General features: G+C 34.0%; 3 protein-coding genes, 2 long non-coding RNA genes and 2 pseudogenes across 6 annotated transcripts; 4 read left to right on the forward strand and 3 right to left on the reverse strand.

The window, feature by feature from the left end:
* Positions 1-109,260: 109,260 nt before the first annotated feature.
* On the reverse strand, positions 109,261-642,002 carry TMTC2 (transmembrane O-mannosyltransferase targeting cadherins 2). Of its 2 annotated transcripts, XM_031938906.1 has the most exons (13): positions 641,300-642,002; positions 640,999-641,107; positions 442,396-442,966; positions 383,235-384,063; positions 341,417-341,531; positions 315,362-315,447; positions 314,558-314,742; positions 309,688-309,766; positions 280,149-280,270; positions 249,234-249,315; positions 216,053-216,167; positions 183,264-183,327; positions 109,261-112,112 (listed from the first exon to the last, which is right to left on the reverse strand). In XM_031938906.1, exons 2-13 carry the CDS (start codon positions 641,079-641,081, stop codon positions 111,933-111,935), a joined length of 2,511 nt encoding a protein of 836 aa, XP_031794766.1. In that variant the 5' UTR covers positions 641,082-641,107; positions 641,300-642,002; the 3' UTR covers positions 109,261-111,932. The 2 variants fall into 2 exon arrangements, with proteins under 2 accessions (XP_031794766.1, XP_031794765.1); XM_031938905.1 differs by lacking the exon at positions 641,300-642,002 and having other exon boundaries at positions 640,999-641,224.
* A 326-nt stretch (positions 642,003-642,328) lies between these two features.
* Positions 642,329-643,351, forward strand: LOC116419357. The gene is made up of 2 exons (XR_004229646.1): positions 642,329-642,536; positions 642,780-643,351. It is a non-coding gene; the product is annotated as an uncharacterized LOC116419357 (long non-coding RNA).
* Positions 643,352-747,561: 104,210 nt separating this feature from the next.
* Positions 747,562-778,953, forward strand: LOC116419301. The gene is made up of 3 exons (XR_004229568.1): positions 747,562-747,921; positions 765,197-765,284; positions 778,880-778,953. It is a non-coding gene; the product is annotated as an uncharacterized LOC116419301 (long non-coding RNA).
* A 38,848-nt stretch (positions 778,954-817,801) lies between these two features.
* LOC100930111 lies at positions 817,802-818,767 on the forward strand (annotated as a pseudogene).
* A 6,382-nt stretch (positions 818,768-825,149) lies between these two features.
* Positions 825,150-986,072, reverse strand: METTL25 (methyltransferase like 25). The gene is made up of 12 exons (XM_003770965.4): positions 985,779-986,072; positions 952,642-952,806; positions 946,370-946,476; positions 925,955-926,587; positions 922,578-922,725; positions 870,381-870,475; positions 858,530-858,559; positions 849,645-849,718; positions 839,442-839,535; positions 827,484-827,558; positions 826,800-826,871; positions 825,150-825,537 (listed from the first exon to the last, which is right to left on the reverse strand). Exons 1-12 carry the CDS (start codon positions 986,041-986,043, stop codon positions 825,421-825,423), a joined length of 1,875 nt encoding a protein of 624 aa, XP_003771013.1. The 5' UTR covers positions 986,044-986,072; the 3' UTR covers positions 825,150-825,420.
* Positions 849,725-857,273, reverse strand: LOC105750664 (annotated as a pseudogene).
* A 109-nt stretch (positions 986,073-986,181) lies between the features above and the next one.
* Positions 986,182-995,519, forward strand: CCDC59 (coiled-coil domain containing 59). The gene is made up of 4 exons (XM_003770964.4): positions 986,182-986,373; positions 989,835-990,054; positions 992,190-992,289; positions 995,167-995,519. Exons 1-4 carry the CDS (start codon positions 986,223-986,225, stop codon positions 995,326-995,328), a joined length of 633 nt encoding a protein of 210 aa, XP_003771012.1. The 5' UTR covers positions 986,182-986,222; the 3' UTR covers positions 995,329-995,519.
* Positions 995,520-1,153,433: the final 157,914 nt, after the last annotated feature.

Here is a 1,153,433-nt window from a genome sequence, read left to right on the forward strand (position 1 = left end):
AGAAAGTTCTTCTAGAGGTACATCAACCCAAAAATAAGATGAGATAAAAGAGGAACCAAGAGATTGAATATTTATAGTTGTGTTGTCTCAGTCATGTCTGTGACCCTATTTCAGGTTTTCTTGGCAAAGATATTGTAGTAATTTGCAGTTTCCTTCTCCAGCTCATTTTATAGATGAGAAAACTGAGACAAACAGAATTATGTGATTTGCCCAAGGTCACACAGTAAATATCTGAGACCAGATTTCAACTCAAGTTCTCTTGATTCCAGGGCTTATGCTTTACCTATTTAACTGCCTTGAATTGAATATTATACAACCATGAAAACATTGTACAATGTCACATTCTAAATCTAGCATTGGGAGAGAACTTTGGGCCAAATATGTGTTCAGAGTTCTGCTACAGGGTACTAAAGATAAGAAAGATATAAATTAATCCTCTACTTGTATAACTCAGAAAGCAGCCAGTTACTAGTGATGCGTTTAGGGAACCAAATGATGCAGTTAGTGGCAATACAGAGAGATGAAGTGTGAGAATCCCCTTTTGGTCACTGCAGGTTCAACATGAAAAATTCATGAACCAGAAAAATTTGATTGGCAAAAGGGAAGTTTTATTGGCACTGAGAAGTCAATCCTGGCAGAGAGATAAAAGTCCTAGCAGAGAAATCGTGGCAAAGAGATAAACAGAGGTGGTTAACACTGAGAAGAGAATGTCTTCACAGCAGGGAGGGGTCCTGACAGGCAGCTATGCCAAGGAAAGAGAGGAGTTTCTTGACAAGGTATGGTCCTGCTTTGAGTCGCTGCAAATTATGAGTTTAAAATTGCCCTTTTTAATAAGAGATTGATTGAATGAAATCCCTTCAATATTGTCACTGCCCCCAAGCCTAGGTTTCCAATAGAATAAAATCACTTAAGTTCAAACTAAGGAGGAGTGGTCCTGGACTAATTTTCAGCTCAATAGAGGATCCCACCAAGATAACAGAATGAAGTCACTTTATCTTGATTCCCTGAGGAGGGCTTCTCCCAGAGGAGAATTTCTCAAGACTTCAAGTACAGTTTCAAGAGTTTACCCATGACGAGATCAACCAAATCATTTCCAATGGAGCAGTAATGAACTGAACCAACTATGCCCAGAGAAAGAACTTTGGGAGATAACTAAAAACCATTACACTGAATTCCCAATCCCTATATTTATGCCCACCTGCATTTTTGATTTCCTTCACAAGCTAATTGTACAATATTTCAGAGTCTGATTCTTTTTATACAGCAAAATAATGTTTTGGTCATGTATACTTATTGTGTATCTAATTTATATTTTAATGTATTTAACATCTGGTCATCCTGCCATCTAGGGGAGGGGGGGGTGGTAAGAGGTGAAAAATTGGAACAAGAGGTTTGGCAATTGTTAACGCTGTAAAGTTATCCATGCATATAACCTGTAAATAAAAGGCTATTAAATAAAAAAATAAAATAAAAAAAAAATAAAAAGAGTTTACCCATGGCTTCCTGCCAAAGTCAGAGGACAGTTTCAGGGTTCTCCCCAACACTAGCATTAAGGAAAAAAGGAGAAAAAAGAGGAAAAGAGCTTCTTTGCTCTATCCATCAATCAAGAATTCCTGTGTTTGTAGCTAACTGCAGACCCTTGAGATATATAAACTTAAACCAACCACTTGACCTTTCAAAGTCTGTTTTAGCATCTATAAAATCAGGATAATAATAGCATCTACCTCAAAAAATTATGAGGACTAAATGAAATAATGAAGATTTTGCAAACTATAAAACAGTATGTCAGTTATCATCATTATTATTGTTATTATTCAGAGAGGCAGCAAGCCATAGTAGAGAACCTCAAACCTTGTAAAATTCAGGTTCATGATCTGCTTCTAATATATCCTGTAACTAATATATCCTCAAAGCACTAGCCTTCTCTCTAACACTATGTTGCAAAGAAGATGGTAACTAATCCACACTGGCTCAGGAAAGCTAATTTTTAAATTTCAGTGTGAAAAGGGATTTGATTTAATTTTTGTTGATTACTTAGGCTTAAGAAAGTGATAGGAAAAATGTTAATGATGCAGAATAAACTTATAAGTTTGTCAAGCTTATATTTTCTTCCAGACAGCTAATTGTTCAACATTTAATAAAATTCTACTTCCTAAAAGTCCCCTATTGTGATGACCGCATATTTTAAAATCAGCCCGAGTCAGGAATTCAGGTTAAGGGAAAATCTTCAATCTTTATTCTCAGTAGAGGTGAAGAAGGATCGGAGGTGAAGGGGGATCAGAGGTGAAGTGGGCTTCATGATCACGATGTGTGCAGCTGAGTCAAGAAACCATCCAGACCAGAAGCCAGCCAGCAGTCTCTCTCCGCTTCTCTCTACCCCCCTGCCACCACCCACCAAAATCGTCATTTCCTATACAACACATCAGGACTTGCACAGAGAGTGGGCAGGGGCCATTCTTTCTCCAAGCATATATATTAATAGAGTATGGTCCAATTACTATTTAGCCTCACCTGCTTGGGACCTCAGTGCATCAACTCGAGCTTCAGCCCATTACACCCTATAACAATGAAATCATAATGCTAAACCCCATGTCTTTTATCAGATGAGGAAATTAAGGATCAAAGATATTAAGTTATTTATCCAAGTATAGCCAGGTAGTTTGAAACAAGGTCACCTGATTCTGAAATCGACCCCACTCTTTACTGGAACTCACCACTTTTCTTAGGCCTTTCACTTGAGCTGATGAACAAAACTTTTGATCTTAATTTTTCATTCAATTTGAATCCATTTCATACATACTTCAGTTTTCAAATTACAGAATACTAAAAACAAAAAAATTACAGTGATTATTGATGACCATCCTTAATGCTATCTTGTCTTTTTAGCAACAAACATATTCTTCTGAAATCAGAGACATTTGTTCTGCCTAAAGTGGACCCATGAAGATTTTTTATTTAGTTTATGTGAAATCAGCAAGGAAAAATGATGACTGAACCTATAGAAAAAAAGAAAATTCTCTATGCCCATTACTGCAAAGGACATTTCTCATCTATTAGACCAGGGCTCAGATAATGCTGGGGTTTCTCTGAACATGGAAACATCCTCCCAGAAAAGCTTTTTAAGCTTTTATAAGTGCTTGTTTTCTGACGAATCTATACCACCTGTGCCACGCTGATTTCCTTGGAATTAAGCTTATATTTAATTGGTGAATCCCACAGACTGATTTATTGCATTGCTTTTTTTAATGCTCATTTCATTTTTTTTTTTTTTTTTTTAAGTAGAAGGAGATAGGCCAGAAGGCATTCAAATAGGAGCCTGGACTATTACCTTAGTTAGCTAAGCTTTCATTTTGAAATTATGTTATTCAGTGCTCTCAATGAGACAGGAAAGATTATGGCTCTGCAATTCTCCATGATGAATATTGTTGGTTTTGAGGGAATACAAATGAAAGTCACAAAGTGTAACACTGTCTATTATTTCTACTTGATCCATGGGATGAGTGTGCTACTCAGCAGGGTAGAGGTAAAAGGCATTGTAGAGAGCATCTTGTCCTGCATCTATTTTACAAAAGAAGGCACTATGGTCAAACAAGCTTACCTCAGAGATATTGCAGGTTTGATTCCAAATCACTACAATGCAGCAAATATTACAGCAAAGCAAATCACATAATTTTTTTTTTATTTCCAGATGAATATAAAACTTACATTTATACTATACAATGATCTATAAAGTATGCCATATATTATTTTTTTAAAAATCCATATCTTAATTTTAAAATGCTATTCTTTAGTTAGTACTGTCTAATTTTCATAACTCCATTTTGAATTTTTTTGGCAAAGGTCCTGGAAAGATTTGCCCTTTCCTTCTTAAGCTCATTTTAGCAGATGAGGAAACTGAGTAAACAGGCATACAGTTAGTAAGCATCTGAAACCAGATTTAAATCATAAAGATGAGTCATATCAACTCAAATGTCCACTATTTTTATTCACTATGCCACCTAGCTACCTTAACTAAAAATAGTTATTCCTTCCACCTCACAGGTGTTAGGAAGCAATGCCCCCAAGATTTGGGAAATCCATGTAAAATGTTTTGGCCCCCTCTGCATATCAGAAAAAGGTAATAATTATGGTATTAAAAGATAAAATATGTTGATATTATACAATACTATATATATATTTTATGCATTTCTGAGTTTCTAAATTTTTTGTGTCATCTGTTGTATTTCACAGGACATCTGTAGCCTCCACAAAACTCCCCCAAAATTTTCATTTAATTTCTTATGCTGACCTATTGAAATATTGAAATCATGATAGGGAAAATCACGATGTGGAAGGGATAACTATATTAATTGCTAAAAAAAAAAAAAAAATCTATCATATGAGCCTTAAGCAAGTGTTAAGCATTTTGCTGAGAGAGGTTTTTCCTTAATGCTGATGGCTGATGACTGATCAGGGTGATGATTGCTAAAGGCTGTGGCAACTGTGGCAATCTCTTAAAATAAGATAATTATGAAATTTGACCCTTCCTTTTAACTGAACTCTTAGATACCATCAGAGGGTTATTAACTGCCCTAATTTCAATATTGTTGTGTTTCAAGGAATAGGGAAGCTCAAGGAGAGGTAGAGAGACTAGAACAGTCAGTTGGAGATCAAATACAAACAACATATGTCAATTAAGTTCACCATTTTATATGGGTATGTTTATGGGTTCCCAAAACAATTATAAAGTAATATCAAAATTTATGGATCACAAATCACCATAACAGATGTAATAATAATGAACAGTTTGAAATATTGCAATAATTACCAAAAAGTGATGTAGAGATACCATATGAGCACATGCTGCAGGAAAATGGCGCCGAAAGATTTGCTTGACATAAGATTGTCAAAAATCTTTGATCTGAAAAGTAAGATACAATGTCTGCAAAGTACAATAAAATGAGGTATATCTATATGGAATTTTGCCTAAGCTCACACTGTTAGTTAAAGAAATATGATAGAAGACTAAAAAGGGATGTGTATTTGAAGAGAAGTTTGGGAAAACTGGAGAAAAGAATCAGATGTGTTCTGCAAAGCCACAGAGGAAAGAACTAGAAACAATGAATAGAAACTGAAAAGAGACAGCTTTCCATTTGCTGTAAGGAAAAGAGATATAGATGGGGCTTATGAACTCACAGTGTTGCCTCAGGGAAGAAAGTCCATTTGTCAATGGAGATTAGTGTCATTTTTGCATTTTACATTCTTAGGGAGTTACCCAAGGCACTAAAAGGTTAAGTGATTCCCCCAGTATAGTAATCAGTATGTATTGGATGTGGGACATATGTTCAGGTTATCATGACTCCAAGGCTGACTCTCTAGCCTCTATGCTAAGCTTGCTCTTCCTAGAAACCACAGGTAGAAAAGCTATTTTGAGAAGTTCTGGGATTATCTCCATTGGAGGTCTTAAAATGAAGACTAAGTACTTGTTGAGTCTGTTGTAAATGGAATGAATTTTTAAAAATATATTTATTTGTTTCAACAAATATTTCCCAATTATATTTTTTAAAGAAATTAATATTCATATTTAAATATTTTGAGTTTTCTGTCCCTCCCTCTCACCTTATGAAAGACAAAGCAAAATGATATCTATTATTCATGTGAAACATGCAAAACATTCCATATTAGTCATCTTGCAAAAGAAAATACACATATCCAAGAAATATAAAGAAAATGAAAAAAAAATCATGCTTCAATCTACACTTAAAGTTCATCAGTTTTCTTTCTGGAGGTAAACAACATTTTTCATCATGGATCCTTGGAATTGTCTTAAATCACTGTCTGAATCAAAGTAGTTAAATCTTTCACCATCGATCAATGGGTGGAATGTCTTAATGTTGCTATTACTGTGTATAATAATCTGCCCACTTTACTTTGCATCAATTACTATGTCTTCTCATTTTTTTCTGAAACCATCTTACATATCATTTCTTATAGCATAATAGTAGTCCATCACAATCATATACAAGATCTTGTTCAGTCATTTTTCAACTGATAAGAGTTTGAGAGGATGAATTCTGATGTGTGGCTTGGACTAGATGGCAATTTTGAAATTTTATGACTTCATGTCTCATGACTATGAGACCAATTGACTACCAGATTAATTCCCTTTTCACCAAATCATAATGATTGCTTTAAATCATATCACATTTGCTGACCACTTTGAAACTGAAGTCATCTTGTCCAAAATGTTTAAAATAATAACATGACTCTTTAGATTTGTGGAAATGCTTTTTCATCCATAATTTTGTTCATCATGAGCCCCTATAAAGTCCCACAAGTATTATCCCCATTTTATAGATGGAGAAACTTAGGCTCATAAAGGTTAAATAACTTCATTGGAATCACATAGGTATTAATGTTCAAGCAATAATTCATAGTCAGGTTATCCTGACTGTCTGGAACTCTATCTACTAATCTATCTTTCTATTGTGAAAAAAAAAAAAATTCAATTCTCAATTCAGCCAAGATATTTTTCCCTCCTCCTTCTTCTTTCTTTCTTCTTATTCACCTTCTCACCACTTTGAGTATTCTTTCTCACCTAACTCCCTCCCATCAGAATTTTTAATTCCATCTTATCTTTTTTCTTCTGTCTCATTTTCTTCTCTGAATCTTCAGTCCCATTCTTTTCTATGACTTTGAAATGTAGCATCATTTCCCCAGTACTCAAAAGAAAATCATTTTCTTGACCTATCTTATACAAGCCTTCTTTATTTTCTTCCCTTTTCTCTAAGCTTTTCAACTGAATACATTTTCACGTTCTTTTGATTAGATTCTTTCCAGCCTCCTACAATTTGATTTTATTATTTATGCTTTACTGAAACCCTTCTGCCCTAGGTCACTGACTATCCTTGCTTGTCTATATTTGAACTTTTTGTGCCTTGTCTCATCTGCTTTGATCCAGAGGAGAGGCACAATAGAGTGGGTATTATGGTGATGGCTGCTAGTGGCCTATTTTTCAACACTCAACCACGTTAAAACAAACCCAGACTTTCTTTTACTTGCATTTTCTGACTCCCTACCTCCTGGGACAAAGTCCTGCCAACATTTTCCATAATATTCCTAAATTTCTACTTTCTTTTTGCCATATTATTTAAATCATTATAAATCCCTTCCTATGCTTTTAAAAGAACAGAAGATGACCTTGAATTTCATGTAAGAGAAGACTTCTTGTAAGTGACACCAAATCCAGAACAAGACCACAAATAGTATTCATTCAAAACAAGTTGTGCAATTGTAAATTCACTAACTTCAGCTCTGTGCATTCCAGAGACATAAGACAATGAGCAGATTCTTGGTTTCCTCAATTCCCAATCAAAATTTTGAATTTTGAAATGGAAAGAGAGAGGAAGAGAAGAAAGTGGAGGGAGGAGATAAGAGGAAGAAGAAGAGGAAGGAGAATAATATGGAAAGAGAAAGGAAAAGGGAGACTGGGAGGAAGAAGAAGAGGGAGAGGAGGCAGGGAGAAAGAGTAAAGAAGAAGAAAGGGAGGAAGAGGAAGAGAGAAAGAGAGTGGATAAGGAGGAGGAAAAGAAAGAGGGAAAGGGAGAGATGGAGAAAGGGAAAGGAGGGGAAAGAGGAAAAGGAAGATGGGATATAAAATAAAGGTAAAAGACTGCTCCCAAGGAGCTCAGTCTAATGAGGGAAAGACTGCAAATAACAGTGTACAAAGTAAATACAAGATAAATTGAAATAATCAACAGACAGAAGGTACTGGAATCAAAAAGGATCAGAAAAGTCTTCCTTTAGGAGGTGGAATTTTAATTGGAACTTCGAATTTTAATTGCTACTTGAAAGGAACCAGGATATCAGGAGTTTTAAATGAGGAGAGAAAAAGATCCAACAATTTAGAACTGCCAGGGATAAAGTCCAGAGTTTAGAGATGAGTTTTGTATGAGAAACAGCAAGGAGAGCATAGTTTAAAGTAGAAGAAGATTGGAAAGGTAGGAGACCCACTTCTGAAGAATTTGATTGTCAGAAAGAACATTTTATAATTGATCCCAGAACTGATCAGGAACAACTAAAGTTTCTTGAATAAAGGATAATAGTCAGATCTTTACTTTAGAAATGTTAATTTGACAACTGAGCAGAGATGGACTGGAATCTGAAGAGATTTGAGGCCTGGGGGCCAAACAGGTTATGACAGCAGCCCAGGAATGAGGTGATAAGATCTTGCACTACAGTGGTGGCAGAGACAGCACAGATGAGATGTGTTGTGCCCATAAAATCAATAGGACATGGCAACATATTGGATATGGGGGACGGGGGGGGGGGGGGGAGATGATATGTAGACTAAGAAAGAGTAGAATATTTAATAAATATTTACAAGGTTAAAAACACATTCATCTCTGCCTTCAAGGAGTGGAAGAGGTGGTTAGAATTACAGAGACACATATAAAAAAAAATCCAAAAATATACAAAGTGAGAACTCATTTCAATTAGAAATTGCAGTTACTAGAATATACCTCATATAGGATTTGATAGGTGAATTGATCCTTGAAGAAAGCTTCATATTCTTAAACTGAAGTGAGGAGAATTTTATATTTTAGGCACAGGGAGGCCAACAGAAATGGGATATAGACTATCATTCCCAAGTAATAGAAATGGTAGAAATGATCTAGGATCATAAACTTAGTACTATTATATGGTTATAATGTAATCTCATGAGAGAAATAAGTATTATATTACTGTGTTGACTAATTATTAATTTGTGATCCACACTTTTTCCTCCTATTTTTGTCAAACCCTAATCCTGAAAAAGCCAGTCAGTCTCTGATAGGAATGACCAAATAATGTGATCACTCCTATCCCCCAAAGTTTCAGTTCCTTAAGTAATTTGGGTAGAGTCTACCTAAATGAGATTATATACAAACTGAGTTAGTAAATATTACCCAGAGAGGTTTAAGTGTGTTCTTGCTACCTTCATTAGAGTCTAGGGTGACCTGGCTCATAAAGAGAACTGGGAGGGGATGCCCAGACTGCCAGAATAGGCTCAAAACACATGAATAGGCCCTTGTTTTCAGTTAACCTCCCCACCTCAATAATGTGGCCTTCTAGAGAAGCAGAAGCTCTTAACCCACCTCCTCATTAAGTGTTCACCAATTAGGGTTGACATTGGCTTGTTAAAGGCAGGACCCAATTAATGTACTCTCACAAAGATAGATGGGCATTTAATGTGACCCAAGACCTGTCTCTTGGTCTTTGGTTACCAAAAGAAAATACTAACCATCAATTTATTGCTAACTGCCCAGCCTGGCTAATACAATGATTATTAATACACAGGATGTTTGTCTCTTGAAATTTTATTTGGACACCCCTCATTTTGCACAAGATGAAATGAGATTAAGAGAAGCTAAATACTCATCCAAGATCATCAAGTACTCAGAAACAGAAAAGAACCTTGAACTAATTTCTTCTGATCCTAGAATAAATTCCTTTTTCACAATATCATGTTGACTTCCTCTGAGTTTCTGCTCCTTTGCTTACTTTAACTTTTAGATTATTCATTATCATCCCCTACTTCCTAGCTATGTACATTTTATTCTGTCTTATGAAAGTATCTAAAATCAAAGACATTCTGAGTTGGAAGAGAATTTGACTATCATCACTTTTAACCCCTCATATTTCTAAATAGTTGTTTACAAAGCATATTTTTGTAAGGAGAGTTTTCTTCCCATTAACTCACCTTATAATTTCATTAACTAGTTTATGGGGGTTGAGGGGGAGAATGTAGCTATTTATTAAATCAACTGCTCTGTATCCTTTTGTAGGCATGGGCTTATCTGGGAAATCATTGCAGGAATGCATATGAAGGCTTTGAAGAACAATGTTGACAATCTCATTAATACAATATTGAAGTTTACAGAGCACTAATATTAATAGCTTGCAATTACTAGTGCTTTATAAATTTGATCTCACCTGATCCTCACAAGTCCCCTCTGTGTGTGAATTTCATCATCTCAGTTTTTCAGATGAATCAATTGAAGCCAAAGAGATTAACTGATTTTTACACTCAGAAAATAGGAAGTCTGCAAAGGACATTTAGAGATTATATGAAGCAGAGGTCATCTAGTCCAAGTCCCACATTTTTCATGTAGGGAAAAGGAGACTCAGAAAAGTTAAAGGATTTTCCTTTAGTCACATAGATATTGAATAGTGATCAAGATTAAAAAGCCAAGTTTTCTGACTTTAAACCAGTTCCTTCCCTATCTAAATTGTACTGACTATGTACAAGAGCTTCCATGATTCTGGAGGTAGGAAGAAATAATTCATCTATTACTTAATATGATATTTGGGTTCTAAGTTTAAAATATCTAAATTGTGAAATGTGCTTTCCAGGCAATTTCTCATTTCCGTTTCCATTTAATAAAACCCTTACCACCTTTATCTTTCAGGATAATTCTAATTGAATGGTGAGATGGGTCCAGAGAATGAATGGGCCAGACTTTGGTGATTGAGAGACAGTAGTTTAGAAATGATAGATAGGAATCTGTCCCTAGCTAAAAGCAAAAGCATAATTGGTTATCAGGATAAATAAATAGTGTCTTCTGGGCAAAGCAGGAGCAGTTAATATTTTAAAGCATCTTTAATGATCCAAATAAATTTACTAAAGCAGGAATGCTCCTCTATTCTTCCTCAATGGACTTGGATACTTTAATTAAAAAAAAAAAAAGACAAAGCATACAAGTCATTTAATTTCTTGAAAAGAAAAATACCAAGTTCTCATTTCCAAATAATAGAATTTTTTAAGGATAGAGACTCATTTTTTTATTGTTGTCCCTCCTCCATCCCCTACTTTGGACCCCTGGCACAATGCCTTAGTAAATGTATATTAAAAATTGTCTAAGAAAGTATCTAAAATAAAAGATAAAAGAATGATACAGTGGATAGTGTTGGTCATGGAGTCATGAAGATGTGAATTCAAATCCTTAGATACTTATTAGCTGTGTAACCTCAAGAAAGTTACTGAACTTCTTAACCTTGTCTATGAAATGGCTACAATAATAGCACTCATCTCACAGGGTTATTTCATGTGAAGTTTACATGAGATAGCTTACACAGAGTTCTTTATAAATGTTTATAAGTGTTGTTGTTGTCATTGTTATTATCACCTGGAAAAGGGAGAGGGGGTGGAGAATTCTAGATAAATCTAATATCATCTCTCCAGAGGCCCTTCACTATGAAAAGAAAGGATTTGGAGGAATCTCATTACCCAAATGACCCAAGTGTTTTATATTTAATTATGTTGCATTCTGTGAATACATCCAACCATTCTGGAGAGTAGTTTGGAACTATGCTCAAAAAGTTATCAAACTGTGCATACCCTTTGATCCAGCAGTGTTACTACTGGGCTTATATCCCAAAGAGATCATAAAGAAGGGAAAGGGACCTGTATGTGCACGAATGTTTGTAGCAGCCCTCTTTTTAGTGGCTAGAAACTGGAAACTGTGTGGATGCCCATCAGTTGGAGAATGGCTGAACAAATTATGGTATATGAATATTATGGAATATTATTGCTCTGTAAATGACCAACAGGATGATTTCAGAAAGGCCTGGAGAGACTTACACGAACTGATGCTGAGTGAAATGAGCAGGACCAGGAGATCATTATATACTTCAACAACAATACTATATGATGACCAGTTCTGATGGATCTGGCCATCCTCAGCAACGAGATCAACCAAATCATTTCCAATGGAGCAGTAATGAACTGAACCAGCTACGCCCAGCGAAAGAACTCTGGGAGATGACTAAATACCATTACATTGAATTCCCAATCCCTATATTTTTGCCCACCTGCATTTTTTACTTCCTTCACAAGCTAATTGTACAATATTTCAGAGTTTGATTCTTTTTGTACAGCAAAATAACGGTTTGGTCATGTATACTTATTGTGTATCTAATTTATATTTTAATATATTTAACATCTACTGGTCATCCTGCCATCTGGGGGAGGGGGTGCGGGGTAAGAGGGGAAAAATTGGAACAAGAGGTTTGGCAATTGTCAATGCTGTAAAGTTACCCATACATATAACCTGTAAATAAAAGGCTATTAAATAAAAAAAAAAAAAGAAAGAAAGAAAAAGAAAGAATTATGTTGCATTGTTCAAAGCTGGGTTGATTTTGCACAGTTTTACTCACCATTCAGTATGCATCAGTAAAAAATCTCTAATGGAATGCTCTAGGATTTGTCCTTCACTTTCTGCTATTCAATATTTTAATCAAGAATTTGAATGAATATTTAGATAATGTGTTTGCCAAATTTGTAGATGGCATGAACCTTCAAATAATAGTTAACATGCAGGATAACTGAAGTTCAGATCCAAAAATATCTTTAGACTAAATCAAATAAATGAGACTTAATCAGGAGAAATATAACAATTGATACTCGGTTTCTAAAACTCAAATCACAAATACAAGATGGCAGAAGCATATTAGATCATATCATAGGTCCTATAAAAATAAACAATTGATTGAAATAGAGTCCTCAGTATGAGGTAATTTTTCACTTGTCCTAACCCCTATTAAAATATCAGTTCCTTGAAGGAAGGAATAGTGTTGGATTTTTGTTAGTTTTGTATTACCAGCATTTAGCAGTGTTTAGCACAGTTTAAGTACTGGAGATGTCTGCAAATTATTTATTATAGAGAAAAGAAGAGAGAAGGAAAATAACAATTATCTTCCATATATTTGAAAAGCTGTAAAGTTGAAAGATTGGCATTCTCCTATTTGAACCTAGAGGGCAGAATTAGGAGAAATTAAGAGGTAAAAGAAAGATAGATTTAGGCTTGCTATCAGAGGAGAAAAAAGCCTACATATTCAGGAGTGAAACTGGCAGTCTTGGGATATGGTGAGTGCTCTTTAAGAATCAGTTAAATGATTATTTCTTGTGAAAGAAAACATTCCTATTTAGGCATATACTGGACTACATCAACTGTGAGGCCCCCAGCAGAACTTGCACTATGGGTCTATGAGAGCCTATGTGAAGCATGATGCTAGATCCTGGGGAAAAGCAAGAACCTGACAAAGGCTCTATGGGAAAGACATAAGTTACATATATTTTAACATATTTAATATGTATTAGTCTACCTGCCATCTAGGGGATGGATGTGTGGGGAAGGAGGGGAAAATTTGGAACAGAAGGTTTTGCAAGGGTCAATGTTGAAAAAATTACTTATGTATATGTTTTGTAAATAAAAAGCTATTTTTAAAAAAGAGAGAGAGAGATAAGTTACTATGTTCTCCAGTCTAAATAGTTAGAGTGATACATGTGGAAAGGGTGTCTAAAGTCTTTGAATCAGAGAAGATTCACGTTCAAATTCTGCCTGATATTTGCTAAATGTGTGACCATTAACAAATCACTTAATCTTTGTGAATTTAGTTCTATATTTCAAAAAAATGTAAACAGTAGTAATAATAAATGCTGTGACTACTTCATAAAGTTGGTGTGAGAATTAAAAGAGCTAATGTATTTAAAGAGATATATAAACTTCACACATTTTCAAAGTCCTGGTTGAGCAATTACCAATAGCATCTAAGAAGCCTAATATTGGTCTCTTAATTATTATGATTTCATTTTTCTTGGAACAGAAGTTTTCCAGTCCCATGAAAAATGTCTTGAAGTATCATTTCCAATGGTCAAAAGTCCACTACATTCCTTCGAACTTTCTATCCAAAGAGAAAATGACATTTCTTGATAAATTCCCCAATCGTTCTGAAATTATAATATTCTTCTTGTTCTTTTTGTGAGGTTCTACAACTTTGGCTGTGCATATGTTATTATCTTTCTTCTTGCTTTTTTATGGAGATGAATTAAAAAATAAAGCATGAAAATATTCATTTAGGTCACCCACAAGTGAGATTTCTAAACTGCAGTCAAATGTTGGTTTCTTTATTGTGAAAACAAATATCCTGTAGGAAAATTGATTATTTTGATTTAACAGTAGCAACTGTTACAGGGAAACATAGGATTATATAAAGGAATTTAAATTCATATAATCTTCTCTCTCAACTGTTTGTCATCTTTTCAATAAAGGACAATGATACCCGCTGTCTATTGCTTTTGTAAATGCAAGGCACTCAAGCTAACAAACAGATCTCTTCTTAGGATTACTTCTTATATTGCCACAGAAATTAAGTATTTTTTTTTTTAAGAAAGCCATCTCTAAATGATCAAAGGTAAAGATTATTTAAAAATAAAGCCAATTGTTTAGGCAGCCCTTTTTCCCACACTATATACCCCTTAATTTCTTACAACAAAGAAACATTTGTTCTTGTTTCTTGGTACAGTGCAAAGGAAGTTTTGTGTATCATGTATCCAACACTTTTTTTGGTCCTCAAACGCTTTGTAATACATACATCCCTCTCCAAGTAATACTTTTGGTTAAAAGAACTAAACTAGATGTTCTTTGGGCTCTTAAATGTTTGGGAGTCTTCCTTCTGAGGGTGACCAATAATTAACCATGTCTGCATAAGCCTCTCTCTCAGGACATGTCTGTTGGATTTACTGAAACAGCAGCATAGAAATATTGGTTCTGTGATATTCATAGCATTCAGCTAGCTTATGGGAAAATGAACATCTAAAAAGCCTCTGAGAGAAACTTGATTGGTCACCCAAGATCTGAAGGCCTGGCTTATAGCTTTGTCTGTAGTAAATGGTAGATTTGGATATTATTGAAAGACAATCCATAGACTCACAGAACTTCAAGATTGCCTCATTCAGTCTACTCCTAAAGCACGAGTTCTTTTTTTGCAGACCTGATAGGGAACTCACTACTTACCAAAACAGTTAGGGTCATTTTCAATAAACTAGTATGTTTATTACATGCTTACTTGAGCACTAGGCAAAGCAATATAAATACAAAGAAAAGCCAAGAAAGTTCTGGGGCCAACATGGACAAGTCAAAGATTCTTTGCACATAAAAAATTCTGAAATATTGAGAACTACATATCACCCCATTTCTGCTCTTCTTCTAGGTAATCCTCCCTAATGCTTTAAATTGTTCTTCCTTTGGCATGATTTTCAGGCATACTCTACATCTCTATCACCTTCTTCTAGAAGGATTCACGTTTTATTAATCACAACTCTCAAATGGACCACCACTAAAATTTTTTAAAGTATTTTAATCAAAGGAGAGAAAAGCAGGACTATCAACTATCAACAAATTTGTCCTGACACCACACTTCATATCACATTATTATTGTGGATAATGCCTTGTCACACCAGTGATTCATATTGAGCTTTTGTCCAGCCATGACTCTCTCTCATGGTAAATGTTTATAATTGTCCTTTTTAAAAAGCATGGGTACAGTATCACATCAAAATATGTCAAGGACTTAATGATTTCATTACTATGTGAATGCCTACCACCAGAGATCACAATTCACCTATCATCAGGAATAATTATGACTATATTTATAATTTTAAAGTTTTGTGTGACTCTCAAAGAAAATAAGTAGCTAACCAGGTCATACTGGTTTTAAGTGAATTTTGAATTCAGTTCTTCCTTAACTCCAAGCCTGGTTCTCAATACACTAAACCACCCCTCTTCCCTATTGAATGAAATCATTGTTGTCATTTACCAAGAAGATAGTACAAATGTTGATCCCAAATCACTTTAATAGAAAATGAAATCTCTCCAAGGCAATCCCAATAGAGTTTGGATAGAAAATGCCATCTGCTTCCAAAAAAAGAACTATGGAGATTGAATATAAATCAACATATGCTTTGTTGACTTCTTTTTTCTGTTGTTGTTTTTTTTCTCTCCCATGGTTTTTCTCTTTTGTTCTGATTTTTCTCTTCCAACATAATTCATAAAGCAATGTATATTAAAAAGAAAATGTCATCTCATGTCATCAATAAAACAATCAAATAGTTTTCTTTTTGTGTTTCTTTTTCCCCTAGTATCTAGTACTATTCATTTACTACTTAATAGTTTAGTGTTTAGAAGTGATTGAAATATAGTAAAACAGACTACAAAGTTCTTAGAAATTGATAGCCATCAAAATGCAGAACATATAAAAAGTACATATTATGCCTTGAATCTATAAGCTTTAAAACTGCAGTACTACCACTAAGACTTTAAATTACTAAGCATTGAGGAGAGACTATAGTCTATAGTCTCAGTGGTTGGATTTATTCCCAGTAAAACACTCATTTGTAGCTGAAAACATTTGTTATTATAGTCATATAGATAGGCCTCTTTTTTTGATTATTTTAGGGGGAAAAATATTGATATTGCTTTTGTACAGGCATACTATCATATATTTTTCACAAATGTTAAATCAATTATCCTGCAAATATTATTTTATTTAAAAGAAATCTTTGGTGATTTGGTTAGTATAAAATATTACCCACAGATTATTTTACCTTTAAATTGACTTTGGTTTAAACTTCTCCAATGCAGAAGCATATATTTGGCATTGCTATTTAGTCCAAGTCTCAGTAAATATTCCCAAGAAAAATGTCAACAATTTTTTTAAAACCTAGTTTTGCAATAAATATGACAAAATATTTTAGAAAATAAGTTTTTTTTAAAAAGCAAATGAAAACAAAGCAAAAAACTTTTTCTGTGTTATTACTGCTATCAAAATTTTTTAAACATGAGGACAAATAACACAAATATGTAACAATGTGTTCTGAAAATTATAGTAATTAATGCAACATAATCACATTGGTGCACTAATGAATGTACATATTTGTAATTGCCCTAAAAAATAAATTGATATGTGGAAATTGTAAAAGTAATCATAATAATAATAACTTAAATGAGCTACTTCTGTTATGTTGAATTACTATTTAGGTTTAAAGAGAAAATTTTTGTTTATAATTCAGTGAAATATACTTTGATAATTAATCTCATAAAAAAAAAATCTCTTCTACAAAGAATAAATTTGTTTAAAGGAATATATTGGGGAAGGAGGGAAAATCAACTTTCATAGTATCTGACACTGAGTATCACTTCCTTCTACCTCCTATAATTAATCATGTTGAATCTGGAAGCATCATTCCTTCCTAGATTCAAATCCAGACCAACCATTTGTTTTTGGAGTGACTTAAATTTTCAAAGTTTCAGCATCTTCACTTGTAAAAATGAGGTTGGAACAAATGTCTTCTAGGACATTTCCAGAGTTAATTCTATAATCCTTTGAGATATTTAAGTCTTCATGCCTATATGGAATTGAAGGAATAGAAAGGTTAGTATTTTTATTTGGGGGGTGGGGAAGCAAGTCAAGTAGAGGCAAGTTAAATGATTAATTAAAAATCACACACCTTTTAAATGATATGTGGGGAATTAGAACCAGACCTCCCAGTGGTCTTCCCATTATACCACAATGTCGCCTTCCACCATTATTTTAAAACTGGAATATACATAAAATGTAAAATCAGCATATAATCTGTAGGTAATGTGAAAAAAGATATAAAATATATTGATATATTTTTAAATGAAACCAACTCATAGATACAATGTTCTGTGTTTTCTATTATGTTCTGTATGATGCTGAAAAAATCCAATGACTGAATATGTGGTCTGCTGAAAAGAATCATCTGCAAAAACCTAAAAGTTCCTTTCTCATGTTTTTCTCATGAACATTGCTGAAGTACATGTAGACCTTTCTCATAAATATTTTAAGGAGATGACAAAGTAGATATGTAGGTCAATATTTGCTGGTCATAAAATTCAATATACCTTATTTGGAAAAAAATACTGATGTTTTCTAGTCTTTTAGAATCTTTTTTTTTTTTAAACAAAGCTTTTTATTTTCAAAACATATGCATGGATAATTTGACAACATTGACCCTTGCATAGCCTTGTGTTTCAGATTTTCTCCTCCTTCCTCCACACTCCCTCCCCTAGATAGCAAGCAATCCAATATATGTTAAACATATTAAAATATATGTTAAATCCAATATGTATAAACATATTTATAAGTACTTTAGAATCTTTATGCTCTTTAAACTGCATTAACAATGTACTCTTTGGTGATTTAAAAAAAAAAAATTGATACCAGCAAACATATGTGTTTTCATTTTTGCTTGATCAGGTTCAACTCTTTATCCTTCCTTTATTTTAAACATGCAGTCGCTACTTCCTCTCATGGTAAGTACAAAGAGCACCTTCAACCGCCATAAAATAGTATCTATAAGCCAAAATCATATTCATGGTGGTCCATTTCCTCATGCTTATTTTGAACATTGCCCAACAAGTTGAAATCCCATGAAATGATGCCTCTGAATGAATGCTGAAACTAAATCTTCTAATCCTTTTATTTGTCTGTCTGAGGAGAACCCTTAAGGCATCCTTCCACTTACTTGCAATTTAATTGTATCTTCTGGTTTCATTTATAGTGAGAATGTCAGCATGACCATGGTTCACTTAGTGCAGTAGAGTGCCAACTCATTAACCACTGGACAGAGATCACATATAAAGAGCATCAACAGTTTGTAGTTTGTTTAAAAGCTGTGTAATTCATAACACTCTCTACACTTTTTTTAAAAGCCACTCTGACATCTTCACTCTGTTAGCATGGTCAAAATTTCGTCATCTTGTAGCCAATCTTGAGATACAAAGTCTCTCTATACCTAAAACAGACTGTTTCTTAGCCAGGACATAGTCACCAGACTCTCACTAAAAGTCTTTTCCTCTGATAAATTATGTCCAGAGCTTATCCTTCATTGGCACAGTCTTCTACCTTCCATCCATACCATGATAAGGCTTTTGTGGAAATAAGTAGTTATAATCACTTCTGGACTAACACCCTACTTCTTGCACTTCTCATCTTTTATCTTCCCCTTTCTCTAGAAAAGCTTCAGTGAGGAGCTAATCAAGGCTCACCTAAGAATTGCCAAATACTAGACAAGGAAAAATTACCATCTTGCAAGTCAAACACCATTCTGATCTTTACATTTTAGAGGAAATCTTTAGACTTTAAAAGAATTTGCTACTAATTAAATCAACATTTAAACTATAGTCTGGAACAAAGGAAAAGGCAGGGGAAAAAAGAAGGCACTGAGAATAAGTGATTTATTCAGGAGAAGTAGTTTCCACCACTCCATTAGCAAATATATCATTCTTTTGTTAAATGCAGATGAATCTCTGGTCTTCCTTCTTTCCTTTTTTTCATCCTTTTATTCTCTCAGTAGGACTCCATTTGTTTTTCCTGACAGTGTTAGAGATTTCTAAACTACTGTGGTGGTGCCAGCCCACACTGTGCACAGTGAGTGAAGAGGAAACAGTCTGGCTGTTGTTTCTGCTTTGCAAATAGCAACTTGTTTCTTCTGCCTGCTATTTTACTCTTGGAGTCAGACAGTGAAATCACTAATCCTAATGAATTAAAAAATCTCTACTCCCTTAATGCTCCCCATTTGGAAATTTAAGGTGGAGGACAAAATTATATTTCAATGGAAAAGTTTTATTTTTTTTTAAAAGTCACATATCTGTAGGCTTTTGTCTGCACACAAATACAAATATACATGCAGACATCTGTTACCATACAAGCATACCCAACCTAAAAGTGCTGATTAATTCCTCAAAAACAAGATTGATTAGATTCACAGACCTGTGTTTCCCAAGATGATTAGGGGGAAAGGAAAAGAATCTCTATGTTCTATAATATTTATAGAAGCTTTTTTGTGGTGGCAAAGACCTGGAAATTGTGAGGATGCCCATAAATTGGGATATAAATAGCCAAACAAGTTGTGATATATTGATGTAACGTGATTGTGAGGTCCCCTGACCCTGAGGCTTCTGTTCTAATGAATCCTTGGTCTTCTGACTTTGGAATCTGCCTCAGGAAACTGAGCACACCCAATCTATCTGAAGGCCACCCTTAATTCATCTGGAGATTACTTCCAAGCTCTACCCTTGAGCCATAGAATTAACATATCTATGATTGAAAGCTGCATAAATGTATCTCCTTGGTACAGCTTCTTTACTGGATTCCATTTAGAATTCAGTCTGCTCAGTAATGGCACCACATTGCTTTTAATAAAAGTTGCCCCTTTACTAGAAGATAGGTTCAAAACTGCAAATTCTTTTAAGACATCTCACGACACCAGCTTAGGACTTTTGGGGTCCCCCTTCTCAACTTCAACAATGTGATCCTGATGGAATACTACTCTGCCATAAGAAATGATGAGTTTATTGATTGATATCAGATATGGAAAGAGTTGCATGAAATAAAGAATGGTGAAATGGGCAAAATCAAGTATATGCTACATATCATAATAACAGTATTATTTTAAGAAAAACCGAGTGATTAAGTTATTTTGATTATTATAAATATTTTAATTGACTACAAAGGACCTATGAAGGATGATGCTATCTACCTCCAAAGAAAAAATTGATAAATAGAAATGTGTATAAAATGATTTTACCAATACATTTATATGTAAATATTTTATACAATAAATTTATATGTATATATTTTACCAATACATATATATGTATATTTGTGTCCAAAAGAAGTTATCTTTAGGATGGGGTGGGAGAAAAAAATATATATATGTAAATAATATCATAAATTTGTGTGGGACAGGTGCTAGACCTCTTTCCCAAATTAATTAATCAGAGACATCTTCAGGTACAAAGAAAAAGCATTTATTTAATCCCTGCAGGGAGAGACCTAGACACACACCGGGAGCCATCCCACCTCCCACCATGTGCTCCTGTACCTGACCAGCTTCACGCTTGTTCAAGATTTAAAAAGCAAAAGACCTGAACCTTTTCATTGGATAGACTAAAAGGATGTAACCATCCTTGACCAATGTTGTCTGCTTCCTGTGGGTCAAGTCACTTTCTGTGGGTCTGACCTTTGAGACCACATGACTCCCTGCAACCTAGAGTTCAAGGCCTGGGAATAGGGATCATGTGATGTAGTGTTAACTTGAGAAAACTGCATCCAATCAATCCCATTCATATTTAAATATGTATGTATGTATGTATGTGTATATGTATATATATATATATATATATATATATATATATATATATATATATATATATTATGTGTGTGTGGTATTTTTATGTGTGTATATGTAAGTATTGCACAGCAGAAAATAAAAGAAAATTTTGAAGAAAACAGAAAGTGGAGCATCTTTTAAAATTATGTCTAGGCAGAACCTGAAAGCAGATTTCCTAAAATTATAGATTTGCCAAGTGAAGGAATCTATTTTGCTCCCTCCATTCTACAGATAAGAGAACAAATGTCCAGAGATGTTAAATTGTTGGATTGGAACCCAACTTCTTTTACTATAAATGTAATTCTCTTGGCTTTAAGTAAGCTGCATTGATTCCTAATGTTTGTATTACTTCTTACTGTATTGTGATAAGGAATAAATGATATGTTTTTCCAGTCTTTAAAAAAATAATAAAATAAAATTATGTCTAGGACATATAGTTTTCAAAAAAAGTAAACTGTGAAATATAGATTCATGGTTTTATATTTTTTTTTTTATGTTATTGTGTGCAAGAAAATCCTTTCTCTCTTCTATATATTTTTAAGAGTTCAAAATGAATTTTTAAAAAATTCTTTGAATAATTAAAAAAAAGAGAAAGAAAAAAAAAGAATTTCAAACCTAGACCTGAAAAGGACTCCATTGCCATTATGTTCAATCCTGTCTCATTTTGCAGATGAGAAATAAGTCCCAGAGGTAGTGATTTGCCCAATGACCCACAGTTAAGACCAATAATTAAAAAGTGGATTTGAATCCTTTAACTCCAAGGTCCTTCCTCATTCCAATGTATCACATTGCTTCATAGAAATGTCCAAAATATTATTATTAATATTGAAAGTAATAATCATGATAACTAATATTTATATAGTGCTCACTATGTTTCATGGATGCTACAATGTTACAAAGTTCACTCAAATGATACAATATTTAATCATATATTGTTATGTCTGTTTATATGTTCTAATAATTATGCCATTATATTGTAATGGTGGAGAAACTGGGGCAAGATAGAGATTAAAGAATATTTAATAATTTATTTAAAAGGGAGAAATTTACTGGAATCAAATGGATCCATGGTTTGGTCCAAGGGCTGAATGAGACTATCGTCTCCAAGAATCCAGCAAACAATGTGAGTTCTCAATGACATATATACACATGGCTCAGACTCAGGGGGTAGAATGAGGCAGGGGCGGAGTCAGGGTGCTGAGCAGGGGAATGGGACTCTGACAGGGTGGGGTGAGCCACTGGAGATGAGATGACATAATGGGGGGAGGAACCATGGAGATGGGGAGAGGCATCTTGATAAGACAATATCTGATATTCGGATAGCTTGGGATGGGAAGAGGCATTCTGATATTCTAAAATATAAGATCTTTTATCCTTATCAAATATTCTGATTAAGAGGGAGGGGTGGTTTTGCAGAACTGCAGAACAATTAGGGAAACTGAGTCAGGACAATAAAAGAGAACTGTGGCATAACAATATTATATATTTTAATAATGAAATAGGTCAATGGTCTAAAAATGGTGGCTCTTATTTATACAGCATTTTAAAATTTCAAAATACTTTATATTTTCATCTCCAAAACAATTCTATAAAATAGGTAATACCATAATACTAATTTTACAGAGGAGGACACTGAGGCTCAGAGAAGTGACTTGAAGAGATTGTTAATATATGAGGCAATATTTTAACTCATATCCATCACTCACTTTGTTAACTATAACTATAACTACTACTCAGTGACATATCATCTCATAGATTTAGGATATTACTGTGAGATTTAGTTATAATTTATTTGCAATGTACCACCCACAATTTACTCTCATATACATAATTTGGTTGTCCAAATGGGTACTGTCACCACAAATTCTAGGCTTAACCTTCTCAAATCTACAATGTCAATATTATAGCTCAAAAGCCCTTACTAGTGTGCTTCACATTAGAAATCATCCAGAAAACTCAGTTAGCTCATAACTAAGGGTTATGAATATAGCAAGAATAATAGTTATAAAAGATGGCCAACTGCTATTCCCATAATTCTGGGGCAGAATCTCCCAGGAGGAAGGAAATAAGCATTTCTTACCTACAGTACCAGACATGGGCTAAACACTTTAAAAATATCTTAATTTATCTTCATAATCACATTTTGTACAGGAGGGAACTGAGATTAAGAAAGGTTAAGTGACTTGCCTAGGATGACACAACTAAGTATCTAAGGTTGGGTTTGAACTCTAGTCTTCCTGATTCCAGACACTTTGTCACTTTTTTTAGCTACTGTGTCACCTTACTGCCATGATGAACAATATGAAGTTCACATATGTGACAAAGGTGACTCACACTTCCTTATGCCACAGTACCTAGGAAGTACTTCCTTTCTTTGCAGAGTCCTTACACTGGAACCTCAGGACCTGCTATTGTCCACAACCTGACTCAGCAGTAGTCACACTCTCTGAAATTGCATCCTCTTTCTCTCATCTCTGCCTCTCTATATCTATAATCCATATACAATGTCATTGAATGTATTTTCTCCTATTGGTCCACACAAAGCTCTGTGACTAATGGACAAAAATTCATTTATGAAACAAAATGGGATTTGGAATTCATAGTCGAGTACATATATATTCTAATATTTAATCTAACTGCAATGTCATTGCTTAAATCTTAAATGTTGCTTATTTTAAATGTGTTCCTCTCAATCAACTTTGTTTTTAGGATGTCAGTCTCTTAACATTCACAGTTATAACTTTTAGCTTTCTCTTTGTTAGCTTTTATATTTAATGCATCCTGCCTAAAAAGGACTAATGTAATCTATAAATACTCTCCTTTTTCCACTGGTTCTATTTGATGTTGAGATTCAAGTTCCATATGTTATCATCATCTTTCCCAAGTTTTAACACTTAGTTAGCCAATATCATTGAGCTTGCTAGTATTTGTCCTCCACTCTCAAAGAGAACATTGACATTAGAAAGGTGATACCATTACTTGCAAGTGAATTGGATTTAAATGAGTCAGAGCTGTAAAAAGTTACCAACCCGTCTCTTCTCCACAACCATCTGAGTCCAGTAGTCAGGACAGTGACCCTAGATTCAATGAAAGATCATGCTTTTTAAGCTAAGATTTTCCTTGGATCTCAATTTGTCTGAAGTAACACCTGTTTGACAATTAAGGCTAGGTAAGAAATGAGACAAAGAATGGCCTCTTTTACCGATTTAAAAAAACAGTCTGGGAAGAAAAGAATCTCAGGGTTTCTGGCCAGAACAGAAACAATTGCCATTTACACTCAAGATTCCATAAGAGGAAAACAGAATTTAATGTATTTTTAGTAAAGCCATATAATTTAATCTTATGCAAATTAGCAATATTTTTGCCTGACACCCTCTTCAATCCATTCTCTTCTCAACTACCAAAGTAATATTCCTAAAAACCGAATTCTGACCATATCTACACCGACTCCTGCTTAAATGATTTCCTTATACTTTAGATTTAAAATCAAATGACTGTTTGTCTTTTTATGTTCTTCATAACCAACTTCCAAGCTACGTTTACAACATCACCACAAATTATTCCCCATCAAACTCTCTGTGGTTCAACCAAATTGATCTTGTTACTCATATTCTCTCCACCCCCGCTTTGAAACTAGTCATCCCATCTTTATTTGGAAACATGAAGAATCAGAAAATTAAGGAAATTCAACTATCAACTGACAATCATTTATTGAGTATCTCCTGTGTGATGGACACTGTGGACACTGTTAGGTTTTGGGATATAAAAATTATAATAATCTCTATTCTCAAGAAGCTGACATTCCATTTGGCAAGATAACATGAACATATATAAGTATAAATAGAATAATTAAGTACAAAACAAATATGAAAAATTCAAAGTAATAAAATATAAGGTGATTATGGCTGTGGATATTAACATTTGGAGGCATCATAAAGGTTTCATGTAAATGATAATTCTTGACTTACGTTTTAAAGGAAGAAGGTGCAATTATAGATACAATCAATTCTATTTTTTTAACACTTAATTAGGAAAGCTATCTATACATCACATTAAGCTGATCTGTTTTATCCTCTTATGCATTTCTCTTAGATATACTGAAGTGAAGATTTAATAATTTTTTAATAAATTTGGTCAGCAGAGGGACATGACATAAAATAAGCTCTATTGCCTCAAAATATGCTTCCATTTTTGCTGTGATATAGATGGAGAAGTTCTCAGTCCAAATAAAATCACAGATTCAGTTTTTATCCCCAGTACATTACACTGCCTCCATTGAATCCACAAAGCATTGCTGCTTTTTCTAGGTCCTAAGGATAATGAGTAGATCTGTACTCTTAATATTAAAGTCATGAGCCCATACTACATTAGCTTTTAGCAATTAGCAAAACAAAGCCCCCCAAAACAATTAGCTATTAATAAAGATGGTTGCTGATAAAGTAAAAAAGAGTAGCTAAAAAGTATCTTCCCTTCCTTTGCACCCCTGCCAAACAAACAAAAAACTGGGGTATATTATGAAACAAAGATACTACACCCATAGGAGGAGACACAAACTTAAAATAACAAAAGTAATGAGACACATATAGACAATATATGTGATCAAGGAAACTCAAACATAGGTTATTGGAGGGCAGGGCAATCCTTGTTCTCTTATTGTAGTACTTACAAGATTCAACTCGAGTTTCTTCTTTGAGTCCACAGTCTTCTTTTTCTATTGCCAGGGATAAAGTTACTTTGAATTACTTTCAGTCTTAAATGACTGTCTTTCTGTACCTTTCCCCTAGAGATTGTGCATCTGCTCCCTTTATTATACCTTGAAAGATCTCAAATTAACTCTTTTACTGCTATTTGGGATGTCAGGAATGAGGAGCAGAAGAGAGAAATCCCTCTCACTCCAGTCCATAGCGGGGTCACTATTAACAATTCCATGGAGTCCGCATTCACCTAAAATGCCAATTGTCTAAAGGACTTACATCATAAAGGAGTTCTTGGTATTAATAACATGTGAACATACATCAACTTGCCTATGATGTTCTGTGACTATATCACTGAGCTTGGGTTGGTAGGGAAGATAGAAATTCATTTCCCCTTATATTTACATATATACATTTTCCATATATTGTCTTCCATTATAAAAGTCAGCTCCTTGAGAGCAAAGACACTGTCTTCAGTGCCTAGCATATTAATAATTAATTAATAATGAATAATTTTAAGTGGTTTATTAAAATTGCTCTATATTTGCAATGAGGATCCAGGTTCAGTTCCCACTCTCCAAATCTGTTCCTGTAATAAAAAAAAAATTAAAAATAAAACACACACACACACACACACACACACACACATACATACACACACACAATCACTTGGACTGGGTGATAAAGGCCAGGCAATTGTGCTGCAAGGAGTCCTGGGGCTTTTCCTGTTCTCCCAAGAATTCCAAATAAAGATGAATGGGAGTCTCTGGATTTATCTTAGCCAACATTACAGTAATGGCTGGAAGCATCATCATGGTCAAACAAAATCAGTTTGTTCCAATAATGAGAAATTCTTACAAGCTAACTTCCCACCCTTAGCAATTAGTTTGCATGCAATTAATTTAAATTTAATAAATTCCCTACAAATTCTATTAGTTAAATCAGGGGAGAAAAAAGGCTAATTTAATTGCATTATTCTGTACAGCTGCATAGGGAAACAAACTCACTGCCTGGTCAGTTTAGAAAATACTAACAGAGACAAGATCTAAAACCACAAAGGACAGGACAGATGACTCATGAATGGGAGAAGAATTTAAATTGGCATGGTTCTATTTTTACTTGTTCCTCCCAAGGACTTCACCCAGACTGAATTGGATCCATGCAGGACCATTATCCATCTAAAGCTTGAGAAAAGGAAGTTTGGTGAATAAACAGGAGTAAACCTAACATGCATGGATCAGGCCCAAAATATCCCAGGGAACTTACCCTGCCTTATAAAGACCAGAAGAATAGCCTAGAGAAAAATGGAGAAAAGTATTCATGAGGAACAAAAGAAAGGCGAGGAGGCATATAATACTCAAAACATCAGTTGTTTTTTTAAGTCAGTTCAATCAAAATGATTGATGAACAAAAAACAAACAAGTTATTAGAGATGCAGTGAATGATGAAGGAAGAGATAGAATTCTAACAAAAACTTTCAGTTGAACTCCTTGGCTTCTGTCCCTTCATTCATTTCCAGTGAAGTGATCTATAGTGATTCAGATATATTGGTTACTAATCTCACAACCTTAACATCAAGGCATTTGTGATGTGGATTTTCTTTTTTAAAGAAGGAATGTATATGTTTTACCAATCCAAGTTGTGCTAGGTGGAAATGAAACAGTGACTTTTTGTGAAGAAAGCAAATGATAATGATATAAATGAAAATAACACTTAAAAGGCAGCCCAATTCTGATTGTGATGAACTATGTTTGTCTAATGGAACATATAAAATGTATGACTATAGAACTTGAGCTGAAAGGAATCTCCCAGAGTATATGATATAATATTTTACAAATGAGGACATTTGGGCAAGAAAATCGAATTACTTCCCCAAGAACATGCAGATTATAATAAACAAGCATCAGAATTGGGAGCTGAACAGAGTTTGAAGTTCTCTGACTCCAGAGACTGTGTTCTCACCTTAATATTGCCTTGACTCCCTCAAATTCCAGACAGGATAAGCTAATGTCCCAAATCAATAAAGTCATTAATGAGAAGCAGAGCAGCAAGATGGGTGACTTGTACTGTTCTGGGACATTTTGGAGGGTGGAGTAGATAGAACACTGGGCCTGAAGTCAGGAAGACCTAAGTTGAAATTTAGCTTCATACATTTAGTAGCTGTGTGATGCTAGGAAAGTCATGTATTCTGTTTGCCTCTCTTATCATAATTGTAATAAATAAAGATAATAATAATGTCTACTTCACAGGATTGTTATGAAGATCAAATGATAAAATATTAGTTAAAAGCACTTAGCACAGTGCCTAGCATATAGTAGGCACCATATAAATGTTTATTTTCTTTGATACTTCCCTTATTTCCCTTCCTCTCCTTTTTATTTAGTTTTATTAATTTATTTGCTTATAAATAAGGGAGGGTTCAATACTAAGAAGCAGGACCATATTACTAATATCATTAATCATGACATTAATTTCAGGATCCTGAAATTAATGTCATGATTAATGATATTAATAACATTCTTATTTTTTTTTAAGAAATGACGTGAGGAGTACAGATTCATGCATACTAAAGAAAAAGATAGTCAAATGCCTCTGTCTACCCCCTGGCAGCTTAGAGCCACGTGCATATATACTTCATGGGAAGCATACATTAATTGCTGGGTGCTTTGGGCATCAGCCCTGGGGGCAGCATGCCTCCAGCACAATGTCTCTATTTCAAATAAAATATTTAAAACTTTCTAATCTCTATTTTTTCCTCAGTTTCTCCAGCATTACATTTTGGAGGCCCTAGCGAGATATTAGAAAATGAGAGCAGGATTAGAGATTAGAGACCTTTGGGTCTCCATCTTGGGCCTTGGGGTGGTTCAGGATCTGGGTTCTTGTCCTGGAGAGGCTGGCCCTCTGGATTTATCCAGAGTCTCCGGGAAAGAGAGCAGTTTTCAGCCACAGCCATGCCCCGACAGTGGACACCTTCCTTTAAGCCACAGAGAATAAATCTGGATGTTTTAGGGCATAATTTGATCTGTTCACCTGTTCTGTCTGTCTGAGCTAGCATCTGCATTCTCAGAATAATACAATGCCAACAGGCATTAAATTCTGAGAAGGGTATCATTCTAGGATGCTGGATGATCCCTTCTGGTTTTGGTGTCTTCTAAGACACATCTGATTCTGAGTGCTTTTTTGGGCACTCTGGTTATATGTGTTAAATGTTTTGTTTAATGTTGTAACTGTGCAATCTATGTCTGTGTGATTTGTGTTCTATGTTCTATGTGACTTGTTAAAGAGCTATTAAGTTTTAAGAACAATGATTAAGAAGTTTGGCAATTGGTTATTTCAATGTTGCAACTGTGCTTAGTATAAAATTTGCTTGTGATTTTAAACTTTTAACCTGTTGTACTAATTTGTAGATAAAAAAGAACAGAAAGCTTGGCTATTTTAAAACTGGCACATGATTTTTCCTTGGAGCAGATTTTCAAAGCCTGTAGAGAGTAAAGGGCAATAAAACCTTATATGATTGAAACTCAGGCAGGAGAAAACATTTGATTAAAAATTTTAGGGTGATTCTGAAATTGTGGCAAATAATTTTACTGTGCCTATGCAGGCTAGATTAGGTTATCTTTGAGTATAACATCTTAAGAACAATGGCTTGTTATAGGGAAGTTTTGTTAACTTTCTTGAAAGGAGTCATGTGCCTTTAATTAGGTAAAGTATGTTACCTTTTGAAATACATTGGGTAATTTGTTAACATTACAAGTTATCTATGATATTCAAATGTTTTTAAAGGACAATTAACTGTGGTCTGTGAAACCTAACTTGCTGGTTTTTTTGTTTTTTGGGGGTTTTTTTGGGGAAGGGGTATATTAGGACTATAGCTGACATCCTTTTGCCATTGTCTGAGATAAGCATCTCTTCACATGAAGCAGCTGGCCAATCTATTTTGGCCTCCCCACATCTTGTAGCAGTTCTTGTGGACCAGTCTTTCTATCTCAGACTATTCTAACCTTTATTTGTTAGATTTGTGGTTTTTTTCCCCTAGATTTTGGTCAAATTACAACCATATCTGGAACCTGGATCAGCTTTGATTGTCAGCATGCCCCACCACATCTGTCCCTTCCCTGGACTAAGAGTCTCATCCCATCCTCAGCACGAAGCAGTTTTTGAGAGACCATCTCCCCTACTCCTACTGATATGGGGGAATTGGGAAATGGTTGATGAATGACTGTTAAACTCTTTCTGGGTTATCTATTACTATGTGTTTAAGATTTAGGATGGAAATTGTTAAAATTGTGTAACTATTGCTGTTATGTTTGTGGGATTTTTAGGAAACCCTACTGTATTAATCTGTTATATATAGGAATTTTGATTCACTTTTGGGATTTATATGTGGGATGATTATTTGATAATTCCTTTCTGTGAGAAAAAAAAAGGCAGGAGGAGATAGGAAATTGGGGATACTGGTAGATTTTTCTCAAATTATCTGAAAGAATGGGAACCCCTAGTTCCTATTCACTTTGCCTTAGTCACTTCTACCCCACCCCCATCTCACTAGTTCAGATTGAATTGAAAGTCCTTTAAGCAGTCCTTTTTGTTTTTACTCCTTGCTTAAATTTATTGGACTATGATTTACTGGTTATGCTTTAACTTTGAAATCCCTTATTTTGTTGGAATTGCCCTGGCAGACTCAGTTTTGGGGATTATTTTTAAGAAACAACTGGAAATCAGACACCTGTCTTGGGACTGGCAGTCTCTCTGATCTGTTTCTCCAATACTGTAACCCCAGTTCCTTAATTAGTATTTCAGCATTCCTAAAGGACCTTAGGCCTAGTATCAGGCCTCTAAAAGGTCAGGGTTTGCCTGCCTTGGTCTAACTGTGCCTACTCTTGATAACTCTGCTCAGAAATCTGGATCCTTCCTGTATCCTAGTAGCAGCCCTGTCTGTTCCTCTGGGCAAGAACAGGTAGAACTACTTCAAGTCTCCCCCTTCTTCCCTGGAATGGGCAGCACTATAAGCAGAGGCTGAGTTAAGTTAAGCACAGACCTAACTCATAGTGAACTGTCTATCTCAAACTGGATTCTCTGGCTGAGATGGTGCTCCAGAACTTCAGAGGACCTGACATGTTTGCAAAAGGGAACCTTTGTATTGCTGATTAACTCTGGGGTTATCAGGGAGAGACTTGTCCTTTCCATAAGTCCTTGCATTTTTCTAGTTTTATTTTGGTTTATCTGCTTCACATAGGATTGGTCAAAATTATGGTGCTAAAACCTTCCAGGTATCTAGAGGAAGGTAATTCAATTATTTGAATATTCAGAAGAGAGAGTATGGAATGTTGTGCCACAGTTCCCTTTTATTATCCTGCCTCAGTTTCCCTAAAGTGTCCTGTTTTGGTTTCCCTGAATTGCTCTGCCTTGGTTCCTTATTGTTCTGCTTAATCCTGCAACATGATCCCTCCCTCCTACTCATGATGATCCAGAGAAGGAGAAAGACCTTCTGTCTTAGACATCATTAGAATGTCCAGTACGTCTCTCCATCCCAACATATCAGAATGTCTCATGTCTCCCACACCCTGTCAGAACCAAATTGATAGTCCATTCCCTCTCTCAATGTTCTGACTCCACCCCTGCCTCAGTCTACCCCCTGGTAGCTTGGAGCCACGTGCATATGTACTTTATGGGAAGCACATATTAGTTGCTGGATGCTTTGGACATCAGCCCTGGGGGCAGCATGCCCCCAGCACAATCTCTCCATTTCAAATAAAATATTGAAAACTCTCTAATCTCTATCTTGCCTTAGTTTCTCCAGCATTTCAAAAACAAATCTGTAGTAGCTTGGACAAAAAGAAAAAATAGATAAAGGAAAAAAGGTTCTATGTCTTTAAAAAAAAAAAAAAAAAAGATTTCAGAACACTAGCATCGTTATTTGAAAAGAGTATATAAATCCCTGGTGAGGGGGTGGGGTGGGGGGTGTTTCCCAAGTATCTCTAATGGATGGATTTAGTCCTTAAGAAGAGACTTGAAGGCAATTATGGGGTAAGGAGATTAATTCTCCCAATTTGAGATTCTTTTAGATTTGTTATGGCAGTATCAGAGAGGGCTCTTCCAAGACATTGAATTAATTAAAGATAATCCCAAATTGCCTTTAATAATATTTAATTCTAACTTCTCCAGATGCTTCTTAAGGAATGCAAAAAAAAAAAAACCTCTGAAAGCAAAAGCAATTACATGACAATTTTTGAAAGCATGGTTTCCTAGGTATAGCTATATAAGTGTTTCTAGTTATGAATGTTTTTAAACTTTTATTTAGTTTAATTAAAACAAACTATGTCACATTACTCACCTCTTTTGATTGATAAAATTAAAATTAATCCTTATGAGTAATTACAGTTTGAATCTAGGATTGCCCTTAATCTATTATTATCACAACTACCTACAAATACTATTTGTTTGGACCATTAATCTTAATTCTAAAAGGTCATCAGGACTTCAACCAGTTTTTGTTGACAAGAGAGCCTCACTTTTCTTTCTTAATGAGAAATTGTTTTATTGGCCAGAATAGTAGATATGCAGGTTACTTACAATATTTGTAAGTCTTCGTTCTACTCTCCATTAGGAGAAGGGTGAAGGAAAAAATGTTACAAGTTTGAGGGTGGTTTGGACCATAAAACTGAAGAAAAAGAAAAGACTCAGAGAATGGGGTAGGGATGTAAGGAAAGAGTGAAGAAGGTAAAACTGAGGCCTGGATGTTTTTAAAAGAAAGGAAGAAGCAAAGAGAAATTAAGGAGGCATTCACATGTATAGAACTGACTTTTGTCCCTGCAAGTATTTTTTCATGATAACACTGTGTGATAGTAATTGCAACTGTAATATGACATTTCAAAAGGTGAAATAAAAGGCAGGACAGTGCAAATGCTTGACCAGAACATAGCAACTGGAAGACATGATTGGGATATTGTAGCAACTGGCTCTAAGTCAAGATTTCTGGTGACTGTGCTTAGGAAAGAGACAAAGGCAAATCCATAATTCTGAGTCCCACGGGGATGGACATTAACTTAATAAGAAGTCTATGAATAGAAAAGTGCCTGTTAACTACTGAATTAGACATACTTGTTAGGGTTTGGTAGGAGAGGCTGAATCTGCTACCTAAGTTGTGCCTGGATTTGAGACATGAACATAGACTAGTTAAGAATTTCTCTTATTTGAGAGAATAACAAGCATAGAGACTATTCTAATGGATTTGATAAATAATATTTATGTATATAGTTAACTTATGATTTTGTGGCTAATCCCATATACCACATGCACATGATTGATGTCAAATCAAATCAAACATGGACATTTATTAAATGTTTACTATATTCCAAACAAAGGTCAAATACTGAAACTGAAGCTTAAATACCTTGATTACATGAGGAGAAGGGTCTCACTGGAAAAGAACCTGATGTTGCGAAAGATTAAAGGTAAAAAGAAAAAGGGACAGCAGAGGATAAAACTGATAGTATTATGAAAACAGCAAATGTGAACTTGAAAAGACCTCAAGAAATAGTGGAAGATAGAAGAGTCTAACATTCTAGGTCCTTGAAGTTACAAAAAATTGGATATTACTGAAAGACATATTCCAAGCATAATGGTAAATGTTGAGAATACAAACAAAGAGTAAAAACCAGTACCTGACCTAAAGGAGCTTACATTCCTATAGAGGGAAAATATGTATAAATAAATATGTATTCAAAAAATATAAAACATATAGGTGATTACCTTAAAGGGAAAGACACTAGTAGCTGGGGTAACTAAGAAAAATCTGCTGGAGGTGGCACTTGCACTGAGACTTAAAGGAAACCAGGGATTCTATGTTTTCGAGTTAGGAAGAGTAAAATCCCAGGAATGGGGAAGAACTATTGTAAAGGCACATAGCTGGAAATAAGAGTGTCATGTAACAGGAATTTCAAATAGGCCAAAATGGCGAAATTTACAAAGTTTGTATTAAAGGTCTAAAATGTAATAAGACCAGAAAAATAGGAAGGATCCAAACTGTGAAGAGCAGGGAAAAATTACAAGAGGGACTGAAATTAATTGTGCAGAGGGATAAAATAATCAGATTTAAGCCTCAGAAAGGAAAGGGGAGAAAGGCAAAATTTTCCTGATTTCTGAAAAAAGAGCCGAGATTCTAATTAGGTAGTCCACACTGCATTGACCACCACCCCTCAGCCCAGACTAATGAGATAATCAATCTTATCCCTATGAGTGGTAGGCATAAGAGTTTGCCTACTATTTAAAAACCATGGAGAACTTTTTTTATTTCCTAAGAAACTTTTGGTATTGGTTAGAGTACAGATCTCAAAGAGTGAGCATTAGGTTTCCAATACCTGGGCCCTCATCACTGAAAAAGGTCAATAATTGTTCATCAGCATTTTTTTGTCGGCTACTTGATTGTAAAAATAGGTATTGTAAAAACCCCTTGATAACAAATCAATTTATAATCTCCACAAATTTAACTCTGTTACAATCTATATCTTTTCTTCAGTCACTCTTAAAGAAAATTGGGTCACAGTAGATAAGGATTCTAAAGAGGAAGTAGGTAGGGTACAACTAGGGATCAATCCTAACCCTTCTTCCCTTACCTTTTTTCTTTAGCCCTGGAAAGAAGGAAAAGAAGAAAAAAGAAGGAAGGAAGGAAGGAAGGAAGGAAGGAAGGAAGGAAGGAAGGAAGGAAGGAAGGAAGGAAGGGAGGGAGGGAGGGAGGGAGGTGAAAAAGAAGGGAAGGAGGGAAGTAAAGAGGAAAGGAAGGGAAGGAGGGAAGAAAGAAGAAATATAGTAAGGAGGGAATGTAGGAAGGAGAGAAGAAGAAAGGAGGGAAGAAAAGAAAGAAGGAAGGAAGGAAGGAAGGAAGGAAGGAAGGAAGGAAGGAAAGGAGATAAATCTTAGACCAGTGGAGGGGGGGGGGAAGTCAGACTACATAAAGACCGCCAAGAAATAGATGTCAAAGTAGCTGGTCTCTCACCTTTCTATTATCTTCATCATTTAGTCAGTCAACAAGTATTATTTTAATATTTACTATATTCCAAGCACTATGCTACAGATTAGAGATAACCATGTCATGTTCTCAAAGGGAAATCATTAAAATGGGGAAGGTGATATATAAATGACTAAGGACAAGGGATATAATTAATCCAACATAGTAAAAGGAAGATTATTCAAAAGTGGAAGGTAGGTTTTTTTGTTTTGTTTTGTTTTTTAATTATAACTTTTTATTGACAGAACCCATGCCTGGGTAATTTTTTACAACATTATTCCTTGCACTCACTTCTATTCTGACTTTTCCCCTTCCTCCCTTCACCCTCTCCCCCAGATGGCAAGCAGTCCTATATATGTTAAATATGTCACAGTATATCCTAGATACGATATATATGTGCAGAACCGAACAGTTCTCTTGTTGCACAGGAAGAATTGGATTCAGAAGGTAAAAATAGTCTGGGAACAAAAACAAAAATGCAAGCAGTTTACATTCATTTCCCAGTGTTCTTTCTTTGGGTGTAGCTGCTTCTGTCCATCATTGATCAATTGAAACTGAATTAGGTCTCTTTGTCAAAGAAATCCTCTTCCATCAGATTACATCTTCATACAGTATCGTTGTTGACGTATATAATGATCTCTTGGTTCTGCTCATTTCACTTAGCATCAGTTCATGTAATTCTCTCCAAGCCTCTCTGTATTCATCCTGCTGGTCATTTCTTACAGAACCATAATATTCCATAACATTCATATTCCACAATTTAGCCAACCATTCTCCAATTGATGGGCATCCATTCATTTTCCAGTTTCTAGCCACTACAAACAGGGCTGCCACAAACATTTTGGCACATACAGGTCCCTTTTCCTTCTTTAGTATCTCTTTGGGGTATAAGCCCAGTAGTAGCACTGCTGGATCAAAGGGTATCCACAGTGTGATAACTTTTTGGGCATAATTCCAGATCGCTCTACAGAATGGTTGGGTTCATTCACAACTCCACCAACAATGCATCAATATCCCATTTTTCCCACATCTCCTCCAACATTCATCATTATTTTTTCCTGTCATCTTCCTGTATATCCTCTTCTGTGCAATTGTTTTTCTCACTATACATAGTGCCTCATTTCTTTCTGGTAGTTATAGTCTTTAAATAGGTGGAGTGTAGAAAAAGAATGGATTCTAGATGCAGAAGAACTGAGTTCATATCACACTCTGACTACTACTACTGCTGCTGTTACTACTACTATTTTACACCTACTAAAACTACTATTAAACTACTACTACTATTACAACTATTACTACTACTACTACTACTACTACTACTACTCCTGAACTACTACTAGTACTATTACCTTTGTGAATTTGAATGGGTCAATTCTCTAGGTCTCAATTTCATTATTGTAAAGGGCTGAAACTCTGAATAGGTACACTGGAATCAAACAACCGAGCACTTAAGGCTAACTACCAATTGGACAATAACTCTATTAGCATATGCTTGGAAAATGGTCCTTTCCACTATTCTGTGCTGGCTCTATCTTTTGGTGTATACAGATAATTGTAGGAGGGATTATGGGGTGGAGTAAGACAAGCCAGAGTCACTTTGGCTGTGGATGAGGAGAAGGAAGGTCTTGAAGATCTTGTGTCCATTCCCTTCACTTCTCCCCCTAAAGACCAAGAATAAAGACCAAGGACTTTTGCTTATCCTGACTCCAGCTGATTCTAAGGCATCCAGGTGCTAACCCACACTTTACATATTATCTGTAAAATGAAGGCATTAAACTAAGTTAGCCAGTTAGGTACTATAGCCAATAGAGTGATGAGCTTGAAGTTGCAAGCTTCTTGCAAAGAAAACCTGAGTTCAAATCCTGACTCAGATACTTACGAGCTGTGTGACTCTGGGCAGGTCACAACCTCTCCGGTCATCAATTTATTCATCTGAAAAGTAAGGGGATTGTATTCTGTGACTTCTACAGAACATTCCACTTTTAAGTCTATAAGGTTATGAATCTTCTTCCCTTCTTTGTTTAGAGAAAGGGAAGGAGGGAGAAAGGGGGAGGGAGTAAGTAATGGAAAAATAAAAATAATTTACACTTGGTACTTTAAGGTTTACAAATCACTTTTCTTGCAAAAACTTTTTGAGATGAGGAGTACAAGCTTTCTTATTCCTATTTGACAGATGAAGATATATAATCTGGGGATTTAAAAAGCTTTGCCCTTGGCCACATAGGTAGTGACTATGTGAAGGAGAACTTAAACTCAGTTCTTGTGCAAGTTAAACTTCTACAAATGGAGAACATGAAAATTATTACTAGTCAGTAATAAATGAGAAAAGATCTGGGACTAGATGTGACTAAATTCATCGAGAAGAGCAAAGCAGGGTAGAAATCTAATAATCTTAGGGCATGGAACCCCATAAGCAGACTCCCTTTTTTTGCTCCATCCCCTCTTCTCTCACCCCAATCACAGGACATTGCTTTTGGGAGAAAGATACTGGAGTAGGCATAAGTGTCATTAATAAAATATAGTCATTATAGGATGGGCAAGATCATCCTTCTGATGATTCTGGCTGAAATATCCAAGTCATAAAGATATAGTTTGAGAAGTGACATTGATTTGAAATAGTGAAGAAAAAAACACACTCTAAGAGATGGACATCATGGTGACAAGCATGGGATTGACAATCCAGAGTTGTACAATGGAGAAAGACTATACTAAGAGAAACCAAATTTCCAAAATGAGGAAAGTGATAATCCCATGATACTTGGTCCTACTCAGACCTCAGGGTAAAGTATATTTATTGTAGGTGCTACATCTTAGGAAGGTCATAAGCAAACCTGAATAGGTCTAGGATGTGAAAGAACTGAAAAAAGAAAGAGGAAAAAAAACATATAAAAAGGATTTGATTAAAATACTTGTGAAATTTTAGCTTAGATTAGAAAAGGTTGGGATCAAGATTTTTGTAATTAAAGTTTTCATTTACTGTCACATAGAAAATATATTAATTTTGTTTCTCTTGGACTAGAAATCGGAATCTAAGCTTCTTAATGGTAGGGGTTAGTGTATCTCCAATATCTCACACCAGATACCTAATATAAAATAACTGATAATTTTTTTTAACTATGAACAATGGGTAGAAATCATAGAGAAACATATTTCATCTTAATGTAAGGAAAATGTCCCAACAAACAGAAAAGTTCAAATGTAGAACCTCAAAGATAGCAAAATTCTCCTCATTTCATATGAGGTCTTCAGGCAAAGGCTGAATGACCAATCATTTGTCAGGAATGATGCAGAGAAGATTAGGGGATTCTCACTGAGGTATTTGCTCCATTAATCATTTCCAAAGTTAGATTCTGAAAAGAAAAGGAATCAAAGGAATATCTTTCTTATTCATAAAAAGTATATCCCAGTGTATAGTACATCAATATATTGTCTATTCCAACTTTGACCTAACTGAAAACATCTTTCCTGTACTTTTTTTCAGATCTTAATGATCACATAAGAACAAAATTGAAACTTTAGTTTAACAAACATTTATTAAATGCTATAAAATTTTTTTTAAATGAGAATTTAAAAATGCCACAAGGGACCAACTAAATTTTTACAGCAATGGATGTGTCTTTTCCACTTCATGATAAAGTTCTAGGCTTGAAGTCAAAAAGACCTCTCTCTGTGTTTGTCTATGTTCTCTGACCTCAAACACTTATTAGGTGTGTGATCCTGGGCAAGCTACTTAGTTTCTGCCTGTCTCACTTTCTTCAGCCACAAAATATGGATAACAATGGCATGCCATCTTCCAAGATTTTTGTCAGGATCAAATAAAATAATATTTGCAAAGCAATTAGCATAGTACATAACATACAATAGGCACTTAAAAATTCTTATTCCCTTCTCTTTCCCTTTACTATGTGCCAGACTCTATGCATTATAAAGGAAGATCTCAAAGAGCTCATATTCTAAAGATGGAAACAACAAATAAATATGTAATGGATGAAAAATATGGAATAATAGTGAGGAAGCCTGAGAGGAAGGCACTAGTAACTAAAGGAGGACAGAACCAAATGCTTTTCCCTGTCTCCAAAATCTTTAATATTCTAATATCCCGATACAACTTTAGTTTAAAAAAAAAAAAAAGCTGATTTTATGTTAAGGTTATCAAAATATGATGAAGTGAAAATGTGAATACTTGGGATAAAACTGAGGAGCCTAGACCAATGAAATCAATATGAGTTTTATTTTTCTCATGTAAGCAAATTGTGACAATTTAAATAAAACACCCATTAGGGAAATCTAATACATAGAATAGCCCGCATTCCGATTCCCATTTCTGAATAGATGTTTAAATGTTAATGATAGACTGAGAATAACTGCAATATTTCACCAGCATTTTTAGAGAATTACATTGGGACTAATCAAGGCTTTTTACTAAGAAAGATCATGTAGTATGTCGATAGCACCCTTGAATAGGTATTTTATCATCTTAAGGATTCAAAAAGAAAGAAAAGCATTGTAAATCTATGAAATATTCCCAGGCAGATCATTTTTTTTTTCAGTTGGGTTTACCCATGCCTGGAATATTCCCATTCATTTCCAAAGTGGCAAACAAATCTCTGACTTTTTTTTTTTTTTTGGAAAAATACTTTCCACAAACAACATAAGAGGAAAATAGTGGAAAAATCAACATTTTCCAACAAAGAAAGTAAATGAGACTGATTTCCTAACAACCACTGGGCAAAGAGAAGTAAGCTGGCAAGATACTAACTTTGGGGGCTGTTACGTAAATGCAGTTAACCTTAGAGATAAGACTGAGTCATTTGAGTTTGTTGCTAAAAAGTCCAGGCTTCCTGGCAGGAAGATGAACAGGTCAGAAGAATCATTTTGTCAAGGAAGGAGCCAAGGTTAGGCAATTAACCTTTTAATCCAATTAACAGTTCAAATTCCCTTCTCATATCAAAGTTGTGTAAGAAGCACTGACATTTCATGCAGTTTAAAAGGCATTTGATACGTATTTTTTAATAGTTCATTTAAAGATGCTTTCAGTTTCTCAGGGAGGAAAATTAGATGTGCAATGCCTTGGAGGAACAAGAAAAGGAAGAGTGGGCCAACCAATGAAACTATCCAACAGGAAAGGGAAGCTTAGGGTGTCATTGAGGGGTGGAGATGTAGAGCCGGGTCAAAATTACAGATAAGAAGACACAAAACAAATTCACAGGTGTGATGAACACTGAATTCTGGCACTTTGAATAGGAAATCAGGCATTGTGTTTAAGAATGTAAGTCTATTTCAAGATCATACTTAGAAGCATATGCCAAAACTGTAAAAGCAAAAGTGACCTGATGTGGAATAAAGTGTAGTTTTTAAAAAGACAGATGTTTTTAACATGATCACTTTACTTTTCCTTCTATAGAAAATTTGATACTCAAATTTATATAATAGAAAATAGTAGAAGAAAAAAAAAACAGTTTGGCTCTTTCTCTGATAGACAAAAAATGATAAATTGAGAATTAGCTGTTTTTCCATCCTTGTGTTTGAGCTCATTTGCCAAACACAAAAATATTTCAAATATATATATAATTTAAGCAGCATGCTATATAGAGTTAGATAAGACTGAGGGTCAGGAACATCTGAGTTCTAATCCTGTCTCTAATACACACTGACTGTGTGACCCTGAGGGATTCAATTAGCCCCTATATACCCCCAGACAATCCTCTAAGAAAATTATATTGTGGAACTGGTATTTATCTTCTGTCAGGAGGGCATCCTCACCTCTGGAATCACAGATCTAGACTTCAAAAAAAAAGATCATTTCTTGAATCCATGCTATCCCTTATTCCTAATATGCTTTCATAGATAGACAGATAGATAGATATAGATAGGTTTATATATATGCATGTATATGTTTATATATAAATATGTAATATATATATATATGGATATGTGTGAATATATGTGCAGGTGTGTAATGTTCAGACTAGCTTTCTGGAGGTCCTTCGAACGGGCCTTGATCTCAGCAGCATAGACAACACGAGAATGGTCAAGAATAGAGTCTAGATTCTTTATTCTGGCTCAGTCTTGATCTATGTGCAGGAGGCATGAGAGTCACCATGAGGAAGGTCAAAGATAGAATGTCTTTCTTCCAGTCCTTCTTAGCCTTTATATACCTTATTGTAATTACATCATTATAGCATACTGATTATGTGTGAATTTAGAGAACCATTGCATCACATACTAAGTATATATGTGAACTAGAGAGTCATTATCTCTCTTTTTTTAAATAACTTTTTATTTACAAGTTATATGCAGGGGTAATTTTACAGCATTGACAATTGCCAAACTTTTTGTTCCAATTTTTCCCCTCCTTTCCCCTACCCCCTCCCCTAGATGGCTGGATGACCAATATATATTAAATATAAAATAAGTATACATGACCAAACCGTTATTTTGCTGTACAAAAAGAATCAGACTTGGAAATATTGTACAATTAGCTTGTGAAGGAAATAAAAAATGCAGGTGGACAAAAATATAGGGATTGGGAATTCAATGTAATGGTTCTTAGTCATCTCCCAGAGTTCTTTCGCTGCGTGTAGCTGGTTCAGTTCATTACTGCTCCATTGGAACTGATTTGGTTCATCTCATTGCTGAGGATGGCCAAGCCCATCAGAATTGATCATCATATAGTATTGTTGTTGAAGTATATAATGATCTCCTGGTCCTGCTCATTTCACTCAGCATCAGTTCATGTAAGTCCCTCCAGGCCTTTCTGAAATCATCCTGTTGAACCATTATCTCTTATTAATTCCACTGAGTTAGCACCTTGTTTCAAATATACTTCTCCAGAGTTCCAGCTCTCTACACTGGTGTATGTGTCATGTATATGATAATTGGGGTCAAGTGACCTGTCTAGGGTCACACAGTTAGTAAGTGTCTGAGACCAAATTTGAATTGAGGTCCTCCTGACTCCATGACTAGTATACTATCCATTGCACCACCTAGCTATCTCATATACTTTTAAAATAATGCATTTATTGCAACATGTTTGATTTAATTTAAATACATTTTTAGGTCACTATGGCTTTGATATAAAATTAGACCACTGATCTTTGTGTTTTTTTGGAAATTATTTTATAATACCACTTCAAATCTAGATAGCATGCACTGTGCGAGGATATGCTGGTAGATGTTTAACAATTGGCTCTCTGGAGGAAATTATTTTGTTTTATGTATACAAAACAATTTTAAGTCTCCATTATTCACATTTTCTCCACAACTTTATTGTCTAGATAATAAAAACCAATCAATTCCCAAAATATTGTATTTGTGGTATTTGTTGATTTCTGAGACATAAATTCTCATTCTGAACATTTAACAGGATCTCACAAGCTGATCTAAGCTGGCTCCAGCATATCAATGGTCATATACCACAGGTTATGGTAGAAAGAATACCAGCTTTGGAACTCAGAACAGGGTCCTAGGATTAAAAAATTGTAGAGACTTTGTAGATCACCCAATTCACCCACTTTGCTTTATAAATGAGGAACCCAAAACCCAGAAAGTTGAAGTGATTTGGTCCAAATCTCAGAAATTGTGTGTGATTTGAATTTAAGTTCTTTAATTCTAAATTCACTACTATATTGCAAATATTTCTACTACATTACCAAGAATATCTTTTTTCTTTTCTATATAACTGTAGAACACACCTCTTCTTAGAAATCTTTATGATTAATCAATAACCATTATGTCCCTAATCTGGTTGGATTGTAGAATATAGAAAAGTAAATAATGTCCAGTAAATCTGGAAAGACAGTTTGGGCAAGTACCTAATTCCTATAGTGTACAATTTAGTTTTCTTTGTCTTTACCTACTTTTTCAGAATCACTCCCTTCAGAAACCCCGAGCTCCAGCCAAATAGGATTATGTTCTTCTTACTCTACCAGTCCAACAAACATATGATCTGCAATTCTATCCTCATGTCTTTGTTTCCTATGCTTGCCATGTCCTCCCTCATCCCAATACTTCTATTAGATATTTCCTATTAGTTACCCATTCTTTAAAGCTTAAATAATATTTCTTCTTTAAGACTCCCTTTCTGCCTGTCCCCAATCAAGAATGGCCTTCCCTTAAATTTCACAAAATGCTGTAAGATTTCTAATGCACTTATCATAAAAGATTATACAATCTTGTTATATATTTGAATTGTGTATACCCATAAGACACAAATACACACAACAAGGCTATATAATGAAATTCCATGAGAGCATGTATCCTATCTAAAGTTAGTAACACCTCAAGGGACTAGTACAATGTTCTACATATAGCAAGAGCTTCCTAAATGTTTACTGAATGAATAAATTATATGTAATTTCCATTTCTTTCACTTATAAGGTTGGTGACCTTGACTAATCATTTCTTAATCTTCATTTCCTCATCTATAGAATAGAGATATTAAGATAGGTATTACTTATCTCATAACATACTTTTGATATTCAGAAAGTATATTTAATTTTATGAAAGTGCTTTGAAAACAGGAATGTATTACACAGAGAAAAAATTAATCTGAACTCTACTGTCATGCATAAAAATGTTATTATTAGTAGTATATATGTAAATATTACACCCAAAATCAAACTCAGGTTAAGGTCAGTAAATGCAAACCAGCTATTTCATTAAATATGGAGCATAATTATCTTATTTTTAAGATATTCCACAAAAACTCTACTTTAAGCCTTATCATGGCATGAAAGTCTTTCAAGCTGCTAGAAAGTTTTCCTAATGAAATAAATACACAGCTGCCTTTTTTTTTTCTTTTCAGATACAGTGGTAGGCCCCAGGGAGACAAAGACTAAAAAGGGAAATTCAGGCTGTTCACTGAAGGAAAGTATACATTCTACCAATCTAGAAAGAATTGGAGCATGAATCTTGGTGATAAACCCCCAAAACTGGGTAGCTTAGTTCAGAAAAGCTCCTCAGTACAGTCCTAAGCACAAGCTTATTGATTTTTGCTCATAGTAACACATATTACTATTGACAAAAGCAAGGGTGTGTAGGCAGATCTGTATCAATGGAAAAATAACCCACATGGATAAAATACATTCAAGCAATTTACTTTGGTGATTACTTTTTAAGTGCTGACTGGGTCATAGATAGATGGAATACAAAGATACAAAGGAAACAATATCTTCCTTAAAGGGCTTTATGTTCTCTTGGGGATTCTTAATCAAAGAAGTTTAAGTTGTGAAGGTATTATATGGGATAATGATGAAATGTAGAAATAAGAATTAAATATAAGCAAATTGTCAATTACATAGCAGAAAAAGACTCTTTTATTGATATGAACTGAACAAGACGACAATTGAGAAATTGTAGAGACTTTGTAGATCACCCAAGTTCACCCCCTTTGCTTTATAGTTGAGGAATCCAAAGCCCAGAAAATTGAAGTGATTTGGTCCAAATCTCAGAGATTGTGTGTGATTTAAATTTAAGTTTTCCAATTCTAAATTCACTACAATATTACAAATATGTATATTTAATTGTATTAAATATAATTATAAGTTGATTTAGCATATATTAATTATACATTAAACATAATTAAAGTATATTTAATTCAACTGAGGGCAGCTAGATGACACAATGGATACAGCACAGAGTCTGGAGTAATGAAAACTCATCTTCCTAAGTTCAAATCTAGCCTCAGACATTTACTAGTTGTATGATCCTGAGAAAATCATTAACTTGCTTACTTTAGTTCATCTGTCAAATGAACTAGAAAAGGAAGTAGTAAACCACTTTAGCATTGTTAGAAATATACTCGACACAAAAATCAATGTCAAGGAAATAGAGGAAAATTTATTAAAGAAGAAACTTAAGGAATCATTTTAATGCTTCTGGCCAGAATTGGGCTTCACTCTTCTTCAGAAAGCAGGAACTTTGAGCAGGAACTTTGAGCACAGAAGTGAGAGAAGCTTTATAGTTGTTAGCTTGAGTACAGCCCCTCCCTTCAGAGAACAGATTGGTCATTCCTTTGTTGTGTCACGGTTCCCTTTTATTGTCTTGCCTCAGTTTCCCTAAATTGTCCTGCCTCAGTTTCCCTAATTGTCCTATCTCAGTTTCCCTAATTTTCTGCTTCAATCCCCTTAGTTGCAACCCCTCCCTCCAGTTCATTAAGACTCATATAACCCAAGGCTACTTATTCTAAAGTTATAAATTGTCAATGTGTAAACTCAAGATAAGGAGGAGTCACTCTAAGCTGGATAGCTCCTTAACTCCCAGTTTCTTAGAATTTATGGTCATACCTGCAACCTGTCAGAACCAGATTGAGGTTCCCACTTACCAGAGTTTGGACTCCACCCCCCCTGCCTTTGTTTAGCTACTGTGTATAAATATGTCATTGAGAACTCACATTCCAGGCTGGATGCTATGGACATCAGCCCTAGGGGCATCATGCCCCCAGCAACAATCTCTCCCTCTCAGAAATCCAAATAAAATATTAAAACTCTCTAATCTCTATCTTGCCTCAGTTTCTCCAGCATTACACCTTCTGGATTACAATCTTTCTGCTATGCGCACTACATGTTTCCCCCTAAATCTGTATAAACATGTTCCCTCTCCCTCATCCTACATTCCATGTTCAAAAAAATTTACATGTCCTACAGGAAGTGCTGTTTAATATTCAATTAGGCTATTAAGCAGACACAGTAGTGATTTGGTCAAGTCAGATCTTTGATCCCCAACTAGTTTGGGATGGGCTATTATCTTAAGTTTATGGTTTTCTCAAAAATCTTTCTGATTGGCTGACAACATCTGTGCCTTTTTAGCTCCCCAATTCCTTGTTTGCTCAAGGCTTCTATTGATCACTTAATTGTTTGTGGAATTTTAGCCTTTCTTAACCTCTTACATTTAGAAAACCTCTTTGTCAGTGGTACCCACTATTTCACACTATCTTCTAAGCTTCCAACAATCTGTGGAAACCCAACTTTTCAACATTTCTCATAGTAACTTTGCCAAAAAAAAAAAAAAAAAAAACCCGAATGGGGTCATAAAGAATGAGACTTGCCTGAAATGTCTCAGCAACAACAATAAAGTTCAACTGATCTTTCTAGAATTATTATGTATTTTTCCATATAATTAAGGTAGTCTCCTACATTGTATTTCCATTAAACTTTTTTTTAATGCATTTTTGCTCTACAGAGAACTACATTCATATCTAAGCTGGGTATGACTTAAACCTTCAGATATTTACCAGTCCAGCCAAACTGGCTTTCCTTTCATGCTTTACAAACAACATTCTACCTCTTATCTTTATGCCTTTGTTTGAGCTCTCTCATATTCCTTGAATGCATTCCCACCACCATTCCCCTCCCACTTCTTAAGAACCTTAGATTATTTTCAAGGCTCTGTTCAAATACAATCTCATAGAAGAAATTTTTCCTTATTTCACACACACACACACACACACACACACACACACACACACACACGCATCCCTACTAATTCCTCCCCTACTATCCAAATTACCTTGAATTTATTTTATATAGATTTTGTACATGAATGAAAGAATGAGATAATGAATAGAGTATGTATGACCTGGAGTTTGTCTCATCCTTGCTGGGAGACCCTGAGGAAAATCATCTAAACTCTCAAGATCCCAGCCTACTCCTAGAGACTAAAAATTTCAGAGAAAGTTTAGTCCTATATTTGGTAGCAAAATGTCCTCACCAGCATCTCTAAAACTAATGAAATCATTGGTCTAATTTAAAACAGATACACATTTGTATATGCTTACATGTGCATATATTAACTTTTTCAATAGTAAATAATCTGTGAAGTCAGGGATTGTTTCTTTTTTATTTTATCCTCAGAGTCAAGCACAACATCTAGCAAACAGTAAGAGTTTAATAGAAGCTTATTGATGAACTATTTGAGATCTCTCCCAACTCTAAAAATCTCAGATTAGCTCCAGTATACATTCTTACAAATATACGCATACACATATATACGTATTGTTATAAATGTATGTCATACATGTCTATGCATATATTTTCCCGAACATGCTTTTATATTCCACGAAGTGCTATTTTTCTGTATGATTTAAATTACCATATATTCTAAAATCTCCTGATTCTAATTTTGTGTCTTTACACACATACACATAAAACACACACATATGCATACCTAGACATCATGTGCCATTTATCTATATATAATCTATAGCTATATTCAACTTTATGCTATTTATCTCTATTGCTATAAATACATTCTTGTATTCATAAATTATAATATAAAAATATATATATACATATAATATAAACACAAAATTTCTTGATTAAACTTCTGTACTTATACATGCATATATATGAATATATGTGTGTGTCTATAAGACATTCACACATGTATGCATATATATATTATGTACCATTTACCTACAACTATTTTTATAAAATCTATGCTATTAATCTATATCACTATATGCCTATATATGTATCATTAATCTATAAATGTATAGATATATAAATATTCTAAAGTTCCCTGATTCTAATTATATATTTATATAACTATGTACATATACATGTATATATATATAAAACCTGTACACATATATGCATATGTGCTATTTATCTATTTATCCATATTTAATTTATGCTATTCATATCACTATAGCTATAAATACATGCATTATGTATATCTATAATTAATTATGTACTTATACATTTTTTGGTGATTCATGTTTTTATTTCATAAACTATTATAAGTTAAAGTGAATAGATTTCTTTATATTCCTTGTAGCATTTTACAAGTGCAACAGAAAATGTTGAAGAACTGAATGAGGAATTATGGATTGTGGGTAAATGTTGCCCGGAGTCACCATATTGTTTCACAGCAAATTTTTGAAAAATTAAGCCAAAATCACCTAGCCCATGTGCCATTAACACGAAAAAAAATCTACCTAACCACACTTATTATCCTCCAACTTTCCTTGATCATAGCCTTCACCTCATCTGAACTCATTATATTTTATATCTTATTCGAGACTACCTTAATCCCCACCCTCATCATCATCACACGCTGAGGAAGCCAAAAGGAACGACTCAATGCAGGACTATACTTCCTCTTCTACCAATCATTCTTGCAAAGAACAATTTTATCTAAAAATATTGAAAAGTATTAAACACATGTTTTTAATTTACCTAACAAACAATAAATACACTGTATCTAAACTTTTATCCTGCACACTGCTACACTCATACATATAATGTACTAAAAAGTTAGCAAGCTGTCAACACCTTTGTAATCGTACAGTAAGGAAGGAAGGAAGGAAGGAAGGAAGGAAGGAAGGAAGGAAGGAAGGAAAGAAGGAAGAAAGGAAGAAATCTATTTGATTTCCAACCAACACTTTGCTGCTAGGACCAAGGCCACAAACAATTCATTAGAGACAACATACAGTGTAAAAGGACAAAATTCTGGGGGGAAATATATACATATACATACATAAAGCATATATACATGCATGCATATACATTTGGTGCCATTTATCTATAAACAATCTATGTCTATATATAATTCAAGCTATATATAGAGTTATAGATGCATTCATATTCTAAAATGTTCTGATTCTAATTATGTACTATATATATATATATATATATATGTATATATAATTATGTTGCCACAATATTTAAGTTTTAGCTTCAGTATTTGAGCTTTGAGTGCATATCCTTGTATAAATTAAGTGAAGAATGTCTCATAAAGATGTGGCTTCAATCTGTGCTTTAGTTATGATTTGAGACTTTGCAATAACAAGTTAAGCTATAATTAAAAAGCTGCAGGTGTTCTATTGTCTTGAATGGACATTCCCCTCCTATTTCCCACCACTTCTTAATTAGTATTTAAGTACTTATTTTAAAGGCAATTTATTCTTTTCTTTCTGGGATAGATTTCTGTGTTTAGAGTATAAGCATGGACTCTCCTAGACAAAAGAAGAAAAGGTCAAGTTTGGGTGGGAGGGGGAGGTACTTCTCTTCTGTTTAATCTTGTGTTTTGCAGTTTGTGCTTTGCACTCCTTTAACTGACCCCTTGTTGGTTAGGAGGTGCCCTTTCTTGATGAGAGTCTCTGAATGTTTTTGTGGTCACTAGTGTCCACAGTTTGGGGGCTCATTCCAGAATATTTCCTGTTTGTGAGGGGTCTCTTCCATATCAAATCCTTGGGCAGCTGACCTCCAGAGAATTTTCCAGTGCTTCTTGGACTCCAGCTCTGATTGGGTAAACTCCCAAAGAGAGACACTTGGAGAAAGCAAAAAGGGAAGTAGGCTAGCAAAGATAAGAGAATTAATTCTGCCCAGGAGATTATGCCAGTTGAGAAAAGTTGGAAATTAGTAAGGCAAGTTGTGCACAACCCAGGTGAGGGAGAAACTGGCGAAGGAGGGGAGAAACTCCAAGTGATTAGATGCGTAAAAGGACTTTCCCTTTGTCAAGAACTGGTGAGCTGCCTGGATGACTGAGATTGGGATTGGGAAAATTTAGGAGGTTAAAGGTTCCTATTTCCCTTTGATTTTCCTCTGGTAAATTGAGAAAGAACTCTGGGCAGAAAATTGTGAACCTTGGAAAAGGAACAATCCAAGTGGCTTGCCTGTCTAGTGTCCTGGGAAGATAGGTCTTCAGAAAGAATTGGGATGAAGTACCAAAATGTATAGGGATTAAATACTGTTATTTTATTTGGGCAGGTACCTGGATCTCTGGGAGGAACTGTCTATCCCCCTAGGGCTGGGATTAAATTCAAAGGAATCTTCAATACCAAGCAAGCAGGCTCCTAAAGTTTTGGTTTCAGAACTCCCCTCCACTCCAAGGTGGGGCCAAGAATGGGTGCTTGATTGATTTAAAAAAGCAGTTTGTGTTTGTATGTTATGAGCCTGTGTTTTGTCTTCCGTGTTTCTCTCAGTCACCGAATTACAAAGGAAAAGATCTAGCTATTTGGGATTTAAAAGAGTTTCTTTTGTACATAATTGGATTTAGGCAAATAACTTTTAACTAGAGAGAGGAAAGACTAATTCTGAGATGGAGAAAACTGTTAGTTGTCACACCAAAAAAAACAAAAACAAAACAAAACCTAAAAACAAAACCCTGACCATTTGGTGGACCTAGAATAGACCAATTTGGGTCTGCAGAAATAGTTAAAATTACAGACCCGCTAAAACATTCTGGAAGATTCTTGGGGGGTTTGAGACTAATTAAGTTGCTTGGCGCTGTCTCTCTATCAGCTAATTGGAGTTAGTCTATTGTATTTTAAAGTAGGCTAATTTACCATAACTAAAAGCCTTCTGAGGGCTAGCACTTGAGACTTACAGAAAAACTACAAAAGGAAAAAACTTCCCTCTCTGGAATTTTTCCTTGGAGAAGTTTGTGGAATCTGTCCTGGGTCCATAGTTCTCTAATCCTCTTCCCCAGGATCCTAAAGTCCACCAATATCTTAAAGCCTTGTAGACGGACTTGAAAGGGCAGTTTTCTACCACCTTAAATTTTGGGGCTGAGTATGTGTTTGATTTGGAATTCTGATTCTAAAATTGTACAAAATAATTACTATTAACTTGTGCATGCTAAAATTTCTAACTTGTTTATTCTGATATAAGAATTTTAGAAATATGTGTGTACTAATATTGAACTATTGCTATTAGAAATTTAAATCTGTATTTGATTCTAATCTGGTGCTCTGGTAATTTATGTAAAGAGGTCACATGCTTATATCTCCTAATTAGATGAAATATATTTAAGTTACTATGTTGCTTTCTAAATTGTATATTGGGTAATTTGTAAAAATTATATGGGCTATGTTTTAACATTTTGTCAGCTCAGCTGGATATGTGATTTATTAATGTTAATTCTGATAGAGTTCTTTATTGTGAAATTAGGCTATTCTATATTCTATGTGAGTTTTAATTGGTTGTATTGTGTCATTTTTAAGCTATTCCCATTGTTTAGGGAGATCCTAAGAAGAGTAGAATATTTCTTTGTCCCTTTGTATATAGTTAATACCTGAACATATTTTGATATATATTTGTTATTGAGCATCTTAAAGTCAAATGATTCATGTGATGTTGAATTTAAAACCTATCTACTTGATATGAAGATAAGCTGTGAACTTTCTAGGATGGATCTCTTACTGTTATGGATATAAGTAGGTATAGTCAAAATTATTTAGTATATGTGATCATTGAGAGCTAAATTCATCTGAAGTTTGATTAATGAAACTTGCTATTTGAGATGAAATTTCTTGGGATTGTAGCTGTTATTATTTGGTTTTGAATTCAGGTATGATTGTCTGATGGATCATCAATCCAGTAAGCCATCATCTGAAAGGAAATATATCACAAGTTACCCAAAGGAATGTGATCCTGAATTGTTACAGGTGGAGATTAGTATCTGGGCAAGAGTTGGGAAGACAACCTTGGCCTCCACTTAAGGCAGGATCCTTCTGACTCAGTTTTCCAGTGATATTCTTTTTAAATAAGAACACACCTGATTATTCCTGAGAATGGTTATAAGGTGGAATTGTTATTGCATACTCATTAGCTAAGGATGTGTTATCCCTTGTATTATCCTATTGTGTTATCCATATTTATGGTATATGTTCTCAAGCTGAGGCCTGAAGGACCAGTTTTTTTATTATAATCATGTCCCTGCTTTTTCCTCTTATAGCAAATTTCTCTAATCAGGGCAAATAGTAGAAGCTATGAATACAATTCAGGTATGTGAGATCTTGCAGTTTCTTATCTGAAAATATATGGTCATTATATCCCTAAATATATAAGTGAATATTTGGCCTAGTTGTCTATCTGTTGCTAGATGCACATATCTGCCTGTTTCTTTTAGTATTTTTGTTATTGCTGACTTTTGTAATAGGCAACTTTTATTTGTGAAAGGTTACCTACTCTACTTACTGGGGACAAAAATGGTTGGAGTGATAGTCCCCAGATGGAAATTAGGGGTATAGAACTCCAATCTGAATAAGCACATTAGACGCCAGGTTATGGTTGAAATAAATAGAGATGAGAGAATAGATAGTTAGCAAAGAAAGGGCTTTTAACAATTAACAATGGAAAAACAATTCCCCAGTAGAAAGGGAGTACCCCATAAGGTTGGGGCATGCACCCCAGATGGCAGACTAAATTCTGAAAGGGACTTAGCACCCAAAGAGTTAGTTAGCTGTAAGGAAGAGAAGTGAGGTTGGAAAGCATAGTGTAGTTAGGTGGTATAGAGGAAGAAAAAAGACACTACAAGGCAGAATGCTGTGGTCGGCTAACCCAGGCAGGGGTAGCAATGGGATAGCCCCCAAGTAGATTTTTATAGGGAAAATTTAATCTCAGGGACATGACTAGGATTTCCACAGAAGGAATATTGAACAACCTAGAGGGGGAGGTCCAGTTAGACTTGGAACTTAAGAGAATGGGATCAAGGAATCAAACTGAAAACAGGTTATTTAATTGCTGATGAGTTTGGATCCCAATAGAGAAAAATCAGACTCAGAGGGATTGGAGACTGAGAATAAGATGGTTGAGGAAATATCTCAAGAGTGGTGTGAGAGGTCTTCAAAGTTTAGCAAATAAAGAGGAAGAATTGTATGGGATATCATATCCTGTTTTAAGAATTAAGAAAATAAGGGCCAGAGGTGTTCAATGATTTACCAAGGTTACTGATTGGCAGAGTAGAATCAGATTCTTATACTTCAGGGTTCTTTACTAAAGCCAAAGTTCTTTGGGGATTTAAAGACATTATTTCTTTCATAAATACTAATGAGTGAAATAAACTAAATCTATCTTAGTTCAAACAAATCATTCAACTTTCCAATAGAAATGCAAATATTCCCCTACTTAATTAACAAGCTAGCAGTTTGGTCTTTTACTTTTCTGTATATCTTTCATTTTTAAATTTTCACCCTATACTTTATTCATCCTTCATTTCCAAAAAGGTGATAAGGCAATGTTAATGTTATGGGAATATGGGCTTTTTTCTTCCTCCTTTTTCCTATTTAATATTAGCCACCAGGAATAAAATTATCCTGGTAAATGTCTGAATTTTTAAAGCTAATCTAAGTCTGCAAGATTCTCACAATTGTGAGATAGAGAATTCTGTATTCCAATTCAAAAGAGATCATTGTTTTGAGATTCAAAAATCTAAAGGAAAGAACATAAAAATATGTATGCACTGAAAGCCTATTAGTTTTTAAAGAAGCCATGGTTTTAATTCCCAAAGAGTTCAAATTGAAAAGGAAAATTTATTTCAAACAACTTTCATAAGAAAAAGCACTTTGAAATGTTTTCCATCATGGTAAAATAAAAAATGATCTTCTGCTTGGCTTAGTGGAGGAAGGAAAAGGAAATGTTTGGCACTAGAGCCCTTGGTTCCACTTCCTAACTGCTGTCCTATGTTGACAGAAGATCAATAATGTTAGTAGCTGTGAACACTTAAGTTTTATCTACACCCTGGAATGTTTTGGAGGAAAAAAGGCTAGAAACTGACAGAGTTGTTTTATTCTTAACAGTTAATATGTTAGTGACTGGATAGTTACAAGCTGTTTTGGATTGGTGATAAAATATCAAGAGAAAATATATCTCTATGTATTATAGCTATAACTTATTTACTTAGGTGATCTCATCCTATTGTACAAAATATAATTTTCCCATACTTTTGGTTATTCTCAAACTTATTTTTAAGACCTCCATTGTAATTCCATGTTGGTGACCTCTTGGTTTTTTTTTCTTATTGAAGCTATTTATGACAAGCCTACCACTCTTTGCATTCACAAATGTCCTTAATGCTGTTTTTGACTCCACCTTTCACATATAAATTAGCATTAGTAATGATAAGAGATAGACTAATAAGACAGAAAAAATGATAAATGTTGGAGGGAATGTGGGAAAATGGACATTAATGTGTTGTTTGCATAGTTGTGATCTAAGCATTTATAAAAAACAATTTTGAACTATGCCCAAAAGGCTAAAACTACGCATAGCCTTTGATTGAGCAATACCACTCTTAGGCTTGCATCTCAAAGACATCATTTAAAAAAAAAAAAAAAAAAAAAAAAAAGGAAAAAGACCTAGGTGCAAAAAATATTTATCACAGCTCTTTTTATGGTGAAAAAGAATTGGAAATTGATGGGATGCTCATCATTTGTAGAATGACTGAAGAAGTTATGACATATGAATGTAATGGAATACTGATGTGCCATTAGAAATGATAAGCAGCTTGGCAACAATGAGGTGATTCTAGGCAATTCCAAACTTGTGATGGAAAGTGCCATCCACGCTACCATTTCACATATCCATTTCACAACTCCACCAACAATGCATTAGTGTCCCAGTTTTCCCATATCCCCTTCAACATTTGTCATTATTTTTTCCTGTCATCTTAGTCAATATGAGAGTTGTGAGATGGTACCTCAGAGTTGTTTTAATTTGCATTTCTCTAATCAATAGAATTTAGAACATTTTTTTCATATGACTATAGAGGGTTTTAATTTCATCATCTGAAAATTGTCTGTTCATATTCTTTGACCATTTATCAATTGGGGTAGTATTTCTTTGATTTACTATTCCTAAAGTAAAAGGTACAAAGTGGTAAGGGAAATGACAAGGATATGGTCAAGATGAATGTAAAGATGGCATTTGAATTATGATCCAAAGTCATTGTGGCATGATGTCATTTTTAAGGGGAATTTCTATAGTAATAATAGGTGAAATCTTTAAATTTTGAAAGGAAAAAATTTTAAAAAGCAAACAAAAATGGTAAACAAAACAGTAAATTAATTAATTTGAATACCAATGCATTTTCAATAACTTTTTCAAATGCTAAAAAATTCAGTCATAGATCCCAGTGCTTGGCATAATCCTTTACATGTGCTTAATACACATAATCTAATTACAATGAATTGAATATAAAAATGAACTGTTTTAATTACTTTTCTTGCTGGTCAAATTTTCTTTCTTTTACCATTTATCAATGCCTAGAATAAATTGCCATATAGCATGAAGGCAGATTTGGGAAGGGAACCAAAATTAATGGATTCACCCATAAGAAGCTTTTCTTCAAGAAGAGGTTAATGAAGGAATTTCCAGACAAGATGGTGGAGAGAACACACGCATCTATTTAGGCTCCTTTTTGTCATACTTTTTTTCATGATACAGCCTCGGAATTAGTTGCTTGACTGAAAAAACCCATAAATACATTACCAACAGAAGATATCCTCAAAATTCGCCAAAAAAGGTCTATTTTTGCTCGCAGGCAGGGAAGGTTAGATCAGGTGCAGACTGCAGAAGGCAGTGAGAGCATGAAAGGCAGCTCATAGTGAGCAGACTGGAGAGAGCAGGGTGTAGTCACAGCCATGGAAAAACTTACGGGGAGAACTTTACCCAATGTGAACGTCTTTGCCCTGGCAGTAAGCCAGTAGATCAGTAAAGAAGCTCCAAACACAATAGATAAAGACTTCAGTCCCAAAACACAGGGGTTTCTCAGGACCTGACCATACCCACCCAGCACCCAGAGTGACTCAGCACACTCTTAAGAGTCTCAGAGAGTGGCTGCTGTGCAGGCAGCGCAGCCATTGCTGCTCCACTGCTGCTTCATTGCTACCTCCTGTAGTCTATAGAGGAAGTTGGTAACACCACACTCCCCAAAAAGTAGAATGAATTTACTTTTTTTTTGGTTTGTTTTCTTTGATTCTTTTTTGTCAAAATGAGCAAAAAATTAAAGCGGGTTCTAACTATAGATGGCTTCTATATGGATAGAGAGCAGACTTCGTACACTGAGGAGACTAAAAACAGAATGTCTCCAGATGAATCCCCAAAGGGGAATATGATCTGGTCCCTACCACACAAGGCTCTTATAGAAGAAATTTAAAAAGATTCTTATAAAAGAGCTAGAAGAAAAATGGGGGAAAAAGGGAAGCTTGATAAGAGGGTCTGGATGTCATCCCACTCATTTAAAGATAGATTGGACAAAGAAATCAAATCCTTGAAAAACAGAATTAGTGAATTGGAAAAAGAAAATAGCTCCCTAAAAAATAAAATTGGCGAAATGGGGAAAAAAATCCCATAGAACAAAACAGCTCACTTAAAAACTCAATTGGACAATTCCAAAAAGAAATTTTTAAAAAGTGAAGAAAATAATTCATTAAAAATCAGAATTGAACAAATGGAAATGAATGACTTGAGGAGATACCAAGAATCAGTCAAGCAAAACCAAAAAAATGAAACAATGGAGAAAAATGTTAAATACCTTCTTGGGAAAACAACAGACCTGGAAAATAGATTTAAGAGAGATAATCTGAGAATTACTGGCTTCCTGAAAACTATAATGAACAAAAGAACCTAGACACTATTTTCCAGGAAATTATCAAAGAGAACTGCCCAGATGTTATAGAAACAGAGAATAAAATGGACATTGAAAGAATTCATCAATCACCTACTGAAAGAGACCCCAAAATCAAAACTCCAAGAAATATTGTGGCTAAATTCCAGAACTATCAGACCAATGAAAAAATACTACAAGCAGCTAGAAAAAAAAACAATTCAAATATAGAGGAGCCACAAAAAGGATTACTCAGGATTTAGCAGTGTCCACATTAAAGGATGGAAAGGCCTAGAATCTGATATTCCAAAAGGCTAAAGAACTTGGGATGCAGCCAAGAATAACTTACCCAGCCAACATGAGCATTTTTATCCCAGGGAAGAAGATGGACATTCATGACATAGGTGAATTTCATCTATTTCTGATGAAAAAAAAAAAGGAACTAAACAAAAACTTTGATCTCCAAATGTAGCACTCAAGAGAATCACAAAAAGGTAAAAAGAAATCTTGGGAACTATATTTCTGTTATGAATATACATAAAGAACACATGTATACTCTGGCTTTATAATTATAATATAAAAAAGAAACTAGATGGAAAGGAAATTGTACCAGAAAAGGGGTAAAAGTGGGGGTACTATATTTCACAAAGAGGCAAAGGAGACCTATTATATCTGAGGGAAAGAAGGGAGGGGGATGAACAGTGTGTATCTGACTCTCATTAGAATTGGCTTAAAGAGAAAAATATTAAACATATTTGATTTACAGAGAAACTTCTCCTACCTCATTTAAAAGTTGAAAAAGGGAAGGGAAAAGTGAAAAGGGAAGGAGTAAGCTAAGGAAAGGGAATACAGAAATTGTGAGGAAAAGGGGTAAGAAAAGGGGAGGAACTCTAAGATGGGGGGGAGGGATCCTAAAAAGGGAGGGCTATGAAAGGCAAGTGGTGCTCACAAGTTTAATACTGGAAAGGGGGGTAAGGGAGAAGGAAAGGAGAAAAGCATAAACAGAGGTTAACAAGATGGCAAGAAATACAGAATTAGTAATTTTAATCATAAATGTGAATGGGATAAACTCCCTCATAAAGTGGAAGCAGATAGCAGACTGGATTAAAAGCCAGAATCCTACAATATGTTGTTTACAGGAAACATACTTGAAGCAGGGTGATACACACAGAGTAAAGGTTAAAGGCTGGAGCAGAATCTACTGTGCTTCAGGTGAAGTTTAAAAAGCAGGGGTTGCCATACTGATCTCAGATCAAGCAAAAGCAAAAATTAATTTAATTAAAAGAGATAAGGAATATTAAACATATGCACAAAGTGGTGTAGCATCAAAATTCTTAAAAGAGAAATTAAGAGAGCTGCAAGAAGAAATAGACAGCAAAACTATAATAATGGGAGATCTCAACCGTGCATTCTCAGAATTAGATAAATCAAACCACAAAATAAATAAAAAAGAAGTCAAAGAGGTAAATAGAATACTAGAAAAATTAGGTATGATAGATCTTTGGAGAAAACTAAATGGAGACAGAAAAGAGTACACTTTCTTTTCAGCAGTTCATGGAACTAATACGAAAATTGACCATATATCAGGACATAAAAATCTCAAATTCAAATGCAGAAAGGCAGAAATAGTAAATGCATCCTTCTCAGATCATGATGCAATGAAAATTACATTCAATAAAAAGCCAGGGGAAAATAGACCAAAAAATAATTGGAAACTAAATAATCTCATCCTAAAGAATGATCGGGTGAAACAACAAATCATAGACATGATTAATCTCTAGAGGTCTACTTGAATAAAATAGAGAAAGAAAAGGTCAATGAATTGGGTTTGCAACTGAAAAAGCTAGAAAAGGAACAAATTAAAAACCCCCAGTCAAACACTAAACTTGAAATTTTAAAAATAAAAGGAGAGATTAATAAAATTGAAGGTAAAAAAATCTATTAAATTAATAAACAAAACTAAGAGTTGGTTTTATGAAAAAAAAAAAAAAAACAAAGATACATAAACCTTTAGTAAATTTGATTAAAAAAAGGAAAGAGGAAAATCAAATTGTTAGTCTTAAAAATGAAAAGAGAACTTGTTGGCGTTTTCCTGGAGGCAGCCTTACTGAAATAAATAATTACTCCATTATCGCAGCCAACTGGTAAAAATTCAAACTTTTATTTCTCCTTACAAATCAGCCTGGTTAGTTGATGCCTATCTCTCTGCCTGGCTCCAAGAGATCTTGTACCTTTGTCCTTGGCTTCTGCCTCTGCTTTCTTCAGCCTCCAGCCAGCTCCGACTCGTGGCTTCTCAATCTCCAGTCTGTGGCGAATAGTCTTTTCTTCCAGAGTGTTCTGTCTCAGAGCCCTGTTGATGTTCCGGATAAATTCCTCCTTTGCTCCAAGAGCTTCCTTCATTTATGTGATCTCCCAAAAGTTAACTCCGCCTTCTGGAGGGAGAGGGATTCTGGGTTATCTCCCAGAGTACTCTCTGGTCCTGAGAGAGATGTGAATTCAGATTAAGCCAGCCCTGAATTCTCGTGTGAACTCCATTGAGTACTTAGATACTTATGAGCTCTCTAAAGGTATGAACACAAGCATTGTTCAATCAGTTCCACTTAGTATCTTGTTTCAGGTTCTGGCCCAAAATAATTCTTTCTAAGAGTAAATTAACTCCAATGTCTTAACACTTTGTAAAGTAATGTCTTAACACTTTAGTAAAGATTCCAACAAGAACTTGCCTGTAATGAAGAGGAAATTAGAGCAATAATTAGGAATTACTTTGTCCAACTTTATGCCAATAAACTCAATAACTTAAATGAAATGGTAGAATACCTTCAAAAATATAGCTTGCTCAGATTAACAGAGGAAGAAGTAAATAGGTTAAACAGTCCCATTTTAGAAAAAGAAATAGAACAAGCTATTAATCAACTCTCTAAGAAAAAATCCCCAGGACCAGATGGATTTACATGTGAATTCTACCAAACATTTAAAGAACAATTAATTACCATGCTATATAAACTATTTGAAAAAATAGGGACTGAAGGAGTCCTACCAAATTCCTTTTATGACAGACATGGTATTTTATGACACAGACATGGTACTAATACCTAAAACAGGTAGGTTGAAAACAGAGAAAGAAAATTATAAACCAATCTCCCTCATGAATATTGATGCAAAAATCTTAAATAAAATATTAGCAAAAAGACTACAGAAAATCATCCCCAGGATAATACCATGACCAAGTAGGATTTATACCAGGAATGCATAGCTGGTTCAATATTAGGAAAACTATTAGCATAATTGACTATATCAATAACCAAATTAACAAAAACTATATGCTCATCTCAAAAGATGCAGAAAAAGCATTTGAGAGTATAGGAATAAATGAACTTTTCCTTAACTTAGTCAGGAGCATCTATTTAAAACTGTCAGTAAGTATCATATGTAATGGGGATAAACTGGAACCATTCCCAATAAGATCAGGAGTGAAACAAGGTTGCCCACTAGCACCATTACTATGCAATATTATATTAGAAATGCTAGCTTCAGCAATAAGAGTTAAGAAAGAGATTAAAGGAATAAGAGTAGGTAAGAAGGAAACTAAATTATCACTCTTTGCAGATGATATGATGGTATACTTAAAGAACCAGAGATTCTACTAAAAAGCTATTAAAAATAATCCACAACTTTAGCAAAGTTGCAGGATACAAAATAAATCCACATAAATCCTCAGCATTTTTATACATCACCAACAAAATCCAACAGCAAGAGATACAAAGAGAAATTTCATTCAAAATAACTGTCAATAGCATAAAATATTTGGGAATCTATCTGCCAAAGGAAAGTCAGGAATTATATAAGCAGAACTACAAAACACTTTCCACACAAATAAAATCAGATTTAAACAATTGGAAAAATATTAAGTGCTTTTGGATAGACCAAGCAAATATAATAAAGATGACAATACTCCCTAAACTAATCTATTTATTTAGCGTTATATAATCAGACTCCTAAGAAACTATTTTAATGACCTAGAAAAAATAACAAAAAAATTCATATGGAAGAACAAAAGGTCAAGAATTTCAAGGGAACTAATGAAAAAAAAAATCAAATGATAACTAATGAAAAAAAAAAAAATCAAATGAAAGCAGTCTAGCTGTACCTGATCTAAAACTATATTACAAAGTAGTGGTCACCAAAACCATTTGGTATTGGCTAAGAAATAGACTAGTTGACCAGTGGACTAGGTTAGGTTCACAGAACAAAATAGCAATCTACTGTTTGACAAACCCAAAGACCCCAACTTTTGGGATAAGAATTCACTATTTGACAAAAACTGCTGGGAAAACTGGAAATTAGCATAACAGAAACTAGGCATGGACCCACACTTAACATTGTATACCAAGATAAGATCAAAATGGGTTCATGATTTAGGCAAAAAGAATGAGATTATAAATAAATTAGAGGAACATAGAATAGTTTACCTCTCAGACTTGTGGAGAAGAAAGGAATTTGTGACCAAAGAAGAACTAAAGATCATTATTGATCACAAAATAGAAAATTTTGATTATATCAAATTAAAAAGCTTTTGTACAAACAAAACTAATGCAAACAAGATTAGAATGGAAGCAATAAACTGGGAAAACATTTTTACAGTTAAAGGTTCTGATAAAGGCCTCATTTCCAAAATATATAGAGAATTGACACTAATTTATAAGAAATCAACCCATTCTCCAATTGATAAATGGTCAAAGGATATGAACAGACAATTTTCAGGTGATGAAATTAAAACTATTTCCACTCATATGAAAGGGTGTTCCAAATCACTATTGATCAGAGAAATGCAAATTAGATACCACTATAAACCTGTCATATTGGCTAAGATGACAGGAAAAGATAGTGATGAATCTTGGAGGGTTTATGGGAAAACTGGAACACTTATGGTATTATACGAATCACAATCTTTACCTAACCAGTAACAACAAACCTATGCTATCCATTTATAATCCTCTCACCATGAGGCATAATTATAATAAGCTCTATCTGCCTGCGACAAAAAAACCTAAAATCCCTCATAGCCTACTTCTCCATAAGCCACATAGGTTTAGTAATCATTGTTGCCCTCATACATGCATTGTTGGTGGAATCTGAATGGATCCAGCCATTCTGGAGAGCAATTTGGAATTATGCTCAAAAAGTTATCAAACTGTGCACAACCTTTGATCCAGCAGTGTTACTACTGTGTTTATATCCCAAAGAGATATTAAAGAAGGGAAAAGGACTGTATGTGCCAAAATATTTGTGGTAGCCCTTTTTGTAGTGGCTAGAAACTGGAAATTGAATGGATACCCATCATTTGGAGAATGATTGGGTAAATTGTGGTATATATATGTTATGTAACATTATTGTTCTGCAAGAAATGACCAGCAGGATGAATATGGAGAGGCTTGGAGAGACTTACATGAACTGATGCTGAGTGAAATGAACAGAACCAGGAGATCATTATGTACTTCAACAACAATACTGTATGAGGATGTATTCTGATGGAAGTGGATATCTTCAACAAAGGGAAGATCTAATTCAGTTCCAATTGATCAATGATGAACAGAATCAGCTACACCCAGAGAAGGAATACTGGGGAATGAATGTGAACTACTTGTATTTTTGTTTTTCTTCCCGGGTTATTTTTACCTTCTGAATACAATTTTTCTTATGCAACAAGAGAACTATATGGATCTGCACACATATGTTGTATCTAAGATATACTTTAACATGTTTAACATGTATGAGACTGCCTGCCATCTAGGGGAGGAGATGGAGATAGGGAAGGGAAAAATTGGAAAATATGGAGTGCAAGGGACAATGTTGTAAAAATTACCCATAAAGGCATATGTTCTGTCAATAAAAAGCTATAATTTATTTATTTTTTAAAATAACTTTTTATTGACAGAATCCATGCCAGGGTAATTTTTTACATTATCCCTTGCACTCACTTCTGTTCTGATTTTTCCCTTCCCTCCCTCCACCCCCTCTCCCAGATGGCAAGCAGTCCTATACATGTTAAATAGATTACAGTATATCTTAGATACAATATATGTGTGCGGAACCGAACAGTTCTCTTGTTGCTCAGGGGAGAATTGGATTCAGAAGGATTCAGATTCCCATGTTATTTATACCTGGGAAGAAAAACAAAACTGCAAGCAATTTACATTCATTTCTTAGTGTTCTTTTTTTGGGTATAGCTGCTTCTGCCCATCCTTGATCAGTTGAAACTGAATTAGATCTTCTCTTTGTCGAAGAAATCCACTTCCATCAGAATACATCCTCATACAGTATCATTGTTGAGATATATAATGATCTCCTGATTCTGCTCATTTCACTCAGCATCAGTTCATGTAAGTCTCGCCAATCCTCTCTGTATTCATCCTGCTGGTCATTTCTTACAGAACAATAATATTCCATAACATTCATATACCACAATTTACCCAACCATTCTCCAATTGATGGGCGCTCCAAATTCCTTATCTAGGTTCCATACGCCTGTTGACTTTTCACCTGACAGGCGTGACAACACGCCTGTTGGGGTCTTTGGGTTTGTCAAACAGTAGATTGCTATTTTGTTCTGTGAACCTAACCTAGTCCACTGGTCAACTAGTCTATTTCTTAGCCAATACCAAATGGTTTTGGTGACCACTACTTTGTAATATAGTTTTAGATCAGGTACAGCTAGACTGCTTTCATTTGATTTTTTTTTTTTTCATTAGTTCCCTTGAAATTCTTGACCTTTTGTTCTTCCATATGAATTTTTTTGTTATTTTTTCTAGGTCATTAAAATAGTTTCTTAGGAGTCTGATTATATAACGCTAAATAAATAGATTAGTTTAGGGAGTATTGTCATCTTTATTATATTTGCTTGGTCTATCCAAAAGCACTTAATATTTTTCCAATTGTTTAAATCTGATTTTATTTGTGTGGAAAGTGTTTTGTAGTTCTGCTTATATAATTCCTGACTTTCCTTTGGCAGATAGATTCCCAAATATTTTATGCTATTGACAGTTATTTTGAATGAAATTTCTCTTTGTATCTCTTGCTGTTGGATTTTGTTGGTGATGTATAAAAATGCTGAGGATTTATGTGGATTTATTTTGTATCCTGCAACTTTGCTAAAGTTGTGGATTATTTCTAATAGCTTTTTAGTAGAATCTCTGGTTCTTTAAGTATACCATCATATCATCTGCAAAGAGTGATAATTTAGTTTCCTTCTTACCTACTCTTATTCCTTTAATCTCTTTCTTAACTCTTATTGCTGAAGCTAGCTGTTCACTTCAAACCAGACTTTGAAACTGTCCTGATTTATATGGCATTTTGTGTACTTCCTAAAGATAAAGGGCTCTTGGGAATTCCATATGCATTATTTGATAGCAAATCGCTGATATTAACAGAATTAGCATCAGCTTTCAGTTTCATGTTTCTGATGTAACAAGCCCAATTTCTTGTGCTTTTCTAGAAGGCTGAAAATTGATGGTTGTGAAATCTATTCCTATGTGTTCTCAAGCCATTGCAGTCCATTTGTCTGCTCTCTAATTACTAAGGTTATCATTTTTCCATTTATACATTAATCTTTGGGAGGTTATACTTGAAACTTGTGGATTTCCTAAATTCGATATAGACATAAGTTGTACACTGTCTGTAGTTAATCTGTAGTTTGTTGCACAACAGCAGAGCTTTAAAAATGTTTTGGTGTTTGGGGTTTGTTTCCACAGAGGGAAAAAATGTGTCCCAGACTCAGCATTTCCCTTTTATTCTGTGTTGACAACACTGTTTAGAGTACTGGAGATTTTTGCAATGATAACAGCATTGTAGTATATACCTGTCATAGTCAATTGTGTGGAACCTGGTGGAATATGAGACTGTGGGTGTGGATTTTATCTTTGATATATTGTCTCTGCTAAACTAGTTATAAGAGATGGTATGTGTTCCAACTGTGTAGTGATGGCAGGCTCTTAAATTTGTTTTCCTCTTCCTTTTTGATATTTGTAGAGCCCACAGGGGCAGATGTATAAACTTTACAAGCTTTATTTTCCCTTGTAGGAACACTCATTTTGCTAGTCCATCTTTATTGCCTTTCTTTCTTTTTCAAAATAAATTGCTTTCAAGTCTTTTTATTTGTAATATCACAGTCAGGTATAATCCAAGCAACCCCACCTCTCCACCCAGGACCCTCCATTGAAACAAAAGAAAACAAATTAAATAAAAACATCCAATTTAGTGACTGTGTCTGACAGTGTATTCTATAGAACCTCATTTTACATGTGAACTAGAAAGATGACCTAGGTGACTTAGTGGATAATGCCTGAGTGGATAAGCCTAAGTCAGGAGGATTCATCTTCACAAGTTCAAAATCATCCTCAGATATTTGACCCGGACAAGTCATTAACCTTGTTTGCCTCAATTTCCTCATCTATTAAATAAGCTAGGGCAGGAAATGGTAAACTACTCCAGAATCTGCCAAGAAAGCTCCAGATAGGGTCATACAGACTCAGACACGAGTGAACAAGAGAAAGGTAAAGATTTGCCCAAGATTCCACAGGTTATAAGAGTCAGAGCTGGGATATGACCTCAGGAATTTTTATTATAAATTTGGTGCTTTCTTCATATACTCTTTCACAATACACACACATACACACATACACACACACACACACACACCACGCTATTTTCTTTTTTTTTCATTTTTACAAAATTTTTCTTTTATTGGGACTATCTTTTCTTCATTAGTGACTACTTCTTTATCAGCCATAAGAAGAGGAAAAAGAAAAAAAAAAAAGGAGGTAGGAGAAAAAAATTCTAAAATATTTTCCTTTCTAATTTCTAACAAGCAAATACTTGGAGACAGTATTTTCAAAGAATAAAGGAGATATTTGGTTATGTTGGGTTCCATTGATATTAATGAAAATAATGAGAGAAGCCATAGACATATTTTAATGGATTTGGGAGCTCTCAAGTGTTTTTCTCATTATTTTTTGTTAAATTTGGTGGTTATAGCAGAAGCATGGCAAAGAGCAGATAAAAAGTGGGCCCTGAAGCCAAGAAGAACTGGTTTCAACTCTTACTTATTTATTTATTTGTATTTTTATAGTATTTTATTTTTCCAAATACATGCAAAGTTAGTTTTCAACATTCACCTTTCCAAAATTTTCCCTTTCTCCCCTTCCAAGACAGCAAGCAATCCAATATAGGTTTAATATGAGCAATTCTTCTGAAATATTTCTATATTTATCATGCTGTGCAAAAACAAATCAGATGAAAAGGAAAAGAAACATCGACTCTTACTTCTGATACTGTGTAGGTAATTTGCAAATACTATCTCAATTTATTCTTATTACAACCACCAGAGGAGGTTGATATTATTATCCCCATTTTATAGATGAGGAAATTGAAGCCGAAGTTAAGTGGCTTGTACAGGGTCATATACCTGGGATGTGTCTGAAGCTAAATTTGAACTTTGGGCTCTCTGATTTCAGGTCTATTGCTCTATCCTTCTGGCTGCCTCTAACACATGTACAACTCCAAGTAATCATCAACAGGCATTCATTAAATGCTGACTGTATATCAGGTACTATACTAGACACTAGGGATATAAATATAAAGAATGAAATGATCCCTATAGGCCTGATGCCAGAATAATATTGGCATAATCACAATTTTCTCCTAACATCATTTCAGAGGCAGTTATATGTCACAATGGGTAGAATATTAGACTAGGTATCAAAGCATGTGAGTGTTTATCCTGCTTCATACTCACTATGTGACAATTGACAAATCAGTTAACTTCTTTCTCAGACTCAGTGTTCTCATCTGTAAAATTGTGATAATAATAATACCTACTTTAGAGGATGGTGATGAAAACCAATACTTTGCTACTCTCATAACACTTTATAAATGTTAGCTACAATAAATATAATGATAATTAAAAAATAGCAGTGATGCAGAGTGCTTGAGTCAGGAGACTAAGAAAAGTAAAGATGAGAACCACATTCAAAATCCCTATTGCCTGTAAAATAATACATTCAGTTTTATTTTGTTTTTGATGGTTGATAATCATACCTGCAATACAGGCCTGTTATGAGAGTTCAAAGAAATAGTGCATTAAAAAATGCTTTTTAAATGCTAATGTGCTAAATAAATGTTATTTTTTTTCTCTTCCAAAAGCTTTCACAGTTTTATCTTAACATTACAATTTGTTCCTCACAATTGAACAAATTCTAAAACAGTATAGCATAAGAACCAAAACCAAATTATGGTTTGTTTCTTCTTCCTTTCATGACAAATTATTAATTTCTGATGGACTACAAGTGACTTAGCTTTGACCTTTGTTTTTTGTTTTTTTAAAACGTGTCCTCCATTAAGTAGCAGACAGGTATTGAGTGGTCCATTTGCTTGTCTCTCTTGCCTAGTTAGGATTCTTGGAGAGACTCAGAATAGGAAGACTTGTCAAGTATTTCTTGGTCTCTGTAAAACAGCATTTGACTTCTGTGAGATGAATGTGAAGCTTTCTTTGAACTAAGCTGAACTTGGAGGTAGTTCTGTTTTCGTTCAAGAATTCACATATTAAAAAAAAAAGTATTTAAGAGGATATGTCTGCCTACCCTCAAACATTTGAGAGTCTGAGTCTGTCTTAAAAAGTCAGATTTTTAAAAAGAACTTTAGGGAATGAGAAAACTAAGTATATATATATATATATATATATATATATATATATATATATATATATATATATATATATATATATATAGTTACATTTTAGCATCAGTATTATTGTTCCCATTTTGCAGAGCGAATTGAGACATAGAGAAATGAAGGCTAACCTAGGCTAACAAGATAGTCATTATCTGAGGAAGTTTGTGAATCTAGCTTTTCTCCCGATCCACTGTTTAATCAATTTTGCAGCACCTTCCCCATCTAATTATCTATTTTATCAAATCACTTTTTCACTTTGCAAATACATGGGCAGTTTTACCACTAAGGCAAAAATGGAAGGTATCACTTTGGATCACAATCAAACTTGTGATTTATAAGGGGCTATTAACAAGCTTTAAAATGGTGGGAGTAAATAATTTTCAAACATTGGAAACAATTTTAATGAAGAATACTTAAGTATCCATTTGTTCTATTTTGGAATTTGGCAGTAGTAGAAACGTGAAAGGAACCAATCAATCTTGCAACTTCACAATTTTGTTGAATAAATTCTTCTTATTGTTGGTCTCTTTCATGTGCATTGCTTTAAATCATATCCCAGCAAAAATTGCAGCAATTGGGAGAAATACACCTGCCAAAGCCAGGTCCCTTTAATTATAGAAATAATGAACAAAAGAGAAAGCTTGCCAAATTCATACAGAACGAAAACATTTAAAGTTGGAGACATTACTCATTAGACATTTTCTAAATTAGCTTGGATTTTTCAAGTAAAAAAAAAATCCCAGAAAATGTTAATGTAAGTAAAACACATGAACACAGATATTTAAGTGTAATTTGGGAGGTGTCTAGTGATGGTAGCAACCTAATTGGGAGGACAGAGAAAGGGATGGAAGGAAAGTAGTATGTAAAGGAAAGGAAATAAGTTCATATACTGCATTTATTACATTCAAGGTGTGGTATTAAGAGTTGTACATGTTATCTCATTTTTTCCTCACAAAAATTCTTGGAAATGGTTTCTACTATTATCTCTATTTGAGAGTTGAAAACAATGAAGTAGAATTAATTGACTTTCCCAGGGAACACAGCTAGTGAGGGTCTAGACAGAATTTGAACTCAAGTATTCCTGACTCCAGGCCCACTGATCTCTATCTACTACACAACTTCACAATCTCTAAAAGATTCATTCATTTAGTCATGAGAGGAGAGAAAGGAAAAATATATTCAAAAAAGATCATTGAGAAATGCCATGGTGAATCCTATGAGAAAAGTTCTAGTCTTCTGTGTTGTTGATGGAGGTTTGTTTTTAAAGCATCAAAAGACAGAGATAGCTCTGTATGGATTTTTATGTTTAGGAAACCAGTACAGCGCATAAATTTCTTGAATCTTAGTACCCTTATCCAACTAAATGTAGAGGAAATTTTCAATACTTTTAAAAGAAAAATTATCCTAATCTGCATGTGTCAACAATATAGTGTCATATAGCTAGTAAGTGTTGATTTGAATTCAGGTCTTCCTGACTGCAATCCTATTGCTCTAACTCACTGAACAACCAACAGACCTCACAAATTCAGTTTCCCATCTTCTCTTGACAGAATTATTCTAATAATCTCCTAATTTGTCTACCATATGGATCTATCCAATTTCTCATTTGGATGCCACAAAGATAGACTTAAAGCAGGGTTTTAAGCAAGTCACTTCTTTGCATAATAAACTTCTTTATCTCCCTACTATACAAAAGTATGCTAGAATTAGCATGAACTGAATCTTGAAAATTATTTTAAAATTTTCTGAATGATCATTGACACCTCAGAAATCAGGGCTTGACATTGTTTTGTCAGTTATCTAAGCTTAGAGAAAATGCTAATAATACAGAATATAATTAAAAATGTGTCAATTGTACTTCCTCCACCCCTTCCAGAGAGGTAGTAGTTAAAATTTTACCAGTCTGAGGTTGCCTGTTTGGCATTTAAGGCCTTCACAATCTGCCTCAAATTTACTTTACCAGTACTTGATAATCAAGCCAATGGGACTTGTTTGTTGGTGTGACATTGAATTAGTTATTCATAATGCAAGACCTGCATACCTCTTCACCTCCACCCCTTTAAAGCCAAACTTTGCTTCAAAACTCAGATCAAGGAACCCTCAACTGCCAATAGCTCTCCATTAAACCATGTAATCTATGCTATGTATTATGTATGAATATGCAAAATAATAAATACTATATACAAATTATATATATATTATACATATTACATGCATAACAAAGTAAATACACATTTAGGATAGTATATATGTAAACTTTTATCTATCTGTGTCTTTTTCTATATTGGGTTTCCTAATTAATATACAAGCTTTTAAGGGAGCAGACTCTATTTTGTTTTTCTCTATACCCTCAAATTATCAAAATAATTCTTGAAATATTGAGAAAATAGTAGTGACAATATTGTTTTTAGAGTGACTTTGAGCAAATATGTCATCTTGACTATTATAAATACCCAAATTAACCATAAAGGATATCTGAAGAAAAACACTATTTATATCCAAAGAAAGAAATAATAAATAGAAGTATGTATAGAATACTTTTACATTTATATAACTATTTGTGTCTAATGGTAACTATCATTGGGATGGGGAAGGGATGAAGGGAAGGGGAAAAAAAAGGAAATTTACAAGGTAACATTGTTGTGTAATTAAAAGGAACAGCAAGTTTTACATAGTCATTTTGAAGTTTCATGTGAAATCACCATTTTTTTATTGCACTATGATATAGAAATGCTTGTTTGAATAAAACACAATTTCTTTAAATTAATTATTTTAAAAAATCAATATAGTAATGCTTATTTATTGAATTAATAGATTTGGAGAATAGCTTACTAAGTAAGCGAACCAGTTTAATGGTGAGATCATTCCTCAATTGCTAGGCTGAGGTTTTATGAAAATAAATATTAGAAGAAATATCAGTTTATTGTTTGTTTTTTTTAAAAGACCAATTACAAAATCAAACAAATTCAACTATATCTTGCTGTGACAATTGTGAAAGACATAGTTTTCTTCAAGGTATTAACAAATTAACCTCTTCCACACTTTTTAAATTAATTAATCCTTGAAAAGCCATTGGTCAAAGTCCAATTAAGGATCTTACTCTTTTCAATGCTCTTTCTATATGTCCATTTTGTATGGAACAAAGAATATGCTGCTGCTACAAATTGCTAATTATAATTGTTGATGTCAAGCTTTACGTAATTGGTAAGTGGTTTTAAAACCTCATTGACAGGGGATGTGATATTAAAAATGGCTTCTGTTTCTTTTTCCCCAATGTTTATTTTGTCTAGTTGGGCCTATGCCAAGTAGGATTTGAGTTTTGCTGGTATTACAGAAGGTTGAAAGAGTCTGTAGAGAAGAAAGAGGTAAGATGAAGAAAGGGGAAGGGGAGGAGGTAAAGGAAGAGATGGAAAGAGGAATTGGTAAGAGTGTGAAAAAAAAAAAGAAAGACAAGGGAGAGAAAAAAGAGAGAAACAGAGAAGGAAAAGGAAAAAGAGGAAAAGGAAATAAGCTTTTTTTATTGGAACATGGAATTCTCCACAGTAGTTTATGAGAGGCCTTTTATTGGGTGTTTTTGGAAGCCAGTAAGACAAAGAGGCAGGTAATGGTAAAAATGATTTTCCTCATACAACTTTGTTATGTCTCTTTTGGTATTCTCTGTCCTTTTTCTATCCTGTATTTCAATGATAAATGGCATCAAATGCTACCGATTTCTCCTTTGGCTGGTTGGATTCAACTCTTTGACTTTCTCACGATCATTTCTTACTGTTCTATTTCTCTCTGCCTTCATTCTTAAATTACCATTTACATTCATTAGGCAAACTTTGATTTACTGACATAACTTGGTATACCAACAGGATTCTCTTTTTTTTGGTTCTACTCTGTTTAAAAAAAAATCCTTAAAATAGGTGAAATTAAATTGGACATTAAATAATTCAAGAAGAAGATAGTATTTATATATGCTCACCAATACAGATGTAGTCCCAATAATGCAGATATCCTGAGGTTCTTAAATCAGTTGACAGACATAATTAATCAAACCATTCCTTTTTTTCCATGTCATAATGGAAATTTACATCTTATGTTGTCTATTGTACTCCAGTTTGAAGTAGTTCTCTTTTGTAAATCTAAGTTTTGAGGAACCATTGATGCAATCAAAAGATTTTAGGATACTGTATCTACTATCTATTCTGTAATCTAGGAATGTGGTTTAAATTGTGGTGCAATCTTTATAGATCCTGGACTCCAATAAGATTAGAGCAAAGATCTATTTTTTCCACACATTTAATTCATCAACCTCCTGCCCAGGTATATTAGAATGAATTATAGCCATTTCATGGCTCCTCAAAAGTGGAAAATACTCAATGTAAAAAAGAAATCAATATAAAATAGGTATTTTATTACTGTACTCCTCCCCTCAAAAAAAAACAAATCTAAAAGATCCACATCATGCATTGGTGGAATATCTTAAAACAACTTTTCAACAGTCAAAGCAACAATTCAATCAAGTGAAATAAAATGGATAATTTTGATTACATGAAATTAACATGGTATACCCAAATAAAATTAATGCAACTATGATTAAAAGGAGAGTACAAAACTGTTTGGGTTTTTTTAACAGTACATTTCCCTGAAAAAAGCCTTACTTCCCAAATATATGGGAAACTGAATCAAATTTATAAGAAACCAAATAATTTTCTAAATGAATAGGCAAAGAATATTATAAACAGACAGTTTAGAGAGGAAATCAAAACTAACTACAATCCTGTATCTGCTATTCATTATGTGATTTTGGGCAAGTCACTAAACTTCCTTCAGTTTCCAGATATATAAAATAAGCAGGTTAGAATAAATGACCTCTGAAGTTCCTGCTACCTTTAGATCTAAGATCATATGAATGAGAGCAATAAGGGGAAATGGAGTCACCTCTTATCATGTGTTTATGACAAGCACATTGTCATAAAACACACAAAAGATTAGATGTGAGGCACCACATTATAGGATAAAAGAAACCATGAAAAATGTCTGACATCACTTCCCCACACCCTGCCTCAACTCTGAAATCCTACAATTATATTTTAATTCCTAAGCCATCATTTTCCTGAATTACAATGATTGCATACAAATTGCCCTTTCCGCTCCATAAATTCAACCACAAAAATTAAGTTCAAAAGACATACTCTGATTCTCATATTTTTAAATCAAGACTTATTAGCCAAAGAGAAAAAGCTTCAAGGTTTCAGGATCTATATCTTACCCTGTAATGATTGGAAAGATGAAAATCTTCATTCCAGGATGATCTCTCCAGAGAGTCTTAAAGAAATCAATCCTGTTTTTAAGTCTTAAAAAGTTGAGCACTTAAGAATTTCAATGAATATTAAATAATTCTTCCATTTTCTAGTTTAATGATTCTCAACATTTAAAAATATGAAGACTTTTTTTAAACATTTTGTGTTGAGCCCTCACACAAGATGTACTAAAGACAGATAGAGATTCTAGACCTGTGATTTCATTGGTAGGGGAGAAATGATCATTTATAACCAGTGGTTTGGAGAAATTCATTTTTCTAAAGTCCTTATTTCAAAAGTTCAGTCTCTTGAAACGACTAATGAGATAATGAGATTAAATTAATTCTTCAGTTTTGGTAAGATATCACTTAACCTTGCAAGAAACTTGATCTCATTTAAGTGGAGAACCCTATTGTCCTATGTACAGGTTTGGGTGGGGATAAATTCTTTAATGAAATTGCCTAAAACTAGACTATTTTAAAGTACATCTCCCAGACCTTCATTAGAATGGTTCCTTCTCTCTTTGTAATACTTATTCTTCTCATTTATTGTTAACCAATCAGAGCTGATTACTATTCTCAGGTACATCCACTCTTCCAAGCGCTTATTAATTCAACTCTGGTCTAAGAGAGAGATGGGTAAATGATACCATTATTAATAAAATGATTAATTACCCAGAAACTATTTCTCTCAAATTTTTTAAGTGTCACAGATATAAAGAATTCTTGGGTGAGGGAACTCTTGTTTACCAATAAAAGTATCTTCTCTGAAACTTTGAATCTTAAAGCTGTCATGTCCACATCATTTATATAAGAATTTATATATATTGTATATATATATTGAATTATAAAATGACATAATATTATTACATAAGATTTATTGTATTTTTATGTATTTTGTTAAATATTTCTCAATTACAATTTAATCTGTTTCAGTCATCACTTGGGAGTATTGTGGGCTGCAAGTATTTGACTTCATTGTATTTCAAAATTGCATTAGGTACTTAGAAATTGGAGAACTAGATGGTACAGTGAGTAGAATTCCAGGAGTCTAATCTTCTTGAGTTCAAATCAGGCCTCAGGCATTTACTAAATATGTGACATTTTACCTTGTTTTCCTCAGCTTCTTCATTTGTAAAATGAACTGAAAGTAGAAATGACAAACTACTCCAGTGTTTTGTCAAGACAGCCCCAAAAAGAGCCATAAAGCATCAGGCAAAACAGAAAAATTACTAAATAACAACAAATGGTTACCCTACTTCTATACCATAATTAGTCTTCAAAAATAGAAATTAATGGAGGAAAGAACAAATCATTCCATTTTATTTGACAAGAAAACTCCAAATGGGATCATGAAGAGTCTGAAAATATTACAATTTAAAAAACATTACTTTTCTGATACTTAAATCAATATGTGAAAACAGGATTATTTTGAGGATCAAATGTTAAAACAAGTATACAAAAGTACTATATATCAGGACACAAATTTCCTGTGTTATTAACAAATATATTTCAAGTAAGTAACTGTCGTGAAAACTATCTAGCAATATCTAGTAAAATCTAACTATTTAAATTTCCCAAATAATGCATCTCTCAAACAAGTATCTAAGACAATATAGCACCTTACATAGACTATTAGGTTGACTCAGGAAACAGTGGTTCAAATTCTGTAATTGACAATTTACTTGTGTGATCAGTAGAAAGTCAACCTTTTTGAGCCTCAATGTGCTTATCTTTAAAATAGAAATTACATTTTTTAAACTGTTGGGATTAAGTGATTTGTCTGAGATCATAAAGCTAATAAATGTCTTCTTGACTCCAGAGCCAGTGATTTACCCACTGCACCATCTTGTTATCCCTTGATTACATTCTTGCTCGGTTTGTTATCATATCTTTTCAAGTTCACATTCAAACGTTTTCCATCTTTCCTTCTCTCTCCTTCCTTAGATAACCTCATAGTTTTATTTGGACTTAGAAATAGTATCCTTGAGGATCTCCTTATCTAATATTTTTTCCTTTTTACCATCCTCTAAAAAGTTATCAAAGTGATAACTTTAAGTATAAGTCTGATTATATCACATATCTCCTCACAAAATTCTGCAGGCTCTATTACTTCTATGAATATCCCCTGGTAATGAGTGTATTTTGTCAACTTTGAACCAATAGTTAAACAAAAAATTAAAACATATATTTATTTTTTTTTATTTTATTTTTTTTTATTTAATAGCCTTTTATTTACAGGATATATACATGGGTAACTTTACAGCATTAACAATTGCCAAACCTCTTGTTCCAATTTTTCACTTCTTACCCCCCCACCCCCTCCCCTAGATGGCAAGATGACCAGTAGATGTTAAATATATTAAAATATAAATTAGATACACAATAAGTATACCTGACCAAAACGTTATTTTGCTGTAGAAAAAGAATCAGACTCTGAAATATTGTACAATTAGCTTGTGAAGGAAATCAAAAATGCAGGTGTGCATAAATATAGGGATTGGGAATTCAATGTAATGGTTTTTAGTCATCTCCCAGAGTTCTTTTTCTGGGCATAGCTAGTTCAGTTCATTACTGCTCCATTAGAAATGATTTGGTTGATCTCGTTGCTGAGGATGGCCTGGTCCATCAGAACTGGTCATCATATAGTATTGTTGTTGAAGTATATAATGATCTCCTGGTCCTGCTCATTTCACTCAGCATCAGTTCGTGTAAGTCTCTCCAGGCCTTTCTGAAATCATCCTGTTGGTCATTTCTTACAGAACAGTAATATTCCATAATTTTCATATACCACAATTTATTCAGCCATTCTCCAACTGATGGACATCCATTCAGTTTCCAGTTTCTAGCCACTACAAAAAGGGCTGCCACAAACATTCGTGCACATACAGGTCCCTTTCCCTTCTTTATAATCTCTTTGGGATATAATCCCAGTAGTAACACTGCTGGATCAAAGGGTATGCACAGTTTGATAACTTTTTGAGCATAGTTCCAAACTACTCTCCAAAATGGTTGGATTCGTTCACAACTCCACCAACAATGAATCAATGTCCCAGTTTTCCCACATCCCCTCCAACAATCATCATTATTTTTTCCTGTCATCTTAGCCAATCTGACAGGTGTGTAGTGGTATCTTAGAGTTGTCTTAATTTGCATTTCTCTGATTAATAATGACTTGGAGCATCTTTTCATATGACTAGAAATAGTTTCAATTTCTTCATCTGAGAATTGTCTGTTCATATCCTTTGACCATTTTTCAATTGGAGAATGGCTTGATTTTTTATAAATTAGAGTTAATTCTCTATATATTTTGGAAATGAGGCCTTTATCAGAACCTTTGACTGTAAAAATATTTTCCCAGTTTATTGCTTCCCTTCTAATCTTGTCTGCATTAGTAAAACATATATTTAGCTGGAATAAGGGAAGCAACCAATATGGAATTGTACCTTGATTACTTGGCTTAGCCCTATCAATCATGGTCAGAATACCATGGTATGATGTCAATGTTCACACAACTAGTAAATTATCAGAGTCAAGATTTGAATCAATGCTTTGATTCAATCTAATAGACTTTCCAGGATGGTATACTATTCAAGATACTTAGTGAGAGATGCAATATTGGAGATTTTTTAATATTTTAATATTTTAGGCTCATCTTAGGTTGACTATCTTGAACCACATTGTATACATGTAATACCTAACATAGTTCCTTGTTTGAAATACGTTTGTTACTAATACAGGAAATGACTTAAGTTTATATCCTCATACATAGAACTTTTGTGTACTTATTATAACATTCAATCCTCAGAATAATCCTATTTTCATAGATTGATTTATTTATCAGAAAAGCAATACAATAATCAGGATCAGCAGTATGAGTAACAGAAATGGGTAGCCAGTTACCTTGGACAGTCCTACTTCTCACTAACAGCCAAAATATTTTCCCTACTGTTATTCAGTATCACATTATAAAATAATTATATATATATATATATATATATATATATATATATAATGATATGTGTATGTGTGTGTGTGAATTAGACAAATACTTTATAAGATCTAAATGTATAAGTCATAGCCAATGTTAGATATCATGGAAGATTTTATGGTAAAGTTGGTATTGAGTTGTATTTTAAAGAAGAGGTGTGAATTTAGCAGTTGAAAAAGAGTTGGGAAGAGAATCAGGAATAAGAGGAAGACAAAAATACACATATTCACAATTATATGATTATTTGGTAGAGTTTAACCTTCTAGATATTCTACTGGCCAGTACCTAAGGAAAATCTGAGAATACTGTACCTAAAAAAAATTTGGGGGTATGACAATTTGTTTTTAACATTATTAAGAGAATATTGAAACAGACCTGAAATTTGGTCTAAAAATTCCTTGGTCTAGTAATTGAACAGAAATTTAGAGGAGAGAACATGTTCAAGATTTTTTGAGATGACATAATTGGCAAAACTTGGAAACTAGTTAAAGATGGCTGTCAATATGAGGGAGGAATAATTAAAAAAAAAAAAAAAACCAGCAAATTTCAAACATGACAGAAAGCCAAGTCTAAAAATCAAAGATACTAGTTAAAATGTTAGAAGCCATGGAAGGTCCTTGAAAATAGGCACTGGGTTAGGACAGAGTCATGGTAGAATAGGGAAAGATCTGGATCTTCACAGTATGAGAGAAGGTAGAAAATGCAAACTTCAAAATTTTACTGAATATTGCCATTGAAGAAAAATGTTCCCCAAAGCAGGGAGGTCTATGAGTGCAAATGTATGATGTAGGAGAATGTCCATCCATAAGGATTTCATTCTACATGGGGAATCAAGGAATACATTAATAGGAGAAAGGAAAATTCAGTCTTAATTAAAACTAACTACTTCCCAAAGCTTTTAAAACAGCATGAAAGATGTAACTAATTTCCGTAAAGAAAGTGAAGAAAGTAGAAGAAATTATGTTGCCTCATCTCTACTGGGTCTATTTAGGGATAGAGGAGGCACAGTCTGTAAAATCTCAACTTTTATTAAGCTTTCCATGATTTCTAAGTTGAATAATGTGCCCATTTTGTCAGCTTTCAACTGCAAGCTCTAAAAAAATGAAAACATACATTTAATTGCAATAAGAGAACTGACATTATGGGATTGTATCTTGATTACCTGGCTTGGGCCTATTAATCATGATCATAATCTTGATGCAATAATTAAAGCTTTTGATCAATTTTCAGGTTGTATTACTCAATGGACTGGGAGCTCAGTGGACTGTGACATAGAGCTAAAACATGCCAAGATTTAAGAATCCCAAAGAATCTTAAAAATAATGCATTTTGCAGATGGTAACCATCTCTTCAGAGGAAGGGGAGAAAATTGACCTTGTTATCAAACTTTACCATTCTGTCAGTAGGGCAGAATAATTATAACAACACACTTGAAAATCTAAAACATAATTTAGTTCTGTCAAGTCTTTTTAGTTCCTCTGTCTTTGAGAGAGAAAATAGCTCCCAGTCAATTTGATTTTCTCTGAACTGAGTGTTCTAATAAAAGCAAAATTCCCTACTTCAAAATGGAATTATTTGATACTGTAGACCCATTTGAATGAAAGGGAAAGACATGTCCTTGAATCAAAAATTGACCCTAGCACTCTCCCAGAGGCAGAGAATCAGAGAACTTTCCATTATGGACATGTTGAACTTGAGGTGTCTTCAGGACCTAAACATGGAAAAGTACAATAAGCAGCTGGTGATTTAGGATAGAAATTGAAGGGAGAGAATAAGGATAGATAAATAGATATGAGTCATATGCATACAAATTATAATTAAAGCCGTGTGAGTTGATGAGCTGGGGAGGGAGAGGAGAGAAGGAGAAAGGAAAGGAAAGTAGAGGAGAGAAGAGGGGAGGGAAGGGATGGGAAGGAATGAGAAGGGATGGGAAGGGAAGAGAGGAGAGGGATTTGGGAAGGGAAAAGGAAAGGAAAGGAAGGGAATGGAAAAGGAAGGAAGAGAAAGGAAAGGGAAGGGAAAAGTCAGAAAACGGAAAGAAAGAAACAAAGCAAGGGAAGAAGGAAGGAGGGAGGGAAAGGAAAGAGGGAGGGAGAAGGAGAAGGAGAGGAGACACAGACAGAGCCAAAGAAGAGAAAATAGAAAGAACAGGGAGGTGCGAAATAGAACCTTGGGGAAAACTTAAAGTTAAAAAACATTATATGGCATATATGTCAGTAAAGAACCCTGAGGAAGAATGATTGGAAGGAAAACAAGGGGAAAATATTTCCATGAAAAAAACAGAAGATAATTTATTAGTGCTTAGTAAATGTTTGTCCACTTAATTGATTAATTCAACACAAGTGCTACCTTTGCAATACATTCAGAGATGTGCTGGTAAACTTCTAATAACTGACTCTCTGGGGGGGAAAAAAAACCCGGAACAAATGTACACCTGATACATTTCTAAGTTTAATCTAAAATATTAACATTTGCTCCTTCACTTTTTAAAGTCCAGAATCAGTCAAAAAATTAATCAAGTATTGATTTGAAGTGTTTTTCCAATTTCTGAGGTGCAATATTCAAATTTAACAATCAGCTCTCCTGAAATGGTCCAGGCACACTATAGCATGCCACTAAATACATTTTTTCCCCTGATTTCCACGGTTTCCTCAATCTGACAATGGAGCTAGTTTGTACTGTAAAGCTCCCTTTCACCTAGTTCTGTCTTTAGGCACTGAACCAATTCACATAATCAAAAGCCACTTCAATAGATGGAAAACCTGTCAGTTGGAAGGGACCTTGCTTGAAAGGAAGGGATTTGAACACCTGGTGATATACAATACTTCTTTTTCACAGCAGAAGCACATAAAGAACAATTAAACTGAATATTGACATTGATCCGGGACCATCTATGCAATTAAGTTACACTGAAAAATATGTCCTTCTGATTTTGATCCCCATCTTAAAGGTTCCACTAACCTCAGAGGGTTTAGTTATAAGCATGAAATTATTATCCTTTTTGTAGCAGGCCTGTTGTAAATGTTCATAATAATCACTTCTGCTTAATTTAGCAGATGGTTGGGTTTTCTGTGATTCTTCCCAGGGGTATTAACTATGGTTGGAGCATTCTCCATGTTGAGTTAAAGGCAGAGATTCAACACTTAATAATATTCCAAAGCTCATATTTATCTAGTGTCATTGCCACAGGTGGTTTTTTCCTTTTCCTGATCTTAAGGATTATAAAGCACTGTGTGTGTTTTCTATGATTCAAGTTTTTATTTTTCTTCATTGATGTCAGATTTCATGGCATATTAGCTACAAAGCTGCTTTTGGAATCAGGAAAATGAAGGTACAAGTATTACATATGATATCTACAAGTTTTGTGATGGTACTGAGAAAGCTATTCAAACTCAATGCTGAAAACCAACTCCCTACGATCAACTTGTATAGAAGGTGGAATGGAGTTTCTTTTTTTTTGGAACTGTCCTATTCAAAAGAATCACACACACACACACACACACACACACACACACACACATTACTATACATACATACATATATATATATATATATAATTATTTTGTAATGTGATACTGAATAACAGTAGGGAAAATATTTTGGCTGTTAGTGAGAAGTAGGACTGTCCAAGGTAGCTGGCTACCCATTTCTGTTACTCATACTGCTGATCCTGATTATTGTATTGCTTTTCTGATATTTAAATTCTCTGTCATATCTCTATCTCTATCTCTATCATATAGGAAATGAAGAATTAATAGGAGCAATCAACACTGGATTGGACTAAGGAGTCTGGATGAAGTCTGGATCAGTGGAGACTGATGTCATAATGGAGTCTGCTCACCCCACCAACCTTAAGAACAATGTCAATTTTATTTATCTGTTTGTTTGTTTTTATTTTGCCTCCCAAAGAATATCTGGTTAGTAAATATTTGGTGTTTTGCATTTGATTGCACAGTCCTTCTCCAGATCAAACAAGGCCAGAAACTTTTGTTTACTTTTTATTTGTTTTGGCGTATGTGTGTGTGTGTGTGTGTGTGTGTGTGTGTGTGAAATGCATCTTTCTTCCCCCTTTCCCCTGTCCCTCCCCTTGGAGAACTGATCTCTCAGTATACTTTTCCTCCTTTCTACCCCTGGGGACTTTTTTCTAAGAAGGTGTTTTTTTCTTATTCCAATTCACTCTTCAAAGGGGCCCATTCTTATGTGTCATTCAACCTCCTTCAACTTCAGGTCTCCAGAGCACCCCTGCTGTTCCTGCTAAACTTTGTTCTTCCCATCTCAGGAAGCAGTGGGCCCAACCAGTGAGTTCATTCATTGCTGATGATTTTGGTCAGGGGAGCTAATTACTATGCCATTATGTTCTGTGGGTAGAACCTTTATTCTGAGAAACTAAAGCATCTTAATTTCAAATAGGATATAGGTTTTGCAATTCCCCTGTGAACCTGGTTAAAATACATGAAAGCAGACATCTTTCAGAGACAGAAGAGAGTTCTGGGGCTTCTGTTGACTTGCATCAATTCTCTCTCCGTTCATTTCAACAGAATTGTGGGAGAAAACTCAAACTATCTTTGAGTCATGAAACTGTCTCCCATTCATTCCTGTCCTTGGCTGTCCAGTTTGCTTCTCCCACTGCTACAGAAAATCTTAAGTTTCCTCCTAATGCAATCAGGGAATTAAAACACACCACCTTTTGGACTCACTCACAACCTAATGAATGCCTCATAACACCGTAATGGTTACACCAATGAGAACAACAGCTATTGTACCAGACACAGATAGAAAAGTGTTGGAGCTGAGTTCATTCCCAAAACTGCAGTTACCCAGAATCCCTTATCCACAACAGGCTTTACTAGCTACTAGCATTGCTAGTCTTCACTACCTCCTTTTCATCTCCTACAAAAGTGTCCAATCTTTTTTTTTTTTTTCTCCAGAAAACTTCAAAGACATTCCATTGAACAGGCATCTTTTTTTAAGAGAGTCACTACTAATGCAAGGTAGCATTCAAATTAAACCCTTATTGAACATTTTTGAAAATTGTGACTGCGTCTTGCAAAACAAGCTGCAGTGGGTAAAAGCATGGAAAGCACATATGTTGGTGTTTGTACTTGCACTCTAGTCTGTTAGCTAAAGTTTTGTGTGTTTTTTTTTCACTGAAGAGAAACAAAAGGCAGAACTTTTTCATCTGTTACCCATTCTTTGTAAAGGACTTAAAAACATTTTAAAACCAATTTTCTTGTCTGGTTGTATTTATTTCACTGAGTCTTTCTAAGTAACATTAAGAATACAATCAGCTGTATTATTCTAGGAGAAATCTTTCCAGTAGCAACCAGTTGAGAATCATTAAAGGGGTTTGGTAATTGTTTTTTGTTTTTTTTTTTTCCCCCTCCTTAACTTAAAGGTTTCATAGTGTGAGTTTTCCTTAAGAATAAAAGATAAACTTTGCTCTCCAAGTAAATCAGGGACAATTTTCACTTCAACAAATTTTTCAGAGAACCCTTCTTGAAACTACTTCAGACTTATCTCTTGAGGTAGACTTTTCTAGTGGAAATGAAATGGCAATAAAGAAAAAAACCTATCGGGAATAAGGGAAAGAAAGCTAAATCTGGTAATTCACTTTAACAAGCACTGATTTAGTACCTACTGTCATTAAGGCAAAGAGGCAACAGGTATGCTAGACTTGGAATTCAACTCAGTAAGACATAAGTGTAGCTCTGACATTGGCACATATGGACTATGTAAACCCTGGGCAAATGATTTAATCTTTTGTTTTTCAGTTGTCTCTCTAAAACTGTCAGCCACAAAAGCAATTCTGATCTGCATCCATGAAGGAAGTTCCCACACTGGGAGTTATTTGAAATAATTAAATCATAGATTCATGTGCAAGTCAAGACATCACCCTCCTAATGTCATTGGTCCTTTTTGAGAACAACTACCAACATCAGCAACAATAATGGACCACACAGAAGCATATTTTTGCCTCTTCCCCGCCCCCCCCCCCAAAAAAAATAAAATTTGGCGTGGAGTTGTACTAGACTGAGAATATAAATATAAAATCAAAACAATTACTATTGTCAATATTACATTCTACGAGGGCTTATATCATATAAGCATTTAATAATTAGACATTTCTATTCTCAGGAGGTTATACACATTGTTCTTGACCTACTCTACTAAGAGGTATCTCTATATTAGAGTTAGGAATGAGATTTCAGTCATACTCAGTCCAAAGGGAATCCTCACCAACTAGATGTTGAACCTAGATGATTTTTCTGATAAAACTTAGGATCATTGCAGTCCCGTTCTGAGACAGATTTACTTGAAGCATTTGTCTTGATTCATGTTTTGTATCTTTCTTCCCAAAGATGTCATAGAAAGGTACTCAATGTGCAATGTAAATTGAATATGGAACTATTATTTATTTCCCTAGCATGAGACAATGCTATTCACAAAAGGCTCCCGTCAGCATAAATGGACTAAAACACAAATCCCATTTTGTGTTTTAGTCCATGTATGCAGTATGGCAGACTGCTGAGTAACATTCTTACATCTTACCTCAGTTTAGCACACATGGTTTGCCCGAAGTAGAAAGGACATCTCTTTGCATCCCCTGTTCTACACAAAGAACTAAATGCAAAGTAGTTTCAGGGCGGCAAAACTGCTAAGAAACAAAGATAAGGAAATAACATAGTTAACACCTATTTAACATGTATAATTTTGCTCCCATCCTGCATTATACAGACAGGATGTCAAACTGTCTTGGTATGTTTTAAGCTAGTTTTTTTTTTTTTTTTAATAAATTTGTTTATTTATACTTTTTGAATTTTGAGTTCCAAATTCTGTCCTTCCCTCCCATCCATCTCACACACACTAAGCAAGCAAGCAAAATGATTGCAGTTTTACTTGTGACTTATTGCAATAGAAAAAAAAGCAAAAAGTTATACTTCAATTTGCACTTAGAATTCATCAGTTTTCTTTCTGGAGTTGGACAGCATTTTTTCAAATTGAGTAACTTTGGAATAAATTTGGATCATTGTATTGATCAGAGTAGCTAAGTTCTTCATAGTTGATTATCACTACAACATTGTTATTTCTGTACACAATGATCCTCCTGATGGTTCTCAATTCACTTTGCATCAGTTCATATAGGTCTTGTCATATTTATTTGTTTATTTATAAAACTGCATCACCCCTACCCTACTTCCATCATGTCTTATATGAAAAAAGAACTCCATCACAATCATCTATCATGACTTACATCAACCTTTCCCCAACTGATGAGCATTTCTTCAATTTCTAATTCTTTACCACCACAAAAAGAACTGCTATAAATATTTATGTATACATTTGTCCTTTTACTTTTTCTTTGTTCTCTTTGGGATATAGACCTAGTAGTGATATTTCTGGATCAAAGGATATGCATATTTTTTATAGCTTTTGGGGAAAATTGTTCTCCAGAATAATATGACTAGTACATAACTAATATGACTAGTACATAACTAGTCCATAACAATGGACTAGTACTCCATATGTACTAGTATGTACTCCAGTACATAACATAACTAGTACATAACTGTAAATCTATAAATTTACAGTTTATTAGTATACTTATTTTCCCACATATTCTCTAGCATTTGTCATTTCTGATGGATATGAGATGCTGCACCAGAATTTACATTTGTCCAATAGTGATTTAAGACACTTTTATATGACTTTAATAAATAGTTTTTATTTCTTATGAAAAGTTCCTATTTATATCTTTTGACCATTTGTCATTTGGAGAATGGTTCTCATTTCAATAAATCTGGTTCATTACTCTGTATAATTGAAAAATGAAACATTTATTAAAGAAACTTTACATACTCATCATAAAAGGTACCAAATAATGATCCAATATTGTTTTATTTTCTACATGCTTAAAACATTGTCTCCTTGACATGGAAGATCTGAAATTTAGCTATAGCATTCTTGTGAGTTTTCATTTTGAGATCGTTTTTAGGAGGCAATCAATGTATTCTGTCAATTTTTTTTTTTCATTTTACCATCTAGATCTAAGATCTCAGAGTAGATTTTTTTTTTTTCTTGATAATTTCTTGGGAGATGATGTCCAAGCTTTTTCTTTGATCGTGGTTTTCAGATATTCCAATAAGCCTTAAATTATCTCTCCTCAATCTGTTTTAAAGGTTGATTGTTTTTCCAATGAGATATTTTACATTTTCTTCTATTTTTCATTCTTTTCATTTTGTTTTATTTTATGTCTCATGGAGCCATTAGCTCCCAGTTACCCAATTCTAATTTTTAAGTAATTATTTTTTTCAATGAACTTTTGTATGTCATTTCTTCTTTGGCTTATTCTGCTTTTTAAGGAGTACTTTTCTTCAGTATTTTTGTGCCTCTTACTAAGTTGCCAATTCTCTTTTCATAATATTCTTGCGTCATTCTCATTCTCTTTCCCAATTTTCACTGTACCACTCTTACCATGATATAGAATTTCTTTGAGGCTTTGGTTGTAGATATTTTCATATGTTGTCTTCTTTTCAGTTTTGTCTTGACACTATCATAGTTTGTTGTTGTTTATGGTGGTTATGATTTTTGCTCATTTTCCCAGACTGTTTCTTAATTTTGAACTTAATTTAAAGTAGGACTTTACTTACCTGGGGATAGAAAGGCAATATCACAAGTTTTAGGCTTTTTCTCACTGCCTAATTCTGGGCATTTATCTATAAATTTTCAATGTTTCCAAGGTGTTATGATCCACGTTGTCTTGGTCTACCTTCTGGTATTTACCCAGGAAAACTTCGTTCCCTTGAAACTGCAAGTTCAAATGCTTTTCTTCATTCTGCAACTGCAACCAGGCTCCCCTTCCCTTGTAACTGACCATGAGCACTCCTCTCTACCCTGGAACAGAGATCCAGATCTGCTTATGGGCAGTATTGTTGCTATTAAATGCCAGCTATATACCAGCACCAGCAAATGGTTCCCTGTAATCTTTTCTTGACCTTATAATTTTGGGACTGAAGGCTCACAAGGCTACTGCTATTCCTCATCCTATTATAATGACCTCAAAGGCCTACTGTGTTGTTGCCACATTCTGAATCAGACCCACTCCATTGCTACAGACCCCTCCTTCCAACCTTCTAAATTGTTGTGCACAGGAAATTTTCCTTATTTTGATCTTTTATTGCCCCTGCCAGTGCAAAATTTGATTTGAAGCATTATTTTATTTATTTATTTTTATTGTAGTAATTTTTTTATTTCTAATATTTCTTTTTTTTTTTTAATAACTTTTTATTGACAGAACCCATGTCAGGGTAATTTTTTACAACATTATCCCTTGCACTCACTTCTGTTCCGATTTTTCCCCTCCCTCCCTCCACCCCCTCCCCCAGATGGCAAGCAGTCCTATACATGTTAAAGAGGTTACAGTATATCTTAGATACAATATATGTGTGCAGAACCAAACAGTTCTCTTGTTGCTCAGGGAGAATTGGATTCAGAAGGTATAAATAACCCGGGAGGAAAAACAAAAATGCAAGCAGTTTACATTCATTTCCTAGTGTTCTTTCTTTGGGTGTAGCTGCTTCTGTCCATCCTTGATCAATTGAAACTAAGTTAGATCTTCTCTTTGTCGAAGAAATCCACTTCCATCAGAATACATCTTCATACAGTATCATTGTTGAGGTATATAATGATCTCCTGGTTCTGCTCATTTAACTCAGATGAAGCAGCATTATTTTAAAGGCATTTAGAGAGGAATATTAGGAGAGGCAAGCTAAGTTGCTACCTAGACTGTTTCATCTAGTTTTAAACTCTAAAAAAATAAAAAAATGCACTAAAACTTTGAAGGCACCCTATTTTGCAGTATTCATTTAATCTTCATAATAACACTGTTAACAAAATGATATTATTCTTATCCCTTACTTCACAGATGAGAAACCTGTGAGCATGTAAGATAAGGTGATTTTCCAAGAACCAGACAGCTAATAATTTTCTGAGGAAGTGTTCAGACTTTTGTCTTCCTGACTCCAAGTCCACCATTCTCTTCTCTGGCAGAAACTTACATTGAAATTCCAAAAAATTATGGAACTTGTCATCTGAAGAATAATTTGTAGGTTCAGTTTCATGACTAGAAGTGACTTAGAAGTTATAACATAGAATTCCCTCATTTTTAGATATGAACAAATTGAGGCTCAGAGCAGTTTGAAAATTTAACTAAAGCCATTGTTAGTGAACCATTGAGGACTAGAACTTTGGTCTGACTCTATATTCAATGGTCTTTTATGCTGAAATTACCCTATTGATATTTTTCCTCTGAGTAATTGCAAGAATGTATTTCTGTATTTTTTTATTTGTCTTCTAGTAACATTTGCAGCTAGTAACATTTGCAGCTATAAGGACAATTTAAAACTCTAAACAGAATATTTTTCCAAGATTCAAGTCAATATTAGTGATATAAGTGAATTGTGCTCAGGTTTTAAGTATAGACTGACTTCAGTACTAAATAGGTCAGTAAAAATACATGCATTCATGCACGTGCACGCACACACACACACCACACACAAACTTATATGCTCAAATCACATTCCACAAAATACAACAAACAAAAGCCAAAAGAATGATTCTTTATTAAATAATAAAATGATTATTATAAATAATAAATCTTATTTAAAAAGATATTAAAAAAGAAAAAAGATTTTTTCTTTCTTTCTTTGTTAACAGTAATGATAGTTTATTATAGTATTTTATTTTTCCAAATACATATATAGTTTTTACCACTCACATTTGCAAAACTTTATGTTCCGAATTTCCCTCTCTCTCTCCCCACCTACCCCCCAAGATGTTATAGTTTAAACATATGCAAGTCTTCTAAACATATTTCCATATTTATCATGCTTTACAAGAAAAATCAAATTAAAGTAAAAAAAATGGGAAAGAAAAAAAAACATGCAAATAATAACAAGGGTGAAAATACTATGCTTTGATCCACATTCAGTCTCCATATTCTTTCACTGGATGCAGATGGCACTTTCTATGACAAGTCTATTGGAATTACTCAACCATTCTAGAGAATGATTTGGAACTCTGCTCAAAGGGGTACAAAACTGCATATTTTTCCATCCAGCAGTGCCACTACTGGGTTTGTATCCCAAAGAAATCAAAAAAGAGGATATAGGACCCACGTATGCAAAAATATTTGTAGCAGCTCTTTTTGTGGTGACAAAGAATTGGAAAATGAGTGGATACCCATCAATTGGGATGGTATATGGAAGTAATGGAATGTTATTGTTCTATAAAAAATGATGAACAGGCTTATTTTAAAAAGGCCTGGAAAGATTTACATGAAGTAATACTGACTAAAACAAGCAGAACCAGGAAAAAAAAATTGTACAAAGCAACAGCAAAATTGTGTGATGATCAACTATGATGGACCTGCTTCTACTCAGTGGTATAGTGATCCAAGGCAATCCCCAAAAACTTTGAATGGGAAATGCCATCCAAATCAGAGAGAGAACTATGGAGACTGAATGTAAATCAACATATGCTAACTTCATGTTTTTTTTTCCTTTTTCTTATGTTCTTCTATTTTTTTTTCTCTTGTGGTTTTTCCCTTTAGTTCTTATTTTTCTCTCCCAACACAATTCCAAAAAAAAATTTTTTTTTAAAGAATGTACATGTATTACTCCTTCCTCCCCCCAAAAAACGTTGTCTCTACATGTAACTGGGGGAAAAAATAAAAAATTTTAAAAATAAAAAGAAATCTATTGGAATTGTTTTGAAATACCTCATTGTTGAATAGAGCCAAATCCATCATAGTTGATCATCAAATAATCTTGTTGATGTGTACGATGTTCTCTTGGTTCTCCTCACTTCATTTAGCATCAGTTTGTATAAGTCTTTCCAGGATTTTCTGAAATCAGCCTGCTCATGATTTTTGATAGAACAATAATATTCCATTCCATTTATTTATCATAATTTATTCAGCCATTCCCCAATTGATGGACATCCATTCAATTTCCAGTTTCTTGTCACTACAAAAAGGGCTGTTACAAACATTTTTGCACATGTGGGTCCTTTTCCCTCTTTTGCAATCTTTTTGGGATACAGACACTGAGGTATCAAAGGATATGCATAGTTTTTCATCACTTTGGGCATGGTTAATAGCTTTATTTTAAAAGTCACATGGTACTAATTGGATTCTAAGGTCACCCTATCAAGTCATTATTAAACCTCCCCAATGAAATAAATTATTATTTTAAGGAGATTGATTTAAGAGTATTATTTTAAGTATATTAAAAAAAAATAAACAAACATGTAGTTCAAAAGCCCCTTTTGACCAGAATACAACATGTATCTGGATGGAAAACCTGTTGAGATTGTTCATCTCTATTATACCTGGAGAGATTTAGTAGACAAATAATTAATCAGGATTAGATTTGAGTAGGGAGAGACTGAGAAGAAGTATTTTAGAGAAAAACATAGCAAATTCAATGATTCTAAATCATTTTCAACACTCAAAGATTTCCCTAATTGTATTTCTATGGCTATGAATCATGTAATAAAAGATTTTAGAAAACTGAAAAGGCTAAGTGGCATAAGATACAAAGAAAAGACAGATAATGGGAACTCTGTTGCTGTGACTTTCCTATGGTCATATATCTAGTATGTGTCAAAGTTGGAACTTGAACTCAGATCTTCTTGACTACAAAGTCAGCCTTCTTTTAAGCCTTTTTCCCCTTATCATTTGCCACTTTATATTGTAGCAGCTCTTTTTGTGGTGGCAAAGAATTGGAAAATGAGTAGATGCCCATCAATTAGGAAATGGCTGAATGGAATGGCTATATAGTATATGGAAGTAATGGAATATTATTGTTCTATAAAATATAACGAATAGGCTGATTTTAGGAAGGTCTGGAAAGATTTACATAAATTAATCCTGAGAGAATATGTGTTTTATCAGTTCAATAATCTTAAACTTAGTTCTGGAGCAGGAACTGATGTTTCATCTGAACCTCCTGTCTCTAAATTAAAGATCTTCTACACCGCTCTGATTACAATAGGTGCTGGAAAAAATTTGTTGAATTTATGAACAAATAAAACAAATATTTGCCAGAAAAATTATAAGCATCATCTTGGTTCATTATTAACATTACTTCCATTTTAATAATACTTTCTAGGTTTAATACATGTTTCCCTAATGACAATCTTTACAAGGGAAATTGTACCCTTAGTGTCATCCCCATTTTACTGATAAGAATCAGAGAGGTTCAAATTAGATTCATGGAAGAGAACAATGTTCCATCCTATGGAAAGGCCCAACATGGCATCCCATACTAAGCCAAGCACCCTTGGAATAGGTCCAGCCATTACCAATCCTTGGCATTTGTAAGTAACTTTAAATCTTGCAAGACAATTCACAAGCATTTCATCTGAGATAGACTTAAATCTAGCTAGTCACTTAGCTAGATCTACCTCCATGTCTATCATATGTCTCTCCTATTAGAACATTAAACTAAATTTTATTAATTAAAAACTAAAATTAAAATAAATTTTATTATTAAATTAAACTTTATTAAGTTTAAACTTAAATTAAACTAAAATTTATTATTATGTGCCAGGCACTGTGCTAAGTTAAACATAAGATACTTGACAGCAGGAACCATAATTTTGTTCTTTGTATCCCCCAGTATTTAGCACAATGCCCAGAACATAGAAACATTTAATAAGTGTTTATTGACTTGACTTTAATTTCACAGAGCTAATAAATGGCCCCATTAGTATTTAAATGTAGATTATCTGAGTCCAAAAACAGCTCTTTCCATATTACCTTCTATTTCTTTGTGCTATATTATTTTAAGGGGAAAAAAGAATAACAAAAATATGAATTCTGTAAAAAGGAATTCCTATGAGCATATAATAATATGTACATGAAGTTCATTAGCAAAGCCTGGTTTTCTAGGGTTCTTTTTAATGAAATCATGTAAATATTATATGAATATGGGGGAAGAGTCCATTGTATTCACTTGGCTCTTCTCTTTCTCAATCTAATTATAAATTCTCTCCTTAGTAAAGAATGAAATGGATTTCAGTAAGCGAGCAAAAAAAAAAAAAAAAAAAAAAAGAAGGCTCACTTGTTATGTGTTTAATTACAAAGGCAATTTCCTTGATAGGATTACTTACAGGAATACTGCTAAAAGTGTTGCCAACAGTTTTACATTTTGTGTATCCAAAGGTTGCATGTGAATGAAAGCTTTTTTGATATTAATCAAATAATTTACTAGCATGACCGGGAAAAGGAAAATGTTAGCTTTATCCTGAAAAATAAGACAACCCATAAATCAAATGCACTGCCTTGAAGACAATTATGAGGAAAGAGGGCAAACAGACCATTCTGATAAGAACAGCCTCAAATGATAGAACTTTTAATATAAATTGGCACCAATTTCCACAAAGAAAGGGCTTGAGTAAACTAACTTTAATCTCTTTTACAAATTATAAATATAAATACACAAATTATAAATATTATGACTTCAGTGTTTCATATTTATTATTCAGTTTCCAATTCTTTTGAATATACCCACGTTAAAATAAAGCTCTCTTTTTGGAAGGTCATATTTTATTGACTTTCATTTATGAACATGAGTTAGAGTTTGGAAATATCTGTTCTTAAGCATTTGCCTCATTTTTTTCCTCCAGTGACAGCCTCTTGGTAGGTTGGATAATACTGTTAGTCTCCATCAATCAGTATTAATACTTCAATTAGAGACATCGAAAACTATTTGTATAAATGTAGCCTGACTGAATAAGGTTGCAAGATAGGAGATGTGAAAAATAACTCTTCTGAGGTAATAGATTGCAGATGGGATGGAGAATTGGGTGTTTTTTTCATGATAAATTGCAAAAACCCATTGCATAAATGCCAAAGACTCTTGATTAGTTAATTTTTCATCTGTTTCAGCCATTATCTGAAGAGGTTAATAGTACAGAAAACTACTTCAGAGAAAGGTATTGCAGGGAATTGCCACTTTATCCCAGATTTATTTGAATATTGTATTTCCAATAGAGTATCAAAACAAGACTAATCAACATCTTGGGAAAATCCTTATATGGCACAAGGGATAGAATGATGAATTGGGAATCAGCAAAACGTATATATTCTGCTCTAGACACTTTTAAACTTTGTAATCCAGAACAAATCACTTAACCTTTCTCAACCTTGCTTTCCTTATCTTAAAATGGGGATGATACCACCTGGTTCATAGGATTATCATGCAGGCCAAATAAAATAGCTTGCAAGAAGCACTCATATAAAATTAGCTATCATTATTCCTATTCAGTGGTTAATCCTATATTATAAATTATAATATTGCTATATGATGTGATTTTTGTTTCATTTTAACTATTATTTCTTTTTAAAATTTAAATTAATTCTATTTCAATTGACAAGCATTTATCTTCCCTTTCTAGCTCCCTCTTCAGAAGGAAGATAGAAAGCAAGGAAAGACAGAAGGAAAAAAGGAAGAGGTAGAAATAGGGGAAAGAAGTAGAAGACTGATAAAATATTAATTTAGAATGAATGAAGAGTTATTGACATAATTGTAGAAACTACCCACACCTGGGAACTTTTTGTTTGTCTTTTTGGTTCTTGTTTATCTGGATTTAATTTAGTCATTGAAGGGGGAAAGGGGAGAAGCTCCCTCTGTTCTGAGTCACCTAACTTTTCCTTTTCTGACTCTGTGTTTATTATTAGCTTGGTTAATCAAATGATTTCCAATGGTAACAAATCCCTTATGTTGATTTCCTCCTTTGAAGGCTCAAAATATATGGAGGTTTATATTTAGCTAAGGGAATCCTTCCAAATCAGCATGTGTGTCTATATGTAAATGTGGGCTTGAAACAGAAAAACATATGGAGGAAGGAAAAAAGGGAGGGAAAGATGAAAGAGAAAAAACTAATCATTTGGAAAATTATATGAAGAAATAGTTAATTAGATATTTCTACACTGAAATAGGGAACTAGACTTTGATAACTCTTCTATTTCTGTTGCTTTCTCTCTCTTTTAGCTGGTTTGATTAGTATTAGGATATATGTGTTAATGATCTCAGGATACTAGAATGTTTACCCTAGGGCAGGTGTTGGATAGATACCAGGTTAAGAGAGGAAGACAAATCATGTTCTCCTCCATTCCACTTATGTCCTATCCAACAGGCAGTTTTCTTGCCTCAGTCACCAATTATCTCCAATGAAATCCTAATCAATATAAATCCCAACAAGAATTGCTATGTCATGTTACATCCTTTAGTAAAGGATGGACATATCTTACAGTAGAAATGGAACAAGTATCCATTTCTATAGGAAGTATTCAAGAATCTATCCCAATTATATCAGTACAACTTCAGATGAAATAAAGAAATCAATAGGGTGGACAGATATGTGTGTCCCTCAAAAAGACTCTGGTATAGAAATCTATATATCTGCTGCAGAATCTTCTGGTAGAACACCTGACAACAGTTACTTTTTAAACTAAAATTTATAAATTCTAGTTATCAGGATTCTTTCCAACACTACTGCCATAATAATTCCAGCTTGACTTTGTGCATATCTCAGATTTGTTCATCTTTATATACTGGCAGCATACTGAAAGGCTGCCTTGGAGGAAATGGGTATAGATAGTGCCAGTATCCTACACAGGCTATATGAATCTAGGTAATTCACATCCTCTCAATGTTAGTCTAGGTAATCCTTAAAACTAAGTTTCAGAGAAGATATATGTGACTCTGGAGAAAAAGTAATTTACCCTCTAAGTTCTCCAAGTCAGAGGATTTCAAAGTACCATCCTAGGGATCTCTGAAACCCTTTTTGGAGTGTTCTTGAAGTGAAACTATCAACATAATACTTACACATTTTTATTTCTAATATGGTAAGTGTCAATAGATGTAAATCACATAAACTCTTTGGGGCATCCTCAGTAAATTTTTTTCTTGGTTTTATATATATATATATATATATTTAAATATGAATCATGATAGGAGAAAAAAATCAGAACAAAAGGGAAAAACCAAGAAAAAAAAAAGAAAAAAAAATAAGTGAACATAGCATGCGTTGATTTACATTCAATCTACATAGTTCTTTTTTCTGGATAAAGATGGCATTTTCTATCCAGAGTTTATTGGAATTGCCTTGGATCACTGAAGCACTGAGAAGAACCAAGTCTTTCATAGTTGACCACAGTACAATCTTGCTGTCGCTTTGTACAATGCATTTCTGGGTTCTACTTGTTTTGGTCAGCATCAGTTCATGTAAATCTTTCTAAGCCATTCTAAAAACAGTTTATTCACCATTTTTATAGAACAATTCTATTATCTTCATATTCCACAACTTATTCAGCTATTCCCCAACTGATAGGCATCTATTCATTTTCCAATTCTTTGCTACCACAAAAAGAGCTGCTACAAATATTTTTGCACATATGGGTCCTTTTCCTTCCTTTATGATTTCCTTGGGTTACAGACCCAATATAGTATCTCCGTAAACTTTTAAGAATGAAAACGGGTCCTGAGATCCTAGACCTAAACCTAATCTTCAAAGTTCTTTTTTTTTTTTTTTTTTAAATTTTAATTCACTCACCCTCCTGCCCACACTCAATCCACAAACAAGAAACTGGATACAATAGGACTACTGGTTAGCATGAGATTTTATTTACCTGCATAATCTCCAGATGATGTGCAACACTTTTTTCCCCCCACTTACTATACAGATACTGCAGCACTGTTCAGAAAAACTCAATTATGTTCTTTTTGTGTTTGGGGACCTGAAATGTGTATAAGTTCATTCATCAAGGGAAGAAGAAATACTTTCAGAGGCATCAGTGTGTGACCATTTAGGAAAGAGCAGTAATAGTAGCAAGCAAAGAGAGTCCAGAATAACATGAAGGAGGAAGAAATAATTGGAGCACAGGTTTGGGATTGTACTTATCCCTTCAACATCATGGGAATTAAGGAACAACACTCTTGCAATCTAGAAAATTGTTCTAATTTTTTTTTTGGTTCTCTCTTTGTACCACAGAAGAAGTCTGAATTAATATGATATTAAATGATAAAATGTATTTACATTATATAATACTTATAGTTTAAGCATTTCTGAGTTTCTAAACTTTTTCTGTGTTGTCTGCTGGCCTTCATGTGTTATCTGCAGTTTACACAGAACTCCTCAAAAATTCCCATTGAAATTCTTATGTCAACCTGTGAAACATATAAACCCCCACAAAAGTCACAGTGTAGAAGGGACAAGTATCATGAGGCATAAAGAATGACAAATGACAGATTTTGTAAACAGCAATTTTAGGAAATAAAAGGTTAATTCCTTTCCTATGTAACATTGGATATGGTATCTAGCCTTCCTTAGCCTCAGTTTTCTTATTTGTGAAATGAAGGGAGTTGTACTAAGTGACTGCTGCACTTTCTTCCAGCACTTTATCTACTATCTTATCACATAATTAAAGGTTATTGATGTTTCAGTACTGAACACATCAATTGCTTGATGAATATTTATTCATTTGTTTGATTTAATGAAACAATAAAAGGTCAACCACACAACCAGTTGTGATCATTATCAGGAGAATCATAATAAAAGATGTAAGAGACACAGAGACTTAGCTTAAAACTGTGTCTGCTATAATTCACATGATTTTCATGATCCCCCAGATTTTAGTAACTCCTCTTCCCTCAAAAATTTATTTTATTTTCTGTATATTTATGGATTTCTCTATTTTAATAATATTTCATTTTCTTCCACTTTATTTATTGTAGCAAAATTTCACAGTGAACATTTAAAATACTGATTCATTGATAGATATGTGAACAGTGGAATTGTGCAGTCTTTTTACAAAAAAATTCAATGACTGGGAAATCAATGCCTCATGTAAAAGTCTGTTTCATCTTTAGAAAGCTCTAATTATTATTATATTTTTTTCTAAATCAACCACTCTTTTATTTTAGTTCTCTCTTTTGCAACTATGTAGAATGAATCTAAACTTCTTTTACTTGACAATCCTTCAAAAATTGGAAAACATCTATTGTACCTCCCTTGTCTTCTCTTCTCCAGATTATGCACACACTCCCAGTTTTCTCAAATGATCTCCATATGACAGGTTACATTGGTCCCTGAGCCCCTTCTCACTTGCCTCCTGTCAGTAATCATTCCTTCTCTTTCATATCTTTTCATTTTTTTTCTCCATTTCCACTGTCTTGTTTCCATCTGCCTATAAGTACACTCCAATCCTTAAAAAGAAAGTTTTTTTAAAAATTCTTCTACCCACTTTAGTTTCTATCCTCTCTCTTTTCCCTTCATTCACTAAAGTTATTCAAAAAGTTATCTACACTCAATGACTCTGCTACCTCAGTGCCCACTCTCATTTTACTTTGCCCATATACATCATTGATACTAGTCTAAGGTCACTGGTCACCTTAAATCTAAAGGTCTTTTTAATAACCATTTTCATCTTTATTGACCTCTGTTGACGCTATTGATCATTCCCTACTACTGGATATTATCTTTTGACTTGATATGGAATACACCACATTCTGAAGGTTCTCTCTCAAAATCATTCTTAAAATAATATTGCTATTACTGTATACAACATTTTTTTTTAGTTCTGTTCAGTTCCTCTTCATCATTTCATGTAATTCCATGACTTTCTAAAGTAATTGAACTTATCAAGTACAGTCATATTCATTCCATCATAATCATTCTGACAAAATCCATAATTTTTTTCTTTCCAATTTATTCATGACATAGTGGAAAGAACTTTGGCATGGGAATCAAAAGACTGATAATTTACTAGTTAAATGGCCTCAGGAACAAGTGACTTCACTGTTTTTTGCCTCAGTTTTCTCATTGGTGAGATGGGATAACTGATAAAAGCAAGATCAACAGACATGCTGTGCTTGTCCAGGTGGCTATGAGGAAAGTATTTCCAAACCTTAAAAAGCCATAGAAATGTGAGCTTTTATCACTTTGAGCCTTTTATGTAGCTTCAAAGGAGTGCTTGTCCTTGAGGCTAGTGGGAATGGTCATGAATTAGCATTAATAAAGTACTGAGAGATAATATGCCAATAGGGAGAATTACCTACATTATCAACTTGGTAAAGGACTAAGGACAGGCCCATGTGGAAAATTTTGGTATTTTTCATATAGAAGCAGACAAATGCAACAGGATCAACAATATCCCAATCAAGAGAGCACAACAGCAATAAATTAAAACTGGCATTTCTATAAGCACTTTAACAGATCCTGAAGTAATTAGAAGGGTAAAAACATTACCATTAATTGCCTTTAAGACTTATTTTTTCCATTCATCAGGAAAATCAATTACACTTGTGTGGCAGCCCTCACTTGAAGTGATTCTAGAAAATTTAGAGGCACAATAAAAGATTATTAATAGAGTCTGAGAAAGTCTAGTAAGTTGATGTCAGTGCCATCAAGAAATCAATCGATACAGGAATCAATAATGTCACTGTTTGCTTTATGAGCTTATAAATAGGATATGCATGAAAGCCAAATAAGTTTTCTTTTCCTCCCTCCTTTTCTATTTTCAAATGAGAAAATGGATTCCACTTAACATACTCTACAAGATGTATCTGGCTGGGAAAAACACTTCAAAGCTTTTGTAACAGCTTAAAATTATTTTTGAAGCAAATTACAATGAACTTATTTCCACCTAATGCAATGTATTTTGGAGACCCTCATTGTTATAATTTCTGGCCACGCAGATATATAACTGAGGGAAATAAAAGTCCCTGTGGTTGTGCCATTTGTCTTCAGAGTTAGAAAAGGTCCTTCTTGGACTAAAAATGTTCACAAAATTATTTTCTAGAATCCCTGAGTTATTTTGCTGGAAATATATGGATACTTCAGGCTGTCTTTTTGAAAATATCTCTTCTTTTTTATGAGGGAATGGGCAATTGGTAAATATTGATTTAAATGATATGTCTTGATGAAAACTAAATATGTTCTTAAAATAAGAATGACTTTTATACTTTAAATTCAACTTAATTTTTTCTCAATAGTATTTTCCTAAATACATGTAAAGATAGTTTCAACATTCATTTTTGTAGGATTTTATATTCCAAATTTTTCTTCCTTCTTCCTTTATTTCCTTCCTTCCCCAAGACAGCAAGCAATCTGATATAGGTTAAACATGTACAATTCTCTTAAGTGTATTTCCAATAAAGAAAAATCAGACCAAAAGAAGAAAAAGCAAACAAAAAAAGAAACAAAGAATGAAAATATTATGCTTCAATCTCCATTCAGTCTCTATAATTCTTTCTCTGGATGCAGATGGCATTTTCCATCCCAAGTCTATAGGAATTGTCTTGAATCACCACATCACTGAGAAGAGCAAAGTCTATAACACCAACTTAACATTTTCAAAGTTCCTTCTGTAGACTTATAGGGTTATAAAGTTGGAAGAAAAATTAGAGATCATTTCATTTTATAGAACAGGAACATTTTACAGTCTCAAAGAAAAAAGGAAAGACTTGTCTGCAATCACACAATTAATTAGTTATAATCAAAACCAGTGACAATACTAATTTTACAACTTTGGGAAGTAATTTCAGATATCCTGAGTTTCAATTTTGAAATAATAATGCTAATGTTACCTATGTATTAAAGTGAGTAAATATTAAGTGAGATAAAGTATGAAAAATATTTTTCAAACTTTAAAAGTCCCATTATATAAGTGTCTTTTATTATTATCCTTATTGTTTATCACCTAGATCTCCTGGTTCATATCCCAATTGTTCTAGAATTGACTCCTTACGATGACCAAAGCTTGCTGATCCTTCCAATAGAGGTTATAGACAGCACTGTCTCCTCGTTCTGCTGCTTACTACCCGTATTTCTTAGGAAAGGCACTTTAATTCCTTGAGCTTCAGTTTTCCAAATTGAAAAATGTGTGGTGAGAGAGGATTGGTTGGTAAAAGTAGCTTTCCAATGGATTAGTGTTCAAGGATATGAATAAATAGTTCCCAAAAGAAGGACTGCAAATTATTAACAGCCAAATGAAAGATAGATACAAATCACTAATAATAAAAAATGTGCAAATGAAAACAACTCTGGGGTTTTAATCTTTTCTCCAGCAAATTGACCAGGAAGAAAAAAGATTGCAATTGTCAATGTTGAAATGATAGCAGGAAGATGCACATTCTAATGCATTGGAAATGCTTTAGCCATTCTGGAAAGCATCTGAAATTTTGTAAAGGAAAATACTAATATGCTCATACTCTTTGACCCAAAGATTCCATAGTTAGGGATATTCCCAAAGGATATCATTGTTTGTCCTTTGTTCTCGAAGAGGATCATGACATCAGGGAGATGATGCCACGACATGCAAGTGAATTGGATTTGAGTGAGTGAGGGCTGTGCAAAGTCACTGCCTCAATTTCTTCTCCAGAGCCATATGGGTCCAATGGCCAGATATAGCGATCAGGACTACTGGAGATGGCTCTGTATGAAATGGGAGACTTTAGCCTTTTTAAGCTAAGGTCTTCAATAGGAGAAGTTCTAAGACAGAGGGAAAAGTCCCACATATACTAAAATACTAACACAGTATATTTTGAAGTAGGAAAAAATCTGAAAATGAAGTACATGCTCATTGAAAAACAGACATCATAATACATGAATGTAATGGACTTTTAGTGTGGTATAGAAAAATGATGAAAATGAAAAACTTGGAGAACTTAGAACAACTTATATGAACTAATGCAAAATGAAGTAGGAAGAAAACAATAGGGAAAATATTAACAAATATACAATAGAAAGTATTATAAGGACAAAAGGACTGTACAATTTTGCCCAAGACTGTCTGAAAAAAAAATGAGAAATTATACTCTTCCCCCATCTTTATTGCAGAAGTGTAGGATTATAGATATGGAACATTAAATCAATATTCAATATATTCAGTAAATATATGCTATTTATTAAGTGATTAGTTAAACTAAGTTATCTTTAAAATTTTTCTCTAATATCTCATGTTACAAGGAATGAATTGCTGGGTAGTGATCAGTAAAGGATATGTTTGGAAATGAAGATGATATAAAAACAAAAGGTATAGTTATAAAATAATGTGAGAGAGAGACAGAGAGGAATAGATGAAGTAACGTCTTAAGTCCCTTTTAAAGCTTTAGGTCCATTTTTCTGTACATTAGCCTAGTTTCTAAACTATTGTTTAATCAATGATTTCAGCCACTGTTGGCCAAAATTTTTACTGAAAGTGCTGGCAAATAACACTATGTTCCTTGGACTGCCTTCTCTTTTCCTTTTAGACTGGGATATACTATCTTTAAATCATAATGCACTTTGGATGGTCTATAGTCATTACTTTCCTTCTAACATGGTGGTTTCATATATAAATGTACATATATATGTATATATGTATGTATGTGTATATGTATGTATTACAATGGACTCTTGTTGGTCTATAATCAACAATTTTCTAAGCATCGCTTGCAATTTATTTTTCCTAACTGTAAAAATTTCTTGGCAATTTAATTTAAGCAGTCCTGACTTTATGTATTTGTTACTTTTCTTTCTTTCTTTCTTTCTTTTTTTTTTTTAAACTTCCATGGTTTCCTTGCTATCAGTTTCCCTTCTTTTCTCCTTTGGTGAGAGACTATTAAATAACAACATCAGAGAGCAAAAAGGATTGAGGGGCCATGTTGGGGAAACCAAGAAAGTAAAATTCACAGCAATTTAAGATGATCAAAAAACATAAAAACCAATCTGTTTTCAGGGGGGAAAATACATCTCTGATTTCTATACCCCTCGAAAAATAAATAAATAAAACTACAATTTGTGGGGAAATAGCAGATGGAATGAAGGCAGACACAAAGGCCTCTTTGATTATATCCTGCAGCAAGACCACCCAAAAATACACAGAAAGGGTAGAAAGTCTTGGGTGTATATGAATTTCTTTTCTTGTTCAAATTTAAACATACAGCAATGAGCTTAAATTCTGCTCTTGCTTCAGCTCTTTTTTTTTTTTCCACAATGAAAATATAACCACCCTGAACAATTCTGCTCAGGGGTCTGGAGTTGTTTCTTCATTAATCTGAGTTACATCTTCACAAGTATGTATTGGGAGTAAGTACACTGGCTTCCTATAATAAGCATATCTCAAATAATATTTCCTATAGTAAACTCCCAAATTCTCATTTATTCAAATTCTCTTCCACTTGGGGTTAATTTATATGTAAATATAAATATAAATTTCTTTGTAAATAATTTGCATCTTATATCAATTTCTATTTACTTCACTTTGTTAAGAGAGATAGGGAACTCACTTTCAGAGCCAGGAAGTCCCGGTTTCAAATCTTGCTTCAGACACATTGTCTTGTGTGACATGGAACAAATCATTTAACTTTGTGCTTTAGACCAGAAATGTCTGGATGCTACAGAAACAAGATTAAAGTGCAGTTGGGAAATATAAAATAAAAATATTATAGGTAATAGATAAAGTTATTATGTGGTTTTCCAGGTCAATAAGTTGCTTGCAGGGATCCTTTTGTATGGTTTTAGAGTTCTTATTTTTCTTTGAGTTAGGTAGTCCTGGTTTTACCTAGCAGCTAAGTGGCACAATGGATAGTGCTCTGGGCTTGGAATCAGGAAGACTCGTCTTGATGAGTTCAAATTTGGTTTCAGACATTTAATAGCTGTGTGACCCTGGGCAAATCATTTAACCCTGTTTGCCTCAGTTTCCTCATCTGTAAAATGAGAAGGAAATGGCAACCTCCCCTCCCCCCCCCCTGTATTTTTACCAAGAAAATCCCAAATGGATTTATGGAGAGTTGAATACAATGGAACAACTAAACAACAGAAAGAAAAATAAAACAAAATGAAAAAACAACCCCTCATCTCAGCAATGTAAGATTATAAATTGCAGATCCTAATTTTACATTTGTAGGAGTTTCCTCCTCCAGGAATTTCCTGTGCTGAGGGAATTACATTGGTATAGTAGTAGAACAAATCAATCATATTGAAGATCTATAGGGGTAGATGCTTTAATTCCTGTCCCTATTTTCATTGAACTGGGAATATAGTTATAGACCCTGATGTCAATCTATATTTATACCCCCAGTTCATTGAACATAGTAAGCACTCAATAAATGTTTCTTGCTTTATCTTTGAACGGGGGGGGGGGGGGGGGGAGGGGGGGGTCAACTCTGCCTCTACCATGACAAGGCAATAAAACAGCATGAAAGCATCTCTATTAGTGGGAAAAGTTCTGGAGAGAATTATAGTATGTGTTCTGTTTGGAAGTGACCAGTGGAAAAGGAGCAGCAGTCCTAGAGATAGACTAGATAAAGCACTACTTAGGAGCAATAACATCTTAGCATATCAGTCCAGGAAAGAATGAGCTTACACCCTCATACTCTGAATTACTAGATGTAGTTATCTTATCCATCTATTCAGGAGTATAGATCATCAAAAATTAGGCAATAATAGCTGAGAAGTAATTTGATCTAAGATCATTTATAGTGGAAGGGAACCCCATTGAAAAAGATGAAAACGATGATGAAATAGTAATAATAATCATTAAAAATAATTGATATTGATATTTGAAATTTGATAATATATGTAAACATTTAATTCACTTAGAGAATTTTAAAGTTAATATTTATAGAAAATATACTATTAAGTTGTCTAGGATAGAGGGAAGATAATGAAAGAGGAATTGTGAAGACAAGTCCCAAGATATCCAACAGGTAATGAACCATGATTATTATATTGTGTCTGTAACTAATGGCCAAGTTCTGTCATCTGGTCTAATGGAATTATTGTAATTTCTGTTGTGAGTCTACTGACAAATAATGGTGATTTAAAGAAAGTGATTGATTATATAGGCCAAATGGATCACCTCTGTCCATTGTTATTATGAATCTAGTCTCTTTAGCTTAGCTTTGCTTTTAAAGGCAGCAATATGCCCTTATTGTCATGGTCAGGGAATCTTGGGGAATTCTTTTCCTTAATGAGAAAAAAAAAGAGTAGCAATCAGCTATCACTTGTATTGTGATATATGGAAAAACCTTTGCCCAAGGGAAGCCACATGCCTGCTACAATTGAATTTAATTCAATAAGAATTTGTTAAGAAACCACTATGCACCAGGCATCATAAAGGGCACAGAGCATATGAAAACAAATTGAAAATCATACCTGCTGCCTCAAGGAGCATTAATATTAAAAGTAAGAGCATCTAAGTTCAAATCTCAAGTCAATCAACAAGTATTTACTGATGTCTGTTGAATGTCAGGCACTTCGGGGATTCAGGAAATTAAAAACAAACAAAAAGAAAACAAATTTTAAAAATAGTTCTTTCCCTCAGGGAGCTTATATTCTGATGATAGAGAAAAATGTGTAACAACTTAATAGTATATTTTCTAAAAATATTAGTTTTAAAATTCCCTGAATGAATTAAATATGCTAATATTTTAATTGTATTATGGAAGGTTATGTCTAAGAAGGAAAGGAATAAGCATTTATTGGGGGAAAGAAAAGAACCCATGACAAACTGAATTTGAAAAAAGTCAGAGAAAGTAAAAGGTGAAAGGGAGGATGTTTTAGGCATGGAGGTTTAGGTAGTGCAAAGATGCAGAGGTGAAAGAAAAACATGTTCCAATATATCTGGGGCATATAGCATGTAAAAGAGAGCAAGAGGAAAAAAGAACAGGACTGGAAAGATTGGAAGGGGCCAAGTTAGGAAGAGGCTTCAGAGACAGAGACTTCATATTTGAGGTAATAGAGAGCCATTAGGGTTTATTGAGAGATGGGGTGCAATGGTCAGACCTGAACTTTAAAAATATCACTCTGATTTACATGAACTAATGCTAAGTGAGTAGAATCAAGAGAACAGTGTACACAGCAATAACTGTGATGGGCTCTTTTCAACAATGAGGTGATTCAGGCCAATTCCAATAGACTTCTGATGAAATGAGCCATCTGCAACCAGACAGAGGATTATGAGACTGAAGGTGGATAACAACATAATATTTTCACTCTTTTTGTTTGTTTGTTTGATTTTTGCTTTCTTTTTCATTTTTTCCCTTTTTGATTTGATTTTTCTTGTGCAGCATGATAAATGTGGAAATATATATAAAAGAATTGCATACATTTAACATTTATTGGATTATTTGCAGTTTGGGGGGGGGGGTGGAGGGAAGGGAAGGAAAAATTTGGAACACAAGGTTTTGCAAGGATGAATGTTGAAAACTATCTTTGTATGTATATTTTTAAAATAAAAGGCTGTCATTTAAAAAAAAGAAAAAAGAAAATCACTCTGGAATGAGGAGTGACTTAAAGACTATAGCAGTAGTTCAGGTGGGTGTTAAGAGTCTGGAGGGTGTTTATTGTATGTGTAGTAAGGTGACATGTTCAAGAGATATAATGAAAGTAAAAGTGACAAGATTCCTCAATGGATTGAACACGGGGAGTGAATATAGAAATACTAATTTATTATTCTTATTATGACTAGCATTTAGATAGTGCTTTAAAGTTGGCAGGGACTTTATATATGTTATGTCATTTGAGCCTAACAATATTGTAAAGTAGGTGCTGTGATTAAAAAATAAAAAAAAAAAGACTGACAGTGACTAAAAAGTTTATAAGCAAGATTAAACTTGGGCTTTCCTGAATCCAAATTCTATACTCTATTCACTAACTATACAGTCCCACTTTGGTTGTTGTAAAACTGGAAAACAGGAAAGATAGTCGTTTTCTTGATAAATTGGGAAGAGGGGAGGGTGTGAGAACATAATGAGTTTCATTCTAGACATGGTTGAGGTATTTATTGAATATCCAATGTAAGATTTCAAAGTGACAGCTCTATTATTTCTTATCTATGAGATATTGAATGTGATAGTAACCTCAGTTTTCCCATCTGTAAAATCAAAATTGGTCTAGATGACTTCTAAAGTCCTTTCTAGTTCTAAAACTGTATCTGATTCTATGGTTTTTAAATCCTGGAATGTCTACTGGCAGGTACATTTGATCTGGTATATCAGGGAGAAATGGAAATGAAATGTGCTCTTCTTTTTTTGCTACCCATAAGTCTCATTCCCCAAAGTTCATCACTTTAGGGTGCTATATAGAATATTCATTGAAAGTAGGAAGAAAAAAGTGGAAACTAAATATTTTGGTCCCTTGTTTTTACCTGTCTCCTTACAATAATTGAAAGAATTCTTACACTGGAAAAATGCACACATAAAAACTATCGACATACACACACATATATACATATATGCAGAAGTATATACGAATGTGTATATTTGTTTATATAAATATAAACACACACATATATATGCAAATATACATCCAAATGCACATGTGTGTACAATACATTTATAACATATACATTATATAAATACATTATATTAGATATATACTATATATGATACTATATATGTAGATAAGTAGATGAACAGACAAACAGAAAGATAAATAGAAAGACGGAGGGACGGATGGACAGAAAGACAGACAAATGGATATAGTTAGAGACAGAAAGAGATGAAGAGAGAGAGAGAGAAAGAGAGAGAGTGAGAGAGAGAGAGAGAGAGAAAGAGAAAGAGAGAGAGAAAAATAGAAAGAGAGAGAGAGAGAGAGAGAGCGCGCTTTAGATAAATATTAGGCCTATAATTTCATTGGAATGAGGTGCTATTCATAAGGAAATTCACACCACTAATGCATGAAAGTTCCTTCTATGCAACTTGGAATCTTAGAGAGTTGCCTAGAGCTCTTAGAATTTAAATGGCTCTAGCAACTAGGTGATACACAAGCCCTAGAATCAGGAGAACCTGAGTTCAAATTCAGCCTCAGACATTTGATACTTATAGCTATGAGAGCCTAGGTAAATAGCTTACCACTGATTAGTTCAAAAAAAAAATTACAATAAGGGAGAAAGGTAAATTACTTGCCTAGGGTCACACACATAGCATGCATGAATCAAAAGTGGGATTTGAGTTCTTTCAGAATAGGAATATCTTCTTTATTGACTATACATATTCACAGATACATATTCCAGAGACAGATATAGGCACATTTTATAGAAGAGGAAACTGAGGATATATAAAATAATTGCCCAATGTTGAAAAACTCTTAGCAAAGGTTTCTGTTATTTGACTCTGGAATCATTCTTTCCATTATTCTATGCTGCTCCATAGCCACAAATACTTTTTGGATTACATAATGATTTTACATATTTCACAGAACTCCATTAGTTAAATTAAAGTCAAGATTTTCTTGGGTTTTTTTTCTCTTTATAGATCCTTTCTCCCAACAAATTGAAGAAGTAAGTACTAATGAACATTGCTTTTGTAAAAAGTGTGTCAGAATTTATAATAGACACACAGTACATGGACTTTTCTTGACATTAAAAATGGCAAGTTTTCCTTCTTAAAAATATATTGCTATTCCTGCCTGGCTCCTGAGTTTTTATGCTAATTAAATATTCACTTTATATAACAAAATATAATACTGCCTTGCTAAGAATTCTCACATATTACATGATCTCTTTTGAAAGAAAGGAAAAGAGAATTTGTATTTATATAATGCCTACTATGTGCCAAGTATTGTGCTAATCACTTTAAAAATTTGATCTCATTTGATCGTCACAACCATCCTGGAAAATAGATGTTAATATTATCCCCATTTTATAGTTAAGAAAACTGAGGCAAACAAGTTATGTGACTAGCTGAGGGTCACATGAGGGGCAGCAAGGTGGTAAAGTAGATAAGAGTGCCAGGTTTGAAGTCAGGAAGACTCATTTTCCTCCATACAAATCTAGTCTCAGCTGTTTACTAACTATGATTAATGCTGGACAAATCACTTAACCCTGTTTGCCTCAGTTTTTTTATCTGTTGAAAGAATTGGGAATGCACTCCAGTATCTTTGCCAAGAAAACCTCAAATGAAGTCATGAAGAGTCAGACACAACAGAAAAATGACTGAACAAAAAGGCACATAAATAGTAAGCATCTGAAGCTGGATTTGTCTTCCTGATTCCAAGCCCAATGCTCTAGCCATTGAACCACCTAATTTGCCTTTTGATAATTGCAAGGGCTTAGCAGAGAACTGAGAAAGCAGTTAGGAGCAAAGGGAAAAATAAGTACAAAAAACCCTTCTCTACCTGCCTCAGTTTCCAGTAAAGCAAGTGCATGCTTATCTTGAAAACCAGTCTTTACTCCAATTCATTTGCTCTGAATTTGTTCCTTCCTCCCTTACCTTCCTACTAATTGACTTACCAGGATTCACAGGACCTGTGTCAGATTGAGATGTCTCCCTCTTCTTTGTCCAGTTCCATTATGTTGCCCACATGCTATTATTCTCTGTGAACAGTGTTCATCTGCTCTGCCTTAGGACAAGGTTTCTACAATTCCTCCCAATGACTTTTGAAGCATGATTCCTGTCATACTAGACTGAGAAACAAAACCTAAAATTTGGGGTCCTGATTATGTTATTTTTTACCTAAGTGATCTTGGACAAATTAAGATAAAGTTCCTTTATGTAAAATGAGAGTTGTAAAATGAATAGTTGAATTTTAAGGGCCTTTTCAGCTCTGACTCTCTAATTCTTTTGTAATCAGAACTCACTTAATTATCCCTTCTACTTCCCTTCCCCATAGCAGTAGAACATCTGAGTAAATGTCTTAGCACTATTGCTGAACTGCTCCAGTAACCTTAAACAAGTAAATTAACTTCTCTGAGATTTAATTTCCTTATCTATAAGATAAGAAAAGTTATAAGGTCTCTGATTTTTTTCGGTATAGGGAAACTTCCTCTTTCAGAGCAGTCAACATTCTCTCTACAACTTTTAGCTTTATAAAGTTACTTAGAGCACTGAGTGGAAATAACTTGTCAGGGTCAGAGACAAGAGTTAACTATGGGGCTTCTTGGTTTTAAGGCTAATTCACTATCTACTATGCCACAGTAACTTTAGATTTGGATAATCAGAGAAAAATGAAGTATTAGTGCAAAGGGTAGTAGTTAGTACCATGGTAATAGAGCTAATAATCTTGAAAGACTGACTTAGTTGTAAATCATATTCAAGAGAATCAACTGTTATGGAGATGGAACTTGGCAGTTGCACCCAAAAGTACCAAAGCCCTTGACTCTTTAGCAGTCTTCTATTAAAGACCTGGAAAAGAAAGTCCTTGGCACTGTGAAATGGTTCAATAGATTCCATTGGATCAATGGAAATTGCATTAACAAAGATACATTGCCATCTGCTTTGCAGGTAAAGAAGCAAAGGATCATGGCTTTTCCCATTTTAATTGCAGCAAAAAACATCTTGTATCTATTCTCCCTTCCTATTAGAATGTGAGTCACTTGAAAGCACAAAGAGCTTTTCTATATGTAACTTCAGCATTGAGCACAGTATTTTGCACATTGCTAATTATTGTTTAAGCACATTGTAAGTGCTTGTTAATTCTGTCTCTGTATATCTATATTTCTCTACTTCTTTCCCTTTCCTTGTCTTCCTCTTTGTCTCTTTATCTCTTTCTTTCTCTCTCCATTGTTTTTTCTTTAAAACTTTTTCTATTTCTCTTTATCTCTTTATTATTCTCTCATTTTTTCTGTTTTTTTTTTCTTCTCCCATGGTTTTTCCCTTGATTTTTCTCTCCCAACATGATTCATAAAGCAATGAGTATTAAAAATAAGTAAATAATTTTTAAAAAGAGGAACACTGTGCTATGAAAAAAAGCAGAATTTCAGTAGCTCAAAAGATGCACAAAATCAGAAGCATTTCCACTCCAGAGGTTCATTTGGACTATCTGTGTTTAACTTGTGGTTAGAGTCTTCTGAGATCATATTGGTCTGATCAGCCATAGTTGGACTCTAATATAGTGATGTCATTTTGATCTTTAAAATTGAAGGATGAGAAACAACCAACCAATATGTCATAGAGGGAGTTACTTAAGTAGCTATATGTAACAACTTTATCTGATTCTATGCATAAATAAAAGATGGTACATTTTTTCTTAGCCAGGGTATTGAATATTTACTTCTCCAGTCCATAGTTGCCTGCTACAAAGTATGGCTCTTTGCTTGGTGGATACAATCTCCACATCATTGTAAATGCTGTATTCCTATTTCATAAATATGGCAATTAATAGTATAATATAAAACAGAAGGCTCTGACCTAGAAGTGGCTACACTGAGGCCATTTCCCAGAACACTAGCTCCACAAATTTGGGGAATTGGGGAGAGGAATATGTAGAGTTTTGGGACTAGGCATGTTGGCCAAATTGGGACATTTTTGTGTCTCTCATCATAATGCAATTCTATCTGGTTCCTAAATTGAGTCTTATCCAATTGGCAGTAAGTACCTATTATGTACAATATACTATGTACTGAAATAGACACACATACCTCTTCCTAATAAAAGTGCCTATCCTCAAATAGCTAGCATTCTCCTTTCATAGCTATAATCCCCCTACAGAAAACTCCAATATCATTTCCTTTTAGAAATTATTATGGTACTTTGAGCAAGATGGTAATAAACTTTACTCCAGAAATCCATAATAGCTACAAGAACTCAAAAGAACATGTATTTGTGGCAATATTAAATTCTTACCCTACCAAGGGGGAAAATGCATAAATAGATAAGACTATTCATGATAATATGAGGATGCAGAGAGACCAGGAGGCTTGCTGTAGGAAGCAGCTTAGCCTTGAAATAAACTAAAGATTCTAAGAAATAGAGATGAAGAATGGGGGGAGAAGAGGCCTTCCAGAAATGGGGGCACAGTCTATGCAGAGACATAGATGGGGAATGGGGATATCAAGCCCAGTGAAAAAATAGACTGGTTTGGCTGGAGTACAGATAATATGAAGTGGAGTAATATGTCATCAGTTTGGAAAGATAGGCTGGAGCCAAACTGTAAAGGGCTTTAAATGCCAAACTAAAGATTTTGCATTTTATCCCAGGGCAACAGGCAATAACAGAAGGTTTTTAAGTAGAGGAAAGATATGGTTTTTGAGCAGGGGAAAGATATGATCATATTTGTACTTAAGGAAGGCGGATCCTAGCTGCTGTGTGGAAAAGGATCAGACAGGGAAGAAACCGGTAGTTAGGAATCTAAATTAGAAGTTTTCAATAGACCAATACACTTTTCTTAATGAGGCATATTAAAATGAAAATATATATTACATGACTACAATGGACAAAAATTTTGCAACACACTGTATTTGTTATCAATGCTTTATTGTTGAAAACAAAATTGAATTTCTCTTCTCTGGCACATAAAACAATTATTTCTACAAAAGGAAAGCCTACAAATCTTGATAATTTATACAAATAACAGTTTCTCAAAAAATAAAAATTTAATTTAGTAAACTTGTCTTGTGCTCTTTATTTATTTATTTTTAGCACTGTCTGCAATAATCCACCATAAATCCCTGAGCAGAGACACATATTTGTTGATCATGTTTTTAACTTCTTCTCCCCCCCCCCAAAAAAAAAAAAGTTGGTTAGTTATTGAGCCCAGCCCTGTAACTGGAAAGCATCAGGAACATTTTTAAATATCCTCACATCTTTTGACACAGATCCAGTCCACAATGCTATGCAGATGCTATGTCAACTTGGAGTGACTCTAATGGGTGATCAATGGACATTCTTAAGAACCAACAATTTGAAAGGAAGAACAAAAAGACAGTAAGGGGTTATGACCAGGAAGCAACCAAAGTTCAATAACCATTTTAAATAAATACCACAGTTAAACACTGAATTCTTTCATAGCTTTATATTAAATTCACTTTTTAAAAACTTTGCCATGAACCAATGGTAGAAGAAAAACATATTTCCATCCACCATCTTAGTTTTACCTCAGGCTTCCATGCCTCATTAGGAAAACACTATGATTTGATAGTCATTCATTTTTAAACCATTTTATCTCATAGTCTTCAGGATAATTAACATATCTTCTTTGAAAGGGTCCTCATACTAACCCTATTTAGAAAATGCTCATACAATTTGGCCTTACCAAGCTTAAGAAAAAATAATGCCACAAGAAGAGTACATTAAAAATGATTTCTTTCACTGTGCTCTCCCGCCTAGTCAAAAACAAAATGAAACAAACAAACAAACAAAAAAATATGGTGTTTGGAGACAATGTACAATAACTTATATGGATGTCCCATTTCCCTTTTAGCAGTTATTATATAAAAATGAAATATGAAAGATAAAGCAAAGAAAAAAAAACTATTCTAATATGTAGAGGACTGGATTAACAAAAGGTTTTATTATTTTATTTTGTTTTCACGCTGGTCAAATAATAAATAAATAAATACATATAGAATTCTACAGGTACTTTCTCCAAGAAGTACTTGTAATGGGATGAAGTTTTACTAAGCTGAGTTTTAGTATCAAAGTAGAATGTGACTTGTGGGGAGCATCTGTCAATGACCTCCCACACTTTATATTAAAAGCCAAAGCTTTTACAAAGTGAGCACCCAGGTAGCCACCAATAGATAATTAAAGGGAATGGCAAATTTGCTCATGAAAGATGGTATTTCTGAAGGAAGGAGAGCATTTGGCAAATGACCTAGAAAAATATGGGCCATAGCTCCAAAGTACTGAAGCTCCAAATGAATTGTTTTTATAAAGTCATTCAGGAAGAGTATAATAACTTGGTAGCATAAATCCAAGCTGCAAGGATGCAACAGCATTGCTCTTGGTCATGCAGTCAAGAAATGAACAGTTAACCTTTTGACTGAGTATTAGACCCAACTGTTTTGAGTGCTACACAATTAGAAGCCCTCATTACTCAAGCTTCTCAATTTAATCTTTTTTTTTTTAAGCAATCTCTTCTGTCGTACTAAACATATTATTTTTGTTTTGCTTTGTTTAATTTTTTTCCCCTAATAGCTGCTGGTTAGTTTGTGATTAGATTAGATTTGTAAATTTTGCTATTACTGAGTTTTTGCTTCAGATTGAGTTTGAATGGATAGTTTTGTTTATTTTTTTGTTATATTTCATTTGGGGAAATTATACAGTGGTTTCAAAATTAAAAATAATTTTTTTAGCAAGTATAACAATCCCTTAAACAGATTGATATAAAAAAAATTTCAGGGGGAGAAGTTAGTGATAACTGGTTTAACCACTGAAATTAAAAAAAAAAAAAAAGGATTACATGTGATGTCTTTCACCCTGTTACAAATACAGGAGGTGTATGATTAGCTATATATTGCTTATTGTTTCTAGGACAGGCAAAGGAAGCACTGCTTGGAATAGTGAAGCTAGTGACATCAAAATAATAAAATAAATATGATGTGCACTTGTCAAGGAGGAACTGCAAGTCTGACAGATCCTAACATATCAAAAAAATAGTTCTGCAAGCCTCTGAAATTGATAAGCAGCCTGCCCTAAGGAGAGATGCAGCAGCAAAAGGACAGATTGCAAATGCAATGTTCATCAATTATAGTCTCTACAAATACCTTAGGTTACTACCTTAACCATTTGTTTTGTCTTCCCGTGGATAGATAGATGGATGCTGTGCTGTCCTCTCACAGTGCTGAATAAACAAGCTCATTTTCTAAATTGGAATAGAAAACCAGCAAAATTCTAACTCAGATTCCTTTTTGAGACCAAAATTTTCAGCTTTAAGCGCTCTGATTGAATTTGTCTTTAATGGAGTAATGGTTAAATCCTTCATGAGGTTCCCATCATTTCCCTTTTTGGCATAACTGGTGCCAAAAGCAAGATTAGATCTTCCCTGAAGCCATGGTGACCGCTGCTGCTCTTGAGCACGAGGTCCATTGGGAGTTTCTGTCATACCACCTCCTGGAAGTCCTGTTCCATTTTTTTTTTTTTAAATCAGCTTGGAATCAAAAAAAGAGAAGACGTTTCTAACCTCCTGGGTCATGTCTTAGAAGTCTTTAATCCTTGTTTTTCCATGATGTTCCACAGTTTGCGGAGATTGGACTGGGTGATGACATCATCAGGTTTCAGCTGGAGGGCCTGCAGGTAGTTGGCCTCTGCTTTGAGAAGCCGGCCATTGAGGTGGAGAATGGCTCCAAGATTCATCAGGGCAGCCGGATACTGGAACGGGAGAAAGGAAGGGAAACAATTAAGAGGGCATTTCAAGTTTCCCTTCTCAAAAGACAAAAACTTCAGTCACTTATGCAAATTATTCCCTTATGTCTTGGAGGCATTTCATAGAAGCAATTTTACAATTTATACAAATAGACCAAGAAAACTAGAAGAAAAGTTTTCACCAAGCTGCTGTGTACTTCATTCCTTAAATGGATCAGGAGCCTGGAAAAAAGCATTTATTGTCTTTGTGTTTGTTTTTTTTTTTCCTCTAATGGGGATACACAAGACAATACATGAAGTCTTTATATGTGGGAATCTAGTTGGACCATATTTTTCTTTGGAAGAAAAGTTAAAAGTGGTACAATTTCAGAAAGAAAAAATTGAATTTTATTTAAATTCAGTGCCAAGAATTTTGAAAATAAGTGCGGGGAAAACAAACACAAAAGTATTTTTCTATCTTGTTTCTTACCTGCATACATTCTTCCCATCCCAAGAAAATGAAAAGATGATGCAATAAGTTTATAATCATGTTTTTATGGAAAGAGGAGGGAAAAGCAGAAAATTCATCAGAACTATCAAATGTCCCACATGAAGGGTCTATCTTTGTCAAAAGTCAGCCATTCTATTTATTGAGAATTTTTGCCTTTAATGTTTAATGGCACTGCTGGAGGAAAAAAATGTCAGAAATAGAAGAACTGAAACAGGAGCTAGACCTAGAATTTCATTAATACAGAGAATTCCAAGATATGAATAGTCCCTCTACTAGTTCAACTAGCATCATCTCTGCAACCTAGAATGTTAGAGAAATGCTTAGGGAACTGAAAAAACAAGTCACACAGACAATATAAAGAAAAGGTTTGATTTTAACTCAGGTCCTCCATGTTCTTTGAAGGTAGCTCTCTATGTACCATACAATTATGCAATCAGAAATAAATAAACCTCATGCAGCTCTAGCTTAATGAGAAACATTTCTAATACAGGAGTTTCCTAAACCACATTTATATTTGATAAATAATTATAATTTACATTTATATAATACATATATTTATATTTACATTTATATATAGCACATTACATTTATATATAGCACAGTGTCAGGGTGCTAAGGACTTTACAATTATCTCATTTGATCCTCATATCAACCCTGGGAAATAAGTGCTATTATTGCTTTATTTTACAGATGAAAAAACTGAAGCAAACAGAGATTAAATGACATCACCAGAGCCACACAGCTAATGTCTGAGGTTGCATCTGAACTCAGGTCTTCCTGATTTCAGGTTCAGTGATTTGTCCACTGTCCTGAAGACCAATACCAGAAATTGGAACTGAGATTTAATACACAAGATTATAAAAAGGTTTTTTTTTTTTTGTTTTTTTTTAAAGGCTAGCTTCAGTTATGGCTTACTCTATTTTTGAGAAAGTTTGTTCTCCTAATTGGCTTATAACATGACCAAAACAACCAAGCAATCAACCAACCCAAATGAAATAAAATATTGGTTAAAGGAAAAAAATAATATCGAGTCTGAAAGCTATTCTTTCTCCTCTCTGTGCTTTTTTCCAGTGCAATCTGGATGGCTACATAGCAAGCAAAAATTCTGACAGTCTCATAATTACACATTTCAAATCTCAGTTACTACTGCTCCCTTTTAAAGAGCAAAATCAGATTTCCAGGTGACAAACTATTGAGCTGTAATACCTCAAAAAAAAATTTATCATTTTAAACTTTAAGCACTTTTCTGTGCTTTTTACTTTTATTGTGACTTAGTCTCACACACACACGTACACAATGAAATTTTGTAGCTATACCTTAACACCATGATTTCTACTTAACAAATAAGGAAACTAAGGCAGATTTAGAGGATCATATAGTAGGATAAAGGCAAATTTATTATTAGATGTTGGCGCCTTTGACTTTCCAGCTGTGACAGTCACATTGCCTTCATGAAGAGAATACAAGATAAGTAATGGTTGTCAAGTTAATGCTATAATCTATTTTTCAATTATAAGCAAGGAGCTACACAGAAAAGACTAAATTATCGGTGTATGGCTTGCTCACCTTTAAAGTTGCAGACTAGGATCTTCTTGACCCTGGACTATTTCTCTCAGGCATGAATTTGAATGCCTGAGAAACAAGGTCATTATAATTGAATATTTCAAATAACTTGAGCATCTGAGATTTTACTGGTTTGGTATGGACAGCAACTCATCTACTACTTAGTAACTGTCTTTAAGAGTATCTGTGACAGCAAAATCATCCTCCTGAGGTCAACCAAGTTATATGCCATTTTGAACCTAGTTATCAAGGCTGGTCAACAGGTGGCAGAAGTACAATCTATTACCAATTCATATTGAAAAACCTTTCCCCAACTTAGTTAAACCTTACAGAGATTACATCATATTAGGTTTCTCTTTTAAACCTCATTGAGGCATCACAGGAAGACTTTCAGGGATTGCCAAAGAAAACAAATTCATTCCTTAAATGGCCAGTCTATCAGTAACAAATTCAGCCTCAGGAGAAACTGTTGCCACAGCCATATTTAAAGCCTTCCAATTTAGTATAACCCAATAGGCTTTGGAGGCATATAGCCTTTGAGAAATTATCTATATGATAATTAGTTATTAGAGCAGCATCTTTTAACCTTAAGCAAAACATAATTTAGAAGTTATGAAAAAAGATAGGGATAGAACATTATAGTGAATAGAGTGCTAGATTGGAGTTAAGATGAACTGAGTTTAGATTCCACCTCTGATACTTATTGTGTAATCTTTATCAAGTCACATTTTTGGGTGTTAATTTCATTATCTGTTAAATTAAGGGATTGACTAGGTAGACTTTAGGCTTCTTTTAATCTCTAAATCCTTTGATTTTCCAAACTGAATATTTCTTCCAAAATTAAGGGAAAGGAGTAGGTCATTTTTTATAATTGTATTTTAATGATATTTTATTTTTCCAAATACATACAAAGATAGTTTAACATCCACCTTTGCAAAACTCTGTGTTTCAATTTTTCTACCTCTTTCCCCCCTCACTAGATAGAAAGCAATCTGATATAAGTTAAACATGTGCAATTCTTGTAAACATATTTCCATATTCATCATTCTGTACAAGAAAAATCAGATCAAAAGAGGGGAAAAACACAAGAAAGGGAAAAAAAGATGAAAATATTATGCTTTGATTCACATTCAGTCTCCATAATTCTCTCTCTGGATGTGGATGGCACTCCAAATCTTCTAGAATTGCCTTGAATCATCTCATTGCTGAAAAGAGCCAAGTCCATCACAGTTGATCATCATACAATGTTGTTATTATTGCGTACAATTTTCATCCAGCTCTGCTCACCACTCAGCATCTGTTCATCTGAGCTTTTCCAGTCAGCCTGAGGAGCAGATCATTTCAATGCTAGGTCTCACTGATTATTTTTTATTCAGCCACTGTTGGAAGATCATCAACCCTATTCCACATTATATTAAAGCACAGTTTAAAGATTTGATAATATTGTTGAGAAATGAATGAAAGGTGATTAATCCTATGTGGAAATCATATATATTTATCAATTTATTTCTGCATGGTAAAACCAGAGTGAACCAAATATGAGATATATTTTATCCAGTGCGAATATGTTTATGAATACAGTTTTAGAAATTATGTGAAAATTGACTAAATTTCGACCCCAAGTTCTTTGGTGACAGATATGGTACTATTAAGTTTTTAACATCTCTGAGATGGTGAAAATATATGTACAATTAATATAAATTATATCAAAATCATAACTTTTTCCTTCTTTGGTTCTCTGTACATTCAGTATATAAATATGATGAAATAATATAGAATTATGAAAACTTAGCTTTAAAAGGAACTTCAGCAGTTATCTAATCCAAATCCTTCACCCCATCCATAAATCCCCTTTAAAATATCCATGAAAAATGGTCATCTGGTCTCAGCTTGAACAGCTTTAATTATGCTAAGCTCTGTCCTCTATAAGCATTAAGAATATCCAGATCCTTAATTCCATTTTTAATAGGACAAGTTTTACTGCATAAATACAGCATTTGAATGTAATCCTGTGCTAAAAGAGATGAGGAAAGGGCAGAGAAACTAGAAAGACTTGTATAAACTGATGCATCATAAAACAAGCAGAATCAGGAAAACAGTTTTTAAATTCCCCCATTAAAAGTATTTTATTTTTTTCCAATTAAATGTGAAGATATTTTTTTCAGCATTCACTTACTATAGGATTTTGAATTCCAATATTTTTATCCCCACCTTCCCCTGCCCAAGAGGACAAGCAATTTGAGATAGGTTATATGCGTGTGGTAATATTAAATATAATTAATTATGTTGTAAAAAGAAGAATCAGAAAAGGAAAAAAAAAAACATGAAAAAGAAAAAAAAAAAAAAGGAAGAAGTGAAAATAGTATGCTTTAATCTGTATCCAGACTCTATGTTTCTTTCTCTGGATAGCATTTTCTTCATGTCTTTTGTAGTTGATCACTGTATTGCAGAGAAGAGCTAAGACTATCATTGCATCATTGCACAATGTTGCTATTATTGTATACAATGTTCAGCAGAACAATTTATACAACGGCAATAACATTGCAAAGTCCAATAACTTTGGCAGACTTAAGACCTCTGATTTGTGCAATGCCATCCATAATTCCATAAGATCCATAATGAAATATAACAACCATCTCCTGACATGTAAAAGAATCAAGGTGCACAAATGAGACACACTTTCTTTTTTGACATGGCAATTATGGCAATTGGTTAGGTTTGATAATGTTTATTTGTTAAAAAGGTTTTGTTTTACTTTTTTTTTTTGAAGTTTGGAAAATTGGAGAGGGAGGAAAATAAACTAAATGTCTGTTAATTGAAAGAACAAACTTAAGTAAAAACAACCTTTCAAGATTTTAAGGACAGATTATCATGTTTTCTTTTCTTCAAACCAATTTTTCTTTTAAAAAAAAAAAATCCCAGTTCTTTCTATTTCTGTTTTTTATATGACAAAAATTAGAGTTCCCTTCCCATTCTGGTCACTTCATTTTAGTGTTCTTACTAAAAAAAAAATACTGTTTTGTATTGATGTTGAGAAAATAGCATGATGAAGAGGAAGGAGAATTGGGTTTGAAGTCAGAAACTCTGGGTTCAAATCTCATTTCTACTGCCTCCCATCTATGTGATGTTGGGCAAATCACTCACTCAGAGTTTCAACTTATTCATCTATAAAATGAAGTAGCTGAACTCATAGAATGGAAGGTTTCTTCCATCTCTGTGATCCCATGAATGCTCTTTAGCTTTAAATCTTATTGTGCTATGATTATAGTGTTGCTGAACATTCAATCTAAGCTCTATACCTTCTAAAACACTGTACAAAAGGTCAATAAAATTCAGCATAATGAAACTAAAGCAACACAAGATACTATATTTTCAAGAAAAAGTTAAATAGTACCACATGGTACATTTATAAGAGTAGGAAAGTGGGTTCAATTTTAGGACCATTTTCTCTAAAAGAGATCTTAAAAGTTACTTGGTCCAAATGTCCTGCTTTACAAATAAGGAAATTGAGGCCCCAAGGAGGTATGTCACTTATCTAAGATCAGACAGGTTATTAGATTGAGATGTACCATTTGTCTATAAGTTCAATTTTTGTTTTCCAATACTGATTTTTCATATATGGTAGAAAAATTTTCAAAAGGGATTGAAACAAAAAACTTTTTTTCTACTCCACATTTTTTTTTTTTTTTATTAACTAGAACCTTACTTGTCCAAGCATCTGGTTGACATTTTTAGCTGACAAGTGACTATAAAGCAATAAGGCTCTTCCTGTGTTTTTTGTGTAACTTGTATAGCCAAATGAATGCTGTCCTTCAGATGTCACATTTGGCTGACTCTTCACTTACTTCAATAACACTTTGCTGTTTAAAACATGATCAGAGTGCTTCTTTTGAATCTGCCATCAAAGAGATGTTATAATATCCACAGGAAGAAATCAATTTCATTATTTTATACATACTTTTTTAAAATCACCAAAATGACATTCAGATTGATGCCAAAAAATTCTTTTACATTTCCCCAAATCAAACTACCCTAAAAAAATGGAGACCTGTCACTAAGAAGGAATTTTGAAAAATAAAATACAACAATGACAGCAAGTTTAACATATATAATGTACAGTATCCAATTTGACACTTTAAATGGGACAATGATGATTTCATAGCATGTTCATTGGGGAAAAGAAGAACAATAATAAGCATCCCATTATTTTATCATCATGCCTCAGTGAAGAGAGGGAAGGAATAAACATTAATTAAGAACACACTATGTGCCAGGCATTATACCAAGTCCTTAACAAATATTATCTCATTTGATCCTCACAACAATCTTGGGAAGTAGGTACTATTATTATCTTCATTTGAAAAAAAAATGAGGAAGACAAGAAATTAAGTGACTTGCCCAAGGTCATAAAATTAGTGTCACCGATCACATTTGAACTCAGGTCTCCCTAAGACCAAGTACAATTACTTTATTATTTTCCTGGCTACTATTGGTTATTTTTTTTTTAATGCTGTAAAAACTCCAGCTTTTCAACCTAATTGCAGAAAATCCTGGAAAGATTTACATGAATTTATGCTGAGGGAAGTGAGCAGAACTATATTGTATATAGTAACAATAAAATTATGTGATGATCAATTGTGATGGACTTGGCTCTTCTCAGAAATTCAGTGATTCAAGGAAATTCCAACAGAGTTGGGATGGAAAATGCCAATGGCATCCTGAGAGAGGACTATGGAGACTGAATATGGAATAAAGCATATTTTTCATCTTTTTGTGTGCTTGTTTGTTTGATTTTTCTTTTTCATGGTTTTCCCTGTTTGTTGTGATTTTTCTTGAACAACATGACAACTATGAAAATATGTTTTAAAGACTCACCCTTGTTTAACATATCAAATTGCTTGCGCTCTTGGGGTTAGGGAAGATAAGGGAGGGAGAGAGAAAAAAAAAAAAGCTTGGAACACAAGAGTCCTATAAGGTTGAATGTTGAAAACTATCTTGACATATATTTGAAAAAAACAAATATTATTGATAAAACAAACCATAAAACTCTAGCTTTTATTTCTCCTTGTTTCCTGCATATGCATCCTGTCTCTACAAGTTGATTATGCAATCTTAAAGTCCAAGGTATACTGTGCTATATATACTTCTACATCACCCAAGAATATTTAGCATAGTAATTTGGTACTGTAGGAGCCAGGGGATGAAGTGGAGGAGCAATGAAGTCTTCAATTGGAAATATTTTCAGCAGCAAGGAAAAGGCTTTTCTGATTCAAGAAGTCTTTCTTTTAGTTCTGTGTTGTGTTTTTTTTTAATAAAAATATAAATATAATAAATAAAAATAAAGATTTTTATAGGAATTTAAGAATCTAAATAAAAAAACTAAATTCAATATCTTTATTAACAAAGCAATATGGTCCAACAGAAAAATCAATAAATTTAAAATCAGAGCGACTAAGTTGAAATTTCAGCCCTGACTTGCACTGCCTGTGAGTTCCCTAAGAGCTCATTTCCTCTCTTTGGGATTTAGATTACTCATCTATCAAAAAAAAAAAAAAAAAAAAAAAAAAAAAAAAAAAAAAAAAAAAAAAAAAAAGGAGGTTGAAGAAGGGGTTGGATGATATGACCTCTAAGGGTCTTCTCAGCACTAAATCAATGTCCCTATGATTCTATATTCTCCCTACCTCGTGCAAAAATAAAAGGAAGTCTTTCAACTACGAAATTATTTCAGTTAATGATTTTTTTATAATTAAGAAGCTAAACGTGGTTGTATGAGAAAGATGAAGATGCAAGCAACGTTTCCATATGAGCAAATAAGCAGCTGTGGATGATCCAAACAAAAGACCGCTTCCTCTAGCTTGATAACCCAAATGCAAGGACTTCAGGTGACTGCATGCCTGATTAAACATTGGCGTCAACACTTTCTGCCAGCTGTAACTCACAGGCCAGAAAAACAGCCAACCAGCCCTAATCGCTGATGTTTTTCCTTACACACTTTGTCTTTTATTGAAGACAGCTGATGAAACTTTTCAGCACATTAACAAAGGCAGTCAGCAGCTCTAACATAGGGCTCGTAGCTCTGCACAACAAATGACAGCACCTACTTCTTCACAGACTCCAAAAGAGAAACAGATCTTCCCTCATTTCCTTAAAGAGGACAGATGCTTTACATCAAATAGTCTGACTAGCAGCTCTATTGAGGCAGTAAATGACGTCTTTTACAGTCTGTGGGGAATTCAGCCCCTATTGTGATATTCTTATGGTCTTTTGAGGATTCTTTAGCTCCAGGGAGAAAGCATCAGAATTAAAATCATGTGTTTGGCTAAAGTCCAATGTCAATGAGAATTGTTTCTCTTCTTCTACAAGGGGCAGCCCCCCTTCTCCCAATTCTGGCCAAATACAGCACCTCGGTAGTAAGGCAAGCATGGTATTAGGGAATTAAAGCAATTGTGATTGAAGAGATGGGTCTAGATAAGTGGGTTCATTTAACAAATATTTATAAATATCTTCAATATGGCAAGCATTTTTAATACAAACAAAAATGGCTTCTTTCCTCAAGGAGTGTAAAGTCTATTGGATATTTCAAAATGTTTAATTAAATTGTTCAAAGAATGTGGATGACTACATATGGATATCATGGAAATTGAGAGATACCAATTTCCTCAGTGGTCATCTAGCCTTACCCAGGCAAGAAAGAAATTCATAGTATGAGCTATTCAACAAATGATCATCCAAAGTCTAATAGAGAACCTCCAAGGAGGGGGAAGCCACCATCTCTGGAAGCAGACCATTTTACTCTTGCATAGTCCTAAATTGCTAGAAAGTGGTCCCTGATATTGAATCTGAATCTGCCTCTTCACAACTTCAATTCATTGTTCATTGGTGCACTAAGGACAAACAGATCATGCCTGCAACTCCCTGCCTATACAACCATTCAACTGCCTGACTGCAGCATGGACATGAACTGGAGAATGGCTGAATCAGTGGTGGTATATGAATGAAATAATATATTGGTGGGTAGTAAGAAAAGGGGAAAGGGATTGTTTCAGAGAAATCTGGGCAATCTAGTATGAACTGATAGAGATTGAAATCAAGAGAACAAATTGTGTGTGTGTGTGTGTGTGTGTGTGTGTACTAATATAACAAAAAATGATTTTGTAAAAAATAAGAATTCTAACTATTACAGGAACTAGTCATGATTCCAGAGAACCCATAATAAAGTCCACTTCCTGAAAGAAAGATGATGTTCTCAAGGAGGAGTAAGATATACTTTGGGACATTTTCAATATAAAACTATAATTTGTTTTGCTTAACTATACATATTTGTTACAAAGATTTTGTTCTTTTTATTTGCATGTTAGTAAGAGGGAGAAAACGAATATTTATTCATTTTTAAGGAAAAAAATCAGAGTGCCTGAATAGTCATTTACAGAGTATGGAATGACTAATATGGAAATGTTTTACATTTTTGCATATGTATAATCTATAACAAATTGCTTATGTTTAAGGGAGGGTGGAGGAAAAGAAAAAAAGGAAAAGAATTTATAGCTCAAAATTTTTGAAAATGTTAAAAAATGTTTTTACATGTAATTGGGAAAAAAACTAAAATATTCATAGAAAACAAAAGTAAGAGTATGGAAGCAAAGAATCTATTTTTATGTTACAATAAGAATGATGCTGAAAGTTCATCCATGGTTGTCTAGAGAAGAATTACTAAATCAATGCAGAGAATGAATCACTTGCCTACTAAATAAAAACTGAATAAATGAATAAATAAGTAAACATGAAACAAATAGGTGAGTGGAAGAATGAATAAATAAATAAGTGACTAGGTAATGACTACATTGTTAAGTACAGAGTTGGATACCAGGCTGGGCATTTTGACTACATGTTGAACCATTCATTAATTAATGAGCATTTATTAATGCTCACCTGAGACTAATTCCCCTGCTCCTACCATGCCCAACTCCTATCCAAGAGAATGGCAATGAAAGGCAAGAAATCACATTCAGTCTCAAAAGCATATATAAATACTCTGTTTTTAAAATCTCTACTAATTTTTTTGAGAAAAGAATTCCTAGGAGAGGGCACCAGATAATCTAAGCAAATATGGCATTGAATGACAGCAACATCATCATTCTTATAATAATAGGAACAGTAATAAGGTAGTTGGTATGAAAAGAAATTCACAATATAAACTATGGATAGAGTGCCAGCTCTGGAATCAGGAAGACTCATCTTCCCGAGTACAAATTTAGCCTCAGATACTAGGTGTATGTATTATGAACATATATAAGGACAGATATAGATATTCTTCTCATTTAAATTCCCTATATTTCCATTACCAATTGATATCTCTACCAGAATTCTTCATAGTATTTTATCTTCACTATGCTTCAAACTATTCTTTTTAGTTTTTTTTCTTAAAATCCTGCCTTTCTTTCCATCTTCCCTATTTATGTTGATATTAACACTATATTCTCAGTCACCAAGACTCAATTGCTAATTCATTACTGATATTTCCCACTTTTCTTCATCTCTCATATTTAATCAATTGCCAAATTCTATTGAACCTATTTTTACAAGACCTCTAGCATCTATTCCTTCATTTTAATCTACATTTTTATACTCCGAGTTTAGATCCTCATTATCTTTCCCAGAGATTACTATAAAAACTTTTAACTTGTCTCCCTTCTTTTAGCTTCTTCTCCTCTCCAATCTGTTCTATAAATAGCTGCCAAGAAATTATCCTCAGGACCTTGTTTGAACATGATATTTCCAGCATCAAAAACCTCCATGGATTATCCATTGTTTCAAAGACACCACAGTGTTTCCCCCCAGCATCTGTTCTCAAACAACACTCCAAGTTGATTTCTCCATGTTCCTCGTTACACACTCTAAAATCTAACCTATCTGGGCAACTAATTTTTTGGTGATCCTGACTTACTTGCTCTTAACTACATTCAAGGCCCTATGGTCTACTGGAGAGAGTGTTGTACTTGGAGTTAGGAAGATCTGGATTTCGAATTCTGCCTTCGATATTTACTAGCTGTGTGACAGTGAGTAAATCATTTAACCTCTGTACACCTTGGTTTTCCTCATGAAAATTATGATGGCTGTACTTGATGATCTCTTGAGCCTTTTCCACTTTAAATCAATCATTTTAGGTATGCACACATGTCTATAATACATTTACTCAACCTTTATGCCTGTGAAGTACTTTGTTCACTTGCCTCAGCTCATGAGGGTCTTCCTTTATAGATCCTTCTCTGATTTACCTACACTATCATCTTTCTCTATCTTTAACCCCCCTATTGAAGATGATTTCTGATTTTTGAAAATTCTTTTATTGTCTTCTGGCTCTACCTTTTGGTTTATCAGATTCTATTTGCTGACACATATATTTATGGATAGGTTTTATGTCCCTATCAGATTATAAGATATTTGAGGACAGGGATAATATTGTCCTTGAGTACAACAGGCAATCTAATAAATATTAATGGAAAGAATTTGAATATGTAGTCTGAACAGGACCATATTTCTCTTTGCTCTTCCTGTTTCTTTATCCTCCATATTCTTCTCTTCATTTGTGGCTCACTCCAAATTCCCTAATCATTCAAAAATTGACCAGAGATTATTGAAGCAGGCAGAGAAAAAACTAATACTGCATGATCTGTTTGTAAATCTTATAATAATGAATGCAATGATGCTAATGATGTGAGTTCTTTGATTGTCTATGGATTTCTATGATTACTCTTATCTATGACACTCTGATGAAGGATAATTGAGAGGCAGATCTGGTACTATGTAACATGAAGCACATATTAAGTTTTCATTTTGTTCCAGAAACTAGAGATAAAAAGGCAAAAAATAACATAGTACTCAACCTCAAGAGGCTAAAAAATCTATCAGGGAGAAGACAACCTATACATATAAATTATGTATATTTTATAAACATATATACCAAACCAAAGTAATTGGCGGGCAAGAATAACTTGGGCATCAGGAAAGGTCTTATATAAGAGGTAGAGATTGAACTGAATGTTGTATTTTAATAGCAAAAGTGACAAAAAGGACATTTGTGGGGGGAGAACTCCTATCAAGGAAAAGAGAGGGAGATAAAGTGACATAAATGAAGAAGAACAAAGTGTATTGCCTATTCATGCAATTCCCAAAATGGGAGTTGAAGCCCAAATATTATTTTTCTATATTGAACCTTGATTTTTAAGCTTGTTCTTTATGCACTACACTGTGTGATTACCACCAATATAATACATAGTTCAATATACATTATCATATTATAATTTGCAGTACAGAAGAAAATATAATGCTTAAGTACATAGCAGGGGGTTTCAGAAATTAATGACTGTTAAATGAATTACCAAGAATTATGAGATCAGATAACAAAAGAATCATTTTCAGGTACGGGAAAAATATAGAGAAAATTTCACAGAAGAAATAAAATTTTAATGGGCCTTTGAAGTAAAGTTAGGTTTTAAAAGATGGATATCGTGGAAAAGGACATTCCAAGTATAGGGATAGGCTGAAAAAAATGCAAACTTGGGAATATACAGGGGAGCAGTTTAGTCTGTGAGAAAATACCAGGAAAGTCATGGTACAGTGCCAATGGATGGAAAGTCTTGAATGAAAACCTAAAGCAATGAAAAACTGTTGAAGATTCTGGAAAAGTTCAGCGACATGATTTGGAAGTGGTATGTATCAATGAGAGGGAATGAGATCAAAAGTAGTGATGGATGTTATATTCTGTTCCCTTGTCGCCAAGCTGATAGGGATGTTATCATCTCATTTTTGCCTTCATGCTACTTCCTGGAATACATTTATGACACAGCAGCACCAATATTCTCTCTCCCTTTTAAATGCACCTTTATGTATTGTCTGCCTCATTACAGTATAAGCTGCTTGAATATAGGAACTGGCTGGTTTGCTTGTACTTATATGGCCAGCACATAGTACAGTGCTTGGAAGATAGTGATCATTTAATAAATTATCTATGCTTTCACGTATTTTCCATATGCTGAAAGACATTCATCAATTTACTGAGGTCAGAATTATTCTTAGAGCGGTTAAGCATACAAATTTTGAAAAAACTCTTGTGAGAATCAGACTACAAAGGAAAAATTACATTTTCATGACCTCAACAGTTAATTAAGTATAAATGTTGAGGGAATTTCCAGAAATCCAGTTTTTACCTCTTTTGTGAGTCTAATTTACAGATCTAAATGAGTTTCTGCAGCCTGAACTTTATAATGGGATTCTTATTTTTAAAAAGTAGTATCACAATAATTTAATGAGTGTTACATTGCCATTCAACTATATTCAATTGAAATTGCCTATTCAATTGAATTTACTGAAGCAGAGAGACATTATATACTGGTGATTGATTGCACCATGATGCTGGTAAAGTAATGATATGGACACTTTACGAAACTTTTTATTTATTTAATTTTTAATGTGAGGGCAGATTATACATTTAAAACTGAGGTGTCCCTTTGATGATCACTAAAATGATTTTGAATCACAAAAGAAATAGCAAAGAGAATTAAATTAAAGAACATATTTGAAATTGATTATTTCAGTTATTTTAACTTGACAAATTCTGAAAACAAACATCACACAATGGCCAACCTTTGTCATCTGCATTTACCTACAACAGTATGATCCCTGTTGCTCAGAAACAGCTTCAAAATAGACCTCACTTGAAATTTTCAAAATTATTGTATTTTATCCTAACAAGATATACTTTCTGCATAAGCTTACTATTTAAATATGTATGGATAATAACTGCCTTATAATATAGTATAAGATCTGATACTGTTGAACCTCTTTCCTTTATATTTTTTCATTACTGCCTTTGATATTTTTGACTTTCTATTTTTCCAAATGAATTTTATTATTATCAAAACATAATTTATTGCAACAAACAAATATCATAACCTTATATTTGACATGTATAATGACTTAAGATTTTGGGATAAGAATTCATTTTTGGCTAAAAAGATCATTGGGAAAATTGGAAAGTAGTTTGGCAGAAAATGAGCATAAAATAATATCTTACACCATTTATCAAGATAAAGTCAAAAAGGTTGTATGACTTACATATAGTTATTTTACAAAAAATAATTTAGAAGAACATAAAACACATTATTTATGGATATAAAACTGACTTTCCCTTTTCATCCTGTTTATTTTAATTTTATTCATTTGAAAATATTCTTCTGAAAAGAGGCATATATGCTTTATCAGAATACCTAAGGGGCCTATGCCACACAAAAAGAACTCCTGTTCTAAAATTCACTCAAAAGAAATCAGTTTCTTTTGAAATGTAACACCTAAAGTTCCAGAGAAGTGGGCAATATATATGCTTAAAATATAGACAGACACAATCAGTCCCTGACATACTGAGTTTGGTCGTGAATCCTTCACACTCATGACAAAGTGATGGTCCTAAAACATAGCTTCAACTATGTCACTCACAAAGCTCCCATGGCTCCCTATTGAATTCAGGATAAAATATAAACTCATCCAGTATATCAAGTCCCTTACAACCTAGCTCCAACTTCCCTCCTCCTAAATCCCAGAAATTTCCTTCATAGACGCTATGATTTTGCCTAAATAAATTGCTTATAGTTCCCTGTATACAACATTCTATTTGTATCTCCTGTTTGCACATCCTATCCTTGACCTGTCTAGAATGTACCTAATCTCTCTTTGTAGTATTTTATCAGGGCTAACTTCCTCTTTAAATGATCATTTCTGAACTCTTGTTTTAAAGCTCTTCATGACACAGTAGATAGTGTTGAGTTGGATTTAGGAAGATTTGAATTCAAATAGAGCTTCAGACACTTATTAGCTGTGTGTCTACCTATTTATTTCAGTTTCCACATCAATAAAATTCCTCTTCCAGGAATATCGAAATAATTTTTGCAATAAATATTCTTTACAAATTCAAAGCATACAGAAATACTATCAATTATGATCAACTCAGTCATTTGTCTCTCTAGTTAAACCTGCCTAAAATTCACATTGATGGTTGTTAACAGTAAATCATATTTTATTTTAAAAAGTTTTACTTTTAATCATTGAATTTGGAACTACAAAAAGTATTGCCAGCTGATTGCCGTTGACTTGCTTTATTTTAGAAGTTAGGAAATGGATATTTAGGCTGAAAAAAATCATGCACACTTTTGGGCTGTACAATTATTTCATCTTTAATCGTATTTTTAACAGCAGGAAGTGAGGGAGAAAAAAAACAGGGAGTTGGAAAATGAAGAAAGAGAAAGAAGGGAGGGAAGTGCATACATGATAGGAATTGGATTATAGCTCTATCATATGCCTCTAATAAATAAAAGTTGCATTAAAATCATATTTGAAGTCTCTTTTTCTCTCTTAGAATGGGGTAGAGAAGGAAGGTGGGTGACGATGAGCAAAATAACAGTAATATGTCAAAGGAAGCTTCAAAAGATCAACTGTACCATGTAAATCCTTTATTGTTTTTTTACAAAGCTATATTTAGCTTCATACAGAGACTGTAAATTATACCACTAGTAAAGGCATTTTACTTAAAGACAATGGGATTCTGGGAAAAGATAAGGTCACTTTAGCATGAGAACAGAGTAGGCACAGTAAATAAATTGTCTTTTTTTGTTATTATGTTGTTGGTCTGAATCTATTATTTCATCTGTATAAAGAAGTCTCTTATAAGACATTTAAACTAGCTATGTACTTACCTTTGTCTTGGTTTCTGTATCAGTAAAATGGGAGTGATTATAACACAATATCTCTCCCAGGAATGTTGTAAGAAACAAATGAGATAATATTTACAATATTCTTTGCAAACTTTAAAGCAACATGTGAATGCTATTATTATAATCAATTCAATCATTTGTCTTAGTTAAACTTGTCTAAAACTCTAACTACCCATCATTAACAATAAAATATATTTTTCTTTACAAGTCTTATAATTAATAGCAACTCCATCTTCTGATATATATTGGCAACCTTTTGGTAATTTTTAGTCATTGAAAATTTCCAGAAATGCCAAAAAGTTAAATGATCTTCCCTAAGTCATATGAATGTCCATGTTTCCCATTAAATGACTTCCTTGAGCAAAAGGGACTATCTCATCCTTTTCTTTATATCCCCCAGTGTTTAACAGAGTGCCTGGAAGATAGTAGGTACTTTAAAAATGCTTGATGACCATGTATTATTTTCATTTTTTTCTTCTCTTTTTTTCTTTCTTGTGGTTTTCCCTTTGTTCCTATTTTTCTCTTCCAACCTGACTCATGGAAATATGTAAAAAAAAAAAAAAATGAACATATATGTTCATTATAACCTATACATTTAAATTAAAATTTTAATTTTTTTCCTAAAAGTCAGTGATAGAGGCATGATTAAAAACCTAGTAACAGAATCATCAATTCATACCGATAAGGAATGTTTGAAGTTATTTCATCTACCTCTCCCCTACCCTTTTTTAACAGATAAAGAAGTAAAGTCAAGAGTAATTTAGTATCTTGCTTAAAATTACCTCAAAAAAGTAATTAGCAAAGCTAAGGTATAAATTTAAGTCTTCTGACTCCAAAGTCAGTGCTTTTTCAATTGCATTATACTGTTTCTGATGAACTACTTATATTATACACAAATCGTCATAATTAATGCATACCTTTCCATAGTTCCACAAATAAGTTTTACACTTAAATGTATTAAAATGGATACTTATAATTGATAAGATGATGTCCAAGGCCAATCCTTTCTAGTTCTAAAATTCTAATTTTTAATGTACCTACAGGTGTAAAAAACTAAACCAGGATTCCTATTCTGTTTTGGCTTGTACTGTAATGGAAAAGATGAGACAGATTCATAAAGAAAGAATGACTTAGGTATAAATAAGATAATGGGATATGGAGAAAAGATGATCAGGTAATTTGATGTTTAGATGAAAACTGGGATAAAGGGGAGGAAGGAGTTGTATTGCAAATTATAGGACACAAGAAAATAAAACATTGAGGATGGAGGTTTGCAGAATGCCTCTTCTATAATGAGAAGGCAATTCAGGAAATGTTTTTAGTTTCTAAAACGGCAAGGGAGAAATAAAAATACTAAAAATTTGTTATTGTTGAGTCATTTCAGTTGTGTCCAATTCTACATGATCTCATTTAGGGTTTTCTTGGTAAAGACATTGGAATGGTTTACTGTTTCCTTCTTCAGTTCATTTTTACAGATGAGGAAACGGAGACAAACAGGGTTAAGTGACTTGCCCAGGATAACATAGCTGAGAAGTATCTGAGGCCAGATTTATATTAAAAAAAAATGAGACTTCCTCTCTCCAGTTTTGCTATTTGATATATCAAACCACCTTTATGTGGCAATGGCAATGGTTCACAATTATGATTTAAGGTTAGTAAGAATTCTGTAAGGTAGGTCATACAAGTATCATTCCCAGAAGAGAAAATTGACATACAGAGAATATAAATTACTCACCTAAGATCATTCAGCTAGTAAAATGACAGATATGTAAACCCAAACTGAAGTCATCTGTTCTAAGCTTTATATCCTTTCCTCTATAATACATTTTATCTCTATAAAAAGTGTAATTATGTCAATTAATAAGGAAAGATTTGGAAGTAAATACCACATGGTATGATGAGGGAAGAACTTAAGACAAATGGTTGGAAGTTAATGGGGAGGCAGATGTTCACTCAATACAAAGAAGAATTTCTTCCAAATGATTAATGTTAGTCAAAGATGGAATGAGCTTCCTCTTGGTATAGTGAGGGTCCTTTCCACTGTAGATATACATACAGAAGTTATCTAAGCACTTATTGGTGTTGTTTCACAAAAGATGATAATAATCCTTTCAGATAAGGATTCAGATAAGAATTGGATTAAGTGATCTCTGAAATGCCTTTTATTTTTACACTTCATAGAAACATGAAGCTGGCACAGAATATTTTGTAGAAAATATAGTGGAATCCAAAGAAAGAGATAAGTTTAGTGAACAAGAAGAAAATAGCACTAGCAAAAGGGTTCTTAAAATGTTTTCTGTTATGGTCTCTTTTGGCAATCTGGTGAAGTTTATAGAGTCCTTTCCAGAATAATGTTTTAAAATGCATAAAATAAGATAGATATGATTACAAAGAAACCAATTATATTGAAATATAATATCAAAGTTTTTTAAAGGTCATAGACCCCAGGCTAAGAACCTTGCCCTTCCAAATTGTTGACTCTTCTGACATAAGATCAAATGTGAAATTAAAAAAAAAAAAGTGATAGGACAGCTATTATGCCAAAAGATTTCTTTTTTAAATTTTGCTTATATTGTATAGCAAGCTTCTAATGGAGTCTGGCTTCATGGGTTTCTTGCAGATAAAGTTTGAAGGAGGTAGAGTTGCCTTTTTCCTGCCCTGAGATGCTTCATGGAAAGATGCTTGTGAATATGTTAGAGATTTTAAACTGAGTACAGTAAACATGGAAGAGATCAGGGCAGTTGGTTGAAGAGACAGCTGAAGGAGAAGGAGAGGCTGCAACAGGTAAAATGTAGAGGAAAAGCAGCACTTGTGATGAGAGTATGATATTGGTGGTATGCTTTTAAAAGATTGAGAATGCAAGGAGCAGGAAGGCTGCTTTTTCCCCCCTCCCCATTCCCTTTCTCTCAGAGAAAGTAAATGTCTCATTTTTGTTTATTTTTTAAATGTTGAATATTTGTTGCTTTAAATAGTACATTTAAAAATGTGACCACTATAGATAATGTCTTTAATTCTTTTTGTGCATCCTTAATTGTGTAAAGGGGAAGAATTGTGTTTAGTTTTTGTGCATAAAGATTAAGGATAAAGGTTTGAGCTTTGGTCCAAAGGCATTCATCTTTATCTTCACATGAAGAACAAAACTTGGAGAATCTTATGGTTTTAATTCATTGCTTTCAGAATTTTCTTCTAAATAAAGGCATAACCTAAGTGGATACCAGATGTTTCTTCTGCCCCAGGCTGAAATTCATCAGAGCCCAATTTGCTAACCAGGACAAGACTGGATTATCAGGTCACAATGCCTCCCCTTTACACCTTTCTCCCTAGAATGTCCAAAGAAAGTTCTCTGCAAGGTTAGAGCCAAGAGCAGTGACTAGGGGGATAAAACTGTTCCATGAAAGAAAAAAAAAATGAATGTACTGTAATCCAACATCTACATTCCAAAGGTGGGAGCCAGAGAAAGGGGGTACTTTCTCCCTTTTGGCTCCACTTCAACCCACATTTCAGACAGTTTTAGGTGTTACATTTCCTTAATATATTCTAAAAACAAATATGTAAACATGTATAGCATAAATTAATCTAAACATTATTGCAGTGAAAGTAATTTGAAGCCAAGTAAAATGAAAGTGTTTCTGGTGTCAGAAAAAAAGATATAACATTAACTTCTCCTTGGAATATTTTGAATAGAGCAAAGTTGCCAAAATGATATACAAAAGTATGTATGCAGTATGGGAAAGCAACATGGGAAAAATAAGGATGGCAAAGGAAATTTTGATAGCTTATGGAAAATGAGTCATTTTTGTTTCCCAATTCCAACACTGTATCTTGGAAACAATCATGAATGAAATAAAGTAAGGGGAAAAAATGACAAGTAAAAAATGTATTGTAGTAATGGAGTTATTTCCAATCTATCATTTATCCATTTATAAAATAGGTTATAAAAACTCCTTCCCTCCTGTGTCCGCTCCATTCTAAAGGGTGTTACAAGAATGTTCACTTAACTTTTATTACTGGTGTGATTGCTACAATGTGGTGTGATATATTTTTTTTCTAGGCAATCAAAATACCAACAGCTGTGATTTTTTGGAGCACTAATAGCTGTTGCAAATGAATCATTTCAAAGGTGGCAGTTATTTCTAACAGATTCTAAAATGTGATTGTTAAATTAAGAATATGACCTCCAAAGCTCTACTTTATAAGGATGACTCCAGTTCAAAATAAGGTTGCCTAATGCTCTAAATTCCATGAGAATTTATCTCAAGTAACCCAAAATGACAACTATTCCAAATGGACACATATGCCATGCCACCCACATTTCCTTTTTCAGTTTTGTAAAGTGTAATATGTGTTCTGCCTAACAATTTTCAAACAAGCAACTGGACAGCTTGATGTAGCAAAGCAGCAAGAAAAATACTAGAAGAGTGAGAAAATGGATTGGCGTCTGAGGGTCTACATATAGGCCAGAATTAGAAGAGATAGTAAAGGAAAGATATGAGAAATTAGAGCAATTTAAGGATGAAAAACTAGAAGCCGATGGATGAGGTTCATATCAATTCATTCTATTATTTCTATAGGGTAGATGAACCTTAAATTCAAAATCACCTGTGTTCACCTTATGACTTCATTCAAACCATGGTTCCAACTCCAAGGAGCCCTTAAACCTTTTGTGTCTCTTCTATTCTCAGTCTTTGTTTATTCTTATTTCAACCACAGTTTAAGTGGTGTGATTTTTAATAGTTTTAGTTTACTTAATTTTAGTGGAGAGTGAAGGCAAGATACTTAAACATCTTTAAAATTATAATCACACCCATCAGCAATTTCCAAGTGGATTGTCCATTTGTATATGTGTGCCTGCAAATATATATAATGATTAATATGTGGCTAAGCACCAAAGAACTGAAACACTTATTTAAATGGAAATAATCACATACTTATTTGAATGCAATTCAGAAAAATGTTAGAGATTAAGGAGAAAAAAAATATTGTGAAGAATGATTAAAAAAAATATTACAAGAATTTGTGATTTGATATTACAGAAAATAGAGTGAACTGATATTCTTTCAGCAACCTTTAATGTTTTGTTCATCTGAAAACTGTGAACTATGAAAACATACATACATACACACATATATGTATAATACATGGAACTAATGGTAGGCTAGAAGCTCCCTGGTTATAAATATTATCTTTTTTAAATGTCTTACTTTTTACTGTATCCACTATATTAAATGTTTGATAGCTGTTGAATCGATGGTGACATTTATATATCTACATATAGTGTGGTAGAGTGAAAAGTCAAGTCAACAAGCATTTATTAAGCACCAACTATGTTTAAGGCACTAAAGTGCTGGGGAAACAAAGAAAATCAAAAACATTCTTGATTCAAGGAATTCAAAGATTAATGGGGTGAAATTATACAAACTATGTTCAACCAAGATAAATACAAGATAAATTGTGTGGATGATCTCAAAGGAAAGATATCATCATTAAGAGGGAACCAGGAAGGACTTTTTACAGAAGGAAAAATTCTAGCTAAGACTTAAAGGAAGCCAGGAGGCAGAGGTGAGAAGTGAGAGGATTATAGGTAAGGAGGATAGTCAATGAAAATACATGACATTAGGAGAGTCTCTCATGAAAGGAATATCAGAGGCTAATTGTCATTGGATTGTAGAAGCTCTGGAGTTCAAATTCTGGCTCTTATATTTAATACATATGTGAAATGGACCTTTCACCATCTAAGATCTAAGTCTTCATATTTGCAAAATGAGTTATTTGGAGTAGATGGTTTCTGAGTTCCCTTTTAGTTTTACTGCGATGCTATGTACATTAGCCAAAAGAACATAATGAGCATTATTTGAAGGATAAAGCCCTGTATAGAAGCCTCTGTTGTCTATGTATAACACTGTGGTGATTTGAGTCTTTGGCAGTAATAATATTTGATTAGATTGAAATCAATCTACATAGATACACTGAATGTTCCCCTTCACTCACATGAGTATCTGTGGCCAGCATATTTGAAACACATGTATTTGAAGGTGATAAAAATTTATATTTTTGAGGTCTATTTGAAACAACTACATTACATTTCTCTAAGTGATGGATTAAATCCAAATTTAAGCTAATCATGTATTCTTCTATTAAAAGAATGAATTTGCTTTTGTCTATCAGATGGAGGTTATATTCACAGGCAGTGCTGATATAGGATTGCTTTGAGCATAAAATGAGATACAAATATCTCATTTACAAATATCTTAATATAGTGCCTGGCACATAGAAGGTGCTATAAAAATAGTAATAATTATCATCAAGGGAGGAGGAATCGCCTTAAAAAACAGCCTACTCTTCTTGTGGAGAGTTTTAATTGTTGTTATTGAGTCATGTCTCAATCTTCATGATCCCATTTGGAGTTTTCTTGGCAAAGATACTAAAGTAGTTTGATATTTCCTTCTCCAAATCATTTTGCAGATGAGAAACTGAGGAAAGCTGGATTAACACACCAGGATAACACACCTAGGAAATGGCTGAAATCAGATTTGAACTCAGAAGATGAATCTTCCTAATTGTAGGACTGTCACTGTAGCCTCTGTACCACCTAGCTCTCTAGCTCTAAATGGTAAATAAAATTTTTCCCTTGTCTAAAACTCCCACCCTTTGTTTCCAGTTCTTCCCTTTGAGGATTGTCACTGTAACCTCTATACCACCTAGCTCTCCAGTTCTAATTGGTAAAGAAATTTTTTTCCCCTTGTCTAAAATTCCCACCTTTGTTTTCAGTTCTTCCCTTTGAGGACTGTCACTGTAGCCTCTGTATCACTTAGTTCTCCAGCTCTAATTGGTAAAGAAAATTTTTTTTTCCCCTTGTATAAAACTCCCACCCTTTGTTTCCAGTTCTTCCCTTTGGAGTTTGGTACAGAGCACATTGTCTTCATCTAAAGTTTGCCTGACCTAGAGCAATATTTTAGTCACCTTGCCTCTTTTACCTCAGTTGTTTCACCAAAATTCTTATGGAATCAGAAAATTTGTACTGAGATCTGAATTACATTACCATGATTTTTTCTCTCATCCTATCTTCTAGATGTCTGGCTACCATGTCCCATTATTTCTTTGTGTTGGGGAATTTCTTTAGGTAGTGGGGAATGGTAAAGAAAAGTAAATTCATGATATCACTAATATAAGGAAATTTTAGGGAGGAAACTCCATATGTCAATGCAGAAGGCCAATAACTTTGAGAATTGTTGGGGAAACACTGAGAGGTTAAATAATTTGTTCAGGGATACAGAGCAAATATTCCAGAAACAAGACTTGAACTCAGGTCTTCCTGACTCAAAGGCAGGAATTCTTAGTCTTTTTTGGTGTTATGGTCCCCTTTGGAAATCTGTTGAAATCACTGGATCTTCTCCTCAAAATCACTTTTTAAATACATAGGATCATTAAACAAACTAATTATATTAAAATATAGTTATTAAAGGGCAGCTAGGTAGCACACTGGAATGAGTGCTGAGCCTGAAGTCTCTGATCTTCCTGAGTTCAAATATGAACTCAGACATTTCCTAGTTATAGATCCTGGGCAACTCATTTAACCCTGTTTGCCTCAGTTTCCTCATCTGTAAAATGAGCTAGAGAAGGAAATGGAAACCACTCTAGTATCTTTACCAAGGAAACCTCAAATAGGATCACAGCAAGTCAAATATGACTGCAGTGACGAAACCACAACATAATTATCAAATAAATATTAAGAAAGAAATATTAAGTTTGCACACATCAAATTAAGAATCTCTATTCTATAGATAGCTTTCTACAATGTGCTGCCCTTCCACCTAAATGTCAAGAATCTGCCCACAGAAAATTTATTCTACATTTGTGGGTTCTCTACTCCCAAATGTCCATATAACAGAGTGAAAAAGAGAATAAAAAGCAAAGGCAGAACTGTATACATTGATTAAGAGCCATGTTTTAAATCTCAGGCTTTCTCTGACTTTTTTTGGACTTTAAGACTAGTTTAGAGAGATATTTGCCCAAATCATTATATAAATACACATCAAGTAAGTTTAGGGTTTTGTAAAAATGACAAATTTCCTCTTCCTGAATAGTGTAATTTTATATTGGCAGGATAAAAAAAAAAAGGAAGTAGACAGTTGATTTTTGAGTAAATTTAAATCGTAAACATATAATATTTCTGTCTATACATACATGTAAACAATCCATACTTCCCATACACACACAGAGGATATCAATTATGGCATTCTTTAAAAAATTTTCTTTGAAACTACCTTACTGCCACATGTAAAAGGTGATTTTATTTTTATATTCTTTTCTAGAAGGCAGTGAAGTGAAGCTAAATAAATGCATTGAGGGTGGTATTATATATTGGTTATTCTTAAAATAAAGCAAGTTATGAATACCTCACTAAGTATCTAATTAAATTGTAAACCATTTGTCTCCTAAATGTTTAACATCCTTAGCATAGAATAATTATAGCCAATGCTAACATCCAAAAATGGCTTCTTTTCAGCTTACAGAAATTAAGCCATGCTCTAATGCTTATAATATAAAAGCTTCACTTCAGGCTGAGATTGTAGTTTAAGAACTTTACATGTTTTGTTTTTTTTCTTCTGTTCATCCAAGAGGCCTAAGAAGTAGGTATTAATTATAAAGTTGATATACTTAGGAAATTAAGTAGTAGACAATGAATGAATATCCTATTTCCCAGCAGCAAAATGGAGAAATAGACAGTGAGGATGTTGAGGTAGAAATCTTTTACATTTTTTATTTCCTGGGCCAAAATTCCCATAAACTTGAAAATGAGCCACATTAAATATTCCAACATTACAACAATCAACAACTAGAAATGATAGTACTATAAAATCATAGACTTATTCAGAAAGTTCTTATAATAAAAATAAATAGAACATTCTGTAAGGTAAAAATATAGAGGGAGGGAAGGAAGGAAGGAAGGAAGGAAGGAAGGAAGAAAAGGAAGAACTTGTTATAGTACCTACTATGTGCTAGCAATTACATTAAGATTTTTTTGTAAATATAGTCTCATTTGATCCTCATAACAATCCTGGAAAGGAGGGAAAAAGAAGAAACCACAACAAGGAAGGGAGAGAAGAAACCACAAAATAAATAAGCAAGAGAAACAAATAAGCATCCATGCAGCCAATAAAATACCGACAAGTTCTCATAGGATGTAACCTCACTAAGTAGTGTAATCTCTACTTCATTTTATTGAGCTTACCAACTGAGAAACAACATGAAATGTGCATTTTATTTGTTTATCAGAAGAATGGAGTGCTTTTCCTCTAAAGCGCACTTTATACTGTAGTTTCTACTTTGCATTTTAAAGATACTGCTAGAAATTTTCACTTCCATATTATCTCAATTGCAAAGCAATTTTTGCTACCTGCTAAGATAAGGTATAAATTTATGCTCTTAAGAGAAAAAGAGTGGGATTTGGATTCTTCCTATTGTGATCTTACTATTTGTTGTTAACTATTATAGAAAAAAGAAAGGACTCTTCAACAAGAACTCATCACCTTTATCACCTTTTCTCTGGATGATCATAATAGCTTCCTAAGTGATTTCCCTCCTTCAGTCTCTTCTCCCTCTTCAATCCATCCTCCATACTGCTGAACAAAACAAACAAACAAAACTAGCAACAACAAAACCCTCCCTATAGCACGATGTTACTTCAAAATTTTTATTAGATCTCTTATGTTTGTGACAACTCAATCAACCAACATTTATTTATTAAGGGTTTAGTACTTGCCAGGAAGCAGGCATAAAAGTACAAAGAATGAAATATTTCTTACCCATAAGGAGAAAACAAATAGAAAGATAGATGAATAGACAGATGATAGATAGATAGATAGGTGTCATTTTTCTTCTAATTTTATAGTGAAGAAACTAAGGCAGAAAGTGGAAGTGGTTTAGGCAGATTTGGACTTAGGTCTTCCTGATCAAGTCTAGCACTCTGCCTAACTGCATACGTGTGTGTGTGTGTGTGTGTGTGTGTGTGTGTGTGTGTGTATAAAAAGAAATACAAATAATGCAAAGCAATTAAATGCAAGATAGTTTGGAGGGGGTGGGGGGTGGAACTAGCAGTTGTGGGTTGGGGGAATCGGGAATGTAGAAAGTAAGAATGATGAAGCAGCATCTCAAAAGAAAAAGCCAGATCCCATGAGACTGAAGTGAGGAGGGAGCCTCATTCCAGGAATTGTAGAGGTGGAGGTAAGATGGGGAAATGAAAACTACTCATTCTGACATTTAAGACTCTTCAAAACCTGGCTTCTACCAATCTTTCCAGCTTTATCTTATGCTTTCCCTTTATTCCCAATACTACTTGGTGAGGATCAAATGAAATATTTGAAAACTGCTGATTATTAAAAAATGCTTATTCCCTTCTTTCTCCCTCTCCCTTATTTACTTAACTAAACACATAAATAGAAGATTATAGACTCCTACAGGTCAGTGACTTTTTCATTCTTTCTTTCTCTATTTCTGGAATCTAGAATAGTGCCTTTCACATAATAGAATAAATATTTGTCAAATTTAATGGAAGCACTGCTAGTTTAAGAGAAAAACAGTTGATTTTCATTTCATTCTGGTTTCTTCTTAGTAAAATTGCAGAGCAGATAAAACATATTTGAGTATATTTGTAGCTGGAACTCACCTGAGATTTTCTTGCATTATACCCTCAACTATAATTCCTTATTTTTGCTGAGTTTTTAAAATAGTATTGTTTTGTTTTGAAAATAGTATTTCATTTTTCCAATATGCAAAAACATTTTTCAACATTCACCTCTGCAAAACCTTGTGTTCCAAAATTTTCTCCCTCTCTCCACTTCCCATAGAAGCAAGTAATCCAATATAAATTAAACATGTGCAATTCTAAACATATTTTCATATTTACCATGCTATGCAAGAAAAGCTATATCAAAATGGGAGAAAACATGAGAAAGAAAAACAATAACAAGAACAAAATAGGTGAAAATCCTAGGCTTTGATCCACATTCACCTCTATAGTTCTGTCTCTGGATATGAATGGCACTTTCCATCATGAGTCCACTGGAATTTCCTTGAATCACTTTACTGTTGAAAAGAGTCAAGTCTATCCCAATTGATTGTCACATAATCTAAACTGAGGGATTCTTAACTTTTTTTTTTTGTACTATGGACACAAATCTAGTGAATCCCTATGGATCTCTTTCCAAAATAATGTATTTAAATTTATGAAATATAATAAATAGAATTATAATGGAAGCCTGGTATATTAAAATACACTGATCAAACATTTTTTTTTTTAAAGAAAATTCACAGATCTCAGGCTAAAAACCTCTGCTGTAATTTCAAACCCTCTAGTCATATACCAGAAACCAAATCAATATTAAATCTTACCCTCTATAATTTCTGATGTGGAAAGAGTCCTATATTCGAAGTGAGTTTTGACTTGAGTTTTAAAACTGGCTATTAATAAATAGATACCTGCAAACTTCTTTTCCATCATGATTCTAGGCGATCCCAAATTAACCAAGAGAAAATCGGAATTGCTTTAAGTACTTTACTGGATATACATATCGCCAGCCAAAAGCTACAGGGGATGAACTTCTTGTGTACATACATTTAAATTCCATCTCTCCCCCAACCAACACACACACACACACACACACACACACACACACACACACCCATACCTCTTATCCCCTCTTCTCCCAAAGAATGAGAATCTGAGAATATATTTCAGGGTCAAATATATATTCTCTTCTCTTTTCCAACCATATAGTATTTGCTTATGTCTTAATCATCAATCCTAGATCATCCATCTTAGTTGTTTTCTGTCACTGTATAGTTATAGCATACACCAGTAAAATCTTAAAACTTATCTCTGGACAGAAATCACTCCATGTGCACATTACTTATCTTTGATTCATGTTAGGGTCCTGCTGTCCTAATACTTATAGTTCTTTCCAATTATATTCTTTTGCCCTCCTCTCTTTTTTAGGTATCTAGTCATTAATCATGAGAATTCAGAGACACCCATCAAGGAAAGATAAGAGGGACCAAAAATGGAGCCTCCAATGTTTTACTTAATCCACAAAACTGTGTGCCCTTGCATCTAAGCCCTTTCTTGCCCAAAATGGTATCATTCCCTAATTTAATCCCTTGTTTGTCAAAACACTTTTACTATAATTTTCCACCACTAATCCTAGATCTGCCTCTAGAGTTCAGCAAAGTAAGCCTAATTAGTCTTTCTCAAGCCAAGTTTTCAAACATTTGAAGCTGATTCTATTCTCTTCAAGGTTTTCTTTCCTCCTTCAACTAATAGCATTTTTTTAATCCCCTAACATAATCTTGGTTGCTCTTCTGTAAAGACCTTATTCTGGCTAAAATATACACAAACCTGATGAATGTCAATGTATAAGCAAAGGATTAGGAATGCATTTAAATGAACTAGGTTTATTTGGTCCTTAATCTTTCAATTATAATCTTAGTTTTTAATTTATCAAATAGAGTTAACGTTGTCAATTCTGGAGTCTCTAGGACTTAAATTCCAAGTTCCCTAGTAGGCAAATTCATTAATGATATTAATATAAATTAGTATTCAGTCACAAATCTGACAAACTTTTAAATTGTCAATGTATTTTATTCAATGTCTATATAATCCTCTATGATTTTTGTATCCTCCAGTTTTACAGACTGTAAGATTTCCTCTAATATTTTAGGTCCTGGGGGGGGGGCAGCAACTAATTTTGCTCAGAAATCAAATATAAATGCTTCTCAATTATGACAGAAGTACAAACAAGATACTTTTTAGTTAAAAACTTACAATTATGACTCTCCCAAACATTTTTATGAATTCTACTAATAGCAGCTTAGAGATTTAAGATGAATTCAAAGAGAAAGATAAATGTAATGAGAAATTCAGAGAACCAAATGTTGCTGAAAAGATAATTATAATTTTCTAGAATTCATTAAAAATATTGCCCTGATCTTGGAATCATTTTGATTTTTGTTTTCATTAGTGATAATTTTATGTTCTCAGAGATTTATGTGAAAAAGGTAACTTGAAGTCTTAAAAAAAAACCCATATTCAAAATTTTTATCCGTGCTAATGTCAATTTATAGGCAAAGGTTAAGTAATGCATTAAAATCTTTGAACTGCATCAACATCTTTTGATTGTATTTTGAGGGAGTAGATTTATCAGGTGTAATTAATTTTTTATCTAGTTTTTACAGCCTAAGTTCTACAGTCCCAGGTATCAAGTGTTCTTGCATTGATATGTAACACACTCATTTAAAATTTATAGTTAGCATTTCTATACATAAACAAATGCATCTCATCAAAACTCTGAACACAGAGATTGCCTAAAAGCAATCTTTTAACATAAATGCTACTTTGGGTGGTGGTATCAAATGGAATAATATTCTTTAAGACATTCACAGAATCACAGAATGTGGGAGTTGAAATAGACCTAAGTTGCTATCTAATCTTCATACATCAAGGGAATTGATCATTAATATTGTATCTGACAAAAGGTCAATGAACCAATATTTGAAGACCCCTAAGAAACAGTCATGTGACACCTGTGGCAATTCATTCCACTTGTGTCTAACTCTAATTATTAAGATATTTTTGTGAAATCAAGGCTAAATTTGTTTATTTGTAACTTTGACCCAATATTCCTGATTCTGTCTCCCATTTAATCCTTTCTCCACATGACAATGATTCAAATACTTGAAGAAAGCTATATTCCTCCTTCTTCCCCCAAGCCTTTTTTTTATCTTCAAGCTAAACATGTTTATTTCCTTCAGATTGTGTTCATGTGTCACAGACTCAAAGCCTTTTACCACCCTAGTTGTCTCTCCTGTGCACACTCTTTGGATTACTAATATTCTTTCCTAAACTACGGTGTTTTGAACCAAACTAAGTTGAATTAAAGAAGAATTTCTCTTACTTAGATCTGGAGAAGGCAATAATTATAGGAGGGTTTAACTGTAATAAATAAATATGAAACAATTAGGTAAGGTATTGGACCATTAGACTACTATCCAATCTTGTTTAATTACTGCACTCAATGGATAATGTTATCACCAGCAATCATACTAAACATTTACTTCTTGACATTTGTGTTGTTTTAAAAATGTATTTTTCATTTATCAAAGTCTTTTGAGTGAACACTAATTAAAAGGCTAATCAATAATGCTTTTACACAGGCATTGAGTTGCTGGACTGGGACTGAGAAGAGGAAAAAACATGGTTGTAAGCCATGAATTGTAAGTCCCCAGGGCAATGCTATAATAATATTTAGCATTATGCTAATGAAGTAGTCAAATTCAACTTGGTGCTATACATAGTAATATAGCTACTCTCTCTTGGAAAATTCCAAAAGTTTAAATAACTTCCACATTTCTATCTACTATTCTGTTCTTTTTTGAGGCAGCTGGGGTTAAGTGAGTTGCCAGGGTCACACAGCTAGGAAATGTTACGTGTCTGAGGTCAAATTTGAATTCAGGTTCTCCTGACTATAGGGCTGGTGTTCTAGGCACTGCACCACCTAGCTGCCCCATCTATCTACTATTCTGGTTACTCTTTTGGGGAAATTATCCTTATCTCTAGGACATGCTCATTTCTAAAGAGACAATAGTATCATGGGCTGTTAAAATCAATGAATAGCCCAAAGCACAATGATGCTGAGCTTTAGAAAGCATTATAGATTGCTTATTACAGTTATTGTATAAGAGATTCCTACTTGGCTAGGATTAAGTGACCTTTGAGTACTCTTCAAGCTTTTGAGATCCTAGCATTTCTTTTTAACAGTAATGATAAAATTGCATCAAATATACCAAAAGAAGAAGATATACCTAACATCTTCAGGGTTTCAAGAAAGCCTATGGTAGAAAATTTAGAAGTGCTGGGAAAGATCCACAATTAGCAGCTCTTTTTATTTTAGCAAAAGTATCAAAAAGAAATCATTATAAAAGTATTTCACCCAGAAATGTCCTATATTAATGGACTTCACATTGTTTGATATTCTACAGCAGTATTAAAGCAAGGTATCATCAAGATTTTCAGATCTGTTTGATAGATTTTTTTACAAAATGGAAAATAAAAAAAGTGTGACAAATGCACTTAAATGAAAAATACAATAGGCTACTTAGAAAACCTGCACCATAGTCTGGGATCTGATAGTCATTAGCCATAAGGGTTTGGCCAAATCCCCTTCTGAGTCTCATCTGTAAAAAGAGGGATTGATATTGTTGTTTAGTTGTTTTCAGATATATTGGACTCTTTGTGACCTTGTTTGAGGTTGTCTTGGTAAAGATACTGGAGTGATCTTCCATTTCCTTTTCCAGATCACTTATGAGAAAACTGAGGCAAACAGGGTTAAGTGACATACCCAAGGTCATATAGTTAAAAAGAGTCTCAGGTCAAATTTAATATCAGGAAAATTACTCTTCTTGACTTTAGACCCAGAATTCTATCTTCTGTGCCACCTACTTGTCCCCCAAAGAGGAGAAAATAACTCTCTAATTTCATGCATATATATAAATCTGAGAGTAAGATAAGAAAATTGTAAAGATATTTTGACAAATATAAATCACTATATGACAATGTTAATATTATATTGTGAATTACTTTTATCTGGTTAAAATGTGTTATAATAATAGTAATAATAATGTGCTTTGTATATATCATCTAATTTGAACATCATACTCTATGAAATAGATGCTATTATAATCACCATTTTACAAATGAGCAAAGTGAGGCTGAGAGAGAATGAAAGATTTCTTGAGGGTCAACACATTTAATATTTCTGAGCCACTGCTGAAACTCAAAAGTTTTCCCGTCTCCAAGGGCTGTCTTAAATGGAATATTCTTAACTGTGATCTTTTGAAGGCACTGAAATGATTTCCTGAACATACATGGAAAATTTACATATACACATCAAAACATATAAAAGTAGCACTAGGAAAATTCAAAGCAACAACACATCAAAATATACTAAAGGTTACACTACAAAAAATCAGAGCAACATGCTCTTTAATTCTTGGCTCTAAATTTAAAGTTTCTATTTAGGAATTTCAGAGTGAGGAAACAGACAAGGAATTGTGAACAATCATTGGACTTTGAGCTATTAGCTAATTTTAAAATGTTACTCATTTTTGCATATGGTATCATTTTTATTTGATTTGGAACTCTTTGTTTGCCTTTGTAAACCTCCTGTTCCTAAGTAACACCAAATATCAAGGAACAAACCTAATTACCATTTCAATGGAGAAACTTTGTACCCTCAAAGGAAATCAGTGCAATGGAAGAATCTTTGATATTCTTCCACAAAACAAACTCAAAACACATAAAGCTCAAGTGCAGGTGACTCATTTTAAGCAAGCTTGATCAATTATAAAATGAAGAATTAGACAAAACATATATTAAATAATGATTGTTCATTTTCAGAAGTACTTAACATACTTCATTTCTTCAAAAGCAAGGTTCCTCCATATATTTAAAATATGATTTAGTGTGCTTGCTTTGGTAGCATATATACAAAAATATGATTTAGTGTATATTTAGATTTTCAAGAAAATTTTTGTGTAAATCAAGGTATAATTCATTCCAAAAGAATATTTCAAATGTTTAATTTTTGTCAGGCACTGTGTTGGATGATATAATGTGCTACAAGAGATAAGGACCAAAATAAAACACTTCACTGGTTTAAATGAATATCATTTTTAAGTTTAATAGTTTCATTTTGTTTTGTTTTCCATGGTAACATATAATGATATCCATTTTATATGACAATAGTTTCAGACTTTGGCTAAATAAATGAGTTTGGAAAGACAGAAGCAATATAATCTAATAGAAAGAGCACCATTATTTGGACTCTGGGAATATTTGAATTTCTAACTGTGTGACCTTAACTTCTCTCCATGCTTCCTCAGCAAAGTGAGAGAATTGATTCAATGGATCTATGGCTTTAAATAATCCTATGATTCTATAAGAGGTCATAAGATTTCTATTTTGAAAAAAAATTGCTACTTGAGTCCTGCATGTAAAGGAAATTGGAATATTTTTAGGATTGTCACTGATCACCTGGAGAAATAGATACAACATAAGATAAATATATTGATAGCTTTTTTCTTATTGCTCCTTTTAAGAATTTTATTCCAAAAGATTCCATGGAGCAATATAAGTTAGTAAAGAATTCTCTCCCTAGTCTCTTCCATTATTCATAGCTTTGTTTGGCAGTCCCAGTGATGCCTGGAGCAGAACTGACTCTAATGTTTGTTATAATAAGGATCTGACATTACCAATGAGTAAGATGGTGTGTGGAAGTCTACTGGGAATGAAATAGGAGAGGGGTGATATAGAAGAGAAACTTCAGATCTCTGCATTCAGAGATGTCTTCTATTAAACAGTCTTTCCCCAAGAAAGACAATTTCACATAGCCATACCAGCTATAGTCTCTCTCACAAAATCAAGATGTCACTAGCTTATTGGTCATTTAAAATGGCATTGCCAATAACCACTACCCACAGAGAGCAAAAACTTAATATTGGTAAATAGTGAGGAATGTTAGCTTCATTTAAGTTTAACCAGGGATACTAAAAATCTCAAATCTTTCTCCCTGCACACCCCACCCCTTCATTCTATTATTTAGAGATATAACAGCATATGTTATTTGGAGGTGTGTCAGATGTGGAACCCAAAGTAACAGAATTATTTTAAGCTGCAAATATGTGAAAGAACATAGCTCATTTAAATTCTTCAAAACCTTCCAATACTTACAAGTATAAATAATGGGCAAAAATATGAAGTAGCAATATATTCAATGATTATATAATGAAAAGCAAACCATTAGAGACACTAGCATTCAGATGAATATAAATGATAATCAATTTTAAAGAACTGACTGGTCCCTAATCTCTATGGAGGAGAAGTAGACTAAATATATGGAATATTGAATAAACTATTGTTAACTTTTTATGTCATGTTTTACCCATTTCCCAGGGTATTTGGTGCATTCACCTGTTGGTGATGGTATCATTAGTATCAAAATTCTAATGAGATTTGTTTTTTTTTTTTTAAATCATTACAACATTAAAAAAAAAAAAACAACTAACTAAAACAATAAAAAAAAACACTATGGAGTGATTAAGCTTTACATTTTTAAAGGTGTTAGCCAATTTTAAAAAATTAAATTCAATTTCAGAATGTCAAAAAATGAATTCTAAGTACCACCAAAATTTCTCTATTACTGAAGCAATAAATATCTGTCACTAAAATCTACCCTGACAGAATGGTAGCTATAGCCTGTTCCCCTGACCAGGCTTCCTGGGCTTGATTTCCACTACTTCATTTGTGTCTTTGGTAAGAGTCTCTGATTATCTTTTTTATTTTTTTTTTTTATTATAGCTTTCTTTTTACAGAACATATACATAGGTAATTTTTCAACAATGACCCTTACAAAATCTTCCATTCCAACTTTTCCCCTCCTTCCCCCATCCTCTCCTCTAGATGGCAGGTAGTCCAATACATGTTAAATATGTGAAAGTATATGTTAAATACAATATATGTATACATATTTATACAATTATCTTGCTGCACAAGAAAAATCAGATTTAGAAAGAAGGCAAAAATAACCTGAGAAGGGAAACAAAAATGCAAGCAGAAAATAACAGAAAGAGTGTGAACTCTCTGTTGTGATCCACACTCATTTCCCATGGTTCTCTCACTGGATGTAGCTGCTTCTCTTCATTATTGAACAATTGGAACTGATTTGGATCATCTCATTGTTGAAGAGAGCCATGACCATTACAATTGATCATTAGTACTGTTGTTGAAGTATATAATGATCTCCTGGTTCTGCTCATTTCATTTAGCATCAGTTTATGTCTCTCCAGGCCTCTCTGAAATCATCCTGCTGGTCATTTCTTACAGAATAATAATATTCCATAACATTCATATGCCACAATTTATTCAGCCAGTCTCTAATTGATGGGCATCCGTTCAATTTCCAGTTTCTAGCCACTACAAAAAGGGCTACCACAAACATTTTTGCACATACAAGTGGCTTTCCCTTCTCTAAGATCTCTTTAGGATATAAGCCCAGTAGTAATACTGTTGGATCAAGGGTATGCACAATTTGATAACTTTTTGAGCATAGTTCCAAATTGCTCTCCGGAATGGTTGGATTCGTTCACAATTCCACCAACAATGTATCAGTATCCCAGTTTTCCCACATCTCCTCCAACATTTGTCATTATCTTTTCCTGTCATCAGCCAATCTGAGAAGTATGTGGTATCTCAGAATTGTCTTAATTTGCATTTCTCTGATCAGTAATGATTTGGAGCATCTTTTCATATGACTAGAAATAGTTTCTATTTCTTCGTCCAAAAATTGTCTGTTCATATCCTTTGACTATCAATTGGAGAATGGCTTGATTGCTTATAAATTAGTCAATTCTCTATATATTTTGGAAATGAGGCCTTTATCAGAACCTTTGACTGTAAAAATGTTTTCCTACTTTATTGTTTCCTGTCTAATCTTGTCTGCATTAGTTTTGTTTGTACAAAAACTTTTTAACTTGATATAATCAAAAATTTCTATTTTGTGATCAATAATGATTTTTAGTTATTCTTTGGTCACAAATTTCTTCCTCCTCCACAGGTCTGAGAGGTAAACTATCCTATGTTCTTCTAATTTATCTATAATCTCATTCTTTATGCCAATCATAAACCCATTTTGACCTTATCTTGTTATACAGTGTTAAGTGTGAGTGCCTAGTTTCTGCCATATTAATTTCTAATTTTCCCAGCAGTTTTTGTCAAATGGTGAATTCTTATCCCCAAAGCTGAAGTCTTTGGGTTTGCCAAACACTAAATTGCTATAGTTATTGACTATTTTGTCCTGTGAACCTAACCTATTCCACTGATCAACTAGTCTATTTCTTAGCCAATACCAAATGATTTTGGTGACCACTGCTTTACAATATAGTTTTAGATCTGGTACAGCTGGGTTTGGCTATCTTTTGTTTGCCTGAGAAGCCACTGTCAGCTATACCATGGAAACTGAAGAGAACAACAGAATTTACGTATGCATACAGCAACTACAAAAAAGTAGCCAAATCAGTTCTGATTGGCAGACATTACTTTAAGAAATTTTACAATGGATTCATAGAAGCAGATTTACAGTTTTTAAACAGATTTACAAAAGTCTATTCTAAGTGCTGAACATAGAGAAAGATTGAGGTGTGTCCCTGTCAGATTGGCTAAGATGACAGGAAAAAATAATGATGATTGTTGGAGGGGATGTGGGAAAACTGGGACATTGATGCATTGTTGGTGGAGTTGTGAACGAATCCAACCATTTTGGAGAGTAGTTTGGAACTATGCTCAAAAAGTTATCAAACTGTGCATACCCTTTGATCCAGCAGTGTTACTACTGGGATTATATCCCAAAGAGATTATAAAGAAGGGAAAGGGACCTGTATGTGCACGAATGTTTGTGGCAGCCCTTTTTGTAGTGGCTAGAAACTGGAAACTGAATGGATGTCCATCAGTTGAAGAATGGCTGAATAAATTGTGGTATATGAAAATTATGGAATATTACTGTTCTGTAAGAAATGACCAACAGGATGATTTCAGAAAGGCCTGGAGAGACTTACACGAACTGATGCTGAGTGAAATGAGCAGGACCAGGAGATCATTATATACTTCAACAACAATACTAGATGATGACCAGTTCTGATGGATCAGGCCATCCTCAGCAACGAGATCAACCAAATCATTTCTAATGGAGCAGTAATGAACTGAACTAGCTATGCCCAGAAAAACAACTCTGGGAGATGACTAAAACCATTACATTGAATTCCCAATCCCTATATTTATGCACACATGCATTTTTGATTTCCTTCACAAGCTAATTGTACAATAATTCAGAGTCTGATTCTTTTGTACAGCAAAATAATGTTTTGTCATGTATACTTATTGTGTATCTAAGTTATATTTTAATATATTTAACATCTACTGGTCGTCCTGCCATCTAGGGAGGGGTGGGGGTAAGAGGTGAAAAATTGGAACAAGAGGTTTGGCAATTGTTAATGCTGTAAAGTTACCCATGTATATATCCTGTAAATAAAAGGCTATTAAAAAAAAAAAAAAAAAAAGATTGAGGTGTGTCATAGTGATTTGAAGAGCCCATGTGAAAGTTACTGATTACGAGAAATATGGCTCAGTGATGCCTTTGGATAAACAAGATTATAGTCCCCTGGGCACTTGTACTACTGAGATACTCTCCTTATAGGTTTCCCTGTCTCAACTCAATACTCTTTCTAACCCTTCTTCCACACAACAGCCCAAGCAAACTTTTGAAAACCCAGCTGTACCCATATCATTGGACTGCTCAAGAAGTGACAGTGATACCCTATTGTCCCAGGAAAAAAATCAACTCTTTTGTTTGTATTTGAAAGTCCTTTCAGTCTGGCTCCAGTCTACTTTGCCAGACATATCATATACTCTAAACTCTAGTTCCAGCCAAAGTGTCAACTGTATGATCTACATTCTTGATATTCCATTTCTTACCTCTGGGCATCTGAAAAGGCTAGCCCCCAGGCCAGAAATGAACTCTCCCCTCAATACCAGTTATTGCAATTTCTCTCAGCTCAGCTCTTTTCTCTTATAGAAGTTCTTTCCTGATACTCAAATTTGTTAATGTTCTCATACTGCCAATTTTTACTTTATATTTATTTATCTGTGTAAATCTTGCATTGCTCATCCATCCCCAGCAGAATTTAAATTTCAAGAGGTCAGGGATAGTTTAAGTTTTAATTATTATTTCTTCTAGAGCTAGCAGAGTGACTTTTATATAGTAGATGCTTTATAAATATACCTTAGGAATATAAATATGTAATATGTTAATTACTCATTGTTATATAATAAATCATAAATATGTATGCATATGTATGTGTATACATGTTTCAAGTTCAAAGATCACAAGAGATCGCAACTAGAGCCAGGACATTAAAAGATGTTTGCTCTTGGATAGCTTGGATAGCTCCAAGTTATGGCAAATCTGGACAGCATAGTTAAAAAAAAGAGAAATGAACTTGCTGACAAAGGTCCATATAGTCAAAGTTATGTCTTTTTCCAGTGACATATGACAGGGAGACTTGGAGTATAAGGGAAAATGAGCACCATTTCACATTATGGTGCTGGAGAAGCCTTTTTAAAAATAATAATAATAGCTTTTTATTTTTAAAAATACATGCAAAGATAATTTTCAATATTCATTCTTAAAAAAATCCTGTGTTCCAATTTGTTTGCCCTCTCCTCCTTCTGACAGCAAATAATCCAAAAAATAGGTTAAACATATGTAATTCTTGTAAACATGTTTCCACATTTATCATTCTACATAAGAAAAATCAAATCAAAAAGGGAAAATATGAGAAAGAAGAAAACAAGCAAGCAAACAACAACAAATAAAGTGAAAATAGTATGTTGTGATCTATATTCGGTCCCCAGAGTCCTCTTTATGGATGCAGATGACTCTCTCCATCACAGGTTTATTGGAATTGGCCTGAATCACCTCATTGTTGAAAAGAGCCACATCTATCAGAGTTGATTATCACATCATCTCATTGTTGCTATGTACAATGTTCTCTTAGTTCTACTCACTTCACTTAGCATCAATTCATGTAAGTCTCCTGGAGAAGACTTGAGAGTCCCTTGAACACCAAAGAGATGAAATCAGTCAGTATTAAAGAAATTGATTTTGGCTATTCACTGGGAGTTCAAATGTTGAAGTTAAAATGTACATATTTTGGCCACATAATGAGAAGATGGGCCTCATGAAAAAAGGCTCTGATATTGGGAAAGATTGAAGACAAAAGTAAAAGGGGATAGCAGAAGATAAAATAGATAGTGTCACAAAAACAACAAACATGAACTCAGACAGATATTGATAGTGGAAGACAGAAGGTCCACTGTATAGTCCATGGGGTCATGAAGATTTGGATATGACTGAATGACTGAGCCATAAAAAAATACATATCTGGATGTGTGTGTGTCTGGATGTGTGTGTGTGTGCACATAGATATATATTTGGAGGTAATGTGTACAATAGACATAGAGTGGTCTTAGAGATGGGAAGAATATCATATGAAAACATGTTCCAAATCACTATTGATCAGAGAAATGCACATTAAGACTATTCTGAGATACCACTACACACCTGTCAGCTTGGCTAAAATGACAGGACAAGATAATGCTGAATGTTGGAGGGGATATGGGAAAACTGGGACACTGATACATTGTTGGAATTATGAATACATCCAGCCATTCTGGAGAGCAATTTGGAATTATGCTCAAAAAGTTATCAAACTGTGTATACCCTTTGATCCAACAGTGCTACTACTGGGCTTATATCCCAAAGAGATTTTAAAGGAGAAAAAGGAACCCACATTTGCAAAAATGTTTGCAGCAGCCCTTTTTGTAGTGGCAAGAAACTGGAAACTGAGTGGATGCCCATCAATTGGAGAATGACTGAATAAATTATGATATATGAATGTTATGGAATATTATTGTTCTATAAGAAATGATTAGCAGGATGATTTCAGAGAGGCCTGGAGAGACTTACATGAACTGATGCTGAGTGAAATGAATAGAACCAGGAGATCATTATAAATGGCAACAACAAGACTACACGATGATTAATTCTGATGGTCGTGACTTTCTTCAACAATGAGATGATTCAAACCACTTCCAATTGTTCAGTGATAAAAAGAGCCACCTACACTCAGAGTGAGGACTGTGGCAACTGACTGTGGACCACAGCATTGCATTTTCACTCTTTCTGTTGTTGTTTGCTTGCATTTTGTTTTCTTTCTTAGGTTTTTTTTTTTCTTGATCTGATTTTTCTTGTGCAGCAAGATAACTGTATAAATATAAATACATATATTGGATTTAACATATATTTTAACATATTTAACATGTATTGGACTATCTGCCATCTAGAGGATGGAGTTCAGGGAAAGAAGGGATAATTTTGCAAGGTTTACATATGTTTTGTAAATAAAAAGCTTTAATTAAAAATTGATTAACTAATTAATTTTTTTTAAAAAGAGAGAGAAAGACTCTCAAATCTTGCTCTTAATACATACTCTCTAAGTGACTAGATTCAAAGCACTTAACTTCTCAGTCATCCAAGTAACTTTTTATAACTATAAGTAACAAGTAAGCTGCTGACTTAAACTTGTGGGTTTCTACAACTGGAGCTCTTTATACCAATGAAATTCAGATATAAATAATTAAATGTATAGATAGATGGATGAATAATAAATGAGTGAAAGTTACCCATTGATAATACTTTTCATTGCTTGCCAAAATATTTATTGCAAAACTTTTATGGTAGAACTGAATAACAAACAAAACAGATGTTCATTGGTTGCAGAATGCCCAAACTAAATGAAGGATTCCTGTTCTGTAAGTGATAATGAATATGAAGAAGCCACGGAGTATAAAGATCTCATGTGGTAAGATGCTGAATACCACTAATCAGTGCAGCTAGGAAATTCTCAAATGTCCCCTCACTGCTGCCCCAGAGGAGCTATTGGGATCTTGTAACTAAGAATCTAATCCTTTCTATTCCTTAGGGAGAGAGATGAGGAAGAGCAGTATGCAGCTATAGGTGAGCATGTTACAGATGCATCATATTGACATTCCCACTCCCAGCTTATAGGCCAGACAAAACCAGTGGGTTTGGGGCCCAAGGGAGAGTAAAGTAGAACTGCCAATATTGTCACTCTAAAGGAGTTAACATGAGATCACAAGTTGAAATACCAAGGAATGCCATTGAATTAGCTCTGTAGGAACAACATGGAATAGACTTAAAGATGCTGGAATTGTTCATGCAGCTAAGAATAGAACTGGCCATTTCTCAATTTTCCATCCTTTTCTTTAATACCACTTTTCCTTCAGAGATTAATGAGTTCATTTTCCAGAATTTGTTCTTAAAAGAGTTTGTTTTGCTTTCTGTCTTACTTTTATTTTTATTTCACAGGGATGTAAACAGTTTAACTTTAGATTTCCCCCATTTACCTGTCTATGGTTCTCTTGAGTCCTGTGTTTGTAGATTAAATTTTCTGTTTAATTCTGGTTTTTTTCCCAATAGAAATGATTGAAAGTCTCTTATTTCATTAAAGATCCATCTCCTCCCCTGAAAGACTATGCTGAATCTACTTAGGTAGTTAATTCTTGGTTGTAACCCTAGGTCCTTTGCCTTCCAGATATGGTATTACAGACTCTCCAATGCTTTATTGTAGAAGGTGCCAGATCCTAGGTAATCCTGATTATTGTTCCTTGATATTTGAATTGTTTTTGTCTGGCAGCTTAAGGTATCTTTTTCTTGAGATTATAATTTTGGAGTTTTCCACAATGTTCCTTGGGATTTTCCTTGTGGGAACTCTTTCCAAAGGTTATCCATGGATTTTTTTCAATGAATATTTCCTCCTATATTTCTAGAATACTGGGGCAATTTTCCTTAATGATTTCTTGTAGAATGCTATCCAGGCTCTTTTTTTGGTCATGGCCTTCAGGTAGGCCAAAAATGTTTTAATTGTTTCTTCTGGGATCTATTTTCCAAATCAGCTGTTTTGCTGATTTCACATTTTCTTTCATTGTTTGATTTTTTTTTTTTTTTTTTTAGTTTGACTGATTCTTGCTGTTTCACAAAGTCATTAGCTTCCATTTGCCCTGTTCTAGTTTTTAATGTGTGATTTTCTTCAGTTATCTTTGTATTGCTATTTCCATTTGGTTTATGTTACTGTTTAAGTAGTTCTTTTCTTCAGACAATTTTTTCCTTCCTTTTCCAAACTGTTAACTCTCTCATGCATACATCTCATTTCTCTTCTTATTTTTGCTTCTACCTCTTTTATTTGCCTTTTGAAGTCTTTTATGAGCATTTCCAAGAAGTGTCTTTAGACTTGAGACCAATTTATATCACTCTTGGAGATTTTTTCTGTGGACATATTATCCTTGTCTGAGTTTGTGTTTTGGTCTGCCCTGTCACCATCATAGCTTTCTATTGTCAAGGTTCTTTTCTATTTCTTGCTCATTTTTTTCCTTTTCTTTTGGTATTTCTTCTTTTGTTACTTTTACAGTGAAGCTTTGCTCCTGGAATAAAGGGGGGGCTGTCCCAAACTTCCTTTGCAGCTCAGAGCCTTGGTTTTGAGCACAGGTGATCCTTGTATTTGTAGGGGGTAATTTTGACTGCTCTGTTCAGGAAATGGCTTAGTTTCCCAGAGTTTGTCTTCTGAGCTGGGACTGGAAGCTGCCCCACTAATTTGCTTCTTTATTGAGCCAGGATTGAGGGTCTTAGCTGCTGATTTGATGTGATTAAGACCCTCTCATCAGCTTTTCCATTGTCTATCTGACCTGGGTTGAATACCCTTTTAAGTCCAGTGAGACTGACCTTTCTTGAAGTTTTTCCAGTCTCTTTTGAGCTGTAAGAGTGATTTCATTCCATCAAAATCTGTTTAGAGGCTTGGTTCATGTGGTTTTTAAGAGAAACTGGGAGAGCTTAAGCAGTTTCCTGACTTTACTGCTCCATCTAGACTCCACCTCTGGAACTCAGACTATCTCATTTTTATTTTAAGAAAATCTTATCCCTCTATGAAAAAAGCAGTTAACCGATATATTTCTGATCTATGTCCTTATGTAAGTAAAGGCAAAAGTTGGTGAGAGGATAATCAAACCATTCTGAAAAGCAATTTGGAACTATGCCCAAAGAGTTAAAAATTGTGCCTACCCTTTAACCCAGCAATGTCGCTACTGGGTCTGTATCCCAAGAAATCATAAAGGAGGGAAAAGGAACCATATATGAAAAAATATTTGTAACAGTATTTGTTTTGTTTTGTTTTGTTTTTCGTTTTTGTTTTTTTTTTTGTGTGTGTGTGATAGTGAAGAATTGAAAAATGAGTAAATGCCAATTAACTGGGGAATGGCTGAATGAGTTTTGGTATATGAAGGTAACGGAATATTATTGTTCTATAAAAAGAAATTATGAACAAGCTGATTTTACAAAGACCTGGAAAGATTTACATGAACTGATGCTAAGCAAAACAAGTAGAACCAGGAATACATTGTACCTAGTAACAGCAAAATTGTGTGAAGATCAACTACAGTGGTTCAGTGAGTGATCCAAGACAATCCCAATAAACTTTGGATAGAAGAGGCCATCTGTATCAAGAAAAAAGACTATGGAGACTGAATGTAAATCAATATATGCTATGTTCACTTCTTTCTTCTGTTTTTTTTTTTCCTCTCTTTCATGTTTTCTCCCTTTTGTTTTGATGTTTCTCTTCCAACATGATTCATAAAGAAATGTGTATTTAAATAGTCAATATACAATACATGTATAACCAGAAAAAAAATAAAACAAAAAAAAAGTTGTGAGGAGATGGGTGGCAAGAGGTGGTAAAGTGCCCAGATCAAAGAGAAAGAGAGAAACATTTATAATGACATGAACTTTTCTTGATATATGGGCCCACAGCTGAACAAAAGATAACTGCTGATTCATACTTTTACTACTTTCCAGGGAAAGAAATGTTCATCCAAATTATTTCTAAGCAAATAAATGTTTCTATTTTGGTAGACCTAAGATTAGAATGAATTGGAACTGCTATATGAGATGATGGCCTCATGCATTTCTCCCTTTGTCTTCTTTCCATGGTTTTTAAAGAGGAGCAAGTTAGATGGAATAACTAGAAAGTCAGTATGGCTTAAGTATTAAGGGGAGGACAAAGAGGATAACTAGAAATAATACAGAAAAGTAGAAACCCAAAAAGAGATTAAATAGCCATTTTTTCAATTACACAAAAGATGCTACTATCATACCTCTGCTTGACTCATATGAATATAGTAATATATATATATGCACATAATAATATATAAGTAATATATATTATAGCAAAATAATGTTGGCAGAATCAGGAAAAAATTCATATACTCTTAAGGTAAAATGAAAGAAAAAAAATCTCCAAATTTAACATCGTGATTATAATAACCAAGGCTTCTTTTCCCCTGAGGATGAAAAGCGGTACTTCTTGTTTTTCATTGGAGAGGTAGGCAGCTATGGAAATGAAATATTATATCAGTCTCAGGTGATGTGCTGGTTAGTTTGGGTAAATTGCTTTCTGAGGAGTTTGCAAAAGATGACTTGCAAAGGAAGAAGGAGCTTGGGATATATTCAGAAGTGAAAGTGATATAAACCCAAATTGTTTTTTTAATTAATGAAAAATAAAGAAGATAACTTTGGGAGAGATAGTAAAGTCTTAAGATCGGGGGCTGTATATTGCCTTTCTTAACAGGAGAGAAATAAAGAGGAAATAATTAGTCCCATTTCTAGTATTTAGCACAGTGCCCAGCACATAGCAGGCACTTAAATGTTTATTTACTGCAGAGTTTCCTCTGACTGGAATAGTGAAATCACTCATCTCCTAGAGAGTCATAATTTCTTCTAGACTTCCTAATAATCAAAGGATATTTCAAAGCCCTTTGTGAATGTTTTCTGACTATTCTATGCCAGATCAAAACCTTCTCTGGACACAAAAGCATCTTCTGCGTTTTCATAAGAGTTTAGCTTCTTATGATATCCAATGTTTATTGGTAAAGGTAGGGACACAGAACTTTGTCAGCATAAATTTAACAAAGCCAGAACCCAGTAAGATGATTTCAGAGCTCATTACAGAAGAAATATATTCAATCTCATAAAGCAGGTCTAACCTTTCCCTAGAGATCACACTTTAATTCTTCAAGGATTTGTGGTTTCATGGATTAGTCAACCCCAATTAATCTATCAGGAAGCATTTATTAAACACCTTCTATGAACCAGTCACTGGGAACAGATACACAATAGACCTTGCCCTCAGAGAGCTTACATGCTAACAGGGAAGACAATATTCACATATATAGGCTGGCTGTTCACCAACATTGACAGTAGCCTTTCTGACTAATTATGATTACATGATTATCAAGAGATGTTGGGTCCACATTATTCATTCTGTGCTTTAGTTACTTGTGTCATTATGTTCTCTCAATGTAAAAGTTCATTCAGAGTAAGTTCATTCAAAGTAAAGTTCATTCACAGTAGTTGCTTATTTTTTAATCTTCTATTACTGAAGTGAAAGGTAGTATAGGAGGTAAAACAAACAAAAAACAATCTCAGAATAAGGAAAGCTAAGGTTAATATTCTCCGCTCAAATGGCTTGCCAACAGAACCCTAGTTGGGCAAAAGCTTAGGACCCCAGTCAACTAGCATTGAGAAGGGTCCTTGACCTGGACCCATTAAACTATATATATATATATATATATATTCACTCACACACACACACACACACACACACGTATGTAAGCACATATATACATATATGCATATATGTGTATATAAATATACACACGCACATGTGTATATATAGCTATATAAGTACATATGTGTGCAGATATTTATGTATTTACATATTTGTGTATCTTGTTGTTCAGTCGTTTCAGTCATAGCTGACTCTTTGCCATCCCATTTGGGATGTTCTTGGCAAAGACACTGGAGTGGCTTGCCATTTCTTTCTCCAGATGATTTAACAGATGAAAAAACTAAGGCAAATAGAGAAAAGTGATTTGTTCAGAATCACAGTTAGTATCTGAGGCCAGATTTGAACTTAGAAAGAGGGTCTTCCTGATTCCAAGATAAATGCTCACTTACTCACTCATTCTACCTGTCTATCTATAATATAGGAACATAAAAACACTATTACTTGTTTGATCTTCCCAATAATCCTAGAAGGTAGGTGCTATTATTATCTCCATTTTATGAAGCAAACAATTAAGTGATTTGCTCAGTCACATAGGCAGTAAGCATCCAAGGATGGATTTGAATTCAGGTCTTTCTGATTCCAGGCTCAACTATTTGAGTACTGTATTATCCAGCTGCCTTTAAAGGTGAAATGACAGATTGTGATAAAGGAAAACAAACAAACAAATAACAACAACAGCAAAATCCAGTGTCTTGAATACAGCAAGCGATTAATCAATGCTTTAACAATTGTTATCAAGTGATTAACCATTGTGAAATTATTTTACCTGGTCCTTGGAGAATAAACCTAGCATCTATCACCTGTATCCAATGCCTTTTCAAGCTTATAGGATTTCCCAAATCTTGTTTCTTCCTTTGAAGATTCAATATCACCCTTGCCCAACAATATCACCAAAATGATAGAAAAAGACGTTAGCTGTCTACACATATAATAAGAATTATTCCACAATATAAAGTTATCTATCTATCTATCTTTACTAAATGAAGTTACCTAGACGATCATTCCAAAGAAATATGAACATTGACTGGGAAATAAATAGGCCTGCAACATTTAAAGGAAAAAAAAAAAAAAAAAAAACATGGTACAGCTTCTATACCACCATCCATGTATTATTACTTGAATTAGTCTTGAGAAATATTTATTCATCAGCAAGATTTTACAAGATGCTGATCAGTAACCCTGTTGGGAAGAGAGAAAATAATGGTTAGAATCTCTCTTCAGTGTCAAGTCAGGACTGTTTTTCTTGAGGCTGATGCAAAAGAAACTTTAAGGATTAAGCTTGCTCCCATATCTGCTCATACAAGGGAACCTTAAATTTTAACCGAGATGGGAGCTGATAATGGAGCCCTGCATTATGAATGAAGCAGATAAAGAAACACCTCTCTCTGAAAATGAGATTAAGTTGGATACAACAGGGGGATCTTCCACAGTCCAAAGCCTGATGAAGCAAAATCCCCTTTATTCTGTTGCATCAAAAGGGAGATCTCATTTTAGTTTGAAGCCCATGCTGCGCTTCTCCAAATCTCCTGCCAAGCAAAATCAGACTGAGACATCTGGGAGCTTTGATGAGGTATCTGACATTACTCAGGAAGACAGGAGATAGAGAAGGCTTTGAATCTTGTTGTACTTTTATATCAGCTCAGGTAGAGGTGTTTGTGTTCTGGGGAGGGGGAATGGGCAAGCTGTTTTAACTACTCAGCCAAACTTTTCAGCTACAATAAAGATATAAAGATGGCTGCTCCACCCAACCCAGACTTGTTTATTGTGGCAGGCAAGGATCCCACCCTGCTGTTGAAACACTATCCCCTACCCCCCAAAAATTTACAGAGTTGATTCCACTCCCTATACAATGTGAACACACTTATGGACAACATAAAATCTTGAAGACCTAAGAGACAAATAGCTCTAGTTATGAGAGAACTCAACAGGTATTTTATTTAATTAATAGCTATGAGTGAAATAAGGCTGGCAAGCTTACTGAAGTCATAGTGGGATATAGGATTTTTTTTTCTTCTGGGGTAGGAGGCTGTGTTAAAAAGTCAAAACATAGATTTCATACTCAGGTCCAATATAGTCAGCACAATTGTATGTTGCCACTTGTAGGAAAGTACCATGCTAGAATCATCAGTATATGTGCCCCCACCATGATAAGCCCTAAGGAGGTTAAAAAATTCTATGAAGTCTTAAGAGAGCCTCATAATCAATGTGCTGAAAGAGAATAACCTTATAATTTTTAGTGACTTTAATATCAGAGTACACATGGACTATCAGATACAGAGAGGGACTCTCTTAGGAGGAATGTAGTCAGAAACAGCAATAGCAACAGTAACTTACTACTGAAGACTGATGTCTCATCAGCAACACTGTCTAACAATAATAAAAAGTAGTGGATGTATCCTCGTAGCAATTACTGGCATTTAATAGACTGTAGCATTGTCAGGAGAAGGGCAAGATATGAGAGTGACAAAGACAGAGTGCTGGACTGATCACAGACTCTTCCTTTCCAAGCTAAACATTCCTATTCCGTAAAAGCATTTGCCTCAAGGCAAAAAGATAGTCAAGACACTCAAAGTTAACAGGTTAGAGCATGAACAGTTTATTGTTAACCTGGAAGGAAAGTTGAGTCACCACATATACCCCAAGAGTGGAGCAGAAGAGGAATGAGAAGCTTTCAGAAACTTGATATAGCACTGAACTTGCTCATCTGGGTCAGAATACCTACAAACATCAGGACTGGTTCGATGAAAATGATGGAGAAATTCACAAGCTGTTACATGAGAAGTGATTTATCACCAGGATAGTTCATCTGTCTCCAAGAAGGCAATATTTAACTCTTACCAAATGCAAAATGTAAGTGAAGCTAGAGACATGCAGAATTCTTGGCTTAGCAAGAAAGTAGATGAGATTCATTTCTACAATGACAGCAATAACTTCAAACTCTTCTATGATGCCCTAAAGACCTTTCATGCACTGTAACTACTTAGTGTCAATGGAGCCACACTGATTAGTGACAAGGACATGATTCTGGAGAGATGGGCTGAAGCACTTTTAAAGTGTTCTCAGCAGATCATCATCAATCAATACTGAAGCCACTAATTGTATGTCTCAGGTTATAATCAGTTTCTCTTTAGCTGAACCTCCAACTGAAGAAGAGGTACTTAATGCCATCAAGCTCCTCCTAGGTGGCAAGACACCTGGCACTGATTTCATCCCAACAGACATCTACAAGGCAGAGGGTCCTATGCTTATACAGAAGCTGACTGGAGTCTTCTGAATTATATGACAAAAGGAAGTCATTCTTTGGGAGCTTAAGGATGCTTTCATTGTCTGTCTCTATAAAGGTAAAGGAGACAGGCTAACCTGGGACAACCACAGAGGGAATCTCTCTTCTACTCATTCATTGATGGCAAGATCCTTGTCAGAATCCTCCTTAATCAGCTGACTGATCATCTTGAAGAAAGTCATCTCCTAAGATCCAGTGTTGCTTCAGAAAGGGCCAGGGAACAGTTGATGTGTTTGCTCTCCAACAACCCCAGCAAAAATGCCAGGAGCATAATAGAGGTCTATATACAATCTTTGTTGACCTGATCAAGGCCTTGGATACTGTCATTCAGTAGAGCCTATAGAAAATCATAGCAAATTGGGTGACCTGAAAAGTTCATCAGCATTATACTTTAGTTCCATGATGGATGATATTCTCATTCTTGTTCAAGTCATCAATGGAGTGAAGCAGAGCTGTGTTTGATCCCATGCTTTTTCAGCATTATTGTTGGATGTCTTCAATAAGGAAATAAATAGCATCAAGATCTCTTTTGGCACTGCTGGTATACTATTTAACTTGAAAAGGTTATAAGCTAAGACTAAAATTGAGGGAAAGATGGTGTGTGACTTTTTGTTTGCAAATGATTGTGTACTCAACGTACTCTCTGAAGCTGAGATGCATTGGAGTGTGGATCAATTCTCTATCATTTGTGCTAATTTTGGTCTGATAATCAACACCAAAAAAACAGAGGTCCTCCACCAGTCAGCATCATACCAGCCATACATGGAACCATTGATCAATGTAAATCAAGAAATTTTGAATGCTGTACATGAGTTCATTTACTTTGGCAATACACACAGTCCAAATAGATGATGAGGATAATGTACAAATTGCTAGAGCTAGTTCAGCATTTGGAAGACTCCAAAAGAAAGTATGCAAGAGAGAGATATCAGGATATATATTCAACTGAAAGTCTACAAAGCCAACATACTGACTATACTGTTGCATGCCTGTACACATTCTATTAGCTCCATTCCAGAAAACTGAATCATTTCCACTTGAATTGTCTCAAGAAGATTCTGAAAATTACCTGCCAAGACACTTAGGTCCTCTCTGAGCTGAACTGCCAAGCACTGAAACTCTTTTGCAGAGAGCACAACTATGATGAACTAGCCATGTAGTTTGAATGCCAAATACATATTTACTCAAAAAACTATGTGGGGGAGAACTTGTACAAGATCAGTACTCACATGATGGTCTGAAGAAGGTGTCTCTGAAGAACTTTAACAATGACAAATAGACATGGGAAACGCTAGCACAGGATGTTCCAACATGATATGTCCACATCAGAAAAAGTACTATACTCCATGAACGAATCAGAATCAGAAAATCACAAAGGAAGTGTAGCTGTGCAAATCTAAAGTCATTTCCACTATAATGGACCACTTGTACTTTGGCACTTTGGTAGTGCCTTCAGAACTTGTACTGAATTGATCAGTCAGAGCCAAACACATAATCTGACTCTAATATTATGATGTCATTGATCTTCTTCAAAATGAAGGACAAACAGCAATTTACCTTCCCTGTAGAAACAACTCTAGTTCTAGGCATAAAACAGGTAGGAAGCCTCTACCAATCAAAATCCTCTCCTCATAGTAATGCTCCTTGCATGTTACCTAAAATTTCTGCCTAAATCCTGAACTCTTGTTCCTCAGAATTATTGAACTGGAGACTCTTTATTATCCTAACCCTCTGTTATTTAGTTTATAAAAAGGTCATTGTTTCCCACTGCATCCAGGGCCATTGCCAGTCATTTTGATTTATGTTTTGCCATTGAGCTTCAACAACAATGGAAGAGAGAATGAGGCTGAGACTTTGTACAACCCTACTTCACTTAAATCCAATTCAGTTGCAATTGAAGACATTACCCTTCTGATGTCATTGGTAATTTTCAAGAACAAAAGATGTACAACAACAATAGCCAATCTATCCAAAAGAGAAATGGGTCTCAATCAGAAAATAGCTGAACAAATGGTGGCATAAGTATGAAATGCAATATCACTATGTAGCAAGAAATTGTGAATAGGAGGAATTCAGAGAAATGTAAGAAGACATGATTGAAATAACCCAGAATGGAATAAACAGAACCCCGAGGAGAGTATGTAAAATGATTGCAATAATGTAAATGAATTGATTATTAAAAGGAAGTTAAAGTCTTCCTAAGTGAAAAACCAGTATTGGTCCCAGAGAACCACTAAGGAAATATATTGAATTTTTTCAGCACAGAGATGGATGATTACTGGTGTAGAATATTAAATACACTATCATTTAGAGCAACTATGTTAATTGCACATAAGGGTTTTTCATCATTACAAAGGAAGGATTCAATTTAGTGGTTATGTGTATGTGTGTTTATATACACATATAATACATGTATATCTATTAATATACATATAATATTCACATAGTATATATTTAGAAATGAATATGATATAAAGACAAAAGCCATTAATAAAATGTTTTTAAAAGTAGGATGACTTGCCTTTAGGTAGAATTTATTGAGGACTACTAACTATAGGTTTTAAAGCAATAATTAATTGACCTCTAGTTGATAATACTATATAAGGGATTTTTATACAGCTATAGGCTCAACTGGAATAGAATAGAATTGTGAGACCTCTTTGAACTATAAGATTGGGAATGCTCCTAGTCTACAATTTCAACTTGGCTAGATGACTACTACTTATATGATATAGTAGAGATACCTTTTGGGAAACAAGTAGGATTACTTGTATCCATCCAAACTCCAAAATTCTGCCATTTCAGCATCTCCAGTTTTATAAATGAGGAAGCTTAGATGCTGAAAGCTTAAATAACTTGCTCATAGTCATCCAGCTAATAAATGTCAGAGTCAAAATTAAACCCCAGGCTCCTGAACTCACATGCAACCTTTGTACCACATCACAAAGGCATGTGTTGAAATCCAAAGGGAAAATGGCAGACACATATCACTTTTACAGGGACACAATAGGAAATTTATTAGCACTGAATGCAAGAAAGAAAATTAGAAGGTTATTTATTACATTGAACCCTACTGTGTATGTAGAGTGCTTGGGCTTATCTAATGAATGTTAAAGCCCACTTCCTTATCAGTTCTAATTGGATAGTAAATTCCTCCTTTTGTTTCCAGAAACAATATTGGCATACTTTATTAGGCAAGACCTTGCAGGATTCTTTTTTTTAATTGAGCTCAAACAGATGGTTTAATTTCTAAAATGCTAATTTCTTGCTGTGAATTCTATTTTTCACAGCACTTTACTTTTGATTGACACTGAGGGCTACATTTGCAAGGCATAAGAAATATTACTTGGGATACAAGTTAATACTGAGTGCTCTTCTCCCACCATTGTACCAGTAGGGGTTCATGGAACAATAGAAGGCAGAAAAAGAAATACAGGCTATTAAATAGCATGAAGCATGGTAGAAAGTGTTTGTGACCCAAATTAAGTGAACCAGCACATTGCCTTCTAGGTGGAGCAATAACAAAGACTATGAAAAAAAAGAAAAAAAAATGTATTTGTGAAAATATTATTTGTTAATTCTATCTAGTAGAAAACAAATGATTATTTAGTCAAGGGAAATATCTCAAGCCTGGGTAGCTTATTAAAGGCTAATTGACTTCCTGGAGACTCTTCTTAATTTAAGTCATTAAAAATTAATAGCAACATCCCTTTACCAAAAGATTTGATTTCATTTGGGAGGAAAGGAGAGATATGGACCCATGTGCCATCTCCCACATAGGACTTTTCCTTATTCCCCAAAGTATAATACCTCTCCTTCCCATTATATTTTGTTTCCTGGTTGTACTTCTTGGACAAGTCACTTAATTTCTCAGTGCTCTAAGCCAGTAGTTTTCAAAGTGAGTTTTGGGATTCCTGAAGGGACCATGAGCTCAAAACTACTTTCATTTGTAATATAGTAATCAAGAGATGTCACTCACAAAAACCAAAGCTATTTGGGAATCATCAGTAATTTTCTCAGTGCATTTTTTGGTCCTAAGACTAAAAACTGAGAATTGTCATATTAGGTTACTTTCCATAATACTCTGTTTTGGAAAAAAAAAATTCCTCCTTGGGACCCCCCTGGACCAGTGAAATCAAAGATACCATCCCTATCCTTATCCTTTTGTATCTATTTTGTATAATCTTATCTGTACACATAATACAGAGAAGAGTAAAAGTTACTTGAGGGTGGGAACTGTTTTGTTTTTATATTTATATTTCCATCTAGCATGATACCTTGACAAATTTCGACCTTAATAAACATTAATTGAACAACTGATTGATTGATTGGATGGGGAAAGGTACATGGAGGGCAACCTGTAATTTTATCAGTGTAGGGCAGCACCTTTGTCAAGATTCCTTTGCCCAGAAAGACAGTGATAATTCCTTAGTAATTTATATTTCAGAAATAACATAGTTAATTGATTCAAATATGTAAAAACATGAGCCATTCCCTAATAAATAAGTGAAGAAAATATATGAACAGTTAATTTTTGAAAGAATTGCAATCAACAACAACCATATGGAAAATGTATGTTGAATAAAAGAGATAAAATGAAACAATTCTGAAGTTACACGTCATAGCTATAAGACTTGCAATGATAACAAAATGGTAGAGAGTGTGAGAAGACAGTCACTCTCTAACAGTTAGAGAAATGTCTGGGGCCTCGAGAGCAAAGGATTGTCCAATGACACAGAGCAGCCTTTGTCATAGGCAAGACTTGAAGCCAGTCTTTCTGATTCCAACAGTAGGCCTTTTTAACTATCCTATCAATTCTGTTTCTAGATGAGATACCAAATGCAAACCTGTGGGATTTAGAAATGATCATGGGCAATCATTCTTATCCTTTTTCTAATTGTACAAAAAGAATATGTTTATTTAATACCAAACATAACTCAATGAAATTTTCACCTGAAAAAATGAGACTTACCTAGAAGAGAAAGTGTTTTTCTGAGTAGTTTGCTACTTCCCTTTTCCATAAATACTGATGCTTAGCCATGGTCTAATTTCTTTAAATGGTAACCCCCTTAGTTACAGATTGACAGAAAGTCAGTATCGGAAGAGAACTGATGATGATGTTGTCTAATTTTTTTTTTAATTTACAGATACACTGAGAGCCAGAGTAGAGAAATGACCTGTGAAAATGGCAAAGGAATATAGCAGAGGCCTTAGATCGAATTCTATTCTCACCTGTAAAGTTGATAGATAACCTGACCTGATGTATAATATTTTAGAATATGGTTTCCTAGAGGAAGTATTTCCTGTGTTTTTTTTTTTTAATCAGTTGATCTCATCAGATCTGTTGATTTCACATTAAAGGGTATGAGAGGTAAGATGGGGTACAGTTTTTGTGAAACTTAAATAATGGATACCAACCAATGCTTGACAGTACATAGGCTAGAGATTGTTAGATTGTTAGAGATTGTTAGGCGAGGAACTTAGTGTTCATTTCTTCAAATGGAAAATGAGTATAATAGTAATTATAAAGCATTTTACCGACCTTAAAAAGCTATATAAAAGCTACTTATGATTGTTCTTCTTGTTTGTACTTGCCTTTCTAGATGGTTGCAAATATTAAAGGAGTCAATAAATGAAATGTTCAATCTGTGAGGGCAGGAACTTTTTAAAAATTCTTCAAATCTGGCATAATATTTGGCAGATAGAAGACATTTAATAAATATTTGGGGACTGACATGTCAACTATTTCTAGTGTGCCCAAAGAAAGACAATGTCTTTGAATTATCCGGAGCTTTAGGCTGATCTGATAATAGTCTCAAATTGCTCAGTGAGATCTGCAAGTTGAGAGGAGAGCTAAAGTCCTCCAGGTGAAAACTGAGTAGTATCTTAGCAGGACAAGACTGATTGTGTCCCCAACTTAATTAGCAAAGTATAACTTAGGAGCACTTCTACAACAGTGGTGATGAAATTTAGTAAATGACTATATAAGAAGAGGAATATAAGATGTGCCAAAGTAGAAAATGCTATCCAAGAATTTTAGGATTATGATTTTCTGAATACTAAATCTTTAACAGCATTACAGAACTCTGTTCAATATGCTATCCTGTGCAATGCTATAAAAAATTTCATCTATATTATAAATATAGATGTCAAGTCCAGAAGAGCATCCCGAAATACTTGCTGTATATGCCATAATTTAATGTGCTTTTGTTCATGTCATAGTCATGAAGAACAATTTTTTAAAAATGTTTAATATTTGGATAATAATCCTCTTAAAGCACCAATTACATCTACATCTTCCAAATAGTCTTTTTTTCTATTCTACCATGTCATATCACATTATTTTCTTCTATTAATCAGTCAATATTTCATATGATCTTTTTAAAAAATTGCAAGATTATTTGTCATATGATTTCCCACAAAGTAGAAATTAAAATTGAGTAAAGAATTTAATACTTAAATATTGTTAAATTCTAATTTTCCTTATTAAATGAAAATATTGTTTTGTTTCAATGAGTTTCAGAGACTGGATTTGCAAAACAGTACTGGACAATAATTAGGCTAAGACAAGTTTAATATCTTTGACTAAAAGGAAATCTGAATAATTAAAGAAAAGAATTAGGCTATAATAAACACAATGTTAACAAAAACTCATGGAAGCAATTCTACAAAACCAATTTAAAATAATTTACATGGTCTTTTATATTTATCTTCTAGGCAAAAAAAAAAATATATATATATATATCTTAATATTTAAAATATCATCTAAAACATATGAGAAACAGAAGAATTCCCTAGACTTATAATTTAGTGGGGGGAGGAGGGGCTAAGGCAATGTCTGAATTATTTATCAAATGTGTTTCAAGATTTCTATTAATGTTCTTATACTGTACTGCATCAATAAAACATTTTAAATGACCTTCAAAATCTTCTAAATCATTCTGCCAACACCTTCATCTATAGAAGGATTTCAATGACTAAATAGAGAGGCTTGGCAAGTGAATGCTAATATAACTGAGAACCTTTTGATGATAACACCTAGCCTCCAGAATTTGAAATTAGAGACACTTAGCAGAACAACCAACTTAACTCAATCACTCAGAGTATTCACAGGAAGAGCAATTAGCTTATTAAAAAAAAAAAAAAAACTGGCAGCTTGTAAAAATGATGAATCTGAGGAATACAAAGAAGCATGGGAAAATCTAAGAATGGACACAAAGTGAAAAAAGTGACTCGGGATAACAATGACTAAAAAAGTGAAAAAGTGGCAACAGAAGTATTGAACATTGTGTTGTAATAATTAAGTTTAATTTAATTAATAAATGAGGAGAAATATCTCCTTTTTGTAGAGGTGGGGGTAAATAATGGGTGAGACACTGTATAAGCTATCATTATAGAAAGCTTATTATGAAGATAGGTATGAATAAAGTTAAAAATAGATTAACTTTACAGAGTAAGCACTTGGTATATATTTGTTGAAAAATAGGGAGGATGGAGACTTTGTAAAAAAAGCTTTCAAAACAAGGATAGGAGGTTTTTTCATTTGCCAAATAAAGTTGTCCTAATTTAAAGGTTGAATTCAACACTGAAGCCACCTAAAGAGTTAGCTATATCAAGGAGAAAGACACCATAAGGCAGGCAAAGCTCTTAAAGAACTTATTGACATAAAGTGGACAGTTCTTAACTAACTGTCATTGTGATGCTTACTTAATAAGTGGGCTAAAAAGAAATTAGTGAAGAAATAGGGTACAAATAGGTTTTTTTATATAAAAAAAAATAATGTTGGGGATTGATTTCATAATTTGGCCTTTACTGTTTACAGTAACTGTGGGGTCATGATAATTGTTTCAATGCAAGGAATTGGATAAGGAATTTAATAAAGTTATACTAAACCAAAGGTCCATTTAAGGACAAGATAATCTTGTCAGTGCTCCTCAATGCTTGCCTCCTTCCCAATTATTTGCAGTAATTCAGGCCCTCTCCTGCTAAGGACTTAACCTTATGGACGAACCGAGCTACCAAGGACCTACATTCTTTTTGTTGAGGTCTCATTCACCATTTGGAATTTTCTTGGCAATGGTTTGCCATGCCCTTCTCCTGCTCATTTTATAGATGAAGAAATTGGATCAAATAGGCTTAAGTGATTTACCTAGCGTCATATAGCTAGTTAAGTGTCAGACCATATTTGAACTCAGGAATATGAGTTTTCCTGACTTCAGGCCAAGATTTCTATCCATGGCACCATCTCGTTATCCCCTTTGACTGTTTTCTGACAATATCTACCAATCTAATCCATTAAGTGATTACATTTCTAACTATGGGCAAAAGTATCAAGCCACTTTCTGGTAATATAAGGGACAAAATGAAAAATAATCTCTTTTCAAAGAACTTATATTCTCCTGAAAGGATATAACATACCCAGATAAAATTATATCTCATAACTTGAAAAAGAGAGATCATTCCCTGTTATAAAGTCAAGGACAAAGCAATCATTTTCATGTCAATTAAGAAACAATTAACCACATTCTAATTATTCTTTTTTTAACTTTTTTTTTTTTTTTTTGCTGAAAATCTTGGTTTAGTGAAAATTATCCAGCACTTCTTATGATGATATATTGATATTTTGAGACTTGGTGGAATGAGTAAGGCTAACAAGGGCTGATTTTGTGTTTTTTGATAAGATCCTGGGTTACTAGGTGGGGTTGGCAGAGACAGTCTGAAGTACTGACAAAATTACTCCCTGAGGGAGACAGCAAAGGGCAATGATAGGAAACAGTTTAACCTTATATTCCTCTGTGGAGGCTGTGGGTAGCCCCATATTGCTTAGCCAACAAGAAATCCAAGTTATATCAAAGCCCTGGGGTTAAATTTATCCTATAAATCTGTCCATGACTTATTCTATCTTTACTGAACCCCTTTGGGTTAAGCCTTCATTGGCACTTTGCCTGGTGGTGTCCTTTCCCTCCTCCATCCCCATGTCATGTGGTGTTTTTCTCCCCACCATGTTTCGTGGTATTTTCTTTTTCTTATAACTAATTCTTTTAGGGTGCTAAATATTTCAACCTCATGGGGTATTCCATTTCTCCTTGTTAACTGTGTTTACTAGGGAACTTGTCTTTTCCTTTATTGATCGTTTAAAAATCCCTTTCCTGGCTATGCACTTTGCCAATTCTATTTCATATTTTCTACTCCTGGTGTCTACTGTTTCTCTTCATTTTGTCTGTTACCTCTTCTCCTAAATAGACCTACCTTTTGCCAAAGAGAATGGCCATTGTGAATTCTTCAGATGACCCAATCCCAATATTTGGTGCCTCATCATTTGGAGCTAAACTCCAGATACTTCATTTGGACCTTTGGTACCGAATTGTTCTCCTAAATCACATCAGTTTTCATACATTCTTGGTCTCAAGGTGCAAATGACATCACTTTTCATTTAATGTAATTCTTCCTAAAATGGGACTACATTTAGTTTTTATCAAAATCTAACAGATATGTCCCAATTGGAAATCATTGATGGTGAAAAGTTACTGACTCTAAATGGCTGTAATGAATGAAGAATACTTCAGATGGCAGGATCAATAGCTGGAAGGGAAATTGGAAATCATATTCTGTCATTTTATAATTTAGGATCATGACCGGAAGTTATTCAGAAGTTTTTTAGAGTTACCAAAAGCTAATATTAAGGGGGCTAATACACTACTGGTAATACAGTAGCTCTTTATTAGCACATAGTCATTCCATGAAGAAGATAAGATTATTTCTCAATTCACTCTAATGACATTAAAACAGAAGAATTTCCAGGAAAATAAAAGTAAGAGAATGACAGATTTTTACCTCTGGGAATATTCTAATTGAAAGCAGCATGGCTTCCCAATAAAGCTTTTTATAAAATCTTCTGACAAAAGAAAACATAAAAGTTTTATCTTTAAATATTTAACCAGTCATACTTTCAGGTGCTATTTTGAGAATGTATCTGATGGTATATAAAGAAGTAAAAGCCATAGTATTCAACATTTGACAATGGTTTTCTTCTTATGACTCCAGCTCCATCTGGTAGGTATACTAATATATTATTATATTATAGATAAGTAAACTAAGGCTTAGAGATATAATTTCCTTTTTTAGAAATCAGTAAACTAAGACTTTGAGAATGAATTTCCCTAAGGAAAAATGGCTCAACAATCTCAAAGTCAGTACTTAAATCCAAGTCTAAATAAGGCATGGGTATTTTAAGCATACTAGGTGGCACAGTGGATTGAGTGCTGGACTGAGAGAGTCAGGATTACTCATCTTCCTGAATCCAAATCTGATCTCAGACAAAATTGATCTCAGACCCTGGGCAAGTCCTTTAACCCTGTCTGACTCAGTTTCCTTATTGATAAAATGAACTGGAGAAAAAAATGACAAATTTCTCCAGTATCTTGGCCTAAATGAACTAATTCACAAAAATAAATAAATAAATAAGAAAAAAATAAGTGTAAACAAAAACTCATATAGGAAATAGACCCCTAACTTTAAAGGAGGAAAATCTACAACCAAGACCTTTTTTTGCACTTTTTCCTCTTACACAGTGGCAGAGATCTATATAAAACATGACTGCTATCCAGCAGTTTTCTGGATCTTGACTGAAAGCTCCAGGTGGAATAGAGGCTCCTGGAAGGAAAGACTTACCTTTGCATCCTCCAGACCAAGCACAAATATTAGATGTTTTAGACAATAACCATGGGGTATCTGAGTTCAAAACACAGCTGGGATATTTAACATTGTGAATTATGGTGCCTAGAGCATCCAATCATTCAACCAGGAACAACTTAAATAAGAACAGGAATTAAAAATCAAAAAGAGGACACTAGAGAAAGAAAAAGCTGGGAGGATAATGGCAATTCATTTTATGAGGAAAGAGTTAGTATTAGCTATCTTTCCCTAATTACTCATTTTTAGGTTTGCTAAAAAGAATGCTTACTGTGAAGGAAGTAACAATGTCAACACTAAATTCTTTTAATTTTCTGCCCTCCATTTGATTGAGAACCGGGATTTTATTTAAATAAACACTGTTCTTATCTTCCCAAGAGGAACTAAGAAACTATATCCTTAAAGATTTAAGTAATTAAGTCATTGTTTTTTCTCCTCTTCCTTCCTCTTCCTTCTTCCTCCTCCTCTCTAATCTCACAGCACATTTAGAAACCTCCAAGATTGGGTAAAACATTTTCAGAAATGACTCAAATTATTCCCAAGTGAGAATCAGCTCCTTCCGTACCTGAGCAAGTTCCTTTCAAGATGAAATCCATTTAGAGAGGTGACCATTATTCTGAAACACAGCTTGTTACAGCAACACTAGTCATGCTGTGTACAGAATCCTGCATTTTTGGCTCTCATTGCCATCCCCCAACCCCCACCTCAAACACACAAACACACACACACACAATCACACACACGAGACTCTAAAGCTATACCAAATCAACTTGGAAAATGTTTGTTTTGTTTTGTTTTTAACCACCCAGAAAGAAAGAAGTCAGAAATTTAGATTTGTGAGGGTCCTTAGAAGCAATCTCATTCAGGCCCTTGATTATACAGATGAGGAAACTGAGGGCTGGAAAGATTAAATGATTTAACTAAATGTAAATGTATAAAATATCAGAGGTAGACTTGAAAACAGGTTCCTTGTTTTCATTAGTAGTGAATGAGATGAGGTGAGATCTTGCAAGACAGTTGTGAAAATCGAGTAAGGCTTCATCTACTTGAGAATTTGAGTAGGCCTGAAGGATTTTGAGCACCGATCCAAGGGCATACCTAAGTCCCTTCCTACTATCCTCCCATGACATCATTTTCTCCCCATTTCAGTCAAATATGGGCAACTATGTACTTATTGGTCAAGTTCAATTTCTTGGGTAGTTCCCAAGTTTAGAATGTAATATCCTCAGCCAATGAGGATGAGGGTCAGTGGTGGGAGGGGGTATTTGCATTAGGGATTAAAAGTGTTAACCCTGCCCCAAAAGGTGCTTCCACTCTTGGATTGTCTGCTCAATGGATGGGACCCCCTTCTCTCCAGAAAGTATAATAAACTTTGCTTTGCTTCTAGAGATCTCTCCAGCTTTTTTTATTAAATGGTGACCCCTCACCATTTCTGAACCACACAGCAGTATCCCTTGAACTCTGTTAAGCTGCCTCCATCTACACCCAAATAAAGCTTTTCTCAGATGCAAAATTCTATACTTTAAGGAATCCATTTTTCTCTCATTCACTCTCTCTTGTATATGTTTCTCTCTGGTCATTCTCTGTCTCTGTCTCTACCTCAGCCTTGCTGTCTTTCTACCTTTGACTCTTTGTCTCTCCTTAACCCTTCCTTTCTTTCTCTCTGTCTCTGTCTCCCTTTGTCTGGGAGACAGTCTTTTATTGTGTGTATGTGTGTGTGTGTGTCTACTTCTGTTTGTCTATTTCTCTCTGTTTCTGTCTCTCTCTCACAATGTCTACCTCTCTCTTACTCTTTCTCACTCTCTCTGTCTCTACATCTCTCTCACTTTCTATCTCTGTCTCTCTTACTCTTTCTCACTCTCTGTCTCTGTCTCTTTCTTTCTGTGTATCTCTTCTGTCTCTGTGTTGATGATATGGACTTACTCTCTTATCTAATCAGGAAGAAGCCCAACCAGCTATTATTGGGCATAATCAAGTCCCAGATAATCCAGTTTGAATAGAGTGATTGTGGGGATGGAACTCTTTATCAGCCTCCATAGTCTATTTTACAACTTCAGTGCATCTCTAAACAATCTTTTGAGAGGCTGATTAGCATATCTTTAGACAAGTCTAGGATCTGGTTTGCCAGGTGCATTTCATCTGGCTCCATGATCCCTCCCTTTTGAGTTCCCCCCTTTTACTTCTCTGGTTTCTCTAAGAAACCCCTAAGGCTGTATTTTTCCTATAAAAGATCTCATGATGAAGATCTTTGCTAAATCCTTTTCAGGACTAAGTCCACTATGAGTTTATTCTCTCTCACCTCAGAGTGACTTCCTTCTTTTTTTTTTTTCCTTTGTTAAAGCTTTTTATTTTTCAAAATATGTGTGGACAATTTTTCAACATTAACCTTTGTAAAAATCTTGTGTTCTAATTTTTCCCTCCTCCCCCCAAGCCCTCCCTTACATGTTAAACATGGTAGAAATATATGTTAAATCCAACATATGCATACATATTTATACAATTATCATGCTGAGTGCCTTTCTTCTAATAATGTCATTCTCCTTACTCTCGCTAATTCTGGATAGTCTAACCTGCCAATCAATGGCTTACTCCTACTTCATGGAGTATTTCCTTTCTCCTGGTTAATTGTGAGTTCTCTGGGGAACTCATTTGCTAATTAATGTTCTCCCAACACTATTTCCCATTTGCCACTCCTGGTGTCTATTTTACCTCTTATTTTGTCTGTAACTTCTTCCTCTAAATAAACCTACCTTTTGGCAAAGTGAATGACCATTGTGAGTTTGTCACATGTTTATTCATACTAGGAATTGCTACCTTGACCTCATTATTTGTCTTGCAATTACTGTGACTAGTAGTCACAGGAAGTCCAAAGTCAGCCTCATTACCTCTGCACAGCTTCAGATCTATAGAAACTGAGCTCCAAGTTAGTTCAAGCACAAATTAGTCCAAGGCCAAAGTAGAGCCTTGCAGCAAGAGGGTCTTCTGTCAGTTGGAAGGCCTTCCCTTTCTCTCTAGACACTTATCTTATCAAGCTCTCTTGGTATATATATATATATATATATATATATATATATATATATATACATACACACACACACACACACATAGTTATACAGTTATATATTTCTTTCTAGTTCAGCCACCCCATTTTACAGATGAGGAGGTCCAGGGAGATGAGAAGGGTTTCCAAGGCACTGAGAAACTAAGGTAGGACCTTGGCCAATGATGATGGGATATGGAAGATGGATCATATGAGAAAGCAGTTATGCAATGTGTCATAGCTACAAAGTATGGCAAGTGCAATATATATATATATATATATATTGGACTTAACATATAAAAAAAATAAAAAGGTCCCCATCTTTCCCCTTATAAATGATGAATTCCACTAGGGAACTAATCCTGTCTTTTAGCATCATAATAAAGTTTTTGTCCCTTTACTTGAAAATGACCTGAATTTGTGAATTCTTTTCGGAAGACTCCCCACCTTCATGACTTTTTAAATTCCATCACATGCATGCCATCTAAATCCACTGGCAGCCCCTAGCATCTGTTGAGTTTTTAAATTAAGCATTTTTAGCTTGGGACTCAAAATATCCTTTTTTGTGTGTTTCATATAATTAGATGAATGCTTAGAGGAAAGGAGAGAAATATGGAGAGAAAGAGGGAGGATGAGGGGAATATGATGAAAGTATCTCATAGATCAAGCATTGACAAGAACCTCAGAAGCTTTCTAGTTCAGCCACCCTATTTTACAGATGAGGAGGTCCAGGGAGATGGGAAGGGTTTCCAAGGTACTGAGAAACTGAGGTAGGACCTTAGCCAATGATGATGGGATATGGAAGATGCATCGTATGAGAAAGGAGTTATGCTATGTGTCATAGCTACAAAGTATGGCAAGTGCAATACATTTTACTCTCTTTGGATGAGGTCTCAATGACTTTGCCTTAGTTAAAACCCTGTTAAGCTAAATGATGAAATGAATAACAAGTAGAATGAAACATTGCACCCACTGGTGTGAATACTACCCAAGCACACCACAAATAAAAGTTAAGTATGGTGGTAATGCAGGTTGTCAGGAGGACTGGGGTGAGGAATAAAATAAAAAGGAAGTCTCCAATGGAGCTCTACATATTATGCAATTAACAATAGGGAGTTCTGGCATAAGGATCTCATAATTCAAACTTATTAATTGGCTGCATGTGACACTCTGTAAATGACATCCCAATAAAGGAATGTTAAGTTAAAAATGAATAAATGTAAAAATATGCTTAGGCTAAGAGAATTAAATCAAACCAAATTTCCCAGAGGCTTTGCCCAACAAAGTAATTCAAGTTCGTTTTCTGAATTGCTAACCACGACAAAGTTTCTGATTGTTATGAATCTAAACAAGGTTGAAGTTCATACATATGTAACCAAAATAAATCTCTCAGACTGATTACCCATGGGATTCTTGAAGTTTAAAAAAAAATCAGGGAAGTAGAAGATTTCATTGTAGCTGCATACATGCTATCTAATAAGGTGACCACAGGAAAGTTTGCCACCATCAAGGATTCAAAACTAAGAAAATGGGAGATTGCGTTGGACTTTACCGATTGTGTTATTTGAGAATTTAGAAAATTTATGGGAACTATAAGAATTAGTTCCTTATTATAGAAATCATACATTTAGTCTAGATTTGTGCATGATCAGGGAATAATAGTATATAGCATGAGACAAGTAAGAAGGAATTTGAGTAAAATGTTTTCATGCAACAAATCCTATGGGTATCTGTATATATTTTTACACATATACTTTATAGACACATAAACATTTCATATGGAATAAAGTCTTTTTCTGATATCTGATTGTGACATGGAAGGGAATCTAGAAAACCTAAAAAGGCTTTATATGTGCTTGGTGACAAATTATTAGACAGAATACAGGGTGACAATTTATTATTTTTTTGGCCACAATTATCAGACATAAAGACCCATTTAATAACCTCTTAATTGGTCTCTACGCTTTCAATCTTTGTCCTTTCCAATCCTTCTCTCTAATATCCTGAGACATCATCATATGTGAGATTCCTATACTTGAAAATGACCTATGGCTTCAGTGACTCCTCGGTTGCTATAGGACAAAAAAGTAAAATCTAGTTTTACAAAGAGGAATATAATTTATATTTACCACATACCACAGAAGCCTAGGTCAAGTCTCTCAAGAGGTCAATTAATTCCCCTCTCACCTCACAAACAGCTACATAATTGAAGCGTATCTGAGGTAATTTCATTTTAACTTCAATTTTCCCAATAAATTGAAAAAAAATTAAATTTTCCTAGGTCTGATTTAATTTTACATTCTTTAGCTCTAGTTTGAGGAGAGGTAAAGAACAGCTTGTCAGATTACATTGAATAATACCTATATTTATATCTTTGAAGAGTTATTGAAAAATCCTTCATCAGTCTCTGATTCAGGCCAAAGAATTCTAATCATTAATCTTTTTCTTCCAATCCCATGGCAATCACTTGGGTGGTTCCCTCTCTGGCCTCTTCTCAATCTTTCCATATTTACTACAAAATGTGAATTCCACTCTCTCTCTACCCCCAATGCACAAATGTATTTTCAGAATATATGCCATTGGTTGCCATTGATTATGACATAGTTGTACTCAGTTTTGGTAATTTCTTTGCCCATGTTCCTTTTCTTGCAGTGCTTTAAAAATTTTTTTTTGCCATAGAACAATTGCTATAAAGTCTTACAGAGAGTGATGCTTTAATTCTATAAGCAGAGATAAAAAGAATGAAGACCTTTAATAGTCTAGAAAATAATGCTATGAATATGCACAATGTCCTTTTGTTTGATTACAAACTTGGAGAGCATCCTTGCCAAATTCATATATTATTAATGCCTGATGTGATGTTTCATGAAATATGAAACCAGCAAAAGCAAACTGCAAATACAATACCACATATATAAAAGCCAGGTAGATGAGTCATTATATTTTTACAAGCAGTATTACCATACCTACAAACTTAGAGGATTTTGTTTAGAATTCTATGATTATGAACTAAAACTTTATACTAATTGTAACAGCAAACTAAGATTGGATTATCAATTATCCAGCAAATTTGGATAAGTCATCTATCTAGATTGTTTATCTACCATTATTTCTCATCTCTGGAATCATCACAATTATTTTCCTAAATATTTTTGTCCAATGTTACCCCTCTCAGAAGTACTGAGAAACTCTCTCCACAAATACCTCTGTAACTTATAATTATAGAGAGGTTAAATGACTTGTCCAGGGTCACGATTATTATATGCCACTGACTGAATTCAAACCTGTTCTGGATTCCAAAGCTAACTATCACTATACAATGGTGTCTCTCTTACACGTGCTAATATTTCCCCAGACCTACATATCAGCTTTATTTCAGAAGATGAAAACAAGCCAAACTCTCTAAACTTTTCTTCTACTTCATCTGTCATGAACCAAACTCTTTTTACTGCCTCAGGCTTTCCTAGAATTTTAGCCATATACTCCTCTTTCCTTGTCTCAGAGAAAGACGTATTCACCTTCTTTTGTAAGATTAACACATCAACATATTTTCTTCTTCCTGCTTCTCTATGATCTTAATTCATCATTTTCTTCCTGATTTTTCTTTTTCTTTTTTCTCCCTTCTTTCCTCTCTTCTTTTTGTTTCCCTAGCTTTCCTCCCTCTTTCCCTTCCTCCTTCCTTTAAAGATAGGAACCATTTAGTGACTACCATTATTTGAATTATGCATTATGCAAGCAACAATTATGTGTAAAATATGGTAATTGATTCTAGCCTATTGGCAGCAGGCAATAAAAAAATTTAAATAAACTTTTCAACTGTTGATTGATGTGATACGAAAGGATAAGAAAGTATATTTCTGATTCAAATTTTCTGTAAAATAATAGAGCAGTTATAGAAAGCATTGTTGACAAAATCAAAATCTGAATATTATAATTTAAAATAAGTCTACAATGACAATAGCACAAAATGCTATTATTGTCTTTTAAGATATTTTAGCAGTATAAATTAAATTATCTTATCTTTCTTTATACCTTTATATATATAGTGGTAAGTACAAAGAATTTTGTCTATATCTTAGCTAATGAATATGTTCATATTTTCACACAATGAATCAAGGATAGTAGGATTCGATGATGGCCATTGCTTATGTGATCACCATTGATATTTTTAAAAAGTGCTGTTGACTAAATTATTTTGTGACTCCTTTATCCATGGTACTATGCTAGGTGTTAGTGATCTCCAAAAGAGATTATAGTCCAATCAAGAGGGAAAAGGCACATAGAAAAAATAATTTCAACAAATGGGAGACTGAGATAAGTACATTAGACACACCTAGGAAAAGAGATATGAAAAATTTTGATCAAAGAGATATTATTTATTTCTAGGGCATGGTAAAGAAGTAGGCTCTCTATCCTCTATAGTATATATTATGAAATATTCAGTATCTCCTACTTTATTCATCAAAAATTCTAAGATGAAAACTGTCCCTTTCTTTAAAGTTCCTATTATTTTAACCATGATAACCAGTTTTGTTTCTTACTAGTCAGAATTGGATACAGACCAGTGAATGGCTCCTTTCACCACAACTTTCACCTTTTGATTGATGAAATAATCAGTAATTCTGATTATTTAATATCTGACCATTTAATCAGTGAACTCTTAGTTCAAATAGTTAACAGCAATTCCATTTAAATATTCTCTCTAGATTCTCTCTAGACCTCAGACAGTGTCATTTTGAGGCAAATGTGATGCAAAGAGAAGTGAAGATAAGATAAATTATTGATAGTTAAACTGACTAATGTGAATTGTATATAATGACTTGAAGGGGGGAAAGTAGAGAGATAAAGAAACCTATGAGAAAATATTTGGTAAAACATTTTATCACTCCACTAAGAGTTTAAAAAAAAAAAAAAAAAACTACACCATAATAGGAAGTCTAATCTTCACTCATTTTGGTACAAAAACTCAAAGTAGAACAGCAGATATAAAAAATTGATGTCACATTTATTTTTAATATTAATGACGTAAATTATGCAGTAGAAAAGTTGAAGAGCTGATATAGAACATTTTGTGGCAAGCATTTAATAAATGTTTGTTGAATGATATCAACCAGGGAGATTGAAAGCAAGGCAAAAAAAAAAAAAAATGTTCATTTTAGTGTAGGTTTTCTTATAAGTATCATGGGATATATTATAACACGTTAAAATAGTCCCCCAAATCCAACATGCCAAACTTTTAAAATGAAGTAAATCAGAGGAAAAATTCTGTTATGAAGGTACCTTAGAATTAGAAAATGTTTAGGAATTTTGAAGTAAACCCCTTTCCATGACTCCAAAATCAGTTCCTCTAATTGACTGATAAACATTTACAGAGAATTAATTTCTCTTACCATGATGAAGTTAAATTCCTCTGCATTATCTACAATGTTATCTCTATAGGCTCATGGTATGGAACTGGCTTCACACACATCATCTCAAATTCTTCAAAATGAATAGTTTTTTTCTCTACAAAAATTTGGGGGAGCTGGAATGTGTCAACAAAGACCATGAGGATCTCAAGGAAAAGAGGCAATTCCTTTTTTTTTGTTGACAGTTATTCTCCTCTGAAAATCACTTTCCGTTTTCTGGTTAGGATAATCTTTTTAATGCAGAGGGATGAATATATCGCTCCCCTAACAAAAGTCCTACAGTGTTTTCCTACTGCATGCCAAGTCAAGTAAAATTTTTTTACTTACCCTGGCATTTAACACACTTTTTAAATTAGGTTGCAAACTACTTTCCCATTTATATGTGGTTTTACATAAACTTAGTGGAGTCAGTCAATAAACATTTCTTAAATGTCTCATATATTAGACACTGTGCTAAATTCTGGAGATACAAGGAAAGATAAAAGAAAGTTGCCCCTCCCTTTTCCCCATTCCCCTTTTTAAAGAGTGAATATAATGATGTGACAATATGCAAATGGCTGTCTACAAACAAGTTATATACATGTATATAGTACAATAAACAAGCTATATGTAGGATAAATAAGAATAAACAAGAGGGAGAGGGCACTAGAATTAAGAAAAATTAGGAAAGGCTTTCTGGGGAAGGTGGGATATTGCTTGGGACTTGAAGGAAGCCAGAGAGCCCAGGAGGCTGAGATAAGGAGGAAGAAGGTCCTTGGAATGGAGGACAGCCTGGAAGATGGAACATCATGTTTGAGGAATAAGAAGGAAGTCAGCATAACTGGACCAGACTATACAACCCTATCTACTGGTGGGAAACTGTACAATGTAAGCAGCCTTGGAGCTCAGAAGGCACAAGATTCAAGTACTGCCTTAGACATATATTGGCTATGTGAGCCCAGACAAGTAACATAATCTCATAATAATAATCTTGGAAACTTTCTAAAACTTTTAAGTTGAAAAAAGCTCACTGACCTGCTCTGGAAAAGGAAATTATGAATTTAATGATATAATCCTGTGGTTTTTGATGTTTTTATTGTTAATCTTTTTTTTTTTTTTATATGCTCTATCATGGACTTTAAATGGATTGCTCCCACAGGACACCTATTGAAGTAATTTTCTTTTATTCAAAATCCATCCCAGAAAGCATAACCAGCTTCCTAATGATTCACGAATCCTAAGGATTATAGATGATCTCTTCCTCCTTGAATCTATCATGCTGGTTAAGTCCAAGCAGTGCATTTATTTAAAAAATAATTTCAAATATTTCTTTTTTTGTTTTTATAATACTTTCCAATATCTCCCAAGAGAACCCTGTTTACGCAAAGAAAAAATGTTAATTTTAACAAACTGTTGCAAAAATTTTTTTTAAAAATCTGACCATGAATGCAATATGTCACAACTATAATCCATTGTCTCTTTATTGAAATCCCCTATACATTTCTCACCTCTCATTCATGTGTTCACATACAAATAATTTATCAAGTAAATATAAAATATAATTATATGGAATACTATAACTAGGCAAGTGAGCTGTTGCATTGAACCTGGAGTCAGTAAGATATATGGTCAAATATTGCCTCAGACACTACTAGCTGTGTGACTCTGGATAGGTCTGCCTCAGTTTCTTTATTTGTAAAATAGAGATAATAATAGGATCTAACTTTCAGCATTATTGAGAGGATAAAATTATAAAGAACTTTAAAAATTTTAAAGTTGTATAAATTCTAAGTAGTAAGTAAACATTGTGCTAGATGCTAGGAGACAAACAAAATTTTAGTAAAATACACTCCTTGTTTTCAGCTTAAACACTATTATATAAATTAATTAGGAAGTTTTAAAATAGGGAACCGTGCAAGGCTTGAGGTGGGAAGACTATCACTGACTGAAAGAGGATAGGTTTCATGGAGGGTCTCACATCTGAGGTGAGCTTTATTAAGAGAATGGGTCAGAACTCAAAAGTGGACATTTTAAGAATAAAGGAGAGCATGGCCAAACACAGCCATGTCAGAGTACTCTTGATATATGTACTGTGGGTTTAGATGATCCATTTTGACCAAAGCAGAATGAATTGTGGGGAATAATATGCAACAAGGATGTATTATAGGGGAGGGCAAGGAGGGTGGGCGATATTACCTGATTGTGAAGGATCTTGAGTTTTAACTTAACTCTGGAGGCAACAGGGAACCATAGAAAATGTTTCATCAGAAAAGTGATGGTATTACTTTAGAAAGATAATTCCAATAGTTCTATGAGGAGTGAATTAGAGGTAGAAGAGAGACACTTGTGATAATCTGGGCAGATGGTATTGAGGGCCTTAAGGTGGTAGCATCAGGAATAGAAAGCATCATAGAATCATAATTATATGACTGGAAGGGATCTTTGAGGCTGACCAGCTCAACTGTCTATTTTTATAGATTAGGAAAATGAAGCCCAGAAAGATTAAATTACTTGCTTGAGGTCATAGCATTCATGAAAATGAAGAGTTCTGCAAACATTAAAACACCATATGAATTTAAATTATGTTTCACATTTTTTTTTTGAGGGAGGGAGCTGTCAATAGAGCCTCTAAAAAGTACCTGTCCTACAATACACCTTTACACATCTCTTTATATCACATCTTGCCTTTTGTAATAAATTGAAGTTGGTTACATGTGGTAGAAATCCATAAGCTTAAAAGTCTTGGTGAGTATATGAAGCATTGATAATGATTTTCCTGTGTATCTTACAGAAATCACTCATTACTTTTAGGTATCCTGAGTAAAAATTCTCTTTTTACATTACAAGTTCTTCAAAGATATTCAGGGGGCCCACATTGGGGATGAACAAAGGAGAGCAAAGCAAGAAAAAAATGAGGACATTGGAAATCCACATTGTGCCAAAGCAGGAATATCCATGGAAGACAGATAAAAAGTCATTTTTATCATAAGGACGCTGTTCTGCTTAAAACAGGAATGATCTAATTTATACCCCTCTCACTTTACAGAAGTGGGACTACCCTGGGGGAAAATTCTAATCCAAACAACTTCTGCTAAAGTTTGAAGAAGACATTTGTCAGAAATGAAAACTGTGGGAAAAGAAAGATCCATGTTTTGAATTTTTTAATAGCATAAAAAAAGGGAAAAATATTGGTGACATTAAAAAGGTTCTTGTGTCTTTTTGCAATAGGATATGAAGAAACAGGACTACATATTTTATTTCATGATAAAATACTTTTCCAAAGAATTATGCAATTAATTTTTAAAAGCCACCAAAATGTAAAGTATGCATGAATGCTAGAATCGTTATCCAAATGACGAAAATTAATTACATTTCATACAACCCACATAGTGGTTTTATTTCTGGGAAACAGAGAAGTGGAGATTGGCAGATTTCTTTGTAGAAATATCCATTAAGAGGGTATTCAGGATGAGAGCTCACAGATCATAAAGCCAGGCATGACATACACTTATGTCCTCAAATGTAATCCATGCTGTGAGTCTATCACAGCGAATAATGCTTGTCATTAGGAAAGTACTTACATTAGGTCTCAGCCTGGCTGCCAGTTCATAATATTTCTCAGCTGCTTCATTGAGGTTAGCTTGTCTGTTAGGGAAAGAAAAAAAATAGCATTTAATTGAAAACTGAAGATAGGTTAACAGAATCCCTGTATTACGAAATGCCAACATGTGAAGTTTTTGTTTTAGAACCACAAAAACATTAAAGTGACAGCCAAATATCAAACAAATAACTAGTGTCCAAATCAATAAGAACAATAAGCAAAAAAGTAATTCATTTCCAAAAAATTGTCAAAACTGATCATATGTTTATTTTCTTTGATGGCCACAGACAAATGAAATGCAGTTGAATTTTTCAGGTATAGTTAAATATTCCTTATTTTGCATTTCACAGTAGAGACTCAGGTTTAGCTAATAATAATAATGCTATTCGAAGCAATCAAGACCTAACACTGAAAAAGGATATATCTTTTATTACTAAAGTATGAGCTTCTCATTATATAGACAATTCTTATACATCCTCTCAATTGATGTTCAATCTTTGGTGAAAATGTATACCCAAGTAAAGTCACTTCAAGTCACATTACTTGCAGTAAGAGAATTTCTTTATAATACAGTCATGGCATTCACCCATAAGAATTCATGAGAGATTTTTACCATCATCCTGAAAAGAGCTGAATTGCTAAACTGTGAATTCATTGGATATAGACAATAATATCAGTTACGTCTGATGACTAGAGGTGATTCTGACTACATTTCTCACAACAAATTGATACCTCTGTATTTTAGTATTATCTATTAAAATTATTGTTAAACTATAAAACTAATGCTTTTGTAAGCTTAGGAGACTAGAGTTTAACATTTAAAGAAGAAAGAAATTGTATAGAGAAAAGAAGATTCCCTTTTTTTTTTTTTTTTTTAACAAGCCAAGGCGAGTGTTCACAACCAAAGATAGATATAATAATATAATGAGTGGAATAGCAAGTGAAATGGTAGAGGTTTCACATTTATCACTAAGAGTACTTGAGAGGTTTCCTTGTTCAGTCATTTAAGCCATTTTTGATTTTTCATGGCCCCTTCTGGAATTTTCTTGGCAAAGATACTATAGTGGTTCATGATTTTCTTCTCCAGCTCATTTTACAGATGAGGAAACTGAGGCAAAAAGGATTAATTCACTTGTCCAGCTACTAAGTATCTGAGGCCAGATTTGAAGTTAAGTATTTCTCTCCACAGGCCTGGCACTCAGGGTTGTTTAACTGTTGATTTTACCCTGCTTATTTAGGCTTAATCACTGAATGAGTGGTTGCTTCAGTCAAACTGAGACCAATGTCTTTCACTGTATCCAGAATCAATTGCAGTCATTCTGATCTATGTCTTCCCATTTGACCCAGATGGTTCTTGAGGAGAAAGTAAATTTCATGATTTTGTACAGTTTTCCCTCACTTAGTACATTCCATTTACATGTCATGGCATTATCTCCCTGATGTTATAATCCTCTGCAAGAATGAAGAATAAACACTTCATAATACACACTCACATTTTCATTCATGGAATTGTATGATATATAAAAAATTTAAGACATCTAGTTTCTGGGTAGTTAATCATTTTATTAATCGTGTTTGCAATATTTAATAAAAGTGGTCAGTGACATTCTTGAATGCAACAGCCTTTTCATGGAACCCACTAACTGTTAATATGCCCTGGGAAGAGCAGGTGTTTCTGAGGGTGGCAATCAACTCTAATTGGTTAACAAGTTATGAAAGAATGAATATTATAATGAGAAGTGGGCTTATTCCAATGAGGATCTGGGGGACCTGACTAATCACTCAATTTTGGTCAAAGAAGCTTATCTAGGATACTCTAGACAAAAGAGACTTTTTCTCAAACCTGTCCAAGTAAAACAAGCCAGAATCCATTAATTCACCAAACTAAAATTTCTTTACCTTTTGAACAGATGTGACTTTTCTTTGTTGTTGTTTTTTATAATATTTTTTATTCCAAATATATGCAAAGATAGTTTTCAAAATTCACCTCTGCAAAACCTTGTGTTCCAAATTTTTCTCCCTTCCTCCCTTCCTGCTCCTCAAGACAGCAAGCAATCTGATATGGGTTAAATGTGTGCAATTCTTCTAAATATATTTCCAGATTCGTTATGCTACACAAGAAAAATCAGGCAGATCTGACTTTTTCCTCTCATTATCCACCCTGCACTTCAAAGGCTGCCTGAATAATCTACAGGGGCTAATTTCTGAATAAGGAAGTAACATGGGGGAAAACTTTAGTTCCAATTCAATAACTGGTTATTAATATGAGAGAGAAATTACAATTTCTCTAAATTGAAAAATGCACATGAATGCCAGCAAAGCATCTGTCATCGTGTAACACTGAGAAATAAAGAAGAGAAAAGGAGAGATGGAGGGAGGGAAGGAAGCAGACAGGAAGGAAGGAAGGAAGGAAGAAGGGAGGGAAAGAAGGAGAAAGGAAGAGAAAAAGAGAAAAGAACGAGAGGAAGGCAGGAAGAGAGAAAAAAGAGAAAGAAAGAGAGGAAGAAAGAGAAAGAAAAAAGAGAAAGGAAGGAAAAGATAGATGATAGACTGACAGAAAGGATTAGATCATTTATTAATCATCATGTGTAGACACTGAACTAACTGCTGGAGATACAAATATGAGCAAAAAAAAAAAAAAACTAAAACGATATTCTCAAGGATCTTATAATCTAAAGGGTTTGGGGATTGAAAGAGAGGTAGCTCTTTTTATTATTAAAGCTTTTTTTTTCAAAACATAATTTTCAGCTTTCACCCTTGCAAAATCTTGTGTTACAAATTCTTTTCCTTCTCTTCCCTCCATCCCCTCCTTTTATAAGAGACAGCTCTTAAAGCAGAGTCAGAAAGGTTGGGTACTAAAGTTAATTTGGTAAAGAGAATGCAGAGAACTGGTGTAGATATCTTCTCCCAGGTAGGGTAAGGTGAAAGTTTACCTATCAGAGCCAAGATAATAGGAACCAGGGCCTAAGATTCCAGTAGAAGTGGGATCAGGATGATGGATGAAAAGCAGGTGGCATGAAGAGGAGGAAAACAAGAATATATATATAGATTCATAAATTCTCAGAGTTGTAAGAGACCTGGGATTAGAGATTATTTTAAATTATGCTGGAAGTAGCTAAGCTAAGTACAGTGGATCTAGCAGGAGCCCTAGAGTCAGTAGTTCCTGAGTTCAAATATGATCTTAGACATTTATTAGCTGGAGTGATTCTAAATGAATCAGTTAACCCCACTTGCCAAAAGAAAAAAAAAAAATGGTTATTCTGACTCATTGACCAACTATTCCCAGTCCTGCTTGTCAATCATTGTTGGGGAAGGCTCTGTTAAGAGAAACATCATCTAGACTTCAGCTTTTGTATACTTGTTATCCCTCATGCACTCATTACTTATTAGTCTGTACAAAATGGCAACTAGTTAGGGAAATTAGACACAATGTCCCATTCCCTTTTGCTGACATGAATCCATCTGAATTGTCTTTATCACATTATAAAATTTATCAGTAAAGGAAAGCTCCATCTTGAATCCTTTACTGATCTTGAATGATCAGCCTGTCAACATGTTGCTACCTTGACATACTTTTAATAAACTCTTTTTAATTCTATTTTTCCTGAATTTTGCCTCATTAATCAGAGCAAAACCTTGAACAAAAAAATTTTTCCTTCTAACAAGGTCATAAAATTCCACTTCTCTTAGCCTTTTGGAGCTCCTTTTATAAAATGCTGACAGCCTGTCATATATGTCTGCTTGAACACTACCAGAAAGAAGGAAATGACTACTTCATGAGGCAATATACTGCCTTTCTAGACAAACCTAATTATTAGAAACTTCTCCTTGATATTGAGCCAAATACCCAATTATTCCCCTCTCTCCTTCTTCCAACTGGTCTAAATTCTCCCCTCTGGAACCACATGGCAGTTTTTCAAATATTCGAAAGATTACTTTCAAGAATCCCTTTAGTCATTTCTTCTCCAGGCTAAATAAATTGGGTTCCTCTGAGCATTCTTCACAGAATGCCTCCATCACCTTCTTGGTTGTGCTTCCTCTTATGTGCAAACCAGTTATTTCACAGTGTTCTTCTTAATTTATGGCTCCTAAGTGAATGCCATACTCCAGGCATCTACTCAGCACAAAGTACCATGGGACTATTATATTCTTTGTTCTGGATTCTGTAATTCTATTAAAGATATTGAAATTCATGCCCTAGGTGACCCCATTGTTTCCTGACTGGGTTGTCTTTGGGGTACTACACGTAATAATCAATCAGTTGGGTAAGAGGAGTCAGCCAGTCTGAGCATGCACTTTGATCCCATTCTGCGGTCTTTTCTATTACCAACAACATATAGCAACCTAGGCTTAGCTGTACCAGATTTAAAACTATATTATAGAGCAGCAGTTACCAAACCATTTGGTATTAGCTAAGGAATAGATTAGTTGATCAGTGGAATAGGTTAGGTTCAAGGGATAAAACAGTCAACAAATATAGCAACCTAGTCTTTGACAAACCCAAAGACCCCAGCTTTTGGGATAAGAACTTACTGTTTGATAAAAATTGCTGGGAAAATTGGAAACTAATATGGCAGAAACTAGGCATTGATCCACACTTAACACCATACACCAAGATAAGGTCAAAATGGGTTCATGACCTAGGCATAAAGATTGAAATTATTAATAAATTAGAGGAACACAGGATAGTTTACCTCTCAGACCTGTGGAAGGGGAAGGTCTTTATGACCAAAGCAGAACTAGAGATCATTACTGATCACAAAATAGAAAATTTCGATTATACCAAACTGAAAAGTTTTTGTACAAACAAAACTAATGCAGACAAGATTAGAAGGGAAGCAATAAACTGGGAAAATATTTTTACAGTCAAAGGTTCTGATAAAGGCCTCATTTCCAAAATATATAGAGAATTAACTCTAATTTATAAAAAATCAAGCCATTCTCCAATTGAAAAATGGTCAAAGGATATGAACAGACATATGAAAAGATGCTCCAAGTCATTATTAATCAGAGAAATGCAAATTAAGACAACTCTAAGATACCACTACACACCTGTCAGATTGGCTAAGATGACAGGAAAAAATAATGATGATTGTTGGAGGGGATGCGGGAAAACTGGGACATTGATGCATTGTTGGTGGAGTTGTGAACGAATCCAACCATTTTGGAGAGTAGTTTGGAACTATGCTCAAAAAGTTATCAAACTGTGCATACCCTTTGATCCAGCAGTGTTACTACTGGGATTATATCCCAAAGAGATTATAAAGAAGGGAAAGGGACCTGTATGTGCACGAATGTTTGTGGCAGCCCTTTTTGTAGTGGCTAGAAACTGGAAACTGAATGGATGTCCATCAGTTGGAGAATGGCTGAATAAATTGTGGTATATGAATATTATGGAATATTACTGTTCTGTAAGAAATGACCAACAGGATGATTTCAGAAAGGCCTGGAGAGACTTACACGAACTGATGCTGAGTGAAATGAGCAGGACCAGGAGATCATTATATACTTCAACAACAATACTATATGATGACCAGTTCTGATGGACCTGGCCATCCTCAGCAACGAGATCAACCAAATCATTTCCAATGGAGCAGTAATGAACTGAACCAGCTATGCCCAGAGAAAGAACTCTGGGTGATGACTAAAAACCATTACATTGAACTCCCAATCCCTATATTTATGCCCACCTGCATTTTTGATTTCCTTCACAAGCTAATTGTACAATATTTCAGAGTCTGATTCTTTTTGTACAGCAAAATAACGATTTGGTCATGTATACTTATTGTGTATCTAATTTATATTTTAATATATTTAACATCTACTGGTCATCCTGCCATCTGGGGGAGGGGGTGAGGGGTAAGAGGTGAAAAATTGGAACAAGAGGTTTGGCAATTGTTAATGCTGTGAAGTTACCCATGCATATAACCTGTAAATAAAAGGCTATTAAATTAAAAAAAAAACATATAGCAACCTATCCCTATGATGTTTCAATAGAGGAGGAGCTGAGACATAATGGTCTATCCCCTTTTGTAAACTGGACCTATTAGGATAGTCTTGCTTCATCTTTAAAAAAATACCTGGAGGTTAGAAATCCCTGGGTTCCCTAGTACATACCCACTATGCATTTAATCCTTGGCTTTTTTTTTTTTTTAATAAATTCTTTTTCGTTCTTTCTTCTTCAGTTTTGCCCATTTTATTTGAATATATGATCTTCCTTTTGTCAAAGATTGACAATCAAGTAGCTTTTTGTTTTAGTTTGGTTTTTATAGAAAGTTGCCTCATAACTGGTGACTCGTGAATTTTGCAAAATAGGCTGATTGTAACAAGTTCATATTTAACAGGGATAAAAGTAAGATTCTACATGTAGACTGTCAAAATTACCTAAACAAAAATAAAATGGAAGAGTCATGACTAGAAAACCGTTTTAATGGGGAAAAGGGAATCTGAAAATGTTTAATGACTGCAGTGTCTATATAATATCTAATAGCATATATATGGCACTTAATGGTCTGCAAACATATTTAAAGTGTTACATGTATTAACACATTTGATCCTCACAACTTGTGAAGTAAGAAGATTTTGGAGATAGGAAACAAAGGCACAAATAAGTTGTGACTTGCTTGGAATCACACAGGTAGTAAGTATCAGAAACTGGATTCAAATTCAGGTCCTCCTATCTCCAAGTTTAATTGCCTCGGTGTAAATAGCTGCCTGGGTGTAAAAAGTATGACTTGGAATCCAAAAAACAAATGAGCCCTCTGATCCCATGAAAAGAATAATAATGTACAAAATGAGAGCATGATCCTGTAGTACTCTTTCTTAATCATAAATAATATTATGGGTATCATATTGTTGAAAATTCATTAAAAAGCAAGGTAAGACTCTTCTGGGGATGAACAGTAAGGATGCAGGAGGGACTAGGAACTAGAATCTTTGGTGATTTCCTATTTATCTTGTCTACAAAAAAGTATGTGCTACCCATTTGTATTATGTGCATGTCTGAGTTCAGACATGCATGAATAGGTATTTCTAGACTCTCATCTTTCCCCATGAAAGAATTTGATTCCTACCTGGATGGAGGTTGGAATACAGAATACAAGCTTGACCAGGATGTTGAGCAGATGGAGTATTTGACTTGTAGTCAGGAAGACCTGAATTCAAATGCAGCCTCAGAAATTTCCTAGCTGCATGATCTTGCACAAGTCACTTAACCTTTTTTTTTTTTTTTTTTTTGCTACTGGAGAAGAAAATGGCAAACAACTCCAGTTCCTCTGCAAAGAAAAATCCATGGACAGAGAAATTGGAAGAAGTGGACATGACTGGAACAAATGAACATAGCATGTTTGTACATAGCCATTTGCAAGTTTTCTCCCTCATTAGATTGGGCCTTTGGTGAGCAAAAACTGTTCCTTTACCTGTGTATCTCCAGTATAATATATCATATAATAAAAGATTAATATATGTTTTTTAATTGACTGATTGAAGGAATTGGAGATTTTATCTTGTAGAAAAGGCTATTTGGGAAAACATGATGGCTGCCTTCATGAAACCACAAGGCTATTAAGAGGTTATCGAGCAACAAGCATTCATTAAGCATTGCCACAACTAGGTACAATACTAAGGCATGGGAATAAAAAGAAATCTATCAGTCCTAACCTCAGAGTATTCATGTTCTAAGGAGGAAGAGGGCAGACATAATCACATTATGCCTCAATCTTCTACCTATATCATTGATAAAAATAAACAAATCAGGGATAGGGGTAAAATCTTATCATATGTTAGTGGAAATAACCCTTCCCATGAATATCATCCCTTCACTCAATTCTCTTCAGCTACTGCTTTCATTTATTTATTTATAATACACATTGCTTTATGAATCATTTGGGGAGAGAAAAATCAGAACAAAAGGGAAAAATCATAGGAGAGGGAAAAAAAAATAGAAAAAAGAGGTGAATATAGCATGTGTTGATTTTACATTCAATCTCCATAGTTCTTTTTCTGGATGCAGATGGCATTTTCTATCCAAAGTCTAATGGGATTGCTTGGATCACTGAACCAGTGAGAAGAACCAAGTATTTCATGGTTAATCATCTCACATTCTTGCTGTTATTGTGTAAAATGTATTACTAGTTCTGCTTCTTTCGTTCAGCATCAGGTCATAGAAATCTTTCCAAGCTTTTCTAAAATCAGCTTACTCACCATTTTTTATAGATTAATACTATTCTATTACTTTTATATACCACAACTTATTCAGCCATTCCCCAACTGATGGGCATCTATACATTTTCTAATTCTTTTCACCCACTGTTTTCAACCAGTTACCAATCCACCTAATATTTCAGCCTCTACTTCCTCATCTTGACATTCTAAAAGACATTATAAAAGATCATGTTACATATGTACTCCATTCCTAGCATTTCTCTTTAAAGATAATTAAGGAAGAGGTTGTGCATCTGTTATAAGTTCACTGACTTTAATTTGGAGTTTCGCAAGAACCAGCTGAATAGAACAGATGCGCCCACATGTAACCAACTCTTTCTCTTTCCATGACTCTAGAAGCAAATTTAGTGGAGCCATCAGCAAGGACTGAGGCTATTATTCAGAGAGTTTTATGAACTAAGAGATGTGGCCTGGTAAATTGAATAGAGAAGCCCAGGTCTCTGAGCATGCAGAAGGATCATATCAAGGACAGCTGGAAACAAAAGGCTAGTGGGCCATGTAATCTATCCAGGTGTAGGAGGCAGTGATGGCTGAGATTTCAGGGGACTGGGAACAGATCCCTAAATATAATCTCTAATGGCTGCATGCATTCTGGAGATTGGATCAAAAGTTTCTTTTCATAAGCAAATTAGACTTGAGTAAGGATTAATGGAAAAAATGTTTTCTGATTTATTCCTCTAACACTTGTTCTTTATGTCTGTCCTACAGCCAGCTCTGTTCCACAGTTCAATCAGCCAGTCTGTGAAATCCTGAAAGTGAGCTTGGCTCATTCTTTGAGAGTCTACTCTGGGAATGGAAAATGTAAAGACTTTATTACAGTATCAGGAGTGACAGGGCTTTGGGAAATGGTCCTCAGTCAGTCAATCATCAGCATTTTTTGAGCTTCCAATTTGTTCAGAGGTTTTTAGGAATCTCAGAGCTCAACTAACCATGAATTACAAAAGAAAATGACAAGATAATCCCTACACATTAGGAATTTACAATCCAATGAGACAGCAGAACAATCATAAACAAGAAAACAATAGATATTTGTTTGACACTAAATTCATAGTATGTAGTGAGTCTCTGGAGTGTAAATAGGATCATGGATAAATTTCCAACTGGAAAAGATCTTAAAGACCATTGAATGTAACCCTGTCATTTTACAGATAAGGAACGTGAAGCAATTACACAAGGTGAAATTGTTGGGATGGAGTTTTAGCTCTAGCTGGGACATACTTTCTCTTATGAGACAATTTTTGAATGCTATAATAAATTTTAGGAAATATAATTTATCAGATGCCAAAGATGAAAAAGAACATAATGTAAGTATTAAATCAATCCTTCCTTCCTTTTTTCCTTCCTTCTTTGCATCTTTCTTTGTTCCCCTCTCTGTCTGTTTCTCTATCTCTTTTTGTCTGTCTCTACATTCCTCTTCTCCAATCTGTGATTATATCAGTATAGGGACTGAAGATAAGGAAACTTCTAACAATAAAGAGTGGCACCTGTTCTACCAAGAATTGCTCTAGAAAATGATAGGTTCAGTGACTTGTTTAGGATCACACAGGTACTCTCTCAGAGGCAAGACCTGAATCACCAAAAGTATATCTACTCTGCTCCAATGCTACTCTGGTAAGAATTTTTAACCAACTAAAATTAAATGATACAATTAAGATAAACCAACAAATATTCAAACCTTAACATTTTATAATAATAACATTAAATTGGTGGTTAAAATATCTTACTGAGTATTATCAATACTAGATACTTTGATTTCATTAAGCAAAGGAATTATTAGGTGAGGAACATCCTACCACCAATGTCAATCAGCAACTTCTCTGTAATTTATAATTTTAAAATTAACTAAGCCTGGAGGCTTCATAGGGTTACATAGACAACATATCTTAGAGGCAGGATTTGAACCCTAATCTCTACACTTTGGCACATTGCTTCTAATTCTCTATGTTACTAGTGCTAAAGTATCTGTCCTATGATACCTCTTTGTGTTTAAAAATGTGTCACTGAGATTGTCACAATCAGTTTGTTCTAAATTGTTGGTTTAACAATGAGAAATACTCTGAAGTTCCACCATTTATAAGCAAGCCAAACAATGTTTTTTTGCTGAATTTTGTGTCCTAGGAAAAACTAGCTTTTACTAATTTAGTGGCTGAAATTATATATTATGACCACTCGTCATATTGATTCAGCTTGAACTGAGTGCATAAAATATTCTTTTAATAAACCTCTGGATCAATAATTTTGATTTTTAGGCAAAATCACCTGCCATAATTTAAAGGCCAAAAGAAATTAAGCATGGAAACCTAAATCGGAAAGTGGACAATAATTTTGTTAATGATAAGATACAGGCAAGTTCTGAAATCTGCTACCAAGTAGGCAATGCCAAAGTACTCAATAGATTATTTTAGAGCTGAGAGGCCATCTATTTGAATCCCCTCATTTCACAGTTGGAAAAGCAGAAGGCCTGAGAAATCAAGTAAATTGAGCAAAGTCACAAAGGTAGCTTGTAGCAGCTACAGAATTGGAACCCTGATTATGCTGATTCCAAATTCCAAATACCAACCTAACACTGGCAACTTTACTATGAAGATAGATAGTAATGCCTTAAACTCAATTAGAATATCTGTATCTATATATCTATAGCTATATCTATCAATCTATCTATCTATATATAGCAGCTATTATGTGCTTGATTCTGAGGATAAAAGAAAAAAACTAAATAGGGAAATTGTGGTAATTTAAGTGTTTTAGATCTCTTTCTGAGCAGTAATATATTTTAAAAGTAAGGCTTTAATAGCTTATATGCATATTTGTAAAAAGAAATGTCTCTGAGAATATATGCATATGTGTGTATATATGACACAGCATAGTAAAATAGAGAGCTGGAACCACAATCAAAAAGAGCTGGGTTGAAATTCTACTTCTGACCCATACTGGCTATATAGCACTGGAAGAATCACTTAAACTCTCAGAGCCTTCAAGAATCTCTAGATATTGTAATTTTCAAAGTATGTACAAATCTGAATTGATAAAGGAATTTCCTTATTGGGATGACCTAATATCAATAATAGGGGAAAAGAATATGTATCTATATAAATTGATCTGCTATGTGCTAAGTATTATTAGATTTTCACCACAACCCTTTGAACAAAGGTGCCATTGTTATCTCCCTTTTACAGATGAGACAACAGAGACAGGATGATGTTAAGTGACATAAGGGTTAAACAATTTATAAGTATTTGAGGCTGAGATTGATTTAGGATTTCATAATTCCAGGACTACTCCTTTATCCACTAAGATAGCAATAAAATCAATACCAGTCCTCTTCAAAAAGATATGTAGATGTAAGCAGAATCAGGAGAATTTTGTACATAGTTAACAGCAAGATGATTTGATGATCAACTGTGATGGCATGGCTCTTCTCAACAATTTAGTAATCCAAGACAATTCCAATAGACTCAGAATGGAAAATACTCCTACATCCAGTGAGAGAACTATGGAGACTAAATATGGATCAAAAAATAATACGTTCACCTTTCTGTTTGTTCACTTTTTCTTCCTCATTTTTTTTTTTCTTTTTGGTCTGATTTTTCTTGCACAACATGTCAAATATGGAAATTTTTTTAAAAAAGATATATAGATATATATATATTTATGTGTTCATGAATTTGAAGGGCCTAAATCTGTACTTTTACTGGTATAGGTAACTGCTAGCAAAGAAACTTCTCAACCAACACAAAAAAGTAGTTGCTCTGCAGCTCAGTCTTGATTATTTTTTGTTCCCTGCCTTCCCCTCTCAATCTGAATGTTGGTTGGGTCTTTGAAAACAATGTTGGACAAAATAGCAGCTGAGGTCCTCTTGACAACAATCAAATCCCTACATGATTTGAGGTATGTGCATTTTTTTTAATCCCTAGTAACTTGATACCATCCCTGACAGATGCAAAATACTTAATAAATGTTGATTAATCAATTTATATACATATGTATTTGATGCTAATATGCACATATATGTGTCATATGTGATTTATTATTTGCTTGAGATAAAGGTAGCATTTTTAGATGAGTATAGATGTACTTATTTTATATTCAGATGTGAACACACACATTTTATCATGCTAAAATGGAAGAAGTATTAATGTTTTCCATTCCCAAAGAATTTGTTCCCATGTACTGTTAACTCTAGATCTTTCTTCATTTTCTGGAAATGCTATGGTGTATTTATAACTGAAATATGAGAGTCGTGCTTCGTATATATGTACTCCATATACGTAGCATTCAATCCACTAGTAATCTTCATATCTCAAAAGAGAGTGTAAATGGACAGCCAAATTGTATTCTGTATTCTTGTTCTTACTGATTATTGATTATTGAGATAATTATTATTTTTTTAAATTCTACCTTTGAATTCTTTTATGAAGGCATATGAAAGGAACTTTGTAAAAACCTAACAGTCCACTCAGAGCCTGGGGCCTTTGTGTAATTAGTCATATGAACTATGAATTTGTGATTAATACATATGCTCTATTTACCAGGCAACTGGCCTGCAACACTGTATCACTCAGTGAAAGTATCACATATAGTTTCTTTTAAGTGATAGAAAGTAAATAGAGCTTGATCAACTCATTTTATCTTCTGGATGGTCCAACCAAGTAGATACTATTTAAGTTATGAAGCTTATAGGAAGATAAATGATGGAAAAGGAAGGATCCTTCTAATGGCAATCAAAATTAGGACTTCTTTATACATTTTAAAAGTCTATCTTCCTTTCAGACAGAGAAGGAATCACATAATCATGTCTGTATAGGATTAAAAGTTGAAAGGGATCTCAGGGAACATGTAATCAAATCCTGCATGTTACAGATAAGGAAACTGAGTCTCAGAGAAAGAAAGTGACATGTCCATTATCAGACAAGAAATAAATTTCAGCTTCAGGATTCATATTTAGTTTCTTTGATTGTAGAGCCAACACTCTTTTCATTATACCACATTGCTTATGGTACATTTCCAACATAAGGAATGAATTTTGACACTAAAGAAAATGTAGGCTTCCCTCCAAATTTTAGTGAAGTCAAAGTCATGAAGGTTGGTAAATACCCCCATATATGAGGCAGTGAATGATGAAAATCTCAAACACAGACAGAAAAGGGGTCCTTTGGATGCCAGTAAATGATCTTCTTCATATGGAGTACTGAGAAAGTGACAATGTTTTAGAACCTCTCACAATCATTTTCAAGAGGCAAGATGAGAAATGAGACGTCAGAAACCAGCAAGGTGCTGTAGTGAGAACTATAGTAATCCTCAGGGCCTCTCTGTGTTATCTTCAGGTAGGAGAGAGATTCTGGGCCGTCATGGGGCCATTACCCTTAGGTACTGAACAGTATTTAACTTGACATCTCTTACCATAAAGTGCCTTTGGATCTATTATTCCAGGTACTGTATCTATGAGGGATGGGGAGTTAAAATTCTAGTGAAACATATAATCTGTTATATAATCTTTTTTTTTTTTTTTTGTCAACTAAGAAGGATGGGAGCAAGTCACATCCCTAACAAATGTGACAGACAAGAACCGTTCATAATATGCTAAAGTACAGAAGTACTTGATATACATTGTAGCCAACTAAGTCAATAAGAAGAATAAGAAGATGGCTAGAGAAGGTACTGGGTACTTAGGTGGCACTATGGATAGATTATTAGGTTTGCACTCAGGAAGAACTGAGTTCAAATTAGGCCCCAGACACTTACTAACTGTGATCCTGGTCAACTCACTTTACCCTCTTTGTCTCAGTTTCCTCATCTGTAAAATGAGCTGGAGAAGGAAATGACAAACCACTCCAATATCGTTACCAAGAAAACCCCGAGTGCAATTACAAAGACTAAGAAGGGACTAAAGCCACTGAAAAACAAAAAAAGGGAAGGTACAGCACAGGATGTCCTAGTATCCTACCTAAAAGAGATTCTCTATTAGATAGTTAACAGAAATTCAGAGGGTTAAAGAGTGAGAATTAGAAGAGATCTCACAGACCATCTAATCTACTCCCTCCCCTTTATTTTATAGATAAGGAAACAGAATCCTGGAAAAGTTAAATGACTTTATCCAAGGTCACAAAAAGAGTAAATAGCCTAATCAGGCTTCAATATCTCGGTCTTCTAAATCTAATCTAAATTCATTCCCTATGCCAAAAGTATGTAAAATGTGGTTTGGTGAATCCCTAGGAATCTCTTTGAGGTCTCTTTAAGACCTTTTTAGAAGGTCTCAAAGGTATTGAGACCTTATATATTTATTATTTATTTAATTTCTAATATATTTATATTATTTATTGAGACTATATATTATTGTCATAATAATACTAAGATATTTTAACTTTCAATACAAGAAATATCAATGGAAATATTTAGATCTAGAGCCAAAGAACTTGGATTCAAATCTCACTATGATAAGTTTTTGCTGGTTTAATTTTGGGGCAAATCACTTCATCTAAATAAGCCTCTCAGTTTCCTCATATGGAAAACTAGGGAGTCAAACTAGTTGACCTCTGATGCTAGGATCCTCTGGCTCTAGGTCTGTGATCTCCTACAAATAATACAAATGATAAAGGATGAGCAATGCTAGGCTCAATATCAATCCTGAAGGGGCCCATTAGTCCTGTAGACATGAGATACAAGTTAATCTACTTAAACAAAGCTACCTACCCAGTAACAGCAGATCTAGCTACTATTACACAGTTAAGAGAATTCTGTTTTGAGTTTACTAATGAGGAAGAGAAAATTTGAGGGACATAGAGCTATTGAAGGATGGAAAAAGAAGATGCTAATAAGGAAATATTAAAATGGAGAAATGAAGAAAGAGGTGACTGCTTTGGGTCTCTAAGCTTCCTCACTGGGGAAAGCTTATGTAGGAAGGTTCAAATATCAACAGCTTTGCCAAACTCAGCCCACGACTAGAGACAACCAAGACAAAAGTAGTATTAGTAGTAATAGATTTTTAAAAATGGAAAGGAAAATGATAAATATTGGAGTTCTAGGAAAACAAGCACATTAATGCACTGTTAGTAGAACTATGTATTGATAAAGAAAATTTGAAAAGAAATTTGGAACTGTACCCTAAAATGATTAAATGATTCATATCATGACTAGGCCAATCATACCATGACTAGGCCCACTTTGGGGAAAAAATGGAAAAAAAAGAAGAAGAAAAGTATCTACATGTACAAATTTATTTATAGGAGCTTTGGGAGGAGATAGGAGGACAAAGATACAGAAATTAGAGGGTTGGCCTTCAACTTGGGAATGGCTAAATAAATTATGGTATATGGATTCATATCAATTTCATTGTACATTAAAAAATGCTGAAAGGAAGTTTTAGAGAAACCTCAAAAAAGGTGTGTGTATTTAAGGAGAGGTAAATGAGTAGGACCAGTGCAATATATACACTTAACAAAAATCATTACAACATGGAACATCTTTTTAAAGATTTATGAACTCTTATTAACTCAACAATTAACCATAATTTTTGAGTACTTATGACAAAGAATATCATTTACTTCTTGACCAAAAAATGGCAGTAGGGTGGGGTGTGATTAGATTAAATATGAAAAAAGAAATTTGTTTTGATTATGCATATTTGTTATAAAAATATTCATTTTTTCTTTTCTGTTTAAAATTTTTTATAGGAGTAAGAAGAAGGAGGAAGAATAAAAAAAGCTTGTTAGATTGATATAGAAAAATAGATAGAAATTTTAAATTAAAATACCACAAATATAACAATGGAAAAAAATAGAAAAGAAAAAGAAAGCACCTCAGGATAAGACCTAGCAGAAGAGAAGGAATCAGGAACTAATTGAGATAAAGTATGGTGTCCATTATTTTCAGGAAAAACCAACATTCTTGAAACTATTATAAGAAGCATTTCTTCTTGGAATTGAAAGAAAAATGACAGATAGACTAAGGAGAGTTGAAGGAAGCATATATTTTTAGACATGGCCATTGTGTTGATTTCTTTTCCTTGCCTACACTTATTCCTTTCAAAATGGTATTAATAAAACCATGAAAAATACACTATGGAAACCAATAGGAGCTCACATGGGAACAAAAACAATCTAATAAATTTTTGTTATGATCTTGTTACATTTAATATTCACTTTAAAACACAAACTCTACCTAAATTTATTTCTTCCATTTTTTTTGTTAATTTTTATAAGCTGAAATATTTGTTGATGATTGTTAAATTCATAATGGAAAAGAAATAAGTACTATGTGATTCTAGACAAGTCACTTAAAAAGATGAAGAAGAAGAAGAAATATCATGCTGTTTTTCTTAGAGATTTTCTTTCTTTTAAAATTTTTTTTTACTGATTTTGATAAATATTTCCCAATAAAATTTTAAAATTTAACATTTTTTTTTAAATTTTGAATTCCAAATTCTCTTTTCTATACTTCTCCTGTCCTTGAAAAGGTAAGAAATTTGATATCAATGATGCAATGAAGTCATACAAAACTCATTTTCTTAAAAATTTTCAAAGATAGTTTCACTATTGTAAACTATAGGGAATTCTATAGGGAGAGTGAAAGGATAGGGGTGAAATATTCAATAACAAAATTTGGGGAAATTGGTAAACTTATAAACATATTAATTGTTTTAATTTTCTTTTTCATTATGAATTTAACAATCTCTACATCTGTGCAATTTGTGTTTCCTTTGAGCTAATTCACTTCTGCTTTTGTCAGAGAACACAACACTTTTTCTGATGAAAACATACCATGCTGGGTGGTCCTGTGCCAGTGACTGCCATGTCATAAAATTGATTCTAAAATTCTTAAGAGATATTAGGGAGGAGGGAAAGAAGTAAATAAAAGTGGCAAAGTTCTCTTCCCTAGCTTGAGCTGGGTTGCTATGGGCCTAGAAAAGAAAGAGAATTAAATGATAAATAAGACCTGGTTTAGGCATTCCTTGAGCTAACTCTCTAGTAGATGAGATGAATCAAGTAGTATTAGGCATAATGTGAAGGAGCAGCTATAAAAAAGACCCAAACAAAGCTACAGAATATCATGTGAGGTATATTCTTTCTAGCTCACAAGAAGAAGGTGGCATATATCATGGATCGCAAAGAAAAGTATATTTTAATATGTAGCGTTAAGTGAAAAGCATTCCATAAAAAAGAGACAGTTTGAATAAAAGAATGAAACAAGGGGGCAGCTAGGTGGTGCAGTGGATAGAGCACCAGCCCTGAAGTCAGGAGCACCTGAGTTCAAATCTGGCCTCAGACCCTTAACACTTCCTAGCTGTGTGATCCTGAGCAAGTCACTTAATCCCAATTGCCTCAGCAAAAAAAAAAAAAAAAAAAAAAAAAAAAAAAAAAAGAATGAAACAAGAAGTGGAGCATTCAGTAAGTAGTAAATACTTTAATTTTTTTTTTTTTAACAGAAACTGAAATCCAGAGCATGAAGAAAGATAATTAGAAGCTAAGAAGTGGAAGGCTGGAGGGAAGTGACACAATGAGAATGTTATCCCTCTTCCTCCCCTTCCCCCCCCCCAAAAAAAAAGGAAGAAAGAAAAGAAAAAAAGAATGAGTATAATATTTGTTCATTAGATAAATGAGAGGTTGGGGCTAAAAACAAAGAATTTTTTGGAGTCAATTCTGTTTAAAGATAAAAGTTACAATTAAGACACTTTGATATAATCATAAAGAAAAAGTTTAAAGAGGAAGGTAAGGAAATAGGGAGACCATTTCATTATCACCAAGGTAGGAATAATGGAGATCTTAACTAGACTGAAAGGCTATAAGGCTATAACAATGGAAAGGATGGGATAAATGTGAGAGATAGTGGACAAGTAGAATCAATAAAACTTTAGGGACAGGGCAAGGATAAGAGAGGCTTAGGAATTTTCAATCTTCAAAAGTATGAAAGAAGTCAATTCCATTTCATAATCATTTATTCATTATTTATTAAGAGCTAGTCAATGTTCTGGCAATTACTAACAATTAATAAAAAAAATTAAAAAGGCAAAAATGAATTGATCTTTGCCCTCAAAAAGTTTTTATTCTGCAGGGGGCAGAAATGGAACAGCATGTCCACAAATGCACACAAAATTCGTAAATACAAAGAAATTTGGAGTTCTAATAAGCTACTAACAGTTTGGGAGATCGAAAAAGATTTTTTTAATCTGTTCTTTGAAGGAAGCTAGTAAGTCTACAAAGTAGAAAACATTTTAAGTACAGGATAGTGATGGCCCATGCAGAAGCAAAAAGGCAGAAGATGTAATTGTGGATGTCAAAAAGAGTACATAAAAAAGTTAGACTAGAATGTCAGTGATGTTAAGACAAGTAATGTCTGAACATTCTAAAGAGATTGGAACTAGAATCTAGCTTGCAATTATTAGACTGTGAAAGGATTTAATAGCTGGACAGAGAAGTTTTCATTTTATTGCAAAAGAAATAAGGATTCACTGAAACTTATTAAGCAAGAAGGTGACCTTTAGGCAAATTTTTAAGGGGAAATGATTATTTTAATGAAAACATTGAATTTGAGGTGTCAATGAAACATGCCAGATAGGAAAATCCAGGAGACAATTGGGAACATGAGTTTGAAACTTGAAAGAAAAAGACCAATGCTGAAAATATAGACATGGGGAATCATTATATATAAAAATAACAGTTAAAACAGTGAGAATAGATAAGATCATAAAGGAAAGCATTATAAAGAAGAAGACAAGAGGAAAGAGAAAGAATCAAACTATGGAGGCACAAGAGTTCATGTCCTGGTTCAAAGATTTAGAACACTAAGAACTGCCAAAGCTTGAAATCCACTGAATTGTACACCAGCCTTCCTTCAACATGGGAATGCTATATGCAATTAAGGATTTTATCCATCAGCAGCATAGAAATGAAAAATTCTTCTATTCTCTTACCTAGATGGTAATAATATCCACATTCCCTGATGATGCTCTGATAGAAAATTTAGAAAAAAAAAGTTAGTAGAATCATTCCATTATTAGAGCCATCAAGCTTTAGGAAGCCTGGCAACTTGTAACCTGCCCAAGGACAGCCAGTCTTATGAGACTGACCTTCTTGAAAGTTCACAAATGGCTCAGATTTCATGTTAATTGATGAGACAGGAGGAACAACAATAAAGTCCTATAAAATATAATGTTTTGCCTCTGGATTTCAAACAACATTTGCTATAAAGCAATTTTGCCACCAAAGTATAGGAAAAAGGATAGATAACAGCAAAACGACTAAGGATTTACTGGAGAATGAGCTAGGCAGCATGGACATAATCAGAGGAAATGGGAAGAATATGACTATGGGGAACATACTGAGCATGCTTAGGACAAAAAGGAATTGGTAATGACCCCAACAAATCATACCCAAAAATGGTGACACATGCCAGGAAATAACTGACAAAAATATTCAAGGGAATTGAAAGAGCATACTACCTCCTTGGATCAAGGAGGTAAATTTGTTTTTGTTTTTGCTTTTCTTCCTACAAGAAACAAAAATGCAAAAAATTCCCTTGCTTAATAAGAAGAAAATTGGAGTAGGAAGGAATAAATTCCCTTGCCCTGAGATGCTATTGAACTTGTTGCATGTCCCAGTCCAAGATTGTTTATGATATTCCAATAAATGCCAAAGTTCAGTTTCTAATAGGAAAAAAAAAAAAAAAGCAAAGAGCTAAGTTATGCAATTGCTGTAGATGTCAAGAAAAGTACTTTCATCTGTTATGGAAATAGTCAAAAATTCCCACTAGAGTATTCAAGGAAGGCTCGCTCCACCAGCCAAATTACAGGAGAACTCTGGTTCATATTCTCTTTGGAAATCTGAACCAGAATTCATTAGGTCATGCCCTAGGAGAGTTTTCTCCAGAGTAAAATAAAAGACAAGAAAGTAGGAAATTAGAGTAATTTGATACCTGAGAGCAGTAAATGACTTTGAAGCAATGTCAACCAATAGAAAGAATTTATTCTTGAATGTACAATTAACATTAGAGTGCCTCCTTTGGAAAAGAGATGATAGGAAGATGAATAAGGGACAGAGGAGAAATGAAGGAATTCCAAAAGAGCAAAAAAGTTTAAAATGAATGATTCTTTTTACAAAACTATAGTTTTTTTTTTGTTTATTTTGATTTTATTTGTTGTAAAAGGCAAAATTCTAAATAAATATGCCAGACTTATATGCTTGTCAGAAGTCATATTGCATAGTAGAGAAAGTTTAAGTGTTTGAATTATGAAGATCTGAACTCAAATCCTATTTTTGATATTTGACTGCTGTGTGATCTCCATGTGGCTCACACAGTTTCCTAGGGATTTACCTCCTAAGCCAAGTGGATTGCCAGTGGTAGTTATAGGAAGCTCACCATACCTAGTTAGATTTTTATCAGGATTAGCTCTTTTAACATTTTTTGTTTTCATGAAGGTAAATTGGATGCTTTTTTCATGGTCTGTAATGTATTTTATATTATTCATTGCATATAAAGTCACACTTGGAATTAATTCCTTCCTATAATTTTGTTATACTTTCCTCTCCAAAATTGCATAGTTCTGTGGCAAAAATCTTGAAAGTGTAAGGAGGCTGTTTATTTTATCTATCTATTTATTTAAATACACATTTCTTTATAAATCATGTTGGGAGAGAAAAATTAGAACAATAGGAAAAAACCATGGGAGGAAAAAAAAAACAGAAAAAAGTGAGCATAGCAAATATTAATTTACTTTTAATCTCCATGGTTCTTTTTGTGGATGCAGATGGCATTTTCTTTCCCATGTTTATTGGGATTGCCTTGGAGAGGCTAAAATCTTTAAAAAGGTTAATATATCTGATAAATTTCCAGTGTAGTTTTTTTCCCTCCCTGTTTTTTTTAAACAGGAGGCATAATATAGTGGTTAAAGAGGCAGTGGTGGTGGTGGTGGGGGAGCCTTAAGAATCAAGAAGTCTCAGATTTAACACATTCTACCTATGACATGCTGATCATCCTCTCCATGGTCCAAAAAATTTCTTAAATTAGAAATTTTATACTGCCATTCTACCCTGTTAGACAAAATTCTCCACTGGTCATTCCCTCTACCAATTACATCAAGATCCATTTAGGGAAAAAAATTCTTTTTAAGGGTCAAGTGTAGTATTACAGAGCATTGGATCTGCCATCAGAGGATCTGATTTTGGAGGCCAGCTCTGCTATTTATTACTTTGGACATCAGTTGCTTAACCACATTTGTATTATGAGTGAATAAGCTACTTGGGAATATGGGTTATTCTATTCTTTTTTTTTTTAACCTTTGCATTCCCAGCATATATCATTGTGCCTAGAACACAGTAGATGCTATAAAAAATACTTGTTGATTGACTGAACTAGATGACCTCTCAATTCTCTTAAAGAACTCAAAATATTATTTATGATCTTTCTGATGGGGATATTTAGTTTTATGGAACTTTTTTTCTGACATTTAAAGGTCTTTAAAAATGAAAGTGTGAAATAATGGAATGAAGGTCAGTCCTGCAGTCAGCAAACCCCAGATTCAAGTCTTGTCACTGAAACACGAATCTCCTATTTTCACTAGTGGAAGGAATTTCTAAACTAGGAGTATCTTATATTGGAGAAATGACAAAATAAACAAAAAACATGTTGGTAGAATATTTTATGTTAACTCTTAATACAATGAAAAGAATATGATAGAGGAAAGATAGAAACTGGACCTTTGATACATTGGTATAGGAAATGTAGGGTGAAGGAATAGTTCTCAATAATTAATTTGCCTAAAATCAAGACAACTCTAAGATACCACTACACACCTGTCAGATTGGCTAAGATGACAGGAAAAATTAATGATGATTGTTGGAGGGGATGCGGGAAAACTGGGACATTGATGCATTGTTGGTGGAGTTGTGAACGAATCCAACCATTTTGGAGAGTAGTTTGGAACTATGCTCAAAAAGTTATCAAACTGTGCATACCCTTTGATCCAGCAGTGTTACTACTGGGATTATATCCCAAAGAGATTATAAAGAAGGGAAAGGGACCTGTATGTGCACAAATGTTTGTGGCAGCCCTTTTTGTAGTGGCTAGAAACTGGAAACTGAATGGATGTCCATCAGTTGGAGAATGGCTGAATAAATTGTGGTATATGAAAATTATGGAATATTACTGTTCTGTAAGAAATGACCAACAGGATGATTTCAGAAAGGCCTGGAGAGACTTACACGAACTGATGCTGAGTGAAATGAGCAGGACCAGGAGATCATTATATACTTCAACAACAATACTAGATGATGACCAGTTCTGATGGATCAGGCCATCCTCAGCAACGAGATCAACCAAATCATTTCTAATGGAGCAGTAATGAACTGAACTAGCTATGCCCAGAAAAAGAACTCTGGGAGATGACTAAAAACCATTACATTGAATTCCCAATCCCTATATTTATGCACACCTGCATTTTTGATTTCCTTCACAAGCTAATTGTACAATATTTCAGAGTCTGATTCTTTTTGTACCGCAAAATAACGTTTTGATCATGTATACTTATTGTGTATCTAATTTATATTTTAATATATTTAACATCTACTGGTCATCCTGCCATCTAGGGTAGGGGGTGGGGGGGTAAGAGGTAAAAAATTGGAACAAGAGGTTTGGCAATTGTTAATGCTGTAAAGTTACCCATGCATATATCCTGTAAATAAAAGGCTATTAAATAAAAAAAATAATAATAATTAATTTGCCTAGAGCAATGAATGCCTAAGGGCTTACTTCAACCAAGTGGTTAACTTACTAGCTGTGTGATCTTAGGCAAGTCACTTAACTCCAATTGCCTTGCAAAAAACCAAAAAACTAAAAATTTTTAAAGGGCCTATTGATAGCCATTGAGAAGGAGGGGAAGGGAAGAAAAGAAAGGGAAAAATACCTAAGAAGTTTATTATATATTTAAAAGGAATAACAAATCATATGCAATAGATTAGCAGGGTCATGTGCATTCATCTTTTTTTAAAAAAAATCTATGTTATGGAAATGTTTGTTTCATTTCATAAGTCTAAAATAAAATAATTTCCATTTAAAAAAATGAAATAATTTTTCAAGATAAATTTTAATGGATACTATTTCGTATAAAATATAAAACTAATTTCAAAGAAAGACAGATTACAACAAATTATTTTTCTCAAGCAAAAATATACCTAATAAATTCCTTCAAAATAGCATGTTTCAACATTATACAATGATCAGTTCTGATCATTGTTCTCTTCAACAATGAGATAATTCAGACTAGTTCCAATGATCTTGTGATGAAAAGATCCTTCTACCCCCAGAGAGAGGACTATAGGAACTGAGTGTGATTCACATCATAGCATTTTCATTCTTTTTGTTGTTGTTTGCTTGCATTTTATTTTCTTTCTCATTTTTATTCCAGTCTGATTTGATTTTTCATGTACAGCAAAATAATTGTATAAATATGTATGCAAATTTTGGATTTAACATATATTTCTACCATGTTTAAGATACATTAGACTATTTGCTATCTGGAGAGGAGGTGGGTGAAGGTGGGGGGAAATTGGAACAAAAGGTTTTGCAAAATTGCAAAATGCATGAAATTATTCATGCATATGTTTTGAAAAATAAAAAGCTCTAATTAATTAAAAAAACAAAATAACATGTACTAAGTATAAATGAAAACCATTTCTGTAAAACAAAATTGATCAATTCAATAGGTATTTAAATGTCTACTATGTGCTATTATTCATCATGTGCTGTATAGAATACAAAAGGGGAAAAAAAGAAGGAAAAAATCTTATGTTTGCTATCTAAAGGAACACCTTCTGATCTAAAGGAAAGTACTGTTTGTTCAAGTCTTGTGAAAATCAAAAGAAATGGTAGCAGGATTTCCTGGGATTCTGCCAATACGTTTGCAGGATTGATGTATTGCTGTAAGTTACTCAGAGTAAGGCTAAACCTTAATTCCAGCTGATAAATCCTTTACTGTTGGAAGAGAAGCTGAGTTGAAATAAATGAGACCACAAATATTTAAGGAAAGGTTAGAAATGCCAGAGCCTGGGATTTTGTTGGTTACATGACTTTGGTTTCTCCAGATGTGTAAAAACTGGAGTGAGGAAGACATCTGCCTTGACAGCTTTAACCACTAACTGTGATATGGCCATAATCCTCTGTTCCACTACCATTATATCACTGCATTAGGATTTGGTATCTGCTCAGACACAAGTAATAATTTGTTTGCGTAAAGGGATCCTTATACAGTAACTAAGGGACTTACGGAGGAGAAATTAAGACAGATATGTAGCATTACCCCCTGATTTGGGCTTCCCTAGTTGTGGCAAAAGGCAAAAACTGATATAGTGAGTCAAAACACTGTATTTCAGCCACCATATTGAAACAGTTATCCATATGCCCCAATTATGTAAATGGACAAGCACATTATATTTGCAGTTCCTAATTCTCTGTGTCTAATAACGGTAAGTCTCAGTTTCCTTATCTGTAAAAGATGTTTAACAATATTTGCTCTACCTACATAGCTTTCACGGTGGTTCAATTCAAACCAATTCCATTCAAGAAGCCCTTAAATATCTACTGTGAACAAAGTATCCTGTGCTAGATACTTGGGGATTTTTTTTTTTAATAGTCACTCTGTTCAAAAAGATCACATTATACCGGAGAATAGAATTGATGATGATGGGATGTTGATGATAACAGCTAATTTTATAATGTTTATGTAAGAAATGGCAGCTAAGTGGTGTAATGGATAGAGTGCTAAGTTTGGAGTCAGGAAAACTCTATGAGTTCAAATCTGGCTTTAGATACTTACTTGATGGTTTGACCCTGTTCAAGTCACTTACTCTGCTCCAGTTTCCTCACCTGTAAAATGTGCTGGAGAAGAAAATTCCAACCCCAAATGGAGTCACAAAGAGCTGGACATTACTGTAAAATGGCTGTGAAAAAGGCCATGATAAACCTTAAAAGTACATACAATAGGGGTAGCCAGATGGCACAGTGGATAGACACTGTACTAAGCCCCTTTACAAATATTATCTCCTTTAATTCTCACAACTCTGTGAGCTAGGTGATCCTCATTTTAGAGATGAGGAAGCTGAGGCAAAATGTTTAAGTGCTTTTTTAAGTCAAAGTTAAGTGACTTGTCCAGGATCATAGTTTTACTATGTGCTAGATTTAAATTAGGTCTGAACTCAGATCTTCCTTATCTCAATACTGAGTCCCTTGTACAATAAAGAGATAGAAATAAATGGTATTACAGTACAAAGAATACTGACTCAGGAAGCAGAGGCACTGGGTTCAAATATCTCCTCTAGTGCTTGTTACCTACATGATCTTTGGTAAAGTCATTTATTTTTTTCTCTTTTAGAATAATTTTTAAACATATTAAAATATATGCTAAATCCAATACATGTATATATATTTACACAATAATCTTGATGCACAATAAAGATCAGATCAACAAGGAAAAAAATGAGAAAGAAAACTAAGTGCAAGCAAACAGCAACAAAAAATGTGAGAATGTTATGTTGTAATGGACATTCAGTTTCCACAGTCTTTTCTCTAGGTGTAGATGGCTCTCTTTATCACAAGATCAATGGAACTGGCCTCAATCATCTCATGGTTGGAAAGAGCCACATCCATTAGGATTGATCATCATATAATTTTGTTATTTCTGTGTATAATGATCTCCTGGTTCTGCTCATTTCACTCAGCATCAGTTCATGTAAGTCTCTCCAGGCCTTTCTAAAACCATTTTGCTGATCATTTCTTATAGAGCAATAATATTCCATAATATTCATATATCATAACTCAATTAGCCATTTTCCAACTGATGGGGATCCACTCAGTTTCCAGTTTCTTGCTATTTCAAAAAGGACTGCCATAAACATTTGTGCACATCCCTCCTTTAAGATCTCTTTATGATATTAGTCCAGTAGAAACACTACTGGATCAAAGGGTATGCACAGTTTGATAACTTTTTGAGCATAGTTCCAAACTGCTCTCCAGAATGGCTGGATCTGTTCACAATTCCACCAATAATGTATCAGTGTCCCAGTTTTCTCACATCCCCTCCAACATTTGTCATTATCTTTTCCTGTTGTTTTGGCCAATCTGAGAGGTGTATAGTGGTATCTCAGAGTTGTTTTAATTTGCATTTCTCTGATCAATAATAATTTAGAACACTTTTTTCATATCACCAGAAATGGTTTCAATTTCTTCATCGGAAAATTGTTCATATCCTTTGACCATTTACCAATGAAGAATGGCTTGAATTCTTGTAAATTTGAGTCAATTCTCTATATATTTTAGAAATGAGGCCTTTATCAGAACCCTTAAATATAAAAATGTTTTCCCAATTTGTTGCTCCCTTCTAATCTTGTCTGCATTAGTTTTATTTGTACAAAAACCTTTTAATTTAAAATAATCAAAATCATCTATCTCACGTTCAATAATGAGTTCCAGTTCTTCTTTGATCACAGATTCCTTCTCCACAGATCTGAGAGGTAAACTATCCTATGCTTTTCTAATTTGCTTACAACATCATTTGTTATGTCTAAATCATAAACCCATTTTGACCTTTTCTTGGTATATGGTGTTATATGCCTAGTTTCTGCCATGCTAGTTTCCAATTTTCCCAGCAGTTTTTGTCAAATAGTGAGTTCTTACCCCCAAATCTGGGATCTTTGAATTTTTCAAACACTAGATTGCTATAGTTATTGACTATTTTGTCCTGTGAATCTATTCTATTCCATTGATCAGCTACTCTATTTCTTAGTCAGTACCAAATGGTTTTGATGACTGCTGCCTTGTAATATAGTTTTAGGTCTGGCACAGCTAAGTCACCTTCATTGGCATTTTTTTTCATTAATTTCCTTGAAATTCTTTTGCTCTTCCATTTGAACTTTGTTATTATTTTTTCTAGATCTGTAAAACAATATCTTGGGAGTTTGATTGGCATGGCACTAAATAAAATTAATTTAATTAATTATTAATGTAGGTAGTAGTGTCATTTTTATTATATTCATTCAGCCTACCCATGAGCACTGATTAGATCTGACTTTATTTGTGTGGAAAGTGTTTTATAATTGTGTTCACATGGTTCCTGATGGAAAGTCATTTATTTATCTTCTGGCCTTATTTTCCTTGTTTCTTGAAGGAAGTTAGAGATTTTTTTGTAGACAAAGTGAGGAGGGTCTGCATTTTAAGGAAGACCTAAAAAGCCAGTTCGAGGAGCCCAAGAAAATAAAATGAGAGGAACATATGACTGGAATAGTACTTTGGGCCATACTACAGAGGGCTTTAAATGCCAGGATGAGGATTTTTAAAATTCCCTAAGGGCAACATGCAATCACTGAAGGGTTTTTTGTTTGTTTGTTTATATTTTTGTTTTTGCTTTTTTTTTTTTCTTAACTAGGGATCTGCATCAGATATGTTTCAGGAAGATTGATCTGGCCACTCTATGCTGGGTAGATTGGTGAAAAGAAAAATTGGATGCACAGAGATTTATTTGAAAAGCAAATAAAATAGCCCAGGTGAGATGGGATGTGAATATGAACTAGAGTGCTGACTGGGTTACCAACATGAATGATGTCATGTAGAGAGAAGGGATGAGACCTGACAATTTACTGAATTTTGAGTATCTATTATTGTGAGAAACGGCAGCTAAGCAGTATGATGGATAGAGTGCCAAGTTTGGAGTCAGGAAGAATCCATGGGTTCAAATCTGGCTTCAGAAACTTACTGGCTATTTGATCCTGGTCAAGTCACTTACTCCTGTTTGCTTCAGTTTCTTCATCCTCATTCCTCAAAATGTACTGAAGAAGGAAATGGCAAATCATCTCAATGGGAAACTTATTCAAAGGGAACTGAAAAGGGGCTCACAAAGAGTTGGACATAAATGTAAAATGGCTATGATAAAAGCCACAATAAACCTTAAAAGTGTACACAATAAGGGTAGCTAGATGGTACAGTGGATAGAATACCAGGCCTGAAGTTAGGAGTACTTGAGTACAAATCCGATCTCAGACACTTAATACTTCCTAACTTTATGACCCTGGGCTCGTCACTTAACCCCAATTGCCTCTCCAAAAAAAAAAGAGAGAGAGAGAGAGATTATCTAAATAATGTATCCCTGACTCTGCATTTTCAAAATATGTGCCTCTTCATTAAACCTTTTAGTTAGAAATTCAGACCCAGAGAATTGACACTTGCTGCAGGTCATAAAGGTTTTTAAGCAGCAGTGCTAGGACTGAAGTCTAGTCTTCTGACCCCAAATCTCAGTCTTCCTGTTATAGAAGGGAACCTGTGACCATTGAAAACTAGTGTCACAATAAGAAATGTGCAGCTAGGTGACAGAATAGATAGAGCACCAGACTTCAAGTCGGGAAAATTATCTCCTTCAATTCAAATCTGGCCTCTGACATTTACTAGCTGTGTGATCCTAGGCAAGTCACTGTTTGCCTCAGTTTCTTCACCTTTAAAATGAGTGGGAGGAGGAAATGGCCAACCATTCCAGTATTTTTGCCAAGAAAACTCCAAATGTCCAATTCTTCATTGGACATGAAAGAAAAAAAATGACAATAAAAGAAGCAGCTTATTCAATATTACTCTTTTATTTTGAGAATTATTTTTGTTTCTTTGGAAGCTCTGAAGTATAGTTCATGGGCTATGACTTGGGCTCAAATCCCCCCTCAGGGATTTCCCCTTCTAGCTTTGTGACTCTGGACAAATCACTTAATCTGAGGCTTAATTCCTCATATTTGTAATAAGAATAATATCATATTTACTTGTTACCTACAAAGGGCACTGTGATGATCAAATGGAATAATGAATTACTAAATGAATGAATGAGAAAGCATTTATTGAAATAACATTGCTACATACTCTGCATACAAATAGAAAATGCTAGGCAGTTTCTATTTTCCATCAGCTCATTTTCTAAGGGAGAGAACACACAAAAGAACATTTAAACGGCAAGGAGGATGAAAAAGTCTAGAAGGCCTAAGGAGCAGATGACAAAATCTAGGACTCCTTAGATTACCTTAGTACATCAGATGGATTATGGTATTTTCTATTCACCCTACTATTAACTATTAACTAACTAATATTAACTATTCAGTTAATACTTAAAGAGATCAATTCAGACTATTCATTGGAAGGATAAATACTGAAGCTGAAGTATAAATATTTTTGCCACATAATGAGAAGATAGGATTTATTGGAAAAAACCGCTAAAGGGAAAGATTGAAGAACAAAAGAAAAGGGGATAACAAAGAATGAGATGAATAGATTATGTCACAGAAACAAAGAGCATGAGCTTGGACAGGCTTTGGGAGATGGTGGAAGATAGAAGGGCCTTACATGCTGTGGTCCACATTGTTTTGTAGAGTTGGACACAAATGAACAAGTGGTCACAGAGGTAGAGAAGGCAGATGTTAAGACCTGGTGATATTTATTGGAAGGAATACAGTTGGCCATTTCCATGTCATCGAAACCACATAAGCAGCTAAATAGAAAGAATAGGTGGCAAAGTAGGGAGGTAATGGTTGATGACAGATCTTTTCAGCTACTGGCTATTCATTCTGTTTCTGGAATTGCTTGGAAATGTAAAAGAGACAGAAGAGAGAAAAAGGCTATAGAAATGGAAACTTATTAATATTAAAATCCCACTCCCTCATAGTTAAAATCTACTTGTTACCTTACTTCTTTTGTCTATTTAGATACACTGGATAAATGTCTGGATAAATGGAATGCATATAATTCCCTTAAGAAACTTGACTCCTTAAAGGGACCACAATAAAGAGTTTATTTTCACTTAACAGTTCCCTACTTTTTTTCACTTTTGTATCTCCAACACTAGGTTTATCACCTACCACATAAAAGTCAGTTAGGAAAGGCTCAATGAATTGACTCAATTTTAGACTATGTTCCATTAGGAAGATTTTGGACAAAAGTTCCTATTGATATGGGTGTTTTAATTTCAGTGCATTAACTAGAAAATGCTTTGCTCAGAAGATGAAAATTATGATTGTAATAGAATGAATTTTACTTTCTCATCAAATGTCTTAGTATCAATGTAGAGAGTTATCTTATGCTAAAAGGAAATTCTCTTTTTATCAATAGGCTACCTATCGTTATCATTCAAATGAGGTATAATGTACTAGGTATAAAGTGGCAGTGTGATTTAATAGATAGGGAGCTGGTCTTGAAACCAGGAAGAGCTAATTTCTAATTTTGCTTTTAACAAAATTTAGTTTTGTGTGGAAGAAGCAAATCACTTTATTTTTCCCTGTCCTCAGGCAACATTTTAAATCTATAAATGGCAGTTCAATGGTTCTTAACCTGGGATCTGAAGATTAAATAGGTTGCTTCTGAATTCAGATGAGAAATATGTGTGTATGCACATGTATATCATTTAAAGTCATACACATATGCATGCAAATATATACACAGAGGTAAATAAATACATGCATATACATAAGAGTATATCTGCATAGACATATCTCTTTATTATGTGTATAAACACAATATAGTTTTGTGTTTATACACACAACTAAACTTGTGGTTTGTGTAACTAACCAAACTAAACTTTGGTTTGTTTTGCTATGCTATACATTTGGTTTTATGAGTTTAAAAAAAAACCAGTATCTTGCAAAAGGGGTCCATAGGTTCCCCTAAACACACATACACACAAAGGATTCTTGGCCTACTTGAGAAAGGGCTAGTGTTACATGAACACAAGCCTGGCCTCTCATATATATGAGCTGTTGGCTGATGGGCAAAAAAACTCTTATTGTTTCCTGGAAACTCTCCTAGACCTAGAAAGGAATTGCCATCATGCATTGATGGAGGGATGCCCCAAGTATTTACTCTATTGATGAAATGACAAGTCCATGGGATTAAAATAAAACAAACAAACAAACAAAAAGATTAATAAGCAAGAAGTAAACTCTCCTTTGGGCAATTAATCAATTCAATAATGAAAGCATGCAGGTACTGGCACTAATTTCATAATTATGCAGTCAACCAATTGAATCCTCACTTGTATTTTCAGGTGCTATCTCTTGTGGGTGCATTATTAAAACAAGTATGGTATAACAGTCACAAATTAACACAGAATGAAGACATTCAACAAAAACTGCACAATCTACTTGATTTCAGCTAGTTTTGTATTTCCTTATCATATGGATTAGAAAAGACGAGTCAAAAATATTTAAAATGCCATTGGAGGTACCATTCTAGCTAATGATAATCCACTCCAATTGATAGAATTGCTGAGAAATAGCCCCTTTGTTTTTTTTCTAAAAGTAGGTCTATTTTTAAATTGGTAGATGCACACTAACCTTTATCATCAACTTTTTAAAAGTAATCTCCATTATTACAAATCCATCTTTCAAAAGGATACACAGCAAGGATTATAAGAATGCTAAGGCAAGATTTTAATGGAATGGAAATATGGTGTATATCCACTTTACAAAGTGAAAAGGAAGGGGTACTTTTTTTGCTAATAGAATTGAAACAATAATAATCATCATTTATACAATATAATAACTGCATTTTCCCTTGAAGTTATAGAAGAATTTCATGGCTCTATAGTAAAAAGGATCTCTGAGACAATATATTCTATCTCATTTACTTTACAAAATGGTGGAGTAGTTTGAAGGCTGAAATTGGAGCCAGGAAACCTTGGAAATTAATTCCATCTTTGTAACTTATTAGCTATGTGAATCTAGCTAGATAACTTAAATTTCTCTGAGCATCAGTATTTTTATCTGTAAGATGGAGAGTATGGGGAGAATAACACTAGATGGCTTGTAAGGTCTCTTCCAATTCTAGATTTATTATGTTACAGATAAGGAAACTGAGGCCTATGGTAACTTGCCTGTCATCACAGTGTCAAAGGCAAGATTTCAAAGGAGATTTTCTTAGTTCAGCATCATTATCTGTATCACCCCAATTAACTTAAAACATCCTAAGAGAATCAGCAGGATTTTTCTGGCTAATATGACCCTCCACATGAATAAGACTCATCATGTTCAACTACTGAGATATGCTAGTTACATGACCCTGGGCAAGTTACTTGACCTTTCCAGGTTATAGGACTTGAACCATGTTATAAGTAACTCTCTGACCTTATATTTTTGAGCTGTATCAGTTGAGGGAGTTTCCATTCCCAGGATTCTACTGAAATCACAGATGTATTCCCTATTGCCTCCTAAATTTCTGTAAAACTGTTGGGTTGCTCTTTTATCTATTTATAGCCTGAGTGACAAACTTAAAATGATTCAGTTGCAGTTAAAGAATTGAAGTTTTGAAAGAAAACGGATTTTCACTATGAAGACTACAAAATTATTATAAGGTTATTAAAAAATAAATAAACTTATAGCCTGGGTTGTGAATCTTTAAAAAAAAAAACTTTCATTATAAATCAAATAAGCAAAACATGCATAATAATGGGGGAATGATCAATAGAACTGGCCAAGAAACAGCTCTCTCAAAGCCAAGTCTTCAGGCATCAAAGGGTGGTAACTAAAGGAGAAGCCTTGGGAGACTCACCTGAGCATGTGGGCTGCATTAAAGACAACATCAAATTCATTGCTGTCCAGCTCAGCTGCTTTCTGGGCCATCTCAGCTGCCTCCATCACCCGAGATTCTTCTAGAAGAAACTGGCCTATGAAAGAGAAAAAGAGAGAGAGAGCGCGAGAGCGAGAGAAAGAGAGAGAGCGAGAGAGAGAGAGAGAGAGAGAGCGAGAGAGCGAGAGAGCGAGAGAGAGAGAGAGAGAGAGAGAGAGAGAGAGAGAGAGAGAAACAATGGTGAGCTACAAACAAAGAACCAAATTCAGAACAGTAGTATACTTGCTGGAGTCAGGAAGAACCTGAATTCAAATTTGACCTGAGATAATAGCTCTGAAACCCTGGACATATTTATTATTCAATCTCTGTGTAGGAGGCAGCTAGTTTGATTCAGTAGCTAGAGTGATGGGTCTGGAATCAGGAAAGAGTTGAATTAAACCAGCCTTAGATACTTACTAGATGTGTGATCCTGGACAAGAGGGTAGATAGAGTTATGAGCCTGGAGTTAGAGAAGACCTGAATTCAAATCTGAATTCAGACACCTACTAATTGTGTGATCCTAAACAAGTCACTTTTTTTATTTAAAGCATTTTCCCCCAAACATATACACTGATAATTTTCAACATTTACCTTTGCAAAGCCTTGTGTTTCAAATTTTTTCTCTCCTTTCCCTTTACCCCTTCCCCTAGATGACAAGTAATTCAATATATGTTAAACGTGCAATTTTTCTATACATATTACCACAATTATCATGCTACACAAGAAAAATCAAAAAGGATAAAAAAGGAAAAAAATGAGAAAGAAAACAAAATGCAAGCAAACAACAACCAAAAAAGGTGAAAATACTATGTTGTCATTCACACTCCATTCCCACAGTCCTTTCTCTAGGTGCAGATAACTCTCTCCACATCATAAGACCATTGGAACTGGCCTGACTCATCTACCTGTTAAAAAGAGCCATGTCAGTCAGAATTGATCATCATAAAATCGCTATTGCTGTGTCTAATCTGAACAAGTCACGTAATCTCTGTTAGCATGCAGCTAGATGACTAAGTAGATAGAGTGTTGGGTTTGGAATCAAAAAAGAACTGAGCTCAAATCCAGCCTCAGGTAGTCATTGGCTGTGTGACTCTGGGCAAGTCACTTAACCTCTTAATCCACCAGAAAAGAAAACAGCAAATCACCTTAGTATCTTTGTCAAGAAAATTTCATTGGAGCGTATTAGCATGCTATGGTTTTGGAAGTCACAAAGAATCAGACATGATGGAAAGACTGATCAAAAACGCCACTGCTAATATAAGTATCAAAACCAATCTATCTTTCTATAAAGTGGCTTTCTTAATCTTTATAACATAGTATTGGCAGACTGTAAACTACCTAAACACATTGATGATGTAACCAAAATTAATTGGCTTTTACATTCATAATAAATACAGACATATATTTATCATTCTACATTTCTTTTTTAAAAATTATTAACACCTAATTGTTCTCCCAAGGCAAGGCAAGGCAATCCATAAAAATAAATCAAACATATATTCTTAAATGTATTACAAATATAAATGGTATTAACTACCTTTACTATTGATCCTTATCATAAATAATTTCAGAAAACTGCTATTGATTCATGCAAGTGATTGAATACAAAGCAGAGATCAATTGACTGACAAATATTTATTAAGTGCCTATCATGTGTCATAAAAATGCTTGTTTTCTGACCAATTAACTGAGAGGTCTTGTGCTATAGTGGATCCAAAGAGCTGGCCTTCAGATCACAAAGATCATGGTTCAAGTTACATTTCTAATATTTCCTAACAAGTTACTTATTTCTCAATACTCTAGACCAATGGTGTTGAATTCAAATAGAAATGGGGTCATAAATTGTACATAAAGATTTCTTCTGGATGTATACTGATTTGGAAAACCACATATTCATACCATCTCCTTTCTGATATATCTTTTTTATTTTGTTAAATATGTCTCAATTTCATTTTAATCTGGTTTGGACAGCCAGTGTTTCAACACTACCAATCTAGGTAACTCTCTAAGACACTAAGTTTCAGAATGCTGACTTGCATGGGAGTTTCTCATCCTAGAGTTTCCTAGGCTAAAGAAATCTCAGGTCCAGTCTCTATCCCTATTCAGATTATGTACCCTGCAGACACTGTGCTAAGAGTAGAGAATACAAATAATAAAATATTGGAGGAAAGTGGGTTGAAAAAGATAACTCAAACTAGGTTAGGGCACTCCAAAAATGCTAGATCTCATTAGATCTTGAACACAGTAAGGTGAGGTTGGTGGGTGCTTGAAAGGCTGATAATTGAGAAATACTGAGTGCTGTAAGTTTGATAAGCAATATATTAAGGGAGAAAGAACATTAGATTTGGACTTTTGAGTTCCAATTCCAACTCAGATACTATCAGGGATACAGTGTACCAAAGAAAGAAACTTCAATAGTTCTAGGTTTAAGAAATCTGGTTTCAAATCATTCTGCATAATACATATGATATAACTTTAAGTAAGTCACTTAAACTTTCTGTGCCTCACTTTTCCCATTTGTAAACTAAAGGGCTTAGACAAGACGAGCTCTGTGGTTCTGTCATTTCCAGACCTCTACTCTTACACACAACTGAATATCCTAGACATGTCATTTAATCAGTGCCTCAGTTTCCTAATTTGTTAAATGGAACTGTGAGCTGAATCAAATATTGTATAATGTCCCTTTGAGCTCTAAATCTAAGATTCTAAAAAACTATAATAAATAGATATATTTTATTCACTTACTTTGAGATTAGTTTAATTTTCCTGGACTTTGTCATTAGATTTAATTGGAATTCTATATATAAATAGATATATTTTATTCACTTACTTTGAGATTAGTTTAATTTTCCTGGACTTTGTCATTAGATTTAATTGGAATTCTGTATTCAACTACATGATTTAAAAAAAAAATTATAATTGGGGTATTAATAAATAAACAAAGAAACCAGATCAAACATAAACCCCCATGAAGCGCTTGTTTCTATTCATCATAGTGGAACTAACAGAAAGAATATCAATTTCAAGCATTATTCACCATTCATATTCCAATCACTTACAAACTCAATTCACTGCTTAAAATACTAAGTGCTGTGTTCATGACTGCTGGACTGCTTATATATTGCTTTAATAGTCATTTTTCCCTGATGACAGTTGCCTTGCTTTTATTATTGAATGATTTTTTAACCATATCAAAAAATGGTGATTGTAATGACATACTGGTATCTTTAAAAGTTGGGGAAAGTTTTTCTTGTGTATATATTTTTACAGTCAAGCCTTTATTACTACAGAGACCCAATTACCAATGGCTCTTTCTGCAAAGAAAATGACTCACTAAAATTTGTCTTCTTACCCATCATGTTATTTGTTGAATTTTTAAAATGAGAAAAGGGAGGGTGAAAGTCTCTATTTAAAAGATTGATCACAAAACTACATCCATTCCGAATATTGTTAAACTTTAATTAGTAGCAGAGTGGGGAAGAAGGGATAAAGATAAACCAGGACTTTCTCAAATTAGGCTATAACATTTTCTTTTTTAGATGTCAACTAAGGGACACCCAAAATACAGGGACCCTGAGGCTATATCTTCAGCAATCTTTACATTCGGTATTTTAGAGAAAACCTCATACACAGGACAATGATTGCAAAGAAAGAACTTGGAAATGACTGGGGGCAGGGAGGAGGACACAGAAAAATTGCATACTTCATGGACCAGCCACATGGTTATGTTGTTGGAATTTCAGAATACAAATAAAAATAAGCAAAAGGCAAATTTAATTTATTTATCAATTTTAAAAAGTTTTCCTTAATCTCATTAACTTCAAGGAGATCAAGCTAAAACAACTCTGCTATGTTGTATTTCAGTGTTTTTTGGATTAGTTCAGTCATTTTAGTTGTGTCCAATACTTCATGATGCCATTTGGGGATTTCTTGGCAAAGACATTGAGGTGATTTGCCATCTTGTTTAGCTCATTTTACAAATGAGGAAACTGAAGCAAACAGGATTGAGTGATTTGCCCAGGGTCACACAGCTAGTAAGTATTTGAGGCTATATTTGTTTTTTGTTTGTTTGTTTGTTTGTTTTGTTTTTGCAGATTGAAACAACCCATTTTTGCTTTATTTTTCTCTTGTTTTTTTTTATTTAATAGCCTTTTATTTACAGGATATATGCATGGGTAACTTTACAGCATTAACAATTGCCAAACCTCTTGTTCCAATTTTTCACCTCTTACCCCACCCCCACCCCCTCCCCTAGATGGCAGGATGACCAGTAGATGTTAAATATATTAAAATATAAATTAGATACACAATAAGTATACATGATCAAAACGTTATTTTGCTGTACAAAAAGAATCAGACTCTGAAATATTGTACAATTAGCTTGTGAAGGAAATCAAAAATGCAGGTGTGCATAAATATAGGGATTGGGAATTCAATGTAATGGTTTTTAGTCATCTCCCAGAGATCTTTTTCTGGGCATAGCTGGTTCAGTTCATTACTGCTCCATTGGAAATGATTTGGTTGATCTCGTTGCTGAGGATGGCCTGGTCCAACAGAACTGGTCATCATATAGTATTGTTGTTGAAGTATATAATGATCTCCTGGTCCTGCTCATTTCACTCAGCATCAGTTCATGTAAGTCTCTCCAGGCCTTTCTGAAATCATCCTGTTGGTCATTTCTTACAGAACAGTAATATTCCATAATATTCATATACCACAATTTATTCAGCCATTCTCCAACTGATGGACATCCATTCAGTTTCCAGTTTTTAGCCACTACAAAAAGGGCTGTCGAGGCTATATTTGAACTCAGATCTTCTGAACTCCAGGTTTAGCACTGTAGACATTGTGCTTCCGAACTGCCCCATATTTCAGTTGATTATCTTTAGTAGGAGCTGGATGGCTCCAGAAGTCAAAGAACAGCTATCCTAAACTTTCATTTTTATAAGCAAGGAAAACAAGCTATAAGTTACTTGCCCATAATCATACAGCTATGTCATGCTTAAAGGAGAGTTTGAGCTGTTTCTTTGACTCCAAATTGTGTTCTGTAAAGTATCCCTGTCCATTACATCATTTTTCATGACATATCATCTATCTATCTGTCTGTCTGTCTATCTATCTATCTATCTATCTATACACATATAGATATACATATTAGCTATAAAGTCAAGAAAGGAAAGCTTGGCAAAGTAAGAACACTGTATTTGGGATCAAGACACCTTTGTTAAAACCCTGGACTCTCTGCTTATTAGGTAGTACAGTGGATGGAATCTGGAAATTGGAGTCTAAGAGATATGAATTCAAATCATCCTCTAACATTCATTAGATAAGCACCTCTGGCAAGTTACTTAACCTCAGTCTGCTTCAGTTTCCTTATTTATAAAATAGGATACTAATACACCTACCACCCAAAATTGTGAAAATGATAAAGCATTTTTAAAGAGCTTTGTAAATCTTATCACATCTAAAAGTAATCACTACTACTTCTACTGTTGCTGCTTTTATCAGGTTGGATAAATTACAGCCTTGTAAATTTCCTCATTCTCTCAAATGAGAGAGTTGGATAAAGTGATCTCTAAGGTCCCTTGCAGCTTCAAATCTATGATGCTATGACTTTCATGTCCAATTTAATCACGGATATTCCAGGTTCAAGACCCAAGATGCCAGCCCAGAAGGCTACTCAACTCCTCCAGTTTCTCTTGAATACCAAATGAAACAAGTCTCTGAACAGAGTTTGACAGAATGAAACCACTTCCCAACTCAAGAGAGATTGGAAAAACTTCAAGAAAGATCAGTCTCACTAGGGTGAAAATGGTGTTCAGCCCAGCTCAGTAGAGTGGGAAAGTCAGTGAGAGAGTCTTAATCACAGCAGATCAGCAACTGAGATGCTCAGTCCTGGATAAGTGGAGGAGCAGACCAGTGGGGCCGGCCTCCATTCCCAGCTCAGAAGGCAAAATCTGGGAAACCAGGCTGTTTGCTGGAAAAAGAAGATGAAGTTACCTCCTGCAAACTCAAGAGACCCCTGTGCTCAAAACCAAGACTCAGAGCTACACAGGAAGCTTGGGACAGTACCCTCATTACCTCAGGAGCAGAGCTTGCCCATAAAAGGCAGACAAAAAAAAAAAGAGAGAAATACCAAAAGAAAAGGAAAGAAAATGAATAAAAAACCAGAAGAACCTTAACCATAGAAAGCTAATATGGTGACAGGGAACACCAAAACACCAATTCAGATGAGGACAAAATATCAAAAAGAAAATTTCAAAGAGCAATGTGAATTGTTCTCAAGCCCAAAGAGAGTTCTTGGAAGTACTCATAAAAAACAAACAAACAAACAAACAAACAAAAACTTTAAAAGGCAAATAAGAGAGGTAGAATAATAATAATAATAATGAGAAAAGAGAGATATGCAAGAAAGAGTCAACAGCTTGGAAAAGGAAGGCAATTCTTTAAAAAAATACAACTGGCTAAATGCAAAAAAAAAAAAAAAAAAAAAAAATCCACTAAAGAAAACATCTTCAGAAGTAAAATTAATCAAATGGAAAAAGATAATTGAAGAAAATCACACATTAAAAACTAGAATGGGGCAAATGGAAGCTAATAACTCTATGAGACAGAAAGAATTAGCATACTAAAAAAGAATGAAAAAATGGAAAAAAATATAAAATGGAAAAACAGCTGATCTGGAAAACAGATCCAGAAGAGACAATTTTAAAATTACTGGTCTACCTGAAGGCTACGATCAAAAATAATAATAATAATAATAATGAGTCTAGATGGCAATTTTCAAGAGATCATCAAAGAAAACTGCCCCGGTATTCTAGAACAGAGAGAGAAATAGTCATTGAAAGAATCCACCAATCACCTTTGGAAAGAGATCCTACAAGGAAAATCCCAAGAAACAATGATGCAAAACTCCAGAACTAGAATCTTAATGAAAAAATACTGCAAGCCATCAGATAAAATAAATTCAAGTATCAAGCTACAATAAAGGATCTGAGGGCCTGAAATACCATATTCTGGAAGGCAAAAAAGCTGGGGTTAGGACAAAAATTAATTACCTAGTAAGATTGAGCATCATATTTCAGGGGAGGTGATGGATCTTCAATGAAGTAAGAGACTTCCAATCATTTCTATTGAAAACACCAGAACTAAATAGAAAATTTAATCTTCAAACACAGGACTCAAGAGAAGCATAGAAAGGTAAACAGGGAAAAATATATATTATTTAAAGGTCAAACTGTTTGCATTCCTAGATAGGAAAAAAGATATCTATAACTCTTGAGAATCTGTTATTGGGGCAGATATTGGGGGACATCACATGAATGAAAGGTATGGTTGTAATTGAATACAATGATATCAGAGAAAAAGATATTATGGGAAAGAAGACAGGGTTGTCTGAACCTTGGTCTCATCAGTTTTAGCTCAAAGAGGGAATAAGTAAAAATAGATCTACTTAAAAGAGATAAGGAAGGAAAGCACATTTTGATAAAGGGAACTATAAAAGATGAAGTAGTAATGATACTAAACGTATATGCACCAAGTGGTAGGGCCTACAAATACCTAAAGAAGATATTAAGTCAAAGCTTGACTATTTTAGTGGGGAACCTCAACCTTCCCCTCTCAGAATCAGACAAATCTAATCACAAAATAAACAAGAAAGAAACTAGGGAGGTTATAGAATCCTAGAAAACCTAGATATAATAGACCTGTGGAGAAAAGTGAATAGGGACAGAAAGGAATACATCTTTTTCTCAGTAATACATGACTCCTACACAAAAATTGACCATGCATCAGGACACCAAAAACTCACAATCAAAAGCAGAAAGGCAGACACAGTAAATGTTTCCTTTTCAGACCACAATGCAATAAAAATTATATTCAGTAAAGGGCCAGGAGAAAATAGACTAAAAAAGCAATTGGGAATTAAATAACCCAATTTTAAATAATTTGTGGGTCAAACAACAAATCACAGAAACAATCCATAATTTCATCCAAGAGAATAAAAATAATGAAACAACATACCCAAACCTATGGGATGCAGCCAAAGCAGTTCTCAAGAGAAATTTTATATCTCTAAATAGCTACATGAATAAAATAGAGAAAGAGGACATCAATGAATTGGACATGCAACTAAAAAAGCTAGAAAAGAATAAATTATTAACATCCAATTAAATGCCAAATTAGCCATTCTGAAACTCAAAGGAGAAATTAACAAAATTAAAACTAAGAAAACTATTAAACTAATTAATAAAACTAAGAATTGATTTTATGAAAACATCAACAATAGATAAACCTTTGGTAAATTTGATTAGAAAAAGGAAAGATAAAAAATCAAATTATCGGCATCAAAAATGAAATGAACTTGCCACCAATAAGAAATTAAAGCAATAATTAGGAGCTATTTTGCCCAAATGCCCAAACCTGACAATTTAATTGAAATGAGTAGAGGGCCGCAGATAGTGGGGGAACTCTGGGTGAGATATAAGACCTTTCAGTCCAGAGGAAATCTGCTAACAATATCTGGTTTTTGTATTTACAAAACTGTATTTGTAATTGTAATTGTAAAAATTTATATGCATCCATTTGTGTAGAAGTAATCTGATGGAAGAAAGGGATTACAATTGGGAGAATAGAGTTGCATGTAGCTGGGACTCCTGAGATATCTCCTGGAGAGATGAAATCTGTCCCTGTCTGGCCCATGGATACTTTGCCTCCAGGCACAGTAGGCTTGGCCATTTCACAGCCTGCAAATGCTTATAAAACAGTGTTCATTCATACACTGATGTGGGAATCTGGGGAGACAAACCAGATATTGTTAGTAGGTTTCCTCTAGACTGAAGGGTCATATATTTCACCCAGAGTTCGCCCACTGTCTGCGGCCCTCTAGAGAAATGGATGAATATAAATTTTTACAATTACAATTACAAACATATTTTTGTAAATGCAAAAATATAGATTACCCAGATAACGGAAGAGGAAATAAACTACTTAAATAGTCCCATTTTAGAAAAAAGAAACTGAACAAACAATGTACTCCCTAATAACTCCAGGTCCAGATGAATTCACAAGTGAATTTTACCCATTTAAAGAATAATTAATTCCAATATTATCTAAACTATTTGGAAAAATAGGTAAAGAAGGATTCCTGCCAAATTCCTTCTATGACACAAATACAGTACTGATACCTAATCCAGGAAGAGCCAAAACAGAGAAAAAAATTATAGACCAATTTCCCTAAAGAATATGGATACAAACATTTTAAATAAAATATTAGCAAAGAGATTACAGCAACTTATCAGCAGGATAATACACAATTGGGATTTATATCAGGAATGCAGGGCTGGTTTACTATCAGGAAAACTACTGCCATAATCTATCATATCAACAACAAAACTGACAGATATCATATGATAATCTCAACAGATACAGAAAAAAAAGCTTTTGATAAAATACAGCACCTATTCCTATTAAAAACTAGAGAGCATTGGCATAAAGGTAGCTTTCCTTAAAATAATAAGCAGTATCTATCTAAAACCAATAGCAAACACTATTTGTAATAGAGAGAAGCTGTATGCATTCCCAATAAAATCAGGGGTGAAACAAAGATCCCCATTATCACCACTATTATTCAACATTGTACTAAAAATGTTGGCTTTATCAATAAGAAAAGACAAAAGAAATTAAAAGAATTAGAATAGGTAATGAGAAAATAAAACTATTACTCTTTGCAGATGATATGATCATACACTTATAGGATCCTAGAAAATCATCCCAAAACTTATTGGGGAATAATTCACAGGTTTAGCAAAGTTGCAGGATATAAAATAAACCCACACAAACCATCAGCATTTCTATATATTACTGACAAAGCCCTGCATCAAGAGAAAAAAAAAAGAAATTCTATTTAAAATAACTGTAGACAAAATAAAATATTTGGATACCTACCTGCCAAGACAAACACAGTAGATGAACACAATTACAAAACGCTTTTCACACAAATAAAGTCAGATCTAAACAATTGGAAAAACATCAGTTGTAGGTTAAGATAACATAATAAAAAATGGCAATTCTGCCTAAATTGGTTTACTTGTTCAGTGCCATACCAATCAAACTACCAAAAAATTATTTTATAGAACTAAAAAAAAAAAAAATAATTGCAAAGTTCATCAAAAAAGATCAAGAATATCAAGGGAATTAATGAAAACATAATATAAATGATGGTAGTCTAGCAGTTCCAGATATAAACCTAATATAAAGAAGCCATCATCAAAATCACTTGATACTGGCTAAGAAACAAAATGATGGATCAGTGGAATAGAGTAGATACACATGACACAATAATCAAGACCTATAGTAACCTAGTATTTGATAAACTGCCAAACTCCAACTTCTGGTATAAGAACTCAGTATTTGACGAAAATTTCTGGGAAACCATGAAAATAATGTCAGAAACTTGGCATAGACCTATATCTCACACCCAATACCAAAATAAGGTCAAAATGGTTACATGATTTGGTCACAAAGAGTGAAACCATAAGCAAATTAGGAAAGCAAGGGATAATTTACTTATCAGATCTTTGGAGAAGGGAGGAATTTATAACCAAAGAAAAACTAGAGAACATTATAAAAGGCAAAATGGACAACTTTAATTACATTAATGAATTTTTGCACATACAAAAAAAAAAAAAGGCAGAAACAAGATTAAAAGGAAGTACAAAGCTAGGGAAAATTATTTCAGCCAATATTTATGATAAACTATATAAAAACTGTGTCAAGTTTATCAGAATACAAGTTATTCCCCAATTGATAAATGGTCAAAGGATATGAACAGATAATTTTCAGATGATGAAATTAAAGCCATCTATAGTTATATGAAGAAAGGCTCTAAATGACTATTGATTAGAGAAATGCAAACTGAAACTCTAAGTTACCAACTCACACCCATCAGATTGGCTAAGATGACAGGAAAAGAGAAAGATAAATGTTGGAGGAGAAAACTGGGACACTAATGCATTGTTGGTGGAGTTGTGAAAGGATTCAACCATTATGGAGAGTAATTTGGAATTATGGGCCATCAAATTGTGCATAACCTTGACCTAGCAGTGCCATTATTGGGTCTGTATCCCAAGGAAATTATAAAGGATGGAAAAGGAACATCATGGGGAAGACCTTTTTGTGTAAACAAAAAATTGGAAAATGAGTAGATACCCGTGAATTGGGGAATGGCTGAACAAGTTGTGGTATGTGAAGGTAATGGGATATTATTGTTGTATAAAAATGATTAACAAACTGATTTTAGAAAGGCCTGGAAATATTTATGTAGTATTCTGGTTGGTTTTCTGGAGGTCTCTGGACCAGCCTTTGTTTCAGCAGAATAATCACCATGAGAATAGCCAGGTATTTAAGTCCAAAAATCTTTATTTTCTCCTTCAAAGTCTAGTTTCCTTGCCTGGGGCCTGGGAGAGCTTTCTTGAGGGCCTCCGGAATGTGTCTTAGTTTCTGTGGGACTACCACGGTCTCTGTCTTGAAGTCTGTCTCAGTCCGAGAGCTTGTGCTCCAGCCTCCAGTCTTCTGTATTCTGTCTTCTCCAAGTCTGTCTCCAAGCCCTTTCCAAGTCTGTCTCGGGCTCAGATGGGCCTTGGTCTCAGTGGAAAAATGAAGGAGGACAGGCCTGTCACCAGCGTGGTGTGAGATGGAATGAATGGATATAGCTGGGTTTGTCCCAGCTTAGATATTCTAGTATAATTATATTATCATAGGTGTGAATCTTGTAGAATAGGTGTCAATCTTGTAGAACTATATTAAGTACTAAATATACATACTGAACTAGATGCTGAACTACATGCTGAACTAGATGACCACTGTATTATCAATCCCACTGAGTTAGCACCTTGTAAGAATCCTTGTTTCAAGTACAGAGTTCTGGTCCATTTCAGATTTACACAAACTGATAAGCAAAACAAGCAGAACTAGGAATTCATTGTACACAATAATAGCAAGAATGTGTGATGATCAACTGGTACCCAATAGACTTTGGATAAAAGATATCATCTGTATCCAGAAAAACAATTCTATAGAGATTGAATGTAAATCAACACATGCAAGGTTCACTTCTTTTTTCTACTTTTCTTCTTCCATGTTTTTTTCCTTTTGCTCTGATTTTTCTCTCCCAACATGATTCATAAAGCAATATGTATTAAAAATAAAGAAATAAAAAATGTGAAATAAATCTTTCCTGCATTAAAAAAACCAAAGAGTATTCTAGGTTCTACCATGGTTATTTGGAGAGGGGGTGGGAGAAGAATATAAAGACAGCAAGCTTTATAATCCTACTGTAAGAAAGATTTCATTAAATTAATGATACCATGTTTAAATAATACCATAATTCTTTCTTTCTCACTCCAGATCAACAGACCATTGTGAGGAGATGTTATTTCAATAAAATAAAACATTATTTTCTAGCAATGTTGTCTACTCTCATTATTTATTGATTAAGTTATTGTTTGTTGTTTAGCAGGTTTTACAATTTGAATCAGTAGGGAAAGTCAATTGCTATTCCAGTATAGAGCAGCAGCCTTTTTATTTATTTTGTAACAGCCCAATAAAGCATACACTAGAAATATGCTTTTGTAGGATGGCATCTAAGGAGTCAGAAATATCATAAATATGGAAAATGGCACTAACTGTTCTCTTATCAATAATTCACCAACTTACAACTTTGAGATTGGGTGATAAGATTGACGATGCCTGAAGAGGCAGCTGACCAGATGAGAGCTAGAAATTTCAATCAAATTTCACAGCATCAAGTTGGTGAAGAATGGAGTTAAATTCATTCAAATCAACAGTCTAGATCAATCTTCAGTCTCATTATACATTTAAAACATGACACTCTGGTTTATTTTACATGTAGAGGTTCCATCACAAACTCTCATTTCCTTCCCTGTCTTGAAACACTGTCGAACCCATGATTAATAAGATTGGTTATATGCTTAGTTTCCATGAACTGCAATTTCTCTTTTTTTATGTAAGCAGCAGGCTATTGTTGAAAGAACCACGATTCTAGGGTCAGAGGACTGTAAAAAATCCTTCAATATCCTGCTTCTGACAGTTACTACCTATGTGACCTCAGGGAAAGTCATTGAACATTTGAGGACTTCAGTTTTCTCCTCTGGACAATGAAGGGGTTAAACTAGATGACTTGCCTCTCAGCCCTAGATTTGTGATTCCAAGTTGTTATTTAGAGGCAACCAGTTTGCACAGTGGATAGAGTCCTGGGCCTGGATTTAGGATTGAGTTCAAATGCAGTCTTCCCTCTTCTTCCTTTCCTCTTTTTTTCTTCCTTCCTTCTATCCCTATCCTGTTCTTGCTTCCTTCTTTCTTCCTCTTCCTTTTTTCCTTACCTCCTTACTTTGCATATTACCTCCCCAATTAGAATATTAATTCCTTGAGTACCTTTCTTTGTATTTTTGTTATTCAATTTTAAATACTATTTTGAGGTTTATTTTGTGGCTTTTCTCACAATAGGTGATTAGTCATTTTATAGGTGTGTCTGATTCTCTGCAATCCCATTTGGAACTTTCTTGGTAAAAATACTGGAGAAGTTTGCCATTCATTCTCCAGCACATTTTACAGATGATGAAACTGAGGCAGTCTTCCTGACTTCAGGTTTGGCACTCTGTCCACTGTGCCACCTAGTGATCTTTTTCTTATCCTCAGTGCTTATTATCATGGCTGACATCCAATAAGCCCTTTATAAATGCTTGTTTTTGTTTGTTTGTTTGTTTTCCAGATGGAATTATGGTGCATATAGAAGGAAAAAAATTACCATCCATTCCAGAATCTCTTCTAAAAAAGCAAAAACCTTTTTGCAACACTGAAGGCCAAATACCTGAAGAAGATGGCTATAAAAGAGCTTCATAAAATATGGAGAAAAATTATCTTTAAAAAAGCTAAAGCTTACTGGAAGAAATGCAGAAGCAAAATTCAGCTGGCTGCAATGACATGAAAAGCTGGCAACTACTGTGTACCTGCTGAACCCAAGTTAGCTTTTGTGAACAAAATCAGAACAAAATACTGTTTGCTAAATCTTCAAAGATCTTCAAAGTCTGTATATGATCCCATTTGGAGTCATACAAATATGGTACGGTAAGATCAAGAAACTGGTCCTGACTGACAATGCCTTATTGCAAAATCTCTTAATAAATATGGAATTATCTGCATTGAAGATTTGATACTTGAAATCTACACTGTAGGCAAGTATTTCAAAGCTACCAATAACTTCCCACAGACATTCAAATTATTTTCTCTCCAGGATGGAATGAAAAAAAAAGAGTACACATTTTGTGGAAGGTGTTGGGTAGGGAAGACCAAATCTCAACAGGATTATTAGAAAAATTTACTAAAGGTCTCTGCCAAGACTATTTTTCTAATGGCCTGTGATAAATTTGGAAAAAAAAAAAAAGCTTGTTGACTAATTTATTGACCAGATGTGGTCTGATCAAAGCAGAGAATTGCAGAACCATCATCTTCTGTCTTTTTAATAATCTGCTTCTCTCAATGTAGTCTATTGTCTTTTTGAACATCCATGACAAAAAGAACATATGAGCTTCCTTCTTCCCTTTCACATTAAAACTTGTATTACATTTGTCTGTGTTCAAGGTATACTTCTAATATACTGTAGGCTACCTGAAAGAAGGGCTATGTCATTGTTCATTTTTTCATTCATGGAAGAAATTCAAAAAGTATTTACTAAGTACTGGGCTAGGTCTGGGTACACAGACACAAAAAAAAAAGTCTCTGAACTCAAAAAAGAGAGGTAGTTGAGTGGTATAATAATAAAGTACTCGACTTGATGTCAAGAAATCTTGTGTTGTAGATGTTTTGTGTCTCAGATGCTTTGTGACTGGGGGCAAGTCATTACATCTCTTTGAGCCTCAGTTTCTCTATCTGCAAAATAGGTACAATAGCATCTACCTCATAGGGTTGTGAGGATTAGGTGAGATAATAATATAAGGCTTTGCAAACCTTAAAGTGCTATTCAAATGTTAGCTATTATTGTTGTAATATAAAAGTATGTATATCCCTGAAGGGAAAATAACAAGTAAATGAAAATTAAATAAAAATAAATTCTTTGAGGCAACATGTACATATACACACACACATACACATGTACTCACATATGTATTCACATACACACAAATACATACCTGACATTAAAACTTAAAATTGCCCTAAGACTTTTGGGACAAACGTGTGTGTGTGTGTGTGTGTGTGTGTGTATGTGTGTGTGTGTGGCGTGAATATATGAGACAGAGAAAGAGAGAGAGATAGAGACTATATGTATTAGTACTCTCAATTTATTCAATTAATTTTTAGTTTGCCCAGATCACACAGATAGGAAGAGCACAGGCTTGAACTAGGGAAGATAAGTCTTCCAGACTCCAGGTCCAGCACTATCCACTGTGTAACCTAGTTTCTCCCTCTCAATTCATTCTACATAAATTTCATGTGTGCTTAGCATAAGACTCAAATTACCATAAAAGCAGTAGAACAGTCCCTTCAAGTAAAATAAAAAGGGGGGGGGGAAGGGAAAGACAATAGAATTTTCTTCTTCTGAGATTCCTGAGATATTGTGTCAGAAAAGTAATTTAGAATACTTGGTTGAACACCAAGGCAAAATAGAAGGTTGGAATTTCACTTTAAAGTTCTGATGGGAAAAGAAGAAAAAAGAAGGATATATATATATATATATATATATATATATATATATATATATATATATTTTCCCCCCTCCCCCAGAATTGCCAACAAATTTCCTTGCTGGAAAAGAAAGAAAAAAAGGTGTGTTCCTTTATAAAAATGATTCCTATCAAGGGCTTATAGCATTACTTGGGCACACACTGTAATTGGACACATTCAAGGATCTTGGGAGATTATCACATTTCAGTAGCACTGTGAAGATCCTTGGGTCAGCAATATCTAACTTTAAAATGTTTAAAATATTTAAAATGGCAGAAGTTCAAGAAAAATGAAGTCAGCCCATTACTTTGGGCACATGCTTTGCTTTGAAAATTGTTATATACAAAATTGTTAGAAAAGTTGAGACTCACAGAGTACTAAAACACTATAAAAAGAACACATGGCCATCAAATTACTTTTGTTGCCTCCGTTACTGAGGCAGTCCATCATACCAGAGTCAGGAACACCTGTGCAATTGCTCTGTCTAGGACATATACTAGCTGTGCATTTATAAGCAGGGCCCTTCACCTACCCAGAATGAGATACCAAATCTTCATCTGAACTAAGTTGTTGGAATAAGGAGTATATGGTATACTCAGAGCATGAATTAGTGAGAATGACTTTTCTGGGTTCTAATTTTATTTTGGGCAGATAGGAAGCATGGGAGATAGATCATGGGACTTGGAGTAAGGAAGAACTGAGTTCAAATTCTGCCTCAGATACTTACCAGTGGTGTCACCCTGAGCAAGGTGATTAAGTAATATTTGCCTCAATTTTCTCATCTGTAAAATTAAAAAAGAACCTACCACCTAGCATTATTGTGAGGCTCAAAGGAGCTAATATATTCAAAGTGCTTTCTAAGTCACAAAATATTAAATGCTAGCTATCAACTTCATCATGAACCATAAAATATGACTAAAAGCCATTCTATTCCATTGTATTGATAAGCAAGGAGAGATAATAAAAGGAAAAATCTATTTGCTAATAATATGAACATCTTCAACTTGCCAAATTGTTCTTTCTTTCTTTCTTTATTTTTTTAGGCAATCAGAGTTAAGCAACTTGCTCAGGGTCACACTACTAATTTGGCGTCACATTTGCACTCAGGGCTTCCTGACTGTAGGAGCACCGAGCTGCTCCTCCTACCCCTATTTTTAGGAGGCAATTGAGGTTAAGTGACTTGCCCAGGACCATACAGCCCAAATTAGTCTTTAGGAAGGAATCAAAACCTTGTTTTCAAAAGACGAATTATAGCAGAGTACAATGGAATACTTAAACATATTTGACATGTGGAGGCATGCAACTGGGAGGTAGTATAGTATAGAAAATAGAGAATTGACCTCAAAGTCAGGAAGACCTCTGTTAAAGTACCACATTTGAGACATTCTGGAAACGTCACTGTAATATCTACTACCTCAGAGAAATTTTCTTCTTTTCCTCCTCCTCCTCATCATATTTATATGGTGATTAAAGGTTTGCAAAACACTTGAAGATTGTTATCTCATTTGATTTTTATAATAGCCCTAGAAGGTATTATTATATTTTTTTATACACACTATCATACTGTTCACATTTTAAAAATAAGCAAACTGAGAGTGATTAATGAACTGGCAGATCTTCATCTGTAAAAAGGGTTTCCCTTCTGATAGTTCTCTAAAAAGTTGAAATTATACTTCCAGAAAAAATATAAATATATGTATACATGTATAGATGTATACATATACATGTGTCTGTATTTTATGTACATATTTCTAATGTTCTTTGTTCTCAAAGAAGACAAAAATGGCATCACTATACATATACATGTATTTGTTGTTCAGTTATTCAATCATGTCCAACAAATGAGCCCATGGACCATAGCATCTTCTTGGCAAAGATATTGGAATGGTTTGCCATTTCCTCACAGTAAAGTTGCCATGTATTCAAAGATACACAGCAGACTTAACATCTCATGACTATGATTTTAGAACTCTTCTGATTAGATTATATTGTCTAATGATTTACATAAGTAGGAGAAGAAACATGGAAAAACTATATAAACAGGATCAAAGAGCGTGCGCTATTGCTGAATATGGATGCAATCATTTCAGGTACTATTAGAATTATTTAGTTAAAACCCACAAATATCAATGGTTTCAGAGGTTAATTGTACATGTCAATTTTGCTCTGTGGTGGAATTTGTAGAAGTATTTACATCCACAAGTTCAACTATACAGAAAAGCAGCTGTGATTTACTCAGTTAAGTGACTGTGTAATTAATGTAATGAGAATAATCTATTGCTTACCTTAAACAGCTCTCTAGGCTGTTAAGTATAATGTCTATTTCCTTACTTTTGATGTTACTAGTAATCCTCATTCTCCCCGCATGCAATTAATTGTCTCTCTCCAGTGCATTTTGCCTGAAAGTCTACGACATTCCTTTTCTCTTTTAAACCTCAGATTTTTTAGTTTCCTGAAATCTAGCTTCTTATTCTGTCTCCCATCCAACTAATACCCAATTTATTTTTCTCATTCTTTATTTATGCCTTTCTTCTGAATAAAGAGAAACCTGTTTTTCGATAAGCTAGGTTTCTTAATATAATTTTTATCTCCTTTCTGGAACTCTTGTATTTTTTTTCATATTTCTCATATTATTACACTTGTTATTTAATTATTTAATTTAATTATTCAATTATTCTCACATGGAAATTTACAAAATTATGTAGTTCTAAAGGAAGATATCACAAAATTTTACTCAAGGTGCTTCCTTTCCTGCTCTCTTTCTTTCCCCACTTTACCTTTCTCCTTCAGTAAAATACAACCAAATGAAGGTTAGTTTAAAATGAGGTATCTTGACAAGGCTAGGAGTACCTGAAAACAAAACAGGCCATAATAGTAATAGAGGACTGGGTTCAATTTTTACCAAGGATAATTATATGTGTCACATTGGGTAAATCAGATAACTTGTTTGGTTCTCAGTTTCTTCATCTTTAAAATGAAATAGTAAGGTTAGACTGTCCAAGAGGTCCTTGCCAACACAAATCTATGGTTCTAAAAAGGCATAAGGGAACATCTATTGCAAGATGAAAAATTTCTTTAAAGAACAACTGCCATTTCTAATCTCCCAGGCACCATTTGTTAGTCTCCTGGATGCAATATGATTCCTTAGTTGAAGCATCTTCCATTTCCAAACTTGCAGACTCTGTCCCTAGGATTTGGTAGTCTTCCACTTAGTCCTTAGCCAGTGCCTCTAAGGACACTATTGTACAAATCTCTCATCATCTTCGTTTTCTTTTTTCATTCCATGGACTTCTGGCTCATAGCTCTGAGGCTGATAATAACTAGCCACCAAGGATTGCTTACTCATTGTAAAATGATGTATTGAATCCCTGGACTAGAGAGAATTCTTTGTTAACTAGTCAGACTAGGAAAGTTTCTGATCTCCATTCACTATGACCTTGGGAAAAATCACAAACTATGTATTTAGTTTCTTCCTCCATAAACTAAATGCCTGTCTACTTTTCAGGATTATTATATGTGTCAAATTACAATCAGAAAAATGTAGTATGAAAAAGCTAAAGCATAAAGTCAATACAAAGCACTGTTATTAATAATATTAATCTAATTTTATTACCTGGTAAGGACTTTGGCCAAAGACTAGTGCATGAAAGTAAAGAATTGTCAAGGATATTCTAAATGTAAAATATGTTGCCATTAATTCACACTAGAAAATGTTTTATATATAGGCATATTTTCAAATAGATTTTAATGTGTATGTATAGAGAGAAGCACACAAAAATAGGCAAACATGCATAATGTATTATGTGTTTATAAATATATATGTGTGTGTATATATACAGTATATGAAGAAGGAGGAGAAGAGGAAGAGGGAAAGTGGGAAAAAGAGAAGGAAAAAGAGAATATAGGGGCATAAGTACAAGGGAAGTTGAAAGGAAAGAAGGAAGGAAGAAAGGAACAAAGGAAGGAAGGAGAGAAGCAGTCTTAAGAGGAACAAAGGGATTTACATATGTAAGAGAGCTTTGTAAACCTAGAGGCATTATAATCAATGTTAGTTATTATTATTATGCCAAAAAATGCTTACTCAACATTTACAAAAATAATAATAAAAGAATTTCCATAAAGAAGGATAAATTGAAAAGAACTTTCCTTTTAATGCTTCCCTTCCCTCTCCTCCTCTTCCCTTTCCTCCCCTTTCCTCCCTTCCCTTCCTCATAAAAGATACCTTACATGGTAGCAGGGGGGAGAAACTCCATTCCAGTCATGATGGCAAGCCTATGCAATGGCACGAAGTTGGGAGATGCTGTGTGGTAATCACAATTCCTACCTGTAGATCATTAGTTTGATGAGATTAAGCATTTGCTAAACACTACGACTACAGATTGAAAAGAAGAAAGTCCTTTGTGGACTCTTCCCAGTAGGGGAATTAGCATCTTCCCTCACATTTGACTGTTAGGTCCATTTCCATTCCAAAAAGTCTGGGGTCATATCTCGTAGGAAGCCCACAGGATTAGGACAAATTTATAGAAAACTTGAATACTGTTACACATTTCAATAACACAACATTTTTATTTAAAAAATCTCAGGAAAACAAATGAAATCAGTCTGAACTTGTTCCTTATTTGAGAACATTCTCATTCTAATTACATGTAGAAGGCAAATTTTTATATAGTGTCCCAAAAGTCTTAGTGCTCTTTGAAGCTTCAATTCCCCCCAGATCCACACAGAATATCTGGGGGTAGGATAAGTGGGAAGGAATAGAGGGATACATTTAATATGAACTTCTTTTTTTAAGTGCAGTCTATTCCTAAGTATAGAATCAAGGACATTCTGTTCCTCTGTATTAAAACATAATTCTGGTTTTAATACTTTTTTTTTTTTTAACAAAGGCCTACTTAAAAATTTATTTTTCTTTTCAATCAAGACAGTAATGGTATTTGTTTAATTAAAAAAGTCATTACTGCTGTTTCTAAAGAAGATTAAAAATGAAACAGTGCATCACAGGGAGTTTCAGCCCATCTCCAGACTTGCTGACTTTAATTAAGGGAAATAAATGGAACTATAGGCCTTAACCCAAGTCCAATGAGGAACATATTTGCTAACTCTTCTTCCCAATATTCAGACAGGAAACATATCAGTCCTGAGAATCTGGAAGTTTTTAACAGTGTAGCCTTCCCTGTTTACCCCTATCTCTCCACTCCTGCCATCCCAATCTTTTCACATAATTAATATTAAATAGTATTTAAACTCTCTTAGATAGAAAAAGCTGTGAGATACAGCTTTTTCCAGCTCAAAGCTTGCCATGTTAGTATACTATTCATGGAATCACAGATTTAGAGCTTAGAATCCACATAGTATTAAGAGTTTTATTTTATTATTTTCTTTACAGATGAATCAGTAACTGAGGCCCCAAGAATTGAAGTCAGATGCTTAAACTCACACATACAGCAAGAAGCAGAGCAGATACTCAAACTTAGGTTCCCTAAATTAATACCCAGTTCTCTTTCCCAGTATCATCTTGCCTCCCCGGCCATAATAGCTCAATAACACCTTAAATCAACTATTAAAATCTGGGCCAAGTACTTTGAGGACACTTATGAGTCAGGAGCTAATAATATTATATGGCTTACTAGCAAGCTTATTAGAAGTTATGAAAAGGGGAGAAAATCCTAAAGTAATGTTAAACATCAAAGAAGATATTCTTCACCACCTGTAATAATTTGTAATATTTTACATATTAGAGGCATTCTGATTAATCATAATTATTAATCAAGGACCTCACAATCATAAGACCTTATTTACTATGACTGTTGTTTATGGATTCTAAAACAAACTTTGACTCTAGAAGACAAAATGTAATATTAAATATTAATAATTTATTATTTTATTGTAAGGCTTAAGATTTCTGAAACACTTCACAAACATTATCTCATTTTATTTTCATATCAATCCAGAGATGTAGGTATTATTATTATCATTTTACAATTGGGGAAAGTGAAGCAGAGATGATTTAACTGATTTACCCAGAATCACACACTACTGAGTATCTGAGGCTATATTTGAACTCAGGTTCATTACACTATCCACCATCTACATGAAGGCCTTCCTCAAAAGTAGTTACTCAACATATGTTAAAATTATGCAAGATGCTGACAGATGGAACTCTGAAAATAAATTTGTTTAATGATTCTTGGATATTAACATTAAGTGAGGTATCAACAAAGGAAAACATGCTCACCTAAGATTGTTGCCAAATTGCCTGGACAGAGTTTTAATACAAGAAGGATTCCCTTTTGATGGGCAGGTTCTTTAAATGTTCCTATTCATGAATAACATCAATATTCATTGCATTATGCCAAGAATACTACAGTCTCTTTGCTAAAATAGGAAATATAAAAAATTTAGTGTAACCAACCACATGGAAAAGTAACATGATGAAAAATGCATATTGTCCAGGCGATAGAGGCTCAATGAATTTTCTGTTTATGCATACACATATATACACAAACATACACTCACACATACAAACACACATACCTTAGATCAGATGCTACAAATTAATAATGGGACTGGAGCAGATTTATGTGGTAGGAAAATATACAGCTGAATCATTTTGGCAAATTATGTAAATACTTTAAAGTTGCTCCCTGGTGCAGGAGCTCAGTGTTTTTAAAACTGATGTTCTTTTAGTTATTTTACATATTTCTGAGTCATGGGACATAATGATCTAGAAGAAATAAAGTAACAAGTAATTTATGAATTTAACAAAAAGGCACTTGGTAGAATGAAACTGTTTGCAGAATATTACCAAGGATGTCTTACGTACAAGAAATGAGGAAAAGACACAATTGAGAAAATGTGGGGCTGGAAATGGATGTCAAAAGGTCATGATAATGAGAAGCAATAGGCCATAGGATCATAGGCTTAGGGCCATAAAGGATTTTCAAGACCCCTGAGTTCAATCTACTGGTTTTTAAAGATAAATTAAGTGAGGCTGATATGAGTTAAGGGACATGCCCCAAGTCATATAGATTTTTGTGTCCAGTGCCAAAGATTCTAAATATTAAATGCTCAGTATTCAAAAATTTTTGACTAGTTAAAACATTGATCTAAATCCTAAGGACTGTCTGAAGCAACTGGGAAGGTTTAATTAGCTTGAGAGGACTTAGGGGTCATGTCATAATAGTTGTTTTCAAATATTTGAAAAGCTACAACAAAGAAGAATAATCAGATTTATTCTAATTGGTGATAAAGGTTAACCAAAACTAATGTTTGGAAGCTGGAAAAGGCTTTCTTCAAGCAAGAGCTAAACAGCTACTTTCTGGGGATAGTGTTGATGGGACAAGGAAGGAATTTTCAGGTACAGATGGCCTTAGGTTTCTTCTAGGTCTGGGATTCTGCAATCTATGGAATTATAAAGATGAGATTTAATAGGGATACATGTAAAAGAAGAATGTGCCATTTAGATAGGCAGCTAAATCTAGAATTAGAAAGATGTTGGCTCAAGTGTTTTCTATGGAACCTAAGAGTTGTGAAGAATGTTTTTCACTAATCCTGAGCAAATTTCTAAGGCTATGATATAATTATAGATAAATTAGTATTAGTAGAAGTTTTCCCCCCCAAAACGTGTCACACTTAAAAAAATTATAAAAGCCCTAATCAAAAAACATACTTGTGTTTAAAATCAACTTTCCAAGTTTAGACCAAGAAAAGTAACGCTGACCTAGACTCCATAAGGGAAGCATAGCTTCCACACTAAGAAATTGATAACCTCATTATCCTTTGCTTTGATCAATTCCCCTATGAAGTCTTGTGTTCAGTTCTGGATGCCATACTTTAGCAAAGACATTGGTAAGTTGAAGCGTATATACAGCAAAGCCAAAAAGGTGAAAAGCCAAAAGGATTCATGGAAGGAAAAATGGGAATGTTTAGTCTGAAGCTAGAAGATTTAATAGTAGAGAAAATGGCATCCTGCAAGTATTTAAAATGTCACTTTGAAAACTGACTGTGTGTTTTCTGATCTCAAAGAGCAAAGTTACAAGTGACAGGTAAGATTCATATTCTAGCTTGATATTAAGCAAAACTTTTTTTTTATAATTAAAATAATTCAAGAGGAAAATGGATTGCCTCAAGTCCATGGATTATCCCTTATTTGGAATATTTTAAGTAAAGGTTAGACAGCTTATTTTCAGTAAGGTAAGTTATCTTGGAATGGTTTATTCACATACAGATTGGATTAGATAGTAGCACTGTTTCTTTCTAAGTATGAAACTGATTCTAAAGCATGGTTGTTTGATATAATGATTAACTAATTTGCCAACATTAAATGCCAAGATACATATATGTGCATATGCACACATATGTGTATATATGGCTATACACATGTTAATCCATGTGTCATATATACATGATATATATATATATATATATATATATATATATATATATATATATATTTTTTTTTTATACACACACACACACACACACACACACACACACATAAACCCAGGTCTTCCTGATTCCACATCTACCAGTCAGTCTATTACTTCACATTGCCCCCTTTAAATTCTTATTAGACAGTCTCTCATCTAAATAGACACTAGGATTAAACCTACTCAGCTTCTGAGATCGGAGATTTAAAATATCCAAATGATATTGCAAGAGTCCTACCAGTAGGTTCATTACCAGTACATAATGAACTTCCCTTCCCATTACAGATCTGAACTTTTTTTTTCCCCCCCCAATTTACTATTCCAGAGAATTTCCTGGAGAAATTATGGGGTTAAGTAACTTGCCTAGAATAATAAAGACAATATGTGACAAAAGTAAGGTTCAACCCAACTCTTCCTTGTTTTTCCAGTCATCAATTTGTACAATAAATCATGCTGTCAAATATCTGTAAGGAAAATTCAAAAATACATAATGTCTAATTTTGACTACAGTATGTATTTTTGTAGGGATCTGGGTAGGGACTAGACCTGTGGTTTCACATATATTAATAACTAACTCCTTCTAAGATAACTCCCCCCACCAATGCAGGTAGCACCCTCTTGACTTGCCCAAAGTCCCCAAGCTAGTAAGTGTTAGAGACAGAATTTGAATCCAAGTTTCCTAGCTTTAAGGCCAGTTTTCTATCCTCCACACAGCATTGCCTTTCTGAGGTTTGTTGCATTGCACAATTCTCTCTCTTGTCAGTCATTATTAAGGTTAGTTTCATTCAACATTGAATTCTCTCAATCACAGACTCAGAATAGGATCTCAAGTCCTCTGTTGTGAAATATATAAACTTCTGTTAAGACTTCACATAACCTCAGGTGTCCAGAGGATATTTAGAGATCTCATAGAACTATAGAATATTTAGAGATGGAAGTGACTTCATTGATCCAACATGTAGCTAAACAATCTCTACTATTGTACACATGATAAGGAAGTTAATTCCTTTCTCCCATAGATTGTCTATTTCCAAATGTATCTTGAAATTTTAGGAAGAGAATGAAGAGAAATTAAGTATTCAAGTTCATTATTTCCACCTTATTTCATTTGTACTTAAATTAAATCACAGAATGGCACTGGTTAAGAAGCTACATGTGGTGGAAAGGGGAAGAGAGGGAACAAGTATTTATTAAATGCATATTATTTGTCAGGAACTTTATTAAGTGCTTTATAAATATTATCTCATTTGATTCATACAATAGCCCTATAAAGTAGGTGCTATTATCCTTATTTTATAGTTTTATGGAGGAAATTGAGGCAGAGAGAGATATGAAATGACTTGCCCTGGCTAACACAACTAGTAACTGAGCTAAGATTTGAATTTAGATCTTTCTAACACAAAGAATAACATTCCATCCACTATGCTACCAAGCAGCATCTGGGCACTGGACAAGACTTGGAGTTAGGTAGCCTTAGATATTTACTTGTCATATGACCCTGGGCAAATTATTTTATATCAGTTTCCTTATCTGTAAAAGTGAAGAGACTGAATGAAATGGTCTCTAATCCCTTCTAGCTATAAATCTAGATTTATTTGATCATCAAGAACAGCAAAAATAAGCCCCTTATTTCATTTGTATAACTCATAAGGTCATACAACTGATTATGGTAAAACCAGGCCAAGAATGTAGGGATCCTGAGATCTCATCCACTGATTTTTTTTTTTTTTTCTGAACCATACTGTCATTTTCGATGAAAAGGTTATAAAATGTCAAATAGAAGAATGGCGTTTTCCCAAAAATCGAAGTGTTTCATAAACCAGGTCAATAACTATACTTACCAATCTTTCATGGGAATAAATAACAAAGTTAAGGAAGGAACAACAATCTCCACTGTAAGTGCCTCTTTCTTTCTCAATGAGAAAGCCAATGGATCATTGCATGTTTTGAAACTTGAAAACATCCACAATTTTATCTTTTGTCACTGAGGTCACCATCAGCATTGAAGCAGATCAAAGCCTCTCCATGCCTCAATGGATTTTCCTTCAGGGTTGCTGGAACCATGAAAAATCATCACTTGATACTTTCTGGCCAAACTCCTGGTGACCTCCCTCTGAAATGATCTGCTCCTTATACTCTATACAAAATAAATATGCCACTGGACCTTACTCAAGTTTTCTCTACAGCTGGGTCCTGATTACTGCTAATAATGAATCCCAGGAAGTGGTTGCATGTATTCAAATTTTCACTATTTGAAGTTATTATTATGTAAAATATGGTAATTGGTTCCATCCCAATGGAAATTATGTAGTACTAATTCAAATAATGTGACCACTTCATGGAATTTATTATTTCAACTACTTGGGATCACTGAGTTTTGCTGGCTTGGACTTAGAGAATGTAGGGTCACTCCTTTTCAATGAAAAGTCCCTTAACAAGGAGAAAATCATGGCATAGCTCACAGAAATATGTACAGTTACAAACCTGAAGTGGCAATGTGCAATCTGGTATTCCATTTCCAAGAGTCATTAAAAGCTGTTGTAAATTCTGGAAATCCCTATTGTCATGTGCCATCTGGACATGTTCTCCAAATATCCATAATCTATAACAGTTACAGTTAAGACTCTAAATCACAAATTCACCCAGAAGGCTGAGTTTCCATTTGAATAAAGAATCACACTTCTTTTTAACCAATCATCTCCCCAAAGTAACACAAAAACACAATGCCACATAGTATGGTTGAACATGTAAATACACATACATTTACATTTACCCAAGTCTATGCAAATGTGTCACCATTTTAAAAAATCTCTGAGTATACATAGAATACTTGCTGATAATTCTAAAAAATAGATCCTATTATTTTCTCATTTTACCCATGAGAAAACTGAGGTAGACAGAGATTAAAATACTTGTCTGGGGATACTTGTAACTAGAAACGTCTGAGGCAACTTTATGACTCCAGGTCTAGCACTCTATCAAGTGTAAACTAATATCATTAGTATTGTTGTTTTTTTTAAGCCATTTCAGTCATGTCCAATTCTATAGTGACCCCATTTAGAGTTTCCTTGGCAAAGATACTTGCCATTTCCTATTCTAGTTCATTTTACAGATGAGAAACTGAGATGAACAGAGTTAAGTGACTTTTTGCTCAAAGTCACACAGCTAATACGTATCTGAGGTGAGATACAAATTCAGGAGGATGAGACCAGGTCCAACACTATAACCATTGCCCCCAAATATTATCAAAAATATTATTGCCTTCCTAATTATCTTCATATACAGTATAAAATATGACATGATCCTTTGTAACCAACTCTAGAATGGGAATTGGTACAACTAAGAAGAAATATCCTTTTTAACATTAATTTAGTGAATTAAAGGATGATAATCAAGTCAGTATTGATTATTTTGTATGATCTTGGATTCATTGGTTACTCACTTTCCAACAAAGAACTGATGAGCTAAATTTACAGAAAAAAGTTAAATTTTTTTTTTGCCTACCTTTGAAGCACTTTCCAAATTTAGCCCCTTACTCATTCCCTGTCTAGTCTAATTTACTCCTTCTTATTTATCTATGCTCTGGGCAAATTGAAGAATTCTTCTTGATTCCCAACCTACTCTCAGCATTTTCTCCTCTTTGCACATTTAATCATACATTTCCTAAATTCTCTCTCTTTTTTGCCTTTATTCCCTGCTTATTGTCTAACACTCAATTCTAAATGTGCCTCTTTATGAAGGTTTCATCAACAATGATCCTTTCCCCTTTGGACTTCACATTGTTTGGCACTTTATATTAGATTGCACTATAGTATAGAGAAAGGAAACTTAAACCCAAGCCCAGTTTCATGAAAAATGTTCAATCTAATCTTCTATTTCTTTTCTTATTCATCACATTCTCTACTAAACTATTAGTTCTTTTTTAAAAACTTTTTATTTTCAACACATATGCATAGATAATTTTCAACATTCACAAAGTCATTCAACAAATCTTGTGTTACAATTTTTTCCCTCCCCTTTCCCCGCCTCATCCTTTAGATGGCAAGTAATCCAATATACATCAAACATGTGCAATTCTTCTATACATACTTCCACAATTATCTTGCTGCACAAGAAAAATCAGATCAAAAAAGAAAAAAACAAAACAAAACATAAGCAAACAATAACAAAATGAACTTGTTACTTATGCCACTATATCCTATTCTGTATTATATTTCTCTGTGCACCTTACCCATACTAGCTTGTAAGTTTTTTAGGAACAGCAACCTAATATAATAAAATCTTCTATTTCTCTCAATTCCTAATCTGATGTGCTTAATGTTTGTCTAATGAATGAATGAATATGATGGATATAAAAGCATTCCAATTCAACTTTAATAAGTCTTCAGAACCAAAATTAATGCACTGAAATGTAATGAAAATGAAGGACCTGGATAGATGAATATTTGCTAATGTGATATTTGGATTACAGGTCCCTTGTCCATTTGACTATATGGAGAGTCTGGAGACTCTCTGGAGAGAAGCTTCTAAAAGGTTTGATCAAGTATATAGTCACACCATGCACATGCTGAAAATCCAATAAGCACATGATGGCAAATTCGGTGTCTAACATTTTTAGATAGATATGAGTGCTCAGTAATCCTTTATGGGGAGATAAGCATATGTTTCAAATATAAGCCTTCTAAGAAATTTTGGATTAAGCATTTAATAACATAGCTTCCTTAGAAGTATGCACCTTCCTCTTTTCAAGTAATAGGAAGGGAGTTCCTCTCCTGGGGGTGAAGATGGGAGCATAGGAAGAATGTTGTATAAACAGTCAAATTGGTCAAAGTTATTGGTTGTTTGTGATTTTGTTTGTGTTTCATTTTGTTGAGTGCCTACTATGTGTCAGACACTGTGCTAAGTGTTGGGATATAAAGAGAACTAAAGTTTCCTCCATTCAAAGGACTCACAAACTAATTGTGATGTAAAAACAAAAAGTATCAATAAACTACATTTCTTTCTCTGTTTTTTTTTTTCCTTTTCTGGAGGCAATTGGGATTAAGTGACTTGTCCAAGATCACATAGTCTGAGGCTAGATTTGAACTAGGATCTCCCGACTCCAGAGCCAATATTCTATCTGCTGCACCACTTAGTACAACATTTTTTCTTAAATGACACTATTATTCAAAATGTGAAAAAGCTTCCTACATTACTTATTTAAATGCAGATTGTATAATCTAGGAAAAGATTAATGTCTACCCAAAATTAATCTCTAGCCAAGACCCAGAAAACATGGAAGCTAGTCTTGGTTCTGCCATTAGGCTACTCTGTAATCTTGGAGAGATTACATCTTAAGACCTCAGATTGTCTAAAGAATAATGAGGGTAGATTAGAGCATTTTTAAGGTCCATTTGCAAAGGTAAAATCTTTTTGTTCTAAATGTAGCTTTTCATTTTTTTTCTCTATGATTTAATAATAAGAGTAACATAGGCAATAGTTTATTTAAATAAGCATATTTAAATAGCATTTTAAGGTTTAAAAAGCTGTATATTTATGATTATATATAGTATATATGTATATATACACCCACATTTTATATGTTTGCGTATAGGTATGTATATATACATACATACAGATGTGTATAGATACATATAATCACATAATTGTGATGTGTGTATAAGTATGCATATACATATATAAATATATGTGGATAGGTATGTATGTACATATACTTAACATATATATGTATGTGTATACCTATGTGTCCATTCATCCATCCATCTATCTAAACACTAATGTAATGTCACAAGAATTCCATTAACTAAGTGCCATTATTATATCAATTTTACAGAGGAATAAACTAAGGCTAAGAGGAATTGTGACTTTACACAGGGTCACTGAGATAACTTAATTCTTCCTGACTTCAAGCCTGTCTATACATTATGTTACTTAAGTGCCATTTTGAATGAATGAGATTCAACAATTTCATACTGGCTAACTTAAAATGAAAAAAAAAAATAGGGTTTTGTTGATTCTCAAAATGCTGATTCAATATTGTTTAGTTCCTTTTCTTTCTCCGAGTTATTTTTGGAGACTACTTTCTTGATCATTATTACTGTCATTAAAAATAAAAATGATATAAGTACTGATTGAAACTGTAAAATCATGGCTCTGCCTGAGATACCCCTATCAGTAATAATTAATGACTATTATTTATTTGTTTGACATCTGTATATTACTTTTATTTTACTTTCATACCATATGTTAAAAAAAATCAGCTGCATTCTGGAACAGAAGTAAAGCACAAAATTTCTCAGGTAAGGTTTGATTGGCTTGAATGCTTTAAGGAATATAAGAACATGATTCTTGGAGGCACTATAGAGTTCAGAGCTGGAAGTGATCTTAATTGTTCCAACTCTTTATTTAATATATGGGAAACTGAGGCTTAGAGGAGCAAAGTTATGTATCTAAAATTGTACAAGAAATAAGAAAAGCTGGGCCTTAAACCCACTGATTCCAAATTCAGAACCATTTATATCACAGACAATGTGGGGAATGTGGAATAGACACAATCAGTGTGCCTCTGAGTTAAGAGGATCCATTCATGAAAGTCCGAGACTTGTGAATTTAAAAGCACCTTAGAGGGCATCTAGTGCCAAACCTTAATTTTATAAAAAAGGATACTAAGACCCAGCTAAATCCAGAAATCTTTTCCATCTTCAACTCCAAATGTAGCAGTAAAAGAAATTAATCTAAAGGAATAGCTTCTGAAAAAGCTGAAGCATGTAATTAAATCATTGGAAATGAACACATGGTGAGGGGCATTAAGTTGAAGCTTGATGAAAACATAATCTTGCATACCCATTGGTCCTCTAGCAATAAGAGAAAAAATTATGTATATGTTCCCCACTACTGATAGCATTGTGAGCCCAAAGAGATGCTGGTTGGAAATATTTTGTAAAAGCAACACGTTTTTTGCTTTAAATGAAGAACTGTGGCTATAAGCTGCCTTCTTAACACATTCACACACATATGCACACTAATAAAACTGCAATGCAAAAAGAAATTGGAAGCTGTTGTGCGACAGAACGTGAAAAATTACATGCTGAATTTCACTGGAAAGATAACACGTCACTAGCCTCAATTTATAAACACTCACACAGACATGTAAATAAACAAATGGACTTGTGGCTGGTTAAGTGTATCCTCTATTTTATTATTTCCATTCTTCCCCACTGACGGTCTGTCACTGATTTATTTTTACCAGCTGCAACCAGGAGAAGGGATTAAGCAATATATGAATGCATTGGTTCTATTTCCACTAAATTTAATTTCCTCCTACCTTCAGGTTTTCCACCTGAGAATAAGGGAGATAGCAAAGCTTGAAGAATATCAGAGCATCTTTTGCAAAAGATCAACAAAAATTAAATGCTTTTTTTGGCTTCTAGAAAACTATTACAGCTGCAAATCTGGTAGAAATAAACAAAACTTAACCGACACCAAAGCAGCTAAGCACCTCACTTAATACATGAGTCACTGTTAATGAAACAGCTGCATGTGACAGTACTGTTAAACAGACCCAAACTGGAGAAGCTATAGGCTAAACCGAAAGGAATGACTACTTGGATCAGTCAGGTATCCTTATTGGGAAAGGCTGAGTCCAAGCTCAGCAGTTAGAGGTCAATGAAAGGGAACCACTAACTTTGGGTAAACTGTTCACAAGAAGAGTCTAATGTCATCTAGTATTTTTGGAAATAACAAGCAAGCTTTTCCAGTTCTCTAGGATACTTTCCCCCTTTTTTCCCCAAGAAAGAAATAAGCAAATCTTTTGCAGTGCTTTGCAAACTTTCAAAGTCAACATAAAAAATGAAGCCTTCTTTTAGATGATCAGTTAACTTGAAAGCAAGAAGGTTTCTGGGTACTTTTGTTATTTCAGTTGTGTCTCCATTTGGAGTTTTCTTGGCAAAGATACTAAAAACGTTTGCCATTTCCTTTTCCAGTTCATTTTACAGGTGAGAAACTGAAGCAAAGAGGGTTAAATGACTTGCCAGATTCACACAGCTAGTAAATGTCTGAGGTCACATTAGAACTCAGGCAGATAAGTCTTCTTGACTCCAGACTAGGAGCTCTATCCACTCTGCCACTTCTGGGTAGTTTTACGACTAAATTATTTTGTCAGAAATCATTTAAAAATCTTAAATATGGAATCATTGTCAAGGGTTACGTCTCTTCATTAGGTATATAAAAGTGAAAGATAGTGAAAGACTGGAAGAATAAAGAAGTTCACAAGGAACAATGAAGAAAGAGAAAGGGGGGAAAAACAGACTCGGAGAGATAGAGAGCTAATGAAACAGAGAGACAAAGGTAGACTAGAGGAAGAAATGGAGAGACAGAGACTAAAAGCCATAGAGACAGAGAAAAAAGGAGCAAGAGACAAAAAGAGAGAGAGAGAGAGAGAGAGAGAGAGAGAGAGAGAGAGAGAGAGAAGGAGAAAGGGGAAAATAAGGAAGGGAGAAGGAAGGGAGGAGGAAGGGAGGGAAAGAGAGAAAGAGAAAGAGGTAGAGAGAGAGAGAGAGAAGGAGAGAGACAGAGAGCTAGAGATACAGAAAGAGAGAAGGGGAGAAAGAAAGGGAGGAACAGAGAGAAAGAAAAGAGATCACATACCTGAAGTTGGAAGGGACCATAGATTTTGTGTAGTTCTATATGAAGAACACAGAACAGGAAGCTCTACCATTGATTTGATCTTAAACAAGTTTGGTTCTCTGGGTTTCAGTTTTCATCTGTAAAATGAGGGGCTTGGTTGAGATGGCCTCTTACATCCATTGCATCCCAGACTGTATAATCATAGTCTTCCTCTCTCCTTTCACAGTACAGGAAGTCAGCATCCAGACAGGAGAAACAAATTCCATGGGTATAGAATGGCTGAGCCAGGATTCAAGAAGAAAAAAGAAACCTTCAAATCAGCAAGTACTCACCATAATGCATGTAACAGTTGCCTCTGGTAGGATCCAGCTGAATAGCCTTCAAGAAGAATTTTTCAGCCTCAACTTTACGGCCCTTAAAAAAAGGGAGAGAGGGAAAAAGTAAATGATTAAACAGTCACTAACCCTTTATGGTTCCTAAGCCATCACCTCTCTCTTGATTAAAAGTGAATTAGTTTACCTTTAATTTCTAATGATTAGAAGACATATTTAATGCTCCAGCTGTTCATTTCTAAACTTTATATGGATGTTGTAAAGTTTCAACCACTGTTGTTGACATTTCCTTTGGTAATATTTTTAGTCACATTTTCATTCAATCTTATGGTATGTAGATCAAAATGATGCTTCTAGAGACTTCATTTATATTGATAAATCCTTACATTTTAATCCTGAACTACTTGATATTTTATTGCTTTAAATTTTAATTATTAACTGATTAGCTATTAGTAGGTCTAACTTTTTTTAACCTGAAAAATAAAATGAATACTATAGATGATAGTTTTGGATAAGTGACTAATCATATAAATCACAAAAATCATAGAAACTGAGAATTGGGAAGTACCTCAGAGATCTGATCAAAACAAACTTTTATTCTAGAGCATCTATCTATAAGTGAACATGAGGAGAACAAATCCAGTGATATGGAACCTCTTAGCTCCCAAGGAATTCTATTTAATTTGGAACATTTTTAATTATCAAGAAGACTTATTTCTTTCTATATTAAATCAAAATCTACCTATCTGTAACTTTTTCAATGTTGTCAAGTCTTCCTTTTGGAAGAAAATAGATAAAACCTAATCTTTTATCCAAGAAAGAGCTTTCAAAAAAGCAATGGTAGCTAGCAATTCCCCACCACCACCACCAAAAAATGTGGCAACCAGAAATGAGGACAAGGTACCAGATTACAGCAGGATTATCACTTCTGTCATTTTGGATCATACCTCTCTGAATACAGTTTAATATATCATTAACCTGGCTTCTATATTACTTTGCTGATTCATATTAAACCTGCAGTCTGCTACAATCTCCAGACTTCTTTTTTCTATCCTATACTTGACAAGTTCATTTTTTGAACCGTTATATGTATGTGGCTTTTGGTTCTTCATATTAATTTCTGCTCACCATTTTTGCCTCTCAAGATCTCTTTTGGTTCTGACTTTCATTAATATATTAACCATTGGCCTTAGTTTCCTTATTTGCAAAATGAGAGGACTGGCTCTTTCTAGCTCCATCAACTACCTTTCTGAGTTTTGTATTATCTGGAACTTTTATAAGCATGCCATCTATAACTCTATCCAAGTCATTAATAAAATTATTTAAACGCACAGAGCAAGATTAGATCATTAGAGCATGCACTAGAGACCTCTCTCCAAGGTAATATTATTCCCTTAATAATTAACTGCACATTGGGTCTGCTGATTGAACCAATTTCAAATTCAACAAAACATATTCTTGTTTAGCTCACATTTCTCCATATTGTCTGAAAGTATCTGTGAGGAACTCTGATAAATGCATGGTATAACATGACATTTGGACAATTGTATAGGAAGAACAATACCTTACCAATCCATAACAGTCCCTACCCCATCCCACATTAAAATTAGCCTAGTTTTTCTTTTTATTATTAAAGCTTTTTAATTTTTAAAACATATGCATAAATAGTTTTTCAACATTAATCCTTGAAAAATCTTGTATTCTAATTTTCCTCCCTTTCCCTTTACTCCCTCCCCTAGATAGCAAGTAATCTAATATATGTTAAACATGGTAAAAATATATGTTAAATCCAATATATGCATACATATTTATACAATTATCTTGCTGCACAAGAAAAATTAAAATAAAGGAAAAAATGAGAAAGAAAATAAAAGGTAAACAAACAACACCAAAAAGAGTGAAAATGCTATGTTGTGATTCACACTCAGTTCCCACAGTCCTCTCTCTGAGTGTAGATGGCTCTCTTCATTACAGGATCATTGGAACTGACCTGGATCATTTCATTGTTGAAAAGAGCCATGTCCATCAGAATTGATCATCGTACAGTCTTCTTGTTGCTGTGTACAATGATTTCCTGGTTCTGCTCATTTCACTTAGCATCAGTTCGTGTAAGTCTCTACAGGTGTCTCTGAAATCCCCTTACTGATCATTTCTTACAGAACAATAATATTCCATAACATTCATATACCATAACTTATTCACCCATTCTCCAATTGATGGGCTGCCACAAACATTTTTAGCTAGTTTTTCTTTATAAACTATTGCAATTGACTTCAAGATTTAATTAGTACCAGGGATCAAAGCTTGCTTCATTTTAACTATGAGTATAAAATAGTCAGGTCAAGAAGATCCAGAGTTCTTCCCTTTGGTTTATTACCAAAGACCAGCAGTTTGAACCACAATGGGAAGTTTAGTTCAACTGAATCAATGATTTATCCTGTATAAATATCTCTTCCTTGTTCTGAATGTCACTCTCCTGTTATGACTAAGTAAACTTCCTATTGTTAACAGATAGGTGAATTACCAGGTGTATCATTTAGTTTTAGTTTTGGATCTAAGCTACCAAGAAATTTTCTTGACAAAAGGCAAATTCATTACGCCTTAAAAGAGTCTCTGCAAATCATTTAGCTTGCAATGATCCAAAATTTTCATTTCACAGATGAACAAACTGAGCACACTCTTCCTAATCCCAGCTCCAAACTACTTCCAGAGAAATTAGCTGCCTTACTTGAGGTCACAAAGTTTAGTAATAGCAAATTTGGAGCTAGAAACCAATCTCTTCTGGTTTCTACTTCAGGATCTGACTATGCTATGGTATTTTGAGATCCTTGGTGAAAAATACGATATGAACCATATAAAGTGAAAACCATAATATGTAATATATTTACAAATATTGGGGGGAAAAAGAAAAAAAAGCAGAACATTTTGTATTGTTCTCCCCATGTTTTTAAAGGGCATCAATTGGGACTGACTCCCAACTAAAGCAATACGATAAGAGGCAATAAAGAGGTTGGGTATACTGCCTTAGCAAAACAATAGACTGACCAGCATCAACACACACACACACACACACACACACACACACACACACACACACAAAACCTCATCAGAAAAACAAGCAGAGTAGTGTCCTCTGTGATTGCTCAGTAGACCAAGTCATAAAATTCAATGAGCCCAATCATCTGCCTCATGCCAGAAGAAACACATTGAATGCCAAAATACTCTTTCTCAAAGGAAACACTGGACCCTCCTGCAAAACCCCATTTTTTCCCCTCTGTGGTCATTAATTAGCTGGTTATCTGCCAACTAAGGGAGAGGGCAAAAAACTCATCAGACAGAGGCAGTGGGTAACCAAGTAATGTCACAGTGCCAAAGTTACTTTGGACACTTATATACCATGAACTTTGGTTTAGTGATCCTGCAAGTGGAAAAATTGTGCTGTGTTAATTAAATCAACTATTTTATCACTTTTTTTAGGAGGATAACACTTGAGGTAATAACAGAAAATGAAATATTACTTTTGCAGCAAGTCTTTCCCATGTTTGGTTAGGGAGTTATCCAGGTAGGTAATAATCTTTACTGAAATATTACTATCTTCTACATATGCAACCCATATAATCATTAAGCTTTTTGGCTAACTCAATTCAATTCAGTTTAATTCACACTGATCCAGTATCCCCTCTTTCAAGAAGTACTATTTTAAGCTTTTGAGAGAAACAATGCTCAAGTTAATAATCCATAGCTCTATTTATTATCTTCTTTTTTCCCCACTCTCCCTCTCCCTTTCCCTTTCTCTCTCTTTTTGTCTGTCTATATGTATGCATATACTTTTACTCTCTATGATCTCATCTGATCCCCTCATTTAGATATCATTCCTTTAGAGATGCCTTCCAGATCTATATATCCAACATTAACTCTCTTCAGAACTCGTCTTATATCTCCAAATGCCTGATAAAATATCTCCATCTAGATGCTAAAAAGTCATCTCAAAATCAGCATGTCTAAAATGGAACTTTTTCTTCTTCGTTAAATGTTCCTCATCTCTTAATTACTCCATTTCCACAAAGAACATCATTTCTTCAAGTCATTCAGGTATATTATCTAAATGAAATAGCCTTGATTCTTCATTATTACTCACTCTTCTATCCAAATAATAGCTTATATTGTTGTTGTTTGTCCTTCATTCTCTAAGAGGACCATGATATCAGGGAGCTTATTATACCTTCACAAGATCAATCCCATCCATTCCCCTCACTAACATGGTCATTACCCAAGATCAGGTTCTTAGCATTCTTTATTGCAAAAGTTTTCTAGTTGGTCTTTCTGCAATCAGTTTCACCTTTCTCTGATCTATCTTCTACACATCAAAGTGATTTTCCTAAAGCAAAGATCTGTCACTGCATTGTTCAAGAATCTTCAGTGATTGCATATTATCTCTATGAAACAATCTCATTAGCATTTAAAGACCTCACCATCTAGATTTTTTTTAGGTCGATTACATGTTACTTTCCATTATTCAGTGTAATTTTTGGCCCCAGTTAGTTTACTTGCTATACTCTAACTATGATAAAGAATATCTCCATTTCTGCTTTTAAGTCATGTATGCTCCCCATACCTGGAATATTTTTCCTCCTGACTTATTAAGATTGTTAAGGTTCAACTCAAGTACTAGCTCCTAAGAGAGGCTTTTCCTTATCCTTACAATTTTAGTAGACTCTCAATTATTATGCATATATCTTATGTTCAAATACGTAGGATAACTACCCCAAGTAGGATAATACCTAGGATCATTTAATGCAAATTACAAATCCCTTGAAGTGGTCATATGTATTCATATGCATACTTTTGGATGTCGTAATAATGTAAAATAATAATAATTATTTCTAGCCCAAAGAAATATGAAGTGTAAATTTAAATAATGGTACCCACTTCCCTTTATGGGATTCATTATTCCTATGAATTGAAACCTATTTGTATAGTCCTCCTCTCACTTTGTAAACAAACTGAGAAAAGGTTAAGTACTTTACCAAATATCACACAGGTAGTAAATAACAAAGGCAAAATTTGAATTCAGGTCTATTGAATTCAAATCCAGTTGTCTACCTATCCTTTTCTTCCCATTTCTTTTTTCATTCTCCCTTCCCTTTCACCCATAATTATGCACTAGTGTGTTTGATACTGGGTCAGCTAGGTGGCATGGTATCTAGAGCAAATCTTACACTTTGGGTTGTGACTCCAAAAGGGGTCACATGACTGAATGTGGGAGGGACACAAAATTATGATTTGTTATCAGTCAATATTTTATTTGTATATCTATTTCATAAAGCTATATACCTGTAGTCATGTAAAATTTTCTTAGGCAAAAAGAGGTCATGAGTAGAAAAAGTTTGAAAAGTCCTACTCTAGAGAATTGATCTTAAGAGTCATAAGGCTCATCTTTAATAGTTCAAATTTAGTCTCAAGACACTTAACAGATACATTACCCTGGGCAAACAAATCCCTTAACTCTGTTTGCCTCATTTTCCTTATCTGTAAAATGAACTTGAGAAAAAAAATGGCAAAAAACCCTCCAGTATCATTACAAAGAAAACCCCAAATGAGGCCAATGAAGAGTTAGACTACTAAACAATATTGTGTTTGACATTAAGGAATAATCAAAAACGTAACATTTGATACTCTGAATAGTAGGCAGATAAAGGCATATGATATTGTTCAGATTTTCAAATATTTTACAATTTTCCTCTTTTAGGTCATAAAACATATTTATATGCACACAATATAAAAGTTGTTTCAAAAGTATTCATTAAAGCTTTTAATGTTAACCTTTAATAGAGTAAGACTACTATAAGACTTTTGAAATATGGTAAACACAGACATATATATATATATGCCTATGTGGAAAGGTAGATAATAGGTATAATACATACATACACACATGTGAATGTATATCCATCCAAAATAAGGGTACATAATACATAATTACTATCCAAGAAATAGAAAACAAATCATTTCTTTGGCTTTTAAATCTTTTCATACCCTTACTATCTTGCCAGTGTTCATTCCCCTCAATGAACTCTTCAGGCCAGTGAAACTGGCCTCTTTGTTGTTTCCCATATGGGGCATTTCCATTCCCAGCTTTGAGAATTTCCATTGGTTGTTCCCCATCCTTTGGATTATCTTTCTCATATTTATCTCTTAATCTTCCTGGCTTCCTCCAAGGCTCTGATAAAATAACATCATCTGTTCCAGTTCCTCTTAATACTATCGTTTTCTCTTCGAGATTATCATTATTGTAAATTCATTCTGTCTATCTTTTTGGTACAAAATTCTTTGCATGTTGCCTCCCATATTAGATGGTGAGTTCTTTAAAGGCAGGGGCTGTTGAAAGGCCTGGAGAGACTTACACGAACTGATGCTGAGTGAAATGAGCAGGACCAGGAGATCATTATATACTTCAACAACAATATTATATGATGACCAGTTCTGATGGACCTGGCCATCCTCAGCAACAAGACCAACCAAATCATTTCCAATGGAGCAGTAATGAACTGAACCAGCTACGCCCAGAGAAAGAACTCTGGGAGATGACTAAAAACCATTACATCGAATTCCCAATCCCTATATTTATGCCCACCTGCATTTTTTATTTCCTTCACAAGCTAATTGTACAATATTTCAAAGTCTGATTCTTTTTGTACAGCAAAATAACGTTTTGGTCATGCATACTTATTGTGTATCTAATTTATATTTTAATGTATTTAACATCTAGTGGTCATCCTGCCATCTAGGGGAGGGGGTGGGGGGGTAAGAGGTGAAAAATTGGAACAAGAGGTTTGGCAATTGTTAATGCTGTAAAGTTACCCATGTATATAACCTGTAAATAAAAGGCTATTAAAAAAAAAAAAAGGCAGGGGCTGTTTTTTCTGGGCACATAAAGAAAGGCAAAAAAACAGGCCCTGGCGTCTTCAAGGACAGATCATTGGAACACTCTACTAGAGATCTCCTCCAAGGTAAATATTATTTCTTTAAGAATTCATTTGTCATTGAATAGGCTTGTTCAAGCCAGTGACACAGTAGGTAGTCAATAAATGCTTATTTAATTAAATTGCCTTGAGGACAGGGGCAAGGAATGGAACCACCATTTTACAGGTATGAAGGAGTCCTTAGGAGAAGAAACTGTCTCCTTTCATGAGTTAGCACTTTCTCTAAAATGTGTAATGTTAGGCCTGGAGTTCTGAGATAGTATGTAAGTGTGTGTGTGTGTGTGTGAGAGAGAGAGAGAGAGAGAGAGAGAGAGAGAGAGAGAGAGAGGAAGAAAGGGAAAGGGAGAGAGAGAGAGAGAGAGAGAGAGAGAGAGAGAGAAAAAGAGAGACAAAGGCAGAGTTTGAACTCAGGTATTTAGGGTATCTATATCGGATCTTTAATTCACTAACTTACACATCTCCTTTATTTAGCAAATGTTTACTGTGTGCAGAGGAGCTATACTAGGAAATGGGATGACACAGAATTTATGTGAGATACACATATGTGAGATACAAGTACATTCTCGTTCCTTAAGATAATGACACTGACAAGATACTGAGTCATCCTTGACCGCAATCTTCCTCCCAGAAATCACTGGAAGGATAGGAAGGAACCAGAATGCTAAACATTTATACCAGCAAGAAGAGAACCTTTAGCACATCCTACCAAACAGAAAAACCTTCAGATACAGGCCAGCATGTCCACTCTCCAAGGACCACATCATCAGAGTGACTTCAATATGCTGAAATGTAATTTACTTCAACCATATCAAACAATCAACCAACATAAATTTATCATGCATCTACTATGTGCTGACCCCCACCATGCTAGACAGTGATGTTTCAAAGGCCAAAGAAAGGAACAACTCAAGGAGCAACTCTCTAAATGCTAATCAAGGATTTGTAAGAAGCTAAAATGAGGAAGAATAGTATGGTAGGCATGAAGGAGAATCAGTGAGAAGACATAGAAATAGATCAAGTAAAAGGGACATCAAAGAGACCACAATGGTTGGAACTAGCATCAAGAGTTGGAAGGAACATAAAAATTCATCTAATGTAGGTCTTCCTAAATTTTTTCCACATGTGACCCTTTTCACCTGAGAAATTTTTACATGACCCTGGGTATATAGATATAAATGGATATACAAATCAAACATATACTGATAATAAATCATAACTTCGTGACTCCCACATTCAGTTAACAGACTCCATAGAGTTGTAAACCACAGATTAAGAAACTACGATCTAGTCTAACTGCTACAATTTACAGATGAAGAATCTATGGCCCAGGGAAGGTTGTGATTTCTCCAAGGTCCCAAGAATAGTAAATGTCAGAGGCAGGATGCTAAAACCAATGTTTATTCCATTGTATCATAGTGAATTACCAATACCAATGAAATTAGAGCTCAAGTCAAAAATAAATAAATAAATGAAGTCAGTGATGATATCATGATTCTACAAAAAACATAATTTTGATTTGAGTTAAGAATTATAACTTAGGTTTTCGGTCATGCACAACAAAAATATCCTAACACAATAGATCAGGAAGAACCATGTGTTTATTCTACCTTAGACATAACTAGCTATATAACATCAAGCAAAACTAATACCTCTCTTCCTCAACTTCCTCACCTGTAAAATGGAGAATGACATTAAATATTAAATAAATGTCAATTTTATTAAGACTATATATGTATTTTTTTTTTGTGGGAAGTGTAAGATACTTCATATGTTCTCCAAATAGATCAATATACAAAGAAGGGAGCCAAAAGTCATTTCAGAAATCTAGAATAGCTTCCAATTTTCCACTTAAAATGTGTGTCTATTGAGTATTTCCTTTTGGACATGGAAAAGTCCTGAAGACCATTTGGTCCCAAACTATTTGGCAATGGTACAGAAAAGAATCATGGAGGTTTGCTAAAGGGCCAGCCCAGGCTCATAATGTACTGGAACTGACACTCTTATTCTGCGGAAGTCAAGTGCAGTGATAATAACCAGGAAAATACTATTCAGTGGTGAAAAAAAAAAAAAAGGGAGTCCTAGAGCACAGCTGGCATACAGCTGTGTCACAACAGAGAGCAAGATGTTACTCAGTACCATAAAAGGCGGTGGACATGATGAGAAGGCAAGCTTGAGGCCTCCATGTGTTCTTGGCAGAAGGCCACAAAACTTGAATCCAGATGTACTTGATAGAGGATAGAGTCAGATGTAAATAATTCACTAACTGTATACAATCCATGCAATGTGCATTTACTTGTTGGCTTTTTTTTGGGGGGGAGGGGGTGACCTATGATTTCATGCTTGTGGAGATCTCTCACTGTGGAAAATCACTCTACCAATATAGATCAGCAACTTTGTGTATTTACAGAACCACAGATGAATTGAAAGTTGCCTGGGGTACTGAGCTGTTAAAATGTCTTACCTTTGGTCACATAGTAGGTACCAAATCCAGGACTTGAAGCAGGTATACCCAGCTCCAAGGCTGGCTGGCTGGCCTTTTGTCCACTATACCATGCTTTCCCTCACAGTTCCTTTTATTAGATGAAAAAAGTTCCTTTGGAGAAGCTGTTGAATTATAAAAATAGAACTAGCCTGAAACTAGGCTATAGTCTAAATTCTGTCATCAATTAGTTATATAAGGAGGATATTTAACATTTAACATTCTTGCGCCTCAACTTCCTCACCTGTAAAGTGAGGGTGCTAGATGAGTTTATCTCTAAGATCACTGCTTGTTCTAGAGTTCTATAATATTAATGTCTAAACAAACAAAGAAAAAGATAGAGATGTATATAGAATCTTAATGATGACCTTGGCAGCTAGATCGAAAGAGCGGCATGTCTGGAGTTAGGAAGACACATCTTTATAAACTTAAATCCAGCCTCAGACATTTGATAAGCTGTATGACTTTGGGCAAGTGACTTAGCTCTGCCTCAGTTTCTTCATCTGTAAAATGAGCTAAGAAAAGAAATGGCAAACTACTCCAATATCTTTCCCAAGAAGATCACAGATAGGGTCATAAAGAGACACAAATCAAATTAGCAAACAACAATGACAATAACAAAATAATGATGTTATAAATGAATGTGTCAAAGTACCAATCACAGAAACATTAAAAGGAAAATCATCAAGTGAACATTTTATCTACAACTTATAGTATTTAGAATAGCTTATAGCACTGTGAGGTTGTCTAAGATCACATAGCCAGTATGTATCAGAGATAAGAACTGAAATCTGAAAAAATATATTAATAAAATATAAAAAGACATGATGAATAAACAAGCATTTAGTAAATGCTTATTGTATGCAAAATATTGGGGTTAGACATAGAAATTAGAAATAGTCTCTGTTCTGAAGAGACTTACATTCTAATGAAGAAGGCAACACAGAGTAATAAACTGAATATAAAATTTTAAGAACTAGAAACTCAACTAACCAAAATTAAAAGAAAAATAGATCAATGGGTAGCAATAAAAAACTTAGAATTGAAAAGATAAAGAATGCAAATTAAGCTGGTGGTTTCATTGATACAAGAAACTTGCAGATAAAGAAACTTCTCTTACTAAGGCAGGTCAGCATCTTTTCTCTAGAACATTCTGCCCTATAGAGTTGCCAAGAACACTTAGAGCATAATAAGTGAAGTGCTCGGGTTCACACAGTTGTTATGTATCAGGAGTGAGACTTCAACCAGGTCTTCTTGGCTTTGAAGCTCATTTTTTATTCACTAAGTCATATTGGCTTTCTTTTGAGGTCATAAATAAAACTAAGAGCTATTTTTTGAAACCATAAATAATATTGATAAACTTTTGGCTCACCCAATTTTTAAAAAGGAAGAAAAATTTAAAAATCTAAAGCTTTCACAAATTCATAAGAAAGATTAGTCTCAGATACTATCTGCCTATTATTGGATTTTTCAACTACATCTCAAAATGTCTAGTAAAAATTTCCTGTTGTCAGTATGTTAGATGAATGGAGTGAATCTTTGAGGATATGGCAGGGAGGGAAAGGAGGAAAGAAAAGTGAAACTATTTCAAATTTAGTTTCAGACACATGCTAGCATACAGGTCTTCCTATAAATTGGACTACTGCCATGGCCCTGCTAACCTGGTCAAGTCACTTAACATCTGTTTGCATCAGTATCCTTAATCATAAATGGAAATAATAACAGAACAAACCTCGAAATATTAAGGTGAGGATAAAATGAGATCTACTATGCTTCTAGCACAGGGACTAGCACAATAGGCATTATGTAAATGTGTATTCCTTTCTCTTTCATCACCCTTCTATAGTTAATTATAAATTCCATGGTTTCTACCTTATTGAGTCCACTGGTCTCTCTTTTAATACCTGGGAAGAAAATAGCACCTAGAAGAAGGAAATAACATGCCTAAATCCCAGAAGCCAGCCAAGCGATAAAGAGATAAGTGGTTTATAGATAACTTCCAAGATAAAAAAGCATGAATTCTTTTCAATTCATCATTCAATATATATTCTATGTGCAGAGCACTGTACTAAGGATACAAATTTAATTCAATTCAACAAATGCTCATTGCTGTTCAGTAGGCTACAGTTTTCATCTTCTTGGACTTTACTATTCCCATGATGGCAACAGAAAACAGCCCATAATAAATACATACAAGTGTTATGGGAGGTCTAATGGGGGAATGCCACTTGAGATTGGAAGATCAGGAAAGGCTTCAAGGAATGGGGAATAGTTGAATTTGTCTTTAAAACATTTGTTTGTATATAGAAGTAGAAGAAGGAAGAGGGAAGGCATTCAACAAATAGGAAATAGTATGAGCAAAGGATTAGAGATAAGAAATTATGGCTATGTATAGCAAAAAGTGATTTAAATTTGGCTGAGGCAGAGAAGGCATGAAATGAAATGCTATGAGATATGATTGGAAATTCAGCATTGGATTATGTAGGGTTTTGTATGACAGAATAAGTACTGTGACTCTTTCTGTAGGAAAAAGTTTGTTTGTTTTTTTTTAATCAAAGGAGTGACAGGATAATATTGATGCACAAGGCAGACAAATTTGGAAAAATGGACTAAAAAAGTAAAAGAATAAACACTAGAAGAGCTGTAGGGAAAGGGAGAGAACAAATATTTATGAAGCACCTACTATGTGCCAAACACTTTACAAATAATATCTCATTTGATATTTACAATCCTGAGCGAAAGGTAGAGCAGGGATTAAGTGACTTGACCCTTAATGGCAATAGTCCACTTTATCTATAGGAAGGCTTACATAGGACTAGAGAAATGGGACTAGGGAAATAGCATACAGGTCTTCCTATAAACTGGACTACTGCCATGACCCTGTTAACCTGGTCAAGTCACTTAACATCTGTTTGCATCAGTATCCTTAATCATAAATGGAAATAATAACAGAACAAACCTCAAAATATTAAGGTGAGGATCAAATGAGATCTACTATGCTTCTAGCACAGGGACTGGCACAAGGGGGACACAGGGAAGTTAAATCAAGGCACAAAGCATCAGAAAAGGAATTATTCTCATTCCAGACACTCTGGCTCCAAAGCCAGATCTTTTTTCCATTGTACTATACTACCTGGAGAAAAGATCACTTAAACAAAGGATGCGAAAGGACCTCAATGGCCCAATCCACATCTGAATATGGATCTCCTCAAAAACCACCCCATAATGCAAGCACCTAATCTAATTTCCATTTAAAGACCTAACATTAACAGGATCCCTCTCCCTCCTGAGTCATCTATTTCCAAATCTGCACAGATCTGGCTGTCAGGAAATTTTTCCTTATGTCAATTCTAAATTTAGCCCTTTGGGCTATCAAATTGTGCATACCCTTCGATCCAGCAATGTTTCTAACTTTGGCTTGTATCCCAAAGAGATCTTAAAGGAGGGGAAAAACGTTTGTGGCAGCCCTTTTTGTAGTGGCAAGAAACTGGAAACTGAGTGGATGCCCATCAGTTGGAGAATGGTTGAATAAGTTGTGATATATAAATGATATTATTCTTCTATAAGAAACAATCAGCAGACCAGGAGATCATTATATACTTCAACAACAATACTAGATGATGACCAGTTCTGATGGATCAGGCCATCCTCAGCAAACGAGATCAACCAAATCATTTCTAATGGAGCAGTAATGAACTGAACTAGCTATGCCCAGAAAAAGAACTCTGGGAGATGACTAAAAACCATTACATTGAATTCCCTAATCCCTATATTTATGCACACCTGCATTTTTGATTTCCTTCACAAGCTAATTGTACAATAATTCAGAGTCTGATTCTTTTGTACAGCAAAATAATGTTTTGGTCATGTATACTTATTGTGTATCTAAGTTATATTTTAATATATTTAACATCTACTGTCATCCTGCCATTTAGGGAGGAGGTGGGGGGTAAGAGGTGAAAAATTGGAACAAGAGGTTTGGCAATTGTTAATGCTGTAAAGTTACCCATGTATATATCCTGTAAATAAAAGGCTATTAAATAAAAAAAAAAAAAAAAAAAAAAAAGAAACAATCAGCAGAATGATTTCAGAGATACCTGGAGAGACTTAGATAAACTGATGCTAAGTGAAATGAACAGAACCAGGAGATCATTGTACGTAGTAACAAGATTATACGAGGATCAATTCTGATGGACGTGGCTCTTTTCAACAATGAGATGATTGAGGCCACATCCAATGGTCTTGTGAAGAGAGTTATCTACACCCAGAGGGAGGATGTGGGAACTGGCCACAACACGGTATTTTCACTTTTTGTTGTTGTTTGCTTGTATTTTGTTTTCTTTCTCATTTTTTTTCCTTTTTCATCTGATTTTTCTTGTGCAGCACAATAATTACAGAAATATGTATAGAAGAATTGCACATGTTTTCCATATATTGGATCATTTGTCTTGGGGAAGTAGAAGAGGGGGGAAATTTTGGAACGCAAGGTTTTGCAAGGGTCAATGTTGAAAAATTATCTATGCGTATATTTTGAAAAAATAAAAAAACTTTAATAAAATAAAATAAATTTGGCCTTTAGTAGCTTCCATCCTTTGCTCCCATTTCTGCCTTCTGAGACAAGAACAAGACAAATTAATATTTCCATATGATGGACTTCTATCATGTCCTTCTGCTTTCCTCTATATTTCCTTTTGATTTCTCCTTTAAAAACATTCCTCCTCCTCTTCACATATAGAATAATCAGTTTGGATGCTTTAATAAAACTTGGTAAAAGACTGGATGTTGGAGTGAAGATGTAAGAAGTTTTGAACATTGTTTAATGAGTAAATGGGGATGCTCCAAATAAAAATAATAATGTCAGAAAAAATGTATTTTAGGAAAGAAAAGAGATAATAACTTTGTGGTGGAAGAATTTGATTAAAAAGTAAGTTACTAGATTTCAGAAAAGCCTGGAAAGACCTACATAAACTAATGCTAAATGAAGTGAGCAGAACCAAAAGAACATTGTACACAGCAGCAACAAGATTATGTAATAAACAACAGTGATGGGCTTGACTCTTTTCAATAATGAGGTATTTCAAGGCAATTCCACTAGATTTTTGATGGAAGGAGCCATCTGCATCCAGAAAGAAAACTATGGAGACTGAATATGGATCAAAGCAAAGTATCTTCACCTTTTGTCATAATTGTTTGTTTTCTAGTGGGTTTTTTTCCTTTCATCTTTTGATCTGATTTTTCTTGCATAATATGACAAATATGGAAATATGTTTAGAAGACTTGCACATGTTTAATCTATATTGGATTGCTTGTTGCCTAAGGGAGGTGATGTGGGGAAGGAAGGGAGAAAAATATGAAACACAAGGTTTTTCAAAGATGAATGATGAAAACTAGCTTTGTATGCATTTGGAAATATATATATATATATATTTTTTAAGTAAGCTACTTAAGGGCAAGAACTGGGTTTTTTTGTCTTTGTATTTTCATCATGATGCATAGGATAGCACACATGGTACATATGTCTCTATCTGTATCTATAGAGAGATATCTTTAACTATTTCTCTAACAAAGTTAATCTTTACCAGTAGATATATCTCTAGAATATAGATACACACATGTATGTACAATATGTGTGTATTTACATATGCATACACATAATATAAGAGGGAAAAAGAGAAGGGAGAAGGGCAGGGAAACAAAGAGAGACACAGAGAAAGAGAGAGCAAGAGAGTGTGCGCTGATTAGAAAGTTTTAACTTTATATGCTTCTATAAGCATAAAAATTATATCACCTGTAAATCAAAAATCTCACCTTTCCAGAATCTCCTAATTTCTAGTACCTGTCCCCTGAGATTACTTTTACTTTACTCTAGATATAACTTTATACGTACATAGTTGTTTGGAAAATGTCTTCCTCATTAGAGTGTATGCTCCCTGAGGCCAGGGGCTGTAGTTATATCTTTTTTGTATTTTCTGAGCTCAAAGACTACATTTAGTAAGTGCTTGACAAATACTTGAACAGTATTTCAAAAAATCAACCAAACTAGTTGATTTCATTGGATATCACTGGATATCACTGGATCATAGGCTCTAGAACTAAAAGGGATTTTAGAAATCATTGTGTGATTTTTAGGTCACCATGATGTGAAGTGGCAGAGCTGGGATTTGGGCCCATGACTCCAAATTTTGTGTTCTGTCTACTGCTCTATGCTGAAACCCACTTTTCTAAACGAAAATTCTAGATCTTGCAAAAATATCATTTAAACTTACCATCAATTTCTCTCAACTTATCTTTGTAATCAAATATTTCCACTGCCAAGTAAATGAAAAGAGCTGATATAAACCTTGCAGCAAACCTAGCAGTGTTGGCATAACGTAAAGCTCATCACTTTTGGTGTAATACATTTCCCTGCCTCTTTCTTCTTCTGGAGAAACTAACACACATTGTAAAAATAAATATGACTCTTCACAGCTAGAAGTGCTGTAAGCCCACAGACATTTGTCAGAGATAATTATTTTTTAACTAATATTCTCTTCTCAACTAAAATACATTTTCTCAATATTTTGTCATTTCATAACACATCTGCATTTAAGAAATCTTTGCTGTACATAATATATACAGGTGCCAGTATTTACAAAATAAAAAAATCACTATATATATACTCATTTTAAAGTGAAGTTATGGAGACAGAAGGGTTTGCTTTAAAATATTTGTAGATATAGATAAATACACACTTATATGAGAGACAGATATAAAGACAGAGACACAGACAAGAGATAGGGAAGGAGGAGAAATGAGGAGGAGGGAGAGACAGAGATAGAGAGAAAGAGAAAGAAAAAGAGACAGACAGAAACAGACACACACACTAAAAGAAAAAGAGAAAAGAAAGTTTATGCTTTATATTTCTATAAACACAAATTATAGCACTCATCAATAAAAATAATGAATATCTTACCTTTCCATGCCCCCCCCATTACTAGTATCTTCCTTCTGAGATTAGCTTTACTTTATCTTAAATATACCTTTTAAAATGTGCTTTTATTTAATTATATATTTATGTTTTAAAATATAAAATTCTAGAGTTATATTTTGTTTTTTTTACAAATTTTCTTTACCAAAAAAAAAAAAAAGTCATTGCATTGAGATCACTCTATTTAGATCCAATTTAAAAAAAAAAAAAAAAAAAAAAGTTAACAAGTCTAACAGTATAACGGGGTCTATATTGCAGACACAGAAAAAAATTCTCTACTGTATAATTTATTTGGTGTTAACATCAACAAATAGGCCTATAATTTGCAAATGATGGATTTGGTAGCAACTAGCTCAAGATGTTTGTACTTGTCAGAATCACAGTATTTTACAATTAAACTTATCAAAGTTCTATCTTCTGTCAAGCACCAGGTTTTTTTTTTTTTTTCAGTCCCATCCTGTGAATATTGATTTCCCAAGACATACAAACAAAGAAAAGGCTATTACAAACAGAGAAGCCAACCAAAACTCCTCCCCTTTCTTTTCTAGTCACAAATATGATTCTTGGGTAATGTCTATAAGGTTACAGCAAGGAAAGAGAAAAAAATACTTGCTGAGAAAAATGGGAATGTCCTGGCACCTTATCAGCATGGAGACTTTGTATTCATAAATGCATATGATAAGCATATTGTAGAAGTTTCCCAGTTTTGAGCAGTCAAATGTACAGCTGATAACACACACACATGCATGCTTTGGTTTCACATCAATATAAAACAAACATACACTGTCTCTCCAATACTAACAGAAAATGTGTTCTTTTGTAGGAAAATATGTTGTACTTGCAGGAAGAAATAAAATAGTTAAGAACTCCATGCTTATGGAGAATAAAAAGTTTCAACATTTTGGTTTCCACATAAATAATCTATTTACTATTCCAACTCAGAGCTAACTTCACAGAAAATTACTTGATCTCAGCATATATGTGTGTGTGTGTGTGTGTGTGTGTGTGTGTGTGTGTGTGTTTGTATTCATGATTTCCAAGGGGTACTCCTTAAAATTCAACTTCCTAAAATGTTATTTTGGCATCCCAATGCTTAATTGACAATGGAATTGGCATTTTTAGTTGAAAGATCTAAGAATTGTACACTGAATTGGCTCTAAACACTAAATTGATGTCCTCAGTTTTAGCATACATTTTATCCAAACATATATGAGTACGGTAGATTTTTAAGTAACCATAAGGTAATGTTTTTCTTAATGGATTTGTAAAGCATTTTATAAGAAAGTTTATGAACTTCCCCTTAGACAGCTTCTTTAAAAATCAGATTCCACAATATATTGTTTATAAGACTATAGCGCTAAACAATATTTACTTAAAAGAGTTAAAGATTTTAATGTGTAAAAAGATTTGCTAACATGAAGAAACATAGAGATCATGAAGTTTAAAGGAGGGAAGAGGAGAAAAATTTCAATGATCAAACTAGAGTTTTAACTGAAAAGTTAAAAGAAAAATGAGAATTTTTCATGATCATAGGGAAGATTTTAATTTTTAAATGGGAAAGGGCAATTTAAATATCCTTCCCTCTCTTTTAACACACTGACATTTCGACAGGAGGATCTTCCCACTAGATCATTGATATAAACTGCCAAGTACAGTTTAAGTGTCTTAAGTGTGCAAGTACACGTGTATATATCTATTGCTTAGGAACAACAAAAACATAGCAATGACCTGGAAGATCACATCTCTGCAAAATAAAAAATAAATTTCAGTTACTATTATATGAAAAAGGTACAATGATATAATCTGTAGAATGTAGATACTTTGAGGGCAGAGACTAGCACATATCTCATATATAGCTGACATATATGTTGGTTCAATATAAAATGGAAAAAAAAAACAAAAATAAACAAAAAGTATTCTAAGCGCAGTGTTTTTTCCAAATCTGTCATATCTTATATTCTTGGCTTCAGGCTCTACTTTTACTCATTAATTATTTATTTCTTAAAATTTTGTTATTGAGAATTTATTTATTAATGGGAAGGATGAAGTTTTTTGGAGGAGAAAGCAAGAAACTTCTTTTAATGTGGATTTTTAATTTTAAAATATTTTTTCAATTTAGGCTTGACCTTAGTTAACCATTTTCTATAGAAAGAGGTAATGGTGGAAAATATACAATAAGAGAACTGATGTTGCTAGAGCAGTGTTGAGAACAGTTTTGGTGTCCAGTATCTATTGGCATCTCCACTAATCTCTTAGATCAGCACCAATGAAAGAAATGTTAGCACAGTCCAACCAGAAGGTTAGGATAGGGATAAATCTAGAATCTGGAATACATAGCTTTGTTATCCTGCAACTTTTCAGAGTTCCTTAGACAGCAAGGAGATGAAATCAATCAATCCTAAATCATTTCATTGGAAGGACACATACTGAAGTTTAAGGTCAAATATTTTGACCACATAATGAGAAGACAGGTCTCAATGGCAAAAGGAGATGGCAGAGGATGAAATGGATAGATATGTCTTGGAAGTCATGAATATGAGGTTGGACAGACTTGCTAGATCCTGGGGTCACAAAGAACTGGACATGATTGAATGACTTTATGCTGAAGTGGTTTGCTGTTTTCTTCTATAGATCATTTTGCAGATCAGGAAACTGAGGCAAACAGGATGAAATGTCTTGCCCAGGATTACATAGCCAGGAAGTCTCTAAGGCCAGATTTGAATTTGGGAAGATAAACCTTCCTGACTCCAGGCCTGGCACTCTATTCACTGCACCACCTTACTACTGTATCTCTATTACATGATGATTTTTTCTTAAATATTTAATTTAAAATGCATAAAATATTTTTGTCCTTTAGGAAAAACAGTGCATGCTAATGTCTTGACCAAAATTATACACTTCCACACAAAGCTAATCCCTCAGGTAAAATGTACATGCATTCAGTTAATTCCCATAACTGGTAGTTTTATTCCTAACTACATCACAATATATATTATTATATTTAATGAAGTGAAGTATGAGTTATTATCTGTGCTCCATTACCCCTGTCAACCTAATACAAATTTATCAGCTCCTTATGTAGGACTCAGAGTTCCCAAAGTTTCCTTTGAAATGAATGACAGTCAAAATGCTGCCATGACTATCAGTGAACAATAGGTCACCAGAGACTCATTTTCTACCCTGCTGCCAAAAAAAGGGAAAAATACATTGAATTTTAGTGTTTGCTGACTTTTTCTTTCCATTTCAACCATTCCATTTCACTCTGGCCATTCTCAGCTTACCCACTAGAACTCACACTCTTTCCCCTTGGGCCTGGGCTCTGATAATGTAATTCACCTTGTTCATGTGATATGATGTATACTTTTCTAAGAATCCAATTACCATGCCACTTTATGGCTCCTTCCAAACCATGTTGGAATATGTGCACCTTCCCCTTCTCTCCCCACTTTCCTTAGAAAGTTTTGCTTTGTTGTTTTTATTATTATGCTCCATTAGACTGTAAGCTCCCTTAGGTCAAGGACTGTCCTTTGGGGATCAAATAAGATGATTTTTACAAAGCAATTGGTTCTAGGCACTTGCTTATACTTTGTTCCCTTCCTTTTCTTTCCCTTGTTACTTCAATCTATTTGTAAACCCAATGAGTAGCACAGTTGAATTATTGTGGTGATGATGATGATGAGCCCTAGTAGCATTTCGATAGTACTTCATGTTTGCAAAGTATTTTATAATCATTATTTCATTTGATCCTCACAGCAACACAGGGACATAGGTATTATTATTATCGTCCCCATCTTAACAGATGAGAAAACTGAAGAAGATAAAGTTTTAGCTATTTGATACAAGTTTTGAATTTACTTATTCCATACTCCATGTCTAATACTCTATCTACTATGCTGAAAAGGATACGGGCTGTAGAGTGAAAGGACCCAAGTTTAAATCCCACCTTTTTTACTTAATTGTCTCTGTGACCATGAGTAAGGCATATAACCTCCCTAGTTCTTAGTTTTCTTACCTGTAAAAGAAGAGGTTGGAAAAAAAAATAACTTCTTATGTACTTTCTAGTTTTAACTCTGTGATCTTTTTTTCTCTACTTAAACTAACTCTAAATTTTCCTCTTTTATCCTTCTTTATTACCTTTATAGACAAATCACTTTTGATCTTGAACCATCTATCATTTTGATTATTATTATATTTCAATCTTTATCTTACTCTTGAGATCTTTTTCTATTCTTAGAATAACTTTCCCTATTCCCTCATCTCCACCTAGTAAAATCCTTTCCATCCCTTAAGACATAGCTGAAATGCTATCTCATTCTTGGAGGCCACGTTATTTTCCCTATTTAAACATATCACTTTCCTCTTCAGAATTTTCATGGTACTTAGTACTATCCTTCAGCAACTATGATGCTGTGTTTTTGCATTTTTTATATCACTGTAAATGATCAATCATATTAGTTGAAAAATGATTGGAAAAGAATATTATTAGAATGCAAGATCCAGGGGGCCATCAAGCATAATTATTTATCTTTGTCTCTTTCAACAATATCAACAGATGTAACTGCTTATTCATGGAATTACAACATCAGGGTTGAAAAGGAAATCTGAAAAAAATCTAGGAAAATCTATTTCTGAATAGGAGTCCCCAAAACAATGTCTCAAAATGGTTATCCAATGGGAACCAGCAGACATTCAGTGACAGAATCTTACAAATAACGGAAACAATTCATACTTTTGAACACCTTCAATTAAGACATTTAAATTTATGGCCAGCAACGCCTGGCACTTTGCAGCTTCCATCCATGGCTTCCATTATACTCTTGCCCTCTGGGATCCAGCAAAGTAAGTTTAAACCTTTCTTTTTACCACATAACAATCATTCAAGTATTTGAAGACAGCCCTCATATTTTCCTAAGACTTTTCTTCTCCAGATTAATGATTCCTTATTCCTTCAGCCAGATTTCAAAAGACAGAAGCTCCAGACTTACTAATCATCTTCATCACTTTCTTCTGTATGCACTCCAGTTCTCTATTTCTATTTTGAAAAATGGCATACAAAATTGAACACAGATATTTTAGTTGTGTTCTTACCAAGACAAATACAGAACTATCACCTCTCATGTTTTAGACATTATACATGAAAAGATAATTACTATAAGATAATACAACATGAATATATATGTATATGCATTATATATTATATATATACACACACACATATATATCTCTTTGTTTTACATTATCTTTATTTCTCAATATATCCATCTTCCCATAAATTTGCAAATTCTATACCTGTGGTTCCCCACCTATGCAAAGAAGAGAATAAATGATTCTATATTCTTATTAATGAATTCTGCAATTTTTTTAACTTTTTAAATTTGTCATGCAATTGTCTCACACTGAATTTGAATACTGATAAAACTTTGATCCCCACAACAATCTGTAAAGAAGATGTTATTAAGATCCTCATTTTATAGATGAGAAACTAAAGAATGAGAGAGATTAAGTTCCGTGGCCAAAGCCACATAGTTAATCCAAGCATAAACAGAATTCAAAACATCTTGATTTGAAGTCCAGCATTTTTTATGTATTTGTTTAGTATTTTGTTCTTTCCAAATTAAATGTACAGTACAGCATTCTATAAATCACTCCACCTATCAATGACAGCTTAATTGAGTCAGATAATATAAATCTATAGCAGACTCCTTCTCATGATTTTGTGATTTCCTCTACAATCCAGAAGCAAGAGTAAGGAAGCCTGATGGTGGAGATCACTGAGGTAGAAATAAAAATATATATTAAACAAAAAAAAATTCCAGGGCATAGGAGATCATATTTTTGAAATACATGTCTTTCATGGAAGGAAAGAATATATTGAATAAATAAGAATATTAAATTGTGCTATAATGTGATTTTACCTAATTTATAATTTTTTATCTCTTCTTTGACCCCATAGACCATAAGATTTTTTGAAGAAAGTTTGTAATATTTGAAAGAAGATTTAATATTTGTTACATCTGTGCCATAGACAGGAATACAAATGTTTAATTTTCTTTAGTAATAACATTATCAACATTATCATCATCAATCTGTAAGGCCTTGCAATTTCACAGTCAATCACATTTAAAAAGCATAGGGCATATTAAAATCTATTTAAAGGTAAAAAAGAATGAATTGTTTTACTACTCTATAATTTGCTACTTCTGTAGTATCTACAGAGATATAATTTCATCTAAAGCAGAAAAAAACAGAGTTCTATATATAGGCATGGATCAAAATGAGCTGAAATAATTTAATATTCAAATAATCATCATTATTTCAAGAATTAGAAACATCAAACATGACACCATGCTCTCTGTAATTATAATGTATTTGTTGGAAAATGGTATTTTTTTTCTCTTATAGAGTGTGAAGTAGTTAATATGTTCTTTTCAAATTGTGCTTGAAATTAGCTAATGGGGAAAACAGAACTATTATGTACTATTGATATTTAGAAACTACAAAAAACATGGGCATTTTCCCATCATGATTCCACAAATCAGTTCAAATCTCTTTTATGTCTTTTAAGAACCTTGAGGAAAACTGAATTGTTATAGCGTGAGAGATTTGAATACTCAACAGAATATAGGTCAAAGGTTCTTCAGAAAAACTTGATAAAATGTATGTCATGGACTCTTTTTAGCAATCTCTATACCTATGAATGTCTTCTCAAAATGATATTCTTAAATAATTGAAAAAATGCTAAATTTCAGCTAGAGGTTAGTGGGAATGAAAATTTATTATTTTTCCCCAAGTTTATGGATCCACTGAAATAGATCCTATAATTCCTGTGAGGAAAAGAGGGGCAGGAGGTGAACCTCATGAACGCTATATTAACTTCTGATCAATGTGTTTGCTTCCTGTGAGAAGGACGTGTTTAAGAGAAAGGGACAAATCAATAATGAAAGAATTTTAGGCATTCCTAGGAGTAATATTTCTTAGGTTGGGGGCATTTATGGAATTCCTCAAACTGCATATCACAGAAGCAACTTCCATTTCTTCATGTGTGAAGCAAAGCACAACTTTGTTTATGCATTTTATTTTTGTATCCTTGTCACTTAGCACATTCCCTGGCATATAGTAAACACTTAAAAAGAGTTGATTGTTTGCTACACTTTTTTTCAGAGTCTAATTCTTTGCTTAATTCAATGACACATTGAGTAAATAAAGGAAAAAAAAACTTTTCAAAGTGGTTCTCAAAGTGTGGTGCAGTGAATCCTGGAGGGTCTCTGAAATCCTTTCAGAGAGTCTACAAATTCAAAATTAGTTTTTTTTCTATTCATGATAAAAATCTATTATGTAACCCATATAAACAAAAACTTTTTGGACATATTCTCAATAGTTGTTAATATTGTAAAGATACTGAGAAAAAGAGTTTGAGAACCACTGACCTAGAGGAATGGGAAGAAGAGCTATAGTATTCTTCTTAATCTGCATGGAGTTGAAACAGGCTTCTCTAGATTGCCTCTACACTCCAAGATTTAAAAAAGCAAGCAGAATATATGATACATTGGAAGAAGCTTTGTTTCTGGAAACAGAGTTCAGATTCTACTTATGTTATTTACCAACAAATCACCTAAATTCCATGGGTCTTTTTCACCATCTATAAAATGAGGGGGTGAGATAAATTCATCTCAACCCCTTTCAGTTTTAGATCTATGATCCTATCATATCAGAGTAAGAGAATTTGATTCTCTCTAAATCTGTAAGCACCTTCTTAAAATATGCCAGGAAGTTTCCTAGCAAAAAAAAAATATAATCTTCTGGATGCTATTTTTCTATACAAAGTGAAGAGTCTGCTTCAAACAAACCTTTGTCCCCTTTCCAGGGCATGTTATTCTAACCCGTGAAAGGGAAAATTGAGTGGGCTCTATTCTGTAAAATATGTTTAAGCCCTACTCATAAAATTCTGGTTATTACAACCAATGGTCATTCTTATATGTCCTCTATTACATGACATTATGGCAAGTGGCTTAATGGACAGTTCCCTGTCTTTAGCCAACTGCCTCATGTCAAATATGTGCAGGCCAAAGTGTCCTATTTAGGTGGGAATTCTCTTTTGTATTTCTCTCTTCCCCCCAAAAGTATTGTTCATACAATGCAAACTGAATTACAGTATATGCTTAAGGCTACACCTGATCCTGCCACTTTTGACAAAGAGCTTCAATTATACCTTAGAAATGAGAGACCTGCAATTTGAAAGGCTTTTACAAGAATTATGCTTTCCTTTGTGAGGGAGAAATAAATTTCCGAGGCAAGTCTAAAGCTCAGGTGCTCTGGCTCCAGCCCAATGTTTTACTAGTTGACTATGGTAAATGTGGATGTCACTTTTACCTAGCCCTATTTCTAAAGGACTTTTTTCTAGTTCTGGATATTTTGAAGTGCAAAGGGGCATAGTATATATGCTGGACCAGAGTTTTGCTATAAAATCTCCTTTTCTGAACAACAACAGCAAAGAGATAGATATAAGACTATAAATTTAAATGTATGTTAACTGGATTTTTTCCAGTAATTGCAAGCATAACTACTTGAATTCTTGAAAAATTAGGTATTTTCTTTGTCCTTTCAATATTCAATATTGAATTCAATATGAATGCTCTTATAAATTGGACATTATTCATTTCAAAACTGCATCATCATTTATTATAAAAGAAAACTTCATAAAATATATTAAATAGGAAATTATGTGTATATCTTTAAAAACATGTTAGGGAGACTGATGCATGGAACTCAGTGTGTATTTGTAGCAATTCTTAAAAATAAAAATCTAGATAATTTAATTAAATTATAAGCTAAATTTTGAAAAGAAATATTGATAGAAAAAAAGGGAAAAAGATAAAGAAGGAATAGACAAGAAGGTTTTGGAATTGTCTTACATTTATTTATGTTAAGGAATAGTGGAGTGATTATGACAATTAGATAGGTCTATCCATCACTTGAGGAGTTGCAACAAAAAAAAAATTGAAAGTTTAGAACAAATAAGATTTAAGAAAAGCAAGGATGTTAATGAAAAATTGAAACAAACAAATATGAAAGAGGTTGCTCTAGAAAAAAATGAGTTCTTCCTTTCTTGAACTTCACTCAAAGGTCAAATGGTCATTGTATGTTGGGTCATGTTTATTGAGAAGGAACCTCTTGTTCAGGTAGGGTAAAATGAGATTGCTTTTGAAATTCTTCACTTTTGAAATTACCAAATTCTGTGCACGGCAGCTTTGGCGCTCACACAGTCTTTGGCTAGGGTTTCCTGTGCACTTGGTGCACTATTAGGAATGTGAAGAAAGATGATGGAAATCTGGAGGCAATGGGAGGGGAAACCAAGTCGTGAAAATGTAGGTGAATAGATCTTTGAATTCATTCATTGGGCTACAGAAATGAAAAATGTGGTATCCTATGGGATTCATGACTTCCTTTCAAAATTCTATTGCTGAAAATCACATCACACTATCTAACTAAATCCAAAAAGGTACCCCAATTAAAAAAACGTTTTCAAGCATACTTCTTATGAGTAATAAATTTGATTTCTTCTGCAACTTTCCCCCCATGGTTCAGCCCTGTGAAACAAAACCAAAAAAAAGTCTAATCCTTCTATCTTGTATTTCTATTATTTTGTTTTGATGATGTTGAGATCTGATTATGAAATCATGATACTTGTAAAATATGAGCTCTACATATCTATTTTAGGAGAAAGGGAGTTTTTAATATGCCTATAGCACAGACTGACCCTCAGTAGACATTTTTTTTTCCCCAAAAGACAATCCTTTAAATAGTTGAAAACTTGTCATTCCTTCCTAAGGTTTTTATTCTCTGGGATAAATATTCCTAGCCCTTTTAATGTGTGTGTGTGTGTGTGTGTGTGTGTGTGTGTGTGTGTGTGTGTAGTAGTTGTTCTGAATTTAAGGATCCCATTGCTTGCTTCAAGTCTCTTTTCTCCAATCTCTTCTCCACATAACATCTGAAGTTATATTCCTATTATTGTGCTATAAGAAATGATGAATGGGATAATTCAGAAAAACCTGAGACAACTTACATGTACTGCTACAAAGTGAAGCAATCAGGACCAAGAGAACATTAAACATAGTATAAGCAACATTGTACAATGAAAAACTATGAATGACTTAGTTATTCTCAGCAATACAATAATGCAAGAAAATTCAAGATAAAAAATGCTATCCACCTCCAGACAAACAACTGATGTCTGAATATAGACTGAAGCATGCTATTTTTCCACTTTATTTTTATTTTCTTCCTCTCCCTTCCTCCCTCTTTTTCTCTTCTCTCCCTCCCTCCCTCCCTTCCTCCTCTCCCTTTCTCTCTTTCTCTTCCTTCCTTCTTTTCTTTGTGAATATTCTTTCACAAAATAAATAAAATGGAAATGTTTTGTATGACTATATTGGTATAACTATATCAGATTGCTTACCATCTCAGGGTAGGTAGGGAAGGGAGGAAGGAATTGAATATGAAACTGAAGCCTTAAAAAATGAATGTTACAATCTGTTTTTACGTGTAATTGGATAAACATAAAATATTAAACATTTAAAAAGTTATATTCCTAAAGCAGAAGTTAGGTCATGTCATTCCCTGTTAAGGAATTATGCCTACTTCTTTCCTCTCAATAAAAGGCAAACTTCTCTTCATGATATTTAAAATATTTCACAACATGACTCTAATTTGTCTAACCAAGCTTGCAGCATCCCTTTCCCCTTTACATCACCCATATTATAGTCAAACTGGATTGTGAGCCACCTGGTTCACAATATTCCATGTTCTCTATACCTTGTATGCAATCTCTCCTTGTCTCTGTCCCATAGATTCCCTAGCGTTATATCAAACTAAATTTAGTGTCATCTTCTATAGTTATTCTTTTCACCCCAGGTACTAGTTTCTTCCTGCCTAGAAATAACTTTTATTTGATTTTATACATATATTTATTTGTGTCTCTCTATTATTTTCCCAAACAGCATAAAACTTCTCTTAAAGTCAGGACCAGATTTCTACATTTATATTTTTTAGAACTAGTATAGTACTTGGCACAGTGAAATAGGAGATAGGCTAAATTTTCCTGTTTATTAGTCAAAATATTTTTTTCCCTTGAAAATATTATTTTCAAGAACCACTGTTAGAAATTCATCCCCTTTTCCCAATATACCACCCAAATTCTATAAACAAACTAAGAGGCAAATTTTTATAAACAATTTATGTTAGAATCAACTATGTTGGTCTACAAAAATGGTTAAGAAAAAAAGAAGCAATATGATTTTTTAATGGTGAAGGGAGAGGGGCACCTAGATGGCACAGTGGATAGAGAATCGATTCTAGAGTTATGATGACCAAATCCAGTCTCAATCACTTATCACTCACTAGCTATGTAACGTTAAAACCCCAACTGCTTCAAAAATGATAAAAGTAAAAATGATGAAGATAGCATGTACATGTGCATGGTACTGGAAGTAATTACAAAAATCACTAATATGCATCACAAAGGTAGCTAGTGGTATACTGATAGAGTACTGGCCCTGGAGTCAGAATATTGAGTTCAAATCCAACCGGGCATTTAATAATTATTTTCTTTCTCTTCTTCCTAAAATTGCCCTCCATCTCACCTTCTCTAGTAATGTAGGGCCCATTCTGAAATTATGGTATCAATCTTTTTTTTTTTTTTTTTTTTTTTTTTTTACTGAGGCAATTGGGATAAAGTGACTTGCCCAGGGTACCCGCTAGGAAGTGTTAAGTGTCTGAGGCCGATCTGAACTCAGGTCCTCTTGACTTCAGGACTGGTGCTCTATCCACTGTACCACCTAGCTGCCCCTTTGGTATCAATCTTAAATAACAAAGTTCTTAAGAAGAAGAAAACTATAACTTTTTGTAGAGAAATTCAAATAAATTGGTTTCCATAGTGTTGAGCAGCATTGAGCCATTACAATTATTTTATCAGTACTCTAGTCATAGAAATCCTCACATCATAACTCCTTGACAAACATAAGGGTTGCATGATATTGTGAGAAGGGGCAGGTATAATAAAGAATTTTTAAAAAATGTTATGAGCTCTGGATCTGTTGCTACCTTGACAACCATGAGCTAGCCAGGCATTCACTTTTGCCCTCAATTTGATCATTTAGAAACTGGCTATATGAACTCTAAACTTCCTTTCAGTTCTAACATTATATTTTATTTTAATTTGATTTTAAAATATAATTCTGATATGATATCCTCAATTGATATAATCATATTCAGAATAAGTAACACAGTTGTAGTCACTCCTACATATAGTTATTTCTTCTATCCTTAATGAAAAGTGGCTTGGAGTAAGTACTACCAGAATTAAAAACAGCAGTTCCCATTGCAACTAAAACTGTGCTTTCTGCTAAGACTAATAGCCAATTTTTACACTGTTTTACATTTAAAGTATTCGGAAGTCAAAATGTGTGGCATTTTTCACTTTGCCAGTCCCATGCTGAATCCATGGCATACTATCAAGTGAAGAAATACAAAATGAGACCAAGGCAGTCCTTGGGGAACAAAGAACTTGCCAATTCTCATAATTTAGAAAGAAATCTGTTAAAGATGATTGTGGGATTTTCACACTGTGAATCTAAACCATCCCATAATAGGGTTTATATTTCATCTAATCAGCAACTTGGAAACTATAAAAAGAATCCGTAAGTACTATTGGGGGAAAAAAATTAAAATTTGGATTGTAATATGCAAAGCCCTTCCTTCCCCTACATATGTTCCAGTAAAATAAAGCTTCTGAGTCTCATAAAGAATTCCTCCTTAAAAAAAAAAAGGAATAAAGTAGTCTTTCCAAATTATGTCTTAGATGCAGGAAACATAAAATAAAAAGCCTCAAGAAGGGCTGTTGGGGATTTTAGGTCCAGATTATTTGTCAAACATGGGGCATTTTGCAAATTATATATATGTGAATGCTCTTGATTTATTTTTTCAAGATAACCTTTTTGTCTACTGAGAATCATAAAAAATGGATTTGAAAACCTACAATATGCCTTTAGAGAGAAATCTGCAGACAAGACTTTTATCAATCCAATTGAAAATGTAAAAATTCCACTTCAATCGATGATTGACTTAAAAACATTTCTACAATGAAGTAGTACTGGCAAGACTCCCATACATTCATTTCAGTTCTGTAGCTGTCTGAGTCATCCTTATGAAATTGAACTTATTGGGGATTCCACAAAAACAAACAAACAAAAAGCACCTTTTGTGAAGGCTGAAGCCAGACAAATTATTTGAGTCTGAAAGATACAACTCTAGCATACTTCATTCTAAGACTTGAAACAAGAATATTTGCTTAAGTATTTTATTGGTCACAAAATATATGTAATGAAATACTTCATTAATGATTAATTATTATTCTACATTCTGACATGGCTTTAAATATTCACTGATGTCATAAGATCACAGCAGGTAATTTGAAGAATTGAAATCAAAACAATGAGGCAGTAAAATGTAGTGAATAGAATACTGGGCTTAGAATCAGGAAAATCTGATTTTAAATTTAATCTGAAAAATGCACTTCTTAACCCCTATTTGCCTCAGTTTAATTATAAAATGGAGACAATAGTTCCTACCTCACAGTGTTGTTGTAAAGATCAATTGGGATAATGTTTGTAAATAGCTTTGCACATCTTAAGTTCTATGTAACTATTTATTCCTCTCCCTTCCCCCCAAATTATCATAGCTTGAACCCACATGCATTCATCTACGCAGGTTGAAATGGTCATCCTCCTTAAAATTCAATTTATGTCTCTCCTCTTTCACAAAGCCCTTCTTTAGTGCTTTGCAAACCTTAAAATGCTACATGATTATCACTCATTATGATTCATCTCTCACATCGTAAACATCTTGTACTTAGCCAGTACTTCATTAATATCTATTAGATTAAATTGTTAAATAGTAAGAATCTGCTGCAAACCTGACCAAAAAAGATAATAATTAATTTAGAAGATGAAACAACATAAAAGAAAATTAAATGCAAAGCTTGGACACCATTCTAAGAACTTTCAGCCAATGACTGCTTTTAAAATGTAAATATTACTGCTAAGGTTATTTAATATATTCAATACATAAGACAGATCTTTTCCCTATACTTACATTGAGCTTGTTCAAGAATAAAATAGCTTTTGTGTGCTGACAATCTTCCCCTTCCCTCAGTCCTACTTTGGGGTGAGTTCAGGTTGCTCTGAAGAATCTCTACATTCATGCTGGGTCTTTCTTATAACTCTTGGTGTATATCTATAAACCAGCTGGGGTTATGGTAAAGATTAGGCCCATCCTAGAAGGTACATGTGATGAAAAATCTGCCAACACTACGGTACTCTACACACAAGAGCAACCCAGAGAAGACAAGATGTGGGAAAGTCATTCTGTATTTCTTGACACAGGCTCATACTAACAGCCTTCGAGTCTGCCTAAAGGGGATGTTGGATACTCACTGTTAAGGCCAAGAGTTTCCCATAGGTGAGATGAGCAGGAATGTGGTCAGTCTTTGATCTCAAGGATTCCACATACCAGTGTTCTGCCTCCGAAAGTCTGCTCAGCCTTAGATAGGCTTCACCTGAAATGAGATGAATTATGTCACAGGCTACTCATAATCTTACCAATTAAATGGATTTTTAAGTCATTTGGAAGGGGGAAAATATTCTTTCAACAAGTATCCATAAACTATCTGTGAAATTATAAACTAATTTGCCTAGTAACAAAGTGGTAATAAAGAAAACATTTAAGATGACCTCCAAGCTGGGACAAGGCATTTAGGTATGTATAGCAGACTTGAAAATGGCATCCTTCTTGCTGAGTTATTATAGACATTTTATATATTAACTGGAAATATATGATAAATGGAACAAAAGAAAATGAAGGGAAGCACTATGTAATTATACTGGTCCAATCTGGCCCCATTTAAGAAATGGGAAAATGTATTTTTTTCAGAGATGGGGGAATAAGGGAATGAAATATTGAATATGCTATCAGATGTATCAATGTGTCGCTTTATTTTGATGAACTGGGGGGGGGGGTAATAAATCTTTGCCACAAAGGATGACTCTGTGTAGGAGAAAGAGAATATATTTTAGAATGGAGATAATGTTTTAAAAAATCAGCAAATATTTATTAAATACCTATTGTGGGCCAGGTATAGTATTAATTGAAAAATAACACCAATAGTTAAAATATAGGTAGTGCTTTTGATGGGGGAACTCTGAAATTGTCTTTGACTTTTGGGGTGAGCCCTGAAACTCTTTGGACAGGGAACCACCCTTGGAGCAGTTAAGTGGTTTCATTAAGATTGGTCCAGGATCACTCCCTACTTAGTTTGAACTTAGTTGGAAATCTAGGCCTGGGGGCAGTGACAACATTGCATTCAATTGAAACTTCAGTCTCAGATTTCCTTTTTAAAAGGCAATTTTGGAGCTCATTTTTTTGCAGAGGCCTAAAAGCAGGAATCATGCCATGCCAAGTGACCTCTCTTTGGCATAGCTTCCTGCCAGGAGCCCTGCCCCCTGTGAAGACATTCTCTTCTCAGCATTAACCCCTCTTTATCTCTCTGCCAGGATTTCTCTGCTAGGACTTTTACCTCTCTGTCAGGACCTTGCCACTGAAGAAGTCAGTCTCCTAGCAAAAGCTGACTTCTCAGGGCCAATAAACTTCCTTTTGCCAGTCTAATATTTCAGATTTATGAATTCTTTCACATTGGACTTGCCGACTAAAGAGGGGTTCCCACAACTCTCTGCACTGCCACTAACCTCATCACTTAGGTTTGCAACGTATTTTGTAAATATTATTATTAAACAATTGTAATAACAAAGAAACCATCAATAACTACCTCAAGGAGAAAATATCTGATCTTGATCTCATGAGGAATGGAAGTCCAGGTTAACACCAGTTAAGTGTAAAAGTTTATTTTTGAAATGCTATGGAACAAGGTGAGAAATAATACCTCAAAAAAAAAAATGAAATCAGTAAAAAGGAAAATAAAATTGCCAAATGTATAGTGAGAGACCAAGACTATCTCAAGAGAATTTGCACATGAAGCTGAATATCAATAATTTGATGAATATGGAACAGATTTGCTGGATTTTTTCAAAGTGTCTACTGGCATTGCAGATAAGATAGGAACCACTCCATTTAGACTTTGACAGTGATAGCACTTAAGAAGATAATATTCCAAAGAACAGCCAAGAACATCATGGCTCTAACATTTATCAGGTATGTTATTTGCTGGGCCATTGCCAGTCATCTTGACTTATATCTTTGCCACGGAACTCTGATGATTTGAAGACGACAGTACTGCTGAAGATTTTGCACAACTCGATCTCACTTAAATTCAACTTACTCTCAAGTCAAAAAATCATCCTTTGGATGTTATTGGTGCTCTTTGAGAAGGAAGGATGAACAACAATAATCTGTATTACCTTAATTGAATCCTTTAATCTCTCTGGGTCTCAATTTCCCCACTGGTAAAACAATGATAGCTATACCCCTTCTCTCTATAAATCTAAATATCTTTGTATTCATGTTCCTATTGATGTAATATGATTTTGTGATCCCTTGATTTTAGAAGGGCTTCTGTTCTGACAATCTATCTGATTCCAAAGTCCTGGCTTTGCCCTTCCCACACTCAACCTAAGAATGCTATTGTTCTGATGACCTGCCTGATCCAGAGATTCATTGCTGACTGGTAATCTTGTCAGTAATAACCTGGAAGGAGAATCACTCCTTCCAGAGACAACTCCTTCCTACCTATGAGCCATAAGATTAGCCTATCTATGATTGAAAGTTAGATAAATGTATCTCCTTGCTTCTGTTTCTCTGCAGAATTTCCTTAGAATTCCAGCCCATTTTTGTAATGGTGTTACCATTGCAATAAAGCTTTGTCTCTTGGCTAAGGAAATGGGTTCAAGCCTGAAAATTCTCAAAAGTTCTACTAGATAGATTTATAACTCCCCAAAAGGGGGAAAAAAACTGATCTCATTATGTTCTTTTTCCTTAAAAGCATAAATCTAGTATTACTACAATAATATGAAATTTTCATCATTGTGATACAATGTGATTCAATCTTTGAGGCACTATTTTTTATAGTCCCTTTTGATAGCTAACTACTACTGCCTGACTTGTTTATTTTGGTCAGTACTGATCTGTAATTCATTAATTAGCAACTTACCTAAGATGCAAAAACTTGAAAGGTTTGATAATGTGTCTTGTCAAACATGAGACAATTACAACTCAGAAAGAAATCTGTGTAACCTAATTTAATGTGTGATATAAGGGAAAAGAAGCTATCAGATTTGAAATTAGGAGAGAATCTACTTCTCACTATGAAATAATAATGGACAAATCACTTAACCTCTCTCAGGCTGCTTAATTAATCTATTCATTTCTAGAACTTCTAACCCTGCTGCCTTGATTAGTGAATGTCTCCTCTGGCTCACTATTTGAGGTAGACTTCTGTCATGCTTCCCTTTTAAATTTTATTTCCTTGCCCTTGTCTTTCTAGCAGCTTCCTCATCAGCCTCAAATACTATACTTCTCTACTCTTCATTTCTAGTTATTGTTCAGTCTTTTTTCAGTTGTGTCTGATTCTTTGTGATGTCTTTTAAGGTTTTCTTGGCCATTTCCCTCTCTAGTTCATTCACAGATGAATTAATTGAAACAAGCAGGGTTTTGCCTGGGGGGGATCACACAGCTAATAAGGATCTGAGGCCAGTTTGAATTCAGTTTTTTCTGATTCCAGGCTTGGCACTTTAACTACTATACCATTCCCTGATCAATTCAATACTATCAGTGTTTTTAGAAGGGCTATGTCACTCACAGGGCCCAATTTACCGCCCTTGCATCTTTCCAGATCAAAGTCCCCTCCATGTCAACAACTCCTTTATGTGCATTTTCTCCTCCTTTGGAATGTATAATCTTTTGGTATTTGACATTTATATTTGCAGTTCCAGGGCTAGGTACAATTTTTAGAACATAATAAAGGCTGAGAAAAGTGGTGGGGGTTTTTGTTTGTTTTTTTCCATTTGTAAAGAGGTTTCATACCTGGGGTAGAGCATCTCTGATGCTATCATTTCATATAGAAAGCTCTTAGCACAATTACTGGCACAAAGGCAGCACTTATATGTTTACTGAATGAATAAATATAGAGCTGACAAAGAACCTGATCTTAAAAGAACTCAATCATGAAGAGATGACGTAAAATATAAGAAAATGCCAGTAACTTGTAGACACATTGGCACATGTATAGACCTTCTATAACTAGTTCCAGAATGCTAAGATTTGGTCTCTTGGTTCTGCTTTGAAAAAATGTTTTTCTCTTTTTCTTTCTTTCTTTTTTTTTTTTTTTTCAATTTTTTTTTTTCAATCAGCTACCTACTGGGAAATCAATGAGTCTTCAAAAAAGATCTGAATCACCTTTGGACTTATGTCTTCATCTAATCTCTTGAGTAACACTCTTAGGAAATCTCATTGACTCTTTCAATTACAGGCTCTCAAAAGAGGCAATGATAGAGAAAGAGAGGCCTCCGTGAAAGAGACTTAGTTCTTGGTTTCGTTATTCATTCATTTACTCCATCTATCTATCTATCTATCTAGTTTTAGAAGATACTATTTGAGCCTCCAATCTTGTGAGTTTTGAAAATCAAAAAGGAGTCCTGATATTTTGACATTTCTAACTCTGGATTTTTCCAGAATCAATTTATCATTGATGGGGATCACCTTTGGGAGTAGTCTTCAGGACTCAATATAGGACTTGAATTTGATAGGGCCAATGTTACTTAGGAACAAAGCTAAAAAGTGAATCTTTTTTCTCAATAAAGGTGACAGTACAGAGATAAAATAAAAAGAATGTCCCCAAAATGTTGGGGAAATGTATTCTAATTCTTGTTATAGCTTCAAAGTAAATATCATTCTGTAAAAGCTGATCACTATTAAATGCAATGGGGGTGTTATATGCTGGAAATTAACAAGGGGACTAATACAACCAGTGGAAGCTTGATTTGATAGCACTGAGCGCTCCTTAACATATCCTAGAATTCTGAGGCATAAATGTAGCAGCCTACCTCTGAAATAGTGAGACCAGAAGTACTTTATACATATTCATTGATTCATTCATCTATAAAATTGACATTAACAATAATTGTAAAAATAAGCTCATGTGTATATCTAATATTATTAGATATGAAATTTTCATATAAATTCATAATGTACTTTCCACATTTACTACTAATAACAATGATAATAATAATAACTGGGGAAAAAACTTCTGGGAAGACTTGATAAACAGTTATATATTACAAGCTATCATTGATGGATTGTTAGTTGAATCCCTAGAGGAAATACTCACATTGATGAAATCATAGCTCTACTGGAACATATGGAAAGTATAAAACAAATCAGTTTATAGAATAAACAGGAGCTTTTCAAAGACATGTTTGATATACATTTCTCCAGTCATTTGCAGATTCACATGTAAGTTAGCAAGTCTCCTTTCTTCCATAGCTTGTAGAGTTAAAAGCAGAATTGCAATTTGCCTCAGTTTTAATTTGTTCAGTCATACATATCAAGGTAAAGGAAGATGAAAGAGCAATGACAGATGGCTGGCTCTTAAAAATAACTTTTTAATATGAAATACATTCAAACTAATTTTTACAAGAGAAAATTCAGAGTATGAGTTGCATTGCATATGACACTTTATTCTTTAAATCAAAGCCTTAGGCACAAAATGTACTATACTAACAAAATTATAAAATCTGCAAACATAACTATAAACATCAATAGCTATGGTAAATTATGGTGGGAAGACTTAATCTTGCTTTCAGAGTGTATCAGGATTGTAAAATAGAAACTCTAGTAAGGGAAACAAGCTCAAGTGTCATGAGGAAACAAGGTGTCATGGAATGAACAATGGACTTATGGTTAAGAGATTTGGCTTGAAGTCCTGCCTCTCTTATTCACTAAGTAACTAAGTAACTTTGAGCTTCAAGCTATTTACAAAATTACCTTTTAAATTAAGTAGGGGATGATAATAATGATTTATGAATTACCTCACCAAATTTTCATAGAGACATTTTGTAAACGTTAAGGTGCTTTACAAACACAAACTAATGATTCTGCTCCAAAAAACAGAACAGATCAAATTAATGTTCAAAAGAATTACTAATAGAACCCTCAAGCCTGGGGTAGAGGTCATCTTTCATCTTTGAATAAAACAATTTGAACATCAGCATGTGATTTGATCAGTATCAGGGAGCTCCCAGTAAGTAAAATCCCTCTGCTCAAAAAGACCAACTATTCTGCAGCAATTTTTCAATTTAGAAACTTGCTTGGCATATGTTTAACATTCTTAAGTTTAAGTAACATTGTCACACAGTCAGCGAATGCATTGGGGAAACATTATATCAAATACAACTTCTTAACCTTAAAAAATACAAAAATAATTGTAAAAAAAATTTTTTAAGAAGACATCACAAAGGAAAATTGCTATTGAGAGGTGGGGAGGAAGAGTGGGAAAGCTATAATAGGAAAGAAAATGTAGCCAAGGATTTGGTAGAATCATCTACCAAATGTAGGAGATATACATTTTGTTTAATAGATAATATAAAGGTGGGGAAATGGTAGGGGATCATATCTAGGAAAAGAGAAGTAAGTTGTAATTATTTGTCTTTTTCTTGCATAGCTTAGTTGTTTTGTTTTGTTCTTCCATAAGAAAGAGACTTGTTTCAAGATTCTCCTTTGATCATGTTCAGTTTTCAGATTGTTTCTGAACCATTCACAGGCAAGATGAATCTAAAGCTTACGGTCAGCTTCAGGCAGATAGAAAACAGAATTGAAGATGCAATACATATAATTTTGTTATTTTTCTAGCCCACAAAAAGCCTGAGGTCTGAATAATCCAGGCAAAGGCCACCTCCTTATGGGAAAGAGGTTGAAATTACTGATGATTCAGTGTCCTAGCTCTGAGCAAGTGTCAATTGAACTTATTGCACTGATGTGACATGAGGATTCAGGGTAAGACGGATTTAGCTGAGATGCTTCAATTGCATATACTTGCCAGTATTGAATGTAGCACCACTCTGCAAACCATTTCTTGTGGCTTAGAATGCCCTCCATTACTCTATCTTCCTTCTCTGCCTATCAAAATCTTACTCATTATTCAAATTCTACCTTCTCCATGGATATTTTCATGACCATCCTAGAGCCAGTAATAATAACTCTTCTTTAAACCTCTTTAAGCAAATTTTGACTTTAATACTCATTTGGTACTCATATCCTACTTTCTTCTCCCTTCCTCCCTCCCTCCTCTTTTTCTTCCTTCCTTCCTCTTCCTTCCTTCCTTTTTTCCTTCCTTTATCTATTATTATACCACAAATTCCTGAAGGTCAAGAATCATTAAAAACAAATAAACAAACAAAAACCTTGTATTTTCTCCCAAATTGTTCTATACATCATGAACATTTAGTGCATATATCTCCTTGATGATAATAGCGATAGAGAACATGCTAAATTAATCCATAAATCAATTAGCATTTATTAAATACCTAATATATGACAGACACATTATTAGATACTAGTTATCCACAGATGAAAATAAAATAGGTATCCACTCTCAAGGGTCCTTAGTACTTTCCAATTTTATTGGGAAAGACAATATTTTGATTTTTTTATATATGGAAATTATATACATATATATATATATATATATATATAGTCCTAATTTTTATATTTCTGTCTGTGTGCATATCTATACACACACACACACACAGGCACACACACACATACATACAATTACACAAACATAATAAAGTTGAAGGAAGGAGGTAACTAACTCTTAGGAAAATGTCATGTAGAAGGTAGTGCCTTAAATTGAGTCTTGTAGAAAGTAAAAACATAGGAATGAAAACTTTCTTTAGGAAAATATTTTATGGACTTTTTTTCCTACCTCTTTTTGAGGATAGACCTTGGAGATTAGCTAGCCCAACTTCCTCATTCTGGAAATAAGGAGGCCAATGCTAAACATTTTAATAAGTTTTCCAAGATCAGCTAGGAAAAAGTTGAGTAGTGTGGGAACTGGAATTATTAAAATCTGTGTATTAAAAAAAATATGTGTATGTGTGTGTGTGTGTGTGTGTGTGTGTGTGTGTGTGTGTATACATGTTGAAGAGATCTAGTCATGCACAGGACAGTTTGACCATGAGTGCAATTGCACTGAGTTGGAGAAAGGCCTATCTTGTAGAAAATCCTAGTCCTTATCTTTGCTGGGGAAAAGGGGGAGGGAGAAAAAACTGAAGGGAGGTCTTTTTTTTTTTCATTTTTTTTACTGAGGCAATTGGGATTAAGTGACTTCGCCAGGGTCACACAGCTAGGAAGTGTTAAGTGTCTGAGACATATTTGAACTCAGGTCCTCCTAACTTCAGGGCTGGTGCTCTATCTACTGCACCACCTAGCTGCCCCATTGAAGTGAGGTCTTCAAGAGAGCTGAAGCAATAGAATCCATAGTGGATAAAGAAATCCTGTCAGGCCATAGGCCACTGAATAACTGCCCCATGAGGTATGGGAATAAGGCAGTTTCAAAAAGGAAGCACTCCCTTTTCAAACATAGAGCCACCTGGGCAAAGTCCCCTTTGCCACCTTCTAGATATAAATCTGAAGCCAAGCCAGAACTTGAATTAAGGGTTTGGGACTCCAAATTGTTTTCTTCCCATTATACCATGGTGTCTACAGAAATATCTAACATATACATACAATATTTAAATGTAACCTCTTAGCATATGTTATACTGATTAATTATGGTACTAGACTTAAAAGTCAGCAAGATCTGCGTTCAGTTCCCATTTCAGGAACTTAGCAGTTATGTGATTCTTGGCAAGTCTCTTAAACCTCACTTTGTTAAATTTCTTGATTTTAAAATAAAAAGGTTGTGCTTGATAGCTTTGAAGATATCTTCCAGCTTTTATTCTATAACCTACTACTAACAATAAAATAACATTTTATAATTTATGCAGTACTCTAAAATTTAAGAAAAAAGTATTTTGCTTTGTAGGCACTTATTTGAGACTCATAAACTTCCTATGACACAAGCTCTGCAAGGATTGTTATCCCTCCATTTTACAGATGAGGAAAGAAAACTTTAAGAATAAATGATTTGCCCATGGTCATACATTAGACTAGTAGGTAGCACCATACTGGATTGAGTTCCAGATCTATAGTTGTAAAGACATTCTTCCTGAATTCAAATCTAGTTTCAGATACTTAATAACTGAGTGACCCAGAGTCACAACACAGTTTGTCTCAGTTTCTTCATCTGTAAAATAAACTAAAGAAAGAAATGGCAAACCACTTCTTATTTTTTGCCAAGAAAACTCAAAAAGGGATCAATCACAAAGTGTCAGGAATAATGAAAACAACTGAAATATGGTCATGGAGATATAGATATGAGAAGTAATATTTGAACTCATGTCATCCTGACTCCAAATCCAACTCTTCTATTTGTTAAGACATACTACCTTTCCTATTTTCTTTCCAGTGGATATTTTGTTAACATATTTGATAAATTTCTGATTTTGTAAGAGTTCTTGGGTATCTCAAATTCTTTTTAGTCCATTTGTTTTCTCCAAAGAACTTTGCTTGACATTCCTTGTGAATGCTTTTGTCCCTATGGTGGTCTTTTTATTGTTAGAAAGAAATCTTATTTCTCATGACCATATTTTTGAATTTATCATTAAGCCATACAAGGCATATTGCCTTGTCTAATTCATTTTATCAATCCCAAGTTCCTGTTTTCCCTTGACTTTTCACAATTATTTTTAAGTACTATTCAGATTTCTTATAGATTATTTACTTATACATGATCTTTATTTATCCCTCCTCCCCTCCCATGCTTTGTTCTTTTTTTCTAAGCCAGAGTCTATATAACACATTTAAAAAAACATTTCTTTCTCCTATCACAAGGGTGAACTTCTCATGATTGCTTCCATATAGTAAATTGCCCACAGGCACTTCCTTTTAGTAAATACCAAACTGTTGACTCAAAATGAATTTGCAGATTGCTTCAAATTTTTCCGTTTTTTTTTTTTTTTTTTTTTTTCAGAAAAACTCTGCAGAGCCACACTTACCTGGCACATACTAAACAATAAATTATTTTTTCATTTAATCTTTTATTGTGCAACTGATTTTTCAAGATAAAGTATAAGAATTTACTTTTATTCCTATTAAATTTCTCCTTATTTGAGTCAATCTAAAGAAGGAAGTTCAGGACTCTTATTCCTTAATATCCAGAATTTATAGAGTGCTTTAAGGCTTGCAAAATGCTTCAAAAACTTTTGGTTTTCATCCTCACAATAATCTTGGGAGTTAGATGACATTTCAAAGATGAGAAAACTGAAGTACAGTGAAGTTAAGCAACTTTCCCAGGATCATACAATTACAAAGTTTCTTGGCAGGATTCGAATTCAGGTCTTCCTAACTACAGGTTCAACACTATAGTCACTCTGCCACCTACCTTTCTCATTCCACTTGAAATATCAAGTAATAGAGTGAGAAATCACCATATCTTTATACAATGTAAAGATCCCAGGTAATTCCTTGTGTATTGTCAAATAGCAAACTCTTATTGGAGGGAAAGAGGACAAAAGAAACTTTTCATTGATTACTCAAATCTGGCACTTTAAGTAGTATCCATCTGATATCAAACTACTGCTAATAAATACAATTGTGACCATCTATCTCTCCTTTACCAATAAAGTTAGAATCTAAGAGATATAAATTGATTCACAACTCCATAGCTGATTTCATTTACAAGTAGATTTATGGGGTTTGAGGATGATGGAGGAAGCTGGCTCCATGGTGTGTTGTATATGTTAGTTGAATTGTATGGCTGAAGTGAATAAGCAAATATTGTAAATATATACAGGATATGAACAAAATTCAATGTTATCAAGCATCATTTTAAAAGAACGAGGGCTACATAGTGCTGTGGATAGAGCACCAGCCCTGGAATCAGGAAAAACTGAATTTAAATCTGACCTCAGACATTTACTAGCTGTATAATCCTCAGCAAGTCACTGAAGTTTGACTCAGTTTCCTCATCTGTAAAATGAGCTGGAGATGGAAATGGCAAACCAGTCCAGTATCTTTGTCAAGAAAACCCTATGAGGCATTGGAGAATTGGTTATAAGTGAAACAATCAAACAACAAGAAGAAGAACAGTAAACCTAGGGGATTGGAAAAAGATCCATGTAGAAGGTGGTGCTTAATTTCAGATCCAAAGAATATGAAAAATTCTAGGAATCATAAATGAGAACTTAGACAATTACAGATATGAATAACAGCCTATATAAAAGCACATGTTACTCCAATTGCCTCAGCAAAAAAATAAAATAAAATAAAAGCACATGTCACATGTAGGCCTGAGTACAAATAACTAGAACATGTATAAAACTCTAATGGGGAAGGGGAAGAATAGTAAGGTAAATGGTGAATTTATGTTTTGAACTAATTAGAAGCTTAAAATGGCAACTGACATATACATATGGATCCCTAGGTAGAGTAGATTGGCCCACTTGATCATTTTTGAGTTCAGTTTGGACATATTCCCTAAAATCTTCATGCTGAGTTACTGCATAGAAGGGATTTAGTATTTCCTTTGGGTCAGAAAAAAAAAAAAAAAAAGAACTCATTCAGTATGAAAGATGAGTTTATATACACATGTATGTGTATATATATATGACAAAAATAAATTCATGTTTGAAGATATTTTCATGGGTATTAACAAGGATTAATTTATGAAAGCCTAAATATTTACCTAATTTACTTGATTCTACAAATAATTTAAGACTTCTGACTACTTCTTGCAGGAAGATTAAGTAATCTTCTGAGTGCTGGACCCCTCATTTTTTACAACCTACTCAACCTTTGGATATAGTCCCTAAATTGAAGAAGTAACTTCACTCAACTTGATATTCTGGATCTTCCATTATGTGATACTAACTACCTCATCCTATTTGCCCTCTAAAAAGTTTTTTTAATTAAATTATAAATTCATACATAAATTATTCTCACTATCTCCTGAGTACACAGCAAGAATTCCCATCTCTATATATGCCTATATTTATTCTGTGTCCTAAGCCTAGACTAAGCACCCCTCTCCATTAACCACTCCAACTTTCCTATCCTTTCTTTAATTTCTATGAACCCTTTAAAGCCCAACTAAAAATAGCATCTTTTTACAAAAACCTTCCCTAATCTTCCATGCCAATAATAACCTTTCTTGCCCCAGATGTTTATTTGTCCATGTCTTAGAAACGTGTGTGTATGAGTGTGCATGTGTGTATGCACGTGCTTGTGTGTAATGTTTCATAGTTCTTTATGTCAGTATTCCCCACAGAAAATGAAAGTACGGGGGGTAATATGTACAAAGCTGGCTCTGGAGCCAGAAAACGTGGGTTTAGGACCAGTTTCTGACACAAACTAGCTATGACCCTCATTGAATCACTTAATCTCACAGTGCTATAATATAACTCTTTTACACTATAAATTATAAAGGTGTCGACCAGCATTGTAAGAGTTTCCCCTAGGAGCTCTCTATAACAGTGAAATCATAAATTTAGCAATTACATATGTGTTCATATATTTATATATACATTAATAAATTTATGCATATATTTACATGTTACTAAAATACACACAGATATTATATTTATTTGTATGTTCACTATAATTCCCTCACTAAATATATATGGCATAAAGATAAGTATCTAAACTTTTATTTAAACTTTGTAACTGCTCATTTTTTTCCCCAATGCAGTAGATGCTTAATACATTTTCTGAATTTAATTAAATAATAAATAACTCCTCTGTATATTGTACCATTCTTTATAATAATCCTATAACCCAGGAAGTCCTATAAGCCCTACTTTCTCCAATTTACACATAAGAAAAATGAGATTCAGAGGAGTCCAGAATTCTACAGTTAGCACATAGTTAAAAGTGAAGCTCAAATATAGGCCTTCCTGACAACAATTTCAGTGCTCTTCCCAATATATCAGGATGATAATGCCTCTGTAAACCTGGAATTTTTTCCTTTGTTATTTTAAGCTCTTACATAATTTTCCTATAGTTCTTAGCAAAATCTTTTGGAAACCAAAAGAATGGCTACATGTTGCCTTCAGAGAGCAGACAAAGAGAATGCAAACGACTGTTCTTATCTACAGGCTAACCCCTTGTCAAAAAGTCTGGATAGAAATGGGAAAAGTAAAAAAATAGAAAGAAATGGTGGCAAGTTATTTCATTACTTGCTGAAAGAAAATGGCATGGTCACAGGGGAAATGTACTGGGCTTACCTTGAACAGAGCAGATTGTTAAATTGTCAATGTCAATATTTATGCCCCAGAAATCATCAAATGCTGTAAATTACAGCTTTATGTATTGTTTCTTGATTGTCTCAGACTTGAGAAAATAGTGCTAAAACTCAAGCAGATTAAACTTAAAGAGATGTTGTGAATATACCACTCCAAGAGACAATTTCTAAACATTTTCCAGCAAACCCCTTCGGTAGACTAATTATGATAATTGGAACTAACGAAATTGAACTGAATGGGGAAGTTAAGAATGATGTGGTACAGAAAGATGGTAAAAGGGATGAGGTAACTTTAAACATTTCTGCCAATGACATGATATAAGCTGCTCCCTGATCTCTAAAAACCTTTAGTCCTTGACATAACCTTTCCTATGCTGAATGGATTTTAGTCTAAAAGTCTGTTGAGCCATTTAATGAGTTCTTGCTTTTCAACTGCAGGGATAGGACCTTTAAAAATCAATGAAACCCACCTCTGCCCAAGCTCTGCACTCAATAGTTTTTCTCACTAAGGAGTTGACCAGTTGACCAAATTCTCTGAGAAAAAAAGGCCTGGAATAACCTGATGTTTTGGAAAAGATGATCACTTGAAGGGATGAATGTTGTTGCAATGAAGAAAATTCCAACGACAAGACCAGCAAATATGAGAAATACACCCAAGGAATTGAGGAGTCAACAAGGCTTTTTAAGTACTTATTTTGTGTCATATGTTATTCTTTCATGTTCTAAGGAGGTAAAAATATTATAAAAACATTTTTATAATTTTTATAATGATATAATGAAAAAGTTTTCTGATACTTGTTTTATTCTTTCAGGGGAAAAGTTCATGTTCACAAAAAAGTATATGCTCTCTACACACACACATGCATGTGCTCATGCATGCAAGGTGAAATTTTTTTTTTCTTTGAAGGGGAGCACCAGTATTTGGGGGAAAATCATAAAAGTATGATATGAACAATAAAAGAGCCCCAAGCTCAAGGAACTAAATTTAAAGTGAACATCTAGGTCATTCTGAGTTTTTGGAGATGTGGGAAATAAGAAGTACCTCTCAGAAGAGTTTTAAGGTCAAAGAAATAATTGGCTTGGCAGATGGATAAGACAAAGTTTCCTTTTAGGAGATTCAAGTGGGTGTTAGCAAGAATTTATATAACAAGCAGAATGTATAGCAGTATAGAAGGAAGCAAAGACGTACATGCCTGAATCAGTAAATGACTATATTAATAGATAACTTGATGTCTGGGAAGATATAAACTACACAGTTTCCTTTAAAGTTACTTGGTGATCCATTCCTTAATATAACTAACAAACTAATAAATAATAACTATTAATAGATAAGTAGTCATTAGATGACAACAACCTCAAAGCTGCAAAGTTATTATTCATTGGTATACATCTGAATCAATCACAACAAAATATCAAAAATATTTTGATTGTAAAAATAGTACAATGTTTGGGTTTAAGAAAGGAGTAAAAATATCACTCAATTCATTTTTCCTTCACTCCATCAAGGGTGATTATCAGCAAAGTATTTCTATCTCCATATATGTCCTCCAGTGTTAAACTGTGATATAGAAATTTCTGTAGTCTTCTGAATAGTATACCAATGCCCATGTATGATGTCTCCAGATCCTATAAACTAGACGGCTTCAGGTATGAGCTGGGTTGATAGATTGTTCAACTATCTTTGAGGAACAGTGTAGATAAGCATCAAGGAACTCATCAAAAGGCTGGCACCAGTGTGATGGATATGGGAACCATGAGAACTCTCAAAGACCATCTTTCAAGTTGTAAAAGAGCCATAATTGACATAGGTGCAGGGAAAGAATTCAAAGATCTATGGAGTCTCTGCAGAATAAGCATGACAAAGGATTCTGTTTAAAATCAAATAAAAATTAACTGAAGACCCCCATAGTCTATAAGCACTTATTAAAGACTACAACTCATGGGTGTGGCTATAGGTACATGAAGCTGTTTCAACATAAAAATATGTCCTTAGTTATCAGTTTTTGTTGTAGTTCTTGTTTTTTGTTTACTGATGGAGAAGAATCCATCCAATTTTTAAAGAAATGCAAACCTCATTTTTATCTTTCTTTTCTTTTTGTATTCTTTAAAAAACACCAACACAAATATTCTACAGTGTTCTTTAATGTCCCATTTCCAATTTTTAACCTAAAACAGGGAGATTTACATCTCAAAACAATAGTTGGATATCCTCTTGTCATCAATTATGAAATCTTATTAAGAGTATAGAATAACAGTTACATATATGTACATACATATATACAGAAATATATCTAGTTATACTAAAGAATGGATCACCAAGTAACTTTAAAGCAAACTGTGTACTTTACATCCTCCCCTACATCAGCAAGCATGATGTAGTTTAAAAGATCATACTATTTTTCATTTTATGAATTGATTTCTACCATATATCATGGTGGCCAGAATGAAAAAATCCTCAAGATTACATTCCTCATGAAAAAATACTGGATCCTTCATTTTAATTTTTTGATCTGTAAAAATGACAGTAGTTAACATTTTATGAAGCTTTTTAAGATTAATGAAATTGCTTCCTCATAACAACCCTAAGTGTTAGCATATACAAGTATTATAGTCTCCATTTCATATCTCAAGATACAAATATTTATAGAGATACTGTATGCTTGACCACAGACTCTTTTCTTTCCACTTTGCATCTTCAGGGCCTCAAATAATGCATATAATGTAGTAGCCACACTAAAAGCTTTATTATTGATTGACAAGAATGCTGTGCTAATTACTTATCACTATTGTAACTTAACATTACCTAACTCTTTGTGACCATAATCCAGTGCAATAGTGATAGTTTACAATATTGCTAACAGACACAATCACTTAATCTCCCTCAACTCCTTTTTTATCTGTAAAGTTGGGGTGATAATAGCATGTATTTTGTAGGATCATTTTGAGGATCAAATGAGATGATCAGATATATACACAGAGATATAATGCATGTATACATGTATATGTGTATATGTGTACATGCATATATGTAAGAACAATGCATTCTGATACACAAATAAATACATATAATATACACACACATATATGTATGTATATGTATTTCATGTATATATATATGTGTGTGTGTGTGTGTGTGTATGTGTAGATAGAGAACTTAGCAAACCTCCAAGTACTATTTAAATATTAGATAGTAGCAGTAGTAACACTAATGATAGTATTAGTAATGGTAGCAACAGTGATAGTAGAAATAGGATAAATATGCTGCTTGATCCCATTAAATGATAAAGAAATGCAAATTTCTCATTCATTTTCATCATTCTTTTTTCTTTATTTGGGAAACAATATTTAGGATATTTATCAGCCACATAACACTGTAGTTATGAGGCAAATTCTGGAAAATTCATTTTTAATTTGAATTCCTCCTTGGTTTTCCATTTTAAAATAGAAAGACTTCAGCCTCTAATCTTTTCTTTGTCTTTACTTCTTGAATGGCAGAAGTATGAGTTACTGCAGCAGGTGGGCTTGTGTAGTTTTAAGAGCAATGTAATACAATCAACTGATTAATATCATATTTCCAGGAAAGCAAGAGACATCTAGACCCAGGCATGATCTCTCTGAAACCCTTATATTGGCATTAAAGCATATAAAATCCCTCAGGGACCATTATATCTTCTGACCCTGGATTTTAATTGAAACTTTAAACAAAATATATTACCTATTTAATGCAGTGGAGCTAGACTTTGGCCTTTGTAGTGCAGTCTATAATGCCAAGCAAATTAACATCTGTAACTGTAGTATGTAATTTAAAATTTATACCTCAGATGAATGACACACACAAAAATATTGGCAAAGTCAGTTCCACACTAAAGAGTGAGCTTCAAGGGTGGCAATTCTCAAAAGTTTTTTTTAATTGTTGTTGTTGTTCCCCTCCACCCCCCCAAAAAAGAAAATTAAATCAGTATTCTTCTTGATAGAAAGCCAAAAATGCATATAGTTTCCTTAACTTGGTGGCTGCACACCTGGCAAAATAAATTAGTGTTAAATCCAAGAATGAATGATTTTGCCTTTTTGTGTAGTGAACTCTAAACGATTGATACTGACCTTTTGGTCTTGTCTTTCCAGCTAAAGACAGAACACAAAGCTAAATAGGTAGAGTTTGATCTTACAGGACCCAGATGCTTTTCTTCCAGATACCCATCAATTACAAGCTAAGCAAGTCAGATGGGCATCCTGGCATGTCGGGGACCTTGGCTCATCAGCTTGCCAGAGGACAGTGCCAATAGAAAAGGACCATAATTCAAAACAGAACAAACGTGGTTCAAGAGCTCAGCATGGTTGGAGCATAAATCTCCTATACTTAGAAATCTGAGGTTCAAGTAAACTTGTGACATATCAAAGGAATCTATTGTTTTGGACTTACTATGGTTGGGGTTAGGATGAAGTTGGAAAGCTACTTAAATCTTTTTAGCCAATGTAATTTTAGGTATCCATACAAGAACAAATTTAAATAAGACATTGTAACAAAATTTTGCTATTGATATTCTGACAAATATAATGAATGAGATAAAACTAAACTTAACAAGACACCAAAAAAGTATAAATGGGAAGCAGTGTAGAATTATTTTAAATCATACTGAGGTGGTGATACCCAACTGTGGTAGGTTTTTATGAAATATAATATAGAAGTGTATTTGTACATAATAGTGATTTGTGACTTTGATAACATTTTTTCCTGATTCTTCTGGGAATATGGAAATGTTGTTCATGTTTGTACATGTTTACCAAGCTTATATTAATTATTAATTATTATCAATCAGCACAAATTATCAATTATTAAATTAATTATTAGTTTAAAATTAAATTATTAAATAGTGTTAATTAATTAAAATAAAGTTTAAAAATAATAAGAGAGATAAAGTAGGAAGAAATGTCTAGGATGACTGACAAATCAATGGCTCTTAGATGCTAAAGGTATTCCATTGACTCTTATGTTCATTTTTATTGAGCAGCTTTCAATGACTGGACAATAATAGATCCACACCCAACCTTCATTAGCTTACTGTTTGGGTTTTGATTGTTCTGAGTGTAAAATAGCAACTGCTTCTGTTATGGCCAAAAACCTCCCCTCTCACGTTTATTTATTTATTTTGGTGAGGCCAAAAGAAGCCATCTTTTGTATGAAATCATTCCTAGCTTCTAAATACTAACTGAACATTGTCTCAGACAAACTAAGACCTTAGCTTAAGGAAAGATCTTAGCTTAAAAAGGCCAAAATCTCCCACTGTGTCCAGGACCATTGTCAATTATCTTGATCACTGGATTATCTTGTCATTGGATTTCAATGATTCAGGAGAAGAGAGTGAGACTCATGCACAGCTTTGCTTCACTTAATAAATCCAATTCACTTGCAAGTAAAGCCATCAGCCTCCTAATGTTATTGGTCTTTTTTAAGAATGGAGAATAACAATAATCTATCTGATATAATCAAAAGGAGGGCTAGTACCTAATTATCCAGATTAAGTATATTTGAAAAAGCTTCTGAGTCTCTTCACCTAAAATAGTGTTACCTTTAATCATAATTTGTACTCGGGCCTATCCCAATTTTCTAAACATGCCGGGGTTTCTTGGATCTATCACACATGCATATTACCTTGCCTCTTAGATACCAGAAAAAACAGATGGCAAAGCTAATTAGCATATACAACGTTGAATCTTTTTTTTGTTGTTCATGCTATTATCAATAACCCCTGTATTTAGATAGTAAGGGTGTAGAATTATGTTTCTATCCCAGGAGATCTGAAAGTAAACTAAAAAATTAGCCAAAATGTTAAATAAGGAGACTTAATTTGAATTAAATAGATAAATCTCATGACAATTTCTTTGAAAGACAGGTCCATGGCTATCACATCTCCCCTCAGCACCTGCTATGTAAAGTTTACCCGAATAATGTTGACTTACAAATTGGAATAGAATGACCAGTAAATTTCTTTCCATTCTCTCCTTCACAAAACATATTTAATTTTGTTTTCATGAAATGTTACCAGGAAGGGAAAAATGATCCAAATCACCTGAATAATTAAATTCAACAATTAACTTTTAGCTAGCCTTTTAAATTTAAATACCAGACAGGCTTAAAATGATCATTGGGATTAGCCTAAAGCTCACTCAACTAAAAATAACTAGAAAGTACAATCCAATTTAGATTACTATATTCTCAAAGGAGTATTCGATAGTAGACTTATGCAGAGGCAATGAAGAAGAAGAAGATATATAGAGAAATAGACATTTTGAAGCATGGAGGAGAAATATACACTAAATATTAAACACATTCATAGCAAACCATAGAGCTTTTATTGAGTATAGTTAAGCCAATTATTAGAATTTTTTATATTATGCTGTTCTAAATATCAAATACCCCTCACCCCAAAAAAGCTAGCATATGTGAAGCTCTTTAAGGGTGGGACAGTTTTCAATGTACCTCTATTTCAGGAAATTCAAGGCCATTGATCAAAGAGGAACATGAGAAGAGAAAGCTATTCACTTGCAGACTACAGAATGCTATAACTATTTTGACAAGATCTATGAGAAAAATCTGTTGAATTAAGGAAGGCAGGGATGACCATGATTTTAATTGGATAATTATTTATAATTAATATATTTATAATTACTTATAAATATAACTTAGATAATAGGTTTATAAAGGAAACCAATTGAGAGGGTATTAATCCAAAGATAGGTTAGTTTGGGTCACAGAAATATAAATTAAGATCTGATAGATCTCCAATTGATAAATGGTCAAAGGATATGAACAGACAATTTTCAGATGACAAAATTAAAGCCATCTATAACCATATGAAAAAATGCTCTAAATCACTATTGATTAGAAAAATACAAATTAAAACAACTCTGAGATACCACCTCACAAATCTCATATTGACTAAGATGACAGGAAAAGATAATGATGAATGTTGGAGGGGATGTGGGAAACCTATGCATAGTTATTGGAGGTGTGAAATGATCTAAGATATTCTGCAAAGCAATCTAGAACTATGCTCAAAGGGCTATAAAACTGTGCATACCCTTTGACCTAACAGTGCCATTAGTGAGTTTGTATCCCAAGGAAATCTTTAAGAAGGGAAAAGGATCGACACATGCAAAAATTTTTGTAGCAAATCTTTTTGTGGAAGCAAAAAATTGGAAAATGAGTAGATGTCCATCAACTGGAGAATGGTTGAACAAGTTGTAGTATATGAGAGTAACAGAATATTATTATTCTACAAAAAATGATGAACAACCTGATTTTAGAAAAACCTGGAAATATTTACATGAACTGATGCTGAGAAAACAAGAGAAACAAGAATACATTGTACACAATAACAGAAGAATGTGCTATGATCAACTATGAAAAGTGTAGTTCTTTTCAATGCTTCAGTGATTCAAAGCAATACCAATAGACTTTAGACAGAAAATGCCATATGCATCCAGAAAAAGAATTAAGGAAACAACTTAAATAAACACATGCTATGTCCACTTCTTTTTTCTGTTTTTTTTTTTTTTTTTATTTCTTCCATGGTTTTTCTCTTTTTGTTCTGTTTTTTCTTTCCTAATATGGTTCATAAAGCAATGTGTGTCAAAAATAAAAAAAATTTAAAAATTAAAGGAAATAAAAGCATAAAAAAGAGCTGGTAGGAACCTTACACATCATTCAATTCAATCTCTCATTTTACAAATAAGGAAAGTGAGGCAAAAAAAAAAAAAAAGAGGTTTACCTAATGCCATATAGCTAGTAAATATCTATAGTAGAATTTGAACTCTTGTCTTTTCTGACTCCATGTTCTGTGCCTTTTCTCTGCTCCTTCTGAAGTTAGCTGAAATTCATCATTGCTTAGAAAGGTTTGATCAATACAAAAAGGTTGCCACTGTAAAGAAATCAAGGAAGCCCAAACACTTATACTTGTACCAAGAACAACTGATAGTGTCAAGTGTAAGCTGATATGTAAAATGTTGAGAAATTTCAAGTAGAACTGTCTTAAAAGGCAGCAAACATTCACAGAGGAAAAATCTAGCTTGCAGAAAATCTAAGATAAATTCAAAACTCAAGAGAATTTTGTCATAATTTATAAGGAGAACCACAAATAGATGTGAACCAATGTAGTTTTTCCAGCATTTCTAAAATGAGTAGATCTAAAATGATCTACTCATCATCCATCACAGTTGAATTCTATAACCTCAGTATCAATGTTCTAGATATCAAAGCAAAAAATTCAATTGGAAAATGAGTAGATGTCCATCAACTGGAGAATGGTTGATGAGAGTGAAAATGATAGGATCTGACTGAAAACTTGTATAAGAAATCAATTTTGCAAGATGGCAGAGTGAAGGGAAGAACTTATCTGAGTATTTCCCCCTCTAAAAATTTTTAAATAATGACTCAAACAAATTCTAGAGCAACAGAATTCACTAAAAAAGATGGAGTGAAAGAACTTCCTAGCCCAAGACAACTTAGAAGGTTGGCAGGAAAGAACTATTAGATCAGGGTAAGGGAGAAGCACAATCTAGTGTATGACAAAAGCATAGTCCTTGTAATGGGCTGAAGTTTGAGCTGATGCACTTAGGTCCCAAGTACATGAGGCTAAATAGTAATTGGGCTTTACTCTATTAATATACATGATTGGATAAAGAATGGTCCCTGCCCACTCTCTGTGCAAGTCCTGATGTGTTGTACAGGAAATGACGATTTTGGTGGGTGGAGGCAGAGAGAGGAACAGGAAGAGAAGCTGGGAGAGATTGGGCCTGGGTCCATTCTCCTGGCTGCTGGTCATGTGGCTGGTGATCTAGCTAGCTTCTTGACTCAGGTGCACACATTGCTATCGCCGATTCTCTTCCACCTCCGATCCTTCTTCACTGAGAATAAAGATTGACGATTTTCCCCTAACCTGAACTCCGGACTCCTGCTGATTTTAAAATACGCGATCTTCACAAGTCCTGAACCCCAACCAACCCAGGGTAGGCTTTATGAAGACTGACTCAGAGACAGGAGTGGTGGTTTCCAGACCTCTAAGCCCACAGATAATAAGAGGATTGGACAATGGGTCAGAAGGAGACTTAAAGGGATCCCTTTGAAGGTACCAGGAGCAGGGGAACATTGCATTGCACATACTTAGATCTGGGTCTTAGACCTTGCTTTGTCCCTCTGTAAGGAGGAATACTAGTACTGTAGAACTTGTGCCAGATGTGGGGCAGAGATCCTGGTCACAGTTCCAGAATAGAAAAAAATTCTTGTGGTCAATCACAAATCAATGCACAGTACGTGAGAGTAATAAATACATCTCTCTGTAGGTCATTTCACTAGGTCATATTGTCCTGAAAGAACCAAAAACTTATAGGTCCTCAAAATTACTTCTGAAAACAACCACACACAAAACATGAAGACTGGGACAATACCCCTCCACTTGGGAAGCAGAGCTCTACTTTAAAACAGTCAAGAAATAGACTAGAAAATGCAAAAGCAGAAAAAAAAATCTGACCATAGAAAGTTATTGTGGTGACAAGGAAGATTAAAAAACACACTCAGAAGAAGACAACAAAATTAAAATTCCCATATCTAAAGGCTCCAAGAAAAATATTAATTGGTCTCAGGCCATTGAAAAATGGGGGAAAAAGATTTCAAAAACCAAGGCTGAGGTAAGAGAAATGAGAGTAATGCAAGAAAAACATAGGGGGAGGGGGAAAGCTTGGTAAAGGAAGCACCAAAAAACACTGATGAAAATAACATCTTAAAAAACAGAATAGGCCAAAGGGTAAAAGACACACAAAAAACCAATGAAGAGAAGAATGCTTCGAAAGCAGAATTGGCCAAATGGAAAAAAATACATAAAAATTCACTGAAGAAACTCCCTAAAAAGTAAAATTGGCTAAATATAAGGAGGTACAAAAGCTCACTAAAGAAAATTATCCCTTAAAAGTTAAAATTGAGCAAGCAAAAGAAGTAGAAGCTAATGACTTTATGAGACATCAAGAAATAATTAAAATCAAAAGAATAAAAAAAAAGATGAAATTAAAATATTTTATTGGGAAAAAACTGATCTGGAAAATAGATACAGGAGAGATTACTTAAAAATTATTGGATTATTTGAGAGCTATTATCAAAACAAGAGTCTAGACATTATCTTTCAAGAAATTATATTGGAAAAGAGCCCTGATATTCTAGAAGTAGAAGGTAAAAAAGAAATCCAAAGAATTCACTCCTCCTGAAAGAAATTCCAAAATGAAAACTCTCAGGTCAAGAAAAATATATTGTGAGCCATCAGAAGGAAACAATTTAAGTATTGCCATGGATGGAGCCATGATGAGGATAACATAAGTTTTAGCAGTTTCTGCATTAAAGAAGTAGAAAGGTTGGAATATGATATTCCAAAGGGCAAAAGAGCTACGCTTATAGCCAAGAATCACTAAAACTGAATATAATCTTTCAGGGAGGGGGTGAATGAAATTCAATGAAATAGAAAGTATTCAAACATTCCTGATGGAAAGATGAGAGATGAATAAAAAAACCTTTAAATACGAGTTCCAAAGAAGCATAAAAAAGCAAACAGGAAAAAGAAATCATAGAGATTTAATAAGGTTAAATTGTTTTTATTCTGACATGGGAAAATGATATTTCAAACTCCTAAAAAGCTTTCTATTATAAGGGGAAAATAAGTGGGAAAAAAGGCTACAAAGCAGATATCATCAAATATTGATCCTTCCAAGGTTGAATTTGATGTGTTTGGCTCTTAAAGCCCTTCCAAACCTGACTCCATCTAGCTAATAATCTTCTTACACCTCAGTTCTCTTTACATATGTTGCAGTTCAGTGACATTAAGTTCCTTGGTGCTTCTCACCCACAATAGTCTATTTCTCAACTCTGGGAATTTTCACTGGTTGTCTTCCCTCTTCATTTCTGCCTCCTCATTTCTCTGGCTTTCTTTAAGTTTCAGGTAAAATTTCACTTTTTGCAAGAAACTTTTCTAGATCCCTCTTAGTGCTAGTGCTTTCCCCGAGATTATCATATAATATGATGATCTCTATATTTAAATATCTGTGTATGTGTATAGACATATATAATTTTGTTCGTACATTTTTAGGGGGTTGTCCCTTTGTCTCCCTCATTAGATTGTGAGTTCTTTGACACGGGGATTTTTTTTTCCTTTGTTAGTATTTAGCACAACATCTGGCATAAAATGAGCACTTTTAAAATATTTCTTTAATGTCTGATCTATATTCCAATTTTTTCATATATAGTCAATTTTCTTCATGAGAAAAGTATGCATTTATTAAAATGTCTCTGTATATATTTTTTAAAATATGGGGAGGTAAGAGGAAGAATTTTAGAAATAATTTTATCTGGCAGGTCCTATTTTCAGAAGTGTACAATTTATCAAGAGATATAGGGAACATAAGATAATGATATGTATATTCCTTATTACAGAACATTAATTTTTCTTTTAGTTTGGAAAGCAATATGAAGACTTTATTCCAAGAAGGTGTCTTGAACATTCATGTTCTAATATTGTACAAGATTTATTGACAGATGCTACTAAAATTTTTTTTCAATAATTCTGAATATTATTGTCCAATAAAATATGAGAATGAGATATATTTTTCAAAAGTTTCACTAATGCTTCAGAAGATATTTTGTAGAAAGGTCAAATATAAGAAGCATGCCCTTTAAAAATGCAGATTCTCAAGATTTACCTATTTGTAAATGACATTATGTTTAAAAATTCTTAAAACAATATAAAAGCTCCTCAAAGATACATAGGGCACCTCAATGATCAGCCTAACAATTCACATAGGAAACATCAAGACAGGACAATATCTATTTCCTAGTTGTGACATACAGTTAGATATAGCCCAGTGAACTATCACATAACTATATTATATCAAATAAAATTTTTTAAAATGATTAAACATTTACTGCACAAAACCAATTATTAAGTCTGTAGATAGTTAGAAAGCCAGGTCAAAATGAATAATAATAAATCAATAAGCATTTGTTATTTGTTATGTGTCCTAGGGATGCCAAAAAAAACAAAAACAAAAACAAAAGATGTCCCCTGAACTCCAGAGTTTACAACCGAATGAAGAGGTCTAGATAATATTTGGTAAATTATACATTAATTTTCATGATGCCAAAGTAATCCTAATTATGCATGAGCACATATACACATATATATATGTACAATCTTATATTTCCAATGCCAATATTCTCTAACATGGTTGAAAATGAAAGAATATCATGATTTCAGAAAAATTAAAAATGTCCAATCACACAAAAGCCACAGAAAGAGGTAGTTATTTTGGTAGAGATCATCTCTGCACACAAACTATCATGAAAATTTATACTGAGGAAACGTATGGCTGAGACATTAAGTGGTTACATCATATGCTATGAGAAAGAGATACAAATGAATTACCTTAGTATTGTCCAAGTAATTAACAAAACCCAAGGTAGGCATATACATACAATATGTAGAGTTAATCTTCTTTGGAAGATTTATTGATAGATATAAGTTATAATCATATAAGAGCAACTTCTGTGAACAATTTATGATTTTTTTCCCATAGGAGTACCTATTTACATGATATCATGAGGAAAATACAGTGATTATAAATTGAATAAGAAGAGTGATGTTTGGGGATGAATACTATTAAGTGTAACCAAAATCATACTTAACAAATAACAATAGATGCAAAAGATTGGTTGAATATGTAGTTTTAAAATTATTATTTGCTAGGAGGATTTCATATTTATTTTATTTATTGATTACAATAAAAACGATAGCTACTATTAATGTTTTAAGGTTTGAAAGTGCTTTACATGTATTATCTCCTTTTATCCTCACAATTATTATTCCCATTTTAAGACCAGAAGATTACATATTTAGACTTAGGAGAGATATCAGAGATTGAAGATCATCTAATTCCTTGTTGGAAGCACAGTGAAAGAGAGTTTATATGACTGAACCAGGGTAATATACCTAAACCTAGCTATTCATGATTCCAGAATGAGGTTCTTCTGAATCTAAGCCCAGAATTCTTTCTACCTCTGTAATATATATGCACAGATTCACTTCTGCAGATCTACTCTGAGAACTCTGGCTCTGATTTATATTATCTCTGTGCATCTGAATCACACAAATCCTATAGAGACTAGGATACTAAGTCAAAACAACTTCAGTTTCCTGCTATCTTCTTAAGGCAATGAAATCCAAGACATGAAGATAACATTCTTATCTAGGTTTACAAAAGCTTAGATAAGAATGACCCCAAAAGCCAGCAAATATAAAAATGTAATGCCTTAAAAGATGGTTACATCCTTTAAAAGAAGTTGAAATTCTTTAGATGTTATATAGAAGTACAGAAAAGTAAGGTTGGAAGCCTCACTAAAAATTTGAATCTACCATTTGTAAATATATTCTTAGCCAAAGAAATGGTAAATGCTTTTATTAAGTGGTCAGAATAAATAAGCTTTCTTGTAGAAGCATAACAATCCAGGAAACCTGGATTCAATTCCTTGCTCTGACATTTCCTTCCTTGCTGAACACAACTCTCTGCCCATCTGACCTTCCCAGATTTCCTCATGTTTCACTCCACAGCTAGAATCTTTGCCTTGCACAGGGCTATTATCTCACAATTCTCTTTACCTCCCCCTCTTGGAATCTCTAGTTTGCTGCTAACCCCACCTACAACTATTAATAGGCTGACCTATTTGAGCTTCCCTCCACTACCCCCACTATATATAATTTGTATGAATATATGTATATATATATATGTGTACACTGATATTGTTGTTCATCCTTCATTCTGAAAGAGGACCAGTGACATGAGTGTGATGTCTTCCTTTACACATGAATTAGATTTAAGTGAGGCAGTTATGTTGTCTCTAAGACAGAAGGGAAGCTCCATGAGAGAAAGGGCTGGTCCACTTTATTGTCTGTATTCCCAAAGCCTCGTACAATATCCTGTATAAATAATTAATGTTAAATAATTTTTTTAACTTCTCTGAACCTTAATAATGGGAATATTAACATATCTACAAGCTGCCTAATAAGGTTCTCATAAAAAAAACATTTTGTAAATCATAAAACACTAAGTAAATCTAACTTATAGCATTAATTCAGTAAGAAAAAAAGGATAGGGAAAGACTATATTATTTAAATATTATAAGGAATTTCTGGATAAGGAAACTTTATTGTGGATCTCTTCTGTGAATTATAGTCTTATAAAAGTTTCCTTGAACACTAAGAAGTTAAATAATTTGCAAATTATGTGTCAGAGGTAAGCCTGGGATACTGATTTTTGAAGGCACTAAAACCCATGGTAGATCTTGAAACCTTTAATTGACAAATAATAAATAAGTAAATAAAATAAAATAAAATATAAAATACATACCTATATTATAAATAAAATAAAATTTTAATGTAACATATATGTGTGTATACATACATATTTACTGATTTATATGTATATATTTATCTTTTGGGGAGGCAATTAAGGTTCAGTGACTTGACCAGGGTTACACAGGTAACAAGTGCCTGAGGCTGCATTTGAACTCAAGTCCTCCTGATTTTAAGCTGGTGCTCTAACCACTGGGCCATCTCACTGTACCAATAAAACTTTATATAGTCTTCATGATGGTGACAGACATTTGTAACCTCAAAGATTTGGATATTTTTATACTTGACATTTTGGTCATTTTAAGTTATCATTGACTTTTCCATTGTAGCTTACTTTCAAAATCATTTCTTTTCCTAAAAAATACATTTTTTTCCTACTTCCAAGATATAACAGAGAAGGAAATGCATATGGAAGGGCAAGAAGGTTATATAGTCAAACACACACTTCATACTCTATTACTGGTCTCTACAGGATGCTAATAAAATGTTAATGTGTGAATTAGAAAACAAGTCCATAGTTGTTGATAATCTTGATAGAACAATCACTGCCTGCTGACAGTCTAATGAATGTGATGAATTGATAACAAAATTCATCTCCTTGGCCATTTATCTTGCCAAATGGTAGGCAAATAAAATATTACTAAAAGTAAAAGCAAACACTCTGGGGAGTTAACTCATTTGACTCGATGAGAAATTGCTATATGGGAAATGAACAGTTTTTATTGCAAACAGAATCAGATAACAATCTCTCATATAATCTTAAATGGTTGATGACTGCCAAGGGGATAAATACAATTAAGATTTTTTTTTTGGAAAAATGCTTCAGAGTCTCTCAAAAAGAACTAAAAGCATCATTCAATGACTGATTGAAGCAACCATTCCTAAAGAGTAAAAAGTTTCAATATTCTCTAGGAGCATTTTTTTGGGATGAGGTTAGGGAGGACAAGATAATTAGGGTTAAGTGATGTTTTCAGAGTCACACAGCTAGTAAGTTTCAAGGGTCAAAGTAATTTGAATTCAAGTCCTTCTGAATTTTGATGAAAGTGGGTTCTCTATCCACTGGGCCACCTAGCTGCCCTCAGGAGTATTCTTAGCTTAATACTCATAGAACAGAAGTAGGAATCCAACCTCAATATGGAACCCAATTTTAAATCAATAAATTCCATTTGTCTAAATCATGGGTTGAAGAAGAAAAAGAAGGAAAAAAAAAAAGAAGAAGAAGAAGAAGAAAAATAAGTAGAAGTAGTGTATCTGTTTGAGTCTTTCAAATTCTAGCAACATAAAATCTCCAGAGAGCAGTCATCAACACACTACATATGATAAATGGATATAGTATGAATAACTATGGTCTCATCCAAGACACTTTAAACTAGGGGGATTCTTTTAGTTTTTGAGACTGAATCTCCCTATATTGCCCAGACTAGAACTGTAGCCTGATCTCAATAACCATCAGGATTGGATTTTCTCTTGCCTTGATTTTCAGTCTGATTCAGTTCATCACTCCTTAGTGTCCAGTGGCATTCCTCTTCCTGGAACTCACTCTACTAGTGCAAGACATAGTGTGGACACCTGACTGCATGACACCTCAAAAATTTGAAACTCAAGCAATCCTCCACTCTCAGACCTCCTTAGGCAACAGGGATGTCAGAAACATACTACCATATCTGGCAGGAATTCTTACTCTTGTTTCTTTTGTGGCTTACTCCCCCTTTGGCAATCTAGAGAAATGGACTTCTTCTTAGATACACTTTACAAAATAAAATACATTATATTATAAAGGAAATCAAGTACATTGATATATGTCTTAGACTCCATAGCTTATATGTTAGGTTTTATAAACTTTCTGGATAATGGTAAAATTTGATTCATTTGAAGAAGCCAGTGTTAGGTAAAAGTATTAGGAAAGACAGTCTCATGGTATCATATCTTATTCCTGAGGGGAAAAATTTTGGAAAATGCATTTAGATCCATAGTCCAATTCATGAAAATTCTATACTTTAATCATTTCCTGATCTTTTAAACAGTTATTTTAGCTCTTAGACTTCTGAAGGTGAGGTCCATTTATGAATGAATTTGATTTGTGGGGATTAATGAGATTGTTTATTTCAATCCCAAGCAATACAAGCCTATAATTAAATTAGTCACAAGGTCCCTGAATGTCAATAAGAAGATGAATGTTAGACTTACCCATCATATTGTACAAGCTCTGGGGAGCAAATTGACGGGGCATTTTCTGAATGGCTTCCTTATATACAGTGAGTGCTTCCTAATGTAGGAGACAAGAAATAGATATGTCAATGGAAGTGCAGAATATAAGGAAATTACTTCAGCAAAAAGATGTAAACCACCCTCTGAACCAAAGTTACAGTCTTCCTACTGAAAAAAAATTAACCATACCACTACTTCTTGTTTTTAAAAGCACCTTTGAGGGAAAAGAAATTGAGCTGTACTTTGACTCCAGTATACATCAACCTCATTAGTGAAAGTACACAGTCCAAATAGTGAAGGAAACAATATAAAAGTTTAGCACACCCAGATGTCTCTTACCAGTGGTGTTTTAGAAACTTTTTTTTCAGTCCACATGAGTTATAAAACTAGAAAGAGACTAAAAACATTTTAAGTTTGAAATTCATAGAATAGTTATTTCGAGGCTGGAGTTTCTTTAACTTCTGTTATGACTATCAAATTATCATTATCCTAGTGGACCAGGATATTTTATTACTTTAGTAAAAAAAAAAAAAAAAAAAATCAAGACCATGTATCATATTCTCCTTTTCCAGGTAAAATTATCATCACAAAATCATAGATTTAGAGTTGAAAGTTACCACAGGGGCTTTCATTCTTACAAATCAAGAAACTGAAGACCAAAAAAATAGCTTGTTCAAGGATAAAAATGTAGCAAATTGTAGACATGGAATGTGAACCCAGTCCTCTGGCCCTAAATCCATGATTCTTTTGACTTTATACAACAGATGGGTGGAGTTTGTAAGAAAAATATTCCTAAGAATTATAATATGGGGGTAGCTAGTTGGTATTGTAGATAGAACACTAGCCCTAAAGTCAGGAGGAGTTCAAATTTAGCCTCAGACACTTAATACTTCCTTGCTGTGTGACCCTGGTCAAGTCACTTAACCCCAATTACCTCAGCAAAAAAAAAAAAAAAGAATTACAATAGGAACAGGATCTATACCTGTAATTTCATTGAAACAGGGAAATCCTAATGACTAGAACTATAATAAAAATTGAACAGGCAGAATTTCTTTTTACAGAAGGAACGAGTTCCTTTTCAAAAGATGTCATTAAATAAAGGCTTTAAACAAAAGCTAGATTATGATTTAAATAAAAACTACACACACACACACACACACACACACACACACACACATATATACACCTATATAACATATTAAATGTTTGAAAAGCACCTTGCATGTTATCTCATATGAACCTCAAAACAGCATTATGAGATAGGTGCTATTATCATTCCTATTTTATAAATGAAGAAACTGAGTCTGAAAGAATTTAGATGAATTAAGAGTTAATAAATGTCTAAGATAGGAATTGAACTCATATCTGCCTAACTTCAAGCCCAAGGGGATCCTTATTGATGGGGTTTATTTTTGTTTGTTTATTTGTTTGTTTTTGTTTTTGGCCTGTGAAGTTCATTTCAACTTTGTAATTCTGAAACTGAATCTCTTAATAGAATTGTTCATAGAATTCATTGGTTGAGACAATTTGGATCTAGAAAGATCTCAGAGGTCATCTAGTCAAACCTCTAACTTTATACATGAAAAAAAAATTAAGGCCTGGAATGGTTAATGACTGTCCAGGGCCTACATCAATTAAATATTTTAAAGCTGAGATTTGAATATAGTCCCTTTGACTCCAAACCCAACGCTTTTCCACCTATAACACACTGCTGCTCAATATTGAAAATAGAATTCAGGTATAATGTGTTCCCAAAGTCTGATATATTTTATTACAAATATGGAAAATAAGTATATTATATGTATCTATATATATGCACATATTTGTGCATGTATATGTATATATATATGCATACATATAAATATTTATACATATATGTAAATATATATGTATATATATCAAATTATCTCCAAATATATACTAGTATTCTTTCATTAAGCAAATTGAGGCATTAAGACATTTTATAATATCAATAACACAATAGAATCTATAAGTATTCTATTTATGAAATCAAGGTAACAACTAATATTCCATAGACTCAAACAATTTTAAAGGAAAAAGAAAATAGAACCTTACTTAGTTCAACTAATTTTAAAGAAATTTAAAACTAATTACTTAGAAACTAACATACAAAGAAATTTAACACTGCTTATTTCACTATTTAAGGAATTCCCAAGTGAGGAAGGTCCCTCTACCACTGCAAATTTGCACCTTCTCTGTAACTTCTATATAGTCTTAAAAAGCTGATCAGGTTATCTGATCAGGTTATTTTTGAAGTTAATTGACCTGTCTAGAGTCATACAACCAACATGCATCTGAATGCAGGACCTAAATTCCTGGCTCCAAAGCAAATCCTTTTCCACTATGTAATAAATATTAACTTAAGGGGACTTTCCCTTTAATATATGCATCCTCAGTATAGGAAGAAAGTAGAAACTTAGTAAATAATTATTAATTGTTTGATTAAATGACACCATCAGGACTAAAACTTATTTGTTCCTAGTTTCATACCTTAGAAGCTTAAAGATCAAAGAATCAACAGGTTGAAATGTGGGAAAGAGAATAATCTGTACATGTCTACTTCCAGCTGTAATTCTCAGATTTTAGTCTTTCTATAGGGACCAAAAGACTATTGAAGTTAGAGTTTTTGCCCAGATTAACAGCTGAAATAACAATTTTGTAACTCTTCTTTGAGTTCAAGCTAAGTCTATCTCTGTCTCTGTCTTTTTCTCCATCTTTCTGTTTCTCTTTGTGTGTCTTTCTTTCTCCCCATCCATTCCTTCCTTCTTATACACATACATACACAATGTATTCTATTGTATTCCTGTATTCTTCTACCTCTTTCCCCCTTTTTTTTGTTAGTTGATTATCCCATTCAACAGGAAGAGAATGCTAGCATAAGATGGCTCTAAGTAATGCTATTATAATGTCATCTATTCTAATTAATCAAGGTCTGACACACTTCCTCACTACCTTACCCCAACACATGATAATTCTGAATAACTACAAGCAGTGGAAGCTAGTCAAAGAGATTCTTAACAGTATATACAACTGCTTGCTTTTTAAATAAAAGAGATCATTCACAAAGGCAAAAAACAAATGAAGAAAAAAGAAAAAAAAAGGTATGGACACATCACTCCTATGGCAATGCGAATGTGCTTAATTAAATGTGTTTAAAATTAGAAATAACAATAAACCTCTAAAGCCATTATCCTTTGTGTGACCCTCAACAGGTCAATTGAAAAATAAATATCTAAATTAATAAATGTCACTTAGGTATCAAATGGATTTTTTTTTTTATAAAACCTGCAAGAGTACCACAAAAGAAAAATGTTAAATATTTTGTGATAGCAAAAGGAAAAAAAAAAGGCAGTTCTTATCTACTGAGCATATTGGGGCTTCAGATGAACCAAATTTATCAAAAGCTATTTTTCAAATAGTAATATCCTCATTTATATATCACAAACTTTCATAAAATTTGATTTTCTTTTAGGGGTGAACCATATTATATCATGAATCTTATTGTTCTCATTCTAACTCTGCCTGTGAGCTCATGGTTTTATCGTACTATAATTTTGCCCTTCAAAAAAACCCAAATAACTAAGTCCATTGAGAAAGTGGGAAGCATTAGTCAAATAAACACATTAGAATAAAGTAGATAGAATGATGAATTTGGAGATAGGGTATCAAGGTTCACCTGCTAACTCTATTTCTTATGTGAATTTGAGAAGTTTTTTAGTCTTTCTGGACTTGAGTTTCTTCATTTATAAAAGAAGGGAGTTCAGAGTTAGATAGTGCAATAGATAGGATACTAGCCCTGGAATCAGTCTGAGTTCAAGTCTGATCTTAAACACTTAACATTTCCTAGCTGTGTGATCCTAGGCAAGTCACTTAACCCTAATTGCCTTGCAAAAGAAAAAAATATATATAAATAGTACTAAAAAGAGAGAGCTGGACTACATAACATCAGATGACTTTCCCAGCTCCTCACCTATTATTCTATGAATTGGTTTAATAATTAGAATTTAACAAAAAAGAAGGGAATTAAAAAGAATTAAAGTACTTAGGCCGGATAAGACTGGAGAAAGTGGAGAAAAATATAATATTCTCCATATACGATTGGATATATAGGAAGAAGAGCAGCTAGGCGGCATAGTGGATAGAGCACTGGGCTTGGAATCAGAAACACTCATTTTCAGTGTTCAAATCTAGTCTCAGAAACTAACTGTGTGACCCTGGACAAATCCTTTAATCCTGATTGCCTCAAGTTTCTACATCTATAAAATGAGCTGAAGAAAGAAATGGAAAAGTACTCCAATATCTTTGCCAAGAAAACTTCAAATAGGATCATGAAGAGTCAGTCACAACAGAAATAAGTCTGCACAACAGTATAGAATAAAAGGTAATTCATTATAATGGATTATAATGTTCTACATGCTTAATTCTGTGTTACTTTTAAGCACTAGAGTTGAGTTTTCTGGAGCAAGAAGAGGAAAGAAGGTATTTTTAGTATTCTAAATTTACTTACACATCAATCTCTCTCTGATGGATACATTTTCAAGCTTAGAGTCAGGAGAGCCTGATTCAAATTCTGCCTGTGACACACACTGAATAAATCAGTAAATCTTTCAGTGCTCCAAGGAATTCCTTTGTTCATAGTGCAAAACATTTTCCAATCTGAATTATAAAGGGAATTTCCCTCATCAGGAATCACAATTTCTGATCCAGTCACAGGAGTGGACCAAGAAAAGGGGTAGGAGGAGAGAGAGAAAGTAAATGATCAAGAAAGAGAAGGAGAGAGAGAGAGAGAGAGAGAGAGAGAGAGAGAGAGAGAAACATTTGGCCTGACCTCATAGCGACCTTGTTCATGATAGAGTTTTCCCAAATTATAAAGGCAGCTGGTAACAGAGCTCTTATGGGCATGAGGATCCTTCAAGTTTTCATCAGGAATTTCTGAACACTTTATGAATGTACGGCGGGCTTCCTCAGTCTTCCCTTGGTTCATGAGAATAATGCCAGTATTTAAATATGCAGCTAGGGGAAAAACAAAAGGAAATATAAGTGGAACATTGATACTGAAGCTAAATAACATTGCTCTATTGTTTAGGAGTAATACCTCTAAGATTTGGAGAATGATTTTATGACAGAGATTCTTAATTTTTTCTGTGTGATCTCTTTGGCAGTGTAGTGATCTTATGAACCTCTCTTCAGAATAATGCTGTTGTTATTGTTTTTTGTTGTTAATACATAAAGAAAATACAAAAAATCCAAAGGAGACAACTTTGGTGGTCTATCAAATATTAAAATAAACTGAACTACTATTATGAGTTTAGCAATGTACCAAGTTCTGGAGTGGGAGTCCAGAAGGAAGAAAGACACAGTCCTATTCTCAAAGAGCTTACAATCAAAAGGAAGAATAATTTTATTAGTCTGAAGTCAGAACAGATGTCAAAAATCAAAAAATCCTATAATTTAGCAAAGGTTGAGAATTGAATGATTGCCAAAATACTAACTTCTGAGGATTACAAAAACTCTTTAAAATTGGTGGCAATGTTCTATTTTTTTTTATCTTAATGTTAATTGTAAACCCTACAACTCAATTTCCTAGAATAAGAGAAAAAGAAGTATTTTTAAATATTCTAATATTACTTACAAGCTAATGTAGGCCGGCTACCAATTGCCAGTTTATAATAATGCAAGGCTTCTGTGAACCGACCATTCTCCTGTAGAAGCAACCCTCTGCATGAGAAAAGAAAACATAAATTGGAAGAGAAAAAAATATATTACTGAAAATAAGAACCACAAAGTTTTATTTTATGTGCATAAAATAAAAATGTTACAAAGTAAAATAAAATACTAACCTATTTCAATAAAAAACTATAAATAGGAGGAAATGATCTCGTAAGAGAAAAAAATATTGAATAGTTATCAGCTTCATTCACATGTTTGTACAATGAATTAGGAAATAATTACAAAAGAAAATTGTATAACCACAGTGCTCCCCCTTTTTCAAATAAACCCTTTCCTTATACCAGTGCCAGGCACCTCATTTTTTTTCCTCTTGGACTATCCACAGGCTCACATCACTTAGCAAAGGAAATTTGGTCTAGACAGGGACATGTCTGGAAATGTGAGCTGTCCTTCAGCCTCCCCATGTTAAGATGTATCTACGAGGCATAAGGTCATTAGTACCCTAAGCATCATTCACTTAGCTTCAGATGAGCCTGTGCCAAAGGGGGCAGGAAGCAGAAGGCAGGGGCAGGGTGGGGGAGGAGGACAGAGATGGAATCAGTTTTATGGAAAACAACTGAAGATAATCCCTGCTGTTATTTCCCTATTAACTTGAGCCAAGGCTATAAGTTTGGATTTCAAGGGTCCAAGCAAAATTTCAATCCTCTTTTCCAGGGAACACCTGTCACTACAGATCATGAGAAAGTCTTATTTATCTCTCTGAGTTCTGAAGGAGAAAATACTACACCATCAGGAGCTGCGTATATTGGCAAAGCCTTTCCTGCATGTCTGACAAAACCTAAATGAGAATAGATTCCTAAATGAGCCTTTTTAATTTAGATTGTAGACTTATGGGCAGCAGGGATTGTAGCCAACAGCAAAGCCAAGATAATTTGTCTTTTCTATTCCTGAGGGTTCCGAAGTACTCTATTCCCCCTTCCTGAGGGGTGGAAATTCCCTGTCTTAGGCTCAAGAAAGTAAATGTGTACTTTGAAAAAACAGCTTCTTGATTTTTTTTTTTTAACAGAAAGGGAATATAGAGTCTTAGAAATGGTATTGAATTGTAGTCAGATAACCCCAGAGTCTGAATCTCAGTTCTGCTACTTAGTACTTGTGATCTTAAACAATTCACTTAACTTTTCTTAAAATCATTTCTATGTTGAAGGGAAGGTGGGACTACAATTCTAATATTTAGCAACATCATTAATGCCTGACAATCAAATCTCACCATAATTCTATTTTTTTTTTAAAGAAAAAAGCCCACATCCATAACATCAGTTAGTTGAATCAGATGAATCAAGACATAAATCAAATCACTAGCAAAGATCTGCTCTAGCATTTTGCCTCAGCAGTGGTAATTCCTTTAAGGACTGTTCTATTCATCATTTTTATATTGTTCAATGAATATCTATAAATCTTATTTTAAGGGAGTTAACTGCCTCCATAGTGATCTTCTTCCTAGCATTCTGGTTTCATGGAATTCAGGAAAGGATGTTAGGTGAAATATGCTTACAAGAATACCTTTCTCATTTCCATATTTAAGAGAAAGAACAATAAACAAATTTAGCCTAGAATGTAATGACTGACACTGGGATCTGCCATTTTCACAATCTACCTACACCAGAAGTTTTCATACACAAACTGGATTAAAATGTAATTGGGAAATATTTAATAAAATAAATAAAAATATAATATAACACACTCTTACTATGTGATTTTCTATGTCAATACACAGCTTATAAAGAGGTTTAGTGAGCCCTACTTCTGTTCAAATTTAACATCGATATTCTACACTATTCCTCAAGAGACTGGTGGAACTCAAGGCCAAAAAGAAACTTAAAAGGAATGAATACTGATGGACTTTTATGATCACTGGATCATAAAATTGAAAGTTAGAAAGGTCCCATAGAGGTCATCTAGTAAGTCTAAGACTAAGTCTAAGATCATAGATTAATGGGCAGAAATGGCTATCTGTAAACTCTCCATACATCCATCTATATATCTATGTATGTATGTATCTATCTATCATTTTTCTATCTACTTATAGACTATTTCAGTCCCATCTGAGGTAGAATGTTTCAAATTCATCTGAGTCTAATCAATCACAGATACACCACCCCACCTTGACTCCCACATGGTGTTGTCATTTTGGTCCTCTTCGAGAACAATGAATAACTATCATCACTTGTATGCATATAAAGTATGTGTAGTAATCAACAGAGATGAGGCACTAGCATTAACAGATGAATAACTGAGTCTGACAGAGCATAAGTGACTTCCCAACTATAAACAGGTAGTGAGTGACAGTCAAGATTTTAATCTGGGCTCTTTGAGTACAATTTTATGTGCACAAAATCAAAAATTCTTTCTACTGTGCCATGTTGTGCTATTTTTTTATAAATGAACTTAGTTCATAGTGTCATTCAGAAATCATTCAAGTAGGTTTATATGTATATGTATATATAATAGTCACACATATGTTTACTATGTTATGCCAACATGTTAAGAATTCTGTTAGTTCTAGAATTCCCCTTACTGAAAAAGATCATATGTCCAGAACAGTTTTAGAAAATAGCTCGAGACACAGAAAAAATTAAATGATTCCTTTATGATCATACAACTAGTAAGTATAGGGGCAGAATTTGAACTTGGATCTTTATCATCTATGTCTCATTGCCTCAGTCTTTTTATAAGGCACCCAGGATGCTTCCATACTGAGGGAGTCAAAACATTTCTTAAGTGCCTGCTATGTGCCAAACACTGTGCTAAGCTCTAGGGATATAAATATGAGAACAGACAGCACATTGCGAGTAGAAAAGTCAGAGAAATTCTAAAGTAGTATAGTCCTGACAGAAAGGAAATATCTGTGTTGAGCTCCCTTTAAAAGTGGAGGTTTTGAAGTTCATGGCTCCACTCTCCAAACAGAGCAGCAGAAGACAGTGATGAGCTAACATTCAAAGACTGCTATGATCTTGCTGAATTCTCAGGTTTTCCCAATAATGAAATGAACATTTTTAAAATTTTTATAGATAATCTAAGACTAGTTATGTGGGAGTAAGGTAGAACAGTGGATAGAATGCTAAACCTAGAGTCAGGAAAACTCATCATTCTGAGATAATTATTAGTTGTAAGACCTTGAGCAAGCCATTTAACCCTGTCTGCCTCAGTTTAATCATCTGTAAAATGAGTTGGGAGGACCATTTCAGTATCTCTGACAAAAAAACCCCAAATAATGTAATAAAGACTTGGACATTTTTGAAAGAACTGAACAACAAAAGCATTATAAGAACACATGGGAAGAGTAGGTTGATCACAGAAATTTGTATAAGTTGGAAGATGTTTTTGGACATAACTTCTCTCAGACTTCTTTCGTTTTCATTCCCTTTGCCCTTTGTGAAATTTTTATCTGGAGTTTTTGTAGGTATGCACAAAAATATAGGAAAGAGAAACCATTTGTAGAACTTCATCATTATCTTGCCCCGCAGCAGGTGACAAGACAGAGGCATACTGCTTTAGTGGCTTTAAGTAGGGGAAAGCAGATTGGGGAAGGGAAAGGGAAAGGGAATAGACATTTCTTAAGCACCTTGTGCCAAACACCTTGCCTAACCCTATCCAAATGATATCTCATTAAAGAGTAAAAACAAACTTCATTCTATGAAGCCTTTCAAGGAGTTGGTATACTAGAGAAAAAGTGATGACATTGTAGATTAGAATACAAGGAAGACGACAATAAGGAGAATATGGACGTAGAAGGAGAAGAGCAAGCTCAGAGATACCTGGGACAGAGTCAATACCCCTCACTGCAATGACATTTAGCTTGCTATTTGAAGACCTGTTTAATTGAGGTTCCTGTACTATCTAAGTATATAGGGATACATAAAATAGCCATTAAATGAGAATCATCTTACATGTTTTAGGGAGACAGAATGGTGGGGGTACCAGCCTATAGGACGGTTGAGTGAGTTAAGGAAAATTCTGCATTTTTGGGGTACTTTTGTGTTTATTTTAAATTGTATTGTTATATTTATAAGGAACTTGGGATCATCATAGCCACCACCCAGCCAAGAGGTGAAGATTTAGGAGTAGATTTCAGTTTGGTAGCTGCAATGCCATCTGGTGATCAAATTACATATTACACCTCCTTGAATGCTCAAATAACAACCCATAAGCAAAACTGCAAATTGTTATATTATTTACTGAGTCCATTTTTCAGCAATGAAATATAAGTCACTATCCATACCCCTATCACTTATATATGTGATATAGTACAATGTTTTTTTGCAATGTATATAAAGTACAATTTTTTTTAGTAAAGTACAATAATGTGACATGTATATAAAGTATATAAAATAATTGAAAATATTTATTTCTATCCTTAAGATGAAGTCCTTAAGATGAAAAATCAAATAGTGGAGTCTCAAATATATTTGTGATAAATATCCAACACTTAACAATACTGCCTGGCACATAGTAAGTACTTTAATAATGTTCTGATTATCATTTTGAGTATTGGGTAAACTGCAATGCCTAGATGAAGAAAAAGAGATCATAAAAAGCATACATTCAGAACTGAAATAGACCTGAAAATCCATGTAATCCAACCGCCTTGTAACTTGCCCAAGATTGCAGAGGCAGTAAATACCAAAGCTCCCAAATCCACAACTGTAGATACATTTTCAGAGCAGTATGAATCACATTGCTACTCATAACAATAATACCACCAACCTACATAGTAATTTATTGTACATCTTTATTTCATTGCACCCACACAACATTTTGAAGCAGATAGATATTATCTCCATTGCACAGAAAAAGAAATTCAGGATCAGACTTTTGTCAGTCACATGGTTAGTAAATGACAAAACCAGCACAAAACTAAGGGTTAAGACAGTCTGACTTTTCTCATTTTCAGTACTTGAAATTTATACACTATACACAGCAACATATTTATCATTAATCAATTGAGAAGACACCTGATTATTTGCTTTTTTTCTGGGTTTGATGTTTTATTCCTATTTACATACGATTTTAATATTCTGCCCTTACCCCCATTTCCATTATTCCTCATCCTCTTCACATCCATTGCTTTGTGTAGGATGGAAAAGCTATGGGAAAAGTAAGAGGAGGAAGGAAATAGAAAGGTAGCAGAAGATAAGATGGAAAGGAATCTCTGGCAAATTTTTTTTATCTACTAAGTAGTAAAGAAAGCCTGGTGTAATGGGCAGAAATCCAGCTTCAGTGTCCAGAGTGCAAGTATAGCCTATGATATATGACTGTGTGACTGGATAAACAAGTTAAACTCTCAGCGCCTCCAGGAAATTATCTAAGATGTAAAAATTCTGATCTATATCACTAAAGGAATTTTCCTCACTAGAATTTTCCCCATACCAATAAAATTACAGGCCAGATTAAAACATAATAAAATAAAAGGAACTGAAGCTACCCATGTCTTCTTAAATATTTTTGGACTAGAAAGAGGAGTGACCTGATAATTATTCCCCATGCTCTAGAAACATGGGGATTTCTAAAGATACTACAAATATCCTCATTTATTTGGACAGGAAAGTCCAAATATTTTCAATGAACAGAAAAATAAACAGAACCCCTTATTATGTATCTAGGTGACAGGGAATAAAAAGGGGGTATGGGTCTATAGAATTACATAGCAATCTATTTCAGAACACAATAGAAATGTTATAGAGAGCCATTAACTGAATTCCAAACTTGGATATCACAAAACAAATAAGTAATTAGAATTCATTTAAAATACTGTTTATAGTCTTAGATTCTAAAGCTCTTCCAATTTATTTAATTTGGATTTTAAAAAGAACAAGGAGGAACTACATTTTTTCTCTTAAAGAAAAAAAAAGATCAAAAGCATAGCATAAAATTGGACTTATTCACAAACATTTAAAGAATAGCATAGTAGAAGTATCTACTATGGGAGAGGAGGGATATTGATTGCCAAGAAAGTAAAGATATTCCTCTGAAATATTCAATATTCATGATACAAATATTTTTGCAAAAGTTAGTGAATCTTTCATGTTTTGATTTTTAGAATATATATTAAGCCCCATTCCCTACCCCCAATTTTTCCCAGTACTATCACTGGCAGCAGCAAACAGGATTTGATCACATTTCACAAATCCATCTCAGAGTTCAGGAGATGATGAGAAAATTTGCAGGCCACTAGAAACCATGATATTTACAAGGGCATTGACTGAGTAAGAGGTACTGTGAATTCATAAGTATTTTGATTGCTATATGCCTGCAACCTGTCCCACTGCAGTAATTTGCTTTTAAGCATGAATGCATTAGTCCACTAGAAGAGAATTTAACCTAAAGTGTCCTTTTGGGCTGTACATTTAAATTCTTGTCAATTCCAGCAGTGGCAGCATTAGGACCAATCTTTTGTTAGCACCAGTTTTTCATTTTGGTTACAGAACTCATTCTTTGTCTAACTGAATAGGCTAAAGAGCAGTTAGAAACCATTTACATAGCAAAAGTAAAGGCAGAAATAAAGGAGGACCTGTATTTTAATAAGATGAGGGACAATTTGCTGCCTGAAAAAACTGTGTGTGTGTGTGTGTGTGTGTGGAGTGGATGAATATTTGGGAAAGATGACATAATTGCTTATGCCCTAGTCTCTACAGCAAGAAACTTTCAATTTTTTCATATATTAAAAAGTTGAACAAATTTTGGGAAAAATATTAAGCTGGTTTCTAATTTTATTAATTTTATTAAATTAATAAGCATTACCTTAATGGAAGGGAATCTGGGACACATTACATATGCCAATATTGTATAAAGATTCATTCTCCAGAGAGGTAAAAAAAGTATTTACTCATAGCAAAACAAAATAGGCTAAATTGATGGGAGGAGCTATATTGCCATCAATCTAGGCAAACGATTTCTTTTTCATTGAAGATCAGAGAACATGTTTTCCTTTTCAATTCCTTCTCTCCCCATTTCTTCTAACTTCTCTGCTCTTTATTTATTCAGAATGCTAAACAGCTATAGAAATAAAACCTTCAGCGATCTCAAGTTCTGAATAGAAAAAAATACAATTAGGTGTTCTTTTTTTAATTTCTAGAATATTTGAAAATTTAATTGAAAAATCCTGTGATGCAAAAAAAAAAGATATGTGTGCACACATTTTTCTCTTTATTTATTTATATTATTATAGCTTTTTATTTACAAAACATATTCATGGGTAATTTTTCAACATTGACCCTTGCAAAATCTTCTGTTCCAACTTTTCCCCTCCTTCCCCACCACTCTCTCCCCTAGATGGTTGGTAGTCCAATACAATGTACACATTTTTCAAGGATAAAAGCATCCTTTTTTTAAACTCATATCACTAATAATTTTCATTTCCTCATGCCTACATAGTCTGCTTGTATACATTGTTTTCCATAATTTTCATCAAAGAAAGTATCTTCCCTCTCACCTTTAGCAATTTTGGTTCTACACCCCCTCCCCCCCAAGAGCTTTCTTTCTCCAAACTTCCCTTTTAAGTAAAGGCACAGCAGTTTTATTTTTTGCTTTTTAGTGTATCTGGATATTTGTATGTTCTGGATATTTGATTAGAAATAGGAAGAAAAAACAACAATGCTTAGAATTAACAGCAAAAGTATAAATGTGCATACACACACTAAAATCTGAAAAGTATAAAGTGCTGATACATTCGTTTGGCATTTCAACCCTATTAGAGATTTTTAATTCATTTTTTTTATAGTACAAAAAGTTGTCCAGCTCTGCCAGTCATCATGAAGAAACTGGCAATTGTCTCACACCCCAAAGGTACCAGAGAAGCTCTCCTAGGAAAGAGAACCACAGGGGTCATGTCATTCCTGAATAGAAATCCAACATGCAGTCATCATTTTTATCCTGATTACTTTGACATAAAGGCAAGACAAAAACCCGGTTCTCATGAAAGATAAAACAGAATGACATTCATCTCCACTTCAGTCAACACACCTGCAGAAATGTTATCAGTGCTTTGGAATTAGCTGAGTCCTTTGGGGAAAGGAGTCGCTTCAGGAGACCTAAATCTTCATTAGAATCTCTCATCTCAGATTCTTCTTAATTCTAAAAGCTTATGGTTTTCATAAAGATTGAATTGGAGATACTTAAGAGCTAGAGATATTAAGGATTAAGCTACCCCAGGTATACCCATAAAACAGAAGGTAACACATTCAGACCCAAAAGGAAAGATACTCAGGAATACTTAACTAAGGAATTGTAGGATTCTTCTACAAAGAGGCTTCATGTGTCTCTCTCACATTGTCTTCATTATTCAGTTGTGCAACTTTGGCAGTGTATAATGTAACAACTAATGATATAGAGTAGCAACTGACTGAGTCTATGATATACTAACTGAAACACCAGTGAAAGAGAGAGTCTTACTCTTCATGTTTAGGATATTCAGAAGAGGAGAAAAGCTACTGTCTTTGTTAAGGTATATCAGTAGCTATGACTACTATAGGACAATTGTTTTCCTTCCTTTAATTTGGTGTTGGGTATTATAAAATTCAGGCTATTTTCCTCTTTCTTCAAAGAAAAAAATGACTTTATCTCTCTTGTGTATATCAAAGAGGGAAAGTAGCTTGCCACTGTCAAGATGTCTGCTTTTTTATCAAACTGCCATCTTGTTCATCCACTCCCTTTTCTAGAATTGGTGGTTTTGTTTTAATATCACAATCACCACTATCATCAGCATCAACAATAACAAATGTCTATCAAGTACTTACTGTATGCTAAGGATATTAGGGGGAAAAAAAATGTGCTGCCCTCAAGGAACTAATATTTTAATGAGATGAAAGAAACAACATGCAAACAACCAATCATCTATCTATATGTATATATGTATGTACATACACATTGCATCAATGACAGCTAATATCAGAAGGAAGACATTGAGGGACAGGAATGACTGGGAAAGGATCTTTATAGAAGGTAAGATCTGAGTTGGAATCCAGGGAAGTCCAGATGTAGGGGTGAAAATAAAAAGCAATCCAAAAATGAAGTACATTCAATAAAAAAAACACATAATCATAACATGGAAGTTTCATAAAGTGGGAATATTAAGAAAGTCATGAGAACTTAAAATATATGATAAGGAGAAAAGTGTAAAAGAATTTTAAAAATTTTTTGAAAGATAGGAAGGAACCAGGTCATATGAGGCTTGAAAAGACCAAATAGAGGATTTTAATTTAGTCTTTGGTACCAAGGGGCTCCTGGAGTTAACTCAGCAAGCAAGTAGCATAGTCAGACTTAAGAATGATCACTTTGGCAGCTAAGTAGAAAATGGATTGGAGTGGAAAGGGACTTGAGACAGGAAGATTAACGAATAGGCTATCTCAAAAGACCAAATATGTGGGAATGAGGACTGCTAGATGACATTGTGTTGGACCTGAAGTCAGGAAGATTGAGTTCAAATCTGGCTTCAGACGCTTACTAGTTGTGTGACCCTAAGCAAGTCACTTCACCTTGTTTGCCTCAGTTTCCTCATTTGGAAAATGGAGAAGAAAATGGCAAACCACCCCAGTATCACTGCCAAGAAAACCCTAAAATGAGATCATGAAGAATCAAACATGACTGAATAACAACTGGTATCTAGGTGACAACAATATAAATCCATAAATATATTGAAAGATTTTAGGAAGTTAGAAAGTAGACTGTTCCTTTTTAGAATTTTCTCTTTTTTCTTTCATGTCTTTTTCTGCCCTTCCCTGCACAGTCTAGACTTTACTATAATCCATTCCAATCGTTTTCTAGAAGAGTACAACCAAGCATAAACTATTGGTTCCTATATATTCTTTCTTTCTGTGTGGAATTGCTACTTAGAGTAGTGACTTAAACTTACCTTTTGGTGAGGGCTACCTACCACCATCTTTCAGTTCTATATACACCAAATCAGAAGGACATTAGTCAGCTTTATTACTACTCCAGTATATTCTCTAGTTTGCAACATATGATGGTCCCTCACCTCATGAGACCTTGGGAAACCACCCTGAGGCTCTCCTGTTCTGATCTATCATGACACCCTACCTGACCAATATTTTAGAAGAGGCCCCAGTCATGCTTTGCTTCACTTACAACTTAATTCTCTACACTTGACAGTTCCCTCACAAACCACTTTGTCTCCACAAGTACCCTTCCCCTCCATCCCTACTATGCTATCCATATCTCCTTTATAGTTTTTCTTCTTCAAAATATAATATCCTTGAAAGGTACAGGCTATATTTCTTGCTTATATTTGTTGCCTTTGAAGGCAGAGACACTATTGCTTGCTTTTTATTTTTATTTATATTTAGATATGTGCATTCATCTATTTTTTAATCTATCTTATTTACCTATGTACTATCTACATTGGGATTACTGCTGTTGCTTTGGTAGAATTGTGGGAATGGACTCATATATGGGAATGGACTTCTGTAAGATTAATCCAAGGGATGGGATTTATTGATTGAAGGATCAATTAAAAGACGATATAAATTGAAAGATAATTAGAACTGATGTCCAAACTAGAGGTCTAGGAGGAGCTACAGATCTAGGAGAAGAAATGAAAGTTGTTTTTAAGAATTTGAAGGACTGTCTTGTGTTAAAAGTACAATTGTACTAGTTAGCCCCAGGGAATATAGGTGATGCAAAGAGACAAGCTGAGAGTTAACTTAAAGACAAATTCTCATTACTAACATTGTGCAAAAGTAGACTGGGCTGCCTAATGCTCCCTTCCTTACTAGATGTCTTTCAGCAGAGGATGGATGGCCACTTGAGGATATTATGAGGGTATTATTAGGGGGCATTATTATTCAGGTCCTTGTTGAACTAGAAGTGTTCTGAATTCCTTTCCAACTCTGACAACCTATGATTCGGCAAAGTAAAGTACTGTTTTTTGAAGGAAGAACAAAATGCTTTGAAAGTTTGAAAACAGAAAATTTCTCGATAACCCAGTGATGGAGCACACTACCTTCCCCTTCTCACTGAAGTGTCTTTTAACAATTCCTGCTGGTAAAGTGCTCTTATTAAATCATATAATGACAAGAAATATATTAATACATAAATCATAGTTGTGTTTAATTATTCTTAAAGGAAAAACTTAATAAAAAAAAACACCTTTAGTCTGTTTTTGAATGATAACTAGTTTGGACCACTGCCAAGCAGGAGGACAGGAATTAAAATATTTAATTAGTAAGATAGAATTTAAAGAAATGACAGCTGTGTGAAATTGGAATTTGTAATTTCAGCTTTTTGAGAGCAGAGAGGTAGAAATTATCATGCTTTACCCAAAACTGTAACATCATTAGAAATATTTCAAGAGAAAACTTTTAATTAATCCTCTCAATCCCCCAAATAAATGAAAAAGAAGGGAGATCCCAGGAATTGCCAACTGAAATGAAAGAGGATGGGGGAAAGGTCTGATTTGAATCTCAGAGGGGAGGAAAGATAAGAGTAAGTTGTGAGAGATTGAGTCTGAATCACAAAAAGGGCACCAGGGAGAAAACACTTCATTTGCTGAGGTTGGTTTGGCAGTTTTCTGGCTCCCACAGTCAAACATGATAGATTTTAGCACTTGAAAGGCACCCAACAGAGGCTGTTCACCCACTTGTCTGTTTCTTGCCCTAAACTCAACCTTGCCCTCTTTTCCCTCTCCCATTCCTGATTAGACTTCAACAAAACATTGTGAATAGGAAGAATATGGAGAATATTTCAAGCAAAAAACTTAAACAGGAAGTCAATCGTTTTGGAAAAATTGACTGTTACTAGAAATTATAAAATCTTAATTTCTTAGAAGTATATTTTTATTTTTATAATTTGAAATTAATTATTTTAGTAAATCTTTGCTATATTGAGATACATTTGTTTTTTCATGTACCATGTTTATAATTGTATATACACTTTTAAGAGTAGATAGAGAAAGATCTTCAGAGTCAGGAAGTCCTGAGCTTTAGTTGTTAATTGATTGTGTAACAATATCTACTTAACTTAGAGAAACTTAAGTTTCTCTACTGGAAAGTTGGATAATAAAATATTATGTGAGATCTGAAGGAAAATATAGAAATGACTGAATGACTTAAGGTTGAATTTAAATTTAACTATACAGGGCAGGAGAGAGGTAGTATAACATAATGGAAAAGAATGGAGAGCCAATATCTGAGTCAGAACAGACCTGAGTTCAAATCCCACCCTTCTCATTCTGGTATGAGATTCTGGGCAAGTCACCTAACCTCTTGGTGCCCCATATAATTCTTTAAAATCATAAGTTGAAGAGAACTTAATTAATGATTTGCATTAATAGAGTTTCTCACTGGGGATTCATTTTACCAGTAAAATTATAGGTCTAATATATAATAAGCCACAATAATTATACAAGATGCTATAATATAACTGATATAACATATGATTTGCTATAAATATAATATACCCAATATAGTACCTAAAGTATGATATGGCATAATACAATACAATATAGATGGTAATGTAGAATATAAATAAAACATGTCACTAATAGATGAAGAGAGGGCATTTCAAGTAGAAGGAAAATTGTAAATAGAAATGTGAAATTCACATTTTCTGACAAAAAGAAATCCAGCAGAAAGTACGTGATGAAAAGAAATATGTACTAAAGCTAGAAAGGCAGGGTAATCCCATATTGAGGAGTTCAGAGAGATGAAAATGTACTTGCTGGGAATCAATGTGGGGGAAAGGAATGAGCAATGAGATGACATGATCAGATCTATGAATAAGGAAAATCTCATTAGGAGAAAGTAGAGATAGGATGATCAGGAAGAAACTTAACATAATTGTCTAATGAGATAGTAATGAGGCACTTTTCTAGCACAGTAACAATGGGAAGAGAACAGAAAGTTGGAATGAAATTTAAGCTGGAGAGGTAGAATAGACAAGGCCTAGCAATTAGTTAAATAAGAGAGATAAGGGAAATTGAATTAAACATAATGATATTTACTGAGAAGACAATGTAAATAGTAATGGCAGAAAAGGTGATATCAATAGGAGGAAGAGATTTGGAAGGAAAAGATTAGAGGCTTAATTTTGGACAAAACAGATTTAAGTTGTTGGTAGAACATCAAGGTAGAGATGTCCAATGGGCAACAAGAATAATGTGATACAAAGACATCTTAAAAGAGGGAAAAGGACTCACATGTGCAAAAATGTGTGTAGCAGCCCTTTTTGTAGTGTCAAGGAACTGAAAATTGAGTGGATACCCCTAAGCAAGGGAATGGCTGATTAAGTTAAGGTATATGAAAGTAATTGAATATTATTGTTTTTATAAGAAAAGAAGAGCAGACTGATTTCAGAAAAGCTTGGAAAGATTTACATGAATTAATGCTGAGTGAAGTGAGTAGAACATTATACACAGTAACAAGATTATGTAATGATCAACAGTGATAGACTTTTTTCCCCCCAATAATTAGGTGATTCAAGGCAATTCCAATAGACTTGTGATGGAAAGTGCCATCCACATCCAGAGAGAGAACTATGGAGACTGAATGTACATGAAGTTTTTCACCTGTTTTTTGTTGTTTCTTTCTCTTTCTTGTGTTTTTTCTGTTTTTAATCTGATGTGTGTATGTATGTCACGATGAATATGAAAATATGTTTAGAAGAATTGCACATGTTTATCATATATCAAATTGCTTGCTGTCTAGGGGAGGGGAAAGAAGGAAAAAATTGGAACATGAGGTTTTGCGAAGATAATGTTGAAAAGTATCTTTGCATGTATTTGAAAAAATACTATTAAGAAAAAAACAGCAACAACAAAAGGAATGCTGCACTAAAATGCTAAAATGCTAAAAAATAATGCAGAAAATTCAAGACATCTGAGGACTAAAAAAAAAAAAAAAGATTGTTGAATTGGGCAATAACGTCCATCTTTGACTGAGAAGTTTTGATAGGGTAGAATTTCAAGACCTATGATTTAAATCCAGGTGGTACTTCCTATCTATATGACTACAAGATAGTTAACTTAATCTTTAGGTCTCAGTTTGCTCATCTGTAAAATAAGGGGTTAGACTAGATGATCTCTGAAGTACCTTCTTTTTTATATCTATAATCCTAAATTTGACTTTATGGAATTAAGGAGAGTCAGTCATATAAGAACAAAATCATTGGAGATAAATAAGTAGAGATGAAGATCAAGGGGAATGTTTCAAGGTTTGGGAAGACTTGAACTTAATTATAAGTGGAGAAGAAAGCTCCCCAGTACTTTTCCACATGTTAGAACAAAGATGGACATATAGAAAGCATACTCATTTTGCCTTAGTTTATTGTTGTTCAGCTGCTTCAGTGATGTCTGTCTCTTTATTGGTGCCATTTGGGATTTTCTTGGCAAAGATACTGTAGGGACTTACCATTTCCTTCTCCAGTTCATTTTACAGATGAGGAAACTGAGGCAAACAGTTAAATGATTTGCCTAAGATCACATAGTTCATAGGTGTCCAAGGATACATTTGACTCTGAAGCTGATAAATTTTCCAAATTCTAAGCCCAGTGCTCTATCTGTGCTACCTACTTACATGGAAGAGTCTAATGTGTAATAAAAGATGGTATTAAGATCATCATGGCCATTGTAAAGAATAAGAATACTTATTCTGTATCTTGGGATAGAGAGCTTATTGAAAAGGATACTAGTTCTAAATTTAAGAAGACTGGATTTGAATCTCTTTTTTGCTATTTATAAGTTATACCCTCAGTGTTCAACATAGTGCCTAGCACATAGTAGGTAATTAATGCTTATTGACTGATTGAATGTAAAATTTTAGGCAAGTTTCCTTATCCATAAGATGAGAGGTATTGAACTGAATGATCTCTGGAGTTCTTTTTACCTCTCAATCCCATGGGCAATAAAGTCAAGAAGTGATAAGGAACACGGGAGGAGAACCAAGAGAGATAAGGTTGGCTAGCCACCATTTTCTCCCTGAAGTAGAAAGCTAGAGCATCTTATGTTAATGAGGTTAAGAAACAGGGAAGCAGTAGAATGAGATTGAGCACAATGGATAAAAACATTTGGAATTGTTGCCGAGGATGATGAAAGAAGGATCAAAAGAATATAAGTTCCAAAAGACACAAGCATTCAACTAAGGAGACAAACCATGAACAGTAGTAGGTAAAATCAGTTCATTTTTATGACTTTTTTTCAGAAATGTTCAGTAGCCCTAGTGCAGTACTGGAGGAAAAATGGCAATGGGAATTACCTCCAAATGAAAAAGTAAAAGTTGGAAATAGTAAAAGCTCAAAGAACCAAGGGATTCTGAAAATAATGATCAAGTAGTATGTCCCATCTGCACTCTGTATATGAAACAATATGAGGGGGAGAGTGCATTAGAAGATAGGTAGGAAACTAGATGATATAAAATGGAAAAATGAGAAGACACTTTCATTAGCTGTTTCAAAAATGCTGAGAGCTATTAGATTTGGTGTCACTTATGGGAACCATAAAATTCTGTCTAATGAATTTCAGGCAATGTACTTGTCTACTCTCTGGTTCCCTTCTTTATAAACAGACTCTTGTTATGACTTTTTTAATGCTTTGGGTTGGAATAAGGAGTTCAGAATGAGGAAATTCCTTTTACTTCTTTCAATAGGCAAATGTTCTATTATGTATAGGTTTAGAGAACTGGCTGGAGGACTGACAGGAACACTGATTTGTTCAAGGTCATAGTGCCAATAAGTTTCAGAGCTTAGACTTGAATCCAGTCTTTTTGGTATTGGGGCACATTCTATATTCACTAGACTGCTGTCTCTGTTGCATTAAGAGGTAATATGGGATAAAAGTTAATTGTGCTTTTTAAAAGCGTTAAATATTAAAAAGTGTATAGTTCTATTTTAGTCTCAATATTTCTATCTTAAAGGATTGAATTTAATACATGTTTGTTGAATTTCCTGCAAATTGTAGCAGTTTACAATGGTAGGAAATGCTCGATTTTTGTGTGTAATATAACTAGAGGAAAATATAAATACTAATAATAACTTTTATTACTATAAAATTATATTGTTTTGGGCAAACAAACATATTAGTTAAATAGTAAGAATGTTACTTGAATTAAAAAATGGACTGGGATTTCCTAATTTACAAATTCCTTCCACCAATGCACAGCACATTCCATGTTTGATTTAGTAGATTAGTTTTAGGAAAGCTATGGTCCACTGAATATTTACTACAAAACAATGACCCAGAAACATAGAGAGAGAGAGAAATGGTCCACATAAGAACTTTAGGAGGGGCAGGTGTGATCATTATTCTCATTTAACAGCTGAGGAAACTGAGGTGGACAAAGGTTAAGTGACTTGCAAGGATCACCCAGCTAAGTATGTTTGTGGATGGACTTGAAGTTACATCCTCCTAATTCCAGTTTCAGTTCTCTAATTCATTTCACCACTTAGTTACTGTCAAACTCCTTCAGTATTTTTTTTTCTCTTTTTGTTTTAAGAAAACCCCTGTAATGGAGAAATTTAAAAGACAAAAAGTACTTAAAAACTAAATAAACTACTGAACTATATTTGAACTTATACACAATGGGGAGCAGATCTTCTACCGACACCACAGGGGCTGAACATCAGGACTGACTGCTTATTTTATCATTCCTTGGAGGAGAATCACTTGTCAAATAGATGGTTTGTGAACACTGGAGAAGCCAATCCCACCATAGCATGCAGACAGTTCAAGTACCCAAAGGCAGACTTTTTTTTTCAGACACAGGTCTGCCTCTCAGTGTTCACATCCCTGAAAGGGATTATAAACCAAGGGATCTCACTCTGACAAAGACAGAGAGAGGATAAAATATAATTCAAAAATTTCAGCAGCATCACTATAGTCTAAGAAATAGTAAAGTCAATCTGTGATATGCAGAGGATGTTATATGATGAAACAATTATAAAACTTATTAATTTCAGGTACTCTGAGTCATATACTGATTTTTATAGCCTCGTGTTCACTGTGGACAAGTGGTATAGGTATAGTGATCAGAAAGTCAACCTTGGAATCAGGAGGACTTGAATTGCAATCTTACTTCTGCCAGATACTTAATTGCCTTATATGATCACAATCAGGTTATTTAACATCTTAGGGTCAAAGGCAACAGTCTGACTTATAAGTTACAGGCACGTTGCAAACCTGTATCAATGGAGGAAAGTTTCCAGAATGGAAAGTTGTCTGTGAGCTCCAAGGGGAGGTTTTTTTTTTGTTTGTTTGTTTGTTTTTTTGGAGGGAGGGGATATCTTTCTTTGTGTTTCCAATTTTCAGCATCATGCCTGACACACAGTAGTCACTTAGTAAATGCTAGTTCACTGTATATTCTATACAAGGATGAAATGGATGGTTCATTCTAAACAAACATACTTACTATAAGTCAGAAAGTCATCATAATGTATAGTGTGGTTTTTCCCTTGAGAAGAGCATTGTAGGGAGATTCTGCTGCATAAGGGCATTTTGTATATATACATACACACAGAGATAGATAAAGTAGAAAAGGGGGAAGAAAAGAGACAGAGACAGTTTGTCATTTCTTTCCCAGATCAATTTACAAATGAGGAAACTGAGGCAAAAAAGGACAAAATGACTTGCCCAGAGTCACATAGCTAGTGTCTGAGGCTGGATATGAACTCAAGATGATGAATCTTCATGACTCCAGACACAGGATTCTAACTCTAACCTTGTTGAGATTCAAATTCTGAGTCAGATTCATACCAATCATTTGACCTTGTGGGCAAGCCAATTAGTCACTCAATTCCTAATTTAGAAATGGCTTCTTAACTAAAAGTATACTTGTAAGTATATAGGTCATAGTTTAGAATACATTTAATCTTAGGAGGAAAAAATATTACAAATGGTTACGTTCCAGACTAATGTACAGAAACAATGTCCCTAACTTGTCTTATGAATCATACTTTATAAACATCCAAATCAATTTTTCAATGAAAAAATATATTCAGAGTTCAGCTTTATTATGCCAAGAACAAAACATTATTCATTATGAGATTGAAGACACCAATACCAATATATTATTAGCATGGGATGGAACATAGGAGGAAAAATCTCTGGAAGATATAGTTGTTACAATAGAATATAAGGATTGAAGACCTAGGCCTCAGGTGATGGCAGTAGAAATATGGAGCTGAGATTAGATCTGGAAGAGGAGTAATAAGCAATAGGGCTGAAGGAAACTGAGGGGGTCCTTTAAAATAGTTTTCCTTCTTTTTTCCTCATTTGCTTCACTGTTTTTATGCCCTTTTGAGAATATCTCTATCCGGGGCCCATTCCTCAGACATCCAATTTCTTGGCTTGCCAAGGTTGGCTAACTGTTCTAATACTATGAGACTGCCAAATCTTGGCTATAATTCAGAAGCTTTTACCTCCATTCTTCCACACCTGATGCAAGTACAGATGCATGTTTAGGTCAAAAAGGATCATGACTATTAGTTAAATTGAAAGGGGAATTAAAGTAATTAATCTGCCAGTGACATCTTTTAAGCACCTATTATGTTCCAGACTTGATTTGCTTTACCTAAGCCTGATTCCTTTCTAAAACAAATTGAAGCTTTTCCTAATAAATGGGATAAGGTATTGTATCAACGCTCCTCTGTCTTCTAAGCAATATGGTAGAAAGTGAAACTGACAAAGTTAGGAAGACCTGAATTCAAATTCAATCTCAGATTTGGACTAATAATTTGACCCTTATTAGATGACTTAATTTCTCTCAGTTTCTCTAGTTTCTAGTAGTTTCTCCACCTGAAAATAGAGATCATAATAACACAAAGTTGCTGCAAAGACACAATAGAGTACAGAGGAAAGATGATGAACAAGGCGCTGTATAAGGAGATCATGGTCAGTGAGGGAAAAGAAGGAGCAGAAAAATAAAAGACTTAATGACAGTTTAATGGGGTAGCCAGGTGGAGCAATGGATAGAATGCCAGGCCTGGGATCAGGAAAACTCATCTTCATGGGATTGTGTTCAAATATGGTGTCAGATATTTACTAGTTGTGTGACCCTAGGCATGTCACTTAATCCTGTTTGCCTCAGTTTCCTTATCTGAAAGATGAGCAGGAGAAAGAAATGGTAAACCACCCTATCATCTTTGTGAAGAAAACCACAAATGAGTTCACATGCCTAAAAAAATGGACCGAACTGAAAAAATTTAAAAAATTTAAAAGCTTAAAACTTCATTGAACATTTGGGACACTGGATGTGTGTGTGTGTGTGTGTGTGTGAAGTGTATGTTGTAGGTGTGAGAACTCTGAAAGTAAATCATAGATCTTCAATGATTTTAAAGGATTGTATAAGGGTCAGAGTTTGAGGAAATAATTTGTCCATGGTCCTCTGACAAGGATATCTTTAATGGATATCTTCAATGTATTTTATATCCCAAGGAAATCATAAAAGAGGGGAAAAGGACCTTTGTGTGCAAAAATGTTTGTAGCAGTTCTTTTTGTGGTATCAAAGAATTGGAAAATGAATAGATGTTCATCATTGGGGAATGGCTGAATAAGTTGTGGCATATGAAGAAAATGAATTATTGTTCTATAAAAAATGAACAAACTGATTTTAGAAAGGCCTGGAATGATTTACATGAACTGATGCTAAGCGAAACAAGCAGAATCAGAAATACATTGTACACAATAATAGCAAGAATGTGCAATGATCAAATATGAAAGGTTTGGTTCTTCTCAATGGTTCAGCAATCCAAAGCAATTCCAATAGACTTTGGACAGAAAATGTCATCTGAATCCAGAAAAAGAGCTAAAGAAACTGAATGTAAATCAACACTTGCTATGTTCACTTCTATTTTCTGTTTTTTTTTTCCCCCTCTCTCATGGCTTTTTCTTTTTACTCTGATTTTTCTCTCCAGACATGATTCATAAAGCAATATGTATTAAAAATAAATAAATTTTAAAACTATATAGTATTTTAAAATTTGCAAAGCAACATATATACATGCATACATACATATACACGTATGTATGTAATATGTATAGAGATATATGAATTTATTGTATATGTATACAGCTATACAATATAAAAAGCCATTGACAATGAAGATCTGTTTTCAAAGATGCTTCTCACACCTAAAAAAATCACATATCCTTGACATATGTGATAATATCTTGACTTTCTTATACACTACATTAGCAAATCTGCCTTCATGGAGATAAAAGTGTCTGGAAGCTAAACATAAGATGCAGTGCAAAGGATAACAGAAAACAGTATCATTGTATTTCCTCCTGGGTATGGAAAATAAACTCAAAGACCACAGTGAACAGTTGGAAAGCTGTAAGGGGCTACTTGGAAGAGAACACATAACAGATTTACATCTGTTCATTTTTCATCACAAGCATGGGATAATGGCACTTAATTTTTCATAATGCAAAGCTTCCTTCAGAGAAAACAGAAATTAAGTTACTTGAATCTTGCCAAACATCACCAGAATAAGCTTTCTCCATTTAAACAACTAAGAATGCTTTTGGCCATTAATGAAACTTCCAATCAATTTTAAGTAAAATCAAACAAAAGAAATGAACATGTGATGAGATAATAAACCTCTTTATAAGCTTCTTTCATCTCCTTTCTAAGTGCTAAACTGCTCACCTCTTTCCATAAATCTACCTATAGTGTTCTAAATGGAAATGACTGTAAAATCCAATATTATTTTAATAGGAATTCAAAGACTTTCTGCAACCTTCCAGAGTATTAAATAATTGAACTCATATTCAGTATATTACTTGAATAAAAATTTCTGCATGGCCTAGAAACTACCAATTCAGACTAATTCCGATCTGACTACTTTCACCAGAGTTCTAATACAACATTAAGAATATTTTTGGCTTTGTTGTCAATCCCACATCACCTCTCCCTGTCTCTCTGTCTTTGTCTCTTTTTCTCTATTTGGCTGTTTCTCTATCTCTTTGTGTGGGTGTGTGTCTCTGCCTGTCTCTGTCTTTCTCTCTTCCCCCTCTCCCTTTCCCTCTCTTTGTGTTTGTGTGTGTATGTGTGTATAAATACAACATTTACACACATGTTTGTATGTATATGTATTTTAGCTTAGGGGGTTCCAATTTGATTTCTACAAACCGAGGAAGCAGCATGATATCAAGCAGAGACATTTGATCCATTATCATCCCAGTAAGGAGATTTAGTTTCTAATATCAATTCTGTAACCAACTGGCTGTTCAACACTAGGTAATTTAATCATTGTGGGAAACAGTTTCCTCCTATTAAATGAGTGAACTGGGTAAGATTAGATATTGATGCTCTCCTTACTCCTCTCTTTTCCTTATACTGTATTCATCTGTACTCATGCTGAATCTTCAAAGTAGAATATGAGCTCCTTAATAGTCAATGACAGAAGAGATGCAGAAAGACAGGTGCACTCATATACTTTTCAGGGAACTAAAAATTTCTATTGTGAAAAGGGCTTTAGAATTATGCTAAAAATGATTAAATGTCCATAAAACACTTTGATCCAAAGTTCCTCATGCTAGGCATATACTCCAAGGAAATCAGAGATAGAAAGTTAGTTCCATAGCACTAAAATATTCATTAGGAATGGTGAATTCATGTGTGAGGTGGCAGGATGAAGGGGTACCTCAGAATAGGAAACAAACTTAAAGAACCATCTTTTGGAGAATGTTAACAAATTGTGGCACATAAATGTAATGTAATGTTACTGGGTAAGTTCAATGTAACTTATGTATAACCAAAACCCTAAGCTAAAAAATAGCTTCCTGGCTAGGTGGGCACAATTAGTTAATGACATTAACGGTATATAGACCCTTAAAATTTGTTCCCCAGGGTTTCCTCAGCTGGTTTGTGTTGATCATGCGAGATATCTTTTTTTTTTTTTAAACTTTGGGGGTAGAGTTGGAGTAGTTACAGCTGGACGTGTAAATGTCAGTGGGATATCCTGGCATGGAAAGTCCCTCCACATATGCAAATCAACAACTCACCAGCAATTTACAATTGGAAATGAGTATGAACACCAAGAACTTAAGGGATATACTCCTGATCAAAACTAGCCTTCTAAACATTATGCCAAGCTCACTCTTGGAATACAAACTTTCATAATTTGTAGATTAAATGTGAATGTTTATTATTTGCAGTTTGCACTAAAAAGTTTTAAGAGCTAAAATCACATACAATCATTTATTACATCGCTATATAAATATATTTTTTGTCTTTATACTTTTTCAAAGACACCTTCTCATGATCAGCAGAATGATTTCAGAAAAGCCTGAAAAGATTTACCTGAACTAATGCTAAGTGAAGTGAGTAGAACCAAGAGAATATTATTGTACACAACAACAAAATTATGTGATGATCAATTCTGATGGATATGGCTACTTTCAACAATGAGGTGATTTAGACTCATTACAATAGACTCATGAAGAAAAGAGTCATCTGCATCCAGAAAGAGGAATATTGGGACTTAATGTGGCTCACAATATAGCTTTTTCACTTTTTTTATTGTTTACTTGCTTTTTGTTTTCTTTCTATTTTTTTTTTCTTTTTGATCTGATATTTCTGGTGCAGCATAATAAATGTGGAAATATGTATGGAAAAATGTACATGTACAGCAATTACTTGCTGTCTAGGGGAGATGTTGGAGAAAATTTGGAACACATTTTTCAAGTGTGAATATTAAAAATCTATATTTACATATATTTTGAAGATAAAAAGCTATAATTAAAAACAACAACAACAACAAAGACACCTTTTGAGACATTTAGTGCTTGAGAGCTGCCTGGGATTCTCAAAAAATGGGTGATTTGTTCAGGGTCACACAACCAGTATGTGCCAGAGAAAAGATTTGAACCGAAGTCTTTTGGATACAGAATTGGCATTTTATCTACTATGTCATTTTATCTCTAATTTCATAATTAATTTGCAAATACATTTATTTGTCTGGGATAAAAAAATAACCAAGTTCTTGTGATCACTTTCCACTTAAGTAATTAATATCCCAGTGAAGATACCATATGTCACATCATGTCCTCAAAACATAATTATGCCTCTCTCAGGAGAAGTGGAGCAGTACGGTCAATGGACTGTCATACCTATTATCATACATGGTTGGAAATTGATTGGTTTTGCTTAAACTTTTTAAAAATTTGTTACATATCAGTATACAAATGGCAAATACAATGGTATATTGTAATGACTGTGATATAAAAACAAAAGGTGCCAATAACTTTTTTAGTCAATCGATCAATAAGCATTTACTAAATATCCACTATGTGCTAGCCAAATTGATAAGCTCTGGAGATAGATAATCCTTTCCCTCATAGAATTCTCGATCTAATGGTAGAAACAACATACATACAAATATGTACAAATGAGCTACATACAGGACAACTGGGAAATAATCAACCAAAGTTAGACACTATAATTAAAGAGGATTGACAAAAGCTTCCTGTAGAAGATGGAGTTTTATTTGGAACTTAAAGGAAGCCAGGGAAGCCAGGAGGTAGACATGAAGAGGTAGAACATTCTAGGTATGGAAAACAATCAAAGAAAATGGCCAGAGGGAAGAGATAAGAGCAACAAGTGGTCAAAATTGCAGAATATTTTCTAGGTGCAAGGGTGCAGTGTGCAAAGTATTAGAAGAATGAAAATGAATTGGGTGGGGGAAGGAGCTGCTGAAGGGCCTTGAAAGCCAAAGAGAGGATTTTGTATTTGATTTTGGAGATAATAATGAACCATTGTATATTGAATTAGGAAGAAAGAACATAGTACTTTATTTTTTTAAAGTATAACAAATATCATAAAGATTTAATATAAGTAGTGAAAACAGATTTTTTTTTATTATTATTTCTGTCCCCCAGCATCATCAGACGTTCAGGTTGCTTTTACAGGATGGCAAAAAAAAAAGGATTTGCTACATTTTGTTAGCAAATATTGTGTTCTCTTCATTAATGTTCCTCTCTATAAGATACATAATCAAGAGCTGATTATACTGTATTACATTTGCAGAAGTTCTGAATTAAATATTTGAATTTTTGAATCTAGCAAAATCCTAATGGAATACAAGTCAATATGGAATTACCTGTAAATTACTATTTAAAACAGCCTGGCTAAGATGCCTCTATTGCAGAAATTAAATTATACAGATTGTGCATCTTTTAAACTTGAAATCAATTTTGTTTCAAGTAGTAATGAATACTGGAGTCGAAAGGTGGCTGGTTGAATATGTATTAATAAAATTTGACAGTTTGAAATCATAGCAAGAGATAGTCCATCTTCTTTGTCCTAAGAAAAATTATTATGCTTGAAAAGCAAAACTGACATGTGCACATAAATCTTCTAAATCCAGCTTCAAAATAACACTCATTTGTCCAGCACTAATTTTTTTTTCATTTGTTTCAATATGGCTATAAGAACAAAAAACTGAATATGTTGTTAAATGAACAATACCTTATATATTGTTCTTTTAAAAGCAGATAACTCTGTGGAATCATATTTATAAATATATACACACATGTGTATGATCAAAGATCTTTGCAATGGTATTTCACTAATGTTGAGATAATATGACATTTCATGGAAAGATTTAGGAGTAATATTAGCACTTCCCTGAGTAATGTTTTCTTGCAAGAGACTGTCTAATAATACTACTGATTATCTTTTAAACATAATTCTATAGCAAGAGCCCATACAAAAAAGGTCAACAATGTACATGAGCTACTTAACCTACATCCTTCTCTCATTATTCTGATTAAATCCCTAGTTATCCCCTTTCTCAATATACATTTTTTGAATAACGTTTTATTATTTTTTTACCCTTCAATTTGAAAGCTTTATATTGGATGCTGGCCATTTTTGAATGAGGATAATTCCAGCATTCACCTCTAACACTAACAGCTGGGGGAAAGGGGACTTTCAAGGAACACTTCAATTGAACCTAGTGGTTTAAAAAAAATCATTGAGGGAAACCAGATGCTTTCAATTTTGCCCTTTAGTGTTTCAAGGCAGGAAGCTTTTTCTATAGGGTTTGGCCTTTTGAATGCTATTCCCCCCAGAGATTATAAAGAAATTGGTCCTAGTGAATTCTGTGATACAGGGCATTGACTTCAAAGTAAGAGGATCCAGGTTTAAATTCCATCTTTGACAATAACTTAGTGATGTTGGTAGGTCCTTAACTTCCCTGAAACTCAGTTTCTTCATATTGGTTAGATTAGATCAGTCTCTGATATTTATGGTCTTTTTAATTTAGACTTTTAAGTAAGAAAGAGTGTAGAGGTACATCATAAGACTGATGTATATATGTATATGCATATACATATAAAACATACATACACACACACACACATATATCCGTGTGTATATATGTGAGAGTGTATGGCTTTTAACATTCCTTATGTGGCCCCTATTTATATTTCTGAACTTAAATATTTTTAAAAATTCACACACACACATGAATCTTCTCTCTCTCTTTAAATATATATATGTATTCACACACATACATTCTATACATATAGATATATGAATGAATGAAATAAAAGTCAGCAAATATCACTTGACAATAAACACAAAGAAACCTGGAATTTAAAAATGTTGGAGACTAATCATTTATTATTAACACTGATTTTAGCATCAATTTTATAAAGAATAATATGTACAGACTTCTGAATCTATCTATATAAAGCATTAATGGTGCTTAATAAAGACCTAAAGCTAGAGATGAGAAAAGGGACAGGATTATCACTTTTAACCGAGATCATTCTTAAACTGGGTAAATCCAGATCATGTGTATATTCCCTATTAAAAAATAAAAACAAAACCTATATACAGATGATACAGACTCAAAGAAAAGAGTCTGCTGCTTCCCCATCATAGTGGTAAGGGCAAGTGGTACCTGTAAAAAGTATGACTGTTCAGTTATGGACAAAACTTATAGCAATCATCCCTCAGATCATGGGTTTCCCAGAAAAGTCAAATGGGTACACAACATGCATACTCACAGATTATAGAGCATATCTGCCATGTTGCTGCGGTAGTACAAAGCATTTCTATAGGCGTTCTCAGCTTCAGAAATCTTGCTCTGGCTCTTGAGGACATTTCCAAGGTTACCCCATGCTGCCAAGAAGAGAAAGCAATACTCAGGGAGAGCTGGGACCCACTGATATGGGATAGTGTCAGAAAAGTAATAGGTTACCTTAGGGTGGAAGTGGGGGGAAAAAACTTTCCCACAGTATTGTATAAGATATGTTAACCATTTCATCAAACCAAGATAAGGAGAAAAAATATTAAGATACAGAAATATTTAGGACCATCATTATTCCTCAAGGGGAACTATACTATATAATGTTTATCATAGGACCAAGAATAATGTTACCCCTAAGATCTTTTCTAAAATCAGAATTCTACAGGTAGAGGGGAATCTTAAAATCAACTAGTCAAGCTCTATCATTTTGAAAATGAGGAAACTACAGACAATTGAAACTAAAAATGAGAACCTTGGAAATCATACAAATATTATTATTTAGCAGCTAGAAGTAACGATAGCTGATTTTTGCATAGAACTTCATATAAGTTTTGCCAAGAAATATTCACTTACTCTCTCTTAGCTCTTTCTGATCTGATTAAAAATTCACACACACACACACACACACACACACACGAATCCCCTCTCTCTTTACATATATATATGTTCTGATCTCATTATTCAACTAAAATTGTTCTCTTGGGGCAGCTACATGGCACAGTGGAGAGAGCACCAGCCCTGGGGTCAGAAAGACACAAGTTCAAATCCAGTCTCAGATACTTAATACTTACTATCTGTATGACCCTGGGCAAGTCACTATCCCTATTACCTTACCTCTCAGAACAAAAGAGTAAAATTGTTCTCTCTACAGTTATCAAGGATCTCCCTTTTTAAAGTTATACTTTGTATTAATTCAATAAAAGCAACTAGATGAGTTAGTGGGTAAAGCACTGGGCTTGAAGTCAGAAAGACTGCATTGAAATTCAGTCTCAGACACTTATTAGCTATGTGATCCTGGTCAAGTCACTTAGCCACTAATTGCCTTAATTCACTGGAGAAGGAAATGGCAAATCACTCCAGCATCTTTGCCTAGAAAAACCCATAGACAGTATTGCCCACTGCATTACAAAGAATTGAATACAACTGAACAACAAATTAATATATTTTTAAAAAGACAAGCAAGCTATATATAATAGAAACTCATAATTTTATGTGACCCATTTTTCTTCTGTTTTGCATATAGAATTTTTCATTTTATTTAAAGCTTAAATTCAGAATTTAATAATTAAAAAATACTCATTTTTTCTATCCCCATTCCACTAAGTATACTTAAGTCAGGTAGGTGGCATGTTGGGTAGCTCACAGGACCTGAAATCAGAAAGAGTTGTGTTGGGAAATTTAAATCCAAATCTAGCCTCTGACAGTTAATAGTAGTGTGACTGAGCAAATTAGTCTCTATTTGCTTCAATTTTCTCAACTGAGTATTAGCATTTACCTTCCAAAGATGTTGTGAGAATCAAATGAGTTATTTTTTATAAAATACTTAAAACAATGCCTGGCACACAGTAGGTGTTATATAAATGTTTGCTGACACTATTATTATTGTTTTTACTATCTACTACAATACTAGGTATCCTGATTTATTTGTGTGATTAAACTTGTAGCTAGAATCTCCTAGTGGAAGACCAAAAATAAACCTGTCAAATACCCATTAAAAGAGTGGATTTGAAGTGTGTACTTTATGGTTCATGTAGAAGTTTGTTCTAGGCAAAAAGGAAAAATTCTCCCTCGTCAACATGCCTTCTTTCATAGATAATTGCTTCTTAATATTGCATTTAATCTAACAGAGTTTAGCTTTCTTGGGAGCTGCCAAACCTAAAAGTAAAACTATCACTCACTTTTATTTATATGACAAATAGATACTGTCAGTGTTTCCACACTTTCAAATACTTGTGTGATTTTATATATTAGATGCAGAACCATACTTGCAAAGATACCATAATGGAAAGATCAGAGATGTAAATATGAAGCTACTGTGAAATAAGATCCAGCAAATGAAAATGCTCATTTTCTTCCAAATGACTAGTAATTAACTTTTGGGACAGAGGGTGTTTATTGAGTTCATCCAATGAAAATATGAGGAATGAACAATTTTATACCTGAGCTAAGAAGGAAAAAAACAAACTGAATATATAATTATAAAAGGGGAGGGGTAAAGTGATTCAAATGTGAAGTATAGAAAAAGTGCTAGTTAGAAAGTGGGTTATAAAACAATTTAGATTGAAACAACTGGTCAGATTATGATGATAACCAGACAAGCAACATAACTAACATTATAGAGCAGAAAAAACTATTAAATTTGAAATCAGGTGACCTAGATTTAAAACCAATTTGTTGTTGTTATGTGTTTGTTTGGATTTTTTGTTTGTTTTAATACAAGGCATCTAGATAGCACATTGGAGTGAGTGTAGGATCTGTAGTCATAAAGTAGGTTATTGTTCAGTTGTGTACAACTCTTTCTTAGGCCATTTGAGGTTTCCTTGGCAAAGATACTAAAGTGATTGGCTATTTCCTTCTCTAGCTCATTTTACAGATAAGAAAACTGAGGTAAGCAGGATTAAGTGATTTGCTCAGGGTCACAGAGCTAATAAATATATGAGTCCAAACTTCCTCACTTTAGGTGTAAAGTATGGGCTAGTTCTCTGGAAGGGCCTCAGGATCAGCCAGAGTCAGGATAAATCAAAGCCCTTGTTCTTTAGGGGTAGAAATGAAGGAGGCAGGCAACCTTGCCAAAGATATATCCTAGCTTCTGGAGTCCGGAGTCTCCAGCCTCTCTCCTCCTCATCCTGCCACCAAGTGACCCTGACTTCTCTCCCTCAGCCCTCCAATCCTTGCTTCCAATTACCTCACCATCAAGCATTTAGCAGGCCCCAATCATGAGGAGAGCAATCATTTAAATATATCCTTATAGAGCCATTATCTTACATTGAATAGGTAATTAGCCTTAAGTGCTCTTGTCTGATTCGAGCACACCTTTTTCAGAGTTTTAGCCCTCTACATCTCTCACTTTCTTTTGTTTTAGAACACAGGTGCTCACACTCTCCCTGACTTCTCAAGGTGAGAACCCCAAAAAGGTGATCACACCCTCCCTGACTTCTCAGGAAAGGGGGTGGAAACACCAAAAAAGGAGGTGATCATGCCCCCTGACTTCTCAGGAAAGGGGATGAAAACACCAAAAAGGAAATGATTATTAACTCCCCCTCCCCCGACTTCTCAGGAAGAGAGATGAAAAACACCAAAGGGAAGTGCGGAGTCAAGCTAGATATTGTGAGTGCGTTTCTGGACTGAAGGGTCTTACTAGAAACAGGTATACACAAACCCATCAGCATGGGAGGTATTACACAATCACATAGCAATAAAGCACAGGCTAGTAGTGATGACTCTCCCCACAGCCGGTACTGGCTTAATGTGATGTAACAAACATGAATAGTACATGTAAGCAGTGATATAACAAACAATATAAATCAACATGGTATTGTAAAAGATTTCCAGAAGTCCTAGAAGAAGGGTATGTAAACAACAGTCACACATATGCCTTCTTCAACAGCCAAGAGATAGTCCAAAACCAATCTATTGTCCATTGCTTCACGTGTCAGGGGATCCAATGATCTCTGCAAATTATTGAAGTACCATAAAAGTCTTATTATGTGTTAGGAAATCCAGTGATTCCTGCAGATTTTGAAGTCCTGAAACAGTCTCATCATGTCTCAGGGATTCCAATGATTCCTGAGGGTTTTGAAATCCTGCATCAGTCTCATTATGACCATGAGTCAGTTGTCATAACTGCCACGCTCTTTCAGTGGTGGGCACAATCAGTGATGGAACCACACAATGTTTCTTGGGTCTTCTCCATTTCAAGCGTCTTCTATGTCACTCTCTGATGGACAAGGCAAATATGGCTCATTGGCACCCATCTGATTCCTTCATCTGTAGAGATATAAGCAGTTAACTGCCCCAAGCAGTTAACCTATCTGGTCCCTTCCATTCACCACTTTCTGGATCTCTCCACATTATCTGGCAATTATCTAAAGATAGTGGAGCTGCTTGCACTGGACACTGTCCTTCTGGTGGGTTATAAAACCTGTCTGCCAGAGCCAGTGCATCTTTATCAAAAATCAAGAAGGTAATTGTATAAAGTGCTAAATTTTACTCCTAGCTTCTTCTTTTGTTATCCCAAATTGCAAATGTAAAGCTCGAGCAGCCTGATGATATTTAGAATGACATTCTTGGGCTGCCTGAAATAAAGAAGTATTGGCCAATATGGTTAGAAGGTGATCTGCCTTTGAATTACCATCAAAATAGGACCTGGAAGTCCACTATGTGAGTGGACATGCAAGATATAAATCTTACCTAGATGCTTTCTCACTTGCTCTTGAAGTTCCTTAAAGAGCTGATATATATTAGAGGCTACAAATTTTATTTGGGCTATGGCAATTCTTTGTACCATACCTACTGAATAGGCCGAATCAGATATTATATTTATATCTGCTGGATAAGTAAAGAGCTAGAATGACTGCATACAATTCATTCTGCTGAGTAGACTGAAAAGGAGTTCTGACTACTCTCTTTACAATTAAGTCATTAGAGTATACAGCACAAATGTTATGTTTGGACACATCTTTAAAAATAGCTGTTCCTTTAAGAGGAACTTTAGAAACCTTTTCTTCAAGAATCCATCACCAATTATGTAAGAGTCTGGTTATCTTTAATGGAGACCCTTGTGTAAAATTTGGAGTCATGGCTAATAAAATTGCCACTCTGGGATGGTTTCATAGCATACATTAATTTGTGTATCGGTTTAAAAGGTGTATATCTTGTCAGGTCTTATACCAGATAATTGTACTACTCACTTAATGGCCGTTAATAAAATTCTAGCCACAAGCACTGGGTAAGGAGTAAGGCTTTGTTCTGGCTGTGTTGAGAGGTTCACCCACTCTATCACACTGTCTTCTTGATGAAGGACTGTTGTGGGTGCTTCTTTTGTAGCAAAAACTGATAATATTTCCAAGAGTTTTTGAGTGACATCTTTCAACCACATTGGATAAAACCAGTTCAACTTCTCTCAAAGCCGCACTGTCTCCCCTTAAAATGTCATATAATAGTTGCAATTGGTAGGTAGTCAAGCCTAATACTGGAAACATCCATTGGATATCTCCTATTAATTTCTGAAAGTCATGTAAGGTATTTAGCTTCTCTGTTCATAACAAAAGTTTTTGTACTGTAAGCACCATAGGATATAATTCATATCCTAAATATTGAAAAGGAGCATGTCTTTGATATTTTTTCTGGAGCTATATGCAGTTTATAGTTCCTTAGTGTTTCTATGGTCTTTTGTAGAAATGCTTCTAACATCTACTCCTCAAGTACACATCCCAATATATCATCCAGGTAATGTAAAAACATTACTTTTGGAAATGCCTGTCTTACTGGAGTAAGAGCAGCAGCAACATACATTTAACACATAGTAGGGCTATTTTCAATCCCTGTGGCAAAACTGTCCATTCATATCTTTTATAAAGCTCAGCTAAGTTAACACTGGGCAAATCTCTTCATACCCTCCTTATCTAGAGGGATAGAATAGAAACAATCCTTAATGTTTATAACCCAAAGAGGCCATTTTCTAGGCAATTGAGTAGGAGATGAAAGTCCAGGCTGAAGAATTCCCATAGTTGCCATCTGTTCATTTACTTTTCTTAAATCGTCAACATCCTTCATTTTCCAGATTTCTTTCTTACAACAAACACTGGGGAATTCCAAGAACTTAGAGAAGGTTATTAATGTCCTTGGTCAAGTTGCTCCCGTACTATATCTAATAAGGCCTGAATTTTATGGCTAGCTAAGGACCACTGTTCTAATCACACTGATGTATCAGTTTTCTATTGAATGGGAACAGGTGAAAGTGTTGGCAGGCCTTCAACAGCAGCCCTGCCTAAAAAACCAAAGTGCTCAATTGTAATCCTAATTGTTATAAAATGTCTCTTCTCCACAGATTGATGGGGATTTTTTCAACTATAAAAGGAGTAAAAACTCCTGTTTCACCTTCAAAAGTCCATCTCAAAGGGGTAGCACTAACTTCAGCTGCTATTGATCCTCCTATACCAGACATGTAGGTGTCTGCCTTAATCTTTGGCCAGTGACTGGGCCAGTTGGCACCTTTACTGACTGTACAATCTGCACCTGTGTCTACCAACCCTTCTAATAGTATGCCATTTATGTAGTGAGCCTAGGTTGGTCAGCTGTCACAGCTGCTGTCTAGAATATTCCTGGATCCTGCTGCTTAGAGTCAGAATCTGGGTGACTATCACCAGATTGCCTATTAGGATTCTGTATCAGTAAACCTGATGCTACTACTTCTCCTGGTTGATAAGTCACACATTGTCTACCCATATTAGTGACTGGGATATTATCGACACATTCCCCAATTTCCCACATTAGTGTATGGATGAACACTGTAAGTACTCTCAGGAGGTGAAATGGTCAAGCCTACTGTGCCTGGAGGCAAGGGATCCATAGATTGGAGAGGAACAGATTTCACCTCTCCAGGGGAAATCTCAGGAGTCCCAGCTGCATTCAACTCTATTCTCCCCAATTATAATCCATTTCTCCCATCAGATTGCTTTCTTACTGATTGATTGTGTAATCTCTTTTTCCCATCAGATTGTTTCTTGGCTGATTGGTCATGTCTGAGTACTGAGCATCTAAAGACTCTCTTGGTGTAGCATCGGATGCCATCATGCCCCAAGTCTTTTTGCTTTGGGCCCTGGGGTTGAGCCCCCCATCCTGTTTCCCTAACTCAATCTACATTTTGATGCCCATTGGAAGCTTCCGTTGAATGTTAAACATGGGGTTGGGGTCTTGTTCTCCTACTCTTTTTTCTCATTCTGTCTTTATGCCAACATTGAGCTTTCAAATGCCCTACCTTACCATATTGAAAGCACTGATGAATCTCTGTGGAAGTCTTTTGTCAAAAGGGACTTTGTCTTCTCATGTTCAGATCTTGGGAAGTCTGCATCATAGCCTGGGTATAAAAGGTATTTGTGCCCACTGTGGCACAGCAAATCATGATTTCCTCTAAAGGAGCATCCTTGTGTAGTCCTAATATAATTCTTCTACAAACCTCATTAGCATTTTCTTTAGCAAGTTGTCATCATGATTTCTGTTACTGCATTTTCACCAATAGTTCATATGACAACTGTCTGCAGACATCCCACAAAATTAGCAAAGGGTTCATTTGGACCTTGCTCTATTTTCATGAAGACTTTCCCTCTGTCTTGCTTTCCTGGGAGGGTGCCCCATGCTTTAATGGCAGCAGAAGCAATTTGCCCATATGCTGCTATGGGGTAATTAATCTGTGCTGAAGTGTCTGCATAAGAACCTACACCTGTTAGTTGATCACAGGTGATTAGAGGATTAACTCCATTTTCACTATTTAGTTGGGCTTGTATCCTAAAGAGTTCACAATATTCAGAAAACCACAAGAAGTTTTGTCCAGGTTCTAAGCATGCCCTTGCTATAGATTTCCACTCACTAGGGGTTAAAATTTCATAAGCCAAATTCTGTAATAACACCTTAACATAAGATGATGTAGACACCTAAAGAGTGCAAACCTTTTTCAGATCTTTGATAATTTCTAGATTAAAAGGAGTATCTTCTCCTTTCTTAATCTGAAGAGTTAAGCTGTTCAATCACAGGATAAATTTCCTTTCTCAAATCAGCTGTATTCTAGGGCCTTTTGCAATCCAGTCTTAGGCGGAGGTAGATGCTGGGGGGGGGAAGGTGTTGATGATATCACAGCCCTTCTCATTCCTCCTCCTCCCTCCACCCAGGAAGGTGAAGTTGATGGGGGAGGGTCAAGAGCCTGCTCAAGTGTAGGCAGAGGTGAAGCTGGGCTGTGAGAGTGAGAATCACCATACCCTTTAAGTTCACTCAACTCCCCATGCCTTTTAGCAATTTTTTCATTAACCTCTCCCTTCTCTTTCTCTTTCTCCTCATGTTCCCTTGTCTGACTGTTCTCCTTAAAACTTTTCTTTTTTCTAGAACTTGTGGGATTCTTTAAGGTCGATTGTATTATGGTGTATATATAGAATGTTTCCTTAGAAATTAAATCAGGACAATTATAATTGTAATATTCACTTAGTTGCTCTCCTACTAGTTTCCAATTATCTGCCTCTATTTCTTCTTCCTTGGAGAACCAAGGGGACATGCATTCTAATGTTTCCAAGAATCCACCAATCTGCTCCCAAGTTACAAGCAAACCTTGCCTCTTTATTAGTCTAAGTATGCTTTCTATAGACCTGCCATGGGGTGGGGTAGAAGCTTTTCCTAATTTCTGCTCCATTTCACCTAGAAAATGAAAGTTACTAGTTTAGCCCTTAACAAAGTTCCCTGTTTGTCTAGTTCAATACTATTTCTTGGTCACAGGGACTTCTTCACTGAAATTGTAGTCCTTAGTCCACATTGGGATGCCAAATGTAAAGTACAGGCTAGTTCCCTGGAGGGTCTCAGGATCAGCCAGAGTCTTTGGTCTTTAGGGTGAGAAGTGAAGGAGGCAAACAAGCTGCCACATGGCTTGCCAAAGATGTATCCTGGATTCTGGAGTCCGAAGTTTCCAGCCTCTGTCCTCCTCGTCCTGCTGCCAAGTGACCCTGACTTTTCTCCCTTAGCCCTCCAATATTTGCCTCCAATTACCTCACCACCAAGCATTCAGCAAACACCAATGGTGAGGAGAGCCATCATTCAAATATATGCTTATAGAGCCATTATCTTACATTGAATAGCTAATTAGCCTTAAGTGCTCTCTTGTCTGATTCAAGCATACTTTTTCCAGAGTTTCAGCCCCATACATTAGGTCTGTGGCTCTATGCACTAGTCAGGATTCATCTTTGGAAACATGTTAGCCATGTGAATCCAAGTAAGTCACTTAAACTCTGTTTGCTTCAGTTTCCTCATTCAGAAAATGGAGATAATAATAATAATACCTACTTCAAAGGATTGTTGTGAGAATAAAATACTTATGTATTTGTAAGGCACTTTGTAAACACTGAAATGCTATATAAAAATTCTTGTTATTATTACTCTTTTGTCAAGTAACAACCTTTTAGCATTTAGATTCTTCAATCATAAAAAGGAAAAGGGATGGATTAGCTAGTGCTTTGATGTTTTCAGCTCTAGATCTGTGATTTTATGATTAATTCTCTGAATGAATAAAGTTGACTAGTTGCTACAGATTCATGAAGACATCAAAATGCTTTAATTAATAGTTTGTAACTATGGAAGTAACTGTAATAAGTCCTGACCTACAGAAGCAATATCCAATCTGGTGACATGGTTATTTGAAGAAATACAATATTTCCAATATGAAAAAAGGCATATAAATTCTTACCAAAAAATAATATTAAAATTAGGAGACATAATATTGTATAGTAAGTAAAGAGTCTAAGAGTCAGGGAGGCCTGGATTCTAGATTTTCCTCTAATACATCCTGGCTATATAATCCTAGACACACATTGCCTGCTTTTCCAGAGTCCCAGACTATGACCTGTAGCTCAAGTTCACAGATGTATTTGTGAAGGGAGTTTCTTCTTTGAAAGTTGTCTCAATCTTGATTAAGAACCCCTAACTTGCCCATAGTAAGTATCTGACTAAATCAGGATTCAAATCCAGAATTTCTATCTCAAAGTCCTGTGCTTTCTCCCTCTACACCAATATTGTCCTTCTCCCTTTCATTTTACAGATGGAGAAACTGAGATCTAGAGATGTAAGGGGACTTACAAGAAAGTAAAGTAACAAAGCATCTCATAGGTGGGAAAGACACACATTAGAACCCAGGTCCTCTGAGTCTAGGGCTCATTTTGGAAAATTATCTCATTAGTATAGTATGAATTTTTAAGCAAATGCATTTATTAATTCATTTAGCTAGCATTGGATAAATGTCTACTATTGTATAAATTTAAGTTGATTTACTGGGCTTCAAGTTTCACCTCTCTCTAGAGTAACTAGACATTCCATAATCCAGATCAGTTGGGGGTGCTCTTTTCTCCTTTATACACTCTACAAAGAATTGTGAACTTAAACCAAGGGGGAAGTCTTTGACACAGTATGAAATCATGTCATCCCAAGTACTTTGCTGTCCTGTTGAAATGTTTTTTGAGTTTGGTGTGATAAAAAAGGACCTTTACTTTGAACAGTAGAACTTTCTTTAAAAAACAAACACAAAACTTTTTTTAAAATTAAAATAGATTAAGTGAGCAATTTCACTAACTTAACTTAAAATATATGCTCAAAAAAGGTTCATGACCACAGAATAAGAACCAGTGGTTTGAAAGAGAGTCCAAAGCAATTTTCCTTTTTTATAACTCCTGGGTAACAGTGGAATGGTTGGTCAAATTTTGCACTATTTATATAGTGCCCTTTTGAGCAAAATATCATATCAATCAAAAATATGCTGAAAATTTAGGGCTCAGTTTTCTTATCTACAAAATGGATTAGACGATATTTAAGTTTCCAACTTCTTTAAATTAAGCGATTTGTTCCACTTTTCACCATGGTGTCTCCTCTGGATATTTTAAATAATAATAAGCCTCTTTAGTTGATGGGGACCAAATTTGGGGCAATAGTGAGTGGCTAACCATATTAATAATGTAGATATCTTTTTATAGTATTTTATGGGTCACTTTCATCTTAGCCAGCAGAGGTGATGAAAAGATAATTCTGCATTTGAGAAAATTATTTCTAAAACAACCAACCTGGAAACATTTTTAATGTATATAATTATTTTTAGTTCAGAAATTATATTTAATTTTGGAAGCAACTAAAATTCTTTTTATGAATGAAATATATAAGATTATTTGGTTGCAGATTTTGTGTTGGAAAACCTATGATCATTTGTTCTAACCATATCATTTTGTAGATTAAGAAAGTAAGACTCAGATACTCAGCATATCTCTGTATATTATATCTTGATCAAAGAGAGTTCCTCTACAAATGGTGTAATATAGGAGTTCTTTCAATTTAGGCCATTTTTTTTTCACGCAGATATGAAATTTTATTTTTTAAAAAAACTTATATTGGTTTCAATATTGTTATTTTGTGCTAAATTACTTGACCTTTTTTGGTCACAAACACGTAGGTTAAATTATAAAAGGAGAGAATTTGAACCCATGTCTTTGGGCAGCTCTATAGAAGAGTGAGTCGAATGCTAACCTGTTCTTCAGGAAGACATCTTCCTAAAATCAAATATGGTCTCAGATGCTTACTAAGAGTGTGACCTTAGGCCAGTCACTTAAACTGTTTGCCTCAGTTTCCTCGTTATAAAATGAGGTAGAAAAAGAAATGGCAAATTATTTCAGTTTCCTTGCTAAATAAACCCAAAATGGAGTCACAAAGAGTCAGGTATAATTTAAAAATTACTGAACAAAATAACAACGACGTTTGGTCACAGAGACAGTAATGTTTCTACTATATCATGATCTGGTTTTGCATATTTTTCAACACACATGAGCATGCATGCACAAAGGCACAAATATTAAGCACTTGTAAACCTTTAAGTATTATAGTTTAATGAATATTTATAATGAATAAAAACCAATTCATTTTTATAAGAAGAATATGTTGCCAGACTAGTTTTAGAGATTTGAGGTGGCAGGTGGTACAATTAATATTAATAATGAACTCAGGAAGATTTCAGCTCAAATGTGGCCTCAGACACTTACTAGCTATATGACCTTGAGCAAGTCACTTAATCCTGCTTATTTCTGATTCCTTTTGTGTAAAATGAACTGGAGAAAGAAATGGTAAACCATTCTAATACTTTTGCTGAGAAAACCCTCAAATCATGAAAATTCAGATATGAATTAAATGACTAAACAACAACAATATTAATTTTGGGCTATCTAGAGTTCAAAAGTCTTTTGTAAAGCAAAAAGACTATTTAAAATTCATATAAAATATTTTTCTAACAAATTGATTTTTTTTCTTTATTTTCTAATGCAAAGACTTAAAGTTTGTTTCAACACTGTCATGTTAGTTCCCTTTTCTCTAATATTCAGACAGAACTACTAGTTTTCCTTTCATAAAAAAGTTAAATTGATCTCCACAAAACATTCCACTTGATTTTTTTTTACTCTTTCTACAAAAAGGAAGAAAGAATTCTTCTATTTCACATGTGGATTATACAGCATATAGAACTATGTAGAATACTTATTTTGGGGTTCTTTTTTCTGGATTGAAGTTTATTTAAACAAAATTTAAAATAACTCTAAAAAGAAAAAATAAATGACTAAGGCATATATTCTGTTGCAAGGATTAAAATGTATTTAAAACATATATTTGGAGCTGCCTCACAACTAAGAATTCCTCTCTGAAAGAAGATACAGACTGAACTGACCTGAAATAGCCAGAAACAGGGATTCTTAAAGATATACTTTCAGGGTCACTCAAGACTACAACAATAATGGTTTGCTCATCCACTTGTCAATTGATATTCCACCTTAAGAAATGAGAAAAAAAGATCATGGGAGAGACTAAATCTTCATAGATAGATCTCTTTGACTCCTATAATCCTCTCCTATACTGGAAGGGAGTGAGCTTGTCCACTAAATTTTTTTAACACAGTCCCCAAAACAAAAGTGAAAATTAAAAACTTTACATTGTAGTGGATAAAGGGCTTTATAGAGTTGGAAAGAAAGGTGTTCAAATCTAGTTGTGTGAGACAACATAAAACAAGCCTCTAAGTGAATTTCCACTTTGAGTATTAATTACATACCTGCATTAATCATAAGAAAAAAGAGATTTTTATATTAAGAATTTCTAACACAATACCCTCCCCTTCATCCTACCAGAGAAGTTCAGAAACAATATTAGCTCAAAATTTTCTTTTAACTTATTGCTAATGTGACCTTAAAGAAAGTACCTTTTCTTCAGCACCTATGGGCTGAAACCCTTAATAAAGTAATCATGATGGAACTTTGAAGAATACCCTCAACAAGAGAAAAGTGATATGAACTAGTAAAGAAATACAAATATGAATCAGAATATTTCTGAAATTGTATAGTCCTTTTTCTTTATTTCTTGAAATTCAGTATTAATTTTCTGAATAATTTCTTCAAGCTATTTATGCAACAGACTAGAGGCATTGAATGTGGGGAGAAGGCAAGAACTGGCATCTTTACAAGTCTGTGTAATTTACTCATCCTTCTAGGGCCATTTCCAACCATCCTTATTTATATCTGGTCACTGGACCCAGAAGTCTCTGAAGGAGAAAGTGAGGCAGGTGACCCAGCTTAACCCTCCCTCACTTCAATTCAATTCACTTGCATGTAACAGCATCACCTCCCTGATATCATGATCCTCCTGAAGAATAAAGGACAAACAACATCAAACTTTATCAGTTAATAAAAATAAAATACACATTAAAATAAAAATATTTTCACTGTAAAATTTAGATAGAATAAGTATAGAGGTGGGGTTGAGCCTATGTTTCCAACAGGGTAAGGAACTCCTGGATGGAAAATCTTTCTCTATCAATACACATGAATACCAACTCTGAAATTTATCATCTTGAAGAGTTGTCTCAATAAGAGTAATCACACAGCCCTAAAGGTGGGATTTGAAATTAGTGTAATGTAACTGGGTAATATTTAACAAAATAAAAATACAATAAAACATAGATACTATTAATATGTGATTAAGTGAATATGCAGCCACTAGGAGAGATTCTTATATATGGCTTGAATGCCCCCATTTCTATTGGAATTTAATACTAATGCTTTAGAGTAAAGACTTCCAAGGAATATGAAACAGAAAATGTCAAATTTTATCTTTTGGGTTTTTTTTTTTGTGGTAAATAAAATGTTACTAATCGGAAATTCTTAATTTTTCAAAACACTGACTATTTAATAAATTGTTATTGGTTCTTATATTAATAGGAATACTATAAGAATATATTTTGAATACATATTCTTTTTTTAAAGTAACAACAGATTTATTTTGTTACCTAATGAAAGAATAAATTGGTTTTGCACTTTTTTCCGTTTCTGCTCTCATATGTCAACAATTCAATACAGATATTTGGTTTCAACTTTAAATTTACTCTCAGCTAATGTATCAACATTACTCATTCCCTCTATGCTTAGAAGATATGATGTTACAGGACTGGAGTAATGAGAAACCACAGTTACTTCTTGGAAATTTTAATAAATCCTAATATTCAGGTGTCCTCCTTTTCTAATCAAGTGTATATGATTCTGATTGAAAATATTTATATAATCATTCTAATTTTGCTCTAATCTTTACATGGAAGATGAGGCTACAATATTCCATCAAGTTTAAAACAACCTGAAATTGTTCACAGAATCATTATTCTAAATGTATACTATAAATTAGTTACTTGATGTTAAAAAAAAAAAAAAAAAAAAAAACAATACTTCCCAATTTACTGCTTCTGGTATCATTGGATCACAGACCTGTAGCTCCAAAGGAGCATAAGAAATTGATGAATGTAAATCCTACTTTTTATAAATAAGAAAAGTTGAGATCTAGGGTGGTCTAATGATTCATCACAGGTAATGTGTTTTTATAAGTGGACTGTTCTCAAATCTTTATAGCTTCAAAGTAAGTGCTCTTTCACTCAAATCTGAGAATTAGGAGCCTGATGATCTGTTGTAAAAAAGCAAAACTTCTTTGCATTCAAAGAAGTATTCAATAGGTACATTTAGATGTAATAGCATACAATGCATCAAGGATTTTTTTTCCCATATTAAAATGAGGAATTTGAAAATCACTACATTAAATTTAGTCCTCTTTTGCTCTAGGCTTGATAGAGGGAGGAAAAAAATGAAACTGGGTGGCCCTATTTACTAACAGTTTACAATATTATTAAAGTAATGAATGCAAAAATATTTTTATCATCATTAAGGAATTATTACTTCGGATAGAAGATCCAGGAGATTTCTTAGAAACAGAATGCATTCTTATGTATAGTTTGATTGCTCCCATTTCTATTGAAGTGAATAAGTCATCTCTTCTACAAAATATTAACTTTTAATGCAAATAGCATTTCTAATGAATTGATCCATGACACTAGAGAAGGATCATTATATACCTTCAATTATGTAAAACATTATCATGTAAAAGAGAATAAGATCAATCTGTTTGGTTTCAAGTAACAGCATGAGGACCAATGGGTAGAAATTGAAATGAAGTAGTTTTCATTGTCCTTAAGATTTTGAATCCCTATCAATTAGAATCACCCAACAGTGAAATACAGCTGCCTCAAGAAATCAGTGGATTCCTCCACAATGGATATCTTCAAGCAAATATTGAATGACTCCTTATCAGTGAACTCGTTGGGTGAGGGGAAATTATTATTAAAGCATGGATTAGATTAAATAGATTCTGAGGTCTTTTTCAATTCCAAGATCATGTAATAATTATAAGTAATATCTTTCATTGATATTTGAAAAATGAAGTATCAAATCTTATCTTTGGGGTTATTTAAAATGACATTTCCAAGATTTTTCTATTCTATTAAGACAAAGCATATGTATTGTGCATAAATTCATTATATAATATACAATATGAATATGTAACATATTTATGTTATAGTTGTTTTATGTAATGCTATATATATTTATATATATTTAAATATACCTATATTCAAAAGTCTTCAAACCTGTTATAACATCTATCACACTATCACCTATATTGTTAGAAAACAACTTTAATTCAGGAAATTTCTTTCTCAGAAAACAACCTTTAATTTGACTAGTAAGGAGACAAAGTTTAAAGAATCTATTTTAATTTTTAATTAATTTAACTAGTTAATTTTTCATTAGCACCTTAAGTTTTGTGATTGTATCTTTTTTGGCTACAATACCTGAGCCTTCACTTCATAAACTATGTCAAGTAAGTTGAGTCAATAAGAACTGATTAAATGTCTGCTAAGTACCAAGCATTGTGATAAATTCTATAATCCCTACAACAAGTATCCAAATGACTGGAAAATGTCATGTTTAGCCCCCCATAATTTTACCTAAATATACTCTAGAGCTGGAAGACAATCTAGTCAAAACCCCTGCTTTCACAGATGAAGAAATAGAGGTATGGAGAGATTAAGTATTTTTTCCCAAGGTCAGAAACAGTAAGTGGTTAGAAGGGGATTTGAACTTAAGTGGCTCCAATCTCAACAATTTCCACTTCACCATGCTGCCTCCACTTGTACTAAAATTTCTTCACCTTTTAATTTTATATAGTGAAAGATTTAACACACCATAGCATAATTAGCATAATGTAATAGAAAGTGGAATAATCTGAAAGCTAGGAAGATCTGAATTCAAATTTTACCTCTGACACATATAATACTGAGAAAATTATTTAAACTCTTTGTCTTGTAAGCAATTAAGAGTGCAAGATTCAGAAAAGGTGGCAGCCTGTACTGGTAGAAAGAGTTTCCTTACTTGAGGTGCCTTAAACCAATGAAATCTACCTCCTAAAGAATAGATTGCAATTTCTTCAGCAACTAGTGGAAAGCTTTGGGAGGAAAAAATAAGGATTTTTGTTGTAAACAGCTATTTATATAAATTAAGATATAATGTGTGCATATATCTATACCTTCATGTATGGATTATATGCATTTATCCACATACATTAGAAAGGGAAATGATATTACAAACTTTTATCCAAATAAATATGCTAATCATTTCTCTCTGGCTGTAAGGAAACTGACTGAGAGCTGAAGAAATCAAACAAAAGCATTTCTGAACTTTGGACCAGCAAGGAACAATGTAAATGCCATTTAAGGAAAAACTAAAATTCAAGCAAAATTTAATTATGACTTTTATCTTCCAAAGTCATTTTTCTTCACCTTTACCCAGAAAGTAAATAAATGATTAATTGGGGGAAAAAAACCACAATTTAAATGCACAGCACTCAGCATAAGCCTGTGAGTTGGAGGTTTTTAATTTAAGTCAGAAAGCTCTCTTACTGCTTCCATTAGTCAACACTGAGGCTATTTTTTTTCTAAGTGTACTAGTGACTTCATACAACTCAAGGGATTTGAGAGCACTTATAAACCTGAAATGATTTATTTTTCTTTGTGTAATTATATCCTGTATTATCTACTGAAAGAGGAAAATGTTAACTTAAGGAAGAGAAACTAGCTCAAGGTAAAATAAGTGATAAAAACAGGATCTCCATTAAGCTTGATGATTCATAGCATTCCTAAGTCTTATCAGGGGCATTTCTTGGCTTTATTCTTGTATTTCTTTTGCAATAATATGATATATTCAAACACCCTTGCTTTAAATAGTCTTTGGCACCACTGCCTTTCCATGGAATTACATTTATTATTTGTTAGAAAAGAGGACTTTAAAAGAAATGACAAGAAAATATTCTGTTTCTACATTCTCAAGATGTAATGAGAATAATACCATAGATATTTCATTAGCTATATGGTGGGTCTTTTACCCCAAAATTTATTTTATTTAAAGAAACAGAATAAGAAAAATAGAAAAGGAATATAAAACAAACCAAACCAAAAGAGAACATTGTCATGTGCTCAGCAGAATATCAAGAAGAATTCAAAATATGTAACAATAAATACCAGTTTAATAAAGTATATATATATATATATTTATATATGTGTGTGTGTATGTATGTGTATGTGTTTATAAGTTGAAGAAATTATATTCATGAGTATTCATCTTTTTGTTACTTCCTTGTAAATTGTTCTTTTGTTCTCTATTGCACACCATTTTTACTTTGTTTTTTTTGTTTGTTTGTTTCTTTCATCTCACCATCAATCCCAAACAGGCTATAGTTAAGAAAAGGTGTGTATATATATATATATATATATATGTAGATATATGCATACACATACATACATATGCACATATATCTTTCCTATCCCTGCTCTAACTTGCCTTGCTATTACTTAACCTCACCCTACCTGTAAATCCCTTATCTTCTTTCCAAACCCTTTGCTTCCCTGTTCATCCATTCCCCCCCCCCCCCATATTTCTTCGTAAATTTGCTAGACCATTCATAGTACATAGGTAGTGTTGCCTATTTAACCCATTCTCAATGTGAGTATGTTTTCAGAACTATGAACCCTCCTCTCCTCTCTAATGTCTCTGTGTCTCTTCTTCCTTTGCACCTCATTTATATGACATAATTACTAATTTTACTTTGACTCTGCCCCAATCTTTCTTTTGAGCTGCTCTATTATTGATGTCAATCTTAAATATATGCTATAAATTTCCCATGTTAAAAATATAAAAACTTTATGTTGAGTTCCTTGAAACTGATCTTTGATATTGACTCATATGTTAAATTTTCTATCAAGTTCAGGTTTGGTTGATAAAAAGTCTTGATAATCTTTAAGTTCCTTCAGTGTCCCTTTTTTTCATTCAATATCATAGATAATTTCTTGGGTATAATAATTTTGGCCACAGGTCTAGTTCTTTTGACTGTTGGTAGATATGATTTCTGGTCCTGTGGTCATTTATTGTGCTGCTGGTTATTTTACATATGTGTGTGTTTGTATCAATATATATATATATATTATTTATCTGCTGATAAATCCTGTACAATTCTAATTGTAGCTACAGTGTATTGAACTTTTTTTCTTGTTTCTTACAAAATTTTCTCTTTGATCTGGGGGTTTTAAAATTTGGCAATAATATTTCTATATGTTTTCCACAAAGGATTTCATTGAAGTATTGATAAGTGGATTTTTTCTATTTCTACTTTTCCCACCTGTGCTATCACTTCAGGACAATTTTCTTGGATTATTTTTTGCATTATTGAGTCAAAGTTGTTTTTTTTTTTTTTTTTTTTTTTGTCACAGCTTTAAGGAATCCAATTATTCTTATATTTTCTCTTCTTGACCTATTCTCCAGGTCTGTTGTTTTTCTTATCAAATGTTTCACATTCTGTTCAATTTTTTCATTCTTTATTTTTGTTATTCTTGGTTTCTTATAGTTTCACTGATTTCCCCTTGACCAATTCTAATTTACAAAGAATGATTTTCGTGTTTCAGGCTCTGTTATCTCATTTTCTAGTTAGTTAATTTTTTAAAATAATCTTCTTGTTTTTTCTCAGATGGTTTTTATTTTTCTTTTTAGTTTTTCCTCAATATTTCTCATTTGATTTTTAAATTCTTTTTTTGAGTTCTTCTATAAATTCTCTTTGGTAAATGAGCCATTTAACATTATTCTTTGGAGTATAAGCTTCTTTAAAAAAAAAAAAAAAAAAAAAAACTTCACTGTCCTCTTCTGAAGATGAAATCCAGTCTTCCCTGTTCCCATAGTAAGTTTCTATGGTTGGGTTCTTTCTTCTTTTCTGGTTCACTTTTTTTTTTTTAAATAAGAGGTATTAGTGTAAGTACGTTTAACTCCTGAAAGGGGAGGAGATGCTATCTCTGGCTTTACTTCAGCTCTCTCCTCTGACCAGTAACTCCAAAGCCAGAGCTCCCCCTTTTCAGAAAATGCTGTCGGTAGCCAACAGTTTCCTGCACTGCTTATTTTCCACTCACAGGTGTGCTGGTCCTTCTCCTCCAGGGCTGTGGCTCTGCAGCATAACTGGGCCTAGTGGTCCTAATCAGCCAAAGTTCCCCTGATTCCACAAACAATCTGGAGGGTGAAAGTTTCCGTGGTTCTCATAGAGGCTCCAGCCACAACCTGCTCTCCCCTGGGCTCCCCACTTGGGAACTTTCTACTGAGCTAGCCCAATGGTGTTTGCATATGGGTTAATCCCTACTCCCAGTCTTTCTTCAGATCTTTCTTCCCATCTTCTCAGGTTGTATCAGGAGGACTCTGTTCTGTTCCAAGTCTTCTTGTTTTTCACTTGTCTATGTTAGCTCTAATACACAAATTTGTTCTATTTGTGGGGGAAATCGAGAGAGCTTGAAATTTACCAACCTACTCTGCCATATTCCCAGAATCCTCCCCCAATATTTCTATCCAGTGGATAGCTAGAGTAGTGGACCTTAAGGCAGGAAAAACTAAGTACAAATTTTGCTTGAAATACCTACTAGCTTTATGATGCTGGGAAAGTCAATTTGTTGGCCTCAGTTTCTATTAAATGTATGATAATTCCTATTTCTCAGAGTTGTAAGGAGTAAATGAAATATTTGTAAGATAGTCACTACAGTGCTTGACATGTAATAGGGACTATACAAATGCTAGCTATCATTATTTTTATTATTCACCCAGTGAACAATGGTAATTGATAATAGGGGAAAGAGTTTCTAAGAAAAAATATAAATGAACAGCCAATGAAGATTTCAAGAATAGTTTTTTACTATCAGAGATCAATATAGAGGATTAAATATATAATAGCTTTGAGATACACACAAAAGGGGGAAATCAAGAGTTGGCTACATTAATATGCTTTAAACAAACCATCAATTAACAGTTATCTATTAAGTGCTAGAATAGATTCTAAAATTATAAAATTTTTATTACAGAAGCTTAGAAACACATTTACTCCCAAACTATTGTAATCAACGCTTGTTGGAAGCATTGTGTGTTTTGTCTTTTTTCAATTACTTCTGATTCTTCATGACCTCATCTGGGGTTTTCTTGGCAGAGATAATAGAGAGGTTTGCCATTTCCTTCCCTAGCTCATTTTCCAGATGAGAAAACTGAGGCAAACAGGATTAAGGGACTCAGTCAGGGTTACACAGCTAGTATGTATCTGATGCCAGATTTGAAATCAGAAAAATGAGCCTTCCTGACTTTAGGCCTGGAACTCTATTTTCCCTCACACCATCCACCTACTCTTGTTCAAAGCACAAGTCAAGCTTTATCCAACTTTCATTCTGTCATTTCTGCAAAAGCTGTAAGAAATACTGTTGTGAGAAATATTACTAATACCAAAACATAGAAATTCCATAGGTTGTTGATCAAGCTGTGGTTAAGAAGTAAGAGGAATATTAAACTATAGGCCAATTACTAATTATAGGGGCTTGGAAGTCAGACATATCTTGCATTTTATAAACTTGTCCTAACACACTATCATCAATATGTTTCTGTTCAGTGCAGAAAATCCCGTATTTGGTTCTTTCTCAACATAGAGCTACTATTTTGAATGTTAAAAGTTAGTGGTTTGAGTTAGGATAAGGACAAAGGTCATAGGAGCATAGATACAAAGGGATCTCAGAAACCATCTGATACAGTCTTTAATAATGAGGAAAATGAAACCCATGGAAGTTAAAATATCTTGCCCCAAATCACAAAAAGAATGATCAATATATATTTCTATTACAGGATGAATGAAAACCACTAAAATAATTTACTGTTCTGATAATATAAGCACCCACACATATAAGGAATGAGATAAACTGCTGATATTTTTTCCTTCTGTTTCATTATTATTGTTATAACAGACATTTGTAAGTCAAAAATTTCATTATAAAGCTTCAAAAGTGAGCATCTACAAGCTGAGCCTAGAAACTTGAATATGATTTACCAGCTCCTACTACACCAAGATGACTAAAATCCCATCGCCCAGTGATTCCCATGAGTATCTTTAAGTAAGTATCAAAATATATATCAGAGAATTTTAGAACTGCAAAGGGCCTTGGAGATCAGCTTGCCTTTGTTCTAGTATCCCCTGAAATCATCTCTTCCAAGGAATTATTAATATTGGACAAGGGAGGAAAACTCTTTGCTGGTAAATAAAATTTTGATAAAGCAAGTGCCTTACTCATTTCAAAAGAGTCATACTGATTGGAAGATGAGGAAAATGGAGATATGCAGAGATTTGCACAATACCAGTAATTGCTGTGCTAATGTTTTCATTAAAGCAGCTTAGAAACACATTTACTCCCAAATTCTTGCCAGTATTTATATAAGTACTGACAGTTAAATCAAACTTTTACTACTATGGTATACTCTACTTGAAACCATCCTCAGAAATAATTCATATTATTCATAAATATGTGGTCTATTATTTTGGAAAGAAAGTATATGTTTGTATACTCACATATATTTACACACACACACACACACACACACAATCCCAAAACTTCATAGGTAAGCTGAGTAGCTGTTAAATAGATATCATGTATATCATGCGCCATGTAAAACTGGATAGGATCTCAAAAGTTTCTTCATTGACCTTGCAAGTAACCTTGATCCTGCTAATTACTCAAGCAATCATCCTGTCTTCTCTTTCATTGCCAAATCTGGTTTCCATCCCTAACACAACATTGAAATTGCTTTCTCCAAGGTCATTAATAGCTGTAACATTGCCAAATCAAATGACCCTTTTTTTCTGAGTTCATCCTCCTTGATATATCACATGTATTTGGAACAGTTCACTACTGCTTCCACTCTGATAGTCTATCTTTGTGTCATCTTTTATATCTTGGCTTCTGACACTATACAGTCCTGGTTTCCCCTTAGACTTCCCTTTCTTGTCTAAATCGCTTCTTTCCCTGCTTTCTCACCCTCCTTCTACCCTCTAAGTATGAAAGTCAAACAGGCTTATATCCTTGACTTTCTTTTCTTTTCTCTCTATAGCCTTGTCCATAGCAATCTCATTTGTGCCTAAAACTTGAATTATTACCTTTAAGTAGATGCCTCCCAAGTCTCTAGTTCCAAAGCTCAGAATCACACAAGGGGCCCAGTCTCACATTTCCGGCTTTCTGATAGATATCTGCCTGGGGATCCAGCTAGTATTTATTTTAAACTCAATATATCTAAAAGTGAACTCTTCCCAAAGCATTAGGGATGGAAGAGTGGAGAAATACCATACATACATATATATGCACATATATAAATATATTTCTAGGAGATAGTAAATGTACACACACACATATAATTAAGGGGAATTATGTCTCTGTGTGTGTGTACATGCCCACATATATATTTATATATACATTTACACACACAGATGTAAACAAAAATAAAGGGAAATATGTATCTGTTTGTATAAATATATATCTAGAAAGATAGTGAATACACACATACATATATAGACATATATATATATTATTAAGGGAAAATATGCGTGTGTATATATGCATATATACACACATTTCCATATACATATATATGCATATAAAATTAAGAGGAATTATGTGTGTATCTGTTTGTATCTGTATATGTGTGCATAAACATACACACAGACACATACAAAATATCCCCTTAATTTATATGTTATATTGATGGAACCATCTAGGATGGAAATAAAAAGTTTCTGATTTTTTCTCATTCCTCAATCTGACTAGCTGTCAAATTCAATGAATTCCACTTAGACCCTAGTTCTTTTTTTTGTTTTTTCATGTTTGTCTTGGTTTCTTTATTTGTAATTTTTTAAAATAGCTTTTTATTGACAAAACATATACATGGGTAATTTTTCAAGACTGACCCTTACAAAAACTTCTGTTCCAACTTTTCCCCTCCTTCCCTCCACCCCCTTCCCCTAGATGGCAGGTAGTCCCATACATATAAATATGTTAAAGTATATGTTAAATACAATTTATGTATAAGTGTTTATACAGTTTAGACCTTAGTTCTTAAAAATTATTTCTCTTTATTAAACCACCATAGTTAAGGCCCATGTTTCCCTTGGCCCAAGATAACTGTGATACTCTACCAATTAGTACTTTCTTATCAAGTTATTTTTTGCCACCAATACCTACATAATGTTCCTACTTTATATTCTAATCATATCATACTTAGTTCATTGATTATCTGTTCAAGAACCATTAGTTTCTCACATTAATTATCAAATAAATGTCTTCAGCTATGGTCCAAGATCTTCCACAGACTAGCTGTAATCTATACTTAAAATTTTTATAAATGTAATTTTTACCTCCAAATTCCCTATACTGAAGGTATCAACACACAAGTTGAGGACCACTTGCTGCTCACAAGTCTCCCAAATATGTCTGAACTAAATTAAAATATAACGGGGAAATATTTAACAAAACAAATAAAAATATAACAAAATATAGATAATTCTTCATTTTAAGACTAAGTCAATATATGCCCACAGGGATCTTTAACTATGGATTAGCAGCCACCTTATATATAGATTGCTGGGTGGTGCAGTAGATAGAGGAACAACCCAGGTCTGGAGGCTGGAAAAACTCATCTTCCTGAATTCAAATATGGCCTCAGATACTTACTGTGAGACACTGCTCAAGTCACTTATTCCCATTTGGCTTTTTTTTTTAATCTCTAAAATGAAATGTAGAAAAATATGAAAAACTAGCCGGATATGTTTGCCAAAAACAAAACAAAACAAAAACAGAGGTCATGCAGAATAAGACAAATTGAATATCAACAATTATATATATGGATTAGTTTCTCTTGAGTTTTGATTCTACTAGTCTATGTTATAGCCAGTTTGTACGGATCTCCGTTTTTCCTCCTCAGAAATCTTCTTGATTCTAGGCCTAGCACTCAATCCCATGGCCCACTCATCTGACAAGTTCTTCCTGAAAAGTTCCAGTAGAGAAGAATCTATTACTTTCCATTTCAGTTCTAATTTTGAAGAAGTTCTTCCTTCTATCAAGCCTATATCTGTTTTTCTACAATGTCTAATCACTGTATCTAGTTTTGCCCTCTGGAGCCTAATAAATTAAATCTAATCCATCTTAAATACACCAGCCCATCTTAATTTTTTTAGTATGCCCAGAATCTAGCACATTCATAGTACATTGAACAATTTAGACATTTAATACACTTAATGATGAACTGAATGGAATCTCAGAAGACAAGTTATTTATTGGTTTGTTTCTTTGGGTGCTTTCAGGATAAAAGGCAGTAAATAGACACAGCATCCTCAAATGTAGCAACAAACAAGGAAGGAGAGAAATTCAGTACCTTATTCTATCATTTAAGTCCATCCAGTCCAGCTGTCTTCAGAAAAAGAATACTCTCTATAACATTTGCAACAGGGAGACATTCAGCCTCTATTAAGGCCCTCCAGGGAGAAGGAAGTAACTACCAACTCAGTTGGCTCCTTTCATTTTTGAACAGATAAAATTGTTATGAAATATTTTCTTACAATGAGCTAAAACCTGCATCCACAACTTCTACTCAATGTTCTTAGTCATGTCAAATAGAAAAAAAAATGTCTAATCCCTTTGATGACTGATAAATCTTCAGCTACTTATAGACAAAAAAAAAAAAGTCTTCTCTTCCTCACAGTAAATGTGCCTAGTTTCTCCAATAAATTTTGATATGAAATGATCTCAAATTGTTTCAATATACTAAATATCCTGGCAAACTCAGAATCCCAAAGAAATAAGTTCTAGTCAATTTCAAGAAAAATTTCTCATTCAGGAAGAAATCCTCATCTATCTTTCTGGAATTCAACACACTTGACTGGCAGAGAGTTCATCTCCTATATCATACAATATTCTCTCTTTCTAAAATTTCCACTCACAGAATACTATAATGCTCAAAAGAGGACCTCATTTAAGGCAAGATGTGACAGTGCTCTGCTCCACAGGAAATCAATAACTCTATTGATCGGATTACATTCAGCTTAGTTTCAGTAAATTTGCTGTCAGATGACCTAGATTCATATACTGGTTCTGCCACACATATCCCCTAAATGACCATAGGCAAACACATCTCTGGGCCTCAATTTCTCCTTTTTTTCAATTAACAAAATTAAACATTTTTTTTTCCTTGAAGCTTCACTTATGAAGGAAGAAGAGAAGGAAAATTAGAAGGAGGGAGAAAGAAAAGGAAGGAAGGGAAGAATGGGGAAGAAGGCAAGTAGTAGCAAAAATAGAAGATAGAAAAGGAGAAAGGGAAAAAGAAGAGGAAGGAGTAGAAAAGGAAGAAGGGGGGAGAAAGAAGATGGAGAGTAAAATAAGAAAGGGAAAAGAAAAAGAAAGAAAAGGAGGAGGTAGAGAAAAAGGAAAAATAAGAGGAGAAGGGAACAAAAAAGGAGACGTGGAGTAGAGGGAAAGAAAGAAAAGGGAAAAGGAGATGGGGAAAGGAATGGGGAAGAGGAGAGAGAGAGAAAATAATGAGAAAAAGAAGAGAGGAAGAAAAGAAAAAAGGGAAAGGAGAAAAAAGAAGGTAAAAGAGAGAAATAGCAAAAGGGAAAGGGAAGAGCAGAGGGAGGAGAGAAAGAGGGAGAAAAACAGGCAATAGAAGAAGGAGAGGGAAAGGAAGAAGAGGAAAAGGAGAATGAGGAGAAGGGGAAAGAAAAGACCCTTTTAATAAACATACAGTTAAATAAATAAACATACAAAAGCCCACATTTTAGGATCACTATAAGAGATTTCCGAATTCAGCCCATTTCTTCTAAACATGAAAAAACTGAGGCTCAGAAAAGTTAAGTGACTTACTGATAATCACACAGCAATTACGTATTTGAGGTAGCATTTGAGATCAGGTCTTCCTGACTCCAAGTCAGGACTCTTTCTATACATATATCTTCCTAATCTATAAGGGAACTGGACAAGAACATCTAAGATCCCTTACAGTTCTAAGTCTATGATCCTATGATGCTAATGTCACCTCATCATGCTAAATGCTAATACATACTTGAGACACTTGAACCTGAGTAGAGGAAAAAAGTGTCTAAAGGATCTTTTTTTTTTTTTTTTTTTTAAATATCTATCAATAAATCACATAAACAAGTTTAATGAGTTCTAGGGAAAACAAAGTTCTGCTAATACTTGAATATTTTGCTGGATCCCTAGACTATCACATAGACTATAGTTTGATAATTCAGGGTTCATTATGACCTGGACATTGAGGCAAGTCATGACTTTGTTCATTATTACATGCAGTTAAGTCATCTTCTCTCTATCTTCAGGTTTTCTATCTTAAAATGACAGTGCAATGGATAGAGTGCTTCTCATAGAATCAGGAATTCATCTTCCTGAGTTCAAATCTAGCTCAAAAACATTCAAACTTTGTGATCCTCGGCAAGTCACTTCACCCTGTTTGTATTAGTTTCCTCATCTGTAAAATGACCTAGAATAGTAAATGACAAACTACTCCAATATCTTTGTCAAAAAAATCCCAAATGGAATCACAAAGAGTCAGACAAGCTGAAAATTTTGACAAACTTAAGGGACTGAACTAAAATGATTATTTCTTTTGCATGTTAATAACTAATTAGTGAATTTGGACCAAGGTTTTTTTGCTTTGCTATTTCCTTCAGAATGGCTAAGATTTAATCAAAGGTAGCAAAGAAGTTCTAAGTATAGGTGAATAGCAAATTTCTGCTATTTTGTGTTTACTCAAACAGGTCTGGGAAAATGTGGACTCTTCTTTTTGTCATGGAAATTGAAAAATCTCTTTGACCAAGATTTAGGGGTTTGGTATCATGTATATCAATATCTTCATTGGAATAAGCCCACCTCATTATAACATTTATTCTCTTAGAGTTCATTGCAACCCTCAGGAACACTCAATTTTCTAAGGGAATATAAACTATAAAACAAATGCCATGATTCATTTGTGGTCCAAGAACGATACGGCCAAATGACTATTCCTTTTATTAATAAAATGCTAGAAATTTTTTTGGGGGAAAGACTAATTAACCAGAAACTATTTTTCTTAAACTTTTTAGATGTCACTCTACATGATTTCTAAAGCCTTTCTAACTCTAATTCTATGATTCTAAAAATAGAGAATAAAAAGGAATATATTTTCAAACTAATCTGTCAAGCATAAGTGTTTCATAATTTGCTTCCTCAAACCCTCAAAATCAATAGAAACAACCATTTAAAAACAGTGTCCTAGAATTAATTATTAACTGCCAATTTAAAACGTTTTAATTTTCTAAATTAGTTATGAGAACAAAAGAGAATAATATGAGATCCCCTGCATATTCACTACCCACAAATATGTAGTTCTTTCTATAAAGCTGATTAATGGAAGATGCTGTTGATACCCATGATGGAATCCATTGTACATCAGTTTTCTACCCATGTTTCTACCAAATGCATTTTGCATGGGTGCAGATGGCAAACTTAATAGCTTATATTATTCAACCAATTCTGTTCCGGAGAAGGGAGCCTAAGAAATTCAATTATAAGTCACTATTTTAAATAAATACAATCTTTATTAGTAAGCTACAGCTTCATAATTTGCATAACTAATTCTTAATAAACACCAATCAGAAATATCATTTGAAGTAATTATTAAAAGAAAAATCTATATTTAAAACAGGCATATAGCTAGTGAGCTAAATTTTCTATAATCTTTCATGTGCTTTCAGAAATATTTTTAAGACTCCTACTCAAAAACTGTTATTGTTTCATTTAGAATCAAGGGTTTGATGAGATGCTCAATCTAGGACACTCTCTCAAGACTTAAAGGATGCAAAAGAAATCCTTTAGCTCATAGCAGCTCTTGGAAATGCATGCTAAAAGGTTGTTCTGATTCTTATAGACTTGGAAGCAGCAGCTTTTTTCATCTCCTATGTTCACAGAGTATCTACTGAAAAACATCCCTGCTTATACCCTGTAAGTATCAAACACTTAATCTCAATATCTCAGAGTAAAACCTTTATTGTGCCAGCATTTAGCTGGCACAGTGAATAGAGCACTGAGCTTGGCATTAAAAAGACTCATCTTCATAAGTTCAAATCTGGCTTCTGACACTTACTTTGAGCTTATGATCCTGTCTCACTTCCTATGACACTGGGCAAGTCACTTAACTTTCTTTGAAACCTGTTTTTGATCAGTAAAAAGGGCTGGGGAAGCAAATGGGGAACCACTCCAGTATCTTCACCAAGAAAAACCCAAATGGGGTTAGGGGGAGTTGAACAGGACTGAAAAAAAAACAACAATAAGAAGTAGAATTTCTACTTTAACAAGTGCATTGACTTTCAGTGGTGATTGTCATTGCAGTCTTGTATAATCAATTACTGAAGACGTCATAGAGAGGATTCCTAGGTTGGATTCCAAAGCCTTTGAGACCTAAATTTCCATGAAATCATCCTCTGTAAAACACAAGGAAAATGACCTACTTTAAGGAGTCTCCCCATTTCCTTTATTCTTCTTTCTTCTTCTGTCCAGAAGAGAAAATAGAAACAACAAGTTTCTCAACTTCAAATTTTATGTATATTAAAGCTTAATTCATAGTATTATCCTCCCAATATTTTTTTAAAATATACCTACATTACTAGGATGACTAGGTTCAGCTACAGTGTTTTTTAAAATAAAATTATTCTTAATACTTCCATGTAAATCAATGTGACACCTGCATTTTACATCTTCCTCTGACTTTAGGACAACTATCTTTGAAAATCCAACTCATGGCTTCCCTTATTGATTGAACTTCTTTTTCTTTTTAAGCAAATAAACATCACTTACATGTGTTAGGGACTTTCCTTCTGAGAATTGCCATGTATGCTATGTCAGCTGGTAGGGTGGACCTAGGAGGTAAAAAGGGGCTTGGCCTCTGAGGCAGGAGGTTGTGTCTTACAGGTGTTTCCTTGAGATGGAGAGGGGTGTATCCTCTTGCTAGATCTTTTCTTAGCATGCAGCACTAACTCCAGGTGTCTCCCTTCTGCGGATCCACCTGCTGAGTGGGCTAAGCATGAGGTAATCCCAGAAGAGAATAAATATAAATGGCCAGCTTTGCCATAGATGAAGAAGGATGCGGAGAGAAGGAGAGAGAGGCAGAGATGTAGAGAGATTCAGGGATGCAGAAAGAGAGCTGCAAAAACATACATGCACTTGCTCTTGCCTCCTGCTAACCCCTGTTGAGATTATCAATAAAGAAAGGCTGTTTGATACCTTAACAGGGCTCATCTTCATGTGTCTCCGGGGAAGACTGATATTTGTGGCCCTGGCAATCAGTAGCTTTGATGGGAGATTACAAATGGCCCAAATAGGTATAGAATTAGCCAGGGACCTAATGAGTTTGGCTGGAACAATCACGGAAAAGAAGACAAGATCCCAAGATCAGCTTGTCTTCATACAGGGACGGAATTGGCCAAGGACCTCATGAATTCAGCTGGTCCAATCATTGGAAGGGAGATAAGACCCCAAGACTGATAAAGCAAGCCAAAAGTAGATGTGACATCACAGAAAGAGGCAGTGGGGAAAGAAGCAGGAAATAGATTTACAGTCAGAATTAGGATGTATGTTACAGAAGGCATCAATGAAGGGAACCAGGAAGCAAGGATTTGGCCTGTTTGATAGCCCCCCAGGAAAGAATGTGGGCCCCACTAGAGTGGAAGAAATTTAAGGAATTGAAAGAGGCAGTGTTAACACTTACAGGGTTGAATCTCCATATGTTAAGGAGCTGCTGCTCTCCTAGTCTCCAGCAGTATACTAACACAAATAATTGGAAGACTTGCTAAAGTCTGCCTTACACCTAGGGAGAGTATGCAATAGGTGACTCTGTTTTCAGACTTAGCAAAAAAAAAAAGTTGCAAACAGGGCCTAGATGAACCTTTCCCTGATTTTATGGCTCGCCTACAGGTGGCTATTGAGAGGTTAATAGGTAAAGTTGAAGCAGGCGGTCTTCTTATCTGGAAATGAGCAAGCGAAAACACTAACGCCAGGAAGCCATGTCCTCCTTAGATAAGGATGCAAGCCTTGAGGAAATGATAAAAAGATGCGAGAATGTTAGCTCCAGTGTCTTTAAACTTGAGTTCAGAAGCTCCTGTGTCCAGGTGTGTTATGGGCCAGAACTTGAAACAAGGTGCTAAATCAGTGGAATTGATAGAGATAATAGTTATCTAATTTAGCAGGGTGCTTAACAGTTCTCTAGTTCAGTACATGTACTTAGTTCTTACTATAGTTCTATAAGATCCACACCTTTGATAAGAGAGCAAATCTAAGCTAGGAGCCTCAGCCAGGATTCAGTAGGGGAGATTCAGAAGCCAGAGAAGGCTCAAGTTCTGAGAACCAAGGCCAGACTGAAAGGCTCTCCAGAAAGCTGCCCAGTCCCAGGAAGGAGATAATAAAGGATCTGGACTATAAAAAAGCTAACTGGGCCTCAGGAAAGGAGATAAGACTTGGAAAGAGACAATAAAGGATTTGGACTTTAACCCTGGCTACTTGTGTGGTGATTACTGAACTGAAAGGAAGGCTGCTCCCAGAGACCCTAAGAAAACCCCAACAAGAGAAGATTACATTTTAGAGAGAATATTACATGGGAGCTCTGTTGAACAAGAACCACTGCTTGATGAGGCAGTGGATGGAGACTTCTGAAGGCCTGGAATTAGGCATGCTGGCAATTAGTAATCTCTGAGGGAGAGGTTATAAGTAAGGATTGCCAGACCCTGCAAGGGAAGGTTCAATAGCCCCATTGAGAGATGGGAAAGCAGGAATGCATAATAGGTAAGGGTATAAGCTTGCCCGTGATCATCCCCGGTGACACAGCTGTGCAAGTTAAAGAGCTAGATGGGTGGATGTGGATAAAGGTTTACAGGATAGAAAACTAGATCCTATGAAAACAGGGCTTCAAGCATCAGAACATTTAAAAAGTCCTTTGAAAGGACAAGGAAAGACATGGGCAAGGTCCAAACTTAGTACTTTGGAGAAGGCCGGGATATTTATGTCTTGTAGGTCTTGATGGGGAAGGCCACTGGATTTCAGAAGGATTCCAGAAATACCAACCATTTGGTCAACCTGAAATCACTTTAGACCTGATCTTGACACTTTATTCTGGATGTTGGTGCTGCTGCCTACAAGTCATTCATTTCCCCTCTTCTTCAGTCTGGATCCTATAGAGTAGGGCCAGCTATATGCCCCTTGTCAGCCTGAAGTAGTTCCAGAAGATAAGACCTTCATCCCTTTGCAACAGATAAATCTGTGTCTGACTGCTTAAGGTGGCTCCTTGTGGAAAACTTGGGAAAATTCTTCTCTAGCTTTGGTACTAACACTTGATTGAACATACTCCCCTTTATTGCATCTTTATACTTTTTCTTCTTTAAGCCTATGTTTTATATGTAGATATATTTTTATATTTTTAATATCAAAGCTGGTTTTGTGAGCAGTCCTTGCTAAACAGAAAGAGGGATATGTTAGGGACATTCTTTCTGAGAATTGCCATGTATGCCATGTCAGCTGGTAGGGTGGACCCAGGAAGTAAAAAGGGACTTGGCCTCTGAGGCAGGACGTTATGTCTTATAGGTGTTTCCTTGAGATGGGGGGGGGGGGGGGGGTCCTCTTGCTAGATCTTTTCTTAGGATGCAGCACTAATTCCAGATGTCTCCCTTCTGTGGATCCACCTATGCAGTGCTAAATGGGCTAAGCATGGGGTAATCCCAGAGAAGAGTAAATATAAATGGCCAACTTTGAGTCCATGGCAAAGAAGGATGTGGAGAGAAGTAGAAAGAGGCACAGATTCAGAAAGAGAGACAAAGAAACATACATACACTTGCTCTTGCTTCCTGCTAACGCCTGATGAGATTAACAATAAAGAAAGGCTGTTTGACACCTTAACATTGGCATCATGTGTTTCCAGGCAAGATTAGTATGGATGACCCTGGGCAATCAGTAGCTTCAGTGGGAGTTTACATAGATGTTTTTCATTTTGTGAATAAGATGATATTTTTACCCAAATACAAGTCTAGTTTGCCTCAACAGTTTTGAAACCAGCTAGTCACTTAAGTTTAAATATCTGAAAAACAACATCTATTTTTTTAATAGTGAGAGGGGAAATCAAGATTCAAGTCCATAGTTATTTTATTTCCACTTTAGATTAAATTTTACTTGATTTAAACTCTTTTCAAAAATAAAACTCTAACATTAAAAAAAATTAAGGAATGAGAAAAGAGGAACTGGGTGCAGAAAGAAGGGAGAGTAGCCTAAATTATTTCAAATGAAGAATGTGAAAGATCTATTACAGTGGAGAGGAAGATGTGAGGGTGGACAATGAACATCACTTGAACATTTATTACTCTCCTCAGTATTATCTCAAAGGGGAAAAATATACATAATCAGTTGAATATAGAAGTCTATCTTTTCTAACCAGGAAGTAGGAGGGAAGGAGATTAAATAAAGGGAGGAGGGTAAGAATAGAAGGAAGGCAGATCAGAAGAGGTCATAGACATTAACAAAACACTGGGAAGGAGGGAAAAAATGAAAGAAGGAGAGGAGAAATAGGAAAAATGTCATGGAAGGAAATATACAGGCAGTAATCATAACTGTGAATGTGAATGGAATGAACTCTCCCATAAAACAGAAGCAGATAGTAGAATGGCTCAAAAAACAGAATCCTACATGTTTATAAGAAACACACTTGAAGCAAAGTCACACACTAAGTAAAAGAAAGGGGTTAGAGCAGAGTCTATTATGTTTCAGCTGAAGTTAAAAAAAAAAAACAGGGGTAACAATCAAAATTACAAACAAAAACAAAAATAGGCCTAATTAAAGGGGGTAAGGAAAAAAACTATATCTTACCATAGACAATAAAGTAATACTAATAAACATATATGCACCAAGTGGTATAGCATCCAAATTCTTAAAGGAGAAATTAAATGAGTTACAGGAAAAAATAGACAACAAAAGTATACTAGTAGGGAACCTCAACTATCTTCTCTCAGAATTTTCCAATCAAAAAATGAACAAGATAGAAACTAAGGAAGTAAATAGGTTATTAGACATCATGAGCAAATTTTATAAAGCAAGAAATAGTCTGACTGTCAGATCTATGGGAGGGAGAAAATTCATGACCAAGCAAGAGGTAGAGAACACTGCAAAATGCAAAATAGATAACTTTAAATATATTAAATTAAAAAAAAACTTTTATACAAACAAAGCCAATGCAACCAAGATTAAAAAAAAAATAACAGAAATGTAGGAAAAAATCTTTACAGCAAATATCTCTGACAAACATCTTAGTTCTCAAATACATAGAAAACTGAGACAATTTATAAGACTACAAGCCATTCCCAATTAATAAAAGATAAAAGGATATGAACTGGCAGTTTTCAGATGAAAAAAATTTAAAAAAAAACTATAGGCATATAAGACTTGGTCATTTTTGTTTAGAGAAATAAAAATTAAAACAATTCTCAACTATCACTCACACCTATCAGATTGGCCAATATAACACACCCTCCCCTCCAAAAAGAAAGTGGAGAGGATGTGAGAAAAGTAGGACACCGATGCATTGTTAGTGGAATTGTGAACTGATCCTACCATTCTGGATAACAATTTGGAATTATACCCAAAGGGCAACCAACTTGGGCATACCCGTTGATGCAGCAATACCACTACTGCATCTGTATCCCAAAGAGCTAATTAAAAAGGAAAGAGAATGTGTGTGTATGTGTGTGTGTGTACATATACATACATACACACACACACACACATATTTAGCAGCTCCTTCTGTGGTGACAAAATATTGGATAAGCTTTTGACATGTATGTGTTTAGAAGTAAAGTGTTCTGATTCTTTTTCGATGAATGTATATAAAGCTTGAAATCATGACTTATCTGTAATCAGGGATAAATAGTGCTAAAATACTAATAGCTAGAGAAAATATCAAATTTTGAATATTCTAGAAAAGAAGCTCTTAACACAAGGTCTACATTTCACTGGTACCATGAAATTACATTTTTATTTCAATATAATTAATGTCTTCCACAATGGTATATCCTTTATTTTTATAAATTTAAAAGTATAATTCTGAAGCGTCTGTAGATTTCAATATATTGAGACAAGATATTTATAACACAGAGAAGGTTAAGAATACCTATTCCAGTTGACAAAATCATCAATTAAAATGAAAAAAAAAAAAAAAACCAATACCACAAAACCTGGTATTTTTGCCAGAATTTTTATTCTGACAATATTATTGCCAGATTTGCTGCTCAACTGACCCATCTGAGTCCAATTCCATTATCTCAATCACTAACTAAAAAATGAAAAAGAATGAAAATTTTAAAAATTTTGTGGCCTCCATATTAGCAACCAAAGAAATAAATTCCTTGTTTCATAATTGCTTCAAACAACAGCCAGGCAATACATTTTGCTAAGCACTTACAAATCTTTAACAAATCTTTCTTAGGTCTATGAATGGGAGGAATAAATATTTTAATTTGCATGATTTTCTAAGATTAGAAAAATGTTTCTGCACTCACTTTAGTACTCTTGATGTTAGATGTGTAATGTAGATTATTGCTGCTAAATCATTTTTCAGTCATGTGTGACTGTTGAGTCACTTCAATCATATCTGACTTTGTGATAACATTTGAGGTTTTCTTGGAAAAGATACCAGAGTGGTTTGCCGTTTTCTTCTCCTCCTCATTTTTCAGATGAAGAAAAATGGAGATAAATGGGCTTAAGTGACTTGCCTAGAGTCACAAAGCTAGTAAGTGTCTCAGACCAGATTTGAACTTAGAAAGATGTGTTCCTAACTCCAGGCCTTGCATTCCATCCACTGCACTGCCTAATTTCCCTTATATGTCCATGCAAATACTAAGATCTAATACTAATAAATACTAAATATATAATCAAAGCAAATACTAAGATCCAATTATTAGTAAATTAAAACATTAAAGTTTTATGTCTAATTCCTTGATGAAAAATTCTTATTTTGAGATTTAAGTAAGATGCTATATATAACTCAATGTTAGAATGAGTATCTGAGTCTGAAATTCTGCTACAAAATAGAAGTCATAAGAGGAAAACATTAACAAAAATCATGAATGGTTCTATAAATAGAAAAGGGGAAATTATTGACAGCATATCCATAAAATAGTTAGCTAATTATTTTATTTGCAACTTACATTTCATTTTTATCCATAACAGTTATAAATATATTTTCAGGGCTAAGGGGGGGGGGGGGTTAATTCATGAGTTTAGAAACCTCACACATTGGGAATGTTCCCCAATAAACAGAAATTGATTCCTCTACAACTAATAGTATCAAAGAGCTGTCTGCATTCTAGGAATTTATTTGTCTTGTCCTATAACCAGTATTATGTCACACTGAACTGGAAGCCAATGCTTTCTAACACAAAAGCTGTATCTTTCTCCCTCACTATTCTACTTCTTTATTTGAATGAATATTTATTAATTAATATAGTCATTTCATAATCCTGGGGATTTTAGATAGTAGAAGAGGATTGTCATTCAGGTAGTACCAATTGTTGAGGGCCAAATTCTGATTGGAGACAAAGCACAAGTTAAATTAATGTGTGGTTTGCTTTTTGAAATTCTGCTATATTTTTGTCTGTTTTTGTTTTTACTTTGTTTTTATTTTTTAAAAAAGGATTTCCATTTTTTAAGCCAACTTAAGAGGCATGCAATATATAGCAAATTAAAAATGTTGTAACCAATTTAGGAAATGCCTAGATAGTTTCAGAAATAGTTCATATTTCATAATTTCAGCCACATGATAACTTTTCTCCATAGATATGCTACTCCCACAATTTCTCAATCAGGATATTCATTACCATGGAAATCTCTGGTATGTACTGGGAATTTTTCTTTTTCTTTTATAAATGCTAGTCCAATTCCATTATCACAACCACTCATCAAAAAAAAAAAAAAAAAAAAAAAAAGGGGGAATGAAAATTCTAAAGATTCTGTGGCTTCTTCATTATCCCAGTAACCAAAGAGAAAATTCCTTTCTTCCTTGAACAAAAATGCAAACATATAAACAGTCATTTAGATAAAACTGAGATACAGTAATCAACTTTGTCTAGTATTTTCTTGACATTTTCTTTCTGCTAATGAGGTAGTACTTGTGGCTTGAGAAGTCTAAAATCAACTATCATTCTTCCACTATCCAGACTTGAACTCTGAATTTATATATTGTTTTGTTTTGTTTTTACCCAATAATTTTTTTGGTTCCAATTTAGTACCAATTATTTGTATGCAATAGCTAATTCATAGATAGTCCATTGCCACCTGGATCCAGGGCTCTCAAAGGAGATAATAGTATGTGTATAATGAAGGCCCTTCCAATACAAAAAACAAGACAATCAAAGACCTATTCCTGATGAATTAGATTGTTTTACAGGACATAGAATGATGTCTAAAAAATCAGATAATGTTTTCAAAAGCCTAAACAAGAAATTAACCAATGAAATGAGTTTAATTGGAGATAAACTTAAAGATCAAGTATGTTAGATGTATAATCTATCAAGCAAATTAGATTAACCCTTTAAGTAGGAAGATTCTTGCCAAATAGAACAGCTAGGAGTTTCACATGGTGACCAGAAAAAAAAAAAAAGTACAGAGTAAACTAAACAACTAAAATCAATGTGAAAACATTGTTCCAAATCATAGAGAGTTATTACTTCTGCCCCTATACAGATTCTCACATTTTGTACAGAATGCCTTAGACAACATGAGAGGCTGGTTACTGTGGCCTTCACCATGTCCTTGATGACACTGAACATGGTGTCACTGTTTTCCAGAATTGCCTGATTTACTCTCAGGTAATAGCTAAACTGGAATATTTCCCAGTGGCCAACACTATCATCCCCATTTTTATAGTCAGAGAAACTGAAGCAGTAAGCTTTTAAAGAACTAACCTTATATCAAAATCAAGTTTATGTTCTAGAAGATGGGCACTGAATCCAAAATGAGGCATTTTCCACCCTCAGGGTCTATATAGGCACTTACTTTTAAATATCTTAGACATAGAAAGTGAGAAAGTCACACATAATTCACATGAACTATGTTTTCTTCAATCTAGTCTCTAATGTGTGACTTTTCTAAATAGATTTTACATAGCAGCATAAAGGGGAACATATTATCTACCTTTTCTGGAGATCCTATGATTCCTAAGCTTGACTTTTGGAATTCCTGAATCAAAGTGGCAATAGCTAATCACTATCAGTTTGTCTCTCTCTCTCTGAATATATGGATAAATAGATATAGATATAGATATATACACACTTTATATATGCATATATATGCATATACACACATATATAAAACAGTGATGCAAAAAAGAACCAAAGGAACTCATTTTTAATTTTATCTCTGCTTATATATATATATATATACACACAACACACACACATGTATGTATGTGTGTCAGTCTATATATATATATTTACATACACATAAACAAATACATACAGACCTATGAGCAAAGAGAGGAAAAAATGAGAGAAAGAAGAGGAAGAAGAGAAGGGAGGGTGGCACTAGGAGCCACTAGGTTAATGTGCTAAGTCTAGAGTTAGAAAGATATGAATTCAAACCCATCTTCAGATACTATCTATAAACCTGGATAAGTCGTTTAAGCTCTATTTGCCTCAGTTTTTTCATTTGTAAAATGGAGATAATAATAGCATCTATTCCCCAATGTTGTTGTGAGAATTAAATAAGATAATCATTGTAAATTGTTTAGCATAGTGCAACGCCTGACACACAGTAGTTACTATATAAATATTAGCATGTGTGTATGTATGTATATGTATATGCATATATCTATATACATATGTGTCTATAGCTACATATATTATATAATATATATTCATGTAATATACATATACACTAATGACATTTATTTATTGAATAATGATTTGGCACCTATCACTAGTAGAGGAATACAAGTTAGAGTTATAATTATTTGAAGGTGGAAGATACCTTGGAGATTATTATTCCTGATCAATTTACTTTATAAAGGAAAAGAGCCCTACAGAACAGAGGTTACTTGGTCATCTAGCTAATAAGTAACAGACCTCAGATTCAAACTAAGATTCTGTATCTCTGATTCTTTTTGTTACACTAAAGTATTATGGAGGAAGTAGGGAAGAAGTGCTTTATTTATCCTGTTGGCCAGATTAATAAATACAACAAAGCACTGAATAGAGCAAAATAGCAAATAACACAATAAAATGTACATAACAGGTTCATAACTGGGGCATATTCAACACAATTAGGCAAAATTAATCCCAGTATCATTATTGACCAGGGATCCAGAAAGTATTGATTTTTTTTTTCAGTTTCCTTGAGTATATCATAGTGTCATGAAATCTGAGAGTTGGAAGATATTTCAGAGGCTAGATAGTACAACCAAAATGTATTATCTGCCAAATAAATAACAGAAAAGTAGCTTCTAAGTCAAGGAAAGTCCCTTGATAGAGATACTCACATGCCTTCTTCAAGGTATCACATTCCTCTGCAAACAACTAGTTCTTTTAGTAATAGGGTTTGAGTTCAGATGATCAATAACTTGGGCAGAACTCACTAATGAGAAAAGTCACAGGAAGGCTATTTTTTTTCAATGTTCAGTAATGGTAAACAACAGCCTCTTTTAAGTGTCTGGACTCTCCTTTGGAATCCCTGCTATCTATTTTTCTTTAATCAACTCTACTGAAGTGTGGGCAATTAGAACTCTATTTAAGAAAACATTTATGTTTGCTGACTGAACCTGCCAAGGTCTGTTTTCTCTGAGGCTTTCCTTAGGTTTATTGGCCAGTTGAGAATGAAGAACTGTCCTCAATGTACTTTTTCTATTAAGTGGGCAAAACAATATGGCCATAAACTAAATACTTCAGAGCTGAGCATGGTTCCCTGCACAAATTAAGTCCTCAAATATTTATGTGCTGGCAGATTTATTTGATTTTTTTTTCTTTTGGGGTCCACAACTATGATTCCATCAACATAGAGAGCTTTCAAACAGTAAGTTCTTCGGTTAATGGAGAATTACTATCTTTGGAACTTAAGAGTCTTTAAAAGATGACTGGAACAACTGAGTGGTTGAGTGATTTGCCCAGTTTCAATAAGTCAGCAGCATTTAGAAATGGGACTTAAACTTAGATCTTTATTGCCCTAAGGCTAGCTCTTTAACCATTACACCATACTACCTCTTTTGAGTAAAAAATGATCATAAACATTCAGTTACATACAGGGCATTCCAAAGGCCTTAGTAATATTGTTTGGGTATTAAAACTCTCATAGTACTTGAACTTTTACAAATTGCTCTCACGCATATATATGTATACCCCTTCCACACACACACACACACACACACACAACCACACACACACGTATCCATACACAAACCTTATGAGACAAGTAGTATTGTTTAATCATTTTAGATGTATTCAACTGTTTTGTGACACAATTTGGGATTTCCTTGGAAAAAAACACTAGTAGTTTGGTTTTTCTTTCTTTAGTTCATTTTACAGATGAGGAAACTAAGACAAAATGGTTAAATAACTTTCTAGAATCGCACAGCTAGTAAGTATCTGAGGCCAGATTTTAACTCAGGAAAATGAGTCTTATTGATTTCAGACCCAGCTCTCTATCTACTGTGCCATGTAGCTGCCAGGAAAAAGTAGTATACAAGTAGAAATTTTCAAATACTATGATATATACTTGACCTCAGTTCACAGATGAGGAAATGTTAAATGAGTTTCCCAAAGTCACAAGCCTGGACTCATTTTCCTGATTTCAAGTCCAGTCTTTCAACCATTTAAGACAAACTTGGAAAAATTACATGAAAAACATCACATAAGAAAAGATAGACAAAATCAGTTTCCAAATACACAGGTAACATCAAGTGACAAATAACCAAAATTGTCAATTATGAATGTATGGAGTACTGATTTAAGATTTTAAAACAAAAGGATCATACAGAATAAGAGCCTTTGGCCTAATTTAGTAAGCCATCTTTTTGCCCTGGAAACATAGTTATTCTCACCCCACTGCTATCTATTCTTATTGATTGGTTAATTCCTTAAACAAGAATTTCCCATAGTAACAGATGTTGATAATTCTAAAGCACCTCAAATCCAAATGCTTTTTTGTTGTTGTTCTGGCAATGGATGCCAAAATGCGTTGATTCCTTTCTCTGAATTAGAAAAAAAGTTCAAACATCTAACAGTTATTTTGCTACATGATAAGTGAGTCAGCTCCTCAAAGCAATTAGTAATTTTTAAATAAGAGCATTTTGATAAGAATTTGGTAACACCTTAATTATTTTGTCTAGTAGAAAAGCACCAGAGACTAATTGCTGTCACATGGGCACACTGACACCTGGAGATACAATTTCAAAGAACCAGGATTAATTTTAGCCAAATCTTTTCAAGACTTTAATGTGTGTCTTATAGTTAACACCTCACATAATACTTTGAAAACATTAGCACTATAGTGAATGTAAGTGGGATCACCTAACTTTTAATATGTGACAAAAAAGAATCTAAAATTACAATCATAAATCTAGAGACAGCAGAGATATCTGAGGATATCTAGACTGTACCAACTGATCAATAAACATTTATTAAGTGTCTACTATGTGTCAGGCATGTTAAAGATAAGAAAACTATAGTTGAGATGTATGTGAGATCATAGGTCACCAATTGAGAGAGGTTTCAGAGACCAACTTGTCCAACCTTCTTGTTTTGTAAGTGACGACATGGAAAACCAAGAACTTGACCAAGTTGCAGAAACAAGAAGCAAATCCAAGTCCTTTAACTCAAGAGGCAATACCAAACCCCTCAGCTTCCTTTCATTAATTGAATTAAGGTACCAGAAATGCTCTCTAAATTCTGTAGAAATTTTGATCACTTTGAACAAGCTTATCCAGTCCACAGGGAAACAGCTCCATATTTCAATTATAGAAATACTGAATGGTTCTATCAATCTGGTTTATGGTCCATCTAGTTTGGAAGGAAAACTTGTATATGGGGTATAAACCAAAAGCTAAACATTCTCTTTTTATTTTCTTCTTTTAATTTAAATATGACTTCTTTTAATTCAACTTTTAACTTAAAAAACTTTGAAAGCTTAAATTTAACTTAAATATAACAAAGGTAGTCGATGGGAAATACATTCAATTTTTAATTGGATGAGTGAATGAATAAAAGATTACCTTTTGCTGGGTTGACTTTTATCCCTGATCTGTATAGCATCTCTTCATTCTGCCAGTCTCCATTTCTGATGGCAGTCTTGAGTCCATAAAAAACAATTAGTGCACCTGTAGCATAAAAAATCAAATTCTTCAGAAAGCGCTTTTGGGCTTTGACATAAAGGGCTCTGGCACCTACTGCAATTAAGAGGCAGAAGCCCATACTCGGAATATACAGCACACGTTCTGCAATTACAAAACCAACATAGAAAAACAGATTTGTGGCAGGGACGAAGGGAACTATTAACAAAGACAGTGAGAGAACAACAATGTTCTCTGTGGAAGGAAGCAGTGGTCGCGCAGGGATGTGATTTTTAATGCCGTTCTCTGCTTTCTCTGTAAAGCTGGGCTTAGGCTCAGAGTCCTGGTGCTCTGCATCAGGGTGGCAGCTATGCCCATTTGCATTCTGCTTGCCATTGGAGATGGCTTTCCCATTGCACTCTCTGTTGGTGCTTGGACTCCTCAGGCTGAAATAGGCCAGAAGAAAGAGTCCAGTATAGAAGGCCACAGTGTGGAGGTTTCTCCAATCACAAATGCTTTTTATCAGTGGTACTGCATCCATGGACCAATCAAAGCTGAGAGTATCTGGACATAATAACAGCCAGAGATTCTTGGTTGGTAAGTAAAGGAAGGTCAGAGTGCGAGCCATGATGCTGTCTGAATCAGCTGCAGGGTTATCCGAGTTGGAGAAGCTTGGTGGCTTGTTCCCCATCCAGTACAAGCGGGCCCCCAGAAGTGAAGTTCCCCAAAAAGTTAATAAACCAACACTGAAGAAAAGAGGCACATTCTTTCTCTGAAAGAAAAGAGACAGAGAAAAAATATTAATGGAAGGCAAGTGATTCTATTTTTTATATTCAGTGACAAAGTAGAATTACCCTTTGTAACACAATTAAAAACACACCATTACGTTCCAAATCTATTATTTCATTTCCATCTGTTTAGAAAGCTACTAAAGATTTCCAGTTCACCAAAAGTACTCTATTGGGGTCTTTTTCTGGTCTTGAGTCTTCTTTTTTGTTTCTTTTAATTTGGCTTTCTGATAACTGTGAAATATTCATGCTTAAAAGGATTAGGTCTGACAACACAGATAAGTTTGATTAGTCAGCACCCAGCAAGGCCTCTTCTGAGAAGCCTATCTCCTTTTGTTTCCAAATGCTGTAATACTTTGCCCCCTGTTGTCATTCATAATTTGTAACTCAAAGGTTTTAAAGACTTTCCAGGTTCTCTAATGATGGCCTTAATAACAACCTCTATATGTCTTTGCACTTCAAACTTTTGAGGCAGATAATGCTTTATTTGCATTTTGCTAAATGAAATGGTTCCCCCAAGTAAAAGGAGGAAAAAAAAAAAAAAACTAAAGAAAGCCAAAGGATATTTTTGTTCTTAATTCATTTGTTCATTCAAACATTTATAATTTTGCAAATATTTACTTAGCATAGGAAGACATCAAACACTTTCCCTTTCCTTCATTTCTCTGCCCTTCACTAGCCCCTAGGAGAGTTATAGAACAAACTGCCTTGGGACTGAGCTACCATGATTAGTAAGTATCTAAGTATATTGTCATTTAGTCAATCCCCCAGCCCTAGACCTGACCACTGAACTATGCATAAATGTTCCATACAATTGTCTTTCTTGGCTATTTTGCCATCCATTATAACACAACACTTAACCTCACTTTCCAGCTCTTTTTTTATCTTTTGTTCTGGTCATAATGATCAAATTAATATTATCACTGTTCCTATAGAAAAGGTGTCAATTGTTCTAACTATCATAAAGCTATTATCTATCACTTACAACCTAGTTATAATCTTATCTTTTTTGAAATAGGTCAACTATTAATTATCTAGTACAAGGCTCTTACTTTAAATATGAGAAAACAGAATCTAAGATATGTTCATAGAAACTCAAGTTTAGAATTGGGAGGAAACCCCTTAATTTTATAGATGAGAAAACTAAAGCCCTAAGAGGCCAAATAACTTCCCAATATCATAGGGGAATAATCATCTGTAGCAGAATTTGAACCCATACCTTGATTCTGGTCAGTATTCTTTCCACTACACAACACTGCTTCCTATCCACAACCTCAAAAACAATCCCTGTGATACTATCACATTTGTATCTTCAGAACTTAACACAGTATCAGAGGCATATTAAACAATAAATTTCCCCCCCATTCTTTCACCTACTCTAGGTGAAACATTGTACCAAGTGTTAAAAGAGACTGAAGGTGTTTTAAGTATCCTGTCTCTCAAGGTGTATATATTAGTACAATGTTTGGATGTGTATACACATCTGAATGTATATATAATATGTATGTAATATACATATATATATATGCATTCATCTGTTTGTACACATGTTGTTTTGTTGTTCAATCATTTCAATTGTGTCCAACTCTTTGGGATGAGATTTGGGATTTTCTTGGCAAAGACACCATTTCCTTCACCAGCCCATTTTATAGATGAGGAAACTGAAGCAAACAAGGTGAATTGCCTAGAATCACAAATCTAGTAAGTGTCCAAGGCCACATTTGAAATTGGGAAGATGAGTCTTCCTGACTCCAGGCCCAACACTCTACCCATTGTGCTGACAAACTGTACCATTATATAAACATGTACATATATACTTGTTTTTATATATGCTTATTTATTGTTTAATATATAATATTAATGTATAATATAATACAAAGTAGGTAGAGTTAAGTGTAGACAGGAATCTCTGTGTCCATTTCTCTCTCTGCGTGTCTGCCTATCTCTCACACATTTATATACTACAGTTGAAAAATAATTATCAGAAAGCTTTTCATCAACTGAATTTCAGTTGATGCCATAATTTCTTGGACAGATGCTTTAAAAATGTCTATTGAATTCAACTGAATTGCATTGGGTTTTTTGTTTGTTTTTTGGCTATTATATTTAGGCAGAAAGGGAATAAGCAATTTTTAAGTACCCACTATGCATCAAGCTGTACAAAGAACTTTACAAATATTATTTTATTTGATCCACACAACTCTAGTAGATAAGTGCTATTATGACCTGTGTTTTACTATTGAGTAAACTGGGGCAGAGATTATCTAACTTGCCTAGGTTCATATAATTAGTATCTAAAGTAGAATTTGAACCTAGATATTCCTTACTCCAGGACTAGTGCTTTATTGGCTGCACAAAGGTCAAGGTCTTCCACTGCATCCAAGGCCATCTCCACCCTTTATCTGGCCACTAGACCCAGATGGCTCTGGCAGGGAAAGTGAGGCACGTGACCTTGCACAGCCCTCTCTCACTTATATCCAATTAACTTGGATGCCATGGCATCACTTCCCTGTCTTGTTCTCTTCTGTAACAAAGGACAAATACAGCAGTATTTATCTCACTTAATATAATTAAATTTTCATATTACATAATCAATGTATTTTGCTAAGTAGATGTGAACTTCATTCCCTGTAGAGAGTCAGTTGCAAATTAACATCATGTAATTATTTATTACACAAATATTGATTAAGAGACTTCTACATGAGGAGGCTAGGAATATTTTCCCACTCTACATCTATACTCCTACACATCTCTCACTATTTTAATGACACAGAACTATCACTACTCAAATCCTTCCATATTTCCCATACCAAGACTTCATAAAGCTTCCAGCTCAGGCCACTACATGGTACCTTGCTCTCCCCTTGTCTTCAGTTCTAATTCTGAATTTCAAAGAACTTGCACAAAATCCAATACTACAATCTGTAGCAAACATAAAAGGATGCAAGGACAAAGTGTTCAGCTTGTATTGCCAGCAAGCAGATCTCCATGTTAGTTACAAGATATGAAGAAGCATATTTGATAGTCTCAACCAATCAGACCTTCCTCTAAACTATAAAGAGATTCTAAGTGTTGCTCAATGGATAGGCTAGAGAGAAAGATTCTCAAGAAGAAAGGGAAATGATGACTCTCAGAGATATACCAGTTTTGGAGCAATAGACCATAGAATATACTAATCATGAAAATCATGTAAACACCAAATAATGGTACCTGCAGAACTTGAATTCTTTTTGTTTTTTTCCCTTCCAAGGCATCCTTCTCCCTAGAGAAGCCTCTTCTTTCCTCTGGGACTATTGTGACCAGTCTATACTATCTGTAAATATACATGTCAAGGAAGAACTAAAGAATATTAGGAAAGTCAATCAGATAATTTCAGATATTCTAGCATCATATTCCTCTAATTCCCTCCTGTGAAGACATGGATTTCTGCAATTAGAGAATAAGAATCACAAGCTGAGAAGTTCTGGATCCTTTCTCTGTGTGTGTCTCTGTCCCACTGTCTCTGTTTCTCTGTGTGTATCTCTGTCTGCCTGTCTGTTTTTCTCTTTCTGTATTTGTTTCTTTGTCTCTGTCTCTCTCAGTGTGTGTATGTGTGTGGTGTGTGTGTCTGTCTGTCTGTCTGTCTGTGTATGTGTGTCGTGTGTGTGTGTGTGTGTAGTGTGCACACACCCGTGTGTGTGTGTGTCCCTCCTCTTTTTCTCTCAACTCTGAACAGATTCAGAGGGGGAGAAAGGTACATACTCTTCTTATGATTGCTGGCAGAAGCCACTATCTTCCTGCTTTTACAATTTACCTTCCCTACCTTTTGATAGCTGTTATACAAATTGAAATATCTTATCAAGTTGGAGACCTTCTGACACATGAGGACACTTGTATCTGATGTATGAAAAGTAAAGAAAAGAGGAAAATGGAGAGGAAGTGGAAGAATGTGAAATAAACATATTTGCATGTTTTTTGCCCAAAGTGATGGCTAAATATTTCTAGGATATATAGATATTTATTTTATTTATTTTTTGCTTGCAAAGCAAAATGCCTGCAGTTGGTTGATTTTTTTCCTCCTTGTCTTCTTTTAAATGTTTTCATTTTATGTGAATAAAGTGCTTTTGAAAAATCCAGGAAGCCCCAAGAAAATTATTCAGCCTTTTCCAACTTTGATTCACTAGGAGAATATGAATTTCTCACAATTTATATTCATAACCCCATATGTCTTTCTTTAATGTGTAGTATATAATATATTAACACCATCTCGTTTGAAAGATTACATAAATAAATTATGAGCAGAAGTTTATAAATGTCTAGCTCAAAGAATAATTCAGGACAAGCAAAGAAAAACAGTGAAAATGCCAGAGAAAATAAAATAACAATAAAAGGGATTCTGAATATACTAACAAAGTATAGAAATAAAGATAACAGAAAGTAGAAAGTGAAGAGAAAGGCTGCCTTGGAACTACAATGAAGATGTGGCCAATCAAGATGTATAATGTTTCTGAGTGTGAAATGGGTCCTTTGAAGTTTGGGGAAAGTAACTTTATACTAAATGGCTATAATCAAACAGTTTTAGAGGGAAAAAAAATGCTCCTGACTTTACTCCTTACTTCTGAGAACCTGGCATAATACTGCATGGAATTCTAATTAAGTTTTCTCTAAAATGGTGATGCAATATTTTGTCAGCCTTCTCATTCTCATATGGTGAGAGTTAAATGAAGTGACTTGATACAGGTAGAGCCCATGGTGGATGAAGTGCTGGGCTGAGAGTTAGGAAAATCTTAGCTCAGAGAACTCATTAGCTGTGTGACCATGAGTAAATTACTTGATCTTTCTGTTCTTCCCTATGTTTTTCTGTAAAAATGAAAGGACTCTATACAGTGGCTTCTGAAATTCTTTCTAGTTCTAAATTGATGATCCTATGATTCCCTGAGATGATTAACTTTCCCAGTCTATTCTATGTAGCTAAATAGTGAAGTGAATAGTGCTAAAAATTGAGATCAGAAAAACTTGAGTTCTAATTCCTTATTAGCTATGAGACCCTCTCAGGTTCAATTTCCTTATCTTTAAAATGGGAATGATAATAATAGAGTTTACTTCACAAGTATTTCTGAGAGCAAATGAGGTAATATACAAAGCACAGGGTAAACTTCAAAGCACCAAAAAAAAAAAAAAAAAAAAAAAGCTAATTGCTAGTATTATTGTTATTATTAGTAGCCTTCTCCTACTCAAAGAAAAACTATAGCTCATAGATCCTCTGAAATTATACTCACTCCAAACTTTAATTTTTATAGATCTCCCCCATCAACAAAAATAACTAAAAGGAAATAAAACCATAGGGAAAACTTTCATAATTTGATTTGGGAAACAAATTGCAATAATTATGTCACTTCTATTACATAAAGAAGAAACTACCCATTTAGAGGAGATAAATGGGAAGTGCAATATTGAATAAAGAAGATTAATACTGGGAAATAATTCTGTTGTGTACAAGCAGCAAAATTCCATTTTTATACTTTGGATTAGAGCCAAGGTAATCTGCTATAAAAAGGATTTTTTTTTTTTTTTTTTTTTTTTTTTTTACAAAAACTGGAAATTTATGCTTTGGAAGAAAAAAAAAAGGACCTGCAAGAAATGGGAAGAAATAGAGGGATATTTAAGTTCTACTAGAAAACAGATTTAGTCCTGAGGAGGGGTGTGTGTGTGTGTATGTGTGGATATAACAGAGGAAAGAAGCAAGGAATCCCCAAAGGAGGAGGTCAGCCTGAGCAAGTTTCTTTGCTGCCTATCACATCAGAGGCAGCCAAGGGAAATAATCTTAAATGTGCAAGAGTTTCAAAAGAGAAACTGAACTAATGCACAGCAGAAGAGTATGTGTTCAAACCACATCTTAACTAAGGGGAAGTTCCTGAAACATCGTAAGCTGTTGCTAATGTTGGGCACTGAACAGGATCATAGCAATAGCTATAGGTATTATTATTTGATAGAATTAGTATTTCTGTCAAAACTGCACTCTGTTTAAAAAAGAAAAAAGAAAAAATAATTTTTCTGTACTTGAATATCCCTGATTCCTATCTTCTTCAATCTATTCCTGATCTAATTTTACATTATGGAATAAGAATAGGAACTGTGTCCATGATTTCACTATTATAAAGAACTCCCAGGGGATGAAGTGTCCTCTTACAATGCAGGTCAGCAACTTTTCTATAACCTAGAGTCTTGAAGTGCCTAGAACACTAAAAAGCCTTGTTTGGGATCTCGGGGCCAGCATATGTCTGAGACAAAACTTCAGATTTCTTCTTTCTGACTTAAAGGTCAGCTGTCTATTCCCTGTTCCATGCTGCTTCCCTCTCTATCAAATATTAAATCTTCATTCCCCTAACTCACTCCAAGTTCCTGTGAACAGGATGTTGTCTTTTTTTTAAATTTTGTTTCCCCAACACTTAGAACAGTAGCTTGAAAATAATAAAAAATTCAAATTTGTTGATTTTAATTGAAATCTATTCCTTTGAAATAAATTGAATAATTCTAACTACAATGAATACAAAAAATATTTATAAATGATAAATGTAAGTCATAATTTCAATTTGATCAAGCAAATCAATAAATTTGATGTATGTGTGTCTGTAAGGAGAGGGAGGGGAAAGAGACAGAGAGAGAGAGAGAGACAGAGAGACAGAGAGACAGAGAGATAAGAGAGAGACAGATAGACACAGACACAGAGAAAGTGAGCACACAGCAAGATAGTGCAATGATTTGGAAACAGTCATCTACTTATGTTCAACTACAGCCTCAATCACTTGCTGACTATGGGGACTTCCAGCAAATCTTTTAACCCATTTTGCCTCATTTCTTCATCTGTAAAAATGAACTGTGTCAAACTACCTCAATATCTTTGCCAAGAAAACTCCCAAATCTGGTCATAAAGATTTGGATATAACTAAACAACTGAACAACAAGTGTGTGTGTGTGTGTGTGTGTGCTTTCTAAAAGAGAAAACAAAACAGCAAATATAATTTTTAATAAAATTGGAGTTATTAACTGCATTAATACTTAAAAGCTGTGTAACTCTGAGCAAGTCACTTGAACTCGTTTTGTCTGAATTTTCTCAATTATAAAATAGAATACTTACAGTAACTTTTCCTACAGGATTGTTGTGAGAATCAAATAAGATAATATTTATAAAGGGCTTAACACACTGCCTGTCACATAGTAAGTGATTAATAAATGCTTATTCCCTATCTTTCCCTTTTCTTATGAATAAGTGATATTTCTTAGAGCTAGTTCAGAAGTAAAAACATCACTCAAAATATTTATTTGTTTAGCAATTGGATAAATCAAATTATTCAAATGTAATTTTTATTGTTCAGACATTTTTCAATCCTGTCCAACTCTTTTTAACTCCATTTGGGGTTTTGTTGGCAAACATACTGGAGTCATTCGTCATTTCCTTCTTCAGATCATTTTACAGATGAAGAAACTGAGGCAAGCAGAATTAAGTGATTTACCTGGTATCATATAGTTATTAAGCCAAATTTGACTGACAATAAATATATGCACATTAATATTCTATGTATTTCTAAAAAAAAATCTTCTTCAATTAACATTGCTTCCTGTTTTCAAATACAAAATAGGCTCTGTGGATGAATGACGTAGAGACCTTAACTCCACTCTCCTTCACCCTGCATAGTCAGTTGGTTATCAAGCCATATGGCCTCTTCTACTCAATTCCTTCCATCCAAACTCAGGCTGCTATCACCTCTCACCTGGAATATTTTAAGACATCCTGCTTGACCTCCCTGCCACAAGGCCTTCCCTATTCTTTCCTATCCTTCACACAGCTGTAATTGGATCTTTCACTACATAAAAGCTAACTATCATTAACACCATCAACCTTATTGTCATCATCACCATCATCATTATTATGCATGTTCCTTCTTCACAGAGGGTATGCACCAAGGGAATTCCTCTCTATGGAGGGCAATAGTCTCCTGTCATCTGCATCCCAACACCTCTTAAATTAATCTCTATGTCAATATACAATATTCAAAGTTTACAAAAAATATATAAGCTAATTTTTAAGACAGTGTATTTAGATACTTTCTAAGAGCACATTTTTTTATTAGAAAAATAAGAGGGGCAGCTAAATGATGCAGTGGATAGAGAAACAGCCCTGAAGTCAGGTGTACCTAATTCCAAACCTGGTCTCAAACACTTAAGACTTCCTAGCTGTGTGACCTTGAGCAAAGTAACTTAACCCCAATTGCCTCAGAAAAGAAAAAGAAAAAGAGAGATGTAATATAATGCAGCCAGGTTTGTGAGAATATGAAAAAACTCTCAGAGAAGACTTTATGGAAAATGGAGTCTAAAAGAAATGTTTATTCCTTTTGTTTGTGCATATTTGCTAATGAATCCTATTGCTTATAAATTAGAATATAATTTTTTAAATGTTTACTATGAGCACCAGCCTTGAAGTCAGGAGAGCTGACTTCAAATCTGGCCTCAGACACTTGACACTTCCTAGCTGTGTGATCCTGGGCAAGTCACTTAACCCCAATTGCCTCAGCAAAAAAACAAAACAAAAAAAAAAAAAAAGAAAGAAAGAAAAAGAAAAAGAAAAGAAAAGAAAAAAAGAAAGAAAAAGAAATAATAGAAGGTTTATATGTGCTAAGTATTGGGAATACAAATTTTAAAAAGAGAGAATTCCTACCCTCAAGGAGCTTACAACCTAATAGAGGATAACAACATACAAAAAGAAGCTGGAAAGGTGCAGATAATGCTTGATGGGGGTGGGGAATGGGGAAAAGCAATTACATATGACCTACTACATGCCAGGCACTGTGCTAAGAGATTTATAAATATTGTCTCATTTGATTTTCACAGCAAACCCTGGGAGAAAGGCGCTATAATTATTTCCATTTTATAGTTTAAGAAACTGAGACAAATATAAGTGATTTGCCCCAGATCATACAGCTACTAATGTCTGAAGTTAGATTCGAACTCAGGTCTTTCCAGTTCTGGACTGAGCCACTTAATTGGTGGAACCATGGCATTCTGTGGAGTGGAAGCCAAGCAGAGCTGCCAATGTAAAAGTAAAATTACCAGGAATTAGGAACCCATTATAAAGAAAGGGTTTGGGAGGAGTTTAAATACTCTAGCCCTTAAATCAGTGAGGAGAGGACCAGGAGGGATCTGGAAGGTCTTATATAGATAGTAGTGCTTGAGTTGAGTTTGAAATAGACCATGTATTCTTGGCATTCTTAGAAGTGACATTGAAAAGAAAATGCATTCCTCTACAAAGTCTTGGTGATTCATAATGGAATGCCTTAAATGAGTAACGAAGTTTAAATGTGTCATGGTGTTAATGGCAACAGTAGAAGATAAGCTTGGGGGAAAAAAGAGACTGAACCAAGATGTTGGCTTTAAGTACCAGACAAAGGAGTTTATATTTGGTCCCATATATAATTGAGAGCTTCTGGAGTTTATTGAGTTAGGGAGCTTATATGATCAGATTTTGCAAATATTAACTTATTTTTTTCTTCATAACAATCCTTAGAATGGGGCTTATGTAATTTATTATTCCCATTTTACAGATGAAACAACTGAAGTTTGATTAAGTGACTTGTCTAAGATCATATAGCTAATAAGAGTTTGAGATAGGATTCAAAGAGGTCTTTTAGACTTAGTCTGATATTCCCTCTTCTATATCACCTACCTAGTTGCCTTTATAACAACAACAAAATCAAAGTCAAATAACAACTTGATGCATTAATGTATTTGATATAAGATCTCAGGTTAGAAAGGCCAAGGTCTCCCATTGCATCCAGGGTTATCTCTAGTTATCTTGATCTATATCTGGCCACTGAATCCAGATGACTTTGGAGGGGAAAGTGGGACATGTGACCCTGCACAGCCCTCCTTCACTTAAATACAATTCACTTGTATATTATGGCATCATCTCCCTGATATAATGGCCTTCCTTCTTCAAGAATTAAGAACAAATATTGACACGAAAACTTTGCTGAACTCTAGTCTTTATCTAATTCTGAAGGAACAAATCTGAGACTATGATCCAATGTATTCATCTAAAATGAATAATATAGTTATATTGGCAATGCTTTTTCTGAAACAGCAAAACTTTTTTTTTTCTTCCATTTTGGCTATATCAAGTTGGGTGCCATAAATGGAAAAAAAAAAAAAAAAAAAAAAAAAAAAAAAAAAAAAAACAGGATCATGGCAATATATGAAATTTAAATTCTGGACATACAAACTCCATCCATCTATATAATGAGTTAGTGGCCCTCAGAAATTTACACTACCAAATTATTTTCATTTGGCAAAGACACATAAAGTACATGGATACTAATTCAGAAACAAGTTTATGCTAACTCTTAGCACTCATGGACCTTTGTGTTTCCCTAAACTCTTCTGTATTACCTTGCCTAAAACATGCTTTATAAGTTCCTACCACTAACATTTTTAAGCTCCCGTATAATTATACTGAGCAGCCTGGTAAACTGCTCCATAGCATCAATACTGCAGCTCAATCATCATCTGCACCTTGAAAGACACCTGGCTTTTCCCTTAGAGAAGACTGATGTCACCATATTTTCCATCTGTCCTCCCAGACCTCCCCCCTCAAAAAAAAAAAAGTGTTAATATAGAAATCACTGTGTCTCTTTGCCTTGCAATGCAAGTTTAAATGTGAATAAAATTTGTCAGTTGTTCTAAGGGTGAGGTTGGTTTTCATTTTAAAAAAAATAAATCTAGCTATACCAAAAGGTAGAAAAGTATTTTTCATAGACCATGATTTATCTGCAAGTTCAGTTTATTTCAAAGGCTTCCACATGAAATGATTTTCCCCCTACAATTGAGCTTCCTTCCTTCCTTTTTTCTTTCTCTTTCTTTCTTTTTTCTTTCTTTTTCTCTTTCCTTCTTTTTTTCTTCTCCTTTCTGCCTACCTCCCTTACTTCCTCTTTCCCTCCCTCCATCCCTCTCCCCCCCCCCTTTCTTTCTTTCTTTCTTAAAAGATGTTTCATTTTTCTCATTTTAGCATTTTGAGGGATTTTTTCCCTTTAAAAAATCTTGGAAGATGCTGAATAGAAACCAGCCATGAAGTTTGATAGGCAATTGAAAATCTTACCTGCAGTCCTTTGGCATGCATCTACATACCAAGGGAAAATAGAGACATAATACAATACAGCCAAATTTGTGAAAGATTGATTCTTCTGCATGCAGTGTGTGGAGGCTTTCAGAAAAGAATTTATGGGAATTGTAGTCTCAGAGAGAAATCTTTCTTTGTTTGTATATCTTTTTTTGTCTTTGAACTTATTTATTGTTTCTCCCAACAGACTGAAGGAGCTAAACTCTTTTTTTGTTTTGGTTTGGTTTGATTTTTTTGCCTTTTTGGTATCCCTAGAATTTAGCACAGTGCATGGCCCATAGTAAGCACTTGAAAAATGTTTATTCATTGATTATTGATTGAATGATTCATCACTTTCTGAGATAGGTGGAGCTAAGATTGTAGAATAAAGAGCCAATCAGTCAATCTCTCCCACACTTTCCCCTCAGAAACAACTTTAAAATAATGCCTCATATCAAATTCTAGAGAATGGCAGAGCCAACAAAAGATAGGGATGATTCATTTTTTTACCCTAAGAAAACTCAGGAGGTTAATAAAAAGAAATCTGTGACACAGGAGTGGAGGCAGTCTAGGAACTGGATCCAAATAAGAAAGAATTGCAGTGAAGTATTTGATAAACTTTCTAAAAGAGAACAACTCTTTCCCTTTGAAAAAAAAGAATCTGAATCATAAATAGACAGTTTTAACTGCTGAAAAGTTCGCAAGGCTAGTCAGCTCTTAGCATTTACTGTATGCCAGGCATTGGATTAAATTCTAGGGATACATAAAAAAAAGGCAAAATATTGTCTCTCTCTCAAAGGATCTCAGATTCTAATGGGGAAGAGAACATGGAAACAACTATGCACATATATGATCTATATCAAGGATTCTTAATCTATAATCCTAGAGAAGGCTGATGAAGCTTTTGGTTCCCTACTCAAAATCATATTTTTAAATGCATAACATAAGATAAAATCGATAGGAAAGATGAAAGAAAAATTAGAAATAAAAACTTTGTATTGAAATACAATTTATGTAATTTTTTTTTTTTACATTCATCAATGGCAATTTAAGAACCTCTGATCTATAGAGATTAGAGATAATGTTATCTCATAAAGAAGACATTAGTGAACTATGAGGGGATGATAAGGGCCTTCACATAAAATGAGATATTAGCTTAGGCTTAAAAGAAGTAAAGAAAATTCAGAGATGGAAGTAAGGATAGAACACATTACAGGACAGGTTGGATAGCCACTAAAAGGCATGGAGTGAGAAAATGGTGTATCATGTAGGAGAAATGACTCATAGGCCAGTCTTGCTAGATCCTAGAATTCAAAGAAGGAAGTTCAGGAAATGGGAAAGGTAGGAAGGGGCTAAGGTAGGAAGATTACAAAAGGGTAAAGATCCCCTTAGTTTCAGGCAATGGTCCTCCATTCCCTGTATTATTGTTCCTAAAGGTTGGTCTACTCTTTAGCAAGACAAAGAAGAAGGTATTGATTAAGGTCACATTCCAAAGATGGAGATTAGATAAAACAGGAATATCTGTTTTGCCTGTGTTACTAAAGGCCTCCAATCATAACTACTACAAGTGTTATGATATTATTCAGCTGAAGGTTGTCACATAAACTAAAAAAAAAAAAAAAAATCTCCTGTTATAAATCATCCAAAAAAAATCATGCTGTATATAAATGTGTCTTCAAAAAGGATAAGAAAGAAAAATGAACCAGAAGAAATTTCTGCCATGCCAATTGATTTTTTTTTCCTTTTCTGAAATGTAGAAAATATTTCTTCTAGAGTTGAAGAGCATACTAGCAAATATTACATAAAATGGCAAAAGAAAAACACACTATTCTAGCTTTTAGCTACATGACAGAAGAAAAATTGCCACGGATATGATAGCAAGCTTTGACATTTGTCTCCTGATCTTTCCTTTTTGTAGAAAAGGAAAATTAAATTTGAGAGAAATGGTTGCTTTCAATGCCAGAAAAATGTAAAGATGCTGACACTGAAAGCTTTGTGTGACTTTCTTCTTGGCAAACAAATGGAAATAAAGTGCTTGAGTCTAAGGACCATTTAATCCCAAATTAAACTCTTGGCAACATCTAAGCAATTTAAATAAGAAGTATTGTACAAAGTGACAAAGTTGACTAACAAAACAAGTCACTCAGACATAATAAGAAATCTCCCACACAGATGTAAACCAGTACTAGATATGAAGTCAGGAAATCTAGGCTCAAATCCTGGTTGTGGCTCTCAAGACCTGTGTGACTATGGGTAAATTATTTCACTCTCCGGCCTTCATTTTTTTTTCCTTTTTTTAAAAGTTAAGATGTTTAACTAGAAGAAGGAAGGAGGAAAGGAAAAGAAAGAAGGGTGGAAGGAAGGAAGGAAGAAAGGAAGGGTAGAAAGAAGGAAGGAAGGAAGGGTGGAAGGAAGAGAGTGAGAGAGGGGAAAGAGAGTGAAGAAGAGAGGGAAGGAAGGAGGGCCAAAATAAATAGCTTTTGCTATTGATTATCTCAAAAGATGAAGTCAGAGCCCCCTTGGGAGGTAATACTGGATCTAAAGCTGGGACACTGAAAATATATCTTAGAAGAATTGTAATATTAGTATATTCTGAAATTTTATAATTAATGACTTCATTTTCATTTAGTCAGACATTGTGGTATTTTCCATTTGGAAGCAACATTCACCCAGTAACATTTTTAGATACTTGCAGAAACTTGTTATATTAGGCGGCACTATCAGGCATCATAGTTTAATACCATATGAAAGAATAAAAATTATAAATTCTTTGAAAAAAATCTGTTCATAGATTGTTTCTGGGCTTAATTCTGCCACTCTTCCATAGGTCAAGGGAATTATAGGAACAGTTATCCAAACAAAACAAACACCTGTCAGAAACTTATTTTTTCTTATTATAAGCTGAAGAGATTCATCCAGATTTAAAAAAAAAAAAAGTAATATAATTTAGTAATATAAAGTTGGCAGATAAAAGGAATATTGTACTAGGGTTCCTGAATTTTTGAAATATAAAATCAAAACGAAAGAAATCAAAATTGTCTAACAACCCCCCATTCCCAAAGGGGGAAAAAAGTCTTCATAAAGTCTATAAAGTTATTAGTCTTGAAATTCTTCATGTTCCTAACCCTTTGATCCAGAGATCCTGCTGTCAGGCATATATCCGATAGAGGTTAAAGATAAAAAAGAAATATCTCATAATTCCAAAATATTTGTAAAAGTAGTTTTGGGAGTTTTATTTGGGATAGGGTAAGAAGGGTTTAACAGTGAAGAACTGGAAATAAAATAGATAATTTGTAGCCTGGGGGATGGTACATGAAATGGAATGTTATATTACTCAGTTAATGCAAATGATATATCTGAAGAATATAAAGAAAATAAGACTTGTATGAATTTACACAAAATGAAGTAAGTAGAATCAGGAAAACCAAAACACAATGATTATAATAATGGCAAAATCAAGATATATAACTATAATGACCTAATTGGCCTGGAGGAAGAAATTTAAGAACATATCTTGCTCTCTTCATTGATAAACTTATTTAGAATACTATAGATTTAAAACATGACATCAGACTTTGTTGATCTGCTGATTAGTTTTGACCAATTTTTTTTAATTCCTTAAAATAAGAGATGATTACAGATGAAAAATGTAGAATCAGGATATAAAGGTGATGTTAACACAAATGAAATCGTTTTTTAAAGAAAAGAAATAGCCCATTTTTTTCTATTATATAGATCAGCAGGAAAATCATGGAGTCTTAGATGGTAGATTAAAATAGAAATCTCAAATTGAATCATGAATAGAAATATAATGAGAGGCAGCTTGGCATGGTGGATAGAGGGCTGCCTGTGAAGTCAGAAAAATATGAACTCAGTTCCTGTCTTTGACAACTGTGTGATATTGGATCAGTCCCTTACACTCTCCTTGCCCAATATAATTCTATAAATTAAAGAAGAATCACTCATCTATCTGGACAGCATACCAGGATTTTCCAACAAGTACAAGAAAATTTTTGCTTAAATTGCCTATTTCTCATGTATTCAATTAAATTTGAAATCCTCAAAACTAGTATGCTTTCGTTGGTTTTTTTCTTTCATTTTGTTTTACTGACTTTCAAAAATATTAAGTCACTAGTAATCAGAAATAAACCTAATAAAATAAATAAAAATATGAAATACTAGCTATTATATAAAAACATATAAATAGTATATATAATACCATATATGCCCTTCAGGTATATATAGGAGAAGGGAAAATTGATATTAACATGCCACAGAGTTACAATTATATACAGTAGGTTAAGCCATCTTTAAAAACAGGAAGACAATTGGACAACAAATGAAATAGTTCAAAGGATGACATATAATAAACAGATTACAAAGCTCCAATCTCAGATTTGTCAGGTTTATAATATATTTCATTTTGGTTTTACATCAGTACAAAACAGCTATCATTAAGAATGTTATAAAATTATTATAATCTAAATTGGAACTTAAAAAATGAGAGGAAATTATCAACGGAAGCATGTTTCTACATCCATTCCATGGTATTTTAATTAGTGTGGTGACTCATTCTTTTTTATTAAGTTAACATAAGGAAATCAAGCAATTAGTGATGTCTTGTGTACCAATGGCAAGACATTTCTAAAGCAGATGATTATAAATTGAAATACCTAAAGAATTCAGTTACTGGAACGGCAAGAGGTGTGCCATGGCCCCTAACTCATTCCACTAAAAGCTACTTGGTGCCAGCTTCCCAGTAATCTTGTTTAGCTCAAAATGAGAGGTTTAACACTTCCCACCAGGCAGTGCACTGTGGTCAAATTGGTTTAGCCATGAAACAATTCTGCTTTTATGAAGAAAATACAAGAAGAAAATATCCTTTGTAGCAAAATAATGCTTTTGAAAAAGGTTTCTTAAAAAGCTTTCTTTGATTATCAAAATACTTTTTGATTTTTAATAAACTTCTTTCTATTCCCCATGTGAGAAGAGACCTAACAGGGGATAAATGAAATCAAAGGAACACAACAGTAATTGAATTTGGGACAGGAGCTCCTTCTCCATCGATCTCCCCTTAACAGGGCAACAGCATTGCAAATGCATTTCCTGCGCCAATGGATTAAACTGCAACATTCTCTTTTACTCTGGGTGGCTCTAGTGCGACAAACCAGCCATTATAAGCTACATTCCAGGCTCATTAATGAGTTAAGCATGGGAGCCCAGCATTTTGGAAACATAAAGAGACAAATTATAATGAGCCTTCACTCAGTGGGGAGGCTAAGATACAGCAGTCTTCACTCAAAGATATCATAATAGACAGCTATTTAATGAGTGTGGGATTTTTCCTATGGAGATACAAAAGACACAGGGTAAGAGGGGAAAAAAGGAGGCATCATATATTAACTTTACAGGCTACTATTAAAAGAAAAAATATTAATAAATACTCATTATGGTATTAAAAGTTTTTCAATGAGACCTATTTTCTCTATAATTATATCTTCAACTTACTGCTGAATATGAAGTATAAATAAAACTGACACCATCAACTTACAGCCTCTTTACTACAAACAAAAATGGTAATCCTCTTACTTTGTCTTTTTCATATGTATATTTTTATAATCAGTGTGTATACATGAAGTACTCCATAAAATTAAACCAATTTTCTTGATTGGAAAACTGAGGCAGGCACTTGTGATGATGTATCAATTTTATAATTCACAATGGACTTCTCCAAGATGATAACAATGATTCAACTCTTTCAGGCTAAAACTGTGTTACTTTCTAGCCCATTACAACTGTGAGTCTTTCAAAACAAGACAAATACAATAGGGCCACAGCAGACCTGGAATCCTAACAAGTTCAGCTGAGTGCTATTTTCTGAGTCTCACTGAGCAAACAGAATGGTCAGTCTTTGCTCAGGAAAACCAGAATAACTTGTAAAGCAAATTTTCCAGGCCACAAAAGTAACTAAGGTAGTTATAGTTATAGGAATCTATTACTAAGGAATAGCTATACTCCTTTGAAACTTCAGGTAGAAGGGACCACTTGACATATTTTAATTAATAAGTAATGCACTTAGAGGGAAAATAAATGATACCAACAAGAACCTAAGGCAGGGAATATTTATTAGTTACTGAAAAACATTTTCAATAGTAGTTTCCCCCAATTTAATTCTAAGCCCAGCTCATTATCCATATGTAATGCCTAACTAAGCTATGGCTATCAAGAGATTAAATCAATGGTGGTCCATCCAACTGCCCTTCATAATATGAAAATACACATTCACTTACTTTTTCTTGTTTTGATTTTATGGGTAACACTCTAAGTTTATTTTCTATCTCCTCAGTATATGTGTCATATATTCTGATTTATAGATGTTTCCTCCATTAAAATATAAGCTTCTTGAGGTCAAGGATTTTTGTTTTGTTTTGTTTTGTTTTTACTTATTTCCGTGTATCCTCAGTGTCTAGCACATAATATGTACTTAATGAATGATTGTCGAATGACTGATTGACCTGAGCTCTTTGAACAGTCATGAATATTATTTAAAATATATTATTTTCCCAGGTTTATTTAATAAACATTAAAATATTAATCATAATCCCACTTTATATAGCACTTTATTTAGCATTTCTGATATGTGAGATGCTATGTTAAGCTCATTAAATTAGTATCTTATTTGAAACCTCACAACCCGGAGGTAGGTACTATTATTATTTCCATTTATCAATGGGAAACTGAAACAAACAAACAACAACAACAACAACAACAACAACAACAAAACAACAATGTTACATATCTAGTAAGTGGCTGAGGCCAAATTTGATTTTAGGTAAAATATCTTGTATATTCTTAACATCCACATAGGAAACAACACTTTGTCCAAAGGCAGTCTTTTTTTTTTTTTTTTTTAAATGAAAGAGAGCATTTACTTTATTATTTTTTTTTTTTATTATTTAATAGCCTTTTATTTACAGGATATATACATGGATAACTTTACAGCATTAACAATTGCCAAACCTCTTGTTCCAATTTTTCACCTCTTACCCCCCCACCCCCTCCCCTATATGGCAGGATGACCAGTAGATGTTAAATATATTAAAATATAAATTAGATACACAATCAGTATACCTGACCAAATCGTTATTTTGCTGTACAAAAAGAATCAGACTCTGAAATATTGTACAATTAGCTTGTGAGGGAAATCAAAAATGCAGGTGTGCATAAATATAGGGATTGGGAATTCAATGTAATGGTTTTTAGTCATCTCCCAGAGATCTTTTTCTGGGCATAGCTAGTTCAGTTCATTACTGCTCCATTAGAAATGATTTGGTTGATCTCGTTGCTGAGGATGGCCTGATCCATCAGAACTGGTCATCATATAGTATTGTTGTTGAAGTATATAATGATCTCCTGGTCCTGCTCATTTCACTCAGCATCAGTTCATGTAAGTCTCTCCAGGCCTTTCTGAAATTATCCTGTTGGTCATTTCTTACAGAACAGTAATATTCCATAATTTTCATATACCACAATTTATTCAACCATTCTCCAACTGATGGACATCCATTCAGTTTCCAGTTTTTAGCCACTACAAAAAGGGCTGCCACAAACATTCGTGCACATACAGGTCCCTTTCCCTTCTTTATAATCTCTTTGGGATATAATCCCAGTAGTAACACTGCTGGATCAAAGGGTATGCACAGTTTGATAACTTTTTGAGCATAGTTCCAAACTACTCTCCAAAATGGTTGGATTCATTCACAACTCCACCAACAATGCATCAATGTCCCAGTTTTCCCGCATCCCCTCCAACAATCATCATTATTTTTTCCTGTCATCTTAGCCAATCTGACAGGTGTGTAGTGGTATCTTAGAGTTGTCTTAATTTGCATTTCTCTGATTAATAATGACTTGGAGCATCTTTTCATATGGTTAGAAATAGTTTCAATTTCTTCATCTGAGAATTGTCTGTTCATATCCTTTGACCATTTTTCAATTGGAGAATGGCTTGATTTTTTATAAATTAGAGTTAATTCTCTATATATTTTGGAAATGAGGCCTTTATCAGAACCTTTGACTGTAAAAATATTTTCCCAGTTTATTGCTTCCCTTCTAATCTTGTCTGCATTAGTTTTGTTTGTACAAAAACTTTTCAGTTTGGTATAATCGAAATTTTCTATTTTGTGGTCAGTAATGATCTCTAGTTCTGCTTTGGTCATAAAGACCTTCCCCTTCCACAGGTCTGAGAGGTAAACTATCCTATGTTCCTCTAATTTATTAATAATTTCATTCTTTATGCCTAGGTCATGAACCCATTTTGACCTTATCTTGGTGTACGGCGTTAAGTATGGATCAATGCCTAGTTTCTGCCATATTAGTTTCCAGTTTTCCCAGCAATTTTTATCAAACAGTAAGTTCTTATCCCAAAAGCTGGGATCTTTGGGTTTGTCAAAGACTAGGTTGCTATATTTGTTGACTGTTTTATCCCTTGAACCTAATCTATTCCACTGATCAACTAATCTATTCCTTAGCCAATACCAAATAGTTTTGGTAACTGCTGCTCTATAATTTTAGATCTGGTACAGCTAAGCCACCATCATTTGATTTTTTTTTCATTAATTCCCTTGAAATTCTTGACCTTTTGTTTTTCCATATGAACTTTGTTGTTATTTTTTCTAGGTCATTAAAATAGTTTTTTGGGAGTCTGATTGGTATAGCGCTAAATAAATAGATTAGTTTAGGTAATATTGTCATCTTTATTATATTTGTTCGCCCAATGCCAAAGGCAGTCTTAAAGGTATTCATTTAGTATATCGAAGCAAAACCTATTTTGTAAGAATAAGCAGAGTAGTGTTTTGAAATCTCTATACTATTCATAAAATTCTGTGACTATAAATGTTTGGGTTGCTATTATTTGCAAAGAAAGATCTGTTTATCTCTTCTCCACATTTTCACCTTTTAATGCATATGATTCATTCATTTAAAGATTTTTCTAAAAATAATAAAAGAATGCATATTGGTCAATATCTTCTCAAACACCTTTAGAAATAATCTTGTTACATAAAATTCCCTTTCTCTTTCCTTTCTGTCTGGTTTGTCACCTTTCCCCATTATGTAGATCTATATATTAGAAGACACTTTTGTCTAATCCAATAGACATTGAAATCTTTAATTTTTTAATCCCAAACCATATTTTCAATATAATTCTCCTTAGTCTTCCATATATACTCTTTTGCAATCAAGTTGATACCAAATATTAAAGCAAACATTGACTTAGTTTTGAGGATCTTTTTGAATTTTAGAAGAATCACCCTAATTGTCCATCCTCCACTACAGACACTGGTATATAAAATATAATTCTTTGTATGGAAAGCACCATGCTTGTTCATACTATGAGAAATCACTAAAGCAAGATAAATGTATTCAGAGTAATAATTATTTTTGTTGCCTTTGTCATAAATGACACCAGTCCAGTAAATAAATGTATTAAACACCTATAATATGTCACTCTGCTGATACAGAAGCAAAAATGAAATTATCTGTCTTAAAAGTATCGCTACACTACCATTCCTTGATTCACTCCTCCAGAAGAACTTGCAAGTCATTCTTTTTGTTACCAAATTCTTTATGTCTTGTTTTATTTACAATCCAAATTTTAATATGCATATGGAGTGTGAGCATCTTATTCCATGGAATTGAAACTAGGCAGGGTAGTAGATACAGACTGGAAAAAGTCAAAAGTTCTGCCCTCCATGAAGGAAGACATTAGGAGGAATTTGGAACTTCACCCTTTAACCCTTAAAACAAGACAGAGAGAAGACGGACATCAATCAAGGCAAGTGTTTGAGTTAATAACATAGTAATGACATTAGAGATAATGAATTTAACCTGGGAGAGGCATTTTGTTCAGAGGAAAGTTCATATATAATTGTTTTTTTTTTTCCTTTCAGTCATTTAAATATTGGAATGTTAGTGTTTATTGATGATGGTTAAATTGGTAATAAAAAAAGTTTAAAAACAAAATCAGAAAAATATGCTTTATGGGAAGAATCACATAAAATACTAGGATACATTTCCTGAAATGAAAATATTTCTGTATTATATGCTACAGTAAAAAGAACATCAGACTTGGGAGTTAGGAAACTTGCTCTGAATTGTAAATCTATTGCTTAATTAGCCGTAAGGTCTTTGCCAACACTTCCCCTGTTTGGCCCTCATTTTCCTTATACACACATTGAAGAGGATGGATTAGATGATCTCAGATCTCTTCCAATTCTAAATCTCCCATTCTGCCATCCTATAGCAACTGATCTGGCATTTGATTAGTTGATATAATTAACATAATGATTATAATTATCTAGATTTCCCTTTATTTTTACCTATTCTGCTACCCTTCAGCTGAAGTTTCAAATTCCATCCCTTTGAAGTTACTGAGGAACAGTGTGCATTTTTAAGCCTGACAAGTACTTAATCTAAAGAAAAACAAAAGCAAACACACACACACACACACACACATACACACACACACACACAAAACAAACCCACTAACATTTAACTAAAGTTCAAAGATCCAACTTAATTATTTTTGATAAAGAATAATAAGGAATTAAATCAATCAAATCATGCTGAAAATGGATCAGATTGTTTCTTTGGCAGCTGGTATGACCAGACTTCCCAAATTACCTTTGCTGACTTGCAAAAAGCAAACCTTAGAAAAAAGAAATCCTTAGTTAACAGAAGAAACCCTTAGTGAATAAAACAATTTCCCTCCCTACACACATGGTCCTGGTTTGCTGCCTCTCTGGCCACAATCTTAATGAACTTGTATTTCTAAATGATGATAACATGCAACTGATGTCCAGATGTGCAAGGTACATGCCCAAAAAACAACAATGGGCCAAGAGAACTGGCAAGAACAGCAAAACAAAATCACTACCTATTACCCCCAAATCGAAAGGGCTAACACAGTTAAGGTAGCCAAGATCAGATGTTGGCAACCCTTTTTTCATAAACTTTCTCCCCATTTGACATCATTATAATTATATGAACATACATTTGGCATTTCAGTATCTCCAACAAAATCAGTCCTCCTTTGTAATGAACATTTTTGGTGACCTTTTGACATCAAATCTAGCAAATCTTCATTATAGTTTCTGCAGAAAATAAGCAATTAAAAAAAAAAAAAAAGACAAATTGCAGTCAAGTAATGAAAGTTTTAAATACCTAAATTGGTTACATTAAGACAGTGGTACATATACTCCATGCAAGGTTGGAATATTATAACCCTGTGTAACTTACTGATCACTGGAGGCTTTGAACCTTCTGTATTTGGTAGGATATAATACAAATCCATAGTATTAAAAATTGGATTCCTTAGAGGACAGTCTTTTCTGGCTTTTCTACTATCGTTTTTATTAGGAGTAATCAAGAAGCAGTCAAGAGAAAAGTGGCTTTGGAGACAGACAGACCTGAATTTTAATTCTGCCTCGAACACAAAGTGTAAAGGTGATATTGGACAAAGTCACGTAAACAAGAAACTTTATAAAATGAAAAGTAGTTGTCATTAAAGGAAAACAAAAATGAGCAGATTTGCATTGAAGACAAATTTTTATCACTGAGAGTTTGCTATATTAATGAAATCATAAATCCAGTCCAAATGATAATAATAATAATAATAATCCCTCTTAACACTGCTCTTTCTCCTTTAGTCCCTTGATTCTTTCCCAAATGATCCCAAGAAACAGAGTTTCTTAAACTTTTTTACGGAGAAATTTTTACATGCCCTGGGTATGTAGGTATATAAAATAGGTATAAAAATAAAACGTTACTGATAATAAATCATAATTTCATTACATTCAGTTATGAGAGCCTATGTAGGGTCATCAACTATAGTGTAAGAAGCTAGATTCTAGGAAAATGCTTTAACTTATTCATCATCATAATACTGACAAAAAAAAAGTTCATTTGGAGATTCAATTCCCCTACTTTCAAAATATCTATTATCATAATATACCTCTAAAATGATGTTGGGGGGAATATTTAGGTGGAGCAATGGATAGATTACTAGGTCTAGAGTCAGGAAGACTCATCTGATATTTACTAAGTTGACCTTGAACAAATTACTTCAGTTTCCTCATCTGTAAAATGAACTAGAAAAGCTAGAGCAAACTAGTCCAGTATCTTTGTCAAGAAAACTCCAAATGGGGTTACAAAGAGTTGCACACAACTGCAATGACTGAACAATAGCAAACATTGAGGAAAGGAGAGGTTCAATTTTTTTTTTTGGGGGGGGGAGGTGGTTCAAGGAAGAAATCTGAATATCAAGCCCTAAATGTTCAAATATTTGTTTTGATATGTTTCTAAGAAAATGCTATTCTGGGCACAACAAATGCCAAAGGAAAATTTTTTTCCAGTTAAGAACCCAAAGATTTCTTTAGAATCTACTAACAATACAGTATCATAGTACCTAATATAAAGTAGGTGCTTGATAATAGTGTGACATGGTCCAGTGGAAAAAGCTTTGTGGAATTATGGGACTCAAGTCCACTTTCTGGTTCTGTAATTATCTTAATCAAGTCATTTTAATTTTCTGGATCTTGGTTTTCTTTAGGATAAAACATCTATGATCATAACATTAATTGGCTTTTTCCTGATTAGTGATTTATTACTGAGTTTTTGTCAGGAATGTCAAAAGCCATCATGAATCCTTCAGCTACGTGTGGTGTCCATGTAAAATTACTACTCTAATCTTTTCAAAGGAATAAATTCAGCTACGTGTGGTGTCCATGTAAAATTACTACTCTAATCTTTTCAAAGGAATAGAATAGGCTTTTTTTCTCAAAGGGTCTTCCCCAAAGAAGAAAAACCATTTCTTTCTCACTCAAGACCAGAAGCAACATTTTTCAGAAGCTAGTTTTATTCTGGAGGCTGTGCCAAATACAAAAGGCAATTCATGGCAAAAGTGAAGGAATTTATACCTTGTCAGGGAGTCTTATCTCTCCCTCAGGTTTCTGAACTGATCCATAAAATTAGTACTTAGGGCAGTTGAGATCAGTAGGACCTGAGTTCAACTCTGGCTTCAGACACTTAACATTAACTAGCTGTGTGATTTTGGACAGGTCACTAAATCTCAAATGCCTTGCCAAAAAAAAGTCCTTGTCTTCAAGTATTGAAAAACTGTATGCATTCCATAACAGGAGTAATGTATATTAGAAGCTGTATAGTAAAAAGGATGAGACTAAATCTTAATATTATTTCTCATAAATTAAAATAATAATTTGGAAAAATGTATCCTTGGGTATACAAAAAACCTTTGATGGCCTTTCTAACCATATCAATTACAAAATAATTTAAAACATTTACACCAGATAAAAATTCTGTATAGTTTTTATAATAAAAAACAAAACATGAATATAATAGTGATAAGATTTCTTAATTGTAAACAAATGGTACCAAATTATGGGATATTATTTTCTTTGGGTATGTGTACCCTTCTTTTTTCACTTTTGCAACATGTACCACATACAGGATTCTTTGCCTAAAATCTCTGAAAGGTTGAATGGATGTCAGAATTCTTTTAGAACTGAGGTCCAGCCTGGCACAGATTGGAAAGACTACTGACTTTTGAATAAGAGACTCTAGGTTCAAACTTTATCTCAGATATTTACTACTAATATAACCATGAACAAATCACTTACCCATCTCAATTTTCTTATCTATAAAATGGGAGAAAAGGTTAGTTAAATGGCTTTAAGGTCCATTCCACTGTGAATCTATAATTTAATGTGTATGTGTGTGCACATTTTGCTCTGCAGCCATTTTGGTCAATTAGAAAATGTATTGTTGAGCTCATTTCCATCAAACAGCAAGTATTTATAAAATATCAGGAAAAATATTTTCTAATAATAAATAATAATAATATACCTAACTATATTATCATTACATATTCAGCAGAATTGATTCTAAATTACTAAACCCATCTAAAAATCAAATGCATCTCAAAGACTTCTAATCTATTTGAATATCCAAAAGCTTTTACTACAAGCCCTAAAGGCAATTCCAAGAAAGGAATTTAAAAACAAAATTCTAAGCAATAATAGCATCACTAAACTAAAATAATAGGCTTCAACATGACAACACTCATTTCCCATTAGCATGGCATGTTGGAGGAGGGAGAATATTTTTTTGCAATTAGGATATACAACTTTGAAATTTTTTTCCTTTCTTTTTTTGGTGAAGCAATTGGGGTTAAGTGACTTGCCTAGGGTCACACTGCTAGTACTTTCTTAAGTTCTGAGACCAGTTTTGAACTCAGGTCCTTCTTTCTTCAAGACCAGTGCTCTGTCCCACTGCACTATCTAGCTGTCACCAACTTTGAATTTTTAAAAAATTAGTTGCATTTCTTTATAAATAGATATTGTTTCTTTGAGATATTTGTCTCAAGCAAATCATAAGACTTTTTATTTTCACCCTTAGTTGATTTATTAAAAATATTTTCTATTTCATTTAAACATGGGTTTGATGGGGGGAGGGGAAGAACAACTTCTACAAAGTTTATTTCCTCAACTGACATTTTTGCAACAGTCAAGAAAATCTTTTTCATAGTGCTTTTTTGCTGTAAATTTTCCAAATTTGTTTCTTATTACAAATACATTGTTAGTGCTTCAAAATACTAGCATTTGTTTTGTGTAAACAAATAAAGACTATAAACAGTATGGACAATTTGAAAGAGACTTTGATAACTATAATGGTTGTTTGCCAGTTGAAGGAACTTAAATTCAATTAATCAATCAAAAATATGTATAAAGTGTTTCCCATGTGCCAGAGACTGGTTCAAAAGAGCTAAGTGATGTATATGGTCAGTATCACACAGCTGAAAAGTGATATAAACGAAAATTTGGATGCCCCATTGAACTAGTTAAAAATAATTCCACCTGTATTATAAGTGCTTATTCTAAAATCTACTGCAAAATTGAGATAAATTTCCTTTTCAGTGCTCATTAGCCTTTTGGGAAGTATACTTTTTTTGAAATAATTATAATATTTTTCTCAGATCAGGAAATGTTTTTACATCTATTTTCCCCATTTTAAAAAATATAATATATATCTCAAAAGTTAAATAACATTCAATATGATATCATCCAAACATCTTCCAAAAGAGTTGGATCATTCTTTCACAGTTCCAATTACTGAAAATCAATGGTGTGCACTAATTAATTTTAATTAAATAAGTCATGCTCACAAAGCAAGCATGTTATAATTTGCTCTGTGTTCAATTCTCTTTTCAGACAAACTCATGACATTAGATGACTTGTTTTTATAGATTATTGTAATTGGATTAGTCCCCCAAAAGCATAAGCCAAATGAGAATTTTGTCTGGTTTAACAGTTGTGGTCCAGCTGAGGAATTTTCATCGAAATGTCAATCATTCTCAGCCTGGCTCTAGGCCCTCCCGGTCCTGCTGGGAGATAGTGAGGGATGGTTATCGGATGTACAGTTGACATGAAGAGAACTGAGAGGAAGCAAGTAGAGTAGGGAAGGGGAAGGAGCAATTGGTTAAATGACTGGAATCTAACCTTTGCCTTCTTCCCTCCTATTTAAATATAAATTCAAAAGAACTGAGCTTTCCTGTCCTGTGCTGAAACATCCTGTTAAATGCTTCTAAGACAGTTCTAAAAATTGTCATTGCCAGGCTCAAGAGAAATTAAACACGTACAAGCAAGAAATGACATTAACCCAAACCAAGGACCTAGATTTGAAACCTGCTATTAATTTGTCTCTTAAACTCCAAGTGAGCATAATAAGCCATGTTTTGATTCTTAAGCTCTTGAGCATATTTTCTATTAGTCATATCAGGAAATTCCCATTTTCAGTACTTTTCCTCAGACAATTCCATTTATAAACACACCAAAATGCTTTACATGGAGATTCATATATATTAATAATTGATTTTAATTCTCTTTGGCACCACCCCAAAGTACCTCATATATGTTGCTCCTCCAAAACATCAAAGAAATTTGAGGATTCAAAAGATATGAGACGGGGAGGGGGGGGGGCTTGAAAGAGAGGACTCTGAAGGTCAGTGGAGAGGCAACCTAGGTTGCCAGGTGGGGGTCTGGTGTGCAGTCTCAGGGAAGATCTGGTCAGTGGTTCTGGCCATCAGAGCCCCAGTCTTGGCCAGTACACTAGATCTTACAACTACATGGGGTGGGGACACATTTAATAGTTCCAGAGAAGAAATGAGTGCTTGTGGTCAGATTCCTAGAAAGATCCCTGAAAAACAGCTGCACAAAACACCTGAACCCTCCACCCTGGAAACAGAGCCTTACTTTAACAAAGAGTTAAAAGCAGAGTAATAAATTAGGAAAATGGTCAGAAAACAAACAAAAAAAAAAGTTTCTGACCACTGAAAGCTGTTATGGTGACAAGGAAGATCAAAATACACACTCAGAAGAAGATAACCAAGTCAAAATGCCTACATTCAAAACCTCCAAGGGAAAAAAGAAAAGGATTGGACTAAGGCCAGTGAGGAGCTCAAAAAGGTCTTTGAAAATCAAGTAAGAGAGAGATAGAGAAAAAATTAGGGAAAGAATTGAGAGAAGTGCAAAAGGATAATACAAAAATAATAATAATGATACAAAAAATACAAAAAAGAGAAGAATGCCTTAAAAAGCAAAATTGGCCAATTGGGAAAGGAGGTATAAAAGTTCATTGAAGATAATAATTCCTTAAAAAAAAAAAAAGAACTGAGCAAATGGAAGCTAATGACTTTATGAGAAATCAAGGTACAATAAAGCAAAATTAAAAAAAATAGAAAAACATGTGAAATATCTTATTGGAAAAACAACTTACTTGGAAAATAGATCCAGAAGAGATCATTTAAAAATTATTAATCTACCTGAAAGTTATGATAAAAAAATGATCATCTTTCAAGAAATTATCAAGGAAAAGTGTCCTGATAATCTAGAATCAGAGAGTAAAATAGAAATGGAAAGAATCGGGTCACCACCAGAAAGAGATCCCAAAATAAAAACTCCCAGAATATTATAGCCAAATTCCAGAACTCTCAAGTCAAGGAGAAAGTACTGCAAACATCCAGAAAGAAAATTCAAGTATAGTGAAGCCACAATCAGGATAACACAAGATTTAGCAACTTCTACATTAAAGGACCAGAAGACTTGGAATATAATATTCTAAAGAGCAGTGACGCTAGGATTGCAACCAATAATCATCTATCCAGCAAAACTGAGTAAAATTCTTCAGAGGAAAAGGTGGTCATTCAATGAAATAGGATTTTCAAGCATTTGTAATGAAAAGTCAGAGCTGAATGGAAATTTTGATTTTCAAATACAGGACTCTGGAGAAGCATAAGGAGGTAATCAGGAAAGTGATATCATAAAAGACTTAATAAGGTTTATCTGTTTGTACTCCTTTGGAGGATGATACTTGTTACTCAGAACATTCTCACTATTATGACAGGAATATATATAAGATAGAGGGTACTAGGTATGAGTTGAATATGAAGGGATAATACCTTTTTTAAAAAATTATGATGAAAATTAAAGTCAAAGAGAGGAATGTACCAGAAAAAGGGGAAAGGAGAAGTGGAATAGTGTAAATTATCTACCATAAAAATAGGCAAGGAAAAGATTTTACAGTGGGGGGTAAAGGAGGAGGAAAGGGGAAGTGAGTGAACCTTACTCATCTGAATTGGCTCAAATAGGAAATAACTTAAATACTCAAGAGGGGTATAGAAATCTATCTTACCTTGAAGGAAAATAGAGAGGAGTGGCCTATGGGAAGGGGGGAAGGTGATTAAAAAAAAAAGAAGGCATATTGAGGGAGGGAGTGGTCAGTAACAACATAACAGCAATATTCTGGCATGATCAGCTGTGAATGACTTTGCTATTCTTAGCAGTACAGTAATCTACAACTAGTCTGAATGACTAATGATGAAGAATACTATCCATACTCAGAGAACTGATTCTCTCTGAATATGTAGTGAATTCAGCATTCTCTCTCTCTCTCTCTCTCTCTCTCTCTCTCATGTTCTCCTGAAAATTGTTTTGCCTAACTTCACATGTGCTTTCTTAATTGGGGATGGGTATGAGGAAAAGAATCTGGAATTCAAAAGTTTTAAAAACAAAAGTTAAAAAAATTAAATGTAACTAAGGAAAATATTAAATGGATAAATTTAAAACTAAAATCATAATAGACCTAACAGTAAGCCATTGTTATTATCTTCCTTCTGTCCATGAGGAAACTCAGGTTCAGAAAGGTGCTTCTGTTTTATCACTCCCATTTCACAGATAAGGAAACTGAGGTTCAGGAACTAATCTTAGTCAAGTAGTCAGAATAGTTCTGGATGCATAGTGGGTGGTTAGTATAAATTGGTGACTTGACATAAATATTTTATTTTCTAACATACTTTAGATTTAACACTGGAAGGGATTCTAAAAAATATTTAATCTAAACCTTAAATTCCCTTGCCTCCATTTAAATATAGGAAGTTTTGCCCTAGACAGATTAAATATACTTGCCCAATGTCATAATAGTGTATTATAATGGTCACAATATATTTACAAATTTAAAGTTGGGACTTTAGAAATTATTTGGTCCTCCTCTATTCTCCACTTTATAGATGGGGAAGAAAGGCTGAACAGTTTAAATTAATTTACCCAAGGTCACAGACATCATAAGTGATAGATCTCAGATTTGAAGGCAAATCCAGTTTTATTTCCACTGCATTAGCACTAGATTTTACAGGTGCACAGAAAACATAAAAGATTTCCTGGGTTGCAAGGAAGCAGCATGAACATCTGCTAGCAAAGACTTGATATGAGATGGAGGTGCTGTCCTTAATTAATTTCATTTACAGTACTTGTTCACAACTTGCTTGCTACTCCATAATATTCAATTCTAAAATAATGGCAAAGCCCAATTTCACAGGGGAGTAGAATAAAGTAGCTCCATGTTTCCCCCTTGTGGTGTTGGGTTCCACTGTATCTTTCCTGAACTAAATCCCAAAGTAGCCTTTATATTCTCCATGGCTAAAAGTAGGGATGAAACCAATTTCCAACTCAGCCCTTAGGACTGTTTTTAGACACCACCGACTATGAGAGAGTAAATGTAATGAGTAAATCCAAAAGTCCATTGACCATGCAGATCCGTAACTATATCTGTATAAAATAATGTAGCTATTTTCAGAATGATGCTACAAAGAGATCTGGGAGGCAGCTATGTAATTACATGTTTCTTAGTGATTTGGGAACATTTTCCTTCCCTATGCTAAAACTATTTTTGGTTTTATCTTGCAACATCTCCATTAAATATATATCTATTTCCTATGATGGTCTTGGTCAACATCTACATTAAACAACCCAAACTAAACTTTTTGCATATCAGTGTGTGTGTGTGTGTGTGTTTTTTAAACAGAAAAGGGAAAAAAAAAAAATCACCTCAGAGGAATACAATGTATGTCCTGTACCACACACATCAATGTTTGTAACATCTTTCCTCTTCGTTATTTTTAAATCAAAGTCAGTTCCTAAGGAAGTTTGACACTGGTCTATTTTGGATCTTTATTTCCTGTAAAAGATTTTTACTTTCCTACAGATTTTCTACCCTTTCAGCTGAGAATTACTTCTAACTCCTATGAAAATGTTAAAGTAAATACTGCACTGGTTATAGCCATGAATTCTATCCTCATGAAGTCTTATTTTAGAAAAAGAAGCAAGCTTAAACAAAGCATTTGTTATTATACATACTAAAAATGAAATAAATATAAACAAACAAGCAGGCAACTTTTTTGCATCTCTAAATGATCAAAGATAGAAAGATCATCATGAGTCATTCAATATCAACTGAAAAATCAATATCCTTTGAGAAATGTTTGTCAATTATCTAATGTGAATTTGACTGCTCTGGATATTTGCTATAAAACCAGACACCAAAAATATGAGAAATTTTAAAACAATCAGGTTTTGGTTCTTATGAGCCAGAGAAAGGTGATGGAAGAAGAAAAGGGCTGGGAAGAGAGAGAAGAGATGGAGGGAGGGAAGAGAGGAAAAGAATGGAGGGAGTGAAAGACAGATAAACAGAAATAGAAAGGAGGGAAGAAGGAAGGGAGGAGGAATGGGGAGGGATGGAGGAAAGAAGAAAGAGAGGGAGAAAGAAAAAGCAAAGGAGAGAGAGAGCATTTATATTTATATGTTAAAAAATTTTGGATTATTTTAACTTTTTTTCCCCCCTTGTTGATAAGGGGAAATGGGAAGGGAAAAAATGATTCTTTAAAGCTCTTATGTTCCAGACTGTGATAAGTTTGAAAATCAGAGAAAAATGGATGTTCACTTTGGCTGAACTTATCTGTCTAACTAATCTGAATTCTGAGGCAACAAGTCCTCAAGTTTTAATAATACAAGATAATGCTAAAATAGGGTTTTAAAGTCTACAAAGTCTTTTACAAACTTAATATCTCACTTGTTCCTTACAAAAAACCTTTGAGTTAGGTAATGAGTATTATTCATTCCATTTTACAGATGAGAATACTGGGGCTCAGAGAAATTTAAAGAAAAATTTGCCATGACCACACAATAAGAAACAGGATTTGAGCCTAGACCTTCTAGACTCCAAGTCCAATGTTTTATTCTTTATAACATTGTGCCTTTCAATGGACCAAAATATTTCTTATTTAGGCTGACTCCACTCACATTATATTAGAGATTATCTAATTCTTCATTCATGTGCACATAAGAGAAGAAAATGAGAAGAAAGGACAAGGAAATCATGGAGAAAAGGAGCGGAAGAACAGAAAAAGAAAGACAAATATGTTGAAGGACAGAAAGGAGAAAGAAGAACTAATATTTATTCATATCAAATGTGTAGAATACTTTAAATATACTCAACATGTAACCTGCACTGTGAAATAAGTGCTACTATTATACACATTTACAGATGAGGAAACTGAGGTCAAGTGAAGTTAAGTGATTAGACTTGGGTCACAATGCAAATAAGTACCTTAGACAGACTATGAACACAAGTTTTCCCGAATCCAAAATGACCACACTTTCCACTATGTGGCTCATTCTATTTTTCCGCTTTCCATTGAAAATATCGCAATTCAGAAATATATTTAATAGGGGTTTAAAAAAGGAAATGAATAGTAACCTAAGATCGTCACTGTAAGACACATGGTTTAAAAGCATCTAAATAAAACCAAATCTATTCCTCTGTTTTATGAAAGTGGGCCAAGCCTGATTTCTTTAATTGTTCTATCAGAGAATTCTTTGGGTTAAAATATAATATGCCCCTTTTGATAAGTGGTTATGAACAATAAATCTCTCCTTATTAATTTATATAAAAGGAAAAAATCAAGTTCTATTCAATCACAGGCTATATTTCAGTGAAGGTATATTTTTACAGCTGTTAGGAACTTCTAGAGTGAGTTATTCTTGGAAATCATCCGCTGCTTATTCATGTTACTTTTTTTTTTTTAGGAATTTGTCACTAAAGTTTACTTTTTATTATTATTTTGAGTGAATTTGGTGCCTAGAGACTACTTATTGTGTTCAATTCGTGTTCATGAATTTACCTTTAAAAAAAATAAAGCAAAGGAAAGACTACTTACAAACTGAATCAAATCTGAAACTAAATATATAGTGGTTCAGTGGAAAAGTACCTCTCTTCTGCACTACCTTGTACTGTAATACATCAAAACTATTATTTTATGTCACATTCCTTTATGAGCAAACACACACACAGACACACATACTCACAAACATTTTTCATTATTGTTCATGCTAGTATTTACTGGGTTGAACAGATTCAATTTTTATAATGGATATAATTTGCTTGAGTTTATGTGAAAGTTTATAAGTAGCATAAAATTGTGTTAAGTCTTAGAACTGAAAATATGTATCACTCAAAAGTATGTATAATCTACAACCCATGACAAAGACTTATAAAGCAGAACTAGAGTAAAAAAGATATCAGAGAAACATATAAGAAAAAACAAACAGAGGGAAAACAGAAGAGAGAGGAACAGAGAAAGAGACAGAGAGACAGAAACAGAGATGGAGACAGGGAAGAAAGGAAGGAAGGAGATACAGAGATGGGGGAGAGAGAGGAGAGACGGGGTGGGGGGGGATCATCTGATGAGAAAGGGCCACAACTAGACATAGCCAGATGTAAATGGTATCCTCAAAATGGCAACAGAAATAAAGGAAGATTGGATAATATTTTGGATAGCTACACTGACTTTTTTGGAAAATCAGCAGGCATAGATGGTTTGCCATCTGCATTATTAAAAGAAAGATCCACACAATGGACATCCATGTATACCACTCAAATCCATTTGAGTACTTAAGAATAAAGTAAGCATGAAATTAAGTCAGACCTCATGGGGAAAAAATGTATTTACTTCCTCATATATATTTTCTCATAAGTAAAGAATTTTTTTTTTAACAAAGGAGATTATGTAGTTAATTTTCTTCAAAACGAAAGCAAATTGTACTGCTGTGCTTTCATAGAAAAGCTTATACATATTCAATGACTCAGAGATTCTATTACCAGACATATGCTCCATGAAGGTTATTGAACAAAGTCCCCAAATAAACCTAAATATGTATAGCAGGACTTTTTATGGTAGGAAAAAATTAGAAACCAAATAGATGAAAATCAATCATTGAATAGCTAAAAAAAAAAAAAATTGTGGTGCATCATTGTGGAATATTTCTGTGATGGTAGAAGTAAAAGATAAAGGAAGCAGTAAATAAATACATATTGAATGCACTATATACTAAGAACACTACAGATCACTCATTTGAAGAAGCAACACACATGATGAATACAGAGAAGCTTGGAAAGATTTAAATGAACTGATCTAAATTAATGTCAGTAGAGACACAAAAAGAATATAGGTAATGATTACAACAATGTAAATGAAAAGAACAACTGTCACAAAATTATCAAAATTGAACTTAGCAAAACTACAGAAGAAGGTTGGCTTCAATGAAATTATATGGGAAGACACCTATATTCTATACATTTTCAAGGATTGGAAACCCATGAGTATGGAATATTCAAAATATTTACATATTTTGATAGATATAAATATAAAGAGATGAATAGAGAGAGACTGAGAATGATATCTTTCTCCTTTTTAAAAAAAAAAGATTCTTTGATATAAGGGATAGTTCTTTCTTAGAGGGACAAATAAGAAGGAAAGTAAATAATATATTTTAAATATAGTTTAAATAAAACCATGTATATATCCTTTCACTCGGCCAAACCACTATTAGATCTCTTTTTGAAGGTGATCAGGTAAAAAGGAAAAGAACCTACATGTTCTAAAATAGTTACAGCACCTCTCCTTGTGGAAGCTGAGAGGATGTATATCAATTAGGGAATGACTAAACAAATTATGACATATGATTGTGATGGAATATTACTGTTCTGTAAGAAATGATGAGCAAGTTGATTATTTTAAAATGGCAGTAATCTATTTAATTCAATATAATACCAAGTAAAATTTTAACATGTTTAATTGAACTAGAAAAAAATAACAAAATTCATTTGGAAAACAAAAGATCAAGTATATCAAAGGAATCAATAAAAATATAAAGGAAAAAGGTTTAGGAGTACCCGATCTTAAATTATAAGGCACTAATTTTCAAAACTATTTGGAGCAATAAATAATTATAGAAATCTTGTATTTGACAAATGTAAATTTAAGCTTTGGGGATAAGAATTCACTATTTGGTTAAAAAAAAACATCAAATCAAATTTTGGAAAAATTAGAAAGCAGTCTGGCAGAAAATAGATATAGACCAATGTTTTATACCTTTTTACCAAGCTAATGTCAAAATGAATATATGACCTACTTCTATAGGTAAATCAGAAGAATGTGGAACATACTGCCTATCAGACTTATGAATAGAAGAGTTTATGAATAAACAAGTCAGAAAGAACACTGTGAAATATAAAATGGAGTATTTTGGTTACATTAAATTAAAAAGATTTTATACAAATAAAACCAACTTATTCTAGATAATGAAAGCAGAAAATTGGGGAGGGGGAATTTTTATATATAGTTTCTAGATGAAAGTATCATATCTAAAATATAGGGAGAATTTTGAAGAATATAAGTTATTTTCCAATTTATAAATTTTCAAAGGATATGAACAGGTAAAGTTTTGATGAAGAAATCAGTGCTATATGTAATTATATTTTTTTAAATGCTCTCAATCATGATTGAATAGAGAAATGCAAATTAGAATAACCAAATGTCACCTCACACCTACCAGATTCACTAAAATGATAAAAGGAAGAAATAACAAATATTGGAAGGGATATGAAAAAACTGGGATACTAATACATTGTTGGTGGAACTTTGAATTTGTCTAATCATTTTGGAAAGCAATCTGGAATTATAACAAAAGGATTATAAAACTCTGTATACCCCCTAACCCAACAATACTACTTTTAAGTCTGTTTTCAGAAGTGACTGGGGAAAAAAGGAAAAGAAACTATATGTTATAAAATATTTATAGCAATTCTCTTCATGGTAGCAAAATAACTGGAAATTGAGGAGATGGCCATTATTTGAAGAATGGTTAAACAAATTGTGGTACATGATTGTGATCGAATATGATTATGCTGTGAGAAATGATGAAAGGATAATTTTAGAAAAACATGGAAAGACTTGCACAAAATAACAAAGAGTGAAATGAACAGAACCAAAAGAATATTGTATATAATAACAGCAATATTGTTCTAAGAATAACTGTGGATGACGAATATATTTTATTACAAATACTCAAATCAACCACAAAGTTCTGTAAAGGAAGATGTTATCCACCTCCAAAGAAAGAATTGACAAATACAACTATGCACAGTATGGCTTCAAAATCTGATATAGATAGATAGCTACGTTACACAACACATATATGTACTATCAAATCATGACTTTCTCTAGAGTAGAGTGGGGAGGGAGGGAAAAAGAAAGTTCAGAATTTAAAATGTAACAAAAAAAAATTTAAAATGTAACAAAAAAATAAAAAGATACTAATAAAAATGTATGTATATCTTCTCCAAGATATATAAGAACTCATATCCCTGGCTCTTTTTGTATAAATAGGGGAAATATGGATTGTGACAATTTAAAAAAATCAGAATTTTTTGGATGTGTAGTTTAGGTTGGCCAAACCTTCTTTCCCTCCTTGTTTATTTTCTGTTATAAGATATGCTTCACTGTGAAGTAGATGGATTAGACATTAAGGGAATGATACATTGGGGGAAATAGTAAATACAATATCGAAAGATATCAACAATAATTTACTTAATAAAAAAAAGCTCTGCACTCTTCCTCTTGCTCAGAATTCTTCCCTATCCCAAACACTTAAAGATAGACACTAATAGCTCTCAAATTAATGTTTAGTTAATGAGAATGTTCTTGAATTTTGCTGTATATTTGTGATGTTCCCATCTAACCTGGATTGAGAGAAAATTAGATATTTGGCTTTCTCTTCTCCTTCTACTGTTATCCTACCTAAATATGCCAATCAGAATTGAAAAAAAATTAGGAGTCCTGCTGATAAACTGCAATTCAGATAATCAGGAGTTGACTATATTTATTTTCAGGGCTAATGAAAAAAGGCACTTTAAATACCTATCTATCAGGAAAAAGGAGATGAGACACAGCATTTCACATTAAAAAATGGTTATTTTAAAAGGTTAGGAACAAAGAAATCAACTTTAGTTTGAAGTAAACAGATTGACTTTAATTCCCAGCTCCACCTTAGCCCATTTTCTGTTCATTCAGTTTTTCTCTGAAAATTTTCCAGCTTGAGAAAACTTACTCCCCTTCAGAAATTCTATTTCACTTTTGGATTCCTTTAATTATTAGGAAGTTTTTCTTGATATAAAAGGTATATAAAATATATTACTGCTTTTAGTTCTGCCTCCTTGTGTCAAACAGGAAATTTCTTCAAATACTTGAAGACAACTGCAATGAGTCTTCTCTTTCCCAGATAGGGCATCCTCTGTCCCTCTCTGAAATATGGTGTTCAAAACTGAACATAATATTCTAGATGTGTTCTGACCAAAACCAAGTACATCAAGACTATCATCTCTCTTTTCCAAGAAATTACCTCTCTCAATTATCGCCCAAGATGACAGTAGTATTCTAGTGCTTAGTACAATATTTACAACATAAAAGGTGGTTAATAGATATTTATTGACTACTTTATTAACTGACTGATTACCATATCACATTGTTGGTTCACAAAAGTTTTCACTACATTGAAACTCCATAATCTTTTTTAGAAGAATCTTTTGAAGTATACAGCTTATACTTACAAAGTTGATTTCTCTACCTGGGCCTTGACCAGTTCTTCTTAAAATAAGTCTTGCCACTGGACCCCAGTGACTCTGGAGGAGAGAATGAAGCTAATGACTTTACACAATGCTGCCTCATTTAATCCCAACTCACTTGCAAGTCAAAATATCACTCTCATGATGTCACTGGTCCTCTTCTAGAATGAAGGACAAACAGTAGCAACAATTTCCCCAATCCACATCTTTACATCTATCTCTATTGCTTTTCCACCTTCCTATATGTAAATTTCTAGCCCAATCAAATCTTTTGGCATCCTGTCATCAACTGTGCTAGCTCTATGTTACCTAGGAGTTTAAAGAAAATGCCCTCTGTGTTTTATCCAGTTTCTTAAGTAAATGTTAAACAAAATGAGACAAGCAGAGATATCTAAAACATTAATAGATACATCTTTTCAAGCTTACATGGAGTCATGAATGACAACTCTTTGAGTTCAGGAATTCAATCAAAAGTTTCAAGTAGAGTCTGGATGACCTTGTACTAGATATATTTTAGAAAAGAATTTTGATCAAATATGAGTTAAACAAGTTGTTCCAAATCTGAGGTGCCCTCCAACTTTAAGATTCTGGGAGTCTTACTATGTGAAATTGTCCCTAAAGAAAAAACTCACATCTGATGCATCTTTCTATCTCCCATACCCATATTTCTTACAGATAGCAAGCTAAATACATCTTAAATTTCAAGCAAAGAAACAAATTGCAAGTTTGGTTTTGGGTTTTTCATCATTTATTGATACAAGCAAACAGAGAGAAAATTTAATCAAAATGGCTCTCAAGCTCTCCCTCAATTTCCTTACCATATCTCAGGCCAGTCTTTCACTCATCCTGCTTCCAGAAATTCAGGTAAGCACAAAACTATTAGTACAACAATTCCAGGACCATTTCAAAGAGGCCACATTTTCTACTTTTTTCTAATGTTAGAAAGAACATTACTTTCTTTTTACTTGGGACAAAATTCTTCTAACCACCACAAATTATGGCTTTTTTTCACTCTCCAAATGCCAACAATAATAGTGTAAATAACTTATGGGAGTGAGGAAAACATCAGCATCATTATGTCCACTGATGTAAACAGACCCACAAAACTATTTTTCGTTACAGTTATTGTCTAGTTATAAATGTAATTTGGTCAATGAATTTATTTTTTAATTTTTTATTTAATTTCCAATTTACAGAATAAAATATGCATTTCCATATCATAGTATAATAAAAAGATAATAACATATGAAACTGCAACTCAATTATGTACAATTATTAACTTGATGAAGCCTGGACTTCATCTTACTCATTTCTCAATCCACTAGCACATTGCTACATATAGTAGGCATCTAGGAAGTGCTTATTCAATTTATTCCTTTTGTGCAAATTTCTTTTTTCCTTTTTTTCTTCCATCCCCTCACCTGTTCTACAAATGGCTAATATTAGACACAAATTTGTATACATACATATAAAATCATTCTATACATACTTCTATTTTTCAGTTCTTTCTCTGGATCTATAAAGCATCTATATAACTATATATCCAATATATCTGTAGTTAGGACTGAATGAAATTTCAAACTTCTGTAGAGCAACAATCTTCAGATTACATACTCATTCAATGTCTGTTAATGAGAATTTTACTATCATATATTTAGGAATTTACTGTCTAATAAACTAATGTGTTTAATTAGTCCCAATTCTGCAGCTGGCAATTTGAAGTCAAAGCCAACATTTCAATAGGAGATTAAGCCAATGAATTCTTCATGCATGCTTCTGAAGAACATCATAGCTTTAAGAAAGAGGAGGGGGGAAGTTTAAGAAGTATGTATAGTAAGTCCAATCTTAAGCCATGTATAAACCACTCATCTCTCAAGTCTGATTAGGCTACTCACTCAGTGGATACAATAAGCTCCTAAAGCCCAATGTAATAGGAAACTCTGAATACCAAATTTTCATTGCCTCATGTTCAGTAAAAAATATGCATTGTAGTAGATGTCATTTAGAGGTGGAAGGAATACAAATTAAGAAGACAAAGCTCTCAGTTTCAAAGAGATTACCCTCTGGATAACACTTTATGTTTTCACGTTGTATTTAGGGTATTAGTATTTTTTTGTGAGTGCTTTGTATGATTACGGTGCCTTCTGTTTCAAAGACTATACAAACTATGATGGAAATATGGTAAGAAAGGAGTTTTTTTTTTTTTAATATTTTTTTAATGCCATAAAACTCTGGAGGTAATTTCTCCTTCCTGGAAACTCTCATCATATCATCGAGTTCTCCTAAGCACTGATCATATTCTATTTTGCATTAAGATTTTTGCATACATTTTTTATCTTCCCTTAACAGATATTAACTCGATGAAGCCTGGACTTCATCTTACTCATTTCTCAATCCACTAGCACATTGCTACACATAGTAGGCATCTAGGAAGTGCTTATTCAATTTAACTGATTGAATTTTGTCCTTTTAAATTTTTTTAGATTTTTTTCTTCAGTTTCATAGAAAAGGCTGTTATGTATAGAAATCAAAGATAACCCAAAAAGGGCTTTTTCTTGCCCTTGCCCTTTGAAAAATGTGGACTGAAGTACATATGTGTAGATGATTATACTACAAAGTGTAGGAGATTTGAATATCATAAAATATCTTGTCTGAAACTTCAGACTGATACTTTGACAATTTAAATCCTCATCAGACAATCCATTTTCAATTGGCTTTTCTATAATTGCTCCTTCCCTGATAATTTAATATGTTAACCCCCAGAGTCATCATCAATTTCTGTTAGAATTTCTACCCATAAAGCATTCACTCAAAAAGTACCAATATTGTGGACTCAAGTCGGGTATTTAGGGGAGGTGGGGCAACTTTTGTCTTAGAATCTTTAGTATCTTAGTAGCCTGCAGATCCAGTAATGGTGATTTCTGATATCTGCTAAACTAAAAGAATTTTGTCCACCTTCCTTCCCTCTCATCTTTGATATAATGATACCTGGTATGGACTACCTCCACTTTTAATAGTCTAAATCAACCAATAAGCATTCATTAAGCCAATATGATGTGCCAGTCTATTTGTGCTAGATGAAATGTTCAGTAATAGCTGCAACCAAAGGGATTAATCCTATCTAGATTGTTGCTGTTGTTTATTCTTTGTTCTCAAAGAGGACCAATGACATCAAGAGGTGATATTTTGACTTGCAAGTGTAAGAAATAGGCTACAAAGATAAAAAAAAAAATAAATAAAAAAAACTCAAGAGTGTATGTAGTAAGTTGGTTTATTTATGATCCTTGGAAGAAAGGGTGGATTCACCCAGGGGCAGTGCCTGGATGGATTTGGGGAAGAATAAGCCTTTTATTTCCTCTCCTGAAGTGCAAAGACCCTCTCTCATCATCCCAGTTGGCTGAGGTAATGAAGTAACAGACTTCTTGGTCCTCCCATTACATGTATCGCCTTGATATGTTCCCCTTCCTTTATCATAGAAATCGTTTTCAAAAATGGCAGGAATGGCAGGAACCTTCTCCTTTAGGGAAGAAAAGTTAATATTGTTTCATTAAGCATGCACAATCAGCGCTTGAAAGTTACCTTTTACCCTCTTCGTACTTGAAGGTGATATTTGTCAGTTTATCAGTTCAGCAGTTCAATATCTTGTTTTGTCCAACTAACTTGGTCAGGTGACATGACTTTTCTTTAAGTCTTTGTCCCTAAATGGAAATACAACTGTATAGGTTGCTCACACAAATGAGTTGGATTGAAGTGAGGCAGAGATGTGCAAAGACATCAGTCTACCCTTTTCTCCAGTCACTGGAATCTAGTGGCAAGACACAGAACAATACAATGGGTAATGGCCCCAGATACAGTGGAAAACCTTGGCTGTCTTTAAGCTAGGTAAGAACTGATGTAAAAGATGGCCTAGTTTGTCTTCATAAAAGAATTGTGGGAAAGGAGTTTCTGGCCAAAACAGAAACAGTTGCTATTTACACTCATTGAGCCGTTAAAACCCAAACAATGAGCCATCCTATTTGGAAATGATTGAGGGAAAGAAAGAAGAGTGGCAAGAAGGAATTTGTCCATGTATAAACTACCTTTCTTTAAAATTTTAGTTTATGTAGGAAGAGATAATTAAATTTGCTTTCAAGCCTGGTCTCTCAGTCGGAAGAGACTGCTGACCCTTAAACTTAATTCAACAAATGCCACTTGTAAAATTACTTCCAAGAATTAAGCAAGTATTAGGAAGATTAGGTGCAAAGAAATGAATCTGTGATAGAACTGTGTCAAGTCACAAGGTTACCAACTATCTATGTTATTAACTTTGGGTGGTCACAATCAATTTCCTGATACTGAGGCCCATTCTAGTGGGGATATCTGTTGGATATTTCTATGAAATGATTTATGTCATTTTAAATCCATTTATAACATATATAATATATAACAGATGCTGACACTTTGCTTATCTTCATTATCTCTATCAGTAATACACTCTCCCTACCCTGCCATTCACCCACTGACTCCTTTCTATATTTCCTAAAGTCTTTCAAGATCCATCTCAAAATGTCACCTTATTTAGGAAATCTAACTTAATTCCATCCAACTCCACCTTAGCAAAGTTCTCTTATCTGTGAACTAATATAAAAATTTATACTTCACTTATACCTCTGACGACATTCTGCACATTACAGATATTTTACACTGGTATTAAATTCTTTTACTAGATCTTGAGGAAGAGGGCCTACGTTGGCTAGTGACATTTATATAATGGGTATTGAATAATGAATGAAAAGTTAAGGGTACAATGAATATTTGTCAATTAAATCCAATTTTGCATGCACCTTGGGAATGGACATTTAATCAGATCTATGATCAAATGTAAAATCTTTTTTCTAAATTTAAAAAGAAAGCTTAGATTTTTTTTTTTTTTAAGTCATATTTTATAGAATGAGGTTTGGAGAAATCAAGGCTCAGTTAAACAAATGCCTTTAAAAATGCTGTCTCTTACATTAGCCATTCAAAGGCTAATTATCAGACCATTCAAAGGTCTGATAAATAGGTATTTACAAACAATAAATAGAATCATTTTGAGAGAATATATTTTCTACCAGTATTTTTTTTTTCCCTAGGGGATTAAGGAAGTCAATGTAAAGGCAAGCTTAAGTCATTGGGCCCAAGTCCATGGTGCAGTGTACAGAACACTGGATTCAGAGTCAAATGATATGAATTTAAAAACCGGATCTGGTACAATACTACATATGTAATCTGACAAATTACTTAACATTTCTTGGTCTCGGTTTCCTCAAGTGTAAAACCATAGGATTATAGACAATTGTCCTCAGGACTCTTCTAGCATCAAATCTATATTTTGTGATCCTAAGACATTTAGCACTGGAAAAAAGCAGAATGGACTCCCTCAAGAGATAATAGGTTTTCTTGACTACAAGGCTTCAAACAGAACCTGGACAATTACTTGTCCAGGTATATTATAGTAGGAAATCCTTTTGTATGTGCGTCAGACTAGATACCATTGGAATGCCTTCCAACCTCAAACTTTCTAATTCTGAAACTATCCATGGATTTCTACCGGAAAGGGTCACCAAGAGTTGGATATGACTAAAAATGACTGAACAACAAAATGAGGTGTATAAGCAGTAAGTACATTTATAGACATCTTGAAAAGCAGGCTTAGGAATCTGGGAACTGATTTGCTGGCAGCAGACCTCTTGGAATGTAGACCCTAACCTCAGTGATGGACATGGTACCATCATTCTGAAGAAGAGAAAAGGAAGGAGAGGAGCAAACAGCATTCATTTCAAGATGGGAAATAGCTTTTCTTCTTTCTTGACAAAAGATAGCTTGTTCCTGTTCAAAATGTTTCTGAAGCTAGTTTAATCACGTTCCTAGTATAAATAAGACTAGGAAGAAATACAAAGAAAAAAGGAGAAAAGGGAATTGCAGGAATGAAAACTTTTTCCCCTCATGCAGATATGTAAATAATAGCAATTTCCTTGGTTTAAAGGGAAAACTCAGATTCTGTAAATTAAGATGATAAGGTGTTATTAGCTGTAAAGGACTGAAACTCTGAGTTGATTCACTGAGGTCGGACAACCGAGCACTTAAACCTAATTACCAATTGGACAATACTCTATTAGCATATGCTTGGAAAATGGCCCTTCCCACTATTCTGTGCTGGTTCAATCTTTTGGTGTATACAGAGAATTGTTGAAAGGATGAGGGGACAAGCCAGAGTCACTTTGGTGGTAGATGAGGAAAAAGGAGGTTGTGGAGATCCTGCGTTCATTCAATTCACTTCTACCCTAAAGACCAAGAATAAAGGACTTTTGCTTATCCTGACTTTGGCTGATTCTAAGGTATCCAGGGTGCTAACTTGGTCTTCACAATTAGCCACTTTAGAATGAAAAAGAAATAATAAAAATGCTGACTAGAAAGTCAACCTTAAAGCCAGGAATACAGGTTCAAGTCCTCACTCTGATACATTTACTAGCCATGTGATCCTAAGCAAGTTACTTTCTTGACTTCTGGTAGATCAAAGTATCAAACATGCAGCCCAGACCCTCCTGAGATCCTGAGATCAAAATAGAACATTTTTTAAAAAATATATAAAGCATAATAATAATGTAAAATATTCAAAATTGTATGAAAATATAAAAATAAAAAATATAAGCATTAAATAAAGAACATGTAAAATATACAATATAACAAAACATTTTTAAAATAAATCAAAATATACTAAAACAAAATGTTACTATATTGTGGTGCTTATTTGTTTTTTTCAACTGACTGTTTCTATTTAAGTTTGATACCACTGTTCTATGCTCTTTAAGATTATAAATTAAGCCCCCTTCCCTCAAAAAAGGTCCTTTACTTAGTTCCTGATAGGTATTTACTAAATGCTAGTTGATTTTCTTAAATAACTACACTGGTAGAGAGACTTCCTTCACCCAAGAGTTTCCAATCAATGAAATCACAGCTCTAGTTCCTATCCTTAGCCCTAAAAATGCAAAGAAAATATGGATCTCTTTAAGTAACTTCAAGTAAAAATCTTTAAAAAAAAAAAAAAAAAAACACACTGCTGAAAAGAATTTTAGGATAGATAGTGTGTGTTGGTACTTCCTTTGCAATTCACACTTTGCTGGAAACATTAGTAAAACCTAAATCAACATTTGTTGGTTGACTGATAGAATTTCACACACCTCCACCCAATTTGTCTGTTTTTAAAAGGAAAACTATGCATTAAGTGGAGGCTAAGCAAATCAAAAGTCTCAACTTTATTCATTACTCTCCTGCTTCTAAAACTCAAAAAGATTAGTCAAGTACCAAGAATTTGTCATAGAGACTGTTTAATTTCAGTGCCTCTGGGGAGGTAGCAGTTATTAGGGCTCGTTGAGCCCCAGATTTAGAGATGAAAAGAACCTTGGAAGACATCTAATCCAACTCTTAATGATGTCCACAGCGGTTAAGTGATTAGTCAAATCTATGTTTCATCTTTCTTTGATCCTAATTCATACAGTAGATTAAGCAGATGAAAGATCATTTAAACCATAGAATTCAACTTGAACTTAAGCCCACTGACTTCAAATCTGTTTCCATTGAATTACACTTACTACTAACCTTTCAAAATCATTTACATCATAATTTTACCTAGAAAGAAATTATTGTATTATAATTTTAGTAAGAAAAGCTTACATGATGAGAGAGTATCTCTGAAAGACAGGTAAACTTAAAAACAAAATCCTTATTTTCTTGCAGATCTGAAAAGCAATATAGTAAAATTCTTCCTTTATTGTTTGAGTTTTAAAAAAGGAAGAAATCTTAGTATTCTCTCTTCATCTTCATCTTCCTCTATGTGCTACTTATGTTTTGGTGAGGAGAACATCTTTTAGTGTAAATTCACATTATGACAAGATGTATCAAATTAAAATTCATTCTTTCTCTCAACTAAATTAATCAGTGGAGAGCATACTGGCTTTGGAATCAAACTGAGTTTATATGATTGAATAAAGTGATTTTGGGCAAGTTACAACCTTCCTAAGATTCACCTTATGTGTAAAATGATGAAGTTGGAAAAAAATGATCTTGAACAGCCTTCAAGCTCAAAATTTTTGCTATCATCAGAGACATATATGACTACATAGTTGGTCTGACCATGTAACTTGAGAGGGAGACAACCAATAGTCCCTATATTCCTTAGACAGCAATATGTCAAGTATCTAGAGGAAATTCTGCAGAATTTTGGATAGACTCCACCCTGCGATGTGAGATTTATGAGAGGGGATAGGCAAGAATAACAAGGGATGAATAGTTTGTGATCTTTCTCAATGGCAGGAATACTTTTCCAAGTGAAAGATATCACATCCATTCAAGTGTTGCAATATACAAGGTGATAATAATTATAAAGTCTATCTCAATGGGCTGTTTAGGAAATCAAGAAAAATGTTATATGCAAAACACTTCAAAAGTTTGGAAGCTTTATTTCAATGTGTGTTGCCATTACTGTTGAGGCAACATTGGTTTTGTGATCTCACAAGTGCCATGGAACTGAAAATTCTCAAGGTTCCATAACTGCAAAAGTTTCTGCTAGCTTGATACTTAACTATTCAAGTGCATAATAGATGCCATATATGATCAGGATCTCTGAAGAAGACATAATTGGTTTGTATTTAGTTATGTTTATAAATATCCCAACAGTTATTCTGGATAAGTTCCCAATTCACTCCTTTCCAATAATGAGATGAGTCACTGAATCAATACAAAAAAGCTCCTCTTCATTTTTCTAATTGCTGCTCTGCAGTATTCTATGATTGTTAGATTAATCTTAGGTAAAGAATGATGACCACATGTGACAGGCTCATTAGAATCAGCTCTCTAAGATCAAACAATAACTAAATAGCAACACGGGGTAAAAATATGAGTCTGATCACTTTTTATTTGATTGCCTGGAATTCAAATAATAAATACTTGGAAAAGGGATCCTTTGGAACTAAAACATTGACTTTATACCCGAGCCACAAAAAAAGACTCATAATTAGTGAAAAAGACATGTATTAAATACAGATTCTATGCCATTTCACTTGATGGCCAGAGTTATAATCAGACCAACAGAGCATATAAGAGCCATCTGGGTACTGCAGAGCTATAGACAGAAACTCATAGACAAGGACATGTCAACCTTTCTGCCATCACATAATCACAGGCTACTGCATATAATTATAAGGTGATCTAGTTACTACCATTTTGAGGAAAAGAAGTCTTAGTTCAATGAGATCAAAATCTATTTTATTTTATTGGGGAGGGAGAGGGAAGGAAAAGTTTATTTTGTTTTAGTTGGGAGGGATAGAGTTGAAAGAAAAGAACTTTAAGCACAAAACAGCCCCTCTATAGCTTATTAGTGCTTTAATGAGCCAATTTTAAAAATACAATTAATTGCTTTGTTATTGCTATTGTTATTGTTCTTTCCATTTGAGAAGAAATGAAAAGAGGTATCTAGAATCTAAATTCGTAGACTCAGATCTGTATTTAAATACCTGAAGAATATTATCACTACATTGGAGAAGTCAATATTTTGGTGTTTCTGGCATTTGAGATATGACCTTGACTACAAAGGAATGAGGCAAGATTTTGGAAATTATGCAGTCGAAATCACCTAGAGGTAGGTAAAACTCCTAAAATGCAAGCTGAAAGCTCAGTAACCTGATAATCATGGCTCCCCAGTTAAAGAAACTGATTCCTTTAAGGTAATAAGATATGGGAAATTGAGTATGATGAGGTAATAAGCAAGCCAGGCACATAGTATGAGGCAAATAGCAAAGGCAATTCAAATAACACTTATTATTTATTAATAACGAGGGCTAATTTGGGTGTCATTTTCACTGATTGTATTTAGAATTAACTGGCTGATATTTAGTGCTGAGGAGGCACTTAGTTCTATACTATTAAAGAGACTTTTCCATTATGGTTTGTTGTTATTAAAAGAGTATGTATCACTGAACTGTATTTTGTATAAACCTACATAAATTTGAACAGTTTGATAAAGGTGAAAAAAACAAGAAGACATTTGTATGTCTGTTTCTCTAGGTAGAAGTTTAGAGTAATATTGTATAGTAATGATAAGGATTTAAAACTTATCATTCATATCATATTACATTATCACAGGCTACTGCATATCATTATAATGATGACCTGGTTACTACTATTTTGAAGAAAAGAAATCTTAGTTCAATGAGATTGAAATCCATTTTGTTTTATTGGGGAGGGAGGGGGAAGGAAGAGTTTATTTTGTTTGTTATTTTTAAGTGATGGAAGTTGTCATTTAATATTCAATTAAGAAATATATTCAACAGTCAATATTGTTTTAATTGAAGAAAGATATAATCCTCAATCTTGAGGCAGGTTCTCAATTCACTGGACCTCACCTTCTCACAGAAGGAAGCCCCATAAGTTTTTTAAGATATAGATGAGTATCTTTCCCCAATTCCCATTAAAATGATATAAACTTCACAGATTTAAGCTCTTTGAACTATAACTCAATGCTATATAGACTCACTATGCAGACCATCACAACAATCTTCATTTAATTTTCCACTTCTTCAGAAGCACTTTAACAATTCTTCTGACAATTTCTCTGAACCCCTAATAACTAGGACTCTAGAATCATTTAAGGATAACAGTAAGAAATTTACAGTGTAACTTTGCTCCATGATCTTCAAATAAATATTAGTAAGAAGAAAGAAAAAAAAATTTTAATGTAAAACAAGAGATGATTTCCTCAGTTATAAAATGAGAAAGATTTTCACCTTTAACAATCTAAGAATCCAATTTAAAAAAAAAAAAAAACTAGGCTCAGTGGAATATGAAGAAGGATTACAAGTCACAGAATGGAGACTATTAATGGAACCAAAAGAAGACAATTATATTCTTGGTTCTTGGACTCTGGAGAAGTAACTTGAGTTATCAGCAAAAAACATAATTCATTTCTTTGTTGTTTAAAAAGGTAATATTTAGATACATAATTAAAAAATTATTAGGTTTAAAGAGACTTCCAAGAGGTAAAAGTGATAAATCCTGGTTAAAGGGCCTTAGGCAAACAGTTAATTAAACATCAAAGTTGGCATAATGAGTGATGGGACTTTAACTCTAGTAATAAAGTACTTGTATCTAGGAATGTTCATTCCTTTAAATCATGCTTCAAACTGAATTTCTTTGTTTAAGTAAGCACAGACAGTGAGCAGTTAAACATTTTATTGTTATTTTAGTAGAGTTCTTTTCTCAAATATGAGATAATATGAATAGAACTGTGTTTACCTACCATTAAATTCTATAAACTAAGCCTAAATAATTTTTAATAGTAGATAAAATTCATAGGAAGTATGTTAGAAATAGTAGTTTTGCTATTTAACTTTGCTTATTTTTCTTTGTTGAGTGGGAAGTGTGGGAAATTAATGCAATAATAATAATGATAATAAATTAAAAATAATTACCAAGCCTCTCTATGACTTCCCTTGAAAATGCAGGATTGTAACGTAATAGTCAACATCAAAAAGTGTGAAAGAACAATGTAAAAAAACCACCACCACAACAGAGCAAACAACACTAAAACAAATAAAAAACTTGGAAACTTGTGGCTATCTTCTGTAACTTGACAGTATATCTATTTTAAACTTAAAAGTAGATTTAAAATAAATACCCTAAAAAGACCTACTAAGAAAAGAATGATAAGAAATACATTTTATTAGCTGTTGACTTTTGAATTGAAAGATGTTTTTGATCTTCTAAATTATTGGTTTATTATGCAGTTAGCAGTACGTATGGTAGTTCTAAGACATAGATATCCACATGTCAGAAATATAAAAGATGTATATTATAAGTGAGGTTACTGGGAGAAAACCCAAATCTGCTGATAAATTATGATAGCAATTAGTCTTGTGTTATAATTCAAAAAGTCCCCCAAAAGGCAAACACACAAACAAAAACCTATAATCATTCTCAATGTACCTTGCTATCTGAACAGAATCAAGATTAAAAAAAGGTAAGCTGAGGAAACCAAAAAAAACAACAAAACTATTAACACTGAAATGTGCATTAAAATAGCAAGGAAAATCTTAAAAATAGAAAAAATTCACAGACAAACCACCCTTTATGGAACAATCAGCAGTGGAAAGTCATGCATTTGAGGAAAAAACAGGATGGAATATTCTGTCTACATACTATCTACAGTGGCTAATTTCAGTGGTTTTTAACCCAGAAATTATTTCAGAATCAACTCAATCATTTGGAGCTCTCTGGCGCTCAAAAAGCAAAACTATAAGCTATGGAATATTCAGAGGTAAAGGAAAACCCATTTCCTCAGACATTCACAATGTATGATGAATCAAAGACCACCAGTCCTTCAGAAATAATTTCCTAGACTGAGATGAATAGAGGAATTAGACATTTTGCCATCTCTGGAGTCTAATACAGAAAAACATTCTGTAATATTAGAAATAAAAGTAAACTTCATTCGTCATAGACAGCTTCTATTATTCACATCTTCTTTAGTAATTCAAAGAGTCCATTTCTAGATAAAATGACTGGTTTAGTGACACTAATTCCTTTTTTTTCTTTCTCCCTCCCTCACTCCTTCAATTAGCTTTTCTGAAATGCTACCTGCATAATTTAATTTTAAGTAAAGGAGTATGTGGGGAACTAAACAACTTGACAAAACTCAGAGCAAGATATAGTAAAACTCTGTAAAAACAAACAAACAAAAAAACCCAAAACAAACAAAACAACAACAATAACAACAAAAACAGCAACAGCAACAACACAAAAAACAAACCCTGAAATCCTGAAAATGAGATGGTTTCATTTTCTGCAAGGCAGAATGGTTTCATTTTCTTCAGTTAATGTTAAAATTGTTCACTGCTTTTGAAATTTTCTTTGTAAACTGTAATTGAATAAGTGATTATGAGGCTAATAAAGAAAAAAAAGATGTTTTCATAATAAAACTATTAACAGATGTAAATAAGTCTTGCAAATAGCCTCTGGGCAAACAATGATTGATGTAGGGTGGATAATGAAAAATGCTGATTTCACTTATTTTATTACCTGTGTACCACCTGGGGTCAAGAAAGACTCATAAAAACATTTGTGGGATGATAAAAGTGGAGTATTTATTTGCAAGGCTGGCATAAGTGCATTTAAGATTTGCTTCCCCTACCACCACCACCACCAGCACTCCTTGTTTCCTCTCCATTTAAAACTAGAGCAAGTGAAAGCAATTTAAGGCACTCTAAAAAGTGATAAATATTAATGTGAAAGAAGATTATTGTCCCATCTCTTTTGTCACTAGTTTCTCTTATATCCATAATCCAGGAGTAAACTTCAAACTTAAAAATGAGATTTATAGGAAAAGCTGGGATTTACTTAAACAGCCAACATTTCAAAAATAAATGTACTAGATATTTACCCATTTCATAATGGGTAAACTTATTTTGGTTTATGGATGTGCTACACCATAAAAAAAAAAAAAATGAATGAGAAAAATGCAGAGCAACATGAGAAAACAACATGCAAAATGAAGTAAGCAGGACAATAATTATCATATTGAGGAGAGCAAAATAGAACTAAAAAAGAGAAAACTAAATCAAAAGGAAGAAAGTGAACATTGAATCATTATAATGATCAAGCATGACCACAATGAGGAAAAAATGTACCTCCCTCCCTTCTTTACAAAAATAGGGAACTAAACACTTGGTGAAGGGAAAGAAAAAAAGAACTTTTTTATACTGTCTAGCTGGTTATTTTGTTTTCTCAACTCCCTTTTTGCTTTTTGATCTTTTGTTTTTTAATTCTTCTTAGAAGGAATGGCTCTATAGGAATGGGAGGGAGGGAAATATAGGAGGGAGGAGTCACAAAATCAAATGCTCTTAGTTTGTCAAAAAGCATCTATATGTTATACAAATTGAAGAATACTTTTTAATACTTTCAATATTTGAACCCTTATAAAATTACAGTATATTATAAATAAATATGATAAATATATATAGCAAAGAAAACATTAAGTCAAAGAAAATGAGCAGTACTGCATTGATAAGAATTTCCTCATTTGAGAGGATATAACTAAATCACAACCGATCCCACTCTTAGATAGTGAAAAGCAGCATGGTCAAGTAAAATAAGTGTATTGTTTTTTATTATTATATTATTTGTTTGTAATTTATAATTTATTTGTGGTTTATTTATACCATTTATTATAATATAATTTATAATTTGTTTATAGTTTATTACTGAGTTTATTAATCAAATTTTGTCCAAATTGGTAATGGAGTATGACCATGACACTTGGCCAAGAAATTTTTCTATATCAGGATTGCTTCTGGTCTACCTCAATGAGAGGAGTTTTCTCATCAGACTCATACAATAATAAAGAAATTACAAGTCTGTATTTTCTTCCATCCATATTTGATGGTGATGGTGATGAATAGAGGAATTCCTCCCTATCTGATGGTGATGGTGACATAAGTTCTTATGAGATTTCTGAAGTCACTATATATTATTTTCTGTATCAAAAAATTGGACTCATTTTTATTTGGTAATTTTTTCAGCCTTTATACAATAATTCATGGGAGATACAGATTTTATGACATAGGGGATCAATAAGAATCATATTGGAGAGTTTGGCATAAGTGAATTGTAATGTAGATACCTGATAGGAGCAGCCATATCACTGAAATCCTAGATTTGTTTGAGTTTTATCATATCTAAAAATCAACATGAGAGAGTAAGATTTTCAAAAAGGTGAAATTTTCAAAACTACTATAAAGGAAGCCTGGGATGAATATTATGGTAGAGCTGGTTATCATTAGCTTATATAAATTGGGAACTGTAATTCCAGCTTGAGAAGTAGTGTTTTAGTTGGAGCCCAGGTGGTGCCATTGTGCCTAAAGAGTGAAGGACCTGGAGACAGGAAGATCTGAGTTCAAATTCAACCTCAGACACTTGGTAGCTGAGTGGCCTTAGGCTACTCACTTAACTCTGTTTGCCTCAGTTTCCTTATCTGTACAATGAATTGAAGCAAGAAATAGAAACCCATTCTAATATCTTTGTCAAGAAAATTCCATATGATATAACAAAGAACAAGGAACTACTAAAGAATGACTACACTTTAAGAAAAGAATTTTGGCAGCTAATTGGAGGACTAATTGGTTGAGGAGAGATTTGAGTTGGGGAGACCACTCAGTTGGCTGTTGAAACAAGCATGAAACGATGAAAGTCTAAGGAGATAGATGTGTGAATCAAGAAAAGGAAATAGAGATATATAATATATAGAACTACACATTTTTAGCTATCTAGCTACATATGTAGGTGTGTATATATATGTATATATATATATATTATGTGTATATACATGTGTATATATATATATACCACATATGCACATGTCACATGTATAATACATATGATATTGTGATGCTAGAAAGGACAAGAGTTGGCCACAGATTATAATACTTATGAGTTGAATTTAGGTAAGGAACTGAGAATAATCCCAAATTGGTAAAATTTAGTGACTCAATAGTGGCATGGATAGGGAAAATTTATACATAAATACACATACACACATAAATTAAGAGAGACAGAAAGGAAGGAAGAAAAGGAAGGAAGGAAGGAGGAAGAGAAGTAGGGAAGCAATGAAGGAAGGAAGAAAAAGAAGGAAGGAAGGAAGATTCAGAAGAGGGAAGTATTTGGGAGAAAAGAACTACGGCTCTATTTTGGACATGTTGAATTTGACATATTCAAAAGGCAGTTGATGATACAGGACTGAAGATTAAGACTGAATAGTGATCTAGGAATTATTTGCATAGAACTAATAATATTGAAGGAGTAGGAGCAACACCCTTCTTATTTCTTCTTTTAGTACTGTTTTTAATCTTTCTGGGCCCAAAAAATTTAATAGGATTTAGAAATTTTCTATAATTGGAAATATGGCATGGGTTCAACTGGAAATCCTTATAATCAGGAATGTGGAAAAGTTTCAGAAAAGAAGAATTGAGATGAATTAGTAGATAGAAATCAGGTTAGTGAGGAAAGAGAAAGGATAGGGTCAGATATTTCTGGCCACCCGAAAGCATATCATGATTTGAAAGTAGGTGAAATAAAGAACAGCATGGAAATGATCTGAGAAGTAGCATGATATAGTAACTAGAAAGTTAGATTCAAAGTTGGTTTCAAGCCCTGACTTTGCCCTGAACCGACAATGTGTATGATCTCACACAAGTTATTATCTCAATAACTGAAAAAAAAAAAAAAAAAAAAAAAAACCCTCTCTATGTATTAAGGTACAGAACAGTCCTCATTGGAAGCTCTCTATTCTGATGAAATGTTCTGTTCCCTGTTCCCCTTCTCCAACCCCCCAAAATAGAAAATGAAAAAGTGGAAAAATTATCTTTTTAAAGCATTTCTGGTACAAGATTAAGAAGGCCTGATCACACAACATTTTGCATGAAAAAAGATGGAAGAGAAGGATACCAGATTGCAGCCTCAATATTAGTTAGCTGTATAGCATCTCAACCTAAATAAATAAATGGTCATTTAAATTCATGTTATGTTAAAAGAGGAATAATGTCAAAGGCCAGGGAAGTGATAATCCCATTATTCTCTCCTCTATTCAGATGAGATATATTGTGTTCACCTCTATGTGGCATATTTTTGGAAAGACATTGAAAAGCTGCAGAATATACAGAGAAAGACAGAAAGCATGAGGTCATGTAAGTATTAAAAAAAATGGGGATGTTTGCCCAGGAGATGGAATTTAAAAGTTATCTTCAGTTTTTAAAGGATTGTTATATGAAAAACAGATCAGATTTTGTTGTTCACAGTTTTTTCTCACTGGTGAATTCTTCCAGGAGCTCCATTTTAGGGAAGGGCCTTTGAACAACAACCTCTCATTCTCTAGACTATGATATCCTATTCCAGGTACTTCTTTCCCCAATATCTCTGATTTTCAGCTCTTTTTAGGTGTTATTTTCTTGTACCATAATGTAATATTCCTGAGGGAAGAGGTTATTTTTCTCTGTGTATTTGTATCTTCACTGCTTAGCATAGTAGCACATAGTAAATAGTTAATACTTGTTGACTGACTGCCCTGAAAGCAAAACTTGGCAGGTGCAGAAAAGCAGATATAATCTTAAGGCAAAGAAAGACTTTCAATTATGTTTAATAGAAAGCAAGCTTTTTGAAGCCAGGAACGATCTCATTTTGTCTTTATGTCACCAGGAATTAATAAAATGTCTGGCATGTAATAGTTGCTTAATAAATGCTTGCTGAATGAATGGGGGGGAAAGGATCTAGCAATTAAAATAGGCTACCTCAGGAGAGGGTATGTCCCTTCCCAAGCTCTCCACTGGAAGTCTAAAAGCAAAAACTCAATGACTATTGGTTGTATAACAGAGGCAATTGTTGTTCATACTTGGATCCTAAGGTAGATTTCTGAAAATCCGTGTATCATAATTGATTTAACAAAAATAGAATTTAAAATGTCACTTCTATATGAATTATAAATCCAGGGATGGATCATATGATTAAATTATGGAAAAATTCTCAGTATGACTTTAGTATGCAACATAAACAGAATCCTGCACACATAACTTTAGCATCCCTTTACAGCAAGTATATCTGTAAGCAGCAAAAAACATAATATATTAAAGCTGCTTTTTAAAATCATCTAATTCATCTTAATATTACATACATTAGGTAGCTAAGAAAGCTAACATTCACAGATAGTTAGCAGAAAGTTGGGACTAGTACTCAAACTGCCAATGTTCAATTAAGTGTTCTATCCACTACAACACAATTAGCTACACTTTCACTGCTATTACTTCCTAATTTATGACAAATAGCTGCAAAACCCATCATTAGACAGCTAGAGGACAGATAGTTCTACTTGGCAATCTGGAAAACCTGTGCTTGAATTCTATCATTACCCTGTCCAAGTCACTTAAACACTCTATTTCATCACCTGTAAAATGTAAATAGTAACTACCTCACAGAATTGTTTGTATGATGTGACAAATTTAAAGTGCTTTACAAGTCTTGAAATACTTGAAGTACTCTTTATCTTTATCTTGAACAAAAATCACCATTACAGTTATTTTTATTATCGTCATCATCATTATTTGCCTTAAAAATACATTTTTTCTAAAGAAAATCAGTTTGTCCACAACTGGAAACTCTTCCATAGTCTAAAATTACAAAGCTAGAAATAGCATTAATCAGAATCATTTTCTAAGTTTCCAATTGTTAAACTGGAAATTTAGTGGAACAAATTTCTTCTCAGTGAGCTAACATCTGTATCTTAACTGTTGAGGCTTTTCCTGCCATTCATATGGCAGCCACTGTATGGTACCTTACATACGAATTTAGTTCCCCACCTTAACTTTGTCCCTTAACTAGAATGCAAACCTCCTGAGAGCATGCAATAAAATGATCGTTTCTTCTGCCTTTTTTGCATTTCATAAAACTAAACAGAGGGTCCTGAATATATAATGGCTGTTCAGTTTCTTGATGATATTAGTTGAAAGAAGGAAAATAAACCACTCCCAGAATATATTCATAAAAATAATTTAAAATTAAGATCTGATATTGAGAAAGACATGTTGTTTATAGTCCTTGCATTTCAGCCAGGGTTTTCTTATAAAGCGTCAGCATTTCATTGAAATTACCAAATAACTTCATTTAATACTTGATATTTGAGCTTCAACTAAAAAGGTAATACCTCTCCACAGAACAGGAACACATAAGTGATTATTTTACCTGCTAGGTAGAAAAATTAGCAATTTTGATTTTTTTTTTTAAAACATTAAACACTTTAGGCTTCCCACTTCCAATTTCTTTTGATTTCTTTCCATTTCACTTTCAAGTGAGCCTCAAATTTTGGGCAAAAAAAAAATGTCAGCTTTCTCAACACCAATCAAATGGCATCTTTCACAAGGCATTCTTCCAGAACCATAATTCCTTATTTAAGTCTCAGAGGAAGGTGGGAAGGGGGTGGAGTGAGTTTGCCTAAAACATGACTAGGGTTTGAAAACATCTGCCAAATGTCAGACTATATACTAAAATTCAGAGTAAAGGTAAATTTATTCTAGTTCGAGTCCTTGGCCAGATCCTACTATAAGTTTGAAAGAAATTGCTCAATAAATACAGTCAATGGATTAGGATAGTAGCCAAAGGCTCACAAGACTTCTAAAATAGTACTGTACTTGAAAGTTTTGGAGAAAAGGGGAAAAAATTAAGTTACATTTAGTTTCACTAATGGACAAGCTAATACAGGTACTTTCAATTGTGACCTCCATTCTCTGAGACCAGAATTAAGAAAGAGGAAAATTATATTTTGTTTTGTCCATACTTAGCATCTCTTCCAACACAGGCCCTTAACAACTCAACTATAACTTGGGGTCCTATAAAATTGACCTCCAGAGTTTCCCAAAATTAAGTTGTTTACTTAGGATCTCATAGTCACAAGGTATCAGAGGGCAGACTGGAACTAACATTTTGACGACTCTAAGGCCAGTATTTTGGTCATTTGTTGCCATCTTGCCCCTCTATCAAACTTGAATTCAGGAAAATTTGAACTGGTATCCCACCTTGGACATTTACTGTGTTACTCTGTGCAAGTCAGATTTTCTTTCTCAAATTGCTTCCTATTCTGTAAAATGTAGTTTCTCTACTAGGATTATTATGAAGATAAATAAGATCATATATGTAAAGCTTGAAAATTTTAAAGTGTTGATCTATGTTAATCTTTACATCAAAGCAATGATTATTAACATTAGAAAGAGGATCTCAATCCTCAGGATTGAATATCTACATAATTTCTATCATGTTCACATTTGGAGTTAGAGCAGTGGGATCTAAGCCAATCCAAGAGCTACTTATTAAGAACTTATTAATTTCCAGGCTCTAAGCTAAATACTAGGGATATAAATGGTAAAAAAAAAAAAAAAAAAAAAAAAGACATTCCCTGCCCTTAAGGAGCTTACAATCTAAAAGGGATAGACAACATACAAAAGGAGGATTCCAGGCTGAAATCAGAGCAGGAAAAGGTGGAGTCTTACTTTTTAGCTCTTAGTTCAGATATTATAGAAGCATTTTCAATGTACAAGCATGGTAGGTGCATTTGTTGTAAGTTTTTATGTCATAAAAGGAGAACTGAGGAAAGGGGACATCAATATGGAACTTTTTCATTATGAAGGACTCCCAGTGTGACAATTTCCTCTACTAATGAAGAATACAACCTGATTTAATAGATAAATCTTGGAAAGTTACCCCAGAGTCACAGAGGTAAAATGCCTGAAGTCATATAACCATTAAATCTGGGGATGTGAATACATATCCTCCTGACCCAGCATTCCATCTACTATTACATGACTGCTCCAAATGAAGACATAAGAGAAGTCATTAAATTCTGAGTTTGTATCAATAAGGAGACAAAAATATACTGACATTTATTTTAAGAATTAAAAATATAAGACATATATTCACTATAGAAGGAATATAAATAAAGGTGGTTTTCCCAATATGAAATCTAGGTCAAAGCAATGAGCGAACAAAATTGAGCTCAGTATGGCTTAATTAAAGTAATTAGTGAATAAAACCCAACCTTGTAGTAAGTGGTCTGGAATAAGCCTTTCACTTTCTCATGATAGAAAAGAAAATTCTTTGGTAATTCACCTTACATTCTATTTGAAGAACTGCAAAAATACCCATTCTTTTTCTGGTAGGTGACCAACTAATTATTTCCCTCATTAAGCCAACGACCCAAGAGCCAACACTCACTTACTTTGTAAATAGAAGGTAGAATCTGGTCCATTTTCAGTCTGTGAAAGACAAAGACATCGTAAACCGCTGACACGGCCAGCACAGTCACACCTTGCTCCTTCCACAACATACTGCACCCAGCGCAGAGTCCTGTCCCTAGGAACCAGCCCCAGGTGCTCAAGGAAGAGCCTCTAGTGGAGCAGTGCTTCACATAACACAGCAAAGAGAGCAGGAAGAAGAAGCTGGCTCCCACATCGGCCCTTCCCACGACGCCTGCCACTGCTTCTGTGTGAATTGGGTGGGAGGCAAACATTAGGCCAGCAATGAAGGTCCAATGTCCATCACCAAGGAGGATCTTGGAGAAGCTTGTGAAGAGGCCGGTGACTGCTGCATGCAGCAGAACATTGACAAGATGGTAGCTCCAGGGATTCAAGCCTCCAATGGCGTGATTAAAGCGGAAAGAAAGGGTACAAAGTGGCCTATAGGACTTGTGGCTGCCACTATGTGTAAGAAGAGTCCCCCAAAAATCATTGTAGAATATGTGAGTCCATGGCGTTTCTGGGAGAAGATCCTGATTAGTCTTGATAGCTCGGCTAAAAAACAAAATTATTTTTTAAAATAGAATTAAAAATAAAATACATTTTTAAATGGAAACAAATTGCAGTGACATTGTTACATCATTCCCTTAGCTACAATTCTGTGTGCTAAATGACATGATGTTTCATTTTAGCTAGGCTGTGACTATATCAAATAAATATAAATAAGGGTGGTTCCCAAAGCCTATGTTGTCTAATTTTGGAGATACTACAAAGAATTTCTAGTCTCCCAAGATAACAAAATCCCAAGGTAAAATTGATAAGGGACATTCACAATTAGATATTTATTCTTTTCACTAATGATATTGTTACATGTTGAAATGTAATTATTTCTGAGAGGGAAAAATATTAAATCTTATTAGTTGTTTATATCTCATCATAAAAGAGACCTTAGTGATGTCATAGTCCCAATTCCTCATTTTATACATGAGTATAACGTGAAGATCGAGATTTGAATGACTTTCCTATGATATCAGTTAATTGGTAAAGCAACCCAAATTCTCTGGCATCAAATCTACCTTCATGTGAATGAATTTATCAGTTTTTTCCCCCCTGAAAACAAATGTTAATAAAGGAAAAATTAAAACTAAACAAACAAACAAACAAACAAAAAAAACCCCACCCAATGGTGAATAAGTGTTAGGATAAACAGAGATAGAAAGAATATCACTGGGGTGATATTTTAATTGTTTGCACTCCTTGACTTAGCTACAATCCCACCACTCATCCTTTTTGATTACTCCAACTGACAGTGACCTTCAACTTCTAATTTCCTTCAGTTTTTCCTGCATTTGAAATATTTGGACATTTTCCTTGCAACTTAAATATGCTGTGTGTGTGTGTGTGTGTGTGTGTGTATTGACTATGCAACTAGAAATCAAGGTGTTATAAGGCAGAGACTATGCCCTATGTTTATCATGTTTTCTTTATATCAGTACATGGAGTAAATATTGCCCCATAAACTCCTGAAGGAAACTTGCCTCCTTCCCAACTTGCTTTAGTCATGAACACAGCACTAATTTTTCACAGCAATTGGTTCCTAAGACAACAGAGAGGGAGCAGACTTTGAAACTTTCCAGTTAGTAAGTATTGCCAGCAGTACTAACAGGCCTTCAAAGCATATGTGTTGTTAAAGTTTCCATACTTGTTTCATAAACATTTCTTCTCATCTCTGTTCCATCCATCCTACTGTAAGCTCTTTGAAGGCAGCAGCTGAGTTATGCATTCTTTATTCTCATCATTGTATCCTCAGCATTTAGCACAGACATCCTTATAGAAGATGTCCAATAAAGATTTGCTAACTTCAATTCTCAAGGAATCTTCCCTTACTACCACCACTCACATAAAGGTCAATCCAATTTTTATTTGATACATAAGGGTATATAAAAATAAAAAGATCTAGGTACCTGAAAATATTTTCCCCATCCCACTGGTCTTTCCATGACAGTATCTCATTGTTTTTTGTTTCCATTATTAAAATGGATTAAGCCTATCACAGCTTAAAGCCAGAAAGGACCACAGAGTTAGTTGTGTCTAACACCTTGAGAAAAGGAAACTGAGACTGAGTGTGACTTCCTCAATGTCACACAATTGCTAAAACTATGTTTTTACTATTGCTTAGATAACTGCCATTATATTTTAACAGTATGAGTTTTGAATTTCTTTTTTCTGTGCAAAGCACAAGAGTTACATGTCTCTGATACATTAAAAATAAGAGGAAAATTCAAACTGAGGTCTTCTGACTCCAAGCATAATATTCTTTCTCTTTGCGTTACGTGATTGGAAAACAAATAAAGGGGTGCTTTCAGTTGCCAGACCAAGAAGGCTTTGAGAGTTATCATCAAATGATGTCTACTGGTTGGGAGCGCTCTACTAAGTCATTAACATCTTGGAAGCAGAGGGATGTTATATAACAAAACAGCAGATTTCAAAAGAAGACATTCTAAAAGGCATAAAGGTGCCAAGGCAGGCAGGTTTAAGTGGCATAAGGGCAAAATACAATGGGCACTGGTGTTTTAAAGTAAACTTCATTTGCATTGGGCTAGTCTATCTATTTTTCCAAAGTACTCTATCAGCTGAATTTTCTCCAGAGGATTAAAACATTCTGAATGCTTATAATTGGTTATGGCATGTGGGAAAGGGACAATAGACTTGATGAAACCATGTTTTGAATAACACTAAGTTAATTGACTGCATACCATATTTTAATAGTTTGACTTTGAGTTTTGATTTTTTTCTACACAGAGTACGAGTTACAAGTCTGTATGTATTGACTTTGTGTAAATGAATTTCCATATAAATTGGCTTTTAAAACATTAGAAACAGATGTTATTTGGGATCCATTAAATTAAAACACCCTGCAATGACATTCATCAGAATCTAACCCAGGAGTAATCGCTTAAGACTTGATAGGTTATAATTAAAATTTAAAAGAAATACAAAATCTGACAAACTGCCAAACAGCATTGTCAGGAACGACTGATCTTCTAAGACTAGAATGAGACCCTCACTGGCCTTTGCACCAAAGCATTAATTCATACATTAGTATGAATATCACTGGCATTAGGGAGAAACATCTACATAACAGCCACCATGTCCACATTTGGAGTTAGAGCTATAAAGCAGTGCAAAGACAAAAACAATCTTCCAGAAGGCTGAGAAGCTCACCTAATAATAATAGTCACTGGCTAGTACTGATAGAAATGGTGGATAGGGAGGATGACAAATATCAGGGGATAAGAATTTCAAAAATGGTTAAGGACCAGAAACCAGAGTTTTTCCAGTCATCAGCTCAGTATCACAAGTATGCACACACACACATATATAGAGCATATAAAGTATATACAGAGATGTATATAAAGAGATGATTCCAAAGTTTAATTTTATTAACTGTTGATTTACTGAAATAAATAGATACATATATAGGCTACAAAGAATGCAGAACTCTTACAAATCATAAAGAAATTAATCAACATGGATCTACTATCATCTATCAAGCATCTGCTTTGTGTCAGACATAGGCAGTGGGAATACAAAGACAATCATGAAATAGCCCCTGCCTTTGAAGAACTCCCATTCTTCCAGGTAAGAGAGAGCAGTGACAAAAGTATATGCAAAAGAAAGACAAGATGATCTGAGGAGAAGATAAGGGTTGGGTATTAGGGATGATGTCATATGAAAAATGGTGCTTGAGAAGAATTTTGGTGGAAATGGGAGTTTAAGAATCAAAACTGAGAGGAAACGGACAATGCAATGACATGAAGATGGATGATGATTTATTTGTTGTGGATAGCAACAAAAAAAGTTAATTTGGATAGATTATGGAATTCATTAAATGCAATCATATATATTAAACTTAAAAAAGTAGAATGGTATGTTGGAAGTTGTTTCAGGGTCATTTAAACATCTATGTATATAAAGACTATATAGGCAAAAAAATCTTAAATGACATAAATGTATTATTGTCTTACCAAGTTTATGAATCAGAATGTGGATCAGAGATTTCTCTGATAATGGGATCAGTGATAAAATGTCTTCCACTGAACAAAGTGTCACTGCAACTTAGTTTTCAAGATTTGTTAAAGGCACCTGAGAATTTAGATGAGTTAATCGGGTTCAATATGTCAGAAAAAGTACTAGAATTCAAGAATTCTAGGCTCTAAGGTTAGCATTCTATCTACTATATTTTGCATTTTGCTATATTACAAATAAACATAAGGGAAAAGTCTCTTGGCATCATAAATCAGGCCAAAATTAGAATAAAGAAGCATCCCATAACACACAGTTAGGTGGGGAAAAGACAACTAAAAAATGAATTTCAATATTGATTTAATTTCTGAGTTTATTTTTGTGACAATGTTGATTATTCAATAAGCCAAGCTTTGGATAACAGAGGAAACATCTCTAGAAACTATGGAAAGAATGGGAACAAATTATGTGAAAATAAAACATTGTAGCCACAGCACTCTAGAGAAAATAAAGACTGAGAGACTGTCACTGAAAACAAAAAGAATTTGTCTCCAGTGAGACAAGAAAGACAAAAGTGTCTTTATTTATTTATTTATTTTTACTGTCCAAAATCTTTAAGGAAGATTTATCCTTTTCTTAGATATGCTCATTTTTGGTCTTCTGTTTCTATTGTCCCTTCTTATTTTTTTCCCTTTTAGACTATGTCACTAAAGGTCAAATCAATTGTAAATCTTATCAATGGTGTGGGGAGAAAATCTGCCCTGCCATCTTTATTTGCCTCGCGTGAAACTCAATGCTAAGAGCCTTTCTATTGTTCTTTGCAGTTGCACCAGCACATAATGAACACTCATTGCTCATAGTGAAAAAACATATAAGATCTTCTGACCATCAAAGTTTTATTCTTAAAAGGCTATGCTAATAAAGCACATGCTTTGCCAAGTCCTAACAAGCTGGCAAAATTTCAAGTATAATGCCTATTATGATTTGAGGGGATCTCTCATAGGAAGACCAGAGTGAGACTTTGGAAAGAGCATTGATTTGGGATTCAAATGACTTGGAGTCTAAATAAGCAATATTAGGTGCACTAAGAAGAACATTGGTCTGAAGTCCTGTGTGGACTTGAAGTTATTTAACCACTCTGACCCTCAATTTTCTTATCTGTACAATGAAGAGATAGGATTAGAAAGGCTCTGTGTTTTTTGAGCTCTGGATCTTTGATTATGAGTGTGAGTATTCCCTCTCTCAATACAAAACATTTCTTCTAGTTTGAGCAAAATATTCACTATGCTTAAGGTGACATTTTGAGGAGTCTTTCCAAGCTTAACTAAGGCTGGATGACATGACTCAAAGCTTTTCCAGATGAATGGAGCCTGCCAGAGTTTACTCACTGCAGGCAAAAACCTTTCAGAACCTTTATGCCATTATTTGGCATCAGAATGAGATAGGAGTTTCTATTAAGGTGTTCTTGTGTGCAGATTGGTGATGCAATGGTTAGAGAACTGGACCTGTAGTCAGGAAGATTCATCTTTATGAGTCCAAATCTGAACTTTCCAGCTGTGTGACCCTAGGTAAGTCATTTAACCTGTTTGACTAAGTTCCTCATGTGTAAAATGAGCTGGAGAAGGAAATGGCAAATCACTCTGCTGTCTCTGCAAATAAAACCCCAAATGGGGTTAGACATGATTGAAAAATGACTGAATTATATGTGAAGAGAGAGTAAATAGAAACAAACATCTCTTTTAGACTTGGCTACTCTGTTCAATACTATGATTGAAGACAATTCCAAAGGACTTCTTATGAGTTAAAAAAAATGCTACTCATCTCCAAGAGAAAACTGATGAACTTAGTGCAAATTGAAGCATTATTTTTCACTTTTTCACATATATGACTAAGAAGGAAATGTTCTACATGATTTCATGTGTATAATTGATATGTATTTTTTTGTTTATTTGTTATTTTACTGTCTAAGTTGGTGAGGGAAATAGGAGGGAAAGAATTTGAAACTTAAAATTTAAAAAAAGAATGTTAAAAATAAATAAACAATAAATTTGACAATTTTAAGGGGAAAGAAATCTTTTTTTTTTTTTTAATTTGGCCACTAGAACTGGAATTCCTATATTAGAATTTTCCCTAGGATTTAAGTTAATGTTTCCAGAATGCCTGGATAAATGAAAATGGGTTCCCTAGGACTTATTAGTTCTCATATTATCATTTACTATTTGAAAGATAAAGTGGAAAAGTGGGAAATATATTAGTTCACTAGTCACAGAACATGGGTTCAAATACTGCCTCTCATGCCCACCTACTGTATGTCTTTGGACAAGTCATTTTCCTCTTTAGGCCTTGGTTCCCTTTAATATAAAAGGAAAAGTTTGGACTAAATGATTTCTAAAGTCTAAATCTACGATGCTATGAGTATCTCTGTAGGAACTTCCAGTACTTATTCAGATTACAATTCTAAATCTATGATCCTAGAAGAACAACACAACTTCCACCATGCTTGTTGAGAGGGACCATGGAATCATGAAAAAGAATACAGGTTTCGTACTCAGAGGGTCTAGGTTCAAATCCCAACTCAGACCTTACTTACATGAACTAAGGCAAATCATTTAATCTTCATGAGCCTTGGGTTTTCATCTGTAATGACAGGGTTGTATTGAATAGTTTCTGAAGTCCCTTCCAGCATGAGAGCTATGGTAATAAGGTCCTTGGATTATTTTTTAGTGCTGATTTGCTATTATTGTTTTATTTTGTTTTGCTTGTTTTTTGATGCTACTGCATCATAATATTAACTTACGTTGCACATATCATTCACTAAAATTCCCAGATCTTTTTCATACAAATTTTTGTCCATCCATGTCATCTATATTTTTAAAATATACAGATATAGAAGCCAGATAGAGAACTTCATATTTATTTCCATAATATTTCATCTTAGAAATAATCCATTTGCATCTGATTTTTGTTTCATTTTGTCAGTCTCTTCTCCCAGACCTGTGCTATATACAAAAATGAAATAAAACTCCCTCTATGACATGATGAAGGGCTTTGATAATAAATTTTAAGTATCCTATTGGCTAATATGTTGATGTTACCCACTCTCCCCTCTTTGTAAGGGTTAGGGAATGAAGATCAATTACCAGAGCAGAGGCAGATGAGAGAAAAGTTTGGGCTTGACATCTAAAAGGAACTTCTACTTTCCCAGATAAAGTGTTGCATAATTGCTGAGTATTATTATGAAGATCATCATTCCTACTGCTGCCAAGTCAGGCTTAGAATTGCAGAGAGAAGATGAAAATTATTAACTTTTTAATCCAGTTAAGTAGTGGGTTATTTTAGCTTAACAAAGATTTTCATCCAATCATAAATTGTACTTTCCAAAGACATTTTTAAATTATATAAATGAGAAATCCTAAGTGGATTTAGGTGACAGATATTTTGTGTACTCAAAATAACAACTAAATGCATTCATTCATTATCTATTTATTAAGGGCCTATGTGCCCAGCACTGTGCTGTACAAATAGCTAAAAGTAAATAACTCTTGACCTCAGAGAAACAACATTGACCTTAAAATATACTAAATGTATACATAAACCTAATTTCTAATAATATGAAATCACTGGGGAGAGAATTGACATCAGGGTAGGAATTTAAGCCAATTGCCTATAGTAGTCACGTCAGACCCAAATAGAAAAGTGGCCACTAAACATAATAAAAATCCCAGAACACTGCATAATTGACTTAGTTTTGAAATATAATGTTTTGTTGTGTTTTTATTTACTTTGCTAAACATTTTTCTGCTTACATTTCTATCTGTTCTAGTCTTGGGGAGTATTGCTGCTAGTAGATCCCATATTCAATATTCCATATCTGGTCTGGACCACTGGGAACTTAAGTGACTTGCTAAGGGTCACATGACTACTGTGTATCAAGGGCAGAGATTAAACACAGGTATTCCTTGCTTTAAGGAAACCACTATACCTAGTTTCACATGATACCTTTCAATTAATTATAGCTGGCACTTGCATAGTACTTTAATATTTGCAAAGTACTTTACATATGTAATCTAACATTATCCTTGAAATATCACTGGAAGATAGGTGATACCATCAATATCCATTTCAGGGATGTGGAAAATGAGATAGAAGTGACTTTCCAGGCTCAGATAAATATAAGTGTCTGAGGCAGAATTTTAAGTCAAGTCCTCCCTGTCTCAGCATTCAATCACAGTGCCTGGCACATAGTAGATACTTAATAAATGTTCAATGATTAATTTATTGATTGATACATTTCCAATTATGTTAGCATCATGGACAGTGAAAAATATGTAATGAGTCTAGAAAAGTTATACTGAAGCTAAGTTGTATGAACACATCAGAAATTCAGTATTCTTACATTTTACTTTTATTTTTCTCTCTCATAAAATACTTAATATTTTTGTCATCATTTTACCATCCACACAATAAAAACCCATATTAATATTTTCAATTGTTTCATAATGACTATATCTGTGAATGTGTCTGCCTAATATTGTGGTGTTCTAATAGCACACAGTTACACTTTTCTCTACTGCTTAAATAAATCAGAGTTCCAAACACAATGGGCCCAAGAAATGTTTGGCTTTCTAAAGTTAAATTTGGATACCACTAGGAGAAACAGGATACATTTTCACTGACAAAGGTAATCTGAAGGATAATTAATATTCTAGAAAGGCCATGTTCAATGGATTATTATCATATGAAGAAAAAGAAAGGCCACAACTAGTATCTGATGCTGTCCTAGGTGCTATTTGGTCTACAAAATCAAAGGGAAAACAGTCCAGGAATCCTTGGTTTCCCTACAGTGAGGCAGCACAAGTTGAGGATTATTTAAGCAACAGTTGTTGTCTTTTATTCTTGAAGAGGACCAAAATGACATCAGTATGCTAGAGTCGAGTTACGGTATTTGACTGTGGTTGGGTAGTCCTGTGCCAGTGTCTCCCATGTTATACAATCAACTGTAAAGTTCTTGAGACCTTGAGAGTGTCCTTGTATCGCTTTTTCTGACCACCTTGTGAGCACTTGTCCTGTGTGATTCAACATAAAATAATCTTTTTTGGCAAGTATACATTTGGAATAAGCACAGTATGTCCAGCCCAACAGATTTGTGCTCTATAAAATAGAATTAGAATGCTTGGCTGTTTAGTTCAAGAAAGGATCTTAGTGTCTAATTACCTTATAGATGGCACCGACTCACACAAATTAGTTGAATGACTTTAAAGGAAAGTAAGCTCAAATACATAATCATTTTCCTAACAGTGATAGTGAATGCTTTACTACAGAAAATAACATATCCTAAAAGGATTCTCTTAACCTACAGGATGAGATTCTAGGAAGGATCATAGATCTGAATATTTTTTGGCCATTAAAATTAAGAGAAAAAACTAGGTAAAACTGAAGAATACAATTGACTAAGGAGGACTAGTATTCCTCCCAGATTCTTCAAAGATGTGGACTTTCTGTTCATCTAAGTCCTGTTTCTCCCTGAAATTTAGCCTCAATCAAATCACTTATATTGGATTCTTGCTTCCATTTCAATCAAACAGAAAAGTCAAGAAGCTATTTTTAGATACATATTTATAATGTATCCTTCTTGCCTTGCTCATATAGAAATGTTTTCACTCTTTCCTTTGTATTTACATAGGTCCTGAGATGATTGCAAACTACATAGAATATTCTTGTTGACATTTTTGGCATGCCATGGGACCTGTAGTTAAGACAATTACAACATGATTCGGTACTATAGCTTGTGTTTATTAAGGACAGAGTACTTGTCTTCAAATAGGGAAGAACTTGGTTCAGATACTGTGTAGCACTGTGATTATGCATGTATCATTTGATCATTCTGAGTATCAGCTTCATCATCTGAAAAATAGGCATAATAAAAATTGTTGTAAAGTTAGTAGGATGTTTTCTTTTGTGTGCAGGATAAGAACTATGATTTCATTTGTATGTGAAACTTCTAAGGAAAACATTCCCTCTATTAATGCAGATTGTGCCTGTTTGGCAATTTACAGCCTTAAGTGCTACCTAGAGATATTGAGAAATTAATTAATTTGCCCAGGGTCACAAAGCTAGAATATGTCAGAGAGCATGAAACAAGATTGTTCAGTTATTTTAGTTGTGCCTGCCTCTTTGTGACCCCATTGGGTTTTTCTTGTCAAAGACACTGGAGTGGTTTTCCTTCTTTAGCTCATTTTATAGATGAGGAAACTGAGGCAAACATGGTTAAGTGATTTACCCAGGTCAGACAACTAGCATCTTCATGACTCCAGGTTCAGTGCTTCCACCCATTATACCTACCACCTAGCTACTATTCCCTAGATATTACCATATACTATCTGTTGAATAATTTCTGAAACTCTTCAAAAAATTTTCTTTCTAGTAGAATGTAAGTACTTCATAAAAGGGAATATATATATAGGCATTGTCTGTGTATCCCCTATGCTTAGCCTTGTAATCACTTAATAATCACATGATAAATCACTAAAATAACAACAAATCAGCCAATCTAAAATTGAATTAAATTAATAATTTGAATAAAGATGGAGATTCCCGGACAGATCAGATTCTTGGTTCTCCCAATAAGACAGTTTCACAAAGTAGATCAGACTGAAAGAAAGGAACTGAAGAGTAGCCTGACTCCTCATATAAGACACCATTTTGTTAGTTCTATCAAGAAAACATAAATATCCAGGCAGAAGGCACCACAGTACAAGGCTCAGTAAAACACGTACAGAGAAATATGTTCAAGAGACCTGAAATTCACTCTGTAAAGCAGTCTTTATTCCTCCACATATTAAGCTCTTGATTACAACTGTATATGTGCACACGTGTACACATGTGAACATGTGAACCAGTATTAGAACAATTCTCAGAAGATAAAATTATTTTAATTGTGCAATTATTAGTATTTTATAGAATTTGTGAACTTACCCACAAAAAGCAAAATAATTCAGAATATTGTTTTTACTTTACTTATAAAATGTTGCTTTACTTCACCCTAATCCCTTAATCTTTAAATATTATTTTAAAACTAAAAGAGTCCTAGAAAATCTGGAATAAGAAAAGGCTTTAGCAGTCCTATAAAAATAATCTTTCATGACCAAAGTAGATGTCATCACCATCATCAATAGCTCATAAATATAAAGTATTACGTCTATGAGAAATGATGAATGGGTGTGGAGAATACAAACACAAGGAGGCACATAAGTGCAATGCGAATTATGCAGAATCGTGAAATACACACAGAGAAACATAATGATTACAATAATGTATTAATGATGGTGGTGAGGGCCCTTCAGTTTTGAACAGGACAAATGACAGGAATAAATGAGAAGAACAAGAAAAATGAAACTTATTATAATATTATAATGACCAATCTAAGAGACAAGGAAGACATGAGAAAGTTCACCTTTCTTCTCTTCTATTAAAGTGGTGGGGAACTGTGAGTGTGAAGCATTACATATACAGGCTGACTTGGCTAATGTTCTGGTTTGCTTTGCAGAATTGCTTTATTGTTTCTCTTTTCTTATTTGTTTATTGAAAGATAGTTTTCTAGGTATGGGAGGAAGTTATATCCATTTGTAAATAAAAGTTTCATAAAATGTATCAGATTTTAAAAAAAAAAAAAAGAAAAGAAATGTTATACAGGCTAATAAATAATCTAGAATTTTATATTATAAAGTATAACAAAAACCATACCCATCAATGTTTTGGCCTACCCACATCCCTTTTGTGCTCTAAAATACAGATTTCACTTTAAGTATACATATACACACATCTGAGAGAGATCAAACTTTGAACATATTGCTGCAACACACACAGAACATGGGAAGTTTCACCAGAATGGCTTGTGATGACAGGGTATGCAGACATCTCTACAATAAAATCAGCCTCAGAGCTAAATCAGAAAGGTCTTCTGAACACAGCAATCTACCATTGCTGATGAAAAACAGATCTGGTCTGAGGAAAATGCTCTAATTTAAAACTAACACAGATGAACCTATGTGGAGTACTAAAACATTTGGTCCTGAAACCACCAGCAACTTTCTAATTTGTCATGAAAAGCCAGAGGTTTCTCATCTGTGTTGAGGGGGGAAAAGACAAATCTATTTTAACAATTGAAATGGAATAGGGTTCTATGATGTTTTTTGTTCATCTCCATTCTTCAACTAAAGCTATAAGAACATGTAATAAATTAACCCATGGTATGTCTCCTTTCTACAGAACTTTACACAAAGCTGCTTCTTTTTTTAAAATATTATCTAAAAATTAGAATGAGCTTAAAAATCAAGAAGAGCTGCATAAAAAGAGTAATATCTAACTCCAAGATACAATTGTACATGCTTGAACAATGAAGACCTCCAGTAAGAGGAAACCGACTAACTCTCTAAAAAGTTCACTTCACTTAGGAGAGTTTTAATAATTAAGGAGGTACTGCCCTCATCCTCTTTAAATCTGCATCTTTGCAACTTCTTAAAATGATTCTTGGTTCTGCCCAAAAGTACCAATTAGCACAAATCTAATTGCTTTTTTGAACAACATTCTTTCCACTACCAGAAGATACATATCATGCCCCCCTCCATGTCTTCTATTTCCCAGTCTAAACAGCTCCAGCTCCTTGATTAATATTTATATGGCATGAGTTGAAGGCCCTTCACCATCCCTGCTACTTCCTCTGAATATTCTCCATCTTGTAAATAGGTTTCTTTCAATATGATCCTCATAAATGGATACAATATTCCATATGTAGCCTGGCCATTACAATATAGCATGGGACTCTCATCTCCATTGTTTCAGATATCACGAATTACTTAATGCAACCATTGTATATTTTTGGCTCCCACATATCATTGTTGACTTGTATTGAGTTTACAAATCCCTATCAAATCCCTCAATCCTTTTCAAGACAAACTGCTATTGATCTGCATCTAATACATGTGAAGGTAATTTTTTTTTTCCCCACTCAAGGATAAGACTTCAAATCAATATTAATCAATGTTAAAATACATATTTTTAGCAGAAGGTATTTCCTCATCCAGGAATTCTCTGTAGTCAATGAAAGCACAGATCCAGTCCCATTCATATCCAAATCTCTATTTTATCAAATTGATATAATATGTCTATCAAGCATTCTCAACCCACGGTTTATGAATTTAAAAAGCTTTTTTTAATAAATCTATTTCAATAGATATGATCTCTTTTGCAATTCAATATGTTTTGCTGGAAAACATTATTCTGAAAAGTGGTCTATAGGTTTCATCAAATGACCAAAGACATAACAATACACAAAAATAAAACTTCCTAGTCTAGATCTTTGAGTCATGAGTCTAGACTCAATCATTTGCCATGTTAGCTACCTCTACAATCATCTACAAACCTGATAAGTATGTCATATGTCCCTTGATCAAAGTCAAAAGTTCTCTGACTTTTGAATTTTTGGAGCCTTATGTTTTCTTAAAAATTGCTGACAAAGCTTCCATATTGTTGATGTTTATCATATCTATAAAATAACTATATTAGAAATTAAAGTATTTTAGTATATTATGAAAATAGTATTGACTTGTAGTTTCAAGCATTCCCCAGTTGTACCCAGACACATTTCAAGAACTGATGAGTTAAGTCACTGATTAAAAAGTTAAATAGCCCAGAGCCAAGAATAAAGTAGCTAGCAAACATTATTGGAAACCTCTTTACCTAGTTAATGTTGAACTATTCTTTGGGATCAGTCATTCAAACAGATCTAAATTACTACAAACTAATAGTGTCTAACCTAGCAGTGCCAAAGTCAAGAAAAATATGCCTGTAAATTACAGATTGATTTAGAAAAACACAAATCAACATTATCTATTTTGTATTATATTATTTTGTTAAACATTTCCCAATTACATTTTAATCTGGTGTTCTGAGAGTCACCAGTTTAACATTTGTGATCTACAAGAAAGATATTTTCAAAATCCTTAGCTATCTCTACATCATTCCTTTATCTATCAGTTCAATAATGCAGTCAAAAAAGGAAATGATGCTAGTCTGATATGACCTGTTCTTTGATTAATCCATTAAAGGTGTAATCATCACCATACTTTTCCAGGTATATACTTAACCATACCTTTGATAAATAGATTCTAGAAGTTTTGCCAGCAAATGAAGTCAAGTTCATTGGCTTCTAATTAACAGACCTCCTTTGTATACATCCCAATCCTGTGGTTTAAAAATAATGAAGAACCTATTAGTCAGCTCTTCAGTATAGTGACCAAAGCTTAGCAAGTGCTGGTATATCAAGGTTTGATTCTTTAAGGTTTGAATTAGTACAACATCTATGATCTTCATTTTTCTAAAAAGACCTAACTGTAGGAGGTCTTCAAACATCATCATAAAAAACATGTTTGTTTCAGAGATTTCTATGAATTTATAAAATTATGAGACACAATCTAAAACTTCCTAATGGTTACTCTGTGATAAGACAGTAATAGCAATAGTATACCATGATTTGCTGAAAATGACTTAGCTATTCTCAGAAATATAATGATCCAAGACAATTCCTAAGGACTAACAATGAAAAATGTTCTTCATCTTCAGAGAAAGAATCCAAATACAGATTGAAGCATACTTTTTCTTTAACTTTACTTTTCTTAGGGTTTTGGGGGGCTGTTTTCTTTCACAACATGATTAATATTGAAATATGTGTTTGCATGAGTGTACATTTATAGCCTAAGTAAAATTTATTGCCTTCTTAATGAGGGGAAAGGAAGGGAGAGGATCTGGTACTCAAATTTTTTAAGAAATTAATGTTAAAATTATTTTTACATGTTACTGGGGGAAAATAAAATATTCAATAAATAATTTTAAAGAGATAATAAAGAACTGAACAGATGCTATATGAAACCAAACTCAACCCATATCACTTGAGAATAGGTTCTATGTTACAAAAATAGCACATTATTTTTGAAAATTAGATTAAATAGCCATACCACAGAATCTCAGAGTTAAAAGGGATCTCAAAGATTGTATAGTCCATTTCATACTGGAAATAGAATCAGATACTTCTCCAGATTTGAAAAAAGTATTTAATTCTGTCTAAAAAAATTCAATATACTAGAAGAAATTGGCATGCATTTAATGAATTTATCATTAACACATATGCCAAACTGTCAATGAGGCAGATAATATAATTTTGGGTTAGACATATTTTGAGCTATATTATAGGATCACAGATTAAGAAATTAAAGGATCTTCAGAGGTTATCTAATCTGACTCCCACATTTCATAGATGAGAAAAAGTGGTCCAAAGTGATTATAGTTAGGTAATTTGCCCAAGGTTGAACCAAGATTTTTAAGTCTGGAGCTAGTGTGCTATCCCTCTAGGCAGAGAGATAGATAGGAATAGAGAGAGAGAAAATACCATAGTTTCTTTAAATATTATCTGGTATAGCCTTTGAAGACAGACAAGGATTCTAAAAGGCACTGAGGTTCCATGTTATGTACATAAAAGATCTATGCAAATATGTTCGGGTATAAAATAATAAAACAATGTTTAGGAGAAACTAATCTCTCCTGAGTAGCAATTTCACCACTCTGGATGCAAAGCTCTACTGCAACTAACCCAGTCTATTTTTCATTACCCACTGCCAACATTGTCTTCTTTACCAATATAAGATAACTCCACTAACTAATCTTTACCTCAATAGTAATTCCCTCAAAGGGATATAGGATGTTGTAGATTTGGTTGTTATTTCTCATAACTCAGATCAAAATCTATTCCTACCTGCCCAATCCATGCAAATTTTACCAATGTCATTTGGTACATTTACTACAGAGACTCCACCCAGTTCACCAAAGATAAGCAGCAACACAATTTTCTTGGGTGGAATATGCAGTGAATGAATGATAATAATTTCCCTCCCTAGTAGATTGTGATGTCAGTCATTTAAAGTGGGAATGACCATATACAAACTCTAAGATTTTAACAGAATCTTAAGCAACAAAGCATAGAGAAATAAGCAGACAGAACAATTTACAACCATGATGTAATAAACAGAAGCAAAGGATAAAAGATAAAGGGAGACTGGAAACAAGTCAAGCTCTCAAATAGGCCTATTTGGCTGCAAACCAAAGAATAATCTTCATGTATATAAAATATAAGATGGACTATGGATTAGAAAGAAGCTTTCTTCCTGACACATTCTCACACATGGCTAACAATGTTCACAAGTGCCTCAGTTTTGTTTTAATCTGAAAAATAATATATGTTTTACATCCCATGCCTTTGTAAATAAAAATAACAAGCAGTATTAAAAATCATCTGTGTTTTAAAACAGATAAAATGCAAATTGTCTATAAATGATCTACTATCTTGATAGATCTACCATTTATCATCTGAAGCAGGGTTTCTTAAGCTAGAGTATAAATTTACCTTTTAATATTTTGGTAACTATTTCAGATGAACTGATTTCCTTTGTAATCTTTAAATTTGATTTTATGCATTTGAAAACAGGATTCTAATAAGTTCATATGTTTTAACAGATGGTCAAAAAGAAACATGAAACAAAAAACCTTAAAGAACTCTCATCTACAGCAATTAAACAACTAACTAGTTGACTATCTTGGTGGGGGAAGGGGGAAGTTGGTATTGTGAGGAGAGCAGAGAGATAATAGCATGCTTCATGTCAGGGTCACTACAGTAAGACTGCACTGATTTAAGCACTAAGAAAGTAACATTAAATACTAATTATGGGAGAGTATCAGATCTGGACAGCTTGGAATGCTACATTAGTACAGTCTTTTAATGCTTTACTTTCCAGGTGCATACTATAGAGATGGAATGGAATATAAAAGTGCTATAACTCTCCAAGGACATTAACCACTGTAAAAAAGGAACTCCAAATGGTGCTGTCTCTAAAAGGTAGTAGGTCACTGGGGAAAGTAATTTTTCAAAGCTCCAGAAACATTGGCACTTTAACTTTCAGCCAGTCAAAGAGATAAGGCTGGCTGTCTCAGCAACAGAATCTACTTTCTTCAATTTTTAATGTCTGCCCATTCCAGGTTTCCCAAGAGAACGCATCGTATTACTCATGGCATCACAAATGGATTGAACTGTCTGTATATGTGCATGTGTTTTTAAAAAGTAGAGGAGGAAATCATCAATCAACAATTCATTTTAAATGAAAATTTGATAAACGCCAGGATACTACACCATAAAAGCTCCTCTCTCCTTCCCAAAAGAAATAATAATAACAATAAAGAGTCCATCTCATTGCCACCCTTCAGGAGAATTAAAATGAAAAGAAAGCCCCTAATGTGGAAGCACATGTTTTTTATTTCCTTTTCTATAAGCACACAGGTATAACCATGTTCAAATGGTGATGGATTCATCTGGAATGTGGAAGACCAAGGGGTTCACACTTATAAAGATCAACAGTTGTTTTAGAAATTAATGACACCACATCTTAAACCTCTGCACAAGTTCTAAACTGATCCAGGTGCTATCATCAGGGTAGAAACAGATGCAGTGTTAGCACATTAAATGGGAGACCTGAGTTTCTATATTGCTTAATAGACTCCACATGCTGAACAGGATCAAGACAGGATAGAGTACATTCCAACCACCAAATGTTGAATGTTCAAAGTATAAGAATCTTGTTATTTATGCTACATTCAGCTATAACCTCCGCAGAATTAATAGCATTCCAATCCAACAGCTTTTAACAAGCATTCATTAAGACTCTCTAAAGTGCAAAGCACTGAGTAAGGTATTAGGATTATTGATTTTTTTTTTAATGTCTCCCCTCAAGGAGCTTACCTTCTACTGAGGTAATGAAACAAATAACACTATTGCCCCAGTGGCAGTTAGAGAGTTATAAAGATTTGTGCTATGAAGTCAGAATATGTTTATTTTACATTAATATCTAACTTTAAAAACCAGGTAAAAAATTAGAACAATAAATAAACACTACAGAAATTCGGTAGTGTTTTTTGAATAATATTTTATTTTCTCCAATTACATGCAAAAATGTTTGTAACATTTGTTTTTATTAAATTTTAGATTCTGAATTCTTTCTCTCCCTCCTTCTCCACCCCTTTCCCTGAGATGGTAACCAATTTGATATAGGTCATGCATGTGCAATCATGCAAAACATTTCATATTAGTCATATTGTGAAAGAAAACACAAAGAAAAACACATACAAGTGAAAATAGTATCCTTTGAAGAGCATTCAGACTTTATCAGTTCTTTCTCTGGAGGTGGACAGCATTTTCCATTATGAAAAGTTTGGTGTCATTGATATGTAGCATGCAACATAAAGATACCGATGTTGCCATCTAGGACTGGTAACATCAGTTTCTCTCTCTGTCTGAGGCCCTAACAAGAAGAGGCAGAAACATTTACATAAATATCTATCTATATATACATATACATATATGTGTTTTTAAACACACATATATATGTAGTAGGAGAAGAACAGGCAGAGGCATAAGAAAAAGGAGAGAAAGAAAGAGGGAGTGGAGAAAGCAAAGGTGTATGGGGAAGAAGGGAAAGGTGAGAAGGAAGAGAGAGAGGGAGAAACAAATAGGGAGAAAGGAGGAGAAGAGAGAGAGAGAGAGAGAGAGAGAGAGAGAGAGAGAGAGAGAGAAAGAGAGAGAGAATGTTTTAGTCAATTTCCTTTCTTATTTCCCCTTTGTTTTGGTCACTAAATGCTAAATTACTGCAATTGACTGGAAAGCTGTCTGGAACCAAAAGGATTTCATCATGAAGTTTTCTGCATTTATTGATTTCCCCCCGTCTATTGACTAAGGACCTTGATGTCCTTAAATAACAAGTTCAAGAATAGCTTATTAAAATAATACCCAACAATTTTTTATAGTTGTTTTTCTTTCCTACTTGCAAAATGGAACACTTGAAAGCTAATTGAATTTTTAGCTCTGCCAAGAGTTCTCCAAAGTAAACTCTTTGAATCAAGCCCTCTAATTTCTGTATTCATGTTTATTTACTGAATTTTCCACCTTAATCCTAAATTTGCATTAAACAGACTTCAGGTGATTGCCTATACTGTTGCAAGCCAGTCTTTTACATACTATACATTAAAAATAAAAGTGCATAGAAAAGTTATAATTATCACAACTACAAAGTACATGATCACTTCATGTCAGAAATAAAGCTTCAAGAACATAGATAATAAATAATAGGAGAAAATGTTCTTTTACAATGTTTGAAAATGCTTTTAAAATGTCTTTATTCCTCACGTAGTACTTAAGGTCAGATGTAAATAGAAGTAAACACCCACTGATCTAACAGCATACAATGTTGTTCAATTTTATTGCATTCATTTGATGTTTAAATGAAGAAAAAGTGAATGCAACTGGGTAACTCACATCTTCTGTTATGTTCCCTCAAAGCTGTGTCAAAGAAGCATATGGATAAGCGAAGACACAGAAGAAGAATGAAAAAATCTGAAGCACAGAAAAACATCTGCTCACGTGATAATGATATTTTTCTTGGTCATATTTAGCGCAAAAAATAATGGAAAGTAAACCTAACACTCTCATGGTTTTAATGTCTCCAAAGAAAAGCAGCATGGTAGCAAGTGAAAGAGTACTGCTCTTTGAAACTTAGCATTAAAGATCAAGAATGGACCATCAGGTCTAGCAATTTTCAAACTTTGCTCTTTGAGACACCTTTATTCTCTTAAAAATTGTTGAGAAAGAAAAAAATTGTTTATGTGCTTTACATCTATTGATATTTACTATCTCAGAAATTAAGACAAATAATTTAAATATTTTATATCTAAATATTTATTTATTAATTTGATATTTAAGTATGTATTAAATCATTAAAAAATGTAAAATGAACCCATTACATGTTAACAAAAATAATCTTTTTGTGAAAAATAACTATATTTTCCAAAATAGTGAGAAGGGTGGTAGTATTTTTGCAAATTTCTTTAATGTATGGCTAGAAGACAGTTGGATTCTCATAACTGCTTATGTATTTAGTCTATTGGGGCATGTTGTTTGGGTGGATATTAAAGGACAGGTCAATTCTCTGAGAGCCTCCTCAGCTGTGGATCGTAGCATCTGAAGGAGTTGCAGGGACAGCTTTGCTGACACAGGTGGTACAGACTGGGAATGAGATAAATTGGAGGCAGAGGGAAGAGGAGAGAAGTCAGACAACGCAATGGCCTTTCAGTCAGAGAGAAGCAACTGCCTCTCAGTCTCCTTATGTCATCTTCTCACAAGAGGAGATCCATTGTGCAGGTCTGGGTTGGATCTCCAGCAACCACTGTCAGGTGGCTCCTGTATGCCAACAGGTGGAGGTATATAAAGAAATATGTCTTCACACATATATGTAGTAGGAAATGGGAAAAATATTTAATACTATAATACAATATTTGCATTTTTATGAAAATAGTTTTGATATACCAGTTCCTCTTTCTGTGTCTTGGGGATTTGTGGGCCTCAGCAGATCAGAATTTAAGATTCCCTTATCTATTCCAGTTCCTATAGATCTTTTTTGTTGTTCACTCATTTCAGTCATATCTGAAATGGGTTCATGACCCCATTTGGGGTTTTCTTAGCAAAATATTGAGGTGGTTTATTGTTTCCTTCTCCAGCTCATTTTTCAGGTGAGGAAACTGAGGCAAATAAGGTTAAGTGACTTCCTCGGTCATTTAACTAGCTAGTTAATGTCTGAGTCCAGATTTGAACTTGGGGAACTCAGTCTTTGTGATTCCAGACCTGGCATTTTATCCACTGTGCTGTCTGTTAAATTTCCATGGATCCAGAGCTTCCCTTCTACAGATAGACTTTAGAGGTAATTTTCACTGAATTCCTATTTTATAAATGAGAAAATTGAGTAGTACAAGGGGAATGAATGACTGGTTAATTACATAATAAATAATAGAAAGAGAATTGGAACTCACATCTGACTCCTAGTCTAAGGCTCTTTCCATTCTACCTGGGGTTCAGTTATTAATGTCAAATAGCTACATGAACCTGGGCAAGTCACTTTGCCTTGGAAATTGATCTTCATAACTCTAAAAATGTAGATAACAATAATCCCTGTACTGATTATCCCACTTTCAAGAGGGCTATGAGATAAGTGCCTTGTGATTTCTAAGAAAATTTCTACAAACCCAAATATCTGCTGCAATCTCCCTTTGACCTTTCTCTTTTGCCCCTCAATTTTGGAGCCTTAGCAAAATTAAATACCAGAACGAGAGAATTTTAGGACTGGACAATACATTAAAAGGTATAGAATCAAACTTTCTTTTTGTACATGAAAAATCCAAGAGCTACAAAGGGGAAGGAACTTAATTCCTATTGATAAAAATGTGATCAGCTTACAGTTAGCTTTCTGGGTCATGGCCATTTTGGGGTGGAGGGAAGGGTTATTACCAAGTGATAACAAGAGATAACTTCCTTCCAATGACTATATTAAATAAAGAATCAAATCAAAGTTGAAGGATATAGAGTTATAAAGACCCAACTTTACCCAAAGAAGAATAATTTGCATGCATCTCCCTCTCTTTGAAAAAGTAGGGGACAACAGATGTGAAAGACTACATACGATCAAACTTGTTTGATGTATTTGTTAATGTTGCTGAAATCTTTTTTTAATCTTTCTTTTTTTATCCTATTATGAGGTTTGGCAATATAGGTAGAAATGTGAAGAGCGGAATATAGAGAAATGGAAGTAATATAAAACAAAAGATATGAATAGTGGGCTTAAATGATGAACACTTTTGATATTGCAAATCAAATGAATTAGAAACTCTCAACATAGTATATTTCACTACACAGAATTTCTAGACATTTAGGGAAAATAAATATGGAGAGAAGAAAAAGAAAGTTTAAGAAATATACACATGCATAATATATGTTTTTTCCAGAGAAGAAAACATAACTATTCTGAAGAGCAATTGTAATTTTGTACAACTATGAAGTCATCTTCACAAAGCTATTATTGCTCTTACAAACTTCTCCTTTCTAGGGCACAATTCTCAGCAAAATCATCGGTGAGGCAGGGACAGGGAGGGGGAGAATGGGGAAAAAGGCTTGTATAATAGCTAAACTTGGAACAAACACTTTTATACAACATGACAAAAAAAACCCCCAAAAAACTTAGTTTACTTTCTTTGGATGAGTGTTGAAGTTAGAACCATAACTTGGGAAACTTCAAAAACCTCATGCTCTGATTCAAAAGCTGCTTTGAATTAAGCACTGTCAATGGCATGCAATTTGTTTGTAGTGAAGACTTGTGCCTTTCAGTAGAACTATATATTGTGTGTGTTTAGGAGCAAAGTACAAAAAAGTGTCAGTAACTTAATAATAGTCCTAAAGTGTCACGCCTAAAAGCCTGGTCTCCAGGCCCTGAGGAAAAGATGCCTATGATATTCCCTAAGTGAAACTGCTTTACAGGGAAAAAGCAAGGGGTCTTTGAGACCTTAGAAATGCAAAATATAAACAGCCCACAATAGCATATGAATTAATCAATAATTGCTGTGCTATATATTTTTCATAAAAGAATCAGATATATTATTTAAAATTGAAAGGCATCATGTGTCATACTTAAGAGTGATAGATTTAATATCAGGAAGACCTGAGTTAAAATTCATGCCAGAAGGCACTTACTGTGTTTAGGGAAAAAATCACTTAAACACTCAAGCTTTGTTTTCCTCCCTTTCCTCACATAAGGAGGTAGCAAGTAGTTGGTGTAGAGTATCAGATCTAGAGTCAAGTAGACTCACCTTTCTGAGTTCAAATCTGCTTTCAGATACTAGCTTTGTGACTCTGCACAAGACAATTAACTCCACCTCAGTTTCTCATCTGCAAAATGAGATGGAAAAGGAAATGGCAAACTACTTCAAGTATCTTTGCTAAGAAAACCCCAAATGGCATCACAAAAAAGTAAGATTGAAACAATTGAACAAGAAAAAGGGGATAATAACTTACTTTACGAGATTCTTGTGATCACTAAACACCATAAAGTGTGTATATAAATACATACATATACATATACATATATCTTTGAAAACCTCAAAGTGATATATGAAATATTAGCCATCATGACCATTTCAAGAATTAGAAGTCAAGGCATTAGGAAAAAGAAAAATCCATTAAAGGCTTATGAAGAAATTTCTCATTGCTGTAGCATGATTATAATAATCTAGCATGACTCTGGAAATGAGAAAATACATTCTACTCTCTTCTTTGAAGAGATGCGGGACTATGAGTATAAAAGAAATATATAATCAAACTTGATTAACTAGTGTTGCTTATGTTCACTATCTTGCTAAACTTTCTCCCTCTCCCAATTCCCTTATTTCTTGTTATTTATTTAAAGGTACGATTTATTGAGTATAGCATTGGGGTGATATATCAGGAAAGGAAAATGATGTAAAAAACAAAAATATAAATTTTTTAAAAAAATTTTTTTCCACTTAATCCTTAGCTTGTTTTTACTTCAAAGAAAAATGAATCTCATTAGTTTGCAATGTTTTCTATACTTCTTTTATCCTTGCAATCTCAACATCTCATTTGATACAATCAATAAGCCTAGGCTATAGTAACTTCCAAGGCAATTTGACTATACTGGGACATTTACCAAGATTCTCAGGTTTCTCCAAAATGGAAAGGTTGGTCATTCCAGATTTAGAAACACTTGACCAGCTCCCTTCTAATTCAGGGAAGCATGGCTGAGATATGGTTCCAATTTTAGTCCATACACTTCACATTGTAACGCTGGTTTATACAAGAAAGGGCTGAAGATCAATGGTTAATGGCGCTGAGGCATTTTCAGAAACTTTCAATTTAATCATACTTTTAGCATCAAAGTTCCTAGAGACTGTAGTTGTGGATTGTGAGCACAAATGACTATGAAATCCCTTTGCACACATGAAATGATATGCAAATAATTAAGAAACTTTGCAATGTCAACATAAAGCTAAAGACTAAAGGCTGATGAGCATGAAGACAATATGAGTCAACCTTATGGAAACCATTCAAAAGGCCAATTCTTATAATCACCAATTCAGAGTTGAAAACCATCACTTACTTCTGTTACCTAAAAAAGCTTATTTCCAATAATGTTCCATTTTTAAACAATGCTATATTAAAAAAAATGTAGCATCCTTATTTCTACATAAAGTATCAATTTTCACATGTTCCTGGGTAACTTGGATTTTTTTTTTTTTTTTTTTTTTTTTTTTTTTTTTTTACCAACAGAGAGTAATTTTTTCCTGCTACTTAAGCAGTTACATTTGCATCTTTCTCTAGGTTAAAAGTTAATCTCTCTCTCATTCTCTCTCTCTCTCTCTCTCTCTCTCTCTCTCTCTCTCTCTCTTTCACTCACTCTCACACACACACACACATATACACTCTCTCTCTCTCATAAGCTAATATATAGTATAATGTAGCTAATAATCTATAACAATATTATATTATATATAATTATAATATATAATAATATATAGCAACCAACATGAAAAAATAAAGCCAACAGAAATCCCTAATAAAAATTACAAAATCTAATGGAGCATCAATAAATTTTATTTGAATCCAATGATTCCCCAAAGCACCTAGTCCTCTAGAGAATAGTTTAATGGCAGGTTTCACAGTTTAGAGGAGTGTGAAAAGGACTAATGGTCACACTGTGGTCTCAGAGGAAAACCGAGTTAACATCACTATTCTGAGTGTCATCTCCAAAATGAAATAGCTATTGCACATACAGTGTCTTATTCATAGTTTTCCACTACAGTGTAATTATCCTGCTTTGACTCCCACATTTCCACTGACATTTATTTTTACTTTGTTTTCCAATGCCACAACTTGAATTAAGGCAAGCAATAGGAGTGAAAAGGGTAAAAGGTGATTTCACATCTAATGATTAATCATTTCACATCCATGAACTGTATATGTGTGTTTCTTTTAGCTAATATATTCCAAAATGGAGATTTTTTTCATTTTTCTCATACTTTCTCAAATAGTATTATCACTAACAATATTATTCATTTCAATTTAAGAAGCTTATGTTATGTAAGAGAGTTATGTAAGAGAGTAACATAGTTTTGCTCTGGAATTGGGAAGAACTGGGTCAAGATCTGCCTTTGACACAAATTAGCAATGAATCATGGGCAAATTTCTTAATCTCTCAGAAACCCAGGCAACTCTCTAGAACTATTAACTGCAGATGAGTTGCTGGTCTACACTAGCTAGAGGAATTATCGCACTAAAAGTTCCTAATATTGATTATAAGTCTATGTTCCTTCCTACAATATACCAACTAAAATAGTTACATATCATTAAAAAAGAAGATCTAAATACAGAATCACAGCTAAACTCTGAATTTATTGTCAGGGATACATCTATGATCTTACAACCTGATTTTGAAACCTGCCTCAGACATTTATTAGATATCTTAGTCTGGGCAAATCAGTTAGTTTTTTTCAGACTATTTCTTCATCTCTAAAATTAGGTTGATAATTGCACCAATATCATGACATCATTGTGGGTATTAAATGAGATAGAATATTTAAAACACTTTGTAGACTTCCCCAGGAGCAGCTACTGGCACAGTAAGAGAGCACCTCACTTGGAGTCAGGAAGACTCATCTTCATGAATTCAAATCTGATCTCAGAAACTTATTTAGCTGTGTGATTCTGGATACAAATGATCTGGAGAAGGAAATGGCAAAACACCCCAATATCTTTGCCAAGAAAATACGACCAAATAGGGTCACAAAAAAGGCAAACAATTGAAATGACTTAAGAATAGACTTCAAAATGTTGTAAAACTGCTAGATTATGATGTTTATAGTCTTCCTCTGATTTCCTACAATCCTATGAGTTTACCAAAAAAGGTAGCTGTCATTTTTCAAAACTAGAAGCATTTTAAGTTATTTCAGATATTTTCTTTCAATAGTTAAGGACTAATTGTTAACAGCTTCTGCACAGGGGGAAAAATAAACTTTAAAAGGCTAAGGTAAATTCATGTTTAAACATGTATATATATATTTTATTTGTTTCTCATTGTTGTGGGGTGAAGTCAGAAACTTCTTAACATTGTCTTTTTCCTCATCTATACAACCTGTAGAGCATTGATGATTTCAAAATAATGAAAATAATCATTTTAAAGTCTTCAAAGTGCTTTTACATATGCTATCTCATTTAATGATCACAATGACCCTATAAATTTGGTATTCTTTTACAAATGAAGAAACTGAAGCTGAGAAAAGTCAAGCAGCTTGCCTAGAATAAGACATGTAATAAGTGTCTGAGGCAGATTTATAGTTCAGGTCTTAAGATCACAGATGTAATTTTGACCTCAACTCTAGGTGAAATTCTATATTTAGAGCTTCTTTTTTTTTTTTTTTTAAACGCTATGTAACTATGTCAGTAGGTTGTGGGAAGGATGGAGATTTATGATTTCATCAATATGCTTTATAATCCTTTACCTAATTTTAAAAATAATAATACTGATACTTATCAAAAGAGGTTCAAATTAAAAGATATATGCAGTTTTGAGTTTTTCATCAATATTTCCATATTCATAAGATATACTCATAAACTTGTCTCTCCCATAGTTCATCAGTTACATAAAAGGCCATGATTATCACTAACAATTAACAACCTCTAATGACTATATCTATTCTTCTGAAGAATTCTCTACTGGTTTTTCTTTGGAAGAGGAGAAAGGGCATTGATTTCCCAATGAGGAAACTATCAAAACAGATATGCAAGTGTTCTACAACATAAGAATAGAAACTTAATAATTATTTGTTGGTTGAATGACTAAGGAACTATGAGGTTAAGTGACTTACCCAAAGTCATAGAGTCCATTTATTGTACTCAGAACTTGAACCCAGGTTTTTCTAAGATTGGATCTCCATGGACTATGTACCTTCTCTATTTATTGTTGTTGTTCATTCTTCATTCTTGAAGAAGATTGATAACATCAAGTAGATAATGTCTTGACTTGTAAGTGAATTTTTAAAAGTAAGACAGAGCTAGCTGTACAGAATCATCAGCCTTACTATCTCCTCCAAAGTCATTAAAGTTCAGTGGTGAAACTTAGGTCAAGATGACTAGAAATGGCCCCAAAGGCATTGGGGGACCTTTTTATGCTAAGATCTTTCCCAGGTCTCAGTTTGTCTCAAGTAATACCATTCAATAATTAAAGGATAGGTTAAAAACTTAAGCAAAATGGAGAGACTTGCATGAACTGATGCTTCATGAAATGAGTAGAACCAAGAGAACATTGTATATGGAAGTAACAAGATTGTGTGATAATCAATTCTGATGGGTGTGGCTCTTTTCAACAATGAGATGATTCAGGCCAATTCTAATAGATTTGAAATTGAGAGAGCCATGTACATCTAGAAAGAGGACCATGGGAACTGAGTAGGGATCACAATATAGTATTTTCAACTTTTTTTTCTTTCTTACCTTTTTCCTTTTTGATCTGATTTTTCTTCTGCAGCATGAAATATTAGATTACTTGCTATCTACTTAGATTATTTGCTATCTAAGGGAGGGAGGAGGAGGAAAAGGAGGGAGAAAAATTTGGAATACAAGGCTTTGCTAAGGTGAATATTGAAAACTATCTTTACATGTATTTTGAAAATAAAAAGTTATTATTAAAAAAAGAAATAAATTTACATTTTAATTAAAAGAAAAAGAATTAGGGAAGATAGCCTAGTTTGCCTTCACAAAGAATCAATCTGGGAGGAGAACTTCACAGTTTGTATTTTTTAGCAAATGTTAGTAAAACATTAAAGATACATACTTCATTTTCAAGCTTTCTTCCTTTTTAAGCATGACAGCATCACTTGGAGGTCATTAAATTCTAAACAATTGCAATCTATACAGTGTATATACAGCATGAGCCAACAGCTGATAACAAAGGTAAACCCAAAAAAGGGAATGTCCCCTTAAATAACCCTGTCCTCTTACAAGAAAAACTCCGAGATATGTAGTATATGCACTAGAGTAGAATTTTCTCTCATTACATCGGATATGAATTTGGCTTGGGTATTCCAAATCAGACCATAGATTTAAATTCCACACAAGTCACACAGATGTTTGACTGCTATATTAGAAGACTGTTTCATGGGGCAAAGGGGAGCTTAAACTACAAAAGAAAGTCATGTAAGACAAAACTAGCAAGCAATGTGATCTAGTCAGTTGTCATAACTAGCTAATTCTTTACATGGTAATTTCTGATGTACTGATTTAAGCTATTTTTTTTTCCCCCAGAAGATCATGAATAGAAAGCTGGAAAGTCCCTAAGAGACCATTGACTCCAACCTCTTCAATTTAGAAATGAGAGAACAGAGGCATAAATAGATTGTGATCTGTCCAGTGACAGACACAGCTAGTGTCCATGGCAATATGTGAGCTATGGACTTCCTGACTCCAAGGTCACTGTTCTACCTACCATTCTGTATAGATTTTTCATCTATATCAATCTCTCTATGCTTTTAGTCTGTGACATTTTATATTAAATTAGGCCCCAACCAGACTAATCAATGAATTTTATGGAAAGGAGAGGGAAACAGGAGTCTCATTTTCACTGTTAATATATTTTACAAAAGATCAGGTTCTAAGCAATGAGGCTGAACCCTTCCCAGGAGTTTGGTCACTGAATTGTCGCACTGATTCCAAAGATAGCTCCTCTCTTCAAGAAGTACAGTCCTAGATTCAAAGCCACGTCAAAGAGAATCTGAATAGCTCCTCAGGAAGGATACATACATTCAACCAGAGAAAAATAAATCCAGCCAGTAATTAAAAAATACTTTTTTTTCCTACAAAAGATGTTCAATGATTTGAAGCAAATGTTGCTGCATAATTATAGATGAATGTAATTGAGACTCTCCATCTCCACAACTCCTTTTATGTGAGCAAACAGTTCCAAATGGAATGCAAAATTAAAAATATCTTTTTTTTTTTTTTTCAGTAAACCATTCAGATTGTACTTTGGGCTCTAAAATGTAGCATGCAACAAGAACAATCTTCACTGTAATTGGACAAATGAACCAAAAAAAAAAAAAAAAAAAGAAAAAGAAAAAAGTGAAAGAAAGAAATAGCAGAGGAATAGGTATTTAACATAGCTACTACTTAATGCCTGAGCAAAGACAGAGACAATTCCAGATAGTTGCATGTAAAAACAATCAGTGCTTCATTTGGCTTCTGTACACACTTCTATATTAATATGTAGAAAATCTTAATCTTTAGCCAGCCTCCCATAGCCAAATGAGAGGGAAAGTCTCCATAAGCACTAGATTCAGGGCTTTAGTTAAAGCTCAGAGCAATACTTGGGCATCCTCTATTTCTTTTTACTGAGTCAAAAACATGAAATAAAGTCTTTTTAAATATTTTTAACCTTTTTAAAACAAAGTCTGGAGATCAGCTGATGTGTAAACTTGGGCCAACCCTACATCATTTCAACCAGATAAACTTTCTTACATTTATTAAAACCGATATCATGTAAAGAGGCAAAATACACAGTGGGCAGAACTTGAGTTTAAAAAATGATATAAACAAGCTATTCATTTTGGCAACAAGAATCTTAAAACTAAAAGGGATTTTTTTTTAATTATCTATTATTATATGGCATGAGATGGTGGAGAGACCTGGCATGGACATCATAAGGATTTGAGTTTGTCTCCCCTGAGACTGATTTTAGGCAATTTGCTTAATGTTTCAGTACACCAAGCAGCTATCTGAGGCTAAAAATATCAAACTACATTTGTAGAGATAATTTTCTCATTTAGAAGCTCCCTAGAGCAATTCTAGATAGCACAAGAGCTGAAGCCCAGTGGCCTCAATTCAAGACTCGAATTCAAAACTAACCTTAGACACTAATTAAGTGACTGTGTGCAACTCACTTAACCCTATTTGCCTCAGTTTCCTCATCTGTAATGAGCTGGAAAAAGAAATGGCAAACCACTCCAGTATCTTTGCCAAGAAAACCCCAAATGGGGTTCACAGAGAGACACAATTGAAATGACTCAACAACAACAACAGAACAAAGCATATGCCCAACTCTATAATTATGTAATAGTGACTGAAGTTTGAGATAAAATTGCATTTGATTATTTCTGTGCACTGCTTCTTGACCTTGTGTTAATCATCAACAAACCAGTGAGTGGTTTCTTCTTGGTTACAAATGGGTACTGGCTATCAAAAGAAAAGAGTAAGTAATTTCACTTGGACCTTTGTATTCAAAGTGCCTGACACAATAGGCACTTAATAAATGCTTATTGATTAATTGAAGAAACCTTTCTCTAATCTTTAATTGATTTTTTAAAAATCAGCAATAACTAATAAGAATGATAATAAATGCAGTATTTTAATGATTTATCACTTTTGCTGCAATTAAGATTGTGGAGCTACTAGACTTCCAAAAGTTTTTAAAACATAAAATAGGGGCAGCTAGATGGCACAATGAATAGAGTACAGATCCTGAAGTCAGGAAGATCTAAATTCAAATGCAGCCTCAGACACTTATTAGTTGTGTGACCTTGAACAAGTTCCACTAACCCAATTGCCTCACAAAAATAACTGAATTAATTAAAATATGAGATATTTAATATAATATACCTTATATAATATTAAATATGTTCTTAAAAATATAAAACATAAAATAATGGCAAAGATGATATAAGAAAGATAAAAATGAACTGAGTAGAAGCTTATTCAAAAAGAAGATAAACTGAAATTTCTGATTACAGGTGAACTTTCTTTCATCAATAAATATTTGACCTTTCTGCAAAGTTGTCATTTTGAGTGTCTGGGAAAACATTTACTAAAGTGATATTCTGTAAAGGTTTAAATATTCTATGTGTCTTTAACGGACCTTTTTTTTCATTAAAATCTAATGGTCTTATTTTTTGACTTTCCAAATCAGTAAATTCTGTTGTAGAGCAATTTTCTTAACAGCAATGACAGGGAAACAGACAAGGGTGAAGGGTCTAGAGGAGAAAACAGGGCGGGCATATGAGCAGCTCACCAAGAAGGGGGTGGGGGCTGTGAACAGGGGGAGAAGCAAATGGTGATGACAGGGAAAATTAAATGAATATTTATCCTGTGGATGAGTAAAAACACCAGCACTTGGGGTGAAAGTCACAGGGTTCAAATACTGGAGCATTTGGCTTGGCTTGAGCAGTGTTCTCAAATCAGCTTGCCTAGCATTGATGAGTTCTCCACAACCACTGCTGATAGAATCTGGGAGTTCTGCCTGCCTTTTTTCCCTTAAGTTTAGAAGAATTGAAAAAAGAAAAAAAAAAAAGAAAAAAGAAAAAAAAAAAAAAGGAAGCCTTTCACCTCAAATTTCCAGCTAACTTTATCCCATAAGAAAGACCTGTTCTTTCCCCCATCCTGATTTTAAAAGAGAAAGCTAAAGGGGAGAGGAGAGAGAGGGGGAGAAGAGTAGTATGAGTTAATGCAAGTATGAATTTCACCTATGTGAATCTCTTTCAGAGCCAAGTTCAGCTTTCCTCTTCCCAATTGCTGCATGAGTTAGTCAAAGGAAGCAATGAACTAGAATTTCAACATGGTCATTGGCTCAAATGAAATGAATTTATGTTGTCTGTTTTGATTAGACTTTTCTGAAAAGCATCCCATGAACAATTAGCTTACCTAAAACAATGAACATTCAAATGTTGTCTGGTAATCTTGAATACACAGGGTCTGAAATATCCATTTTCTTTTTTTTTGCACAGAACTTTGATTATTAGCTTTAAAAAAATGAATAATTTAAGTTCAAGCCAGGGAAGTTATGGGTTGACAACAATTCCTTGAAAAAGATTTGGATGTTTTAATGGACTTCAAGTTCCATGAGCCAATAATATATTACAGGAGGAAAGAAAGAAGAAAGGGAGACAGGGAGGGAGGGAAGGAGTGAAGAAGGAAGGGAGAGAAGAAGGAAAGGAGGAAGGGAAGAAGAGGAAAGATGTGGAGGAGAGGGGAGAGGGAGTAAGGAATTGTTTTTACACAGTTATTCTAGACAGTAGATTACTGTTCAGATTCAAGTTGAACTAGGTAACTTCTGAGATCTTTCCAATTCTATGATTTTATTTGTTATGCAGTTTAGTTTTGTTTAAAATACTAATAAAATGTGAAGGAATTCTATTAGTTATTCTAAAAACTAATGCCATTTATATGACATTTGCCTTTCTTCCCATGGTTCATGAAAGCCACTTTTGTTTCCATTGAACACTTTTGCCAAGAAAATTTGTATCTCTCTGGTCAAAGCAAAATATTCGAACTGTTATTAGAATCTAACCATCTCAGTAATTTACTATAAATAAATCATGCAAGGAAAAAATTGTAAAGTATTAACAAATAACTTATGGTAAAGTGATAAAGTTTATGTTAAACTCTTCAATTAGCAATATATATTGCTATTATTTACCATTTTGTGAAAAAAGAAGACAGATTTCAACTTCTAAATAAATTGATATTTTATAACTAAAATACAGAAAATATAGGTTTCCCTCTCCCTCTCCATATGAATTCAGATATTTTGTTCAATTATCTTATTTATTGTGATCAAGAGCAGTGATCTAGAAAGAACCCCTGGAATATTGAGAAGATCTCCTGTGGAAAATTTATGGGATGACATGGATTCCAGAGTCCCATGGGATGAGGTAGTATGGGCTGCTTGTGACCCACATCAATAAGATCCCATTCTAGAGGATTTTATCAAAACCCCAAAATTATTGCATCATAAGAAACATTCAATTATGGATATTCCAATTGTCAGATTTCTCAGAGTGTGTATAAAAGAATAAAACAACATATTCATGTACTGTATGTACTCTTAGTACAACCTTTCAGACCTAATTCCTCTTGCTATATTAATCAATCAAAAAGCATCTACAACATGTTTAATGTAGGTAGGTATTGTAATTAATGTAAGGAATAAAAAAAAAGGCAAACAAAACAAAAACGCAACCCCCCCCCCCAAATATCAGTTTGTACCTGAAAGGAACTTATATTCTAACAGAGGCAACATATTAAAAAATAACAATAATAACCAAAGTTGAATGCAGAGTAAATGGAACATAGCTTTAAATTGAATGACTACCAATTGTAAGACATCACTTTCAATTCTCACATAGTTGGTTATCTGCTTTCACATCCTACAGATTCTAAGCAGTTAATGAAAAGGAGAAAATAGAGCAGAGGCTTTTCCCAATATATTTCTATTACTATTTCCCTACAAATCAGGTATTACAGGAGATGAATTAATCATGCCTCTACTCTTTGGAATCATTTCTTCTTCTCCCTAAGAAATCTGTCTTAATGCCTTTTTCTCCTGATTAGTGACTCTTTAGAACACTATTTTAAGAGCTACAATTATACTTCATTCATTCATGATTTGAGGAATTCTCTTCGTTCCCCTTTCAGAACACACTACCATCCTCAGAATGATATATCAGCCAGCCATTTCTCTTTTCCTTGATGACTTTGCCCATTTTCTGCCTCTGTTCCATCCCCCCCCCCTTTCTAGTTCCCCTTTGTCTATGGTGTTCCTTCATTAGAAAACAAACAGAGACAATTTTGCTTGATTATATATACATATCCACCAGAGTTCCATCATGCTTAGCATATGTGACAGGTGCTTAACATGCTTTACCTATTGATTAGTTGATTGCTGTCCTTCCTTCTCAAAGAGGATCAAAATGCAACATCACTACATTGGGATCAAGGTTCAGTGTGTTCAACTCTGACTGACAAAACCAATAGGAGTAAGAGGACCTTAACATAGGTAAGAAACAAATAATCCACATGAATATTTGGAAGAGAGATGTCTCTGATGTTGCTCATATCACATTTTTTTAAGCTACTGCAATTCTGCTTTGCTGACAGAGCACAGTGCCTTCTTTGACAAGAACACGCCATGGTGGACAGTCCTATTATATCCCATATCATGGAATCATTTCTAAAGTTCTTCAGAGAGACCTTGAGAATATCCTTGTATCACTTCTTCTGATCTCCACATACTATTAATAATCATTGTGCATGTTTTGGTCAAAAATCTTCAGTCATTTCCTATTACCTTAAGAATTAAAATATAGATTCCTTAGTTTTTAGGCATTTAAGGATCTGCATAATCTGGCTTCCATCTAGTTTTCCAATTTACTTTATGCCATTCCCCCTCCCAAAATCCAACTCCCAGCTCAATTGAACAATTATCCATTTATTGATCCCAGTACTCCATCTCCCATCATAATCGATTTGTACAATCTGTTCCCCTGGCATGGAATGTGTTACCATCATTTCTACCTCTCAGAATCTTTTCTCTCCTTCAAAGTCTAGTTTGGATGCCACCTCTACTTCGAAGCTTTTTCCAAAATCCCCACTGTCAGTGCTAGCTCACTCCTGGATTTTCCTTTCACTAATTTGTTTATACTTTTCACTCTTCCTCTTCACTAGGGAGAATGTAAGCTGGCAAGGAATGTTTCATTCCTTGGAGCCTATCACAGAGCTTGATACATATCCTGGCACTGAGTAAATGCTTATCAATTGTTGAACTTTTAAATCATTACCCATTAGTATCAATGATAGAGTCCTAATCACATGGAAGGAGCCTGTGCTTTATCAGACTCCTAGTTTAGAAGCACAGCTTCCCTTCCCTAACAAGTTAGTCCTTCTTTCTTTACTAATCTACTTTTCAAAATTCAATTTTGTTCAGTTCAATAAACATTTCTCCCCTGAATGACTCCAGATTGCAGTACAATCCCAGGATGATGTGGGAATATCCAGATTTATCCTTTGAAGCTGTAGCAATATCGTCACAGAAATAAAGAGGCAGGGTGGGGGTGGAAAGAGCTAGCTACATATGGCGACATACCAATTACAATAAACTCAGAAGTAGCTTTAATGTGCAAGCACATTTTTATGTAAATGCTAGTGATGAGAAGCAAGATGCATAAGGCTAGAATAAAAAATAGAAAATATTCTTTGGTAATATTAGCACTGAAGATATACTATATGATTCAGGATGTAATCTTAGGCATTTCACGGATGAATTATTCTCAGTGAAAGCCTGGTCTCCCACAAGGTCATTATCAGAACTATCTGTCAATAATGAGAAAGTATGGAAATAAAGGAGAGGAAAAAAAGCCCTCAAGACATCGTCTGTCTTGATTTCAGAAAGGCATTCAACAGCTCCTCTCCTTCATATTCTTCTGGGTAAAACAGAAAAATGATAAGACAGCTGCTGTTTGAACAATGCTATCTAACCACTGTTGACCAAATAACCATTTCAACTTAAAGGCAGATGCTCAGAGGGATTCTGTTTGCTATGTACATTGTCCAACACTTCCAATAGGTAGAGATTTCCTTGTTCTCCTATACATGAAAATGCTTATATTATATATTCTCAGAAGATAGGAAGTTTTCTTTTTTTTTTTTTTACTTTTTTCTCTTCTTCCTTTCTTTTTTTTTTTTTTCCAGTGCCTAGAATCTGTTGAGGTATAATAAATGCATTTGGATTGAATGACTGATTATTTCATGGGTTCCCCCACCCTACCCATCTTGAAGAGCCCAGAGTTTTGGCTTAATATTTGGTAGAGTAGATGGAGAACTGGCTTTAGATCCAAGGATCCCTAGGCACTATATTCAGATATTTAATAGCTGTGTGACTACAAGAAAGCTACTTAATCTCTCTTGGTCAGTTTATTCCTCTGTAAAATACATAAACAGCATCTATTTCACAGAATTTAATATAAAAATATAGTAATGTATTCGGTTTAATGGATATCAGGACTATAATAACGTACTTCAAAGTTAAAGTACTTTCTATATGAAAACTATTACTAATTTTCTCTGGTCTGTAGGTGTAAGAATCTAGTATGTGTGTGTGTTCACCTATGTATACATATGTGTTCACCTATGTATACATATGTATACCTCTCCCTTCCAATAAAAAGCAAGATCCCTGAGATAAAGGATATGTTGTTTTTATCTTTGTATTTATACTCCATTCTCTGCACATATAACACAAATAGGTCCTGGGATTTTCCTTATACAGAGAAGTCATAGATAAGGAAACTCTACCTTTTCTGAAATCTACCATATTAGTGAGTTGCCTGGAGCAGCATGGTTAGGGGGACACAGCTAGTGGGTGTCAGAAGCAAGCCCCAATCTCATATTTTCATGAGTCTTAGGCTATTAATTACTTACTTTCACTGGTACATGGAAATATTTAAAATGCTTCTTGAACTGAATAGGTTCAAGCTGTGACAGAATGTTTATCAATGAGTTAGATTTGCATACAACTAGATTGGGAGGAACTGCAAATGATAGAATCAAAATTTAAAGATCTTGGTAGGTGATAACAACAGGTTGCAACAAACAAAATAACTGTTTCAGTGTGTCAGTGAATCTGAATGTATGTATATACCTTTCCCTGTTACTGACTTCAACTCCTACATTATCCTTCTTTGGGGGATCTCATATAATACACTAAAGGCTTATTTCTGATCCTTCTGGGATTCTGTTGATAATATCCTCTCTTAGTCTTCCTGCTCCATGACCAGTCCACCTGTTTTCTAGTCATCTCTATCTTTAATGACATCTTATATGACACCATTAAAATTATGCTCCCAGCTATGTACACACCTGCCGTTCCTGTGTCTGTTGATCTCTGGTGACATTAAGGATGATGCTGAAAAAGATTATATCCTATTACTATATTGTAACCTTCAAGTCAACTAAAGAAAATGCATTATTAAGCATTAGGAAGAAGCACTTTCCTGGACACCAGGCGTCCAAAGACAAAAAGAAGATAAAGCTTCAAGGAATTTACATTCTATAGTAGGTGTCTAAACTCTGCACCCACCCAAGTGTGTAGTATAATGCTTGGCACATAACAGGTTAACAAATCAGCAAGCATTAACGAAGTATCAGGCTCTATGGTAGTGATACAAAGAAAAAGCAAAGACAGTTTTCACCTCCAAGGAGAGTATATTCATATGAAGGGGAGTGAGTATTTATACAGCTCCTATTTATCTAAAGCAGTAAAGAAGAGGTGACTCAGTGTGTATAGTGTCTGGTCTGGAATCAGTAAAATTCATCAAATCTGGCCTCAGACATATACAAGCTCTGTGACTCTGGGCAAGTCACTAAACTCTGTTTGCTTCCATTTCCTCATCTGTAAAATGAGCTGGAAAAGGAAATGGCAAATCCCAAATAGGGTCACAAACAGTCAGGTATGACTGAACAATAATAATAAAAAATAAAATAAATAAAATAAAGCATTGGGCTAAATGCATTTATGAATATTTCATTTGATCCTTACAACAACCCTATGAACTAGGTGCTATTATTGCCTCCATTTTACAGTTGACAAAACAGACTGATCAGGATAAAGAAACATGTCCAAAGTCTGAGGATGGATTTTAAATCAGGTTTTCCTGATTCATTAGCTACATTACTTTTATCACAGTAGTAAGCAAGCCACTGAATTATGAAACTGGATAAACCTATAAATCCTGCATTTGAATATAAAAACTCAAATGGCACCATTACAGAATGATAAGGCATACCTTGACAGCAATTCCCAGGGGAAAAAAAATACCTGGTAAATATGACTCAAGATTGATATGAGCTTCCCTGAATTTTTTTAAATGTATTTTTAAAGCTATATTAATAATTACAGTGTCCATGTGAAAGGAGTTAATAAATATGCTGGATTTTGTACTGATTTGACCACATCTGGAATGCAGAATTCAGCACCACATTTTAAAGGAGAAATTTAAAAAGTGAAGTGTTTATAGAATGGTCTCTATACTATAAGAAATGTTTTAAGGAATTCAATTAGTTTAACCTATAGAAGTAACATAAAATACATTATTAGGGGCATATATGACAAGAAAAGGAGGTAAGCTAAATTATATAGTAAGAATGAAGGAAAACAGATGAATAGCACAAGTGCAACTTTGGAATGACCAAGAACATAAAAAGAATTCCTATGGGATTATTTATGGAAAAACAGATATGAGAATTTCACAGGAGTTTTGGCAATCTGTACTGACAGAAGAAATACTCACAAGCAGTAAAGAAAAAAAAATAACCAAAATATTCAAGTTAATGTCCACATGACTATGTCTATTTCATTGTTAGTAATGGCTCAAAGAAACTCTAAAAATCCATCCTTCTATTAGGTCACGCAATTTATGGAAAATGGCCAAATGCCTGGGATGAATTAAAGATTTTAGACAAACTTTTGTCATATGTTTATTTGAGTGGCTTTAAAGGTTGAGCCACCCATCAGTTTCAGACCTCCCATGCAAAGAGAAATTCTTTGCAATGGAAGCATAAATTTTAATTTTGCTAAGACAGACTTTGGAAATTTTTTACACAGATGAAGCTGCCCAAATAAGTAAGGGGCAAAAGGATGACTATTTAAAGAAATTCTGCATCATCTGGAAATATTTGAAAGCACATTTTTCTGTTGATTTACATAATTTAAAAGTCTCAGTATTCTGAGATTATTTAATTACTGGAATGTAGGAGAAAATTAAACAAACATTAGGTCAAGAGGTAGTAAAGAGGAAAAATAAAACAGAAAATGACAAATGGATCACTACCCAATTATTACAGAAAAAAGATAAAATATTAACATAAGAAGGCACAAATAAATCAGAAATTTATCTCATATCTTAAAATCGCAAGTGCCACTATTCATTTCCTCATCCAAGATAAGGAAAGATATGATGGCTAACCCCAAAACAGAAAATTATACAATTGGCAGAGAAGATAAAAAAATGAGAGTCCTAAAATTTTTTATTACCTAAAAGGTCAATTTAAATGTCCATGAAAGCTGGCATATGCCAACAATCTTGAAGTTGCCATTTAGGGGGAAAAAATCAGAAGCAGTTTTCAGAAAGAGGCAAAAGGTAACATTTAAATATCATTTTCAGAACACTAAAGATGATCAGGGAGGTAGGGGAAAGCACCATAATCAGTGAACATTAATTAACATGAGGTTCAGTTGGAAATGGGAAATTCCATATTATGTATGACTAAAGTGTCATTTTCTTCTTTTATGGCCTCATTGTGCTCTCACTGAAGGAGGCAGAAAGTTTAGTGACTAAGGAAACAAATGATCTAATGAATAACAGTGGAGAATATGATTCAAACGAGCCACTGGTAGTAAATACTGACACACAAGCATGTTATTTCTTTCATTCTTTGCCAAGAGCAATACTTTTAAATGACAAAGAACCATTTGTCTAGATAAGTTATTAAAAGACTCAAATTCAAGAAGAAATTAAAATTTTTAAAGTAATTTAGATCAAATTTAATGTATAGAATAAATTGAACTGAAAGACTTATTAAAAAAAAAAATTAGTTTCAGCAAGTATCAAAAAAGAGTAGAATATAATTTGAGAGAAAGTTAATATACCAGGGAAACTAGTTGGCTCGGTGGATAGAAGGCCAAGCCTGGAGTCTGGAAGACTCATCTTCCTCAGTTGAAATTTTGTTCTCAGATGTTTACTAGCTGTATGACCTTAGGTAAGTCACTTAATCCTGTTTATATCAGTTTCCTCCATAAAATGAGCTGGAGAAGAAAATGTCAAAATACTCTAATATTTTTGCCAATAAAACTCCATACAATTGAACAAGTAAGGATATATAAGAGTTAATTTGTCTTTTTGTGTTCAATAAAAAAAAAGAGAAATAATTGACTTAACATGACTTCTTTTCCTGTGTTAAAAAATTTGATCAGTTTTAAAGTGTGCTTGAATAATTCCAGCTTACCATCATATAAATCATCCTATTTCATTTCTTGTTATTAGGAAGTTATTTCTTAAAGTAAGCTGAAAAGTATGGCGCTATATAATTTTTGAAATTTAATTTATTTTTTTCAATTAATTAACAAATGTCTATTTTTTCTCCTTACCCCCTCCCTCCACTGGAAAATTAAAATAAATCATCCTAAGAAATATTCATAGTCAAGTAAAACAAATATTATACTATGCCCACAAATGTAGTTCTTATTCTGCATCTTGAATCCATCATCTCTCTGTTGTGATATGGGTATCATAGACCAAAAAAATTCTGATAATTTATTTCATGGGTCAGAGATCTTAAGTCTTTAAAATTGTCTGTCTTTATGATGTTGTTATTGTATAAATTTTTCTCTTGGTTTTCATTTTAATTTGAATCAGTTTATAATATATTTCCCCTGAAATAATGCCACCAATCTGATAACAGGTCTTTCTAAATTTAATTGGGCTTGTTTTCTGAAAAAATTAGGTGGAAAACATATATTGTACTGGCACATATTGACAGCTTTCCAGACTTGGTGGGATCTAAAAGACAGCCAAAATCTCACTTTCATGTCACATTACCTGATATATAGTAGATGCTGAACAAATGCTTGTTGACAGATTGATTGATTAATTGAAGTACAGTTGTCAGGATCATAGGCCTCAAAATCCCCCAACCAGATTAAAATGTAATTGGGAAGTGTTTCATAAAACAAACAGAAACATAATGCAATATAAATAATGTTCATTTGTGGCTTTCTAAATCAGTATGAAGCCTCCAAAGATATGTTTTTATTTGAGTTTGTTACCACTGGGTAAATATTGGGTTGAACATTGTGGTACAGTAAAAAGAGCAACTGGAATCAGACAACTTATTACATACTTAACTTGACTACTTTTCATACTATTATTGGTGTGACCATGAGCAATTCACTTCATCACCCCAGACTCACTTCCTCATCTATCAAAATAAGGTGGACTAGTTTTCTAGTGCAACATCTATCATCTTATCTAGCCTCTAGCAGAGGAATTATGACCTAGCATTATTTAAAATCAAGTCTAAGAGGATTCATTGACAATTGAATTCTTGGTAATTTTGAGGTTTTATTTAGATAAAACGAGAAATTTCTAAAAGGTGAACCACAGTAAACCACTTTTTAAAAGGATTCTTCCATGGAGCTAGAGCAAAAATCATTATCTTATATGTATGATCCAGTGATAAATACTATTTGGGAGAGAGAAACAAAAACAGAGACAGCCATGGCTGGAGAAAGACAGAAACAGACAGATGGAGACAAAGAAATAGAAAGAGAAACAGAGAGATAAAGAAAGGTCAAGGAGGGGGATATGGAAAGAAGATAAAGGTGGAAAGAGGGAGAGAATTTAAAGATATTGGAAAACTGAGAAAAAGTTATCATGCTACAGAAATTATGGCTATGAAGAATTCAGAATAACTTTGGAAGACCTATAATTTATCCTATCTATAAACTATGTATAGTTGCTTGCATGTTGTCTCCCCATAAGACTGTGAGGACCTCAAGAACAGGAATTTTATTTTGGCTTTCTCTGTAGCCCCAATGTGACTGGCAATATAGAAGGCATTTAATAAATGTGTATTTCTTATTCATTCTGACTGATACAGAGTGAATTAAGCAGAATAATGAGACCAATTTACATGAAAATCATAAAAATGTAAAGGAAAACAACTTTAGATTACTTTAGAATTCTGATTAATGGCTTGATTACTTTTTCACAGCATGCTAATATCTATGAACTCTTTTTTTAAAAATATTTTTCTTTGTATCAAAATTTCAGAGGCTGATAGTGAGGCATATTCCCCATCTTTTCTAGAGAGATTATAAGTGTGGAATGAGACAAATATTTTCATGAACAACCAAAGAATTTATGTGTTACACTCATACAATTATTTGTTACATAGAGAATTGTGGATGGAAGATATTTTGAAGTGTAGTGATGAAAAAAGCCTCAATAAAACATTGTAAGGGATCATCTATAGAATGATCAAAAGATTCAAGTTGACCTTTACTGGCAAGGTTTCATTTGAGTGATCTTTCATAATAAAGGTTTGGGGGGATGGGGGGAACATAGGTGGTAAAGAAATGCAGATGAAGAATATAAATAACTATTTCACAAAGTTTGAGATTGAAAGGAAAGGGGAAGATGAGAGGATTCAAATGCAAATGACACAAATTGCAAACAAGGTAGTGCCTGATCAAGGGGCTTAGAATTTTAGGACCCACACATAATTCTTACGGTGTCTCTATAGAGCCTTTCTGAAATCAATATGTTAGTTTGAATAGAGATGTTTTCTAACATTATTTCATTTTAATTTTTTTTCTAGATTATTCTTCTATGTATTTGTATCAGTTTCTCATTTCTTTAAAGACTGTAGATTTAAGTTTTTTTCTATTCTGACAATTATCTCTGTTGTACTAGACATAAATTTAGCTTTTCACAACTCTTATTTCTTGAAATGATGACACTGTAGCTCCATGCTTTGTAGGGAACCTATCAGGTCCTCTACCTCATCAGGTGTTGATTTATTTTGTTTTTTCTTGCTATATTTATTCATCCACATAAAGACCATATTCCCTTCTGTTATTAATATCATTCTAGTTAGTTTAATCTACTTATATCAAAATATATAAATGAGTGTTCTTTCTCCCAAGATTTTTGGTAATTTTAGAATTATTTTCTTTATATTCCTCATTACTCACTTACTGACTCCTTCCCACTTGATTATGGTTTCTTTGGGGTCTAGATCTCAAAGCTATTTCAGCATCCTACCATACTGGGCAATTCTTATTTCGCTGACCTCAGTTTCTATCCCAAGTGATATTTGGGAGCACAAAACTGGCTCCATATGCATTCTAGGCCCCTTGTTTTCAGGTCCATCAAGCATTTTTCCCACTGGCTTAGGGAAAGTAGAGAAGGTGAGAGTGGGACAGATTTCCATCCTGTTAAAAGCTTTAAGGGCCACTTATTGAAGACTGCCAGATCATGGTATCTGATGGGGAAGGAAGTGTTGAGGAGCATGTTAGAGATTATGGATAGTCTTTTTTTCTGTTAGGTTAATGGACATCTCCTTTTTGGGGATGCTTGATATCTTAAACCATAGAGATAGTTGAAATGGTTTTATCTTTTGTGCATTATTCATATTTTGGAGAGGTTTGAGAAGACATGAAGATCAGAGAAAGCATACAGTTCTCCATTTTGATAGTCACATGCCCTAGAAGGAAGGAATTTTCATTCTGATAAATGGGGGAAGAACTGGTAGGGAAGTGGATAGAGAGCAAAAGACATGGTATGGAGTTATAACAGTGAGAACAAAAATAACAAGCACCTGAGACAGGAAAGAAAATATGGATGGAAATATTGGTATGATTAAAGTCAAGTTTGGACAAAAAAATAAGGTTGAGAAATCTCTGTCAGACTGTTTTCTTCTCAGGAAAGGAGGAATCTAAAACTGAGTGTGGTAGACAGTAAACAAGATTCAGAATCAGTCAATAAGAGTGAAAGCAGCAGTGAGATCCAGATAGAATGTTAATTTATAGATGGCTCAATTAATACTATTTTTATAACCTACTATCAACTTTAGCAGCTCAGAAGGGGGCCATAATTAGGTATTGCTTAAAAGTGTGTATGGCAAGGTTGGCAGAATAGAGGGGAAAGGTCAATAAGAATACAATTCCAGGATAATAAGAGTATTACAGGAATAGATGATCATAGGGTCCATATAAAAGCAAGCAAAAATAGACAAGGACTTGGTCTAAGGTCACAAACAAAATTCTATAACAGATTATTAAACATGTTTTGTAAGCACTAAGGAAAGAATGTGACTCTTATTGAAAGCCAGCATGCCATCACTAAGAAATAGTCAGGTCTAATTAACCCTCATTATTTTAAATAAGCATTTATTAAACTAGTAGATCAAGGGCATGACATCACAGTACCCTATTTTTTTATTTTAGTGAGGCATTTGACAAAGTACTTCATAATAAATATCCTGGTGTATGAGATGGAGAAACATGAACTGGATGATAGCACCATTAGTTGGATTGGGAGACAGTCAAACATCAACACAACATAGTTATAAATCAGGCCACATTTGTAATACTATGAAAATTCAAGCACTGGATTTTCTAAGAGGTACTGAAAAGGATGAATGTGTATAGTGGAGAGGGACTAAAAAGGCATAAAACCTGGAAGTCATATCATAAGATGAGTAATTGGAGAGGGGGATGGTTTGCCTAAAAAAGAGAAAATGGCAGAGAGTGAGGGGAGATATGATAGTTGTCATCAAAGATAGGAAGGCTTAGTATGTGAAATGAAGATTTGATTTTCTCTTTGTAGAATTAGACTAATAATGATTAATGTGATTAGGGAACAGATTTCCATTCAATATAAGGAAGAACTTTATAATAGATCCATTAAAAAAGTAACAGGATGTAATTATGATAATCAGATTTATTTGGTTTTTGCTGACACTATTATTAAAAAAATTATTAGTACTATAATTAGCAATTTTTCTGTAGCACTATAAAGTTTACAAAACAATGTAGATACAGTATCTTATTTAAGCCTCATAATAATCCAGTGAGTTTTGTACAAAAGGTGTTATTTCTATTTTTACAAAGAGATGAGGAAACAGACTGAGAAATTAAGTATCATATCCAATGTCATATTATCAATAAGAATAAAAAAGAAAAATGTCATTTGAACCTAATACATAATTACTTCATGCCTAGAACTCTACATTTTATATTGGGAGATAGGTCAAAACCATAGTTATTTTAATTCAGGGCACCTGGATTCAAAACCTACTTTTGTCATTTGTTGCCTTTGTAAGTATAGGCAAATCACTTTAGTCTATGGACTTCAGTTTCCTCATCTGTAAAAATGAAGGGAGTTGGAGTAAATGACTCTTAACCTTACATATTATTACTACTAGTATTATTTTTAATAAATACTAAAAATAAGTGCTAGTATTTGCTAGCATTACTACTAGAAAAACAATAATATTAGCATTTTTAAAGTGATTTAAAGTTTGCAAAGCAATTTACAATATTATCTCATTTTAACCTCTTCCAGGAGATGAGATCATTTTAACCTCACCTGGGAGATAGGTATTATTATTCTTCTCATTTTAACGATAAGAGAACTGGAACAGCTAGAGATTAGGGATTTATCTGTCACACAGTTAGGTAATTAAGAATCTCAGGGATTTGAATTCAGAGCCTAAGGTATTTGAATTAAGGGATTTGACTGTAGATCTACCTAATTGCAAGCCCACTTACTCTATTCACATTATTTCATCTAGTTTTTGATATCACTTTATTTCAACATGACTATTAAAGAAGGATAGCTTCCTCTTTAGAATGTTTAACAGTTAAGATAAATTACACAATTATTTTATCCCATATTACCAATACTTTTCTGAGAAGGAATTAAGAGCATAAAATGAATTTCTTTCTCACTCATCAATTCATAGAGATATTTCAACAAGTGGATGATATGAAATTACTGAGAAATGAAAGGATGGGATGACCATAACTCCCATTTTAAAATGGCCTACACATGCAATTTTTTTTGAGTGGGGACATTTATTTAATGAGAATTATTACCAAGCAGACAGACCTTCAGGGAAGCATTTAACTCAATTCAAAAATGTAGATCTATTTAAAGTGGCTTCCATGAACGGAAGCTATAATTCTTTTTTTTTCTTATAATATCTTTCTTTTTTTAATTAAAGTTTTTTATTTTTCAATACATATTCATGGACTATTCTTCAACATTAATCCTTGCAAAACCTTGCGTTCCAATTGTCCCTCCTTCCCCCACACCTTCTCCTAGATGGCAAGTTGTCCAATATGTGTTAAACGTGGTAGAAATATATGTTAAATCCAATATGAGCATACATATTTATACAATTATCATGCTACACAAGAAAAAAAGAGAAGCAACATTAAATGCTAAACCCTAAACATTAAATGCAGGCAAACAACAACAAAAAGAGTGAAAATGCTATGATGTGAACTAAACTCAGTTCCCACAGGCCTCTCTCTGGGTATAGATGGCTTTCTTCATCTCTGAACAATTGAACTAGTTTGAATCATCTCATTGTTGAAGAGGGCCACGTCCATCAGAATTGATAATCATATAATCTTATTGTTGCCGTGTATAATGATCTCCTGGTTCTGTTAATTTCACTTAGTATCAGTTCATGTCTCTCCAGGCCTTTCTGAAATCATCCTGCCAATCATTTCTTATAGAACAATAATATTCCATAACATTCATATGCCATAACTTATTCAGCCATTATTCAACTGATTTGCATTCACTCAGTTTCCAGTTTCTTGCCACTACAAAGAGGGCTACCACAAACATTTTGGCACATGTGGATCCCTTTCCTTCTTTTAAGATCTCTTTGGGATATAAGCCCAATAGAAATACTGCTGAGTCAAAGGGTATGCACAGTTTTATAAACCTTTGAGCATAGTTCCAAATTGCTCTCCAGAATGGTTGGATCCCTTCACAACTCCATCAACAATGTATTAATGTCCCTATTTTCCCACATCCCTTCCAACATTCCTCATTATCTTTTCCTGTCATCTTAGCCAATTTGAGAAGTGTGTAGTGGTACCTCAGAATTGTCTTAATTTGCATTTCCCTGATCAATAGTAATTTAGAGTACCTTTTCATATGACTAGAAATAGTTTCAATTTCTTCATCTAATAATAGTCTGCTCATATCCTTTGACCATTTATCAATTGGAGAATTATAAATTTGAATCAATTCTCTATATATTTTAGAAATGAGGACTTTATCAGAACCTTTGGATGTAAAAATGTTTTCCCAGTTTATTGGGAAGCTATAATTCTTTGAAAAAAAAATAACTGCAGCTAGGTAGGGCAAGTGTATAAGATATCACACCTGAAGTAAGGAAGACCTAAATTCAAATATGGTACTTTGATATTTACTAGCTGTGTGACTCTGGGCAAGTCATTTAACCCTCAAGTCACTTAGCCCTGTTTGCCTCAATTTCTTCCTATATAAAATAAGCTGGAGAAAGAAATGATGAACTACTTTGATATTTTTGCCAAGAAAACTCTAAATAGGTTATGAAGAGTCAGAACTGAATTGGGGGGGGGGAGGGGGAGAGAAACAACTAACAACAAATATATTGAAAGTTAAGCAAATACAATGAGATTAGATTAAATTGCCAGCACAGACTGCTAATTTTAAGTGTACCCCTAAAAAGCTCCAGTCATTGAAACAAACCCAAAAGGAAAAGAAATATTCTGTCCAGTCCCTCCTAAAAAAGAAAAGGGTTAGCATTGCCACCACTAGAGGAAGGCGATATTGCTACTGCTCTTCCTGCTTATGCTGTGGAACTCTGGGGCTCCCTACAGCCACTTCATGACCCTCACTCTGTCTCCACGTGGAGGTGGAGTAGGGGAAGGAGGACCCTACATCCCAAGAACTCAAAATTCAGAAGGAACTGGTCAACATTACATTAGACTCACCTCCCAACTACAATGCTATTTCCAAAGGTGATAACATCTATGAATGGAGCTCAACTACTCTGGGGCCTTTCAGATTAGTCTAATGAAGGGGGGTGTTCTTTTTTTGACATAACCTTTATGCCCGAATATTCCTTCAAGTTTCCAAAGGTTATCTTTCATACAAAAATTTATCACTGTGACATCAATAGCTAAGGGGTAATCTGTTTGAATATTCTGAAGGACAACTAAAGGCCAACCCTCACCATAGCTAATGTATTCCTTCCCATCTGCTCCCTGCTCACTGATTGCAACTCTGCCTAACCCTTAAGGGGAAGGATCAGTATTCATCTACAGAGCAGAACAAGGCAGAATGGCCAGGCAGTGGACCAAGAGATAAACAACATAATTTACATTATTTGTCTATGATGAAAAGAGCTACTTATGATTTTTGAAGGAATCTAATCTAATCTGGGAACTAATAAAGAGTAGGGCATTTGTATAACAGATTTTACTCAGTTTTTTACTACCTAAGATTTTGTTGTAACTTAAGATATGTTGCTACAATCGATAATTAAAATTGGTAATATCTTTTAAGACTGTCATTAGTTCTTTAATATTATCTCAAATATAATATAGAAAACATCTGGGTTCTGTTATTTGAAATATATAAAAGATTTAAAACATCTTAATTTTGTACAGGTATACATTTATGTAAAATCCTTCCAATCCACCTCCAAATCCTTCTTTCTTTTTTCTTCTTTTTTTTTTTTATAAAAAGAATGTCAGTTCCCTCTCTCCCATGAAAGATAACATTGTTATTTAACAATTGCTATGTGGTCTCGTAATATATAACATGGACAAAGGGATTTATAACACCATATGAGAAATAAATAATTAATATATTTTATTTTAGATACCAATTTATTTTAGTATGAAAAGATTAGAGATTTTGATCAGGACTTACAAAATCTATAATAAAACACCTTTAACTATAAGGCATGAAATAGTAGTCACACAGTAGTTTGGTTCCATGTTCTGGGCTACTTCAGTATGCCTTCATTACTGTGCTAATAAAAAGCTATTAAAAACAACAAAATAAAACAAGAGAAAAAAGAGGGGACAAAAAGTCTTGCATGTAGTTCCCCATGACTCCAAATAACCTCAGATCAGCTTTCCCTTTGCTAGAGTATAACCTTGTTCTTTATGATTTGCTATAAGAGGGAAAAAGTATACTTTCTGCCATCTTCTAAACTCTAGACCACACCTGATAGTCTTAGGGATGTTGCCCTTATTAAGAAACAGGTCAGTTTTCTTCATTTTTCAGAATCAACAAGTTCAAACCTTAAGAGAATTCTAATACCTTAATCTCACCATTCTTTTCCCAAACTTGCTGTTCTAATCGGACTCTGGTGTTGGATAGAGTAGGATGTATAAATCAGCCAGTTAGTTAATATCATTCAGGAGCCTACTATAACAGAACCTTTGCTATGCATTGGACAAAAGCAATGACAGATGACCAAAAATAACCAAGACATTTCTCTGCTTGCAATTTTATCCACTGGTTTGTTTTAACAAGATTTGACAGTTATTCAATAAGATACAGAAAATGTCCATTAGAGAGGCTAATAAATTTCCCCTTGTGTCATTAGTGCAGTTGATACTTATAATCATGTTTCAAATAGATTTGATATCTCTCTAAATTACCATTCCTTGTGAAAAAGTTGGTTGTTGTTGACTTTTGATTTTAAAAAATTGTACTTCACATCAATTTCCAATTCAATCATTTTAATTTTTTTCCTCCTGTGAGGTTTTTTTTCTTATTTCTTTTTAAAATTCCTTTAAAATGTAAAGCCTTATGCATCATTTTCCAACATGCCATACAATCTCTATTTCAGAGACTAGCAGATGAATACTATCTAAAGACAAGCCAGGCTCTCAGAAAACCACTATAACGCATTTTGCTCTGGGGAGGTAAATTCAGTAAAATGTATTAGCTGCCAAGAAGGAGGAAAAAAAGAAGGCAATAATCATTCTCTAAAGATCTCAGGCCTCATCAAAAGCACTGCCTGCCATACCACTTTAATTTTATTATGAACTACTTTATGTGATTGATGTCTTGTTACGATATTGTGAGATCTTCTCTTTAAACTTCATTTAGATCAACAGAAAGGGATAATTATGTCTCCAGCAGGAGTCAAATATAAAATAATGGGCTTTTTTCTTATTATAAATGAATATTTCAGGCACAACAACATTTAATATTGTAACAGCATTCATTGATTTTCTGTGTTATAATTTGAAAAATTATAATTTAAATTCAAGAATACTATGGAGATAAATAAAATTTCAGGTATATTGCACATTGAAAATATAAATCTTTTAAGAATATTCCCTGAATATTACTTGTAAGGTATGTGTTCATATCAATTTTCTGTTTTAAATTTACTTGACACCTCTAACTGAAATTTAGGTGTGTCTACTGCCTTAAAATGTCTATGCTAAATAAGCCAATTAATATATTTTTAAATATTCAAATCTAAATCAAACCTGTTATACTTCATCATTTCAACCACGTAATCACCTAAAAATAGGTTATTTTTTCATGCTTATTTAAATAACAAGGAAGTCTACCTCAATTTTTAGCAAAATGTTTCATTTTAATACTTTTTAGTGCTTAACACTGCTTTAGTAGCAGTGCTACTACTGGGCTTATATCCCAAAGAAATAGAAGGGAAAGGGACCTGTATTTGCCAAAATGTTTGTGGCAGCCCTGTTTGTAGTGGCTAGAAACTGGAAACTGAGTGGATGCCCATCAATTGGAGAATGGTTAGGTAAATTGTGGCGTATGAATGTTCTGTAAGAAATGACCAGCAGGATGAATACAGAGAGGCTTGGAGAGACTTACATGAACTGATGCTAAGTGAAATGAGCAGAATCAGGAGATCATTATATACTTCAACAACGATACTGTATGAGGATGTTTTCTGATGGAAGTTGACAAAGAGAGGATCTAACTCAGTTCCAATTGATCAGTGATGGACAGAAACAGCTACACCCAAAGAAAGAATACTTGGAAATGAGTGTAAACTGTTTGCATTTCTGTTTTTCTTCCCAGGTTATTTTTTACCTTCTGAATCCAATTCTCCCTGTGCACCAAGAGAACTGTTCAGTTCTGCACACATATATTGTATCTAGGATATACTATAACATATTTAACATGTATAAGACTGCTTGCCATCTTGGGGAGGGGGTGAAGGGAGGGAGGGGAAAAGTCAGAACAGAAGTGAGTGCAAGGGATAATGTTGTAAAAAAATTACCCAGGCATATGTTCTGTCAATAAAAAGTTATAATAAAAAAAATGGTTTTTCAGTAAGGGAAGTAAAAATATGTTGGAAAATGTAGCTCATATAAAAATAAAAAAGATAATTGATTTCTCTTGTGCAGCAAGATAATTGTATAAATGTTTATACATATTGGATTTGACATATATTTTAACATGTTCAACATATATTGAATTGAGAAAATCTGAAACACAAGGCTATGCATGGGTCAATGTTGTCAAATTATCCATGCATATATTTTAAACTTTGTTAAAAACAAAAACAAAAAAAAATAAAAATAAAAAGATAAGGATAGGGATAGATAGTAACTAGAATTGTGATTTCATTGAAATAGAATTCCCTAATGAGGAAAACAACCTTTACCAATGTAGCATGGTTTTTCTATGCAAGTTTTAAGTTTTAGAGAGTTGACCATAACAATGAGCAATTAAGTAACAGTTCAAAGTAACACAGTCAATGTATATAATGAGTAAGTCATGAATGCAGTTGTACTTGGCTTTGAGGCTAGTTATCTATTACTTATGTCATATGAAAAAATTAATCATACTCATTAAAAAACATATGCTTAAAACCATGCAGACCTAATTTTAAAATTGTTCTAAATTATATAGTACTTTACCACAAATAATATCTGAAATACTCTTTCTTGAAAAGTAACCCCTGATCTATTCTACTATCTATTTTATTCTAGCCCATACATAAATTATGAATTCTATCCATGACATCTCCAAGTGGTCATCCAAGCTTTCTTTCATGGGATCAAGGGACACCAATGTAACCCTCCATAGTATGATTCCATGTTATGGGCCAGAATTGTGTACTTGAAACAAGGATTCTTATAAGGTGTTAAGTCAGTGGAATTGATAAAGAACTATTAAGCACCATATTAAACTAGATAACCATCTTCAGCAGTCTTGTGGTGGCTGGCTTGTCCTGAATTTTCTCCACTGATACCAAGTCCCCTCTGAAAGCCACAGCTAGCTGAGCACCAGGTAAAGGAGACAATAAAGACTTTTAACCTTTAACACCTGCTATTCTTGTGGTGATTACTCTGCTGAAAAGAAGGCTGCCTTCAAGACCTCCAGAAAACCAAATAAGAGCATTATAATTCCATATCTTGTATTGAACAACACAGTCTTCTTCCCCCCAAAATCACTGCAAATATCTGACAATATTTAAGACTATTTAAAGAGACTGACTGCTCATTTGGAAAAACAATTTGGTCACTGCTTTTCATTATTTTCTGCTATACACAATAAATTTTGAAAAGACTCATATATGATATTATAGTCCTGAATAATGGTATCCTTGTTTCTCCTTCCCCAAAACATCAAATTTACTATTTTATTTTGTTACATTCTTAAATGAGGTTAGGTGACTTGGTTACATAGCAAGTAACTATCTGAGACTCAATTTGAACTCTGAAAGATTAGTTTTCATGACTCCATTCTCAATACTCTAACAACTGCACCATCTAGCTGTGCAATGTGCAACATTGATACATTTAAGGATGGTTGATTTTTCTAAATCTCAATAATTCTTTTTGAGAAAGAAAATCAAGGGACATGTATCCTCAATTCTCCAATGGGCCTTCTATAAACATAACACCCTGACAACAGAATCATAAATTTAGAACTGGAAGGGATGTTAGAATCTACTCTAGTCCATTAGAACCCATCTATTTCAGTTCCCTCATTTATCTTACTTAAATGTCTCATCACTATGTACAGATGAACCTTAATTCCCAAAGTTTAGGACAGTCAATCACAAATTTGGGAAGCTTCAGTCATGCTAAATAGGCATCCAGCACAGTTATGGTGATAGACAATATCTTATTTTCCAGAGGTCAGCCTAAATACAGAGGCTCATTACTAATAATTTGGCCACTTGTTGAATAAATCTTTAGCCATGATAACCCAAGAAATAATGTCTTCATAATATCTTTTACAACAAGAAATCATGAGCAAGTCTTAATTGCAAGCAGGGAAGGATATTGGTCTAAATGTAAGACACTTTCCAGCTCTAAATCAATTATCATCCAATATGACTATCTCTCAGCCTAGTACACAGCTGGAATTGAGGAGATGATGTTAAGCTGAAATGATTATGTACCAACAAAAACAAATACCTTAGAAATAACAATAGTAACCAGGCAGTAATAACATAAACTTTCTACACAGATTACTATAAAAAGTCACTCGAACATTCATTGGATGTAATTCCTGTTTAATTGGAACTTCCAATTTGAAATAAAAATATTATATTAAAAAGTAACAGCATTATGAAATGAATTATGCAATCAATTCTAAATTTCACATATATGATTTGAGGGAGGAGAAAAAAGTATCCTAGGAGATATTTTAAAGTAGCTCATTTTTAATGTTTTTTTTTACTGAGTCCTATATGTATGTTTTATAAATGTGAAAGCATATAGCTGAGCATTCAACCAGCCAATATCAGAAGGTCATCCAGCAGAATTCTACAGAAAGAATAAGTTATTTCTATTGTGATTGCGTCTCTGCTTTTGAAGTTTCTCTACAAACTGGAATCTGCCAGGGAAGAGAACATTTTAATCAATAGTAAACCCCAGCAAGGTGCCTGCTATTTCCACATAAGCTCAGCTTCTAATTCCCATACAAGTTTCCCATTTCTTTTTTAATCGTGCTGAAGCCAAAAGCAGATTTTTTTAAAGTGCCTCTAAACTTTAAACACTAACACAAAGCAGATATAGAGATCTGGGTCAATCCAATTAAAACCTATCAAAGTCATTTTTGAACAGTTCTAAATATAATGTTATAATTTCCCTGTAGTTCATCATGTGTTAACTTGAAAGAGTCTAATCATTTTATGGTATCTTCAAATGTTAATTGGGTATTTAACTGTCTATACACACTTTACATGAGACTTTATAAAACCTAGTTGAAACTTTCTTCAAACTTTTTCTTCCTCTCATAAAAAGGCACACATAGTCTGTTTCCAGTCTGATTCTAAATTGAATCCTTATTATTAAACTGATCCTATTATCCTGGTATGAAATCAGGCACATATATTATATCTTATTAAATTTCATTAAACAAAACTATAAAGGGACTCCCAAATAACCTATTCGACTGGTAGATAACAGTATAGTGGAAAGATTACCTAACTCAGAGTTCAAATGCTGCTTTAGATACTCCCTAGTTCCATGATACAAGCCATTTTTCTTTGTAAAATTGAAGAGGGTGATGGTACCTATCTATCTCATAGGATTTTAGTGAAGATCAAATGAGCTAATCTATGTAAATGTTTTGTAAATCTTTAAGCTGTATGCATGTTGAGCTATGACTAATATTATTATTCTCTGGAAGCATTGGAAAAGGTATTCTGATTTCATACCAGTATAATAGGACCAGTCTAATAATAAGGATTCAATTTAGAATCAGACTGGAAACAGACTATGTATGCCTTTTTTATGATAGGAAGAAAAAGTTTGAAGAAAATATGAACCAATTCATAACACTTTCATTTGGCATAATACACTGCCTTCCTTTAATTAATCAAAGTACAGACCCATAGGTGCTATTTGATTCTTCACCTTCAATTCTTAATCAGTATGCATGACCAGAGAGAACTGCTTAATGAATGAAAAGTGTCAGGGTTTCTTGAGTTGTGTTTGTTTTATGAGTCACATTAGAAAAAATGTTAAAGCTAAAAGGACATGGGTTAAATTTTGGCTCTGTAATTAATATCTGGATGACAGGTCATTTCAACTGTTTCCTCATCAGTAAAATAGGAGAATAAGACTAGATTCTCTAAGTTTCCTACTGACCTTAAAACCTGTGATGATTCTATCAAAAATATAAAGCATACTTACTCCATTCTATAAAAATAGTTCTGAAAAGCTCCCCATCAATCAAAATGAAACTTTTACTGACATGCTATATGTCATAGATCTCTTATCTTCATTTGCCACTGAAGTTAAGTCCATCAGATTTGGCAGAATGACTGAATATTCAAGTTTTTCTTCCTTCTAATCTCTCAGTCAGGCAAATGAACAATTATATGGATTAAGGCTTATGTATATAGAAAGGGAACTTAAATGTAAATTGAGGACAAATTTTTGTTATTGCTGTCATCTAGTTTATTCAGAAATCAGGATTCATATATTGTGTTTTCTTATCAGTAAAGCATCTGCAAAGTAGTATAATTTCAATATTTAAATAATTTCTTTTCATTTGGAAGACTAATTCCAATTCTTTGGAACAAGTAAGTGGCTTTGTGGATTTGTCTTCATTGACTGTTTCTGTCTCTCTATTTGTATGTGTCTTTCTCTTGGACTCTGTTTCTCTGTGGCTCTATTTCTATCTCTGTGCTTCTATCTCTCTCTCTCTGTCTCTGTGTGTGTGTGTCTCTGTCTGTCTGTCTGTCTGTCTCTCTCTCTCTCTCTCCTCATCTCAAATTTTTTGCTTCCCTGACTTCCCAATCTCAGCTACTGTCCCATCTTCTGCAAGAATGCTTTCCCAATCCTCTCTTATCTCTAATTTATCCTGTATAATATATCTATGTGTATGTAATTTGTACATAACACTTGCCATCATGTGATTAATGTCTCCTTGAGAACAAGGATTTTTTTTCCCTTTTATTCACTTTTTGTTTTCTTTTCTTTTTACTTTCTTTGGCTCTCCAGAGCTTAGCATGGTGCTTAGAACATAGTGAGTACTTAATGTTTCCTGACTTCACTTGTTGACTATGTGCACAAAATTACATATCCAGACCCCCTTCCTCTTCTAAATACTTCTGTTTTCATCACACACTTCGTGCTCTAACAAAAATTAAACAAATTAAAATTTTAAATCATTTATTAATCCCCTAATGTGATAAGTGCTAAGATATAAATTTAGAAATTTATATAAAACACAGCCCTCATGGAACATTTTTTGGTGTATGTGGGGGGAATATGGTGTAGTACAGATCTGTGATATCCTCAGTGTGGGAATTCATTCAGAATGAAAAATCCTTCCACTGACACAGAAGGATGACTTAAAATCTTAAAGTTAAATAACTTAGCCATGGGCACAGCAGAAACATGTCAAAGATGAGACTTCAACCCATCTCTTCCTGACAATGAAGTCTACCCTATATCATTGGCTATCTTGGTGCTTATAGACTAGCAAAATGGAAACAAATTCCAAATATCATTTGGGAACTGATTTACTTCTTGCTTAATTGACTGATTATTATAATAGTTAAAAATACAATTCCATTAAGAAGCTTAATTTAAATATTACTTTATTTTTGCTACTAATTGGGAACTGGAAGAAGTTTATCTAATCCAATTCCCCATTTCACTATTTCACAGAAAAAGAAAATGAGGTCCAGAGAAATGGAGTGACTTGCCTAGGATGTTTACTTTTCTTTTTTCTTTAAAAACTAAAAACAATATAAAAGTTGATCAATGGGGAAGCAAGCATATGATTTCAGTTTGCTTACAATCAAGTCCATTTAATTGTTAACAGTTTCTTTTTTAATTCTACTATACAAAGAAAGGAATCATGTTCTTTATAAACATGTGATGCTATGGTAACTTCATAACTAATATGAATGTAAGCAGTAGGAATATTGATAACACCAAGCAAAGGGCAAAAAAATCTGAATAGATGCATAAATAACTTCTTTACTTCTTAAGAACAAACTGTCATGTAACAGCAGGGTGCATGTATTTCTTATAAAATGCCTGTTTTAATCAAGGAGATTCTAAAGTCATCAGCATAAGTTATATTTCACCTGATTGAAAAAAAAAAACAAAATGAAACATTGTATATGAATAAAAAATATCTTTATCATTATGTTTTAATTGGGAAGAGGAAATTGGGGTAGATGGAAAATCTGCTTTAGAGTAAAGAAGAATGGAAGTGTTTCCTGAATTTGATACATTCCTGAATGACCATAGCCAAGTCACTTTTTTTAAGTATTCTAGACAACTAAGATAATAAGTTACAAATGAGATACTGATTAGAATCTCTAAAAGGAGTTTCCACAGTGGGAGTTACTAATATTGGTGTAACAAAAGTTAAGGCATCCTTCCCCTCCACCACCACCCCACCCCCCCCCAAAAAAACAGCATTTTTAAAAAATTATGTTCCTCAGTAATACATAGTCCCTAGTAGGCCAGTCCTACATGATCAGAATGCATTTCTCCCTTACTATCTTCTCTTAAAATTAATTATTGTCTCTTACATAATTTTTTCAACCCTCTCATCTCCTATTGCCTCCCATTGCCCAGAACAGTCGCTGATATGTGTATGTGTGTTTCTGTGTGTGTATACATATACACATATATATATATAAACAAACGTGTGTATACACACATTTATATACTATATATGGTTATATCTACTTAAATAGAATAATGATTCTTTCTACATCAATTTAGTTTCATGTGTTACCATCATATTTATCTTTTCACTCAGCAAACATGTTCAATCGATAAATATTTTAACTACTGAGCAACTATATAAAAGGCACTGAGAGACATAAAAAATTATTAAGACATAGTGTCTCCCTTCCCAGAGCTTATAGTCTAGTTGGAGAGCAAAGGCTTATACAAATTAACAAAATACAAAGAATGTGAAATTGCAGTACAAACTAAATGTCCAGAGGGGAGATTGTGAGAACTATGCATCATAAAGGAAGCAAAATTTTACTCCTATGAGTGAGAATGTATAAAGAATCTGACTCAATTGAGACAGACTAATAAAGTAGTAAGAGCTTTAGAGCTGACAATTAGAATACCAGGGTTGTAGTTCTAATAAGCTTGTGCTATACAAGTCATTTTACTTCTGTAGGTCTAGATTTCTTCATGTATAAAAAGGGAGGGAATGGCTCCCTAAGGCCTCTCTCAAAGATAACATTTGTCTCAGTAGTCATATGTACCTAGTATTCTCTAGGCTATCCATTTGGTTATGGTATAGTATCATAAAAAGAAAACCAGGAGATCACCAGGAAAGAAAAAAGGACTTAAATTCAAAATCCTTAACTGTAAGGTTTGTTTCTCCAGAATATGTATATTTGGGTTAAGAAGAAGGGAGTCTATTTCAATCCTGAAGACTCAAGGAAGAAATCAGGGTCATTTCAAGTGTAGATGACATATGACTGCCTTCACAACCATTTGTCTTTAACACCTTGAAAGCTACTTTCTGTTTCTACCATTCAACTGAAACTTTCAAAAAGGTATCATCTTCTAATTGACAAATCCAGTCACATGGCGACTTGATTCAAATAATAGACCATTGGGCCAGGAATCAGAAAAACTTGTCTAAAATCAATCTCAGACACTTAGTAGCTTGATTACTATGTGCCTCAGTTTCCTCATCTTTAAAATGAGAATAATAATAGCACCTATCTCTCCTCCCCCACTGGGAGGATGAATGAAATGATATCTGTAAAGTGCTTAGCATAGTATTTGGTATATAGCAGGTGTTATGTAAATGCTAGCCATTAGTATTGTTATTATCAATAGAGGCCATTATCATTAATTATCAATAATAATAATCGGCTCATTCTCACTAATTTTTCTCATGTTTATATCTTATGTGCCTGGTATATAGTAGTTCTTACTAAAGAAATGCCTACTAATTTACTTTCTAGATTCATTTAACTCTATTGACTAATTGATTTTCAAGTCTTTTCATAAGCTAGTCCCAAATAATCCTTTTCCCATGCTTCAGTGCACATATAGCTCTGCTCTGGTCAAACCTGATACCTATTTAGTCTCTGACATGCCCATCTGGGCTTTTGTTCTATTGTGTCCTTTAACTGGATTTTTTTTTTTCTTTTTTTCCCATCTGAGCTTTTGTTTTGTTGCTCTTTTTACCTGATTTTTTTTTCCCCTTCCCCAAATATAACTTACAAGTATAACTGGAGAAAGGAAAAAATGTCAATCAAAATTCTGGCCTTAATGGTTCAGTGCAAATGCTACCTCCTCCAAAAAGTCATCCCTATTACCCCCTCTTAGACTTTATTTCTCTTTCAGTTGATCTCCCTTAGCATTTTATTTGTATCTCTCATGCCACTTAGAACATTCTTTCTTTCGTAATTATCTGAATGACTATTCAAAGAATCATGTGTTTAGAGTTGGAAGGAGAATTGCTTTATTTTAGAGAAGAGAGGCCCAGAAAATTATGTGACTTGCCCAATGTCTCTTTTTTCCTTTCTAAAGTATAAGGTCCTCAATGAAAGAGATTGTGCCTTATGCAATTTTGTGTTCCCCATGGAATCTAGTACAGGTCTGGTACTTAGTAACACTCCATAATAATATGAATAAAGGGGGAAAAAAGTGTGTTAAGACTACCTTCCCCATTAAAATACATCAATGAATGCAACTGATAAACAAAAATTCTTTTTAGTTATTATAATATTTCCGGGTACTCTGAACTTCTATTAACATGCTTTCTAAACATGCCAATGTGTGTTTTTTATTTAACCCCCTCTTTGTTGTGTAACAGTGATCTACAACCAACAGAGACAGCTCAAAGCCACACACAAACACATTCCACATTTACAAGAAAAATGTTAATAGGAAAAATATGTTTGTGTAGGCTTCCATGATACCACTGAAAAATCAATAAAAACAAATCCTATTTTCCTCCCCCCACCCTCGACAAAATAAAACATGTGGAAATGACATTTTTATTATTTTTCCAATATGGAAAGATCACGTTTCTTGGATTCACAATTGTAGAAACACTAAAATGTTGCTGAAGAGTTTACTCACTACTTTAGAACATATGTAAATTATGATATATACATTTTCCCTTTCCTTTTCCTCCAAATAAATTGATTCATCCCACTCTGATTGGGCTAGCTACATGATGATTTTGGAAGAAAAGAACTTGATATTGTAGTAGTAAACTGTATAGATCTTATAAAGTTAGAATAGATAAGGAATGCAAAAATAAAAACATTTTGTTCCTAATGGGCATAAAAATTAAATAGAGAAAAAAATGTGATGAGAGGAACCTGTAACTGTACACAAAGAGTAGCTCAATACAAATTAAGGAGCCTCATTCTGCTAGCGGCACCAAGGAATACTTTATTCTCAATCCGCAATTGGGAACAAAGGTTCTTCATATGAAATCAAATGCATTTCATCAAAGAGAACAAGTGACTTATGACACACTCAAAGTGATCACACTTAAAAGACATTATTTCTGAAACCTATTTGGCTAATTAATGTATTGGAGTTGGAAATATATAATCATCATACTAATTTAGGAAGAGATATGGAATGGATATCCCCATAAGAACAGGGATTGGAGAAATTGCAATCAATCAATCAATCAAAAATGTTCAAGTCCCTACTATGTGCCATGTACTGGACAAAGTGCTAGTGATATAAAAAAGAGACAAAAGACAGTCCTTGTAAGGGAACTATAATGTTAGAGAGACAAAATGATGGAAATTGATCCTCTTTTCAAAAGAAAAAAAAATCAGTTGTAGGAAAGGAAATAAGTATCTTTGATACTCAAAACACTTCATATTTAAATATTAGAAGGAAAAAGGCTGAAATTATTCATGAAATTCTTATTTATCTTACACAAAGCATCAGGTTGTACCAACACAGTTTTAGAAACATTGCTCTAAAGATGGCATTTCTCATATGACATTTGCTGTGCTGCCCAAATTTTACAACTAAGTCTTACTTTTTTTTAACTTTGTTGTTATTTTGTTTTTAAAGTGATCCTTCTAGAATAATGTACACAATATCATCAATTTTATGCGATTAGCAACTGTGATGAACTTTTTAACAATGTGGTGATTCACCCCAATACAGTTGGGATGGAAAATGCCATCCGTGTTGAGAGCGAGGGAGAGTTAGAGAGTGAATGTGGATCGGAGCATAATATTTTCATCTTTTTGGTTTGCTTGTCTTTTTTTTTTCTTTCTCACTATTTTTTCCCTTTTGGCTTGATTTTCTTGGACAACATGACAGATATAGAAAAATGTTTAAAAGAAATGTACATATCAATCTATCAGATTGCTTTCTGTCTTGAGGAGAGGGGAAAGGAAAGGAAGGGAAGGAGAAAATTTGGGATACAAAGTCTTATAAAATGAATTTTGAAAACTATCTTTACATTTATTTGGAAAAAATACTATTGAATATTTAAAAAATAAAAATGATTCTTCTTTCATTTCTCTAGGTCATTCACTTAGTGCAAAGATTCTGAGTCCAGAGGTATGAACAGATTTCAGGAAATCCATGAATATGTACAGGGAAAATTTACATTTTTATTTTTATTGATCTATAACTGAAATTGAGTATATTATTCAATTTTTTAAATTATTAATCTAAAAAAGGTTCCATGACAAAAAAAAAAAAAAGGTTAGGAATTACTCTTCTAGTGAATAGGGTGCTGGAGCTAGATAAAGAAATATTTGGATTCAGATCTCCACTATGATAGTTTAGTGGGTATATGAACATAAGCAAAGCATTAATCTCCTACCATGAAATGCACAGGTAGGACTAGAGCATTTCTAATGCCCTTTCTAACTCTAAAAAATGTGATCTGTTCTTCTCCATACTAATTCAAATTCTAGGTAACAAATGTGTTGGTTTTCCCTATTAAAATGTAAGTTCTTTGAAGGCAGGAACTATTTTGTTTACTTTTGTCACCATTTACTACAACATCTGATACACAATTACTGCTTAATGTTTTAATCTATCATGTATATATGTATGTATACATAGAAATATATACATATATATAAAATCTATATATTTATTTATGCATATATATAATAATATATAACGTATATATTTATCTGTCTGTCTATTCACCTAGTGCCTTCTTAAAGCGTCACATAAAATAGCCAGCTAAGGCTACATATAAGATAACACTAGTCACTGGTACAGACTACTCAGATCTTCATATGATTTGTCTTGGAAAGTTCTACGCTTTATAGGCTTTTACAAAGTTATAGCTAGTCGCAATTTAGCAGTTTTCTATTTCCCAGGGTAGGGTGGGGGTGAAGTGGAAAAAAATTGTATACTAGCTGGTATAAAGCTGGAAAATTAACAGTGAAGAAAAAAAGAGGAAGATAAGAGGGGTAGCCCAATATTCCCTATTCCCCTTTCTCTACCACACAATCTTATAAACCTGTGAAGATATTTACTCTGTGGATTTAAAAAAGCCTGCAGTCTAATCTACAGAATTGATTCTCTCCCCTTTCCCTCCCCCCCAACTCCATAAACAGTATAGGAATTATAGATACATTTAAGAATTATGGGAACCTACTGGAGATAATTTAGTAGTAGTCACTTTCTTTGAAAATATTTTATAGCTTGGAAATCAGTTAAGCTGATGAAAGGATAGGTAGAAGTGACTCTAAGTAATAAAGGGGAATTATGTTCAGCCTTTGCTAATGTTACAAATGCACTACAGGCTGCTTCTAACTTGATAGTTGTTTTGAAAACAACTAGGAGAAAGACTTTTTGAACTGCATTTCTTGAATTCCTTTAAAACAAACTTGCCTCACATTTCTGAAGCATACTAAAGTTTACTAAGAATTTAATCATACAACAACCTTGTCTCTATTTTCTCCATTCACTGGTCACTATTTCTCAAAATGTCACACATGAGTTTCTTTTTAAATAAACATGAATTAATTCTATTAGGAAGGAAGGAAGGAAGGAAGGAAGGAAGGAAGGAAGGAAGGAAGGAAGGAAGGAAGGAAGGAAGGAAGGAAGGAAGGAAGGAAGGAAGGAAGGAAGGAAAAAGCGCAAAGGAGAGAAGGGAGGGAGGGAGGTCATTTAATACAATTGCCTCATTTTACAAATGAGGAAACTTAGGTCATTAATACATGTAAAAGTTAACTGACTTGTCTAAAAGTCCCAGTGGATCCCTAAACTGTCTCAATGACAGGACATGAACTCAGTTCTTCTCATGCCAATCAATCAGTCAATCAACAAATAAACATTATTTCTATGTATGAGACAATGCCAAAGACCAGAAAGATGCCACAGGGATGAAAGGGGTAATAGCAATCATTAATTGAGGCCAAGAAGGGTTAACTGAGATCTCACAGAGCTAGGTTTAATAGCTAACAATAATAATAGTATTTATATAGCACCTACTCTATGCTAAGTATTTTTTATAAAGATTATCTCCTTTGATCCTCACAACCCCATAAGCAGGTATTATTATTATGTATTATTATCATTATTATGAACTTCATTTTATAGTTGAGAAAACAGGCAAACAGAAATTAAATTATTCACCCAGGGTCACAGATGCATGTTTGAGGCATAATTTGAATTCGGGTCTTCCCAACTCCAGACCTGGTACTAATATCTACTGGGCCACCAGTTGCTTCTAAATATTCAAACCCAGATCCTTTGACTTTAAATCAAACACTGCCCTAATGGTTAGGTTTGAAAACAAAATATGGGACCAATATTCATTGTAGTCAAAAACTCCAGGTGAACAGAATTTAGATAAATTGCTTTCCCTCAAAATTTCCACATCAGAATAAAATGATGACTAAAGTGACCTCCTACTATATTTGTTCTAGCTATTACAATCACTTCTTAATGTCTGACTAAGTCAGAAAACAATCAACTAAGTAACTGAAAGATGAATCAAATAGTCTATTATTCCTGGGAAATGGTCCCCTTCTAAAACGGAGGACAAATAACAACAACTATGTGATTCACAAAGAGTGATGGGAAATAACCAGGGCTATAACTCTGATTTTCATGAATTTTTTGACTTTACTTTTAGTTTTTTCTGCCTAACCCTATTTCAATCAACATCCCCTATATAACACAGCAATGAAACAAACCATTGAGGTTATAACATGGAATGGCTAGATACAAGAGAATACAGGTGACACTGTGATTTCCAAGATTGTCTAATCAGTCAATCCCCACTATCAGTGACAAGGCCTGTTACTCTGAAGTACATAAAAGAGATAACCTTGACTATGTTAACCCCTATTGGATTCATTCAATCATGCTGGGATTATGGAAAGGGATAGACTTTGTTCATTTAATTAAAGTAAAAATTTAATAATTAAACACAATCTAGCTCTATTAAAAAGTACAAGATACATGGCAAGTCACATTTTATTAAATCATTCTTCTCCTTCATCTATTAATATATTAATATATTCCTAAACCACTCGAATAGAAACCTCAATGTTCTTAAAAATTATAATAGCTGCTGTGGACAGGACTTTTCAGGAAAGCTTAAGGAAGAACTTAAAATTAGTGGATCTTACTTGAGTGTAGAGTTGGAAAAAAAGAGTTGGACATGACTGAACAACAACCACAACCTATTGAATAGGGACCCCCATCACTTTTTGGTTAGACCATAGATTAGCCTTTTAATTGGTGTCCCTGTCCAGTATCTCCTTGTTCTCATTCATCTTCCACTCAGGTGCCAAGTAATTCTCCTAAAGCTCAGTTCCAACAAGGTCATCAAACTGTCTTCATAAACTCTAGTGGCTTCCTATTAACATTTCAAAATCAAATCCTATGCTTGACACTTAAAGCCCTTTACAACCTGGTTCATTTCTACATTTCTAGTCTTAGAATTCATCCCTCCATGAGTTCTAGAACTTTACAATCTATATTTTATTTCTATATTCATGGACTTCCTGAAATCTGTTCACATCTCTGGACTCGGAATCTTTTCACTAAATGAATGACCTAAGGAAATGAACTGATACAGTCTGAGAAACACATTCAACCTTAACTTCATGAAATATAGCAATAGAAAATCACACCTAAAACCATACTAAAAAGGAAAGGTAGCTCCAAAAACTAATCCTTAGGTTTTCTATATTTTATTTCTGCCTCTGGTACGAGATTTTCAGACAAAGTATATCACTAGTGTGTTAGAGGAAGTTATGTGGTACAGTACACAAGAACACTAGATACAGAATCAGAAAGATCTGATCTGAAATTCAATTTTAGATAATTACTTGCTGTGTAACTTTGGATAAGTCACTTGCCCTGTCTCAGTCTAAGTCACCTTATCTCTAAAATGGAGAAAATAAAAAATACCACCTCATATGATTACCATCATCAAGTGAGATAAAATAAGCATAATACTTCATAAGCCTTAACATACCACAAAATCTTTGTTGTTCAATCACTTACATCATTTCTGGAGTAAGTTTGTCATTTCCTTTTCAAGCTCATTTTATACATGAAGAAACTGGGGCAAATAGGATTAAGTGACTTGCCCAGGATCACACAGCTGGTGTCTGAGAACAGATTTGAAGTTAGAAAGATGAATCTTTCTGATTCCAGGCTGGTCATTCTATCCATTTCACCACTGGGCTGCCCAGCATTAATCTAACTAACCAGGATGAAATCCTTACTATTCTTATATGTCATAGCAATATATTAATAAGACTATAATTACATAATATATTCTATCTTGGTGAACTGCATTATCTATAATATAGCATATTGTTACATAATGCATAGCATGCAACATATAACTTGCATTATATATATTATAAACCATATGCAATTATGTATTATAAAACATGTTACATTGTCATTATCATTATATTAAAAGATAGCATTTATAGAGTTATTTTAGATTTATAAATCACTTAACAAAAATTATCTCATATTAGTAGAATATATATTCTTTGTTGATAAAGTTAAGTACAGATATTTGTATAAAGTCATGTACAAATATAGTAGTACATGAAATGACAAGATGTTTTTTAAACAGAATACATTGAAACAAGAAGAGAGAAACATAAATCGCCATATTTTGCTTTTAGCAGCTCTGGGGGGGGGGGAGGGGAGGTAAAGATAGTTATGGGAATGCTTAAAAGCAGGAAGAGTTTTAGATTTCAATTATTCTATTTCCCTTTTTATAATGGATAATCGGAAACTGATTTTTTTTCATAACACTAAAACATTCAGACACATGTAACACATTTGCACTGAAATAAACATCACATTAGAGAATATAAAAGCAAAAACTATCCCTTCCATGTGCTTGGAGCAAATCTGGACTCAAAAACTAAAAAGGCCATTGAGAAAAGTACTCAAACAAATCATAAGTGGAAAGCCGAGAGCAGTTCACCTGCCACTTTCCCCAAAAATAAATGCAACTTCTGGATGGGGTGCTATTATAGCCACTCTAAAGTTCATAGGATCAGAAGAATATATAACTCTAAGGAGAGTTGTCCATTTTGTCCAAAGCCCTCATCAAGTCTGCATGTTGTTGTTTGGTCTTCACTCTTGAACAGGACTATGACTCTGGAAATGCCTGACATGCAAGTAAATTTGATTTAAGTGAGGGAGGGCTCCTCCAGAGTCACCTAAGTCCAGTGGCAATATATTGATCAGGATGACTGGAGATGGCCCTGAACACAGAAAGAGACCATGGTCTCCTTTTAAGCTAAGGTCTTTAGGAGGTCCCAGTTTGAGTGAGGCAACAAAAGGATTTGAACCCCATTACCAGTGACTTCTGAGTCAATCTTCCTCTATTCTGCCACAAGGTGTGCTAAACTCTGAAGGATCTATTTCTTTTTTTCTTTTTTTTTTTTTAGCAGTATACACAACTTAAAAATTTAAGTATTGAAATATACAATAAAGTTCTGGACTTGGAGGTAGGAAAACCTGCATTCAAATCCTGCCTTAGACATTTACCTAGTCGTTTAGTTTCCTCATTTTTCAAAATGGGGATGATAATAATAGCCCCTATACCTCACAGGATTGTTATGAGGATTGAAAAAGATAATTCACGCACAACACTTTGTAAACTTTTACAACTCTATATAAATGTTAGCTGTTCTTAGGAATCATTCCATTTCCATAGTACCTCACTTCTACAAAGAAACCATTCCACTCCATTGTTATAGTCATTCTGTAGAAAGTCTTTCTTAGATATAGATGGTCCTGTAGATATAGAACCATTCTTTTTTTTTTTTTTTTTTTTTTTTTAATTAAAGCTTTTTATTTACAAAGCATATGCATGGGTAATTTTTCCAACATTGACCCTTGCATCAATTGAAGAATTTCAACCTGGTTCATTTCTACATTTCTAGTCTTAGAATTCATCCCTCCATGAGTTCTAGAACGTTACAATCTATATTTTATTTCTATATTCATGGACTTCCTGTTGGAAAATTATCCTGTTGAAAAAACATTTGAATCATCTCAATATTGAAAAGAGCCATTTCCATAAGAATTGATCATTGTATAGTCTTGTTGAGGCCATATACATTTCATTTAGCATCAATTCATCTAAGTCTCCCCAGGCTTCTCTAAAATCATCCTGCTGATAGTTTGTTCTGTATATTCCATAACATTTATATACCACAATTTATTCAGCTATTCTCCAATTGATGGGCATCCACTCAGTTTTCAGTTTCTTGCTACTACAAAAAGGGCTGCCACAAACAATTTTGCACATGTGGGTCCCTTTCCCTTCTTTAAGATCTCTTTGGGGTATAAGCCCAATAGAAAAACTGCTGGATCAAAGGGTAATTTTTTGATAATTTTTTGAGCATAGTTCCAAATTGTTCTCCAGAATGGTTGGATCACAGTTTCACCAACATCTGAAGGTCCTATTTCAAAGAAGTATATTCTCAGACAATTATATGAATTGCCATTAAAAGATCTTTGATCTATATAATTCAAAAGTCCTTGTATAGCACAGTAGACACACAAGTACGCACAGGTGTGCGTATACACACATATACACACACATACACACACACACACCCTACACTATAAGCTTATTGATGATACATTCATAGGGTAGAGCTGGAAGGAACCTTAGATGTCATTTAACCCAAACCCATTTATTTCAGAGATGGAGAAATAGAGAAATAAAGATCCAATAGCCTGTCCATCAATAGCATTAATAATTAGCAAAGTCAAAATAATAGCCTACTTTTTCCTGACTCCAAATGCATTGTTCATTCTGTTTCTATTAGGAAATTCTGTTGCTATTTTTTTTTTCTTTTGCCTTGTTTAATTTTATTTTATCTCCTGCGATGTGATTGGTATAGGAAGTTCTAAGGAGGAAATTTTTCAACTAATGCAAATCAATACCTTCTTTACACCTTATAATCTTAGATAAGAATTGGTTTGGGAGAAGAAGTAAAGAAGAAAAAGGAGACTGAGAGGTTCAACATATTGTCCATGGTCACCTAGCTAATAAGTATAGGAGGAAAAATTGAAATTCAGTTCTTCCTGACTTCAATAACAGCACATTATGTCCTCTGTGGCCTAGCTCTGTGACCAAAGGGCCAGAGTTCCCAGAAAATTCTTCAATTGATGTAGCAGCCTCTTAGTACATTTTCACTTTTAATGTATTGGCATTTTTGTAGTGCTTATAATGTCAGTAAAACAATTCCTCATTTATGTTCAGAAGAATCCCCTGGGGATTTTGGAAATAAAGAAGCTGAGTCCCAAAGAGCCTCATGTTGACCCAGTAAGTAACTTCAGTAAAAACAAAGACAAAAAAACATTCTTTAGCCTTACAAAGTAGGTATATTTGTCACTGCATTAACTTTTTCCTCGCCAAAACCTATATGGGATCTCAAGACTAAAAGGGAATTTGAAGAGTCACCCAGTCTGACCTCCAGCCTCCCCCAAATCCACCAACTACAGATAACCATCTTTCACACTAAGTGTCTCACAGAGACCCAGCTTAGACAAACATCAAAACTACTGTCCTGACTATGCTTCTGAGGTCATAGTTATATCCAAACTATCCACTGTTATCTCAGAAAGGGAAGAATTCCTATTCAAAAAGAGCAAACCAGAAGAGTAATCTCCTAAAGCTAAATGCCAAACCCAGTCAACTGATATAATGTTAGAATGACAGGAAGAAGAGATGCATTAAACCTCGGTATCTGTACATATGGATGAATACGTGACTCTCAAAGCCAGTGAAGACTGGATGACTGTTTGCTATAATAAAGCAAATTGTGGAATGAACAAGCTATTCACATTCATTCATCTCTAACTCCCAAACCAAGTGGATCATAAACATACATACCATTCCATGATGTGATATATTTGCTACAGTTGTATGTTTTGAATGTCTGAAGGAATAACAATGAAAAATATCTATCTCTACACATGAAAAATCAAAAGGTTATAAAGGTCAGAAAAGACAAAATGGGGGATTTTGAGTTCAGGGAGCCTTAAAGATCAGCTAGAATAATTCATTCATCTTCAGATAAAGACAGAGTAAGTTGGAAATCATGGAAAGAATGCTGAATTTGGGCTCAGGGAACATCAGGTTAGCTCCCAGTCCTCCCATTTGCTACCTTATGACCTTAAACAGGCAACATCTCTTATTTGAGGCTTACCCTTCTCATCTATAAAATAACCCACATTTATTGATTAAATTAATCCACACAGCAATTTATGAGGTAAATGCAATTGTTACAGACCTATCTTACAGATAAGGGAAACTGAGGATGAGAGAGTCAGGATCACAAGGCTAGTTAGTATCAAAGGCAGAAATCCAAATCAGTTCTTCTTGATTCCACATGTGGCATTCAATCCACTGCACCACCTAAATGGCTTCTCTCTCAGGACCCTTCCAACTCAAAATATGTAATTCTATGATATTTCTTGCTCTAAATGCATGCTTTTATGACAAAAAAAAATGTTAACAACAAAAACTAAGGTCTAATGGGTCAGAACTTTTTTCCCATCCACAGACTGTTATTATTGTTGTTCAGTCATTTCAGTGATGTGTGATTCTTCGTGACCTTATTTGGGTTTTCGTGACAAAGATACATAATGGTGTGCCATTTTCTTCTACTGCTCATTTTACAGTGAGAAAACTGAGCAAACAAGGTCACACAGCCAGTGTCTGAGACTGGATTTGAACTCAGGGAGATGAATTTTTCTGACTTCAGGTCTGCTACTCTATTCACTGTACCATCTACCTGTCCAATAGTTACTATTAAATAACAAAGAAGAAATTTGAACCTAGTATTAGTTAGGGTGGGACAGTTAAAATATCATTAGCTTTGGAATCAGAAGAAAAACACGGATTCCAATCCCACCACTGATGCTTACAACCTATGTGACCCTGAACAAATCACATATTCATGTTAGATCTCAGTTTCCTCATCCATAAAAAGAAGGGGTTAGATATCACAGACTCAGAGAACCTTTTCCACTCAAGATGTAGGAACCTCAGACAGTAGATCCAGGATGCTTTCTACCATATTATGCTTCCAAATCATAAGATGCTTTAAATAGTCTAAAAGGGAAAAAACACACTTAAAAAAATCAGAATATGTTAGACACAAATTAAGCCAAGAGAGATACTCTCTTATTAGAGTCCTTTAAAACAAAACACAAAGAAACTAACAAGATTTTCAAGTTTATACATCCTTAAAGATTTCATATGACCTAAGATTATCCAGAAAATTGTTGTCTGACCTGTGAAATGTCATTCACAATATCCCTCAATTACCTCATTTCTTGTGTGTGTGTGTGTGTGTGTGTGTGTGTATATGTCCATGGGTGAATGTTGTAAAAAGAGGGGAAATATGTGCCATTTATACCTTTCAAGGACAAAGACTCAACCCAATTTCCCTGACAGGCATTCAAAAGGCTAAGACAAAAGTTAAGGGGAGGAGCTAAAGAAAAATGAGCATTTTCCCCAGGAGTCCACAGTAGCTGAACAAATTGCAGGCCTGTGCCCTCTTCCCCATACCAGCTGAAACCAATGAGCCGCCCAGAAACTGGAATCACATGTGCCCCATTCTCACGCATCAACAGACACTGGGCAACCAAGTGAATGGGCACAAATGAATATGGCACCCCCCCGGGAGCCATCAAACTGGAAAGGTTTTGCAACAGAAAGCTGAAAATCAAATACCTGAAGTTTATATTGTGGGTAAAAAGGCAGCTGATGCTTAAAGACTTTCATACTGATGGAGAAAACACAAAAGTGAAGTCATTTTCCCAAGTCCCTCATACTGTAAATAAGCCCATCAAGGATATTGTCCAGGATTCCAGTTAGTTCAAGGGTTATATATCTCTTTGTTTATTTTCATTGAGCCTTCACCCACAGCAATGAATCGGAGGAGAAACACAGTGAAATAAATCTATTGGCAACAAAGGAGCATTATTATTTGAGAGATGCAAATGAGCTGCTGGGTACAGAAACTTAACCGACTTTCCTTGTACCCACCCTCCATTACCATAATTGCAAACTTCTTTGAATAAGATTGTCTTTACTAGGTAATTTCTCATTTGCACTGGAAGATGACAGTTAAACTGACTCAAGAATGTGTATCAATAATTTGGAACTGTAGCAACTGATTTAATTCAGCCAATCACTTGGAGAAAAAATATACATATATATTTATCAATATTCACATAAGCCTTCTTTATACACAAAGCATGTGCGTTAATGCTTTATACTGGTACCCAGAGTCCCTCCATTCAGAGCTTGAGAATTAGCTTGTAAGTTTAATGATTATGTGAATTCAAATGCTGTTTCTCTGAGCAACTCGCATAATTTCTCCAAGTCGGATGATATTTTCATCTCTAAAATACCAATAAAACCTATTTCACCAGAGATAACATGGGACACTGGATAAAGGACTGGACTAGAGTCAGTTCACATCTTGCTTCTTACACATGGTAACATGTGACACTGGGTAAGTCAATTAATTCTTTAAAGACCTGGGAAGCTCTCAAAGATTATCAATAAAGCAATAATCATTTGTTTAAATTGGTAGACTGACTTTTCTCTCCAAGAATTTCCTGACAATGATGAAATCACCAGTACAGACTACAAAGAAATACATGAAAAGCATCTCCCAGAATTGTTGTAAGGCTAATATAATTTGTATGAAATTGCAAACACTGAAGTACTAAACAAATGTTAACTATCAATCATATTGATTATTAATAATAAACATTTTATAGAATAATCAGACAGTTTTTTTTTTTTATAAAATTCTATGAACTTAACTCATTTTAGTGCATGCAGGGAGATTTCTTAAATCCTACCTGGATTCAGTGAAATCCCAGATATAATTTCAAATGATACCCTATAAGTTTCACAAAAAAATGAAAACTCAATTTTCTGATGTGTTCATGAATATTTTTGTCTCCAAATGTATCAAAACCTGAGAGTGATCCAATAACTGCTTCTATCTGTCCAGGCTAAAGAGAAATAGAAACAACACTGTAAGAATTTATTAGGTCCTTTCTAGCTCTAAATCTCCAGTCCTGTGTATCCAAGTATTTACATCAGGAAGCTCCATGGCTTCTGGACTTAGAATTATGGTTCATATTTACTTGACTGCAGGTAATCATCAGAAGAAATGGCCCTAACCACACCATTCTATCATCTACTAATTTAAGAAGATTCTACAGTTTGGTTTTCCTAGCATAAAGTTGCCAACATACTCACAAAATGATAATAATATAGTTAATAATATAGCATGAAAATGATATTCCAGTGTGTCACTCAGAGAAGCCCTATCTATCATCATTACTCTTTGACCTAGAGATCCTATTGCTAGACTCTATACCTGAAAGTCATTAAGATAGAAAGAAAGGGATCATGTAAGGATCAAAATATTTATAATAATACTTTATGTGCAAGCAAAGAAATGGATGCAAATTAGCTATTATCAACTGGAGAATGGCTAAGTACGTTATAATAGGTAAATAATATGGTATATTACTGTGCCCTTCTAAAATAACAAATTTGGAGAATTCAAGGAATTAAAGGAAGATTTTGATAAATTGAACAAGAGTGAAGTAATTAGAAGTAGAGCAGCAATGCAAAGTGATGTCACTGTACCTTGGAAGAAAAAAAAAGAAATTGGTCACTGGGCAAATTTAATGATGGAGCTTAGCTCTGGACAAGAGTAGAGATGATGGACTTTTCTCCCTTCATTGAGGAGGTGGGCCTGTGGGTATGTGTGTATAATATTGTACATACAATCAGACATTTTATATTTTGGTGAACACTTTTGAACTTTATTTTTCTCCTTGAAAAATAAAGGTAAATTCTTAAAAGCAAAGTCAGTGGGAATGCTTGATACTACCCAGATGAAGAATCACAGGATGATGAAAAGAATGCTCTCATAGGACAGGAGGTCAAATCTAGACTCCGTTATTTGCTATCTTTGTGACCTGTCTAATCATTTACTCTCTCTTTCCTCATCTGTATAATGAAGTGGTGGGGCTAGAAGATCTCTCCCATTATTTCTCATATCTAGGGCTATAGTTCTATAATTCAAAGAATAACCTGGTCTTCATCACTAAAAGCTTTTAAAAACCATAAAATGCTATATAAATGTTAGAAATTGATAGTGATAATAATGATGATTGTGGTGGTGATGATCCAAAGGCTCTGGAAACTTTTTTTTAATGTCAAACAATCCCTGGTCTTGAGACACTTATATTCTTCTAGAAATAGTGACCATATATTTATACACGAATATGTAAGGTATGTAAAAAAAAAAATGTAAAGAAAATTGTCTAAGGGAAGCATTAGCAGCTGAGAGAATTAGGAAAACCTTAGATAGAAGATGGAACTTGACCTGACCTTTGAAGGAAAGTAGAGATTCTCAGATGCAGAAGGGATGAAGAAGCACAATTCAGAGACTGTTTGGTTAAAGGTCAAAGATAAAAGATTGAGGGAGAAGAGGGTGAAAGAGAAGGGGAGGAGAAGGAAACAGAGAGAAGGAGGAAGGAGGGGAAGAGGGAAAGAGAGGAAGAGGAAGAAAAAAGGCTAGTTTTGATGGACCAGGGAATTAAAAAATATAAAGCAAGAAAGATAGGCTAGAATAATATTTTCTGATTTGTTTTTGATTCTGGAGGTAACAGGGAAATATAGGAGTTTACTAAGCACCATGTTGGGTGGCCCCCTGAAGGCAGATATACAGAAAGTCACAGATGAGAGTTGCAAAAAGATAATGGGCAGGCATATATATGGGTTATGATCTGGATAACTGAAGAAAGTAACCACATGAATAAGATCACAAAGTATCAAAGAAGGAAAAGGATCACAAATAATCTACAGTAGATTACTAAATTATCAAGTTCAATGATGACAAAAACAATGATTATAATAGCTTTCCTGCCTCAACAGAAAAAAAGTCTTCCTGGATTGAGCAAAACAGTAAAGAATCAAGACAAATAATAATAGCTAACTTTTATATTCCATTTTGAGGTTTTTAGGGTGGTTTACATATATAATCTCATTTAATCAAATACCCTTTGGGAGAAGTTTATTGGAATTACAATGTACAAAGTATCATATGTCAACAGTGCTATGTCACCAACTCATTGCAATGGTGTTCTGATGTGGAAACTTCTTAGTAGTTATTTACTACTAATTTAGAATAGGAAAAAAATAACAAAAATAGGAATATACTCAATTTATAGAACAAGTGTGACTAAATGTACAAAAGAACATTATTTCAAAAGTGTTTACACGTTCCAAGATGATGATTTCAAGATAAAAAAAAAGCATCATGAACATCTTCAAAGCTAAGTAGTCATTTCATCACACTGGCATTTTTGAGGTTGATTTTTAACACTGATGCTACACTTAGTCTTCCTGGCTCCATCCTGTAAGTGCCTCTGGATCAGAGAATCTAAGAAAGTGCTAGTTTCTTAAAATTCTATGGTAAATTCTGTGGGAGAATAGCACTTTGTTTTTGAAGTTAAAAAAATATATATATACATATATATATACACACACACACACACACACATATATATATATATATCCTTAAGTACATTACTCTCCCCAGGGCAGTAACAAAATATACACAAGATGATTTGTTTATTGGGTTGGATTTATAGAGTACATTCAGATTGGACCATCTGGTTCTATAATACAGAAGCTAAATAACTGATGCTTGCCCCCACTCACATCATTAAAGGAATATGGATGATCTCATTCCCTAGGCTTTCTAGAAACAAGGGCGAAGCTCTGTCCAAGCTACAGCAATGCCGAAATTATTGCACTGTGTGCCAAGCAAGACAGCAACCATTTTCAGCTCTCACTCTTTCCAAAATACAAAGTTACTGGATTCGGCATCTTAGTTTCACACTGTTCTAAACAGGGCCCAGCAATAACTGGAACCTGACTTTTATACAGTGTAATCTTAAATTGGACTTGCTAGTATCTCACCAATGTACAGCTGGGAGGGAATTTAAAAGTCCAAGCCCCAAAGTCGTAAATTTACTTGACGAAAGTCACACAGATAGTAAGTAGCAAAACTGGGAATCTAACTTAGTCCAACCAAGTTCAGTGTTCTTTCCATTGATATGTTCTCTTTCCTGAAAAAGAATGGTCATTCAAAGGATTGCTTGGATTAAAAAAAAAAAATTGTAAGAAAAGTCTGAATGGAGGATTTGGATGCCTGAACAAAAAGATATGGAAGATATGATAGACTAGAAGCACACATCAGTTTTCTTTTGCTAGAGGTTCTCAAGCAGAGAGAATATGACTTCTGGTCAGACTTGTGATAGTGGGGACCCCCTTCAGGTATGGGTTGAATTAAACAGCCACCAGAGTTCCTTCCAACCCTTAAAAAACAGTCATTCTGTGATGCAATTCACTTCTCTAATGATGTCATTTCTTTATTGTCTATCCATTGGTTCAAATTTAGAAAGGGGATCATGAATCTAGGATTAGCCCATTAGGAAGTAAATACAATCCATTCTTCATCTAAGTAATTTACTGTGTCCCTGGAGTGGAATGAATATTTTAAAAACACGATTGTGAAAAAAAGAATCACCTTCATTCTCGAGGCCTCTCTCCAAAGACTAATCTCAAATACAAATACATTTACTGAATGTATTAGATACAATATTTAAAAATTTGAGGAAGCAATGACTCAACTATGGGAACTGATTGTGGCCAATAATCTCATTCTAAAGATGAATGAAATCCCATAATTAATACTGAACCCAAAACCCTTAGAAAAAGAAAAAAACAAACAACCAAGAAGCAACAAATTGTGGTATATGATCATAATGGAATTCTACTGGGTTATAGGCAATGATGAGCTCCATGATCTTAGAAAAGAAATGGATAAACTTGTACAAAACAATGAAGAGTGAAATGAGCAAAACCTTGTGAATGTTGTATACAATAATAGCAATATTGTTTTAAGAACAATTCTGAGTGACTAAATCATTTTACATATTATAAATACCCAAATTAACTATAAAGGACCTATGAAAGAAGACACTATTTATATCCAGAGAAAGAAGTGATAAATAAAATATGTATGGAATAAATATAAATAGATGGGTAGACACAGACAGACAGATAGTTGTGTGTGTGTCTAATAACTTTTATTATGTATACATTTTAGTGTGTGTGTGTATATAAAGTGTGTGTTTTACCTGATATATTTTAAAAGAACAAGTAGTACATAACAGATTTGCAGTTTTATGCACAATCATTTTTTTTCTATTCTATTATCTTATAAAAATGCTTGTTTTATTAAGTTCCAAACAAGATAATTTTTTAAAAGAAGCAGGAAGAAATAGCAACAATCACTTATGTCTTTAAAAATCCTTTAAAGTTTGTAGTGTTCTTGACATAGACAATATCTTTTTAGTCTCACAATACTGCCAGGTGTCAGCATTCCCATTTTACAGATGAAGAAACTGAGGCTCAGATAGATGGCAAATACAGTTAGGAAGTATCAGTCAGAACTGGAATTCAAATCTTTCTGACCATGCCACAGAAGAGCTAACGTGTCAGTTTTCCCTAACAAAAAGGACTGCCTCCGAGTCTCAAAAGAAACCACACTGAAGGTAATTATTACCCAGCCAAAATAGAGTCTTCATATATCCAAGACACAAAAATAAGGGAAAAACAATTTCTACCACTTCTACCCATACCCCATCATATTCAACTGCTCACTTTTATAACCAAGCCTCTTCCTCCTCCTCTACCATTCCCCCAGGGGATCTTCAGCTAATGTCTAAAATAAGAAAGAATGCTCAGTAGATTCATCAATCAAAATGCTGGTTCCATTTCTACATCCAATTGTAAGTCCCTTCTCATCTTAATGAAAACATTTTGTCTTGGAGCCAATTATTGCCATAAATGGGCTTTTCATTTTTTTTTTCCATTTTCCAGTAAGATCTTAAATTCCCTCAATATTTACTAAACAGGTTGTGTGACCCTTGGAAAAACCCTTAATCTCTATATTCAAAGAAAACTCTAGACTTAGTTGCAGAAAACATTTTTATCTCTATAAGTAGAAGGAGTTCCTCAGGTCCATCCAATCAAAAATATTTTTTTAATTAAGAAATAATTATTTATATAGGAACTAAGATATGCTAGACCCTGCCCAGTGCTTTTACAAAATTATCTCATTCAACCACAACAACAACCCTGGGAGTGCTGTTATTATCTCCATTTTCCAAATGAGGAAACTAAGGCAAACAGGTTAAATGATTTGTCCAGGATTACACAGCTAGTATTTGAGCCATATTTCAACTCAGGTCTTCCTGATTCCTCCAGGCCCAGTGGTCTATTTACTCTGCCACCAAATTATAAACAAGGTATATCATCTTCCCTAAACTAAAAGACTATATACAAGAAATTCAATTGCAACACTACTATTTATGAACTTATTTTACCTTACTGAAGCTCATGATGTGGTAATAAAAGTGACCACATTTAGTTATTTATAAAATGTTATCTGTATAGACTATTTTTCAAATGTTTTTACTTATATTATGGCAATCTGGGCTTCAAAACAGATAATTCTTGGAAAGCTGGAATTCATGGGAAAGAATGAAAAAATTCCAACTCTCAAGTAGCCAATGTTCTCAAAGGGAAGGATAACATACACATATATACATATCTGTGTGTATGTATTATATATGTGAGTACACATGTGTACGTATGCATGTGTATTATACATATTGTGTTGTGTATACACACATATACATGTGTATATAGCATAAACCAAATGTGAATAAGTATAAATATATGCAAACTAATTCTACACAATGAAGTTTGGAAGGGAAAGTGAATCAAAAACAAAGTTAATTGACTTGATGAGAGTCACACAACTAGTAAATGTTTGAGACCAGATTTGAAGTCAGGAAGATCAATCTTTCCTGATTCTAAATGCAGTGATCTATTCACTACACCACCTAGCTATGGAATAACAGGTATGTGTATATATATATGTGCAAGTATGTGTGCATGTGTGTGTATATATATATGTATATATATATATATATATATATATATCTCACATATATGAGTATACATAGGTATTTAAACATATATGCATCTGTATGTATGCATATATGTGTACAGGTATGTTTATACATTTATATATGTATGTATATCTATGTGTGTGTGTATATACATGTGTGTATATTACACCATGTAGCTGTCCTATATATTATATGTGTATACCTGTTAAATGTTTATATAAATATACACAATTATATTTAATGCCTTAAATAAACATTTTTACAGAATGATAAAATAACTGCTTTTGGTAACTGAATAAAATTTTAAAATATAAACTCATCTTCTAACTATTATTGTGGATCAGTCAAAAACTATTATTTAAGTCAGGAAAATCTAGATTCAAATCCCATCTTGGACATCTAAATTTCTATAGGACATTTTAGTCAGATCACTTAATTTCTCAATATTCTAGGCCACTCTATTATATGTTGCAGAAAAGATGCTAACTTGAAATGGAATACATTCCTCATCTGGAAGTTTCTGATATGAATAAAATCACAAGTCTATTGTTTTTCTTATTATTCCAATGTCTTCTGCAACTCTCATTTGAATTATGGAGATACCTCCTGAACTTTGTCTACCATACCTTTCCTTTGATGTGATGGCTTCAAATGCCAGCATTTTCCCCATTTTATGTGGATCAAATGAAGAAACTATCTATCCAGAGGGAGGGCCTCAAGTAAGAGAAAAACAGCTGGAGACAGATCATCATATTACCTACCTTATTTTAAAAAGGCAATTCAGCATCACTTAAAAGAGGACCTGGAGCCCTGTAATTCTGGAGGGCAAAAAGACAGCTTAGGCCAGGAAAAATTAAGAGCCAACTGGGACATATATTGAGAATGAGTAGCAGAGATATGTTAAGGAGGTCATTAACACCTGTGTTATAAATAGCAGCAGGGTATAGGCTGAAACAGATGAAAATAAAACTCCTGAAATGAGGCTAGGACAGCCCCCAGTATTTGTAAATTAATATGGGTGTTTTCCTCCATCAACACAGATAATAACCCCTTTATATTTTGTCAATAATCTTTGGCACGGTGGGAGAAAATTGGGAGAAAAAGGGTCATGGCTACATGATCTCCAAGAATTGTTCTAACTCTGAATCTCTGATCCCAAGGTCCCTTACACACACACACACACACACATACACACACACACACACACACACACACACATATACACACCCTTCAGGTCTAAGTTCTTAGCTATTCAGAATTTAACTATGCTGGTACTTCTTTTAAAATAAAAATGCTTCTGATAGCATATTCCAGCTTAGTAAAATGTGCCAAAAGTCATTACTGAAATAGTGGATCTCACATTGAGAGCTGGCATCCATACACAGGAAAAAAACAACTACTTAGAAAAGGAAGATATATGATTTAAGTTATAGAAGCAGCATGAAGCAGTGAGTGAATAGCTAGATTTGGAGACTAGAAATCTCCAAATACAAACTCTACCTGTGATGTTCAATACTTCTGTGATCTTTTCCAAGTAAACTAACATCTCGATTTCAATTTCTTCACTTAAAAAGCAGATAGGGGGGAGGAAGGTGTTGGATCATTTGGTCCTTGAGGTCCTTCCAGCTCTGGAGCTATGCTGTTATGATTCAGTATGGTTGGCTTTTATGCCTCATAATTTCAAGGACAAAATAGGGCTTTTTGACCTAATGATCCACACAGTTGAATCAATATACACCAAATTCTAACCTTTACTGGAATGGCAGCCAATGTCGTTAGTCTATCTCTATCTGCATAAGCTATTTCTTCATTTATTTCACTTTTTTTTACCAAGTCATTTCAGTTTATTCAGGAAGAAATTCAGGAAGAAAATAGAAAGTATATTGGATTGCATTCAGAAAATTGTATCAATGCTATCAATGATCAAAAGATATTCACTGGTATTCACTTTTCTTAATACCAATATTTCCCCAGGGATGCTATCTATACAACTATTTATAATGGAAGACAATTGGGAAGGAATCAGGGTGGTTAGTGACACCACCTGCTGGGAATTGCTGATAATTATAAGCAGAGTAATGGGAATATGTCAAGAGATGCAGCCAATTCTTTGAGTAATGACCCCAAAATCCAGGAGTGCTGTGTGCTTATAGACACTCAGGAAAGTATCACTGATGTTTGGTACTTCCTGCTGACGAGAAGCCTCCCTTTCAGAAAGACTCATCTCTAGCATAACTATGATTAAGTTTACATAGGTTTCTGTGGAAGAGCTGCTCATTAGCTCATGGCCATATTTTCCCTTAGATCTGTTGCAAACGCCATTATTGATTGTAAAAACAGATGAATTTGAAGGAAGTTCAAAAGAGGATACGAACAAGAAGAGCAGCGGACATGCTATTATTGCCAATGTAATACATTTTTCCAAAAAAACAAGCTGTTTTTAGTAGAAATTTGTGGTTTCATATGTAATCTTTTTCTGTTCTTTTGTGTTTTGAAATGTTAATATTTAAGGTCATAATTAAAAAGAAAATTTAACCCAAAAAAAGCATTTATTAAAAATTAACATTTGAATAGTGCTTTGCATAAATTATCCTATTTTGTTCTTCATAACACCTATGTGAATTAGGTGCTATTATTATTATTATTATTCCTATTTTACAACTGAGGACACTGAGACTTGAAGCCAATAAGTATTTGTTAAGCACTTACTCTGTGCCAGGAACATTCAAGAGGGATATAGGAAAAGGGGGAAAATACAGCCCCTGCCTACTAAAAACTCCCATGCTAATGAGCAGATTAAATGATCTGAACAGAATTGTTCAGCTAGCATCTAAGGCATGCTTTATACACAGATCTTCCTGATTCCAAATCTAAAACTCTATCAGCTGAACCACAGTAGAGAGATTAAACTAGTCAGTCAACAAATGTTTTGTTTCCACAACTTTGCAAGTTCTAAATTTATAACACAAGAAAATGACAGTACTTGATATCAAGGTTCCAGATTTCAGGGGACAAAGGGGAACAAATGAGGGACAAGTAATCTCCCAAATCATAGCTAAAGTCTTCATTTCATGTGATACCTCAGATATTAGTACATTAGCTGACTTTCTAAAGAAAGGTGAAAAACACTTTTGTAAAATTACTGAGAAAGAGAGAGATGGGCTTATATGGAAAAATAACAATTTTTTAAGAAACAAAAAAGTCCACAAAACTTTTTCATAAAAAGAATAACTAACAACCATTGGGTTTTAGCTATTTTATAAACTCTAATACTCAATATTTGTAAACCATACACTTTTGGTGTGAAAAGAGAAAAGAAGTAAAGAAATAACCAATAATCCAAGTGCTATTGATCTCCAGAGTCATCCCTTTAATCAAGGAGTGAATGTGGGAAAGAGAAAAAAAGGCGAGTGAGGTATCCATTTCTGGTTGCAATATAATGAACTGGGTCAAACAAGGCAATTTTTAATGGCCCCCTAAAGAATTTGGAAATCAAAACTAAACACAATGACAGATGAAATTTAAATTCCAGAAAACAGATACAGAAACAATTTAGACTGTTTACACCAGCGGATGGCTTTAGAATTAGCTGTAATTCCTGAGGATAAAGGTCCAGGCATCATTAGCCACAATTCAAAGAAAGCATCTGTAATGGACTTCCTGTTTTAGTAGCCAAAACAGCAAACAAAGTATATTAGAAATAAAAAGAACTGAAGGATAAAAGTAGGGTCTTTGAGTAAGTAATCCATATCAATCCTTAAATTCTGCTTATATATTCAACTTTAAAATTGACATAAAAGCAAGAAAAAAGACAAGAAAATAAAAATTGCTTGGTGTTTTTTATTGGTAGGAATCAGTCAAGATTATGAAAGATATAAATTTGGACAACTTTTGTTATAAATTATTCTTCCCCATCATAAATTATATGGCTATATGATTATATATGGCTATAGATAGATGTTTCATATATAGAAATAATTATATCATATATAGAAAAGCTTCAATAACTAATTTTGACATAGAAACTAAATTGCTACTGTCTTCTCAAAGATAGTAAGACCTGAGTTCGAGTTCATATTCTCTGATAAATATTGACTTTATAACCTTACAAGTAATAATCTCTCAAGGCTTTAAGCTACTCTCTAGGACTCTAAGTTACAGAGAATTTAAATAAACTACACTGGTAAAAGGAATTTCTCAACTATGAAAACCCTATGTGAATGAAATCACAGTTCCAGTTCCTATTCCTCCTTCTGATAAGATACATGATAACAAAAGAGAGAAAGAGATAGAGAGAAGAGAGACCCTGAGACAGAAGCAGAGACAGAGAGAGTGAGTGAAAGTAGATTAGAGAGAGACAGAAACAGAGTGTGAATGAAAAAGAGAAAGCGAAAGAAAGAGAGAATGGATAAAATATGTATTAAAAACTATTTGCCAGATACTTTACTAGTTTATAGGAATACAAATATAGAAAGCAAGGAAGATAATATTCAAAAGTGATGATAGAAAGCTTGAAGAGGAAGGGATACTAAGATGTCCAGGAAATGGGATAAAAACCTGAGCACTGACAAGATAAAGGAAAGGCTTAAGTATCACAGTGGAACAATCCAGGGACAGAATCCAGGGTTCTGGTGAGAAGGAAATAATGATGGTGATCTGAGTAGAGAAATCTATGTTGGCCCTGTGTCCCAACCAAGAATAACAGGTTAAATTCCAATAAAGATTTTATAAAAATAAATTAAATACTACCACTACTTTTAAAAATAATTTTCTGCTAAGTATAATCAACTTTTATAGTGCAAATAGAAAATAATTTTTTGTAAAGAATTATTTGTGTTATATACAAACACCATGTAAGTATGTTATAAATGTTTGGGTATATGTATACATATATATATATATATTTATTTATACACATATAAATATATATATATATATGTATATTGTGTGTGTATATGTATATATATATATATATATATATATATAAAACCATGGCATAACTAGGGCAAATACTCTATTACCAATAAAAACACATCTGGAACAAAAGCATTATCTGCAGTTACATGGTGGGGATAAAATTAAAAGATTCTCTCACTCTCTTGTGTTAATCACTCCATGGAGCAATTATCAGCAGAGGGTTACAGAAAATTCTTCCCTCTGAGTTCTACTAAACAATTACAGTAAGCACTTTATGAGAAAATCTAATGCTTTCCTCAGGCATCATGCGCTGCTCACTGCTGGATACAAGCAGAATCTACTGGTTATAGAGGATTCTAATATAGAAATTCCTAGTACTAATAATCAAACAGCATAAATAGCTCTGTAATAAAAGGTGCTAACTTTGTTCCAATATCTAAACAAAAGTTCTACTAGACCTTCCACCTGACCATCAGAATTTTTTAAAATCACATATAAAGTTAATAATAATATTTCTGGGTATAATCCCAGACTCTCTAAGTTAGATACAAGCTCAAGTGGTTATCTAGTCAAAACCATCCTTACTCTAAAATAAATATATTATGTACAAATGATCACTCAGCCTTCAATGGAAGACTTTCAGTTAAGGGAAACGTATTACCACCTAAGCCAACCCATTTATTTTGGAGTAGCTCCAATTTTTAGGGAGTTTTTCCTTATCTCAAGTCAAAATCCCCCTTCTGCATTTGCAGGGGATGTTTATGAATGCTTTTGAAAATTGACTTTTTCAACTTGATTTTTCAACAGCTGTTTCCTAATTCTACTATATAGAGCCAAGCAAAAGTTGTAGCATTTTTCTCTCTGTCATATCCTTTAAATAGTTAATGATATCTACCCTGTTCTATTCTCTAGGATATGTGGATCCTTATTGTCAGCCCCCCTGACTACTCTGGAAATCCTCTTCTAGAATTGGTCCAGCAATCAGTGACCTTCCCAGAAAGTGGAACCCACAGTTTGATCCAATATTCCAGATATTGTCTAACCAATGAAAAAAGCAAAAAGAACATCCCTAGTAAAGGGAATGACAATATGACATGGAACATATGGCAGACTTGGAGTCAGAACACATGATTTTGACCCCTGCCTCTAACATTCACTTCCTACATCTTAGTCTCTCTGGTTCTTTTTTTCTCATTTGAAAAATGAAAGAGTTGAAAGAAATGTCTTCTAAGGTATCAAAATTTGTCAATTCATCAAATGAAGTCATTAATTATGCTGCTGTTGTTTGTCCTTTGTTCTTGAAGATGATCTTGACAGTAGGAAGGTGGTACCATGACATATAAATAAATTGGATTTAAGTGAGGAAGGGCTGTACAAGGTCAGCTGCCTCTCTTTCCCTTCAAAGCCATAAGGGTCCAATGGCCAGATATAGATCAGGATGACTACAGATGGCCCTGGATGCCATAGGAGAACTTGACCTTTTTAAGCTAAGGTCTTGAATCAAATATATTAAAGCGTCACACTGTTATTTGGCTTTGACTTTGTTGTTGTTGTTATAAAGGCATCTAGGTGGTATAGAAGCAGAAATACCAGACAAAGTCAGAAAGACCTCTGTTTGAATCCTATCTCAGACTCTTATTGGCTGTGTGATCTTAGATAAGTCCTTTAATCAAGCTTCAGTTGTTTTGTCTGTAAAATTGGGATAATAAAAGCACATAGCCCCCATCCCCAGGATTGTTATGAGAAAGAAATGAATTAATACTTGCAAAGTGCTTTACAAACCTTAAAGCTCCCAATGGAAGGAGAATAGCATTCTTCTCTAGATATATTTAATACTATTTGTCCCTCTAAGTTTTCTCTTCTCCAGGGCTAAGCATTCCCTTCAACAGTCTCACGTCCAGTGCTCTCATCATCCTACCTATGCTCTTTAGGACTTGTTTCTGCTTGCCAATAACCTACTGGGAAACTGAACTGAATATTCCAAACAGGATTTTGAAAAATGACCTTCTCATAGGATCATAGACATGGTTGAAAGTAATTTTTAAGGTTATTTTGTCCAGATCCCTCATCAATAGATGAGAAAACAAAGGCTCAGAGAATCTGTAATAGAGAAGATTTTGTTAACAAGGGCAAAATTAGAGCCTATAAGAGAGAGAACTGTGCTGTTCTACTTTTAACACAGAATTATTGTTGAAAGAAAGCAGCAAATTAGAGAGGTTGAAAAGCCAGGAGCTCATAGGGTTATGTGGTAAGGGTAGTGAGGGAGTTGGGTGAACACCAAGATCACAGAGAAAAACACGAAATTGGTCTCATGCCAAATCAATTTAGTGACTGATGGATGAAACCAGAGGGCAAAACAATTAATCTAATGCAACAAAAGGTTGTAGGACAGCTCAGCTGGAAAATGGAGCAAAACACTGCAGAATCCTAGGTTTCTAATGATAACTTGATCTGTTTCAAGGGGCTAGGGGCTCAACTAACAGAGTTCAGCCCAGTCCAGAACTGAACCTACTCTCTGAGCACAGTGTGAAGCTATCATTTGAAGGTTCAATATTATTCTTTTCTCGAGGAGATTCAGGGTTTAAGGATGAATTTTCCAATAAAGTATTTCTTTGACCTTTATACTGGCTTATGGAGAATAAGCCTATATTTTCCAATGAAGACACACATATAAGCACTCTAGAGTTTATCTCCACGTACATATGTATATATGGGTTTAGAAAGGTCACATCCAACTCTCAAATCCCCTATGTTTCCTATTTTAAGTGTGTGGGGATGGGAAGGATTACTATGGGAGGTGAAAAGGACTGGACAAGGGAACAGGTCTTTGCTGTCATTGTGCACCACAGGAAATAAGCACAAGTTGCCAAGTGACCCGGTTTTATTTTAAAATCAGTAATAAATCTAGTGAAAGAGTTAGGAATTAAAGTAATAACTTGAAGAATTATACTCTCTGGGCACTAGGGAAATGTTCAGGTGGGGGAATGCTCAGGAGATGTCTAAGCTTGAGATTAATAAAATAGAGGTAGTAAAATTACTAAGAACTCTCAAAAGCATCTCTCAATTCATGTTTTTGGTACAATACAAGCCTGTGGGGGAGAAGGGGAGGGGGAAAGTTTCCTTTAAGAAAAACACAATTTTCCTGTTTGAAAACAAAAGGCTTTTTGACAGATACTTGATCAGGCAACTAATGCTTATATGATGCACACACACACAAAGAATGGGGAAAGGTAAATTCCCACATTACTCAGGACAGGATGAAGGTACTGAATTTTTTCCCCTGAATTATAAATGTAAATATTTGATAGTAAAAATCTAATTCAAGTACCGGGCAGGGGAAATTCCTTTTCCTGTAACATTTCCTAAACTTGAATAAACTAAAGGAAAAAATAGAGTTCTTTTTCCCCACATTGTCATTTCCCTTACACAGCAATAATCAAGAGTTTTCCATGAACCCAACAGCATCAGGACACTTAGTCATAACAAATATGAACATTCTTTCTTGATAATTAGAGCTGAATGAGTCCTAGCCAACTACAGAGGGGGGTGGGGCTAAGGATACAGAGAAGAGAAGGCTGAAGGTAACGATAAGTCCTCAAATATTTATCCCAGATGCAATGATTAATTTTAATTGTCAGCTTTCATTATTCTATTGTTTTGAAGGGTTGGAAAGAATCCCAGAGGCACCTAGGTGGCCTAGAAGGTAGAGTTGAGACTTGAAGTCAGCAGGACCTGAGTTCAAATCTCTATTCAGATACTTGTTAGAAGACTGAATCTGTCTGAAATATCCTATCTGTAAAATGGGGATAATCATTCTTACCTCACTGAGTTCTTGAGACAATCAAATAACAACATATATAAAGTGAGTTCTAAACTTAAAAGTGCTATATAGATGCTAACAATTATTATTATTGCAAAGGGTTCTTAACCTGGGATGTATGAACTTATATTTTTCTTTTGTGTGTGTGTGTATGGGTGTGTATGTGTGTGTGTGTATATGTGTATATATATATATATATATATTATATATATATACACATATATTGATAATTTCAATGACATAGTATTTAATTTGTTAAATGCATTCATATTTTAATGTTTAGTAAATATTTAGTAATTTAATAAAATTGGTTTCCTTTGAAATGTTACGCATTTAACAAATTATTATAAAAATAGACTCATAGGCTTCACAAGATTGCCAAAGGAATGCATGACACAAATACAATTTAAGAACTTTGATCTAAGTCAACTCCTACTCAAAACATGAAAATTAAGAAGTCAGGGCAAAAATGGAGTTAAAGTATTACTAAAATCAATGAAATTTGGAGAATTAGAAAACTTTTTCTAGCCAGTCACTGAATCAGTCATCTTAAAACTAGAAGAGAGTTTATAAGTTGATATATCCAACCCCCATTTGAAATATGAATTAATGTTCTCCAGTTAGTAAATAAATCAAGAAACACTTATCAGTTACCAAGTGCCAGGCACTGTGTATATAGATTTCTAAATATAGACCGACTAGGGGAAAAGATTAATTACAAAATAGATAGGCAGAGAGAGAAATAGATAGAGACAAAGACAGAGAAAGAGAAACAGAAACAGAGAAAAAGAGAGAGAGAAAGAGAGACAGACAGACATAGTTAAATATGCCCTGGAAAATTGCTAGGCCCACATCTCCTAATCATTGTTTATGATTTATCTGAGCCTTCTTGGGTCATCTTTTTATACTATTGTCCATCTAGAACAGCTCACACTTATTTAACTAGGACAAAATATGAAGAGAAATAGAGGTTTGTTTGGGGATATTTGGGGAAGTAAATAAAATAAGTTTCTCTACTCACACATCAGACTTCTTTCTTGTTTTACTACATCCTTAGAATGAGCATGGATGGCAAAGTGATATAATTGAAAATTACAGACCTCAACTACATCTTCAAAAGAAATTAAGAACTTTTTAGGGAACAAAATAAGGGAAAAAAAACCAGTTTCACTGGGTATTAAAAACATCACCTACATATTAGATCAGAATTCAATGTCAGCTTCAAAAGATCAAAAAAGGTTACTTTTTTGTATTTGTAATCTCAGAATTTAAAGCAATACCTGACAAATAATAAATACCAAATAAATGTATTTTCATTTATTTGTTTAATTGGCTGATATAGCCAATTAATAGCCAATATTAGCCAATAGCCAACATAATTATATCTCTGATTTTATAGATTCAACTGTATTTTAGCCATTCTCTAACTTTATAACCATGAGTAAATTGATTCTCCCTGAAGCTCAGTTTTTTTTTTTTCAATTAAATGAGGAATTTGGTTGTGTTGGCCTATAAGATGCTAATGCTAAAAATCTCATTTTTTATGTTCCTTTTTGTTGGTCTCTACAAGAGAATGAAAAATCTAACACTGGCTCTTACAAATATGAGCCCTGAAAGTGTACAACAAGGAACATATTTCACATAAAAATGAAATTGCCTCCTTTTGTGGTATCTCATCAAGGTGGTTATACATATTCAACATATTGTATCTGGACTGACTTTTTCAAAATCCTAGTATCTCTTCCAGAGTCTGCAGGGACTTAAATGTTTGTTGTATAAATATCAGATAACAGCAATGACAACTGAGGCATAAATAGCTTTCTTCAGGCCTTTTCAAAAATATTGTATAAATCTAGAAATAGGGCAAAAACTTTCAAGAATGTGGGCAACATTTTCACAGAGAGAGAAATGAGAAAGTTTAGGCTAAAGCAGAAATTTCTGACCAAATAATGCAACATCTGAACATCATCAAAAATCTCTCAATCAGTGATATTATCGAAGCTTCTAAGTTCTTCAATGAGTATAGTACTGAACTCAGAATCAGGAAGACCTTAATTTAAATCCCAACTCGGATGCTTCCTAGCTATGATCCTAGGCAAGTCATTTAACTGCTCTCCAAGCCTCTTTCTCTATAAAATGAAAATAACAATAACACCACCTCACAGGGTTATTGTGAGGATCAAATGAAGTAACACATATAATGTGATCTGCAAACTTTAAACATTTATATAAATGTCAGTTGTTGTTATTGTTATTATTATTATGGAAACCAAATCGCTAACTAGTATACTTTAGAAAAGAAAAAAAAAAAAAAAAAAAGATAGTTTCAGATAAATACTCCGGGGAATAAAAACATAAGACATTATTAGTTTTTTTTCCTTTCCTTCTTTTTTATGGGGTAATGCTGCCATAATTTTTATTTACAGGTTGCTATCAGATACAAAAGGCCTTTCTTGCAACAGACAACATTAGGAAAGATTATTTGGAAGCAGAAAATGGCCAACTAGCAATCTTTCTTTTTTCATACCCATTCACCAATGGTGAGAAAACAGCCTTTTTCTCCACAAGTCAGCAAACATTTATTAAGTGAATATTATGTATATGGCATTTTGCTGGAGATGTAAAGATAAAAAATGACACAGTTTCTGTCTTCAAGAGGAGATGAAACATGAGGCATGAGTATAAATAACTGTAAATTGTGTGGGAAAAGTATTACATGCATGAGAGGGAATCGTGGCAAGAGAGAGTCCAAAAGGTGGAAAAGTTTGACCTAAACCTCTCAGTACGATGAGAACAGAATGAGATAACTTGAAAACTTTAAAGTGCAATTTAATTTTTAGTCATTATTATTTTCATTCTATAACAGGGAGTCTTCCATAATGCCTTTCCTATGTTAATTATTTCCTATTTATTTTATATATTTATATTATATATGTATAAATGTATATGCCCCTAATCCACTATCTTGGCCCAGTTCTGACAATGTAAATTTCATGAGGGCAAGGACTGTCTTGTGCCCCTTTTTGTATCCCCAGAATTTAGCACACAACTTGGCACATAAGAGGCACTTAATAAATACTGATTAAGTGATTGAATTCAGCATACACAGACAGGGAATGAGGCAGTTTTCCTTTCTAGGCACATTGGCAACAGCATATGGAAATAATATGAAGAGGAAGAAAATCAAGGATTGCTTATTGCTCATTTTTGTTTTAGCAAAAATGTATGCAGAGAAATGCTATGAAATGAATACCAGGTTAAGGATGATATGTGATGGAGAATGGAGAGAAAAAAACACAACAAGCTATGAAACCAGTTAGAAAGTTACTTTGATAGTCAAAGAGAACTCAAATAGGATGGTTAGAAATAGAAGCAGGAAGGAAGGGACAATGCAAAAAAGTTTACAGGGCTGAAAACTGCTTGAATCTGGGTTGTATTTATTAAAAGGATCAAGGGTAAAGGACTCAATAGGGATTTCCAATTCAAACCCTTCCCCTTATTTTACAAAAACAAACCCCACAAAACTTAGACTTGACTGTTGTAAAGTGACTTGCCCAAAGTCACTCTTACAAGTAACAGAAAGCACATTTGAATAAAGATGCTTTGATTCCAAAGTGATCATCCTCCTAAAAAAAACTTAAGGGTTTGGTCAATTGACAAAAATGTTGGTTGCCAACAAGAAAAATGGGGAAGTTGGAAGGAGGAGCAGGTTACTCAAAGATTCATTCAAGGGTTATGGAAGGAGGTATAAGGTCTTGATGGTACCTGATGCATTGCCAAAACTGGTTTCAGGGGTATAAGGGAAATCCTCAAGGTTTCAACCATGGACTTTTTATTTTCTGCTATGCCAAACACTTCACAAAGATTTTTTTGCAGACTATCATGAGAAATCTAAAAGTTCTTCTGGATGAACTATTTCCTGATCTTTAATGACCCCTAGCCACATACTTTTATTTAGATTTTATTTGTTCTAGATATAGATGAAATAATATATAAATGCATATATATTGTTTCCTTTACCAGACTTTAAGCTCTCTGAGGGCAAAGACCCCTAGAACAGTTTCTGGCATAAAGCAGATAGTTAATCCTTATTTATTAATTCAGATAAATATCTTAAGTCAGTTTTTTTTTTTTTTTTTTTTTTTTTTTTTTTTATGAGCTGACCATTTCACAGGACATAACTGAATGGTTTGTTGTTGCTATAATGGTAGTTCAGTTGTGTCTGACTCTTCATCAAACCATTGGCCATCCTATTTGTGGGGTTTTCTTAGCAAAAATACTCCAGTGATTGCTATTTTCTTCTTCAGTGGATTAAATCAGAAATGTGTGCCCACATAGCTAGGCTGAAATTGGATTTAAATTCAGGTAATTCCTAACTCCAGGCCCATCACTCCATTCACTGGGGCACCTACCTGCCTCCTACTCAAACAGAGATTAAATGACTTGTTAGAGGTTACACAGCTAATAAGTGTTAAAGGTTGGATTTGAATTTAGGTTTTCCTGAGGACAGCCTCACCTTGCTATCCACTTAGTCATCTAGCTGCTAATTATGAGTGATTAATCTTCCCTAAATTCCAAATTCTTTACATTGGTTTAAAGAAAACAGTCTCTTCTACCCTATTTTTTTTTATTGGAAAATTAAATTATATAAGAAAGAATTAATAGTTTATTGAAGAAAGTATTGCTTTGAAGATTTACTAAGTCTGATAGTATCTTTCTCTAAATCACTGTTGGAATAATCCTTCTAAAAATAGTATTAAAAATTAATAAAAATTAGTCCTTATGAAAATTGGGTTCCAGTAAGAAAAGTATTATTTTCAAAGTAATAATTAAGAGACCACCCACAAATGCCTTGAAGAAAAAATTGCTTAACTCAGACAGTGAATTCTCAGGCTCCAAATGACTTGCACATTTTTCTGCCTTAGTCCAGTTTGAATAAAGGTAATCAATGATGATGCACCAGGCATTGCTTTCCCAAATCTTCTCTGAGACAGTGTGGCTCACTGGCTATGCAAAGCACTAATCTTCCACACTGAGAGTGCTAAACTTGGCTTTGTCACCAATTTGCAAAGTGACTATGGGTGAGTAATTTGACTTCCATTGGCCTGAGTTAACATATCCACAGAATGAGAAGGGTAGAAAAGAATATTTATCAGAGGTCAGCACAACATTCTTCCTTTGCCTCCTCACCCACTCATCCACCACTTTCCAAATTCTGCCATTGGGTGGGCAAGTCAAGCTTTCCACTGAAATCTAGAACTTTGTCTATTTTATGAAGTTTGATTTTATACACTGTGGTTCTGCTATTTGCCCAAGTCAGACACATATTATTGTGTCGGTCCATTTTTTGTTTCCCCAGTTGCTAAAGTTAGTTTAATAATTCAAACACTGGGGAACCATGAATTCAATACTCTCCATACTTTGCAATATTTGCATACCATCCTCCTTCCTCAACCCCCCTTTTATTTCTTTAATCAAATTTTCCAGTCCGTGTAGTTGCTTAGATAAGCTGCTATTTTTAGGAATTGAAAATGATGGCAAAGCAGTTCCATAAGAATCTACTAAGAGATACACTGAGACAATACAGTTGGTCCCTGACACTTTGGTTATTTATGTTAATGAGTTGATTCCTACATATTTCCAACTCAATACTAGAAGTTAAGAGGATTTTATCTGGAGGAAAAATGCAATGTGAGTTCAGTTCAAGACCACCAATGTGGTCTTTGGACAGGATCCTGCTTTCTAAATCACAGTTGTAAAGAGCAACTGGTTGAAGGCCTAATTAGCATTAGACAGGCCCCCAGGAATGAACAGAAAGATGACAAGGGTCAGTACACTGAAGATGAGGTCAAGCTACCACAGCCCCAGAGGACAATGGGTAAGGTACCCATGCAAATTGCAGACCCAATCTCAGCCATGTCAGGACAACCAGGAGCATTAGAATCATTAAATCTCCCATCCACCTCCTTTTCTTCTAAAGGGAAAAAAAAGAAATTAAAAAAAGAAGAAAGAAAGAAAATGAAAATTTAAACTTCAAGAAAGAAGAAAATCAAATGGCTTACTTCTCCAGTGAGGCAGTATCAGTAATTAGCAATTACTTTTCCCCCCTCTGGGCACAACAAATAAATGGTGGCTAAGACCATCTTACTGGCAACCCAAAAGAATGGAAGGACACAATTAGCATACTGTGTTAAGATGGGCAGCAATTTTCTCCCACAACATTCCTGTATTCCTCACCACAAAGGAGCCACTAAGGATGAATCTGTAGAACCAACTGCCAACTTGTTAATGTTTTTTCGGTCTTTTTTCCCCTTCTTCTTCTTGAAATGAGGAGTAGGCTCCAAACATATCCTCTATTCAAATGTAACAAAGAACCCTTTTTAAAAAATGCACTTTGGGCCCATTGGATTTTTCTTTTCCTTAGCCTTTTAGAAAAATCTTCCTTCAAATTATAAGACAACTTTAGAAAGTCGACTTGGGAAAGTTTAAAGATATATTTTCAGCTGCAGAGCAGAACACTTTGGACACCTGAGCCCTATTAACTTTGATCTGAACAGAAACCATAATCCCTTCTGTGATTTTTGAAAATCCAACTTTTGTCAACATTAAACTAGAGAATTTGGGGCTTTCAAAGTTAAGGAGTCTTGGTATTAGGTTCCACATTATTTAACACCAAGTTTTAAAAACTGAAAATATAGCAATTTGTCCCCATCTTTTCTCCAAGATAACAAAAGAAGAATTAGCAGCATGGTTAATTTAAAATAAAATTTAGTATTCAACTGTGTGATTTTCTCAAATGATCAGTTGCCTCTGTAAGCAAAAACAATTAAGCACTGGTATTCTATTAAGAAACTTCATATTAGGGTGGGAAATTCAATCTGTTATGCCAGTTTGTTTTTGTAGCTTCGTGTACCCACAGAAGGAGCAGTTAAATGGTGCAGTAGAGTGCCAGCACTGGAGGCAGGAGGAGCCAAGTTCAAATTTGGCCTCACATACTTACTGACTGTGTGACCCTGGCCAAGTCACTTAACCTTGTTTGCCTCAGTTCCTATCTATAAAATGAGCTGAAGAAGGAAATGGCAACCTATTGTGATATCTCTGCTCAAAAAACTGTGAATGGTGTCATAGAGAATCAAACAGAGAACAAAATGGTTCAACAAATACCTTTAAAAAGATCATGCAAAATACAAACCAAATTTGGACAAATACAAAATATACAAAAAAGCAGGATTGTTTGATTTCTTTTCTTTTTTACTTTATTCACTCAATCCTGTAATTACTATCCTCATAGAGAAATCCTCTTTTTAAATCACCTCTTCATTTAAAAAAAGAAAAAAATAGTGCTCATCTGTGGTCAGTATACTAACCAGGAATATGATGCAATCATTTCTTTACACTAATTCATATAGAATTTCCTTTGCTTCTTTAAATTCGTCACATTCATTGTGTTGAATAGGGCGAACAGATTCCATTACCCTACTTGGATCATACATTAACTATGCGATCAACAACACTAACTTGATTTCTAGCTTTCCGGTAAAACATAATGCTTCTATGAATAACTATGGTTAAGAATACAGCTTATAGAACCATGTTTTTTCAAAAGAGGTGAATTCTATCAATTCTATAAGAAATGTTACACATAATTTTTATTTCTCAATCACAATACACTAAAAATGACTTGTCCAAGACTAATCTTATTAGAATGTTGTTTTAGCATTTCTTTCGGGATAATGACATTTTTTAATTCTATTAAAATCATATCAAAACTCTATTTGTTTTCCGAAGATTGCCTTCTAAGTTTTATTTTGTTTATTAAACTTGAACCTGGGAGCAGCTAAATGGAGCACTGGGTCCTAGAGCCAGGAATACTTGAGTTTAAATGCAGTCACTTGCTAGCTGTGTAAGCCTGGACAATTCATTTAACCCCAAATGCCTCCAAAAATGAAACAATACAAAACAAAAAACAAACAAAAGAAAAAACTTGAACCTAAATTTAAACTTTTAACAAGCCTAAAACTATGTTACAATAGTATTCAATATAGACCAATCCTGTTAACTACATTCTATTAGATCAGCGCTTCATAAACTTTTTCTACACATAGCTCCTTTTTATCTGAGAAATTTTCATGTTTCCCACATTATAGATATATAAAATAAGCATATAAATCAAACATTTACTGAAAATAAATCATAAAGAAATTTATTTCAAAATCAGTTCTTTGGTATGTATATATATGTACACACACGCATATAAAATTTTACCATTTATTAAAAAGGGAAACATTTTCATATTAATGAAATGAGTGTGCTTGTTTACTTTTTACATAAAATATTAAACCTTGGTGGAATATTTGATAGTGCAGAACATAAAGCATTTGGAAATCTTTTACTGTTGCTGAATTTTTTTCAATCTCTACATTCAGTTGTATGACCCCAATACACAATTTAAGAAGCTTTGTTTTAGAAGAATTTACTTTTTTCAAAAATTTTTTAAAAAAATAAATATTACACACACATTTCTTTCTCTTTCTTGGTTCACAATTCCTTATATCTAATTAGTACAGATGAATATTTATTCAATGAAAGAATGAACAGGGCACCATTGATAGTGTCTATCATAATAAAGAATGCCGCCTCTGATTTGGGGGGCTAACCATCACAGAGATCCAAATCCCACTCTTTTCACCAACGATGGAAGGAGAACAGAGTATAGAATTTTACTGCTTTTCTTTGAAGCTGCAGAAAATCATTTGCTTTAGATGTTCAGACCGGAAACTTAAGTGCAGTTGAGTGAAGAAAGAAGGGTAAAAGTTTTACTCACTGTAACACTACCCAGTGCAGGCAAGAAGGCAGCAGTTTTCAGTTAAATATTCAAGGTAGTGTTTAAATGCAGATGTTAGGAAAAGGGCAAAATGCCAAATTTAGTGGTTTACTCAGTACATTAACAACTCAAACTAAATGTAATGGATATGATAGTACTAGGAGGGTATATTCATAACAAAAAAAAAAAAACTTTTATTATTAAAATCAGGATTCTTTTTATAAAGACAAAGTCTAGCCTGAAGGAAAGAAATGAAGCCTTTCTATCAAGTGGATTTTTAACATAAAATAATCTACAGATGTTAAAACACTGGCATTAAATAACAGGAGGATTTGGACATATGGAACTAAACGTATATCAATGGATGGTTAAAAGCACCTGCCGATTTTTCCTTCTTTAATATACTTTGTTATATGTCCAAGTCACACCTGTGACTATAAATAAAAATTTGAGTTTTTAACACTTGTTTTATTATACATGTGTTTGAATGTGAAATTGCACCTTGAATAAGGAATGCTTTTATAAATGGCAATGCAAGGTCTGGATTATTTTTAAGATGCTCTTGTTTCATGAAATAATTATGATCCTAAGGATTTCAGAGAAATGTCGGAAGACTGGCTTGAAGTTACCCTAAATGAAATAAGTTAGAAGCAGAAGAAAAATATTCATAACGTCTTAACCAAAGTTAATATAAATATTCCTTAAAAGAATTCCTAACTTTGAATAACTGAAATGCTCCTAAAAAGATAATAATAATAAAATTGATTTTTGAAAAATAAAATACAAAGAGCTTTACAAATGTTGTCTCATTTGATTCACAGTCTATGAGCAAGGTTTTGTTATTCCCATTTTACAGAGGAAGAAGTTGAAGCCAAAAGAAAGTGATTTTTCCCAGTTATGCATCTAGTAACAATCTAAGGCAAGACTTTTAACTAAGATTTTTTTTTTTTACTCCAAGTCCAGTGCCATATTTACTGAGCCACTTAGTTGCTTCAGATGATAAAATACACCTTCTTCCTCTTAGCCGAGAGATTAGGGAAGATCAGAGAAGAATGATGTAGACAATGCTACATTCTCACTGCATTATGTGGTTTTTTTTTTTTCCAATCTAAGTGACTCGCCTAAGGGCACACAGCTAGTAAATGACAAGTATTTCAGTTCTGATTTGAACTCAGGTTCTCCTAAATTCAGGATCAGTACTCTATCCATTACAACACCTGGCTGCCTCTTTTTATCTTTCTATTGATACTTTTTTTTGTTTTGTGACATAATCTAAATATATCCCTTCCCCTTGCCATATCTAATAAGCCATCCTTTGTAACAAAGGCTGAAGAAGAAAAAAATCAATTCCATTAAGCTGACTAAAACATACACCATATCTTACAGGATTTGAAATATTACATACCCAAAGCCCCCTACCTGCAATAGATGTTTGTGCTTACATATTTTTCTTAATTATAAGACAAGGCTCATTTTTGAGAGAAGTAGAGTTGCTTAATATATCTACAAACAAAAGTAATAATAAAACATATTAAAATTAAAATATTTAGCTACAAAAATTCACATTTTCTATCTGAAAAGAAAATAATCATATTTGTAGACTATATCTCCATAATCCATTAGATAGTTCTTATTTGTTTCTGTAAGACATAGATAAAAGGATCATTATAACCCAGTAATAGTACTATAGAATTATAACTCATTAATATTATTTGAGATTTTCCATTTCCATGATCTAGTTCATTGATTATTAAGTGTTTACTAGATGCTAGGCATTGTATTAGAAACTAGTACAAACAATCCCTTACACTAAAAGACCTTATATTCTCTATTTTAATAATAATAAATTATAAATTATCTTTTTTAAATAATAAATTCTCTGAAGCATAAATATATTTAGCACATCATATAAAGAGGAAAAATATTGTATTAAACAACTTGTCTGTCAAATAGCAGAAATAGCACAATAGACAAACAGCAGCTAATAGTGCAGTAAACAGAACGCTAAATCTGGGGACAGGAAGATCCAAATTCAAATGTGGTCTCAGACACTTACTAGCTCTGAGATCTTAGAGAAGATAAGAGATTTTATCTGTTTGTGTCAATTTCCTCATCTGTCAATTGGGGGTAATAACATCACCAATTGTGCATTGTCCCATGGTTGTGGTCAGAACCAAATAAGATAACTAAAGCAATTAGCACAATTCTAGGTAGACAGCAAGTATTATATCTGTTAATGAATTAATAATTTAACATATATAATCACTATAAAATATTATTTATAAAATAATAATAGTTATTATACTAATAATAAAATCCTCCTAATATGGAATAGGAAACAACTGAAAAAGTTATAGAAAAATTGTTTCTGTTCTTCTTCCATCGCTGGTGAAGAGGTACCCAGCTAGTACCTCTGTTTGCACCAGATTCCAAAACATACAATTATTTAATCTTGCCTCCCTTAAAAGCTAAATTTTCTGACAGTCTGATCATGGGATGACATGAGATGATCCTCTGAGATTTGTTGGTATCCTGATATAGTTCCAAAATCTGTTTCACTGGAATAAGGAAAGTCCTCTAAGGTTTCAACCAAGGACTTTAATTTTCTGCTTACATTTCATGGTATCTATCACCTCCCTAAAGTCACAGTCATCTTCGAGAATGAAGAACAAACAAGAACAAGAGATTGTGCTCAGTGCTGTACAAAGATTATCTCATTTAATTCACACAAAAATCTTGGGATGTAAATGCCAATTTACCTCATTGTATTGATTATCTCATACAATCTATACAATCTATATATATACAATCTCATACAATCTATACAATGATTATCTCATTGTATAGATGAGGAAATTGAGACAAACAGAGGTTAAATGACATGCAAAGGTCACACAGCTAATTAGTACTTGAGGCCAAATTTGAACTCAGGCCTTTCTGCCTCTGGGCACAGCACTGAGCCATCTAACTACTTTATAACAATAATGGTAGTTCATATTTATAGATCGTTTTAATATTTACAAACCTTTTCCCATAGAATAACCCAGGATCATACCATCCCAGAATTGAAGAAAATCTAGGGCTTATCTGGTACAGACTGGATTAGATTTTGGGAAAATCTCCAGCAAGTGATCATTTAGCTTCTTCTTAAAGACTTCTAGTGGCTTTGAACTCACTGCCTTTTAAAGCAGCTCCATCCAATTCTGGTTGGCTCTATTTATTTAGTTTTTCCTCATTTGGGACAGACATCTGTTTCTTTGTAATTTCCACCCACTGGTCCTAGTTTTGAAATCGGGAGCCAAGTAAAATAATTTTAATCCATCTTCCAAATGGCTACCCTTCAAATATTTGAAGATGGCAATCATGCCCTTAAGTCTTCCCTTCTCCAAGCTAAATATATCTCTAGTTCCTTCAACTGAACCTTATATGACCTGGTTTTTAGTCATCTTACCATCTTGGATGGCCTTCTCTGAATTCTGTCCAGTTTGTTAATGACCTTAGTAAAAATGAAATATACAATAGAGAGCACAATGCCTGAAACTATGAAGTCTGATTAGAGTTAAATAATTCATCTTTCATTGTGGGTACATTTCTCTGAATACATCCTAAAATCACTTTAAAGCTCATCTTAAGTTTCTCTCCCTCTGTCCCTCCCTTCCTCTTCCCTCTCCTTTTCTCTGTCTCTTTTTCTCTCTTCCTCTCTGTGTCTCTCTCTCTCTCTCTCTCTCTCTCTCTCTCTCTCTCTCTCTCTCTCTCTCTCTCTCTCTCTTTCTCTCTCTCTCTCTCCTCCCTCCCTCCCTCCTTCTTTCTCTCTCCCCTCCCTCCCTTCTCTTTTCTTCCCCACTTCCTGCTCTCTCTAATGGACTTTGAGTTCTCTGTTGTTCAGCTATTTCTCAATCATGTACACCCTTCCTGTTCTCATTTGAGATTTTCTTGGCAAAAATTTTGGAGTGGTTTACTATTTCCTTCTCCAGCTCATTTTACTAATGAGGAAACTAAGGTAAATAGGGTCAATTGGTCACACAGCCATTAAGTACCTGAGGCTGGATTTGAACTCAAAAAGGTGAGCCTTCCTGACTCCAGACCTAGCAGTTTTATCCACTACACCACCAAACTGCCTCATTATGTCCCTCTAAATGCCAGTTTTTAAACTTCTAGACAGGTTTCTGATTTTAGGATTCTGAAAAAATCCAACAATGCAAACTCCTATAGTTAAGATGGGAACAAAGTGATAGCTTAGAGTTCTTAAGTGATACAGGTCATGAAGTGTTGCCCTCTTTTCCCCAAACTTGCAGGTGGAAATTAGAAAGCATGCTTTCAGGGAATGGTTGCTGAAAATATTCCAACATTTCTTAATTGTACTCTACTCTTGCTTCCCCATATGTACAAACTTGTAAAGTTAATTTTTGAATCTAAGTTCACATTCCACTGCTGACTTGTATTGATCTTGTAGTCCATTAAAAATTGTATGTCTTTCTACAAAGATTACTTTCTAGCTCCAATGTCCCACATGGATTAGACTGAATAGTGATTGAGACCACTTCCAACTCCCAAATATGATGAGTCTGTAATTCTGTATTTGAGCAGCTGAATTCCTGAATTCAAATGTAGGATTTCACACTTATACCTATCAAATTTCATCTTAGTTTTTACTCCCAGACTACCACCCCAGCCTCTGGAAATCTTTCCAGATGCCAGTTTTGTCATCTGATGGATGGATTAGCTTTATGCAATCTGCAAATTTGATAAACATGTTATTAATGTATTTTTCCAGGTCATTCATAATAATACTGATCAAGACAAATACATAGCCAGAATCCTACAAAACTCCACTTAATCTAGGCTGACACAGATTCCATATATCCCTATTTCTTAGATCTATTTAACCAATTCTAATACACCTAACTATGATTACTCAACCCATGGCTCAATTTATTTCTTCCAGAGAGAAGGCAATTAGAACTTTATCATATACCTTGCTGACATCTAGTCATATGATTTCAACAGAATTTTACTTATTTGTCATAGGCGCCATCGTACAATGTCAACTTTAAAGTCAGGAGACTTCAGAGTTCTGTTTTAGACATTTATTAGTAACAGAGCCCACAGAAAATAACAACCTCTCTGAGACTCAGTTTCCTCTTGGATGGAGTTAATATATAGCATAGTTAGTACAAGGAATAATGTACACATGAAGTACCTTATAAGTCTTTAACTTCTATTACATCTGTGGCAAACTACTATATAAGTATATATTCACACACACACACACACACACAAGTACATATACATACAGGAAGGTGTAGGACTTTAGAATTATTCATCTAGAGCTGAAAGGAAATTTAAGAGGTCATGTAACCCAACCCTGGAAACTGTAAAATGGGTTACAGAAGGAAATAAATTATTACAGTAGAAAATACCAAGAAAAGCCCACATGGGGTCATAAAGAATCAGTTACAACTGAAAAATGACTAAACATCACAATCCAAACCCCATCATTTTTCTGATGGGGAACCTGAGACTTAGAGAAATTAGTTGAATTTTCTAAGATGGCATAAAAGTAGATTTGCACTCAGGTGTTCTAACTCCAGATCAAGTGTGACCTTTCACTAGTTAATTCAGAATTTGAGTTTTATGTACAAAATAATCCTAATTCCAGGATGTATATATTTTTCTTATAGCCAAATAAGAAAGGATAGAATAATCTTAAAAGATCATGATAACTAATTTCCTAAACAGAAAAACCAAAAAAACTAGGTAATAAAAGGAAGAGTAACTTATTGAGTCAAGAAAGAAATTGACTGAAATGTGTTTCCTTGTTAGTTTTTTTTTTTTCTGGTACATTTATATTCTTTCTGTGGACAGAAAGTCACCATGATCCTATAAAAGAAATGGGGAGATATATTAATATTACGATAAATTACTGACTCCTATCGCTATTATAGACATGCTAATTTTGAATACTATATTTTATTCTCAATTTTTAAAAATTATGATCAATTTCTGTCAACTATATTGACTATCTTTGAGTCAAGAACTTGACAGAATTATGCTAAATCATGACAGTTTTGCAAGGTTTCTTTTCATCTGAATTCTACTTGTTGCACCTCCTGTGTTCACTAACTTGGTTTAATTTCCAAATACTTACATCAATTCTTTCTTAGTACATATATTTCATTTCTTCCTAATTATTCTATTTAAGAACTAAAATAAGCTTAAAATATAACCATCTTTCTAATTTTTTTCCTGATGCAAAATGAATAAAATGAGCATTGTTCTAAATAGAATAAAATTGATGTTGGTTCATTAGTAATAATAATAGCATTTTAAGATTTGCAAAGAACCTTAAATATTTAATGATTAATAAAAGATAATGATTATAGCTAACATGTATATAGTGCTTACCAGGTAACAGGCACTATACTAAGCAATTTACAATTTTTATCTCATTGGATCCTTGCAATTCAAGTGAAGTTAGTGCTATTAAAATCCATATTTTACAGATAAGAAAACCAAGGTCAGCACTATATTCTGGGTAATACAGACCCTAAGTCTCAGAAGGAGCATTTGGATTTAGGTCTTCCTGATTCTTAAATCCTGATTCTTAAGTCTATCTGTTATACTACCTAGTAATATGTAGATAGCATTGCCAATGAAATAATGGAAATCTAGTCAATCATGTAATGATTAGTTTGATGTACAGAATGTAAACTTTTTAGAATTACATGCAAATTGGAAACTAAATGAATAAATCAAATTGAACTAATTGATAACTACTAAATACTAGGCATTCTACAAGATAGTATGGATACAGCAATGGAAGTGAAACAGTCTCTGTCCTCAAGAAGCTTATATTCTAAGAGGATGAAATGCACAAATATAATAAGTACATACAGAAGACTTGCAAAGTTAATAAAAAATAACCTTGTAGTGAAAGTCACTAATATCTAGGGGGAGGAGAAGATAGGAAGAGGAAAGAAATTCTCCTCAAGGGCAAAAATTGGATTTCCTTTTACTTTTATACCTTTGGGGTCTATCAACATGCCTTCCCCATAAGAGATAATTAATAAGTGCTTGTGTAATTCAATAAAATAAAAATATTGACCTAGAAAAGCTCTGTGATGTCTCCCCAGCTCTAAAATTTGACAACTATCTTAATACATACTCCTCTTCTTGGTCCATTTTTAAATCCTGGTAATAGTAGAATCAGATAAAGATGGCTCATAAAAGACAGAAATGCATTGCTACCTATGGGCAAAGTCAACAACAATTTCAGAGACCAAAGTGAATGCTTCAAGCTTAATAATTTTTAAAATTACATTAGCATGATGGTTCTACACCAATATAACTAATTACTTAGCTTTCTTTTTAAGAGAGAATAGCTTTCTTGAAATTTTGGGCTTTAAACACTCAAGAAAATTTAAATTATGTTCAACTTAAGAAAAAGCAATTGGCATAAGAACATTTTTCAATAGTCTATTCACTAAAATACCAACTATAAATATTCTGTCTAAAGAAATATTCCTCAGCAGTTAAATTCTGAATGAATAACAAGCTATATAATCTTTTTTTTTCCCTTAGCCTCTGGGGTATAAACCCTTATCTATCAGAGAATTATACCCACAAGTCTGAATAATATTAATTATTTATTGAAGATCAACAGAGATCTTTTTATGAACAAAAACACCATCACAGGAATATTAGGTTAATGAGCAAGAAATCACTGTCAAGCTTTTAACTCCGAGTAATTGGAAACAATAATAAAATTGCCAAAAGAAATTTAAAAATTGCATTCCCATATGATAGTAAGATATAACTAAATCAAGGGTAATTGGTAGGCCATCATGGGAAAGGGGAAGGGAAGGAAATCAAAAAGGCACTTGCCAGGTCTACTCAGGAAAGTAGGCCAATACACAAATTATAAAAACAAATCATGAAATCCAAATAAATGTAGAACTCAAAAAAAATTTTAAAAAAGAAATGAGTCTGTTAATCTATGTTTTGTCCGTGTGTGTGTGTGTGTGTGTGTGTGTGTGTGTGTGTGTTATGGAGGAGGGGAAGAAAATGTTGAAGGTAACTCTCTACTCTCACCAAGATAACTTTGTCTGTCTGCTTGTTGTTGTAGAAAGAAGACCAGAGATGAGAGCTCTCTCATTATATTCAGTTGGTTTGCATAATTGCTGGAAATAATCCTAGAAGTTAGAAGTAACAGTGAATTTTCAGTGGATTAGAGATTCTAAAATTTTCATTCTTTTACTCTTTTTTAAAAAAATGAGACATGGTTGTGAGTTGTAATTAGCCTTCAAAGAAAGAAAAGAGGAAAGAAGTAAAGAAAGAAAAGAGGAAAAGAGCAAGGGAATGCAAGGATAAATGAAAGAAAAAAAATTAAACTAATCTTTGATTCTGCTTATATAAAACAAATGCTGCTTCATCCCACCCAAATTCTCAGCATTTATTTTAACCCAGGAGTCTAGTCCAGAGATTTTTTGTATCATGAATCCATTTGATAGACTGATGAAATATATGGACTCTACCTCAGGATGATATCTTTTAAATAATTGAAGAAAACCCTAAATTTCAACTAGACATTAATGAAAATAAAGTTGTATTTTACCCCATTCAAGTTCACAGACTTTCAAAATATATTCACAGCTCTGTGAATCCCGGGTTTGAAAGTCTAGACAGAGTTACCTTAGGAAATCTATCATTTAATCGATAAGCATTTATTAATTATCTATTATATACCAGCCACTATGAGAAGCATTGAGGATAAGCATACAAACGTGTACCCAATGGGACAGCTGGATGATATAGTAGATAGAGCAAACCTGAGTTCAAATCCAGCCTTGGCCCTGGACAAGTCATTTAACCTAATTACCTTGCCAAAAATGAGGCAACTCCTTTCCTCAAGTAGCTTGCATTCTAGTAGGAAATATAACATGTTCACAGATATATACAGTTAGGATAAATAGAAAATAAATATTCAGTGATCAGGGAGGGAAAATTAAAAACTGGGAATAAGAAATAATATATTGAAGGTCTCACTAGAGGTGACCATTTAATGAAATTGTTTCTAAGAGTGAAAAGATATTAAAAAAAGATACTAAAGAGATAAAAAGAAGCAGGATGCCAGGTGCATAGGACAATTCAAGCAAAAACAAGGAAGCAAGAAATGGAATAGAATGGAATGTATGACTCACAGCAAACATGCCATTTGGGTTAGAGCAAGAGTACATGGAAATCAATCCAAAAAGTGGGTATGGGGCAAAATTTTGAATGATTTTAAGTGAGATTCTTAATCATAAGGACATTGGGAACCAATGATTCAAGAGATTTGAGGAGATAGAATCAACACTATTGGGAAACTGACTAGATTTGGGAAGTTAAAGGGAATCAAAAATGACTCCCATGTACAAAGCTGACAAGAAATTTCTAGAATTTAGGAGAGAATTGAGGAAGAAGAGATCGATTTAGGAAAAAAGAAAAAAATTCTGTTTTAGACTTTATTGTTTACACTTTTTTTTAAAATCTGCAAAAAACAATTGGTATCTCATACTTAAATTGTTAGTCTGTGTAGTTAAGAGATAACGAGCAGAAAACTTTAGGCCATAAAATTCTTCCCTGAGAAATTGGTTTGAGATTATGCTATCATTTGTTCATATCTGTCTAAAAGAAAAAAGGGTTATCATTATCTAGGATCATAGGAACATGGATTTGGAGCTAGAAAATTAGGACCTAAGAGGTCATCCATCCAGTTAAACCTCTTTATTTTGTGAATGAGGAAACTGAGATCTAGAGTAAATAGCTGGCCCAAAGTCATAGACATAATAAATGACAAAACTAGCATTTAAACCCAATTCCTCTGATTCTAAAACCAGATCCCAAACCTGGGAATTACAGGACCCCGAGGCAAACCACATGTGTTCCTTGCATCTCAGATATTACTATACAGGTGAAATCTGGTTAAAAGGCACATCAAAGGTTTTCTTAATTGAGAAATAAGTCATAAGGTCAGTCTGAAGGATGTATCAGGAAGTGGGAAAAGCAGCCTCACACCCAGAATTAGGTAATTTAGGGTAGGCCCATAATACACAGAATAGCCTCGGGTCTTTTCTAGCACCAAACAAGGGAGGCCAGCTCCTGGCCTGGCTCTGGGAGGGGTTAAATCTTAAATAGTTCTAGTTTCAGAATATCAGTAAAGCCAAATTACCTAATCTCCTATTTAGTATTCCTTTACAAGTGCTACCTAACCTTAATCACTGAATGGGGAACAGCCACAGTCAAACTGAGACCTGTTGCTTAAAAAATCAAGATCCCATTGCATCCAGAGCCATCTTCAGTCATCCTGATCTATATTTGATTGCTTGGCCCGGATGGCTCTGGAGGGGAAAGTGAGGCAGATGATCTTGCACAGCCCTCCCTCACTTAAATCCAATTTACTTGCATGTAATAGCATCACCTTCCTGATGTCATGTTCCTCTTCAAAAATGGACATATACATGATAATTACTCTTCCTATTTATATAATTTATATGGTGAATGCAAAATGGAGAATGCAACTACGGATGTCCTTGAATGTTTAGGTATATAAATCCAGGGTTACACAGCTAATAAAGGTTTGAGGCAGGGTTTGAACACAGGAGAAAATGAGTTCTTCCTGGCTATAAGCCCAGTGCTCTATCCACTATACCTAACTACCCTAACAATGCTATTATTACACAGTAGGAAAAAGAAAAGTGATATAGTTAACAACATTGACAGAGAAGTATATTTTTCTACTTTTCTAAACTGGACAATATATGCATTTAGCAGTAAAAAAATAAAATGCTACATATTTAACAACAGTTATCCTTATGAAGGGTTAAAATCATCACAGAGAAAACAATTTGTCAAAAACACATACAGACACATACACGCACACACACACAAAAGCTGTTTTACCATTTAGTACAAGTCATCTTTTATTATTCGGTATATTAAGCTTCAGAGGTTGAGAGGTTTATTTTTTTCCTCAGAGATTTCAAGTGTAAATCACAGTCTGACTTGTAATGATGCATTTTACTAAGGACATAATAATAAATTACTCAAGGATACCTAAATGCTAATATGCTTCACATCCACATAGAAAATTGATTTAAGCTCTGGTAGTCACATTCATACTTAAAGTAAAATCTGCTTCTTTCAATTAAGGGCCATATAGTTCTACTTATTCTTTTTACAAAAGAGGAAACTGAGACCTAAAAAGCTTAAGCAACTTTTGCTCAAGTCTCAGGGGCTAGAAGTACCAGGAACATGACTGGAATCCAAGACCTCTGACTCTGGAGTCTTCCCACTATAGTACACTGCAACTTAATAATGGAAGCAATACATAAATACCAAAACCTTACTTGCCCTCATTTGGAAAATCAGAAGAAGCTAAGACATGCTAGGGAGAAAGGGCATCTGATAGGAAAGAATTACAATGAAGTTCTCTCTTAAGAATATGTTCAGAGAATCCTGATTATTATAAATTATGTTCATAATATTTATTTAGTAATAGTTCATAAATAAAATTTATGTAAATTATAAACCCTTCAAGGACAGGACCTATCACTGTTATTTATTTTGTATTTCTTCCAACAGCTCCTATTAGTGATTTGCATATAGTATACACACCATACAGTAAATGTTAACTGCCTTAAGATATGAAATTAAGCTTTAAATTAATAGCATTAAAAATTTTAATGGCTAGATTCTACAGGCATGACAGAACATTCCTAGGGAATAAAAAACCAACCCTAGATCACCCACTTAGATAGTCCTGCTTTCTCCACTCCTGCTCTTGGGCTATATAAAAAGGCAGGGAAAGAAAAATAGAGTAGAACATGACCCACTGTAGATCTAAGTTGCCCAATTCCTATATAGCCTTTGTGGTAATTCATTATTCTTTATTTATTAACTTCTAACTTCATCCCTGACACACCCACAATAGTTTCTTACACACAAACATACACACACACAACCTTCTTATCTCCATAAACGTCCAATTCTCCCCTTAGTACTACATCCTCAGCAGACAATCCTGTCTCTTCCTGTGCTAATTTCAAGACTAAACAGACTCACTTTGGGATGACTGCAATGAATCATGTGAGTAAGTGCCCGTTTGGGTCCCACTCACACCTAATAAAGTCAGTCTTTCCCTCTGCATTCAGGCACCATGCCCAACTGGTAGGGTCCTTCAACTCCTAACATGATTGCCAATTCTTTACAGCATCTCTACTTCTTCTTTGGCTTATCCCTTTTCATCTTCAAATATGCTTCTGATGTCCTCTTCTTAAAAATACATCTTTGGCTAAATCTACCATGACCTTCCCTAGACTTCTTGGTAAGCAACACTCTTAAGAACCTGCAATCTACGGCTGCTGCTCAACTGCATTACCTCAGCCACTAAACTTCTTATATTTTAGAGCTAACACATAAATAATCTCTGCAGACCCCACCACTAGCTCTACTGAACTGATTTTCTGCAAGACTATCAATAGCATGTTTTCGGAATAAATTAATGACCTCTTCTTTGTCATCCTAATTAACCAAAATAATTGGTAACAATTTACTCCTCCTTCAAAAGTTCCTATCTTCAGTTCTATAGCATGCTATATGTCCTTAATGCAGTGGATAGAATGCTGGATCTGAAATAAGGGAGATTTGTGTTCTAAGTTCAAATCTGGCCTCAAACACGTACTAATTATATGATCCTAGGCAAGTTGCTTAACAATTCTGCCTCAGTTTCCTCCTCTGTAAAAGGAACTGGAGAAGGAAATGGCAAACCACTCCAGTATCTATGACAAAAAAAAACAACAACCCCAAAACGGGGTCATGAAGAGCCAAATACAATTGAAATGATTGAACAACAACTATATTCTTGTTATTCCTGTGCCCATGGTCATATTCTCAATCTCTTTTGCAAGTTTCACAAAAGAAAATGGTTCAAAAGGAATGAAAATTATTAAAATGACAAAATAATTTTACAAAATAATCAGGAGATTATGAAGAGAGAAATAAAAGGATTTTGTATTAAGAACAATGTAACTATACAAGGAGCTCTCTGATTAGTTTCATATATAAAAGATGTGTATTAAAGGTGATAATAGGGACTCATGACTAAAATAAAATACAAAAGAGTGACATGGAACAGTGAGATCAATGTCAAGAAGGCTAAAGCTTACAATGCCTATGATAAAGAAAAATATGTGAGCATCTAATGAGGTGTGTTGTGTTTTGTTTTGCTTATTTTTTAGTTTTTTCAAAGAAATAAGGATAAGCTCATTCTTAGCTATATAGCAGCACTAATTTTTAGCCTAGGCACAATGTTCCTCTCACTTCACATTCCATTTTCCCTATGAAGATTTCCCTAAATAATATAGTTCTCTATATTTCTCTTATTCTAGTCAGTAAATACAGTATAGCTGGACATTTAATTAATCTATTTGTTTCCTGTGTTATTTTGTCTCACTGATTACAAATTAAGCCTCTCAAAGGGCCTATATACTAATTGCTTTTTTCCACCTCCTATACTGTCTTTAAAAAAAGGATAAGACATACATTGAATATTTAATAAATATTTGTTTGTTACTAAATACATGTTCCATAAAATTGAAGGGAAATTAACTAAACCAGCAGTCTAGCAGGAAAAAAAAATCAGCTAAAGCTTTTCCATATGCTATGAAATTTGAAAATCAGAAATACCTTTATTTCATTTGACAGATAAGTATTCTGCCAATCCTTGAAATGCTTTAAATTCAATACACAGCATTTTCTTTTTCCTCATGAAATTTTCCTATAGAGTTGTTGGATAGCTAGCCTCCAAGGGCTACTTTATTATTCAAAAAAATCTCAGAAATAAGTAAAATTTTACCTTTCACACAGATATGCTCAAGTCTCTTCTTTTCTCTCAATTCAGTGACCAATATTTATTGAGCATGGTTATAGGCAGTGGAAAAGAAATAAAATTTAGATAAAGAATGGTGAGATGGGAAAGCTGGCCTCATAGAAATCAGATAGTTAGAGTTCAAATCTCAGCTTTGCCATTTACCTGGGTGATCCTAAACATGCAGTTTTTCATATTTCTAAAAATGGGAGAGTTGGATGAGATCATTTTCTAAGGCTGTTTCCATATGCAAATCTATGATCCCAAAATTCTATTATGAATTATACTATAGAGTTACATACACATGATTAAAAAAAAAAAATTGTAGGGTACTTTGTGAGTTCTAAAGCAGATATGCTTATTATCAACCAGGCCAGTTGGGGAAGACTGCAAGAGGAAGAGACAATGAAGTTGAAATTAATGTTTTAAAAATAATAAAACATAATACTGGGGGAGAGGGATTGGAGACACTTAAAATATTCTTGAGTTTATGACCTAAGCACAAAACAGACAATAGGGGGCAATGGAAGCACTGATAGAAAAAATACTCCACTACAAAGATTAGTTGCTTCAGGAAACAACAAAATGGTGGCATTTTCAAAACAGAGAAAAAGTCAAACATAAAAAACACAAGTGGCAAAGAAGCATACATTTATATTGACCTACTTTTATGTGCTACACACATCCCCTCCTAAAAACTTTCTGGGAAGGCAGGAATACAACACCAACCCAAAATTTGGAGGAGAATAAGAGGAATGATTGATGAGGTTCAAGCCAGTATGACCAAAATCAATACATTGACAGTTTTGCAGACAGTGATATTTGAAAATTAGCTGAAAATGAAATTGTTGGGGTTTGGCTTAAGGAAAGGCCGAAGGTTTAAACTTACTCTTATTCGTCCAAACCACTTTACCAGCCAACTTCCTCTTGGCTTAACACAGTCTTATCTTACTCTGAAAGATTCATTCCCACAAACTATTTAAGTATTTACATGCTATAAAAAGTCTCTCTACCATAGGGTAAAAAAGCAGTCATCAATAGCTAATAAATTAATAAAGGAGAGTACAGTACAACAAATAGCTTACAGATTTTGAAATCACTGGACCTGTCTTTGTTGCTTATCATCTGGGCAATCTTGGGCATCTCACTTAAACTTTCTAGATTTCAGTTCCATGCCTGTACAACAAGCAGGTTAGACTAGATCAATCAATCAATAAGCAATTATTAAGAAGGCACCAAGTTCTGAGGATACTAAGACAGAAGTAAAATAGTCTTTGCTCTCAATAACCTTAAATTTTAGTAGTTCTATTATTTAGGTAGAGAATATATAGGTAGTTGGAATTAGGTCAGAGTATACTCTATGAAGTGGAAATTGGGAGGGGCCTGCACAAACTATATCCAGAGTTAGCCCATGAAGCATATGCAGAATTCCTATTGTACTTTCAACACTGAACTAACTTACTTTGGCATGAGTACAAAACTCAAGAGGTCCCTTGGTCTTTCTTCTAGCAGTAAAAAGACAAAACTCCATTTCAATTATAAAGAAGAAACATATTCCACTTCTTCCTTTTCCTTCATTCCACAGAACATGTGGCCAAGAGTTTTCCCTCTATACAATTTCCATGCAGAGTGAGAAAATGGCCACAATCTACCCTGGCAAAATGGTGGCTGTAAATTCATGGCAAATAAAACACATGTATTGATCTAGGCAATCCAGAGACCTTGGGCCCCAATTGCATGTCCTGTTTGGCTTTCCTTTCCCAAGTATAATTGACAGAACAGCAATCTCAAAATGGATTTACCCAGTCACAGAAAAAAATTTGTGAATTGGGTAGGTCTAGAGCTCCTAGATCACTCAGTTGTTGTCCAATGGCAGAAAAATATGTGTTCTACAACTGTAATTAATCTAAATTGTATTTTCAGTAGCTTCCTTTATTTGCGGTGATATTACACATGACATAAACATAAGTTATAAGTGATTTTCTCCAGATCTGAGGTGGTAGTACAGAGAACCAGAATTCAAGAAAAGAAATCTAAATGGTCTCTTGAATCCAGGCTCCCCAAGATTGAACTGATCCATATCTTGTAAGTCCAGGATGAGATGAGATCCTTAATAGAGAAAAAAAGAGAATAAATACAATAGTCCACCTAGATCCCAAAATGGTTGCCTATTGCCTATTTATATATAAAATAATTTCAAGGTGGTTTGGGGAAGGAGGGTATCTGGGGTGACTAAGGTAGCTGTTGAGTTGAATCTTGAAGAAACCCAGGAATTTGAAGAGGAAGAGGAAGTACATTTTGACCCATGGTACAGCCAATACAAAGGCATAGAGAGAGAAGATGGAATATTATGGGGCATTAACAGGAAGCAGGCCAGCAAGCCTGTACTAAGACTATTTGAAGAGGAATTTTTAAAAAGTAGGAAAAGAACAGGTCCTAAAGAACTTGAAATGAAAAAATAAGTCTACTTGAGATGAATGATAATTGGAAGCCATTCGAGTTGGGAATTGAGAGAAAAGGTGATAAAGATCTGTGTTTAAAATATCTTTTAGTTCTAAATTTATCATTCTACATACTTTTTCCCAAGATGCTAGCCAAAAAAACCAAACAAACAAAACACACACACACAGGCAAACAAAAATAAATGATTATTATTAGATTTACTTTTTTCCTATCGCTAGTTGTTTTTCAAAATGAAGGATGAGTCATATCCAAGACTTACAATTTTAAATCTCAAATTTTTCCAGTTGATATTGTGCCCAGAGACATAGGCTACGTTCACTATACTTACATATAAATATTATCTAATGTTAAGTGACCACAAGGGATCAAGATTCATATTTAAAAGTTTACTTTCTTTACCCAAGAGTGATTTTTATCATTCCAGGACAGAAAAAAAGAGGGGAAATATTCAGGTTCCTTCCAAACCAGTACTTGTGCATCATTGAAAAGATTAAATACTGCAGTCATGTGTAGTTTTAAAAAGAAAAAAATTTAGGTTCTCTCATTTCTGATCATTGTCTCTTTCCAATTTTGTGACACTGTACTCATTACTATACTGAAAAGAATTAAATCCACTGGAACAAAGGTTGGCATTGGGCATGCTACTCCCAAGAAGTAAGTTAACTTAAGAATTACTAAAGAACACCTGAGTGAAATTTTCCATTTTTTTTTTTAAACAGGCAGTGCCTCCAAAAGCCTTATGCAAGTTCATTTAAGTCAAACATTTCTATACTGACTCAAAATTCTTTCATGATGTATGCAATCCCCTTTAGGAATATAGCAAAGTACAGAGCAAAGAGTAACATACTTGGATTCTGGAGTTACCTGAATTTAAATCCCACCTAAGAGACTTTTTAGTTGTGTTATCATGTGCAAGTCACTTAACGTGTGAACCTCTAATTTCCTCATCTATAAAATGGAGGGAAATAAATCCCAGCAGAACTTACCTTACAGAAAAGAATATGTGAAGATTTTCATCAATTATTAGGATATTATACAAAATGCCAGCTATTTTTATTCTATCCATACACATGAATATGTATATACACATACATATATGTGCATATGCCTTACTCATACTGTGTTCTTTCATATATATGGATATATATGCATGTGTACATTTTTATACATAGACTTGTATGTGTAGTTAGACATATAAATTTATTCTGCCAAAAAACAACACCAACATCACTTTAAGTACAGGGGTAAGAAATAGGAAATTTGCTTGCTGTGTTCAGATAAAAACAAAAATATGTTTGGAAAATGCATTAATTATGCCAATTTTTTGTTTTCAGGTCAGTGGTATTTCCTTCCCCAGTATATTTGTACAATTTGCATTAGGAGGCAACATGATGGAGCCAATCAAAGTCAACATCCAAATCCACAAGGCCTGTTAATTTCTTAATTTCCTCTGACAGGTATTGGCTTGTACCTGAAACAACTTTCTCAGATTTTAAGTTTCCAAGTAAATACTGGTTTGTTTTGGCAGAAGGTGAAAAACTCTTGGAAAGGTCAGAAAACTCACTAGAAAACTCTTCAATTACTTTTGTTCCAAATATAATGCAAGAATATATATAGTGTACATTCCAAACATAATATACATGCATATGCCACAAATATAATGAAGGATTTTATATATAATATGTATTTGAAGTATAATATTACATAAATAGATATACACAAATATATGTTGCACATTCTATTTAATATAATATGTAAATATAATATAAAAGCATACGTGACATATTATTTGGCAAATATACGATATATATAAACACCTTAAATTGTACTTGGAACTAAAACATTTGAAGGATATCATGCTTGAATTACACAATGCAAAGATAACTTCCAAAATGACAAGGAGATTAATTTTTTTTCTGTATTTTAAAAATAAACAACCATCAACCTTTCCCTTTAATCTTTAAAGTTTCCAGGGCATATTTCCAAAACCTTTATTCTTCCAGTGTAGATATATTATAGAAATGTCATTTTGATGTGACAACCTGAGAAGGAAGAATTGGAAAGATGAAGTTTCTGCTCCAATCCCTATAGTGCTTCTTATAACCTTACAGGAAATTGGATCTGTTTGTTCAAGATAGGCCAAAGGCAGGAATGGATGGTCTCTCCCTTTGAGCTGACAAACATGTTTAAGACTCTTCTAGTCTAAGACAAACATTTCCCTGGACTCTGTCATCTCTCTCTACTATCTACTTCTCCCTTCCCTTTCCTTATCAAACTTCTAGAAAAAAAAAAAAGTGCTATGTCTATTACCTCACTAATCACATATTTTTTTTTTATTCCTTAAAATCTCTCAAAGTCCCTATGGCTCTCTCCAAAGTTACTAATTTCTTCCTGTTACTTTTTTCATTCTCTCTTATTCTATTGTGACCTCTCTTCTCCAACAGACCCTGAGAACCATCCCTTTCATGCTACCTTTTTCCTCCCTTGGATTCTATGACATCATACTCATGTGGTTCTCTTCCTCCTTCTCTGACTAATCCTGTTTCTCCCCTAACTGGTTTCTCAAGATTCTCTTGGTCAATACATGATGTATCACCTGAAGTTCTAATTTTAGCCTTCTTTTCATCTGTCCTTATAATCTGTTTGTGATTTTGTCTAGTATCCTGGTTTTAATGATTACTTTCCAATTCTACTTCTTTACTATCTGTCTAGAACTTCAGTTCTATATTTTCCATAATTAAGTAGATGTATATATACAGTTTTATCCTACTAGCACCTCAAATTCAACATGTCTGAAAGTGAGCTCATCATCTGACCTACCATTTCCCCAATAATTCCTCTGTTTCTGCTGAATGCAGCACCATTTTCATTGTCACCCAGATTCAGAAACAGAAATTAATCTTTATTACTCTGTCATTAATATTATCAATCTCTCACTTATATAGTACTTTAAGATTTGCAAAGCTCTTTACATAATTATCTGATCACCACAACCCTATAAGGTAAATGCTGTTAGTAATCCAAATTTTTGCTGTTTAGTCATTTTTTCAGTCAGCTCCTTTGGGGGTTTCCTCAGTAAAGATTAAGGAGTGACTAGCCATTTCCTTCTCCAGGGCATTTCACAGATTAAAAAACTAAGGTAAACAAGGTTAAATAACTTTTCAGGGTCATAACAGCTAATCTGAGGCCATATTTGAACTCAGTAAGATTAGGCTTTCTGACTTCAGGCTCATTACTCTCTCCACTATACCACCTACTTGTTCCAATTTAATCGATTAATCCATTTTACAAAACAGGAAACAAACACAAAGAAGGATTTGTCTAAAAATCATATAGCTAGATAATGTCTAAGATGGTATCCATACCAGAACTTCCTAACTTCAAGGTCTTCACTCTCTCTCTTTCCTAACTATTCCCATAAACTTGCAAATGTTATCATTACTATGCTTACACTGTCTCCTACAATTAGCTCTTCTTCCCTATTTTTCATTGAAGCTATCTTTAACTAAGCCTTGGTCTCTTTTTGCCTACATGACTCCAATCTTCCAACTGGATTTCCAGCCTATAAGTCTAGTCCCTCTCTAATAAATCCTTCATCCTATTGTTACTTGAGCAGTTTCCCCAATGGATCACTCTAATCATGGCATTTCTCAAAAATCTTTAGCTCCTTAACATTTATCAGATAAAGAATTAACTACCAATTCTGTCACTGAGACCATTTGAAACTGGTTCCACCTATTTCTGGATTTATACACAACCCTCTTTTTAAAATATATCTACATGAACTGATACTTAGTAAAACAAGTAGAAGCAGGAATACATTATACACAATAACAGTAAGAATACGTGATAATCATCTATGAAAGACTTGGTGGTTCTCAGAGGTTCAGTGATCCAAAGCAATCCCAATAGACTTTGGGCAGAAAATGCCATCTGCACCCAGAAAAAAGAACTAAGGAGACTGAATATAAATCAACACATGCTATGTTCACTTCTTTTTTCTGTTTTTTTTTTTTTAATCTATTCCATGGTTTTTCCCTTTTGCTCTGATTTTTTTCTTCCAACATGATTCATAAAGTAATGTGTATGAAATATGAATAAACTTACTACAATAAAAAGAGGTGCAAAAGAGATTCATAAAGCAACATGCATCAAAAAATAAAAAATAATAAATTTTTGAAAATAAATAAACATTTTATATCACAGCCAATTGAGATTATTCTCCATTCTCATCTTGTCCTCTTCTGTCCATGTCACTGGCCCTTCAGGCCTGGAAAAGAATCTTTTCATCTCAGACTGCTGAAGTCTCTTTTTTCAAGGCTCAATTCAAGTGATGTTTCCTCTATAGAATCTTCACTGATTACTCAACATGAAAATCATTTCCCTATCCTCAAATTTTTCAAGGCATCCTATTTGAATCTCTTCTTTGCAACTTAATCCAGTCTAAGTTGCTTCATAAATATTCGTAAAAAAAAAAATTCCCCTCTCCTCCTCCCCTACACAAATACATACCAAATAGGATTATAAATTCCATGACAGTGAAATGTGCATTACATTTATTTCTGTGTCCCTAGCAGCTAGCATGATGCCTTACCCCCAATGAACATTTAATAAATGTTTGCTGTTAATGTTCCTTCATTAAATTATACCTTTAACATCAAAATGCCAGTAAAAAAAAATTAGACAAAGGTGTCCCACAGTCTTCATTTATTGCTGGAAATATTTTATGCAATCTTTCCAGATGGGAATGGTAAATAATCTTGGTAGACAGTGATATAACATATTTATATAATCTTTCCTAATTTAATGTTATTTTTTTCCTAAGAGCTATAGATACTTAATTTTCAGAGGGTTTTCCTCCCAATAGTTTGCTATTGACAAAGGAAAGAAAGTGAATTCAATTGAAAATAAGAGAAATTGAAGGAAAAAGGTTTTTAATAAAATAATTGTGACTGAAATAATTTATATTTCTATATTATAGAAATATAATTTATATAGTATATAAAACTATATTTATATAGTATTTTGTATAAATTAACTCAATTGATTCTCACAACAACCCTGGGAAATAGATGTAATTATTATATCCAGTTTTATGACAAAGAAACTGAATTTGAAGAACATCTGTCTCCTCCTGGATCCTAACCTCTCCTCAGGACCCTCAGTTATCTCTCCTTTCTGATTGGAGTGCTGAGCAATAAACTCGTCCCAGAACCTCACTTAATAGAGGGTTCAGAATTTTTTAGGTAACTCCATTTCCCATTAGCTGCTACTCTTGAATTTGATTACACAAATATCACATCCCTGAACCAAGTACCTTCTGGGGCATTCTCCACTTTAGTTTTCCTTTTGTGTATTATGTTCCTTCATTATATTGAAAGCTCACTGGGGGCAAATATTGACTTTCTTTTTCTTATTTGCATCCCTAGCATTTAGCACAGTGTCTGGCACATAGCAGACATTTAATAAATGTTTAACAATTGGATAATGGGTCAAGTTACTTGCCCAAGTTTGCAGCTAGTAGTACCTGAAATGAGAAATTTAGCACTCTATCCATTTAACTCCTTGCGTTTTTAGGTCTAGTCGGACCCACTAAATATATAAAACAAATATTTTAAATTTTCATTAAAGAAACAAAACTTTGTTAATAATCTATTTCCCAGCAATGATAGCGTATTCATTAACTCAAAAATATGCTCATTTATAAATACAAAACTTATACCTAATACTTCAAAAAGTCTGTAATAAGTGTGAGTACTTCTGTTTTCCTAACAAAAGTCATTCTTGACCACACAATTCAGAATCTAGAAAGCATTCCTGATGAGGTAAAGTGGTCAAAAAGAAAATAAACAAACAAACAAACAAAAAAGAATGGTTATAGAACCAAAAATTTGGATTTGAAAAGGACTGCAGAGGTCATTTTGTTCAATCCTATCATTTTTCACATAGGAAAATTGAAGCCCAGAGAAGTTAAAAAATGCCTTGCCCAAAGTCACAGGGAGCAATGGTAGGGCTGGGATTTGAATCATGGTCCTCAGTCTCCAAATCCAACATCCTCCACAATTCCACACCATCTCCCAAACTGGCCAACTTTTTAATAACCTCTCAGAATTGAGCTTAACTGCTTTTGGAAAAATAGGTTTCCAACCCAACACTAAGACAGTCTGATTATAAGACACACCCAAATTTGCAACACACTCTCTTCAAGAATTCTGGGTCACCTTCCAAAGTGTCAAAATAGAACATGGAAGGAAAACTTTAAAATCTAGTCTCTTTCATGGAACTCTGTTTTCTTTTTTGAGTTATATGGTTGAAAAGGACTTCACAAATCACTTAGTCCAACTTCTCATTTTACAGCTGAGGAAACTGAGGCTCAGAAAGATTAAATGACTTTAACTCAAGTCCTCTAGCACCTATATTCTTTCTGCTGTACCACACACTGCCTTCATTCTTTGGAATAGCTTTTCCCTGAGTTGTATCTCACACCATGCTTTGCTTATACTTCTTTCTTACATGCATTTCCTTGTAATACAGTTATCTGTGTCTATTTCACATTTTCCTAGTAGGCTAAAAGCCCTAGCCAATAAAGGATGGTGTCTTTTCTAAACACAATAATTCTCCCAATCCCTGACCTAGTGCTCTGTCACATTAGAGATCTTTATAAATATTCCAGCAAATGAATATATGATTTTTTTCAAAATAGTGTATAATTTGAAATAACTACTATTCCCTAGTGAGCAAGATATACTTTTCTTTAATAAAAAATGATTAATCCAACATAGATAAATTCTAAGTCTATTTGTTCCAGGTCTCTGCATTTCAAATTAGTAAAATTTGACTATACTGGATACTTAAAAGTATAGTTAAGTATTCAAAATATTTTATAAGTCAAATGCTGAAGAATTAATGCTTCAATTAAGTCAACAGGGAAAATATAACTCCTCTAGTGTTACAATTAATGAATAATCACAAGATAGCAGTCAATTAAATTTGCAGCCCATACAGAACTAAATATGTATTTCTATATGGCTTATTTTCTGGGATTCAAGTTGTTTCCAAAAATATTTATTCCCATATCTTGAGAGTTGAAAAGAAGGATAAGTGACATGAAGAATCCTCAAATCATTTGTTCACTATGGGTCTACTGTTAGCTTTTCTTTCCTAGAATAATGAGTCACTAGAGAAAGTCACCCAACTGGACAGAATAATTCCCCTACATATTAAGGCCATTTCATTTCTAAAAGATCTTTGCTGCTACTACACAATTCTCTTATTTGCCTCTCATAAAATTATCATTTATATTACCCACAATAACTATTACCTATCTTTTGGCCTCTTTTAAAAATCCCAACCTACCTCAATTCATCTCAACTGTCTCCCCTCAAATAAAACTCAATAACTATTTGTACACTCAACTTTTTCCAAAATTTCAAACTTTCCTATATCTTTACCCAGCTCCTTTTTCCTGCTGTTTCATAAGAAGACACAATCTTCTCTCTTCTCTAAGACCAATTTGTCCACCTATGCCACTGTCGCAGCAATTTTTCTATTTTTTCACCCATAAGATCTTCTGTTTTCTGTCTCCCCCATCACTGACTGACTACATATCTATGTACATGTTGACATTCAGGTTTCTTTTATTCTAATCCTATTACTCATCTCAAGCTACTAGCTGATATCTCTCCTTCCTTTCTCTGTCAAATTCCAGCAATAAGTCTATAATGAAGGACAGCTTTCTTACTATCTGTGCAATCCTGGGCAGGTCACTCCACCCTGACTTCCTTAAAGGGAAAAAAAAAAAAGCCTATAATCATAACTTTAAAAGAAACCAACATTCTTCTTATCAACTAGGTTTGAAACCTATCCATTTTTAAATTTCTTTTTAAAGTCTTGCGATAGTTGTTTTTTATATTATATCTTCCAGACATATCCCTTTTTATCCCCCTCCCAAAAGAGAAGTAGGTGAGAGACATTGAGAATGAGAAAGACAGAGAGATAGAGATATAGAGAGAAACAGAGAGACAGAGAGAATACAAACCTAATCAATACCTCAACCAAATTTGAAAGCCATATATATTATTGCATATCCATAGCTCCTTACCTTTATAAATAAAGAATTAATTTTTCCACATTTGGTCATATTTACATTTTCCTCTATGAATCATCTTTGATTCTTCCTTCTCCCTTGTCATCTATATCCAATCCTTTTGATTCACTTCAATATCTCTTATCTCCATACTTTCTAAACTTCCCCCTAACATCATTTTAGTTCAGTCTTTACTACTTCAATAGCCTTATAACAAATCTTCTTCCTCATCTCTAGTCTTTTCCCCCTGCCTCAATCTATCCTTCATGCTAATAATGTTAAGGAATATTCACTCTTCCATGTGAATGATAAGAATAGAGTCAAGAAAAGTCTTAGGAACACGTGGTCAAGTATACACACAGATAAGGTTTTGTGGCAAGCCATGGGAATGCTAAGATTCTCCCCCTTGCCCATATCTGAAATCAGGCTAACAAATTCTTGACTTAAGAAAATAATTCCTCTCCAAGTACATACACATAGGAGAACAACTTGTCATGAGACTTTAACTAACAACTTGGGGCTTCAGAGATATAGAGAATACTCACACAACTATTAAGTTAGGAATAGAAATTCACAAAAGATTTAGGTTAAAGAGAATTGCCTAAAAGCCTACATTAAGAGCCTACCAGGTAGTGGTGTCATTACTCTGAGTGAAACACATACCTAAATAGCAACCCCAGTATAAAGGACCCCTTTCCCCAGCAAATTGAAGTAAATAGCCTATTTTCATCCACAGAGCACCAACAAAAGAGCTGCCTTTTATGCTGACCTTTCTACCCTGACTAGTAATTGGTTGCCTAGCAGAGAAGCCTGGAATCAAAGCAACAATAGTGATACTTCTTGAAAGTACCTCTTTACCTAAGAGTCCATTTCTAGCTCTGGTAACTACTTTATGGAAGTATTATCTATGAAAGTTGACAAATTAATCTTCCCAAGGCTTCTGTCTCAAAAGAAGATAATGATTGCCTTTTGCTTATTGAATAAAGCTCCAATTCCTTAGCAGTTACTAGCCAAATTCTGTCTACTCATCTTGGCTTCTCATTTAGTTTTTAAAATGGGCCCAGAAATGACCTGTGGCTTCCCATATTTCTGCTGATGCTATACCCTCTTTCCCAAGCTCTACCTATCAAAATACTATTCATCTTTCAAAATATACTTCAAATTTCACCAACTCCTTGAAGTTTACCTGATATCCTAAGCCAGAAATAATATAGAAATATCCTTTTCCCCATGACCAAGTCCCTTTGCTTTCCTACTTCCATCTCACCTTTTTCATCTCCTCCATCCCTTTACTTGATTTAAAATATAACTGGTGTAGCAATAATTTATGAATATGCAAAGACTTTCTTTTATATAAAATCTTTGTAAAATAAGGGACCATATCTCATCCATTTTGTGTATCTTAGCATGATGTTATTGCATATAGTCTGAAATAAGATAAAAGATTTAGAGTTAGACTGAACCTTATATCATCTAGTCCAACACCTTATTTTGAATGAAGAAGAAATGGAAAGCCTGAATAATAAAGTTCATAAAATGCAGAGCCAGAATTTGAACCTAAATATATTTTCAGGTATCACTGATGGATATTTAGATATTTTAAATATCTAAATATCAAACTACTTTTATTTTATGTAAACCTACATATAAATGTCCATCAGTGATCTTGAAAAATGAATATATACATATATGTATTGTGCATATATATATAATATATATCTTTTCCCCAATTACATGTTAAAACATTTTTTAAGTTTTGAGTTTCAAATTCTCCCTCTCTTCCCCCCTTCCCTGAGACACTGAGCAATCAGATATAGTAAAACATTTCCCCTTTATTTTGCATGATTCAAGAATGAAAGAAAGTAGAAGATAGCATGCTTCAGACTGCATTCAAACAATATGTTTCACTTTGCTGAGAATAGCTGTCATTCATAGTTTTTCATTGAACAACACTGTCCTGTTTCTATTCACTTCACTTTGCATCAGTTCTTGCAAGTCTTTCTAGAATACCTTTTTTTTTTAAATCCAAATTTATGTGGGATTTTTTTCAATATGCCACATAGGCTCTTTAAGTATTCAATAAATGTTTATTTGTTGAACAAATTAATGAATCTCATATAATAAAATTCTACAAATTTTAAGTTGTCCTACATATGTATTTATTTTTAAACTTTAATGGGGGGGGGGGGGGGCGGGAAACAGAACCAAGAAATCAGAAAGAACATTACATATTTTTTTCAAGAAAGTTGCCTATAGCTCCAATTTCCTAGAAGTGATCTGGATATTGAATAAAGTCTAAACAAAAAGTCTTGCTTCTATAGTCATCCATATTCATAGGCCTATAGTTATAATTTTAAGGTACACTGGTTATCTGAAAGCAATAGTTTAAAGGTCTTACAAAGTCCCTCTAGTGTGTTTAGCTATTCTAAACTGGTCAAATTCTAAACTGGTCAATAAGTACATAGTGAGGACAGCCTGCATATGTAAAGCTGAGAGAGAGAAAGTCTTCCTTTTTGTTTCTTTCATTCTTGAGAGATCCTCTGAATCAGTCTACATGAACATTAGACAATGAACAGGATAAAGTATGATTAGAACCACAATCTAGGAAAAATAGTCATTATTCAGTCCAATATCCTGACTAGGAATTCATTCTCTCCACAGCAAACAAAAGGCCCAAAGACATATGTTAGATTCACTCCACAGGTCCTTATTCATATAGTGGTTTAATGATCATTCCAATCATTTGATGATTTGATTTCATTCCATTTCTTCCCTACTTAAGTTGGAATCACCATAATGGTGTGATATATTGCTCACATCTCTCCCTAAAAAAAATACTACCAATTGGGACTAGCTTTACTAGATTTATGATATCCTGGGTCTAGAGAAGTTCCAGGTAAGGAAATTCCTTCCACCAGTACATATTGATACCTTCACAAATATATAGTCCTAGAGAAGTAGTTCTTATCCTTATGTCACATACTTCTTTTTCACTTTAGTGAACCTTATCAAAATAATGTTTTTAAGTGTGTTTAAACATCATGTATATGTGTATAGATATGTATAGCTATATTAATTTATATATATATATGATTATGTATATAATTACAAAAGAAGCCAATTCTGTAAAATAATGTAGTTTTTCCCTGCCAAATTCATGAACTCCCTAAAAGCTATCCACATGCCCCATGTTAAGAACTCCTCTTAGAAAGCTGCCTTGGGCACTGAGAGATTAAGTGATTTGCCCACAGTCAGACAGAACAGATAAAAGGGCAGAGTTAGAACTGATTCCGAAGCCACCCCTCATCTTGCTGCTTCTCTGGACCAACAGAAAATATCAGCCAATTATTTTATGTTTCCACGCACTGAATCAATGATTTTTATAAGAAATTTTAGAAAGACTCTTTTCAAACCCTATATATAATCCATGAATCCCATATTATTAAATTGATAAATATAAGAAAGCCAAATGTCTCTGCATTCTTGATTTGATAAGAGAACATTTTGATCTTTTTACATGTTGCTAAATTGAACTTAATTATTCAAAAGCAGGAAGAAGGCATGCATTCTTTTTCTACCCATGCTGAGGCCAAATCTGACAATAACAATACCTGCCAATGTGGGAAAACCAATATCAGCAAGGTGAAACATTCATACAGCTTACTGGCAAATGCTCTGCCTCAAACACAACAGAAAGGCCTAAAAAAATCTATGCCTTGTTCTCAGCTGTCTGACAGAGCCTGCAGCAAATTGATCACTTCTTCTCACCAGTGTCAAGATTGTCCTTGAAAATATTTTAATGCCTTTCAAGTTACAGAAATTCACATGTGCAAGAATTCTCAATCATTATAAAATGCTCTCAGTCACAGATTTTATGTAGCTTTCAAATAAATCAAAAGCATTTTGACTTAAAAATTAATAGTAAAACTATCTAAAGTCATTATGTGACTTGGCAATGGGGAAATAGGGAAGTGATAAAAGACATGAAAGAAATAGAATCCCAAGACCCAAATACTTAAATGGAACCATGATTTTATCCACGGAGATGGTTGTTTCAATGACACAATTCACAACCTATCCTATGATTTTTTTGTTCACATTACTCTAAAAATTTGCCAAAGGTAGGGGAGTAGGGGGGGCCACCCAACAAACTTTCTCACTTCCTTTAAATAGCCTGGGGCTATCACAGGAATACATAAACTAACCATCCATAATCCTTCAATTTTCCATAACTATGGCATTTTCTTCCTTCTTTTTTAGTCATACATACATATACACATCTTTTTTCAGTCCTCTATACAAAAGTTCATGCGTATAATGTCATACAGATAAATTATAGCTATAAGATATCCTACGAATGTGATTTGTGAAACAAATATGTACATATATGCCATGCAGATTTAATAGCTATTTTATACAGATACAATATATCATAGGGGTATAAAATATATATATATATATATATAATATAGCATAAATATTTAGAGATGGAAGAGGCCATATAATTTAACAGCCTCATTTTATAGATGAGTTAGATGAAATAAATAGGACAGTTTGAGTTGCCCCAAAGTCATACATTCTTAGATCATGATATTCTTTTCTTCAGTTCTCATAATTTTCAAATATAGAAAGAAAAAAAAAAAAAAAAAGAAAGCAATGGCCATCCAGTGAGGATGTAGGATCTCTAAATTCAGGCCCAAGTTACACAATACTAGAAAATAAACAAGAGACAGGTACTTTCTTTCAAAGTCAACATATCAGAAGATGAGAATTCCAGAGTCCCAGGACATAGTTGTGAAGGGCTGCCAAACCACCCTCTCAGAATTTGGCTGTCTGTATATCCTAACTATCTTACCCACTGTCTCTGCCCATGATGGCAGGACAGGGAGTTACTCTGATAACGAGCACTTAAATTACTTAAACTTGCAACACTAATATCAGTATTTTTCCACTGTCACCAGCGCAGATTGGAATGTTGGCAAACATTCAAAGTACAACTATGTAAAAAGAAATTTTGATTGGAATCCCTCTAGACTTAGAACTGATTTGGGAAAGGTGCTCATAGTTATTGTTATCAAAGAATAATTATATCTTTCACAGCAATTTTGGAGGCACTTTCCATGAATTATATGGAACAAATTGTTATTTCTGTTTCATAGGGAAATGTTAGTATAGGAATATCCCACCTTGGGAAAACTAAGTAAAAGAAAATGGAAATTTATAAATTAGATAAATTAGAGAATAATCATTTACATAATAAAATTATTCTTACTATGGTCCACCATTATGATTTGAAAAGTACTAGCTTGGAGTTAGAAGACCTGGATTCAAATTTCAAAATATTAAGGTTATTAGCTATACAACTTTTGCAAGTATTTAATGCCTCTAGGACTCAATTTCCCTTTATGTGAAGTTAGGGGCTTAGGTTAAAAGACTTCTAAAATCCTTTCCATTTCTAAGTGATTCTTAATTCTATATTTCTTATTCTTATATTCCTATAATTCTTCATAAGGATTAAAGTATGATTCAATCAACAACATTTGGATTGTAAATAATAATCTCATTTATATAGAAAGTTAAAGTTTATAAAGTAATTTCTTCCAAACAATTACGTGATTATAGTATACATACTATTATACCCATTTTAGAGATGAGGAAATAAAGGATGAGGAAATTCAAATGATTTGCCTATCACATAGCTAGTAAGTTGCTAGAGCATGGATTCAGATTCTTATTCCAAGTATAATGCTTTTTTCATAACATAGAAACACAGAATGCAAAGGAAAAGAATTTATAGTAAAGGGATATGCATCCTAACTGCTACTAACTCAGGACCTGACTTGACTTTAGTTCCCTCATCTGAAAAATGAAATTGATCTCAAGGTCCCTTCCACTTGTAGCATTTTACTCATGTCTTAAGAAACACTTCAGGAGAAGTATATCATATTCTACAATTTACTAATGGACAAATTAAAGGTATGATTAAGGAGTAAAATTCAATCATATTTCTCTATGATCTTCTATTAACTTCATAATACTTCTGAGATTTATCGGTATCATACATAATCAGGTGTATTTTTTATTTCTCCAATTGAAGTCTTTCTTTGATGCTTCATCATGGTATGCAAATGACCTTGGGTTCTAACACTGTATAATAAAGCAAAAACTCTGCCTGGTACTACCAAGTTAGAAAGACATTAAATGCCAGTCTAGTAATAGATTTGATATCAATAACAATGGACCAACCTAGCTAGCTAACTGAACAATCCACAATCACCCAGGTGTTGTGTCAGAGTTCAGATATGCTCATCATCCGAAGTTTGCCCACTGAGTGATTATTTTTGTTTTGTCTGCAGCATCCTTAAAAAAAAAAAAACTAAACCAGACCACAGAGAACTTCTCTATGATCACTACTAAAAGATCCTTCTTAGTATTTACAAGCAAAAAATCAGAGATCTTTAAAGGATAAAGGATATACTTGAATGGAACCAGTTCCTTTATCAACAAATTCTATCACTTGATAGAAGAAAAAAATCACTATCTGACTGCATATATCCTGTAACAGAGGTAAGCACATTATAAACTTACTTTCATTACATGGTATTTTAATTTATTTTCAGATTCCTTAATTCAAAGATTAACTTTCAGCTTTTAGGAAAATGAGTAGCAGACACATGAGCAGGAGGTGTTTCTTTCTTATACTTCTCAGAAGCTTGGATGACGCCAGGTGGAACATCACAGCCATATCACAGCAATTACATCTTCATTTGTTCCATTACAAATGTAATAGTGAGTTCTCAGAATGTCATAAAGTCTGGCAAAAACATGACCTACCTAAGGCTCCCTGGAGAATTGACTTGAGCTGCTCTAGAAGACACCATGCTTTTCTAATTATTATAATACAATCTATTTTTACCCCTGGTTCCATAGAAGGGCAAACCACCTTCAACACCATGAGACATAGACTGACATTTGAAACCAATTAACTTTGCACATCAAAATCCAGCCAGCTTTTTGTAAGATTGTCTGGAGTCTCAGAATTCTTTAAAAAAAAAAAAAAAAAAAAAGCTAGTAGTTCTTAGATAGTACATCATAAGGTTAAGAATGATATAAGCAGATGGATTTTAAGTTTTAAAACATAAACCAAAATAAATGATTTGTTTTTTATTACGGTCAGTTACTGAATTTCTTCCCTTAATTCCTCTATGGGAAGTTAAATGTATCCACTATTTCGAACCTCTAGCATAAAAAAATAGTCATTCAAAAAATAAGCAATATTTTAAATGAGCTCACTTATGAATATAAAGACTTCAGAGAAACATTAGAAAACTTTATTATCAATTGATGTAGAAAAATAGGCAGAAACAGTGAAATAATATACACAACTACAATGACAGATGAAACAGTTAATATTTATGTAAAGTTATATAATGTTTATGCAAGGATCTTACATATATTATTTTACTTAACCATCACAACAATTTGGTTTGGAAGATGTTGCCATTACCCCCATTGTACAGATAAGGAAACTGATACTGAGAGAGGTTAACCAACTTGTCTTCAACTATATAACTAGTAAGCATCTCAGGTGGAATTAGAGCTGAGTATTACAAAATCCAAGTACAGTGTGTCTATCTGCATATTATCTGATATTATACTCAGAACAGTTTGTGAGGACAGTAAAACAAATATTATACCATCCCTAACATACAATGAAAATATTCTTAGAGATACAAAGTAACTTGCTCCAATTCACACAAAGAAAAGACTCACTCCTGTCTTCAAACTGTTAAATTCACAGGATCATAAATTGCAAACTGAAAAAAGATCATCTTGCCTGACTCTTTTATTTTATAAATGAAATGAAACTCAGAAGGCTTAATTTCCCTTACCTAAGCATGCAGAGGTTGTAAGTAGTAGTGTTTAGATTTGAACCCAGTTCCTCCAAAACCAAGTTCAATGCTCTTTTCACCATGCCATTTCACAAATGAAAAGACAAAATATCTACACCAATATTTGCATTAGATGAATGAATGAAAACACATCTATTAAACATTAAGTACCAAGTTCTAAGCTGTGAGCTGAGAATACTAAAATAGTCTCTTCCCTGAAGGAGTTTACATTCTAATTAGATAGGAATTCTTAACTTGGAGTTCCTAATTTATTTATTTATTTAGATAGAGAGAGAAACAAATAGATTTAGAGATGATACAAATAAATGGGCATAAATAGATGAGTGAGAAATAGATGAGAAATAGATAAACAAATAGATACAGAGGAGAGACAAGTAGATAGATATTGATGAAAGATAAGATAACTGAGATAGACATTTCAATATTGAGATATCTTTCAATATAATTTTCCATTTGCAATTCCATATATCTTATGTATTTAAAATATTATTCTGAATATGGGATGTGTTTAGAATAATTGTGCATATTTAATCTATTTAGGATTACTTATTGTCTTGGGAAGGGGGGAGAGAGAGAGAGAGTAAGAAAAATTTGAAACATAAGGTTTTGCAGTGGTGAATGTTGAAAACTATTTGGAAAAATAAAATATTATTGAAATAGCATTTCTGAAAAAGAAGTCTAAGTTTTCACCAGGCAGACAAAGAGGTTCATGACCACCCCCCAAAAAAATAAAAAGGGCAAGGACCCCTGCACTAGGGGAAGGCAGTAGGGAGGGGAAAGAGGACAACAGAAAGTGGCATGGGATGGTAAAATGGAATGGTACAAAGGAGTAGACTTATCCAACATTTTTTAGATACAATGGATCATGGTTCCAATAGAAGGGAAAGAAGGAATTGGTTGGAAAGAAGTATATGCATTCTTGTTAATAAGGTTAGGAGAGGCCATGAACAAGTTGGCCAAGGAGTAGTAACTGAAGTTAATCATGGCTGAGTCCTATATGGAACAATGAGTCAGGAAAGGCAGTCACTGAACTGGGGTTAGGAACAATATTTGATACTTCCAGTGTTTCAAAGATTAAAACTTCCAAGACATGGTCCCTGCCAAACAAAGATGGCCAAAGAGAAGGAAACATCTCATTTGAAAAATTTTAATAACCATTTCTGCTAAGTAGCTTAGAACATAAGCATCTTGAAGGAAGGGACTCTTGTATATGGTATATACTTAATTAGTGCTTACTAAGTAATCAAATCTGAATTCCTTTTCATGAAGGTGATGTAAAAACAAAATCTATCAGTAAAAATAAGTTGTGTTGTTTAATATTTTTTAAAAGTTTAGGACTATTTTCAAACACATCCTTGCTATTACCTTTATTTCAGATAAACTGTATTTATATAATAATATGTCCCAGAAATGATTCAAGCATCTCAGAGTATTAGAATTAATCTTACTGAAAAGAAGGGGAAAAGTCATCTTCTTTCCTTCATAAACTATTAACCTACCCTAATTTCTATTCACTAGAATAAAATATCCCAGTGATAAATTCCTCCATTCCTTTAAGAGATGGCAAGCCTAAGTGCTGACTCAGACCAGCTGTCAAGTAACTGCACAGCAACGATTGAAGGCATTTATCATTTCTTCTCCTCATTGTAATTATTATATATGCTGGCTAGTAACTGAAACCAACTGCCCATTTGACTCTGCTAATATTAAAGAAAACATTCCAAGACAATCATTCTTTAGACAGTGGTTTTATCCCTTAGGATTCAATCACACTAAACTGTCTTAAGTGATTAAAGGAGAGAAGGGGAAAAAACAAACTCAAAATGCACTTACAGAGTACTTAAGTACAAAAAGAAAATAAGAAGGGTGGGGCACTATCCAATGCAACCTTAATATGCAATATCTGCTTCCAGTATCTTGGTGGTCACTCCTGAAGATTAAACTTTTCTTTCATGCAGGGATAGAGAGGGGATAGTCCTCCTATGCCCTCTTCAGAGTTCATCTGGAGTATTCTCAATTCTGAGAAGTGTGATTTAATGAGGATGTTGATAAGTTGGGGAGTATGCAAAAAAAAAAAAAAATTAGGGGAAAAGGATAATTAAGGGTTCGTAAGTCTCTGTCATATGAAGATGTGTTAAAGGAGGTGGGGATGTTTATTTGGGGCAAGAGAAGATCTAGTAGAGCAGGATAACTCTTTGAGACCCTCCCAAGGGAAAAACCAAGAACAACAAGTAGAAGCAACAAAGATGGTGATTTGAACTCTATGTTAGTGATTAACTACTGTGTTCCAAATAAGAATGATGGGCTTTCAGGGGTGGTGGGTACCCCCTCCTTGGCAGAATTCCAGCAGAAGCTGGACAACCATTAGTTGGATATGATCCAGTAGGAAATTCCTTTGATGTATAGCTTGGAGTAGATGTCTACTAACTGCCCAAAAATAAATTCAGTGATTCTATGAATCTTGGGTAGAAAGAGAAAGAGTAAAACTGCAAAGGCAAAGTCCCAGTCAAGAGGGAGTTTAGCTGCAAACAAATTGAAAGTATCAAGTTTTTTTTGTTTTTTTGTTTTTAAGAGGCAGCTAGGTAGTACATTGAATAGAGCACTAAACCCAGAGTTAGGAAGACCTGAGTTGAAATCCAAACCCAAAGTTCTACCTGGGTGACTCTGGGCAAATCACTTAACTGCTACCTACCTCAGTTTCCCCAACTGTAAAATGGTAGTATGGATAGTAATAGTATTTAAGGTTGCTAGGATGGTCAAATAAGATATTATTTGTAAAATACAGAATACTATGTTATACATAGTAAGCACTATATAAACATTAAATAATAATAATAATAATAATAATAATAATTGCCAATATTTCTATAGTACTTATTATGTGTGAGGCATCATGCTAAGTGATTATCATTATTATTGTTATTATTTTGTCCAAATAAAATCCCAGACAAGCAGCCACCTTGGAGACTAGATAGCACTTAATTTAAACTTTCTGATGGCATTGTTTATATTATTCATGCACATATATCAAAGCTATCTTAAAATGATGTAGAATTTAGACTATATTTATATAAGATATATGTATGTAAAGATTAGATAATCAGAATTTTCTTGTCATATGTAATTCTAAAGTCATAGATTTCAAATCAGAGTGAGACCTTAGATACTCAGTCCATCTTATAGATGAGGAAGCTGAGGACCAGCATTTATTTTGACATTTGAACCCAAGACCTCCCACTACATAACCAACATACTCTTTCTATTAAGTCAAGTTCTCCCTCAAAGCAATGTAACTGATTAAGAAAATATAAAAATAAACATCTCAGAGCACATGCATCTAGGCAAGTACTGTGTTTCCAAGTGTTCCCTTGGGCAGGCAGTATGCCTATTCCAACAATGCTGACATTGCTTGAAACATTTTTAAAGTTTCTCTCTTTTTTAGAATTGGTTTCCAAGCTACTTTATGAATCCTGCAGGAAAATCAATCTTATTGCCTTATAACTGTATCTCTCTCTTCTCTTTTTATTTTTTACAAAAATGCTCAGTGTTACCCAGTTTTATTCCCAAAAGTTTGATTCCAAATGGTCTTGGCTATTTCAAAATATGAAAGGATGGGATTGAGATTCTCCACTATGAAAGAATGAAAAGTCCACAGCCAAGGTTCTGAAGGCAATTCCAGAAAAAGGGGCTCCAAAGTTATCTCAAATAATGGCAATATCATTGAACTCATTGCATCCTTGCAAGCTGCTCCTTTAGATGGCACACCAAACATCTGGTTGGTAACAAACCTGGCAAATTAGTTTAAAGTCATACTTTGTAAGAGACATTGAGCTCTTCAATTACAAGGAAATAACCATAAGAGAAACATTTCTTTTTGGTATCAACTAACTAGTCCACTTATTTGGACTTTTTTATCCTTGGAATAAAAATGGTTTTCTTCTTTCATAATTAAATCCAACTAACGGATCATAATTAAATCCAAAACAGAGATATTTGTAAAATAAAAATAAAAAACAACAAAAAATAAGGTACTTAGCTAATGGCATTAAATAAATGATTATAATCTCTTAAATACTTATAACTCTCTCCTCAAAAATCCTCTCCAAAAAAAACCTAAAGAATTTTCTAAATTTTTAAAATATGTGAGCACATTCATACATGTATATACATATACATATATACACATCATAGTCATACATTTTACATGGCAAAGCTCTTTTAAAAAAAAATGCTACTCTGATATTTATATTGCTGTCATTGATACAGTGATAGAAGCAATTGTATTATTCTCCATAGTAAAACTCAATTGATATTGGAGAGAGGACAAATCGCTTGCGTCATTAGACAGTAGCAGACAGGTCATACCTCAAAAAGTAGTATACATGGAAGCTATTACACTGCTATCTTTAACAATTCAACATTCAATTATTTATTAAGTACCAACTTTGCTCAAGGTAGCAAAAATGAGAGTTCAGCTCAAATGCCAACTCTAACACTTTTTGGGAAAGGTAGCTCCCATTGCAGAACTTCCCAACCCTGATGAAAACTCAGGTTCTTTCATATTCCTGACTCATAAGTCATTATGTTAGGTACCAATTCAAAAGGCGGAAGCCTTTGCAGCATATAAAGCTAATATGCTTTACGTTACTTTATATGTAATATAATATTATATTAGCTTATATTATAAAAAAGCTGAGCACATAAAAGCTAATAGAAGGCCCCACTATATTCAGGTCCTCTGAACAAACCAATGTATTAATGCTAGGTGCAACAAATAAATTAGTTTTTTGCAAATGGCTTGTTAATCAAAGAGTTATTTACCTACATTGTATCTTTATGAAAAATAAATGGCTTTTTTTTTTTCCTAAAGCTTCAGTAACCCAGTTTTATTTCAGGCAGATAAAACTTCTGAATAAATGAATCTTCCACCTTCTGCCATTCATACATTGCCAGTGGGAACATAATATTTTCTTTCTGTTCTTTTAGGCTAATGTGCTATGTTTACTAGTAACAAGTGTTTTATCCCACTGAAAAACCAAGTCTAAATAACATAGCATTAGCTAAATGTGCATCCCTACTCCAGCATTTACAACTAGCTTCTACGGGTAATGAAACTTCACTTAAAGCCTTCTAGTTCTGTTCCCTCAATAATATTTCAAACATCTATTAACTACATTACTACCTGAAAAGTAACTCAGCTGGTCTGATGTAACACTCTTTTTCTCTCTCTCTTCCCCCTCTCTCCTTCCCTCCTCTTTCTCTGGCTCTCTCTTTTTGTCTCTCTCTGTCTCTGTCTCTCTCTCTCTTCTGTCAAGCAAGGTTCATTATATTACATAAGCTTTTATATGGATTCTGAACTGCTAGACATAAAGAAATTGAGAAATACACTTCCATTAGAAAACTAAATAAGACTAATCAATGATCATGTAGTGTCAAAGAAAAATATGCTCTAAGCCAAGCATTCTATCCATAACACTACCCTGTGCATAATATGATTTAATAAATAAATTTATTGAATTACAAACAATGGCAGTATAAAGACTTATGGGTAGCTTTTTTGCCACCAGGAAGTGATCAAGGGACTTGTCATCAACTCCAAGACTGCTTGACTTTGCCTGTAGAAAACTTATCTTTTTAGATTTGAAACAAGTACTGCTAGTCCCATTTTATGAATAAGGACACTGAGGTTCAAAAAAGTTAAGGGATCTGCCCCAAGTTATGGAACTAAGAATTATCAGAGATCAGATTTGAACACAGGTCTTGCCTGGCACTTTATTCGTCATGACAAAAGGGCTTTCCTGGAAAACAATTATAGGATCATAGGTCTAGAGCTGGAAGGAATTCCAGAGGCCATTTATTCCAACCTTTCATTTTACAGATGAGGAAACTGAGGCCTTGGAAAGTTAAGTAACAGAAGCTAGACATGAACTTAGGCTTTGGGATTTCAGAGAGAGCGCTCTTTTACTTGTAAAGCAATGTACAGGGAAAAAATATCCACAGTAATCATATCCAAAAATTTATTTCTTTTTCTTCATTTTAAACCCATCACCTCTTTGTTGGGAGGTTAGATAAATGGTGTGTTTCATCTTCATTCTTTTGGACTCAAGATTTATTATTGCATTCTTGTATTCTCTGCATATTATTGCAATAGAGTTCTAAAGTCTATTTCTAAGTCCTTTTTTTCTATAGTATTCTATTTCAATTGCATCTTTCTTTACATCTCACTTATGCACATGTGTTCATTTTACAATTATTATCATTTATTGCTTATCCTACTGGATTGTAAACTCCTCCATGGTAAGACCCATATCATTCATCATTGTATCTCCAACCACATCTAGTTCAGTGGGTGCTTAGCAAGCTGTTGTTGAATGGAGTTGTTGAGTTGATGAAGTCTGGCTGGAAATATCAGCCAGCAATTGATTCGAGTGGGATGGAGCCAAGAGGGGGACTCTGTTTCTGCCAGAGGAGTGACAACAGCAAGCAGTGAGAAGCATTAGACCTAGGTTTGTTTAGGGGATGGGGATGAGTGAACTGCTCTCAAGCTCTGGCTTAGAGAAGTAGCTCTTGGCAAGGCATCCTGAGAGGGTGGTAATTAACTACAGGCTATTTTAAAATGGGCTTCAGCAGTGGTAAGCCACTGGCGTTCGTTGGATTGGCCAATAATATTCTGCAGGAGAATGTGAAATAACATGGAACTAACTGGAAGAAAGAGTTGAAAGGGATCTCTGATAGTACCAATATGCTCGTGGTGGGCCCTGGAAATCCTGGTTTAATTTTTTTTTTAACTTTCTGTGGTTTCCTTTGGGTCTCAGAGTGGATGTGTCTCATATTTTTACAAGTTTCCTAAGGAGCAGCCATGAAAATACCACTTCTCTTTTCTACCTAGGGCAGTGTAGCAATATGAAAAGAATAGCTAGTGATTAAACATTGGTTCTCAGGCTCCACTGTCTGCTTCTTCTCTGAAGTTTGTTACTTTTTCCTTTTCTCTTTGACTCCCAGAAAAGTACAAAAGAGATGATGATTTATAATTTATATTTTAATGTAGTTGGTGATATATACTTGGCTTCTCTTTTGTGGCACAAGAAATAAATAGCTGCCCTATACCCTAATATCTCCTACTTTTTTATACTCATTTTTCTAGAAGGAGTATTGTTTATCATTTTTAGGATAGAACCTAGACATGAGCCATATCTAAGCTTTGTTTAAGGAGTTTTCCATGAATCTCTGGAGTAGAGACATAATGTACCAAAGTTAGAAATATCCTGAATACCCTCTTCTTGGGAGACAAGCTTCCTTAGGACTTAACAAAATCCACATGGATCTAGAATAAGATCCTTTATGAGAACAGGAGCCACCCCTACACCCCCAACTGTGGTTAACAAAGCCAAAATATGTCACCAGAGGAAAATATATCTTTTAAAAAAAAAAAACACACTCCAGTAATTTCATTTTTGGTTTTGACTTGTGGTTTGATGCAGATCAAAATTTAGCTAAAATTTAGAGTTACCTGGGACAGAGGAGTTGGGGGACTTTCCTTGGGTTCACATTCTCAAAAACTTACTAATTATATAAACTGGCACAGGCAAATGGATCAAACTTTTGTACTCACAGGTAGTTTAGCTGTATACTTGTGACAATATACAGATACAAGTGACCTCTGATGGAACAATTTCAGTTCAGAGAGGAGAGAGATACAATTTCTAAAGAGTTGATAAGAGTATGGATTGAAGAAGTTGGGACTTTGAAATTTACTAAGCCCCATCTCCCAGGGCTATCCTAACAATCAGATTAGATAATGTAGGTGACATGTGATAGAAACATGTTAGCCTAGTAGGAGGACACAATACATATACAAACAATCACAATACAAAATAATACCTCAAACCTAAGTTTATAAGAAGCAAAAAGTACCATGTGATTCCTAGAGGAAAGGGAAGAGGTACAGGTAACATTACTGACTATACTAATTAGGAGAATATTCATAGGTGAGGTGACATTTAAGGTAGGTTTTTAATGGAAATTTAAGTAATGGAGTTGGGGGAAAGACATTCGAGCCTAAAGAACAAAGTATATGGTACAGAAATGGAAATGCTTATTGTCTGCATCACAAGCAACAAATACTCTGGTTAATGGCAAAAATATTTAGATGTGAGCCATCTGAGATAAGGCTGGAATAACAGAGTGAGGAATCAAATTATAGCAGATATTGAATCTTAAAACTTTAAAGTTTCTTTTTTTAAAAAAAAATTATTCAGAAAGCTTATACAAAGTCATTTAAATAAATTAAGCAGAAAAGTAAAAAGACCAGATCTATGCATAATAATGATTAATGTGGCAGACATATTAGGAGATTTATTGTTATAATCCAAGAAGTTATACTAAGAATTTATACTGTTGTATTCAATAAGAAGATAAAACAATGGGAACAAAGAGGAATTATAATCTAGAGATATTTTTGAGGTAAGTAGGTCAATGATGGACTTTGAGAGAACAATTTCAGCAAAGAATAGAAAAGGAACTATTAGCCTGTTTGTATCATGGACACATTTGCTGGTCAGGTGTAAGTTATAGATGGAACATTCTCAGAATGATGTTTATAAATATACACAATAAAATACACAGGATTCTAAAAGAAAACAATTATATTGAAATCTTTTTTTAAGTTCACAGACCACTGGGTAGGAGAGATACAGATTTAAAAGGGTTGAGGTGAAAGAATGAGAGCATTACAATTTAACTAGATAAAATTCTTAATAAATAGAATGGAAGATAGAAGATAAAACAAACATTTCTGATACTAGTCTTTTTCAAACTTCTCAAGGAAGAGGAGAGAAATAAAGTTTTTTTTTTTTTTTTTTAAAGACAAGTGCTATAATTTAATGGCAAAGAGAATTCCTAATATAGAAATGTCCTCTACCAATGCAAACTTGAATCTGCTTTTTTATTTTTAAAAATGGCCTAAAGCCGAGCAAGATTTACATGAATGGATGCTGAGGAAAATAAGCAGAACCAGAAAAACATTATACACAGAAACAGCAAGACTATGCAATGATCAACTATGATAGACTTGGCTCTTCTCAGCAATTCAGTGATCCAAGGCAATTCCAATAAACTTTGAATGGAAAATTAAGACTGAATGAAGATCAAAGCACACTCTTTCCACCTTTTATTCTTCTGGGTTTTTTTTTCCTCTCATAATTTTTCCTTTTGTTCTGATTTTTCTCTCCCAATATGACTCATATGGAAATATGTTTCTTTTTAATGTACATGTATAACCTTAAAAAAAAAAAGAAAGAAAGAAAGAAAGAAAATGGTCTGAAATACCGAGACCTTATAACTCAACCAGGTTTTCACAATTCTCAGTCACAGGTGGAGAGAACAGGGTCTAGGTCTTGTTTACACTGTTATACTAAATCAAATAGCTATTCTATTTTGGATGTCTTAAAAAACAAATCTGAGACAATGAGGTATTTTAACATAAGCAAAAATATCTCTATAGTCAAAGGCTTCTTCCTTTGCTACCCTTATAGGCCTGTAATTCAGTGTTGTTCCTACAATGCTATCTTTAGAGTAAGTCTTCCAAGAACTGTGTCTCTTTTTTGCATATGGAACTGAAGGGAATATTAAGAGCTATGACAGAGAGTGAAATTTATAAAGTATTTCAAATTTTGCAAAATGCTTTACATATATTATCTCACTCAATCCACAAACAACTGTAAGAAAAGATACTAAAGGTATAATTATCTTTTTTTTTTTTTTTTTTTTTTTTTTTAGATAAGAAACTATGAGGTTAAGGCATTCATCCAGGGAGCACACAGCTAATATACGTCAGCAGCAGAACTTGGGCGCTTCTGACTTCAAATTGCTAAATTCACAGGAAATCTGAGATTTAAGGCTTTAAAGGATAGTAGAGATTATTCACCTTAATCTCTTCATTTCAGAGACAAGTAAACTGAGGCACATAAAGATTCAGTAACTTGGTTCAAGATCACATAAAAAATTTCTGAGGCACTTTGGAACCAAGCCTGAGAGCTTTTTACTTCTAAGCAGCACATAGAAACTCAGCATAACTTTCATGGATGACTAGCATTTACTAGGTAACTCATGTATCAATCCACTTTAAATAACTTTCCATAGTATTTACTATAATTGATAATATGGAACTTTTTCATTAATCATTGACATCTGACTATTTATTCATTGATATTTCTTACACTAATATCTATTCACCCATTGGTACTTCCTGTACTATTGCCAATATGTATAAGGACATAGAAAACCTACAAGTCATTTATTTTGCTTTTTCTGCAACTTATAGTCTCATCCACAGGTTTGGACAGATCTCCTTCTTGTCCTCAAGGAAATATTAATAATTTTGCTATTTTTGAAAGTTGTCCTACTAATCTGCTGATTCAAGTATTAAAAGCAAACTCTAAACTTTCACAGTGTGGATGCCTTGAGTGAAGACTTAAATCCTTTCTAAACAGATTTGCACATAGCATTACTCTCACATTAGAGTCTTTTCAGACCTGAAGCAACAACACATGATATGTTGTTTTGAACAATGGCTATTTCAAGCAAGTTTTACACATCTGTGTAATACAGAAAGGGAAAAAAATGACATGGTTATTGTTGTTGAAGATACATCCTTTTTAGAGAACCTACCATAACAATATTAATTTCATATTAACATATTAAAAGATCAAGACAATAATAATTTCATAATTAAACTCCCCTCCCCCCAATTTAGAAAAATACTTCATATTTATGACTTTACTTCCATAAACTTTGGCACCAAAGTCTTTAAAAGCAGCCTAGAATAACATCCCTTGAGAAGCCTATTGACATTCAGTAGTGTCCAACACTCTGTGACCCCATTTGGGTCTTGGCAAAGGTATTGGAGTGGTTTGCCATTTCCTTCTCCAGCTCATTTTACAGATGAAGAAACTGAGGCAAACAGAGTTAAGTGACTTGCCCAGGATCACACAGCAATTAATTGTATGAAGCTGGATTTGAACTAAGGAAGCACAGTTCTTTCTGACTGTAAGACCAGTGCTCTATTCACTGTGAAACCTAGCTGCCTGCATACAGGAAAAGAGTTCCATGTTTTGTTATTGTAACTTTTGAGCTAAACTTCAGCTTAAATTCAGTAACTACCTATTCAGGAATGACAAATAGAAAGCAATAACTGCTCTTTCTAAGGGAATCACAACCATGTAATGTTAGCTCCACAGATATTATCACCTTTTTTTACAGATGAAAAAATTGAATCTCAGAGTTTAAGTGATGTGCCCAGAATTACACCTAGTAAAGATCTGAATTTCAGAGTTGGACTTTAGTAAATCTAGTCTAGTTTAATCTAATCTGTTGGTCAAAAAAAAATCCCTATTATAACACTCTGAACAAGGCTGCTTCTGTGCTAGAAGACTTACAATAAAGGAGAACTCAGTATCTTTTAAGGAAGCACATTCCATTTATGGACAACTCTCTGATTTTTAGAAAGTTTTTTTCCTTCTCCCCTGACATTCAACTTTCATTCAATTCCTTTTATTTTATCCTAATCCCTCTTCCACATGAAAATCCTTCTGCTATTTGAGGAAAGCTCTTAGAATCTTTTGAGTCTTCTTTTCCTCATACTAAATATACCTAGTTCTTTTGATCACTCCTCCTATAGCATATATTCCCAAGCCCTGCAGAGGTGAAATTCAAACTCAGTTCTGCCCCTAAATTAGCTTCATGTTTTTGTTCAGCTTATATTTTAACTGTTGATCAAGTATTTGGTAAGTATTCTGCAACTGAATTACTTCTAAAATCATCAGCTCGTTATTATTCAAAGAGAAGGCAACTCTATTTCCCAGGATTTAAAAGTAAACTAAAGACTATTCAACACTTTCATTATGTCTCTGAAAGCTATGTAATTGAGGGGTTTTATATTAGGCACACAGTTCATTTCAGCTCTAATTTGGAAGGAGGGGCTAATATTTCCCCTTTTTCCAGGTAGCCATTATTAGGGAAGGCATATTTAAATGTTTGGAGTAAATTTAGTGTGATATATGGCAATTTCAATCCACAATTCTCCAAACATTAAAACATTAGTGTTACTATGATTCTCATACTTATCTCAGAAACATACTCATACTCTAGGAAATTTTACTTCTTTCTGACAAGGCTAGGAAAGTAAAACACCTTAAAAAAGCAAGTTATTCAATTATTATTCCACAATCCTTAGAACCAGTTAAATGGAAGCCTATTGCATAACAGAATGCAGTAATTAGAAAGAAGAATCACTGTGATGGAACTGAAATAAGAAAAAAAATCAAGTCACAGCTGACCTTATTTTGTAAAGAAAAATGATATTTAAGGGGTGGAGCCAAGATGGCAGAGAAAAGACAGAGATTCACATCAACTCTTCCCCTAAGTCCTTCTGAACACCTGCAAGTAACGTCATAAAATAATTCCTGGAGCAGCGGAACCCAAAGAAGAATGAGATAAAATAATTTTTCCAGTCAAAGACAATTTATAAGCTAGGAAGGAAAGGTCTATCTCATGTGGGTGAGAGTAGACCATAATCCGGCTCAGACCATGCCATCCATAATATGGCCCCAGAAATTTAGAAGCAGCCATTGTGAGCCACTGCATCAGCAGTATCAGTAGCTGCTTCTAGAGCTCTCAGCCCACAGATGGTAAGGGAGTTGAACAACTGGTCAGAAGGAGAGTACAGGAGTCTCTTCAATAGCACCGAGGCAGAACTCTGTTGCTTTGCCCACATTCTGATCCAGATTGCAACACTGGCTAGAAAATGAGCAAATAACAGGAAAAGATTCTGACCATAGAAAGTTACCTCTTTGAAAGATTAAATTAAAGATTAAAACATATACTCAGAAGAACATAACAGTCAAAGCTCCTACATTCAAAGCCTCCAAGAAAAATATGAATTGGTCTCAGATCATGGAAGAGCTCAAAAAGGACTGTGAAAATCAATTAAGAGAGGTAAAGGAAAAACTGGAAAGAGAAATGAAAGTAATGTAATGTAATCATGAAAAACAAGACAATAGCTTCACAAAAGAGACACACACACACACACAAAAGAAAATACTGAAGTATCACCTTAAAAAAACAGGCTAAACCAAACAGAAATAAAAAGAATGCCTTGAAAAGTAAAACTGGCCAAATAGGAAAATGTTGCACAAAAATTCACTGAAAAACTCATTGACTCTTTGGTCAAAGAATAATTGACCAAATAGAAAATGACCAAAAACTCACTGAAAAAAAGTGATATTTCAGAGGGTAAAGGAATTAGGCTTACAGCCAGGAATCACTTACCCAGAAAAACTGAGTATAATCTTTGAGGGGAAAAAGTGGACATTCAAGGAAATTTCAAGCACCCTTGAAGAAAAGATTAGAAGCGAATAGAAAATTTAGCTTTCAAATACAAGATTCAAGAGGAGGACAAAAAGATAAAGAGGAAAGGGATATCATAAAGGGCTTAATATGGTTAGATTGTTTATATTCTACATAGAAGATATTGGTAACTTACAAGAACTTTCTCATTATTAGGCCAGTAAGATGGAATATATATAGGCAGAAGATACATGTCTAAGTCATATATGGAAGGATAATATATTAAAAAAGTAAGGAGTGAGAGAAGAATGTACTGGAAGAAAGAGAAAGATAGAATGGGGTAAATTATCCCATATAAAAGAGGCCAAAAAAAAGCTTTTACAGTAGAAGAGAAGGGGAAGTTAAAGAAGACTGAATGAACCTTACTCTTATCAGAATTGTCTCAAAGAAGGAATAGCATACACATTCAATTTGGATATAGAACTGTATTTTACCCTACAGGAAAATAGGAAGAGAAGGGTATGAGAGAAAGGGGATGGGGGATAGGGAGCGGTGATAAAAGGGAGGTGGTTATCAGAAGCAAATTTCTTTTGAGGAGGAAAAGAGTGAAAGGAGAGAATAGAGTAAATGGAGAGAAATAGAATGAAAGGAAATACATTTAGCAATTGTAACTATGAAAAAAAAAATTTGAAGCAAGTTTTTCCGGCTTCATTTTTCAAACAAATAGAGAACTGGGTCAAATATATAAAAATAAGAGCCATTCCCCAAATAATAAATAATCAAAAGATATGGACAGTTTTCAGATGAAGTCATCAACCTATCTATAGTCATATGAAAATAATGCTCTAACTCATTTATTGGAGGAATTTATTGGAGGAATGCAATTTAAAATAATTCTATCTTATCTATTAGATAGGCTAATAAGACAGAAAAGAGAAATGACAAATGTTAGAGAGGATGTGGAAAAAATGACATATTAATACTTTGCTGGTGGAGTTGTGAACTCATTCAACTATATTGTAGAACAATATTGTAGAACAAGGGGAAATATGCCCAAAGGACTATAAAACTAAAGATACCCTTTGATCTATCTAGCAATACCACTAGTATTCTGGTAGCAAAAAATAGGAAATTGAGGGAAGGGCTGAATGAATTGATATGTAATTATGATGGAAGACTACTGTGCTATAAAAATGATGAACAAGATACTCTCAGAAAAAGATTTTCTGGAAAGATTTACATACCTGATGAAAAGTAAAATGTTCTATGTACAAAGTAACAGCAATATAAAATTATGTGCTATGAATAACTTAGCTGTTCTTAGCAACACAATGAACCAAGACATCTCTAAAAGACTCACAATGAAAAATACTATCAACTTTGAGAGTAAGAATTAATGGTATCTGAAAACAGATTGAAGCATGACTTTTTTACTTTCTTTACTTTTAATAAGGTTTTTTCCCCCTAGTCTAAGGTTTCCTTCACAACATGACTAATATGGAAATGTTTTGCATGACTGCACGTACATAACTTGTGCCTTCTCAGTAGGGGAGGGGAAGGAGGAAGGGATAGAATTTGGAACACAAAGTTTTAAAAACAAATATTGAAAACTATTTTTGCATGTAAATAGGAAAAAATAAAATACTAATTAATTTTTTAAAAAAGGCATAGTGTCTAAGAATAGAATAGTCAGGATGCTGTTGCATGTTAACCTGATTAAAATACATATAGAGTATTGTTAGCCTGATGATCTTATTTTATGAAGGACCTTGAGGCTCTGAAGAACGTAAGGACAGTGAGAACATGACAGCTATCTTCAGGTATATAGAAAGAGTGATCATGTGGAAAATTAACTTGTTCTGGATGTGCCCAAAACAAGTGGGAGATATCATAAAGGGAAAAAAAAAGGCAGATTTGTGTTGATTTAAGAACTTAACAATCATCAGAGGTATGAAAAAATGGAATAAACAACTTCAAAAAGGAATGTATTCTCTCTTCATTGGAAATCTTTGGCATTTGGACTGAAGGATAGACATAAGGGTATTAGACATATGAACAAGTCACATATGAGGTTCCTTCTAGTTCTAAATTCTAAGAAAATGTTTTTGAAAAAATTGAAAAAGATAAGAGAATGAATGGAAGGTATGCTCTTTTCTTAGATGATATTTGTTTTGTTTTATTTTTCCAATTATATAGATAGATAGATAATTTAATAAATGAAACATTCATTTTCAAAAATTATATTTAAGACCCTCAAAGATTTCAGAAAATATTTAAAGTGATTCCAACAGGAAAAATAGAATATTTCATTTTAAACATAGTTGATTTTGCACATCTTCTACTTCCTTTGCCTCCAAAAAGAAAAGGCTTTAAAATTAATTAAATTAGGGAGATACTTGACAATTATTTTAACAGTATGATTGAGAGAACCAATGGAAAGGATGACAGGGTATTAGCCTGAGGAATAATATATAAACATGGTCAGACAATTTTAATCCTGGTTAACTTCTTCCAGACCTCACTTAGTCTTTTCTTAAAATTTGTTTCCTATTAACTAAAATTCATAGCTATACTACAGTACAGTCCAGAACCTTACCCAATCTAGGCACTCAATAAACATTTGAATAAATGAATGAAATTGCTTAAGGCAGAATTAGCAGCCTAGAAGAAAAAAAAATAGAGCATTAAAGTTGTTATATTAATGTATAGAAAAAAAATATATATATATACTAAATTTTCTTCCTCTGATCAACTTCCAAAATTAGGCAAGCTCACTTCTTATATAAACAATAGATATTTTACCATCTTCACACTATTAAATTTTAATTGTTTCCTTAGAGTGTAGTTTTTGGTACACAGCCCCTTTCATACTCCTCACTCTTTTCCTATGCAATTAGTCCACAGTTCCACAGACTCCAAAATAATTTTAATGTTCCTGCTGAAAGCATAAAAGGATCTATTCTCCATGCATCAATTATCCTAATGAAGTGTACAACTTTAAGTGTTTTAAAGTCAGAACCATTTTCCTCTATCAGGGTGTTGAAAAGCAGAAGAAACAGCCAGGCCTAGCCCTAAAAGTTTATAACCAGTTGGAGTAGGAGAAAAAAAAAAAAAAACACAACATATACATGAGTGATAAACATTTTCATTTTTGCCCATTTCTCTGACAAGTCACCATTTATATCATAAGCTTTCAAAATATATTTAAGATTTCCATCTTTTATTTTTACCCATCCTTTATTTTTATCTTTTACCTTTAAAAATCTCTGGCCTAAATAATCCTTCTCCCATTTAAATCCCACCATTGGTGCTTACCATAAGTAGGTCCCAGTTTCCCTCGTCCTTAGAGGACATGAGGAGCTGTTCTAGATGGCCTCTGACTATCTCTGATCCTTTACTCATATATGCATGTGTTTGAGAATTATTTCTAAAATTCTACCTTCAGACTAAGATTCTTTCATTGTCTTTTTTTATATGGGGAATTGTTAATTGTTCAGTTTTTTCGTGTTCAACTCTTTGTGACCCATTTGGGGTTTTCTTGGCAAAGACAGTAGATACTTTCCTTCTCCAGATAATTTTACAAATGAGGAAATGGAGGCAAACAGAATTATGTGACTTGCTCAAGGTCATACAGCTATTACACAGCTGACGCCAGATTTGGACTCAAAAGTAAGTATTCCTGACTTCATGTCCATTGCTCTATCCACTGTGCCACAAGCTGCCTCTCTGAGAAACTTGGAGAATTATTAATAGTAATTATAACAAGTGCCCTTCAATTTTCAAAATGTGCTTTATACTGTGTGAAATTAAGCAACTCACTTTATGGCTCTTCACTTCACTTCCTTATCTATAAGATGACAGGGTTGGGCTAAATGATTTCCAAGATCCCACATCTATATTTCTAAGTAGGTGCTTAATAAATGCATTTGTAGTAATTCTTGAATGATGTCCAAATGTTCTTTTCTTCCCATGTTCCTACTGCTCCTTTTATTACCATTCTCCCTCTAAAAAATATCTAGTATATATAACCAACTCATCAGTCAATAAGCATATATTTAGTCCCTACTATGTGCCAATACTATGCTAAGTATTGGGGGTACCAAAAAAGGCAAAAGACAGTTTCTGTCCTCAAAGAATTCAGAATCTGATTGGATCTAATTCAATCCATTTTGGAGAACTGCTAGGTATCTGTATCTTCCAGAACATTGTTAAGAACTACAATGTCAATAAAAATGTCATTTTTGATAGATGTTAATTTTGTGATGAGCCAGAAATATCCAAGGTCCATGTGCCTACAAGCTGTTACTGTAACTCTCTAAAATAAAATTTCTCTATTGGATGTTTCAACCTTTCAAAGTGAACCTGGTGAAAGATTCTGTCACTGAAAAAAAAAATCAATAATTATTTGTGGTTTTCACTAATATATATGAAATTATTATCCATCAGCATAATTAGCCTTATTATCTTATTTTTGGCAGGTTTTTAAGTGATTCTTTTCTTCATGACATAAGAGCAAGATTTAGAGTTGGAAGAGAACTCAAAGATCATGTAATCCTATCCCTTCCCTTTTTTAGAGATGAAGAAATTGAGAATCAGAGTGGTTATATGGCTTGCCTTTTTCCCCCTCTGAGAGACTCTATAAATAAAGTTTTATACTTTTTAACTTATACAGTATAGTTGTTGTTTTTTTAATTCACTTTTGCTTTGTCTTCGGTTCCAAATGCTCTCCCTCTCTCTGCTGCCTCTTCCCATCCATTCAGAAGGCAAGATATAGAAAATTCATTACAAATATGAAGTCACACAAAACAATTTTTTCCCATTAGCCCTGACCTAGGGGAACAAAAAGGAGGTGAAGAGAAAAAATACTTTTCAACCTGTACTTTGAATCTATCCAGTTTCTTTATATAAATGGATAGCAATTTTCATCATGAGTCCTTTGGATTGGAGTGGGTCGTTGTGTTGATCAGAACAGCTAAATTTTTCACTATTGATTATCGTTATATCTGCTACTATGTAAATTGTTCTGGTTCTGCTCATTGTACTGTTAATCAATGCATATTAGTCTTCCTAGGTTTTTCTGAAACCATCTCCTTTTTACAGAACAATAATATTCCAACATATGCTAGCTTGTTCAGCCATACTCCAATTGATGGGCTTTCCATAAGTTAAAAAGCTGTTATAAATATTTTTATTATGAATAGATCCTTTGCCTTATTATTTGATTTCCTTAAGATATAGACCAAATATAGGTATTCAGACAGCATGGAGAATAATGGGCAACCACTTCTCATTAAAGATCCCTTAATTAATTGTCTATCATATTTTTCATTTGCTTTCTGTTTCTCTCTTTCTCTCTCACTGTATATGTATATATACATATATAAACACATATACACAAACATATTCACATACATCCATATATATGTGTATGTGTGTGTTTGCATGAATATATTTCCATTACATATACATTTCTTTTTTAATGTACTATAAGAAGATAGCTTCTCATGGGATTCTTTCAATTCTTTTTTATTGAAATACTTGCTGGTGGTTATTAATTTCTTAATGATATTTTTTTAAATTTAAACAAAAAAAAATGACCCAGGGAACATGGTAATCACAGTAGCTCTGCTGATGTTTCTGAGAAGAGACATTAAATGCCGATATTAAGGCACTTTTAAGTGCCTGCACAACTTAGGTGTAAACCAAAACTAGAATACCAACTTGGTGATCGAGACAAAATGAAGTGAACATATCAGAGGAGACTAAATTCAAGCAATAGCAGGAAATATGCCATGTCAGATTCTTTCTCAATTTTATGAGACTTTTTCTGTACAGAAAAATATAAGGCAACAAGATTCCAGAGAAGCCTCTTGAGCATTACCATGGCTACAGGGAAGGAACAAAGACTCCCACAGCCAAGTCTAGACCCTAGCTTGACAGGGCATGACTTCTCATCATTTTAGTGTGGGAATTGTCACAGCCTAGTTAACGCTATATATTACATTTTTGCCATCTCTCCTCATGATCAATAAGCCTTAAGTAATTTCAAGACACTATCAACCAATACACCTTTGGATTTGGGAGAAGACGGGTCCAGTTGTGCTTCAAATGGAAGAATAGAGCAAATTTTGGGGAAAACTCTTATACCCAGGAAAATAAGGTTACAAAGAATGGTTTAAAAAAAACCTGTAGAATTTCAAGTGCAATCATTTATCATTATTATTATTATGGGTATTGGTATTATTATTATTATACTATGTTATAGAAATGCTTGCAGGGTTTTTCCATAAATTAAAAAATAGAAATTTTTAAAAACGATTTGTATTTTGTGAGCTGAATACTACCAATTGATGAATTTTAATGGAAACACAGAAGAAAATAATTAATTTCCTTCACCTAAATAACAACCTTAAAACTGTTAGCTTTCAATAGTCTACAAAAGTATTAAGGAAATAATAAAAAAGGAAAAAAATTAAATATATAAAATAATATAATGTAAATCAAATGTAATATAGAATTATATATAACTAATATATAAAATGTAAAATAATATAATGCAATAAAATATAAACATAAAGTGATAAAATTATTTTTTAAAAGTTAATAAATTAGGTAATCTAAAAGTCTAATTTCAGCCAAAGGCTTTTTATGTTTTCCCTTGAAAATATTTGAAAATTTTTCAACAGCAATATGTCACATTGAAAATTTTCTCAACTTGGAGCTAGGAAGATGAGGGCAAATCTTGTCTTTACAATTAGTTGTGTGAAATTGTCATAGAAGGTTTCTGAGCCTTAGATTTCTATAATATGGAGTCAGTAATAATAATGTTATGCCTCAGAGGATCATCTTGAGACTCAAATAAAAAATGTATATAGAGCACCTTAATGTTCTAGGTATAGTTGTTATATCATTTTGTTATTGAACTGTGAATATACTAAAATTGTTACTCAGTAATTTTCATCTTGTATAACTCTTTCTGACTCCATTTGGGATTTTTTCGACACAGATACTGGAGTGGTTTGCCATTTCCTTCTCTAGCTTATTTTACAGATGAAGAAACTGAGGCAATCTGAGTTAAGTGATTTTCCTATGATCACACAGCTACAAAGCATCTGAAACCAAATTTGAGCTAGCCCTGGTACCCTATCACACCACCCAGCTGCCCCCAAAACTAGGAAAACCTAAATTCAAATTTTGCCTTATATACTTACAAGTTCTGTAACTCTGGATAAGTGGAACTTAGTTTACTCCTTTATGAAATGAAAGGAATGGATTCAATGATTTCTTATGCCCTTTCTAGCTCTAAATCTATGATCCTATAATTATTTCTGTGGGATACTCCCAGTGAGAAATCTCCTTTTACCAATGCAGATATTTAACTTTTCTGAAACTTATAGTTCTACAGAACTGCCTGAGAATGTTGAGAGGTCAGTGATTCACAGTATCACAGATAAGATACTGTCTTGAGATTTCCAGGAAAAATCTTATGTAAGAGGAATGAAATATTATACAGAATGAGATTCTGAAGGTACGGAAATTATTCCAGTGAGGAAGAAAGGTAACTCTCTAAGGAGACTAAAGTTAAGCCACAAAGACTCAGTGATCAAATAAATTTTAAAAGTCAAGTGTGAAAGCAAAGTCAAAGAGAATGAATTTGACAGCACACTATCATGTATCAGAGGTGGGATCTGAATCATGATTGCAAGCCTAGCCTCCTTTGCAACAAGCTATATTGTAACAAAATAAAAATAATCTTTTCTACCTTGCCCTCCTCTGGTTGATGGGGAAAAGAACAATAAAATGGTTTGGAGGATGAGAATAAAAAAAAAGAAAAAAGAAAGAAAGAAAGGGGGCAAAAGTCCCAGAGAATCTACAAATGAGTTAATCTTCTGAATAATCAAAAGTTGGCCTCATGCTCCATCTGCCATATTTCAGAACAGTTTCCAAACCAAAACCAGAGCCACTGGGTGAGTCATTTATCACACAGACTGTTGCTTATAAAACATAACCTTGTCAATGGAACTATTTCACTTGGTTTAACAGTTCCTGATTGCTCAGTAATCCAAATGAAGTACATCCATACAACCAAAGAAATATCTCCCAGACAGACCTTCTGCCAAACCCCACATTTGGTCCTTTTTCTTCGCTCTAACTTACCCAGAATAAAGCCTTATTATTTACAGTAAAATCCCCAGACTTTCAATAAAGTGACAAGTAAATAAATTCATATGGATCCCATGGCTCCTGAAGACTTACTGAAACCTCCAGTCTAGTGAAGAGCTGACATCTATGTTCTATAAATTTCTTGCCAAAAAATTCCCCCTGCTCTACAATTTGTATATGGCCTACTAAATACTTTTCATAAATTATGTCCTGACAGCATGTTATTTCTAGTTACTGAAAATATTACTATACCCAAGAACATATAATTTTCTCTTTTTAAAAGATGAGGCAAACAGTGGACCGTTATACCCAAGTCCTACCAACACATTGCCAGATCCTTTGGAGCCCAGATTACTGGTACAAGAGGAGTTTGGGTAATCTCAGAATGATAAGGTTCTCTAGTGTCCAATATGACTTTTTCTACAAAAGATTATGAAGCAAAATTAGGACCTGATGACATTTAATGATGATATGTCTTGCACATAAAAAAAAAAAAATGTACAACTCAACAGTAACAATTCATTGTTTTAACTTGGTAAATATGTAGATGCTTATAGATTTTGGTTCCAGAATCAACTACTGTGATTTCAAGTATGTATGTATGTATGTATATATATATATATATATATATATATATATATATATAAAATAGCTACAAATACATTATTCCAATATACCAGAGAATGGTCCCACAGATGATCTACAACTGCTCCCCCACTTTATAAATGAGGAAAATGAAGCTGACAAAGGAATGTTAATTAACAACTAATTAATTATATTAACAATAAGTTAACAACTAGTTAATGATAGATCTAGGACCATAAAAGTTATTATAAACTCTGTATGTGTGTGTCTCTCTCTCTCTCTCTCTCTCGCAATGACATACATACCCCTAAAGCACTAACCAAATGCAATCTATTTAGTCATTCCAAATGAGAAAGTTGTTTATAATCTTTTCCTGTATGGCAGGAGTCCACAGATAAACATATAGACAGATAAACAGACAGATGGAGGAATAACTGTATTTCAGTATAACTGGCTTCCTTTGTATTCAAATGCATTTTATTTTATGCAGTTTAAACAGATTCTGAGAAGAAATCCATAGATTTCATTAGACAAACAAAAGGGTCTATTATCCACTATATACACATTTTAATAGTACCTGCTATAGGGGAAATAAGTGACTACATATTTCTTTTCAGGATATCATTTTCCATTTTGAATTCACTCCAGAGCCCCTAAGTTTTAATGGACTGCCTCTATCCTGAAAAAGCAATAACCTTATCAAGCAACATGTATTAAGGACTTAATTATGTACCACAGAAAAAAATAATCTTTAATCATTATATATATATATATATATATATATTATATGATTCACAATATATATGATATATTATATGGAAATATATATATATATATATAATATGATTCACTGAGGTTACTTAGAGATCAGAGGAAAGGAGCATGGGGGTAATAAAACAAAACTTATTAAATCTTTCCTTAAACCAGCACCCTTTAAAGTAGACATAGAATTTTATACCACATTTTCTCTCTACTACTTTTTTTTTTATTATGATGAGTGCGAATTTAATAGCATAGAATAAGCCATGAAATACATTTGCCTAACTTGATATCCTCAACCAATATATAATTATGATTTTAATGTCTTTTCATATGAAACAGTTCCTTCCTTTCATTACTTTCCAGATACAGTATTACAGAGTTAAAGGCACTTAGAGTCAATAGCCAACTATAGTCAGATGCAGATATTTTGGCATGCCATCCTCTCAAAGCACCAAAAATAGCTACAGACTTCTAAACCAATCATCCCAAAATATCTGATCCTGAAAAATACATATCCAATATTCTGATTCTAAACAGAGTAGTGATAGGAGACATATATGTCAAGCAACATGCAAGAAGAGCATTTTACTGAAAATTATCACTATAAAAATGCTATTATTTTAAAAAAAACTATTAAGAATTTTTTTTTTTGGGGGGCAAAAGAAAATAAAATACATCAACATTGTTTGAAACAATAGGGCAGCAAGATTTTCTTGGAGAAAGTTATTTCCCTGGGGGCTATTTCAGGAACTCCTATGCCAATGGCAAAGTAAAGAATATTTCTAACAAATATTGGTGAGAAAAGGCTTTAAAGAGAATTTTCATTTTATCCCTCTCTATTTATATTACAAAAAAGCACATTTTTACATTTGCTCATTGCATATATATAGCTTTCTCAAAGACATGACTAGTTTTTAAATTATTGTCACATGAACTGCTACTGATAACTTATCAAATGTATGAGGTTGCTGTTTTTCAGTTGTTTTAGTAATGTCCAACTTTTCTTGGTCCTATTTGGGGTTTTCTTGGCAAAGATATTAGAGTGGTTTGCCATTTCCTTCTCCAGCTCACTTTATAGAAGAGTAAACTGAGGTAACTAGGGTTAAGTGACTTGCCCAAGATGACACAATAAGTGTCTGAGACCAGCTTTGAACTTAGGAAAATGAGTTTTCCTTAATTCTAGGCCTAACACTCTATATACTGTGCCTTCTAGTTCTCCCATATGCATGAAGTATTATGGTAAAATGGATAAGCATCAGCCTTGAAGTCACAGGATCAGGGTTCAAATTCTTTCTCTAATACTATTTCAGTTTGGATGAATCACTTAACTTTATTAGGTCAGTTTCCTCATCAATAAAATAAGAATGTTGCATTAGGTCTTAAACCACGGATCATGAATTTTAAACCAATATTTTAATAACTAATTAGCTTCTTTATTAATCTATCGTTTTATTTTATCCATTTCAGAACATTATTATTAAAAGAAGTCTATATATTTCATTGACTAGCCAAAGAAGTACAAGCAAAAGGCTTTAAAAGGTCATTTTATAGATGACAAAACTAAAGCCCAGATAGAATTGCCCAACATCACACAGATATAAGAGTCATAGGTAGTATTTGAATTTAAACCCTCTGACTTTGGAATCCTAGCTCTTTATCCTATGCTAATATGTAAGTCCTATCTCCTTTTCTATATTTTAAAATTTGGAACAAAAGCCAAAGCTATAGTGTTTGACATTTTTTAATAAACATTCCATTATTATGAATAGACAACAAGAAGAAATAGTTTAACCTTCTTTTCCTCTAATATCAAGATATACTTCCTTTATCATGATCTTACTCACAGATATCTACAGACATAACATAATCTCAACAATTGCACTACAGACTAGATAGGTTGTTGATTTAGACCTATATATCATTACCAAAAACATTGAGTATGTCAATACAAAGCCTCTTCTAAAATCTCTCTTTCTACAATTATTTCTTCCACATCTTGATTTTGTCTATCAATGTTTCAATATATTGCAGGTCAACATAAGAAATTAAACAGTAATTTGGAGGGAGTTTTGTCGAAGCTGCAGTTGGTACATGAAGGCCAGCAGATGACACAGAAAAAGTTTAGAAATTCAGAAATGCATAAAATACATGTATAGAATCATATGATAACAACATATTTTATCTATTAATACTCTAATAATCAGACTTCTCTGGCACAAAGAGAGGGCCAAAACATTTAACACGGCTTTCCCAGATCACCAATGCACCAAGCCCCTAACTTCCATGATATGGAAGTAATAACGGTTTTTTTTTTTTCCAAAAAAATCTTTAAAAGAAAGAAATAACAGTATTATACCAGACTAGACCATTCTAGAGTGTTTTGACTTTTATAACTCAGTGGCTCCTCTATTTATATAAATTAACTCCATTTAGAAAAGCACACATTAGCTGTAATTAATTTAAATATTTATCTGAACCACTTCTATGTGTTATTCTCCCCTTGATGTGCAATTAGTTCAACTCATGCTTTCCCTTTCCTGATCTGATTACAATTAAAACATAACAAAGGTGAGAAAAGAAACCTCAACAGCAAATGATTTAATACATTAGGTATATATATCAATTTCTTTCTTAGCCTCCAGTAACTTGGCTGGACTAAAGAGAGGGTCAATGAAGTAAAAATAAATTAGAAATCTTATTATACAACAATGTTGGATTTAAAAATTTTTTTAAATACAGGTTTTCCCTATTATAAAAGTGGAATCACAGTGTAAAACTGGTAAAAACAGGGAACTACATAGCACAATAGGTTAAACACTAGACATGTAATCAGGAAGACTCATCTCATGAGTTCAAATCTGGCTTCAGATCCTTACTGACTATGGGACCCTGGGCAAGCCACTTAACCTTGCTTGTCCCAGTTTCCTCATCTGTCAAATTAGCTGGAAAAGGAAAACCAATCCAGTATCTTTGCCAAGAAAACCCCAAATGGGGTCAATAAAAAATCTGGCAGCAAAAACTGATTAACTATGAGAAAAAAAAAAGAGTAAAGTTTCTTTTTTTCCCCTTTTAAAGGCAATGAGGGGAAAAATGATTTCAAAAATATCCAGAAGAAATATATATAAGAATAATTCAGTTTTTAGAGTATTAACCAACTAAGACCAGGGGAAAATAATCAACAATATTCCCAATGATAATTTAGCATCTATTCATTTATCTTCATTTACAAGCACACTACTTCACTTTAGTTGCCCAAAGAATTAAAATCTTTTAAAACTAAGCATGAGTTAGTAAAATGCTGGCATAAGTATCTGCTGTTACCTTGTATAAATTTGATCAGGGGACACATAGCATCAAGTTTAAATTTATTAAGAAAAAAAAAAAAAAAAAACTAAGACTTATGAGCCTAATGAGGCATCATTAGGACTTGGAGATGAAAAGAAAAGAAAAGAAAAAAAAAAACATTCTGACTCCAATGCACATTATCTGTTGTCTTGGCCAAGTTCCTTAATCTTTCTTAGCTTCAGTTATTTCATCTAAAAAATGAAACTAAACAGTAGCACTCATAGGGTTATGGGAAAGATTAAAATAAGATAAAATAAGTGCCAAACTTAGTAGTAGTAGTAGTAGTAGTAGTAATAGTAGTAGTAGTAGCAGCAGCAGCAGCAGCAGCAGCAGAAAAAGAAAAGGAAGAAGGAGGAGGAAAAGGAGAAGGAAGAGCAGGAAGAGGAAGAAGAAAAGGAAAAGGAAGAAGAAAAAGAAAAAGGAGTAGGAAGAGGAAGAAAAGGAAAAAATATTATTAGTGTTATTAAGAGGCAGTATGATTTAGAAGATAGAAAGCCACAGAATCTGGAAGACCTGACTTCAAATCCTCAGTAAATCAGTGAACAAATATTTATCAAGTACTTACTACATATCACTCACCACTGTAGGTATAATGAAAAGCAAAGATAATCTCTACTCTCAAGAAGTTTACTTTCTAATTGGACAGGTATCTTACAAATAATAAGGTACATACAAGATTTTTACAGTACAGAAAGAAATCTCAGAGGGATAGACATGGGAGTGAGAGTAAGGACAGGGAATGAGAAAAAACAGGAAATGCCTCTGGAGACCAAGTCTTGAAGGTGGGGAGATAAAAGGCAGAGAAGGGACTCCCTCTCTGTCCCACACATATAGCCCTTGTGAACATGGAAAACTTATTTAAACCTCAGAACTCCAGAAAATCCTTTAAGATGATAAATAAAAGAGCAAATGCCTACCTACATTAATAAAAGTAGTTTCTTCAGGAGGAATTCCCTATATCATAGAAATTACAAATCTTGTCCCATTTCGTGGAAGTGGGAGCAGCAGCAGCAGCAGTAGTAGCAGTAGTAGTAGTAGTGATGGTGGTGGTTGGTGATGGTAATGGTGGTAATGGTGATGTAGTGGGGTAGTAGTGGTGGTCACAGTAATAATTGTGGTGGTGGTTGTAATGGTAGTAAGCAATAAATGACTACACTTAATAGTTGTGTAACCTTAATCAAGTCACTTAATTTCTGTTTGTCTCAATTTTCTCAACTATAAAATGGGAAGAATAATCCAATCAAACCTTAGAGGGTTGTTGTGAAAAATCAAATGAGATATTTGTAAAGCATTTAGTACAGTGCCTGGCAAATAATAGACACCTAATAAATGCATCTTTCACTTTCTCCTGTTACATCCTCCCACACATATACACCTTCAGCAGAATTATAGAGGTCACTATATTAAAAGTCAGAGAAGGAAATGAAAAACCACTCCAGTGATCTTTGCCAAGAAAACCCCAAATGGGGTCACAGAATTGGACATAACTGGAATGACTGAGCTACAATATATTAAGAGAAACAGGCTTGCATAATTTTAATCTGCAATCAAAAGGGAGAAAGGCAGGATAAATTGAAAGGGAAAAATTAAGGATTTTGTGTTATCTTTTTAAGGCTTAGGTAATCTTGATTCTCATATACTTTGCTTAAAATTAGAACAAACTGGGTCTGAATTCATAACCTAAGTGTTACATTCACTATTTCCTGCTTGGTACCCCATAAGAAAACTATTTTTATTCATCTTTTTATTTCCCTTTAGTTCCCAGGCTAATGGTGCCTTGATCATAGGAGGTATTCAATAAATATTCATCACATCAATGCCCTCTATATACTTATATACTATGTATATATGTATACATACATTATATACTTAAAAAGTTTATCGTGAGAACTTCAAAATATTTTATCCAGTGATGGGCCTCTCCATGTTAATTTGGTTCCCAGATACCTAGGTAACCATTAGGTAGTCAAAACAACAACAAAAATGATCAGTATCAAACTTGACTTTAATTTGTCCTCTTTACCTTTATAAGTAAAAATTGCAGGCATATATTATGTTATATAGATTCACATGCATATATACATGTGTGTCCTACTATATATTATTATGTGTTATTACATATATTTTAATAGGGATGTATGTATGTGTATATTTTCAGTGTTACCTTGGGGGAAAACAAAATGAAGCAAAGAGCTACCTCATTTAACTCAACTCTCCATGAGAAGTCACAGTCACTGAAATTAGGGACCATGAAGAATTGCTGAGCTAATACACCTTCATATAATTGAAGCATTGCCAGGGAAAATGATTAGTCAATGTATGTCTTCGTTTGTACATAGAGTTGTGAAGTTTTTGTTTGTTTTTAATAAGGAAGATTTCTTTCCCCCTATTTTGAACAATTCTTTAAACATTTGCTCCACTGGGTAAGTAAAAATTGTTTATTCTGTCACATCAAAAAAATTTAGAGGAATTCAAGGAGGGAAGACATATGGGCATTTTCATAAAATGCCTGTTGGGTCTTTTCATTCCCTCTCTTTAATGCAGTATCTTATATTTCTTACCCAAATATGCTCAATTTTGCTCAAAGTAGGTGACCAATCCAGGCAAGAAGAGCATTTCTGCAGTCACTTTTAATTTTGTATGCAAGGAAATAGGCCAAATCTTTCACAAGCATATTTTGGTTTGATGTTTGTCCTTCCTCCTCAAAGTTGACCATAACATCGGGAAGGTGATACCATGACGTGTAAATGATTTGAATTAAAGTGAGGGAGGTTTGTGCAAAGTCAACAGGCTCACTTTCTGCTCCCATGCTATTTGGGTTTAAGGGCCAAAAATAGATTGGAATTAGAGAAAGCCCTGGATGCAATGGGAGACCTTGGCCTTTGTAAGCTAAGGTCTTTCTCAGGTTTGAGGCAATGCCCAATCAAAAATGATGAAGATTATAGTATCAGAGAAACCCAAGGAGACATTTTTGAACTGATACACAGTGAAGGGGATAATTTATACAATATTAGTAATATTGTAAAAGGCAACTCTGGGAAAAAATATAGAACTCTGATCAATGCAGGGACCAATGATGACTGTAGAAGAGTTGACAGTGAAAAACACTTCTGTCCTCTCAATGATGGGCTAACATGGAGGTTCACAATGAGATATTCATTTTCAGATATGCTCAATAAGCCACAAAACTGTTCAGAACATGAAACATGTGCTTTTTCTTTTCTTTTTTCTTTCTTTTTTTTTTTTTTAAACTTAAAGTCTGGTTCTCTCTATCTTACTCAGGAAGGATCAAAATGCAGGACCTCCTCAAAGATGTAATCATACTCCTGGTCAGCACAGAAGATTTGACCAGCTCTGTCCCCTAATACGAGCTATTTCTCTCTTCCTTAGGCAATATGGAAACTCTCAACCCTTTGGGATTCTATAACGGTGCTGGACTTAATGAGAACACCAGATATGTTTAACCTAGTACAGCTCAGAACTCCCAATATCAAGAGAACTGAGTCTCAACTTCCCCAGTAGCCAGGATTATGAAAATGAACCAACACAATTGACTCAGCATGTCTTTAAACATGACAACTAAGTCTCACCAGCTCTAGATTTTAAGGAATAAAATTATTAAAGTAGAAACCACTCTTTTCTGTGGTTATGTCTACTTAGTTATTTGTTTGTTTAATTAATGTTTTTTGTTATTATTGTGAGTGGCAGGGCTGGTTTTTAAACTTAAGTCTTTTAATTTGACCTACTCATCTATAAATGAAAGTGTTGAATCTTTAAAGTACTTTTTAGTTACAAATATATGTTCCACAAGTTAGGTACCACCAGACACAATAATCAATGACTATAATAATATACTGTTTGACAAACCAAAGACTCCAGCTTCTACAATAAGAACTCACTATTTGGCAAAAGTTGCTGGAAAAACTAGAAAATAATTTATCAGAAATTTGACATAGACCTACATCTCACATCTCATATCAAAATAAGGTCAAAATGGGTAAATGATTACGGCATAAAGGGCGACACTATAAGTAAATCATGAGAGCAAAGGATAATTTACCTATCTTTGCAGAAGGGAGGAATTTATAGTCAAAAAAGAAACAGAGAACATTATAAAATGCAAAATTGATAATTTGGATTACATTAAATTAAAAAGATTTTGCACAAACAAAACTAATGCAACTAAGATTAGAGAAGGGAAGCAGAAAGCTGGGAGAAAATGTTTATAGGCTGTGTTTCTGATAAAGGCCTAAAGGCCTCATTTCTAAAATATATAGAAACTCTATCAAATTTATGAATATGTCATTCTCCAACTGATAAGTGGCCAAAGAATATGAATAAATAATTTTGACATGAAGAAATTAAAGCAATTTCAGCAATTTCTAGTCATATTAAATGAAAACACTCTAAATCCCAGAGAAATGCAAATTAAAACAGTTCTGTAGAACTACCTCACACCTATCAGATTTTCTAAAATGATAGGAAAAGATAATGATAAATGTTGGACAAGATATGAGAAAACGAGCTATGAGAAAAATGAGGAGATGCCCAACAACTGGGGAATGGCCAAATAAGTCATAATATATGATACTAATGGAATACTATTGTACTATAAAAAATTATGAACAGGCTGATTTTAGAAAGGCCAAGAAAGAAACACATAAACTAATGCTGAGTAAAACAAACAGAACCAAGTAACTATTGTACACAATAACAGCAGGATTGTGTGATGATCAACTATGACAGACTTGGATTCATCTTAGTGATTCAATGATCCAAAGAAATCCCAATAATCTTTGTTTGGAAAACACCATCTGCATCCAGAGAGAGAACTGTGGAGACTAAATATAGATCAACACATAATATTTTTCCCTTCTTTTGTTTCTTTTTTCCTTGTGGCTTTTCCCTTTTGTTCTGATTTTTCTCTCCCAATGTGATCCATATGAAAATATGTAAGAAATGAATGTACATGTACAACCCCCCAAAATGTTGGCTTTTAATGAGAAGAAATAAGTTTGGTTCCTTTTTAAATCTATGATACAAACTGTCCTATGCATTTAAGAATTCACTATCACATACTTTCATAAGCACAGCAGGATGGTAAATGTTTAACAGCCACTTTGGAGCCTATTGAGGGAACTGTATCTATGGTACACCTTTGAAGTTTAATCTGAATTATTAACATTTTCTTCATCACTTTCTTAAATCTAAATAATTAACAAAAAAATAAATTAAATCCCAATTTGAATATTTGCCAATTTCTGAGGCATACATGCTGATACTAAAAATTTAATAATCAGCCCTTTTGAACCAGTATGAGTTGATTCTAGCATATCTATGGACATAATAATATGATCTTATTCCCTAGAGTAGTATCATAATACTCTCTGAGTATACTTAATAAAAGGATATGGGAAAGGGAGAACAAAGGAAAGAAAGAAAGGTAATGGGGAAGGAAAAGATTTATGCTTTTCCAAGAAGAACTGAAATGCTTACGAAACCTCTGGTGTTCTGCTAGATAAAATCTAAAATTACTATTCCATGTTCTCAGTACAAATTAAAAATGGAATTTAATAAATAAAAAAATTTAAATAATATCCAGAGTTTTTAAAATGGATGTCACTTGTCTAATGTCACAGAGAAGAAACACAAAGGAGAAAGCCCAGCAAATTCTATTTGGAAACAAAACGTCCCTGTCATGTAACCTTAAATGCATTTTTAAAACTGTAGCCCAGATTTTCAGATCTAGTTAGTCATGTACAGTTCCCATGACTAATGTTTTTGTATTCGAGTAATGGAAGGAGAAATGCTGAGTTATCTCCCCAAAGTGAAAGCTTTGGTTAGTCACATGAAGCCTCTAATCAAAAACGTACATCCTTTTCCTTTCCTCCTGCATCTGTACTTCTAAAATCTTTTAAACACTACTTGCTCATAAAACGTTATTCTTCTTCTCATTTTAAAGTAGAAGGGGAAAATTTACACACTTCATCTGCTGGAGGCATTTCATTTCCTTTTCTGAAGAATTCTTTATATTTGCTGTCAGTCAAATATATGCCTTCTCTGCTTTTTCCATCTGTCTTAATTTTCCCTCCTCTTTTCTTTCTGGTCAAAATCAAAGGAAAGGTCATGTAGTAAAAAGAATATTGCATTAATGGTCAGAAACAATGAGTTCAAATTCTAACTCTGGTACTTTATAGGCCAGAAATCTTGGTTTTTATTCATTCATTTCAGTCCTGCCCAACATTTTGAGACTCTATTTGGAATTTTCTTGGCAAAGATCCTGGAGTGGTTTGCCATTTCCCTTTCCAGCTTATTTTACAGATGAGAAAACTGAGATAACCAGAGTTAAGTAACTTGCTAAAAGTCACACAACTACTTAGGGTCTGAGGCCAGATTTGAACGCAGATCCTCCTGATTCCATGGCACAGCAATGTATATTCACTGTGTCACCTAGCTATCTCTGAGGTGCCTCTGCCCCACTTACAATCTTTCTCCAAATCTCAGGTTCATAACGTTTAAAATCAAAATAACAATACTCACAACCAATCTATTTCACATGAAATGAATCTGGGCAATACATTCAACTTTTTCTCTGTTGTCTAAAGTTGAAAATGAGGGAGTTGAATCAAATGATATCTAAGATCCCTTTTCATCTTCAAATCTATGATCCTTATTTTAAAGCTATATCCATAGTAGTAGTATCAATGATTCATTTGTGTTTTGCTTTAAAACAAAGACACTACACTAATCTATTTTATAACAAGTAGAGAGATAATATTGTTCCAAAGATATTATTTTTTTTAATTGGTCAACAACTTAATAAGCAGTTATTGTTAAGATCTTACCTGTATCAGGTCTATGCTAAGAGCTGGAGATGCAAAGAAAGGCAAAAAGAAATCAATTTAAAAATTAATAAGTGACTGTTATGTTTCAGGAATTGAATCCTCCCTACTCTGAAGAAGTTTATAATCTAATGGGAGAGGCAACATGCAAACAACTATATACAATCAGGATACATACAGAATAAATTGGAGAAAATATCTGGGGAAAAGCATTAGCAATAAGGGGGCCTTGAAAAGGCTTCTTTTAAAAAAATATATATTTATTATTTTACTTTTCCCCAATAACATGTAAGAATAATTTTAAGCATTTGTTTTTAAAACTTTGTGCTCCAAATTCTCTCCCTTCTTCCTTCCCTACACCCCTCATCAAGAAGGCAAGCAATATAGAATATATATATATATATATATATATATATATATGTTATCATGCAAGACATAATCCATGTTAGTCATATTATGAAAAAGAAACATAAACCCAAAAAAATCCCACTAGAAAAAGAAAATAAAAATAGCATGTTTCAATCTGTATTCAAATACTATCAATTCTTTGTCTGAGGATAGATGGCATTTTTTATCATAAGTTATTTAGAATTGTCTTGAATATATTGCTGAGCCATTCACACTAAGCCATTCACAGCTGATCAGCTTACAATTTTGTTACTACTTCATACACAACACATTTCACCTGGGAAAGGTTTTTTGCAGAAGGGAAGGGCTAGTTGAGAATTGAAGGACAACAAGAAAGTCAAGATGTAGAGGTAAGGAGAGGATTCCAGACATTGTGAACAAACAGCAAAAAGACATGAACCCAGAATAGATGGATTACCTTATGCAAGGAACCACTAAGAGACCAGCATCCCTGGATTGTGAAGTACATGAAGTGATTGTAGAGTACATGAAAACTTAGGAGGGGGCTGGGTTATGATGGGATTTAAACTGAAACAGAAAAGGCAATATGGAGCCGCTAGAATTTACAGAATTTAAGATGAGAGGAATATGAAATGGTCAGGACCCTAATATAATATTCTAATAGCTAAAATAAAAGAATAAGACAAGAGATATAGGGAATTTCTTCAAATGAACAACTGTTTAAAGCAATGAAAGAAAGACATTGTTACATAGTGAATGGAAAGAAGACCTGGCTTGGAATCAAGAAGTGCTGGATTCTATTCTGTTTCTAAGCCCATACTAGTTATGCGATCATAGGAAAGGCTTTTAATTTTTAGTGTCCCAGGTAACAATTACAAATAGTCAATAATATATGTATTTGCATCCATTGGTAAGCTGTATGTGTTCCCCAAACAAAGGGAATGAAAAATAAAATTTTAAAACATTTCCCATTTCAGGGGCAATTAAGTGTTACAATGGATACAATACATATTAGTACTGGAGTCCAGGAAGACTTAAGTTCAAATCTGCCCTCAGATCATTACTAGTTGTGTGAACTTGAACTATTGATTCAAAAAGAAAAAAAAATTCCCACTTCAAATAAATAATGAAGAAAAGAACACTATTGGTTTTAAAGAGCAAAGACAACTAAATAATGATGGTAAACATGTAAGCAGAACTTCAAAACAAAAAAGGGATAGAGTGTGGGGATGAATCTGTGTATTCACTAATAAAAAGAATCTCTCTAGTGAGTAAACTCACTCAACCAATGCAGATGGGCCTTTTCTGAAACTCACAGTCCTAGAGAGTTAGTTGGGTGAGAAAAGGTAATCAACCTCAAACTGAAATATATCCCTTCAAGCTGCAATATTGACTTAGAAAACCACAATTTGTGATTTTCTCTGTTGTACTGTATTTTTGTGGGGGGGCAGGGTTGTTGTGAAACATTTTTCAATTATATTTTAATATGGTTCCATCCATATGACATTTTGTGGACCACATGAGCCCAGGCTATATATGACACCCCTCTTCTAGAACACACACAGAAAAGTTAAGGAATTTGTCCAGAATTATAGATCCATTAATCCCTCAAAGACCTGCAAGAAAGTATGCAATCTAAAGGTTAGTATAGTACAATACAAAGCAAAGCAGAGTCAAAGGATAAGAGAGGCATTGTAGAATAGTGGACAGGGTGCTGAACCCATAATCACAAAGACCTTAGTTTGAATACCTTAGAATTATTATCTGTGAGAGTCTGAGAAATTACTTACCCTCTCTAGGTCTCCGTTATATCATCTATAAAATGAGAGAGCTGGCCACAAAGAAGTTGAAAGTCGTTTCCAACTCTAAATCTATGATCCTTCATGATCATAAAGGATCAAATTTAACTCTGGTACACACTGAATGGCCTTGGACAAGTAACTTAACTATTCTGGGTCTCAGTTCTGATCTATCAAATGTGAAGGAATATATGATCTTTACAAGTTCTTCCACCTCCAAATATATGACAAGATGAAGAGGGAGTGATGAAAAGGGATTGTATTTCAAAAAGAGATATAACTAGTCATTTTTTGCAAGCAAAAACACATCCTTAAGACAACTTTAAGATACTCAGTGGAAGAAGGGATGGGCAAGAGACAAACTTTGTTAAGCTAGGATTCATGGATATTAAGCAGAGATGATGTTATAAAGGGGGTCATTTGGAGGTGCAGCCACCTGTTAGAAGCAGCTTCACATCTGATTGCTTCCTGTTTTAATTAAATTATTCTAGCTAAGCAAGTACTCATCTCTTGTTATTTCTAATAGTTCAAAGTTTGCAAGTATTCTCACAATCCTCTTATTTCAACACCCTTGTTCCCTACCAGAGCCCTGTCTCTGATTCCAAACTGAAGAAAATGAAGACAAAAATGAAGGGAAGGGAAATTGAAGGGATAGAAGGGAAAGAAAAGGAAAGAAAAAAAAATTAAAAATATACAGGGTTTACTACATGCCAAGCACTATGGTTAGGGCTTTACAAATATTAATTTGATTTTCACAATCTCTGTGAGTTAGATGCTATTATTATTCCTATTTTACAGTTGAGGAAATTGAAACAAACAGATTAACTTGCCAAGCTAGTAAGCATCTAAGGATGGATTTGAATATAAGTCTAGACCTAGACCTAGACCTAGAATTCTAGACACTATACCACCAGCAGGATAGAGGTTGGAAGCAGTTACATTTTTCCTAGCAAAAACCAAAACAACTGATATTTTGGTTCTACAGACAATGTAATAGAAGGGTTTGAATAGGGAACATTGAAAGGAAAAATAAAGTGCCATTTTTCTTTAGATATACAACCAAAGGGAGTAGAAAAATAAGAAAGAGACAAAAACAAATCCTTTAACCTGAAGTGATAGTTGGAAAGGAAACTTCAATAAAAACCACTGATTTTTATGATATGATTTCAAAGACCCACATTTTCACATCACTCCTATAAATAATTCTACTGATATAAAAATCCCTCCAAGGCTTATATAATAGGAGCTCTGCCTGAACAAATTCACGTATACTCAGCTTCTGGCAATATCTGTGGTTCACCATTATAGCACAAAGGAAAAGCTACAAAATTGAAATATCCCTTAAACTACTGTTAATTAATTTATTACTTGTCATTTGTAAAAATCACAATTTCTTTTTAAGCTAGATGTAAGCTTCTTTAGGCCAGGAATGAATTCAATTTTGTTTTTTTAGCCTCAGTACCCACCTCAGTGCCTTATGCTAAGGTCCTTTATATATCCTGTAAATAGAAGTACTGTGGTACAAATGGATTCTATCTCAAATGGCATCTCATTCTGGGTATCACTTTTTAGGAAAGGCCTTGACAAAGTGCACCATGGCTAAAGGAATATGACTGGGAAAGTAAAAAGATTGGGCTGAAAGAAATTGACAATTAGTAAGAATTAGCACTATTTAGCATGGGAACAGAAACTAAGAAAGTATATAATAGCGAACTTCACAAAGGATCCTCATGGGGAAGAAGTTAGATGTAGTCTCATTCAAATTTTCTTATACTGGGGTCACGATCCTATATGGGGTCACATAAGTGAATGGGGGGGTCACAAAAATTTGGCAATAACAAAAGGTATAAAATATTCCACCAAGATTTAATTCTTCAAGTAAAAATAAACAAGCACATCCATCTCATTAGTATGCAAATTTGTTTTCATCTTTAATAAATGGTAAAATTATGTGTATTCCAAAGAATTATTTTAAAATAAATTTCTTTATGATTTATTATCAATAAATGTTTCATTTGTATATCTATTTTATGTACTTTATATACCCAGGGTAATGTAAAAATTCCTTGGACAAAAAGGAGTCATGAGTAGAAAAGGTTTAAGAAACCCTGATCTATTACATGAATTGATGCTAAGTGAAATGAGTAGAACCAGGAGATCATTATATACTTCAACAACGATACTGTATGAGGATGTATTCTGATGGAAGTGGATTTCTTTGACAAAGAGAAGATCTAAGTCAGTTTCAATTGATCAATGATGGACAGAAACAGCTACACCCAAAGAAAGAACACTGGGACATGAATGTAAACTGTTTGCATTTTTGTTTTTCTTCCCAGGTTATTTTTACCTTCTGAATCCAATTCTTCCTGTGCAACAAAAGAACTGTTCGGTTCTGCACACATATATTGTATCTAGGATATACTGTGACATATTTAACATGTATAGGACAGCTTGCCCATCTGGGGGAGGAGGTAGAGGGAGGGAGGGGAAAAGTCGGAACAGAAGTGAATGCAAGGGATAATGTTGTAAAAATTACCCAGGTATGGGTTCTGTCAATAAAAAGTTATAATTAAAAAAAAAGAAAGAAACCCTGGTCTACTTGACCCCAAAAAGCAGATACTAGAACAGTAGATAGAAGTTGCTGAGTGGCAGCTTTAGTTCAATCCATGTATGTGGAGGGTAAGAATGTTCTCTTAAACATTTTTTGTTTTTCCTTTTGTTTAATTGACCATGATGATTTGTGGCAGAATTACTCGTCCAGAAGACACACCATGTCTAGCAGAAAGCAGAAAACTACATACACTGACAGAGAGCGTGAGAGAGCAGAGTTTCTACAAAAAGTATGGCCTCTGGAAGTGGAAAAAAAGAGCTAATTATGAGTTAAAGAGAGAACTAATGCTAGTGATTGAGAGTAAAGCTGTGAAGGACAGAGTCAAGGAGATGTTAAAGAGCTAAGATGGTGTACCCCAGTAGCAGCACAAGAGTACTTGAAAAAGAGAAGACCTTTGGGGCCATACAGCATTGAAGGTATGAGTTGATTTGTCCACAAGCATTCCCTAAGGGCTTATTCTAAGCTTTGACCTACTCTTACCATGGATGTTCCATGTATTTATTACATGGAATAGAGTACCCCCAGTTGTTTTCACTCTTTCATTTACTTTCACTCTCCCTCTCCACTTGTTTTTTCCTTGCTGCCCACAAACACACACATTTCTTCTCCATCTTTTAAAACACTCTCACCTGATCCTTTCAGCTCCTCTACATCTCTGATATCTTTTTTTGGCAAAAATTCTTGAGAAAAAAAAAATGTCTTAAAAAGATGCTTCCATTTTTATTCCTCTCACTTCTTAATTCCTTATTTTCCCAATCCTCACTTCCTCACTTTCTGTGAAACTTTGGATTCTGCTGATCACCCTCTCTTTTTTGATATTCTCATCTTTCTTGGTTTGAGGGGGGGGGGGGTATCACTATTCTTGGCTCTATTCCTACATATCTAGACTCCCCTTCAGTCTCCTTTGCTGTATCCTCATCATTTCATGCTCATTAACTATATGTGTCTCTTAGGGTTTCTTCCTGGGCCCTCTTCTCTTCTTCCTCTTCCTGCTTCATTTAGTGATCTTATTGGTTCTTATGGAGTTAATAACCATCTTTTTCCTGACAATTTTTAAATCCCCCTATCTATTCTGGCCTAACCTTTCTACTGACCTCCAATTCCCATCTAAAGAGATTGAAGGCTTCAAGCTTGACTTTGGAGGTCAAAATAAGCAAATGGATGAAAGTAATAGCAGGATCACTTACAATCAAGACATGTTGAACAGAAAGCTATCAAAAAGAAGGCTATGGTATTATGTAGGCAAGGGATTTATTGGCATCATTAAGTAAAAGCGTGTGTGTAGGATTAGGATTAGCCTGAATTTAAACTTCCAAAACTCTAAAATAGACCATAACAGATGTAGGGAGAAAAAAATCACACCATTTTAACAAAAGACAAATCTCGAAATGCTTTAGATGATGGAAATATAACAGAGAACTTAAACACTTATGAAGAAAGAAGACTGATACATATATATATAATAAATCAATTTTATATGCATATGTACATATATACATGCATACACACATATATATAATATATACTCTCAGAACACCTACTATACAGGCTAAAAACTTACAGAAATATTTTTGAAACAGTTATAACTTAACCAAGTAACTATAAAAACTGATAAGAACATACCATTGGATTTTCATAGTGTAACTGAAAGTAGTATATGAAATGGCTAAGAACCCAGAGTGGAATCCAAAGGCTTTCTTTGAATAATAGTTTCATGAACGCAATTAACAGTATGTTTAAAAAAAGAGAGAGAGAGAGCAAGACAGAGAGCATTGAAAAAGTACCTAAATCATGCAGATTTATTTATAGAAACTTAAGGATGTTTTTATCACAATTTAGAAGCAGGTCAATGCCACTGGATATTACATATGGGACTATTCTTAAGGAACCAGAGCTTATTGATGAATGAAAGTTATGTAAAACAACAGTAGATGGATAATCTATTGCTTTATTTGGCTTATGGACTATAAAAACTTAACACCTCCCTAGCTATACAATCTTGTGGCTAGAATTATTTATAATAAGTTAATAGTCATTCAAAAATTTACATATAACAAATCCACATATTATAAAAATCCACATATTACAAAAACAGACCTCAAAATATCCTTGTAAGAATTCAACAAATAAAAAATAATGAAACTGGACCATATAGCCCACAAATCCCTGGACACAAGATTGATCCCTAAAAATTAAGAACAACAGTTTTAATAGCTGTTGTTATCATAATCAATATTTGATCTCTAAGCTAAATGGAATAAAAAGATTTCAGAATATGGAGGCCTAGCAAAAGGAAGAAAAATCACACAGAATAATATACATGGTATTCCATCTGTTACAAGAATTATCTTAAAATATGCTTTTGATGAGCCTAGCATAAATAAGTTTATAATCCAATGAGTTTATTTAATTAAAAATGAGTTGCTTTATCTACTTGTTAGATTGTATAGTGAACAATAAAGAAAATAAAATAATATCAGATTAATGACTCACCATATAACTATTTCTAGGTGAACTTCATAAAAAAAAATGAAAATGAAATGAAAAAAAGGGTATAATATAATCTTGTTGATAATAACTGACATTTATGTGGCATTTGAAGACTTTCAAAGTGTTTTCTATATATTATTATATTTGGTAAACATACATATATTACACACACATACACATACACACATACATACTTAAAGATATAAAACTGCATATTAAAATTGAACTTTGTACAATCTCAATATGCAATAATTATGATAATATTACAAATTTTATAATACCAGTAGGACTAGTAGTCTAAGAATCCATAGTTTTCATGGATTTTTAATAGCACAACGTTTAAAAAAAAAAAAAGCCTTTTGTTTTGTATTGCCCTTGGCATTTACAAATCAACTACCCAATTAAGAATTGTTATTAGACTCTTATTAAAAACTAAATTTCTGGGGTTATATTTTTCAGGAAATAGGGGAAAGTGTATTTTGTTTATTTTATGAGTTCCAGATGAATTTCTTCTACATCATGTTATTTTTTAAAAAAACATTTATTATTACATTTACCCAAAGGCAAAATAGGGCAAAAGACAGGCAGCACGGTTCACATGGTAATTGCTAGCTTATGCATTGTTTTAAATCTGCCATTCAATTTTGTACTGCAAACTTTTTTTTAAATCATATGGCTTTTAAAAAAATCTAATTTCTAGACATACGGACTAACAATATGTCTGAAAATGACAGGCAGGGATAGTGTATAAGAATGCCACAGGCAAACCTGTTATTAATATGTTTTTTTTTTCTACCTGAGGAATATCTTTTCCACTTGACAAAAAGACTTTAGATGAGTACAGAAACACAAGCTTCTGATTAGGCAACAAACAATGCTCGGACTGTTTCAATGTTACCCAGGCCAGTCTGAACACTGTGACTATGTCATCATTGTTTGTTACCGTATCCCTTTTTATCAGCCTTACCCAATCAAAAACAAGCATTCAGGCCAGGCATCCAACAGCTAAGTCCTGAAACCGAGGCGTTTGCCAGGTGTCAAAGCCTCAATCCCCCAAAATCGTCTCAACTGGGCCAGCCTAGAGAGAAGAGAAGATGACAGAAGAATACCAAACAGCTGTTTTGCTCTGAGCTGAAGAAAGGCTGTTGCCCACAGGGAGGTCAAGCTGAACACTTCAAGTGCACATTGAAGCACAGCCTGAGACAATGTAACAATGCAGCAGACAGCTGGGAAACAACTGTGGGAAGACACAGCCATGGTGATGCACACTCAGCCAGGGTGGTCCAGCTTTAATAAATGGTCACACACACACACATGCCTGCTGTCCTGAGGCTAGACAAGAGCCAAGCAGGATAGAATAGAAAATAGTAAGGTACAATACCACAAATATCACTTGTCACCCCAAAAATAGTCCCTTACTACTTAGTCTAACTAAGATGATAACTAAGAGTTTGGATTTAGATCTGAATAGGGCATTATACCATTACCAGGAAAATACAGATATTACTGTATACTGTCATACTTGTGAGCAGAATCCAGCCATTTAGAAACAAACTGTACTCTGAAAGAATAATGTTTGTGCCTTATTGGGCAAGTTATCACCTCAGCTTTCTTCAAAGACTTTCAATAAAGGTGAAACAGTTTCTTAAAAAGCAAATAAAAGTATCATTTTAATCAGGAAGATGATAGACTTGTTCAAAATCAAAATACACACTCATTTTTAATGAACTGCAGAATTACTTTACAATAAAGTTTTAAAAAAATAAAAATAATAAAATAAATAATAAATAAAGAAACTAAGTTAGCCTTAACTGTAATTTGACTGAGACCCCATATTTTAGGGTGTAGATTTGGTTATCAATCCCTCCATTGCTTCCCAGGAATAGCAATCATTCAAATCCTAGACACCCCATGGCATATGTAGTACACTCCTGTAGATTCACACCATATCATCATTTAAAATAAGGTTAAATGCCATGTGTACAATCCTTCAATAAAGTCCTTCTCTGACCTTTCATCATAACTTAAGAGAGGTAATCCTGAGTTCTTGAGGGAGAGGATGGCAGCATGAGATGAGCATATGGAAGAGCCTACTGATCTTGAAAATTTTCAAATATGAGCCAAGTGATGGATTATCTTTCTAATATTATTCTATGTTCAAAGATTTTCATCACCAAAAAGTAGGTCAACATGTGATAATGATAGTGATATATATGTATTACATATATATATATATATATATATATGTATGTGTATATTTATATTATTCAAGCTTGACTTTGGAGGTCAAAATAACCAAATGGTAAAAATAATGTGATTATACAATACAATTATATAATTATATGGCATAATTATACATGTGTAATACAATATTATAGCAGGATACACAATTAGGTTTACCTATGTGTATCCATTATATATATAAATTTAAGTGTCATGTGTGCATACCACAGAGCAGCTATGTGCTTTTTATATATAGTAAATACTATTTAGCATGGTATAGATATTATATGTAGAAATTATATATAGTATGGCATATTGATATTACTATAGAAAGTATATATAAGGATGTAATATGAGGATGTACATATGCATATGTATTTGTGTGTATATACAAATATATAAACATACAGATATAGAGTTAAGCCACAGGAATTCATACCACTGGATAGATACGGCATAGAGAAGAAATTTGAATCAGTGAAGGGAGTACTGATCTCATCCCCAATGAAATCACAATACTGAAAAGTACTAAACTATGCCCATGATAATTTATTTTCTTGTTATTGCTACTATTTTTATACTTTCTATTCAATACCACTTTTAGATTTGTCTACAGATTTCTGAAATCAGTATAGAAATGGTACATGGAGAGCTTTGATGAATCAGCAGTTACTTTTTAAGTTTTCTGAAGAAAATCCTAAAATATTTTTTCTTTAAATAGACCCAAACAGAGTATAATAAACACAACTATCACCACAAAAATCTTCATTAGTTTCTTTATAATTTGGGCATTTGAATTAAGATGGCATTTTAAGTTTTCAATGGAACTACATCTGCACCACTTCAGGCATATATGGATGTCTACTCATTCCAATCTATTCTGAGAATCAATGGACAACTTTTGGGAGTACTATTGGACAAAGAATTTGCATTGGAGCACAAAGATTCTGTTTGCAACAAACTTCAAGCAACAAATTTAGCTCAAATCTTTATTTAGACTTTTATTAAGATTGAAAAGGACTTTTAAAAGGAGCATTTCAAAGTCTTAGGGATCACAGAGAAAATTTCCTATGCCTTTCAATCATTTTTTAAAAAAATAAACAAGGAAGTAGTAAGAGAATCACAAAAAAAAAAATCTTGTTTGTCAAGATTTTTGAGATACTTAAGCAAGTTGGTATTGAACATGCCTAAGATTTTTATTCTAAGGTCAAGGATATATGGGTTCAAAATTTGTGTTTTTGAAATGTGGGTAAAATGTCCCTTTTGTTCCAGTCAAAATGTCTTGGCTGGTTCTTTCCTGTGAATGACAGTTCATGACCCGCCCTGGTGCCTGTCCTTACAGGGGTACACTCTTATGTCAAGAATAGCCTCCCTTTCACAATTCCTAGCTTTTTTTAAAAAAATGGACAACTCTGGTGCTACTTCCTCCATGAGATCTTTCTTGGTTCCCCTAGTTGTTGGCAGCCTTCTCCATATTGGAATTATTTTGTGTCGTGTTGAACAGAAAACAACATTATAGATTATAAACCGGTTTGTAATGAGGACAATCTGGACTCCAGTCAGGCCTTGACATAAATATGCTATGTAACTCAAGACAAGTCATACATTTCAATACCCCAGGTAACCTTTCAAAATTCCAAGCTAGGGAACAGTTATCTACCTGTACTAATAGATGAGAGAAAGAGTTTCCTCACTGGGATGTCCCTGTACCTATGAAATTACAGGTCTGAACAAGAAAGCTCAAGATTTGAATGAGAGTGAGCTGCTTTTTGAATCTAGGATCTACCTGTGAGACCAAGGATAAGCCATTTGACCTTATAGGGAATCAGTTGTCTCATTTGCAAAGTGAAGCAATTATGCAGCTATTTCCTGGAAAATATCTCACCATACAAAATAAATACAATAAACAAAATTAATGTTCATAGGAAAAACAAGGTTGGGGCACAACATTCAAAAGCTTCATCAGTGACATATTAAAAGCAAGATAGGAATCTAATAAAAATAGTTTTATATATATGAAATGGTTAAGAAATACATAAATGCTACAATAAATAATGGCAGAAATCACAGCTTAATTAGGATGAACCATTGTCTGGCAGGAGCCTCCTCCAACTTGGGTAGTCTACAACTCCTACCTTGGGCCTGAGACCAAAGGGAGGGTGGGAAGAAAGAAGAAGGGAAAGTAGCCCTCCTCCATGAACAACATCTATAACAATGCACCAGAAGAACCATAATAAATTTACTTTGACAAATACTTAAAGTTTGCTTAAGGCTTAAATGGATGTTGGGAAGATAGCAACTATAATTATTGTCAAGTAATACAGTTTTCCCTGTTCTCTCACTGTTTCTATAGGAAGAAATTCCAAACAACCAAATTAAATATTCTTGTTTGTTCAAAATATTCACTGATAAACGAATGGTCTTGGGCCAAATTCACATTTTCAAAACAAGTAATCTAGCAGATCAATTATATTCTATGACTTCAGAGATCCCTTCCAGCTCAAATTCCACAAACTTCTGTAACGATGATGGATTTATTTATCTGCATGAATTGTGTATCATCCCAGTAGAATGTGAGCTCTCAGAGTATGGAGACTATTTCACTCTTTTCTTTATAGCTATCACATTGCCTAGCATAATACTTTGCATGTAGTAGATGCTTAATAAGGGTTTCTTGAATTGAACTGAATGGCCCATTAACTTATTATATTTCACATATATGCTTTTTAATTGCTTTGGCTTTTAGTTTGAAAAGAGGTCACAGAAAATGGTGCCTGAAAATTCACAATCTCTAACATATCTACTACAGTAAGCTATTAATACAAAATATTATTGTTTGTAAAGAAAAAAATGAAGCAAGAGCTATTTTGGTCAAGATCATAAGTTTGTGGATCTAAAACTGAAAGAAACCCCAAAGACAATGGAATAGAAACACCTTATTTTACAGTTGAGGAAAATGGTCTTAGGAAATTTAAGTGACTTGCCTAAGGTTACACTGATAATAAACAGAAAGAAAATCTGAATCCATGTCTTCTGACTTCACAATCAGTATTCTTTTCACAATATGACTCTCATCTCTTCAAAGTACATGTATGTATACACACACGCACACATACATATACACACACATGCAAATAAGACCAAAACAAGAAGACATTTGAGCCATAGCAATCACTGAATGCCAACATTAATGCCCATTTAATTTAAACTTGTCCTTTTTTATTTTTAATTTCCAGAAACATTCAAACATTTGTTGGTCCAATTCCAATTCACAAAAAAAGTACAACTGGCAACCTTCCATCTTCACTTACAAAGTCTTTTGGGGGTAGAAAAAAATGGTCATTTAAATTTTCAAACAACCTTCCCTTTTTCATTCCTTCCTTCCTTCCTTTTTTTCCTTCTTTCTTTTCTATCTTCCTTCTGTCCTCCCTCTTTTCCCTCGTTTTTTCCTCCATTCCTCTCTCTCTCCCTCCCACTATTCCTTCTTTTCTTCCTTCCTTACTTCAAGCCCTTTAAGAAAAATTACTAATTCTACTCAGGAAGAGCACTTAATAAATTCTGTCCCAAACCAAATACTATTGATTATTCTCCATTTCACCTGTATGGTTCACTAAAAATGACTATTCAATTCAATAAACATTTCTTAAATATAAATTATGTGCAAGCCATTAATGAGCCTAAATATCCAATTTTTTTATTATTATGGCTTTTTATTTACAAGTTATATGCATGGGTAATTTTATAGCACTAATTGTTAAACCTTTTGTTCCAATTTTTCCCCTTCTTCCCCCCACTCCCTCCCCCAGATGGCAAGTTGATCAATACATGTTAAATATGTTAAAGTATAAATTAAATACAATATTAGTACACATGTCCAAACAGTTATTTTGCTGTACAAAAAAAAATTGGACTTTGAAATAGTATACAATTAGTCTGTGAAGGAAATCAAAAATGCAGGCGGACAAAAATAAAGGGATTGGGAATTCTATGTAGTGGTTCATAGTCATTTCCCAGAGTTCTTTCATTGGGTGTAGCTGGTTCAGTTCATTACTGTTCTACTGGAACTGATTTGGTTCATCTCATTGTTAAAGAGGGCCACGTCCATCAGAATTGATCATCATACAGTATTGTTGTTGAAGTATATAATGATCTCCTGGTCCTGCTCACTTCACTCAGCATCAGTTCATGTAAGTCTCTCCAGGCCTTTCTGAAATCATCCTGTTGGTCATTTCTTACAGAACAATAATATTCCATAATTTTCATATATCACAATTTATTCAGCCATTCTTCAATTGATGGGCATCCACTCAGTTTCCAGTTTCTGGCCACTACAAAGAGGGCTGCCACAAACTAAATATCCAATTTTTTAAAAGCTCTTATAATTTGTTTATCCCTCTAATTTTGTTTCTTAATTTTTTTTTATTTTTTGCAATTAAATATCTTCTCTCTCCTAACATACTACTTTTATCTCCTCCAGATAAAAAGGGGAGGAAAAACAAAAAATGTATAACAAATATATCAGGCAAAACCAAATCCTACATTGTCAATATGCATAAATGAATATCTTATTCAGCATTCTGATTTATCATTGGTCCTCTGGAATCAAGTTTGGTCATTGTGTTGACCAAACAAACATTCAGGTAAGGTAATTTATACTTTACCTAAAGGTGACTCTAATCTGATGCAAATTACAAAGTAGTATGAAATCCACTCTAGCCTTGTTTTGTTTTTAGCAACTTAAAAATGATGAGGCAGAGAATTAGGTTTTTCAACAGTAGCACGATTGGATTTGCTAAAAATATCAGACAAATTCTTAACCTGAACATTGAAAAAAATATATATTTCCAAGAACAGATGTTTGCGATAAAACAAACTAGGCAGCTCTCCAACAAGAAGCAACACTGATCCAGCCTCTAGATTTCCACAAGTTTGCCACTTGCTATTAGAGTTGAATTATCAACAGAATGGAGGATATAAATGTTTCATTTCATACAGGCTAAGACTACCCAGAAAAAGTAAATCAATGAGTAATGGCAGATGGTCAAAGTATTTTTCTTTGTGATCACAAGTGAATAACTGTATTAAAATATAATTTGGAGAGTTGGGATGGCATGATTTATCTAAATTTGCACCAGTCTTATCTTCAGAAGATCTGGATTCAAGTTTACAACCCATTTACCACCTGTGAGGCTGCAAGCAAAACATTAGACTTTAAGTCTAAGGTCGCTCATCTATAAAACATTATTAAAAGTCATTCATAGGACTGAACAGTTAAAACTGGAAGGAGTCATAGAGGTCATCTGCTCTAATCTCTTCTTTTTACAGATGAGGAAGTGATTTGCACAAAATGACCCAGATGCTCAATATCTGAGGCAATGATGACAGCACTTATAGTATCATGTAGAAAGTAGAGATCTTAGCAGCCTATTAATCCAATCAACTCATTTTACAGATAAGAAAACTTAGCAAAAGAGAGACTTGCTCAAGATCACCTCGGCAATAAAACACCATGTAGAAGAACACAGATCTTCTAACTTTAAAGTTGTCCACTGTACTTGGCTACTCTAGTTGATAATGAGCAATGACAGTCCTGAATCTGAACACAAAAAATGTTATGTATTTTTCACAAGCGTCACAACCACAGTGCCTTCTTTATAAATTATAATGATCAAAAGGTTTCTTATTCAGAGGGAATCATTAAATGTTTTCAAATGATTTCCAAAGGTCAAAATTAAATATACATTTTATCACATAATAGTTCTCTTTGAGAAAATGATACATAACTCATCATTCATAATAAAAAATAAACAACAAAGGAATTAAAAAATAAATGTGTGAATGAATGAATGAATAAATTAGATAAATGAGTAAATGAATGAATGAACAGACGGATGTATAAATAGTCATATAGATAGATAGAGAGACGGAGGACTTGGGGGTAGGTAGGTACTCTTTTAGTTTTGTCTTTGTCTTCCTAGCACTAAAGAGAAGACATTTGATAAATATGATAAATCTGTATTTATAATAATAATGATTTAGATGTGAATTGAACTTTGGAAATCATTTTATTTCATGTAACCCCTCATTTTATTTTATTTTATTTTTGCTGAGGCAACTGGGGTTAAGTCCACCTAGTTGCCCTCCTCATTTTATAAATTTATAAATTTATAAATTTTATAAATGAGGACCCTGAGGCACAAATGTCCAGTCTTTAGGCTAAATTGGAGATGAATATGTCCAATATATAGAACAGCCTAAGAATAAGATATTGCACTAGTTTGGCAGTCAGAAAGATCCCAGTTCTAATCTAGCCCCAAATACTTATTAACTGTGTAACTCTAGGTAAGTAATTTTAGTTCTGTTTGCCTGTTTCCTCAATTAAAATTATGGGGCAAACCATAGCACCTACTTCCTAGGATTATTGAAGAGAATCAAATGAAGTAACATTTGTAAAGTACTTTAGTATGGTGCCTGATACACAGTAGACACTTAACAAATGCTTGTTTCTTTTCTTCTTGTGTTAAATGTCATGGAGGGATGACGTTTAAAAAATAAATAATTCTGATGATAAATGGCAAAAAAATGAGGAGGAAGAAACATTGGATAAGTTATGTACATGTATATATTAACTAGTTTAATTAATAGTATAATCAATATAGAGAAAAATAAAAACACATTAAGAGCATTTTTGTGTTAAATACTACCCAGAATATGATTCACGCAATAGAAATAACTTTATAATTTTGCTAAGTATTCCTGGGAAGAGCAAGAAGGAATAAAAATGCTTCCATGGGATTTGAGTGAATTGGACACTCTCTTTCCCAATATTCTTGAGTGAAAACAGGTTTTTGGAGTCATTATTTCTGAACTTCTTGTCACCCACATATAAAAGCATAGAGTTATCTCTTTGGGGCTGAAGATGCCGAAAAATTAGACTGTGACAAAGGTTTCTTCTGCACCTATTTTGATCAGTTTCAGGAGCAAAAATTTATCTAAAGGGATAAAGAAGAATAGATCTTGCACTCTTTCCCATGAACAAGTTTACAAGAATGATATATGGTAAGTGGGTGGTTAAGTGGGTGGGGAACATATATGATTGCAGCAAATTTTAACAAAAATCCCCAACTTGATCCACGTGCCACTGCCCAATTTTAGGAGATACAATTAAAAATTCAGCCCACGCTTTATGTTTGACTGATGTACTTCTCTGAACCCTTACATCAATGTACAATCTGTCTGGAATTGTAGATTAAATGTTGCAAGAGAGATAAATCAAATTTCTGCATATTATCTCTTTTTTAAATACCTCTTAAATCTCCTGTGCACAGTTTACATGTCTTTGCATAATCACATCTATTAACATCCCAGATATGATCAAGAAGAATTTTTTAAGTCATTATCAAATAACTCAATACAAAATACAATATCTGAGATATCTAAGAGTGGTCATCTAGAACCTAAAGTATAATACCACGAATAGGTGAAATACCTATAACTACTAATTCAATCAACTCATTTTACAGATGAGAAAACTGTTACCAGAAGACAGACTTGCTTAAGATCACCCCAGCAATAAAGCACCATGTAGAATTTGATGTAGAATTTTAACACAGATCTTCTAACTCCAGAGCTATCCACTGCACTTGGCTACTTTGGTTCATAATGAGCAATGACAGTATTGAATCTGAACACAAAAATACACCTAGAGCTGTAAAGGCCCTTAAAGTCATCAAGTCTCAATCTCCTAAACTCATTTTATAAATAAATAATACTGGGTGAGATCAATTTATTGAAGTCCATTTGCCTCAAAAGCAAGAAAACCAAAGCTTGAAACCAGATTACATGTCTTTCAATGAAGTAATGAAAAGGAAAGTGAATAAGCTTTATTCCTCACAACAACTCTACAAAAAACTGGGGTTTTGTTATTTAGTTGACTAATCGTATCTACTTTTCATGACCCCATTTGAGGTTTTTTTGGCATGAACACCAAAGTGGGTTTGCCAATGCCTTCTCCAGTTCATTTTATAGATGAGGAAACTGAGGCAAGTGAAGGGATTTGTGCCATCTAGCTGCCTCTTGCAATACAGCATACTTATTCAAAGTTCATTTTATCGATGCAGCAGGGAACACATTTTAATGCAATAAGATCTACATGGTCAAATAAATAAAAGACAAAATAATTCAGCATTGATTTATATATATATATATATATATATATATATATAAACATATATATATAATATATATAAACAAAATATAACAATATAATTAGATTAGACAATATCTAACAGATTAGACAATACCCAACTAATACTAATAATAAATTATGTTATTCAGTTGTGTCTGACTCTTAGTGACTCCATGGATGAGATCCTCCTATCCTCCATTATTTCTCAAAATTTGTCCAAGTTGATGTTCACTGTTTCCATGATACTATCTATTCATTATATCTTCTTTCATCTCCTTTTCATTTTGTCTTCATATCATCATCACCATCAAAACTAACATTTATATAATTTTTACTGTTTCAGACACTCTTCTAAGTACTTTGTAACCACTATCTCTTTTGATCCTAACAACAACCCTGGGAGATAGATTCTATGTTTGTTATAAAATTGTATGATCCTGGATGAGACATTTAACCTCTGGGTGCTATAGACAATTCTCTAAGATAAATTTTCAAGCATGTGCCTCTTAGCATAAGTAAAGAAAAGTTTGAGTGCCCTTTAATAAATGAAATCATAAAGGAAGTCAAAGTAAAAAAAAAAAATTTCCGCAGTATTCATGCTGTGAAATAAGGAACAAAACAAAAGAGAAAAAAAAAAAGAAAAAAAATTAAGTGAAAATATGCTTTGATCTACCTTCAGACTCCACAGTTCTTTGGTTGTAGACAGCATTTTCCAATATGAGTCTTTTAGAATAGTCTTAGATAATTGTATTGCTGGAAAGAGCAAAGTCTTAACAAAGTTGATCATCTGCACAATGTTGCTGTTACTCTGTACAATGTTCTCCTGTTTCTGTTCACTTCACTCAGTATTAGTTCATATAAATCTCAAAAAAAAAAAAAATTTACATTAAAAAAAATAAAGTCTAAACTACCCTGCCTTTTGGAATCTTTAAGCCACTAAGACAACTCTGAACCCCAAAGTAACTAAGAAAAATCTTTGATGACAGTGAAAGTCTTTTGATACATATTTTCAGAAACACAGTCAAGAAAACTCCAAGAAATGAAAAATGGAACTAATGCACTGATTTACTGACACTCATTCTCCACAAGGAATGGAGTTCTCTAAATAGTTATGTATATGAGAAGTCAGGCTTTTCACACAAAAAACAAAAGGATAAGCAACAGCAAATAACACAGACCAAAAAGAAGAAAAAGATAAGATCACAATGGATGTCAAGAAATGGTACAGATGACAGCACTGACGGCGCCAGAAAAATGCAAACATCCCAAATGAGGGGAATAAAATCCAGCAACTGAATGTAACAAACATTTAGTAAGTGGTGGCCATATGACAGATACTATGATAGATGCTGTCAATACAAAATTTTAAAATGTGATCAATCCTGCTTTCAAGGAACTTCCATTTTACCAGGAGGATACAATAGGTTCACAATTAAGAAAACATATGATAAATATACAACAAATGCAAAAGGAGGGAAAGAAGGAAGGAAGAAGGAGGTAGAAAGAAAATATGTTATAGCATCTTACAGCTTGGCACACAAGTATTTACTGGCATCATCAGAATATAAATCAAAAAAATCATTAATTCCTTAATGACTATGCTAATCTAATCTTTTTTATTATGAACTTAAGAAATAAAATAAGTATTTCCATAACATAACAGAATAGGAAAAAAAAAAAAAAGATGATTGCCCATGAAACAACAAATAATGTACAACTTGCTATTTCTTTTAGATATATAACAATTATCATGTAACTTTTTTTTCCTTTTTTTCTTCCTCACTATCACCCTAGAGATGGTTATCATTATACACAAATATGTGTATGTATATATATATATATATATATGTATGTATATATATATATATATATATGTAAAATCATTTAGTGTTAATGAGAATACTGTTGACCTGATTGAGAAAAATTTCAGTCAATAAACAACTCTGTACTTTAAGGTATCATGCATGATACTTGCATGCCAGAGCTATAATCTCTAAGAACATCAACATGATGTGCTAAACCTGTGACAACTGAAGCAGTCCAGTAGCCTAGGGTAAGGTAAGCTGGGTCTAGGGTAAAGAAAATTAGATTTGGCAGCTAGGGATCTTGGTCAAAATCTCAGTCTTCTATTTTTATGACATTGGACTAGACTCCTTTTACCTCTTGAAGGATCAGGTGTCTCTCCCGCAAAAGGAAATGGATTCAAATTATCCTTGAAAAGAAGATGTATGAATTAGATGTTCTCTTGACTCATTATGACAAAGTTACCTAAAACTTTGTCCCACATCATCTGAAACAGCTAGGTTTATAGAAAACCAAAGGCACTGAAGTGGTTTACCTTTTCCTTCTTCAGCTCATTTTACAGATGAGGAAACTGAAGCAAACAAGGTTAAGTGACTTTCACAGGATCACATAGTTTGAAATCAGATTTGAATGAGACTTCTGATTCCATGCCTGTCACTCTACCTACTGTGCCACCTAGCTGTCCCAAGTCTATAGGATAGTACAATGTTAAAAGAAATGAATGGTGCACTTTAGAAAAAGATTCACCAAAAATCAGTTAGTAAGGAAAGGTTGAAATATTAGCCTTCACTTCTCTAGGACATTTACTTATCTAATTTTTTTTTTTACTGTATAGGACTAAAAATAGGAAGAGTCAGTAGACTCATCAGGAGCCCATCAGGAGAGCTACCTGTCTTGACTGTACTCCTTATCTTTTTATTTCATTTTTTTATAAGGTGAATGAAGTCACTATTACAATGTGATTCTATTTCTAACCTCCCCTAGCTTCTTTTATCACCTGATGTCTGATTGTCCTTACAACATACTTAGAGCTTTAGCATCCCAAATGTCTATATTTAGTTTGCCTCCCTTCCAAAGCTTGGAAGTTTTTCACACCATCCCAGCCAAATTTTCATTTAATGGATTGTCCAACATTTTGATCCAATAAAAGCAGCTGCTTCACTGTAACTACAGAGATTCAAATTCTATGCTAGGATAGTAATTGCTTATCAGTTCATTCACTTGTCAAAACCAGAATTTAACATCAATCTATTTCATGAAGCTATCAACAAGACTGTAATATTGTTAGGTTCTATGCCTCATTTTGACATCAATAATCAGGCAGTGGTGTTAAAGATAGACTTTGAAATGAGGAAAGACCTGGCTTTAAATGTCCTTGGACATGCACTGGCTGTATGATCCTAGACAAATCAATTCATTTCTTGATGCAATTTCCTAAGATTAGAAGTTGCAGAGCAGGTGTCAATTAGCACTGGTAAAGAAAGTTTCTCATCAAAAACTCCCCAAATCAATGAAATCACAGGTTTCTTTTTTTTTTAATTATGTATGTATGTATGTATTTCACTAGATTCTACCTCCCAAGATTTCAACATGATTTCATATTTCTATGTAAAGAGAAAAATAAATATATATGTACATATAATTTTTATTCAAACAAAAAAATGCATTACCATATAAAAGATTCAGAAAAGATACTGGCATTGCACAGAAGAAATTGAAGCTCCAACTGGCTAAATAATATGGACTAAGTCACTTCAAATTTGGGGCAGAATGCAAATAGTTTCATTTTTAAGTCAAGGTTTTATCTATCAGTCAGTACAACTTCTGCAAAAAGTTAAAAACATATTAAAATACACAATTTCAATGAAACAGAGGGTTTCTAGAGAGATACAACCATTTGTTAGGCTCATCTGGGATTTCTAATGACATGCAACCATAGAAATATTTATTCTTATTGTGTTAGGTTGTTTTCTGGTTACAAAACACTACAGGGAATTTCTGATTAGGTAGGGATCACTGGCTAGGTGAACTCCCTCCACCAGCAAGTCACAACTAGACCTGGGTAGATAAATTTTATATAATGGCCTGAGGCACATGGTGACTAAATGACTTGACAAGAGTCACAATGCTTGTACAAGTCAAGGGCAAGATCTGAATTTATTTCATCTTGATGTCACACTAGCATCCTCTTTACTAAACCTCTGATTATCAATAAGACCCAAATCATGCTGGCTTTAATTGACTGACCAATAATAGGTCCCAGGCCAACTAGTCATTGTTTGGGCTTTGACTGACTCAGAGTGAATGTAAATAGCTATTGTTTTTGCTTGGGCCAGAAAGAGAGTCTTCCCCTCCCAGATTAAAATTTTTGGTATTCCGTAATTTAGGCAAAAGAGGCCATTCTTTGCCTCATTTCTGACCTAGCCTAACTCACTGATTGAATATTGTATCAGTCAAACTGAGACCTAAGCTAAGCTTAAAAAAGTCAAGGTCTCCTATTATAATGAAATCTACCTCCATTCCTCCTTGCCACTGGACCCAGATGGTTCTAGAGGAAAAAATATTAGACAAAAAGATTAAGGAGAATCTCAATAGATGTCAAGTTCCTTGAAAGGTTCTGGTTAAGGCACTGGGTTTAGAATCAATGAGAGTTCAGTTCTAATTCCATCCAAGACTGATTAGCTGAATTTTCCTAAATCATTTAATCTCTATGACTTGATTTTCTCATCTGTAAAATGAGTAGGCTATATTCAATAACTTCTAAGGTCTCTTATAGCTCTAAATCTTTGATCTTATGGTCCTTTCTGTGGACGATATAGTGCTGATTATATCAAGCCCCAAATCACTGATGACTCAATCCATGTCTAGTCAAAAGAGAGCAACCTAATAAATTCATATAGCAGTGAAAAAGATGAAAAGGACTCCTGGAAAGGTATAATAAGCTAGCCCCAAAATTAAATAGTAAGAAGATAAAAAGTTAAATTATATTTGAGAAATTCATATAGTGCTATTAACAACTGTAAATTATCACATTTTCAACCAAATATTTTCCTGGTGACACTATATGGCTGTAAATCTTGAAATATCACGATCTCCCAGGAATCAGTGTCAGAAGACCAGTAGCTCCAAATCTCTTACCCACAAGTGTTTGCTATGATTTGCCATTCATATGCTAAGTTCCCTGAGCTTGGTTGGATGATTCATCTCAACATGATGCCGAGTTAAAATTTAAAAACATTTCTGTTCTATAAAAACCAAAGACTATGCTTGATACACTTTTCCTCTTTGAGTTGTGCCTCCAGGATAGAGATCATATTGTAAGTAAGCTTTACCAAAGGGATTCAGTCAGGTACACTGGCTTTTTAAATATGCAATAAATACTTTCTTCCTTCAACATGGGCCTAAAATGTCAAATTCCTTTATGTCTATCTCAGAACTTTTTTTTTCAAATTTCATAGCCAAATCATCTGGAGAGAAACCTTTACCCTTGGTAGCTCACCTTTGAATGAATCCCTTCTCTCTCCCATAGTCATCATTGAATTTTAGCTAAAAGGGATGTTAGCAATAATGTAGTCTCATGTCTTCATTTTACAGATGAGGAAACTGAAGCTTAGAGAAACGAAGTCTTTTTTTCCAAGATACTACAGAGACCTGATGGCAGAACCAGGATTCCAGTGTAAATGACCTGAATCTGCTATCCTATATTTTTAAAAGCACTTTGGGATATGGTTTCAGTAGTTAAATATTTAAAGGATCAGAAAAATAAAATTTTGTTCTGAATAAAACAATATACTCCATAAAACGTTTTCTTCCAAAGTTTTTTTACAAGTAATCTCTTCCATGGATTCAAAATATTTAACATTGTAAGTGATAAGACTATTATGATACTAGGAACAGAAAGCCAAAAGTATTCAAAATACAATTCATAGGTGAGGCGGAGTCCTCAGGACAAAGACCTAGGACTGTTCCACCTCTGAGAACAAGTCTCTGAGATATTTCACATGGCCATCCAATGGAATCAAAATATGATTAGAGCAGTAAAGAATATTTGTTCAGATTGTGAACACTGCTCACTGCCTGAGTGAATTGGGGCAAATCATTTAACCTCCAAATGCTTTATTCAGATCCTTATCCATAAAATGAGGGTGTGATTTGGACTAAACAGCCTCAGAGGATGCCTCCAGCTCAAGATCCCTGATCTCATGACCTGTATTTTAGAGAAGGTACAGAAGGGAGTAGTGATGCCAAATAGCTTTTGAAAACTGAGGAACTTTGCCAGCTCCATGAATATAATCATTATAGTCATGACAAAAAGCCATTTCCTCTTGAGAATATTCTTTTATGGTGTATAATAAGGAATAGAGACTTAACCTATGATTTTGTTGTTACAGGGGACTTCCAGGTGCAGAAATTCCCTCTACGAAGGTAAATTGGCACTTTCTCTGACAAATATTGTCTTAGAGACTTGCCTAGAAGAGTGATGACAAATTCCACTAGAAGCAGGAGTTATTTAACTATATAGAAGAATCACTGCAGGCTGCAGAGAGACTAGGAAAATCACATATTAACATAATTACCTCTGCTTTATTGTATTTTAATTTGTTTTGTTCAATATTTCTTAACTACATTTCAACCTGGCTTAGGTTCCATTTGGAGTGCCATGGTGCTCCTGCTGCAATACCTTTGACCCAAAGAACAGAGGGGTTAAATATTTTGCCCAAGCTCATGCAGTCAGTATATGTCAAAGCTTGTTAAAAACTCAAGACTAGATTTTCTAACTTCAAAGCCAATTTTTGTCCCCTACACTATGCTATTGATAGATTAAAATTTAAAAAAAAAAAATCCTTTCTGACTGGGGAGACTTGCTTCCAAAGTGAATTAACTGTTCACTAAACACTTTCACACTCCAGGAATATTGAGACAAGAAGGTAAAATAATGCTAATAAAAACAAGATTTTCAACCTAGAACTTTGTTTGGACAAAAACAAAGCTGTTCACAATCCATCTATGCTTATTTGGTTCATTTTTATCCTGTGGTTAAGTCATAATCCCCTATTTACATGAGAGGTTCAGAACAAAAATCCTAAATTCAGAAACACTGGCTGGATGATGTAATCATTCAAGCAATTCCTTAGTTTGCAACACCATGGTCTTCTTACATCTGATTTTGTCTATAATTAGAAATCATGCTAAGTGATTTTTTGAATCCATTGAATGGATTTGTTATATTGAGTAGGTTATCTAAAAACAAAACAACAACAAAAAACTTTTCCTGACATGAAACTTCACTTTACGAACTATTTTTAAATTAATAGCCAAAGATTTCAAATACTCTGTATCATATTGGTTAGCAGTTTTTCTGTTGGGTTTAGAAACAATAATCGATAAACTTCAATCAATTAAATATCATTCAAAATATTAAGAACCATATTATGCACATGTAGATATGACTTGATATAATTTGAAGTCTTAAACATTCTTAAAATTTTGTAGATAACAGCAAAGTGATTCAGGACAATTCCAATGGTCGTATAATGAAAAGAGCTATCTGCACCCAGAGAGAAGACTGTGGGAACTGAATGTAGATCACAACATAGCATTTTCACTCTTTTTGTTGTTGTTTGCTTGCATTTTGTTTTCTTTCTCATTTTTTTCTTTTGATCTGATTTTTCTTGTGCAGGACGCTAATTGTGGAAATATATATAGAAGAATTGCACATGTTTAACCTATATTGGATTACTTGTGTTCTAGGAGAGGAGGTAGGGGGAAAGGAAGAAAACAAATTGGAACACAAGGGTTTGCAAGGGGGAATGTTGAGAATTATCTATGCGTATGTTTTGAAAATAAACAACTTTAATCAAAAAAAAAAAAAACTGTGGATAGAATATTTCTGTTAAAAAAAATGGATTCAAAATGTTATCAGAAGAAATTAATAATTCTTCCAATACATTAGAGGTGGCAGCTAGGTGGCTCAGTGGAGTCAGAAGGTCCTGACTTCAAATCTGGACTCAGATACTACTATCTATGTGACCTTGAGCAAGTCACTTTACCTTGTTTGCCTGTTTCCTCATGTGTAAAATGAACTGAAGAAGGAAATGACAAACCACTCCACTATTTTTATCAAGAAAACTCCAAATGGAGTCATGAAGAGACAGCAGCACCAACTGTGATGATTCAAGAGCAACTGAAGATATCACTAACTTATTATGTCCATAGCATGAAAGAAAAGACCAAGGTTTTGCACTAAGATGCCAAGTAATAGATCATGAAGCATATCTTCCCCCCACTTCCCACTTAAGGTGATCACATCCCCAATCCCATCCTGCCTCCCCAGCAAAAATCAGTTCTCCATTATATATAAACTTCACATTAAATTGTTGAATGCCTACTCTTCCAGGAAATTAAAGTATAAACTGAACTCCCTGGCCCCACCTACTCCCTCCACCCTGAACCCCACCCTCACTTCAACCCAACACAAAAATTCCAAGGAGAGATTCTTATCAAAGATTATGATCCACAGAGTACTCCACAGAGTAAGCACCCTTTGCAAAGGAATCATTTTTTTTTTTGCTACAATAATATTTTGTGGGTAGCATTACTGTATTCAGGCTATCTGTGAGATTTTAATAAGTCCCTTAAACTTTCTTGGTCTCAGTTTCCTCATCGGTAAATGAAAGTATCAAAATGAGGTAGCCTCTGAGGTTCCTTTAAGCTGTAGATCTACAATTCCCTGATCTGTCAACCTTATTCTTCATATTTAATCATCTAACAATCTCCTTCCTTGTCATTATCTCCTTGACTATCTCCTTGAAATCACCATTGGTAATTTGTTGCAGCCTATGTATTCCCACCATGCATTCCTATATGCCAATTTTGAGCTGGCTAGAATACCTATTAGGTAATACTAAGAAATGAAATTTCCACGTAAGAGAACATCTTACATCCCTTTTTCTTTTGTTGGGATCATAATTTTTTTAAATTATAACTTTTTATTTACAAGCTATATGTATGGGTAATTTTTCAGCATTAACAATTGCAAAACCCTTTGTTCCAATTTTTCCTTTCCTTCCCTCCAGATGGCAGGTTGATCAATATATGTTAAACATGTTAAAATATAAGTTAAATACAATATATGTATACATGTTCATACAGCTATTTTGTTGTACAAAAAGAATTGAACTTTGAAATAGTGTACAATTAGCCTGTGAAGGAAATCAAAAATGCAGGCGGACAAAAATAGAGGGATTGTGAATTCTATGTACTGGTTCACAGTCTTCTCCCAGGGTTCTTTCGCTGGGTGTAACTGGTTCAATTCATTACTGCTCTACTGGAACTGTTGGTTCATCTCATTGTTGAAGAGGGCCACACCCGTCAGAATTCATCATCATATAGTATAGTATTGTTGTTGAGGTATGTAAGATCATAAATTTTTTTTTAACAGTTTTAACTGATTACACAATCCATTAGGCTAGAACCACTCCACCTCATTTTAAGGGAGAAAAATTGTGACTTTTGAGGCAATAAACTTAAATCGGAGGTTCTTAAAATATTTGTGTGATGGATCCTTTTTGCAGTCTAGAGAACCCACTTCTTAGAATAATTAAGTGCAGAAAATAAAAGACACTGGATGACAAAAGAAAACGATTATATGGAAATAGTCCTCAAAATATTAGAAAGACAAATTCACAGATCCCAGGTTAAGAAACTCCTGCCTTAAATAAAAATCTCAAATTTGTACAAAAGCTACACTTTTATTCAAATGCCTCATTGTGTGATGGAAGAAATATTAGATTGCCTAAGGCTACAATTGAAGAATATAAACTTTAAAAGAGCTGCCAAATTGTAACAGCCCCATGAATTCACACACTAGGGACCTGTCTTCTGAGGGACCAGTCTAGCAAAGTTCAGGGAGTCTTATCATCAGAAGCATGGTCACCACAGGGAGTGAAGAATTCTTTTCAACACAACAAATCTGAAGACCATCTATTAAAGAATGGAGAGGTCACAATCCATGTCATTGAAGGGCCCACCCACCCAGATGAAATCATGAACTTTTAAAGAATCAGTAGTTTCCATGGAATGCATGGGAATAATAAAAGACAATGAGATTTGACAGAAGTGACAACAGATTTATTTGATTACTTCATTTGATAAACTATGTAAACCAGGAGGACCAATTCCTTAACTAAAGCAACTCTTTAGTGGTTTATCATATTCTGAGACACCTTGAAATACATTAATAAAAAGCTCAGGAAAGTGACAAAGAGGCAAATCCAACAGGCACACAAAATAGCAACTTGTATGCTATATTTTTCAATGATTCTACGTTAAGATATCTCTGAAAAGCACAAGTTTTTTTTTAACACAGCCTTTATTATGCAACCATAAGAACCACTGTCTTACTTGCTCCCCCAAATCACTGTGTAGTCTTCATTTTTTAAATCTGTTCTGTATTTATCTCTCTGTGAAGAAGTTATATTTCCCCAGTAGAATGTAAACTTCTTGAGGGCAGAAGCCTGCCTCCAATTTGTATTTGTGTACTTAGTCCTTTGCACAGTGCTTGCATATAGAAAATGCCTGTTCGTTGGTTGATTATCAACAACATGACAAATAAAGACAAAATTATAAGCAAATTTCTCTGACTCTGGCTCTGGCCTCCCTTTCCTATCTGATAGCTGGTGTGGCACAGTGATTAAAGTGCTGGGGCTGGAGTTAGGAACACCTGAGTTCAAATCTAGCCTTAGATACTTACTAACTTGTGACCCTGTTTGCCTCAGTTTTTCATTTGTAAAATTATTATCTGTAAAATGTCAAACTACTGTAGAGACTTCATCAAAAAAAAAAAGATTAAATTTTAATCATTAAATTAAAAATTTAATGAATTTTTTTAATTTAATGAATTAAATTTAATGAATTTTAATAAATTTAATGAATTTCAATGAATTTAATGAATTAAAAAAAAAAAACACCCAGATGAGGTCACAGTCACACACTACTCAGCAACAACAGCTGTGTGACCCTAAGTCACTTAATTTCTCTTTATCTCATTTTCCTCAACTATAAAATGGGGATAATAACAGCACGTTTCCCACAGAGTTGTTGTGAAGATCAAATTTATAAAGCACTTAGCACAGTGCCTGGCCTATTGTAGTAAGCACTATATAAATGCTTATTCCTTTCCCTTCCCCATTCACTCTGTGCCCACAACACACCCTAGTAATGTATTATAGTTATCTCTGCATAAGATTCTAATAAATACAAAACCCATCTTTATCTCTATATCCCGCTCATCTAATTCAAGGCTTTACTCATGATAGAAATTTAATAAACATTTGTTAAAGAAGAAATTCTAGACCCCGTTCTTGAACAAACAGGAAATTATTTAAAGTGTTATCTATTAAAAAAAAAAAAAAAAGAATGACAGTTAGTTGCTATCATAACAATAAAAGAGAAAGTGTTCTATAAGGACTGGAGAGTTGGCATTGAAACTGAGTTAGGAAGAACTGAGTTAAAATCTCACTGCTGACACATACAAGCTGTATGACCCGAGTCAACCTTTCACTGCTCTAGGCAATTCTCTGAAATATTAACAAAAAAGGTATCAACCTTTTTTGGAAGTTCCTAATCTGGGTGTTTTCCTACGCTAAAGATTTCACAGACCCATTTCCTTCTTTCCTGATTCATGAATTTTAAAAGTGAATAGTGATAAGAGAAAGAGAACTTGATTGGAGGAAAAATAATACTGAGGTTCAAACTCTGACTCAGCCAATTACAATTTGTGAGATTTGGGGCAAAACAGTTAATCTCTTCAAGGCCACATTTTCATCTCCATTAATGACTCTACTGAACCAGATAACTGCTAAAATCCTCCCTGCTTGATCCATAGGGGCCATAGGGCCCACATAAGGGCAGCTAAGTGGTGTATTGAATGGAACAATGGACTTAGAGTTAGGAAGAGTCATTTCGAGTTCAAAACTGGATGAGTGACCCTGGGCAGATCACTTAACCATGTCTGCTTCAGTTTCTTCATCTATAAAATGAGCTGGAGAAGGAAATGGCAAACCATTCCAGTGTCTTTGTCAAGAAAACCCCAAAAATAGTATCACAACAAAGAGCTACTTAGCTCTGTCTGCCTCAGTTTCCTCATCTGTAAAATGATCTGGAGGAGGAACTGGCAAACCACTGCACTATTTGTGCCAAGAAAATCTGCAAATGAAATCTCAAAGCCAGGCACAATTTAAACAACTAAACATCACCAAAATTCTGTTTCTCCATGTTATTTTTTAGAAATACATCATTTTATGAACTTGCCTTCTTCAAAATTCTCCTGAACTAACTCAATCCTTCTCCAATAATTCAAAATAAGTAATTTTCAGCTGTAAACTTAAAATATTTGTCTAAAAAAAAAAGAAAACAAGGTGGATTGCAGGCTTTTTCCTCTTTTCTAAGTGAGTAAAACCAACATTTCTTCATTTCATTCTGGAAACCTTGAGTCCCAGAGAATGACAAATGTGATTGAAAATTTGAACTGCTAGAGGACAGAGAGATCAATAGTAACTTGATAGCACTGCATAGGGTCTTGTTGGCATCAACAAACTACCTAGAATATGTGCTAAAATCTCTGAAGGCAGAAGGTTAGAATCCATAAGATTATTTAAGTAGCCAGGTTAACACAGAGTCCAGAAGTCCCAAGACCTTGAAGGAAAACAATGGTCCTTGACAACAACTCAGGATGGATTCTCAAGCCATTATGTAAAGGTTGCAATGGGGGGGGGGGGGGGGGGGGGGAAAAAAGGATCAGGGTTAAGACTACCTGCCTACCAGGAATGCCAGTCACACTTTTTTTCTGGGGAAAAGCCAATTATAATTTTTTTAAATGTTAAAGGATATGCAGATATTCAAATTACAAATTCAAAAGGAACAAAAGTAAAAGAAGGCAAATTATAAAAGGAGATTCTTCCTGCCATGGCAAGAACAAACCATCAGTGTCTTCCCAATTCTAACTTCTGACTCCTTGCTTCAAAGACTTTTCAGAGTGCAATAGTTTTACAAGAAAATGAATTGACCATGTTAGCAAAAGAAAGAAAGGGTCAGTTCACCACTGGAGAAATAGTCATTTATAAAAAGTGAGCATCTTTCCATTGCATGCATAATTGGTAAGATATTATAGTTTTTCTTCCTCTTGGGAGCACATAAAGATTAAATCTTCAAAGAAACTGACAATTCTTTGTGAATAGACACACAAGAACATTGTTCTTTATATATTTTGAAAAAAAAAACCAATTTATCAGGCATTAAAATTGGGAATACAGAGATAAAAATGACATGAGGTCTGACCACAAGGAACTTATGTAAGATAAAGCAAGATACAAGTAAATACAAATTTGAACAAAGTTATAGAAAATCATTTCAACACAAAGTATTACCAATTCTAGAAAAAATCAAGTGTTTAAATAAGCTCTTTCTTCCAAGGCTTTTAAATAAATACAATATGCATTCACATAAGGCAGATCTTCATTTTGAAACTCTACTCTCAACTTTCCTTCAAGACTGACTTATATGTCAAATTATTTTTTAGAAGTTAAAAAGTCTAAGTATTAGAGGTGAAATACACAATGCTTTTCTTGTAGTGGAAAATAAAGAAGTACGAAATACATTGGTCAGTTAAGTGGTGCAGTGGATATAATACTAAGTTGGAAGTCAGAAAGACTCTTCTTCCTGGGTTCAAATCTGGCCTCAAACAACCCCCCATCTGGATGACCGAGGGCAGGTCACTTAACCCTGTCTGCCTCACTTTCCTCATCATGAGTTGGAAAAGGAAATGGCAAACCACTCCAATATCTTTGCCAAGAAAAGCCCAAATGAAGTCACAAAAAGTTAGACATAACTGAAAAATTACTAGGAGGCAACAATATACACATTTTCCCCAGAGTTGGACAGCTCAAAGGTTCATAGGTTTAGAGTTGAAGTGACCTCAAAGGTCATCTAATACATTTAACCTGAGGCCCACAGAGATTAGGTGATTAATTAACCCAAGGCCACACAAGTATTGAGTATCAAAGATGGGATTTGAACCTAGGTCTTCTGACTCAAGAGTTCATGTTCTTTCATCTAATCCAAGCCATTTCTAAAAAAAAAATTCTTTAAATCAAAAATGTAATTATCTGCCTTCTTTCTACTTGAAGACCTCTAAAAAGGAAACCACAAGCAGCCATTGAACTTAGTAATAGCTCTAATTATGAAGACTTTTTTTACCCCCGACATCAAATTTAATTTTTCTTCTTTGCAACTTTTTCATTTCCCAATTCTGCCTTGCAGAACTAACCCATCTTAGTATTTTTGTTGCCCATGAGAGTAACTCTACAGGTAAAGAGAACTAATATGATCTCTCTTCCCCTTGACAGCTTTTACATACCTGAAGATAGTTTAACTGTTGCCGTTTTTCCATGCTAAACATTCCCCCCATATCTTTATCTGATCCCCATGGAATATGGGTATTAAGGCAACTTTGCCATCCTGATTGTCTTCCTCACCAGATGAAAGGATCCATCCTCTGGAAATTTTCCAACTTATCAAAAGAAGAAAATATTTAACTCATTGTAAAGAACCTCAAAGAACAACAGCAGAAAGAAGGCTTATGGGTAGGTAATTGCAGTTTTATTGGAGTACCTTTAAGAGGGCCTTCCTCTTTTGCTAAAATTATACATGCATCTGTTCCAGAGAAAATGTTTCCTTTCCCTGTATTAAAGACCACAACTTTAAATAGCTGCTATTATCATGACCATTTTAAACAAGTACATTTAATGTGCTGAGCAGCAATGAGAAAAAGATTAGCAAGACAAACTGTGCTTCTAGTCCATGTTGGAATCCAAAAGGTTGTAGCCATTTCAAAATTAGAGTAGCAGGAGTTCAGCACTACCACAGGGGTGCATTAGCACTGAAAAATTAAGTGTAGATGACAAGACAAAGGGCTGGTGGAATCCCACATGTAAATTAATAATCAAATGTATATATATCCCCCAAAAAATAAACCAAGAGACAGATGGCAAACCATTTTCCCCGGAGTATTTGTACATGCTCTCAGTGCTTATATGTGGGTCACTTGCTAGATTAAATTCTGTGTCAAGCCCAACAGAGGAAGCTCACAGCAGTCTACAGACTCTGCCTGATTTTAATTTGTGATTTCAGATAAAATAGATTTACTTGTCCAGAGCAACATAGTCCTTCACCAAGCCCAGCTCTTTAAAATATCAAAGAACTTAGTAAGAAGATAAAAGTGCCACATAAAACAATGCATAAACAATAAATTAGACTCTTGTTTTCCATTTTATTAAATATATATTCTAAATTGAGAGGAGAATTTAAAAGTAGAAAAAGACTATTGCAGATTTCTGTTTCTATAAGTAATTAGTCAGTAAAAGGTGAGCTTTAGAGGAAATTATGTTTCCCCTTTAATTTTGTAATAATTGTCTGGAGATGTTTTCCAATAAACAAATTGATGATTTGTGTGTGATTTAGCTGTGTTAACATATATTGGAATTTGCTAGTTCATTTCAGTTTCCTCCAAAGACTGTCTTCTTTTAAAGAAACTAAGCTTACTACCTTCATTTGGGCATGAAACAAAAAGGATATGGAACATGAGGTCAAAAGGGCAGGTTAAGCGAACCTTAAAAGACCAATTGGGGACAATGGGTAAATATCAACAGTAAAGTTCTTCTTAATACATTATGATCTTGAGAAACTGTAGCTTTAAAGCTAGCACTAATCAATTTTAAATACTGTCAATCAAAATAAGTTAGGGAAAAAAATCCAACTATCAGTGTGCCAACACCACAGTTTGAATTTAAGCCCAAATGACCAACTAAACCACAATTATGTAAGCGTGAATTTTTGATAGTCTTATATCCTCCTGTGGGATCTTTCCTGAAAGTTATGCACAGAGAATCCTTATTATTCAGAATTCAAGTTCCGAATACAATGATGGAAGAACCAAATAGAAAATCATCTTGGTTAGATTTCATACACAGCAATGTACAATAGTAAAATTAACAACCTCAAGGGACAAGCACACATCCTCCCTCTATGAATCCCAAATGATTTGGCTCAACAGACTACTTTGTTTATCTGAAGCATTGGCTCATGATGATTTGAGGTCATAAAGAAGAGATTCACTTTCCTTTTGTTATGTACTTTTCTATACATTTTGATATAGGGTTTTATTTCTAATAAATAGCATGGTTAATTTAAGATAAAAAATTATTCAAAACAAGTTTGTGGTTTTAGAAGACCCTTTCTTTGTCTCTTATGTTATTTTTATGAGTGTTAAAATAGCATCTTTCAGAAAAGTGCAAAATGACAGCTGTCATAATTAACATTTATGAGGAAAGCAGAAAAAAGGAAATGTTTTCTTTCCTTTACCTTATTTCCCCCCCCCCACCGTATTTAATGAAAAGACACATAGATCTGGAAAAAGTGAGAGGTACATCAAAGAGTCATATACAATTCACAAATTCAGGGTTAGACAACTGGCTGGTGTTTATTAAATGCAATTCCAGACTTATTAGAGACTTGAAATTCAGGATCATCATATGGTACTTGCTGCCTGTATGACCTTGAACAAGTCACTTTAACCCTCATGCCTCAGTTTTTCATATTTAAAATGCAACAGTTAGACCAAACAGCCTCTAAGATTTTGTTCAGCTCTAGATCTATGTGTGACCCTGGGCCCATCACTTAAACTTATCTGTCTGTTTCCTCATTTATAATGTGGAACTAGTAATAGCTCTTATCACCTAAAGGTTGTCATAATACATAATACAAATGAGGTAATATTTGTACAATGTTTGATAAACTTTAAAGGATCAGATAAGTATTAGATATTATTATCCTATGATTTATAAGAACAAAAGTATGTAAAAGGAAAAAATATCTAAACTGGATCTATGAATTCAACAATGATTTAAGTACCTACTATGGGCAAAGCCAACAGGATATTGTAATTTCTATATTCAGATGCTGATTCAGAAGCTACCCATCTCAGGCAATTTCTTAGGTTTCATTAAGAAACACATGCAAAACATTCAATTTTACCAATAGAGAAATTGATTTTGTCAAAAAGAAGTATTACTGTTTAGTTCTGCTTTGTTCTTAGTTCCTATTTCAACTAATCTATATCAAACACTAAAAGCCATTACAAACACTTTAAATTCTAAAGTAAACTTGATAGCACTTTGAGAGGTAGCAAAATGACAAGTTTAAGTCATAGCAACAAGATACATACCAGAATCAAATGTCTGATTCTTGGATTTTAAAAGCAAAACTCTGATTGAAGGAAGTCAACAGTCAGAGCTATCTCCCACATATATAGAATGGTCGACCCTGCAGTTCCAACACTGACCTCCTCTTAGAGGCTTGTATTTCACAAAATCTCCTGTGGGGCAGCATAAGTCCACAATTCTAGTTAAAGCCATGTTTTAAACTTGGGAGTTTGTTGTAAGACGCAGAGTAGTAGGAAAGAGCAAGCCATGATTTTGGGATTTGTTTTTTATTTCCCTAATCCCTGCCTCTATCTACATAACTTTTTGTGTATACCAAACACAAATATAAAGAGAGAATAGTTTTCTAATACTATTTTATATATATATATATTGCATAGTACATATTTTATAGAGGGTAAATTATATAATAGCAAATGCATATTATAGGATAGTAGTTTGGGATGATCTATACTTGAGATTTATATCTTAGTAATGAAACAACAGTACATGAAGGAGGAAACATTTAGGAGAAACTCCAAAAATACAAGAAAACAATTACTAAGATCACATACTAGTTTATTTCAAGGGCAACTACAGAGCAGCACTAAATCTTCACCAGAAGTTATGTCATAATTAGATTGCCTTTGAAAGACTGGGATTATGTACTTTATATAGGTTTGTGAAGTGGACATCACAATTAAAATGTGTCCTCAATTACTGGAGGGAACAAATAGGTTGGAAAAGATTTAATATCAATGTCAAAATTATGAAGTATCAGACTCCTTCAATATGTGTGTGTGTACACACGCAATACAAAAGTATGCTGTCTTCTTAGAGAAAAAAGTGATATGAATAATTGTAGTTACCATTAACATCTAAATCTAAAAGACAACACATGTTCATGAATTTGTCACAAATGTACTGTTTCTATATTATGATTTAGGAGCAAGGAGTAACATTTTTGTCAGTCTTTAAATAATATAAATAATATAAAAAGTTAGTTTAAATAAAACCTTAACTATATTAAAGTACAGTTTTCTCTTGGGTGTAATGTCATTTCCCAAAAAGAACTAAAAAACTATTAAGAATGTAGCATGGCAATGTTCAAATCACAGGACCCAAAAAGTTAAGCTATTTAACTTAAAAAGAACAAACCTGCATATTCCTGCATTGAAATTTCTCACCTTTTTCTAATATTACTTTCACATTTGCAATTCAAACTGCCCCAAACAAAGTCATGGAAGGTAAGGATTCATTTTTTTAACCCATTTTCAACTCAAATTTAGCAATGTTTGAAGTTTTTTGTTTGTTTTGTCTTGGTTTTTCCCCTTCTTCCTAGTCATAGGCAGACTCAATATTAGCAGGTGCACTACACTACAACAAGAAAACTCCTGTCACAAGCACTACAAACTATTTCTCAAAGTATATGACAGTAAAAATCTGTAAACTGTGATTAAAAGTTTAGGGAAAGTTAAAATCTAACAGTGGCTTCCCCTCTACTAAACTCTGACAAATATTCCAGTTCATTTATCAAGAAGGATTTCTTGAATTCTGCCACACGGATCACTCTGGGATTTCAGAAGCAGTCTAACTAGTGGGTGTGAATCAAGAATCGCTGACCTAAGACATATATATACACATGCTTTTAGGTTAATAGTAGAGAAAAGAGACTATATAAAAGTGCTAATTACAACCAGGAGAGGATCCGGTCTTCATCTCTACTCACTATCCAACCACTACAAGTAATCCCAGGCACTACCTCACCCTAACCCAAGGGATCTATACACTTTCCATAGCAAGAAAAGGGCTGATGAAAAGCTGTCAAAGTAAATCTGTGCTCACTTTTTGAATGGTTTAATTTCAATGGAGCACAAAACACCGCAGGACAGTTAATAAGTTTAGCCAGGCATACTGTTCTCCCTAATATATTTTAATTATGCATCTGTTTTAATTGTAATCAGATTAAGACACCGGAAAAGACACAAATTGGAATTTTCCCTAATGGCTAATGGAGCTTTTCATCAGTTTCTAAACACTAGCACGTTTAAAGGAAAAAAATAGGTAGGGACACCAGCATCAATGTGACATTTTCCAGAAATCGATGCAGTTTCTTTGACAACACAGTTCAGGTCTCATTAGCCATCCAAACTAACCCAAAAGCAAAAGACCACGTCAAAGCTTCATGAACTTCATCTTTCCTAATTAGTATATAAGAATTGCTAAGCATAAACGAAAACTCGTAAACATAAATGAAAGCTGAAGACTTATATGAAATGCAGCTTCTTAGATTTTATTCAGGGGCACATCAGGGGCAGCATCCCATTGCTTTCAAGTACAAGCACACCAGGAAAGTTGAGGCAGGCAAGAGGTTCTTATTCTGGGAAATTAGTAACTGTCAACCGCCTGTTTTTGCCTCTAGGAATAAGTCTGACTTTTTTGGTCTTTTAAAGAGGGTAGGGGATTGCAAGGGAAGCTCTATTAAAGGGAAAATGGGGGGTGGAGGGAGCAGGAGAAGAAAGGGGGTTTGCTCAGATAAAATCACTTAATGTGTTGTTGTGACAACAAGTAATACTTAAAGGGTTTTTTTTTTTTAAGTTAATGTCCATTGAATACTTTCCCCAAAAAAGCAGAGATTTCTTTTAAGAAACTTTAGTGTCTGCAAACACCAGAAACTGGGAGTGAACGCTGCAAATAGATTAGGAGCTGAAACTAACTAGTCAGGTTTGCTTCCCGTGGTTTGCCAGGGGACTGGGGGGGGAGGAAGGGGTGTAGTTAAAGGGGTGGGGGGAGTGACGATTGTTATGTTGCTGAATCCTGCAGCCGGGACCACTCTCCCTCCAACGCCGTTCACAATCGGACTCTCGGGACAAGCCAACCAGGCTCGCAGAGTTCCCATTCAGCTCCTTTAACCTCCCTTTCACTTCACCTCCCCTCTTACCTGTCATCGTAGCAGAAATCCGCACTCAGGGTGTTGAGATACAAGACGAGCCCCAGGGCGCTGCTCACCAACTCAGCAATCATCTCTCCACTGCCTTCTCTTCTGCTCCCTTTCGAATACAAGGGCAGCCGCAACAGAGAAAGAAGCATCAATCCCCACCTTCCGCTTCTCCAGCTTCACTTTTTTCCTCTCTCCTCCTCCTCCTCCTCTCCTCCTCCTCCTCTTCTCTTCCTCCTCCTCTCTCCCACCCTTCTACCCCTCCCCTACTCCCCCTTCCCCCCCTTCAAGCTTTGGAACCCACCCCTCTTCTGCTGCTCTTCACTCTTGGCCCCGCTTGTCTCCTCCTTCCCCGTCCCCGGGGCGCGGGCTCAGAGCGCTCTCCCCATCCCCGGGAGCCCTGGCGAGCCGGCAGCCAACGAGCAAGCGGCAGGTTTATTGAGTGCTTGGCTTTGAGGCTCCCTTTTCCTCCGCTCCTCCCGGACCCTAACCCATGGCAGTTGGGAAAGGGGGAGCCCTGGATACGGTGCGAGGCTAGGGGGTGGCTAGTGAGGGAACGACTCGGGGTGCGAGTGAGGGGAGGGAGGGATCGACAGGACAGAGCTGGGCTGCCGGTGCAGCTGGAGGAGAGAACAGGGAGAGAGAGGCTAGAAGGGAGAGTGGGAGGGACGGGAGCGAGAGCTGCCTCTGCTCCTCCGCCTCCTCCTCCGCCTCCTTCCTTTCTTCCCCTCCTTCCCTTGCACAGCTCTGGGTGCTCTCGGTCTCCAGCCGCCGTGGAGAGCGGCTGAAGCTCATTCACTCTTTATTAGCTCCTTCCAGTCCCCAAGCCCTTCGGCACTGAAGTGAGAAGCCGCGGCTGGAGGTTCGGGGAAGCACCCGCGTGGGGCTCTCGGGGGCTCCCCCCGCGCCTGCGTGGCCACCCCTCCGTCCGCTTTCTCCACTCGGGCTGCTCCTCCCACCTCTCAACCAGCACCTCCTCGCCCGGATCTAGGGTTCCTCCTCCTTCCCCCCTATCCTCCCCACCCCCTCTTCCATCTCCCCATCTCCGGCTTCTTTCGCCTTCAATTTCACACTGCAAAGCCACCGAGACCAATCGGTGACTGCTGGAAGAGAGCCCGAGAAGGGGTGGCTGGGGTGCGCACAGGGGGAGGAGAGAAGGAAGAAGAAAAGGACTAGGAAGAGACTTGTTCTTTCCTGCCGCCGCGGCGGTGGCGGCTGGCACAGACTTGGTCCCCAGCCCAGTCCTCTCGGTGCCAAGCACTGCCAGTTGTCTCCATGGTCAAACTGGAAAGTCATCTGGAGAAGGAAAGAAGGGAAGGAAGAACAGGTTGGAGAGAACCGCGTTTTTTCGGCGTACACACACACACACACACACACACAGCCCCGGGGAAAGAAATGGGACTTTAATTAAATCCCCCCAGGGGTATCAACTCAAAAAGGCAAGTTCCATTGTGCGAGCAGGTCGTCCAAAGGAATGCTGGCAGGAAATAGTAAAGCATTTCTGGCAGAAGACGCGGTTAAAGAGGAAAAGATGCATGCAGGTTGGGGGCCTTTGGGGGGGGGGGGGGGGGGCCGCTGGGAATGAGGATTAAATTAACAAAGAAACAATAAATATTCTCCGAAGCTGCCAAAGACAGGTTCTGGGTGCAGTTAGAAATGCCAGAGTGAACTCGAAGGATGGAGAAGTCCCTCAGTCAGTAGTTTCTCTGTAAAGTACAGGGAATCTTTCCAAGGTGGTATAAACTTAAGAGAAGCGGGTGACTTCACCGTGTTCTGTTTCCTAGAGGATGAAGGCGGGACGCGAGCGGAGGGAGTCCAGCTTGGGGCTGAGGGAGATGGAGAACCCCGGGAGTACCAAGGTTGCGACTCTCCTATTTACACCTAAGGCTGCCTTGGACCGTTAACAGCACTACTACAGCGCCCTCTGCTGCATGTAGCAACGATGCATGAGAACCCAAACATCTCCTCAAAAGTTGCACCTAGCTGGAGACAACCCAAAAGTGCCAAAGACAAATTTGCTTCTCTGGGCCCTGGCACTGTTTGTCACTCTCCTGGTAAGCAAGGACCTCGTCTTTGTAGCCTACAAACAAAACGAGCAGGCTGTATGATAAATAAGCCTCCATCTGCTTCGCAAAGCTTGGTCCATCAGTTTGTAACAAAGTTGAAATTGGAATAATATCGCTTGTTCATTTTAGAGTATGTGTAGGCAATATTGATGTGCCCTTGAAAAAATATTCTCTGCCAGTGAATGCATTTTTGATATGTCTGAAGGTCAGGATTGATTTGCATTCATTGTGTACTCCACCAGAGTGGATTGTTGAGTACTTAAAAATTAAATAAAAGCACATTGATAGTTCCAGTCTTGTCTTTACCTTCTTTTCAGGAGCATCCGTTAACTTATTCAAATTTAATCTTAGTGTGTAATCTAAAGTTTCATTCTCCTGCTTGGTCAATAACTAGAACTTGTATAACTAAAGGACATTTTGGAATTAACTGTTGTCAGTAGTCTAAATAAATTGCATTAGAAAAAATAATCAACTTCAGTATTACATGCTAGAATTTTCAGCCCCAATTCCCATAACGTAATGATTATATGAAAAAGCCAGAGATTCCATGCAAACCCCAAGGTCTATATTAATTACAAGGGAATAATGTAGACATGAACTTTAAAGAATAAGAAAGAGATGGGGAGAAAAGAAAGGGAAAAGAGAGAGTTAAGAAATCCAAGGAAACCATCCTCTGCAGAAGAGCCATGGTGGGAAATAATGCACTGATGGACCTCTTCAATAATTAAAAGCTCTTGGAAGCATGGAAGTATTAAAAGGTTCTGGGTTCAGCACACTAAGAGTTTGTAAGCACTTTGCAAAGTTGACTCCATTTTCAAGCCACCAATGGTTTTAAATAAATATTTCTTAAAGACTGCTGGAAAGTGGCACATCCTGCTGTCCCTGATGAATGAGTGGCTGGGGCTCAAACTGTATGTGTAAAATCTGGTAGCTTTTAACAAGTTTTTCTATTATTACTTAACATGGGTCTCTCTGTCCTTCTGGTGCATTAAGCACTCGTTAAGACTTCTTTCAGACAGCCCTCAAGGGCTATTGTATAGTCAGCCTCTGCACTTCCCAAACACCCTGAGTTCCTTCTGGGAAAATCAGATTGTAGTTTTCATCAGCGCCCAGACCACAGAAGTCATTTATTTAAAACTTAGGGACATTGCTCATTAATTCACAAAGGCAAGCTGGCCCACTGCAGGATATTACTTCAGTTCTGCAAAGTATGGGCTGTTTTAACCTACTCTTGCCCTACACAGATCAAGAGAATTAAACTGTACAAGGTGGGCTTTTCATCTTTGATATCAAGTGCCCCAAAGCCCTTATTTCCAAAACCCCAAAGTAAATCTGTTCCATGCATCCTATATTCCAGTTACCACTTCCTCAATGAATTCCATTTATGGGCTCCAGTACCTCCTCAATGTTTGTGCTCCATTCCCCAGCCTTTTATTGTGTGATTCATACCTTTGGAGTGCCAGGTCCTCAGGGAAAAGATTTTGTTATTTGCTTAGGACATATTTAGTTTATTGTGCAACACCATCTTCCCTTTGGGTGTTGCATGAATATTAACTAAAAATCCACATATGGTCTTGGTCATAATTTCTACTTGTCCTAATATAACTTCTCTTTGAACAATTCATTTAGAAGCATGCCAGGGGTGAAATGTGGCATGTAAATTCTCAAGCTAAAAAAGAATGTTTTTAATAATACCCATAGATCTGAAAAACAATGCAGTTCTCCCCCACCCCACCCCACTCTTCTCCAAATCTAGAATTGCTGATCCATTTGAACTTGTGTTTTTCAAAAAGGGGAGAGCAAAACTCTCCCTTGCCCTGAAATCTTTTTTAGACTGATTGTGGACCAGAAAAACACAGGCCCAGCAGGTGAGATAGCTAGTTTAGGGAGTCTGGTATAATAGTGATATGTTTGTAGAATTACAGGCTCTAGGCTCAGCTCAGGAAGTAACCCTGCAGGAGAAAAACAACAGACTTTATGAAATGTGGGTCAGAGAGCCACAAGAGGTATTTAGGATGCTTGGGTAGCTAATGACAGTAAGTGCATTAGCAATATATCTTCCATCTAGATGTTTCTCAGCATACTGTAATCCATCACACTCTGGAACCAAGTCTTTTTTTATGATCTGTGGTACAGTCAAAAGGCAATCAGGACAATGTAAACAGAGAAATGGATCAAGTAATGGCTGTAGCAAAAGTGTGACTTTTAACAACCAGATGCTGCCAAAGTAATGATTACTTTAAAAATCCCACTTTATCTCAGCCTTCAGATTCAGTAGATATGGGGGTGGGGGGAGGAGAAAAGGAGGAGGAGGATTGTAGAAATAACCTGCTAATAACAAGATCTTTATAATTGCAGACTAGTGATAAAATCCAGAAATTCAATCAAGAAAAGCAGGGAGTCTCCCTCCCAGACTTTCTCAGTGCCTTCACAGGCACCTCTATAAACAGAGCCAAGAATTCCAACAATTCGAACAATAAATGCAGAATCTTTTTAATAGCATTATGAGTCTATTTGAAGTCTCTCTACATTAGAGATGGAAACAATGTATTTGAGAGTGGAGAAAATAATGTATTTGGATGTAAAAAATTAATTGGAACTTTGTTATTAGTAATCCAAAATCTATTTATCAAGCTAGATGGAGATTTTTATCAAATGGTGGCACCATTTTTATTTTTTATTAAAAGTGGCTACTTTGAGTCCCAGAGAATATATTATAAAACCCATCTAACTCCTCATGACAAAGATATGGGGAACACATAGACAGAAAACTATATATCTATTATCAAGTATAGTCATAGAATCATAAGCTCATCTGCCCTAGCATTTGAAGAAACACTACAGACCATCTAATCCATTTCTATTATTTTATGGATAAAGAAACTCAGATTCACTTAGGTTAAGTGATTCACCAGAGATTACATAGGAATGAAGGGTAGGTTACAATTATTTCTCAAAAGAAAGAATTCAGTTTGGAGAAGGAGGCCTAAAATGATTGTGATGTCAAAATACAGAAGACATCAATAAAATAAGGTATCCCAAAAGTCCTAGGGCTGTCTAAAGATTGTTACTTTAAATGATACTAGGACTTTGGGGACATTATTTACTTTAGAGTTTTTAAAGAAGAATTTCATCATATACAATCCTCAGGGAGAAATAAACTATTCAGTACACTGAGGCTTCAGCTGGATCTCTCTACCCCACCTCCCACTATTCATTTTTTATCAAATCTCTAACTATTTCTGGGATCTCATTAATACATAATTCTTACACAGATTCCTATTTATAAGTTTAGAAAGCCTCCTATGTTATAAGAATAAATTGTACTCAATCTATATAGTCTCTCATTTTTCCTTCTAAATGTGCATCAATTATGTAAAGGATGTGACTCTGTGAACTTATTATAAATTGTACCACTCAAATCACCAAACTTTATTACCAGTCAAGAATCAAGAACTTGCTGATTTTACTTAAGAATATTATATTAAGGTATTTAAGTAATTTATGTGTGAGGAAGCAAATGAAATATTTCTGAAACTGAACCAACATTCAAGTACCAATAATTTCTCTACTAATTTGTACCTCACTTAAGGTATGAAAATGGTTTTTGCAGATTCGATTGAATTTTTTATTTAATTTATCTATAAAATGTTTGGAAAGTATAATTTGCAGTTCAGCTTTTAATCCAATAAAATATGAAATCGTCAGGTTTGGTTTTTTTTTTTTTTACCATTAGAAATAGTTATAATCAAATTTCAATTTTTAACTAAATACATTTGGTTAAATGAATAAATTCAATATAACTTTATGAAATTCTTTAAGTAGCTCTTAGGGAGAGAGACAGTCTAGCAGAATATATACAGAACTGGCCTCAGCAAACTAAGACTTTTGTTTTTCTCAGTTTCCTCAACTCTAAAAATGGGATAATAATAGCACCCATCTTAAAGAGTTGCTTGGAGGATAAAAATGTGATATCTTTCTAAAACATTTTGCAAAATTTCAAGTATCATATAAATGCTAGCTATTTATAATGATTACTATTATTACCTTCTAATTCATTGCTTTTCTTTTATGTCTGTGCTTATGTAAGAGATCACATGTATATATGTATACATGTACATATATACATGTGATCTCTTATCTTTTTTTTCCTTTTTTTTTTTCTTTCTTGGTAAGACAGTCAGTGTTAAGTGACCAGGATCACACAGCATGAATATTTCTAAATATTTCTGTGTCTAGAATGGTTATACTTATATCTTTATAAGTACATAATTGACTACTCAAAAGAAAGTGCACATAGCAGTTTCCAATTCTCTGCACAGTTGACTTTTCTATGACTAATTGCCATCACAGTTGCATAATCCAATACTTCTTTTAACCTAACTCATTATCAGAATATCTAAAGTGTGTATATGTGTGTATGTGCACATATGTGTGTGTCTGTATATTTAAATGATTGAACTTCTATAGCCTACATTAGATTGTTTGACATCTAGGGAAGGGGAGAAGAGAGGGAGGGAGAAAAACTTGGGACTCAGAATCTTATAAAAATATATATTGAAAACTATATATGTAATTGGAAAAAATAAAATATTTTTAAAATCCTATACTTAAATAAAGAAGGGGCCATTAAACTGTTCATAAGAAGTCTAGCCACATAATATTGACTTGGAAAACTACATACAAACATTATTTTGTTGTATTGTATTGTTATTTATTCCTAATTACATTTTAATCTGGTTGGGTCACACTCAAGTGTCATGTGAGCCTCCTGTTTGACATCTGAAGGATCTAAGAAGGATGGATGATGAAAGACTATTCACCTTCACCATCCTTTGAAAGATGAAGATGAAGATAATTTCATATAGAATGGGAGATGGGGTAGAATGAATTCCTAAGCTGCTTTTTCTCTATCACTGTAAGTTTTGTGTGGAGGAAGAATTAGGAGGCAATAAATCTTTATTAGATTTTTTAACAAATCTTCATTAGTTATCAAATATAAAGAATATTTATGCTATATTCTGGGGAAGGAAGGGTAAAAATACCAAAATTAAAAAAATAATAACATGGCCTGTCTTCAGATAATTATCAATATAGGGGAAGATAAATTCAACTTAATTTAACAAACATAAAGTGAATGCTGATAAAATACAATATGATGAGTATTGATAAGAATATGGATGATGATGAGGATGATCATACCTTCTCTGTTAAGAGGTAAAAAATTTTAAAAAATGATTAAAGAAGTAATTTTAAGAGGTAAAGTACTTGGGGTAGGTCAGAAAATATCTAACATAAAAGGAAGTGCCCAGACTAAATCTTGAGACAAACTATTCCAAGAATTGGAAATAAGAGAATCATTCTAGACATAGTCAATAATCTCAACAATATTAAAGCTGAAATCTAGAGCTTCAAGGTCAAAGAAAAAATGCTACAAACAGCTAAGAAAGAATTTGAGTAATGAGGAACCATAGTCAAGATCATACAAGATTCAGCTTTCCCTGTTACACTGTGCTGGAGAGCTTGGAATTAAGTATTTAAGATATTCCAAAAGATAAAGACTAACAACAAAAATAACTTCCCTAGAAAAAATGAGTACAATTCTACAGCAAATGAACCATTAAGGAAATAGAAGATTTTCAAGTACTTCTGAATAAAAAACAAAAACTCAGAACAATATAGAGTTTCAAAATTTTAGAACTGTATAGAAATTTTGAAATACAAACACAGGAGTCAAGAGAAAAAAAAACATTTAAAAAGGTAAATATGTGGCTAGGATGACAGGAAAAGATGATGAATATTGGAGGGGATGTGGGAAAAGTGGAACAATGATACATTGTTGGTGGAATTGTGTATGCATCCAACCATTCTGGAGAGCAATTTGGAACTATGCTCAAAAAGTTATCAAACTGTACATACCCTTTGATCCAGCAGTGTTACTACTGGGCTTATATTGCAAAGAGATTTTAAAGAAGGGAAAGGGACTTGTATGTGCACGAATGTTTGTGGCAGCCCTTTTTGTAGTGGCTAGAAACTGGAAATTGAATGGATGTCCATCAATTGGAAAATGACTGAATAAGTTGTGGTATATGAATGTTATGGAATATTATTGTTCTGTAAGAAATGACCAGCAGGATGATTTCAGAAAGGCCTGGAGACACTTACATGAACTGATGCTGAGTGAAATGAGCAGAACCAGGAGATCATTATACACGGAAACAACAAGACTATATGATGATCAGTTCTGATGGACGTGCTCTCTTCAACAATGAGATGAACCAAATCAGTTCCAATTGTTCAATAATGAAGAGAACCAGCTACACCCAGCGAAAAAACTATGGAAAATGAGTGTGAACCACAACATAGCATTTCCACTCCCTCTGTTTTTGCCCGCAGAGCATTTTTGTTTTCCTTCTCAGGTTATTTTTACCTTATTTCTAAGTCTGATTTTTCTTGTGCACCAAAATAATTGTATGGATATGTGTATATATATATATATATATATATATACATATACATATATATATTGTGTTTAACATATACTTTAATATATTTAACATGTATTGGGCTACCTGCCATCTAGGGGAGGGGGTGGGGGAGAAGGAGGGGAAAAGTTGGAACAGAAGGTTTCCCAAGGGTCAATACTGAAAAATTACCCATGCATATATCTTGTAAATAAAAAAAGGTAAGTATGAGTAAATAATCAGAGGAGGCTTTATAAAAATTAACTGTTTGCCTTCAGAAGGGTGGGAGAGGAAGGGTAGAAGGAATGGGTTGAATTCCTTGAGAACCTTAATGTCACCTGAGGTAATTAGAGGGAGTTAAATGAATTAGAAAGCATGAATGTAGTTTTGTTATGTTTTGATGATCTTAAAAGAATAAAGGAAAGGGAGGGGGTAGAATGAAAGAACTTCTCATGTAATCAGAATAACCAAGCCAAATGTGCATCTAAACAAGGAGGAAGATTTGAAGGACTTGGCTATTATTTCAACCTCCCTTTCATCTGAACTGATCAAAGGAAGGAGGAAATACACACATACAAAGACTTGAATATACAAACACATTTCACTCAATAGGGAAATATGAGGAAAAATGAAGAATAAGAGGGAAGATAGATTAAGGAATGATTAGTCATAAACAAAACAAACTAAGAAGGGTAGATTTCAAAGAGAGTCTTAAAAGAAAAAAAAAAATAATAGGATCCTATTATTAGACTCTAAATGAAGAAAAGAGAAGAGAGACAAGGGAACAGAAATAAATTACACCTAGCCAAGAATATTGGTATAGAGCTCATTATTTCTCTGTCTCTCAATAAAGGCAGGTCAGTAAACAAAGAGAAGGAAAAGCATATCATAATTATGAATATGAATGGGATGAATTCAGTCATAAAATGGAAGTGAATGACAGAATTGCTTTGAAAGCAAGATTCAATAATATATTAAAAGAAACACACTTGAAACAAAAAGGATGCATATATTAAAAATATATTATATTAAAATAATGCATTAGATCAAAACCTATTATACCTAAGCATAAATTAAGAAAATACAGGAGTAAATAATCAAGGGTTCATTAAAAAGCAAAAACAAAAATGGAATTATTTAAAAGAAAAAAACAGGAAAGCTAAATTTTGCTGAATTATACCAGAGACAATGAATTAACAGCAGTCTATACACACACACACACACATACACACAAATTTATGTGTGTGTTTCAAATGGCACCTGTAAACTTAAAGTAAAAGATTACAAGGAAAATAGTAAAACTATAATAGTGAGGACCGTCAATTTACCACTTTCAGACCTAGATAAATCTAGCTTCAAAAAAAAATGATCAAAAAAGGAAATTAAAGACCTTAATAGAATATTAGAATGTTTATATATGGTTAACATTTGGATATTATTGAATGGAAATGTAAATGGCAGTGCCTGTTTCTTAGCTGTGCATAATACAAAAAATTGATTAAGTATTAGGGTATAACAATCTTACAAACAAATAAATAAATGCAGAAATATTTATTCATTTGTTTCAAGAAAATTCTCTTTCAAGAAAAGAAATTAAGAGAGAATTTAAAACAGAAACAATTAAAATAAATTGGATGCTATATAGTTTAGCTCTAAAGAATAGGTACAGTCAAAAATTAAAGCCTAGAAACAATCAAATGAAAATAATAAGACCATATACCAAAATTTGGGACTCTTCAGTCAAAGCAGTCCTTGGAGGAAAATTTGTATCTCTAAACACTTTCATCAACAAAAGAGAGGAAAACCAGATCAACAATTTGGCATGCCAATAAAAAAAAGAAAAACCTCCTAATTAAATACAAAAATCAAATATTAGGTGGTAAAGTGGGAATGAGGAGAAAGGGACAAATATAAAAGGCATTTAAAAATCTAGAATGATAGAGTTTGGAGGCTAATTGGAAGTGAATGACAAAAAAGAAGAAAGAAAAATAAAGTCAACTAAATGACTTAGGGATAGCAATATAAGGCAGAAGGAGTGGATTTTGAAGGAACTTGATATAGCCTAATATGGTTTATAGAGGGATGGATTTAAAGTAAATGATGGACTGAGCTAAGAATACATCCTCAGATATTTAATTGGTATGTGAACAAGAAACTAAACTCTTTTGGGCCTCAGGAATTATACTGAATGGCCTTTAAGATCCCTACCAGCTCTAAATCTATGATCTTATATTCTAATTATCTTTCTCCAAACCTTCTTTAATTCTGTAGGGTAAGACAGAAAGTACACTGGCAAAAACCAAAATTTTTTAAAGTGGGGGGAGGGGACGCAGCTAGGTAGCACAGGGGATAAAGCACCAGCCCTGAAGTCAGGAGGACCTGAGTTCAAATGTGACCTCAGACACTTAACACTTGCTAGCTGTGTGACCCTTGGCAAGTCACTTAACCCCAACTGCATCAGGAAAAAAAAAGATTTTGAACTTGTTGAGTTTGAAAAACTATCATGCTGTCCAAGACAAAATTCTGGAGACTGTTGAAAATATTGGCCTAATAAAGAATGAGATCATGAATAAATTAGAGGAACATAGGATAGTTTACTTCTCAGACTTGTGAAGGAGGAGAGAATTTGTGACCAAAGAACTAGAGATCATTATTGATCACAAAATAGAAAATTTTGATTACATCAAATTAAAAAGCCTATGTACAAACAAAACTAATGAAAACAAAATTAGAAGGGAAGCAACAAACTGGGAAAACATTTTTTACAGTTAAAGGTTCTGATAAAGGCCTCATTTCCAAAATATATAGAGAATTGACTCAAATTTATAAGAAATCAAGACATTCTCCAATTTATAAATGGTCAAAGGATATGAACAGACAATTCTCAGATGATGAAATTGAAACTATGTGCACTCATATGAGTGTTCCAAATCACTATTGATCAGAAAAATGCAAATTAAAACAACTCTGAGATACCACTACACACCTGTCAGATTGGCTAAGATGACAGGAAAAAATAATGATGAATGTTGGAGGGGATATGGGAAAACTGGAACATTGATGCATTGTTGATGGAGTTGTGAACGAATCCAACCATTCTGGAAAGCAATTTGGAACTATGCTCAAAAAGTTATCAAACTGTGCATACATCTTTGATCCATCCAGCAGTGCTACTACTGGGCTTATATCACAAAGAAATACTAAAGCAGGTAAAGGGACCTGTATGTGCCAAAATGTTTGTGGCAGCCCTGTTTGTAGTGGCCAGAAACTGGAAAATGAATGGATGCCCATCAATTGGAGAATGGTTGGGTAAATTGTGGCATATGAATGTTATGGAATATTAGTATTCTGTAAGAAATGACCAGCAGGAGGAATACAGAAAGGCTTGGAGAGATTTACATGAACTGATGCTGAGTGAAATGAGCAAAATCAGGAGATTATTATATACTTCAACAACGATACTATATGAGGATGTATTCTGATGGAAGTGGATTTCTTCGTCAAAGAGAAGATCTAGCTCAGTTCCAATTGATCAATGATGGACAGAAGCAGCTACGCTCGAAGAAGAAACACTGGGAAATGAGTGTAAACTGTTTGCAGTTTTGTTTTTCTTCCCAGGTTATTTTTACCTTCTCTGTTCGGTTTTGTACACATATATTGTATCTAGGCTATTCTATAACATATTTAACATGTATAAGACTGCCTGCCATCTAGGGGAAGGGGTGGAGGGAGGGAAGGGAAAAGTCGGAATAGAAGTGATAAAAGGGATAATGTTGTAAAAAATTACCCATGCATATGTTCTGTCAATAAAAAGTTATAATAAAATAAATAAATAATAAAGAAATAAAAAAAAAAAAAGAAAATATTGGCCTAGAGTTTGGGAAAGCTAAAAATATGTGAACATTTAAGTAGTACAGTGGATAGAGTACAGGACCTAGAGTCAGGAAAACATCTTCCTGTGACTTATTTTATTTGACTATCTTCAAATCTAACCTCAGACACTTACTATGTGACCCTGGGCAAGCCATTTAAGCCTGACTTCCTCAGTTTCTTCATCATGAAAATAAATGGCAAACCCTTTCAGTTATCTCTGCCAAAAAATTCTCAGAGTCATGAAGAATTGAATATGACTAAAAATGACTAAACAACAAAAATATGTAAGCCTTTCCCAAAGAAGGGACAGAGTCAAGGCATTGGTATTCGCTAAACAAAGAAGGAAGGAAGAGATAAGGAGATTAAGGGCAGCACTTTGGGGGACACCCACATTTATTCATCAGGTTGAAAAAGAAAAACAAGTGAAGGAGACCAAGTAGACCAAGCAAAAGACTGTAATGTAATGGAAATTAAAGGATGGGAGATTTTCAAAGTGAGTGAGAAGATAGGTATTTAGTCAAGAGCACTAAATATGGAAGAGTGATCAGGGAAAATAAAAACTGCAAAAAAATCCACTGCATTTGGAAATTCAATTAATAATCCTTGATAGAGATAACATTTAGGCTTCCTCATTTGCAACAGTACTGTCATATTTGACTCTTCACTCTCGTTCTCCACCTTCCCCATCTATCCAAATCCATTGCTAAATATTGTCCTATCATCACAACACCTCACTTATATTTCTCCTTCTCTCCACTCCAATCAGCCACCATTTCAGTTTGGGTCCTTATCACCACTCATTTGAGCTATTGCAATAATTTCCTAATTGATCTCCTTGCCTTCAATCTTTCCTACTTCAATCAAGCCTTCCCAATAGAAAGACAGTTAGAATCAAGACATTGGTATTACTAGAAGAAGAAAGGAAGGAATGAGAAGTTTCAGGATAACATTTTAGAGACACCCACACATTCTATCCATAACACTCAGCAGCCTCAAACCTAGTTCTCACCATGTTATTCTCCTACCCAATAAATTCCCTGTTACCTTTAGGATCAAATATGAACTTCTCTCTTTGATCTTTAAAGCTTTTCCTTATCTGGGCCTTTCCTATCTATGCAGGTTGTTTATTTTTTAATTCCCTTCCTATAGTCCAGCTACATGGGCTCATTTGCTACTATTCTTCCATTATTGTGAAGACCGAGTTAGCACCCTGGATACCTTAGAATCAGCAGGAGTCAGGATAAGCAAAAGTCCTTGGTCTTTATTCTTGGTCTTTAGGGGTAGAAGTGAAGGGAATGGACACCTTTGTCCTTATTTGATCCTTATCTCCAAGACTTTCCTTTTCCACCTCCACCGGCCAAGTGACTCTGGCTTGTCTTACTCCACCCCCTAATCCTTCCCACAATTCTCTGTATACACCAAAAGATTGAACCAGCACAAAATATTGGGAAGGGCCATTTTCCAACCATACACTAATAGAGTATTGTCCAATTGGTAGTTAGCCTTAAGTGCTCAGTTGGTGACCTCAGTGCATCAACTCAAGAGTTTCAGCTCTTTACACATTATACTTCACCCTCCATCTCTATGACCTTTCATGCTTTTGACCCATGTCTAGACTCCTCTTCTTCCCCATTTCTGCCCCTTAGCTTTTTTGTTTTGTTTTGTTTTCTTCAAAATTCTAACTGAATCCTACCTTCTTCAGAGGGCCTTTTTTGATCCCTAAAGTTTCCAAGGCTTTTTCTTCTGAGATTACCCTTCAACAACTCTGTATGCTACTACTTGTAAGAAATTAAGTGGTGCAGTGCAGAGAGAGCAAGAATTGGATTCAGAAAGACCTGAGTTTAAATTCAGCCTCAGACACTTGCTAGCTAGGTGACTGTGGGCAAGGCTATTAACATTGATTTCCTGAGTTTCCTCATCTGTAAAATTAGCTGGAGAAGGAAATGGCAAAGTCTAAGTATCTCTGCCAAGAACACTCTAAATGAGGTCACAAAGAGTAAGATATGACCAAAAAACAACCATAACAAAAAACATAAGTACTGATTGAATGACTGACTAACCTTTAAAAGAAAGTGAGCAGGTTTTATCATACCTAAATTGTGGGGGGTTACTGCTGCTTTATCCTTAATTTACAGATGAGGAAATTAAAGTTCAGAAGTTAAGATGATTTCATGAAGGTCATGCAGCCAAACTATAGACCAGGTTTCTAACACTTCAGCCAGAGTTTTTATTATGCTATTCTCCTCTTCTGTTTAAAGATGGCCTAAGGGGAAAATTTTAAAAAGAGTAACTTGGAAAGATGAAAATCACTATCTTTTTTTAGTCACTTTTAAAAGGAAAGAATGCAAACAGGAAATAACATGAGAACCATATTGGAAATCAAGGAGTTAATAGCAATATCAACAAAGACATTCTTAGAATCAAGTATATCCATTCCTGGCTTACATCACTTTAGTAGAACCAGAGATTTGTTGTAAATTAAATACTGGGAAAGTATGAACAAAATGACATTTCATATTCAGTCTTTCCACTTTAGCATTTCTTATTAACAATTGAAGCATGTAAAGAAAATGGGGCTTTACAAATAAAACTACTTTCTCCAAATATAGCTCGCTTCTGTCATCCTAATGTTTTTAAATGGACCTTTGAAGTGGAAAGAAAGCTACCTCTTCCTTTCAGATTCCTTGAGAATGAAATTCTAAATCATTAACTTTCTCTCCTAAATCCCACACAGAGTAAGTATTACTTACAAATAACCTCTAACAACATTTGGAGACATCTTGAAACCCTTTTGTCCCCTAGGGCTCAAAAAGACTGCCTCTCCCCTATGTTATTATTTTTATTTTGTTTTAATCTTTGCTTTGGAATCTGCATTTAGATCTCTATTTCTTCCAACATATGTTGGGTTATAAGAGCAGAGAATCACATAAACCAGAAAATGTTTTACATAAGTGATTCTTGAACCCATCACATATTTTTGGCCTCTCCATCTGTTGCAAACATAATCCACATTGATCACATAGTCATCATTCCCAAATTTATGTAGAAGGAACAAATATTTTCTAAAATCCTAATTCTATCTCCCCCAAAAAGTTTGGGTTTTTGTGCATTTGGGTTTTGTTTTTTGTTTTTTGTTTTTGTTTTTGTTTTTTTTGGTTTTTTTTGGTTTGTGGTGGGTTTTTTTTTTTTTAATAGAGGACTAATTCTGTAGGCTATCCATGAATAAAAATATGATCTCTTTAATGGAAAATTTACCCTCAAAGTAGCCCAACTGTCATAGTAAAATATAAAATAAACTCTGCCACCAAATCGAACACACAGACCAGATGAGAATGTTTACAATTTTGCTAAGTTTTACAGTTCTTATGTCTTAACAAAAAAGATGTAGCAAATTCATTTCTCCTTATCATGTCCACTTAATAAATACTATTTCTTGTTTAGTAGCATGTTGGATAGAGGGCCAGCTTTGGAATCAGGAAGACCTGTATTCAAGTACTGTCTCCGACTAATAGACAAGTCACTTTCGGTGCCACAAGTAGAGACAGACATATATGTTCTCTCTGACAATTTCAGATCCATTTGATTTGAGAAATCTGCAAAATTGATAGACTTATATGTAAAAACAAAGCATCAGCTAACTTTTCTCTCTGATTGTTCTGATCTTTATTTCTTTAACTGTGAAACTGGATTTATTGGTGTCATCTGGTTCTGAATGCTAATGAAATCATTTGAGCTACACTGCTGAAGAATCCCTTCATATCATTGTATCTTGTAGAACACAGCTATCTGTTAAAAGATTTCTTTGCTGACAGATTTCCTGCAACTGTATCAAGAAACCATGATGACTATTCTGGATATGATGCAGGTGAAAGGAGTACTTGTGTGTCATATCCTGAATAACCATATTTCTTGGCAGTCTTGTTGTCCAGTAGATGGAAAATTTTAAGAACAGCTGAAATCTGTTTCTTATCATCATATTTTCCAGAGAATGGAACAAGTAATCTTGTCATCTACTGGCTCCATCAATGCCTTGCTTCCATAATATTTCTCTTGGGATATAGAGGTTGAAAGAAATTCCCATTTCATTCTGGCTTGGTCCTTTAACACAGTGTCTGCCCTTTTAATGTGTATAAATGCTAATATTGTAAAATGTATTAGATATTACTCTTAGATATATCTTAATTAAATCTTATCAGCAAAACATAACTACTTAGTTTGGTTCAAGTGTGGCTCTGTCATCAATGAGGTTAATAAAATAGTATCTACTGTAATAATTCTGAGATTCAAATGAGATTATATATATATATTATATCCATATCTATATATCTACATAGATCTGTATAGATACATACATACATATAGATATAGATAAGCAGCTAGATAGTTCACTGAATAGAATACTTGGATTCAGAAAAATTGTTATTTATGAGTTTAAATCAAGCTTCAGACACTAGCTGTGTGACTATGGGCAAGTCACTTATCCCTGTGTACATCAGTTTCCTCATCTATAAAATGAGCTAGAATAGAAGATGGCAAACCTTTCCAATATCTCTGCTAAGAAAATCCCAAAGAGGGTCACAAAGAGATGGATACAATTAAAAACCAATAAAAAAAAGAAGAGAGGGGAAGATAGAGAGTGAGACAGAGACAGAGAGACTATATAGTTATATATAATTATATATATATATATACCTGTTTATGTGTATGTGTGTACAGTTCTGAAATTCAAGTGAGACAATGTATATAAAATGCTTTATAAGCATAAAGTAACATACAAAGATCAACTATTATAGTTAGAAAATATTAACAACTGTTCTAGTTAAGGGGTTGCAGATTTTTTCATTTTGTTTTATTTTGTTTTCTTTTCTTTTATTGGCTCTTCACCTAGTTATGGAAAATCAGGCAATGTCACCCATTAGTTTGATGGCAAACCCCCAAGACATTCTGTTATGACTGGAGATGGATGGCATTCTTCCTTCTAATAGAACATAATTTCCTTGAGGGCAGAGACTGTTTTTAATTCCTTTTCAGCTGTAGATCACTGATCATATCTAATCATCTTTTCTTTATATCTCCAGTGTCCAGCATTGTACCTTGAACATAGGCACTTAATAAATGTTGAATGGTCTGGATTTTTTGCACAATACTTTTGAGCTTATACAAATATCCCAACTCATCATGTAAATACTGTAAAATCTATGATACTTCAGCTGATGTAACTCATTGCTAGGTAGGACAGTGGATATAGGACTGAGCCTGGAGTCAGGAAGACTTATCCCCACTTCAGAGATTTACTAACCTGGCAAATCATCTAACCTCTGTCTGCCTCAAATTCCACAACTGTGTTATGGGGATAATAACAGCACTCACTTCCCAGAATTGATATAAGGAGCAAATGAAATATTTGTAAAACATCTAAGTACAATCATAGGTACTTAAAACTGCATGTTTCCTTTCTTTCTTTTAGTATATAAATTGCAACACCCACTTTTGGACGGGACAGGGGCAGAATGTGCTAGCTTTAGTTGTCTGGACAAATTCCAGGTGGGTTGATGGTAGTTTACCTATTGGAATCTTACAGCATCCATGAGATTCACTATGGCTATTCCACTTCTGCCAAGAATGGTCTGTTTCTGATGGGCTGTGTTAAAGCCACTGTTGGATCTTATTCAGGAATTAATCCATTCCATTAGAGCAAACTGAATTTTTCATGCAAGACTAGCATAGAAGCTTCATACACACACACACACACACACACACACACACATGTAAAATGACATACTTTTTAAAAAACTGTTCCCAAATGAGTCTCATTTGGCTTCCTTTATTTATTAGGTTCCAATATACCACTAGCATGTAAGCTATTAATTTTCAATACTACTTCTTTGTAACTTTAAGGCATACCATATAAGACACACCAATCATGAGAAGAAACAGACTTGTTGCCCCAGCTACATAAACAGAAGGACATATCTTGGGAGGATTATTGCATAAAGAAAGATCTCTCAGCATTATCCAAATCAATCTTGAGCACTTTTTATAAGTATGTCACTGTTTTCATGGAAACTTGTGGTTCCTGCCTTCAGGGAGGTCTAAGGAGATAATTAGCAAAACCAAAAGTATCTCTTCAGAAAAGATCATTGGAATCCAAACTAAGCCATCTTTTCCAGATTCCTCTGAATGAGAAAATGATCTAGTACTTTCTTTCACCTTTTGGACCCAGAATGTCCAGTGCCTGTTTTTATCCTTCAGTTTAGTCATCCCAACAGTTTTACTTTGTTGTTGTTTACTTGCTAAATTTCCAGCTTTTCTTTTAACATTAATGTTCACACACTGATATTATCATGCAATTAAATGTATATGTGCATATACAGACATATGGACATACATGTATATATGCACATATATATATATATATATATATATAATACAAGCCCCTCCAAAAACGTAAGCCCTTTGTATTATAGACTTATGTAGCTGTATATGTACACATATAAATGCATAGACGTGCATCTGTATATACATTTATATAATATAGCCTCCCAAAATATAAGCCCTTTGTATTATAGACATTTGTATATACATAATATAGCCCTTCAAAAAGCCTCATCCTGTGTATTATAGAGTAAGATAATCCCTAATAATGCTGAGGTAGTGTAATATATTGAAAAGTTCAGGGTTCAAATCCTTGGCCTGTCATTTATTATTTGTATAACTTGGGCAAGTTCCTCTGTTTTCATCTGTAAAAGGAAAGGGTTGAAACAACTGACCTCTGAGGTTTCTTCTAGCTCTGGATCTAAAAATCTTAAGTGTTCATAAGTCAAAATTGAAGTGGTGGTGCCATTTTATTTATTTATTTTTCTAAAACAAGTCCATTCAAAATGGTAAATCACTCTCAACTTCAGTTGGTGGTAATGGGTAAGAGAAAGATGTATTTCTTTTAGCTCTGCATGCTAACTTAATGCTTTTGAAATGTCACAAATTGCAATGGTAGAATGAAATATAGAACACTCATTTATTAAAATATAGAATTCTATATAATTTTCTTATTTTGAACAGCTAGAAATCATGAATCTTAAACTGGAATGAAAGCATAAGTCTTTTTACTACCAGATGCACATACTAGAATTTTTACTTTTAAAGAGGGTGTTTGTTATTTTGTGTGTAATCATCAAACTGAGAATGACAGATGGGGACTGATCATGTATTCCATGGCCTAATGACTGTTTTAGAACAAATAAAATATAATCTGTATTTGCTGAATTTTGATCAGAAAATAAGGTTAAATAGACTTCACGATTCAGTCTATATCCCTGAATGAGAAAGCATAAAGAGAAGTAAACATATCTAAAAAAGAAGTTCAATGGACAGAAAGGTTGAACCTATGTAGGACTTTCCACCAAGGAAATAGCTTAACAAAAGTTTTTGAAAGTCTTTGTTGTGGGTAAAGTCAATAGGGAATAGTCAGAAGGTGATTGGCATGTGCAACAAGAGAACTAAGGTTCCATGTTACTATCCTCCAGGGCCTATTGGATTCCACAGCATGCATACTGAAGTGATTTAGGCTAAGATTAGGCCAAAGTACTTTAACAGTAATAAAATATTATTTTCTTGCATATATTTATTGCTGTCTGAGGTGACACTTATTCTGGGGTTAAGATATAATTCTCTTAAAATGTATTTTTACAAAGTGTTTTAAAAGGAACAACAAGATAGACTAAAAGCCTCTGTACTTAAGAATCCGTGAAAGCTTTTTCTACCATTATAGATGTTCAAATTGTCCATTACTAATTAGTATAATATAATATAATGTAGTGTAGTATAGTATAATACATAGTTTAATAGTATATCATACAACAACATCCACTGTAGAAAATTAAGTAAATTCTGTCCTTAAAATAACTGGTTAATCAGTCTTCTTCTTGAGCTTCATAAATTGAGAGGCTTTTATTCTTTTCTGAAGCAAACAAAACAGGGGACCTTTATCAGAAGCATGCTGGGATCCTAACAGTGTAAAAATTCAAACATTTACAATAATAATATTATTTCTTACCCTTGTTTTAACTAGGGCCAAGTAATTCCATGAATTTGTGGGTATTGAAAATGCACTTTCCACCTGTCCTTTTAGTTATCACTCAGAGATTTAGATTTCTCAGCTGAAATCAATAGCCTGATAAGGGTAGTTTTTATTGCAGAATGCCATCTGTCTCAAAGCAGGTTTGAAGAAAAAATAGACAATAAGCTGTAGGATCACACTTTACTCAATTCAATTAAAAATCAGATGGATGGGAAACATTTGAGATATATTTCTGAGGAAAGCTCACAAGGTAGATGTGGGAGGTCAAAGACAGGAATGAATTCAAAATTAATCCAAAGTTTGTTTGTAATCTACAGAGACTGAGAGACTAGCAGTACCATCAAGGAAATTGAGAAGGTTGGGAAACTGAAAAGGATAGGTTTGGGAGCAAATATGTTTTCAGTTTCCTACTAATGTTGAAAATGCTTTTTAGATATGTACGTAAAATATTCAGGTATTATTTAGATATCTGTATCTGTCCCAAAAGGTTAGGATCAATGACATAAATTTAAAAGTCATCTGCAGGGGGTTAGTTGAAACTGTGATAATAGGACAGTTTTCTGCACTGAGAACTTCTTGACCATCTTAATACAAGCATCAGCACTTGAGTGAAGCCTCTTTAGATGCTCCCTGCTAGAAAGAGAGCAATATACATTCAGAATTGGAAAGGATATTATAATAATTTTGTCTAATTGCTTAACAGTAGCATTCATTTCTTTTATTGTAGATATTAAGATACATTATTAAGATATTGTATCTTAAACTATTGGTTATACAATCTATATTTGAACTTCTTCAGTAGAAAGAAACTTAGTTCTCTACATTTTCAGATGGCTTTATACTTAACAGAACTTGACTCTTCCAATGAGACTCTAGTAGATTTTTACACATCTTTCATGAAGTTATATTTTAAGCGGTATTTTTCAGACTTATGTCCATTTCCTCTACAAGCTCTTATAAATCAAGGACAATTTCTCATTTATCTGAATATCTCCCTCAAGGACTAGTACATTGGGCTGTATACAGAAGAGGTTCAGATTACCTTAACTGGATTACATGTATTGGATGGACATTTTTTGAATGCCATAGACATGATACAATTATTAATTCCAGAAAAGGCAGTAGTAATATAGAAATAATTGATGATTATAATCACAATCAAAGAAGTGATTGTTAATTTTCCTCTTAAATCAAAGCAATCCTACAGCAAGCTGTTATAGGTTGTAAAACTTGATTAAGTAATTATTAATATGTGGTCTCAAATCATCCAACCAGAGAAGCTTATAATTAGAAAAGATGGAGGAGGAAATTTGTAGGCAAAGAAAAAAACATGCGTGTATAATCATGCATGAGTAGATGCTGGAATTCTGGAAGATAGCCCAAGAAAATGTAAGCTCCTACAGCAAACCATATTTATATGACATACCAAAAAGTACATCAGAATTTCTAGAATTCTGTTAAGTACAGGAATTCAAAACAAGACAAGACACCTGCAGCAATTAGGAATGCATGCTAGAGAAGGCTGCAAAATTAAGGATTTTACAGAGAGAAGGATTTAAAGATCCCAACAATGAATTGAATGGTATTGACATTATATTCACAGATTCACAAAAATTGATAGAGCTCTACAAATCTATGTGTAAGTTTCTTGAGGTCAAAACCTTTTTGTATTTGTATTCCCAGAACTTTACACAATGCCTTTTACATAATGGATGTGCAATAAATGTTGATTGAATCCATTTCAGTAGAAAGAATGGTTCAAAGTCATCTGCCTAGCCCAATCTCCTCATTCTATATAGATCAGAAAATTCAGATCCACAAAAATTGTGTGTCTTGCGTAAAGATACTATTTTCCACTGCAAATTAATTTGGAAATGTTCATAAGATCATGACTTAAGAAACCATCTAATAAATCACTTCATTTTATGTATGAGGTAATTGAGGACCATGGAGTTTTAGTACTTCCCCACCCCCATTACCAAGATAGAAAATAGAGGATTTAGATTCAGTTCCTGACTTCAGAAATAGTGGTCTTTCCATGAGACCATGCTTCCTAATCCAATGACCTCTGGTATTTTTAAGAACTAATGTCAGTAGGTATATGTGAAGTAGTAATATTAAATAAATCATTTATTTTATATCGCTTATATATTATATATATGATGTATGATATATTTAGAGAGATAAATATAAATGATATAAAATCATTTATATTATATAAATAAAAAATTAAATAAAATCAAATAAATAAATAAATCCTGAATAGCTTGAAGACTAAGCTGCTATTGGACACAAAAGTGTAACTTATCAATGCCATACTTCTTGATGTGATATGGCAGTTAACTCCATTTTGATTGGACAATGTTAACATCTTGATAATGTGCATGAAATTGTTGGGCTAGACCAGAGATATCCAGTTTGAAGAGCTTAGACATTGCCTAACTTAAAAGGTTACATTAAGAATTAACATTGTCTATATTCCCTTGAAAGGATTTAACCCTTTTAAGGATTATAATCAATTGCTACATCTTTAAAGGTTTGGTTCCAATAGAGAAGAGAAGAAAATTTTCCTAGCTGAAGGATGATGATCAACCATTAAACAACAAATGGAAAAGCCATTTTATGTGATGCAGATGTTCCTGAATGGTCCAGTAACATTGAAATCTACAACCTAGAAATGTTAGTTGCCCTAAACACGTGAGTTTTCCTCCTTTATATGTTTTCTTGCCAGGTTCCCCTAAACATATGTCAATTCTTTATTGTTTTTAGTGCATTAATGGAAGAATTTATCTCAGTTTATATATTCAATTTAATGTATTTTAATAGATCAGTACTTAAAACATTTGTTTCCCTATTAATCATATCATTATAACAGAAATGGTTACAATCTAAATTACATTATTATTCAAAAAATTTTAAACTGTCATTATTGTGAATTATTGGTAGATAAAAACCATAATAGATGGGGGCTTAAGAACTAAAAAAGTGAGTTGGAGAAATATTTTCCTTTCAACAAAGTTCCCCCTAGGGCATTGAGTGAGTCACTCAAACAGATATAAATCTGTGGTGGATCTATGGAAACTTAGAGTGTGACAAGATTGGAGGAGTGAACAAAAAACTAGAGACAAGTGGTATATCTCACATGTCCAAGAGGTAGCACTCACAGTGAAGTCAGAAGAAGCAATACGAGTAAACTCTTAGTGTCTCTCTGAAGAACTTTAGTATCAATTGTGAGACATGGGAGGCATTGACACAGGGATTGCTTGGCATGGCCCTCAGAGCTAGGGTTCAAATCCAACCTTAGACACTCAATAGCTGTGCAACCTTGTGCAAGTCACTTAACCCCAATTGCCTTCAAATATATATTACATATATAAATTTTAAAAATAAATTTAAAAAGATGGTTCTATGCTCTATGAGCCAAGCACAATCTTAGCAACTCAAAATAAGTATATTCAAGTCCAGAGACACCTTCACTCCAAATATTCAAAGGGATTATTTGTGCTCAACCTGTGGTAGAGCTTTCTGAACTCATGTAGGACTGATTAGCCTCAGTTGAACTCTCTGCATTTTTACCCCAATACTGTGGTGTTATTTTTGTTTCTGTTTGAATACAATAGGTGTAACACAATAAGGAGGAGATGGGAATTCCAAGTCTTCCATAATATTAGTGTTGCATCTAGCTCATTTTGCATCTTGACACAATCTGTAATGCATATAGGGTGTTACATTATGGGGGGCATTAGAATATTGCATAATTCATATCATCCCACCACAATAGATCTTGATTAGAGGGAAATCTGGAATGTTGGGATGTCTTTGTAGTAGACAGGTGTCTTCCTGAATCCCAAATTGGATCTCAGCATCCCCTATCCACCTCATTTTGCCACAAAGTATCCAAGAAATAAAGTCATCTTTCCACTGGACCATGATGGCTCTGGAGGAGAAAATCCAATTTACTTGCATGACCTAGCATCACCTCCCTGATGTCATGGTCCCCTTTGAGAATATAGGACAAACAACAACAATTCAGAAAAGGATCAGAAAAAATAAGGTAGGCTATGCACATCATAAGAATGCACTGGTATCTGTAGAATGCTGTGTGTGTGGTGTGTGTGTGTGTGTGTGTGTGTGTGTGTGTGTGTTTAATCCAAAAAAAAAAAAAAAAAAAAAAAAGACTCTAATATGTTTGGTTAATCCTTCCAGGAAGATATCAACACAGTGGCTGAGAAATGTTGGATGGACTGTGATAAGTATCGTCAGATCTGTCAACAAGATTATAGTCCCTTTAAGTATCAAAGACTATCTTGTCAGAACTACATTCTAGTTCTTTATTTTTATTTTTTTCAAATGGCCTTTTTGTTTCTTTCTGTCATTCAGCTGGAATTCACTATGGCATATGGTGTGATATGTGCATCCAAAATTCACTTCCCACCATACTGCTAAACAGGTGTCCAGAGTACATTTATTAAATAAAGAATTCCTTCCCTACTTTTTGTTCTCTATAGCTTTAGCAAACATTCATCTCCTGCATATATTTGGTTAGATGTCTGGGATCTGTTCTGTTTCATTGATTCTGTGATCTCAGCACTCTCCCCTAGAAACTTACCTAACACCTGCCCTGCCAGCTGTCATTGGTTCACTCTCAGCAGCCCAATTCCCCTTCCTTAGTACAGCCCCAGATGTGAAAAAATTACTACTATCTTCTAATAGCATTTTCCATTCAGATCTAAGGTAAGAGAATGAAATGCATTCTATGCTTCACTGCCTATGGCTGCCCATATAGCTGCCCCTTCTCTTTAAAAGACAGCAGTGTTGAGATTTGGTTTTACAGGTTAAATTTACAACATCAAAAAATACTCATACTTCAGTACAATTATTTGGGAAAGTAATTTAGAATTATGCAAATAAAATGACTAAAATGTCTACATACTTTGACCTAGAGCTTCCACCACTAGATATATATTCTAAGGAGGTCAATGATTAGGGAAAAAACCCTCATATATGCTTAAATATTTATAGCTGCACTTTTTGTGGTAACAAAGAATCAGAAACAAAGTAGATACCCTCTAATTGGAAATGGCTAAAAATGCTAATATATAAATACAAAGGGATATTTCTGTGTTACAAGAGATGATGAATATGATGGCTACAGAGAATCATCGAAAGACTCAATCAAACTGATGAAAGTGCAGGGAAGCCAGGTAAATAAGATGCATACTAGATCCAAAAATTTAAATGGAAAATTAATAACAACCACAAAATAAAGTAAATGTGGTAGAATTACAAAAAACAAACATGGTTTCAAAGAAGGAATATATTTCTCTATTTTTTTCAGTGGCAAGAGATCCAAGGGTGTGGAATATTACACAAATCAATAGACATTTTAAATAAATTGATTGGTTTTAATTTTTTTTTCTTTTCTTTTTCTCAAAAATAAGTCTTTGTTATAAATGATGGGAGGGCAGAGAGGGAGAAAAACAGAAAAATTTAGGAAATGTAAAAACAAAGATATTAAATTATTTTTAAATAAAGTTTCACACTTGAGTTATGTGTATCATAAGAATATATCCTTTTCTCCATGTTCTTGTGGCCTGATAATAAGCAAGGAAGTAAGTGGATCAGGTTGAGGTATGACCTTGATCTGACATCTTTATCCAAATAATAGTGTCTTTGAATTGGAAAACACCTGAGAGATCATCTAGGATGGTTCCCTACTGCCAATGACATGTCTGAGAGTGAATCATCCAATCTTTGCTTGAACACTTTGAAATAATAAGGAATTCATTATTTTTTGAGATAGCTCATTCCTTTTGGAGGCAGCTCTGATTATTAGAAAGGTCTTTCTTATATTAAACTGAACTAAATTTGTCAATAATTTGTCTTCATTTGCCTTTATAATGCCAAGCAGAATGATCATGATTCCTCTTCCACATAATGGTATTTCAAAGGTCTTACAACTACTATCAGAAGATCATGGGAACACTGATTTAAAGCTGGCAGGGACTCTGTAGGCCATCTAGGAATTTTTCATCCAAGAAAGTATCACAATGTGGGGTAAGTGGCACTTCCATAAATTGAGAGATTGAGAAATAAAGCTCATGGATGGGAAAATGGAAACTTCAAAATACTTGCTGAAGGGGATTAGGGAACCTCACTATAATCTACCATCTGGCAGTTTTCTATTTTAGCTGCTTTTTCTGTCTATATACATGCAGAGGTCCATTGTTTACAATACAATAATACAAATACAGGATTGTTAATACTAGCAATACTCTCTAAATCAAACATGTTAAGACAATGCCCTAGTCATTTCACAATAATTATGTTTCTGTGTCTTCCATCAGTTCTTTTCTCTGGGATGAATATTTTCAGTGCTTTTGATCAGTCTTGGTTTCAAGGTTTTTAACCATTCTGAATGGCCTCCTTTATCAATCAACAAACATTTATCAAATATCTAGTGTGTTCTAGAAATTCTGTTAAGTGCCAAATACATCCCATTTTTGCTTCTATAGAAGGTACACTCTGATCTGAAAGGTACCATAAATTCAAGTAGCTCCAGTGGATATCATAGGCAAAGAAAAGTATCAATGTTGCAAATAAAATATTTTCAGAAAAAAGTAGTGACATGAATTTCTTGTGGCTTTTAGATTTATTTTGGCCTAAGCAGTTTTTAGACTTTGATCTCAGTATACAGTATACTGTACTCAATACATTTGCTTATTTATGGTATGTTTATTAATGTTGACTATTTTAGAAATTAAAATGTTTTAGTATTATTATGCAAAAAGTTTTGAAGTCATAGACCTACTGAAAAGGGCTTGGAAACCCCCACAATTCCCCAGATTATATTTAGAGAATCTCTGGCTTCAATGAAGGCATAAAAGAAAGTCCTTTTAACATTTTATCCAACTCAATTAAAGCACACTCCTCTCACCAAGGAGTATAGGCAAAATTCAAACAAGTATGTTTTTAATCAAGAAAAATAACTAACTTACCAAAGAGAAAAATTACCAGATTCAAAGTAACTTGTGACTTTTGTGTGTTTCAAATCAAAGTATAGATTTTTTTTTCTTAATAAATTTTTGATATCCTAGTTTCATACTCACTTGAGATATTCAAAATCATAAAAGAATCATAATCTCTCTTAGTGAGGAGCCATAGAAAAATATTAAAAGGAGGAATATGTAAAATATCATGGACTAGAGTTTATAGGAAAAAATTTGAATCCAGGAAATAATCAAGAAGCCTATTATGGAAGCATGTGGCTTCCTCATTTATATTATGAAATATTAAGTTGAAATTTTAGATAATCTAGTTGACTGAAATAAGGCCTAATAGAGTCTTCCTCAATTTCAGGGATGGAGCTAAATTCCCTGAAAATTTGAGACTCATTCTTTTTATGGTGATCAAACTAAGATCAAAAGGGTCTTTAATTCAACTAAAAGAGGCATCTCTGTGTTCACCTTTGGGAAGATTAAAAAGATAATATTTAAAGAAAAATTCATGCAGACCAGTTGAGGCAGCAGCAGAACAGTGGTCCACCCACCCCACCTTCTTCCTTCCACTTTCTCCTCTTCAAGCCTTAAGTGCTTCTTCTTTCTATCTATTCATATTGTTGCACACCTGGCCTCAGTCTAACAGGGAAATTTAAACAAAACAAAGCAAACAAACAAAAAAACCATTCATAATAGATTGCAAGCTACAGTCAGGACAAGGGAAATTACTTCTGCCAGCTGACCCCTTTTCATCCAGAAGTCCTAACATTATAGGATATTAGAGGATATGTTTATTTTACAATTAATAAGAGATAAGAAGACTCTGAAATTTTTGCCCAAGGGCACAGATTTTCTATTGCTACCAAAAAAAAAAAAAAAAAAAAAAAAAGACAAAAGGATATTTTATTTTATGACAAGGAAGACTTAAAATTGCAGTTATTCCAAAGACAGAAAGAAATGTAGATGGTATTGACTGTGCTAATCAAATTTGTGTCACAAAGATGAGAATGCTATATTACAAAGCAGTTTCCGTTAAACCAAAGATATGACAAAAGTTGATTCTATTAGCTGAAAAAGAATGCACAGATTTAACAAAGCTGGGGAAATCCAAAGGGTAAGTGGCAATTTAACTAAAATTACAGTATTCAAAACAGAACCATAAATGCAAAGGCTGCTATTGTCACAATAATATGGAAAAATGACAACTGTACCATACCAATGGAGAGGTGATATGCTGAGACCCTTGGGGAAGGAAATTACAAACACTATTCAATACTTAAAAGCCTTTCCTTGAGAAACTGAAAAGTATTCAGTAATATAAATATTAAATAAGAATGTAAAGATGCCAGATCAGGGTAATGGAGCATATGGGGGCTTCGGTCTGGGTAATAGGGGGCATATCATTAAAGTAAACTGAATAGTCCTTAACTACTCTGACATCTCACAGTCCATGCTTGACCTATATGAATCAGATATGTGTGATCATGTTGAAATCTTTCTCAAAGTGTGTAACTATCCTATATTCTCCTATACCACTCAATCTCTAATCATCTTTTCAGGTGGATAACTATTCAAAGATATCCAAGGCCTCCCACAGTCAGATTTGGCCAAGTTGTGCCAGTCTGTTAGAAAATGTCTGGTGATTCTCCAGGTATCTTCCACAATCATCAGGTGAAAGGTAAAAAGTGATTTCTCTTAGTAAGCTCAATGGCCAATAAAAGTAAGGAAACAAAATATAATCAAGTCTCCCATTGTATGCATTTCTGTATTGATAATGAAAGTATTTGTAGTCAGAGGATCATTTACTAATCAAAGCATAGTGTTACCTAAGGCATCTTTATTTTTCTACTCAAGAACACATTAATTTATGTGCGCTTTCCACAGAATGAATGGTATAAAAACACTGGTGTTTGCAAAGCTCTTTGAGATCTGTGAGTAAAATGTATTAATAATCCTTACTTCACATGCATATCCTCACTGTACTTGAAAAGTCAAACTTTGTGAAAATCACTCAAAATAGAGGAGAGAATTCCTTGTAAAGAAGGAGATCTGAAACGAGCCTACAGATGATGCTAGAATAGATATTACAACTGAGCTCCCTTCTGATTTTCCATGCTAATCTGGAGGAAGGATAACACAGAAAAAGGAAAGAGACACACAATCCAAAATCTCACTTTAGCCACTGGTTTCAACCTTAACATTTATGAGAGCTGTTAATAAGCCACAGAATTGATTTATTTCTTTCCTCTCTCTATCTACTAGACCTCTGGAGAGGCTAAATGATTAGTGAAATGGCAATAGGGCAGATAGCAGGAGAGAAAAGTAAAAGGGATGGCTAATCCACAAACTGGAAAATATATCCCTAGGTAACTGAGGGTTCCTTATACATGAATAAAGAGAATTATTTAAATCTCATGAGATTGTAGTCTGAAAGAGAAAGGGAAAAGTTTAGATTAACTATTTGGAGAAAATTGGGCTGTGAAATACTCAAGAAAAAGATCAAGGAACAGAAAAATAAATAGGGCAATTTAAGACAGGAGCCCAGACCAGAGTGAGTGACTCTGAAAAGAACAGATCAAACTGAATGATGAAAGTAATCTTTTTGGTTAGTTCCTACTATTTATACATCAAGTCTATAGGTTATTTTTTCCCCATTGGTGATGTAAGTCTGTCAAAATCAATGCCTCTTTAGTTAAATTTTATGTACCACTATATAACTCCCTTTAGAAAAGAATGGTAATTATTGCTTATAAACCAATATATGGCTCAGGAGAAGAGGATGATAGATGAAATTCCTATGGCAAATGTGTAAACTTTCCTGGAGCTGGGATGTGAATCAAAGGCTTTATTTTGCACCATAAGCCTACATACAAATAAGGGTAGTCTCAAATAGTGAATAGCCAGATACAACTTCAAAACCAACATACTGTTTGACTCAACAATTCTATGCAAATATCCCAGGGAATCCATGAAGATTATCATTTGCAGAGCAGTTGTTGATTTATCTCTCTCAATGAAAACATAAGTCCTTATCCCCAAATGTACTTTCTCCCATTAGTCTAATCACTAAATTTGTGTATACTATGAAGATGTGAATTGAGTTTTATGTATAAATGTTTGAACCTTTCCCCTTATCTCAAAAATAATTAATCAATGTGATGCTGCTTTTGTTTTAACTGTATTGAATTGAAGTGAATGGTAGATCCATTCATGTCATACAGGGGTATGCTGGAGGCAATTCAAAGTGATTTAGATTATTAATATTCAGTGTGACCATTTACACCACAGAAAACCACAAAAGCAACAAAATTAGGGCTCAACATTGTTTTTGTGTGTGTTTCTGTGTATGGATAGATTTAAGAAAGTGATGGACAAAATTGTAATGATGAAAATTAAATTTAAAAGGGTGTTGTACACCCCTTTTTTCAAGTGGGGTGGGTGGGATGATGAGTGGAGGACAGCTATTGCTAAACATTTACCAGCATATCACTATCTAGAATAAGTGTCTGCAGTCAGGCACAATAGAATGAGTTTTATATATGATGTCATTTATTCTAAGCTCCTCCTTTTAGTAAGAAAAAATAGGCCCAATGAGTTTAAGTGATTTACCTAAGGTCATTGATCATAAGCATTAGAATGGGAATATAGTCACAGCAAATGCCCTGTTCTTTTCATTGCACCATATTCACTACTTTTTGGTCAAATTCAGTTACCTTTTTATTCTTATGTCTAATTTAACTTAATTCAATGTCATTCCATTTCAAGAAACATTTAATAAGTCTCTATTGTGTTCAGATCACTGTACTAGCTATTGATCTCTGTTGAGTGGCTACCAGATGTTGAATTAATAGGTCTCAGTTTGACTGAGGCAACCCAGTTTCATATCTGGTAACCACTCAGCAAAGATCAACTAGTTCAATGATATGAACATGATATCTTGCCACTGGACCCAGATGACTCTGAGAAAGGGAGGATGGTAACTTTAGAAAGCCAGTCCTCACTTAAATCCAAATCACATGCATATCATAGCATCACTTCCCTGCTGTCATGGTCCTCTTTGAGAACAAAGAACAAACAACGACAACAACAACCAGATGTAGGACCCTCTTGTGTCCTCTTGTGCAGGAGAATTATTCTTCCCAGGTGGCAGATAGTGATAGTAATATAAAGATGACAAGCTGTGATGCAAATACTCCAAATGGCTAAATAGATGGTCACTAGTATGCACATGGAGAGGGGCTATGTCAAATAAGGAGGGACAATTTTCTTATTATCTAAAAGTACTGCAGATATAGAATAAATCAAATTAGGGAAAGACATATGACATGTTATAGATATTATATAAACTTCCACTTTACAGTAAGATCTAGTCATTAGTCACCATGTTATATAAAATTCCCCTTTACAGCAAGATCTTATCATTTGTCATGATGATTCACTACAATATCAGGTTATAAATCACTATATCAGAAAGCTGGGATGGAGGGTAAGGAAGGTAAAGGAAGAGAGAAGGAAGCCTAGGTATAAGGAATAGACATATGTTCTTATTGACATAATTTATACTTTCCTCTTAAGTAAGAAAAATCTTATTAATGCAGGTTAGTAACTTCATTTAACCAGAAAGTTACCCAGGAAATTCAGCAGTAGAGTGACTTGTCCAGGGTCAAAAAAGCCCAGTATGTTTTAGAGGCTATGGATGAACAAAAATCTTTCTTATTTCTCTGTTTCTTCACTGTAACAAAGTGCCTTTTATCAGAAGTCAGCACTTCAAAAACCAGATTGGATTTCCCCATTCCCATGCCACCCTACATCTCAATGTACTTGGGCTTTCTTCAATTCTTAAACTGGCAAAAAACCAAAAGCTCCCTATTCCTGCTAGGGTCAAACATAGATTTCTCTGTCTGACATTTAAAGCTCTTCACAATCAGGACTCTTCCTGTGATTCCAGCTTTCATACACATTACTCCATTTGACAAAGTACTGGCCGGCTACTCTGACGTCTTTGCTTTTCTTCATATGTGATGTTTCATCCTTGCCTCTGGGTCCTCCATACATGGATAGTTCTCCTTCCTCATCACCACCTCTTGAGATTCCTGGTTTACTTCAGATTAAACTGAAACATCACCTTTTCCATGAAGTTTTCCAGTTCTCTCTGCCATCTATGCTCTTTCTTGTCAAACTATTTAATATTCATTTTGTATATATTCTGAATATGCTTATACCTGTTATCTCCCTATAATCAATGTAATCACAGGTCTAATACCTATCAATAAATAATAATCTACTTTGTAAAGTCAAAGAATTATTTTTTTTTCCTTTCCCTAGGATCTTAATGAAAAGAAAGATTTATTTGAGGGTGAGGAAAGAGGAAGAAGAAGAGACATAGATTTCCCCCCCCCTAATCAGTTTTCCCATTCAACTAACAGTTTGAAAAATAGAAAGGAAGAAAAAAGAAGAGGTGAAAATGGAAAGGTGGGGGGAACAGAGAGACTATCTTATAATTTATACTTATTAAACGGGAAGCAATGGAGTCTCATTTAAGGGAAACATGAGTACATCTTATTAAAAAACTATCCTTCTGCAAATAAAAAGACTTAAAAAACAAAAGAGACTAAAGGAGACAGAGCCCTTAAAAAGAAAAAAGAAAAAGCTAAAAATAAGTGAAGCTTTTAATTTTTATTAATAATTATATATATTTTATATAATATATTATATAATTATCACATATTATATAATATATTACATATTACTCAATGATATATAATATGATATATAGTAAATTTATAATTATAATTAAATAAAAATAATAATAAAGTTAATAATTTACTAGTCATTTAAACAACGGGCAAAGAAGAGGGAGAAAGCTAGAGAAGGAGAGAGAGAAACTGTAGTTGTAGTCAAGAAAAAGCACTTATTTTGCACTTTAGAAAAATACTTTAAAAAAACCTTTTTGGTAAGCCCCACCCCATTTCGTCCTCAAGTGAGATATCTCCCAATCATTGGGGGATTAAACCCAGGTATATACCTACAAGTTCAGTGTTATTTCCATGATATCAGCTGCCTTTTTTCAACAGTGGTAGCCGTGATTATAGGAAACATAGGGAACCCAAATTTCTGGTAAGAAAAGGTGGTCAGCTTGAATTGGGAAGTTTCAGTGAGAAGCTATAATAAAAGAAGTCCATGGAATAGATAGATAGATAGATAAATAGACAGATGGATGGATGGATGGATGGATGAATGGATGAATGGATATAGCTAGAAGCATACTTGGAGATCATCTATTTCAACCCATGAACTAAGAAAAATAGAAATGTTCCACAACTCAGACTTTTCACTAGTTCAGACTGATCAATCACCTGCCACAACTGTCTGAATTTGTGAGGTGAAACAGATCACAGAATCATAATCTTATATGTTTGAAGCTGGCAGAAACAAAAAGATATTCTAAAGGCCTCTAAAACTCAACTTGACCATAACAGAACTTGTTATTTTTTCCCTAAATCCTCTCCCTCTTCTGAGCTTCCCTATTACTATCAAGGAGACAATAATTTCATTAGTCATCCATGGTTTGCACCCACTTTCCCACATTCCATGTACTCAATGAGTTGCCAAGTCTTTTCAATTTAACTTGCTCAACACCTCAACAATCCAATCCCCTTCTCTTCATTCCTGGTTTCCTTTGAAATCCAACTTAAGTGCTGCTTCTTTCATGAATTTTTCTGATCTTCCCCAATGCTAACATCTCACCCAGAAAACTGCATTACATTTATTATGTGAATAGGTATGTATGCGTGTGTATATGTGTGTGTGTGTGTGTGTGTGTGTGTGTGTGCCTTGCAGCCCAAAGTCCAAAACTCATTTTTATAAATAGAAAACAGATTGATAGATAGATTGACAGATTGATAGATTTATGGATTAATAGATAACCCGGCAAGTCAAAGCCCATTTGTCTAAGACTTTCCTCGTTGGTAGCAAATGATTATTCAATACTCATCAACGTTTTATAAATACTTATAGATATGTAGTTGCTTGAGTACAAGCATTATTTCATTTTTGCCTCTGCATCTCTACTGACTTGTATAATGTTTGGCTCAGAATTGATGGTTACTAAATGCTGATTGATTGATTAGATGACATAATTTAACCCCCTCATTTTATATGTAATGGAATTAAGAAAGAAGTGACTTACTCGGGACCAATTAATTAATCATTAGTCATTTATCAAGTGCTTAGTAGTATGTGTCTGGCACTATTGTAAGTATTGGAGATTTTTTTTTAAAGGCAAATACAGAAAAACAAAACAAACAAGCAAATAAAAATACCAATCTTTGACTTTCAAGAGTGTACATTCTCATGGGGGAGATAATATGTAAAAATTATGGGATGCCCAGTGATATACTTGAAGCACAAGTCTGACCATGTCACTCCCACCCCATTTAAAAAGCTCAAGCTATTCCTTGTTATCGCTAAGATAGTAAGTGAATCTCTCTATGTACCATGTGAAGGCTTTTATAGCCTATTTCTGACATAACTTTCCAGACTGATTATATTATATTATATTATGTTATGATATGGTATGGTATGGTAAATTATGTTATGTTATATTACATTATGTTGATTATATTATATGATATTATATATTATATAATACTATATATATTATATGATACTATAAATTCCAAGTCAAACTGACTTACTCAGTGCTCCCCATATATAACAATTCATCTCCGACCTTTGCACAGACTATCCTCCATGCCCAGAATATACTTCTTATTCACTTATATCTCTTAAAATCACTAATTCCCTTTACATCTCAGTTCAAATACCATTTCCCAAATGAAGCCTTCTCTGAACCTCATCTACCAGTATCATCCTGACATTACTTTGTGTTTATCATGTATATACTTTGTATTTATTCACATGTATATACTTTAGAGTGTAAACTCCTTGAGCTCAGAGGCTATTTCTTTTCTTTTTTTTTTTTTTTTCATTGCCAGCATCTATTATAATGTGGGCACATGCAGCTCAGCACTTGATTGGTATTAAATTGTAAAGACTATGGCTTGAACCTAGGTTCTTTGATTCTAAATTTCTAATTCTTTAGTTTGCCATTGTTGCCTGGTATTCATATATTTCTTTTCTCTTTGCACATTCTAATATGTATATTCTGGTCCACTATGTAAATTATAGTCACTTGCACTATTAAAAGTAGGAAATCAAGTGCTTAAACAACAGTGTATCACTCTTTGAGCTTCATTAAACTCTTGGCTCTTGCCATTCCCATTTGTGCTGGTCCCACTGAGCCAGGCTGCTGAAAATCTTCAAGGCTGGACTCTAGGTTCCTATTTTGCATATTTTCTCACTTAATTTAGACCTTTCATTCCTCAGAGACACATTCCCATCTCATTCCTTAATGAGATCCAGATGAGTAGCCCATTCCTGCTAATAGACTGGACCCTCAGACATTAATGTAAGAAGGCGATCTTTCTTCGGGTTAGCCCAAAGAACAGGACAAAGGACCTAATGGTGATACTTGGCTACATGTCTTCCCTTTCAATGAGTGTCACAGTTATGGAGTCAAATGTTTGGGAATTGACATTATTTCAGTGACAAAATGTGGCTGCAGATGGTAAGTCTGCCAAGTCTTCTTGAAATGGGCAATTGTATGATGGACTGAGTCCTGAAGTGCCCTCTGCTAGCTTAGTGAAGTGGCTCTATTATTTTATGGGGAAAAAGAATGTGACTACGGAAAGAAAAGGCTTGAATACAAAATCCACTGCTTTCCCTCCCCTAGTTGTATTCTGTTCTCTGCTAGTGTGTGAGGAAATCTCTTTGAGTGCAGTATGACAGTGTCTACTCAAATTAAAGGGTATGAAAGTGAAAGTGGCCAATTAAATACCAACAATTACAGCTTTCAGGACAGGTACCGATTGGCCATCTTAGTAGGTTGGGGATTGAGGGTCTGAATCTTTCATTTGCCCCTTTGTTTAGGGAAGGAGAAAAAAAATCAGACACTGAGAACCATGGAAATGAAAAATTAGGGGGATATAAACATCAATTCCTTTTTTTTTTTTTTTAAGTCGAAGCTCTGGCTGTGTCAGGACATCAGAAAGAGAGTCGAGACTCCTTGCACATGTTGGCTTTTAAGCCGTTGTCAAAAGACAATATTGATTGTCTTATTAAGCTTGCTTTCAAAACCCCCTGGAGATAAGCAACATATCTTACCCTGTTTGTGCTGTTGGGTACTAAAGTAGCATCCTTGTCAAAGCACTGTAGGGGTGTTTTCTAGCTGTTGCTCTATTCTGATTGGGAAGTTAAGTATGGGAAAATATCACTTAATACAAAGATTTAGGAGGCTTTGGGAATTATGTGAGGAGGGTTCATCATAGTGCAATAGAGAAAGTGCCAGTGCTGTCAGACTTCTTGAATTCAAACTCTAGCCTTGTCATTTATTACCCATGTAACTGGGACAATCATCTATTTCACCTCCCTGGGGAGCTTTTCTCAAACTTAAAATGAGGGAGTCGAACAACATAACCTTTTAAGGCCCCTTCCAACCTCAAATCTGTGATTCTATTGTTATATTAAAGATTTGTTCTCCTTTGGGCAATAAAACTCAATTAAGAATTAGTAGTATGAAAGGCAATGTGAGGTAGTGGATAAGACACTAAATTTTGAATCAAGAAGACCTGGGGTCAAATTCCACCTCAGACACTGCCTGGCTTTGTAACCCTGGGCAAATCAGTAATTCCTCTGTGCCTTAGCTTCCTCCTCTGCCAAATGAGGAGTTTGGATTCAGTAGACTTTTCGGAATCTTTGTAGTACTGAATCTGTGAGCCATTATTTTTTTAAAATTTATTTTATTTTTAATTTATAGAATAACAGTACAATAAAAAAAGTTTGCACATGAGATTGCAAATCTACTAAATACAATTTGCTATTCCTTTCAAATATATAACAAGATTATCATGTAAATTTGTTATCTTTTTTCCCTTTCTCCCCTAGAGATTGCTACATATATATATGTAAAACTAAATATATATATGTACATATATATATATACACACATTTTTGTGTATCTATCTATATCTATATCTATATGCAGGTTGTTCTAATATACACTTCTTTTTATCAATTCTTTCTCTGGATGCAGATAATGTTTTTATGTCTTTTATAATTAATTTGGGTATTTATAATAGGCAAATTTAACTTATTTATTCAAATCAATTTATGACCTTTACATAACACTTTGAGGTTTATAGAGTATATTGCATACATTTTCTCATTTGGTCTTCAGATAGGATAGGTATTATCATCCCCATTCTATAGATGAGGAAATAAAGCTCAGGTGACTTGTTCAGGGTCACACAGCTATCAATTGAAACAAGATTCTAATTCTGGTTTTTTTTGACTCCTAATATATAACACTGCCCAAGACATCATTTAGTTGTGTTTGTCACTGTTTCTCACTTTTTGAAGATGAATAAACTGGGGAAATGAAATAATTTGTTCTAATTCCCAATAGCCAATAGGCTGGATCAAGACAATTGACATGTAGAGTGACTCTTATCATCATTATCAAAATCTTCATCAATACTGATTATATCATATATAGTAATTATTTGAATTCAGAACTTTGATAGTAAATTCTGCGTTTTTATTGTTGGCTTTTCCTTTTTACACAGGATATATTGCCTCCTGATGCTAGGTTTGGTTTGTTTTTTTTTAATAGAGTAATCCCGATTTCATTGTTTTTTTTCATTCTATTTAGCCTATACTTCATCTTTATGGATCCATTTTTTCATAAAGTTGAAAAATCAATTTTCCATTAGATTTGTTAATAAGATAGCACAGGAGTGAAATTATAGTGGGGGTTGCAAATAAAACAATAGGTGATTCTTTTGCTGAGAAATGAAGTTGAATGTGTTCAAAAGGAAAATACTAATAAACTAATAAATCACCCTTATTCTCTTGATTCTGAACATCCAAAATGAGGCACCTTTTCTTTGGGTAAGTGGCTACAAAGTGGGAAATTACCAGAGTAATTTTTGAAAGTAAGGGGGGGGGGGTGGAAAGAAAGCATGTTGAAATTTATTGGCAATTTAATTTTTAAAAGTTCTTCACCATCTATCCAGTGGATAGAACATTGGAAAAACATTCTCAACCACAAAGTATATAAAATTTAGTGAAAGGCATCGAGCCTCCCTCTGTCCACTATAAAAATACGGGCCCCCTGAGGCTCCCTAATTCAAGCTTGCATTTAAAAGCACAATCATTCTGAGACTGCAGGCTTATTTACAATGTCAGACTCCCACAGTTTTAATTTTAAGTATTTATCCTTTCACTACTTCCTAAATTACACTAAGTGTAATTTTGTAATCTTTTGTAAACCATAAAAGAGCATTTTTACATAGCTTCACTTTTGTACACCCTTAGGTAATTTTGTCAGGATGGGGGAAAAAAAAAACTGGTCACAGGAAACATTTTTTATTTCATGCATTTGTTACACAAGGGATATGTGGAACACTTTCCTAGGCACTAAACCAAAAGTCCCTACTTTTGAGGAGTTTATATTCCATAGAGTTAAAAACACATTTATTTCCAGGAATGCAGGTGGAGGTATCCCTCCACCAAAGCAGAACAAAACCACAGCTAAGACCTAATGAGTAAAGAATGTTATAATTTGTCCAGACACTCAATCAGTAAGCATCAGAGATAAAATTTGAATCCATTCTAAGTGACTCAAGATCTAGCATCCTGTCTGCTAGATGACAGGATGTTTCTGATGACATAGTTAAAAAGTAAAATGACATATGCAATAATTAGGAAAAAAGAAATAAAAGAAATTCCTATCACATTTCTATATGAAAGCCATAATAATAACTGATACTTTCAGGGCTTACAAAGAATTTATTATATATATATATATATATATATATATATAGAGAGAGAGAGAGAGAGAGAGAGAGAGAGAGAGAGAGAGAGAGAGACATATTGATAGGAAGTATAATTGAAAATTGAGAAAGGAAACTTGGAAATCAGCTAATCAAGAAGCACTTACTATGCTAAGGATTCAAACTAAAAATAAAACCAGAATTTATCCAGCCCAGTCCACTAATTTTACAGATTTAAAAACTGAGTTCCAGAGAGTTTAATGTATAATAACTGTTTGGAAAAAAGGTTGCATAGGTGTGTAAGAGTGTAGGCCTTTACTAGGGACCTTGTAGGAAGGTGGGAGAAGAGGATATTGCAATAGTTTTTAACCCCTCACTAAACATGTAAGAACATATGATTTGTAATCTTACTAGTTATTTTGTAATTTTCTTGGTAATTTTCAGGACCAGTATTATTTTTAGTTTTTTATAATAGCTTTTTATTTTTCAAAATACATGTAAAAATGATTTTCAACATTTACCCTTGCAAAACCTTGTATTCCATTTTTTCTTCTTCCTTCTTTACCTCCCCCTTCCCCTAGATAGTGAGTAATCCAATATTGTTGAAACATGTGCAATTCTTCTAAAAATATTTTCACATTTATCATGCTGCACAAGAAAAATCAGATCAAAAAGGGGAGAGAGAAAGAGAGAGAGAGAGAGAGAGAGAGAGAGAGAGAGAGAGAGAGAGAGAGAGAGAGAGAGAGAAAGAGAGAGAGAGAGAGAGAGAGAGAGAAAGCAAACAACTACAAAATCTACATTCAGTTCCCATAGTCCTCTCTTTGGATAAAGTTGGCTCTCTCAACCACAAGTCTATTGGAATTGGTCTGAATCACCTCATTGTTGAAAAGAGTCAAGTAGGATAAGTATTATTAACACAGGTCTTTAAACCTGTCAATTTAAACTTCCTTTCCACTCTACCTCACTGCCTCTAGATCAGAGCTTCTTAAATGTTTTCTACTCACAACCCCAGGAAATTCTTACACAATCCTAAGTACATAGGCATATAAAAGAGATATACAAATCACATATTTACTGATGTCATAATTCAATTATGAATTAACTCCACATGGGATCACAACCCACAGTTAAAGAAACTTTGCTCTAGATTATCAAACTAACTTTTTGAGACTGGTTCTACAGGTATATCTGGGTAACAACTTCCTGGAAGCATCAAATAAATAGAAGAGATGAATAAGTAAAGTTTTGAAATAATACATTTTTAAAATAATGTTATTCCAATCATTATTAAAAACCATTACTAACCTGAGATGTTTAACAGTTGAAGAAACTGAGTCAGACAAGGTCTCACAGTGTCTGAAGCTAGATTTGAATTTGGGTATTCCTGACTCCAAGCACAACTGAGTAAAAGTAAAGGTGATGATGGGGCAGTTAGATGGTTCAGTGTATAGAGCACCATCAGGAGGACCTGAGTTCAAATCTGACTTCAGACATTCTACACTTACTAGCTGTGTGACCTTGGGCAAGTCACTCAACCTCTCAGAAGAAAAAAAAAAAAAAAAGAAAAAGTAAAGGAAATGCATAGGGCCAGACCAAGAGAAAAAGGAAGAAACTAGATTATCAGAAAGCTTTGAAATGGAAGGAACTTGAACTGGACCCAATGAACTAATCTCCTTGGCTCTGCTTGAGGTTGGGATGGTAGGGTATGTTGATTTCAGTGGGAGACCTTGTACAAACTGCACCTTTCCAACATACACACTTGGGATACACTCTTTTATCATCCTAGCCACCATCGCGCTAAAGCCTATCTACCTTGTCCTTCATGAAGCCTTTCCTGAGTTCCCTAGGGATAGTGCTTGCTCTCACCCTCCTTAAATTAAAGATTTAAATTAAACAGTCCTTATGGAGAATGTTAATTCCCTGAACCCAAGGATTAGTCTTCATTTTAACTATTTCCGAGTGTCTAGTGTAAGTGTTTAATACATTCTTGCTGTCTTGAAATAGATAACAACAAAAATAAATATATAAAAATAAAAACCATCAGTGAAGTACAGCTAAAGCTAAAAAAAAAAAAAAATTGGCTTCTGGTCAGATTAAATGAGGTTATGATTGTCTTCATACTAAGCCTGTTGATAAAATATTTCATTTCCTCTTATGATGAAATGAATGAATGAAAAAGCATTGATTAAGAGCTCACAGACTAATTGAAAAAGACAACATATATTGCAAGATCCAGGGGAAAGAAAAACAAATTAAGCCGGCAAGATTTGCATGGTATCCTAAAAACCAAACTCCTTCTTTGGCAGAAAATAAACAATGCAGGTGTTTGAGGATTTGGGGAGGGTGAAACCTGAAATCTCTGGCTCAGAAAGGCAGCCAGTAGAAAAAGATAACATGCTAAATAAAACAAACCTGTAGTTCAAATGTATATAATGAGCATATTTTCTGCCTCGTCATTCCTATCATCCCCTCTCCCTTTTGTCAAGTCTCAGGCCAATGTTTTGTAACTGTTTGCTTCTTCTTGCTTTTTTTTTTTTTTTAATTCCTCTCTAAGACTGCCATTGTTGTTCCTGCCAACCAATATGTCAATGAAGCAAGAGATCTTTGATCTCAAAAATGATGGTGCAACATGGGTCTTCCATTCATCCAAACTTCTGCCCATCTACTATACCTTTTTATGCTGTGTGAATATGTTCCCTTAAAACCACAAAAGAGGATTTATTCAACATAATGGACATCTTTCTTTAAGCTGTTTTTGCATTTTATGGGTACTAATATAGGCTGCTGGTTTTCCAGTTATGAATTAGCCCTCTTTCTTTTCTGACTGTATGCCTCTTCTTTAATATACTTTATATCAATCACTTTTGTAAAGATAGAATGGAAATCCCTTACATCACTTTACTATCACATAAGGTGATAATGGTCACTTTACATTGCTTTTTTGTTTACAGATCATCATTGATTTCTAGTCATATAACCTGAAGTCCCTCGGCTGAAAATAGTGTGGGGAAGAAATGATGAGAGTATGTGAATGTCAAGGCAAAACTCACATCTTACCTAAGAATGTCTTGCTTTCAATCTGTAAACTGCAAGTAGAACTCTCATAACAAATTAGGACTTTCTTTCATTCATTCATTCACTCATTAATAAATTTATTCATCCATTCATTCCTAAACATCATACTGTCTGGCAAAGTACTATAGCAGAGAGGAAATGAGGGAATCAAGAAAAAGGTGAAAAAATACAATCTGTCTCATTTGTGGAATTTAGCTTCTGATGGGGGATGCCAGATAAGGCCAGAAAGAGTGGGATAAGTGTATAAGACAAAATGTATGTAATGTGCTTTGCACACTTTAAAGAAGTCTCTAAATGTGTTATTATTATAATGAAAAATAACAATGTTTCATATATATATATATATATATATATATATATAAACAAATACTGGGCCACAATTTAGGAGATTTAGAGAAGTACTGAATTATTAGGATTATGGTGTAGGGAAAAGAAATGTGCACCTACAAGGAAAAGAGCAGAGCTTAATAGTGAGCAGCTAGTATTTATATAGAGACCTTTGCAAATATCATTGCATCTTATTATCTTATCTTAACTTCACAACAATCCAGAGGTAGATATTATTATCCCCATTTTATAGATGAACAAACTGAGGGAGGCAGAGATTAAATGATTTGTCCACAGTCACACAAATATGAAATCTTGGAGTCTGAGTTTACATTCAAGTCTTCTTGACTCCATGTCAAGCATTCTATTCACAGAGATATCTAGCTGCCAAGTTTGAGTGTTTGATTGTGGGTATAACTATTTATAAGAGTTACATGACTTTGGACAATTCATTTGATCTCCATGTACTTCAATTTCTTCCTCTAGAGAAAAAAGAGGGAATTCAATTAGATGATAGCTAAGATCCTTTAGGACAGAAAAAATTTGTTCAGGGATAAACAGGAAGTAACCCTGGCAGAAACATTTTCATTGTTTGATCTGTTTTGAAACTCAAATTTTCCATTTAGTTCTGTTCTTTTCATCCCACATATTTAAAATTTTCTATTTCATTGAATATCCACCTTTTCCTCTGAAGGATTATACTCAGTTTACTTGGTAGGTGATTCTTGGTTGTAATCCTAGCTCCATTGCTCTCCAGAATATTGTATTTCAAGCCCTCCAGTCTTTTAATGTAGAAACTGCTAAAGATTTTGTTATCCTGACTGTGGCTCCATTATACTTGAATTGTTTCTTTCTAGATGCTTGTAATACTTTCTCCTTGACCTGGGAGTTCTGGAATTTGGCTATATGGGAGTTTTTATTTTGGAATCTCTTTCAGGAGGTGATCAGTGAATTCTTTCAATTTCTATTTTATCCTCTGATTCTAGAACATCAAAGCAGTTTTGCTTGATAATTTCTTGAAAGATGATATCCAGGCTAAATTTTTTTATCATGACTTTCAGGTAGACTAATAATTTTTAAATTATGTCTCCAGGATCTATTTTCCAGGTCAGTTATTTTTCCAATGAGATATTTTGCATTTTTTCTACTTTTTCTTTTGTTTTATTGTTTCTTAATTTCTCATAAAACTTCCTTTTACTTAATTATTTTCAAGGAATTATTTTCCTCATTTAGCTTTTGTACCTCCTTTCCCAAATGGCCAATATTGCTTTTTAAGGCTTTCTTCTTATTATTAGTTTTGTGTATTTTCTTTTGCACCATTCTTAATTCTTTCTCTAATTTTTCCTCTACCTCTCTTACTTGATTTTTTTTTATTTAATAGCCTTTTATTTACAGGATATATGCATGGGTAACTTTACAGCATTAACAATTGCCAAACCTCTTGTTCCATTTTTTCACCTCTTACCCCCCACCCCCTCCTAGATGGCAGGATGACCAGTAGATGTTAAATATATTAAAATATAAATTAGATACACAATAAGTATACATGACCAAAACGTTATTTTGCTGTACAAAAAGAATCAGACTCTGAAATATTGTACAATTAGCTTGTGAAGGAAATCAAAAATGCAGGTGTGCATAAATATAGGGATTGGGAATTCAATGTAATGGTTTTTAGTCATCTCCCAGAGTTCTTTTTCTGGGCATAGCTGGTTCAGTTCATTACTGCTCCATTAGAAATGATTTGGTTGATCTCGTTGCTGAGGATGGCCTGGTCCATCAGAACTGGTCATCATATAGTATTTTTTTTTAATAGCCTTTTATTTACAGGATTTATACATGGGTAACTTTACAGCATTAACAATTGCCAAACCTCTTGTTCCATTTTTTCACCTCTTACCCCCCACCCCCTCCTAGATGGCAGGATGACCAGTAGATGTTAAATATATTAAAATATAAATTAGATACACAATAAGTATACATGACCAAAACGTTATTTTGCTGTACAAAAAGAATCAGACTCTGAAATATTGTACAATTAGCTTGTGAAGGAAATCAAAAATGCAGGTGTGCATAAATATAGGGATTGGGAATTCAATGTAATGGTTTTTAGTCATCACCCAGAGTTCTTTCTCTGGGCGTAGCTGGTTCAGTTCATTACTGCTCCATTAGAAATGATTTGGTTGATCTCGTTGCTGAGGATGGCCTGGTCCATCAGAACTGGTCATCATATAGTATTGTTGTTAAAGTATATAATGATCTCCTGGTCCTGCTCATTTCACTCAGCATCAGTTCTTGTAAGTCCCTCCAGGCCTTTCTGAAATCATCCTGTTGGTCATTTCTTAAAGAATAGTAATATTCCATAATATTCATATACCACAATTTATTCAGCCATTCTCCAACTGATGGACATCCATTCAGTTTCCAGTTTTTAGCCACTACAAAAAGGGCTGCCACAAACATTCGTGCACATACAGGTCCCTTTCCCTTCTTTATAATCTCTTTGGGATATAATCCCAGTAGTAACACTGCTGGATCAAAGGGTATGCACAATTTGATAACTTTTTGAGCATAGTTCCAAACTACTCTCCAAAATGGTTGGATTCGTTCACAACTCCACCAACAATGCATCAATGTCCCAGTTTTCCCGCATCCCCTCTAACAATCATCATTATTTTTTCCTGTCATCTTAGCCAATCTGACAGGTGTCTTACTTGATTTTTAAAATCCCTTTTGAGCTCTTCCATAATCTGAAACCAATTCTTATTTTTCTTGGAGGCTTTGGATTGTAAGAATTTTGATTTTATCTTTTTCTGAATGTATTTGATCTTCTTTGTCATCATATTAACTTTCTATGGTTAGAAACTTTTTTTGCTGTCTGCTCATTTGCCTAGCCTATTACTTAGCTTTTAACTCTTTGTTAAAATACTGCTCTGTTTCCAGGGTGGAGGGTGCATTGTCCCAAGCTTTAGGGGTTTTGTGCAGCTGTTTTCAGAGATTTTTCTAAGGAGCTGATCACAAGCACTATTTTTTTCCCTGGAACCATTAAGATTGTCCCCACCCAGTGTAACTGTGTGCTGAACCAACAGAGATCTGCTTTGCTGCTTGCTGGGGTTGGGACTAGGGCTGGCACAAACTACACTGGGACTGCATGCTGGACTCCCACTCTGTTGTCATAGATCCTCTCTGCTGACCTTCTAAGTCCTCCTTGGTATCCTGGGCCAACAGGTCAGGAAACCACCACTGCTGCCAATTCAGACTCAGAGGTCCTGTTTCACTGACCAGCTTAGGCTGGGACTAGGATGGGGCAGGGCTGGGGCTGCCTGTGCCAGGGCTGCATGCTGGACCCTGGTATTATAGACCATTTTTGCTGACCTTCTAAATTACCTTCATCTGGAAAATGTTCTATTCCATCTTTTGGGTGTTCTGATACTCTGAAATTTATATAGAGTCATTATTTAAAAGAATTTGGAGTTGTCTAAGGGAGAGGTTGCATTGGTTCCTGCTTTTATTCTGCCATCTTGGGTCTGTCTCCTGTTTGACCTGTTTTACAGACAAGAAAAATAATCACAATTAGCATCAGCTCTTCTTTGCTGACAAATGGCTAGGTGTTTTCAGCACTGTTCTGTGTAATTACATGGTAGCACATAGTGTGGACTTTCTAAACACATATGTCTATATTCTAGACCAAAATCTACAAGAAGAAAACACGACAATTTGATTTTCAATATTTTGAGTCTCAAAATCTGGAAAGTATTACTACTGAGAGAGAAAGAACAGAAACTGAAGTAATGTGGGGATAGAATTGAGAAGAACTGGTGGTAGAGATTGTCCCTGCTTGCTCACTGAAGCAACCTCTCACATTCAGATTTGAATAACTAAATAGATAAAGGTTAGCAAGGAATGGCTTCTGTTTCATTTTGTTTGGGGGAGAGAGGAAGGGGACCTTGAAAGAGTATTTTCGCCAAACAAATCTCCCCTATAATTCTTCAGAGAAATAGGAAATCCCTCCCTACAGTCTGAGCGCTTGAGTTAAGATATAAATCAACCACGAGAGAGAGTTGATGTAGCTATGGACCTTTACTTTATTGATCTCTCAGATTAGCATGAAGGAATGGAAACAATCCAGTTTTTAATTGGAGGTGATGGATAGAGTGGGGCAGCTAAGTGATGCAGTAGATAAAAGCTCTGAGGCTGGAGTCAGAAAGACGTGAGTTCAAATCAAGACTCAGACACTTATCTGTTATATGAATTTAGGAAAATCACTTAATCCTGTTTGCCTCAATGTCTTAATCTGTAAAATGAGTTGGAGAAGGAAATGGCAAACCACGCTAGTGTCTTTGCCAAGACAACCTCAGATGGGGTCAGGAAGAGTTGGACACAACTGAAAAAAAAAATGGAACAACAAAATGGAAAGAGGAAAAAGCAAAGGTCTTGGGGTAAGGTTAGAAGGAGGAAGAGGTATAGAGATTTCAGACCAATTCCAATTGGAAAAAATGAAGTAATGAGATGGAGGAGAATCAATTAGACAAAAAAATAACCAAAAACAAAAAGGAAGATTAAGAATGCTGAAAACAAATTGTTAAATCAGAACAAAAAGGAAAAACCATGAAACAAAACAAATAGGAGGGGGGAAAAAAGCATGTGTTGATTTACTTTCAGTCTCCATAGTTCTTTCTGGATGTAGATGGCATTTTCCACCAAAATTTATTGGGATTGCCTTGGATCACTGAACCACTGAGAAAAACCAAGTCTGTCATAGTTGATCATTGCACAATGCTATATAAAATGTTTTCCTGATTCTGATTATTTTATTCAGTGTTTGTTCATGCAAATTTTTCCAGGCCTTTCTAAAATCAACCTGTTCATCATTTTTATAGAATTATAATATTCCATTACTTTCATATACCATAACTTATTCAGCCATTCCCCAACTGATGAGAACTATTCATTTTTCAATACTTTACCACCACAAAAACTACTGCTATAAACATTTTTGCATATGTGGGTCCTTTTCCCTCTTTTATTATTTCTTTGGAATTTAGACCCAGTAGTGGCAGTGTTAGATCAAAGAGTATGTGCAATTTTATAGCCCTTTGGGCATAGTTCCAAATTGCTCTCCAGAATGGTTGGATCATTTCACAACTCCACCAACAATTTAACCTCTCTTATTGTTGCTCACGAGGAAATCTCCATTTCCTCTTATTGTGCCTTTTCTCTAGTTTATACTACCTTTATGGCAATGCTCTGTTTTAGAATCACTATTTGGTTTCAAAACTCAATTCCTATAGTTTACCTCTCAGACCTGTGGAAGAAAAAGGAATTTATGACCAAAGAAGAATTAGAGATCATTACTGATCACAAAATAGAAAATTTTGATTATATCAAATTGAAAAGTTTTTGTACAAATAAAACTAATCAGACAAGATTAGAAGGAAAGCAATAAACTGGGAAAACATTTTTACAGTCAAAGGTTCTGATAAAGGCCTCATTTCCAAAATATATAGAGAATTGACTCTAATTTATAAGAAATCAAGCCATTCTCCATTGATAAATGGTCAAAGGATATAAACAGATAATTCTCAGACAAAGAAATTGAAACTATTTCTAGCCATATGAAAAGATGCTCCAAGTCATTATTAATCAGACAAATGCAAATTAAGACAACTCTGAAATATCACTACACACTTGTCAGATTGGCTAGAATGACAGGGAAAGATAATGTGGAATGTTGGAGGAGATGTGGGAAAATTGGGACACTGATACATTGTTGGTGGAATTGTGAATACATCCAGCCATTTTGGAGAGTGATTTAGAACGATGCTCAAAAAGTTATCAAACTGTGCATACCCTTTGATCAAGCAGTGTTACTACTGGGATTATACCCCAAAGAGATTTTAAAGAAAGAAAAGGGTCTTGTATGTGCAAGAATGTTTGCAGCAGCCCTTTTTGTAGTGGCCAGAAACTGGAAACTGAATGGATGCTCATCAATTGGAGAATGGCTGAATAAATTGTGGTATATGAATATTATAGAATATTATTGTTCTATAACCAGCAGGATGATTTCAGAAAGGCATGGAGTGACTTACATGAATTGATGCTGAGTGAAATGAGCAAGAACAGGAGATCATTATATACTTCAACAACAATACTATAGATGATCAATTCTGATGGACAGAATTCAACAATGAGATGAACCAAATCAGTTCCAATAGAGCAGTAATGAATTGAACCAGCTGCACCCAGCAAAAGAACTCTGGGAGATGACTATGAACCACTACATAGAATTCCCAATCCCTCTATTTTTGTCTGCCTGCATTTTTGTTTTCCTTCACAGGCTAATTGTATACTATTTCAAAGTCTAATTCTTTTTGTACAGCAAAATAACTATATGGACATGTATACATATATTGTATTTAACTTTTACTTTAACATATTTAACATATATTGGTCAACTTGCCATCTGGAGGAGGGAGTGGGGAGAAGGAGGAGAAAAGTTGGAACAAAAGGTTTTGCAACTGTCAATGCTGAAAAACTACCCATGCATATATCTTGTAAAAAAAAAAAAAGGTATAATTTTAAAAAAAGAAAGAAAAATTCAATTCTTACCTTCTATGTAAAGCCTTTCTGGATTCCCCCTGAAACTAGTCCCTCCCACGCTTGCCCAACAGTGTTCAGCACAGTTAGCATCTATAGAATGCTTGCTGATTGATGGACTGAAAGTTATAGAATATTGCCTACTATATATTTCAGACCAACACTTGTTTATAAAGTGGGGCTTCAAGGAAACTGTCATACTCAGGTCTTTCCTCTTTTCCTGATCCCTATTGATTTTTACTAGTCCAGTTCTGATAAGTGCTAAATGATGGACAAATTATTAGACTTTGGCCCTATCTGTTCTTTTGGATTCAGATACAGAATGGCCTTCCAGTGAAATTTATTGGTGATTTTCTAATCAGGATAATCTGGTGTCAGAACATTTGGTGAATTGAACATAATAAAACCCCAAGATAAGGGAACAAGAGAGAAAAGGTTCTTCACTTAGAAGCCAGGACATGCAGTTATTTTTCGATTTTCTTAAATTGAAAACATTTTCTGCCAGGAGAAAAGTATAAAAATAGCAAAAATTCAGCTTTGTGGAACTTGGAAATACTAACATTAGTTGTCCCATTAATCACACATTTATGTTCATCAAATTTCAATGTCACTTATTGATTAGTTACTGGCAGTAGTTCAAACATCAAAAAAGTTAAAGAAGTTTAATCAGAGGAAATGAATCCTCTCTCTTTGGAGAAGGTAATTCCAGAGCTCAGGTGAGAATTAAAATTTTAGTGGATAATAAAAAAAAGGTTCAGAGGCATAGGCATGAAAATTGTCCCTACAGTTTTAGGTCTTAGGAGTGGATATGCAAAATTAGTATTTATAGAAGGCAGGGATTTTGTTGAAGATCGGATCATATTGAAATGTTCATTTTCAGTTGTATCCAACTGAGCCTATTTGAGGTTTTTCTTGGTGAAGATACTGTATTGATTTACAATTTCTTTCTTCAGTCTACTTTACAAATGAAAAAACTGAGATAAATAAGGTGAAGTTACTTGGATAGAGTTACACAGTTACTTACTCAGACAGTAAGAATTTCTTCAAGAAGTGAATATTCCTGACTCCAGGCCCAGCATTCTGTTTACTTTGCTATCTCACTGCCTCATTTTGAGGATTAAAGAGGACTTTTCTGAAGTTTTTTGATTGGGTGAAATATTTCAATTGATGCCTCAGCATAGTAGATATAAAATTTGCTCAGTATAAGAGCAATACTGCTAGATTCAGAATCATGAAGACATGCATTTAAAATTGATTCTATTTGTCTCAAGCAAATTATTAGGATTTATTCTCTAGGTGATAACATTTTAGCAATGGAAGGGACCCTAGTGGCTATATAACCCCATAATACTCAAAAAATAATTTCTCCTACAACATACTAGACAAAAGGTCATCCAATGAGGACCAAGAGCTTCATAGATGATTTTGATCTATGTTGTTGGAAGGAATTCTCAAACCAGTAATAAATTCCCTAGACTCCTAAAGTTGCTGGTATTCACTGGTAGGAGAAGCAGCGTTTAATATGAGTAGAATTCACAGCTGAAATTAGTTCTTTTAGCTATTCAGAAGCTCCCAAGCTCAAGACATAAAATAAATAGAATTGTAAAGGAATCTCAAGGATAATCTTTTGAAAAGCAATGTGGTCAAAAAATTTAGATTGAAGATCCAACTCTGATGTTTCCTAGTTGTGTGACTGGTCCAGTCACTTTACTCTGAACCTCCTTTGTATTATTCATACTATCAGGGTTCATAGGCTCATAATGGATTTAGAAGGAACCTTGGAAGTCTTTCAGAGCAGAGACTCAGACCTGAAGTAAAAGACCCCCAAGGTCCATTCTAAATAGCATATAGTCTGCAAAATTTCTTAGTGTGTCAAGAAATAGATTAAAATTTAATTGGGAAATGTTTAACAAAATAAATAAAAACACAATATATCATAATGTTAATTTGTGTTTTCCTAAGCCAATATGCCAGGATGGCAAGGTGGCACATTTGATAGTGTTCTGGGCCTGGAGTCAGGAAAACTTGTCTTCCTGAATTCGGCTCTTACCTCAGACTTTTACCAGTTGTGTGATCATTGGTGGGTTATTTCACCTTGTTGCCTCAGTATTCCTTGATCTGGAAAAGGAAATGGTAAACCACTTTAATAGCTTTACCAAGAAAACCCCAAATGGGATCATGAAGAGTTGGACACAACTGAGAAATAATTGAATAGCCAATCAATAGGCCCCCAAGAAGAATCTTTTTCTATTTAAGATTCCAATCACAATCCAATCACTTTATTTTTCAGATGAGGAAACTGAGGCTTGGAGAAATAAGTAATTTACCCAAGGTTACTTGTGTAATAAAAACATAGCTGACCTGGGACTTTAATTCAGGTCTTCGACTCTAAATCCAATGCTCCTTCTTCCAGGGAAAAAACTATATATGTATGAATTTGTATTAATTTTAACTAAAGTAAAAAAAGATAATAATAGAGACTGTGCTTCATTCTTTTCTAAGAATTTTAAGGACAGCAGAGAATGCTGATATCTTGTCTCTATGCTACTTATTAAAACTTTGTCAATTTGGATTATTAAAATTTTTTGAAAATTTTTGACAATCAATAAGAATTATCATTCAGATACTATGTGTTTAGGACTTATTAGGCACTGGTGGAGAGGTAAAAGAAAACTATTCCATATTCAGGGAACTTATAGTACATAAGAGATCAAGGCACATGAACAATTAGCATACAAGAGAAGAGAGTTAGGGGGCTAATAAGATCAATTTTTCATTAACAAAATTAATTCTTTTCTCTTGACTTTATAGGGAAGTGAGCAACTGGAGGGAAAAAACCTTATATCAATATCTTTCAAGGATCTGATACCCAAAATAAGCAACCAAAAGAAATATATTAGATCAACTGACATTTCTCAATAAATAAATGGTCAAAAACACAAGAACAAACAATTCCCCAAAGAATCATAAACTATTAACAACCCTGCAGAAAAAAAATGTTCCAAATAAATAATAATGAGATAAATGCAAATCAAAACAACTCTGAGGTTTAACCTCACATATAATAAATTGATAAAGTTAACAAAAATAAGGAATAAGTCTATGCTGGAAAGTTTGTAGGAAAAAACGCACTGTAATGCACTGATGGTGGAACTATGAGTTGATCAACCATTCTAGAAACAATTTGGAATTACTTAAAGAAAGTGGCCAAAATATCCATATATTTTGGTTCAGAAATTTTATTGCTAGCCAGATATATGAAAAAGGTCAATGGTAGAAAGCTCCTATATACACAAAAGTATTTATTGCAATATTTTTTATAATAGCAAAGAACTTGAACAAAGTAAATGCCCATTAACCATGGAATTATTCAACAAATATGGTATCACAATGTAATTGCTATAAGACATAATAAATAAGATGAGTAGTAAGGCTTATATGAATGGATACAAAATGAAGTAAGCAGAGCCAGAAACATAGTCTTTTTCCAAAATATAATACTCCCATCCTCACAATGGCTACTAATAGCCACCACCTCAAAGTTCTTTGATTCATTGTTTAGGTTTTGATGGCTTAGCATGAGTGTAAATAACAATTGTTTTCTGGCCTGGTTAGAAATGTTGAGAGTCTTTCTCTTCCAGATCAACATTTGTGATGACAAATTAAGCCATTCTTCATCTCAGTTCTTTCCTAGCCCTTAATCTTTTGGGGTATTGCTTCAGACAAGCTGAGGCCATAGTGTAGAAAGGCCACGGTCATCCATCACATCCCAGGCCATCATTACTCATCATGATTAAATGGTCTTGCTGATGGACTTTAATGACACTGGAGGAGAGAATTAATTTGATAGATTTGCATATCTCTGTCTTACTTTAATCCAATTCACACAAAAGTCAAGATATCATCTTTCTTATGTCATTGGTTCTCTTTGAGAACAAAGGACCATCACCACCACCACCAATTTAAATGAACAGAACAGCAACACCAAAACAATCAAAACTTAATGCTGCAAAATTACAATTGATCAAGCTAGGCCCCTGAGAAAAGAGATGAGAAGTCATCTTGCCCTGTTTTTTTGCTGAGGCAAATTATAAATATGTAACATGAATGTGTGGAACTGAGACAGTTAATAATTTTTATTAAAAATCTTGATTTGCTTGAATTCTCCTACTATTCAGAAGAAGCCAAACTGACCTGGGAATCGGAATCAGCCAAAGAGGAGGCAAAATGAGTATTCCTTAAGCTGAGTATGTCATAAGAAACTGCCCAGACAAGTGAACAAGTAATAAGGATATGATAGAACTTCTGAGGAATAATCCACCCTAAGGGGAACAATGGGTGAACTTGGTAAAACCACTCTGAGGCTACTCCCTACCACCTACTGGCTGTGTCCATCTCAAGCTCAGTTTTGATTGTCACTACCATTATGCATATCGGTCTACCTGCTTAGGAAGACTAAAAGAGGAGGACTATATAACCTGACTGAATTTTTTAGGCTAAACTCTAGGAAAAGATTAACATATGTAATATCAATTGTTTTTATGTACTAGTTAGTTTTGCTGAACTAGTTTTTCCTTTTTTTATTCCTTATTATTGTTTTTTTTTTTTTGCAATGAACAATGGGAAACAGGTGATATGTAAAAGATGTAAATAAAATAAATTTAAAAATGAAAAAGGCTAAGACATTCTAAGGAGAAACAGCACGAGTAAAAGTACAGTGTTGAGAATAGGCAAAATATATTCAAAGAGATGATTTAAGAAATGAACAGAAACAGTAATAAAATTGGTCTTGCTAGAACTCAGGGCTTGTAATGGAAAGTTATGGAAGTGAAAGTAGAAAATTTAGGATGATGATGCTTTTAACAACAGCTAGTATCTGTTTTGTTATATCTTTCATAAAAGTATTACTAAAGAGCTTACTATGAGCCAAGCAAAAAGAAAGACAATTCTTGTCTTCAAGGGGCTTATATTTCTGACTGGGGAATGGTATACAAAAGGGAGATAAAAAGATGATGAGGGAAGAAAATATTCATCTAGGAATATGATATTAACATCCAGAAATTCAGAAATGCAGCCAATAGAGAAATGGTTTAGTTGGCCTAGAACCCTACTCAAGATTTGTAAAAGTGAAACATGGGACTTAGGGTTTAAGGTCCTTTGTTATCATTATATAAGGTCCCACTTTGAGGCAAGTCATTTCAGTTCAAACCATAGAGAAGGTAAGATCTCTCTTTTCCTTCCAATATCACCTGTCATTATTATCACTTCAGTGACAGTGAGCTCACCCCTTAGGGAGGTAGCCAATTCTATTTCTTTGGCAGCAAAAATTGTTAGATAGTTTCCACTTTCTTTTGAATTGAAATATAACGTGTGTCCATTGTCTCCAATTTTCTTTTCTGAAGGTCAAGAAATCTTTCTAGATCCCCTTTTTTGCTTCAATTTCTCAATTTTTAGGTTACCCCACAAATTTCTCCAAGATTTGAGCCCCTGAATCAGAAGGGGGTCCCCTTTTGACAACTGAGAGATCATTGGTGACTTTGAAGAGATGCAAATCAATTGAAGGATGAAGTAAGATATCATATTGCAGATCGTAAAGAAGTGAGAATAGGCATTAAAGTACAGACAGTTTAACACAGGAGAGCAAAGACAAAGGGCAATAGCTTTAGGGAATGTTAGGAGCAGGTGAAAGTTTTATTTATTTTTAATAATGGAGGAGATGTGAGAACATTTGAGGATAGAAAGGAAGGGATCAGAAGACAGGAATTGACTGAAGATAAGAGAATAAAGTTGGTAATGGAGCCAGTATCATGGAGAGATAGCAGGGAATGGGATCAAGGCAACATATAGAGGGATTGGCCTTGGCAAGAAGAGTCATTTTTCATCTGAAACTGGAGTGAAGGAGATAAAGAGATGTCAGTAATGTGAGATCAGAAACAAAGGTGAAAGGAGAGTCCTCAGCATAACCTTAATTAATTGATTGATTGATTAATTAATATAGATGAGGGAACTGAATTTGAAAAAAGTTAAGTGACTTGTCCAAGGTCACACAGTTATTAATGATATGAGGCAAGATTGAATCTCAGGTTTGTAGCACTCTCTCCACTCAAATTAATCTTTCTAAACTTTATGCATCTCTCAGCATCCAGCACAGAACCTTGCATGAAGAAGTCACTGAAGTATTATTGGATTGAATTATTTTTTCTTCCATATGACAATATATCGTATATTTGCAAATAACAACAGATTACTCTTATTTTCTCCAGAGAAATTTATTAGCCCTATCTTGTATGAGCCTGTTTTTATATCCTCTTCATCATCTTGGGTACTCCACATTAGACATACATACTGTTCGATACACATCCTAATGTACAATTTGAGAACCCAACAGAAAATTCTAACTACAAATTAAATGAGAATCATCAACTTCCCTCATTGTAGATATTGAACTTAAACCAGTTTAAGATATATTATTTTTGTTTTGTTTTGTTTTTCAGGAGCAATATCACCCAATTGAATGATATTGAATTTGCTATTCGCTAATGCCCATATGCTTTTCATGTGCAGTTTTTGACCAGTTATATCTCCACTATTCTATATTTACAATTTATTTGAACTTAAGTGCAAGACTTACATTGATTCTTTCAGGTAAAACTGTCATGAATTCTCAAATGATAAGCTGTAATATTTGCCTTCCTCCACATTTTCCTGTTCTTGTACCCCTGATTTTTTTTTTTAGCTCAAGTATATATGGGATCACAGTTTAGAGCTGGGAGGAATGTCAGGCTTTGTTTAGAATGACTCCTTCATTTTACAGATAAGGAAACTAAGAGAGAGGTGAAGTGAATTGCCTAAGATCATATAGTAAGCATCAGGATTTGACCCATATCCTCTGACAGAGCATAATCAGTGCTCCTTCTCTTCCATGGTATCTCTTATTTTACTTTTATTCTGTTAAATTTCCCCTTATAAAGAGTCCTTTGTTCCAACACACTCAGATCTCTGGATTTAGATTCTGTCATGAAATGTATTAGCTATCCCTCATAGCTTTGTATTATCACATGCAAGTTTGAAATACCAGCCAACCCAACTGTGCCATCATCTATGCCTATCTTGCCATCTTTCTCAAAGTTACTGAAATAACATGCTCCAAACCATGTGTCTCTTAGTTAGCAGCACAAATGTTGATGTAGCAGTCAAATAACCCGTCTGGGCTTAGACTCAACATTCTATATGGCAATTGCTTATCAGTTTAAAATATTTGATCTCTTTAAAGGGCTAATAGATCTCCAAATGAGAATCTATGCAATTGCACTTAGGACAAATACCTGATTCCCATATGTTTTTTTTTTTTCCTTATTTGATAGAAGTCTGGCATCAACTGAGCTAGATATTCACTTTCCTAACCCTATACACCATATAGAGCAGAGCTTCTTAAGCTTTTTCCATTCAAGACTCCTTTTCACTTAAGAAAATTTTACATGATCCCAGGTATATAGGTATATAAAATAAGTATTCAACTAAACATTTGCTGATAATTAATCATAATTTCATGACCCTGTATTCAATTATGAGGATCCATGTGGGAATCATGTTTAAGGAGCTGAGACATAGAGATGATGGGAATTTTATTTTAAAAATGCAGTATTTTTCCCCCTTTAAAACAAACAAAATAAAACAACTAGCCTTAGGGTAAGAATTATAATTGAAATTGAAAATGCATCGTTCACCTTTGGAAGGATATTCATTTTGGTTACTGTCAATTCTTGGTAATATAAGCAAGAGATTCCAGTACAAGGAGAGTTAACTTATGGTACAGAAGGGGGTAGTGTAATAGAATGGCCAATAGGGAGCAGCTGAGAGCCAGAGGCAGCTGCAGAGAAGTAAATGAGTTGTGTGAACCAGCTGTTGTAGTGGATAATGCCAAAACCAGGAAAAGGGTTCAAGAATAATTATAATCCTGGGGCATCGCAGTGAATTCCATCAATGAAATAACGAAGTCAACAGATTATGATAGAAACAGAAAAAGAGAAATACCAAAAAGGAAGAAGAAGGATTAAAAAGGAAAGAGGTCAGGTTAGTTGAGAACAATGCCAAGTTAAAAACAATGCCAAATTATCAATGATTGAATCAGGAATCTATGTGCTGGTCAGGGATGGCGAAGAAGAAATATCTTCAAGACCAGCCAGAATCAAGAATACCCAGAGTTTAAAACCAACAAAGATGCAGCATTTCAGAATCATTTCTCAAATACAGAAGAATATGAGGCAATTGGCCAACAGTTTCCACAAAGGTGGAAGCAATCAGGTGACTAGGGCAACTGGATTTAAAAGGTCCTTCACCTGGAAGGGGGAAGGGAGTTGGGCATGGTGTAAGGGCTTAGTGGGTGTACTGTTGCTATAACATTATAACGTTTAGAAAGCAATAATTTAAGAAGTGCAAGCTGGTAAATGATGTCAACATAACTGGAACTTTAAAATACCATGTTTAGAAAATGTTCACAGATGGTAGGTTATCATCATGAGTTTGATCCCTTTTGAGTCAACAATTACAATGACTTGAATCAAAGGAGGGGCAGCTTGGGTTTCCAGCCAAACCTGAGGCATTTTGCATAACTCAACTAATTGTTGGAGAGAATGCTGACTCAACATTACATTTGTGAGAGAAGAGTTGATGTGAATTTTGAAAAGATTTTCTATTCTTTCCTTGAAGGAACACTTGGGGGCTGACTCCAGGTACATGGGAAGAGAGATAGCATAGACCTTAGAAGCTGCAAGAAATTAGGGCAAGCTGATTCCTCCTGATGTATCTAATTTTCAGTTCACCTCCCTAGAGATTTCACAAAGAGAATTTCCCTTGGAAAGACTGGAGAGAAGATATCTTCCATGCTTCAAACTGCTCTCATCCAACTAATTCATTCAATCTTTGTATTTTTAGAATATCATATTCTGTAGAATTTCTCCAATTTTTTGCTTGAATAAATGAGTTTCCCCCTATTTGCTTATTGTGATGCTATTTTTTTATGACCACTGTCAGTTTATAGTGGGAAGGGTCTAAGCTGCTGGGTGTTAAGCTTCGGACATCCTTCCCCTTTTAAAGGACAGAGACCAGGGAAACAGATTTGTTGTGGTGGTGATCGTTGTTTGGACCTATTTCATGTATCCCTAGGCAATATAGAGGGGGAGGGGAAGACAAATATAATTTTAGTCTAGACCTTTATTTTTCCTATACCCTCCTCCCTCTTCAGAGACTAGAGGAAAAAGCACTTTGTCCCACCCAGATATCCTGTTAGCTTTCTTCTCTTTAATGGCAATTCAGTATCAATGTTTCTCATGGATACTTTTAGGCAATATATGTAGATATATATCTCTTACATGGATGCAGTACATATACATACACCACTTGTACTTCCAAATGTAAGATTTGTAGTTTTTCTCTTCCATTCTAAGAATGCTATATTTTAGCCCCTCACTCTTTCTACCATGATACACAAAAGAAACCTGAGGACATGCTTTCAGAAACAAATCTATGGATGAAACAAATCAAATCTGATCAGGAACTGCCATCTCGCTCCTAAGTCAACCAGTTCAGACTCTGGCAATCCCTTTATTCTCCCCACAGGAACAAGAGGAGACCTGCAAAGGATTTCTGCTTTCTCAAGGCAGATCCAACTGCCCTAGACTCAAACCCAATAAAGGAATCCAAAAGGAAACTCATAAATTTCCTTTTATTTTTAATAAGGTTTTATTGATGTTTTCTGTTTCTTAAATCATCATTGCTATTCCCAGTATCCTTCTCCTTTTCCATCCTACAGAGCTATCTCATATAATAACAAGTAAATGAAACATTGAAAAAGTCCAAAAACATTCAATGTGTAACATTCAAGGACTTCCCATCTCCAGGAAAAGATGAGTTGGTGTCTCATATCACTTCATTTAATTTTGTTAGATACACTTGTGTGTGTGTGTGTGTGTGTGTGTGGTGTTTTTGTTTATATTTTAATAGTTACTGTGTATATTATTTTCTTGGCTCTGCTTCACTTTATATCAGTTCATGTACATCTTCCCATGCTTCTCTGTATTCATAAAATATATCGTTTCTAATAGCATAGTTATATTCCATTATATTCATGTACTTCAATTTCTCAATTGATGGGCATCTATACTGTTTCCAATTCTTTGCTAACACAAAAGTGCTGCTTTAAATATTTTGGGTGATATATAGGAACTTGCTTTTTATTGATATCTTCCTTGGGAGTATAAATCTGGTTTCTGATTCAAAGAATATTGTTGTCTTAGTCACTTTATTTGTATGATTCCAACTTGTTTTCAAAAATGTTTGTACAATCTCACAGATCCATCAACATTCCCCCAAATCTCCAATAGTGAGTGTTGCCATTTTTTGGTCATCTTTTCCAATTTGTAGAGTATGAGATAAAACCTCAAGGTTGTTTATATTTACTTTTCTCTTATTATTAGTTCCTAATAATTGTGAATACTTTGGAATTCTTCTCTTTCATAACTGTCTATTCATATCTTTTGACTTCATCTATTGGGAAATAAATATCTATTAATAGGCTAAATGTCTGTTAGTCTTATAGATGTTTATCTTAGATACCAAATCCTTATTAGACAAATTTGATGTAAATATTTTCTCCAATGTGACCACTTTCTTATTTCTTAGGTTTATTAGTTTTGTCTGTGCAGAAGCTTTTCGATTTCATATAATCAAAGTTCTAAATTTCTGGTTTGGTTAAGAATATTATTTCCTACATTTAGCTGTGAGAAGTGTATTATTTGCTTCTCTTCTAATTTTAATAGTCTGATCAAAAGATCAGGAATCCATTTAAACTGTATTGAGAAATATGGTACAAGAGGCATTTATGTAAACCCAGTTTTTGCCAGATTGCTTTCTAGTGGAAATACATAAACTTTTAGCTTAGTCACCAACACTGCATGGTAAGACTCAACAGCAGAGAATTTCCTGGACTCATTTCAGATCTGGATTGAAAAAGGAGCTGTGATTTAATTGACCCAAAGATTTCCTAGGTAAAAAATATCTTGTTGATATTGGCCCTTGATCTGTACTGAACATCTTTAAAGAACAAAAATTCTCAAAGTATGGTCTGTGTACTTTAGGGAGTCCCTGAAAGGTTTTTGGGGAGTCTTTGAGGTCAAAACAATTTTCATAACAATTCCAAGACATGATTTGCCTTTTCTACTCTCATTCTCTCATGAATATATGGTGGAGTTTTCCAGAGGCTATGAGATCTGTGAATTAAAAATATAGTTGCAAACATGAAGATTAATATCTCATCTGTAGAACTGTGCTTTTTCCGCACAAATGGATAAATCTAACAGATGTGGCTGAGCTTGCTATTTTTGCTCATATTCATCTGGTAGTGGACCAACTGGTCATGAAAAAATATCACCTTTTATGTGACTGCTTTATAACAAACATTAGAACTGAAATATTCAACATGTTGAATAGCTTTTGGAATCTCATAGTTTATCCATGAATGATTGTGTATTGCTATTGTATTGATGGTACAAAAGGAATCATAGGTAAAATTGCTGCTGCAGTTTTCTCAACTGCACAAATCAAAGCATTGACACCAAACCCTACTAGTCATTACAATCTTCAGCACCATACACTCAGAATCAAGTAAAACAAAACAAAAATGCTGGTTTCATTTAAGATAGTCCTTGATGAAACAATACAGCATATTCATTTGATTCCATATTGCTCTTTGAATACATGTCTTTTTTTAATATTTGGTGAGATGGAATGAGAAATATATCTAAAGTACATTTGCTGCATGCCGAGGTATGCTGATTGTTTTGAAGAAAAGCACTTCTGCTACTGTTTGAGTTATGAGCTGAACAAGTCATTTTTTTCATGGAATAACATTTTTATTTGATAGAACAACTGACAGACAAACTATAGTTATTCAGACTTTGGTATGTGGCAGACTTTTTCTTGAAAATGAACAAAGTGAGCCTGTCGCTTCAAGGAAAACAACTGACAGTATTTGTTGTCAATAATAAAATGCAAGCTTTCAAGAGAAAATTAGAATTTCAGAAAACTTGTATTTGCCACTATGAGCGTGACAGCTTCCCAATACTTAAGAGATTTTTCTGATGAGATCAGTGGCAATATTAGCAAACATGATTTTTTTTTTGGAAATTGCATAATGGAATGTGTCAATTGGAATATCTGCATAACTTGACAAAACCATATTTTCCATACTACCAATGTGTGATATTACAAAAATTATGTGGGGTAGAATCATTCAAAGTGAGATATAAATCTATGGATTTTAATACAGCAGAGGACAAAAAGGTCATTGACGGATTTCAGATTCTATATTGCAACTAATCTTTATGAAACTTACACTTGCCAAATTCTGGCACAATAGCAAAGAAGAATGCCCATTGTTATCTGAAAAGGACACCGAATTCCTCAATTTTCCAACTATATATTTGAATAATGCTTAATTTTCTTCATATACTTCAATCAAAATAATAATAAACGCATATAGTATTTTAAGGTTTGCAAAGCATTTCATATATATATTATATGTAAATTTGATCCTCTCAATAGCCCTATGAGGCAGATATTATTGTTCCCTTTTTACAGGTGAGGAAACTGAGACAAATTGCATTCCGGGATCACACAAGTAAAAAGTGAGGCGAGATATGAATGTCAGTCATTCTGACTTAAAGTTTAGTGCTCTATATTACTTCACCTCCTAGCTGCTAGTAACCTAATAGATTGAATGCAAGAGCAGAGGTAAAAATCCAGCTAACTTTTATGAAGTCAGACATTAAAGAGATGTGAAAAAATAACATAAAATAATGACAGTCTTCTCACAAGTTTTTTTTTTGTTTTAGAAAACATTTTTATAAAACATGTAATAGATTTGCAAATGTTATTTTTAAATGAATTAACTATTTTTTAAAATGTCTTAGTTTCAGTTTCTAATATGGTAAATATCAGAATATGTTAACCTACATAAAAAAAAATTCTTTGAGCTCTACAATAATTTTTAAGATTCTAGAGGGCTCCTAAAACTAAAGTGTTTGAGAAGCACTGAGCTACAATTTTGAGAGGTTAAGTGAGTGACTTACCCAGGGGAACAGCAAAAGAAACTTGAGTGCAGATCTTCTTGGCTTGGAAGGCTGGGGCTCCACCCCCTCTACCATCCTGCCACTTTCTGTAAGATTCTGCAATGTTCTTAGATTCTATTTCTTTACCTCTTTTTTATTTACTGAGGTCAGATCCAGATCAGCAAATCTCTGTCTTTTTCCTGTTATCCCCATTTTTAAAGACCTTCTGAAATTAAACCTAATTTGCCGTTCCTTCCCCTACTCTCTCCAAACTTGACTTGTCCCTTCCTCTCTCCTCATTTATCTCTCTATCCTATATTTCTCTACCCTATACTATGATTATGTGAATATCTATATATCTGTCTATATGATCAATAAAAGGTACTGTTCATGACATGTCCACAACCACAGGACAGCTCTAACTCCTCTTTAGTTTCATACTTGATTTGTTTCAGACAAAAGGAAAAATCCCATTGCAATAAAATCCAAGGGATAATTGACATTTTTTGTTACATTGGAATTTCATTTCATTGTGGGCCTTTTTTCTGTAATTGAAAATTGTCATTATAATGAGCTTTGACTTTAGATCCCTTCCAACTTAACAAATGAATAATTAAGGAAGAATCTGAATTTGCTCGTTTTTAGGATTTAAAAATCTTTAATGATATACTCTATATGTTTGAAGGAAAAATATGGGAGGGGAGAGATTGGTGGAAGGGTGTACATGTATCAATCTGCTTTCTAGAATGAGAGAAGTGGTGTTAAATCATCTTCCTGAAGTTCCTTACATATCATCTAGCAAATTAAAATAATTTTAGCATTGTTCTTTACTTTAGATAATAATTTTAATATTGTCTGCCTCAATCTTCTTAGAAACCAAACCCTGCTACCATGGAAAATGAATTTTTGTTTATTTGTGTGGTCTTGACATATTGATGTATGTTTTTTCTCTAAAACCAAAATTAGAGCAAATGACACATGTAAAGGACTTTTCTACTTTTAAAGTACTATATTATCACTATCAATATATTATTATTATTACCAATTGGTTATTTTAGGTGACAGTGTAGAGGGTGATAGTGTAGAGTGGGAGTCAGAAAGACCAAAATTCAAATGCCATCTCAAATATTTACTAACTTCCTAACCTGTGCATGTCACTTCATCTTTATCAGTTTCAGTTTCCTCATATATAAAACACCTAATAATAGTACCTACTTCTCAGAGTTGTTGTGATGGTAAAATGAGATTATATTTGTAAAGTGCTCTGCAAATTATAAAGATAATAATTCTTATAGCTAGATTCTAGCTATTATTATTATGACCTATAGCTTGATTTAGTGGACAGTCCATAAGTAAAAGTGATTTCTGAAAAATATGAAAAAATATTATGTAAGCACTAAGAAAGGAAGTTAACTCAATCAAAAACATTCATTTGAGCTCTATTATGATGTTAAATGTAGAATAAAAAGAAAAAGACACATCATAGAATCTTATAATGTATTAGGGGAGATAAGATGGCATGGCTATTTAATTCAACAAACATTATTATGTAGCTATTTATTTGCAGAACACCATGGTATCTAGGGTGAGAAAAAAAATTAGGTAAAGCACAACCTTTGCTCTCCTTGATTTTACATTTTAGTAGGAGGATATGAGCTAGACACATAAATAAAATACAAAATAATTATATGTGTATATATATATATATATACTCACATATATATACATGCACAATTCATATATATGGGTATTAAGTATGCATGTTGTGTTGTACGAATACATCTGACATGTTCATACATATGTGCGTGCTGTACAAATATGTCATGCACATACATATATACATATATTAAGAAGAGGCAGAGAAAGTACTAAGTGGGATCTGCTTTCATGGAGGGGCTCATATGTAATTTGGACTCTGGATCATTCTTTGACATTTTTGTAATGCACTTATTGCAGGACCTGACACATAGCAGATGCTTAATTGAGCAATTGATAAATGTATGGATATAATTAAAGAAGATCCATTAATCTGCTGGACTGTACATGTGTTTTTTTTCTAAACAAATTTATTATTTTTTTTAATCAAGAGAGAAATCTACATTATTTATCAGTCATACTAATATTGTTATAGATGCATGTTTACATATGAGCAAATGCATATGTGTACATGTGTGTGAATATATGTAGATATGTATCCATATTGCTCTATTTTGTGTGTCTATAGATATGCATTTATTTATATGCATGTGAGTGGGTATGAATATACATACATATATATATATTTATATAAAAAAAATATATATATATATTTATGGGAGAGAGAGCCAAGAATGTGCATGTGTGTGTATTTGTGTGCATGTGTATGTATACATGTGTGTATGTATATATTTATATATGTATATATAAATATATCTGTGTTTAACTATAGCCTATTTATGGGAGGTGGGGGGATGAAAGGGGAAAAAGAATAAAATAATGTGCAATAGAAAACAAAAGAATAGTCTACAGGGAAACAAAGAAAAAAGATGAATATAATTTCTTCTACAATTACATATTCTTTCTTGAACTGGTTATTTATTGTTATATATTTTGAATCCCCCTTATGTTCTGCTAAGCAGATTACAATGTTATCTTTTGTTTGTTTTATTTTCTTTTTCTGTTTTTCTTTTTTTTCTATTTTTTTTATTAAAAAGGGAAAAAATCATATAAAATATTTTCATACTAGACATGTTGCAAAAAAGTAGAAATCTAGGTAGAGTACCAGGCCTGGAGTCAGGAAGACTGATCTTCATGAGTTCAAAGCCAGTCTCAGACACTTACTAGTTGTGTGACTTTTTATCACTTTACCCTGTTTGCCTCAGTTTTCTCATTTGTAAAATGAACTGAAGAAGGAAATGGCAAACCACTCCAGAATTTCTACCAAGAAAAGCCCAAATGAGATCATAGTCAGACACAAATGAAATGACTGAATAAAAACAAAATTAGCAAATATTGCAAAAAAAAAAAGCAATAAAATATAGTGAAAATATCATGCTTCAATATGCACCCAGGTTTCATTAGTTGGAATGTTTGTTATTGGTCACAAGGTATCAGGGGCCCTGATCTCAGTTATAAGGGAACTGACTCAGAGATGCACTAACACTTGTGGCTGCAGGAGAGTGGGGCTCTTCTCAGGTAAAGACCAGAGTATAGATCAGGAGAGCAATAACCACATCTCCCAGGATCACAAAACCTTGGAAGCAGTGAAAATTTGCAGACCTCCAGAACTACCTCTGAAAACAGCATCATGAAAAAGTACGAAAGTTGAGATACCTATCTGTCCTGAGTAGAGCAGGGCTCAACTTTAATATAAAGTTCAAAGAGAAGAAATAGTCTGTAAAAATGAGCAAACAACAACAAATGAAAAGAACTTGACCATAAGAACAAGTTATAAACTTAGAAGAAGTCAACTATATGAAAATAGCTACAAGCAAAATATTAAAGAAAAATGTTAATTGGACGTAAGGCCAGCAAAGATTCCTAGAAGAGTTAAAGAAAAAAATAAGAATGGCAAAGGAAAAATTGGGAAAAGAAATCAAAGTAATGCAAGAAAATTATGAAAAGAGAATTGACATATTGGGAGGAGAGGCACAAAAATAAAATAACACCTTGAAAAAAAATAGCCTAATAGAAAAAAAGGTATGAAGTCTCACTGAAGAAAATAATTCCTTAAAAATTAGAATTGACCAATTGAAAATTAATGATTCCATGAAAAATAAAGAAAAAAATACAACAAAGTCAAAATAATTGGGACAAAATAGAAGTAAATGTGAACTATCTTATTGGAAAACTATCTGACCTGGAAAATAGATCAAGAGAGATACATAAAGAATTTTTGACTATCCGAAAGCCATGTTCAAATAAAGAGTTGAGACATCATATTTCAAAAAATTGTTAAGGAAAACTGTCCCAATATCCAATATCCAATATAAGGAGGGAAAATAAAAATCAAAAAGATTCTACCAATCACCTCCTGAAAGAAATCTCAAAATGACAACTCCCAGAAATATTATAGCTAAATTCCAGAACTCCTAGGTCAAAGAAAAAATACATCTATCAGAAATTACAAATGCTGAAGAGAATTATGAAGGGGGGAGAAAGGTATATTAATGAACTATTGGAGTAGTAAATTGGAATAATTCATTTTTTCCATTCTAGAGAACTAACAGAGCCTATGCTCAAAGGATTATAAAACTTGCATACTATTTACTTGCATACTCTTTAACCCAGCAATACTGCTACTAGGTTTGTATCCCAAAGAAGTCAAAGTAAAAGGAAAGGGACTTATAGATACAATATTTAGAGTAATACTTTTTACACTGGCAAAGATTTGAAAATTGAGGGGATTCTCATCAACTGGGGAATAACTGAATAAGTTGTGATAGAGTACTATTGTGCTATGAGAAATGACAAGGGAGGTTGATTTCAGAAAAATATGGCAAGACCTGTATGAATTTATTCAGTTAACTGAGAAGAACTAGGAGATCAGTGTGCATAGAAACAACATATTGTAATAATAGTCAAACATGAAAGTCTTGACTACTGTGACCAATACAATGATGCAAGACAATTCCTAAGGATTCATGATGAAAAATTGCAATCCGCCTCCAGAAAGAAAACTGGTGAACTCTGAATACAAATTAAAACACAATTTTCTTGCTTTCTTTATTTTTTTTTTTTGCTTTGTTTTACAATATAGTTAATATGGAAATATATTTTGCATGATTTCACATATATAATTGATATATTGTTTGCCATCACAAACAAAAAGTCCTATGGCGAGTGATATGCAAGGACATTTCTGAGTTTTATAGTATTTGAGTGTGTCATATGAGGTGATATACTATAAGCATCTGTCAGTGATTGCTGTTGCAAATGCTTTGAATGAACTCCAGTCACCTTGGTTTGGAAGCATCTGACCTTCCCTGCTTTGTTTTATATTTCTATCAAACAAAAGGTATATTCTCCTTACACAAAAGAAATATATACATATGAAAACAGAATTCTTTATCAGACATGGATAGAGTTGAAATTTTATAAAGCAATATGCTTTTTGATTGACCAGTGCTTAATATGTGGTTCATAATTACAGGTGAGATGTTCTATTTTTGTTTCACATTACTCCTCCCTCCATCTTCCCATCAGTCTTATTTGCCATACAAATGCACACTTCTCATCACTACCTCTTCCCTTTAGCTTTCCTATTCTAGAATCATCATCAAATCAATCCCACCACACTATTAAAAAATATTTCTTTCTGCTTTCCCTGTAGTTCTATTCATTATTACTGTGATTTTCCAAACCAAAACAACTCTCCCTAGTTTTCACTCCACAATATTTGCTTTCTCCCTCTATTATAATATAAAATATTTCAGGATAAAGACTGACTTCCCTTTTGTTTGGGTTTTACTCTATTTTTTTGTATTTTTTATATTCAGTGATTAAACACAGTGGTTGCCACACATTAAGTAGTTAATAAATGCTTTTTCATTCGTTCTTTAAATTCGTATAATGCTTTTCATCCTAGAAACACCAAATTCTTACTGTTCCATAACTCCCTAACAAGAATGAAAAGTGATTGATCAATTTTTTTAGATTAATTAAAGTAATAGGGACAATTAATAGAGATAGTGTTGCATAATGGATTCAGAATTAGTCTTGGAGTAAAAACTACATGGTTTCAAGTCCTGTCTATTACATGAATTAGCTATGAGGTCTTGAGCAAGTCAGTTTACCTTTTGGTGCTTGGTGTAACACTGTGCAGAGAAGGAGCTGCAGAGCAGAGATATCAAATACACAGCTTCTTGGATATATGTGGGTCACAATCCTCCCAAGTGCAGGCCAATCCAATCTAATCTAATAAACATTTATTAAGCATCTAAGATGTGCCAGGCACTGTGCCTAGAACTAGGGATACAATTTTTAAAAAGCCCAAACCTGATTGAAATGTAATCAGGAAACATTTAATGAAATAAAAATACAATAAAACTTAGATAATATTATATTTTAAAACTAAGTCAATATGCCACAGAAATTTTAATGTAAAGATTAGTGGCCCTTTTTCTATTTGAATTTGACATCCCTGCTATAGAGGAAGTTGTCTTCACCAATAAAATCATGTCTCAGTGATCTCAATGAAATCACATCAGTTCCAAAATAATCCATAATTATTATTTGATTTTCTAAGTGAACAAACCTGTTAAAAAATAACTCTGTGTATTTCCCAAAGTCTTATCATAAAACTTATCCATGAAAAAGAATTTTAAACAAATTCCTATTTAAAAAAAAATTCTATGGTGTATAAAGAAAAGGTTCTCTTCTGCCTTCTCTATACCTATGACATTGGATAGAATGTAAATAATCATTTCCATGGGTTTCTTTTCCGAAAACAGGCTTACTAGAAATTGAATGAAAAGAAAAGAAAAAACCAGTAGAGCTTTTCAAAGCTTTTGAAATAATTTAGACTAAGAACCAAAGCAGATAAGAAAAAAAAAGTTATTTTGTCATTTATAATGAATAAAACACTCAAAGAGACCAAACTTCCAACATATAATGCATCCTCATATCATTAAAGCTGAAAGAACTATTGATTTGGACCTTGCTATTGACAAGTACTGGAGTGAGAGGGATGGGACATATGAGGAAGAATATAAGGCAAATATTTTGTAATAAATGCAGAGAAAAAGAATCTGCATTGAACCTGAGACTTGGAGTACTCCAGGGCTTAGCTTTAATGTCAGAATATACACAATGCAGCAGCAGAGGCTTGATTTCTAACTAATAGTAGCAGGAAAGCAACTTTTTTTGCTGATATGTTTTAAACCAGCCCATACTGGTTGATAGAAAACTGGTCCTCAGCGCCATTTTGAGTTGAGAACATCAGATTTAGCTGTCTTCCCCTAACACCCTCTTGCACTGTATTATCAGCCTTCAAAACCTATGGGAATTTATTAATTAATAAAGCACTACATATGATAAAACATGTTTATAAAGGATGATGATGAGTAAAGGCTAGAAGCCTTGGGCACTCTACAGTGATGGAAGTCACATAGTTTTGCTTTTCTTCTTCAATGCAATTTGCACAGAACAACATGGAAACCCATTTAAAATATTTGACTAAGATCCCTAAAAATAAGATCCCGAGATATGAGAAATCTACACAATGCTCCTTATTCCTTTTACCCAGAGACACCCTAGTTTCCAGCTTCAGCAAGGGTGGAAAAGGATTGATTAAATTACTAATACTTGAAGATGACCAGCATTAGTTTGTTTATATCACATAAGTGGGCAGGGAGAGAGGATGCTATAGAGACAGACCAACATTTGGATTGCTTATAGTTTGATAGGTCTCCATCCCTCCCTGAACATCTCCCTCTGACTTCTTTCATGTGGAAATGAAAGGTGCTGATCCAAGGAACAGTTCATATTTCTAGTTAAGATTTATGAAAGAAACATCTTGCTCTAAACAGTCCTTGGAATCAGGGGTATAAATATTATTTGGGTTTTGCAGATTAGAAAATTGAAGCTCATGATTAGGAACAAAATTTCTCAAGCTCACAGAGCTAGCAAATGTCCCCACCAAAACCCAAACTCAAGACTGAGATCCTGCTCCCAGTTCACTTCTTTTTCTACATTGTCACCTACCAGAGTGTAAATCTGTAGCCCAATCCAGCCAGCTGTTGTCCAGATTGGAGAAGCTTTTGATATTATTTTTTCAGCATAGTTCAAACTAGTTGCACCCAGTCTTCCTTGTGTATATGAGTCAATGGCAGAATTGGTAATAAAGATCAGAGGAATGGATAAATCAGTACTTCATTATAGTCCCTCATTTCTAAGCATAAATAAACTTTTCTATAGCCCATCACATTGCTATAGATATCCAGGTATCATAGCAGAGTGTTGGATCTGGAGTTAGGAATACCTGGGTATAAATCTGTACTGAAATATCTAGTAGCTGTGAGACTCTGGAAAAATCATTTACATTCTCTTTACTTTGGATTACTCAGTTGTAAAATGGCATAAAATGGGACCCAATGGCATAAAACAGGACCTATCTTCCAAGGTTATTGTGAGAGTCAAATAAGACAGAAGTTGTAAAGTGCTGAGCACATCTGCTTCAGAGCAGATATTTTATAACCGCTTTTTTCTCTCCTTTCTTCAGAGCCAAAATGATGCTGGTGATGGGGGAAATGATGATTTAGGGGGCAGCATGAATGAACAAAGAATGTGATGAGATGAAGGAAGATATTCTGTCTCTTTTCTTCTTTCCCATTTCATTACCACTGGAAATAGATGCTTTGTTACAAAATAGAACTTTCAGCAAGACTACATTGACTGGAATCTTTACTGCTATCAATAAGAAATTCAGGAGGCCTTTTGCATTCTTAAAGTATAGAGTCCCCAGTTGGTAAAATCTACAAATACTATCCCATACCTTGTGAAAAAGACCTAATCTTGAGACCAAATTGCAAGGTGTTTACCAATCAGCAACTATTATATGTGTATACATTACTTGATCGCATCAATTAGGGAGTAAATTGCAAGGTATTAATGAAAAATGGACTATGTGGCTACTTTCAGTACTTGCGACATTGGTTATGTAGGTATGTTAAGAATATTCACAATCCCAAAAAAATTGTGAAACTATGAATCAGAAGGATTTCTTACAGATCTCTATAAACCTTTCTCTAGTCTGTGATATCACAGGGCTTGGGGGAAGGGAGAGAGATAAGCAGGAATAGGAAACCAATCAATTAACAACCATTTTTAAGTGTTTACCTTGCTTCCAAAATATGATACTGGGAACTGGAGATACATAGACAAAAGTGAAATAGTTCCTATCATAAAAGAGCTAGATACATATTAGCTACAACTTTGAGTCCTACAAATGAATAAATGAAAAATAATTTGTTAACTGTTTATTATGTGCCAAATCCTGAGAATATAAATATGATGGAAGACAGTTCCTCCCCTCAATGATCTTTCATTCTAATGTGGAGATATTTTGAGGATTAATGGATAATGAAGGGGGTATTTTGAACCTGAATGTTAAAGGAATGGTCAGTGAGACTATCAGACAGTAGTTTGATACATCCCATCCAGGAACAATAGTAAGAGTTCATTTTATCATGATTCATCATTTCATAACTGGGAATAATAGGATAGGAAAAGGAAGAAAAAATCAGCTACCATGGGAAGGTGGTATCTCAGCTACAAAAAAAAATTATGTCCAGAGAATAGGAAGTAAAGCAGTGTATCTGGGGTTTTCTTAAAATACTGGTCCAAGAAAAAGCAGTTCCCCAATCAAGACAGTGGGACCCCAGAGTAGAAATTTCTCTAAATTGGCAAGATAGTTGGTAAGACTGTGGAGATGACCAGCAAGTAGGGGGAGAAGTATATTTGTACAATATTTTAAAAGTCGAGGTAATTTCTTTCTTTTCCCATTAGTTTTATTTAGAAATAGAATGATCCCCATATTATATATCATTCCCAGAATATGATATTGAAAGGATGGATCTTTGCTTCATGGGAGAAGCGTGGGAGTTGGGAGTGGGGTTATCACTAAAATACTAAGAACCAGACATAACTAAACAATCCTTGCTAGGGAAACTTCCTACACTAATACAAATTGGCAACCATACCCTTTGAGAATTGCCTTAGGCATTAAGATGTTCATCAATAGTTTCAGTAAGAATGTATCAGAGGAAAAATTTGAACCCAATTTTTTTCTGACTCCCAGACTGATCTCTATTTCCTACCTCATGCTGTCTATAAAGTTTTATACAAATTATGTAATATTTGTATGTCATTCCATTCAGTAAGTAGTGCAAGTATTTTTATACCCATATAGATAGAGAAATTGAGGACACAGACATAAATAATTAGTCTACCAATGATAAACAGCAAACCACCACTAGGAGTCATATTTTCTGACCACCAAGTTCAGTGCTCTTCCCACTACCCTAGATATTCTCTTATATAATTCAATTATATAAATGTCTTATCATTATATTTATAATATTTTCTGAATTTTTTGCCATGATCAATCAAAAAATAAACATTTATTAAGCATCTGCTATGTACCAGACATTCATAATCTGACTACAGGCTGTATACAGATATTAATAAACCCCTACATGTATGTAGAGTAGTTATTAATCTAGCAATTAACATGTTCATTAGTTATTTGTTCCTTCAACTTCTTTAGACCAGAGAGGATCTAAAGGCCACTGGTCATGGTATTTCAGTTTTTGCTTTCTTCACTTGAAGTGAAAATTTTAAAAGCAATGAACATAACAGCAGAACATTAAGTTTTTCCAATAGTTTAAGAGTTCTTGAACTAACAGGAGTTTCCATGGAAAGTGTGTGTTTTGCCTGTATCTGTGACACTCCATAGATGAAATATGTAGTAATCTGTTTCCTAATAGCTCTTGGAGAAATTTCTTCAAATCAAAGTACACATTCAAGGTCACCAAGGGAACTGGTGCTTGGCTTAGACACTTTTAACTATCAGCACATTGCTTCATCTACATCACTTGGCTCACAATCCATGAGGGAAATTCAATGAAGGCACATCTAATATACACATTTTAAAAATGATCTTCTTATTTCATTTTTTGGAATCATTGGGTGAGAGATTGAGCTAATATGTATTACTTATGAAAAAAGATTTTTACAACTATACAGGAAGAAATATTTGAACTTTTTAACTTAAAAGAAGAAATTGTTTTCAAGTATATTTAATCTTTTTCCAGCACTCTAGTCCTGACTGCATCACCAGCTGCCAGCTGGGCATTCCCAACTGGATATCCTGGCATCTTAAAATCAAAATGTGCAAAACAGAACTCAATATTTTCTCCCCAATCCATCCCTCATCCTAAACTCCCTGTTTCTGTTGATGGTATCACTATTCTTTTGGTTGCTCACCCTCTACTTCTTCCCTTTCCCTTACTTCCCACTTGCAATCAGATATTCTACCTCTAAAACAGATGTCACACCTGTTTCCTTGTCTCCACTGCAATGACCTCCACCCTAATTATGGCCCTTATCACTGTCACCTAGACTAACTTCCTAGTGGGTCTTTGTCTCAAATCTCTCCCCTTTACAATTCATTCTTCATTAAGTCTTTGCTATATGTAAAGCCTGACATGTTGTGGTCCATGAGGTCACAAAGAATTAGACCCAAATGAATGACCAAAAATAAAAAATGTATAAGAAATGTGTTGTGACAGGAATATGTATAAAAGTAAACATAGTCCCTTACCTCAAGAAATTCACATTTAAGTATGGGAGAAAAACCTGTAAATAACTAGGAAGATAAAGATTAGATGAGAGGTCATCTCAAGGGGAAGACCTTCCCTACAGCTGTCAAGCACAAATCTAACCATGTTCAATATACTACAATGCTCCCAGTTGCATCTGGGTTAAAATAGAAACTTGTCCAAAGGAGAAAGACCTTCAGAATCTGGTTCCAGTCTTCCCTGAAAGACTTTCTGCTCATTACCCTCCATTGTTCATTCTAAGGTCTACTCAGATTGATATACTTGTTCTTCCTTGGACTTGATATCCCATCTCCATCCTCTGAATATCTATATTGGCTATTCTCATAGTTCCATACATGACTCAACTCAAAAGGTCAACTAAAAACTCAAAAAGAGACTTTTTTCTAATATATTAGTACACACACCTCTCCTTCCCCATAATTGGTTTGTGTTTAATTTCATATATATATATATATATATATATATATATATATATATAGAGAGAGAGAGAGAGAGAGAGAGAGAGAGAGAGAGAGAGAGGCACCATGGGGTAGTGGGTGAAAAGCCTGCCCTGAAGCCAACCAGAAAGACTTGAATTCAAGTCCTGACTTTAACACATACTATTTGACTCAGGGAAATTCTTTTCAAGAAAACTCTCTAAGACTTATTCAGTCCTTTTTTAGTCATGTCCAACTCTTCATGACCTCATTTGGGGTTTTCTTAGAGGAAGTGCTGATTTCCATTTTCCTCATCCAGTTCATTTACAGATGAGGAAACTAAGGCAAGCAGGATTAAGTGAGGCAACCCTTTTGTTTGTTCTTCATTCTGGAAGAGGACCATGACATCAGGCAGGTGATCCCGTGACATGCAGATGAGCTGGATTTCAGTGAGGGAGGGCTGTGCAAAGTCATCTGCCTCACTTTCTCGCCAGAGCCATCTAGGTCCAGTGGCAGGGTATAGAGCCTGATGACTGTAGATGGCCCTGGATACAGAGGGAGACCTTGGCCTTTTTAAACAAAGGTCTTCTACAGGTCTTAGTTTGACTGAGGCTGCACCCATTCAGTGATTAAGGCTAGGTAGCAATTGAGGCAAAGAATTTCCTCTTTCCCCTAGTCCAAAAAATCTAAATGAATGATGAATGAATCTAGGAGACTGGCAGACCCTCAAGATTTCTGGCCAAAGCAGAAATGACTGCTATTTACATTCAATCTGAATCAATCAGAAGGACAAACACTAAACCTCAGTGAGTAAAACTGACCTGGAATTGGTTGGTTGGAAGACCCTTCCTTCTTTCCCCCCTTCCTCCTTTCCTTCCTTCTTCCCTTCCTTCTTTTGACCCTCCCTCTCTTCCTCCCTTTCTCCTTCCCTTTCTTCCTTCCTTTCTTCCCTCATCCCTCCCTCCCTGCTTTCCTCCCTCCCTCCTTCCTTCCTTCCTTCCCTCCTTCCTTCCTTCCTTTCTTTCGTCCTTCCTTTCCTCTTCCCTCCTTTCTTCTTTCCTCTCTTCCTTTCCTCCTTTCCACCTTCCTTCCTCCCTCCCTCCCTTCCCTCCTTCCTTCTTTCCTCCCTTCCTTCCCTTCTTCTTTCTTTCCTTCTTTATCCTTCATTCTTGAAGAAGACTATGACATCATACAAGCAATGCCATGACATTCAAGTGAAACAAATCTGAGACAAGATTTGAATTCAGGAATACTCTTCTTCCAGGCCAGGTACTCTATGAATTCTGGTGCTCCTTACCTGGCCTAATAGTTTCTAAAACCTTAAGTTGCTAAGATGCCAACCTGCGTTGACAGAATGTAAAGGCATTGAGAAGTACCTTAAACCAGTAAAATCACAAGCCTAGTCTCTGTCCTCTATTGTTATCTGAATATCTTTTTTACTTACTTACCTGGATTCATATTCCTTTCACCCCCCACCTCCAGCCAAAGCAAATTCCTTGAGGACAGAGTGTATTTTTTTTCCGTATATTTATCCTAAGTGCTTGGCACATGATAAGTGTTTAATAAATCCATGCCGAATAAATGAATCAATGACCATTAGACATTGCTGTTTTTAGACAGAAAATGATGTGATAATTGTATATCATCCTTATGTACTCTTTAAAACAGGTCTACTATTTAGCAATACTTTTTTTTTCTGTAATCTGTGTTATTATGAATCCCTGAAAATAATACAAATCTACTTGTTTAAAAATCTTTCACAAATTTGCACAGGCCTTCATCTCAATTGTAAAGGATTAGCTGGAATTTGCCATATTAGCATTGTGAGGCTCCATCTGAGGGGTGGTTATTGTATTTTACTTGAAGGAAGTTAATGGGATCAAGAATTTGTATAGTGATTACTGCTCTTGGGTTGTGTCACCGTCTCCCAGGCAACCTCATTTAGTGTCCTCTGTGGCTGTTATGTTTTTCTTCCTACTAAAAACCAAAACTACTCTTCGCATTTGAGGAAAAACTGAGGGGGAGGTAAGGAGGCCTTAGAGATTTGTTGGTTGTCTCTCAGAGTTTTGAATTTCCAAATGTTTTGACGTCTCAGTATGACTTTTTCAATCCCTAATTTATTATAAGATTGTAGGAAGGTTTCATTTCAAAGTCAGATGCCATCAAGTTCACAGGATTTATAAGTCTAGGATATGAGTTTTTCCTGATCCATTCTTTCACTATTGTGTACTTTTCCTGTTAGAGATTATGTTTTAAGATAAAATTTGGGAATTTTTAAGTCTCATTTCTTTATTTTGAATCTCACTTTTTTGTATTCCTTTAGCATCTGAAATCCAAGACCTAAAATTTATTAGCATCTTTTTAAACCAAAGGAAAAGTAGAATTCTAAAAGTGATAATTACTGTTGCAAAACAGTAGAAAAATGTGCATCTAACTGGTGATATTAGGGTTTTTTGTTTTGTTTTTCCCTTCCACGTAAGGCATTAGTCTCTGCAATAAAGGAAATACAAATAAATTACATCATATTCAGGAATACTTCATTCTCAGAGAATTTCTGTGGTAGCTTCCTGCCTGGGGTCTATTCATATTGTAAACATATTGGAGTTTAGAAATGAGTATTTATTACATCCCCTCTAGCCATTAATAAACTGATGCTAAAGAAAATATGATTTGGCCTGGAAACCGTAGACATTTGGGACTTGTGGACAAGAAAAGAGGTCAAATGTGCAAATTTGTGCAAATTTCATAACCATTTTTAAACTATTTATGTTTCACATGTCACATGCCACGTAACATGTAGATGACTATAGTCAAATGATCATTTTTGTGTTTTTGAGTATATCCTTTGATTACTACAATTAGAATAGATTCTAGTTTTCTTTCAACCCTTTTCTCTTTCCTTTCCTCTTTTCTTTGTCCTTTCTCCTTTCCTCCTCCTCCTCCTGTCCTTGCTACTTCCTTCTTTTTTCCTGCTTCACTCATGCCTTTCTCTGTTCTTCCTTCTTTCCCAGCCTTCCTTCCTTTTTTCTTTCCTTTGTTCCTCTTCCTCTCTTCCACCTTCCTTAATTATCTCTCCTCCCTTTCCTTCCTTTTCTCCTTTCTCCTTCCTTTCTTCTCTCTCTCCCTCTTTTTTCTTCCCTATCTCTTCCTCCCTCCCTCTTTTCTCCTTTTCCCGTCACTTCCTTTTCTTCCTTTCTCCTTTTCTTCCTTTCTTCCCTCCTTCCTTCCTTTTTTCTTTCCTCCCTCTTCCTTTCCTCCTTCCTTCTTCTAACTTATCATTCCTCCTCCTCCCTCTCTTTTCTTCCACCACTTTTCTTCCTTCTTCTCTTTTAACTTCCTTCCTTTATTCTTCACTCATTCTTTCCTTCCTTCCTCTCCCCTCTCTTCTTCTTCTCTCTCTCTCTATCTTTTATTTCTTCTTTCCTCCTTCCTTGTTCCTTTCTTTCTCCTTTCTCTCCTCCTCACCTGCCTTACTTACTCTTGCCTACCTACCTACCTAACTTTTTTTCCTTCCTTTCTTCCCTCTTTTCTTACTCTTCAATCTGTAGCATCCCATTATAGAACTGACCCTAGAAATATAAAGATAACCTCTTCTTAGGTAATCCCACTTCTGTCTCATTGTCTAGCAAATGCTTCATGAAATCCCATGTCTTATAATCCTTGCCTTGAATCCCATTTTCATTTAACATGTCAGACATTGTAAAAGTAATTTATAAGAAAACAACAAAAAAATGTCTTTAACGCATGCCTGCTAAGAGATTTGGGTCAGTTTGAAGATTTATTATCCTCAAAGGGAAAGTGTTTAAGAGGTCTCTTCTAAAATATAGTTTCTGTGGAAATCTTATATTTGCTTTGGAGTTGTTCATATATTAATCTTTCACATCAAGTTGTACTGAGCAATAAAGACTAAAATCCACAATTCTATCTTTGACTTGATGGAAAACAGGAAAAGGTGGGATGGAATTGACTGGTATTTTGTAATAATGAGAGCAGTTCTTAGATGTACAGCTGAAAGCGACCTTAGAGGTTAACTCTTTTTTTGTTAGTTTTGTTTTACAAATGAGAAAACTGAGGAAGGGAGTCATAACTTAACCATAACATAAAGGTAATATCTAGCAAACCCAGGTCCTTTGACCCTTGTCCAACAATTTTTTCCATTACAGTATTACCACCTCACACTGGAATTAGGAATATTATCAGCAACTGGATGCCTAGAGAGACTCTCAATTCACAGATAGAGAAGGTAGTGTTAGATTCAAGGGATTATCATTGTGAGGCAGTACACACATTGTACAGTATGATTAAAAGTGCTGGTAACTCAGAGTAAGGAAAACTGAAGTTTGAATTCTGGCTCAGAACTTAATTAGTCTTGTGACTTTGGGCAGGTAACCAACCTTTTTCAGCTTCATTTTTCTTATCTATAAAGATGCAATGATAATAACACCTACCTCCCAGGGAATTCTGATGATCACTGCATTTTGTAAACCTTAAAGCACTACATAAAAACTAGCTATTTTATATTATTCTAATTTCAAGTTAAAATAAGGACCCTGTATAATTTTTTATATTTCTGTAGTGTGTTATTAATTTTTCAAATGTTTTTACATCAGTTCTATATGCAAACCTATAACATTGTGGGTGGTGCTATTAAAAAAAAAATTCCTTTTATGCTTTGCTTAATAATCATCTTGTGAGATCATGCCAGGCTTTCAATCTGCATAAAAATCACTTGAAAATTTGCTTTAAAAGTTTTTTTAATACATAAGTCTAAAAATCACTTTGTCATGAATATTTTGAAAGTTCAAAAGCAGGAAAATCTTACCTTTTGTAAAACCAATAAGGAAAATAATTAATAATAGATAGCTATCTCCAAAGCCAAAAAATTACAGTTTGAAGAAAATAAAATATATGATGCTTGATTTTGGAGTTCCAAATATTTTTAAAGTAATATTTGGGTTTATTTTCTTGCTTCAAGTATTGTGGAACTTCAGCATAAACAAAGTTTTGCGTCTAGCTTGTTATTTAATTCTCCAACCTTTTTTTTTTGGATGAGGGAATGTGGGTTCAATGTGTGATTGTGGAGTTTGGAAAGTCCCACTACCAACACAGATTAGCAAACCCTGTGTAATTTATAGTTTTAGAGACTTTGCCAGGGATGATGAATGATTTGTCCAGGTAATCACATGGCTAGTAAGTAGAAGGAGAATTTGAACCCGTATCTTCCTGACTCCATGCAGAAAAAAATTTCCAAAAACTGAATATTTAGCACAGTATAAATCAAAGCAGTGATATAGTCTAGGGTCAACAATGTCCCCACCATATGTTAGGACACTTTGCAGGGTCAATTACATGGAAAGCTAAGTGGGGCAGTCCCAAAATTCTGTCAGGAAATTAAGAAACCTGACTATGGTTATCAAGTCACAACGGGGAATACAAGAGAAGAGAGTTAGTTGCCAAGCCATAGTTAGGAGTATTAGAGGTTTAAAAAAAAAAAAAAGCCTATGATTCATGCTACAGGCTAAAACAGGGTTAGAAGGAGGGGAAAGGAAGAGAATAAGCCATGTATTAAATGCCTACTATGTGCCAAGAAATAAACTAAGCCCTTTACAAATATTTTTATTTGATTATGAGAGGGAGTTCATAAATTTGACTAGAGTGCCAGAGGGGAGTAGAACACACAAAAAAGTTAAGAAACTTTGATCTAACCCAATGTCCTCTTTTTACAAAAAGAAAGGAAAGTTCAGTGACTTGAAATCAGTCTCACTGTATCACCCAGAAAGAAGGTAAATAATTCCAGAAAAGCACCTCATCAGAAAAGAAGACTTCCTAGAGTCCTTAAAAAAAGGAGAGAAGTTAATATCATTCCCCCCACCTACAGTTCTGGTCCTAAGTATAATATTAAATTTCTCAATCACTTTTCACCCCATTAATCTTGCCATTCAGGCAAACAGTGCTTCAAGATATCTTCAATTTCATCTCCTAGATATTTAGTTCAGAAGCAAGTATAGAACTTGCTTTTAAGTATTGAATTGGAAGGGACCTTAGAAGTTATTAAGTATTCATTATTTAAGTAAAGCCCACAGAGATCAAAGGATATGCTAAAGAATTTGTATTTTATGTGTTTGCAAGATCCCAATCTGAAATCAGTTTATTATTGCCATGCAACATGCTAAGTTCTGGGAATAGAAAGAAAGGCAAAAGACAGTTTCTGTTCTCAAGGAACTTAGCAGCTCAATCATGACTAAAGGTAATAAAAAAAAAAAAGGGCATCAGTATACATTAAAAATAAGTAAGGTCCTAATTTATGAACAATGAATTTGGGAACGGTTTAGACTCAAGAAGGAAAAGAAGGAAAATTGCAAACTGTTGTTTCTGCCTACATTGTCCTTTTTTCCCCTGAAAGAGAATAAATCACCTTGCATTTATGAATTACCTTAATAATATTTAATGAAATTAAATAGACCTGTCTTTGAGGAGTTTGCATATCAATGGGAAAAACATCATGCATATACATAGGTACTCAAATATAATTTAGATGTGAGATAATCTGAAGGAAAGAAGTGCTTATGAGCAGCTGAGAAGAATAGAGGAGTTGAAGAAGGGGGCACTCAATCTGTGTCTATGTAAACCAAAAATTTCAAGGGGTATCAATGAACAGAAGGCAAGGATCTTAGGTCAGTGATAAGAGGGTCAGGTATGAGGAACAGCAAGTAAGTCAGTTAGATGAATTATAGGGCATGTGGAGGGGTCTAATACAATACTAGAAAGATAGGATACAGATTGTGAAGCACTCTTTTATTCTTCATTTCAGAATCCCTGGGAATGACTGACCTAGGGAAGTGTCTTCTTTTTTGAAAATAAAAACTGATTTTTGTTTTTTCCCTCTTATTCTGATTCTTCTTTCATAACATGACTAATGTGGAATATGTTTAACACTATTGTACAGGTATAATCTATATCAGATTGATTCTTATCTTGAGGAGGGGGGAGGAAAGGGAGGGAAGGAGAAAATTTTGAAACTCAAAATTGTAAAAATGAATGTTGAAAACTATTTTTACATGTTATTAGAAAAAATAAAGTAATATTAAGTGGAAAATATAAAAAGAAAGCAGAAATTGATTAGGAGAGGGGGAGACTGTGTTTAGGTGGAAACCAAGCAGGGCTGAATACTATACCCAAAAACACAACAGGAATTTGAGTCTAACCTTAACAAACATCCCTGATTTGGGAACTAAAGATGGCAAGATGAATAAACGTGAAGACACCAGCATATGGACATGTAGCTGTAGATTATACAGATATAGACATGGAAATCTAAAGATCCTCCAAAAGAAGAGGATAATTCTGCAACAACTTCAAGCAAAAATGGGAAGGTTCTTTAAAACTACATGAATACTTATAATAAATGAAGCAAAGGATAACTATGAAATAAAAGTTGGTAAACCTTACTCAAGTAATGAACTCCCTGAAAAATAGACTGGGTTAAACCAAAATTAGTGACTTAATAAGTTAGAAAGAAACAGGAGAACAAATTCAAAAAGACTGGAAAAAATAGGAAAAAATGTAGCTTATCTGAATTCAGAAACAACTGTCTTGGAAACAAACCAAAGTAAGATTATTTGAGTCATTGTACTCCCTGAAAATCATGATAAGAAAACAAAAACCTGGAAATTGTGTTTCAAGAAATCATAAATCAAAATTGACCTGTTCTTTCAGAAACAGAGAGATGAGACAAAACGTATTCACTAGTAATCTTTTGAAAGAAATTCCAAAAGGAAAAGTCTGCAAAGTGTCATAGCCAAAACCCAGGACACCCTTGACAAAAAAATACATTAAGGATCCAGAAAGAAGCAATTTGAGTACCAAAGAATCATAGTTAGGCCCACACAAGTCCTGGGCCTTCTATATATACTATAACTGAAAAGTAAGTTTGTGATATAATATTCCAAAAATAAAGAGATAGGCTTACAATCAAGTATGTTTTATACTAAATTAGTTTAGCATAGTCCTCCATAGGAAAAAGTATATATTTAATGGGATAAAAGACTTCTAACCATTTCTGACGAAAAGACCAGAGTTGAATAGGAACTTTGAAAAGCAAGCACAAGAATTAAGAGACTCTTAGAAGGTGTGTGAACTGTAAAATAATATAAATAGCAGTCAAATAGGGGAAGAAGAAATACATGTCTCTTCAGTAATTTAATCCTTCAAAGTGTATTGAATTAAATACAACAGAGGCCCTGGAGATCAATTATTTTTGTTATAAGATTTTAAAGAAGGGAAAGAGAAAGAAGGATGAAATCAATACAGTAGTGCAGAAAGGAGGAAGACAAGGGGGAGATTTCTTATAATTTAGTTGTGTAATAAGCTAAGAAGGAAGGAATAGGGTAAAAGACAGATGAAATTCATTCTTACTGCATATGTACTACATGCATAGTTTTGTGTAGAAACATGTCAGATTTAACTGGTAATAAAGCAAGGAGGCATGAGGGTTGAAAGAGAGGATAATAGGGTTACAATAGTCATGAGATAGAGAGCAAAAGAGGAAAAAGTAAAGAATTACCATCTGAGGAAGTACCTCAAATTGTCTCTTAAATAATGAGGAATAATTGAACAAATTGTGATAGCTCACTTTAATGGAATACTATTGTTTGGTAAGAAATGATTAAAGGGATAGTTTTATAAAACCTGGGAGAACTTGTAGGAACTAATGCAAAGTATAGAGAACAGAAACAGGAAAATAATTTGTACAGAGACTTAAGATCTTCTTTCAATGCAATGACTACCCATGTCTCCAAAGCAATATATTAAATTTAAATAGAAATGGAGGCCATTAATCTATAATAAGGCTCCCAGTAAACTGCATATTGACTTCATTTAAAAATGTCATATTATCAAGGTTTTATTGTATTTTGTTAATTTTGTTAGATATTTCCCATTTGCATTTTAATCGGATTCAGATTGACATTAAAGATTGTTGCTGGCTGTATGTGTAAATATAAGTGATATGTTTAACACATCTGCTATGATGATCATTAGTACACATCTCCCAACAGAGATGTACTGGACACTAGGTAGGGAAAAAAAAGACATATTTTTGGACAGGACCCATTAAATAGATGCATTTTGCTTTATTATAATTTTCTATTAGAGAAGTATTTTTCTTTATTTATTTCTTTTCTTTTCCCACTCCTCTTTCTATCTTTCTCTCTCTTTGTTCTTTTTCTCTTCCTTTCTTCCTCCCTTCTTCCCTCTTGTTTTTCCTTCCTTCCTTTCTCCCTTCCTCCTTCCCTTCCTTCTTTCTTCCCTTCCTTGCTTCTTTCCTTCCTTTCTCCCTTATTCTTTCCCTTACTTCCTTCTTTTCTTCCTTCTTCCCCTCCCTCTCTTTTTATTTTCCCCCTTCTCTCCGTTTTTCATTGGTGGGAGAATATAAAGGCAGCATGATGAGAGATAACAATAATGATGTCAAAAAGGGAGAGGGACAATGAATCATATATTTAGACAAATGAGAACAAAGTTCAGAAGGAAGCCTAGACAAGGAGCAGTTTTTAAATTAACACATGGAATTATTATGTGATTTTTAAAGAAAGTCATGGTTTCATAAAGAATCTTATTTCAGTTTCTATTTTATATATTGAAATATTTTTTAAATATATTTAGTTAGAATAATAATAAAAAAATTTAAATCACCGATTCTTTATACCTTTATTTCCAAATCCTACCTTTTAATGATTACCTCCTATTCCTAGGCTTCCTTCTGTCAAATTAAATGATTAGGACTAGACAGTCTTAGTGGTCTTTCTACCTATAAAATTATATCCTATTTATTGTCTAAACCTATCCTATGTGTAATTTGTAAAATTGGCACTGAACCAGTGATTTTGTTGATGTTGAGTTTTTCCAGGTGAGGAAACTTCTTCTGCCAATGCAGTTCAGCCTCTCTATCCCTTAGTGATAGGGAGACTACACCAGTGTCATATAGCCTGATTGCATCTAAGGGGAAATTTAAATCCAGTTCTTCCTGACTCTAAGGCCAACTCTTGATCCACTATATAATTGCCTTTATGCATTTTGCATACAGTAATTCCAAAAACAAATCATTAATAGGCTACATAAGTAACCCACAGTCATCACTCCCATTTTAAATTTTAACAAGCCTAAAGAGAAGTGTATCCTTCTTAAGTTTTTGTTTAGTTGGCAAAGAGTGAAAGGTAGAATTTATATACATAATGAAGAGCTGCTTACCATTATTTCATTCATCCTGATTGTTCATTCCTTCTCCCCAACTCCTCTAAGGTCTAGAGAAATTAAACTGGGGAAAGTAGAATTACAATAAATGGGCTTGCTAGTGATTGCCGAAGCTGCCAGCTCTAGGGAAATGATTTTTTTTTTCCTTTTCTCTCTCTCCACTTTTAACTGGATATAAGTCCAGATCAAGGAGGGAATTCAGTTGAGGATAGAAGAATGGCTTTCCCAAAGGAGAGAATTAGACCCAATGGCTATTTAACTTCCCAGAAAGAATTATTTGGATTCAATGAGACCCCAGCTGCTGCAGCTGTCATTATTTTCATTATTATAATGTTGCATTTCAAATATTTTCCCTCGAACATGTATTCTATTCTGTTACTCCAAAAAGAAAAAAAGATACAGAAATACTCTAATGAAAAAGGCTTAGTTTAATTAAGATAGTATAAAGCTATTTTTTAACAGGACCAATAGTCAATGGTGCTATGGTCATAGATGACATTCTGTACTTGGATCAGTGGGGCAAGCCTCAGGAATTACTGTGAAAAAAACGATTGTTTTCAAAGGTCTTCCTGCTTTCTCTATTTCCATTATCCTAGGCCTTCTAAGAACTTTTTTGCTGTTCTCTTTCTTGCATTTACAATTTTTGTCTTCTCATGATCTAAACGGCCAACTAAAATAATCTTCATAAATTCCTTTAGTTACTGACCTATGATCTCATCCAAGTAAGTACTCTCTCTGTTGATACATACTGTAACTCTTACGGACTTTCCATTTGGTGCAATTCCTTCTTTTTTTAAAAAAAAAAAATGTTATTAATGGAATAAAATAAGTATTTCCATAATATAATATAGTTTTTTTAAAAAAGCTGATTGCACATGAAACTGCAAATCTACTATATGTAACTTGCTATTCCTTTTAAATATACAACAAAATTATTACATATATCTTTTTTTTCTGTTTCCTCCCAAGATTGTCACCATTTAACAAAAATAGGTATATATGTACAATTTTTCTTTACATACGGCTATTTATCAGTTCTTTATCTGGATGCAGATAGCATCTGTCTTCATACGTTTTTTATAGTTATTTAGGTATTTGATGTTATCTTTCTATAAATCTCCCCAGAGTAAGTTACACAGTATGCAGAAAACCTTTCTTTGTTTCCTTTAAAAGTGAGGGATACTTTAACTCACATCACTTTTGTTACATGACCAATCTAACAATGTCTCAGCTGGGACTTTTGAGACCCATTATTCTGCCTGTATTATGTTACATATTAACAAATTCAGTGATTAGAATTTTAGTCATTACCAAACCATTGGGGGAAATACAGTTGGGACTTGTGAGACCCTTCACACTAACAACTACTTACCATGATTATGCATAGCAATATTAGCCTTGCAGCTCAGTCATTTTAAAACCATGTTATTGTGTATGAATTAAGAAAACATATATTATAGAGATCAGATAAGGGGATGCCCATATTTCCTAGAGAGCTATGCAATATGCATGGGTCCACCTAACTGAAACTACATTTTCTCTGAGGTCCTTAGGCACTCTCCCTTCAATTTGGTCCTGATGGCATAGTATCCTTTTGAAGTTAAAATTCCTAGCTCCCATTCTTGGGGCCTGATGACCTCACAGAAAATATAGTTATCAATCAAATAGTGTATTGAATGACAGACTTGGATTTGTGGGCTTTCTTATTTGATCCCTATTACATCTGAACAGTTTCAGGAAAATATAACCACTACTGAAAAAAATATATATAGGGATTGCCACTACCATACATACTATGCATAATGATCCTTGCTAAAGCTGGGAAAGTTACTTTTTTTTTTGGTGTATAAAAGACATAGCATAGTCAGTTAGCAAATAAAAGAAAGTACAGATGTTTAATGAAGTAATTTGCCAACAAGCAAACAATTTGCAATCCAAGCATTTGTCCAGGGAATATGAGTAAAGTACAAAAAAGGTTCCTACAACAGAACTTGTAGTCTATTTTTTTAATAGTACCATTGAATTGGGGGTAAAATTAAACAGGCATTATAATTCATTATTTAAAGATAAATGAGACCACTGCAATAAATACTTTATCTAATATATAGGGATATGCAAATTACCTGAGGTGAACAATCATTTAATGTTTCTATTGACAATAAACTGATTCAGACTATCTGACAATAACCAGATGAAACTGGATTGCATTGCTTTCTCTGCCTTTAGTTAGTTTTCTGTTAGTTGTTGCCTTGTTTTGTGCCATACACATATATTATTGCTGTTTTGTCACATATGTATGTTGTTAATTTCTAATTCTATAGGTTTTTCAGAATGCTTAGTACTTCAAGGAAAAACAAAGATTTCTTTAGATCTCTAAAGAAACACAATTCAACAAGGATTAGAGATATTTCATTGACTGTTGTTGGCCTGCTTTTACCCTTACTACATGTGTGACCATGGGCAAATTATTTCACTTCCCTGGGCCTCAGTTTTTTCATCTGTAAAATGAAACAATTGGAATAGACGGCCTCTGAGGTCCCTTCTACCTATAAACATATGCTCTTTTATATTAAAATATGCCAAATTGTACATAATGGGAATTAATGGTTTTATAGAATTCTTTTTTTCTGTATATAAATATTCCACTTCAGTAATATTTGTCACTTCTATAATAGCAAAAAACAGAACAAATTTAATTGTAACTAATATAGTTCCACTTGATTTCATGTAAATGATCAGAAGTAGTGCCATAAGTCAGTCATACCAGGTGCAACTGACAGACAAAAATAAGCCATGTGACAGACCAAGAACTCCTGCAAATCTCAACAGGAGGGTCAGTTTATTAAAGGCTTCAGTGCCTCCAGCTGTTACCTGTCATTTTCTGTGAACCAGCAGCTCTGCTAAGAGTTGCTTTAACTATCTTCCCTCTGATTCTGTTTCTTTAGTTTTTGTGTGTCAGGTTAATATTCTATTCATTATAAATACCCACTATAGTAGGCATCTAGATATACAATGAGTAAAATATTCGACCAGGAGTCAAGAGACTCTGAGTTCAAACCTTACTTTAGGTGTTCATTAGCAGTGTGACTCTTGGCAATTTGCTAATTTCTATTTGCTTTCATTTATTTATTTTCAAAGAAATATCTATTTATAATATTTTTAATATTTTCATTGAAAAGAAATAAAGCCTTATGCAGATGACTGTAATTAATGCCAAAACTACTCAATAAAATGGAAATAATAATAGCACCTATTTCTTGGTATTATCATAAGGTTCAAATGAGATAATAATTGTACATTATAAAACACTTGTCACAGTGTCTACCACACAGTAGGTGCTCTATAAATATTATTATGATTATTAAAGAATTTAATAAATGTACAAATTATTGTTATTAATTTATTAAATGTTTAATAATCATAAGAATTTAAAATAGTCCCAACTGCTTTACCACATTGACTATTATGATTTTTGTCATACAGGAAATTGGACAAAAGATGGTTCATTAATTGTGCTGAGCCATGAGCCATTTACTACATTGATGGGGAAGGAAGGGTGGTGGTGATAGAGACAATACACTCTTGGTTATGTGTAAAAAACTTCAAAATATAAAGATGGCATTCACTAAGAAAGAGAGCACAAAGTGTTATTTTTAAGGAGCAGTACTGGGATTGGACGACAAGTCTCTGTATGACTGATTGAGTCTTGATTATTTAATTATATTATCCCTAACTAGGGATGAACAATCTGTTCTTTCACTTGCACTGTAAATGAGCTGGAAGAATTCTAGTGGTATCAAGCTGTAAGAAAGTGAATAGAACACTGTCTTCTAAGAACTTCACTCTCAAATAGACTATTCATTGCATCATAAGCTCACAGGACCATCATATTTAGAGCTGGAAAGGAATTTAGAGATAATAGGCTCATAGATTTAGACCTGGAGAGAACCTCGGTCATTTAGTCTAATCATTTCTTTATAGACATGAGAAAATTAAGACACAGAGTTTAAAAAACTTATCCATGATCAGATAGAACAATGGTTTTCAAAGTGTGATCATGGGGGTCTCTGAAATCTTTCAGAGTTTTTATTTTTTTTTTATTTTTTATTAGTTTTTATTTTTAATATGGCAGATACCTATAAATGTAACTCACAAAAAGCAAAAACTCTTTGGACAGATCCTCCATAATTTTTAATAATATAAAGATATTGAGAACAATCATTAAGAACCACTGATATAGATTAAGTGACATGACAAATTTGATATTCACATCCTGGTCCTCTGACTCCCAATCCAGAAATATTTCTATTATACCACATCATCTCTCATCTATTTCAACTTATTTAACAGATAGGGAGACAAAAACTAGCAGAGGCTCTATTCTCAAAACAACAACAACATACTTCCTATTCCTTTTCTCCTTGGCCCTCTTCAAATGGAAATGGAAAAAGTAAGATTTTCAAGGTTTTTAGGAGTTCAAATTATAATATAAAACATTACCCTAATTTAACTTCACATAAAGAATTCTTTTTGAACTTGGTCTTTTTTGATATTCTGGAACATTGGGGAAAGTATTTGTTCAGTGATAGCTGTCAGAGTCACAGAAGTTCTCTAGTAATTACCATGTCTATGAACATTAAGCCAGAGTCACAGTAAAATGGCCATAGACATTCAAGAGATGGTGTCAACAAGATAAGCCAGAGTATACATGACATCCTGGGGGATGCCGTATGCTATTTCGCATCAGGATGAGAAAATAGCTCACCATTACTGTAATACTTTAATAATCTATGACTTCATCCATATGGGCACTCCTTCTGTTAACCTCTGTGTGCTTTAGTAGATAGTTTTCATAAGTAACTGGTTGGTGGCTTACCTCCTGAGGATGGATGATCTTCTCTGAATTTAGATTGGTTCTCAAACAACAGACCTAGAATCCATCATTAGGCCTGTAATTGAAGAAACCAATGCATATAGATAGGGAACTCACAAACCAACAGATTTTATTTTCACAAATTAAATTTAAATTATTTTCAACAAATAAAAATCTATTTTTCCCTTCTGTATTACCTTTCTCTACTAAGGAAAAAAATGTAATAAAAAACCTTTCTAATAAATATGTAAAGTCAAGCAAAACAATTTATGTATTAGCCTGTCCAAAAGAATATATGTGTTTCATTCTGTACCTTGAATCCATCAATCATTTCTGTCAGGATATGGGTGGCATCTGTCATCATCCAATCTCTAGAATTATGGTTGGTCATTGAATCAATCAGAATTCCTAAGTCTTTCAAATTTGTTTTTCTTTACAATTAAGATTAGATATTAAAAAGAAAAGTATAAAAGATGGAAGCAAGGGTGAGAAACTGAAAATAAATACAAATCTAGTATAGAAGGTAAAATTAGGCTTCTGCTAGAACCACTTTTCCTGCTCCCCTTAACTGTAGTCCTCTTCCTCCCAAATATTACCTTGGATTTGTTGAATGTGTTAATATGTCTGTATGTGTATATATATGTATATGTATATTTAAACACATGCAACATACAATTTTTTATATGTGGAGTAGTCTTTCCTAATAAAATGTAGACTTCTTGAAGACAAGGACTATTTTATTCCTGTTCTTATATCTCTAGCATATGATATAATACTTGGCACATGGTAAATTGATACTTAATAAAAGCTTGCTTGTTTGATTTTATTATTTGATCTATTATAGTGGTCATTCAGTTCAATCAAGAATAAGAAAAGTTTCAATACCATTGTTCCTTTAAGATAAGACACCACTTTTATGAATGAGCTCACAATTGGCTCTCTTTGCTTTTCCAGACTCAAAAAAAAATTAAATTAAAAAAGCAAAAATTTATGTTGCAGATGGGAGTACTAGTCAGAGCAAAGAAAAATCACATTTCCTTTCAGAACAGTGCAAGTTATTGTTCAGTCATTTCCGACTCTTTGTGAGGTTTTCTTGGCAAAGATACTGGCGTGTTTTGCCATTTCCTTCCCCAGCTCATTTTACAGATGAATAAACTGAGGCAAACAGGGTTGAGTGACTTGATCAAAGTCACACCACTAATATTTGAGGCTAGATTTGAACTAAGGTCTTCCTGACTTTAGGGCTGGGGATCTATCTTCCTCCCCACCCACATCCTCTCCCCTTACACACACCTCACTCATAGTGCCTAGTAGCTAACAGTACAAAACATGATTGCTATTCCAAAATTTGTTAGCAGAGAAGCGGTAGATATCTCCTTCTTTTACTTGATCTTCTACCACCATTTCTATAGGAGAAAAACAAGAAGTCTCCAGGGAATTTCTTTAGCAGTAAACAAAGATCTCTAGTAAAAAAAAAAAGCTACTAAGTAAACAAATGGGACCAGGCTATCAATAAAAAATATTAATATTGTTTGGAAAGCCTCAGTTTGAAGGAGAAATTCTAGATTGGAACAACTTAACTAATCCCTCTTTAAAATGTTACTATCAATTAGTTCTATTAATTTTGAGTATACAAACACTGCAAATTATATCTCCTTACAGAGACTGTTTTTGCTTTTTCTTATACCCCCCACCATTGGAAATTAACAGTGTTCCTGGCCATAGAAAGCATTTTATAAGGGCTTATGAATTGATTGATTGCTAAATTATAATCTTGAAATAGAATTTCAAATGTTTTCTCCTAAGGGCTTGAAAAAACTTAGGGCTGATAAGTTTTTTAATGTGACCTTTATTTTTACATTTTTTTCCCAATTAATAGTTATTTTTTTCTCCTTCCTTTGCAAAGAAAAACCTTGAAACAAATATTCCTCATAAGCAAAATTAATTCTTCTGTTGGCTATATTCAAAAATGTGTATTTCAAAGTGTGGGATGGAGAACTAGACCCTCTTACCCAAACTGACTATTCAGAAGCTTCTTCAAGTACAAACCAGAAAGCCTTTATTTGTTTCTTGCAAGAAGCGGGCCAACACAGTCAGTAACTGGGCACTCCAGCAAGGTGTGGAACTAACAGAAATAAGAATAGGGTTATATAGCCGAAACTCGCAAATCCTCTCCCATTCTGTTGACTTTTAACTTTCACTGGTTATAGTAATATGTGAGGAACAAGGAAGAGAGGACCTTAGCCAATGTAAGCACATAATACCTTATTTGGCGCAGATAGTGCTGATATGGGCCCAATTTGTTCAATTTTTTTATAATCACATGGTCCTAAAAATTAGGCCTAAAGTCTGATCTACTTTACCCCACAGACTCTGGAAAATCTTCATTTATTCCATTCATCACTGTGCAGACTGAATCTATTACTTCTTTGTCAGGAGGTGGTAACATGCTTCATTATCCATTTTTTAAATTGATGGCTGGTATTCCATTGTTTAGCATTCTTAAAACTTTCAAAATAGTCTGTCTTTCAAATCCAATCTAGATTTTAAAAATATAATTATGTATATAATATAATGTAAAATATAAATATATAAAGAATAAATATAAAAACGGCTCAATCTTATAAAAATAGTGTCATGGATGGTAAAGCTTAGAAATAAGAGAACTTCTCAAGGCAAGGTAAAGATAATTTTTAAAAGTTGTAGGTTTGGGGGGGGAGCGGTTTGCTCATTTTTTATTTGTTTTAGTTATAATGGGGAAAAGAGGATCATCAAAGAGGTACAGAACTGGTGCTTAGGAGTGAGTGGGATAATAGGAACTGAGAACAGTGAAGAGGTAGAGCTTTTTTGTTGTTGTTCCTATTCCTACCCAAGGAAGAAAGGGAACAAGCATTTATTAAGTACCTACTGTGGGCCAATCACTTTGTTAAGTGCCTCATTTGAGACTCACAAACCTGGATCAAGATATTTGATAGAAAAAAAGAGAACAAAAAAGATTAATATGTTGATATCAGTGATATATAAGGAGATTAAGAGTAATTAGTTGTCCCTGATCAATTCAAGCCATCACCCAAGATGATGTGAATTTTAAGATATTGAAAGGAAAGGGATGATAGCTAGGTAGCTCAGTGGATAAAGCACCAGTTTTGAAGTCAGGAGAACCTGAATTCAAATTTGACCTTAGACACTTACTGCTTCCTAGCTTACTTACTACTTTAAGCCATTTAATATTCACATATGCAACTCCAAGTCAAATGAATTATTGGCAATTATAGAGTTAATGTGAACAAAATTAAAAAGTGTATTTCTTCTTTGAGATAACTTTATCTTCAACCAGTTATGTGTATGAACAATTGGATTTGGCCAGGATAGGAGCATGTATTTACAGACAGAAGGGATTTTAGAGTCCCTTCTTTTTCCCCTTTTTTCCCCCTGACAAAGTTACAGGAGGTTACACAATTACATACCACAGCCAGGACTAAAGGATTTCTTCACTCCCTAGTATTTCCTGAGTGGATCATAGGACCAAAGACTTATAACAGAAGGACCTTAGAAGTCATTAAGTCCAACTCATTCATTTTTCAGATTTAAAAGTGGCAACTTAGTGAAATTAAATGGTTTGCTCAAAATAATTCACTTAGTAAGTATTAGAAGCAGGAGTTGAACCCAGACTTCCTTGATTCCAGTCTAATACACTTAACAAATTTTTATGAGTTTGAGTTTATGGACCTCACCTGGGAGACTGCAATATGTTCTGAAGATTAACACAACTAGTGCAACATCTTTAATAAGCAGGAGAATCTGGAAAAGTTTACTAAAATCATTTTTTAGCTTATATTCTGTGGTAGTTCTCTTCCATATATAAACATCTTTGTTATAAATATATCTTTCTGTTTTATGCCTCACTTGCTATCAATGATCAGAAGTTCATTGAACATAGTTATTTATCTTTGTTTATTTTAACTTTCAACTAATCTTATATAAATTGAAGTGTGTCTGTTGGATATTCTATTGCAGGAGAGTCTTTAAGCTACCATTTTGTTCTTCCAAATCTTTATAGGAGTCTTTTTATAATCAATCAGTGGGGTTATTTTTATTCTCTATGTATTTCAGTCAATTTCAAAATATGATCTATTGTGGAGTTTCATTTGTGAAATCTTGTTTATTCCCTTCTAATATTCTCTTCAAGGATTCTCATAATGGATAAATAGATTTTTCTCACAAAAATTTTATAGATAAGAAAGCAAGCAAATTTATAGCTTTTGAAGTTCTCTGGTCTACTTTTTGTTGTTATTATTAGAAATAAGGTATTTTGCTTTCCTTTCCTTTCTGTCATGTCTACCATGAAATGCCTTCAGAATTTTTCCTTCCTCATAGTTGTCCCAAGACAAAGCTTATTTGTATTCTCTTTGTCTAATCCAAGTACTTAGTGCACCTTTCTTCCCTTCAATGTCATTTTCATCTGTTCTAAGAACAGGCACACTGACTCCAACTGTCCTACAAAACAAAAAGTCTTGCAATTTTTTTTTACAGATCTTTTCTATCTTCATTAGTTTGTTGTCCTAATATCATCCTTTACTACTTTCAGGATGACTTTGCTAAACTGAATCTCTTAAAACTGTTTTTATTCTAACTGCTTCTCTCTCTTATTAGTTTTCTATCACTTTTCTCAATAAGATTTTAGAAACAAATTTATGTTATTGGTCAGTGTTGCCCATGGCCACTATATCTCATTTGGCAATTATTTGCTGAACAAATGAATCTTTAGATTCTTTTGATTTCATTATGACAATTGATTTATATTTATGAAACTACTTATGAAATGATTACAAACACTATAAATGTCCTTTCATGATGTAATAGCCTTTTTCCGTTTTTATCATTAAATATTTATTTAAATAGATCAAGTTTGATGTTTTAATAGTAAATGATGCTATTTTCTTTCTTTCAGCTTTGTATTCATTTTTTTTCTTTCATAAGGTATAATTCTTTCATGGCTGGTTCAGGAAAAAACTCCTTTATTAGTAACAAGCCATTTCTTAAATTCTAAAATGTAATTGCTTTTATTTTTGTGATGTTATTTGACATTCTCCATATGCAATGTTTTCTTGATTTTTTGCCTGAGAAAAATTTTCATAGAGAGTTGAAGCTTCTATGTAATCTACTAGTCTTGGCTATTCTAGTTCTTTCTTCCTGCAGCATATTTATCAACATGTTTTTTTGCCATGCTTGCCTATTTCCACACTGGCACTGAAATTACATTTGGTAGCAAGAATCATGTCCCTATTGATAAATGTTCAAAAGATATGATCTGTGCCCAAAGGATTATAAATTTTTGCACATCCTTTAATCTATCAACATCACTACTACGAATACCAAAAGAGATTCAAAAAAGAAAAAAAAAAAAGGAAAGGAAAGAAAATGACCTATATATACAAAAAAGATTCTTAACAGCTGTCTTCTCAAGTCAAAAAAATTAGAAATTGAGGGGATGCCCATCAGTTGGGGAATGCCTCAATAAAGTGTGGTATGTGTTTGTGATATAATATTATTGTTCTATGGAAAATGATGAGCAGGATGCTCTCAGAAAAAAAAAAAAAAAACCCTGGAAAGTCCTCCATGAAGTCAAGCATATTTTCATCAGTACAATGATCTATGACTACTCTGAAGGACTAACAATGAAAAAATCCTATCCATACTCAGAGAAGGAACAGATTGTGTCTGAATATAGATTGAAGCCTTCTTTCTTTCTCTCTTTTTAACTTTATTTTACTTGAGAGTTTTTGTTTTCGTTAGCATGGGAAATCTGTTTTCTTTCACAAGATGACTTTTATGGAAATGTTTTACATAATTTTTTAAATCATCAAAATTTAGATTTTCTTAATTTGATGGATCTTAAAGAGTTTGCAGAATATCTATATCTTTATTTTCTACAACAGTTGTTAGTTGACAAAGAACATTTACTTCATGAAGGTTTTGTTGGGGTTTTTTTGCAAGCCTTTTATTTAGATACACTTTCCTCCCATCTTCTGAGTTTGTTTGTGGAAAGAATGCCAAGATTAAAATACTTTAGTTCCTTCTGTAGGATGTTCACTTGTTAATTAATGAATGAGAACCTAGATTATAAACAGTTAATTTGATAACCATATAGACAGTCCCAGGACAAAAGGATTCTTTATAGTTTCTGCCTCTTACTCTCATTATTCCAGGACCAGAAAGAGGCCCCATCCATCTGAAGTCTATTTTATATATTTTTCTTTGCTTCACAGATTGCCATGGTCTAGGAATTCATCAGCTAGTGAAAGATTATTGGTGATAAACTTCTCTATATTTAGAATATAAGCTCCTTGAAGAAAAGAATAATTTTATTCCTCTATTTGTATTTCCAGATTTCAGCACGTTTTATAGAACATAAGACAATTAATAAATTATACACAGTTAAGCTGATCATCAGGAAAATAGACCAAGTTTATTGCTTGTGATGTCATTTAAAACTTTCTCAGGAGGATGGAAACTTATAAAGCCTGAATACTTCTGGCACAGCCTTTGAGTGCTCAGGATCACTTTGATACCATGATGAGACAGTGGTACTGTACTGTACAAATATGTATATTCATCCAGACATTCAAGTTTTATGTCCCTCACCCCAGCACTTAATATTGTATCATATATTGTGTTAGTAAATAAAAAAATGCTTGAATTATTCCATATTTGTGGCAGATTTACTGCTTACACATACACACACATTAAACTTCAATGTAAATGACAAAACTATAGGAAGAAGTAACCCCTTGAGAATCTATATAATACAGTCATCTGCCTCCAGGCCGGATTTGACCTATTATTTAGGTAGATAATTAATTTGCCTCTTTTTGAAGTTCTTTAGGAAAACTTGGTATGTAAGTTAATAAAGGTAAATTGGGGAATTTGAGGCACATCCTGAACCATGGGGGATGATGTCATTTTTAAGATCCGCCATTATTTCTAGAGCCAGGTTGACCTATTCATCAGTTCCCTAATGTACTCCAGCTGCTCCCACCTCCTTAGAATTTAATATTCCAGAAGATATATAATGAGTTTCCTGTCCTAGGGATGCTTCACCTGAACTGCTTGGTCTCATTTTTGTGGGTGCCTCCTCTCTTTTACTACTGGTTTCCTCAATCAAGCAAGCAAGATGCATTTATTAAGCAGGAACTTGGTATACAAAAATAAAATAGCCCCTTTTATCATGGAAATTATATTCTGTTGAGAGAAAATATACCCATACAAGTATAATGAGTGACTGGTTAACAAGGCTGGTCCTTGTGTAGAACATAGCCAGTACAATTTCACATGGAAGATGATGGGGAATCTGTCTGAATTTGAGAGAGTTGTGATAACATGTAATAGAAATACCTTAAGTTTGCTTGGAGCACATGTATAGACACTCTGTAAGTGATTCCCATCGACTAATCACAAAATGAAGAAGAACCTACTGGATGGGCTACAATTGTTTTAGGATTAGTGGATTGCATTCAAAAGGGTCAAGCAAGCCAAAATTCTTTCTTTTCTTTTCCTTTTTCCTGACTTCTTCCTGCCATTAGCGTTCTGATAAGAGAAGAGAGACAGCATTGTAAAGATGATAGGCTCTGCTCAAATGAGGTTAAGATGTGGCTCTGTAATATCAATTTTTTGTAAGTTCCTAAAAGGCAGAGACTTTTTCTTTTTATTTGTAACCCTAGCACTTAGCATTATGCCTGGCACATAGTTACTTTTAAAACGTTTATATTGTTCTCTTTTGGGGGGACTATGAGTACTCAAGTTTTGAAAGATCAGAAGATCAGCTGAGTGAATTTTTTTTTTTTTTTTTTTTTTTTTTGCTGAGGCAATTGGGGAAGTGACTTGCCCAGGGTCACACAGTTAGAAGTGTTAAGTGTCTGAGGTGAGATATGAACTCAGGTCCTCCTGCCTTCAGGGCTGGTGTTCTATCCACTGCTCTACCTAGCTGCCCCAACTGAAAGAATTTTAATCCATGTTGGATTTTCAGCCAGTTTAGCATCAATGCTTAAAGGAATAAGAGTGACCTTCTAGAGTAATCTTCAATTGAATTCAATACACATTTATCAAGTGCTTACTAAGTGTTGCTGTATGTACTATGATAAGCACTAGGGATACAAATAAGTAAAAGAAAAACAATTGGTACCCTCAAAAAGTTTATAATCTAATACACAAAAGATATCTGAAAAGGAGAGGGGGCAAGGAAGACTACCAGAGGAACCTGATGTACTTTGAAGATAAAATCAAGCAAAGTTACTGTTGGAAAGTAGAGAAAGTGGAGTTATCTGCAAAATTCAAATCCCAGCCCTCTATAAAATAAGGTTTTGGGAGAAATTTAGTGCTCCACTCTCTAGCCCTATAAGCAGAGGGGAGAAACAATTGAAGGAATCTAGGAGGTGTTGAGTGTCCAGGACCTTTCAATATCCAGCCAAGTAGTATCTGAGGCAAGGGGGATTCATCCAGTGATTTAAAAAAAAAATGATATTAATTGGACACATACTTCATAGAAACCACGCTAAATCTGAGTTCACTCTGCCTGGAGAAAGGGGAAATATAGGGGAGAGTATCTTCCTGAAGTTTTGAAGAGAAATGTTTGTACTTCTCTTTACTTGTAAAGTAAATATCCCTTTGTAAAAGCATTTGATATTAATTCATCAAATGGAACCAGGGTTGTAGTTACTGACATCTAATGATAGAGGGACATGCCCAGAATGGAGATTCAGATTTAGACATTAGAGAAAAATTAGAGAAAAAATAGGCTGAAAAAACAGAGAGAGAGAGAGAGAGAGAGAGAGACAAAGAGAGAGAGAGAGAGAGAGATACTCTTATTATAGGTGGAGTTTACAATATCCCCATTTGATGGTACTAAATTTTTTTGATATGGCTCTATTTTGTAATCTTAAAATCAATTTGTTCCAAGTCCCCAACTTAAGTTCATGATTATGGTAATGATCTTCACCATAGCTGTTTTCAAATATTTGAAAGGCTATTCTGTATTTGAGGAATGATGCTTGTTCTTTTTTATTCCAGAGAGCAGAATTAAAAGCAATGAATGCAAAAATAAATTTTGGTTCCTTATCACGAAAAGCTTCCTCACAATTAAGAATATTCCAAAGGGGAATGAATTATATTGGGTAGTAGTTGCTGTTGCTGGGGTATTTGGGGCAGAAGAATTAAGTAGCCAGACAATATCAAAAGTAATACACTCTTTTATTTGCTGGGTTTAAGGGAAGCCTTGGACTTTAACAAAACACTGCATGTAACATGAATAGGGAGACAGCAGCACCAAGAGAGGCATACGAGGGGAGCATCTACTACTATCACTATTCCTAAAAAGTGAGACAACAGCTACTAATACTTCTCAAAATCAGTCTAAGGAAATACAGATCAAAACCAGGAAAATTCTCTAAGAGCTTTGGATGTAATGTTATAAAATCATGCTGAGATAAGATTAGTAATATGCTTAGCACAGTGTCTAGCATGTAATAGGTGCTTGATAGATATAAAATCTGTTTTTCTATACTATGACAAACTCACTGGCTGCTCAGTGAGAATAGTTGAAAGCTGAGCATTCCTCAAAAGCAGAAATCCATATGTAATAGTCATGCTTGCTGTTGAAGTGATGAACAGTAATACTGTTCTCTCGTTCACTTTCCTCCTCACTACTATGCTGAGAACATGGGTCTCAAAGGCTTTATCTAGACTGTCTTCATTCAGTTATCCCTAAACCCAATGCTGTTAACAATCTTTGCTTCAGAACCCCCAGTCCTACTCTTTCTCTTGCTTGTTCTCATGAGTCTAAAGATCAGTCCAAGGCAAGACTAGGGAGAAGTGGATGGTTCAAGGAGGAGGATTCTGGAAAATTTCTCCTTGAATCCTCAAGCATCCAAACAGCAATCTAAAATCCTCTGCATGGTTTAACTAAATGAACTCCCCTTTCCTACTCTGAAATTGTGTCACCTTTGAAATAAATATTGTGATCTACTGTGTATTAACAATTTATTTAATTTCTTTTTATGTCATAACTTCTCTGAGCACATGTAGATACTTCTTTTTAAATAAGTTTTAATTTTGCCAAATATATGCAAAAATAGTTTTCAACATTTACTTTTGCAAAACTTTTTCCCCCTCCCTCTCTCCATCCCACCCTTTCCCTTAGACAGGTAGCAATCCAGTATAGGTCAAATATGTGACATTCTTTTAATATGTTTATTTCCATATTTGTCATGCTAAGCAAGAAAAATCAGATCAAAAGGTAAAAGAAAAAATCACAAGGAAAAAAAACAAGCAAACTACAACAACGAAATGGTGAAAATCTTTGCTTTGATCCATATTCAGTCTCCATAGTTCTCTCTGGATGCTCTTTTCATCATTAGTCTATTGGAATTGCCTTGAATCATCTCATTGTTGAAAAGAGCCAACTCCATCACAATTGATTAGTATAGATAATTTTGTAAAATAAACCCAACTTCTTAAATTACTAGACTGTGAAGTAAAATTTCTATTATAAAAAATCATGGAAAGCAATTCTATATTGGCCATTAAAATAAGTGTTTTCAATCATAATATCTCTTTATATACTAATAAAATAGCAGAGCAACATTGTTATTCATTTTGTTTTTTGCTATATTTAAATAAAGTTCATTTTTTAAAAAGTTTTATTGAAGTCTTTCTTTAGGTGATAGACATTTCCCCCTATCTCTTCTTCCCATGGAACCATTCCTTGTCACAAAAGGGAGGGGGGGGGAGAGAAGTTAAGCAAAACCACCCAACACAGGAACTATATCTGACAGATTATTTAATATTCTACACTTGTAGTTGGGGACTTGTAGTTCCCCAACACTAAATAAGAAGAAAGTGGTGGGTTCCATTTTTAGGACTCTGGAACCAGTACTTGCTGTTTCCTCTGATCTAAGTTGAGCTGTCTTTGAATATTATATTCATTTACATTATTGTGGTTATTGCACATATTCTTTTCCTGGTTCTGTTTTCTTCGCAAAAAGAGTTCATACAATATTTCCAATGAATTCCTTATATTCATCATTTCTAATGTGCAATAACATTCCTGTACTTTTAGCTTCTACAATTTGTTCAAACACTTTCCAGCTGATAGTCCTTCACATTGTTTCCAGTTTGTAATTTTCTCCTACTATAAAAAGTTCTGTTATGAATATTTGGTTTGTATGGGACCTTTATTCCTGTTTTTTAAACCTCCTTAAGGAATATATGCTATTCATTCTTAGGCAATTTTTCCAGACACACACATGTATTTCAGAAAATATAGGCATATGAATTCCCTCACATTATGCTCAGAGTCAGAGCTTGACATTTCTGTAAACTATCATTTAAGTTGTCCAAAAAATGTGAAGAATTTCAGGATGCTATTCAAATATTTAGGCACTTTGCTTTTGCTAAAGATCAAAAACTTCTATGTGGTATTTGAAAAGCTGCTTCCTTAGAAGCTACCAAGGGGTTTGACAACATTTTCAGAACAAGAAAATGATTATATTACCTTCTGTGGTTCAGAGCTCCTGTGAATGGAGACTTCTCACCATGAAATCTAAGCATGGTTACTAATGAAACCTATTTGACATTTCATTGTGAAGAAAAATAAAGGAAAGATATTGTCCTATATGGTGATTCCGCTCCCACTAAAGGAAAAAGAAAAATCTTTCATGATAACAATTCTCTGGGGGAAAAAAAGTTTGGAGAAGTCTTCTATCACTGCCTGATTCACCTTTCTAAAATATGTCTCTGATCAAATACAGTTCTTTATTCAAAAACTTTGATTCCTCATTTTCTATATAAAAAAGGTTTGTAAGTCTCTAATTTTACATATGAAAAATTGAAGATTAAATAGTTTAAATGACTTGGGCAAGGTCATGTACATCAATAAAATCCAATTTCATAAACTTATATTCATGGTCCTTAACAATCTAGATCCTAATCTAACAACCATGTCTCATTTCTACCTTATAGGCAAAGTCTTCATTCCAGCCAAATTATTTCCTAAATATGCCCTACACTTTTTCATTCTTGTGCATTTTTTCTCTATGCTTTCTACCATGAATACTGTCTCCATTTCTGCTTATTGAAATTCTTTCCATCCATTATCTTTGCATTTATTTGGAAAAATAAAATACTATTTTTAGTGAGGTGATTGGGGTTAAATGACTTGCCCAGAGTCACACCGCCAGTAAGTGTTAAGTGTCTGAGGCCCCATGTGAACTCAGAACTGAGTTCAGGGCTGGTGTTCTATCCACCACTCCATCTAGCTGCCCCAGAATAAAATACTATTAAAAAAAGAAAAAGAAAAAGAAAAAAAAATTCTTTCTATCCAAAAAGAACTACATTTTAATGCCACTTCCTCCTGAAACTTTCCTTGAGTCCTCTTGCAGAAAGTCATCTCTCCATCTTCTGATCACTTCATCTGTATATTTTTTTTTGTCTCACAACATTCTATCCTGTATTCATTGTTTCTGTATATATCTTGCCTTTCTTGTTTGATTTTAAAGTCCTTGTAGGCAATAAAATAAAATAAAATGTTTATATTATTTATAGCCCTAATACAGGACAGCCAGATGACACAGTAGATGGAATGTTAAGTCAGAGATGGAAAGATCTGAGTTCATATATGGCCTTGGATGTTTACTTAGCTAAGTGGCCAGAAACAAGTCACTTAACCATGTTTGCCTGATTTTCCTCATCTGTAAAATGAACTGGACAAGGAAATAGCAAACCACTTAAGTATCTTTGCTATAAAAACCCCACATGTGGTCACAAAGAATCAAACACAATGGGAACAATTGAAGAATAATGAAATCCTTAATACATTCTAAATAAAGGACATTTTATATGCTAAAAAAAGGTTGAGGAAAGAAAGAAGACAAGAAGAAGGAAGGAAGGAAGACAAGAAGAAAGGGAAGAAGGGAGGAAAGGAAGGAAGGAAGGAAGGAAGGAAGGAAGGAAGGAAGGAAGGAAGGAAAGAAGGAAGGAAGGAAGGAAGGAAGGAAGGAAGGAAGGAAGGAAGGAAGGAAGGAAGGAAGGAAGGAAGGGTGTGGAATAGAGAGAGAAGATAAAGAACTTAAAGGAATGTATGAATTCTTTTTCTGTATTTTATTTTCATGTTTTCCCTATGACCTGTATAATATATGCAGGCCCATATTTACTTGAGCCTTGGCCAGCTATAAACATATTTATTTAACCTGAGCTGATGACATTTATCAATATTGACATTTATCAATATTTAGTTTATTAGCTTGAGCACTGTCTATCTGAAGCCAGAAGGCCTGATTTTCTGTTTCCCAGAAATCAGGTGATTTCTGGGAAACAGAAACCTTTCATTCCAATCTCTCCAGATAGCAACAACCAATTAGTTGCCTCCCTGTACCTCCTTCTCAATGCTCTCTTACTTGTGATGTTATCTCTTGTATAAAATCTGTGTATCTTTATTACTTCTTTAGCCCTCCTACCACAAGCTTTCTCTTTCTTATCTTGTGATGGGATGGCTCATCCTCCAGAGGTTTTAATAAACAACCTTTCTGCTTTCTACTGAGTGATCTCTGAGTAGTCATTTTGGGTAAGGGTCTTCTATATCCCACATGGAAGGAAGGAAGGAAGGAAGGAAGGAAGGAAGGAAGGAAGGAAGGAAGGAAGGACATAAAAAGCATATGTTCTTACTTGCTAGGCCCTTACAATTGAATAAAGGATATAGGGCAAAGCCTAGCACAGTTTCTTACACATATTGGATACTCATTAAAAATAGGATGGTGCAAAAGTCTCAGTGTATGTTAATTTGATGATAATGGTAAAGTTAATAATGCAATAAGAAATTCATCTCAACACATATTAAGTTTTTACTATATGCAAGCTACAGGAAAGATACAAAGATAAGACACAGTCCTTGTCCTTAAGGAACTTACACTCTATTAAGAATATATTAAATTATAAGATTATAAGATTATAACTACTTCCTGGAAGAAGAAAAACAAAACAAAATCTAGCAACCTTCATGAGAAGGCTAGATTAAGTCATACGGACTGCTCCAAGTTTTAATTTTCTCATCCTGTAAACAGGGAAAAACAAGCTAATCTGCTTCACACTTAAATTGTGTTGAATAATTATTGTAAGCTGTTAAATAAACATTTAATGTGTGTGAAAGTGTTTTAAATAAAAAGTTTAAAAGCCACAAGTTGTGGAGGATTTTTTGATGCTGTATGTTTCAGATTTTTTATGTTAATGTAAATACTTTTAATCAAGTATATTTTAATATAATCTATTTTTGAGGCAAAGAAATCTGTGTTTGGCTTGTGGTGAGTGAATTAAATGCTTAAGTTTGTATATAACATATGCTAGTCATGTATGTAAATAATTAGTTCATTTTAAACAAGACAACATGCTAATAATTCATCCAATTTCAATTCGAGGGATTTTGTTGTAAATGAGATATAGAGTGAAACTGAGTTTTAGTCCCATCTCAATACTCCTGGCTGGACAAATCATTTAGTCTCTTAGTATCTAAAGCAATTCTATAAGACAAATTACAAAGTAACTAAAGACCTGCACAGATAAAGGCACTTTTCAAGCTGGTTATTTTTTACATTATTGAAATCAGAGATCCAGATCTCCCTCTTCCTTCACATAAAAGGAAATCAACTGACACATAGTGGTATCATAATGGGTTTCCAATACAAAACATATATAGATTCTAGTATTTTGACTGAGTTGACATAAACTATTTTTCACTTTCTTCATTATTATTTTGGGGAGTTCAAGTTTTCTTCCACAAAATGGCTAGTATGGAAATATATTTTACAAGATTATATATGTATGACGTATTCCAGATTCCTGATTTAGGGGGTAGAGAGGGAGGAAAAAAATGTACTTGTTTATCTCAGAAGGAAATCAGTAAAATGACAATGAAATCCATCTGTAAGAATAAAAGATCAACAATATCAAGGGAATCAATGGAAAAAAAAAGTGAAGGAAATTGACCTAGATATACCAACTTTCCCTCTGTACCACAAATTGGTAATCATCAAAATAATTTGGTACTGATTAAGAAATTGAGTAATGGATCAATGACATAGGGTATAAGGTTAGATTATAGATTATAAGTACACAATACATAGTGGTAAATAGTTATAGGAAGGTAGCATTTGGTAAATCCAAAGATCCATAAGAACTTACTATTTGACAAAAACTACTTGGGGAAGCTGAAAATGGTATGGCTGAGATTATGCATAGACTAGCAAATCACACAGTAAACTAAAATAAGGTAAAAAATGGTACATGATTTAGAAAGGGTGATAAATTAGGGGAGCATGAAATAGTTTATTTGTCAAATCAATGGATGAAGAAAGAATTTATGATCAAGTAAGTGATAGAGAACATTACAAGATGTAAAATAGAGAATTTTGATTATATCAAATTCAAAAGGTTTGTCTAAACAACAATATGACCACAATTAGAGGGAAAGTAGGAAGTTTAGGGGGTGAAATTACAGCAATCATCTCTCTCTGATAAAGATCATTTTTCTAAAATATTTAGAAAAATTAAGAATTTTATTCTTCAAAATGGCTAGTATGGAAATATATTTTACATGAGTGTATGCATATAATTACATCAGATTGCTGATATAGAGCAGTGAAGAAGAAAATTTGAAACTCAAAATTTTAAGACATAAATGTAAAAAATTATTTTTATGTGTAACTGAGGGAAAAATAAAATATTATTTTAGAAAACAGATGATAAAAAGGAAGGAAATCAGTGCAATGCAATGGAAAGAATGCAGGATTGAATCAGAATGCTTATATTTGAACCCTAATTCTGTCCTTTGCTATTTGGGACCCTTTGGTAAAACCATTTAAGCTCTTCGAGTCTCAGTTTCTTCTTTTGTACAATGAAATGATTAGAAGAGTTTCAAAGGTTCCTTTCAGTATCTATAGTGTTAAGAATACTTCCATTTTGGAAAACAGAACCAAGAGATTTTTCCTTGAATTTAGCCTCAAGAAAAGTATTGAAGGAAGAGGAAATTGATTGTCCAAATCTCCCAAAATAAAGTACGCAAAATGTGCCTTAATAGAGAATCAGCACAGTCTAGAAAGGACTCAGCAGGATGACTTGTTATGATATTTTAATGTTGGGAAAGTACTTTTTATGGCTGTCATGAAAGTCTTAGTATGATTTTAAGTTACTAACACATAAATTAAGCTATTGAAGCTTAAAACTACATTAAGACTTTTGGGATCCTTAACACTGGCAAAACATTTCATAGTCAAATTTATTATTATTCCCATTCTTCAGAAGAGCAAACTGAGATTGAGACAGACTCATGAAATAACTCATCCAGGATTGTAGATCATAGAATTACAGATTTAAAATTAGAAGGGATGCCAGAGACCATCTTGTCCAACCTTGTCGTTTCAGAGATAATGCAACTGAGGTAAAGAAAGATTAAATGATTTGTACAGGATCATGTAGCTAGCATCTGAGACAGGACTTGAATTCAAGTCTTCTTAATTCCAAGTTCAATATCCTATGCATTATACCATTCTGTTTTCTAACTAAAGAAACTTCGGAGGTTAAGGGATCCAACTCTCTCATTCTACAAATGAGAAAACTGAAGCACAAAAGGATTAAATTGTTGTGTCACATAGCAAGTGGCTAAATTGAGATTTAAACCCATGCCTTCAAGCCTCTACCTCTAGCAGACTAGCTATTTTGCTCTACTATCTCCATTAATATTTGTACAAATAATTAATCTCTCTGGGTCTCAGTTTCTTCATCTGTAAAATAAAGAGATTTTTCCTAGATGATTCCTACAGCCCCTTTCACCTCTAAATCTATGAAATTGCAGTGTGGCTGTAGGTACATATTTAATTAGTATCAGAGTCAAGACTCTGACCTGACTCCAAATCTCTGGGTACAAAGGTGTTTTGCCAAAGCATCTTTACAAAGATGTAGTACTAATAAGTCACTGTAATGATTAGAGCTTTAATCTTGAGGGTAAAAATCTCAGTATTGCATTAACAGGTTTATTTCACTTATTTTTCCTATATATTTGATTATTGATTATAATTGATTTTATAGAGTATTACTTAAATCAAAAGATTTGTCTGTGTCTCCTTGGTATCTAAACAAGAGTTTAAGTATCTAGAGAAATAGATTTTAGAATTCCAGTCTTATTTTTCCAGTAACTGTTTTCTTCAGTATAAGCTTTATGAATTAGTTAGCAGGTGATTAGCTTTGGGCGGGGGAGGGGGGAGAGTTATCTTTGTCCCTGTACATCAACTGCCTTAGGATGAAAGGCAACCTGAAGAGTCAGAAACAGATCCTATCAATAGTACAAATGGATTCAGAGCAGAGACAACTTTAGATGTGCCATTTGAAAGCCAGTCAAAATGATTCTCAATCTCAGTTGACAAAATCAGAAAAAGGAACCTCTGTAAACATCACGTTTTCCACAGCAAGCAAGACAGAGCCCAGGCGACTTTGTCATGTAATTGAAATAATACATCACTTGGGCAAAAACTTCAATGATATCCTTCTGTTAGGTAAGCATTTTTTTCCTATTGTTTTGACAAGGAGGAAAACTCAGGAGAGTCCTTGGTCTTTGAATAATTTTTATAAGGGGTCTTTCATATTGTAGAGAATGCATTTTTCAACAAATTAACTGGGTTATAAGAGCTTAGGAAAATAGCTCTGCTCTGGGTTCTTAACCAACTCAAAGGGATAAAAATGAGTTTAGCTTGCTTTAGAATGGGCTTCTCTCATGTTTGGGACTTTCCTCATGCATGGACTTCCTGAAACATCTAAAAATAATAAAGCTAAAATTTCTGAGGTCGCACTTTCAAAAGGGTAAATCTTCCACATCTCTTCTTGCTACTAGAAGATGGGTTTTTTGGTGGGGGAAATAAGGAAATGGGGTGAAGGAAAGGAGGCCTTACAAGTGCCACACTTGCAGTATTGAGCCCTAGATGTGGCATTTGATGGAGAGTTAAAAAGGGAGATTATACCCTGAATATATTGTCAAAGGATTTTGGAAATGTGAAAATGAAGGAAGCTGCTATTTTTACTGGTGGAAATAGGATTTTTGTTGCTTTGAAGTCACAGAATCACATTCATTCAGCAAACACTAAGTAAATGCTGAAAATGGTCCACAAAAAAAAAATAGCAGTTCAATATAATAATAAAAATCAGAAGATAATAATATGGGTGTCCTATTCAAAAGTATTAGAAAATATTTGAGTTAGTTTATCATACCATACGAAATAGTTGTCTAGATTCAATTATAAAATACTTCTTAAGCAAAGAACAACTTTAAAAGAACAATATGCAATGTTTGTGGCTAGGTTGTGCCAATATAATAAATGACAATTCTACAGAAATTAATTTATGAATTTAATGGCTAATCTATGTACCAGAGTGAAAGGGAATCATGAAAAATGGTAGGAAAAGGGGGAGGGGGAAGAATAGCAATCAGACTTCAAAGTATCTTATAAAGCAACATTTATCAAAAACAAGTTTTATTGATTGAAAAAATAGAAATTTTATTCAATGAACAGACTAGATAAGGAAGGATCATTAATAATTGAACTGAATAGTCCAGTTCAATAAATCTGAAAATACAGAAAAGAACTCCCTATTTAATATGAACTGTTGGGAAAAATAGAAAGTAGTGAGGCAGAAATTAGATTTAGATCAACATTCCACCCCATATTTCTCAATGAATTTGAAAGTGATATATGACTTGAATATTAAAGAAAATACCATTAAAATTAAAAGCGAATACCTTTCAAAACTGTGGATAAAGTGCAGGTTTTTAATCAAGAAAAGGCCAAAGGCAATTACAAAAAGTAGAATAGGTCATTTTGTTTAGATGAAATTGAAAAGATTTTACTTATACAGAAGTAATACATCTAGGATAAAAAGGGAAGTAGTCTAATGAGGAAAAATATTTGCATCAGTATTTCTGGTAAGGATGTGATACTGAAGATATGCATACAACTAACAAATATATGTGACCAAAAATCATTCTGCAACAGAGAAGGAATCTAAAGATATTATCAAACAGTTCTAAAAATAATAATTGAAAACCATAAGCAATATATATAATATGAAAGAATATACCAAATCTCTAATAACTGGAGAAATCAAATCAAAATAGCCCTAAGGTTTCAATTCACATTCAGCAAATTGACAAAAATGTCAAAAAATAGGAAATAGTTCATGCAGAAAGAATTATGGAAAAATATGCACACTGATACATTATTGATGGAGTCAATTAGTGGTACTATTTTGAAAGCCATTTGAAATTATACAAATAATTTGACTTAATTGTTCATATCCTTTGCCCCAAAAGATTTTACTTTAAGCAAATACCCCCAGGAAGTTGATGAAAAAAAGCTCCATATAGAGCAAAAATATTTTAGCAACATTTGGGGGGAACATTAAAGAGATGAAAACAAAAAAATTGATTAGGGAATTACTAAAGAAATTGTAGTATAGAATATGATTGTCCTGTAAAAAAAAATTGATGAACATGATGAATACAGAGAAGAGATGGAAGATTTATATGAAGGATTACAGAAAGTAGTAAGTTGACCTTGGAAAGCAATATGCACAATGGCTACAATTACATAAATGGAAAAAAAAAAAAAACTGCTACCACAAAACAATTGATATTGAAAACTGTACAATTACAAAGATCAAGCTTAGTCCCAAGGAAGAAACAATACCTCTTCTGGCTTCTTTGAAGAACTTCTTCTTTGTTTTCTTCTTTGCATATTTTCAGAACATGGAACACAGAATTGGAGGGAGGGATAAATTGATCCATTTTTCTAAGTTTTTTTCTCTTCTGTTTTTTGTTAATTCTTTGTTATGAAGAATGGCTCTTTGTGAGTGAGAAGGGGAAGAAAGAGAGAGATAGGTGATGTAAAAATGAGGAATGTCAATAAAAACCTGCACAATATTCTTTGCTTGATGTAGAAGAAGATATATTTTTGCAGTGATCGTTTATCCCCCCACCCTTCCTTTCCCCCCCACTAACAAGGCATGTTGATCTGCCCATAAAGCTTCTGAAAAAGTAGGAATGTGTGTGTGTGTGTGTGTGTGTGTGTGTGTGTGTGTGTGTGTGAGAGAGAGAGAGAGAGACAGAGACAGAGACAGAGATACACAGAGACACACAGAGACACAGAGAGAGAGAGAGACAAGGGAGAGACAGAGACAGAGACAAAGACAGAGAGACAGAGAGACAGAGAGAGACAGAGAGAATGCTAATATCCAATTTTTTTACAGGTTTTAAGTTCTAAACTACTCTGGGAGAATGATGAATGGATGAGTCTGTATTCACTAAGCTATGATTGATTTATGAGACTTTATTCATGTCTATTCTGAATAAATATTGTTTCTAAATATGTCTCTAAATTCTAAATATACCTAATGGTAGCCAGGGTTTCTTAGCATGGTGGACCAACTGAATTTTCTAGATTTGAGATATCTACAGAACTCCCTAGATTTTATCTGGATAGGGGCAAGGAAAGCAGAGAATTGATTTAGACTTGATAATTCTCATGATATAAACCTGTGTCCATGTAAGGCTATTCTGGAACACAAGTTATGAATAGATTATATAATCAAGTATAGAGCTAAAAAGCACAAATTCCAATGACGATTTCAGGCCAATAAAGATCACTGAAGCCTAAAGTTGTCTTCCTGGAAAATAAGATTTGACTGACTCTTGAAGGATGATTAGGATTTGGAGCATGAGCAAATGTATAGCTGTAAGGAAACAAGGACATCTAAAATTTAAAGGAACCCAGAAAATTATCTAGTTCAACAGTATGATTTTGTAAAAAACTTGAACCTATAAGCCTCATGTCTAATTAGTGGCAAAACTGGGAGCTGGGACTAGACTCTTATTATAAGTCCTAGTTCTCGTCTATATTCCTTCTACTATATAATACACTTCCTAGAGAAGAGGTTTTATGTTTAAACTAAAAATGGAAAGAGTGGGAATAAAACTGTCCCCTTAGAATTAACAAGAAGATGTTATAAAAAGACACAGGTATGATGTAGGAAGAAAACAGTGGAGGTGCTAAGTAATTTATGCAAAACAATTACTTAGAACAGAATCAGAAATGTTAGGTTATTCTTGGCCTCAATTATCTATAGATTGAAGCAGAATTTTCTAACTACTGTGGGGTCAGTAAGGCTTTGCCTCAGGGTAGGAAGGCAGAAATATTAGATTATACAATAATTTAACAGATACCCTCTTTCAGAAGAATAGGGAGTACACACTGAGAAATCAGATATTGCAAAAGGATGAAAGTGAAGACTGATGTTTTGATATTTGTCCTTCCTTTTCATGACTTAGGGAGGTGATGAAGGAAAGGGATGCAAGATCACCAGCATCACTTTCTCCACTAGAACCATTTAAGTCCAGTGGCCAGAAAGACATCAGGATGACAGAGATAGTCCTTGTTGCAATGGGGGACCTTGGCCATTTTAAGCTAAAGTCTTTAGCAAGTCTCAGTTTTCACAAAAACAATAGCCTATTCAGTGATTCAGGCTAAGTAAGAAAGAAAGGAGGTCTAGACTGGCCTTTTATTTTTTTCTTTTTACCTAGACCAAACAAATAAATACATTTTAAAAGGAACCATCCAGGAAGGGAAGAACTTCAGAGTTTCTGGACAACTACGACTGATATTTATATTCACTCTGAAAGACCAAGTGGGTTTGGTCTGGGACCCTTTGTTGGCCAAACAAAAAGAACCAGAGTGATTAGATTTAAGATATGGTCCTTAAAAAAGAAATCTAACCAGAACCCTAAGATATCCAAGTAGGCAGGCAGGCAGGGAAAGTGAAAATTAGGTGTCTCCTGGATGAAGCAAATATTACCCTGTCACATTAAAAAGAAAATAACAACCAGTTCCTACTTGTAGGCTTTACCCTTAGGCATTCCCTTCTGTCTCCTCTCTCTCTCCTTTTTTTTTTTTTTTTTGTGGGGGGGGGAGGGCATTTTTTAAAGATTTTTGTATTCTAGGCTCTCTCCCTCATCCTCACCCACAATTAAGAAACCACATATGAATTTGTGTAAAACATTCCCATAAAAGTCAAGTTATAAAAGAAACTATAGGTCTCTCATCCTAACGATAATTAAAACCTGTAATGGGCTGAAGCTCGAGTTGATGCACTGAGGTCCAAAGCATGTGAGGCTAAATAGTAATTGGACCATACTCTATTAATATATATGCTTGGAGAAAGAATGGTCCCCACCCACTCTTTGTGCAAATCCTGATGTGTTGTATAGGAAATGATGATTTTGGTGGGTGGAGGCAGAGGGGCAGGAAGAGAGGCAGGGAGAGATGGCTGGCTGGCTTCTGGTCTGGCTTAGTTCCTGTTGCAGCTGCACACATTGTGATCGTGATCCTCCCTTCACCTCCGATCCCCCTTCATCTCCGATCCTTCTTCACCTCTACTGAGAATAAAGATTGAAGATTTTCCCTTAAACTGACTTCCTGACTCTGGCTAATTTTAAAATATGTGGTCATCGCAAAAACCCTGAAGAAAAATTACGTTAAAAATACAAAGAAAAAGAGAATGCTTTGATCTGTATTCAGACACAATTCCTTATCTGTATCTGGATAGGATTTTTCATCATAAGTCCTTTAGAGTAGTTGTAGATGTTTATACTGCTGAAAATAACAAAGGCATTTACAGCTGGTCATCCTAGAACATTACTATTACTCTGTATATAGTATATTTTATTTTGCTCATGAAGGACTTCCCAGAGTTTTTTTTTTTCTCCTGAGAGCATCCTGCTCATCATTTCCTAGATAACAATAATATTTCATTAGAGAAACTTGCTTCAATTTTTTTTTTTTTACAATTACTACTGGTAATTGTATTTCTCCCCTCCCATTTTTATTCTATCTCTGCTTTCACCCTATACTTTCTCAAAAGTGTTTTGCTACTGACCACTTCCTCCCCCAATATAACCTCTCTTTTATCACCCTTCCCACTTCCTATATCCCATTTTCTTTCTATTTTCCTACAGGGTAAAATAGATTTCTGTACTACTATTGAGTATAGATGTTATTTCCTATTTGAGCCAGTTCTGATGAGAATAAGATTCATTCACTCCCTCTCTCCTCCCTCTTTTCTCCTCTACTGTAAAAGCTTTTCCTTGCCTCTTTTTTATGGCAGATAATTTGCACTATTACACTTCTCCTTTTCACTTTTTCCCAATACATTCCTTTCTCATACCTTAGTTTTATCATTTTTTTAAAAAGGATATTATCCCTTCATATTCAACTCACACCTGTCCCCTCTGTCTATATATACTCCTTCTAACTGCCATAATGATGAGAACATTCTAATGAATTACAACTATTATCCTCCCATGTAGGAATGTAAACAAATAAATTTTATCAAGTCCCTGTATTTGAAAATCAAATTTTTCATTCAGCTCTGGTCTTTTCATCACAAAAGCTTGAAAATCCTCTATTTCATTGAAAGACCACCTTTTCTTCTGAAGGATTATACTCAACTTTGCTGACTAGGTGATTCTTGGTTGTAATCCTAACTCCATTGCTCTCCAGAATCATATTCCAAGTGACGAAGGGAGCCCCAAAACTATCTCTCACTCTCTCTCTCTTGGACTTTGGGGAGAAAACTGGGTAACTCCCTCAGAGAAGCTCTCTCCTGAGAGACCCGCCTCAGGGAATCAAGATAAAATCATTCTGTTATCTAGATGAGGGTAGTTGAGTCCAGAGCTGGAGAATTCCAACCCTATTGAATTGAAGATTAGCCCAGAGACTCATTCAATACCAAGATTTTCTCTGATTCCAGCTCAAATCTCACCCAGCCTCCAATAAGAGCTGCTAGCCTAGGCTTCTATTATAAAATGAGCCAGTCCTTGCAGAGAACCTAATATGCCATCCCTGGCATAGCAACAACCCTCTGCCCGCTGAAATGATATTCTCTCTTTCAGTGATACTCTCTCTTTATCTTTCTTAACTATTTCCCTAACAAGATTTTATACCTCTCTGTCAGGATTTCTCTGCTAGAAATTTTTTATCTCTCTATCAGGATCTTGCCACAAAGGAATTCAGTCTTTCTATTCATGCATAGCAAAAGCTGACTTCCCAATGCCAATAATAAACTTCTTTTACCAGTCTAGCTTTTCAGGTTTGTAAATTCCTTTGGGAAGGACCTCTGCACCACCAGAAGGGATTTTCACAACTCCTACCCTGCACCAAATCCCAGGGGGATTTAGGGGAGCCAAATATCTTCATTTGGTTCCCTGAACCCCAACTCTGCCACAAACCTCATCATTTAACCTGACCACCAGGAACACTAACATCATCATTTTGGTTCCCTGAATCTAGATCTCAACACAAGCCCTTTGGTCTTTAATGTAGAAATTTGAATTTTTTCAATTCTATTTGACTCTCTGATTCTAGAATAGAAGGAGAGTTTTCCTTGATAAGCTCTTGAAAGATGATGTCCAAGCTCTTTTTTTGATCATGACTTTCAGGTAATCTAATATTTTTAAAAAATTATCTCTCCTAGGCTTATTTTCCCGGTCAGATGTTTTCCAGTGAACTATTTGACATTTTTTCCTATTTTTTCATTTTTGTTTTTGCTTTATTGTACCTTGATTTCTTATAGTCATTAGCTTCCATTTGCTTAGTTCCATTTTCAGGAGATTATTTTCTGTAATATTCTCTTTAAAAATGTAATGTTCTCTGTTAAAGTTGGGGTCTCTGGGAGCAGCCTTCATTTCAGTTCAATAATCATCACACGAGTAGCCAGGGGCTAAAGTCCAAATTCTTTATTATCTCCTTCAAAGTCTTGTCTCCTTCACTTGGGGCTCGGCTAGTTTTTCTGGAGGCCTATCTCTCTCCTTGGTTTCGAGAGCCTGAGCTCCCACCTGCCTTCTCTGGCTTCTGAATCTCCCCGACTCCAAAGGTTTGTGCTTCAGCCTCCAGCTACCACAAAGGTGGACGATGGGATGAATCTGTCTCAGCTTCTGAGAGCTTCTAGTGCACTTGTCTCTTTTGGCCCTGAGAGCTTCTAGCTTATATGTTCCACACTGAGTACAAACCAATCATTATATCACTAGGAAACCATTATTTGTTGTAGGATTAAATCAATCAAAACCAGATTGAACCATTGTCTCCTCAATTCCACTTAGTACCTTGTTTCAAGTTCTGGCCCATAATATCTCTTTGTAGGATTAAATCAATCATACTGAACAATGCTAAATTAGATAATTATTGTCTCTATCAATTACACTGACTTAGTACCTTGTAAGAATCCTTTGTTTCAAGTTCAGAGTTCTGGCCCATAACAATTTTCCTCAGTAATCTTTTGTACTAATTTTGTACCAGTTTTACCAACTGGCCAATTTTGCTTTTTAAGGCATTCATCTAGCTTTTTGTATCTACTTTTGCACTTCTCTTAGTTCTTTCCCTAATTTTTCCTTTTACTTGATTTTCAAAATCCCTTTCGAACTCTTCCATGGACTGAGCCCAATTCTTATTTTTCTTGGAGACTTTGGATGTAGGCGCTTCAACTCTGTTGTCTTCTGAGTGTGTGTTTCTATCCTCCTTTTCACCATAATAACTTTAAATAGTCAGAAACTTTTTTTTTGGTTTTCTGCTCATTTTCCCAACTATTATTCTGCTTTTAACTCTGTTAAAATAGGGTTCCGTTTCCAAGATAGAGGGTGCATTGCTCCAAGCTTCAGGGGTTTCTTGCAGCTGTTCTCAGAAATCTTTCTAGGAATCTCACCACAAGCACTCTTTTCTGCCCTGGAGCTGTTAGGTGTGTTCTGATTCCATTGTAATTGTAAGATCTACTGTGCTGGTTGGGGCTGGGGCTGCACTGACCAGGGTTGCACTGGGACTGCACATCAGACTCCCACCCCGTTGTCACAGACTATATCTGCTGACCTTCCGAGTCCTTCCTGATGTTCCTGACCTGAGAGGTCCAGAAGTCTCCGGCACAGCTTCTGATTCAGGGGTCCTCCCTCTCTAATGCTAAGATCCAGGCTAGAGCTGGAGCTGGGGCCTGGCCTGCTCTGGGATTGCGAGCTGGGCTCCCACTCTGGTTCCACAGACCTTTTCTGCTGACTTTCCAGCTCCTCTTTGGGGTCTCCGGGCTGAGAGGTCTGGAAGCCACTAGTACTGCCGCTGATTCAGAGGTTGGATCTGGGCTGGGTTGGGGCTGGGTCCAGGGCTACACAGGTACTCCCACCCTGCTGTCACAGATTATCTGCTGAACTTCTAAATTGCCTTGGCCTGGAAAATGTTCTATTCTGTCTTTTTGGGATATTCTGAAGCTCTAAAATTTGTTTAGAGTCATTATTTAAAGAAAATTGGAGCAGTTTTGGGGAAAGGTTGGGCAAGTTCCTGCCTCTACACCATCATTTTGGCTCCACCTTTCCCTTTCCGTCCAGGCAAACGGAGATCTCTCATGTCCTCCTTCCCCAAGCAGGGTCACTTCCCCTTAACAAAGGCAGGAAGTAAGCCCAGTCCCTTCTTTTCTCGAGTAAAAGGCAACTTCATCATGACCTCACTAGTAAAACACTAAGAACATAGGACTTAAAATTCTGTAGGTAGGTCTGGTTGTTCCTTAGAATTCCAATATATTTCTAAACCACCATCATAAATTCTTTCTCCAACTTAAGTGAATTGTCTTAATTATGACTTGTGTAATTCTCACATTACGAATTACAAAATTGATTTGAGGGCACATTTCATGGTAATTGTACCAAGCAGTCCTTGAACTGGATATTGTAATAGTTAGTTATGACTTTTCCAATACAATATTGTAATCTGACTAAGGCCTATTTGGTGATTCAGGTTCAGATTTTTTGGGGAAAAGAAATGAGACATTCCTGGTCAACAAGAAGAGTTTTCATTAGCCATATCTTTTTTTTTTTTTTTTTTTTTTTAATTTTCATGTTTCTTTTTTCTTTTTTTTTTTAAATTAAAGCTTTTTATTTTTCAAAACAGTGGACAATTCTCCAACATTAGCCCCTGCAAAACCCTGTGTTCCAATTTTCCCCTGCTTCCTCCATGCCCTCCCCTAGATGGCAAGTAGTCCAATATATGTTAAATATGGTAGAAATATATCATTAACCATATTTTAGACAAAATAAAATACTGGTTGAGGTAGCATCTAGTTACCAGAATATGATGATAACCATAGCTGTGGGATATGTGGCAAGTCTGAAAGGTCCTGACATCTCATGGGCTCCAATCAAACCTCAGGAGGTCATTCACTGCCTTTTAGGAGAAGAGAAAAAAATCTAGCTGAATTTATGTAGTAGAGATTGTTTCTCCTATATACAAACTCTGTATAGTAAATAAAGTGAATTAAAGATTTTTAATATGTAGATGTTGAATTAAAAAATCAGAAGTCATGGAATCAAATTTCTTCATTTTGCAGATAAGGAAATAAGCACAGAACAATTAAGTGATTGGACCAACATCATGTAACTAATAAGCTAGTAAAGTATCTGAGTCAGAATTTAAACCTGGATCTTCATACCTATAAATACAGAGTCCTATCCACTACACTATGTAAAGATTACTTGGGAGAATTTATTTTAATTCAATAAACATTTATTAAGTTTTAGTGCTAAATGCTAGAGATTTTAAAAAAAAAAAAAAAAAAAGAGGCAAAAGTCAGTCTCTATCCTTGAACTGCTTAAAATTTTCTTGTTGTTTGTCCTTCATTCTCAAAGAGAACTATGACATCAGGTAATTCCATGACATGCAAATGAATGGGATTTAAGTGAAGAAGAGCCAGGCTCACTTTCTCCTTCCTCTGTAGCCATCAGAGTTCAGTGGCCAGATATAGATCAGGATGATTGGAGATAGCCCTGGATCAATAATGGGGGGGGGAGATAATATGCAAACAAAAATATATGAAATAGTCTGCGGCTAGGTGGCTTATTGGATAGAGGGCAGAGCTTGGGTTTCAGGAAGACTCATTTTCATGAATTCAAATCCAGCCTCAGATACTTACTACCTATATGATTCTGGGCAAGTCATTCCCATTTCCATCTGTAAAGTGAGCTGGAGAAGACCATAGCAAATTACATCAGTATCTTTGCCAAGAAAGTCCCAATTGGGATATATAAAATCAAACACTTACTGATAATAAATCATAATTTTGTGGTCCCCTCATTCAGTTGTGACCTCGGATGTGGTGATACATAGTTAAGAAGCTTTGGGTTAGGTTATAAAGAATTTTTAATGACAGACTCATTTGTACTTACTACTGAAAACAATAGGAAACCACTGGAATTTGTTGAGTGGGAGGTGGAGGATCAATGTTATCAAAGACTCCATTGAACTCAGCAGGGTTGGGGATTAAGCCCAGTAAGAACTGCTGCTGCCCACAGCTGCCTTGGTTGCAAGCTGTCCCAGAATATATTACAACCAACACTTTTTTAGAGTGAGAGAAGAACCCTTTATTCAGTGATTTTCATGAGAAGTGGATATGCTCAATGATGACACCCACATGGAATGTAGACTCAGAAACAAGCTTTATACTATTAGTTCAGTTCCTCTTTCCTCCCTTCAAAGTTTGGATTGGTTGGATTTACAGTCAGATTAGTTACAATTGGTCTGATTTACAGTCTTCTTTATTCACTCATTCTATAAGTCAAAAGATATGTTTATTATCATTGACCCTAGCTGGTTCCGTGCACTTCAAGCTTTGTCAGGATCATTGTTGATTAGCCAGCTCTTGGACTCATAGGGTAATTGTTAGAGATATCCTAAGAAGATATTTAATTCTTCCCTTCATCCTGTTTTGACAGTATCTGTGGAAACCTAACTTTTCATACTTCTCACAGTGACATAATCAGGCTTGAATTTCAGGAAAATTACTTTAGTAGCCGAATGGGAATGCATTGGTGGCATAGTTCTGTATACAAGACAATTAGACACAAGTAGAAAGCCATGAGTCTAAGTGGAGTTGGAAGAGAAAGGACAAAAGGACTTGAATGAATATAAAAGGAAGGAAAAGCAGAGATATTAATGATGAAGTATATGATGCAGAAATATGAACCCTCCAAAATATATTTAGGTTTCAGGACTCTCCCATATAGTCCACCAAATGCTGGGGAGTGAGTTTCAACCCCAAACTACGTAAGGGTTTAGGATAAGGTGTCTCAAAAGAATTTGTAGGCTGAGAACATCTCTGAGGCAAAAGAAAAAGATTTTATTAAGCTGCAGTCAGAGGGCTAATTTTCCAAAAGGGGAATTTAGCCATTAACAAGAGGGAAGATGCCATTAAAGCAAACAGAGTTCCTAATGAACCGGTCATTGTCAAGTGTAGTAAGCTGGAAACCCTTAAAGGAGTTAGTCTTTGTGATGCTAAAGGAGGATAAAAGGAGTATATGTGAGTATATGGGGGGGGGGGGGGGAAGAGGAGGGAGGTTACACCACTGACTGGTAGACTAATAAATAAGCAAGGAAGTGGGGTACAATTTAAGTACTTTTACAAGGGAAAAAGTAACCTCTGGGGTTAACATCATAACGTGGCCTTCTGATTAGATAGAGTAACTATGGGAGCAGGTCGATGCAAGGAATTGCATTGAAATCCAAGGAGAAATTCAACCAGAACCTACTGCAGCAAAAGTCCACGTAAACAACAAAAGGCCTGTTTATGGAAGGGGATAATCCTGTCAGTGTTGCTTCAAGTTTGCATCCGGAAGTTAGCTGAAACAATAAAATTTAGGCCTTTTCCTGTTAACTGTTCCTGGAAAGTACCAAGGACCAGGGGTCTTTTTGATGGGGTCTTATTTACTTCATCATTCTAGGGTATGAAATATACCTCAGAATACTCAGTTTAAGCGGAACAAATGGAAACTGGTGATGTTCAAATCAGAATATAATCCTGGGGTTTAGAAAAGAGAGGAAGTTCTGAATAAAAAAGGCTGATATCAAGGACCTGGTTCTGATTCATAAGGAACTGATTGGTTAGTTGAAAATAACAGGAAATTTGAAAGACCTGTGGGCATAATTTCTTAGATGTTGTAAGAGTTGTCAAGGGAAATTTGGGTTACGTAGTAGAAAGAAACAAATGGTAGCTTTGATATCCTTATCCTTGCTTTTTTGTTTGAAATTTTTTCTTCAAAGGATTCATTCATTTTCACTACTCCAGCTATGAGATTGATACTGATGATTCCAAAAATGTCTGTCTCTCTCTCTCAATCTCTCCTGTGTCTTTCTCTTTCTGGTTCTGTCTCTCTCTCTCTCTCTCTCTCTCTCTCTCTCTCTCTCTCTCTCTCTCTCTCTCTTTTTCTGTCTGTCTCTCTCTCTCCATCTCTGTTTCTATCTTTTTAGGATTTAGAAGTTTCACATTTAGAACTAGAAACCTAGTTTGCAGATAAGGAAATGAATTTTGGAGAAGTTAAATGATTTGCCCAAGATCAAACAGGAAACATTATGGCCATAATGATTGGAGACTTTTGAGATTCCTTTGAGCACAATCTCTGTAAGCCTCTGTTGGACCTAGAATGTTTTCTGGGCTGCCCATTGAAAGGAGGTTGAAGAAAGAAGGAAATCAGTACAAAGAGCCAAGAGGCAACAGGAGAAAGGAGGACAGAGGAAATAAAAAGGTACTTTAAGTTGAAAAAAATAATCCTTATCTTCAGTTCTAAATTTAAATAAACATTCAAGTAAGTTGTTTGGGTCTCCTTCTTACTGAGCCTATTTATTGCTTATGTGGGTGGCATAGTCTGCCCACTAGAGCCTTCCATACCCATCTTTGATTAATCGCTATATATCTTTCCTCAAGTGCTTAGCAGAGTGCTTTGCCTATAGGGGGTCCTTGATAAATATTAACTGAAAATTAAGAATCCCTACTCAAAGAACTATAAAAAATGCAAAGGCAGTTAAAAGAAGAAAACTCAAAGTTATTTCACTCTGCTTTATTTGGCACATTTCATATGCAAAAAAAAAAAAAAAAAAAAAAATCAGCCCTCATTACAAGCAAGCCTAATGAATATAGTAATGGTGTGATAAAGCTATTTAAGTTTTAAAAAGATCTAAAAATAGTCTTGTAGTTTCTTATCATCTTATCATCCAGACTCTACACAAACTGAGTCTGGTTGACTCTGAATGGCACTCTGTGGTACATTTCACTGCTTTGCAGGGACCAGGAATATTCTTGCTCTGAAGATTTTATCAACTTTCCCTATTCCCTCCCTGCCCAAGAATAAAATCATTCCCCTATAGGGTGGCAGGCATAGGAAGGTTGTTTTTCTCTTTAAATGGAAGAGGACAAGAGGTTTTTTTCCTTTCTTTCTTCCTTATACAGACCCTCAGTCGCCTCTTCTAGTAAATGGCTAGGAACTCTGGCTCCTTGTGGATTACAATTGGCAGCTGCAAGGTGTAAAGTTTTACAGTTAATAGTATGGGATTTCTTCTTTATTTTTAAAATAAAAATCCTTTCTACTTAAAACTGCTATGATTTCAGGCATTCAAATAGTCCACAGATGTCAGGCCTTTGTATATACACACTGAGACATAGCCACAAATGTAAATACAGACACATGTACTATAACTATTTCATAAATATAATTAATATAGGCTTTATTCTAGACTATAAATATTAGCATGTCTTTTATACATAAAACTACTTTCTGGTATCTTGGATACTCAAGTCCACTAGCTATTTTACCTTTTCACTGCCAGTCAAGGAATTTTGATTCTACTTATGAAAAAGGCACTATAAGCAGAGCTTATTAGGTTCATGTACAACCATTTAGGGACTTTTAAATTATCTTGGAACAATGGGGAATGAAAGAAGACTATTTCTGAGCATATTATTGATTTTGGCCATGCACTTAGCAGGGACTCTGAACCTCTGTATTGCAATTTATTTACAACTTTTTTTTTCCCCTTGTGTAGTCACAAGTATATTTTCCAGACCTTCTGTTTAAAAAGAGGATTCATGGCAGCCATCTAATAATTCCATACCTCATTATTCACCTAGACTTCATCTGAAACGCAGACCTTTTTGACCCTTGGGCTCCTCCCTTTCCCTGATTGGAAAGATAAAAGGTGGATTTCAGAGAGCTCTTTCTAGATCCTTTATATAAGGAAGGGGCTCAAAGTAGCCCCCTCTTAATTTCCCATATGAATTCAGGACTTTATTATTCCTCTCTCTCAACCTTGCCCCTCTTTTCATGTCTTGTCTTCTCTCATTGGATTTTGAACCTTTTGAAGGCAGATTCTGTGTATGTGTGTGTGTGTATGTAAAATTATACTATGTATATACATATATAAATACCAAAACTATACACAAATATAGACATCTATAGATACACATATTTGTATTTGTATACATTTTGAGGTTCAAAGAAGACCCCAAAAGTTTGGGGTTGCATACTAGTGTCTTGAGGTATCTTAAAAGAATTTGCAGGCTTAAACCCATCTCCAAGTCAAAGGGCAAAGTTTATTATAATTGTAACTCCAGTTGAAGCTAAGTTCCAAAAGGATTTTAGCAAGAAGATAAATTTGTAGGAAAAAGTGCTTCATGTCACTGATATGCTAATTTTATGGTTTAGAGACAGAATTGAGGAGTGGTCTGGTATGCACCTCAATACTGAATTTTATGGCTTAGGTTGGTATGCACCTTACCATTTGTTTTAGAAATCCTGTTATCACTGACCAACAGATTGTTATCTAGCAACCAGCACTGTCTGTGGAACTATAGCACCCCCAAGGCCAGGTGGCTTTAGGGTTACTGCCACATCTCCCCTAGGAGGTGCACCTCATCACACACATATATAATGGGTATAGAGTTTTTTTAAACTTTGGGGTTATAGTTCTGGCATACACACACATATATGAGCACATTTATACACACATACACACTTATGCACATATGCAATATATAATATGTAAATATGTATATTTTATTAACTTTTGGGTATAGTTCTGAATTGCTTTTTAGAGTAGCTGGACCTATCCTCAACTCAATCAATAGTGCATTTATGTTTCTATTTTCCTACAGATTCTCCAATATTTGTCACTTTCCTTTTTTTTTTAACTGATATGAGATAGAACCTCAGAATCACTTTAATTTGCATTTCTTTAATTATTGATTATTTGAAGCATTTTCTATGAATATTTTAGAGCTTAGAATTCTTATTTTGAAAACTCCATAAAAGTAGAAGGGGTTAGCGAGGGGGGAAAAAAAATTCTTTGAAGCAATTTTTTTTCTGTTAAAATCTCATTTCCAAGATTTATAAGGAACTGATTCAAATTTATTGGAAGAAGAGGGACTCCCCACCTAATAAATGATTAGAGCAATTTGCTGGGGGGAAAAAAACCCAGCTTCTTTTAAATCCACCTACTCCTTTTCCTTTCAGTTCCCCTCAGAACATCTTGGAGGGACTCATCAAGAGAGGAAAATAAACAACTCAAGTAGCATTGGGCATGGAAGTTTGTTATATTATTGTTCATTTGAATTTCCTGAATTATTTAATTGTATTAATAAACCATTGGCCATGGATTCTGAATTAAGGAATCCTGTGAGTTTGGGAGTAGAGTCCGTGAGAAATGAAGACTCAGTGACTTTGAGGGAATATTTCACATAATCGTTCATTTTGATGAAATTCTGGACCATAACTTCTAGACTTTCATTGAACCTGGCACTTATGTGGCAATTTGCCAGACCAGAGACCTAGAACAGTGGGAAAAGGAAAAGGGATAATACTTAATGGGTGTCTGGAGCACCATCTAGTGATCACAAAGTATGCTGCATTCCCCTCACTTAGGAAATCGTTGAGAGATTTTGAAACATCTCTCTCCCTTGACAAGCAGAAGAGGGATTTATAATTGATTGTAGTCATTACTAAGTGTAGATTTTAATACTAAAGCCATGGAAGTTCTGGAGCCAGTTTATAAAGGATAAATGGAGTGTAAAATTTTCAAGGTGAGTGCTTAAGCCTCAGAAATCAGCAAGTACTACAAATTAAAGCTTGATTTATTGTTTTGCTAATTGTCTAGGTTTTAGAAAGACGTGAAAAAATCAGTAATTTGAATTAATCTGAAAAGTGTGTGCTGTATACATTTTTTTCCATAATTATAACTTTTTATTGACAGAACATCTGCCTGGGTAATTTTTTACAACGTTATCCCTTGCACTCACTTCTGTTCCGACTTTTCCCCTCCCTCCCTCCACCCCCTGCCCCAGATGGCAAGCAGTCCTATACATGTTGAATATGTCACCATATAGCCTAGATACAATATATGTGTGCAGAACCGAGCAATTCTCTTGTTGCACAGGGAGAATTGGATTCAGAAGATAAAAATAACCCAGGAAAAAAACAAAAATACAGACAGTTTACATTCATTTCCCAGTGTTCTTTCTTTGGGTGTAGCTGCTTCTGTCCATCATTGATCGATTGAAACTGAGTTAGATCTTTTCTTTGTCGAAGAAATCTACTTCCATCAGAATACATCCTCATACAGCATCGTTGTTGAGGTATATAATGATCTCCTGGTTCTGCTCATTTCACTCAGCATCATTTCATGCAAGTTTCTCCAAACCTCTCTGTATTCATCCTGCTGGTCATTTCTCTGTATACATTTTATTCAGAGAACCAGTTGGTTAAACATTTACCAGTACATTCCTGACTACAGCCAGCACTGATGCCCAATACCCCTATCACATTATAATATTAATTCACCGAACTATTGTGAGATTCAAATAATAAATGTATTTGCAAGGTACTATATAAATATGTTATTATTATTCTTATAATATCATCATTCAATATTCTTTCAGATGCACTGTGTGACTTCAAGTCTATAATTTTATCCAATTCTGAAAAATTGAGATTGAATATCATTTAAGGGCAATGTAGAGATTCATGGTGAGTATGAGTGGACTATTATATCTTATAGACAAGAAATTAGGAAGAAGTAAAAGAGAATGTAAAAGAAATATGTGAGAGGGAAAAATGATAACCTGATCATGTGGCAAGAGAAAGCTCTTTATCTAAGGATTATTTAAGGCTAGGCCATGTACTCTAGTAGAATCTTCACTGTATCAAGAAAAAGGAGAAGACCTATTAATATGTCAAGTGAGTCCCCTGGACTTGGGCAAATTCATGAAAAAATATGGAGAAGAGCTGGGAAGGATGGTGAAACCTATACAGAACATCTACACCAATGAGATCATCAGTCTCTTTAATGACTGGATTATTCATATAAGGAACCCTATTGAGATAGAGTGGTTTTTTGTTAATTTTTTTGTTTCTTGTTTTAATGGTTGTTTTAGTAACTAATCTAAGGTAAACATTGATCGGGACAAAGAAAAAGACACATGTTTGAAAGGGAAGCTGTAGCTGAATGCAAAACTAAGAAATGTCTTCAAAAAGATAGGAATTTTCTAGAACAATTAAAAAAAATACAAAATAGGTTGTTTGGTGATCCAAAAGAAAGTTCCCCATTCTATTTGCTTGGTTTTCATAAAGCTACAACCTAACTCACATGTATTCCAAGAAACTTTCTCTTATACTACATAATAGAGTTGGAGGCAATGTGGTATAGGAGAAAGACCTTGGAGTAATAGGACATAGTTTTAAATCAAATCAAATCAAATGGGACATAATTTCAAATTGAAATATTACTATCTTGACTATTTTAAGATCTCTTGGTCATCTGAAAATAAGGGAGTTGAATGAGATGGCCTCTGTAAGCATCCTCCTATCTCTAACTCTGTAATCCAATTAATTAAAACCACAATATTCCATAGTTTACATGTTCATCTTAAAAATAAGAGGAAATGAATCACTGTTTTAAAAAATTTGGAGTTAAGAACTTTGGATAATTAAGTAATTATCCTAAATTAATAGGATTATTAAGTTTAATAATTTAATATTATTAATATTAAAGTTAATATGAATCATTTAATCATGATTATGTTAATAATTAATCATTTACCTATTATAAACATATGTGAAATACGGACTGTAATGCTAAAAACTGCTCCACAGTCATAACAAATCTATTCTTAAAAAAAAAAAAATTATTGCCCTATGCAGTCTAAAAACTAATCTCTCCATTTGTCTTAGTGTTATTTATTAGTATGTATTATATGCTAATAGTATTCTCAGTATCAAATAAACAACCTCTTATCCCTCAGTTTTACAGTTCCTGTAGCTCACTGCTTCTTGGATATAGCTAATATAGTAGCCAGATCAGCTCTGATATCTATGGTCAGCAACATGATTAGAGGATCAAGTTGCAGCCTCCCCTTAAAATCATTTCTTTTTTATTTGTTGAGATTGAATTTCTAATAATGGTTTTCGTGTTTTTCTTTAGGAGATAATTTAGGATCATGGGGTCAAAGATCCACACTTGTAAAGGTCCTCAGCTATGGCCTCTAGTTCATCCAATGAGAAAACAAAGAGGTTCTAAGATGTTAGAGACTTGGCTAAGGCCAGACTTACTTACCTAAGAGAGGCACTAAGTGCCAGACGTGGGCTTCAAACCTCTCACCTCTGACCACAGTTCCATTGCTCTTTCTACTATACCACACAAAAGTTCAATAACTATTCCTTGATTGGAGAAAAATGATCCACAATCTCCATAATCATTTTCAGTTGGTGTTTTGGGAATTTATAAACAATAAAAGTTATCAACATAATGCATACAGTTTTGCAAAGTGATTTACAACCATTTTCTGATTTATTCTGTGAGATATAGATAGTATAAGTATTATTTTCTCCATGTCACAGATCAGCAATTGGAGACAAAGAGGTAAGTGACTTCTGGCATTTCACACAGGTAGGAAATTCTAGAAATGGGACTCAAAAGTAGATTTTCTTAAATACAAGCCCAATGTCCTTTCCATTGTAATGTCCAATATCTCCAATAAATTATATGAATTGTACTAAAGCTTTTGGAACATACACATATACATATACTTTCATATAAATAGATATATAGAGATAAATATATACAAATAGATATATTTACATAAAAATGCATGTATGTATATTAAAACTGATTGTTCCTGTGAGCCTCTGAATTATGCTATCAAGACCAGCTATGAATATTACGCTCTCCTCATGGTGAAAACTTCCTCCAATGATACAGGGCAGACCTTCCTAAGCCTTCTCATGTTGGATGATTCTTCTCTTCAATTCTAGAATGATACCATTTTAGAGACCTTACATATAATCCAATCCAGTGGAGGCAAATTCAAATACATACTAGCCTCATGCCAACTAAAAACTACAAAATTAATAGTATTCATAGTGTATTATGTTTGTATTTATTTGGTCAAATATTTACCAATTACATTTTATTTTTATTCAGGTCTCATTTTTGTAGTTTTTCAGGGCACTTGTGAGCAATGATTTAATCCAATCTTTTTAACATCTGAGGAAACTGAGTCCCAGAAAGGTTATATCATGTGTTTAAAGTTATATAAACAGAAAATGGCAGAGCTGGAATTGGAACACAGGTCTGCCTTTAAACTTAAAGATCCTTCTAATGAGCTAGAGACCTTCCTCTATTGGTTATCTGAAAGTTTTGGTACCTACCTGGCCCACTTTCTTATATCTCTTATTTAGCATCTTACTTCTCTCTGATAAGTGTCCTTTATACTGATTCTTTTGTATAACTCTTGATATTCGGTACCTACTCTGCCTAAGGTATTGTCTATTGTCTATTTCGTGACTTGAAAGTTTAGTGATTTCGTGGCTTTAACATTTCATGACTAATAACCATAGAACATCATTGGAAGATTATCATTGTTAAAATAATAATAATAATAAGCCTTTTTTTCAAGGAAAAATTTGGTATCATTAAGTGCACTGTTTTATTTCCCAGAGGAAATCCCTTCCATTTCCTCCTTTTGTCCAGTTCTGGACCTACCTAGATCATAGTTTGTCCACCTTGTCTAGAGCACAAGTGTGTAATAATGGGCAAAGTACATCTTCTAGTTTAGACAGTAGACATTCTGTAGTGGCTTAGTTTTTCCAATGGAATAGTTAAGGCAAACTGTTTTGAATAATTTAGAAATGTAATTGAGGAACCTTTGTAGTGTTCCTGGGCTTAATGTAATTAGCACATCATCCACAGATAGGAACATTTAGAGCAAAGTTTCTTAAACTGTGAGTCATGATCCCATAACTGAATGTAAGGGTAGTGGAATTATGATTTATTATCAGCAAATGTTTGATTTGTAAACTTATTTTATATACCTATATACCTGGGGTTTCATAAAAATTTCTCTAGCAAAAAGTAGAAAAAGTTTAAGAAGCCATGATCTCAAGGACTTCATCATCTAAAGGGAATTCCTCTCTCATTTGGACTATGTATTGAACATTCTCCATTATGATGACAGATACCGTGAATAAACATACAGCTTCCTATTATTAATGAATATATGATAGTCAATAAAGTTCTTTCATTTACTATATTCTTCAGGAATATTTTATGATTTTAATATATGCATAAAGAATACCTTATCAAAAAAAAAAAAAGATCCTTTAAGATAGCTTTACTGGTTCAGATCCTTTTTTATTACCAACAAATAGGCATATTGGGATCTTTCATTTTGTCTTTTTTTTTTTAATTTATTTTCATGAGGCTGCCTTGTTTCTCTCTTTTTATATCTTCTTCAAGGATGTCCTAGGTAGATATAAAAATTATGCTAATAAAAAAATTTTTGAATGGGAAAATAGGGTACCATATGGCTTGGTAACTAATATTTTCTCAGTCACATATTTTTGGTATCACTAAAATCCAAAGTTCACAGAATCTTACCTGTCAAGCCCTCAAAATTGTGTCACTCTAGTATAGACCTTTTTTTATGTCTAATTAGTCTAGTTCAACTTCTCTTTCCATTTTAATGCCATTTTGTACCATTCCTATTGCATTATACAGCATCTTAGGGATTGTGATGCTGAATCCACATATAATAAGTTCCACTGTCATTGATGACCAAAATTAAAAATCTTTGTAGACCTTTTCCATTTTTTATCTGTTCTTTGGGTTTTTTTTTTTTTCCCTCAAGCTTTATCTTTTTAATTTCCTGGGGATGAATTGGTTCAATTAGCTCTTTTGCAAAGCTTTTAAAATCTGCTTTTCCACTAGCTTTTTCTCATTTCTTATCTTTCTTGGTATCTCTACAGCTTTTAATGTAATTGATAAGTCCCTTTGGAGAATGAGGAATAAGAGTAAACTATTGGATATAGCAATCAGGACATATTTGGGAAGCTTAAAGAGTTTTTTCAGTTGAGTAATAAGGTATTGAGGGATTGAGATATAAAGAAGAGACAACAAGTTTAGGAAAATGTTATTTATTGGCCAGTGGTCATGGTACTCACTTTAGAGTGCTATATGGCTAGATGAATATTAGTAGTTGATATAAATATTCTTCTGTTATTTTGCCATTGTTACTGAAAATGTGAGAGGAAATTGCATAAAGCTAGAATTTTTGTATTTTTTCTTTGTTTCTAGAATTGCCACCACCAAAGAATTCATCACTAACTAGCTATCTTACTGGTGATGAGTCTCTTCAATTTAAACTAGTTCAGCATAGAAGCTATCCAGAACCTGGATAGGAAGGATACAGGAGATATTAATCTTCATCAAACCCTGTGATTTACCTACCCTCACAGTCTGCTCTGATCCCATCTCTGAGGACTAGTCTGCCTTTACAATAGGGGAACTAGAATTCTCTTTGTCCCAATTCTATGTTATATTCAGATTCCTGAAGAATAATAATTCCATTTTTGGCTCATGTCTTCCTAGCAAGAGGAAAGGAATCAAGAAAAGTTACCTAGAGTACAAATATGAACAGAATCACTTTTATTCCCTCCCAGAAAGTGGATGCTGAACAGGAAAGGATTATAGAATGATTGCACTCATTTGAGAGATTAATAATCAAAACTTAGTGGAGGAATGTTGGCAACAATGCAGCTCATTAAAGCATACTTTCCCTCCACTGAGCTCTTATCTTTCCAGCTCTCTCTCTCTCTCTCTTTCTCTCTCTGTCTATCTCTATCTTTCTATCTTAGTCTGGCTCTGTCTCTCTATCTCTGTCTCTCCTCCTCCTCCTCTTCCTCCTTCCTTCCTTTCCCATCTCTGTCTGTCAGTCTGTTTATCCTTCTCTATTTCTCTCTGTCTCCCTGCCTCTGTTTCTACCTCTGCTGCCACTTTTCTGAGGAGTGGGGGCATGGAGAGGAAAATATCACAATGCTCAATACCAAAGGAAAGAACACACAGGCAGGAGAAGACCCCATCCAAGTCACACACAGTACTAACTAGGAGGTTCACAAGGTATGCAGTATAGGGGTATGGAGCAATATATATACCCAGGGCATCATTCTTATATTTTAAAGAGCCAGGAAAGGGAAATCTGAGAAGCAGAAACTGTGAATTTAGCATATAAATGAAGTTCTAGCTAAGCAGCCAATTAAAAGAGTTCTCAGGGCAGAGCAGAAACAGAAAGAAGTCATCTGCTAACAGGTGAAGATAATGATGAATGTTGGAGGGAATGTGAGAAAACTGGGACACAAATACATTGCTGGTGGAGTTGTGAACTGATTCAACCGTTCTTGAGCGCAATTTGGAACTATGCTCAAAGGGCCATAAAAGTGTGCATACTCTTTGATCCAGCAGTATCTTTATTGGCTCTATATCCTAAAGAGATCATAAAAAAGGGGAAAGACCCACATTGCAAAAATGTTTGTGGCAGCCTTTATTGAAGTGGCAAGGAACTGGAAACTGGGTGGATGCCCATCAGTTGAAGAATGGCTGAATAAGTTATGTTATATGAATGTTATGGAATATTATTGTTTTATATGAAATGATGAGCAGGCTCATTTCAGAAAAGCCTGGAAAGATCTACATGAACTGATGTTGAGTGAAGTAGAATCAAGAGAGCATTGTACACAGCAACAAGATTATGTGATGAGCAACTGTGATGGATGAGGCTCTTTTCAACAATTAGGTGATTCAGGTTAATTCCAATAGACTTGTGATGGAGAGAGCCATCCACATCCATAGGAGGCAAAATAACAGAAGAATATTTATATCAACTACTAATATTCATTTAGCCATATAGCACTCTAAAATAAATACCATGACCATTGGACAATAAATAACATTTTCCTAAACTTGTTGTCTCTTCTTTATATCTTAATCCCTCAGTACCTTATTACTCAACTGAAAAAACTCTTTAAGCTTCCCAAATATGTCCTGATTGCTATATCCAATAGTTTGCTTTCATTCCTCATTCTCCTATCACATAGGATACCACATAGGAGACCACATCCATAGGATGTAGATCACAACATAGTATTTTCACCTTTTTGTTGATGTTTGTTTGCTTGTTTTTTCCTTCTCATTTTTCCCCTTTTGATCTGATTTTTCTTGTGCAGCAAGATAAATGTGGAAATATGTTTAGAAGAATTGCATGTTTAACTTATATTGGATTACTTGCTGAATAAGGGAGGAGGTGGGGAAGGCAAAGAGAAAAATTTGTAACACAAGATTTTTCAGAGGTTAATATTGAAAACTATCTTTGCATTGCATATATTTTGTAAAATAAAAAGTTATTATTAAAAAAAGAAGAATCTGCACCAGGTTGGGTTGAAGTGTTCCTTCATGCAAACTTAAATGGATGCTGCACTAAGTTATTCATAATGCAGGTAAATCAGCCCTCTTGGCTTTGTTTTATTTATTTGGTTTCTTTTTCCTGTACTCTTCCTCCTCTTCCTCCTCCTCCTTTTCTTCTTCTTCCTTCTCCTCCTCTATCTCATCCTACTCCTTTTTTTTTTTTTTTTTTTTTTTTGTCAGAATTATCCTGGAAGCCTTTCCAGGATGGCATAATCTCCCAGAGCTTGTCTCATCTAACAGAGTTTTTGAGAACCTAGGGTCACCTCCATCTCAAAATGCAGTTTTGGAATATACCTTTTTGGATGCTGATTGGTGACAAGTTTCTATTTGAATTCCATGATATAAAGGTATTTTTATATTATTATTACAATTTCATTATAACTGAGTGTCATTATCAAATAATTATTTCCTACAAATTTCATAAAGCAGAATTCCCCAAAGGACAGAGTTCTATTAATCTACTTCCAGACACAGCTAATTTTCTAGGTCATTTAAATGCACTAAAAGAAAGGGTTCCTAACCCCTAAGTTTAAAAAGGGAATATGAAATTGAGAAGCTGCCTGGAGGGGAGAAAGGGGAAGGGGAAATTTTCTATGATAAAATGAAAATGTGGGGTCTCAAGTATTTAAAAGACTGAGGAGACAATGGAGAATTCTTATGGAAGGCTGGTCTTTGATATGGAAATATTATATATATATTAACTCTGAAAAACTACTATGTTCAGAAAATTAGCCTGAGGGGAGAAAGAGGACTCAGCTTGGTCTGGTAACAGATAATTGAGCTATGGTTATGGAGAGCTAAAAGATGTTAATAACAAAAGGGAATGAAGAAAGACTAGCTTATTGCTCAAGAAGTAGAGGCCTAAAATACGGGTGAGCAGCAGCTTAAAGCAAAAGCCAGATTGGAAAACTAGGATTTGAGTCCCAGAAGAGAGTGCTGAAACTGGAGTCTGGAACACTCATCTTCCTGAGTTGAAATTTGCCTCAGACAGTGACCTTGAGCAAGTCACTTAACCCTGTTTGCCTCACTTTACTCCTATGTAAAATGGGCTGAAGAAGGAAGTGGCAAAATACTGCAATACCTTTGCCAAGAAAATCCAATGGGGTAATGAAGAATTAGACAAGACTGAAATAATTGAACAACAACATCTAGCATTCCGTCTGGATCCAGATACTTAACTGTGGGAACCTGAGCAAGTTACTTAGCCCCTATTTGTCTCAATTCCCCATGTATAAGATGGGGATATAATGGAGAAGGAAATAGCAAACCACTTTAGTATCTTTGTTAAGAAAACCTCATGGATTATGTCAGGAAGAGCCAGGTATGATTGAATGACCAAACAACTTCCACTTAGCAGCTGCATGATATTGAATGAGACACTCAACTCTGATCCTTAAATTTCTCACCTATTAAATGGTGATAATTATATCTGCATTATCTACTTCACTCTACTGTGAGGTTCAACCAAGATAGAATACATAGAGTAGTTTGTAACCTTGACATGCTATATAAATGCAAACTATAGTTATATATTCAGTACTTTAAAAAAAATCCTAGTTCCATTCATGTATATCACAATCCCTCTGTATCTTAGGAGATGATCTTATTGAGTTTCTAAAACCCCTTTCCATCGATTTAAAAGGTAATTTCTTTTTTGTTCTTCTAAATTGTTTATGAAGTCACTTTTTTATTACATTATAGCTTTTTATTTACAAAATATATGCATGGGTATTTTTTTCAGCATTGACAATTGCAAAACCTTTTATTCCAACTTTTCCCTTCTTTCCCCCCATTCCCTCCTCCCGATGGCAGGTTGACCAATACATGTTAAATATGTTGAAGTATAAGTTAAATACAATATATGTATATATGTCCAAGCAGTTATTTTGCTGTACAAAAAGAATCTGATTTTGAAATATTGTACAATTAGCCTGTGAAGGAAATAAAAAATGCAGGCGGACAAAAATAGGGGGACTGGGAATTCTATGTAGTGCTTCATAGTCATCTCCCAGAGTTCTTTTGATGGCTATGTAGCTGGTTCAGTTCATTACTGCTCTATTGGAACTGATTTGGTTCATCTCATTGTTGAAATGGGCCACATCCATCATAATTGATCATCATATAGAATTGTTGTTGAAGTATATAATGATCTCCTGGTCCTGCTCATTTCACTCAACATCAGTTCATGTAAATCTCTCCAGGCCTTTCTGAAATCATCCTGCTGGTCATTTCATGAAGTCATTTTTAATATCTAATGTACATCTCTATATTTGGATTTTATCCTAGTATATGGTGTGAGATATTGACCTGTATTTAATTTCTTCCAAACTGCTTTCCAGTTTTACCAGCATTTTAAAAAATGAAGTAATGACTCCTCATCCCCAGTAAATAATATCTTTGGTTTTTAGACCATTGTGCAGTCATTTGCTTTAGGACATTGTGTGCCAAAATAGACTTCTCTATTTTGTATCCAGTACAAAATCATTTTAATGATTACAGCTTGATATTATAATTTTAGATCTGGTACTGATAGATTTCCTTCCTCTTCTGTTTCACTTTTTTTTTTTTTTTTTCATTTTTAACCTTCAGATTCTTGAGCTGTTGTCTCTCTACATGAATTTTATTACTATCTTTCTAATTTTAAGAACTTGGTAGCTTGATTGTTATAGCACTGAATAAATAAATACATTTCGATTGTATATCCATATTTATTACATTGACTTTAATTATAATTGCTATTTAAGGCTATATTTCTGCAAAGAGTATTTTATAGATGAACTCATAAATTCCTGATTATATATTGGTAGATAGATCACCAAATATTTCAAACCTTCTGAGATTATTTTGAATAAAATATATATCTCTAGCGCCTTCTGTTTTTTGTTTGTGATGTACAAGGATGCTGATGATTTGTGTGAATTTATTTTATATCCTACAACTTTATTGAATTTTTTGTTTCAATTAATTTTTAGTCAACTTTTTAGGATTGACACTTTTAGATCTTAAATATAATTACTTAGCAAAAATGCAAGATAATAAAAGCAAAGATAACATTAAAGTTAACATATAATAAAACGTGTTCATACTCAAAAAATGGAAAATGCTCCTTATCAATGCACTCAAGAATCTGTGGCAAAGAGCATGCACACACAGGAACAAGGGAAGCATAAGATGAAGGAATAATATGCTTAGAATTGCTCCCAACTCTGGATTGTGGGGTTGGATGTTATTGGTCTGTTTGGTAATATGTGCACCATGTGAAATTGCTTCCCTGATCATTGATTGTTGATGCTCACCACTCTTCAGCTGAACAATCCTTTTCTCTACTGGAATTTAGCATTTATAAACTCTTTCAATTTATAATCACTCCTAAATGGGTATTTAAAAAGTGTTATTTCTTACTGTGATTGTATGTTCTCTTTAAGTCACATAACTGTAAAACTCATCAAACTGACTGTTTTGGGGATATACACACCAGACCAGACAGTTATTCACTTAACCAGCTACCTCAATGTCTAATCATAATAATTCATGGTGGATCTTGTTGGCACAGTTTTAAGATTTCCTCCAATAGTATTCAGTAATTCAGGAGTAGTAGAGACAGCATACATGTTGAGGATTGACTGATTCTAAGTGTCAGAATGATAAGTGGAGTAATGGATTCAAGCAGGGATATGTTGAAACCAGCTGGGAAGAAACAATTGTTAATTTTTCAGAGTGAGCATTTACACATCACAAATTGGCAATTGCTACAAACCAGAATTTGATTTATAATTTTGTTGATTGTTTAGACTTAAATAGAGAAAATGTTAATACATATTAAATTTAAAATTTTTTGAAAGTTTTAAAAATTTAATTAATTAGCATTTAAGTTTTTCTTCAGAAAGCCAGTGGTTAAATATTTTATCAAGAGCACCATCAATTCATGGGAGTAGAGTGAGGAGGGAAAAGGGCAGTTTTGAAGCAAGAAAATAAGTGGGTGACGATGAGATCTAGATTTTGGGGTTCCCAGTCAGGGAACCAAATGATGAGATTAGGGTTCCTGGTGGTCAGGGAGTTAAATGATGAGGTTAGTAGCAGGTTTGGGGGTCAGGGAACCAAATAAAGAGGTTTGGCTCCCCTAAATGCCCCTAGGATTCAGCACAGGGTAGGGAATTGTGGGAACCCCTTTCTGGTAGCATAGAGGTCCTTCATAAAGGAATTTACGAAGCCCAAAATCTAGACTAGTACAAAAAAAGTTTATTATTGGCATTGGGAAGTCAGCTTTTACTATTCATAAATAGAAAGGCTGAATTCTTTAGTGGCAAGGTCCTGACAGAGAAGTAAAATTTCTAGTGGAGGATTCCTGGCAGAAAAGTAAAGTTTTTAGCAGAGACATCCCACCAGAGGTATAAAGTCTTGTTAGTGAAATAGGTGAGAAAGATAAAGAGAGGGTAACACTGAAAGACAATATCATTTCAGTGGGCAGAGGGTTGCTGCTATGCCAGGGATGGCATATTAGGTCCTCTGCAGGGACTGAGCCCCAAGCTGGCTCATTTAATCTACAAGCTGGGGTTTACTCTTGATGAAGGTTCATCAGCACAGCCTGAGCTGGAATTTGAATAGAGAATCTTAGAATTGAATGAGGGTTAGAATCTCCAACTCTGGATTCAACTAGCCCCACCCACCTAGATAACAGAATGAAGCTATTTGTCCTGTTTCCCTTGGGCGGGATCTTTGACAGAGGCCAAGATTCAAGGAGAATCTCTCCTTCAAGGAGTTTTAGAGAGAGTTTTGGGAATCCCCTCATCAAGTAAGAGCATCAAGAGATCATGATTAGAAAGAGTAACTTCAGAATTCACATATAGGTAAGCATATGAGAACCTTCTGTGTACAATAAATAATGCAAAAATAAATTATTCTACGTTACAAAAGAATTCTAAGATGCTGTTCTTGTTTTCAGAGACCATTTGGATGTGGGTAGGGGATTATGGGTGGGACCAAAAAAATGAAGGATAGATTTGAAAGTTATGAAACCATAAAATCAAATATTAGTCTCTGAAGACACGCTTAATAAATGCTTGTTAATTGATTTTATTGTTTGTTAACTTTTAAATGTATACTTCATTTTTCTTGTCCTACTTCCTGACTCACCCTCACCCCATCCCACTGCTCTTTGAAGACAAGTCAGTTAGATGGCACAGTGGATAGAGTGCCATGTAATCTTCCTGAGTTCAAATCTGTTCTCTAGATACTTGCAAGCTGTGTGATCCTAGCCAAGTTACTTAACCAGGTTTGCCTCAGTTCCTCATATGTAAAAATGAGCTGAAGAAAATTTTTTTTAAAAATCAAGTTGTGTTTCCATATGGAAAATAAAAGGGAAAAAAAAATGAGCTGGAGAAGGAAATAGCAAACTATTCCAGTATCTTTTTTTTTTTTTTTTTTTTTTTTGCTGAGGCAATTGGGGTTAAATGACTTGCCCAGGGTCACACAGCTAGGAAGTGTTAAATGTCTGAGGCTAGATTTTGAACTCAGGTCCTCCTGACTTCAGGGCTGGTTCACTACCCACTGTGCTACATAGCTGCCCCAGTACTGCCCTATCTTTGACAAGAAAACTCTAAATGGTATCACAAAAGAGTCAGATATGACTGGAACAACACTCCCAATATGGGCCAAGAACTGTGCTAAGAGAATGGGATAAGTCACAGTGGTCCTCAAAGTGTAGTCCAAAGAGACCCCTTTCAGAGGGTCTACAAATTCAAAATTATTTTTTATTTCTAATATAGTAAATAGCTATAAATATAACCCATGTGAACAAAAACTCTTTGAACAGATCCTCGATAGTTTTTTTTTTTTTTAACAACATGAAGATACTGAGAACAAAAGTTTGAGAACCACTGGAGAACAAAGACCGAAACAAGAAATTCTAATTTGCAAGGAACAAATAGGAAAGGTAACAAATAAATGTATAAATACAGAGAGAATAAATATAAATAACTACAAAGTAAGTCAGACAAGCAGCAGGCAGCAGTGCATAAAAGGTCAAGAGCTGGTCCCAAACTTATTTGCACAACCAATGTTCAAGTACAAGGTCTGGCACAAAATGGTTGTGGGAACTCTTTTAGGTGAAGAATAGTAATATATCTGAATTGGTAGAAAGAGTTTCTTCCCTGGCAGTTCCCTGCACTGATGAAATCATAGATGGATTAAAAAAACCTTATGGATGGGGTGGAGGAGGAGGTGATTATAGATAAAGCAGAGCATTCCAGAAGAGGGAAACAGTTTATGTGCTCAGTTGTGGGAACAGGCATTTGAGCAATAGTATGGAAATTATTGTCTGGTGCAAAAAAGAGCAAATGTGATTTTAATGACATAGCGACAATGAACCTGAATTTCAGATACTTGGGACAAAATCCAATTGTAATGACACTTCACCACTTCCATATGCTTTATGAAGCATGTTTAAAATAAGCTACACAAAGTTCTCAGTCTTAGGTAATTTCTCTATGTGTAGTTGTCCAGCAGACCCCAAAAATTTATTGACAGAGAGATGGAAAGGAAAAAAAAAATAAGGGAAAGACTTGGGCTTGGCTATTTTAGGAGTTCAGACACTTAGCCATGGACACTCAACAAAGCATGTAGGTCACATCATTAATATGCCTATCTTAACATATTTTCCTTTATTCTATAAATACAAAAATTCTTTCTAACTTATGATATGAAAAGAAATTATAATAACTGGATCAGTGGGAAGAATTTTCATGCAATGTCTAAGAAACACTTTATTTTTTAATACAAACATATTGAACTGATTATTTTATTTATACTTTTTCCTCCTCTTGCTGAATAGGGGTTCAATTATATAGAGCATGCAGAGCTTCCAAAAGGAAAACTTGGGACTGAAAACTCCAGAGACTTTTTTTTAAAAAGCTGTGGAATTTTAGATCACTAACCAATCCAGCCTACAGGATTTTAGTTTTTTTTAAGGACAAGAATATGGTAGATGGTGCCCTCTACTGGTCAACTAAGAGTGTATTACTACAATATGGCCAAAGAAATGAGAGAATACATAAAGGAAAAGTACTTAGAATGAATTGAAAAGTAAACGTGCAAGAATGATAAGAACCTCTGGAAGAATGATGGTCAACAATAGACAAAATGAAGCATTTTTAGACAATTTTGGTCTAAATTCCAGCATTCATATTCACTAATCTCCTGGTTTCTAGAGAGATTTTATTTTTCATTTGCAAAATAGGAAGTAACTATGGAAGAGTTGAAATTTTACTCTGTATGTATTTTGTATTCTAACATCTGTATGTGATAATACAATGTCATTGTGGAAAGAAAAAATTACAGTTTTTTGTATTTTATTTTTGTCTTTTGTACCTAGTTCAATCTTTGTTACATAATAGGCATTTGAATGCTTGTTGAGGGGGGGAGGAAAAAAGGAAGGAGGGAGGGAGTGAATTAATTTATATAGCTAAACAATCCAGAATAAAATCAGGGAACACAAGTGAGAAGCATCCTCATGTAAGTTTCATAAGACAAAAACTAGAAAACTCTCTTAGAAATCACCAGCTATATCCTCATTTGTATTTTACATATGAAGAAACTAAGCCTCAGAGAACTTTAGTGATTTCCCCAAGAATACAGAAAAATTGAATGCTTTTGACTTTGACATGATGAAAGTCTCTGTGAAACTTGAATCTTTTTTTATTCTTTTTTTTCTTATTTTGTATTTAGTTCAATAAATAAATTTAAATATAAATAAAATAGAAAGGAAGGAAGGAAGAAAAAAGAAAGGAAAGAAAAGAAAGTTGAATCTTATGTTTGATCTTATTAATGAGTTATTTTTTTAGCCTATGTCCAAAAGCCTTTAGGGTTTCCTTCCAAAGCATCCCATGGCATTTTCAGAAAGCTCCAATTCTTTGGAAGTTCTTCTTTGTATAGAGTCCAAATCTGCTTTCTTGTGACTTTTACTTAGTTCCTAGCCATATCTCTTTACCCCAGGGCCAAACAGAATTCTCTTTTCCTGGAACAATTTTAAAATATTTGAAGAAAGTAATTGGATGCTCTGATAAACCTTTTCTTTTCCAGATTAAAACATTAATCAGATATCAGAAAGTTCTGGTTTGGCTACATATGTTCCATTTTAGTAGACTAGAGGGTCTAAGCTCAGTATGGGCCTCCAATGTATTCAGAATGAGGGTAGGAGGAGAAAGGAAAGATAGCTTCTGTTGCAGTTAATCATTCAAATAGGACGTCAAGGAAGAATTACAGGAGCCTAGAGGGGAGGCTTAACCAGTTCTTCCTCTATAAACTGCAACAGTATTGATATCAAATTTCAGCAGAGGAATGGAAAAGTGGAAGGTAGACCCAAATATTGGGGCCTTGAACATAGTTATTCAATGTTTCCTCCACTTAACAAGACAGTGGTTTTTAAAATTTCTTCCGATTAGGGTAGAAGACAATTTGATTAAATTTATTCTGCAATGAAAATATCAGCAGTAAAATTACTAATTTGTCAAATATTTCTAGATAACAAAGGTGTCTAAGCCTCCACTTATTCCAAGAATATTTGATGTAAGAAAGCGCCAATAAAACGAAGTAATTTGAAGAGTCCATTTAATAAACTATTTCTAAGAGTTCACAGCTAGATTTAACCTGCAAAGTCTGAATGTGATAATTTTAGAAGAGTTGTGTGTTCCTTGACAAAATAGGAAAGGATGTGATTAAGATTGTTCTACACACATAAACTGGAAAGCTTTACTGGCATTTCAATATGAATTAGTCATAATAAAACACATTTTGAAAGAACTGCTAAAGACACAGTTGTTCTGTGCTTCAGGACACGACTTCTTGTGTTTTATTTTGTTTTGTTTTTAAGTAGAAAGGGCTCACATAATTGTTATTTATTTCCTGGTCTCAGAGTAAATGCCACCTACTGTGAAATTTAAATAAATATTGAACAAGGTCAGAGCATCCTGCTTTGATTCATAGACATTCATCTAAAAGCCAGCCAGCAGTTCTCTTCTAACTTGATTCTTATGGTGGTTTAAGGCTGAAAAAGAGCTGTGACTCACACTAAAGCAGTTAGTGCTCCAGACTTCTTAATCTTTCTAAAGGAGGCCTCCCACCTTAGCATCTTAGAGTATGGGTACAGGGGGATGGGGTGGAGAAAGTAATGGAATTTAGGAATTGAGCCTCCAAGGTGGAAGCCCAGGATATGCAGGATGGAATAATGAGATCTCATCAGAATTCCGAAACATTCCTAGGACTTCTGTATTTAATGGAATACATTTCCTCCAATTGTTTTCCATAAACACTTGTGAAATCCTCATGTATATCAATGGGATTTATCTTTTGGAGCAGGGAAAGGTGTGTCTCACCAGTCTTAAATGAATTCCAGTCTTCAGAGACTTAATTTTAATTTGAGAACATTCTCTCTTTGGAGCAACTAAATTTGGCAAAAGACATTTTTCTCCCTGTAAGCTGTCCTTGGGGTAGGAGTTAAGAGTTGGGGGAGGGGTCTTTGTGCATTGTCAATGAAAACCTCAGTGGAGGATAGGATATCTGGAAAAGTGAATATTGTAACCACAGAAAAAGCCATTACTAAGAATTTTAAAACAGATCCATTAAATTGAAGTATTCAGTTGTAAGACTCTTTGGGTTGGATGAACTAAGCTAATTTATATTCAAGAAGTCACTCCATCCATCCACTATTTATAGTGTTGCCTTTGAGTACTAATGCTTATGTCAGTCACCAACCTGGTTTGGTATTGTCCCCGCTGAGGGGGAATTTTAGCAAAACATCATGTTCATAAGAATACAGCATATAGCTAATGAATTGTCACTAAATGTGGGCCTCATTTCCATCCCATCCTGTTGTTCAGCCCTCCCTGGGTTTCAAAAAGCCATCTTTTTTTCATTAATTACATCAGCTCTGCTTTTGTTATGTCTTGATGGAGAAGAGAAAAGAGAAAAGAAAGTTTCCATTATTCTACTTGGAATGCAGCAGCTGCAGTGTTTTGCAAACATTCAATAGTTTCGTGGAAGCCCTCTTTGGCCAACGTGAGCTTCTGCTTTGGAACACTAGGACACAAATTTTTGTGAGTTTTCTTGGGTATATGAATTTCATATCTGGTCTTTCCCATCTCATTTTTTGTCCCAAGCCTGCCTGTTTCCACTCTCTCTACCACCTGGCTTTCATTTCCTAACCTAATTGTTCTCAAGAAATAAGTAAAATAGCTAAAGTTTCCATAGCTGGCATATTCTGAGACATGATGCTGACCCATTTTGCCAGGTCATAATTTGACTACCCTTATTGTTGTTTTTGGCCAAGTTCTTACTGCCCTTTACTTCTTGTGTCTACTTCTTATAGTTCCTGCTGACATCCCAACAGCTCAGGCTATTCTCTTCTATTTGACATCCATGGACTTATCCTGTTCGCTAATGGTACTGGAGACGCCTCTGCCTTCTGAATTGGAAGGAGATCATGGCAAAGATTGGGCAAGCAGGGAAAATGGCTAAAGAAGGCCACTTTAGAAGGGAAATGAAGTCAGGGGATCAGGATGAGGATTACTTGTTATATGCCTGGAGATAAAATACCAGTTGCTCCTTTTTTTTTGGCTCTGTATCACTAATATATTGGGCAAATATTCTTTGTAATAAACTTTTTTCATGCTGTATGATTGTAATCCTCTTTTAATTCATTATCTACAAAGTATACAACCAATCTTCTGGAGGGCTGCTTCTTTTAATATTTTGTGGATACCTCTTTTTATGCATGGATCATGTATCCGTTACCCTTCTCTCTCACTATACCAGCTGTCTACTCTTTCTTGTAATATATATACATATATAAGTGTATATATAAATATATATGTATATTGTATATATACTTATATGTGTATATATATGTATGTATGTATGTATGTATGTATATATGAATTCTGACACCCAGAATCAATTCATTTGGTGGGGAGTGGTGGAGACAGGGATAGACCACTCCAGTGGGGTACATTTTTACCAGAAGAAGTGGTGGCTTTCCCCTATAAAGTCTGCCCCAATGTCATATGGTATTGCTGACTTCCCTTGGTTCTAGGGGAAAAAAGAAGTAGAGTTCATAGATTTAGAACTGGATATAAAAGAAGCAGGACAATTATGAACTATAGAATCCAAAGAAGACCATTCTGGGACATAGAACCAGTTATCCATGTTACCTGTGGAAAACCACTGCAGGTGGGACATATACCCCCTTGATGTTAACACACTGAGACAAAGAAAGCTCTGGTTGTTCCATGCTAGTTATGCTTTGAATAATATATGTTTTTAATATCATGTCTTGCATACAAGGTATTGTTGGCAATATAATTGACTACTTAAATCTGATATGAATCTTTCCATTGTCCTTTATATTAACTACTATTGTGATTCTTCTGACTCTCCACCAGAAGACAGAAAAAATAAAGTGGTAAAAAACTGGATTTTTTGTTGAAGTTGAATCATTTCAGTCATGTCTCATTCTTCATGACCCCATTTTAGGGTTTTCTTTTCAAAGATACTATTGTGGTTTACCATGTCCTTCTCCTTCATGTCAGTTCATTTTACAGGTGAGGAAACTGAGGTAAACAGGATTAAGTGACTTGCCTAGAGTCACGGCTAGTCAATGTCTGAGACTAGATGGGGCTCATAAAAATGAGTCTTTCTGATTTTGAGTTCAATGCATGATCGATTATGGTGTCACCTATCTGACCAAAGTTGAGTTTACTGAAAAGAAAACATTACTCAGTTTCAAAGAAAAGGGAATGAAATAATGAGTGACCACTCTCTGCACTTTCTGATGGCACTTCACATCCTCCACACAGATTTATTCTCACTCTAGGCCTTGAGACCTTATGCCATCAGAATTGTAGCTAAGGAGATTATCGGTCAGTCATCCTTACTTCTAATCCTATACTGCTCTATTGTAATAACTTTGTACTCCATCAAGTTATATGCCAGTTTTATGTTTGTTTAGTAAGCATGACTTCTGTGTTCTTATCCTAAGAAAAAGTTTTGAAGGAGAAAGAGCCTTGTGTCACTCCATTATAGACTTCTTCCAAATTGACCACAGCAGTTAAGTTCAGAATCCTTAACATGTTAGTCACTCTAGTCTCTTTGATTATAGTTGTGACTCTATTAATCAATAGTATTATCTGCTTCATATTTGGCATCTTATTCTCTAGAGAAGTAGGGTCAACCTTGAATGAGAATGGGGAGAACTAAGCCATATATAAGGCTCCCTACAGGCTACATGTTGACTTAGAAAACTATACATGTTTTTATATCATTTTTAAGAAAAACATCAAAACATTAAAATCAAATAAGAATTATGCCTTTATCTAGTTTGGGCTATACTCAGGAGTATACTCATGATAATACTATGGGATAGGTAACATGGATATTATTGTTCCATTTTACAGTTCAAGTAACTAAGACTTGGAGAGTTTAAGTGATTTGTCCAAGCCACACAGCTAGTAAGTGTAAACATTTGGAACAGGGCTTCTCATTTCAAGTCTACTGTCCCACCCTGTTTCTCAAGGTACTTGCCTCTTCACTATGAATATGAAATAAAAAACAATAGAATGTCTGAAGTGCATGGATCTCCTATAGAGTACTCATAGTAACATAGAGCCAGGCAAGAAGGGAGGGCAAAAGGGAAACTCAGTAATAGAAAGGACTGCTATTTATCACTTCTTTTGGATAAAATTATTTTCAGATCAAAACTCTTTTTTCCACAAGAATCATATTTAAAGTCCAGAAGAAAAAAGATATAGGCTAAAAACAGACCTCACTTTATATCAGTAAATCTAATGATGAGGCTTTGACTGGTGGCTTTGAAAAAGCCACAAGAATGGGTGGCTTCTTATTAAGAAAAAAATGATCTTTTAATTATTCATCAGTGGGCAGCAGAATCACAGAATAATCACCTACGATAATTCTTTTTGGCATTTTGTACCTCGTACATTGACAATTTTTCCATCTCTCAGACTCTGTTCCAAGCCTCTCTGTGTTTTCACTCCCTATTCCCCATTTCCAGAACCCAGAACTCACAATGCTGTCTGTGCCAAGTTTTTGCTTTATCCTTATATTATTGCCAAATCTTTTTGGGAAAAAAACCCATACTGTTATCAAACTGTTTACAATTTTTATATATTAAATCTATGTTTAAAAGTGTTTTAAAAACATTTTAAAAACACTCAGTTTCCTTGAAAGAGAGTTGAAAAATACTAACTCAGGATGGGATAAAACTAAACATGTGGGTGCCAGGAGCTTATTGTATTCCAAGTTCAATTCTCTTAAAATATTATGAGCACAGAAATAGCAAAAGAAGATAAGAGCAGAACCTCACTTAGCCTACTCAAAACTGAGACATGAACTGGAAGAACCCATTCACCATCCTCATTGTGACCACTCAACCTTCTACCCCTTAGAACTGTCTCAGGAACTGATTTCACTTTCCTCCCCTCCCAATCTCAACTCTGTAGTTAAACAATTCACCTTCAGCTTGAGTTCTTCACTCTCTGTACCCATTTTCCATTTCATTTTCCCATTAAGTATTCCAAATATTCTCTTCTTTCCTCAATATCATATCTTTCCTCACTCTCTTAGCTGAGAATATTGACTCCTTTACTGAGAAAATTAATATATTTACTATGAGTTTCTTCTTCTTCCTTTCTTTTTATCTCAAAACCCCTTAACATCTTCTACTCTTCTTTCTTCCAGTCTCTTATAATGAAGTGGTTCTTCTTGCCAAGACCAGCACCTCTCCCTATATGCTTTATCTCACTCTCTCCCATTTTCTCCAATATTTTGCCCTCTAAACCAACCTTTCTCCCTCTCTAATCTTTAATCTTTTGGTAATTACCATTTCTTTACCTTGTGTTTTCAAACATGTCCAGTTTCCCATTTTTAAGAGATTTTCACTACCATTCCCTCAAGGTATCAAGCTATATCTTTTTTTCCCATATACATCCAAAGATAGTTTTCAACATTAACTTTTGCAAAACCTTATGTTCCAATTTTTTTCTCACTCTCTCTTTCCATTCCCCTTTCCCAAGACAGCAAGCAATTAGATATAGATTAAACATGTGCAATTCTTCTAAATATATTTCCATATTTGTCATGCTGCACAAGAAAAATCAGATAAAAGGAGAAAAACATGAGAAAGGAAGAAAAGACAAGCAAACAACAACAACAAAAAATATCATCTGGTATCTTTCCTCTCTTTCACAGCAAAGATTCCAACCAATTCTGTGAACTCATTTCTCTTCCTTTCCTTTTATTCAATGCCCAGCTTTTACAGTCTGGCTTCTAATTTCATCCCTCAGCAGAAACTAATATCTCTAAAATTATGAATGATCTCTTTGTTGCTAAGTCTGATACTCTTGCTATTGTGACTGTCTGCCATTATTTTTTTTTCTTTGTAGTTTCCCTCAATCTGGTATTTTGTCCAACTTTATGCTTGGGTCTGAAAGGCCAGTATTATCTTTTAGCTTCTCCTATATGACCATGTGCATAGTCAGATAGAACTCATGCTCTTTTAGCAGTGGTGGATACCTTGCTTATGAAGACAGCAGGTAGAGCCAGCATCATCTAATGGAGTCAAAGAATCTGGATTCATCTCTTGCCTCTGACATTTTATTACCCTAGATAAATCACTTTAATCTTCTGGTCATAGATTTTCTCATCTGTAAAATGAGAGAATTGGACTAGATGTTCTCTTAGGTTTCTTCCAGTTTTAGATCCATGACCCCATGATGTATGATGCCCAAGCTCAACCTTGATTCACACAATACACTGTCAGAAATTTGGACAAATTATTTTTTAAGCATTCAGTTTGTCCTTGCTCTTTATATTAGTTTAAGAATTGATTTTGTTATTTAAAGATTTGCTTATTTTTGAAATGGTCATATTTAGGTAATTAAAAAGTAGTTTTTTAGAGAGTGGTTATGATAAGAAAGAATATCTCTAGAAACTGACAATATATTTGAAGGGGAGCAAAAGGAGAATTAGTTCTGGTGTCAGAGGCTCTTGGTTCAAATCTCACCTTTAACATTTGTCACCTATGTAACTTTGGACCAGTCACTTAAATTCCCAGGGCCTCAGGTTTTTGTCTAGAATATGAAGGAGTTAGACATTTTCCCTTCAGCTGCTCCATTTGGTTTCAGTGCCACAAACATCATGAACCCAACTATCTGTTGGATAGCATTTGTAAAAAAAAACCCCACACCTTTTAAGTTTCCTTTGTGTATTGTCTTTCCCCTCAATAAATTATAAGCTCCTTGAGGTCAGGGACTGTCCAGGGTGACAAAGTTAATAAGTGTCTAAGGTTAAATTTGATGTCAAGTCTTCCTGACTCCAGAGCCATTGCTCTATCCACTATGCCACTTAACTGCTAGAAGAGTTCGATTTGATCCTGTCTTTGCTATTCACTATTTGTCTGAATTTAGGCAAAGCACAGGGCCATTGTGAACCTGTTATTTTGTGGGAAGGGAGTAAAGCTTTGGATATAAAGCTTGGGTACTTTTCCCATTTAAAACAATAATGATGAGAAGTTTAGCTTGAACCCGAAAATTACATCTAGGCTAAAAATATTTAAGAGGGAAAATAGATATAATTCTAGCCTGGTATCTTCTCTTTCTGAGGGGAGAAGAGTAGCCAGTCTCTGAAACCTCTCCTGCTTCCCTTCCTGGAAGGAATTAAAGTCTTCCTTGAAGAAGGGTGGGAGGAGAGAAGGATAGAATGTCTATTCTGCATCCTTTTAAACCACATAATGACACCCCCTCTTGTATCTAAGGGACAGCCTTCACCTCACTTATTTATATCCCCCAAACTGAACACAGTGCCTGGCACATAATAGGTACTTAATAAATGTTTATTGACCTTGACTAGATGACTTTTGAGGTCTTTCTCAGATCTCTGACTAGGGTTCTTGAATAGAGTAACTTAGCTACCAAATAACTTTTCAAAGTTCCCCCTTAAAGTGTAGATACATAGTTCCTAAAGTGCAAAGAGACCTTAAGTAAGATCCTGCAGAAAGTTTTAATCTATGTATTGTGACTTGATCTATTACTCACTTGCTCCTGTAACTACTGCTCCCCTGACACCAGCCTTAGTCCTGGTTTTCTCATCTTGGCTGTCATTGACCTACAGCAGTCAACCTTTCTTTGATTCATTGATTCAGCTTACCTTCAGTTCTTCACAATTTAAATTCATGGGCTTTCCCCACTGGCACCTGTTGTGTTGGGTCACAGAATAAAATTAGGGAAGTGATGAGTAGCAGAATGTCCCTTTGGGGCTATAGGTTTTTAGACTTAGGAACAGAAAAGACCTTCTAACTCAACCTGCTGATATTACAAATGAGAAAACTGAGGTTCAGAGAGATTGGATGATGAAAACAATTTCCTACAGATCTATACATGTAGTTAGTGGCAGAGTGAGGATTTAAATACTATCTTTTAATGACAAATCCAATGATCTACCTCCCACTCTCACCCCCACCCCAACCCCAAGTAAGACATAATTCCTTGGTTTCTACAAAAATACAAAAGTGGCATTTCTTAATCTATAGTCACATTCTGTGGACTATTGTCATGCTCTTTGTCTTTATATTATGGATAGAATTTATATTAAAAACTGCTCCTTTAATTTATACTTAAAATAGTAATTCAGTATCAGTAGCAGAAAAATTTTCTTGGTCAGTTATAAATGTCAAATATTGTTCAATAAGTAAATACTAAAGAAGATTTCATTCCACATACAAATAATCTCAGAAAGTTTTATAGGAAAGTCCCAAATTGCAATATTGAGACAGCTAGAACAGCTCTTTAAAATATAAACAGTGACTCCTTCACTAGGCTGTTGATTTCAAACATGAAATTTAAATCTCTGAACAATGATAGTGATGTTGATGGGAAGTATACTTTCCAAACACCATCATATGAGCAAATGTCTTAGTCACAGAGGAAGTCTATAATCATATTGCAGACTATAGATGGACTTTCCTCTCCTCCAGCCTGTTAGGAGGACAATATTCTTGGTTATGGTTACTATTGTATATATTATAATTTCAAATGAAGAGCTCTTGACCTGGACCTCCAGGAAGTAGACAAGTCTGACATCAAACTCTTCAATATGTCCTAAAGTAACCATTGTTAAGTTAAACAGGTTAGGTTTCAGGGTGGAGGATGTATTCAATTGTTTATAATAACACTTAAGTTTGAATTTATGCTGCCTGCTTTTACCAGATGTTTTAGTCCCAATTGGCTGCCATCTTGATTAATGGAAAAGTTGTGCTGGTATTAGCAATAAACAAGGAAGGAATCAGCCTTGTCTTTAAAAAAAGATATGACTTTTTCCTCACAAAATTATCATACATCAAACTCACATCAAATCACTGCACTATACAAGAATCAAAATTCAAAGACTTCAAGACCCTGGAATTTAATCATAGCACCCTAAGCAACAATAACCTTGTAAGCTTAATGTCTTTCTTTGTGTTATCCTAAGTCCATGGCTGTACCTAATTCAGAAGGGCATTGTAGTACACACACACACACACACACACACACACACACACACACACATATTAATAGAGTCAATGTCTCAGAAGTCAGAGGCTCTAGATTTTTTCCTTTTTGGGAAATAATTGGGGTTAAGTGACTTGTTCAGGATCACATAGCTGATAAGTGCCTAAATTGAGCTTTGATCTCAGGTCTTTCTGGTTCCAGAGCCAGTACTGTGTCAGTGCTCTATCCATTATGTCACCAAGCTGCCAGAGGAATTGGATTAGATCCTGTCTTTGCTGTTTAGTATTTGTATGAACACTTAATTTCACTGAACCTTGGGTTTCACATAAAATGAGAAATTTTTGAATTAAATTGTCCCTTTTCAATTTAGTAGGTTTAGAGAGGGAGGGGAAAAAAGTGGAAAGAACATAAAATTGAAATCAGTTAACCTGGATTCAAATTTCAATACTGTCATGTTACTTAAGATATTTACCCTCCTCTGGTCTCAGTTTCCTCATCTGTAAAATGAGATAGTGTAAGATTCCTTCTAGCTCTATATCTATACACCTACTATCCTAAATTTATGATTCCAGTGTCTTTAGTTGAATGCTACACTTTTTTTCCTTTTGAAATTTCAACTTAAAATTTGAGTACATTTAAAGTTGGATACATTGGACTCTAATGCATTTAGTAATTTTAGCTATATTGTTTACTTTATATAAGAAAACTTTGGTCATATAATCTCAAGTTTAATTGGAGAACAAATGATATACACCTACTATCCTAAATTTATGATTCCAATGTCTTTAGTTGAATGCTACATTTTTTTTCTTTTGAAATTTCAACTTAAAATTTGAGTACATTTAAAATTGGACACATTGCATTCTAATGCATTTAGTAATTTTAGCTACATTGTTTAGTTTATATAAGAAAATTTTGGTCATATAATCTCAAATTTAATTGGAGAACAAATGATATTTGCATATTAGTGATACAAAGAATTTGGTTAAGGCACTTTCTAAAGTTCTTATAAACTGGGTAATGGAACAAATAATGGAGTAAAATAATCATTTTAGTAGAATTCATGTAATGACGGACAATATATTTCAGTAGCTAGTTTTCCTAAGAAACTTGTTTTAATGGACTGAATTATAGAAAGGACATTTAAAAAAATTCATTCTATTGAAAACAAATGCAATTATTTACATCATTAAAGAAAAGGAAAGTAAATTCCAGTTTACTGCTACACAAAAACAAAATGAAATGCATTTTTCTGACTTGTTTATTCAAATAAAAAATCCATTTATAAATGGAGTTCACAATTAATATAAAGTTCTGAGAAAGAAAATGTCTTGGACTGCTAGCTTTAATAAATGTTTTCCAATAATTATGGATTTTAGAAAGAGGGTGTACATTATAAATTCAAATAATTCCTCTTTATATGTCAGTGCTACCTTCTTATTCCTACCACACAAATGGTTTCCTGTCATCCAAGCATCATATAGCTATAATACATTTCTCTTTAAATCAGTTTCTCAGCTATTGAAGTAATATAAAAACAAAAGCTAGTTTTTCTGGGTTCTTCAAGGGGTATAATATATTTTAAAGAATTCAATAATTTTCAAAAAAACAACATTGAACAGGAACATAACCAACTAAATTTGCTTAGAAAATATTTACATTTCATTAATTCATTTCAATGCACAATATATCATAAAAGTTTTTCATTCACTTTGGTATCTAAGAGGATTCTTTGTTTATCCATTTTATTCATCTTCATTCATTTTTTTTTTCTTCCCCAGGGTCATTATAAGTTACTCATTCTTTTGGTTCTCATTGGTTTTGAATTAGTTTTAAAATATTTCCCAGGATTTTTGTATTCTTTATATGTACAGGTATGAGTAAATTTGCAGGTAAAAGTAAAATTACTCCTGTTTTTCTTTGAAGCTCTTTCTTGGTAATATGCTGTAGTAGGTACCTTTCTATTGCTGTCTATATGATATTCCTCTTCACTTCTTTAGAGATAATAGTGGCCAAAGTTTTTTCTGTTATACTTGGGAAAATGTTCATATAGAAAATATGAGTTGTTTTGGGGAAACCTCTGGTCAGTAAAGGTACTTTGCAATATCTCCAAAAAGAATCAAGATTGCTCTTCCTTTTTTCTTTAACTAAATAACTCATTATTCATTTACAATGCCTAAGACACACAAATAATTAAATAACTTTGACAAGGTGTCCATTCAGATGCATATTGAATCTGAGTAATCAATATTCTTCCTTTATTTGGTGTTTCTTGAATGAATAGGTAAATTGGATTCCTTTGAACCACTCTAAACCTTTTTCAGGAGTCCCTTTAGTGCTTTGAGGCTTGATGAAACCAACCCAATATCATCATTAAAGAAGTAGTAATAGAATTTGTTATTGTTGTGTAATTAAGTCTGAACCCATTTGGGGCAAAGATATTGAAGTGGTATGCCATTTCTTTCTCCATCTCATTTTACAAATGAGGAAATGAAGGCAAACGGCATGAAGTTACTTAATCAGAGTCACACAACTAGTAAGTCTTTAAGACCTTAGTTTTTGAACTCAGGTCCTTCAAATTCCAGGGTAGGCACTTTATCCACTGTGCCACCTAAAAGTATCCGGGAAAGGTTTCCCTCCTCAATTTGATCTTTCAGTTGGATTTTCTGGTCATACATGTGTACTTTTGGAACATATATAATCTTTTTTTTTATTATAGAGTTTTATTTATAAACATATGCCTGGGTAATTTTTCAACACTGACCTTTGCAAAACCTTCTGTTCCAAATTTTCCCCTCCTTCCCTCCCACCTCCTTCCTTAGATGGCAGTTTCCCAATACATGTTAAAACATATGTTAAATCCAATATATGTATACATATCCATACAGTTTTTGCTGCACAAAAAAAAAATTGGATCTAGAAAGAAAAAAAACAAAAAACAAAAAACAAAAAACCTGAGAAGGAAAACAAAGATGCAAGCAAACAACAACAGAAAAAGGAAAAATGCTATGTTGTGGTCCACACTCAGTTCCTACAGTCCTGTCCCTGGGTGTAGATGGCTCTCTTCATTACTGAATAATTGAAACTGGTCTGAATTAATTCATTGTTGAAGAAAGCCATGTCATCAGAATTGATCATCGTATAGTCTTGTTGTTACCATGTACAATGATCTCCTGGTTCTGCTCGTTTCACTTAGCATCAGTTCGTGTAAGTCTCTCCAAGCCTCTCTGAAATCATCCTGTTGGTCATTTCTTACAAAATAATAATATTCCATAACATTTATATGCCATAATTTATTCAGACATTTTCCAATTGATGGGCATCCACTCAGTTTCCAGTTTCTAGCTACTACAAAAAGGGCTGCCACAAACATTTTGCACATTTCCTTCCTTTAAGATCTTTTTGGAATATAAGCCCAGTAGTAACACTGCTGGGTCAAAGGGTATGCACAGTTTGATAACTTTTTGAACATAGTTCCAAATTGTTCTCCAGAATGGTTGGATATAATCTTCCTATTTCAAGCCTGATTCTTATTTTCAGGATATCATGAAACAGGGTTATTTCTATTGTTATATATTCAAATCATCTCAAATAATATTGGTATATAGATAGCATATAGATATACAAACAGATAGCAAAGGGAGATTTTGAATTTCTCATAGTTTCAGAGCTAAAAGAGAAACAGAAGCCATCCAGTCCAACTCCATAAATAAAATGTAGGGAAACTGAGGCCTGAGAATAAAATCACTTCTCTCCCTTCACCTAATTTCACTTGCTGTGGGTGACAGTTCTGGGATATGAATGCAGGGTCCTCTGGCTCCAAAAGCAACATTCATTTTTCCTAATTAAGACAGAGCAGCTAGACATATTTTTTTCTGTAAAAAGTCAATCATCCTTTATATGAAGGATTATTGAAGTCAAAGATTTAAGATTATTAAGTAAAAGTTTAGTCTTCCATTCTTCAATAGTTGATCCTGAAAACTTAAACTCACTGAATTTCCCCAAGCAAACTTTTGTCATTGTCAAAACTGTATAATGAATTCACACCAACTCATATGAAGTTGCTTTTAGATGTTGGATTCCTATATGGCAAAGATTCAAAAAAAAAAAAAAAATCTAATCTAACGCCCTCCTAAAGCACTTAATTTCAACTGAATCTGCTTTATATCTAACAATTTAACTTCAAACTGCTGAATTTAACTACTTTTTTTTTTTCTTAATAGAAAAACACATTTTCATAGTCCAAGTGGTTTTAATGGAAACTAGTCTAATACTTTAACTTTCTATCACATATGACTCATTTCATTGACTAAAACTGTACGTGTAAAAGAACTAAATGCTCCAGGCTAATAAAGTACCTTTGTTGAAATGAAAGCACAATAAAGAAAAAGAAATACTAACAACACACATGAACAATGGTAAAGTTGAAGTTTTTAAAAAAAGTTGTGAGCTACATACTAAAATGATAAATCATCTTAATGAAAAAAATTAAAACACGTTTTTCATTCTGACAACCTGAAATATTATATTAATTGTTCAGACATTTCACTAAAAACTTACCTATATAAGTTTCAGTTCCCAAAGGGGCACTCTTCTCTCAAAACAATATTTTAAAATAATTCCATAGGAATCTCCTCACAGTAGTACTGTCTTCAATGGATTTTCAAAATCAATTAAAATTTATTACTCTGAATCTACATTTATGGTTTCTGAGTAGACAAAGTAGGCATTATTTTGAATTTTTTCTTGTGCTTTGACATTGCAGGATCATAAATAAAGGACCAGCTATCTTCAGAGAGATGATGGGGAATTTGTCAGTATGCAAGAAACATATAACTCTAATTACAACTCTGATCTGAATTTCCCATCTGTATAGAATGAAGTCTGACACTGAATTTTAAAAAATGGTTATACAATGAAACATTTGATTAAAAGTTGTAAAAATAGTTAACTCTCAGTAGAATTAATGGATTTTTTTTGAGACTAGGTCAAAACATTTGATATTGCTATATCACCACTGATATAATAGTTTGAAGATCTAAGATTGTGAATAAAGATAATATACTACTAGATACTTCAGTAAAAACCATTTCCAATCATAATTTAAAGGGAGAAGAATGAGAATTGGAAGTGTTTTCCTAAATGTTAAGTTCATAAGATTTATGTTCCTCTATATCAAATAAATAAAAGAAAAATAATACTGTATATTAAACTAGATGATCATTGATCACATTATTTTTTTCTTTTAAAAAATGCCCTAGGGAAAAAAATAAGGTTCCCATTGGATAATGTCCAACTTTGTATTTCTATTGGTTTCCTAAGCAGCTCTAAACTTCACTCTGAAAATACATATACATATATGCACACATGTGTGTACGTGCAAACCTATATTTCCAGTAATAAGTAAACAAAGCCCCAAAAGGTAAGGGTGTCCAAGAGTAGAGGATAATCAACAGTGTTAATTACAGTATATGATTTAAGAAAGATGAAAACTAAGGAAAGACCATAGGATTTGACAATTGAGAATTGTTAGTGATTGTGAAGAGAGCAATTTCAATTGAGTGATGATGTCAGATGCTATAATAATAAGCATATAATAATTAGGGAAAGAAAAGGAAGTGGAGGCAGTCAGTGTAGATGGATTTTTCCTTGAGTTTAGCTGAGAAGGAGAAGAGATTGTTTGTAGAGTGAATGTGAAGAATAACACATATCTCTGCTTATTTCATTCTCTGGGTATAATAGCAACAAAGGAAGGGCTGAGACATAGCTGTAATAGTGACATTGATTTTTCTTTCTGTAGAGGGTCTATGATTTCATTAGTATAAGGACCTTTCAGTATAAGAATTCTGCCCATCAGCATCTTATAATGAATATATATATATATATATATATATATATATATATATAGTCTTTTGGAGTTGATTAGTTGTATTTCACTCTTTGTGACCCCACTGGAATGGCTTGCCATTTCCTTCAGCTTATTTTACAGATGAAGAAACTGAGGCAAACAGGGTTAAATGACTTGCCTGGGCTCTCACAGTTAGTGCCTGAAGACAGATTTAGTCAGGTCTTTCTTACTCCAGGCCTGATGCTCTGTTCCACCTAGCTACCCACAAAAATACTGAAAAGATTTATCTAGCATCAGACAATCTATTTTCTCTAAAGGTAATATTTGAATCCAAACTTAACTGCTTCAATGACACATTACCTTGATATCTAGGATCATCTATCTAGATCTAGAAGCCTCTTAGTTCATCTATTCCAAATCCTTTATTTTATAGATGAGAAAACTGAGTTCCATAGAAATTAAATGATTTGCCTAAAGGTTTCCTAGAATCCTATAAACCCTGGGAGGTTAAATAATGGAAAAGGATCACTGGTAAATATCTGAGGTAGGACTTCATGGACTTCCTGACTCTGAGGTCAAATCTCTATCCACTACCTCATGCTACTTCTCTCATCCTTATTAGTCACTTAATAAAGCATGAATTAGGCCAAGAAAAACCATGGGCTTCCTGCATTTTAATGACTAGATTGGATCAAATCCATTATAAATTCAATTGTTTAGAAAGTAGTCATGGATATGCATGCCAAAAATGATTCACTGCCATTTATGTATTTGATCTTGGAATATAAAATTTGATCTTGGAATATCAACAAGAATATATTGTTCACATTCTGTACATAATATTATTAATATAGTTTTATTTCTTTTATTAAATATTTTCAAATTACATTTTTTTTTTTTTGGTGAGGCAATTGGTGTTGTGACTTGCACAGGGTTACACAGCTAGTAAGTGTTAAGTATCTAAGTCCAGATTTGAACTGAGATCCTTCTGATTTCAGAACTGGTGCCCTATCCATTGCACCTAAAATTTTTTTTTAGCATTTATTAATTTTTTTTTGAATTTCAAACTCTTTCCATCCCTCTTGTTCCTCCCCTTTCCTTAAGAAGGCAAGCAATTTGATATCAATTATACATGTGAAGTCATACAAAACATTTATGTATTAACCATGTTGCAAAAGAAAACAGACAAAAAAAAATAAAGGAAGCAAATAAAGTATGCTTCAATATGCATTCAGAGTTCATCGGTTCTATCTCTAGAGATGGATAGCATTTTTCATCATGAATTCTTTAGAATTGTCTTGGACCAGATGCCCTTAATCCTTGACAGTTAATAATCCTTATCATTATATTATTGTTATCATTGCAGTATACACTATTTTCATGAACAATAAAATAAAATAGTAACATAAAAATAACTTCCACAAAATCCCACTATGATGTGTTTGTATGTGCCAAGCAAATGACCTTGAACACTCAAAGGCTATGTCCATGGAATGCAATCTTTGGCAGATTCTACCATGGCCAAAGGGTTTTGAGTACTGTCCCAGCAATAGATTATGTAGACCTATGTTTGCTTACCAAAGGCTAGCCTAACTAGTGTAAATATTGAAAGGCTGAGAACAACTAACCACTTGATGAAATCTTTGGTTATACTATATTTCTACCATGTTTAACATATATTGGACTACTTGCCATCTAGGGGAAGGCATGGGGAAAGGAGGGGGGAAATTGGAACACAGGGAACAGAAGGGGCTAATTTTGAAGAATTGTCCATGCATATATTTTGAAAAATAAAAAGCTTTAATAAAAAAAAAAACAACAAATAAAAAAGAAATCTTTTATTATAGCAACATATACAAAACTATACACATACATTACACACACACACTCACATATGTATATGTGTATATATAGTTATTATTTATGTATAGCTATCATACCTACCAACATATATGTAGGTATACATGTATATAATATGTAGGAATATACACACAGTTGTGTGTGTATTTATTCTTTAATACTATGCAACCCCTTCTGCTTCTGCAAAGGTCCATGGCAGAATGTAATCAGAAGACCAAAAGTAGTTGCCATCAAATATAAAATGACTTACACATTGTCCTTAGAATAACTAGAAAGGGAAACAGTAGAGTTGGTTTCAGTGTTCATCCAAAGAAATATCATTTCATGGGAGACTTGATCATCTTGTAATCCAGAGCTCATGATAAGCATTTTCAAAGACACCTCCACTCCAATTTTTTCAAATTGTTTACATAGTATTAGAATTAATTGTTCTTTAAAAGTTTAGTAGAATTCACTTGTAAATACATATGGCCCTGGAGATTTTTCAATGGTGAAGTCCCCATTTTCTTTTTTCTAAAATGGGACTATATAAGTAATTTATTTCCTCTTCTATTAATCTGGGCAATTTATATTTTTGTAAATATTCATCAATTAGATTGTCAAATCTGTTGGTATACAGTTGGGGAAAATAGCTGCTAATTATTGTTTTAATTTCTTCCCTATTGGTGATGAATTCACCATTTTAATTGCTTTACATTTTTTATGCTGGTTATTTGTTTTTTCTTTCTTTTCCAATCAAATTAACAAAGGTTAATCTATTTTGCAGGGTTTTTTTTTTTTTTTTTTACCAACTCTTAGTTTTATCAATTAGTTTAACAGTTTTTTTTACTTTCAATTTTATTGTTTTCAAATTTTTCTGATTTTCATTAGAGTTTTTAATTTTAAAAACAAATATTTTAAAATTTTAATTTTTCTAACTTTTTTAGTTGCATGTCCAATTCATGGATCTCCTCTTTTTCTGTTTTAGTCATATAACTATTTAGAGATATAAAATTTCTCCTAAGAACTTCTTTGGCTGCATCCCATGGTTTCGGCATACTGTCTCATTATTGTTATTATTTTGGATGAAATTATTGATTGTTCCTATGATTTGTTGTCATTCTTCAGAATTAAATTATTTGGGGGCTGAGCCAAGATGGTGGAGAGGAGACACAGCTTTTTTCTGAGATATCCCTCAAATTGAATTGGTTTTAGAGTGACAGAACCCACAAATATTTCAAGAGTAACAAATTTCCAGCAGAAGATAATGAAGGTGGCCTAGCCGTGCCAAACCTAAAACTATATTACAAAGCAGTGGTCATCAAAACCAGTTGGTTACTGGCTAACAAATAGAGTAGTCTATCAGTAGGTTAGGTTTACAGGACAAAATAGTCAGTGACTATAGTAATCTAGTGTTTGACAAAAAGATCCCAGCTTTTGGGATAAAAACTCACTATTTGACAAAAACTTCTGAGAAAATTGGAAAATAATATGGCAGAAACTGGGCATTGACCTTCACCTAACACCATATACCAAGATAAGGTTGAAATGAGTTCATTATTTAGACATAAAGAATGATATTATAAGCAAATTGGAAGAACATAGGATAGTATACCTCTCAGATCTGTGGAGAAGGGAGGCATTTGTGGCCAAAGAAGAACTGGAATTCATTATTGAACACCAAATAGACAATTTTGATATTAAGTTAAAAAGTTTTTGCACAAACAAAACTAATGCAGACAAGATTAGAAGGGAAGCAATAAACTGGGAAAACATTTTTACATTCAAATGTACTGATAAACGACTCATTTCTAAAATATAGAGAGAACGGAGTCAAATTTATAAGAATTCAAGCCATTTTCCTATTGATAAATGGTCAAAGCATATGAACAAATTTTAGATGAAGAAATTAAAACCATTTCTAATCATATGAAAAGCTCTAAATCAGTATTGATCAGAAAAATGCAATTCTGAGGTTCCACTACACACCTTTCAGATTGGCTAAGGTGACAGGAAAAAATGATGAATGTTGGAGGGGATGTGGGAAAACTGGGACACTAATACATCGTTGATGGAACTATGAATGGATCCAGTCTTTTTGGAAAGCAATTTGGAACTATGCTCAAAAAGTTATCAAAAAAGTATCAAAAGTTATGCATACTCTTTGACCCAGCAGTGTTTCTACTGGGCTTATATCCCAAAGAGATCTTAAAGGAGGGAAAGGGACTCACATATGCAAAAATGTTTGTGGCAAGCCCTTTTTGTAGTGGCAAAAAAAATGGAAACTGAGTGGATTCCCATCAGTTGGAAAATGGCTGAATAAGTTATGGTATATGAATGTTACAGAATATTATTATTCTATAAGAAATGATCAGCCAGATGGTTTCAGAGAAGCCTGGAGAGATTTACATGAACTGATGCTAAGTGAAATGAGCAGAACCAGAAGATCATTGTATAAGGCAACAACATGATTATACAATGATCAATTCTGATGGATGTGACTCTTTTCAACAATGAGATGATCCAGGCCAATTCCAATAATTTTGTGATGAAGAGAGAACCCTCTTCAACCAGAGAGAGAAGAGGACTATGGGAACTGAGTGTGGACCACAACATAGCATTTTCACTCTTTTTGTTGTTGTTTGCTTGCATTTTATTTTCTTTCTCATTTTTTCCCTTTTTGATTTGATTTTTCTTGTGAAGCAAGATAATTGCATAAATATGTATGCATATATTGGATTTAACATATATTTTTACCATGTTTTTTACCATGTTTAATATCTATTGGATTACTTGCCATCTAGGGGAAAGGGTGAGGGGAAGGCAGGGAAAAATTGGAACACAAGGTTTTGCAAGGGTTAATATTGAAAAATTATCCATGTATATGTTTTGAAAATTAAAAAGCTTTAATAAAATTAAAAAATAGAATTAGATTATTTAATTTTCAATTGATTTTTAGTCTCTCTTTCTCTAGCCCTTTATTGAATGTAATTTTTTTTGGCATCATGATCTGAAAAGTAAGCATTTCTACATTTGATTGTGAGGTTTTTATACCCTGATATATGATCAGTCTTTGTGTAGGTATCATATACTGCTGAGAAAAAGGTATAATCCTTTCTGTCCTTATTCAATTTTCTCCAGAAGTCTGTCATATATACATTTTCTAAGATTCTATTAACCTCTGTAGTTTTTTTTTTTTTTTAAAGCCCATTTTGTGGTGAGATGTATCTGATTCTGAGAGGGAAGGGTTAGCTTAACTTCTCTAAGAATTTGGATGCTGTACTACTTGGTGTATATACATTTAGTATTGATACCACTTTATTGTCTCTAGTACTCTTTAACAAGATGTAGTTTCCTTCCTTTTCTATTTTAATTAGATCTATTTTCACTTTTGCTTTATTGAAATCAGAATTGCTACCCCTGCTTTCTTTTTCTTTTCTTTCTTTCCTTTTTTTTTTCTTCAACTGAAGCATATTAGGTTCTGCTCCAGACTTTTATCTTTACTCTGTATATATATCTTTCTATTTCAAATGTATTTCTGGTAAACAAACATATTGTAATACTTTAGTTTTTAATCCACTCTGCTATCTGCTTCTGTTTTATGGAAGAATTTATCCTATTCACATTCACAGTTATCATTATCAGCTATATATTTCCTTCCAACCTATTTTCTTCCTTGAATAAAATTTTGTTCTTTCTTTTCACTCTGTCCCTTCTTAATAGGTTTTTTTTTCCTGAATCACCCTGCCCTCAATCTACCTTCCCTTTTATCCCCTCTTCTTTGTTCTCTTACTGATTTCTTTTAGTGTTGCTCCTTTACCTTCACTCCAAGCCTTTTTCCCCCCTTTCTCCTCCTACCTTCTTACAGGATAAGCTAAATTTCTATATTCAACTAAGTGAGTGTTATTCCCTCTTTTAGCCAAAACTGATCAGATTAAACTTCAGAGAATACTCATTTCCTTCCCTCTTTGTAAATAGATCTTTTGGGCTTTTTCCTGTGATCTAATTTATCCCATTTTATCTTTCTCTCCTTTCAGTACAATCTTTTTTCCACTCCTTAATGGCTTTTTCTTTAATATCATCACAGAGTCAATTTATACCCACATCCTCTGTCTTTGTATGCTTCTTCTGCCTTAATAAAAAATACAATTTTCAAGAGTTACAAGTGTTGTTTTCCCATCTAAGGATGTAAACAGTTTAACCTTTAAATAATATTTTTCCCTTTCTTTTTTAACTTTCTATGATTCTCTTGAGTCATGTATTTTTTGAAGATCAAATTTTCTGTTTAGTTCTAGTGTTTGCAATAGAAATAATCGAAAGTCTCTTACTTCATTGAAAATTCATCTCCTTCGCTGAAAGATGATGCTCAGTCTCAATGGGTAATTGATTCTGGGGTTGTAATCCAAGGTCCTTTGCATTCTAGAACATGGTATTTCAGGCCTTCCAATCCTTTATTGTAGAAGCCACCAGATCTTGGGTAATCCTGACTATGGCTCCTTGATACTTAAATTGTTTTGTTTTTGTTTTTTGGTAGCTTGCAGTATTTTTTCCTTGAGATTATAATTCTGAAGTTTTACAACAATATTTCTTGAGGTTTTCCTTGTGGAATCTCTTTCTAGATAGTGATTGATGGATTCTTTCAATGCCTATTTTGCTCTCTGGTTTTAGTATATCAGGGCAGTTTTCCTTGGTGATCTCTCTTGAAGAATGCTATCCATGCTCTTTTTTTGGTCATGGTCTTCAATTAGATTAATAATTTTCAAATTGTCTCCCCTGGAATTGTTTTCCAGGTCAATTGTATTTCACATTTTCTTCCATTTTTTCATTCTTTTTAGTTTTTTTTTTTTTTTTTGACTGATGCTTGATGTCTCATAGAGTTGATGAGATTAGATTCAGGGAACCAAAAATGATGAGATTAGGGTTCCTGGTGGTCAGGGAGTTAAATAATGAGGTTAATGGCAAGTTTGGTGTTCAGGGAACCAGATGAAGAGGTTTGGCTCCCCTAAATCCCCATGGGATTCGGCAAAAGGTAGGGAGTTTTGGGAACCCCCTTCTGACAGTACAGAGGTCTTTCGTAAAGGAATTTATGAACCTGAAAAGCTAGACTGATAAAAAAAAAAAGTTTATTGTTGGCATTTGGAAGTCAGCCTTTGCTATGCATGAATAGAAAGGCTGAATTCCTTAGCGGCAAGATCCGGACAGGGGAGTAAAGTAGTGGAGGAGTCCTGGCAGAGAAGTAAAGTTTCTAATAGAGAGATCCCGACAGAGAAGCATAAAGTCTCATTAGGTAAATAGGTGAGGATAAAAAGAATATAGCACTGAAAGAGAATATTATACAATATTATGTTTATTTTATGCATTTCTAAGTTTTTTCTGTGCCATCTACTGGTCTTTGTATATGGACTGCAGCTTCCACAAAAATCTTGAAAAATTCCTAGTTAATTTTTTATTCCAACCCTCGAAAGATATTCAAACCATGATGGGGAAAGTTGCATTTTGAAAGGGATAACTATACAAAGTAAATAAAAAATGATGAAAATTCTTGAACAGGGGAATGACATGATGGAAACTGCTACTTTAACAATATTAATTTGGCATCTATTGGGGCTGGCATAAGGTGGATTAAAGAGGGGAGAGAGAAGGTTGGAGGAGACTATTTAGAAAGCTATTAAAATATATAAGGTTCAAAGTTTAAACTAGGAGATTGTGTTGTGATTATTGTGTTGGGCATTTTTATTTTTTATGAGGGATGTTCATTTTTTTTGGTAAAAGAGGATGATTAATATTGATTGGGAGAGGGAAGTTATTTCCAGAAATGAATGAGATTTTAAATAATAGTCATTAATAGCTTAGTTGTTAAGTACCATTAGGTATTAAATTTGATCAAACTGTCACCAAATGAAAATAAAAATTTGGAACTGGAACATACTTTAGCAGTCATCAAATCTAACCTCCTCATTTTATATTTAAGGAAACAGAAACAAAAAAACATTAAGTAGATTATAGAGAGTCACACAGGTAGTTAGTGACACTTGTAATTCTCAAACATATCCTGATGCCACAATATCAGTATCACTATTTTGAACCCTGAAGGAAAATGAAACTTTTTAAAAAATAGAAATGAAATTTATTTCTTATTCTTTATTCATCTGTGTTTGCTGTATCTTTATATGAAATAAACCTCTTCTGGTACACAGCAATTTGGCTTTACTCTTTCGTTTTAAAAGATTTTATCATTAGAGAAAAATTTGAAATTGCAGTGGACAAATAATCCCTTAATGTTTTTCCTGGCTAGCAAGTAATTTGTCAAGCCAACCCAGTTTCCAAAGAGCAGACAAACACAGCAGGATTCTGTGCCAAAGCATCTGTTACTTACTTTTCTGTATTTAGAGTTTGCACTGTCTTTGTCTTTCATCTTATACCAGAAAAAAAAAAAAAAGGAAAAGAAAAAAAATTTGCTGAGACTAAATATTCTCTGAAATAAAGTTTTAGCTTCTCAAGCACTAACTTCATTTCTTCCTTACACTCTGTATGGGATTTTTGACTGCAACCAATTTATTGAATTTCAATTGAATTAATTCAGATATTTCTGAATCACATGCTTGATTTGAGAAAGACATAAGTTGTCCCAACATAGCAGGTTTCTTTCTGTTATCTATGGGTGGTCTATTTGCATACTAGTTCAGAGAGTGAAGAAATGTGGATTTGTCTTCTTGTAACTTATGTACCCTATGTAGGGGTTCTCCAGTTATCCTCTGAATTCTCTTGGAAAATCATTTTTGAATGGGGGACATTATGGTATAAGGGAAAGGGGAATTCCAGGCAATCTATGCTTTATCTTTTTTATGAGCTTTTTACAGATCTTTTCAAACTGTCTCCCTCCCTGATCAAACAAATTGCCCTGCCAAAACAGTGACTAGATCACTGAAGACACTTAATAAATGCTTATCAATGACTGATTTCACTACTTTTTCTCATCTGGCTAGTTTCAGATCTTCTGATAAGTCTTATGCCATTCTTGGAGGGAGGAGCCCTTCTTACTACTCATTTCTGTTTTCCTATGCTTTTTGTATTATTATTTTTTTCCCCTTGGGGTGGGAGGAGGAGGTGGGGAAGGATGAGTCTTTTAAAGATTATGTCCTATTCACCTAATTTCAAAGGAAATTTGCCTTGTGCTTTCTCAAAACGAAGGCCTTTCTTACATATATGGAGATGTTTCATGGTTTTAGATTCTTATTTTATAATTCATACCCAAACTTTCCTCCCTATATTACTGATAAAGAAAGGGAATGCTTCCTATTCTAATACCCCATTTTCTTAGATTAAATGGATAGGATTTGCTTCTCTTAAAAGGATATTGTGACATCTAGTAAAACAGTCTTCCAACTGTAAAGACTGATGAATTACTTAGGAACTAATTAATTCATGATTGTTTCATGTACTAAATGAGAACTTTGGTGTTGTTTCTTAGTTGGGGCATTAAGCTTTAATTATCTGTGACTGGGATCATTAAAAAAAAAAACTACATCACTTTACTCAGTTGGGAAATGGCTGAACAATTACAATCTAGCAATATAAAAAAAAACACATTTGTACCTTAAGAAAAGACAAAAGGATTCAAAGAAATCTGGGAGGACTTGAATGAACTGATATAGAGTAAAATAAGCAGAATCAATAGCTCAGTGTATTGAATAAATATAATTATTTAAAGGGAAACAACTTTGAAGGCTTTTGAACTCTGACCAAAGAGTGATTAATAATAAAATGTGATGGATTAGAGGTACAGAATTAGATTAACATTTTCAGACATGAATAGTAAATGGATTATTTGCTTGATTATTTTTAATAGTTACAAAGGAAAACTTTTATTTGTCTGGGTAAGGGATTTGTTTGGAAATACACAGAGAAGAGCAGGAGGAAGTTCAGACAAGTAGGATAGTTTAGCTATAACTCTGTAAAATTTAATAGACATAGAGGTAGGAACTAGTTCTGGGTTTGATTGATACTAGGGAACTCCCTGGTAAGAAAACTCTGTACCAAATTCAAATCAGTACCTCCTCTGTAGTGATAGATTTGTTAGAATTCTGAGAGGCTGCATAATTTGCCCAGGGTTCAAAAAACCCAGTATTTCAGAGATATGTCTTCCTGAATTCAATGGTTTTGATCCATTCACAATACCTGTTGGCCTTATTAACATTACTATATACATTTAAAAAACTAAATAAGGTAGAAATTCTAAGTTCCATGGTCAGTCCTCTTTTGTTTTTGCTCTTTATATGTTGAAATATTCATGCTTATTGATATCTAGATTACAATTTAAAATAAAACCTAAGTTATATATTTAAAAAATTGTCTCTGTGGAATTCTCCTCACCTATATGACTTTTCCTTCTTGGTTTCTTTTGCTCGTTTATATTCTAAGAATGGGAGTTGGTTGTTCCCCAAAGTTTTGTTCTTGGTTCCCTTTTCTTTTCAATTCTACACTAGTTCCCTTGGTCTTTGCAGCTTCCAGAGCTTCCATTATCATCCCTACAGCAATGATATTCAAATCTGCATATCTGCCTCTAACCTCTCTATAGAACTCTAGTTCCACATCTCCATCTGCCTGTTAGATATCCCCACCTGGATGTCTTGGCAGACAACTCAAACTCCACATATCCAAAACCGAACTCATATTCTGCTCTGAACCCATTTTTCCTCCAAACTTCCTGTTTGCCCTCAGAATAGATTAGATCATCCTATAAAAAAATCAGTCACAGCTGCAGTCAACCCTGGGAAGTGCCATGAACAAAACCAGCCTTTTCCCTTGCCTAGGATTAAACCCATGTTGCCAAAAAGCTCAGGGAAGGAGAAAACTAATGACTAAAGTCAATCTGGTAATATCTAAGACTCAGAGTGACTAGAGAAACTTTTTAGCTCCAACTCAGGCAGACCAGAGATGAAGTATATTTTGCTCCCTGAGGATAAGAGCATTTCTAGTTTACAAGTCCCTTAAATGACAGAACCATAGCAATCTGAGTCCTATAAGCAGAGACATAAACAACCATTTTTTCTAACCAGGGGAAACATTAATTTTGCTTGCTCTCTGGGTAATTTGGTTTGTTTTTGTTTTTGTCAGTGGAAAAGAGGATAATTGGTAGAATTCTACTGACTTTTGTTGTTGTTGTTGTTTGAGGGGAGGAATGCATTTAATGAAGACTCATACACACATTAACTTTCAGGAAAATTTCTAGCTCAATAACAAACATACAAATTCATGAAAATGGCTTTCATAAATTGAGAATATAAAAACTAAACCCAAAGATATCAGGCATACAAGTATTCCTATGATAAAAAAAAACATATAAATATAAAATTATAAAATTATAAATTAGATTTCCTCTCTCACAACAAGAGGTCACTTCTCAATCTCAATGTTCCAAATTCAAGAGATATATAATTGATTGGTTGTTATCCTTCATTCTCAAAAAGAAACAAAATTACATCACTTTTTTGGAGTCAAGGTACAGCGTGTCTAATAGTGGCTGATCAGACCAATATGAACTTAGAAGGTTCTACCACAGGTCAGACACAAATAATCCACATGAACATCTGGAGTAGAGATGCATCTAAATTTATCTATCTCATGTTTCTTTTTAAGCTACTGCAATTCTACTTACTCATATAGAACAATATCTTCTTTAATGTGGACATGACATGCTGGGCTGTCTTTGCCAATATCTCCCATGTCATAAAATAGATTCCAGAGTTCTTCAGAGAAAACATGAGAGTGTCCTTATTCTGATTTCCATGTGAGTGCTTACTTTTTGTGAGTTCTCCATAAAACAGTCTTTTAGGCAAACTGTTTTGGCATTGGAATGACATGGTTAATTCATCAGAGTCGTGGTCTCTGCAGTAGAGTTTAGTTTTAGTTTAGTTTGAGAAAGGTTCTCAATCTCCAGTAACTTATTTTACCAGGTGATCTTCAGAATCTTCCTAAGGTAATTCAAATGGAAGTAATTCAGTTTCCTGGAATGTCACTCATAGACTATCCAGGCTTCACAAGCATACGGTAATAAGATCACCACCATGGCTCTGTAGATCTTCAGTTTGGTAATCAATCTAATACATCTTTTTTCCCACATTTCTTTTAGATTCTTTCAAACAGAGCTAGCTTTGGCAATGTGTGCATCAACCTCATTGTTTATGTGTATATCTCTGGAAAGTATACTGCCAAGGTAAACGAATTTATCCATTGCACTCAATTATTTCTCCATTTGCTATTTGCTATGATGGCACATATGGGTGGTATAGTTCTGGCTGGTGGATGTTTTCTTGGTGTGAATTGTTAGACCAAAATTAGCACAAACAGTATTCATACAAAGTATGATCCATACTTTATAACATCTCTAATTTAGAGGCTGCATTGAATGCATAATCAAATAGGAAGGTAAATAGAGAGATAATAGAATAGGGAGATAGATAGATGTTTGTATATGTGTGCATAAAAAAGAGAGAAGAGAGAGAAGAGAAAAAAAGGAAAAAAGAGAAAGGAAAGAAGGAAGAAAAGGAAGGAAGGAAGGAAGGAAGGAAGGAAGGAAGGAAGGAAGGAAGGAAGAAAGGAAGGGAGGGAAGGAGGAAGGGAGGGAGAAAAGGAGGGAGAGAAGAAGGGAGGGAGGGAGGAAAAAATGAAAGGACCTTACTCTCAAAGAGAAAGAAGGGAATAAAAATTTAAATAGTGCTCCACTGTTGATGCTTCATAAATACTTGTTAACCAACTAATTAACTGAGGGAACTTGGAAAGATCTCTTCCAGAGAATTGCATTTGAGCTGAGATTTGAAGGAAGTCATGGAGTCTAAAAGATAGAGGTGAGAGAGAAAACACTTCTATCATGGGAGACAACCAATGCAAAGGTGTAGAAATGGGAAATGGAATGTTGAGTGTGAGAAGATGATCTGTATGACTAAACTATAGTGTACAGGCATGCCTTGGAGATGTTGCAGGTTTGATCATGGCAATAAAGCAAATATGGCAATAAAGTGAGACATACAAATTTTTTGGTTTCCAAGTACTTATAAGAGTTAGATTTACATCATTTTGTGGTCTCTTATTAAGTTGGCAATCCATCTCACCAAAATATGAGACAGAGACATGGTGTGAGCACTTGCAATAGAGGGAAGACATTAGAATTAAGAGTAACCACTTTCTGTGGAAGGTAGGGATTTCAGTTGGGACTTAAAGAACAGGGAAGCTAGTAAGCAGAGATGAGGAGGGAGTATATTCCAGTTACGGAAGACAACCAGAGAAAATATCCAGAATCAAGAGTTGGAGTTGCTCATGGAATAGTCAGGAGGTCAGTGTCACTAAATTGAAGAATATGTGGAAGACAGTAAGGTGTAAGAAGACCAGAAAAATAGGAAGTGACTAAGTTATTAAAAACTTTGAATGACAAACAGAGCATTTAGTATTTAATCCTGGAGTTGGTAGAAAGCTACTTGAGTTTATTGAGTAAGAAGGCCGACATGCTCAGACCTGTATTTTAGGAAAATTTGTAGGAAATTATATATTTATAGGGATTTAATGGGAATTATCTTTGCCATATTTTGCATATAGGAATTAATCATAACTTCTTATCCAAGTCAAGAGTATATTGTTCATTGAATTTTCTAAATCTGACTTATGTTGAGATTATAGAGAAGACTAAACAGAGTACATCTTTTCTTGGTACCCTCATCCATGACCAAATTTGAAAGGTTGATCATATGAACCATAATAAAGAGTATTTCTCAAAACAGAAGAAAAATGCACTTTAGTGCCATTTGCTTTTGACCATTTGACCTCAATTCCCAGTTGAGATTAAGAATACCCAAAATGCTCTTCATTTGTATTTCAATATTCCATTTCTTTAGGCCAATTTAAGTCACTAAGAAATTATTAAGTACTTCCTGTGTGCTTAGCACTAAGTAAAAAGAAAGATATTCCTTGTCCTCAAGGAACTTACATTTTAATAAGACAAGACAACACATAAAAGGGAACTGAAGAGCAGGTTGGGGAGTGGATGAAGGTACTCATGCATGGGGGTATCATGGATATCCTTAAATAGTCAGGAGAGGAACCCAAAGAATAAAGCCATGAACATGGCTGGCTGCATCACCTTCCTTCAAAATGGAGGTTCCAGGAGGAAATGATCGATCAGAGGAGAGCTGGGAGAGCTAGGACAGGGTAGCTAGGAAGACAGTCTCCTATCAAATTTTCACTACCCCAAGAGTACACTAATATTAAAACATGCCATTAGATGGCACAGTTAAAAGAGGTTGAAGAAGTCATCTAGTCTAATCTATATTTGAACAGGAATTTCCTTACAACATCCCTGTATGATAATTATTCAGCCTCTACTTGAAGACCTCCATTTATGCAGAACACATTTGAGGCAGTCCATTTTATTTTGGGATATCTCTAACTGTTGGGGATTTTAACTTTATATCAAGTCATATTTTATCCTTACATTCCATCTTTCTACAATTTCCAGTCTAAGCTAACAAATATTTATTATGTTTTGAATATGGACCAGATACAGTACTACATGTTAGGTTACATGGAAAAATAAGGAGTTTCTTTCCTCAAGGAGATTATATTCTGAAAATAGCTATCATGTTTTTCTAAATTCTCTTCTCTGAACTAAATATTCCTAGGTCTTTCAACTGATTCTCATATTTCATTGTCTCTAATCCTATCCTTATTCTGTTCACTTTTGATAATGAGTTTTTAATCACCAATGGTCCTTATTCTCATATTTCCCTCATAAAAGAATCCATAATATGATATCTGATTCTCACTAGAATCTAAAGAGGAAAATTGTTAGATTTCTTCTTAACTTAGGTGACCAATTCTGTCTTATTTAACTAAGAACATATCCTAAGTGTAGATCTCACTTTATATTCCAGTGAATATATAATTCCAGGAATTATATATATTCCATATATATAATGATAATGGCAATAGTAATGACAACAAAAGAACACTTTAAAGTTTGCAAAAAAATTTTACATATATTTCCTTTTGTGGCCCTCAAAATGTCTCTATAAGGTAGGTGCTGTTTATACACCCATTTTACAAATTAAAAAAAAACAAAACTGAGGCTTAAAAAGATTTAGCCATGACCACACAGTTAGTGTCAGAGGCAAGATTTGAATTCAGGTCTTCTTTACTCCAAGTCCACTGTTCTATCAATCATTGTACCCCCTAGCTCTTTATCTCTATCTCCAACACCATCACCATCACAAAACATTTCTATCTGGTTTTTACACAAACTTATTTATCTAATTTTATAAGGGGCTTTATTCTGCTCTCCTTTTGAAAATTAATGGAATTCTTAGTTTGGGGAAGGGTAATCATGGATTAGGCTTCTAGAGGAAAGTCATCTTATCTTTTCCACAGACTGTCATAAAATGTTATTGCTTTGATTTGTTTTCCTACTGAAAATTTCACTGTCCCCTTCTATCTACAAAATGAATTAAACCTTCCATCTTTCAAAAAATGTCATTCACCAACCAATGAGGTAGATTTTCAGGAGAGATTTTTTTTACTGGCCATTGTCCCAGATATCTTCCCTCTTTTTTATGTCTTAGAGTCTTGGCAACTGGGAAATTCTTTAGCTCTATGGCTTCATATATTTGGACTCACATCTATATATCAGCTATGGGATGGGGTTGCCATCAATCCCAGAAGAAATGGGGTAAATGATACATAAAGTAGCTCTTGGGATTTTTCTCTTTTTGAAGAAAATTATTCCAAATCTTTTCTCTTGATAAACATACACATAACTAAGACTTACTGGGGAGTAATTACAAAAGATGACTGCACTAGTTGAATGATTAAGTCTTGGTGTACAAGAAACTTTGTGACTGAATCTCATTCTATTTGTAAGTGTATATTTTCTTCTTAATCAGCACATTGAATAGAACAAATGAGGTAGGTTTAATTTTCTTTGTTTGCAGGAAATTGAAGATTTCTAATAGGAACCCTGCTGATCTATATCTATCCAATGTTAGCAGGAGAGATGCAGAAGGCCAGTTCAAATCAAAATCAGGTTACCAGAGTTTTCTTCCTTCTAATATGAGTGTTTCCAAAATACCTCTGGCTAGATTTGTTTGTGTGTGAATATATAGTTCTGCAACTTTAGCTCTCCAACAGTGAGTAGATACTGTGGGAAGAATTAATAGAACCCAACATCTCTTCTCCACCAGAAAGAGCTAGGCTGGACTACTCATCCACTCACCCAATCACTTACCCAGGCATCTTGCATTTCTGTATGGTTTATAAGCAGTATTTAAAACCAGAGAATTATAATTTGGTGGGATGGTTCTAGTGAAAGTTTTCAAGAATAGAGAGCCTTGGGCATATTAGAAGGCAATGGAGAAAAAACTATAAATAAAGGTAGAAGATTAAGGGGGTGGGGGGTGGGATAGATATTAAAGTGGCAATCTTTTGGAGTTGGAAGAAGATGAAATCAAGGGCAAATGTCAAGGGATTCTGAGATGACAAAAAGGGGAAAACAATCTCAATTTCCTCAGTAAATTCAGAGTTGAGTTCCTTATATGAGAAATAGTGGTAAAAGGGGATGTATGAAAAGCTTGAGGGGAGAAGAGAAGATTAAGAATAATTTTTTGGAGCATAGTAGGGAATCAATTAGGATGGAATAAAAGGATTGACTTGGCTGCAGTGAGGCATCAATTGAAGTTGGATAACATGAATTTTTAGTCTACTCAGTCAGCACATTTATGTGACTTTTTGCAACTCTTCTCAGCACCTTCTGAGTAGGATTGGAGGACACAGAAGGTGGACATAATTCAGAATTAAAGTTTGGTTAAACAAGATAAATGCAAAGCAATTTGAGGAGGGGAGAGGATTAAGAAATCATTAGTTAGATTGTCTACCAACTAATTCTCTTGAGAATGTATAATAAACTTTTCTTTGCTTCTAGAGATCTCTCAAGCATTTTTTTAATTAAATGGTGACCCCTCACCATTTCTAAATCACACACTATTATTATAATATTATTTTTACTAAATACTCCCAATCAAGACTTGAAAAATGCTCCTTTGTCTCCCAGAAGGGTTGTACTCTTGGACCTCAGGTCTTAATCATCTGCAAGTATCAGCTCTATTTCCTGTTGAGCATAACAAAAATAGGGTTAAACTTAGGCAATAAAGAATTACTGAAGATTTAAACAAAGAAAAGAATCAGATCTGTGCAAAAGGGATATTATTCTGGTAATTGTATGAAGAATGGACCATAGGAGAGAAGATCCTTTCAGAAGCTATCACTGTTGTGCCACAGTTCCCTTTTAATGTTCTGACCCAGTTTCCCTAATTGTCCTATTCAGTTACTCTGCCTTAGGTTATAACTATTTGATAGGATAAAGGTCTTAAATCTTAGACTTCAGGCTATCATCATTCCCTCTTAATGTTTGATGGGATAAAGGTCTTAATCCATTTTAGATGTCATTAGAATATCAGGAGCCTCTCCAGTACTTCCCATTATGTCATCCTAGATGCCCCCCCATTAGGTCATCCCCATCCAGGTACCTCCCCCATTATGCCATTGTTTTTGTCACCCTATAAAAGAATCTTGTATCTGACATTTATGGCTGGATTCTTTGAGACAATAATCTTATTCAGCTCTGGGACTAAACCATGGATCCATTTAATAAATTATTAAATTGTTCTTTAATCTCTATCCTGCCTCAGTTTCTCCGGCATTACATTACAATATTGCAATAGGAAGGTAAAAATGTTGAATTACATTGCCAAGGGGGAAAGATTGGAGGGAATGAGCAGTATGATTTTGCAGAATTAAATTAGTAGGGTTGCATAGAAAGGGGAATGGGCAATTCATCCACACTTTTTTCAAAGCACTCTAAGGTACATAGAATTATCTATTCTAGCTTCAGGCACAGAAAGATAGGGGTGGGAATATAGGAACAACATTTTAATGATCTTAGTATACCTTATAAGGTGAATGATAAAGTCTACTTTGTATTGTGGAGATATTAAAAGCTAATAATACTGCTACTTCTGCAAGAAACAAATCTGTTTCAGATAGGTTATAATTTTTGTTCATCTTGTACTGATGTTTGTTATATTTTGTTATGTTTCTAATGTTTATTATATTATAGGAAGAAGATTTTGCCTGCACTGGAACTTTTGACTTTCTCTGAGCAGAAGGTTTTGCCAAGCTGCATGACAAAGGAAGCAGAGTCCAGAAGACAGACAAAGCCTGAGGCTTTTGGACCATATTATATAGTGGTTTTGTTGTTTTTGTTGGGTTTGTGTGAGGATTTCAGGGTGAGTCTACTGGACCACAGCCATGTCTGTCCTGGTCTTCAGTGTACTTCCTTGCAAATTTTTTAACCCAGTTTATTCTCTTTCATGATGTCATACCCATAAATTAACTGAATTTGTTTCAGCCAAACCATTAAGCTGTTTAGCCATTGATTAGTTATATAGATATTTTGCTTACTAGATGTTTCCTTGAGTTTTGGGTCTTTGCATCCAGGCAGTAAAGCTCTCCTAGGCTGGTGTCCATTGTCATTAGGTATTTGATAATTTCCTTGTGTGTAATCAGGACTGATTTCTGACATACCCAATTTTTATGAGGTGAGCAACTAAACTCATGATTCCCACGCATTTATTTCAAAATAGGCAATATGTATTGGCAGATTCTAAGGTGCTGAAAGGAGTAGGTAGGGTTCCTGAAATGCTAATGTGAAATACTTTTAAAAGAAATCATCAGGAATTTTATATTGCAAGAAGAGGTAAAAACTCTCTGTCTCCTGACTTGGACTTGCTTTTTGGCTGTCAGACACCCCCCCAGAGTTATTAAAAGAGCCAATTTCCTTGCTCTTTTATCCATGATTTGTGGAAGTTGACAGCTTGGGTGTTAAGGCAATTTGAGCTTCAGCCAAGCTCTCTGATTTGTTGCCTGTGTAGATTTACTCTGTCTTGATTTCCTTGATAAATTCTGTGCAAAACTCCATACCAGCTGGCTTGACATCTTTATTAACATGAAAAGGTCCCATGGGTTTGGGTGCAAAAGAAACCTGATTCAAGGATAAACAAGAAAGATGATGTATATTAGTATGCCAAAAGAGGTATAGGGATTTTATGTATTTCTCTGTAAAGAATTATTACTGTTCTAGTACCTTTTTGGAACAAATGAATCAATCAATCAATAAATGAGCATTTATTGAACACCAACTATGTGCTGAGCACTATACTTTGTGGATTTGTGAAGATTTTGTGATTTAGTCAGCAGTTGGAACTCTTTCTATTGAACAGATTGCAACTTATCTGTAATTTAATTGGTCAAGAATTTAGAGCTAAAAAATTTAAGAGGCCATTTAATCCATTACTCTCATGTAACAGATAAGGAAACTGAGTCTTTGAGATGTTAAATGATTTGGTAACATGATTTATTGACAGAGCTGGGATATGAGCCAAGATTTTCAGACTCCAAATTCAGCACTCAAGCTTCCACCACAGCTTCTAAGTCACAAGTTAAATGACTTCCCTAGTAAATGTCAGAGACAGGACATGAACCTGTCTCCTTGTTTTTCCTGCACAAATCCAGCACTTTAAAGAAGGCAACATAGACCAACAGAAAGACTGCTGGCTTTAGAACCAGAGGACCCAAGGCAAAGTCAGACTGGATATAGATTCAGTTCATAAGGAATCTAGAAAATAAACTACAATTCCACCTTCACATATGAGTTTTGGACACCAGAGCAAGATTTCATTATCCATTATCCCATCAAAGGTACTCTTAAGGAGTTAAGGTAATTAATTCTCCATCCCCACTGGCTCAAGTATTGTCCCTCTTAATTGTCCACCCCAACCTCCACCCCTACTGCAAAGATTATCATGATAATAGATTGATCAGTCAGCCTTAAATGGCTTTTAGAAAGGGGGATTTTAGGCAGTACAGTAAGAACAGTTGGTTCAAAACATCCCTTTAAAAGTATGTGACATGTTTTCCCAGAAGCACATACATAGTTCAGTGGAAAGTGAGATCCACTTTAGAGAGTTCTTATAGTAAAAGAGGTAATTCACAGTTGCTGGTTGCTGGAAGGCTTTCTATTTGTGAGATGGTGAAAAAATTTCCCTTAAGCATGGTGTAGTTTCCTTTCTAGGTTCTTTATGGAATTGAATCTATATCCTTGGCTCTCATTGAAGACAATGCTCTCAATTAATCCAGGGATGCCACTAGGTCATAGATAGGGAAGAGAAAAAAGAAGAAACTTAGCACTCTTTGTAGTCTTTGAATAAATTCCTTCTTTGGCTAGAGGTATGTGGGAAGGAGACCCAGCTTCTCCTACACTTCTGTGTGGGATGAGGAAGACCCCTACCCAAAATGACTACTCAGATCACTCAAAGTAGAAAGCAGAAACATTGTTAATTATAGCATCTCATGAGAGGCAGGCAGTCCAACTATGAGATAACGGAAAGTGAAAGTACTCACAGCAGAAAGGCTGAAGAATCAGTGACTATATCCAGCTTTTATAGATTTTGTTACAAGAGATTACATCACAAGTAAGAGAGCATGGGGGGGGGGGCATCTAATTGGTTGTTGCTATCAGGAGAGATTGGAATGGAAGGTTTCTGGCTTAGGCTTTCAGGCTTTAGATAATTGAGCTAACAGTGGTCAAACTAATAGACTAAATATCGATAAATGTCAAATACTGATAAATGTCACTAACTTAGGTTAAGTAAAATATGCCTATAACTAATTAAGATTTAAATAAATATAGGCCTGCACATATTGTACTTATGCAGGTCACAGGGAAACATAGGAATAATGAAAATAAAGAAAAAGAATTCACACATTACTGTAAGTTCTTCATCTTTCCATTCCATACAATTCTGTCCGCATGGTCCTCCTTAGGGAGTTTAGCTAAAATACCATTCCAGTGTCTCAAATGACTCCAATTTTAACTAGTTTGATAATTTATGATGATTTTTGAAATGTGGGCAAGTTTCCTCAGTCTAACAAAATAGGGTTATTATGCACTTAATTTATGAATGGTAAGCCTGCCATTGTTCATACATGATCTTACCTTAGTAAGATATCCTGGGTAAAATGTGGTGGGGTCACTTCAAATCCGCATTTATACTATCCCTATCAATTAATGATCAACAAGTACTTATAAATGCCTAATGCATTCTACTGATTACCTTACAAATACAAAAAAAAAGAAAAAAGAAAAAGAAAAAAAACCCTGGAAATAGACCACACTGTTTTGGAAGTCAAGATCAGAAGAAATAGTCTTCAGTGTCAAATGCTAAAGAAAGGTCAAGGAGATTGGGGAAGAAAGAAGTCTAGATTTGGCAATTAAGATGCCATAAGATGTCACCTTAACAAAGTTGTTTCCAAAAAGTGGGAAGGAAATCACTTAGATTGCTGGGGAGTAATGGTGATAGAGGTGTGAGTGGTTGGTGAGATCAACACTAATCAAAGATTACTTTTTTTTTTTTCCAATAACTTTAGCAGTATGTTGGGAGAGAGTTGGAATAATAGTTTGAAGGAGTAGCAGGGTATAAAGAAAATATTTTAGGATGGGAGAGAAGATATAATGAGGAAAGAGGGAGATATAGAGAAGAGTCAAAAGAAGCAAATTCTAGGGGTGTTGGAATCTTTACAAAGTGTTAAGACATTTCTTTACAAAGTGTTAAGACATTGGAGTTGATTTGATCTTAGAAGAAGATATTTTGGGCCAGAACTTGAAACTAGGTACTAAGTGGAACTGATTGAACAATGCTTGTGTTCACACCTTTATAGAGCTCATAAGTATCTAAGTACTCAATGGAGTTCACACTAGGGCTTAGTCCGAATTCACACCTTCCTTGAAGTTCTTAGGGCCAGAGAGCATTCTGGGAGATAACCCAGAATCCCTCTCCCTCCAGAAGGTGGAGTTAACCTTTGGGAGATCACATAAATATAGGGAGCTTTTGAAGCTTGAACTTACTTCTTCTGGTGGAACGGACTGGAGGTACAGAGAGATTCATCGCATCTTCCAACTTGGTGCTGGCTGGAGGCTGAAGAAAGCCGAGGCAGAAGCCAAGGACAAAGCTGCAAGAGCTCAAGCAGAGAGTTAGGCCTCAACTAACTGGGCTATTTTGGAAGGAGAAATAACCGTTTGCATTTTTATCAGCTGGCTGTGATTTTGGAGTAATTATTTATTTCAACTGAGACTAAGGCTGCCTCCAGAAAAGCCTCCCCAAGAAACCGGCACCCAGAGAGAACTATTATTATATTTAAAGAAGAAAAAAAACACCACATTTTGGCGGCCAACATGGGGCAAGAATTATAAGAAGAACCAGAGCTGTTTGTGAGAAGGATCCTTCCAGAGTTAAGGAAGAAGAGCCGGGCCCGTCCTAGTGGTAAGAAGTTTAGAAGCAAGCCTCAGTTGGTAAGGTACCTAGGAAATACTGTTCAGAAGCAAGCCTCAGTTGGTAAGGGACCTAGGAAATACTGTTGACCTTAGCAGTTTTGACTTCAAAACTGGAAAGATGATGCCTAGTAAATTACAGAAAAAGAAACGGAGACTATGGAATGATCCTCTCAATCAAAATAAGGGTAAACCAGACTTGAATACAACATTGCCAATTAGACTGACAACATCTATTTTCAAACAACCTGTAACTAAAGTCACAAACCATCCTAGTAATAAAGTAAAATCAGATCCTCAACAAATGAATGAACAACCACATCAGCTTTTCTGGGAGAAGAGGCTACAAGGACTTAGTGCATCAGATGTAACAGAACAAATTATAAAATCTATGGAACTTCCAAAAGGTCTTCAAGGGGTTGGCCCAGGTAATAATGATGAGACACTTTTATTGGCTGTTGCCAGCGCTTTGCACACCAGCTCTGCACCAATAACAGGGCAAATCTCTGCTGCTGTGGAAAAAAACCCTGCTGTTTGGCTTAATACATCTCAACCCCTTTGCAAAGCCTTTATTGTTACAGATGAAGATATTAGAAGACAGGAAGAACGAGTACAACAGGTGCGTAAGAAATTGGAAGAGGCACTTATGGCAGACATCTTATCACGCGCTGCTGATACAGAAGAGATGGATATTGAAATGGACATTGGAGATGAAGCATAAGAATATGATCGGGTACTTTCAATGGACTTTCCCCATAAAGCAAATTCCTAGAAGTTGAACATAAATGTTTCCACTGGATTTTGCTTATAAGAAGAAAATGGACCCATGCACTTATATAGCTTTTTAATAGTGTTAACCAATGCATTTTTAGACATATTTTGATGTATATATCTATTATTCAAAATTTGATCTTTATTTTGAATCCTAGGACTTAAAAGTAGCCTTTTTTAAATATCAAGCAGCACCCTTAAAATGAAGCCAAGATTTTTTATACAAGGTTGCAATCTGCTGGAAATATTGTATTTGTATGAAATACTTGCTTCCCCTATAGTTTTAGTATGGATGGATCAGGAGAACTGGGAGCACTCTGGGAGGAAGACCACAAGCCCTCTCTCTGAGAAGAGAGATTCATTCCATCTCCCACCATCCTGGTGGATGTCCTGCCTCCTGCATTTCTCCACTGAGACTAAGGGCCATCTGAAGGCTCTCCACAAAGCTAGCTCAGCCTCAGAAGAAGGAGACAGACTGTGAAGGAGATAATAAAGACTTTGGATGTTATTCCTGACTGTTCTTGTGGTGCTTATTCTGCTGAAACCAAGGCCCATTTGGAGGACCTCCAGAAAGCTAGCCGGAACATTACATAGGGGAAAGGAGAGGAATATTTAGAGGCACAATTGTGGGGGAGAGGGAAGTCTTGGCAAGGAGAAAAGTCATGTATTTCCCTGAGACAAGAGGGAAAGATGTATGAAAATAGATTTAGAAAGGAAATGCTATGTTAGTCTCAGCATTTTTAAAATAACAAAGTGGGTTTTGCAAAAATGTTTGTGGCAGCCCTTTTTTGTAATGGCAAGAAACTGAACACTGAGTGGATGCCCATCAATTGGAAGAATGGATGAATAAGTTATGGTATATGAATGTTAGGAATATTATTCTATAAGAAATGATCAGCAGGATGATTTCAGAAATCATCTTAAATGAGTGACTTAAATGAACCGATGCTAAATGAAGTGAGTAGAACCAAGAGAACATTATACACGGCAACAAACAAGATGATGTGATGATCGATTCTGATGGATGTAGCTGTTTTCAACAATGAAGTGATTCAGTCCAATTCCAATAGATTTGTGATGGAGAGAGCCATCTACATTCAAAGAGAGAACTATGGGGACTGAATGTAGATCACAATACAATATTTTTACTTTTTTAGTTGTTTGCTTGCTTTTTTTTCTTTCTCACTTTTTTCTTTTTGATCTGATTTTTCACGTGCAGCATGATAAATGTGGAAATGTGTATAGAAGAATTACACATATTGGATTACTATCAAGGGGAGAGGATGAAGGAAAGGGAGAGAGATTTGTAAGACAAGGTTTTGCAAGTGTGAATGCTTAAAACTATCTTTGCATGGACTTTGAAAATTAAAAAAAAAACTATTACTAAAAAAAGTAATATTAAAGCTATTGCACATAAAAATAAAAAATAATAATAAAGTAGGAAAGAAAAGGGATGATGTGAGAAGAGATGAAGGGACAAAGAGATAAGTTGGAAGCCAGGACCTCCCATTTGTAGTTAGATATCAGGAATTTGCATGAACATAGTTAGAGCTTTTTCATGTTGAATGTCCTTCATGGTTGATTGTGTTTAAAATGAGGACTGATACCTTGCATAAGAATATTGTTATTTTGACAAGTTCCTTATTAAATTCAATTAATAGCTTTAGTATCTATTCTTGGGCAATATCCTCAGGTTGAATATTCTCATTCATTTCAGCTAAGATCCAACTATAATGTTGTCTAGTTAAAATATAAAATAAAATGTTTCTCAAAAAAAACGATTAAAATAAAATTAAGTTTACAATTGGAAGATTATTTATAACATCCTTGGGATCTTTATCCTTGAACCAATTAAATTAAATTAACTGAGTAAGTCCACTGAAAGCTGATCCTTTTACAGGTATCTTTTCATGGAAAGTTGCAAATACATTCTAGATAAAATGAATAGTAATCCCCTTCAATCCACTGCAGAAATTCTTGTGGTATAGTTTGCATATATCTTCAGCAAATGAAGCTTGATGTTTTTTGTCCATAGTTAGCAATTTTCACAGCTAAGGAACACTAAGAAGCTTTTGTTTGCTTTTAATACGCTAATGCAGGTTAACATCTATGGAACTGAGGAAGTAGGTGATCCACCCAGGGTAACATGGTCAGTTTGTTTTAGAAACAGAACTTAAAATCAGTTTTTCCTGACTTAAGAGACCAGCTCTCAGTTACATTAAATTGCTTCTCTCATTTGTATTATTAAAAATATTTCCTTGTGTCAAAATTCTGTCTCATGACATGTCATGGTATGGAGTGAATTGGGGTTCTCAGAGTTTATGCCAGTCAACCACAAGCTCAGACTATGTATATATTATATGTACTATGTATGTTTATATGTGTATATAATGTATATAATTGCATATATAGAAGTATAATATATGTATTATATAGAAGTATAATATAATATGCATATAATACATAATATATGTGTATTATTTTATATTTATTACATATTTTTAATATAAATTATAATTTATATATTTTTATCATATATATTATATATTATACATATACTTATATTCACATGTGTGTGTGTACTAACTATATTGCACAACAATGCCAATCTTGCTTACTTTGCAATTAATATAACACAGAGCAAGAATAGGGTTTCTCAAAGCCAAATATATGGTCAAGTCTTGTGATTATTCTAAGAACTCGGAGCTCATCTAGTTCCATCACAGCTGGTCTCACGCAGAAAGGTTCTATTTTCAAGGGCCAGCTTGGGTGAATTCAGAAAGTTGATCACAAGGTGAAAACATTTTCTATCTTTTTAACTCCCAAATTAAAGCCATTATCTAATAAGGTGTGGCATTGGAAAGACCTGGGTCCAAATCTTTCCTCAACCATTTACTAGATAAAGACCTGCCTTCTTAGCTTCCATATTTTTATCTGTAAAATGGGACTAATTTCACTTTACAGAGTTGTTATTAATAAATGGGATAATATATTAAAGCACTTTGTAAATTGTAAAGTATTATATAAACTTATATAAAAGTATATAAACTTATATAAATTTTAGTTATTATGATAATGTCAATAGTTCCTTAGTAGTATCAAAGGTATTTGCGAGTTTATAGAATAAATATGCTCTCCAATATTTGTGCTCACATTCTTTTTATTATTTCTTATGTAAGTTGGAAAGACATGATCTTTCACAGTCAAATATGAATTGCTTGCATTAAAATCAAGATGGTCTCTTTAACAGCACAGTTTTTATACTTGGAATGTGTTTGCATTTCATGTATTAAACTGTTCTTTCCTTGGTCACCTGTTGTGGTCAGCTTAATCTCTTGGAGTGAGTGAAACTGCACAAAACTACTTAATTTTTCAAACTCAGCAGTGGAAAAAAGGGAAAAAAAACCCCACAAACAACTGAAAACCTGCTCATTAAAAATATAACTATGCCTTTTTCTTCTAAGGAATTTAGAATGGCTCCTTAGTACACTTGGTTTTGCTTGCATGTAGAAATAATTGCTCTTCGTGAAAATCAGAGACTCCTCTGAAGCTACCAGAGCACCAAATTGTTCTCTTATAAAATCAGTTGGTATCTGGAATTGTTTTATCTTTCCCTCGAAACACATTACTTGGGCATGCTCTGCTTCGTGGAACACCACATTTAAGACCCGAGTGTCTAAAAGACTTGCAGCAGTTATGGTAGGCTATGGCTTTTCCTAAAAACAGGAGTTAACTAATTTAATGATAAATACATGGAGTTGTCTAATTAGCTGATATACTATTTTAATGCTCATTTCACTTTTTTTTTTCCAATCACAGGAAGTTATTTCAATTTAGCATTTGGATATTTTTTTCAATTTTCAGATGTTTGACCATAATTTCCCTAATATAAGTGATGGGGTATTCTCTCTCCCATGAAACTTTTAGGACATGCTGCTTTGTTCTCTATGGTACTGCATTAACTCTATCAGTCTGTGCTGTGCATTTGAAAGTTCTAATAAAAACAGTATGATTTTTAAAAAAGTCTTATATTGATGGAACATCTGCAAACTTAATGAGGCAACCCATTGAGATAAAGACATCAACTAATAAATTCCCACACATGCAGCCAGTAGCATCACTGGCCAAGTACAAGCCATCTGGGGAAGTTTGGAGAGTTTCAGCCAGTTTTGTCACAGGTTAAATGGAGCACATGTTCTTCACAGCAGACTTTTCCTCCAACAGTCCTCACTCATGAATACAACCATTGAGGCTGATTTAAAAAAAAAATACAAAAAAACATCCTGGAAGGAAATGTTGCAATTGGTGGAGAATACAGGACAAATGGATATAATTCTAAAACAGCTTGAGGTGGTAGGTAGCACAATATACTGGAGAATCTATTTTCCTAATTGTCATTACTGTCATGGTAAATTGAACTGCTTCACATGCATTGCTTGTATATGAAAAATAAACCTCTGGAGGGCAGGAACTTTCTTTCATCTCTTTACTCCCCCCTTAGCACCTAGCATAATACTTTGTACACACAGCCTAATAAATAACTCCTTAATGATAGAATATAAAACATTCATAGACAAAATTTTAGTTTAAGCCTTCATCACATTTCTCTTGGACTTTTGCAATCAACAGTTCTTCCTGTCTTTCCCTCTTCTCCAGTTACTCTCCACTCACTTGCCAAATTGGTGATGCTAAAACTGGGGCACTTCCAATGTCAGAACTCCCTTCACCATGGTGACTGTCCTTTCCCCTTTTCTCCCCACCATGATGCTGCAGGTAAGTTCTGAGGAGGTGCCTGATACATGTAGAAATTAAATGACTTGCCCAGTCACACTAGGTTGCAAATGTTGAGGTGGAATTTGAACCTAAGTCCATCTGATTAGAAACTGAGAATTTTATTTACTATTCTTCCCTTCTCTCTTTATATATTGCTATTACAACATATTCAGAACATATTGTCTCTTAAATGTATCATTGTATTAGTCACATAAACTCAGCCTTATCCATTCTTCTATAGACTATTTTAATAACCTTGTAAGTCTCTAATGAATTTCCTACTCAGCTGCCAAAGTAATCTTTAAACATGGATCCAAGAATACTACCTACTAAAATTTAAAAAAAGGGAAAAAAGGAAAAAAAAAAAAAAAAAAAGGAAATGGAAAACCACAACAGTATATTTGTCCAAAAAAAAAACTCCAAATGGGATCATGGAGAACTGGACATAAGTTAAACGAATGAACAATAACAACAAAGGAGAGAGAGGTGATGATTACAACTTGTAGTTAAAAGAGCTATAGTTTTGTGTTAATATCAGGATATGATGTGTAGGTATTTGAAGTGAAGATCTAAGACATTTTGCATGAAGTCAGTGTCTTAGGTAAGCAAAGGAAACCTAAGCATTTTTTTGCTAATTACAATTAGTTACTACTTATGCTGAAACAAATATTGAAGATGATATCATGCTCCTGAAATATGACCTTTGCTTAAAGAACCATTCTACTGCTATTTTTGCATTGCTGTTACTTTGGAATGAAATCTCCCCCTTTTCACAAACTCCTTCCCCTTGTAACATAATTTAAGGTAAACAAACCAACACACTGCAGGCCTTATTCTGCAGGGGTAGTTTACCACTTCACTCCTGAAACAAAGGAAACATGTTTAAACATTAATCCTTGGAAATCAAGAATAATTGTTGCACTGGTGAGAGTAAGTGATGTTTATCAATGCTGTTTTCTTTTTCTTTTTTACATAATATACTGACTTTTTAAATTGGTTCTGCTTACATTACTTTTTTTCACTTTATAACAAGGTTTTCCAAAAAAAGTCTTTTTTTCCCTGAATTCTTCATGTTTGTCATTGGCACAATAATATTCCATTATACTTCTAAATACAATTTGTTCAGCCATTCCCCAATACTCACTTTGTACCACATAAAAGTGCTGCTATAAATATTTCTGCACATGCCTATCTTTTGTCTTTGATTTCCACAGGATATTTCACCAGTAGCAGCATAGCACAGAATTTTATGATTTTTATAGCATAGTTCTAAATTGTTTTCCCAAATGGCAAAAGCAATTTACAGGCATACCCACAGCACACAGTGTGCTTGTCTTGCCATTGCTACTGCAACAACCACCATTTTGGGGTGGGGGGGTGATCTTTGCTACCTGATGAGTCATTCTTTGTTCTACTTGATCCACTAAAATCAGTTCAGGTCCAATAACATTAAAGATAGATATTTTACTATTCAAAATTAGATACAAGAAACTTCTGAAGGGCAGACTGATTCTTAATATATATAGGAAACTGGCTCCTTTAGAATAGGGACTCTGTTTTTGCCTTTTTTCATATCCCCAGTGTTTGGCACAATGTCTCACCCATGGTAAGCATTTAATAAATGTTTTTGATTGATTACCTCAGATAACTCAGATTAAAAGATAATTCATGATCTAAAACTGTTATCTGTTTTCCATATTTAGATTATTGTCTAAGTACAGATATACCTTTAATGTAGATTTTCCCTACTGAAAATTTCCAAAATCCAAGAAAGTGTGGGAGAAAATACTGGAAATCTGAATTACTCTATTAATATCATTTTGATGTTTTTAAGTCAATGAAACAGTCAAAATTTTGACAGAGAACAAATATCTAGGGCCTGAAATACTGAAAAGAAAATAGGGATAACATTATAATATCATATTACTGTACTGCTGCTAGGTCTGTAAAGACAATTAACCCTTTAGCAGATTCTTTGGAGGAGGTAAAGCAAAGGGTTGACAATAGAAAGAAAACTGGAATCCGTTTTTTCATGATTTATTTATTATTCATTAAAAAAATCCATACAGAAATCATCACTAGCAGCTGTTATTATTAATACCAAACTACAAAGAGATGGCTAGAAAAGCAATCATTGCATCAAGTCTCCAGCCTGATTCCATCTAACAACTTGCTTCAACTTGAAAGCATGGCTGTTTCTTCAGAGCAATAACAGCATAGCATCTGGGGGATTTCACAGGATCAAATAACTTCACGAGTGCAGACCAGGCAATGTTGTCCTGTAAATTGATATGAGCTTTAGATACATAACAATGTGTTGACTAAAAAAGGAAATAATGGAATAGACATGTATTTTTGCAATGGAAAAACAAGACATACATAATTTCATAAAAAAAGAGAAAAATAGTCTTCCTTGACCAATACAGAGTTGCATCAAAAAGTATACAAAGCAATTGCAATAAAAATAAAGATATTTGTGGTTTGAAGTAATTATTTCTTATTTATTAACTGGAGATATTTTACATAGCTAACACAAATGGATAGAAATTTCTTCTGCAAATTGCAAAAAACAAATGAGCACTTCTCATGACTTCTAATAATTAACTTTCAATCTGTTACTCTTTAGCCCGTACCATTTTGCTGGATTATTATATCTAAGTCAATGGAAAGAGTTGTGAAAAGAAAAATGAGTGCCCAGTAGAGTAGGCGTGATCGTCACTTCTCCCACCCTCCATCTTGAGAATCAAAGATATTCTTTGATTTACAGTTGGCTGGCAGCTGAGAAAAATACATCATTATTTAAATATTTTAAAATTGCCTTTTCCATAAAAATACCAGTTAGAACAAAAGCAAACATTTATTACAATCCATTTGTTCCAAGTAGGCTGTCGAAGAGAATAAAGCAAAGCTCTCTTATGATAAAGTGTAACTGTTAAAATGAAGGGTTTATAGTGGAAAAACAGGGCTGTTCCCATGAATGTGTTTAATTTAAACAGGTCACAAAACTTTATTTTGACCATAGCCCAGAGCAGAAGCTGCAAAAACCACTTCCCTCAAAGCTAACCAAAAGGGCCATTTTCCTCCATTCAAACAAGAACCATACAATTACGATTTACTAAAAAAAGAATTGCCATCAACACTATTCAGAAGGGCACTAATACCCTGCAAAGTATGCAAGTAAGGAAATTCAAATAAATGCGCTAATCCGTGTGAAATGGAGTTTGAAAAGGGTATCTTCTGTCTAGCCTTTACTAATTTTAGCCACACAATGTCTCAGTATACAGTGCTTTGTGTGTTTACTGTCTACTGACTAGTAATTACATACAATTACAAGAACATAAACTTTACTATTGTAGCTTTGCTACAAACAACATCTGTTGTACATATGTTGAAAAAGTGATGGAATAAATACTTAAACTTTGCAAATATGATGAGAATAATTGTACTGTGAGTTTTAGAAGAAAGGCACATCTTTAGCAGTTAGATAACTGATTTAGTTAAGATATTTTTCAGATATTTTAAAAAGCACAAAAATAGGTACCTGTTCTTTAAGATAGCAAAGTCGATCCATAAGTATCAAAGTCTCTATACAAGGAGCCAAAATAACTTTCAGCTAAAAAGAAAGATTGGATATAATTATAATTTTGACCAAACAGATAGTAAAATGAATAGCTTTTCCTTTTACCTGTCCTACTAAACGAAACAGTGATGGAAAATTACAGATCCTTCTATCTTGATATGGCAAATGCTCATCTTTCATCTTATGAAAAAAGGGATAAAGTAGGGATCTAAAGTTTTCTTAAGTAATAAATAGGGAAAAGTATACTATTTAAATTGTTTTGAAGTAGGATTGTCATGCAATATATGACAGGAAGCATTTATAGGGGGCTAAGAAAGAAATTAATTAAAAGGAATGCTTGTGAAATAACTGCATCAAGACAAATATGGGTTTAAAGAACTTTAATATTTCTGCACATTTATAAAATTCCTTATAAGGAACCTTCCATGTGTTTTCTTTTTATTTTACTGATATTAAATATAATTTTGAAATAGGACACATTCCAATTGAGTGACTTTTTTTTTTTTTTTTTTTTTTTTAAGAATCAGGATATCACAAAATAATTAAATTTGCCCCATCAAAAATTTGATAAGATTCTATTCTGGTCTGTGATATAAACACACACACACACACACACCCCTTACTATGTTTAATTCTGTGATTTACCATATTAAATGCTTCCAGTTCATTTATTCTTAGCTTATACTTCTCATAGTATTCCATTATTTTTTTTTCTGTAAGCTGCAAGATAAAAGATTAAAAAAGGTTCATAGACATGAAAAAGAGTTGCAATGTTACGTAGTAGAGTCATTCCCCAAACAAAAAAGGCATAAAAAAATGCAAGGATGTTTTACTTTCTAAAGTCACCTTGTATTTGTAGTATATATATATTTGTATATACCTATATATTTACATGTTTTCTCTCCCATTATAATGTAAGCTCCTTGAGGATAGGGACTTTTTTCATCTTGGCCCTCACTGTAGCAAGGCACTCTAAATACTTAATAAATTGTCTGACAAATAGTACAGTACCTTCCACAAAATAGGTGCTTAATAAATGCTTGTTGATTTGACACAGTAAGTGCTCATTAAACATTTGTTGATTAATTGACTTATGAGATAATTAAAAATTTTTATATATTTTTTTCCAAAACTGCGGTGACTTTACTTTCCAATGATTCTACTTTATCTACCCTTAAATGGAACTTCCATCTTGTAATAAATCTTGTAATAATAAAATAAAATAAAAAAAAAAATAAAAAATCTTATAATAAAAAAGTACCATTAAGCAAAATAAATTAGCATATTGGTCATACTATGCTCTGTACATGCAGTCCATCATAGTCCTCCCTGTTAAAAGGCATGAAGCAATTCAGTTTAACAAATCTTTTTATTCTTCCGCAATGGTACAAAACATTCAGGATACTTTTGTCCATTATTTCTTTGATTTCAAATCACAGAATAAATTTCCCTCCCCAAAGGAGTTGGAAGAGCCTTTAGAATGCACATTGTCTAACCCAAACATGACTGATATTTCTCCTTAAAACATTCCTTTTTAAACCAAATAGACATGCAGACTTTGTTTGAAAGTTATCATTATCATGCATATTACGTCTACTAATAAATCCCTTTACCCTTACTTTAAAATACTATTTAATTTTAACCAGCAATGATTTAGCTCATTCTGGGTCATCTTCATCATGAACTACAATCACTTCATCTTTAATACTTTCCCAGGCTTTCATTCCCTCATTCTTCTCTTTTTCTCATCTTGACCTGTTGGTTAACTAGTTGCAATATACACTTATATACTATCACTTTCTCCAGTATTCCTCATTCTTCTTATCTTATTGTCTATCTTGCCTCAGTTAAGCTCCATCCTTGGATAACTTCCACCACCCGCTGCCTTCATTCTCACTAGAGAAAATCATGAAGCTAATGGTCCACTACAAATTGATGTTACTTAATCTCAATTTGGCCCTCACTGTAGCAAGTAAATGCTTTTACATCTTCCTAAATGAATCACTATCCCATTTACCTAAGAAGCTTTTCAAAACATTTCTATACCTCTTCACACCTCTATGGCTACCTTTCCCAACCCTCTCAAATCCTCAAACCTTGTCCATTTCACTGAAAGTATGAAAGCCAGTCACGAAGAGCTTCATCTTTTCTCTTTAGACTCATATCACTCACTGGCTTCCCGCACTCTCTCTTCTTGCACCCCTGTCTCACATGAGAGATGATTCTTCCCTTTTGCTAATACAAATTCCTCCAGGTGTGTAAGGGGTCTCTCCTTTCTGTATTCTACAGTAGAGTCTCCATATCACTCTCTGCTGCCACAAACATGTCAATGTCTTTTTAATCCACAAAAACACTCACTTTATCTGTCCACCCAAGTGGGTTAGCATCATATGTCTCTCTTCTCTTTGAGGGCTAAACTCCTTGAGAAGGCATTCTACAACAGGTGCCTCCATTTCCTTTCCTCTCATTCTTTTAAATTTTCTGCCCTTTTGGCTTCAAATGTCATTGTTCAAATAGAGCTGCTTTCTTAACAACCTAATGGCCTTTTCTTAATCCTTACCCTGCTTGATTTCTTTGCAGCCTTTGACACTACTGATCAGCCTTTTTCTTGATATTTTTCCCACCTAGGTTTTAACGACACGCACAAGAACAGATTGTTCCGCAGTTTCCTTTGTTAGATATTCATTTAAATTGTACTTGTTAATTATGGGAGACCTAAAAGATTCTGTGCTGGGCCCTCCTCATTCTCCCCTCTCCCCACATACTACTGAGCTAAGGGATCACATTAGCACCCATGTATTCAATTAGAATATCTATGCAGATGATTCTTATGTGAATTTATTCAATACTAACCTCTCTGCTGAGTTCCAGTCTCATAAATACACACACACACACACACACACATAGGGATAGGGAAGAGAAATAAGAAAACCGGAGAAATGTAGAGCCTCAGAAAGTAGAGAGTAGATAGGAAGGGGTGGCCACTGGTTTGAGAAAGGACCATAGGATCTGTCAACCATAAAGTCAGCTGCCATTTTTCAGAAAATACTTTAAATAGAGCAGTGAGAAAAAACAAACAAACTAGATTATAAAGAAGCATAGATGGTGAAGAATAAAGAGGCATTATCTTGGAAAAAATATTTTTAAAAGTTTAGCAATGCAGGTGAGGATTAAAGATGTAATGATTGGTAGATGAGAACAGGATCAAGGAGAGGATTTTAGAAAATTAGGATTGAAGGTTTCCGAGCTAATGTGTAGGCATTGGGGAAGGGCATGGAGAGAAAATGAGATTAAAAATACATGACAGAGGAAGGGAATAATTATTGAGGAGGGATATGGAAGAGGTATGAAGAGATGAGATGAAAGACAGAGTGAGAAGGATGAGTCCTAAAAGAGGCAGAGACATCTCCTGATGCAGAAGGCAAGGGGAAAATAAATGGTGATAATGAGTTTTGAAGATTGAAAGAGAAGGGAAAAAAATTGCCTACCATAAGATGACATTCATTTATTCAGTTAAGAAAGAGCTTATAAGTATGGTAGATTGGGGTAGGATTAGAAGCTTGAGAAAAGAGAAAACATTTTGAAACAATCCTCACATTCTATGAGCAGAAAAATGAACAAAAATGGATTATTCAAAGAATAATGGCTTGAAGTAATGTTATTTTTATAGAATTAAATGTGTTTTTCTCCTTTTATTGTTGAAAGTACTGTACTGATTAAAATGAATTGACCTAAGGGGCTTTTGTTTTTCCTTTCCTGAATGAGAAAAAAAAATCATAACTTGTTTTTCTCTTTTTTTTATTTATTCTTTCCATGACATTATCTTAACATTATACTATTTTCTAATGCTACTGATTGCCATGATGACATCTATAAACAATGTAGTTAGCTAAGAGAAAGTGAGGAAGATTTTGATATGCAAAGTGTTTATTCTTCTTGAAGTAGATAATAGAGGATTATTATTCTATTCTTTAAAGGAAAAAAACTCTAACTTTTATGTAATTGTCATTAAAAAGGTAGTGTATTTCCAAAAATCATATTTGATGCAAGATTTTTGATTGCTTAATTTAATTCTGTTTAGTATTAATTTTCTGGACTTTGGGGACACAACACCTTATGTTGTTAGAATCTGGATGGTTAAGGATGAATTTAAATGGAAACAAAGAAAAGCACAAAGTGAACCTCTATCCTATGCTGCCCCTCTCCATTTTCTATAATAATGGAGACATTGTGATGGTCATGAAGGAACGGTGCTAACAGTTATACATTTCTTTTCTTTTTTTTTTTTTTTTTGGCTGAGGCAATTGGGGTTAAGTGACTTGTTCAGGGTTACACAGCTAGGAAGTGTTAAGTGTCTGAGAGCAGATTTGAACTCAGGTTGTCTTGACTTAAGGACTGGTGCTCTATCCACTGTGCCACCTAGTTGCCCCAACAATTATACTTTTTTATGTTTTATAAACATTATGGCACTACTGTGTAGTGGATAGAAAGTTGCTATTGGAAGCAGGGGGCCCTGGAATACAAATTCTGCCTTTGACAAAGTGGCTGTGTGGCAACTTACTTAACCTTTAATTGCCTCAAGCAATCAACTAAGACTACATTCCTGAAAATATCACGGCCTGCATTAGTACAATTTTCTCATGGGGAGTTCTTTTAAACGCTAAAGCATGAAGGCCAGTCTTTTCCCATCCCATAAACATTATCTTTAATATTAGTACTCTAACTATGCAATCTTTGTCCAACTGACAAACGGTTGCCACATAGGGGAACTAAGTCATATTAATCTGGATATTCTTGTTATAAATGAAACCAGAAGAAAGGAAGAAGCTGCAGCTCAACAGGACGATGGTTCTGAGGTTCTCTTTGGAGAGGCAAATAAAGAATATAGCAGGGATAATTTAATTATGTGCACAAAGACTAGAAGAAAAACTTTTTGGGACATTTAGGCATAGAAATACTCATAAATGTTTGCAAAAAATGCTGCTTTGACAATAATTGCAGCTCATGAAACAATATCTACTGTAGAGAGGCAGAGAAAATCTATCAAGACTTTGATAAGACCCTCTATATTCAATCTACTTATACTCTGATAATTAGTCACTTCAGTGAAAAATTGCAAAGATGATCAGAGACATATTGAAAAATACAAGTCAGGAAAAGGAATGAGAGGAGCCAAAGATTTGTAAATGACACAGAAGCCTAATGCCTACATATCACATATACTTTCTTTAAGGAAGGAGTGGCAAGGCAAGCAGCAAATAATAAACCATGTAATTAATTACATTTTAAGATCTGTTATTCATATCACTCCTGAGTTAGCTGTCAGTATAAAATCAGGCTACCAACTTGTCAGAGAAAAAATTAAAGATAGGTCTTACTCTAAAAAGATTACAATCTAACCAGAGGAAAGAAAAATACAAAATAATTTGATAAAAGGGAGTAAAGTGATTATAACTGAGAGAGGCAAAAGCAATGGGATATTTAGGATTAGTTTCAACCAAATTTACAGAGTGATTCCTTTATTGGGATGGTTGGCCAGCTAATTCCAAGATTCTATAACAGTTCTAAAAGTCTAGCACAATAGTATAATAGAATCATGTTGTCTTTATCCCAAGGTTGCTACTGGGTGAACTGTCAAAGACAGAGGAAGAGAGAGCATGAACAAAAATACGAAGAGAGGTGTAAAGAGCAACTAAACATAAAATAACCCTTATATCAAGCCATTATTAGATGATAATCTATTTTTCCTTCCTCCACATAAGTATATCTTGTTTTGTCCACATTCTTAAATTTCTGATAAATTCTACTGTAACTATGAATTCTTCCTCCCTTCTTCCTCCTGCTTTTGCTTACTTTTCATGAATCTACAATAAAGAATTAAGGGAAACTCAAAGACATAGAATAAATTTGGTTTTTAATGATGAATAATAGACATTATTATATGTTGGTTTAGAGCAAGGGTTTCTAAGATTCTTGTCTACATATTATGGACATATTTGGCAATGTGTGATGAACCTTTCTCAGAAAAATGTTTTCAAAAAAAATAAAAGAAAATGCTGAATTTATTTATGTCTTTATCAACATAATAGGAATAACACCTATCCTAATTATTTCAGAATTTTTCTATGTCATATATGATATGTTGAACAGGAAAGGATCTTGAAAAAAGCATAATATAATGCTATATATATTATTAATCTATCATTATCATTATTATTATTGTTAGCATTACTTTTGTGCTTTACCTTGTTAAATATTCTGGGAACTTCATAGGTACTTAGAAAATGTTAAAGAGATAGCATCTAGACTTGTGGAAAGATGAGGGAGAAAATGTCTTTTATCAAAAAAGTAACATTAATTGCAATTTATAACCTTAGAGTAATGCCTATATCTTTGAGAGATTAAACTAATTGCCCAGATACATACAGCCAGTATGTATCACAGGAAAGACATGAGGCCAGATTTCACAACTTAAAGTCATCTCTCCACCCTCCACACCACACTGCAAATCATGAAATTTAAAAAGGTCTTGAAAAAGACAAAGTAGATCCTTGGACAAGATCCACATTACAATGTGGAGCAAAATTATAGAGAATCAGAAAGTGTGAATGAATCTGGGCTGAAGGAAGAACTACTCCTGGATGTGAGTAAAAATAATAATAATAATAAAAATCAAATTTTCTTGAGGCTTTAAGATTTGCAAATCACTTTTTATGTAAAACCAGCAAGTAAATTATGCTAGTAGTATTACTATACTCTATAGATTAAGAAATGAAGACTTTTAAAGGTTAAGTGACATATACATCATCAGACAAGGTCAGAGAAAAAGACCAGAGCTGAAAATGAAATTCATCGTAATTCTAAGGATATTTCTAGTCAACCTATAGCTTTATATTGTGAATAATTCATGTTCTAGCTTAAAAGATGTACAGGTAAATTTTAAAAAAATTTTTATTAAGTGGTATCTAAGTATCAGGCATTGTGTTAAGTGCTGATTTTATAAAGAGAGGCAAAAACAGGATCCTATCTTGAAGAAACTCCCCCCATACCAACAAGACCCGTACAAGAGAAATGAGGGCTAATCTCAGAGAGAAGGCTCAGGTAGTAGGGAGGAGTGTTAAAGGCATCCTGAAGAAGATGGGACATGAGCTGCATCTTGGAGAAAGCCAAGATCTGGAAAATCAGGTATGGAAATGCCAAAGAAAAGGCATGGGGTCAGAACACAGTATCATACATCAGGTATAACAGGGTCAGTGTCACTAAATCACAGAGTACATGGACAGAAAAAATGATAAAAATGACTTAACAAAAATATTAGCTAGCACTTATATACTACGTAAATGTATATAAAGGGCCTTATAAATATTATTGGATTTTTACAAGCACCCTGGGAGGAAGGTATAATTATTTAAATCTATTTGATAGATAAGTACATTTTAAATTAGGGGTAAGTGAGTGGTCCAAAATGACATCACTATGTTAGAGTCAAGTTAGTGTGTCCTACTGTGGCTGATCAGACCAATATGAGCTCAGGATGCTTTGTATAGCTTGGGCACAAATAGTCCTTTGGATGGCTTCTCTAACTATGCACATCCCATGTTTCTTCTGAGCTACTTCAATTTCATTATGCTCATAAAGCACAGCACAGTCTCTGATGGGGGCACACATGCTGGGCAGTCCTGTGAGATTGCCACATGCATTGCCAGAGCTAGCTCAGTGTTTGGTTACCTCTGAATGAAAGTATGGAAGAATAGAAGAATTTAACTATCTAACTGAAGGTCTATAGAGCTGTGATGCTGATCTCATTGTTGCATGCCTGTGAAACCTGGATAGTGTACCAGTGTCATGCCAGGAAACCGAACTGCTTGCATTTGAATTGTCTTAGTGTCTGAAAATCATTTGATAGGCTAAGATACAGACACTGAAGTCCTTTCCTTCAATTTAACTGCAAAGCATTCAAACTCTACTGCAGAAAACACAATTCCACTGGTCTGGCCATATTACTTTGAATGCCATATGTATGCTTGCCAAAAAGTTTATTTTATGCAGAACTCCCACAGGACAAGTATACCCACATAGTGGTCAGAAAAAAGTCTCTCAAGGTCCCTCCTAAGAGCTTTAGAGTTAATTGCATGACATGAAAGGTTAAGTAATTTGTTCAGGGTCATACAACTAGTTTAGTATCTGAGGCAGGATTTGAAGTCAAGTCTTCTTGACTTCAATATAACATCTAGTAATATAATAAGATTGAAGAATGGAACAACAGAGAACAAAATGAAGTTGTGACAGAAGGAAAAGAAATCAGATTTCAAAGAAAGATTGTGGATTAATACAATCAGATATAGAATCTAGAATCCAATTTGGTATAAATATGTATGTGTAAATAAATACACATATATTTATATATATTTTATGTATAAAGTTTACATACATGTTACACACATATATGTGCATAATACATATGTGTGTATATATCATACACATATATCATATGCACATGTATATCTCAATTAACTTTTTTCTAATTATACCACAGAAATTGAGGTTTTGAGATCTTGATTATTTGAGATTATTTGAGATCTTGATGCCCAGTTTGTAGCTCTCATAACCACCTATGACCACTCAATAAATCTGTGCTCTTACAAGGTTTCAACTTTCTGAGACAGAGAATTCCCATTTACTATGAAATTAATACTATAAGGGAAAGAAAACAACTTATATTTTAAGGCAGATTCTTGGGGACAGCCATCCCAATAATTCTAACTGAAAGTACTTGTAGGTGCCTAGAGATAACTTGTACTAGAAACAAAAGAAGATAATGAAGAACTATGTAATTTTTAAAAAAAGTAATGATTTAATTAATGAAAATAAAAGCATTAAAGTATTGTTTATCAGAGAAACAGTATAAGTTGGACTAGACAGACTCTCAGGTACCTTCCAAGTCTGAGATTCTATGTTAATTGTCTACTTAAATCCCTTCTTTCTATCCTATCCTATCCTATTCAATATTCTAATCCTTACTGATGCCCCCTCTCCCCAAAAGAGATAAATTTAAAGACTTATGAGGGAAGGAGGGAGAGAGATAAGGAAAAGAGAAAGACATACAGAAAGAAAGAGAGAGACAGAGAGTCAAAGGAGGGGGAGAGAGAGAGAGACAGAGAGAGGAGAAAAAAGAAAGAGAATGTAGAAAAAGAAGAGAAGAGAGACAGAATAAGACAGAATGAGATCTGAGATTTAATAAATATTCTGAAAAGCAAAAGTCATTGATTCAGGAACAAGAAAAGTATAAAGAGTTCTCTGAACTTTTCCTCAGAAAGAAGAAAGAGATTCATAGAATAAAAAGCTTGAGGAGAAGTGGTTAGTTTAGTTATATGTCTAAATACTATTGATACTATGAGTCGTGAATATGAGGACTTTGTGATTATAGTTACACATTGGCCAGTTTTACAAATTTATTACAAGAAGGAACATCTTTATCAGAATGATACTAAAAAGAACTATAGTACTTTTATTATGAGGTCATTTCATACAAAAAGGTATTTGTGAACATATTACTATGGTATAGTTGGTATCCTGAAATATATACAGTCAGATGTCACTTTTCCTTCAGAGTACAAAACACAACTTTAAGAATCTATAACAGTATTCAATTACTGAAGCAGCTAATTCATTCAGAAGATACAAAAATGAAAGAATTCACTAAATGGGGACCATTTTTAATATCAAGTTCCCTAGGTTCCTAAAAATACATTCTTAAGATATATTTTTTCCAGAATTTTATATTCATAAATTATTAGGGAGATCACTTTAACTAGCGATATTTTAGAGACTTTCATTTTTAAAAAATGGAATTTATGATGAAAATGTTGGCAGTCCCTTTGCCTCTCTTCCAAATGGAACTGCTAGAATGACAAATGTGCTATCTAAGTGAGAAGGCCCAAGGCTGTCTTTCATAAATGACTTTGGGACTTGTCACCTTGGACTCCTCTTTGAGGTTGGACATCAGTCAAACATAAATCTAACACATGCAGATAGGCCTACTTGGAATGATGATTTGCCTGAGAGTGCTCTGTTTTACTTGACACGTCTTCAAGTAATTTTTCAGGGTAAAGAACCTGTCCAGAAGCATGTTAGAAGATTTTCAAGACACTTCCCTTGTTTACATAATTTTGAATGTTAACAGATGTTCACTACAAGATCAGAGACACACTGATATATATTTGTTCAACACAGATTGATTTGTATAAATGTAATAACTTGTAAATATTAGGAAGCTCTAACACCAACTTAATCAAAAGGCTTCTGAAGGCATGTTGTCCTCTTCAATGATTAGAAACTCAAGTGAGCAATGATGTGATTTTGTTTATGGATTAAACTAGATAGTAGAATTTGTTTTTAGTTGCTTGTGGTTAAAACATTCCTTTCTACATTGTAATAACAAGGCTCAGGAAATATAAGATGGATATTAAATGAAGTTGAGTTCTATTTAAATATTCTAGGTATTCCTGACATTTATTTAGCTTCTTTGCTTTTTTCCCCGCATTCTCTTTCTGTATTTATTTATTTCCTTTCACTTTACTTACCGACTTTTCAATTTTGTGGACAAATTTGATGGACATTTTATGTCCATCTTTTCGTCCATGGTTTTTCTATCTCCCTTTATTTTCCTTTACTGTAACCATTTCCCCTCTAGATGCTTTCCATCTTTTAAACTCTAGTAGAAGATTACCAAAATTTGGGGGCAACTTCATTTTCCATCAGCAGCTTCCCTGGTTTTAGATTCCATGAAACATCTAATTCCTTCAGTCAGATTACACTAAGTCTTGCTTCGCCCCACTTTTCAGCTCCCTTTTGTGCTGTCTTCCTTAAATGACTCTAAGTTTGTTGAGGGCAGGGATTGTCTTTCTTTTTCTTATTTGTAATCCTAGTACTTAGCAAGTTTCCATCACAACTTAAGTGCTTAATATCTATTTATCAAATTGAATTGAAAATTAACCACACTATTTTATAAAGAGGCATAAAAAACATTTTTGGAGGTCAATGGGATATGATCTGTGCCAATTAGACACTAAATACTTATTATAAAACTACATTACTTCCAAGTAGAAGTTTTGCCAAATATATTTTCCTACTTTGATTTCAGTGGATTTTTGGAAACATAGTTCAAGAATTAAAAACATCATCCCATTCTGCTGTGGCTCTATTATTTCTTAGCTTCTTGTTGACACAACAATTCTTAAAATTTTTTTTCTTTTAAGATTTTTCTCTGATTTTTAGAATCAATAAATCTCAGAGTTGGTAGGGACCTCAATATTGATTTCTCCCAACCCAGACCTAAGCAAGAATCACCTCCCACAACCACAATTTAGTTTATATACCTTTTAAATTATTATGATGTTTCAAACATCTTAATATTCCTATTACAGAATGACATATATCTTGTAAATGGAAAAGTGTTGCCTTTCCTATGCTAGAATAAATAATTCCATTTAACAACTTTTTTTTTTTAGCTGACACAAAATAATCTCAATTATTACTTTCAATGTTTCATGTAGTTTTATTTCCAAGATACTCTCATTCAAAGGCAAATTAATTAAGTAACTAATTTACTAATTTGTTTTTAAGAGAGAAGAAATTTAGCTCTTAAATTAGTAAAATATGCAAAAATAAAATAATTAATTTCTGTATATTTAAAATAAAAAGATTTCTAAGTTAAATCAATTCCTATTTAGTTTGCTTCTAAGTCTCATTTTTGATGAGGTCCTGAATGGTGGGTATGGTTGGCAGAGAGAAACTGAAACATTGATAAAAATTATTTCCTAGGGCAGGCAGGAAGATGGTTCTCATAATAGAGATCAGAAATAATCCCACCCTCTGTGAAGATAATCCAGTCAGAAATTCATTATGTCAAGTCAGTTAATGCTAAATTTTCCCTATAAAACAGCTTATGGCTTTGATGTTGCCCTCCTGTGAGTCAGTCTTCCACAGCACTCTGCCTCGTGGTGCCGTTCCCTTTACCCCTTCTCATTTCATGTGGTATCTACTAACCCCATGCATGCTTTGGGGTGTCTCTCCTGACTCCACTTTTCCTTATAGCTAACTCTTTTAGGGTGCTAAGTCCTTTTCAGATTTTAATCTGCCAGCTAAGGCTGGATAATTTTGAGTTCCACTGAGGAACTTATTTTTTATATGCTCTCCCACTCTATTTCATATTTATCATTCCTAGTGTGAATTTATAGCCTATTCCTCTAAATAAACATACTTTTGCCAAAGAGAATAGCCATGGTGAATTCTTCACATGACCAAAACACAACATTTGATGCCTACCATCAATCAGTATATATCAGCCACATCAATTTTCATTCACAAAACATGTTGTATCAGACTTATTTTCTTTTTAGCTATGTAAATACAAAATACAAAATGGTGAGTCCTCTGAATGTTCACAGGATAGCACACTGTTTTATGGTTTGTTCTTTTCACAACTTAATGTTTCTCGTAAAGACCGTGGATGGAAAATATAAGCAAAGTATTATATGACACTTCACTTCATTCAATGTCTTGTAATTCAGTAAAACATTGGGTAATTAATTGAGTACCAACCTTGGAGTCATCTAATTCAAGTTTCTTCAGAGATTTTCTGACATAATCCAAAAAGGAAGTAGACTTGGAATAAACTTTACCAACATGCTTATCACTGAAAGATAAAATTGAATTATCTCATACTTTTCTCAAATAATATGTACAAATTTAATATTCAATCAAAAACATTTATTGAGTATTTATTAGATAAAAGCATAAACTACAGACAATCTAAAAGTAGTAATAGTCTCCATTTTGCTTTTTAAAAATTGTTACAAATTATTTAAAAATTTGTTTTGCTTTAAATTTAATTTGAAAAATATGTTTAAAAATACTACATTGGAAGATAAAGTAATATAAAACAAAACCATTTATTTCAAATAGTTTTCTAAAAAAATCTGATATTTTTCTGGAACTAGATGCCTTGCAGGAATTGTTATTCTGTTACAAAACACATTTGTAATTTACTGGTTCGTTCTCACAGTGCCCACTTCATTGCAACAACTGCAAATAGTGGCAAGAATTCAATACATATGGAAAGGACATTTTCAACGCCTGCAATTGATCAAGTCTAATATGCAGAGTTTGGGTTTATTGATATTATATATGCCCTTCAATGTTTGTGCATGTGTGTTTGGGTTATTGGAAATTGAAGAATTAAGTTTCCTTATTCAAATTATACAATTCCAGAATGTAACCCCCTATAATTTGGTCTACAGCTTCAGAAATATGAAATAAATGTAGAGACAGAAGCTCAGATCACTATCATAACCCACCAAAAGCTTAATTGGATTTGAAATTGTATTGTATATTACTACTCATTTTTAATCACCAAGTCTTATCAATTATTCCTTTGTTCTCTCTCTTGCTCATTCCTTTCTAATCCCATTTCCACTCCTAAGAAGTCCATCCTAAGAAGAATGCTTTTATCATCTCATGTCTGGGTTTTTTCCTAACTGACCATGATGCCTCTGGCCTATTCTTTTTCTTATCTCTTTTACATATCTGTGTAGTATCTGTATCAGTTAAACCTACATGAAGGTCTACATGATAACACTCTATAACATTAAGTGTGAGTTGAAAAAGTAGGTGACAAGTTACTCTTTCTAACATATAATAATTATGTTATTTTTCCTCTTTTTTCAGTGTTCTGGGCAGAGTATGGTGTTTAAAACTCTTTATCCTGTTAGTTCAAGGTCTTTTAGAATTTGGGATTCACTAGCCCTTTCTAACCTTTGTGACTATATTGATATGTAAGACATCAACTATCCCAGTCAAACCAAACTACTCAGGTACCTGCATACACTATATACTTGTACTCCCATCTGCTCTGTCTAGCTAAATTCCTGGGAGATCATGGCATATTGCCTCTAAAACAGAGCTTTTTAATTGAGGCCATTTTTGCCTCAATTTTTACATGATTCTGGTATACAGATATATAAAGTAAGCATACAAATCAGACAGTAAATATTAATTTCATGACCCCACATTCGGTTATGATATGGGGTCATGAACTTCAAGAGATTAAGGGCTCAGTTTTGGGTTTTTTATTCCCCTATAGTGCCTAGCAAATAACATATGATCAAATCAAAGAATTACTGAGTTTTGGAAGAGGTAGATTTGGAGTTAGAGGAGCCAAGTTTAAATTCTGGCTCTGTTACCCACTATGTTTGTGACTTTGGGCTTTAATTGCCCCATCTCTCAAAAAAGGGGGGTGGGGTGGATTATATATCTTATGTCCTTTCTAAATCTAAATATATAATTCTAAGAAGATATCTTAGAAGTCATTGTCTAAGAAAATTGGGCTAAAACTCAATTGATGTAATTAAATTTATCAATCTTCTGGTTGTTTTATCTCTTTTTTGAACAGTTCTAGTGATGAGAATCTCACTCCTCTCTTATACTGAAACTTTGCCTCCTATTGATTAGAGTTTTTCCTAGAACAAGTCTAACTGCCCTTGAACATAACTCAAATTATTTAAAGTTATCATGATGCCTTCTCTTCTCTAGGTTAAATATTTCTAGTTCCTTATATGAAATGGTTTTATTTTTCTTCTCCTTTAATTGCATGCCAGATACCTATAGTCCTTCCTAAAATGGAATAATTTTATATTATATAATATAAATTTTATATTTATATTATAAATATAATTTTATTAATACTTTTAAGGTATTAAAAGGTCCCTGTAGACACTACAAAAGATTTAGTTCTCTAACCCCCCCCCCCCAGTCCTTTTTCACATAATCAGCATTATAATCACATCTCCATTCTGTATTTATGCAGATGATTTTTTAAAAGATCCAAGTATGGAATTTTCCATTTTTTTCCTATTAAATTTATTTTGTTAGCTTCAGAGCACCATGCCAATTGAATGAAAGCTTTTGGCATTTTGATTCTGTTATTTCAAGCAAAAGTTCCCTACCCTTCCTAATTTTATAATATGCATCTCCATATCTGATGAGCAACAGTTTCCCTTTCCTTCCTTTTCTTCTCTCTGTTCCTCTTTTCTGTTCTCCTCTCCTCTTCTCTTTTCTATTATTCCTTATCTATCTTACTTGTAGCCCACTTCTTCAACTCATACTTAACATTATAGAATGTTATCTTATAGGCCTGCATCTAAGTAGCCTGATATTATCCAGAAGACTGTCACAATGAATAAAAACCTATCAATTCATTCAATAATCCTACTTATAGAATAGTTTGGGCAAGAAGCGTAACAGAAAAGGTTTTATGTTCCGTTTTTTGTATTTAACTCTTTATGATCTCCTTTGTGGTTTTCTTAACAAAGATGCTTGAGTGGTTTGCCATGTTCTTCTCCATTTCATTTTATAGATGAAGAAACTGAGGCAAAAAGGGATAAATCACTTGCCTAGAGTCACATAGAATTGAACCAAGGGAAACAAATCTTCCTGACTCCAGACCTGGCACTCCATCCACTGTACCACCCAGTTGCCAAAAAAAGGAATAGAGCTCTGGAGATAGAAACAAAGGCCTTATGCATACAAAACATATGTTCTATTCCTGCACTACATTTTTGGCTTTAAAATTATTGTTGTTGTTAAATTGTGTCTGACTCTCCAAAATCATATGGACTATAGTGTCCATGGAGTTTTCTTGGCAAAGATATTAGGGTGTTTTTCCATTTCCTTCTCTCTTGGATTAAAGCAAATGAGGCTAAGTGACTTTTCCTAGGTCACACAGCTAGAAAGTATCTGAGGCCACAATTGAAATCAGGTCTTCCTGACATTAGGTCCAACTTTTTATCCACTACATAATCTGTGCAAGTCATTTAACTCTGTTTACCTCAGTTCCCTCATCTGTAAAATTACTTGGAGAAGGAAATGGCGAACCACTCCAGGACATTTAGCAAGAAAACCCTATAAATAGGGCCATGAAGTGTCAGAACCACCCAATTACAAGAGGAAAAGGCCTGGATAAGGATTTTCTAATCCTCATCTTTGAGATTGGATGTTGAATTTTGCTGCCAAATGGAAAGATTTCAAGGGTTCTTTTCTGTGTGGTTCTCAGCTTGTCACTAGTCAATAGTTCTGGGAATTTTGTTTCATAATATTAAACTTACAGAGAAGAGCAGAATCTTCACTTCACTTGGAAGTCATTTCCAGTTAAATAATATCAACTAGGCATATGCTCTTAAAATAATTAATGAGTTCTGTAAGTTTAACTACTTGCAAAAAAAATCACATGAATTATAAATTGAGATGCGACTGACTTATTTTTCAGGTTTATATTTTATAGTTACAGATAGATGAAGAAAATTTAACTCAACCCACTATGGACAGAAAAGTATACATGATCCCAAGGGAAAGTGAGGCAATTAAGTTATAGTTTCCTTCTTTGTGACACTGAAGTTAGAAATGCCTGAAAGGTAATGTTTCAATATGAGAAAAACTTCCCAGTAAGTAATTATAAGGTAACTGTTCCTAATAAGTAATCATAAAAAAAATTGATGAAAGAAAGCTATAAACAGATGGCTATGCAAGGTCTGAGGAAGGAAATCCAAGTTTTCCTTGGAGAAATCAGTAAATGCTTCATGGAGAAGGCATCTGACTAAGATTTTATAGGAGGTAGAGGATTTCAATAGGTGGCTCTGTAGTTGGGGCTGGGGTGACTTCCAGGGGAAGGAAGAGTTTGAACAAAAACATAAAGGTGAGAAATAAATAAATATGTACTGGAGACAATGAGTATTTAAATTTGGCTGCAGCAGATGCTATGGGTACAGTACTGTGAAATATGGCTAGAAAAGAAGAGTAGTGTGAGAGTGAAGCAAACTTTGATGGAAGGAAGGACAATTAGAAACTGAGTTGGCAAGCACCATGGAATCATTGATGGGCTTTGAACAGCAGAGCAACATGATCAGAATTATATATAAGTAAAGTTGATATGGTATATTATCTAGGCCACATCAATATGTGGCCAAAAGAAGTTAATATATAATTGTTATAATCATAATGTTGATAAAATTTTCTTGAAATAATATAAAGACTGTTGGTTCTCCCAATGGAATAAAATAATCTTCAGTAGTTCTGATTGGTTTTTTTTTTTTTTTTTGCATTTTGAAACATTGCCTATATGCTCTACTCCAGTAGAATTTATCTTGATAAACTATGGATTTAATGTCAAATCCAACATCACTTTCCTCGTATAATCTTCTTTTTTTGAAATATAAATTACATTTTCCCCCCAGTCTTATAAAGGCTATACTGTATTTAATATGCTAATTTTTTCATGTGTTAGTTTTGTATGAAATAGCTTCTTAGGCAGGGAAACAATTTAAATTTTCAGATTTTCATTATGAATATTAATTATTAGAGTTCTGACATTGCATTAGATGCAAGTAGTACAAAATAAAAACAAAACCACCTTTACTACTCAAGTAGCTTATATCCTCCTGCTGTTTACAAAATACACATAGATATATAAATACCAGTTAATTTAAAAAGGGAAGGGGAGAGAGTGTTAATGACTAAGACCATGACCTTCAAGGAGGAAATGGTGTTTGAGACAAACCTTGAAGGAAGATGGGATTCAAAGAGGCAAAAGTGAGAAGGGATAAAACACAAGAAAAGTTGGAGAAAGACTGTCAATTGGAGGACTGTATACAGGTCATTTTGGCTACAATATAGAGAGATATACAGCAAGAGATAATGAGTTTTTGAACTTGGTTGGCCGATGAAGGGTACAGAATGGATAATTGAAATGATGTGGGATTAGAAATTCTAAGACTTGGTTGATTGAATATGATGGGTAGAGGAAAAGAAAGAGATTGACCTTGAGGTCATAAATTTGAGTAAGTAGAAGGATGGAAGTGCCTTCAACAGAAATGTAAAAGTTTGAAGGAGTTTGGAGATTTGTGGCAAAAATAATAAATCTCATTTTGGACATTTTGAGCTTGAATTGTTTAAGGGAATGTCCATGTAGAAATGTGCAGCAGGTTGTTAGTGATACAATTATTGAACAGCTATGCAACTTTTGGTAAATATGTAAATTTCTATGGGTTGAGGGAAATGATTTTAAAAAGTCTTTAGATCTAATGTTCATGATTCTTGGTGTTAATTGAAGAAGTAGGCACCAAGTGAGATAATTAAGAAATAAATGAGAGAGAAGAAAAGGGGGGCAAAGACAAAAATGTTATCAAACCTTATAATAACAGGAAGAAGACAGGATGGGAGTAATTAGGAATTAGCAATTTCAGACTAAATTTTATGATAATTTTTCCATTGAATTCAAGATGATTTGACTATAATGATCACACATTAATAATCTCTTTTAAAATATTTTCACAATTATGAAATTTTCCTAAATTTTTTCCTTTTTCTAAATCTTTAAGCTCAGAGGGCATGGAGTCACTTTTTGAGTTCTATTACCTTTCATTATAGAGAAGTCAATTTGGGCAAAAACATTCTAAAAATAAAGCTCTTCAAAAGTTGAAAGGCAAGACCTAGGGAGCTAGTTTATCATGGAGCTTTATGGATGACTATGTACTGGGAATATTATGGAGGAAGGTGCTATTCAGGATTGAATAAACAAGTACTTCTAGTGTTTTAATCCAATTCAATTAATTTATTGAGCACATACTCTGTGCTTAGCACTGGGAAAAGTTCTAGGGATATGTCCAGCTGAGAAAAAACAATATTTAGTCTAAGAAGGTTCTGAAATTTATTTTTAAAAGTACACATTACAGATATTATTCAAAACTGAATTTCTTTTGTCTTCCCTTAATCATATCTCTCCATCATATCCCAAGTCTCAACATGTATCAATAATTGCTTAAGTTTCTTTTGGATGTTTTCATGATCATTTTGCCACATCTAGAAGATTTTAAGTTATCATTTCTCAGTTCTTGAGTATATGAAAGTGGATTGAAGTATATCCCATATATTATCATTCTGTAGTTACTCAAAACAAACATTCTTAAATCTTTCACTCAGGAATGTTAACAGTTATAGCTACTTTAAGATTCCTACAGTATTTTAAATATGCTGCTTTTATTTGACCAACCATATCTGAAACATGCATTTTATAATATCCCTGAGAAATTATCATTCAGACTTTGTTTGAAGATCTAAAGTGATGGGGAACTGAGTACTATTTAGGACAGCCTTAACCATTTTTGACAGTACTGAAAATAATAATACTTTGTATCTATTAGGCACTACTACACCTTTCATTTCAGCTCTTTGATGGAATACCTACAGAAAGGGAAGTCTGAGTAAAAGCTTTCTGTAATGAAGTAAAGACTTCTCTATTACTATTTGACCATGATCACTGGGAAGGGCAATCAAAAACTGGATAATCATAAGGCTGACTGAATAGGAAATAACTCAGAAAATTGTAAGAAAATTACAAAGTCAAGGAGGAAATGGAGAGTAAGCATAGGACTTAATGAAAGGAGAATTTTAAAATATATATATATATATATATATATATATTATATAAACCTAAACAAAATCATAAGGGTAACTAGGTGGCATTGGGCTCAGAATCAGGAAGACTCATCTTTCCAAGTTCAAATCTGGCCTCAAAAACTTAGTAATTGTGTGATGTAGGATGTAGAATGGGTTTAACTTAATCCTGTCTGACTCAGTTTCTCATCTTTAAAAGAAACTAGAGAAAGGAATGAAAATCACTCCAGTATCTTGGCCAAGAAAACCCCAAATGGGATCACAAAGAGATGGATATGACTGAAATGACTGAACACCAACAAAGGTAAAATCACTGGGGCCAACTTGAAAGTGAAAGAACAGAACTTATGGCTGAATGTAACTCTCAGAACTCCAGAAGGTGGTCTGCAGTGCATGTCCATCTCTACTCCTTAGAGAAGGTCTGGTTAATTGGCTAACCTAACCAGCAGAACTTAACATCATCTCTCCTTACAAGGGATTTTTTGTTTGTCTGTTTCTCTGTTCTGACAGAACAAAAAAAAGCAAACAATCTTGATGTCTTCTATGGGTTACCTTCAAGTTTTTATCAGCTCTGCAAATCTTCATTTGTGAGTCATGTTCTTTAAAAAGGCATTTTCAAAAAGTTTGTGAATGATATGGGACTCAACTAATTGGAATTTTTTGTTACCATAATTTAAAAAAGAAAAGAACACAAGGCAATTAAGAAATAATACTAATGACTGAGAATTTTGAGAAGGGTAGACCAGGCAAACACTATATACAAGGAAAATGGAAACCCACAGTAACTTAAGGAAAGAAATTCAGTTTCTCTATTATCTCAAACTATTTTATGACAGCAATTATTTTGTAGTCTTTTTATGTACTCCTCGACATGAAATCTTTAAGACTATAAAAGCACACTTAAAAAGACAGAGGTAGAAGAAAAATTGTCAATTAATTCCCTGAAAATGGGGGACCTCTTAACAGGGTGAGCTCTAAACTATATCTGAACAACTTTTCAATTTAAATGCACATTTATTCATTTCAAAACAGTCTTGATTTTCCTCACTGTGTTTCTGTGTTTTCATTTTACAAGCTAGTTCTTATGTGGTTTAAATTTTTTTTTCTTATACAGCAACCTAAAAATAAGAAATTAGGCTAAATAACTCATGATTATAGAAACTTTACATGACTCAGATTTCTCCAATGGCTGGGTTATAATGATTCATTAAAAATGATGGTGCCCTTTGCTTCAAGTCAGTGAAAATTCAAAAACTTTTTTCTTACACATTAGGCACAATTTTCTTCCCCAATGTTGGGTGTTCACAAGCTATGAAATTCCTTATTAGCCATGTTGGTTATACTTCTTTATCTTAAACATAAATGCCTTCATTTGGATAATTACTAGACAAAATGACGCTAAATTTCAATTATGATAAACAGAGAGAAATGGTAGGCTTAATTGCAGACATAGCCTGTACAAGACTGACCTATTTGTTGCTAAATAATTCTCCTATTTGACACTAGGGAGCCAGCTATTAGTTTCTAAAAAATTAAGACTAATGTAACAATGTCCACTTCTAAAGTCTTTGGTTTCTTTTGAATCATCAATCCTTAAAGAAAAGATTAAATTTCAAGGAGTGATTTTATTTCTCCGGATATTCAATCATTAGAGAGTTGATGAAAGCTAAGCTAAGAATGAAAATATCTTTTTATTATGACAAAATTAAAGAGTGGGGAAGTCTAATTTTTATTACTCAAAACAAGGGAGATATCTTTTTCTGGTTCACAGCAGACCAGACTGAATAGGGACAGTCTCAGTGGGAGTAGTTTGGGGAAAACATTTTTTTTCCAAGGATGCAATGGCATTAACATGACTATTTTTTCTGTTTTGTCAATCTGAAGCCCTATGTTTCTATTTGATTCTTTGTTTTACTTTGCTGCCAGAATTTATTCTGCTTCTAGTTTATAATTTCTATAAAATGTAAATTGGAAATTGCATGGGTCAGAGAATTGTTGGTTTTTCAGAGGGAATCCATCCCTCAGAATCTCTCTCTAAGCAGAAATGCTTGAATGCTATTAAATTATCTCTGACAGATTTTGGTCACAAAGCTGTTTAGAAGGTTTTCTTTCATATGCATTTCAAACCATACACATCCTTGATAACGGATTGTTTTTCTGCTGCTTGTTCCTTGGTAATATGTTACATATTACCTATATCAATTATGAAGCTCTCTGCACTTGGATTGAATGTTATAATCACAATTATATAATTGTTTTATAATCATGGTAAATACAATTAAAAGTTAAAATTGTTAATACAGTTTTATAATTACAAAAGAATAGTAAAATAAACTGTTGAATTATGTTGTTTAGGTAGAAAAAAGTAAATTTAGAAAAAAGGAGAATTCAGGGTAGACCACAGAGAAGAAAAGAGACAGAGAAACAGAATAAAAAGTCAAACTCTCAGCTTGAGAAGGAGAAATAATAGACTGTACTGCCTAGTCATAGAAGGCAGAGATTCGAAGGGAGTTACGTGTGCTGTGTAATGGAGTGCTGTGGTCATGTCTAGCCAGCAGCTTTATTCTTCTGGTAGCCATCTGGTCAAAGTGGTCTTAATTAAAGAGAAGGCTTTATGAAAGACATGCCCTTGAAGCACATATATGATTTCTGGGAATAAGAATAATATTATTCACACTTATGTTCACAGTGATTTTTACTTTCATATTTATTATGTTACATACTCTTCCAATACTTGTTTTCTTTTAAAGAGATAGGGTTATGATACTCAGCAAGTGAATGGCAGACAAGAATCCAAATGATTGGACTTCTTCAATTCTGGGACTTTTGTCTACTCAGTCACAGTTGACACTATTCACACTCCTACTGAAGGAGGAAGATTATATTCCTAGTAACAGCAGCAGTTGGACTCATAGTGCTGACTAATTCCCCTTTTCTTCTCTAATTTTAGTGGTACAAAAATCCAAGGCAAACAAAAGAGGGGATTACATAATGATAATATATAATATCCAATAACAATCCTCTCTTAAATTTTGAAGCCCATTTAACCCATTATTCTCACAATATCACTGCAGTATAGGAAGATGATATTATTATGGTCCTCATTTTAGTGATGAAGAATTTAAGGAATAGGATTTAAGAGAATATCTACATACTGCAGCAGTTGACGGAACAACTTTATTATACATATAGCTTCATCCATTGATAAAAAAAATAATTTGCTACTACACAAGTTGAACTTTAATAATAATTTGCTTCTTGCAGTTATAACTTAATGGAATTGGATTAAAATTTTCTTACCATTCAGCAATGCCATAACATTCTTTAATAATCTCTTGAAGGACAGCACGATAAAACAAAGATTCAGTGGCCAGCTAAAAAAAGAAAACCAAAATATATATAAATATTTATACAACAGGAAAAACATTTTAGAAAAAAAAAGATAAAGACTTGGAAATAATGGGAAGATGGCAGCATGTTAGAATCTAAGAGGTATAATCCTGCCCAAATAATCCATTAGAGGACTAACAATGCAATAGAAGGAACAACAGAGAATTAATTCATGCATTAAAGATATAACTGTTAAGCCTATTTGGTAAAAGTGAGTATAATGTTACAGGGAGAAAATGGAATAGAGGGCTTCCAAGAATTTCTTCTTCTTCTTTTTTTTGGTTATTATTATTCAATAAATTTATTGTCTTAATCTGAAAATCTTCACAGAAAATGACAGATTTTGATGTTTTAAAGTATCAGCTGTGCATTGCTAGGCTCTAAGGAAACTTCCCTTCTTCTGAACAGCTCAGTTCTTCTGGGCAAGGGAAATTTGGGGGCAGTTCCATCTTTTCTTTTTGAGTTTTTCTACATATATTGGGTTCCCCAGTATGCCAGCAGGAGCTTTCTTGTACATTGCCTCCACAATAAGTTTTATTGTTATGTACTGCGAGAATTATTTTTTATAACCATCTTCATCTTCTTCCAATAGCTAGCATCTTCATCTTCTTCCAAAAGTTAATACATACAATCTGCAACATTTTGGTCTATGATGTGTTTATGATGTACTTCAGCACTGAATTTCTAGTTTTCTGAATCATATTCAGGGCTTTTGGTACTGTGAGAAATAGACAAACCACCATCCACAGTTCTCTTAACAGCTTTGTGTCCAGTGGTAGGTCTTTGGCAAGACCTGCATCCAGGTAGGAAGGATGTAAAAGCACCAGGCTGACCATCAATGCTTTCCACATTGCACTCCTTTCCAGTCCCTACCATTTGGTCTTCACAATCTTGTCCATGCCATATCTGTTGAGAAACCTGGGGGTCAGTAGCAGGCCTGTTTAATAAGGAGCAGCATAATTTGGCAGGTCAACCTTAATATTATACATAGTCAGAAGCAGCACAGATAATATCCCTTTCATTATGGGAATAAGCAATGTGCCAGATGACATCTCAGTGATTCAGACTATCATCCTATATTTTGGTGTGTGTTATACTTGTTTTTAATCTGGATTACCAAATATTTTCATGCATAATAATCCAATTTCCCTTCTCTTTTTTTCCTGGAATTTCACCTGGTACTTCTTGAAGTAGGTCTTATTCTTGATAACTTTAACAATTCCATCCTGCCAAAGGAGACCTTGGCATAGACCAGGGGGTTAAAAATTTCTGATAAAAAAGATACATCGAAGTAAAAACTGAAATGCAAACAGAGGAATAACGAGAAATATAAAGAGGGAAAAACAAGAGCTAGAGAAGTTCTCAGGAAAAAAAATAGATAATTTTGGTTACAAGAAACTAAAAAATTGCATAAATAAAACTAATGAAGTCAAAACTGGAAAAGAAAAAGTTAACTGGAAAAGAAATCTCTGCTGAAAATTTCTCTGATAAAAGTCTTATATGAGAGATATCTAAGGATAAAACCCATTCCCCATTCTGCTAGATTGATACAAAGATATGAAAAAGCAATTTTCTTTTTTTAAATAACTTTTTATTTTCAAAATATATGCAAAAAGTTTTCAACATTGACCCTTATCTTCCAATTTTTTTCTCCCTTCTTTTCCTTCACCCCATCCCCTAGATAGCTAGTAATCTGTTAAATATGTACAATTCTTCTATACATAGTTCCACAATTATCATGCTGCATAAGAAAAATCAGATCAAAAAAGGAAAAAAAATGAGAAAAAACAAAAAGCAAGCAAACAACAACAAAAAAGGCAAAAATACTGTGTTGTGATTCATATTCAATCCTCTTTCTGGATGCAGGCGGCTCTTTCAATCACAAGTCTATTGGAATTGGTCTAAAAAACTTCATTGTTGAAAAGAGCCACGTCCATAATTTTGTTGTTACTACGTACAATATTCTCTTGGTTCTACTCACTTCACTTAGGATCAGTTCATGGAACTCACTCCAGGCCTTTCTGAAATCATCTTGCTGATTGTTTATTATAGGACAATAATATTCCATAACATTCATATACCATAACTTAGTCAGTCATTCCCAATTGATAGGTATCTACTCGGATTCCAGTTCCTTGCCACTACAAAAGGAGTTGCTAAAAACATTTTTGCACAAGAGGGTTCTTTCTTTTTTTTTTTTTTTTTTTTTTTTTATGATCTCTTTGGGATACAAGCCCAGTAGAGACACTGTTTGATTAAAAGGTATGTACAGGCTGATAGCCTTTTGGGCATAGTTCCATACTGTTCTCCAGAATGGCTAAGTCAGTTCACAATTTTACCAACAATGTATTAGTGTCCCAGTTTTTCCATGTCCTCTCCAACATTTATCATTCTTTTCCTGTTATCTTAGCCAATCTGAGAGGTGTGTAGACCCTCAGAGTTGTTTTAATTTGCATATCTCTGATCAATAATGATTTAGAGCATGAAAAAACAATTAAAAAAAAAGATATCACAACTTTCAACATGTAAAAAATTGTTCCATATAATACAGTTAGCATTTATATAGTGGCTTTTAAAGTATTATAGCATTTTAGGCTCACAACCATACTAGGAGATAGATGTTATTATTTTACAGGTGAAGAAACTAAGGTAAATAGAAGCTAAAAGACTTTCTGAGAGTCACAAAACTATTATATATTAGAGGCAAATTTGAACTTGGGTCTTCTTGACTTTAGCACTCTCCACTGTGCTATACAGCTTCCTTTATTGGGAATTAGTCAAGTAATTCTGAAGTAATTTGGAACTCTGTTCAAAAAGTTACTAAACCTTGCAAATTCTTTGACCCGGCAACATCACTGCTAGGCCTATACAATACAAAAAACTGAAAGAAAAAGAGGAAAGAGGAAAGAAAAGAGGAAAGACACATGTCCAAAAGTATTTATAATAGATCATTTTGTAGTGTAAAGAATTTCAAAGTTAGAGGGCACCAATCAATTGGGAAATAGATGAATAAATTATAGCATATGAATGTAATGGAATGTTATCACACCTTAAGAAATAATTAAAGGTATGAGTTCAGAGAAATGTGGAAGGTCCTGCATGAATTGAGGCAGAATGAAGTAGGCAGAACCACAAGAACAATTTAGTTACCAACAATAGTGCAAAGATGAACACCTCTATATAAGGATGAACTATGATCAAGTTAATAACTATAATTCCAGAGGGAACAGAGAGGAGATGGATTTAAAATGCATAATGAAATATCTATTTTTGGACAGGACCCATGTGGTGATTCATTTTGACTGTAGAGGAAGTAAGGAAGGAATTTTTTTAAATTAAAAAACTATTTTAATGTACCAAAAGACTCTGACATGGGAGGCTTTGAAAGTTACATGTTGAATTTATTACATATTTTAAAAGAAAAACAAGCTGTTCATTATAGAGATTTGCAGTTTCATGTATGATACATTTTTTAATGTTCTGTGCTATATATAAAAGTACTCATTTTAGTTGGTGTTTGCAAGTTCAGGAAAAAAAATAATTATAACAACAAAAGAAACCAGAGAATTCAGTATATTACTGGCTGTTCCAAATATGATGATCCACACATTAAGGACACTTTTTTATAATTCTTCCATTCCAAAGTTGAAAAGGTCTTCTGTAGTTGGGACTCAAAGGAACTATAACTGTGAGAGAAAATAAAGGAAAGTATAAACTATAAGGCGAGGAAAGAGACAAAAGCAAAAAAATAAATAAATAAACTAACAATATTTTATGAGGGTCCTAAGTTTATGTGTGTGTAAATATATGTCCATAAACACATATTTTGTTTCACATTATTCCCTTTTGTAGAGGAACATGGGCAAGCCACAGGGTACAATGGAAAGATTAATTGCTCTGGGGTTGGGAAAGGTCCTAGTTCTGACAATTAGGTAGAAATGTGACAATAGGCAGCCATTGAGATTCACTTTTTTTCCTGAAAATAGAACAGGAATGCTTGAATTGCCTACCTTAGATAGATCTATAGAAGAAAGCATTTTGTAAATTACATAGCACTGTATAAAAATGATGCGTTATTATGGGAAAGTGGGATATAAAAAAAATTCATACTTTCAAATGTGATGTATTTATATATATGAAAATAGATTGTAAAGTGAGTAATATTATAAAGAATACCAGGATATACATACATACATATATATATATATATATATATGTAATATATGTATGTATTTTTTTTTCCTTCCTTCAAAATTCCTTCTGGTTTGAGGATTTGCAGTAAATTATATCAATGACTTGGTATTACATTTCCCCATATCTAAATGATTAAATACAACAATCTTGTTTAGATTTTAAACTAGTCTTGTCCAAAAAAAAAATCTTAAGTTTTAAGTTTGTAATTTTATTTGTGGTTAGGCAATGATAGTGAAATTATACAGTAATGAAAAATGTAACATGAGTACACTTGCAGGTCTGATATGTAAAATAAATGAAAATCAGGCTGGTCATGGACACTTGGTAACTAACTTCTATTTCATTTTTATCCTCCTCCTTCTTTCCCCCAAGAACTAACATAAAGTTAATCACAAGTTTACACTGGATGAAACCTTACTTATATGATTTGGACTCTGCTATTTTACACAAAATATCCAGTAGGCATTTTTTTTTCATCTTAAAAATGAATTACTAAATTATAGGTTCATTTACCTCAATACTTTAGTCACCCACAGTTCTCATTTAGTGGTGTATATTTTAAAAAAATCCTTAGATATATCTACTGTTGTAGTAAAAGCAAAAATCATATTGAAATCTATGAAGAGAACAAAATCACAAATCAGAGAATTGGGTGAGATTTGACAGGTAATTTATTTCAACCTATACATGAATAAGAATCTTGCCTACCATCTACCCACCTTTGCCTGAAGATCTTTATTTGTAAGGAGTATATTCATCTCCAGAGATGGCCTGCCTCACAGTTTTAATTGCAGGAAACTTTTAATTACATTGAAATGAAATCTGCCTCTTCTGTGGCTTCCACTGATCTTCCTACTTTTGTCTTGGGATGGGGAAGAGCTAAAAGGGGAAAGTAAAACAAGTCTAATCCTTTTTCTATATGATAACCTTTACTTGAATAATTCTTGAGGAGTAAATATATTAGTCACCTAGGAAAAGTGGATCTTGCTACATTATCAAAATTAAAATCTCTGCATCTTTTTCCTGTGTCATCCTCTTCTTTTATCCTGTACTACCTATATAGTTGAGTTTTGGAACCCAATTTTAGGGCTTACTTTTATTCCCATTACATTTAATTATTTAAAAAACTCAAAAATTTAGCCTACTTTCCTAATTGGTTTGTAGAAGTCTTTTTGAGTCCTGACTCTTTCAACAACCATGGTCTTCCCATTGTAACTATAAAATCAAAATTTAGACTTATTTTTGTCCCCAGCTAATTGTTCTGAGTTATGGTTTGAGTAAAATTATAGCATCCTAATAAATATTAATAGAAATTCTAAAATTGGGTTTAACAAAAAATTATAAGAAGGGTTCATTGAGGTAAATACCAGGCCATCATGACATTAAAGATGAGATAATTATGCATATAATTCTACATTTCAGCCAACAACACACTTTTTTACTTTATATGGACACACTAATTAGTAATCCAATAAAGAATTATTATTATTAACATGTCAAGACCTTTTTCTTCCAAATTATAACTTGTATATATACACAGATAGCTTTTGTATCTCATTTCTTCCTGAACTGTGATTGCCCAGAACTGGCAATACAAATGAAAGATTTATAGATTAAGCTTACAGCATAAAGAAGAGAAGCAAAAGGTGTAATATCAATGTATGTTTTATATTAATTAATAATTAAGACTTGTTTTTCTTTTTAAAAATGGACATCAATTTACCTATTTTTATATACATACATACATATTCAAAACTTTTGTCTTTTCCCATTTTTAAAAACATTTTTATTTCAAGTTTTGAGTTCCATATTATATTCTTTCTTTTCCTACCCTGACACAGTAAGCAATGAGATATAGGTTATACATATGCAATTATGTAAAACATTTCCATATTAGTCATTTGTATAAGAAAAATAAAATAAAAGAAAAAAGATGAAATATGGCTAAAAATTATATGTTTTAGTCTCTAATCAAAATCAGTTCTCTGGGGGGATAGAACACATAAATTCTTTGGAATTGTCTTGGATCATTGTATTGCTGAGAATAGCTAAATCATTTGCAGTTCTTCATCAAACAATATTACTACTACTGTATACAATTTTCTCTTTGTTCTGTTCATTTCACTATCTGTCAGTTTATATAAGTCTTTCCAGGTTTTTCTGAAATCATCCTGCATGTCATTTCTTATAGTACAATAATATTTCATTAAAAGCATATACCATAGTTTATTAAGCCATTTCCCAATTAATGGATAACCCTTAAAATGTCCAATTCTTATTCATCACCTAAGAGCTACTACAAATATTTTTGTACAATTAGGTCCTTTTCCCTGATTTTGTTCGTGTAAAAACTTTTCAATTTTATATAACCAATATTATTTATTTTATATTTTACAATGCTCTATCCTCTTTAGTCTTAAATTCTTCCCTCATCCATAAATCTGTCAGATAAACTATAATATTAATTTGCTTATGGTATCACCCTTTATGTGTAATTTACATATCCATTTTGATCTTGTTATAAGGTATGATATGTTGATTTATACTTATTTTCTGCCATAATCCAGTTTCCTTGGCAGCTTTTGTCAAATAAAAAGTTTTACTTCCAAAAGCTTGGATCTCTGGGTTTATCATATAACAAATTACTATGGTAACTTAATATAATGTGATTTGTACCCAGTCTATTCCATTGATCTACCACTCTATTTCTTAGCCAGTACCAGATTGATAATAATTTGATAATTATTGCTAGATAACAGTTTGAAATGTGGCATAGGTAGACCACCTGTCATTTTTCCCCCATTGGTTCCCTTGATATAGTTGAGTTTTTATTTGCCCAGAAGAATTTTTTTTTCATTTTTGTAGCTCTATGAAATAATTTCTTGATAATTTTTATTGGTATTGCATAGAATAAATGTAGGTGAAATTGTCTTGGCAGGTGAACTCTCAAGTATTTTATATGATTATATATATAGTTATTTTAAATGGAATCTTTCTATCTCTTGTTGCTAGAGTCTGTTGGAAATAGATAATTTCTTTAAAAAATACTGTAAAGTTTGTTACTATTTTATTTTAGTTTTAATCACTGCTTTCAAGTCCAATAATTTAAAAATTCTATCCTGTATTTTTTTTCTTTCTTTTTCTTATTGAACAATAATATCTGGAACTATTTTCTTGGTCAGTTGCTTTTCCAATGAGAAATTTTACATTTTCTTCTATTTTTCTTACTTTTGGATTTTGTTTCATTGTGTCTTGATGTTTTAAGGAGTAATTAGTTTCTACTTGTTCAATTATTATTTTTAAGGAATTATTTTCTTTAATGAATTCTTGTACTTCCGTTTCCATTTTGCCAATTTTATTTTTTCAGGGATTCATTTTTCTTGGTAAATATTTGTATATCTTTTCTCATGCTACTGACTCTTTCTCATGATTCTCTTGCATTACTCATTTCTTTTTCCAATTTTTCTCCTACTTCTCTCATGTGCTTTTGAAAATCCTTTTTAAGTTCTTCCAGGAATTTTCTTTTGGGGTGTAATGCCAAATTTTTCTTTGAGGTTTCACATGTAGCCATGTGTCCTTTTTTAAAATCTGTGCAGTGATCCTCCCTCTCACCATAAAACTTTCTTTAGTCAAGCTCTTTTTATTTTTTTGCTCCCTTTTTTTTTCTGCCATCTTTAGTAACTTGGTGCTTTGATATAAGAATTGGGCTCTTATCCTGCATTGTTCCAAGCTTTTTGTGCTGGGCCTCTGGGTCTTACTGATGGCTTTCACTGGGCTTCAGTATTTAGCTGTTAGTTTTCTCTGGAAAGTTTGAACTGGGGGATGGGGCTTCCCTCTTGGTCTCCTTTTGGTATGGAGTTTAGCTGCTGGCTTGCCCCAGGGATAGGGGCTTGTTACTGGATTGTTATGGTAGAAATCTTTCTGATGACTGGCCCTGGAAGAGGGATTTTGTTGCTGGTCTGTTCCAAGGTCAGAGACCTACTATGGGGTTTCTGTGGAAACAGGGTTCTTCTGCTGAGAGGATCCTGGGGCTACTAGGATCACTATTAGAGCTTCATTACTAGTCAGTAGTGCTGAGGTTTGAGTCATTGGGATGGGACTTTGCTGTGCTGCACAGGCTGCTCACTTGTCTAAGGGGTGGCTGATTTGCAGGAGCATAGAATCTTGCTAGTAGATTGCCCCAGCCTTGGAGTCTTGCTGCATGCTCATTCCAGTTCTTCTCCAGTAAGAAAGACCTTTCCTGCCTGGCTGGTAAGCTGCTCCCCCTGCTCCTAGAAAAATTCTAAGGCATTTTTTCTAGTTGTTTGGAGGGAGATTTGAGAGGGTTTCAGAAAGTTCCTTCCTTCCTTTGCCATTTTAGCACTGGAAGTCTCCATCAATTTACTTTTAAAGTGACCTTAAACAAAATCCTTAAGTAGATGTTATACAAAACAAAGGAAGCCATGATGCAGTCATAAAAGACTGACCAAGCAGATTTCTGAATTTCCTGACATTCTCTTAGAAACCAGCAAGTTCACCAACAGGTCAGGGATAATGAGCACTCCAAAAGAAAAAAAAAAATCTTGGTCATCCATTGGGTTATAATAAACAATATCACTTACCCCTTGGCCGACTACAACCCGTTCCAAAGCCTTTAAAAAGAAGAAATGAGGCTGTGGTTATATTTAAACTTCTCTTACAAGATATTATAAACATACCATATAAAGGCTTGTGAATATAACATTTTAAAAGATTAATTAGGTGATACATCATAAGCTAAAACAATCAAAAGTGTTAGTACCATTGAGGCATATTAATCAGTGTACTTGAATTATTTGGTGGTTATTAATAGGGTATATAGAGATGGGCCCATTTTTATGTGCTTGAACTTTTGAAGAAGTTTGAAAGTATAAAAAAAAGGAAATATTCTTGAATTCCTTCCAGTATTGAAACTATTAAATGTTTCAGTAGATATTATGGATGCATTTCTTAAAAGTGTTTTATTTTTTCTAATTACATGAAAAGCCAACTTTTAACATTCATTTAAAAAAAATTTTGGGGGGGTTCCAGATTTTTTCCCCCTCTCTCTCTTTCTTCCTCCCTATCTAAAACAGTAAGCAATTTGATATGGGTTATATATATATGCAATCATGTAAAACATATTTCCATATTAGTTGTGTTATGAAGGAAGAAACAGATATGGACACATTTTTGTATAACATTTTTCAATGTTGTCATTCTCCAAATTTTTGGATAAGCATTTAATTTTATCTTCTAGTAAACTAAAATCCATAGATTTAGCTGAAAGGCTCTTTTTAGGATAGGATTTTTTTTTATGATCCAAGATGATAAATCATTAGAAAAGGAAATAAAAATCACTTTCAATCATTTCACATAATGTTGCTTATTACATTCAGAAAAATTTCTCCAGGTAATAAAACATGCTTGTACATTATTTTCTGGCACTTCTACTAAACATCAATAACCTAACAAAAATTTTTAAACTTTTTAATATTCAATATAAAATAATTTATCAATTTAAGTTTTATTTCAAAACCAAATAAACTACAAGTAATTTACATATTAGAAACAAAGCCTCTTCCAGATTATTTTCAAAATTACAACTAGAATTAAAATTGAAATGCACAGAATGTGGAGCTCTTCCTAGAAAGCTCTAATGTATCAACTTATATTTTTTCCTTCTTACAATCTATATTAATATTTTTTCTTCCTACACTCTATCTTTTGCATGTAATATTTATCTACAGTAATAGAAAGAGTAACAGTGACAATTGTATAATGATAAGTGTATTCACTTTTTGAATTAAGAAAATATTTGTAAAATATGAGCACAATTAAAAGAGGCTATTTTAAGGTTTTCCGAACTCAATAGCTTCTCTAACTGAAAAAAAACAAACAAACAAACATTAGCACTACTTGGCATAAATATATGAAAACTGCCAATTCCAGTAATCAAAATACTGTGTTAGAGGAGAAGCCAGCTAACAGATGCTTTGAACAACTGCCCGTTGGACTGGGTGTAATGTATAGTCTCCTCTTTGGGAAGAAGGTTGGAAGATAGCTACAGTTAGAGAGTTCTGAGGTGTAATTGGGCTAAAGTTAACTGAGTGCTTGCACTAAGTCTGACACCAACATCATGAGCCCCAATAAGCAAGGGAACCACTGGGTTGTTTAAGGAGAAGTAAATTGGTTCAGGTTGGAAATAGAGCAAGTCAAATATTCTGTGACAATCAACAATAATGTTGGGCCTGTGAGTGTCTGCTGAACCTCCAAACTAGGTGAGATAGAAAGACCTATAATCAAAAATAAAATAAAACAAAATTCTGATAAAACAGGCCTGTAGGTTTTTTTTGTTTGTTTGTTTGTTTTTTAAATGATATGCTGGTGGCAACTAGTTAATAAGGAAAAAGATATTAATATGCATAACAAGCTGAGTACTTGCTGTGTGTGTATATATATATATATCCTCATTTGTGTTTAGTGATGTTTTGCTTAGTCTAGGCTTGCTCTAACAAAGGAGTTGCCAAAGTTGAAAATGTACTAACAGTGAAAGCTGAAGATCCTCTCCCTCCCTCTTAAAGTGAGTTTATGTTAATAGAAGTTGCTTTCGGAAAAAAGAAATGTATGCACAATATTTCTATTTGCATCATTAATTTTTTTCTCTATAATTTTCTTAGATTTTTACAATCAATACAACAAGAAATTCAGTCTTGACTTGGAGCTTATTTTCAAGGTGTTGAGGTTCAAATGGAGACTCCAAAAGATTGGGATCACACACAGACTGGTGTCTTGAGGTGTCTCAAAAGAATTTTAAAACTTGAACCCATCCAATCTCCAAGTCAAGGGGCAAAGTTTATTGTAATTGTAATGCCAATTGAAGTGGGCTAAGTTCCAAAAAGATTTAGCAAAGAATCAGGAGAAAGAAGATTAATTTTTATAGGACAAAATTAGAGAGACCAGAGCTTCATGTTGCTTATTTGCTAATTTTATGGCTTACAGGTAGGTTTGAGGAGTGGTCTATTCATTATCATTTTAGGAACTTAGTTATCACTGACCAGCAAATTATCTGACAATCAGTAATGTTTATAGGACTATCCTAAGGCATGAAAGACTTTAGAATCATTGACAGAAAGAGTTTTTGAACAATAGCATTCTAGAGTCAGAGGACCTCAGGATCACTTCTATATCTTTTCTAAAATCTAGGGAAAGAAATATATAATTATATTATCATATTTCTAAGCCCAGAAGACTTTAGAATCATTGACAGACAGATTATTAGGACAATAGCACTCCAAGGTCAGGGACCTCTGGATTACTATTAGAACCTGTACCCTATCAAAGGTGCAAATGCTTACACAGAAAATTTAATAACTGACTTGGAAATCAATAGAATTTAACTCTAGGACATGCCTGGTTAGAGTGTTCAATGGGAAAATATGATATTCAAATTGTATTTATTGATATTATTCATTAAGTAAATTATCATTCTCATTATGAGCTAGACTTTATTAAAATCAATCTCTTGAAAGGAAGCTGAAGAAGGGTAGGGGGATCTAATCTATGAGTCCATGGGGAATAGGATTCCAAATAAAAAAAATCATCTTCAAATACAGATCAGCAACTGTTCTGAAAGTCAAAGTTATATAAAAAGTTGCTTTGGGGAATTGTGGTATCTTTGTAGCTTTCCCAAAATCACTAGGCAGTGCATGCTTGATTGAGGCATGGGCTTAAACCTAAGTCTTTTCCACACAAAGTCAGACTGATAGATGTATCCACAATGCCACACTTTCTCTTGAAAATTAATATTACAGATATTATAAGTATTAGACAATTGTAAAGAGCTATTTCACAGATATTAAACTTGTAGGAAGTACAATGTAGTAAGTTTTAAATAGTTTCTATTTCATTAGTCTGGTTATTAGTTAAGAAAAAGCATAGTTCACATGGTAATTAAAAACAGACTCATAATTTTTTTTTTAAAGGACTAGATAAAAATTAGAAAAGTCAACAATGTAATCTGAAAAAGGAGATAAAAAAAGGAAGATGAAGATTTTTAAAAAATTAAATTCAACTTTTAATTCTTAATTTCCTTACTTTAAAAAAAAAAAAAAAACTTTCCTTAGAAAAGAAGATTCTATAATCTCAGTAATTTAGTCTCAATGTTTAATTGCTCAGGAAAATCTTTATAACTAAATCCTTCCTGCTAAAGTTAATCTATTTTCTCTTGTCTCAGAAGAAAATGAATAACAGCTGGTCATCATCAGTTTAATAGCTGTTCAAATACTCAAAGAATACTACCCCTTAATTAAATAACCTCAGTTGTTTGAGACACTTCTCAAAAATTTTATTTCTAGCTTCTTGAATCATCTTTATGACTCTTCTATGAACTGTCTCCAAATTCTTCAATTAGGATTTGGTTGTGGAGTACAAATGAAAATTCAATATTTTTTTTTAGAAAGGTCTAATTCTGACAGTAATTTGAGTTGGCCAGAAAGTCAGTCAACAACATTACAGATATAGCTTTTTTTCTAAGTGAATGTGGCAGAATACATTTCATTATGATGTGACTAATAAAAAAAGGCTAATAAAAAAAAGGATTTGATACCTTAAATTTTCATTAATGGAATTTGATATGTTATCTTGAATTGACATTAACTATGGTCTGCTTGTGGACTAGGTGGTCTGAATGTTTTGCTCATTTCAGCATGTAGAACAGTCTGACTTCATTTAAAAAACAAAACAAAATAAAACAATTTATTACTCTCTAGTAAAAATAACTCCTATGTTCCTACAAGGAGAAAGGCAAAAGACACAACAGCATGGAACTTTTCAGGGACAATATTATCCTCTGGTGGCAGTTAGCTCCAGAGCACACTAATATTTGTGGGCAATAGGAACTAAGTTCATTTCCAGAAAGATGTATTAAAATACAAATGAATGGGTTTGGTGGAAACGTGATTTTTGGTTTGTTTGCTTTAAAATAGACAACTAAATATTCTTCTTAAAGCCCTCCTCTTCCTCCTTCTTTCTTCTTTCTTCTTCTTAAAGGATATGCTTAGGCAAACAACCAAATCAGAACCAGAGTGAAGGGTAGGAATGTGGAAGTTTATATATCAATTAGCAATATCTTACTTGATTCTTCCATCCTTTTCTATCTATTCCCAAGTTACATCATGGTAAAATAATTTTAAGTGTTTGGCTTCATCTTTAAAATGAGGGATAGAGGGTGACATTTAGACTTACTGAGCTCAAAAGTTTCTTTTATCTATAAGTCTAATGAAACTATGATCATACAACTTAGGTTTTTTTTTATTTTAAAGAAAGAAATAATTCTCTACATTTTAAACTCAATACAAAACCAAAGTTCATTGTGTAGGATTTCACAGATAATCTTTAGGGAATATATTTAGAATGGACAGCTGTACTGGGTATTGGATACTGGTATAATGCTTTGCACAGAAGAGGTACTTAAAAATCCTTACTGTAGGGAGGTTAGGCTCATCTTGGATAAGATAAATTGTTTTGGTGGAAATCTTTAAGTTGGTGATTCAGATGAAACTTTATAAGAGTAGTTAGAAGGTACCTGGATAAAAGGGAACTGAACTGAATCCTATTATATTGGATGGTTTTGTCTATCTAATGTGATTAGACTCTTTTGGAATAAGTTACAGAATAGACAGGCAAACAATTTCTGGAAAGAGATGAATGACAGGAATGTAAAAGTTCAGAAGAAGCTAAGTTGGCAAGGAATGCTAAGAATGACAAAAAGTCTTATAAAAAATATTTGGGGATAACAAACATCAAAGAACGGGTAGGATGATTACAATTCACTGATAATGACAAAGGATGAGAGAGGAAGTAAAACTCATCCACTTTGATTTTGCTTTTGTTTTCTTTGCCAACCAAAATAAATCTTTGGACTGGGAAGAACAGCATAAAAGTAATTGACATGGAGTTAAAACCCAAGAACCTGGTTGTCCTTTATGAGTACAAGTGAGCTGACAGGTTCAGATAAACTCCATCTGAAGGTATAGAAAGAATTGGTAGATCTAATTGCTGAGCTGCTCATAGTGATCTTTGAAAGAGTATGAAGAATAAGAATTGAAAGGATTGGCAAAGGGCAAATGTCCTAAATTAAAATATATATAGGAAAAGAATGGAGGCTACAAAAGGCAATGAGAGTGACTGCAATAACTAGAAAAATTCAAAAATATATTATTAAAAGAATGGCTAATGAATATAGAGAAAAGTAATCTGGTGATCATAAAAGAAACTGACAAATTCATCAACAGGTTAGCTAAACTAAGCTCATTTCCTTTTCTGTCAGGGTTTTTAGACTGTCAATCCAATGAAATGCTATGGGTTTTCTCCTACTGTAATAAAACCTATCACACTAGACATGTAGAGATGTGGGTTAGACAACATTATAGTTAGACAGATTGATTCTGACAATAAAACAGTTCTATGATCCTCAAAAGCATAAGCACAAGTGGATCAAAATTCAGGCTTTTGTCCTTTTGACATTTCTTTAAAATAAAAATAATTTTGAAGTCTTGTCAGCATAACATCTTAGTACGTCCCCACTGCTCATTCCCAAGAAGGCCTCTGACCTCTTTGTGATCATCTTGTCAGGATGTCACTTTCTCTCTTCCTTTCACTTTGTAAATGTAGCCATACTAGTATGTTATTTTATTTTATTTTATTTTATTGTTATCAAACAAAAAGAGTCCATATGAATCTTGCCCAAGTACCTTAAGTAACATTTACTCAATGTTCAAAACTTAAAGGGAGGCAGCTAGGTGGGCAGTGGATAGAGCACCAGCCCTTAAGTCATGAGGACCTGAGTTCAAATGTGACCTCAGACACTTAACACTTCCTAGCTGTGTGACCCTGGGCAAGTCACTTAACTCCAATTGCCTCAGCAAAAAACAAAAACGAACAAAAAACTTAAAGGGATCTGATTAACCAAGTCAGATGACTGAAAAAATAGTAAGGAGGTTAGAAGGTAAACTAATACATGGTAGTATATAATGATAGAAGGCTAGAACTTCTTTCTTTATGTGGTAACAAAGCCAAAAATTCCTCCAGAGGGTGATAAGAAGGCAAGAGAATGATACAGGAAGCACAGGGTATCAGAGCTACTCCCAAATGTACAGAAAGCCCAATGCTTGGGAAAATTCTCTAACAGATCATTAAAAAGATGGTGAGTGAACATCTGGAAAAGATTGTTCATTTATTCATTCATTGTTTTTCATAATTGAAGAGGACCAAAGTGACATCACAATGTCAGGATCACTCTATAGTGTGTTCTATCAAACCAATACAAGCATGAAAAGGCTTTAATTACAGGTCAGGAACAAATAATTTATGCAAATTTGAGAAGGAGATGTATTTATCTGAAGAAGACAGCAGTGATCACAAAGAATAAATCATGTCAGACTAACTTTATTTTCCTGTTGTATAAAGTTGCTAAAATGTTAGACCTGGGGATTTTATGAATACATCATGCCTGATTTTTTACAAAGGATTTGATTAAGTAGTTCATACTATTCTTTTTAGAAAAGATGGAGAGACATGAAGGGCTAGATGATTATAAATTTTAATGAATTCAGAATGGGTGGGTTCAGTTTGTCATTAATGAGTTGATGTCAATTTAGCAAGAGGTTTTCAGAAGTGCTTTTGGATTTGGCCTTGTCCTGTTCACTTCATTACCAAAGACTTAAAGAAATATATAGATAGAAAGCTCATTAATTTGCGGATAACACAAAGCTGTGAGGGATAGCTGACACAATGGATGATAGAGTCAAATTCCAAAAAATTACTGACAGGGCAGTGAGCTGAATCTGAAAAGATAGGATTCAGATGGGACAAATAGTTTTATACTTGGGTTCAAAAAAAGTTTATAAGAGTTTATAAGTTACAAGTTTAAAAGAATAGAATTAGAGCTTTCCAAAAGTTGAACAACCTTCTTATGAGATATTGAATTTATTGAATATAAGGATGGTTAGATAGCAGTTTGAAAAAGATCTGGGGATATTATTAAACTCCATGTTTAAATTTCCTGAGTCACTAGTGTGACATGGAAGACAAAACAAAAACTAGCATAACCTTAGGCTGCACTGACAATCACTGATTCCAAGCAATAAAGAGGGCAATGCCTAATGTCAGGAAAACAACATCCAAAAATCAAATGGACTGGCTCAAACAGTAATGGATTTCCAATCCCTGCAAGTATTCAAGAACTCCACTGACAAAAATAAATTAAATATCTCCTAAGAAGGTTGTTCAATTTTTGGAAATCTCTAATTATTAGAAATCTTTTCCTTATATAAGCAAAAATCCTATCTCCCTTTAACTTTCATATATTGGTACTAATTCCTGGGATCAAGCAGCATGAATCCAAGTCCCTTTTCTGCAAGCCAACCTTTCAAATACTTGAGGATGACTCATATATCTCCAAGGCTAAACTAAACATACTCACTTCTTTCAACTAGTCCTAATATGGTATGGTCTTCAGTACTCTCAATATCCTTGATATAGCCACCTTGAAAACACTCCCAGCTCTTCAATGTCTTTTATAAATTGTGTCCCCCAGAAATGAGCACAATCCTTAAGATCTAATTGGATAGGTCTAATAGAACATGACTTATTTCATTCTGAATTCATCTTCTTCACTGCAGCTTAAGTATTTTTTAACTTTTTAGGTGGCCATGTCATACACTGTTGGCTTTTTGCAGGTTGGGCTGGATTTGGATTGGTCTAGTGATTCAGGATTGTAATGAAATGACACACTGACAGACAAGCTACTAGTTAACAGAAGGATGTCTATTCAGTAAAGATACTTTCTGAAGTATCAATGTATTGTACTACTCCAGTTGGGTTAAGCTTTCCTGTCTCCATATTGGCGATGCTGGTATTCTAGTCTAAACTAACGTAAACTTGTGATAACAAGAAACTAAAAGATGTAGAGAATATAAGATCTCACTGCATGGTATGGGCCAGAACTTGAAACAAGGTGCTAAGTCATTGGAATTGATAGAGACAATGATTATGTATTTAGTACTTATTGGAGTTTATATCTTTAAGAGAGCATATATAAGCTAGGAGCCTCAGCCAGGATGCACTTCGGGAGATTCACAAGTCAGGATTCAGTGGAAAAGATTCACAAGTCAGAAGCCCACAAGCCCACTTTGGGAGGTGGAGTCAGATTCATTCCAACTTCCACTTTTGTGCTGGCTGGTGATTCAGAGGGAGCTAGAGGCAAAAACTGGAAGAGGCAAAGGACTAGTGATAAGAGATCTTGGAATCATGGAGAGAGATAGGCCTCTAAGAAAGCTAACTGAGCTCAAGGAAGAACAAGACTTGGATGGAAAAAATAAAGGATTTGGACTTTAACAGCTGGCTACATTTGAGGTGATTATTACTTTGAACTGAAACAAAGGCTACTCCCAGAAGCCCCCCAAGAAACCTGCTCCCAGAGAACTTTATATTTTAGAGAAGAACATTACAACTGCATTTATTGCTTATTATGAAAAAAATAATTTTATTAGAGCAAAATACTGCTTACTAGTTTTTTTTTTTCAACAAGGTGTCTCCTAGGCAAAAATGAAAAATTATTCAAGGTTCTTGAAAGATCAAACTCAATGAATAACCTTATTCAATGAATTTGTGGGGCTGCTAGGTGGTATAATAAAAAGAGTGCCAGGACAGGACCTGGGTCAGGAAGACTCATCTTCCTAAATTCAAATCTCTCCTCAGATTCTTACTAGCTGTGTGATCCTGGACAAATCATTTAATTCTATTTGTCTCAGTTTCCTCATTTATAAAATGAGTTAGAGAAGGAGTGGCACTTTTGCCAAAAAAATACCAAAAAGTGTTATGAAAAATCAGACATGACAGAAATGACTTAACAACAAAAATTTAATGACCATAAAAATTCAGTGATCATATAGTATTTTATATATATATATATATATATATATATATATATATATATATATATATAATATACATACATACACATAGATAAATATATACACACATACATTCATATATATATATATATATACACATACATGCATACATATTTATTACACACACTCACACATACACAACTGGAGAGTTCCATAGAGTCCCTCATGTTTTATTATATCATTTTATAGATGAGAAAATTAAGTCCTGAGAATTTAAGTGATTTATTCAAGGTCATGCCATCTACTCCAAATTTAGCACGACTTTCACATCAGACTAGGCAAAGAAAAGGGGAATTACATGCTTGAAAAAGATGCTTGCCTCTGGATGGAGAGGTCAGCATAGAGTTCAAGTTTTCTGCCTAGTTTGTTGAAAAATCTATATAATCTATAAGATGATACTCACTCATGTCACACATTGATGGCTTCTTGTAGGTTGGGCCAGACTTAAGATACACAGTTATCAAAATATTAAAACAAGATTTTAGACCCTTATTCTAGTTTGTAATTTTGAAATTTAAAAGATCAATTCAGTTTTATTCCTTATGTGCTCTCTGAACCCTATCTGTATGAATGTGCTGAGATGGAGGCTTGTTGATGAAGTTGCTTACGAAAATATTGAGTACTCTCTGATGGTCAATGGAGATATTTCAATCTTTACCAAGGCTTTCATATGCACATATTCATAAGGAAATAAAGGGAGAAACATTTCTCCCTTTTTTTGGGATTTTTTGGGATCACTAGATATATGGATCATAGGCTAAGAAAAAGGAAATACTAGCTACCTCACACATCAAGGTCAGCACTCACTACCTACTGGGCAACTTGAATACTACACAACTTGGAATAGGGTGACACACTGATAAGTAAATGAAATCAGGGCATGAACCAATTTGGGGTTTTTATACTACTGAGTGCCCCAAGTATGACATGTAGTAGCAGTGATATAATAAAGTGTTAATACAAGCAATGACTACAATAATGACATGAAAACAACACTAAAAAACAAATGAAGCTGAATTCAAATTAACTGTAATGCCCAATTGTGAACCTGAACATCTAATGATAAAACACATTTCTCTCCTCTCAATAGAGCATACAGATGCTCTCAGACTTGTCCACTGCACTGCTCATTTTGCTTAAATGTTTTCTTTTATTATAAGGGAAGGCTCAATGGGAAAGAAGGAAAGCTATTAAAGGAAAATGACTGTGAAGTAAAAACAAAAGATAACAATAATTTTTTTTTTAATTATAGCTTTTTTACTTACAAAATATATGCACGGGTAATTTTTCAGCAAATAATAAATTTTTAAAAAGAAAACAACTAGGAATTCTTTCTCTCTCTTAATTATTATTAAAAACATGACCTGACATGACCTGTTCCTGGTAAAGCCATCCTAGATATGAGTTCACCATACTCCTTTGTAAAAAATTACCAATAATCACTGTGATAGTATATTCTAAAATTTTGTTAGGAATTTAAGTCACTTAATAGTCTATATAGCTTGAGGACTCCATCATTTTTAAAAAAACAAGAATATTTGTTTAACTCCAATTCACTATTTATTTGTTAAAGATCAACTCAGTTATCACTTCTGATAGTTCTATTATTATTATCTTGTAGTGTGTTTCCTCTTTACCTAGTGACTCCATCTAATTTGGCATAATTAAGTGCTACTGGACTTTGGGCTATGAGATCCTAATTGGCTTTTCAACACATGCTTTCAAATAGCATTCATGTCAAACTATGTATAATTTTCCTCCTGTTTATTATGAATTCTAGAATGGGATGAACAATATCTATCATTTATATTTGAGCAACCAGTTTTTCCTAATTAGAGTCAGTTTTTATCATTTCCTCCACTTTTGAAGAAATATTTATTTTGTACATTCTTTATAATATCCACTGTAAGTGTAAATAAGGAACAATACATGCTTGTTGACTAATTTTTAGTTACTGAGTTACTAATTCTGGTTGAATTAGGCACTTGGTACTCTTAATTTAATAGGCAAATGTTTGACCTTTTTAAGTATTTATTTAAACAATGAATCTCTCTGTCTCTGTCTCTGTCCTCTTTCTCCCTCCCCTCACAGACACACATATACACTTTCACACATATTCACAATCTTAATGTCAATTTAGTTTCAAAAAAACCTCAATCTTAGAACTGCTGATAAAAGAATAATGTTAATTAATCCGGTGACTGAGTGAGGACAGCTATAAAACATTAAAATAATGTAATCTAGATTTAATTACAATTGATAACCATAACATTATGTGTTTAATGTGTAAAGTTGAAAGGTTAACCCATTTTCTTTTATCTTAAGTTATGATGCACAACAGTATTTAATGATAATATTCTGAAGAATCTGGGGTATGAGTCATGTCTTTAGCCTAATAAATCAGGGACAATGAATTTTGTAACATCTGGATAAAGCTCTTAGTAAAGGAGGGAGGGGGGGAAGAGAAATAGAACCATACCAAGCATGCTGACATTCTGGCATTTCGACCACAGCACCAGCCCTCTTCCTTTAAGTACTGGCACAGAGGAAAGCCCCACATTTCCAGAGTGGAATCTACAGAGGGAAGAAAAACAATATAGATTACTTAACTAAAATTCTTCCTCTTTCACTTGGTGTAAATCATCTATTGAGAAAGACAAACAGTAGTTAAACATGGTAGCAGTGATGTTTAACAATTCATTCCAGTCCATTAACTGAAAGCATATTAGTTTTATGAAAATGGTATTTGCTCAACAACAGCTGTTTTGTATTTAAGTCCTAGGTCTAAAAGCAACTCATTTGCCAAAACTATTTCTCCAAGATTTAGCAAGGGCAATTTAGTACAGAAAGAATCTTCTTATATACTGAGACTAAAAGCAATAAGCAATCAGTGATTTACAAAAAAAAAAAAAAAAAATGCTGGTAAACAGCTCATTAGTGTGTGTATTTTATTTTAATATATACATTAAATATATAGCACTGATAGCTAATATATAAAACTTATTGCTATTCTAATTTTCTGATATAAATTACTCCAAATATAATATTTTGGCAATCCATCATCGAACAATTTTCACTCAGTGTTGCAAGCTAATTTTATTTTTATCCATTATTTTTGCTTTCCAGAAAAGACCAGCTGCAAAGAGGTTCATTTATTCATGTTGCAGAGGCTCCAAACTATGATTCAATTTGGTTCAGATGCATTAATAATAATTAAGCAATAACCAAAATCAACATTCCGTATTTAATACTACAGATCTTTTTCATGGCTAAACTACTAAAATTACATTGCCTTTTCAATGTTCAAAGCTTCTATGTTGATTTTTAATTATGTAGCAATTAACAGGGCTACTTGTAGAAATTTTGTCTTTTCAAATATAGACTCAAACTTGGTTTTCAATATAATTGGTTACTTTTAAAATTTTATGTATTTTATTTTATGCCTTTAAAAACATTTTATGAAAAGTAGTCCAGATTTTTGTACTATAATCAAAGAATTCTATGGGGGGAAAAAAAGGTTAAGAAAGCTTTATCTCACTAAAAGTTATCATTTCCTTCAATTATTTAAAAGCATATATCTCAGAAGGGGTTCAGAGGCTTTACCAGACTGCCCAAGAGGTCCATGATACACAGAAAAAAGTTAAAAATTCTCAATACTTTCACTATTGCTCAACACACTCCAATAATAATCCATGACATATTTATTACATCTGTAAGGAAGTTTATTTATTATTTTATTTTTTGTTTACTAACATAATGAATCCTAAAAAAAGTTCTACTCTAATGTTGCACTGAGTTGTAATGGAAATCTTTGATTCCCAAGGGCTAAGCCCGTAAAGAAAGTTCTCTTAAGTGGAAATGCTTTAACAATGATCCCAGTAATAGACCATGTGCGTTTCCTGAAGACCACTCTAGGGAAGCATAGGGGTTCATTATCAGTGGACTTCAAATTCAATTCATGGCACTAACACTATTCTTTGGAGATACAAAGACTAAATGAAAGCTCATCAAAGATTCTTTTTACATTTTATGAGGAAAAGAGGAGATACAATGTGTTCAGACAAATATATATATATATATATATATATATCTTGAAGACTAGTTCATTAATAATTAGAGGGATCAGGAAAGCTTGAAGAAGTGAGCCAGCTGAATTGAGCCTAGAAGGAAGTAAATGTATCTTTTAATTTCTTCAGATTATTTTAAAAGCAATCCCTTTTAATTATTATGAATGAAATAAGCATTAATAAATGGAAACATTTACTCATAAAGAAGAATGTGAAAAGAAGGACACAAATGAAGGTACAATTCTCCACAATATAATGTCTTTCTACTTGTATATTCCAAATTAAATGTGGTAGTTCTGACATTATCTTATATATCTATGTCTCCTTCTGAACATTCTTCTACTCTTTCTCTTTAGTGATTTCTTAATGTTATTTTTTTCTTTCTTTTTTTTTTTTAAGGATCATTATCACTCCAATTTTCCAATCCTCCCCAACTCTTCACCTTTTGCAAACAAAATAATAAACAATCTATCATAATAATAAACAAATCAATATTGTCAAGCAAAATAAAACCACAAAATCACCATGCCAGAAAACAACTGTCTCATAGTAGAACCACCTTCCTGCCATAAAGTCAAAAACATGATTAGTGAGACAAGTAGGTAATATAGTAGCTCAAAAGCTGGATTAGAGTCAGGATTATTGGAACTCCTCCCTTACTCCCCTTTACAATGTTGTAGTCTTTGGATAATTTTGTTTTTATTCTACTCATTTCATTCTACATCAGTCCATAAAGGTCTTTCCAGGTTTTTATATATATATTATAATTTGTTTGACCACTTTGACAGTCCCTTCCCCATTTCCTATAGTTTGATGTAACAGAAAATGCTCCTATAAATATTTTTTGTGCGTATGGGTCCTTATTGACCTATTTACTACTCATCTCCTTAGAGAAAACTTCAGTGTTTTCAAAGACTTTATTTGATTACCTCTAGATATCTAGAATTGTAAAAAAAATAATTGTTAGAATGATCACTTTTCAAGGTGAAGTTTTAGTTCATTAAAAGTACTTTCTCAAAGTGCCCAGCACAGTGTATTTTATACATGGCATTTTATTCATTCACTCACTTATTCGCCTTTTCATGTCTAATTTAGAAGAAGTTTTTCTTATTTTCTTATTCTTCACTAAGAATGACCATTTCCCCCTTGGATTTCCTTTATTAATTTCACATCTCTAATATACTCATATTTTCTAAGTAATTATGATTATTAGGATATAGGTAATATTCTCCTTCAAGAATTTAAAATTAGTAAGGCCATGGACCACATCTTATCTAAACACTGTATCTTCCCTAATAGCTAACATTGCAATGATCCATACACTGCACATAGCTCATAGGAGATGTTCAATAAATGTCTGTTGAACTGAATTAGTTTTTCACAGTACATCATTTACATAATGGCTATACTATGAACTTCATAGAGTTATTTTAAAATCTGCTACAGATATTAAAATATACAAAAATGTGAGCTATTATTATAGTTATCACTTTCATTATCCATAATAATCATAGTGGTGAAATTACAGTATCTGAATTAAAAGGGTACTCAAGGCACCTAATCCAATTCTGATTCACTTGACAATATCATTCTATACTTGCAGATTTCTAAATAGGGGTTATATCATCCTGATTTGGACTCAAGATGACCAGAGTTAAAATTCCAATTCTTCCATTTACTACTTTCTATGACCTTTGGTAAATTATTTAACATGCCTAAACCTCAATTACAAAATAAGTAGGGTTGGATGAGATGAATTCTATTACTTCTTCCAGCTGTCTTTGGTTCTATGAAATTTCTTTAAACAGTCAATTTTATTTTTATATAACTATATTTTTGTTACAAAGTTTTCCTTCATATCAAGGATTGGCCAGTGAAGCCCCCAAATACCACAGGACATGGAAACTTCTATATTTACAGGTTTAGAGAAAAAGGATTACAGAACAAAGGGATACTAGGGGCTGAAAAGGGCCCCAATGACTTCGACTCGTTGTTCCTAGTTGTTCCCTCTGGGGCTTAAAAGAACAAGTGGTAATAATGTATAAAAATTACCAGAAGCATTATAAAGTTCAAAAGAATTCTTTTTGGTAATGCTTCCATCTGCTCTGGAAACTTAAAAAAGAAAGGAATTCTACTACATTCCACATAGGCTTTCAATTCTATACTGTCTTCCATTCTACCAAAGCAATTTCTCTCAAAATTCAAACATATCACAGTTCTTGTGCACTTAATCCTGATAGCAGTGATTCTTTTATTAATTTTCTATAGAATCCTGATTTTTCTCTATCTAATGATAATCACAGTAGTACAATATCTTCAATAAAAGTAGGTTCATTTGGAAACTATCAAGAAAATTCGATAGCACAGAATACAGCTATTATTTTTCTAAAAATTATATTTATTTACATTCATGGTAATTATGGCTGCCTATTTTTATGAGTATGTTGTTCAACAGCATATTCAAGAAAAAATTCAAATAACTTTTCAGAGATATTAACATTAGAAAAGAGGTAAAATTATTCTTAAAACATTAAAAACAACTATGTTGGTATGGTATTCTGATGAAAAAAAAGTGAAAAACCTAAACTCCATGCCTATCCAATAATGGCAATGATAACAATAATATTGATAGTTTACAGTTTTGTTAGTGGTGCTATTTTTTTTTCTTTTTCTTTTTTTTTCTTTTTTTGGTATGTTCACTGTTTTTCTTTATTTTTTTTATTATTTTTTAAGTTATAGATTTTTGTTGACATTACATATGCATGCATGGGTAATTTTTTACATTATTCCTTGCACTCACTTCTGTTCCAACTTTTCTCCTCCCTCCCTCCCTCCACCTCCTCCCCTAGACGGCAGTCAGTCTTATACATGTTAAACATGTTAAAGTATATCCTAGATACAATATATGTGTGTAGATCCGTACAGTTCTCTTGGTTGCACAAGAAAAATTGGATTCAGAAAGTAAAAATAACCTGGGAAGAAAAACAAAAATGCAAGTAGTCCACATTCATTTCTCAGTGTTCCTTTACTGGGTGTAGCTGATTCTGTCCATCATTGATCAATTTGAACTGAATTAGATCTTCTCTTTGTCGAAGAAATCCACCTCCATCAGAATGCATCCTCATACAGTATTGTTGTTGAATTGTATAATGGTCTCCTGGTTCTGCTCATTTCACTTAGCATCAGTTCATGTAAATCTCTCCAAGCCTCTCTGTATTCATCCTGCTGGTCATTTCTTACAGAACTATAATATTCCATAACATTCATATGCCACAATTTACCCAACCATTCTCCAATTGATGGGCATCCATTCAGTTTCCAGTTTCTAGCCACTACAAACAGGGCCGCCACAAACATTTTGGCATATACAGGTTAGTGGTGCTATTTTTGTGGCATAACATTGGTGATAATTGAAACTGATTCCATTTTACATACACTTTTTCACTCTTGCTATTTCTGAAACTTGCATTAGAATTCAGGATTTCTTTACTTCAGGGACATTGCTTTATTTACTGTTAATCAAAAATAACATATTAAGCCATTTAAATGCCTCCTACGCCAACAGAAGTTAAGTGACTTGCCCCAAGTCATACAGCCAGTAAACATCTGAGGCCAAATTTGAATCAGGTTTTCTAGATTTCAGACATAGAGCTCACCAAGCTCCTAACACCTCAGTTTTGGGTTAGAATAACTAATTATCCCCTCACTATAGTCAAAGATTAGGTAAGGAGAGAGGAAGATTAATTTCTCAGTAGTTAATTAATTACCTGCTAAAAATAGTAACTAATTTTAAAGTAAATGATCACTAATTTATGTTTCAAAACCTACTAAATGCACATTAGTATATTAATATACTTAAAATAAATATTATTAACAAATTAATTCTCATATAAATATACCCTTCCATCAAAGACTTTTTTCCCCTTTCCTTTTTCATTTCCTTCTTCCTCCTCTTCCTTTTTTTCCCTTTTTATCCTTTCCTTTTTATTCTAGGCTATGCAAATATAGTATAAGCTGTGTTAATTCCTAATTAAACTGAAAAAGTTGTGAGGATGGCCAAAGGAATGAACCTTGATTATCTTTTGAGGACCAGATTGTAATTAGCTAATCAAAATTGGGCTGTATTAGGCTGTCCATCAAGTGATTAGATAGATATGATGGGGTCATGTTGTGCCACAGTTTTATTGTCCTGACTCATTTTCCCTAATTGTCCTGATTCAGTTCCTAATTATTCTGTTCAATCCTGCAACACCACTTCTCCCTCCTAATCATGATGAGCCAGATAAGGAGAAAGACCTTCTATCTTAAACATCATCAGAATATCCATTGCTTCTCCCCATTCTGTATTCCCAATTTATCAGAATGTCCTGTGCGCCCCAATCTCTATCTTGCCTCAGTTTCTCCAGCATTACATTTTGGAGGTCCCACCAAGATATTAGAAAATGAGAGCAGGATTAGAGATTAGAGACCTTTGGGTCTCCCCCTTGAGCCTTGGGGTGGTTGAGGACCTGCGTTCTTGGCTTGGAGAGGCTGGCCCTCTGGATTTTTTCCAGTCTCCGGGAAAGAGAGCAGTTTTCAGCCACAGCCATGCCCTACAATGGACACCTCCATTCGGCCAACGGAGAGTAGGTCTGGATGTCTTAGGACATAATCTGATCTGTTCACCTGCTCTGTTTGTCTGTGCTAGCATCTGAATTCTCAAATAAAATGCTGATGGGCGTTAAATTCTGAGAAGGGAATCATTCCAGAATGCTGGATGATACTTTCTGTTTTGGGTGTCTTCTAAAACACATCTGGTCTGATCTGATTCTGAGCACCTTTTTGGGCATTATCTGATTATATGTGTTAAATGTTTTGTTTAATGCTGTAATTGTGCAGTCTATGTCTGTGTGGTTTGTGTTCTGTGTTCTATGTGACTTATCTGTTTTGTTGGTTAAAAAGCTCTGCTAAAGGTTTAAGAACAATGATTAAGAATTGATCATTTCAATGTTGCAACTGTACTTAGTATAAAATTTGCTTGTGATTTTAAACTTTTTAACTTGTTGCACTAATTTCTAAGTAAAAAAAGAACAACAACAACAAAACTGGGCTATTTTAAGACTGGCAGGAGCAGTTTTCAAAGCTGGTTAGTAGGGTTTCTAAGGGAAAGAGCAATTAAAACCTTACCTGATTCAAATTCAAGCCTGGCCTAGGCTGGCCTGGGCAGATAAGGCTTCTGGAGAAGGAGTTTATGCTAATTGCTTTGAAACTTGGGGAAAAGTTTTTCACTAAGTGAAAAAAAACAAAACCAAAAACAATTTTGGGCAGTTTTAAAATTGTAGGAAATAATTTTACTGTTGCCTATGCAGACTAGATTTGGTTATCTTTTGAGTATAAAACCTTAAGAACAATTTCTTGTTAAAGGGAAGTTCTGTTAACTTGCCTGAAAAGTGTCACATGTCTCTAATTAGGTAAAGTATGTCACCTTCTAAAATACATTGGGTAATTTGTTAACATTATTAGTTAATACTTTAAATTCAACTCTGCTGGACCTGTGGGTTTTATGTGGTCATTTAACTATTCACGGTATTGTGAATCTTAACAGTTTTGAATATGATTTAGGAGAGACAAGAAGGAAAATTTGCATGTGGAAAAGAAGTTGGGTGGGATAGGGAGAAAAGGGATCTTTTGTTTTCAAAGGTGAAGATTAAACTCACCTCCCCACTGTTTTCTGCTACTTTAGCAATGGAGCATCTAATTAGAAAGGTTGGGAGTTGTTTAAAGTATAGCTAAGGGAAAGGGGAAGGATGGAGAATTGTTGAGTGGGGGTCGGGAGTTAGGAGAAATGCCATGTGGAATAGGGGAAGGGAAGTAGGGAGGCCATTAAGCCTGATATAGAAAGAGGATATAGAATCCTCTCCTCCTCCCTTCCCCTAAGTGTGTTCTAGCCATTTTTAAAAAATCAAGTTTCAGCCTCCTGGTTCTTGGCTGAAAGGAGCAAACTGTGATTTAAGAGATAGGCCCACCCACTTTAAAGTTAATTGATTGAATATTTGTTTTTTTAGCTACATAATGGTTTCCTTTGTTAAGGAATATGGTCATAAATGTGATCTATAATTTGGTATTGTTATTTCTAAAAGCTTAATATTTTTAAGAACCTCTTAGATTCTTTTATGTGGTATCCTGCATAGGATATTCTATCTAAGTTTTAATTGATTGTATTGGGTCATCCTGAAGTCATTTAAAGGGCCTCTGAAAATAAGTTTTTTTTTTTCTTTGTCCTTTTGAAAATGTTTCTGTTATGGATCATGTGCAATTTGAGATATTTGTCTATGTATTGAGTATTTTAAAAGCAAACTGATTTGTATGTATCATTATTCACTTATAAAACATCTCCTTAGATATGAAAGACAATTGTTCTAAGTTATGAACTTACAGGGACAAATTTCTTACTGTTTATCAAATAAAGTTATGGTAAATAACTGTTTACGATTTATCTGAAACTTTGGTTAATGGGATTTGTTATTTGGAGGGTAAAATTTATTGGGCTTATAGTTAATATTATTTTGGAATTTTAAAGCTCCATTGGGACAATTATCTGGAGTAAAACTGGATTAAAATAGCTATTTATCCTGTGTGAGCTTAGGGATCAATTTTGATTGCTTATATTGTTATAGTCATATCCCTGCATTTTTTCCTCCTGTGACTGATTTCTACAATCAGAGCAATGAGCAATAGAAACTGTTAATGCAATTTAATTATGTCATACCTTGCTGTTTCCAATCTGGTTATATATAATCATTATATCCTAAATACTTAGGCAAATAAGTATTTAATCTGGTCATCTATCTGTTACTGGATATTGTGTCTATGATAGGCAAGTGTTTTTAAAAAGTTTCTAAATAATGAAAGGACAAAGCTGCTGGACAATCTATTTTGCCCTTGCCATATCTCGTAGCAGTCCTTATGGACCAGTCTTTCTCTTTCAGATTGTTCTAACTTTTATTTGTTAGATTTGTGTTTTGTTTTGTTTTTTCATTGGTCAAATTATAGATATTGACTTTGGGACCTCGATTTGCTTTGATTGACAGCATACCATACCACGCTTATCCCCCTCCCTGGACTGAAGAGTCTCCACCCATTCTCAGCACAAAGCAGTTTTTGAAAAACCACCTCCCCTGCTCCCAGCGTACTTTGGACTGATATGGGGGAATGTAGGAATGATTGATGAATGACTTTTAAACCCTGACTGGGTCATCTATTACTGTGTTTTAAGATTTGGGATGGAAATTGTTAAACTTGTGTAATTATTGCTGTTATGTTTGTGGGATTTTTAGGAAACTGTACTGTACTAATCTGTTATGTATAGGAATCCCACTCTTGGGATTTATGTGTGGGATGGTTATCTGATAATTCCTTTCCATGAGAAAAAAAGTAAGGAAGAGATAAGAAATTGGGGAAACTGGTAGGTTTTTTTCCATACCTGAAAGAATGGGAATCCCTAGCTCCTATTCACTTTGCCTTAGGTACTTCTGCCCCACCCTCTATCTCACTAGTTCAGATTGAATTGGAAGTCCTTAAATTTACTAGATATGCTGGTTATGCTTTAACTTTGAAACCCCTTATTCTGTTGGAATTGCCCTGGAAAACTCAGTTTTTCTGGGGAGATTATTTTTTAGAAACAGCCAGAAATCAGACACCTGTCTTGGGACTGGCAGTTTCTTTGATCTGTTTCTCCACTCCTGTAACCCCAGTTCCTTAATTAGTATTTCAGCATCCTCAAAGGACCTTGCAGTTTTGTATTAGGCCTCTAAAAGTTTGGGGTTGCCGGCTTTGATTTAACTGTGGATACTCTGCTCAGAAATCTGGATCTTTTCTGCAGCTCTGTTTGTTCCTCTGGGCGGGGACAGGTAAAGCTACTCCAAGCCTCACCCTTATTCTCTGGAGTGGGTTGCCCCTCTGAATTGACCTTGAGCCCTTGAGCCCGGCTGCTCTGTAAGCGAGAGACTGAGTTAAAATGCACAAATGACCACAGACCTAACTCACAGTGAACTGTCCATCTCAAACTGGATTCTTTGGCTGAGATGGTACCCCAACTGCAGAGGACCTGACATGCTTGCAACAGGGAGCCTTTGTACTGCTGTTAACTCTGGGGCTATCAGGAAGAGACTTGTCCTTGCCATAAGTCCTTGCATTTTTCTAGTTTTATTTTGGTTTATTTGCTTCACATAGCCTTGGTCAAAATTATGGTGCTAAGATTTTCCAGATATCTAGAGGAAGATAATTCAATGATTTGAATATTCAGAAGAGAGTATGGAATGTTGTGCCACAGTTGTCTCTTACTGTCCTAGCTCAGTTTCCCTAACTGTCCTGACTTAGCCCCTAATTGTTTTGCTCAATCCTGCAATACCACTCCTCCCTCCTAATCATGATGATCCGGATAAGGAGAAAGACCTTCTATCTTAGACATCATCAGAATATCCAGTGCTTCTGCCCATTCTGTAATCCCAATTTATCAGAATGTCCTGTGCTTCCCCCCACCCTGTCAGAACCAGATTGATAGTCCTTTCCCACTCTCACTGCTTTGACTCCACCCCTACCTCGGTCTACCCCTGTAGCTGAGCCACCTGCATATAATATATCATTGAGAACTCACATTAGCAGCTGAATGCTTTAGACATCAACCCTGGGGCCAGCATGATCCCAGCACAATCTCTCCCTTTCAAATAATATATTAAAATCTCTCTAATCTCTATCTTGCCTCAGTTTCTCCAGCATTACAGTATGGATACAAATTCCTAGTTTGAAATAAAAGTGAGAAATTAATAATGACCATTCTCTTTGCCAAAAGGTGGGCTTCTTTAGGAGCAAAGATTACAGACAAAATGTAGAAGTACAATAGGCACCAGGAACAGCAAATATGAAATAGAATAGAGCATTTGGAAGACTCTATTAAAGGAACATGTCTGAATATACCATTAACTGACATTCTAATCCACAGAGGAGTTTAGCAGACTAACCATAATGAAGCTATAGTAAAGAGAAAGATGTCATTAAAGCGAAAGCACTCTGAGGAAGAAGAGAGTAATCTCCTAGTAACTAAGTCCTGAAAAGATCTTAGCAAAGATCTTCATCCTGGGCAGATTTTTTTTAATAGTAGAAATACAATTTGGGGGTTTCTCAGGAGAGGAGGGGGAAGTGCCAGGAAGAATTTGGCAGCTCAGAGGGAGTGATCAATCAAGGAGGAGCCAGATGCAATGCACCAGGTAGACCAGGTCCCAGAACTGCTAAAGACTTGCTAATCAACATCTCAAAGGCTGTTTAAAGATAGGGACAGACAATAAAGAATTTCATTTTTACAAATCACTCTACACAAACAGGATAATCTAGGACTTGCTTATGCCTGATAATAGCCATATAATCTTCTGACAGACAAGGGAAGAGAGTTAAGTTCAAAGTCCACATCAGATAGGCAAACATACAGATAGATGGAAAGGTAGGTAAGTAGATAGACATATATATATATATATATGCAGATATTTATACATACACACACACACACACACAAATATTTATTTACTTATTTTTGATATAAACTGAGATCTTGGGATGGGGAAGTGTGGCCCTGGGTTAGAAATCTCAAAGCCCTCTGGGAGGGGCCCCACCCTCCTGTTTATAGGGGAAACTCCCAGATAAATAATCTCATTCAATTGGAAATCTTTTGGCCTGGAGTCAATGCTCTCTATTGAATTGAAAATTGGTCCCTCAAATTCATCAGGAGATTGGTCCCTGGCTCAAGGCCAAAGAAGCCTAATATATTAAGCACTGTGTCCCCAGATTTTTTGCAAAAGTCCTAATATGATTTTGCCCAATGATGAATATATTTTCTTCTCAGTGTATTATTACACTGAGAATTACAATAACCCATTCTGCCACAAACCTCGAGCCTGTATTCACTGGGATTTGTGAATTCTTTCGCAAAGCCTGCGACTGGCCAGGGGACCACATTGCTGTCAGGGGATCTCTCAACCCTCATTTCTCAGACCTCAACAAGGGCATGGTCAGGTCATCAGAGTTAGGGGTTTCACAGATCTGTTAGGTATTCTGGTAGAAATTAAAGTGCTACAAGAATATCATCAGTGAGATGTTTAATGAATGTTTATGGAAATATACTAATATAGTTATACGGGAAGAAGGTGAATGGGACTGATTGGATGAAGTATTTCTCAGAATTGAGACACATGATCCCTGTTCCCAGAGCTGGGACCCTGGGGAGGTTATTTAATCTCTGGAGGGATGAACTCTGAACCCTAGGATACAGAAAGTTGCAGAAAGTGACGGGACCTCTAGGAGGCAGCCAACATTGGTGACCATTGGTCAAGGATGGTTATATCCTTTTGTCTATTCAATGAGAAGGTTCAGGCAGGCTGGAAGCTGGCCAGGTTCCAGAAGCACATGGACCAGTTGCGATGGCTCCCAGGTGTATCTGGGCCTCTCCCTGTAGTGATTAAACAAATGCTTTCTCTTTGTACCTGATGACTGGAAAAAGGGGTCTTGCAACTGACTCTTCCCACACAAAGGGATGTTTAATTTCTCTTTTTGTTTACTACTTTACTCACTGAACAAAATCACTGTAAGAAGAAATCTCTATAAAGGTATTCTTTTATGCAATTTACTAGGTTAAAAGAATTTATGGAAAAATTATTTACAAACTAAAATTATAAAAACTCAAATATAAATAAAATGTATGTTCAGGATACATAATTTTTTCATTAACATTGGCTCTAAATATAAAACCAATGTTGTTTTGATGCATCAGAACTTGTATACCACACATAGTATGATAAAAAAAATACAAAAAACCAATCAATCTCTCAAAATCAAGTTCTATTGTAGCATTTGTAAAATTATTTATAAACTAAAATTATGAATGAAAAATCTCACTGCTGGATTTAGTTTGAGTTAAAAGTATAACTTTTACATTTTAGAATCTTACAAATTACATGAATCAGATAAAAATGAATATATAAATTTTCAAGGTGTAATATATAGTGTGGCAGATCTCAAAACAAAAAAAAGAAAACAATTATTTCTAATAGCTTTTCTAATAACTTAATATCCAAATCTAAGTCTTTTTAAAAGAGATGAATGTAGCATTAAAAATGTCTTCTAAAAGTGGAGCTATTTGTATTTTCTAAGACTACAAACGTGGCACAGTGGAAAGATCCACACATTTGTAGTTAGGAAGACATTTTCCGGAATTCAAATCTGGCCTCAGATACTTACTAGCTTTGTAGCCCTAGGCAAGTCACTTAACCCTGTTTTCCCAGGTTTCCTCATTTGTAAAATAATCTGGAAAAGGAAATGGGAAACTATGCCAGTATCTTTGCCAAGAAAAATTCAAATAGAATCATGAAAAGACTGAATGGCAACACAAATGAAAGACATATATGTGTGTGTTTATATATACACATATAGTATTATATTATTGTATATACAACATTCAAGTGTAAACACATAAATCTCATTGTTTGTTTATGTCATTAAATTAAATCACTGATGCATGATGATCTCTCATTACAGTATTTAAAAGCATTGTTCTAAGCCACATACTTTACCACATTGCATTGATACCAAAATGGTTAATAACTTCTGCATTAAAGATATATTCAATGACATATTTGATCTTTAGCCATAGATTTTTAATAAAGAAAACCCATGGAATAGTAATATGTAGATGGCAATTTGTTTAGTGAGAAGAGTCAAGGTAAAGATGTCTTCAAATAAAGTGGAATTTCAGATTCATTTAATAGAAAAGACAAAGTTTTACCACTTCTACACTTCCTTATTTGGATAAATAATTTGAAAAATCTAACGGCTGAGAGATCTGAAATTGCTTTTTAGTGTGTGTGTGTGTGTGTGTGTGTGTGTGTGTGTGTGTGTGTGTGTGTATTATTTAATTTGGTATGTTTGAATTTATCAGTTGCAGTTAACCATAGAAAACACAAAATGAGAAAGAAAATTATAGGCCAAATTCCTTAATGAATATAAATGCAAAAAAAATTAAATAAAATACTAGCAAGGCAATTACAGCAATATGTCATACATTATGATCAGACAGGATTTATACCAAGAATGCAGGGTTTATTCAGTAACAGGAAAACTATCAACATAATTGACCATATCAAGAACAAAATCAAGAGAAATCTTATTACATTAAAAGATGCAAAAAAAAAAAAAATACAACACCTATTCCTATTAAAAAATATTATAAAGCATAGGAATCAATGGACCCTCTTAAGAGCAACCATTATTTAAATGTAACCAAGATAAACTTGAAACCTTCACACTAAGATCAGGAGTAAAGCAAGGATGTCTGCTATCATTTCACTTATTCAATACTGTGAAAGACTTAGCTATTTTAATCAAGACATTAATTCGGAACAATTGCAAAGGACCCAAGATGAAATCATACTGAAGGCAATACAAATATGCTTCTATTACTTTTTTTTTTCCTACTGAAAAATGATCTTTAGATTGGGAAGAATAGGATAAAAATCAATTAAGAGACTTGGAAAGCCTAAACAAGAGAGAGGAAATTTTAGTGGAATGACCTAACTATGTTCTTTTTTTGGGTTCGAAATAGTTATTTATGTGGAATGACCTAACTATGTTCTTTTTTTGGGTTCGAAATAGTTATTTATGAATCAACGATTTTGAGGCATTTACAGAAAGAAGTTTCACCTCTTGCCCTAAGGCTTCTGAATGTAGATGAACAATATAAGTAATACCAGGAAACTGCTCTTGCTTGAATCAATTGAAATTCTCCTTAGATATCCAAAGTGAATATCTTCCCCCTGCTATAGGTTGGCAAACCACTTTCAGTTAACTATTAGATGGATTATATGTGTCTCATTTCATTCCAATATAGGATCTAAATTATATGGGAACTAGCCTTAGACAAGTCTTCCCTTCAATAATAGTCATGAAGAAGGATCACTGGTGTATATGAGAAGAGGTCTATAAATAGCATCTCAGGTCTAGATTTTATATTTTCATTTTAACAGACTAAATACACAAATTCAAAAGTGTATTTTTAAAAAAGAATGGAATCCCAGTGGCTAAACAAATTTTGGCAAGTGAGTAAAATTAATATGATGAATAAAGAGAAACACTGAAAGGGAGAGAGACATATAAAGTTACGCAAAATAGAACAATGGTGACAATGGAAAGAACAATGAAAACAAAATCAAAACTGAACCTCATATAAGTACTATGAACAAGCTTGATCCCAGAAAATAAATGAGAAAAACATATAGCTCCTTCACTTCTTTGCAAAGATGAGAAACTATGGATATAGAACACTAAATATAGTCAGATGTGATATGTTGGTGTTAGTTTTTCTGTTTTTTCCCCCACTTTCTTATTTTTTTTCTTTTTTTTTTTAAATAAGTGATAGCTTTCATGATAAAGCAGAAAGAATAATATATTTGGAAGTAAAGGTCATGTAAAAACAAAAGGTATCATGACACACACGTAAGCACATATATATAAACAGTCTGTTTATTATTAACATTTATTAATTAGTTCCCATGTGTACTATATTAAATGCTGATAATACAAGAAAAATCAAGAGACAGACTTTGCTCTCACAGAACTTACAACCTAATGGAGGAGATAATAAGCAAATAAATAAAAACAATTTCATAAAGGAGAAAAAAGTAAATAATTAACAGAGAAAAAGCCTTAGGAGTAAACGGTTTTGAGGAAGGCTTTCTGTAGAAGATAGGATTTAGTTGGGACTTAACAGAAGTCAAAGAAATCAGTAGCACAGAAGAAGAAAAGAACATTCCAGGCATGGAGGAAAGCCAGAGAAAATATTTGGAGCTAAAGAAGAATCTTGTTTGTGGACATAGACACAGAGAAGACTGTGTCACTGGTTTGAAGAATATGAGAAAAAGAATATGGTATAAGAAGACAGGAAATGTAGGAAGGACTTATTGTGTATTTGATCCTAGAAGTAATAGTGATTGGAGTTTATTAAGTAGAGGAGTGAAAGGAGAGCCTGTTTAGGAAAATCACTTCAGTGCCTGAATGGAGTATGAAATGGAGTGCAGAGAAACTTGAGGATGGCAGACAATCAGGCAACTGTCTAGATGTGAAGTGAAGAGGTGATGCACCAGAATGATGGAAACATCAGAAGAAGGAAAAAGGGGTATTGGAGAGATGTCACAAAGGTAAATTGATAGGCCTTGGCAATGGACTGGAAATTGAAGTGAGAGATAGAGAGGAACTCAGGAAGAATGCTAGGTTGCCAGCCTGAGGGATTGGGAGGAGGGCATTGCCCTGTATAGGAATAGGGAAGGCAGTATGTGAGGTAGATTTAAGGGGAAAGATAATGAATTCCATTTTGGACGTGTTGAGTTAAGATGTCTACTGGATATTCAATTTGAAATGTCTGAAAGACATTTGGTAATGTGACATTGGAGGTCAGCAAAGAGGTGAGGGAAGAATGAGTAGATATGAGAATCATCAGCATAGAGATAATGGTTAAATCTAAAAGAGTTTAATGAGATCACCAAATACAGTGAAAAGGATTGAGAAAAGAACCCTGTGGGATACATTCCTGTGTGTTACAGGGCATAATCTCAATGAGGATCCAGCAAAAAAGATAGAGGAATAGACAGATAGGTAGAAGAACAAGGAGAAAGCAGTACAGAGTATCAAGGAATATCAAGGAGGAGGAGAATGACATCAAGGAGAGTGAGCAGACTTTGAATCATGGCTCTCATCTGTTATCTGTGTAACTGAGCAAATTCAAGATCTAAGCACTTAGGGTTTTAAATTTCTTTTGTTTAAGATGAGAGGTTGAACCATATGTCCTCTACCTAAGGTTGTCCTTTGTGATTCCAGCTTTATGATTTTATGAACATTACAATAAAATATTATGTAAGCATATTTACAAAATAACTACACAAAGAAAATTAGTTTAAATTTGTATATAAAATCAGTAAAATGTATAAAGAGAAATTTTAAAAGCTTGTTCTCTATTGCTTTTGAAGTTTCCTTTCAGACAAAAATTCTTATCAATTCCATATCTTCAGAGGAAAGTAGCTCCCTTTAGTATTTCTTTTAAGTGTATATTTTCATTTTCTCTCTTGTGATATGTTCAAAGTGCTTGCTTTTTATTTACTGTATTTGTGTAAGAAGCAGATTTTTTTATGTCGAACAAATACAATATGCGTGAACATGAAAAATTCCTTTTTTTTGGTCACAAAAAATAACGAGGTGCAAATTAAAGAAAGAAAGAAGCAAGAATATTTGAAAGCTCCATTTCTAACCACTTCTAGGCAGCACTAGAATACCCTAAGGCAAAAATAAAATCAGGGCCAAGACTATAGAAAACACAACTGACTGAAGATCAGATACAGCTGTCAGTGTGAGGTAATTGTGCATAGACTGCCAAGCACATCTAGAAATATTTGTATGAAACCCATATTTATTGGCAAGGATCGCTTTGGGATTCAAGCCAGAATCAAACAGTGAAGAGTAGTAATGTGATAGGGCACCCAAAGCTTAGACACTGTTAAATCCATGAGGCTGGCACCAAAGTCTACTCATTAGCTATATGATTACAAAAAACAGTACCTACAAGGTAGACACCATGTGAATAGTATTCAAGATTGGTTAGTTTCTGAAATTATCTATCTAGTTGTACTCACACCTACATACGTGCACATAAGCACACACACATATACATACACACAGTATGTATACTACAGTTATAAGAGAGAGGTTAACAGGAAATAAACTTAAGTAATAACTCCTAGTCCAATTCTAAAAATGTGCATTAAACAACAAATTATAGTTGTCAAAGCAGACAGTTATAACCAGCATTTTAATACTTGCTATGGTGAAGTTCTTTTCCATAAAAATCACATATAAAACCTTTTGCAGGAATAGGAAAATACTCATTAAGACATGTACTGGCATGTAGCACAGAAGTATAATTGTCTCAAATTCTTAGTCAATAGCCACATTCAGGAACAATGAAGGAGCAGAGTTACTTATGTGAAACCAAAACAAAAGCAATGTTTAGGAAAAAAAGACAAATAACATGTCAAATATATACCTGTGCCTAATCAACTGACCTAGTCCTTGAAAAGAATATAAATTCCAGCTCCAATTAGGATTTACAGAAGGGATCTAATAAATCATTCAGACCAATGCTCTCATTAAACAGGTAAGAAAACTGAGACTCAGAGAGATTCAGCAATCTTAAAATCACAGTGCTCCTCAGTTATTTAAACTATATTAAACTAGCATTTTTGAACCTTGGTTTCTTGCCTCTCATCATTAATATTTATATCTATCTCTTTATGGTTTCTATAAATAACCAATTTGATCATTATATTATGATACATTATCATAAAATCAAAACTTCCCATTTGACTAACCTCACCTATTAAGCAATGATTTCTCTTCATTTGTCACTAAATTTTGGATGGTAGAAGCTAATAATATTTTGTCATTAAGTACTACACATGGCTGTATCCCTATATTCCTAATTGAGGATTTATTGATCAAGAAATTAAAGGCAGCAAAACTTTTTTAAGGGCTTATAGTCATTATATAGCTCCATTTCATGCCAAAATGATCAGCCGTTTGGGTGTATTATTTAATGTTGTTTAGATCTTCCCAAAGTGGCTCACAATATGCAAAAACACTTCTTTTAAAATCAGGAAGGAAAAAATACAGCATTTTCTGAGCAGATATGATATGTCTATGTCCTAAACAATATGAGGGAGGACAGCTAGGTGGTGAAGTGGAAAGAGCACCTGCCCTGAAGTCAGGAGGTCCTGAGTTCAAATTTGACCTCAGAAACTTCCTAGTTGTGTGACCCTGAGCAAGTCACTTGGCCCCAACTGCGTCAGCAAAACAAACAAACAAACAAACAAACAATATGAGGTAAAAAAAAATAAACTGGAGGACTAATAAATAGACCAACATATGGTCCATATATTAAAATTTTATAAGTACCAACTAGCTGCTATTTAGGGCAGGTTTAATACAGAGATGGGATGGGACTTGAGTTAAGTCTTGGTTAGGAATGTCTGCTCTTGAAATCTTGAAAGCTTTAAAAAATCTGTATCTTATCCTATATATACTAAAATATTCATAGCACCACTTTTTATCATAACGAAAAGTAGGAAACAAAGTAGATGTCTACCAATTGGAGAATGTCTGTTGAAACTGTTAAATACAAATGAAAAAGTAATATTATTATATCACAAGAAACTATAAAAATAGGAGATTCAGAAAAACCTGAGAAGATACTACTGAACTAATGCAGAGAGAAGTAAGTAGAACCAGGAGAATGACATATACAAATAATACACACACACACACACACACACACACACACACACGCACACACACATATACACAAAGACTTACAAAACCATAAATGGAAAAAAAAAAAAAAGACTAAAAGGTAGGTAGACTTAGATAAATTGTATTAACTGAGCTCTCTGAACTGTTTTTTGCCTCTTTTTATAACTATCCTTTGTGCTTAGCACAGTGTTTGGCACATAATAGATACTTTATAAAGGTTTACTATGACAAATCTTGGTCCTGGTGAATGGATGATGAAACATATTTTCCTCTTCTTGGTGGAAAGAAAACTGGCATACTAGAGAAAGGAATATTGCATAATGAATAGGGGTGTATACTGAAAAAGTTATATGACAAATGGTCAATTTGTTATGTACTAGCTGAATGACCAACTTTGAACAAACTATTTTATCTTTCTGGGCTTAAGTTCCTTCGTATTTAAAATGGAGTTGATATCAAATAATTTTTTTTTTTGTTTCCTCTTAACAATATGCAATTCTAGAAATAATACTCAACATTCTAATATGGCATTCAATATGGGATCTTCATTCTACCACTCAACCCATTTTTCTGATTCCTATTTATCACTAATACCAATGATAATATACGCCTCCACTGAAAGAGCAGACATTCCTAACCTAGAAAGCTTAAAAAAACAAAAACAAAAACAAAAACAAAAATTTGAAAATTGTATTTCAGTATAATTAGTTTCCTTTGCAATCTTATGTACTTTATTTTATGCATTTAAAAATTTTATTCTCAAAAGAGATCCAAAAGCTTCATCACACTATCTTCAGCAGTTCGAGATTTCAGGGCACAAAAAAGTTTATAATCCCTAAACTAATTTTGAGCATGTTCTACATATTCCTTATTTCTCCCTTTGTTCATGTTGTTCTGTTTGCTAAGAGGGATCTTGTCCTTTTACCTATTCCTTTACACAATCCCATCCCCACAAGCTTCTGCCTTCATTTCTATCAAAATACTACTATTAAAAGTTCAAGTCAAATGTTTCCTCTTTTATGAAGCCACCTATGACCTCAACCAAAAAGAAATCCCTTTCTCCTCTCTTTTCAGGTTCCATTCAGGTTTGAATTATTATTATATCTATATGGATGACTTCTAATTCTAAATATTCAATCCTAAGATCTAGTTTCTCTCCTAAGGTCCAGTTCTACATGACTAACTCCAGTTCTGTTACTACCCAGGAGACGTTTCTCATCAGTTTATCTGTAGTCATCTGAAACGCAATCTCTCCAAAGTAAAATTCACTCTTCCCTCTATCACATTATCCCTCTTCAAAACTCTCCCATTTCTGTTCAGTATACCCCTAATCTTAAAGTCAACCACATTGTAACCTCAGTCTCTGCTCTTCCCTCTCCATAACCCATAATAGTTAAATAACAATCAAATCTAACTGATTCTACCCAATAACTCTCACAGATGATTTCTCCCCATCCATAGCACTCTTAGACCAGTTTAAGTTCTCTTTAGCTTTCATTTGGAACACTGCACTAGCCACCTAATCTGTGTTCGTTCGTTCTCTCTCTCCCTCCCTTCCTCCCTCTCTCTCTCTCTCTCTCTCTCGTTCTTTCTTCTATAATTTGTCTTTTCCACAGTTGCCAAAGTGATATTCCTAAAATACACTATGACTAAGCCAAAACCCTGCTTTAAAAAAATGCTTCTCTTCTACACATATTTCTCCAGTTTTTCTGTTCCTAAACATACAAAATTTTAACACATTGCTTAAGCTATCTTTCATTCTTAGTACATTCTTACAATGTACTATCTTTTCACCTCTAGCTCTTAGAAACCCTAATTTCATCTAAGCTCAAAACAACTTATCTAATACCTAAGGTATTATCTGAATCAAGTTCTCTGATCTCCTTGTGATTCCTCCTACCAATTATCTTGCATTTAGCTTATATGAATATGTATATATGTATGTATGTGTATATGTGGTTGTATATACCACACTCTTAGTGTAGTAGTTCCTTGATAAACAAGGATTATCTTCATATTATCAGGGCCTAGCTTAGTGTCTAACACATAAAAGATGATTAATAAATTTGACATACACATATGTGTGCATAGAGATATACATGTGCATATATAGCTATATGTTTAAAGACCAAAAGCTATTCTCCAAAAAATAAGTAGTCAAATGATAGGAACAAAGATCTCATAAGAATTCTTCACCATTAATAGACATATAAAGGAATGCTAAAAACCACTAATAATGAGCTATAAATCAAAATAACTGAGATTTCATATTATACCCAATAAATTGGCAAAGATGACAAAAAAAAAAAAAAGAAATAGTAAGTTGACACACCGATGGACCTATGAATCATATAAGAAGTGACAAATGTAATGAATCTCAATTAACTGGTACAGAGTGGTGTAAGTATAACTAAGAAAACAACATTCACAATAATAACAACAATGTAAACAGAAAGAACCACAACCACAAAAAAAGTCAGTGTTGCAAAATTATAAAGAATAAGCATGGCTCCAAAGAAGAGATCAGACTTTTTCCATTTTTCAATCAGCTATGCTGATTTGCCCTCTTCGTTTCCCATTTTTGTTGTAAAAAATCTTATTTATTTAGTTCTGCAGGATGAAGAAAGAGAACAAACTGGGAAACATGGTGATATGAGGAAAAAAAAGACATTAATAAAAACATTTACAAAATGTTAAAAAAAAAAAAAGCTAATTGATTCATATCTGCCCCTTTCACCAGAAAATTATCTTGAGAAATTTAAAAGAATAGAAGATTTACAGCTAGTGTATACAAACAAGGGTTTATTGAGGACAAAACCAGATAGTCTAAGAAAAGGCACCTTCAGCATTCGTGGAGGGCCATGATCCTTTAAGCATAGTCAAGAACTATATCTTGGGGGAGTTTCATGAATACTTCACAAAGGGAGAAAAAGCATCTATTAAACCAGCATATATAAATTACTTCTTTGCTATTAATTCTCCCTAAGATCTAACCTATTTTCCCCCTGGATCCCATAATTTTCTGTCTAACATTACATTAGCAAATCCCTCTTATAAGAGCTAATTATAGTTGAGCCACCTGAATCAATGAGGAACATAGTAAATGGTGATTCGTGCAACAGTTTAGGAAACCTCTAATACATTAATGATAACTCTATTACTATAACAGCTGCTCCCAGGGAACCACACCTGTCAGTGCGAAGAATAGTTGGGGAAGCAAGCTCAAAGTGGGAGTAATAATTGTACATCCATTTTCTTGAGGGCAGAGACTGTGCCTCTTCTTAGCTCTGTTTCTCATGGCAAGTAACATTGTGTTCTACACAAAGCAGGACATCAATACATGTTTCCTGAATTGCTACTTAACTGAAGTGAATAGCAAACAAACTTTTTTTCTGATTCTTTTACTTTTCAAGATGGTATGATGTGCCTGGAAGTAATAGTTCTAATTCACATTTCTATAGTGTTTTTAGATTTCAAATAATTTTTCTCAACACAGCTCAGTATGGTAGATAATTTAATCATTATTGCCCTTTTTTTCCCCCACAGGAGGAAGCTGATCTTCTCTGAGATTAGACTTGTCCATTGGCTAGCAAGGACTCATGAAATTTGAGGAAAGCTACCTAATACCAAATCAAGCACTCTTTGTGTTGCAATACAATGCATGGGCCAATTGACATTTTTTAATGTCCTTTGGGTATTTTCTGAGAATGAGGATAACTCCAATCATACCTGCCTGTATGAAAAGCTCTTGTGAAGTGGGCTGATGGCAGTATACACGTCTCCATATTACTGCATTAACTTATTATAATTTTGGCATTACAATCTGTGGATTTGGATGAATTTAATTATAGAATTGAAGAATTATGAAATCCTTAGAGATATTTTTGAGTATCTTAAAGGCTCTTTGACTAGTCTTTACTGTTTGCCAATAAGAAAGAGGCAAAAATCCAGGAAAGGAAAAATAAATCTGGCTAAAATATGAAAAAGAAACAAAAAACTGAAAATCAAGGTGGTATCAATAATAATCAGATCTGATGCATTTTTCACAAACAGAAAAGGCTAGCTACACATAAACAAAATAGGCCCCAGAACAAGTATCAATAAGATGTTAGGGGAGACTTTTAAAAAACATATCTTTTTGACAAAAAGAACAGATATACGTAAGCTAATTTAGCAATCAGAAAAAGCAGCCATATGTATGTTTAAACAACAACAACAAAACAAAACTAGATGTACAAGAAATTTTTTTAAAAAAAATCTGTTGCTGAGACATAATTCTCTAAATTTTATTAAAATGAATACATTTGAACAAAAAAATACCCTCTTTCCACAAAACACTAAAACTGCAATTCCTTGGAAACGTTGATATGGGATTAAAAAGTCTGGAGAAAAACTTACCCCATATTAAAAAAAAAATGTTTGGTACTCCGTGAAGTGCATGAAAAACTCAATAGTTGAAGATGCTTCTTGAAAGTTATTGAATTCATATCATTAGGCTTTTTCATACAATTCCAGATTAGCAAATAAAAAGAAAATCTCATCAAATCCTTGTTTGATAAAGAGATGGGGAGGAATTTCACTGGAAGAGTTTAGGACAAATAAGAATCTTATTAGTGCCTTATCTTTACTGTCACCATTAAAAACCTCAGAAAGGGAACCCCAGACAATTCTAGCTAATTACAGAATATCTCCACAAAGAGCATGGTCTCTCATTTTCTCTGGACTATTCCCTAAATCAGTTGATATAGCATATATTCCATAGTATATGTTCAATAAATATTTGTAAAAGAATGAATAAAATGTGTCATATTCAGAAAATGTAGCTTAGAGTGTTGATTGGGTAAGTGACTTTATCCAGGGTTACAACGTCAGAATGCATCACAAGTTGGATTTGAATCCAAATGTCCCAGGTCTTGAAGCTGGTTCAAGGATAAAACAGTCAACAAATATAGCAACCTAGTCTTTGACAAACCCAAAGATCCCAGCTTTTGGCATAAGAACTTACTGTTTGATAAAAATTGCTGGGAAAATTGGAAACTAATATGGCAGAAACTAGGCATTGATCCATACTTAACGCCGTACACCAAGATAAGGTTAAAATGGGTTCATGACCTAGGCATAAAGAATGAAATTATTAATAAATTAGAGGAACACAGGATAGTTTACCTCTCAGACCTGTGGAAGGGGAAGGTCTTTATGACCAAAGAAGAACTAGAGATCATTACTGATCACAAAATAGAAAATTTCGATTATACCAAACTGAAAAGTTTTTGTACAAACAAAACTAATGCAGACAAGATTAGAAGGGAAGCAATAAACTGGGAAAATATTTTTACAGTCAAAGGTTCTGATAAAGGCCTCATTTCCAAAATATATCGAGAATTAACTCTAATTTATAAAAAATCAAGCCATTCTCCAATTGAAAAATGGTCAAAGGATATGAACAGACAATTCTCAGATGAAGAAATTGAAACTATTTCTAGTCATATGAAAAGATGCTCCAAGTCATTATTAATCAGAGAAATGCAAATTAAGACAACTCTAAGATACCACTACACACCTGTCAGATTGGCTAAGATGACAGGAAAAAATAATGATGATTGTTGGAGGGGATGCGGGAAAACTGGGACATTGATGCATTGTTGGTGGAGTTGTGAACGAATCCAACCATTTTGGAGAGTAGTTTGGAACTATGCTCAAAAAGTTATCAAACTGTGCATACCCTTTGATCCAGCAGTGTTACTACTGGGATTATATCCCAAAGAGATTATAAAGAAGGGAAAGGGACCTGTATGTGCACGAATGTTTGTGGCAGCCCTTTTTGTAGTGGCTAGAAACTGGAAACTGAATGGATGTCCATCAGTTGGAGAATGGCTGAATAAATTGTGGTATATGAAAATTATGGAATATTACTGTTCTGTAAGAAATGACCAACAGGATGATTTCAGAAAGGCCTGGAGAGACTTACACGAACTGATGCTGAGTGAAATGAGCAGGACCAGGAGATCATTATATACTTCAACAACAATACTAGATGATGACCAGTTCTGATGGATCAGGCCATCCTCAGCAACGAGATCAACCAAATCATTTCTAATGGAGCAGTAATGAACTGAACTAGCTATGCCCAGAAAAAGAACTCTGGGAGATGACTAAAAACCATTACATTGAATTCCCAATCCCTATATTTATGCACACCTGCATTTTTGATTTCCTTCACAAGCTAATTGTACAATATTTCAGAGTCTGATTCTTTTTGTACAGCAAAATAACGGTTTTGGTCATGTATACTTATTGTGTATCTAATTTATATTTTAATATATTTAACATCTACTGGTCATCCTGCCATCTAGGGGAGGGGGTGGGGGGGTAAGAGGTGAAAAATTGGAACAAGAGGTTTGGCAATTGTTAATGCTGTAAAGTTACCCATGCATATATCCTGTAAATAAAAGGCTATTAAATAAATTAAAAAAAAAACAACTACCTTACAAATAGCTAAACCCAAACCAAACCAATGGCAATATTGTCGTCTTCATAACCCTTATTAGGGGGAAAAAAACCCCAAAAAACTACTATTAAAATTTTGGATTAAAAGTTTAAAAGAAATTATATATCAAAATATTAAAGGAAAGAATGAGTCAAAAAATTTTTAAAGCAAAATAACTTTATGGAGACCAGCATGAATCTGTAAAAATGTAAGTTGTGTCTGACAAATTAGAAATTTGATATGAACTCATAAGGACGATGATTCTCTGTATGTGATCTCAATGATCCTGAACTGACTTCTACACATTTGTCTTCTATCCTTTAGGAATATTTTGGCTGAAATAAAAGATCTTGTACCAATAATTTTATATAAATTAATGACATATAACTACCTCTAGGAAACATCAACAGTTATACAGATATTTGTATACTGCAGTTTAAAACCCATAATATTGATACAGAGAAAGACAGGACAGAATTATACAATTATTTGGGACCTGTAAACTAGAGGGAAGAATTTAACAGACATACTCTCAAGCAATCCTTAGATCTAAATGTTACCTGAGAGATGCACATAAAGGCATTCATAGCTTAGTCCAAAGCTTGGAACAAAGCAAACTAGGATGATGGAAAGAATATTGAATTTAGATATTCGGACCCTAACAAATGAATCCAAAGCCAGCGGTGTGTTCTTATGGTTAGTTGTCATTCTGTTGTGAGTTGATATTAATATATAGTGGGAAAGAAAGTTGGATTTATTTTATGAAGCCATTCTAATCTTTAGTGGAGGGAGTAATAAGCAAAAAAAAAGTCAAAAAGAAAGAAAACAGAAATGGAAAAGAGAAAGAAAGGCAGTAGCACACGTAAAGGTGCTCCAAATCACTACTGATCAGAGAAATGCAAATTAAGACAACTCTGAGATACCATTACACACCTGTCAGATTGGCCAAGATGACAGGAAAAGGTAATGATGAATGTTGGAGGGGATGTGGGAAAACTGGGATAATGAAACATTGTTGATGGAACTGTGAACAGATCCAACAATTCTGGAGAGCAGTTTGGAACTATGCTCGAAAAGTAATTAAACTGTGCATGCCCTTTGATCCAGCGGTATTTTTACTGGGATTATATCCCAAAGAGATCTTAAAGGAGGGAAAGAGACCCACATGCGCAAAACAGTTTGTGACAGCCCTCTGTAGTGGCAAGAAATTGGAAACTGAGTGGATGCCCATAAACTGGAGAATGGCTGAATAAATTATGATTTATGAATGCTATGGAATACTATTGTTCTGTAAGAAATGACCAGCAAGATGATTTCAGAGAGGCTTGGAGAGATTTACATGAACTAATGCAAAGTGAAATGAGCAGAACACAGGAGATCATTATACATGACAACAAGAAGACTATATGATGATCAATTCTGATAGATGTAGCTCTCTTCAACATTAAGATGATTCAAACCAATTGTACTTGTGCAGTGATGAAGAGAAGCATTTACACCTAGAGAGAAAACCATGGGAACAGCGTATGGACCACAACATAGCATTCTCACTCTCTCTGTTGTTATTTGCTTGCATTTTGATTTCTTTCTCAGTTTTTCCTTTTCTTCCTTCTTGATCTGATTTTTCTTGTGCAACAAGATAATGTATAAATATGTATACATATATTGGATCTAACATGTATTTTTAACATATTTAACATGTTTATTTAACATGGCAGGTAGGGGAAGGGGAGGGGGAAAGGAGGGGAAAATTTGCAACAAAAAAGTTATTCAAGAGTCAATGTTGGAAAAATTACCCATGCATATGCTTTGTAAACGAAAAGCTTTAATAAATTAAAAAAAAAAAAAAAGAAAGGCAGTGACAATTTCACAAATTGTATTAATGGAACTATTTATAATAATAAATTACACTAACTCTAAATGTTTTTGCCACACTGGCAGTTTTGAAGTTGCTGTTTTGCACTTTAAGATTAATTCATACACAAGGATTAACTATAAAGTAGTGAAAAAGAACATGGATAAATGTACCAGAATGAATACATAAAGATGAAAGACGTCATTTAAATATCACATCTGGAGACTTACTACTAAGGATCACAGGATCATTCATAGATATATAACTGGTAGGAATCTTAGGAGACATCAAATCCAATGCCTTCATTTTATAGATGGAGAAAGTAATACCTACCAAGCTAAGTTACTTGCTCAAGATACATAAAAAGTAAGGATTCTCAACAGGGCTTCAACCTATACCCTCTAATCCCTAAAGTTAGTGTAATTTCCATTCTACTACATTTATTCCAATGATGACTCTTACTCATGACATCTTTGGAAATACCTAGTTCACAAATAACGCAATAAAATTAATCATATTAATATGAATAATAATCAATAATAAATCAAATTAATTAATAATGATATAATGCATTGAGTGCTGGACATGTAACCATGAAGACTTGGGTTAAAATTCCATCTTTGACATTTTCTGGCCAATCATGGGCAAATTACTTAACATATATGAGCTTCTGTGTTATCCTCTATAAAAAAAGGATCATAATTTGTGTATTGCTTATTGATGGAATATGTGTGAAATATATACATGCACATACACAAAATACAGATTTGTAATAATATCTGCATAACTATATGTGTATGTATATTGAGTATAAAAATGCATGTGATATATATGTGTGTGCATATGTATGTATATATGTATATGTATTATATATGTGTATATCTCTATATATTAATCAACCTTAGGATACTTCTCATTATTATAAGACTTTATGTCTGTCTTAAACTGACATTAGCCAGCTTATTTACATTCCTTATTTATTGAACTTGATTCTGAATAACTTTTGGTTGCTTTGAAAAGTCAAGTCTACTCTCAAAGGATGAAAATGTTAACTCCCATTGGGGATATTACAGAAAAATGCTTGGAATGCAAATCAAAAAAGAGTGGCAACATTTTCTAAAGCAGTGACATCATTGAAGAAATATCACTTCACAAGGTGAATACTTTAAACATAACACCATTCTTTTGGATGTAAAAGTTCTGATAGAGTTGTTAAAATTAGTATTTAGGGTCACATCTGGTTTATCCTACCTTTTTCCTTCACTCCAAAAGCACATTCTGTACATTCGGATAGATAGATTTATTTTTAACCAAAGTGGAAGTACACTAATTGATTCATGTACTTCCAAATATTACTAAAATGCCATGTGTCATTCATTATTTTCATAACATAAGTGATCTGGTTTTAATTATGTAATACTACCTATACAATCAGACCAATGCTTAATCAGACACTTTCCATAAACAAGACAGTTTTCAGAGTGTGTATGGCTTATTACCTTAGAAGGGCCTGAGAATTTATAGCCCTTGGTGTAATCTTATTTAAATTACAGTTTTTTTTTTTTTTAAAGAATGGATACATAAACTATTTTCCTAAGGAGAAAAACTAGACTGATTGTGATGTAACCTAGAAAGGAATTCATCTCTATTTTCTGGGTGGCCTTTTATAATTATTATGCTCTAAAAAGTTGCTATACTACTACAATCAAAATTTCTTAGGAAAACACAATTCTTTTCTCAAATGTCTGACTAACATTTAATAGTTTATCCGGCTTTCTGGTTTTCAATAATAATGATAATAAAGAACTTTAAGGTTTTCTAAGCACTATATGTTATTTAATTTGATTCTCATATCAACCCTGTGAGCTTTGTTGTTATTGTTTAGTCATTTTAGTTGTGTCTAAACCCCATTTGCAATTTTCTTGTCAAAGATATTGGGAGTGGTTTGCCATTTCCTTCACCAGTTCATTTTGCAAGTGAAGAAAATGAGGTAAAGAGGATTAAGTGACTTGCCCAGTGTCACACAGCTAGTATATGTCTGAGACTGAATTTGAACTCAGATTTTCCTGATTTCAGGGTTAGCAATCTTTCCACTGTGCCATCTAGCTGTTCTATGAACTAGGTATCTATTATTATCATCTCCAATTATTGTCATCTCTATCAGTTCCAGACGAGAAAACAGGTGATTTGTCCAGAGTCATGTAATAAAAGTAAAAAAATAAAAATAAAAACCTAATCAAAATAAGAGTTTTTTAATAAATGATTTGACAATAGACCTGATGATCCTTTTTTTGACTGTTCTTCTTTGCTAGATTGGTCCATAAATAAATAAGTATAAATGCTGATTTTCTAAAAAATAATAGGAACAAAAAAGTTAAATGTGGTTAAGAAGCAAGTCAAGACATTAGTGATGCTCTAGACTAAAATTTTATTTAATACAATCAGCCAAATACTGATTTAGAATCCTCAGCTTTACTTCAAGCTTAGTCCATGTGCCATCTCTTACAGAATGCCTTTCCAGAGCCTCCAAGTATCAATATTTTCTCCTAATTACTTGGCTTCTTACATGTATATCATGGTAGAGCAGAGATTAATTTTCTTTTTCTTTTTCTTTCCAGAGCCTATGCCTTGTGTTTTAGGCATTTAATAACTACCTGTTGAACTGAAATAAATAGTAGTGCATTACAATTACCTGAGCATCGGTCAGAAAGAAAAGTGAACTATAGAAGTCCCAGTTAGGAGACTAATGAAATGGTTTAACAGGAAGTAGTGAGGGCCTGAATTAAGATGGCAATGATGATACTAAATAGGGGTCATGTATGTGAAAACATAATCACAATTTTTGGTAAATGATCAGAGAAAGAAGGATCAGATTCACCCAAGATTATTAACAGGAATTAGGAAAATGTGGTCTTCTAATGGAAACAGAGAAGTTAAAAAAGGATCAGGTCTGGAATAAGGGTGAGACAACATGAATAATGCTACTTTAGCTTGTAGAGGGCGGAACTTTGGAGAAGCATACTTGAAAGAAGTATACTTGAAACAAGGTGTTATCTCAGTGGAATTGATGAGACAATGGTAATCTAGGTTACATCTACTTAGTATTTAGCATGGTGATGTAATAGTTTTACAGTTGATGTAATTGTAATAGGGTATTTAAATTGAGGACAAAGTCAGCCACAGACATTCTATCTTTGATCATTGTGGCTCTCCTGCTTCCTGTACTAAAATGAGACTGGCAGACCAACAGAATGCTGGCAGAGGAGACTGGGTCAAACTATGACAGACATAGACTGTGAAGAGGACAATAAAGACTTTCCTGACTATTCTCATGGTGATTATTCTGCTGAGACTAAGGCTGGTCCCAAAGTTCTCCAGAAAGGTAGCCAGGACATTATATTTTGGCACCTGAACATAGATGTAAGGATTTACATTCCATTTGAATTTTAAGTATCAGAAGACATTCATGTGGAGATGCTCATCTGGAAGCTCGAAATGTGGGACTAGAGCTCTGGAGGAAGATTCCAGAGTTCACTGCATAGAAGTGATCACTGAATCTGTGGCTGTGAACAAGGTCACTAAATGACAGCTAAGGAGTGAAGGAAAGATGCTACAGTTAAAGGATAGAAGGTAAATGATGATTCAACAAAAGCCTAAAAAAATGTCAAAGATCTAAGAGGAGCCTGTCATGGTAAAGAATTGAGAATAATACTGTGTCCAGAGTATCAAGTGCCCTAGAGAAATCAAAGAAAATTAGAACAGGAAAAAAAAAATTGTAGTTAGTAATCAGAAGAACAACAAAGGCATAGTGGATAATGAGCTTGTCCTGAAGCCAGAAAGAAATAGGTTCAAATTCAGCTCCTGCCACACAATGAATGTATGACCCTGGACAAATGACCTAAACTCTTGGTGCTGTAGGCACTATAATTAGCGGAAAAGGTAGAAATTAACAATTTTTAACTACTGGTAGCATGGCCTTTCTTATCTGGGAGTTCCTGATAGCAATCATATCAGAGCCCTATAATCTAATAAAGAGATCACTAATACCTTTGATAGCAAGTTAGAGGGGACAAAAGCCAAATTATTAATAGGTTGAACATGTTTGGGAGGAGATAGATAGGGCAATTGTTCTAATTCTAAAAAAGCTATTCATGAATTTGAACCACAGGCATAATTTAATTAGCGTGTCTGAGAAAGGCTATACCATACATAGGAAATAGCATACATGAAGGCAAAGGGTGAAATCAGGGATAATAAGTTGTCCCATTTGGCTGGAATGGAGAGTATAGAGTAGGGAGATTGTGAGATAAAAGATAAGGTTGGAATGGGAGACATCAGAATGTAAACAGCCCAGAATGTCAAGGAAAGAGCAGATGATTGTTCTTGATGAGCAAAAGAGAGATACTGCAGACAGAATAGGTATATAAGCAGATCTACTACATATGTGAGATGAATTTATGGTATTAATTATGAATTGGGTGCCTGAAAGGAATAGAGCACTAAAGAAGCTCTTGCCATAGTACAGATTTATATTAATGAAGTAAACAGCATGGTGTAGGGTGTAGTGGACACAGCATGGAATTTGAAGTCGGAGACATGGATTCAAACATTTTAGAAACTCATTAGCTGACTGATCCTAGGCACCTAACCCCTCTGTGTCTCACATCTCTTAGTTGAACTGATGACTTCTAAGATTTCTTCAATGGTATATATATATTATCCATTGCCTGTATGAAAAAGGGATGGAGGAATCAATAAGACTGGAGGGTGGACTGGATAAGAGAAGTACTGATAAGAGAAGTGTAGTGTTCTTGATGGTTTTCTGGAGGTCTTGGTCAGCCATCTTTTCAGTAGAGCAATCACCACTAGAATAGCCAAGTGTTAAAGTTCAAATCTTTTATTATCTCCTTCACAATCTAGTTTCCTTGCCTGAGGCCCAGCTAGCTTTCTTGAGAGCCTTTCAGACTGGCCTTGGTCTCAGTGGGGGGAAGTGCAGGAGGCTAGCCACCAGGAACATGATCGAAAATGGAATCAATCTATCTCTCCTTGGCACCGAGAGCTTGAGCTTCCGTCTCCAGTCTGCTTGTCCTCTCTGGCTCTGAATCCCAGTTTATATGCTCTACACTGAGTATAAATTAGTCATTATATCACTAGGAAACCATTATTTGTTGTAAGATTAAATCAATCATACTGAACTTAGAGAACTATTAATCACCATGCTAAACTAGATAACCATTGTCTTTATCAATTCCACTGAATTAGCACCTTGTGAGAATCCTTGTTTTAAGTACAGAGTTCTGGCCCATAACAGAGAAATGGAAATAATAGGTTGCAGTATCATTGACAGAAATAGTAAAATCAGAAGAAAGGTAATAAGTTTTATTAGCCACACTAACTTTGATGTGTTGGTGAGATATCTAGATTAATATGTTTTGTAGTAGTTAAAAGTGTGGACAGAGCTCAGAGTCAGGACTAGAGATGAAGATTTAGAAGTTACTTTCCATTCTGGAAACAGCCCATTCAACCCATATAGTATCTTTACCTCTATAGCAACTTCTCAACAAGGGAATTCAGTTAACATAAAATAATTTCATGTTTTACCCACAATGACTTTGTTAATTATGTGCTACATATGAAGGCACAGATATTCTCACTGAAACGTCTTTAAATTTCCCTTCAGCCTAGACTGCATAAAGTGAGATTATAGCAATTATTTTCAATATGTTTACAGTTGGAACCGAAACTTTAGATCATATTAAAATATTTTATATTTTTGACACCACTGTTGTTGTTCAGTTGTTTTTATTTGTGTCCAATTCTTTGTGACCCCATTTGGGGTTTTCTTGCCAAGAAAACTGAGGGAAGTGAAAGGATTAGGATAGCAAATTGTTAAGTGTGAGAAATGAATGAATCATAGTGACTCTATCTTGTGACTCAATTCTAATGTTATCTCAATTCCATCTCTATTCAATTATGGATCTAGTTCAATTTTTGTCTTGTAAGAAAACTTTGTTCAACTGTGGGAACTAGGAAAAAACTTTATTGCATTTGTTTGAACCAAATCTTGCATGGTTGGGGAATTGGACCACCTTTCCCTGATGTTTAGAGATGCTTAACTAAGGACTTAGGATTTGCTGACCAGAAACTCATTAAGATACAAAGATTGATGCCAGGAGTTTTTTCACAATAGTACATCTCAAACCATCTATAGATTTTATCTGAAAAATGGCCCCCTCATACTGATCAATCAGTTACTGTTTCCATGTGAATTTGATTGTTTACAGACATTTGGGGTCAAGGGGTTTTGATTCTGAATTCAGGGAACTATACCTGTTTGCTCTCCCTAACTTGCAAAATTCCTAATCTCTTCTCTAATTAGAAATCAGACTACTTAATGTTATTTTATTTTCTTTAAATTAATTGACTTTCTTTGATTAGTTGTTTAAAAGCTCGACTTAAGCAGAGGAGGTCTGGTCCCAATTTCTTTGGCAATTGGCTTGCATCACTTAATAAATCGATGTCCTCAGAAGATCGAACCTTTATTTTCCTCAGTCATTGCATCTGTCACCTCCCACAGTTTTTGGCAAGCCATGCTAGATCAAGTCAGTTCTTAGACTCTTGCCAACAGCCTTCCAGAAATAGTCCCTAGAGATCTGTGATTAATTTTTCACTGAGAGACTTTTCTATTTCTTGTAAGCTTAGATATGATTTAGAGTATTATTATTTTAAGTTTTGACAGTTGAGTCAGGGATTGAGGAAGTTTAGGATTTGGTTGTTTTGAGGTCTAGCCCAAGGAGTGTTTATTTGTTTGTTTTAGGTTTCAATTCAGTTTTAGGTGTGTCCTAAGGAATGGGGGTTAGAGTTTAACTTTGCCTTAGAAATTGGGGAAATTTAGGTCTGAATTTTGGTTCAGGTTTGGTCCAGGAGAGGGGTACCCTTGAGAGAGGGAACTTAAAATTGTTTTTTATTTTTTCTCTGAGAAGTTGTAAGTTTGCCCCAGAGACTGGGGAAGTTTAAGATTAGATTTGAGTGCGGGGTGGGGTAGTTTAGAGTTAAGTTTTAGGTTTTCAAAAGTTGCAACAGAAGATAGATTCCAGCAGTAGTAAGATAACTGTGGGTTCCCCTTGAAAACATTTTTGATGGCTGGGATCCAGATATATTTCTGGTAGTTATGAGAATGACTATATAGCATGTCACTGAATTATGTGATATCTGACATAAATCTATAATAGATTCTGCTGATCTGTTTTAGCTAATTGACTCTTAACATTATTGCAAGTGAATTTAAGATCAATATTGAAAAGTCTTCTTCTGATCATATGAACTTTTGGTTTTTCTTGGCAGCTTTTGAGTGACAGTTTCTGCCTACTTCCCTCTCAAAGGGGTTTCTTCTTTATATTTTATGTGTCTGTCTTATCATTTTGTCTGTGAATCCCTTTTGAGATCTCCCATAGCCTGAGCTCAATTCTTATTTTTCTTGGAGACTTTGGATATAGGAGCTTTTACTTTGTTATCATCTTCTGAGTGTGTTTTGATCTTTCTTGTCACCATAATAACTTACACATAATAACTACAATGGTCAGAAATTTGTTTTGTTGCCTGCTCATTTTCCTAGCCTATTACTTGGTTTTTAACCCTTTATAAAAACAGGGCTCTTTCCTGTAATGTTCTCTGGTTCAGTTTTCTTGGGGTCTCTGGGAGCAGCCTTCTTTTCAGTTCGGTAATTACAAGAACAGCCAGGTGTTAAGGTCTAAATCCTTTATTGTCTCCTTGCCTGGGGCTGGGCAGCTTTCTTAGAGGGCTTCTGGAGTCTTGGTTTCAGTGAAGAAAATGGAGGAGAGCCTGCCACCAGGAGCCTGACCGAAGAGCAAATGAATATCTCTCCTTGGTTCTGAGAGCTTAAGCTCCTACCTCCAGTTCTCTTGTCTTCTCTGCCTCTGCCTCAGAATCTAGTTGAGGCTCCTAGTTTATATGCTCTACACTGAGTATAAATCAATCATTATATCACTAGGAAACTATTATTTGTTGTAAGATTAAATCAATCATACTGAACTTAGAGAACTATTAAGCATCATGCTAAACTAGATAACCATTGTCTCATCAATTCCACTTAGTAACTTGTTTCAAGTTCTGGCCCATAACACTTTCTGGGATGGAAGGTGCACTGTCCCAAGGGACAGGGACTTTTTTCAGGGATTTTGTGCAGTTGTTTTTCAGAGATCCTTCTAGGGATGGATTAGTCTGGATTGATGTTATCTGAGTAGTAATAAATTTTATCTCATTTTTAAAATTCATAGTATTTCTACCTAAACTAATCTATTTAGCGCTATATCAATCAGACTCCCAAAAAACTATTTTAATGACCTAGAAAAAATAACAACAAAGTTTATATGGAAAAACAAAAGGTCAAGAATTTCAAGGGAACTAATGAAAAAAAAATCAAATGAAGGTGACCTAGCTGTACCAGACCTAAATTATATTATAAAGCAGCGGTTACCAAAACTATTTGGTATTGGCTTAGAAATAGACTAGTTGATCAATGGAATAGGTTAGGTTCAAAGGACAAAACAGTCAATAACTTTAATAATCTAGTGTTTGACAAACCCAAAGACCCCTGCTTTTGGGTTAAGAACTCACTATTTAACAAAAACTGCTGGGAAAATTGGAAATTAGTATGGCAGAAACTAAGCATTGACCCACACTTAACACCATACACAAAGATAAGTCAAAATAGTTCATGATCTAGGCATAAAGAATGAAATTATAAATAACTTAAAAGAACATAGGGTAGTTTACCTGTCAGACCTGTGGAAGAGAAAGGAATTTATGTCCAAAGAAGAACTAGAGATCATTATTGATCACAAAATAGAAAATTTTGATTATATCAAATTGAAGTTTTTGTACAAACAGAACCAATGCAGACAAGATAAGAAGGGAAACAATAAACTGGGAAAACATTTTTACAGTCAAAGGTTCTGATAAAGACCTCACTTCCAAAATATATAGAGAATTGACTCTATAAGAAATCAAGCCATTCTCCAATTGATAAATGGTCAAAGGATATGGACAATTCTCAGATAAAGAAATTGAAACTATTTCTAGCCATATGAAAAGATGCTCCCAGTCATTATTAATCGGAGAAATGCAAATTAAGACAACTCTGAGATACCACTACACACCTGTCAGATTGACTAGAATGACAGGGAAAGATAATGCGGAATGTTGGAGGGGATGTGGGAAAACAGGGACATTAATACATTGTTGATGGAATTGTGAATACATCCAGCCATTCTGGAGAGCAATTTGGAACTATGCTAAAAAAATTATCAAACGATGCATACCCTTTGATCCAGCAGTGCTACTACTGGGCTTATATCCCAAAGAGATACTAAAGAAGGGAAAGGGACTTGTATGTGCACAAATGTTTGTGGCAGCCCTGTTTGTAGTGGCCAGAAACTGGAACCTGAGTGGATGCCCATCAATTGAAGAATGGTTGAATAAATTGTGATATATGAATATTATGGAATATTATTGTTCTGTAAGAAATGACCAGCAGGATGATTTCAGAAAGGCCTGGAGAGATTTACATGAACTGATGCTGAGTGAAATGAGCAGGACCAGGAGATCATTATATACTTCAACAACAATACTATATGATGATGAATTTTGATGGATGTGGCCCTCTTCAACAATGAGGTGAACCAAATCAGTTCCAATAGAGCAGTAATGAATTGAACCAGCCACACCCAGGGAAAGAACTCTGGGAGATGACTATGAACCACTACACAGAATTCCTAATCCCTCTATTTTTGTCTGCCTGAATTTTTAATTTCCTTCACAGGTTAATTGTACACTATTTCAAAGTCTGATTCTTTTTGTACAGCAAAATAACTGTATGGACATGTATACATATATTGTATTTAACTTATACTTTAACATATTTAACATATATTGGTCAACCTGCCATCTGGGGGAGGGGGTGGGAGGAAAGATGAGAAAAACTGGAACAAAAAATTTTGTAATTGTCAATGCTGAAAAATTACCCATGTACCTATCTTGTAAATAAAAAGCTATAATAAAAAAAATTTTAAAAAATACATAGTATTTTTAAAACTTAGTATTATTATTGTTGTATTTCTAAATTTTTCTTATACTGTGAAATTTGGAAAACCATTGTATCAGGAATGCTGTTAGAAAAACATCTTCTAGATGCTGTTAGATTATTAAAATGTATACGGTAGTTTAAAGGTTTAACTTTAATATATTTAATATGAGTTAACTATCAGGTAATTACTGAATGTTTGAAACTCACTTGAATTTGGTTAGTTTTAATTTATGAATAAAAGATAATTGAAATATTAATTGTTAGGGAAACAAGTAAGGATTTCAGATCCTAAATTGTAGTTAGTAACATTTAATTATTTGAGGTAAAAACTTTGAATTGACTGAATTGTCATAAAATTTTCATTGTCATGAAATCAATAATAAACAATAACAATTTTTTGGTAATGTGAGAAATGTTAAAGATGGATTTCTATGCCTTGGAAAAGTTTTGCAAACAGCTGTGACATGGCCTAAATGTTAGCCTTCTTGACTTAATCTCCTTCAATGTATTATTTCCTTTTTCAATAAGAAATTTCCTCACTTGGCTAATACTGAGCTTTGTTTTTGATATTCTGTGACAGATGAGGGGAGCCCCCAAACTCTCTCACTCTCTCAGACTTTGGGGGGAAAGCTTGGGAAATTCCCTCAAAGAAGCTCTTCCATGAGAGACCTGCCCCACGGAATCAAGATAAAGTGGTTTCATTCTGTTATCTGGGTGGGAATAGTTGAGTCCAGGACCACTCCTACTTAGCTCTGAGCTGGAGACTGAGATTTCTACCCAATCCTATTGAGTTGGAGATTAGTCCTGGGACACTCATTCAATTCCAAGAGTCTGTATTCTGATTCCAACTCAAACTGCTCCCAGCCCCCACCAAGAACTACCCATATAACAAGCTTCCTTCAACCCAATTCCTTGCAGAGGACCTAATCATGCCAATGAACCTCTCTCTCCTTTTTACATAGCTGTGACCTTCTGCCCACTGAAAAGACATTCTCTTCTCAGCATTACTCCCTCTTTATTTCTCTCATCTATTTCCCTAACAGGACCCTATTTGCCTCTGTGTCGGGATTTCTCTGCTAGACCTTTACTTCTCTGTCGGGACCTGCCACTAAGGAAGTCAGCCTGCAAAAGCTGACTTCTCAGTTCTAATAATAAACTTCTTTTGCCAGTTTAACTTTTTAGGTTGGTAAATTCATTTATGAAGGACCTGCACCAACCAGAAGAGGGTTCCCACAACTCCCTGCCCTGACCCGAACCTCATCATGACTACATGACAGGATGTTTGATGTGATTCATGCTTGAAAACAAATGGAGTTAAAGAAGTTTTTCCCTTCTGGTATATGTCAGATCAGTCTTTGTCTTAATTGGGTAAAGTCTCCACAGTGTTATATTTATGTCCTTTTCCTTTCAAAGCAAATTTCTATGATCAGAACAAGTGAGCCACAGAAGTTTTATAAGCATAATATTAAACATATTAATTAACATATTGATTCTAGAACATCTTTGAGTTACTATAATAACATGCAAATATGAAAAATCTTATCATTTAAATTTGCAATTGTGGCCAAATTTTAATATCCTCCAAAGAGGAGAATGAGACAAAGTAATAAAATAAATATGTAACATAAAAATTTTGGCATTAAATGGAACAATAAATTTTGAGAAAGCAGCAGGAACTAAATGCATAGGTATATACATATTCAGGTTTTTAGTAATAAGTTTTCAAAATTGGAGTATTTACATATAAAATTGTAAAACTGTAAAATAAAATTATTTTCTTATTTTTAAAGTATCTATTTGATAATTTTAAAAGACAGAAAATTTCATTTTACAAGTTTGACTTTATGAATTAAAAAAATATTCTTAAATCAGGTACAGGTTTAAGTAAAGAAAAAAACAGCAAGTGATATATATACACACACACACACATATACACACACTCATACATACACACACAGCATTTCTCTGAAGTTTTGGGTTGGGAGAATCACAACTATATTAAATGAATTAAAAAAAGATTCTTAAATCAGGTACAGGTTTAAGTAAAGAAAAAAACAGCAAGTGATAGACACACACACACACACACACACACACACACACGGCATTTCTCTGAAGTTTCGGGTTGGGAGAATCACAACTATACTAAATTGGATTCCTGGCAGATTTTATCAGACTTATCTAGGAACCTTTACAAGTGATTTGGAATTAAAGAAGCAGAGACCCCTTTACAGCTGTCCTGATAATTAAATTATTTCAGTGTCCAAGAGAAGATTTCCAGGGACCAGATAATTACATGAGACATCTGGGACTCAAAATGGGATTAAATGGAAATTTGAGATGGATTGCTAGGATATAAAGAGACATGATGTTAGATTAATACTGATGATCATTATTGTACTGCATTGTTTTTATGTTTCATGGCCTTTATGTTAAAGTTTGCCAACATATAAATTTCCCTTTTTAAAATGAGTACACTGGGGGTCTGCTTTATCAGAAGTTTGATCTGTAACCTGACAATGTAATTCTGATGATGAATTTATTAAAAAAACCTTATAGATTTGGTTTATAGATAAATGACACATGGGTGGAATGGGCAGTCCACTCCTTGGGGAAAATTGGGGAAATTGAGTGAACCACACTGACTCTATCTAGTGACTCAGTTTTGGAGCTAGTTCAGTTCCACTTCTGTTCAACTATGGGTTTAGTCCAATTTTTGTCTTAAAAGAAAACTTTATTCAATTGTGGTTATCAATAAAAAATCTTACTGCATTGCTTGAATCTAGCCTTGCAAAGCTGAGAAACTGGACCAACTCTTCCTGATGCTTAAAGATCCTTAACCAAGGACCTAAGTTATGCCTACTAGAAACTTACTCAGATCCAAAGTCTGAAGCAAGGTGTTTTCTCACAATTGAACATCAAACAAACCCCTTTGTCTTATCTGACACTATACTGGTCAATCAGTTATTGTTTTCATGTCCCTTTGATTGAATAACAACACCTTTGAAGAGTGGGTCACCTTCTTTTCTGAATTCTGAATTCATTGTACGTGTTTGCTCTCTCCTTCCTAATTTGAAAAGTAACTAATCTTTCTTCCAATAAGAAAACAGATATCCTAATATCATACTGTTTCCTTTTAATTAATTAGCCTTATTTGATTGTTTTTAATATATGAAAGTTTATCTTTTCCTGTATCTGGAGTCCAGGCCTATGCCTGGACAATTGTTAGGCAATTGGCATGTACTGATTAATAAATTGTTATTTTCAGATTACCGAACCTATATTTTCCTCAGTCATTTGGCAAAGATAGTGGAGTGGTTTTCCATTTACTTCTCTAGCTCATTTTATAGAGGAGGAAACTGAGGCAACTAGAGTTAAGTGACTCACTCAGGGTCACACATCTATTAAGTCTGAAGCCAAATTTGAATTCATAGAGATGAGTCTTCCTCAATTCCATTTGAGAACTTTATTCAGCATACCAGTTACCTATCCATTCTTGATCCCATTTTACAATGCCTCTGAAAATTAACAAAAACAAAAAAGCCTCCAAACTCTGTAATATCAAAAGCAACTATAAGCAATGGAAAGAAGAAAATGTTTAACTAACAAAGGCTATTTTATACATACACCATTTCTGAATTATGATAAAAATCCTAGGTAAATATATATATATATATATATATATATATATATATATATATATATATGAATATAATATTGAACCAACTTTAACTATTTATATCACTAAATTTATAACAAATGTATCCTAATCTTTTTCTAAACTGTTTTAATGGCTTCTTCTGAAGAACTCAGATGTAGTAGTTTCTTATTTCCTTCTTTTCTTTAGCTCAGTAGTTGTAGTGAGAAAGAAATTTTATATTCATTAGTTTTATTAAGGTAAACAAAAATTAGTCTTGGTTTTGTGGGTGGTCACTAGTTGATTTTTTTAGTTTAGTCCAAAATTTAATGAGGTTATAGGAAATGTAAGAAATTCTGTGAAACATAATTTTTCCATAAGTGACGTAGGTGAACAATGCCACTATTAGTCTTACAATTATTTCCATATTATTTCTTGCAAGATTTTTTTGAGATTTAATAAGGAATTGCTATGATTTGGTTCTAGACATCTTTTGATTACATTATCTAACTTGGTAAAATAGTGAAAGTGATTTTATTAATAATAGTACTAACAAATGTATTTTATTTTCAAGAAAAATGTGATTTTCAACAACAAAATGTATATTAATCAAACTTTACTACAAGATGCACTTATTTTGTTCTTTCTTATTCCTAATAATCTTTGGGATATGTTTTCCAAATTTCACTTCACTGTTCGATGAATACAATTTAAAATTAAAGAAAGAATAATGACTAGAAAATTAATGTGGGGAGGAAAAGGAGAAAGGAATTTTTCTATCTCTTAATTTGTTTTTTCACAATCTGTAAAAGTCAACAGACAAGTGTACAAATCATAAAAGTAAATCAGAAATCTTTACTTTTAAAGAAACATACTGTTCAAATTCAAACGAAAAGAAACATTGTTTTGCCCAAGACTGGATTAGTTCAGTTTCCACTTTATAATTAGTCAATTCTTCAAGTAAAAGAACTCAAGTTCTGCTCATATAATAGTAATATAATAATAAAAAATGTGAGAAATTTCCCAATTCTAAAAATAGGGTTAAAGTTTTGGAAAGTTTTTTTAACACAACTTTGTGTATTTTATTGGAACATTATATTACTTTTAGTGCTTATATATGTAGAATTATTTGAAAATATACTCCTCTCCTATGCTAAATAAACTAAAAAATGCTCTACATATAATCCCTTATTGTTAACGAGCTGAGTTTAATTGGAAAGATCATGATTTGTATTTTATAGACTCCTTAAAACAAATTAAAACTAGAATTTTACTGAATCACAGAATTTTCCACATAAAAGAACATTTTAAGTTTCTTAATTTTAAATGCATTTTGCATAAATTCTTCCTCCATCCACTTGCCCTTTTTATGTATGTGCTCCCATATCTATACTTGCAATCTTAATTGTTCCCAAGGTTCAGGCATTCATTTCCCAGTGCCTGCTAGAAAGGGGAAACTGGACATGGCACTAGCAATAAGTCGAACACTAAATTCTTTATTTTCCCTCTAAAAACTGTTCCTCTTTCTGACTTTTCTATTTCTGTCATTAGTAGCAATATCCTCTCAGCAGCTTAGGCTCAAAATTTTGGAGTAATATTTGGTTTATCCCTTCACCCTCATGTCATAAATCCAATTGGTTGCCACTGTACACACATAATATTTCTCACATTTGCCCAGCAGGGTCAACTTCTACTCCCAATAAACTCAATTTATATATTTCTTTCTTGGGTTTATGATACTGAATGTTCATGGTTCTCTTTACTGCCTTTTGTCCATCTTTTCCCAACTACTAAGAAAGACTATCTACCAAGACAGTGTCCTGAGCATTCTCCCCTATCTTTACTCTCTGTCTCTTGGCAATGTCTTCTATAATTATGGATTCAAAAATTAATTCTTTAGAGATGACTTCAAAAATCGATATAATTCAGCACAGTTCCCTATGCTCTACTCCTATATTTTCAATTGTTTTTTTTTTAAATCATCTCCACTTGAATATTTAGATGCTAACTTATATTGAGATGGTAAATTCAGCAGATGCAAAATTAAATATATCATCTTCTCCTTAAGTGTGCTAAACATGCCAATTCCTATTTCTGCTGATACTGTTTTCCTCCTAGTCCCTCAGCCTTAAAATCTCAGAGAACTATTTGATTCTTCTTTTAACTGCCTATTACCTAATAACCAATTTATTTTTTAATACTTCTTTAATATCTCTTGTATCCATCCCTTATATGCCATTAATATGGTCACCACCCTAGTTTATGGTCAGGTTCTCACTACCTCTCCCTTGGTATTTTAATAATCTTCTTAATGGTATCTTCTTTCTCATCTTCAAATTTCACATAGCAGACAAAATAACCTACTTAATGAACTTGTGTAACCAAATAATATCCTCATTCAAAATCCCACACTGGAGCACAGAGTAATTGAATACAACAAGCTTTTACTGAATACCTATTTCATGAAAAGCATTGTGCTAGGTGCTCAGGATAAAAAGATAAAACTCTATAGAGACAATATAGCATTAAACAGAGAAATAAATACAAAATAATAGGGTGGTGAAGAGAAGACTAATAAGTGAAGATCAGGAAATGTTTCTTATAGCAGAGAACAGCTGATCAGAGCCTCAAAGGAAGCCAAGGATTCTGAAAAGGTGTAGAGGAGGAGGGAGTGCCATCCAGATGAGCAGAACAATCTAAACAGAGGGCAAGGCAGAATTCCAAATCAGAGAACAGCAAGCAGGATAACTGGGCTAGAAAATATGGGACATGAGGAGTAATAGTATAAAAAAAAGGCCCATAACTTTGGGCTTTAAATAATAAGCAGATATAATTGTATATAATGAAATTATTATATATAATATAATATAAAATCCTGAGTCTAACATGTAAGAACTTTTACGATCTAGTTCAGGTCTTTCACCCTCTATTCCTTCCTCTCTATCCTATAACCAAACTATTACAAGCATAATTATAATATTTATAATGTGACATAACATATAATACAGATATAATACAAGCTATATTATAAATATACTTGAACATGTCAGCAATTAAAACAACAATAATCAATTGGTTATATAAATAGATACAGAAAAAGCTTTTGACAAGAAAACACCACTTATTAAAAACACTAGCAAGCGTAGGAAACAATGGGGCTTTTCTTAAAATGATAAGTAATTTTTTTTTAAGATTAAAAGCAAGTATTATCTATAATGGAAATAAACTTGAAACTCTGAACTCCAGTAAGATCAGGGAATGAAACAAAGATGTCTATTATCCCCACTTTCATTCAATTTTGTACTAGAAATACTAGCTAATATGACAAGAAATTGAAGCAATGAAAATAGGAAATAAGGAAAGGAAACTAACACTCTTTGTAGATAATATGATAATATTAAAATCAATTGAAATACCAGTTGAAACAATTAACTTTTGCAAAGTAACAGGATATAAAAAAAATACACATAAATCATTAGCATTTCTGTATTACCAACAAAATCTAGCAGGAAGAGATAGAAAGAAAAATTCTACTTAAAGTAACTGAAGACATAAAATATTTGGAAGTCTACATGCCAAGACAAATCCAGGAACAATAATGAACACAACTATAAAACATTTTTACATAAATAAAGAATTTAAATAATTGGAGAAATATTAATTGCTTTGGGTAGCTAATATAACAAAATGTTGGTAGTGATATAACAAAATGACAATTTTGATTAATTTACTTATTCAATACCATACCAATCAAATTGCCAAAGAATTATTTTACAGATTAGAATTTTTTTAATTTAAAAAAAATTAATTATATTTTTGATTCTTAAAATTCCTCTCAAAGAATTAAAAGGCTAAAAATATCATGGGAATCAATGGGGAAAAAAATGTGAAGAAAGGTGAATTAGAAAACCAGATTAGATTAGGTACACAATACATATAAATGACCATAATAATTGATCAACCCAAAGGTCCAAACTTTTGGAGTAAAACTTCATTCTTTGACAAAAATTGCTGGAAAAATTGGAAAGCAGTTTGGAAGAAACTAGGCACAGATCAACATCTCACACTGTATATCAATATCAAGTCAAAATGAATGAAGGGTACAGATACAAATAAATCAGGATAGCATTGGAAAAATTTACTTGTGAGATCTGTGGAGAAGAGAAGAATTTATGACCAAGCAAGAGACAGAGAAGATCACAAGAAGTAAAATAGATAATTCTGATTACATGAACTTAAAAGTTTTGTATAAACTAAATGAATATAACCAAAATTAAAAGGAAAAGGAAATCAGGGGAAAACTTTATAGCAAGTTTCTCTGTTAAAGACCTCATTTCTCAAATATCTAGGGAAATAAGCCAAATTTATAAAAATTAGAATTATTCCCCACTTGATAAATGGTCAAAAAAGGATGTCCATCAATTGTGAAATGGTTGAACAAATTGTGATATATGATTATGACAGAATACTTATGCTATGAGAAATGACAAGCAAGATATTTTCAGAAAAACTGGGAAGACATATATAACCTGATGAAAAATAAAATAAGCAGCACCAGGAGAACATTGTACACAGTAACAGCAATACTCTACAATGATCAGCTGTGGATGAATTAGCTACTCTGATCAAGACAATGATCCTAGACAATTTCAAAGGATCCATGATGAAAAATACTAATATTATGAATAAGAACTGATGAACTCTTAATACAAATAAAGGCATAATTTTTTAACTTTATTTTTCTTGTTTGTATATTTTCTTCTACAAGACAGCTAAGATGGAAATGTTTAGCATGATCTCACATGTATACTTGATATTAAATTTTCTTCTCAAAAAAGTGAATAGGACATAAGGGCTAGAGAGAATTTGTAATTCAAAATGACAAATGAATGTACATTTTTTTTACATGTACAATTTGGCAGCATTTAATGAAAGGAATAATATATATATATATATATATATATATATATATATATGTATGTATATTTTAAAAAGATGTCTGCTGAATATCCAGTTTGAAATGTCTGAAAGGCAATTAATTGGAGGTGTGAGACTGAGTGTCAAGAGATACGTTAGCCTTGGATAGATGCTTTTGGGAATCATGAACATAAAGATGATAATTAAATTCTTGGGAGCAGATAAGATCACTATATGAAGTTATACTGAGAGAGAAGACAAAACAGCCCATGAAAAAAATCTGGGGTAATATCCACAATTAGTAAAGAGACAGCCACTACAGTTATTTGAGTATAGGAGTGACATGGTTAGATCTGCACTTTAGGAATATCTCTTTGATAGCTGAATACTAGATATATTAGATGGACTGAATGGATGGAGTGTAGAAAGATCAAAAAGCAGGAAGATCAACTAGCAGACAGTTACAATAGATGAGGCATGAGATAATGAATGTATGTGAGAAGAGAGAAGGGTACATAATGAGAGATGTTAGGATGATAGAATTTATAAGAGTTAGATATGGGGCTGGGGCAGGAGATAAGAGTGGGAAGTTAGGAAAGATAACTAAATTATGTTTGGATGTCTGAGAAGATGATGATGTCTTCTATAATATAGGTAGGGAAGTTCAGAATACGGGTAAGGGAGGTTTGGAAAGAAATTTTTTTGGTTGGGGTGGGGAGGAGGGACATCAAAGTCCTAGTCAGATGTCTTATCATGATGTGGAGATGATCTTCAGACTATGCTGTAAGACTTCAACTTCTGAGAGGAAGAGGAACCAAGCCAGTTATCTCATTTTCCTCTGGGTTGCACTCTTTTGGACTTCTTTGGATTTTTCCATCATCCTAGCCTTCACCCCGCAAATTACACTTTAAACTCCTTGAGGGTGCAAGGATTGTCTTTTTCATACCTGTATCTCCAGTACTTAACATGGTGCCTGGAACACAGTAGGTACTTAATAAATGTTTACTTAGTGCTAATGAAATGTTTACTTTTTGAAAGGCTTGGTCCCAGCAGAACATGCAGGGACTTCAAAATCCTCAAAAATGCCTCAAAAATGAAATTTTTGACAATGACATCTCATTTTGATTTTTATTGCTATTCATTAAAGAATTAAAAAAAAATACTTTCAGTAGTGCCATCATGAGTACAATTTCATGATGGCATTTAGAAACAAGTGTATCCTACAGTTTTGTTACAGGCAAAAAAAAAAAGCCTTGGGACTCTTAAGCCAGATAAATAAAAATTCTCAATGTACTTATTAACTTCTAACTTTCAAAACCTTGTAAATATAATAAAAGGAAATGAAAAGGATTCAAAAGAAGGCATATATTGTTTTCAAAAGGGTGCTACAAAATAAGTTACATTTTGGAGACAACTGAGGAGTTATATAGAGTGTTAAATAGAGTAACTCCTGAGGCAAAGTTCTAACTGAACAGTTGAATGTTCTGTCAAAAATGTGAAAATAAGTCTTTGAAAAGTATTGTAGATTTCTTATTTTGCATTGGATGTCCCCCTCTGAGCTGTTCAGGTAATTTCTTGTTTATTTGTTTTTATGATGTTTTAGTCAACTAAAAATTCCTTAATTTGCTTTGAAACCACAATTATTATGGCTATTATAATATTAAGCGTGAATTTTATTTCTTAAGAAGGATTTAAATGTAGTTCTGTGCCATATTCCTTATATACCATTAGTGAACAAAATCTGTATGGAGGCCTTTAGCAAGTTTTTCGAAAAAGGCAAATAACTTCAGACAGTGAGAACACTGAAGAAAAATTAAATCTATGGAACTTCTTCCTGGTTTTAATATGTTAAATGTAGGGGAAAGAGGATATGAAAGATAAGAGTATCAGGTAAAAGGAATATTAAGGTTACCAGTATTGAAGGATTAAAGATTGTGTGGAGGGGAGTTACCTGAAAGACAGGAAAGTAGGAATGGTCCAAGTTATGAAAATCTTTAAATGTCAAATAGAGAACTTTTATTTGTAAGATATAATTTCATGGAGTATGTTGAGTAGGGAGGATGGGTGGACCTGTACTTTGAAAATCACTTGGGAGCTGAATGAAGGCATTAAAGAATACTGAGTCAAAGCCAGGGGTGATAAAGATCTGAACTAAGGTGAAGGTTTTGTGAGAGGGAGACAAAGGGATGGACATTGAAGACAGAAATGACAAGATTGGTAAATGGACTGGATGTGTGAGGTTGAGGGAAAATAAGAAATTAAGTATGACAACAAGGTTTTACACTTGGGTGACCAGGAAGATGATGCTGCCCTCCCTCTATAGTCAAAGGGGGGAGACAATGAATTTTGTCTGGGAAAAGGGGATTTGTGGTATATTGTATATATTGTAGTATACAAGTATATTCCCCATATATAAAATCTTTAAATTTTCATTTTTTAAAGGATTTTGTATGAAATTTTTAATGAAATATTAAAATCGTACAATTTAGCTCATTTTAACCATTATTAATGTCAATTGTTTTATAATTTGATTAGTTCTGTTACCTATGTTTTATAATTTAATTCTGAGCTACCTATATACATGACCAGATGGTCTTCATATAATATATGCATTTATTGGACATCATGGCCTGTTTCTATCTTAGTTTCAAATCAGAAAGATTTCTCTCTAATTTTCAGGTGCAAGAATTCAAAATATTAAACCATAATCATCACTATCAAGGCTAAATATAGTAATATTAAATTAAACCTGGAAAACACGTCTTATATCTATAAAGCTCACAAATGGAACCATTTCTAATCTTCATTTCTAAGGGTTACTTCAAGAACTTTTAAAGTATAAATATATAAAAGCAGTTTTTAAAACACATGTTATAAATTCAGTATTCCATAATGGTTCAGTGAGTTTTGAGGTATTTTTGGAAATTTACATTTTCATGACAGACCACCTTCATGGTCTACCACAGTCTATTTTGTAAACACATTCATGTGAAACAACACATATTGTTTACATAGAAAATATCTTCACAAAATGTAGCAGTATGCAAACCAAGAAAAATTCAACTATACTGTGGCAGACTATTAATAACTCATATTTACATCCCAAAGGATTTCACTGCCTATTTCAAACTTTAGAACAGCTGAGCAAACAAGTTAAGAGTGACTAGAGGCAGGTGGGTATGAATCAGAAAGGAAAGCTGAATGTGGCACAATGACCTGGTGATCATAGAATCTTAGAGGGGAAAGGGAATATAGAAATTTCTATAGTCCAAAGGTAATGGTCTAAAAGCATAAATATACTAATCAGTGCTAAGCCAACCTATACCTGAAGATGTTGTTTTAGTAAATTTGTCTTCAAATACAGTCCATTAATTTTTTTTGATAACTCTAATAAAGATTTTTTTCCCATTTCTAAATCTATGATCTTATGGACTATTGTCATTAAGTGTGAAGAACTAGTTGCCCTTTCTCCCTAATTATCTTACATCTGTTGTTTTTTATACAAATTATCACCCATGGAAAGAACACTAGCTAGTGGACATAAAGAGTCTTAAAGTTTGTTAAACACATTCTATATACTAGGCACTATACTAAATACTAGGGGTTTAGAGAAAGGTAAAAAGTTTAGAGGACAGTTTCTGTCCTCAAGTAAATTATAACACAAGTTCTGTCATTAACTAGCTTAGTGACCTTGGTATACATTACTTCACCTTCTTCCTCTTAAGCTTCATTTATCTTACATGTAAAATGAAGAACTGGATCAGATATGGGGTTAAATTTGTGTGTGTGTGTGTATTTGTCTTAGACTCTTCTGGGAATATGAAGAAGCCTTTATATACCCCTTTCAGTTTTGGATGGTTGGTTGCAGTTATAGAGAATAAATAGAGAAAGGAGAACTGACCCCATGCCAGAAAACCTATTTTTATATTGTAAATGGATAAAGCAACAAATGTAAAGATATTCATTTGATTTCATAGGAATGATATGTTGTTAAAACTGATGTTAGGAAAGATATTTTACTTTGCAAATGTACTGATGACAAGGCCTCATCAAGAGATATTTTTAATATTATTGATGGATTTAAAAATGAAAACCATAATGAGAAAATAGTATTGGCTTCTATACTGACAAAACCAGTGGATGTTAGAATAAAATTCAAGCATTAGTTAAAAATTGCATGTCTTTCATGCAATTTGGACAAATTTAATATCTATGTCACATGAGTAGAAAAATATGAGGAGTCATATAAAAGTTATGAAGCTATGATAATTTTCTAAAAGACGAGACAGACCATCGAAAGGAAAGTTCTTTGCAAAATGATGCAATAATACAAGGACAGAAAATATATAGCACTTTTCTATTATTGTAAACACTTCAAACCTTCATGGCCAAGTACTTCAAAGGATGTCTGAGTTCAAAGAAGAAATTGCTATTTTTCATAGTGGCAGAAAACATAAAAATGAAGAAAAATCATTTTATAACAAAAAATGACCTCCCAAACATACATTTAGGGGATATTTTTGAAAAACAGTGAACTCTAAACAAATCAATACAAAGTTCTCAAAATCATACTTCTGGTCCTGAAAGATAAAGATACTTTATGAAAAAACTTAGAAATATGTATAAAAAATTACAAAATAATATTTTGATGTGTTTTCTAACAGAAAAACAAAATAGCTGCCAAGGGAAAAAAGAAGAAAGTATAAGTAATCATTTGAGATGTCTAGAAAAATTGTTTTCCTTTTTTTTTCTTAAGATCCAAATATTTACAACTAGGATTGGTTAAATAACCCAATTTTGATGAACATATATGCCATATTTGGTCTTACTCCATCTGAAAAAGTAGATAATTAATGATTTGATTTCTGATGGTATGCCATAATAAATGTTTGAGCTAAAAATCCTATTAGATTTTGGCTATGGGTGAAAAAGGGGTTCTCTCATTTATCAATGTAATTTTACAATTTTCTTTTTTTTCCTTTTACCATTTTACTATTAATTGTTAGGCTCTGGTAACATAAACTTTCCTACTGAAGCTGTTATAAAATATCAGTATTAATTGGTGATTGAAAAAGAATCGTAAGAAAAACATATATGATATCATATTTTGATAAAAATTTTTTTACCAAAAAACAAGTCTACCCTTTTACCTTGATACTACTATTGTGGTTATTATTTTTATGTTAGGAAAATGAAAATTGTAAATGTTATTCATATATAAATATTAATGCACATTATTATTTTATTGTATTTTTAAGACTGATTTGTTTGCCATCTTAATAAATTCTTACTTTTATTTATTTTATTTAAACAATTGATGACTTAAAGTACTGAACACAAAGTCTAGAAAACCTGAGTTCAAACTTGTCCTCAGACATGTACTAGTTGTGTGATTCTAGGCCAGTCGCTTAACTTCTGTCTGTCTCAATTTCTTCACTGTGAAATGAGGATCATAATAGCACCTCCTTTACATTACAAACTAAATACTTTCCACCTGTCTACTTGGCTCTAAGAAATTTTATTAGATAAGATCAAGTATTAATAAGATAATTTAAACCAATTTTATACTTACTTTCAATAGATAAAAATAACTTTAATCTTTCTTTAAAAATCTTATTAGAGCAATAGATGAAGAATTATTTTTAATTAATGTGTAAAATGCCAACATTTCCCTGAAAATAAAAACAAACAAACAAACAAACAGGCCCTTCAGATATGAAGATAAAACCTGTAATTTAACAGGAGTGCTATCATTCTCTTAGTGAACCCTTACTTTACTATGTATAAAAATTGGTGATGTAGGCAACCCTCACCAATCTTGCAAAACTTGGGCTTAAATATTTTAAGAATGCAACAATTTTACCATTAATTTTAAAAGTTTTAATGTTTAGAGAACAGAAAGAAAATATTTATAGTAAAGTATCAAATTTTAAAGATATTCTAAAAGTGTTGGTAAAATAAATTTTAAATTTTACTTTTTATTTATTTTAATATTTATATTTTTATGTGTAAAGATATGTTCTATATACAATTATTTATTTATATTTTATTTAAATATAAATATATTTCTATTAACATAAATATAATTATGATACATAATACACATATAAATAAAATAAATATAAATTCCAGATATAATTAAAAAATAAGTGAATAATAAAAGTAAACTCTAGTCATTAACTGAAATTAAAACAACAGTCTTTAGATATTCACATTTTTGATTTGAAAAATTACTGACCTTTGCACTGTTTTTCATACTTTTCAGATAAAAGGTGATAGCAACAACCAACACTGCAAACTCCTTTGATTTCAGACTTAGACGTAAATATCCGAAGAGTATTTGCAGCAAGATCCCCACATGTATGCAGACCCACCATAATACAATCCTTTTACAGAGAAAGAAAAGGAGAAAAAAAGTTTTGTTAGCAGAGTTAAAAAAAAAAAAAAAGCTATTCAGATGAAAAAATTTAAATATTGAATATTATATAGCTATCCTAGCTTCTGTGATTATCAAATTTCCCAAAAACAAGTTTTAAAAAATATACTAATTATAGCCATTATACTCAAATTGACAATATTAATCTGCTACCAATTTAGAATCTTTTCTCCCCCTGCACTATTGATAGAATGGGTCGCATTATACAAAAAAAAAAGAATGAATCCTCAATTTAGAAACAGATATTTGGGTTTCAATTTAAGTCATTTTGATATTCTGAATCTTAGTTTCTTCTGTAAAATGACAGAGTGGAACAGAATTTCTTTCTCACTACATCCATGAGCTAATGATTCTACATGGGAATTCGATGGTACAATAATGACAGGTCTAGACTCTCCATATCTAAACTTGGGATCACTGACATTTCAAGAATAGGCAACCAGACTAAAAAGTGGACCATAAAATGAAACAAACAAGATGACTTACAGGAATCTGCACCTTCTCTGCTACCCAGTCTTAGAAGATACTCAGAGTATCTAGAGCTTAAAAGACGTTCACAGAATTAGTATGTAGGTATCAAAGGTGAGATTTTAATTCAAAGTACGAACATGATATTTAATGCCAATTTTTCTTTGTTAATTAGCATTAAATGTGAAAATTGTACCTTAAAGCACATTTTCCTTCTGATTAATTAATTCAAGTCCAATGGAGTTAAGACTTAATATTTGTCTCTTACAATCATATTCTCTCTCTCTTTCTCTTGTTCTCTTTATCTCTTTTTGTCTGTCTCTCTCTCTCACATACACACAACACATATACACACAAAGTGAACTGGCTTAGTGAAGAATCTAAAAGACTAATCATAAGGCAATCTCAGGGCTGATACCATATGGGAACCACTAGAATCAGTCCTAAGATATTATAATAGTAGCACTAAAAGAACAGTTAGATGTTATCTAGCACAACACTCTTATTTTACAAATGTAGAAATTGAGTCCCAGAAGGTAATGTCAATTATCCAGTGGTTTTACACAACCATTCCTTATCCAATTCTTATTTTTTTGTTGTTCAATTATTTTCAATAACGCTTTTTAAGATTTACTTGGCATAGATACAAGAGCATTTTGCTATTTTCTTCTCCAGGAGATTACAGGTCAAGTGACTTCTCCAGGGTGACATAACCTGTAAATGTCTGAGGCCAGATATGAATTGCAGAAGATTAATCTTCCTGACTCCAAGGCTGGAACTCTATCCACAATAGCAGCATCTAGCTGACTCTAGTTCTCATTCTACTATACCATTTTAGCTGTTGAATTTAAACACTGCACAACACAAACACATATATCATAAACTTTAATGTTATAATAAATAGAATTTCTTTATAAGGTTTTAAAAGTCAAGAATGCACAAATATTATTTTAAATATAAGTATTTAAAATCAAATATATAATCTATTATATATAATTAATATAATTATATAAATATAATAAATTAAATTAAATATAAATATTATTTTAAATGCTAGCATAAATTAGAAAATATGAAAGTGATACACAAGGCTCACATGTACTCTTCTGGTTTTTTATACATCAAAGAATTATTTCACTTATATTTTTTGTGCTTTACGAACTGTAGGTATTTTTAATAGATCCCTATTGAATTGAACATTGCAAATTACTTGCTATAATGGAATTTTGTTAAAAAAAATGCTGTGGCTATAAGATTGAGAAATGAAGTCTCTAATTAAGAAGCATTTATTCTGTACCTACTATGTACCAGGAACTATAGTTGGGAATGGGATACCAAAACAATAACAACAAAATGAAACCATCCCTGCTCTCAAAGAGTTTACATTTTCTCAGACATAAAAATACAAATAAGAAGTTATATACAAATTATTTACAAAATAAATACTAAGTTATTTTGAGATGAATGCAGCTTGGAATCTGAGGTATCAAGAAAAGTCTTCTGTTAGAAGGCAGCTCTTGTGCTAAGTCGTAAAGAAAGAAGGGATGCTGACAGGAGGAAAGAATACATTCTTTGAATGAGGGCCAGATAGTGAAAAGTCATGGAGGATGAGTATATGACTTCTCATTTATAAAATGAAAGGGTTGGGCTAGATCAAGTGTGAAACTTGAATTTAAAATGTAATTGGGAAATGTTTAACAAAATAAATAAAAATACAACACAGGTAATATCAATTTGTGCTTTTCTAAGTCAATATACAGGCCACAGACATCCATTTCTGTTTGAGTTTGACAACACTGGGCCAAAGTCACATAGCTAATTCTAGAACCAAGATTTTAACATAAATTCCTGACTCCAAATTCAGTTTTAGTTCTCCTTTATCAACAGTAGAATTTGTATTTTATTCTGTAATTCATGAAGAATCACCAAAGGTTTCTAATCAATAAAGTAATTGATCAGACTTACTATTATTACATTGGCAACTGTGTGAAGTAGCTACAGCAAAGGAAAGTGTGGGTTTTTTAACTTGCTGTCGCATGGGTAGGTTTCATGGAGGTTAGTGAATTCAAGTGCGAAAAACATGCCAATATAACTGGTTTCTTTTATAACCTTATATATTTCATTTTATTCATTTAAAAATATTATCCCAAGAAGGGATCTATAGACTTTACCAGATTGCCAAAGCAGTCCATGAAACAAAATAGATTAAGAATCCCTCAGTGAGAGGGTGGGAAAACAAGAGGGACCAATAAAAATGTTATTGCAATAATCCAGGTGAGAAGTAATGGGGGATCTGAATGGAGACAATGGCAGTGTAAATGGAAAGGGTCCACTGAGAGAGATATTGAGGAGGTAGAATAAACATGACTTGGCAAGTGGAAAGTGAAAAAGGGGAAAGAATCAAAGATTATTGAGATTTCATGCCGATGTGGCACTCGAACAACTAAGATACTTTTATTCTCAAGTTTCTATTTGATCTAAGCAACCTAGAATCAAAACATTGTCCAAGAAAGGTCCTGTACTCCAGAATGTGCCCCAGTTTAAACTGTAGCTTATAGGGCCAGGAAAGATTAATCTAGATTTCTTTTCCACTTTTTTTTAAATTAACCTATTGATAATTTATCATAAGGTTTATGTATTCAGCTGGTATTTTTAAAAATTACCAACATTTTAAAACAACTATTATAAATTTTAATGAAATATTTAACTACCTCCAGATCTGTAATGATGTCACAAAGTTCAGATTCTGCAGTGATAAAAGATGTTAAAGGTGAATAAATGCTGGATTCAATTGACTCCTTTGTTTGATCCTTAATGGTCACTGTTTTTTTTCTTTCTTTATGCTCTTCAGAAAGTTTCCTGTAGTCTTTAGTGGCTGGAGAAGCAAGTTTCTTGGCATCAACAGGCAAAACATTTAAAAGAGGAGATCTATTTTCCAGAAGAAAGCTGCCAGCAGTTTGTGGCAGAGGATCAGTGTGATTTTCCATTTGCCTTGTGACATTAGAAATTACAGTGTCTGTGAAATCTGACAGAACTGAATCTGAGACAGATCTCTTGTCCTGATTTATAAGACAACTGTTTATACTTAAGAGCTTTTCTTTGATTTTTGTTTTACATTTCTGTTCATCTTGGGCTGTACTCTCTTTTACCTTTTCTAATACCTGAGCATCGATATGTGCTCTTGACTGAGTTTGATAGACTTTCCAGTGTTTCTTCAATTTTCTGTTTCTTTCCTTTGCTCCATGAGTATTGACATTTGAGGAATCAATTCCATAAACCTTTAAGCCATACTGCATGGATAGAAAGGAGCTTAGATAGCCTTTACCAGAGCCAAGATCAATTACCTAAAGTAAAGAAAATAGCAGAAATCAAAAATAGCTTGTACTATCCCAAAAAATAAGACATTTTCCAATCAAAGATAAAGTTCCCAAAGGGAAAGGACATATATATTCAATGATTTTTTAAAGTATTATAATAAAGAGAGATATTTGATTGTGGTGACTTCTAGTTTCAAGTTATAAATTAATAACTGACAGTTATTAATGTAGAATTTCATAAAAAGCAAATGGTTAAATATAGAAATATAGCAAAATCTTTAGCTGATCTTTATATTTATATAAAAAGTAAACATAGTTAAATCAATAACAAATATTAATAATTTTAACTAAATGCAGTTCATATCTATCTATATATCAGTGTTTATATATATATATAGTATATATATATTATATATATATATACACACACATATATATATCTATCAGTGATAGGTCTTTATGACTCATTAGTATTAATCCTAAAAAAGAATTTATTTGACCAATTCAAAGGTGTGGAAACATCTATTCTCTCCCATAAGTGATGAAAGCTCTTTTATTTTATTGGGTCTGTTTTTCTAAAAAATCAAAACAGTTGTTCATAGCTAGTGGTTTGAGAACTTGGTTTAAAAAGAAAATTAGATAACTGTATTTCAATATAATTGGTTTTCTTTATAATCCTAAGTGTTTTATTTTATGCATTTAAAAACATTATTCTAAGTTCATAAGTTTCACCAGATTGCCCAAAGGGATCTAGGATTCCAAAAAGATTAAAAATGTCTATTCTCAGTCCATTCTCTTCCTGAGACCAGTAAAATTAAGTGTTTATCATTTATATTATTATATTGACTGCTTACACAGCCCAGCCCCAAATCATATCACTTATGTCACTCAAAGAACAGAAATGTCATTGATTTAATTCTGGTTCAATCTAAATGCCTATTTCCGATTTAACTAAGAATTTAAAAAACTATGCGAAGAACCAAAGACAACCAATTCTCTCTGTATACATAAATAGCTTAACTTGGTGTGTCTTTTATAGCTAAAAAAGAAGTTAAACAGATAAAATTCCTTATCTATGTCATTGATTCTTAAATCTGGGGGAATGTTATATATATTCATTTGATTTCACAAAATCATCTAACTGCATAAACTAACACCTGCTCATTTAATTCTTTAAATTATTTTATGTTTGAAATTTTATAAAGAATTTCACCATACCTTTAAGATAACAAGAGCATTCCCAAGGTAAATGATAAAAGTGGGATTTAGAATGACTGATGTAGGATCTTAGGATCTAGAACAGTTAAAAATGAAAGTGTCCCAGCCAACGAACTATGAATGAACAATGAACTCTATGGTAGGATACAAAGGACATTAAATTAAACAGGAATAAATTAAGAGGAAAAGTGATATACACTGGAAACTGATTCCTGCATTTCACCACTTCCTCTGACAACCCTACACTTCAGTGCTTTTGAGGTGGTTGTAATATCAAACGATGTGATTTAGGAGAGACATTGATGAAGGTACGAAATGTTGGGGTTTGGTCATGTGAAGAATTCACAAGGGCCATTCTCTCTGGCAAAAGATAGATTTACTTAGAAGATGAGGTTATAGACAAAAATGAAGAGATACAATGGATACCAGGAGTAGTAAATATGAAATAGAGTTAGTAGAGCATATATTAAGGAAAGGGGTTTTAACAATTAATGAAGGAAAAGACAAGTTTCCTAGTGGAGCTCACAATTTATCAGGTGAAAGGTAACATCCCATTAGGCTGGAACATGCCCTTAGCTGGCAGCACCGTAAAAAAGCTAAACAGCTATAAGGAGAAAGATTCCATAAGGCATACTGGGGTGATGAAAGGAGAGACACTCGGTGGCATGGGGGAGCATTGATACCACAAGACAGAGTGGTATGGTCAGCTATAACCCAAGAGGGAATCAGCAATGATGGCATGATCCATGGACAGATTTAGAGGGAAAATTTAACTCAGGGACATGACTCAGATTTCTGACAGGATATACCATGGCAAGACTGCCTAAGACTTCCAGGAAGGGTGGGACCTCTGGGATTTGACATAACTTGGATTTCTGACAGGTCAACCTCCACAGAGGGAAGCTAAACTGATTCCCATCAGTGCCCCTGCCTGTCAGATGGAGTAATGCCATCAATGATTCAATCCCTGTCTGCTAAACTGCACCCAGTTACTGAAGATTCTGTCAGTATAGCCCCATTTGCAACATCTTTTTGGTGTTGTATCAATTGCTAATTTACCTGGAAACAGTCCTGTTTCAACAATAACAATAAATTCTGAGTATCAATCTTGATTTTAAAACTTTTGCCAAGCCAAGTTCTAAATTTCGGGGAGACTGCTAATTTTTTGGAAACAAAGCCTATATTGTAACTATCTTGGTACCTGTGATGTTGACCAGAGTGCCTTTTGCACTTAATAAATATTTATTATATTGAAAGAAAGTATATAATGTACGACAAAGAAGGTTGCTAGATGTAGGAAAAATAAATACTTAATAGATGCTCGTCATGTCTACCCCTCCAAAAAAAAAAAAAAGACAGTAAAAAGAAAGATATAGAAGAAAATATGTTTCAGTCTATATTCTCTGAGTCCATCAGTGCTAAATTTGTATATGTAAAACACGTTTTTTTTTTTTTTTAAATTTATTTTTTATTTATTTAATAGCCTTTTATTTACAGGATATATGCATGGGTAATTTTACAGCATTAACAATTGCCAAACCTCTTGTTCCAATTTTTCACCTCTTACCCCCCATCCCCTCCCCCAGATGGCAGGATGACCATAGATGGTAAGTACATTAAAATATAAATTAGATACACAATAAGTATACATGACCAAAACGTTATTTTGCTGTACAAAAAGAATCAGACTCTGAAATATTGTACAATTAGCTTGTGAAGGAAATCAAAAATGAATGTGGGCATAAATATAGGGACTGGGAATTCAATGTAATGGTTTTTAGTCATCTCCCAAAGTTCTTTCTCTGGGCATAGCTGGTTCAGTTCATTACTGCTCCATTGGAAATGATTTGGTTGATCTTGTTGCTGAGGATGGCCAGGTCCATCAGAACTGGTCATTATATAGTATTGTTGTTGAAGTATATAATGATCTCCTGGTCCTGCTCATTTCACTCAGCATCATTTTGTGTAAGTCTCTCCAGGCCTTTCTGAAATCATCCTGTTGGTCATTTCTTACGGAACAGTAATATTCCATAATATTCATATACCACAATTTATTCAGCCATTCTCCAACTGATGGGCATCCACTCAGTTTCCAGTTTCTAGCCACTACAAAGAGGGCTGCCACAAACATTCGTGCACATACAGGTCCCTTTCCCTTCTTTATAATCTCTTTGGGATATAATCCCAGTAGTAACACTGCTGGATCAAAGGGTATGCACAGTTTGATAACTTTTTGAGCACAGTTCCAAACTACTCTCCAAAATGGTTGGATTCGTTCACAACTCCACCAACAATGCATCAATGTCCCAGTTTTCCTGCATCCCCTCCAACAATCATCATTATTTTTTCCTGTCATCTTAGCCAATCTGACAGGTGTGTAGTAGTATCTTAGAGTTGTCTTAATTTGCATTTCTCTGATTAATAATGACTTGGAGCATCTTTTCATATGACTAGAAATAGTTTCAATTTCTTCATCTGAGAATTGTCTGTTCATATCCTTTGACCATTTTTCAATTGGAGAATGGCTTGATTTTTTATAAATTAAAGTTAGTTCTCTATATATTTTGGAAATGAGGCCTTTATCAGAACCTTTGACTGTAAAAATATTTCCCCAGTTTATTGCTTCCCTTCTAATCTTGTCTGCATTAGTTTTGTAAAACACATTTTAATAAAAGTCCTTAGAAGTGTGATTAGTCACTGTGATGCTTAAAGTTACTAAATCCTTCAAAGTTTATTATCTTTGTAATATTGCTGTTGCTAAAGTATTCTCCTGATTCTGCTTACTTTACTCTGAGTCAGCTTATAAAAGTCTTCTATGATTTTTCAAAACCATCCCCTTCATCATTTTTTACAGCACAACATTCAAAAATATTTATATAATTTAATTTATTTAACCATATGCCACTTGATGGACATGCCCTCAGTTTCCAAGCCTTTGTCAACACAAAAAAGAACTTGTATAAATGTTTGTGGTATACATACATACATACATATATATGTATATATACACACACACACACACACACACATATAGTTCCTTTTTCTCTTTCTTGGCTCTCTTTATATATAGACCTATTGGCAGGATCAGGGTATGTACAGTTTAACAACTTTTTGGGTATAGTTCCAAATTGATTTCCAGAATGGCCAGATCTGTTCATAGTTCAACCAACAGTGTATTAATGCACTTATTTTTTCTACAATTCTCCAGCATTTGTTGTTTTCTTTTCTTTTTTTTTTTTTTTTTTTTTTGGACTTCTTAGCCAATTTGGTGGTATAAGGTAGTTCTTTAAAGTTGTTTTAATTTGCATTTCTATAATTAGTAGTGATTTAGAGCCATTAGCACAAGGCTATTGATTGCTTTTTGGGAGCTGGGTGGTATAGTAGATAAGAGAGCTCATCCTTCTGAGCTCAAATATGGCCTAGCTGTATTAACTATGGGCAAGTCACTTCACCCTATTTGTCTCAGTTTCTTCATCTATTAAATGGGTAGGAGAAGGAATTGGTGAACCATTCCAATATCTTTGCTAAGAAAACCTCAAATGGGGCCACAAAGAAAGATGACTAAATAAGAAAAAAATAGCTTTATTTGTTGCTCTATAAGTTGTTTATTCATATCTTCTGACCAGTTATCAAATAGGGAATGGATCTTATTCTGACATTCAATTTTACTATTTACTTAGCTTTGTGACTTTGGACAAACTAACTACTTGACCTCACCTTGGCTATACTTTTCTGTGAGACTCATGTCTTTATTAGTCTCCTAAAATAGTAAGAACCTTGGAGGGAAATGGCCAGTCACTTTTCAAATTTGTGATTAAAAAAAAGAATGAAAGATGAGTATCATCTGAAATGCACTCTACATTTTGAGAGAACACATTTCAAAGAGTTCAGAAAAGAGACAGACTATCTTGTCCTAAAAATTCTAGAGGGAAAATCAGCCTAGGAGAGATAGAAAGATCTTAGAAATTGAATGCTGGCACTTTTGTGTTTAATGAAAAAGTGGAAACAAATCTGGTGTCCATCAATTAGGGAATGTCTAAACAAACTCTGGTACTGAGCATAATGCAAAATTATTGCAATGAAGGAAATGACAAATTTTAGGAATTTAAACTTTCCATGAATAGGAAAATTCAAACAAGTACAATAATATAGATGAAAAGAACACTAAAAGGTTGCTGAACTAAGATGAAGGTCAAATGAAAAGACCAATTTTCATCTAGAGAATAGATATTTCCTTTCGGGGGAAAGCTGGAAAACTAGTAGATTACATGTGCTGTCACACATGGTTGTAATATTGTTCGGTTTCCTTAATTTTTTTTTTTCTCCACAAATTTCTAAGGGGAAGGGTGCAATTCTAGAAATGACCCAAATGACAAACAAATGGCCTTTATAAAAATATTTTTTAAACTTGTGAAATGCTGAAAATACAAAAAGAAAATAATTCCTATTGGGAAAAAGAAGGGTAATCATCCAAAGAAAACAGTGAGGATGTATGGGGAAATCACTGACCAACTTAGATTTAAAAAAAAAAAATGTAGAGAAGACAAGCAAAGATGGAGGGGAGGATGAATACATAGGAAAGTAATACACTTTTGTGCTACAATTCCTATAGTACATCAAGAAAAGTTGAGGAAAACAGGTTTATTTTAATTTTTTAAAATTCTGGGTGGTTTTTCAAAGCTAAATTGGAGAGAAAAAGGAGAATAAAAGAAGTGACAAAGGATGCTTAATGTGGGCGACAATTATATCTGACAAAAGAGGGAAGAAAAATTTGCTTTGATTTTTACTTTGTCCCTGTTTTCTTTGACCAAAAAGGATAGCCAAAAAAATGCCTAATGGGGAGCTGATAATCTAAATGAGAAGACTATAGGAGAAAACTCAGCTATCTTAGGTGAATTCATGTCAACTGGCCCAGAGAAACCAATGTTCTGGGGGAGGGGGGGTTCTGAAAGAAATATGAGGCATGGTCAAATTTACCAAAAAGATCCTGAAGAAGGGGAGAGTATGTGCAAGACTGGGGAAAGACAAATGTACCATTTTTTTTTTTTTCTTAAAGAGTAAGGGGAGAGAAAAGAATGCAGTCCATAACTCAAGAGTCCTGTGAAATAGATGTTTGGCAAAATCCTAAGATGTATAATTAAAGAGATGATTTAGGACTCTCTCTATGCAGAGGATTCTCAGATCCATATATCTAATCCTTGTCTCTCTCTGAGAACCAGTCCCATAGTAGTCAATGCCTTTTGAATTGTTCTTAAATTCAGCTGAACATAAAAAAAAGAATTCATGAGTTTTACCTGATGAAACCAACCCCTTTCCAAACTTCTCTATTACGCTCATGACAGCTAAGTGATATGGTGGATAGAGTGCCAGACTTAGAGTCAGGAAGGCTTGACTTCCAATCCTGCCCCAGACACTTCCTAGCTGTGTGAGCTTAGGCAAGTCACTTAACATCTGTTTGCCTCAGTTTTCTCATCTGTAAAATGGGAAGAAAAATAGCAACTTCCTTGCAGTTATTAAGGGTTGAAGGAGAAAATAATTGTAAAATGTTTAGCATGGTACCAGGCACATAGCAGTGCTAGATAAATGTCAACTATTACTGTTATAATTATTATTTTTCTAGTCATCCAAGAACAAAACTTCAGTTATCCTCCATGCCTCATTTTCACTTATTCTATATCCCCATTCACTTAAAGATCTTGACCTTTCTCTTGATATATAAATCTTTCACATTCAGCCACTTGCTTCCATTCACATAATCAATACTCAAATTCAGGCTCAAGTTATTTCTCACTGCATACCTACAATATCCTTCTTAATTGGTACCTTAAGTATTTTCTGACTGTAATAAATTCTCTACACAGCTGTCCAAGTGATTTTTCTAAGGTGCCATTGCTACAACAGATGCCAGTGTTACCCTTTTCCCCCCAGGAGCAAACATAAATGCGACTCTGATATTTAAAGTGCTTCATAAACTTGTTCTTCCTATCTTTGCTGCTTGACTTATTTTTTAAATCAAGGATTTGGCTAATGACATAGATGGCATGATCATCACAACTGCTAGGACCAAAGCCATGAAGAAAGAGTTAATACATGGGATGATAATGGTAGCATTCAAAAATACTGAGGCTACATCATTAGGTCAAATCTAGTCAGTTAAAATTTAATAACCATTAACGTTATGTCTTACACTTGGTTTTTAAAAAAAAAAACTTCAAAAGGCAAAATATGGAAAAAATGGTTAAAGAACAATTTGTCTGGAAAGGATCTGGGAGTTTTAGGGGACTGTTCAATATGAGCCAGTTGTGTGATAGGAAAGCCAAGAAGTTAATTGTCTCTTGGCTTTCACTGAGGAAGCGCTGTTTCCAGGAATAAGGATGTTAGATTCCTGTGATACTCTGCCATGCCTGGGCCACATTTGGAGTATTATGTTCAGTTTTAAGTATTTAGGGAGGACATTGATAATCAACTAGTCAATCAATAAACATTAAGCACCTGTTTTGTAGTAGACACTTTGCTGGGGGTACAAAAAGAGACAAAAGACTTTTTTTTTTCCTCCTGCTTTTGAGGATCTCACATTCTAATAGGGGAAGATAACAAACAAATATATAGAAACAAGTTTTATACAGATAGTTGAAATGATACAATACCTGTCTTCAGGTATTTGAAAGACTTTTATTCTAAAGAACAGAAACATTCTTTTTTTGGTCACAGGGGAGCAATGGGAGAATAGAGACCAATTAAGATTTGGTATTGAGAAAAACTTAACAATTAGGACTAATCAAAAGTACAATGAGTTGTTTTGGAAAGAAACTAAGGAGCAACAGTGGATATACAGAGAGAGCTGAACGAACCTGAAGTCAAGAAAACTGGAGTTCAAATAGAACACTTATACTACCTGTGTATCTCTGGGCAAGTCAAAAATCTTTGTCTGCTTCAGTTTTCTCAAATGTAAAATGGGAACAATAATACATCTCAGTATTGTTATAAGGATGAAATGAGATCATATTTGTAAAGTGCTTTACAACCTTAAAGTGATATACTGATGTCACCTAGTTATTATTCAGAATGTAGTGGGTTCGCCCTTATAGGAAGTCTTGATGTCTGTCAATTATGTTGCAGAAGAGATTTTCAAGTAAAGTTTTGTAATGATTAAATCAGGGTTTTATTAATTTGGGATCTGGGAACTTGAAATAGATGTCAATGTAGATGGGCATGTAAGACAACTCAGAACTTATTGAGAATCAAACTGAGTCAATCTATCACATTGCCTACAAATGATCATCTAGTCTCTGTAGGAAGATCTGTAAGGAAGGGGAACTGACTACTTCCAGAAGCAGCCTATTCCACTCTTGGATCGCTTTAATTGCTTAGAAAATTTTTCCTTACACAGATAAAATTTTTCTCCTTGCAATTTCCACCTTCTAGTTTCTAGTTATCCACTCTGGTACCAAACAGAACATGTTTAATTCCTCTTCCATATGACAGCCTTTCTTGATAACCCAATACAAATACTTGATGTTCTTTCTCTTTCAACTTTCCTAGGTGGATTGATTTCCCCTCCAAGACATACTTCTAAGACTGTTCTCCTAGTCCCAGCTAGTCAGATCTCCAATCCTAATGGAATACTCAGGCTCCAACATATTTTAGGCCTGGATCAACTCTCATCTGGGCATTTTCAACTTCTCTTAGGATATGATCAAATATTTTCCTGGTTTAAAGATCTTTATCCTTTAGCTAAGAACTTGGACTCCAAAATGGGCTGCTTATCTAGACTAACATCCTAATTTTAAAAATGGGGAAATCAAGACCCAGAAATATGAAAGGACCTGCCCCAAATCACAGAACTAGTAAATATCACAGCCAGAACCAGGACCAAGATCTCTAGGGCTTTTAACACTTTAACTAGGCGGAAAAGCTAAGCTCTAGTCTCAATCCTGTCATTAACTTGCTAAATTAACCTAGGCAAATCACCTTCTACCAATGAATCCCAATTTCCTCTGTTTGAAAATTCCTCTTTTGAAGGATATGGATTATGTCTCTACTATGCCTTTCAGCTTAACAAATTCCTTTCTTTCTTTAGAGACCAACATATCCAGATTTATCACTTCTTACTAGTTATTTCACCTTGATTTAGACATTTTACTGTTTCTTTTAAAGATTTATTCCCAAGCCAAACTTATCACAAGACAAAAAGGAACAAAGTTTCTTGACCTCACACTCAGGAAGGAAGAAAAATAAAAGAAAGGTGAGGTATACTATGGCATATTTGTCTTGCAGTAGCTTCAACAAGACAAGGGCTGTCTTCTCCTAAGAGCTGACTCCTCTAAAGTCTGTCTTGCCTGTATATCTCTTTTGTCTTTACTATATAAGCTCCCTTCCATGAATCAAGGAGGAAGATTTCAGGGCTCCATTTTAATCACTCTCCCAGTACAGGAATCTCTCTACATCCTGAATGACAGATGAGCATCCAGGTATTACTGAAATACTACCACTGATAGGTAGTTTACTAACACATAAACAAGTCTATTTTATTATTAAATCAGACTCTAAGATTGAAATTTGCCTCCTATACTCACTCTCTCTCTCTCTCTCTGATAAAGAAGAGACAGTAAACCCCTCCACTACTTGGGGTATCACAGTAAGTTTGGAGAAGTATACCATGTTGTTTCTGGAGTTGAGCTGGATGTATTCAAGTGTCCTTTGAACCCACAAAGAGGACTGCATTTCAATCCAAAAGAAAAAGATATTCATACCCTGTGAAGGCTTCCTGAGGTAAGTATGCTCTCCCTTTATTACAACACCTTTCTCTATTATCTTGCTTCTCACTCATAGGGAAGTAATTAGTTTAATAGTAGTATATAAAGGAGGCAGCTAAGGTGGCTCAGTGGATAGAACACTGGGCCTAAAATTAGTAAGACCTGAGTTCAAATCCAGATCTTTTAATAAGCCTCAGATACTTACTAGCTGTCTGAACATGGGCAATCCAACCTTTGTTTGCCTAAATCCACTGAAGAAAGAAACAGCAAACCACTTCAGTATCCTAGCCAAGAAAATCCCATGGGGATCACAAAGAGTCAGACATGAATAAATGATGAAACAACAAAAAAATTAAGTATCTCTTAAATCTTTTTTAAAAACATGAAGACCCTCTCACACATTCTACAATGAACTTTTGTAGAGACAGTTATATGAACTTGGCAAATCATATTATCTCCTTCTGCCAGTTACCTTTTCTGTAAAATGGGGTTGCAGGGAAGGGGTACTCTGCATCAGCAATTCTCAATTTTTTGGTCTCCATACTAAAAAATTTGTGAGGACCCTCCCTCATAGACATTTTGTGAGTTATATTTATAAATACATAGACATTATGTGAGTTATATTTATAAATATTTAAAGTTTCAAAATTAAAATGTCTTAGTATTATTATAAATAACTTAACTCACAGATCCCCTGAAAGAAAATCATGGACTTCTAGGGACTCTGGACCAGAATTTTATAACCATTGGACAAGATGATCTCTTAAGGTCCTTTGTAGCACTAAGATGCCATTATATGCCCTGGATGAAGGAGGCCACCAGGAAGATGTAGAGAAGAAAGTATTCTGAGGCCTTTAGAGGACAAATGCAAAAAAGATTTGGTGAATGACTAAAATTAAAGATGGAAGGAAAAAGATGTCATAGTTAATTCTAACCTACTACATTACATGGTATCAGATCTGGAATCTGAGAAAAAGGATATAATTCCACATATAATCTTAGAAATCATCATCAGTCGGCAACAGTTGAATTACTAAAAATTGATGAAATATTTGAGAAAAAGAATATTGAATGACAAAACAGAAGGTTCAGGATTGAGTATCAGAGTATAATGAATTTCAATTCAACTAATTGAAAAACAAACATATATATCAGTCCCTAAATTCAGTGACTTCCCTCTCTCCTCCCATTAGCAGTTTTGCTTGGTTTTAACTCTGAACAGAAACCATCCCCAAGACAAAATGATCACTTGACATATTATTACTATACAATATGTCTCAGCTTTTGATACTCAACACCTTCTTAGTTCCCTGATAGGAGGGCTGGAGGATGAAGCAAGAGGGAATTGCATTGCTAGTTAATTAGGAAACCTCTTATGGAAAGATTACAGCTATATTTTTTAAGAGGAAAGAACAAATTATAGCTAAGGGAGTTTTTGATATGGATTAGTGTGAGAAATGGTCCAAAGTTGTAGGTGGGAAGAGAGAATCAGCTGAGGGCCTGTAGTAGGAAATGTCAAAGTTAAATATTCAAGAACTGCTAGGTGGAAAAGTTTATATCATCTGGTATGGATATTGATCTTGGGAAGGTCAACAATGAACCCATGAAAGGTTCTGAGAAGAGTGATGACGTGGTCAGAGCTGTGACTGAGAAAAATGATCTCAGTGATGTAGTGCTGGAAGCAATGAGTCTAATGAGAGTAAAATTACAATCATCTAGCCAGAAAATGCCTTCAGACATATTATTCCCACTGCTCAGGGGTACCCTTCCCCACAAACTCCATCAAGCAGTCTTCTGGTCTGTGTCAAAAAACCTTCTCAGACCTTACCTCTCCAAAGCCTAAAACTGCTATGTGAAATAGGAATATTTTCCTTTCCATTCAAGAAGACTTTACTCTCATTTCCAGAACAAAAGAATAAAAACGAATTATAATGTTAGAAGGGATTTCACAGGTTATCGAATTTGATATTCTTCACAGAAACATTCCTTTCCTTCAATAGCAACCCAGACAGAAAGCCATTTACTATCTTTTAACTCTTCTGGGATGAAGAATTCATTACATAAGGAATCTTGTTTCATAATAAGATCTATTCTAATTATTAGAAAATTCATCCATATTCTGAATTAAAAAGCTATATCCCCCATTAGTTCCATTCACTAGTCTTCCTCCTTCCATATGTTGAAATATCTATTTAACAAAGGCTTTTGTCCTTACCAAGTCCTTCTTTGGGCTAAATCTTTGTCTGGGTTTAATTTTTTAAAATGTATTTAATAATAGGCAATCTACAACTTATGAATGGGTTGTGTTCCAAAACTTTATTTGGAAGTTGATATTTGCAATTTGGCTTTGATTTTCCCATAGAAATAATATTATATGTAATGGTCAAGTTTTCAGACCAGCTTACAAATGGTTAATTAACCCATATTATAGTTGAGAACCACCACTAATTCAAAAGCTTGAATACTGAGTATATAGAGCAAGAGGCCTTCACAAGACAATTCCTTCTATTTTTAAGGATGAGGCAACTCTAGGCACAATTTCAAATTAAGGAAAGACTGTCTTCATCTCTATTCTGCCTCATGCTGCTGCTGTCTATCTTTCTATCTCTCATTGTCATCATGTGGCTGTATACCAGAGGGATGATAAATCTATCCTGTCCCATCCCAGAAGTGCTGAAATCAAACAAATTGATTTTCTAGCATAACCCTCATTCAAAACATATTCCCTCAGTGTAACTATCTCAGGAAAGCATTTGGAGTAAAGCAATGTAATTTGATTAATTTCCACTACTTTTAACCTGTCAGCTAAGGGCATTCCCCAACCTCATGGGATGTTTCCTTTCTGGTTGATGGCAAGTTCCACTAGGGAACTTTCCATCATTTCTATCATTAATTATTAAAACCTCTTTCTAGGTTCTCCCAACTCTTTCATATTTACTGATGTCTATTGTACCTCTTATTTTGTCTCTAACATTTTCCCTAAATAAATTCATTTTTAGCCAAACAGAATGGACATTGGGAAATCCTGACATGACTGAACCCCAACTTTTGGTATCTATCATCATCCAGTGTCCATCAACCACACCACTTCCATCCTTTCACACACTTAATCAACTGTTGGTCACATCAATACCTCTAGTTTATGTTCTCCCTTTCATCCCCATCCCCAATAAAATCTTAGTTCAGGCCCTTTTTGCATTTTCTCTAGATTACAGTAACAGTCTTCCAACTGAGTTCTTCCCTCTTCAGTTAATCCACTGATGTCAAAAACATGCAATTGAGGCAGAATCTAATCATACTACTCGTCTATTCTAAACCTTTTTGTGATTCTATTACCTACATATTAACTAAAACAAAACTCCCTAGCCTGGCATTCAAAGAAATCTTTCTACTTTCTAGCTTCAACTTACTTCTTCCTCTTCATCCTTCCCTCTACATATTTGCTTAAGTCAGTTCTCACAGGTAGAAATGTTTCTGGCTCATCTTTATCAACTGAAATTAAACCATTCCACTCGGTACTCCCTGAGATTTATTCAGAATATTTTAAATCCTGACTATCTACTTTCCACCTTTGGCTTTAAGAATGGTAAGCAAATTCACATGCCTATTGCCTTTTGGAATAATATCTCCATGATATAATAATGTCTATTATTCTACCCACCATCTTTATAACTTCATAGATCATATTATAATTCCTTTATGACATTCATCTCCAATGTGGTTGGTTCCATTAAAAAAGATAAGCTCCTTGAGGGCAGGGACTATCTGACTTCTAAATTTCTGTCACCAGGACTTAGCAAGTGCTTGGCACTCACTAACTTGGCACTTAGTAGGTGTTTTTCATTAAGTCAATATTTGCCTCAAAGCCTTGATCAGATGCTACCTCTTCCATGACACTTTTCCTCACCCCTCAGCTAGAAATAATGTCCTTCTTACAAATCTCTCCTGCCACTATTAGACCTCTTTTATAAACTCTTTGAGCACAAAACCCCTGCATTTTTCCCCACCACTGCACCCTTAGGGTCTAGTACAAAGTTTTACTAGCAACAGATACTTAATAAATGATTTTTAAATAGAATTGAATGAAAGAGTAGTAATGTGAATGGAATATATAAAGAAAGAAGTTATAATTAAGGATATATTAGTCCATCTCAGATACGTTCCAGGGGGAAGAGAGGGTTATTCTGACTCAGTGATATCACCATAGTTGTCCTTTACCATTTATCTTTCTGGTCCTGATGAGGTTCTGAGTAACTAGATGGCTTGACAGAAAAAGTCTGAAATACTGATAAAATTACTCCCTGAGGAAAATAGGGAAGGCACTGATAAGGATCAGTTAAACCTCATAGTCCCAACCTCTGTGCTAGGTTCAGTCAGAAATCTGAGTTATGTCAAACCCCTGACATTTCCCCCTCTAAATTCCTTATAAATCTGTCAATGACCCATAGCATCTTTGCTGCATCCCTGATTACAGTGCAGCATAGTTATAGTAGTGTCTTGCTCTTCCCACTCTCCCCCCGCCCCTATGTTTTTCCTCTCTTTCTCCTTCTTAGAGCTAACTTAACTCTCTTAGGGTGCTAAATCCCTTTTAGGATTTAGTCTGTCAGTTAAACACATACTATAATTCCATGGAGTGTTACCTTTCTTCCGGTTAACTGTGAGTTCTCCTTGCTTTATTTTGCATTTACCACATTTGGTAAATTTTGTCTGTAACCTCTTATCCTAAATAAACCTACTTTTTGCCAAAGAAAATGTCTACTGTGAATTCTTTACGTAATCGAACCCAAAAATTTGGTGTTGGACCCTGAACACATGATTTGGCTAGGAATTGTTCTCAGTTCAGCATACTTTATCTATGGTGATTGCATCACCATTCTCCCAATGATCCAGTGTCAAAGCCTTAAGGCCAACTTTTACTCCAGCTTCCTCCCTTCAAACATATATAATCACTTGTTGCATTCAGTCAATATCTCTAGACTATGCTCACACCTATTTACTGCTATTAGCCCCTTCTGCTCAGTGCTCATCCCCAGGAAAATCCCACTTCAGGTTCTTATTGAGTTGATGGATGAGAAAGGGGATGGATTCATCAGGCTACCACAGGGCAATTACAATATCTCTTCATACCCGCAAACTCTTTTCTTCTTTATACTTAACGAAGTAACTTTCTGATCTTAATTTCTTTATTCAAGTAGATTTATTCATAGAGAAGCAACAAGGTAAAGTGGAAAAGATAATGGATTTATGATATGAATCCTGAACTTAGCTTATTCTCTCCCCTTTTTAAAGAAATGCTAAAACACTCATTCTGGGAACTTAGTTTCCCAGACTATCTTGTTACCATAATTAAGGCAACTATGATGTACCCAGATTATCTTGATTAGCATCTTTAAGATACCTGTTTTGTTAAGTCCTAATGGGAACCAAGTTTTCCCAGAATATCTTTAAGACAGTCTCAGTATCAACATATATACTTTATCCCCCCAGCTTCCCATCTCTTCCCTAGTATTTTTCCTCCTTCCTTGAGAAATCCCAAGGTTGCATTTTTCTTATAAAACATGTACTTATGATGAAGATCTTTGCTAAGTTTTTCAAGACCAAGCCTGCTATGAGGTACTTTCCCCTCCTCGTAGCATCTTCCCATTAATGTTATTTTTTTTTCTCCTTACTATAGCTAAATCTAGTTAGTTTAGTGAACTTCTCTATGTCATCTTTTTTTCTTTCTCCTTTTTTAAAAATCTCTTCATTTTGCCTGTAACTTTTTCTCTTAAATAAAGGTATCTTTTGATAAAGAGAAAGCCCTTGTAAATTTGTCATATTGATGATGAGATTAGGGTTCCTGGTGGTCAGGGAGTTAAATGATGAGGCTAGGGGCAGGTTCAGGGAACCAAATGAAGAGGTTTGGCTCTCCTAAATCCCCCTAGAATTCGGTACAGGGTAGGGAGTTGTGGGAACCCACTTCTGGCGGTGCAGAGGTCCTTCTTAAAGGAATCTAAGAACCCGAAAAGCTAGACTGGTAAAAGAAGTTTATTATTGGCATTGGGAAGTCAGCCTTTGCTATGCATGATTAGAAAGACTGAATTCCTTGGTAGCAAGTTAAAGTTTTTAGTGGAGGAGTCCTGGTAGAGAGAGATAGAATTTCTAGCAGAGAAATCCCAACAGAGAGGTATAAGTTTTGTTAGGGAAATAGGTGAGGAAGATAAAGAGAGGGAAAGGCTGAAAGAGAATATCATTTCAGTGGGCAGAGGTTGCTGCTATGCCAGGGAGAGGTTCCTTGGCATGTTAGGTCCTCTGAAAGGACTGAATCCCAAGTTGGCTCATTTTATAATTGAAGCCTTCACTACAAGCTGGATTTTGCTCTTGATGGAGGTGGTACAGCTTGAGCTGGAATTTGAAGAGAGAATCTTAGAACTGAATCAGTGTTTCTTGACTAACCTCCAGTTCAATGGGGTTAGAATCTCCAACTCTGGACTCAACTAGCCCCACCTAGATAGCAAAATGAAGCTTTGTCCTGTTTCCTTCAGGCAGAGTCTTTTACAGAGGCCAGAATTCAAGGATAATCTCTTCTTCAAAGAGTTTTAGAAAGAGTTTTGGGGTCCCCCCTCATCATTATGTATAGTTTGAACTAAGAATTGCTTCTTTGACTTCATTGGACAGAATCATGTATGACCTTAAAAAGCAAATCACTCAAGTGATCACTTAATTTTTGTCATTTAAAAAATGAGGAGAGTTAGACTAGATGGGATCTGAAGTCCCTTTCTGGGATCCCTATAAATTTATGATTCTAAAAGAACATGCCAACTAACCAATACCAATAGTCTGGTCTGGAAATGTTAACAAATGAGCCAGCCTGGTCAGTCAGAGAAGCCCATCCATTTATATGTAGTGGCTACTTCCTTCCAAGAAAGAGCCAAAATATAAAAAACAAATATAGGTTTATTTATACTTTTTATGAATATGTCCATTAAGAGAAAAATTCTTTTGTAAATGTATTTCATTTCTCAAATAAATATAAAATAATTTCCAAAGAAATTCAAACTTTTTAAGTAATAAATGAAAATAACTAGAGTTGAAAGATATAGAAATAATTGAGACTTTTGAAATATTTAAAATATTACATTTTTTTCAATATTTTTGTAAAACTAATCAACCATTTGCAATATTTATAGAATGCATAATTTTTTATTTCATATTTTAAAATAAGCTAAAAAATATTACTAGAGAATCATATTCCATCTCACCCACTCCACAATTAAAGACATGTGAAGAAAAAGGAATTTTTCTATCTTAGAGTGATCTGTAATCTTATGTCATGGTGACTTTATGGACAAAATATGTGATTTATTTTCATAATGCTATATGCTTTAATTAAATATTATATATGCAATATACATAGACATACATGTTTTAGTGAGTTTAACTAAAGAAACTAATACAGTATATAACTCCTAAAAATATGTAATCTCTCCCATTTCGATTTAAAGGTAACCAAACCAGAGGCCTTTCAAAAAAAAATAACAAATAGATTTCTCCCCCACAATTGAGAATCTATTTTCATCTCATTCCTAAGTATGAGCAAATAAATTCTAGCATAGTCTATATCAATGAATAATGTAATAAACTTTAATATAAAGCATTCTTTTTTCTTTTCTTTTCTTTTGCAATACTGTAGTGCTGTTTCTGATTTAAAAGCATTCAATATTCAGTCATAAAGTATTTGGCATTAAAAAAAGAAATTCTTGAGACTTAAGATGCCTGAAAGTTAGGAACATGCGTTAACTCAAAATACATTTTTTTCATTGAAAGGATAAGAATTTAGATAGTTCAAATACAAATACCCAAACGAATTTCACAATATCAAAAATAGTATAACAGTATCAAAAATAAAAATCATACTGTAACAGTTTACTTAATTTATCTGAGCCCCTGGAGACTCAATAGGATTAAAAGTTCCACAGAGGTACATTGTTTGTTTGGTGCAAACAGGAAGTAGTTAGCCCAAGATCACTACAGCATTTTTCTTCTAGAAAAAATTAAGTGATTAACTGTCCAAACCAAGAGGAAAAGTCTAAATTTACCTATTTTAGGAAAAACTACAAGTATTAAATATGAATTCTGAAAATTAAATGCCTAACCTAAAATCTTATGATTTCTGGAAACAATGGTCTCTTGAGATAACAGGATCCTAGAATTTGGAACTGGAAGGTTATATAGAAATCACAGAATCCAATCCATTACTTTTACACACAAAGAAGGATTTTTTCTTCCAGAGTGAGAGTTTTCATACAACAAATGGAAGAACAACAGATAAATGATTTAACAGATACCCTAAAGTTATTAGTGAAATAGTAACTACCTCGTAATTTTTGTGAGGACTAAATGACAAAATGTGACAATAATGCTTTTAAAAAACTTAATGAATTATATAAATTTTCAAAATTGAACTGGTAAATCAATAAATATTTACTAACTATTATGAGATAGGCATTTTGTTGAGCTTTGAGGATACAAAAAATGACAAAAGGCAAGTCTTTATTTTCAAGAAACTCACAATCTAATAGAAGAGATGACATGTAAACAACTATATAAGAAAAATATCTTTCTAACTATCCATACATATCCACATAAATATTAAAAACACATACACACATATATTACAAAGATAGACATAAGTATGGCTATGTAGATATACACACATATGCCAAAATATGATCGGATTGGGAAAAATCTTCTTGACTTCTTGGACTTGAAGTAAACTAGGAGACAAAGATAAGGAAGGAGAGTATTTCAAACATGAGTGACAGCCAATGACAATGCCTATGGCCAAGAGATGAATTATTTTGTTTGAGAGACAGCAGGAAGGACCATTTCAATGGATCAAAGAGGATGTAAAGGGAATAAGGGGAAAGAAGATTAGAAAGATGAGTGAGGGATGTAGGATGGGAATAGTGGTGGTTAAGAAGGGCTTTGAAAGTCAAACTGATTTTTTTATTTGGTCTGGAGGTGGGAAGAATTGAGCAGGGGATGCTAAACTTTAAGAAATTACTTTAGCAGCTGAAGAAAGGATAAACTGAAATGAGAAGGCATTTGAGGCTCCAGCAGGCTACTGCAACAGTCCAGAGGTGCAGTGATGAGGGCCTGCACCAGAGTGCGTACAGTATCAGAGGAGACAAGGAAGAATATTTGAGAGATTTTGCAAAAGTAAAATTGATAAAAATTGGTAACAGATGGGGATGAAGAGTAGAGAGTAAAGAATAAAGGTGCAAGTAGGTTGTGGGCCTGAAAGACTGGGAAAATGGTATTGCCTTACAGGGAAGGCAGAGGAGAGGTGAAAGTGGGGGAAAAGTTTGGAAAGCACTCATCTTTTTCTCTGATATATTTTGGTAGAAGTCTGATAGATTGAAAGAATTCTGTAATAATAGTAAAGATTCTGTTGAAGATGAATAGCTATAATTATAATGGCCTGAGAGTAAAGTACTTACAGTTTTATAATATGTTCCCTGCTTTTTATGGACATTACCTTCAATTATCATTTAAGCAGAGGTCCTTGAGCTTTTGTGGGTCATAGACCTCTCTGACAGTTTGATATAGATCTAGGACTTTTTTTTTTCAAGAAAAAGTTTTAAATGCATAAAATAAAATCCACAGGTTTGCAAATGAAAAAAAATATATAATGAAATACAGTTATCAAAATTTTTTTTTTAAGTTCAAAGTTCATGGATTATGGGTTAAGAATCCCTGATTGAAAGCTTTCATAGGAGTCAGAGAATTGGAAGACAATGAAATATTAACATGGCAGATTTTTGATTCCCCAAAACAAAGACAGGTGACTTACCTGTTTTATGCCACAGAAATCTGCAATACAGCCTATAAGTTCTGACATCACTTGAACTTCATGAGATTTTTTGGCATTCATAAAATCATCTGGTTTTACGTTATTACCTGGCACAAAAAAAAAAAAAAAAAGCATAAGGTTTAAGATTCAGCCATAAAAGAATCAGTTTAATTTGAATCATTGGGTGTTTACCATATACCCATAAATTTGGTTCATGATTACACTCACATTACACTTCTATTTCACTTGGATGATGATCCACTAATAATTTAGTGACTATAACTGCACATCTGTATTGAGTCTGAATTAATAAGGCAGTAATGGGGATACAGGAAACAGTGTACTAATAAGAGAGTTGAAGGAAATAAAGAATGTATGTCCTTTCTATATCATGTTTACAAAAAATATTAATTTCCTTTGTATTTTCCCAGAATTGCTATCTATCTCAAGACAAGCAAGACATAAAGGATCCTCTGAAGAACCAATCCTAGAGCATAGCTTGCTGCCTGCTGCATTCCTCTAGATGAATGATAATACCATTATTTCTGCTGCTATGCTCATCATCTCAGATTAGACCCATTCTGAATCATCATCATCTAGTGCATGAAAGGAGAGGATGAATAACATTTCATCCCATTGGGGATAAAATGGGTTCTGCCATTGTAATTTCTTTCCTGAAAACTGTTTTTACATTTCTATTACAATATATGTCACATATACTACAATTTTTCTATATTTCACTGTAATAATAGTAAATTCAACAATGTCATGTCTTTCCAGCTTTTCAAACTCTGAGACTTGCTTCCTATACTATAAATTTGAAATAAAAGCCTGTCGGATAAGTTTAAAGTCCTCATTAGAGACAGAAGCTAAAACATTTTCTCATAGTAAAATCATTTTCAATAATATAGAAAAGCAGGCACTCATACCTACACACACACCCTTATACAATAAAACATTTATTTCTAGGTGATTTATCAAGTTGAACTACTTTTAAAAAGCTGAAGGAAAAGATTTTTTCACAAACAAAATGTGGGGCTATGGTCAATAATTAAAATGATTTTCCCACTAAGAACTTTAAAATTAAAATCTAAAAATTACTAAATTCAATGAATTTTGAAAGAGGGGCTTATCATGAAACTAAAGGCACAGAAAGTACAGATTAAGTAACAAAAAAAAAAAAAAAAAAAAAAAAAAAAGAGGGTTAAGGTAACCTTATCTGTTTAGCCTGATGATTAAAATTCAAATATGTAAAGGGAGGCTTATATAATAAAATTTTTGAATTTGAAATGACATATTTCCCTTCATTTTTCCTTTACTTAAGCACATTTAAAAATTTTTTCCTATTTATCTAGTTTTAAAAAACTTAATTCCTTTATGCATAAACAAAACATGCTTTATCTTACTATATTTATTCTTTTAAATAAATTTTCACAGTATTTTTAAGAAATAAGATAAGTTTTTATCTTAATTAATTAGGTTGTATTAATATATTCCACCAACTCAATGATCATAATCCAGTGATTGAATTGGAAATTAGAGAACTTCAGTCCAAGGTAAGATGTCTGCATGCATTTATAACAACCATGAAAAGATATTTAAGATCTTGATCTAAGCTCTATATCTTTGAACTGACTTTTCTTGACTACCATTCTTTTCTACTCATACAAGAACAATTTAGATTAAGTGAAGTCAAATTTTATAATGAATGAATATGTTAATCAAAAATTAACATTGTATAAAGACTGGAGCTTTGATTTCATTGGTCTAGGGAACTCCCAGGTGAAGAAGTTCTTTTTATTAATGTAAATCAGCATCTTTCTTTCAATTTATTGAAAATCTTCTATGTTAAACTTGGGCAAAACTACTCAGTACTTTTAAACCAGATGGAAATACTGAACTAGACTGAAAATTGGAAAATACAATTAAGACACAGAAAATGTTAATTTATGGTTTTCTAAGTAATATGTGAACCACAAGGATCTATTTCTATTTGAGCTTGAAACCACTTGGCCTAAATCTTATTGTTTGGCCTTCATTCTCAAAGAGGACTATAATATCAGGAAGGTAATGCCATAACATGCAAGTAAGTAGGATAGGAGCAAGGGAGAGCTGTGCAGTCACCGGTCTTAGTCTCTCATCTGGAACATCTAAGCCAGTGGTAAAATATAGATCAGGATGATTAGAGATGGCCTCATCCAAGGCAATCCCAATAGACTTTGAATAGAAAATGCCATCTACATCTAGAAAAAGAAGTAGAGAGATTGAATGTAAATCAACACATGCTATGTTCACTTTTTTTTTTTATTTTTTTCTTTCCCATGCTTTTCCCTTTTATTATGATTTTTCTCTACAATATGATTCAGAAAGCAATGTGCATTAAAAAAAATAGATAGATAGATAAAGAAATGGCCCCAGATGCAGTAGGAAACCTTGTTAAGATCTTTCCCAGGTTTTAGTGTGAATGAGTAACTAATAATGGTCTCATTTACCTAGTCCAAAGGGGGAAAAAAATCAATCTGAGAAAGGAAGACAATGGACTGTATGGATTACCACAAAATGTGATGAAAAGAGATAAAAGATAAAAGAACATGATCATCTTATTTGTCTCAGCTAAAACCGAATATGGCACAGCTGGTTGCTTTAAGATTCAAGAAAGCACAGGTTGTATACTGTCATCTTCAATATTTACCTTATATGCAGAGTACAACATATAAAATGCCAACCTAAATGAATTAGAAGTCAGAATTAAGGTTTCTGGGAGAACTATCAACAATCTCAGATATGCAGATAATAACACTAATGGCAGAAAGTGAAAAGGAAATAAGAAACCTCTTGATATGGGTGAAAAAAGACTGTGTAAAAGCTGCTTGAAGATTAACATTAAAAAAAAAAAGAAAAGAAAAGAAAAAATGAAGACTTTGACAATTAGTTACATCAATTCCTGGCAAACAAAGAAAGAAAAAATAAAAGCAGTAAGCAGTATCAGATTTCATGTTATTGGGCTCAAAAATCCCTTCAGATGGCAACTGCAGTCATGAAATTTTAATCTGGTTCCTGCTGTACTCAGGGGTATAGTAATTACATGGCCTGCTATATGTTGGACACCTCTCTTCTAAGGCATTATTATGCCTAAGTAACACAGGACACTAACATCCAAATGACACTGAGGTCCTTCCTAACTGAGGTGGCAACAATTCTGAACTAACAAAGCAATGAAATGAACTAAGCTTTTTTTTTTCCCCTTTCTTTTTTAATGTTTTAACTTGTAGTCTTTCTTAATTACTGGCATTGTGGTATCTCTAAAAGTGGTCTCTAATTTGAAATATTCTGGTTTTAATTTCAAACTGTTGGCTGATTTCAACATCTCCCAAGAGGCATCAACTACAAACAAGAAACAGCTCAGTGTAGAATTCACACTAGAAGATACTCTCCTAATCTGAACCCAATATAGAAGTTCATTTTGCTTGATTGTACATAGTTGTTACAAAAGTTTTGTTTTCCTTGCCTTTACAATTTAGGAAGAAGAAAACAGCTCTGAAAATAAAATCAAATTTAATGAACTGAATTCAAACCACAAAGGTATTGGCAAGGGGAAGACCATAATACTGATAAAATACTTAAGAACTCATTCTAATGAACAAAATAATACTTAAAAGGAAAACAAACCCTAAAAACAAAACAAAACAAAATGAAGTGATTTGAAATTTATATGAAAGAAAAAGAAATATGATACAAGTATTACAGCATGTTGGTAGGGAACTGATAGTTGAAATGTGGCAACAAAAGAATATTAGTTTGCCTCAGCAAAAATGACAGCTATTAAGTACAAACAGAACCAGGAGAATTTAACACTGGCCTGATTTAAGTATTTGATGTTTGTATTTCTACTAAAGGCAAGTAACAGAATTTTCCAAGTGTAGCCAGTTCTTTGTCCCAAAAGAGAAGATAAATGATTTTGTACACTTAAAGTTAAAGGGGAAAAAAGAAGGAAGGAAGGAAGGAAGGAAGGAAGGAAGGAAGGAAGGAAGGAAGGAAGGAAGGAAAGAAAAGAGATAGGAAGGGAGAAAGAGAGGGAGGGAAGGAAGGAGAAAGGAAGGAAAGAGGGAAGGGAGGGAGAGGAAAAGAAAAGAATCTGATGAATATAAGTAAACCTGATTTCTACCAAGATCTTAAAGTATAAAAAAAAATCATGAAGAAGAGAGATGAAAAAAAACTAGAGAGCAAAATACAGCTAAGAAACAGTTAAGACTTGTCAAAGAGGAGAGAGCTATATACTCTTAAAAAATTTATTCTGAAGGGGAAATTTCAGTTTACTCATATTGGTCAAAATCAAGTTCAGAATAGCAGCTTCCCACATTTCCTACACCATCTAAAAAATGAACTTATCACTAATGCAAGTTATGAATTTATCAACTGTTCTATTTTTTGGCAGAGTGAGTATTTCAGCAGATGTCCATTAAGTTGAAATCCCCTATTACTACTATATCAAATCTCTGTGCCAAGCTTATAATATTTCCTGAACTCCTTGTCTCCTTCCTTCTGTCCAGGTGGCCTGTGGGATATTGCTACCACAACACTGCTTCCATTTTCCCCTCCATTATGCTTCAACCAAAATTCTATCCATTATGTATCTTCCATCTGGTTTCTAGATTTCCTCACATAAGTATATATTCTTAGTATACAATGCTACTCCACCTTTCCTTTTATCTATTCTATTCCTTTTAAATAGCCTTCTGTAGAAATATCCCACTCATGGATCCCATCCCAGAAAGTCTCCATGATTCCTGTAAAGAAAAGCAAATCTGCCTGCTTGTATATCTCTAGTTCAAGTTCTTATTTTCCATACTTTTTTTATTTGTGGTACAGATATCTGAGGCCAGATTCAAATGAAGACTCTAGTCAAAGATGTTTTTACTGGCCCTTGTTTGTTTCATTCCATCCCTGGCTACAATCCTATATTTTAAGCCATGATCTAAGAATACAAATCTCTTTCTCAGACACCAGCTTCTTACCTAGCTACTTAGTTCTCAAATTTAACTTTCTCCTTTGAATCACCTAATTTTAATCAATCTTTACTCAATACACATATGTAATTTTATCAATCTATAAGTTCATTTCAATGATACAGATTGCAACCTATCTATACATGTCCTTCCTGTGTCGATGATCTCCCACAAGCTGACTACAGGAGACTAATGCAAAATGCCATCCTCACTTTCTTCCATCATCTGTAGAATGTCAAAAAACAGGATATAAAATCATCTTCCTAAAGTCTTTGGTTCCAACCCAGGATTATATGATACTCAGCCATGGCTCTCAGGTAATTATCCTCATGTAAATAAATAAATGTAAAGTGAAGTCATCATATTTGACCAATTTCAGAAGGATGTCTATAATCCCTTTAGACATATGGCTAGTGAAAATAGTACAGCCATCTACTGTTTATGACAGCCTACCAAATAGCCATCTCAGTGCCCCTAATAAGGAATCAACAAGCATCATAACTTATCAAAGTAGCTAGGTTGTGTAATTGAGAGAATGCTGGACTTGCAATGAGGAAGACTTGAATTCAAAAATAACTCCAAAAACTGAATAGCTAGCTGGGCAAATCATTTAATCTCTATCTGCCTCAGTTTCCCCATTTATTAAATGGGAATAATAATAGCACCTATCTCACAGAGCTGTGAATAGCAAATGAAATAACATTTGTAAGGCATTCTGTGAATTTTAAATTAAGCACTATATAAATGCTAGCTATTATTTTATTATTTCTTTTATTACTACTATTGTTGTAACAGTACCACCACCACCACCACCACCACCACTACTGATATCTTTCTCTGGATAACTCTAGGTTGTACCTACAAATTCAAATCATCTCCTCCTTAACCTGTCCTGGACAGTTCATGTCTGGTGAAGTACATGAATCCTTTCTCAGAATAATGTTTTATTTAATTTTCAAAATAATCAAAAAAAATGTTAAATTTCAATTAGAGATTAGTGAAAATAGAAATGGCTCGGGATTGCCAGGGACACAAATATGATGAGGTAAAGACAGTGTAGACATGTGAATGAGAGTTTTTTTTCCCTAAGAGAAACCCCATTAATGTGGGTGTCAATTTATTGTCTTGGATGCAAGGATTGTATCTTCAAGACACATAATATCCCTGAGTTTATGCTGAAGCAAAGATGTAAGAAAAAAACATATAAATTTATAGAAAAGTCATTTTATCTCTTGATCTATATAATGAAAACTAATTTAAACCTACCCGGTCTTAGTCGTTGATCTCCATTAAATGTGATAAGCAATTGTTCCAAAGATGTACATACTCCAAAATATGGCAGAGAATAATATTTAGCTGCAAAAGCAAAGGCTTCCACATTCACCAGCTTCTGAGAATTTTCACAGAATATGTTGGAAAACTCACTAATACCTACAAAGATGAGAAAGAAAGCTACAGGTTAATGAGAAGTTATCTTGTTCAGGTTATAATATGAGATTAAAGAAGCAAAAAAAAAAAAACCCCAAACACAAAAATTTTGATTCAAAGAACAAGATAACTTATCTTTTAAGTTCTAATTTCAGTGTAAAAACAAAATTGAACAATTCCACTATTATTTACATTCAAACTTCTGGTTATTTCATGTCCCCATGCCTTTTCCCAGTACTGAAAACAATTATACAGTTTAACCCCAAATTACATTTTGGCTTTCTTTTTTCTTTTTCTGGTTTCAGGGGACTAAAATAGTTTAATATTTGGATAAGGAAAAATGTGGCCATTAAATTTATGAACTGTCCTGGCTGACCCACAACTGTGAATTTATAGGTTAAGAAAAAGTACAACTGTATACCATTAAACCCTGTCCACACTAGATTTAGAACAATGTTATCACCCCCAGTGGTACAGCTGTTACTATAAGATGTTTTCTCTCTCATTTGTTCCTTATAGATTATTTTGGCTTTACTTTTTCTTTTTCTTTTTTTTTTTTTTTAAATGCTTATCAATCTTATGCATCAAAGAGGATGCCGCATGTGATGGAGCTGTCATTGCAAAGAAGAGCACAGGCAGTTTCCATGATCATTGTTAACTGGATCTCACAAATCCAATATACAAAGAGTTGATAGAGTTTCCAAATGCTTGTTCACTGAAGTGTGAGAAGGCTGACAGAGGAGCTTTCCATTTGCTTTCCTAATCTAATTTTACTCAGGCTAAGCTACTCCTTTGCAAGGGTGAAAAGGGATCCTCCGGTGTGCCTATTGCAAACTGAATCAAAAATATTTTATGGTTTTTCAAGAAGCCCAGAACTCAGTTAATTCTCTGGCAGATACTTATTAATGACTCAAAAACATGTGACTATTTTAAGTGAATTATAAACAACAATGAACAAAGAAACAAATGCTTCAGGTTTTTAGATGAAAATCTACTGGACATCAGTGGTGATTCTAGAAAAGATCTGTATAATTTATAATCAATTTTTCAATAATAATTATAATACTCTGCATTTATATCAGACAACTAGATAGCACAGAGAATAGAGAGCTAGGACGGGAGTCAAGAAGACCTCAGTTTTAATCTAGTCTCAGATACTTAGGAGCTGTGTAACCTTGGGCAAGTCAATTAATCTTATTTCTTTTCTTTTTCTTTTTAAATTTTAAATAGTATTTTATTTTTCCAAATACATTCAAAGATAATTTTCAACATTGATCTCTGCAAACCCTGTGCTCCAAATTTTTCTCCCTCTCTCCTTCTTTCCTCCCTCTCCCAGACAGCAAGCAATCTGACATAGGTTAAACACATGCAATTCTAAACATATTTCCACATTTGTCATGATGCACAAGAAAAATCAGATCAAAAGGGAAAAAATCATGTAAAAGAAAAAAAAATAAGCAAACAAAAAACAACAAAAAAGGGTGAAGATACTATCCTTTGATCCATATTCAGTCTCCATAGTTCCCCCGAAGTGGAAGGCATTTTCCATTACAATTCTATTGGAATTTACCTGAATTCCATGAATGAGCCATGGAATGAATTCCATTGAAAAGAGCCATATCCATCAGAATTGATCATCATATAATCTTGCTTTGTCATGTACAATGAACTCCTGGTTCTACTCCATTTAGCATCAATTCATGTAAGTCTCTCCAGGTCTCTCTGAAATCATTCTGCTGATCATTTCTTATAAAATAAAAATACTCCATAACATTCATATACCCTAACTTATTCAGCCATTCTCCGGCTAATGGGCATCCAGTCAATTTCCAATTCCTGCCACTACACAAAGGGCTGCTACAAACAGAGGATACAGACCCAGTAGACACTGCTGATCAAAGGGTAAGCAGTTTTATTGTCCTTTGGGCATAGTTCCATCCCTTAATCCTATTTCCCTCAGTTTCCTCATCTGTAAAATGAAGTGGGAAAAGAAATGGAAAACCACTCCAGTATCTTTGCCAAGAAAACCCCAAATAGGTTTACGAAATGAGATATGACTAAAAAATTACACCACTATACAACACTTTAAAATATAGCACTTTAAAGGTTTATATAGATATTTATTTATATATTTCTCACTTGATTCTTTACAACAACCTTGGGAAGCAAGTGCTATTCTAAGCAGATGAGAGGGTAAATGAGGTGCTCATGGTCTCAGAGGTAGTTTGATGTCAGATTTAACTGAGATTCTCCTGACTTCCAGGTCAGTGTTCTATCCTCATCATTATGTGGATGTCTAATTTCTAAAACATATACTAGAACTGTATTAGAACACTACAAATCATATTAAAAAAAAACTATGTTAAAAATGCTACTTTGCTATATGGATAGGGAACAGAGTGAGAGTGAGAAGGAAAATGAATAGAAACAGAAAGACAGAAACTCAGGGAGAGATAGAGGCATACAGAGACAGAGAGAGGAGAGGGGAAGGGAAAAAAGAAGGAAAAGAAGACTTATTAAGCATTTGTTCCATACTACAGAGCTGAGTGCTGAAGAGATTACACAGACAAGTAAACCAAGTTTCCACCCTCAGTGTTACATGGAGGAAGGCACAAGATAAAGAAGACCAGAAAAATAGAGGTGTTAAGAAATCGGGGAAAGGGGATGCTGATTAGGCAGTGCACAAATCTAGAGAGAGTCAAGTCAAGAGTGAACTAAGTAAGCCCTTTAAGAATTGCTGGCCTGGACTGAAGAGTTATCATTCAAATTCAGGAATCAGGACACTGATAAGGCTTTAAAGCTATTAAAAACATTTAAAAGTTACTTGTATGCAAATAATAATAATAATGATGATACTAAATATTGATCTCTGAAAGAATAAAAATCAAGGTAGTGGTCAAAGAGGATCACAGAAAACTAAATATAACCTTTCTTTTGATAAAATAAAATGGTAAGTTTTTTTTTAATGAATTAATTGCTACTGTTAGCACTATTTTTTTGGTGTATTAACTCTAAAAAGAAAAAGTAATAGAATCATATATATATTTTTTTAAGTTTGCAAGAAATGTCAGTGCTATGCAGAATAGAATATTACAGACACTTTCACTGACTGGCTACACATGAACAGGGCATCAGCACTTCATGCTGAAGGCACTGAGGATGCCTCTGCTAAGCATTTTAAGATGGAGCCTTTCCACTGTTTTTTTCATAAATGACTTTATTCCTGTCCTCAATATGTGCAGAGCCAAGTTTTTCCCTCAAAGGTTAACATTTAAATTAACTTATGCCAGGTTTGTCCTAGTGACTGCACATTTCTGCATCCCAAATGGCTTATATACTTTCTTATACAATACAGCCTAAGAAGTTAAATCACATTTTCTTGGCAGTAAGTGTTTCTCTACTTTTTTCCCCCAGATACATCAAGGCTCTTTGTTGTAGCAGATGAGATTTCAGATGCTGCTCTGGGCTCAGGTACAGCACTATATAGTAGAAAAGGCCTTGGTTCTGGGTTCCAATCCCATCTCTGCCACTTACTACCAGTATGTCCATGGGGAAATCACCCCCACTTTCCTTATTGCTAAAAGGAAGGAATTAAACATCTTTAAGGTTTTTTCAGTACTGCATCAATCATTCTAAATAATTTACCAATAAACTCTGGATTACAGCAAACTAGCAGATATTCTAGTCAGTTATCAAGCTTATCATGCTTGCAGGTTCTCCAGGAAATCCTGGGGATATTTGCTGTACTCGAGGTACAGTGAATAGAGCACCAACCCTGAAGTCAAGACCTCAATTCAAATCTGATCTCAAACACTTAACTTCCTAGTTGTGTCCCTCACTCACTTAATCTCAATTACCTCAGCAAAAAAAAAAAAAAAAAAAAAAAAAAAGGTATTAGGTACATCCAAAGTGTAGGAGATGAGACTACAGCCAAGTCTTAAGAGGAAGTCAGGGACTGAAAGAGTAAAGTGTAAGAGGTTTAGACAGGCAAGAGGAGGCTATTTTATGAAGATCTCTAAAGGAAAGACGATTATATATTTGATTCTAGAGCCGCTAGTGGTTAGGAGTTGATGCAGTCAGAAGCATCCTTCAGAAAAATTTTTGTCAAGAGCAGGAAAAGATTTTTAGGATCATTTAGGTCAGTCTTCTCATTTAAGAGATGAGGAAACTGAGACCCAGAAGTGTTAAGTGGAAATGTGCTATTTCAAGCAGGACCCTGAACATCATATGTTCTAGCCTAAGCAACTGAGACGATAGCCTACTACTAATGGATAAGTGTTATATTTGACATAGTCTAGTTTGCTTTGCCACTTCATGTAGAAAGCAAGAAAACATAAATTTGTATGCAAATCCATCACTCAATTATAAGTTTTAGAAATGACTCCACCTAGTTTACTTTCAGAGTTTCTGGCATTTATATAGTGTATATGCAATACTTTAAGGCTTTCCAAACATGACATATACTGTCTCATTTTATCCTGATAACAATCCTGTCAATTGGCTATTGTTGTGAATTAAAAAAAAAAAAAAACTGATGCTAAGAGAAGTGATTTGCCCAGAGTTAGAGAGATCATAAAAAGAACAAAGATATATCTATAGATATGACATGAAGAATGGAGATAAAGCTAATTATATCATACTCAAAGTCTTAGTACAATTTTAAAATATTAAATAATAACTTGTTCAAAATAACGATATTTCTATAATATGATTATATATAGATAATATCAAAATCTTCTAGGGGCCATATAATATGGCAAAATATAATCTAAATGTAAGGTGAAAATATAATAAGGTAATCTACATTTAAGCAATACATTTGTGTTTCCATTTAAAGCTAGCTCAAATCAATAATTCAAGGATCTATGGTTGCACTAGTATGGGGTATACTACAAAAACAAGTAAGTCCCTTTATAACACAATCTTTTTTGTGGTTGTTTAGTTGTTAAAGTGACATTTGACTCTTCATGACCATATGGGATTTTCTTGGCAAAGATACTATAATAGTTTGACGTTTTCTTCTCCAACTCATTTAACAAATGAGGAAACTGAGACAAAGAGGGTTAAGTGCTTGTCATTTCTTTCTCCAACTCAGTTTACAGATGAGGAAACTGAGGCAAACAGTGTTAAGGGAGTAGCTCAGGGTTACACAGCTAGTGTCTGAGGACAGATTTGAATGAATATTCTTGATTCCAGTCCTCACTCTCAGTCCCACTAGGTTACCTTCTTGATCTGCAGAGTTTTACTGTGGCCAAAACTGTATATGCATAAAGTGAATCCTCAGCATTCAAATTCACCACTTCAAGCATGTGATTTTATATTCTCATTTCCATTCTTGTGATGACACATTTATGGTTATGTGCAGTCATAAAAAAAAAAAGGTGTTCTACCCACAGGTTTGTGTAGTCACTGGTATTCTACTAGATATTTCTCTGATCTTGATCACCCTACCTTTGGAAAGAGCTCTACTTAATTGTGTACTTTCATTATTTGCTCTTTAAGTTTTGCATGGCAATTATGCTCCCTCAAAATCATTCAAGTCCTTTGGGTAAGGTAATTTTAAGACCTCACCAGTTTCAGTATCTTCTGACAACAGAGACACATATCCCAGAAATCTCTCCTTTAGTTTTCTCTCTCTCCCTCAAATGAGATAGAGAGTAGCCAAGGTAAAAAGGTTTAAAGTAGTAAAGCATACAGTTGAAGCCATCACATTGCCATTTGACACAATAGAAGGTAAGACTCAGGTTAAAAAATGTTTTGGTTTTAAAATTTTTATTTGCCGTGTAGTTTTTATGGTACTGTAGATTTCATGTCATATAAAAAGTGAATAATGTCTGAAATAAATCTTTTTTATCAATATGTTAACCATAAAAGATCAAAGAATTCTAGGGAATTATTAGTGAGAAAGATGTTTTGTCCGTTATCAATTTTATTTTGTATATTGCATCTTATGGATTATTTCTTGGTTACTGTATTAGAAAAAGTGTATAACATCCAAATTAATGTTTTGATATATTAAAAAAAAACTATGCAGAAATTTTTTCAGCAGCTTCTATAATTTTGGGAAGATAAGGGAAGCTAATCCTGTCAAGGGAAGCTAATCCTGTATTTCCCATAGGTTCAATATATCAAGTCATGTTTTCTAGGAAAGTTATTGTCTCAAAAGTTGATAACTCTGTGTGTGTGTGTGTGTGTGTGTGTGTGTACAAGCACACACACACACAAGTATTTGTATATCTATACATGTATATATTATAGTACATGTAGTCCATCTATCCATCCATCTATATATCAATCTATTTATATATCAATTATATTCTGCAGCCAATCTGAACAGGAGCCTTTCTAAACTAAGCTAAGCTGTCTCAGACAAAAGCTAACACAGGCTATGTATCTCCGGGACAATACTAAAAATCCTTTTGCAGAGTAATAGGAATACTACAATAATGAATTAGTAAGTTTGATGAAGAAAGGCTAATTCACACAAATAAACTGCCCATTGTCTTGTGAATGCTGATTTCATAAGCATGTTATAAATAAGAAATAAGCAAAATCAATCAGCTTTTTCTAAAGAACAGTACTATCTAGACAGAAGGAAACAAAACACTTGAATAGCTAGATCACTAAAGATGCAAACTTGGAGTCAGTAAGACCTGCCTTCAATCCAATCTCAAATATTTAGCAGATGTGACCCTGGGAAACTCATTTAACTTACATCATTTTTAATTTTCTCATCTGTAAACTGAGGATAATAATAGCACCAATTTCTCAGGGTTGTTATTAGGATAAAATAAAAATATCTGTAAAGTGTTTTGCAAATATTTAAAATTTTATATACTAGAAGCAATTAGCCACTGAGTTGAGTAACTATGTTCTAAAAAGCAATAAAATTACTTTCTACCCAAAAATTGGATTATTCAATTATTTCACTATTCAATGAAACTGACCTTTCCAGAAATTAGTCATCAGCCAGTTCATACTCACACCCATCAACCATCAACCCATCAACCCATCAACAATACTTAACTTTGTCATACTTAGTACATTATTATTAAACTCTTGTCATGAGCTGAACTGCCTTTTTTTTTTTTCCACTGAAAGTCATGCTTTTATCAAATTAGTTAATGTATTGGAGTAGGGAATACCTATAAAACAATTCTATGTCTTTTTTCATTCCAAGGTTTCAAAATCTAAGTACAAAGATTAATCAAAGATGACTAAATAATTAAGATTTTATCAGGAAGTTCTTCTTTGACACTTATAGAAAAGATATTTCTTAGTTATGGTAGGAACTGGAAAAGTAGAAAAATCATCTTTTCTAGTCTACAAATAAACAAGAGATGAAGATGAATATTGAATTAAATGCACAGCATGATCTTTTAACTTTCTTAAGTTGACCTAGTTAAAACAGCTTCATTTGAAAAAAAATTATTTACCATTTATAATTAACAATCATATATTCAAAGGCACATATGCTTTAGTTTTTAAACAAATAATTATGCATGTCATGAAAAAGTATCAAAGATGTAAGTATGTCTTACTTAAATAAAAGTATTTAAGTAAAACAATATGAATGTTCATTGTTTGGGGAGAGAGAATGAACTCGTTCAAAAGTTTGTGTAGAAATGCAAAATGCTCAAAGATGTGTACCTTTTAGCTTAGCATCAAATGCAAACGACATCTAAATTACATTAATTCTATGGTGAATTATTTAAGACATTTTGAGTAGCACATTGAGTTCTTTGGACATAATACAGGCTAGATGTACTAATGCAGCCAAAAGTAATAAAAACCACATAGAAATGTTTAGGCATGATATAGCAGGGACAACTCAGCAAGCTATTAAGTAAAAGGCTCAGGTTTAAGGGCTGTCTCAGCATCCCCAGGTTCCAGGGCGGCAATTTCGTAGAGTGTGATAGAGACAGAGTATTAAATCTCCAAGTACAGAGGGACCACTATACTAGTCAGTCAGGGGACAAGGTTGCCAGCAGAAAGAAATGTGATGTTTCTGTTGGATGGAAGAAGGTTCCAATCAATATAACTATTCTAGCAGCCTAGTCTCTCCTATATACTGAAATTATTAGCAAAAATTCCAATCCAATGTGAATTAAAAAACATGTTTTATTTAGTTTCTAATTATGATATGGCAATGTGACAAGAAGTTCCTCCACCTCCAATTATTTTGGAAATATGAACAAGGGCTTGAGTCATACAAGAAACAAATATTTTTTCAACAATCATCACTTCATATTAAAAATAAATTCATCTAACTTTCTAAGATAATGTCCACTGAATAATACTATTTATCAGAATGTAACCTCTCTGAAGGAGCTTTTTCCAACTTTGGATGTGCCACAGCAGCATACTTAACTGTAATTTCCACATTTTATCCTAAACCAGTCTGGGGCTATTATTGTCCATCATCACTGATGTTTCATGTAATAGTGAGAGGTGTCAAAGAAGCCTTCTCTTGACAGAATTTTTGAACTTCTAATATTCTAAGGGAGGATGTTTGAAAAGTTATGTGGTCATAGATAGAAGCATATACCAAGAGGAGAGAGTTCCAAAAGAACTCCCCATTCAAGCTCTTTCTGGTTGTTGGATACATTTATGGATTATGATGGCCCCAAATATCAATTCCTATGTTATTCAACTCGGTTTTAGTCGGTTTGCAGTTATCCAAATTTTACGTTGTGAATGGCAAGTATTTCTTTCAAGCTCAGTTAATAAATAACTCAATGGTATTCAAACTGTTCATTTTGTTAATATCTCCAATAAGAAACATCAAAATGTAAGGGAAGGGTCACTGGGCATGGAGCTCAAAGAACAGTTCATGTCTGGACTTTACCACAAAGAAATATAACACTGGGAAAGTCACCTGAGTTCTGTAAATAGTAACAAGTGCACAACATTCTTCATTGGACTGTTGTTTAAAAAGTTATTTTGAACCCAACGCATGCTATACATTAGGCATTAATATCAGGTATGGATTGCAATAAGAATTTCTCAGTCTAACATTAATTTAACTGTAGGTTCTCTTAATGTTAGATTGTTGTCTAATAAATAGTGAGTTGATTACAAAATGACATATTATCAATTATAGCAAAGGCCAAAACCCAAAACAAATAAAAAGAATGAATAAAGATGAGGTGATGATAGCATATAACTACAGTTGCTCCACTCCAACTTGTCTGAACTCTTCTCAGCTTTTGATAAAGTACAAAGGTGGGAAACAATAGTTCTAAGATGCAATATAAACTATCAAATAGAATCACTTTTGTCTATTGATTTTACTTAATTTGCTAAGAAATGCTTAAATGTTTAACCAGCAAAGCCATTTTAATGCAGACTTTATTTTGTGTTCATGTATATGTGTGTGTGCGTGTGTGTGTTTATGTATATACAGAGAAATGTTAAGGGGAAAGGATATGGTATTAAAAGGTATGAAAATAAAACTTATCAATCTTTTTTTTAAAACTAGCTTTCAATTCTAAATTTTTTTAAAAGGTTCGTGAGAGAGGGAGATAGAAGAAAAGACATAAACTCTGATGACTACCATTTCTTAAAGAAATCCAACCAAAGCAAGAATAATCTCCAATGAATCCAAAAGAGCTCAGTAATTGCCTAAGTTAGCAAATATTTAAGTACTTGCAAAAAAGTGATTTATGATATACAAAAACAAGAAAAATTTGGAGTAAAAACTCATTTGCAAAACACTACATACAAGGATAACATAAGATTGCAAATGCTATCCCCACAAAACAGAAGTAGTAAAAGAGAAAATAGACTTGCAAAGAACTTCACATGAGATCTATCTAAACCACTGATTCACCCTGACATTTGCAAATGACAATGAAAGGGCAAAAAATAGGTAGGAAATGGAGCCACATTTTTATCACTCCTTTTTAAGCCAGTTATCACATATTTACTAAACATTTTCAGGATGTGCTTAGGAATAGCAGCTAAACCAAGAGCAAACATAGAGAAAAAATTCTTGCAGAAAGTGATTCCACTTTATGATATACATAAGTGGTCATAAAGGTATTCAGGAATTTATTTTCAAAATATCTAGAGAAGAAGTTTACTAAAATATGGAAGACAACTGACAGTGTTTTAATTTTAATTTCTCCCTCATCCAAAAGACAACCAAAAAAGACAGTGACAATTACTGTATTATATACTTTTCTCAGTTCCCTTGTGCAAGTTGGAAAAGGAGATGGTAAACTACTCCATTACTCTTGCCAAGAAAATTCCAAACAGAGTCACGAAGTCAGACATGACAACTAAAAAAGGAGGAGGAAGATAAAGGAAGAAGGGAAGATGAAGAAGGCCAATATGGTTAGAATGCAGAATGTGTGAAGAGAAATAGTGCATAGAATTACCAGAAGGTAGGGTGAGGCTAAATTGTGTAGAACTTTAAATGGCAAGCTGAGAATTTTTTTTTTTTGAACATATAAGTAATTGTCTTTTTTTTTTTCTGAGGCAATTGGGGTTAAGTGACTTGCCCAGGGTCACACTAGGAAGTGTTAAGTGTCTGAAGCCAAATTTGAACTCAGGTCTATGAAGTCCGGGTTAGCTCCCTGTTAACCTCAGGATCAGCAGAGTCAGGATCAGCAAAAGTTCTTGGTCTTTGGGAGAGAATTAAAGGAGACAGACAAACCTCCATGAGGTTCACCACCAACTTCCCTTCTCATCATTGTCATCCTCCAAAGTGACTCTGACTTGTCTTACTCCACCCCCTAATCCCTCCTACAATTATCTGTATACACCAAAAGATGGAGCCAGCACAGAATAATGAGAAGGGCCATTTTTCCAAGCATATGCTTATAGAGTTATTGTCCAATACGTAATTAGCCATAAGTGCTCGGTTGTCTGATTCCAGTGCACCTATTCAGAGTTTCAGCCCTTTACACAGGTCTAACTACCTTGAAGGCTGGTGCTCTATCCTCTATACCAACTAGCTGCCCCTGAACATATAAGTAATTGAAAAGGAATAATCAATAAAAAGCTTGTCCATCTCAAGCTCTAATAGGCCTTATATGATCAATATTGTGGGAACATGTCCGATGCAATACTCCCTTGTTATGAGAAAATAATATCTGTATCCCCCATATTTGGACAACATGACCCTGGCAGATATTTTTCTTTTCTGAAGGTCTGGTCCACTTCCCAGTGAATAAAACACCCCAAATAACCAGGATATGTTTGTCAGGTGACCACACAATTGAGAAAAAATTTCTCTTTTAAAACTATATAAAAAGCAGCGCCCTCCCCTTTACTCTCCAGAGTCTCATCCATGGAATGGACGCATTGCCTGGTTTTCCCAATCAGGACTTCCCAGATGTGGAATCCAGATATAGGTGTCCCCCTGACTTATTGATGGATCTTTCTTTCTTCCTTTCTTTTATTACAATAAACCTTGTTTCTTAATTGGTACAGGAGTATCTTTATTCACTGTGATTCAAACTGAAACTAAACTACTTACTGCAGTACATTGCTCTTTAGCAATACAATAATAGAGAAACACTGATGTTTCTTGAGCAAATAAGAACCCAACCTATGCTTCTGGAAGATTTTCTTATCCAGAGTGCAAAAAAAAAAATTATGGAGGAAAGAAAATGGAAACAGAAGACCAATGAAGAGGCTAAAAGAGATGGTGAGGGATTAAGCTAGGGTGGTGGTCATATGAGTAGATAAAAAAACAACTAGACTTAGTAACTGATCAGATGGGGGTAACATGAAGAATGTAGAGCTGAGGGTGATTCTGACACATTCCAACTTGTTTTAAGTGTAAATGCAATAGGAGAACAGCTTTGATAGGTAAGGATTACCTGGATACTGAACTGGTTCCTCAAAAGAAAAGGCTTTATTGTTGTAAAAAGCAGCACAGGATCAAGCAGCATGGGGATTGATTGTTCTAAGGGGAGTATTCTGGGATGGATATTTTATAAAGATAAAGGTAGAAGGGAGGATATTTAGTCTTTGTTCATTGGTTAGACCCTTTCAAGGGAAATGTTTATTTCTTAACTATTGGCCAAAATTTTAGATAAACCTGGAATAGAAACTTGTAGCAGAAGAAAGCTTCCTGGAATCCTGTCTACTAGGACCCAAGTTATGTGGGTAACTGCACCTATCTTGGTGGGCAACAACAACTTGCTATTCTTCTCCTGTGCTTAACTACAAACAGAGGCCCTGCTGGGGCCCATTTCAAAATAGGGTGGTACCATAAAAAGAATAAGGAAATTTAGACAAATTGCAAGTTGAGGTCTATTCCAAAGGGGAAAAAAAGTATCTTGAAAATATGTAATTGTGTGTGTTTGTGTGTGTGTGTGTGTGTATGTGTGCGCTTGTGCGTGTGTGCGCATGAAAGAGAGAGAGACAGACAGACAGAGAGAGACAGAGAGATTTTCCTGTCTACCAGAGAAGCAGGGGGAAAAAGATATGTCCCTGTCTGCATAGCCACACCAAAGCACCAACTGACATCTCAATGGAAATGAAGGCCTTGTTGATTAGGTATCTGTTTGGTCAAGATGGAAAACATTATCTGAAAATGGTCCAATATCCAAGATCAAAGAGTATTGATAATACAGACTCCAGCACTATGTTTCTCTATCAATCTTCATTTGGAGAAGGGCTGTAGTTTTGCCCTCCCAATTCACTTGAGAATTTTATTAACTGAACTGACAGAGATCCCTGAAAGCATCTGTTGCTGAATGCAACATCACCAGTCAAAAATGGTATTCTAATGATTCTGATAAACTGTCTTTAATGGCAGCTGTCACAAAGGAGACCAGAGCATATTAAATAAATTTCTGAGTATTTTCTAAACACCTGTGATATGCCTAATACTGTTTCAATACTGAGAAAGATAAAGAAGAGTGAGGATTACAGATTTAGAGCTTGAAGGAGCCTTAAAGGCCAATACCTTTGTTTTACAAATAGGTTCATTGAGGCCCATAGAGAAGATACTACTTTCCTAGAATCACACAGTTGGTAAATATCAAAGGTATAACTTGACCCAGGTCTTACTGATAAACATTTGATCTGCTATACTAATAGTTGGGAATACACTGCTAATGTTGTCTGACAATGTAGATTAAATGCAACCAAGTGCTAAATTGTATTGTGCTAATTTTGTTGTAGGAGTTTTGGAGAGGGTTACTAACATGAATCACCATTATATGGGCAGGATTTGACAAGATGAAGTATTGTAGTAATTTGCATCAAAGCAACGTTGCTTTGTAAAAAATAAACAAATTTCTATTAAGTCCTTTGGATGGGGGTAAAAAATATTTCTATTACTCTGTAATATATTTTCTATTTTAACAAAATAATTTAAACTATATAAAAAACAAATTACTCTTATGCTTTTGACTTTGGGAATAGAAGGTTTTTCAAAAGGCAGGCGTCACAAATACATATTGCACAATACTGGAATCTCTTTAAGACAGGATGTGAATCTGGATCTTCTTCAAGGTCAGAACTCTATCTATTATACCTTGCTACCTCCACCTAGTGGACTTGAAGCCTTAGGTTTTATACATTTGCTTAGACCTATGTTCAATCAAGAGTTAAAATTCCTCTTAAAAACTTTTGAACACTATTGATGGTCTGAGATGAATTTTATAAATGTTTATATTAATGTCTAATCCCCTACTCCACTTACGGTATGAAACAATGCATATTATTGCTTTAAAAATATAACTATTTAACACCCAGTTTCTTTTTAAGATGCTTTTTGGCTACATTATTATGGCTTAATTCATCACTGCAAATGAATTCAGTCAACAAATCATTTCAGCATGTAAACTATATATTTTTTTAAAGCACAAGATGTGTTTTAATAAAGGATTCACATGTCTTTGCTATGGCAATGTTAACCTCAACTAAAATGCATTAAATAGATTCAACTATTCCAAAAGTATTTTGAATTTAGCCAAATTATTCACTAAACAATTTTATAAATGTAGAATCATCTACCCATATTATTTTTCCACCCAAAAAGGAGAGATGAGAATGTGTTCATTATATATATGTTACATTCAGCCATAAAGCAAAGAGAATCAACACAGAATGTCAAGAGAATCTGTAGCATCAAGTTAGGTGGACCTATATTCAGTTAGGTGGACTGATGACATCCTTTCCAAAGGAACTATGGTTTGAAATCTGGTCTCTCCCAACTTGGCTTCCTGACCTCTAAATCAGGATGATCTATCCACATCACCCTCTGCTCATCTTCATCTTCAGTTGATACATTATTTTTTCCCTCTATTTAGAGGAAACCCACAAGACATGTCTCAGCCTAATTAAGTGATGAGTTTAGAAGTAAATTTAAAGCAGAATATATCAAGAAACAGAAATTCTGTTCTATCTTGCTGAACATATTTTGTTTGTATATTTGGTCATTTTTAGTCATATTCCACTTGAGGTTTTCTTGGCAGAGATACTGGAATGGTCTGCTATTTCCTTCTACAGTTTATTTTATTTGAAGAAACTAAGGAAAACAGCATTAAGTGACTTGCCCAGGGTAACGAATGTAGTCAGTATTTGAAGTCAGATCTGAACTAAGGAAGAAATGTCTTTCTGATTCCAGATCAAGTGCTCTATCCACTGTGCCACCTTGCTACTGAACATATCATTTTATATCTTTTAAAAAATACGAAAAGAACAAAACTGAAAGGGAAAAAAATTGCAGAAATTGACTTGCCTAAAGTCACACACTAGCACTCACTTCAAGCAAATCCTAATCTAGGATTACAACTAAAGTTATGTCTCAGTTTATTTACAAAATGCAAACTTTGATATAACCAACCTAAGTTTATTTTCTACTGTACTGCTCACTACCATGAATCCTCTCTGTACTTGTCAGCTCTTTCACATCAGTGTCCTCTTAATAGATTGTACTTATTCCTAACTCAGCACTTTCCAATTATGCTATCCCCCCTAAATGGAAGGCTTGCTAAAAACAAAAACAAAAAATGAAAATTAAAACAACTAATCAAAGGAGATCTGAACTGATGACTTGTTTCCCTGTAGCAAGCATTCAAAATTGCCTCTACTAATTTTAGATAATACTCAAGGCACTATGAGATCAAAGTTTGCTTCTGTTGACAAAATAGTATTTGTCCATTGAAAGTGAAAAATTCCCTTTCTTCTTTCTTTCTTCCCATCTTTCTTTCTTCCCTTCTTTCTTTCTACCTATCTCCTTACTTATCTAATAGGGACTGCCTCAACATTTCTCTCCTTGACCTCTCCCTTAGATCTCAGTTTCTAAGCTACAGTCAAGTTGTTTAGTCATCAAGAAATGATATATTAATATGTCCTAGCTGTGTGACCCTGGGCAAGTCACTTACCCCCAATCACCCCAGCAAAAAATAAATAAATAATAAAAAAAAAAAGAAATGATACATTGAGTCATTTTTCTGGCCATAGAATTACATGAGCAAAGGGAACAGAGAATCATGTAATTTGATTTTATTTTACAGAAGAAGAAACTAAGGGCTGGAGAAGCTAAGTCACGTGTCCATGGACATAAAAGTAGGAAAGACAGAGTTGGGGGATGAAGGAAGTATAAATCCACTTTGTCATTTTCATCACTGTGATGCTTTCAATCTGAGTGTATGAGCAAAAGAATTTTAGATAAACCAGGAGGTATCTTGTCTTCTTCAGAACATGGTCTCCCCTAGAATGTTATCAGAACCCAAGGCTGGAAGCCTTGGTCATTTCTCTCACACCTTCTCTGCAACCCACTCCCTAAAAATTGACAGGGCAGCTTTCAGCACCCCAAAAGCACCTTCAAAACAACAAAGATATGAATGTAATGGAATGGAACAGTATTTTCTATCAGAAATGATGAGCAGACAGATTTCAGAAAAAACTAGACTTAAATGAACTGATACTGAATGAAATGAGCAGAACCAGAACATACAGCAACATTGTGCAATGATTAACCATGATAGACTTAGTTCTTCTCAGTACTACAATGATCCAGGACAATTCCAAAAAACTCATAAAGGAAAATGCTATCCACATCCAGAGAATAAATTATAGAATCTGAAGGGAGATCAAATTATACTATTATCACTTTGTTGTTTGTTTGTTTTTTTAAAATTCCTGTGGTTTTTCTCTTTTGTTCCAATTGTTCTTTCACAACATGACTAATATGGGAAAATGTTTAACATGATTGTACGTGTATAACCTATATTAGGCTGCTAGTTGTCTTGGGAGGGAGGAAGAAAAATTTCTAACTCAAAATTTTACAAAAATGAAAGTTGAAATAGGGTGATTCAAAGTAATTGCAATAATTTTGTGATGAACAGTGCCATTCACATCCAAACAGAGTACTATGGAGATTGAATGTGGATCAAAGCATAGTACTTTCACTTTTTTTTCACTGCTGTTTGCTTGATTTTTTTCCCCCATCTTATGTTTTTTCCCCCTTTTGTTATTATTATTATTATTATTATTATTATTGTGCAACATGGAGAACATGAAAATCCAGAGCCATCTCCAGTCACCCTGATCTATATATGGCCACAGAAGCCAGATGGCTCTGGAAGGGAAAGTGAGGCAGATGACTTTGCACAGTCCTTCCTCACTAAAATCTCATTCCCTTGCCTATTATGGTATCACCTCCCTGCTGTCATGGTTCTCTTTGAGAATGAAAGACAAACAACAACAACGTTTAGAAGAACTGATCATATTTAACCTTTATTGACTTGCTTGCTGGCTTGCAAAGGAAGGGTGGGGGAGGAAAGGGAGAAAAATTTGGAAGACAAGGTTTTGCAAAGATGAATTTGCAAACTATCTTTGCATGTATTTGGAAAAATAAAATATTTTAAAAAATAAAATGAAATGCATTGGAAAAAATTGAAAAAAAAATGTTGAAAGCTATCTTTACACATGATTGGAAAAAAGAATAAGTACAAAAAACCCCAACAAGCATATTTCTTGAGAAAGTACAGAAAAAGTCAATATATTTTTGTAAACATGGTAGACTTCAAATAAAGGTTTGCTCTCTGATGATTAAGTTAATTAAGGTATAACTACTGTCAACAGCTCCTTCCTGAGAGCACAATGCCTTGCACAGCGTAGGCACATAACAAATAATTAACATAAAATAATTAGGTTCATAATAAATGATTAATACGAGCTAATTAGGTTTGTGATAATTACAAAATAGAAATTAACAATTAAATTAAGTAGAATTAAATTGTAACTAATTTATAGACTTATTTGTATGATTACATTGGACTTTTTTCTTGGATATTACAGTTACTTAGGATTAATTTCTTCTGCCATATATTTTTCTCATTTCTATCCTTCAAAAATAATTTTTCTTCTGGAAATATATTTTCTTAAGAGGTAGATATGAGGAATTTGTTCTATTATCACAAAAATGGCTATTTCTTGGCTACTGTCATTAAACAAACTAAAGGAAATCTGCAAAATAAATTCACGAAAACTTAAACCATTTTTTTAATTGCCTGATCCTTTTTTTTTTTTTTTTTTTTTTAACTATATGTACAGTTTCTTAACCCAAACAAGTCGAGTTTCACTATTGGAGTTACTTTTCAGTTCCTTGGGGAGAACAAACACAATGCCAACCTAGATTGTTCAAACTTGGCATGTTGCTTTCCTGTGATCTAGCATAGAACAGGAAAGAAAATCATAGTTGTTCTCTTCGGATTCAGTCTAGACAGAGTTCTAATGTGGCTGCTGCCATTGAAATATGACACATAACCCCAGAAATACATGTTATTTGTTTAAATTGGGGGTGGGGTGGAGGATGTCAGAAATATAGAGAACAAGTTAAAAACTTTGGATTTAAATCAATGTGAATTTAAGCAGATTTGTAAGATCACTGGAGGTAGATGGGATGTGATAGCGTGGAATAAGGCTGGAAAGGTGAACTTAAATGCTAAACTAAGAAATGCATATTTTATTCTACAATAGATGACTAAAGGCTTTTAGCAAGAGAGAGACTTGGTCAAATTTGTGAATTGCGAAATACCAAACACAGTGATAATATGCTATAACATCCATCTGGCTTTTTTTTTTCTCTTACCAACAGCTGTAAAATAAATATTTTCAGACATTTAAAAATATATATAATTTTCAATTCCATTTTACTATTTGGCCAAAATAATAAAAAACAAAAACTTGGAACATTGTATTGCTGGCAGTTTCTATCTGTGACCCTGGCAAGGATATAGCCTTTTCTCCATAATCCTAGAGACAGCATTTTCTCTAGAAAACATTGACTAGGTCTCCCTCAATCCAATGAATCTGCATTTTGAGGCTTGTGATTCACAAGCACAAGGCATTCCTTGTGATAAAAAAGCTGCTAGTACTTCTTCAAAAATAATGTGAACATGAAGATAAAAGCAGGGTTAAAACTAGACAAAGAAGAAAAAAAGTTAATAAAATACAGTTGACAGCTATAAAATTTGTATACTGCTTTAGAATTTGAAGATATGGATTGGAAAAACAACTTAAATGAACATTTCTAAGATGCTTTAAACTCTTAAATTGCATTTTCAAAACCTATTATAAGAAAAGTTAAAAATAATTAAGAAGTTTTAGAGGTATACAATGTAGCCACAATGACTGATGATAACTTGGAAAAAGTTCTACTTATAGAAATCTTTCAGTCCAATTCTGAGGCATTTGAGAATAATAAAATAGTGGGATAACCATCTTAAAAATAACTGAAAAAACGTTAGAATAATTTGTGAGAAAGAATTGAAGGATTAGTAAAAATGTTGCTAGTTTACAGAATGATAAGAAAGGATCCTAACAGGATAATTCCAATTCTCCTTAAAATAGCATAAGAGAATAGAAACAATGAAAAATAAACATTTTGAGTTTTAAGAGGAACAACACATTTGCCAGAGGGAAAAAATGGACCAGAAATTTAATAGTGAGAATTATAAAAATTAACTGATGAAGGAAGGCATAAGTAAGCTACTTAAAGAAAAAAGGTCAACTGGTGAAAAGAAGATAGTAATTGAAATGCATCTGTAACCAGACTTTTGGAAAATTATGACTAGACTAAAAAAAATCTGAAAAGCGAATTCAAAAGCCTTGGAAGAAACGCACTTATATGGTTGGAAAAATTAGTTAACATACAACACATAAATTGTTCTAGGTCACAATGCTCAATTCTCCACATCATTTAATATACATAAAAGAGAGGCAAAAAAAAAAATCTATTAAATTAAAGGGTCCTCCAAGGGCCAAAACTGATTGATGAGGGAGGGGAGGAGAGAGAATAATAGTATGTGATTCACCTAGAAATTGTTTTCAACTGGTGGGGAGGTGGCAAAAACAACCAGCAACACTATGTCAAATAGCATTTGAAAGATTCATACTTCCTTTAAATGCTATTCCAAGAGGCTCAAAGCTCAGCTCAAATATTACATCTCCCAAGTGGCTTTTCTAGGTCCCACCCAATGCTCAGTACTTACCCCACAGCAATGAAGGATTTGCTTTCTATATATTTTGTATGTACTTCTATGTATGTACTATGTAGGTACTCATGCTGGCTACCTCCCCTCCCCCCTCTCTCAACATAAGCTCCCTGAAAGCTGGGAGAGCATAAATTCTGTCTCTATCTCCAATATCTAGATTGTTTCTTGGCCTTTAGCATGCACTTAAAAAACACTGACTAATTGGCTAGCTGGACTACTTAACAAATTAAAGATAATGGACATTCAGGGAATATGGGAAAGTTGAGAGACAGCATGGTCTGGTGGGAAGAACCCCAGTTGGAGAGAGAAGTTGTGGGTTCAAGGCCTGACTTTGAAGCTCTCTTTATTCCCTGTGTGTTCTAAAGCGAAAAGCTTGGAATAAGTGACTTCTTAAGTCCCTCTGCTAAGATCTTACATAATGAAATTCATGAAAACAACTCCCATCGTTATCAAAAGTTCCATGATAAAATTGCTTAATTTTGCTTCCTGAGGTCCAAAAGGTTTAAATTTGTTACAATTTAGCCACAAAATCCTAATTTATTCTAACTCATTCTGTGAGCCCTCAGTCTGTAACCTTATTATCTTTAGAAGCAGACACCAGGGTTGTGTTCTGAAGAGCTGCCCTGTGGAAGAAGGATTAGACTTGTTTTACATTTCCTCATACTGCAAGGAGAAATGCATGGAAATTGAATAAAGGCAGATTCAGGCTTAATGAACGAATAAGCATTTTTAAGTGATTCCTCTGCACCAAGCACTATGGTAAACTCTGGAGATGGAAAGAAAATTTCCTAATAATCAGACCTATGCCAAAGTAATTGGAGTTGTCTAAACAGGTTTCCCATCATATATGAACTTGAAGCAGAGACAAGATGATTGCTCTTCATGGAAGTTACAAGGAATTCCACAAAGGAGTCTTTTATCAACAGATTTTGTCAACCGATCTAAAACAAGTTCTCTAAAAGGAGAAGAGTTGGTATTTCTGACTTCCCTATGTCTGGTGAGGACTATTTCCTTTGTCTTCCAGGTAAAACAATTGTAATTATCTTTGGCTTCTTCCTCTCCCACATTCTCCATACTCCAGTGGCCACCAGGGATCGTTAATTTTTTCTCAGTCTCTCTGACATTCTCCTTTTTCTTTCCATTTCTACTGCAACCACCAAAGCCCAGGCTGCATCCCTCCTTCCCTGGACTGCTGGATTAGCCTGCTAACTGGATGTTTAGCTTTGAGTCTCTCTGCCCCCTTTCTACCCATATTGTAGCCACCATCTAATCTTCATAAAACATCACTTTAATAAGTTTAATTCCACTCAAAAACCTTCAAGGACTTTGCATAGGCTAAAGTCTAAATCCATAAAGTTTTAAGAGATTTAGAAAGAAACTTAGAAATAATCGATCTAGTCAGGCTTTCTACCCAGAAAGGTGCCTATCCATCAATGAAAACGTTACCTTTCAAGATAGCCTATTCCCTTGAGAGACAGTTTTCTTTGGTATAAGGTTAGCCTCTCAGGTGAGCTGATATCTGCCTTTTTATACTTCTATCCACTACAATTCAATTTTTTAGTTACAAAAACATGTCTGTTTCCTCACTTGAGATCTTTGCAAATCTTAAAGAGCTATATAAATGTTCACTATTATATTATTAATCATTTCTTCCCTCAGTCTTTTCCTGTCTAGGCTGAAGAAATCCATCCCTCTCTCCCCCCCATTATTAGAAAGTCTCTAGATCTTATCCTTTCCCTTTCCCACCTTCTTTGGATGCACTTGTTTTTCAAAGTCCATTTTAAAATGCGACCAACTGGAAGTAGGCATAATACTCCATGAATGTTCTAAGAGAGATCACAGTTGAACTAGTACCACCTGTGATGTGAAATTTCTCTTATATTTTCAATCATCAGTTGGACCATTGTCACTCATCTAGACTTATATCTTGCCTCTGGACTCAAGATGACCCTGGAGGAGAGGCTGAGGCTTATGACGGCACAGCTCTATCTCACCCAAATCCAATTAATTTGCGAGTCAAGACATCACCCTTCTGATGTCATTGATCCTCTTAGAGAATTTTGGAATGAACAATAACAGTCACCCAACAGGATGAAATGATGTAGAGAAAAATGAAAACTACTTTCATTAATTACAGCTCAGTAGCACAGGCCCAGAATCAGGAAGCCCTGAGTTCAAATGTAACCTAAATCACTTATTAGTTGTGTGACCCTGAGAAAGTCACTTAATTCTATCTGCCACAGGATCCTCCCTCATCTATAAATTTGAGAATAATAATGACTCCTTTCAGGATGAAGGTCAAATGAGATAATATTTTTCCAGTGCATTATGTAAAATATGTGATACAAAAATGCTAACTAGTATCAGCAGGAATAATAACAATGAAACCAGATGCAACAATCAAGATCATTATCACCTCCACAAACTCTGCAGTTAAGCCCAACTGGACCACTAGCTAGTCATTGATCTCTCCTGCCCTCTCCTATCTCTGTACACAAATAAGAAAAAGAAAAGCAGCTATTGTTCTCCCGGAGCTTACAATATAATGGGAAAATACACACACACAAAAAAAGAAGCTGAAGGGGGGGGAGGAGGGAACCTTGTGGAGAGAGCTAAGAAAAAGAAAGGGCGGACATGATGAAGATGATGATGATGATGGAGTTGAAACCAAGCAGCTGGTAGTAAATGAAGAGGAGGCTGATGTTTTGATCCCATCCTCTAACCAAGAACATTCTCCAGCAGAGTGCCTGGGACCAGGTACTGAAATATTTGTCAACAAAACCTCCCCTTTTTGAATTCCAATGCTATTTGATTTAAAAAGACTGAGAGAGTAACTAATAATGATAATGAATTTAAATTTGGACATTTATAAATTTCTGAGGATCTGAGAAAAGGTTTAAAGGATAATCAGGTTTCCCATTAAACAAGTTTCAATTACACCACATAGGTGCCCTTCAACAAATTCTGGCTGCTTGTATTCCTTTTGAATTCTTCTTAATTTTCTTCCAAACATGAAGAATAACAGAATTCATTTTTCTAGTATCTTTGATTGTCCATATGATAGAAAGAATCTTTTAAGATTCTGTCTAGCCTAGGGGATCTCCTGAGGGAGAAAAAAAATTTAAATGACTATAGACAGTACTTTTAGAGGCAACTTCATGTTATAAAACACATTATTATGCCAAACATCTGTTAATGTAATATTTACTGTGAACTAAGTCAGTATAGCTCAGAGAATAGTCTATAATTCAACTGTTGTTCCCAAGCTAACAGGAAATCATATTTATCATAAGTTCCTAATGGACATTTTGAAAATGTATTGTCAAGAAGACAATGAATATATCTGTTTTAAATCATATATTTTAGGCATTCAGAAACCATTCTCCAAACTATTTTAACAATCCAAAATTCTTCTAAAGGAACTAATCTGCTATGAAGGTAATTTTATTCTTAAGTATAGTTAGTAATTTGTATATAAGGCCTGTGGTTATTTATTTATGATTTGCTATGGTAGATCTGGTAATGAGTCCCTGAAATTAACTAAGCAAGCTTAGTTAACTAAAAGGCAGAGTTTGTCACAGAACCTGAAGGAAAAGTCTTAGCAGCTAAAAAGACCTACATCTTGAACCCCTGGTATCTAGGGTCATTCCCTTCTGCATGTAGTGCTGTCCCCAACTTCCAGCAATGAACTACTGTAACAGACCTTTAGGAATTCATGAAAACTAATAGAAAGCATGATTTTTACAAGTAAAGGGACTAATAGCACCAATGAGATCAGTGGTGTTTTGAAGAAAATGGAAATAAACTTATAATTTTTTTGTTTAGCTGTTCAATAATGTTCAACTCTCTTTTTGATCTCTTGGAACAGACTGTCCTTGAGGATTCCTTGACAAAGATATTGCAGTGATTTGTCATTTTCTTCTCTAATGGATTAAGGCAAACATAGGTTAAATGACTTGTTTAGGATCACGCAGCTAATGTGTGTCTGAGGCCAAACAGTGCTCTATCTGCTGCCCCACTTACAGTTTTATTTAGTTTAGTTTAGTTTAGGCAATTTTAGTTTCTGAACCTCCTTTAATGATTTCTTAAGCAGTTTTCCACCCAACTAACAATTGCCATTTGTCTATAAGACCAAAGTGATTTTCTCAGCTATTTGTGGAAAAAAAGAAACAAACAAACAAAAAACTTTCCTATGATTTAATCTTAGGTTATTCTCATTAGTGTTTTGTCATAATAATGTCCTCATGTCCATAACCTAATAGCAACATCTCCTAATGAGACTTTCGACATTTTAATAATTTGACATCATTAAATAGAGGAGTCCAAGAATACATCCTAATAATAAATTCTGCTCTACAGTGAATGGTGCTATAACTAGGGCCCAGTGTATAATAACTAGCCTGTTTATTTTTAAAAGATAGAAATCTTGTCTAACTTCTCTAACATCCTTCTTCAAGGCAACTAGGGACTTCATGGATTGGGAAAGCAATAAAATACAGAACTCCGACTAAAAACTGAAGGCAAATGCCCCTAATGGGAATGTATTTTATTAGATGAATGTTATGTAATGCAAGAACATGTGGATGCATCATCTTTCACATGGAAGAATTATAATTGGATTTGACAATTAGCACATAATTCCCATTCAATATAATCCATCCTTAAACAGTATGTTTATTTACACATTGTCTTCCCATGCCCTTATTCTCCACCCCCCCCCCACAATAAAATGTAAGTTATTCAAGGGCAAAGACTGTGTCTTCATATTTAGTATAATGCATAGCAAATATGAATGCTTAATGAATATTTGATGGAAGGATTTCTACCATGCATTGAAAAGCAAATAATTCTTCTACTCCATTTAGATTGGTCAAACTTTTACTAGAATGTAGTTTTGTGACCAGTTCTGGGCTTGATAATTTGCAGGCAAATAGAAAATTTGAAGAAGTTTCACAAGAACCACTAAAATTATTAATGGATTAGAAAATAGGACTTAGGAGGAAAGGCTAAAGGAACAGAAATTATTTATCCTGGAGAAATTGGGGGGAGAGGGTTATGTTAACAGGCTTAAAGTTTATAAAATGTTATTATATAAAAAAATGGTCAGCAGCTGTTTTCCATCTCCTATGAACACAAAGAGAAAACAGATCATAGCTGCAGCATGAAGAATTTAGGGTAGCTATATAAGGAATTTCCTGACAATGTTTGAATTGAACACTGACACTGAACACCAAGTAAATCCAGGGTGGTATTTTCTAAATGTCTTTGAAACTATGATAAAAGTGGGGGCAAGGGGTAGGGGGTAAGATAAGGTATGTGGCTGGAACTTATCTCTTTATTTGCCTGTAGAGAATCAGAACTGGAAGCCATCTCAGAATTCTTCAAGTTCAACTCCAACCTGAAAAGGATCCTGAACAAATCGTCCTCTGAGCCTTTGTTTCAAACTTTGGTGATGCAAAGCCTACCCCATGCCAAAGTGGCTCATTTGACTTGGGGAGAACACCCTCCAAAAAAAGGTTTTCCAATGTGGCAAGCCAACATCTCTCCCTCTAAGCTCCACACAGGGCTCCTACTTCTGCACGCTAGGGCCAAGAAGAGCAAGACAAGTTTCTATAGTACAAGACAAAATGTAAAATACCTGAAGATTGTCATCATGGCCTGTGCCAAGCCTTCTCTTCTTCAGGCTAACTCTTCTCGGTTCCTTCATCAAATCTTGGTATGGCATATACTCTTTACTTCTTTCACTAATATGATCAGCCTCCACTGGAAGTCGTCTAGTAATTCCTTTTCTAGTAATCTAATACCAAAAGTGAATGCAAGAATCCTAATGTATACCAGAGCAGAGTATAATCAGGGACTATAATAGAATTTAATGGGAATCCCTTAATGCAGCCTAATATTGTAATAGCCTTTTTATTTGTCACGTCAGATTGCTGGATCATGTTGAACTTCCTATCTACTAAAACTCCCACTTTTTTTTTTAATGGCTTTTGTTTTTATATACTTATTTCTAAATACATAACCGTTCCTCCATACACTCATGCATGCCATTGGTAAAAAACAACAACAACAATAAGTCAATAAAACAAGCAACACATAGAGAAAGGGGAAGGAAAGAGAATAATCATTTATATAGCATCTACTATGTTCCAAATACTAGACTAAATGCCTTATAAATACTATTTCAGTTAATAGTGAGATAGTAGAACATATCTGAAGGCACGAATCAACTATTGTCCCTCTAATTTTCAGTGAAAATAATGGGATGAATTTTCTTAAGTCTTTTTCAGGATAAAGCCTGTTCAATGCAATTATATAGAGTTCAGTGTGTTTTTTTTTGTTTATTTTGTTTTATTTTATTACAGTCACCATGAGCAATGTCTTCCTGGTTCTGCTTACCCTACTCCACAGATGTTTAGGTCTTCTCATAGAATTCTTCACAAGCATCATTTCTTACAGCACAATAATATATCTTTATATTCACATATAACAATTTAGCTAGCCATTTCCTAACTAACTGAGTTGTACTTTTTGTTTCAAGTTCTATGCTACCCAAACCGGGTGGCTATGAATGTTTTTATACATGTTGAACTTTCCTTTCTGGCTTTAACTTTCTTGGGTTATATTCATAGCAGAGATACAGTTGGGTCAAAAAGTTGTACTCTTTAAAAAAAAAAAATCTGCCATAATTTCAAGTTGTTTTCTACATTGGATAGACAAATTTCACAGCTTCACCAGGTATATTATGGACCTGTTTTCCTATATTATCTTTGCTAATTAACTGGTTGTGAAGGGAAACTCTTCTTCTCTTGTTATTGATGATTTAGAGAAATCCTTTATATGATTACTTATAGTTTGCAGTTTTTTACTTGAGTAATATTTGATCTTATCCTTTCATCACTTAGGTACTAGGGAATGGCTCTTAACTCTTATATGTTTGTTTATATACTTATATATCCTTCTGTAATTTGACTATCAGAATTGTACTTGTAGAACATGATCAAAGACGATTTTTGGTATCAATCAATAGTTATGTTTTTCATTCCAGCTGCATTTTAAAATGCAAAATCTTTTTGATTTGATCGGGCAGCTATCATCTACAATATTTCTGATAAGATGGAGAATCTCTAGGTCTTATCCTCTGCCTTACAATTGCTTCCTTAGGTTCTCAGGGCTTTACCTTACTTTGCTGCAAAGCCTTCTAGACCTCTAAGCACTATCATCCAATCCACTAAATATACTATACACTATGAGCTTTGTCATCTGCCCCATTGCTAGATCTTCACAATTTTCAGATTTTTTCATCCATCTCAAAACTAAAATGGTCTTTTTTTCTTGCCTCCTCCAACTGCTCAATGAAAGCAGGACTATTTTGCTTCTCCTAAGACCAATGGATGACTATTATCCTTTAAAAGTGAGAAAGCCCCATGGCTTTTTTAAGCATGGGATCAAGAATTAGCAGTTCTTGTAACTTTCTCGGGCGTACAAGGAGATTTAAACTTCTAAATGTGTGTATGAATTTTCAGTGCTTAGCAGCATACTGTTTGGCATTAATCATACCAAAAAAAGGTCATTAAGATGCCATTCAGCAATACAACCCCTAAGATAGAAATTCAATATAGAAAGAGCCCATGTGTACAAAAATATGAATAACGTCTTTTTGTTTGTTTTTAGTAAAAAACTAAAAGTGGATACCCATCAATTGAAGAATAAACTGAATAAAGTGTAAGTATAATGGAATATTATTATACTGTAAGAAAAAAAATGAAGGAGATGGATTTAAAGAAACCAGGAAAAATATAAATGAACTTTTGAAAAATGAAGAGAGCAGATTCAGGAGAACAATTTACACATCTAATAATATTGTGAAAAACAATTCTGAAAATGCAACCAGCCAAACATGACTCCAGAGAACTGAAAATAGTGCCATGTTTTCCTATATGTAGCCAGAAAGAAGATAGACTAGAAATGAAGTAGATATTGTCAGACAACTAATACTGAATTTGTTTTTCTTAACTATAGCTTAAAAGAGAGGACTGTTTTAGAGGGAAGTGGAGATTTAAAAAAAAAAAGAAAGAGCATCAATCAAATATATATATTTTTAAATACACAGAAGAAAGCAAAAGGAAGTTCAAAAGAGAACATAGACAAGCAGGCCAGTATTGGGACTAAGTTTAATAAATATTTAAAATAAAATGTTGTACTCAATAGATTCAGTTTCAAATACTATCCTTTCCTCCCCTCTTTTTTGTGTATGGTAAAGTTCATATTTCTTGATGTTTATCAAGTTCATAATTTTTTAAAAATGAAGAACAAAACCCTAGCAGTGATAACAATGCCTAATTTTTTCTTAAAACATCTTCAGTGTTCTTGCCATATGAATTACCAGAAGGGGATAGTGGTTCATATTTCTCTTGATGGAGGAGATTCTCCTTCACATTGTGGCCTCAGGCTCCAGAAGACAGTTGATTACTCTGCTCCTGATGTCATTTTCACATGTGGCCACAGTTTTATTCATTCAGTAAAGACACACAAGCTTATTCTATTCATCTCTTCTTCTGGCAAATGACGGATACCTTTTCTCCTGATGGAACTTTTAGAAACACATCATCATTCCTTGGAACACAGGAAGTTCCTCTGCTTATGTTAAAGTCTAGCTTAGTCCCACAGGAAAAATCTCCTGTGTTATCTCATTTCAGATAATGTCATGGAACTTCTTCCCTTTCCTTCCCTTCCCTTAAAAGTCTAGACACGGGTTGGAATTTCTAGCTTCTTTTTGTTGTTGTTTTTTGTTTGTGTCTGACTCTTCGTGCTCCCATTTGAGGTTTTCTTGGCAAAGATACTGAAAATGGTTTCACATTTTCTTTTCCAGCTCATTTTAGAAATGAGGAAATTGAGGTAAATAGTTAAATGACTTGCCTAAGAGTCACACAGTTAAGAAGCATCTGAGGCCAAATTTGAACCTAGGTCTGAGTGTGCACTATGGCGCCACCTAGCTGCCCTAGCTTCTTTAGAATCTGTTTTCCCTTGAAATTGCCCCCATTATCATTCTTTGAAGGAACAAGACATTCAATCAGTTAATCTAGAGAACACAGCACATTCCATAAGAACACTGGCACTATGACCTAGAAAAAATAACAACAAAATTCATATGGAAAAACAAAAGGTCAAGAATTTCAAGGGAATTAATGAAAAAAAAATCAAATGAAGGTGGCTTAGCTGTACCAGATCTAAAATTATATTATAGAGCAGCAGTTACCAAAACCATTTGGTATTGGCTATGGAATAGATTAGTTGATCAGTGGAATAGATTAGGTTCAAGGGATAAAACAGTCAACAACTATAGTAACCTAGTCTTTGACAAACCCGGATAAGAACTTACTGTTTGACAAAAATTGCTGGGAAAATTGGAAACTAATATGGCAGAAACTAGGCATTGATCCACACTTAACACCATACACCAATATAAGGTCAAAATGGGTTCATGACCTAGGCATAAAGAATGAAATTATTAATAAATTAGAGGAACACAGGATAGTTTACCTCTCAGACCTGTGGAAGGGGAAGGACTTTATGACCAAAGCAGAACTAGAGATCATTACTGATCACAAAATAGAAAATTTCGATTATACCAAACTGAAAAGTTTTTGTACAAACAAAACTAATGCAGACAAGATTAGAAGGGAAGCAATAAACTGGGAAAATATTTTTACAGTCAAAGGTTCTGATAAAGGCCTCATTTCTAAAATATATAGAGAATTAACTCTAGTTTATAAAAAATCAAGCCATTCTCCAATTGAAAAATGGTCAAAGGATATGAACAGACAATTCTCAGATGAAGAAATTGAAACTATTTCTAGTCATATGCTCCAAGTCATTATTAATCAGAGAAATGCAAATTAAGACAACTCTAAGATACCACTACACACCTGTCAGATTGGCTAAGATGACAGGAAAAAATAATGATGATTGTTGGAGGGGATGAGGGAAAACTGGGACATTGATGCATTGTTGGTGGAGTTGTGAATGAATCCAACCATTCTGGAGAGTAGTTTGGAACTATGCTCAAAAAGTTATCAAACTGTGCATACCCTTTGATCCAGCAGTGTTACTACTGGGCTTATATCCCAAAGAGATTATAAAGAAAGGAAAGGGACCTGTATGTGCACGAATGTTTGTGGCAGCCCTCTTTGTAGTGGCTAGAAACTGGAAACTGAATGGATGTCCATCAGTTGGAGAATGGCTGAATAAATTGTGGTATATGAATATTATGGAATATTATTGTTCTGTAAGAAATGGCCAACAGGATGATTTCAGAAAGGCCTGGAGAGACTTACACGAACTGATGCTGAGTGAAATGAGCAGGACCAGGAGATCATTATATACTTCAACAACAATATTATATGATGACCAGTTCTGATGGACCTGGCCATCCTCAGCAACGAGATCAACCAAATCATTTCCAATGGAGCAGTAATGAACTGAACCAGCTATGCCCAGAGAAAGAACTCTGGGAGATGACTAAAAACCATTACATTGAATTCCCAATCTCTATATTTATGCCCACATTCATTTTTGATTTCCTTCACAAGCTAATTGTACAATATTTCAGAGTCTGATTCTTTTTGTACAGCAAAATAACTTTTTGGTCATGTATACTTATTGTGTATCTAATTTATATTTTAATATATTTAACATCTACTGGTCATCCTGCCATCTGGGGGAGGGGGTGGGGGGTAAGAGGTGAAAAATTGGAGCAAGAGGTTTGGCAATTGTCAATGCTGTAAAGTTACCCATGCATAATAACCTGTAAATAAAAGGCTATTAAATTAAAAAAAAAAAAAAAAAGAACACTGGTACTAAATTCAGAAGACTGAATTCCTTACTTCACTTAATTTCTCGAGTCCTCAGTTTCATAAAGTGAATAACTTACTCAAAATCCAAAGTTTTTAATCTGGAATTTGTGGACTTAAATTTTTTTTAACCACTATATTTTAATGTAATTGGTTTCTGTTATAATGCTATGCATTTTATTTTGTGTATTTAAAAATATTATAGTGATGAGAGGCCCATAGGCTTCACCAGGCTGCCTAAGGGGTCCAAGAAACAAAAAAAGAGGCTAATGACTGGAGGAGATGTTCTGGAAGATCCTTTTCAGCTAGCTGTAGGTTCAGAATCATTTCAATTGTCTAAGATCTTAGAAGTATCACGGTAGAAGTATGATTTCTATACTCTTGGAGATCACTATTTCATGAGGCATTTTTTTTCTTCTGTCATTTCACCTAATAACTATGTCCAGGAGGAAAGCAACCATGTTATCCAAATGGATACTCAACAAATGATTGACTTACAGGCAAAGTTCCAAGGCCACATGTTTCCCCTCTAACTTTCTCACCCACAGGAGTGAACTTCCACCATGTAGTTAAAAAAAATTAATGTACAAATAAATAGAAGATTTGGATACAAACACCAATTTGACTATTTATTGTTTGATTATGGGCAGAACACAATATCTTTGGGTTTCAGATATATAAATTCAGTTATATAAACTCCAAGGGTCCTCAAACTTTTTAAATAGGGGGCCAGTTCACTGACCCTCAGACTGTTGGGGGGCCAGACTATAGTAAAAACAAAAACTGTGTTTTGTGGGCCTTTAAATAAAGAAACTTCATAGCCCTGGGTGAGGGGGATAATCGTTCTCAGCTGCTGCATCTGGCCTGTAGGCCGTAGTTTGAGGATCCTTGGGAAAGGTATCTTTCAGGTCTAAACCTAAACCTCTCCTAGAGAGAGAAAATTAAAATTTAAATTGCAAATAAGACTCAAACAACCCTGCCTGTTACCATGGATTGAAACAAAATGAAGCAGTGGTGTTGATACAGACATTTGTTTCTCAAACTGGGGGTAAAAAAAAAATTAATTATAATCAATCTAATGCAGAGCTTCTTAAACTTTTTCCATTTGCAAGAAATTTTTCACCCAAGAAATTTTTATGTGATCCTGGGTCACATAATCATTTCTTATTGATCCTATAGATAGCCTGCTTTGTTTGAATGACATCTCCCCCATTAGATGGTAAACTCCTTTAAAACAATAACTACCTTTCCTCTCTCTTTGTATCACCAGCCTGGCACATAGTAGGCACTTAATAATGCAGAATGACTGCCTGAGGGTCCTTTTCATTATTTTTTTCATTATTTCCTTTATTTAGACTGAACATATATATATAAAGCTGGAAACATCTCCAAGACTATCTATTTTGATGAGGAAACCTAGGTCCACGGCCATTCAAATAACTTACCCAAAATTACACAACTACCAAGTGTTTGATATGGGAATGAAAATTAACTCATCTGATTCCAGAACCTATGTTCTTTCCATTATTACCAGTGCCCCAAAAGAGTGCTCAGCATCTAGTAAGTAGTAAATCAGCTTGTTTTTTTTTTAATTGAGTTTGCATGTCTGAGGTTCCACTTCACCTCTCTCAAACTGGCTAAGATCACAGGAAAAAGATAATGATAACTGTTGGAGGTAATGTGGGAAAACAGAGACACTAATGTATAGTTGGTGGAGTTCTGAAATGATCCAGCCGTTCTGGAGGGCAATCTGGAACTGTGCCCAAAGGACTATAAAAATGTGAACCCTTTGGTAAAAAGGTAAAAAGGTAAAAAGTACCCTCTGATCCAGCAATCTCAATTTCTGAGTCTGTATCCCTTAAAAGAGGAAAAGGGATCCACATGTGCAAAAATATTTAGCAACCCTTTTTGTAAAGTCAAGGAACTAGAAATTCAAGTGCAGATCCATCAATTGGGGAAAGGCTGAATAAGTTAGGGCATTCCATATAATGCAATATTATTGTTCTATAAGAAATGATGAGTAGGCTGATTTCAGAAAATCCTGGCAAGACTCATATGAACTGATGATGCTGAGTGAAGTGAGCAGAATCAAGAGAACACTGTACACAGAACAACAAGATTACATGATGAATTGTGATGGTCTTGGCTCTTCTCAACAATGAGGTGATTTAAAGGAATTCCAATAGAATGGGGAAGGAAAATGCTATTGGCATCCAGAGGGAGAACTATGGAGACTGCATGTATCAAAGAGTATTTCCCCCTTTTTTTTTTTTCTTTCTCCTTTTTTTTCCCCTTTTGGTCTGATTTTTCTTGCACAACATGGCAAATATGGAAATAAGTTTAAAAGAATTGCACACACACACACACACACAAAGAATTACACACGTTTGACCCGTATCAGATTGCTGTCTTGGGAAAGAAGGGAGAAAAATTTGGAACACAAAGTCTTACAAAGGCAGAAGTTATAAAACTATTTTACATGTTTTGCGAACATAAAATACTATTGAAAAATTTTAAAAATAAATAAAATGAGTTGCATGCTGAGATTTTCCTAAGCTACTGGGGCGAGGGGATTCGAACCTTCAACTTGGAGTTGACACAGCGTTCTTTCCATTACGTCACGCTTTCCACCACTAGGCAGCGCGCTTACCTGAGCTTTCTCCGGCTCCCTCCAAGAGGCGCTCCGCACAGTGCGCAGGCGCGGCTTCAGCAGGGCGTTCCCGGGATCTCAGAGCTTCCATTACCTTGTCGGGGGACCCTTCCACGAAGCGCTCCCACAAGGACCCCGTGTAAAAGTCCACCGTGTGCGCGTTGGCGATGGGCAAGGCTTTGCGAAGAAACCGCAGCAGCTCCCGCAACTTGCCGCGCAGCACGTCCAGTTCTTCGGACTCCGGCAGCGGATTGGAGGTTGCCATGACACTCTCTTTCCCAGGCTGCAGGTGGCGCCCCGGCGGCTGCGGGGTTCGGGTCGGCGGGAGGCGGAGCACAGACCTAATGAGTGGCGCGCCGAGTCCGACTTACGTCCAGTTCGATTGCTTCTTCCTGATGACGCACTTGGCTCCGCGACGCCGCCTGGGCCCAGAAGAGCCGGAACATGGCCTCGGCGAAGCCCGGTGAAGCGCCGCGTACTGGAAGAACCCCGGCGCAGGGCGGGCCGGCTGGACGCCTCGGATTCAAGAAGAAGCGGCAGCAACAGCAGCGGGCATGGAGGGCACGGAATGTTTTCTCCGGAAGCATCCGCGAAGGTGAGTAACATCCGCGGGCTTTAAGGCCTCGAAGAGTCCGAATGTGGGCGGGAGGGGCCGGACCCGGGCCTTGGTAACCCCCGCGGTCATTTACTTGGGCCCCTGATCTTTAGGACCCACGCAGGGTTAGCCTTGGAGTCAGGCACGGACTCCTGCTCAAGCCCCGCCTTGGACCCCTGCCGGCTTTGGCGCCCCGCGCTTCGCACCGGACCTAGTACTTGTGGTTCATTTTTCAGTGTGTCCGACTCTTGGTGACCCCATTTGGGGTTTACTTTGCAACGAGGAGGGCCTTGCTAGTTCCCTTTTCAGCTCATTTTACAGAAACCGACGCAGACAGCTGAGTGACTTGCTCGCGTCGTATCGCTAGCAAGTTTTTTTTTTTTTAGCAAGTTGCATTTGTATTTGAACTCGGATCTTCCTAAGTACAGGCCTAGCGCCCTAACTACTGCCCCGCTTACACGTCCCGTTGGGAAATAGTAGGCACTTAATAAGTATTTATTTTCAAGTTAGTGGCAAAGTATTATAGAACCAGTGATTTTGTGATTTTTGCTATTCCACAGTTGCGAACTGCGTCTTTAATGAATTGAAATTGTTATTGTGATAGGATCAGGGTTCTTTCTGGACAAGATAGTTTTCCAAAATAACCAACTATTCAGAAGGCTAATTTAGAATTTAAATATCTAAAAGAGCATTACAATTATCCAGGGCTTGCAAAGTATTATAGAACCAGTGATTTTGTGATTTTTGCTATTCCACAGTTGCGGACTGCGTCTTTAATGAATTGAAATTGTTATTGTGATAGGATCAGGGTTCTTTCTGGACAAGATAGTTTTCCAAAATAACCAACTATTCAGAATGCTAATTTAGAATTTAAATATCTAAAAGAGCATTACAATTATCCAGGGCTTGCAAAGTATTATAGAACCAGTAATTTTTTGATTTTTGCTATTCCACAGTTGCGGACTGCGTCTTTAATGAATTGAAATTGTTATTGTGATAGGATCAGGGTTCTTTCTGGACAAGATAGTTTTCCAAAATAACCAACTACTCAGAATGCTAATTTAGAATTTAAGTATCTAAAAGAGCATTACAATTATCCAGGGCTTGCAAAGTATTATAGAACCAGTGATTTTGTGATTTTTGCTATTTCACAGTAGCGAACTGCGTCTTCAATGAATTGTTATTGTGATAGGATCAGGGTTCTTTCTGGACAAGATAGTTTTCCAAAATAACCAACTATTCAGAATGCTAATTTAGAATTTAAATATCTAAAAGAGCATTACAATTATCCAGGGCTTGCAAAGTATTATAGAACGAGTAATTTTTTGATTTTTGCTATTCCACAGTTGCGGACTGCGTCTTTAATGAATTGAAATTGTTATTGTGATAGGATCAGGGTTCTTTCTGGACAAGATAGTTTTCCAAAATAACCAACTATTCAGAATGCTAATTTAGAATTTAAATATCTAAAAGAGAATTACAATTATCCAGGGCTTGCAAAGTATTATAGAACCAGTGATTTTGTGATTTTTGCTATTCCACAGTTGCGGACTGCGTCTTTAATGAATTGAAATTGTTATTGTGATAGGATCAGGGTTCTTTCTGGACAAGATACCGTTTTCCAAAATAACCAACTACTCAGAATGCTAATTTAGAATTTAAGTATCTAAAAGAGCATTACAATTATCCAGGGCTTGCTTTGGAAGTGAAATGAACATTGAGGTGAACATGAATCTTGTAGATTCAAAATTCATGAAAACCTGGCGAGGATTTGAATTTTCACAGTATTGTAACCACCTTGAGTTGAGTATGGAGAGATGATTGTTAAAGTGCTCCAAGTCAGTTCTGTTCTTTAGGTCTTATTTCTTTGAAGGTTGTGAGAGTGGAGTCCTCTATCCTGGAAGTACTATTTCCATTTGTCTGTTGGAATGATTTTTTTAAATTAATTTTACTACTAATTTATGAAATAAAATAAGTATTTCAATACCATAACAGAATAAAAAAGAGATGTTTGTCCTTGAAACTGCAAAACTTATGTACAACCTGCTATTTCTTTCAAATATGTAATAAAGTCATTATGTAAATTTAAAAAAATAAATGTTTATTTATTGTTCTTTCACTTAACCTGTCTGTAATCTCAGGTGTTTCTCACTAAGACAAGAAAATGCAAAAAAGGTTCAGAAATGCTTTAGTGGAGGGAGTTTCCTTGTAGTAGTAAAACCACAGACCCTATTCCTAGGAAATGGTATTTAGTTTAGCACAGTGTCCTGCACATAGTAGGTGCTTTTAAAATGCTCCTCCTTTCCTACCTGTTCCATTGAAGTAATATTTGTAAAGGGATTAGTATAATGCCTGGCACTTAATTGGTGCTAGATAAATGTTTATCTTTCCCTATAACTTTACTTCTTTTCTAACACCCAAACATCACTTGGGTATAGACTAAATTTGAAGAGGCATCAATCCTAATGTCCTAAATTTCAAGTGTATCAAAGTGGTAATGTGAAAATTATTAGCATTACCAATGATAAAAGCTGGATTATTAAAGTTTCAATCAAGTATCCAAATTGATTACAAACGTATTAGGTTTCTTCTGACTTTGTGGACAGTTCACAGATATAAAATATTCTCTATCTCTTTGTATTGTTAGTTTTATCTACAAAGTATTGCATGGATATCTCATGGAGGAGATGTTTTATATTACATATGGCCCTGGTGTATTTATCATAATTATGAAAGTAGAAATCATGATGAATAGAAATATTTTTCCCCCCTAAGAAATATTTCTTATTTCTTAGGGGGGAAAAAATATTTAGGACATTGAGTTCAAGGTCCACCTACTCCTGACACCTGGTTTTGTGACCCTGGGCAGGTTATTCATTTCCTTGTCCTCTGCATGTCAAACTGGTGGGATTTAATTGGGCTGGATATCAGGAAAACTTGACTTCACATTCAGCCTCTTAACACTCATGATCTATGTGACCCTGGGCAGGTCCACAGTTTCTTCTTTAAAATGAGGGAATTGGTCTAGCTATTTTGTAAATTCTCTTAGCTCCAATCAACCTAATATCCAAGGACTCATTTAAGATCTCTGGATTTTATTTTGATTTCCTAACAGTAAAATATATAATTTTGTAATGTAAAATTAAACATTGTCTCATTTCCTTACTTCTTAAATTCCTTAGATGCAGATGTATAGAATAAGGCTAGCCTAATTTCTCCTTTTTATGACAAATAAGAAAATAGTCAACTAATTAAAGAATATGACATCCTTGTTTTTTATTGTGCTTCTCTAAAGTTGAAACTATATAAAACTTATGCTTTGTGATGACTGGTTATAAAAGTTATAAACATAACTTGATAATTTTTTATTTGATTTAAATATTACATTCATAGAAGAGTAAAATGTCTTTTTCCCCCCTTTCTTTTCACTAACTTATTACTTTTATGGTTTTTCAATGTAGGACAAGGGTTTGCATTTCAGAGAAAGCAAAAAATTCAGCAAGAGTACAAGAAATTGCTGAAGAAAGAAAAAAAGGCACAAATTTCTCAAGAGTCTCAGTTTACAGAAAGATATCCAGAGCATTTAAAACATCTGTATTTAGCTGAAGAAGAAATGCTCATGAGACGACATAAAAAGGAAGAACAACATTTGCCAGAAGAAGAATGTAGCACAACAGTGAAGTATGTTTTTTTTTTTTTTCTCTCGTTTAAATCCTGCAAATTAAACCCATACTTTGTTGGTTATTTTGACAAAAAGATCTTGTGAAAACTTATGAAGGAATTACATTTTTCTGAGTTTTAAAAATTTGTGTAATTAAATGAAAATGTACTTTTAGCACATTTGAATGAATTAGAAGATAGGATGACTTAGAGGAAAGAGCATTGGACTGGGGAAAAAAATTAGTTTTGGATCTTAACCATTAATGATATACTCTGATGACTTGAGAAAGTAGTATTGACGGTTCAGAGACCTGGATTCTTCATATGTAAAATGATAAAATAAAGCTAAATCGCCTAAGTTTTCCTCACAGCTTAAAATTCTATCTCTCTAAATTTCATGCTATAAGTGAAAAGAACTGAGCAAAAAAACTGCATAACCCCATTTTTGAGATTAAATTTTTTTTTCTTTTCTCATTTACTTCAACTACTACTATTTTTTTTTTCAACTGATACAGATCTTCCCTCTTTTCTGACTATAAAACTGCTATCTGGTGAGAAGTGCTAAGGTATAGAGAAATGGGAAAGAACAACATTCTTTGGATGGTATTACAGGTAGAGTTGACTAGTTTAAAATATAAAGCATAATATGATGAGTACCCAAAAGAGGTAAAAATTACCTGATTTTAGAAATAGGAGAAGTCATTTCTGGCTAGCAGGAAGAAATAATATCATTGAGGTGGGATCATTTGAATTCTACCTTTATGGTTGCTCAGAATTTCAGTAGGTAGGATAGATGAGGGGAGAGAGGAAAAATATTTCAGATGAATGGAACAGCCTTGTATTTGGCTATTGTGTAGACCTGAGTGAATCATTGATAATCTACACAATCAAAGTGAGTAATTTATGTGATATAGCCACTAGAGAACCTAATAATTCAGGGCTTTTTCCAAAAGTAAAGTGATAGCCCTGCTGTTCTTTCTCCATTGATGTTACCACATCTTGAGAGTGGTGTTCTGTCTGAACGACACATTTTGGAAGTCGTTGATAAGCTATAGGGTAGAAAGCATTGTAACCAGCATAATGAAGGGTGAAAGGTTCATGGCAAGAATCAAGTGAAGGAATTATGTTTTTCCTGGAGAAGAAAAGACTGAATATAGAAACATATTCTGTGGTTAAAGTAGAAATCATCAATACAAATCCTGATCATTTGGAGCTGTCTCATTTTTTATTTTGCTTTAGGAAACAGAATTACAGTGAACAGGTTAATGTTTAATATATATCTATATATTAAAATAACTCATAATCCATTTAAGGAGACCAGATTTACATAGTATTATACAAGAACTAAATGGTTTGATACAAATAGGAATCCAAGAAAGGAAGAGATCAGTGATAGTTGGTGTAGTCACAGAAGTCTGATAAAGTAGAATGAACTTTTGGTAGTCCTAAGTTCCAGTATAAAGTACTTATGATTGGTCTCTCTGACAGTATCTTTCTTCTGGCATCAATATCATTCTCCATTAAATCATTCTTAAAAAGACATCCTAATAACACTTACTGAATTTATAGTCTTCAGCCTGTAACATCTCTTCATGTAATGTCGTGACATACTTACAATCTATTTTGTAGTGTAATACTATTTCTTGTGATGTCTAATATTTAGAACTGTCCTTGAGAATCATAAAATGTCTTTTTAAAAATCTTTAATAATACTTTTCATTTTCAAAATACATGTAAAAATAGTTTTCAACATAAACCCTTGCAAAACCTCATGTTTCAAATTTTTCTCCCTATTCTCCTCCCTTAGACAGCAAGTAATCCAACATAGGTTAAACATGTGCAATTCTTTTAAAGGTATTTCCACATTTAACATGCTGCGCAAGGAAAAAAAAAAATCAGGTCATAAAGTGGGGGAGGGGAGGAGCAAGCAAACAACAAAAAAAGGTGAAAATACTATGTTGTGATCCACATCCTTTCTGGATGCAGGTGGCTCTCTCCATTACAAGTTATTGTGTCTTTAAATAATTTTCTATAATCACAAAGTTAGATGAAATGAGACACTTAAAAATTTATATTGTGACAGTTTTTAATTTATTGCTAATTTTAATGAATATCAGTGATTGCTTTGGCCTTCATAACTTTTTTGTTTTTTATAGCCCTATTGCCACTCCAAAAAGAAATAAGAAAAAAACATCAAACCAAAAGGCAAAAGAAGAATATGAACGGGTACAAGCTAAGCGTGCTGCTAAGAAACAGGTAAACCCTTTTTTTTTAAAACAAGTTTTTTTTTCTCCTTAAAATCATGTGTCATAACATGTAGTTAAACATTTTCACAAAGTTAAAGTATGACGACCTTTTATTTAAAGTATTATTTTATTTATATGATTATTTACAATGCATTTTACAATTCTTTTCATTTAAGAAATAAATTAAGAGAATAAAAGTTTGTAGCCTGTCAGACCCTTTGAGCCATTAATCCATTAATCTAGAGAACTTCTATGATCACTTGTGATAATTGATGAGAAACCAAATTCAGGAGTCTTTGATGCAGTCATTTTCATTGTACATTACAAAAGCATTATGATTTGAGAGTGTAAAATATTTAAAATAATTGTTTATTCAAATTATGGCCTTTTAAGAAGAGTGTATTTCTAACTGATCAAGAAAGGGCATAAACTAAAATTAAAAGCACAGAAGCATGACTTTGTTAATGTCACTAGGTGTCCTTATTTTGGATACTTCAGAATTGCTGATATCATGCCACTCAAAAAGTATTACAACCTCCATCCAAGCATTTGCAAATATGATAATGAATATTGTTACCAAAAATAATGTGTTCTGTAGGTTAACTCCTCTAAGTCTCACTTTCTGCATCTAAAATGAGGTAGTGGAAATAATGTTTGCTAACATTTCTTCATTTATAGCATTCTATAATTTAGTTTTACTTTGGTTTTGTAACTTATAATCCTTTTAAACTTTTTATCATCATGCCAATAAGGACCAATAATTTACACAATTAAAAATTTGTATTTGATAAAATGACTATTTTTCCTAATCGATAATCTGATGACTAAATGAGGTGAAATAGTATTTTTTTTTTGGAGCTATTAAAACTTATATAATTGGTTACATTCTGTTTTTTTCCTAACCATGTGATGTTAATCATATTCTGAAATAGGATACCAGATCAAGTAAACAAATGTTCCACTATAAAAAATTTTCTATTCTTTTTTCATTTTGCTATTCTGGAACTAAAAGCTTTTCTATTAATAAATGTTGACCTAGTTGCTTGGAATTCAGTGTATCAAAGTGGTAATATGAAAATTATTATTATTACCAATGATAAAAACTGGATTATTAAAATTTCAATCAAGTATCCAAATTGATTACAAACGTATTAGTTTTTTTCTGACTTTGTGGACAGTTCACAGATATAAAATATTCTCTCTTTGTATTGTTAGTTTTATCTGCAAAGTATTGCATGGATATCTCATGGAAGAGATGTTTTGTATTACATATGGCCCTCGTGTATTTATCATAATTATGAAAGTAGAAATCATAATGAATAGAAATATTTTTTCCCCTAAGAAGATAGTTGTGTTAGAGTTATAAGACTTGTGAAAAAAAAAATTATGATCTATTCTATATTAAAATCTCAGCATAATGTGATTCTTTAAAGAAATTTTGCTTTTGCATAAGATGCACTACAAATAAATATAAGGTATATTTAAGGAATTTATATCTTTTGTCTGACCATGGAAGTTATCAAATAACCTTCATAAATACCTTAGGTATTTATTAGGTATATTATCAAGTACGAGTTAAAGGCATTTATTAAAGCACTCATGTGCTGTTTTAAGCCTAGCAATGCTAATGGAAAAAGTGAAATAGTTGGTGTTGTTCAGGTGTTTACACACTAATTAAATAAGATAATACATTAAAGTCCAGCAACAGGGTAAACGAAAAGAATCATAAGGAGGTAGTTAGGGATAGCACAACCTCCAGAGCCAAGTCAGATAACGGTGCCAGAGTCCTGCATAGAGGAAAAGCAGGAGGGAAGACGTGATTATCTTGCATCCCACATAGAGGAATAGAGAATTGATGAGCCACATCTCATCCAAGCAAAGGTAAAAATCAGGCCACCAAGAGGGCTTCTAGGAAGCCAGGAGCCTGGGAAGAGGGTTTTATCTTTAAAATTTCTTATCTCAGGAAATCAGAATAACTTAAATTGACATTAAGAAATACTTAAAAGCCACATTTATATGTCTTTTTTTTTCCTTACATCATCTTACAAGTAACAGAATTTGTTTTAGGGTTTCAGCATAGGTAGATTGTTTCTGCTTATACAGGTTTCGGTCTCTCTGTAACTTTATAAATAAAATAAATGGTCTTTGAGAATTTCTTTAACCAAAAAATTCATCACACTTCAGTCCAACTTAGTGATAAGTTAAGCAGATTCTCCGACAACAGACATGGAGTCTGTCAGTGAAAGCTTTTCCAGTATGGTATGTTTTGTTATAGTTTGTGTTCCTTTGACTCAGCCTTCAAGAACCTCAGGATCTAGTAAATGGAGGACTTCCTAGGACAATTAAGTGAACTCTAAGGTTCTTGCCAATAGAATCTTAAAATAGTCTATTCTTCCAGGATGGTAATACAGAGAGCATAGTAATTAAGAAATAATGATAATAGCTCAAACATATCTGTGGCATATGTTGGAAAGATATTTACCATATTTTACATATAGTAAAAGTAAAAAAAAAAGTACAAGGTCACATTGGCACCAAGAGATACCTCAGACTTTTAACCTTAGTTTTCCAAACTAAAGTCTAGTATTCATTGCACTAAACAGCACTGACTAGGAAGAAATGACATCCTCTAGAATTAAGATGAATAAAGCATCTCATCTTCCAGAATCTCTAAATTCATTCATAAATATAGAGATCAGTTATTTTTTGAAAAATGCTTACATTTTACTCTCTGGCATTCCAATCATGAAATCTGATTTTTAAAAAACAACCAAAATATAAATCATATTCTCGATGAGAACTGTTAAGATCTTTTATGGTAGTTCTTAAAAAATTCCAAACTATCCATATATGTGCTACTAATGATTAAGACATTTGTTAATTTCAGGAGTTTGAGAAAAGAAAACAAGAAAGAGAAGAAGCACAGCAACGCTACAAAAAAAAGAAAATGGAAGCATATAAAATACTGAGCAAAAAGACTAAGAAAGGCCAACCAAATCTGAACTTACAAATGGAGTATCTTCTAAAGAAAATACAAGAGAGAACATAAAACATATATTTTGTCTTTTGATGCATATTAAAATATATTTTTATATTGTTTCTGGATTCTTTTGAATCTACTTATTTGCTATTTGCAATTTTGTGCTCATTGTACAACAGACCAAATCAGGCACATTGGAGATGTGCTTTATTTTGCAGAGAACATTTAAAAAGTACTATAAATAAAGGTTTTTTTTTTTTTTAATTAATGTTTACTTCTTACAGAAGATTGATCTACTGATTTAAAATATTTTGTTGAGATGAATGGCTTAAGCTATATTTTTTTTTCCCTAATTGAGGACTTCATGGTTTTTTAATTTAAAGTTTTTTATTTTCAAAATATATATATGGATAATTTTTCACATACACCTTCAAAATCCTGTATTCTGATTTTTTTCCCCTCCTTTCCATCCTCCCCCAGTCAGCAAGTGATCCAATGTATGTTAAACATATGCAGTTCCTCTATACATGTCATGCTATACAAGAAAAATCGGATCAAAAGGGGAAAAAAAATGAGAAAGAAAACGAAGCGCAAGGAAACAACAAAAAAGAGTGAAAATACTACATTGTAGTCCATATTCAGTTCCTGCTTTCTTCATGACAAGACCATTAGAACTGATCTGAATCACCTCATTGCTGATGAGAGCAATGCCCATTAGAATTAATCATCATACAATCTTCCAGTTGCTGTGTATAATGATTTCCTGGTTCTGCTCATTTCACTTAGCATCAATTCCAGGTCTCTCTGAAATCATCCTGCTGATCATTTCTTATAGAACAATAATATTCCATAATATTCATATACCATAACTTGCTTAGTTGTTCTCCAACTGATAGGCATCCATTTAATTTCCAATTCCTTGCTGCTACCCAAAAGAGCTGCCACAAACATTTTTGCACATTTGGATCTCTTTCCCTCCATTATGATCTCTTTTGTATACAAGTCCAGTAGAAACTGCTGGATCAGAGTGTGCATAGTTTGATAGCTTTTGGGGCATAGTTCCAAATTGCACTATGGAATGGTTGAATCACTTCACAACTCCATCAACAATATATTGGTGTCCCAGTTTTCACACATCACCTCTACCATTCATAATTATCTTTTCCTATCATTTTAGCTAATCTGAGAGGTGTGCAGTGGTACCTCAGAATTGTCTTTACATTTCTCTAATAATGACTTAGAGCACCTTTTCATATGACTAGAAAGGGTTTTAATTTCTTCATCTAAAAACTTCCTATTCATATCCTTTGACCATTTATCTTAATTTATGACTTTAATGGACAAAACTAAATTGTTTTATTAAAAAAGCAATTTTTGGGCATTTCTAATGTTTAGTAAGCTGTAATTTTGTTCTCTTCAATATTAAAAACTTGTTTTTATGATAGCATATATTTGAATTTAACAATATATGCAAAGGAAAATATTAATTTCATTCATTCTATCTTTTTTCACTTTCTGTTGAAGGCTATTGATGCTATCTATATTTAGATCTAAATCCCTCTACTAAAATGTTGCATTTTGTATACTTAACAGCATCCACAGTAGTATTTGAAGTAGTTTTAGCATCTCACATACTTTCTACCATGAAAAAGTATTTAAACTCTAATTTTAAATTTTATTTTTCTTATTATTGAATATTATTAAATATTTTAAATTATTAAATAGGCAGCTGAATTGAACTAAAGCAACTTAATGTGACAAGTTTCTAAGTAGGGTAAATAGTACATAAAATGTAATAAATATTTTAAGTGATTAAAAAAAAAAGAAATAGTTGCAATCAGAAGTTACAATTTGGCATCTAGTTAATTTTATACAAGGTGATTCTTGTTAAGACTTTATAGGTGATAATTCCTGCTCTTGGGAAAACTTTACATCCATTAAATTCCTTTATGGACAAAAACACATCCCTTCTTTCTCATCCTTCCCTTCATCATATTGTGTATCCCCTCTTTCAGGCCCCTGTAGCCTTTTTCCCCAGGCACTTTTGAATAGCTTTATTTTTTTTAGAGTTGCTAGGATACCCTTCATTTCAGTGCCACAATACTCTAGAGAAAATTTGATGCTTAGTTTGCAAAGATTCTACCTGGTTGTATTTTTTTAGAAAATGTTTTCTTTTTAAAAGATTAGCCTATAATTGAAATTAAATTCAACATTATTCTTTAATATTTTTCAAAATTCTAAATTTTTGTGTCCATATTGCCAGTGGAAATTTTACGATGCTAAAAGCTGCATATAAACTACTTTTTTACAGTTTATTTTTATTAAGTGTATTTCTGCATTTTATGTATATTTATTTGCATGCATAATTAATTGTTTAATCAGATTGTTTATGATGCTAAAATGATTTTTTCAAGTTTTTCACCAAGAGTAGAGGAGAAAAAATACCAATGAATTTTGAATAAACAACTTTCCATTCTAACCTATGTTATCCAAATTCTTACAAAACTCAACGCAATTCCTAGAATTTTTTGCAGAACTAATATCATAAACTTAGTTGTTCTTTAAAAGCTAACTTTTGACAGATTGCTAATAAATTTAGCATAAAAACATTTCTTGAAAATAATGTATTTTTATGCATGATAAAAATAAAAGCTCATTAGCTTAGGGAGATTTTAGCTCAAAAACAAGCAAATTTAATATCCTATCATAGAGTAGTAGAGCAAACATCAGACATATAAATAAAGAAGTAAAAAGGTTATATCTACTAAATCATTTCTCATATTTGGTAAAAGATCTTTGGTTTCAAGTCTATCGAAGTTTCCAGTTCAGCCCTGGGGAAATTACTCCTATGTAGTATCCTGAGGCAGCTAAAAATGCTTAGGCCAGGGGAGTACATCCTTATGCCCGGACTTTGGAGTCTTGAGGAATTTCTATGATTCATACTTCCCACTAAAAGTCCAGAACATTTAGATACTGACATCTCTCTTCTGATGCAGCAAGGGCTACTTTTCATCAGCTATTTTCCCAAATTTAAATTCCCCTAAAATTTGCAATTATATTACCTTTTGTTGCTACTTGGACTTCAAGAACCATAGCCTCTCTCCCATTCAAGAACTACAAATTCCTCATCAAAGGGGAGAAGAGTAGAATGCTCAGTGTAGCCTCACCTATTCTTTAGTTGATCTAATAACATGATTTGTGATTCCATTTGAGGTTTCCTTGGGAAAGATACTGCAGCAGTTTGCCATTTTCTTTTCCATCTCATTCAGATGAGGCAATGGATAAATAGGATTAAATGACTTGTTCGGGGTCACACAACTGCTAAGTGTCAGGCCAGATTTGAATTCAAAAAGATGAGTCTTTTCTGGGTCTAAGCCTGGCATTCCATCTGCTGTGTTACCTAGCTGCCCTATTCAGCAAACATTAGCACCTACCAAGTATAAAGTATGATATTAGAATGTAAAGCTTGGGAAGGGGAGGCAGGAAGAAGTATATGGAGAACTACTAAACCTAGATTTCATTGGTAAAGGGAAGTGTGAAGATACTCCTGCTAAAATGCAGATCCTCACCTACTCTGCAATTTACAAAAGAAATATCAGAAGCCAACCTTAAACCCAGGTCTTTCTGGTTCCAAGCCCGGTTTTCTATTTTCCACACTCATTAGAAATTGGCAAATAAAAAGATCATTCTCATACTATCTAATGGAGAAAGATGGCACTTAAAATATTTTCCCTATAATAGAGAATAATACATAGTATATGGATCATTTAGCACAAAATGCTAAATAGGCTCTGAAGAGGGAAAGATTATTTCCATTAGCAGACATAGGGAAGGCAATGGGGATCCTGTTTTTACCAGGATTTCTGCAGCAGATTATACTTTTCAAGAATAACATAAACATGGAGTCAAAGAATGGGCTGGTCTGGGTTGACTGGTTAGAGGCAGCATGTTGCAGTGGAAAGAGTCCTGAATTAATTATTACGGAAAGTGGACATGAATCCTTCACTTTTCCACTAACTACCCCTTGTTACTTTAGATAATTGCTGGGTCTCTCTGGGCTTGATTTTCCTGTTCTGTAAAATGAAGGGTTTGCAGACTAGATAGCTTCTGGGGCCCTTTCCAGTTTGAAATTAATAATCCTAGAATCTTTGAATGGAAATATGTAGGAGTTTGCTTTTGTTTTTTTTTTTCTAAAACTTAAATATTTAAAAATATAAAAATATCCTATAATAAAAAATGTACAACAGCAAGGCATAATCTCAAATTAGAATTATTTCTATAATGTGATGTAAAAATATGTTTTAAAAAGTAGTTTGACATGTGAAAGTAATCCTTTTTGGTGCTTTTCTTGAAAGATAGAATGGGATACAGTATTTTTCTGCTTTTCCATTATTTTATAAAGAAATAGAAAAAATTGGGGTTTACAGTCACTTAACCTTTAAGGGGATAAATTGCAGAGATTTATCTACATTGGAAGAGAAAGTATCCATCTACATTGGAAATGAAAATATCCTACCAGGAGCCATAAGTGGTAGAGGACTAGGTCTAGAATTAGGAAGACCCAGGTTCAGATTCAACCTCAGACACTGAACCAGCTTTTTGACTCTGGCCAAGCAAATCATTTAATTTCGATTTGCCTTAATTTCTTCTGTAGAATGAGGATGACAATAATGGCACTTCCTTTCCAGGATTGTTGTGAGGATCAAATGAGGCAATTGTAAAGTGCTTAGCATAATTCTTGACACATAGTAAGCATATATTTATATTAATTATTGTTATTAATACCTGGATAAAATCACATGTTCAGTTCAAAAACTGGATAATATAGCCCACTGAATAAATTAATGTTTAACAATAAACTCACTGGAAATGTATGCATGACATTTAAAAATTTAATCTGTACTATTAAAATTTTCTGTCACTTAAGTTGAAACAATACAAAACAATAAATGGAATCCTACTTTGTAGCATTTACTTATTTCCAAAATATAAATGCTCACAATGAAAATTTAAGAATTTGCTCTTGAACAAGCTCCTATATACCATTGAGAACTATATAGATCTATAGTTGGGAGGTGGTATATCAATAGAACAGGCAGTGGTAAGTGTGGCTTGGGTAGGGTCAAAGTTTTGATCACAAATCTGAGATGTATATGATGGTGAAGTAAGAAGAAGATTTGGGGATGAGAACAAGAGTTGTGTTTCTCATGGATAACTTGTTGCATCTGTAGACCTTGACTGGCTCATCATTTTCCTTTGGTGCCTCACCAGCAACGTGAGTGCTACATAATATTAGCCAGTCCATTTTATGACTCCAGAAAGACAAAGCAAATGTAATCATGAACTTTCTTGGACTCATTTTTCCTCACATTTGCAGAACTAAGGGACTCAAAGCAAGCATATATTATTTCACATGCATCCACATTTTAGATATGCTGAAATTGAAGCTCTAAATACTAAATTACAAGGGCAGCAAAAGACACCTGAAACTTTTAATCTTTATCTTCTTAAATAAAGTCTGGAATTTGGCTTAGAGAAATTAGACACTCAGGAATTAAGATAAAAGCATCTCATTTTCCGAAATGCCTAAATTCATTCACAAATGTAAAGATCAATTATTTTTGAAAAATGTTTACATTTTACTATATTAATGACTATTTCAATCATGAAGTCTGAATTCTAAATGACAATTAAAATAAAAATCATAACCTCAGTGAGAAATATAAAGGTCTTTTTTAAAATTTCAAACCAAACACTCACATGCTACTAAGATTACAAAATCTGTTAATTTTAGGAGTTTAAAAAAAAGAAAGAGAAAAAAGCATGGCAGTGCTATAAAGAAAAAATGGGAGCATATAAAATATTGAGCAAAAAAACTAAAAAAAGTCAATCAAATTTGAACTTACAAATGGGATATATTCCACAAGCACATAAGAATATATAGTCAATTCATACAAATATGCAATAATGAGGATGAGAGAATCATGGGCAAAACCACAGATTTATGTCAAGAAGTTTTGATGAATTTCCTTAATGGGAATAGGTATTATACTGTTGGACTCGGCATAAAGTTTTATTTTCTGAATCCCTGCAAATTTGACTAGGTTGTGACCCAATCATAAAGCAAGTTAAAAAAAAAAAAGTAATAGTGGAAAATGATGTTAGGGAATTAAATATGAATTAATAAGTTATACAATGATTGGCAAAGAATAAGAATTGAGAAAAAGTACAATTGAAATAGAGGGCAAAAAAAGATTTTTGGACAAGGAAACAATGAGTTAAATTAAGAGGTAAGTGAAATACAAAGGTAAAATTAATGCCTGGAAAGACTTGGAGGGGTGGATGGTAAATCATGCCGAAATATAACACAATAGCCCAAAAGACCATAATTTGGCTCTGCTGGTGAAGACAGCACATCATGAAATGACTAAAATCGCTCACTGGATTGCTCTGCTGAGATTACATCTGCAATACGGTATAGTCTTAGACACTTCATTAGGCAGAGGGCCAAATATGATGAAGATGGAGGTAATATGAATGGAGAGGGAGCCATAAGTAAAATGAATAAAGAGTTTTCAATGTAGTCATGTTGATAAATTGGCCATTTATCATCTACTTCACCCTCTCCCTCTTGTCACCACCATTAAAATGTTATTTTTTAAAACAAACAAAATGTACTTGTAAAGTTGTAGCCTGTTTCAAAAAGGTATTGTGGCAATCAAAGAATCATAGAGCTATATCCTAGAAGAGAACTCTTAGGCCATTTATTCCAAACCCTCCATTTTACAATTGAGGAAACTGAGCCTTACAAAAGTTGATTGACTTACCAAAAATGATAAGGGTAGTAAATGTCAGATGAGTTGTGAAGTGGTCTACCTCCAGAACCAATGCTTTATGGAATACCACTTTTAAGTACTCACTGTGGCATAATGGGAAGCATAAAAATGAGTTTAAATGTTGCCTTACTGTAGAAGGCTGGAACTTTGGAGAAGTATACTTGAAACAAGGTGTTAACTCAGTGGAATTGATGAGACAATGGTTATCTAGTTTACATATACTTAGTATTTAGCACAGTGATGTAATAGTTCTACAATTGATTTAATTGTAATAGGGCATTTAAACTGAGGACAAAGTCAACCATGGAGATATTCTATCTTTGACCAGCTTCCTGGTGACTCTCATGCCTCCTGCACTATGGGGGAGACTGGTTCAGAATGGGAGATTAAAGGATCCGATAAAGACTTTGGACTTTATTCCTGACCATTCACTTAGTGATTATTCTGTTGAGACCAAGGCTGGTCCCAAGGCCCTCCAGAAAGCTAACTCAAACATTACATTTTGGCACCTGAATGTGGAGGTAAGGATTGACACTCAGCGGTTCGACTAACATGATTGTGAGTTCAGTAGAGAAGTCCTCGTGACCCAAAAACAGGGTAAGTACAAAAATAGACAAGCAGGAAACTTTAGTAAGGGCTAAACTAGTGTTTCAGCTGAAATGGGACAAATGCTTAGAAAAGAGCCTTCCCCACCCCAAGGGAAGTGTGTAGAATGCATAGTTAAGCTAATAAAGAACCAAGGTTTGATTGCAACTTGGAAGCAGATCATCGAACTCTTAGAAACATTACAGTACACATCTCTTTGGTTCTCCAAGGAAGAAAAATTAAAGCGAGATAAGTGGAAACTAGTGGGAGAGCAATTAATTAAATATTACAATGTTCCTGATTAAATTCCTGATGAAACATTCTATATAAACACAACATAATACAATTTGGCTTTAAAGAATTACATAAGTAATTATTAGTATGTATAATAAGGAAAAAGAAGAAAGAGGAGGAGAGGGATAGTACTGACAAAGTAGCTGAAAAGCATGCAGAATTAAACAAGAAAGGAGTTAAGTACAGTGCTGATGAAATTGAAGAATGTGGTGCTTCACAGCAGGAGCCATTAGGGCATTCCCCATCTCATGACTCTCCCTCCTTCCTCAATTTTCCCTTCTGGGGTGGAGGGAGGAAGAGGAGTGGGAGGGTCAGTGACACATTCAGCACCATCCATACAGAAACCCTGCCTAACCCCTATGACTTGGTTACAAAAGGCACTAATTAAAACCAAAGAGGAAGGGCAAGATACATCTAATTTAAGAATAAAAGCATACTCTGTGATTGAAGAATTTGATTCTTCAGGTCAAGCCAGGAGAAGATATACTCCTTTTAATCTGGAAATTATCAAAGATCTGAAAAAGGGTTACACTCTTTATGGGGCTACATCATCATATGTTTAGATGGTATTAGAGAATTTGGCTTTTGAAATTTTAACCCCTAGTTAGAAATCTATAGCAAGGGCATGTTTAGACACTGGACAAAACTTGTTGTGCCATTTGGAGTATAGTAAACTCTGTAGAATACAAAACCAACGAAATAGGCAAACTGGAGTTAATATACCAATCACCTTTGATCAACTAGCAGGTAGAGGTCATTATGCAGACACTTTAGCACAGATTAATTACCCTTTGATAGCATATGAGCAAATTGCTGCTGCTATCAAAGCATGGGGCTCCCTTCTAGGAAAATAAAATGGAGGGGAAGCCTTCACAAAAATAGAGCAAGGTCCAAATGAACCCTTTGCTGATTTTGTGGGACATCTGCAGACAGCTGTCATACAAACTATTGCTGAAAATGCAGCAACAGAAATAATGATAAAACAACTTGCTAGAGAAAATGCTAATGAGGTTTGTAGAAGAATTATACTAGGACTACACAAGGATGCCCCTTTAAAATGTGCCACAGTGGGCACAAATGCCTTTTATACTCAAGGTATATACCGTGGCAGAATATAGGAAGACAGGGTCCCTTTTGGCAAGGGACTTGAAGAGAGACTCATAAATTCTTTCAATGTGGTAAAAGTAGGGCATCTGAAAGCTCAATGTTGGCATAGAGATAGAGTGAGAGATTAAGACCCCCAAACCCATGTCCAAAATGCAACAGAGGCTTCCATTGGGCATCAGAATATAGAATGACTCAGGAAAACAGGAAGCAGAGCCCAGTTCCAGGACCCCAGTGGACACCAGAATGTAGATTGACTCAGGGAAACAAGAGGTGGGGCCCAGCTCCAGGGCCCCAGGCAAAAAACACTTGGGGCATGATGGCAGCCAATGTTACACCCAGAAAGTGTTTAGAAGCTCAATACTCAATATATCTTATTAAATGGTACCTTTATATAATTTTCCCCAAATCTAGACTATAGGTCAAAAAGAGTAAAACACAGAATCTCAATTGGAAAAGAATTCATGGATAACCTTTTTTTTTCTTTTTTCTTTTTTTTAATTATAATAACTTTTTATTGACAGAACCCATGCCAGGATAATTTTTTACTACATTATCCCTTGCACCCACTTCTGTTCTGAATTTTCCCCTCCCTCCCTCCACCCCCTCCCCAGATGGCAAGAAGTCCTATATATGTTGAATATGTCGCAGTATATCCTAGATATAATATATGTGTGCAGAACCAAAAGTTCTCTTGTTGCACAGGAAGAATTGGATTCAGAAGGTAAAAATAACCTGGGAAGAAAAACAAAAATGCAAACAGTTTACATTCATTTCCCAGTGTTCTTTCTTTGGATGTAGCTGCTTCTGTCCCGTCATTGATCAATTGAAACTGAATTAGGTCTCTTTGTCAAAGAAATCCACTTCCATCAGAATACATCTTCATACAGTATCGTTGTTGAAGTATATAATGATCTGGTTCTGTTCATTTCACTCAGCATCAGTTCAAGTAAGTCTCTCTAAGCCTCTCTGTATTCATCCTGCTGGTCATTATTCCATAACATTAATATACCACAATTTACCCAACCATTCTCCAATTGAAGGGCATCCATTCATTTTCCAGTTTCTAGCCACTACAAACAGGGCTGCTATAAACATTTTGGCACATATAGGTAGGTCCCTTTCCCTTCTTTAGTATCTCCTTGGGGTATGAGCCCAGTAGTAGCACTGCTGGGTCAAAGGGGATGCACAGTTTGATAACTTTTGGGGGATAATTTCATGGATTATCTTATCAAAATTCCAAAGGAATTCCCCCATGCAATATCTCTTTACAAGTGATCATTCATTCATTGAATGAAAATCTCTAGTGGAGGGGAACCTACTCTCTCCTGAGACACCTCTTCCATTTGGGAATAGCTTTAATTGTCAGATTGATTAGTCCAATCTTTCATAATAATGACAACAACAATTATAGCTAGCATTTATATAGCATCTTAAAGTTTGAAAAACCCTTTATATGTATTTTCTAACTTGATCTTCACAATCTCCTTGGGAGCTAAGTCCTATTATTATCTTCATTTTGCAAATGAGGCAGATGGGAATAAGTGATTACATAGTGACACAAGTAGTGAGTTTCTCAGGCTATATTTGAACTCATATCTTCCTAATACCACATCTAGTGCTCTAACCACTGCACCTATATCAAAGCTTCTACCTCGTACTCAATTCTGCCCTATGGAAGTAAAAAGAAAAAAAAAAATGAATTCCTATCCAATACCTTCAAATTTTGAAGATAACTATCATAGAATCATATTGTTATAGAATTAAAAATAGAAATTATCATAAAGGACATTTAGTCTACTCCCCATATTTTACAGGTGAAGAAACTGAGAACCAGAGATGTAAAGAAATTTACCTCTCTGTGTTTACAATCAAGTTTTGTAACTTTAACCTCCAAAAGTAGTTAATAGGAATATTGTTTTAACAACAACTTTGAGCAAATAAGTTATTTTTACTATTATAAATATCAAATTAATTACAAACGACGTATGGGGGAAGATACTGCATTCAGAGAAAGAACTATCAATTTTTAAAAATAGATTTTGCAATTTCATGTGCAATCGTCTTTTTTTCTATTTAATATTATGGAAATGCTTGTTTTATTTCTTAAGTTCAGAATAAAAAATAAAAAAACCCCCTCTAATATCCACCCTCTCCTCCTCCCAATGCTTTGTTAATTCTTAAAGTTCGGAAGTTCTAGAGCTGATATAATAAGTATTGGAAAGAAGAATTTCTTCATTGGGTATTCCCTACACCAGTGAAATCATGGTCCTTTTCCAATCTTTTACACAGGATTTCCCAAAAGTCTTAGTATAGCTGGAAACATAAGATTTTAAACTGCACTAAAGGGATGTTTTGTATAGATTTATATAGTACATATTTTCTCCTTGATAGAATGTAAGCTCTTTGAGAACAGGAATTGATTGATTGAATTTTCTCTTTTTATCTCTAGTACCTAGTAACTAGCATATAGCACATGACACATAATTTCTTAATAACTCCTTGATGAGGGATCGAGACTGCTGACTTTAACCATTTAAAACTGACATGACAAAAAAGACATGTCACATTGAAAATCATTTCTAGATTTACAAAGCACTTTTCCCTGTTTATTCTCTCATTTGTAGATCTTCCTGCAAGGAAGGTATTATATATGTCTAGTCATTCTTCATGGCTGAAGCAGGTGCTGAAAAGCACTTAATGCCCACTTAGATACTGATCTACTGCATCCTGGACCCCTGCTTGCCAGTTGTCCTGAACTTTGATGACTGAAAGAAGGAGTAAGACTGATGACTTTGTGCAAATCTGCCATATTTTAACTGAATTCACACACAAGTCAAGGAGATATGAAGTCATTGTATAAACCACCACCACCACCACTGTCTCTGGGTTTTAACTAAGAAAATTCAGATTTAGAGAGTTTTAAAGAATTTGTCACACAATTTATAATTAATAATAGCAGGATTGGAATCCATATCTTTCAGCATGTAAATGAAATGCTTTATTACTCTGTCATAGGGTTCCTCAATTATTCTTGCCTATTGCTGGCCAGAGTCATGAGGAATGCAGCAAATAAACATTAATTTAAGAACAATGTTATGAACAATTTCTCAACTCTTTGAAATAGACAAATTTTCTCAAATTACACCTGAAATATTGAAAATAGGACTTTTTTTTTTTTGCTGAGACAATTGGGGTTAAGTGACTTACTCAAGGTTACACAACTAGGGAGTGTTAAGTGTCTAAGCCCAAATTTGAACTCAGGTCCTCCTGACTTCAGGGCTGGTGTGCTATCCACTGCACCACCTAGCTACCCCTAAAATAGGACTTTTAAAGGGGGATAAAACAGCATCTAAAAGAGCAATAATTAAGAGGCATAATACCATAAGTTATATTCATTTGTCATCTTTATTTTACAAGGAAAACACCTGAGAGCAAGCTTAATGTTTTTGCTCCAGGATATACGCAGCAAATGACAAAGCTGGGAAGAGAACTCCAATTTCTTTATTTCCAGTCTAGGGAAACCAAGACTTGCTTCCTCTGTGTTAGCAAATGAAGCAATACTAAATAATCCTTTTTCTTCCTCCTATAAAAGGTGCTATTAACCACAGACTATTTACTGTTGGGGCAACTAAGTAGAATAGTGGATAGATTGTAGCCTGGGGTCAGGAAGACTCATCTTCCCAAATTCAAATCTGGCTTTAGAAATTTACTAGCTGTATGACTCTGGACAAGTCACTTAATCCCGTTTACTTCAGTTTCCCCATCTGTAAAATGAACTGGAGAAGAAATGGTAAACCATTTCAATGTCTTTGCTTGAAAACCTCAAATTGAGCTGGACAAGACTGAAAAACAAATAACAACTGTGATTTCTACTAACATTACTAGAAGAAAAATTCTGAATATCATTTTAAGTTTACTAACAGTAAAATATAAAGTAAAATGTGAACCTAAATACTTTTTCAGAGTTAAGGAGCAAACTGATTGTAGAGCAAGAAATAGACATCTTATTTTTACTGCCATCTTCCCTGTCTATCATGATTCTAGACATTCTCCCTCCAAAATCCCAAATCCTTCAAAATAACAAGACGGATCTTGTTATTTACTTATCTAATATACTTATTTATCTAATAACACACATACATACACACATATATTTTAGAATTACATAATTATATAATTATAATTGTATAATATGTTAGATAACTAATAGATATGTATATAATATAACTGATAGATTTAATATGTATTAGATAACTATCATGTATATAATATATATACACATATATATCACAGAAACTATGTATGCACATATTTATTGCTTTAGAATATGTTACTATATTATAACCATATATAATCTTAGTATATTTTAATATATACAGATCTATTAATAAATAAATAAATCTATAATCCACTATGTACCAGATCCTGTACTAAATACTACAGATACAAAGACAATCTGTGACCTTAATAAGCTTACAATTTAATTTATTAATATATTTATTGGTTTGGAATATACTCATTTATGTTCATATGGGTATTATGTATGTATACAGAGACACACACATATATATGCAGAATACATATATATCGCAACAAGTATTTATAAGTACCCCCTATATGCTGGGAATTCTGATAAGTGCTGGAAATAAAAGAAAAGGCAAAAATAGTCCTTGCTCTCAAAGAATTCATAATCTAATATGGAAGACAACATACAAATGACTATATACAAACAAGATATAAATGAGAAAAATTGGAGATGACCAATAAGCCAGAAGGCAGAAATGAGAAGAGAGAAATTTTTAAGCACAAAAGACAGGACTCTTGGAGGCAAAAGACAGAATATTTTGTTCAGGGAAGGAAAGAAGTAGGAAATAAGCATTTATTAAGAGGCTACTATGTTTCAGGAACTATACTTTATAAATATCATCTCATTTGATTCTCACAACAGTTCTGGTACTTTGGTATTATTGGTATTATTAATGATCCCTATTTGACAGTTGAGGAAACTGAATTAGAAGTTCAGTGAATTGCCTAATAAATATCTGGGGTTAAATTTGAACTAACTTGAATCCTTTGTGCTCACTAAGAGGAAGGAAAAGATGATGAAACGAAATTAATATTTTCAAGGCACTATATAAATGCTAACTTTTAACTATTAGGTAAGGATTGGATCATATTACCCTGTCCTGCTCAAAAATGCTCACTGGCTCCTGATTGCCTATTGAGTAAAGTCCAAGCTGCTTTACATAGCATTTAAAGTTTTCCACAAGTAGGCATTGCCCTGTTTTTTGAACCTCAAGCCATATTATTTCTCTCCGATCACTCTGTGCTCCACTCAAACCCTATTATTTTTTTGCCTACAACTACTAAGCATCCTCTGTACTTTCCCTTGTCCCTGCCTTTGCTTAAATGGTTTAAATACATTGAACTTCTAGCTATTTTGTAGCCCAAATGAAATAGCTTTTCTCTAACTGTCCCTTCTCTGTTTTATTTATCTGATATTTTTCCTGATTCCTCTGCCTCCATTCAGTTCTCAAAGGGTTGTTCCTATTACTTGACATTCAGATATAGTCCCATCTCTGTGCATAGGTTATATTCCATGCATAGAATGCCTTCCTTTCTGCCTCTGTTTCATGAAAATTCTATCTTTTTTTCATGAGTCTATCTCAAGTGTTACTTCCTCCAGGAAGCCTGTCTTAATCATCCCAATGCTCTCCCTCTGGAAATTGCTTTGTATCTATTTGGCATTTCATTTTCTTTTTTTTTTTAATTAAAGCTTTTAATTTTCAAAACATATGCATGGATAATTTTTCAACATTGATCCTTGCAAAACCTTGTTTTCCGAATTTTCTCTCCCTCCCCTCCCATGCACTTCCCTAGATGACAAGTAATCTATGTTAAACATGTTAAAATATATATGTTAAATCCAATATATGTATACATATTTATACAATTATAGTGCTGCACAATAAAAATCAGACAAAAAGGAAAAAATGAATAATAAAACAAAATGTAAGCAAACAACAACAAAAAGAGTGAAAATGTTAAGTTGTGATCAACACTCAGTAGTCCTCTCTCTGGTTATAGATGGCTCTCTTCATCACAAGGTCATTGGAATTGACCTCTGTCATCTCATTGTTGAGAAGAAGATGCCCATCAGAATTGATCTTTATATAATTTTATTGCCATGTACAATGATCTCGTGATTCTGCTCATTTCACTTAGCATCAGTTCATAGAAGCCTCTCCAGGCCTCTCTAAAATCCTGCTGATCGTTTCTTATGGAAAAATAATATTCCATAACATTGATATATCATAACTTATTCAGCTATTCTCCAACTGATGGGCATCCACTCAGTTTCCAGTTTCTTACCACTACAAAAAGGGCTGCCACAAACATTCTTGCACAATGGAACCCTTTCCCTCCTTTATGGTCTCTTTGGGATATAAGCCCAGTTGAAACACTGCTGGGTCAAAGGATATGCACAGTTTTATAGCCCTTTGAGCATAGTTCCAAATTGCTCTCCAGAACGTTGGATCAGTTCACAATTCTACCAACAATAATATCTTAGTGTCCCAGTCTTCCCATATTCGTCATTATCGTTTATATCGTCTTAGTCAATTTGAGAGGTATGTACCTCAGGGTTGTCTTAATTTGCATTTCTCTGATCAGTAATGATTTAGGTATTTCATTTTCTAGGCATATCCTCTACCTCCCCCAGTAAAATGAAAGTTTTTTTAAGGGCTGGGGCACACCCCTTCTCCTAGCATAGTTTCTAACACACAGGAAGCATTCAATAAATGCTCATTGAATGGCTGAATGAGTTGGCTAGAAAAGGCTTTCCTCTAAGGGTCAGTTAAGGGAGGTAGGTTTACAATGGATTAGGTAACACAATACATAATGGGTCATTAAGGGAAAATAAGCTGTGGTTAGGGTAATATATTCTAAATTCTTCTATTTCAAGGAGAACAAAATAATCCCTTGGTGTCACAGACAAAATATTAGGCAGCAGGAAACCTGGGTTTCACCCAGTCTGTTAGTCCCGTTCTTTGAATATGTTGAGGGTTGATAGATAAGGATAGAAGAATAGATAAGGTAGCAGAATAATAAACACATCAACAGATAAACCTGAATATTTATGCCACATGAAAGTTAAGATTGAATGATTTGTGTGAGCAAAGGACTATTGTTTGAACTGGGTGAAATGGAGGGACTTTGTGGAGGAAAAAAGAATTTCAGGAATTGTTTGAATAGTGAAAATCAGTAGTAGGAAGAATAAGAGAGGACAGGACATAAGAGAACATAGTGTTAGCTCTGGTGAGGTAAGGACAGCTAGGTGGCACACTGGATATAGAGCTTGGGACCTAGAATTAAGACCTCAATTCAAATCTAGCCTCAGATATGAACAGCTATATGGCACCAGGCAAATTACTCCTTTGCTTACCTTAGTTTCCCCATCCATAAAATGAACTGACAAAAGAAAGAGCAAACCATTTCAGCATTCTTGCCAGGAAAAATGCAAGGTGAAGTCAGGGAGAGTTGGACACAAATGAAATGAAAGAGTGAACAATAACAAAAAGAATAACTTGTAATGGAGAAAATGCTTCTGGCCTTTTCAATAAGTTTAGTAGTAAAGCAAAGGTGTCCATCTGAAATAGTCCAAGCAATAAAATTCAGGACAGCTAAGGTGTTTTACAATTTAGAGAGCAGTTTATTCACCGGCAGGAAGGATCTCTGGATCCAGTTCTGTCCAGAACCCAAATAGAGACAGGCTTATAAGCAGTTCTTGTTCTGCCTTGCAGTGACACGACTTCTTGCTTGAGGAGGATGCTGGGGAGCTTACAGGATGTCTGACATTGTTAGGCAAGCATTCTGTCTGAACATAAAAAACACTTCCCTTAATTTAGTTTAAGCAACATTTTCCTATAAGCCTGAGGCCCCTTGACCCAGGGATGAGGGGGCCAGTCTTTTGTCCATTTCACATCGTCATCATAATATAGTTCTAGAAATTCTAGTCATAGCAATAAGATATAAAAAGAAATTGAAGGAATAAGTATAGTCAAAAAGGAAATGAAACTATTGCTTTCTGAAATAATATGATGGTTATTTAGAAAATCTTAGTGAGTCAATTAATTAAAAGAATTACAAACATCAGTACAGTAGCAAGATATAAAATAAGGCCCGGAGTCAAGAAGACCTGAGTGCATCCCTATTTACCTCAGGGTTAAGGGAGGTTACTTGCCCAGGATCACACAGCTGCTGAGTATCTGAGGCTGGATTTTATTTGCTTCTTTAAACAATGCATGCTATATGTCATATTCATTTACAGACAAAGAAACTGAGGCTCCTCAGATAAAATAATTTGCCAAAGTTCACATAGCTAGGATTTGAGCCCAAGTTCCCTGACTTTAAGCCCAGTTTTCTTTCCAATATACTGTTTCAGAGAACCCATCTCATCTCTATCTAATAATCCTTTAGTCTTAGAGGCTTTCTGTCTTGTCTACTTGCCTAGCACATAATACATAATAATACTTATTGGTTTATTGATTCTGATTTGTTTGCAAGAACAATTGCTTACATCAAGAAAGATGCAAACTTACTAATTGAATTTCAGCAAAAACATTTGTATAATTAATTACTCAATGGCATTGAAAAATGAATTTCATGATTTAGCAAAGCCCATTCAGCAATGCCATTTGTCATTTTATACTTCTGGTGTAGCACATCCTTACCAAGAATAATGTATTTCATTATCATTATTTCATGGTCATGATTGTAACTTTGGTCAAAGTTCTGAGGACTTCAAAGCTATTTTCCCCTCATATTATTATTGTAGTCATCATGAAAATTAATCATTTGATGCTGCTCATTGTACTTTGCATCAGTTCTTACAAGTCCTTTCGTTATTACTCTGAATACATCATTTTGTTATCCTTCATGGCTCAATAACAACCAATTCACTTTAAAATACTCTAATTTGTTGAGTCATTTTCCAATCGATGGGAACCTACTTAATAACATTATTCTACTCATGTATGGTTATATAACCATGAGTTGTATGACACTACAATTTTCAAAGAACTGTTCTAAAGATCACTCCATTGTTAATAGAGAGGCATGAATAGGCTGTAATGCATAACAAAGATTTACACAAGAGAAATGGTATAAAGGATACAATCAGACAAAGTATTGACAACTAGAAAAAGGAGTGGATGGCATGAATGCTCCTTTGCAAGATTTGCTATTGATGTGGCCAATATCAAAAGGATGCCAGATATTAATCTGACCTGTTGGATTAATATTAGAATGTGAGTTCCTTGAGAGTTGAGATTTTTTTCATCCTTTGTATTGCTATCATAGGCTTTGCACATAGTGGGCATTTAATAAGTGCTTGTGATTTATACATATTGTCTCCCCCATCAAAATGTAAACTCTTTGGAATTAAATATTGTTTCATTCTTCATATTTGTGTGCCTGCTGTCTACAAAGTACATTCGTTTCCTCTCACTCTGTTCTTAACTCTTTCATCATTCAACCAAAGATTCTCTCTCCAATTACTAACAATCTCTTACTCAACATATTTAATGGTCTTTTCTCAATCTTTCCTAACTTCTCACCAGTCTCTGATGTAGTAAATCATTCTTTTTTTTTTTCTTGATATTCTCTTCTCTCTAGGTTTTAATCACATTATTCTTTCCTGATTATTCTCCTATCCAAATGACTATTCCTTCTCAGACTTCTTTGTTGTATCTTCATCTAAGTCACAATTATTAACCATGAGGGTCCCACAAGAATCTATCCTGAGTTATTTCTCCCTATAAACTATTTCAGTTGGTGATGTCAAAAGCATCTGTGGATTCTATTTACTTATTCAACCCTTACTTCTCTGCTGAACTCCAATCACTATTACACATTTTGTAAGTGATGTCACACAACATCTTAAACTCAACATGACCAAAGTTGAACATATTTTCTTTACCTCCAAACTCTACCCTTTTCTTTTATTTCTTTGTTATATTTTGAGTTTTGAGTGATCTGCCTCCTTTTCTCCCAACCCTGTAGTAGAAGGCTAATACAAAACATATGTGTGTGTATATGTGTGTGTGTATACATACATACTTATATATGTATATAAAACAATATGAAACATATTTCCAAATATCAATTCTTTTTTGAGTGGGGTTTGATTTTTTTTTTTTGGTGAGGTAATCTGAGTTAAGTGTCTTGCTCAGGGTTATACAGATAGTGTCAAGTGTCTGAGTCTAGATTTAAACTCATTTCTTCCTTACTCTAGGGTTGGTATTCTATCTGTTCCACTACCTAGGTGCCTCCATATATCAGTTCTTTCTCTGGAGGTGGACAGCATCTTCCCCTATATATCCGTTGTAATTGATTTGAATATTCATCTTAGTTATTTATAGTTACTCTTTAAACAATATTGATTTACTCTATAGCTTAGTCATTCATAGTTGTTCTTTAAACAATATTGATTTACTGTATAAAATGTTCTCTTGGTTCTGCTTGTTTCATTCTGCATTATTTCATGCATGTCTTTCCAAGGTTTTTTTTTTTTAAATCAATCTGCTCATCATTTCTTATAGCACAATAGTATTCCATCATAATCATATACCACTTATTTTTAATTGATGTAAGCATTTAGATTAATGCTTATGCTCTATTCCATAAGCTTTGGTAGGTTGTCTCACTATTATCTTTATCTTTAATAAAATTATTAATGTTTTCTATACCTTGAACTTAAAACATTCTTTAAAATAATGTTGGTATCTAATTAATTTTAATCTGCATTTCCATGATCCTTTTTTAAATGTAATTTTATTGTATTATGATCTGAAATCAATGCATTTAATATTTCTGTTTTTCTGCATTTAACTATGAAGATTTTTTGTCTTAATATATAGGTTTTTTGTAAACATATTGTATACCACTGAGAAAAAGGTATATTCCTTTATATTCTCACTTAATTATTTCTAGATGTTTATCATATTTAACTTATGTAAGATACTATTTATCACCTTGATTTGTTATTTATTTTTTTAGTTAGATGTGTATAGTTCTGAGAAGAAAAGGTTTGAGTCCCCAACTCTTATGGTTTTGTTACCTACTTCTAACTAATTAATTTACCTTTTCCTTTAAAATATTGGATGCTATAGCACTTAATGCATAAATGTTTAGTATTGATATTGCTTCACTATCTATGGTACCTTTAACATAATATAGTTTCCCTTATTATATCTCTTGATTAAGTCTCTTTTAACTTTGCCTTTGTCTGAAATCATGATTACTACTCCTGCTTTTCTTTATATCATCTGAAGCATAATGAATTAAAATCCATCCCTTTATTTTTCTTTATGTGTTTTTCTCACTTTTAAATGAATTTCTTTTAAACAACATATTGTTGGGTTCTGGGCTATACATTTCCATTTTATGAGTAAAGTTATCCCAATCACATTCTAAGATACACTTAGTTTTGTATTTCCTTCTATCCTATTTTTCCTCACTGTTTCCTTCCTTCCTTCCTTTCTTCCTTTCTTCCTCCTTCCTTCCTTCCTTCCTTCCTTCCTTCCTTCCTTCCTTCCTTCCTTCCTTTCTCTTCCTCCTCCTCCTCCTTCCTGATCCTCCTTCTTGAACCTCCTCCTCATTGTCCTTTTTGATCATTCTCCTCTTCTCCTCCTTCTCTTTCTCCTTCTCCTCTTTTTTTCCTCTCTCTCTCTTTCCCTCTCCCTCTTCCTTTTCTTCTTTCTCTTTCTCTCCCTCTCCCTTTCTCCCTCCCTTCCCCATCCCTTCTCAAAAGTCTAATTTACTTCTGAACCCTACCTCCCTAATCTGCATACCCTTCTAAGAATCCCTCCTTTATCCTATCCCATTATTTCTCTGTCAAGTTAGACCTTTATACCCTATAAGATGGCTATGTTATTCCTTCTTTAATTCAGTTCTGATAAGAAATAAGATTCCCTCACTACCTGCCCTCCATCTTCTCTTCCTCTCCACTGTAACAATTCTTCCATTTATACCTCTTTTATATGAGGTAGTTTGCTCAATTTTATCTCTCCCTAAGCAATTAATTTTTAGGATCGTCCCATCATAATTAATTCAATTCTAAACTCTCTATATAACCTTTCAAACTACCTTGGTAATGATAACATTCTTAGGCATTACAGATAATATTTTGCCATCTAAGTAAACAGTTTGACCTTATTAAATCCCTTTTAATTGTTTTTTCATGTTTATGTTCTTATATTTCTCCTTATTCTTAGTTGGTCAAAATTTCTGTTCAGGTCTGTTTTTTTTTTTCCCCTCACAAATACATATATGACCTTTTAATTAATTAAATACCTACATATTTAAGGCTTTGCTGAGTTATTTATTCCTGGTTCCAAACCTAGTTCCTTTGCTCTTAAGAATATAAAATTCTATGTTCTTTGGTCTTTTAATGTAGACACTGCTAAATCTTGTGTTATCTTGACTGTAACCTCCACAATATTTAAATAGCTTCTTTTTAGATTTTTTTCTCCTTGACCTGGGAAGATTGAAACTTAGATATAATGTTTCTGTGAGTTTTCATTTTGGGATTTTTCAGGCATAATTGATGGATTCTTTCACTTTCTATCTAGTTCTAGAACTTCAGGACAGTTTTCCTTATTTGTTTCTTAAAGTATAATAGCGAGAGTTTAAATCATAATTTTCAGGTCACCCAGAAATTATCTGTCCTTGATATATTTTCCAGGTCACTTATTTTCTAATGAGATATTTCACATTCTTTTCTATTTTTTCCCATTTTATTTTAATTATTTTTAATGTCTTATGAAGCCATTAGCTTCCCCTTGTACAATTCTAATCTTTAAAGAGTTATTTTATTCTGAGAGTTTTTGGATCTCTCTTTCTAATAGGTTGACATTCTTTTCTTTATTTTTTTTCATTACTTTTTTTTTCTTAATTTTTCCTGATCTGCTCTTATTTGATTTTCAAAATCCTCTTCTAAAAAAACTTTGGGGTTGTTACCATTTTACATTATTCTTTGAAGTTTCATAGATAGCAATTTTGGCTTCATTGTCTTCTGAATTTGAACTCTGATCTTTTCTATCACCATAATAACTATTTATTGCTGGATTTTTAATTTACTTCTAACTCATTTTTAATAGCCTTATTTTTAGCTTTATGTTATGGGCAGTTTCTGCTCTCAGTGTAAAGGGGCAATGTCTCAGGCTTTGGGTTTTTCACACTGTTGTTTTCTGAGCTCTTTCTGGGGGCTCTTTGAACCAGTATAGAACCAGAAATAGGTATTTCATGTTCTATAATCCAAGTCCAGGTGTGGTTACTATTCCTCTGTTTCATGCCTTGATCTTTGGATTTCCTTAGATATTCCTCTCTATCACTGAACAAAGACCAAGACCCCCAGAACCTCTGCCAAACCTTTTGCTCTCTGCTGTACTCAGGTGGCTGCACCCATTTGCCCTGAAACTGAAACCAGAGGCTCTCTTTTCTTGCCAGTAACCACAGCTAGCAGGGCCCTATTTCTCTTCGACATATTCATGAGCATATGATCCATCCTGTTTGCCTTCAGCCACAACTAAGAGCAGCATCCAGTCATTGTACCTGGGCCCTATATTTAGTACTAGCAGTCCCCTGATCAACTATTCAATCTTCACATAGTCTATGGGGCAAAAGTTCCTGAAGATCAGGCTGCCACAGAGTTTGCTATTTGTTAACTGGAAAGTATCTGACCAGAACACTACCCAGGAAGTCAGACCTTTTCTAATGTCCTCTCATTTTAGGCTAGATGAAAGGACCCCACCTTTTAATTTTTCTGCCACTCTTAAATTCCCTTTGAGTTATTTTCAAAGTTATTGGGGCAAGGAGGGAGTCTGGAAAACCAGGTGATTTCCTGCCTTATTTCACCATTTAACCATACCCTCCCCCTTTTTTAATCTCTCTATTATTGTTCCAAGTGTCCCTGTTCTTCCAATATCCCAGGTTTGTGAACTAGACATCCTCAACTCCTTATTCTCTCATCTCTCCTATCCAGTATGTGGCCAAAGACTGTTGAGTTTATTTTCCTAATGTTTCTTCTATTCTCTCCCTTCTCTCTCCTCGGTGCACTCTGCTTTGTACCCCGAGGGCTCCTATAATTCAGTTTCCTTTAGAATTATTTTTTGTGACTTTTCAGAGTATTTCTTTTGAGCCAATCTGTTATTAAGCATGAACAGAAAACACTTACCCTTTAGACAAGAATTTCTTTTAATCTTGTGACCCATGATGCTGCTCTCAAAAATTTGAGAATAATTGACTCCAAGGTTATTCACCCTTAAGTAGACTCTCTTTTGTGAAATGATAGTTGAAAGTTAGAAGTATGTTTTTTTTCCTAAAATAAAGAAAAAAGAAAAGATGTTTTTAATTGTGTCTCCTAGTTCAAGGAAAAATAAGAGGGCATTCTGAAGAAAATAGAAATCAGACAAATGCTATTATGGCCAAAAGAAATACTCAGGAAGACTGAGGTCACTGCCATTTGGACTTTGCAATAGCTTCTCTTTCTTGAGTTTTCTTGTGTGACCTTTGCAAACAACTAGTCATGCACTCAGTCAACGAACCTTTATTAAGTGTGCTTAGCAATGTTCTGAGTTATAAAGATTAAGGAAAAATCACAATTACTACAATTAATAGTTTTAGCAAGCTGCACAAATATAAAACACTTCTCATACAAATAAATTCAGGTCTAAACAATTGGAAAAATATTAGTTGCTCATGGGTAGGCTGGATCTAACTATCTAATATAATAAAAATGACAATTCCACTTAAATCAGTTGATTTGTTCAGTGCCATACCAATCAAACTGCCAAAAAATTATTTTATAGAACTAGAAAAAAAATAATAAAATTTTTCTGGAGGAACAAAAGGTCAAGAATATCAAGTCAATTAATAAAAAAAAAATACAAAGGATGGTGGCTTAGCAGTACCACATCTAAGACTATATTGTAAAGCAGCAATCATCAAAAGCATTTGGTAATGGCTAAAAATTAGAGTGGTGGATCAGTGGAATAGATTAGATACACATGACACAATAATCAAAGCCTACAGTAATCTAGTATTTCATAAACCCCCAAATTTTAGCTTCTGGAATAAGAATTTACCATCAGACAAAAATTGCTGGGAAAACTGAAAAATATGTCAGAAACTTGGCATAGACTTATATTTCACACCCCATATCAAAATAAAATCAAAATGGATACATGATTTGGGCATAAAAGATGATACCATGAACAAATTAGAAGAGCAAGGAATAATTTACCCATTAGATCTTTGGAGAAGTGAGGAATTTATGACCAAAAAAGAACTAGAGAACATTATGAAAGGCAAAATAGACAACTTTGATTACATTAAATTAAAAAAGTTTTGTACAAGCAAAACCAAAAGAAACAAGGGAAGTACAAAGGTGGGAAAAGTCAAAGAACATTGTTAAATTTATAATACAAGTCATTCCCCAATTTATAGTCAAAGGATATTAACAGACAATTTTCAGATGATGAAATTAAAGTCATCTATAGTCATATAAAATGCTCTAAATTACTATTGATTAGAGAAATGCAAATTAAAACACTTCACACCTCTCAGATTGGCTGACAGCAAAATATGATGATGAATGTTGGAGGTAATGTGGGGAAATTGGAACACTAATGCATTATTGATGGAATTGTGAAATGATCTGACCATTCTCGAGAGCAATCAGGAACAAACTGTGCATACCCTTTGATTCAGTAGATCCATTATTGGGTCTGTATCCCAAGGAAATCATAAAGGAGGGGAAAGGACCCAAATGTGCAAAATGTTTATAGCAGCTCTTTTTGTGGTGGCAAAGAACTGGAAAATGATTAGATGCCCATCAATTGGGTAATATCTGAATAAGTTGTGATTTTTTAAGGTAATATTATTGTTCTATAAAAAATGATGAACAAGCTGATTTTAGAACTCATGGAAAAATTTATAAGAAATGATGCTGAGCAAAACAGGAAGAACCAGGAATGGATTGTATACAATAACAGCAAGAATGTGTGATGATCCACTATAAAGGCCTTAGTTCTTCTCAGTGGTTTAATGATCCAAGGCAATCCCCATGGATTTTGGACAGAAAATCCATCTGTATCCATAATTATGGAGACTGAATGTAAATCAACATATGCTATGTTCACTTCTTTTTTCTCTCATGGTTTTTCTCTTTGTTCTGATTTTTCTTTCCTAACATGATTCATAAAGCAATGTTTATTAAAAATAAATAAATAAATTAAAAAAAAACTAATACAATTCCTACGCTCAAAGAGGTAGCATGCTAATGGGAAGAGAATACATTAATTATCCTGAACATATAAGCATAAATGGAGGTTAATTACAGAGGGAATGGGCTAGAAGCAGGGGGTTGTGGGAAACAAGGATTGTTGCAGAAGATCAGATTTTGGTTGAGGAAACTAGGGGAGTTAGGAGGTTGAATCAAAGCTGAAAAGCTGCCTAGGCATGGAGTTTAGCCAGTGCAAAATCACAAAATTGGGAAGTTGAAGTATAGTGTGCAAGGGAAAGCAAATCGCCCAATGTATCTGAATGATGTGATGAATTGAGGAGAATTAAGTATAGTAATAATAAGAAAGGTCAGAAGTGATCAAATCATGAAAGGTTTTAGATACCAAACAGAGGACTTTCTATTTAATCCTGGAAATAATAAAGAAACCATGAAGTTTACTGATTGTGGAGGGGAATGAAATGACATGGTCATAATTGAGCTTCAGGTAATTCATTTTTGACACTTGAAAGGAGGATGATTGAAGTGGGGAGGTGTGAAGACTTGTGTATTTTAAAATCAGCCGGAGTCAGGAATTCAGGTTAGGGGAAAATTGTCAGTCTTTATTCTCAGTGAAGAAAGATCGGAGGTAGAAGAGAATGGGCAATAGCAATGTGTGCAGCTGAGTCAAGAAGCTAGCTAGACCAACAGCCACACGACCAGCAGCTACAAGCATGGAACCCAGGCCAATCTCTCTCAGCTTCTCTTCCTGTCTCTCTGCCTCCACCCACCAAAATCGTCATTTCCTATACAACACATCAGGACTTACACAGACAGTGGGCGGGGGCCATTCTTTATCCAAGCATGTATATTAATAGAGTATAGTCCAATTACTATTTAGCCTCAAGTGCTTGGTACCTCAGTGCATCAACTCAAGCCTCAGCCCATTACAAGGAGGCAGAGAGAATAATTTAAAATGTATTAAATATTATAGCAACAAGTGATATAAGAGCCTCTGTAATTGCTATGTTACTGGAGAGAAGGGGATATAAGAGATAATGATACAAGAGGGATACAAGAGATATTGTGAAGATAGAAATGACAAATTTTGACAACAGATTGGATATGTGGGATTATGAGGAGTTGGTAATTCCAGCCAGGTTTCAATTAATATTTTGATTAATGGTATCCTTGGAAGATATAGGGAAATTCAGAAGAAGAGAGAATTAAAGGACAGGAGGAAAGAAAATGAATGTTTTACTATAGTACTAATATTTGTTTATTTAATTTTAATTTTAAAAATAATAACTTTTTATTTTTCAAAATACATGCAAAGATAGTTTTCAACATTCATCCTTGCAAAATCTGTGTTCCAAATTTTCCTCCCTCCTTTTCCATCTCCCCCCTTCCCTATTCAGCAAGTAATCCAATAAAAGTTAAATGTGTGCAATTCTTCTAAAATATTTCCATATTTATCAAGCTGCACAACAAAAATCAGATCAAAAAGGGAAAAAATGAGAAAAAAACCTAGCCAACAAAAAACAACAACAAAAATGATGAAAATGCTCTTGTGATCCACATTCAGTCCCCATAGTCCTTTCTGGTTGCAGATGGCTCTCCGCATCACAAATCTATTGGAATTAGCCCAAATCACCATATTGTTGAAAAGAGCTAAGTGCATCACAGTTGATCATCATATAATCTTGTTGCTGTGTATAATGTTCTCTTGGTTTTACTCACTTAGCATCAATTCACATAAATCTCTTCAAGCCTTTTAAAAATCATCCTGCTGATTGTTTCTTATAAAACAATAATATACCATTACATTCATATACCATAAATTATTCAGCCATTCTCCATCTGATGGGCATCCACTCAGTTCCAGTTTCTTGCCACTACAAAAAGGGCTACTACAAACATTTTTGTACATATGAGTCCTTTTCTTTTTTTATGATCTCTTTGGGATATAAGCTCAGTAGAGACACTGCTGAATCAAAGGCTGTGCTCAGACTGATAGCCTTTGGGCATAGTTCCAAAACAACTCCACTAATAATGCATTACTGTCCCAGTTTTCCCCTATCCTCTCCAACATTTTTTGATATGTTTTCCTGCCATCTTAACCAGTCTGAGAGATGTGAAGTGATACCTCAGAGTTGTCTTGATTTGTATTTCTCTAATCAATAGTAATTTTGAGCATTTTTTCATATGACTAGAAATTGCTTAATTTCTTTGTCTGAAAATTTCTTGTTCATATCCTTTGACCATTTATTCATTAGAGAATAGCTTGTATTGTTATAAATTTGAGTCATTTCTCTGTATATTTTAGAAATGAGGCCTTAATCAAAACTTTTAGATGTAAATTCCTCCCTCCCCCCCAGTTTTCTGTTTCCTTTCTAATCTCTTCCCCTTCTCCCCCACCCCTACTGAAGGGAAAAGAAACCATGATCTGCCCTTCCATATACACTTTTTGAATTAGATTTGTTGAGCAGTGATAATTTCAAGATGTGAAAAGTTGTCTCATTAGACTGAATTTCCCAATTAAGCTATGATAAATGCTTCCCAAAATACAAAACATGATCAATTTTTCGCTCAATTAAGTCAGAATTAAGGCAAGGCAGAAAAAAATGGAGGACATCTTAAATATCAACTCTTGAGATTTTAAAAGTTTATTTTAACTAAACTAAAACCAGGAGGCAAAAGAATTACAGCATTCCTTCCAAAAACTGACTTGGACCCTTGCACTATGCTTCTGGAAACTCTTAGTTCCTTAGAGGGTAACACCTCTCTCAGATCCTCCAGACAGGAAATCTGCTTTCAGAAAAGAATTTGATTTTTGTTCAAGGAGATTATCATTAATTCTCAATATGACATTTATTGCTATAGGAATTTCCAAATAGTTAAAGCCTTAAACATACATGCACACATACACACCCATAGAAACTAAAAATTGGGATGAATAGGGATATTAAGGAGAATGGGGATAGAGGTCATATAGAGGCTAATGACCCATATATATGCAATTTTTGGAGTAAAAAGAATTTTGTATTATGCTTTTAATGAATCTTTTACAAGAAAATGATTAATTGGAATATGGGGAAAATATAGCATTCTCTTCTAGAAAGGGTGACATTTATTCTTTCTCTCAGATAGAGATGTTTTCTTTGAACAAAAACTAGACAAATTATGAAAGGCTTGTCTGACCTGAACATGTCCTTTCTGGAGTCTGAAAAAAGAGAGAAAATGACCTTTCTACTTTGACTCGAGGCTGATTCTGTTTTACAAATTGCCTATTCTACACTGCCTCCCAAAGATGTTTGATTGCAAGGTTTCTTTCTCTTGACGATCAGAGATAAAGAAAGAGTGACATCGTGTGTTGTCACGAAGGAGTATCATGAAAGAAATTTTATCTGTAATATTCCCCAACAGAGGCAGGGATCAGTCCTCTTAAGAATTGAAGTAAATAATCTAGAAAAGTATCATAGACTGACGACAAGTAGTGTTAAATCATGATTCCAAAGGTTCACTATTAAAGAATGCCATGAGAGAGGTAAAGGGCTAAATATGCAGAATGGGACACATACTTTTGGCCATGATCAAAGTAGGAATATTAAACTTTGAGTAAATCCTTGTTGACTATATATTTATTTTTCTCTTTTTTCTTGTGGGGATTGAAGGGAGGTGGGAATGAGAGAAAGTAAATGCTTTGCTAATTGAAAAATAATTAAAAATGAATTAACAGCAAATATAGGATGGGGATTGAGGTGGGAGATAGGTGGGGCAAATGAAATTGTGTGCATAGTTGCATTTATATCCTAATTTGTCTTTGTATATAAAAACCACATAAAATGGTTCTATTACATTATCTGCAATTTATCTGTAACTAATGCCTGTTGTTTACAAGCTTCTCTCTCTTACTTGTATTCCTCTCCCTTTTCACATTGGCTTTTTAGAATCTTTATCTCCCTTCAACATCTAACTGGAATGATATCTGCTCCATTAGTCCTTTTCTCCCCCCCCCAATTAATCATATCTTACCTTCCCAACCCAAGATGTTACTTTGTATTTAATTTGCATATATTTTATTTATTGTGTAATTAAGGGCATCTGAAAGATGCTGGATTTATCCAAGTTTGGACTGGGACACTGTGGTCAAGATAGTCAGTTATTCTTTTTATTATACAGGGAAATAATCAGAATAAAATTTAGATATAGATTGTCTTCATATACCTCAAATGTATGTAATAGTCTCCAACTTCTCCAGAGGCACTCATATGATATGGATATTGAGAGTGAGAAAGAATCCAGACATATTGTACAAGACATAGAGGATTCAGGGCAGCCTTTGAATAGCTGCAGAAATGTGTCAAGCCCTCAGATTAGACTTCCTAAACAAGTCTCTTACCATGCACTTATTTGCTTGAGTACTTATTAACCATCTTCTGTATTCTAACATTGTACAAAATGCTTCACAGAAATTATTCCACTTGATTCTCACAACATTTCTGGTATAGAAGAAAGTGCTATTATCTTTTCCATTTTATAAATGAGGACGCTGAGATAATCACAAGTTAAATGACTTCCTAAATTAGTCTGTATAACTGTATATTAATTAATGTGTGAGGCTGGATTTGAACTAGGCTTAGAGTTTTAAGTTAAGTCCAGGTGTCCATCTAGTATATCACTCAACTCACTTGTACAATCTAAATGATTCCAAAAAATAACTCACCAGCAAGATATAGTTTGGCTCCTAACACTTGATATTAACTTTTCAGCTTCAAGATGTTCTCTGCTATTCGTTTTTCAGATTCAAGATGAGCTCTTTATTCCCCAAGAAGCATGATGTTGAGGAAATCTCTCTCTAGAAGACCAGGCCCCAAACTCTTGAGCTTGAGGTCATCTTCCAACCCTGGGAAAAATCTACATTTAGGTCCTGATTTCTCAGTCCAATTGGACAATAGAATGCAGTAAGTGATAATTTAACTGCTTTGGAGAGAAGGGAAAGGAATAATTTCTCCCTACACAATTTCTACAATTCACTATATTCTGAAAAATCAATTAACCAATGATTACTTATTAAATACCTATTATATGTCAGGCCCTGGTGATACAAAGGTAAACAATTAAAAAATCCCAGTTCACAAGATTATATCCTACTGGTGAAGACAGTTCCCTCCTTAAATAAAAGTTTTAGAGTTCATGGCTCTATTCCCATTTTGGATTTCAACATCTCCTTGGTGATGGTCAAAGGATGGACTCACCAGAAATGGAGCAGCAAACGCATACCACAGATGGACTGGAACAAGAAAAATAAACTTCATATAACTGTTCCAATGTTGTCCTTTTTCCTTTCCCCATCAAACTACCATGGAAAATGGGGAGGAGGTTGGGGATGGAGGGACTGAGCAGTGCCCCTTGAAATCCTTCCCTTTTCTCTTCACTCACCCCAAATCAAAGTATAAAATAGTATCAGCATTGGGTATTCCTAGACACCCATGTTCTTTCTTTTTTTTTTTTATTTTGAGACTTTTTTGTTTGTTTTGATGGACTATTGGGGCCCCAATAGTTAAATGACTTGCCTTGTTAGATGTCTGAAGCCTAATTGAACTAAGGTCCTCCTAACTCCAGGGCCAGTGCTCTACTGCACCATCAATTTGCCCCAACCCATGTTCTTTCTTCCTTTTTTTTTTTTTATTTATTTGCTGAGGCAATTGGGGTTAAGTGACTTGTCCAGGGTCACACAGCTAGGAAGTGTTAAGTGTCTGAGGCCAGATTTGACCTCGGGTCCTCCTGACTTCAGGGGTAGTGCTCTATCCACTGAACCACCTAGCTGCTCCCAACCCATGTTCTTTCTAAAGCTCAAGGAGGATGTTTTCCTGTTCTGTCCTAATGAGATTTTCCTTTCCCTAAATCCTTTCTTCTTAGGGCCCTAAGGAGGGTCTACTTCTTGACTATATTCACTTTAGCCTCTGCCAGCTTTAGGAGTCTGAGATGATTTTATACAATAGTTTTTTTCCCAATTCATTTTTATGCCATCCTAACATAACACCCATCCAGAGCCTGGGAATGACTGAATGATTGCCTTAAGGGCAGAAGCCAATACTCAGGAATGGACAAGGTCAGCTCCCTGAAAGCTACAAATCAGGGTGTTTGGGGTTTTAGAGGGGTTGTGGAGAAATGTTTATTTTAATGTTATAAATAAGTTTAGAAGAATATTTTTGAATGTGTTTGCTATGATTAACATGATTTTTCACAGTAGCTGGGTTGAGGAAAAGAAAAAAAAAAAGGGTAGACAGTGGTGATGAGGTGGAAAACTAAGGGTAATGAGATCTTGCAAGATGTTGGAGTTTTCCCAATAATGAACATACTAGTGGAAAAGTCAGAAAAGTCTGTACATATAAATGTATTACAAATAGATATAAGTATATGTTATAAATTTAAAAAAACTTGGATATATAAGAATCTGTATATGAAAATCAATAGAAAGTAGTTAAATATAAGGTATTTGAATGAGGGAGAGAACTAACATGGGTGAAATCAGAGAAGACATTGGCTAGAAGCTGGTACTTTAATTATTTCTTGAAGGAGGTTAGAGCTTATTTGAGTCAGAAAAAGTGAGTGCGTTCCAGGTATAGCAAATCAGTAGCAAACAGTCATGAAAAAGATAGAAGGGCAACTACGTATGAGGAAGAGACCAAAGACCAGTTTGCCTAAATTTCACAATATGGGAAAGAGAGTAATGTATAATGAAGCTAGAAAGATCCATAAAGGCCAATATATGAAGGATCTTAAAAGCCAGCATTTAATGACAAATATGTTGAAAAGGATTGTACATATATAATCTATGTCAGATTGATTGCTGTCTTGGGAAGAAAGGAGAGAGAGGGCAGGAGAAAAAAGTTAAATGTTATTGAACTGAATTGTTTCCAGGATGCTTCAAAAGGATAAGAAGAAACAAAGTTAAAATTAAATCCAATCCAATAAGCATTTATTACATGCCTAGTATGTTTGGGCAGTGGTAGGCATCATGGTATTATGTAAAGGGAATTGGCTTTGAAGTCAATCAATCAGTAATCAACAAATATGTATTAATCACCTACTATGTGTCAGGCTAAGCACTAGTTTCAAATTCTCCCTCTGACATATATTGAGTGTATGACCCCAGGCAAATAACAACCTTTGTAAACTGTGATATTCTTCTCTAAAATATAATGTTCTCTGGGAGCAGGTTTCTTGAGAGGCTTCTAGAGGCAGCTTTCGTTTCAGTTCAGTGTAATACCCCAAATGCAGTCAGGAGTTAAAGTCCAAATCCTTTATTGTCTCCTTCCAAGTCTTATTTCTTTTTCTGGGGCCTTTCTTAGAGGCCTATCTCTCTCCTTGGTTCCGAGAGCTCCTGCCGCTAGTCCTTTGCCTCTGCCAGCTTCAGCCTACAGCCAGCACAAAGGTAGAAGCTGGAATGAATATGACTCAGCCTCAGAAAGCTTCTAGTGGGCTTGTCCTTCCTGGCCCTGAGAGTTTCTCACTTATATGCTCCACACTGAGTATATACCAATCATTATATCACTAGGAAACCATTATTTGTTGTAGGATTAAATCAGTGCTCATCTAGATTTAACCACTGTCTCCTTGATTCCACTTACTTAGCACCTTGTTTCAAGTTGTGGCCCATAACAGTAAGCACTTTCTAAAATTATATAGGAAGTTTTTTTTAGTCTCTGAGTTGGAGAAGAGCTGTCTACTTGTATTGGTAAAGCGATTTTCTTCACCTAGGAATTTCTTATAATAATGAAATCACAGATCCAGTTCTTATCTCTAGTACTATATAAGGCACTATATTAGACTCTGGAGGTATACAATAGGAAGGGAAGAGAGGGAACAGGCATTTAGTGAATGCCTACCATGTGCCACACACTATGCTCTACCTAAGATCCTCACAACAATCCTGGGAAAAGGTTCTATTATTATATCTATTTTATAGTGGAGGAAACTGAGGCAGACAGAGATTAAGTGTCTTTGTCCTGCTAGTAAATGTCTGGTTTTTTGAACTTACATCTTCCTGACTTTAAGACCAACACTCTATCCACTATAGTGAGCACTAATAGCAAGAAACAAGCTAATAAGTAAAGACACAGGATAGAGTTGGACATTATTAGTCAACATTTTAATATTTTCACATAAGATTTTCTATAGAACGTTTCTTTTCATTACTAACTATAGAATGTTGGGTAGTTAGGTAGACAAGAAGGGACCTTGAAGATTGCCTAGTTCAATCTCTTTTTTTTTAAAGATTTGAAAACTAAGGAATTGTGTCTTCTCTAAGATTATATAGCTAGAGAATGACAGATCCAGGAAAATAAACTGAAAACCAGAACTCTGATTCCCCAGTATTCCATTCAATCTAACACACACTTTATTATATCCCCCTTAACATGAATGTATAGCCTACTCTGTGTCCAGCATATGTATTCTAGGATCTATTTTTCCCCCACAAAAGAAAATGGGCCTTGCTTGCAGCCATGTTTTTTTTTTCCCTAAAAGGATACAAGAAAACACATTTGCATTTTCAAATCATAGCACTAGCATTGAGAGCCAGACACTGCAACTAGGTGATTACAGCTGTGATGTCCTAATTTTCTTTTAGTGCTGATTTTATAAAAGTGTCCTCCTTAACTTAAACATTCAATTATATGCACTTAAAATATCTAATAATGCCAATGATAGGAACAATGAAAAAGTATTGCTATGAAAAGTACATTTTCCATTTGTTCTGCTAGGTAAAGAAGATTTTCCCATGACCATATTAATTTCATGAAAGGACTATCATTTAGATCTTTTATAAATATTTATTGACTAAATTATAGTGGAATATGTAACCATTTAATTATAATACATCATTTTCAAGTAGGTTTAAAATAATATGACAATCTGTGCAAGTTTTTTTTTTCTCAGTAGTTCTTAATACTTAACCTACATCCTCACATATAAGCCTTTTTAACATTTTAGTTGATTGATGGGACAAGTAAAATTAGTCTTGAATTAGAAACACATTTTTTAGTAGTTAAATTCAGAAATCTTTAAAAAAATTACATTTTCACAGTAATTAAAGGTTACAAAGTAATTTGCAAGAATTAACTCATTAGATGCTAGCAACAACCTGTTGAATCAGATAGTTCAACTGGTACCATACCCATTCTATAGAAGAGCGTCCTAAATAGCAAAATGGTAAAAAAAATAGATTGAGATAACTTTGACTTATTTCTACACACAAAAAGGCAGGATCATTAGAGAATTGTTCTAATCACAACTATCAGTTTGCAAGATATCCTTGCATATTTTGATGGCTTCTGTGGTCTCATCAAAGGATATGTTTCCTCCAAGAGATTCAGATACCAACTCATGCAGACTTAGTCATGCTGTAAGATTCTAGTTCATTTCCATTCACAAACTCTTGACAGAGGATGCATCCAATGTCCATGGATTATGCCTACCCCTGTGTCTCTTGACAGTACATGAGTACCAGTGGAATATATGGACTGTCCATTGAGTATTCCTTACTCTTGGTACATAACCAACTAATTTCTTTTTCTGATCATACATCTCTTTGATAATATCCTTCATACTATTCCTCTTATTATTTCTTTACAGCCTATTCATGCTCACTATGTATCCTTCCATTGCCTTTCTGGTGACCTTAAGTTTTAATTCTTCAGACACTGATATTCTATGATTCATAGCTGTACAACAGCAAAAGAACACTGTTGAAAAGATGTACCTTTGTTTTAGGGAGGGTCTTGGAGATCTATGCTATTTTCCTTTTTAAAAATTTTTCATTTTTTGGTTTTGCTTTATCATATCTTGATTTCATAAAGTCATTAGCTTTCATTTTCTTGATTTTTAAATTTTTAATTATTTTTTAACACATATTGCTTTATGAATCATGTTGGAAGAGAAAAATCAGAACAAGATGGAAAAACCATGAGAGAGATAAAAAAAAACAGGAAAAAGAAGTGAATATAGCACAGGTTGATTTACATTCAGTCTCCTTAGTTTTTTTCTGGTAACAGATGGCATTTTTGGTTCAAAGTCTATTGGAATTGTTTTTGAGCACTGACCTACTGAGAAGAACCAAATCTTTTATAGTTGATTATTGCACATTCTCACTGTTATTATGTACAATGTATTCCTGGTTCTGCTTGTTCACTCAGCATCAGTTCATTGTAAATCTTTGTAGGTCTTTCTAAAGTCAGCTTGTTCATCATTTTTTTATAGAGCAAAAATATGTCATTACCTTCATATGTCACAACTTGTTCAGCCATTCCCCAACTGATGGACATCTAGTCATTTTCCAATTCTTTGCCATGACAAAAAGAGTTGCTACAAATATTTTTGTCTATGTGGGTCCTTTCCCCTCCTTTATGATTTCCTTGGGATACAGACCCAGAAGTGGCATTACTGGGTAAAAGAGTATGTACAGTTTTACCCTTTGGATATAGTTTCAGATTGCTCTCCCAGAATGGTTGGGTCATTTCACAACTCCTCCAACAATGTATTAGTGCCCCCGTTTTCCCACATCCCCTCCGACATTTATCATCTTTTCCTGTCATCTTAGCCAATTTGAGAAGTGTGAAGTAATACTTCAGAGTTGTTTTAATTTGCATTTCTTTAGAGTGTTTTTTTCATATAACTTTAGATGACTTTAATTTCATCATCTGAAAATTGTCTGTTAATATCCTTTACCATTTATCGATTGTGGAATGACTTATATTCTTATAAATGTGGCATAGTTCTTCATATATTTCAGAAATGAGATCTTTATCAGAAATACTGGCTGTAAAGATTTTTTTTCCCAGTTGTACTTCCCTTTTAATCTTGTTTCTGTTGGTTTTGTTTATGCAAAACCTTTTTAGTTTAATGTAATCAAAACTGTTCATTTTGACTTTCATAATGTTCTCTAGTTCTTCTTTGGTCATAAATTCCTCACTTCTCCAAAGATCTGATAGGTAAATTATCCCTTGTTCTCCTAATTTTTTTTTGTCATCCTTTATGCGCAAATTCTGTATCCATTTTGACCTTATTTTGGTATGGGGTGTGAGATGTAGCTCTGTGCTGAATTTCTGACATTATTTTCCAGTTTTCCTAGAAATTTTTGTCAAATAGTGATTTCTTATTCCAGAAGCTAAAGTTTGGGGGTTTATCAAATACTAGATTGCTATAGGCCTTGATTATTATCTATTCCACTGATTTACAACTCTTTCTTAGCCAGCACCATATGGTTTTGATGACAGCTACTTTATAATATAATTTCAGGTTTGTTACTGCTAAGGCACCATTGTGTGTATTTTTTTCATTAATTCCTTTGATGTTTTTGACATTTTGTTCTTCCTGATGAATTTTATTATTTTTTTCTAGTTCTAGAAAATATTGTATTGGTAGTTTGATTGGTATGGCCCTGAACAAGTAGACCTGAACAAGTAGAATTTAGAATTGCTTGGTCCAACCATGAATAATTGATATTTTTCCAGTTGTTTACATATATCTGACTTTATTTGTGTTAGAAGTGCTTTGTAATTGTGTTCATAAAGTTCTTAGGTTTGTCTTGGCAGATAGACCCATAATTTTTTAATTTTGTGGACAGTAATTTTAAGTGGAATTTCTATTTCTATCTCTTGCTGATGTACTTTGTCAGTAATATATAGGAATGCTGATGATTTATGGGGGTCTATTTTATATGCTACAACTTTGCTAAAGCTGTGAATTGTTTCCAGTAGGTTTTTGGTTGATTTTTCTAAGGTTCTTTAAGTACATCTAATCTGCATATCATATAATCTACAAAGAGTAATAATTTTTTCTTTATTGCCTATTCTAATTCATTTAATTTATTTTTCTTCTCTTATTACTAAAGCCAACATTTCTAGTGCAATATTGAATAATAGGACAATGGGCATTCTTGTTTCACCTCTAATCTTATTGGGAAAACATCCAGCATCTCTTCATTACAAATAATGCTTGCTATAGATTTTAGATAGATACTGCTTATTATTTTAAGGAAAGCTCCCTTTATCTCTATGCTTTTTAGTGTTGTTAATAGGAATGGATGCTGTATTTTGTCAAAACCTTTTTCTGTATCTATTGAGATTAGTATATGATTTCTGTTGGTTTTGTTATTCATATGGTTGATTATGGTAATAATTTTCCTGATATTGAACCAGTCCTGCATTCCTAAGTATAAATTCCATGTGGTCATAGTGTGTTATCCTGCCAATAAGTTGCTATAATCTCTTTGCTAATATTTTATTTAAATTTTTTGTTTTTTTTAGGGAGATTGGTTTGTAATTTTCTTTCTCTATTTTAATTCTTGCTGCTTTAAATATCAGGGCTATTTTTGTTTCATAGAAGAAATTTGGCAGGACTCCTTTATCTACAGTATTGAAATTAGTTTTTTTTAAATGTTTCATAGAATTCATTTGTGAATCCATCTGACCCTGAAGATTTTTTCTTAGGGAATTCATTAATGACTTGTTCAATTTCTTTTTCTAAAATAGGACTATTTAAGTAAGTTATTTTCTCTTCTGTTAATCTGGGCAATTACTATTTTTGTAAATATTCATCCATTTAGGTTAGATTGCCTAATATGCTGCCACACAGTTGGGCAAAATAGCTCCTAATTATTCCTTTAACTTATTTTTCATTAGTGGTAAGTTCATCCTTTTCATTTTTGATGCTGGTCATTTTTTTCTTTCTTTTTTTAAATCAAATTATCCAAAAGTGTGTCAGTTTTGTTGGTTTTTTTATAAAACCAACTCTTAGTTTTATTGGTATCTTGGTATTTATTGGTTTTATCTTGGTATCAACTTTATTAATCTCTCCTTTGAGTTTCAGAATTTCTAATTTGTTTTTTAATTTGTTCCATTTCTAGCTTTTTAGTTGCATGCCTAATTCATCAATCTATTTCTATATTTTATTCATGTAGCTATTTAGAGACATAAAATTTCCCTGAAGGACTGCTTTGTCCTTTGTCTGCATCCCATAAGATTTGGTATGTTGTCTTGTTATTGTCATTCTCTTAAATGAAATTATGGATTGTTTCTGTGATTTGTTGTCTGGCCCACTCATTCTTTAGAATTAGATTATTTAATTTCTAATTGGTTTTTAGTTTATCTTTCCCTGGCCCTTTGTTGAATATAATTTTTATTGCATTGTGGTCTGAAAAGGAAGCATTCACTATTTCTGCCTTTTTGCATTTGATTTTGAGGTTTTTATGTCCTAATACATGGTCAATTTTTGCATGGGTGGCATGTACTTCTGAGAAAAATGTGAATTCCTTTCTGTCTCTATTCAGTTTTCTTCAGAGGTCTATGATATTTAGGTTTTCTAGGATTCTATTAACTTCTCTAGTTTTTTTCTTGTCTATTTTTATGATTAGATTTGTTTGATTCTGAGAAGGGAAGATTGAGATCCCCCATTAGAATAGTTTGCTATCTACTTCTTCCTGTAACTAGCTTAAAATCATCTCTAGGAGTGTGACTGCTCTACTATTTGGTGCATAGACATTTAGTAGCATTACTAATTCATTATTTATGATATCCTTTATCAAGATGTACTTTCCTTCCTTAATTCTATTAATAAGGTCTATTTTTAATTTTGCTTTATCTGAGATCACAATTCCCAGGCCTGCTTTTTTTTTTTTTTTTTTTTTTTTTTTTTTTTTTACTTCAGCTGAAGCATAATAAATTCTGTTCCAGCCTTTTATCTTTACACTGTATGTGTCTCTCTGTGTCAATTGTGTTTCTTGTAAAAATATATATAATAGGATTCTGTTTTTAATATACTCTGCTATTTACTTTTGTTTTATGGGAGAGTTCATCCCACTCACATTCACAGTTATGATTATCAACTCTGTATTTCCCTGCATCCTATTTTCTTCCCTATATATACTTTTGTTCTCTCTTTCCACCCTGTCCTTAATAGTATTCATTTTTTTGATTTCTCCATCTTGGCTTCACCCCTGGAAATCTATACTATTTTTCAAAGTCAATCTTGATTTATTTCCTATTCTTATTTAATTCAGGTTTATTTGACTATCCATCTCTATGTACTGATGGACCATCACTACTAGCTTTACATCCAGCTATCTAGAACTATTCTTCATCCACTTGATTATTCCTAGGTCTTCACAGGACCTGGAAAATTGATTCTGGATTGCCTGTCTCTTACCAATGACAACTGAACTCCTCAGGAGTCAAGTATTGCTTTGTTTTTTATCTTCATATCCCCTTCACTTAGCATAATATTTTTGCCAGTTGTCTTAGTTGAATCACTGCCTAACTATAAGTTTCTGCAATGACCTAGAGATCCTTAGCAAAGAAAGTTCCATGCAAATCATTCCACTTTACTATACTGTTGGGAAAGTGATACCTTCTAGTACTATTTAGGAAATGTTTAGTTGCTAGCAGTTTTAGGTGGCCAATATCCGGGAATAAATTTGGAAATGAGGTATCAAGACATTTTTCCTTCTTTGAAATGTAATATTAGTTTGTTGCTAGGATCATATTCAAATCTTTATCAACATGGAAGAATGAACTTCATTCCAAAAACCAACCCGGCTAATCATTGAGCAGCTACTTACCAGTAGTCTGCTCATTGCAGGGAGAAAAAAAATATATTTCATTAAAATTATTTTAATTAGAGAGCTTTCATTAATTTCTTTAGCTTAACTTTTTATGTTGTCACATAAATTATGAATTATAAACTGAAATTATATGTAATTTCAGTTGTTTTACCCATTATATCACAATCTCTTTGAAGGCAGGGACTATCCTTTGTCTCTTTATATATCTCCAGCGCTTAGCACAGTTCATGGTAAATAGTAGGTGCTTATGGCTAAATTTCAGAACTATCAGAAAAAATATTACAAGCAGTGAGGAAAAAAAACAATTCAAATACTGAGGAACCACAATAAAGATTACCCAGAATTTAGCAGCTTCCACCTTAAAGGATCCAAGAGCCTGGAATCTGATATTCCAAAAGGCAAAGGAACTTGAATGCAGCCAAGAATAAACTTCCCCACTAAACTGAGCATTTTTCCCAGGGAAAAAGATGGGGATTCAATAAAAATTCAGGTGAATTTAATTTATTTCTGATGAAAAGGCCAGAGCTAAACAAAAAATTTGACCTCCAAATATAGGACTCAAAGAAGCATAAAAAGGTTAAAAAAAAAAACTCTTGATAACTGTATTTTTGATATGGGTATACATAGAAAGTGCATGTATAATTTGATTTTACTGTTATTATATAAAAAAGAAACTAGAGATGGAAAGGAGATTGTACCAGAAAAAGGGGAAAATGGCTTTAAAATAAGGAAAATTACATATCATGAAGAGGCAAGGGAAACCTATTATATTTGAGGGAAAGAAGGGGCGGGGGATGAACATTGTATGAATCTTACTCTCATCAGATTTGGCTCAAAGAGAAAATATTAGACATATTTGGTTTACAGAGAAACTTCTCTCACCTTATTGAAAGGTGGAAGGGGAAAGGGGAAAAGAGAAGGGTAGGCTAAATAGAAGGGAAAACAGAAATAGTAGGGAAAAGGTATAAGAAAGTGGGAGGGACTCTAAAGGAGGAGGAATTCTAAAGGGGGAGGGCTGCTTGAGGAAGTGGTGCTCATAAGTTAAATACTGGAGAGGAGGGAAAAGGGAAAAGAAAAGAGAAAAATATAATCTGGGGATAATAAGATGGGAGGAAATACAGAATTAGTAGTTTTATCTGCAAATGGGAATGGGGTTAAACTCTTCCACAAAATGTAAGCGGATAACAGACTACAATAAAAGCCAGAATCCTACAATATGTTGTATACAAGAAACACATTTAAAACAGAGTGATACATACAGAGCTAAGGTAAAAAATTGGAGCAGAATCTATTATGCTTCAGGTGAAGTAAAAAAAAAAAAAATAGGAGTAGCCATCTTGATCTCAGATCAAGCAAAAGCAAAAATTGATCTAATTAAAAAAGATAAGCAAGGAAACTGTATCTTGTTAAAGGGTACTATAGATAATGAAGCAAGATTAATACTAAATATATATGCACCAAGTGGTATAGCATGGAAATTCCTAAAGGAGAAGTTAAGGGAGCTGTAAGGAGAAAGACAGTAAAACTATAAGAGTGGGAGATCTCATTGCTCTCTTAGAACTAGATAAAGCAAACCACAAAATAAATAAGAAAGAAGTTAAAGTGCTAAATAGAATGCTGGAAAAGTTAAATATGATAGATCTTTGGAGAAATTTGAATGGTAACAGAAAGGAATACACCTTCTTCTCAACAGTTCATGGAACCTATACAAAAATTGACTATATATTGAGACATAAAGACCTCAAAATCAAATGCAGAAAAGCAGAAATAGTAAATGCATTTTTCAGATCACTATGAAATAAAAATTACATTCAATAAAAAGCCAGGGGAAAATAGACCAAAAAGTAATTGGAAACTAAATCTCATCCTAAAGAATGATTGGGTGAAACAGCAAATAATAAACACAATAATTTCATCCAAGAGAATGACAATAATGAGACAACATACCAAAATTTGTGGGATTCAGCCAAAATGGGAATAAAGGGAAATTTTATATCTCTAGAGGCTTACTTGAATATATATGTACATGTATTTATAGTAGCTCTTTTTGTGATGGCAAAAAATTAGAAATTTGGAAAGATGCCTATCAATTGAGGAGTGACTTGAATAAGTTATGGTATATGACTGTGATGGAATACAATTGTACTTTAAGAAATGATAATGATGAGCAGAATGATTTCAGAAAAACCTGGAAAAGACTTACATCAACTGATGCTAAATGAAGCAAGCAGAAAGTCATTCTATACAGCATCAGCACTATTATATAATAATCAACTGTGAATGACAACTATTCTCAGCAATACAATGATTCAAGATAATTCCAAAGGGTTTATGAAAGAAAAACTCTTGTCTAATTCCAGAGAAAGAATTAATTTAGTCTGAATGCAGAATGATGCATACTTTTTTAGACTTCATTTTTTCTTGTTTTTCTTTTTTTTTTTGGGGGGGGGGAATCTGTTTTGTTTCACAGTATGGCTAACAAGGCAATAAGTTTTACATGACGGCACATAATCTATATGAAATGGATTACTTTTTCAAGGAAGGGGGAAAGAAAGGAGCAACGGAGGGACTTTGAAACATAAAATTTTAAAAAGTGAATGTTAAAAACTGAATGTTTTCCTATGTAATTGGAAAAAATAAAATATTAAAAATATGAATGGAAGAAAATAAAAGAATAATCATCTCTGAATCCTTTAACTGTTTCCTCAATATGACATGGACTTTACTAATGTAGTTGTCCTCCTGAGAACAGGTTATCAATGTTCTTCCTTAATATGTAAGACTTAAACTGAACATAATAGTCCAGGTGGTGCAGCAGAAAGAGGACTAGATCTAGAGCCAAGAAATGTAGTCTCACACAATGCTTACCTGTGTGACTTGGGGCAAGTCACTTAATTTGTGTCTGCCTCACTTTTTTCCATCTGTAGAATGGGGATAAAAATCACTTCTATTTTCCAAGGCTATTATGAAGATAAAATCAGATAATAATTTGAAAATACTATTTAAACTTTAAATGTTAGTTGTTGACTGATGCTTATTCTTGTAAAATATGCCTTTCTGTCAAAAATTGCCCAAAGATCACTATGTTTATATTTTGCCAACTTGAAATAGGTCTTTTCTTTTTGCATTCTTATGACAGATTAAGTCTATTATGTTAAAAAAAAGTTTTTTAATATTAATTCCTTTGGAACAAGAAGAATGACATTATAAATAATGCTAGGCTAATACACAGCCAGCAGAGGGAGTCTGAGGCACTGTTTTACTAGTGATAGAGTTGAAGTTTTCCATGTTCCCTTGCTGACAGAAAATAAATTTCAGGATTCAAAGCACTCTATTCTATCACATTTATTTTCCCTCAGTCCACGTTTTATGCCTCCACAACAGAAAATTGATCAGATAACACTAGTCAGGTTTATATATCCAATTTGTGTCAGCTAATTTCACTTCCTGAACCCTCCTTCACTTCTGAAGTAGTGAATTTGGGGCATGAATACATTTAAAGTATACATAAGAGATAGCACAAAATTGAATTAATTCGAATAGCACATTGAATCTGAATACCTACTTTTCCTTTGAAGCCAAAGGTACAAATGAAATAGAGAACAGATCATTTTGTAAAACATTTGACAAATGGGTGCTATGGCTAGTTGTTTAAAAATTTTGGCCCTGTGCAGATAATTTCCTAATGCCAGCCATGGAATCCATACAATAACAGATGGATAAAAGATTATACTAGACCATAATAGTTTTGAAGTACTTATTTCCTGTAAACACAGGAAATTAGGAAAGACTAGGACGATGATGAACTAAAATTGGGTTGACATACAGTAATTAGAATTTTTTAAATTAGAAAGCTTTGAATAAAATATCTTTAATTTTAGTCTACTACATCTTGACATTTCCAAATACCAGAATGTTATAGAATAAATGTGCTAGTGTAAGAATGAGAGTCATAGGCCTAGGATTATAGAACTTCAGAGAGGATTTATTCCAACTCTCTAGTTTAGAAGTTTAGATTTAGAGCTGGCCATCTAATCCAATTCCCCATTTTTCAAATGAGGAAATTGAGGCCAAGGGAAGTTAAGTGGTTTGCCCAATGTGAAGTAGGTAGAGTACTGTGCTAGATAGTGTCAGATTGTACTAAATTGGGAAAACCAATTGTTATATTATCTGTGTGAAAAAATCTGTAGAAATCTACACATGCTAGAAATTGAGGATTTATTGATTTGTTGATTGTCTAGATTTTTAAAAAGCAATGGAGAAACTGTCACTAACACAAATTCAATTGCAAATTATCTTGCGTACAGTTGCCCCCCTCCCCGAGAGAACCAGTTGTTAAATGTTTGTTGCACACTCCTGGATAGTTGGTGAATGTCAGAACTAGATTTGAACCCAGGTCTCCTGGGAGGATTACATAAAGAGGAGATCTTCTATAATAGTTTCAGCTGTAATTGAGATGGAACAGATGGTGATACAGTGTCCTTAATGTCATTTCCATTAATAAAATTATATCCATTTTGATGTTAAACCATTTAACAGTGCCAAGGCTTTGTTGGCAACAAAGTTTCTCCTTCCATATCAGTGGCTACTGAGGAAGCAGGAACAACAATACTCTCAGAAGCCATAGAGATCTTCATGAATTTGCTCCTAAGTGGGGAAAGAGTTGTCACTCTTAGGCCTCTTAAGTTAACCTTGTTATTGGTAATTGTTCACTTGATATCCTTGATTAGAAGGGAAGTTGATTCCTTCACAGGGATGTTTTTCCTCAAAAATAGCTGTGAGACATGGGCTGGAAACAAGATCACTAATGGATCACTAATTTTTTTCATTAAAGCTTTTTATTTTCAAAACATATGCATAAATAATTTTCAACATTGACTCTTGCAAAACCTTAAGTTGTGAAATCTCTTCCCCCTCTCCTAGGTGGCAAGCAATCCAACATATGCTAAACGTATTAAAATATGTTAAATCCAATATATGTATATATACATATGTGTATCTATTTATAATCATATTGCATAAGAAAAATCAGATCATTGATCTCAAGGTCTTCTGAGTCATAGCTACTTGAGGAGAAGTGATAATTTGAGGTGGGAATGATAGTTTGACTTATCTGACACATGCTACTTCCTGTCTCTTTTGGAGTGTTATAACTTCATCTAATAGCAACTTCTCTTTGCTTCATCTTCCTCTCCTCAGATGTGACTAATTGGACTCAATGGAATCCACAGGCCTTTTCAGTTGTAGATTTTGGTACTCTTCCTCTATCTGATAGATTGGATTTTAATTAGTATTCCAAATCCATTTCTTTGAAACCCATCAAAGATCACACCAGAGAACAAAGGATGTTTGGGATGGGATGCAGTAATGAGGACACCATTCACCAGAAGAGGAAATAATCATTGGAGGTAATGATATGCCATCAGACCAATAGAGGGAGAATCCCTTTTCAGAAAAAAACAAGTCAGAGGCTGGAGCCTCTGAGACACCTAATTAATTGTTTGGAGGAGGGGTGAAGAAGCAGTTGCCAGCTGCAAGTTAAGTTGGAGGGGTCAGCCTTGTGGCCAACAGTAATGGGAATAGCTCCACAGGTGTCAATACACTCCTATGATGATATAATAGCAGTAAGAGAATGCATGCCAAATGGACATTCTTCAGTGATAATTAGCCAAACATCAGGGGAAACTATTTTCAATTTGTTTAAATAATGGTGCTAACAATTCTACATCATGATAGATTATGAATTATGCTTATCAAAATATTACAAAACTAGTGGAAAACTTTTAAAAACAAAAGTAAAATATATTATATAATTCATTTCCCTCTGTATCAGGAGCTTCGATTTCACCAAAAATCATGGAATCACCAAGTTAGAGTTTTGAAGGGACTTTGGAGGCCATTGGATCCAACTTTATCATTCTCAGACAGAGAAATTGAAAAGTTAAATGTCTTGTCCCAACTAAGGATTTAAAGTTGACTTTTTTGGACTCCAAGTGTCATGGCATCCTTGTGTTACCATTCTTGGATTCTTTAAATTCCCTTGGACAATTATGACTTAGACAAGAGAGGAAATGTTAATCACGTTAGATGGAGAAGGGGAAGTGATTTTGTATATGAGATATACATATGCATTTGTATATGCATTGTTCCCGCATTAAAAGACTCCTCGGATGAGTCTATATATCTCTTCTTGTCCTGTACCCAACTATTGTCTATCCAAAAGGTCAAAAGTAATTTTTAAAATGCTTCCTATTTGCCAGGGAGTGTGCTAAGTACAGGAAATACAAAGAGAAGTAAAAAGATAGACACTCCTTGCCTCAAAAACTCATTTGTTAAGGAGGGAATGAAGTCTGTAGACTCTTATGCAGAGATCAGAAAAGAATACGAGTATGATCATAAATGGCCTGGACATTGTACTTAAAATGGAGTTTTGAGCAAGAATGAACTAGTCAAAAAAGGGGCCATAGAAATGGAGGGATCTTCCAGAATGAGGAGACTCCTGGATCATGGTGGAATTGTGAACTAGGTTTACTTCTGGGAAAGCCTGAACTCAAATTAAGGGGTTTAGTTTCCCCATTCCCACCACCATTGGCTTCAGGATGATATTAATTATGGTAAAAGCAATTACTCATTTTTAGGGCACCCAAGAGAGGAAGAAAAGAAAGACCCAATTTGCAATTTGAATCAAGTATGGGGGAAAGTAGTTTATTCCCCCCACAGAAATAAATATTAAATATGTATGAACCACGTCATGCATTAACAGAATTATCAGAATTAATAGGACTTAGAAACTTGATTTATGATGGGTTGCAATTGGTTGTAGGTTAATATTTAAGCATGGTCAGAACGTAAAATAATTTTGTGAGACTGCCAGACAGACAAGTGAATTTTCTCTCTGGCTGAGCAGCCTACCTTAATATTTCTGGTGGTTGTTCTCTTTGATATAGCAGATTCCTTTGTCATCAGTCCACTCTTGCTACTGCCACTCTAACCTCAACTCAAACTGATGCTGCTTCATGTGAAAAATACTGATCCCTTTAAATTCCCAAGTTTCTTCTTCACATGTGGAAACACAAAAGTTTTTTTTTCTACACTCCATTTGTGGCTAGGAACATGGAGGGAATGAGCATTACTCATTACTCCATGTCCTTTCATAGAAATTCTATTTGTTACACAGTGGAGTCATAGCCTTCTTTTAAAAGACTTGGTCTCTGCTTCCTTGCTGCTATCATGGGAGCAGGGATTGTAGAAGATTGGCTTTGCCACATCATTCTAAAATACCAAGTTCTTTCAAAACTAGGTCAAAATCTGGCATCCATCAATGCCCAGTGTCCTCAGAGCCCCAGAAGTTTTCAAGGAAGCTTTGAATGTGTGCTACCTGGTATGCTCTTACAGACTCATTCAGCCTCATTGCACTATGCATATTTGGATATTTTATTACTCCTTTTTAAATACTTTTTATTTTTTATTTTTTTTACTCATTCTGATTATAGGATACCATCTTCCTCCAGTGTCAATGAGCTTTCCCTTCCAGGAAGAAAAAAAAACAATTAAGCAAAACAAACTAACAACATAAGCAACATCACACACTCATGTTAGCTCTCTCTGTTTTTTTCTTTTCTCCTTTGGGGTAACACACACATATGTACTTAAATATGTATATGTATACAAATATGTACATATATGCATCTATCTAACCTATTGAGGTTGTTTATTGTTGTTTGTCCTTCATTTTCATAGAGGACCAATGACATCACAATGTTGGGATAAAATAATGATGATTTCTTGACTTCTATGTGGATTTAAGTGAGGCAGAATTGTTCAGCCACAATCATTGCAGTCTGGTGGCAAGACAAAATTTAGGATGATTAGCAATGGCCTGGGGTGTAGTGTATGACCTTAGCATCTTCAATGTCTGGCCAGTCTCTCAGTACACCACAGAGTCTCCTTCAGCTGCCTTCAAGGTCAGTGGAACAAATTAGTTTCATCTGCCCATTCTACTGGGAAAGGCTTTACATGCTTGGTGTAGACAACCACCTAATTCACCAATGGGTGTGAAGCTTGTCACTTCCTGCTTTAGCTAGCCTGCTGAGAGTTTAGCTGAGGTGAGTGCTGGGTAATAGGTATACACCAAAAGTGGATGAGCAGTCCTGAAAAAGGTTTGGCAAGGTCTGATATCAGAGGTGAATTATAGTCCTCCCTGAACACTTCTTACAGATTTGTAGACTATGCCCTTTATGACCTTTCCTAGAAAGTTTGTAGATATGACCTAAAATGAAGTGGTAATGTTGAAATAGCCCACAGGAAGTCAACCTCAAGTCAAGAAATGCAGTAATATAAATTGTAAATGCTTTCAGGAAGTCATTTAATTTTATATTTGGACCTATTAAAAATTTGTGACAAAGCAACATTGTTTATTTCTTGGAGAGAAGAGAGGAAAATGAGAATAACAATTACAATATTTTTCATATTCTATGTGAGTGTTAGAGAGAAATATTTCAGATATCTTATGTACTGTTGTGACGGTCTAGAATTAAATAGTAAGGTGTAATTATAAATATAAATAAAATTCAAATTTCATTAAGTTTAATGTTTTTATTTATAAGATGATTAATAATAGTATGTTGTTTATAATAATCTAAGAGATAGATTTCAGAAGAGTTCTAAAGTTTTAGATCATAAATGACTTCCTTCTCAGTGTGAAATAACTTACAAACCTACTTCTATCCCAAACACCCTTTCCTTCCTATATTTTCTTGACATTGTTCTCTCCTTGTTCTCTTCCTATATGCCTAACTGCACCTACCCTTTCTGTTTGGATATATTATAGAGATTTGTCCTGAGTTCTATTTCCTTTTCTTTTTAAACCTTTTTTGTTCTTAGAGATTTCAGCTCCCATGGGTTCAACTATTACTTTTATACAGTTGACTTCCAGACCTGGATATTTATCTCCACCTCTCTCCTTAAGTTTTACATCACCATATGCTTTCTAGACATCTCCAATTGGATATGATATCTGTATCTTAAACTTAGCATGTTTAAAACAGAAATATCCCCCCCTCCATTTCCTAACCTATCTATTTCTATTCCTTCCAATCACTGTTTCTATGTTTGGAGTACATTAACTCCTCATTTCCACTTAGAATCCCTAGCTTCCTTCAAAACTCAGCTTAATCACCACTTTCTACAGGAAACCTTTTGCTCCTATGCAGCTGCTAATGACTTCCATCTAAAAATTGCTTCAAACAAATATTATGTTTAATTTTCTATGTAGATGATGCTTTACTCTAACAGTATATAAGCTATATGAGAGATTGGACTCTAATTTTTGCCTTTGGATACCCTGAGCCTAGTACAATGCTTGACACATTATAAGCATTTTAGAAATTCTCGTCAAATCAAATTGAATAAATCAATAAAAAATCTACCTTCAATAGAATGAATTCATTAAAAAATTTCTTCTTTAATATATATTTAAAGCCAAGTGGTACATAATTTGTCACTTTTTGTTCAATTAGTCCTCTTTTTGCAGATTTATTGAAACAATATATGTACTGAAATATTTTAATTTAGACTCACCTAATGGCCCCTATCATCTGCTGCCTGACTTTGCCAGGAGACTAATACTTTTTTTTAGTTATCACAGTTATTGTGAATTTCAATATTTATTTTATAAATTTCAAAACTCCTACATCAAAAATATTGCTCTCATAAACAACATATAAATTGACAGAATATTCTTGATCATTTTATAGTAAGAAATTTCAGTGTTTCTTTAAATTTTCATGTTCTTCAGTATAAGAAATTCAGTCTTTACCTGTACTGAACACCTGTGATATGTTCTTTTTTCCTCTTCCTTTTGAATGCTACAGATTTGTGTTTTTTTAAGCTTACTAATAATTTTCAGTGTGGATGAGAAAATACCTCCCTTCTCATTGAATGTTGTTTAACCTTTTAAAACTTCTAAATCAGTGTCACTTGGTCAGTTTCCAAATCACTTGAAAAATATTAATTTTCTCAAAACATTTTTTCTTTGCAGTTATTTTCATGTTAAATATTAGATGAGAGATCATAAAAACAAAATGGTGGATTCTAATTACCATTAGCAAACATTATAGTAAAATTTATTACAGGAACTTACTATTCCTTGAAATAAATTTATCCATGTGAATTAAGGGATTTTTAGAAATAGAGAAATATTATGGTTAGAACATTGGGCTTATACAGAGAAAGATTGGTTAAGTCTCACTTCTTTGACATGATGACTCTGTGACCTTGGGCAAGATATAACTTCTCAGTGGAAGAAAACTTATGATCTACACTGGTAAAGACAATTTCATCATGCAGAATTCCTTCCAACAACAAAATCATAAATTTAGATCAAAAGAACAAATATAAACTGTGAGATCAGGGGAATGGTCTAGAAACAATTAAGACATATGTCTTTTTACCACTATACTCACTTATCCTTCCCATGGATACTGCATGAATTGGTGGGAAAATGTGCCTCAAATTTATGGGGGAGTTTATATTTTATAAGCACTGTTTTTTCTGTACTGTCTTAGTAAAGACTTTGCTTTGAGGTAATCTACTATCTGACTGCTAGTGGAAAACGCACCAGTGGGAAATGTGTTCCCACAGGAGATCCAAGAACCTTTAAAGTATCAGCTACTCTTGGGGGACTACCAGTATAAGTTTTCTTTCAGGTTTAATGTCTGGTTCTCCAGTGATGTTGGGCAGCTCATTTTCTGAGTCATTTATGATTTAAAACTTTAATACTCATCTGAAATCTGTCTCTTAGAAAGATTATTATAAATATGCTACTAATCATCTTATAAATAAAAACATTACAGGTTTTATATAGTATTTTATAATTATACCTTGCTGTTTTAATGTAGAATTTCACAACAGTACATAAAATGCCCAAAATATTTTAAATTTCCACTCATGAAGAATGTGAAAAAAATATATAGCTTTTTGAAGGGCTATATAACATGCCTCTTTTAAACTTGATGTAACAACAGGAATCATATGAATACTTCACAGTGGGTAAAGATGATGAACCAGAGGAAAAAAGAAGGGGATCAGAAGTCACGCATCCTACTTCTTGTTCTGCTTTTTGTCACAAACTACTTCCATAGTCTTGGGAGATTAATTTTACCTTCCCAGATGTTATTTTGAGGAGAAATAATGCTTCCCAAGAAATCTTGGAAGATGATAACAAGGAAGTTCTCCTGTAATGAAACTGAGAGAATAAGCATAATCACGAATAAGGAAGGAATTTAAGGCAGAGGAAAGTTACCAGCTTACCAGCTCTGAAGTTTCAGAGTTCTGTCCTAGATTCAAATCCTGTCTTCTAAATATCTACTTGAGACCTGGGAAAAAGATCCCAACTTCCCTGTACTTGTTTCCTTATCTATAAAAATGAGGTTGTTGATCCTAATTATTGTTCATTCATTCATCCTGACACTTAATTATTTCCAAGGTCCTTTCTGACTACAGATCTATGAAGTTATGAGGCCCAGACCTAAATATGAACATGAAAATGGAGAACAATTACAAAAAGTTAACTTCTGTTTGACACCTGTATCAGGGGATAGGCTGATGCTGGTTAAAGGGAGGATAATGAAACTAAACAACAAAGGTAGGAGGCTGTGAATGATAATTGAATGTCATCTGGGAAGAAGTAATATCTGTCTGACAGGGAAAAGGGATGATGCTTAATAAATGTACTGCCCTATATTCAGAATCAGAGTTTGAATGAGAATTATGCTTGTTGGAAATCTATGTTATTGTTATTGTAGTTTAGTCATTTTTTTTTTCAGTAGGTGTCCAACTCTGACCTCATTTGGGGTTTGGCAGAGATGTTGGAGTGGTTTGCCACTTCCATCTCCAAGGACCCTATTTACAAGCAGTAAATAAATGAATGTGCTTAATGTTTCCACATTACATTGTGAATAGATTGCTATATTTGCATAATGGAAAGGGAAGATATAAGAGAAGCATCCTAGAACTCTGAGGAGTATATAAGGAAGTATGATAAAGACTGGAGAAGTTAACCTTGAAGTTTCACTGTATTAAAAATGACAGATGAATCAGTCAAGCTCTTTTGTTAGCCACACAGGTATGACTTCTCTTTATAATTATCTCCATTCAAATTGCTTGAACAAATAAGCAACCAATCACTGCACTGTGATTTTTGATGATCTTCCATAAATAAAGACTCTAAATTCCAAGAAAATAAATCCTAAAGTCCTATGAAAATGAACCTGGCTCTATCTTATTTTATATATTTATTTATATCTTATTATATATATATACACACTATATATACATATATATATATATATATATATATATATATATATAGTATTGTGGGTGGTTGTACATTTCAGATTTAGGAATGGAAGCTGGAAAAGTCTGGGTAGAACTAAAAAGAAGGAGAGGTATTATAGGAATAGGGTAGACAAGTATAAAATAGGGCAGAGAGGGACTAATATTACAGAAACAATTAGGAGATGAAGATTAAGAGGAAGCTAGAAGTCGATGTAGAAAAGTGAGTCAAAACAAGGGTAGATTGTCAGAACAGAAAATGGAGGTTGTAGTTATAGACTCAAGTATCACAACCACAAAAGATAAGCCATTATGGGAGCAGGTAGAGGACAATATATAATCAGAACAAATGTGTCCATAAAACTTACAGTGAATCAATGAGATCAATCAAGAATTAATAGGACTATATGAGTGATGAGATCTTTCTTCAAACAAACTCTTTTTCCTATTGTCCTATCATCTTTTCCTCTCCCCTTCTTCATCAATTCTTTTCTCCATTTTTTTTTCATCCTCTCTCTTTGCTCTGGAGGTCATGGGAAAATTTTGGAATAATTGGGTACTTAATGTGGCTATTTTCTGAGTTCACATTGATCTTTTCTCTCTCCCTTGACAATCTCAATCATTTCTATGGTTCCAATTAATACTTCTTTGCAGTTGACTCCTGTCACAGATTTAATCTAACCTTGCCAATGCTTCAAGTGATTGCTTGCTTATCATCATGATGTGTAAATATGTTTTGATCCAAGAATAATGTATGCAAAACCCAGCATGTTTTGAAAAGCCATATGTTTACCTATATAAAAATAACATATTTGCTTTCAATATGATTGGTTGTTGAATTAAAAAAAAACTATGATACAATTTAGATAGAAAACAGTTTAAAAATAGGAGGATCTGGTGCTCTTCAGTATAGATAAATGTGTTCTGACTGGGCGCATCCTCTCCAGTGTTAGGAACTTTCTGTTTCTGCTTCTGAACAAAATCTTCCTGCTCAAGTAGTCTAACAATCAGAGCTTCTGTCACTACAGAAAAGGTCTTAAGTTGAGATCCATTTACAGCCCTCTTCCTATATCAGTAGAACAAAGTTGTATACTTGTCTTTCTAAATTAAAACTCCTTTCCTATGGAATTTTTTATTTCTGCCAATAATCTACATTGGATATTGAAATCATAAAAACATAACATCACAATTCTCAGTTGTATAGCATTAGTCTTGATTTATCCCTTGAATTGGAAATTCACAGATCTGCCTCTAGGTCAATTCCACTTGGTGTCCTTTTGGTACCATAACCTCAATGTGTATCTGACCAAGTTCAACATGATTTCCCCTAAAACAATCCTGCTTTTTTATTTTAGTACTTTTGCCCATGACAGCATTGTAATCCAAGATCCCCAGTGGACTTTTATCCAACTGTTATCTCTTATCACTTCCTCTCCTCTTATATCTAATATGTTACCATATTCTGTTTGTTCTGTCTTTTACAGCATTTCTTTCATTTGTCTCTTGGCCCATTTTTACCACTATCACTCTAACTAATGAAGCAATCTTCATTACTGTCCATCTAAATTATTTAATTAACCTAATATGGGCCTATTCAAGTCTACTCTCTTCTTGTTCCAAGCTACTCTTTGTACTACTTTCATCTGAATCTGGACAAGTTAAAATTTTCGGTTTTTCCATTACTTATTGACAGTAAGGTGGGACAATGGATAGAGAATTGATGTAGGAGTCAGGAAGACCTGAATTCAAATCTGACATTGTTTCCTAGCTGTATGATATAAATAAATTGATCCAGTTTCCTCACCTGTAAAATGGAGATAATAATGGCACCGATCTCCTAGGGTTGTTGTGAGGATCAAATAAGATAATAATTGTAAAACACTTAGCACAGTGCCAAGCACATAGTAAATATTAGATGCTATAATATAAATGGTAATATATAACATATATAAACATATATCAATATTATCTGCTATCGTGATTATTATTATTACTGATATAACATTGAATTCTGCTATTCAGAATCCTCTATAGGCATCTCACACCTATACCTTTATAATTTTATCTCACATTCCTCCTTTCTGGATACTATAGATAGTTGAGCTAAACTGTATTTCTTCTGCTCCCTCTTTACACTTTACATTCTTCCACTGTCACATTTTGTTCAAGTTGTTCCCTATGCTTGGAATGCCTGTGGCTCTCCCCTTCCCAGATTCATTCATTTATTTATTTAGATTTTTTTGGATTGGGTGAAAGAGGAGATTCTTTGCCTCAATTGTTACCTAGCCTTAATCGCTGAATGGGTGCAGCCTCGTCAAACTGAGACCTGTTGAAGACTTTAGTTTAAAAAGGCCCAGGTCTCCCTCTGTATCCAGGGCCATCTCCAGCCATCTTTATCTATATCTTGCCATTGGACCTGGATGGCTCTGGAGGGGACAGTGAGACAGGTAACTTTGTACGGTCCTCCATTACTTAAATCCAATTCACTGTCATGTCATGGCATCACCTCCACAACATCCACAACATCTGTGATGATACTGTGCACTGTGATGATTCCTGGTTCTGCTCATTTTACTTTACATCAGTTTGTACAAGTCTTTCCAGGTTTTTCTGAAATCTTCCTATTCATGATTTCTTATCATTCCATTACAACAGCATTCCATTACATTAATATATCACTGCTTGTTCAGCCATCTTTCAATTGGTGGACATCCCCTCAATTCCCAATATTTTGACACCGTGAAAAGGCTTGCTATAAATATTTTTTGCACATGTAGATCATTTACTCCCCCTTTTTTAATCTCTGGGATACAGACCTAGTAGTTGTATTGATGGATCAAAAGGTATTCACAGTTTAATAGCCTATTGGGCATAATTCCAAATTGCTTTCCAGAATGATTTGATTAATTCAAAACTCAACCAATAGTGCATTACTATCCCAATTTTCCCATGTCTTTCCCAGTATTTATCATTTTCCTCCTTTGTCATATTAGCCAATTTGATAGGTGTAAAGTGGTACCTCAGAGTTGTTTTAATTTGCATTTCTCTAATGAAAAGTGAATTAGAGCACTTCTTCATAAGCCTATAGGTAACTTTGATTTCTTCATCTGAAAACTGTCTGTTCACATCTTTTGACCATTTATCAGTTAGGGAATGTTTTGTACTCTTATAGATTTGAATCAGTTCTTTATATTCTTAAGAAATAAGACCTTTATCAAAGACATGTTATAAAGATTGTTTTCTAGCTTTTTGCTTTCCTTCTAATCTTGGTTGCATTGGTTTCATTTGTTCAAAAGCTTTTTATTTTAATATAATCAAAATTATCTGTTTTATGTTTTGTATTGTTCTATCTCTTGTTTGGTCATGAAACTGTAACTCACTTAACTTTTCCTTTATGAATTTGGATGCAATATCTCTTGGTGCATATATGTTTAGTACTGGTGTTACTTCATTGTTTATGGTACCTTTTAACAAGATGTTAATTTCCTTCCTTATTTCTTTTAATTAGGCTTATTTTTGTTCTTGCTCTTTGCTATTTTATTGTATTTTTAACTTCAACAGAAGCATCATAGATTCTCCTCCAATCCCTTTATTCTCTCTGTCTCTCTCTCTCTGTCTCTCTCCATCTTTGTCTCTGTCTCTCTGCCTCTTTCTCTCTGTCTCTGTCTCTCTCTCTGTGTTTCTGTTTCAAGTATATTTCTTGTAAACAACATATTGAAGAATTCTGATTTTTTGATCCACCCTGATGTCCACTTACATTTTATGAAAAAGTTCATCCTATTCACATTCACAGTTATGATTACTGTGTTTCCCTCCCCCCTATTTTTCTTCATGTTTATATTCTCTCTTCTTTCACCCCTTCCCTTCTTGACATTGTTTTGTTTCTGTCCACCACCTCCCCACTCTGTACTCTTTTGTCTCTCTCCTCTCCAGCCCTCCGCACCTCCTTTATTTAATCTCCTTTCCTCTTAATTCTGTGTCAGGTAGGATAAATTCTATGTTGAACTGATTATGTATATTATTCTCTCTTTAAGCCAATACTGATAAAACTAAGGTCTAAGTGATTCCCTGCAATGTTTTGATTTAGCTTTCTGGTGGGCCTTCGAACCATCCTTGGTTTCAGCAGAATAATCACCACGAGAATAGTCAGGAATAAAGTCCAAAGTCTTAATTATCTTCTTCATAGTCTTGTCTCCTTTGCCTGGGCCTGGGCTAGCTTTCTGGGGGACTTTCAGATGGGCCTTGGTCTCAGTAGAGAAATGCAGGAGGCAGGAGAGCCACCAGGATGGTGGGAGATGAAATGTCTCCCTTCCAGTCCTTCTGAATCTTTATATACTCTATTATAATTACATCATTACAGTATACTATGTATGTGTGAACTAGAGAACTATTCCATCACCATGTTAAGTACTCAGTATATGTATACTAGAGAACTATTTATCTAATCAATTTCACTGAGTTAACACCTTGTTTCAAGTACACTTTTTCAAGTATACTTCTCCAGAGTTCTGTCTATCCACAATTCCCATCTTCCACCCTTCCATCTTTCCCTTCATTTTAATGGGCTTTTCATGCTTCTTCACATGAAATGATTTGTGTCATTATACTTCTCCCTTCCTTCTACACCCAGTATACTCCTCTTTCTTCTCTCTTTTTTGTTCATTCCCTTCACCTTATACTGGCATTTTCCATGTATATTCATTCTAGTTGTACTATGAGTGATAATAATTTTTGAAAATTATTAGTTTCGTCTTCCCATGTAAGGACGTAAACAGTGCAGTTCCATTCATTTTCATATGTTTTCTTTCCCCTTTTTATCTTTTTAGACTTCCCTTGGTAAAATGTTAAGCTCTTTTTTGAGTTCTCCCATAAGTTCTTTCCGGACTTGAGACCATTTTCCATCTTTCTTTGTGGTTTTTCCCATAGATGTTTTGACATTGTTATCCTCCTCTGAGTTTGTGTCTTGATCTTCTCTAGCACCAAAATAACTTTCTATGATCAGATCTTTTTTTTTTTTTTTTTGCTTTCTTCCTTTCTTTTAAATTTAAGCTCTACTCCTATAGTGTAAAGGGTACCACCTCAGACTTCTTGTGTTAGGGGCTGCAGGCACTGGTTGTTTTCCTATTCCTGCATTGATGTTTCCCTGAGACCAGAGGAGACTCTGATGTCTGGTGCTGTTTTGTGAGGATGGGGTGGTGGAGGTGGTGGCTGGTGATGCTGGAAGCTATAAAAGTCTAGCAGCTTACCAGGTGCTGAGTTGGGATCCTAGTGCTGGTATCTGGTGTGGGCTGAGGCTGGGGAGTATTTTTTCATTTTCCTTAAGCTACACTGAAGCATATGCTGGCTGTTGATGGTTGCCTGTTTGCCTTGTCCTATGCTGAAGCATGTGGCTGTTCTTGGAGCTGGAGTCTGCCTATTCCCCAAACTATACTGAGACACAGAACAGCAGGAATAGAAAAGAGATCTGGTGCTAGGGCAGCTACTCCACTGCACTGGTTTCAGGATCTCCCACTGACTTGCTGATGTGGAGTTTATGGCTGGCTTGTTGGAACACTTTTTGTCCTCGATCCACGTGAGATAGACCTTTCTTGCCAATCTTCCAAGTTTCTTGGGTTAAAAACTTGTTTCACCCTACCTTTTTTTTTTTTGCTGGTTCTTCTGTTCCAGGATTTGTTTTCAGACACTTTTTAATGGTTATTTGGAGGGAAATATGGAAGAATTATAGCAATATATTGCTTACTCTGCTATTTTGGCTCCTGACTTACAGGATTTATAATCATGATATGTAACCAAAAGTTAATTTCCTGCCAAGATGACTTGTTAAAGATTCTTGCATTTTAATTTCTTCCAAATTATAATTGGACTGAGTGGTTATTCTTTTTGCTATTAACACCAGATTGAAAGTTTTTCAAACTATTTTATCTAATACAATAGTAGTCAAAGGAAAGGAAAAATCAATTATCTTTAATGTCTTGATATGTTTAATTTGGCTCAGAATGACTGTTCAACTCCTATCATCTTCTGTTGGGTTCAATTTAAAATAATGACTAATCTAGACAGTCATATTTAGCTTCAAATCTAGTTAACCAAAACTATACTTGCATAACACAGAGAATTTAGTTTTTTTTTCCTCGCTGTAATAGTTTTTGCATAGAATTAATTTTTTCCCTAACCCCATGGATTATATATGAAATCATGAAAGTGAGTGAAAGAGACCAATAGCCTAAGTTTTTTGAGACAGTGAAAAATAATCTTGTTGAGGTGTCAGAGAACCTGATTTCAAATCCCAGCTCAGTTTTTGGCTGTATGATCTGACATAATCTCTTTGCATCTTCATCTTTCTTTTCTTTTGCAAAGCAATTGGGTTTAAGTGACTTACCTAGCATCATACAGCTTGAAAGTGTTAAGTATCTGAGACCAGATTTGAACTCAAGTCTTCCTGATTTCAGTGGTCTATCCGCTGTACCATCTAGCTATACCAATCCTTCATCTTTCAAATAAGAGTAGTAAACTAGAAGCCTCTGAGGTACCTTGCAGGTCTGAAGCTATGATTCTATTATCCACAATTAAGGTATTTGTGGACACAGGATGGAGGGGGAAACTTCTGGAAGTCTTGAATGAGAATACCAACTATTATCCCCATTAGTATGTTTATATTTGAGGCTGCTGAAATGGATTTCAGCAAAAGATTATAAATTTTTTTGACAGCACAAATCATATTTCTTCTTCTTATTAATTCCCTCATTGCCTATTTCTTAAATTTTCATTTAAAATATTACTGTTCTGTCTTTATATCATATCTTAGGTTTATATTACTCCCTTGATCAAAATTTTTTGATGGCTCCCTATTGTTGATTTGATTTTCCATTAAAGGTAATGGTTTTTTTAGATTTAAAGTGATGTTTTATGTCATTTTAAAGTTACCTCAACTTTGAGAAAGTGTGGTGTAGTACATAGAAACCTAGTCCTGTAATGAGGAAAACCTTTGTTCATGTTGACTGTGTAAGCTTGAGCAAATCACTTAAACCTCTCAGTGATATTAGCGGTGTCAAAACATCATCCACAGACATGTGGTCTACAATACTTCAGAGAGTGGACAGAACAGATTAAAATATAATTGAGAAATGCTTAAAAAATAAAAATACAATAAAACATAGATAACATTAATATGTGGTTTTCAAAGTCATTGACCAGTAAAGATTCCTTTATAAAGTATAGTGGATCCTGTTTCTATTTGGATTTGATACCATTGTCCTAGGCAACTTTCTTAAACCAAATGTTTCAAAGAAAGTCCAGACCTACATTGCTAGTGGGAATTTACTTACGAGGGAATATCATATTACGGTGAAATCATAGATTTAGTCCCCAACTCCATCTTCATGCTATTCAGTCATTTTTCAGTCTTGTCTGACTCCTCATGACCTCCTTTGGGGTTTTCTTGGCAAAGATACTTGAGTGATTTGCCATTTCCCTTTCCAGAACCTATCTTCCTCCTTGACCTTCTCTGTGAGAACCCTGGCTTACAGAACTTGTGGGTAATGTCAAGGACTAGGAAAGGATAGTGTGAGAATATACATACATCCATACATACACACACATGCATACATATATATATATATATATAGTTCATGACAAAGACTGACTTTAAGAATTGTTTACTCAATGAAAGATAAAAAACATTGATATCTGAATTGAATATGATGAAAGGAATATTTTTGAATTAAAAGTAAATATAAATAACTTACACTTTACTCATCTGTTTTAAGGGAACTCTTTATATATAGACAATATAGGATAAACCAGGGTAGTCAGGTGGTGCTAGATAGATTGCTGAGCCTGGTGCTAGAAAGAGCTATTTTTATAAATTCAAATATGGTCTCAGATACTTCCTGAATAGTTGACTCTGGACAAGTCATTTAAACTTATTTTGCTTTAATTTCCTCATTTGAAAAATGAGTTGGAGAGGGAAACAGAAAACTATCCCAATATATCTTTGCAAAGAAAACCCCAAATTGAAGATTTGAATAACAACTGAAATGATTGAATGACAACAACAACAAAGTAAGAATCATTTTTGATGGGACTATCTCAGTCATCTTTGTCACAAGAAAATTCTTGATTTGGCATGCTTTCATTGATCTAGTAGTAGTACAAACTGATTTTGGTTCATAGGAGTAATAATACCAAGAGCTGGAAGAGCTTCAGAGGCCATCGCATCCCAGTGTCTCATTTTATAGGAAATTAAGCCTTAGAATCCTTAAATGACTTGCCTATGGTGATACAAGTAGTATTTGTGACAAGCTTTGAACCTATGGCATCTGATTCCAGAAGTAGGGTTCTTTCCATTGAACTGGCCATTTTCTCATGTTTTTCCAATAGTCATATCTTTGGCTTGATGGGACTGAAAAGTATTGGAACTTCCTGCTAAAATTGCAAATATGTTACCGGGCTACAAGATTCATCAAGTTTTATCAATAAAGGTACATATTGACTACTTATTATGCTCCTAGCATCATTTTGTTATGGGGAATAAAAAAGAAACACGGAAACAAAGTGATCTTAGCAGAAAGATCACACAGACGATATGTGTCAGGAGCAGGACCTGGGTCATTGTCTAAGGCTGACTCGCTATATAGTTGAAAGGATTAGTGTCCTACGATGGTATTTCTTATTCAGGATAACTAAAATAATGAAGCAAGGATGAACAGCATGGCAACCTTAGAGGCATCTTTTTTAATTAAACAATTCTTATATCCAGAGAATTGCAAAGAAGTGCCTACAAGATGCCATGGCAGCATATGAAAGACACAAAAACAGTAAGAAGCCTATAGACACTCCTTTTGTGAGCAAACTGAATGTGGGAGGGAAGGAGGAAAGAAGAAAAGGAGAAACAGGAAGGAAGGGGGAGAGAGAGAGAAATGAAGGACAGTTCTTTGAATGCACTTGACTAGGACTAATACCTTAAGTAATCAAACCTTCAATTTGTTTCTGGATGGACTTGTGATGTTACTGCAATGGGGAACATTGGATGAAATCTTTACTCTGCTTTCTCCCCATGCACATTGGTGTTATATTTCCCCACAACTTTTATCTTTTTCTTTAAAAATAAATTTACCAATATATTTTTTGTGTTAGTTAACAAGGATTTATTAGGAAGGAAAAAAGGAAATAAACATTGATTAAGTGCCCTGCACTAGGTCAAATGCTTTACAAATATTATTTTCTTTGATACTTGCAAGAAATCTGGAAGTTAGTTGCTATTATTATCTCCATTTTATAATTGAAGAAACCAAGGCAAGCAGAAGTTAAATGACTTGTCCATGGTTGTTACATAGCTAGTAAGCATCTGATGCCTCATTTGAACTCAGATCACTACTTAGCTATCTTACCAAGTAAGTGTCAGTGGACTAAAAATTGGAGATATAAAGAAAGACAAAAACGTGGTCTTTTGAGGAATTCACAATTCCACCTATCCTCTTCCAGAAAGCCATTTCTTCTAATAAAGAAGAATAAAAGAGGAAGAAACAAACAAACAAACAAAAAAACCTTTACAACTAACATATGTAAAAAAACTCCACTATTAAATGTAGCACTTCATACCCATAGTTCCCCATCTTTGCAAAAAAGGTGAGAGTAGAGGCGTATCTTTTCCTATCTCTTCTTTGGAGTCAAGTTTGTTCATTATAATTTGATAATTTTTATTTTTATTTGTTTTGTTATTCTTCTTATTTCCTTTGCATCTTAGAGAGTTGTATGGGGACCCTGAGAGATTTAGTTTCCTTCCCAGAAACGCAGTCAAAGTACGTCAGATTCTGGGATTGAACTATAATCTTTTGAACTCGAAGGCTGGCTCTCAATCACTTATGCCAAGCTACCACTACCTCTTTTTATATAGCTCTGCCTTAATGCTTTGTTATATTGTTAAAAGGAGTCAAATTAAGATGCCATGGTGCTGATAATCTATTTTTCTTTTAATGTCATTAAAGCATTTCACCTTTTGATTAGAAATGGTGCATTTCTTCTCTGTAATTTGCGATTATCCAGAAGTCTCTGTGTTTTCTAAAGTCTTTGAAAAATTCCAACTTTAAACTTGCTAAACATAAAAGCATAGGGGAATTGTTGAAGATAAACATTCACTAATTCTGAAGGTTTTTGATGACTAGATTATGTCATTTGCATTTAATATTTCCCTCCCTTTCAAGTTTGGTACTTTGTAGTTATGCTGTTCAGTTGTGACTGGCTCTTCATGACCCTATGACTATAGTATACCAGTGCTGTCCAGGGGGTTTTCTTCGTAAAGATACTGGACTGGTTTGCCATCTCCTTCTCTAGTGAATTAAGGTAAATGGAGGTTAAATGATTTGTCCACTATCACACAGCTAGTGAGAATCTAAGACTACTTTTAAACTCAAGTCTCTCTGACTCCAGGGCTAGCACTTCTATTATGCCACCTAGTCTCCTCCTTAGGCACCTTTATTCCAAGTCAACTTAAAGACAATTTGCAGTAGGTTCAGCAATAGCCTTACTATTGGGGGTTTAAAGCCTGCCCAGGTACCTAGTAGTTCTGTGACCCTTAACCTGTGAACCTTAATCTTCAGTTTTCTCATCTGTAAAATGGGGATATTATAGCACCACCTGACAGAATTGTAAGCATCAAATGATATCATATAAATTGCTTTGCAAACCTTGTGGCACTATATAAATGCTAGGTACTATTTTGATATGCTCACAAAATCCTTTGTATGTTTGTACAAATATGATTTATAACATTTAAGTTTCATGAACAGTATTTTATGTGGCTGCAATTTTTAAAATTTATCATTATAAACAATGACCACAGCTTCTAAAACTTCATTTTAATCATCTTCATGAGAATTTTTTGGTATCATTAAAAAAATTGTAATTGTATTTTATTTTTCCAAATACATACAAAGATAGTGCATGAACAATATTGTAATATTCAGTTTTCATTTCCAAGCATTTCTGTGTGTTTACTTTGTGCTCAAAAACATGTAGAAAATAAAAGATTCACAAAATATAGAAGATCTATGAACTAGAGAAATAAAGCTTAGATTGTTAGACGCATTACTAAGACAGATCTCCCAGCCTCCATCCCCAAGGATGGGGATTGGAGTCAGTTATGGATGCTTTCATACCTGCTTCTTAGACTAAATCTCACTAGAAAATGCCATATCTACTTGTAGCAGTAGATATTTACCTTTAAGGGAAAGCAGCTGACTATCAAAGTGAAGAGAGCCTGCTGCTGCTCACTGGAGTGACTGATTATACCATATAACTATAAAGGAACATATGGATGTTTTCTTGATGCTGATATAACCAGGTGCTAACAGGGTAGTAAAATTCTCAGCTACAAAGAATATACATAAGAGCCAGAAATAGGCCAATAAATTACCAAAGATACAGTTGCCTTCAGAAAAATATACTGAAATAGTTAGAATGTATGAACGTTTTTTCTCATTGGATCCAGAAAGAAGAACTAAGAATCATGATGGAGAGTTGAAACATCCAAATTTAGATTTGATAAAAAGGGAAAAGCTCAATTAAAACTTTTGTTCAGTAGAATAGGTTGCCTTGTGGGTTCCCCTTCATTGAAGCAAAAAGAGAATGATGGATATTGTAGGGAGAATATTTGCTTAGGTATGGTTTGTACTAGTTGTTCACCGAGGTCCCTTTCAACCTCTGAAATTCTGTGATTCTTAGAACTTTTCAGAAGTCTGAGAATTAATAGTTTCTACAGTTAAAAATGTATCTCCAAACTGGATTTCACATAATCTATACATCAATTTTACTTCAAGGTATAGGAAGCACATGTTTCTATGATTAAAATAATACAGACAGATAAAAATAGAATGATATTGCAATTATTAAGTCCTTATTACTGTACTAAGATCTGTGAATACAAATGCAAGCTTAGATAAAAAACAGTTCCTGTTCTCAAGATGTTTATATTCTAATAGAGAAGAATAAACACATACAAGAGGGGTGAAATGGTTTGGAGGCAAGGTGAAGAATTGTTCAAAGGGTCATGGACTGAACCAGACTCAGAGAAAGCATGTAAGTGTGGATGCTTCCTTAAATGAAAGTTCAAGAAAGAGCTCACCAATAAAAGGAGGAAATTATATAGGTAGAGGCATTATAAGTATGAAAATGGTCACTGGGATTCAGAGTGAGTCCAGAGAGTTAGGATCTGAACTAGGAGAGAAAGCATATTTGGATGAATTCACTAATCAAAGGAGGAGAAGATAGCTCTTGGGACAAATGTTCAAAAGGAGTCTAGGTTTCAGGGTTATGGGCTGAAAGAGGTTACTTTAAATGTGAATATCTAATAAGCTTAAAAGTTTTGTAGCTTAAAATTCAAGTAGCTTTATTTGAAGAAGCGTTTTATAGTAAGGACAATACTGATAAGATTTATTGTCTCTAGTTGATGCTAGAGAAAATTTTAGCATTACCATATATCAAAGGAATACCTATTTATGCCACAGTTACAAGAAGTATTATATTAGATATTTTCAAACAACACTTTATAAAATGTTTGAACATAAGATCTATAACTCCACCAAGTTGTCACATATATCTATGGCTCGCATTAGATAATAAAAACAGAGAAAATCCTCTGCCATTAAAATTAAAGTCCTCTGTGCTCTAGTATATGGGCAGGTCATATTGCATCCATATGAGTCCCATAATGTCTATTTAGGACGCAAATGCAAGCCAAATGGCTCCCTTTAAGAATTTTGTTTCATGCCATTAAAATCCACATTCCCTCATTCATACTCCTTCGTATCTGTTGCTAAATCAATTTTAGAAGTAATGGAGAATTTTTATTGCAATTCATCAACCTTTAAATTTATATTCTTTTTCATTCTGTACTATTCCCTGAACACAATCAAAATAGGAAAGGACTTTCAAAAGACTTGCCTTCTCCCCTAGAACAAGTATAGTTATATCAGCACAATTGAATACCTAGGCAATACTTGAGTTCCAAAGTAATATTCCTGAATATTCATCTGACATGACTTTGGCTGGAAGAGGAGAGAGGGGCATCTTTCATAATTATCCTCTTAGAAAACTGTCAAACAGCTTTAAAGAGATAATTTTTTGTGCCCTATCTCTTTCCAATAAACAGTGCCTTTCCCCTTCCCTCCCCCCCAATACAAAGTAGCTTAGAACCAATGTTCATTTTAGTTCAGAAACAAGAATCATTCATGTTATGGGAACTAGACAGCTCAATTAGTACCAGGTTATATTATTCCAGAGATGTAAGTGATTCATTTGGCAGCAATTAAGAAAAGGGGTCATTCTTTAACTAAATCTAAAGATACCCCCCTTTACTCTTTGAAGAGATTTAATTGTTTTCGTGGAAACTTGAAAGACAATATGGCAAAGTAGGTAACATTCTGAACCGAGAGCTAAGAAGACCTGAGTTGAAGTTCTGCCTCTGATCCATTATGACTCTGTGACCCTTTTATCTCTGAGTGGTTCCAGGCAATGGTATAATGCAAAGAGGGTGCTGGTCTCTTCTTTGATAGTGGGGGTACCCATAATGAATGAAATCACAGATCCTGTAAGAATAAGGAAGATAGGAAGGAAAGAAGGAAGAAAGGAAAAAAGGAAGGAAGAAAGGAAGGGAGGGAGGGAGGGAGGAAGGAAGGGAGAAAGGGAGGAAAGGAGGGAGAAAAGAAAGGAGGGAGAAATTTAACTTTGAACATCAATACAAATAACCAACAATACTTGCTCAATAATTGAAGTAAGATGTGTGACAATGGTCAAGTCTTTAGGACTGAGTTTCCTCATTTGTAAAATGTGGGTTTTGGTCTTGGCTTCTATATCTTCCAGTACTAAATCTAGCTTTCTGTTATTCTAAATTAAAAAATAATAATTGTATCACCTAAGGGATCATAATACTTTTTCAATAATTTTCTCCTGTTTATTATGATGATTTGTTGCTAATTTATTTTTATTTACTTTTCTTCATAAGAGCATAATAAAACTATACTCAATTCCTCTAATTTTTTCTCATCTTGCATTATTTCACAAAGGTCTTCCCAAATTAACTTTTCTTATATTTGTCAATCTTAATTGTATTATTTCATTGAACTGATTACATTATTGTGCACAATTTATTTAACAGTTCTTCTGTGGTTGGACATTTAGGTCCTCATTTATTTTTAGGCTCATAAATGGACTTGGACTAAATGGATTTGGAATCTCTGAATTATGAGTAGTCAAACATAATAGTTATCTGGTTGTTGTTAGCATTCCCTAAGAGGCCAAGAAATATTTCTGTGAACTTTTATAGCATTCTTGTCCTGGAGAGAATGGGGCAAAGGTGAACAGATTTTTAAATTGAAACTTAAAATGATAATGGTGATGGGACAAATAGTCAATTTTTGGTATCTGAGAGAATAAATAGTGTTTAACAGATTTGATTATTTTTTGTTTATGATCACACTTTACATAAGAATATATATATCTATTGGGTATGGCAATGATTATGGCTGGCCACAGAAAGGGAATATATATCCTATAGCTATAGAAATGATTACCCAGGTAGCCATCCAGAAATTTAATTGTGAGCCTGCATTTTTTAAATGAAAAGTATTATGTTAAATTTTATGTGTAATAATGCCCAAAATGAGACTTTTATTCAAAGTGCTTGAGACTGGTATGAAGCCACATTTGAATAAGATCTAATAAACTATTAGAAAACAAAAATTATCATCTTTGTTGCAATGAAATTTGCTAACTAATTTTCCATGTTGCTTTTTATTTAAATAGTAATAGAAGGGTCATACTGGAATTAAGCAATTCACCAAACAGGCATTTGAAATGGTTTAGCAGAGACATTATTAAAACCATATTTGTTTCCCATTGGGAAAACTAAAATGTAGAGATAAAAATTTTGGCTGAATCAGATTAATCAACACCATTGCCAAAGCTCTATTTGACAGTGAAATTTGAATGCATGCTAAGAAGGGACCTATGCGAAGTCCTCTGTGGGAACCAATGGGTGAAGTGCTATTATTTCTTCAATAAATGTAGCTGGAGAGAGAACTCTGATCCAAATCCTGGGGAGAGGAAGGGAAGGAAAAGGTAACTACAAATGAAGATAGGTAGAATGAGAGACTAAATGAAGCACATAAATTATATAGGATAAATGAAGAGAAGTCTGGAATAGAAAAGTCAAAAATTGAAATCAGGAAGAAAATGGAAATAATTGAAGTTAATAGAGACAAAATACTCAATAAAAAGGAATACTAGCTCATTGTCTCATGATGATAGGTAAGACATGGGAGCCATGTCTACCTGATCTGACTTATTTAATTTTAAATAGTATTTTACTTCTCCAAATACATGCAAAGATAGGTTTCAACATTCACCTTTGCAAAAGTTTGTGTTCCAAATTTTTTTTCACTCCTCTCACTCCAAGACAGCAAGCAATTTGATATAGGTTAAACATTTCCCTATTTGTCATGCTGTACAAGAAAAAAAATACCATCAAAAAGGGAAAAAACATGAAAAAGAAAAAAAAAAAACAACCAACCAAACAACAATAAGAAAAAGGTGCTTTGATCCACATTCAGTCTCCATAGTTCTCTCTTTGGATGTAGATGACTCTTTCCATCTCAAGTCTTTTGGAATTGCCTTGAATCACATTTCTGAAAATAGTTAAGTCCATCATAGTTTATCATCCATCACACAATCTTGTTGTTGCTGCATACAATGTTCTCCTGGTTCTGCTTAACTTAATTTACCTTCACTTAACATACCTGATGTAATTTGAAGGCAAAATGTAGGCACCTGGAGTCTTAATGGGTATAGATTCCAGTAGGCAAACTATTCAATCTAAATTAATTGAAACTAGATGGCTCAATGGTTAGACTGCTGGATCTGAAGTAAGTTCAAATTTGACCTCACACACTTATTAACTGTGCCTTAGTCTACTGGAGAAGGAAGTGACAAACCACTTCAAGATCTTTGCCAAGAAATATTTTTTGCCACAAATACTATTGAAGTGCTATATTCCAAGGAGTCAGGCACTCCTAGACAACTGAACAACAACAATGTAAAGGGCATTATATTAGGTGCTGTAGACACAAAACTAAACATGAGATAGCCCTCCAGGTATTTATGTTACATATACAATACAGTGCAAGTAAACAAACATGAAATAAAAAAGTAATTTGAAGAGGGAGATAATATTAATAACTAGGGGTGGACAGAATCAGGAAAAACCTCACACAGGTAATACTTGAGCTGTGTTTTGAAAATATATTTTCATTCCAGGCATGGGTGAGATAGAATATGATTTATAACACTAGTTCCTAAAATATATTGGAAAGCAGAAAAATCATTTGGAGCAGAAAATGAAATATATATATATATATATATATATGAATATGTTTCTAAAAACCCAAAAGAGGCACTAGGTTACTAATGTTCCTGGGAACATTCCTTTAATATTGTCTTAGTTTTGAGGTGTGACAACTTCCCCTATAATCATAATAAGCTTTTTGAGAGCTTCTCTTTTAATAGGCACTTTTGATCCTTTTTCTGGTCTATTTGGAGAGTGCCAAAATTTGCATAGAAGCAAATGGCAATTTAATTCAAATGAATATTCATTAAGCATGCATTCATGCAAGGCTGTGTCTTTCAATTAAGTAAGAAGGTATGAGCTTACCTAAAGAACTTGTGCCTCTAGAATTTGATATATACTCATGATAATTGATATACTTCCCCCCCTTCTTCTCTAGTCAACACTCTTAAGCAACTAGAATTATCAAGGCAAATCAAGATATCCCATTTTCTTTCTACATTATCCATACTAGTACCAAAATATATCTTGGTCTTATTGACCAAAATTTTTTCTTGCTATTCCTGAAGCAAGATATTCTGACTTCTGGCTTTCTTTTCAGAGGATTCTTTCTTCATTCTGGTGTACTTTCTAATAGACCTGGTCCACACTTTTCTCATGGAATTTCACTGGACTGAGCTGTTCTCTCTGAAGATTTCTTTTCATAACTGAAAATGAAGGCAGAGATAAATTTTAGAGTGTCCAGAAGAAGGAAACTAAGTTGGAAAAAATACTTAAGTTGATGTTATCTGATGATCAACTGAAGGATCTAGCATTGTTTAGTTTGTAGAAGTGAAGACTTAAGGATGCATGATAGCTGTCTTCAAAGCATGAAGGACTGTCATGTCCCATGAATAAGTGGGCCCCATTTGACCCAAAAGAGTAGGTCTAATATGGATGATCCCTTATAAAGATGAATATAAAGAATATAAAATATAAATATAGTACAAAAAAGAATATTAAAAGGTAATCAAAGCAGAGTGGAAGTAGCAAAAATCAGAATTTGAACTAGAGGTAAAGAAAAACTCTCCCTACAAACCAAGCTTTCCAAAGGAAGGATACTCTCAGAACCTGGAGGACCATTTTATTGGATATGTTATAGTGGGAATTATCTTTGTATATGGGATAGGCTAGATTTCCTGTCTAAGTTTCAAATCACCTTCAGACAGAGACTGAGAAATATTGTAAGAGAAATTCCTATTCAGGTTAATGGTGAACTAGATGATCTCTGAAGTATTCTCCATTTCATTGACTCTAATTTTCACTGGCATGACTTTTTTTATGGGAAGGGGAGGGAATTGGTGTCTTTTTTGATACTGTCATACATTTTTATATGCTTTATAAAATGCTTATGATTTTGAGGGATTTCACAACTTGTTTAAAGAGATTACAGATGATCTAATGACTGACTGACAGTTAACTCTTAAATGATCATATTGATAGGCAGTCATTTCTATCTATTAGAATAGAATCAATTTTATTTTATATGATATTGTTTGCTATTCATCTTCTTTAATAATCTTTCAATCACTTAGTAATGGAAGTATTCTTGATATGCAAGCATTTAAAACTTTTGATTTCTTTTGTTTCTTGATTCTGAAATATATTGTCTGGCAGTTTTTCCTATCTGAAGTCAATAAATAAATAACAAAAATGTATTTGACTTAGTTTGAAATATCTTATCATGTCCTTCACTGAAATTTTCTGTCCTTCTCATTAGGCACTGGCATGAAAGGGGCCCAAAGTTATGTGTTTATCTCTTAGTTTGTGATTATCCCAAAGATTAAAAGGTGAGAAAACCAAGCATCTCATAAAATTCTCTTTTTTCCTTTTCTTGAAAACCTCTTGCACCTATCTCATAGAATTGCTATGAAGCTCAAATGAAATAAGATATTTATCAAAACACTTACAAACCTTTAAGTGCTTTGTAAATATGAACTATTATTATATCAGCTCTCTCAATTCCTTAATTGTCTCTCTAAGGAGAACCTGGGAGACATCCTTTCATTTATTTGTAGCCTCTTGATGTCTCCTAATTATGTTTTTAGTGAGAAAATCAATATACATGTACTGATTCAGTTTCTCCAGTATATACCAGTTTGCAGATTGTTAGACAAAGATCATATACCATGAAAGCCAATTTTCAATTAATATTTTTGACAATTTAAGTCTGATTTTCTTTCTGAATTGTTGTGCCCTGCTTTCTAGAGCTCCCATGCTTGGCTGGTTAAAATATACTGTCTTGGTAGAGAAGTGATGAGGTAAGACTCCTCAGGATGGTAGAAATATGGAGTCCCTTTATTCCCAGTTCTTTTCACCCTTATATGCCCTAATAATTTTATGTAAGTATTATGCCAGAATATACACTGGGCATATGCTAAGTATATACTGCACACTTGAGACCACATAACCAACTTGCTATTGTATGTAGAGTACCACCTGGTATCACTCTTTCACCTGATATCACTCTGCTTCAATCACAACAGAGTCTTTAGGGGGAGATGGATTGCTGAACCAGACATTGTTAGCAGGTTCTCTCTGGGCTGAAGGGTCTTATACCTTACCCAGAGTTTCACCACTGACTGTGACCCTCTACATCAAATGCCTTACCCTTTCTCTTTTTCTTAGGCTAAATTCTTCTCCCCCGAGTCATGCTTTTCTCATATATGATTTTCTTCAGTTAGCATTTGCATTTCTTTTCCATTTGATTAATTCTACTTTTCTTCAGTGGATTGTTTTCTTCAGTGGATTTTTCTTTACATTTGGCCTATTTGTTTGTTTGTTTTTTTAAGGAATTGATTTCTTCAGTGAATTTTTTTTTTTTTTTTGCATTTGGCCAATTGTATTTCTTAAGGAATTGCCTTCCTTTTTCAAGCTGTTGACTCTCTTGAATACCTCTTCTTTCTTTTCTCACTTTTTCTTCCATTTCTCTTATTTGCCTTTGAAAGTCTTTTATTAGACTTTCCAAGAAGCCTCTTTAGACTTGAGACCAATTCATGTGACTCTTGGAGATTTCCTCTATAGACATTTTGTCCTCATCTGAGTTGGTGTTTTGAGCTTCCTTGTCATCATAGTAGCTTTCTGTGTTCAAGGTTCTTTTCTGTATCTTGCTCATTTTCTTTCCTTTTCTCTTCGTGTTTACTCTTTTGTGACTTTTATGGTTGAGGTCTTCTGTGATAAAGGGCATAGTGCTATCCCAAGCTTCCTGTGCAGTTCTAAGCCTTGGGTTTGAGCACAGGGACCCCTTGTGCTCAGTGTTCTGCTCACAGCAGGAGGTAGCTTTCCTGCTCTTTCCAGGAAACAGCCTGATTTCCCAGAATTTGCCTTCTGAATTGGGACTGGAGGATGTCACACTGGTCTGCTCCTCTACTGTGTCAGGGCTGAGGGGTTCAATTGCTGATCTGCTCTATTTAAGACCCTCTCATTAGCTTTCCCAGAATTTGTATGAACTGAGCTGACCAGTGAGCTTGACCTTTCTTGAAGTCCTTCCAATCTATCTTGAGATGGAGAGTGGTTTTCATTCCATCATTTTCTGTTCAGAGGCTTGCTTTCGGAGCCATATTTTCTTCCAAGTCTCTGGCCTGAGTCCTCCCTTTTATGGATCTATCCATACTTTCAGTGATCATTATCAATGCCATGAATTCAATTTCCCTGTCAATGTTAATATCTCCCTATTTGATTCCTTCAGCTTCTTGTTTACTCCGGGAACTTGTTTTTATATTTAAAAAATTGTGTGTCAATAGAATTTTTTGGTAAGCTATACTCTATTTTCTGCATCTAAAAATGTCATTGTGTAAAGAGTTCCATAAGCTTTAACAGATTGTCAGAGGGATCAATGACACACAAACAAATTTGGAACTCAATAATGTTTTAAGTTTATAATTTCAAAATAAGTGTTATATGAGGTTAGGGATAAGAAGTGGTTTGGGTGAGGAAGATTCCCTAATGACCCATCAGGGAAAACTGACAAAAGGAGGTACTCTTTGAGTTGAGTTTTCAAGGGTAGACACTTAGTAGGCAAAGAAGAAAAGAAAAATAATGTTCTGTCAATGAATCAAATCAACACATTTATTTTTTTTAAGTTTCTTTTTTCTTTTCATTTTTCTTTCTTTCTTTTTTTTGTTGTTGTTGAGGCGATTGAGATAAAGTGACTTGCCCAGGGTCACACAGTAGGAAGTGCTGTGATTTTAGATTTGAACCCAGGTCCTCCTGACTTCAGGGCTGGTGCTCTATTTACTGCACCACCTTGTTGCCCCTCAAAACACATTTATTAAGCACCTACTATTTGCTATAGTAGCAGTATACTCTGATTTTGGTCTATACATGAAACCTTTACTACTTGAGAGGACTGAATAGAATTTGTGCTTCTATAAGATAGCTTTTGAGAACTCAAGTTCACCACACAATGATGAGGAATTGGAAGAGGATCATTTTAGCACACTTTCCCACATATCCATAGCTTTTTGTCCTGTTATGTGACCTCTCAGTCTGAATTGACATTCCATCCCTAATACAGTGCTTAGCTCTACAAAGTACAGTACTCTCATATTAATGCCATCTCATAGAATATATAGCTTCCTCCAAAACTCAGGTACCACTTTGTACTAGAATGCATTTCCTAAGCATTCTCTCCTCTCCTTCCCATCCCATCTCCCACCTTTGTTAGTGCTTTATCTCTCTGGAAATTACCTTCTACATAATTTGTCTTTAGGTACTTGCATGCATACTATATCCCACAGTAGAATAAAAGCTCCTTGAAGATAGGGACAGTTCTTTCTTGGCTTTGGGCCCTCAGAGACTATCATAGTGTCTTGCTAATTATTAAATCATTTATTTGATTCAAATAGAATGGAATGGAATATTTAAACTTTTTTTAAGTTTTAAGAAAAATCTAATATACCTCAATAAAATGAGTTGATTCATAATTCAGGAAATTTGAATTTTTAATTCTAGCTTAGTACTTTATACACTTAGGCAACAACCTGACCTCTTTCTGAATTTCCTCATCCATAAAATGGGGAAGATGAAATTAATTCTTTGTGTAAGGATTGACTAATAAGATGATGTAAAGCACTTTTGCAAATAAGGAGTGCTATATAAATGACAACTATTATGGTAATTTAATCAGTATAAGTGTGACTGCCATTTATAGTATATTTATAGTCAATTGTGCTATTATACCAAGATAGTGCCTGAGTCCACAACTTTACAAATAAGCTGAATCAAGAAGGGCAAAACTGTAGCCAGAAATTTTGCCTATCAGCTGTAACTAGAAATATTGATGCCCATGACTAATTGGTAGAGAGAGAACCTACGACACATACCTGAAGTAGAGGAAATCAGAAGCCCTCTGTTCAAGAATACATTGAATAGGATAAGTGAAGTAGTGTAGGACAGATTGCAGAAGACTTCACCTGAGATTTAGCAATGATGGAATATTAAGTACACCATCTGGCAGCTTCTTAGTTTAATTATTATTTCTACTGTCACCTAATTTGGCAAGTAGGTGGTTTAGAGCACTAGAGTTTAAATTCAGCCTCAGACATTTCCTATTTGGTGATCTGGGACAAGTTACCTATTACCCTATTTACCTCAATTTCTTAATGCTAAAATGGAGTACTTATTTCACAAAGTTGTAATGAGATGATGAGATTAGTAAACTGCTTATTATTGTCCCTGGCATATAGTAGGTGCTATATAAATGCTTATTCCTTTTCCCTTGATAACTAGGTACTATTTTCAATTACTTATATGTTGTATGAGTAGGTCCTTGGAGAGCCCTCTATCAGAGAATTCAGGTCCCTTAGACAAAGTCCCAGTTACTCTACCCTGATTACAGCTCTGAGGTTGTGACTTTACTGACACTTGAGAGTAAAATAGGGATGGACAGACAATCCATTCTGTACTCATTAAAGTCTAAAAATCTTAGGGGATGAATCAGGTCAGACAAGCAACCCTAACCAATCTTAGAATAATAGAATATGAGATCTTGAAGTCACCTTCAGGATAATCTAGTCTAACCTTTTTATGCTATAGATGATGAAATAGGAGTTGTCCAGTGCCACATTCTTAATAAATAGAAGAGTCCAGGTCTATTTTTTCTAAAAGCTGTACTCTTTTTATTATGTTTTGTCATTATTCCTGGTCACTTTTTATTTGATCAAGTGTAAACTTCCCTGGTTTGAAATATCTACTCTAACTCTACTCCTAATCTCAGCCCCTTGGTTTTCTGACTTCCTGAGAAACTATTTCCTGACCTGATCTGGCCTCTGTTATATATCCATCCACTTTGGAGCCTATCCCTCTTTCCTGAGGGGAACAGTGTGCCTCAACCCTAGTAACTGCTTTAATTACTAGCATGTGTCACACCTCCCTACCTCCTCCTGGGAGCAGGCATGCTAATGCTGTGTAGAATTTCTGAAAACATCGAGCTTTACAAAGGACTGAATGCTCCTAATATTGTACATGTATTAACACTTTGGGCATCTATACTGAATTCAATTTATCAGGAAAGGCTGGCTAAGACTACCAGCATGGTGTTGAGTACTGAAATTGCACAATTAGGAGAAAATTGTAAGTGAAGGGTATTCCATTCCATTTCACAATCACCCTTCAGAAATTGTCTTCATTCTTTGCCTCTATCTCCCCCAAATGAAATTGAAAATTTTTTCCAGCCTCAGGGAATCTAGGCCTTTTTAAAGGAGCAAGGTCATCCAAAGTTTGATATGTTTGGATTTGGGAGAAATCGTCTTTCCATTCAGACCTCCCAGTGTTGTTTTTGGCTTTATGAAATATCTCAGGATGTGTGCAGGCTAAATTCAAGGGTGGTTGTACCAGAGCCTCAAGCTATACCAGCACAAATGCTGGGTTTCAGCAAAGTGCACCTATGGTCTTGGCAATATGACCACTGGTCATGATTTAGAATCATTTTCTTTGGAGGCAGTTTCACTTCCTCATGTCAAAAAAAAAAAATAAATACAATCCAAGAGAGAAAGGTCTTTTAGGAGCATAGGTCAGTTGTCCAATTTAATTGCTGATCATTCACCTACTGTCCTTTTCTTCTTACTATATAACTGGGACAGTAATAAGAATGATCAAATTAAATGAAAACCTAATTAACTCCACAGGGCTATGTCAGCTTTTCTCCAGGGAGGGAAGAAAAGGGGAGGAAGGGGAACCTAAAAAAATAATCCTTGATTTTCTCTTCTAGTTGAAAAAAATGTTTTATCCTTTCAATTCATTACTATCTGGTAATTTATCAATATTTGTGCCTACACAAACACATAACTAGTTTTATTCCAGCCCATGAATTTATGTGAGCATATTTGGCGAGTGGAAATTATCCTCTCCTTCACTTTGGTTGCATAGCAACCCTTTGGACTTGTGAGCGACTGCCAACTGACTTGTTATGGGACACTAGGGAACAGTTATTCAAGTAGCATTGAGCTAGCTTCTTTCTCCTCTTCCTCCTTTTTCCTACTTTCCCCTTTCTCCTTTCCCCTCACCTTGTTTACCTTTATATTCACATACGTATATGGGTGTATAGTTGCACATAAATTCCACATGGATACACATATCTAGGGAGGAATAAGGACTAGGACCAAGTTTCACTGGAATACTTGAGGAAATTTCTCTACATTCATTGTTGTCATCTTCTTGGCAAATTAAAATCCTAAACAATTGCCTAGAGCACAGATATCAAATGCCTTTGAACCAGACTAAAATGTAGTCGGGAAATATTTGACAAAATAAAGAAAATATAATAAAATATGGGGAATAATACATTTTTAAAACTAAAGATAAGTGGGGTAGTGGTTAAAGCCCTGGACCTGGAATTAGGAAGACTCAAGTTGGACACTTCCTTATTTTGTGACCTTGGGCAAGTTAACTTAATTTGTTCCTCTCAATTTCTTCATTTATAAAATGGGGATAATAAGAGTGCCTATAGATCCCAGGTCAAATGAGATAGTAATTGTAAAGTGCTTGGCACTAGTACTATATAAGTGTCAGCTTCCTATGTATTATGCAACAATGTCTTTCTAATTTGACATTGGCCTCCAGACCTACATCTACCTTTATATATACAAGCTGAGAACTTTCTTCTACATTTTGGGGAATAGTTGGCCTAGTTGAATAGGAAGAAATTGAAACTCTTTATGTAGTAAGTACAAGACAGATCTGTTGGAAGTTAAATTTAGCTGTTTTTCCAAGTTGGTAAATCATGTAGTCTAGAAAACCTAAAGGTTCCTCCTCCTTTTTCTTCTTCCTCCTCTTTTTCCTCTTCCTTCTTTTCCTCCTCCTCCTTCTCCTCTTCTTCCTCTTCCTTCTCCTCTTTTTGCTTCTCCTCCTGCACCTTCTTTTCCTCCTCCTCCTTGTTCTTTTCCTCCTTCTCCTCCTCCTCCTCCTCCTCCTCCTCCTCTTCCTCCCTCCTCCTCCTCTTCCTCCTCCTCCTCCTCCTCCTCCTCTTCCTCCTCCTCCTCCTCCTCTTCTTCTTCTTCTTCTTCTTTTCTTCTTCTTCTTCTTCTTCTTCTTCTTCTTCTTCTTCTTCTTCTTCTTCTTCTTCTTCTTCTTCTTCTTCTTCTTCCTTCTCCTCCTCCTCCTCCTCCTCCTCCTCCTCCTCCTCCTCTTCCTCCTCCTTTTTTTCTTTTCCTCCTCCTCCTCATTTGGAACTAAGCCCATCATGTTAGAATCAAGATGTTTCTTTCAGGGTACTAATATGACATTTATCTTTATCAACACTGCTATTTCTTTTCCCAGGTTTAGGATTCAAGTCTTTGATTAAGTAGATACAAAGGGATACAAAGGAAATCAAGTTTCTATTTTCTTGGGATCCAGCTTTATTGTTATTATTATCTGAAATAATTTCTCATTTCTGTGTGAGGGGAACTGAGGGTCAAACTATGGAAGGCCCAGTTTGGAGAGCTTTTGAAAGACTTGGGTTGGAATCAACCTTGTGATGCTCCATCCTTGGTTTGAATATTGGCTGGGCACTGATTTATGGCTGCATCTGCTACTGGATAACCAGATGCTGTTGATAATTCCACCTCTTAGATTTGCAATCTGTCTAATATTCTTGTTCAAAAAGAGCTATCCATTCCCAATTGCTACACACCAGATTGATCTGTTTGATGCAGCATTTCCCAGCTGTCCCTGACTTTGGTTTATCTTTATGAAGCTGCTTGTCAGTGTATTTTATTTAAGTACTTCAGCTCAATCTGCTTGTCATCATTCTACTTCAGTTTTCCAAACAGTAGCCTCTAGCCATTCAGTCTATGGATGAAGTTGTGTTTGAAAAATATCCCTCTATTTTGATGGTATATCTGTGTTCTTAAACCTTATTACTGGTGATAGTCTTTCTCTTTAATTTTCAGGATTCCTACATGTTAGAGCTGAAAATATCAAGGATCTGGACATGGAGTCTAATGTCTAACTACTGAGCAATCTATTCTACTATTGTTATTGCTTTGGAGCCAAGTAATTCTAGAAGCTCTTTCACAAAGTATCTTTTAAACAGTCTTTCTCCCTTGTAGTATTGACATATCATTTTGGTTTGCATTGTAACTTGCCAATTCTCTATTTCCCATCCTATAGACACTATCCTCTTACTATCTTCTTTTATTCAGAACATTATTATTTGTTCCCAATGCTTTCTTGGGAAAAGCTCATCTTATTTTCTAGCTCACTTCATCGTGTTCTTTGAAACTTCCATTCTTTTTCCTGCAAATTCTCATGTGCTCATGTACATAGTCCATGTACATTTATAAAAATTTTTGTTTATGTCTTTTATTTTTTAAGAAAAGATCAAAGGATCTCAAATTTGGAGTTGGAATGCTGAAGGTTTGCCACAGAGAGAGCAATACAGAGTAACAGAACTGGAAGGTTCTAATTGTTTAAAGGAGACATAGAAATTAAGCTAAGGGAAATAAGGTAATTGGACAGAGACTAAACCAATAATTTCTCTTGTATAAATAATGATGTGAAAACTAAAGCTAACAATGTAGACCTTCTCTGAAATTTAAACAATTACTGGGGATCTGAGAGGGTATTTGTTCTAGATCTTTTTGGCTTTGAAATGAGTTTTTATCCACTATGCCACACTTCCTGATCAAGTAATTATAAAGAATATATGTTAGCAACAAAACGATCATAGGAGCATAGCCTGAGAGATTTGTAGGACCAAAGATCTGTAGGACCCATCAAAGGACCTTAAGAGACTTCCTACTTCAATCCTTTCATGATACAGGCAAGGAAACAGATCCAGAGTAGAGCAGTAATCTGCCAAGTAACCTGACATTTCTGTGTATTCATCCCCATACATACCACCATTAATTAAACAATCTTTTGAAAGGAAAATAGTGAATGAAAAACAAATATTACAGTAATAATATATGTCCATGTATGTGACACACTGTCCTCTTGCTCCCTTTCTTTTTTCCTTAGAGGAGAAATTAAGTTTCATTAACTATTCTCCAGGACAATCATTGAGCAATTTTCCATTCTGAGTTTAGTTTCCTTTTAGTGACTTTTTCATTTATATAATTATAGTCCCTAGGTAGTAGTTTCTCTGGTTTTGTATTTTTCAATCTGCCTAAATTCAATCATATCGTCTTGATTTCTTCATATGATTATTTCTTATAGAATAAAAAATTCCATCACATCCATATATTACAATTTTCTATACATTTTATAATAAATAGACATCTACTTTGATGTTCATTCTTCGATACTATAAAGGGAGGACTTGCCAATGAGTATCCAGTGCTTAGTATGTGGACATTATGCCCTACTGCCATTTGGAGGCTTGATAAGCCTGCTTCCAGAAATGCAGATAGAAGGGGTAAAATTTTTTGCATACAAAGGGACTAATATTTTTCCAGGATGACTCTCTTTGTGTAAGGTATAGTTTCTGGGCTATCACAACTCTTATTAATAGGTTGAGTCCTCATTTGGCAGCAACTCCCTTTAGGTTCCTTCAAGTAATTCTGAAGGAATGGGGGATGTAGATCATTCATGAACCCCCTTCCAGTTCTCCAGTCAAAAGCCAATTAATATCTCTTCAATATCAATTTGACTAGATGGTTTTCCCTCAACATCAATTACCCATTTAATAAAATTAGCTTTTATAAAGGAATATTTACTGAGAAAATATAGTAGGAATCATAGGATAAAAACCTTTCTAGCTAGATGCAAACTCCTATAAAATCTAAGGAGAGGGAACTCAAACTTAAAAGTTGTGGGACTACTAAATATTCCTCCCTTCAATCCATCCACTCTGTCCCTGTCCCTCATCCCCCAAGTTTATACCTGGTTTTGGTATATTCAATGGATGAATTCCTCCCTTGCTTGTAGGGCTGGGTGCCTTGGTTTCTGAGCCAGTTAATGTAGCTGCTGTTGGAAGTCAAGCATACTGCTTCTCAGAATTGAGTCCTATCTACCAACAAACTTTGCTATGGACTCTGGTGATTTTCTCTCTTTCAAAACTCATAAGATTTTAGCTTGATCTTTTCCATCTCTGATACTCCTTCCCTTAAGATTAGGAAAGAATAAAAATAAAGTATGAAGCAGAGGAGACATGTGCTCATCCTTCTCTCTTGATAACCTCACAGAATTTCTTCTTTCTCATCCTGAAGCTGGAAGGGAAGGAAAAGTCATTCTGTCTGTTTGCAAACTCCTGTACATATATTCACTATTAGCAGACCATTAAAAATGAGCCATAAGAAAACATTCTGAATAATTGCATATGTTCTGAATTATGGAGGGAAAAGCTCTTCCATCTGCATTTATGGAGGGAGGCTCAGAAAAATCTCTATGTGGATTAAATACCAGTCCTTCATTAGTCAGTCATTCTATTACTATAAAACAAAACAATATTAAACAAGGGGAAATAGTATACTGTTTGGATATCATATAATACTCCAGATACCTGTGAGTAGCCTCATCCCCTGACTTTCTCACACTTCTTGCTCTCTTCATCAGTGGGCAATTAAATTCTCAAATATTCAGAGAGTCTGGTGTATGATCTAGAGTATATTCCAAATCTCTAAAAATATCTCTCCACCTTGTCAAGCTAATTAGCTGTTTTTAACTCCATAATCATAATCTCCTAATGTCAGAGGATCAGCCACAATTGGCCATATGATATAGTAATGCATTGAGATAGCCTGGTATATTTAATAAAACATAATTTCCAATAAGAAACTTCTATATTATTGCATCTTGGGTTATTCCCCGCCTCTCAACTCTTTCCCACTCCTCCCAGATAGTATGAGAATGAAAAGTGATTGAACATATTAAAAAAATTCTGAGAAAATAGAATTTGGCTTTGAATTTTGCTCACTTGATTTCCCTAAGATGATGATACTGTCAGCTATATCACAGGCAACTCCTAGCTTAGCTTGCTCTACTCTAGCCTGGGTGTTGTGTCCATTTCTACTATTTCTTAATCTTCATCTTTTTTGGTTACTACACTTTTGATTCATCCAGTTTGTGTTAAATCCATGAGTAGCCTCACAAAGTGATCTCTATTTCTACTCTGCCTTTGCCTGCTATGGCCAGGGAACAGCACACCTCTTTCTCACTGTATGCCACAGGGTAAGGAAAGGTCAGAGTCCTGTGGGTAATTTTTCCTTCCCACCTTCTTCTCCTACTTCAGCAAAAAAAGAAAAAAAAATCTAGGGAGAGGTCTCTCCAGATGAAAGAAAAAAATATTAAACTGAGAACTCTTAGAAATAAATGCTTGTACACATATCTCAGTTTACACAAATCTCTGTGACTCCAGAGATTTTCCTCTCTCCCCCTAATCTCTGTATTTTTAGACCACCTTGGAAAGCTAGTCTGTGCTCCCATTGCTTCTTCTAGGTCATTGAATTGCAATTTCCATTATAACACTGTGGAGATTCTTGAAATTTCTAACTGTTCATGGGAGCCTATATAGAAGAGCCATAGTTAAAATAGAAAGAGGCTTAACAGAGTATGCCTGTGGAGAGGTAGACTATGACTCCAGACTCAAATATAGAAATTGAAGATTATACCACATTCAAGAGGAACAAATTAGGTAAAAAATGAGGAAGACCACAGAATTAAAGGAGGAAAGATATTAGAGATGGCTAATCTTAATATTCTCATTTATTAGATGAGGAAAATAAAAACTAAGTTGTTGAGACCAAACAAGTGATCCAAGGTCACATAAACACTGCATTCTAAAACTGGGGATGAAATCCAAGTTTTCTAGTTTTAAATACAGTAAGCTCTCTACCCCAGTAACCTAATTCTAGTAAAGAAATTCATTAACCAGACAGAGGTGATAGATGAGGAAGGTAATTTAGTTGAGAATAAATACAGAAAAAATAATCTTTTTTAAAAGCTGTGCATTACATAAGACTCTATCAGAATCTGATTTTTTTGGTGAAGCAAGAGAATGGTTTTTACATATATTTTAACATGTTTAACATATATTAGATTGCTTACCATCTAGGGGAGGAGGTGGGGGAAAGGAGGAGAAAATCTGAAAGACAAGGCTATACAAGGCTCAATGTTGTCAAATTATCCATGCATATGTATTGAAAATAAAAAGGTTTATAAAAAAGGCCTATAAGAAAAAAGAAACAGATGAAAAGTTCAGAAAGCTGACAGAAGAATAGTTTGAAATGATAAGATATTTCAATTTTATGGAAATTTGGCTCTTTAAATAGAATAGTATACAAAAGTTTTGATTTTATTCTTCAAAGTAAAGAGATCATGATAATGGCAACTATTTGGTACTTGATTGTGATCAATAAAAATCTAGATGCTAAAGTCTAAAGAAGGCGTTGATAGTAAGCAACCAATTCATTTCAGAAATTGTGGTAGATAAGAAGTTGAAGTCAGACATCCTTAACACACATTAGATTTGGGAAGGAGATTCCTAAGAATTTAGAGGAAGGATAAGTTAGATCCTAGAAACAAAAATTCCATTTAGTGAGAAATGAGAACTTTTAAAAATAAACCTCTCATGACAGAAATACAAATGATTCTGAAAAGGAAAATAAAGTTATCTGAAGAGATTGGTGGCTTTAGGGGAAATTCATCAAACTCAGATTTATAAAAAAAAAAAGATGTTCATATAAAAGTAAACAGGATCATTTTAAAAAGTGACAGCCTTGTGACAATAAAGTTAGGAGCACTGAGGCTTAGAATAATCTGAGGTATATGATGAAAGTATTCATGCAAATACCAGTATTGGTTAGGGTGAGTGAGATGATGAAGATATATGCTAGAAACAAGCAAGTTCTATATAAATTTTATTTTGCCTTCTTTACTAAGAATGGCTTTCAGTCAATAAAGTATAGAACACTAGTAGTAATTCAAGTGAATTGTAATTCAAGATAAGTGAAGTGATGACAAAAGTGTTCTTAGCTGGGTTTGATGAGTTCAAGTCGCCTATTTGTAATGAATTACATGCTAGGCAGGTTATTGGAAGAAATAGTGGCTATGGTTACAGACTTATTGTTGTCAATGCTTGGAGAATGGGAAAAGTGCAATAGGGCTGGAAAAGATCAAATCTTGTCCTGATTTTCAAAAGGAAATAGAAAAAGACTTCAAATGATTGACTAATCAAATCAACTAGGTATGATTCTTAGCACAATCCTGTAATGCATTATAGGCTAATGGGTGGAAATTACATATGTCCCTTAGAGCTATAAAGCTATAAGGAAAAAGAGCTGTCTCAGAGCTGAATAGAGTGCCTTAAAAAGTAAGAAATGAATTCTACTTAAGCAAAGTCTGGATGCCAACTTGTGATTGTCATGGAAGAAGCTAAAAATAAGTTCAGGTATATCTTGGACTTAATTCCAAAAAACTGAAATGAAAGATGAAGTGTCATGAGTGATAAACATAAAGACACAGTTTGTTTACATCATAAAATGCAGGGCAGGAGGGTAATGTGTAAAGCTGGAAAAAAGGTTAGGGCCAGTTTGGGAAAGGCTTTTAAAACTCTAAAGATAACAAGTTATCTTTTATCCTTAGAGGAACTACTGTAATTTGAGTAGTGAGTAGTAGAGTGACATAGTCGTATTTGTATCCCCTTAGCAGTATTATGTAGGATGGATCAGAGTGGTGAAAGGCAAAGTTTTGGAGACCAATTAGCAGGCTATTGCAATAAACTAAATGAGAAGTGACTAACTATAAAGTAAACTGATTGAGTAGTAACTATATGAATAGAAGGGATGAGATACAAGAGATATGTAAGTACAAATGGCAACATTTGACAACTGATTTGATATGTGGGATGAGAAAGAATAAGAAATCAAGAAATAATACTGAGATTATAAACTTGGAAAGCTAAAGGATGATAGTACCTCTAACAGAAATCATGAATTCTTTAAGAGTGGAGAGGTTGGGGAAGAAGAAAATTAGTTTAGTTTTGGACCTAGTAAATTTGGGATGTCTCTAGGACACCCAGTTTTCTATATCTGATAATCAATTGTACATATTTCCTTCACATACTTCACAGTTCAGTCAAAATGGACTTCCTCCTGTCCCTCCTATATGATCCTGCCTAGCATGCTATCTTTCTTCACCTTTGTCTCTTAGAATCTCCAGTTTTTGTTAACTCAGCTCCAACATTACCTGTTACATGAAGCCTTTCCTGATACCACTAGATGCTAGGTACTTTCCATATAATTTACCTCTTATTTATTTTGTTTACATTTATGTGTTTGAACTCAAGATCTAAGAGAATAAGGATCATTTCATTTGTACATTCCCACAACAAAGGATAATGTCTACACATAGTGGTCACTTTGTCAAATGATTGATTTATCAATGCTTCCTCTACATGCTCACAAACTATTCCTTTAATGATCTGCCTTGAGTTTGTACTGGAAATTGAAAGCAGATTCATTGGTCTATAATTTGACTTGGTACTCTCATTTCTTCTGGAAATTTGTATATTGTACTATCTCCAATCATACAGAATCTCTTCCATTCTCTATGATTTTCAAAAATCTTAATAGTGACTTCCTGAATTCAAATCTGGCCTCAGACAATTACTAGCTAGTAGACCCTGGGAAAGTCACTTAACCTGGTTTGCCTCAGTTTCTTCACTAATAAAATGAAGTGGAGAAAGAAATGACAAAGCACTTCAATATATTTCCTGAGGTCACAAAGAGTCAGACATGAGAAGACTAAATAACAACAATAACGAGTGACAATCAGAATTGTATTTTTTTAAAAGCACACTGGAAGGTCATTTTTCTGTGCCTAGTGATTTCAATCCATGAAAGAGGCAAAAGATCTCTGTGTTATTCAAAGAGCTCAACATACAGTTTTTTAAAATGTGATCTTCAAAATGATATATTATAATGACTATAAATAAAAGCCTTTTGTACAATGCCTAGATGCTTATTTTCTTTGAGAGTTTCAGCCTTGAGAATCTTCTCCAAACTCTGGCCTCTTTACTTACTCTGACCACCTGGAAATATTCACTGTGAGAAACACTAAGCTACTTGTGGATAATATAGCCAACTCAAACCACTTTCAAAGCCATTTATTTACTTCTTGCCAAGGTTTGAAGATGCTATGAAATTTAGCAAGTCTTTATATAGTTTGATCCAACTGTTGGTTGGTTACAATATTCTGAACACACAATTCAGTAGTTTTTGTCCGGCAAAAACAGCAAATGGTTTCACCAAGGGAGCCAAGGGTCATAGGTTTGTTTTTGTTTTATGGAGGGGATTCCAAATTCCTGTTTCTTATGTCCCATTTTTCTTAAATGCAAGAGAATCCAAGAACACCATTACCCTGATCCAATATAAACATCAATTAACTCCAAAGGGTAACACATAAGTAAATCCTAGAACTTAAGTGGCCACAATAGTATTTTACAATTCAAGCATCAAGCTCTTTAATAGAATAATATATCCTAAGAAATTGTGAAATTCCATAAACTCAATATATATCCAAATCTCATATAAATCCTGTACTTGGCTTATAATTTAGGATGACTGTGTGGTCATTAGTTAAACAAAAGAATTTTACAAGCCCCTCTACCACCTTAATTTTGTCTGGACTTTGGGACAGAGAAAATGAAAAGCTTGGTAGAAAAAAATCTATAGTTTCTCTATGGTCTATGTCAGTTAAATCAATTTATTCAAAATCTGTAATATTTCTCCAGACAACAAATTAATCATAATTAAAATACCCTCAGAGAGGATCCTGGTCTCAATTTTACATATTTGTTAAACTCCAGGCACCACCTATATTATTAAAATTACTTCTGAACCTTGAATAGCATTATATTCAAAACATCATGTCAAAGACATATTAATCAAAATAAATCACTATTAACCAATTAGAGAAGAAGTATTTCTATAGCAGACAGAGTGCCAGATCCAGAATCCTGGGTTCAAATTCTCTCTCTCTTTCCCTTCCTTCCTTCCTTCCTTCCTTCCTTCCTTTCTTTCTTTCTTTCTTTCTTTCTTTCTTTCTTTCTTTCTCTCTCTTTCCTTCTCTCTCTCACTTTCTTTTTTCATCTATCTATCTATCTATTTATCTATGTCTTCTGATTGGTATGTGTTAAGTAGAAAGATAAATGGATAGAGGGATAAATAGTTAAAGCATTTTTCAAATGTTTACTATGTGCCACGTACTACATTTTCTGTATATGGATACAAGCAAGACAGTCACCCTCCTCCCTCAATACTACATTTTAATAGGGGAAGATGACTTGTAAGGGGTGTCTGAGAATACATTTAAAGTGGTATGCCATGGATTGGAAGCATGGTGAAGGCATAGATGCAGGAAAGAAAAGGATAAAGCTGGCTTCTCACCTTCAGTGTAGTTCCAGTCAAAAATTCTAGTGGGAAAGATGTGACAATGATGTCCCGTATTGAGACAGCATGGTCCAGGGATGCTCAGAAAGTGCTTTTATATTATATCCTAAGGTAGTTTTTAAAGAAGTAAAAAAGAAATGATTCTTGTTCTCAAAGAGCCTAATAAGATTATGGGATATCAATACATAGGAATATAACAAATTGCATACCTTCCTTATAAACTGTGATTTGAGACAGTACTGGAATCTGGTTCTTCCCTCTATAAAAGATGTTTTCTACTTGTTCAAAAATTATTGGATGGTCATGTTGTGCAATTCAGTGACAGCTTTCAGCTCAAATTCTGTTGATAAAAATCTTTGGCTATGGCTAGAGTTTCCATGGTACAAGCTGGTCTTCCACCTCAGTGTTATTTAGTTTTATTTTATACAATAAAAGAAGTATGAATTCTGGCTACTTGGTTGACATGGTTACCAGAGACATGGAGATTAGATTAGATTTGTGAAGCTAATAAAATATAATGAGAAGGATTGGAAAATTGGTGTAACCAGACTCAAAATAGCAAAGTATGGGCATGATAGCTGGTCTTTCAAAGAACAGAATGTTAAAGGTCATCACAGTCAATCAATTGCATTTAAATATAGATATTATTGATTTTTATTACATCACCTAAATTTTTCTGTATATTGCTCTTTCCTTCTTTCAGAGTCATCTCTTATAACAAAGAATTTTTTAATTAAAGCCATTTATTGTCAAAATATATGCATACATAATTTTTAACATTCACTTTTGCACAACCTTGTGTTCCAAATTTTTTTTCTTCCCTTCTCCCACCCTCTCCTCTAGATGGCAAGTAATTCAATATATTAAACATACAAATAAAAATTTTAAAAGAAAATGAGAAACATAAAACCCACCATAGTTATGATTTATTGAAAAATAATCTGTTATCTTATACAATATGCCACACAGTTAAATAAATCCTCTACCTCTATAAAGGTCCTAGGTTTGAGAGGGATAGTTTCTTCTCCTATTTCTTCTTTGGGGAAAAAGTTTGTTCTTTATAACTTTGCAACATTGAATTTTGATTGTGTCAACAAATCAACATTTTTAAAAATATAAGTTATAGTTATTATGAGTAGGTGGTGCAGTGGAGAGTATTAGATTTGGAATCATGGAGACTCATTTACCTGAACTGAAATCTAATCTTAGAGACTTTATAAGGTGTATAGTCTTGGGCAAGTCACTTAAGGCAAGTTTGCCTCAGTTTTTTTTTTTTACCTACAAAATGAACTGGAGAGGAAAATGGCTAATCACTCGAATATCTTTGCCAAGAAACCCTCAAATGAGGTTACAAGGAGTTGCACACGACTGAAATGACTGAATGATAACAACATAATTACTGAGTAGTAGGTTTCAACCCTTTCCCTCTGGCTTCCCTACGGATCCATTTCATTTTGGTAGAATAGATAGGGAAGACAGAGTAGATGAGTGGTGCCACACAATAATAACATTAATAGCATTTAGGTAGTGTTTTAATCTGGCAAAGAATTTTTCTCATAATTACTCAATGGAGTAAGCTATGCAAGTTATATTTTTCCCATACCATAAAAAACCTGAGTAACCTAATTTTTTCAGAGTCCAGATACATCTTTACTTTAGGGTTCTAGGAATACTTCTCAAGCTTTAAGGAAGTTTTTCTCCCAAGTCACTGACTTGAGTTCTTAATGGTGAACTCCTCTCATGATTATTAATTGAGAGGCAATTTAGTCATCCAGCTTTAAGTAGATTTTACAAAGGTGATAAATTTACTAATATCATTATCTTATTTATAGTAAAACATTGTTACAAAAATCTTCCCATAAGTCTGTGAGTCTTTCACAAGTACATAGAGTCCAGGAAAAAGTAGGCTAAAACTTAGTGTAAAAATGGTAAAAAGGGTAATCACAGTTCTTGGATGCTGGAAATCCTTGTCTCTCCTTCATGGGAGCATAGAGGAACATTCTCTTTCAGCATGGAAAATAAGATTTCTGGCTAAAGTCAAGACCTTCTTCCACCCACAAGACCTTTACACATTTCCAGCTTCTTTAAGTGTGCTGGAAATGCACACTTATTTTAACATCTTGAATGAATTACTTGTCAACTTGCTTGATAATTTATAAATGGTCCCTGGAACATGGCTGAATTATGAATAAAATTCAAGTTCAGAGACCTTTTCTAATTTTAGTTTAAGACCTATGATTGAAATTGTTTGATTAGACATCTTATCGCTTTAAGTGAGATAAAGTTGAATAAATCAATCAGCCTACTCTTAAAGATGAAAATATTAAAGCCTTAAAAAATTAAATGATTTGACTATAATCATAAAATTAGGAAGTGACTGAGATAGTATATGAACCTGTTGCCACCTGTTTTCATGGACCAAGTCACTGTCCATAATGATGAACATTTCCTTGTTTCTTTTCATGCTTTTAGCTAAGCTCTGATTTGAGGTTTGAGCCTCTTCCCTTCACTTCCAGTTCAAAATGAAAAGTCTATACTGTACTTTTGTGATTTAGTTTTAAATGTAAGACTTTGTCTGATCTGCGCTTTTTTAAATTATTAAAGCTTTTTATTTTAAAAAAATATGCATACATATTTTTCAACACTTCCCCTTGCAAAACCCTGTAATCCAAATTTTTCTCCCTCTATTCCTCCTCAACCCCTCCCCTAGAAGGAAGTAATTCAATATATGTAAAATATGTACAATTCTTCTATGCATATTTCCACGATTATCTTGCTGCACAAGAAAAATCAGATTAAAAAGGAAAAAGTGAGAAAAAAACAAAATGCAAGCAAACAACAACAAAAAGAGTGAAAATGCTATTTTATGATCCACCCTCAATTTCCACAGTTCTCTCTCTGAGTGCAGATGGCTCTTTTCATCACAAGACTATTGGAACTAGCCTAAATCATCTCATTGTTGAAAAGAGCCATGTCCATCAGAATTGATCATCTTGCTGTTGTCATGCACAATGATCTCCTGGTTCTATTCACTTCACTTAGCACTACTTCATGTAAGTCTTTCCAGGTCTCTCCGAAATCATCTTGCTGATCATTTCTTATAGAACAATAATAATCCATAACATTCATATAATATAACTTATTCAGCCATTCTCGAACTGATGTCCGACATCCACTCAGTTTCCAGTTTCTTACCACTACAAAAAGGGCTGCAACATTTTTGTACAGATGGGTCCCTTTCCCTCCTTTATGATCTCTTTGGGATGCAGAGACAATAGAAACACTGCTGAATCAAAGGGATATGCACAGTTTGATGCCCTTTGGGCATAGTTCCAAGTTGCTCTCCAGATTGGTTGATCAATTCACAATTCCACCAACAATGTATTAATGTCCTAGTTTTCCCACATTCACTCCAACATTCGTCATTGTCTTTTCCTGTTGTCTTAGTCAATCTGAGAGGTGTGTAGTTGACCTATGATTTTTAGAAACAAATTTTATGACCATACTGGTACAGGGAACACCTGAGTAAGGAAATTCTCCATCTATGTGGATAGCAATGCAACAACTAATAGCCTTGAAAACTGCCCAGTGCCCAGTGTGCCCAGATTACTGATGGTTGTGACTTGTTCAGGGTCAGAGCAGAACTTGAATCCACTTCTTCATAAGACCAAAGTCAACTCTATTCACTATCAGGATGCTTTGATCTGCATAGGGTTGTTATACTGTGAACTACATACATATAATTTTATGTATGATCAATTCCCACTTTCACTCCCACTAAGAAGCTGCTTATCTCATCTCCCTTTCTCCTCCATTCCTTCAATTTCTGACAAATAGATTGCTAAAGCCAGTCCTTTTACATGTATGTTTGAATACAATTCTGTCTTTTTCTCCAATTGTTTATATAATTGCCTCCTCTCTCACTTGTATCTTCAATCTCTCCCTCTCTCAATTTTTCCTTCTCTACTGCCTTTAAAGACACCTCTTATCTTTAAATAAACTTTCATTTTATTCTATGACCCCTTTGAACTATCATATTATAGCTCTCTTCTTTCTTAGGCAACCTCCTTGAAAAAATTTTTCTACTCTTCTTTTCTCTTCTCTTATTGTCTCCTCATCCCTTTGCAATATGGTTTTTGGGCACACCATTCAACTGAAACTGCTCCTTTTAAAGTTACTAATAATCTCTTTAATTGCTAAATCTGATGGTCTTTTCTTAATCTCAGGAGTTGAGAGGGCTCAAAAATCTATTACCTTGTGGCCAGATCAATAATGACCCCCTCTGAACTTGGCCAGGCTGATCTTCAGATGATGGACAATTGGTTCACCACTGATCTGATCTTCAAGTCTTTTATGGCTTGATAAAACACATCTGCACTTAGGATCTGCTGACATAGCCTTTGAGAATTCCAGATTAACTTTGTACCATACTGTATTATCAGAGGGGATATACTTCTAATACAGATGAAAAAATACAAACCACTAACTCTACTTTTCCTAATGAGTTTCAAATATACAAATTATTGTTCAGAATGTAGCACATGCACTAACAGAATTTATGTAGATTAATAGATCCCTTCACATTTCCTCCCCACTTTAACATTATTAGTGAGGCATCACTAAATGGGTTTGTTATAAATATTTAAACTTCTCTAACAGCAAAGATTATGAACTCTGACAAAGGCTACACTGTATCAATTTACTTTGAAGAGGTTAATTACACATTTGTATGCCAGGGTCTTACACCAGAGTGGCTGCACATTTTGTGAAATAAGAGAATGAAGTTTAACATGATCAGCTATTTAGGAAACTGCAAGTGTGGCAGAACAAACTATTGATGTAACTGTTGTTACTGCTGTACAACTTATCCAACTGTTGTATAACTGATGTAACAATGTATTGATGTAATTGTTATAACTCTAACTAACTAAGATTTGTCTGGATTATTGATATATTGATTAACTTGCTTGTAGTCATAAGGCTATTAGTCCAAAAAAATCATAAGTATCTAATACTAGACATTATGATAGGCATGAAGGATTCACTGCCTTCAAAGATGAACATTGTGAACTTCATGAACATCAATATGAATATTTCAATTTACAAAGATAGAAAGGAGAGTGGTATGTGACACTATGGATGTTGGGTATATATGTGTATGTATATATGTGTGTAAATATATGTATATACACACATACATATATGTGTACACATGTATATATGTGTGTGTATAAAATATAATTTCACTTTATGTTTCTTGGCTTTTTGATTGTTTTTTTTAATGTGTGTGTGATTCAAATTTAACACGCCAATTCTAAACCTGGCCTGCTTTGTCTGTGTACCCTAAACTTTTTTTTAAAGGATAATTTCTTTTCTTCCTTTTTTTTAGTATCATTAGCATTCTCCTACACTTCCTCCTAATTTATCTTTCCCCCAAAAATCCTCCAAAAGAAAAAGGAAAGGAACCTCTCCTTTATAACCAATAAGTATAATCATGGAAAAAAAAAACACATACACATTGTCTGTTTGAAAAGTTTATTTCATTTTTTAACCTCTAGTTTATCTTTGCCAAGGGGTAGGAAGCATACTTTATCATCAGTCTTTTGGAGTTATAACTAGTCATTCTGTTCATCATGGTTCTTAAATCTTTCAGTTTTTTTTTTTTTTTTTTGCAGTGCTGTGGTCCATGTATAAATTATTCTTCTAAATTTGTTCGTTTATTCTGTATCAGTTAATTTTTTAATTTCTTTTAATCCATTCTTTTTATCATCACATGATCAAATAATATCTATTACATTCCTATTCCAATAATTGTTCATCCATTTCCCAATTCATGGTTACCTGCTTTGCTCCCATTTTTTTCTTTGCTCAAACAAAAAGTGCTGCTATAATTGTGCATATTGGTCTTTCCACTCTTTCTGTAATCTCTTGGTAGGCATATTCCTAACAGTGTAATCACTAATTCAAAACCCATTTTAATAACATTGGAGGTCTGGTTTCAAATCACTTTTCATAACTGTTGGACTACTTCCTAGCTCTACTAACAGTGCATTTGAATTTCTCTCCTCCCATAATACTTCCAATGATTGTCATTTTAATTTCTATCACTTTCAATCTAATAGGTGATAAGATAGAACCTCAGAATCATTTCAATTTGCATTTCTCTTATTAGTAATTTTTGGAGTATTGTTTTCAAACCCTTATTAATACCTTGACTTTCTTCTTTTTATAACTGCCCCTTTATATCCTTAGATCATTTAGAAGCTGGAACGACACTACTATGTTAGATAAAAGGTGGTTTTGTGGTGATAGGCACAAGCATGTGGGAGGATTAGGAAAGAGCTCATGTATATGTGAGAAGCAGGATGGGAATTCAGAAATTCCTAACTCCATTAATCACCTTCTAACCACTGCTTTCTTCTACCTCTGTCTTAGTCATTCATATATTTCAAAATTAACCTAGAGATTTATGGGAAAAATAAAGCAATTAATTTTTTTCTAGTGGTTCTCAAAATGTGGTCTGGGGACCTGTGAAAATCACAAGACTATTTTGGGGGTCCAAAAAGTCAAAAGTATTTTTCTCATAATACTAGGTTTTAATTTCTAATAAAGTAAATATTAATGGATATAACTCATAAACAATAGCCCTTTGGTGAGAACCTCAATGCTTTTGAAGCATGAAAAGAGGTCCTGAGGCTGAAAACATTTGTGAACCATTGGTTTATGTTCTTCACTCAATGTGATATATTTGCCTTTTTATTTTTTACCAAAGAAACCCCACTGGGTGGAAGCATGGAGCTGAGTTTTACCAGACCAAAAACAACATAAAGGAAGAAAAACTGATAGAGAAGTACTATTTCAAGATATTAATGCTGCTATTCTTGGGCAGTCTTTGTATTTTTAGAAATGTTGTGAGTCTAAGTAGAGAAATCACAAATGACATCAATATAAATAGATCTGAAACAGATTAGGAAGGCTTGTCCATACAAGACCTTGTGTGACTTCATTTAAATTTTGAGACTTTTTTAGTTGGTAAGAAGAATTAGGAGAATTTAGTTCCATAAGTTTTAAAGCTTATAGAAATTTGATTCCCTGTTTTCACAACATAATCATTCATTTCCTAGTCATGTAAAAAGATATTATCCCAGGTTTTCTTTTCTCAAGACTATGTGGAAGGTGGTAGTAGATTAATAAACTTTACTGAATTAAAAAGCTAGTTTTGAGAAGCTAGATAAGAAAAGGCTTATTTTTAAGGTGTGAAATATCACTTTCTGTTCATGTTTTAACTCAGTAGAAAATCAAGTTTGCCTCAGAGGGAAAATAGCTAGAGAAACAGTATTCTAATCTTATTATTATTTCCAATTTTCATACTCTGAAACCATCATATCTCAAAACCTCAGTGTAAATGTAATAACCACAGAATTATAAATTCAAACCAGTGTTTATTTATAGTGTGGTTAAGAAGGCAGACTTTGCATTCAGAAAAGTTGAGGAAGAGGGAGAGAACAAATATTATGAACCTACTATGTGCCCAACACTGTGCTCAGTGCTTTACAAATATTACAGATATTTAATTTGATCTTCATAGAAACTCTGCTATTAAGACCATATTTGTATCCAAGTCTTCCTGACTCCATGCCCAGTATTCTAACCACTGTACTGAGCAGTTGTTCTGATTCAAGTTGTGCTTCATACTAATTACATGACCCCTGTCAAATTGCTTAACTTTTCACACCTTCATATATCTCTTTAACACAGAAGTGGTTGATCTGTATTGAGGAAAGGAGTTGGAGATTCCCCACACAGATAAAATCAATTTCAGAGCCACCTTCCCTAAAAATAAAACAAAACACCAGATTCTTGATAGAAACTGATTTCAGTAATTATCCTAAAATTGGATGTCTTAAAGCAAAAGAAAAAAAAGGAAAGAAAAAGAATTTCAGCTAATGAACTCCAAAATATAGGAACCAATAGCAATAGCTTATTGCTATTGCTGAGAGTCATTACTATGATGCCCAAACAGGTAACCAAACCTACAGTCATCTAATAAGATTATAGGTTAAAAGCAGAGTTCCTATATTCAGGAGTCACTCTCCATTTTTTGAACAGTCACTAAATACCTGAACTGTATTTCATATATTTTCTTTGATCACCAATATCCTATCCCTTTTTATCTATAGGTACCACTGTTAATTAGCAATTCTGTCACCTTGACTTGGAGTTTAGAGCTATGCCTGTGTTTCTATAATATAAGGGACAGACAGTATCATTGACATTCTAGGAAAGGGTATAAAGCATCTTAAAAAGAGAAAAACCCTCACTCCAATGGAGATTGAGAGAAACCTTGGCCCCAGAGGAGGGGCAACATGGTTCTAAGATAATGAAAGATTCTAAGACAGGGCACTGTGGGATAGTAATAACTCCAGTTATGCTTTCACCATGAGATAAAATCTTATTAACTTTTAACTTGTTGAGGCTTTGCGTATAGGTTATCATACAAAAGAAACATTTTATTTTATAATGGTTTATACCTCATAAAATATGAAAATACTGCATTCTGAAACATAATATCTTTATTCTGCAACAATAAGGTTCAACTAAACTCTAAGCACAAAAAACCAAAACATTCAGAGAATTCTGTTTAGAGGAACTCTACAAAAAAATCATTTCGGTAAAATCAGGCTTGAAAATATTAAATTAAGTTTAAAAGAATAGCAACAAAATTTAGGTTCATTTATTTATTTGTTTAGATTTGTCATGCCAGACAGGTGGTTAACTTTTTCATTTATTGTTTTTTTTTTTATTTAATAGCCTTTTATTTACAGGATATATACATGGGTTAACTTTACAGCATTAACAATTGCCAAACCTCTTGTTCCAATTTTTCACCTCTTACCACCCCCCCACCCCCTCCCCTAGATGGCAGGATGATCAGTAGATGTTAAATATATTAAAATATAAATTAGATACACAATAAGTATACCTGACCAAAACGTTATTTTGCTGTAGAAAAAGAGTCAAACTCTGAAATATTGTACAATTAGCTTGTGAAGGAAATCAAAAATACAGGTGTGCATAAATATAGGGATTGGGAATTCAATGTAATGATTTTTAGTCATCTCCCAGAGTTCTTTTTCTGGGCATAGCTAGTTCAGTTCATTACTGCTCCATTAGAAATGATTTGGTTGATCTCGTTGCTGAGGATGGCCAGGTCCATCAGAACTGGTCATCATATAGTATTGTTGTTGAAGTATATAATGATCTCCTGGTCCTGCTCATTTCACTCAGCATCAGTTCGTGTAAGTCTCTCCAGGCCTTTCTGAAATCATCCTGTTGGTCATTTCTTACAGAACAGTAATATTCCATAATTTTCATATACCACAATTTATTCAGCCATTCTCCAACTGATGGACATCCATTCAGTTTCCAGTTTCTAGCCACTACAAAAAGGGCTGCCACAAACATTCGTGCACATACAGGTCCCTTTCCCTTCTTTATAATCTCTTTGGGATATAATCCCAGTAGTAACACTGCTGGATCAAAGGGTATGCACAGTTTGATAACTTTTTGAGCATAGTTCCAAACTACTCTCCAAAATGGTTGGATTCGTTCACAACTCCACCAACAATGCATCAATGTCCCAGTTTTCCCACATCCCCTCCAACAATCATCATTATTTTTTCCTGTCATCTTAGCCAATCTGACAGGTGTGTAGTGGTATCTTAGAGTTGTCTTAATTTGCATTTCTCTGATTAATAATGACTTGGAGCATCTTTTCATATGACTAGAAATAGTTTCAATTTCTTCATCTGAGAATTGTCTGTTCATATCCTTTGACCATTTTTCAATTGGAGAATGGCTTGATTTTTTATAAATTAGAGTTAATTCTCTATATATTTTGGAAATGAGGCCTTTATCAGAACCTTTGACTGTAAAAATATTTTCCCAGTTTATTGCTTCCCTTCTAATCTTTGTCTGCATTAGTTTTGTTTGTACAAAAACTTTTCAGTTTGGTATAATCGAAATTTTCTATTTTGTGATCAGTAATGATCTCTAGTTCTGCTTTGGTCATAAAGACCTTCCCCTTCCACAGGTCTGAGAGGTAAACTATCCTGTGTTCCTCTAATTTATTAATAATTTCATTCTTTATGCCTAGGTCATGAACCCATTTTGACCTTATCTTGGTGTACGGCGTTAAGTGTGGATCAATGCCTAGTTTCTGCCATATTATTTTCCAATTTTCCCAGCAATTTTTATCAAACAGTAAGTTCTTATCCCAAAAGCTGGGATCTTTGGGTTTGTCAAAGACTAGGTTGCTATATTTGTTGACTGTTTTATCCCTTGAACCTAATCTATTCCACTGATCAACTAATCTATTCCTTAGCCAATACCAAATAGTTTTGGTAACTGCTGCTCTATAATATAATTTTAGATCTGGTCATTTATTGTTTTTTTTAACACCAATTAGCTTGGACAAAATGATTTCATTAAAAAATACCAAAAACAGAAAATATCATGGAAGATGTGAGGATTTGGGGAGAAAAGAAAGATGGAAAAATGGAGAATATGATTCAATATTTTGGCTTTCCAACATATAAGTATTTTCCTCACTGCCCATAAAAACATAAAATTAGTTTAAATTCACTAAAAGATTTTGAGCTTGGTTTCTAATGTGAAGTCTGCAGATCCTATTAAGATGGATGCTGAGGTGATGACAGGAGAGACAATAGGGAGATGACACAAATATTCACTGACATCAGCTTGGCAATAAAAAAATAATTTGTCTTAAGCATAGGTTACAGATGGAATACCAATGATGCCTCAGTCATATAAGACAGCTTACTGACTGCTATTTAATGACACATAAGCCATGCATTTAGCTAAAAAATGACTGTCTAATATAATATACATGGAAAAATATTTAATTTTTAGAAAAATGATTTAAATGAGAAAGAATACTTCCATATTTCAAATAGTTTGTGATTTCATCAATGTGGGTGTTTCCTTTTTACAACACAGGCCATTAAACCCCCATGTCTTAGTGGTTCTAAGAATTTCTTTTTTAAGTAGGCTGTACTCTGATGCATACACATATAATGTGTCCTTAAGTTTATTTTGGCACCATTGTCAGTCTGGTAGAACTTATCAGAATTTATTGTCTACTAGTATGGGTTCAACAGACCAGTGCTGTCTGTCATGATATGAGTGAGAATTAGAGGAAAAGCTAAAACATTTCAATTAATTGATCTATAATTATTATGAGATAATAAAAGCAGAAATGTTTCCTTATAAAGTATTTCATGCCATAATATTTTATTAGTTCAAAAAACCTTTTTTTTTTTTTTTTAGCAAAAACAATTTTATAATATGTCATTTTTATGTTGGGTGATTTCACAGAATGTGAAAAATCTAAAGCAAATATGTCAAAGCCTTGACTTTTATCCTGAAGCAGATTGAAATGTAATTAGGAAATATTTAACAATATAAATAAAAATACAATAAAACAGAGACAATATCAATTTGTGGCTTTCTAAATAAGTGTACACCTTACAGGGATCTATTTCTGTATGAGTTTGACCACACTGATCTGGAGTACACTTTTTTGGGGGAATTTATCTCTATATTTGGGAATTTACATCTTTCTAGCTCATTGCTTCTACACAGCTTGTTATCTCAAAATTTCCCTTGCAAGTACTCAGGTCATAGAGCACAAAAGAACAAAGAAGGCTTTAGTGATTACCTTGGTAGACATTAAAAAAAAATCTCCCAATAAAGCTTCTGGCAAATAAAGACACCTTTCCCTGAATATTGTTATCCCCAAAGATCCTCAATCATGTGGATAAGCAAGATTCCCAGGGGTAATTCTTGTCATTTATTGGAAGCCTCACTTTAAAAAAATTATTGTTATAGCTTTTTATTGACAGAACATATGCATGGGTAATTTTTCAACATTGTCCCTTGCACTCACTTCTGTTCCAACTTTTCCCTTCCCTCCCTCCACCCTCTCCCCTAGATGGCAGGCAGTCTCATACATGTTAAACATGTTGAAGTATATCTTAGATACAATATATGTTCTCGTTGCACAAGAAAAATCTGATTCCAAAGGTAAAAATAACCTGGGAAGAAAAACAAAAATGCAAATAGTCCACATTCATTTCCCAGAGTTCCTTCTCGGGGTGTAGCTGATTCTGTCCATCATTAATAATTGGAACTGAATTCTATCATCTTTTTGTGGAAGATATGCAGGAAGCCTTGCTTTTGTAGTTAGGCAAAGCTTCTAGCAGATGATATCAAGGATATTTATTATTGCAATTTCACTAATTCTTGTGGACAAAGGATTTCTTGATCATCCCTAGCTTACTTGTCAGAGAAAATTCTACTGTGATACTCTCCTGCTTCTACAGAGAGGAACATTACAGAGATCCTCTGTCTGAGAGAAGTTATATTTGTCACAGCTGTAATTCCAGTACCAAATACTAGAGCCCAGAACTCGAGTTTATCCCTTGAGCCACAGTCCTGGCTACCCTAGGCTCCATGGTCTATTGTAAACTGCAATCCGCAAGCTATGGATAGATTTTAGAGGGTATGCAAGCTTGAAAGAGAAAAAAATCAGATGTTTGTTTTCACTAACCTTGTTTTTTTCACTATCCCAGGTATTTCATTTTATTAATTTAGAAACATTGTTATGAAAAAAGATGTATGGGTTTTACTAGACCGCCAAAAAGTGTAAAAAAAATATAAAAGGTTAAGAACTTATGGAAGTGGAAAATATGTTGGATGGAGCCATGGACCAGTGTTTAAATCCCATCTCTGTCACTTAATATCTGTGTGTGACCTTGGACAAGTTATAAAATTATTTGGATTGCAGTTTCTTTATTGTTAAGTGAGAGGCTTTGAATTAAGTGAACTTTGAGGTTTAATCCAGTTCCAAATCTATAACTTAATTTTCTCTGGTCACAGAGAAACTCTACACAGTGATGAAGAACATAATGCCATTCTTATCTCCATGTTCATCTTAATCATTGACATCAGATTTAGACATGATAACTTTAGAGTCAGCTATTGTCTCCCTTTCAAAATTTGTCTACCAACCAACCAAACACTCTTCATTCATTTGGGTGCCTAACAAATCACCTTAATATCTTCTTAATTCTCTCACACCTTCTTCAGAGCCTATATGGCACAAATGAGCTGTATTATTCAAATTATCCCAGGCTGCTACTCTTCATGTAAAACAGAAAATCTAGAGAGGGGAAAAAAACAAAACAGGTTTTTAAAATAGAATTTCAATTCTACATGAGTTGAGTACAACCACAAAACTTAATGAAATCTTAGGTTACATTAATACAAGTATAGTGTTGAGAATGAAAGGCATAAAAATTCTATTATGCTTTGCCCTGGTCATGCCCCAACTTTAGTATTTTAAATTTAAAAAAAAATTGAGAGTCTATAATTTTAATTTTAAAATCTATGGGGGTCAACTGTACAAAAATGTTTGTAGCAGCCCTTTTTGTAATAGCAAGGAACTGGAAACCAAGTGGATACCCATCAGTCGGGGAATGGCTGAATAAGTTATGGCAACTTTCTAAGATTAATCTATTAAATCATAAAACTGCTTGCTCTCTATTTGGTGTAGTGATTTCCACATTGAGATTTCTCCATGATGAAAATAGCACAGATCCTCTGAATGTTCAAGAAATAACAGATTAAAGTTCTTCAGAAGGAAGTAAATTCCCTTATACTAGAAATTTTTAAGTAAAGTAGATAACTATTACGTGGTATAAGTGAAGTTGCTTTAAAACATATTTAGATGACTGTATTTTCCATTTATTTCCTTGGTGATTTTGTCTAATACATTATTCTGAGAATGGTCCCAGAATATTCATCAGACTGCCCAAGGAGTTCAAATTAGTATAAGTTTAAGAACCTTAAAGTAAGGGTACATGGACATTCATCTACCCCATGGTAGAGGACATAGGATTTCTATTTCAGGCATGGGTTGGGCTAGATGCCTTTGAAGTCTCTTCCAATGCTGCAATTATGTAATTAAAATATTCAGTGACAAGTAAGTAACTAATTATTTGGATCCAATTGAATGGAGTTTGCATTAATATCTTCAGCAGCAAGATATCTGGCTAAGTTGCAAGGCTTAGATGTTTTAAGATAAGGGATACAGATTCAGTCAGGAGAGAAGGTAGGGTACTGGTAGGAGGGTACTGGTGTTCATTTTTATTTCTATCCTTCTTTACTTCCATTCTCTTTTTAGTTGTGTTTGTCCTCTGAATAAGAGGTAGAGAATGAATTGGGAGGCAGGGAATTCCTATAATAACTGTGTCACCCTTTACATTCCCCCTAGGGCTAAGCAGGCATTTATTTAGTGGACTGACAACAGACAATACAGAGAGCCAAATAATATGCATTTATCAGGACATATTAGTGTCTTTTTATGGACTAAGGGCTTTATATAACTGATGGGGCATGTCATTTTATTCTTGGTGCTTAAAGCTTATTCACAATAAAGTCAACGTAAAAGAATGACATTTCCAACTTCTGTGTAGACATTAGAACTATAAAATATAAATAAGTTTTTTCTTTGTCACTCATCAACCTCCAATTTAGCTTTTTGTTTCCTCCAACAACATTTTACTTTCCTGAGAGGGCTGTAATGTCTCTTCAAAATCCTACTTATATGGATTTTCAACTTGGAGAAATGTGTGTTTTTTGGTATTCTTACGCCATTCAACAATGTCATCAAAATCTTCTCCTTGAAATAAACTTAAAACTTTTAGATATCAGGATAGTTGTGAGATCTTACAATATTAGTATTATGATATTCTGTTCAAATTTCCTTGAATTAGTTGAGCTGTATTTCATGCTGCATTTCTTCCAGTATATTTTTAACTCCTTGAGAGCAGGTATGACTTCACTGTCTTTATATCCTCAGGCTGTAATGATCAGCCACTAGCACAGTAGTTTACATTGATCAGATGCTTAATAAATGTTTGTCAAATTGAGGGCCACTGATTAATTACTAAAACAGAAAGTAAGGTTTCAATATGTAATTGTACTACTGTCTAAATAATATTGCTGTTTTTATTTGTGATATTTTGGTTCCTTGATATGAGAGTAGAAAGCATAACAGAGACATAGAAAATAATTAGAATTATAGCTAGCAAATATATAATCTTTTAAGGTTTGCAAAGTACTTTACAAACATTATATCATTTTATCCTCATGACAGGAAGGCAGGTACTTCCTATTTTACAGATGGGAAAACTGAGATAGATAGATATTGTGACTTGTCCAGAGTCACCCACAGCTAAGTACCTGAGGAAGGGTTTGAATTCAGATATTTCTCAAACAGGATCCAGTGCTCAATATGCTGTAGCACTGAACCATTTAATTACACTAATATTCCCATCTTCAAGTACTCAAATGACAATTTTACAGTTTTCACATTTTTATTGATCTGTGATCTTGTAGATAATGGATTTTTCTCTTCTAATCCAGATTATAATATATAATCACAAATCCAGAGCTAGAAAGTATTCAGAGACTCCCTAATCTAAAACCTTTCTTTGAGAGAAGAAGGAACTTTAAGGCCTGGGGAGATTAAAGTATTTTTCCAGTCATAGATAGCAAGTGTCAAAAAGCTAGGATATGAATGCTGGTCCTTTGAATCTAGAACCAGCATTCTTTCTATTGGTCTCTGTAACTCAGAGACCTCCTCTTTCTTCCCCTTCTTTTCCTCCCCTTCCCTCTACTTCCCCCCTCTTTTCTTCCTTTTCCTCTCCTTCCTTTTTCTTCCCTCCCCTTTGCTCCCTCTTCCTCCCCTTTTCTCTCTTTCCTTCCCTTTCTTCTCCTTTCTTACCTTTCCCTCCCTTCTCTCCTCTTCCCTAGCTTCCCCTCCCCTTTCTTCTCTGTCCTGTCCAGTATTCTCTTCTCCTCTCCTCTTTCTGGACTCCTTCAGCAATCTAATGAAACCTGTGGATTCTTCAAAATAATGTTCATTGCCTACATTTTTTAGTTAAAGGAAATGGTAACTAATGTCATTACATTAGGGTTACACTAAATTTCAGTTGTACATTAGTTTAAAAAAAAAGATGTAATTTATTTAACCATCCAAGTTTCTGGATTCCTTGATTCTTGAATCTTCAGTTACAAACTTCTCTTTTAACTTTACTAGCATGAAGTTTCTCTGTATATGGCTTCTTCCTAGGTAAAATCTGACTCAGAATGTACCTTATCTTCAAACAGTCAGTGTTTGAGTATTTTATAGCTGTCTTCACTTGTTATTACCATGGAAGAAAGAAAAACTAATCCCATTTTGCCATCATTTCTGTGGAGATGTAAAGAGGGATAGAAGATGCCCTCTCATTTCTGAGAAAACAGAGAGGGAAAGACTGCTGGAGTAATAACTGGGGTGCAAAAGAATCTTCAGTGCTAAAGGAGTGTCAAGAGTAAGGACTACAGACTTTTTCCCAAAAGGTTGGAGTCATCCCCAAATGGAATAAATGATCTCTTATTATAGAAACAATATACACTACTTATATTTCTCCACATTATGAATTAATGTAGGTTCCTGTGAATCAGCTGGAAACTCAATCACCACTGTTTCTTTTGGAAACTGTGTCTCAAATTCCAGCCAGCTGACTAAAGTAGTGTAATTTAGTGGAAAGAGTATTGGGCTCATAGGCAGGAAAAAAGGAAGGATCAGCTCTGATTCTCACTAGGTCTTTCACCATGTTTTTTTTTTTTTTAAAGCATACTTTTTTGGGCCTTAAGTCTACTCTATCTGCTACTTGGTAGTGGTACCTAACTTGTGAGGACCATTATAATGGTTAAGGGAAATAATATATATATATATATATATATATATATATATATATATATATAAAGTCCTTTTGAAACTTTAAATGTTACATATGAATAGAAAAAAATAATGCTGATTACAAAAAAGTGTTGGAATAAAACTGTTTTGTGAGTTGAGAACTACTTGTGTTTATAACATGATTTATTGCAAAAGAGTATTCAGGTTTTCTATGTCCTAGATTCTTTCTTCTTCTTCTTCTTCTTTTTTTTTTGGCTGAGGCAATTGGGGTTAAGTGACTTGCCCAGGGTCACACAGCTAGGAAATGTTAAGTGTCTGAGACCAGATTTGAACTCAGGTCCTCCATTTCAGGGCTGGTGCTCTATCCACTAAGCCACCTAGCTGCCCCTATGGCCTAGATTCTTAAATGACATGACCTCATATGGATTTTGTTAACTGAATGTGGAGGTTGCAAAATTATGATTTATTATCAGTAAATACCTATTTTATATACATGTATATCTGAGGTCACATAAAAAATTCTTAGGTGAAAAAAGTGAGTGGAAAATAATTTAAAAGTCCTGTTCTATGTCATGTGTTTCTGGGAGGCCAATTTATTTCTCTGAGTCTTATTATCCTAGTCAAATGTTTTTTATTGTATGGTTTTCATATATCCCAATTTTCTTGTCTTTTCACTTTGCTCTAATATTTCTTGCACTGCTAAATTGGAGTGTTTATGTTCTATTTTATCCATTTTTTTTTTACTTCAGGGTTCCTTCGATATAGTTAAAGTTTTGGAATCTTAGTCCAGTTCAATGGAGTCTCCTTTCTTATTTTTAATTAAAAGTTTTATCTTCATTATCTAGATGCAGTTGAACAAAAAAATATATATGTGTTTTCCCAGCAGAGACTTATTTTGACCACCGTGTTATATTTTCTCTGGTTCTAGTTGTAATTGTTGTAAAATTATTCTTATTCTGAAGTTTTGTCTTTGTATTTTTTAAACCTGTAGACTTTCTTCATGATTTTAAGAGCTTTTTTTTTTTTTTTTGGCTTCTTGCTGGTTTACTTTTTTAGTCTCTTTAGATATTTCCATGTTTCCACATTCCTTTCCCTATAGTGATTTTCTTATATGTCTTTTTTAAAAGTTGTTTTAAAGTTATAAAATAGACTTGGCTTTAGATACACAACCACTTCAGAAGTCTTCCCAATATTTCTAATATAAAAGTGACTTGTATGGTGATTCCAATGAGGACAGTAGCATTTCACTTCCTTTAGATTTCTAGGAAACTGTTCATCTTGCTTAAGCAATATTTTCCTTATTGGAGATATTGTTTAGAAATTGAATAGATAACTTTATAATTACTTTCTAGATAAAGGACTACATGACTCCATGCTTAATAAAGAAATATCTAGAAAATATAGGGATTCCTATTATTTTGATATTGAGTCCTGATCAGATGCTCCATAAATAGAGTACAGAGTACATGTTTAACTCCATGGAAAATAATTCAGTTCAATGTTTATTATGTGCCTTTGTCTGTAGGGAGTAAAATAAAGACTATAACATACTTGATAACCCTATTTCATAATAAAAGCCTATGTAGGACATACATTTTTGGAGGAATGTGGACATAAGCCATACCTACACATATTTTTGGGTATTGAGAACATAAACAAAGAGAGAAAATGGTTCATTAACTTTAGCCTAAAGGACCTTTCCCAAGGTCTTTTGAATCTAGAGTCTTTTGGGGGCCTTTCCTTCCTAAGTGATTTTTGCTTTTACAAATAAAGTAGCTATGAATAATATAAATATATATTTTCTTATTTTATATTATTGTTAGGTTAAAATCCTTACTATGAAGTCTCTGAGTAAGAAGGTATCATCAGATTTGTAATCAAAAACTCTAAGGCTAGGTTGGGTCAATGAAAATTAAGCAAAGGCTTGTGCAATTAACATAATTAGTAAGACCCCCAAATTAAAAATGACTTTAGTTCAAGAAGTACCTGGCACAATGCCTTGTACATAGAAAACAGTTAATAAATGCTGGCAGTAAGGAAGGAAGGAAGGGAAGCAGTAATATAGGTAAACTATACTCATGATTCTACCATCTTGTTTAATTTTATTAAATAAAACTAACATAAATAAGTTTATTATAAAAGTAGAATGTTTTTCTAAGCCTTTTTTTTCAGGAACATAGAATAGGGACCATATAATCTTGAAGAGAGTATAGTCATTTTAAAAGATAAATAATGTTTGAAGCTATAGCACCAAAATTCTTAGTAAAAATAATCATTCGGATTCCAAGAATGGAATGCAATACTGTAGTTACTCAATATTTAAGGAACGACTATTGTTTCTCTATCAGATGGGAATTTGGATGAATCTCAAACTACTTTTGGGCTTTAATATTGTCAAAATGGATGCCAACTCACAGCTAATTGTTGCCATCTCACCCCTGGATCTTTTTTGGTGTTGTCATAGCTTTTATTTTAGGATATGGAAATTCATGGTGTCTGGGGATTGGGAAGAGGAGAAAGCATTAATAATTTCAAGGCTAAGTTGGATTTTGAAATTTCTGGCAGACATTCTTTCTAAAAAGATGCATTGTTTTCAATAGAGGGTTTCATTTTAATTGACTTGACCCAACACATTATAAATTCTTGAAGGAGCATTAACACTCTCTCCGCCTCCAACTCCAACACATAGGTCCTGTCTGTCTTCTTTAAGAGTAAGAAAAAGAGCTGCCTGAAATAATGAGCTATTGGATTTACCAAGTTTCTTTGCTGTCATGGCAACTAAAGTTTGAAAAAAGTAAAGAGAATAAGATGAGTTGTGTTCACTTTATAAGTTTTCAAATTTAGATTTATATTAAATTTTCATAGCCTAATGTGCTTAGTGAAAAAAACTTGCTGGCTTTTATATGTAGTGACTAATTCCATAGGACATCTCTGATAGGCACTTAGATAGAGGGACATATGGAAATGATAAAAAAGGATATTTATCTTCTTTTGCCTATAAGATGGCCAATATAAGAATAAAGCTATGCCAGTTCACTGTAAGATGTTTCCTACAAAGTCCTTTCCAAGGGTGACTGCTCTTCTTGACATATGAGTACCTCCTTCTTTTTAGCTTGTTGTTAATACTTTACCAGCATGTAAGGTATTCAGTTCTGATATCTTGGACAGCATTTTGAGAATTGGTTTTTATTTTATTTATTTATTTATTTCAACTTCCCCACCCCAGGTGGGGTTATTTTTTTTTCTGAATACATTTAAAGATGATTTTTAACATTAATTTTGTAAAACTTTGTGCTCTAAATTTTTCTCCCTTTCTTCTTTTCCTCCTTCTTCCCTAAAGCAACAATCAACCTGATATAGGTTAAATATATGCAATACTTTTTAACAATTCCATATATGTACATATGTACAAGAAAAATGAGATGAAAGGGAGGAAAAACTTGAGGAAAACAAACAAACAAACAAAAAAGGTGAAAATACTGTATTCTATCCATGTTCAGTCTCCATAGTTTTTCTCTAGATGCAATTGGCCTTTTCCATCTCAAGTCTATTGGAATTGCCTTGAATCACCAACTGCATTTCTGAGAAGAGCCAAGTCCATAACAATTGATCATCATATAATCTTGTTGCTGTTTACAATGTTCTTTTGGTTCTACTAATGTCACTCAGCATCAATTCATATAGGTCTTTCCAGACTTTTCTGAAACCAGTCTACTCATCATTTTTTATAGAACAATAATATTCCATTATTTCATATACCATTACTTATTTAGTCGTTCCTCAATTGATGGGCTACAATTCATTTTCCAGTTCCTTTGCACAGTACTTTGAAAAGTCCCAAATAATTACTCTCACCTCATGATCATAGCATCCCATTAGAATCAAACCTGCAAGAAACCTCAGACACCATTTAGTTAAACTCTCTCATTTTACAGATAAGAAAACAGAAGACCAGAGAGGTAATGTGATTTTTCCAAGATGACACAGAGATGGGGTATGTTGTCAAGGAATATAGAGTTATAGTAACCCAAAGCAAGGATTTTGGCAGAATCAAGATCCTTTTAGCTTTGTCTGCTTTTCCCTTGTTATATCTATTTCAGTGTTCATCCATGTCATACATAAATACATGTCATCCATTGGAGCTTTTCCTAATATACAAAGCTCTTGAGACACAATCAGTCCACTCAGGATATTTTTAGAGCTCTCAAAGTACAATGAGAGCTTTTATTGTTCAGATCAAATTAAAATGGAAATCTTACTCCCTTAATGATTATTAAAAAAAATCCTGCTCTATTTGTGTTCCTTTGAGAATATAAAAGGAAAATGAAAAATATGCAATAATAGTACTAATAGGTGCTTAGTGGCTTTATCCAATATGTACAGTCTTTATGGGTAGAATATATAGCATTAAAGTAACAATAATGTTTTAGTTAAATCACAACAATTAGTTAATTAAAATTATTAACAAATCTATTCTCTATAGAAAAAATGTTGGCTTTTATATGGTTGTTTATTGGAAACATGCTGGGAGCTAAGAGAGAATAAATTTGGAAATAACTTGTAACTTGTGATCATAGAAATGAAGTGATTTCTGTTTCTGGAATTTGTCAGTCACATGTCAGAAATGTTAGTTATTAAAAATAAAAAAAACCAGACATAGGAATGGGCACAGAAAGTGAAGATAGAATTCTAAAGAAAACTCTCTGAAAGCTACAACTTTGGAGAAAGAGTATAGTTTTGTTGCTAGCTTACTGAATTTTTGGTGTGAAGATTTAGTTCAGATTCCCTACAACTCAGTGGTTATCTGCTCCACCTTTCAATGCCCCAGGTAACTCTCTAAATTGATTTTTTTTTAGAAAAAATAGAAATGTCTCATCTGTTTGCTCCTAACATTGAAAAATCATAAATTCAAGCCTAAAATAAAATTATCTATTTCATAAGATTGTCAGAGTCGAATGAGATAATGTGTATAGAGTTTAAAATTTAAATTTAAAATGTTATATAAATGTCAGTTGTAATTATAACTACATATATACCACTGTTAGGACAATGTTTTCTTTTGTTTGGCTAAAAAAAAGCCATCTGTCTTATTTTATTGGTGTAGAGTGTACTCAGAACCAGGTAGGCCACTTTCCCCCTCAGGGTTCTAATGTATCCTGAGATATTTGTGGGTGTCTTTGCTAATATCTATCAAGGCCCCTCCCACCCCCATTGGTTGTGCTACTGCCCATTGATTGCTAGGTGCTAGTGACAAAGCTTCATTTAACCACTTAATATTATTTAGCTTTTACAAAGCTTTAAGGAAAAGGAATAAGTATTTTTATCACATCTACTATATGCTAGGTTTTGTGCTAAGTGATTCTTCTTCCCCTTCCTCCCTCCCAATATCTCATTTGTTCTTTGTAACAACCCTGGGAAGTAGGTGCTAATATTATCCTCAGCTTACAGTTAAGGAAACTGAGGCTGATAGGTTAAGGGAATTGCTCAGGGTCACATAGCTAGGAAGTACATATTTATCCCTATTTACACTTATGTCTTCCTGATTCCAGGTCCAGTGATTTCACTATCTGGTCATCAAGCTATATGGATTTCTCTCTTGAGGATCAAGCTTTAGAACAAAACCAATCTGATTCTAACTGGCCACCAATAGATCCTAGGCCAAGCCCAGTCTGGTCATTGTTTGGGTCCTGACTGACTCATTTTGAATGTAAATAGCAGTCATTTCTGCTTTGGCTGGAAACCCTGAGTTCTTTCCCTTCCAGATTTACTTACTTATTTAGATTTTTTTTTTAGACTAGATGAAAGAGGAGATTCTTTGCCTCAAATGCTATTTATCCTTAATCACTAAATAGGTGCAGTCTCAGTCAAACTGCGACCTGTGGAAGACTTTAGCTTAAAAAAGCCAGTCTCCCTTTGTATCCGGGGTCATATTCAGTTGTCCTGATCTATATCTGGCCACGGGCTCTGGAGGGAAATTGAGGCAGATGACCTTACACAGCCCCCCCTCACTTAAATCCAAGTCACTTGCATATCATGGCATTACCTCTGATGTCATGGTCCTCTTTGAGACTGAAGGACAAACAACAACAGCAACAACAAATGAAATTTATTCCAAAGATTTATCAAGAACAACTGTACAGACATTCTCCTCTAATCACCTGGGGTGGGGAAGGATATTCTTCCTGTATTCCTTTAATCTCTTAGAAGAGTAGGCTCAATCTCACCATAGTTCATATGTAATAGCGATTTCATGAAATTCACACCAAGATGTAGGATTCTGCTTGTGCTGGACCAGTGCTAGACCCCCCTTACCCAAATTAACTAATCAGAGACATCTTCAGATACAAAGAGAAAGCATTTATTTAATCCCTGCAGGAAGAGGCCCAAACACACTTGGGAAGCATCTCAGCTCCCAATATGGGCCTGACCTGGCAAGCCGGAAATAGTAAAGCTGGTTAAATAGCAAAAGATCCAAGTCTTTTCAATGGATGAATTAAAAAGGAAGTAACCATTATTGATCAATGGTCACCAGTGTTGTCTGCTTCCTGTGGGTCACATCACTTCCTGAAGCTTAGGCCTCGGTTCTGACCTTCCTAGAAACCTCTAGACCTAGAGATCATGTCACTTCCAGCAACCTGAGCCTAAGGCCTGACCTTCTGGCCCTGCAGACCTCTGGGAATAGGGATCACATGACTTATAAGATCTGACCTACTCCATCTCATAGACTTTTTGAGAAAACTTCACCTGGTCTCATCCTTGCTGAAGAACTCGTTATCTCAGTGACCTTCATCTGGATCCTTAAGGCCTCACTTGTTGCTTGAAGTACTGATGCTTTGTCTACTGCATTTGGCCAAGACTGAGTTCTGACTCCTGTACTTCTGTGGTGGCTCATTCTCCTGACCAACAGATTAATTTCTTTTCCCTATATCAGAAAAAAAAAAACCCAATACAGAGACCAAAGACTGAGTCCTTTTTTCACAGGTTTATCTGGCCTTAGGAGAGAGCACCAAGGTTTCTCCCTTCATAAGTGATGAGATCCTGAATACTGTTTTGCACCAAGAGAAACTAAAGAATTGATCCCTGAGGCAAGTAGGCAGAAGGTTCTGATAGAGATCAGTTTGGCTCTATGGATCCCACTTTGGGGAAGTGGTCCAATTTGAAATCCAAGTTATGTCAAACTCCTGAGACCCACCTTCTGTAGAAGTCTCAGAGCAATCTCATGTCACCATGCCCTGTAAGAAATCCTCATCATGACCCTGAGATTAAATTTTCCCTATAAAGCCTTCTTGAGGACCATCTCATGGCTGCTATCCTGAAAGAAATCCCGATCATGATCCTGAATCTACATTTTCCCTATAAAACTATCTTGTGGACCATCTCATGGCTGCTACCCTCCTTTGAGTCAGTCTACCATGGCACTGTCTCATGGTGACTCTCTAGTCCCTCCTCCCCCAGGCCAGGTGGTATCTCCCCTAACTCTTCTATACTTCTCAATTCCACTTCTCCTTACAGCTAGCTAACTTTTTGGAGGTACTACGTCCCTTTCAGGATTTAGCGGGGTGCTCCCTTGCTACTGGGTAATTGACTTCTATTGAGGAACTTGTCTTTCATATGCTCTCCCACTCTATTTCATATTTACCATTCTCAGTATCTATTGTATCCATTCATTTTACTATTACCTATCAATTACCTAATATTACCTATTTCTCTAAACATACTGAAGTGGGAGAGAAATTGTTCCCTTTACTAAAACTGTGTTCCCTTTAAGATTATCACTCTGAAACTGTATTCCCTTTTGATCTATGATCCCTTTTGGAGTCTCAGCCCCTCCTGGGGAAGGCATATCCCCCAGATAAGTTACCTTTTGGGAATGCCAGAGTCTTTGATTCAATTAGAAGCTCCCCTTTGAAGTGTTGTTAATTCCAATAGGAGCTCTGAGCTAAAAATTGATAAGCATCTAAGCCTGGGAATCTTAGCTTCCTGAAGTCTTAAGACTCCTTTTAAAGGGCAGTTTCTTGACTCACTCCTTGCAGAGGACCCTCTGCCTGCTGAGAAGGCATTCTCTTCCCAGTGCCAGTCTCCATTTTCCCAATAGGACTGCCACTATAGAAGTCAGTCTCTTAGCAGATTGTCTCTTTGTCCAACAATAAACTTTCATTTTTGCCAATTAATAATTAGGGATATGTGAATTCTTTCACTTTGAATCTGCAGGCTGACCAGGGAGGGATTTTAACAACTCTCTTATTGCCACTAACCTCATCACCACCAGGAATCGAGGGGATACAAACCCTATCAATATCTTTTGCCAAAGAGAATGGCCATTATGACTGAACCCCAACTTTTGGTACCTGCCATCATTTGATGCTAAACCCCATACCACAGATCACATCAATAAACATTGTGTCTCTCTGGATGGCGTTGTTGAGGTTGGGAAGGAATCCCAAAAGTTTGGGGTCACAGACCAGTTTTTTGAGGTGTCTCAAAAGAATTGGCAGGCTTGAACCCATATTTAAGTCAAGGGACAAAGTTTGTTGTAATTGTAACGCCAGTTGAAGCAGGCTACAATCCAAAAGAATTTAGCAAAGCACCAGAAGCAAGGAAACATATTTATCTAGTTCTTCATATTACTGATATGCTAATTTTATGGCCTAGAGGTAAAATTGAGGAGTGGTCTAAGGAATTTGCTATCACTGACCAGTAGACCTAGGACTATCCTAAAGCCAGAAGACTTTAGAATCATTGACAGACAAGATTGTTAGAACAATAATACTCTAAGCTCAGAGAGTCTCAGGATCACTAATACATCTTTCCTAAAATCTAAGGGAGGAATTATTATTATATTCCTAGGCCAGAAGACTTTTGCAATCATTGATGGACAGACTTCCAGAATAATAGCATTCCAAGATTGGGGGGAAGGGGAGAGACCTTGGGATCACAGATTCCAAAGACAGAAGATTTTAGAAAGATTTTTAGAACAGAAGGACCCTAAGGTCAGGAGACCTTAAAATCATTGCTGTTTCCCCTAGAAGCTTTATTCCATCAGTGTGAGTGAAGTAGTCACCAAGATTCCCCTAAGAGCACAGATAAAGAAAATGAAATGAATTGTTGACCTTCTCAATGTCTCCAAATCAAATCAAAAAGATTTCAGTTCACCACAGGAAGAGGCATGCTATGTTCTGAGGCACCTTGTTTTATTATCCCTCACTTGACAGTTGAGAAAATTGAGACAAACTGGTTAAATAACTTCCTCAGAGTTACATGGCTAATAAATGTCTACGACTGGCTTTCAACTAAGGTCTTCTTGACTCCAGGCCTAGAGCTCCATGGCACCCACCTAGCTGCCTCAGCCAACTGTATGTTAAGTTGACTAAAACCCATTATAGAATGTCTTTACACATACTCCATAGTCTCTCCAGGGCACTTCATGTTGTGAGAAATGGATGGGCATTTGTTTGGTTTCCACAGTTGTGAAGGTTGAATTGAAAAGGTAGACTTGCATTGGAGGATTGAAACCCACAGGGACGTGGGATGGTGGTCAGGGGTGGAGATTATCTCTCCCAGAAGAATATAAGAATGTAAGCTCCTTAGGAACAGGGACTGGGTTTTGTAGCAGGGGTGGTAGGCTGGAATTTGGAAAGAATCTTTTGTTCTTTGCCCCTAGCTTTCTACTATTATCTTCCCCTTTTAGAAAAGAAGTTGGTTGGGGCCAGGGGTATTGAGTGGAAAACACCTACATATTTGTCTGGGTAATAGTAATATCCTCCTACCACTTTCTTGCTCAAAAAACTTTCACTGGCTCCCCACTGCCATTAAAGGCAAATTCCTTGATTTGGTATTTAAGTGATTTGGCTTCTGCATACTTTTCCAGTTTTAGTTTATTCTTTGTGAACTTTCTTTTCCAAACTGTATTCACATTCAACTGTATGAAACATTGTCAATTCCTGAAATAAGTCATCCTTATAACCACTTCCCTGAAACCTGGTCAAAAGCTCAATTCCATGCCATCACCTTCTTTAAGCCTTTCCTGACCTTGCTTCCAGGAAGTAGTAGCTTTCTCCTCCAACTCCATTTTCCTGATAGTATTTCCATACACTATCTTGTGTCCATTTTTTAACTCATACAGTGGAATGCTTCAGTGATTTAGAGACTGTCATTTTTGTGTTTGTATTCCAATCATCCAACAGAATACCTTTGTAATGCCAGAGAAACTGAGGCAAGACAGAGATTAGTTTTTAATCTTTTAATGAGCTAGCTGACTGATGGGATTACCATCCAAATCATTTGGGGTACATTGTTTATATAGGCGTATAACTAGCAAAACAAGCAAGTGATACAGAAGCGAAAAGAATCCAGTTAGGTCATCAGGCAGCTGTTATACCAGAAAAATATGTTTCTCATGCCTAAAGTAATAACAATGATAGGAATGGGCTTGGGATATTGTATATGATGGTGGGAATGAAAGCAATAACAGGATGCATACAATCATGGGAATGTTCTTTAGGGGGACTTTCCAGGGTCAGTATTTTCAAAGAATGATAACTAATCTTATCTGTAGAAGTATTCCACCGGTGTGATGCCCAAGTAAGCAGAAGGACAGAAATAGGCAATGGTCATGCCTTATCACTTTGATCTAGTGTATGAGACTATGTTCAGATTCTTATGAGAAACTTACAGGGTCCTTTTTGATTCAGCAATCCTCACTTTTTGGGAAAGATTCAAATCCTAGAATCTTCTTCTATGTAAGTTAAAGGCTGCATAATCATTATTTTGGTGAATTCGGCCTGATGCCTAATAAATGTAATAAGGCTGGAACATATACAAGGACCAATTGTTATTATTAGAATAAAAAACAGGAATGGGGCCAACAAGGACCCAAATTCTTTTGGACTAGAGCTAAAGTTTCTCTGATTACCTCAGAATTGTTAGGATAAAAACAACTGGCATCTTCTCAGAGCAGTACAAAGACCACTATGGTTAAGGAACCATAGGTCCAGGCCTCAGGAGTTTTACCTGCTCTCTAAGCTTCAGGAAATAGTGTGTTCTAGATAGCCTAAGTCAAGATCCACTGGTGCACTTAGCTCCCAATAACTCATTTCACTGAATGAGGACCATAGTGCCACTGGCAGCAGAACCCAGCAGGTCCAACCCCAAGATGGGAATGAGATCTGGGGCTCTTCTTGAGCTGATGAGCCAATGGCCCTATAGGGGAAAAAGACTCCCACCTTTCTTTTCCAGGGAATAATGAGCCGCTAAGAAAGGCAGAGACTAAAATGCACAAAGGGTCTTAGTATAACAGAAAGACCTGAGCCAACACACTCCTAGTGAGGCCATTGAGGCAGGCCGACGAAGTTCCCAACCAAGGGGCAAGGAAACACAAGGAAACACAAAGGGGAAGCCACAGTCCTCGAAGAATTGCAACTTGAGGCACTCCTCTCCCTGTGCCTGAAGGAATAAAGCTATACCTTCACAATAGGGGAGCATCCAGGCAAAGCCAATAGTCAGGCCCAAAGCATTGCATGGGGGTATTTGTGCCATGGTGAACAGCTTAGGACAGATGCAACTGGAGGGAAAGAGGGTGGTAAAGTTCAGGGGTCCTGGACAAAAGAATGGGAACAGAGACTGAGGGAGGCTGGACAGGGGCAGGGAGTGCTACCAAGTCCATCTCCCATTTCTCCCCCGGCTGCTGTCCCTTCAATCTATTCCTAGGTGAGTTGTCTGGTGAAGGTGTTTTGCCCACTCCTTCAAGTACTTTTGGAATGAGGATCCTTACATCCTGGAAAACAAAAACAACAACAACAACCACTACCACCACCACCACCATCAACAATAACAACAACAACCACCACCATCAACTTTCTTGGTCCTTTACCTTGGACATTGTTGCTTCTTATTGATATCTGTTGAGTCAAATAGAATTTTATTCTATTTAGGGTGCTCTCATTTGACCATTAGTGGGTCAGATTGCCTGTTTCTGATTCAATCAATAAATTAAGAAGAAAACTAATATTTAGTAAGTGTTCAAATTTGAGTAACAGAAATTGTAAAAAAACAAACAAACAGATTTTCTTTTGATTATTGTAGTTTGGGATGGGAAGCTTGTGCATGGTCCTTCCCCCCAAAACTTAGAACTGTAACTACTTTGAGTTCTTTATGTGTTTTTAAAATCTAGTTATGGGCTTCTGAGTTTTTAAATATTCTCTCTGTTTATGGGTTCCAGTGAGGTCTTTGTGTCTTTTGCATTTCTATGGGTGAAATAAAAGCTGTCCTTTCCAACATGTATTTATTACATTGAATATTGACATCAGAGTGGAAATATTGTTACATCTAAGGGAAATCTATTTTTAAATTTTATTTTGGAATTTTCTTAAAAGCAAATTCAGAGTAGGGAATAATAAGCCAAAGACAGAAAATTACCTATTTTAGGGAAACCTCTAGGATTAAGAGAGAAAGAGCCGCAGGTAACTGCTCTTATAGTCAGGAAGATCTGAATTCAAGTTCTGCTTCCTGACCATGAGCACACTAGGTAACTGCAAGATTGTAAAGTGAAGACATGGTGCCTTTATCAAGCCCATTTCCTATTCTTAGCCATCTCCAAGATTAAACACAATTGTGGGATAAAATGGAGCTTTGGGCCGGATTACATAATTTTATCGCATCCTTAATAAATACTTTTGGAATTTGATGGTAATTCAGATCTTTACTTTAGTAGTAGAAAACTAAATAAGAGTTAAGGAAAAGAAATAGTAAGAGAAAGGCTATTCCTATTAATTGGGTATTTTTTTGATAGAGGTTATCATATTGTATTTGCCCAATAATTCTAATGTATGATTTTTTTCTCTTTGATGATACAGAAAGACACTGGGGGCATCTCCCAATGGAGGTGCAGGCAAATAGAAAGTTTTGGTAGGAAGCATAAAAAGAATTTTTATCATTTTTGCAAAGTGACTTCTTATATTTTTTGTTAAAGGTCCACTGAATCTTAGAAGTGGCCTATTATTCATTCACTCAGTGGGGGACATTGTCTCTGAAGAAAATGTTTTATTTGGGGGGGTCTGTTTTGAAGGGGAGGTAATGGAATTGAAATTATGAGTTACAGTTTTGGGAAGAAATATGAAAGTGATGATAATCTGTTTTATGTATCTTGATTAGGTTTTATGAGAACATCCTTGAATAAAATGTAAAGGACTTATTCAGCAACAGGTAATTAATTGTCAGAGTGGAACAATTTGCAGAACAGGGGAGATCTTGCAAAATATCCTTGCTGAGGACAGTGGGGGATTCTAAAAGAGGTATGGATTATGTATGCAACTTGTTTTCTTGACAGTTTTAGATTTTCTTCAGCTAAGTGCTCACAGGTCCCTTGCTATGCTGGCTCTAAGCTCAGGTTTGGTGTCAGTTGCTATGTTCATGGAATATATTTTAAAAACTTTCCCTGTAAACTAACCTCTCTCCTACCCCCCACAATAATATATTTTCTGGCAGATTTCTTTTCATCAGAGAGAAATGGTATAGAGTTCTTTAGGTTAATACTTCAATTCCATATACACATTACATCAGGAGACCTGCAAATGTTCTGGTACTATGGAAACCTGCACTACAGAAAGCACAGATGGTATTTATCAGGCTTTTTTCCCCCCTCACATTGGATGCAGGAGTGAGTGAGGTATGCTACTCCTTAGATGTAAAAATATGTGTGTGTGTGTATGTGTGTGTGTGTGTGTGTTTAGAGAGGAAGCAGCCAACTCATGGTCCACTATCCCACTTTTCACTTCTCTTCCAACTTATTTTTGATTGGAGAAAACATTTTGAATGCTGTATAGATGGATTTCAAATATTGCTGCTAAACAAGAATAAATGAAATCTGGATGCATTTTTTTAAAAAAAATGAAACAATTTACTCAACAACTGGTTACAAAATAATTTTTAAAAATATATTGACAAAATTAGACATTTTTACTTGACTCTCTATTGGGCCTTTCTTTTATGTAATGTTTTGTAGATGTCTTTTCTTCCCATTGCTTTCATTTCTCAGTGTCCCCCACACTCAATAGAACTCTTCCTACTAACAAAGAAGTACAATCAAGTAAAAGAAACTGACATATTGACCATCTCTGAAAGCATATATCTTTCTTCATACCTGAAGACCACCACCTCTCTATCAAGTTTTCTTTGATTTTCTCCATCTTCTGGTTAACAGACTTAAACAGAATCTTAGAATTCTAAAATTGGAAGGAATGTTAAAGTCATCAATTGAATCATAAGATTAAAAAATCATAGAAATCCCACCCCCCTTTTTTGATGCATTAATTCTCTTTATAATATCTACCAACAATCTCTGCCTGGTGATTTCTAATAATGGAGAACTCACTATTTCTCATTATACTTTTTCTTGTTGTTCAATCATTTTCAGTCATTTCTGACTCATTGTGACCCGATTTTACATTTTCTTGGCAAAGTTACTGGAAGAGTTTGCAATTTCCTTTTCTAGCTTGTTTTACAGGTATGGAAACAGAATTAAATGACTTGCCCAGGGCCACCCAGCTATCTAGTGTCTGAATTTAGCTGACCCCATTAGATAGCTCTAACTGTTATGAATGTTCTATATTATGAGTAAGAATTTGTCTCCACACACTGGTTCTGGTTCTTTTCTCTTAGACCAGTAAGAATATATAATCTTTCTTTCATTTGCTATAACTTAAAATATTTTTTCATTCATTCATTATTTTATGGTATATTATTGAAAAATAACAAGAAAAACTCAATAACAAAATATTTAAAGACCATAATCATACTTCTATTTAAGTCTTCTGTTCTCTGGTTAAGGGTACCTCTTCCCCCAATTATTTCAATGATTCCTTATAGGATGATTTTTTTCCCAGATATATTCCAACTTATCTCCTAATGGAGAAATGAACAAATAAAAAACAATAAAGGATGTCATCCAAATAATAAAGAGAATAGATTTTTATTTTCTTGATAACTAAGAATCAAAGGAATAGAAAATCATTTATTTAAGTAAACACTTGAACATTGAGAGTACTTGTGTGGTTTAGTATTTTGTTTTTCATGAGCCCCACCCATCCTGCATACTTCATCTTTGGTTGTTTTGTCTCATCCCCAATGAAAAATAAAAGAAGAGCACAAATTATTCCTAAAAATATCTTCGTCTCTAAGAGAACAATGTTGCTAAAATGTGACCTTTTCGGAAGAAAATAAAGTATCTCTGGCATTAAAACAAGGTGTTCAGACACTCCTTGACTTTTAGAATAATAAATGTAAGTCCTTTCTTAAGTGGAGAATATTCTTCATAATATTCAGTGAGAGCCAAAATACATTTCATTTGGATTTCATACTGCTTGCAAAAACATACAGCAACTTATAGTAATTCAAAAAGGTGTTATTTCTACAAAACAAGGATAACAATTTTTTTCTTTTAATTTTTATTTTTTTATTATAATAACTTTTTATTGACTGAACCCATGCCAGGATAATTTTTTACAACATTATCCCTTGCACTCACTTCTGTTTCTATTTTTCCTCTCTTTCCCTCCACCCCCTCCCCGAGATGGCAAGCAGTCCTATATATGTTGAATATATTATAATATATCCTAGATACAATATATGTGTGCAGAACCGAACAGTTCTCTTCCCGGGTAAAAACCCGGGAAGAAAAACAAAAATGCAAACAGTTTACATTCATTTCCCACAAGGATAATGATTAAGAATTATTTGTGTTGATTGTTGAAATCTGTTGCTTAAAAATCTCTAAATGGTTAATCTAATTCTTTTTTTATTATTATAATTTTTTATACAGAACATATGCCTGGGTAATTTTTTACAACATTATCCCTTGCACTCACTTTTGTTCTGACTTTTCCCTTCCCTTTCTCCACCCTCTCCCCTAGATGACAGGCAGTCTTATACATGTTAAATATGTTATAGTATATCCTAGATACAATATATGTGTGCAGAACCGAATAGTTCTCTTGTTGCACAAGAGGAATTGGATTCAGAAGGTAAAAATAGCCTGGGAAGAAAAACAAAAATGCAAACAGTTTACATTCATTTCCCAGTGTTCCTTCTTTGGATCTGCCTCTGTCCATCATTGATCAATTGGAACTGAGTTAGAGAAGATCTAAGAGAAGATCTTTTCTTTGTTGAAGATATCCACTTCTATCAGAATACATACTCATACAGTACTGTTGTTGCAGTGCATAATGATCTCCTGGCTCTGTTCATTTCACTCAGCATCAGTTCATGTAAGTCTCTCCAAGCCTCTCTGTATTCATCCTACTGGTCATTTCTTACAGAACAATGATATTCCATAACATTCATTTACCACCCAACCATTCTCCAATTGATGGGCATCCATACATTTTCTAGTTTCTAGTTTGTGGTGACAAAAAGGGCTGCCACAAACAGTTTGGCACATACAGGTCCCTTTCCCTTCTTTAGTATCTCTTTAGGGTATAAGCCCAGTAGTAGCACTGCTGGATAAAAGGGTATGCACAGTTTAATAACTTTTTGGGCATAATTCCAGATTGCTCTCCAGAATGGTTGAATTCGTTCACAACTCCACCGATGTCCCAGTTTCCCCCACATCCCCTCCAATATTCATCATTATTTTTTTCCTGTCATCTTAGTCAATCTGACATTCCAATTTTAAGAATTTCAAAAAAGTAAATGAAGAAAATAATTCACTAAAAAGCAGAACTGAACAAATGGGAATGAATGACTCAGTGAGAAACCAAGAATAAGTCAAGCAAAACTTCAAAAATGAAAAAATAGAAGAAAAAACTGACCTAAAAAATAGATCTAAGAGAGACAATTTAAGGATTATTGGACTTCCTGAAAACCATGATGAAAAAAAGAGCCTAGACATTATTTTTCAGAAAATCATCAAGGAGAACTGCTGTGATGTCATAGACTCACAAGGTGAAATAGCCATTGAAAGAATTCACTGAATACCACCTGAAAGAGATCCTAAAATTAAAACTCCAAGGAATATTGTGGCTAAATTTCAGAACTATTGGACCAAGAAAAAATATTGCAAGCAGCCAGAAAGAACCAATTCAAACACCAAGGAGCCACAATAAGAATTACTCAGGACCTAGCAGCTTCCACTTTAAAGAATCAAAGGGCCTGGAATCTGATATTTGGAAGGGCAAAGGAAATTGGAATGGTGTCAAGAACAAACTACTCCATCAAACTGAGTTTTTTGTTTCAGGGAAGAAGATGAACATTCAACGAAACAGGTCAATTCCATTTATTTCTGATGAAAAGACCAGAGCTGAACAAAAAATTTGATCTCCAAATACAGAACACAAGAGAAGTATAAAAAAGTAAAAAAAAAACTTTTGAGAATTGTATCTCTGTTATGTGTATTTATAGAGAGTACATATTTAATTTGATTTTACTGTTATAATATAAAAAAGAAACTAGAGAGGGAAAGGCGATTGTACCAGAAAAAAGGGGAAAGTGGAGATAAAATGAGGGAAATTACACCTCACAAAGAGGCAAAGAAAATCTGTTATAATTGAGGGAAAGAAGGGAAGGGGATGAACAATGTGTGAATCTTACTCTCATTAGATTTGGCTCAAAGAAAGAATATTAAACATATTTGATTTCATAGAGAAACTTCTCTAACCTTATAGGAAAGTGGGAGGGGAAAGGGGAAAAGGGAAGAGATAAATTAGTAGAAGGGAAAATAGAAATAATAGGAAAAAAGGTATTAAAAAAGGGAGAGGGCTCTAAAGAGGGAGGGCTGCTTGAGGCAAGTGATGATCATAAGTAATATCCTGGAGAGGAAGGAAGGGGAAAAGGAAAGAGAAAAGTATAATTTGGGATTAATAAGATGGCAGGAAATACAAATAAAAGCAGATAGCAGATTGGATTAAAAGCCAGAACCTTACAATATGTTGTTTACAAGAAACACATTTAAAGCAGAGTGATACATACAAAGTAAAGATAAAGCTGGAGCAGAATCTATTATGCTTCAAGTGAAGTAAAAAAAGCAAAGGTAGCCATCCTGACCTCAGATCAAGTCAAAGCAAAAATTGATCTAATTAAAAGAGATAAGGAAGAAAACTATAACTTGGTAAAGGGTGCCATAGATAATGAAGCAATATCAACATTAAACATATATGCACCAAGTGGTATAGGATCTAAATTCCTAATAGAGAAGTTAAGAGAACTGCAAGAAGAAATAGACAGCAAGTAATAGTGGGACATCTCAATCTTGCTCTCTCAGAACTAGATAAATTGAACCAGAAAACAAATAAGAAAGAAGGTAAGGAGGTAAATAGAATACTAGAAAAGTTAGGTATGATAGATCTTTGAAGAAAATTGAATGGAGACAGAAAATAGTACATTTTCTTCTTGGAAGTTCATGGAATCTATACAAAAATTGACCATATATTAAAACATAAAGACCTCAAAATCAAATGGAGAAAGACAGAAACAATAAAGGCATTTTTTTCAGATCACGATGCAATAAAAATTACTTTCAATAAAAGGCCATGGGAAAATAGACCAAAAAGTAATGGGGAACTAAATAATCTCATCCTAAAGAATGAATGGGCAACACAATTAATAATTTAATCCAAGAGAATGACAACAATAAGACAACATACCAAAATTTGTGGGATGCAGCCAAAGTGATAAAAGGGGAAATTTTATATCTTTAGATGCTTACTTGCATAAAATAAAGAAAAGCTCAATGAATTGGGCTTGTACTTAAAAAAGGTAGAAAAAGAACAAACTAACGGGGGGGGGGGGTTATCAATCAAATACCAAACTTGAAATTCTAAAAATAAAATGAGATATTAATAAAATTGAAAGTAAAAATACTATTGAATTAATAAATAAAACTGAGTTGGTTTTATGAAAAAAACCATCAAAATAGATAAACCTTTAGTTAATTTGATTAGAAAAAGGAAAGAGGAAAATCAAATTGTTAGTCTCTAAAATGAAAATGGAGAACTTCCCACCAATGAAGAGGAAATTAGAGCAATAATTAGGAGTTAATTTGCCCAACTTTATGCCAATAAATTTGATAACTTAAGCAAAATGGAGGAATACCTACAAAAATATAGATTGCTCCGATTAACAGAAGAGGAAATAAATTACTTAAATAGTCCCATTTTAGAAAAAGAAATAGAACAAACTATTAATCATCTCTCTAAAAAAAATCTCCAGAGCCAGATGGATTTACATGTAAATTCTACCAAACATTTAAAGAACAATTAACTTCAATACTATATAAACTGTTTGAAAAAATATGCAATGGAGGACTCCTACCAAATTCCTTTTGTGACACAGACATGCTACTTATATCTAAACCAGGCAGGATGAAAACAGAGAAAGAAAATTATAAACCAATTTTCCTAATGCATATTGATGCAAAAATCTTAAATAAAATATTAGCAAAGAGATTACAGAAAGTCATCCACAGGGTAACACCCCATAACCAAGTAGAATTTATATCACGAATGCAGGGCTGGTTCAATATTAGGAAAACTATTAGCATAATTGACTATATCAATAACAAAACTAACAGAGACCATATGATTATCTCAATAGATAAAGAAAAAAAGCATTTAATAAAATCCAACATCCATTCCTATTAAAAACACTTGAGAATATAGAAATAAATGGACTTTTCCTTAAAATAATCAGTAGCATCTATTTAAAACAATCAGTAAGCATCATACGTAATGGGGATAAATTGGAGATAAGCTGGAACTATTCCCATTAAGATCAGGGATGAAACAAGGTTGCCCATTAACACCATTACTATTCAACATTGTACCAAAAATGCTATCTATGGCAATAAGAGAAGAAAAAAGAGATTAAAGGAATTAGAGTAGGTAATGAGGAAACCAAATTATCATTCTTTGAAGATGATATAATGATATAGAGAACCTTAAAGAATCAACTAAAATACTATTAGAAAAACCTACAACTTCAGCAAAGTTGCAGAATACAAAATAAATCCACATAAATCATCAGCATTTTTATACATCACTAACAAAATCCAACAGCAAGAGATGAAAATAGAATTTCCATTTAAAACAATTGTCGATAGTATAAAATATTTGGGAATCTATCTGCCAAGGGAAAGTCAGGAACTATATGAGCAAAACTCCAAAACACTTTCTGCACAAATAAAGTCAGATCTAAGTAATTGGGAAAATATCAATTGCTATTGAATAGGTCGAGCAAATATAATAAAGATGACAATACTGTCTAAACTAATCTATTTATTTGGTGCTATACCAATCAAACTCCCAAGAAATTACTTTACTGAGCTAGAAAAAATGACAACAAAATTTATCTGGAAGAACCAACGGTCAAGAATTTCAAGGGAATTAATGGGGAAAAAAAGCAAATGAAGATGGCCTAGCTGTACCAGATCTAAAAGTGTATTATAAAGGGATGGTATTCAAAACTATTTGGTACTGGCTAAGAAATAGATCAGTGGAATAGCTTAGGCTCACAGGACAAAATAGTCAGTGACTAGTAATCTAGCGTTTGACAAACCCAAAGAACCCAGCTTTTGGGATAAGAATTCACTATTTGATAAAAACTGCTGGGAAAATTGGAAACTTGTATAGAAACTAGGCATTGACCCACACCTAACACTGTATTCAATTTAAGGTCAAAATGGGTTCATGATCTAGACATAAGGAATGATATTATGAATAAATTAAAAAAACATAGGATACTTTACCTCTCAGATCTGTGAAGTAGGAAGGAATTTATGACCAAAGAAGAACTGGAGATCATTATTGATCAAAAAATAGATAATTTTGGTTATATTAAGTTAACAATTTTTTGTCAAACAAAACTAATGCAGACAAGATTAGAGGAGAAGCAATAAACTAGGAAAATATTTTTACATTCAAAGCTTCTGATAAAGGCCTCATTTCTAAAATATTTAAATAATTGACTCAAATTTATAGAATCAAGCCATTCTCCAATTGATAAATGGTCAAAAGATATGAACAGATAATTTTCAGATGAAGAAATTGAAACTATTTCTAGTCATATGTAAAGGTGCTCTAAATCACTTATGATCAGAGAAATACAAATTAAGACAACCCTGAGATACCACTATACGCTGCTCAGATTGGCTAAAATGACAGGAAAAGATAATCACAAATGTTGGAGGGGATGTGGGAAAATTGGGACACTGATACATTGTTGCCACCAACAACTGTGAATAGATCCAATCATTCTGGAAAGCAATTTGCAACTATGCTCAATAAGTTTTTGAACTGTGCATTCCCTTTGTTCTAGCAGTATTACTACTGGACTTATATCCCAAAGAGATCTTAAAGGAGGGAAAGGGACCCACATGTGCAAAAATGTTTGTGACAGCCCTTTTTATAGTGGCTAGAAACTGGAAACTGAATGGATGCTCATCAGTTGGAGAATGGCTGAATACATTATGATATATGAATGTTCTGGAATATTATTATTCTGTAAGAAACAACCAGCAGGATGATTTCAGATCAGCCTGGTGAGATTTACATGAACTGATGCTAAGTGAAATGATCAGAACCAGGAAATCATTATACATGGTGACAACAAGATTATACAATGATCAATTCTGATGGATATGGCTTTCTTCAACAATGAGATGATTCAAACCAGTTCCACTCATTCAGTGATGAAGACAGCCATCTACACCCAGAGAGAGGACTTTGGAAACTGAATCTGGTTCACAACATAGCATTTGCACTCTTTAATTTTTTTTTTTTTGTTGTTTGCTTGTATTTTATTTGTTTCTCTCTTTTTAAAATTTGTTTGATTCGATTTTTCTTGTGCAACGTAACTGTATAAATATTCATGCATATATTGGATTTAACATATATTTCTACCATGTTTAATATATATTGGACTACTTGCCATCAAGGGAAGAGTATGAGGAAAGGGTGGGGAAATTGGAACACAAGGTTTTGCAAGGGCTAATATTGAAGAATTATCCACACATATATTTTTATTTGAGAAAAATAAAAAGCTTTAATAAAAAAGAAAAAAAAAACAGAAAAAGAAAAACAATTGTAAATTGGGGGCAGGAGGGGACCCAAGAATTTGGAAATGTGTTGACAAACTATTGTTATATTAATGTGATGAGATAATAATATGTTGTAAGAACTTATGAAAGTGATGGTTTCAGAGAACATGTATGAACTGATATATAGGGAAGTAGTAGAACCAAGGGAAAAACTATATAACAACAAAAATATTGTAAAGACAAACAATTTTGAAAGACTTGGGAACTCCATTAATATAATTAATAGCTAACTGTCAAGTGACTTACTATGAAACATAAGATCCACCTCTTGGTAAAAAAAAATGATAGTTTCAGAATGCAAACTGAAATGCAGTTTTTAGACATGGCTAACATGGGAATTTTTTTTTTCTTTTTTTTTTCAATATAAGTGCTAAAAAAAAGTGGGGCACTTTGTTTTCTTTTCCTTCTTATTGCAGAGAAGGAGCATAGCAGTAGGGATAAAATAAAGACTTTTACTGATTGAAATAATTTAATTTAAAAATAAATAAAGCCTATATCCCAGTCCATTCAAAAAAAGAAAGAAAGAAAGAAACAATTTTGAATGGTGGTGAGGTATAGTGGAGAAAAAGCATATTTTAGTGTTTTCATGTCAATCCATTGGTCAGCAGAGAGCAAGCAGCCTATAACACTCTTAGATACTGCCCAAATAAGGTTAAAATTGGGAAATATTCAACCAAATTTAAGTAGAAATACAATAAAACATAGATAATATTAATATGTTTTTAAAAATTCATTTTTCTACAGAGATCCCTGTATGCAATTGTTTGGTTTAAATTTGACAACTATCAAAGGAGGTATCTTTGTAGTAGATTTGTAGTCAGGAAAGACTGAGTTTAAATTGCCTCAAAAAGCTAATTAGTTGGGGGAGCCAAGATGGAGGATTAGATGGAGCAACCCAGCTGAACTCTTTCAATATTCCCCTCCCAAAAGCTTTAGAATGATGCCTCAAATCAAATTTTGGAGTGACAGAGCCAATAAAAGTACAGAGTAAGATATTCTTCCAGCCAAAAAACTTAAAAAGTCAGCAAGAGAGTTCTGTGATTCTGGGATAAAGGCTTATTGGGATCCCAAGCACATGGGGCAGTAGCAGATATGAAGGACACTATCAGTAGCAATAACTTTTGGTTTTCTTAGATCATTGGTAGTCAGAGGGTTGTAGAAGTGGTTGATTAGAGATTATGGGAACTTTTTGTTGGTCTCTGGGTATAGTTGCTGCCCTTTGGCAATCTTATTGAGAATACAAGTTCAAAATCACAGTTTGAGGGTGAAGAGCTCTGGTGGTGGGATACAAGGGAGCACATACCTGATTGCAATTCTAGGTCCAAGAGGAATGCTAATGCTTGTAGTTATAGGGGAGTAGAGCCCTTCCCAGGTAAAGACTGGAATTCAGACCAGGGAAAAAGTGACCACATCTTTCCCCAGATCACATCACCTTGGAATTGCTGAAAACTTGCAGAATTAGTTCAGAAAACAGCAGCATGAAAATTTTGATTCTTAGGATAGTGCCTCCCCACCCCTAGGTGAGCTGAGCTCAACTTTAACATAAAGTTTAAAGTTAAAAAATAGGCTGGGGAGATGAGCAAATCTCACTTTCTGCAAGAGGTCTTTCTTGGTCTGTAATGACTTCCTTCTGAGATCACTTTGTGTTTACAATGAATATCCTTTTTTTTAAATGTTGTCTTCCCCAACATTTAACATTTGCCCAACATGATGGGCAGGTACTGTTTCCCCCTTAATTTGTAACCCCAATGAAGTTTCTAACACACAAAAATGCTTATTGACTGACTGACTCATTAATGACCTCCAAGGTCTCTTCTAGCTCTGAGTCTAAGAGCCAAAGTGAACTACTAAAAATACAAGTGTCATTATATTACTACTATTTTTAAGCATTTTAGTGTTTAAATATAGACTTTGCAGACTGGACTTGAAATATTCCTACCATTTATAACGTTTTTTTCAAGGGAGAATGTGTTATCCTTTCCAAAGAATTGACTTAAAAATAAACTTTTGTGGAACAAACTATTTTTAATTCAATCTAAGTGAGAATTAGCTTTAGCTAAGCTAATTAATTAAGCTAATCTCTCATTCAGTATCAAATTCAATGCAATAACAGTTATTAAACATCTACTATGGGAGGTATACAAATGGCCTTGGAATTAGCCTCTGACACCAGATGTCTTTGATCTGGACAAGTCATTTGTTCTTGAAATACTCTTTTAAGCAATTTTTCAGTTCTAAGTTTCAGAGAAAATGCTCATCTGCATCTATAGAGAGCCTTATTTTATCTAGGAATTCCCTTCACCCCTGAAATCACAGGTGTAGTTCTTGCCCCTGTCCTTATCCTTACTATATTCAAGGTGCTCCCCTAGATGCTAGAAATTTGAAGATATAAAACAATACAGTCTCCATCCTCAAGAAGCTTACAAACTAATAGGAATTATAAAAGGATGATACACATGCAGAAATATATAAGATTAAATAACAACAAAGGAAGGTATTAAACCAAGAGTCATTAAGAAATATAAGGATAGAAATACCACTTTTGGCTTGGGGTATCTAGTAAGGCTTTATGTAGAAGATTGAATTTGATTGAAAGGAAGAATTTCTTATCTGAAATGTGGCAAAAATATATTTTTTGGGAAAGATGAGTATCCTGACAGGTGATCTGACTTGACCTGACATGGATATTGTAGGAGGGGTAGGATAAACTCAAGTAAGGTCCAGAAAAGAGAGAATGGTATGGTGAAAGGAATGGAGAACATGTCATAAGAGAATCATTTGAAAAAAGGGGACACAATTGCACCAAGAATGGAAAATCAATAAGATTAAAGAATGACTAAGAAATTAATTTGGTGAAATATATAATGTATAAAAGTAAGGAAAATAAAATAATGTGGAAAGTTAGATTCAAATAAAATCAGAAGGGAAAAAACCACTAAGAGACAATAGTACTAAAAAATCATACTGTTAAAAAAATTAGTGGAAAAAAATCACAAAGAGACAATAGTACAAATAGAATCAGAAGAAAGGCCTTACATGCCAGACATTTGTTGTTTATGCTTTGGCAAAGAAGAATGAGGGAATGTTTTTGAGCAAAGCAATAACATGGTCATATTTGTACATTAGGTTGATTATTTTGATGGCCAAATGCAGGGTATTTGAAGATGGATGCTGTTGAAGCATGAAGTCCATTCAAAGGGCTGTTCCATTAATACAGTTAAGAAGGATAGATTTCTGAACCTGGGTAAAAGCTAGAAAGAAGTGGTGAAGACAGAGGCAAAAAGTGTTATGTGGGAAAAATTGACAATAATTGTAGTCAGATTGGATTTTCAAGATGAGGAAGAGGGATGTGTCAAAATTTAAGGTTTTGTACTTGGATAACTGAGATATTGGTGATAGGGAATAGAGGATAGGAATAGGGAAGTTTAAAGGATTGGGAGGATTTTTTAAAAAAGTACATTAAGGCTTTTAAAATATTCATATATTTTGATTTTATATCACTTCCATTTCTCATTATATTCCAATCTCCTTCCCTTCCAAAGAGTCATTCACTAAAAAAAATAAAATAAAGGGGAAAATTCAGCAAAGTTAAATAGCATATCCACATAATTTGGCATTATGTTCAGTGTTAGATACCCATAATCACCCATCTCTATAAAGAAAGAAGAGATGCATTATTATATCTCTTCTTTTTTCATATAAAACATTTCCATATTAGTCATTTTGTACCAGAAGGCATGAAAAAAGAAAAAGAAAAAACCCCTGAAAAATCACATTTTTAAGTCTTTATATATCAATTCTTTCTCTGGAGGTGGATAGTATGCTTCACCATTAGTCTTTTGGGACTTTCCTGGATCAATCTATTGCTGAAAATAGCTAAGTCATTCACAATTCTTTAATGAACAATATTGCTATTACTATGTATAACATTCTTCTGGTTTTGTTCACTTCACTGTGCATCAGTTATTGTAACTCTTTCAAGGTTTTTCTGAAATAATCCTGCTTGTCATTTCTTATAGTACAATAATATTCCATTATAATCACATACTATACCTTGTTTTGCTATTCCCCAATTGGCATTTCTTTGATTTCCAATTTTTAGACACTATCAAAAAGGAACAACTGTAAATATTCTTGCCAAAATTGGTTTCTTTCCAGGCCATTTTTGGTGTCTTTGGGACATAGTGGTATAACTAGGTCAAACAGTATGCACAGTTTTATAGCTCTTTAGGTATAATTCTATATTGCTGTCCCAAATGGTTGGATCATTGCATAACTCCACCAACCAGACATTAATGTTTCAGTTTTCTCATATCATTTCCAATATCCATCATTTTCCTTTTTTGTCATATTAATGAATCTGATAGGATGAAGTGGTATCTTAGAGTTATCTAATATTTTCTAGGGAACTAAGCTTAGGAAGACCTTTGAAAGGTGAGAAGGGGTGGAGATGAGAAATTCAAGTTTGAATTTGTGGAGTTTGAGATTTCAGTGGAACACCCAGGAGATATAATTGAGAGGATTAGAAATTTTTAAATGGAATTCATGGCATTGGATATATAAACTTGAAATTCACTTGCAAAAAACTGATAACTAAAACCATGGAAGGGTATGGTATTGCATTACCATTGAAGAAAGTACAAAGATAAGCGCATTAAAGGGAAACCCTTAGTTGACATGGGGCAGCTAGGTGGCACAGTGGGTAGAATATTGCACCTGGAGTCAAGAAGCCTGAGTTCAAATACAGCTTCAAATACTAGATGTATGACCCTGGGCAAGCCACTTAACTCTATTTGCCTCAGTTTCCTCATCTGTAAAATGAAGTGGAGAAGTTAATAGAAAATGACTCTAGTATTTTTGCCATGAGCACCTCAAAGGGAGTCATGAAAACAAGTCAAATAACTGAACAACTGCTTAGTTGATACTCACATTTTAAGGACATATAAAAGAAGATGTATTAGTAAAAACAAGTGAAGAGTAGTTTGGTAGTGAAAGAACTCAGATAAGAATGCCATGGAAGCTAATGAACAACAAAGCATCACAAATGAGATTGTGGTTAATGAAGTAGAAAGGTCAAAGAAGGTTAATACTAAGAAAATACTGTTGGGTTTGGTAATTAATGTCATTAGAGACCTTGGAAAGAGTAGTTTTAGGAGAATGGTGCATTCAGCCATTTTTCAGGGGACTGATAATTAAGGGGTGGTGGTGGAAGAATGAAGCCAGCAAAGTTATCTCTTTCAAAGCTTAGTAGTAAAGGAAAAAAGAGATAAAGGATGAAAACTTGAGTGAGTAGTAGAGTGAAAAAAAATGATGTGTGACAGTGTATAGAGTACCCAGACACTTACTGTGAGATAATGGGTAAACTGCTTTTCTTCAAGCTTTTATTTGCTCATACATAAAAAAACCCAGTAATGTTACTTACATTTTCTATTCCAAATATGTTTTGTTTTGTTTTTTAGAAGAAAATTCTATATAAATATGACCTATTTGAAGATTTAAAGGAAGTCCTTTTAGGATAAAAAAAAACTTGAATCTTCAACTAAAAAATAAGATTGAAACCTGAAGAAAAAGTAATACTTTTAACACAGCTAAAAATTTCTTTTAGTGTATACAAAATATGAAAATACTTATCGCTCAGCCCTTTAGTTCCCTAGGCAACTCTATAAGATTAAATTTCAGAGAAAATGTTAATTTGAATGGGGAGAAAAGTTCCCTCACCTGACAGTTCCCTATATTAATAAAATCACAGTTCATATGGAATTTTAGCAACCTGAAGGTCAATACAGTGATGGATCTCTATTATCCCACTCACCCCAGCTTCTAGCTGTGTTCTCTCCCCTCCTGTACTTTCCTCTGTCCCCCTTTTCCCTTCTCCTACTCCTTCCTCTCTTCTTCTTGCTTTCTTTCTCCTTTTCTCCATTCTCCTTTCCTCTTTTCCCCTTCTTTTCTCTTTTCTCCTCTCCCTTCATGTTCTGTCTCCTTTCCTCTCCTCTCCCTTCTTTTCCTTCCCCATTTCCTACCCTTTCCTCCTCTTTTTTCTCCCTTCTTTCTGTATTTCTGTCTCTCTCTTCATCTCTGTCTCTGTCTCTCATTTTATCTCTCTCCATCTCTATTTTCTTCTTTCTCTCCATCTCTCTTTCCATCTTTCTTTCTTCCTCTTCCCATCTCTCTTCTTCTGTTTTTCTCAGTGTATTTCTTTCTGTTTGTTTGTTTCTCTCCCCTGATCAAAAGTACTAGATCACATCAACTTCTTTCATAGAATTATGAATGATTTCTATGTTTCTACAGGAAAAATGCCCTCTGGAAACAATCCTTTCATGTTATTATTTAAATTAAAAACATCCATAAGCACTTATTGTCTCAGATGCTAGGGGACACAAAGATAAAAACAAACAAAAGGCCAATCCTTGCTCTCCAAGAGCTCAAAAAAAAAAAAAATGGAGAGACAATGTTGTTGAAGAATGACCAAAAACAAATGTCTAAAAGTTAATGGTTATAATGACAGCTGGCATTTATGTAGTACTTTTAAAATTGCAGTGTGATTTACAAAATGTCATCTTGCATTATCTTAATTTTGTGAAGTACTTGCTTTTATTATCTTCATTTTACACATAAGGAAACTAAGACCAACAAAGGATAGGTGATTACTCCAGTACCAGTGGGATTGGAATTCAAGCCTTTGTAATGCCAAATCCAGCACTCTGTCCACTGCAGCAAAGAGTTGCCTCCATAATAGTATGTACACAATAATATTATACTTTTTGCTTACTGAAACTTGCAATGGGTTGATGATTCAAAATGTCTCAGTGCACAGATATGAATGTCTAATCTCCTTTGGTTCAACAGTTTTTCTTTTCTCTTTATTCATACATGATACATTTTCTATTTGCTCACCTTCGAGCTTCTTGCTAACATGAAAGAAACTTGAACTTCAAAAAATTAGGTGATGTCTGGAATCTGGCTATCAAGAAGCCGATGCTGAAATTTAGTGTTCTGAAGGAGGCAGAATACATGAAGAGAGGAGTGATATTTGGAGTAATGGGGTCAGCAATGGTAGGGGAAAAGTGGCTTTCTTATATTCTCTACTAACACACAAAAACCATAATGGAAACAACATAAATAAAAACCAAACTGATATCGACCATGTCTTGCTGCACAGGATCAGTACAAACCCATAGAGAGTAAAAGAAAAATGTCAAGAGAGGATACTCATTCTCATCATCCTCATCAACAGCATCATCAACGACAACAACAACAATAAAATTTACTAAATATGTTTTATTTGCCAGCCTTTGGGCAGCTAGATGGTTCAATGAATAGAGTGCCTGGTCTGGAATCAGAAAGACTAGAGCTCAACTTTGACCTCAAACACTTAGTAGTGATCCTGGAAAAAGGTCATTTAACCTCTGCCTGCACAAAACTAAAGAAGGATATAGCAAAACCCTCTATTATCTTTGCCAAGAAAATGCCATGGACAATAACCCCATGGCATCATGAAAAGTAGGATATGACTAAATAATTGAAGAGCAATAATATACCTGGCTATGTGTTTTGTGATACAAAGAAAGGCAAAGACATATCGCTTATACCCACAGAATTCACAATATATTATGGGAAACAACATACAAACTATATGCATGCAAGATGTACACATTTTAAATAATATGCTTATTTTGCTTTATTTTCTCCATTGTAAACAGGGTCCTATTGTGGCTTTTTCATTACTACTAATTATCACTCTCTCCATAGTTCTTTGAAGCCATGTTTAGTTGAAGCCTGGAGTTAGGATTTCTTTGGGCAGGGGTTGAGAGGAAAAGTAATTTAAATCAATTTTCCATTTGGCCTGTATCTGGCAAATAACATTCTACTTTTAAAGTTTCATATTGCTTAAGATTCAAAGAAGTAAGAACCTGGGCCCTTGAGTCAGGAAGTTTAGTCTTGTCTCTGACATATTCTGCCCATTTGAAAGTCAATTATTCATTTAGTGTACCAGGCAACTCTTTGGGAATATAAATTGCAAAGGAGATATAGCTCTTTATTAATTATAATAACAACAACAATAATAGCACTTATATAGCACTTTAAATAGTATATAAATAAATATATTTATAAAGCACTTTTTAAGGATTATCTTATTTACTCCTCGCAAAGACCCTATGAATTAGACAATATTATCTTTATTTTATATATTAATAAACTGAAATATAGAGAAGTTTTTTTTACATTGTAATAAAATCAGTTTATTAAAATTTTTTTTCAAAGTTCCAATTTAAGTGATGCTCATATCTAGCCATAATGCTATTATTCTTTTTTTTTTTAATAGCCTTTTATTTACAGGATATATGCATGGGTAACTTTACAGCATTAACAATTGCCAAACCTCTTGTCCCAATTTTTCACCTCTTGCCCCCCCACCCCCTCCCCCAGATGGCAGGATGACCAGTAGATGTTAAGTACATTAAAATATAAATTAGATACACAATAAGTATACATGACCAAAACGTTATTTTGCTGTACAAAAAGAATCAGACTCTGAAATATTGTACAATTAGCTTGTGAAGGAAATCAAAAATGCAGGTGTGCATAAATATAGGGATTGGGAATTCAATGTAATGGTTTTTAGTCATCTCCCAGAGTTCTTTTTCTGGGCATAGCTGGTTCAGTTCATTACTGCTCCATTGGAAATGATTTGGTTGATCTCGTTGCTGAGGATGGCCTGGTCCATCAGAACTGGTCATCATATAGTATTGTTGTTGAAGTATATAATGATCTCCTGGTCCTGCTCATTTCACTCAGCATCAGTTCGTGTAAGTCTCTCCAGGCCTTTCTGAAATCATCCTGTTGGTCATTTCTTACAGAACAGTAATATTCCATAATTTTCATATACCACAATTTATTCAGCCATTCTCCAACTGATGGACATCCATTCAGTTTCCAGTTTCTAGCCACTACAAAAAGGGCTGCCACAAACATTCGTGCACATACAGGTCCCTTTCCCTTCTTTATAATCTCTTTGGGATATAATCCCAGTAGTAACACTGCTGGATCAAAGGGTATGCACAGTTTGATAACTTTTTGAGCATAGTTCCAAACTACTCTCCAAAATGGTTGGATTCGTTCACAACTCCACCAACAATGCATCAATGTCCCAGTTTTCCCGCATCCCCTCCAACAATCATCATTATTTTTTCCTGTCATCTTAGCCAATCTGACAGGTGTGTAGTGGTATCTTAGAGTTGTCTTAATTTGCATTTCTCTGATTAATAATGACTTGGAGCATCTTTTCATATGACTAGAAATAGTTTCAATTTCTTCATCTGAGAATTGTCTGTTCATATCCTTTGACCATTTTTCAATTGGAGAATGGCTTGATTTTTTATAAATTAGAGTTAATTCTCTATATATTTTGGAAATGAGGCCTTTATCAGAACCTTTGACTGTAAAAATATTTTCCCAGTTTATTGCTTCCCTTCTAATCTTGTCTGCATTAGTTTTGTTTGTACAAAAACTTTTCAGTTTGGTATAATCGAAATTTTCTATTTTGTGATCAGTAATGATCTCTAGTTCTGCTTTGGTCATAAAGACCTTCCCCTTCCACAGGTCTGAGAGGTAAACTATCCTATGTTCCTCTAATTTATTAATAATTTCATTCTTTATGCCTAGGTCATGAACCCATTTTGACCTTATCTTGGTGTACGGTGTTAAGTGTGGATCAATGCCTAGTTTCTGCCATATTAGTTTCCAATTTTCCCAGCAATTTTTATCAAACAGTAAGTTCTTATCCCAAAAGCTGGGGTCTTTGGGTTTGTCAAAGACTACATTGCTATATTTGTTGACTGTTTTATCCCTTGAACCTAACCTATTCCACTGATCACCTAATCTATTCCTTAGCCAATACCAAATGGTTTTGGTAACTGCTGCTCTATAATATAATTTTAGATCTGGTACAGCTAAGCCACCTTCATTTGATTTTTTTTTCATTAATTCCCTTGAAATTCTTGACCTTTTGTTTTTCCATATGAATTTTGTTGTTATTTTTTCTAGGTCATTAAAGTAGTTTTTTGGGACTCTATTTGGTATAGCGCTAAATAAATAGATCAGTTTAGGTAATATTGTCATCTTTATTATATTTGCTCGCCCTATCCAAGAGCATTTAATATTTTTCCAATTGGTTAGATCAGACTTAATTTGTGTGAAAAGTGGTCTGTAAGAAATATAGAGAAGTTAACTGACATACTCAGAGTAATCCATCCAAATAACTCCTCAATGCAGAATCAAAACTTTGTTTGATTTTACTCATTTCAAGTCCATGATTTTATCCATTCTATCACCTAAGTAATTTTACCTGGAGGCTCACTAGAAATCAGGAGTCTATGAAAAAAAAACTGTCAGATTTGTGCTCTACTGAATCATATTTGTATTTTGTATCTTGGTTTATGGACAGGAAATGACTCAGTAATGGGGAAAAAAAGTCACAGTTATTTTGAGATCATTGAAAATATGCAACCCCAACCTAGCTAAGGAATAATCATTGGGGATAATCATGTAGGCAGTGAGAGGGTAGATACCGTTTCATTCATAGCAGAACATACACATGGAACTAAGAGAAAGTTTTAACTTGCTTCTCAAAATAGGCATAGCATTATCAAAATAAATACTAAGCTATCAAAATCTATCTCACCTAACAGGGCCAATAGCATCGATTAGAAATATGGCCTTATCTATCATCATAATAGCTCTATCATCATAAACATGATACCAATGGACTAGAAATTTCATGGAAACTAATACACATTAACAATATATATACAATTTCATGTTTTTAAAAAAGTTCTACTTTTTTTTCTTTTGAGAAATAGATAAATTATAGTTTTTTATGGTTTGGGTAATAAGATTTTGCTTTACAGTAAATCCAAATCTCAAAAAAAATAGTGAAAATGTGTATGTTGGAATACAAAGTTGGTCCTTTTACTGATTCTTATTTTACTCCATATACATCCTGCCTGCTATAAAAAACTACTGCTTGTGATTTCATATCACTTAGTTAGATTTAACAAGATTTTCATGTTTCTAGACCTAGTCTTTCTCGTAGGCTTATGAAACTGTTGAATGCTATTATGTATATTGTTACTGTGTAGAGGTAGAGTTAGCATTTATATAGTGTGTTATATGAAGTGTTCATGGAGCATTAGCATTTTTGGATTGAAGGCTTGCTGCACACTATTTAGAGCTATTCATCTACTTTTGGTGTCTACCTCTCATTCAACTCTCATTTGTGACTCCAAGAAGTTATGATATGTGCAGGAGATATATCTTGGTAATACATATAGGTTGGACAAGTTTGGGGATAACTGATAATCCTCAAATCTGTAGGTGAATTAAAGGTATGTTTATTCCATGCATGTACATATTTCCCCTGGTGGAATGGGCAAATGAGAACAATTTGTTTCAATGGTCTTAAAGGGGCTGAAACAGGTACTGTGGAGTACTTAGAGTTTGGTCAGACATGGAGGATGAACAAGGTTATCGACTGCGTCACAGGGCATTCATTCTGGTCATCCTGACTTCTGCCTTGCCATGGGACTTAGATGACTCTGGAAGAGAGAGTGAGGCTGGTGATTTTGTGGAACTCTTGTCTCACTTGAATCTAATTCACACATAAGCTACCACATCACTCTATGATGTTATTGGTCCTCTTCAAAAACAAAGGATGCACAACAACAGTATTTTGCAAATATTTGTTCATTTTATCCTCGCAATAACTCTGGATAGGAGGTCCTATTATTATTTCCATTTAAATGTCTGAGATTGAATTTGAATCCAGATCTTCCTGACTGTATTCACTAGACTCCATTCACTGTCATTTAGCTGCTTTTTTGTTGTTGTTGTTGAGGCAATTGGGGTTAAGTGACTTGCCCAGGGTCACACAGAGAGGAAGTGTTAAGTGTCTGAGGCCAGAACTAAATTCAGGTCCTGCTGACTTACGGGCTGGTACTCTATCCACTGTATCACCTAGCTGCTCCTGGGTCATTATTTCTTAAGTATACTGAACCAGGGAAAGGCCAACAGATAACTATTTGCCAGGTTTCTCCAAATAGATTTGTTCCAGTATATTTAACCATCCTGATAGTGCTCATCATCTTATAACTAGGAACATCTGTACACTACAGCGACTTGCAAAGGTGCTGGAAGATATAAAGAAATACATATGAATGTAGTTCTTCAAACATTTTGCTTTTCATTTTTGTTCAACAGTTCATGACCTCATTTGGGATTTTCTTGGGAAAGATATTGGAGTGATTTGCCATTTTCTTCTCCAACACATTTTCCAGATAAAAAATCTGAGGAAAACAGGATTAAATAATTTGTCCAGTGTCAGGCCATATTTGAACTCAGGTTTTCTTGACTCCAAGCCCAGTGCTCTATTTACTGTGCTGTCTAGTTGTCCACTGTAGCATAGCACTAAACCTTCCCAGCTTCCTTAATGACTCTTTATATGTCAAAGTTACCAGTCCCCTCATACCACCTTAATTGGCTTCCTCCAGACATGCTCCATTTTGTTAATGACCTTCCTAAAACATGAATTTTTTAAAAAGAATATAATACTCAAGTTACATTTAAACCAGACAAAATACAATGGATTTTTCCCTAGTTCAGGAAACTGTGTCTCTCTGAGTAGCTCTTTGAGAATTGTCTTTTTTCACTGTCCTGTCACACTAACATCTCATTTTTCACATGATGTCTGCTAAAAACCCCAGATCTTTTTTTCACACAATCTGTTGTCTAGCCGTATCTTGTACTTGTGAAGTTCATGGAATGAAACCAAGTGTAGAATTTTATATTTATCCTTATTAAATTTCTACTTATTTTATTCAGTGCTTCACTATAGTTTGAGAAGATGTTGTCTCTACTCATATTTTGACAGCTAGTGTTTTGGCTATCCCCTCAACGTTAAAAGTTTGTTATCTGGCATGCCAGCTATGTTTTCATTTAGGTGATGTTAACATAATGAAGAATATGGGAGTGTGGATCATTCCTGAAGGATCAGAGGACTATTCTCAAACTCATTATTAACTTATTTTTCATCAAGTAGTTGTTTAATTAGTTCTAAGTTCAACAAGTCCTTCCTCCCTGTTTCTCCCTTCTTCCCTCTCTCCTTTTTCTTCTTCCATCTCTCCTTTTCTCTCTGTCTCTCATATGCATATATAAATATATATATATATATATATATATATATGTGTGTGTGTGTGTGTGTATGACACATACACACAGATCTTATCTACATTGGGAGGATAAGTTCTTTTGTCCAAAACTTTGCTGCAATTTGTTTAGTGGTTGTTCCTCTTGAAGAGGATCAAAATGACATTATTATTTTAGAATTAAGTTATTTTGTCCAATTGTAGTTGATCAGACCAATACAATCTTGGAATGCTTTGCCACAGATTGAATATAAATAGTCCCTATGAACATTTTGGGTGGATTCTCTAACTTTGTGCATCTTGAGATTTTTTGCATCTCATTTAATCTGCTTTGCTCATATAGGACAGCACCTTCTCTGATGAGAGCACAGATGGGTCCTATACTAGTGTCTCCCATGTTATGTAATCAATTCTAAAATTCTTTTTTTATTGTTATAGCTTTTTATTTACAAAACATATGCATGGGCAATTTTTTCAACATTGACCTGTGCAAAACCTTCTGCTCTAAATTTTCCTGTCCCTCACCCTCCCCCCTCCCCTAGATGGCAGGCAGTCCAAAACATGTTAAACATGTTAAAACATATGCCATATCCAATATAGGCATATACACCTATACAGTTATCCTGCTGCACAAGACAAATCTGGATCTAGAAAGAAAAAAACCAGAGAAGGAAAACAAAAATGCAAGCAAACAACAATGGAAAGAGTGAAAATGCCATGTTATAGTCCACCCTCAGTTATCATAGTCCTCTCTCTGGGTGTAGATGGCTTTCTTCATTACTGAACAATTGGAACTGGTTTGAATCATCTCATTGTTGAAAGGAGTAACATCCATCAGAACTGATCATCGTATAATCTTGTTGTTGTCATGCATAATGATCTCTTGGTTCTGCTCATTTCACTTAGCATCAGTTCATATTAATCTCTCCAGGCCTCCCTGAAATCATTCTGTTGGTCATTTCTTACAGAAAAATAATATTCCATAACATTCATACACCATAAATTATTCAGCCATTTTCCAACTCATGGGCATCCATTCAGTTTCCAGTTTCTTGCCACTACAAAAATGGTCCACAAGGTCTAGGCTTAGAAAAGAGCTAGAGATTCAAATTTCTTAAAGAAGATATATAATGCTTTGGGTCTTTGATGTTTTTCTGACACTCCACTGTTATTACAAGTATATTTTAGGTTAGAAGTATTATCAAACTTATCACAATTAGCTGAAGAGAGGGGCTTTTGTCCAGAAGTGAATTTGAGGGAAAAATTATAATCATTGGTAAAATTATTCTTCTTTGAGGAAAAGGGTTGGTTTGCTATTGTCTCATTTGTAACTTTGCTCGTATAGGAACGATCTGTTTTAAATTAATCTTCATCCTCTGAGCTCTGTTCTTCCAGTATGCTTGCTTGTAGTATGAATGCAGTGTCTTGTAAAATTGCGTTCTTTGATTAAACATAAGATTTTTGACATCAAAAACTCAGTTTTGACACAAAACAAATTTCAGAGTAGAAGATAGAGGAATAGGTAGGTGGAGGAGAAAAAAGAAAGAAAGGATATTATCAAAGAGAAAAGAAATCTTCATTAAAAACTTAGATTGTCTTTGCCAGTGAACAGCATTGATGCAGTGCAAATAAACTTAGATTTAGATAATTGAGATTATACATAGGATTGGTCATTTATTAGCTATATGATCTTGTACAACTTATTTCCCCTCCCTGTACTTGCCGCTACAAAAAAGGGCTGCCATAAACATTTTTGCACATGTGGGTCCCTTTCCCTCCTTTGAGATTCTTTTGGGATATCGCTGATCAAAGGGTATACACAGTTTGATAACTTTTTGAGTATAGTTCATTGCTCTCTAGAATGGTTGGATCTGTTCACAAATCCACCAACAATGCATCAGTGTCTCAGTTTACCCACATCCCCTCCAACATTCTTCATTATCTTTTCCTATCATCTTAGCCAATCTGACAGGTATGTCTCAGAGTTGTCTTAATTTGCATTTCTTGACTAATACTGATTTGGAGCACCTTTTCATATGACTAGAAATAGTTTCAACTACTTCATCTGAAAATTATCTGTTCATACCCTTTGACTATTTATCAATTGGAGAATGGCTTGATTTCTTATAAATTTGAGTCCATTCTCTATATATTTTAGAAATGAGGCCTTTATCAGAAGCTTTGAATGTAAAACTGGCTTCCCAGTTTATTGCTTCCCTTCTAGTCTTGACTCCATTAATTTTGTTTGTACAAAATCTTTTTAACTTGATATAATCAAAATTATCTTTTGATTTATTGTCTTGATTTGTGATCAATAATGATCTCTAATTCTTCTTTGGTTACAAATTCTTCCTTTGCAGGTCTGAGAGGTAAACTATCCTATGTTCTTCTAATTTATTTATAATATCTTTCTTTATGCCTAGGTCATGAACCCATTTTGACCTTATCTTTGTATACAGTGTTAAGTGTGGGTCAATGTCTAGCTTCTGCCAAGTTTCTAATTTTTCTAGCAGTTTTTGTCAAATAGTGAATTCTTATCTCAAAAGCTGGGGTCTTTGGGTTTGTCAAACACTAGATTGCTATAGTTATTGACTATTTTGTCCTGTGAACCTAACCTATTCCACTGATAAACTTTATTTCTTAGCCAGTACCAAATGGTTTTGATGACCACTGCTTTATAATATAGTTTTAGATATGGTGCAGCTGGGCCACCTTCATTTGTTTTTTTTCCCCCACTAGTTCCCTTGAAATTCTTGACCTTTTGTTCTTTCAAATGAATTTTTCTAGGTCACTAAAATAGTTTCTTGAGAGTTTGATTGGCATAGAACTAAATAAATAGATCAGTTTATGTAATATTTTCGTCTTTATTATATTTGCTCGACCTATCCAATAGCAATTGATATTTTCCCAGTTGCTTAGATCTGACTTCATTTGTGGAAAGTATTTTTGCTTATATAGTTCCTGACTTTCCCTCGGCAGATAGATTCCCAAATATTTTACACTATCGGCAGTTATTTTAAGTGGAATTTTTCTTTCTATCTCTTGCTATTGGATTTTGTTAGTGATATATAAAAATGTTAATGATTTATGTTGATTTATTTTGTATCCTGCAACTCTGCTAAAGTTGTGTATTATTTCTAATAGCTTTTTAGTAGATTCTCTGCGGTTCTGTAAGTATACCATCATATCATCTGCAAAGAGTTATAATTTGATTTCCTCATTACCTACTCTAATTCCTTTAACCTCTTTTTCATCTCTTATTGCCAAAGTTAGCATTTCTAATACAATATTGAATAGTAATGGTCATAGTGGGCACCCTTGTTTCACCCCTGATCTTATTGGAAATGTTTTCAGTTTATCCCCATTACATGTGATGCTTGCTGATGGTTTTAAATAGATGTTACTGACTATTTTAAGGAAAAGCCCATTTATTCCTATACTCTCTAGCGTTTTTAATAGGAATGGGTGTTGTATTTTATTAAATGCTTTTTCTGCATTTATTGAAATAATCATTTTTTTGTTAATTTGGTTATTGATATAGTCAATTATGCTAATAGTTTTCCTAATATTGAAGCAACCTTGCATTCCTGGTATAAATCCTACTTGGTCATGGTGTATTATACAGGGGAAGATTTTCTGTAATCTCTTTGCTAATATTTTATTTAAGATTTTTGCATGAATATTCATTAGGGAGATTGGTCTATAATTTTCTTTCTTTGTTTTCATCTATTTCTTCTTGCAGCTCTTTTAAATTCTTCTTTAGGAATTTCCATGCTATACCACTCGGTATATATATATATATATATATATATATTTAGTATTGATATTGCTTCAATGTCTATGGTACCTTTTAGCAAGATATAGTTTCCTTCCTTATGTGTTTTACTTAGATCAACTTTTGCTTTTGCTTGATCTGAGATCAGGATGGCTACCCCATGCTTTTTTTACTTCATCTGAAGCATAATAGATTCTGCTCCAGCCTTTTACCTTTACTCTGTATGTATCACCCTGCTTTAAATGTGTTTCTTGTAAACAACCTATTGTAGGATTCTGGCTTTTAATCAGTCTGCTATCTGCTTATGTTTTATGGGAGAGGTCATCCCATTCACATTTATGATTAAAACTACTAATTCTGCATTTCCTGCCATCTTATTATCCCCAGATTATACTTTTCTCTTTTCTTTTCTTCTTTCCCTCTTCCCTAATATTTAATTTATGAGTACCACTTGCCTCAAGCAGCCCTTCCCCTTTGGAATCCTTCCCCTTTTAGAGTATCTCCTCCTTTCTTATACCTTTCCCCTACTATTTCTGTTTTGGAAATACTTCCTCAGGTGGAATGGGCAGATTAGATCAATTTGACTTTGAAGGAGGCTGAAATAATTACTAAGGATTACTTAGAGCTTCCATGACTGAAGATGCCATGTTCATCCATTGCATCCTGGGCCATTGCTAGACATCCTGACTTTTGTCTTGCCACTAGATCTCTATGACTTTGAAAGAGAGAATGAGGCTGATGATGTTTTGCAACTCTGCCTCATTTAAATCCAATTTACCTTTAAGTTAAAATATCATCCCATGCTGCCTTTAGTCCTTTTTGAAATGACAGACAGACAGACCACCATTTATATTGTAAATATAATATATTACATTGATCCATAATTCTATTTCTTAGCTAGTACCAGATTGTTTTAATACTTGCAACTTTGTAATATATTCTGAGACCTTCCTTCATATTTCTCCCCCATTGATTCCCTTCATATTCTTGACATTTTGTTCTTCCAGATGAATTTGGTTATGATTCTTTTCTATACATTTTTTGGGTAATTTAATTGGTATAGCACTGAATAGGTAAATTAATTTAGGTAGAATTGTCATGTTTATTATATTCTGCCTTGGATTTTTGATATTCCTTGCTTTATAATATTGTCTTAAAACATAATCTAACTGGGGCAACTAGGTAGCACAGTGGATAGAGCACCAGCTCTAAAGTCAGGAGGACTTGAGTTCAAATTTGGCCTCAGACACTTGTCACTTCCTAGCAATGTGACCCGAGGCAAGTCACTTAACCCCAATTGCCTCAGCAAAAAGCAAACAAAAAAAGTACATAACCAGTTTTCCATTTTCATCCAACAGCATTTTGTTTTTCTATTTTGTTTCTTTTTAAAAAGGTATGCCTTGCTGGAGCCTTATTTTAGTACGAGTTCAAATTTATCTGAATGTTAACTATGAGTGTACAAATTTGCTAATTTTTCTTAACTAGTGCCATCTCTACATTTTTGGTATCTATCTTATTGGCATTTTTCCATGTTTTATAGAAGTGACAAATAGCTCAGTTTGTAGAAGACTTGGAAATATGATTTATCTTTCATAATAAATTGAATGTTTTGTTTTCATTATCTATCTGTGGACAGATTGTACACACCAGCTAAAACGTATATTTGCTTGTATATTACATTGAGAGGCAACATAAGTTACTGCAATGAGAGCTCACCACTAGAATGAATTCAAGATATATTTCTGAGCAATATTTACCTGTGTGCCTGTAGGCAAAAACATTTTATCTCTTAGTGTTCTGGGGATAGATGACTATAAGATTACAAATTACACAAAGAGTGCTGAATTCCATTGGGAGAGGGCTTTTCCTCACCTGGGTTTCCCAATACCAATGTGAGTCCAGTGCATATTCTTATCCCTTTACATTCATTAAATATATACATAGTTTATATACACTACTAGCCTATATAAAGAGATCCCATTTGAAACAGATTAAATTGATACAGTTTTATATTTTAATTCATTTCTGTGCACATACAAGATATTTTGCTGGGTTTTAGCAGTATAAAGAATAAAAAACCCTCTAGTCCTTTTTTTCAAGGACCTCACTTTCTACTCAGGAATACAAGACATAAACAGGAAAATAGAAAATAATTTTAGTTGGAAGAAAGCACTAACAACTGAAGAAAATGTCAAGAAAATAAAGATTAAAAGCAGGTATTTCTATCAATCTATCTTCTATTTCCCTCAGTTGTTTTTTCTATGACCCTCAAATTCTCTATGGTTCTCTGAGTTCTCATTTATTTAGAATTCCCTTGGAAGCATAGCATCCTTCTTATGCCCAGTTAGTGATAAAGACTTTGGTCTGTTGGAGGCAGCAAGGGGAAGCTTTACGGCATTCAAATATAATGACTCCTTGCCATTATTGTTGTGCGCATTGTTATTTAAGTCTTGATTTTTGCTTTTGGCAGCTTTATCTAAACCTGAATCTCAAAAATGATGACTGTACAATCTGTGCTGTTTTCTATCCATTAGAATTAAATTTTATGTCCATTGCTATGATGGTCACATAGCAGGTGCTCTGTGCTCTCATCAAACTTCCTCCTATCTTTTCCTAATGTGATTGAGGACCCACATTTTTCAATTATCAGAGGCTTAGCCATTGATCTTGTTGAAATTTTGCCAGAAACCATGTGTCATAAAACAGATGTTCATAAAGTTGGGCATACTTTCCCACAGGAGCATTGTTATAAGTAGGGGTAGAATTCCTAACCAAAAACTTCAAATTAAATAAACATAGCAATTACCAACAATATCCCATAAAAATGAAGATATAAAAATACAGACCTCAAAAATTATTTTGAATTGTAATATTATGGTCTAAGTCCTATGAAATGGATTTAAATTATGTTGTGTGCACTGATTATTCTAGGGGCCCCCAATGTACTATGAAATGAACATTTAAACTAAAAAGAGCACCAGTGAATCACAAAGTTCTTTATGTCCCTAACTAAATTAATTTGGATGCTTCAGTGGATGGTGTGCTGGGCCTGGAGGCAGAAAGACTTGACTAAAAATCCAGCCTCACATTTACTAGGTATGTAAATTACTTAATTCTGTTTGCCTTAGTTACTCATCTGTAAAATAAACTAGAAGAGGAAATGGCAACCCACTTCAATATCTTTGCCAAGAAATCTCAAATGGGGTCATAAATTATCAATCACCACCATCACCACCACCACAACCAACTTATTTATTTATTTATTTTTTAAACAATTTCATTATTAAAAGGAATCTCCGATGTGGTTTCTTCCATTTATATAAATTGACAGCTTGTTTGCTGCTTTGAGTCTTGAAGTTTTCTAAGGATGAAAAGGTTGATCTGCTCATGGTCACAGAATTTATAATTGTCAAAGAGAGGATTTGAAACTTCTGATTTCTGACTCTAATGATAAATCTCATCACTATGCCACACTGTCTTTCAACAAATTAACTGATGTTAACAAACATTTAATAAATATTTAATGAATTTTTTTGAGAGGCAATGTGTCATAAAGGGAGGGCGGGTTGGACGTAAGAAGACATGGTTTTAAGTAGTGTATTGAATTGTAGTTTGAAACATCAAACCTATTGATTTTTTTTGGTTCCAGAACCTGTTGGACTGGTTTTGGTCAAATGTTTGTTGTATTTGATCCTAATGACATTCTCCCCTCCCTTTTTTCTAGAATTCTAACTGGCAGGATTCTGTTTCCTCTTTCCATTGTTTTCCTTCTTTCAACATATTTTAGATCACATAAGAATGTTTTCTGGGGTTTATTCATAAAGAAAATAATTATGTGCACATTCAGAAATAAAACCCCAGTGTTAGGTAATTAGAAGTGTATATAAAATGAAAACTTTGAAGTCTATGCAAATCTGGACCCTGCCTTTCACTGGTATGGTGTGTTATGTGTGTTAGGTAGCACATAGGTAGTAGGGAAAGCACTACCTATTAATTTCAAATTTTTTCTTTTATTTGAGTTTCCAGGGAAGCGAAGACAGGTCCCTGGTGGAGGTGAGGCTAGACCTAGTCCTTCATTTTTGACAATTTCTTTTGGATGAAATAAAATCTGTCCTATGTTGAATGATTTGCTAGTTCTAGTACTTGCATGTGAATTAAGCATCTTTTACTCTTTTTAATAAGATTTATACATGAACATTAGGAGAAACTCGGTGGGACAAGAGCCAAAACAAGATTTCTATAAGAAACCTCTAAGATAAGTCATTGTTGTTCAGTCTTATCTGACTTTTTGTGACCTAGTTTAAAGTTTTCTTAATAACATACTGGCATACCACTGACCTTGTCTTCTCCAGCTCATTTCATAGATGAGGAAACTGAGGCAAACAGGGTTAAGTGACTTGCCCACAGTCACACACCTAGTAAAAATCTGCATCCTGATTTGAACTCAGGAAGATGAGTTTTCCTGATTCCAGGTCAGATACTCTACCCACTGTACCATGTAGCTGCCAGTACTTAAACCTGATCTTTTAAAATCAGAACTGTAATTGTAAGTCAGAGGTTATATTTATTTCAGAAAATAGTTTTACTCTATTATTCAGTATTACTCTTTGTATTACTCCGAATAGCAGTTCTATTTATTACTTTCTCTACTTTTTAAAAGAATTAAATGATTGTTATTACTCATCAAAAATATATCATCAACTTTGTTTTTGACAAAGATCAAGAAAATGTTCAGAGTTTAAGGCACTCATTACTAACTAATAATTCTTATTTCCTGTGGTAGAAGTATTACTTACCAGGTTACCTGATAAAAGGCAAAGAAGTTGTTTTCAATATGTGATTAATTGAAGAGAGCTAGGATTTAACACAGTTACACAGGCTTCCAGTTGCCAAGGGGATAAAAAGAGGGCAACCTGAGAAGTCATTTTGGCTTCTCACATTTGGCAGATATCACATTTCTAGGCATAGCTCCATCCCATCTGATACAACACATCTTGCTGATCAGATGGATTTTGAAATGAAATTGTGTGTTGTGAGTATGAGTGTGAGTGTGTGTGTGTGTGTATGTGTGTGTTTGTGTGTAAGAGAAAGACACAGAGAGATGTCTGTCTGAACCATTGCTTTAATCCTTGCTAACTATTCTTTCCATGTCATGGATAAGTAAATCTCCTTTTTTTAAATCATAATGGTCTACTACTGTCTCACATCCTTCCTGAACCAAACTCAAACTATCAAATGAGCCCAATTGGGCTTGGCCTGAACAATCTCCAAGTTAGGTTTGTAATGTTTCCCAAACTCCTTATCCATATTTCTTCCCTCTAATCAGACATGATGTTGATTCTCCTTTCATGCAATCCTTTTCTTCACTTAATTCCAAATTAAATGTACTCAACTCTTTGCTTATATATGATGAACATTTTATTTAATTTGCATCATTTATTTAAGTCACATCCTTGATCATTTTGCTAGCTTAAGCTAGCAATGTCATTAGCACTTTAGAGGGCAGGTTCATTTGTATTTAATTTGTTCTTTATTTATATACATGGTTTTGCTGTCAAATAGATCTAGAATGATTGGTATCTCACAATACTGTCAATTCATCATCAGTTGCACAAAAGTGTGGCATAGTGAGTATACTAGTAAATGTCATCAGGACGATCAGATATTCAATCTCACTTTATATTATTCTTGGCATAGAAAAAGGAGTAATTTGCCATTTCCTTCCCCAATTCATTTTGCAGATGAGAAAAATGAGGCAGGATTAAGTGACCTAAATTCAAATCCAGACTCAGGTCTTCCTGACTCTAATCCTAGAACTCTATCCCCAATGAAATTTAGCTGCCCTCAAGTTATCTTTACAAGGACTTTATATTAATTTACATGCTTATGTAAGAATGAGCCTTATAGGCCAGGCATCTTGCACCCTCATCTCCCAATTCTTGCTATTCTTCGTAGTGTTGTGATTATGATGACAATTTTTATTTATCTGTATTTCTGGTAGATGGAAATGCTTTTCAGTTCTCTACTGTAGAATCCCCTTTAAAATAGCATTGGCTGTTGAATATATTTCTAGCATTTGGATGAAATCACTTTTACAGAAGGGGGAAAAATGAAGCTGTCTATGTAGTGTATTCCTTGGCAGTTGTTACTATGTGATACATATTATTTCATTAGGAAAACTATAGAAAATTGTATGTTCGTGCTAAATAGAGCTTTATGAGATGAAAGAAAAACTTTGATTTCTGAAAGTAAGATGCTCAACAACGGTCAAATTCATTTTTTTAATGTATTGAATTTATTCAATTAAATTTCTTGGAAATATATGAGTTTAGAATGGTTGATTTATATTATATTGTAATAAAACCAAAAATGAGCATATTTTAATAAGCATTTAAAAAAAGAAATCAATATTGGTTTTATAATATTATATTCAAGACATTTCTTCTGAATTTCTTTTTACAGTGATGGTTAAATAATAAGAATAAAAATGCTTAACGTGAAGAAGGGGGGAAATTGGCTATCAAAGAGGAAAATGTTTCTTGTTGGCTGATATTTCCAAATACTTTTTCATGATATAAATTAATTAATCTGTGCACTATCCTAGAGAGAGACTCCAGGTAATAAAATATATTATTCCAATTTTCTTCATACAGATACTAAGGCAGAAAGATTATTACTTGCTTTAGGCCACACAGAGAATCAATGTCTGAATGAAAATGAAAACTTGGAGTCTTGACTCTAAATCTTGCTTTTAAGAGTAGAACAAATTCCACTTAAAAGATGTCTTTAAAATTTCTAGAATGAATGGAGAATAATGGCATTTTGACTTCTTTTCTCCTGGCTGTATGATTACTGATGGACTACTTTAGTTTCAATGCATAATTTCTTCCTCCTACTCATCAGCCAAGCCTAGACATACCTCACTTTCAAATAGTTTTGTAACCAGGATGAAAAGGAAACCATTTTAGCTTTTCTTTATTTCTTGTGTAATTATATCCTCCTCTATACATGTCATTTACTGTTTTCATAAAGAATGCTAAAAGCATGTTTAAATGCCTATATGTATATGTGGATTTGGGGAGTCTCTCAATCACTTTTACATCATGATGAGCAAACGAAATTGTAATAGGACCTATTGACAGGTACTATAAAGAAAGGAATGATGCAACTAATTTGACTAAAGCTAAAAAACATGATTTTTTAAAACTAGGATATTAATTTAGGAGTTTTTCTTTTAACAGATAAATTATCATATAATGATATTAATTTGTTCACATCTTTAAGATTTGATGCTTTAACATTTATTTAAATAAATTATTTTCTATGTGTACAGTTTTACATATAATACACTTATATGCATATATCTTTCCTTAGAGGGAGTTTGTTAGTGGATAGAGAAGAATCTTCTATCAGGATCACCCATAAGAACCCCAATAAGTCACTTAGCTTCTCAATACTCTTTTACACTAGAGCTTCTTAAATTTTTTCCACTTGCAACCCTTTTTCTGCCCGAAAAATTTTTATGCTATCCCAGGTATATAAAACAAACATTTACTGATTATAAGTCATAATTTCACAATCTTCACAATCATATGGTGTTATGAGACACCATAAGAGAACTGGGTTCTAGGCAACTTTCTAAGTCTAAAATTTGCAGGAAATATACTGGCCTGAACAGACAGAAGGAATTTCCTCACCCAGGAATAGTCTATACCAATGAAATCATAAGTCCATTTACTTAAACAAATATTATACATATAATTTTGTATATACATGTACATGCATATGCATATATGTGTGTATATATTTGTATTTATACTTGTCTCTCCATTTCCATTTCTGTCTCTTTATCTCTGACTCCATCTTTGTTTCTATTTCTGTATTTGTATATCCCAAATTGGTAGAATTACATAGCATCATTATTAAGTTACCTTGTGTTTCTGAACTCTGTGTTAGCTTTATTCCCAAATGACCTTTGTGTGGGAATTGGCTTCAACATTTAATTTAAATCTCCTCAGCAAAAAGTAACAGGGATATTGAATTTTCGTATGTGTACTATGCACATTCAAAGTGTTTCTGTGGTTGATATTTTATGAATCCATTGACTAAGTTTTCACAGTTTCTATCAGTTTCCAATGTAGTATAAAGTTGTGTTTATTTTGCACTGGGGGAGTAGTTTTGTCATTAAAACTTTTAATGCTATTAATTAAGCAATAGGGCATAACACCATGTACATTAAAATTGGATAAATGTCTCCTACTGTTTTAATTATCTCCAAATAAATGCAGCAAAGACATTATGGTTTACTAGTCAGCCATCCACAGATTTATATAATCACAGGAACACAGAAAATTGTTTGAACAAGTCTTTTCTTTCTGAGACTCAGTTGCTGTATTTGCATAATGAGGCATTTGGAACATATGAAGTCTTATGTCTTATAAGACATCTTAATGTCTTCTGTTATGATAAATGTAATAAAAATAAGATGCTAAAATCAAAGATTCACTATAGGTGAAATGAAGTAAATATATGTTTTAAAATGTTTTACTCCATTGGACAAATAATATTTCTAATTGTTTATGGAGAACTCATTTTAAATCAATAAAATAACTTTATAGTGATACAACTAAATAAGTGATTCAATTAAAAATTATTGAATACCTAATATGTGGAAAATATTAGATGTTAAGTGCATAGAAAGGTAAATAAAATAGATTCTGTTCTCAAACAGTTTACACTCTTATCAAAATGTGTAAAAATCAATTTCTATATATCTCTTATAGAATCAAAGAATCTGAGAATTAGAAAGGAACTTATGGGTCCCTTACAATCCAAAATTTTACTTTAAACCATATCCATACAAATGATCATTCACCTTCTATAGGAATATCTCCAATAATGGAGAATTCATCTACTTCCTGAAGCCCTCTTTACATTTTGGGCAGTTTTAACATTTATGAAGTGTTTTATTATGTTCAAATATGAACTCTTCCATTTGGAAGTTTTCCACAACAATGGATATCACAATATGTCTTTGCATTTACTAATGTAAATCTTGTCCATGTCCTCTCAAAAGCTCAACACATGGAGTTTGTCCAATGTGCTTGAAGATTTCTTCTCTTTCTTCTAACATTGTGAGAGTATCAGTGAAATACTCTGACTCTTTATCTTCACCACATGATAATTCTCTGTCTTTTTATCATATATTTCCTCAATTACAGTTTTCTCCTGTTTTTCAAAGTTCCTCTTGGTTACAGACTGTTTAAATAAATATACACCCTGCACTTCTCTATTGCCATCTGTGTGAAACTCACTTTTAATTCATTTCATTGAACCAAAATTGTTGTCTCTGTTATGTAACACTCTTTGGTAGTAATTCTCTCTAAGGTAAAATAGGCTGTTTCTAGTTTCTATTCCACACAATTGTCATTTATATGTAGTTCAAGACAGTATTTATGTACCCCATTTTCAAATCATCTCTTCTCTAAACTTAGTAAACAATTAAATTTCAATAAGTCTTGTGAAATAACAAGCAACCTCCTGTTTTTTTAACAAATAATTGATTACAAAAATATGTAGCCTCATATTCTCTCGTGTTTTATTTAATTATTTTCAGAAAATGTACTTCATGTGTGGTTTTTTGTAAGTTTATTTATCATATAACTTAAAAATTATCAATTAAAAAAATTGCTTGTTATGACAAAATTTTTTGGTTCATTGTCAACTAACTCAAAGAATTGAATGTTCTGTCTTTTTTAGAAAGAGATATCACTATTAATATCTGGTCAATCAATCACATATTTTGAGTTTTTTTCTGAGTCATACATACTTTTTGCTGTTTATTTCTTTTGACCAGTGTGAGGTATTCATTAAATACCTTGAGCAGGGGTTCTTTTTGTGGCTATGAAACAGAGCTTTTCTAGACATGAAGCAAATGGATCTTAATAGGCTTCAAACCTTCAATCTTGACCTCCTTAAAATGCCCAGAGTGATCAGAACGAAGGGCAGAGGACTGAAGTTTCAAAGAGGCTATGAAAAGATGAAAGCTTGATGAAACAATGATTATTCTCTTATAGCAGTTTGCACAATGCTGACCACATTGTCCATACTTGAAAAATGTTGTTTTAATTAAGTAAAATAATGCATATTGCAAATGCAGTTTGGAAATGCTTAAATTTAAAATTATCTACTACCATTAGTAAAAATAAGATATTTATCTACAATCTTACTAAAAAAATGAAATAATGGAAGAAAATGTGAAATACCACAATGGAAAACTGACCTGAAATAGATTCAGAAGAGACAATTTAAAAATTGTTGGCGTACTATAGCATTCTTCAAGAAATCATTTAGGAAAATATCTCCCAATATTCTAGAGACAGAGGGGTAAATACTCATTGAAAGAATCCATTGATCACTTTTGGAAAGAGATCCCACATGAAAAACACCAAGGACTGTGAATATGAATGGGATAAACTCTCTCATAAAACAAAAGTGAATAGCAACATGAACTAAAAAGCAGAATTCTATAACTTGTTGTTTACAAGAAACACATTTGACACAGAGAGACACCTATAGAGTAAAGGTAAAAGGCTGCATCAGAATTTATTATGCTTCAGCTGAAGTAAAAAGTAGCAATTCTGATCTCAGATAAAACAAAAGTAAAAATAAATCTTATTAAAAAAAGATAAGGAAAGAAAGTGCATCTTGATAAAGGGTACTGTAAACAATGAAGTAGTTACAATACTAAATGTGTATATACTAAGTGGTAGAGCAACCAATCCTTAGAGAAGATTTTAAGTCAGTTAAAGGAAGAAATGGAAGCAAGACTATATTAATGGGGGATTTTAACTTTCCCCTCTCAGAATCAGACAAATCTTGCCACAAAATAAACAAGAAAGAAACTAGGGTTAATACAATCATAAAAAAATCTAAATATCATAGACTTCTGGAGAAAATTGACTAGAATCAGAAAGGAAAACACCTTTTTCTTGAAGTACATGACACCTTCACAAAAATCAACCATGTATTAGTGCATAAAAACTTCACAATCAAATGCAGAAAAGCAGAAATATTAAATAAATTAATAATGAAATAAAAATAATATTCAATAAAAGGCCAGGGAAAGATAGACTAAAAACCAATTGGAAATTAATCTAATTTTAAAAAGTGAGTGAGTCAAACAAAAAATCACAGAAACAATCCATAATTTCATCCAAGAGAATGATAATAATGAGAAAACATACCAAATCCTATGGGATGTAACCAACTCAGTTCTTAGGGGAAATTTTATATCTCTAAATAACTATATGAATAAACTAGAGAAAGCACAGATTAATGAATTATGTATGCCACTAAGAAAGCTAGAAAAAGACCTCAATTAAATACCAAATTAGAAATTCCAAAATTCAGAGGAAAGATGAATAAAATTGAAACTAAGAAAACTATTAAACTAATAAACATAAGACATAAAACCACTAAGAGGTGTTTTTATGAAAAAAAAAAACCCAACAAAATGGATAAACTTTTGGCTAATTTAATTAGAAAAAAGAAAAGAAAAAAATCACTGGTATCAAAAATCAAATGGGTGAACTCACCATCAATGAAAAGGAATTAAAGGAATAATTTGGAGATTTTGCCCAATTATATAGCAGCAAGTCTGATAATCTCACTGAAATAAAAGAATATTTACAAAAATATAAATTGCCCAGATTAACAGAAGAGAAAATAGGTTATTATATAGACCTATTTATAAAAAAGAGATTGAACAAGCCATTAATGAACTCCCTAAGAAAAAACTCTCCAGGGCCAGATGGATTCACAAGTGAATTCTACCAGACATTTAAAGAACAATTAATTCCAAAACTATGTAAACTATTTGGAAAAAAGATAAAAAAGATAAAAAATAATAGATAAATAAAAAAATAAATAAAAGATAAAAAGAGTCATGCTAAATTCCTTTTATGACATAAATATGACATTGATACTTAAACCAGAAAGAGCCAAAATAGAGAAAGAAAAGTATAGACCTATTTCCCTAAGGAATATTGATACAAAATCTTAAATAAAATATTATCAAACAGATTACAGAAACTTATCAGCAGGATAATATATCATGACCAAGTGTGATTTATATCAAGAATACAGGACTGGTTCAATATCAGGAAAACTTTTACCATAATTAACCATATCAATAATAAAAAACAGAAAACATATGATAATCTCAAAAGATGCAGAAAAAGCTTTTGACAAAATGCAACATCCATTCCTATTAAAAACACTAGAATGGGAACTTTCCTTAAAATAATAAGCAGTATCTATATGAAACCATTAGCAAGCATTATTTGTAATGGAAAGCAGCTGGATACATTCCCAAAAAGATCAGGGATGAAACAAGGATGCCCATTATCACCACTATTATTCAACATGGTACTAGAAATGTTGGCTTTAGAATAAGAAAAGAAAAAGTAATTAAAGGAATTAGAATAGGCAATGTGGCAATAAAACTATCACTCTTTGCAGATGACATAGTGATATGCTTAGAGAATCCTAGAAAATCATCCAAAAACCTACTGGAAACAATTCATAGCTTTAGCAAAGTTGCAGGATATAAAATAAGCCCACATAAATCATTAGTATTTCTATGTATTACTGACAAAGCCCATCAGCAAGAAATGGAGAAATTCCATTTAAAATTATTGTAGACAACATAAAATACTTGGGGGTCTAGTATTGCCAAGACAAACCTAAGAATGATATGAACACAATTACAAAATAAAATCAGATCTAAACAATTGGAAAAACATCAATTGCTTATGAATAGGCTGAGCTAATATTAAAAAATGACAATTCTGCCAAAATTATCTACTTTTTTCAATGCTATACCAATCAAGCTGCCAAAATATCTTTTATAGAACAAAAAAATAACAAAATTCATCTGGAAGAGCAAAAAATCTGCAAGAATATAAAGGGAATTAATGGAAAAAAATACAAAGGATGGTGGGTTAGCACTGCGAAACCAAAAACTATATTATAAAGGAGGAGTCATCAAAACCATTTGTTACTGGCTAAGAAATAGAATGGTGGATCAGTGAAATAGATTAGATATACAGAACACAATACTCAAGATGCATAATAATCTATTATTTGATAAACTCCCAAATTCCATCTTCTCGAATAAGACCTCACAATTTAACAAATTGCTAGGAAAACTGTAAAATAATATGTCAGAAACTTGATATGTCACACCCCATATCAAAATAGGGTCAGAATGGGTACATGATTTGGTACATAAAGAATAATACCATAAACAAATTAGGAAATCAAGGGATAATTTACCTTTGGAGAAGATAATGGTAATAGAGTAGTAGTAGTAGTAATAGTAGTAGTAGTAATGGTAGTAGTAGCAATGGTAGTAATAGTAGTACTAGTAGTAATAGTAGTAGTAGGGGGTGATGGTGGTGGTAATGTTAGTGGTAAAAGTAGTGGTAGTAGTAGAAGTGGTAATAGTAGCAGTACTAGTAGTAATGGTGGCTAACATTGATAGAGAACTTGTTATGGGACAGACACTATGACAAGTGCTTTACAATTATTATCTCTTTTGACTCAATGGCCGTAGGAGTTGGATTTTATAATAATCTCCATTCTACAGATGAGTAAACAGAGGCAAATGGAGGTTAAGTGACTTTCAATCATTATAGAAAGTAAATTTATTTATTTGTACATACATGTTATCTATCCCATCAATTCAAAAATAAAATAAAATTCTCATCATAAACACGATTAGTTGAGCAAAACAAATATGTACATTGGCCATGCCCTACAGCATTTTAAGTTGGTTTTCTCTCTGACAGGCGATGTGTAGCATATTTCATCTTCTGGATTTATAGTTTATCAACACATTGCTGCTCAAAGTTGTTATTCCGTGATGTTTTTGTCATTATATGAGTTACTTCCATTCTGTTCACTTCACTCTTGCATGAGAGAGTTCTTCCCAATTTCCTGGGAAACTACCCATTTTGTAATTTCTTATGATACAATTATATTTCATTAATTAATATACAATAGTTTGTTTTGCCATTCCCCAATAAGAGAACAATTTCTTAGTTCACAATTTTTGGCTATGAAAAGAACTGCTCTAAATTTAATTTTTGTTTAAATAGTCTTTTCTTTTTTCTTTAATCTCTTTGGATTATTATGGGCCCCACTAGCATCACTAAGGCAAAGGATATTCAATTTAATAACTTCTAAGGCATAGGTTTTAAATTATTTCCGGGTTAACTGGACCAATTTACAACTCACCCACAAGTGCATTCACTTATCTATTTTCCCACAGTTCCTCTATCATTTATAGGTGGCATTGTGGATGCAGTACTGAGACAGGAAGACCTGAGTTCAAATCTGTCCAAAAACGCTGGTTACCTATGTGACCATGGGCCACAAACAAAGGCTTGCTTCAGTTTCCTCAACTGTAAAATGGGGATATTAATATTGCCTTTCTCTCAGAGTTGTGAATGAACTAAAATTTATGAAATAAATTTTATAAAGTTCTTAGAATATAATAGGTGCTAAATAAATGCTTGTTTTCCTCCTTCCTCTTCTTTTGTCGTCTTTGCAAAACAGGTATGAGGTAGAATTTTAGTTGCTTTAATTTGCATATTTCTAATTAATATTGATTTAATTCATTTAAAAATATGGTAACTAATTTATAATTTACAAAATGTTTTCCTCAAACCAATCCTTTTAAGTACAAGTATTATTAATTCCATTTTAAAAATAGGGAAAGATAGAAAGAGTACTGAATTGGGCTCAGGAAGGCCTATATTTAAATGTATAGGCACATCAATCAACTCCTGTATAGGACCCCAAGGTACAAACTAGTCAGAAATGTCTTGGTGAAGGTATTAATAGAGGGAGTTAGTTATGCTGATGAAATCAAAGACTGTTTGCTATGCTTTGTTGAAGATATGGAGGCTCAGAGTGATTTTTCTCTCTGGAGTTGTTTCCATAGCTATAAATTGAGGGAATGGGCTACATACCCTACCCACTTCAGATTCCTTTGAATTCTAAATCTAGGAACTTTTGAATTTAATTCTAAGTTATTTACTTTTCACATTATTGCCATTATTTATGATGTGGGAATGTGAAGCATAAATAAAAAAATATTTGGGGATGAATGTGATCAGTGACTAGATTTAAACACACACACACACACACACACACACACACACACACACACACACACACCATCACCATCACCACCACTCCACTGCCTCTTTACAATATCAAAATATTGTCAAGAGGTTCAGTTACTAGAAATTCATGGCATCATTATGACTATTGTTATTGTCATTGATGTCAACCTCCACAAATAGCAATTTTAGATAGAATAAAATAGAATAAGAAAGTAACTGGAAATGCATATGATTAAAATCCAATGAGAAATAGTGATCTACTAACCACAGCCCATCAAACTAAATGGAAGCAGATTGTGCTATAAAACAAAAGAATTTCCAAACTCATTTAAAATGTTTCCCAAGCAAATAATAACTTTCCTACTCAAGTATTGTCTGATGCAGGTGTCTGAGAATTCCTGGCTCTGTTGATGACAGGTATCAAATCAGTTTTTTTAGATGCTATTTTTCAGGCAACACCCTCTTGGATCCAAAATATCAAGACACCAGCAAAAGCTGCCTTCTTCCTTCACCTGTAATTCTTTCTTTGCCTAAATGCCAAGAATCTGTCTCCTTCAATCACCTCCCAAACTTGGAACCGTTGACTCTCCACCACTTTTTCTCTATTTTAGGACTCACTTCAACATTTAATTTCTCCAGGAAACCTCTGCAGATGAGCTCAGGGCCACCCACCATCCCTTATCATTTCAGAAAGTGGAATAAAAAAGCGGAAAGAGAACTGGTTTTGACGTTACATGCCCTGCATAAATCTAGTCTTTGAGATTTATTTGTATGATCTTAGGTCAGTTGTTAAGCTCTCTTGGCCTCAGTTTCCCCATGTACAAAATGGAGATAATAATTGCACTG

The sequence above is a fragment of the Sarcophilus harrisii genome, chromosome 5 (genome assembly GCF_902635505.1).
Source record: "Sarcophilus harrisii chromosome 5, mSarHar1.11, whole genome shotgun sequence".
Taxonomy (NCBI): Eukaryota; Metazoa; Chordata; class Mammalia; order Dasyuromorphia; family Dasyuridae; genus Sarcophilus; species Sarcophilus harrisii.

What these genes read in the sequence shown, in the direction of transcription:
- TMTC2 (XM_031938905.1), bottom strand. Translation starts at nt 641,147, where the DNA reads ATGCTTCTTTCTCTGTTGCGGCTGCCCTTGTATTCGAAAGGGAGCAGA. An exon ending in AAAAGTCAACCCAGCAAAAG is followed by an intron (nt 341,532 to 383,234) that starts GTAATCTTTTAT and finishes TCTTCTTGGCAG; the next exon opens with CATGGGGTAACCTTGGAAAT. An exon ending in CAACTGTTACATGCATTATG is followed by an intron (nt 216,168 to 249,233) that starts GTGAGTACTTGC and finishes TCTCTTTCATAG; the next exon opens with GCCAGTTTCTTCTAGAAGAA.
- METTL25 (XM_003770965.4), bottom strand. Translation starts at nt 986,043, where the DNA reads ATGGCAACCTCCAATCCGCTGCCGGAGTCCGAAGAACTGGACGTGCTG. An exon ending in GGGAGCCGGAGAAAGCTCAG is followed by an intron (nt 952,807 to 985,778) that starts GTAAGCGCGCTG and finishes TCATCTTTGTAG; the next exon opens with GTATTAGTGAGTTTTCCAAC. An exon ending in GGGTTGTAGTCGGCCAAGGG is followed by an intron (nt 849,719 to 858,529) that starts GTAAGTGATATT and finishes TTCTTTTTTTAG; the next exon opens with CTGGCCACTGAATCTTTGTT.
- CCDC59 (XM_003770964.4), top strand. Translation starts at nt 986,223, where the DNA reads ATGGCCTCGGCGAAGCCCGGTGAAGCGCCGCGTACTGGAAGAACCCCG. An exon ending in CTCCGGAAGCATCCGCGAAG is followed by an intron (nt 986,374 to 989,834) that starts GTGAGTAACATC and finishes TTTTCAATGTAG; the next exon opens with GACAAGGGTTTGCATTTCAG. An exon ending in GAATGTAGCACAACAGTGAA is followed by an intron (nt 990,055 to 992,189) that starts GTATGTTTTTTT and finishes TGTTTTTTATAG; the next exon opens with CCCTATTGCCACTCCAAAAA.